This window comes from Gorilla gorilla, chromosome 3 (genome assembly GCF_029281585.2).
Source record: "Gorilla gorilla gorilla isolate KB3781 chromosome 3, NHGRI_mGorGor1-v2.1_pri, whole genome shotgun sequence".
Lineage (NCBI taxonomy): Eukaryota > Metazoa > Chordata > Mammalia > Primates > Hominidae > Gorilla > Gorilla gorilla.
In genome coordinates, this window is record NC_073227.2 from 48,439,135 (window position 1) to 49,365,452 (window position 926,318).

Genomic DNA, 926,318 nt, shown 5'->3' on the forward strand with positions numbered 1-926,318 from the left:
CATCCCCCCTGGGGCCAGGAAGGCAGCAGGAAGGGAGTTTTTCACTAGGGGCAGCTCTAGCTTCAGCAGTGTAGATAAATGCAGGGCTCCACCATTTCCTGAAAGTCCTAAGAAGGAATGAATGATTGAGGGTTCTTTCCCCGTGATTACTGGCTCCCCTAGCTTCCTTGTCATAGGGACCAAATCTCTTCCTCCCACAGTTAACACAGGGCCATGAACCCTATTTAATGTTGAACAGTGCAAAGGTTGGATTTCTTCACACTTTCTCCTCCTTTAAGGCAGCCACCCTGAACTGCTTTCATGGACTTGATGATACCGTGTTCTTTCCTCCGGGCCCAGGCATTTCCCGCTCCCTTTTCCCCCTACTCATCTGCCTAACTCCTATTCATCTTGTAGATCTCTGGCTCGAGCCTGGGTGTATGCCCCTCCCATAAAACAGTCTTATCATGCCTGGGAGTTTCCAGAAGGCAGAGGGTCAATTTTGTTGACTTATTTCTCCGGTGAATCCTGCATAGTTGGCACTCCAGCAATGAATGTTTATGGAATAAACAGGTGAATAAAAGAATAAAAAACTTCAGTGAATGAAACAGTTAAAAAAATCATAAAACGATTTAAAATGGAAAGGCTTGATAGAATTAACAAAGATGAATGCAGTCACACTAGAGTTTAAAAAGGAGATGGGAAAGGAAATAACTGTCTATAACTCATCTCATTTTTTTTTTTTTTTTTTTTTGAGATGGAGTCTCCTTCTGTCACCCAGGCTGGAGTGCGGTGGCACGATCTCAGCTCACAGCAACCTCTGCCTCCTGGGTTCAAGTGATTCTCCTGCCCCAGCCTCCTGAGTAGCTGGGATTACAGGCGCACACCACCATGCCCAGCTAATTTTTTGTATTTTTAGTAGAGACGGGGTTTCACCATGATGGCCAAGCTGGTTTTGAATTCCTGACCTCAAATGATCCACCAGCCTCAGCCTCCCAAAGTGCTAGGATTACAGGCGTGAGCCACCACGCCTGGCCAACTCATTTCATTTTTATAATAAGCTTATGAGGTCAGGATTATTATCCCTATTTTACCAGTTAAGAAACTGGTGCTCAGAGAGGTAAGGCATCTTCTTCAAAGTCTCATGACTTGCAAGTAGCAAAGCTGGGGTTTCACCCCTAGGCATTCTGACCACAAACCCAGCCTATTTTAGTAGGCCATGGCACTTGCTCATACAGGTAAGCATTTGGGTAATCACATTTGTCCCCTAAATTTATTGGCATGAAGAGTTAGAAACAGGAATGCTGGGTACTAATAAGTGAAAAGAGGAGACAGGAGAAAAGGCTGTATCCAGTCCAACAGCTTAGACCTTGGAATTGAAGTAAAACATTTTGTGGATGTCCCCTGAGTCTCTTTCTATATTTAAACCTAATCCTCCCTTTGACCTTGGGGGTTCAGAAATGGTGAATGTGTCAAGGAAAAGGTAGGATAAGGTGAGAACATCTGTATCATCCTACCCAGTAGTTTTGTAAAAAGCTGAAGATGGATTTTGTTTTTAGGGTCATGGTGTCAAAACGTTACTTCATCTAAACAGCCATGCCAAAATGTCACACTTCCTATGACTTAAAAAATCAAATCCAAGGCCGGGCGCAGTGGCTCACGCCTGTAATCCCAGAACTTTGGGAGGCTGAGGTGGGCAGATCACGAGGTCAGGAGATCGAGACCATCTTGGCTAACATGGTGAAACCCCGTCCCTACTAAAAATAGAAAAAGTTAGCCGGACGTGGTGGCGGGCGCTTGTAGTCCCAGCTACTCCGGAGGCTGAGGCAGGAGAATGGTGTGAACCCAGGAGGCGGAGCTTGCAGTGAGCTGAGATCGCGCCACTGCACTCCAGCCTGGGCGACAGAGCCAGACTCCGTCTCAAAAAAAAAAAAAAAAAAAAAAAAAAAAAAAATCAAATCCAAACGAAACAAAACAAAACAAAACACTCAAATACAAAGCCTCAGTGCCCAGAAGGCTTTATAATAAACAAATCACATAAAAATTGAATATACAAGAAAAATCAGGTTATGTTTTCTAACTCTTCTTTCAATTAAGTTCTTTGCATGTTGTCATGACAGACATTTTTGGAATCAAAAAAATGGGGCATTTAGAACCTGGGACAAGGAGTCTTGAGTGTAGACTTTTTTTTTTTTTTTTTTTTTAAGACAAGGTCTCACTCTGTCACCCAGGCTGGAGTGCAGTGGCGTGATATCGGCTCACTGCAACCACTGCCCTCCTGGGTTCAACTGATTCTCCTGCCTCAGCCTCCTGAGTAGCTGGGACTACAGGTGCCACCACCACGCCCAGCTAATTTTTATATTTTTGGTAGAGATGGGGTTTCACCATGTTGGTCTTGAACTCCTGACCTCAAGTGATCCACCTGCCTTGGCCTCCTAAAATGCTGGGATTACAGGCGGCAGCCACTGCGCTTGGCCTTGAGTATAGATTTGAGTCCTATTACCAGCTGTGTGATCTTGACCAGTCACATATCTTTATCTGTCCTGCCTGTTTCACTGAGTTCTTGAGAGGTCCATCTGAGGTTATGGAAGCCTAACAGCCCAGTGAATCACATGATCGTAGTCATTATCCTCATGTGACACGCTATTGGCCTCCTCATTTTGATTGTTAATTCTTTTTCTAAAGAGATCAATCTAACCTGAATGTGATCCTGCAACTTGAAGACCTTTTGTACTTATTTCCTAGAACAAGAAGATCAGCAGCTCTTGTTGCCCCTAAAAACACTGCCTAATAAGCTGTCATCTTGGGAAGTTTCCCGGTCTGTTCTACCTCTAAAAAGGCCTTTATCCATTTAAGAGGAAGCAGGAAGTCAGAATTCCAAGAAATGCAGGTTGGGAGGCCATACATAGTCCAGGTTCAAATCTAAGAAGGTAAAATTCTTAATCACTGGCAAATCCAAGTGGAACTTTATTCTATTGACAATCCACCATCTTCCCTCCTGTCATCTGATTGGCTTTGATGATAGATACTGTCTGAAGTTAGTGATGATCTCTAGAGAAAAGGAAAGTGTCCTGTTAACCTTGCTATGCACTGTGAAAAGGAGAAACGAGAAGGTTTTGGTTTCAAATGCAATGATCAACATCAAGGTCATCCCAGCACTTTCATGAGACCATCAGAAAACTCAATGTACATCAACTCTCTCCATTTAAAATTCTGCGTGTAAAGCCTTTGGGATTATAAATAAACTTTGGTACGAGGGTGGTGACAGGCTTTGTCACATCCTATTCCAATCCAGATTTGAGTATTATTTGAGTGTTCAATCTCCTACCACTTGAGCCAAAGTTTGAGGATACTCATAATTCACAATTCAGCTATGTAACCCATCTTTTTTTTTTTTTAGATGGAGTTTTGCTGTTGTTGCCCAGGCTGGAGTGCAAAGGCATGATCTCGACTCACTGTAACCTCCGCCTCCTGGGTTCAAGGAATTCTCCTACCTCAGCCTCCCACGTAGCTGGGACTACAGGCACCCACCACTATGCCTGGCTAATTTTGTTTGTATTTTTAGTAGAGATGAGGTTTCACCATGTTGGCCAGATGGTCTCGAACTCCTGACCTCAGGTGATCTGTCCGCCTTGGCCTCCCAAAGCGCTGGGATTACAGGAGTGAGCCACCGCACCTGGCCGATGTAACCCATCTTCAATGGTAGTCCCAAGACAAACACATGACCGTTAACTTGCTGATTTCTCCAACGGAAAATATCGAATTAGCCAATCCTTTCTATGCTGTAAGGGTTTTCCTAATTTTTTTAGAAAAAATAAATCAGTATAAAGAAAACACAATTTAAAATAAGGTCTTGCGATTGCTTTAAAGAAAGCTTTATTTACTACATACATCCTAAGAATGTACTGTAAATGGAGCAAGATCTAAATAAAAGCTTTTCAAATATAAAGCAGCTAAAGTTAACTAAACCACTAGCAATGTTTGAAAACAGAACTCTAAAACTTTTTTTTACATTTATATAGTTTGTTCTTAACACTAAAAAAAAAAAAGTTCACATTTCAAGTTATAAACTTACCTCAGTAGTGTACATGAAATGGTTTTGAAACAATAGGAACAGACAAGTCCCAGATAGGAGGCTCACTGATACTTAATTGGCCATGTCACCAATGTTTGTTTTTAAGGGAGTTTGGTGGTTGCCATGTTAAGGTATCATTTTTTTAAATTCTTTCTTTCTCTCTTTCTTTCTTTTCTTTCTTTTTCTTTCTTTCTTTTCTTTCTTCCTCTTCTTCTTCTTTTTTGCAAATAATTTACAGGCATATGTAAAATACAGTAAGAATACTGGGTCACAGTTTCATCCAGTGAAACTCTGTGACAATCCTTCACTAGAAGGAGAGTACTTTTTTCACACAGTCAGGGGATGAGGATCTGATCCGAATTACATTTTGTCGAGTCACTCATTCCCACAGATTTGAGTTTGAATGCAGCTTGTGGGGTACATCATCAGGAACATTGCACAATTACTTTATGTCATTTAAAAGAATGATGGAAAGGAATGTTAGCGGTGCTTAAAGGCCTCAGTAGGCACTCAATAATTTTATAGAATAGTTAAATAAATATTGCTTACACATAAAAACTCATCTCAAGATGAGGGGGAAAAAGGCATTTGGGAATCTCTTAATTTAAAACAAAACAAAAGTACTTGCTAAGGGCATGATCCTCTTATGAATCCACAAGAATTCAGCCATCAACAAAAATCCCGTGAGTGGAAAGATTGTATGGATCTCTAACATGACATAAAAACGCAACTGCGTTTTACTTGCTACCTTATTGCACACCTCACTTCCTTGATTGAGCCTTTAAAAAACAATTCCAAGTTGATATTTTTTTTTAAAAAGTAGATGACAATCTTAACATTTTACTGTATTTTACATTCACTCTGCTAAACAAAAGCCTTTAAACAGGCACAAAACACTGCAACAATACATTAACTTCCTAATAAAACAAACCTTTTTAATAACATTGAAATAAAATGGTTTCATTTTGCATTAAACTACATACCATGAACTTCTCCAACATAAAAGGACTAAAAACAAGCATTAGAAGATATTTACAAACTATCTTTAAACTTCTACAGGTCTCTCCTCCTCCTCCTGGATGTGCACACCCCAATCCAGTTCACCCATCAAGTGCACAGCAAAGGAAGAGAGGCCCATTTAATAAACATAATGTTTCCAACACCCTTGAGGACCATGGACAGTTTTGCAAGAAACATGGTAAGGCAACTAGAAGCATAACTTTCTGCTGAAAAGAGTCTCTGGGGGTCTTGTCTACGATAACATACATTCTTTGTCCCTACAAACTCATACTTCAAAAATGAATAAAAGCATTAGAAATGGCATTAAAGTTTTACATTGGGCAATTAAATAGCTATGCAAAGGTGTCTTATGCAACTCGATTAAAACCTTGTGCTTACTCTGCTACTGAAAATAGCACACGTAGAAGATAATACTTCCCCAACCAAACCAAAACAAAACAAAAAACAACGAAACAACAAACCCCAACAAAAACCCAGGAAGAAGTATAAAAGCCACCAGCTCCTCTATCAGAGCTATTTATCAGTCCTAGGCTTGCCAAACATTGCGGTGGGATTGGGAATCTGGGGAGGAGGGGACAGGGTGAGAGATGGGGGAGTGGGGGCATGTTTAAGGCTAAGGCACATGGAGAATGAGCCCCGGCTAACGGTGGCAAAGGAGAGCTTTCCAGTGTTTGGACTCAGAAGTGCGGCAAGTCTTTTCAATGTTGGCTTAAGGAGAGATCCAGTGTTTAATTTCTTTTAAAAAATAGTACCGCCATGATGATACATGGTAACACCATCAACCCTTAATGCCAGCAGAAATACAGAGGTTTTACTCATTTTAAAATTGCACTTTCCAGTATAACCTTTAAAATAATGCTTTATGTAGTATTTTTAAGCACTACTGTTTGTATCTTTAAATATTGTATATATTTTTCAAAATAGTTCCCTAGCTGCTCAAGTGTGCTTTTTTAATATATAGTTGATATATTATTGAAGGTACTACAAAATAGAAATCTCTGGAGTGCAGAAGTTAAGAAAATAACCTTCATACTGAAAATATATCCTTAAAAAAACAACAACAACAAAAACCTCTATACAAATGTAGTACAGCATACAAATTTTTAAAAGATGGTATGAAGGCACGAACCATTGCAAGTCTTTTGGAAATGTATGAACGTAGGCATGCTAAGTTGAAAATAGTCTTAAAAAACTAGTGAAAACTTCATGTATATAAAATATTTCAGAAATAAATCTGCTAACATTCTTCACTTTCAGGTTGCATGTGTGAATCCAACATGTTCCTTCTTCATAAATAGTCAAGCGTTCCTTCAGTGGTGTTTGTGTGGTCTGTCTTCGTGCTGGTCACCAGCCTCAGTATGTCTGGTAGACGTCGGGGATGGGGACCTGAATGGCAGCAGCAGGGAAGGCCTGAGGTATGTAGCCTGCGTATCCTCCATACACGGCGGCCGCGGCTGCCGCGTTCTTCTGTAGTGTGGCGATCGTGGCTGTAGCTGGAGCAGCAAACGGCACGTAACTGGCCCCGTAGATCCCGGCAGTAGGAATTCTCTGAACGTTTGGAGCCACCGTGTATACTGGAGTTATTGGGCGGCCCTGAGGAGAAGAGACAAAAGAGAGCCTTCCTGAACACGTGTATGTACCTATCATCCATTCATTCAACAAGCCTCTCCCAGAAGACGGGAATACAAAGACACAAAAGCAAGGGAGAGAAAGGCAGAGGGGTGGGCAAATAGCAATTATTGTAAGCAAGTGGGAGAAGAGCCACTGAAGAGGTAAGGTGGAGCTGCATCCTCAAACTCAGTGATGCCACCTTGTGAAAGTGAGAGGCCTGGAAGGCTGAGGGAAAGGTGAAATACAGTTGCCCCTCAGTATCTTCACAGGTGATTGGCTCTAGGACCTCCGTGGATACCAAAATCCTCAGATGCTCGAGTCCCTGAGAGAAAACGGCGTATTTGCATTTAACCTATGCACATCCTCCTGTATACTGTAAAAACATTTTTTTTCACAGAGACAAGGTCTCACTATGTTGCCCAGGGCTGGTCTTGAACTCCTGGCCTCAAGCAATCCTCCTGTCTCAGCCTCCCAAAGTCTTGGGACCCATACACTTTAAAAATAATCTCTAGATCACTTATAATACCTAATATGATGCAAATGTTATGTAAATAGTTGTTATATCATATTTTGACATTTGTTTTTTTTTATTGTTGTATTGTTATTTTTTATTGTCTTTATTCAAGCCACGGTTGGTTGAATCCAGATGCAGAAACTGCGGATAAGGAGGACCTTCTCTGTACTGTATTCCGGAATCTTCTACTTACCATTCCACTCAATCAGTCTATGCCCCAGAGTGAGCTAGAGAAGGCAGCGGAGAATCTACCATCCACACAATTGATTTCACAGTAATTAAAAATCAGTATTTTTCCTTAAACATGGCCTCTAGATACATGCCAGCTGCCTCAACTCATACTTAACTGATGGAATATGATCTGTCTCAGAGACAGAGAGAGGAACAGACTGTGTCAACTTAGAGAAACAAAATATACTCATCTCCAAAGGGACAGCTTCTTAAGCTGTGACCTTAAAAAATTGTGACCATACACAATTTTCAGCCAATGTGATGGTTTCCATCACCTCCCACCTAAGAGATGACACCATTAATGTACATAAATTGTTGTAGAAGCCTAGAAAAAGAACCAACTAATGGGGAAGTTGGAGAAAATGTCTCAGCAGCGGGGATATTCGAGCTGAGTTTTGAAGGATAAAGAGCAGTTTCCAAATGAGGAAGAAGTGGGCAAGGACAAGCTAAGTAAAGCTGCCTGAACTGTTGACGGCCACCACTGGCTCTAGAAAAGCCCCTGCTACTTCCTTCTGTCTACTTGAAAGTGCAACATAAGATGTTTTCAGAACAAACAGGAGTATGAATGGGAAGACTGTGGTTCAGTATCTCCCAAAGTGTTTGCCATGGAACTAGTTCTGTGAGATGCTTCATTGAAAAGAGATTCTGAATAAAATAAAACATTCATTTAACAAAATATTTGGTGCACCTCATGAGCCATAGAATGCCTTGTAGTAAATGCTGGTATGGTCTCCCTATATGTTAATACATCTTCAAAATAATTCAGCATATGTGAAATGGTGAATTAAAATAATTATTTCTTCCTGGATTTTTATAAAGGAATTAGCTCTAATTTCTGTTACAAAATTTGCAAATCAGAGTTCCAAAATTGTGCTCAAAGGAACTTAGGAACTTCTAGCCTAAGATTACTTTTTAAAACTATAATCAAATAGTAATTATAATTTATAATAATTTTAATTTATAATTATAATGATAATTATAACAATTAATAACTCAGAGGCTGGGTGAGGTGGCTCATGCCTGTAATCCTAGCACTTTGGGAGGCTGAGGTAGGAGGATGGCTTGAGGCCAGGAGTTCGAGACCAGCCTGGGCAACATGGCGAAACCTTGTCTCTGCAAAAGATACAAAACTTAGCCAGCCATGGCGGTGCGTACTCCTGTAGTTCCAGCTACTCAAGAGGCTGAGGTGCAAGGATCACCTGAGCCTGGGAATTCAAGGCTGCAGTGAGCTGGGATCACACCACTGCACTCCAGCCTGGGCAATGGAAGTGAGACCTTGTCTCAAACAAAACAAAACAAAACAAACCCCCAAACTCAGGCACTATTCTAAGTGCCTTATTTGTATGACAGTATTGAATCATCACAGCCACCAGTAGAGTTGGTACTATGATTATATGGAGTTGTGTGGAAGTGTTAAATGACCTGCACAAAGTGACACAGCTTTTAAGCAATGCAATGTGTGACTCTGGAGTCTGCACTTTCAGCCCGACGTTAACTTGCTTCTTACAACCCTAAACAATGAGTGTCTCATCAGTGACATTTTACAACCAGGGAGAGGAGCTCCAGAACTGGAAAGACTGTGGTTCACAGCAAGACACAAGTCACCTGTTCCGCATGTGTGGACGTAGGTTTAATAACCAGTGCAAAAAGGGAGAGGAAATGGCAGGGAAGGCAACATGTGAGAGAGACCTTTCCATGTGCTACAGGACGGCTCAACACCTGGGTTCAGGCTGCCCACTCCAACACCAAGTTTTGCACATAGACATGCACTGGCTTACGGCCTGGAATCAAGAGTAGGTCACCAAACCCATGGCTTCTCTTTTCATTCGTGTGATGTCCCTTTTATGATAGCATTCACCACACTATAAGGACAAAGCATGCAGAGATCAGGCATCTGATCTCCCATTCCCAATTCTACTCCCGGCCAGCAATTCTGTCTCCTTGCTGGGCCTTAATTTTCTTATCTGTAAAATGAGAATATATGGGGAAGCACTTGGTTTTGCTTTCCATGGTTTCAGTTACCCGCGGTCAACTGAAGTCTGAAAATATTAAACTGAAAATTTCAGAAATAAATAACTCATAAGTTTTAAATTGTGCACCCTTCTGAGTAGCTCCATGAAATCTCAGGTCATCCCTCTCCGTCCTGCCCGGGACACCAATCATCCCTTTGTCCAGGAAAACGACACTGTCTGTGCTCCATGCCCATGTCACTTAATAGCCATCTGGGTTATTAGATTGACCGTCAAGGAACCCTTATTTTACTTAATATCAGCCCCAAAGCGCAAGAGTAGTAATGCTGGCAATTTGGATATGCCAACGAGGAGCACTAAAGGCCTTCCTGTAAATGAAAAGGGGAAAGTTCTCTACTTAATAAGGAAAGAAAAAAAATCCTATGCTGAGGTTGCTAAGAACTACAGTAAGAAAGAAATTTTCTATCTGTGAAATTGTGAAGAAGGAAAAAAAAATTCGTGCATAGTATATTATTAGTTTGGTAATATCTGTGTTTCAGGCATCCACTGGGGGTCTTGGAATGTATCCCCCAAGGATAAGGGGGGACCAGTATACAATTGCATTAATACAGCATCATCAAAGAGCAGGAATAAAGAAAAATGCAATGATGGTAGTGGGAGAAACATTTACCCATCTCTAAAAAGTGCCTCTAGCAGGAGAATCGCTTGAACCCTGGAGGTGGAAGTTGCAGTGAGCTGAGATCCCGCCACTGCACTCCAGCTTGGGTGACAAAGTGAGACTCCATCTCAAAAAAAAAAAAAAAAAGTGCCTCTAATTCAGGTGAAGAGTCCCTGCAGTCTTCCCTCCTGTCAAGGAGGAGCAGTTATCCTTGCTCGGTGTTGTTAAATTGGCTAAATAGGAACACCCCTGAGTGCCTACAAGGTAGGGGAGGATGATCGAAGGTAGGGGAGGATAAGCAAAGACTGCAAATAAGAACCCTGATGGTGGCTGGGTGCGGTCGCTCACGCCTGTAATCCCAGCACTTTGGGAGGCTGAGGAGGGCGGATCATGAAGTCAGGAGATCAAGACCATCCTGGCTAACAGGTGAAACCCCGTCTCCACTAAAAAAATACAAAAAATTAGCCAGGCATGGTGGCACGTGCCTGTAGTCCTAGCTACTCAGGAGGCTGAGGCCGGAGAATCGCCTGAACCTGGGAGGCGGAGGTTGCAGTAAGCCGAGATCGCGCCACTACACTCCAGCCTGGTCGACAGAGCGAGACACCGTCACAAAAAAACAAACAAACAAACAAACAAACAAAAAGAGACAAAAACAAACAAAAAAAACCCCTGATGGCAACAGCCAGTGCGGACTGATAGGAGACAGAAATAGTCAGGACATGATTATGGTGCCTGGAATTTGGACCTGACCAGAACTCACAGTGCACATGAAAGACAAGTGTTCATGAATTTCTTAGTAAAGGAGAATTAGAAATTATTATCAGAATTCCACTAAGTACTGCTGCTACGTTATTGTAAATATTTACCGTCAGTCCACAAGTATTATAACTATACTTAGTTGTTATTCTACAGTGTCATTTACAACCAATTCCTCTTTTTGTCTTTCAGAGATCCCAAGTTAAAGAATACTTAATGACATACTGAAAGATAAATAAGCTTCAATTAGTCTGCCCTTTCTGAATAATGCAGTCAAGACTAGCGCTCAGAGTGGGCAAAAGCAAGTAAACAGCATCCTACTGTGGAGGGTCACGGGCCTGGCTCTGTTTCAGAATCATTGAGGAGCTGTGCAAAATATCAATTCTAGGACCCCAGGCTAGTTTGACTGAATTGGAATCTTCAGGGATTAGAGTCTAAGAATCTCTGTTTTTTAAAAAATGTAGGCAATGGCTCATGCCTGTAATCCCAGCACTTTGGGAGCTTGAGGTGGGAGGATCGCTTGAGCCCAGGAGTTCAATACCAGCTTGGGCAACATAGCAAGACTTTGTCCCTACAAATAAAAAAGTTAGCCGGGCATGGTGGTGCGTGTCTGTGGTCCCAACTACTTGGAGGGCTGAGGCGGGAGGATTGCTTGAACCAGGGAGGTTGAGGTTGCAGTGAGCCATGCACTCCAGCCTGGGTGACAGAGTGACACTGTCTCAAAAAAATCAAAAATCAAAAATCAAAAAAAGTGGCCTGGATAATTCTTTTTCAATTGGATAAGGGATCTTGGGCCTGAGTACTTGTGATTGGTATTCACGATTCACTGCCTCACAGAGAACAGCTTTAACAAGATTTTCTTCTTTTAAATGGATGTCCTCCCTATGTCCTATAAGGTGAAGATACAAAGAAACAAGACACAGTCTTTGGTCTGTAGGAGCTTCATTTTGCTTGGGAGATAGAACACACTGGCAGCCATAGGCCAAGTAATGATGTAGTAATGAGGAGTACAAGAGAGAAAATTTCATGGCCGGGCGCAGTGGCTCACACCTGTAATCCCAGCACTTTGGGAGGCCGAGGCGGGCGGATCACGAGGTCAGGAGATTGAGACCATCCTGGCTAACACGGTGAAACCCTGTCTCTACTAAAAATACAAAAAATTAGCCAGGCGTGGTGGCGTGCGCCTGTAGTCCCAGCTACTCGGGAGGCTGAGGCAGGAGAATGGCGTGAACCTGGGAGGCAGAGCTTGCAGTGAGCCGAGATCGCGCCACTGCACTCCAGCCTGGGCGACAGAGCGAGACTCCGTCTAAAAAAAAAAAAGAGAGAGAGAAAATTTCTCTAGGAGGTGGATGGGAAAGATTCTATGGAAGAGATGAGAATAAAGAAACCAGGATACACTATGAACAAAGGTGGGGAAGGAGGCCAACATGGTAAGATGAGTTTGGGAAGAGATAGGGGAACAGTGGGAGATATGGTTGGAAGAGAGGATTATGGGCATATTTTGTAAATTTATTTTTGAGACAGGGTCTCACTCTGTTGCCCAGGCTGGAGTGCAGTAGTGCAATCACAGATCACTGCAGCCTTGACCTCAAGGCTGGTCAAGTGGTCCTCTTGCTTCAGCCTCCCCAGTAGCTGGGACTACAGGCATATGCCACCATGCCAGGCTAATTAAAAAAAAAAAAAAAATTGTAGAGACAGTGTCTCACCATGTTGCCCAGGCTGGTCCTGAACTCCTGGCCTCAAGTGCTCCTCCCATCTTGGCCTCCCTATGTGCTGGGATTACAGGCATGAGCCACTGTACCCAGCACAAAATTTTAAATATCTATACAGATGTTCTTTCTCTCTCTCTCTCTCTTTACACACACACACACACACACACACACACACACACACACACACAGGGGGTTAACATTTTTTTTAAAAAATCTTCATTGAGCTGCAGTTTGAAATGTGAAAATGTGAAATCACTCCCTGGACTTTGTGTGTCAGCTCTTTAACAATAAGAGCTAAAAATTATCCAGTGCTATTTTAAAAAAATATATGCACAATATTATGACACTGTGAAAAATTACACATAATTTTTGCATATTGATTCCCACCCTTAATACAATGATATTATTAGGGTAGTACGATTAATTAAAAATTTTTTTTCTGTCATGCTTCAAATTCAAAATGCTTTGTGTCACCCAACTGCATAGCTGTAACAGAGAGCCAGGCACACAGTAAATTCTCCGTGCTGAATACTAAATGAATCCATGCTAAAGAGAGGCTTCACATACAAATGACAATGACTGCAATAAGAACTCTACCTGGAAAGGTGGTGGCGTCGACACAGTGGGAATGACAGCGGCTGCGGCAGCTGCGGCCGCGGCTGCGGCGGCAGCAGCACTGGCTGGGTCTGGCTGCACAGCAATGGGGCTGATCATGTGCTCCACTGTGTGGATTTTGCCATCTTCAATCATTTTAGGGGCTGGAGCTGCTGGAAACATGGAATACTGAGCCCCAATGGCAGGGATGGCTACTGCAAGAGAAGCAAGAAGGAAAAACAGGTCAATCACTTTCAGTCACTGAGTGGGGTCCAGCACTTGCTCTAAGATATTTTTTATTTTTATTTTTTTAAAAACTTTTCTTTTTTTTGAGACAGGGTCTCACTCTGTGGCCCAGGCTGGAACGCAGTGGTGCGATCAAGGCTCACTGCAGCCTCAATCTCTTGGCCTCAAGAGATCCTCCCACCTCAGCCTCCTGAGTAGCTGGGACTACAGGTACAGGCCACCTTGCCCAGCTTTTTGTTTTTGCTGTTGTAGAGACAGGGTTTTGCCACGTTGCCCAGGCTGGTCTTGAACTCCTGAGCTCAAGCGATCCAACTGCCTTGGCCTCCCAAAGTGCTGGGATTACAGGTGTGAGCCACCGCGTCCAGCCTAAGATATTTTTTAAAACCACGTTTAGAGGTCCTGGGCCTCTCCATGCTCACTATTGTTCTCTCAGTACAAGCCATGTACCCAGATGCCTGCTCCCCAAGAGGAAGGGATGGGCGGTGGCAGGTAACTCCCCCTGCCTGTTGTGGAAGAGACCCCTAGAGTAAGGCTTTTGCACCAATATTTTCTACTATTTCTACAGAAAAATCACAGTTTGAATCTTATTCTTGATGTCCTACTGAGCAAGAAAGGGCCTCTGACTATGGGAAAACAGGCTTAGACGAAGAAGTGAGATCAGAGGCTTGAAGCCTACTGCCTGTGAGAGTTGGGCCTGCCTGTTCCTTCCTATTCACCTCACTCATTACCAGCCGCACTGCCTTTTTTCACTTTCACCACTATTTAAGAAACAGGTGCTGTTGAGGGTTTCATTCTGAGAACTCAGACCTGTGTACATCCTCCCCACCCTGTATTTCAGATTTCAACATTACCGATTCAAGGAAAAACACATGGTAAAAAAAATAGCACATTCCCCAGTTTCCTCATGCCCACTCAAAGTAGTGAAGCTGTGGAGTGATTGGCTTTTAGTGGGACCTCCCAATTCAAAGAATTTCTGCAAGTAAAGTCCAAAATTATGATTTCAACCAGAGACTCAAACAGCAGCTATTGAATGTCAAGGTACAGTAAGAAGAGATCAAAAGGAAAAGATATCAGCCCTTTTGTGTGAGTGTGTGTGGGGGGGGCGGGGGGGTGTATGTGTGTGTGTGTGTGTGTTGAAAGGACAAGCAAAAATATGAAATGTGTACACAAAGAATCTTTCTATTTCTGGTTTTCTCCAACTGTAGGTACATTTATTCTAAATAGGACAGACTCAATCAAAGGTAAAGAGACAAATGATTGTAAGCTAAACAATGGTACAGCCATTCGATAAAATATACCTAAAACCTTAATCAAATCTTTTACCTGCCTTTCCAACCATATCTTCCACTGGTCTTGTGCCCAGATACTTCACCACCACCCTGGTGCCTCTCCTAAAATACAATGTTCTCATTTTCTGGATGATCAGAAATAGACGCCAACGGATGGGGCCCAGAGAGGGTTGTGAGTTTAAGCTACAAGGGGTTGTATGAAGTAAATGAATTGTTCTGGCTATCAGCCCACAGGAATTTCTACCTCAGCTCCAGGACACAACTTTACATAGTTAAAGATTATTTAACAGTTCTTTTCTCTTGTTAAACCTTAAGCTACTGTAACTTGCCAAAAGGAGTTCCCTTCTCAACAAGTAGAAGCGACGACTCCCATATCCAGGCTCTATTTTATTAAGTTACAGAGCTGTGGGATCAGTTTTACTTTGCCCACAGTGCCAATGACATTTAAAAGGCAATCTAGTCTAAGGCGTCACTTAACTGCAGAAATTGCAGAATTTTTACACAGGTTAAAAAAAAAAAAAAAAAATCATTACTAGAATCATCAAAAGAAAGTTCAATTGGGGAAATGCTTTTTAACTCTATGAGGCCAATGTGTACCTATGTCCCAAATGCACAGATTCCTTGACTCTATTTTAGCTAGGGAAAGAAGTGTACAATCTCAACCAGAAGAAAATCAGAGTAGCTGGGCTCCAAACAGTTCTTCAACTTCCTCCTGCTGAAGCCAGGAGGGGGTCTGGAGGAGGGTCGTGCCAATTACCCACGGACTGAGCTTTCCATGTGTTTGGATGCTTCTGCAGGGTGCTACGTGAGTTTGTGATAGACTCACACAATGGAGTTAATGTTTTTTGCAGGTTCGGATCAGAAGACCGGCCTCACATTAGATGGTCATGGCCACTAACGACATTAATAAACAGGTTTGTAGGGCCTGGAGGTGAAAGCTAAGTTCAGGGTCCCTGGCTTGAAATACTTGAGCATCCCTACTCCCAATCTACTGATCCAACTAGAGGAGGAAATGAGTGCTGGAAATGAGAAACCAGGGAATTAGCTGCAAAAATTTTCACCAAAGGCCAGGTGCAGTGGCTCATGCCTGTAATCCCAGCACTTTGGGAGGCTCAGGCGGGTGGCTCACTTGAGGTCAGGAGTTCGAGAACAGCCTGGGCAATGTGGTGAAACCCCATCTCTACTAAATATACAAAAATTAGCCAGGCATGGTGGTGCGCGCCTGTAGTTCCAGCTACTCGGGAGGCTGAGGCAGTAGAATTGCTTAACCCGGGAGGTGGAGGTTGCAGTGTGCCAAGATCATGCCACTGCACTCTAGCCCGGGTGACACAGCAAGACTCCATCTCAAACAACAACAACAAAACTTTCACCACTGCCTTGTCCCCAAGCATTCTTATTTGCTCAGACCATGACAAGGGACAAAAGGTGCTGCTTACTCCTGAAGGGGAATTTTCTGCCCTTCCAAACAACTCTCAGAATGGGGCAATAAGCTCTACCCTCCGACTTCAGATGGTTGGGGCAGAAATAGGCCTGAGTAAGGAAAAGACAGGTTTTACCTAATAGAAGATACAGAGAGCCTCATGTTCTTCCTTTCTTCCCCCTACAACTCTCCTTAGGTAGCCACAGACTGAAACAAAACCTAACAATGGGTGACAACCCTTTGAAAACCTTACTGCATGGCCAGGCGCAGTGGCTCACTCCTCTAATCCCAGCACTTTGGGAGGCCGAGACGGGTGGATCATAAGGTCAGGAAATTGAGACCATCCTGGCTAACATGGTGAAACCCCATCTCTACTAAAAATACAAAAAAAAAAAAAAAAAAAGAAAGAAAATTAGCTGGGCATGGTGGTGGGCACCTGTAGTCCCAGCTATTCTGGAGGCTGAGACAGGAGAATGGTGTGCACCCAGGAGGCAGAGCTTGCAGTGAGCCAAGATCACGCCACTGCACTCCAGCCTGGGCGACAGAGCGAGACTCTGTCTCAAAAAAAAAAAAAAAAGAAAAAAAAAAGAAAACCTTACTGCAGGCAAGTTTGATTTGAACATAGTCAAAGCTACACCATCCCCTGAAGTTCTAGATAAGGAGGTCCAGGGGGTCACTTTATTTTTGCCTTGTCTCTAGCTGCCTAGGAGAAGAGGAATCCCTGTGCAGATGTGAGAGCCTGAAAAACGCTTGGATTCACTTCAAACAGAAGGGCTGGGGTTTATGCTGAATGGGAGCATTCTCAATCTGCTTCATACTGACCTGTACCAGGTTTAATGGCAACTGGGTTGACGGTAGGGATTTCCAAATTCGGCACCAGTTCATATCCTTTTTCTTGCTGCTTTCCTTTCCCTTCATGATATCGGCTATATATACCACGGCCAGCAGAATATCCCCCGAGGTAGGAACCCCTGGGCCCTGGGGCTCTGTTGCCAGCTGCACCTCGCCCTCGGCCTCTTATGCTGCCTGCTTGTAATAACAACACAAAAGATGATCAGCAACCAACAGTGACGGTGCTGGAGGCAGACCTCAGCCCTCGGTTCTCGGCATTTAACTGCCCCAGTCTTAATTGCAGGTGGCTACACCTTTGCTCTTTAATAGGCTGGTAAAGATGCTTCCAACATTCTATTTCAGCCTAGATTTGCATCCTAAGCATGTCTTCTTAGTACAAGAGGCAAACTTGCAGGGTGAGTTTCTAGGATTGTATCTGCAATTTCAGTAAAGAAAAACATTCATAGACTACCCACCACCGCCCCCCCTAAAAAAAAAAAACTGTGGCCAGGTGTGGTGTCTTATGCCTGTAATCCCAGCACTTTGGGAGGCTGAGGCGAGAGGATGCCTTGAGCCCAGGGGTCAAGGCCAGCCTGGGGAACATGGTGAGACCCTGTCTAAAAAAAAAAAATATATATATATATATATATATATATATATATAAAATACATATATATATATAATACATATATATATACTATTAAATAATTTTTTTAAAAGTTAGATTTGGAAGGGGATTTGCTAGTCCACCTTCCTCATTTCATGCTTGAGAAAATAGGCCAGGGGAGATTAAAGTGACTAACTAAAGTCACAGACCCAGTTAATCAGAGAACAGGACCCAGAACCTATGTATCTTATTTTCCAGGTAATGCTGGGTGTCATTATATCCTAATCAATGATAACAAAAAGCAAAATTAAAAATCACTGACTCCACCAACATCTTAAGATTTAATATCACAAGCAGGTTTTAACGTAAGCACCAAGAGAATGGTGGACTAGCCCCTAACCTGGTGGACCTCGGCAAGGCAGAATTCCAGCACTTGCATATTCCTGTGATTTTACCGCTCACCCCAGAACGATCTGTATTTCTATCAGTGCTGCATAAGTGACGGCCTTCGGTGCCAGGAAAGAATTAGACCCAGGATGCAAACCCAAAAGGGGGGTGGGAGGGCCTTCAGCACCTACCAGCTCAGCAAATGCCAGCCACGGTATCCCTGGTGCCCCCTGCCTAGGAGGCAACGTTCTTGGGGGCCCCACCCAGGAGAAGAGCCCCCACTAACCTTTCACAAAGTAGTCCCTGTTGGGCCCGATGAGCGCGTTGTAAGGGTAGCCGTAGTAGGCCAGTGTGTAGGGGTCGCAGGAGTACACGTAGCTGGGCTGCTGCGCTGCCTCAGCCGCGCCGCCGCCCCTGGCTGCCTTCTGGTAGCGCGAGTACTGCTCCTTGTCCACGGGCTTGGCCAGCGTGACCTCCAGGCACGAGCCCTCCAGCTCAGTGCCGTTGAGGTTGTTCATGGCATGCACGGCATCCTCGCGGCTGGTGAAGTGCACGAAGGCGTAGTCGCGGATCTTCTTGACGCGCTCCACGCAGCCGGGGTTGAACTGGCCGAAGCTCTTCTTGATGGTGTCCTCGGTGGTCTCGATCATGAGGTTGCGCACGTAGAGGATCTTCACGGTCTCCATCACGTCCTCGTCCACGTCGATCTCAGGCTCGGCCCAGTCCACGGCGATCTGGTGGCCCCACAGCTGGATGCGGCCAGGCATGAGCTTGCGGCGAGCCATGGCAGCCGCGCGGTGGCTCTCGTACTCCACGAAGGCGAAGCCGCGGTTCTTCATCTTGTCGGCCGCGCTGGCGTAGACGATCACGTCCAGCACGCCCTCGGTGACCTTGGCGATCTCCTCCAGGATTTCCTCGCGCTTCTTCATCTTGGGGATCCCGCCGATGAAGAGGCGGCAGTTGTCCACGCTGCAGCACACGCCGAGCAGGCGGCCCGGGCGGATCTCGTAGTTGTTGAGCTCACGCACTGCGCGTTTGGCCTCGTGCTTGTGGCAGTACATGACGAAGGCGTAGCCGCGGTTCTTGCCGTCAAAGTCCATCATGAGGCGCAGCTCGTAGATGCGGCCCACGGCCTCGAACACGGGCACCAGCTCGTCCTCGTACACGTCGCGCGGGATCTTGCCCACGAAGACCTCGCAGCCACGCTGCGGGTGCGGGCCCTCCCAGCCGGGCGGTGGGCCGCCGTACTTGCGCTGCCCGTTCTCTTGCACCATGCTGTAGCCCGTGCGCTCCATCAGCGCCAGCAGTGCTGCCTCGTTGGGCGCGCCCGCCACGCCCTCGGGCACCTTGGCCGAGGACCCGGCGGCCGAGTCACTGCTCATGGCTGCGGTGGAATCCTCTGCGGTCATAATGTCAAAGGCATCCACAGCTGGCGGAAACCTGGGGAAGCAGAAAGAAGCGTGAGTGGGGAACCGCTGGATCTTGCCTCCTTTGGGTTGTGTTTCGCAGCCTTGCAAGTATGCATTCATAGGCCACGGGGGAGGGGAGGTGGTTTAAATGAGAAATAGGATGGAGGCGTTCTGGAAATGCAGCAGCCCTACATTTGTCTAAAATAGTCAAGTTGTCTTGCAGCAAAAACCAGAAGTGAGTTAGGAGAGAAAAAAAAAAAAATCAGAATGAGCAAGTACTTCCATTTCATCAGTACCCCGACAGCTTTGAAGTTTTGCGGAACTGCTCTCATTTTTGGTAAAAACCTCACGTTCTTTTGCTTCATTCCTGCACCGTTAACTCCGCCTGTTTTCCTTGTTATATGGAATTTGACAAACTCCATGTATTTCTTTGGTGAACACAGCTTTCTTCTTTTCTTTTTTAAGGGAGTCTTTTTAATTGTAGGAATGGAAATACAGTGAAGATTTTAAATTATTAAAGAAAACTTTTAGGAGCTGTCATTGTATAGAGAGAGCTGTGTATTAAAGCTTTTTACAAGGAAGAAATGAAATGTGCACATTGCCACGGGCTTGGTCCAGGAACTGTAATAAGAGCTAATCTGATTTTGATGGTGGCATTCAGGTAAAATTCTTGGTGTGAAGCATTCAAAGATTTGGAATCAGTCCTTGAAGAGCTAGACTGACTTCAAGCTGGGGGACTGGGAAGCAGCATCTACCTGGTAAACCACACTATTGTTTTCAGAGAACTGTCACCTGCATTCTCTTAATTTTCTTAACCTCTGTATATGGTACATGGTATTATCTTCAGTCCCAATTTGGTCATGGGGAAATAGGCTTAGGTTGAGTAAACTGCCCCATTTCACATAGCAAGTGTCAGCTTGTAGGCAGACTTGATTCCAAGTTTTCTGGCTCCAGAGTCCCTGTTTTTTCTTCCAAACCAATGCTGGGCAATAGAATTTTCTATGATGCTAGAAAAGCTGTCACTTGCCACATGTGGCTACTGAGCACTTGGAATGGGGCTAGTGTGACTGAGGAGCTGGATTTTAAATTTTAATTAAACAGCCACGTATCACAGTGCAGGTCTGAACTGTGCCGCCTTCACTTATATGGCCGAGGGCTCTGTGGAAGTGATTCTAAATTATGCAATAAGATTATTACAATGAGCTGCAGACTATACTTCTGTAATGAAAGGCTCCAATTCGCCTTTTAAAAAATGAAATCTATTTCATTTTTTGGACTATAAAAGTATTCAGTTAAATTTATAGAAAGTTAAGAAAAGTACATAAGAAATTATTCCTAATTTTCCTACCCAATGATAGCACAATGAAACTTTCTCATCTGTTTTCTAGATGTTTTCTTGATGAGGTGGGAGGGGGAAGCCTGGCTTCCTCCTAATTTACATGGTGCTACTTTATGTTATAAGCATTCCTCTGTATTCTTAAAAATCTTTGTAAAAACATCATTTTTAATGGCCATATAAGGTTTCATCAATTAATTAGAACCCGGAGTATCATTCATTTTTTAAAATTTAGGACTAGGAGATGTATACAAGAATATTAAGGGAAATTTCAAGGATAATAAAAATGAATTTGATCATTGAAGGAAAAAATAAAACTATAATGAAACAAAATAAATCTGAGCTATTTATTTGCCAGATGGCCAAAATAGTCCTTTCATGGTTAATTTGCTCTAATATCAAGCGGCAGTACAGTTTAGCAGGTAAGTATGTGGCTTCTGGAGCCAGACTGCATATGTTTGTTTGTGAATCTCAGCTCAAATACTTGCTAGTGTTAGCTGCTCCATGCCTCACCTCAGTTTCCCTACCTATAAAATCAGAATGATAATAATAGTATTAACCTCATTAAGTTTAGAGGAGTGAGTTAATACATACACAGCATTTTGAATGGTGCCTAGAATATTATAAATGCTCAAGAAATGTCAGTTATTAATTTCATCCAAACTTGTGAGTAAAATCTTAGACCAATTCTTTCAATTTTAGAGTAATTCTTAAGATAAACATTTCCAGTTCTTTAAAAATATCTGTTACACGTGGCTTCTATTCTTATTATTTTTTTCCTCTTCAAGTGCTTGGAAGCTGGTTTGACGTCTCCAGTTATCATGAAATTTTTTTGTAGTATACTTGGAAAATTAGTTTCTGTAGTTTCAAGTTGAAAAACATTTTTTTTTCTTTTTTTAAAAATAGAGATGGAGGGCCAGGCAGAGTGGCTTGTGCCTGTAATCCCAGCTCTTAGGGAGGCAGAGGTGGGAGGATTACTTGAGCCCAGGAGTTTGAAACCTGCCTGGGCAATATAGAAAGACCTCGTTCTCCACAAAAAAAGGAACCAAAAAAAAAAAAAAAAAGATCCCAATTAAAATAGAGATAGAGTCTCACTATGTTACCCCAGCTAGTCTCGAACTCCTGGGCTCAAGTAATCCTCCTGCCTCAGCCTCCCAAAGTGCTAGGATTACAGGCATGAGCCACCACACCCAACCAAGAAATTTCAACATTAAATCTGAACATGAAGACCTTTCCCTTCTTCCAAATGGAAGATAAGGATATATTTTAAGAGGACTATTTGCATAAACACCCATGTAGTTACAATCTGTGACCTGGGCAGGAAATGCCAGGTACATATATAAATACATAGGAGACAATTCAAGATCTTACCTGTTGTACTGTATACAACATTAACTGACTAAAGTCCAAGGGAATCGAACTTATCTCTCTGCTGAGATAGGTGGAGTTGCCTTCCTGTCACCCTAACTGTACTTTGAAACTACTATTCTACCTACAAAAACAGTCTTACAGTAGTCAGGCGACGGAGTCATTGCCAATTCCAACCCCAATAATATAAGAAAAAATCCTGTTTGCTTTCAGTCTGAAATCTGCTGGTGTCAGTAACACAATTATCTCTACATATTTTAAAATAGCGATAGCTTATTTCTTACATCAATGAGCCAAGAAAAGCCTTTCTTCACCTGTGCTTTCATCTTCTGTAATAAACAAACCATGTTAGCGACCCTGTTTTTATTTTTACTTTGGCCTCTAGGAAGTTCACGATTGATTTTTTTCACTCCAATTTTAGTAACTGTAGGGGACATTACAACACACTTTCATGTTCATCTAATTTGGGTTATAGTTTCATTTTTTAGTGTTCTTCTATTTTTTCAGTTTTCCCAGTGACATGAATTGAGCTGTTTGTATTATTTATCTTATTGTTCACATGTTCTTATAAACCATGTTGTAATTTTGGAGGAGAAGAATCAATGCATACATACATGCATATATATCTAATTACAGCCAGACATTGATTAATGCAATATCCAAATTTGCTGTGTCTCTTACACCAACTACAAGTATTGCATACCAACAAGTGAGAACCACAATGAGATACTACTTCACACTCATTAGGATAGTTATTATAAAAACAACAAAAAACAGGAAATAAGCATTGGCAAGGACGTGGAGAAATTGAAACCCTCATGCAGTGCTGGTAGGAATATAAAATGGTACAGCCGCTGTAAAAAACAGTATGGTGGTTCCTCAAAAAATTAAACACAGAATTACCATTTGATCCAGCAATTCCACTTCTAGGTATATACCCAAAAGACTCAAATAGATACTTGTATAATGATGTTCACAGCAACAGTATTTACATTTGCCAAAAGATGGAAGCAACCCAAATGTTGATCAATGGATTATGATAAACAGAACGTGGTATACATATACAATGCAGTATTATTCAGCCTTTTCTCTTTTGCTTTTTTTTTAGACAGAGTCTCACTCTGTCACCCAGGCTGGCGTGCAGTGGTGCAATCTCTGCTCACTGCAACCTCCACCTCTCAGGTTCAAACAATTCACCTCAGCCTCCCAAGTAACTGGGACTACAGGCGCACACCACCACGCCCAGCTAATTTTTGTATTTTTAGTACAGGTGGGGTTTCACCATGTTGGCCAGGCTGGTCTTGAACTCCTGACCTCAGGTGCTCTGCCCGCCTCGGTCTCCCAAAATGCTGGGATTACACATGTGAGCCACCGTGCCCGGCTTATTCAGCCTTGAATAAAATTCTGATATGTGCTACAATATGGAAGAACCTTGAAGACATTATGCTAATAGTGAAATAAGCCAGACACAAAAGGATAAATATTATATGATTCCACTTATATAAGGTACCTAGAGTAGTCAAATTCATAGACAGAAAGTAGACTAGTGGTTACCATGGGCTGGAGAAAGGGACGAGTGGGGAATTAGTGCTTCATGGGTGTGCGTGTTTTAATTAGGGATAATAAAGGTCTGGAGATGGATGGTGGTGATGGCAGCACAACAGTGTGAATATACTTCCTGCCAATGAACCATACACTTAAAAATGGTAAAATGTTATGTATAATATACCACAGTAAAAACAAAATCCTTTAAAAAAAGAGAAGGTTCAGAGATGCAAAAAAGACAAAAATTAGAGTTGATAAAACTAGGATTTCATTAGAGGCCATTAAAAAATGGTACCCTGGGCTGGGCACAGTGGCTTACACCTGTAATCCCAGCACTTTGGGAGGCTAAGGTGGGCAGATCACCTGAGGTTGGGAGTTCCAGACCAGCCTGACCAACATGGAGAAACCCCATCTCTAATAAAAATACAAAATTAGCTGGGCGTGGTGGCACATGCCTGTAATCTCAGCTACTCAGGATGCTAAGGCAGGAGAATCCCTTGAACCTGGGAGGCGGAGGTTGTGGTGAGCCGAGATGGTGCCATTGCACTCTAGCCTGGAAAACAAGAGTGAAACTCCTTCTCAAAAAAAAAAAAAAAAAAAAAAGGTACACTGACTCAGGTTAACACATTCAAGAAAATCTTATGGCCTACAAGTTTTATTCTCCTTATCATCATGTTTAATATACCATATTAAATAAATTATATGGTGTGCTACTCTATTCAATGAATTCAGATGCCAAACACTTAGATATATTAAAAGATAAATGAGGCTGGGCTCAGTGGCTCACGCCTGTAATTCTGGCACTTTGGGCGGCTGAGGCAGGCAGATTGCTTAAGCTCAGGAGCACGAGACCAGCCTGGGCAACGTGGCAAAACCCCACCTCTACAAAAAGTACAAAAATTAGCCGGGCACGGTGGTGTGTGCCTGTAGTCCCAGCTATTTGGGAGGCTGAGGTGGGAGGATCACCTGAGCTCGGGAAGTTGAGGCTGCAGTGAGCCGTGACTGCGCCACTGCACTCCAGCCTAGGCAACAGAGTGAGAACCTGTCTCAAAAACAACAACAACAACAATAACGAAAAGGAAAAGATTTTCAAGTTACTTTGAAAAAGACAACTGTACAGCTAACATGACCCTTCTCTCAAAGATGTAATGAAATGCTTAACTTATTGTAATTATATGTGCCTTAGATTAGCATTGGCAAGCTATGGCTGTGGGCCAAATATGGCCTGCTGTTTGTTTCTATAAATAAAATTGTATTGGAACACAACCCTATCCTTAAAAAAAAAAAAAAGAAAAGATAATGTATGGCTGCTTTTATACTACAATGGCAAAGCGAAATAGTTGAGACCCAGACAGTGTGGCTCATAAAGCCTAAGATATTTACTCTCCGGCTCTGTTGACCCCTGGTCTAGGAGATGTGGAAGAGCGCATCCTTGAAGCTCTTAGATTCTGCTTGCTACGTATAATAGTTTTCCTATGCTGAATGATAACTTAATTTCAGGACTAATTTTTAAATTCTAACTTTTTTTTTCTTTTTTTTTTTTTTTAGATGGAGTCTCACTCTGTCATCCAGGCTGGAGTGCAGTGGTACGATCATGGCTCACTGCAATCTCCACCTCCAGGATTCAAGCGATTTATCTGCCTCAGCCTCCTGAGTAGCTGGTATTACAGGTGCGTACCATCATGTCCGGTTAATTTTTGTATTTTTAGTAGAGATGGGATTTCACCATGTTTGCCAGGCTGGTCTCGAACTCCTGACCTCAAGTGATCTGTCTGCCTCCTAAAGTGCTGGGATTACAGGTGTGAGCCACTGTGCCCGGCCTTAAATTCTAACATATTTTAAAGACAGTGTTGTTTGGCCGGGCGCGGTGGCTCATGCCTGTAATCCCAGCACTTTGGGAGGCCGAGGAGGGCGGATCACAAGGTCAGGAGATTGAGACCATCCTGGCTAACACGGTGAAACTCCGTCTCTACTAAAAATACAAAAAATTAGCCGGGTGTGCTGGTGGACGCCTGTAGTCCCAGCTACAGGGGAGGCTGAGGCAGGAGAATGGCGTGAGCCCGAGAGTCGGAGCTTGCAGTGAGCCGAGATCACACCACTGCACTCCAGCCTGGGCGACAGAGCGAGACTCCGTCTCAAAAAAAAAAAAAAAAAAGACAGTGTTGTTTAGCTGCCTTTCCCCCTCTTCCAAGCTGTTTTCCGTTTAACTCCAATGGCCAAATTTATGAGACATGGATGAAGAAAATGTCTGATGAAGGTTGTTGGCTCAGCTCCTGACACTTATATATTAATAATTTCTTAAAATTCCAAAAGAGATACAAGAGGGTTTGTTTTCATTCATTCATTCATTCAGCAAATAGTTATTGACCACCTGCTATGTGCCAGATACTGTGCTAGCTATGGTGGACCTCGTCCTTGTGGAGTTGACTTCTGAGTTAACTGAACTCAATTAACTGAATTACGCTTCAAATGCCAAATAGGTGAGAATTGAGGTATTTGTACTCATGGTTACTGACCAGAGCCTGCTTCAAAAGGGTCGTACACCTCAACATTGTTAACATTCGTTTCTGATAAGGCCATAGTTCCCCAAGTTAAAAGCCCATATACCATCAGAATTTTGCTTTTAAATATATCAGGGGTGTCTGGGGACTTAGTGTGAAATACCATATCCTGAATGTTGAGATTCTTGCTTGGGGCAGAAGTGTGGACAGAATGAATAATAAGTATACTTCAGAAGTAGAAACTTATCTGTGAGCAAATCAAAATATCTAGATAAATAACACAGAGTTCCCCAGTTTCATCCATTCACCATGTGACAGTTTTAAAAGGGGCTGGGCACTCTGGTTTAGGCTTCGTAGCATGTTGAATAAATGCAAGTCTCTAGAGTCAGACAGTCTGAAGTCCAAATCTTAGTTCCTCTACTTCTAGCTGTGAACCTTGAGAAAAGCCATTTAACATCATTAAGAATCTATATTCTCATCTCTAAAATGATGACTGTATTAACCAATGTTTACTGAATGCCTATTATGTCACAGGCAGAGTGCTATGCTTGTGCATATTAACTCATTCTAATCCTCACAGTGTCTATATGGGATATTACTAGGGTCTCCACCCTACAGATAGGGAAACTGAGGCACAGAGTGGCTAAGTAGATTCTCAGTTAATGAGCATCAGAGCTGGTGTGTGAACCCTGGGAGTCTGATTTTCATCATAGGGCTGTGATGAGGATTAAGTAAAATGATTTGTGTAAAGTTCTTAGTGCAGAACCTAGCACTAAGTGATCAAGGAATGTTAGCACAAGAAAATTGAACTTAAGGCTGGGCGTGGTGACTCATACCTTTAATCCTAACACTTTGGTATGCTGAGGCAGGAGAACTGCTTGAGCTCAGGAGCTTGAGACTAGCCTGGGCAACATAGTGAGACCCCATCTCTACAAAAATTTAAAAAATTAGCTGGGTGTGGTGGCGTAACACCTGTGGTCCCAGCTATTTGGGAGGCTGAGGTGGGAGGATCACTTGAGCCTGGGAGGTCAAGGCTGCAGTGAGCTATGATTGTGCCACTGTACTCCAGCCTAGGTGACAGAGTAAGACCCAGTCTCAAAAAAAAAAAAAAAAAAAAAAGGAAAAAAGACAATCAAACTTAAAAAAAAAAAATTGAACTGGAGGGAAGAATCTTGCCCCATGTAGGATTCTGTGTTTATGGGAAAACAGGCAAGAGGTTATCCCAGCCAACTTTAAACCAGTCAGTAGAGAAGCCTAGCCTGTGAGTTCTGGTGGAGACTAGTGTATCAGAGTCTCCCAGATTCCTTTCATAGCAGGTAAGCTGTCTGGCAGTGTGATTCTCCACTGGTGATGTGGCTTATGCATCCATGTGTAAGCCTGTTTCTCACCTAATTCTTGGCTAAAGCACTTTGCAGAAGCTCTCCCAGAAAGAACATGAAGAGACTTGCCACATTGGATGCAAAATGTCCAACCATCTATGTAGATGCCAAATCCCCAGAGGTAGGACCCTCCCAGCACACAGCTATTCTTCCCAACACTAAAAATGCATGAGTCTTCACTGAAGGCTGCTAGCATTAAATAAACATGGCAATATATTTGAAATAAATCATTTACTCACAGTTTTGTATATAAAACAAGCAGAAAAAATATACTTTCAAATCAAGCTATTATTATTCTGAACTAGGGATTTTTGTTATGTTTTAGGGAGAGTTTGAACTTGTTGGGTTAAAATAAAATTTCAAGGCAAACCGGTAAAGCAGACATCATCAAGGATTTGAATTCTCTTTTTAGCGTTGGTTCAGAGTAGCTTTCATTAGGATTTTAACTTTGAACTGGGACATTTTAGAGGGCAAAGGATACCAGTGTACTACTGGGAAATATTTTCAATGTTTACATACCAGTCTTTACCTAGGATCAAAATCATGCATGAGTTTACTCTAGAATTAATAAGACTACCGGTCCGTTGCAGTGGCTCAGGCCTGTAATCCCAGCACTTTGGAAGGCTGAGGCGGGTGGATCACAAGGTCAGGAGTTCAAGACCAACCTGGCCAAGATGGTAAAACCCCACCTCTACTAAAAATTCAAAACAGGCCAGGCGCAGTGGCTCACGCCTATAATCCCAGCACTTTGGGAGGCTGAGGCGGGTGGATCACAAGGTCGGGAGAGCGAGACCATCCTGGCTAACACAGTGAAACCCCATCTCTACTAAAAATACAAAAAAATTAGCCGGGCATGGTGGCAGGCACCTGTAGTCCCAGTTACTCTGGAGGCCGAGGCAGGAGAATGGCGTGAACCCGGGAGGTGGAGCTTGCAGTGAGCTGAGATCGTGCCACTGCACTCCAGCCCGGGTGACAAAGCGAGACTCCGTCTCAAAAAAATAAAAATAAAAAAATAAAAAAACAAACAATTAGCCAGGCATGGTGGTGGGTGCCTGTAATCTCAGCTACTCGGGAGGCTGAGGTAGAGAATTGCTTGAACCTGGGAGGCAGAGGTTGCAGTGAGCTGAGATTGCGCCACTGCACTCCAGCCTGGGTGACAGAGTGAGACTCCATCTCAAAATAAATAAATAAATAAGACTACAAGTTAACTTTGGTTCACAGCTCTTGGAGTGTGACTGTGAGAGTGTGTGTGTGTGAGTGTGAGTGTGTGTGTTTGAGTGTGTGTGTGTGTTTGAGATGAGTATGCAATTTGGAATTCTTGGGAGAGCTTTATTTGCTGACCAACTGACAAATTGCAATTTGAAGCTATATACAGTGGGGTACTGTGTCTTCCAATCACTACCTGGAATTTAATTCAGTGGAGGGTTTTAAAATGTGTTGATCCAAGAGATAATTCTATCTCTGTGGTTAGATTTCTATTTTGATGTTCATTATTCATACCATAAAATTTTGTCCTAATAATCACGTCTTAAGCATGACCTAACACACACAATGCACATAAGAGCAAAGGCTTTGGAGTCAGAGATCTAAGTTCAAGTCATGACTGTGCCACTTACTAGCTGTGTCTCCTCAGGCAAGTCACCTTAGTTCCATTTCCACATCTCTAAGATGGTTCTAGTAACAGCACCAGGACTAAGTGACATTTGGCAATGTGTGGCACACAATTTGTTTAAAAAGCTTGGCAATTATTATTATTACTTTAAAGAATGTCACTTAAAAGCCATAGTTTGTGTTTTAGAGAGGAGTCTCTCACAAAAGTTCAGAATAACCTCATGGTTTACAGAAAAATTATTTGATTATTTGGTAAAGGAAGATGTTGCCCCAAACTTGGGGTGAAGGAGGGGGTGGGGTAGGAAATCAGAGAGAAAAACAGTTTCTGCAAAAGGTTTCCAAGATTTGGCCTTACCCTGAGCATTTATCTTACTGCCTTGGTCCAAGTCTACCACCACCCAGTAGAATAAACATTGGAGAGGACACGCCCACTCTCGGGCAGGCCCCTGGCACCAGGATGTTTCTATTACCTCAGAGTTTGAAAGTGGAAAAGGAGTTCCACTCAAAATGGAGGCAGAACATGGAATTTACTCGGGAGGCCAAACAATAAGCCGAAGACTTTGAAACACGGGCTCTTTTTTTCTATCACAGGCAGGGACCTCTTGCTATTGAAAAGCATGGCCCTTGGGGCACATAAACATCTCTCCTTGACTCTCCTTTCTTTAGGTAAAATCCTGGGAGGTTGAAGATACAACGGAATAATGACATTCCGGGCCGTGCCTTCTGCCCACCCCTCGCTCATCTGAGAAAGCGTTCATTCATAATGGGTCTTAATTGTGTTGATGATTGTACAGATTTTGTTATGTCAAAGCACATCATTCAATGAATGCTTGTGTATGATAAACAGATGCAAAGCCAAGAGGCTCAATTTTCCCAGGCGTTTCTATCAACACACACCTGAGAATGCGGCCTTTTGCTGTGGGTTCTCAGGGAGGCCTGCTGTGTACTACAAGACAGCTGAAGCCACCCTCCCAAAAGGGGTGGAGTGGGGAGATTTTCTGCAGGGGTTTGGCAGCACACAAATACCAGTTAGGAAACTATCATCTTGTTCCCTTTATTTATTTATTTATTTAGATGGAATCTCATTCTGTCACCCAGGCTGGAGTGCAGTGGCGCGATCTCGGCTCACTGCAGCCTCCACCTCCCAGGTTCAAGTGATTCTCCTGCCTCAGCCTCCTGAGTAGTTAGGACTACAGGCATGCACCACCACGCCCAGCTAAGTTTTGTACTTTTTTTAGTAGAGATGAGGTTTCACCATGTTGGCCAGCCTGGTCTCGAACTCCTGGCCTCAAATGATCTGCCTGCCTTGGCCTCCTAAAGTGCTGGGATTATAGGTGTGAGCCACCGCACCTGGCCTTGTTCCCTTTAAATAAGCATTACTTATACTTTGTCTCAAAAGGTTGATGGGGTAATGCTGAAACCAACAAAAATGAAACCCACAAATTCAGCACACATATGCCTCCCGGGCCAACGTTTTTCCAATCCATGAACAAACAGTAGGAGGGACTTCTAGTTTCACTCCTTACCTTGGCTCCTTTGACCTAAGCCTTTGAGGGATCTGGCAAGGAACAGAAAGGCCGACTGGCAGACACCAGAAAGGAAAAGGAAGGAGAAGCCACAGTGGCTTCTATCATTTAACACTAGTTTGAATTCACACAGTGTTTTGCAATTTATAAAATTCTTTCAGGCTGGGCAAGGTGGCTAACGCCTGTAATTCCAGCACTTCGGGAGGCTGAGGTGGCCAGATCACCTGAGTTGAGGAGTTTGAGACCAGCCTGGCTAAATAGTGAAACTCTGTCTCTACTGAAAAAAAAAAAAAAAAAATACAAAACTTAGCCAGGCGTGGTGGCATGCGCCTGTAGTCCCAGCTACTTGGGAGGCTGAGGCAGAAGAATTGCTTGAACCTGGGAGGCGGAGGGTGCAGTGAGCCGAGATCGCACTAATGCACTCCAGCCTGGGTGACACATGAGACTCTGTCTCAAAAAAGAAAAAAAAAAATTATTTCACATATATATCTAATTACATAAAATCCCAGATTTTGAGCTGCTCAGGGAATATAGGTGTTCTCCAGACATTGCAAATTTGGGGGCAGGGGGTGCGCATAAAATTGCTTTCTGTCGAGAATTACTGGTGGAGTCTATCTTGGAGCTGTGTAATATGATTATATACTGGCACACATGGTAGGTACTTTTTAAATAGAGAAGAAGTTGTTATTTTCTACAGCCCTCCCTCAACATGGGCCTGGTGTCTTGATCTGGCTCTTACGAATAGTCAAGGCTGGCCGGGCACAGTGGTTCACGCCTGTAATCCCAGCACTTTGTGAGGTTGAGGTGGGAGGATCACTTGAGCCCAGGAGTTCGAGACCAGCCTGGGCAACATGGCAAGACGCAGTTGCTACTAAAAAAAGAAAAAGAAAAAAAAAAAAAGTCAAGGCTATCAAGACTGAGAAATGTGCAACATTTTTCAAGGGTTTGAGGTAAGTGTCTCTATGATACAATAATACTCATTTAATTTGGTTGAAACACTATCAATTTAATTTTCAAACAAAACAGCAACTACCATAAAGGCTTGTTAAGACTGGTTCTGCTGTCTAATTGACTTGTCATCACAGCAAACTTGACAGGCCTGGGTCATACAAACATCACTGCCGAAATCAGTCTAAAGCATCCAACTGTCTCATTTAAATTCAGACCCCGCTGCTACATGGACACATGAGAACTGCTGACAATCTGGTTTTTAAGACTTGGGCTGTTTTCAAATGTCATTACTGGTTTCTTCAATAATGCAATAGCCCTTACTTAAAATTTACAGTTTTTTTTTAAAGACATACTGTGAACAATCACTGAAAATGGGCTTCTGGGATACAGTCAATTCACTGGTACTAAAGTCAGCATCTGTACAGGTCTGTAGGCAAAAGGCAATGATGTGGTAGAATAAATGATTAAACAATATTTGCATATGAATTGATTCATTCACTCGCTCATTCAAACACTAATTGAGCACTGGCTGCGTACCAGGCTGTGCTAAATGCTTAGGGATACAGTGGTGGCTACTGCATGTTCCTTGGAGTTCACAGTCTGGCAAGGGTAGATGAAGAAGGAAGGGGAGGCCAGGAACAGCGGCTCATGCCTGTAATCCCAGCACTTTGGGAGGCCAAGGCGAGCAGATTGCCTGAGGTCAGGAGTTTGAGACCAGCCTGGCCAACATGGCAAAACCCTGTCTCTACTAAAAATACAAAAATTAGCCGGGCGTGGTGGCATGTGCCTGTAGTCTCAGCTACTTGGGAGGCTGAGGCAGGAGAATTGCTTGAACCCAGGAGGTAGAGGCTGCAATGAGCCGAGATCATGCCACTGCACTCCAGCCTGGGCGACAGAGCGAGACTCCATCTCAAAAAATAAATAAATAAATAAATAAGGAAAGGGAGGAGACAGAGCAGAGGGAACATTATGAGCAAAGGTGGGCATTTGCAAAAATGCTGAGATAGCCTCGAATAGCTGAAATGAAGGAGGTGGATATGGGGCAGAAGATGAGGCTCAAAAAGAAAATGAAAGCAGATTGTGAAGGGTCTAAGTCTGTCACTTTCTGTGGTAGACAGCGGAGAGCCGCCAAGCTTTAGCCATGACTAGGAAGTCCAGGCTGAGTCCTCAGTGAAAGAATGAGTAGCTCTTGCACCAGGAGTTTTATTTATTCAGAGGAATAGAAACAATTTTATAAATTTGTTTATGAAGTATTCTGCTAAGCAAGCAGGAGGCCTGAGTAGTGTTTATAAGGGGACAAGAGACCGAAAACTCAGGAATTAAAAGCACGGGATAAACCTGAAGTTCTGTATCTTGTCAGCCTTAGTCTAGCGTCCGCCAGGTCAAATCTACCATCTATTATAAACATCCGCCTTTTCATAATACATAACACTACTGCAGTTTTTTTTTAAGCCTTTTTTCTACAATTAGAATGTAAACTCTGAGAGAGCAGAATTTATGTCTCTTCTTGGTTATCATAAACTCCTCAAAGCTTGACACTTAAAAGACAATAAATATTTGTCAAATAATTAAATGGACTGTGATTTCCTTCTTTTTTTTTTTTTTTTTTTTAGACAGAGTCTGACTCTGTCGCCCAGACTGGAGTGCAGTGGCTTGATCTTGGCTCACTGCAAACTCCACTTCCCGGGTTCAAGCAGTTCTCCTGCCTCAGCCTCCCGAGTAGCTGGAACTACAGGCACCCACCACTGCACCCGGCTAATTTTTGTATTTTTAGAGACGGGGTTTCACCATGTTGGCCAGGATGGTCTCGAGCTCCTGACCGTGTGATCTGCCCGCCTCAGCCTCCCAAAGTTCTGGGATTACAGGCTTGAGCCACTGTACCCGGCCCTTTTCCTTCTTAATAACATAATTAATAGCGATAAATACTTAAAGATTACTTATTTTCGTACAAGGCACTGTGCTAGAAATGGGTGGGAGGGAACATAAAAAAACCATATAAGATTGTTCAGCCCTAGGAGGTCACAAAACTTCCTTCAACAAACATTGATTGAGTGCCAAAATGAAGACAGTGGCTTAGTAAAGTGCACAAGCAAGGATGGACTGTGGGCCAAGACAGACTTCAGGGAATAAGCCAGCTATCACATGTAGCCAAGGATTGAAAATCTGCACATTTCTTGTTTAATTATATTTAGAGACAGATGGAAATTATGCAGCAGTAGAAGTTCTACTTATCCTCTTACACTTAGAACTAATTATGTTATCATATGCCATGTTATTGCCAATGTAATACACAATGATGTTAAATAATTGATTAAGATGATGAAGATGAACTCCATTTTATTGAACATCTTTATGAGTGAGACCTTCTGCTGACTGTCAGCAGTTAGCACCATGAGAGAATTTCAGAGGAGGATACTGTCCCACCCCATGTCTAGTATTTCTGGAGAAGTGGCTGGAGAGTGTATTTCACTTACATGCTAAGAACAGAGCAGCGCTAAAAGAGAATAGCCAGCTTAAATGCAATCCTCCCTACAGGGAAGGAGATGAATTAGAAATAATCTCTCTTGTTCTGTGCTCTCAGAGGTCAAAATTTTTTTTAAAAAAAGAAAGAAATAATCTCTCCAAGAGTTTCCTTAATGTATGGTTTTAAAACTCCCAAGTTAATGATAGTTAACTATTTTTTTGAACACGTATGTGTAATTTGATTTCTCATGACATTTCTATGAGTGGAAATTTTAAATGTGGGCTCTAGAGTACGGGGTAGACGCCTGCTGGAGACCTGCACATTTGACTCCCTGGCTGTTTTCATAAAGTTTTGTTGGCACATAACCACAGCCATTCGTTTACATATAGTCTGTGGCTGCATTTATGGGGACAATGGCAGAGTTAAGTAGCAGCAGAGATGATACGGCCTATGAAATCTAAAGTGTTTACTGTCTGGACCTTTACTGCAAACATTTGCCAACCTCTGCTCTAAAGTCAGATTTCCTGGGTTTGAGCCCCAGCTCTTCAGCTGTGTAGCTGTGTGACACATTGGTAAACTAACTATTTAAAATCCTGATTCCTCATTATCCTCACCTGCAAAATGAGACTAGTAATAATTATTGCTATCTCAAAGCATCACTGTGAGGAATAAATGAGATAGCCAAGGGCTTAGAATGAAGCTAAGTAAGGGTGTGATCAGTGTTAGCTATTACTGCCCCCTTTTAATTTTTTTATTATTTATTTATTTACTTATTTTTATTCATTTATTTATTTTTTGAGACGGAGTCTCACTCTGTCACCCAGGTTGGAGTGCAGTGGCACCATCTCAGCTCACGGCAATCTCCGCCTCCTGGGTTCAAGCGAATCCTGCCTCAGCCTCTCGAGTAGCTGGGACTATAGACAAATGCCACCATGCCCGGGTAATTTTTTTGTATCTTTAGTACAGACAGGGTTTTGCCATGTTGGCCAGGCTGGTCTCGACCTCCTGACCTCATGTGATCCGCCCACCTCAGCTTCCCAAAGTGCTGAAATTACGTGGTGGCTCACGCCTGGCCATACTGCCCCTTTTTAAAGATCAGGAGATTGAGGGTGTCAAATAACTTGACCCAACTTACAGAATTGAAATGTAGGTCAATCTGATGACAAAGCCAAAGCTCTTTCTACCATGATACTCAGTCTTTGCTACTTACTTACTTACAGCAGGTTTAGCAATAGCCAGTGTTAACAGGATAAGACCACGATTGGCGAGAAATGGACATTGGCTGATAGAGTGGAAGGAATTTCCAGTACAGACACATGGTAAAGTTGTTGGGAAATCATTACTTTCTACCATCCCCATCGCTTCCCCTCTGCACCCTCCCCACCACTCTTCTAAGCTTTCAAAGAATTCTGCAAACTGTCCCATAGCCTATTTCTGGCTCTTTGTAAAGGAGTTAACATGTTCAAACTATGTTTTTAGACTTAAAAACCTATGGAATTAAATTCTTAAATGGAAATGTTGAAGGACTAGAATTCACGTAATCGCAATGTTTAAGTGAGAACATGGGACTGTGATGAGGCAGTGATTCCACGCCCAGGCTCTGGAGCCAGACTGCCTCGCTTCTTATCTCTTGACTGTACTACTTGAAAAACAAATGCCATCACACAAGTCACTTTCTCTCCTTGAGCCCCAGCTTCACCATCTATAAAATGGTGATAATATTATCATTAACAATGTTGGGAGGATTAAAAAGTACCTGGCTGGTTGGGCGTGGTGGCTCAAGCCTATAATTCCAGCACTTTGGGAGGCTGAGGTGAGAAGCTCGCTTGAGCTCAGGCTGGGCAACATAGTGAGACCCTGTCTCTACAAAAAATACAAAAATTAGCCAGGTGTGGTGGTTCCAGCTACTCAGGAGGCGGAGGTGGGAGGATTGCTTCAGCCTAGGATGTTGAGGCTGCAATGGGCCGTGATTGCATCACTGCACTCCAGTCTGAGCAACAGAGGGTAACCCTGCCTCATAGCAAACAAACAAAAAGAAACAAAAAAGAAAAAAGTACCTGGCTACAGTAAATGCTCAAGGCCCTTTGTTATTATTTCAGATGGTCAAGAATAAATGTTTTTCAAGGATCTTCTTTTTGTAGACAACTGTGTAGTCACAGTTTAGAGTCGCAAATTATCTGCCTGGCAAGATACTTTTTAAAATTAAAATGTAAAGAACCTGAGGGGATTCACTCCCAAATGTTTATGGACAAACTGAAAGGGCATTTACACAGATATTACCTTCTACATTTACGTGAGAAAGTGCTTTAAGACACTGTACATGTGAAATGTGTAGTTATAATGGCTACTACTATGTTCTCTTTTATATTTTCTAATTATGTAAGTATTATGTTCTTTTTATCACTACTTTGTATTCCTGCACGGGAGCTTTGTGCCTACCCATTGAATGTAGTAGGCCCTAAATATTGCCTGTTAACTAATTATGGTGTCATATACCATGTTAAAATTAAAATATTACAATTACTGAAGCAGGTTTAAGAGAGAAACCTGGGCATAATATACTTAGAAAAACTTTATGTGCCAGAAGTTGAATATATGAACTGGTAGTTTGACGCATGATTACTTTTTAATTATAAAAGTCATCTTTAATTGCAAAAAATTCATAATAGTGTTCTTTTAGATAGGAAATTTCCTGTGTTAAGAATATGATTCAAGTTACTGAGAATTTATAGATATATATTTCCTGTACATACTATTCCTATATATCTATATATACCAACAATACTATACAAAAGTATTAGTCCCATTTTCTTTTTTTTCTTTTCTTTTCTTTTTTCCTTTTTTTTTTTTTTTTGAGACAAGGGCTCTGTCACCCAGGCTGGGGTGCAGTGGCATGATCACGGCTCACTGCAGCCTCAACTTCTCAGGCTCAAGCAATCCTCCTACCTCGACCTCTCAGGCTCAAGGGATCCTCCCACCTCAGCCTCTCAAGTTGCTGGGACTACAGGTCCTCACCACCATGCCTGGCTAATTTTTTACTTTTTTGTAGAGATGAGGTCTCACCACGTTGCCTAAAGTTGTTCTCAAACTCCTGGGCTCAAGCAATCCTCCTGCCTTGGCCTCCCAAAGTGCTGGGATTAAAGGCGTGAGCCAACACGCCCGGCCAGCCTCATTTTCTTGATGGAGAAACTGAGAAGGAGGGTGATCATGTGCTTACTTCAAAATCACAGTTAGATAATGGCAAGTTTGTGATTGTAATTTTATAAAGATGCCTTATCTTTGGGGTGATACTTTATAATTTAACTTCTTTTTGGCAGTAGAGTTGTTTTATATCCAAAACCAAACCAAACCCAGAGAGTCCAAATATAAAAGATAGAATTTAAAAAAATTTTAAAATTTGTGGGGGCCGGGCGTGGTGGCTCACGCCTGTAATCCCAACACTTTTGGAGGCCAAGTGGAGCGGATCACCTGAGATTAGGAGTTCAAGACCAGCCTGGCCAACATGGTGAAATCCCGTCTCTACTAAAAAATACAAAAATTAGCCGGGCGTGGTGGCCTGGCGCCTGTAATCCCAACTACTTGGGAGGCTGAGACAGGGAGAATCACTTGAACCCAGGAGGCAGAGGTTGCAGTGAGCCGAGATAGTGCCACTGCACTCCAGCCTGGGTGACAGAGTGAGACTCCGTCTCAAAAAAAAAAAAAAAAAAAAAGGCATTTTAAAATTTGTGTGTAAAAGGCTGTTTACTCAGGGTGGAATGTAGTGACACGATCTCAGCTCACTGCAACCTCCACCTCCCAGGTTCAAGTGATTTTCGTGCCTCAGCCTGGGATTACAGGTGCATACCACCACGCCCAGCTAATTTTTTTTGTATTTTTAGTACAGACAGGGTTTCACCATGCTGGCCAGGCTGGTCTTGAACTCCTAACGTCAAGTGATCCACTGGCCTTAGCCTCCCAAAGTGCTGGGATTACAGGCATGAGTCACTGTGCCCAGCCAAGGGTATTTTTCATTCGTTAAATTTCTTAAATTTTACTATCACATTGGGGATTAAGTTTAAAAAAATTTTCTTAAATTTATGCTCAAACAGATTTAGAAAGTAAACTTTTTGCTGGGTGTGGTGTCCTAGCACTTTGGGAGGCTGAGGTAGGTGGATCACCGGAGCCTGGGAGTTTGAGACCAACCTGGGCAACATAATGAGACCCCACCTCGAATAAAGTCAAATAAAATTAAATAAAACAAAATAAAATAAAATGAAAGTGAACGTTCCCAAACATAAACTTACAGTCATTATAATGGTGTGTGAATGCTAGTCTTTTCCTCCTAATTTGAAACTATATTAGTAGTTTGCAAGTACTAGTTATATAGTAACAGTATGGTCTATTATTACCGTGTTATATCACACATGAATACCTGTACAATATGCACCTTCTGGTGGTATGTCAAATAGTAGTATACAAAAATAACATAGGTCTTTTTGTAAAGCAAATGACAAATTGCCTGTCCTGAAACAAAGGCTCTGAAACAGACTGACATAGTCAAACATTAGCTTCAGTTGTAGGTGTGACCTTCTGCTTTTATTTGGTGAACATTAGTCATTTCAGTTGCAACTAGGAAACAATATCTGCTATTATAGAAGAAAACAGATCCTGATTATGTTGATGTCATGTTCATTGACCAGTTATCTCAAGGCAATAATTATAGCAGAATAGCATTCGCCCAGGAATACTCTTAACATTGAAAAAGTCATGAGTTAAAATACTTTCTTCTATAAATGTTTAAGTTTAATGTGGGGTATTTTGGAAGCTAAAAATATTTTCAAAATCAACTATATTTATGACAATATGACCATAGTAGGCTGTTTATGAGAAAATATAAAAAAGGAAGTGAACTTTCTGGTGGGGGATCACTTAAAGACAAAATGCATTAAATACAACTTTAATCCAGAAAATACGTGTTCTTTTTATTCATTGCATTGTTTCAATGTTGTTCCACCTTTCCAGCTCTGGTGATAATTGTTTTTTTTTCCCCCTTTTATTTTCTTCCTTTTTTGGGTACACAGTGAAAAACAAAAAAACATAGCTTAAAAAACAGGTCCTTCTGCAAACATACGGCTAAGGTTAAACTCTAATACCCCATGGCTTGTTTACTTTAAAAATTTGGAAAAGTAAGCACCATGAATTCATTGATATGAGTAGGAACCTGCGTCATCCTGTGGTATTTCTGAATATTGTGGGCTCTTTTATCAATTTCATTTGTTTCTAAGTCTTTCCAAAGAACTCTATTAGAAATGAGGCCATCTGAGACAGGTCCTTTAACACAGAAAAAGTAAAATTCACCTTCTATTATGAAGTGATTTTAGATATTAAAGGCTCTTTCCACTTCTTTATGCATTGTTTGAAATGTCTTAGAAAAGTTAAAACAATAGTGTTTATACTTTATTTTATTAGCTACACTTGAAGCATTTCAAAGGCAGTGATGCTTATTTTATCCCCAGTGCCTGGCACTGAATGAATGTTTGAATAAAAGAATGAATGGATAGAAGAATGAATGAATGTGCACTGTCTTTTGTAAGAAACATGGTAGGACAAAGCTACAAAAAGAGTTTTCCTTTTATATCTAACATCCACCAAATTGCTTTGGACATTTTTTTCACATATCTATTTACTAAGTTTTGTGGGAGAGCCGTGCATACTAAGTTTTGTGGGAGAGCCGTGCATGGGGGTGCATGCCTGAAATCCCAGCTACTGGGGAGGTTGAGGTGGGAGGATTGCTTGAGCCTAGGAGTTCAAGGCTGCATTGAGCTATGATTGTGCCACTGCACTCCAGCCTGGGCAACAGAGCAAGACCCTGTCTCTAAAAAAAATTAATAATAAAAATAATTTAAAAAAACTTTTGTGGTTTACCTGCATATAGAACTGGGTACAAATAGTCATACCCAGGTACTATCTGGTGGTATTTCTGCATGGCCAAAAGGAGCCCATCAAAGAATGAATAGGCCAGCTTTAGTACAGGAGCTGGCATTTCTTTCTTCTTTCTTTTTTTGAGACAGAGTTTCACTCTTGTTGCTAAGGCTGGTGTGCAATAGTGTAATGGTGCTATCTGGGCTCACCACAGCCTCTGCCTCCACCTCCCAGGTTCAAGCAATTCTCCTGCCTCAGCCTCCCGGGTAGCTGGGATTATAGGCATGTGCCACCATGCCTATAGCTAATTTTGTATTTTTAGTAGAGACGGGGTTTCACCACGTTGGTCAGGCTGGTCTCAAATTCCCAACCTTAGGTGATCCACCCGCCTCGGCCTCTCAAAGTGCTGGGATTACAGGCCTGAGCCACCGCGCCTGGCCAGGAGCTGGCATTTCTAACACATGCCCAGGCATCAGGAATGTCACATGGAAAAGTCACACCAACCCCTAATGGATTATATTGAATGCCAATGTTAATATCCCTTGAGCCGTCTTGGTAAAGTAGGTACTGGCCAGGGAGCTATAAAATTTCCATCACTGTTTTTTTTTTTTTTTCTTTTTTCTTTTGGCCTTAACTGATATGCTTAGCTTCTGCTATACTGTCTCAGGAATTTGGTAGAGATTTTATGCCACAAGAAAATAGGCACATAAATGAGGCCTGCCCATGAAGGCAGTTTTTAATCACTCTTTTATTTGAAGGTATTTTAAGAGGCTGCTTATTACAGTGCTTGAGCTCGAGCTCGTGCATGCCAGAGCTCAACTGCTTGAGTTCAATACCATTTATTAACTGTGTGACTTCAGGCGAGTGACTTACTCTCCCAAGCTTCAGTTCACTCAACTGGAAAATGGGAATAGACCGGGTGTGGTGGCTCACGCCTGTAATCCCAGCTACTTGGGAGGCTGAGGCAGGACAATTGCTTGAACCAGGAAGGTGAAGGTTGCAGTGAGCTGAGATTGTGCCACTGCACTCCAGAGAGGCTGAGGCAGGTGGATCACCTGAGGTCAGGAGTCCAGGACCAGCCTGGCCCACATAGCAAAACCCCATCTCTACTAAAAATACAAAAGTTAGTCAGGCATGGTGGCAGGCGCCTGTAGTCCCAGCTACTCGGGACACTGAGGCAGGAGAATCTCTTGAACCCCAGAGGCAGGTGTTGCAGTGAGCCAAGATCGCACCACTGCACTCCAGCCTGGGTGAGAGAGTTAAGACTCTGTCTCAAAAAAAAAAAAAAAAAAAGATACTTATTAAAAGAAGAAGGAAGAGAAGGAAAACCAGTTTTCCCAGTCTCTATAATTAAACTAGGCAGTTAGAAACAATTGGAAATTCTTACAAATTTAAATAAAAAGCACAACTACATTAATTAAAGAAACTCAAGAAATATGCACTTAAATTAAGAATGGAAATGAACAGAAAATACATATCTAGAGTTTCACTGAACCTAGAGTATTTAAAATGAAAAATTCAGGTGTCAGGCAATTTATGATTTCCCAGGTCTACTAAACTCCTGGAACAATTGTTGGCATTTAATTGCTATTCATGTCTCGCGTACTCTGTACTTTCACTGAGTGCACTTGGAGTTAATATTTCAATTAAAAAACTAATATATCAGTAAAAATGCCCAGATTTGAGCTAATCATTTATTCCCAGGCTCACAGGGAAATACTGGATATTCTTCGAGTTAATAAAGTGTGAAATGACTTTAATTATTCAAGGGAAATATAGTATACCAGTCTTGCAAATGGTTTTTTTAGACAGCATGGTCTGTCTTATCCCATCCTACATCAAAAAATTTAATTGGCTTAGTTATTTCCTCTTTCCCAAATCCCTTTTTATGGCAAAGAGAAAATGAGGACCTACAGCAGCCCATGTTGCTGAGGACCTAAACCAGTCCCCGTGAAAACCAAAACAGGGATGGGCTGGATTTCAGTTTGTTTCTCATAGGTTCCGAAGTCAGAGTTTTAAAAGATTTAACAGGCTGGGCACAGTGGCTCATGCCTGTAATCCCAGCACTTTGGAAGGCTGAGATGGGCGGATCACCTGAGGTCAGGAGTTCAAGACCAGCATGGCCAACATGGAGAAACCCTGTCTGTACTAAAAAAGAAATACAAAAATTAGTCTGGCATGGTGGCAGGTGCCTGTAATCCCAACTACTCGAGAGGTTGAGGTAGGAGAATCGCTTGAACCTGGGAGGCAGAGGTTGCAGTGAGCCAAGATCGCACCATTGCACTCCAGCCTGGGTGACAAGAGTGAAAACTCCGTCTCAAAAAAAAAAAAAAAGATTTAACATTAATTTATTTGGAATTTGGACAGCCAACTGCCAATGTCAAGCATTCCAATGTTGAGAGCCTAATACAGAATCTTGTTCATGTGGGGAGACCCCTGAGACCCTGAGTTGCATTAGCATGGCACTACTGTCATCTCCAAGCCAGTCAGAGAACAGCGCCCATCCAGTGCAGACATTTGAAGCTAGGCGAGGCGGCTTACACAGCCTGGGGAGTCTTTGTACTTTTCAATATTCTCCAAGGGAAGTCTAGACAGACTTCACATTTTGTTAAGTACAGCTAGGTTCTGTCCACAATAAAACAGAACTAGGACAACTGTTTTGGAAACATAGTTAGCACATAATTGTAGCTAATTTAGTTTTTTTCTCTGAAGCAGCATGAAAAGAAATTTGTTTTTGTACAAAAGATGTTTTTATCTTCTATAGCCCACAATTCCCAGCAACAGAGTGTCCTCTCTCCTTCCCTCTGCTGCAAATATATGCACCTACATAACACCCACATGCACGTTTTTTTCTAGCCTAAGCCACTATCTACCCCTGCTGTTCTCTTTTTGGGGATTTCTTCAAGCATATTTACAAAACACTTGCTGAGCCCAACTGCCGCCTCACTGCTGTATCCTAGTTACATGAGCCATCAGTTCCCCAAACGCTTGCTTTCACCTGTCTGTTGGGAAACCACCGAAGCCTATACGAGGAAGAAAAATCATTCAGAACAAATGCTGGCTTGAATACTCATGTCGTTTTCTTAACTGCTTACACAGGCTTTCACCGAGATTTGGTGGGAATCAAAAGTACATCTTTAAAAGAATCCTGGCCTTTACCTTAACACTATATATAAAAATAAACTCAAATAGATCAAAGACCTAAATGTAAGAGCTAAAACTATAAAACTTAGAAGAAAATACAGGGGCAAACTTTCATGATATTGGATTTGGCAATGATTTTTTGGACAACCCCAAAAGCACAGCAACAAAAGAAAAAATAGATAAAGTAAACTTAATCAAAATTAATAACTTTTGTGCACCAAAGGACACTGTCAAGAGAGTGAAAAGGCAACCCACAGTGTAGGAGAAAATATGTGCAAATCATGTCTGATAGGGAATTGATATTCAGAACATATAAAGAACTACAACTCAATAACAAAAAGCAAACAAGCTAATTTAAAAATGGTCAAAAAAGTTGAATAGATATTTTTCCAAAGAAGATATACATTATACATCCGCAAAGATATACATTATACATCTGCATTACACATCTGCAAAGACCCTTGAAAAAATAAAGAAGACACACAGATGCCCCTTAAGGACAAGAGAAGATGCTCAACATCATTCATCATTAGGGAAATGCAAATCAAAGCCACCATGATATACAGCTTCACACTCACTGTGATGGCAATTATCAAAAAAACAAAACCACAAGTGTTGGTGAGAATGTGGAGAAACTGGAACCCTTGTGCACTGCTGGTGGGAATGTATAATGGTGCAGCTTCTGTGGGAAAAAGTATGGTGGTGCTTCAAAAATATAATCATAATAAACAGAAGTACCACATGAGCCAGCAGGTTCTCCTGATGCACAGTGCAAGAAATGAACATAAGTGGTAATAATAAATATTCAGTGAATGAATGTAGGCCTCACATATCTTTTTCCCATAGAGAGATTGAGGTTGGTAAGTAATAACAGATCTGGTGACACTGTCTTCTACTTTAGAGACCTGATATTGGCTAGAGGCGGGGTAGGTAAAGGGGAGGGAATAGGCTTTTATTAGGTTGGTGCAAAAGTGATTGCAGTTTTTGTCGTTACATTTAATGGCAAAAACTGCAATCACTTTTGCACCAACCTAAATATTTTTTGAGTATCTGTAAAAATATTTCTGGTTTTAAATCTTCCTAAATTGGTAATACACAGTTTTTACATGTGCCCTGTGAAACACACATTGTCATATATGATGCGTGGGGATAGGTGGGAAGGTGGGTAAAATTTGCTGTTTCTGAAAGAGTTGGACAATATCAAGAGCTTTACAGTGTTCATTAGTCAATTCTCATTAGCCCAGTGATTCCATTTATAGACATGTATAATCAAATACCCAAGCAAAGATTTACATTCAAATCTGTTTACTGCAGTTCTATTTATAATACAATGCAATGAACATAATAGTATATATTTACACGTAATGTAATAAACACAAATATTCAATGGTATAAAAATGGCCAATAAATTGTGGCATAGCCACAGCTTAGAGTACCTGTTTAATGTTCTCAGCTATTTTAACTTTGCTAAATAATATTTAAAGATATGCGGTAGTCCCCCTTCATCTGAGGAGGACCTGTTCCAAGATCCCCAGTGGATGCCTGAAACCTCTGATAGTAATGAACCCTATATATACTGTTTTTTCCTATACATATTTACATATATAATACATACCTATGATTAAGTTTAATTTATAAATTAGGCACAGTAAGAGATTAACAACAACAATAATAAAATGTAACAATTATAGCAATACTCTAATAATAAAGTTATGTGAGTGTGGTCTCTCTCTCTGTCTCAAAATATCATACTGTATGCCTCTATTTTTGGAATACAGTTGACAACAGGTAACTGAAACCGAGAAAAGTGAAACTGCAGATGGGGGCTGACTACTGTATATGAAAATTAAACAACCAGCCAGGCGCGGTGGCTCACGCCTGTAATCCCAGCACTTTGGGAGGCCGAGGCGGGAGGATCATGAGGTCAGGAGATCGAGACCACGGTGAAACCCCGTCTCTATTAAACATACAAAAAAAAAAATTAGCCGGGTACAGTGGCAGGCGCCTGTAGTCCCAGCTACTTGGGAGGCTGAGGCAGGAGAATGGCGTGAATCCGGGAGGCAGAGCTTGCGGTGAGCCGAGATCGCGCCACTGCACTCCAGCCTGGGCAACAGAGCAAGACTCTGTCTCAAAAAAAAAAAAAAAAAAAGAAAAGAAAATTAAACAACCAAACAAAATCAGAGTAAATACACCATGTTAATTCTGGTTATATTTGGATTGGGGGCTTATGGGTAGATTTTGTTACTTTTTTCTATAATTTCCAGATTTCCTTCTATTAGTATACTTTTATAAGAAGAAAAAAATTACAATTAAAAAAATTTTGCTCTCTGAGTCCCTGAATTCAATGGACTAAATCCAAAACCCAGCCTAGGGAACATGAAGACAAAGTACCTATTTTCTCTCGCAGGGATTATTGGGCACATCAGTGTCGCCGGCAGCCCCTCCCTGACACACCAATATCTACTGCCTCCACCTTCTGGAGCTATGTGAGGGCTAGGGTCCAAGGTCAGGGTGAAGCTAGTCTTTCTCTTATCTTCCCTTCCTAGCACACACAAGATTATCGTCCATAGAATAATCTCACTCACTAGATCCATAGAAAGATCTCAGCTCAGCAGGGCACTGTGGCTCATGCCTGTAATCCTAGCACATGGGAGGCCGAGGAGGGCAGATTGCCTGAGCTCAGGAGTTCAAGACCAGCCTGGGCAACACAGTGAAACCCTGTCTCTACTAAAAATACAAAAAAATTAGCTGGGCATGAAAATTAGCCGGGTGTGGTAGCGTGCACCTATAATCCCACCTACTCGGGAGGCTGAAGCAGGAGAATTGCTTGAACCCGGGAGGCGGCCGTTGCAGTGAGCCGAGATCGTGCCACTGCACTCTAGCCTGGGCGACAGAGCGAGACTCCACCTCCAAAAAAAAAAAAAGAGATCTTGGCTCACTGCAACCTCTGCCTCCTGGGCTCAGTCCTACTTGGAGGAGATTAAATGGTTGTCAAAGTGCTTTTACATATGTTGTGGTTCTTTGGACCGTCATGAATTGGGATGACAGTTATTTTTACCTCATATGACAGGCAAGGAAACAGAAACTTAGAGAAGGTATGAGGATTGATCAAAAATACAAGATACTATCACACTGAATCCTAGTCTAGTTTGTACCAAGAACCCATCCTCGTGTCACACAATCAAAATACAGTCTGACTGAAACATAGTTGACTGGCTGGGTGCTGTGGCTCATGTCCGTAATCCCAGGACTTTGGGAGGCTGAGGTGGGTGAATCTCTTGAGGCCAGCAGTTTGAGAACCAGCCTGGCCAAAATGGTAAAACCCCGTCTCTAATAAAAATATAAAAATCAGCCAGATGTGGTGGTACACACCTGTAATCCCAGCTACTCGGGAGGCTGAGTCACGAGAATTGCTTGAACCTGGGAGGTGAAGGCTGCAGTGAGCCGAGATCGCGCCACTGCACTCCACCCTGGGTAACAGAGTGAGACTCTGTCTCAAAAATAAAAAAAAGAAAGAAAGAAATACAGTTGACCTCTTTTTTGGGAGGTTAAGAGTCAGATTTATAAGCAACACATAGTTATATCTTGTCTCTTAAGTCACAAAGATGTAAAGTGTACAAAGACATAAAGGTTTATATTGAGGGTTCCAAATGACTTATCATGTTCTATATTCCACTAACGTTGCCACATGAACACACAACAGGTACACATTGTCTAAGCAGCAGGTATCTTGGTTGATAGGAATGAAAACTTATGTTCTTGCTTAAGTGGAAAGGAAAAGGACCAGAGGAAGTATACTCACCAAAACCACTAATTTGATTTGTCTGGTCCTTTATAAGACGCAGAACGAGAGTATACAGGCAAATTCAGGCAGCTTCCTTGGGATTCCTCTGTTCAATTTTTGCAGTGCCCTTTGAGGCAAATCCTAAGGGTTAAAAAAGAAATGGTTAGAAATATTTTCTATTTCAACATGATTTTCATATGTGCATTAGAAATTGAGGGGGGGAGCAGATCCTCTTGCGTAGTTCCTAAGCATAATAATTAGAAACTGGGGGGCCATTTTCTTCAAAAAATGAAATACCATTACTCTAATTATCATGTTCTCTATAAACCAAGTGCAACTGCTTATCTGATTCTTAAAGAAACAAGGAACAGTAATAATAAGAAAATGACCAATTTCTTCCATTTGTGTTTTTCTCTATGCCTTCTTCAGAGTGTGCATGACTTCAAGATGCACATAATGTTTAAGAAGGAATACAGATGTAGCCTATATTTTACACTTATAGACTCACAAAAAGAGGTAGTATCCTTTACAGAAATAATCATATCTAGCTCATGGACTTCCCAGCCAATTTGGGAGCTTATGCTACACATCACTAATAGATCTTCAAACTCTTCCTGCAGGGTCCAGAGAGGGTTCCCAAAACCATTGAAGCAAGTACTCCAGCTATCCACTACCAACCAGAGTTGGTATGAAAGAGACTTACTCTTCTGCCCCTAAAATGTAGAGGTAAGACTTTTTTTTTTTGAGATGGAGTTTTGCTCTGTCGCCCAGGCTGGAGTGCAGTTGCGTAGTCTCGGCTCACTGCAAACGCCACCTCCCAGGTTCAAGCGATTCTCCTGCCTCAGCCTCCCAAGTAGCTGAGATTACAGGTGCCCACCACCACGCCTGGCTAATTTTTGTATTTTTTAGTAGAGCTGGGGTTTCATCATGTTGGCCAGGCTGGTCTCAAACTCCTGACCTCAAGTGATCCACCCGACTCAGCCTCCCAAAGTGCCAGGATTACAGGTTTGAGCCACTGTACTCGGCAGAGTCAAGACTCTTTTGAGGATGTTCATTGCATGGAGGGGCCCATGAAAAATATGATTTGGGGGCTTAGAATAATCTTTAATAAGTAATGATATAGGAAATATTCACATGAAAAGAATTTAAAGTTCAAGATAAAGATATTTCAGATGAGGAATTAAAATATATCTTAAGCACAAAACTTTTATTTTTATTTCAATGTGTGGAAATATAATCTGCCTGATTTTCCAAACTACAGAGAGCCCCCATCAAGCCAACTGAAGCTCCAAATAACTTATACAAGATTCAATATGGCACAGTGGTTTCAACACCAGACTGGGAACAAGAAGGCTAGTTTTAAGGCTATCTCTGTCATGCCCAGTTCATTTCACCTGTCTGAGCCAAAGTTTACTCCCATGGAAAAAAAATAATAAAGGAGGCCAGGTGTGGTGGCTCCTGCCTGTAATCTCAGCACTTTGGGAGGTCAAGGTGAGTGGATCACTTGAGATCAAGAGTTCAAGACCAGCCTGGCCAACATGGTGAAACCCTGTTACCACTAAAAATACAAAAAATTAGCTGGGTGCAGTGGTAGGCACCTGTAATCCCAGCTACTCAGGAGGCTGAGGCAGGAGAATCACTTGAACCCGGGATGCAGAGGCTGCAGTGAGCTGAGATTGTGCCACTGCACTCCAGCCTGGGCGACAGAGCAAGACTGTCTCAAAAAAGTTAAATAAATAAAAATAAGAATAAAGGAGTTGGATTACCAATAGTTCTCAACATTTAAAAAAAAATTGTGTTTGTTTTTTCTTTGTGTTTTAGTTGTAGCACACTTTTTTCCACCAAAAATCTAACTAGTTGCAGAAACAACACCAATAAAACAGGAGCTGGTTGAAGTATAGGTAGGGGATGTTGTCGGGAGGTGCCCCCACTTCCATCATTCATTGTGTCCCTGTGGAGACACCGTAAGACCTTTAGGACTCCATAGAGCACAGTTGGAAACCTTCTGGATTAAATGGCCTTTAATATCACTTATAGCTCAAAATTATTCTGCCATAACTATCTTTATATTGGAATGACTGGGTGCTCAGTGAGATCCATAACGTTATGGGAACACAGCAATAACACTTTACCATGATCTAGTTTTAATCTTGTTAACAATGATCTCCTGAAAGAAAAAAAGCCACACCCTCAAATAAATTACAGAGCAATAGCTGTTAAAATGATTTACGTTTTAATACACATAATCTTTACCCAACTCTGTGAAAAGATAATTCCTGAAATGCTGCATCCTGGATAATACCTAGTAATCAAGATCATAGTGGTTGATAAAAACTATGAAAACGAATGTACAAAGTACAAGAAGGTGTGTCTTGAAATTAATTGTACACTGTCTGGACAATAGACTCCTGCATCTCTCATCTACTAGCTAAGTAAATCCAGACAAGTATATTCAACTTTCCTGAGCCTCAGTTTCCACCTCCATAAAGCAGAAATCATTCCTGACAGGACTGTTGTGGAGAACAGAGAAAATATTTATAAAGCACCATTCTCGACATATATTATTTGTGCAGAATTTTAAGTTTTCACTCTTTCTGTAATGGTAAAATGTCTCCCTTTAAAATGTAATATCAAGGTAATGAACATGTAAACTCTAAGAATTGAAAGCAAATTATTAATATATAAATGAAACACAGGATTCACGTAGTTTTGTGCTACATCATAAAAAGGGAAAGAAGGATCACAGATGTGCCTTTCATGGCTATTCAAGTAACACAGGACATTTCCCCAAAATGAAACACTTAGGGTCAATGTTTGTTTCCAGAAAAATCTGACTTTCCAGAATAACTCCAAACACAATCCATTCCATAATTTTTTTTTTTTTTGAGATGGCGTCTCACTCCATCGCCCAGGCTGGAGTGCAGTAGCCTGATCTCGGCTCACTGCAACCTCTGCCTCCTGGGTTCAAGCGATTCTCTTGCCTCAGCCTCCTGAGTAGCTGGGACTACAGGTGTGCGTCACCATGCCTGGCTAATTTTGGGAGGCCGAGGCCAGCAGATCAAATGAAACAGATTGTGTTTGGAGTTATTCTGGAAAGTCAGATTTTTCTGGAAACAAACATTGACCCTAAGTGTTTCATTTTGGGGAAATGTCCTGTGTTACTTGAATAGCCATGAAAGGCACATCTGTGATCCTTCTTTCCCTTTTTATGATGTAGCATAAAACTACGTGAGACAGTCTGTATTTTTAGTAGAGATGGGGTTTTGCCATGTTGGCCAGGCTGGTCTCTAACTCTTAACCTCAGGCGATCTGCTGGCCTCGGCCTCCCAAAGTGCTGGGGTTACAGGCATGAGCCACCATGTGCGGCCAGAATATTTAATATTGTTATGTTTGCCATAAAAATCTTCAAGCAAAACCTATATGTTATGTTTGTCCTGTGGCTTCACATTCCTCCTGACACAATATTGGATACTCCAGAGAACCCAGTTTGAGAAGGTTAGTTCCAGTCCAAACCTTTGATTTTACTATGGAGGAAACTGTCTTACCAAAGGTCACACAGTAGGTAGGAAACATAGTAATAAGATTTGTGGGGCAGTTTCTCGAGAAATGGGGTGGTTTCCAGACATTAATGGCGTTAATTCATTCCAGCTCCCCCCGCCCCCCAGCCTGGTACCCTGAAATTGCATAGACATCACTCACTCCATCATGGAGTCTTTATAAAGACCAAATGGGGAAAAGTTTATAGATTCCAGTAGGAGGAAAGCTATACTGACAGAACAACTGGTTTGTTTTAATGTTTTGCGGCATGTGAATCTTACAGCCGCTCATGACTCCGTCTCCAACACATGGGGGGACTTGAGGGCAAACATTTATTGGATGCTTCTGGCATCATCTTAGTTTGCCTATCTTGATTTTTTTGCCCCCTCTTCTATTTGTGTCTTGACGTGTCATATGTAGTTTTGAAAGCTGTTTCAAGTCCATTTTTGGAATGAAGCATAGCATACATAAAACACTTGAAATTAATACATGTATTTTTTGGAAAAAGATGCTCCAGTCTAATATCAAGTCATGTCCTGTTCTACTTCTCTCAGTCATAAAGCTAAGCTAAAAATAACTTTCTCACCACAACCCTCCACCAAGGAATGATAATTCCATTTCTTAAAAACAGATCCTTTCTTTTCTTTATTTTTTTAAGAGGCAGAGTTTCGCTCTGTTGCCTAGGCTGGAGTGCAGTGGCGTGATCTTGAATCACTGCAGCCTCTGCTTCCCGGATTCAAGTGATTCTCCTGCCTTAGCCTCCCACGTAGCTGGGATTACAGGTGCACACCACCACACCCAGCTAATTTTTGTATTTTTAGTAGAGGCAGGGTTTCAGCATGTTGGCCAGGCTGGTCCTGAACGCCTGACCTCAAGTGATCTGCCCACCTTGGCCTCCCAAAGTGCTGGGATTACAGGCGTGAACCACCGCATCTCGCCAGAACCTTTCTTAAGATAAACCAATTGCCCTCACCCAAGGATGCTAGTACATGGGGTCCTAAAGCTGCCAGGAGACCACCAGGTTGAGAGTCAAATAACTAAGTTCTAGTTCTCGCTTTGCCACCTGAACAGTTTGACCATGGCATGCTACATAACTTTCTGAGCCTCAGGTTGTTACCCGTACACTGAAAGATCACCATTATAAGGATTACACAAGACACAACATTTGAAAGCATCTCCTAAACTAACCATTAGCTCCTGCCTGGACTTCTACAGTAGACTCCCAGCTGGCTTCTCCCTATCCACTCAGGCCTGCTGCAATCAATCTAGGTCTCCTTACAGGCAAAGGGACCGTTTAAAAAATATACAATTTGGTCAGGCACGGTGGCTCACGCCTGTAATCCCAGCACTTTGGGAGGCCAAGGTAGACAGATCACCTGAGGTCAGGAGTTCGAGACCAGCCTGGCCAACCTGGTGAAACCCCATCTCTACTAAAAATACAAAATTAGCCGGGTGTGGTGGCACACACCTGTAATCCTAGCTACTCAGGAAGCTGAGACAGAATTGCTTCAATCCGGGAGGTGGAGGCTGCAGTAAGCCGAGATCGTGCCAGGCACTCCAGCCTGGGTGACAAGAGCAAAACTCCACCTCAAAAAAAAAAAAAAAAAAAAAAAAGGAAGCGTTTTATCACCCTTCTGCTTAAACCCCTACACTCTCCTCCCATTGCCCTTAGACTAAGTTTGTATCCTTTGTAAGGCTTGTAAGGCCTATAAAGAGGCTCCACATCCTCCTCCAGCCTCATCTTGTGTTACTTCCCCCTTACACATGCTGTTCCAATATTTCAGCCCTCACCAATTCCCATCTAGCCAGCTTGCACTCATCCCGAACTTCATTCCCTCTAGAAAGCTATTCCTGCAGCCCCCTGTGATATGTTCCCCCAACATCATATAATCCTTCATATAGCACTAGGTTGAACCATATGAAATTGCTATTTTGTAGGACAAAAACAGTAGACTGTTGGCAATTTTCTTTGGTTTAGCCTTATAGTAATTGCTGTAATGCTAGTCATCTTGAGTCAGTTTTAAACTCTACCAGGGAAGAATCTAGATCTGACTCATAACTAGAATCCTAGAGTTCCACACCCAATCCAAGCCAATAGTAGGCACTTAATTGTTTAATTAGTCTGAGATGTTGTTACTACCTTTTTAATGCCAAGCATATAAATTTTATATTGTCATTAATAGTTAAAAATAGTTTTTTGTCGGGTGCGGTGGCTCATGCCTGTAATTTCAGCACTTTGGGAGGCCAAGGTGGGTGGATCACCTGAGGTCAGGAGTTTGAGACCAGCCTGACCAACATGGTGAAACCCCGTCTCTGCTAAATACAAAAAATTAGCCAGGCATGGTGGTGCATACCTGTAATCCCAGCTAAGGCAGGAGAATCACTTAAACCTGGGAGGCGGAGGTTGCAGTAAGCTGAGATCATGCCATTGCACCCCAGCCTGGGCAACAAGAGTGATGCTCCATCTCAAAAAAAAAAAAAAAAAAATCATGTTTTTCTTCAAATGCTATTGATACATTCCATAGGACTAAAATGAAAAAAATGGAATGAAAAAGAATCACTTTCATATTTTCATTTCTGGCATTTCTGGAAAGCATGAATTCTAGTAAGTGTAATATATATATAAACAAGTATAGAATTTAGCCCACTGGTAAGGTATCATTTATGGATTTTTTTTTTAAACTCAAATGTTTTTCACTGCTTGGCAGAATAAAGGAGCTCTCAAAGGAAACCAGATAATTTGGATTTATCCCCTTTTATAGTTTTTGCCATGTGACAGCAAATCAGCTAAAGAAAAAAGATAGCATCTAAAAGAGTGCTAGACTTGAAATGGAGGAATTTTATAAGCTTCCCTATGACATTCAAAAGAAATACATCCTGAAACAATCCCAAATCACCTTATCCTATGCCACATCCGACAATGTCCCTCATGAAATGAACACAGCCAAGACCAAGTCTAAACCAAATTGAGATGGTATATGTTGTAGGCTAGGTGAACTCACAACCTAAGTAACATAGTAATATTAATAATAGTAATGACCATCAACATTCATTGAATGTTTATCATGCACCAGGTATGGCACTAAGCATTCCACATACACCGTCTTATTTAATCATTGCTACAACCTCATGAAGCAAGATCTATGATTCTACTCATTCTGGAGATGCCAGAACTGAGGTATAACAAGGCTGCCCATTTGTTAAGGTCCCTTAGCTGGAAGTGAAGAAGCTGGGGTTCAAACCCTAGGCCTTCTACAGAAGAATCCAATTGCTGCTGCATTCCAATTTGGAAGAGTAGAAAACTGAAATCTGTGCTATAACAAAAATGACAAATGATTCTATATGCATTATATATTACAGCTTCAGAGTCAACATGAGGAGTTAAACCTGAATGGCAAATTCATGAATTGTTAAGGCCTACCAGGTAGGAATTTTTTCAAGAACCCCAATATTCAGCTTTAAACAGTAAATGATATTCTCAACCTAGGTTAGAAATATAGATAGGAGTTCAACTTTTTGGGTGACGAATAGAGAATATCAGATAGGCATAAATATCATGGGATCAGAAATATCTGGTGTTCTGACTTGTTTCCTAGCTTCTTAAAAAACTATCACACTTTAGAAAGTTTTTGAGGACTCAGAGACCCCACAAAATGAGTAAACAAAACTGCAATTTCACTTTCTACTGCTTAGTTAATAATCTCTAATCAGACAGTTGTTTCCTGCTAACACCTAACAAAATTATCTACCTCTTTCAAATAGCAAAGAAAATGAACATACTAACATTCTTACAGTGGAAATATAATTTTACAAATAAACACAAATTACTGAATCTTTACATATGATTCACAGATGGTGGTGATGAGATTATCATGCCCCTCCCCACTCCGTCTTTGTGCACTGACATTTGACCCTTTTTATAATATGCACCTTGTACCAGTGAAACCTAAGGCACCAGTTAGTTACTCATTAAACTTGGGTGCTGAGGGCTGACTTGTACAAATTACGCTGTTAACTGCCCAGCCTGGCCTCTGTGCAGAAGTGGAAAAAAGCAATCATCATAGCTGTGAAATTCTGTCATATCGGCAGAATTGAACTACAAATTGCAGCAATTCGTACCTGACCTCTGATCTGTGAAGTTAGTCTAAACCTTTGAACCTTAGCTTGGAACTGAGAAGCAGCATTGACTTATACAGGACAAGGTGGCTAGCAAGTGTTCTCCATCGTGAATAGTTAACACTGTGACTGTTGGTCGCCCCCAACACCCACCTCCCCCAGAGAGTCATCTAGAGTAAAAGACACAAATAACGATGATCTTGAGAATGGCAGACATCTTACAAAAAGGCATTTGGAACAAATCTAATACAAGTATACAATTTCAGGATGCAAGTCTTTTTAAATGAATATGTCAAAATAAGAAAACAGAATCTGCAATAACTGAAATTCTTGGATATTTAATACTTTGTGATATGTACATTAAAAAATTTTCTTTACAAATTAGACCAAAGTAGAGTTTAAAACAAAATATTTAAATACATTTTTAATCAAATGGTGCCATCTCTCATTTGTCACATTTTAAAATAAACGTATTACCTAATCTCTGTTATAAAATACAAACCCATATTAAGCCACCTTTGGAAAAAAAGCAATCAGGGAAAACCAGTTACACTTTTCTTTGAACCTAAACTTATCTTTTGACACTAAATATCAGATGTAGGCTAATAAATAAGTATAAGAATATGCATTTCTCACATATACATTTTGTTGCAACATTGATTCATCATAATGAGAAGGGAGAAGGGTTCATTAAGAGAGAAGAGTATTTTTCTTTAAAAGATTAGCTTCTACTTCAAATGCTATTCAAATTGCTCCATTGCCAGACAGAAATGACTAAAGATTCCACTTCTCTGGTCATTTGAGTTAATATTAAAACAAATTTTGAATACCATATAAAATATAACTAAACAATTATTTATAATGAAAGTGAAACTAATGTTAATACTTTAAAGCATATAACCTACACCTAAATAATTCCATTTCATAAATTTAACTATTGGTTTGAAAACAATCATAAAAGTCTTCTTATACAAGAACTTTACTCTGAGAGGAAATGTCATCATTGTCAACCTTTATATGCTAATTATCATAAAGCTAATTCCATTAATTTTTCCTTATTTTAATTATCACATCTTAAAATTATAATTTCCTTCTCTAAACACTGACTCTGAAATGGCTTTAAAAATCAAATATGGGCAACACTGCTGATAAATTCCTGCTTCTTACCCCATAGTTTAAATAACAGGAAACTATAAAACAACAACAATACTGTGAAGATCTAGATTTTTCAAGCATATAAAGTGAAAAGCTGTTAGAAAAACTGATTTTTTAGAAAATGTTTTTAACTTAAGAATTTTGGTTTTACTGCTGGTAAGGCAGACTGTGCAGCAGTTGAAATTCTTACCAACTTCCAATTTTTGGGGGGGGGGTCTTCAATTAAAAAACAAACAATATGGATCATTTGTTTATCTGGTCTGATCTAAATTGCTTTAACCAAACACAATTACCTCTTCTTCTCTTCAATTAAAACAAATAAGGTGTCCCCTACCTTTCCAATCTTGATCTGGATGCGACAGGCTAACTGTAATGAAAGCTTTGCTTAAGCAACCTTCGCTCCCAATACCAGGAGCTGTGTAACTCTGTTATACATGGCACAGGGCTCCTCATTGGTCAACGAAATGAGCTTTGGCCACTTAATGCCTTGGGAGTCATTTGCTAAGGGCACCTGGAATGAGCTTGAGTGGGTGGTACAGAAAGAAGGGAGGTGTTAAAACTGCCACAAAGATAATGCTCAACAGCAACCTGAAACGGAATGGAAACCCTACTGTAACTGATGGATTTGGGGAAGGCTCAAGAAGACAAAAGCTTTGCCACTTCATAGAGGAGGACATTTAACAGAAATATTTTATTCAAACCCAAATAATGACCGTAAGGAAACAAATGATTTTTCGAAATCCACCATCCTAGAACCAGATAGATGCCCATTACGTTTGTACAGCTACATGCAGAGATAAAAAACAATAATGCCCACCTTGTCTAGGCTGTTGGGATTAAATAAATAAATAAATGTAAAGTGTTTAGAAAAGCTCCTGGCATATAGAAAGTACTCAAAAAGTGTTACTAGGATTTCTTAGAAATGTTACATTTTTAGCAAGTGTTGCTTTTTCCCCTTCTCATTATATCTGGGGTAGGTAACTTTGGTTAAGTACCCTGTGTCTAAAAGACTGTCAACAATCATGTTTATGATGATCAGTCTGGGAGAAAAAAAATAGGAAAAAATTACACATGAACCAAACCCTCACCTTATTTTACTTTATCAGTTTGGAGCTAGAAATTGATTTACTCATAAGAAGTGGAGACAAGTAGAAGAGGCATAGAATGAAAGAGAAGCAGGCAGTACAGCAGGATTTATGGTAATAAAACCATCTGTACACAACAACAGATCAGGAGAACCTGAGGCACTTAAGCTGAGTAAATACACTCCTTTTCAGGCAGTTATGGGATGGAACCTCATCGAAAGTCTCTCTGGAGGCTGAGTTTGTCAGTTCAGGCAATTGGGAGGTTAGAGGAAAAGGGAGCTGAAGTTGCCTGGAGGAGGCCCTGAAAGCAATGTGACTTCTGTGTCCTCTACATCAGGATTAAAGTGAGCTCTGCAGCACATCAAGAGAGGAAGGAGAAACTAACTCCTCCTAAAACAAAAATTTCAAAAAAATGTGGTCCCCAGTTTTCCCTGAGTCATCACTGTATCATCGTTAACCTTATTCAGTTAAACCTTAGTAACTGGAAGGAGCCAGAGTTGGAAGTAAAAAGACCAGAATGGGCCGGCTGTGGTGGCTCATGCCTGTCATCCCAGCACTTTGGGAGGCGGAGGCGGGTGGATCACTTGAGGTCAGAAGTTCGAGACTCGGGCGTGGTGGTGGGCTCCTGTAATCCCAACTACTCGGAAGGCTGAGGCATGAGAATCGCTAGAACCTGGGAGGCGGAGGTTGCAGTGAGCCAAGATGGTGCCACTGCACTCCAGCCTGGGCAATACAGTGAGACTCCGTCTCAAAAAACAAACAAACAAAAACGGCCAGAAGGACGACAAGAACATTTTCAATCTATTCATCTACGCATATATTTTTTAAAAAGACAGTTTTATTACTCCTAGATAAAATAATAGCTATCGACAGTGACTATAAATTATCAACAAGTTAACATAGGGTCAAAATCCAAAACAAGTCTAAGATTATAACTATGTTAAATATTATATAAAACTAAATCGCTATGTTCTGGCTGAAGGAACTCTGAAGCAGTCAGTTACTAAGGCAGTGTTTTCAAAAACTACTGATTTTAGACAAATTTAAATTCCTCTCGACTACAAATGGGACTCAGAAAGTCTGTTTTTCTATAAGAGTAATTTAGTATATTATATAAGAAAAAGTTCTGGCATGTTTTAAGCATTAGAGAGTATTCTGAGATTGAGGTTTGGTGTGAGTGTGTGCACGTGTGCTCCTATACCAAATGCTACCAAAAAATAACTTAGGCAAAAACATAGGAAATAAACCATCTCAGGATGATGAATTTTAAGACTAAGGGGGTAAGGAGAAAGCAATTTTTCACTGAATACCTGAAAACAACAATTACAATTATGGGCTGCCCTAAACAAAAAATGAGCAAATTTTTCCTGCCTTGGCTTTGAACAAAGTTAATTTAAAAAATACATGCACATAAACACACTAGTTTTAACAAAGTCAAAAAATATAGAAAAGTACACAGAAAAAGCAAGTCACCCCTTCTACTGATAGTAAAAGTGGCTCCTACTACACAGCCCTCTGTATAGGCACATGTGCATCACAGTAGAAAAGTCACGCCACATGAGCCATGTGGCATGTTCTTTTTTTTTTTTTTTTTTTTTTTTGAGACAGAGTTTTGCTCTTATTACCCAGGCTGGAGTGCAGTGGCGCGATCTTGGCTCACCGCAACCTCCGCCTCCTGGGTTCAAGCGATTCTCCTGCCTCAGCCTCCCGAGTAGCTGGGATTACAGCCATGCGCCACCATGCCCGGATAATTTTGTATTTTTAGTAGAGACGGGGTTTCACCATGTTGGTCAGGCTGGTCTTGAACTCCCGACCTCAGGTGATCCACCTGCCTCAGCCTCCCAAAGTGCTGGGATTATAGGCCTGAGCCACCACACCCGGCCACATTAACTTCTGTATAGTTCTGGCTTGCAACAAGCTTAAATCATCCCTGGAGGAGTGATCCTTTGTCTTTTACAAAGCATCTTTGATTTAGAGTAGAGTGACAGCAGGCAGTTCTGAGGTCTGAGGCTGTGGAGAAAAGGAAAAAAAAGTACAGACGCAAAATAGAAGCCTGGGATGAGATAAGCTCTGAGGTAGATTTGGAAAAAGGAGTAAGAAACAGGACTCAGGTCCAGGAGAGGAAGAAATGGAGCATAGTAAGACATGATTATGTGGCCTATTTTAGATAGGCTCTATTAAGGCCACTGCAGCATCCTGGTAAGAGAGTTATTATTATTAGTTATTACTTTATTATTTTTAGAGACAGGTCTTGCTATGTTACCCAGGCTGGTCTCGAACTGCTAGGCTCAAGTGATCTGCCTGCCTTGGCCTCTCAAAATGCTGAGATTAGACATGAACCACCATGCCCAGCCTACTTTTTAGTTTAATTATCTAAAAGCTAAGATATAGCCAATGCAAAGATTATGTGTGTATTTGCTTTTGTATATAGTAGTAGCACATCATTTTCCACAAGTATATTTGACACTATTTAGAATTTCAAGCCTTTGCTGAAACTGTTTATTGTATTAACACATGACTAAAGCATAAAAGAAATTGCACGTATGTGTGCGCATAGACATTCAGATGGTAGCCTTCACCTGAAAAGGTGTCAAACACTGATAATGAAATCACATAACTGTATTGGTGGTATCAGCAATAATAGCTGGCTAAGAAGCTAATTAACCGGTATTGAAAAACAGATGAAATATAAAGCAATATCCACAAGCCTATATGATTAAAGCACCATAGTATTTTCTTTCGGTTAATTTGTCTATTATGCTATTATAGCATCAACAGTCACAGAGAAGGAAGAATTAAACAATGGACATTGTCATATCTGAAATGAGTGTTCCTTATCTGGACATTAGGAAGGATCTGTGGGCTGTCCTTTTAAAATTTAAAATGGTAGGCTGGATACAGTGGCTCATGCCTACAATCCCAGCACTTTGGGAGGCCAGGATAGGAGGATTGCTTGAGCCCAGGAGTTCAGGACCAGCCTGGGGAACACAGTGAGACCCCATGTCTACAAATAATAAAAAAATTAGCACGGCATGGTGACATATGCCTGTGGTCCCAGCTACTCGCGAAAATTGCTTGTTTGAGCCTGGGAGGTTGAGGCTGCAGTGAGCCATGACTGCATCACTGCATTCCAGACTGGATGACAGAGTGAAATCCTGTCTCAAAAATAAATAAATAAATAAATAAATAAATAAATAAATAAATAAATAAATAAATATAAATAAAATGGTACCTTCTCAATTGGCACCCTTGGTTTATTTACTCATTTTTGTTTTGTGATAGAGTCTAGCTATGTTGCTCAGGCTGGTCTAGAACTCCTGGGCTCAAGTGATCCTCCTCCCTCAGCCTCCCAAGTAGCTGGGACTATAGCTGCACCATTGTGTCCCAGAGGTACAACTGTTTTAAAGATTAAAATTATTCATCACCTCCACCTGTAATAAAATAACTATAGCTAACTCCTACATACAGCCCTTGTCCTTCACCAGGCACTGTTCTAAGTGTTTCACATATATTAACACATGCAACCCCCATACATAGGTTGAGGCAGGTACTAGTATCATCTCCATTTTTTTTTTTTTTTTTTTGAGATGGAGTCTCATTCTTGTTGCCCAGGCTGGAATGCAGTTCTGTGATCTCAGCTCACTGCTACCTCCACCTCTCATGTTCAAGTGATTCTCCTGCCTCAGCCTCCTGAGTAGCTGGGATTACAGGTGTCCGCCACCATGCCTGGCTAATTTTTGTATTTTCAGTAGAAACAGGGTTTCACTACGTTGGTCAGGCTGGTCTCGAACTCCTGACCTCAGGTGATCCATCTGCCTCGGCCTCCCAAAGTGTTAGGATTACAGCCGTGAGCCACGCGCTCAGCCTCATCTCCGTTTTATAGATGAGAAAACAAGAAATAAAGTAATTGGTCCAAGACCAACAGCCAGCAAATAAGTAGTGGAGTGAGGATTCAAACCCAGGCATTCTGGCTCTTAGAGATCACACTTTACCGCCTCAAGCTAAGTAGATAATCTTCTTTCTTTCCTCCTAATTAGCTACCTCTCTATCTACCTACCCATGTTTCACCTTGCTGCTCTGTCAGCCTGCCAGGGACAGGAACTTCTGTACTAACCCAGAAAAACTTTGGAACTTTGAGATGGCATCTTTGGAGCTAAGTAGGAAACCCTTTAATGTTCAATGAATGAAACCATAAGTTAAGAAAGCCACAAAATCTAATTTGAATCTAAAGAGAATTCTCTTTGCATTTTCTCTCTAAGCCCTTCCTCTACCCGAGGCAGCACTCTTCATTAATTCTTAGAAACCTGCTAGATTTTATGGCGATCCCTTTCTGTCTGTCCCTCTAACACAGTAAAATGTAGCATCTGATAAGCTAAGTAATTATTAGTATTTACCTAATAGATTCTGTGGTAGTTTTAACAGACTTCTTAATCTTAAAAAGAGGAAGTTCAGAATACATACTGAATGCTGGTGGAGAGAAGACACCTATTACCAAGTCACATATCATGTGTAACATTATAGCCTTTTCTTCCACTTGTGCTAAGGAAAAGCCAGCTACATTGTCATAATGTGAAAAGTAGATATATTTCCTCCTGAGCCAGGAGGAACAAGGCAGTCAGGTTAACAAGGGCTCAGGAAGTGTGTGGTTTTGCCAAGTATTTTGTGAGTTTTACTCTTTAATAATCAAATGATATTTTAATAATTTCCTCAAAATTGCCACAAAAATCCCCTAACATTCTGGATTTATCAAGTACTATGCTCTTCCATTCCAACTGGTGTTTAAGGAGCACTTTCTATAATATCCCGAGATGTACTCAAGCCCTGGGGAAGTGCAGTCAAAGACCTGGATCATATGTTGTTTCTTTCTTTCTTTTTTTTTTTTTTTTGAGATGGAGTCTCACTCTGTCACCCAGGCTGGAGTGCAGTGGCGTGACCTTGGCTCACTGTAACCTCTGCCTCCCAGGTTCAAGCAATTCTCCTGCCTCAGCCTCCAGAGTAGCTGGGACTACAGGTGAATGTCACCATTCCCTGCTAATTTTTGCATTATTATTATTATTATTATTATTATTATTATTATTATTATTTTTGAGATGTACTCAAGCCCTGGGGAAGTGCAGTCAAAGACCTGGATCATGATGTGGCTTTTTTTTTTTTTTTTTGACGGAGTCTCGCTCTGTTGCCCAGGCTAGAGTGCAGTGGCATGATCTCGGCTCACTGCAACCTCTGCCTCCCAGGTTCAAGCAATTCTCCTGCTTCAGCCTCTAGAGTAACCGGGATTACAGGTGTGCGCCACCATGCCCAGCTAATTTTTATATTTTTGGTAGAGACAGGGTTTTGCCATGTTGGCCAGGTTGGTCTTAAACTCCTGACCTCAAGCGATCCGCCCGCCTTGGTCTTCCAAAGTGTTGGGATTACAGGCGTGAGCCTCCGCGTCCAGCCTTTTTGTATTTTTAATAGAGATGGAGTTTTGCCATGTTGGCCACGCTGGTCTCAAACTCCTGACCTCAGCTGATCCACCAGCCTCGACCTCCCAAAGTACTTGTGATTACAGGCATGTGCCACTGCGCCCGGCCATGATGTGGTTTCTATTAAATTACAGGTGTGAGCCACCGTACCTGGCCATGATGTGATTTCTATTAACTGGGAGCTAATAATCCTCTTGGAGAGATCATTAAATGTCTGATAATTACAACATATAGAATACACAGAAATGGAACAGCATGTGCTATCCAGACAATGGGAGCCACCACAATCAGGTGAAGAGTATTGCTAAGATAGATCAGAGTCCATGGGGAAAGCTTCCTGGAGGAGGTATAACTAGCCTGCATTCCCTTTTTTATCTTAGTTTTTTAATTTTTTGAGACAGGGTCTCACTGTGTTGCCCAAGCTGGAGCACAGTGGCGCGATCTCAGCTCACTATAACCTCCGCCTCCCCGGTTCAAGCCATTTTCCCACCTCAGCCTCCCAAGTAGCTGGGACTACACGTTCATGCCACCACACCCGGCTAATTTTTGTATTTTTAGTAGAGGTGGGGTTTCACCATGTTGGCCAGGCTGGTCTTGAACTCCTGACCTCAGGTAATCCACCTGCCTCTGCTTTCCAAAGTGCCGGGATTACAGGTGTAAGCACCTGGCCTAGCCTGCATTCTTATTTACAATTGCATTAGGTTACAAACAGAGGCAATCACAAAATCCTACACTTCAAAATCTGTATTCTCTGTATTTGTTTACTTTGTGATTTAAAAAGTAAAACACCTCTTTCCTGAAGAATGTTCCTTATTTCAAGAATTGAGTATTCCTAAAATTGGAATAAACCTTAGACATATTTTATAATCAGCCAGGAAACGGAAATTTTTCAGGAGCTTGATAAGCTGGCAAGTAACTAAATGAGTTATGTGGAGTCTAAAAATCTTTGAAAACTTTTCTTCTTAAGACCTTGTGGTTCAGTTCTTATTTAAGCCTAGTTACCTGTTCAACATATTATTTTACCACTTTGAAAAGGGAGCTCTTATTTTTTGAAAAATAAAAGTAGACATTCTAAAGAAATTTGAAAGCAATATGGAAATAATTGAAATCATTCGAAAAAAATCAAACACTAAAACTTTAGCTGCGATGGATCTATAAATACTGGTTACGCTATTAATGATTACAGGTGAAATTAGAAACACGAGAACATCTTTAAAAGGTCAACTCCAAGGCTGATCAGTTTAGATGGGATGCTAAAATTAGCGAGGAGTATAAGCTCAGGAAAAAGAACAACATAAAATGCTAGTGAAGCAAATCGTTTCGACACAATGAGCCTGATTTTCCATGAGCAAATGGTAACTTGGCAAGGCATTCAATTTTGAATTGGTTGCAAGAGTCACTCAATCGTTCAACAATGGCTATTGATCCTACTACGCGTGGCTTTGTTCTAGACCCCGAAGATTGGATGGTGACAGGCAGAGGAGTCCCTGAAGAACAGAACAAGAAGAAAGGGGCGGGGCAGCGGAAGCAGAGGGAGCGAGACAGGCAGGGGTCAGATGGGAGCGTTATAACACCCAGGAGAGGACTTCAAGTTCTCCTTGGTTGATTGGAGGATTCTGAGCAGAGAAGCGCTGTGATCTGCTTTTCTGTTTTTTAAGATCACTGGTGTGCAGCCAGGTGCATTGGCTCACGCCGGTAATCCCAGCTACTCGGGAAGCTGAGACAGGAGAATTGCTTGAACCCGGGAGTCAGAGGTTGCAGTGAGCTGAGATTGTGCCACTGGACTCCAGCCTGGCTGACAGAGCAAGACTCCATCTCAAAAGAACAAAAATACAATACAATACAATACAGTACAATACAATACACTATCACTTTTTAATCAACCAATAAATTTAGCTAAAATACTTAATAGTGATTAAGTGTCACACTTCAGTAAAACAAGTATGAAAGCATCAAAACCCTTCTAAAAAAGAAATTGCACAGTGTATTTGAAGAGCCTGGAAATGTTTATTCTTTTTACTTAGCAATGATGTTATTATAAATCTATCCTTAAGAAATAAGAAAAAAATCATGTTTACATCCAAAGATATTTATCTCAGAATTCTTTATAATACATTGAGAAACAATCCTTATAGGAATGGTTAAATAAATGGTGACACACTAGCCACTAAAAATTACATTTATGAAGAATTTAATGTCATGAGTAAAGGTTCACAATATGTGAGCTTAAGAAAAAAGAGAATAGAGAAAACTTTATGTAGGGTACAATTTCTACTGATATTATAGTAATCGAATGTAGAAAAATATAACAAAATATTGACAGTGGTTGTCTCTGGAGAGTAAGAATATGAATATGGGTGATTAAAATACATATGTAATACATGTATGTTAAATATCTGTAACATATATGACTTTGATCAGCAAAATTTTAATGATTTGATAAAACGAACCTATTTGTTCTGTCCCTCATTCTCTCCATTTCGACCCATCATTACATTCTGCCAATTCTTTTCTTTTCCTTTCTTCCTGATTTAGTTCAGCACTAACCATGCACAACCTCCCACCCCCACCCGTTGGGTTTCCTAGCTGACACCTTTCCCTGCTAACCATCCTGAAAGCAGTAGGATGAACCATTTTCCTTAGGTATGGTTGGGATCATGTTACTCCCATGAAGGGAATTTGAGGTGATCCTTGGTCATCCACAACATTGCATGCTTTTGATCATGAGCTGCAAATCTCTGGTTAACTTATGATTACAAATCACTGCATAATTTCCCTTTGTTCCCTTCAACCTCAACAGATACACAGCTACACACAAAATCTCCAAGACTACCTTCCTTCCTTCTCTATCTACCAGATTCTTATTTTCCTTTGTAACTCTCTTCTAGAATCACCTTCCTCCAGAAGGATTTTTTTAATCCAGGTATCTATCTTGCTCAACACAACTTTACTCACTGCCACACCACTTCAGCATTTCTTCTTTTCTAGATATTTGGCAATTGTGTATTTGTCATTTGGGATCAAATTTGATTCCTGTTTCATCACAACATTGCCTAAACAGCAATGCTTCTGATTCTACATTTGAAAATTAAAGCTTATACACAAAGTTTAAGATTGTCTCTTTTTTTTGTTTGTTTTCTTTTTATTTTTTGTTTTTGTTAAGACTGTCTCTTGTAAAAAATGTTTGCACAGTTGTCATATGTTTGCATGACAAGCTGATTATGGTTCCTTACAAAGTATACCCAAGGTATTTGCTCTCAACCTTTTCTCACCACCCAGTGCACACACACAGAAATTCACTAACATGGGTGCTCAATAATTGTTATTGACAAGAATTCCAAACAGTTGGTCAAATGACTTTTTACTTACAACATGGAGCCGTAAGTCATAAGATAATTTAATTTATGAAGAATCATTATGAAATAAAGACTTAAAGCTCAATCTTGTTACCTGTTTGGTGAACAACTCTGGAAAGTCAGGATAAAGGAAAGCCAAGCCGACAGCTGCTGTATCTAAGCAGTAAGAATATGCAGATGGGACCCTCTTCTGTTCTCCTACCATGTTTGTTCCAGGATTCCAATTTGAAATCTGTATGTGCCCCTTGACACCTCAGTGCTTTGTCAAGCACCTCATTTCTCTGGCTTTAGTTTTATAGACAAAGAAACCAAATACATGGTGATGGAGCAGCTTATCACAGTATGTTTTTAGAAACACCAATGCTAAAATTACCAGTCCCCGAGTGTCAGGTGAAATTACTATAAGAATTAAGTGAGAATTACTTTGATCTCAAGTATTAATGAAAATGGTAGTGTCAGTCATGATTCTGGATAATTACTCAAATAGACAATTTTAAAAATTGGGACAACACATTAATATGAGAATATACTGTTATAAAGAGAAAATAGGCCGGGTAGGGTGGCTCACTCATGTAATCCTAGCATTTTGGGAGGCTGAGGTGGGCAGATTGCTTGAGTCCAGGAGTTTGAGACCAGCCTGGGCAACATGGCAAAAGCCCATCTGTGTAAAAAAAAAAAAAACCAAACATTAGCTAGGCATGGTTGCGTGCGCCTGTAGTCCCAACTACTTGGGGGTGTGAGGTGGGAGAACTGCTTGAGCCCGGAAGCTCCAACTGTAGTGAGCCATATTTGGACCACTGCATTCTAGCTTGGACAACAGAGCAAAACCCTGTTTCAAAAAAAAAAAAGAGCTTAGTGTGAAGAGTTTAGAAACTAAATACAGTAGCTAAGGAAGAAACTGATTATTTATCTGAATTTCAAATTGAACTAAACATTGGTCCCAATCACTCTTCCTTTTTCCAAGAACTGAGCATTAAATGGAATTTTAAAACATTTATTAAAACAAAATCAAAGACAAACTACAATTAGGAGTGTGTCATTAAAGAGTCAATTTCCTTAATATGCCAGAGTGCTTCCGTATCAACAAAAAAATACAACACAATACATATGAGCAAAGATATGAGCAGGCAGTTTGCAGAAAAACAAGATTCTACGATGAATAAACATGAAAATAGTTCAACTTTATTCAAATCAAACTTTGTCTGATTAAAATAGATAGAAATCGAAACAGTGAGTCCTACTATATCAGCAAAAATTTTTAAATTTGGGCTGGGTGTGGTGGCTCATGCCTGTAATCCCAGTACTTTGGGAGGCCAAAGTGGGTGGATGACTTGAGGTCAGGAGTTCGAGACCAGACTGGTCAATATGGTGAAACCCCATCACAGATTTAAATGGAAGTTGTAAAATCTTACCCCCAGTAGAGGATCTTTAGAGGAAATGGGGTGAGGGTTGGGTAGAGGGCACATGGATTGAGCAACCTTGACTGTGATTCCCATAAATTTAGAAGTTCAGGCAGAAGGACTTCCCCCATGTAACTATGATTCAACAGAGCACACGTACTGTTTAATAACAAAGGCATTTATGCAACATTCATTCTATGTCTCTGGGTAATTTATATGTTACTTGATCTTGGTAATGTGCAAACATTTTTAGCCAGTTCTTAACTGTCAGGTGATCTCTGATTGTTGCTGTTTTCTATAGTTGTTGTCTAGACACTCACAAGGATTCAGGTTTATTTTGGATCCTAAAGTCAAGGCCAGTATTTCTTTAAGACTTACTTAAACTGGAAGAGTCCTAAGATTTCAGTAGCCACAAAAAATTATTCTCTGTGCTCCCCCAAGAGGGACAGACACAATGAGCAACCTTAGGATGGTCAAGGGTCATCTGTTAGCTCTTTTAGACTCAGTGGAGCCTTCATGGGGATTGGCAGATGGAACCGAAAGCAACAAAAAAGACCCCAAAGGAATTGGCGTCTTGGGAATTCAGATTTCCTCAAGGATTCCTCCATCTGATGATGTTGGTAATTTCAGCTCTACATCATCATTTCTTTTCTTTTCTTTCCTTTTCTTTTTTTAAAGATGGAGTCTCACTCAGTCGCCCAGGCTGGAGTGCAGTGGCGCGATCTCGGCTCACTGCAAACTCCACCTCCCGGGTTCAAGTGATTTTCCTGCCTCCTGAGTAGCTGGGTCTACAGGTGCGCACCACCATGCCCAGCTAATTTTTGTATTTTTTAGTAGAGACAGGGTTTCACCTGGTTAGTCAGGCTGGTCTTGAACTCCTGACCTCAAGTGAGCCACCCGCCTTGGCCTCCCAAATTGTTGGGATAACAGGCATCAGCCCCCATGCCTGGCCTCATCATTTCTTTTTTTATCAAAAACCAGACAGTCAACTAAGCACCCCTCTGTGCTCACCTTTCACATCCTGGCATAACACTTCGTAAGCATAGCTACACAAAGAATAAGAATGGCAAGCCCCAAGTATGAAGAGATAAATCAAATTTAATTGTTATTAACATATTATTGATTATTCACACTAAATTTAGTCTTCCAAAAAAATAAATCTACTTGGATAAAATTCATGTTGATGGATATACCAAAGAAAGCTGGTTATCAATTTATATGCTAATGAATTTTTCTCACTTTTCCCCTATGTATAGCCTAGTATTTTGTAATTTCTCTGCACCTACAGGGCCAAAGGAGGGAAAAAACGGAACGCACATCCTTTCTGTTCTTTAGTGAAGCTTTTGATGAAAGGGATTAATAAGAGTTAGGGGTGAGAGAAAGAAAGAAAGAGAGAGAGAAGCTGGGCACAGTGGCTCACACCTGTAATCCCAGCACTCTGGGAGGCCAAGGCAGGTGGATCACCTGAGATCAGGAGTTCAAGACCAGCCTGGCCAACATGGTAAAACCCAGTCTCTACTACAAAATTTGCCAGTGTAGTGCTGCGCACCTGTAATTGCCACTACTCAGGAGGCTGAGGCACAAGAATCACTTGAACCCGGGAGGCAGAGGCTGCAGTGAGCAGAGGTTGCAGTGAGCCGAGATTGTACAACTGCACTCCAGCCTAGGTGACAGAGCGAGACTCTGTCTCAAAAGAAAAAAAAAGGGTGGGGGGGAAGGGGGAGAACTTGAGATGCTATAAAATGAAAATTAGAACTTTTCAGTGAGTATCATTTTCATAATTTATGGTACTTCCACCCCAAGCATGTCTCAAATTTGTTTAGGAAAATATTTTCTTCTCATACCTTCATTTGTTCTCATATCATCATTGTAATATCGGTGGATGATCAAATAAGCAAGGCCAGCAATTGGTCTGAGAAAAGAGCTCATTTGGAAATAACATCCTGAGCTTTGCAACCGCAGTGAGAAGTGTATCTCAGCACCTGGTAGCAAATGCAGGTGAGGTCCACCCTGGTAGTACATACAGGAGAGTTCATAGATGATTGGCAAAGAGGTACAAACTAATGGAAACACAACAACAAGCTCTGTAGCTACTTTACATGGAGTTGACTCAGCAAAGGCCCATCTGACCTAACAACAACAACCAGATTAGAATAGTTAATCTTTATTGAACAGTTGTTACCACCAGTTCTGGGTGCTTCACATATGCTATTTCATTTAATCCTCACAACAATCCTATGAGGTACTAATTATCTTTCTGCTATGTTGCAGATGTGGAGACTGAGGCTTACAAAGACTAAATAAGTGTTCAAAGTCTCACAACTATTAGGTGGCAGATGTAGAATTCATATCCAGGTTCCCAAACCCCAGAGTCCAAGTTTTTGCCCCAGAATCACAATGCTATATGGACTGCACCATAATGAAAGAGCTGTGTCAACTGTACTCTGTATGCCCCCGTCATGTATTCAGTTGCCCTGTAACTCTGTCCCCAAAGGAGAAAGTTTGCATGCCCTGACTGTTTCAGCATTGGTCACTCATACTCACAAACTGTCCTGTAAAATGGAGCTTGGGGGAATGGAGATAACAGTTAAAATACAGTAAACAATCTAAGCTTTCAGTTTAAGAAGCCAGAAAAAAGAAGAGCAAAATAAATCTGAAACAGATTAAGGAAGGAAATAATAATGATTTAGGTGGGAATAAAGCAAATACGGACTATAAAAACAAAATAAAAGTTAATAAAACCAAAAGTTGGTTCTTTGAAAAGAGCAACAACATTGACAAACCACTAGCTAGAATGACAAAGAAATGAAAAGACTCAACTTAATAAACTCAGGGATAAGAGAAGTGACATCACTACTGACCTTCTAGAAATAAAAAGGATAGCAAAGAAATACTATGAACAATTATATGCCAGCAAATTAGATAACCTACATGTAGAGGAGAAATTCCTAGAAAGATGCAAAGGGCCAAAATAGACTCAAGAAGAAATAGAATATCCGAATAGACTTATAAGTAAATACGCTGAATTTGTAACATAAAAATTTTTCACAAAGAAAAGCCCAAGAACAGACGACTTCTCTGGAGGATTCTATCAAATGTTTTAAAGTCTAATTACCACCAATCCTTCACAAATTCTTCCAAAAAATAGAAGGGACTAGAACACTTCCCATTGAGGCCAGTATTACATGCATAGAAAATACAGACAAAGATATCAGAAAATGACAAATCAATATGTCTTATGCATACGGACTTTTTAAAAATACACAACTAAATACTAATAAACTGAATTCAGCAACATGACCAAGTCTGATTTAACCCAGAAATGCAAGATAGCTTAACAGATGAAAATCAATCAATGCAATACATCATATCAACAAAAGACAAAAACTATACACAGTAATCTGAATAGCTGCCAGAAAAGCATTTGATACACTGCACCAACCTTTCATAACTAAAACACAACATATTAAAGCAGAAGGGAACTTCTTCAATCTGATAAATAACATCTACAAAAAACCCATGACTAATACACTTAATGTGAAAAAGACTGAATGCTCTCCCCATGAAGAACAGCAACAAGGATTTGCACTCTCACAACTTCTATATGCAACATTGTACTTGTTTCTAGCCAGGATAATTAGGAAAAAAGAAAAAAGAAAAAAAAAGAAAGAAAGGGGATCCATATGGGAAAGGAAGAAATAAAACTCTGTTCATAGATGACATAGTCAATTACATGTAAAAAACCTAAGGAATCCATTAAAAAATTATTAGAACTAATAATCAAGTTCAACAAGGTTGCAGGACATAAAAGCAATATAGAAAAATCAATTATAATTTCTATCTACTAGCAACGAACAAACTAAAATATAAAATTAACAAAGCAATTTCATCTACAATAGCATCAAAAATAATACAAGTGTTAAAACTACAAAACATTGTTCAAAGAAATCAAAGATCTAGGCCATCTATTAAAAATACAAAAATTAGCCGGGTGTGGTGGCGCCTGGCCGAGACATAAGAATCACTTGAACCCGGGAGGTGGAGGTTGCAGTGAGGAGAGATCGCGCCACTGCACTCCAGCCTGACAAGTGAGACTCTGTCTCAAAAAAAAAAAAAAAAGAGAGAAAAAAAATCTAAATAAATGGAAAGACACTGCTTGTTCATGAATAGAAGACTTAATACTGCTAAAATGACAATACTCCTCGATCTGATCTACAGAGTCAACACAATATTCCCATCAAAATTTCAGCTAGTTTCTGGGAAAAAAAATTGATAAATGGATCCTAAAATTCCTACAGAAATTCAAGGGGCCCAGAATAGCCAAAACAAACTTGAAAAAGAAGAACAAAGCTCAAGGACTCACCCTTCCAGGTTTCAAAATTTACTACAAAGCTACAGTAAACGAGACAGTGTATAGGGTGCAGAAATCTTAGGGGAAAACCATAAGGTGCGGGGAGGGTGGGCAGCGTGGTACTGGCATAAGGATGGCCATAGGACAATAGATTCGAAATGAGAGTTCAGGGAAAAAACCCAAAACATGTATGTGTGGTCAATCGATTCCGGACAAGGGTGCCAAGACTATCTGATGGGAATAGTCTTTTGAAGAAATTATGCTTTAATAACTGGATATCCACAATGCAAAAGAATAGAGTTGGACCCCTAATTCATATCATATACAAAAATTAAATCATTATAGATCAACCACCTCATAAGAGCTAAAACTGTAAAACTCTTAGAAGAAAACATGGGTATAAATCTTCATGACCTTAGCTCAGGTAGGCAGCAGCCTTTTAGATATGATACCTTTCAAATATGATAAACACAGCAATAAAAGAAAAAATAATGAAATTGTCCTTTGTCAAAATGGGAAGCTTTGTTTCTCAAAGGACACCATTAAGAAAGGAAAGACAACTTACAAAATGAGAGAAAATATTTGCAGATGTATATTTGATAACAGCCTTGTATCTAGAATATATAAAGAACTCCTACAACTCAATAATGAATAAGACAAATAACCCAACTTAAAGATAGGTAAAGAGTCTGAACAGACATTTCTCTAAAGCTACACACACTCTTTGGTCTCAGCTGCAGGAGCCAAATGACAAAGGGAACGTCATCGTCTGGAAAGCATCGCAATAAGATGCACACGATGTGCCACCGCTGTGGCTCTGAAGCCTACCACCTTCAGAAGTCAACCTGTGGCAAATGTGGCTACATTGCCAAGTGCAAGAGAAAGTGTAACTGAAGTATCAAGGCTAAAAGTTGAAACACCACCAGGACTGATCATATGGGGCGCCTAAAAATTGCATACTGCAGATTCAGGCATGGATTCTGTGAAAGAACAACACATAAACCCAAGAAGGCAGCTACTGCAACATCCAGCTTATCTTAAGAATTTCAGTGATATAGTCATGCCATAAAGGTTCTGGTTTAAAACCTGAACCTGAAGAAAAAAAAAAAAAAAGGCTAGGCACGGTGGCTCAGGCCTGTAATCCCAGCACTTTGGGAGGCAGAGATAGGCAGATCACTTGAGCTCAGGAGTTCGAGACCAGCCTGGGCAACATGGCGAAACCTCATCTCTATGAAAAATACAAAAACATAGCCAGGCCTGGGGGCATGCGCCTGTAGTCCCAGCTACTTCGGAGGCTGAGGTGGGAGAATCACTTGAGCCCCGGAGGTTGAGGCTGCAGTGAATGTGCCACTGCACTCCAGCCTGGGTGACAGAGCGAGACCCTGTGTCCAAAAAAAAAGTAAAGAAAAGAAAAAAATAATGAAGTCACACTTTGGGAGAGTGGGAGAAGTATGGCAGACGCTGCCACTTATTACCCTCCACTTCAGAAGGGCACATTTCAAAGGCTCCCGTGACACCTCTCCTGTTCCAATCATTGTTTCCAAGGAACAAAGCTCAGGCATGCAGCTGTGGATGCCATGATGCCCATGTTCCATGTTCTCCACTAATTTCACTTCAGACTAGAACCTTATCACTAAAAACCTCACCATGCAGAATTATCTTACAGAGAAGTTTCCTTATGACACAATTTTTTTTTTTTTTTTTTTTTTTTTTTGAGACGGAGTCTTGCTCTGTCGCCCAGGCTGGAGTGCGGTGGCGCGATCTCGGCTCACTGCAAGCTCCGCCTCCCGGGTTCACGCCATCCTCCTGCCTCAGCTTCCCGAGTAGCTGGGACTACAGGCGCCCGCCACCACGCCCGGCTAATTTTTTGTATTTTTAGTAGAGATGGGGTTTCACCGTGTTAGCCAGGATGGTCTCGATCTCCTGACCTTGTGATCTGCCCACCTCAGCCTCCCAAAGTGCTGGGATTACAGGCGTGAGCCACCGCGCCCGGCTTATGACACAGTTTTTATGCCCCAATGGCTGCCTGGCTTTGTGTCCCAGCTCTTTGTTCTCACAGTGAATAGCTTTCCAAGAAAATGCTTCCCTGGTCCCTGTTCACTCAGCACTCCCACCGTGACCTGTCCCTGATGGTGTGTGTGTGTGTGTACGCGCACACACGAGTGTGCAGTGTGATGAGGATGGGAATCAGGGGGCTGGAGCATTGCTTAACTGAGCAATGCATAATTAGCCTCCCTTCCCAGCCTCAGCAGGCAGCAACTCCCCTGCATCTTCCCCTTCCGCTTCCCCTCCTCCATCACCCTCATTATCTCAGTGTTGCTTTCCAATATTCCCAAGCAACCAAGCTAAACAAAGCAAACATTAAGCAAAGGAGACAGAAAGAAAACAGGCTTTGGAGTGTGGCACAGAGAAGCTCAAAAACTAGCCCTGTCACTTTCCACTTAGGAACCCCAGGCAAGCCTACGATGTCAACTTTGTCAAATGAAGATCACATAATACCCAGTTTTAAGAAATATTTATAGGATTCCCCCTATGAGCTGGGTGCCGAGGTTACAACCTGAATGACACACGTAGACTGTCATTGAAAAACTCATAGTGTAGTAGGAGATATAGAAATGCAAACAAATTCCAATGCAGTGTGATAAAGGCCATGACAGGTGGCATTAAGGAGGCAGGAGGGATTAATTCTCTTCATGGTTGAGAAGGAGGAAGAAGGCATTCTGGGGTGGATGTAAGACTTCAGTAAGACAATGTGTCCATAGAACACTTGGCACATGGCAAGTGCTCAAAGAATGTGAAATTCTTTCTTCACAAAGAGCCCCAGGAATGCAAAAAATAAAATTTATATGTTTTGGCCTGGCATGGTGGCTCACACCTGTAATCACAGCACTTTGGGAGGCCAAGGCAGACAGATCACCTGAGGTCAGGAGTTCAAGACCAGCCTGGCCAACATGGTGAAACCCTGTCTCTACCAAACGTACAAAAATTAGCCAGGCATGGTGGTGGGCACATGTAATCCCAGCTACTTGGGAGGCTGAGGCAGGAGAACTGCTTGAACCTGGGAGGCGGAGGTTGCAGTGGCTGGCACTGCACTCCAGCCTGGGTGACAGAGTGAGACCCTGTCTCAAAAAAAAAAAAAAAAAAAAATTAGATGGGCATGGTGACGCATGCCTGTAACCCCAGCTACTCCGGAGGTTGAGGCACAAGAGTTGCTTGAACCCGGGAGGCAGAGGTTGCAGTGAGCCAAGATCGCACCACTGCACTCCAGCCTGGGCAACAGAGTGAGACCCTGTCTCAAAAATAAAGGATATTAATTATAATAAATTTATTGTATAACAAACTAATGTTGATGTCTTGGGGTTAATACTGTGAATTTCAACTGATAATTCTAACTTTGCCAAAGAACAATGGTCAGAAATCCTTGATTCTTCCTTCAATAGACACATATTTATTGACCCCCTTTTATGTGATACCAGGTAACAGAGACACAAAATTGAACTTACAACAAGTTTACAGATGACTCGAAAAGACAAAACAAGTTCTCAATAATTATAATACACGGCAGAATGGCATGTTGCATTTATCCCCCACCTCCCCAGTCATTGCTTCAGAGGTTTTCTTACTCTTGAAATAAAGCAGTGAGATAATGTTAACATGAGTCCCTTCTGATCAGAACTTTCCTGCACTTCTATGCTAATTTCTAGGACTAGATATTTAGAAATGGCTTCCCCTTGGTGAAAACAAGAAATGATAAAATTTGTCAGTAGAGACAAGTCAAATACTTAGTGTCCTCAGAGCAATATCTTGCTAAATCTACCACGTAACGAGTGGCTCAGCTGTACAGAGATAATCCGGAGAGTCAGTAATCTGTGGGAGGGCAAGGAACAAGGTGTCATTCAGCTTTGGGGGCAACTGAGTCTGTGGGGTAGGATGTGGAGATTCCTAAATCAGAGATCAACAAAGCACCGCATCGAGGAGAGGGCTCTCAGGCGTAGCCCATATGTGCTTTCTCCTGTGCACTCACCTTCCCAAGTCTACCAATAACAGACCCCTCCAAGCCCCAGAAGCCAGGGACAGGTCCAGGTGTGGTACCATGAGGGTGAATCAGAGTCCTTTGGGGGAATTTCTCATCCTGCAGATAAGACTGCTATAGGTTTTCCTCAGGAATGGTAGAAAATAAAACCAACACAGAAAACATATAGAGGAAAACAGTCCTGATGACCAAAGCATGTCATGCTGCATGCTTTGGAATTTCCAGTTAGGTAAATATATATGTATAAATATAATCTGATGCATTCGTTTGTCGATTGATTCCTTAAGCTATTTTTAAAATTTTCTTTATTTTTAGAGATGGGAGTCTCACTATGTTGCCTAGGCTAGTCTCGAATTCCCCAGCTCAAGCGATCCTCCTGCCTCAGCCTCCTGAGCAGCTGGGACTACAGGCACGCCCCACCATGCCCAGCCCTTAAACTATTTTGGATTAGGTTTCTATTACTTGCAGCCAAAAGGTCTGAATTAACAAAGGGCCTCACCCTGGCTCTTCCTTGGTATATATTACTATGGGGATGGGATGACCGAGGTCCCATAGAAATCTCAACTGATCCACTCTTCCCATCTATTTTTCCAGGTCTCATGAAAAGTTGCCATTTTCCCTCCTCAATTTGTTCCCTAAAATTTTACTCAGCCAGGCATGGTGGCTCACATCTGTAATCCCCTTGGGAGCCTGAGGCAGGTGGATCACTTGAGGCCAGGAGTTGGAGAACAGCTTGGCCAACATGGTGAAACCCCATCTCTGTTAAAAATACAAAAATTAGCCAGGTGTGGTGGCAAGTGCCTGTGGTCCCAGCTACTTGGGAGGCAGATGCAGGAGAATCTCTTGAACCCATGAGGCGGAGGTTGCAGCGAGCCAAGATCACACCACTGCACTCCAGCCTGGGTGACAAGAGTGAAATTTCATCTCAAAAAAGAAAAAAAAAAAAAAGTTTAGTTTATGACTCGTTCCCTGTACTGAAAAGGACATTTAATAATTTCTACAGAGTTTTTGGGATAACAGAAGAGTGGTGCTAATCTAACATTTCTTTGAAGAGGCATGCTAGCATTCAGACTGAAAATTGACAAAGCACATTGTAATCAAAGAAGGCTCCTCCTGGAGGTTCCTTACTTATAACTTCTGAAAAGTGGTCACATTGCGCACGCTCTCTCTCTCTTTCCTCTGTAGCAAAAGCTAACAGAATACCCTCACGTCCGTGGAGAGAACCTTTTTCACTGATTATAGCTGATTGCCGCTTACATGCTGCCCTGAAAAGCTCTCTTGCCTGTCGATCTCTTGTCTGTGCCTAATGTCCTGACAGTGTTAACTGAGATGGCTCAAAGGACTAAGAAACAATTGATCATCCCCATCTTTCTATTCCCTTTTATTTCATCTGCCTTCTCCTGCTTTCCTCTGAGAAAAAAGGCAGAGAGAGCAGACAAGAGTAAAGAACAAAACCCACAAGGAGGCAACTTGTACAGGAAACTGTGGAAAATCCATAAGACTTTTTGACTAGGGTTGAATCAGATCAGCACCTGTGTTGTGTGGGTTATGCAGTGGCTCACTCACAAATCAAGGCAAGGCTACCAGCAGGAGTGATAGCTTCCAAACTGTCACTTGGTCTAAACTATTCTGTATCTTGGCTGGAGAACTTAAACACACACACACACACACATAAAGAGAGAAAAACCTAGAATCTTTGTAGGGTCCTGGGCCGCAATAGTTTTTAAAAGCACCCTCTAACACCACCCCAGCCAGGTGAGTCTAATGTGTAGCCAAGGCTGGAAAAAAAAAAAAATCACTTGTCTATGCAGACATTCATATAAACTCTTCATCCAACCATTGCAATTGTTCAGCCAATTTTGGCTATAACCAAAATAGCTACCAACCAAAATGGCTACCTAGGCTACTCTGTTTCCTGTCTACCAGCAGATAACCACAGCGATCACTGTTGGAAGTTTACAGTGTGTCAGGCTGTACTAAGCACATTACATACATAATCTCTAATCTTTACAGCCACCCTGGATTGGAAAGTAGTACCATTCCTGCTTTTAGCATAAGAAACAGAAAAATGTCCAGGCACAGTGGCTCACGTCTGTAATCCCAGCACTTTGGGAGGCGAAGGTGGGTGGATCACCTGAGGTCAGGAGTTCGAGACCAGCCTGACCAACATGGTGAAACCCCATCTCTACTAAAAATACAAAAATTAGCCGGGTGTGGTGGCACATGCCCTATAATCCCAGCTACTCAGGAGGCTGAGGCAGGAGAATCACTTGAACCTGGGAGGCGGAGGTTGCGGTGAGCCAAGATCACGCCACTGCACTCCAGCCCAGGCAACAGGAGCAAAACTCCATCTCAAAAAAAAGAAAGAAAGAAAGAAATGGAAAAATGGAGCTGTTAAAGAATTTGCCCAAGACAAGGTACAGCAATTAAATGGCACAGCAAGATCTGAATCCCAGCTGGCCTTAACTCCCAAGTTCGACCCCTCTCCACTACAAAGATGGTCCCTCACTTCGATGTGTCTTTACTTCTGGCTTTACTTTTTTCCTGCTTTTGACAAAATCCAAAGTACTTTCAGTTCATATCCTTCTAATATCCTGCCATGTGTACAAATATATGACTATTTAAAAACAAGCAAAGGGCCGGGCATGGTGGCTCAAGCCTGTAATCCCAGCACTTTGAGAGGCCAAGGTGGAGGATCGCTTGAGCCCAGAAGTTCGAGACCAGCCTGGGCAACATAGTGGGACCACCTTCTCTTCAAAAAATTAAAAATTAGTTGAGTGTGGTAGTGTGTGGTCTGTAGTTCCAGCTACTCGGGAGGCTGAGGATGGAGGATGGCTTGAGTCCAGGAAGTCAAGGCTGCACTGCAGCCTGGGCAACAGGGTGAAATCCTATCTCAAATAAAATAATTTTTTAAAAAATTTTAAATAAATAAATAAAAATAAAAACTAGCAAAACCCAGAGAAATACTTATAAATTCAAAGTAAGCCTCCCTGGCCAGGCACACTGGCTCTTGCTTGCAGTCCCAGTACTTTAGGAGGCTGAGGCAGAAGGATAGCTTGAACCCAGGAGTTCAAGACCAGCCTGGGCAACATAGGGAGACCCTGTCTCTACAGAAAATTAAAAAAAAAAAAATTAGTCAGATGTGGTGGCACATGTCTATGGTTCCAGCTACTTGGAAGGCTGAGGCAGGAGGATCACTTGAGCCTGGGAGCCTGGCAGGTCAAGGTTTCAGGGGGCCATGATCACACCACTGCCCTCCAGCCTGGACGACAGAGCAAGACTCTATCTCAAAAACAAAACCAAAACCAAAGTAAGCCTCCTTTATTTTGCAAATAAAATGTAAGTGCTTGTTTTATATATATGTGTATATATATATATATATACACACATATATATATGTATATACATATATATACATATATATATGTGTATATATATATATGTGTGTATATATATGTTTATCTAATTCCAGAAAGCAGAGACAAATGTTGAGCACTGTTAGCAGACCAACTTCAAAATTCTAATGCCCATTTTTAAAATGATCGTACTTCACTGAACAAGCTGGTTCTGCTTAGTTTGATGAATATACAATTGGTTTGGGCCATATAACCAGAGGTGAGCCTTCCAGTAATGCACACCCCAGAATACTGGTTACCTAAAATTGATGCTTCTTTAAATTCCCTTTCCTGAAGATACTTCTATTACTAGTAAATTTAGGAATTCCTCTTGGGAATTCTTGAAAAGCAAATTATACTACAGCATTCTATTAAAAATTGTTAAGTATTGGCCTTGGCCAGGCATGGTGGCTCACGCCTGTAATCCCTGCGGGGGGATCACCTGAGGTCAGGAGGTTGAGACCACCCTGGCCAACATGGGGAAACCCGTCTCTACTAAAAAGACAAAAATTAGCCTGGCATGGTGGTGCTTGCCTGAAGTCCCAACTACTTGGGAGGCTAAGGCACAAGAATCCACCCAGAAGGTGGAGGTTGCAGTGAGCCAATATTGTGCCATTGCACTCCAGCCTGGGCAACAGAGAGAGACTCCATCTCAAAAAAAAAAAAAAAAAAATTGTTAAGTATGACAATTGATGTACGATGTACTAGCTTTTGATTGCAAGAAGGTATAAGGCATGTATACGTAGTGTCTGAAAATACATGTTTTCACTTCTAACACAATGTATAAATGTGACTGTGATTTGGTGCCTTTATAAACTGGAGGTGTTACAGCCTGACCAACACGGAGCAACCCCATCTCTACTAAAAATACAAAATTAGCCGGGCATGGTGGCACATGCCTGTAATCCCAGCTACTTGGGAGGCTGAGGCAAGAGAATGGCTTGAACCTGGGAGGCAGAGGTTGCGGTGAGCCAAGATCACACCATTGCACTCCAGCCTGGGGAACAAGAGTGAAACTCCGTCTCAAAAATAAATAAATAAATAAATAAAAGAAGACTTAGCTGAATGGAAAGGGGAGTGATAGATGGCACAATGTAGCAAAACCTTAATAACTAAGAAATCTGTGTGATGGGTATATTGGAATTTGTATTTTATTCCCTCTAAACTTCAATATGTTTGTAATTTTTAAAAAACTAAACCAATTAGTACATACTTACATGAAGACTGCAAAACTCAAGAGGGCTAGTCAAAGTTCTCTTAAGGTTTTGAAATAACATTCTGTGATTGATGTAATAGCACCCCCATTTCATTAAAAGTAGGTTAGGATGTAGATTTTCTTTTGTAAAATTAAGGTAAATCTAATTTCAATTTGTTATTAGAATTTTGTTTTATTTTATTTATTTGTTTATTTTGAGATGGAGTCTTGCTCTGTCGCCCAGGCTGGAGTGCAATGGCACGATCTCAGCTCACTGCAACCTCCGCTTTCCGGGTTCGAGTGATTCTCCTGCCTCAGCCTCCCGAGTAGCTGGGATTACAGACACACACTACCACGTCCAGCTAATCTTTTTATTTTTAGTAGAGACGGGGTTTCTCCGTGTTGGCCAGGCTTGTCTTGAACTCCTGACCTCATGATCCTGCTGCCTCAGCCTCCCAAAGTGCTGGGATAACAGGCGTGAGGCACCGCGCTCAGCCTGTTATTAGAATTTTAAAAATTAAGTTCTATGACTCCTTGGAATAAATTAGATAAACACAGGTCACAATTGCAGGTCTTAGAACCATTGGGTTAATCATATTATAGAGTATTCACTCACTCATTTACTCAGTCATTCATTCAATAAATGTGTGCTTAATGCCTCTCTTTTGCAAGATCCATAATAATATAATTATAACCCTCTATAAACTTTTTTTAGCATAAAGATAACATAAATCCCTAAAACACCTTTGTATTTGGGGTATCCCAAAGCTACTAGCTGTGCTTAAACAATTCTAACATATCTGGTTGTGACATTAAAAAATAGGCCGGGCGCAGTGGCTCATGCCTGTAATCCCAACACTGTGGGAGGCCGAGGCGGGTGGATCACCTGAGGCCAGGAGTTCGAGACCAGCCTCGCCAACAGAGTGAAATCCCGTTCTACTAAAAATACAAAATTAGCCGGGTGTGGTGGTGCATGCCTGTAATCCCAGCTACTTAGGAGGCTGAGTCAGGAGAATCACTTGAACCCTGGAGGTGGAGGTTGCAGTGAGCCGAGATTGTGCCACTGCACTCCAGCCTGGGCGACAAGGGCCAGACTTCGTCCCAAAAAAAAAAAAAAGGGCTGGACTCAGTGGCTCATGCCTGTAATCCCAGCACTTCGGGAGGCCGAGATGGGCAAAATGCTTGAATCCAGGAGTCGAGACCAGCCTGGGCAACAAGGTGAAACCCCATCTCTACAAAAAATACAAACATTAGCTGGGTGTGGTGGTATGTGCCTATAGTCCCAGCTATTCAGGAGGCTGAGGCAGGAGAATCACCTGAGCCCAGGAGGTCGAGGCTGCAGTGAGCCATGACTGTGCCTGGGTGATAAAGCAAGACCCTATCTCCAAATATATATATATATATATATATATATATATATATATATATATATATATATATATATATATATATATAAAACCAACAAAAGTTTCATCTACTTGACCCTAAACAACTTGCCTTAATCAGGGATAACAACATAGTACATAAACTTCTGAATTTTACCAAATGAATTAGAAGGTAGTTTAAGTCATTTTAAAAAATGATTTAGCAACTTTTCTTATGCTTTCTCAATACATTTAAAACCTGATTGACTTACCAGATGTTCCTTTAACCACAATTTTTTCAGTAACAAATCTATCACAGAAAACACTGACCATGGTCGTGACATTCTTTGGTTTTCTATCATGTCTCTTACTCAGGTTTCACTTGTTTCTGAATTTCAAATTCTAAGTTTTGAAAAAATATCTGCAAGTCAATATTTAAACTGGCCACTGGCAATGATTATGTTCTTCATTAAGTTCCTCAATGTTAAAAAAAAAAAACAGCAATATAAAACAAGCGATCCCAGGTGACTGAAGTTTTAACTCAGAGTCCAAATGCTGCATAGAAGAGCAGCTGCTGGCTTCATTTATCGTGACGAGTAAAATAAAACATAGGAAAACAGTCGCAGTTTTAATTTAAGCATAATCTAAACTTCAACTTGATCCTTGCAATGTAGCATTATACCTTATGGAGAAACATGAAGACAAAGGTTGTAATAAAATTTGGATGATAAAAAAAGTTGGATGACGAAGATGTGGAAAGCAGAAAGTGGATTGGTATGCAAAACCCATTTAGGTTCTGCTGCTCACAGTTCTAACCTCAGAGGGTGGAGAGATACACAGCCCATACTTCACATAGTCAGATGCTGAAAACAAGCATCTAGGCCAGTGCCATCCAACAGAGCTTTCTGTAACGATGGAAACACTCTGCGTCTGCACCGTCTAATACAAAAGCCACTGATACGCATGTGCCACGAAGTCCTTGGCATGTGTGTAGTGCAAACAAGGAATTATTTCATTTAATTTTAAACAAATTTAAATAACTGCACTGCATGCAGCTATGGGCTACCATATTGGACAACACAGGTCTGCGTTCACAGGGTAGCTCCTGGACAGAAGAATGAGAGATGTGGGGCAGAGTTAGATCTGTAAGTCTTAGAAATGCTGCACCCACTCTGGTAGAGAAGCTAATCTAACTAATGCCTTTTCCATTGCAATGGTGAGCAGAAGCTTCCAATACGCTTTAATACACTATTAGAAATGTGTGATCAACTTTTCTCAAGAGTCAACAGATGCTCAGATGAGAGTGAAATAAAGCTCAGAAACTCAGAAAATAGTGACCCTATTTTCAGTCTTTTAGTTCTTCTTCTCCAGAGACAGAATTCCCTTTCTGATGCTGACATTAATTACCCACTCAACACCACCACAAGCCCCACAGCGAGGCCCTCAAATGCACACATCTTCTTCCACCCGTCTCCTGCTTGGCCTGCTCGAAGGTTTCCATCCATGTAGACTTGAACACTAACATGGTCTAGAACCTCCATACAGGCCAGTCAGCTCAATAGAATGAATTTACAGAGGCCAAGCTTGAGCATTTTGTAACTGTTTCTGACATATGTCTAAAGCAGGTTGGACTGCCTCACTTCTTGGATGAGAAGGGCGGGTACGTCACATTGGACAAATCACCTGTTATATTGTTTTCATGTTGACACATTTCCCACAGCAAATTTGTTTGATGTGTCCTTGTTATTCTGTTCAAAAAATGGAGTCCGGAACGTCATTTGATGAATACAGCCTGGTCTGAATTGAAGGGAAGTCAAGCATGAAGGAGGAAGTGGACTGAACTCCCTGAATGCTGCTGAGAAATGTTTCCCCAGCTAAGACAGTGTTTTTCCCATCTCTCTGGTAGGGAGGGGTGAGAAGAGGTGAGGAAGAGAGGCCAATGAGTGCTCGTGAATCAGTAAGACTTCAACGACACAGAACTTGAGAACAGTTGAATTTGCTGGGTGCAGTGGCTCAGGCCTGTAATCCCAGCATTTTGGGAGGCTGAGGCAGGAAGATTGCTTGAGCCCAGGAGTTCAAGACCAGCCTGGGCAACATGGGGAAACGCCATCTTTACAAAAAAAGTTAAAAGTCAGCCGGGTGTGGCGACATGCACCTGTAGCTCCAGCTATTCAGGAGGTTGAGGCAGGAAGATCACTTGAGCCCAGGAGGTTGAGGCTGCAGTGAGCAGTAATCATATTGCTGTACTCCAGCCTGAGTTGAGAGAGCAAAACCCTGTCCGAAAAAAAGAGGGCTGGGCGTGGTGGCTCATGCCTACGATCCCAGCACTTTGGGAGGCCAAGGCAGGATGATTGCTTGAGGCTAGGAGTTCAAGACCATCCTCGTCAACATAGTGTAACATTGTACAACGCTGTCTGTACAAAAAAAAAAAAAAAAAAGAATGGAAAAAGAAAATAGTTGAATTTGTTAAGCCTGGACAGACAGAGGACAGTGTTACATCACAGACTCAGAAACAGTGACTAAAGTCTGACATTTCTATCTTCCCTCCTCCTTCACTTCCTGTCTTTGAAACAAGCACTACAAAGACATGAAATCAGAACCTAAAACTGAGAAGAAAGAAAAACTGTCACAGGAGTATGATGAGTCTGCATTAGGCAAAGGACTCTCCTGACAAGGTGGCCTCAAGGTGGAAGGAGGCTGGGTAGATGCTTTTGGAGGTGCTGATGGCCATTAGTAGGTGGTGGGCATTGGGAAGAGAAGGTGTACTTCACATCATGGATGAGGGGATTATTCATGAGAGGTGATTTGCAGGTTTGCCTCTAAGGGAGGACAAGAGTGAAAGAGGAGGAGTGGGTACCAGCAATGCCAGTCCTGGACGTTCTGAAAAGATTCAGAGGATTCCAGTTTGAGAAGTGCTACTAGCGGTGTCCACTGGAAGGTCAAAAAGGTGAAGGTGAAGGGCAGCAGAGACAGTGACTGTGGTTACCCCTCACTGCTGTCCCTCACCTTGGACAGTGTTTACTGTCATTGTCTTGTAGATTTGCCAGCAGAAGGTTTTTAATTATTTCAGTTATTTTTAGAAATAATATGTATTATATGCTGCTTCTCATTATATAAGAAACTCATGGAAAGCATGGAAGAGCCTAAAGAGGGGGGAGAGAAGAATATATGTAAATATATTACACACACACACACAGACACATATATATACATACCTACACACACACAGAGGTATGGCCAGAGATTTCATATTAAAGACAATAGGGACGCAAAAGAGGACACGGAAATAAGCAAAATTAACAATGAAATTAGGCTGGGCATGGAGGCTCACACCTGTAATCCCAGCACTTTGGGAGGCTGCGGTGGGAGGATCTCTTGAATTCAGGAGTTCAAGGCCAGCCTGGGCAACATAGTGAGACCCCCATCTTGGAAAAAAAAGTGAAAAAAAAATTTTTTTAAGGAAATGGTATACCCTCTCATTATGGGTGGGAATTAGAGTGCTCAGATTCTTCAGGGATGGTTTTCTATTTTGCATTCTTTCTTTGGAACAGTATTAGTAGGGATACTGAGTTAAGCATCTTTAAGGTTCTTGACATACATTGACATGCTGTTTTCTGAATAAGGCATACCTGTTTGTGTGGCCACCAGGCATGTATGAGTAAGCTGGGGTCTTTCATGGAAGGGAAATGGTATCTCTCTATTGTTTCCTTCTTTTTTTTTTTTTTGAGATGGAGTCTTGCTGTGTCACTCAGTCTAGAGTGCAGTAGTGCAATCTCAGCTCACTGAAACTTCCACCTCCCAGGTTCAAGAAATTCTCCTGCCTCAGCCTTCCCAGTAGCTGGGATTACAGGCGCCCGCCACCACACCTGACTAATCTTTTTGTATTTTTAGTAGAAACGGGGTTTCACCATGCTGGCCAGGCTGATCTCGAACTCCTGACCTCAAGTGATCCACCCGCCTCGGCCCTCCAAAGTGCTGGGATTACAGGCTTGAGCCACTGCACCCGACCCTCATTGTTGTTTTAATTTGCAGGTTATCTGTGAGGTTGTAAACCAGTATTTTTCTTTTGTGAATTAGACTGTTTATTTCTATTTCCCTCCCCACCTCAGCTTCTATGATAAGGCCTTGTTAATAGAAATTAAATTAAAAGAATATTGGATTACTTATTTGTGCTGAAAGTCCCACCCACCAAAAATTATCACCATTTAATTTGTCCACCTTCTATTCACATTCCTTATTTTGGTCATGGTTTTTGTAGGGCCTAGATATAAGTCATTTGTGAGTTATCTGCCAATGGCAGATTCTTTACCAAAGAAGTACTTGGGGAGGACCAAGGACTGCCAACCTCTGAAGACAAAAAATTGTTGTTTGTATTTTGTTTTTCAGAATAAGCACAAGATTCCTCAATTTTCCTTTAGGCAAAGATAAAGATTTTTATCTTTAAAAGATGCTGGGCTATCAGTTAGGCACGGTGGCACATGCCTGTAGTCCCAGCTGCTCAGGAGGCTGAGGTAAGAGAATTGCTTGAGGCCAGGAGTTTGAGGCCACAGTGGCTGTAATTGCACCACTGCACTCCAGACTGGGTGACAAAGCAAGATCTTGTGTCTAAAAAGAAAAAAAACAGGCTGGGCACGGTGGCTCACGCCTGTAATCCCAGCACTTTGGGAGGCTGAGATGGGTGGCCAGGAGTTCAAGACCAGCCTGGCCAACATGGTGAAACCCCATCTCTACTAAAAACACACAAATTAGCCAGGCATGGTGCTATGTGCCTGTGTTCCCAGCTACTTGGGAAGCTGAGGCTGGAGAATCACTTGAACCCAGTGAGGCGAGATTGTGCCATCGCACTCCAGCCTGGGCGACACAGTAAGACTTCATCTAAAAAAAAAAAAAAAAAAAAAAAAAAGTCTAAAAAAAAAAAAGATGCTGGACTAAAATTTATAAGCCAGCATTCCCTGGTATTTAATTTTTCTATATCCAAATCAACGTTATTTCCTAGAATTTAAAAACATATATATTTTTGGCTGGACGCAGTGGTTCACACCTGTAATCCTAGCACTTTGGGAGGCCAAGGCGGGTAGATCACGAGGTCAGGAGTTCAAGACTAGCCTAGCCAACATAGTGAAACCCCATCTCTACTAAAAATACAAAAAAAAATAGCTGGTTATGGTGGTGTGCGCCTGTAGTCCCCAGCTACTCAGGAGGCTGAGACAGGAGAATCACTTGAACCCAGGAAGCGGACGTTGCAGTGAGCCGAGACCACACCACTGCAGCCTGGGCAACAGAGCGAGAGTCTGTCTCAAACAAAACAAAACAAAACAAAACAAAAAACAAAAAAACTTACTTGTCATTTTATGCAGCAAATAAAGCCCTTATCATATGACAAGTCAATCTTCATTGGGGGTTGGGTGGGCAGTGAGCTGTAACCTTCATTATACGATCTTTCTCTGACCTATCTACTATTAAACAGCAGCAGTGATGGTACAGACAAATTGCTCTAATACTCTTACTAAAAAATGAAACAGTAGGTATTTATTATGGCTTTATAGTAAGAAGCCATTTTATTGGAAAAGCAGAATAAAAGTCTTTGTTCTGTTTCTACTCCAAGTCCAGGTTTGCATTTGTGATTGACAGCAACGGTGCTTACTTAAACAATGGCTAATTTAAATGTTTCACAATCCTCAAGGGAAAAAAATGCCACCTGGGACAATGTTCAATGTCTTGAATTCACTATTAAGTAAGAGTCCGGTTCCGTTGATGTATGCAAATTTCCCTCCAAGGAATCCTGTTCAAAGGGAAGGCAAACTGAGATCTCCTAGACACCCATGATGTGCCAGATACTTTAATATACTGCATATTATCTCAATTAATCCCAACAATAAACACCCATGGTTGGAATCTTTGTGGAAAAGGTAAAAGTTCTATACAGAGAAAGCCACTGCACTGGGAAGGGCAGAGGAGCTCCGCTGTTGACTGGCTCTTTCATTCTGTTACACAGGACAAGACCAGCATGAGGTCAACCTTGTGGCAATGGCTTTTGAACTCAACTGGCTTCCAAGTTACCTTCTGGCTGACTCAGTGTCTCTGAGACCATCCTGAGTGCCAGGGACTTTTGTACCTACCTTGGGTGCTAGAAACCAGTTGATTCTACTTCTTATGTGACCTAAATACTTTGCTCTTTATTGGAGGAAAAGAATGATTCAGATGGAGCCAAACAAGCAGTGGCTTGAATGCCTCTCTCCAATTTTCCTTCAAAAAAATCTTGGTCAGGCGTGGTGGCTCATGCCTATAATCCCAGCACTTTGGGAGGCTGTGGCAGGCGAATCACTTGAGGTCAAAAGTTCGAGACCAGCCTGGCCAACATGGCAAAACCCCATCTCTACCAAAAACACAGATTCTTCTCTGTCACCCAGGCTGGAGTGCAGCGGTGTGATCTTGGCTCGCTGCAACCTCCAGCTCCCGGGTTCAAGCGATTCTCCTGACTCAGCCTCCCGAGTAGCTGGGATCAAAGGCATGCGCCACCACGTCCGACAAATTTTTGTATTTTTAGTAGAGACACGGTTTCACCATGTTGGCCAGGCTGGTCTCGAACTCCTAACCTCAGGTGATCTGCCAGTCTCCACCTTCCAAAGTGCTGGGATTACAGGCATAAGCCACTACACCTGGCCTTAAGCACGTCCATAAACTCCACTTTAAAATACATGATTATTGACTCCCAGGAAACTTCTCAGTAATTCTCACTTGAAATTCACCTAACTTTCTTATGATGATTAAATATTTCCTTATGTATACACACTAAAACCTGATCTTAAAAAAAAAATTCAAAAATTGCTAAATGAAAGTTTTTGAATATATTAATACCATGTGTGTCTGAAAATAACAAGTATTCGTAAGCAAAAATTTAAAATTCCAGAGCTACGGCTGGGCGCGGTGGCTGACGCCTGTAATCCCAACACTTTGGGAGGCCGAGGCGGATGGATCATGAAGTCAGGTATTCAAGACCAGCCTGGCCAAGATGGTGAAACCCCGTCCCTACTAAAAATACAAAAATTAGCCGGGCGTGGTGGGGTGCACCTGTAATCCCAGCTACTTGGGAGGCTGAGGCAAGGAATTACTTGAACCTGGGAGGCGGAGGTTGCAGTGACCCGAGATCGCGCCACTTCACTCCAGCCTGGGCGACCCAGTGAGACTCCATCTCAAAAAAAAAGTCCAGAGCAAGTCTTATTTTTAAAACAAAACAAATTTGAAGGGAAAAAGAGACAAAATGACCTAAGTAAAAAAAGTCAGATGGCTGGCCAGCTCTCCAACAGAAGATAGAAAAGTCTGCAAATTAGCCAGGCGTGGTGGCGCATGCCTGTAATCCCAGCTACTTGGGAGGCTGAGGCAGGAGAATAGCTTCAACCCGGAAGGCGGAGGTTGCGGTGAGCCGAGATCACCCCACTGCACCCCAGCCTGCGCAACAAGAGCGAAACCCCATCTCAAAAAGAAAAGAAAAGTCTGCAGTACGTAAAAGCTGAGCCTCAGGAATCGGAGGTGGAGGAGCCTCAACAGTGTTCTGGCATTGTCTTTGCCAGGACGGGACTGCCCTCTGGTATAACTAACAATTTTCACGTTTTGTTCAGCCTCACTGTAAAGTCATAAAACTTTTCTGATGCTTAGTTTCCTCATGTACAAAACAGCAGCAGTCACCTTCTAGGGTAATTACTGCAGTTAAACAGCCAACACAGAGCACTTAGCAAATACACTCCCAGAAACAGACTTCTTTCCTTCCACCCTTTCAGGTCATAATATTTCAATCCCACCTTAAGATATCACTTAACTTTAAAGAGCTGGCACAGATAGGGAATGATTTTCAGCTCATATAGTCATGTTTTTAATTCCTGAAAATGCTCTGCGTTGTGGTCTGTTCTTACAAAGGAATACTACGCAGCAACAACAGGATAAATTATAACTACATGAAACTATGTGGATGAGCGTCGCCGATAAAGGGTTGAGTGAGAGGCCAGATATAAAAGAGTACATACTGTTGGATTCCATCTTAATGAAGTAAGAATAGCCAAAGGTAATCTATGGTGATACAAGTCAGAATGGTGGTTACCTTGGGTTGAGGGGATAATGGGAGGAGAGGCACGACGATACTGAGATGCTGAAAATATTTTGTGCCTTAATCTGGGTGGTGGTTCCACAGGTACATATACATGTAAAAATTCATCAAGCTGTGTACTTAACAGTCGTGCAGTTTACTGCCTTTATGTTATACACTTCAATGAATATTTAAAATAATATGTTTTCGGCCAGGCACAGTGGCTCATGCCTGTAATGCCAGCACTTTGGTAGGCCAAGGTGGGTGGATCACCTGAGGTCAGGAGTTCGAGACCAGCCTGGCCAACATGGTGAAACCCTGTCTCTACTAAAAATACAAAAATTAGCCAGGTGTGGTGGCGCGTGCCTGTAGCCCAGCTACTTGGGAGGCTGAAGCAGGAGAATTGCTTGAACCTGGGAAGCTGAGGTTGTAGTGAGCTGAGATTGTGCCACTGCACTCCAGCCTGGGCAACAGAGTGAGCCTCCATCTCAAAAAAAAAAATAAATAAATAATAATAATATATTTTTTTCAAAGTAGTTATTTGATTTAATATTTTCTCTGAATGATAAATTCATTCACTGGTGCTTCATAATTGTAGACATCACTTGTATAGGATATTTTCCAAATAACTGAATTTACCCATGTAAGCAAACACACTATTACTTTCTTGGGTAAAAATATTTCTAAAATGATTTGTACCCTGACTATCATTTTAAACAGAGGCTCCAAAGCACATTCTTCTTGGTGAACCAAGGTTATCCATAGAAATTTACATGGTTGGTGACCTGTATTGGCTCATGCCTTTAATCCCAACAGTTTGGGTGGTCTAGGTTGGAGAATTACTTGAGCCCAGGAATTTGAGACCAGTCTGGGCAACATAGTGAGACCCTGTCTCTATAAAATTTTTAAAAAGTAAAGAAACTGGGCCGGGCGCGGTGGCTTACGCCTGTAATCCCAGCACTTTGGGAGGCCAAGGCGGGTGGATCACGAGGTCAGGAGATCGAGACCATCCTGGCTAACACAGTGAAACCCCGTTTCCACGAAAAATACAAAAAAAAAAAATTCTCCAGGCGTGGTGGCGGGCGCCTGTAGTCCCAGCTACTCCGGAGGCTGAGGCAGAATGGTGTGAGCCCGGGAGGCGGAGCTTGCAGTGAGCGGAGATTGCGCCACTGCACTCCAGCCTGGGCGACAGAGTGAGACTCCGTCTCAAAAAAAAAAAAAAAAGTAAAGAAACTGGCCAGGTGCAGTGGCTCACGCCTGTAATCCCAGCACTTTGGGAGGCTGAGGCGGGGGGTGGATCACTTGAGGTCAGGAGTTCAAGACCAGCTTGACCAACATGGTAAAATCCTGTCTCTACTAAAAATACAAAATTAGCCAGGCATGATGGCACACGCCTGTAATCCCAGCTACTTAGGAGGCTGAGGAAGGAGAACTGCTTGAACCTGGGAGGCGGAGGCTGCAATTAGCCAAGATAGTGCCATTGCACTCCAGCCTGGGCAACAAGAGTGAAACTCCATCTCAAAAAAAAAAAAAAAAAAAAAAAGTAAAGAAACTTACATGGTAGAGCTCAGCTGAGATGGGGCAATAGCTTCGGGGACCATTACTTCTGGATTGGATGGCAGCAGTTTTACCCCTTTGTTATATGCCCTATTTCTCACTGTTGTGTGCCTGCCTGTAATCATCCCTGTCCTTCTCATTTGTTTCCTTTCATTCATTTATTCATATATCTGGTACATATTTTTGAACGCGTGGGATATGCTAAGCGCTAGAGATACAGTAGCAAGTTAGACACTCGTGATCCATGACCTAAGGGAACTTAATATTTTAGCAAAAGAGGCAAGCATAAAACAAATACAATGTGTATTTTCAGAGCAAAATTAGAGGACCTCCTTTAGGGGACCTGGGAAGGTCACCTTGAAGAGGTGACATTCAAGAACTATGAGATGAGACCCTATCCCAGAGTGAGCCATTAGTAAGTACTGACTGAATGAATTAGTCCATGTGTGAATGCCTGCTTGAAAGGTCATCAGCCAAGTAGAAAGGAGAAAAGAAAGAGTCGTGATTTATTATGCACTGAGAAACCAGAAATGTTATTGAAAGATGTCTAAACTAAGAGTCAATAGGAGGACGGGCACAATGGCTCACACCTGTAATCCCAACACTTTGGGAGGCTGAGACGGGTGGATCATTTGAGGTCAGGGATTTGAGACCAGACTGGCCAACATGATGAAACCCTGTCTCTACTGAAAAATACAAAGAGTCAACAGGCACTAAGTGAGGTACTAATAGAATTTATGGCATTAATTTTGGCTGCTGTGGGGGCTGTTTTATTGCCTTACTTAAGATCTTGAGTTGCTAGACAACTGAAGGATTTTTCACTATCACTGGGCTAACCTATACGCATTCAGTTTTTACTTCATCCTGCAAAAAGCAAAACCAGCCACATATGGCCCAAGTGTCTGAAGCTTCCTCCAAGTTGCCCGTGTAGTTCTGACTCCGAGCTCCTATGCATGTGACTTTTCTGGCACAGCCACCAGAATCACCTTGAAAGGTTGTCACCTACCTGTTCCTTAACAAAGCCATACAGCTCTGTTCAGAAAAGACAGCAGGCCTGCCTCTTAGGCATTATGGCATGTTGTGAAATGCCTTTTCATTTGGGTCCTATTATTGTCCCCAGAAATTTCAGCCTCATGACATTTTACAAATCAAGAAGAACTTGTAGTCTAAAGGATGGAAGGAGCAGATAACAAACAAGAACCCTTGTAGAGACGTTACTCAATTATATGCCTAATACAGCCAACCTGACATAGAAGCATTATTATCATATCACATTTAATAGCAGCAGAGTTTAAAATGCCAGAAACGTGGGCCAAGTTATTCAGGACTTAACGTGATGCATGACTAGATCTGTCAATAAACTATCATGAAACCATAAGAACCCCTAACAGGAGGATCCAACGTAGCCTTTGTTGATCTTAGTTTCTTACAATTCCTCATGGAAATACTAAATCGGGCTGGGCACAGGGGCTCAAGCCTGTAATCTCAGCACTTTGGGAGGCCGAGGTGGGCAGATCAGTTGAGGTCAGGAGATGGTGAAACCCCATCTCTACTAAAAATACAAAAATTAGCCGGGCGTGGTGGCAGGCGCCTATAGCCCCAGCTACTGGGGAGGCTGAGACAGGAGAATCGCCTGAACCTGGGAGGCACAGGTTACAGTGAGCCAAGATTGTGCCACTGCACTCCAGCCTGGGGGACAGAGTAAGACTCTGTCTCAAAAAAAAAAAAAAAAAAAAAGAAAAAGAAAAAAGAAAAACTAAACAAAAAGATTGTACCGAATATGGATTTTCCTCGTGAAATAAAGGGAAACAAGGAAGGACAAGTGTCTAGAAATGGTTTGTTTTTAGATTTTTGCCCAGAGTCTTTCTGTTCCTTTGATAAAATTTCAGACTCAACACAGGCTCAATCTACTTTAGAAAGTGTGGTATTGCCAGGCGCAGTGGCTCACACCTCTAATCCCAACACTTTGGGAGGCCAAGGCAGGTGGATCACCTGAGGTCAGGAGTTCAAGACCAGTCTGGCCAACATAATGAAACCCCTTCTCTACTAAAAATACAAAAAATTAGCCAGGCATGATGGTAGGCACCTGTAATCCCAGCTACTTGGGAGGCTGAGGCAGGAGAATCTCTTGAACCTGGGAGGTGGAGGTTGCAGAGAGCCGAGATTGCGCCACTGCACTCCAGCCTGGGTGACAGAGTGAGACTTCATCTCAAAAAAAAAAAAAAGAAAAAAAAGGAAAGAAAAGAAAACAAAAAGTGTGCTTTTAATGCATGAATTATTTCACTGGTCAGGGTTTCTATTTTGGATTCACATGGTATGGCTCTCTTTCCCTACTTGATAGACTCAAGCAATCTAAGTGCACCTGTGTAACAGGCAATTGATACAGTAAGTATCAAAATCTTAAAAGAGACATAAGAAAACATTAATCCACTTGTCAAAAGTTACATAAACTTGCAGTGGTCAGAGTAGTGAAATGACTTTCTGCTAAACTCAATTTTCCGATATGCATATAAAAAGATATTAAACCTGCCATGCCTTCAGGGAACTCAAGGTCTTTAACCTCTACAATTGTTAGATTTCTTCCTATTTGCCTGAATATACAAAGCCACAGCGAAGTTTGTCCTGTGGAGGAAATGTCTTCCAATTTTGAAACAATCATTTCTTCCAGCCGTTTTCAAATGACTGGCCACTTCTCAGAAGAAAAAACCCTTGGCTTCTTACTGCAAGCGTCATTGGGCAAAAACATACCCAAATCATGTTCTTTCATAATTGGTGAGCTCTTCAACTTAGTACTGTCCTTGTACAGGCCAAAGATCCCACACCCTTGTTATATTGCCCATTTTATACTGCAACACTTTTCCCCAAGAACTGGCAATTGTAGAAATCTGTTGGAACTATTTTTTTTCCTAGATTTTCCTATAACTGTTTGAGTTTTAACTATTAATAACACAGTTACTGCTATCTGTGTGTGGCATATCATTATTACAATTGATCATACATAAACATTTGATTAAGGCTGTAGCTTTATTATATTTTCTACCCACCGAAAAAAGCTAGATTATAAAGACAGTATTCCCAAGAAGTATTAATTCATTAGTTTCTCCTAAACCATGACCAGTATAGAAAAAGTCGGTCTCAAGCTGGTCTGTTTCAAAAACACAGATTTGAGGATAAGAGGCCGTTTTAAACTGACTTTTTTTTTTTTTTTCTTTTTTGGAGACGGAGTTTCGCTCTTGTCACCCAGGCTGGAGTGCAGTGGCACAATATTGGCTCACTGCAACCTCCGCCTCCGGGGTTCAAGCGATTCTCCTGCCTCAGCCTCCTGAGTAGCTGGGACTACAGGTGCACACCACCATGCTCGGCTAATTTTTGTATTTTTGGTAGAGACGGGGTTTCACCTTGCTGGCCAGGCTCGTCTCGAACTCCTGACCTCAAGTGATCCACCCACCTTGGCCTTCCAAAGTGCTGAGGTTACAGGTGTGAGCCACCGCACCCAGCCTAACCTGACCTTTAATTTGCTGTTATCTTGTCTAAATTTAACAGAATTGGGGGTGGGGTGGGGGGAGAAAGTTTAAAAGTATTTTCATGAAACCAGAACCACCATTTAGCAAAACCTTTAAATGGAATGAATTCCCGAGCTCACAGAAGTGCAAATCGCAAGGTTACACATTGCCTCCTAGAAACACAGCACCTGGTTCTGAACTCTTTGCTAAAGGATTCTGATTCAGCCCACTGGAAAATCTCAAGCACAAGTAGGTTTTCCACTTACTCTCCATTACACACACGTCCCTCTAGCAAAACCAAAAACAGCATTTGATGGAAGCTAAAGATTACAACTATCCGGGGACTCCGAGCCACTGAAAAATAGAGTTTGCAAAGAAATCCCTTTTGCCCCCGTCTTCCCCTAACCATCCCTGCCCCTTCCGCAGAAGGGAACCCAAATCGTATGCAATTTGAAATTTTTAATATGAATATACTAAAGTAGGAAGCACGTACCTGCTAAGCACCTGGCGCTCTCTTTCCCTGCTTGCTCTCTCCTCCCACACTCTGGCAACGGAATGCCCTTCAAAACCATGGCTCAGTGCTTTTGGTAAATGTTTTACGAGACACTAAACAGGCTTGTGTCCCACCCTCAGAGCAAACACCACTGAGGGAACACAATATAATGGTCGAAAAGATATCATGTAATGTACAATAATGAAAATGAACAAGCAGGCTCTATTTCCACACTTCCCCTTAAGGGGGAAAGCAATGTCAAACTTTCAGGTGGTGGGGGCGGAGTTGCAGGAAAGGCTCATAGAAATAAACCTTGACGCTGGAAGCGTTAGAGCAATTTTTTTAAAGGTGGCATTACGATAAGCTCATTGTTCTAATTCTCAAACAAGTCTTGGCTTGCTGAGCTGAAAAACTGTCAAAGGCAAGAGTTAATAAAGGGTGGCATTCACCGGCGAATATGTAGATGCAGTAGCATCTCCACATTGACCACATATTCCTATTTATCAGAGAAAATGCAACTGAAAAAGTGCTCATAAACCATCCTCCACAATAACCAAGGTACTTCCCATTTTCCATATCCTTCAAGTTATTCACAGTTAAGACCCAACTCTGCTCCAAACCAGAAGTTTTGCATTCCATTCAAGTTAACAATTACAACTGGAGGATAACAGAAACTTGCTGGCACCAAACTATTAGAATGTCAGGTGCCTCCTGGTACCACCAGGGTTAATGAGATAAAGAGAGGGTGCCCAGGGATGATCTGTCTGCCTGGTTTTACAGAAACTACCTATGGAGATTGCTAGAGTCTTGGGCCCATGCAAGCAGCACGCACTCATCGGCTACTGGAGGATTGAGTGGGACAGTCTAAGACATGAAAAAGCAGAGTTACTTAGCTACAGTCAAGCCCACTCGCTAAAAAGAGACCAAGACCATCTAGAGAAGAAGCCAGAATTGGCTTTGGTTGCAGAATCACACCCACAGGCAGGATAGGCAAATAAGATAACCCATTCTCTGTCCCCACCCACTCCTCCAATCCCCAAGAGAGCGCTCAGAATTTTGCATTTCCTACCTTTAAAATGTCTGCTGGGTGGAAACAAAACAAAGCAAAACAAAACTGAACCTAGAATTGAGATCATGTGTTTTCTACACTCCAGCTGTGTGACCTTGAGGGAGTAACTTAACCTCCCTGAGCCCGTCTCCTCATCTATAAAGTACAAATGTCTAGAAACACAGAAGTTATTTCCAAGAACTGACAGCTCTCCAGCTCCAGGAGCCTGGAAAATGGCACAGAGCAGTTCTTGACAGTTTTAAAATGTCAGAAGGGTTGTTGTCATTTTTTGGTCTCCTACCTTATGTGGATGGGTTCCATCTTATTTTCAATGTCCTCCTGTTGCAGAAGCTTCCGGTTAGTCCTGGGACTAAAGGGCAATTGACCTCACTCCTCCTGGGTCTGACTGACTAATCTGTTAGGGTGGGTACCATAAATGACCATTTTATCTGCCTGCCCGGGGCGTGGCGACAGGGCCTCCCCGCCCCCCAGCCCTGCCTGTCAGCTCCTTTTGCTTTCACAACATTTCTCGTCTTGCCCTCTATCACAGTGAGCTGACCCGCCTCCTAACGCCTCATCCGGGCCTCCCTTTTTCTCTTTTTTCCCTCTCTTCCTCTCTCCTTTCTTGCCTTGCTTCCCTGAGAGGAACATAATGGGTGTTGGGGGAGGGCGATGATTCTCTTTTTCTTTTTTTTTTTTTTTTTGAGACGGATTCTCGCTCTGTCACCCAGGCTGGAGTGCACTGGCACAATCTCGGCTCACTGCAACCTCCGCTCCCAAGTTCAAGCGATTCTCCTGCCCCAGCCTCCCAAGTAGCTGGGATTACAGGCACCTGACACCATGCCTGGCTAATTTTTTTATTTTTAGTAGAGACAGGGTTTCACCATGTTGGCCAGGCTGGTCTCGAACTCCTGACTTCAGGTGATCCGCCTGCCTTGGCCTCCCAAAGTGCTGGGATTACAGGCATGAGCCACCGTGCCTGGCCCTCATCATTCTATTTCTCCTTCTACTATTTTATGTGACATATCACACAACCCAGTGCATGGTATAGACAGGTATTATTATTCTCGAGATTCAGAGATGCAGAAAGATCCAACAACAGCCCAAGGTCACTGAGCCATTGCTGACAGGCCAGGGGCTGAGGTGGCCTTTCCTGACAGCCCAGGATTTCCCTTAAGCCACTGACCTCCAAAAGCACCTCCTCTCAGAGCCGTAAGGCCCCACCTGGTCTAACCTGCTCTCCCCGCCACCTGTGGCATAGTTTCCTCTCAGATCCCTCTCCTCATCTTCCTTCCTTCCTCAGCACGGGCCAGCCCCTTATTCTAATGTTAGGGTTTATCTCACTTGACCTCTTGTCCCTTGTGTGCCCTTCTTTATGCAAACCCAAGAGGAGTAAATCCCCTGCATGCTGGGGAGTAATTACTCCCATCACAAAAGTCTTTCCCATGAGCACCCCTCTTGGGTCACCTGTCTCATTCCACTCTGCATTAGGGTATTCGTGTGTCCTCAAATGCCATCCCTCCCTCCCTCCCCACCTTCCTTCCTTCCTTCCTTCTTTCTTTTTTCACTGAGTCTCGCCCTGTTGCCCAGGCTGGAGTGCAGTGGCACAATCTCAGCTCACTGCAACCTCTACCTCCCAGATTCAAGAGATTCTCCTGCCCCAGCCTCCTGCATAGCTGGGATTATAGTCATGCACCACCACACCTGGCTAATTTCTTTGTAGTTTTAGTAGAGACGGGGTTTCACCATGTTGGTCAGGCTGGTCTTGAATTCCTGATTTCAAATGATCCACCCGCTTCGGCCTCCCAAAGTGCTGGGATTACAGGCATAAGCCACCGTGCCCAACCCTCAACTCCTTTCTAGATCACCAGAACACTCACCTCTGCACCCCCTGGCATGGAGTCCAATGCCTTACTGTTCAGAAATATACTTAAATTTTGATAAAAAAAGTTTGAAGACACAAAATCTGAATCCGAAACAGTGTTTCAAAGGCATATATTCTACGTACAGTCAGCCCTCAGTGTCTGTGGGTTCTGCATCCCTGAAGTCAACCAACCACAGATCAAGAATATTCAAAAATCTCATGTACCCCATAAATATATATACTACTATGTGCCCACAAAAAATTAAAAATGTAAAAATGTGAAAAGGATGGCTGTGTCTGTACTAAACACATACAGACTTCTTTTTCTTGTCATTATTCCCTAAACAATACAGCATAACAACTACTTACTAGCGTTTCCATTGGATCAGGTATTCTAAGTCATCTAGAGATGACTCAAAGTACATGGGAAGATATGTGTAGGTCATATGCAAATATTGCACCATTTTATATAGAGGACTCGAGCATCCAGAATCTGGGGGGCCTGCAACCAATTCCCCATGGATACAGAAGGATCACTATATAAACAAATGCCAGAATTTGGGGTTTTAAGGTAGTTGCTTTGCTTTTATTTATTTATTTATTTATTTTGTATTTCAATGAGGATGAGAAAATGGGATTATGAAGTCCAGATAGCCAATAAGATAGCCATCAAATCACACCACAAAACAAGCATTGTTTCTTTTCTTTTCTTTTCTTTTCTTTTTTTTTTTTTTTTGAGACGAAGTCTCACTCTGTCACCCATGTTGGAGTGCAGTGGTGCCATCATGGCATCATGGCTCACTGTAATCTCCACCTCCCGGGTTCAAGCGATTCTCCTGCCTCAGCCTCCTGAGTAGCTGGGACTACAGGCACACACCACCACGCCCGGCTAATTTTGCTATTTTTTTAGAGATGGGGTTTCACCTTGTTGGTCAGGCTGGTCTCGAACTCCTGAGCTCAAGTGATCCACCTGCCTCGGCCTCCCAAAGTGCTGGGATTACAGGCGTGAGCAACCACACCCAGCTGCAAACATTGCATCTCAAGTGCCTACAATAATCAAGTATTTGATATATGACACCTCATTTAATTAAACAGACAGATGAGAGGACAGACTCAGAGAGGCTGCCCAAGGATACACAGCTAATAACGACAGATCTGAGAATCTAAGCGGGTCCCAGTTGGAGCCCTTCTCTTTGCCTGAGTCACACTCATGCACATGCACACTGTAGCCTGCACACCCTACTGCCCAATCAGGGGTGTCCAATCTTTTGGCTTCCCTGGGTCACACTGGAAGAAGAATTGTCTTGGGCCACACATAAAATACACTGATACTAATGATAGCTTATGAGCTTTTAAAAAAAAAAAATCCCAAAGGAAGCTTATGAATTCGTGTTGGGCCACATTCAAAGCCATCCTGGACATGCCACAGGTTGGACAAGCCTGGTCTAAATCAAGATCCAGCCCAGGAGTGGTGGCTCACACCGGTAGTCCCAGCACTCTGGGAGTCCCAGGCAGGAGGATCACTTGAGCCCAGAGTTTAAGACCAGCCTAGGCAACATAGTGAGACCCTTGTTTCTATAAAGAAAAATATATAAAAAATGATCCAGGCATGGTGGCATGCGCCTGTGGTCCAAGCTACTTGGGAGGCTGAGGTGGGAGGACTGCTTGGGCCGGGAGTTGTAGTTGAGGCTACAGTGAGCCAAGATCACATCACTGTACTCTGCCCTGGGTAACAGAGTAAGATCTTGTCCTTAAAAAAAATAAAAAATAAAAATCACTTGCATGTATTTTCTGCCAACCTCTGACCAGAACCAGTTCAACTCTGTTTTTCTCCTTCAATCCTTTCTTTTTTTTGAGATGGAGTTTCACTCTTGTTGCCCAGGCTGGAGTGCAATGGAACGATCTTGGCTCACTGCAATCTCTGCCTCCCGGGTTCAAGCGAATCTCCTGCCTCAGCCTCCAGAGTAGCTGGGATTACAGGTGTGCACCACCACACCCGGCTAATTTTGTATTTTTAGTAGAGACGGGGTTTCTGCATGTTGGTCAGGCTGGTCTCGAACTCCCAACCTCAGGTGATCTGCCCACCTCGGCCTCCCAAAGTGCTGGGATTACAGGTGTGAGCCACCACACCCAGCATCCTTCAATCCTTTACCTTGGTCTCCTCACCCTCCTCTCCCACTTCTCTCCACCCTACCCTCCTTTTTTTTTTTTTTCTTTTTTTTGAGACGGAGTCTCGCTATTGTTGCCCAGGCTGGAGTACAGTGGCTCAATCTTGGCTCACTGCAACCTCCATCTCCCAGGTTCAAGCAATTCTCCTGCCTAAGCCACCCGAGTAGATGGGACAACAGGCGCCCACCACCATGCCCAGCTAATTTTTGTATTTTTAGTAGAGACGGGGTTTCACCATGTTGGCCAGGATGGTCTCGATCTCTTGACTTCATGATCCACCTGCCTTGGCCTCCCAAAGTGCTGGGATTACAGACATAAGCCACCGTGCCCAGCCCACCCTACCCTCTTATCCCTAATTAAGATAATCTCTACTGCTCACTTTGAAATCTACTGATGAACTCTATTTCATATTGAAGCCATAAAATCCAACCAAAAAATATGGCTTCTCCCACTTTGGGTAAGCCTTTTATGTTCTTTTTTTTCTGTGATCACAAATTTGTTATTTGACTTTAAACCCTGTAGGTTGTATTAGAATTCCCCGTGTTCTATACGGCACTTGGCACATAAAAGTCTCATGCTGCTCAGAGACTAAATTATGTGTCCCTGAGAAAGGACTGTGCCTTCTGTGCAATAGAAATGTTTTATAATAGCATTTTCCACCTCCAGCCATGTGATTCTAAGTGGAGTTTTTTCTCTATTGGTTTTGGTATGCCAGCATGCAGGTATACCCCTAGAATTTTCAACTGCAGAGCTGCAATAGGGCAGAATAATGTGTCTCTGGGGAGTGCTGCTGTATCGCCCCAGGCCTATTCCAAAGCATCTTTCAGCTGTAGGGGCCCATGTCTAGCCTGAATATCTTTGAGGCTAGTATATATTTGGCCTGCAGAATAGTTTCAGCTTCGGAAAGGGGTTTTGAGCTCCCTTGGACACTAGGAAATAGTAGAGGAGAAAGGAGAGGTAGAGATTTAATTTGGAGCTTCTAAATCTTCCGGAATCTTCCAAGGGTTTAGGAATGCCCATGAATCATACTCAAACCCCTTTAGAGGACTTCAAAGAGTACCATGAATGTGACCTCAGAAACTGCTCATCACCTAGCCAACTTCAACAGATGTGTAAGAAAGGGCCCAGGGGCTCTTGGTGCTTTCCCAAACTGCCCAAGGAAGGAGGGGCTGCAATAGGAGAGGGGAGATCAATCTACACTGTCCGGTGCTGCCTATCATGGGGACATCAACCACTAGACCAGCAGTTCTCAAAGTGAGGTCCCTGGAATGCTGAAAGGCTCCACGGTTCTTAATAATACTAACATATTTCCCTTTTACACGGCATTGACACTGACTAGTGATAAAAAGGCAATGGTGGCTAAAACTTCTAGCCGTGTAAGAGGCAGTGCCACCAAAGTATACTAGTAATCGTGGCATTTTTTTACCACCAGGCATTTGAAGTTGTTCTACCTTTTTTTAAAGCCAATTTTCCTTAAGAATGTATTTGGTAACACAGTATTAATTTTATTTTTATTTTTTTCTTTTTAAAATTTTTTAAATTTTTTAATTTTAATTTTTTTGTTGCTGTTGTTTGAGACAGAGTCTCCTTGTTGCCCAGGCTGGAGTGCAGTGGCACAATCTAGGCTCACTGCAACCTCCACCTCCTGGGTTCAAGTGATTCTCCTGCCTCAGCCTCCCAAGTAGCTGGGATTACAGGCACCTGCCACCACATCCAGCTAATTTTTGTATTTTTAGTAGAGATGGGGTTTCACCATGTTGGCCAGACTGGTCTTGAACTCCTGACCTCAGGTGATCCACCTGCCTCAGACTCCCAAAGTGCTAGGATTACAGGCATGAGCCACCACATCCAGCCTATTTATTTTATTAAGTCTCAATTCAAGTAGATGTTTTAAAAATATTCTGTGCAATGAAATAGAAAGTATGATAAACCACTTCTACTGTATACCAAATTACGATTGCTGTCTCAAGGAAAAATCACTTGAGAGTCACAGGCTACACTACTTGATAAAACAAACTATGATTATTTAGATTTGAATATTTGGCAGACCTTTTCTAAAAAATGAATGAAGTGACCCTGGCACTTCAAAGAACACAACAGACAGTATTGATTTCCAATGATCAAATTCAAGCTTTCAAGCAAAAGTTAAATATGGGGGAACCTGGCTAACTCTGGGTGTACTGCCTATGAGTTAGCCCTGCTGTGCAAGGAGAAGAAAAATAATTTTAAAAAATACAAAAAAAGGAAGAAAAAAATTTGGGGGCAACCCGCATTTATCACCACAAGCTTGACTGCTTGCCAGTGATTAAAGGCTTTTCTCATGAGATCAGCTATGACAATAACAAATGTGGATTTTTAAAAATACATACTGAAATGTTTCAATATTTGGAAGATCTTCACAATTCAGTGAACCAATATTTTCCAAATAACCAACCATGATGTTACAGAATCATGCATGGGTAAGCAGTCCATTCAAAGTTCAAGATGGGCCAACCAATTTTAATGTAACAGAGCATGAAAATTTCCTTTTTACGGTTTCAGATTCTGCATGCAACTAACCTTTAAGAAACTACCTCTTGGCTGGGCGCAGGGGCTCACGCCTGTAATCCTAGAGCTTTGGGAGGCCAAGGCTGGCAGATCACCTGAGGTCAGGAGTTCGAGGCCAGCCTTTCCAACATGGTGAAGCCCTGTTTCTACTAAAAATACAAAAATTAGCCCGGCGTGGTGGCAGGTGCCTGTAATCCCAGATACTCGGGAGGCTGAGGCAGGAGAATCTCTTGAACCTGGGAGGCAGAGGGTGCAGTGAACTGAGATTGTGCCACTGCATTCCAGCCTGGGCGACAGAGCAAGACTCCATCTCAAACAAAACAAAACAAAACAAAACAAAAACTACCTCTTGTAGAGTTTGGGTTTAGTATCAAAGAAGAATGTTCACAATAATCCAAAAATTATACTATAATATTCCTCCCTTTTCCAATTGCATATCTTTGTGAGGTTGAATTTTCTTTCCCTATAGAACTTCAGTGAAAATGACATACCTCAATAGATTGAAGCAGAAGCAAATATGAGCATACAGCTGACCTCTATCAAGCCAATCATCAAAGAGATTTGAAAAAATATAAACGACATGATCTTCTCTTTATCTACTTTTTTTGGAAATATAATTATTTTTCATGAAAACATTTTCATAAAAAATGAGCTATTATTCTTGTTAAAGGAAATTAATATTTTTCCTAATTTTTGGAAATATAATTATTTTTCATGAAAACATTTTCATAAAAAATGAGCTATTATTCTTGTTAAAGGAAATTAATATTTTTCCTAATTTTAATTTCTAATGCAGTAAATATCAATATATAGAACCCAAATAAAAGCACTTTAAAAGCACTTTGCATTTCTCAAAATTTTTTTTTTTTTTACGCAGAGTCTCACTCACCCAGGCTGGGGTGCAGTGGTATGATCTCAGCTCACTGCAACCTCTGCCTCCCGGGTTCAAGCGATTCTTATGCCTCAGTCTCCCAAGTAGCTGGGATTATAGGCATGCGCCACTATGCCTGGCTAATTTTTGATATTTTTAGTAGAGACAGGGTTTCACCATGTTGGCAAGGCTGGTCTTGAACTCCTGACCTCAAGTGACCCACCCGCCTCAGCCTCCCAAAGTGCTGGGATTACAGGAGTGAGCCACCACACCTGGCTAATAATTTTTAAGAATATAAAAACAGGGCTAGGCACAGTGGCTCATGCCTGTAATCCCAGCCCTCCTGGCTTGGGCTCAGGAGTTCAAGATCAGCCATGGTAGGCCGGGCATGGTGGCTCATGCCTATAATCCCAGCACTTTGGGAGGCCAAGACAGGCAGATAGCCTGAGGTTAGGAGTTGGAGACCAGCCCGGCCAACATGGTGAAACCCTGTCTCTACCAAAAATACAAAAATTAGCTGGGTGTGGTGGTAGGCACCTGTAATCCTAGCTACTCGGGAGGCTGAGGCAGGAGAATTGCTTGAACCCAGGAGGCAGAGGTTGCAGTGAGCTGAGATCACGCCATTGCACTCCAGCCTGGGCGCCAAGAGCAAAACTCCATCTAGGAAAAAAAAAAAAAATCAGCCAGGTTGACGTGGTGAAACCTTGTCTCTACAAAAAATACCAAAAATTAGCCAGGCATAGTGGCATGCACCTGTGGTCCCAGCTACTTTGGAAGCTGAGGTGGGAGGATTACCTGAGCCTGGGAGATTGAAGTGGCAGTGAGCAGTAATCGTGCCACTGCACTCCAGCTTGGGTGACAGAGTGAGCCCTGTCTCAAAAAAAAAAAAAAAAGGAAAAGAAAAGGAAAGGAAAACAGGGTTGTCAGATTTCGCAAATAAAACTTCAGGGTGCCCAGTTAAACTTGAATTTCAGATAAGAAATGAATATTTTCATATATGTTCCATACAATGTTTGGGAAATACTTGTACTAAAAAAATTATTTACTGTTTATCTGAAGTTACAGCCAATTGAGTGCCCTGTATCTTATCTGTCTGTGAAGATGTCCAGAGTCCCCAAAATTTGAGAAACACTGCACTGGGCTATGTCCCTCCCACATGTGCTAAAACACTAATACAAACATTTATTAAGCACCTGCTGTGTACTAGACACAGTGCTAAATTCTCAACTTAAACAACCTCCTGCCAAATCTCATGTGGCAAGTATTCTCATGATCCCTATTTTCTCATACAAATGAGGAAACAGAAACCCAAAGAAGTCAAGTGAAGCTAATTATTGGTGGAAAGCAAGACTGGAACCCACCAGACTCCAAAATCTCAGCTTGTACCTATTAGGCTTACACTGAACTCTGAATAAATGAGATTTCTAAAGATGGCTGGCTTTTCTGCATACTTTCATCTCACATTTTAGCACATCCATTTCTATTGCTCATCTTCTCTCTGTTTCACAGCTGTGTGTTCTGCTATCACAGCAACCGTGAAAACCAAGGCTGGAAGTGCCGTGTGTGTCAAGGAATTCTAACCAGAACTGGAATTGGCATTCAGACTCAGAAAAGGATATTCTCATGGATGCTTTCCTAGGCATGACAACAGCATAGTTCCGGGCTGGGAATTCTAGAATGCAGCAACGGTGCACGGACACCGCTCAGCTCACTGCAGCCTTGACCTCCTGGGCTCAAGCAATCCTCCTGCTTCAGCCTCCTGAGTAGCTAGGACTACAGGCGCACGTCACCACGCTCGGCTAATGCTCATTACTATGAATGAAAAGCCACTGGGAGCCTGGTACTGCGCTAGAATATTCTTTGAGAATAAGTTGGGAATTTATCCAAATGAATCTGTACCAACCAAAACAAATGCAAACGTTGTAAGCAAGCCAAGGTCCTGTTTTTCACATGATCCTGATCCAGGCCACTGGATATATTTAATGAGCTCAGGCTTGATAGTAAACAAAATAGGGAAAGTAAAATATTTTTATGATCCAGTATGGGGGTAAGGCTATGAATTTCACTGTGTTACATGATCTGCAAATACAAAAATGAATCTGCTTGCACCCAACTAGGGGACCTCCCCTAGTTACCGCTTGCTATAATGAAATGTAGAAAGTGATAAACATGGCCAGGCATGATGGCTCAGGTCTGTAATCCCAGCACTTTGGGAGGCCAAGGTGCGCAGATTGCTTGAGGCCAGGAGTTTGAAACCAGCCTGGCCAACATGGCGAAACCCTGTCTCTACTAAAAATACAAAAATTAGCCAGCTATTTTATTAGTACAAAATACGACTATTAGCACACCTGTAGTCCCAGCTACTTGGGAAGCTGAGGCACGAGAATCGCTTGAACCCAGGAGGCAGGGTTGCAGATCACAGAGTGAGACTGTCACAAACAAAGTGATAAACATAAAAAAAGAGATGCTAGTCTTTCATATTGGCCAGATTTCTTTAACAAAAAGATTCACCTTTCAAACAATTTTTGTTTTGTAAACCTGGATTTTTATTAAGGTGAGGCACACTGGATTATTCTAAAGGCAGTTATGTATACAGAAGCCAGGGGCGAAAGAACTTTGAAAATAGCCTAGAGGAAAGAATGGGACCAAGAGAGGAGGGGGAAAAAAAGGATAAATAGGGGAAAAAATGCAAAAACTGGAGTTTTTTGGTAACTAAGAAGAGGTGCATTTTAAAAGCCAAGGCTTGGTAAAAACCTAGGTAATAGGCTTAAGTAGAAAGGAGATTTGGGAAGCTCCAGGGCCCTTGGACACCTGGCAGTGAGCATCAGAAAGAAAAGTAAGAGTTCTTAAGAAAAACCAATCAACTTTGCATTTGCCCTGGGGCTGCCTGGCAGTGCTGCTATCAGAATTCAGATACTGGCCCAGCCCTGCTCTAGGGCCTGAAGTTTGGCTCTTGCCTCTTCATTTCAGTCCCTTTAGCTGCCCATCCAATCTAGATCCCCGGAGTGCTCAAAAGAGAGGCAGCAAGAAGAAAAAGAAAAAGAAGGACAAACTGAAATGCAAGCATGGACCTTAGATGACGATTCTCACAGCTCTCCCCCTTCATGGGACCTTCAGAATTCATTCTTGTGAAAGCTGTAAGTCAAGGAGGACACAGCCAGAAACCGTGACTCATCAAATTCCCAAAGCCAAGACCAGAACACACAGACTCTGGATCCAAGGACTCGCTTTCTGCCTTCAGAACACGGGATCCTGCCTACTTTGTAGTATTTCAATACAAAGCTGATGAAGCCGAGGGTCCCCATCTACTCCCTGCCAGCCTTGCTGCCCTTCCCTGTCTTCAGAGTTTTCTAAACCATAGAGAAGATAGAGTTTAATTCCATGGTGTTTGAGTCACAGGACCTTAGAACACTTCAGAAAACGACTGGCCTTAAAAAATGGTTGGGTCTGTACAGGAAAGTCACTGAGTACAGGGGATGGCAAACATTTCTGTCATGGGCTAGGTAAATACTATATAGGCTTTGCAAGCCATGTGGTTTCTGTTACATATTCTTTTATTTGTTTCTTTTTGTTTTTTGTTTTTGGGGTTTTTGTTTTTTGTTTTTGAGACAGGATCTCCCTCTGTCACCCAGGCTGGAGTACAGTGGTGCCATAACAGCTCACTGCAGCCTCAACCTCCCTGGCTCCAGGGATCCTCCTGCTTTGGCCTCCTGAGTAGACTGCAGGTGTGCTTCACTACACTTGGCTAATTTTTTTATTTTATGTAGAGACAGGGTCTCTCACTGTGCTGCCCAGTTTGGTTTTTTTTTTTTTTCTTTTTTGCAACCTTTTAAAAATGTAAAAACCATTAGCTAGAGGGCCATACATAAACAGACAACAGCCACAGTTTACTGATGCCTGACTTAGAGCAATGGAAAAGGGTTGGCAGCATTGACTGGTGACTGCTGCATGTAGTGAGACTAAAGATAGTACAAAACCTCACCAGGTTTGACGAAGGCAACTACCTCTCCATCTGACTTGCCCAAGTCAGCTATAGCTGTGGCAGAGAATTTAATCCTGAAATGCTAGGCTTATATCTTTGAAAAATTAGATAAATGAAGTTGTTGGTTTTTTGTTTGTTTTATTTTATTTTATTTTTTTGAGACAGTCTCACTCTCTCTTGTCCAGGCAGCCACCCTGCAGTGTCATGGTGTGATCTTGGCTCACTGCAACCTCCACCTCCTGGGTTCAAGCAATCCTCCCACCTCGGCCTCCCAAGTAGCTGGGACTACAGGCGTATGCCACCACACCTGGCTAATTTTTTTTTTTTTTTAAGACGGAATCTAGCTCTGTTACTCAGGCTGGAGTGCAGTGGTGTGATCTCGGCTCACTGCAACCTCTGCCTCCCAGATTCAAGAGATCCTCCTGCCTCAGCCTGCCAAGTAGCTGAGATCACACCTGGCAATTTTTTTTTTTTTTTTTTTTTTTTTTTTGTATTTTTTAGTAGAGACAGGGTTTCACCATGTTGGCCAGGCTGGTCTTGAACTCCTGACCTCAAGTCATCCACCCGCCTTGGACTCCCAAAATGCTGGGGTTACAGGCATGAGACACTGCGCCCGGACTAACTTTTGTATTTTTAGTAAAGACGGGGTTTCACCATGTTGGCCAGGCTGGTCTCGAACTCCTGGCCTCAACTGGTAATGCCCGCCTCAGCCTCCCAGGACAAATGAAGTTTAAAATAAGCTAGAATATTTTTTAACCTGCTAGTTTTCATTGTGTGTGTGTGTGTGTGTGTCTGTTTGGGGGGTGGGGGGGTGTACGTTTTTATTTAAAAGTGAATACTCCATATGTACCACAAAATTCCAAACCTGGAAGAATCTTCCAATATAGTCCAGTCTACAACTGTTTACCCTTGAGGAAACTGACCTGCTTCAGTTAAATGAGATATTCTAAGTCACATGTTAGTTTGCAGAAGAGAAGGGGCCAGAAACTTGTTCTCATATTTCAAAATTCATACACTTTACTTTAATGGTGCACTGCCCATTAAGTACTAAAAAATCAATTCAACAAATACTTATGAAGTATTTCTTATATATCTAGCACTGGTTAGGTGCACTAAGGTTACAAAATAAATGTAAGCGAAGATTACTGCCCATAGAAATGTTTTGGGCCAGGTGTAGTGGCTCACGCCTGTAATCCCAGCACTTTGGGAGGCCAAGGCAGGCAGATCACAAGGTCAAGAGATCAAGACCATCCTGGCCAAAATGGTGAAACCCCATCTCTACTAAAAATACAAAAATTAGTTGGGCGTGGTGGCACGCCTGTAGTCCCAGCTACTTGGGAGGCTGAGGCAGGAGAATCCCTTGAAACCAGGAGGCTGAGGTTGCAGTGAGCTGAGATCGTGCCACTGTACTGCAGCCTGGCGACAGAGTGAGGCTTTTTAAAAACAACAACAACAACAACAACAAAAAACCCTTTTGGTCTCTCACTGAGAAAACAAGGCACACACACTAAGCAAATACATTCTTCCTTGCATTGTCATATAACTACATATCTAAAATGGGAGCCACCGTAATCCTAGCACTTGGGAGACCTGAGGTCAGGAGTTCAAGACCAGCCTGGCCAATATGGTGAAAACCCATCTCTACTAAAAATACAAACCCTAGCCAGGCATGGTGGCACGCACCTGTAATCCCAGCTACTCGGGAGGCAAAGGCAGGAGAATTGCTTGAACCTGGGAGGTGGAGGTTGCAGTGAGCTGAGATCGTGCCACTGCACTCCAGCCTGGGTGACAGAGTAAGTAAGACCCTGTTTCAAAAAGAAAAAAACAAAAACAAAAATTAGCTGGGCATGGTGGCATGCGCCTGTGGCCACAGCTACTTAGGAGGCTAAGGCAGGAGAATTGCTTGAACCCAGGAGGCGGAGATTGCAATGAGCCAAGATCACACTGCTGCACTCTAGCCTGGGTGACAGAGGGAGACTCTGTCTCAAAAATAAATAATAAAGAAAGAAATAATAAAACAGGGCCATCTCGTATAACTCTGTAATGGTGGAAAGTTTCTGTATCTTTGCTGCTATCAGGATAGTAGCCAGTAGCCACATATGTCTATTAAGCACTTGAAATGTGCCGCTGGCTACCATATTAAAAATTTTTAATTTTACAGATGTTCCTTGACTTACAATGGGCTACTTTCCATTAACCCCATCATAAGTAAAAAATATCATAAGTCAAAAATGTGGCTGGGCGAGGTGGCTCACGCCTGTAATCCCAACACTTTGGGGAGGCCAAGGTGGGCAGATCACTTGAGGTCAGGAGTTCGAGACCAGATGGGCCAACCATGGCCAACATGGTGAAACCCTGTCTCTACTAAAAATAAAAATTAGCTGGGCATGGTAGTGCATGCCTGTAATCCCAGCTACTCAGGAGGCTGAGGCAGGAGAATTACTTGAACCTGGGAGGCAGAAGCTGCAGTGAGCCAAGATCGTGCCACTGCACTCCAGCCTGGGTGACAGAAGGAGACTTTGTCACAAAAAAAAAAAAAAAAAAAAAAAAAAAAAAGCATCTAAGGCAGGGCATGGTGGCTCACACCTGTAATCCCAGCATTTTGGGAGGCTGAGGTGCGCAGATCACTTGAAGAGCTCGAGACAAGTCTGGCCAACATGGCAAAACCCTCTCTCTACTAAAAATACAAAAATTAGCCAGGTGTGGTGGCACACACCTGTAATCCCAGCTACTTGGGAGGCTGAAACAGGAGAATTGCCTGAACCCGGAAGGCGGAGGTTGCAGTGAGCCGAGATTGCGCCACTGCACTCCAGCCTGGGCAACAAAGTGAGACTCCATCTAAAAAATAAGAAATAAATAAATAAATAAATGAAAATTAAAATAAAAGTAAATAAACTTCACGATGGATTTTAAGGATATTAGAGCCTTTTTTTTTTTTTTTTTTTTGAGATGGAGTCTCACTCTATCACCCAGGCTGGATTACAGTGGTGTGATCTCGGCTCACTGCAACCTCCGCTTCCCGGGTTCAAGCGATTCTCCTGGCTCAGCCTCCCAATGAGCTGGGATTACAGGCGTGTGCCACCACACCTGGTTAATTTTTGCATTTTTAGTAGAGATGGGGTTTCACCATGTTGGCCAGGCTAGTCTGGAACTCCCGACTTCAGGTGATCCGCCCACCTCAGCCTCTCAAAGTGCTGGGATTACAGGTGTGAGCCATCATGCCTGGACGATCATGAAGTTTAAACATTCTAGGTGGAGAATCTTCTGTACTTACTTTTAATTAAATTATTATTATTTTTCTTCTTCTTTTTTTCGAGATGGAGTCTCGTTCTGTTGCCCAGGCTGTAGTGCAGTGGTACAATCTTAGCTCACTGCAACCTCCACCTCCTGGTTTCAAGCAATTCTCCTGTCTCACCTCTTAAGTAGCTGGGACTACAGGCACACGCCATCGCACCCAGCTAATTTTTGTATTTTTAGTAGAGATAGGGTTTCACTATATTGGCCAGGCTGGTCTTGAACTCCTGACCTTGTGATCCACCCATCTCGGCCTCCCAAAGTGCTGGGATTACAGGCGTGAGCCACCGCGTCCAGCCCTATTTTTCTTTTTTTTAATCTGAATTTAAATAGCCATGTGTGGCTAGGGACTTCTGTACTGGACATCACAGGTCTAAAATAATTATTATAATCTGGATGAAAAATATGTCACATTCATTCTGTCACTTTTCCTTCTTTTGCCTATGGCAAAAACCACTATAATCACAGGACTCTTTTTCCTTTGAACATGGGCAGGCTTTCAGAATTCTCCATGCAAGGCGAGGCACGGTGGCTCACACCTGCCACCCTAGCACCTTGGAAGGCTGAAGTGGGAGGATCCTTGGAGCCCAGTAGTTGGGGACCAGCTTGGGCAACATAGTGAGACCTGTCTCTACAAAAAGCAAACAAAATTAGCCGGGCATGGGGGTGCATGCGTGTAGTCCCAGCTACTCAGAAATTGAGGCAGGAGGACTGTTTGAGCCCTGGAGGTAGAGGCTACAGTGAGCCATGATCGCAGCAGTGCGCTCCAGCCTGGGTGACAGAGTAAGACTTTGGAATAAATAAATAAAATAGAATTCTCTGTGCAACCATTGTCAATGGCATGGACTTGGTTTACATAAAACGAAACCTGTTTGCCATTCCCGATGCAGATTAAAAAAGGTGACAAAGGTGACCTGGAGAAGGAAGGAGTTGAGGTGAGCTTCAGATGAGATCGGGAGTGATCAGGGTGGTCTGGCCATAGACTAGCTGAGCTTCAAAAGATAACACCTGGAGAGATAAAGAGGAAAGGACAAAGAGTATGGGGTTCTCTGTATAGAGGAGAGTAGCTGCGAAGGAGCTGAATGGAGCTCCCCTGGTCCTAGGACAAGGAGGATGCTGGCCTGCCAAGCAGAGAGGGTTGGGTTGGGTGTGGTTGGAGATAAGGGGATAGGCAGAAGGGTGGGTCTGGGTTATGACTTTGAAATTCCAGGACACCCTGAGGGTTTCAGCAGGAGCCTGGAGAACACATTTTAGAAAGGCAACTCTGATAGCTAGGCACAGTTAGGTTGTATAATGGACATGCGCTCAGATACCAGGGTGAAGGCTATGCCAGTAATGATGTGTGTTTTTCCTTTAGGAAAATAAAACTTGTTTATTATGTAAAATGTATAAATCTCAGAAAAGCAGATATAAAAAAATTAAAATCAGATGTCTACCAACCACAGATGACATTTTGATGTGGTTTCTTACAGTTTTTTTTCTCCTTCTCTGGCTAGTGCAGTAATTTAGGAATTAACATTATGACTTGAACTAGGAAGATGGTAGTGCGAATGAAGAGGAAAGGCTGTGAAAGACATCGTTAAGTGAGGCAGGGGGGTGAGGACAAAAGAGAATTAGCTTCCAAAGACAGGAGTTCTAGACCTGGGTATTCTGTGGGGCCTGAACTCCCAGCCTTGGTTTTGCCATACATCAATCTCTCTTTTTTTTTTATCTTTTTTTTTTTTTTTGAGATGGAGTCTTGCCCTGTCGCCCAGGCTGGAGTGCAGTGGCGCAGTCTCAGTTCACTGCAACCTCTACCTCCTGGGTTCAAGAGATTCTCCTGCCTCAGCCTCTCAAGTAGCTGGGACTACAAGTGGGAGCCACCATGCCCGGCTAATTTTTTGTATTTTTAGTAGAGACGGGATTTCACTGTGTTAGCCAGGATGGTCTCGATCTCCTGACCTCATGATCCACCTTCCTCAGCCTCCCAAAATGCTGGGATTACAGGCGTGAGTCACCACGCCCGGCATTTTTTTTTTTTTTTTTTTTTTTGAGATGGAGTCTTGCTCTGTCACCAGGTTGGAGTGCAGTGGCACGATCTTGGCTCATTACAACCTCCACCTCCTGGGTTCAAGTGATTCCCCTGCCTCAGCCTCCCGAGTAGCTGCCACCACACCCAGCTAATTTTTTGTATTTTAGTAGAGACGGGGTTTCACCATGTTGGCCAGGATGGTCTTGATCTCCTGACCTCATGATCCACCCGCCTCGGCCTCCCAAAGTGCTGGGATTACAGGCGTGAGCCACCATGCCTGGCCTTTTTAAAAAATATATTACTCTTTTTCCTTTTCTTTTTCTTTTTAAATATTTTTTTTCCTTTTTTTTTTTTTTTTTTTTTTTGAGACGCCCGGCCCATACGTCAATGTCTTAACCACTTCTCATTGGAGTCTAATTAAAGGTCAGATGAGATTTTTGAGACCCCCTTCAACTAACGTACAGATATGTCTGTGTATATTTAAAGTGAACATCACATATAAATAGACGTAGTGGTCATAACACCACACAAGATCCCTTGATCTCTAGGCTATACCAGTAGCTTATAGCCTCTTGCAATCTGCAAAATTTTAGGGGTAGAGTAATTAAACTTTCTATTCTGAGCAGTGTTACAAAGAGGATCTGTAGCTGTAGTTCACAGGACAGGGAATGAATGGGGCAATGTAAACAGAGAATTCACTTTCAGACAGGACTCCACCAAGCAGTAAAAGCTTCTTCCTAGGAGCCAAAAGGTTTTCAAAGCCCAATACATCTTTGAAGACTATAAGAAAAACAATAGTAAAAACAGCTGCTAGGGAATACAGATTATGCTCTCTGAGGCCAGATGCAGTGGCTTACACCTGCAATCCCAGCACTCTGGGAGACCAAGGTGGGCAGTTCACCTGAAGTCAGGAGTTCAAGACCAGCCTGGCCAACATGGTGAAACCCCATCTCTACTAAAAATACAAAAATTAGCTGGGTGTGGTGGTGCATGCCTGTAGTCTCAGCTACTTGGGAGGCTGAGGCAGGAGAGTTGCTTGAACCCGGGAGGCAGAAGTTGCAGTGAGCTGAGACCGCGCCACTGCACTCCAGCCTGGGAAACAGAGCAAGACTCTGTCTCAAAAGAAAAAAAAAAAAAAGAAGAAGAAGGGAAAAAAAAGCTCTCAGGTAGGAAAGAGCAATACAAAGACATTCACCAGGCCAATAAGCAAAAGTTTACACCAGAGGTTATCTATACGTTTTTAAAAAATACTGATTCCTGGGCTCCCCTTCAGACCAATTAAATCAGAGTCTCAATAAGTGTTGCCTGTGAATTGATTTGTCTTATTTTGTTTTATTTTCTGAGACTGGATCTCAGTCTGTCACCCAGGCTAGAGTGCAGTGGCAAAAACATGGCTCACTATAGCCTCGACCTCCCGGGCTCAAATGATCCTTGCATCCTAGACCCTTGCCACTCCCTCTCCCCAGTAGCTGGGACTACAGGTGCGTGCCACCATGCCTGGTTAATTCTTTTTTTTTTTTTTGAGATGGAGTTTTACTATTATTGCCCAGGCTGGAGTGCAATGGTGTGATCTCGGCTCACCACAAACTCTACCTTCCAGGTTAAAGCGATTCTCCTGCCTCAGCCTCCCGAGTGGCTGGGATCACAGGCATGCACCACCACGCCCAGCTAATTCTGTATTTTTAGTAGAGATGTGGTTTCCCCGTGTTGGTCAGGCTGGTCTCAAACTCCCAACCTCAGGTGATCCACCTGCCTTGGCCTCCCCAAAGTGCTGGGATTACAGGCATGAGCCACCATGCCTGGCGCCTGGCTAATTTTTTTTAATTTTTTTTTTTTTTTAGAGATGGGGTCTCACTATGTTGCCCAGGCTGGTCTTGAACTCGTGGGCTGAAGTGATTCTTCCACCTCAGCCATCCACAGTGCTGGGATTACAGGCCTGAGCCACCATGCCTAGCCTGGTAATTTTTTAAAATTCACAACATGATTGAAACTTGAAACACAAGAAGATGCCCTGGAGAAAAAACAGTTCAAGGGACAGCAGAGCAGCTGGGATCCACACTGTGCCCTTAGCCACCTGGGTTAAGGGTTACAGCAAGTTCCTTAGTGATGTGGGAACTAGAGGCCAAAATAGAACCCACCAATACATTTTATAATTGCATATTACACTCCGTATAGTTAAAATTTCAGGGTGTAGATTCCATGATTTTCAATACATCCTTTGGTCATTTTCACTGAACTGTGAGTTAGCGAACTCCTGGGGACCTGGTCAGAATGTCGATGGACATACCTTTTTCTGAGAATCCCTTGGCCCTCTAAGGAGCTGGTAGTTAAAAAATGCAAACTCGGCCAGGCGCGGTGGCTCACGCCTGTAATCCCAGCACTTTGGGAGGCCGAGGCGGGCAGATCACGAGGTCAGCAGATAAAGACCATCCTGGCTAACACGGTGAAACCCCATTTCTACTAAAAATACAAAAAATTAGCCAGGCATGGTGGCGGGCACCTGTAGTCTCAGCTACTCTGGAGGCTGAGGCAGGAGAATGGCGTGAACCCGGGAGGCGGAGCTTGCAGTGAGCCGAGATCGCGCCACTGCACTCCAGCCTGGGCGATGGAGCAAGACTCCGTCTCAAAAAAAAAAAAAAAAAAAAATGCAAACTCGCCTCAGACTGACGTAGGTATGTGAGCCAGCTCTGCCATGCATGAACTGTATGACCTTGTGTGAGTTCCCTGTTGTCTTTTAAGTCTGTTTTCTTATTGACAAAATAGGAATCCTAGCCCCTTCTTTAGAGATTATGGAAGAGATCAAATGAGGCTATACAAGTAAAACTGATAATACAAGTAAAAGAGTTCCTTATGCCTGGCATATAGTGAATGCTCAGTAAATGTAAATCATCATTATTTTCTTAAGACCTCTAGGGTTCCTTATAACTCCAATATTTTAAGATTCCAAGAATCACTGATTACACAGGTATAGATGAACAAAAATCAGTGGGTACTGTTATGCCTAGATTGAAAGGCCTGGTTTGTGTTCAGCACCTTTTCATACCAGCCTGGTATGGTATTTCTTTTTTTTTTTTTCTTTTTCTTTTTTTTTTTTTTTTGAGACAGAGTCTTGCTCTGTCACCCAGGCTGGAGTGCACTGGCACATACCAGCTCACTGCAACCTCCGCCTCCCGGGTTCAAGCGATTCTCCTGCCTCAGCCTCCTGAGTAGCCGGGATTACAGGTGCCCACCACCACGTCTGGCTAATTTTTGTATTTTTTTTTTTCCGTTTTTGTTTTTGTATTTTTCAGACAGAGTCTAGCCCTGTCGCCCAGGCTGGAGTGCAGTGGCGAGATCTCGGCTCACTGCAACCTCCACCTCCCGGGGCAAGCGATTCTCCTGCCTCAGTCTACCGAGTAGCTGGGATTACCGGCACCTGCCACCACCCCCAGCTACTTTTTGTATTTTGAGTAGAGACTGGGTTTCACCATATTGGCCGGGTTGGTCTTGAACTCCTGACCTTATGATCCGCCCACCTTGACCTCTCAAAGTGCTGGGATTACAGGCATGAGCCACCACGCCTGGCCTCGTTTTTTTTTTTTTTTTTTTTTTTTTTTTTTCCCCTCATAGAGACGGGGTTTCACCATGTTGGCCAGGCTGGTCTCAAACTCCTGACCTCAGGTGATCCACCCACCTTGGCCTCCCAGAGTGCTGAGATTACAGGCGTGAGCCACTGCGCCCAGCCTCTGGTATGGTATTTCAATGCCCACTTCATTCTTTGCTTGAGGTGTCACTTGTATTTTGCTGACCTTGTTCTTAGTTTCAAATAACTCATTTATTTTGCAGACATAGAAATTTTGTCATTCTTTATGAAAGCAATGTGGCTGTTCTACTGCTACTTCTTGGCAGGCAATACCTGCATAGAAACCAATGAGCATGGCTGAAGTGAATGTCAGACATTCTATTTCTGTCTGCCCACGGTGCAGCAACCGCTGACACACTTGGGGCAACCTGCTTTACCCAAAGTGCAGCCCGGGATGAGGCCCCACCTCAGCAGAACTTTGATGCATGTCTAATGACTGGCTTGGAGACCTTGTTCTTGGAAACTACAGGGCTGACATTTAAGTATCACCCATGAAATTTGCCTCAAGGTTCAACGCTGACATTAGCTACCAATTTCGGCTTCATAACCTTGGAGTATTCTCTTTGCTTTCTAGAGCATTAAATACCATCCTACAAAGCATAAAGCCATTATTGACCTGTTATTCTGCCAAAAGACACATACACTTTGTTGATGCCCACAATTTTCTTTCTCTTCCTCTATGGTAGGTCCAGACCTCTTCCGTTTAGGTAGACAGGCCTCCTTTTGTAGGCAATTGTCTGCTTCCCTGCCATGTTATTGGTTGAGTCATGGCTCATATCCACCTCTCTGCCTTTGCAGTTTTTGGTGTGTGTGTGTGTGTGTGTGTGTGTGTGTGTGTGTGTGTGTGTGTGTGTGTGTGTGTGTGTGTGTGTGTGTTTATTGTTGTTGTTGACAGAGTCTCACTCTGTCATCCAGGCTAGAAAGCAGTGGCACGATCTCAGCACGATCTCAGCACGATCTCAGCTCACTATAACTTCTGCCTCCCAGGTTCAAGCAATTCTCCTGCCTCAGCCTCCTTAGTAGCTGGGATTACAGACACCTGCCACCACGCCAGGCTAAGTTTTTGTATTTTTAGTAGAGATGAGGGGTTTCACCATGTTGGCCAGGCTGGTCTCAAACTCCTGATCTCAAGTGATCTGCACCCAGCCTGCCTTTTCAGTTCTGAAAATAGGTTATCTTGTTTGGCAAATAGCAAGACATCAAAGAGCACACAGACAAAGTAACTAACCACTAGATCTATGAAACTTTTGCCCACATGAATGAACTAATTTTATTTCGTGTTATTTATTTATTTTTGAGACAGGGTCTCACTCTGTTGCCCAGGCTGGAGTGCAGTGGCATGATCATGGCTCACTGCAGCCTTGACCTCATAGGCTCAAGCAATCGTCCCACCTCAGCCTCACAAGTAGCTGGGGCTACAGGGATGCACCACCATGCCCAGCTATTTTTTTTTTCTTAAGACAGCATCTCTCTCTGCCTCCAAGACTGGAGTGTGGTGCCTCCATCTCAGCTCACTGCAGCCTTGACAGAGCCTCAGGGTCAGGAGATCCTCCTGAGTAGCTGGGACTACAGGTGCAAGCCACCACACCTGGCTAATTTTTGTAGAGATAGGGTTTCACCATTGCCCAGGCTGGTCTTGAACCCCTGGGTTCAAGCAATCTGCCTGCCTCAGCCTCCCAAAGTGCTGGGATTCCAGGTGTGAGCCACCATACCTGGCCTAATTTTTAAATTTTTTGTAGAGACACGATCTCACTGTGTTGCCCAGGCTGATGAACTGATTTTAAAAGGGCAAATCATTAAGTTTGGAATTAGCCTTAAACTCACTGCTCTTACACTCTACCAAAAACCATTTTTCCAAATATCTGTTTGGGTCCAGAAAGCAGATCTCAGCAACATCTTAGCTTTTACAGGAAGGCATTGTGATGAAGTCACTGGTTGTCTGTATTCACAATGGGCTAAACGTAAATTCGGCCCAATTACTCTGACACGTCTTTTTTTTCCTTCTTCTTTTTTTTTTTTTAGATGCGGTGTCACTGTTTTGCCCAGACTATAGTGCAGTGGCACAATCATAAATCACAGCTCACTGCAGCCTTGAACTCCTGGACTCAAGTGGTCCTCATGCCTCAGCCTCCCAAGTAGCTAGGACTACAGGCGTGTGCCACCATGCCCAGCTACATCAAGTCTTGGAAAGTTCTTCAGTCTGCATCATAGTGGTAATTATACATTTATGTTTATAAACAGCAAAGGACTTCAGGGTTACTTTTGCATAAGTTTTCAATACCAGCAGGCTCCATACCTAAATTAACACTGATGTCAAATTTGATCAGAGATCAGGCAGAAGGAAAGAAAAGGGAGAGGTCCAGACAAGAGGGTAGTGAATATACTCCCTGGCAAATCTGGATACAGATGAGAAAAGGGATCCAGTAACAACTTCTGCATTTTCAAACATACCATTACATATGTGAGGTAGGATGCTCTTTCATTGGTATTGTTTTTTTTTTTTTTTTTTTGAGACAGTCTTGCTCTGTCGCCAGGCTGGAGTACAGTGGCACGATCTCAGCTCACTGCAACCTCCGCCTCCCGGGTTCAAGCGATTCTCCTGTCCCAGCCTCCCAAGTAGCTGGGACTAGAGGCGCACGTCACCACGGCCAGTTAATTTTTGTATTTTTAGTAGAAACAGGGTTTCACTACGTTGGCCAGGATGGTCTCGATCTTTTGACCTTGTGATCTGCCCACCTTGGCCTCCCAAAGTGCTGGGATTAGAGGTGTAAGCCATGGCGCCCAGCCTTTTTTGTTTTTTGTTTGTTTGTTTGTTTGTTTGAGACGGAGTCTTGCCCTGTTGTCCAGGCTGGAGTGCAGTGGCACAATCTTGGTTCACTGCAGCCTCTGCCTCCTGAGTTCAAGTGATTCTCCTGCCTCAGCCCAAGTAGCTGAAATTACAGATGTGCACCACAACACCCAGCTAATTTTTTTGTATTTTTAATAGACACAGGGTTTCACCATGTTGGCCAGTCAGTTTCGAACTCCTGACCTCAAAAGATCTGCCTGCCTTGGCCTCCCAAAGTGCTGAGATTACAGATGTGAGCCACTGTGCCCAGCCATGTTTCTTATTAACTAAATGTTTAAATGCTCATTCTTAAACTCTGCTGGGGCCAGGATAGTGTCTGATTTATCTTTGTATCCCTCACACACTTGTTCCAGTATCTTTTATATGATGGTCCTATGTAGATTTAATTTAAATCAAATTAAATTATAGGCCACTTTCCCCTTCTTTGTAGTAAAAAGCTACATTGTACAAAATAAACAGTACCAAGTAATGTGTAATGGAAAAAAAAATCTCTTCCATTTTCAAGTGAAGAAGCAGAAAACTCGTTTTTAGAAGCTGCCTTTTGGGATTGCCTTGAGCAGCCTGGGGTCATTTTGTGACAGTTCCCTACCAGTGGTTGGCCAAGGAAAAGTCAATGTGTTTTAGCTCAGTTGTTTGACCTTTGGGTGTATTTGCTCTTTAGTAAGCATCCCTCATATGGATCACATGAGTTTTACCTGAAGTCTTAATTGGGTTAGAGTCTGCCTTTTTGAAACAACATGATGAGGAGGCCATTTTCCAAAAGGTGTATCTTCTAAGCCAGGCACGGTGACTCGTGCCTGTAATCCCAGCACTTTGGGAGGCCGAGGCAGGTGGATCACCTGAGGTCAGGAGATCGAGACCAGCCTGGCCAACATGGTGAAACACGTCTCTACTAAAAATACAAAAATTAGCCAGGCATGGTGGCGGGTGCCTATAATCCCAGCTACTCAGGAGGCTGAGGCAGGAGAATCACTTGAACCTGAGAGGCAGAGGTTGCAGTCAACCGAGATTGTGCCACTGCACTCCAGCCTGGGCGACAGAGCAAGACTCTGTCTCAAAAAAAAAAAAAAAAAAAAAAGATATATCTTCTAGTAATTATTAGGTTATTAGGATAGGGATTTTAGGAAAATCTATTTCTAAGAGATCTGTGATTTCACTAAATGAGCTACAATTCCAAAATATGAAGAGCCATTTACCAAAGAAACAATGTCTTCACCAGGCCACGTTTTCCTCCTTTTCAAATGCAACTTGAATTTTCAACTTGTGAGTTAAATAATATCTACCTCTTAATTTATTAACTTACTTGGAATGAAAATCTAGGCTATGATTAGTAGGAAAGGGTAAGGACTCCAAATGTTTTACTATTTTTATTTTACTTAAAGTTCCCATCAGGAGCCCTGTGGTATTTCCTCCTCTAATCTTTCCTACAGATCACCACCATCTAACTTCAGGTGCCATGTTGATCAAGGAAAATATGCTTGCTGTGGCTTGAGAAAAATCAAGGCCCCAATCTAAACACTTTACATGGTATGTCTCAAAACATCACTATGTACCTCATGAGTATGTACAATTATTATTTGTCAATGAAATAAAATAAAATTTAAAAAAGAAATTAACCAAAAGAGAATATAAGAAGGATGTTAAAATTCTTTGTTAAAAATAAACAGGCTGGGCACGGTGGCTCACCCCTGTAATCCCAGCACTTTAGGAGGCCGAGGTGGGAGGATCACCTGAGGTCAGGAGTTCAAGACCAGCCTGACCAACATGGAGAAACCCCGTCTCTACTAAAAATACAAAATTAGCCAGGCATGGTGGCGCATGCCTGTAATCCCAGCTACTCAAGAGGCTGAGGCAGGAGAATTGCTTGAAGCCAGGAGGTGGAGGTTGCAGTGAGTCAAGATCACGCCATTGACTCCAGCCTAGGTAACAGGAGTGAAACTCTGTCTCAAAAAAAAAAAAAATAATAATAATAATAATAAATGGGGAATAATGGGGAAAAACCCTACTATTTTTTTTTCCTTATAGAACTATATAGGTTTTTTTCTCCTTCAGTTGGGTTTTTTAATTTATATATTTTATTTATTTATTTATTTATTTGGTTTTTTAAATCAGCTAACTTTAAGATTCATTATTTACATTTTGCCAGGAATTTTTCCATATAACCTAAATGTCAAACTTATTGATATAAATCATATATAATATCCTCATTCTATTCTTTGTATTGTGAAATAAGCTCTATATAAGGTCATAAAACAAATAAACATCTCAAAGAAAGTCAGGAAATGACCTGGACTTTTTTTGAATCAAGCCAGGCACAGTGGGTCACACTTGCAATCCCAGCACTACGGGAGGCTAAGACAAGCAGATCGCTTGAGCCCAGGAGTTCAAGACCAGCCTGGGAAACATAGCGAGACCTCATCTCTATAAAAAATTAAAAATTAGCTGGGCCCAGCTACTCACGAGGCTGAGGAGAGAGAATTGCTTGAGCCCAGGAGTTCGAGGCTGCAGTGAGCCCTGATTGCACCACTGCATTCCAGCCTAGGTGACAGAGCAAGACTCTCTCAAAAAAAAAAAAAAAAAAAAAAAAAAATCGCATCAAATTTACTCATAACTAAGAAATCAGCAAGGAAGGCCAGTTCCATGGAATTAGGGTTCCTTGTGTGTATACATGAACATGTGTAAACTTCTGCATCCATCAGTTCAGTAACTGGCCAAAGGGCCCCAGCTCAGCAGTACTCTTGATAGAAAATGTCAACACAGCTGGGTGCGGTGGCTCACGCCTGTAATCCCAGCACTTTGGGCGGCAGAGGTGGGTGGATTCCCTGAGGTCAGGAGTTCGAGACCAGCCTGGCCAACATGGCGAAAACCCCATCTCTACTAAAAATACAACAAATTAGCCGGTGTGGTGGCGCATGCCTATAATCCCAGCAAGTCGGGAGGCTGAGGCACGAGAATTGTTTGAACCTGGGAGGTGGAGGTTGCAATGAGCCGAGATGGCACCACTGCACTCCAACTTGGGCAACAAGAGCAAAACTGTCTCAAAAAAAAAAAAAGAAAAAGAAAAAGAAAATGTCAACACAGAGCACTAAGGTTTGAAACCTGAGAATCTCACACGTTCAAAGCACAAGTAGAGTCAAGTAGCTGGTTCAAGTAGTTGCCTCTGTTCATTCTATTTAAAGCATTATTTTTTAAATCCTGCCTTTGGTGGGAGAATCGTACACACACATTGACTATGTTGATGATCACCTTTCCCGGATGCCATCAAGGATGCAGAGACAAAGAAATGTGGACACATTGTCTGTGAAAACCACCTCTTACTAGAAGCTGACTACCTTCCTTGGGGAGGTAGGTGAGGTAAATTAAGAACATAGATTTGGGGAGAATTCAAAGGATTAGCAGGGGAGCAATACTTGGGCTCTAACTCTAGGGAATAATGCTGATACACAAGGTAAGATTTCTGTCTGAACCACAAAAACAAAAAAATCTGATCATCAGTCTGAAATCAATCTCTTTAAGAGGTTTTAAAGATTCTTCCAGAAATTTGACTAAGTTTTCATTTTACAAGAGACACCTGTTCTCTGAAGCCTCTCCCTCTCCCTTTCCCTTTCCCCCCATAGCTCATGCTATTCCTTGACCCCAACACTCTCTCCGTACTGGGCCCCTGCAAAGGCTGTTTAATGTAGCCACTGCCGCCTGTCTCCAATCCCCCTCTGCCTATCCTCCAGGTCTCAGTTAGAACGCCATTCAAACTCCAAGCAACCTTCCCAATAGTCACCTCCTGACTCAGATTATGTTAGGTCCTCTTGTTTTTATTTATTTTTTCGAGATAGGATCTTGCTCTGTTGCCCTGGCTAGACTGCAGTGACGCAATCTTGGCTCACTGTAGCCTCAACCTCCCAGGCCTAAGCAATTCTCTCACTGCAGCCTCCCAAGTAGCTGGGACTATGGGTGTGTGCCAGCATACCCAGCTAATTTTTTATTTTCCAGTAGAGAATGGGATGACAATTTTTAAATTTTTTGTAGAGACAGGTCTCATTATGTTGCCCAGGTTGGTCTTGAACTCCTGAGCTCAAGTGATCCTCTCACCCTGGCCTCCCTATGTGCTGGGATTGCAGGCGTGAGCCACTCTGGCTAGCTTAGGTTTTCTTGTTTTAGACTCTTAACTCCTTACAGTTCTTCATCAGCCCACTCATTACTCTGTTAATGTATTATTTAATATCTTCTGTGACTACTAAAGTAGCCCTGTGGGGACAGCAATCCTTTCTGTCCTAATTACTTCTTAATTATGCTACATCTAGCACAGAGCCTAGCACAGAGCCTGGCACATAGCAGGTGCTCAAAAAATGTTTGTTAATGGATTTACTTGTATCCCTACAGATCATGTACTGTCACCTATAGGGTCTTATAACATGGAGGTTTTGCAAATGTTAAAGTCTGTCTCAATCAGGCAAATGTGGCTTAGGGAATCATGCCCATTCTGTGGCATTAACTCTCAAGATGCTATTTTTCTGCACATTTAACATGAATATGGATTTGGACTCTGCTTTCACGGATGAATGAACGAGTCATTCTGGGACATAGCATGGGGCGTTTTCATTGCAAACTCCTACCCGCTGATTGCAGGAGCGGAACCTTGGATAAGTGTCTGATTCTGGGATCTTATGTCTGGAAGGCTGCTTCATTATCTCACATGGGCTGTTCTGAGTGCTAGCGCCCACTATTTACAAGGTCCTCGGGGTGCTCATCTCAAGACTATCATATGAAGTCACCAAAAATAAAGTTTTTCTTTCAGTATTAGAAAACTAAATTCTGGCTGGGTGCGGTGGCTCATGCCTATAATCCCAGCACTTTGGGAGGCTGAGGTGGGCAGATCACTTGAGGTCAGGAGTTTGAGACCAGCCTGGCCAACATGGTGAAACCCCGTCTCGACTAAAAATACAATAATTAGCCAGGTGTGATGGTGCGTGCCTGTAGTCAGTCCCAGCTACTCGGGAGGCTGAGGCAGGAGAATCACATAAACCCAGGAGCAGAGGTTGCAGTGAGCCGAGATCGTGCCACTGCACTCCAGCCTGGGTGATAATGTGACTTCGTTTCAAAAACAAAAACAAAAAAGGAAACCTAAATTCTTTCTTTGGTAAGCACAGACTTCTTACTAATCAGCTACTCATCAGACTATGCATTTCTTACCCTTAAAAATTCAACCCTCTAAAAAGAAAAAAAAAATTTGTATTGTGTGAAAAATAGAAGGTAGGGAATACTTAATGCTGGTCATTTGGGGATTATCAGAGAAATGCTGTATTTCACCAGACCTGTTTGCATAAGGTGCACCGAATTTCAGACATGTTAAATTGTATGTGTGAAGGGCGGGGGATGCATTCTAGTTGATGATATGTAGTAACGCTACAGGAAAAACCCACCACCAGACATTTTCATGAAATCAGTATTAAAAGAGTTTCACTGAAATCATTCAAATACACCTCTGTCATTCTTTTTGGCTGTGGGAGTCCTCTGAGGACATTTGTGCTTACAAACATACAGGGCACTCTGGCCTAGTAAATTAAACAAACACAACAATATGTTTGTAAAAAGAAAAACAAAGGGGGGTGGCAAGGATTAGCATTTTGATGTCGCTATGTGATGTTCACCCACTTTTCTCCCCCCACCCCGGGTTATGTGCATTTGAGTCATGGTGAAGATGTTGCCAACTTACCAAACCTCCTCAGTGAGCCAAGGATTGCTGATCTCTGCTGGGTGACCTGACGCAGAGTCTCCTTCCAAGGCCTCCGTTACCTGAGCTGTGAAATGAAAAAAATAACACTACTGACCCAAAGGCCGGTATTGAGAAGTCCAAAGTTAGTGATCACTAAATGGAACTGGGAGAGGGGGTGAGAAGAAGGAACATGGTGTTTTGCTATTATCACAGGCCGTTGTGTGTGCCTGGAACTACAAGGGAAGCTACATAACCAGGCAATATAGAAAATCTCCACTGGTCACATCATTTTGCCAGCTCTGCAAGACTATTCCGTTTCATATTAATTAAAAGAAACTCAAGGAAAGAAAATCTTACTATGACAAAGAGAGAAAGGAGAGACTCATGCCTGTAATCACAGCACTTTGGGAGGCCGAGGCAGGAGCATCACTTTAAGCCCAGGAGTTTGAGACCAACCTGAGCAATATAGTGAGAGCCTATCTCTACAAAAAAATCTAAAATTAGCTGGGCGCCCATGGTCCCAGCTTGTTGGAGGAGCTGAGGCGAGAGGATCACTTGAGCCTAGGAGTTCTGAGGCTGCAGTGAGCTATGATTGTGCACTCCAGCCTAGAAAACAGAGTGAGATCCTGTTTTTTTTTTTTTTTTTTCAGACGGAGTCTCACTCTGTCACCCAGGCTGGAGTGCAGTGGCGAGACCTCAGCTCACTGCAACCTCCATCTCCCAGGTTCAAGCAATTCTCCTGCCTCAGCCTCCCAAGTAGCTGGGATTACAGGCATGCCCCACCATGCCCAGCTAATGTTTTGTATTTTTAGTAGAGACGGGGTTTCACCATGTTGGTCAGGCTGGTCTCGAACTCCTGACCTCATGATCTGCCCGCCTCAGCCTCCCAAAGTGCTGGGATTACAGGCGTGAGCCATGGCGCCCGGCCTGAGATCCTGTCTTTAAAAGAGAGAGAGAGAGGCCAGGCGCAGTGGCTCACACCTGTAATCCCAGCACTTTGGGAGGCCGAGGCAGGTGGATCACCTGAGGTCAGGAGTTCAAGACCAGCCTGACCAATATGGTGAAACCCCATCTCTACTAAAAATACAAAAATTAACCAGGCATGGTGGTGGGAACCTGTAGTCCAGCTACTCAGGAGGCTGACACATGAGAACTGCTTGAACTCAGGAGGCGGAGGTTGCAGTGAGCCAAGATCATGCGATTGTTCTCCAGTCTGGGCAACAAGAGCAAGGCTCCTTCTCAAAAATAAATAAATAAATAAATAAAAGAGAAAGAGAGGGAGAGAAGAGGAAATGTATAAAAAGTGGACTAACAGGGAGGGGAAGCTCACAGGTTTGACCAGGTGCTCGAAACTCCACTCTACTGCTTGCTAGCTGGTTGATCTTGGGCATTTTACTCAACCTCTCTGAACCTCTGAGTTTTTCTCATCTAATATGGGCCTAATAGTACCCATTTGTTGGAGACATTGTGACAAGAGATATGAAGCCTTTGGGGCCTAGCACACAGAGAAAATGTTCAATGAAGGGCGGCTATGATTATTATGTTCATTTAAAATTCTTTCTGCAGAGGCACATTAAATTCAAAATCATTTAAATCACTATGAGTTGTGTCAGTTTTAAATGTTCCTTCACCTTGGAAGCCCTCTACAGCTGGCTTTTCTGCCTATACACAAATAATATTCTCTAACAATTCAGTTTCATATTTTTAAGTAAATACTTTTTTTTTTCCAGATGGAGTTTCCCTCTTGTCACCCAGGCTGGAGTGCAGTAGCATGATCTCAGCTCACTGCAACCTCCGCCTCCTGGGTTCAAGTGATTCTCCCACCTTAGCCTCCCAAGTAGCTGGGATTACAGGCATGCACCACCACTCCGGGCTAATTTTGTATTTGTAGTAGAGATGGGGTTTCACCATGTTGGTCAGGCTGGTCTTGAACTCCTGACCTCATGTGATCCACCCGCCTCAGCCTCCCAAAGTGCTGGGATTACAGCAAGTAAATACTTTTGATTAGCTAGGTTCAGTGTAGAAGATTTTATTATACTACTGTTCCACCAAGAATAAATAAAGCTGTGACAAATGTCTCATTCCTGCGATCCCCTCCAAGAAAGACTACAACGTACCTCTTGGATAAGAAAATACTGGGCTATGCTAACTCCTGCAGTCCAGCTCAGTAATCATTTGTTCCAAAGTTCTTCCCAACGCAATGGCCAAATTAACTAAGGTTAAGCTTCTGATTAACATACAGTGCTGGAAGGAACTTTGACCCACAGAAACCTGGCATTTGACTTGCTTCTGTGAGTCCAACCTGTGTCACGAGTGCCTGTTTCAAGGGTAATAAAGGACCTGGCTGTTTGCTTACAGCAAATGGAGGTGGTGCCATGTCATTATACAGCTTTTACCTCTCCTGTCCACCTAACCCTTGGCAAAGAAAGTTTGCAGCCCACACATCAGTTTTTGGAGTGATAGAATGAAAAAGGGTATGGATTTCCAAACTGAAAAGCACCTAAGTTCTACCTGGCATTCTGACTAAATGTTAGCTGCTTAAGAAACATGAATATGGTACCAAGATCAAAGTGACCAGAGTAGAGATCAGGTGTTTGAGCAGGTGTGTATTATAACCATCCAAATTGTGCCTCAGTGAACGAACTGCTCTCTCTGCTAGCTCCTGGGTTCCCTTTTAGTGACATGTTATAAAACAGGAATCAGATGCAAGGAACAGACCACAGCACTAGAGAGTTCATGTCTCTTCCTGTTCTAGGATATACAGTGTCCCTCCCTGCCCTGCCAAATTCATAAATTCAAAGTCTAACCCCTAGTATCTCACAATGTGACTATATTTGGAGACAGGGTCTTTAAATGGGTAATTAAGATTAAATGAGGTCACGGGGATGGGCCCTAATGCAATATAACCAGTGTCTTCATAAGAATAGGAAATTCAGACACAGACAACACAGACCGAGGGATGACTGTGTGAGGGCACAGTGAGTGGGCAGCCATCTGCAAGCCAGGCAGAAAAGCCTCCAGGTAAACAAACCCTGCTGTCACCTTGATCTTGGACTTCCAGCCTCCACAACCATGAGAAAATAAATGTCTGCTGTTAAAGCCACTTGGTCCATGGTATTTTGTTATGGCAGCCTAAACAAAGAAATACACTGCCCCTCCCCACATCCCCCAACCTCATCTCCCAGGACCAGATGAGTCGCAGACGAGTAAGGAGGTCAAGGGCATGATAATCAGAGTGGATTAACTGTGCAATTAAACAGTGGTAAACAGGAGAGCACGTGCTCTATCCAAAGGTTTCAAATTCAAAAAACTTAAAATACTATGAGGCCATACAAAAGACGACTATGGCTTGATGATGCCCTTCAGGTTGCAATTCCTGAGCTAAATCATTACAGTATGATATTTAAAAACACCCATTATTAATGCTTTCAACAAATATGAAATGAATACCTCCTACAGGCCAGGCCCTATGCCAGGCAATGGCAATAGCAGTGGTGAATATGTTCTCTGCCTTTGTGGTATTACAGTGTGGATAGTGAGTCCAGGTGCTGAGCTGGGCTAGAAATGTCAAGTTGAGAAGACAAAGTCATTGCCCTCCAGGAGGGTACAGATTAGTGGAGCACAGAGTTGGGACGAGACCATTATAAAACAACGTGACACCAGCTCTAATCCACAAGGGGCCCTGGAAGCTGGGAAGAAGATGATCCCATGTCTGTGTCAATCAGGGAACATGTGAGCCAAGTCCTGAAGGATGAATAACAGTTTACCCGGCAGACACGTCTGAAAGACAAGAGGGCATTTTCCAGACAGAACAGTCAGTTCCTGGTGCAGGGACATAAGAGCGTACAGGATCTCTGGAGAACGACAATGAGCTGAGCACAGCCAGGGTGAAGACGGGCAGGGGAGAGCAACAGGACGTGCCGCTGCCAAGGCAAGGAACCAGGAGCCCACATCTGATTGCCGAGGAAGCCATCGGAGAATTTTAATCAGGAAGGTGACATCACCAGAACTGCATGTTAGAAGGATCACTCTGACCACAATGCAGAGGAGGGCTAAAGGCAGGGCGACCTGTCTGGAGACAATGAAGGCAGGAAACAGGGAAACAGACATAGGGATGCTTGCCGGTCAAGGTCAGTCATCATGGCGTTCAGCTGCAGCCACGGGTGACACTGCCCAAGGGCATTATGTAGGGAAAGAGAAGCCCTGGCTTTTAAATCTGAGTACATATTACTTTTTTTTTTTTTGAGACAGAGTTTTGCTCTTGTCATCCAGGCTGTAGTGCAATGGCGCCATCTCGGCTCACTGCAACCTCTGCCTCCTGGATTCAAGGGATTCTCCTGCCTCAGCCTCCCAAGTAGCTGGGATTACAGGCACATGCCACCATGCCAGTTAATTATTGTATTTTTAGCTGAGACAGGGTTTTCACCATGTGGGCCATACTGGTCTTAAACTCCTGAGCTCAAGTGATCCGCCCAACTTGGCCTCCCAAAGTGCTGGGATTACAGGCATGAGCCACTGTGCCCGGCCTGGGTACATATTATTATGATCAATGAGAAAATGAGTTTCTTAAGAAACTTTTAATTTCACTTATCCTCATCAGGAAACTAACCTTACTCATTGTTTTTATCAATCAAAAGCCACACATGACTGTACCTCAGTTTCTTTTTTTTTTTTTTGGGCGGGGGGACAGAGCCTTGCTCTGTTGCCCAGACTAGAGTGCAGTGGCATAATCTGCAACCTCCGCCCCCTGGGTTCAAGCGATTCTCCTGCCTCAGCCTCCCGAATAGCTGGAACTACAGGCACGCACCACCATGCCCAGCTAATTTTTGTATTTTTAGTAGAGACAGGGTTTCACCATGTTAGCCAGGCTGGTCTCAAACTTCTGACCTCAAGTGATCCACCTGCCTCTGCCTCCCAAAGTGCTGGGATTACAGGCGTGAGCCACCACGCCCAGCCAGTACCTCAGTCTCCCTCTTATTTTCCTCAGTCTGTAAGTAAGGATAATAATAGCACTTCCCTTAGAGGGAGGATTCCTTAAGTTAAATAATACAAGTACGTAGGTGCAATAAATGTTTTTGGTTTTTTTGTTTTTTGGTTTTTTTTTTTGAGATGAAGTCTCGCTCTGTGACCCAGGCTGGAGTACAGTGGCATGATCTCGGCTCACTGCAACCTACGCCTCCTGGGTTCAAGCAATTCTCCTGCCTCAGCCTCCCAAGTAGCTGGGATTACAGGTGTGTGGCACCATGCCCAGCTAATTTTTTGAGACGGAGTCTCACTCTGTCGCCCAGGCTAGAGTGCAGTGGCGCAATCTCAGCTCACTGCAACTTCCGCCTCCCGGGTTCAAGCAATTCTCCTGCCTCAACCTCCCAAGCAGCTGGTATTACAGGCGTGTGCCACCACGCCTGGCTAATTTTTGTATTTTTAGTAGAGACAGGGTTTCACCATGTTGGTCTCGAACTCCTGACCTTGTGATCCACCCACCTCGGCCTCCCAAAGTGCTGGGATTACAGGTGTGAGCCACCGCGCCCAGTAATAAATGTTAAATACAGCAGAAATAAATATTAAAGAACAAATGGGAAATTAATGATTGTTCAGTTAATGACAATTCTCCCTCTCCATGAATATTAGCCAGAGGATAACCACCACCACAGCCACAAAGGGTCAAATCCAACAGAGTTGTCTTGGAACGAAGCTGGGTTTGATTTCCTTGCATCTCTCCCGAATTCTCACATGGTCTCCTACACAAGACCATAAATTTTGTGCATGATCATTACTTTAAAGTTATAAAATGCTTTGTGTCAGGTAAAATGTTCTCAAGGATTAAAGATTAAAGGGGATGTGGGGCCTTTGAGGGGAGACTGACTGCAGAGGGGCATGAGAAAACTTTCCAGAGATGTTAGTTCCTACATCTTGATTGGGGTAGTGGTTTCACAGCTGGATACATGTGTTAAAAGTCACCACTGAAAATGTGGGAAGTTTATCATATGTAATTTTTTTTTGAGACAGAGTCTCACTCTGTCGCCCACGCTGGAATGTAGTGCTATGATCTCAGCTCACTGCAACCTCATCCTCCTGGGTTCAAGTGATTCTCCTGCCTCAGCCTCCAGAGTAGCTGGGACTACAGGTGCCCAGCACCATGCCCGGCTAATTTTTGTATTTTTAGTAGAGATGGAGTTTCACCATGTTGGCCAGGCTGGTCTCAAACTCCTGACCTCAAGTGATCCGCCCACCTCAGCTTCCCAAAGTGCTGGGATTACAGGTGTGAGCCACCGCGCCTGGCCCTATCATATGTAAATTATACCTTAACAAAGATTGAAGGGACAGAAGATAGAGGAATAAGGGATTCAAGGGGAAATGGGTATTTATATTCCAGAGAAGGAAAAAATAGATATGCATGAAGAAACTCGTCTTAAAACTTTTAATTTCCAAAATCATTCTCTCTTTGAATAGATGAAACTGTCAAGGAATGCAAAAAAAAAAAAAAAACTTCCTTACGCAAGAAACATTTTGAAAAATTTAGACATCTTCCCCCTCTCATTATCCTGTAGCTAACAAACAGCACTTTTTTACCCCTAGGTTCACTGAACAAGCCGCCCTCTTGTGGTTCTGATATATTTCCTGAGCACAAAAGTGGGCTCTTACGAAGCTGTGTAGGTAGCAAGCCCAGCCTGCCCACAAATATTTGTCAAGGTAACTGAGAGTGAATGTTCTGACCTGCTTCTACACGAGAGGTATACACACATCACTATGGGCTTGGGTCACAGTTATAAAAGAATGAAGAAAATACGGTGGCCACAAAATACATATGGTTCGAGGCTGACAAATTCAAAAGACAATTTAATCTCTGTTTACATTGCTGCTTAATTTTAAGGCCCTTTAGTACATACTTTCACTTTTGCAACGTGGAATCAGCATATCAGAAGCAAGCACGTCTCAAACAAGGTCAGGGCAAAGAAAGCAGAACTGCAAACTCCGATTCTACCATCTGTGAATATATTCAATATTCCCAAGATATCTTTGTACAAAGAAAGAAAACAACAAAACAAAGCAAACAAATAGTACCTAATAAAAACAATCCTGCATTTTATTAACATTGGCAAGCAGAATCCAGGTCTCTAATAAAATAACAAGCACTTTTAAAAAAGAAAGGAAAGGAGGGAAGAAGGAAGTACACAAGGAAGAGGGAGGGAGGGAGAATCAAATAGCGTACTTTTCTTTTTTTTTTTTTTTTGAGACAGAGTCTCGCTCTGTTGCCCAGGTTGGAGTGCAGTGGTGGGATATCGGCTCACTGCAGCTTCCGCCTCCCGGGTTCAAGTGATTCTCCTGCCTCAGCCTCCCGAGTACCTGGGATTACAGGAGTGTGCCACCACATCCAGCTAACTTTTGTATTTTTAGTAGAGACAGGGTTTCACGATGTTGGCCAGGCTAGTCTCGAACTCTTGACCTCAAGTGATTCACCTGCCTTGGCCTCCCAAAGTGCTGGGAATTACAGGTACGAGTCACTGCATAGCCACAGCATAATTTTCAAAAGTTACACTAAAAGAAGACAAAAGGTAACACAGGCATTGACTCAAAAACTGGAAACATTTTCTCTTCTAGAGAGCAATCCATCTTTATACAAGATCTTGTTTAAAAGAAAAATATAGAGGCCCTAAGACTTTTTTAAAGATAAGGATTTAGGGGCTAGGTGTGGTGGCTCACACCTGTAATCCCAGCACTTTGGGAGGCTGAGGCAGGTGGATCACGAGGTCAGGAGATGGAGACCACCCTGGCTAACATGGTGAAACCCTGTCTCTACTAAAAATACAAAAAATTAACAGGGCATGGTGGCGGGCACCTGTAGTCCCAGCTACTCAAGAGGCTGAGGCAGAAGAATTGCTTGAACCTGGGAGGTGGAGGTTGCAGTGAGCTGAGATCCCGCCACTGCACTCCAGCCTGGGCGACAGAGTGAGACTCTGTCTCAAAAAAAATTTAAAAAAATAAATAAATAAAAAATAAAAAGATAAAGGATATAAATAAAAATGGGCTCTGTATTTCAACTATTGACATGTTAAAAATTCATCTAGTCCAGATCCTGCAGTAGCAGGTGGGCTAAATTAATTTGAACCAGGGGTAGACTCATTTCTGTATATGGCTGCCGAATCCACATTCTGATAGATCAATCTTTCTTTTTAAACACGGTCACGTCACTTCCCTTCTCAAAACCCTCCAATGGCATGTCCTCACACTTGGAATAAAATCCAGAGTCCTTCCCCAGGTTCCCTCTAGGAGCCTGCATAACGTGGCTTGGCTGTGCTCCATTCCCTGCTGTTCATTCTCCATCAACCTCACAGTGCTGGCTATACCACTGGCCTTCTGGCCGTTTCTTCAACAAACCAGCTCATCTCTCCTCCTGCCTTGGCACTCACTGTCGCCCCCACCTGGAATTTCCTTTCACCACCCCGCATCCTAGCTCTCTCCCTGACTGAATTCAGGTCTTTGCTCAAATGCCACCTCCTCCAAGAAGTCTTCTCTGACAACTTTCTTTTCTTTTCTTTTCTTTTTTGAGACGGAGTCTCACGCTGTCACCCAGGCTGGAGTGCAGTGGCACGATCTTGGCTCACTACAACCTCCGCCTCCCGGGTTCAAGTGATTCTCCTGCCTCAGCCTCCTGAGTAGCCGGGACTACAGCCACGCGCCACCACGCCCCACCTCTGATCGCTTTTTTTTTTTAATATGGAATACTTCGTGAATTAATTATTCTTTTAAAAGAGTTCTCCAATCACCAACCATATACTCTTTCTTCCTCTTCCCTATCTTTATTTCTCTTCTTTGCTCATACTATTATCTGAAATTGCATTATGTATTTTTTATTTTATTTTTGAGACAGAGTCTCACTCTGTCACCCAGGCTGGAGTGCATTGGCGTGGTCTCGGCTCACTACAACCTCAGCCTCCCAGGTTAAAGCAATTCTCCTGCCTCAGCCTCCCAAGTAGCTGGGATTACAGGCACATGCCACTATCCGCGGCTATTTTTTGTGTTTTTAGTAGAGAGATGGCATTTCACCATGTTGGCCAGGCAGGTCTTGAACTCCTGACCTCAGGTGATCTGCCCACCTTGGCCTCCCAAAGTGCTGGGATTACAGGTGTGAGCCACTGCGCCCAGCCAATTATGTATTCATTTTTATCACTTTTCACTGTCTATCTGCCCCACTAAAATGTGAGCTCCATGATAAGGGACTTTTTCTTCTTCACCAAGGCACTCCCAGCTCCTAATGCAGGCTCTAGCACTAGTCAATAGTCAATATTTGAGAAATAAAATATCCCCTGGTTGGAGAGATAATAAGCCCTTAATCAAACCTGTTCCAACACTATTACTATCAACAAGCTAAAAAGCCCATGTCCTTTACTTGAATTCAGAGTGCTGAACAGTGGTTGGCCAGAAACCTCTGCTAAGAAGTTCTTTGCGATCAGAGACATTTGAAGGTAAAATAGGGCCTTTGTCGTAAGATAAGCCAGCTAGCCCTTTTGTCCTGAAACCGAGTACGCAAGTGCAGAGAGGTTACCTGGTTTCTCCAAGCTCACATAGAGATGGTGAACATCAGGAGACGTGGGACCACTTAAAGGATGCACAGTCCCGTATTCATCTCCGCAACCCCAGGACCCAGCACGGTGCCTGGTGCAAAGAATGCAATCAGTGGAATTGCGCCCAGGGAATGAATGCTCTCTAAGGCCTCATTCAACTGAACTGTACTTCCTCTCATTACTGTCCCAATGATAACTTCCTATCCGAGAACCATTTCCAGTCACTTGAGTCATGCGTCATTTACTTCCTGTCCTCTGTCCTTTTAAAGTGCAGTTTGACAACATACCAGGCACAATAGTAACATCTGGGGGCTGCTTTGCTTCTAACGTAAGTCAAATAGCCCAGCATGGAAAATACCTAGGAAAAAAGTGGGATATGCAAAGCAAACCTCAAAAAAAAAAAGACAAAAGCTGGTGGGCTGGCCACGGTGTCACGAATGAAGTCTCCAGTGGCTTCATCATAACAAGTAAGTTTACTTTATGAAAGCTCACACTTGCATGGTGCCTTCTGTTCTCAGCACTTTATATATATGATCTCATTGAATTCTTTCCAAGATGTACATCTGACCTGTAAAAGGCACTACAACTCTGAAAAACCAAGTAATTTTTAGAAATAATTCAGCATTCTTTCTGATTGCTCTAGAGGAAGAAAAAAAATTTTAAAGAAATAATTTAGCAGCAAAATCCGACGCTCTAGTTCCTTCCTCCCTTCCCCCCATCTCTCTCTCCTTTCTCTCCCTCCCTCCCTTTCTTCCTTTTTTTTTAAAGAATCTCCCAGGCTTAAGGGCAGTGGCGTGATCTCGGCTTGCTGCAACCTCCACCTCCAGGGTTCAAGTGATTCTCCTGCCTCAGCTTCCTGAGTAGCTGGGACTGCAGGCACGCACCACAACACTCAGCTAATTTTTGGTTTTTTGTTTTGTTTTTGAGACGTAGTTTCCCTCTTGTTGCCCAGGCTGCAGTGCAATGGCGCGATCCCGGCTCACTGCAACCTCCGCCTCCCAGGTTCAAGCGGTTCTCCTGCCTCAGCCTTCCCAGTAGCTGGGATTACAAGCGCCCGCCACCATGCCCAGTTAATTTTTTGTATCTTTACTAGAGATGGGGTTTCACTATGTTGGCCAGGCTGGCCTCGAACTCCTGACCTCAGGCAATCCACCCGCCTCAGACTCCCAAAGGGATTACAGGCGTGAGCCACCACACCCGGCTTAATTTTTGTATTTTTAATAGAGATGGGATTTTGCCATGTTGCCCAGCTGGTCTCAAACTCCTGGCCTCAAGTAATCCGTCCGTCTCAGCCTCCAAAAGTGCTGGGATTACAGGTGTGAGTCACCACACCCAGCCCCTGACTTTCTAGTTTCTAATGAGACTCTCTGCAGCCTTCATTTCTTCCAGCATGTGTGAGTGTCCATTCGCTCTGCTGAAGAAATAGTGATGGGTGTGATCAAGGAATACTGCCCGAGATGAGTGGTATTAAGCAACACAGGGTAAGTGCAACATATTATCTTTCTAAAATCTGAAATGTTCTGGATTCTAAAACACATCTGACCCAATGGGTTTTGACAAGGATTTCTCATTTACATTAATGCAGAGAAATAACTTGCCCACATCACACACCTAGTAACTGGCAACGCTAGGACTGTAATCAGGCAGCCTAATTCTGCAGGCCATGCCTGCGGCCGCCACATCACCCTGCCTCTCTCATGAATGATGAGAATGTGATCTGAAAGTCAGTGATTCCTCAACTGTTTTTCTGATGTGGGTCCCAGAAATAGAATTTGGAAAGATGAACAGCCAAGGTAGCCTTGTGCTGTCACCTGTGAAGGCAATTTGGACCAGCGATGACACCAGCTGAGTTAGGGCACAGAACAGCTGACTTCCCAGAAGTCATGGCCACTTTCGGGAAAATGGCATCCAGAGGCTTGGAGATCAAAACTTTTGCCTCCTTGAACATCTTCCCCAGGAGCCTCTGGGAAACACTGAGGCCAACCTGCTAAAGACCTGAAAAGATCTTCTTTTTTTTTTTTGAGACAGAGTCTGGCTCTGTCGCGCAGGCTGGAGTGCAGTGGCGTGATCTCGGCTCACTGCAACCTCTGCCTCCTGGGTTCAAGCAGTTCTCACGCCTCAGCCTCCTGAGTAGCTGGGATTACAGGCATGCACCACCGCATCTGGCTTATTTTTGTATTTTTAGTAGAGACGGGGTTTCACCATGTTGGCCAGACTGTTCTCCATCTCCTGACCTCGGGTGATCTGCCCGCCTCAGCCTCCCTCCCAAAGTGCTGGGATTACAGGCTGAGCCACTGCACCCAGCCTAATACATTCTTTTTAAGATTACACTATGAGGTTAAGTAATCTTCATTACTTAATGAAGATTAAGGTGCAGTAGGTCACGCCTGTAATCCCAGCACTTTGGGAGGCCAAGGTAGGAGGATCACGATCACACCACTGCACTCCAGATTGGCTGACAAAGTGAGACTCTGTCTCAAAAATAAAGTAATTGCGGTTTTTGCTATTACTTTTAATGGCAAAAACCGCAATTACTTTTGCACCAAACTAATACATTCTTTTTAAGATTATACTATGAGGGCCAGACACAGTGGCTCATGCCTGTAATACTAGCACTTTGGGAGACTGAGGCAGGAGGATCACTTGAGCTCAGGAGTTCCAGACCAGCCTGGGCAATATGGCGAAATCTTGTCTCTATAAAAAATAAAAAAATTCACCGGGTATGGTGGTGCACGCCTGTAATCCCAGCTACTTGGGAGACTGAGGTGGGAGAATCACCTGAGCCCAGGATGCAAAGGTTGCAGTGAGCTGAGTTTGCACCACTGCACTCCAGCCTGGGCAACAGAGAGAAACCTTGTCTCAAAAAATATATATATATATACATTTACATGATGAGGTGGGATGAAGAGCTGAAGGTGGGTTGTGAGCATGAGAATGTGTGTTAGGGGCACGTTGGGGGGAGTTGTGCACATATGAAAGTGTATGCTCATTAAAAATTGATATTTCCCTAATGTCCAGAATGCAGAGCAATTATAATTTATGCTTCAACTTTTCTGTCCCCTAAATTCATTATTGGTGGAAGTAAAAGATGCTGATCATTTGGGCCCACAGTGTGCTTACTTGGCTAAGTCCTTGGGGTTACCTCCATTCTTCAGATCTCAGTTCAAATGTCAATTCCTCAGGGAAGCCTTCCCCAATGCCCAAAGTAGACTGTCCCACCCTTTAATTCTCACCCACATCTTGGTGTACACTTTCCCTTTGAGCACTCATCGTGGGTTCTAATTAAATACTCCTGGCTTTCTTTGTTCACTGACTGGCTGTTCCTACTAGACTGTAATTTCCTTGAGGACAGTACTATATCTATATGCTCATCTGTGTCCCCAGCATGAAGCATAGCACCTGCCACATCCTACTAGCTCCATAAATATTTGTTGAGTTGGCTGGGCGCAGTGGCTCATGCCTGTAATCCCAGCACTTTGGGAGTCTGAGGTGGGCGGATCAACTGAGGTCAGGAGTTCAAGACCAGCCTGGCCAACATGGTGAAACTCCGTCTCTACCAAAAATCCAAAAATTAGCTGGGCATGGTGGTGGGTGCCAGAAATCCCAGCTACTCGGGATGCTGAAGCAGGAGAATTGCTTGAACCCAGGAGGCGGAGGTTGCAGTGAGCCAAGGTCGCACCATTGCACTCCAGCCTGGGCAACAACAGCGAAACCCCATCTTAAAAAAAAAAAAAATTGTTGAATGAATGAATGCATGAGTGAGTCTAGAATTTTACAATTAAAAATCAGAGGTTCCTCAGCAGACAAACACAAGGCCTTCTCCCACCTCTGAGTTGTGAAATTGTTATTGCCTAGGCAATCCTATTTGGCAGTTTATCATATGTTGCTCAGTGACCTGTTATCTTTATAGTTTTGGATTGTTGCTTAATTTTCTTATTCTTTTTTAATGTGTACTCTGGTTAGATCTTGTCTTCCCAAGCAGATTATAAGCACATCTCAGTGTAAATTACATCGTCCTGAATTCCTCAAAGCTCCCATAGTGGAGTTTTGCACCTAACCTTTTTACACTGTTGCTTCATTTTGTGCTCAAAACAGATATTATTATTCTCATTTTTTGCAGATGGAGAAAACTGAAGCTCGGAGAAATAAGTGACTCACAGTTTGTATAAGTTGATATTTGAAATTTGGGATTTCTCCTCTTAAATTACAGATATCTCATTAACACAGGCTCAGAAATCATTTTTTCTCCCTGTGAACTTTTGGTCTGTCATTTGCTTTAACTTAAACTATATCGAATTCTATGACTTTTAACATTTAGACATTCATTTAACTCAATCATTTATTGAATGAGTAAATGTCTAAAAAATATGTACCGAGGCTGGGCATGGTGGCTCACGCCTGTAATCCCAGCACTTCGGGAGGCCGAGGCAGGTGGATCACTTAAGGTCAGGAGTTCAAGACCAGCCTGGCCAACATGGTGAAACCCTGTCTCTATTAAAACTACAAAAAAAAAAAAAAAAAAGGGCCAGACATGGTGGCTAATGCTTGTAATCCCAGCACTTTGGGAGGCCGAGGTGGGCAAATAACCTGAGGTCAGGAGTTCAAGACTAGCCTGGCCAACATGGTGAAACCCCATCTCTACTGAAAATACAAAAATTAGCCAGGTGTGGTCGTGGGCACCTGTAGTCCCAGCTAATTGGGAGGCTGAGGCAGGAGAATTGCTTGAACTCGGGAGGCAGAGGTTGTAGTGGGCCGAGATCGTGCCACAGCACTCCAGCCTGGTCGACAGAGTCAAACTCCGTCTAAAAAAAAAAAAAAAAAAATTAGCCGGGCGTGGTGGCAGGCGCCTGTAATCCCAGTTACTTGGGAGACTGAGGTAGAAGAATCACTTGAACCCGGGAGGCAGAGGTAGAAGTGAGCCAAGATTTCGCCACTGCACTCCAGCCTGGGTGACAGAGTGAGACTCCTTCTCAAAAAAGAAATGTGTACTAAGCCCCTCCTATGTTCCAAGCACTGTGCTAGTGATTGTGGTGAATAGGGCAGATCCAGCCTTTATTTTATCCCTATTACAAGGTATTTATCCCTATTACAAGGTATATTACCATGACATAGATAGCATTTGCCCCTCAGTAATGGTTTTTTCTTTAGAGGCTACTTCACCAAGACAGAATATAAGCTAGTTTGGATTATATGGAAAAGCAGCCTTTGCCTCTATTTCTGGCAAATAGAAGGAGAGAGCCTAATAAATATTTTTCAAGTGAGTCTAACATGAAATCAGGCTGTGTTTCTCAAACAATTACAGGTGACAAACACAGAATACGATATGGCTAGCCCATAATGTGGGTGTTATTTCTACAATAACGAATCAAGTGACATGGGTATGCAAGCATCATTTCAGAAACTATACAGAGAAGCTGCATTTTCTCCCTCAAGCCCCAAAGTCCAAGATAATGTCAAATGAGAAAGCCTGAAGCAAACATTGGAGATCTTATCTAAATTTTTTAAAAATAAGACTGTTAAGGAAGAAAAACTGAGGTGTTGTTTAAATATAAAAGATTCTATCTTTGTTCCTGTGGGTGACCAACACCAGGGTAGAGAAAATCTTGATTCAGCAAATATTTTTTGAGTTTCATGAAATATCCCCTCCACCATCCTCTAAGGTCCCACCCAAATCGGGAAGACTCTTGGTGGTGCAAAAATAGGATTATTGTTGTTTTTGCGAAGTCAGGCCCTTTATTAGAGGGTAGAAAGAACACTTGTTCCTGATTTCTCAACTTCTGATTCCTGTTGGCAGCACATAATATGCCCCAGCCTTGACTCTCAAGCACAACAAACTGCAAATGAAATAGATAAGTCACTGTTCCTTCAAATCTATACATTACAAGCAGTTTCTAGTGTTTACCTTTTTTAAAATTTTGGCCAAATTACTTGCACTAGCCAGATAGCTGTTAGAGACATCAGCAAGTAGGTCTGAGAATCACTCACCCATAACCACGCACTCACTTTCTTGACATTACTCTCTTATTTTTCCATCCTGACCCTGGCACAATAGTTAAACACCAGCCTGGTCAGCAAAACAGTGTTGTCAAAACACAGCCAAGCTGAGTTTTGACCCACAGAGGTCTGACAGTTGTCAGGAATTTCCTAACATGGCCAGGGTCACTGACAGTTAAAGGTTTCACCGGTATCACCTGCAAAATCTAACTCCACTCCATGAAAAGTGCAGAAAACTCTTAAAATGCTTTCTGTGCTGCCTAAGGTTCTGATTTTAAAACACAAGAGTATGGAAGTTCAGACTTTTGGTTATCTCCACTTTGCCAAGGCACAGGTGTTTGAGGAATGAGCATGTGCATGGCCCAGCATTTTCTTACCACTCTTGGATGATCAAGAGTTCAAAGCAACCTTGCCAGGTGCATTTTAAAAAAAATCTAACCAGAGCTCACAATACAACCAATTCCTTGGATTGAATGAGGATACCTCGGCTCTCCCTGCTCCCGGCAGTGCCAGCCTTTGGTCACTTGCCAGTCCAGGGGAAGCCAGGAGGTGACCTCCCTGACCCTCTCCTGCCTAGTCATACATTCGAAGTTTTCACCTATTTTGTATGTTGCAGCCATCTATGCCCTCTTTGACTGCTGACCACCATAACTAAAAAGTTGCTGCTAGGCTGGGCGTGGTGGCTCATGCCTGTAATCCCAGCACTTTGGGAGGCCAAGGCAGGTGGATTATGAGGTCAGGAGTTCAAGACCAGCCTGGCCAAAATGGTGAAACCCGTTTCTACTAAAAATACAAAAAATTACCCAGGCATGGTGGCAGGCGCCTGTAATCCCAGCTACTCAGGAGGCTGAGGCAGGAGAATCACTTGCACACAGAAGTGGAGGTTGCAGTGAGCCGAGATCGCGCCACTGCACTTCAGCCTGGGCAAAAAAGTAAGACTCCTTCTCGGAAAAAAAAAAAAAAAGTTGCTGCTATTCCCTTTTCTCTCATTATTTCCCACATTCTTAGCACTGCCTACGTGTCAGGAACTGCATTAAAGGAGACTATGTGTCTGGTTTTTTACCTCCCAACAATCAAGCCTGGTAAGGAACTGTTAAACCCACTTTCAGTAAAGAAGACTGAGGTCCAGAGAGATTATCTTATTAAAAAGTGCCCAAGAGGCAGGATGGGACTTAAATCTTAGCCTCTCTGGGACCATTTTTCCATTGTCTTTTTTTTTTTTTTTTTTTTTTTTTTGAGACGGAGTTTCACTTTTGTTGCCCAGGCTGGAGTGCAATGGTGCAATCTCGGCTCACTGCGACCACCGCTTCCTGGGTTCAAGCGATTCTCCGGCCTCAGCCTCACAAGTAGCTCGGATTACAGGCATGCACCATTACGCCTAGCTAATTTTTGTATTTTCAGTAGAGATGGGATGTTGACCAGGCTGGTCTCGAACTCCTGACCTCAGGTGATCCACCTGCCTTCCCCTACCAAAGTGCTGGGATTACAGGCATAAGCCATTGTGCCCAACTTCTTTTTTGCTTCTTCTTCTTTCTTTCTTTTTTTTTTTTTTTTTGAGACACGGTCTTGCTCTGTCACCCAGGCTTGAGTACGGTGGTGCAATCTCAGCTCACTGCAACCTCCACCTCCTGGGCTCAGGTGATCCTCCCACCTCAGCCTCCTGAGTAGCTGGAATTACAGGCTTGCACCACCATGCCCAGCTAATTTTTGTATTTTTTTGCAGAGATGGGGTTTCGTTATGTTGCGCAAGCTGGTCTCGAACTCCTGCGCTCAAGCAATCCACCCATCTGGGCCTCCCTAAGTGCTGGGATTACAGGTGTGAGCCACCTCGCCTGGCCTCCATTGTCTTAATGTAAGATATCCTTTTACTAGATCAGAAATCTCTGTCCTTCTCTCATTCATTTATTCATTCAGCCAGTCAGTTAACATTCATTAGAGGTCCACAATGCAAGGTCCCCTCAATGACTCAATGACTTGAAACCTGTTTCTCAAATAGCCCATGTGACTACTTACTCATTTTAAAAAGCTATTATTAAATCAATTGCATGTTTTACAATCAGTACCCCATGGTTACAATCCAGGAAACATACCCCCAAGTGATAATCTGCAAAATCCACTAGATTTAAAGATATGCAAAGTTAACAGAAAGAGACCACCTGGTCTGCTGGACTCTAAGACCAGCAGGAGGGGTGGGTAATCAGGCTGTAGGATTAACACGATCAAAGAAAAATGTGTCTCTCAGAAGGAGTGGTCCTCTTTTGGAAGCCTGGAAAAAAGAGGACAGCTGAAAGTTGATCATGCCCACTGAAGCACAGACCAGGAGAGGGACTTCAGAAGGCTTCCGGTCCCAAAGACAAGATCATTCTACCGTGAAATACACTGAGGTTGCATCAGACTAAGGAGGCGGGTGTCATTACATTTTAGACCCCTTCTCCTCCCACTTCCCCCTATTTTTTTTTTTTTTTTTTTGAGACAGTCTCACTCTTGTGTCACCCAGGCTAGAGTGCAGTGGTGCGACCTCGGCTCACTGCAACCTCTGCCTCCGGGGTTCAAGCAATTATTCTGACTCAGTCTCCCAAATAATTGGGATTACAGGTGCGTGCCACCACGCCCGGCTAATTTTTGTATTTTTAGTAGAGACGGGGTTTCACAGTGTTAGCCAGGCTGTTCTCTAACTCCTGACCTCAAGTGACCTGCCCGCCTCGGCCTCCCAAAGCATTAGGATTACAGGCGTGAGTCACCGTGCCCAGCCAAAATATTTCCTTTCTGTTTCTGACTACTATTCCCTAGAAGCGAAAACTTGTGTCATTGATAATATATAGCTGCTCAGGAGAGCTGCTCAGGAGCTGCATCATTTTTTAGAAGCGACAGCAACAATAAAGAATTCCCTCGAGGGGATGAGAGTCATTAGGTGAGCATCATGCTCCAAAAGCTGTACCCCCAAAAAGGGTCAAGTACAATGACAAAGCAGGGTAAACAGGCTACTAAAAATATCCAAAATGACGGGACCCATGTGTTGTATTAAACTGGCATTTGTTAGCCCTTGCTAAAAATCAAAAGTATATTTTAGCAATCCCAGCTACTCAGGAGGCTGAGGCAGGAGAATCACTTGAATCTGGGAGGCAGAGGTTGCAGTGAGCCGAGATGGCGCCACTGCACTCCAGTCTGGGCGACAGAGCAAGACTCCATCTCAAAATAAATAAATAAATAAATAAAATACATTTTTTAAAAAGAGTATATTTTAGCATGGTTGATTACTTCAGGGTTGTTGACCATTCAATTAGGCTAGCTCCACAGAAATCTGTTTTGCTTCCTAAATAGCACTGAAACAATGAACACTTTAATGCCATCATGCTTTCTTTTCTTTCCTTTTCCCCATCTTTAAAAAAATGATTAAATGGCTGTAGAAGTGGTAAAGTCAAACTCTGTGCTTGTAATTATCCTGCAGGATGACCCATGGCCCACATTCTTAGAATGTGCCCTCTTAAAACTGCAAAATACCTTAGATATCAGCTAGTTGATCTAGATAAGAAACCTGAGATCCAGAGAGAAAGGTGACTTTCCCAAGGTCACACAGTGGGCCAGTGGTCAGCTGGGGGCCCCAAAGGAAGGCCTTTCCCACTGCACACATGGTTAATACTCACAGAGGGTGGTGTCCACTAAGCAGAGCCTGGGTTTACTTCCCCATGTGCTAAGCTTGCTTACCTCACCCAGAGGGGTAATCAACACCCCTTTCCGTGTGGCTGTGTTACCAAAGCTACTTCTTGAAATTAAGACAAAAGAGCACAAAACTGCAGTGGTAGGGCCCCAGGTACACCCTTCAGGAAGGCACATTTACAATGGCAATTGCCCAATGTATTTGAAAGTTATGAAAAATATATTTTATGATAGTCTCTAAAAAGCTAAGCAAAAATGTAAAAAAGAAAGCTATGAAAAATAGCCCAGGTGTGGTGGCTCACACCTTATAATCCCAGCACTTTGGGAGGCCAAGGCAGAATTGCTTGAGCCCAGGAGTTCAAGACCAGCCTGGGCAACATAGCAAGACACTATCTCTATTCATATAATGTAAAAAACAATTTTTTTAATTATGAAAAATACAAGGTGTAGAGGTTACCACCTTCCATGGACCACAACTAACTTCCCATATTGCAGTGAGGTGTGACCACTGACTATGCTCTGGCCAGTGGATGCAGAGTAAGTGGTGTGTGTCATCATGATGTGACGTGGTCCTGCCCATAAAAATCTACCACACATTCTCCTCTGGGCTCTTTCCTCTTCTGGCTGACTGGGATGGCAATGCCCAGGCGACCTTGGCCATCATATGACAAAAATGGCAAAGCAGCTGCCAGTCTGAATCTCCAAATGAGTTTATGAAGGTGAGCTACCCCCGAACCTGCACACACACATACCCAGGAAAGCTGCACACCCAGGAAAGCTACTTAAGTAAGAAATAAATTTCTACTGGGTAAGCCACTGACATTTGGAGGTCTTTATGTTACAGCCACCTAGCCTATCCTAATGAATACACGGGGAATCTCCAAAGATTAGGAGAAGCATGGCTATAAAGCAGGAGAAATAAACAGCACAGGCAACACATCTGTTGGTTTATCATCAAACATGAAGCAATAGGAAGGAATCAATAGAATTTGGGGAAGAGTAAAACATACTCATTTAGTCCTTTTAGAATACAAAAAAATCACTGTCTAGCTTTAAGAAAAGTTCATTTAGGAGTTACTTTTTGAGACACAGAAAGCCTTTTTCAAAGAGAGGATATTAGAAATGATGTTCAAGACCTCAGGCCCTACCGAAAATTTATTTTTTTGCTCAAGTTAATAGAAACCATTCTAAAAGTAAACACCAGTCTTGTGGTCCTCTGAGGCCCAAGGATCCTCAGTGGGAGGAAGGGGCACAAGCAGGAGTGGCGGAGCTTCTGAGCAAGGGCCCCAGAGGCTGAAGGCCTAGAAGGAGGGCTCTCTTATGGGTGTCTTGAATAGGTCCGGAAGTGAACGTGGGGACTGAGCAGGGCCTAAGGAAACACTCTATCCAGTCACCTCAGCCTTGGTGAGAACAGAAAGAGAATTTCTCCTTGTCTGCAGATGCAACCTTCTTCATTCTGTACTTTATCAAGGGAGGCAATGAATTCAACTAAGCTTCCACAGTGTTTCTGATTTGATCCCAAATGGCATTTTCATTAATGAACTGTGAAGTTATTTTCTCATTCATTCTGAACTCCCCCAGTGATGTTAAGCAGTACTCAGCATGACACTTGATACTACACAGCAGTGTGGTTAAGAGCAGGGGAGTCTCAAGGGCACCAACACGCATCTGCTAGCCAACCTTGGTGCTGGAGCTGGGTCCTTGATGCCTCTGCTGGGCTGGATATTAACCCTTTAGTTGCTGGCTTATGAGCAGGTCCTTGGGTTCCTGGGGAAGGGGCAAGGGAGGCCTGGCTGGTGGTGGTGGACACATAGGAGGCTTCAAGCAGCAGCTCTCCACTAAGAGGCACAGAAGGACTTCCACATTTTAACAACTAGTTTGGCTGTATGTGTACAATTAGCCCTGGTGAAAAGTGCAAGCTTTGGAATTAAGATTTGGGCTCAAATCTTATTCCGTTACAATCCAACTGTGTGAACACGGATAACTACTACTTATATTCTCTGAGCCTTAGTTTCTCAGTCAATGCTAGTCTCCCTAAGTCCCTTCCCCAGCTCATACCATCTTCAGAGCAAGCCCAGGGCACAGGAACAAAGATAGAGAAAAAAGAGAGGATAAATGATAAAGAAACAAAATGGACTGGACCCAGCAGCTCATGCCTGTAATTTCAGCACTTTGGGAGAACGAGGTGGGAGGATTGCTTGACCCCACGAAAGACCAGCCTGGGCAACATAAGGAGACCCTGTCTCTACAAAAAATAAAAAACTAGCCCGGCGTGGTGGCACACGCCTGAAGTCTCAACTACTTGGGAGGCTGAGGCAGGAGGATCACTTGAGCCCAGGAGGTTAAGGCTGCAGTGAACTGTGACTGTGCCACTGCACTCCAGCCTGGGTAACAGAGGGAGACCCTGTCTCAACAAAAAAAAAAAAAAAAAAAAAAGGAAAAAGATGGACAGAATAAACAGAATAGGAGGAATGAGGGAGAGCCAAGAGAAAAGAACAAAGCAAAAGAGCAACTTGGTGGAAGTGGCTACACATTATTGAGGAGAACTGCTTCAGGAATAAGTAGGTCAGTGGTAGGGATCACCGCCCAGACTTGACCTTCAGGTTAGCTGGGTGCTCATTCTCACAATAAGTCACCGACCAAAAGCCCTGTATCATGCTGGAGATGAACTGTGGAGTCACCTCTGAGGCCAACATCATTAAGAGTTAGATGTCTGCTGGGCACAGTGGCTCATGCCTGTAATCCCAGCACTTTGGGAGGCTGAGGTGGGTGGATCACCAGGTCAGGAGTTTGAGACCAGCCTGACCAACATGGTGAAACTCCATCTCTACTAAAAATACAAAAATTAGCCGGGTATGGTGGCGCATGCCTGTAATCCCAGCTACTCAGGAGGCTGAGACAGAGGAATCGCTTGAATCTGGGAGGCAGAGGTTGCAGTGAGCTGAGATAGCGCCACTGCACTCCATGCTGGTCGACAGAGCGAGACTCCATCTCAAAAACAAAACAAAAAGAGTTAGATATCTTAGTTTGAATCCTAGCTCTGTCACTTACTAGTGTATGCAAACCATTTCACCTCTCTGTAGCTCAGTTTCTTCATTTGTACAAAGGGGATAATCATAACACATTACCTATGTTCTGGTGGATAATGATAAATGAAATTAACACAGGTAAAGCGCTAAGAGCAGTAGCTACCTCATAAGGAGTGTATGCCTTAGCCACTCTTTATTCTCCCATGAGTCCTCCCACCTCGTCCTCCCAAAGTGCTGAGATTACAAGCAGGAGCCACTGGGCCCGGCCCATTCTGTGTCTTCATCATTTATCCTCTCTTTTTTTCTCTATCCTTGTTCCTGTGCCCTGGGCTTGCTCTGAAGATGGTGTGAGCTGGGGAAGGGACTTAGGGAGACTAGCATTGACTGAGAAACTAAGGCTCAGAGAATATAAGTAATAGTGATCCATGTTCACACAGTTAGATTGTAACATAATTAAGATTTGAGCCCAAATCTAATTATTATGAATCGGTGGCACCAAGAAAAGAGCAGTGGAGTCAGAGACATTGAACTCGGGCACTGTCACTTTCTAACAACTTCGGAATTTTAGGAAAGTTACGTAAGTGGCTGAAGCTCAGAGAGGTTACCTGTAAAATGCGATTTTGTTACATTACAACTAACATTTATCGAGCATTTATTATGTGCCTATTACTGCACATACTATATATAAGTTCTCTCATTTAATGTTCACAATACTGTGGAAAAGATTCTATAATTATGACCATTTTCCAGAGGACAAAACTGTATCTTTGAAAAGTTAAGTATCTAGCCCAGCATCATAAAGCCCAGCCATGACTTCAAGCCAGTTCAGTAAGACACCAATTCAGTAACACGCAGTGTGCACAGAAAATAGTCATGCAGTAACTATTGTCTCTGATCCCAAGATCTTGTAAAGGCATTGAAAGCATGGTTTTTAGGTGGCCCATATAATGGTTTATAGCACAACATATACATTTGAAGAAAGATTTATAATCCAGTGTCCACAAAAACCAAAGAAATGTAGGGCTAGCCTGACAGAATCAAGACCAAGGTTAAGGTATTTTGTTCCCAACATGATTCAGGATGAGGCAAAACAAGAGAGGCACAAAAATGAAACCCAATGCTTCTATTTTCCAGAGGCCACAAATCTAATATCACAATATCATTGATAAAGTCATGCTTTATATTCCTGTAGAGACATCTAAAATGAGTATTCACATGTTAAACTACAGCTTCACACTGACCTCTGTTATGATCTCAGAGAATGTTCTAAAGTCCCAAACTGAATAAAATGTACACCTAAGAATCCCAACAATATACTTTTTTTAAAGAAATGTTGTCTTGAGAGTCGACTGAACTCGGGAGGCGGAGGTTGCCATGAGCTAACATCAGGCCACTGCACTCCAGCCTGGGTGACCGAGCGAGACTCTGTCTCAAAAAAAAAAAAAAAAGTGTTGTCCCAGGCCAGGCATGGTGGCTCACATGCCACCTGTAATCCCAGCACTTTGGGAGGCGAAGGCAGGAGGAGCAATTGAGCTCAGAAGTTCGAGACCAGCCTGGGCAACATGGCGAAACCCATCCTCTACAAAAAACACAAAAATTAGCTGGGCATAGCGGCGCAGTGCCTCTGGTCCCAGCTATTCAGAAGGCTGAGGTAAAGGGATTGCTTGAGCCCGAGAGATGGAGGCTGCAGTGAGCCATGATCACGTCACAGCACTGCAGCCTGGGTAACATGGTAAAACCCTGTCTCAAAAAAAAAAAAAAAAAAAAAAAGGGTGGTCTCTATCATATTCTTGAATAGGAAGACTCAGCATCTTAAGATGTCAATTTTTTTCCGAATTGACATGAATTTAACATGTTGCCCTCCAAAAACAAAAGCAAACGAACAAAAAAATAGGAAGGCATATTTTAAGTGGGAGAGGAACTAAGCAAGGCATTTGAACTAGACAAGTTGATCCTAAAGAATTTTCCTAACCAGGAATATTCTGACTGACAGGCCACTAGCACTACCAGATATTGAAACACAGTAGAAGGCCTTAATAAATAGTATAGTGTTGGGAGGCCGAGGCGGGTGGATCACCTGAGGTCAGGAGTTCGAGACCAGCCTAACTAACATGGTGAAACCCCGTCTCTACTAAAAATACAAAAATTAACTGGGCATGGTGATGGGTGCCTATAGTCCCAGCTACTCGGGAGGCTGAGGCAGGAGAATTGCTTGAAACCGGGAGGCAGAGGTTGCAGTGAGCCGAGATTGCACCATTGCACTCCAGCCTGGGCGACAATAGTGAGACTCTGTCTCAAAAGATAGATAGATAGATAGACAGACAGACAGACAGACAGACAGACAGACAGACAGACAGACAGACAGACAGACAGTATAGTGTGGTCTGGGAGGGACATTAATCATAGAACTCAAATTATTTCTACAAAAACAGTTTCAAATACATGATCCAGCATACAGTCAAAGATAACCAGGTGCATGAATACAACATGAGTGAGAGCCAGAAGAAATACAGGAAACAAAATTAAACTCACAGAGAATACCATAGAGTGAAATTATTAGACAGCCTATAAACAACTACGCTTATTATACAAAATGGAGTTCTCTTCAAAGGGCTAGCAGGCCGACAACTGCCTTCTTAAGCACCAACAACGGAAGCCAAAAGAGTAGAATGACAGCATCAGTGTGCCGGGAAACAAACCATGAACTTAGAATTCTATTCTCTTTTTTTTTTTTTTTTTTTTTGAGACGGAGTCTGGCTCTGTCGCCCAGGCTGGAGTACAGTGGCGCGATCTCAGTTCACTGCAAGCTCCGCCTCCCGGGTTCACGCCATTCTCCTGCCTCAGCCTCCTGAGTAGCTGGGACTACAGGCGCCCACCACCACACGGGGCTAATTTTTTGTATTTTTAGTAGAGATGGGGTTTTACCATGTTAGCCAGGATGGTCTCTATCTCCTGACCTCGTGATCCGCCCGCCTTGGCCTCCCAAGGTGCTGGGATTACAGGCGTGAGTCACCACGCCTGGCTCTATTCTCATTTTTTTTTTTGAGATGGAGTCTGGCTCTGTCGCCCAGGTTGGAGTGCAGTGGCGCAATCTCGGCTCACTGCAACCTCTGCCTCCCGTTTCAAGCAATTCTCCTGCCTCAGCCTCCCAAGTAGCTGGGATTACAGATTGGCTGCGACCACGCCTGGCTAATTTTTGTATTTTTAGTAGAGATAGGGTTTCACCATGTTGGCCAGGCTGGTCTCGAACTCCTGACCTCAAGTGATCCACCCGCCTTGGCCTCCCAGAGTGCTGGGATTACAGGCATGAGCCACTATGTCCGGCCAAAAATATTTTTTGAAAATAAACATAAACTAATGAGTGAGAGAGTCTGTCACAAATAGACTGCCACTAAAGGATATTCTAAAGCAGCGGTCCCCAACCTTTTTGGCACCAGGGACCGGTTTCATGGAAGACAATTTTTCCATGTTGGATAGGGATGAGAATGGTGCAGGGAGAAGTGATGGTTTGGGGATGATTCAAGCACATTACATTTATTGTGCACTTTATTTCTATTATTACATTGCAGTATATAATGAAATAATTATACAACTCACCACAATGTAGAATCAGTGGGAGCCCTGAGCTTGTTTTCCTGCAACTAGATGGTCCCATCTGGGGGTGATGGGAGACAATGACAGATCATCAGGCATTAGATTCTCATATGAAGCCTGCAACCTAGACCCCTTTATGTGCAGTTCATAATAGGCTTTACGCGCCTATGAGAATCTAATGCTGCCACTGATCTGCGAGGAATCAGAACTCAGGCAGTAATGTAAGCGATGGGGAACGACTGTAAATACAGATGAAGCTGTGCTGGCTCACCCGCTGCTCACCTCCTGCTGTGCTGTTCAACTCCTGCCTGGAACCCCTGATCTAAAGGGCGTTCCTGAAGCAGAAGGAAAATGGACCAAGATGGAAAGTTGGAGAACACAGCATAGAGTGAAGAGCAATAAAAATGATAAATTTAAATAAACACTGACTGCATAAAATAATCATGATAATGTTTTAAGGGGTTTTAATAAGAACAAAGAAATATCTAATAAATTGCAAATATGTATATAAAGAGAATTAAAATACATGACTAGCATATGAGTCAGAAAGTGGGTAAATGCTAAAGCTATATTTTTTAAAAGACAGACTTCCAAACTAACAGAGGAAACAGCGGAATGATACAACACAGACACCTACATACGAAAATAAAATACTGACGGCTGGGTGCGGTGGCTCACGCCTGTATTCCCAGCACTTTGGGAGGCAAAGGCAGGTGGATCACCTGAGGTCAGGAGTTCCAGACCAGCCTGGCCAACAAGGTGAAATCCCATCTCTACTAAAAATACAACAATTAACAGGGCGTGGTGGTACATGCCTGTAATCCCAACTACTTGGGAGGTTGAGGCAGGAGAATCATTTGAACCTGGGAGGCAGACAGAAGTGGCAGTGAGCCGAGATTGCATCACTGCACTCCAGCCTGAGTGAGAGAGTGAGACTCCATCTCAAAAGAAAAAGAAAAGAAAAGAAAATACTGACACGTAAGTAGTTAAAACAATGGAATGGGATAGAAAATCCAGATATATGTTCAAGTATATATGGGAATTTAGTAAATGATAAAAGAGGTGTATCATACCAGTAGAGACAGGAACTACTGAATAAGTGGTGTTGGGACAACTAGATATTCATCTAGAAAAAAATAAGTTGTATCTATACCTTGTAACTCATACTAGGATAAGTCCTGAGTAAATCAAATATTGAAATGTGAAAAATTAAACCACAAAGGTTCTACAAGAAAACATAGGAGAATCTTTTATAATCTGAAATGAGACCTTTCTATTCTGACTCATGATCCAAAAATCACAATAAAAGATTGACAATTCAACTACATAAAATTTTTTTTAAAAAATACAAACCAGGTGGGAGGAGCGTGCGGGATAAAAGACTACACTTTGGGTACAGTGGGCACTGCTCGGGTGATGGGTGTACCCAAATCTGAGAAATCACCACTAAAGAACTTATCTGGCCGGACATGGTGGCTCACGCCTGTAATCCTAGTACTTTGGGAGGCTGAGGCGGGCGGTCACTTGAGGTCAGGAGTTAGAGAACAGCCTGGCCAATATGGTGAAACCCCATCTCTACTAAAAATACAAAAAAAAATTAGCCAGGCGTGGTGGTCCATGCCTGTAATCCCAGCTACTTAGGAAGCTGAGGCAGGAGAATTGCTTGAACTCGGGAGGCGGAGGTTGCACTGAGCCGAGATTGTACCACTGTACTCCAGCCTGGGCAACAGAGCGAGACTCCATCTCAAAAAGAAAAAAAAAAGAATTTATCCATGCAACTAAACACCACCTGTTCCTCAAAAACTACTGGAAAAAAAAAAAAAACCACCAGGTGTGGCTCACCCTGTAATCCCAGCACTTTGGGAGGCCGAGGCGGGTGGATAACCTGAGGTCAGGGGTTCGAAACCAGCCTTGACCAACCTGGTGAAACCCCATCTCTACTAAAATACAAAAATTAGCTGGACCTCGTGGCATCCGCCTGTAATCCTTGCCACTAGGGAGACTGAGGTAGGAGAATTGCTTGAAGCCAGGAGGCGGAGGTTGCGCCACTGCACTCCAGCCTGGGTGACAGAGCGAGACTCCATCTCAAAAAAAAAAAGGCAATGTGGAAGCTCTCAATGTACTGTTATTGAGAAATCTTCAAGATATATTGTTAAGTGAAGAAAAACAAGCTGCACCTAACATTCTACTTTTTGTGGAAAAGGAGAGGAATAGAAGCTCTAAGTGTATTTACTTGCATAGCATTAAAAAATTCCCTAAAGACAGATTAGAAACTAAGAACAGTTGGTACCCACATGTAGTTTATTTGAACAAAACAACAACTTAATAATGAAAGTGGGCCAGCTGTGGTGGCTTATGCCTGTAATCCCAGCACTTTGGGAGACCGAGATGGGAGGATCACTTAAGACCAGCCTGGTCGACATAGTGAGACCTTATCTCTATTTTTTAAATTTAAATAATAAAAATTTTAAAAAATAATAATAATGAAAAAGTCTTCAACATTATGCATTCTTCAATTTTCCTATAAGCCTCCTTGTTTATTCATTTGAAAGTACAATATATTAAAATTCACCACAAAATTGCAGAAGTGGGCCGGATGCGGTAACTCACACCTGTAATCACAACACTTTGGGAGGCCGAGGCGGGCGGATTACTTGAGGCCAGGAGTTCAAGACTAGCCTGGCCAAAATGGTGAAACCCTGTCTGCTAAAAATACAAAAATTAGCTGCTGGGTGTGGTGGTGGGTGCCTGTAATCCCAGCTAATCGGGAGGCTGAGACAGAAGAATTGCTTGAACCCAGGAGGCAGAGGTTGCAATGAGCCGAGATTGCGCCATTATACTCCAGACTAGGTGACAGAGCAAGACTTCATCTCAAAAAAAAAAAATTGTAGAAGTGTTTTCTATCCCTAGTTGAGAACTGAAGAAGAGAAATCTAACCAGAGAATTTGGTAAGCACATCTTATATGCATTTTTTAAAGACATTAATTACAGTTATCCCTGGTACTGGGACTGCAGGTGATTTTAATTATCTCCTTTGTGTTCTGTGTTTCTCCAGGGCCACTGTTAATTTTATAATTAGCTTAAAATTTGTTCAAATAAAGTAAATATTATAAAGAGAAATTGTCTTCAGTAGTTAAGAAAAGGATGAAATTTTGAGTTTGAGGGTAACTAGGCTGGGCATAGTGGATTATGCCTGTAATCCCAGCACTTTGAGAGGCTGAGGCTGGTGGATCACTTGAGGTCAAGAGTTCGAGACCAGCCTAGCCAACATGGTGAAACCCCATCTCTACAAAAAATACAAAAATTAGCTGGGCATGGTAGCATGTGCCTGTAGTCCCAGCTACTCAGGATAATTGCCTGAACCCGGGAGGCAGAGGTTGGTGTAAGCCTAGATCATGCCACTAAACTCCAGCCTGGGGAAGAGACAGAGCAAGGCTCTGTCTAAAAAAAGAAAAGCAAGAAAGAAAGAGAGAGAGAGAGAAAGAAAGAAAAGAAAGAAAGAGAGAGAGAGAGAAAGAAAGAAAAGAAAGAAAGAGAGAAAGAAAGAAAGAAAGCAAAAGAAAGAAAGAAAGAAAAATAAATTTTGACTCTGAGGGTAATGAAAAATTGGAACAGTTTCCTAAGAAAGATAATCATAATTTCCATTTCTGTAAAACTTTATAAAATTGTATTAGACATCTTTGGTTTAAATTTTCATTTGTTAAAGGCTATGGTGGATCAGACGACCTTTTGCCACAAAGCTTTCATAGCAACCGAAGAGCAGTGTTTAGAATATTTTTCACTTAAATAATGAGGAAGAACAGGGCTGACTGCACGAGGTGGAAGAATCCAGATTGTGCAAATGGTCTTCCGTTCTGCAGCCTCACTGCAGTTGTTGTGGGTTATTAGACTTCCGAGATCTAAATATTCTCCCGGAGTGTAGGAAACTCCTCCTAAAGTTTTACATAAAATATAATCTCATTATTTCAGAAATAGACTGGGTAAAACTAGTACCATGAGAAGAAACAAGCTTTTCAGTTAAGACCAAGTTTAATTCTGGTTTTTCTAAGAAATAAAGACTTTTATTTGTTTGATTCCAGAGAACCTCAGGGGACACCCGACTGAGACAAACTGAAAAGTTAGAAGAAAGAATTTTCCAGATTCTAAAAATAATTCAACAGAATGACTCTTTTCAGAACGTTAGACAAACCTGTATTCTGTAGGTATGTTTTAGAATTTCATAGGTAATCACAAGATTATAGATGACAGGGAAGATGAAAAAGTCAAGGAAGCTATCAAAGTATTGGAAATGGGCTGGGTGTGGTGGCTCACGCCTGTAATCCCAGCACTTTGGGAAGCTGAGGTGGGCAGATCACCTGAGATCAGGAGTTCAAAACCAGCCTGGCCAACGTGGTGAAATCCCATCTCTACTAAAAATACAGAAATTAGCTGGGTGTGGTGGCATATGCCTGTAATCTCAGCCACTCGGGAGGCTGAGGCAGAAGAATCACTTGAACCCCAGAGGCAGAGGTTGCATTGAGCCAAGATCACACAACTGCACTCTAGCCTGGGCAACAGAGTGAGACTCTGTATCAAAGAAGAAAGAAAAAGCATCAGAATTGGCAAAACTGGAGGAAAAGAACAAAAAATGAAGAGAATATCAGATAGGTTACGAAGATAATCAGTTTGGGTCAATTCCCATAACACATGGGAGCTGCCATAGACCCCTCAAGGCAATCGTTTTCAATTGGGAACCATTTGGGTCCCCAAGAAGTTATCTGGCAACGCATGAAGACATTTTTGGTGGTGGATGCTACTGGCTTCTAATAAGCACAGGCATACTGCTAAACATCCTATAATGCACAGGAAAACCCCTTAAAACAATCCAAAATATCAACTGTGCCAAGATTGAGAAACCCTACATTGAAGAATACTGGCCCTACAGAAACACTGAACAGACACTGTAATTCACAAAGGGAATGTTATTAATACAGCTACCTATAAAGAAATACCAAGGAAGCCAGGCGTGGTGGCTCACACCTATAATCCCAGCTTTTTGGCCGATTCAGGCGGATCACCTGAGGTCAGGAGTTCGAGACCAGCCTGATCAACATGGAGAAACCCCGTCTCTACTTAAAAATACAAAATTAGCCGGGAGTGGTGGCGGGCCCCTTTAATCCCAGCTACTCAGGAGGCTGAGGCAGGAAAATCGCTTTAACCTGGGAGGCAGAGGTTGCGGTGAGTCGAGATCGTGCCACTGCACTCCAGCCTGGGCAACAAGAGTGAAACTCCATCTCAAAAAAAAAAAAAAAAAAACTACCAAGGAATAGCTACCTATAAAGAAGTCTCCCCAAGTTAACTGAATACTTAAAATTTGAATACTTAATGGTTTTGTCCTTAATCCCCGTTGGACCACTTTGATAAGGGCTACTGTGTGTCTGAGTGACCAACCCATGCCAGTTTGCCCAGGACTGTCCTGGTTTTAGCACTGAAAGGACAAATGAAGCCATTCTGTCCGCCAAGAGTACAGTGATATTTGGTCATTTGGAATTTTCTCTCTTTTGAAGAGAAACCTCAGATTCCTTCATGGTTTCCTCTGTGCTTGTTCTCACACATTACCAAGCTCCTGAGGCCTGGCTCCAGCAGGGAGAGAAAGGGTCTGATCTCAGAGGTGCTCTCTGATCCAGAGGAAGCCCAGAAGAAACGGGGGCCTGCCAGTGCTGGTGGCCAGGAGGGCATTGTTGATAGCTCATCTGGTTCTGTCGCCACCCAAGGCAGGGTTCTCCTTTGGATCGGACACTGGGGAAGTGTTCCTTCCCTGCAGGCTCACATAGCTTGCTAAGAGGCATCTTTCCTCACCTCCTCCTGGGGCAGTGCCCCAGGCAATGGAATGCATTCCTTGAGAAAGGATCCCTTACATGCTTTCCCTTATCTTTCCCAGATTATGCCCTTTCTTCAGCCTATTTCTTTTTTTCTCTTTTCTGTTTTTTTTTTGGGGGGGGGGCGGTGGAGACAGGGTCTCCCCCTGTCACCCACAATCATATTTATGCCTGATCAATTTTTTTAAAAAATTTTTTTGTAGAGATGGGGTCTTGCTATGTTGCCCAGGCTGGTCTTGAACTCCTAGCCTGGGCAACATAGCAACAGCCACCATGCCTGGCCTCCAAGCCTATTTCTTACAAAGGTGAAACTTTCTAACTACTACCTAGCCCCTGTGATCAACTTACATAACATACATGAAAGCATTTTGGAAACTGTAAAATATCAGACAAATGTAACATACTAACATCACAATGAGAAATCATTTGTCATTTTTCTTTTTTAAAAACAGACAGGGTCTCACTCTATCGCCCAGGCTGGAGTGCAGTGGCATGATCATGGATGGCTCACTGCAGCCTCAAACTTCTGGCCTCAAGTGATCCTCTTGCCTGAGCCGCTCAGGGTGCTGGGATTACAGGTGCAAGCTCAGCTCATTTCTGTTTTTGAAGTTAGCAACTGAGGGTTGTTTCACTTTCTAGATACTTTAAATTCCCGTGTGGCAGGCACTGTTGTAAACACTTTGCATGTGTTATCTCATATAATATTCACAGAAATCCTGATGATGATGATGATGATGATACCCATTTTATAGATGAAGAAACTGAGATAGGATGACATTAAATAACTTTCCCAGGGTCACAGAGCTGGTGGAGCTGAGTGATTAGATTCAGACAGGCTGGCTCCAAAGTCCATGCTGAATGCTACCTGTGACTCAAGCCAGGAGAAAAAAAGGAGTTGCTCAAATAAAGCGTCCCTGGCAGTAATGAATCATTAACTTTCAGCCCACTCCAAGGAATGGGTGGCCTGAGGGTCACGTGCTAAAGAGGAAACCCTGAGTGAGTCAATCATGAACACATGACTGCTCTTAGTTCCTTATAGGTTTGCTTCCTCAAATAGCCTTCCTGGAGTGCTGAGCCAAGAGATGGATTGGGACCAGTTTCAGTTCTGGGAAAGGGGCTGAACCCCATCTAGCCAATGCCTGCGCCCACGCTTCAGCTCTGTGCATGCTGGTGGCCGAATCTAACACAGGCCACAGGGACTTCCTCAAACTGGGAAATGCCTGCTCATGTTGTCAAGAGTCCTCAGCAACAGCTTGTTTGCCGACTAAACAAGGCTGCCACCTCACACAAGCAGCCTCAGAAAGATCAGGGAGTTAATAGTTACATGAAGACAGCTCAGAGAACAGCTCAAGTGACAGTCCAGACAAATGCAGATCGTATAATGGGTACCTGGTTAGATTCTGTTTAAAAAAAAAAAAAAGGATGTTCCTCTCTGCTATTTATTCCCTGTTCCAATTTTTTTAAAAATCCTGTTTTCCCTTTCCTGATCCTCCCTTATGGTATCTCATACTTAAAAAAAAAAAAAAAGTCTGGGATAAGCTTATAGTCACAAAGAAACAGGAATGCAACAAACCAGAAACCCAAAGCCCCAAATCTCTGCCTTATCACAGACCGTTTAAAACTCTGGAGTTTTTTCCTACTTCAGCACATATCTCAAGATTAGATAAATGTGGTACCATTGTGTTACTCCCTGGTGAAGAAACCAACAAACTGTCCAATAAAAATTACAGGAAGCTAGGAGCGGTGGTGCGTGCGTGTAGTCCCAGCTACTCAGGGGGCTGAGATGGGAAGATGGCTTGAGCCTAGGAGTTCAAGGCCAGCCTAGACAACACAGCAAGACCTCTTCTCTTAAAAAAAGAAAAAAAGAATTATAGGAGGTCACTGTTTTGGACTAAACTTCTGCAACTAGGGCCCAATAGACCAGACTGAAAATCAAAATGGAGTCACCCAGGCTAAAGTTCCACATCACAAAACAGAAACTAAGTTGTTGTCTGACCTTCTCAGTAATCAGGACGAAGAAATAACACCAAATTTCTTAAATGGGCCAGTTTCAAATCTTTAATTGGCATAATGAAACTCCCTGCTTTAATCCTTAAAGTACTCTGATGTTATTTTTCTGTTGTTCTGTCTCCTGTTGTCCCATTCCTTACAAAAAAAGTATCTTTGAAACAATTAATATACTTTAAGTTCTTTCCTTCTACTTTATAAAGCCAAGCTCTTCTGCTCGGCTGACTGGAACCCTTTTCCCATAATATGGAAGGAAGTGTTGCCCGATTCTAGAAACTCAAATAAAAGCAATTGAGAACTTTAAACTAAATTTGTTGCAATTTTGTCTTTTGATACATAGGATTTTCCTCCTGACACTTATAGACAATTGTAGAATAAATGGCCTCCCTCTGCCTCCATTTTCTACTTCCATTCATTTTCAGTGTTCTTAGCTTTTTCTTTCTACATGCCCACCACTTAGATTTCATTGTTCTTCCATCTGAAAGCTTTGCTTATGGCCTTTTCTATCATTTTCTCTTCTACCTTAACTTCTAGAGTTATTATGTTACCTAGGACAAGAGATATGACTTCTCACTGCCTCAGTTCCTCATCTGTAAATGGTGCTGTGTAGCAGGGCCTGCTGTAAGGGCTAAGGGGTAACGCACACAAAGTGCTTGGCACAATGCTACACACAGTAGGTGCTCAAAACGTGATAGCAAGCTGGGCACGATGGCTCACGCCTGTAATTCCAGCACTTTGGGAGGCCAGGGAGGGCAGATCACTTGAGGTCAGGAGTTCAAGACCAGCCTGGGCAATATGGTGAAACCCCATCTCCACTAAAATAACAAAAAATTAGCCAGACATGGTGGCGTGCACCTGTAGTCCCAGCTACTCAGGAGGCTGAGGCAGAAGAATCACTTGAACCTGGGAGGCGGAGGCTACAGTGAGCCAAGATCACGCCACTGCACTCCAGCCTGGGCAACAGAGCGAGACTCTATCTTAAATTTAAAAAAAAAAAAATGCAGCCACGCACGGTGGCTCACGCTTGTAATCCCAGCACTTTGGGAGGCCAAGACTGGCGGATCACGAGGTCAGGAGACTGAGACCATCCTGGCTAACACACTGAAACCCCATCTCTACTAAAAATACAAAAAATTAGCTGGGCATGGTGGCACGCGCCTGTAGTCCCAGCTACTCAGGAGGCTGAGGCAGGAGAACCACTTGAACCCGGGAGGTGGAGGTTGTAGTGAGTTGAGATCATGCCACTATACTCCAGCCTGGGTGACAGAGCAAGACCCTGTCTCAGAAAAAAAAAAAAAAAAAAAAAAAAATGCAATAGCAAAGAAACAAATTGGATGGGAATGACTAGTTCAGATTCTCTAGGTAAAACTCTATAACTTTAAGGGTAATTATTTAAAAGTTATTAAAATTATAAAAAATAAGATCTGACTTAAGTGGGAACTAGATTACCTATTTTAGGGAGATGATATGAAGAAAATTTACCCATCTTATGGAGGTGGTTCAAATCAGAGCACTTCTCCATACACGAGTCAATCTACATTCCCAAGAAGCTCTGAAGCATTTTTCTCTGTGGGTCTTTGCTGGAGTTATTACATTGAGAAAGTAAACTTTAGGGTAATTTTTTTTTTTTTTTTTGAGACTAGGCCTCACTCTGTCACCCAGGCTGGACTGCAGTGGCACAATCACAGCTCACTGCAACCTCTGCCTCCCTGGCTCAAGGGATCCTCCTACCTCAGTCTCCCATGTAGAGGGGACCACAGGTGCACACTACCATGCCTGTCTACTTTTTTAAATTATTTTTTATTTTTGTAGAGACAGGGTCTCGCCTTGTTGCCCAGGCTGGTCTTGAACTCCTGGGCTCAAGGGATCTTCCTGCCTTGACCTCCCGAAGTGCTGGGATTACAGGAGTGAGCCACCGCTCCCGGCCTACTTTTAGAGGATTTATACATTCGAATTGGTCTAAGTTCCAACATGCCAAATATCCTGGACCTCTCACCAGTAAAAAACTTTCCTTCAGTTGAACTTGGTTTAGTTAGCAAAGTCAAATGAGTCCACTTCATGGATATTTTCTAAATGTGTTTCCTTATACTTTTTTTTTTTTTTTAACTCTTAGAATCCAAGTGACTCATCTGTGTGCTTGAATCCTTTCCATTGTCTCATCTCCCTCCTCCAAGTTTCTAGTACCTTCTCTTTGTTGTGAAGGATAATCAAACTGAACAACAAAAAGTTTACTTTCCTCATTTGGAACCTAAAAACTCTCTTCTTCCTGGGTCTGAGGGCTCCAAGAATCCTCGAATCAGTTCTCAGATCATTGTGGACACCAGATCAGGAACCTCAGGCACGTGGGAAGGCCAGATAATTAGGAGGGATGCTGAAGAGAAAGCACGATGACCACAGCACGGTGATGGTTTAAAGGCCTTGAAATTTGGTTACCATCATCCCCAACCCACCAACCGCCCGTGAGCTGCATTCACCAGCACGCACTGGCAGCCGCAGCCACCCGTTCTCTTTCCTTTCATTGCTGAGCAAGTTTCCCATATCATTCAGTTAGGCTCAACTCTCACACATATTGAGGAATGATCCCTACCACTGCTCGCACATGAATGGGAAAGGACGTACAATACATAAAGGCAGAGACAGGAGAATTTCAGACAGTGGTAAAAGTTGTGAGGTAAATAAAGCAGAGGAATGGGACAGAGATTAACAGAGATTGGTGAGAGAGAGAAGGCTGCTCTGATATTTGTGCTGAGAGTTGAACAAAGAGACAGGGAGCCTAGCAAGGATCTAGGGAAAGAGCAATCTAGGCACAAACAAGGGCAAACGCCCCGTGGCGGGAACAGGTTTGTTCATTTTGTTTTCGCTTTAATTCCAGGAACAAGAATCTGTGGCTGGAATCTGGTAATGGAGGCAGAGGTGGGAGCACAGAGGTTGGGAGGTGGCCAGAGGTCATGAGCTGAAAAACTCATGAGCCATAGGAGGGAGCTTGGGTTTTATTCTAAAGAAAAGGAGAAAGCTGGGCACGGTGGCTCAGGCCTATAATCCCAGTACTTTGGGAGGCCGAGATGGGAAGGTTGCTTGAGTCCAGGAGTTCGAGACCAGCCTGGACAATATAGTGAGACCTCATCTCTACAAAACATTTAAAAATTAGCTGAGCATGGTGACATGCGCCTGTAGTCCCAGCTACTAGAGAGGCTGAGGTGGGAGGATCCCTTGAGTCCGGGAAGCAGCGGTTGCAGTGAGCCGAGCTCACACCACTGCTTCCAGCCTGGGTGACAGAGCGAGAACTTGTCTCAAAAAAAAAGTAATAATAAATAAATAAATAAATAAAAGGAGAGGTCATTGGAGAGTGTTAAGCTTGCAGGGGGACACTTGGGAAGATGAAGAATGAGAAAGTATCTCATAGAGATGGTTTGGTTTCTTGGAGGAAGACTTCTTCCAGGTTGATAGAATCTACTTGTGAGTGGATGAGAAGGTGGGGGTGGTGGGGGAAGAGGTGAGATTAAATTATCTCTTCTTCAGAAGACAGCTCAGAAACCACAGACAGAAAATGCCTTAAAAGATAACCAGAGAGCCTTCAGGGTGTGTGTGAGTGCGTGTGTGAAGAGAGGCTGCAGCCCACATGTATGGCATCAGTCCTGCAAGAGGGAAAAGAAGTGAAAGGGAGCCTCAGCAGCTCCCACAGCCACGGAGCTCGGGAGCCCAGCTGTCTCCTGAACGCCAGCCCCAGGAGCAACCAGACCTCCCTCCTCCACTCTGTGAGCAGCGCCTCAAGCTCACCATATCCAATGCTGACCTCATTATCTCCCCCGAACCTGCTTCCCCTCCTCTGCACCCATCTTAGCAAGTGGATCGCCATCCCCCAGGTCCCTACACCAGAATCCCGGTTGGCGCCTCTCACTCCTGCTCCTACACTCCCTTCACCCAGTCAGTCACTGAGGCTTACTGAGTCCACTCCCAGAACCCATCTCGAATCTTCATGTCTCATCTCCCTCTTACTATCCCTGCAGCCTATGTCTTAGTCCAAGTTCTTCACTCAGACCCTCACTATAGCTTACTAACAGGTGCCATTCCTAACTCTAGCCCTTGTTGCCAAACTAATCTTTCCAAAACTAAGATCTGGGCCAGGCATAGTGGCTCACGCCTGTAATCCCAGCACTTTGGGAGGCCAAGGCAGGAGGATCACCTGAGGTCAGGAGTTCAAGACCAGCTTGGTCAACATGGTAAAACCCCGACTCTACCAAAAATACAAAAATTAGCCAGGTGTGGTGGCTCGCGCCTGTAATCCCAGCTACTTGGGAGGCTGAGGCAGGAGAATCGCTTCAACCCAGGAGGTGGAGGGTGCAGTGAGCTGAGATAATGCCACTGTACTCCAGCCTGGGCAACAGAGCAAGACTCCATCTCAAAACAAACAAACAAACAAACAACAAAAACAAAAACTAGGATCTGATGACATCACTCACTACCAATAGTCAGCAAAGCATTCCAGGATCTGTTCCCTGCCTCACTCCAACTCCATCCTTCCGTACTATGACCCCATATGCCATACAAACTTGTCACGTTTCCTGAACACATTCTTCTGGCTCCGGGCTGTTTCATGTGTTGCACTGAGCCCTCTACTGTTTCTTCTTCAACCTTATACCCTACTCTCAACACCTAGTCAGTCATCAAAACCATTTAATTGTCACCTCCTCTACAAAGTCTAGTCACCACCCTGGTAGAATCCATGTCTCATTACCACCCTTGCCCATGCTGTACTCTCTTCCAACTCTATCAGAGCAACTGTAACATTGCATTGCCCTTATTTATAAACTCTTTCTGCTAGTGAATAAGCACCTTGAAGGCAGCTTAGCACATAGCAAGTGCTCAATACACACTCAAAAATCAAACTAGTAGAGTAAGTGGAGTGTGCGAAGTACAGAAAAGACAGGGAAAAGGAGCTTCAAGGTTATGGGTTAATTGCAGAATGGGAATAAAGAACAAGAAAGAGCAAAGGGAGACAAAACCAAGGTCAGGCCGGCCAAGCACGGTGGCTCACGCCTGTAATTCCAGCACTTACTGGGAGGCTGAGGTGGGCAGATCACTTGAGTCCGAGAGTTCAAAACCAGCCTCTGTCTCTACTAACACCCTGTCTCTACTAAAAATACCAAAAAAATTAGCTGGGCATGGTGGTGCACACCTGTAATCTCAGCTACTTGGGAGGCTGAGGCACAAGAATCACTTGAACCTGAGAGGTGGAGGTTGCAGTGGGCCGAGATCACGCCACTGCACTCCAGCCTGGGCAACCAAGTGAGAATGTGTCTCAAAAGAAAAAAAAGAAAAGAAAAAAACAGAAGATCAAATCAGATCATTGGGAATAGCAAGCAAGGAGAACAAGCTCAAATAATTTTGACAATAAATATAACTTGCAAGTGAATGACAGCTCTGACAGAACCCTTCAGAGACAACAGATGGTGAGATGGCAGAGAGGGCTTTTGAGGTCAGTGCTGGATACTTTATAATGCCAATAATAATAATAACAATAAAAAGTACATAATCAATAACAATTACCAACAACTGAGTGCTTTCCACATGCCAGGCATTTTACATGAGCTACATCTTTTCTATAAGGTAGGGACTATCACTGTCCCATTTCATAGATGAGGTTACCAAGGCTCAGCAAATTTAAAATATCAGTCTAAGAACAAACAACTAGGAAATGGCAGATACGGAATCAAGCCCAGGTGTGTCAGACTCTAAAACATGAGCTTTTAACCACAATTGCCATAGTGCTTATAGCGTAAAATATTATTTAAATGCTACATAAAGCTATTTATAATTTGATTCATTAAACCATACTGTGAATGATCCTTTTAATCAGTGGAATTGTTTAAAATTCAAAGTTTAGTTTGTGAGACTTTCCGCTGATAAGGATAATTAAATATGTGATGTGATTTGCTTTCAATAAAGTATTAAAGACCCTCTGGGTTTGACAAGCTTTAAAAAGAAACAGGGCCAGGTGTGGTGGCTCACGCCTGTAATCCCAGCACTTCGGGAGGCTGAGGCAGGTGGATCGCGAGGTCAAGAGATCGAGACCATCCTGGCCAACACGCTGAAACCCCATCTCTACCAAAAATATAAAAAATTAGCCGGGTGTGGTGGCATGCCCCTGTAGTCGCAGCTACTTGGGAGGCTGAGGCAGGAGAATCGCTTGAACCCAGGAGGCAGAGGTTGCAGTGAGCTGAGATCGCACCACTGCACTCCAGCCTGGGTGACAGAGCAAGACTCCATCTCAGAAAAAAAAAAAAAAAAAAAGGGAAACAGAAGCTGGACAAGGTGATGCACACCTGTAGTCCCAGTTACTTGGGAGGCTGAGGAAACTCCTGGCCTCAGGAGTTCAACACCAGCCTGGACAATGTAGTGAGACCCTGCCTCTAAAAAATATTAATTAACTAATTAATTCTTAAAAGCAGAATGGGCCAGGCGCGGTGGCTCATGGCTGTAATCCCAGCACTTTGGGAGGCTGAGACAGGTGGATCATGAGGTCAAGAGATCGAGACCATCCTGGCTAACGCGGTGAAACCCCGTCTCTACTAAAAATACAAAAAATTAGCCGGGCGCGGTGGCGGGCGCCTGTAGTCCCAGCTACTCGAGAGGCTGAGGCAGGAGAATGGCGTGAACCCGGGAGGCAGAGCTTGCAGTGAGCCAAGATCACGCCACTGCACTCCAGCCTGGGCAAAAGAGCAAGACTCTGTCTCAAAAAAAAAAAAAACCAAAAAGTAGAATGATTAAATATATTTTGTGATTTATTATAACATAGAATTTGTTTAAAATGCAAATCTACCATCAAACTCTGCATTTTTTTTTTTGAGACAGGGTCTTGCTCTGTCACCCTGGCTGGAGTGAAGTGACGCAGTCTTGGCTCACTGCAGCCTCCGGGCTCAAGCGATCCTCCTACCTCAGCCTCAGAGCAGCTGAGACTACAGGCACGCACCAACATGCCCCGCTAATTTTTGTGTTTTTTATAGAGATGGAGTTTCACCATGTTGCCCAGCCTGGTTTTGATCTACTAGGCTCAAGCAGTTCTCCTGCTCTGGCCTCCCAATGTGCTAGGATTACCAGCATGAGCCACCGTGCTGGGCTGGTTGTTCACGTTTTAAACTGAACACGTCACACATCATGACACTCCCCTAAGGTAGGCTGGTAAAAACCCTGTGAGCCATGACATGGAAACTTCCATTCCAATCCATCAGACCAGTGTTGTCCATTATAAATGCAATGGGAGACACATATTTGATTAATTTTCTAGAAGCCACATTTTAAAAGCATAAAAAACAGGTGACAATTTTAATAATATATTTCATTTAACCCAACATATCCAAAACATTGTCCTTTCAACATGTAATCAGTATAAAAAACTATTAAACTGAGATATTTCACATTCCTTTTTACATTTATGGCACATCTCATTTTGGATGCTAGATTTCAACAGAAATACTTGGTATGTATTGCATAAAATTTACAGTAAAAAAAAGTAGATCTGACAAACACACATCTACATGTTGCCTCAAATGTACTTACAAGCTTCCCAATAAAGTTGCGTTTAACAAAAAAAAATTTACATGGCTTCAGTTTTTAAATTCAAATTAATTAAAATAAAAGATTCAACTCAGTTGCGCCAGCCACATTTCAAGAGCCACAGGTGACTGGTGGCTCTTATATCAGATGGCACAGCTATAGATCGTGTGTGTTTGTTTGTTTTCTAATGCTCAAAATGGAAAGATCAGAAAGCTGATGGAGTCTCAGCTAGTGATACAAAGAGTCTGTTCCAACTAATGGAGGCGCAGTGACCATATCTACAGGTTCCACTAAAGTTGCACAACCTGTGGCTGAAAATTAAGGCAGAGAAAATGACTAGGGGACGTTATTAATTCACTACTTTGCTTTTCTAACAGGTTTCATTCGGGGTCATTAAGTGAATACCTAGTCCATGTGACTGGACTACTTAAAGTTTTATCCTCACAAATCCTTGTTTGCAAAATCAAGAAAACTAAGAGGATTAAGTGTTTCCATGTTAGTTAAACTAGGAAAACAGAGTTGCTGCTATTTATTTTAAAACTTTGCTGTCCATAGGGGAAAAAAAAATGGGTATGGAATGGAATTTGTGAGCCAAATGAAAAAGAAAAGAGGAAAATGAGATCAAGTTCCTTTGAGCCTAATTCATATGGATCTTCCATTTCAGAGCCCCAGAACAAGCTTTCAATCGTCAAGAACTATGACTTTTATTGTAGAGGTAAGAAAGCAACGAAATCACCCCATAAATATTCCTAATTGTTTCAATAGGCTCTAATAAACTGACTTTTAAAGGTCTTGTGTAAAGAAAAAGCACATACATTATAACTGCCTATTGTTACCTTGCCTCATACTAGCAGCCTTGATTAGCCAGAGTAACCACAATAGGTGGGGTGTGGTGGGGAGTTTTCAGGGCAAAGCCTGTCTTAGCACCCATACTTCACAACAAAACCAAAGCGAACCCAAGCAGTCCCACATGACAAAGGTGTTCCGGCACACGATCAAGCACGGTTTATTAACCATGCCCCTGCTATCAGTAGTGTGACTGTGATGGGTCATCTATCAAGCACAGCACATAGGACACAGCATCTGTCATTCACTGCTGATGCCCAGCAGCAAATATCATATCTGGCAAACAGCAAGCACTCTAGACATATGTGTTGAATGAGTGGATGAATTAACACATTCTAGGGAACAGAGCAGAGTGGGCATTCTATGGAAGTCTGGAAGCAGGTAAGCAGGATGGTACTCTTTACCTCTGGCCTCCTCCCCCCACACCAAGCTCCTTCTCTATAAAGTACATTTGATGGTTTCAAAGCTACTCAGCCCGAGTGTTACTAAATGCCCAGCACTATGCAAAATGCCATGGAGCAGAAATCCATAAAAGGGGATACACTTCTTACAGAATTAACATGTTAGGGAGATAGCATAAATCCCCCCACCCTCACCACACCCCCACTTCACTCTCCTCTGCACTGTGCTGAATGTGAGCATAACTGCATTGGATTCTGATCGGTTCATCCTGTGAGGTTTGAGGTAAAGAACTCTGTTGAGTCATGGAGGTGGTGTAAGTGTCTTTCCAAAAGATTGTGATAATTCTTACTGTCAAACACCTTGAAAAGAAGAGGTTCCTCAAACCAGAGAAAGACAGTCTGGAAGGTAAGCTTTTGACCACCAGGAAACAGAAACAGAGTTAGGGGCTTTTCTCCTGGGTGTGGAGTCAGACTTTTTGAAAGCAGGCATGTTGGAGGGTGCTCCTGGGTAAGAAGGGGTTAATGGCAAGGGCTGTTGCAGGGAAATGGGAGGGAGAGAGTAGAGGCAGAGATGAAAATGCCTTACCCTGTTAACCAGAACAGCCATTGCATATTCCGTTCTGGGTTAATTCCACCCCAAGCATCCTAGATCCAGCTTGGCGCTCCGTCCACTTTTCAAGTGAGAATGGGACTCCTGAGAACAGGCAGGCAGGGGCAATGGTAATTGATGAGCGCTGGCCAACGAGAAGGTGGCCCTTGGAAACAAGAGTCACAGTGAAGAAGGCAAAGACCCCACCGGTGACCTCTCACCACTGTGAACTTTCATGAAGGGTGTTTTCTGGGGTTTCCTTATAGAAGACAGTGCACACAGTCACAGTGGGTCAATCCAAGACAGTGGCACGATATGAAGCGGCGGGAGGGGATTCAGAACAGCTGTGTGCAGGCAGCTGCCAAGCATTTCAGACAACGGCATGACCTTGGACACATCACGTGATTTCCTTGGGCCTTAGTGTTCTCATTTATAAAATGAGGGGTTTAGTAATATCCACATTACTAAAGGGAACTTCCTGCTCCGGCATCAGCTACCACCCTAAATACTCAAATGTGTGATACAGGCAAAGGGCTGGAAGAGCCGTGAGGAGGGGTCCACCTGGGGTGCATGGAAAGGGCTTTGTGAAGAGGCAGGACTCTGAACTGGGGCTGAGGAGGAGGAAGATTCAGGTATCTAGAGACAAGTGGGGGAAAACGGGAAGAACAGTTTGAACAGACTCAGAGGCTAGGATTTGGGAATATATGGGGTGCATCTGGGGAAATCCTCACTGCTGGCTCAGGAGAGCATATTAAGGGGCCACAGGTAGTGCTCAGGGAGGAACTGTGGGGCAGGAATGGGGGTTAACACTAAGAAGAGACCAGAAGGCCCTGACCACCCTCACTTTCCCTCAGTCTCCAAACATCTATCCGTTCAATAAACATTTATGAAGCGCTAGGAGCCAGGGGCAGGGAACACACAGAAAGAGAAAAAGAAGACACTGTAAATATGAAGACATAAGTGGAACTGCCCCTTCCTTCTGCTTCTAAGAACCCTTTTCCCCTTGGGGCATGTTTTGGAGTTTAGCTTGATTTCACCAAATAACACATTGGAGGAATGGGGTGGGGAATTCTCAGAACCTTTACTTAAAAGGGAAAGACCTTCCAGCACTTTCCTTAACCCTCCTGAGCCTTGGTTTCTCTATCTATATAATGGGCAACATAACACCCCTCAAAGGTAAGAATTACCTGAGTTGGAGAGGTGATGCCATGGTAAATAGGATTGCTAATAAAATGAGACAAGTAAATAGTAATGCTGACATGCTGGTTACTGGTATTTTGACTGTTTTCATTTCAGAGGAGGAAAAAGGACAAAATTGCAGTTCCAAGGAATTATAGTGAGTTGCTCAAGGCAAGGGTGACTAAGCCAGCCCTGAAATGGGGCCTCAGGCTGCCCTCGGCTAGACAACACCATGGGTAATATTGCAGCCTACGTTTCTTCTTTTTGTCAGCAACATGATAGAATCTCTCTTTTGCCTGGCCAGTTCATGGGGCCCTGCAATTCAGAGGACCAGTGGCACACAGCAAACACAAAGCCACAAGGTGTACTGGGGTGCAGCCAAAGACAGTTGCCACATAAAATAAAGGATACGCAGTAAATCTGAATATCAGATAAGCAACCAATAATTTTCATTTGCTAAATATAGTAATCTTAGACCAACAAGAAAGTCAGAGCTGCCTACAGGGTGAGTCCAGCAGGCTTTGGGGGGAACATTCCAGCTTCCCAGGGCTCTATCATTTAAAATGCAACGCTCCTCAACCAAGGTAATCACTCCTGGGCCAGTTTCCCTTTCAGGATTCAAAGTCCCAAAATTGAACACTCAAAGAAAATAATGACAAGGACCTAGAAGGTCCTCACACATGTCTAATTCAAACTGAACCTTTCCTCAAAGGAGGACCATCATAGGAAGAAGTGTTAGGGTCGGGGAGCAAGCTATGTTACTCTCTTGAAAACACGAAATTATGGAGAGCATAAAAGATTTGATTTCTGAAATTCACACAGCAGGTCACTGACAGGGATGAGAGCCTAGAAGGTATGGTGGTAGCTAGACTTCGATCCAGCACACACATTTATTTTAGCTACATCCATCTCCATCTTCTCAGATGCCCGTTGGAGATAGCTGCCTGGTTAGTCTTGGGGTGTAGTAATGAGCCATTACAAGTATAAATTACTTTCTTAGAATGAAGACTCCAAAAAGAGATCCTGAATTTACTGGCCCAAGGGAGGAGACTGCATCATTAGTTAATAAGCAGGAGCAACAAGGAGAGACATTGGCATAGTTCAGCAACAGGGGCACTGGAATCGTGGCCGACGTGTTTGCTGTTATGTTCTCTTTCAGTCCCTTTTTGTGTGCCATCAAAAACTCTGGGATTTGATTAGAAATTGCTTAAGTTTCAGTTTTAGGGGAAAGAGGTTAGAGGAATAATAGCTAAAGGGTTTCTTTTTTTTTTTTTTTTTTTTTTTTTTGAGACAGTGCAGTGGTGTGATCTCAGCTCACTGCAACCTCCACCTCCCAGGTTCAAGCGATTCTCCCACCTCAGGCTCCCAAGTAGCTGGGATTACAGGCACACACCACCATGCTCGGCTGATTTTTTTAGTAGAGATGGGGTTTCACCATGTTGGCCAGGCTGGTCTCGAACTCCTGACCTCAAGTGATCCACCTGCCTTAGCCTCCCAAAGTCCTGGGATTATAGGCGTAAGCCACTGCACCCAGCCCAAAGGTTTCTTTTTGAAGTGATTAAGATGTTCTAAACTTACTGTTTAAATGATTGTTGAAATGTTCCCAAACTGTGTGAGGGTTGCACATGCCTGTGAATATACTAGCATCCATTGAACTGTACAATGTAGTTTTTATTTAATTTATTTACTTATTTTTTATTTTTTTGAGATGGAGTCTCGCTCTGTCTCCCAGAGCCTGCTTTCCATGCTAGAGTGCAGTGGCACAATCTCAGCTCACTGCAACCTCCACCTCCTGGGTTCAAGCCATTCTCCTGCCTCAGCCTCCCAAGTAGCTGGGATTACGAGCACGCACCACCATGCCTGGATAATTTTTTTGTATTTCTAGTAGAGACGGGGTTTCACCATGTTGGCTAGGCTGGTCTCGAACTCCTGGCCTCAAGTGATCCACCCGCCTCGGCCTCCCGAAGTGCTGGGATTGCAGGCGTAAGCCACCGCGCCCAGTCTGAACGGTACAATTTAAAAGCGTGAATTGTACAACATATGAATAATATCTTAATAAAGCTGTTTTTATTTTTAATTCTGGCATTTAGGAACATGAGGAGCACATAAGACACTGATCAAGAACACTAATCATAAGTACCTGGAGGGGCAACAAAGGCAATGAGAGAGGCGGCGGCTTTCATTTCTTCTTTTCTACTCTTGATAGAATCCTGAGCCCAACAATCTTTCACTTTCCCCTTAACGCCTATTAGAAAAAAAAAACAGCAGCTCAAATGTTTCCTGACCTTCAGGCTCATCAAGGTTTGGGGGCTATGATGAATTGAGAAGCCTTTCCCCAAACATTAGGGACAGAAGCCCACACTCCATTCTAGCTGAGTTGCCAGATCGGGGAATAGGCCAGGTACTGAGAAAGTTTTTTTGTAACAAGATGGAAATCTAGACGTGTGCACGCCTGTGTGCCTGTGTAACATCTTAAATTTTAAACATTGTCAACTGATTCACTTTTTAAAGATCGGAGCTGGGCATGGTGGCTCACACCTATAATCCCAGCAACTCCAGAGGATGACACAGGAGGATTGCTTGAGCCCAGAAATTTGAGGTGATGGCAGGCCATGATCATGCCACTGTACTCCAGCCTGGGCAACAGACTCTGTCTCTTTCTAAAAAAAACAAAAAAAACCCACAAAGACTGGGCAAGACAACAGTGCACAGAAGAGCAAGCAAACATCTTGGGGGCCTCCTATTACCTGTAAACTCTCTATTTGCAACCTCTCATCTTGGACCCCAGTCTCCAAGCCTTAGACACATTGCCTCACCTGCTGAATGACATTGTGAATAAGAGATCAGCTTTTAGCTTTGTTGTGGTTATCTTAAAAAGCAACAGCCCAAAGGGCGGAACAACCCAATATCCATCAACAGGTGAATGAATATACAAAATGTGATATTGTCCATTACAACAGAATATTATTCAGTCTTAAAGAAATGAAGTGCTGGACATGCCATAACATGGATGGACTGTGAGCATATCATGTTAAGTGAAAGAAGCCAGACACAAAAGTCCATATATTACATGATGCCTTTTCTTTTGAGATGGAGTCTCGCTCTGTCACCCACGCTGGAGTGCAGTGGTGCGATCTTGGCTCGCTGCAATCTCCGCCTCCCAGGTTCAAGTGATTCTCCTCCCTCAGCCTCCTGAGCAGCTGGGACCACAGGCACCCACCACCATGCCTGGCTAATTTTTGTATTTTTAGTAGAGTCGGGGTTTCCCCGTGTTGGCCAGGCTGGTCTCAAACTCCTGACCTCAGGTGATCCACCTGCCTCAGCCTCCCAAAGTGCTAGGATTACAGGTATGAGCCACCACACCCTGCTGCATGGTTCCATTTATATGAAAAATCTAGCATAGGTAAATCCACAGAGACAGAAAGCACATCAGTGGTTGCCAGGGGCTGGGGGAAGGTGGGATGAGGAGTAACTTCTTAAATGGGGACAAGGGTCTCCTTGGGGGGTGATGAAAATGTGTTGGAAGTAGGTAGAGGTGATGGTTATACCATATTGTCAATCTACTAAATGCCACAGAATTGTATACTTTAAAATAGTTAACTTTACATTATGTAAATTTTGGTCTAAAAAAAGGCAACAACATCTGGGATAAGAAAATCAGATATGTGACCAAGCGTGGTGGCTCACACCTGTAATCCCAGCACTTTGAGAGGCCGAAGTGGGAGGGTTACTTGAGGTCAGGAGTTCAAGACCAGCCTGGCCAACATGGTGAAACCCCATCTCAACTAAAAATACAAAATTAGCTGGGCGTGGTGGCACGACCCTGCAATCCCAGCTACTCGGGAGGCTGGGGCAGGAGAATTGCTTGAACCCAGGAGGCGGAGGTTGCAGTGAGCTGAGATCACACCATTGCACTCCAGCCTGGCCAACAGAGCAAGACTTCATCTCAAAAGGAAAAAGAAAAGAAGAAAAGAAGATAATGTGGGGAGAATTTCACAGTTACCCTAATGAGTAATAGGTTCTACCTGAGACAAGGGCTCTCCAGAGCGTCAACACTGGAGTGGAGTTCTCTAGCCTTTTAGAGAGGGCACAGGACACGTACAAGTGAAGACATATGGCAGAAAGAGCACGTAATGCTCAGGAACTGGCAAGAATTTGGTGGGAGGTAAATTTATGTGAAAATGGAACCTCTCAAAGTTAATATACATTTTGGATGCCTAGGAGAGCTTCACCATGGTAATCTGAGAGAGCATCACTTCCCAAAACAATGCTTTACACCTCAGGAAAAATGCTTGTTCATAAATAAAACAATGCTATGCTCATTTATAGTAGGAGTCTCTCCATTTCCAGAAGTCCACCATTTCCCATTCAGATTTCAAATGCAGAATCTTTGACCTGTGACTCTGCAAAAACTAGCATCGAAGTAGAGTACAGGGGAATCATCCGTTTGCAATCATTAACTTATTTTCCTCTTATTTACACCACCTGGTATCACATTTACTTTTTCTTTTACTTTTTTTTTTTTTTTTGAGGCAGGTCTTACTGGGTCGCTCAGGCTAGAGTGCAGTGGTGCAATCATAGCTCACTGCAGCCTCAAATTCCTGGACTCAGCAGTCGTCCCACCTCAGCCTCCCTAATAGCTAGGACCACAGGCATCCACCTGGCTTAATCTTTTTTTTTTTTTTTTTTTTTTTTTTAAGACAGAGTTTCGCTCTTGTTGCCCAGGCTGGAGTGCAATGGCATGATCTCAGCTCACCGCAACCTCCACCTCCTGGGTTCAAGCAATTCTTCTGCCCCAGCCTCCCATGTAGCTAGGATTACAGGCATGCGACACCACGCACGCCGAATTTTGTATTTTTAGTAGAGACAGGGTTTCTCTATGTTGGCCAGGCTGGTCTCGAACTCCCGACCTCAGGTGATCCGCCCACCTCAGCCTCCCAAAGTGCTGGGATTACAGGCAAGAGCCACTGTGCCTGGCCAATTTTTGTATTTTTTGTAGAGACAGGGCCTCGCTATGTTATTCAGGCTGGTCTCAAACTCCTGAGCTCAGGCAATCTGCCTGCCTTGGCCTCCCAGTGAGCCACAGCACTTGACCCCTTATTTCTTCTTGTGAAACTGAAATGGCATCTGAACCTTAGTTAGGTTTACTAATGTCCTCATCCAATTTAGAATCAATGCAAACAATTTGGGACATATATATATATATATATATTTTTTTTTTTTTTTTTTTTTTTTTTTTTTTTGAGACAGAGTCTGGCTCTGTCGCCCAGGCTGGAGTCTGGTGGCGCAATTTTGGCTCACTGCAAGTCCGCCTCCCAGGTTCACGCCATTCTCCTGCCTCAGCCTCCCGAGTAGCTGGGACTACAGGCGCCCGCGACCACGCCAGGCTAATTTTTTTTTTGTATTTTTAGTAGAGACGGGGTTTCACCGTGTTAGCCAGGAAGGTCTCGATCTCCTGACCTCGTGATCCACCCACCTTGGCCTCCCAAAGTGCTGGGATTACAGGCGTGAGCCGGGACATACATTTTTATAAAAACATTAAATAATTTTTTAATGTTTTTATAAAATGAAAGCACTGAATAATACCTTCAGTATTTAACAATGAAAGTACTGAATAATACCTTCAGTAGGGAGGCCCCTGGAAGACCGCTTTAGAAATACCTGAAACACTGATACACCTGTACATCCCTGCCAAGGGAATCGCTTAGAAAATCATTTTTCTCGGGAGGCCGAGGCAGGTGGATCACCTGAGGTCAGAAGTTAAAGACCAGCCTGACCAACATGGTGAAAGCCCATCTCTACTAAAAATACAAAAATTAGCTGGACACAGCTGGGCACGGTGGCTCACACCTGTAATCCCAGCACTTTGGGAGGCTGAGGCGGGTGGATCACGAGGTCAGGAAATCGAGACCATCCTGGCTAACACGGTGAAACCCCGTCTCTACTAAAAATACAAAAACAAAATTAGCTGGGCGTGGTGGCGGGTGCCTGTAGTCCCAGCTACTTGGGAGGCTGAGGCAGGAGAATGGCGCGAACCTGGGAGGCAGAGCTTGCAGTGAGCCGAGATCGCGCCACTACACTCCAGCCTGGGTGACCAAGCGAGACTCTGTCTCAAAAAAAAAAAAAAAAAAAAAAAAAAAAAATTAGCCGGACGTGGTGGTGGGTGCCTGTAATCCCAGCTACTCAGGAGGCTGAGAGGCAGGAGAACCGCTTGAACCCAGGAGGCAGAGGTTGCAGTGAGCTGAGATTGCGCCATTGCACTCCAGCCTGGGAAACAGAGCAAGACCCCATCTCAAAAAACAAACAAAAAAAAGAAAGAAAGAAAAGAAAATCATTTTTCTCTTCTCTACCCCCACCCCCGCTTCCACCCACTTCAAATATGAAAATCTCCACGCTGCCCTGTTTCCTCCACCAGCACTGTATAGGAATAAGAAAGACAACAGAAAGCATATTCTGCTATGGTCAGGAATATTTCTCTTAATTTGAGGGTACACACCTGAGGCCATTGCACACTGCTTCTCAGACTGGCTCTTTCTGAGATGTTTTGTAAAACAGCATGTTCCAGTGTCTTTCACATCTTTTGTACTGAGATAGCAAATCTGCAAGGAGTGACATTGGACCAAGATAGGAAAAGTCAAGGCCTTCTGGTACGACAGTCTTCCAGAATTGACGACACAGCTTGGTCTCGAAAGCTCTCATTATACAGCTACACGTCTTACTGGGGAGGAGCATATAAACTGTCAAAGCTACCGGACTCCTCTGCATGACATTCAAGGCCTCGCCTAACCGGACCTCAACCATATATTCTCTTCTCTCCCTCTATTTCACTTCATTCGTGGTCAAACCGAGCCACTCTCTTGTCTCTGTTCCCTATATGCAACCTGATATATCAGTCTCAATGCCTTTGCTCATGCTATCCTCATAGCCCAGAATATTCTTGCTCTGAATTCCATGGACCCAAATCCTTGTTTCTCCCAGCCACCTCCTTCAAGAAGCCCTCCCGACTGTCTCCCTCCTTTCCACTCCAATTTCTTTCTGTATCTCTTTTGTAAATACTATCACTCTCTACCTTGATTTTTTACCTAGTAGTACTTATCATTTTCTATGGTTTATTATTTTATTTCATGGGCTCCTTTAAGAGCCCCTCGAGGTTGAAGACTGAGTATTACTGTATGATTAATCTTTGTATTCTATCTTTTTTGGCAGGCACCACAGATTGCCATGCAATAGACATTCCTCTCTTCTTTGCTAAGAGAGCTCCAAGGTCTCGTAGCTAACAGATGGACTGCTTGGCTTCAAAGCTCTTGAATCTTACCACTATGCTATCAAGCACCCCGTGTGCTTAACACTATGCATTCTTCAGCTTTTCTTGGAGGAGGAAATAATCAGTTGAGACAATTATCTCCATAATTCTGGCCTGGGAAGGGGGAATAGCCATCATTAAAGAAACAAGGAAGGGCTGGGCATGGTGGCTCATGCCTGTATTCCCAGCACTTTGGGAGGCTGAGGCAGCAGATCACTTGAGGTCGTGAGTTCGAGACCAGCCTGACCAACAAGGTGAAACCCATCTCTACCAAAAATACAAAAATTAGCCAGGCGTGGTGGCAGGTGCCTGTAATTCCAGCTACTCGGGAGGCTGAGGCAAGAGAACTGCTTGAACCCGGGAGGTGGAGGTTGCAGTGAGCCGAGATTGCACCACTGCATTCCAGCCTGGGCGACAGAGCAAGACTATCTCAAAAAAAGAGAAAAGGATAGAAAAGAAAAGAAACAGGTAAAAGTTATGATTTGTTTTTGCAAAAGAAATGGAAATCACCCTATCAATTCTTTATCATTTATGTTTAAAAGATCAGGCCGGGTGCTGTGGCTCATGCCTGTAATCCTAGCACTTTGGGAGGCTGAGGCAGGAGGATCACTTGAGGTCAGAAGTTCAAGACCAGCCTGGCCAACATGACGAAACCCTAAACCTTTGTATATTTAGTCTCTTCTAAAAATACAAAAATTAGCCAGGCATGGTGGCGTATGCCTATAATCCCAGCTACTTGGGAGGCTGAGGCAGGAGAATTGCTTGAACCCGGGAGGCAGAGCTTGCAGTGAGCTGAGATCTCATCACTGCTCTCCAGGCTGGGCAACAGAGTGAAACTTCGTCCCCCCTGCCAAAAAAAAAAAAAGAGAGATTATTTGCTCCATTACTTTTTGCTGGTCTTCATGTATCTATCTGCAGCCAGTGTGCACGCAGCCTCTCTGCACGCAGTCAGTGTTCGATAAGCTAGCATTCTAAGCCACAGAAGACAAGGAAAGCTGCAAGGGAATGCAATGTGCCTAATCAGAGACATGGGCAAAGCATGCTGCTAAGCTGAGAACTTTCAGGAGCAGGGAGGTGACTATCCTTGGAGCTGTTCTTTCTGTCACAGGACAAATGGAATTTGCTGGTTTTGTCGACATGAGGTGGGAAAAGGAAGAGCAAGAGGAAAGAAGCTTAAAGCGGAGGAATAAGATAACATCATTCCGTGGATAGAGGTTGGGAGGAGAAAGGTGGATCATTCCTGATCTCCTGAGACAAGAGAAAAGGACAGGAGAATTCTTAGGTTTAAGCGGGGGAAGAGGTCTTTTATTCACTTCCTGGTGCAGGCACATGTACCTATATATTGCTCTTTCTGTAGCCAGATTATTTACTCAGTGTAGTGTGTGTGCCTATGCTACACAAGAGGTTAGCAAACATTTTGTAAAGGGTCAGACGGGAAAAATTTTAGGCTTTTTGAGCCATACAGTTTGAGTGGCTACTACTCAAATCTGCCATGTTGAGCAAAACAGTCATAAATAGGTCTTTACACTGTGTTCCAATAAAATTGTATTTATGGACGATGAAATTTGACTTTCATCTAATGTCCCAAGTGGCCCAAAAGATTATTCTTCTTTTAATCTTCCTCCCTAACCATCAAGAATGCAAAGCCCCACGCCTTGCGTATGAGTACACACCATATGTAGCACAGGAAAAAGGACGTCCTTGGGAAGGATAATCACTGCATTCAGGGGAGTGGCCACCCCTGAGAAGAGAGAGAGAGAATCAAGCTGAGGGGCACGAGGGGCTTCAGTTATCTCTCCAGTGGTTTATTCCTCATGTTGGTCCCAGATACAGAGGTGTTTGTTGTACCTTTCAGTATGTCAGAAATAAAACAAATTTTTAAATATTAAGTATTTAAGTATTTAAAGTTTTAGTTTATCGGCCGGGCACGATGGCTCACGCCTGTAATCCCAGCACTTTAGGAGGCCGAGGCAGGCAGATCATGAGGTCAGGAGATTGACACCATCCTGGCTAACATGGTGAAACCCTATCTCTACTAAAAACACAAAAAATTAGCCGGCCGTGGTGGCACGCGCCTGTAGTCCCGGCTACTTGGGAGACTGAGGCAGGAGAATCACTTGAACCCAGGAGGCAGAGGTTGCAGTGAGCTGAGATCGCGCCACTGTACTCCAGCCTGGGTGACAGAGTGAGATTCCATCTCAAAAAAAAAAATAGTTTTAGTTTATCAAAATACTTCAATAAATAAATATTTATAGGCTGAGGGCAGTGGCTCACACCTGTAATCCCAACACTCTGGGAGGCCGAGGGGAGCGGATCACTTGAGATCAGGAGTGTGAGACCAGCCTGGCCAACATGGCAAAACCCCGTCTCTACTAAAAATACAAAAATTAGCCAGGCCTGTAATCCCAGCTACTCCGGAGGCTGAGGCAGGAGAATGGCTTGAACCCAGGAGGCGGAGGTTGCAGTGAGGCGAGATCACGCCACTGCACTCCAGCCTGGGTGACAGAGAAAGACTCCATCTCAAATAAATAAATGAATAAATATTTATATATTCATATAGGTGTTAAATATGTATTCATTTAAATTAATACTTTTTGAAATAATTTGATAAACTGGAAATTTTAAATAAAACAAAACAATGCACATAAATGTGCCCAAGTTCATTACCATTTTTTTGCAGAAATGATTATGTTAGTAAAAGGCATTAAATAAATAAGCAAACAAACAATAGCACCTGCCCATGAAAAGGCTCTTATTTCAGTTTTTGAATCACCATGAAAAATTTTCCTGAGCATGTAGCCAGAAGGAGCAAAGACACCGGCAAAAATGTATTCACCTCTCTAATCTTAAGTCTCTTGATTTCATTTCTGCATTAAAGCATTTTCTGTTTTCTAAAATAAGATCTTTTGGTCAATTTAGCATACCAACTGCTAGCCTAACTCCACAAAATGGAATCTTTTTAAGGCAGGGAGCTATATTAAGTCTCCAACATCTACTTTCTGAAAATTCTTTAGTGTATTATTGCATAGCAGAGTAGTGTGACAAGGATCAAAAGATTAGAAACAATTTCAATTAACTCCTTCTACTAATATACAGAGGACTGACCACTGAATTTTGCCGCAATGTCTAATGGGAAATAAAGTGCGCACACAGGAGATTTACCATTGACCCCAATCACAGAACTTTATTTATTTATTTATTTATTTTGAGATGGGGTCTCAGTCTGTCACCCAGGCTGAAGTGCAGTTGTGTGATCTCAGCTCACTGCAACCTCCACCTACCAGGCTCAAGCCATCCTCCCACCACAGCCTCCTGAGTAGCTGGGACCACAGGTGCACACCACCATGCCCAGCTAGTCTTTGTATTGTTTTGTAGAGAGAGGATTTTGCCATGTTGCCCAGGCTGGTCTCAAACTTTCCTGAGCTTAAGCAATCTGCCCACCTCAGGCTCCCAAAGTGCTGGGATTACAGGCATGAGCCACTGCGCCCGGCCCCAATCATAGAACTTTAAAATGATGCTTTGTTTCAAAAAAAAAGAAGAGACAAATAAATAAATAGGTGAATTTTTAAAAATAAAATGCTGCTTTAAAGAATAAAAACATCGCAAATGCTTTGCAGGAATGAAAGTCTAAAAATGATGTAATATAGTAAGAGTATAAATTAAGCTATTTTTTAAAAATCCTTTGATTTAGGGTTTCTACATTCTATATTCTATAGTGTCCATCTGTCCTCTGCTCATATGTGTTTAAGCCATAAATGAATTATCAGAAAGTCTTTTATTCTTGTAAAACCAAAAAAAAAAAAAAAAAGAGTTGGGAAGGAGGAATCTGTCGTAATTTATTCATCATCCTTGACTTCAATAAATAATTAGTACTGGTAAACATTATTCTATAATTATTAGAAAGAGAAGTCCCTGGCCAGGCATAGTGGTTCATACCTGTAATCCCAGCACTTGAGGAGGCCAAGGTGGGCAGATCACTTGAGGTCAGGAGTTCAAGACCAGCCTGGCCAACATGATGAAACCCCAACTCTACTAAAAGCAAATACAAAATTAGCTAGGTGTGGTGGTGCACCCCTGTAATCCCAGCTACATAGGAGGTTGAGGCAGGAGAATGGCTTGAACCCAGGAGGCGGAGGTTGCAGTGGGCCAAGATCACACCACTGGACTCCAGCCTGGGCGATACAACAAGACTCCGTCTCAAAAAAAAAAAAAAAAAAAAAGAAAGAGAAGTCCCTAAAGTTCAAATGCCACAAAATAGAGAAAATAAGTTCAGCAGGATTTTCAAATCCAAATAGGTACTTACACTTACCACCCCCAACCCAGGAAAATGGAAACCCATTTAGGTTGATCCTTAGTGTGGCAGATTTAAAATGTCTGTACACTCCTCTCATTGAGAAGTGGGATCCACTCTTTCTCCACCTGAACCTGAGTGGGCTCTGTGCCTGCTTCAACCCAGAAGTGACACTCTTCCAGCTTCCAAACCCAGGCCTGGTAGCTTTGCTGTCCTATCTCTTGGGACACTCACGCTTGGGACACTTTGAAATGTAAGAAGTCCAACTACCCTGCAGGAGAGGCCTTATGGAGAGGCCCTGAAACGTTCCTGCCAAGGTGTCAGGCATGTGAGCAAAGCCATCTTAAATCCTTCAAGCCTTCAGATGAGAATGCAGAAATGAATTAGAAAAAAAAAAAAATCCTCAAGCCAGACTAGCCACAAGTTGAATACTACCAACTAACCCCAGGTAATGCACATGTAGCAGAATCTCCCAGCTAAGCTCTGCCCAAATCTAGTCCAAATCATGAGATAGTAGGCACTCAGTGAATATAGGGTGGTTTGTTGTACATCAAGAGATAATTGAGCCCTTGGCATCATTCTAGAAACTACAGACTAATATACCCCTACACTTTAAATTTTTGGATGAGTGCCTTTCCCACGCCAAAGGAGGAATTTTTTTTTTCCTTTTCCTGAGACAAGGCCTCACTCTGTTGCCCAGGCTGGAGTCCACTGGCGCCATCATAGCTCACTGCGGCCTTGACCTCCTGGGCTCAAAGTGATCCTCCCACCTCAGCCTCCTGAGCAGCTGGGACTACAGCCATAATACCTGGCTAATTTTTTTATGAAAATTTTTTTTTTTTTTGTAGAGACAGGGTGTTGCTATGGTGACCAGGCTGGTCTGGAATGTGTGGTCTCAAGCAATCCTCCTGTCTCTGCCTCCAAAAGTGTTGGCGTTACAGGTATAAGCCACCACAACTGGCCTAAAGAAGGGATCTTAATTGATATTATTCTTGAAAGCAGAGGCCGGGCGCAGTGGCTCACGCCTGTAATCCCAGCACTTTAGGAGGCCAAGGCGGGCAGATCATGAGGTCAGGAGATTGAGACCATCCTGGCTAACGTGGTGAAACCCCGTCTCTACTGAAAATACTAAAAATTAGCCGGGTGTGGTGGCGGGCGCCTGTAGTCCCAGCTACTCGGGAGGCTGAGGCAGGAGAATGGCGTGAACCCGGGAGGCGGAGCTTGCAGTGAGCGGAGATCGCTCCACTGCACTCCAGCCTGGGCGACAGAGCGAGACTCTGTCTCAAAAAAAAAGAAAAGCAAGCAGAAGTAGGCTTTATAGATGAAAGTTACAAGAAAGAAGATTTCAAGGCCGGGCGCAGTGGCTCATGCTCACGCCTGTAATCCCAGCACTTTGGGAGGCCAAGGCGGGCTGATCACCTGAGGTCGGGAGTTCAAGACCAGCCTGACCAACATGGAGAAACCCGTCTCTACTGAAAATACAAAATTAGCCAGGCGTGGTGACAGGCGCCTGTAATCTCAGCTACTCAGGAGGCTGAGGGAGGAGAATCGCTTGAACCCGGGAGGCGGAGTTTGCGGTAAGCCAAGATCGCGCCACTGCACTCTAGCCTGGGTAACAAGAGTGAAACTCCGTCTCAAAAAAAAAAAAAAAAAAAAAAAAGAAAGAAGAACATAAAAAAGATCTTCCTAGTAAGCTTTTCCAGTCACAGCCTCAAGTGCCTCACGGAAATGATGATGTAACCATCACCGTAAGAATTCAAGGCCAGGACGGAAGCAATGAAGAAGCATAGCAACTGAACCCTCCAAATACCAAGTCAGGAAGACCTGAATCTGGATCTGCTTTGCTATAATTAGCTGTGTGTTTTAGGGCAAGTTGCTTAGCCTTTCTGAGTCTACTTGCTCAACTGTAAAATAGAGACACTGGTAACAGCAATCTCAGAGAATTATAAATGAGTGCCTGGCCCAAGGGAAGTTCTTGGTGCACATGCTTGTCAGATCATGACTATCGCTAATGTTGGAGAGGCATTTCTACATTGGATGGTGTGTCAAACCAGAAAGCCCCGCTGGCCCTGTCCAGATAAAAACATGCTGGATCATTCCATGAACACTCATGGAAAGTTCATGTGTGCAGAAAACTACCTGAACGCAACGGAAAAGATTTCAATGACATCTCAATAAAGTCAATGGCATTCTCTTTTTGTTAGCTTGAAGTTAATTTGTACTTAAGAGCCTTAATTATTTAAGTAGAAAAGCAGCAAAAGAACAATGGATTTAAACTGGCATGCCAAAAAAGCTTCGCTTGCTTGTTTGTCGGCTTGATGTAATTAGTTACAAGGCTTCCATTGTGGATTTATCATTTATACTGTTTGCCACTCTTCCCGCACTGGCCTCCTTCCTCTGCTCTCTGTTCCTGGAAACTACGAGTCCAACTGCCAACCCCAGGTGGCCCCAAGTTGTGGTGAAAAGAACAGGCCTTAAAGGAAATTGTTTCAGTTCAGCCACTTACTAGCCCTTCAATTTAGGGGAAATTAAGAAATCTCTCTGGGTCGGGCGTGGTGGCTCACGCCTGTAACCCCAGCACTTTGGGAGGCCGATGTGGGTGGATAGCTTGAGGTTAGGAGTTTGAAACCAGCCTGGCCAACATGGTGAAACTCTGTCTCTACTAAAAATAGAAAAATTAGCCAACTGTGGTGGTCGGCACCTGTAATCCCAGCTACTCGGGCTGAGGCAGGAGAATCGCTTGAGCCCGGGAGGTGGAGGTTGCAGTGAGTGGAGATTGTACCACTGCACCACTGCACTCCAGCCTGGGTGACAGAGCAAGACTCCATCGAGAAAAAGAAAAAGAAAAAAAAAGATACTTCACTGTACCTTCCATTTTTCTCCTATGGAGACTGGGAATAATTAATGAACCTCATAGAGATGTTCTAAAGAGGAAACAGAATGACTCCATATGGTTTGAATGTTATAAAACAAAATGCAATTGTTAGTAGTTATTACTTTTAAAGCCAAAACATAGAATATCGGCCGGGCGCGGTCGCTCACGCCTGTAATCCCAGCACTTTGGGAGGCCGAGGCGGGCGGATCATGAGGTCAAGATATCGAGACCATCCTGGCCAACATGGTGAAACCCCGTCTCTACTAAAAATACAAAAATTAGCTGGGCATGGTGGCGCACGCCTGTAGTCCCAGCTACTTGGGAGGCTGAGGCAGGAAAATGACTTGAACTCAGGAGGCGGAGGTTGCAGTGAGCCGAGATCGCACCACTGCACTCCAGCCTGGCGACAGAGTGAGAATCCGTTTTAAAAAAAAAAAAAAAGGAATATCATAAATCTCAAGACAACTAGCCAAATGGGCAACTGAGAGAAGCAGCTCAGAATCTTAGATTCATTGTTTATTTCTGTTTTTTTTTAATTAAGTCAGCTCTTTATTTATTCCTGAAACAGGAAGAGTTTTTAGTTTTTTTGCAAATCACTTTTATTTTCTTCCCATTTTTTAAAATATAAACTTTTCATTGAAGTATCATATATAAATAGAAAATTCACAAGTTAAGAGAGTACCCCAGGCCAGGTGTGATGGTCCACCACGCCTGTAATCCCAGCACTTTGGGAGGCCGAAGCAGGTGATTGCTTGAGCCCAGGAGTTCAAGGCTGGCCTGAGCAATACAGTCAGATCCCATCTTTAAAAAAAATTTTTTTTTAAAGAGTACTCCTCAGTGAACTTTAACAAACTGAACATAGTACTTATATAGTCAGCACCCCAGAAGTCCTACATATAGTCATCGCCCACCAAAGGTTGACTGCTCTCCTGATTTCTAACACTAGATTCATTTTGTCTGTTTTTGAACTTTATATAAAAGAGATTTTGCAGGATACACCCTATTAGCTTCTTTCACTGAACATGAGTTTGTGGCTTTAAGCACATTTTTGCATGCCGTAATAGTTGTTTGTTCTCATTTTATGTAGTATCCCATTCAATGAATAAGCCACAATTTTTTAATTCATCTACTATTAATGGATATCTGAGTTGCTTCCAGTATGGGGATATTTTTAATGGTGCTGTTAAGGGCATTGTTAAACTTTTCCTTTGGTGAACATATGTATAAATTTCTGTTGAGTATATAACCTAGGAGTGGAATCACTGGGTTATAATGTACATATATTTTTAGATTTAGTGACTCCTCTTTGGCACTAGGCTTCTTCTCCTCTCCTCCCTCCTCTCCTTTCCCCTCCCCTCCTCTCCTCTTCTCTCCTCTCTCTCCCTCTCTCTCTCTTTTTTTTGAGATAGGGTCTCATCCTGTCACCCAGGCTTGAGTGCAATGGCATGACCTTGGCTCACTGCAGCCTCGACCTCCAGGCTCAAGTGCTACTCCCACCTCAGCCTCACAAGTAGCTGGGATGACAGGAGCACACCACCACACCCAGCTAATTTTTGTATTTTTTGTAGAGACGGGGTTTCACCATGTTGCCCAGGCTGGTCTCGAGCTCCTGAGCTCAAGCAATCTGCCTGCCTCGGCCTCCCAAAATTCTGGGATTACAGGCGTGAGCCAAACTCCCAGCAGGCACCAGGCATTTCAATCAGTGCTGATTTTATGTTCCTGTCCCTGACTCCAGGATCTCATTCCTTCATTCAGTCTCCACACAACCAACTACACCCAGCATAGTGAAAAACAGCACTGATCATGTTCATTTCAAAACATGTTTTGGGAATGCTGCGATCCATAACACTTACCATCACATTCAAGGTCTTCACCCTTTGGCCCTAACCAACCATTTATCCATTCAACAAATAATGTCCCCAACCTTGAGACACCTCACAGTCTGGTAGGGACAAACTAAACAAGTGTCTGTAATATTACACAGGACCTGGCAGAGCCAAGTTCTGGAGGGATCCAGAAGATCTGAGATGCTTTAGGAGAAGTTATTTGAGCTGGTCCTAGCAAAGGATGGATGGAAAGGAGGAAAGACAGAGTAACAATGTGCTGCAATGAAAAAGCATGATGGGCTGGGTGCGGAGGCTCACACCTGTAATCCCAACACTTTGGGAGGCTAAGGCAGGAGGATCTCTTGAAGCCAGGAGTTTAAAACCAGCCTGGGCAACATAGCAAAACTCCATGTCTAAAAAATTGTTTTAAAAATTAGCCAGGCATGGTGGTACCTGCCTGTAGTCTCAGCTACTTGGGAGGCTGAGGAGGGAGGATCGCTTGAGCCTGGGAGTTAAAGGCTGCAGTGAGTCGTGACTGTGCCACTGTACTCCAGCCTGGACAACAAAGCAAGACCTTGTCTCTCTAAAAAATAAAAAATAAAAAAAAATAAGCATGACGAGTCCAGTCCAGGAATGAGAAAGACACATTTCACATGATTGCCACATGGCTCTTTGTTGTTGTTGTTGTTGTTGTTGTTGTTGTTGTTGTTGTTGTTGTTGTTGTTGAGACGGAGTCTCGCTCTGTCGCCCAGGCTGGAGTACAGTGGTGCAATCTCAGCTCACTGCAACCTCTGCGTCCGGGGTTCAAGCAATTCTCCTGCCTCAACCTCCTGAGTTGCTGGGACTACAGGTGCACACCACCACGCCTGACTAATTTTTGTATTTTTAGTAGAGACGGAGTTTCACCATATTGTCCAGGCTGGCCTCGAACTCCTGACCTCGTGATCCACCCACCTCAGCCTCCCAAAGTGCTGGGATTACAGACCTGAGCCACCGCACCTGGTCTTTTGTTGTTGTTGTTGTCGTTGTTAAGGAGTTTCGCTCTTGTTGCCCCGACGGGAGTGCAATGGCACAATCTTGGCTCACTGCAACCTCCGCCTCCCAGGTTTAAGCGATTCTCCTGCCTCAGGCCCCCAAGTAGCTGGGATTACAGGCACCCGCCACTGCGCCCAGCTAATTTTTTTGTATTTTTAGTAGAGACGGGGTTTCACCATATTGGCCAGGCTGGTCTTCAACTCCTGACCTCAGGTGATCTGCCCACCTTGGCCTCCCAAAGTGCTGGGATTACAGGCGTGAACCACTGTGCCCGGTGCGCCACATGGCTCTTACAAAAGTGCATGAGCCAGCTCTGGGGCTGCAGCACAGACTGAACCCCAGTTTTGAAGGGCCTAGAACAGTGTTCAAACCTCACTCTGTAAGCCCTGATTTCTCCATATGTATACCACACACTGCTGCTTTTAGGTGGCAAATGAGTGGAGGCATTTCATTTTCAAGGTTTGGATAATTTATATGCATATTAGAAAAATACTGGTCTTCGGCCAGGCGCGGTGGCTCACGCCTGTAATCTTAGCACTTTGAGAGGCCAAGGCGGGCAGATCACCTGAGGTTAGGAGTTTGAGACCAGCCTGGCCAACATGGCGAAACCCCGTCTCTACTAAAAATACAAAAATTAGCCAGGCGAGGTGGCACACACTTGTAATCCCAGCTACTTGGGAGGCTGAGGAAGGAGAATCACTTGAACCCGAGAGGTGGAGGTTGCAGTGAGCCAAGATCGCACCACTGCACTCCAGCCTGAGCAAGGGGAGCGAGACTCCATCTTAAAAAAAAAAGAAAGAAAAATACTGGTTTTCCATTTAAGAAATGAGATAGTGTTCCACTTTAAGTAAATGGATTTTAGTAAAACAAAAGTGAGTTGATTTAAAGAAAAATATTACCCAGCACTTTGGGAGGCTGAGGCAGGCGGATCACTTGAGGTCAGGAATTCGAGATCAGCCTGGCCACCACGGTGAAAGCCTTTCTCTACTTAAAAAAAAAAAAAACAGCCGGGTGTGGTGGTGCACGCCTGCAATCCCAGCTACTCAGGAGGCTGAGGCAGGAGAGTCTCTTAAACCCAGGAGGTAGAGGTTGCAGTGAGCCAAGATCACGTTACTGCACTCCAGCCTGGGTGACAGAGTGAGACGTCATCTCAAAAAAAACAAAAAAGAAAGAAAGAAAGAAAAAGAAAAATATTAAATGATGATGTAGGTGACATATAGATATGGGGAAATTGAAAAGGTAGTAGGGAAATGATTGTTACCCAGAAAGTACTGTAGAGAATCAGGGGACTTCTGGGAAATGTGGTCTCGGTAAGAAAAAAAAGAAAAGAAAAACGGTGGACTAGTGGCAGTTTTTAACAAGTGAATGACATGGTCAGATCTGTCTTCCAGATGGACAGCTACTGACAGCAGAGGACACACAATCTCTGGCCTCATCCATCACTCTCTCCTGCACCCTCTTTGCCCTTTAGCCCCACCTAGACAGTTTCACCGACGGCCCGCCTGGCCCCAAGCCCCTGCTCTGCAGCACAGCTTGGTGGTTGAGAGATGAACTCTGAAGCCACACTGCCTGGATTTGGTCTCTGGCTCTCCACTTGCTGGCTGGCAACCTGGGCAAATTGCTTTACCTCTTTGTGCCTCATTTGTCATCTAGTAGGGTTGTGATGAGGACTGAGGAAGTTACTATTTGTAAAGGACTTGAAATGTGCATGGCATTCAGTAAGTACTGAGATGTAAGTACTAACATGAACATGTGTTACAAGCCTGAGCAACACAGTGACACCTCCTCTCTACTAAAAACAAAAACAAAAATAAGTTAGCCAGGCGTGGAGAGGCTGAGGTGGGAGGATCACTTGAGACCAGGAGATCGAGGCTGCAGTGAACTATTATTGTGTCACTCTACTCCAGCCTGGGCAACTGAGCAAGACCCTGTCAGAAAAAAAGCCCGCAAACATATGTGTTACTTTAAAATGATGTGTTTTATCTTCCGTAAATCACAACATCTCTTCTACGCTGTGCAAAAATTTATTTATTCAAAGTCCAGCTGAACCCAAACATCCATCAACTGATGAATGGATGAACAAAATCTGGTATGTCCGTACAATGGACTACTATATTACTCAGCCATAAAAAGGAATGAAGTATTGATAGATGCCACAACATGGATGGATCCTGAAAACACATATGCTAAGAGAAATAAGCCAGACATGAGAGGCCACATATCGTATGGTTCTATTTATGCGAGATGTCCAGACAGGCAAATCCATAGTCAAAAAGTTGATTACTGGTTGCCAGGGGATGGGAGAGAGAGAAATGAGAAGTGATTGCTTAATAGGTTTGGACTTTCTTTCCGGGGTAATGAAAATATTCTGGAATAGGGCGGAGCATGGTGATTCATGCCTGTAATCCCAGCACTTTAAGAGGCTGTGGCAGGAGGATCACTTGAGCCCAGGAGTTTGAGACCAGCCTGTACAACACAGTGGGACTCCATCTCTACAAAAAATTTTAAAATTATCCAGGTATGGTGGCACACGCCTCTAATTCTAGCTATTCAGGAGGCTGCATTGGGAGGATTGCTTGAGCCTGGGAGATCGGGGCTGCAGAGAGCTGCGGTCACATCACTGCACTCTAGCCTGGGCCACAGAGTGAGACCATGTCTCAAAGTAAAATAAGAAAAAGAAAAGAAAATATTCTGGAATAGATCATGGTGGTGGTTGCACAACTTTGTGAATTACTAAAAGCCACTGCATTTTCTACTTTAAAATGGCGAATTTTCAGCCAGGCGCGGTGTCTCGTGCCTGTAATCCTAGCGCTTTGGGAGGTTGAGGCGGGAAGATTGCCTGTGTTCAAGAGTTGAAGACCAGCCTGGGCAACACGGTGAAACTCCATCTCTACTAAAATACAAAAAATTGGCCAGGCATGGCAGCGTACACCTGTAGACCCAGCTACTCAGCAGGCTGAGGCAGAATTGCTTAAACCAGGGAGGTGGAGGTTGCAGTGAGCTGAGATCACACCACTGCACTCCAGCCTGGGCAACAGAGCGAAACTCCATCTCCAAAAAAAAAAGGTGAATTTTCTAATTTAAAATGGTGAATTTCGCAGTACGCTAATTATATCTCAGAAAAAAAAAAAATCTAGCTAAAAGATCACCCTTCTTCCCCAACTGTCCCGTCTGTGGGCTCCCTGTTCAATATCACATGCCATGTTATAGTACAGTGAGTTGGACACAAGTGAGTTGTCCCCACATGAGTGTGAGCATCTGAGGGCAGGAAGAGTGTCCTGTTCACCTACAACTCCCCAGAACTCAGCAGAGCGACCAATAGGTACCAAGTAGTTGCTCTAGTAAATGCTCACTGATATAATAAGCAGAGCATTACCATTTGAGGGGAAGGCAGACTTGGAGATTAATTTATTTTCCAAAATGGACAGGCTCTAAATTACCAACCTGGTAGCAAAGAAACAACTGCCTCTGCTCAGGGGCCCAATCCATATCGAGTATTAAGACCAAGTACGAAATAGCAATAAAAAGCCCTTTCTTTTGTCAATGAGAGTGAAACAAGCTTAGACTTGGATCTCTTTTTCTATCCTGTCAACTAGGCTTGATGATGCTGGACAAACTGCAAATCCTGAACTTAGAGACTGTTGCAGCAATAACCATTTTGACTGTGATATCATTCTGCTCAAGTTGGTGTTAGTAAGGCAAGTACAATCCTAAAATTCTGGCATGAAAGGCACACTCTGGGTGAGCACATGTTGTGAAGTAAATGTAAACAGCAGAAATCCCACCAACATGGAACCAATGAATGAAGTTAAATCTTATATGTACATTCCTTAGAGTTGGCCCACTCATCCTGCTGTCATTGCTGATTTGGAAAAACGAGATGACACGAAACATGTGAGCTCTCTGCAGTGTTTGGCTATGTCTCCATACCTCTTCTTTTATTTATTTATTTATTTATTTATTTGATAGAGTTTCACTCTTGTCGCCCAGGCTGGAGTGCGGTGGCATGATCTCAGCTCACTGCAGCTCCACCTTCCGGGTTCAAGTGATTCTTCTGCCTCAGCCTCCTGAGTAGCTGGGATTATAGGTGCCCACCACCACGTCCAGCTATTTTTTTGTATTTTTAGTAGAAATGGGGTTTAGCTATGTTGACCAGGCTGGTCTTAAACTCCTGACCGTGATTCACCCACCTCAGCCTCCCAAAGTGCTGGGACTACAGGTATAAGCCACCATGCCTGGCCTGCTAATTTTTTATTTTTATTTTTATTGGTTTTTTTTTTTGAGACTGAGACTCACTCTATGGCCCACATTGGAGTGCAGTGCCACAATCTTGGCTCACGGCAACCTCCGCCTCCCAGGTTCAAGTGATTCTTGTGCCTCAGCCTCTAGAGTAACTGGGATTACAGGCACCCGCCACCACGCCCGGCTAATTTTTGTATTTTTAGTAGAGACAGGGTTTCACCATGTTGGCCAGGCTGGTCTCGAACTCCTGACCTCAAGTGATCTGCCCAACTCAGCCTCCCAAAGTGCTGGGATTACAGGTGTGAGTCACTGCGCCCAGCCATGACCTTTTTCTTCTTTTTTAGCTTCCATTTTTCTCTGCTTTCTATAAATTATATGCTTTGCCCATGAGACAAAGTCCTTGCCATCTGGTTTCTTCTTGCCTCTTCAGCCTCATCTCTCTCTAGGTTCCGGAATCCCTCTCCAAATGGTAACTAACTACCTGCTTTTCATATCTCTGGATCTCATTTAAGACTCATTCAAGCCAGGCGCTGTGGCTCACACCTGTAATCCCAGCATTTTGGGAGGCTGAGGAGGGCAGATCACCTGAGGTCGGGAGTTCAAGACCAGCCTGACCAACATGGAGAAACTGTCTCTACTAAAAATACAAAATTAGCCGGGTGTGGTGCCGCATGCCTGTAATCCCAGCTACTCAGGAGGCTGAGGCAGGAGAATTGCTTGAACCGGGAGGCGGAGGTTGCAGTGACCCGAGATCACGCCACTGCACTCCAGCCTGGGTGCCAAAAGTGAAACTCTGTCTCAAAATAAAAACAAACAAACAAACAAAAAACCTCATTTAAGAATCATCTCTAATTCTAGAGCCAAATCACCTGGGTTCAACTCCCAGTTCTGCCCTTACTAGCTACATAACCCTAGGCAAGTTATTTAACCGTTCTGTGCCTAGGTCTTCTGTGTATGGGGATCATAATTGTAAGTACTTCATAGTTTTCTTATGCAGATTCAATGAGTTCATCTTCGTAAAGTGTTTAGAACGGGACCAAGCACGGCCGGGCGCGGTGGCTCATGCCTGTAATCCCAGCACTTTGGGAGGCCGAGGCAGGCAGATCACAAGGTCAGGAGATCGAGACCACGGTGAAACCCCGTCTCTACTAAAAATACAAAAAATTAGCCAGGCTCGGTGGCGGGTGCCTGTAGTCCCAGCTACTCAGGAGGCTGAGGCCAGCAAATGGCGTGAACCCGGGCGGCGGAGCTTGCAGTGAGCCGAGATCGCGCCACTGCACTCCAGCCTGGGGCGACAGAGTGAGACTCCAACTCAAAAAAAAAAAAGAACAGGACCAAGCACATAACACATGCTATGTGACATGGTTTGGCTGTGTTCCCATTCAAATCTCAACTTGAATTGTATCTCCCAGAATTCACATGTGGTGTGGGAGGAACCCAGGGGGGAGGTAATTGAATCACGGGGGCCGGTCTTTTCCAGACTATTCTCGTGATAGTGAATAAGTGTCACCAGATCTGAGGGGTTTATGAGGGGTTTCTGCTTTCACTTCTTCCTCATTCTCTCTTGCTGCCACCATGTAAGAAGTGCCTTTCACCCTCCCCCATGATTATGAGAGAACTCCCCAGCCATGGGGAACTGTTAAGTCCAATTAAACCTCCTTTTCTTCCCAGTCTCGGGTATGTTTTTATCAGCAGCATGAAAACAGACTAATACACTATGTAAATATTAAGTATGTTAAAAGTCTTATCTTTATGAGGAGTCCCCTAAACGTTTCCCTCATCCCCTGCTGTGCCTCCTCAGGTTAAATTGATGCTACTGATTCCTATCATAGCATCTAGAAAATTTCATGGGACTCATTTTTAATGCTTCAGTCTCTCTAGGTAAATGTAGGCACAAAATAAATGGTTTTCAATGAATCAATGGATGGATAAATGAATATCTCTATTCTAGAAAGCACAAAAGAGTATTTTATTTTATTTTTGCTAACGTGTCTGATTTAGTCTGTGAGCTTCTCAACAACCCAGAATACTTCTGATGCATTTTGTATCTCCAATGCCTGACACAGAACCTGTATCCACTCAATGAATAAATGGCTGGAGTTGTTGCTACTCAAAAGACAACAACAACAACAAAAAACCCACATAGGCCGGGTGCGGTGGCTCACACCTGTAATCCCAGCACTTTGGAAGGCCACAAGGCAGACAGATCACCTGAGGTCAGCAGTTCGAGGCTAACATGGAGAAACCCTGCCTCTACTAAAAATACAAAAAAAAAAAAAATTAGCCGGGTGTCGTGGCACATGCCTGTAATCCCAGCTACCAGGAGGCTGAGGCAGGAGAATCGCTTGAACCCGGGAGGCAGAGGTTGCGGTGAGCCGAGATCGCACCATTGCACTCCAGCCTGGGCAACAAGAGCAAAACTCTGTCTCAAAAAATACAACAAAACAAAACAAAAAAAACCACCCACATAGAATCATCAAAATGAGTTTTGGAAGCAAACTTGAGATCACTATTCAAGACTTGGGCAAAACCAAAGAGCATCTGAGATTAAACTGGGACATCTTATCCAAGATATCATTGATTATATATATATATATAATGTATCTCCAATAAGATACATGAGAGGTGTAATAAAATAATCAAGCATTGAGTCTTGGCCTTCCACGCAAGACTCAGGCCTCTTCGGAACAGAAGGATTAAGATGGAGATGGAATAGAATTCAAGTGTTAAAAGAATGAAGGGTCAAGAGAGTTGGAATGAAGGTAAATGAGCTACCTGTAGAAGTCTGAAAGTGAGCTTTGGAGGGAAGAAAAGTAAATACTGCTTTAACAAGAAGTCCTGGGGAATCTGAATGAATTAGATCCTGATCATGGATCCATAACATGTGGATGTGGAGAATTAATGGTATCTAGGGTCCGTATCTAACTGATATTCAAGAAGTATAGCTAGACGGCCGGGTGCAGTGGCTCACGCCTGTAATCCCAGCACTTTGGAAGGCCAATGTGGGCAGATCACTTGAGGTCAGGAGTTCAAGAACAGCCTCTACTAAAAACACACAAAAAAAATAGCGACGTGTGGTGGCACATGCTTGCAATCCCAGCTACTTGGGAGGCTGAGGCAAGAGAATAGCTTGAACCCAGGAGGCGGAGGTTGCAGTGAACCAAGATCGCACCACTGCACTTGCACTCCAGCTTGGGCAAGAGAGCCAGACTCTGTCTCTCAAAAAAGAAGAAGTATAGCTAGAAATTCTATGAATGACTTTGTCTAAAATATATTCTCTGAAGTCTGCAGAAACTAGGATGAGCTTTAATCTGATCCAACAGGGCATTTGTAGGACTTTTGTGACCTTAAATGAACTGAAATAACACAAAAGGTCATCAGAGAATTTCCAAGCTTCTCAGTACACATCATTTTCCCATTTATTGAATTTGAAGGTATCTTGTATTCAGCAAAAATGAGAGCTCATTCAGCTGCATTTTATTTCCACTACAAAGAAGTCAAACCTAGAACCCACGTCAATTTGCAGAGGGATCTTCATTCACCTATGATCTCCATCCCCTAGGCTTCTGTTTCATTTCCTTTGGTTGTAATTAATTTCTTATGGAAACTTACGTAAACTCAGCTTCTCTCAGCCAGGAACAACTGCAAACACATTTATTTATCTTTCTTCCCCAAATCTACAAGACATCAAATATTGACTAAAAGGTTTCTTCAAAGGAAAGTCAGCCTGGTACACGGAGCTCATTTCTAGCCATCCTTGAATATTTGCTGTTTTCCCAAAGCTGCTGACAGTCCAGCTATACACCAGCATGTGTTCATTTAATATAAGTGTCTCGCCATGAAGCTGAAAGCACTGTACAATGATTTTTTTTTTTTTTGCTTTAAAGGAAGTCAAGATACAGTCTTAATAAAACATAGGACAACTTCATTTTAACCAAACCTAAACCTTTAAACTTCAGGCATCTTTAGGTCTGAAAAGATTCTACTAACAACTTTCTCAAAGTTCAGCTTTGTCCAAAATATATAAATATCAAGAAGTCCCTCAATAAAAAAAAAGTATACCAAAACTCTGGGGATATTCTAATGACATTAGTAGCCTCGAAAGAAAAATTCTTAGAATCTGAGAAGGAAACAGTGAAGTGACTGAATCCACAAGAAAGGGAAAAATAAACTATGAAATGACTTTTCTAGCAGGCTGCTGTTAAAACACTTAACATTCCTAAGAACAGAGTTCAGTTCAACTTTTTACTGACCTTCTCCCCTCATACCTTCTTAGACCCTGCATCATCAGAAGAGAGATGAGTTTAACTCATTGGTGATAAAAAACTAAAGAAAGGAATGCTGTTCATGGTGTGTAAGACAGTAGTAACAGGCCAGGTATGGTGACTTATGCTTGTAATCCCAGCACTTTGGGAGGCCAAGGCAGGAGGACTGCTTGAACCAGGAGTTCAAGACCAGCCTGGACAACATAGTGAGATCCCATGTCTTAAAAAATAAAACTTAAAAAAAAAAAAAAAGGACAGTAGTGACTGTGGAGAACAGTCTAGAATTGGGTTTCTCAGCCTCAGCCCTATGGACATTTTGGGCTGGATAATTCTTTGTTGTGAGTGGTTCTCCTGGGCATTGTAGGATGTCCAGCAGTACACCTGGCCTTTACCTACTAGATGCCAGAAGCTCCCAATCCCCATCCCCACTACTGCCTCCCACATTGTGACAACCAAAAACATCTCCAGACATTACCAAATGTTCCTTGGAAGACAAAATCTAGAACCACCAGTCTGGAACCATCCTATATACTAGCAATATTCACTATCTCAGAAGGGATCTGAGAGTTAAGAATCAAATCTGTAAGAACTTTGTAAGATTTGGAACGAGCCATCTAACCCAGCATTATTTCCTTCCTGCGACTTAAAGCCAAGTAACCATCCCCCATCCACCCCACCCCCATCTTCCCTTCAACATCAAATGAACCAGCAGCCTTTTAGTGACATGAACCATGAAAGTAAAAAGAATTAGAGAAAATTGCAGCTGTGTAAAACATAAGTCAAAGCCTAGTGCAAAATCTCCCCTCCCTTCTATCTAATTTTAAAAGAAAGGAAAGTGAAAGGCAGTGAGGAGAAGGGCCATGGCCAGGGTCAATTGTCTGAGGTGATATAAGCCAAGAACAGATCTTGTAGAAGACTGGGTCCTGGTCCAAAGACCTGGTTTTTCCAAACCTGACCTCCTTTGGGAAGCTTTACAAGAGTCTTGGCCAGGTGCAGTGGCTCACACCTGTAATTACAACACTCTGAGAGGCCAAAGGGGTAGGAACGCTTGAGCCCAGAAGTTTGAGACAAACCTGGGCAAAAGAATGAGACCCCCATCTCTACAAAAAAAAAAAAAATTAGCTAAGCTGGCATACACTTGCAGTCCCAGCTACTGAGGAGGCTAAGATGGAAATATCACTTGAGCCTAGAAGGCCAAGGCTGCAGTGAGCCTTGATCATACCACTGCACTCCAGCCTGAGCACATGGTGAAAAGGACCCTGTCACACACACATACACAAAAGAGTCTCAATTCTGACCACCACTTACCTTGGGCAAGTTACTAGATAGCGCCTCATTTCTACACATGTCAAATGAGGATAACTGTAAAACCTACTTCTCATGGGTGGTTTTGTTGGTTAAATAAAATCATGGCCAGGTACAGTGACTCACACTTGTAATCCCAGCACTTTGGGAGGCTGAGGCAGGAGGATCGTTTGAACACAGGAGGTTGAGGCTGCAGTGAGCTATGATCACACCACTGAACTCCAGTCTGAGCAACAGAGCAAAACCCTGTCTCAAAAAAATAATAATAAAAATAAGAAACCATGCATGGCATACAGTGGGTGCTCAATAAATGTTAGTCATGGCTGGGTGGGCGTGGTGGCTCACTTGAGCTCAAGAGTTCAAGACCTGCCTGGGCAACATGGTGAAACGCTGTCTCTACAAAATATACAAAAAAAAATTGGCCAGGCATGGTGGTGTGCACCTGTGGTCCCAGCTACTTGGGAAGCCGAGGTGAGAGACTCTCTTGAACCCAGGAGGTCAAGGCTGCAGTGAGCTTAGATCACTCCACTGCACTCCAGCCTGGATGACAAAAGTAAATACTGTTCCAGGTACACCTTATACAGCTCTTCACCAAAGTTGCTTTCTTATTAAAAACAGAATTTAGCCAGATATGGTGGCTCACACCTGTAATTCCAGCACTTTTGGAGGCCAAAGCAGGTGGATCACCTGAGGTCAGGAGTTCAAGACCAGCCTGGCTAACATGGTGAAACCCCATCTCTAATAAAAATACAAAAATTAGCTGGGCATAATGGTGCATGCCTGTAATCCCAGCTACTCGGGAGGCTGAGGCAGGAGAATCGCTTGAACCTGGAAGGTGGAAGTTGCAGTGAGCCAAGATCACGCCACTGCACTCCAGCCTGGGCAACAGAGTGAGACTCTGTCTCAAAATTAATTAATTAACTAATTAATTGTGAAAACTTCAGGCGCTTCATAAACTTTTGGAAACTGAACCATCTTATGCAAAACGAATAACCACACCATCTGTGGCTCAATTAAGCAATAATAAATACAATTACACCTCATGGGCTCCACTGGTGTTGACATGATATTGGAGAATAAAATGCTACAGTCACTGACAGTTTCTATAGCCATGGTTGCAAAACATTATCCGTCATAGCTTCTTCTACCTCCATCCAATTCTAAAGCTTCATGACTTTTTAAAACATCACTTCTTGGCTGGGCGCGGTGGCTTACGCTTGTAATCCCAGCACTTTGGGAGGCCGAGGCGGGCGGATCACGAGGTCAGGAGATCGAGACCATCCTGGCTAACATGGGTGAAACCCCGTCTCTACTAAAAACACAAAAAAATTAGCCGGGCGTGGTGGCGGGTGCCTGTAGTCCCAGCTACTCTGGAGGCTGAGGCAGGAGAATGGCGTGAACCTGGGAGGCGGAGCTTGCAGTAAGCCGAGACCGCGCCACTGCACTCCAGCTTGGGCGACACAGCGAGACTCTGTCTCAAAAAAAAAAAAAAACAAAAAAAAAAAACACTTCTTTGGTCATTGCTTGAGACCAAAATCATTTTATTCCTATGAGTTTGCAAGTATATGCGCAATCATTTTTTTTAGAATAATCTCTGCTTGGGAGGTTGCAGTGTGGTGCTAAAAACAAACGGATAAAGCTTCCACCACTATAAGCTCCAAAAGCCCTGTGTGTTGCTCACCCTCATATCCCCAGTTTGCTTTAGGTACTAGAAACTCAAAAACTCAGTTTGCTAGAGATACAAATCAGCCTTTCATTATGTGGTTTAAAATGTGCCTGTATCAGCTTTCTAATTTCCACCCACATAATATGCAGAAGAAACACTGCAGACCCTTTTTACAAAGCTTACAAAAGTTAGGTAAGAAACACACAAGAAATACATTTACATGTTCTAATGGATCCATTTTTATAGTGTCAATATTTACAGCATGAATTTGCATGTCTCTCAGTAGTTATAACTCACAAGGAAATCCACTGTTTCACCTTATATTTTCTTTTTTTTTTTTTTTTTTTTTGAGACAGAGTCTTGCTCTGTCGCCCAGGCTGGAGTGCAGTGGCGCGATCTTGGCTCACTGTAACCTCCACCTCCCAGGTTCAAGCAATTCTCCTGCCTCAGCCTCCCGAGTAGCTAGGATTACAGGCGCCCGCCACTGCGGCCAGCTAATTTTTGTATTTTTAGTAGAGACAGGGTTTCACCATGTTGGCCAGGCTGGTCTCAAACTCCTGACCTCAGGTGATCCACCCACCTCGGCCTCCCAAAGTGCTGGGATTACAGGCGTGAGCCACTGCGCCTGGCCTCATCTTACATTTTCTTTTATCTTTCTCTTACTTGTTATGTGGGATGAATCTCTGTTCACACAAATTTTTGTTTTCACTATTAAACATATATGGCATTTAAGGCCAGGTGTGATGGCTCACACTTGTAATCCCAACACTTTAGGAGGCTGAGGCAGGCGGATCAAAAGGTCAGGAGATGGAGACCATCCTGTCCAACATGGTGAAACCCCATCTCTACTAAAAATACAAAAAAATTAGCTGGGCATGGTGGTGCGTGCCTGTAGTCCCAGCTACTCGGGAGGCTGAGGCAGGAGAATCGCTTGAATCTGGGAGGCAGAGGTTGCAGTGAGCCAAGATCGTGCCACTGCACTCCAACCTGGTGACAGAGTGAGACTCCATCTCAAAATAAATAAATAACTAAATATCGCATTTAATATAGTAAATTAAGTACATATACATGCTAAATATATTAAATATATTCAGTGTTAAGTATATATAAATATATACATGTACTTTAAATATATTTATATTAATGTGATTGAATATTAAATATATAATATAAATATTAAAATTTTGGTAAATATATATGATTAATTTGAGTTATAAGTTTGATGACTGAAACTATACTTAGGTCTTTTTTTTAATGTTTGCCCCCAACCCCCTTTCCCCATTACAGTTTCCTACACACCCTAGATACTCAATTAGCATTATTTTGTCATTTGTGGTATATAAGTAAAGATCACATACTTTATATTTGCCAATGTGGACATAAAGAGAAACACTGAAATACAAAATAGTTGTCTAAAAGAATGTGAAGGGCCAGGCATGGTGGTTCACACCGTAATCCCAGTACTTTGGGAGGCTGAGGCAAGCTGATTGCTTGAGCCCAGGAGTTTGAGACCAGACTGGGCTACATTGCGAAACCCTGTCTCTACAAAAAATACAAAAAATTAGCCAAGCATGGTGATGCACACCCGTAATCCCAGCTACTTGTGAAACTGAGGTGGGAGGATCACCTGAGCCCAGGGAGGTCGAGGCTGCAGGGAAACATGACTGTACCGCATTCCAGCCTAGGCAACAGAGCAAGACCCTCAAAAAAAAAAAAAAGAAAAAGAAAAAAGAAAATAAAAGAAAAGAAAAAATGCTAGGCAGCCAGGCATGGTGATGTGCCTGTAGTCCCAGTTACCCAGGAGGCTGAGGCAGCAGGATTGATTGCTTGAGCCCAAGATGTTACAGTGAGCAATGTCACGCCACTGCACTGCAGTCTGGTGACAGAGTGGCACCTTGTCTCTAAAAATAATAAAATAAAAAATACTTTTCCTTAAAATAAATGCTAGGCACTAGAGGTGTCTCCTGCTTTTGCTAGAGGCACTGGATATAAAAGGGGAAACTTCTAGCTGGGAGTAGTGGCTCACACCTGTAATCCCAGCACTTTGGAAGGCCGAGGTGGGCAGATCACGAGGTCAGGAGGTCGAGACCAGCCTGACCAACATGGTGAAACCCCGTCTCTACTAAAAATACAAAAATTAGCCAGGCGTGGTGGCACACGCCTGTAATCCCAGCTACTCGGGAGGCTGAGACAGGAAAGTTGCTTGAACCTGGGAGGTAGAGGTTGCAGTGAGCCATGATCGAGCCACCGCACTCCAGCCTAGGCAACAAAGTGAGACTCCATCTCAAAAAAAAGGGAAACTTCCAGCATCTCCTTGGGATGTTTGAACAGGAATCTCAGTAAACACACCCAAAATTGAACTCCTGATCTCCTCTACCTGCCTCAAACTTGTTCTCCCCCAGTCTCTGCCATCACAGCCAGCAACACAGATCAGAACCCCCCATCCTCAGTCCTCCCTCCAGGCCATCACCACATCTTGCTATTTCTGCTGGCCACTGCCGGCCTCAGACTCAGGCCATAAAAGAGGCAGGTGGATACACAGAAGACATCCCATGCAGGCCACTGGCTCTCTCCACCATCACCACCACCCCCAAAAATCAACCCCTGGGCAGGCACAGTGGCTCACACCTGTAATGTCAACATTTTGGGAGGCCAAGATGGATGGATTGTTTGAGCCCAGAAATTCAAGACCAGCCTGGGCAAAATAGTGAGACCCTGTCTCTACAAAAAAATCAAAGAATTAGCTGAGTGTGATTGCGTGCCTGTAGTCCCAGCTTCTTGGGAGGCTGAGGCAGGAGGATCACTTGAGCCCAAGACTTTAAGACTGCAGTGAGCCATGATCGCACCACTGCGCTCCAGCCTGGGTCAGGGTTGTCTTTTAAGCAGTCATCTTTAATGGCTTTCTCTTAGGCCTGGAGTAACAAACTGCAAACTCTTTTCCATGGTCTTTAGTGACCCACATGCTCTGAGTCTCAGTAATCCCCATAACCCTACCTTGTGCCCATCTCTTCCTTGCTGGGCACTTTGCACTGTTGCAAGGTCGGCCTTCTTCAAGTCCCTCAACATGCCAAGCGTTCCCAGCCTTAGGACCTTCACGAACGCTACTCCATCTAGCAAAGGTGGACATCTCCCTGCCCATCAAACACCTTCAGCCCCACCTCCCTGGAGGAGCCTTCTCTGATGACCTCACCTATGGGATTCCCACCTACTATTGTGTAGTACCTGTGGGTTCCTGGTTCCTTCAGAGCACTAAATCTCATCTCCACCCAACAAAGAAAGTCCCAGAGGGCGGAGAATCTTTATTCACCACTGGGTACTTCGTATCCAGTGTCCAGCACATAGCAGCTGCTCAAACAGCAGTTAAGTCTGTATCTAGGCCAAACACGGTGGCTCACGCCTGTAATCCCAACACTTTGGGAGGCCGAGGCCGCAGATCACTTGAGATCAGGAGTTTGAGTCCAGCCTGGCCAACACGGTGAAACCCTGTCTCTACCAAAAATACAAAAATTTGCCAGGCCTCATAGCTCATGCCTGTAATCCAGCTACTTGGGAGGCTGAGGCAGGAGAATCGCTTAAACCCGGGAGGCGGAGTTTGCAGTGAGCCAAGATCACACCATTGCACTCCAGCCTGGGCGATAGAGTGAGACTCGGTATGAAAAAAAAAAAACAAACCTCTGGGCCCGGCACAGTGGCTCACACCTGTAATCCCAGCACTTTGGGAGGTCAAGGTGGGCAGATCACGAGGTCAGGAGTTCGAGACCAGCCTGGCCAACATGGTGAAACCCGTTTCTACTAAAAATACAAAAATTAGCCAGGCGTGGTGGCAGGCGCCTGTAATCCCAGCTAGCCAGGAGGCTGAGGCAGGAGAATGGCTTGAGCCTGGGAGGTGGAGGTTGCAGTGAGCCGAGATCATGCCATGGCACTCCAGCCTGGGCGATAAGAGCAAGACTCCATCTCAAAAAAAAAAAACAAAAAGTCTGTATCTGGGCAAGAAAAATAAGTCCTTTCAATGTGTCTAGTTTATAACCCATTTAATTCATATTTACTGGTTCTATATTTTGGTAAATAATTACCACCAGCTCCCTCTATATAGTATATTACCAAAGACAAGTCTAATTTAACATTTATATGCTATTCATTTTTTCTTTTCTTTTAAAATTTTTTTTTAATAGAGAAGGGTTTTCGCCATGTTGCCCAGGCTGCTTTTTAACTCCTGGGCTCAAGCAATCCACCCACCTCAGTCTCCCAAAGTGCTGGGATTACAGGCGTGAGCCACAGCACCTGGCCCCCCTATTCATTTCTAATGTCCCATTCAGTACATATAAGAAATAAGATGATTTGCAGAAAGAACTATGAACATTAGCTCTTTGTTTATTAGGCATAATTTGTCTGTGTATTTTTTGAACTCCTCAACAAATTGTGATGATGTCTTCCAAATCAATTTAGAAGGAAACAAACAAACAAAAAAAACCCAAAATCCAAATAATTCTAAATCAGCCACAAACCATGACTGACAATAGTCGGAAATAACTAAATCCAGGCTCTTCATCTATCCTCAGCAGACTTTATGTACTATTGCCTTTTTTTACTGCAAAGAACCTTCCTGGAGTCTGTACTACCTTCAAGATGGTTTTAGGGTCCCCAAGCCTAGTAGCCACAGGATTCTACCAGCAACTGAGGAAGCCCTTTTCAGTGAATTATGGATCTAAACAAGGCAAATGAACGCAGAGAGGGAAGTGTGCCTCCAAAGGCCACGAAAAGCAATTTTGCCAAACCTAGGTAATTGTCCAAAGGAGAGAACGAAGCCAGGGCTAGCAAACAAACATGACAGATCAGAGAATTGTTTTGCCACTTGGTAAAGGCAAGATCAAGTATTTGTACAAAGGTTCTGGGGAAAAATTAAAGACTCAAACAATGACTCTAGCACTTCCGTTTCATGCCAGGTCAAGACAAAAATACCTAATTGAGCTCTGCAACTGAGAACAATCTAAATGGAATCCTGTAGCAGCAATTGGCACTTGTGGAAACCTCAAAGGTGAAAAGAGATAGTTAAGAAAATTTGTCTTGACAGTTACTTTCAGAACAATCATTAATTATAATTAAATGACAGTAGAAAAGGTGATAAACAATATAGTAACATAAGTCAGTCAAGTGTAATTATCTGTAGGGCATGCAATTCACAAAATGGTTCAAAACAGAGGGCTATACATTTAGATGTAAATCACAAAAAGATTGCCAAAGAGGAGGCTTTGATTTGGAAACAGGGAAGCTCTGAAATGGGGAAGTGCTGAAATGATTGCGACATCCCCACATTTGGCCCTGCCTTGCACGTTACTTAGTCATCAGCCTCCATCAAGGACTTGTGGTGGCAGAGAAAACAAACCACAGAAAACATGGCAGCCTCCTGGGAGAGGTCTGGGAGAAAACCCATGCTCATTCAGAAAGGTATGTTCGTGGTTGTATTTCGAGTAAAACGCATTCAGTCACGCTTGAAATGTGTAAAAGCCTGTGTGTCTTATTCATTTATTCAACAAGTATTTATGGAGCACCTACTCTGTGGCAGACGCTCCTCTAATGTGCTTGGGATACACCAATGAATGAAGTAGACATTCTAGTCAGGGAGAGACAGATAATAGGTCACATAATTACATAGTATGCTACAAAGCGATAAATACCAGAGAGAGAGCAGGGTAGCGAGACAGAGGATGCGGGCAGGAAGGAGGAATTGCTGTTTTAACCAGGAGGAGGCAGAGCAAAGACTTGAAGGAGGTGAAGGAGTGAAGCATGGAGATGTCTGGGGATGATGGTTCAGGCATCAGGGGCAGCCAGTGCAAAGGCCCTGTGGTATGAATGTGCTGGGCACACCCCATCAAGAAAAGGAGTGTGGTTAAAGCAGAGGAAGTAAGGATGTGCGTGGTAGCAGGCGAGGTTAAAGAGGTGATGGGACTAGAAATAAAGTCATTCACTGGCTTTTGAGTGAAATAGAGAAGCTCTAGAAAGTTTTCGGCAGGGGACTGACACGAGCTGACTTCTGTTTTAAAAAAGTCACTCTGGCCAGGTGAGGTAGCTCACACCTGCAATCCCAGCACTTTAGGAGGCCAAGGTAGGCAGATCGCTTGAGGCCAGGAGTTCGAGACCAGCCTGGCCAACATGGTGAAACTCCATCTCTACTAAAAACACAAAAATTAGCCAGGCATGGTGGTGCATGTCTGCAATCCTAGCTACTCAGGAGGCTGAGGCAGGAGAATCACTGGAGCCTGGAAGGCAGAGGTTGCAGTGAGCTGAGATCGTGCCACTGCACTCCAGCCTGGGTGACAGAGTGAGACTCCATCTCAAAAAATAAAAGAGTCACTCTGGATACTGGGTTAAGAAAGGAGTGTGCGGGGAGAGCGGTGAGGACAAAGGTGGAAGCAGGGGAGCAGATAAGCAGATTCTGCAGACGTATCCACCCTTCCGTGACTAGCTCTAGCCAATGGAGAAAGGGCAAGACCTTTCATACATGACCAGGGTGTATGAGAACATGGGTGTTACCATTTAATTTCAGGGTCTGTGTGCCTCCTGCAGTTCCCACCAGAGAAGTGACTCCTAGGTTTCAGGCTGGGCTTGTCCGTATCATATGAGCTGGCAGTTTCTGTTTACTCATTGGCAAACTGACATATAACTTGAGGTAGATCCTGGAGCCCACAATGTGGAGCAAAAAGCATAGGAGGTCCCTGGGCCAAACTACTGTTTGCACCAAATGGGAAGGGCTAACTTGTTATTGGATTTCTCTTTGCTCTGCAAATAGGATTTCACTAGAGGCAATTCTTCTAATACTTCTTCAGCCACCTGTCCTTCCTCATCTCTTTTCCTAGTAACTAAGAGTACACCGTCAGCCCACCAGAAAAGCCACACTGCTGTGATTCATTGATATTCACCTGATACTGCCCTTTCACTCTTGGATTTCTTGGTTGACCCTCCGTATTTTTTAGAGGTGAGATCTCACTATGTTATCCAGGCTGGAGTGCAGCGGCTAGTCACAGGCGCAATCATAACGTACTAAAGCCTTGAGCGCCTGTCATCCAGCGACGCTCCTGCCTCAGCCTCCCAAGTAGCTGGGACCACAGGCATGAACCACCACGCTCAGCTCTTCACTCTCCCTAATTTTGAGAAAACATACTTTTTTCCTTTTAGTAATGACCTAATAAGTTTTTTCTAATTACGAAAAAATGCACTTTTTTCCTCCTCATCATTGCTTATTGGCAACTCTCAGCCTTTTAAAGGATATTAAATAGCAGACAAAGAGGTATAAACTTGTTTGTTTGTTTTTTTGTTTGTTTGTTTTTAGATGGAGTCTTGCTCTGTCAAGGCTGGAGTGCAGTGACGCAATCTCGGCTCACTGCTACCTCCGCCTCCCGATCTCAAGGGATCCTCCCACCTCAGCCTCCCTGGTAGCTGGGATTACAGGCATGTACCACCACGCCTGGCTAATTTTTGTATTTTTTGTAGAGATGGGGTTTTGCCATGTTGCCTAGATTGTTCTCAAACTCCTGGGCTCAAGTGATCTACATGCCTTGGTCTCCAAAATTGCTGGGATTACGGTGTGAGTGACCAAGCCTGGCCCAGATTAATTTATTTAATCCTTACAATAACCCTGTGAGGTAGGCATTTTACAGTTGGGGAAACTGAGTCACAGAGTTTTCTTTTTTAGTTAGCCTGCCTAAAGTCACATGTAAGTGGCAGAACTAAGATTGGAACCAAGGCAGCCCATGCTCCTAGCCACTCTGCTATGGAGTGTGAATTTAGTATGAATAGCCATCCTTTCTCTAAAATCTGCATCTTTACTCTAGATAAACCCCTTTTTTTCTCACCACATGACCAAACTTTGCTGATTACCCTGATAACAAAACTAGCCCACAGTGCTGAGCTCTCCTCCATGCCAGCATGCTGCAGCCTTTTATAATCTAACTAAATTCTAAGGTAAAGCCATAACCACCTCATTCTTCCCTGGACATGTCTAAAATTGTAAGATCATCCTCATGGAGAAATAGATCATAGGTATTAACTGGTAGTACATAAAACAAAAACAACAAAAACATTAGGCCATTGCATTTTCTGTTAATAAGAAGTTGCAGTGCCCCATTGAGTTTTCTGTGTCACCAAACCCTCCCACTTGTAGTTACACAAAGGCAACTTTGTCTTGAGAAGGCTACTGGGAAGATGGGCCTAATCTTGGCAAGGGCTTGGTGTACCGAGAACCATGTTATTATTTTTTAATCAAATGACAACACACAAAAAGAAATATTATTTAAGCCATCTTTTCTTTTTCTTTTTTCTTTTTTTTTTGTTGTTGTTGCCCAGGCTGGAGTGCAGTGGCGCGATCTCAGCTCACTGCAACCTCCGCCTCCTGGGTTCAAGCGATTCTCCTGCCTCAGCCTCCCGAGTAGCTGGGACTACAGGCACCCACCACTATGCCCGGCTAATTTTTGTACTTTTAGTAGAGACAGGGTTTCACCCTATTGGCCAGGCTGATCTCGAACTCCTGACCTTGTAATCTACCCGCCTTGGCCTCCCAAAGTGCCGGGATTACAGACATGAGCCACCGCGCCCAGCCTAAGCCATCTTTTTAAAAGTCACAGTGCTATTATCATCACCAACTTGGAACCCTAGTTTTTGAAACACAAATGGTTTACCTGAGCTTACAAGGCTCAAATACACATTTTCAGAATAGGAATTAAATTGATCTAAGAGAAACAACACCTGAAAAAACCCTGTCCATTTTGTACTTCTGTACTTTTTGTTTTTCTTGGGGCACGTGAAATGCTTTACAAACATGATTGAGCCAGGTCTCAGTGCTCTGAAAGGTAGATACTTTTTATTATAATTTTAATATGCTGACATTTCCTTGGTCAGGTACAGGCGTCCTGTTCCTGTTTCAGCTGCACAATGCCCTGCATTCATTGTACACTCACCCACTGCCCATTGGTACATATACTTAACTCTTGCTCACCCACATGTGGATTATCCATAGCGTCTGGGAACAGGTTGTCTTCCACCCCAGCTGGTGGATACTCACGGAATATGAGCAAAACTGACAATTCATTGAAGCAAGGCACAATCAGGAGGCCAAAGCTGTCAGCAACTCCCCTTTCATTCAACGTACACCCACCAGGAACCCACTATGGTCTTCGTGCAGGGCCACCATTGTCATGAGCATATAGCATCCCCAAAGACAAATACCGTGATTTGGGGAGACTGGATGTTGTTTTCTTGATTAATGTGGCTGAGTGTAATCTATAAATAAAGCATACATTTTGCAGAACCAGAAATCTCCTGAGACCAAAAGATTGATATTTTCCTAAAACACAAAGGGTTTTCAGGGTTACACTAGCACTCTGTCTTCTCCTGATGTCATCTCCCTGAAATGGCCTTCAGAAAAGCAGAGATTGTGCTTTTGATTTCTAAAATGACTCCACTCTAAAAGCTTTGATAGGGTGCACCAAAAGAGCTACTATAGTCACAATCACTGCTATGTGATCAGCGTATTTATGTATTTTACTTTACAAACACATAAACCATATGCATCTAGACACACCCACAAATCGTTGTTTACATAAACTAAGTTCCTATGATGACAAAAATGGAAGATTCATAACAACCAAAAAAGACTGCTCCTATTAAATATGCAAGTTACATAAACCGAGCTGTAATTGTTTTGGTTTTTTTTTCAGGTGTCCTTAAACCACACAGAAAGTAGAGGAAAGGCAGAGAGTGGGAGTATGGTTGAAGGGTTTGTGCCTTTTGTAATCAGTTTACTTTTGGTTTTACCAAGAGATGATATCTTGAATTCATTCAAACTAGTGTCTACTGCAGTACACTAGGAACATTTGAATTACAAAAGGAGAGGAGGAGCCTCCACTTCCCACAGTTGCTAGTTTACCTGCAATCCTTTGAGGGCATTGGTAATCTCCATGTGAGCTTTCTGGTAAATTCCACACTAGGACCACATTCAGAACTTACCTGTTTCTTGGCCATTTATTCCTCTAGACACTCTCTCCCTTTCTACTTTCGCTGGAAAATGAAAGTTTTCCTCCCCCACACCTTTTTCAGAGCAAAAGATACGAGAACCTTAAAAGCAGGTGGTCATTGACTTCAAGGGGACGAGATCGCCCTCCCCACTGCCTCCCCCCATACAGACGCTGACAGAATAGATGGGGAAGCAACTATGAGAGAAACAGAAGCAATCAGAACTCCAGCTTAGACGATCTCAGGAGTTTTACCAACAGGATGATTCAGGACCACACACAAAAAATGGCAGGGTGCCATTTCCCCCGAATCTCTCCCGCATAAGATGGAAACAACAACTTGAGGTGGCAACTGAGCAATTAGTTACTGATCATTTCTATGACAATTCTCTGAAGGCTCCAAAGGCCTCCTATCCTGAAACCCAGGTCATCTCTGCATTGCTATTATTGAAAATCTTTATCCAGTTGCTCTTTGAAGCCATTACTTGGAGCAGTAATGTTGGGACCAACACACACCTTTTATGATATTAAACCAGAAAATCAGCATCATCATTAAGACACAGAGACTGTTCCCAAGAGGGAAATAAAATATATCTCCTAATCAGGCCAGTAGCTGAAACACTGCAATATAACCTGTAGCTTGGAATCACGGTGACAAGCACTTAAAGCTGCATTTAATGTCTTCATTGTAACTTCATCAAAGTTTGGCACACAAATTCTACCATTATTCTAAACATACCCTTTTTTCTAAGTCTCATGAATCTCAAACTTAAACCCTCTTCAGAGTTTTTTTCCCCCAGAATTACGTATCTTCTGGGATAACCTAATCACAGTTTCACTTGAGCCTGGGTCCAATTTTAAGAAAATCTCCCTCCCTTCACGCTTATATCCACTCCCCTGACCTTTTCTGAAAAATCAAGAGACTTAAGATGTGGAGGCGGAAACTTACTGAAATAGCCAAATGCTTTTCTATAGCAATGAAAGCTCAGTCATTTGGGACATGATTTAATCTTGAGCTTCAGAGCAGAATTTGAAAAGCAAATTAAATCCTTTTGTAAGAAAATAATTTCATCTTAACCCAATCTTTTAAAAAATCATTACCTAGAACAGTAAACCAAATAGTCTAATATGAATGTTCTTATCATGTGAGGAAAAAAATGAGTAGTCTTTAACACTAGTTAGAGCAAGTCTATAGAACACGTGTCCAGAAGCATGTAGTTCCCTTGCTTTCTGTCTTTATTTCATCCTCAGTATCACTACTGCTTTGGGCAGAATTCTTTCAAAATTTAATTTAAAGCAGCACAGTGGGGGAATCAAAAATAAATATGTTGACTATTAAAAATATAGAGATTGGTAAAAAAAAATGATGATGATGAATTCTCAATCCTACAAACTTCTGTAAACGCAAAAACCAAGAGGAAGATAATAAATCTTTAATAATTGATTGATATTCAGAATATCTTGATCTAATTAATTTAAAGCATGGCCTACCTAGCCAGGTAAAGGACGGCAGAGCTAGGCTTATTTCTTCATTTGACACATACTGAAAGTTAATAATGAAGCTAGGTGCTTGGGAAATTTCTGAGACCCCATCCTTCCAGCATGCAATAATTAAGTCAAAGAGGCCAACAGTGTGTATATCAGAACAAGGTGAAGGGTAAAGCAGACCAGAAAAAAATATTAAAAACCAAACCATCTCCTCCTTTCTTTTTTTCCTTCTGTTTTCCTTTCAGACTGGGTTGATTTTAGTTCCCTCCAAGACTTCAAGTCAGCGATCTAACAAAGATCATTGTTTAAATTAATAGCAACACAAACTCCCACAAAGTGATCTCTTCTTATGCTCCAGGTTGAGTACTTTATCTAGAGGTTGTGTGTTACGCCGCTGACCACCTTTCACCTTTTAGAATCGGCACCTGCAATTCTCAAATGCTCTGGATCTAATTGCCTACCTTTTGAGCTCAAAACTTCGGCAACCCCTTCATGTTGGGTTGTCAACCCTTTGCTTTCCCTCCCCTGAGAAATTCGTATGACCTTGCCTTAAAACTTTTAAAGAATACATTTTAAAATCTATATTCCTGCTAAAGAAAACAGTGAGTCATTAAAATACCACCAGATAAAAAAAAAAAGGTTTGATTTTTAGTTCAGGTCGGTAATGGCCTGTAAGTACCTTGAAGATGGTATCTTCCTATCACTTATGCCTTGGGACAGTACCCAAGAGTGGCTGAACTTTTACCTAATTAAAAAATGAGTCATTTATTTGAAAAATTCCACTTCCATTTATTTTATCTGATTTCTTAAATATCCGGTCAACTGCTAATTTGTCAGATGTCATAATTCGTCAGTCCTACCCTTTTCTACAGGCTGAATTTTTAATTTAAAACAACTACACCTCTACCGAGTGTTACTTTCAGACGTAAATTACTGCAGGAAGACCCCCCTCTGCCTTGGTTAACACTTAAATGAGATGCCTCCTGTCCAGGACGCTTCCTCAGTCTCACTGTAATAATCTGAGTCTAAAGTCACCTGTGCTTCTGGGCGGTCCAATCATGTATTTTCAAGAGTGAAAAAAAAAATCAGTTTCTTTTATGGGAAAAGATTCATCACTACAGGAAACACGATGGGACTGACTGTATATGATTATCTGCCTTCCCAGAGGTTGACCCTTTTAAAACCGTTTTATAAACCCTTTATTTCCCACTAAATATACCAAGAGACAGAAGATGAGTGATAGCATGAGGGATAAGGGCTAAAGAGAGAAGAATAAGAAAAAAATATACACTTCAAAAATTGGGACCCAAATGTAAGATTAAGGGACAATAGTTAGAAGGACTACCAAAAACCACCTTACCTTTCCTTGTTAAGTTTTTGGAGCCGCCCACTTCAGAAATTAACACCATTCACAGCCCAGGAGCAACTTAACACAGCTAGGAAGTCACCTACAACATCTTCTCGTTCGCCTTCTTTTTAATGTAAAACCAAAATAAGGAGTGTCCAGCGACTCCCCACCGCGCCGCTTAAAGCAACAGAGCGTTTTAGGCTTAACTCCCAGGCTCTGGGAATTCCAGTGGGTCAGAATTGCTTAACCTTGGAGACTTGCAGAGAGAAAGTCTCCAGGAGGACCGCTCCCCAAACCCTGGTTTCTCTCTATCCCAAGCTGCACATTCCACAGTGGAAAGCGGGAGCGGCGACCCGAAGGCAGCGAAGTTCTCTCGGGCTCAGCTCCCGAGGCCGGGAGCGCGCGGCGGTTCCACCCGCAGAGCGGCGCCGGGTCCCGGCTGCGTGGGGCGCTGCGCACGGGAGCGCTCAGCGTCTAGTCTGCGGGCCCTTCCCGGTTCCCTCCCTCTCTCCTCCCGCCGCCCGCCCCCTGCCGAGGCCATCCGCCTCACAGTAGCAAGGTTGTCTCTCGTCTACTCCCTTCCCTTAAACTCACCAAACCAGATTTTTACTCCCAACACCGGCAACTTCCCGTAAATCTGCCCTGAAATTTTATCCTGCTGGCTGAGCCTCCCCTGGCTAAAGGCCAGTGCCACATTCCTGTTGTTTTTTAGGAGCGCAGATACCTTTGCTGAAGGTTCAAAGAAAATCGGCCTTGATGGCAGAGATTGGGGGACTTGACCAGACGGACTTCTCTCCCCGCCCCAAAAGTCACATGCCTTTCAGACACCCAGAAGTGGCACCTGCTCCACCTGGGGGCATCTGTCCGAGTCAGACGCTCGGCCCCCTTCGGGCTGTTCCGAGAAACCCAGCCAGAACCACGTTGGAGAAATTAGGAACCTGCTGTTGAATTTCAAGCCGATCGGAACCGCCCCGCTCCCCTTCTTCCCCCCATAAACAAGTCGCTGGACGAGGTGGGATCTCTGCGACCCCCGCGTGCCCGGGGAGAGCTCCCGGGGCGAGCTCCCGGGGCGTCCTTACCTGGGGCCGAGCATGGCTTGGCCGCGCGCAGGCAGGAGCGTCACGCGGACGGGGCCCTGACCTTTGCCGGGGCCTTCGCAGCAGGGCCTGGGGCCTGGGCGCTGCTCGTTCAGAAGTGGCTCATTTTAATGCGCTCTGACCTAGAGTTACGGAGGGTTTCTAGAAAGGGAACAAAAAAACACTGCATTTAGAAACAGCAGCCAAGCCCTCGCTTCACCTTGCCTGCTCTCTGGGGAGTTGGCTCGAACCCCCACCCCATCCCAATTCCCAAGAAACCCAGATGTCCGCAATCCGCGCCCCACCCCCTTCGCCTTACCTGTTTATACAAGAGTTAAGGAGCCTCCCGCATTTCAGTGGAGCGCTAAGCCTGTTTGTAGGCGCGGAATGGGCCAACAGGAATCGAATTCTGTGACTAAACAAACTAGAAGAGGAAGCAGGCACCACCAGGAACCTAAAACAGAGTTGTGATTTCGGGTTGCAGTGTCATTCAGCTGAGGGGAAAGAAAAAAATACCGGGCTACTTTAGTGAAAGAATGTTCCAAAAATGGTTCTTTGCTGGTTGAGTTAACACATGCAAAGAGCTTAGAACGGTGCCTAGCACACAGTGTTAGCTGCCGTTATTGTTGTTATTCTTCTTATTATTATTTACATTATGGCTTTTTTCTGAAGAAGGGGTGTGTGGTCAGAGTTAGACATGGGCTGTAGCCCCAGCATTGCCACTCACAAGCTGTGAGGCCATGAGCAAGATATTTAATCTCTCCCAGCCTCAGTTTCTGGAAGATTCTAACGATGGGATTTTTACAAACAGTTTACATTCATTGCTGACAGTCTTGAATACAATGGGAAATAAAGTCCCTGTAAAGGGTAGCCAACTGAATTTCATCTCACTTAAAAGTTACAAGATTGACAAGAGAAATGGAGATAAATTCGCCTGCATTCCATGAAGCTCACTAACGGGAAGGAAATTCAGGGCCCAGCAATCACCCATCTGCTGTGCTTAATTCTCATTTGTATTTTGGCACTTGACCTGGTGTCTAACCCTGGGAGAGTTACTTATCCCAGACTGGGCCGGACAAATAATGACCCTTGCCGTTTGAAAAGCAGTATGAAAGAGAGGGAAATGATTTTGAAACTCCTCATAAATATTAAAAAGTGATTATTGAAGGCTAAAATGTTATCAGTGCCTCCACCCTTTATCCTCCATTTAACTTCACATTTAAAGAAAGAAATCATAATCCCTTTCCATTAGTGAGGCCCTTTCTACTTTATGGAGCACTTTCACCCTTCTTACTTTATGTGATCCTTACAAAATGATCCTATGAGCTATTTTGTCCCCATTTTGCAGATGAAGACACTGAGATCACACAGGTTAAGTCCAAGGTGGTGAGGCCAGGACTGGTTCTCAGTTCTAGTTAATTTTTTTTTTTAAGTTGAAAAATCAAACTGGATTTATTAAAATATATATAAATAACCCTCATTTTTCTTTATTTCATCAGTATTGGAAAGTTAAGTGAAAATTAATTAAAAAGTAGTAGTCCTAATACAGAGAAATAAAGGCTGAAGGGGTATCAAGAAAACCATAAATTTAAAAAGCAGCATTTGCCACCTTTGGGAAAAATGATTCCTTAAAACCAGCAAAGAATTCTGGAACAGTTTAAATCCTTCTGATCTTTTATCTTCTCATGAGGCAAAATTTAACCCTGACAAATTCAACATTTCCTGTGTTTTAGGTTCATTCTTTGTCAATACCAACCAGCATGTACTGTGAACAGCAGGCAGTGGGAACTCTCTTAGCTAAGTTCCCTCACCAGACCTAAGGGTTGACGCTGCCAGGCACAAACGACGGCTCCACCCCCTTAAGACAACTAAAAAACCCAGCTCCATATTAGCCTGAAATTTTCTTTTCTTTTCCAGAAGTATCTGGATTATGGCCTCAAAAAAGGCTCGCTGTCACAGACTGTCTGAGCTGAAGGATTCTAGAGGGGACATTCTCGCTGGGCACGGTGGCTCACGCCTGTAATCCCCACACTTTGGGAGGTCGAGGCAGGCAGATAACCTGAGGTCAGGAGTTCCAGATGAGCCTGGCCAATGTGGCGAAACCCCGTCTCTACTAAAAATACAAAAATTGGCTGGGCATGGTGGCAGGCACCTGTAATTCCAGCCACTCAGGAGGCTGAGGCAGGAGAATGGCTTGAACCCGGGAGGTGAAGTTTGCAGGGAGCCGAGATCGCGCCACTGCACTCCGGCCTGGGCGAAAGAGCAAGACTCCGTCTCAAAAAAAAAATACATAAATAAATTTTAAAAAATGATAAAAATAAAAGAAATTTGAAAGTGTGGAGGTCAGTGACTCCAGGTGAACTGGAACTGGAGTCAGGGAAAACTCCTGCTTGAGGAGGTTCAGGTTCCACTTCAGGAAGTGAGTCCTCATCTCAAAGAGGGTCAGTTACCCTTTTTCAGATGTTGCCCGCTCCTTCTTCAGTTTTGCCCACTGACACCTATGAAATGGGTATATCCTTTCTTTCTTTTTTTGCACTCCATATCCGCTGGAGAAATGGGTATAATTCTTGTTCCTATTTCTCACTGCCCTCCCCAGGAACATGACAAAAATAAATAGATTTTTCTAAGTGGCAGGCTATAGCAAAACAAATGTGAACTTTTATTATTTCTTTTATGTGGCTAACCTTGGCGCCTGTTTTATTATTATTATAATTATTTTAATTCTTAGGCCCACTCCATTTTCCTGGGGCATTTTAGTTTTCTAGACCCTTGTCTTTTACTTTCTGTTTTCTTCTTTTCCTTCTGCCTATGAGGCGATGTTCCGGAGTGAGCGCAAACAGCATGAAAATTAGTTTCCAATAGATTTGAGTTTGAATCTCAATTTTTTCTCTGAGCTATGTGATGTTGGACAAATTGCTTAATTGCTTTGAGTTTTAGTGTCTTCATTTATAAATTAATAACAGCTATCTTTCTGGATTTCTTTTTGTTTGTTTGTTTTTTCCAAGATGGAGTCTCACTCTATTGCCCAGGCAGGAGTGCAATGGCACGATCTCGGTTCACTGCAACCTCTGCCTCCCAGGTTCAAGTGATTCTCCTGCCTCAGTCTCCCAAGTAGCTGGGATTACAGGCGCGCAGCACCACGCCCAGCTAATTTTTGTATTTTTTTTGTTAGTAGAGAGGGGATTTCACCATGTTGGTCAGGCTGGTCTTGAACTCCTGACCTCGTGATCCGCCTGCCTCAGCCTCCCAAAGTGCTGGGATTACAGGCGTGAGCCACTACGCCTGGCCTTTTTTTTTTTTTTTTTTGTGACAGAGTCTCGCCCTTGTTGCCCAGGCTGGAGTGCAATGGTGCGATTTTGGCTAGCTCGAACCTCCACCTTCCAGGTTCAAGCGATTATCCCAAGTAGTGGGGATTACAGGCATGCACCACCATGCCCAGCTAGTTTTGTATTTTTAGTAGAGACAGGGTCTCACCATGTTGGCCAGACTGGTTTCAAACCCCTGACCTCAGGTGATCCACCTGCCTCAGCCTCCCAAAGTGCTGGAATTACAGGCGTGAGCCACTGCACCTGGCCATCTCTTTGGATTTCTACAAGAGTTAAATGAAAGCTAAAATCTCAGCATGGTCCTTGGCACATAGAAGTTACTGAAGAAATGGTATTTCCTTTTGAATCTGGAAAGAAACCTGCTCCACAGCTCACAAAGAATTGTCTTTCCCATGCTTAAGTCTTAGATCAAATAACACTATCTAAGACACCCTCATCAAGAGAGGTAAGCCACAATAGAAAAATAAGCAGTCATGTGCATACCATTTGCACTCATGGGCATAGCATGTACGTAGCATTTCCAGTGATAGATTTATTATCACCTTTGATCATCACAACTGTGAGAGTTAAATATGGATAAGGCGGGGCTGGGCACAGTGGCTCACACCTGTAATCCCAGCACTTTAGGAGGCCGAGGCAGGTGGATCACCTGAGGTCAGAAGTTCAAGACCAGGCTGGTCAACATGGTGAAACCCTGTCTCTACTAAATATACAAAAATTAGCCGTGTGTGGTGGCGGCTGCCTGTAATCCCAGCCACTCTGGAGGCTGAGACAGGAGAATCACTTGAACCCTGGAAGCAGAGGTTGCAGTGAGCCGAGATCACACTGTTGCACTCCGGCCTGGGCAACAAGAGCAAAACTTCATCTCAGAAAAATAAATAAATAAATAAATAAATAAATAAATGGATAAGGTACAAAACAGTTGTATCACCTCATTGTTCAGCTTAGGAAAGTAAGGTTCTCAGTAGTTGCTATAAATTGCAGAGCCAAGTTTTATTTTGTTTTTGTTTGTTTGTTTGTTTTTACTGCTTTTCACTATTCCACACTACTGAAACTATAGAGATGGGGTCTCATCATGTTATCCAGGCTGGTCTCAAACTCCTGGGCTCAAGTGGTCTGGCTGCCTTGGCTTCCCAAAGTGCTAGAATTACAGGTGTGAGCCATCGCACCCAGCCTGAACCTAAGCTTTCTATTGTGACTGGTGATTATTTCTCTCAACAGGTATTATTCAGAAAAGAAATCCTTTTTTTTTTGAGACGCAGTCTTGCTCTGTCGCCCAGGCTGGAGCACAGTGGTGCAATCTCGGCTCACTGCAATCTCTGCCTCCCGGATTCAAGAGATTCTCCTGCCTCAGCCTCCCAAGTAGCTGGGATTACAGATGTGCACCACCATGTCCAGCTAATTTTTGTATTTTTTAGTACAGACAGGGGTTTCACCATGTTGGCCAGGCTGGTCTTGAACTCTTGACCTTGTGATCCGCCCGCTTCGGCCTCCGAAAGTGCTGGGATTACAGGCATGAGCCACCACGCCCGGCCAAGAAATCCTATTTTAATCCAGAACATGCAGCTTGACCAGAGAGACCGCTCATCCCCACAGTTTCTAAAGCCTCCGCTTTCCCCATAGGGTGGCCACACCCATAGAAGCTTGTTCTAAAAAATATTTTTGTTTTTAATTTTAATATTAAACTCCCACTAAATCTAATATGTGCAAATTTAAGACGTTTTATTCCAGGGCACTCTTTAATCCAAAGGATTTAGCCCAGGGCCTACCCCTAGAATGTAGTAGCCAGCCCATAGGATGAGGGAGAGCCATTCAGAACTCATTTAGAAGGGAGTCTGGGCTGTTGGTTTCCATGCCACACCATAGGAGGGCCCCTGACTGAATTTTAAAAATGTACTGAGTTCACAGAAAAGGGAATTAAGTATAGCAGGGGTTCACTTCAAACATTAATCTCAGAAGCCAAATCCTTCATTTTGAGAAAGGCCTTCAATGCAAGGAGTCCCTTGACCTTCGTTCTTGCACAAATAGCTCTGCCAAAGCCTGTCCCGCTGAGATGGAGGGAGCACTAATGTAAATTATAGGCTCTTAAAGGCCCACTCAAGACCACGGAATGATTTTGTTATGGCAACAAATTCTGTTAATTCCCCTGTATCCCTTTAAGACTTATTCCCTACCAGAGACGATCTGCAGATTTCTTTCTATTTTATAATGGAAAACAGCCCCACCTAAGAAGCCCAATCATTCAGCAATAACTTATCAGAAAAGATTGCCAACATAAAATTGCTAACATTTATTAAGTGCTTACGGAGTATTTGCCAGACATTGTGCCACACGCTTTACATGTATTAACTGTGTAATCCTCACAACAAGCCCATGAGCTAGAGATTGTTGTTAGACCCGTTTTATACAGAAAGAGACAAAATAAGTGACATTACTGAGTTCCCACAACTAGAAAGTGGCAGAGTTGGGGTTTAACCCAGGCTTTCTGGGTCATGAACCTGTAACCCTAACCATGGCCTCCACGGCCTCACAAAAAATGCCATATGTGTCCATGATTGTGTTACAAATGTTGTGTGTATTCGAATAGTGGTATCACTAGTGTCAAGAACACTGCCTGGAACATAATGGGCACTCAACAAGTGTCCATTGAATGAATGAGCGAATGTGGATGTACATTTAAATGTTATGATCTCAATATTGACAGGTGTGTGTCAAGAAAGGGTCTAGCTCATCTAGGATTTGAGGGTTAGGAACACATTTGAGAATGATTAAAAGTGTGTTTTCAAAAATATGGTTAAGCCAGTCACCGTGGCATGCAGCTGTAGTCTCAGCTACTCAGGAGGCTAAGGTGGGAGGCTTGCTTGAACCGAGGAGTTCAAGTCTAGCCTGGGCAACATAGTGAGAAACCATCTCTAAAAATGTGTGTGTGTTGGGACAGGGAGGGTTAAGGTTTTAATTTGAAATATACTGCAGGGGATGATGATTTTATAGGACAGAATTAATTGCAGATGTGGCCAAATTTACTGATTATAAAATCTACATCAAAATAATGTGAACATTCTTGCCTCTGCTTCTATTATTTTTCTGTTTGGAATACCTTTGTGCCACCATCTGTCTGTCGCCTATATACACTTAATCCTCAAGAACACAGGGCTGTTCTGGGCTGGGTGCGGTGGCCCACACCTGTAATCCCACCACTTTGAGAGGCTGAGGCGGGCAGATCACTTGAGGTCAGGAGTTTGAGACCAGCCTGGCCAACATGGTGAAACCCTGTCTCTATTAAAAAATACAAAAATTAACTGGGCATGGTGGCATGCACCTGTAATCCCAGCTACTTGGGAAGCTGAGGCAGGAGAATCGCTTGAACCTGGGAGGTGGAAGTTGCAGTGAACCAAGATCACGCCATTGCACTCCAGCCCGGGGGACAAAGTGAGACTCTGTCTCAAAAAAAAAAAAAAAAGACACAGTCTGGGCTGGGCACAGTGGCTCACGCCTGTGATCCCAGCCCTTTGTGAGGCTGAGGCAGGCAGATCACTTGAGCTCAGGAGTTTGAGACCAGCCTGGGCAACAGGTCAAAACCCTGTCTCTACAAAAAATATGAAAATTAGCCAGGCAGGGCCGGGCGCGGTGGCTCATGCCTGTAATTCCAGCACTTTGGGAGGCCGAGGCAGGCGGATCACCTGAGGTCAGGAGTTCGAGACCAGCCTGGCCAACATGGTGAAACCCCTTCTCTACTAAAAGTACAAAAATTAGCCAGGTGTGGTGGCAGGCGCCTATAATACCAGCTATTCAGGAGGCTGAGGCAGGAGAATGACTTGAACCCGGGAGGCAGATGTTGCAGTGAGCCGAGATGGCACCATTGCACTCCAGCCTAGGCGACAGAGGGAGACTCAGTCTCAAAAAAAAAAAAAAAAAAAAAATTAGCCAGGCGGGGTGGCACCCACTCAGGAGGCTAAGGTGGGAGGATCGCTGGAGCCTGGGAAATCAAAGCTACAGTGAGCTATGATTCTGCTACTGCACTTCAGCCTGGGTGACAGAGCTAGACTCTGTCCCCCAAAAATAAATTAACTTTAATTTAAAATAAATAAAAATTTAAAAAATCACCATCTGTTCCCACACAAAGAAATAGTAAATGTTTGAGATGATGGATTTGATTTAGTAATTACACTGATTTGATCATTACACATTGTATACATGTATTGAAATATCACAATGTATCCCATAAATATGTACAGTTATTACGTGTCAATCAAAAACAGTAAAGAAAAAAAACACGCACACACACAGTCTGGAGCCAGATGCCTGAGTCTGAATCCCATCTCTGCCACTTACTGGCTGAGTATGGGCAATTCACTTAGCCATCCGGGGCCTTTAGACTCTTCAGCAGTACCCACTTCCCTGAGAGTATTAGGAGGATTCCACGTGTAACTGTAGGTGCAGTCTTGAGAACAACACCAGACCATTATAAGCCTCATCTAAGTATTTTCTGTTATGATTATTCATCTAAACATCCAGCCAATGTTTCAACCAACATTTTTCAAGCATCTACTATGTGTCAGGTTCTGTGCATCATGCTGAAGGTAGAAAAGTAAATGAGCTGGCCAGATGCTGTGGCTCATGCCTGTAATCCTAGCACTTTGGGAGGCTGAGGTGGGCAAATCACCTGAGGTCAGGAGTTTGAGATCAGCCTGGCCAACATGGTGAAACCCCATCTCTACTACAAATACAAAAAAATTAGCCGGGCGTGGTGGGGGTGCCTGTAATCCCAGCTACTCGGGAGGCTGAGGCAGGAGAATCACATGAACCCAGGAGGCAAAGGTTGCAGTGAGCCATTGCACTCCAGCCTGGGCAGCAAGAGTAAAACTCCATCTTAAAGAGGAAAAAGAAAGAAAGAAAGAAAAGAAAGGAAGGAAGGAAGGAAGGAAAGAAAGAGAGAAAAGAAAGAAAGGAAGGTAAGTAAATGAGCTATGGTTCAAGGAAGGTAGGTAAGTAAATGAGCTATGGTTCCTGTCCTCAAGGAACTCATATCTTATGAAGGCAGGTAAGCAACCAGCCAATGGTCATATGGTGTGTAAGCCCAGGATGCTGTGTGAGTAGGTATATATTCTTTGTTTGTTTGTTCTGCTTTTGTTTTTTGTTTTGGGGAGTACTTATATATTCTAACCTAGGCTTAAAGGGCCATACTTGGGGAGAGCTGAGAGTCTTGAAGGTTGCCTACAAGCTAGCGAGGCAAAGAAGAGGAGAAGTGCATTTCAGGTGAGCAAAAATCACCAAGGAACAAAATAAATTGTAGATTAAGGTGTGTAAAGGCAAGGAGTTTTCTATGGCTGGAGGGTTGCATGGCAGTGATGTGAGATGAAATTGAGAGACAGACAGGGGCCAGTTCATGAGGAAAAGTGTCTGCCATGCCAGGGAGTTCAGAAAGGTTTCAAATAAGGAGTTCTGAGATCAGATAGGCATATCCATCAGAGTCCAGGGTAGTGGCAAAGTAGATGGAGAAGAGAGGATTCACGATATATTTAAAAGATGAGAGTCATGGTATCATGGTAAGAGTCAGATAATTGGGGGTAAGATAGAAGACAGCAGAAAATTTGGAGTAGAGATGAGATAATCATTCATTCTGTAAAATTCATTGAATTCCTACTATATCCCAATCACTTTTCTAGACCTGGGGAAAACAGCAGTGAACAAAATAGGCATAAATTCTGTCCTCGTGGAGCTTGCTTCTGTTGGGAGCAGACAAAGAAAAAACAAATAAGTAAAATATAAAGCATGCTTGATGATAGTAAGTACTATGAAGAAAAACAGAACAGAGAAGGGAATAGAAAAAAAAACAGAGACAAAATAAAGCTGAAAGCTGGTTGCAATATTTCAAAGGTGATAAGGAAGGACTTCCCTGAGAAGGTGACGTTGAGAGGAACTAAAGACAGTAAGGGACAGATTAATGCAGATGCTCAGAGGAAGTATACTCCAGGCAGAGCAAGAGTATGCTTGGTGCCTTCAAGAATGGCTAGAATGCGAGGCCGGGCGCGGTGACTCACGCCTGTAATCCCAGCACTTTGGGAGGCCGAGGTGGGCAGATCACGAGGTCAGGAGATTGAGACCATCCTGGCTAACACGGTGAAACCCCGTCTCTATTAAAAATACAAAAAATTAGCAGGGCGTGGTGGTGGGTGCCTGTAGTCCCAGCTACTCAGGAGGCTGAGGCAGGAGAATGGCGTGAACCCCAGAGGTGGAGCTCGCAGTGAGCTGAGATTGTGCCACTGCACTCCAGCCCTGGCAACAAAGCAAGACTTCATCTCAAAAAAAAAAAAAAAAAAAAAAAAAGAATGGCTAGAATGCATGTACACCATGGAATACTATGCAGCCATAAAAAAGAGTGATTGGCCAGGCATGGTGGTTCGTGTCTGTAATCCCAGCACTTTGAGAGGCTGAGGTGGGAGGATCACTTGAGCCCAGGAGTTCGAGGCCAGCCTGGGCAATGAATTAGTCTCTACAAATTAGTCAGGCATGGTGGTGCACACCTGTAGTCCCAGCCACTCAGGAGGCTAAGGTGGAAGGATTGCTTGAACCTATGAGGTCGAGCCTGCAGTGAGCTGTGATCATGCCACTGCACTTCAACCTGGTAACAGAGCAAGACCCTGAAAAAAACAAAAAAAGAACAAGATCATGTCCTTTGCAGGAACATGGATGGAGCTGGAGGCCAGCATTCCTAGCAAACTTAACGCTTTGCCACTGTGCCTGGTATTCTCAACAAATTATCCAGAAAACCACTAGTCATTTATCAGGTTTAGCACCAAAAGAGAAACGTATCTGCCATCTCTTTTCTGGTTCAATCATTTTATTTTATAGGTAAGGAAACAGACCTGGAAAGATAAAGTGACTTCTCCCAAGATTAACCAGCCTCTTTCTAAAAGGCAGTGTCAGGACTCAGACATCTGACTCTAAATCAGTGTTTCATTTAGTCTTCACATCCTGCAGGAACAGAACACCAAATACTACATGTTCTCACTTATAAATGGGAGCTAAATAACGAGAACCAGTGGGCATAAAGAGAGGAACAACAGACACTGGGGCCTGCTGGAGGGACATGGGAGAGGATCAGAAAAAATAACTATTGGGTACTATGCTTAGTACCTGGGTGACAAAATGGTCTATACACCAAACCACTGTGACACGAGTTTGCCTGCATTAACAAACCTGCACCCGTATTCCTGAACCTAAAATAAAAGTTAAAAAAGAAAAGGCTTTGGGTGACTCACTCCTGTAATCCCAGCACTTTGGGAGGCCGAGGCAGGCAGATCACGAGGTCGGGAGATGGAGACCATCCTGGCTAACACGGTGAGATCCAGTCTCTACTAAAAATACAAAAAATTAGCCGGGCGTGGTGGTGGGCGCCTGTAGTTCCAGCTGCTGGGGAGGCTGAGGCAGGAGAATGGCGTGAACTCGGGAGGTGGAGCTTGCAGTCAGCCAAGATCGTGCCACTGCAGTCCATCCTGGGCGACAAAGCGAGACTCCATCTCAAAAAAAAAAAAGAAAAGAAAAGGCTTTGGGAGGCCGAGGCGGGCAGATCACGAGGTCAGGAGATCGAGACCATCCTGGCTAACATGGTGAAATCCTGTCTCTACTAAAACTACAAAAAAAAAAATTAGCCGGGCATGGTGGTGGGCGCCTGTAGTCCCAGCTACTCGGGAGGCAGAGGCAGGAGAATGGAGTGAACCCAGGAGGTGGAGCTTGCAGTGAGCAGAGATTGTGCCACTGCACTCCAGCCTGGAAGACAGAGCAAGACTCCGTCTCAAAAAAAAAAAAAAAAAAAAAAAAAGGAAAGGTTGGGCACAGTGGCTCACGCCTGTAATCCCAGCACTTTGGGAGGCCAAGGCAGGCAGATCACCTGATTTCAGGAGTTTGAGACCAGTCTGGCCAACATGGCAAAAGTCCGTCTCCACTAAAAATACAAAAATTAGCTGGGCATAGTGGTGGGCACCTGTAGTCCCAGCTACTCCGGGAGGCTAAGGCAGGAAAATCACTTGAACCCAGGAAGCAGAGGTTGCAGTGAGCTGAGTTGGTGCCATTGGACTCCAGTCTGGGCAATAGAACGAGACTCCCTCTCAAAAAAATAAAAAAAGAAAGAAAAAAAAGGCAGCTAGAAGAGCAGGGCATGGTGGCATATGCATGCAATCCCAGCTACTCAGTTCAGGAGCCTGGGCAACATAGTGAGATCCTGCCACAGTTTAAAAAAATTGGCAGCCAACACAGTGGCTGTGCTTGGTAGGCTAAGGGAGGGAAAGTGCTGGAGTCCAGGAATTCAAGCCTGCAGTGATCCATTACTGTATCACTGCACTCCAGCCTGGGTGACAGAGCAAGACACTGTCTCTTAAAAATAATTAAAAATTTTAAAAATTAAAAAATTTTTGCAAAAATGCATATTAAAAAAAGAGAAAGTGGCCAGGTGTGGTGGCTCACGCCTGTAATCCCAGCACTTTGGGAGGCCAAGGTGGGCGGATAACGAGGTCAGGAGATCGAGACCTGGCTAACACGTTGAAACCCCGTCTCTACTAAAAATACAAAAAATTAGCCGGGCGTGGTGGCGGGCACCTGTAGTCCCAGCTATTTGGGAGGCTGAGGCAGGAGAATGGCGTGAACCCGGGAGGCGGAGCTTGCAGTGAGCCGAGATCGCGCCACTGCACTCCAGCCTGGGCGACAGAGCGAGACTCCGTCTCAAAAAAAAAAAAAAAAAGAAAGAAAGAAAAAAGAAAGAACAGCTGGAAGGTTTGGGCTGCAGTAGCCAGAGTGGATAGAAATAAGAAATGAGGCCTTGGCATGGTGGCTCACTCCTGTAATCCCAGCAGTTTGGGAGGCTGAGGCAGGCAGATCACCCTGAGGTTGGGAGTTTAAGACCAGCCTGGCCATTATGGTGAAACCCCGCCTCTACTGAAAATACAAAAATTAGCCGGGCGTGGTGGCAGGCACCTGTAATCCCAGCTACTCAGGAGGCTGAGGCACAAGAATTGCTTGAACCTGGGAGGTGGAGGTTGCAATGAGCTGAGATCCTGCCACTGCACTCCAGCCTGGGTAACAGAGTGAAACTCTGTGACACACACACACACACACACACACACACACGAAGAGAAAAAGAAATAAGAAATGAGGTAGGAAGATAATGGGGCCAAACTGTGTACAGCCTGCTAAGGTTTCTGGTCCATTGTAAGGACTTTGGCATTTGCTCTGATGGCGTGCAGAGCCATTGAGTAAAATAGTGACTGGTCAGATAGATGCTAGTGGTTTTTTTTTTTTTTTTTAGAAGGAGTCTCACTATGTTGCCCAGCCTGGAGTGCAGTGGCACAATCTCAGCTCACTGCAACCTCTGCCTCCAGGGTTCAAGCGATTCTTCTGCCTCAGCCTCCCGAGTAGCTGGGACTACAGGCGCCTGTCACCACACCCGGCTACTTTTTGTATTTTTAGTAGAGACAGGGTTTCACCATATTGGCCAGGCTTGTCTCGAACTCTTGACTTCGTGATCCGCCCGCCTTGGCCTCCCAAAGTGCTGGGATTACAGGCGTGAGCCACCATACCCGGCCGTTTTTGGGTTTTTTTTTGAGAAAGAGTCCCTTGCTCTGTCGCCCAGACTGGAGCGCAGTGGCGCAATCTCAGCTCCCTGCAACCACCGCCTCCCAGGTTCAAGCGATTCTCATGCCTCAGCCTCCCCAGTAGCTGGGATTACAGATGTGCACCACCATGCCCAGCTAATTTTTGTATTTTTATTAGAAATAGGGTTTCACCATGTTGGCCAGGCTGGTCTCAAACTCCTGACCTCAAGCTATCAGCCTGCGTTGGTCTCCCAAAGTGTTGGGATTAAAAACATGAGCCACCGTGCCCAGACAGATGCTAGTTTTAACAAGGTCACTAGTTCTGAGTGCAGTGTTAGTGCACATAGCAAGGGATCAGAGCAGCAGCAGAGGCACCAGTTTGGACGTCATTGCAGTAGTGCCTGAATTCATCTTCAAACTCCCGAACTTCAAAACTCCCACACATACAGGCCTAGTGAGCCTCATCAGGTGCACCTAGCAGGCAGAAGAATGTCCCGTATGTAGGCACAAGTTTGATGTCTTGGCAGCGAATTGATAGGGCTTGAAGCCAAGAGATCACCCAGAGTGTTGGGTGAACAAGAGGAGGATAGGACTAGGGACAGAAACTGTGTCCTGGCAAAGGGACAAGAGCATATGGAGAAGCTAAGAAGAAAGCGTTAGTCCAGGAAATAATTAGGTTCAAGAAGGAAGGTGTGTTTACAAAGTCAACTGAGGCAAACCGTTAATAAGACAAGGATTGAAAACGATCATTTTGTTTTGCAACTGGGAGATAACGGGTGCCCTTGACAAGGGTGGTTTCCGTGGAGTGGTAAGGCTGAGCAGTGACTGGGCAGTGAAGGCAGGAAGACAGCAAGCAAGACAAACTGCTCAACTAATGGGGCCATGAAATGAAGAACAGTGATAGGGTAATCACCATCGGATCAAAGGAGAGCTGGCCTTTTGAGATGAGCATGTCTATAAACTGAAGATAAAAGCCAGTCAGGTGGGATTGGGTGTCTTAGACATGCAGGACAATCATTCATCCATTCATTCACTTGTTCAACAAGTATTCATAATCTATCAAGAGCCAAACACTGGGCATACACAGATAAATAGAAACATGATCCATTCCATCACCTTGGAACTACAGACACATGTATAACTATACAAGAGTACAAAGTGAGAGGAGCAGTAGAGATGGTTGTAAATGCCAGAAGAATCTATTAATTGTGCCTGTGGGGAAAAAGGGAAAAAGTAAGGGAAAATTCCTAGAGATGGTAATATTTGGACAGGGGATTATTATTATTATTATTATTATTATTATTATTATTATTATTATTTTGAGATGGAGTTTCTCTCTTTTTGCCCAGGCTGGAGGGCAATAGCGCAATCTTGGCTCACCACAACCTGTGCCTCCTGGGTTCAAGCAATTCTCCTATATCAGCCTCCCAAGTAGCTGGGATTACAGGTGCCTGCCACCATACCCAGCTAATTTTTGTATTTTTTTAGTAGAGACAGGGTTTCACCATGTTGGCCAGGCTGGTCCTGAACTCCTGAGCTTAGGTAATCCACCCGCCTCAGCCTCCCAAAGTGTTGGGATTACAGGCATGAGCCACTGTGCCTGGCCTTGGGCAGGGAGTTATTATTATGTTTTTATTGAAAGAAAAAATTTTAGGCCAGGTGCGGTGGCTCATGTCTGTAATCTCAACACTTTGGGAGGCCAAGGCGGGTGGATCACTTGAGGTCAGGAGGTTGAGACCAGCCTGGCCAACATGGAGCAATCCAGTCTCTACTAAAAATATATTTAAAAATTAGGGTGGGTGTGGCAGTGCGTGCCTGTAGTCTCAGCTACTTGGGAGGTTGAGGCAGGAGAATCGCTTGAACCCAGGAGGCAGAGGTTGCAGTGAGCCAAGATGGCACCACTGCACTCCAGCCTGGGTGACAGAGTGAAACTGTGTCTCAACAACAACAACAACAAACACAAAACATTGCTGGGAGTGAGGCACGAGAATCACTTGAATCTGGAAGTGGAGGTTGCAGTGAGCAGAGATCACGCTACTGTACTCCAGCCTGGATGACAGAGCGAGACTCCGTCTCAAAAAGAAAAAAAAAAAATTTAGAGATGGTCTCACTCTGTCACCCAGGCTGGAGTGCAGTAGTGTGATCATAACTCACTGCAGTCTCAAACTCCCGGACTGGACTCAAGCAATCTGCCTGTCTCAACCTCCCAAGTAGCTGGAACGACAAGCATGTACCACCATGCCCAACTAACTTTTCTTTAAATGTTTTGTAGACATGGGGTCTTGCTATGTTGCCTAGGCTGGTGTCAAACTCCTGGGCTCAAGCCATCTGCCTTCCTTGGCCTCCCAAAGTACTGGGATTGCAGACATGCGCCCCCATTCCCAACCTGGACAAGGGAATTAAAAATGAGAAAATGAAGGGTGGCAGGGCATTCTAGCCAGAGGAACCACATGAACAACAATGACAAGATTCGGGTGTGGGGGTAGGGGTTGGGATTAGAAAGTATTTAGTATCTGGTGTGACTGGGAGTGTGGTAAAGTGGCAGGATTTGCAGCTAGTAAGATGGGTTGGAGCCAGGTCATTAAGAGCTTTGAAAGGAGAATGGGTTTGTTTGTTTGTTTGAGACAGTCTCACTCTGTCTCCCAGGCTGGAGTGCAGTGGTTCGATCTCGGCTCACTGCAGCCTCCACCTCCTGAGTTCAAGCGATTCTCCTGCCTCAGCCTCCCAAGTATCTGGGATTACAGGCATGTATCACCACGCCTGGCTAATTTTTGTATATTTTGTAGAGATGGGGTTTTACATCCAGGCTAGTCTCAAACTCCTGGAGCTCAAGCAATCCTCCGACCTTGGCTTCCCAAAGTGCTGGGATTACAGGTATGAGCTACCACACCCAGCTGGTTCTTATTTTTATGGGTGACAAGACTTTGAGCAGAAAAGTGACATAATCAAGGACGTATCTTAGAGAAAAAACCTCAAGCACACCACAGAGGATAGACTGAAGAAGGAACTTGGGAGCAGAGAGATTGGTTATGAGGAGATTGCAATCATCCAGGTAAGAGATGACAAGGTCCACAGGGCCAGGTAAGAGATGACAAGGTCCACAGAGATGTTGAATATGGTAACTATTATAGATGATCTCATTCCACTCTTTTTCCAGCGTGCCTTCCTGTACTAAAAGGCTGGAAAGCTGAAAGCTACCTTTCCTAGACTTCCTTGCAGTCAAAGTTCCAAATGTAATGTATGTTCTGACAAACAGATCCATCTGAGCCAGGTTTAGAAGGTAAAAGCAAGGGAGAGGACAGGTTTCTGGCTGTTTCTCCAGCAAGTACAGGCGCACACACATAGAATGTTCCTGCAGCTCCATCCCAGTGTGCTGCTCTAGCTTTGTGGGTATTGAGAGAACACAGGGCACCCATCTTTTGCTGGTATGGACCTGGCAGACATAGCACGGCTCTGTTCCAGACGCGGCAGTGGCAGCTTTTCTGATCCCTGAAAAATGAAAGTGGCATGTCCATGAACGCAATAGTTACAGGCGTAGTTTTCTGATTCCTCACCTTCCTGGATGGGGCTGATGCAGCAGCTCCCCTGGCAGGCCAGTTCTGTAGTGTTACTATGGACGTCATGCCCAAAGTTCCAGCCAGGTACCTGCTCATCCAACAACTGTTTAGGGCCGGGCACAGTGGCTCACGCCTGTAATCCTACTCCTTTGGGACGCCGAGGCGGGAAGATTGCCTTGAGTTCAGGAGTTGGAGATGAGCCTGGCCAACATGGTGAAACCCTGTCTCTACTAAAAATACAAAAGTTAGCCGGGCATGGTGGCAGGTGCCTGTAATCCCAGCTACTTGGGAGGCTGAGGCAGGAGAATTGCTTGAACCCAGGAGGCAGAGGTTGCAGTGAGCCGAGATTGTGCCACTGCATTCCAGCCTGGGCAACAGAGCAAGACTATCTCAAAAACAAAACAAAACAAAACAAATGTGTAAGCACCTACTTGCATAAATAAATCCCCTTCTGCTTAAAATAGTTACAGAGTTGCTGGGCATGGTGGCTCACGCCTGTAATCCCAGCACTTTGGGAGGCTGAGGCAGGCAGATCACGAGGTCAGGAGTTCAAGACCAGCCTAGCCAACATAGTGAAACCCCGTCTCTACTAAAAATACAAAAATCAGCTGGGTGTGGTGACACGCACCTGTAATCCCAGCTACTTGGGAGGCTGAGGCAGGCAGATCACGAGGTCAGGAGTTCAAGACCAGCCTAGCCAACATAGCGAAACCCCGTCTCTACTAAAAATACAAAAATCAGCTGGGTGTGGTGACACGCACCTGTAATCCCAGCTACTCAGGAGGCTGAGGCAGGAGAATTGCTTGAACCCGGGAGGTGGAGGTTGCAGTGAGGCCAAGACCGCACCATTGCACTCCAGCCTGGGCAACAAGAGCAAAACTCTGTCTCAAATATATATGTATATGTATGTATATATATATATATAGAGAGAGAGAGAGAGAGAGAGAGAGAGAGACAGTGTATATCATTGTGGTTTTCATTTGTTTTGTTTGTTTGTTTGTTTGAGACAGAGTCTCGCTCTGTCGCCCAGGCTGGAGTGCAGTGGCATGATCTCAGCTCACTGAAACCTCTACCTACTGGGTTTAAGCAATTCTCCTGCCTCAGCCTCCCAGGTAGCTTGGATTATGGGCGCCCACCACCATGTCCAGCTAATTTTTGTATTTTTAGTAGAGACGGGGTTTCACCATGTTGGCCAGGCTGGTCTTGAACTCCTAACCTCAAGTGATCTGCCCGCCTCAGCCTCCCAAAGTGCTGGGATTCAGGTGTGAGCCACCATGCCCAGCTTCATTGTGGTTTTCTACAATAAATCTGGACAAGTAGAAGGATTTTCCTTTTCTTCTTTTATTTTGGAGAACCAGCCCTGACAACATAGTAAGACCACATTTCCAAGGTTGCAGCAGTAGGAAGGTCTAGCTCCTTTGAATTATTTCAACAAATAACAGCCTGGCACTACAAACTTGAGATGGGGACATGTGTTTTCTGTTTTTACAGCAGAATTTAGGGATTTACACAATTGTCATTAAGTGTGTGCCCAAGTGAATTCATTTCTCTGTTTTTAAATTTATTTTTAGTTTTTGAGATAAGATCTCACTCTGTCTCCCAGGCAGAAGTGCAGTGGCACAATCATGGCTCATTGCAGCCTTGACCTCCTAGGCTCAGGTGATCGTCCCACCTCAGCCTCCCAAGTAGCTGGAACTACAGGTATGTGTCATCATGCCTACCTAATTTTAAAAAATTTTTTGTAGAAATGAGGTCTCACTATGTTGCCTGGGCTGGTTTCAAACTCCTGAAATCAAGCAATCCTCCCACCTTGGGCCTCCCAAAGTGCTAAGATTACAGGCAAGAACCACCTCGCCTACCCTGGTGCCCATTTTTTAAAACCAAAAAGGCCTTTAGTAAGACTTAAGATGCATTTGAACGTGCCTTCATTATGGCATTGGTGACATCTGGTTATAGTTAATTCAATGCAAATATTCATGTTCATCTGGATTATAAGCTGCCTCCTGGGGGTGTAGAAACTGCCTTGCTGAGTTGCATTTCCCCAGCTCCAAGTAAAAGTCCATGGTGCAGGGACTCAAGGAATGCTTGATGAATGATTAAAGGAAGTTTCTGAACTGTGGTTCAAAGAACACATTTTAGTACTGGCTCTGCTTCAATTTCCTCAGCTATGAAATGAGTTTCCAGGAAATAAGTTCTATTATTCCTTCTTACCTGTAAACATTTTTTGATCCCTAATGGGAAAAGACAAAAGAAATCTCTTTTCCAAAGAGCCTCTTATCTAAACATTTTCTGATGTCTAATGAGAAAAGACAAAAAAAAAAAATTCTTTGCTAAAAAATGTTTAAGTATAGCTGTTTAATGAATTCAGTTTGGTTGTATCTCCAGCACGAGGATGGACTGACTAGACCTCTAGAGATTCTTTATGGACTCTATGATGAGATCTTAGTAACTTTCCTCTATCTTGAGGTCTGTGTCAGAATCATTGGGTGTGAGGCCCCATTTTGGTGACTGAGTTGTTTCTGTTTTCCTCTTGTTTACCATCACAATATTTCCCCTTTCCATGGGGATTTTCTGAAAAGGTCACATGGCCACTTCAGAAAGTCGTCCTCTTGTTGAATGACAATGATAGCCTCTTTCTCTGGTTGGCAACCAGAGGCAACCGCTGTCTGAACTAGTCAGAAAGAGGAGCTTAGGCCACTCAGTTGGCTGAGGCCAGAGGGAAAGTCCAGGATCCTCCGATGACATCAGGACTGCGGCAAAATGTCTTCCATGAAAATGATGATTCGGCAAAGTTCCACCAAGGCCTTGCTAGAGCAGCAGGGGAGGAAGGAAGTGTCTCCTGGGACCAGATCGGACTTACAGAGAAGGAGCTCCAAAATATTTCAGAGCATCCTGTCAACCACGCCTCTCCAATCTACTTCCAAAGTGCATACACAAGATAATCTCATGCCCTTTTGGATCCAAGATAATCCTGCTCTAAGCACAGTAAATAGCTCTGGGTAAAGCTGTGAGTATAAACCAAACTAGCCATCCATCACTCAAATACCTTCTGAGTCCTTGCCCTGTGCTAGACCCTGGGCTGGCTGTTAGACTCAGGATGGTGAGTGAAATCACAATCCACAACTGATGGTCTGGTTGGGTACACATAGGCATACAAAGCTAATACTAAAGTAGCACAAGGGCTCTGCTTTGCCTGGGAGTACAGAAGAAGGAATGATTCATTCACATCCCCGTAAGTGCTAGCAATTCATCCATGTGGTATACTGGCCAAGGCTGGTGTCTCTGTGTCACTCTGCCTTCCCAGATCACAACCTACTTCTTGCCACTTCAACAAATGGACCATCATTTGTGGTGCTGTTTTCTTTTTTTTTTTTTTCTTTTTTTATTGTTTTTAAAATTTATTTTATTTATTTATTTTTTTAAGACGGAGTCTCGCTGTGTCACCCAGACTGGAGTGCAGTGGCATGATCTCGGCTCACTGCAACCTCTGCCTCCCAGGTTCAAGCGATTCTCCTACCTCAGCCTCCCAAGTAGCTGGGATTACAGGCACCTGACACCATGCCTGGCTAATTTTTGTATTTTTAGTAGAGACAGGGTTTCACCATGTTGGCCAGGCTGGTCTCGAACTCCTGACCTCAGGTGATCCGCCTGCTTCAGCCTCCCAAAGTGCTGGGATTACAGGAGTGAGCCACCGCACCGAGCCTGTGGTGCTGTTTTCATGTCTCAGTGCCTTTGGTCCATGTAGCAGATGCTGTGGGGCCTCGCTAGTATCTGGCTGCATTGACCCGTACACACTGAATACTGCTGCAAATATCTACAACTCTCCTGCGGCTTTTCTTTGGCTCTAAGAACACTTAGGCAGGGCAAGCTGGAAGTATCCCTGGAAGCAACTCCCCCCACCCACCTTCTTTGCCCTTCTACTGGATGACTCTGAAACTTGCTCTACATCAACTTCCAGAGCTGCCTGGTGGGACCAGGCTCCAATCGCCCACAGTGGCAACCATCTTGTTAACATGTCATGCCCTTCTTCCACTCCCTGCTGCACTCCCCACACCCCTCTGCGGTTTCCTGGAATCATCTCCCAAATTCATTACTGCCTTCAAGTTATTGTTTCTGGGCCTGCTTCAGAAAGGACTCAAACAGAACAGTCACTTCTTTCTCCCATACTTCAGCCCTCATGCCATTTGTCTCCGGCGGCTGAGCTCTTCCTTCTGAAAGGCTCTGTGGACAGTCACCTCTTCTGTGATGCTATCTTTCCTCCACCAGGTTCCACCATCTGCAGTGTGATGGCCTCCCTCTTCCGAGATCCTTGACCTTATCACAGACCTCTCTTCTTCTTTTGAGACAGAGTCTTACTCTGTTGCACAGGCTGGAGTGCAGTGGCACAATCTTGGCTCACCGCAACCTCCGCCTCCCGGGTTCAAGCGATTCTTCTGTCTCAGCCTCCCGAGTAGCTGGGATTACAGGTGTGTGCCACCACACCCAGCTAATTTTTGTATTTTTAGTAGAGGCGAGGTTTCACCATGTTGGCCAGGTTGGTCTGGAACTCCTGACCTCAGGTGATCTGCCCGCCTCAGCCTCCCAAAGTGCTGGGATTACAGGCGTGAGCCACCACACCCGGCCAACACAGACCTCTCTTAAGATGTGAATCACATAGCACTGTGAGCATCTGTAGGTTTATTTGACTTTGCCTGGTAGGAACTATGACATGCATCTTTGTAAACCGAGGCCCTAGTAGAGTGCCTCATACAGAGTAGATGCCTAATAAATATTTGATGAATGAATACATGACCCCTCTGCTGTGATTTCCTGGCTTTAATTCTTGGGTACACAGTAAGAAGTTGGAAGCCGCGTTCCTGACCCCAGCTCTGGGCCAAGGGGAATTCTTGGTGTGCTTTCAGGAAAGGTTAGGAAATCTCTCCTTCTCCCTCCCATAGGGCTGACTCTAATTGTGATCTTATTGCAGAGAAGAACCTCCCTTTCTAGGCCCACTTGCCCAGGCCATTAGGAATCAATGAAGTAAATTCCAAGGGTGTGAAAATAAGTGAGGCCGGAGGACGGGTGCAAAGGCAGCTAAACTGTGGTGAAAATCTCTGCAGATCAGCCTGAGGCATCTCAAAGATGCCATCAGTACTTAAGAAAGCTTTTATCTTTGTAGTTTTTATCACAGGGTGACAGCAAATACCAGCTCTGGTAGTAAACCAAGGGCTGAATAAATACCCCCCCACAAAAGATAGAATCCTGTAGAGGAATTCCAAACTGTTTGTTGGGTGAGCAGGCAGCTGGTCTTTGGGGAAAGCTGGTTTCAGCTGCTTTTTGTGCTTTGCCTGAGGTGTTATTTTAAAATTTCCCTGCCAAGGAAGACCTGATCCCCTCTGAAGAACCAAGATGAGCAGGAATGGAAGATGCAGGAGGATCCCCTGCCATGTTAGACTTCAAACAAACAAACAGAAACACAAATTCCAGAGCTGGGAGAAGGAAAGTTAGTCTTCCCTGCTGGGTGGAAATGGAAATGAACCAAACAGCCTGGAGTGTAAGAAATGGGGAGTTGGCCTAGGAAAATGAACTCGTGTTTAGCCATGCTGTTAGTAGAAATGAGGAAAGAACCACCGGGCACAGTGGCTCATGCCTGTAATCCCAGCACTTTGGGAGGCTGAGGCGGGCCGATCATGAGGTCGGGAATTTGAGACCAGCCTGGCCAACATAGTGAAACCTCGTCTCTACTAAAAATACAAAAATCTGCCGGGCATGGTGGTGCACATCTGTAGTCCCAGCTACTCAGGAGGCTGAGGCAGGAAAATCGCTTGAACCCGGGAGGCAGAGGTTGCAGTGAGCCGAGATTGCGCCACTGCACTCCAGCTTGGGCAACAGAGTGAGACTTCGTCTCAAAAAAAGAAAAAAAGAGGCTGGGCGCGGTGGCTCACGCCTGTCATCCCAGCACTTTGGGAGGCTGAGGCGGGCGGATCACGAGGTCAGGAGACCAAGACCATCCTGGCTAACATGGTGAAACCCTGTCTCTACTAAACATACAAAAAAATTAGCTGGGCGTAGTGGCGGGTGCCTGTAGTCCCAGCTACTCGGGAGGCTGAGGCAGGAGAATGGCGTGAACCCGGGAGGGGGAGCTCGCAGTGAGCTGAGATCGCGCCACTGCACTCCAGCCTGGGCGACAGAGCGAGACTCCGTCTCAAAAAAAAAAAAAAAAAAAAGAAATGAGGAAAGAACCAGGAGGGTTGAGGAGGGACAGAAAAAGCAGAGCAATGGTGGAAAGGGGGTAGGAGAGGCACTACTTGAGCAAGGATGAGAGAGGCATTAGCATTTGTTAGGAGCTGCCATATGCCAAGCAGGTAGCACTTATTTATTTCTCCTAGCAGCCCTTTGAGCTAGTATAAATGGGAAATGGGAAAAATAAAAGCTCAGGGAGTTAAATGACTGACTCAAGGTCTCCCAGCTAGCAAGGAATGGAGTCTAGGTGTAAACGACAAGAAGAGTTTGATAATAATTCATACACTGTTCGAAACATAAGATGACTATCAAGCCGGGAGCGGTGGCTCACGCCTGTAATCCCAGCACTTCAGAAGGCTAAGATCATCTGAGCTCAGGAGTTGGAGACCAGCCTGGCCAACATGGTGAAACCCCATCTCTACTAAAACCATAAAAATTGGCCAGGTGTGGTGGTGTGTGCCTGTAATTCCAGCTACTCGGGAGGCTGAGGCACGAGAATCACTTAAACCCCAGATCCAGAGGTTGCAGTGAGCCAAAATCGCACCATTGCACTCCAGCCTGGGTAACAGAGCAAGATTCCATCTCAAAAAAAAAAAAAAAAAAAAAGATAACTATCATGGTTTGATTGAGGTCATGTGTTCAAAATAAAAATCATAATAATTTAAAACTCTGTATGGTACGGGGCACAGTGGTGCACACCTGTAAGCTAGCTACACACAGGGCGGAGGTGGGAGGATCCCTTGAGCCCTGGAGTTTGGGCCCAGCCTGGGTGACAGAGCAAGACCTGTCTCAAAAAAAAAAAAAAAAAAAAAAAAAAAAGTCTGTCTCCAGGCTGGAGTGCAATGGCATGATCTCAGCTCACTGCAACCTCCATCTCCCAGGTTCAAGCGATTCTCCTGCCTCAGCCTCCCGAGTAGCTGGGATTACAGGCATGCGCCACCATGCCCGGCTAATTTTGTATTTTTAGTAGAGACGGGGTTTCTTCATGTTGGTCAGGCTGGTCTCTAACTCCCAACCTCAGGTGATCTGCCTGCCTCAGCCTCCCAAAGTGCTGGGATTACAGGTGTGAGCCACCGCGCCCGGCTAAAAAAACAAGTTTTATTTTATTTTTGTAGAACAGGGTCTCTTACTCTGTTGCTCAGGCTAGAGTGCAGTGGTGCAATCATAGCTCACTGCAGCCTCAGGTGATTCTCCCACATCAGCCTCCTGAGTAGCTAGGACTACAGGCATACACCATGCCCAACTTTTCTCTCTCTTTTTTTTTTTTTTTGGTAGATTTCTCTGTGTTGCCCAGGCTGATCTTGAACTCCTGACCTCAAGTGATCCTCCTGCCTCAGCCTCCCAAAGTGCTGGGATTACAGGCATAAGCCACTTCGCCTGGCCAAAAAAATAAATAAATAGTAAAAGAGGAATTAAAAATGAAATAAATAAATACAGCTCAGTACACGATTCCTATTTTCCTCCTCTGTGCGTTTGTAGACTTACTGCCTTTGGGTGCATTGTGAGGCAGGCATCATGACTGTGGGAGAAAGAAGGGGGAAAGGATCGAGTTTAAAGAGGCCTCACTTTTGGAAAATCTCCCAATTTGGGTTTAGCAGTGTGCTTGGCTTAAAAGGAAGAAAGAAAGAAAAAGGAAAAAAGAAAAAAAGAAGGGAGGGAGAAAGGGAGCCTGCAGGCATGGGATTTAAATGTTCCCACTTCCTAATCTTGGTGAGGACCAGAGAGAGACACCAAAATATCACGGGATTGGCAAGTACTGCCCTACTTTCAATTCAGTCCAAAGCAGGAAGGCTTAGGTATGTCACGAGAAAGCCTCTTGTTACCGCCCTAAGACTAGAACAAAAAAATTGGGAGGAGACTCCCATCTTGAAAGCTGTGATTTCCAAAGAGGCCTTGCTAGTCTTATGACTGCTGTGTCTCAAGTGTCACAGTTGTGTAACCCACTGATATTTAAAATGATCCTTGAAGGTGGGGCATAGTGGGTCACGCCTGTAATCCCAGCACTTTGGGAGGCCGAGGCAGGCGGATCACCTGAGGTCAGGAGTTCGAGACCAGCCTGGCCAACATAGTGAAACCCTGTCTCTACTAAAAATACAAAAATTAGCTGGGCCTGGTGGCCTGTGCCTGTAGTTCCAGCTACTCGGGAGGCTGAGGCAGGAGAACCGTTTGAACCCAGGAGTTGGAGGTTGCAGTGAGCTGAGATGGCGTCACTGCACTCCACCCTGGGCAACGGAGCAAGATTCTGTCTCAAAAAATAAAAACTAAAATAAAATCACCCTTGAATCCATCACATGGGATTAAGGAGATAATATACATTCGTTTAAGTAAAAGGATAGAGGAGAGATAGCACTCATGGAAGAGCAAAGGGAAGAAGAAAAAAACCTGGGCTGGAATATTGCACGTGCGGGTTCTAGTTCTGACTCCTCTAGTTTTCCCTTTACTCGTTTGAACTTATTGCGGTAACTTTACCCCCTTTACTCTCCTCTGTTTCATGAAGAATCTGTGCTAGATAACACCAAAAAGAACTCCCAGCTCCAGAAATCTAAGGGAGTCTTCAGAGGCTGCCAAAGAGATAGGCAATTGATTGTAATTTCAAGCTGTTTGGCTAAAAGATGATGAGTCAGAAATCAATCCAAGAACTATTTGTATTGCTACCCATTTCAAACTCTCTAATTTGAGTTCTAGTAAATGAAAGAGAAAGAAGAAGAAGAAAGATTATGAAGTAAACAGAAATACGGGAAACAGCATGTAAAATTTTTTAAAAACAAGTATCTTTTTAATAAGTTAAATAACAAAACTAGGTACTTTTACTTTTTTTTTTTTTTTTTGAGATGGACTCTTGCTCTGTTGCCCAGGCTGGAGTGCAGTGGCGCGATCCTGGCTCACCGCAAGCTCCGCCTCCCCTGGAGATTTTACTTCATGCCATTCTCCTGCCTCAGCCTCCCGAGTAGCTGGGACTACTACAGGCACCTGCCACCACGCCCAGCTAATTTTTTCATATTTTTAGTAGAGACGGGGTTTCACCGTGTTAGCCAGGGTGGTCTCGATCTCCTGACCTCGTGATCCACCTGCCTCAGCCTCTCAAAGTACTGGGATTACAGGCATGAGCCACTGTGCCTGGCCGAAAACTAGGTACTTGTATTGCACTAAAAGAGTTATTTTGGGTGGCAAGGGCACCCAAAAGAACAGTGGAGGCTGGGCACTGTAGCTCACCCCTGTAATCCTAGCACTTTGGGAGGCTGAGGCAGGCGGATCACTTGAGGTCAGGAGTTCAAGACCAGCCTGACCAACACGAAGAAGCCCCATCTCTACTAAAAATATAAAATTAGCCAGACATGGTGGCACATGTCTGTAATCCCAGCTACTCAGGAGGCTGAGGCAGGAGAATTGCTTGAACCCGGGAGGCAAAGGTTGCAGTGAGCCAAGATCACGCCATTGCACTCCAACCTGGGCAACAAGAGCAAAACTCCATCTCAAAAAAACAAAACAAAACAAAACAAAACAAAACAAAAAAAACAGTGGAAAGGCTTGGGCAGAATTTTTTTTTTTTTTTTTTTTTTTTGAGACAAGGTCTCCCCATCTGTCTGTCGCCCATGCTGGAGTGCAGTGGTGCGATCTCAGCTCACTGCAACCTCTGCTCCCTGGGTTCAAGGGATTCTCCTATCTTACCCTCCCAAGTAACTGGGACCACAGGTGTGTGCCACCACACCCAGCTAATTTTTTGTATTTTTGGTAGAGACAGGGTTTTGCCATATCATCCAGGCTGGTCTTGAACTCCTGACCTCGATCTGCCCACCTCAGCCTCCAATGTGCTGGGATTACAGGCCTGAGCCACTGCATGATAACCATTATTGTTGCATTAATAATGAATATTGTATAGAACACTTGTATATTGTCATTAGCAGAGTATCTTTTTAAATTTGCTTTATTTGGGCCTGGCCGGTAATTTTTTTTATAGATAAAGATGGGTTCTCACTGTTGCCCAGGCTGGCCTCTAACTCCTGGCCTCAAGAGATCCTCACACTTTGGCATCACAAAGTGCAGGGATTACAGACATGAGTCAGTGTGCTCGGCCCAAAAAAGGCAAATATAAAAGGATACTCTGCAAATGACAATATGCAAGTGTTCTATATGATACTCATTATTAATGCAACAATAATGGTTATCATGCAGTAATAACAACTGTAATGGAAAAAGTTTTAAATGCTCATCATCAAAGTGAATAGCTAAACAGGAACTATAAATCATTGTATCGAATGTCTAATCAAACAGGGTTTGGAGGATGATCCCTGGCTAACCAGACATTGGGAGCTTCCGGCATCAGTTTTCATCATTGAATGTCTAAGTTTCTGGGCTCAGAAAAAAGTTTGCATCATCAAAAATGTGGATATGTGAGAAACAGTGCAGAGAAGGTATAGAACATTGTGAAACCTCTTTCTCTGAACAGTTTTAACATCGAAAGTGCCATCTGGCCCCGAGGATCAGAAAATAACCAGATTACTAGCTGCCAGATTTTACTTCTGCAAAAAAAATAAATCAAAAGACTCAGTAATCTATCAGTGCAGGAATTCTGGGTTGTGATCAGAATAAAACAGGTGGCAAAATGTTCCTGTGAGTATCAAGGCCAGCAAAGAATCTCTTTGGCCTTTAGAACTGGACCACGTTAACTTGAAACTGAGTCTCCGTGCAAAGGGATGGGGCATAGCTCCTTCAAAAGAGGATGTGGGTAATTAGACCACTCAAACAGGTGGCATAGTCAGTGTGGGAGTCTTGGTCCCACTGAGGTATCAATACTCATCTGGGGAGCCCTCCTCCTGCCCTGCTAATTACATTAATCTCTTAGATTCCCTTAAAAAGTCATGGCACTTTTCAGGCTGGGCATGGTGGCTCACGCCTGTAATGCCAGCATTTTGGGAGGCCGAGGCTGGTAGGTTGCTTGAGCTCAGGAGTTCAGTCAAGAATGGCTCCGGCAACATGGTGAAACCCCATCTCTACGAAAACATTGAAAATTAGCCGGGCATGATAGCGTGTGCCTGTTTTCCCAGCTACTCCGGAGGCTCAGGTGGGAGAATCATCTGAGCACAGGAAGTTCGAGGCTTCAGTGAGCTGTGATTGTGCCACTGCACTCCAGCCTGGGTGACAGAGTGAGACCCTGTCTTAAAAAAAAAAAAAAAAAAAAAGTCCTAGCACTTTTCAAACATGTTAGGGACTTTAGAACTTATCTGGCCAAATGCTTCCATTTCACAGGTGAGGAAAACAAAGTCTCAGAGAGCTAGTCTGAAGGCCAGAGAACTCGTCAGTGGCTCAAGCAAAACATGAATCTCCCGCTTTCCATAACAGTTTTCTCTTCACAGTGCTGCTGCCTTCCCCATCCTTCCACCTTTAGTGCTCCCACAATCTTTTTTTTTTTTTTAGGCAGAGTCTTACTCTGTCACCCAGACTGGAGTACACTAGTGCAATCTCGGCTTACTGCAGCCTCCACCTCCCAGGGTTCAAGCGATTCTCCTGTTTCAGCCTCCCGAGTAACTGGGATTACAGGCGCCTGCCACCATGTCTGGCTAATTTTTGTATTTTTAGTAGAGACGGGGTTTCACAATATTGGTCAGGCTGGTAATTTTTGTATTTTTAGTAGAGATGGGGTTTCACCATGTTGGCCAGGGTGATAATTTTTGCATTTTTAGTAGAGATGGGGTTTCGCCATGTTGGCCAGGCTGGTAATTTTTGTATTTTTAGTAGAGACTAGGTTTCACCATGCTGGCCAGGCTGGTCTCGAACTCCAGACCTCGAGTAATCCACCCACCTTGGCCTCCCAAAGTGTTGGGATTAGAGGCATGAGCCACCGTGCTCAGGCTTCCCACAATAATTTTTACTTTGACACATATAGACTTCAATATCACATTCGTATGCACCGAGCTATATGGGAGAATATATGTAAAGATTCATGAGTTGTTATGTATAGAGTGCTTAAATTGTGGACATAGAAAATAATATTTCTATCCAGATGCAGTGGCTCACGCCTGTAATCCCAGCACTTTGGGAGGCTGAGGCGGCGGATCACCTGAGGTCAGGAGTTCGAGACCAACCTGGCCAACATGGTGAAACCCCATCTCTACTAAAAATATAAAAAATTAGCCAGGCATGGTAGCGGGCACCTATAATCCCAGCTACTCAGGAGGGCGAGGCAAAAGAATCGCTTGAACCCAGGAAGCGGAGGTTGCAGTGAGCCGAGATCGCACCTTTGCACTCCAGCGTGGGCAATAGAGAGAGACTCCATTTCAAAAAAAAAAAAAAAAAAAAATCACTAGGCCAGGTGCGGTGGTTCATGCCCTGTAACCCCAGCAATTTGGGAGGCTGAGGCAGGAGGATTGTTTGTGGCCAGGAGTTTGATACCAGCCTGGGCAATATAGTGACACCTCATTTCTACAAAAGATAAAATAAAAAAATAAAAAAAATAGCAATCATTAAAATGATACATTTTATTATATTTTATTATCAAAAAGTAGTTCTAAAAGCCATATTGCCAATGACAGAGAATGCTGGGGCAGAGTTTTCCAAGACTTTAAGCAGCATATTTGGGTCTGGAGTCTAAACGTCTCAATTTATCAAACATTTGTTGTGCACCTACTGTATACAAGGCTCTGTGCAGGATACAGTGAAAAATGATGAAGCCATAGTCTTCACTCTCAAAGAATAAATGGGAGGCCTCTTCAGTAATAGAAACACAAAGCCAAGAAAAGAAGCAGCTTTTTGGTGAATGATGATCCTAAGGTACCAAAAGGGCATTGGTATATTTTTATTGATTTAACAAACACTTCTGTAACGTGTTCTGTGCCAGGCACTATGTAAGTGCTCTTTATTAGTATGAACATATTTGATTCTCACAAAAATACCTGAATAACCTGAACTGTAGTATTACTATGCCCATTTTACATTTACTGGGCTTTGCCACTTACTGCTGTGTGACATTGGGCAAGTTATTTAACCTCTCTGTGGTTAAATAACTTGCCCAGTGTCACACAGCAGTAAGTGGCAAAGCCCAGATTCATGCCTAGGCCACCTGGTTCCAGAGTTTATGTTTGTAACTACTCTGGAATTGATTTTTTTTTTTTTTTTGAGATGGAGTTTCGCTCTTGTTGCCCAGGCTGGAGTGCAATGGCCCGATCTCGGCTCACTGCAACCTCCGCCTCCCAGGTTCAAGCAATTGTCCTGCTTCAGCCTCCCAAGTAGCTGGGATTACAAGCATGCACCATCACACCCGGCTAATTTTGTATTTTTAGTAGAGACGGGGTTTCTCCATGTTGGTCAGGCTGGTCTTGAACTCCCGGCCTCAGGTGATCCACCTGTCTTGGCCTCCCAAAGTGCTGGGATTACAAGAGTGAGCCACAGTGCCTGTCCTGGATTTTCTTTTCTTTTTTTCCCTTCTCTTCTTTCTTTTCTTTTCTTTTTTAACATTCCCACATCACATTTATCTCCTTTTCTTTTTAAAAAAGTCCCTTGTTTATTAATAAATGATGAATCCTCAGAGGGAAAAAACACAAACAAGGGCTAAAAATGAGACAATTTGGATGCAGTCCCACCTACTTTTAGAGCCATAGGCTGTCTCCACCTGACCTCAGCCACTTACATTGTTGGGTAACACTGAGTCAGTCACTTTTCTTTGGACTTCCATTTTCTCATCCCTAACTGGGAAGAATACAATCTGCCCTACTATAGTATAAGGTTATAATGAAGATGGAAAAGATAACGTATGTGGAAGTGGCTTTTAAAATTTACATTTGGGAGGCTGAGAGAGTAGTCTGGGAGGTCAAGGCTGCAGTGAGCTATGATTGTGCCACTGTACTGCAGCCTAGGCGACAGAGTGAGATCCTGTCTCTAAGAAAAAAAAAAAGTTATTTATTTGAACAGGTAATGCATGCATACGGATAAAGGACAAATAAAATAAAATGCTACGCTGTAAAAAGTCCCATCTCCCTTCCACTCCAATCCCCTAGGCTCCTAGAGGTAACCGTTGGGGATGTACGCGCGCGCGCGCGTGTGTGTGTGTGTGTGTGTGTATCCTTTTAGAGATATGAAGCAGGTAGACAAGCATATATGCATATGTACCTTTCCTTTGTCTCTTTTTGCACAAATGATGACATACTATCACACTTTTCTGCCCTTGCTTTTTTTTAGTTACAATGTAACTCAAAAGTGTAACTGATTTCTGTATGTGCTTTTGAATCCACCTAATTCTTTTAAAAAGGCTGTTAATATTCCACTTGTGGATTTGCCAAAATTTATTTAAATTTAAAAAGCCAGGCATGGTGGCACGTGCCTGTAGTCCCAGCTACTCGGGAGGCTGAGGCAGGAGGATCACCTTGAGCCCAGGAGTTTGAGGTTGCAGTGAGCTATGACTGTGCCCCTGCACTCAAGCCTGGATGACAGAGTAAAACTCTGTCTCTTAAAAAAGAAAAAAAAAGAAGGTATGATGATATGTATAACTAGGCTGGGCTCGGTGGCTCACGCCTGTAATCCCAACACTTTGGGAGGCCGAGGCGGGCGGATCACGAGGTCAGGAGATCGAGACCATCCTGGCTAACACAGTGAAACCCTGTCTCTACCAAAAATACAAAAAATTAACTGGGCGTGGTGGTGGACGCCTGTAGTCCCGGTTACTCGGGAGGCTGAGGCAGGAGAATGGTGTGAACCCGGGAGGCAGAGCTCGCAGTGAGCAGAGATTGTGCCACTGCACTCCAGCCTGGGCGAAAGAGTGAGACTCCGTCTCAAAAAAAAAAAAAAAAAGATATCTATAACTGTCCTATCTCTAACACACACAGCATGTTATTTCCATTTAAGAAAGGAAATGGAAGATGTGAGTTTTTGTCACAATCACTTTTTCTCAAATCTGGAGAGTTACCTGTTTTCAAAGGCACCTTAGGAAGCCTAGGAGAAGCCCATGATCATTCCTTTTTTTTTTTTTTTGAGACAGAGTCTCTGTCACGCAGGCTGGAGTGTAGTGGCGCCATCTCAGCTCGCTGCAACCTCTGCCTTCTGCATTCAAGCGATTCTCCTGCCTTAGCCTCCAAGTAGCCAGGATTACAGATGCACTACCACACCCAGATAATTTTTTGCATTTTTAGTAGAGACAGGGTTTCACCATGTTAGGCAGGCTGGTCTTGAACACCTGACTTCAGGTCATTCACTCCCCTCGGCCTCCCAAAGTGCTGGGATTACAGGCATGAGCTACCGCATCTGGCCTCTTTTTTTTTTTTTTTTTTAAGACAGGGTCTCACTCTGTGGCCCAGGCTGGAGTGCAGTGGTGTGATCATAGCTCACTGCTGGGACCACAGGTATGTACCACTACATCTGGCTAATTCTTTTTTATTTTTTTGTAGAGACAATCTTTTTTATTTTTTTGTGCATTCATTCTTGATCACTCAACTCATTTAACCAAGTGGTTCAATTCTTCAGAACATTCCTTTTTCCACAGATAAACTAGGAATAAAAACAATGAACCAACCACAGAAGTTCACCTTTTTCAATCTTGATGCCACCACAGGAACTGGAGGACCTGTTTGACCACCACCCCCACTCCCCAACCCTTGACTCCTGCCAACCCCCGCCTCACTTACAAACTATATGATTATAGCAGCTGTGAGCAGGAGGAATTTGCCCAGACAGACTGAATTTCCATCTTGACTTAACTTCATAGAAGTGGAATCAGAAAATACTGTGTAGTCATCTGTGTCTCAGTTTCCTCATCTGCAACATGAGAATACAAATAATAGCACCTACCCATATGATTTTTATGAGGTTCAAATGAGATGTTATGTAAGGCATCTAGCACAGTAACTGGCGTATATAGTACAAGTTTAACCAGTGTCAACTATCATCATCATCATCATCACCACCACTATCATTATATGATTCTTCTGAGACTTACTTTCCTCCCTTGTAAAATCACAGGTAGCCTACAGACTCCATAACCAGGAACGGGAGTGGTCTTCTCTCTGTTTTGCTAATGAGTAAAATGAGGCAAGGCATGCTAAAATGACAATTCTCACAGAATGAGAAAAGAGAACCCCTGAAGAGAATGGTGAGCTCCATTTTGAAGCAATGGGTCTGCTGTGTTCTTCCTGGCCCCAGACCACACAGGACTCCTGCCTCAGGGTTCACATCAGCAGGGCACCTTGAACCTGCTCTGACAGGCTCCGAGAGCCAACTGTTAAATTTTCAGAAAGTCTGTAAGCCAGTTGTTAAACACAGCCATTACTAAAATTAAATTATATGAACTTACGATGAAATACATTACACTTACAATGAAGCAATACATACTCAAAACTTATCACTTCCTAATGATTTTATTACAGTTCACTGTGGTTTATGTTTTTAAGGTTATTTACATCAATTGTGTTTGTTTGTTTTTGAGACGGAGTCTCGCTCTGTTGCCCAGGCTGGAGTGCAGTGGCATGATCTCAGCTCACTACAACCTCCACCTCCCAGGTTCAAGTAATCCTCCTGCCTCAGTCCCCACTAGTAGCTGGGATTACAGGCATGTGCCACCATGCCCGGCTAATTTTTGTATTTTTAGTAGAGACGGGGTTTCACCATGTTGGCCAGTCTGGTCTTGAGCTCCTGACCTCAGGTAATCCACCTGCCTCGGCCTCCCAAAGTGCTGGGATTACAGGTGTGAGCCACCACACCCAGCCTGTTTATTTATTTATTTATTTTGAGATGGAGTCTCACTCTGTCTCCCAGGCTGGAGTGCAGTGGCATGATCTTGGCTCACTGCAACCTCTGCCTCCTGAGTTCCAGTGATTCTCCCACCTCAGCCTCCCGAGTAGCTGAGATTACAGGTGCCTGCCACGACGCCCAGCTAATTTTTGTATTTTTAGTAGAGATGGGGTTTCACTGTGTTGGCCAGGCTGGTCTCTAACTCTTAGCGTCAAATGATCCACCTGTCTTGGCCTCCCAAAGTGCTAGGATAACAGGCATGAGCCACTGCACCCGGCCATATTTGAACAGTGGAAATTGTATATAACAGTATGCTACTTCACATTTTCTTCCCAACTCTTCATTCAGTGATGTCAGATTAGTAGCTTGAAATCAGCCAGAGTGAGAATATTTACACTGCAGAAATCAGCAAACACTACAAACAAGCCCTTCTGCCTCCCCCAAGCTGGTGGTTAAACATCCACCAGCACACCACTGGCTCAAACCAGCACATGCAGCCAGGGTCTCTTGGAAAAAAACTCCTATTGCTCTCAGAGAGAAGAGTGTGTGGTTATTATCCCGTTGCGCCTAAATCAGGGGCCCATGAAGAAATAGGCTATTAGACATGGCCCTCTTATACTGTTTTCTTAACCAAAGTAAAATAAATAATTCTGAGCCCTTGGCCCACAGCCAAGGTCCTCTTGGGTTCAATTCTTCATCCCCTATTTGCAAGAGCTAATCACAGTGAAGGGTGCACGAAGCAACCGTTCTTTGTGTTCAGAGTGAAATAATGGCTTGTCATCCCTGAGAGTACGAAGGCTCTGTACTCCTCAGTGCAGTGAACACAAATCCCAGCCGCATGGCATCTGGCTTTTTCTTTTTCTAAGTGAATCAGAGTCTTTATGAGTAAACGTTTAGCTTTTTCCTCCACCCACTCTGGCCCAGCCATGACCACGAGAGTGTTTTTTGTTTTTCTAGTTGAATTGACTCACCGATAGTTTTAGGAGCCTGTTGGTTTGCATGTTTAGTTCTTTTTTTTTCCCTCATACCAGATTTGAAACCTAGCATGTTTAGTTTTGATCTATCAGAAGGAGCTGGAATCCTCGTTTGCAAACTGACTGATTATATAGCATATATTTGACTCTGTTTTTGTCTAGAGAAAAAGATACCCATTTCTAAAATAAAGAACTAAGGCCAGGCACGGTGGGTCACACCTGTAATCTCAGCACTTTGGGTGGATGAGGCAGATGGATCACCTGAAGTCAGGAGTTCCAGACCAGCCTGACCAACATAGTGAAATCCCATCTCTACTAAAAATACAAAATTAGCCAGGTATAATAGTGCATGCCTGTAATCCCAGCTACTTGGGAGGCTGAGGCAGGAGAATCACTTGAACCCAGGAGGTGGAGATTGCAGTGAGCTGAGATCGTGCCATTGCACTCCAGCCTTGGCAACTGAACAAGACTCCATCTCAGAAAAAACAAATAAAATAAAAAACTCAGCCCTGGGCTTGCTTTGTTCTCATAGCCACATAACTTATCCACAAAATAATAATGAGAATCACCAAGGAATATAAAGACTGTCTTTTTGTAAATTAATAAAATGAAGTACGTAACTGGTATACTGTTTCAAGAACAGCCCAAATATATATTATATATATATAATTTTATTTTTAAAAATTATTTATTTTTTTTTTTTTTGAGAGTGAGTCTTGCTCTGTCGCCCAGGCTGGAGTGCAGTAGTGCAATCTCAACTACTGCAACCTCCGCCTCCCAGGTTCAAGCAATTCTTGTGCCTCAGCCTCCCAAGTAGCTGGGATTACAGGCACCTGCCACCACAACTGGCTAATTTTTGTATTTTTAATAGAGACATAGTTTAGCCATGTTGGCCAGGCTGGTCTTGAACTCTTGGCCTCAAATCATCCACCCAACTTGGCCTCCCAAAGTGCTGAGATTACAGGTGTGAGCCACTGCATCTGGCCAGGAATAGACTATTTTTAAAATTTTATTTATTACTTTTTTTTTATATAAAGACAGGGTATCTCTATGTTGCTCAGGCTGGTCTCAAACTCCTGACCTCAAGTGATCCTCCTGCCTTGGCCTCCCAAAATGCTGAGATTACAGGTGTGAGCATTAAATGCTCAGCCTAAAGAGTTATTTTTGGGCAGGCGTGGTGGCTCACGCCTGTAACCCAGCACTTTGGGAGGCCAAGGCGGGTGGATCATGAGGTCAGGAGATCAAGACCATCCTGGCTAACAGGCGGAGCTTGCAGTGAGCCGAGATTGCACCACTGCACTCCAGCCTGGGCAACAGAACGAGACTCTGTCTCAAAAAAAAAAAAGTTATTTTTAATAAAGATATATAAAAAAAATATTGCTTTAAAAGTTTCTTAGGCAAGGAATGTATAAAATTGAGTACGTCTCCAAATTCCTGTTCTGATATAGCAACTGCTAACAATTACTGAGTTTCTATCATGAGCAGATATTGTGCTAAGTATTTTATGTGCATAATTTCATTTAATTTATTGAACAAATATTATTGAGCACTCATATATTGTTCCAGGCAATGTTCTAGACATGGGTGATACTAGCAGGGAATAAAACAGACAAAATCTATGATCTTATAAAAATGGATATATAATAGGTCAGACAGTAATAAGTGCTATAAAGAGAAATCAAACTTGGCTAAAGTGGGGTGAAAAGTACCTTTAGGTGAAAGGTGGCTGCTGTTAATTTGTTATAGGGTGATCAAAGAAGATTTCTGTAATAGGTTAACAGTTTTCTGGGCAAAATTGTTTCTAGACAGAGGACACCACAAAAAGTAAGAAAATGTTGAACATTTGACTTTCTAAGATAAAATAAGATAAAAATTACTATTTTATGGACGAGTAAACTAAGACTAAGGATTATTCTTTTTTTTTTTTTTTTTTTTTTGAGACAGAGTCTTGCTCTCTTGCCCAGGCTGGAGTGCAGTGGCGCGATCTCAGCTCACTGCAACCTCCGCCTCTAAGGTTCAAGCTGTTCTCCTGCCTCAGCCTCCCAAGTAGTTGGGACTACAGCTGTGCGTCACCATGTCCAGCTAATTTTTGTATTTTTAGTAGAGACGGGGTTTCACTGTGTTGGTCAGGCTGGTCTCAAACTCCTGACCTCGTGATCCACCCACCTCAGCCTCCCAAAGTGCTGGGATTACAGGCGTGAGCCACCGCTCCCAGCCTGACTAAGGATTATTCTTATTATATATGTGCCCATGTCACCTACGTAATAAGAGGGAAAGTCAAAGCACAACCCTCAGACTATTAAGTCTATGCCTTACTCTCCCAAACATCATTCAATTTACTCATCCCAACTAAGAGCTCCTCTTTTAAAAGATTGGCAGAACATAAGACTACCAGGAATTAATTGGTGCTGCTGTCAGTTCTACAATTTACTCTAGCCTTAGGCAAATTACTGACACTTGCTCTTCTCCAGAAACTGTAAAATGGGATTTAGGTAATTAACAACTCAGAACAACTATTTTGAGAACTAATTAGCTAATGGTTACAAAATACCCTGAACATTAACAATAAGAGTGTTTTCATTCTGAGTATCACATTTTCTTCCGAATGGAACTCCAGGTACCTCCATCCTTGCCTGCTCTGAACTTCCACACCCAGGTTCTCCTCAGATTTCTCTCTATTGGCAAAACCAATTAAGTAGATAGTAAAACCAGAGTGCATGTATCATCTTTAAAAAAATTTTTCTTTCAATAGTTTTGGGGGTACAGGTGGTTTTTGGTTACATGGATAAATTCTTTAGTGGTGATTTCTGAGATTTCAGTGCACCTGTCACCTGAGCAGTGTACACTGTACCCCAAAATGTAGTCTTTTATCCCTCTTCCCCCTCCTGACTTCCCCCCCACCCCAAGTCCCAAAGTTCATTATATCATTCTTTTTTTTTTTTTTTTCCAAACAAATTCTCACTCTGTTGCCCAGGCTGGAGTGCAGTGGTACGATCTCAGCTCACTGCAACCTCTGCCTCCCAGGTTCAAGCTATTCTCCTGCCTCAGCCTCCTAAGTAGCTGGGACTACAGGTGTGCGCCACCATGCCCAGCTACTTTTTGTATTTTTTAAGTAGAGATGGGGTTTCACCATTTTGGCCAGGCTGGTGTCGAACTCAACCTCATGATCTGCCCACCTCAGCCTCCCAAAATCCTGGGATTACAGGTGTGAGCCACCACGCCTGGCCCATTATATCATTCTTATGTCTTTGCATCATCATAGCTTAGCATCTACTCATAAGTGAGAACATATGATATTTGGTATCCATTCCTGAATTACTTTACTTAGGATAATGGCCTCCAGCTCCATCCAAGTTGCTGCAAAAGGTATTATTTCGTTCCTTTTTTGTGGCTGAGTAGTATTCCATGGTGTATATATACCACATTTTCTTTATCCACTCATTGCTTGATGGGCAGTTAGGTTGGTTCCACATCTTTGCAATTGTGAGTTGTGCTGCTCCAGATATCATCTTTAACTCCTTTGCCTTCTCCACATACATTTCCAAGTCCTGTTCATTCTACCTCCAAAATGTATCTTGTATCCATTCATCTCACTCCATCTTCAATCTATTTCAATGCCCCATCATCTCTTGCATGGAGGAGTGTAATAATTGGCTAACTGGCCACCTCTTTTTCCAACTCGCTCCTTTCTTAAGCATTCGCCACACAAAAGCCAGAGTGACCTTTAAAATCAGAAATCACTAGGCATCATTTCCTACTTAAAACGTTTCAGTGATTGCCGGCTGGGCGCGGTGGCTCACGCCTGTAATCCCAGCACTTTGGGAGGCCAAGACGGGCGGATCACAAGGTCAGGAGTTCGAGACCAGCCTGGCCAACATGGTGAAACCCTGTCTCTACTAAAAATACAAACAAAAATTAGCCAGGAGTGGTGGCAGGTGCCTGTAATCCCAGCTACTCTGGAGGCTGAGGCAGGAGAATCGCTTGAAACCAGAAGGTTGGCTGGGCTCGATGGCTCATGCCTGTAATCCCAGCACTTTGGGAGGCTGAGGCAGGTGGATCACGAGGTCAGGAGATCGAGACCATCCTGGCTAACACGGTGAAACCCCGTCTCTACCAAAAATACAAAAAAAATTAGCCGGGCATGGTGGCGGGTGCCTGTAGTCCCAGCTACTCGGGAGGCTGAGGCAGGAAAATGGTGTGAACCCAGGAGACAGAGCTTGCAGTGAGGCCAGATCGCGCCACTGCACTCCAGCCTGGGCGACAGAGTGAGACTCCATTTCAAAAAAAAAAATAGAAAGAAAGAAACTGGAAGGTGGAGGTTGCAGTGAGCCGAGATCGCGCCATAGCACTCCAGCCTGGGCAACAAGAGCGAAACTGTCTCAAAAAAAAAACAACCCTCAGTGATTGCCTATTGCAGACTGAGTACAGCACAATATCAGCTTGGCACAATTCCTTACCATGGCTAGGGTGACCTCATCCTGTTTTGCCCAGGACTTTCTTGATTTCAGCACTGAAAGTCCTGCATTTCAGGAAACCCTCAGTTCTGGGCAAACTGGGGCAATGGTTCCCCCTAACCATGGCCTTTAAGGCTTCACTCACATGAAGAGCTCCTGCCTGCCTCACAGCCTCACCTCATCCACTGTGCCTTCAATTACTACACCCTCTGCACACTGGCCTTGGTCTGGTTCTAAGGCAGCCCGGCCCTTTCCATCCTCAAGGCCTCGAGGGTTGTGCTTGCCTTTTCCCTTGCCTGGAAGGCTCTTCCCATGGCTGGATTCTTCTCATCCCTTAAAGCTCAGTTTAAATGCTCCAGAAAGGCCTTTCCTGATCTGAGTTAACTCAACAGATCCTATCTGCTATTCTTTATGATATCATTCTTCTATTTCCTGCCTAGCACTTATCACTAGTGAAAAGGAAAAAAAGAACCCTTTTTTTCTATACTCCTACAGAACACTTCTGACAACACAACACATGTCAGGAAAACCAGGTAGGTTTTTCACACGAAGCGATTCACCAATTCTCTGCAGACAACAGCTGGGTGTCCTACAATTTATCTCAATTCTGACACTAACTGTAACTGTCTGGAGTTAGCACAGACCCCACTGGGGAAGGGCTCAGTCCCATAAGACTACCCTTTGATGCCAAAATGCAAGCCTGGGATTCCTACAGTTTTTTTTTTTAGACAGAGTCTCAAAAAAGCCTCCGCCTCCCAGGTTCAAGTGATTCTCCTGCCTCAGCCTCCTGAGTAGCTGGGATTATAGGTGCATGCCACCATGCCCAGTTAATTTTTGTACTTTTAGTAGAGACAGGGTTTCACCTTGTTGGCCAGGCTGGTCTTGAACTCCTGACCTCAAGTGATCCTCCCACCTTGGCCTCCCAAAGTGCTGGGATGACAAGTGTCAGCCACTGCATCTGGCCTAGCCACCCAGTTCTAATTAGTAGTTATCTGCTGTTGTCAAGGCCTAAGGTCAAGGTCTAAATTCATAACCTGTCTCCCTGAGCCTAGAGGACCTTGATTCTGTTGCTCCTGAAACAGCTGGAGTAGGAAGGAGAACAGCTGCTATGCCCAGAAAACTGTGCAGGAATCAGTGGGCTTCCTATACTTCTGACCAACTAACTATAAATAAAGGGTTCTCACAATCCCCTCTTTGGGTTCCATAATTTGCTAGAATGGCTCACGGAACTCAGGAGCACGCTTTGCGTACCATCACCCAGTTCATTGTAAAGGATGCAACTCAGGAGCAGCCAGGTGGAAAAGATGCACAGGGCAAGGTATGAGGACAGGTGGAGCTTCCATGCTCTCCAAACGTGCCACCCTCCCAGCATCTTTTTTTTTTTTCTCTCCAGCCACATCCTTTTGACCTCCCAGCATCTTGATGTGTTTGTTCACTCACTTGGAAGGTCTCTGTACCCTGTTGTGTAGGGGTTTTATGGAGGTTCCGTTATGTGGGCATGATTGATTAACTCACTGGCCATTACTGATTGAACTCAAATTTTAACCCTCCGACTCTCCCCAGAGGTTGAACGGTGGGGCCGAAAGTTTCAACTGTCTAATCACAAAGATAGCTCCCCTGACAGCCAGCGTCCCCTCCTTAGGGGTTTTCCCAAAGTCACTTCACGAACTTGTGAAGGTGTAGGCCGGGTGCAGTGGCTCATGCCTGTAATCCCAGCACTGTGGGAGGCCAAGGCAGGAGGACCCCAAGATCAGCATGGGCAACGCAGTGAGACCCTGCCCCTACAAAAATTTTTTTAAATTAGCCAGATGTATTTTAAAATACAGCCAGACATGTGCCTGTAGTCCCAGCTATTTGGGAGGCTGAGGCAGGAGGATTGCTGGAGCCCAGGAAATCGAGACTGCAGCGAGCTGTGATCATGCCACTGCACTCCAGTCTGGGTGACAGAGTGAGACCCTGTCACCAAACAAAAACAAAACAAAGAACTCAGGTATAGTTGAAAGGGTCTTTTTATGAGTAACAAAAGACACTCTTTTCAACTTATCACTTGGGAAATTACAAAGGTTTTAGGAGCTCTGGGCGGGAAATGAAGACAAAGACTAAATATATATTTTTTATTATACTGCAATATCACACTAGTCTTGATTTATTTTCTTTTTCACTTTCTTTTTTTTTTTGAGACTGTCTCACTCTATCACCCAGGCTGGAGTGCAGTGGTGCGATCTTGGCTCACTGCAACCTCTGCCTCCCGGGTTCAAGCAATTCTCCTGCCTCAGCCTCCCGGGTTCAAGCAATTCTCCTGCCTCAGCCTCCCGAGTAGCTGGGATTACACATGTGCGCCACCATGCACGGCTAATTTTTGTATTTTTAGTAGAGATGGGGGGTTTCACCACGTAGACCAGGTTAGTCTCGAACTCCTGACCTCAGGTGATCCGCACACCTCGGACTCCCAAAGGGCTGGGATTTCAGGCGTGAGCCACTGTGCCCGGTCTTGATTTATTTTCCATTTACCTGTTTATTGTGTTTCTTATCCCTAGAATGTGAGAGGACAGGGGCCTTGTCTGCATTGTTCACTGTGGTATCCCCAGCACATGACACAAAACATGTGCTCAGAAAATACTTACTGAAAATACTTACAGAAAATACCTACTTTACAAGCCTCACCTCTACCAAACAACAGGTGGACCCAAGCCCTGGAGGGACAGAGATTAAGGTCTCACAAACACCAGGACATCTGGTCAACCTGGTTCCTCCCAATGCCTGCGGGTGATTGAGAGCTGACCTCAAAGGGACCTCAAAGAAATTCTGGTTTATCTGGAGCTCTAGAGAGGTTAAAGGACTAGCCCTATGTTATACACTCAGTTTACATTTAACATAGGGCTAAAACCAACATTTCCTAATTCCCTACCAACTGAGCTCTAATTTCAAAGTATCTTAGTGTAAGAAGAAATCGCCAGATCCCATCTGCTCTAGTCCCTCCAAACAGCACCCTATCATTACCCGCATTTAAAAGATAAGACATCTGGTGCTAAAAGAAGTAAATGACTTTTCCTAGGTCACACGCCTATTGAAAGGCAAGGAAGGACTTCATTCGTTTTTTGTTTTTTTGTTTTTTTTTTTTTTTTGAGGCGGAATCTCACTCTGTCACCAGGCTGGAGTGCAGTGTTGCCATTTCAGCTCACTGCAACCTCCGCCTCCTGGGTTCAAGTGATTCTCCTGCCTCCTGAGTAGCTGAGACTACAGGTGTGTGCCACCACACCCGGCTAATTTTTGTATTTTTAGTAGAGACGGGGTTTCACCGTGCTAGCCAGGCTGGTCTTGAACTCCTGACCTCAGGCAATCCACCGACCTCGGCTCCCAAAGTGGTGGGATTACAGGTGTGAGCTACTGCGCCTGGCCTGAAGGACTTCATTCTTACACCACACCGTCTCCAGGTTTTTGTTTTTTTGGTTTTTTTTGAGACGGAGTTTCGCTCTTGTGGCCCAGGCTGGAGTTCAATGGTGCAATCTTGGCTCACTCCAACCTCCGCCTCTCAGGTTCAAGCGATTTTCCTGCCTCAGCCTCACAATTAGCTGAGATTACAGGCGTGTGCCACAACGCCTGGCTAATTTTGTATTTTTAGTAGAGATGGAGTTTCTCCACGTTGGTCAGGCTGATCTTGAACTCCTGACCTCAGATCATCTGCCCACCTCAGTCTCCCAAAGTGCTGGGATTACAGGCATGAGCCACTGCATCCGGCCTTGTCTCCAGGTTTTAATCTTCTGTATTCTAGATTTTGTACAACCATGGAATTAAGTATCTTTCCCATATTAGACCCATTAGCAAATACCCCTGAGAGAGAGAGAGAGATTAGGTGCAGAAATAGCTCAGGAATGCCAAATCATTTAACAGATGCAATGCTTTTGTTCTTGATTCATTAATTCATTCAACAAATATTTGATTCCCTACTATGTGCTGTAAATTATTGTGGATACTGGGAATACAGCAATGAATAAAACAGACAAAGCCTCATGCGGGAGAAAGGCAATGACAAACAAATAAACCTATTTGTACATCTGAGGCATATCAGGTAGCCAAAGTGCTATGAAGAAGAATAAAGCAAGGGCCGGCGCGGTGGCTCACGCCTGTAATCCCAGCACTTTGGGAGGCCAAGGTGGGTGAATCACCTGAGGTCACGAGTTCAAGACCAGCCTGGCCAACATGGTGAAACCCTATCTCTACTAAAAGTACAAAAATTAGCCGGGCACGGTGGCACGTACCTGTAGTCCCAGCAACTTGGGAGGCTGAGACGTGAGAATCGCTCGAACCTGGGAGGTGAAGGTTGCAGTGAGCCGAGATCGTGCCACTGCACCCCAGCCTGGGAGACAGGGCAAGACCCCCTCTTCAAAAAAAAAAAAAAAGAATAAAGCAGGATAAGGAGACAGTGACAGGCAGGGAACAGCGCTGCTTTAAATAAGTTGGTCAGGGAAAGACACTCCAGTCAGATGCCACTTGAGCAGAGATCTGAGTGAATTAACGACATGAACTAGAGAAAGAATATTCCACGCCAAAGAGAACAGAGGCGCAATGGCCCAAGGCAGGCAGGAGTTTAGCATACTCAAGGGAGGGTCCAGAAGTCCTGCGGCTGGAGTGGAGTAAGCCGGAAAGAGGAAGGAAAGGTCACATGAAGAGCTGGGGCCAGGTCCTGATGGTAACTGCTCTTTGGAACTCCTCCTTTTAAAACTGGCATGTCTTCAGGAAGCTGAATATCTGCAAAGCTAGGCCTTGGGGAGAAGGCTTTTCCTGCGTATGTTTGTGTGAGTGATTCCCTATGTTAACAAAGCGCCCCAGGATTTGCCTTTTCTTCCCCTATTTCTTGCTGTTAGAATGTTAATCTGGCTAAATCCATTCAGCTTCACTCGTTTGGAAATCAGTCACCTAATGCTTGTAGCGAAAAAAGGAGACAAGCTAATACATCTCAACAGAGCAGATACGTGGGAGCCACTCCCACAGATCAAGATCCTTGCAGAAACCCAAGCCATTGTTCAGCCAATAGTAAATAAGAATCTGAGTCATTCTAAAACTGAGTAGAAAGCTGAGTCATCCTTCCCTCTATCAAGAGCTTTATTCCTTTTGCATCCTGTGGATCTTGGTTGGTTAACACATTACTGAACGGTGACGTGGGTAGGTCTGTCTGCCTGCATCAAATCCTGCCCTAACCACATTCTCAAGATAGTTTTCACCACATTTACTAAACTTCCTTGAACCTCAGTTTCCTCCTTTGCAGGAGGAGGGTATGAATGCTTTATTAGTTTTCTACTGCTGTGTAATAAATTAGCACAGATCTAGAGGGTAAGAGCTACTCCCACTCATCATTTCACAGTGCTGTAGGCCAGAGGCCCCAGATGGCGTAACCAGGTTTTCTGCTAAGAGCCTTGAAACGCTGAAATCAAGATGTTGGTTGTCTGTGTCCTCACCTAGAGCTCAGGGTCTTCCTCCAAGCTCATCCCTGTTGTCAGCAGAATGTAGGTTCCTGCAGTTGTGGGACCGAGGCCTTGTTTCCTCACTGGCTGTCAGCAGAGGCCATTTCTCAGCTCCTTAAGCCTGCCCCCTTCCTCCACAGTGACCCTCTATTCCAAAGTAGCAACTACACACCTAACCCTTCTGACACTTGGAAAACATCTGACTTCTGCTCTCAGCCAGAGAAAGCTCTCTGCTTTTATTCTTTTTTTTTTTCTACTTATTTATTTTGTAGAGTGGGGATCTCGCTATGTTGCCCAGGCTGATTTTAAACTCCTGGGCTCAAGTGATCCTCTTGCCTTGACCTCCCAAAGTGCTGGGATTACAGGCATGGGCCACCATGCCTGCCGCTTTCTGCTTTAGCAGCTCATGTTCACCCAGATAATCGCTCTTTCTTAAGGTCAACTGTGCCATACAACATAATATAATCATCAGAGTGAAATCTCATCATATTCACAGGTTCCAGAGATAAAGGACATCTTTAGGGTCCATTTTAGACATTCTGCCTACAACAAATGCCTTCCTTGCAGAACTCTTTTGAAAATTAGAGATGATGTATGTGCGTAAAATAGTTGCCAGCTGCTAATAGCTGCTATTACTATAAGAGCCTCTTTGATGCAGGGAGCAACTAAGTAACTGATCTACTCAGTGAATCAAGTATAAGATTCCGGGGCCAGGGCTGTGGCTCATGCCTATAATCCCAGCACTTTGGGAGGCCGAGGCAGGCGGATCACCTGAGGTCGGGAGTTCAAGACCAGCCTGACCAACATGGAGAAACCCTGTCTCTACTAAAAATACAAAATTAGCCAGGCGTGGTGGCGCGTGCCTGTAATCCCAGTTACTCAGGAGGTTGAGGCAAGAGAATAGCTTGAACTGGGAAGGCGGAGGTTGCAGTGAGTGGAGATCACGCCACTGCACTCCAGGCTGGGTGACAGAGCGAGACTCCGTCTCAAAAAAAAAAAAAAAAAAGATCAGACTCCAAACAGTCTATGGTAAACACCTATCATTATCTTTCTTATATTTATGAATGTTAAAACAGCATTTCACGCATAACAAGTACACTGTTTTTATTGGAGCATTTATTAATGAGTTGATTCGGAAGTTCACTTTAGACAAAGATTGAGTTCCTCCCCTTTTCTCTGAATACATTATTTCTCTCTTTTATCAAATCATTTTGGCAAAGCTGCTGCTTCTTCTTCCTTCTCATGTACTTTGGTGGAGTTCCTTAACACAGGACTCTGCATTTGGCTTTTATAGCACAAGTACTGCTATGATCTGAATTTGGTGACCCTCCAAAATCCATACTGAAATCTCTTTTTCTTTTTTTTTTTTTTTTTTTGTTTGAGATGGAGTCTCACTCTGTTACCCAGGCTGGAGGGCAGTGGCACAATCTCAGCTCACTGAAACCTCCACCACCCGGGTTCAAGGGATTCTTGTGCCTCAGCCTCCCAAGTAGCTGGAACTACAGGCACGAGCCAGCATGCCCAGCTAATTTTTTTTTTTCCAGAGACGAGTCTCACTCTGTCACCCAGGCTGGAGTGGAGTGCAGTGGCACAATCTCGGCTCACTGCAACACCTCCACCTACGGGGTTCAAGTGATTCTCCCGCCTCAGCCTCCCCAGTAGCTGAGACTACAGGCGCCCGCCACCACGCCTAGCTAATTTTTGTATTTTTAGTAGAGACGAGGTTTTGTCGTGTTGATCAGGCTGGCCTCAAACTCCTGATCTCAGGTGATCCGCAAACCTCGGCCTCCCAAAGGGCTGGGATTACAGGTGTGAGCCACCACACCCAGCCAAAACTTTAAGGACTAAGAGCTAGACCATAATGTGTCAGAAGACTCTTTTCCCCTCTGCCATGGCAACTGGCAATATTCCAAATAGCTTCTGTTCTTTTAGCCTGGGGGATACCTGTGATTATAGCATAACACAGTCCACCTGGGACTCTCACAGTGGAGACACTGAATATTTCTATGCAACCTTAAAAATCTCCACAGATTGGCCAGGGATGGTGGTTCACTCTCCTAATCCCAGCACTTTGGGAGGCTGAGGCGGGAAGATCACCTGAGGTCAGGAGTTCGAGACCAGCCTGGCCAACATGGTGAAACCCCGTCTCTACTAAAAATACAAAAATTAGCCAGGCATGGTGGTGGGTTCCTATAATCCCAGCTACTCAGGAGGCTGAGGCAGGAGAATCCCTTGAACCCGGGAGGCAGAGGTTGCAGTGAGCTGAGATCACGCCACTGCACTCCAGCTTGGGCAACAGAGTGGGACTCTATCTAAAAAAAAAAAAATCTCCACAGATAGGTTTATTATTATTCCTGTTTTACAGACTGTGTAACTAAGGCTCAGAGAAGTCAAAGAACATGCCCATAGTCACATCTAGTAAGTGGTTAAAGCCAAAATTCAAACCCAGACCACTGGATTCCTAAATCTGAGCTTCTAACTATAGCCAGTAAAAGCCTGACCTAATGTAATGGAAATGGAGATGAACAAATGTGCCTAGAAAAGTGAAGTTATTTTTTTTTGTTTTGAGATGGCGTTTCGCTCTATAGCCCAGGCTATAGTGCAGTGGCGCAATCTTGGCTCACTGCAGCCTCCACCTCCTGGGTTCAAGGGATCCTCTTGCCTCAGCCTTTTGAGTAGCTGGGATTACAGGCACCCGCCACCACACCCAGCTAATTTTTCTATTTTTAGTAGAGACAGGGTTTCACGGTGTTTGTCAGGCTGGTCTCAAACTCCTGACCTCAGGTGATCCACCCACCTCTGCCTCCAAAGTACTGGGATTACAGGCGTGAGCCATCTTGCACGGCCCCATTTTTTCTTTATTTCTAAAAATAAAATTTGTTGGACAATCTGGGGAGGATGAGCTAAGGTATGGATTTTCTTTGTATTTATATTGCTTGGGATTCACTGAGCTTCTTGGATTTATTGATATTTTCATCAGCTTTGGGAAATGTTGGGCCATTCGTTCTTCCGTTATTTTTCTGTCCCATTCTCACTGTCTTTTTTTGGGACATCAGTTACATGTAGGTCAAATATTGTCCTCCAGGTCTCTGAGGCTGTATTAATTTTTTTTCCAATCTTTTTTCTCTGTTTTTCGAATAGGATAATTCTTATTGGTTGGTCTTTGGGTTTACTGACTGTTTTGCCATCTTCCGTCTGCTGTTAAGTCTTTCCAGTGAGTTTTGTTATTTTATTTTGCCTTTCAGTTCTAGAGTTTGCATTTGCTTCTTTTTTAGAGTTTCCATTTCTCTGCTGAGGTTCCCTATTTACTCATTAAGATAATATTTTCCTTTATTTTAAACATATTTACATGTGTTCCTTTAATTCTTTAAATATCTTTATTTTTAATTTTTTTTTTTTGAAATAGAGATGAGATTTCGCTATGTTGCCCAGGCTGGTCTCAAACTCCTGGACTCAAGCAATCTGCCAGCCTCGGCCTCTTAAACTGCTGGGATTACAGGCATGAGCCACTATGCCTGGTCTTTTTTTTCTTTAGAGACAAGATCTCCTCTGTCACTCAGGCTGGAGTGCAGTGGCACGATCATAGCTCGCTGCAGCTTTAAACTTCTGGGCTCAAGCGATCCTCCCTCCTCAGCTTCCTGAGTAGCTAGGACTATAGGCACAAGCCACCATACCCAGCTAATTTTTACTTTTTTTTTTTTGAGACGGGAGCTCACTCTTGTCACCCAGGCTGGAGTGCAGTGGCGCGATCTCGGCTCACTACAACCTCCATCTCCCTGATTCAAGTGATTCTCCTGCCTCAGCCTCCTGAGTAGCTAGGATCACAGGTGCGCACCACCATGCCCAGCTAATTTTTGTATTTTTGGTAGAGATAGGGTTTCACCATATCGGCCAGGATGGTCTCGATTGCTTGATCTTGTGATCCGCCCGCCTCAGTCTTTCAAAGTGCTGGGATTACAGGCGTGAGCCACTGCACCTAGCCTTTACTTTTGTTTTTTTAGTAGAGACAGGGTATTATTATTATTATTATTTTTTTTTTTTTTTTACTTTTTTTTTTTTTTTTTTTTTTTGAGACAATCTTGCTCTGTCACCAGGCTGGAGTGTAGTGGCGTGATCTCAGCTCATGCAACTTCCACCTCCCAGGTTCAATCAATTCTCCTGCCTCAGGCTCCCGAGTAGCTGGGACTATAGGCGCCTGCCACCATGCCCAGCTAATTTTTGTGTTTTTAGTAGAGACGGGGTTTCACCATGCTGGCCAGGCTGGTCTCGAACTCCTGACCTCAAGTGATCTGCCCACCTCGGCCTCCCAACGTGCTGGGATTACAGGCGTGAGCTACTGCGCCCGGCCACGAGACAGGGTAGTATTATATTTCCCAGGCTTGAATGTCTTTATTTTTACTTTAAAAGATTAATTTTTTTTTTTTTTGAGACAGAGTCTCACTCTGTTGCCTAGGCTAGAATGCATGGTGCAATCTTGGTTCACTGCAGCCTTGACCTCCTGGGCTCAATCAAACCTCCTGCCTCAGCCACAGGCTGGAATCACAGGCCTGCGCCACCATACTCGGCTATTTTTTTTCAGTTTTTCATAGAGACAGGGTCTCACTTTGTTGTCCAGGCTGGTCTCGAACTCCTGGGCTCAAGTGTTTCTCCTGCCTTGGCCTCCCAAAGTGCTGGGATTATAGGGATGAGCCACCTCACCTGGACAAATATCTTTATAAATACTGCTTAAATGTCTTCGTCTACTACATCTAATATCTGCATAGTCTCAGGGTCAGGTCAATTTCTTTGACTACTTTTGTTTTTCTTTATTTTCTTTCTTCCTTCTTCTTTTTTTCCTTTTTTTTTTTTTTTTTTGCATGTCTAGTAATGTTTTGTGGTAATACTGGACACTACAGCTAATACGTTGCAGAAATTTTGGATTCTGTTATCTTTATTTTTGTTCCAATAGGCAGGTTAGTTATTTTCTGGTCACTTTGAGCTTGCATACGAGTTTTTTGTTTGTTTTGCTTTTAACTTCCTTAGGGTAGATCTTTGGAAATTTCAAGATATTTTTCCAACCTTCGAGCTCTGTTTCCCCTGTGGATTTTGTCAAGGCGTAGTTTTAGGCTTTGTTAGGGCATGTCTAGTGTGGGCCTTCCTCTAGGACAGTCGCCTCAAATTTAGTTTGTATCTGAATCATCTGAAGAGCTATTGTTAGAACATAAATTTCTGGGCTTCTTCTCCTGAGTTTCTGATTCAGTAGGTCTGAAGTGGGGCCCTTGAATTTGCATTTCCAACAGTAACGTCTAAGAAATTTCCAGGTTATGTTGACGCTGCTGGTCAGGGGACAACAATTTAAGAAATATTGCTGTAGACCATGATCCTTACTTTCATTTATTTATTTTTTTAAGACAGGGCCTCACTGTCATCACCCAGGCTGGAGTGCCATGGTGTGATCAGGGATCACTGCAGCCTCAATTTCCCAGGCTCAAGCAATCCTCCTGCCTCAGCCTCCTGAGTAGCTGGGACTACAGGCACATGCCACCACACCTGGCTACTTGTAGTTTTTGTAGAGATGGGGTTTCACCATGTTGCCCAGGCTGGTCTCAAACTCCTGAGCTGAAGCTCAAGAGCTCAAGTTCAAGCTTGAGCCCGCCTCGGCCTCTCGAAGTGCTGGAGTTACAGGCGCGAGCCACCCGCCCGGCCATGGTCCTTACTTTTAAGATGTGAACTCTTCGATGTCCCAGCTGGATGCCTGGAGTGTCATTAACAAAGTGTTAGAGTGCTTTCCCACTCAGGCTGAGCCGTAACTAATGCCCGCCCCCTCCATTGCTGCTTGAACTCAATCTCTGCTCAGCTTCTTCCACCGCACAGAAGCTGGTACCTGGTCATCCTTGGGTAGTCTCACCTTTCAAATGTGCAACACAGCTCTTAACCAAGTGCTCAGAGGACGCCCCCACGAGGATTTTTTGGAGTCCTTCCTCTGCAAAGCTCCTGTCTCCAGTGTTCTACCCAGCAGATTCCAGCTGCTCAGCTGCCCGAAACTCTGAACTCTGCCTCCTCAGCTTAGTAAGTTCTCCTTTTCCTGCTTGGATGCCAGGAAATTGCCCCCCAGGTAAAGAGCCAGAATGATTCTGGGGCTTACAAAGGATGAGTTTCTCGGCCGGACGCGGTGGCTCATGCCTGTAATCCCAGCACTTTGGGAGGCTGAGGTGGGCGGATCATGAGGTCAGGAGATTGAGACCATCCTGGCTAACACGGTGAAACCCTGTCTGTACTAAAAATACAAAAAATTAGCCAGGCATGGTGGCAGGCGCCTGTAATCCCAGCTACTCAGGAGGCTGAGGCAGGAAAATCGCTTGAATCCAGGAGGTGGATGTTGCATGAGCTGAGATTGCGCCACTGCACTCCAGTCTGGGCGACAGAGCGAGACTCTGTCTCAAAAAACAAACAAACAAACAAACAAACAAACAAAATGATGAGTTTCTTTTCCCTCAGGGACCAGAGACTTGTACTCTCTCCTGGCCAATTCCTGAAACAGTTGACTAATATTTGGGGTTTTTTGTTTGTTTTGTTTTGTTTTGTTTTGTTTTTGAGACGGGGTCTCGCTCTGTCACTCAGGCTGAAGTGCAATGGCACAATCACAGCTCACTGCAGCCTTGAACTCCTGGGGTCAAGCAATCCTCCCACCTCAGCTCCCAAGTAGCTGGGACCACAGGATGTGCAACAGGGTCTCGCTATGTTGACCATGCTAGTCTTAAACTCCTGGGCTTGCCGGGTGTGGTGGCTCATGCCTGTAATCCCAGCACTTTGGGAGGCTGAGGTGGGTGGATCAACTGAGGTCGGGAGTTCAAGACCAGCCTCAACATGGAGAAACCCCGTCTCTACTAAAAATACAAAATTAGCCCGGCGTGGTGGTGCATGCCTGTAATCTCAGCTACTCGGGAGGCTGAGGCAGAATTGCTTGAACCTGGGAGGCAGAGGTTGCGGTGAGCCAAGATGATTGCACCATTGCACTCCAGCCTGGGCAACAAGAGCGAGACTCGGTCTCAAAAAAAAACACACACACACAAAAACAAAAACAACTGCTGGATTCAAGCAATCTGCCCACCTAGGCTCCCAAAGTGTTGGGATTACAGGGGTGTGTGTGTGTGTGTGTGTGTGTGTGTGTGTTTTAATGGTGGGATGGCTGGTCTTATACCAATTACTACCCCATTATAGCCAAGAGTGGAAGTTCTGGCTTTAGACCTTTGAATTTAAGGAAACTTGGACCATCCAGATAAAGGAGTCTACAAAGAAAAAAGCCTAGAGATAAAGGTTTGGAAGGCATCAGGGCACAACGGTTTGGAAGACCAAGGGCAGAAATCACATAGGAAAGTTATACAGAATGAGAAGAGGGGAGGATCAAAGACAGAATCTTGGGGGAACCACCAGTTTTTCATGGATGAGTGGAAGAAGGTTGGCAAAAGAAACAGAAGGACTGCTCCAACAGTCAAGAGAAGAACCAAATGTTCCAGAAGTCAATGGAGAAGAGGTTTTTAAATTTTTTTTGAATTTTTACTGTTTTCCTCCCCTGTGCTAAAAAAATAGCTTTAAAAATTTTCAAGCAACCTTATGACAATGTGCTATTATCAGTCCCATTTTATAGATGGAGATAAAGATGATGAAACTCAAAGGTTAAGTAACTTGCTCAAGGTCAATGGAGCTGGAAAGGGCAGAGCTAGGACTTGGATCCAGGCATTCTGGCTCCAATACATCACAATGTACTGCTTCACTCCAAAATAAGACAGGATGGCAAATGCAGCAAGGCTGTCCATGAAGCTGAGGATAGAAAAGTGCTTACTGGGGCCAGACGCAGTGGCTCACACCTGTAATCTTAGCACTTTGGGAGGCTAAGGTGGGTGGATCACCTGAGGTCAGGAGTTCGAGACCAGCCTGGCCAACATGGCAAAACCCTGACTTTACTAAAAATACAAAAATTAGCCGGGCTTGGTGGCTCATGCCTGTAGTCCCAGCTACCTGGGAGGCTGAGGCAGGAGAATAGCTTGAACCCGAGAGGCAGAGGTTGCAGTGAGCTGAGATGGCACCACTGCACTCCACCCTGGGTGACAGTGAGACTCCATCTCAAAAAAAAAAGAAAGAAAAGAAAAAAGAAAAGTGTCCATTGGATTAGGCAAAAGGGCCACTGGTAAGCTCAGAAAGAACTCACAGTAATAAACAATAGGTGCTAATTAACTGTTCAACAGGATTGGTTCCTGGCCTAACTGGTCTTTGGGGCCAGCAGGGTGCCATACACATGGCACCTCTCAGCCCTGGTTTGCATTGTCCTCGTTGGAAACCTATTCCAGGTTTACGCTCTGAAAAAGAGCAGGCACATTCCCTAATGCCTTCAGGGAAAACAAGACCCAGCGCTCCAGCTTCCTGAAGTGTATAAGAGAAGTGTGATGTGCCTGTTTATAACCCAGCAACTATACTCAGGCATAGACTTAGATGCATTTGAACAAATCATCAACGCAATTACCTGTACCCAGATTAGCCTCAGCAAATCTTAAAGCTCTCCCAGCTGTTTTCAGGTGTTCAGAGGATTATTATGGAGAGATGTTGATCAGCTGTTCTCCATGTCTCCTGTGTACAGAACAAAAGGAAAGAAGCTTAAATGTCAGCAAAGGATTTAGATGTAAGTGAGAACTCTGTGAGGCAGGGAGGTCCTGTGTATCCAAGCGTTTCCAACCTTTCTGTCTTATTTAGCTCTAAATATTCCCTTCTCCACCATGCTGCTTCTTATGTTTATTATAACAACGACAATGACAATAACAATAATGGCAAACGCTTATATAGTTCTTACTTTGTGCCTGGCACTGTTACTACGCTTTTTATTCCTATTCATTCAATACTCACAGCAACACGATGACATAAAGACTATTGTCATCCCCATTTTATAGGTAAGAAAACTGAAACAGAGAGAGTAAAGAACTGGCCAAAGGTCTCACAGTCAACAAATAGCAGAGCCAAGATTTGAAGCCTTAGGCCAAAGTCCATCGTCTTAACCATGACCCTATGTGCTAATCTGGAGATATTGTACTAGAACAGAATTCAAGATAAGGCAGAGCATGGAGAAATGCTAATAAATTGGCATGGAGGCTGTAGCAGAGTGTTACAAAATGGCCCTAAAGGAACCATGCCCCTCTGAATTCACCCGTGTGTCCTCCCCTCCCACGCAGGATCCGTACCAGCAAAATGACTTGCCTGAACCATTGAGAGGTAATGGGACTTCAAGCCCAGATCTTAAGAGATCTAGAGCTTTTGCTTTCTCTCTGAGAACCCAACTGCCTTGTAAAGAAGTTCAGGCTGTCCAGCTGTAGACAGCAGCAACGTGGAGAAAGAAGCCTTGGAGGTTGAGAGTCCACATGGAGGAAAAGAGAGGCATCCCAGCTAAGAGCCAGCACCAGCATGGCGAAGGAGGCCATCTTGGATGCTTCGGTCCCAGTTGAACTGTCCCAGCAGACACCATATAGGGCAGAGATGAGCTGGCCAAAATTCCAACTCTAAAAGCGTTGTGGTTTTAGGTCACCAAGTGTTTTCTTCCTTTTTTTTTTTTTTTTAGGCAGAGTCTGGTTCTGTCGCCCAGGCTAGAGTGTGGTGACACAATCTTGGCTTACTGCAACCTTTGCCTCTTGGGTTCAAGTGATTCTCCTGCCTCAGCCTCCCTAGTAGCTGGAATTACAGGCACCTGCCAGCATGCCCGGCTAATTTTTGTATTTCAAAATGTTGAAATTAGCCACCAGCCTGGATAATTTCAGACCAGCTGTTGCCCAGGCTGGTCTCAAAATCCTGAGCTCAGGTGATCTGCCCACCTCAGCCTCCCAAAGTGTTGAGATGGCAGGCATGAGCCACCGTGCCTGGCCCGTGTTTCTTTTTTATTGTGGCAAAATGTACACAACATAAAATTAACCATTTTAACCATTTTTAAGTGTGTGGTTCAATGGCATGAAGTACATTCACATTGTTGTGCAACCATCACCACCATCCATCTCCAGAACTTTTTCTTTTCTTTTTTCTTTTTTTTTTGAGACGGAGTTTCACTCTTGTTGACCGGGCTGGAGTGCAATGGCGCGATCTCGGCTCACCGCAACGTCTGCCTCTGGGGTTCAAGTGATTCTCCTGCCTCAGCCTCCCTAGTAGCTGGAATTACAGGTGCCTACCACCACGCCCGGCTAATTTTTGTATTTCAAAATGTTGAAATTAGCCACCATCCTGGCTAATTTCAGACCAGCTGTTGCCCAGGCTGGTCTTGAATTCCTGAGCTCAGGTGATTCACCCACCTCGGCCTCCCAAAGTGTTGAGATTACAGGCATGAGCCACCATGCCTGGCCCATGATTCTTTTTTATTGTGGCAAAATGTACACAACGTACAATTAACCATTTTAACCATTTTTAAGTGTGTGGTTCAATGGCATGAAGTACATTCACATTGTTGTGCAACCATCACCACCGTCCATCTCCAGAACTTTTTCATCATCTCACACTGACACTCTGTACCCACTCACCAATAGTTCCCCTTTCCCTCCTCCTCCCAGCCCCTGGTAACCACTGTTCTACTTTCTGTCTCTATAAATTTAAGTCAATAAGTTTTAAGGTAGCTTGTTAGGTAGCAACATATAACTTTACATAGATGTTAATAGGTTTATTTAATGATCAGCTTTTAGAATGTATTAATGTTTTTGTTAGTTTATTAAACACCAGGGAGTTGAAGTATCAGAAACTAATGAGGTGTTCAGAGCAGGTCCCTTTGTTATTTGTACATTTAATTCTCCTGTGTCATGGCCTATAGTGATATAGGTAAGATTATAATTATACTTAACATTGACTTTAATGTAGAGAAGGCAGTTTCACATGTAATATATCACTTATCTTTCACAACAGCCGTGTGAGGTAGAATTATTTTTTTCATTTTATAGATCAAGGGACTGAGGGTCAAAGAGTTTAAGCAACTAGCCCAAGGTCATAGAGTGGAACAGGTTGGTCTGCAACTATTTTTTGATTTCTCCTACTTGGGAAGGGCAATGGAAAGGGAACCCAAAAGACAAGCCAGCAGCTTAAAAGAGGCAATGCAAGCTCTGTCCTTAAAGGGCATCTGCTCCCCTGGGGAACATGTGTCTGCCCAGGGGAAAGTCCTCTAATAATGTACAACACCAACCAAGAGGGCGCCCAGTGTCATGTTTTATAGGCTATAACTGGGTCCCATATTAAGAAACAATTTGCTTGGCTATGTTTGGGGCAGGAAGCCAGGTACAGTCCATGAAGTAAAGCCACAGAATCGTGTCTTATTGATAAAAGACACATAAAATCAATTCAATGGGTCACAAGCAACAGGTTTTCCAAACATGAAACAGAGCAGAATTTACTGCAATAGTAAGAGCCAGTGTTTGTCTGTAGGCTTTGTTTCAGTTATATATGTACACACATACATGCACCTCCATAGCCATGTCATTTGGGAACTGGGTCACAAAATGTATTTCTTTCTGTGGATGTTTGGGAAAGCACTTGAAAATCACTGCTTTTGAGCCGAGATCATGCCACTGCACTCCAGCCTGGGCGACAGAGCGAGACTCCGTCTCAAAAAAAAAAAAAAAAAAAATCACTGCTTTATCCTACTTTGCTCCTGGCCACAGCCTCCTTCAAAGTACAGACATCTCCTGCAGTCTCTAGGGAAGTTTGTGCAAACAGGGTGGAAAGAAGACAAATATTACATTAGCACAAGGACCACACCCTAAAGGCAAGTATAGAATGGCTTCTGATGTTACATGTAAAATTCTGCACATGTGCCCAAGGTAATATGGCAGAGAGGCATGGTAATACCACGCTGAAAACGATGGGTTAGACACAGAGAGACAAGGCATCAGTTTCCGTTCATCATCAAATACCTATACTTCCTTGCAACTTTCTGGGCCTCCATTTTCCCCATCTTTAGAATACAGAGATTGGACTAAATCAAAGATTTCCACCAAGAAAAGAAATTCTGGGCCAGGCGCGGTGGCTCACGCCTGTAATCCCAGCACTTTGGGAGGCCGAGGCAGGCGGATCACGAGGTCAGGAGATCGAGACCATCCTGGCTAACATGGTGAAACCCTGTCTCTACTAAAAATACAAAAACAAAATTAGCCGGGCGTGGTGGCGGGCGCCTGTAGTCCCAGCTACTCAGGAGGCTGAAGCGGGAGAATGGCGTGAACCTGGGAGGCTGAGCTTGCAGTGAGCCGAGATCGTGCCGCTGCACTCCAGCCTGGGTGACAGAGTGAGACTCCGTCTCAAAAAAAAAAAAAAAAAAAAAGAAAGAAATTCTGAGAAGATTTAGGTCCCTGCTTCCACTTTTTCCCAAGGAAGGCCACAGGGATGGGAGATGCAGAAGGAAAGACTCTCTCCTTTTGTAAAAGATCCAGTTTTTTTTGCTTATATATTTTCGAGGTCACTAGGAATAGACAAGCACTATCTTTGAAAGGTAGCTAATGTACATTTCAAATTTGAGACTTACCTTTAGATCCCCATCTAGGTCCATATGTCTATAGTCATGAACCTCCCATGGCTTTACGCTCATGAAGTAAATAATAAACTGAAATGGTCTATGTGTGACAGTGAAGTCACAGCACCTCAACCACATACACAGTTCCATCCATATAATTATGCTTGTATAGAAAGATACTTGGGATTCCTCAGGAGTTAAAACCACACAGTTGGCTGGGTATGGTGACTCATGCCTGTAATCCTAGCATTTTGGGAGGCTAAGGCAAGCAGGTCATGTGAGCCCAGGACTTTGAGACCAGCCTGGGCAACATAGCAAGATCCCGTCTCTTATGAAAAGAAAAATTAAGAATTTTTTTTTTTGAGATGGAGTTTTGCTCTTGTTGCCCAGGCTGGAGTATAATGGCATGATCTCGGCTCACCACAACCTCTGCCTCCTGGGTTCAATCGATTCTCCTGCCTCAGCCTCCTGAGCAGCTGGGATTACAGGCAAGCGTCACCATGCCTGGCTAATTTTTTGTATTTTTAGTAGAGACGGGGTTTCTCCGTGTTGGTCAGGTTGGTCTCAAACTCCTGACCTCAGGTGATCCGCCCGCCTCGGCCTCCCAAAGTGCTGGGATTACAGGCGTGAGCCACCACACCCGGCCAAAGAAATTTTTTTTAAAAGCACACAAGCATGGTGATTCTTTACCCTGACCTGAAGACATGAACTTCTTCTTGTCAGCAGGATTTCAATCCAGGATCCTATGCAGAGGGAGAGAAGCTGGGCCAGTGACCACTGGCAGCTCCTGGACACTAAGAAAATCTCCGTGGCAGAAGACAAGGGAGCCCAGATATTGCCAACAGCCATTGTTTAAAAAGAAAAAAAGAAAGAGTCATAGAACTTCAGTAACATGGCTCTGCTTTGCCAATATCAGCAGGAAGACAGGTGCAGAGAGATCTGAGACCTTTCCCCATAGACGGTGCCCAAGAAATGTCCCCAAAGCTTGTGCTGGTTGCCAGGCTGGGCTGAATCTGGAGCATTTCCAGGCATACTCAAAGAGGCCCAAAAGTGACATGTGAACTTAGCATATCTGTTTTCAACCTTTTTCTTCTTCTTTTTTTTTTTTTTTGACACGGTGTCTTTATATTGCCCAGGCTGGCCTGGCCTCAAGCGATCCTCCCACCTTGGCCTCCCAAAGTGTTGGGATTACAGGCATGAGCCGGCACTCCCAGCCTGTTTGCAATTTAAGAGTAGAAATTGTTTTCATCAAACAGAAAACATCTGTGTCTGTTTGAATTTCAAACAAAGTAATACTCTTCAGGTCTGATTTGAGCAAATTCATTTTCAGTGGGGAACTCTACATCTTTGTTTAATTTAGGGAGAGTATGAAGGGATTGCTTGAGTTGCTCCATTTTTATTTTCTCATGGGATAGAGAAATGTATGTGATTCAATGGCTAATTTCGTTTCATGGTAGTTTGTGGGTTTTGTTTTTATTTTCATTTTTATTTTTGTTTTTGTTTTGACAGAGTCTTGCTCTGTCGCCCAGGCTGGAATGCAGTGGTGCAATCTCTGCTCACTGCAACCTCTGCTTCCTGGGTTCAAGTGATTCTCCTGCCCCAGCCTCCTGAGTAGCTGGGATTACAGGTGCCTGCCACCACACCTGGCTAAGTTTTGTTTGTTTGTTTGTTTTAGTTTGTTTGTGTTGAGACTGAATCTCACTCTCTGTTGCCTAGGCTGGAGTGCAGTGGTATGATCTCGGCTCACTGCAACCTCTGCCTCCCAGGTTCAAGCAATTCTCGTGCCTTAGCCTCACGAGTAGCTGGGACCCCAGGCATGAGCCACCACACCCGGCTAATTTTTGCATTTTTAGTAGAGATGGGGTTTCACCATGCTGGCCAAGATGGTCTCAATCTCCTGACCTAAGGTGATCCACCCTCCTTGGCCTTCCAAAGTGCTGGGATTACAGGCGTGAGCCACTGTGCCCAGCCTTTTTTTTTTTTTTTTAATTTAAATAACTTCTTCAAAGAAGATGCCATTTATAGATTTGAATATTACCCAACTCTGGCCGGGCACAGTGGCTCACGCCTGTAATCCCAGCACTTTGGGAGGCCAAGGAGGGTGGATCACCTGAGGTCGGGAGTTCGAGACCAGCCTGACCAACATGGAGAAACCCCATCTCTACTAAAAAAAAAAAAAATTAGCCGGGCATGGTGGCACATGCCTGTAATCCCAGCTACTAGGGAGGGTGAGGCAGCAGAATCGCTTGAACCTGGGAGGCGGAAGTTGCGGTGAGCCGAGATCGCGCCATTGCACTCCAGCCTGGGCAACAAGAGGAAAACTCCGTCTCAAAAAAAGAATATTACCCAACTCTTTGGTTATGATAAAAAGCACAGAAAGGAACAGATTAAAGGGGAAAGTAAGACCAGATTTATTAAAGGGTAGTGAATTATATTATTAAAACCAGTGACTCCTCCCTCCTTCCTTCCAAACTAACCCCAAACTCAGCTTATCTAAGTAAACCAAGGGAAATTTAATCTTAGCCTCTACTATAGATTCAGTACATTCTGGCTGACATTTTAAACCCTGTTAGAAATCTGGTTGGCGTCCAAGCACATGCAATAGTAGAATGGAGCAATCATGTAGATAACTGTCTCATTTTTCTTTCACTCTGAAACATTGACAATGATTCTTTGTAAAATGTCTCAGGACATTGAAGGAAGCTATCGACAAACATTTTGCAGAAATCTGTCAAGAGTTGATTACTGCAATTTATATAATGTGGAAATTTTATTTCCCAGGCTTCATGTATTGCATGATTAAAACATGCATGAAAGGAAATGGGTCTCTAGGCTGCCAAACATATGAGCAACCAGGAGTCAAGGTGGTTTCAGCTTGGTTTAAAGGGTGGTGTTTTCAGCTCCTGAGAGGACAAAATGATGACCTCAAATGACACAGGCAGAACTACCAGATACACACTGGTCCCCTCCCAATGTGAGCAAACATTAACTGGCAAAACAGGAGAAATCCATACCTCCCTTCATTTCTCAGAAATCCTTGCAGCCATGCCAGTTTAGGTGGGGAGTACCATGTTGGAGTTCCATGCTATGTAGGTAGGGATAACACAAACATCTGAAATTCACAGACAAACTCAAGCTCTTATTTTAGCAATTTACTTTCAACTGAATTAGTTTCATCAACTCTGCTAACCAAAAGGGATACTGTAACCAAGGCCTATGTTGTAGGCAGGATTCCACCCTCTTTTCCATTCACATCCTGCAGAAGGAACTACTGAGTCACAAAGTACATGAATAAAGTTGCCAAGGCCATGGCTCAGTTCCAAGCTGGATGGAAACGCTTTGGAAACTGAACATTGGAGTGCAGTCAGAGGACTTCATTACAGTGTCACACAGCACACCAGGTTTACCTGACTCATTCTCAGAATCAACCACCCAAGGCAATTTTAGATTTTTTTCTTTGATAAGTCTCAAGTCTTTTTAATGTGGGGAAGAGACATATAGATAATTTAATTCTACTCACTGTAGGGTTTTTATTTGAGATTTTACCTATGCCCACCTACTCTTCCCCATATAAACAGTAAACGATTCTCACCACTTCTCTGGATATACACAGTAAAGTCATGCTTGCAAATGACAAATGAACACTAGGGTACTGTCTTGCTCATACTCTTCAACAAGCAGAATGACATTTTCTTTCATAACATTGTACTCTAACATGACAATCTTTTTTTTTAATTTCTGAATTTTTTTTTTTTTTTTTTGAGGCAGGGTCTCGCTCTGTCACCCAGGCCGTTCAAGTGGCACAATCTCTGCTCACTGCAATCTCTGCCTCCCAGGCTCAAGCCATACTCCCACCTCAGCCTCCCAAATAGCTGGAACCACAGGTGTATGCCACCATGCATGGCTAATTTTTGTATTTTTTGTAGAGATGGGGTTTTGCCATGTTGCTCAGGCTAGTATCAAACTCCTGAGCTCAAGCGATCTGCCTGCCTCGGCCTCCCAAAGTGCTGGGACTACAGGCGTGAGCTACTGCGCTCAGCCTAAAATGTCAATCTTAATTAAACTATTTGCTTAGGTTAAGATTATCTGGAATATATATATATATATATATATATATATATATATATTTTTTTTTTTTTTTTTTGAGACAGAGTTTTGCTCTTGTTGCCCAGGCTGGAGTGCAGTGGCGCTATCTCGGCTCACCACAACCTCTGACTCCTGAGTTCAAGTGATTCTCCTGCCTCAGCCTCCCAAGTAGTTGGGATTACAGGCATGCACCACCATGCTCGACTAATTTTGTATTTTTAGTGGAGATGGGGTTTCTCCATGTTGGTCAGGCTGGTCTCGAACTCCCGACCTCATGTGATCCGCCTGCCTCAGCCTCCCAAAGTGCTGAGATTACAGGTGTGAGCCACCGTGCTCAGCTATGTGCAATATATTTTTAAAGCATTTCTGGATGAACACTTATTTCAAATGAGCGCGCACACACACATACACATACACACAATCAAAGCAATCTTTTTTCTTTTTAAAGAAAATTCTTTAAAAAGGTGGCCCACAACTGTAATCCCAACACTTTGGGAGGGTGAGGCAGTGGATCACTTGAGGTCAGGCATTTGAGACCATCCTGGGCAACATGGTAAAACCCACTCTTTGCAAAAACAAACAAACAAAAAAAAAGTCAATTCTTTTCAGAGCCGTAATTTCAAATAGTCACCATGTCTGCATGAATCCATTTTTTTGTTATTAACTTAATATAAATGACTAAAGGTCATTTTCCATAGAAATGCAAAGTCCAGCTGGCCTGGTGGCTCACACCTGCAGTCTCCACTAGTAGGGAGGCTGAGGTGGCAGGATTGCTTGAGCCCAGGAGGTCAAGGCTGCAGTGATCATGCCACTGCACTCTAACCTGGATGACAGAGTGAGACCTCAACTCTGAAAAAAGAAAAAAAAGAAATACGAAGTTTAAAAATGTGTAGTGATTCCTTTCCTCACCTCTGTTGAACTTTCATTACTGGGTGAAGAGAGATCATGCTTTCATTTCATCAGGCATTTGAGAGATGCCACCACTATGGTTCTATTCATAAAAATCTCCATGTAGGAATAGTATTGTATAGTTCACAAAGTATGCAGCTATTATCGTCTTATGATCCCTACAACATCCGTGAAAGGCCAGCAGATCAGGAATTCTAATCTCTACTTACAGATGGGAAACTGAAGACAGAAGAGGTTTGCCCAAGGCTGTGGCACACACCAACTCACAAACTGGGATTCAAATCCAGACCTTCTGGTTCCTAATCCACTCTCTTTTCTGTATATTTTGCTTCCCCCTCCCCAGCACTTTCTCCCTGCAAAAAGAAGATATTGATGTTTTGAGACAGACTAAAAATCTCATTTGCCTGTTTCCCCCTCTAAAAAAAAAACACAGTAAGTAACTTACCAGGTGTGTTCAATGTAGTTTGCACCTCTGTGCTACAACCAATATAGGGGCATTTATCAACAGGACTGGCATTGTATTTATCAACAGGACTGGCATTGTATGGTGGGGATGAAGTCTATGCAGCCTTTGGGGGGACCTGGCAGCAGCTTCTCTGTTGTGTCCTTGGAGGAGTTCCAGTGCACTGCAATTGGACAACAGCAACCAAATGTTGCTCCCAATCCAGCCCCAGTGGCTCCCAGCTGCCCTGGCCTGCTTTCTCATCTGGTAAAACACAGGAGTTGGGGAGAAGGTAGCTGGCACTGGAAAAGTTGCTACTGGATGAAGGGTTGGCATAGTTCCTTATAGACACTTAAGATAGGGAAAGAAGTAGAAGATGGGAGAGATTGGCCACAATTTTTGGAACTTGCCCCAAAGGAAGGGGCCAGAAAGCTTTTGCACAAGGTAGCAGAACATGAAATGCTGGTTCTGGTTCTCCAAACTATAGCTGGTGAGCCGGGGAAGGAGTTTAAGAGGTCATCAAGTCCACCTTTCATTCATCCATTCATTCATTCATCTGCTCATTCCTTCAAATGATTATTGAACACCTAGAGGTGCTTAGGATACGGTAGGGAACAAATCAAAGTCCCTGCCCCCGAGGAGTTTACATTCTAGTGGGGAGAGACAAACTTTAAGCAAGCAAAAAAATACAGGCATTCTTGGAGATTTTGTGGGTTTGGTTCCAGACCACCACAATAAAGTTGATATTGCAATAAAGCGAGCCACATCAATTTTTTGGCTTCCCAGTGCGTGTAGAAGTTACTTTGTCCAGATCTATCAGAGGAATCACTATTGATGCAAGCTTCAGCCCCTTATGAGATCATTTCTTTTTTTTTTTTTTTTTTTTGTAGTCAGGGCCTTGCTCTGTCATGCAGGCTGGAGTGCAGTGGCAATCACAGCTCTCTGCAGCCTCAAACTCCTGGGCTCAAGTGATCCTCCCACCTCAGCCTCCCGAGTAGCTGGGACTACAGGCACTTGCCACCATGCCTAACTAATTTTTTTTTTAATTGTAGAGACAAGGTTTCACCATGTTGCTCAAGGCTGGTCTGGAATTCATGGGCACAAGTGATCCACCTGCCTCGTCCTGCCGAAGTGCTGGGATTACAGGCATGAGGCATTGCGTCCTGCTGAGATCTATCTCTTAAATAGTGGGACTTGAAAGTCGAAATTACTCTTGATCCATAGGCTGCAGAATGAAGGTTGTGTTAGCAGGCATGAAAACATTAATCTCCTTGTACATCTCCATGAGAGATCTCGGGTGAATAAGCACATTGTCATTGAGCACTAATATTTCTAAAGGAATCTTTTGTTCTGAGCAGCAGGTCTCAATGGTGGGCTTAAAATATTCAGTAAACTATGCTGTAAACAGGTGTTCTGTCATCCAGGCTTTGTTATTCCATTTATAAAGCATAGGATGAGGAGATTTAGCATAATTCTTAGGGGCCCTACGATTTTCAGAATGGTAAATAAGCATTGGCTTCAACTTCAAGTCGCCAGCTGCATTAGCCCCTAGCAAGTCAGCTTGTCCTTTTAAGCTTTGAAGCCAGATATTGACTTCTCCTTTCTAGCTATGAAAGTCCTAGATGGAATCTTCTTCCAATACAATGTTGTTTTGTCTATACTGAAAATCTGTTGTTGAGTGTAACCACCTTCATTGATGATCTTTGCTAGATCTTTTGGATAACTTGCTACAGCTTCTACATCAGCACTTGCTGCTTCATCTTGCACTCTTATGATACAGAAATGGCTTCTTCAATCTCATGAACCAAACTAGCAGTTTGACATCTGCTAGTGTCAAACTTTTCCTCTGCAGCTTCCTCTTCTCTCTTACCCTTCATAGAATTGAAGAGAGTTAGGGCCTTGCTCTGGATTAGGCTTTGACTTCAGGAATATTGTGGCTGGTTTGAGCATCTATCCAGATTGCTCAAACTTTCTCCATATCAGCAATAAAGTTGTTTTGCTTTTGTATCATTTGTGTGTTCACTGGAGTAGCACTTTTAATTTCCTCCAATAACTTTTTCTTTGCATTCACAATTTGGCTGCAAGAAGCCTAACTTTCAACCTAACTTGGCTTTAGACATGCCTTCCTCACTAAGCTTAATGATTTATAGGTTTGTTTGGTTTTTGTTTGTTTGTTTTTTTAAGATGGAGTCTCCTGTGGCTTAAGCTGGAGTGCAGTGGTGCGATTTTGGCTCACTGCAACCTCTGCCTCCTTGGTTCAAGCTGTTCTCCTGCCTCAGCCTCCCGAGTAGCTGGGATTACAAGCATGCACCACCATGCCAGGCTAATGTTTGTATTCTTAGTAGAGACGGGGTTTCACCATGTTGGTCAGGCTGGTCTTGAACTCCTGACCTCAAGAGATCTGCCCACCTCGGCCTCCCAAAGTGCTGAGATTACAGGCATGAGCCACCATGCCCAGCCCACTTCTAGCTCTTGATTTAAAGTAAGAGACATGCAACTCTTCCTTTCACTTGAACACTTAGAAGCTGTTGTAGAGTTATTAATTGGCCTTATTTCAGTATTGTTGTTTCTTAGGGAATCGGGAGGCCTGAGGAGAGAGATGGACAGCTGTTCAGTGGAGCAGTCAGACACATACAATATTTACTGATTGAGTTCTCAATTTAATATGGGTAGTTCATGGTGTCCAAAACAATTACAATAGTAACATCCAAGATCACTGATCACAGATCACCATAACGGATATAATAATAACAACAATTAAAATATTGCAAGAATTACCAAAATGTGACACAGAGACCACGAAGTAAGCACATGCTGTTGGAAAAATGGCACCAATAGACTTGCTTGACACAGAGTTGCCACAAAACTTCACTTTGTGAAAAGTGCAATATCTGCAAAGCACACTACGGCGAGGTATGCCCGTAGCATGTCAGCTGGTGATAAGTGCTGTGGAGAACAGGAAAGCTGGGTGAGAGGAAAAGGGGCTGTTCGGGGCTAGAGGTGACCTTATATATGCCAGTTAGGCTGATAATGTGCTGACTACTGACACTGACATCTGAATGGAGACTTGAAGGAAGTGAGGGAAGGAGCCATGAAAATATCTGATGGGAGGAGAATTCTAAGGAGAGGGAACATCAAGTGAAAAGACTCCGCTGCAGGGAGTATTTGGCATGTTAAAGGAATAGCTAGGAGGCCAGTAGGGTTGGAGCAGCAGGAGGTGGGAAATTGTAGATGAGGTCAGAGAGATTGTGGGTCCTGGACCTGCAGGACAGCGTTAGGCTCAGGGGAGACAGAGGCCCACTGGAGGGCATGGAGCAAGGCAATGATAGAATCTGACTTTTAAAGAATCTTCCCAGCTGCTGTGGTGGAAAACATCTTGGGGCTATGCCATGGAACATGATGGAAATCTACTTCATTCTTGGAAGGTCTTGTATATGGCTCAGTTGCCCTCATTTTTTAGGTGGGTTTTTATGCTTCTCCCCAGACAGATTTCCATCTATTTGTTTCCTTTCCAATCATCAGATTCTTTAAAATGCAAAATCTAATTTTGTCATCGTCCCTTTGCAACCCCTAACTTCTTTTAAAAACAAAAAACAAAAAACAAAAAACAGGATCTCACTCTGTTGCCCATGGTGGAGTACAATGGCACCATCTCGGCTCACTGCAACCGCCACCTCCTGGGTTCAAGCAATTCTCCTGCCTCAGCCTCTCGAGTAGATGGGACTACAGGCAAATGCCACCACACTTGGCCAATGTTTGCGTTTTTGTAGAGACGGGGTTTCGCCATGTCAGCCAGTCTGGTCCTGAACCCCTGGCCTCAAGTGATTCGCCCGCCTCAGCCTCCCAAACTGTTGGGATTACAGGTAAGAGCCACCCAGCCATTGATCCATTTTCTATATTTAAAATCAGAGAGTCTTCCTCCCCCTTTTAAAATTAGGCATATAGGGAATCTATCTTTAGTAGATTAATGATCCATTATCTTAACAGCTGGTATGAGTGTTTACTATATGGTATCCCCTGTTTAAGGTATTTTGAATGTTTATAATATTACATTTATATATTATTTGATACTAGAGCAACTATATATAATATGTCTTTTTATTGTGGTGGTGATTGTTTGTTTGTTTTTGAAACAGGGTCTCAGCTGGGTGCAGTGGCTCATACCTGTAATTCCAGCACTTTGGGAGGCCGAGGCAGGTGGATCACCTGATGTCAGGAGTTTGAGACTAGCCTGGCCAACATAATGAAACCCTGTCTCCACTAAAAATACAAAAATTAGCTGAGTGTGATGGCGGGCACCTGTAATCTCAGCCACTCAGGAGGCTGAGGCAGGAGAATTGCTTGAACCCAGGAACCAGAGGTTGCAGTGAGCCAAGTTCACGCCACTGCACTGCACCCTGGGTGATAGAGAGAGGCTCTGTCTCAAAAAACAAACAAACAAACAAACAAATGAAACAGGATCTCACTTTGTCACCTAGGCGGGAGTGCAGTGACACCATCTCGGCTCACTACAACCTCCACCTCCCAGGTTCAAGCGATTCTTGTGCCTCAGCCTCCCAAATAGCTGGCACTACAGGCGTGTCACTACGACTGACTAATTTTTGTATTTTAATTTTAATTTTTTTTTTTTTTTGAGAGTGTTGCTCTGTCGCCTAGGCTGGACTGCAGTGTCGTGATCTCAGCTCACTGCAACATCCACCTCCTGGGTTCAAGCAATTCTTCTTCCTCAGCTTCCCAAGTAGCTGAGATTACAGGTGCCTATCACCCCACCTGGCTAATTTTTGTATTTTTAGTAGAGACAGGGTTTCGCCATGTTGGCCAGGCTGGTCTCAAACTCCTGACCTCAGGTGATTCACCTGCCTCGGCCTCCCAAAGTGCTGGGATTATAGGTGTGAGCCACTGCACCCGGCCCCAGCCATCAACTTTTCAAAGTCAGTTGCTCTAAGGAAAAAGTCCAGATTCTTTTTTGTGGCCTAAAAGGTCCTGCAAGATTAAGCCCTTGCTCACTTCCTTTCCTTTGAGCTCTACTCTGTCTCCCTTTTTCTACCCCAGCCACAGTGGTCCTCTTTTGGTGCTTCCCGGTACAATGCCTTCCCCCAGATCCTTTCTTCTTCCTGTTATATTCTTCCCTATGTCTGCATGGTTCATCCCAGTATCCTGTACCTGAGAGCTCCAGAAACTGTTGAATTAGTTAATTCATCAATTACATGTGGTACATAAGTGAAATCACTACTGAATCCATGGTGTGGAGTTATTTCTATTTTGGAAGAAGGCTCCGATTTCCCTAATACTGAAATTTCATTTAGTATTATTTTAAATTATTTGAATATATTTTGGAGTGAATATATGTGATATTAACAAACTATGTGATTATATTTTTGAACACCTTTCCTAGATGTTATCATTTTAATTCACCTTGCCACAACATTACAGCATAATACATTACATATCCTCTTCAATATAGGCTTGTTCCGTGAAAAGGCACAGAGGAAACTTAAATGCATATTGCTAAATGAAAGAAGTCAATCCTAGCTGGGCGTGCTGGCTCATGCCTGTAATCCCAGCACTTTGGGAGGCCAAGGCAGGAGGATCACCAGAGGTTAGGAGTTCAAGACCAGCTTGGCCAACATGGTGAAACCTCGTCTCTACTAAAAATACAAAAATTAGCTGGACGTGGTGGGACATGTCTGCAATCCCAGCTACTCAGGAGGCTGAGGCAGGATAATCGCTTGAACCAAGGAGGCAGATGGTTGTAGTGAGCCGAGATCACGCCACTGCACTCCAGCCTGGGCAACAGAGTGAGACTTGTCTAAAAAAAAAAAAAAAAAAAAAAAAAAAAAGGGAGAAAGAGGACAATCAGAAGGCTTCTACTATATGTACAATGCTACATACTGAATGATTCCAACTACATGGCATGCTGGAAAAGGCAAAACTATGGAGACAGTAGGAAGATCAGTGGTTGCTAGAGATTGGGCAGAGGGAGGGAAGAATGAATAGCCAGAGCACTGGGGGGTGGTAGGGCTGTAAAACTATTCTGTATGATACTACAATGGTGCATACATGTCATTATGTATTCGTCCAAACTAATAGAATGACCCACACCATTAGTGAACCCTAATGTAAACTGTGGACTGTGGGTGATAATGAGGTGTCAATGTAGGTCCATCCATTGTAGCAAATGGACCACTCTGGTGGAAGATGTTGATAATAGGGGAGGCTGTGCGTGTGGGGGAGCAGGGGTATATGGGAAATCTCTGTACCCTTCCCTCAAGTTTGCTGGGAACCTAAAATTACTCTAAAAATTGTCTTTAATTTAAAAAGGCATATATATACACATACATACATACATACGTAGGTATACGTACATATATGCATGTATGTATACATATACATGCATATATGTATGTGTATATATATGCTTTTTAAAATCAAAGACAATAATTATATATATATATATATATATACATACACACACACATACATATATATGCTTATCATAAATTTTAGTGGGAATTCTTCACCTGTAATGGATTTCCCCATTTCAGTATCTTATTAACAGTCTGGGCATAGTGGCTCACTCCTATAATCCCAGCACTTTGGCAGGCCGAGGCGAGCAGATCACTTGAGGTCAGCAGTTCGAGACCAGCCTGGCCAACGTGGTGAAACTCCATCTCCACTAAAAATACAAAAAATGAGTCAGGCATGGTGGCGGGTGCCTGTAATCCCAGCTACTCGGAGACTGAGGCAGGAGAATTGCTTGAACCCAGGAGGCCGAGGTTGTAGTGAACTGAGATTGCGCCACTGCACTCCAGTCTGGGTGACACAGCAAGACTCCATCTCAAAAAAAAAAAAAAAAAAAACAAAAAAAACCAGAAAGATTAGTTCTCTCTGTGTTACCAGAGGTATATTAATTTGTCTAATACTCTGTTGATATGTTTTAAAATTCAGGAGTTGTGCTGTTCAATATGGTATGGTGGCCCAGCCACATATGTGGTTTAAATTTTAAATTAATTAAAATCAGATTTTAAAAAAATGCATCCCTCAGTTCTGATGTGAATAGTGGATACCACAAATATAGAACATTTTTATCACTGCAGAGAGTTCTGTTGGACAGCCTACCTCTCACATCTCCCTCGTGCTTTGATGTATCTTCTGTTTCTGAGGAGATATCTACAACAGGGTGACAATGACTCTGTCAATCACCTTTCTTTCAGTGCCTAGTTTGTGTCAAGCAGTAAGGTAGTAAGAGAGTATCTTATATATGTACTTTTTTTTTCCGAGACAGGGTCTCACTCTGTCGCCCAGGCAGGAGTGCAGTGGTGCGATCTCAGCTCACTGCAACCTCCACCTCCCAGGTTCAAGAGGTTCTCCCACCTCAGCCTCTCGAGAAGCTGAGATTACAGGTGCATGCCACCACACACAGCTAATTTTTGTATTTTTAGTAGAGACAGGATTTCACCATGTTGGCCAGGCTGGTCTTGAATTCCTGACCTCAAGTGATCTGCTCGCCTTGGCCTCCCAAAGTGCTGGGATTACAGGGGTGAGCCACTGCGCCTGGCCTTATGTACATATTATCTTATTTAGTCCTCATAGGATTCAACCATGAGTCAGCTCAAGGAGACCATTCTATAAGATCATTGTAATAAATCAGAAATCTGATGACCATTAACTCAGATTTCCACCCCCATTCCCTACTCAACAGGCAAAATGTAAATTGGGCTACTCTGCCTGTGGGATGGCCCTGCTCTGTCCATGGAGCAGCCAAAAAAAAAAAAAAAATATGTCTATATACGTCTAAACATTTTTAAAAATGTAAATTGGTCTCAATCCCATCAGATCATACAGAGCCCTTGAATGCAAATAAAAGATAATTCTTGTTAGTGTGGCATCTGTGTCTTTTCAGAATCTGGAGGGCTTACAAGTTCAATGACCACAGGGCACTAACCCTGAGGCCTAAGGCAGCCAGGGGAGATTCAAATCTGGAGCAAAACAATGCATGGGCCTAGTGTTCTTTACTGAGGAGGACTTTACTCTTTATCATTTAAATTATAACAGCTTTAATCTATCCCTTAACAAAAGGTCTGCTTCAGGAAAGTATACACACAAACATGTATATGTGAGCATACAGACACACACACAGAGACAAGAACAAGATGGGAGGGGTTTGTTTTTGTTTTTGTTTTGTTTTTGAGATAGAGTCTCACTCTGTCACCTAGGGTGGAATGCAGTGGTGCCATCTCAGCTCACTACAACATCCGCCCCCTGGGTTCAAGCGATTCTCCTGCCTCAGCCTCCCAAGTAGCTGGGACTACAGGCCCGCACCACCATGCCCAGTTAATTTTTGTATTTTTAGTAGAGACAGGGTTTCACCATGTTGACCAGGCTGGTCTTGAACTCCTGACCTCAGGTGATCCGCCCGCCTCAGCCTCCCAAAGTGCTGGGATTACAGGGGTGAACCACCGCACCCAGCCTCTCAAATGTATTTTGAATTAGACTTAATAAATATATCTATATATGTTGGCCTAATCTTTGGTGGCTAAGAGTAACTGACAGTTCCAAGAGATGCAAAAAACTGCAAAATAAAAGGTAATTCAAAATAACTGCATGTAAGAAATATTTTGAACATTAAAAAATGATGAGCAATTTATTTTTGTCAATAGGAAAACAGTTTCTCTTCACTCCCACTAACAGTAAATAAATATTTAAGGAATATTGGTTTGAAATAAAGACACTAAATTAATAATACCTGGGATGCTCTCATGTACTAGCTTGGCCCTAGAGATAACTATGTTTACTGCCATTTTACAGATGAGAAAACTGAGGCTCGAAGAAGTTAAGTGCTATATTTCTTGGGTAATCAGTGGTAGAAATTGAAACTTAGGACGAATCTACTCAAGAATTCGATTCTGACTCCCTGTTGGGTAGACTTGACTCTGACTCATCTTTCTCTGATTTTTGTGGTTGAAATTCTGATTAAAAAGAGAATGTTAGAACATCCATTTAAAAACCTGAACTTGTACTTGAAGGAAATAGCTAGGACTTTTTTTTTTTTTTTTTTTTTTTTAGATGGAATCTCACTCTGTCGCCCAGGCTAGAGTGCAGTGGTGCGATCTCAGCCCACTGCAACCTCCTCCTCCCGGGTTCAAGCGATTCTCATGCTTCAGCTTCCCGAGTAGCTGGGATTACAGGCACTGGCCACCACACCTGGCTAATTTTTTGTATTTTTATTAGAGACAGGGTTTCACCATGTTGGCCAGGCTGGTCTCGAACTCCCGACCTCAAGTGAGGAGGTTTTACCAAATTCATTTTAAAGATTATACTTCAATTGATGAAAAACAGTTAAATTGCTTTCATTTATTTAAAAACTTACATAGTACTCAGTTCTGCCATTGTAGTGTGAAAGCAGCTACAGAAAATACATAAACAAATTAGCCTGGCTGTGTTCCAATAGAACCTTATTTATGGATTCTGAAATTTGAATTTTATATAGCTTTGCATGCCACAGAATATTAGTCTTCTCTTGATTTTTTTTTCAATTTGTAGATATAAAAACTATCTTTAGCCCACTGGCCATATAAAAACAGGTGGTAGGCTGGATTTGATGTTCAGTTCTTAGTTTGCCACCACTAATTGTAGAGCATGAAATCAAAACCTGGAGAAATGTAGGAGCTTGACTAAGAATATGGAAGAATAGGACTATGCTCCATTTTTTTTCTGCTTGCTCAGCTTAATGGGTTGTATTCTATTATAAAGAAATAAGTCTGGGAGCGGTGGCTCACGTCTGTGACTTTGGGAGGCCAAGGTGGGTGGATCACTTGAGGTCAGGAGTTTGAGACCAGCCTGGCCAACATGGTGAAACCCCATCTCTACTAACAATACAAAAATTTTCCAGGCGTGGTGGCACACGCCTGTAATCTCAGCTACTCCAGAGGCTGAGGCAGGAGAATTGCTTGAACCCGGGAGGCAGAGGTTGCAGTGAGCCACTGCACTCCAGCCTGGGTGACAGAGCAAGACTCCATCTCAAAAAAAAACAACAACAACAACAAAAAAACCAGAAATGAAAATTGGCCAGGTGCAGTGGCTCATACCTGTAATCCCAGCACTTTGGGAAGTTGAGGCAGGAGGACTGCTTAAGTCCAGGAGTTCGAGACCAACCTGGGCAACATAGTGAGACCCTGTCTCTACTAAAACAAGAAAAAAGGAAATGGAAATCATGAAAGCCACCAGAAGATAATTTAATTACCTGTGGGGAAGGGACATCTTAAGGTCATGAGCCCAGGCTATGAATCCTTAATGAAAGCAAAGTCAAAAGGCCTGCCATCATTCCCCCATATGCCTTATCTGTAACATAATGGCAAAAATACAATACACTGTTTCTTTTAGGAATGTTTCCTTTCCTCTGCCACGAAATGTTATACTATTCTTAACTACAAACTCTGCAAATATTAAACTAAAGTGGAAGAGGAGAGGAGAGCAATAGGTTAAATTATTATTATTATTATTATTATTTGAGATGGAGTCTCACTCTGTTGCCCAGCTGAAGTGCAGTGGCGTGATCTTGGCTCACTGCAATCTCTGCCTCCTGGGTTCAAGCAATTCTCCTGCCTCAGCCTCCTGAGTAGCTGGGATTACAGGCATGCACCACCACGCCCGGCTAATTTTTGTATTTTTAGTAGAGACAGGGTTTCACCCTGTTGGTCAGGCTGGTCTCAAACTCCTGACCTCATGATCCACCTGTCTCGGCCTCCCAAAGTGCTGGGATTACAGGCGTGAGCCACTGCACCCAGCCGGTTAAATTTAAATTACAATATTTGTTGTCCCAATCTGGAGTTAGAGGACTCAGAAAGATTTGCTTAAACCTTCTCCATGAATGTACAATTTATGTACCATTTATATATAATCAATATGCTATTCCTTTGAAGATTTGCTAATTGGCTCCTGTCTTACATCATTCAATATTTATTGAGGCTTCACCATGTACCAGCCACTATTCCAAGCCCTGAGTATATTGTAGTAAACAAATTCTCTTACACGTCTTTTCAGAGGGATGAACAATATAAAGTTCTCCACATTCGCAAACTTCAGCTACATTCTACTACCATCATATTCTTTATATGACAATCAACAAAATGAACATTCAGAAAACTAGTAACAGTTAATTGATTATTAAAAAGTGCTTTAACATAAAGAACAACGCTGTCAGGCAAATGCAAATCGATAAACATTCACTTACTATTTGCAAGGCAAACTATCACTGGCATAAACTGTAAAAAAGTTCACAATAATATGTATGATGAACTTTCCAGTAAACTTGAAGCACGTCACACATGTTTTTTTCTCTCATTCACCTCTTTCACTTCTTCCCACAATTTCTATGTCAAACAGGTAAAAAAAAAAAAAAAACAGATCAGGGCAAGATACAGAAACTCGAATAAGAACATAACTGGTATAAGCAGAGGAAGTATCACAGCTAGAACCCAGGGCTTCCATTTTTAAGAATCTACCTTTACCCATTATCTCCTATACTAACAATTTAAATAAACCATTAATCAAAAGGCAGCTCCAACTTGTAAGCAAACTCTGTGTTTGTCACACAATATTTCTGTTCAACAGAAATATTGAGCAAAAACAAGGACACTTTTTTTTTCTTTTCACTTTTATTCTACAAACATACAAAACTAGAAATACCAGATGGACCTGGAGGTAATTAATGCATGGCAAGCTGAACTTTTTACCTGCAAGATCGCTTTATATGTGCCACAAACAGCTAAAATTGAAATGTGATGATTTCATTGAGCCCCTGGGTTAGATGGCTGACTTTTCCTTGAATAAATTATCAGTTTGTCTTTCCATTGCCCCAATCCCCACCTCCTGGCCCAACCACTGAAATGACATTGCTGGTAAACTCATGCCTTCACCTGTATATTTTTTTTCCACTTCTCACTTATGGTTTGGAGTGGCCCCTATTTTGACCCTTTCCTCAGAGCATCTAGTGGCAAATTAAGGGATGAATGTGGTAGGTGGCAGTGGTGATGGGGGGAGACCCCATTCAGCGCATTCTGGCTGGTCTCATAACCCCAACTTTTGGTTCAAGGGTGAAAACGGAAATCCACCTGACTCAGGGCTGGCTAAGGGCCAAGCTTATCATTCTAATCTAGTTTGGGCAGATTCTGAGAAGCTGCATTTTCATGTAAGTTTGCAAGTTAACTTTACATCGACAGGAGAAATTCTTCTGTTAAGATCGGCTTCTGGGCTGGGTGCGGTGGCTCAGGCCTATAATCCCAGCACTTTGGTAGGCCGAGGCCGGCAGATCACTTGAGGTCAGGAGTTCAAGACCAGCCTTGCCAACATGGCAAAACTCTGTCTCTACAAAAAATACAAAAAATCAGCCAGGCGTGGTGGTACACGCCTGTAGTCCCAGCTACTTGGGAGGCTGAGGCACGAGAATCGCTTGAACCTGGGAAGCCAAGGTTGTAGTGAACCAAGATTGCGCCACTGCACTCCAGCCTGGGCAACACAGACCCTGTTCCCCCGCTGAGAAAAAGAAAAAAAATAGACTTTTGGACTGGAGCTAACCAGGACCTGCTGTTCTGGTGGATACTGAAACTGGCATAGTTCCCTTCAAGCACAGGGAATAAAGGGAGGGGGGCAAAGTCAGTGACCACACATAGGCAGCCCCCTGCCCAGAGCACATGTCAAGTCCTACTACACCTAGGCCTATTATACCTAGGCTCTTTATTATTTATTTGTTTATTTATTTTTTAGATGGAGTTTCGCTCTTGTTGCCCAGGCTGTAGTGCAGTGGCACAATCTCAGCTCACTGCAACCTCCGCCTCCCAGGTTCAAGCGATTCTTCTGCCTCAGCCTCCTGAATAGCTGGGATTACAGGCACACGCCACCATATCCAGCTAAAATTTTTTGTATTTTTAGTAGAGACGGGGTTTCACCATGTTGGCCAGGCTGGTCTCGAACTCCTGGCCTCAGGTGATCCACCTGCCTCAGCCTCCCAGAGTGCTGGGATTACAGGCATGGGCCACCTTGCCTTGCCACATTTAAACCTAATCTTAACCCTATATTTAAGTCATATATATGACTTAAAAACAAATTATTATTTTTGACTGTATTGAAATACAGTTATCCATTTTAAAACTATAAAGTATGTGCTTCCTTGTTAAAACATTAATTAACAAAATCTGGGTTCTAATAACTCCCATATATTTAAAGTAGTTTAAATGATATTTCCAAAAATATCTGCAACAACTGTAATGTGATAAGAAAATACCTGCAATTTTTTTTCTTTTTTTAAGACAGAATCTCGTTCTGTTGCCCAGGCTGGAATGCAGTGATGCAATCACAGCTTACTGCGGCCTCATCCTCCACGGCTCAAGCAATCCTCCCACCTCAGTCTCCCAAGTTGCTGGTACTATAGGCACATGCTACCATGCCTGGCTAATTTTTGTTGTTGTTGTTGTTGTTGTTTGTAGAGACAGAGTTTCACCATGTTGTCCGGACTGGTCTCGAACTCCTGGACTCAAACAATCCACCTGCCTTAGCCTCCTAAAGTGTACGAATTACAGGCATGAGCCACCACGCCCAGCAATTTCTTTTAGTAAAAAGTTGCAAGTATTGCTAATCCTATTGTGGTTTTTTGCCTACATTCATTATTGAAGAACATGCTAAATTTTATTTAGATATTGGTGAAACCCAAAATTTAAGTTTTTCATCCAAGGTCAGCCTGAATTCTATCCATGGACTCTGGACTAACAATCCCTGAGAGGTTTAAAAACAAACAAAAAACCCAATTGATTGATAAATAGAGTAAAAGACCCTGCCACCACTTGAATGAAGAAATTTCCAGGCTGGGGATGCCACTTCCTCTCCATCCATTTCATTTGCAAATCCCAGTCTTTTTTTTTTTTTTTTTTTTTTTTGAGACAGAGTCTCTCTCTGTTGCCCAGGCTGGAGTGCAGTGGTGCAGCCTCGGCTCACTGCAAGCTCCGCCTCCCAGGTTCACGCCATTCTCCTGCCTCAGCCTCCTGAGTAGCTGGGACTACAGCTGCCTGCAACCACGCCCGGTTAATTTTTTGTATTTTTAGTAGAGATGGGGTTTCACCATGTTAGCCAGGACAGTCTTGATCTCCTGACCTCGTGATCCGCCCGCCTCAGCCTCCCAAAGTGCTGGGATTACAGGTGTGAGCCACCGTGCCCGGCCACAAATCCCAGTCTTATTACCCAGTGAAGGATTAGCCCTGCCCAGTCTGTCCCCCAGCTGCTTGTTGCTGCAGGTTTGCAGGATATGCTGGTGGTTCTGAGCACAGGAAGCAGCCTCAGAGTAGATGCCTTTCCAAAAGCGACATGACACAAAAAGACAAGTATTTAGATAATTTACTGCAAAATCTTCTAGAAAATTTAGGGGACATAAATCATTTATTTTACTGATTTACGCCAATGATTTTACTGATTACACCAATGATTCTGCTTTTGCCTCCTTAAATGTGGAAAAATTGCCTCAGTAAAGAGCCCTTTGTGCCCCAGCTAAATACTATTTTATAAACTGCAATTAGAGGTCAATAAATGGTGTTCTAGAAAAGCCTAGTCTGGGGATGATTAAGATTGGGCCAAACTAAAAGTCCTGAGGATGACAACATTGGGGTCATCTTCAACTCGTTTCTAAAAATGTACCCTATTAGCAGAAATGAAACGAGTGGTAAAGACAATTGTTGTTATTGACAGAAACAATGGCAGCATTATCAACAATAATAATACCAGTTAAGTTATAGTTAACTATCCTCAAACCATGAAAATATTACCACAAAGGTTAGCAAAGAGAGAGTTTGTTTTTGAGATGGAGTCTCGCTCTGTCGCCCAGGCTGGAATGCAGTGGCGCAGTCTTGGCTCACTGTAACCTCCGCCTCCCGGGTTCAAGCAATTCTCCTGCCTCAGCCTCCCGAGTAGCTAGGATTACAGGCACCCGCGACCACGCCCGGCTAATTTTCTGTATTTTTAGTAGAGACGGGGTTTCACCATATTGGTCAGGCTGGTCTCAAACTCCTGGCCTCAGGTGATCTGCCCGCCTTGGCCTCCCAAAGTGCTGGGATTACAAGCCACCGCACCCGGCCAGCAAAGAGAGACTTTCAAGCCTGAACTTAGGCAGTGATTCTTTTGTCAAAATAAGTTCAAGAACTTCAATTAATGGATGAGGAAAAATAATTTCATTTGCATTCCTATTTAAAAAGAGACACTAAAACATATGGTCAAAAGAAATGAGAAATTCCTGTACATGGTAAGATGAAAGTATAATGTGTAACTACTTTTACAAATGATTGGTATATTTAGTGCTGCCAGCAGAGTAACCTTTATACGTGAGTGTGTGTACATAATGCTGCAAAGAATGTGTAAATAATTCTAATCGTCTATGTCTAAGGATATAACTGCTTAGGTAGATAAAGAGAGTACTATGCTTTATTCTAAAGCAAAATGCAAATTCAAAGTTAGCTCATATCAAAAAATACTTTTATAATAATTACCACCATGTGAACAAAGCTTTATTTTTTTAAAGATACTGATCTAAACTCAGGTCTTGTTCTTTGAAAATTATATCTTTGTTAGGCCAGGCGCAGTGGCTCACGCCTGTAATCCCAGCACTTTGGGAGGCCGAGGCAGGAAAACCATGAGGCCAAAAGATCAAGACCAGTCTGGCCAACATGGTGAAACCCCTTCTCTATTAAAAATACAAAAATTAGCTGGGCATGGTGGCGCATGCCTGTAGTCCCAGCTACTCGCGAGTCTGAGGCAGGAGAATCACTTGAACTCGGGAGGTGGAGGTTGCAGTGAGCGGAGATCACTGCACTCCAGTCTGGCGAGAGAGCGAAACTCTGTCTCAAAAAAAAAAAAAAAAAAAAAGAAAGAAAAGGAAAGAAAAAAGAGAAAATAATAAATTGTTTAATTTGAAAAGTTAAAAAAACTGTAAAAAGTTGTGCTTGATATAAATCTTGACATTTAAACTGGAGCAATCTGAATTCTAGCTACAGCTGTCTAAAATCATAAGCAAGTAACTTATCAGATATATACAAGAATACTGATAAACCAAACCATTGATAAATTGCTTATTTCATAAGTAAATTTGGCAGGTAAGTGCAAAACTGTTCATTTTGTTTAAAATAGTGAAAAAATAAATTTACAAGTTGTATTTACTTTTTTGGCATGACTGTCTAACCTCTGTTGCTTTCAATCACTTGAGAAACCAATGACTTTCTCTGAAAAAAAGATAGCAGATATAAAATTTGGTTTGAAAAGCACACTCATAAATAATATGACATATAAATTGAAAATTTATTTTTCTGTGCCCTTTACTTCCAAAATGGTAACATTTCACAATTGTGAACTCTTTGAGGAATGCAGTATTTTCTGGTTCAAACATAAGTAAATAAAACACAATGTAGTAAATGAGTTCAAGGTTGCAGAATACAAGATCAATATGAAAAAATCTATTGTATTTCTGTATACTAGCAATGTATAATCTAAAATGAAATTAAGAAATTATTTCATTTATGGCTGGGTGCAGTGGCTCACACCTGTAATCCCAGCACTTTGGGAGGCCGAGGTGGGGAGATCACTTGGGCCCAGAAGTTCAAGACCAGCCTGGGCAATATGGCAAAAACCTGTCTCTAATAAAAAGACAAAAAATTAGCCAAGTGTGGTGATACTCGCCTGTAGTCCCAGCTACTCAGGAGGCTGATGTGGGAGGCTCATCTGAGCTTTGGAAGTTGAGGCTGCAATGAGCCATGATCACACCACTGCACTCCACCCTTGGTGACTGGAGTGAGACCCTGTCTCAAAAAAAAAAAGAAAAAAGAAATTATTCCATTTATAACAGCATCAAAAATAATAAAACAGGAATACATTCAACAAAAGAAGGGCAAAACTTATACTCTGAAAACCACAAAACAATGTTGAAAAAAGTTAAAGATCTAAATAATGGTAAAGAAACCCCATGTTCATGACTGGAAGACTTAATATTGTTAAGATGGTAATACCCCTCAAACTGATTTACAGATTCAACACCAACCTATAAAAATATCATCTGTTTCTTTGTAGAAATTGGCAAGTTGATCTTAAAATTCATGTGTAAACTTGAGGGACCTAGAATAGCTAAAACAATCCTGAAAAAGAAGAAAAAAGGTGAAGGACTCACATTTCCCAATTTTGAAACTTACTACAAAAGCAGCAATATTCAAGATAGTGTGGGTACTGGTCCAAGACAGACATAGTGATCAGTTGAATAGAATTTAGATTCCAGAAACAAACCCATATATCTGGTCAACTGATGTTTGACAACAGTGTCAAGATCATCCAAAGGGAAAGGATAGACTTTTTAAACAAATAGTGCTGGGTCGCCTGGGTATCCACTTGCAAAAGAATGAAGTTGAATCTCTGCCCTGAACTTCATATGATGATTAAAGCAAAATGTGTCAAAGACCTAAATGTAAATGCCAAAGCTATAAAACTCTTAGAAGAAAATACAACAGTAAATATTTAAGACTTTGAATTAGATAGGTGATGATTTCATAGATATACCCAAAGCACTCTGGGAGGCTGAGATAGGAGAAATGCCTGAGTCCAGGAGTTTGAGACCAGCCTGGGCAACATGGTGAGATCCTATCTCTACCAAAAAAAAAAAAAAAAAAGATACTCCAAAAGCACAAGAAACAAAAGAAAAAAATAGATAAACGGGACTTCATCAAAATAAAACCTTTTGTGATGCAAAGGACACTCACTATCAAGAGTGAAAAGGCACACAGACTGAGAGAAAACATTTGCAAATCACATACCCAATAAGGAACCTGCATCTAGAATTTGTGAAAACAAAGAAACAAAAACTCCACAACTCTTACAACCCAACAATAAAAAGAAGACAAATAATTCAATTAAAAAATAGGCAAAAGAGGGCGGACGTGATGGCTCACACCTGCACTTTGGGAGACTAATGTCGGAGGATAGCTTGAACTCAGGAGTTCAAGACCAGCTTAAGCAATATAGTGAGATCTTGTCTCTTAAAAAAAAAAAAGAGAAAAAGGCAAACGAGGTAAATAGATGCATCTGCAAAGATGATATACAAATGGTCAATAAGCACATGAAAAGATGCTCAACATCATTAGTCATGAGAAATGCAAATCAAAACCATGAGATACCATTTCACACCCACTGGGCTGGCTAGAATACGTTTTTTAAAAAGGAAAATAACAAGTGTTGAGGAGGATGTAGAAAAATCGGAACCCCCATACTTTACTGGTGGGAATGTAAGATGGGGCAGCCAATGTGGAAAACTGGCACAATGTGGAAAATCTGGCAGTTCCTCAAAAAGCTAAAAGTGAGAATTCACATTTGACCCAGCAATTCATTCACTTTTAGGTATATGCCCCCAGAGAAATGAAAACATATGTCCATACACAAACTTACATGTGAAAGTTCACAGCAGCATTATTCGTAATAGCTAGAAAGGAGAAACAACCCAAATGTTCCATCAACTAATGAATGGACAAACAAAACGTGGTGTATCCATACAATGCAATATTATTCAGCCAGAAAAAGTAAAGATATGGATCACCTGTAGCATCCATGTGCTACAACATGGATGAATATCAGGAACATTACGCTCAGTGAAAACAGTCGGCTGTGCGCGGTGGCTCACGCCTGTAATCCCAGTACTTTGGGAAGCCGAGGTGGGCGAATCACCTGAGGTCAGGAGTTTGAGACCAGCGTGGCCAACATGGCAAAACCCTGTCTCTACCAAAAATACAAAAATTAGCCAGTCATGGTGGTGCGTGCCCGTAATCCCAGCTACGCAGGAGGCTGAGGCAAGAGAACCGCTTGAACCCGGGAGGTGGAGGTTGTAGTGAACTAAGATCGCGTCACTGCACTCCAGCCTGGGCGACAGAGTGAGACTCCATTTCAAAAAGAAAGAAAAGAAAAGAAAACAGTCACAAGAGACCACATATTATATGATCCTTTGATATGAAATGTCCAGAATAGGCAAATCTACAGAAACAGAAAGTAGATTAGAGGTTGCTTAGGGCTAGGGGAGATGGTGAAATTGAGGGAGTGATGGCTAAAAAGTACAGGGTTTTAGTGGGGGGTGGTGATGAAAATATTCTAAAATGGATTGTGGTAAAAGTTGTGCAACTGTGAATATACTAAGAGCCACGAATTGTACACTTTAAATGGATGAATTATATGGTGGGTGAATTATACCTCAAGAAAACTGTTGGAAAAATATAACATGATTCAAATGACTCATTATCTTGAAATCTGACAGATTATTAGGTCCCTGTGAAAAAGATCCAAGGTACATTTTATCCATTCATCCATCCATTCATTCATTCATTCATTCATGAAAAGGCACAGGATAGGAAACAGGAGGAGGAGCAGGTTTGTGGGGAAATCAGTTCGGAAGATGCTAAGTTTGACAAACCAGAGGAACGTGATCCAGTAAGAGTAGCCCAGCAGGCAGCAGAGACGTCAATCATCACATCAGGATGGAGAAGCCTGTACTAAAATTATAGATCTGGGGGTCATTTGCATAAACTGATAGTAGTCAAAATTAGAAGTAAGTAGAAAATGTGTAAGGCAGGATTTTTTTTCTGGAATTGTGGTAAAATACACATAACAAAATTTACCATCTTAACGATTTTAAGTGTACTGTTCAGTAGTGTTAAGTTTATTCACATTGTTGTGCAACCCATCTCCAGAACCTTTTCATCTTGCAACACCGAAACTCTATACCTATTAAGCAACTACTCTCCATTTTCCCCTATCCCCAGACCCCAGCACTCACCATTCTACATTCTTTTTCTGTAAGTTTAACTACTGTAGATACCTCATATGAGTGGAATTATAAAGTATTTGTATTTTTCTGACACGTTTATTTCAGTTAGCATAAAGTCTTTTCTTCCACGTAGTATGTGTCAGAATTTCATTCTTTTTAAAGGCTATGTGCTAGTGTATGTATATTATCACATTTTGTTTATCCATTCATCCCTTGAGAAACACTTGGGGTGCTTCCACGTCTTTCTACTATGAATGATGCTGTGTGAACACAGGTGCACGAAAATCTCTTTAGGATTTAGTTTAATTCTTTTGGTACATGTCCAAAAGTGAAACTGCTGCATCATTTGGTAATTCTATTTTTAATTTTTTGAGGAACCAGCATGCTTCTCTCCATAGCAGCAATACCATTTTACATTACCACCAACAGTATACAAGAGGTCCAATTTCTCCACATCCTTGTCAATACTTGTTACATATTTTCTGTGTTTTTTTAAAAATAGTAACCATCCTAATGGGTATGAGATGATATCTCATTGTTATTCCGATTTGTATTTCCTTAATGATTAGCAATGTTGAGCATCTTTTCATATGCATGTTGGCCATTCTCTCTTCTCTTCTTTGGAGCATTTTCGATTCAAGTTCTTTGCCCAATTTTAATCAGGCCATTTTTGTTTTGTTTTGTTTTGTTTTTAGTAGAGACGGAGTTTCCCCATGTTGGCCAGGCTGGGCTCGAACTCCTGACCTCAGGTGATCTGCCCACTTCGGCCTCCAATGTGCTGGGAATTATAGACATGAGCTACTGCGCCCAGCCACGTAATTTTTTTTTCTTTTTTTTTCTTTTTTTTTGAGATGGAGTCTCACTCTGTCACCCAGGCTGGAGTGCAGTGGCGTGATCTCAGCTCACTGCAACCTCTGCCTCTTGGGTTCAAGCGATTCTCTTGTCTCTGTCTCTGGAGTAGCTGGGCATACAGGTGTGTGCCACCACACCCAGCTAATTTTTGTATTTTTAGTAGAGACAGGGTTTCACCATATTGGCCAGGCTGATCTTGAACTCCTGACCTAGTGATCCTCCTGCCTCGGCCTCCCAAAATGCTGGGATTACAGACGTGAGCCACGGCACTCAGCACCCCTCCCCCCTTTTTTGTTTTTGAGACAGAGTCTCACTTTGTCACCCAGGCTGGAGTGCAGTGGCAGGATCTCGGCTTACTGCAACCTCTGCCTCCCAGGTTCAAGTGATTCTCCTGTCTCAGCCTCCCGAGTAGCTGGGATTACAGGCACACACCACCACACCTGGCTAATTTTTGTAGTTTTAGTACAGACAGGGTTTCCGCCATGTTGCTCACGCTAGTCTCAAACTCCTGAACTCAGTTGATCTGCCCACCTCGGCCTCCCAAAGTGCTGGGATTACAGGCATGAGCCACTGCCCCCAGCCTTGTTGTTGTTGTTGTTGTTGAGGCATTCTTAATTTAGGATGCACGAACTCCCCTAGTACGAATGGATGGGATTCAAGCAGTCACGAAGACACTGATACTGTGTACTAAATTATATGTGTACACACTTATTTTCTCAGAGAGTCTCTAGATCTAATCAGATTCATTTTCCACAGTGAAAAATTATCTTTTTTTCTGATTGTGTAAATGATGTTCATAGAAAAAGCTAAAGTCCATGTTTCCAAGTCCATTGTTTGTCTATTATTTTGTTCATATTTTCTGCATACAAAGGCTGTCATTTGTATATAGTCAAGTATGTCTGCATTTTTTATTAGAGTTTCAGAGTTTTTTAGCCAATCTAAAATCTAAAGGATAAGATGAGGAATATCGTCTCAGCTTTTAGATTGAACATATAATAACCTGGATTTCTTTGTGTGATAACTTCACTGTGTTGTTTTTACATTTAAGTTTTTAATCTTTCTGGAATTTATTTTGTATTGGTATAAAGTGAAGCTCCTGTTTCATTTTCTCCTACATAGATGACAGTTATTTAATTTCTTTGTTTGAAAAAAACTATAAGGCAATGTAAATAATATTTAGTGATGGTAGGTATCTCATTTTTTAATGAAAATGGTATTTGTGTTTTGCCATTGCATATTTGTTTGCTGAGTTTTGCCATTCTGAAGCGTATTTAAGTACAGATGCTTCTCAACTTATGATGGGGTTGTGTTCTGATAAACAACCCCAAGTCAAAGTAAGTCAAAAATGGATTTAATACAGCTAACCTACCAAACATTATAGCTTAGCCTAGCTCACTTTATTTATTTTTTTTTTATTTTTTGAGATGGAGTTTTGCTCTTGTCACCCAGGCTGGAGTGCAATGGTGTGATCTCTGCTCATGTAACCTCTGCTTCCTGGGTTCAAGCGATTCTCCTGCCTCAGGCTGCCGAGTAGCTGGGACTACAGGCACGTGCCACCATGACCAGCCAATTTTTGTATTTCACCACGTTGGCTAGGCTTGTCTCAAACTCCTGACCTCAAGTTGTCCACCCACCTCGGTCTCCCAAAGTGCTAAGATTACAGGCGTGAGCCACTACACCCAGCCACCTAGCTCACTTTAAACATGCGGAGTTGGAGGGAGGCAGGGAATGCAAAAAATAAAAATAAAACATGCTCAGAACACTTATATTAGCCTAAACTTGGACAAAATCATCTAACACAATGCCTGTTTTATAATAAAGTGCTAAATATCTCATGTAATTTATTGAATACTGTATTGAAAGGGAAAAACAGAATAACTGTGTATTATCATAAAGTCAAAAATTATAAGTCGAGCCATCATAAGTCAGGGGCCATCTATAGTTTTCCTTCTATTCTTATTCCTGATCAGGAATGACCACTGAATTCTATCAAATAACTTTTTAGCATTTATTTATATGCTTATATTTTTCTTTTTGATTATTGATGCAATAGATTAAGTAATAGGTTATTTGATAATAAACCATTATTGTATTTCTGAAATAAATCCTGTTTGTTCATAGCATATTATGCTTTTGCTACATAGTTAGACCTTGCTAATATTTTATTTTGAATTTTTACATCTATACTCATAAATGAGATCTTTATAGTTTTATGTTGTTGTCTTAGTTTGGTGCTGCTATAACAATATATTGGAGATTGGGTAATTTACAAAGAACAGAAATTTATTTCTCACAGTTCTGGAAGTTAGGAAGTCTAAAATTAAGGCACTGGTAGGCTCACGTGTCTGATGAAGCTGCATCCTGGGAGGGAGCTGTGTCCTCACATGGCAGAGGAGTTCAGGAGCAATCTAGCTAAATGCTGAGTGAAGTCCCTTACGTAAGGACCTTAGTCCTATTAATGAGGGAGGAGCCCACATAACCTAGTCATTAATACTATCATGTTGGCAACACCTTAATTTTGGAGGGGACACATCAAACCGTGGCAGGTCTTATATTTTTCCGGTTTTGGTATTCAAGTTTACTGTTTTATAAAATGAATTAGAAGAGTTTCTTCTGGAATGGTAAATATTGTAATTATCTCTTCTTTTAAAGTCAGATAGACTCAGCTGGAAAGCCATATGGTTTTGGTGGCCTTTTTTGATAGACTTCCAATCACCTTCTCAGTCTCTTCTATAGTAATTGGCCTATTCACATTTTTTTCTTCTTTTGGGGTCAGTTTTACTCACTTTTTTTTTTTTAATCCAGGAACTCATTCATTTCCTCTGTTTTCAAACTGCTGCCATAGAACTGCATGAAGTGACCGCTAACAACTCCTTTCATCTTTCCTGTGTCTGTGAATATGACTTCTTTCTCTTTCCTCATTTTGCCTCTTGCTACTCCTGTCAGTGAGCATAAGGTGGCAGGAGGGGAGGGGTACCTATTTCATTGATGTTTTCAAAAAACAGATTTTAGATTTATTTGTCCTATCATTTTGGTTTTTAAAATTTAATTGGTTTCCACTTTCACCATTATTAATTACCTCTTCCTTGTTTGTTTGGTTATTTTTTCTTTTTCTCACTTCTAATCTCTTAAAATGGATTGCTCATTCTTTTAATTTTTTTTATTCTCTAATGATGGTTAAGTCTATGATAAACTTTTTTATTTTTTATTTGTTTATTTATTTTTGAGACAGGGTCTCACTCTGTCTCCCAGGCTGGAGTACAGTGGCATGATCACAGCTCACTGCAGCCTGGACCTCCCACGGTCCAAGTGATCCTTCTGCCTCAGCCTCCTGAGTCGCTGTGATTACAGGTGCCTGCCACCATGCCCGTCTAATTTTTGTATTTTTAGTAGAGAAGGAGTTTCGCCATGTTGGCCAGGCTGGTCTCGAACTCTTGACCTCAGATAATCTGCCTGCCTTGTCCTCCCAAAGTGCTGGGATTAGCGACGTGAGCCACTACACCTGGCCCATGATAAATTTTTCTTCTTATTATTTTTGTAAATAAAATTTAAGTGGCCGGGCATGGTGGCTCATGCCTGTAATCCCAGCACTTTGGGAGGCCCAGGTGGGCAGATCACTCAGTGGATCACTTTATCAGGAGTTCGAGACCTGCCTGGCCAACATGGCAAAAACCTGCCTCTACTAAAAATACAAAAATTAGCCCGATCTGGTGGTGCACGCCTGTACTCCCAGCTACTCAGGAGGCTGAGGCAGAAGAATCACTCGAACCCAGGAGGCAGAGGTTGTGGGGAGCCAAGATCACACCACTGCACTCCAGCCTGGGCGACAGAGCTAGATTCTTGCCTCAAAAAAAATAAAAATATATAATTTAAACGTTGTAAATTTATTTAAATAATTTTGCATCCTTACATAATATTCCTTATCTTGTTTTGTGTTTTCAGTCTTAATTTAATTTTGTTTTGTTTGTTTGTTTGTTTGTTTGTTTTTTGAGACAGAGCCTCACTCTGTCTCCCAGGCTGGAGTGCAGTGGTGCAATCTCGGCTCGCTGCAACTTCCACCTCCTGGTTTCAAGTGATTCTCCTGCCTCAGCCTTCCAAGTAGCTGGGATTACAGGTGCCTGCCACCATGCCCGCCTAATTTTTGTATTTTTAATAGAGATGGGGTTTCACCATGTTGGCCAGGCTGGTCTTGAACTCCTGACCTCCAGTGATCCACCTGTCTCGGCCTCCCAAAGTGCAGGGATTACAGGCGTGCAGGTGCCTGGTCACCTGCAATTTTTCATTCCATTCATGGTTACTCCCCTTTCCCCAGTCCCAAATTGAAGATGGTTTGATTTACAATTTTTTGACTTTACCGTGGGATTAAGGCCATACAAATTCAGTAGAAATTGTAATTCAAGAACCCATACGGGCTGGGCGCGGTGGCTTACGCCTATAATCCCAGCACTTTGGGAGGCCAAGGTGGGCAGATCACGAGGTCAGGAGATTGAGACCATCGTGGCTAACACGGTGAAACCCTGTCTCTACTAAAAATACAAAAAATTAGCTGGGAGTGGTGGTGGTTGCCTGTAATCCCAACTACTCGGGAGGCTGAGGCAGGAGAATGGCTTGAACCCGGGATGCGGAGCTTGCAGTGAGCTGAGATCCACCACTGCACTCCAGCCTGGGTGACAGAGTGAGATTCTGTCTCAAAAAAAAAAAAAAAAAAAGAACCCATATGACCATTCTGTTTTCACTTTCAGTATAGTATTCAATAAATTCCATGAGATACTCAACACTTTATTATAAAATAGGCTTTGTGTTACATGATTTTGCCCCACTGCAGGCTAATGTAAGTGTTCTGAGCATGTTTAAGGTAGGCTAGGCTAAGCTATGATGTTTGGTAGTCAGGTGTATTAAATACATTTCAACTTAGGATATTTTCAACTTACAATGAGTTTATTGGGATGTAACCCCATTATAAGTTGAGGAGATTTGTATACATCTCTAGCTTTATTTGTAAATCAGTCAATCCCTGAGATGCAGTGTTTTCCCCACCACAATGTTCTAATCCAGCTCTACCGCACCCCAACTCTCCTCTACCTCACAGTTAAGATTTTTATATAACATTTGTCCTCATTCTCCTTTTCTACTGTTTTCCTCTTGTTCATGAAACATCTGAAACACCTCCTCTTCCCTCCTCTAAAGACTTCAATAACCAGAGGACCTATTGCCTCTTGGTTTCATTTTAAAAATCTCCTATATAAAGCAACCAACAAGTCCAAACTTACCTATTTCATGGTTTGGTTGGAGCCTAAAGTGAGGAAATGTCTGTGCAAGCACCTTGTGATCTGTAAAAAGGTATACACACATTAGGGCTGGGCGCGGTGGCTCACACCTGTAATCCCAGCACTTTGGGAGGCTGAAGCAGGTGGATCACCTGAGGTCGGGAGTCCGAGACCAGCCTGACCAACATGGAGAAACCCCATCTCTACTAAAAATACAAAGTTAGCTGGGCATGGTGGTGTGTGCCTGTAATCCCAGCTACTTGGGAGGCTGAAACAGGAGAATCGCTTGAACCTGGGGGGCGGAGTTTGCGGTGAGTCAAATTCTCCTAGAAGAGAGAGATATATACATGCTAGAGATATATACAAATCACGCCATTACACTCCACCCTGGGCAACAAAGTGAAACTCCATCTCATAAAAAAAAAAAAAAAAGGTATACACACATTAGGAAGAGAGGGTTTGTAGAGAGGACATGGTGTGCTGAATATGAAGTTTAACCTTTAAAGAATTTCTAGTAGGCATTACGCTATGAAAAAACAAAGGAAATTGGCCCATGACTGTGTTTATTACAATGCTGATAATCACATTGTTTGCTGAATGTTACTATAGTACTATATAACAAAATCTAAGCACTTTGCAAAGTCCTCTATAATTTCAGCCTATTTCTTACCAAATTCTCTTAAGAAGCCCAGGATCAAGTGAACAGCCTTATTTACAGCAATCAACCACAACATTTCAGACTTAAATCATTGCATTTTAGAGCTTAAAAAAGGGTTCTAAAGAACTTTAATAACATGGACATTGTCATGATTATTATAATAACTATTACTTGTTGAGTGCTGATTGTGTCCTAAGAATGATGCTAAGGGTTTCACATACATTATCTCACTAAAGCCTTAAAATAACACTAATTGTCACTTGCTTAAAGTCATCCAGCTAATACCTGAAATAGGATTAAAACCCTGGTCTGCTTGACTCTCAAGTCTGGAATCTTGTCCTCCCTCCCCATTTTTGCCGATGAGAAAATAGACAAGCCTAGAAAGATTATATGAGTTGTCCAACATCATACAGCTATTAAGTAGCAGAACCAGAACTAAAATCTAGGCCAGGCACAGTGGCTCATACCTGTAATCCTAGCACTATGGGAGGCTACAGTGGGAGGATTGCTTGAGTCTAGCAGTTTGAGACCACCATGGGCAACACAGTGAGACCCCATCTCTACAAAAAATTAAAAAAATTAGCTAGGCATGGTGGCATGTGCCTGTAGTACCATAAAGTAAAAAAAAAAAAAAGAAAAGAAAAGAAAAAAAAAAAGAAAGACTACATCTCCTACTCTTAAGCCCAGATTCTCTCCTTTATATAACACAGCCTGTTGGTGAACAAAGCACAGGGCACAAAATTTATTCAGTACTTAACAAAAGAAACATAGAAATAAAAACCTGAACTTCACATTCAGAAAACTAGTGATTACTGATTTTTAGTCTATTTTGCAGTCAACAGCAAAATATATTCAGTAGCCAGGATGGGAATTGGGAAAGCAGCATTAAGGCATTAAATAGGGTACATATTCATGGATCCTGGTCCCAAACTCAGTGAAGTGAACCATGATCTGTGAAAGTGGTTAGTAATCAAATGTTTCTATGGCATAGATACAGTAGAGGAATCCATGGAAGAACATAGAAAGCCTTGGAGCTAAGAAGCATGAAAGATGATTTAAAGGGGAGAGAGCTGTCCTGGATTGTTCATGGAGCAGAAACAGTCTCCCCAGATCTCTCCAAAGGGCTCTTCCCATGCCTTTGCTTTGTACCTTTGAATCTCCTGCACCTGGATGGCAGGGGGCCAAGAGGCCAGGGGAGTGTCTCAGGCCTGGGTGTTTTCAGGGCTGACCTAAACGTTCATCTCTGGAAAGCAGCAGGTGCCTTGTCAATCTCCCTAAGCCCTAGGAGAATGTAGAACAATGGCCTCCTCAGTCCCAGCAGTCAAGGCCAGCTCTCCTCAAGGCCACCTCCCTTCCATTTAAGTCCCTTTTTATTGAAGTCAGTTGAATGCTCTCTTATCCGCATTAAAGGGGCTTGGGCTGCTTGAAGCTACAATTAGATTTTTATGCCACCTGGGCATAGAAGGCTCACTTCATTTCCAATGTCTCACCATTTCAGTAGGTTTTTATTTTGAAGTTCACAATTAATTTTTGGTCAGCAAACTACGAGATGAAAGGAAAACTAGACTGGCACACAAAATACTACCTGTGTTACACAGGGAGTCCAGGGCAAAAGACATTGTGACTCCTAACCAATCGTGAGAGGTATGCTCACAAGTGTATCAGCTCAAACCACTGTAATTGTTCCTACAACTCCCCTTGCTGGCCAATGTGAAGAGTGACACAAGAAAAATGAAAACTTCTCAGTCTGTTACCTCTTCATCTTCCCTCATATCCAAATACCCCAAGAATGGAAAAAACAAAGGGGAAATGGTAAGGAAAAAAACCCAGCATGAGGGGACTAAAATGGATAGCTTTTGTTTTCTGTGTTTTGAGGGGCAGGGGGGTGTCAGCTATTCAAGTGGGAAATGCAATGAGATAATTATTTTGCTGAAGAAAAATGCCCTCCCCGGTGTAAAAACTGCATGCTATTCACCTTCATATACCTCATAAGAAATAACAGAAGTTACGTGGGCAAGAGTTATACCCAAAGCACCAGGGAGTCTAGATTTGTCAAAGCCATGACCTCTAGCTAATCACAGGGTAGTAGGAGAAAGTGAATTATATTTGTTAAATCTGGCAGTAATCGTGATGAATTGCAAATTCCGAGTATCATCAATTTGGTTATCTCACTGAAATGACATTTTTAATTCAGTAGGAAAATTTCTGTTACATATATTATATTTATTGAGAAATTAAAACATGACACTATACCCGATTCATTTAAATCTGATGGAAAGGTGACATCGGGAATATAGTCTATTAAATACACAAATTTCTGACAGGAACGTGCATTAGAGTGTTTTGGGAGACATAAGTAGCTATCAGCTATAAAAACTCATTGTCACTTGAAATTAGAGTAATAGTTCCTGTGCCCTGGAGCCTCGTAACAGCAGATTTGTTCTTTCGTGTAGTTCTCCCCTTATTAGTAGCCTCATCACTAGGTCACCTTCTGATCAAACCTTATGAACAAATTCTGTATAATCCTGAAGTGATTTTCCTCCCATTGGTTAAACTACTCTGAGAAAATAAGCTTCTTTGAAAGCCATTTTGAGGTTTTGCATTAACTCTGAAATTCCCTATTTAGTTAGTACTTTATGCTTTTCTAATAATTCATAAAATAATGTCCTCATGGCAATTATGTTTGGTGTTGATGAGCCAGAGTGATTGTATTACAGAATATCCATGATTTTTCATTGGATATTCTGTTAGCTATGATAATCCATGATTATTCATTGGATATTCAGTTAGCTAATGCAGAGGAAAAGATTTTCAAGTATCCGATCATTCCAATAAATTTTAAAAGTCTGCCTATCCTTGTTTCTGCTCATTGATCTTGCGTGGCTAACAATTATTCTGAGTTCTCTCAGTGATGCTGGACATCGACATCTTTTAGGCATGACATCTGAAATAAGGACAATGATGTGGTGTTTGATGGTCAGGCCAAGCTGGAACATTGTGCAAGACTGAGGGGCTTGCAGCTGGATGCCACATTCTAAATGGGACATTGCCAAACGGGAGGGCCAAGTTGCAAAAATGAGGCCAGGACAGTAAGGGGACTCAAAGCATGTGATACAGGAAAACGTGACTCCTCTGCCTTCTTGCATATCACCTTCTCCCACCTTCACCTCCTTCCCTTTACAGTTTAAGTTCTATGGTCCATTACTGCAGCTACTCTTTTGCAAAAACTCTGTCATCCTTGCTGCGTTTCATTCTTCCATTACAGGTGCCAGGCAAAAAGACTGACTCCAGATCAAACCACCTACCCATTTCTCTGCTAAGATCCCCAGGCTGCTGACTTTGCAAGAAGAAATCTTACAAATGTACACATCAATTGCACTGTAAACTAATAGTCTCCATCCTTAACTGGTTCCTCAAAACAACATGCTAGTCATTTAGTATTTTCCTAGGTGGCTCTCTCTCCTTTGCACAGTGCTTCACAGAATTCAACGTTTTCACTTTCCTCAAAATCTGACACCTGCCTTCCTCCCCAACAGAGAAGATAATGCTATTAAGGAACTCCTTCACTTTCTCACCCTAACCAGTGGTATGAGTAAATGCCTGATAACTGGCTCTCCAGATGTCAGGGTATGGGGAAGTCCTGATGTATAGTATTTACTAATTTCCATGATGTAAATATCCCCACTGTGGCTGAATTCCAGCTGTTAATGTGAGGTTAACCAATTAGCAAAATTGCTGAAAATTTAACAATTGGCTCCTGTGAGCTTGTAGGAGCTGGTTCCAGCACCCACTGCATGCAACTCAGAAACTTAAATGGATCTAAGGCATCCTATCCTCCTTCCCACATCTGTTACAATAGGAGAGAGGTCTCTCCTATTCTCCTGCTATCTAAAGCAAATGATCTGCCTTCTATGGTATCTTATTCTATCAATTAAAATCCTTCTCTCTTGTATCTTCTACTTCCCCCTAACCTCTTTTTTTTTTTTTTTTTTTTTTTACAGAGTCTGGCTCTGTCGCCCAGGCTGGAGTGCAGTGGCACAATCTCAGCTCACTGCAAAGTTCGCCTTCCAGGTTCAAGTGATTCTCGTGTCTCAGCCTCCCAAGTAGCTGGGATTACAGGTGCCTGCCACCATGCCCGGCTAATTTTTGTATTTTTAGTAGAGATGGGTTTTCACCATGTTGGCCAAGCTGGTCTCGAACTCCTGACCTCAAGTGATCCACTCGCCTCGGCCTCCCAAAGTGCTGGGATTACAGGTGTGACTCACCATGCCTGGCCCTGAACCTCCCCCTTTTTTACTGACTGACTTCTTTTTCTCATTTAAACTTAGTTAACCCTGTCCCACCTTTTCTGTTTGTTTGTTTTAAGAACCAACTCTATTTGACTCCACATTTCCCTCTGGTTATGTCACAGATCTACTTCATAAAAGAATGGTTTCCACTGCCTTACTTACTCATCTGCTTACTGAAATCTGGGTTTCCACTGAAATCTCCTAAGTTACTAACAACTTCCTTGTTACTAAATTCAACAGCAAATTTCAGTCCTTGCTCTACTGACCTCTCTTTAGCAGCTGACACATTTGACCACTTCTTTCCTTGGCCTCTGTGACTCAATGATCCTACGATTCTCCTCATTCCTCTTGGCCTCACCTCTGTTTCCTTTTCTGGCTCCTCCCTTCTGTCTTTCTCTGACTTGTTAGTGTTTCCCCATGGTTCTACCAAAAGAGAAGAGATCCCTTCTCTTTTCATTCTACTTTCCCTGGATCTGATCTCCTCCCATGGCTACAATTACCATCCCCAGGTGGATGACTAGTGATGGTTCCAGGCCAAGTCTTTGCATCTAGTAGGCATATTTGTTTGAATATCTTTGGAAGTACCACGATGGTAACATTTCTAAACTGAAAGCTCCCCAAATCACCTCCCTTTCGGTGCTCCTGGAACAGCGAAGGGCCCCAAGTTGCCCATGCCAGAACCTTGATTCCTTTTCTCTGATATCTCATTCCAATTAATCACTAAATCCTGCCAATTCAACTTCACATCTCTTACTCCTGTCTACCTCTCATCATCCTCAGGGTTACCGCCCTGGTTCAGGCACACTACCTCTCACCAAGGTTATCCTTCCTGGTCTCCTAACCGGTCTTTCCACTTCCAGCCTTGCCTCACCCCAATCCATCCTACATTCTGCAGTGATGTCTCAAAAACACAAATGTGATCATGTCATTTGCCTCTTCAACAGCTTCTGATGGTTCCCCTTTGTTTTGTCACATGAGTGGTCTGACCCTCATCTGCCTCTTCCTGCTCGCCACCGCATTTCCACTGATCTAAACTTTTTTCAGTTCCCTAAGCATACCATGTGCTGTTTCATCTGTGGGCCTTTAACTATACTGTTTACTTTGCCAAGAACACCATAATTTACTTCCTGGTGAATAGAGACAGGAAGTAAATTATATTCATAATCTCTCTTACCGTAACTTACTGCTTCTTAGAAATTACTTACTGCTTCTTAGAAATTACTTCCTGCATAAGTGCCGCTGACCCAGCCCCCTCCACCTCCTGCAATGTTTGTTTAACTTGTCTGTCTTCCTGATAAACACTAACCTCCATAAGGACTGGGACCTTGTCTATTCTCTTCACCCCTGTATCCCCATTGATTTAAATCAATAACTCCATCCTCATTCTACCCCTGCAGCCCCTGGCAATCAATCACCAATTTACTTTCTGTCTCTATGGAATTCAACCTCCCTCAGCAAGTTGCCAGTGGGAAATACTGAGCCTAGACCTACTAATAACTTTTAAAATAAGAATATTGAGTTAGTAATTAAGTGCCAATTATTAAACTTTTTTGTGCCTTATTTCCTTAACTTTGAAAGGATGCCTACTCATTCAAGGGCCCAAGCCAGATGACCTGCAGGGGTTTTTTTTGGTTTTGTTTTTTTTTTTTTTGAGATGGTGTTTCGCTCTTGTTGCCCAGAGTGCAAAGTTGTGATCTCGGCTCACTGCAACCTCTGCCTCCTGGGTTCAAGTGATTCTCCTGCCTCAGCCTCCAGAGTAGCTGGAATTACAGGCGCACGCCACCACGCTTGGCTGATTTTGTATTTTTAGTAGAGACAGGGTTTTTCCATGTTGGTCAGGCTGGTCTCGAACTCCTAACCTCAGATGATCCACCTGCCTCAGCCTCCCAAAGTGCTGGGATTACAGGCATGAGCCGCCAAACCCAGCCTGACCTGTAGTTTTAATTGCTTGACTGTCATATAAAACTTTGCCTTATTCAGCTTCTCATTTATGGTTCTGGTCAATTCATAGAATTTCCACTTACAGGAATGTCAGTTTCTGTGGCAGGAAGCAAAACCTCTCAGTATGCTCTGAGGAACCTTCCATGACTGCCGTGACCAGTTCCTCAAGTCCCTACCTTCCAGCCTACACTCTTCCCTATTCTCTAAATATGAGTTTCTTCCACTCTGATTTCAAGGAACTTGGATTCTGGCAAGTCAACTTTTGAGACAGGGTCTCACTCTGTCACTCAGTCTGGAGTGCAGTGGCACAATCTTGGCTCACTGCGATCTCCAGTTCCAGGACTCAAGCCAGCCTTCCACTTCAGCCTCCTGAATAGCTGGGACCACAGGCACGCACCACCGGACCCAGCTAATTTTTCTGTATTTGTAGAAACGGGGTTTCACCATATCGCCCAGGCTGGTCTTGAACTCCTGAGCTCAAGTGATCCTCCCGCCTTGGCCTCTCAAAGTGCTGGGATTACAGATGTCAGCCACTGTGCCAGGGCAAGTCAACATTTTAAAACCTGTCTTACTTAAAAAAAAATTTTTTTTTAAATAAATGAATAAATAGGCCAGGTGTGGTGGCTCACGCTTCTAATTCCAGCACTTTGGGAGGCTGAAGTGGGTGGATCACCTGAGGTCAGGAGTTTGAGACCAGCCTGGCCCACATGGTGAAACCTCATCTCTACTAAAAATACAAAAATTAGGTGGGCGTGGTGGCGGGCACCTCTAATCCCTGCTACTCGGGAGGCTGAGGCAGGAGAATCACTTGAACCCAGGAGGCGGAGGCTGCAGTGGGCCGAGATCACACCATTGCCCTCCAGCCTGGGTGACAAGGGTGAAACTCCTTCTCAAAAAAAAAAAAAAAAAAAAAAGAATAAATAAATAAAACTTGTCTTACATAAAATATTTTAATTGCCTATATTCAAAATCTATCTTTTAGTTAAGACTTTTTTACATTTTTAGTTTTTGTTTTCAGAAATATGTAATGAAAAGTAATAGTAAAAAAAAAATTGACATTATTTTAAGGTAAAGATACATCCTCCATCTCCAAGGCTGCTTTATGAATTGTAATTGGAGAAAATAGCTGATCAAATAATCTTTTCCCCAAATATCATATTTAACATTAATTGAAGTCTATGAGGTACTAGGCACAATGCTAAAACTTTTATCTACATTGCCTTAATTAAAACCCAGGGCAACCCAGCAAGATAGGAAATATTATTATCTCCATTTTGCCGATGAGGAAACTGAGACTGAGAGATTAAATGACTTGTCCAAGGTTACATGGCTAGTAACTAAAGATCAGAACCTAGGTTGGTCTCTGACTACAGAATCCAGAATCCATTATGTTCTTTCCGGGAAAAAAAAATTAATGGTCAAGTTAAATGGTAGCTTGATCACATATTGTCTACTCTGAAAAGTAGCATTAAATTCTGTTTTTGTTTTTGCTTTTGGTTTTTTTGAGACGGAGTCTCACTCTATCACCCAGGCTGGAGTGCAGTGGCACGATCTCGGTCACTGCAACCTCCGCCTCCCAAGTAGCTGGGACTACAGGCGTGTGCCACCACTAGCATGACTAATTTTTTTATTTTTAGTAGAGATGGGGTTTTGCCATGTTGGCCAGGCTAGTCTCAAACTCCTGACCTCAAGTGATCCACCCACCTCAGCCTCCCAAAGTGCAGTGATTACAAGCACTGTGCCTGGCCACATTAAATTCTGTTTTAAATGTTTACAGCAGCCGGGCGCAGTGGCTCACGCCTGTAATTCCAACACTTTGAGAGGCCAAAGCGGCAGATCCCTTGAGGTCAGGAGTTCCAGACCAGCCTGGCCAACAAGACAAAACCCCCATCTCTACTAAAAATACAAAAATTAGCCAGGCATAGTGGTGGGTGCCTGTAATCCCAGCTACTCGGGAGGCTGAGGCAGGAGAATCACTTGAACCCAGGAAGCAGAGGTTGCAGTCAGCCAAGATCACGCCATTGCATTCCAGTCTGGGGACAGAGTGAGACTCTGTATCAAAAAAAAAAAAAAAAAAAGTTTACAGCCTTCAATTTGATTATCTCTTTGATAATAGAAAAATATATAGATAGATGTGTTTAAACATGGGCCTCTTGAGAAAACACCTTTCCTAACCACAAATTTTATTGCTGAATTTAACAAATTTCATGACTAAATTGGCCCGATTTTCATTTTCATAATAAATTATTGAGATTCAGATGCCTGGCACTTAGTAGGTACTCAATATATCTATTGGATGGGTTGATACGTTTGCCTCTTTGTGGAGTTTTGTCACATTTTCTTCCTGAAGGCAGGACTTGCAAAAAGAGAAATTTGGGGTAGAAGAGTACCAAGGAACACTCGGCATTGTAATTCGACGAGTCTGTAATACCATTCAGCCCTAAAACACATAACACATTTGCTCCCTAACTGCTTCAGCTATGTTAGTCTATTTCCTTAACCAGATTTCGAGCAAGGATTCTCATTCATTTCTTATGTAAGCTTCACGGAGCCTTGCATCATGCTGGCCTTATGGTAGATAACCTATCAAAATGCTCATCATATTGTCTTACAAATGGTAAAGGCTTAATAAATATGTGCTCATCAGTTATGAAAATTATTTTCTTTCTTTCTTTTTTTTTTTTTTGAGATGGAGTTTCGCTCTTGTTGCCCAGGCTGGAGTGCAATGGTGCGATCTTAGCTCACCGCAACCTCTGCCTCCCGGGTTCAAGCAATTCTCCTGCCTCAGCCTCCCGAGTAGCTGGGATTACAGACATGCGCCACCATGCCCAGCTAATTTTGTATTTTTAGTAGAGATGGGGTTTCTCTATGTTGGTCAGGCTGGTCTCGAACTCCCGACCTCAGGTGATGTGCCCGCCTCAGCCTCCCAAAGTGCTGGGATTACAGGCGTGAGCCACTGTGCCCGGCCGAAAATTATTTTCAATTGGATCAGTTTTGTTGGAACCACCAGCAGTTTCTTTCATTCCATTATTCATAAATTGCAACTTTATTTTTTTCCCCAGGCTCACATGAGGACGGTAAACAATTTCTAATTTTATACTTAAATTTTAAGCCAGGTAAATATATGCTATATAATAGCATTACAAAGGATTGCTCTGATGTCACCTGCATGTTTATAAATTAGATGAAATTAATTTTATTGGGTAGTCTATAAGGATTTGATTTCAACCATACATTCTCACTTTTTACTCATACAATTTTTTATTGAGTTATAACTCCATATGCCATAAAATTCAACATTTTAAAGTATACAACTCAGTGGTTTTTAGTATATTCACAAATTCATGCAACCATCACCACTATATAATTCCAGAACATTTTTTCATCACCCCCAAAAGAAATCCTGTATCCACTAGGAGTCACTTTTCATTCCTCCTTCCTACCATCCCCTTGCAACACTATTTACTTTCTGTCTCCATGGATTTGCCTATTTGGGACATTTCATATAAATGAAATCATACAGCAGATGGCATTTTGTGTCTGATTTCTTTAACTCAGCATGATGTTTTCAAGGTTCATCCATGTTGTATCATGTATCAATACTTCATTCTTTCTTATGACCAAATAATATTCCATTGTATGAACAAACTATATTTTGTTTATCTAATCATCAGTTGATGGACATGTGAGTTGTTTCTACCTTTTGACCACTGTGAATTGTGCTGCTATGAACATTTGTGTACAAGTTTTTGTTTGAACATCGTTTCCCATTTCTCCTAGGAATATAATTACTGAATAAAATGGTAAGTCTATGTTTAAATTTTTGAGGAACTGCCAAACTGTTTTCCAAAGGAAATTTATCATTTTTACATTCCCACCAGCAATGTATGGGTTCCAATTTCTCCATGTCCTCACCAACACTTAGTTTCCTTCTTTTAAAAATATGATTATCCCAGTGGGTGTGAAGTGGTATCTCATTGCGATTTTGACTTGAATTTTCCTGAAGACTAATGATACTGAGCATCTTTTTTATGTGCTTACGGGCACATGAATTTCTTCTTTGGAAAAATGTCTACTCAGATCTTTTGCTTATATGTTAATTGGGTAATTTGTCTTTTTAGTTTGAGTTGTAAGAGAGTTTTAAAAAATAAATTCTGGATACAAGCCCTTTATCAAACAAATGATTTGAAAAGAGTTTCTCCCATTCTGTGGGCTACCTTTTCATTTTTTTGACAGTGTTTTTTGTACCACTAAAGTTTTTACTCTTGATGATGTATATTTAAATTTTTTATGACATTCAATTTATCTTTTTTCTTTTGTTGTTGATGATATATATTTAATTTGCTCTTGATGATGTATATTTAAATTTTTATGATGTTCACTTTATCTTTTTTCTTTTGTTGTTTTTGCTTTTGGTGTCATAGCTAAGAAACTATTGCCTAATACAAGGTCACAAAGATTTCTGTTGTATTCTAAGAGTTCAGTAGTTTTAGGTCTTACATTTCAGTCTGTGATTCATTTTGAGTTAATTTTTGTATATGTGTTTAAAACACACACACTAGCATTTTAAATTTTGTATTTGTAATCATATACGTTATCTACCATTGTTTATACAGAAGTGGTTTAAGTAGTAGAAAATTACAGCTTTCAAGTCATCAATCTTATTAAATAAGAAATCACAGCAAATACAGTTACCATAGCAAAAAATTCATCATAATATAAATATAACAAACTTCCTTTGTATATTACATTAAACTCAGTAACTTTTTCATAGCATTTGCTTAATCTTAACCTGCATGTATTCCTTCTGTAACATTTTGAGCAGATAAGAGGAATTTTGATAAAGCTATGATACAATATTATATTTTTTCCAAAACATAGCCAGTTTTAAGTTGTTCTGTTTAAATGAATCAGAAAGAAGCAATGAGGAATATTAGAGAGATATCCTTTTCAGTAGTAGATATTTGAAAGTTTATTTGAAGCAAAGTAATGTCAAGGTACCTATTCGTCAGATCTACTGAATACCTTTCATGAACACACATTTCAGTTTGAAAGCATTTAAACAAAGGTATAAACTGCATACCCAGAGAAACAGACAGCAGGATTCAAGAAGAGAACAAAGAAACAAGATTAAACTGGTTTGCCAAACAGTGGCTCCCTGTGTCTGAAACAATTGGAGAACTTTGCAGCAATTTTGTTTTAGAAGTTTTCTGTAAATGAGAGTTTAAAGTCCAAAGAACGAAGCTCATTTTAGAGGTGAAGACACTGTTAAATTGTTGGGTAAAATGCTTCATAAGTATACACTCCTCTATAATTAGCATTGCTTATTTCCCAGTATTATAATTTATATTAGTCCCATATTAAAACCAAGATTCTGAGAAAAAAGAAATGGACCGTGATAAAAATGTAAATTCTTCTGAAGATTTTTTGTTAAAAAATTAATTTAGGCACCGAGCGCAGTGGTTCATGCCTACAATCCCAGCACTTTGGGAGGCAGAGGTGGGCAGATCATGAGGTCAGGAGTTCAAGACCAGCCTGGTCAACATGGTGAAACCCCGTCTCTACTAAAATACAAAAATTAGCCAGGCATGGTGGCGTGTGCCTGTAATCCCAGCTACTCAGGAGGCTGAGGCAGGAGAATCACTTGAACCCAGGAGGCGGAGGCTGCAGTGAGCCGAGATCATGCCATTGCACTCCAGCCTGGGCGCCTGGGTGACAGAGCAAGACTCCATCTCAAAAAAAAATTAATTTAGGGTCGGGTGTAGTGGCTCACTCCTGTAATCTCTGCACTTTGGGAAGCCAAGGTGGGAGGATCACTTGAGGCCAGGAGTTTGAGACCTGGGCAACATGGCAAAACCCCATCTCTACTAAAAATACAAAAATTAGCCAGCATGGTGGTGCACACCTCTAGTCCCAGCTACTCGGGAGGCTGAAGCACAAGAATCACTTGAACTCGGGTGTCAGAGTTTGCCGTGAGCCAAGATGGTGCCACTGCACTCCAGCCTGGGCGACAGAGCAAGACTCCATCTCAAAAAAAAAAAAAAAATTTTAATTAATTAACAGAAACTAAAGTGGAAAGATTTTGCATGGAGACTGAAGCAGAAGCTATTTTTACATTTTCAATAAAATTAGGAAGATTAACTCTGGGGCATTGGTGACTTTCTGATATATAAGTTACTTCATGTTGTGATATGCTCTTTCAGTGATCGTACCTTTCATCCTCAAAACAAGATCTCTTTCAGCAACTTAGAGGCAAAAACATTTTGATATAGCACATATACAAAACCATATGTGGCACTGTGATTGTTCTTTGAGGACAGTGGCTCCCAATCTTTTCTCACTGTCATCCTAGGTGACTATTATTAAGTGTTTTTTCAATCAGGAGATTTTTCCACTTATGTTTGACAGCAAGTTGACAAGGCTGTGAAAGCATGTCAGCTCTGCTCAGGATGATCACTGTGGGTTTTCTTGAATCATGAAGGTTGTTGAGTGTGCCTTGCTTTGGAGTCTCTGAAACCCCTTTCAGTGATGCTAACTTGTTTGTGGCCTGGGAACATGTGATGGCTATGCTTTCCAAATTGGGGTTCCAACGTAAGCTTTGGGACAGCAGATTGTCTTGTTGCCCGCTATATCCCCAGTATCTAGAATACAGTCTGGCATAGTGCTCAATAAATAATTATTGAATAAAAAAGAAGAAGAGGGGCTAGGCACGGTGGCTCACGCCTGTAATCTCAGCACTTTGGGAAGCAGAGACAGACAGATCACTTGGGGTCAGGAGTTTGAGACCAGTCTGGTCAACATGGTGAGACCCTGTCTCTACTAAAAATACAAACAATTAGCTGGGTGTGGTGGCACACGCCTGTGGTTCCAGCTACTCGGGAGGCTGAGGTGTAAATATTGCTTGAGCCCGAGGGGCAGAGTTTACAGTGAGCTGAGACTGCATCACTGCACTCCAGCCTGGGTGACAGAGCGGACTTTGTCTCAAAAAAAAAAAAAAAAAAAAAAAAGAAGAGGAGGCAAAAGAAGAAGGAAGGGAAAGAGAAGGGAGAGAAAGAAGAAGTTAAGAAAGAGAAAAGGAGAAACAAGAGGAAGAGAGAAGATGAAAAGCAAGGAAAAAAGTGGTAGTAGAAGAAAAAGGGGAAGAATAAACTGCTACCACCGCACAAAGTGTTTGTGGTGGTATTATAGAAGGAATGCAATTAAAGAATAAGAACAGTAATATTTGGCAAGAATTGACTTTACCCAAAGAATTGCAGTGGGGAGGAAAATATAATGGTAAAATCAACATAGATATGTGATAAAGGAAGATGCATAATTCGCATTAGACAATAAACTTTTTTTTTTTTTTTTTTTTTTAAAAACAGAGTTTCGCTCTTGTTGCCCAGGCTGGAGTGCAGTGGTGTGACCTCGGCTCACTGCAACCTCTGCCTCCTGTGTTCAAGCGATTCTCCTGCCTCAGCCTCCTAAGTAGCTGGGATCACAGGCGTGTGCTACCATGCCTGACTAGTTTTTGTATTTTTAGTAGAGATGGGGTTTCACCATGTTGGCCAGGCTGGTCTCGAACTCCTGACCTCAAGTGATCTGCCCACCTTGGCCTCCCAAAGTGTTGGGATTACAGGAGTGAGCCACCGCACCCAGCCAGACAAAAAACTCATTCCCTGCTTCCCCAGGTCCACAGACTTTCAGGTTTAGAAGGGGTCAAATTAATCATTTTCTCACATCAGCCATATCAGATGCTTGAATCCAGGGTTTGGCAAACTTTTTCTGAAAAGGGTCACATAGTAAATATCTTAGGCTTTGAGTGGCACAGTCTCTGCTCCATTATGCCACTGTAACACAATATGCTAAAAAAAAAAATTGTATGATTGTGTGGTAATAAAACTTAATTTACAAAAACAGGTGGTGGGCCAGGTGTGGCCCGTGGGCTGTAGTTTGCAGACTCCTACTTGTATATGCCCTGTAATATTCCAACAATGCTGATAACCTCTGTTAGCATTTGCTGCAATAGAGAAACTCACCACTTTTCAAGGAAAACTATTCCATCTTTGCAAAACTTTGATTATAGAAAGCCATTCTGTACACATTGAGTCAAAATCTGTTTCTCATGTTATTGTAATACTAGGTATTTGCTGTTTGTCTCTGTGTTTAAGTCACTATAATCTAGTGGTTTTGTTTTTTGTTTTCTTCTATTTTTTAAAACATTTTTGAGGAAGTTTTTTTTTCTTTTTTTTTTTAAAGACAACTTCTGCTTCCAGTCAAGATGGAGCAACAGGGACCTGATTTACCCTCCCACCTGAAATAACCAAAAAACTGGACAAAATATTAAGAAACAACAGCATTCAAGATATTGACACTAGGCAACTGAGGACAGTGATCCCTGAAAGATGGAAACAAATGAGGTGTAACTATAATTATCTCCAGCTAAATGTGTAGAGAATATTTTCAGGCCCCAGCACACTGGGAGCCCAAGTGGAGACCGGCAGTATCTCTGGCTCGAGGACATTCAGTTGCAAGTCCAGGACAGCCAAGTACAGGATCAGAAAGCCATGCAGAGAGACAATTCTGGAGGTGTGCCAAGGGTCCGCTTTAGTATCCGGTTGAGTATTAATTAACGTGTATGTGTGAGGAAGTTACCCAAGGTCAGGGAAAGAACCACGTGAAAGGATTAAACAGAAGAGGAAACAGTTGTTGGAGCTCACAAAAGGCCAGAGAGTCCCTATTCCTACCAGCCACAGTAGAAAGCCTCACAATTCACAGAAATGGGTTAGAACACTGAAGAATCTTGCCTCATTTGTGGCAGGAAATTATTCAAACAATCTACTTCTGTTAATGCACCTCTTTCTATATGTCCCTGTTCATAACATCATAGCCAAGCCTCAGCTCTAAAGCTTATTCACACATGCTGTCATTTAACCAGGTCCTATTTGTTTTTTATTTTAATGGTTAAGCTTTTCCATTGATGTCTTTCTTTATAGTGTTGATTATCATGTTCATTATTGTGCCGAGCAGCCCACTGTACCTGATTTTTTTTTTGAGATGGAGTCTCCCTCTGTCGCCCAGGCTGGAGTGCAGTGGCGCAATCTCGGTTCACTGCAACCTCTGCCTCCCGGGTTCAAGTGATTCTCCTGTCTCAGCCTTCTGAATAACTGGGATTACAGGCACGCACCACCACCCCTGGCTAATTATTTTTTTTTTTGTATTTTATTTTTAGTAGAGCTGGGGTTTCGCCATGTTGGCCAGGCTGCTCTCCAACTCCTGACCTCAGGTGATTCACTCGCCTCAGCCTCCCAAAGTGCTGGGTTTACAGGCATGAGCCACCGTGCCCAGCCTGTATCTGAAGTATTATTTGTAGGAATAATCTGAGGCCTAGATGAAAAACATCTTCCTCCAAAGAAGATCTGCATTTGTTTCTACCATGCTCCTTGGGGGCACAACCAACATAAGACCAACTGGTCCAAGATTTGAGATTCCCAAACCCACAAAGAAAATCTACATGAGGTCTCATTTACTTAGGGTTCACCCCAACCCTAAGGATGCAGCCCTGTGGGCCCCCAGCTTAAGATTGTGAAGGTCTGATTAGACTTTGCATCTTCTATAGACCTGGTGCTTTCATTTCTCACCTCCTTACCTCCTTTCTCACCTCATGACAAGTTCATCTCAATGAAGGTTCCCATTTGCTGGGACTCACAAATCCCCTCAGGGCAAAAGCAGATTCTGCGCCCTTATCACCTTTCTGGTTTTCCTGGTTTAGCTTCAGTTTTGCCTTTCAATTCCTCACCATGTTGTCAGCTTTACAAAGTTTCTTTTCTTTTCTTTTCTTTTCTTTTCTCCTTCCTTCCTTCCTTCCTTCCTTCCTTTTCTTTTTTTTTGGAATCTCACTCTATTGCCCAGGCTGGAGTGCCTGATCTCGGCTCACTGCAACCTCTACCTCCAGGGTTCAAGAGATTCTCTTGGCTCCGCCTCCTGAGTAGCTGGGATTACAGGTGCGTGCCACCACACCTGGCTAATTTTTATATTTTTTATTAGAGATGGAGTTTCACCATGTTGACCAGGCTGGTCTCAAACTCCTGACCTCAAGTGATCCACTTGCCTCAGCCTCCCAAAGTGCTGGGATTACAGGTGTGAGCCACCATACCTGGCCCAAAGTTTCTGTTGTTTTTTCATAGTTTTCTATAATTTTAAAAATTGTTTTCTATGGGATCATTGATCTGAAAAACCTAGCCCACCATTACAGAAAGATACAAATCCACCTACATCCCAAGTCTTTGAGAATAAAATATAACCAGAAAGTCTGGGTGCAGTGGCGGCCTTTCTACTCAGGAGACTGAAGCAGGAGAACCACTTGAACCCAGGAGGTGGAGACTGCAGTGAGCTGAGATCATGCCACTGCCCTCCAGCCTGGGCAACAGAACCAGACTCCATCTCAAAAAACAAAACCAATGAATGAATGAACGAATGAGAAGGAAGGAAGGTGGGAAGGAGGGAAGGAAGGAAGGAGGGAGGGAGGGAAGGAAGGAAGGAAGGAAGGAAGGAAGGAAGGAAGGAAGGAAGGAAGGAGGGAAGGAAGGAAGGAAAGAAAGAAACAGAACCAGAAAAAGTCCACCAGAGCCTAAGAAGAGCATTTGAGGTGGGGAAAAAACCTTCCCTCTCCTGGGGGCCCCAGGGCGGGTCCTAGGGAGTGCAGTGTTGTGTGCTGCTGTGCAGAGCAGAGCGGAGCAAACTGAGGGGCCACGAGGTGTGTGCAGGAGGCTGCGTGAAGTTGTGGTGAGGAAGATGAGAGGCTCCTAGGAATTTCTGGGTGCAAGAGAATTTTAAACAATGAAGGTTTTAAAGAAGAGCTATTATGTCCTTGTGCTTAGGCCCTCTTAACTCTGAGAGAATAAAGAGTAAAATTTCTGTCCTGGCTGACTGCTTTAAAGGAATATGATTCTGATTGTGCCATAGAAATCACTGCTTTATAAACCTTATATGTATCTGTTTACTACAGATGATCAAGGGAGAGAAAAAGATAGTAGGGACATAGAAGGAGAGAAAAGAAAAGCATTCACGGACAGGCCATGGAAGGCATTTCTTGTTTCAGTAGTATTAAGTACCTATTTCATGTTGGACAGAGAAAAAGTTGAGTGAACTAAGTCCTCTGCCCTAAGGAGCTCATTATCCAATAACAGGGGAGAACAATATGTCATTAAATAATTTAAATAAAATCCAGATGTAATTAAGTTTTATTGAGCATTTAGTAAGAGCCAGATGCTTTCTGAGAAAAAAAAAAAAAAAGCAGCCCTGACATCTAAGGACTGGCCTAAAACTTATAGGTAGGCCTGAGTGGGAGCAGAAGCTGGCCGGGAGCTCACAGCTAGGCCAAGTTATTCTCCTGCTGCGTGTAAACAATCTCACAGAACACTGACACCAGTCAAGTCACTCTGAGATCATGAGGAAGTGCGACAAAACAAGACCACTTCATAATTTTGTCTAAGCACAGACAAAAATGAGGTCACTGTGCAACCCCTAAAACACGAATAGCTCTTCTTTCAGCTAATATGAGCCTCTAGTGATTCTTTACCTTTAGAATTTTAGCCTTGCTCTAGTCTACTGTCCCTATAAACATTGAGATGCCCAGTCATAGACTTTCCCTGCATTCTGACAGCATTCAATCCAGAGTGAACCCCTACTTCCTTGGATCCTTCCACAGACCACCCAACCGCAGCCCGAATCCAATAATAGGTCTGATACCCTCTTACTGAGAAGCCCCACAGCTCCCCATGGTGTGTGCTCTCCCTTGCTGCAATGAGTAATAAACCCAATTCATTCCACTACTGCTGTGCTCCTGGTGGGCTCTGGCTGGAGGGCACTGTCATCTCAAGTACATCATTTAATTTCATCCTCATAACGTGAGCATAAGCCTGAATTTATAGATGATGATAAGGCTCCTAAAGGTTAATTTAATTCAGAATTACAGGCAGAAAGAGACAAAGCTGGGATTTGAACACTGAGCTTTGAATGTTTCTCACTACCTTGAATGACTGAAGACAGAGAGCAAGATAGAGAAGAAAAAAGATGTCCAAAAAGAGACAAAAAGATGTTTTTCCTCACCCACTTTAACTGCCACTTTCAAGGAGCAACATCTCCATCTTGTGATATTTTATGATACGGGTTTTAAATAATTGAATTTTATAACTGTAGGAGATCGTTCAGACACAACTGAAATTTAAGAGAATACTTAAAAAAATTTGCTCCATAGGCAAAATAAAATTAAGCCATTACATTAAAAACCACAGCTATGAGGAAAGAAAGGTCTCTTATTGTCATCTGTCTTACTTTTTCTTTTCTGAGAGACAACCCTCTTGCATCCTTCCACTTTACAATAATGTCCTTCCCCAAGATGGCTGAGTACATACATCTCAAGTACGATGCGTGCCTCTGCATCAAGGAACTTTTGGGTATCTGAAGGTTAGGAATGGGAGACTTTTCACTGAATATCCTTTTGTATTAAAAAAACTTAGGAGTATGTGAATATATTACTAATTCAAACACAAAACTAATTTTTTTTATTTTAAAATTTATTTATTTATTTATTTTGAGACAGAGTCTCACTCTGTCGCCCAAGCTGGAGAGCAGTGGCGCCATCTGGGCTCACTGCAACCCTTGCCTCCCAGGTTCAAGTGATTCTTGTGCCTCAGCCTCCTAAGTAGCTAGGATTACAGGTGCCCCCCACCACATCCGGCTAATTTTTGTATTTTTAGTGGAGATGGGGGTTTCACTGTGTTGGTCAGGCTGGTCTCGAACTCCTGACCTCAAGTGATCCACCCGCCTCAGCCTCCCAAAGTGCTGGGATTACAGGTGTGAGCCACCATGCCTGGTCAATTTTTATTTATTATTTATTAATTTTTTCAGTCAGAGCAAGATAGCTTGATAATAAATTGACATTTTTAAGGTCAAATATAAAATATGCATGTGTCTGCCTTTTATTTTATTTTTTTAAAGAAGTAGCTCTATAACTAAGGTACTACCAGAACACAATTATCTTCTGGTTTTTCATTTATCTGTTGTAATTGACCCAGATTGCTTAAACATGAGACTGTAGCAGCAAAAAAGAAATACACAGGCTAGGTAGCAGAGCTCAATTAAGAATAGACAAAGCAGAAGAAAAAGAGAATAGACAAGGAGTCAGATGTAGGGTTCAATGGGAAAGGCAAGCAGTTCAAGCTGGAGCAGTGTGAATAGAACCATATGAGTTGAGCAATCCTAAATAATCATGCTATCCAGATTTCAAGAACACCTTTTTCTGAGTCACTTGGAAACATATAATTCTAAATTTAAAACCAGGTAGGAGCCAGGTTCTACGGCTCACGCCTGCAATCCCAGCACTTTGGGAGGCTGAAGTGGGCAGATCACTTGAGCTCAGGAGGAGTTCAAGACCAACCTGGACAACATAGCGAAACCCCATCTCTACCAAAAAAATACAAAAATTAGCCGGGCATGGTGGCGTATGCCTGTAGTCCCAGTGACTTGGGAGGCTGAGTTGGAAGGATCACTTGAGCCTGGGAGGCAGAGGTTGCAGTGAGCTGAGATCATGCCACTGCACTCCAGCCTGGGTGACAGAACCAGACCCTGTCTCAAAAAAAATAAAAAATGAAACAGGGTAGCATTGGCATATGGAGTAAATACTGAACTGTATTGGCATGCTTATGCTAAAAAATTATTTGTTGTTTATCTAAAATTCAGATTTAACTGGGCATCCTATAAATTATCTGGCAACCCTAACTGTACATGCAATAAAAAAAATCATAAACAACTTACCAATTTGCCAGCAGATGGCTCCCCAAATCTAGTTTAGAATGAAACAGTGCATCCAAACATAGTGAGAAGTCATTATTGTTTCAGGGCTTTTGTTTTGAGTGTTTGTTTGATTGGCCTGGTCTGGTTGGATTCATTTTTTGCCAGGGGTGGGGGGAAGGGGCAGTGATAATTTTTATTTAGTTATATAAAAATATTAAATATCTCCTACCATCATTTCATACGATTCTTCATGATCCTTAACTTTAATGTTAAAATGAAAAAGACATCACAATTTAATTTTCTATATTTTTTCTTTTATATTTGCTCAAGCATTTAAATACCAAGGCAACATGTATAATTTCAGTATAAGGTGACTCTGACATTTCGCAAAGGAATTCCATGCCCATTAGATTATGTATGCTGAGCATCAGGTTAGGGATCTTTATAAAAACTATACTTTTGCCTCTTTCATGCAGTCCGATTTGCTACAATATTTTAGCATTGAGGCATGAGCTTTGTTTTGACTCCAAAGCACACACCCAACACTCCCAATGAAATAATTGATTCAGTGGAATTTTTAGATCTGCCACAATTTTACCAACCCTTTGCTAATGCCAGAATACCTCCGAAAACAATCAAGCTTAGGCTCCGGTGAAAAACTCAGGAACCACCGTCAAGAAACATATAATAATTAAGTTGCATTTCCCACATTTCTATCAATACATAAAGTACAACTCAATTTTGGATTTTTAAAAACTGTTGTCGTATACTATTCATTCTTAGTTCCACACTGGTTTAATAGAATCCTTCAAAGAATGTGCTGAGAAACCATGACTATTCTATAATAATGGCTTTCCTGCATTGCAAACGAATTAGGCTAGAATGTTCTCATACAATGTGAAGGGCACTATTTTAATGTGGCATTCACAAAAAGAGTGTATATGTCATATTAGAAGTGGTCTCCATCCTCCAATGATCTGTGCCCCAGGAGGGTGCCCTGAATGGAATGCATCAAAGGGCTCCCTTGCTCTCAGACTGTGGGTTGGAATCAGCCAATCGTAGATATTGCAGCAGATGGGGAGAGCAGGAAAAGTGAGATCAGAAATATGTTTCTCCAGCTCAGTCTACTGGTGAGTTGCCACGGGTTGGATGCAAACTTCTACTGAAGGCTATAGGTTCTATCAGGTGATCTTTTCTTTTCTTTTTCTTTCTTTTTTTTTTTTTTTTTGGAGACAAGAGTCTCGCTCTATCGCCCGGGCTGGAGTGGTGCAGGGGCACCATCTTGGCTCACTGCAACCTCTGCCTCCCAGGTTCAAGCGATTCCCCTGCCTCAGCCTCTTGAGTAGCTGGGATTACAGGCACGTGCCACCACACCCAGCTAATTTCTGTATTTTTAGTAAAGATGGCGTTTTGTCTTGTTGGCCAGGCTGGTCTCAAACTCCTGGCCTCAGGTGATCCACCTGCCTCGACCTCCCAAAGTACTGGGATTACAGGCGTGAGCCACCACACCTGGCCTATCAGGTGACTTTTTCTAAATAGACCTTTCCTGCTCCCTTCTCCCAAATCTGGGGTAGAGGTTCTGTTTGCTCCATTGGGCCCTTTAGGCACCAGTATCACTATACTGCACTGTAATTTTCTGCCCACCCCGTTGCATCTGTAAGTCTCCACAAGACTAGGAACTGTGTCTTATTTTTGTCTTACTGATAGTAGATGTTCAGTAAATCTTCACTTAATCTGATAAAAGGTTTCATAATACAAATTTAAATAATCTTTTTAAATCTCTAAAAAAACTTTTAATAATAAAAAGAATATTTCTCTAACTCTTTTTCACATAAACAAGGGCAAAATCCTGCTGGGTCTTAAAAAATTAAGAAATCTTAAATGAGTCACTGAAAAGCCTGGTTTAATATTCTTCTCTTAATAAATATTTATTGATTTATTTATATAGAGAGATGGGATCTCACTATATTGCCCAGGCTAGCCTTGAACTCCTCAGCTCAAGCAATCCTCCCAGCTCAGCCTCCCAAGTAGCTGGGACTATAGGTGTGCCACTGCACCCAGCATTATAATCATTTTTTAAAAGGATTCAAAATTTTAAAGTGATTTTAAAACATAGATGAAAAGGGCTTATATTTTATATTTAACATATACTTTATAATCTTTTAGAATATTATAATATCTTATGAACTTTCTTCTTGCATATGAGATCAATGTTATATTTTTAAAGAGCTAATCATGATATCATCTGAATTTATGGGAACGATATTTAATAGGCAGTATGTTATATAGAGAAAAGTATGTTTACTTAAGAGAGATCTGATCCATTCTTACAAAGCTTTGGAACACTTACAATAAATAATTTGTAATAGAGTTCATAATAGTGGAGACATTATGAACAGGTGGTATCTATTAACAGAATGTGAATTACAGATTTGGCATTTATCTAGTTTATCTAGGTAATCTAGTTATCAGCAATGCAAAATGGTTGATCTAGATAATCCAATGACAATGAAAAAATTCATTTTAAGCCTTAGATTATTCGAACCAACAATAGATACTGATCAAATTAACTAGAAAAATGACCAAAGTTAATTTTATTATGAATATATAAATATAGCCCTAAGGTAAGAACAGAACCACTTAGCATTTTATAGTGTTTAACCCTTCAGTTTCCTTGAAACTTTCACAGGAATTTTACTTCAGCATGAAGTTCAAACATATACTCTTAATTTTTTTCAAAACTCCTTTTAACAATCTCTTCTCCTACTTTAGAAAATTAAATATATTTATCCTTTTTTGGTAAGTAAATATTGCAATTTATATTTGGGTTTCACCACATTAGAATTCCTTCCTCTGAAAACATTCATTTCAAGATAGTTGGGCTAATAAATTTGCGAAAAAATTATTGGCAAAACGAAGTAGAAAAAAGGGGATTAAGCGAAATCATGCATTATAGTGCTTCATTTACATATGAATAGAAATGTTGTCAGTGATTAATAATAAATTTTATCTTAGTCTTTGAAAATAAGATTTCTTTTTTTTTTCTTTCTTTTTTTTGAGACAGGATCTGGCTCTGTTACCCAGGCTGCAGTGCAATGGTGCAATCTCTGCTCACTGCAATCTCCACCTCCCAGGCTCAAACCATCCTCCCACCTCAGCCTCCCGAGTAGCTGGGACTACAGGCATGCGCCACCACACCTGGCTAATTTTTTTGTATTTTTAGTAGAGTTGGGGTTTTGCCATGTTGCTCATGTTGGTCTCAAACTCATGAGTTCAAAGCAATCCACCCATCTTGGTCTCCAAAAGTGCTGGGATTACAGGTGTGAGCCAACATGCCTGGCCTGAAAATAAGATATTTCTGATAGAACTAAGACTTCCTTTAGTGAAAATTTGATACATACAAATAGTTGGTTTAATACTTATTTAAACAATATGTCTAACATACATATCTACGTATAGATGTTGATATATGAATGCGTATATATACACACACACACACAGATCAGTTTATCAGTCTGTGTGCTTGTACATATATATATGTATATACAGACATTATTAATAGATAGAAAGATAGATCCATTATCCATCTATCTGTGTGTGTATATGTGTATGTATATGTATATATATATACACACACACATATATCTATAGATCGATAGATCAATCGATCAATAGATAGGTAGATAGATTGATTCTAGGCATATAGGAAAATTTCTGATCAATCATATGCTGACTACTAGGCTAAGTGAGAAGAGACTTCAATGACCACACACTCCAAGGAATACAGAATTTACAGAATTAATTCACAAAAGTCACTAAACAATAACACAGCAACAACAGCAATTACAAGCAAGAGGCACAATAACAAAACCTGATCAGGCAGGGAACATCTGATTTCTAGAGTTGCCACAGTATATTATCTAAAATGCCATTTAAAAAAAAAACATATGAAACATGCAATCAAACAGGAAAGTATAGCCCCATTTCCCAAAGTGCTGGGATTATAGGCATGAGCCCGGCCTTTTCTTTCTTTCTTTTTTTTGAGATGGAGTTTCACTCTTGTTGCCCAGGCTGGAGTGCAATGGCATGATCTTAGTTCACTGCAACCTCCACTTCCCTGGTTCAAGTGATTCTCCTGCCTCAGCCCCCTAAGTAGCTGGGATTACAGGCACACACCACCACGCACAGCTAATTTTGTAATTTTAGTAGAGACGGGGTTTCTCCATGTTGATCAGGCTGGTCTCGAACTCCTGACCTCAGGTGATGCGCCTGCCTCGGCCTCCCAAAGTGTTGGGGTTACAGGTGTGAGCCATCGTGCCCGGCTGCCCGGCCCTTTCTTATCGTTTAAACAGAGCCCTAATGATGATCTAACTGCATGCTCTTACTGTCTTAGAATATTTTTAGTTAATATTAATATCTGGTCAGGCTCCGTGGCTCACGCCTGTAATCCCAGCACTTAGGGAGGCTGAGGCAGGCAGGTCACCTGAGGTCAGGAGTTCGAGACCAGCCTGGCCAACATGGTGAAACCCTGTCTCTACTAAAAATACAAAAATTAACTGGGCGTAGTGGTGGGCTCCTGTAATTCCAGCTACTTGGGAGGCTGAGGCAGGAGAATCACTTGAACCAGGGAAGTGGAGGTTGCAGTGAGCTGAGACCATACCATTGCACTCCAGCCTGGGCAACAAGAACGAAATTCCATCTAAAAAAAAAAATTTTTTTTTTTTGTAATGATAAAAGGGTTGATCTGTCAGGAAGACATAGCAATTATAAACATAATACACCTGACAAAGAGTTCCAAATATATAAAACAAAGACTGACAGAACTGAAGAGAGAAATACACAATTCAACATAATAGTTGGAGATTTCAATGCCTCACTTTCAATAATAAATAGAACAACTTGACAGAGATTAGCAAGGCTTGATTAACACTATAAACTAACTAGACCTAACAGACATCTATAGAACACTTCACCCACAACAGCAGAATATGCATTCTTCTGTTGCATATTCCATACACAGAATGTTTTCCAGGATAGACCACGTGTTGGGACATAAAACAAGCTTCAGTAAATGTAAAAGGATGAAAGTCATGCAAAGTTATGTTCACCATTCATACACAACAGAACAAAATTAGAAATCAATGATACAATGAAATTTGAGAAATTAAGAGATATGTGGAAATTAAGTAATATTCCCCTAAACAGCCAATGGGTCAAAAAAGAAATCACAAGTGAAACAAGAAAATACTTTGAGATGAATAAAAATTAAAACAGAACATACTAAACTTATGGGATACAATAGAAACAGTACTCAGAAGGAATTTATAGTTGTAAATGCCTATTAATAAAGAAGGTATCAAATCAATAACCTAACTTTTCACTTTAAGAAACTAGAAAAAGATGAGCAAATGAAATTAGAAAAAAGCAGAAGGAAGAAAATAAAGATTAGAGTGAAAATACATTAAATAGATATCCAAAGAAGTTTAACTATATGGACCTTTGTCAAAAACTTACAAATACAGCTTTAGTATAAAATTGACAATATAGGTATTAAAACTTCACAAATTTTAATTTCTTGAGGCTGCTTGCCTCATTTATGTCATCTCTTACTATAATGTAATGAATGAAAGGTATGAATTAATGAATGAAGGGTATGAATGAAATAAAACAGGGAGAAAAAATTAATCTTGCTGAGCTTTTCAGTGACTAGAAATATTTTTGTCCTTAGATTTTAATGTCCTTAACCTTGATAGAAATGAAATTCATCAATGCTGACCACTGAGTCTAGAGAACAAACATGTCATGAGGCCTTTAGGGGTAGTTTTAGAAAAACTAAAGGAAAAAATTACCTTTTATATTGAGTAATACATTTACAAAATCACTCCCCAGAAGCAAAACATCAATATGGCCCCAGGAATGGCTTAGGAAGATAGCTGATGACAACATTAATATCCCCTTTTCCAGAAAACACTCTGAATCTTCAAGCCATTGAATTTCATCACTAGTCTTCCTTCTTTACCAATTACCTTCAGCCTCTTTTGTTCAGATTTGGTCACAAGGAAGAACAGCATAAGCAATGGTAAGGTATTGGAAGGTGAAGGATGGCAGTAAGGGAGTAAAAAATTGCATGAAAATCCAAGACCAGGAACCATAATTCAGGAACCTTCTTCTCATTGACCTTCTGCTATTCCTTCTGCCATTAAAAAATGCCTGTTTAAATCCTCACCAGCCACTTTCTTCTCCTCTCCCCTCCCCTCTTTTTTTTTTTGGAGGTGGGGTCTCACCCTGTGGCCCAGGCTGGAGTACAGTGGCGTGATCTTGGCTCATTGTAACTTCCGCCTCCTGGGTTCAAGCAATTCTCGTGCCTCAGCCTCCAGAGTAGCTGGGACTACAGGCGTGCGTGACCACACCTGGCTAATTTTTTTGTCTTTTTGGTAGAGACGGGGTTTCGTCATGTTGGCCAGGCTGGTCTCAAACTCCTGGCCTCAAGTGATCCGCTGGCCTTGGCCTTCCAAAGTGCTGGGATTACTGGCGTGAGCCACCGCATCTGGCCTATTTATCTCCATTTTCTTTTTCTTTTTTTTTTGTCACTCAGATTGGAGTACAGTGGGACAAGCTCAGCTCACTGCAACCTCCGCTTCCTGGGTTCAAGGGATTCTCCTGCCTCAGTCTCCTGAGTAACTGGGATTACAGGCACACACCACCACGCCAGGCTAATTTTTTGTATTTTTAGTAGAGATAGGATTTCACCATGTTGGCCAGGCTGGTCTTGAACTCTTGACCTCAGGTGATCCACCCGTCTCAGCCTCCCAAAGTGCTGGGATTACAGGAGTGAGCCACCGCGCCTGGCCTATTTATCTCCATTTTCTGAAAAGGACATAATAATAAACCATGCTGGTTAAGTTGTAAGGAAGGAGTATGCACAAGGTGCACAAGCTACCCCATAACATTTCAGGAGAAAACGATTTTTTTAAACTCCTCGAAGTATACAAAATCAGCTACAAACAATATGAAATACAAGTTACAGTTCTGTTTGTTCTATAGCAGTGTAAAAATCACAAAACTCTCATCAAAATAGAAAATAAGAGCAATCACATACCATAAGCACCTTGTATACTTTAACCGACAATGACATTTTAATTGGCACCATCTCTGCCAGACTAGTATTAAGCCTGGCATCAGGCACGAGTTTATTAATTAATGTGCTCACATACTTTTAATGATGTTTGGTAAACTGATTTCTTACTTTTATTCTTTCTTGCTTCCTTAATTAAGTCCTAAATGTGGAGAGATCTTTTTGTACCACATCAAGCCATGCATGCCTCCAAAGTATTTTAGTGACACTGTGCCTATGCCAGCGAGGGCCTCATTGTTGCTTAGCAACCTAAAACATTTATTTTTGTTTTTGACTTCCTATCACTTTTTCCTGTTGACGGCCAATCCTTCTCAGTCTCTTCAAATCCTTCTCCACCCACTATTTTCTTAGTAAATAAATTATAGACTTGAACATATGAGGAAATAGCTATAAAGAGTGAAGAGACTTGCCTGGTGTTATACAACTAATTGATAATATTAAAACTAGAAACCAGGTCCTCTGAGTCTCTCTAGTTTCAAAATTCCCACTATTACAGGATCATATAAATGGGCTGAATTCATGTGTGACATGAGATTTTCCTAATTTCTTTTTTGCCAGTTCTGATTTTCTTGTATTTCCTCTCTTTTGCTGCAGGGGAAGCACCGTTCCTCTAACTTTTTAAAAACTATATATATATTTTTATAAGAGATAGGGTGTCCCTCTGTTGCCCAGGCTGGAGTGCAGTGGCACAATCATAACTCACTGTGGCCTCGGGACTCCTGGGTTCAAGCCATCCTCCCACCTCAGCCTTCCGAGGAGCTAGGACTACAGGCACGTGCCAAAAGCCCAGGTAATTTCTTTATTTTTTGTAGAGATGGGGACTTGCTAAGTTGCCCAGGCCGATCTAGAACTCCTGGCCCATAAGTGACCCTCTAGACTTGGCCTTTCAAAGCACTGGGATTACAGGAGTGAGCCACTGTCCCTAGCCTGTTCCTCTAACTCTTTAATTCAAGTTTCTTTTTATTTTTTGAGACAGAGTCTTGCTCTGTTGCCCAGGCTGGAGTGCAGTGGCGCAATCTCAGCTCACTGCAACCTCTGCCTCTTGGATTCAAGTAATTGTCCTTCCTCAGCCTCCCTAGTAGCTGGAATTACAGGCACACGCCACCACGCCCAGCTAATTTTTGGACTTTTTGTAGAGACAGGGGTTTCAACATGTTGGCCAGGCTGGTCTTGAACTCCTGACCTCAAGTGATCCGCCTGCCTCAGCCTCCCAAAGTGCTGGGATTACAGATGTGAGCCACCACGCCTGGTGGAATTCAAGTTTCTCAATGCAGTGTTTGGCCCAAAGTGTGAGGTCAGCACCACTGACAGTATGGGAGATGATTTGAGTAGTATGCAGATTTGGTATCGAATAACATTTAATCACACAGTGAGAAAGCTGCTTTATATAATGCTTTTTCAATCCTTCTGACAAGGATAAAGTCTCATTTTTGTATGAGTGTTTAACACCTCTCTGACACTGTCCATTCCGTTTTTAATAAAGAACCATCAACCTCAAGCCTGGGGACATGGCACAACCTTTTCTAGCTAGCATTTAACAGTATTGTTCTGCTTTTGTGGTGGTTGCTTTCATTTATGGCAAATAATGCTGACCTTCCATTTTTAGTTTTCAATTTAAGAAAGTGAATCTGATTTAAAGTAAAATATTGAGTAAATACTATAAATGGTTGTATATGTATATACGGCAAAAAAAAAAAAAAAAAAATCATGAAGGCAGTGCTTGAGTGACTAACTCCAGGAAACACTGTGTTGCTGGAATCTGTTACAAATGGTTGTCTACTGTAATCAAGACCTGGAATGACAACTCTCCTGAATCTTTTTTTTTTTTTTTTGAGATGGAGTTTCACTCTTGTTGCCCAGGCTGGAGTACAATGGCACGATCTCGGCTCACTGCAACCTCCGCCTCCCAGGTTCAAGCAATTCTCCTGCTTCAGCCTCCCGAGTAGCTGGGATTACAGGCATGCACCACCATGCCCAGATAATTTTGTATTTTTAGTAGAGACGGGGTTTCTCCATGTTGGTCAGCATGGTCTCAAACTTCCAACCTCAGGTGATCCGCCCGCTTCAGCCTCCCAAAGTGCTGGGATTACAGGCATGAGCCACCGCGCCCGGCCCTAATCTTCTTTCCCCTTGTATCCTAGGTCACTCAAACTCCTCCTTATTTGCTCTTGTCATTTTTGGCTTCTAAATATCAAGAGTGTTCTTTCTAACGGTGCTGTCTCTGAACTGCTATGGTGTGGAGTTCCATTCTTCTCCACTTGCACCACCCTTCAGGAATCAGCTTTGTTAGAATCTTCTGCTTCCAAATTAAGGGAGAATTTTTTTTCTCCTCTGCAAGTGGTTATGACTCTTGGGCTAATCTTTTGGCTAAGTATCAAGAGGACACTTGAGTAGGCTACTCTCTAGCATATGTAAAGTGTTCCTGCATACCAACTTTCACCCAGTATCACAGAACGAAGTTCATCTACCTCAGGTGATGCTTTCTTGAGCATCTATTCCCTTTCATCCTCTGGGGATGTAATAATTCAGCATCTGACCGTCAGCCCCCAAATGTACCTTACCCACAAGGCCCAAATGATCCTCAAATGGCAATCCTGATGGCCTGCCCTAGTCCCCAGAGTTTCAGTTGGATATAGCTTAGGTCTACAATAAAACACTTTATAAAACAAAAATAACTAAAGGCTGAGCATGGTGGCTCATGCCTATAATCCCAACACTTTGGGAGGCCAAGCTGGGAGGATTCCTTAAGCTCGGGGGACACCAGCCTGGGTAACATGGTGAGACTCCACCTCTACAAAAGTAAAAAACAATTAGCTGGGTGTGGTGGCATGCCTGTTGTCCCAGGTACTCAGGAGGCTGAGGCAGGAGGATTGCTTGAGCTACCAGGAGTTCGAGGCTGCAATGAGTTATGATCACACCACTGCACTCCAGCCTAGGTGACAGAGGAATCTGCAAAAGGTGTTGCAATGAAAATTTACCATACTGTTTCTAAGAAGCAATAACTGGAAGTTGAGTCCTGGTGTTTAAGAACACAAGTTAAGATTCTTTATGTTTCTTATGCTTTTTATATTTCCGTAACAGGCTTCATTGGAACTGGGCACCGTTTTATATTGTCTAGATCAAGCTGATGCAAGTGAGCAGATGTATTTTGAATATTCACATGCCTAACATATACTAGTACTCTGAGTCAAATGCAACAATGTTAATTTACAAATATCTTAAATATTCTACCCCCCTGGGGAAACAAAAATCATTAATTTCCTTTGGCAGAAAGCCTCAGGTACATTTTGATTTTCTCCTCATGTCTGATTTAATGCTCTGGTCATATTACAGAGTGTAACTTAAACAAAAACTACATTTTTTTTTTTTTTTTACTATCCTGCTTTCACAACAATTGAATTCATATGCCTGTCTCTATGGTTACTTTTTTACAGAGTTCACTGAAATTTAATATGCTCTCCTCTGACCCTCCCCTCAAATACACTAAGTCCACAATGAAGCTATAAACCAGGAGTGAGAAGTAAGGAGGCAGGATTATATACATGATTAAAGTAAATAGTAACCATGAATTTGCTAACCCCACAATTCTTTGCCTAAGCTCTACCTTGGGGATAGAGACTTGTTAAACCTTGTTTTCAATATAGTAAACTGTTACTTACATTGAACTATTATTAAAGAAAACAAACTCTTCAAATTATATTTTGAATGACAATATTTCAAAGTTTATAGCTAGCTATTGCCTCACATCACTGTGTACTGGATGATGCGTGATAAAATATATCATGACCTCTAAGACACCTTCCATATTTGTAATCTTCCGTGAATGTCTGTATGTGAAAGAGAGTGATATTTTGCTAGCATCTGGGAATAAAAAAGATATATAATAAAAATGAAAAGATAAAGATATAACAAGACTATTTTAGAGTGTGTGTGTTGTGTGGATAGAAAGATGGCAGAAGGGGGGAATGCAGGTATGTACACGAATCTTTATAATAAAAATGAAAAGGTGACAAAATACAAATATATCCAACTTTAATTTCTTGAGGGCAAGGTCTTTGATCATTTCTTTTTTTTTTTTTTTTTTTTTTTGAGACGGAGTCTGGCTCTGTCGCCCAGGCTGCAGTGCAGTGGCCCAATTTCGGCTCACTGCAACCTCCGCCTCTCAGGTTCATGCCATTCTCCGGCCTCAGCCTCCTGAGTAGCTGGGACTACAGGCGCCCGCCACCACGCCCGGCTAATTTTTTTGTATTTTTAGTAGAGACGGGGTTTCACCGTGTTAGCCAGGATGGTCTCGATCTCCTGACCTCGTGATCCGCCCGCCTCGACCTCCCAAAGTGCTGGGGTTACAGGCGTGAGCCACCGCGCCCGGTCAGGTGTCTGATCATTTCTATACGTTCATTATTTTACTTGTAGGGCTGAACACAATGCCAGGGACACAGCAAGAATTTAATATATACTTGTTAAACGAACGAATGAATGCATGTATACATAAAATGTTACGGAATGTTTAACGTATTCCGGGGATAATGAAAGTGGGTCAGGGTTAGAGTTCTGTACTGCTAATTTTTTCCCCATTATCCATTCTCTCCTTCTTCTACAGTAATAGTTCCCTTATTTTTAGCTGGACACATTTACCAGCCTCTTGGTTGCTGGGCATATGACTGAGTTCTGACCAATAAAATGTGAGCCAAAGTGATATGTGCACCTTTCAGGTCACTGAAAAATATGGGCTGCCCTCTCTTTCCCCTTCATCCTACTAACCACTGGCTGGAAATGGACATGACCTTAGCCTAAAGAAGGAAGGGCAAATCCCTAAGGAGGAAAGGCAGAGGTGGAATTAGGACCAGTTGTCTTTCAACTATACCAGAGTTTTTCAAACTGTGGTCTTTGGGCTGATTGCATCAGAATCGCCAGTTACCTGATAAAAATGCAAATTACTGGGTCTTAGCAACTCAAATCTCTGGGATGGGTTCCAAGGATTTTTTTTTAGCTGGAGCAGTGGTTCACGCCTGAAATCCCAGCACTTTAGGAGGCCGAGGCGGGAGGACTGCTTGAGCCCAGGAATTCGAGACCACCCTGGGCAACATAATGGGAACCCCGTCTCTGTTATTAAAAAAAATTATTACAGACGGCGCAGTGGCTCACGCATGTAATCCCAGCACGTTGGGAGGCCAAGGCCAGCAGATCACTTGACGTCAGGAGTTCGAGACCAACTTGACCAACATGGTGAAATCCTGTCTCTACTAAAAATACAAAAATTAGCAGGGCGTGGTGGTGGGCGCCTGTAGTCCCAGCTACTCGGGAGGCTGAGGCATGAGAATCACTTGAACCCGGGAGGAGGAGGCTGCAGTGAACCGAGATTGCGCCACTGCACTCCAGCCTGGGCGACAGAGCAAGACCATGTCTCAAAAAAAAAAATTATTACTATATTTTAAAAATATTTTAAAGAATGTGTAGTTTTAACAGGGACTTCAGGGACTTGTGAGTTAAAACCACGGAACTACGTCAGACTACCTCAAAAATATCCCCAAATGTTTATAAACAAAGCCAAGGGCACGCACTCAGGCCCGGTGAGGTCCAGGAACTGTGCAAGAGGCCTCTGGCTCGGAGGGGCTGAAACAGGTGTCCCCGCGCGCTGGGGGAAGTGCGACTCTCCCGGCAACAGGTAGCACCCGCCAAATCCCGCGGGAACGGCCCTCGCGCCGCGCCCCCTGCCCCACCTCCGCTCGCGGTTGCCATGGAGACCCGGTCCGGGAGCAGTCGACTGCCAGAGACTCGGGAGGCTGAGCTTTCCTCGGCCTGAGCCAGCCAGCCAGACCCCGGGCCCCGCGCTCACCCCTCTCCGCTGCCACGTCCGCGAAGGCCTCACGCGCGAGGCCAGGCGAGGCTCCGAGGCGCCCACCACTTCACGACACCGGAGCGAACCGGGCGCCAGAGGCTGCGACCCCCCTGCCCCGAATCCGGCCGGTGGGAGTGGCTGCATTTGAACCAAACGGCCTTCGCGGGCAGCAGCCGTCGCCCCGCAGTCCCGGGGCTCCCAAGGGCCTGTGACCGACGCCGCCCTCCGCGTCTTCGTCCCCGAAGCCCCGGGAACCATCCGCCCTCGGGGTAAGGGAGGAGTCGGGGGAGCCGGTGACTGGGCTGTGGGGACGCGGACGGGGCTCCGGGAGCAGCTCTGCCCCCAGACTGGCTTGAGGGAAGCCGCCGGTCTCCTTGGGGCGCTTCTCCCGCCGCCGCTGCACCCCTCCTCGCTTTTTTTTTTTTTTTTGAGCGTGTGGAAGTTCCGTGTGCGGCTTGTCCGGCTCGAAGTCTGGGACACTCAGATGGGCTCCCTCTTAGTCTTTAAGGCCACAACGAAGGGGGCCACCCACAGGGGTGCTGCAGAAAGAGTGATTTACTGCGATCACCTTCTCTCTTCACAGAGACCATGCTGCAGATGCGAGGAAAGCCGTTTCCTGGAACATCGGAATTCTAACCCCAGGGTGAAGGACTCACGACAGGCGAGGGGCAGACATGCTGAACTCCACGGGCGAACTGGAGTTTTCGAACGAAGAAGATCCCGAGATCATCTCCCAACTCACTTCCCTGCCTCTGTCCGATGGGAAAAGCTCAGCTGGTGTACCCGAAAAAACGGGCTATCCGGACTCTGTTTATGTCATGGCAGCCAACATTTTTCAGGGTATTCGAATCGAAAAGTCGGCACAGAAAGTCTTAATCAAGTATGGGAATGAACCCCTGCGGTCCTTGTCCGAGTCTGAGGATCAGTCCTTTCAGCGTTTGTCTTATGAGCTGGCTTTCAGTGCCCTGAAATGTGAGTTGTGCCAGTCTGGAAGATCAACACTAAAAGAAAATAATAGCTAGAGAATTTGGGGAATGCAGCCCTCCTCCTCCCTGCCCCTCATTCACACCAGGTTTTGGTTTTAGGCATGTGCATATCTTTGGTTAATTGCCAAGTGTCAAGGAATCAGGGTTCCCATGAAACTAGCTCTTCCAGCCCAGGATTGCAGATTTCCCCGTGCACTGTGTTTGTCCTTAGATCGGTGTAGTGCGCGGTCATTACATTGAACAAGGAAACAATTTATTCCAATGATCATTTCCCTCTCCCTGTATTTTTTTTTCCCTCCGTAGAGTTAGGGGTCTCGCTTTATTGTCCGGGCTGGTCTCAAACTCTGGACCTCAAGGAATCCTCCCGCTTCAGCTTCCCAAAGTGCTGGGATTACAGGCAGTGAGCCACCACGCCTGGCCTCCCTGTGTATTTCTTTACATTCCCTGTGTTTACCTTTTTTGGTATTTTAGTTTATGAGCTTTCACAAATATAAAACCAGTAAGGGAGGATGGGGAGAGGAACAGAGACGGAATAAAAAGAAAAGGTGCAAAATTTAAAAAATGAATATAAAAATTACACCAACCCCAATTAAGACTATCCCATTCATAGCCACTAGCTTTAATGGGAGGAGCCAAACTTTAGTAGAACTTCCCTTTCTAATTTGCCTTCAGGGTTTGAGACTCAAGGATGGTTAGTTATCAATCTGAGGCCAGGGGTGGTTGCTCAGGCCTGTAATCCCAGCACTTTTCGAAGCCAAGGTGGGAGGATTGATTGAGCTCAGGCGTTAAAGACCAGCCTGGGCATATAGTGAGATCTCCTCTCTACAAAAAAATTTAAAAATTAGCCCAGTATGGTGGCACATGTCTTTAGTCCCAGATACTTGGGAGGTTGAGGTGGGAGGATCGCTTGAGGCTGGGAGGCAAGAGGTTGCAGTGAGCCAGGATGGTGTCATTGCACTCTAACCTGGTGACAGAGCAAGACCATGTGGAATTGACACTAGGAAATGACCAAATATTGCTACTATGAGGAGAGCAGTCAAAAGGCTTGAAGTTGTTTGTTTTTGTACTAGCTGTGACTAAAAACTTTATGTTGGTTTGTAAACTGATTGAATGTAGTTCCAAAAAGAAGTTCCAGAAATGTTTAGAATATTAGCAGCATGGCCAAAATGATGAGCAGAAGCCTTCCTAAAGAGACACCTCAAAAAGGGCAACACTCTTTTGCATGATTTTCTTAGTACTTAATGAGTCTTGTACATCCTTGCTCGTAGGAGGCAGTTTATTACTCAGTTCAGCCAGATGCGGTGGCTTAGATTTGTAATCCCAGTACTTTTGGAGGTGGAGGTGGGAGGATTGCTTGACTTCAGGAGTTCAAGACAAACCTGGACAATATAGCGAGACCCCATCTCTATTTTTAGTTATATTTTCTATTTTTTTGAGATGGAGTCTCACTCTGTCGCCCAGGCTGAAGTGCAGTGGCACAATCTTGGCTCACTGCAAGCTCCGCCTCCTGGGTTCACGCCATTCTCCTGCCTCAGCCTCCTGAGTAGCTGGGACTACAGGCGCCCGCCACCATGCCTGGCTAATTTTTTGTGTTTTTAGTAGAGACGGGGTTTCACGGTGTTAGCCAGGATGGTCTCCATCTCCTGACTTTGTGATCCACCCACCTCAGCCTCCCAAAGTGCTGGGATTACAGGCGTGAGCCACTGCACCTGGCCCCCCATCTCTATTTTTTAAAATTAAAAAAAAAATGCTCAGTTGAATTAAAATGTCTCACTGATTATTTAGACAGGAATATATATTTTTGGTTGTCTGCAGAGATAATGTAGCTTAACTCTGAAGCCAGCAATTTGTCATGGAGAAAAATTTGTATGATGTGAAACAACTTATCTTTATTTTTTGTTTCTTTGTTTTCTCCTCAGTAATTTTTCTTTTCCTTTTAAGTCCATCTTAACCATTCTTCCTCCAGTTTAATCTCTGAGATTTTATTTCATCCCTCTTCTTCCCCTCTCCACTAACCAAAGTGTTGTATTTCATGCAATGAATCAAATGAACATTTTAATACTTTTTTTCTTGCAACAATGAAATGCAGACTGGGCAGCTGTGTTGATTAATTGGCATTTAATGTTAATGCTAGAATTTTATTCTAGGCAATTTGTTCTCCTAATAGAATATTGAGTATTACCTTTAGTACTCAATAAGAAAAGCCTGAATTATAATTCTATATAAAATTAATGCATTAACTAAATGATTGTATTACAGTGATATGTGTGATAGATTATTGTTTTTGTCCTCTCCCTCCTATTTTCTATTTTATGAAAGATCTTGTAATTATTTTATCTTTCTTTTTTTTTTTTAGACAGAGTCTCACTCTGTCACCCAGGCTGGAGTGCAATGGCACGATCTAGGCTCACTGCAACCTCCGCCACCCAGGTTCAAGCACTTCTCTGCCCCAGTCTCCCAAGTAGCTCCCAAGTGGCACCTGCCACCATGCCTGGCTAATTTTTTATTTTTAGTAGAGATGGGGCTTCACCATCTTGCCCAGGCTGGTCTTGAACTCCTGACCTCGTGATCCACCTGCCTTGGCCTCCCAAAGTGCTGTAATCTTTCTTAATGACACAGAAAATCCCATTCAAATAAATTGTCATAAACCTTTATGAAACTTCTTTTCTTGAAACGTTCATTTTTATAAGTTCAAATTATAAGGTAAGATGGTATTGTTTACTTGTTAAATATATTTTTTCTTATAATAATACATTGATATGGTTTGGCTGTGTCCCCACCCAAATCTCATCTTGAATTCCCATGTATTGTGAGAGGGACCTGGCGGGAGGTAATGGAATCATGGGGACAGGTCTTTCTTGTACTTGTTCTCATGATAGTTAATAAGTGTCATGAGATCTGATGGTTCTATAAGGGGGAGTTTCCCTGCACAAGCTCTCTTCCCTTGTCTGCCGCCATGTGAGATGTGCCTTTCACCTTCCGCCATGATTGTGAGGCCTCCCCAGCCATATGGAACTGTAAGTCCATTAAACCTCTGTCTTTTGTAAATTCCCCAGTCTCGGGTATATCTTTATCAGCAGTATAAAAACGGACTAATACAACAGTCTTGCTTTAAATTATCAGTAATTCTTGAATGTGCAAATAGAATAAAATCAGAATTTTATGTGGTGGGTTTTCCAAGATAATTAGGAGCCTGCTATTTTCCTTTTTTTTTTTTTTTTTTTTTTTTTTTGAGACAGAGTCTTGCTCTGTCGCCCATGCTGGAGTGCAGTCAATCGCGCAATCTTGGTTCACTGCAACCTCCGCCTCCCAGGTTCAAGCAATTCTCTGCCTTGGCCTCCCAAGTAGCTGGGATTACAGGCGTCTGCCACCATGCCCAGCTAATTTTTGTATTTTTAGTAGAGATGGGGGTTTCACCATGTTGGCCAGGCTGGTCTTGAACTCCTAACCTCAGATAATCTGCCCACGTTGGCCTCCCAAATTGCTGGGATTACAGGTGTGAGCCACTGCAACAAGCCATCTGCTATTTTACTTTTAAAATATTGGAGGCTCTTACGCATTTCACTTTTATCTTCTGTATTATCAGTGTTCTGTCAATACTTTCACATGTGATATTTTGTAAACTTACATCTGGCTTATACAGTATAAGTTCAAGGAATAATGATTCAAAAAAGAAAACTCAGAATTTCTTCCCTAAGATTTTATAGGAGCTGTAAAACTGCAAAGGTTATTGTGAAAATTAAAGAGAGCTTGAGTAATGGTCCCTTTTGTTTGTGAATTTGTGAACAGGTAATTAAATCACATTACCATAATATTTAAGGAAGTAGGAGAAGAAAAACAGTAACAGAAAATCTCTTAATTATACTAACATTAACTGTATTCCTTTGGTTGTGTCTTATGCTTTTCAGTTTTATTGTTTGTTTCTTTGTTGATATCCTTCATTGTATATAAGGTCTTTCAAGACAGGAAGTGTATTTATCTGATTAACCTTTTAAAGATTTAAAGGGCTCCGTAAAATGTTTTTTGAAATGAAGAGTGCCATTATTTCTGCTTTACCAAATAACCCCAAGGTCAATTTTCTGCTAACGAAGGTAGAATTACTAATGAAAAGTTGCCTATTCCTATTGAGAGTTTTGTCAAAGCAGTAGAGTACCAGTAGCCAATTAATTAATTAATTTATTGACAGAGCCTTGCTCTGTCGCCCAGACTGGAGTGCAGTGGTGCGATCTCGGCTCACTGCAACCTCTTTCTCCCAGGTTCAAGTGATTCTCCTGCCTCAGCCTCCCTAGTAGCTGGGACTACAGGCACATGCCATCACGCCCGGCTAATTTTTTGTATTTTTAGTAGAGACGGGGTTTCACCATGTTACCAGGATGGTGTCGATCTCCTGACCTTGTGGTCCGCCTGCCTTGGCCTCCCAAAATGCTGGGATTACAGGCGTGAGCCACCGTGCCTGGCCTAAAATTTTTTTTTTAAATAAAAACCTGGCAATTTTTTTTTAAAGAAATGAACAAACAACAAATTTAAAAAAAAAAATTGGAGAAAGAGATATCCCTGAAATTGCCGATCTTTTTCCTGGCTTCTTTCTCCACCTTCTCTAGGTTTATATTTTTGTTGCTGAACTTCGAATCCCAGGAACTGATTGTAGCATTAACCTGGTGATTTCAGAATCATATAATCTGTCAGTGAGAAACAGTAAATGCTTAACATATGGTTTGGTTATAGCTTTTGTGAATTAGTAACTGTAGTCAGGGGTTCCTAAGACCACCTCCAGATTCAATAATTTGCTACAAGGACTGGCAGAATTCAGCAAAGCTGTTACACTCATGGTTATAGTTTATTACAGTGAAAGGACAGATTAAAATCAGCAACAAGTAAAGGTACATAGGGCAGAGTCCAGGAGAGACTAGACGCAAGCTTCCTATTTTCCTTTCCCAGGGTGGTCTATGGAGAGCGCTTAATTCTCCCACCAATGATAAATAACAACATGAATGAAGCATTGTCAACTAGGGAAGTTCATCTGAGCCTTGCTGTTTGTTTAGCATTTTTATTGGGGGGTCAGTTTTGTAGACAAGGTGCAGTCGTGTGGCTGGCTGACCTTAGTTATTCAGTCTCTAGCTTCTTCAGAGACCAAGCTGATACTGCGTGGTCGAGGACCCCAGGAAAAAAAAAAAGTACCTTTATCAGACAAGATATTCCAAGAACTTAGAGGTTATCTCCTAGGAACCAGTCTAAGGCCAACCGTTTCTTTAGAATATCCAGAGTTTGGCCACCCAGGCCTGCTGAGCAGGAAGAGGGAGAGAGATGCCCCAGTTCCTTCTTCCAATTTCACCTGTCTGATAAACCCAATTTTTCTTTCATGGGGAGTAGTAAGAAAGGGTAGAGAGAGAGTTAAGGTGTTTCTCTAGGGTAAGGCCCTCCACATGGAAACATGTAAAATGGTGGTTAAGAGATCCCTGAAGCAGACTGAAGAGAAGCTTTAATTAGTGGGGAGAGGGAGAGATAACTGGAGTTATTGGGCTGAATTCTATAATAGGCACGCTTTGCAACTTTCAAGTAAGTCCTGATAACCTAAATTAGGCATTATCGGTGTGGTGTATTTGGTTACTCTGGTTTGTCATGAGAATAATAAGAGGAAGGCAGCATAATGTTGTGAAGTGCATGTACTTTGGTGCCAGACTGCCTGGGTTTGACTCCTTGATCTGCTACTTGCTCTGTGACTATGAACACATTACTTAACTGTGCTGTGCCCCATTTCATATGAAATAAAACAACCTAATTCATATGGTTGTTGTGGAGATTAAATGAATTAATATATGAAATGCACTTAGAACATTGTCAAGCACATAGAAAACATTATATACACAGTCCCCAATTTATGATGGGGGTCCTTATACTTTTTCCCCTTTACCATGATGTAAAAGCTATACACATTCAGTAGAAACCGTATTTTGAGTACCCATACAACCATTCTGTGTTTTACTTTCAGTATTTAATAAGTTACATACAAACAAACAAAAAAGGGCCAGGCGTGGTGCCTCACGCATGTAATCCCAGCACTTTGGGAGGCCAAGGTGGGTGGATCACAAGGTCAGGAGTTTGAGACCAGCCTGGCTAATATGGTGAAACCCTGTCTCTACTAAAAATACAAAAATTAGCCGGGCATGGTGGTGGGTGCCTGTAGTTCCAGCTACTCGGGAGGCTGAGGCAGGAGAATCGCTTGAACCTGGGAGGCAGAGGTTGCAGTGAGCCGAGATTGCACCACTGCACTCCAGCCTGGGCGACAGAGCGAGATTCCATCTCAATAAATAAATAAACAAATAAATAAACAAGTTACAGGAGATGGTCAGCACTTTTTTATAAAATAGGCTTTGTGTTGGATAATTTTGCCCAACTACAGGCCTATGTAAGTGTTCCGAATGTGTTTAAGATAGCCTAAGCTAAGCTATGATGTTTAGTAGGATAGATATATTACATGCATTTTTGATACACAATATTTTTAACTTATGATGGGTTTATCAGGATATAACCCCATGGTAAGGCAAGGAGCATCTGTATAAAGTATACAGTTATTCATGTTGATATTACTATGTGAAAAGGTAAAATTGTATATATATATATATATATATAAATTGTATATATATATAAATTGCATATATATACACATTGTGTATATATATACATTGTGTATATATAAACATTGTGTGTATATATATACATTGTGTATATATACACACATTGCGTGTGTGTATATATACATTGTGTGTGTGTATATATATACATTATGTGTGTGTGTGTATACACACACACACACACACACACATACATACACAAAAGTAATGCATTCTGCACAATATCAAAGGCATCCTAAAGGTGATATTGGTTTTGACAAGAGCCCTAGGGGGAGAAAATGCAATTATTGGGAAAAGGATGTTCTGTTCTCTTTTCATTCATCCTGCCTCTCCTATTCCTGTTTTTGTTTGTTTATTTGTTAGTTTGTTTGTTTGTTTTTGGGCAACGGAGTTTCACTCTTGTTGCCCAAGCCGGAGTGCAATGTCACGATCTCGGCTCACTGCAACCTCTGCCTCCCGGGTTCAAGAGATTCTCTTGCCTCAGCTTCCCGAGTAGGTGGGATTAGAGGTGCGCCACCACGCCTGGAAAATTTTTTGTATTTTTAGTAGAAACTGGGTTTCACCATGTTAGCCAGGCTGGCCTTGAACTCCTGACCTCAGGTGATCCACCTGTCTTGGCCTCCCAAAGTGCTAGGATTACAGGCATGAGTCACCACACCCGGCCAGCTTCTTCTATTTCTTAGGAGTCCAGTATCTCCACTGCTCAAAGAGGTCTGCCAAGTTAGAAGTCCTTCTTTCTAATACTGTACTTGTTGTGAAAAAAAAGTACAAAAAGTATGAAGTAGATGGGAATTGGTTTGAAAGTACTAAGGATGTGAAACTGTAAACTTCGTTTTCTTATAAGGATAATTACCTTGTGAAGTACAAGTACGTAATTGTGGCTAGAATGTGGATAATGAGTCCCAGAGGATTTCTATGGGAAAACTGGAGTCTGTGCTCCCAAATTAGTCACTTCTTTTTAGTTTTCCTATCTCCCAAATGAAATTTAGCCCAGGCATGGTGTCTCACGCCTGTAACCCCAACACTTGGGAAGCCAAAGTGGGCAGATCACTTGAGGCCAGGAGTTTGAGACCAACTTAGCCAACATGGCAAAAACCCATCTCTACAAAAAATACAAAGATAATATTTTAAAAAACAAAAAATAAAAATAAAAACAATAAAAAAGTAAAAAATACAAAAATTAGCCAGGTGTGGTGCCACACACCTGTAGTCCCAGCAACTTGGGAGACTGAGGCAGGAGGGTTGCTTGAGCCCAGGAGGTGGAGGTTGCAGTAAGCTGTGACAGCACCATTGCCCTCCAGCCTGGGTGACAGAGGAAGACTCTGTCTCAAAAAAAAAGAAAATTCATGAATTCAAATTCAAGGTATAAATTCAATTTATATCTTGGTTATAGTAGGCTTTCCATAAATATTGAATAAATTGAAGCTAGGCATGCCTACCTTTCTGTTCAACTGATTAAAGCATTTGTTATACGCCGGGCACGGTGGCTCACGCCTCTAATCCCAGCGCTTTGGGAGGTCAAGGTGGGCAGATCACCTGAGGTCAGGAGTTCCAGACCAGCCTGGTCAACATGGTGAAACCCTGTCTCTACTAAAAATACAAAAATTAGTTGTGATGCTGTGATGCACACCTGTAATCCCAGCTGCTTGGTAGGCTGAGACAGGAGAATCGTTTGAACCCGGGAGGTGGAGGTTGCAGTGAACCGAGATTGTGCCACTGCACTCCAGCCAGTGTGATAGAGTGAGACTCTGTCTCATAAATAAATAAATAAATAAAATAAAGCATTTGTTATATGATGTATATATAGTTTAAGTAGTCGTACCAAAAAGAACACTCGTGTTCCCTGTGGAAGTTTTTAAATATGTCCACTTGTTTCTACGTAACTGCCTTTGCAGTTATCATAACCTCTGCCTGGAATGCTGTCCCTTCCTAGATATGCACATGGCTAACTCCTTGTCATTTGGGTCTTAGATTAAATGTCATCACATCAATGTCTTCACTATTGAGTTTTACTAAATAGTTAAGAAACAATACCAATCTAACGCAAACTCTGAGAGAATAGAGGAAGAGAGAACAGTTTCCAAACATCAGCTGCAAAACTCCGATACCAACACTGACAAGGATATTACAAGAAAAGAAAATTATAGACCAACATCCCTCATGAACATGAACATAAAACAAAAATTCTAAATAAAACATTAGCAGCCGGGTATGGTGGTTCATGCTTGTAATCCCAGCACTTTGGGAGGCCTAGGCGGGCAGATCACCTAAGGTCAGGAATTCGAGACCAGCCTGGCCAACAGGGTGAAACCCCATTTCTACAAAAAATACAAAAATTAGCCAGGTGTGGTGGTGCATACCTGTAGTCCTAGCTACGCTGGAGGCTGAGGCAGAATTGCTTGAACCTGGGAGGCAGACGTTGCGGTGAGCTGAGATCGCACCATTGTACTCCAGCCTAGATGACAGAGCAAGACTCTGTCTCAAAAACAAACAAAACCAAAAAAATTAGCAAATCAAATACAGCAATACATAAAAAGAATAAGAAAACTATTGCTCAACATTATTAATTAGATCCTCTTTAATGTTTTTCAAAGGCCATACATTAAAGATTGGAATCCTTTTATTACTGCTTTGACTATTCAGATAATGCTTCTTTAACTGTGATTCCATGCGGACCCTAGGTCATAAGGGTCCAGCATTCATAAAGATTATAAATATTTCATCATGTCATTGTAATTTAAGTCATTATCCAGAATTGAGGTGTATTTTAGATATGAAAGTAAATGTATTTTATGGCATTATTACAGTGTATTTTGATTCCAGAGTTTTCATTTTCCACTTTGTATTTTCAGTAACAGGCCTTTCCCTTGTTTTGCAGATCAAGATATTTTGGAAACTATATTGATAGACAGCCGTATCTTCCCAAGTACCACAATAGTAAGTAGATAAGTTTTAGAATTACATCGTTTCATGATCTTTTTAAAAAAAGAAAGTGTTTAAAAGCCTTTAGATTTAAATAGTTTGAGGCCAGGCGTGGTGGCTCACACCTGTAATCCCAGCACTTTGGGAGGCCAAGGCGGGCAGATCATCTGAGGTCGGGAGTTCAAGACCAGCCTGACCAACATGGAGAAACCCTGTCTCTACTAAAAATACAAAATCAGCTGGGTGTGGTGGCACATGCCTGTAATCCCAGCTACTTGGGAGGCTGAAGCAGGAGAATTGCTTGAAAACCCAGGAGGCAGAGGTTGCAGTGAGCTGAGATTGCGCCATTGCACTCCAGCCTAGACAACAAGAGTGAAACTTCGTCTCAAAAAAAAAAAAAAAAGATTTAAATAGTTTGCTGAATATTGAAACCTCTTAAATATATATTCCTTTCAACTTCTAATATCATTCATTTTGGTGAACATACCAAAAACTGTCTCTTTTGAAAGGGTTTTTTTTTTTTTCTGGATTTTTTCTATTTTGAAGACCTTCCCAATCCAATCAGACTATGTAAAAATAGTCATATTCCTGCTCTGTTATGAAAAATAATGGAATGGAAAGGAATGGAAAATATTGCTGGTTAGATATTGTTTATATACTTTTCTTTATATATGTTTTCCCTTGATAGCCAGATCATTTGAGCAGTCTTATTATTGTGATGCTATATGATTTCCAAGATCGAAAATTTCAAACTCGTGTCCTTTCTGATAATGAAGAGCCCATATCAGAAGTTCAAGAAGTAGAGAACCTTCTTAACAGGTAATCGTAAAAGTGAAAAGAATGTTTTACATGAAACCTACATTGGTATTGTTATTGGTAAAATTACATACAGTATAATGTGTAGATAAGAGTTAAATTTTATAGAGAAAAATATAAAAATTCATAAAATTCTTGAATTTCTTTACAAACAGTCTTGAACAGGTTAAGAATTTTGTTTGAAATCAATTTGTTTTTCAAAGCTTGAATTACAAGATCCAGTGTGTAAGCATGTGAGAAATCATTAAAAATTCTCAATATTTTTTAGCACATAAATTAAACTGTATTTGAAACAGCTAATTGCTTAGTTCACTTTATTTATAGCTTTGTAAAACAAAGAAAACCTCTAACATGAATCAAATGAGAAAATTCCAACAGTAGACAAGAATCAACTATTTTCCCAAAGTAAAGAAAAAAAATTCTACTTAAGAACAAACTAACATCTTAAATTTGTTTTCTTTTTATCCTAAATATCAGTAGAAGTCTACCATGAGAATAAGAAGTTTCTACCTCAAAGGGTAGATGGGACAGTGGATTAAATTAATGCATGTAAAATGCTCAGTTAGAACCAGACATAAAGTAAATTGGTCAGTAAATGTTAAGTGTTACTGTTTGCTGTGGTTTGAATGTGTCCCCCAGAATTCATGTATTGGAAACTTAATCCTCAGTATGACAATTTTGGGAGTTGGGGCCTAATGAGAAGTGTTTAGGTCATGAAGATTTCACCCTCATGAATAGATTAATGCTATTATAAAAAGGGCTTGTGAGATGGGTTTGCTCTCTTGTGCTTTTGCCCTTCTGTGTTCCACCATTTGATGATGCAGGAAGAAGGCCCTCACCAAATGCCAGCACCTTGATTTTGGACTTCTCAGCCTCCAGAACTGTGAGAAAATAAACTTCTGTTCTTTATAAATTAGCTGGTCTCAGGTATTTTGTTATAGCAGTGCAAAATGAACTAAGATACTGTTGATTCCAGCTTTTAGTTCTATGTTGTTGAACTTTAATAGAAAGTACAATGTAGCAACAACAACAATCTTGTAGGAAGATTTTGGCTTAGTGAATAATCTGATTGTTACTGTCAACAATTGTCAGTATGATGTCTGATTTTTATAGGAAATTTAAGCAGTTTTATTTAAATTATTGAAGGCTGAGACCAGAAGATTCAGGTAATAGTAATGATAATAATAGCTTACATTTATTGAGCACTTAATATGTGTTAGCCACTGTTCTGAGAAGCTCTTTACGTAACAATTCCTTGCATTGGTTACTGTTACCAACCTGTAATTTTACACATGGAAAAAATGAGGAACAGACAAGTTAAAGCAGGCGTCCCCAACCCCAGGGCTGCAGACCAGTACCTGTCTGTGGCTTGTTAGGAACTGGGCAGCACAGCACGAGGTGAGCAGCAGGTGAATGACAATGACCACCTGAGCTCTACCTTCTGTCAGATTAGCAGCAGCATTAGATTCTCATAGGAGTGTGAACCTGATTGTGAACTGCACATGTGAGGGATCTAGGTTGCATGCTCCTTGTGAGAATCTAAGGATTCATCTAATTAGATGATCCTTATGAGATCATCTAATGCTTGATGATCTGAGGTGGAACAGTTTCATCCTGAAACCATTCCCTCCACCTTCCCCCAGTTCATGGAAAAATTGTCTTCCACGAAACTGGTCCCTGGTATCAAAAAGGTTCGAGACTGCTGAGTTAAAGGGACTGTTTAATGCCACAGAACTGGAAAGGGGAGTAGCCAGAATTCACACTCAGGAGTGACTCCAGAGTCCAAACTTCAACCATTTATATGCTAGCATTCCTTCCACTTAGCATAGTGAGGCTTGGCTGAGGTACTCTGGAAGTTTAGAACATAGTCATATCTCATGTCAGTGTCATAGCCATGAGAAATCACAGGATGGAGAAGAGCAAAAGCAATCAGATGTATGTACTCTCTGTGTTAAATAAGTAAGGATCTTGCGCCTGTTTACTTTGCGTCTGGGGGAAACCTTACCTTATTGCTAGTACCAGTATTAGGCAGCCTGACTCCCAGGATGGGCATTCAGAGGAAACTTGGTGGAGCAATATGCTATGGGACAGGCTCTGAGTTTCAGTTTCCTTGTGCTTCTCCTAGTTTCTGTTTGACATAGTCAGGATTTAGGGGACTTTCATGTCTGAACTTAGTCTCAGAGGGGCTGATGAGAGCTGGGGTTATGCTGAGTCAACCAAGAAACCCACAGGGCTCTAACCAAGTAAGAAAGATCACACTGTGGTTTCATCAGAAGTAGACTTTAGCTGAGGATGCTGGTAAGGAAAGTAGGAGTAGGACAAGCAAAGGGCCTGGTTTAAGAGGTCAGAGGAACCAGAAGATATTAATGTCTAAGGATTCCTGATTCCCCAGATTTTCCCCATTCCCATAATTCACATCATGCTACTACCTGCCTTAACACATATTCTGGTTACATTGTTGTCAGTGCAGTTGTTTTTTCCCATACCCAAACCAATAGAATTTTATGCATTGCAAATCTTATTGCTAGGAATTAATTTAGGAGTCTTATTCCTAATCAGTCACATTGTACTCAATTCACATTATACTCAATTCATAATATACTATAGGAGAAATGCCTATGTTTAGTGATTGAATTGTGGAGAAGAATAGTAGCACATTGCTGAGAAAATACATGTACAAAGATGCCACAGTATTTTACTCAAGAGTCTTCTTTGTTTTTTTTAATTTTTTTTAATTATTTTATTTTATTATTATACTTTAAGTTTTAGGGTACATGTGCACAATGTGCAGGTTAGTTACATATGTATACACGTGCCATGCTGGTGTGCTGCACCCATTAACTCGTCATTTAGCATTAGGTATATCTCCTAATGCTATCCCTCCCCCCTCCCCCCACCCCACAACAGTCCCCAGAGTGTGATGTTCCCCTTCCTGTGTCCATGTGCGTTCTCATTGTTCAATTCCCACCTATGAGTGAGAACATGTGGTGTTTGGTTTTTTGTCCTTGCAATAGTTTACTGAGAATGATGATTTCCAATTTCATCCATGTCCCTACAAAGGACACGAACTCATCATTTTTGATGGCTGCATAGTATTCCATGGTGTATATGTGCCACATTTTCTTAATCCAGCCTATCATTGTTGGACATTTGGGTTGGTTCCAAGTCTTTGCTATTGTGAATAGTGCTGCAATAAACATATGTGTGCATGTGTCTTTATAACAGCATGATTTATAGTCCTTTGGGTATATACCCAGTAATGGGATGGCTGGGTCAAATGGTATTTCTAGTTCTAGATCCCTGAGGAATCGCCACACTGACTTCCACAATGGTTGAACTAGTTTACAGTCCCACCAACAGTGTAAAAGTGTTCCTATTTCTCCACATCCTCTCCAGCACCTGTTGTTTCCTGACTTTTTAATGATTGCCATTCTAACTGGTGTGAGATGGTATCTCATTATGGTTTTGATTTGCATTTCTCTGATGGCCAGTGATGATGAGCATTTTCTCATGTGTCTTTTGGCTGCATAAATGTCTTCTTTTGAGAAGTGTCTGTTCATATCCTTCACCCACTTTTTGATGGGGTTGTTTGTTTTTTTCTTGTAAATTTGTTTGAGTTCATTGTAGATTCTGGATATTAGCCCTTTGTCAGATGAGTAGGTTGTGAAAATTTTCTGCCATTTTGTAGGTTGCCTGTTCACTCTGATGATGTTTTCTTTTGCTGTGCAGAAGCTCTTTAGTTTAATTAGATCCCATTTGTCAATTTTGGCTTTTGTTGCCATTGCTTTTGGTGTTTTAGACATGAAGTCCTTGCCCATGCCTATGTCCTGAATGGTAATCCCTAGGTTTTCTTCTAGGGTTTTTATGGTTTTAGGTCTAACGTTTAAGTCTTTAATCCATCTTGAATTGATTTTTGTATAAGGTGTAAGGAAGGGATCCAGCTTCAGCTTTCTACATATGGCTAGCCAATTTTCCCAGCACCATTTATTAAATAGGGAATCCTTTCCCCATTGCTTGTTTTTCTCAGGTTTGTCAAAGATCAGATAGTTGTAGATATGTGGCGTTATTTCTGAGGGCTCTGTTCTGTTCCATTGATCTATATCTCTGTTTTGGTACCAGTACCATGCTGTTTTGGTTACTGTAGCCTTGTAATATAGTTTGAAGTCAGGTAGCATGATGCCTCCAGCTTTGTTCTTTTGGCTTAGGATTGACTTGGCGATGCAGGCTCTTTTTTGGTTCCATATGAACTTTAAAGTAGTTTTTTCCAATTCTGTGAAGAAAGTCATTGGTAGCTTGATGGGGAGGGCATTGAATCTATAAATTACCTTGGGTAGTATGGCCATTTTCACGATATTGATTCTTTCTACCCATGAGCATGGAATGTTCTTCCATTTCTTTGTATCCTCTTTTATTTCATTGAGCAGTGGTTTGTAGTTCTCCTTGAAGAGGTCCTTCACGTCCCTTGTAAGTTGGATTCCTAGGTATTTTATTCTCTTTGAAGCAATTGTGAATGGGAGTTCACTCATGATTTGGCTTTCTGTTTGTCTGTTATCGGTGTATAAGAATGCTTGTGATTTTTGTACATTGATTTTGTATCCTGAGACTCTGCTGAAGTTGCTTATCAGCTTAAGGAGATTTTGGGCTGAGACAATGGGGTTTCCTAGATATAAAATCATGCCATCTGCAAACAGGGACAATTTGACTTCCTCTTTTCCTAATTGAATACACTTTATTTCCTTCTCCTGTCTAATTGCCCTGGCCAGAACTTCCAATACTATGTTGAATAGGAGTGGTAAGAGAGGGCACCCCTGTCTTGTGCCAGTTTTCAAAGGGAATGCTTCCAGTTTTTGCCCATTCAGTATGATATTGGCTGTGGGTTTGTCATAGATAGCTCTTATTATTTTGAGATACGTCCCATCAATACCTAATTTATTGAGAGTTTTTAGCATGAAGGGTTGTTGAATTTTGTCAAAGGCCTTTTCTGCATCTATTGAGATAATCATGTGGTTTTTGTCTTTGGTTCTGTTTATATGCTGGATTACATTTATTGATTTGCGTATATTGAACGAGCCTTGCATCCCAGGGATGAAGCCCACTTGATCATAGTGGATAAGCTTTTTGATGTGCTGCTGGATTCGGTTTGCCAGTATTTTATTGAGGATTTTTGCATCAATGTTCATCAAGGATATTGGTCTAAAATTCTCTTTTTTGGCTGTGTCTCTGCCTGGCTTTGGTATCAGGATGATGCTGGCCTCATAAAATGAGTTAGGGAGGATTCCCTCTTTTTCTATTGTTTGGAATAGTTTCAGAAGGAATGGTACCAGTTCCTCCTTGTACCTCTGGTAGAATTCGGCTGTGAATCCATCTGGTCCTGGACTCTTTTTGGTTGGTAAGCTATTGATTATTGCCACAATTTCAGATCCTGTTATTGGTCTATTCAGAGATTCAACTTCCTGGTTTAGTCTTGGGAGAGTGTATGTGTCGAGGAATTTATCCATTTCTTCTAGATTTTCTAGTTTATTTGCGTAGAGATGTTTGTAGTATTCTCTGATGGTAGTTTGTATTTCTGTGGGATCGGTGGTGATATCCCCTTTATCATTTTTTATTGCGTCTATTTGATTCTTCTCTCTTTTTTTCTTTATTAGTCTTGCTAGCAGTCTATCAATTTTGTTGATCCTTTCAAAAAACCAGCTCCTGGATTCACTAATTTTTTGAAGGGTTTTTTGTGTCTCTATTTCCTTCAGTTCTGCTCTGATTTTAGTTATTTCTTGCCTTCTGCTAGCTTTTGAATGTGTTTGCTCTTGTTTTTCTAGTTCTTTTAATTGTGATGTTAGGGTGTCAATTTTGGATCTTTCCTTCTTTCTCTTGTGGGCATTTAGTGCTATAAATTTCCCTCTACACACTGCTTTGAATGTGTCCCAGAGATTCTGGTATGTTGTGTCTTTGTTCTCGTTGGTTTCAAAGAACGTCTTTATTTCTGCCTTAATTTCGTTATGTACCCAGTAGTCATTCAGGAGTAGGTTGTTCAGTTTCCATGTAGTTGAGTGGTTTTGAGTGAGTTTCTTAATCCTGAGTTCTAGTTTGATTGCACTGTGGACTGAGAGACAGTTTGTTATAATTTCTGTTCTTTTACATTTGCTGAGGAGAGCTTTACTTCCAACTATGTGGTCAATTTTGGAATAGGTGTGGTGTGGTGCTGAAAAAAGTGTATATTCTGTTGACTTGGGGTGGAGAGTTCTGTAGATGTCTGTTAGGTCCGCTTGGTGCAGAGCTGTTACTCAAGAGTCTTCTTAGCTTTCAAGTAATTGAAGCCATCTTCACTTAGCTTGAGCAAAAATGGAAAAGAAAGATACTGGGATATCTCATACAACTCAAGGACTCAGGAAGAGAATGAAATCAGGAACTGGAAAGATGTTAGGACTTTAATTTGTTTTATCTCTTTATCTTTTTATCTCTGCTTCTCTCGTAGTATCTGCTTCATTTTTTTCCTCTGCACATCTGCCTACTGGGCTTTTCTAGTCTGCATGGAGAAGGCCCTACTGTTGTACCCCAGTACCCAAGCTTATGTTACAGTTGTATGCTAGTTTCTTCACTGAGACTAACTTATTATCTTACCTCCCATTTCTAAATTCCTGTGAGAGGAAATTCGATTGCCTCAGTGCAGGTCAGGTGCAGTCTCTCGAGCCAATTCCCTGTAGCCAATGAAGTGGTATTCTAAACCACAGAAAGACAGCTGGAAGCCAACTCTATCTGTCTTCTAGGGCTTGAGACTGTAGTTCCCAAGGAAGTTCAGTCACTGTAAGCTCAAAGTATACCTTAGCATATATCTACTTAGAGGATAAAGACTAATTCTTTTTTTTTTTTTTTTTTTGAGACGGACTCTTGCTCTGTCACCCATGCTGGAGTGCAATGCCACAATCTCGGCTCACTGCAACCTCCACCTCCTGGGCTCAAGCAGTTCTCCTGCCTCAGCCTCCCGAGTAGCTGGGATTACAGGCGTGCGCCATTATGCCTGTGTTTTTGTAGAGATGGGGTTTCAGCATGTTGGCCAGGCTGGTCTCAAACTCCTGACCGCAGGTGATCCTCCCGCCTCGGCCTCCTAGAGTGCTGGGATTACAAGTGTGAGCTGCCGTGCTCGGCCAGATAAAGACTAACTCTAAGAGGTTATAGAAGAAGAAGTAATTAGCAAGAAGCTGAATGAGAATGATTTTCTCCTTGTAAAAGTGGTTTGACCTTTGTTGTTGTTCCTCCTGGGAATCCTTGTGTTTTTTCACTCTTATACCCCTATGCACCAACATGTATCTTTTTCTTCACTTATTCATGGGTTTAGACATGTAATCCAAGATGTTACCTATTATCATTTTTTTTTTTTACATATGAAAGATCTTTAAGAACCCATTCTTTGTATAAAATGTAACTGTCTTTTTAATACTGTGTGACCAGGTTAAAAAAAGAGAGACCACAACCCCTTGTTTCTCACTCCCCATGCCTTTCCACCAGCCCAATAATCTATTTGTGTTAAATTATTTGTTGGACTGTTGTGAGGCAGCAATTGGAAAATAAGCAGTGAAAAAGTAGAGAAAGGAGGGGAAAGACTTAGTCAGTTCTTCTTCCAAACCACCCCAAAACCGTTTATTCTGATGTTTTCCACCTCACAGCTAAGGCATCACCATCTACCTAGACATCATCCTTGATTCTTCTTTCCTCCCCTCCCCTGCACTCAATCTGTGTCTAATGCATCAAGTCCTGTAACTCCAATTCAAAAACATACACTGAGCCTGTGCGCTTCTTTCCATTTCCACTACTACCATCCAAATCTATGCCACCATAATCTATCACTTGGACTACCATGATAGCTTCCTTAGATACATTTCCCTGGCCTATAACTCTCACTTTCCTGCAATCAATTCCACATGGCAGGTAGAGTGATATTTTCAAAATGTAATTGTATGGTCATGATAGAATATCTTGGATCAGACTTCCCCTTCTACTGTAAACAACTAGAAAACTGGCCAAAATATATCATAGGACGTAAAGGTTTTGGACATTAGACAAGAAGCAGCACAGAAACTTGATCCCTGAAAGAACAAAACAAATGAGGTGAGCCCTAGAATAGTCCTGGCTTTATGCCTGGAAGAATTCTCAAACTGCAATGCAGGAAGTAGAAAATAGCAGTCTTGCTGAGTTAAGAAAACAGAGAACAGTTTTAGAAGACTGAAGTGATTGTTTTTCTTCTTTATTGTATTAAGTGGCCAGGTGATTTACATTGACTGGTTTATGAATGTTAAACCAGCCATGCATTTTTGGGATAAGGCACATTTGCTCAGATATATTCTTTTTCTTATCTTCCCCAGTTTCTCTTATTCCCCATAATACTCCAGAATTTCTAATTGCCAAAATGCCCTTTAAATACTTGTTCATGGGTTTTATCTCTCACATTCTCTCCGCTCCTTCTTCAGAAACTCTTCACCTGTTTCACTTACCTAGTAAAGAGTCTGAAGCAGATGTCTGATTTTACATTTTTCTGGAAAATTCAAGCAGTTCATTGAAGATTATCTTTTGGCATTAAGAAAATGCAATCAAGGTCAGGCGTGGTGGCTCACGCCTGTAATCCCAGCACTTTGGGAGGCCGAGGCGGGTGGATCACCTGAGGTCGGGAGTTCGAGACCAGCCTGGACCAACATGGAGAAGCCCCATCTCTACTAAAAATACAAAATTAGTCAGGCGTGGTGGTGCATGCCTGTAACCCCACCTACTTGGGAGGATGAGGCAGGAGAATCACTTGAACCCGGGAGGCAGAGGTTGCAGTGAGCCAAGATCATGCCACTGCACTGCAGCCTAGATAACAAGAGGGAAACTCCATCTCAAAAAAAAAAAAAAAAAAGAAAAAGAAATTGCAATCAAGTGTCACTTAATGATGGGGATACATTCTGAGAAATGTGTCGTTAGGTGATTTCTTCTGATGGGAACATCGTAGAACATACTTACACAAATCTAGATGGTATAGCCTACTGCACACCTATCCTATATGGTATAATCTAGTGCTCCTAGGCTACAAACCTGCACAGCATGTTATGTACTGAATACTGTAGGCAATTATAACACTATGGCAAGTATTTGTGTATCTAAACCTATTTAAATATAGCAAAGGTACTACCATAGTAAACTTTTATGGGACCACCATCATAAACAGAGTTCATCACTGACCTAAATGTCATTATGCAGCAGATGACTTTATTCAATTTATATTTAAAGAGAACCACAGTTCTGATATGTTAGACATTAGTAATGCCATTCAAAAACTTGAGTCAAAAACTACATAAATATTTCTGAAAATTTAAAAAATGTAAATGTATATTACAAAAAGCCAAAAGAAGTAGTAAAAAGCCAAAAAAGAGTAATATCAATTTCATTAAAAAATAAACTGAGGTGGCTGGGCGCGGTGGCTCACACCTGTAATCCCGGCACTTTGGGAGGCCAAGGCGGGCGGATCATGAGGTCAAGAGATCGAGACCATCTTGGCCAACATAGTGAAACCCCATCTCTACTAAAAATACAAAAATTAGCCAGGCGTGGTGGTGTGTGCCTGTAGTCCCAGCTACTTGGGAGGCTGAGGCAGGAGAATCTCTTGAACCCAGGAGGCGGAGTTTGCAGTAAGCCGAGATTGCACCACTGCACTCCAGCCTGGTGACAGAGCAAGACTCTGTCTCAAAAAATAAAAAATAATAAACTGCGGAAAAATGGCATATTAGTTAAGATGCTTTTTTGCAACTGACAGATTCTGCAAAAGAGGGACTTTAAGATCATTTATGGAAGAATTGAACATGAGGCTACAGGAAGGGCGGTGATGTAGTGATGCTTCTGCTAACTAGAGCCTGTGACTCCAAAATCATCAGGACTCTAGTCTCTGCTTCTCTGTGCCTCCATTCTCTTATCATTCTATATTTCCAGGATAAGAAGCTTGGCTGCCAACAACTCCCTAACATGGGAGCTACATTTTATAGTACCAAACACTGGAAAACTGGCTTGACTCTCTCTTCCTACCTCCAAAAAATCTCTTTCTCTCTTTCTCTTCTCTCTCATGCACGCCAGTTGGGCTTGAACTCTGCAATCAAACTACCTGAATTCAGATAATTGAGAGAGAGAATATGGAAGAGAGAGAAAGAGGAGATGTGACATGGCATACCATAGGAGTGGCAAATAGTTCAGCACATGACTGATGATAGATTTATGGATGAGAGTGACGGGAATTGAGACAGGAAGAGTTGGTTCAGGTTGAACTATTAAGATCCTAGAATATCCTCATGAGGAGTTTAGATTCTGTCCTGTGGCTGGTGGATTTCATCTAAAATTTAAGCTTATATAAATATATATTTATAAGTATATATAATTATATATATAAATTATATATATATAAATATATATTATATAATTATATTATTAATATTTAATATCATAAAGCAAGCTCTGACTGTGTGTGTAACTGGGATGATGGTAAAAAAGATAATCAGGCAGCTCTCTGTGATAACATACAAACTGTAGCAGAAAAAGGACTTCTGGATCAAGAATATTGGGAAAGGCTACTTTGCTACCATTTTCATCATTGCAGTCCTCCTTATTTAAAGCTATGGAAGAAGCTTTTTTTAGTAACCACAAGATAGCATACTTCATCTACAGAAGTATAGGTCTGGTTATTTTAAGAACATATGGATTTGATCTTTGCCCTAAGTCTAATATAGTATATTTACATAAAAATCTGTATAACTACATGTACACTTTATTTTTTGTGGGATTACATTTTGTTAAAAATCATGGTCCAAAATGTTTACTATCTGGAAAATTGGAGATTTATTTCTCCTTACACTCCTCCCATATACACAGCACATGTATATTTCTCAGCTTCATATTTTTAGTCTTTAATGATTGAATAATTCAGTAATATCATTTATCATGATAAATTTGAACTAAGTAGGTATTTGCAAGTATTGTTAATAAAAAATAGTCTATACTCAGAATATCTCACAATGTATAATATAGAACAGTAACTCACCCCTTTTACATTAATTTATTTTTTGAGGTGCATTAATGTACTATGTCATTTTTTTAGTATCCACTGCTGTAGTCCTGTGACATTTAGACACAGAATTAGACAAATCTAATTTTGTTGTAGTCCCAAAAGGCTTAATGTTTGATCACCCTTCCCTTTCCTTCCCAAGTTCCCCTATCTTCTCTCTCTCATATACATACACATAATATTCCCACATAAACAATTTTTTTGGGTGAGATGTTCTCATTCTATTGAGTAGATAAGAAATGTAGAATAAGGACACTGCAGGCATGAAGAAAAGAAGTAGGGATTTAACAGTTGGTGCTAAAAAAATAACAGAGATGCTCATTTACTACCCCTGTTGTCCTGGCTCCCAGCATTCTTTGAAACAATTTAGGTGGGCCTGACAGTAATTCCCTGAAAGTGTGCTCCCTTTCTGTACCACCCACCAACCACAACTCAGATCGTATTTGACTGTTTTGTGACATCTCTTCTTATTTCTCACTCAAGGTTATACTTGAGGTTGATTTCAGTTAGATTCCTACTGTGAAAATGCTATGAATATGGGTCAGGAATAAGTCCTGTGTTCTCATTCATTAAAAATTTGGGCTATGAGATCAAGAAAAATCATTGAGCCATCATGGTGATGCTAACCAGTTCTTGTTTTTCTTTTGTGATTTGGAATTTTGAAGCATGGGACATTCAGAACTGGGAAGGACTTAATACAGACTCATGAAAGTTCTTTAATCTTATCAAGACTATACTGTTGCCATCTGTGATACTGATAACTAGCCTATAATGAGTGCCTGCTATGTGCCAGGCACTGCGCTAAGAATTTTGCACACATGATTGATAATCACTACATTAATAACAAGGTAAGTTGACCACCTTTAACAGATGAGACAACTAGGCTGAAAAAGGAGATTAAGTAACATTCCTGAGGTTACACAGCTAGTAAGTGATAAAACCTGGATTTAACTTCAAGTTTGTCTGACTCTAAATCCTAGACCCTTCTCAATAAATAAAGTTTGTCTTTCGGCTGGGTGCGGTGGCTTATGCCTGTAATCCCAGCACTTTGGGAGGCTGAGACGGGCGGATCACTTGAGGTCAGGAGTTTGAGAACAGCTTGGCCAACATGGCGAAACCCCATCTGTACTAAAAATACAAAAATTAGCTGGGTATGGTGGTGCACACCTGTAGTCCCAGCAACTCGGGAGGCTGAGGTAGGAGAATTGCTTGAACCCACAGGGCAGAGGTTGCAGTAAGCCAAGATCATGCCACTGCACTCCAGCCTGGGCGACAGACGGAGACTCTATCTCAAAAAAAAAAAAGTTTGTCTTTCAACCAGTAATTAATATAATAGTTAAGAAATTGCTGCACAACTATACAGGGGCAGCAAAAACAGAAAGAAAGAAATCAGGATTATTGGATTTCTATTTTCTTTTCTTTTTCTTTCTTTCTTTTTTTTTTTTTTTGAGACAGAGTTTTGCTCTTGTTGCCCAGGCTGGAGTGGAGTGGAATCTCGGCTCACTGCAACCTCCGCCTCCTGGGTTCAAGTGATTCTCCTGCCTCAACCTCCCGAGTAGCTGGGATTACAGTCACCCGCCACCACGCCCGGCTAATTTTGTATTTTTAGTAGAGATGGGGTTTCCCCAGGTTGGTCAGGGTGGTCTCGAACACCTGACCTCAGGTGATCCACCTGCCTCGGCCTCCCAAAGTGTTGGGATTACAGGCATGAGCCGCTGCGCCCGGCCTTGGATTTCTATTTACAAATATGACACATTTTTATTTTAGACTTCAAAAATTTGAAATAGAATTGTTATTTGTTAAAATTCTAAATGTAATTTTTCAGAGTTTCCAGTGGAAAATTGATAGTCTTGTCTCAAATGCAATAGATTAAGGATGGATTTTCTGTCTCTAGTTTTAAGATAAAATTGGCTGCAGCATTGGCAAGATGTCGAATCAAGCATGATGCCCTTTCAATTTACCACATCCTTCCAGAAACAGTTAGGAAACAGGAACTAAGGGCCTCCACTTTACCACTTTATGCTTGGATAAATACTTGTAAAATCAGGTAAGTGTTTAAATCAAATTCTTTATATTTCAAGTCCCCATCCTTTTAAAATAATGTTATGAGAAGCATTACCTTTTTAAAAGGTGGGGGTGGCACATCTAGGGGAGTGATTAGGGAATCAGAGTTAAGTTCCAGAGCTTATGACCAAATTACCAAAGGTAATTACATAAATATGTTAACTTCTCTGCCTATAATTATCTTTTAGTTTATTGTTGGTTAAAATTGTTAGTTCCATTAGATGTAATGTATGAAATGATATTTTTCTTTGTTACAGGAAAAAGGTGTTAGTGTTAAGTACATTTTTAATGTATTATATTTGTAATTACAAGCTAATGTTGTATATTTACAGCCCTGAAGAAGTTTATAATAATTTGAAGAGAAGAGGCTATAATAAAGTCAAATCTGTATTGCATATTGATGATAAAGTCTTTGCTGTGGATCAACATTGCTATGATGTCTTAATTTTTCCATCTCATCTTAAAAATGATCTTATAAATATAGATCTTTTCAAAGATTACAAACTTATATTTCAGGTAAACTAATATTTAATTTCATTGTGATTCTCAACAATCCAACCTAGCCAAAGAACTTCTCCACTTAAAAATAAAACCTAACACTGTTTATATTTTTATAGATTATCAGGGAGGTTTATAAGGCCTAATTGTCACCTTGAATAAAATTAATACCTCTACAATCAGTGCATCTGGTTGGCATCTTTGTCTCATGTGAATTTATAAAGAACATATTCTTCTCCCAGATTCCATGAATGGGAAGATTTGCATTGCTGGCAGCTGTAAGGTTCTACTTTTCTCCCCTAAAGGAGAATTCAAGAGAAAGTACAATGAGACCTTTTCTTCCTTCCCTTTCTGGGGAAGATGCTAGTGCCATCTTGCATATGAAAAAACAATTGTAATAGTTTTTCATAATTTCTTTAATATAGTCTTATAGCTTTGATTTGTAAGAGGTATATAAAGGCTATCAATATAGGAAGAGAATGTGAGGTATAATGTAGTTTCAACAGAACGAAAATAAAAGGTATAAAAAAGTAGTTTAAATTCATTTTTACATCCTTAGATTCCAATTATTGCCTCAGATATACCTTGATCTTGTAAGGTTTATCCCTTTTCCACATTCATATTCTTGGGCAGAATCTCTTACCATATCAAGCACTGAGATCAACTGCAGAAGCCCAACCTGTCAAGCCCCCTTTGATGAGCTTCTCAAATATATTAATTTTAATCTCTGTGAGCTAGTGGCAATGTAGGTGACAAGGTAATGGGGAAGAGAAAATGGAAGTAGTAGATGAGTGGGTTTTTGTGAAGGGGTAAGAATGGGAGTTAAGATAGGACATCATTAATCTGTTGACCATATTTTAGAGATTCTGGCATTGCTTTATACAAAACTTAGACAGTAACAGTCATAATTTAGGCTAAACAAAGTTAAGCTCTTTGTTTTAAACATCAGTTGTCTTTGTTAACTCTTTACTTAGACATATATTAAGATGTTAAAACTAAAATGGGTTAGGTATCTAATATTACTATGAGGTACTTTCTTTTATGTAAAGCAAATAGAAGTCAGCTTATATTTCTAGCCATACCCTTTGAAATTCTAATCATACCATTATCTTACAGGACAAATCTCGAAGTCTTGCTGTCCATTCTGTAAAGGCTTTATTAAATATGGATGATGATATCTTAATGGTCAATACAGGTTCATGGTACACAGTTGCCCACATGTCAATTTTAACAAATAATAATACCTCAAAAGTATTTGTGTGTGGAGTACAATCACAAGCTAAGGATCCTGACTTGAAGACCCTTTTCACAAAAATAGGATGTAAAAGTATGTAAAAATATTTCTTCATTTGGTGATTATTGTTCTACAAGATTTTAGAAATGTTAAAAAGTTTTAATTTATTAGTTTTTTTGTAATGTAAAAGCTCTATATGTGAACTAATATCTTAAAATCCTTACTAATCTATGTCTTATCAGGCTGTCCTTGTTGCTTAATTTGGTTAAACAACTGGGTTAAATTAATTTCTTGGTACTTTGTAATACTGTTTGACATTTAGCTCACATAATTTGAGGCTCAAACATTTAAAGTAGAAATGTATCATTTAATAAATAAGAATGATTATCATTTAATAAATACTTAAATAAGTGCTTAAGTGACAAAGATAATATCTAGGACTAGAAGCTAAGTCGTTTTTTTTTTTGTTTTTTTTTTTTGAGATAAAGTCTCACTTTGTTGCCCAGGCTGGAGTGTACTGGTATGATCACAGTTCACTGCAGCCTCTACCTCCTGGGCTCAAGAGGTCCTCCAACCTCAGCCTTCCAAGTAGCTGTGACTACAGGCTCATGCCACTATGCCTGGCTAATTTTTCTAATTTTTGTAGAGCCAAGGTTTTCAGTGTTGCTCAAGCTAATCTCAAACTCCTGGGCTCAAGTGATCCACCTGCCTGGGCGTCCCAAAGTCCTGAGATTACAGAGGCGTGAGCTACCAGGCCTGGCCTAGGAGCTGTCTTTTAGGCTTCTTGTTTTTTAAAAATGTTTCCATTGGATCATTCTAACTAAAGATTACATTTTATTATAGGTTCAGCAAGGCTGAAAAACTAAGCAAAACTTTTAACAGATTCACAGGGATAGGGAGACAAAAAGTGGAATTCAGTATTTGACCAGGAGAGGTAGCCTGGTAAATACTCAGGATTTCACTTGGAGCCTCGAAGTACATCTTGGATAGTGATCAGTCCTCCAAAGAATTAGAACCCCCATTCCAGTCATCTTAATTCCCAATTAGATTAAGGTGATCTGGGATTGCTAGTGACCAGTCTTAGCTGCCTGCCAGAAGCAAAAGTAAATTCCCTCTGGAGGAAAACAACATCATCCTACACTTCTAATTATCTTCTAATTTTTTTCATTTTTTTATATTTTTTTTTATTTTTCTGAGATGGAGTCTCCCTCTTGTTGCCCAGGCTGGAGTGCAGTTGGCACCATCTTGGCTCACTGCAACCTCTGCCCCCTGGGTTCAAGTGATTCTCCTGCCTCAACCTCCTGAGTAGCTGGGATTACAGGTACTCGCCAACATGCCCTGCTAATTTTTGTATTTTTAGTAGAGGTGGCATTTCACCATGTTGGCCAGGCTGGTCTCGAACTCCTGACCTCAGGTGATCCACCCATCTTGGCCTCCCAAAGTGCTAGGATTACAGGCGTGAGCCACCGCACCCGGCCTGTATCTTCTAAACTTTTTCTAATGCAATATCTACCACTCAATTTTATAAAAAACTGACAGAACAAGAAAAGATATGACTAAAACAGAAAGCACTGCAGTAGAAGCAGACCCACAGTGTATCTGGAGATACTGGATTTATCAGACGTGGACTTTAGTTTTACTTTTTTGAGACAGGGTCTTCTTATGTTGCCTAGGCTGATCTCATACTCCTGGGATCAAGCAATCCTCCTGCCTCAGCCTCTCAAGTAGCTGAAATTACAGGCAGGTGCCACTGCACCTGACTAAAAATGTATACTTTAAAATAACTATGATTAATAAGCTGGAGGGACTAAATGTCAAGTTTTAGAATTTTAGCAAAGACCTGGAAACTATAATCAAAAAAGCTAAAAGAAAGTTCTAGAACTGAAAAATACAATATGTGAAATTAGGAAATAAATGAGATATGGATTTTACAGTAAATTACACAGAAATGAAGATACAATGAGTGAACTGATAGGCCTGAAGAAAATATCCAGACTAAGCATGGGGAGACAAAGGATATGAAAGAGGTCATAAGACACACATGAGACTCAGTGATTCAGTTATCTCGTGTGTGTTTGGAATTGCAGATGGAGAGGAGAAAAGGAATTGGAAAGAAACAATATTTGAATTTCAGGTTGAGAATTCTTGAAAGTGGATGAAAGACATTAAGCCACAGATTCAAGAAGCCCTGTAAAAGTCTAATCAGAATACATGGAAAACATATCCTATGGCCTGAATATTTGTATCCCCACAAAATTTGTATGTTAAAATCCTAACCCCCGAAGTGATGGTATCAGGAGGTGGGGCCTTTGGGAAATTGTGAGGGCAGAGCCCTCATGAATGGGATTAGTGCCATTATGAAGTGGACCCCAGGGACCTAGGTAGCCCCCTTTCACCATCTGAGGATACAGCAGGAAGGCACTATCTGTAAGAAAGCAGGCCCACACCAGACACTGAATCTGCTGGTGCCTTGATCTTCAACTTCCTAGTCTCCAGACTTGTGAGAAATAAAATTCTTTTGTTTATAAGCTACTCATTCTATGGCATTTGTTGTAGCAGCCCAAACAGACTAAGGTAACATATTAGGCATACCATAGCATACCTGCTGAAAACCAAAGAGAAAGGCATTGGTGAGTAGCCAGGGAGAAAATACGTATACCATCAATGGAATAGAAATAAAATTAAAAACTAACTTTTCAATCGAAACAATTAAAACCAGAACCATTAAACAATGTCTTCATAATGCTGAAAGAAACTGCCAGGCTAGATTTTTATATCCACCAAAAATACTCTTTGAAATAAAATAAAATAAAGATATTCTCAGACAAACAAAATCTGAGAGTTTGTCACTAGTAGACACAGTAAAGGGAATACTAAAGATACATGGTTTGGGTAGAAGAAATTGGAGGCTGGGCACAGTGGCTCATGCTGGTAATCCCAGTGCTTTGGGAGGCCAAGTTAGGAAGAGGCCAGGAGTTTGAGATCAGCCTGGGTAACACAGTGAGACACTGTCTCTACTAAAAATAAAAAAAAAAAATAGCTGGATGTAGTGATGTGCAGCTGTAGTCCTAGCTACTCAGGATGCTGAAGTGGGAGGACCACTTGAGCCCAGGAGTTTAAGGTTACAGTAAGCTATGATTGTGCCACTGCATTCCAACCTGGGTAACAGAGCAAGACCCTGTCTCTGCCAGGCACGGTGGCTCACGCTTGTAATCCCAGCACTTTGGGAGGCCGAGGCGGGCGGATCACAAGGTCAAGAGATCGAGACCATCCTGGCTAACACGGTGAAACAGCGTCTTTACTAAAAAATACAAAAAATTAGCCGGGTGTGGTGGCAGGCGCCTGTAGTCCCAGCTACTCATGAGGCTGAGGCAGGAGAATGGCATGAACCTGGGAGGCGGAGCTTGCAGTGAGCCGAGATCGCGCCACTGCACTCCAGCCTGGGCCACAGAGCGAGACCGTTTCCAAAAAAACACTCTGTCTCTAAAAAAAGTGGAGATACTGAAAGAAATGAAGAAAAATACAAAAGTTAAGTACATAGGTAAATCTAAATGATTATAATCTAATGTTTAATGGGGTTGCAAATTAATGTCTGTGGGACTAAAGATATTTAATGTTATATGCAATTAAAATAAATTACAACCATGACATATAATTTTAGAGGAAAAAAATAGAATTACTGTGTCCTATGGTTTTTGCTTTTCTAGGAAGTGGTAAAGTAGTATATTAAGTCAATGATGTTTGCTATAATTTCTGGGACAATGAGTAACACATAAAATAATGTATAATGAATAGTTAAGGGGGAGAGGAACGAAATATAGAATTGGAATATGAGTCAAAAAAAGATAAAAAAGGAGAGGACAGGTGTGGTAGCTCATGCCTGTAATCCTAGCACTTTAGGAGGCAAGGCAGGAGGATCACCTGCGGCCAGGAGTTCGAGACCAGCCTGACCAGCATGGTGAAACCCCATCTCTACTAAAAATACAAAACTTAGCCGGATGAGTGGTACAGGCTTGTAGTCCCAGCTGCTTGGTAGGCTGAGGCATGAGAATCACTTGAACCCCAGACGCAGAGGTTGCAGCGAGCTGAGATCGCGCCACTGCCCTCCAGCCTAGGCAACAGAGTGAGACTCCGTCTCATCAATCAATCAATCAATCAATCAATCAATCAATAAAGGAGAGAAGACCAGGCACAATGGCTCATTCCTGTAATTCCATTCCAGCACTTTGTGAGGCTGAGGCAGGTGGATTGCTTGAGCCCAGGAGTTTGAGACCAGCCTGGGCAACATGGTGAAACCCTATTTCTATCAAAAATACAAAAAATTACCCAGGTGGTAGCACACACCTGTGGTCCCAGCTACTCAGGAGGCTGAGGTTAGAGGATTGCTTGAGCCCAGGAGATCAAAGCTGCAGTGAGCCATGATTATGCCACTGCACTCTAACCTGAGTGACAGAGCAAGACCCTGTCTCAAAAAAAGAAAAAAGAAAGGAGAGAAAGGGGACATAAAAAAAGCAAGACAAATAGCAAATAGGATGGTAGATTAAACCAAATAACATATATTTAAGCTTACATACATTATATATATATGACATTAAAATATTATGTAAACATAGAAATACACACACACACACACATACATATATATATATATATATTTTTTTTTTTTTTTTTTTTTTTTTTGAGACGGTGTCTTGCTCTGTCGCCCAGGCTGGAGTGCAGTGGCGTGATCTCGGCTCACTGCAAGCTCTGCCTCCCAGGTTCGCACCATTCTTCTGCCTCAGCCTCCCAAGTAGCTGGGACTCATGCCTGCCACCACACCCGGCTAATTTTTTGTATTTTTTTAGTAGAGACGGGGTTTCACTGTGTTAGCCAGGATGGTCTTGATCTCCTGACCTCGTGATCCACCCACCTCGGCATATATATATATATATATATATATATATTTAAGACACAGTCTCCCTCTGTTGCCCAGGCTAGACTGCAGTGGCGCTATCTCAGCTCACTGCAACCTCTGCTTCCCGGGTTCAAGCAATTCTCGTGCCTCAATCTGCTGAGTAGCATGCACCACCTCACCCAGATAATTTTTTTGTATTTTTAGTAAAGACATGCTATGTTGGCCAGACTGGTCTCGAACTCCTGAGCTCAAAGTGATCCACCTGCCTTGGTCTCCCAAATTGCTGGGATTACAGGTGTGAGCTACCATGCCTGGCCTAAAATATTATACATTAAACACATTTAAAATACATGGGCTGAATACTTGAAAGTAAATATTGGATTTTTGTTTATTTCCTATTTGTTTGTTCTTTTTTTCTTTTTGTTTTATAGAGACGGGGTCTCGCTCTGTCACCCAGGCTGGAGTGCAGTGGGGCAATCTCAGCTCAATATAAATTCAACCTCCTGGGCCCCATTGATACTCCTGCTCAGCCTCCCAAGTAGCTGGGACTACTTGGCATGTGCCACCACACCTGGCTAATTTTTTTATTTTTTGTGGAGATGACATCTCACTATGTTGCCCAGACTGGTTGTGAACTCCTCGGCTCAAGCAAGCCTTCTGTCTTGGCCTCCCAAAGTGTTGGGATTACAGGCATAAGCCACTGTGCCCGGTCAGTCTTGGATTTTAAAAGATCAACTAAATGCTGTTTACCAGAAATGCTCTTAAATAAAAGGATACAAAAAAACTTCAAAGAACAGAAAAAGATATGCTGTGCGTATGCTAATAAAAAGAGCTGCAGACGAATAGATTCAAGTCAAGAAACACTGCTAAAAATGAAGAGAGGTATTTATAATTATGAAAGGTTTAATTCATCAGGAAAATATGACAGTACTAAAGATATATGTACCTAATAACATAGTCCTAAAATATATAGAGAATAAAATTGTCCAGAACAAGCAAACCTTCTCTGTATACAAAAAATCCAAAGGAATCAATGAATAAACTATTAGAACTAACAAATTAGTATATAGTAAGGTTGCAGGATACAAAATGAATATATAAAAATCTATTGTATTTCTGTCTACCAACAATGAATAATCTAAAAAATGAAAGAAAACAATCCTTTTTATAACATCAAAAATAATAAAATTCTTAGCAATAAATTTAATACAAGAAGCTCAAGACTTGTACAATGAAAAACTACAAAATATCACTTAAAGAAATTAGGAAGCTGGATGCTGTGGCTTATGTGGGAGGCCGAGGTGGGTAGATCACTTTGAGCTCAGGAGTTCAAGACCAGCCTGGGCAATATGGCAAAACCCCGTCTCTATAAAAAATACAAAAACAAATTAGCCAGGCGTGGTGGCTCATGCCTGTAGTCCCAGCTACAAGGGAGGCTGAGGCTGGAGAATCTCTTGAACTTGGGAAGTAGAGGTTACAGTGAGCTGAGATTGCACCATTGCACTCCACCCTGTCTCAAAAAAAAAAAAAAAAAAAAAGAAAAAAAAGAGAAATTAGGGCCGGGTGCAGTGGCTCACATCCGTAATCTCAGCACTTTGGGAGGGGCTAAGGTGGGAGGCTCACTTGAGGCCAGGAGTTCGAGACCAATCTGGCAATGTAGCAAGATCCCATCTCTACCAAAAATTTAAAAATTAACCAGCCATGGTGGCACATGCCTGTAGTCCTAGCTACTTGGGAGGCTGAGGTAGAAGGATCACTTTAGCCCAGGAGTTCAAGGCTGCAGTGAGCTGGTTCATGCCACTGCAGTCCAGCCTGGGCAACAAAGTGAGACCCTGTCTCTAAAAAAATAAAAAATAATCAAGGAAGACATAAACAAATGGAAAATATTCCACGTTTAAGGATCAGAACACTTAATATTAAATTGATCTACAGATTCATTGCAGTTCTTATAAAAAGCTCAGCTGAGCTTTTTGCAGACATTGACACACTGTTCCTAAAATTCACATGGAAATTTAAGGAACCCAGAATAGCTAAATGAGTCATGAAAAAGAACAAAGTTTATAGGACTCACATTTCCTGATTTAAAAGCTTACTACACAGCTACAGTAATCAAGAAGTGTGATGCTAGCGTAAGGGTAAATGTATAGATCAGTGGAACAAAATCGAAAGTTCAGAAATAAACCCTTACATTTATGGTCAGTTGACTTTCAACAAGGTTGCCAAGACCATGCAGTGGGAAATGAATAGTCTTTTCAACAAATGGTGCTGGGACAACGGGATAGGCACTTGGAAAAGAATAAAATTGGATGCATATCTCAAATCATATACAAAAATTAACTCAAAATGGATAAAAAATAAATATAAGTGTTAAAGCTAAAACTCTTATAAGAAAACACAGGTAAGTTTTCATGAGCTTGGATTTAGCAGTGGTTGTTTAGATATAACATCAAAAGCACAAGCAACAAGAAAAAAATCGATAAATTGGACTTCATTAAAATTAAAAACTTTTGTGCTTCAAAGTCACTATCAAAAAACTGAAAAGACTGGCCAGGCACGGTGGCTCATGCCTGTAATCTCAGCACTTTGGGAGGCCGAGGTGAGTTGATCACCTGAGGTCAGGAGTTCAAGACCAGCCTGGCCAACATGACGAAACCCTGTCTCTACTAAAATTACAAAAATTAGCCGGGGATGGTGGTGCACACTTGTAATCCCAGCTACTCAGGAGGCTGAGGCAGGAGAATCACTTGGACCCAGAAGGTGGAGGTTGCAGTGAGCCAAGATTGTGCCACTGCACTCTAGCCTAGGCAACAGAGCGAGAATCCATTAAAAAAAAAAAAAGATAACTCACAGAATGGGAGAAATTATTTTCAAATCATCTATCTGAAAAGGGACTTGTATTCAGAATATATAAACAACTCAACAATAAAAAGACAAGTAGCCCAACTTAGGGCAGAAGATCTGAATATTTCTCCAGTGAAGATCTACAAATGACCAGTAAGCTCATGTGAAAAGATGTTCAAAATCATTCATCATTAGGGAACTGCAAATCAAAACCATAATGAAATACCACTTCAAACCCACTAGTATGGCTATAGTAAAAGACAGGAAAATAACGTGTAAGCAATAATGTGGAAGAATTGCTGATGGGGACATAAAATGGTGCAGCTACTTTGGAAAACAGTTTGGCAGTTTCCCAATAAGTTAAACATAGAGTTACTATATAACTTAAGAATTCCACCTTTAGGTCCATACTCGAGAGAATTGAAAACATATATTCACACAAAAGCTTGTACATGAAAGTTCATAGCAGTGTTATTCATAATAGCGAAAAAGTGGAAATAGCCCAAATGTCCATCAAATGATGAGTGGATTAAAAATGTGGTATATCCATACAATGGAAGAGTATTTGGCCATAAAAAATAATGAAATCCTAATGGTGCAAGATGGATGACTCTTAAAACATGATGCTAAGTAAGAAAGCCAAACAAAAAGTCCTCATTTATGATTACATTTTGGGGGAAGAGGACAATATCCCAAATAGGCAAATCTATGGAGACATAGAATAGATTAGCAAATGTGATGGGCTGGTTGCCCTTTCCTGAGATGGGCTGGGAGAATGACTACTAATGAGTATGGGGTTTCTCTTGGGAGTGAAGAAAGTGTTGCAGAATTGGTAATAGTGATGGTTACACAGCTTGGTGAATGTACTCAAAAGAACCCCTGAGTTGTATACTTAAACCTTAAGAAAATCAGTCAGAACCAAAAACTAGACAATTTGTCAATTTATCTTAGTGGGAGATTTTAACAGACTAATTTGAAAACAAATTAGTAAGATAAGTAAGGATATAGAAGATGGAAACAACATGATCAGCAAGTTAACCAAGCTAACATATGTAGAACACCGTACCTAGTGACTGCACAGAACACATAAATAGCAAAAATTACTACATGCTGGGCCAGGAAGCAAGTTTCAGTGACTTTCAAAGGACTGAAATCATACAAAGTTGTTGTTGTTGTTTTAGAGACTGGGTCTCACCGTCACCCAGGCTGTAGTGCAGTGGTGTGATCCTGGCTCACTGCAGCTTGATCTCCTGGGTGCAAACAGTCCTCCCACTTCAGCATCCCAAGTAGCTGCTATTATAGGCACATGCCACCACTCTCAGCTATTTTTTTTTTTTTTTTTTTTTTTTGGTAGAGACAAGGTCTCACTATGTTGCCCAGGCTGGTCTCAAGCAATCCTCCTGCCTCAGCTTCCCAAAGTGCTGGGATTACAGGGATGAGTCACCACACCTAGCCCCTAATATGTTTTTCAGCCACAGTGGAATCAAGCCAGAAATCAGGGAAAAAAAAAAAAAAAAGTAGGAAATCCCATGACATTTTGGATTTTTTTTTTTTTTTGAGATGGAGTTTCACTCTTGTTGCCCAGGCTGGAGTGCAATGGCGTGATCTTGGCTCACTGCAACCTCTGCCTCCCAGGTTCAAGTGATTCTTCTGCCTCAGCCTCCCGAGTAGTTGGGATTACAGGCACGTGCCATGATGCCCAGCTAATTTTTTGTATTTTTAGTAGAGATAGGGTTTCACCATGTTGGCCAGGCTGGTTGTGAACTCCTGACCTCAGGTGATCCACTCGCCTCGGCCTCCCAAAGTGCTGGGATTACAGGCGTGAGCCACCACGCCCAGCCACACTTTGGAATTAAAATGACATACTTCAAAATAATTTATCAGTTATAAAAGAAATCACAGTGGGAATTAGAGAATATTTTGAACTTAATGATTGTAAAAATACATGTTAACATGTAGAATGCAACTAAGAGGGAATGTTGTAGCCTAAAATACTACCATTAGAGAAGAAGAAATAGTAAAGATTGATGATGCTTACATGCATGATAAGAAGTTAGAAAAATAGCATCAAAGCTGGCGCGCGGTGCCTGCCAGGCGCCCAGTCCTCCGCCATCGCCCACGCCTCCCTGGTGCCAGGGAATAGGTATCAGCGCGCCTCCCCAGCGGCTGGGAGAGATGCTGAGTGAAGAAGAGGAAGGACAGTTAGTCAGTCTTATAGCTGGATCAGCTACCAAGAGAAGTTCTAAAGCAAGAAGAGAAAAGCATTTCAATTTGGGACATTTATTTGCACCCGGAAATGGGGAATGGGCTATCAGACCAGACTTCTATCCTGTCCAACCTGCCTTCATTTCAGTCCTTCCACATTGTTATTCTGGGTTTGGACTGTGCTGGAAAGACAACTATCTTATACAGGCTGCAGTTCAATGAATTTGTAAATACCGTACCTACCAAAGGATTTAACACTGAGAAAATTAAGGTAACCTTGGGAAATTCTAAAACAGTCACTTTTCACTTCTGGGATGTAGGTGGTCAGGAGAAATTAAGGCCACTGTGGAAGTCATATACCAGATGCACAGACGGCATTGTGTTTGTTGTGGACTCTGTTGATGTCGAAAGGATGGAAGAAGCCAAAACTGAACTTCACAAAATAACTAGGATATCAGAAAATCAAGGAGTCCCTGTACTTATAGTTGCTAACAAACAAGATTTGAGGAACTCATTGTCTCTTTCAGAAATTGAGAAATTGTTAGCAATGGGTGAACTGAGCTCATCAACTCCTTGGCATTTGCAGCCTACCTGTGCAATCATAGGAGATGGCCTAAAGGAAGGACTTGAGAAACTACATGATATGATCATTAAAAGAAGAAAAATGTTGCGGCAACAGAAAAAGAAAGATGAATATCAATACCTATTATATCTGTGTGGAGTAGGTTTTCTCTGGTCTGATTTTGACAAATAGAAGAGTGTCTACAGCGTGGTTTGCCTGTCTGCTCTCCTGGATGCTATTAAAGCTTTGTTTTGTTGAACAATCAGATGCCCAACTCTGTTGCCTTGTGGAAGATGAGTAAATGCAGTGCTTCTTAAAGTGGTCTCTTCTCCCTACCCCACAAATCTTTTGGTACTACCATTTGGGGAAGCCAAGCAAGGATAGTAAATTGACCACAGTTGTGGGAATTTGGCCTGAAGTTAGTGAAATAAAACTTTAAAGAGTGAAAAAAAAAAAAAAGAAAAATAGCATCAAATAAACCTGATGGAAGAATATAATAAAGATGGCAGGAATTAATGTTACAGAAAACAAACAGAATATCTCTTAACAAAACCAAAAAGTGACTTTTTAAAAAGAAACTATAATTTTACACTGTGGAAGGCCTCAGGGACCTCTGCCTAGGAAAACCAGAGACCTTTGTTCACGTGTTTATCTGCTGATCTTCTCTCCACTATTATCCTATGACCCTGCCACATCCCCCTCTCCGAGAAACACCCAAGAATGATCAACAAATACTAAAAAAATAAAATAAAATAATTTTAAAAAGTGATTTTAAAACGTAAAAAAAAGAAAATATAATTTTAAAAGAAAATATAATTGATTCATCAAGAAAAAGAACATAAAACAATTCAGTTATCAATAATATCACTGCAGATCCTAGATACATTTAAAACACATTAAAAAGATACTATGAGCAATTTTATGCCAATAAACTTGAACATTTAACTGCTATGGATTCCTGGATAGACAACTTGCCAAAACTGAGAAATAGTTTTGGAAAATCTGGATACTCTTGAATCTGGCTATTAAGATCTTAAGATTAATGGCTATTAATATCTGTTGAATTCATAATAGAAAATCTTCCCACCCACAAGACAAAAAGTTTTTAAAAATTTTATTCCTATATGGTGTTGTCACAGAATTCTGCAGATAATTTAAGGAAGAAATAATACTCTTTCAGAGAATGGAAGGAGGAACTACTTCCCAGTTCATTTTATAATCTCGATGAGGTTGCTCTTTCCTTTTATTTATTTATTTTTTTGAGACGGAGTCTTGCTCTGTCGCCCAGACAACTAGAGTGCAGTAGCACGATCTTGGCTCACTGCAACCTCCACCTCCCAGGTTCAAGCAATTCTCCTGCCTCACCCTCCTGAGTAGCTGGGATTACAGAGGCACGCCATGACGCCTGGCTAATTTTTGTATTTTTAGTAGAGATGGGGTTTCACCATGTTGGTCAGGCTGGTCTCAAACTCCCGACCTCGTGATCCGCCCACCTCGGCCTCCCAAAGTGCTGGGATTACAGGCAAGAGCCACCGTGCCCGGCCGAGGTTGCCTCTTCCTGAGATGGGAAAGACTGTGGTACAGTTAGGTTTTAGTTATGTTAGGTTTAAGATGCCTGTTAGACATTAAGTGGAAATGTCAAGCAGGTATTTGGGTACACTCTTTTGGAGTTCAGGGGAGAAGTCTATGTTAAAGATACACATTTGGGATTTGTTAGCATTTACATAATATTGAATGTCATGATCACTAAAGAAGTGAGTTTAGGTAGTAAAGAAATCTAAAAGTCGATTCCTGGACACTCCAATACCTAGAGGTCAGGAAGCTGAATAAGAGGGAACCAGCAAAGGAGCCACAGAGAAGTAGGAGAAGAATCAAGAGAAAGCAAGTTCAGGAACTGGGCCAGTTCTTATTATTGCCTCTCAGCTCTAAACCCACACTTTGTCCTGCCTTATGATGCTGGAACTGTACTCTGATTCTCCGTTTCTCCATTGCCAACTGCCTCTGTCATTAGAGGGTGCCGAGAGACTTTGTAAGACTGGAAGAGGAAGAAGAAAGGACTTTTCTTCTTCCAATGCTTGTTTATCCCTATGGTGGCTGTGTAGAATCCTGGCAGTGTTCACCACAGCATATTCCTTTGGTAACCGTGCCCTCTTCTCAGAGACCTGAATCTCAGCCTGGTGTGTGTTGTGTGTAGGTTTGGGGGCAGGGAGATGCTCTGCTGAGTTTCCAAGTTCTTTGTTCATTTTTCTCTCAGTCTTGGGGCTGAGGGTGGGAATAGTGGCTGCTCTCTGCAGTTCTTACATCTGTACACATTAGAGTTTTCAAATAGTTGAGCAGTTTTTACCTACTTAACACGAGAGAAGAGGAACTACTGGGGAGCCAGGCAGTAGAAGAGAGGAAATTTCTCCTTTTAGAAGTATTCCAGCTAATAAAGGAAAAAGCGTTTTAGAATTAGAATATGAGTGTTTTGTAACCCCTTTGGTGGTACCACAAAGGCAACTGAGTGGAAGAATATGATGCCATCTGTTAAGTAGTTTTGCCTCTTTCTCTGTGTCCCCCAAAGGAAAAAGTATTGGTCTTCTAAAGATTCACTTACTAATTTACAGGAAGTACAGAAAAGAGGAACATGTTAAACTGCATTCTAGGAAAACAGCAAAATCCAGATTGTGGGAAACTCTGGCAGGGCAAATAATGAAGTTTCATTAAGAAATAAATGTTAAGAAAAAATGAAGGGAGAACCTGTAGGTGAAAAGAAATGTAAAGTAAGACTGATCAGTTGCCATGTATGTACCTTATTTAGATCCTGATTCAAACAAAAAACTTTTGACACGTGTGAGACTGTTGGGAAATGCGAGCCAGATTAGATATTTGATAATAATAAGGAAACATTTTTAACTTTTTTGGTGTCGTTACATTTTAAAAGAAGATTTTATCCTTTTAGAGATATATGTGGTACTATTTATAGATTCAGAATAATAGGGGGCTGGGTGGGAGGGGCTGCATTGTACAGATGAAACAAGATTGACCATGAATGGTTCACTGTTGAAGCTCTGTGATGGGTACTTGAGAATTTATTATATTATTATGCCTATATTGCAGATGTTTGAAGTTTCCCAATAAAATGTTTAAAATAGTGGCAGGGGGCAAGAAGAAAGGACCACTCGATTTAAAGAAAAAAATAATTTTAAAAGACACAGAGAATAGGAAGAGGGAAAAATTGGTGAGGCAAGAGAAAGGCAGCAGGTGGGGCCATATCAAGAGTGATTCTTCAGCAGGTGAGGCGTGACAGCCACCGCAAAAGTAGAGGGTTGGCTGTAAGATAGGGGGCACAGGTGGCTATAATGCAAGGGAAGGCAGACTCTCTTAAGCTAAGTCACAAGATCCTTAAAGGTATGATTGATATTTTACACCAGTTTGTATGGATTCTGTACCTTGGACTGGAAACTTATAAGTGCTTCTGATAACCCTCCCCCACCTTTTTTTTTTTTTTTTTTTTTTTCTGGAGAGAAGATAGAACATAAAAGGGGATAAAGAATAGGAGAGGGAAATAACCAATATTGAGCCCTTGCTATATAATGGACACCACGCTAAGCTTAACTACTTTATCTCAGTCTTCACCACAGTTATATCAGGTAGCCATCCCATTTTATGAAGAAGGAAATGGAGGCTCAGGGAGATTAAAATGCACAGCTAGTAAACAGTGAAGCTGGGAGTCAACTTGAATTTTTCTGCCTCTGAAGTCCATTTCTCCCCTACTATATGTCCTGCAGTTCAGAATGAGAATTTAATTTTAAATTTCAACATCATTTCAGGTGAAGGAGAAAGCATTCTATTAATAGGATTCCTGTATTAACTTTGGGTAGACATCAGAGAAGAATAGCCTTCTTTTCTAACTACATCAAAATGAATTTTTGTGAGGTTGAGGATTTTAAAATGTACAATAAATAGATACAATCACATACTACATTAAGATTTTTCATTAATATTTTACATTAAATTTTCTGTGTTTTTTTCCCCAGATATTGAAATACTTCATGAGACATTTATTAACATTGAATCAAAGGATCACAGGTTACAGAAAGTTAAAGTGATTTTGCTGCTACCTCGTTGTTCAGGACTGGGTGTTAGTAATCCAGTAGAATTTATTTTAAATGAACATGAAGGTACTTGTTTTAATTTCTAAATTATTGAAATTAGTTGACAGTTTAAAATATAAAATTATTTAAAATCATTAAAATAGCACATCAAATACATCTGATTAATAAATAATAGCAACCATATATAAAGTACTTACTATGTGTAAAGTCCTTTACCTCTGTTACCTCATTTAATCCTTACACCAATCCAATAGACCAGGGTGATATTCAAAATATTTAATAATTGGAATAATGTAGGCAATCAGAAAAGATGCTGGCCAGTATGCTATTCTGAATATACCAGAGCTCTTGATGTAAGTGTTAAAATTTACCGGCATTCTATAGATGAAAATACTGAGACTCAAAGATTGATTCATTTTTCTCAGGTCAAGCAACTAGAGGCAGAGCTAAGATTCAAATTTAGATCTGTTTGACTCTAGAGCCTATGTTCTAAACATGATCCTAATTAAATCATAATCAGATTATTTCAAACTCAAAGGTGTCTTAATCGCTAGGATGTATGCTTTATGAAATGAATGTCTCAGACTAAATATACAAGCATTTACATTTAATTTTATTGGCTTTTAAATACATTTAAAATAATAATTATTTAACATTAACATTTATTGAGCACTTAGATGTAAGGCTCTGGGTGTGGCACTTTTCTTGGATTATTTCAGTAAGTCTTCACAAGAATTCTGTGAAGTAGTAACTTGTTAACTTCTATTTTACAAATGAGGAATCTGAGGCTCAGAGAAGTTAATGAAGTCTCCTAGGATCATTGGGCTAGTAAGAGGCAGAGCTTGGATTCAAATACAACCAGTCTGACTCTGAGACTGGCACTTTTAATGACTCTCTTAATCACATTATATTGCTCCAAATTAAATGAAACTTATTCTTATCCCTTGCTTATATTGAAAGGCATATTAAATTGAAAGGTTAATTAGAATATTAGAAAAAGAAGACACCCCACAAATGTACAGAATATAGTAACTGTTTTCTGTTTCTAGCAAGGACAGACAGAGGAGGAAAAGAAATGGAGGGAAAGGAGCTAATATTTATTAAACACAATAATGTCCCAGGCAATATTCTAGGTAGTGTTCACATACTGTCACTTAGTATTCACAATAACTTTTTGAGGATAGTGTTCTTCTAATTGTAGAGGAAAAAAACCAAGACTCAGAAAAATTAAACCAGTTGCTTATGTAGCTAGTAAGTAGGGAAGCTGGGATTCAAATTCAGGTGGGTTAGCACATTTTCCTTCCACTAAACGACACTATCTTTAACTGGGTTTACACTGTACCACATGGAATTTTGACTTGCTATAGAAAATTTCTTTCCAGAGAGACTTCAACCAAAGAATAACCAATTCAGATGGTAGAATGGTAGGTAGGCTGAGAAAATTTCTAGATGAACTTTAAGAAATAATCAAAGAACAATTAGTAGACACCGAAAGAAAAGGGGGAAGGAAAAAAGGGGGAAGAAATAGCAGCTATAATAAGCATAGCAGTCAGGAGAACTAGAGCTCAGAACTGTGAGACTCTGGCCTTATCCTGGGCCATTTTGAGGTGGAAATCCAGAAAAAAAATAAACCACAGAATAAAAATAAACTAAAGGCTAGGGGAGAAAGGCCCGGAGGAAAATACAAATAAGGAAAGGGGGGAAAGGAAAACATTTCCTAGGTACTGGTGAGGTTTTGAAAGCCTTGATGAGGAGATGATAGGATAAGCTAAGAAGTTGTCGTATCCTGGCCGGGAGCGGTGGCTCATGCCTGTAATCCCAGCACTTTGGGAGGCCGAGGCAGACGGATCACGAGGTCAGGAGCTCGAGACCATCCTGGCTAACACGGTGAAACCCCATCTCTACTAAAAATACAAAAAATTAGCCGGGCGAGGTGGCGGGCGCCTGTAGTCCCAGCTACTCGGGAGGCTGAGGCAGGAGGATGGCTTGAACCCTGGGGGGCGGAGCCAGCAGTGAGCCGAGATCGCGCCACTGCACTCCAGCCTGGGCAACAGCAAGACTCCGTCTCATTTGAAAAAAAAAAAAGAAGTTGTCGTATCCTGAAGTAAGCGGGCTTTTGAAGGAACCTGTACTCTGAGGAGCTAAAAGCCTGAGCAAATAAGGAGCTGCTGACCTAGTGACTCTGGTGGGAACGTGGAATGTTAGCCAGAAACTTAGTGGGGGTGAATCCAAAAGATTATTTTATTAAACTTAGATACAAGGTAGAATGGAACAATAAGGAATTAGTTTTAAAAACATTTTAACATCGAAAAATATTAGAACCATTGAGAAATATATGAAGTTGGTCCTTGCTAACGACTTGGAATTATTTTAAGATAGAATTAAAGAAATAGATAATACGACTTTAGAGTATAATAATTTGTAATAGTCCTTTAACAAGTAATGGATAGTTTTAGAACAGAGAAAAAAAATGTGAAATGTAGGCCAGGCACAGTGGCTCACACCTGTAATCCCACCACTTTGGGAGGCTGAGGTGGGTAGATCGGTTGAGGCCAGGAGTTCGAGTTCAGCCTGACCAACACAGTGAAACCCAGTCTCTACTAAAAATACAAAAATTAGCCGGGCATCATGGTGAACACCTGTAGTCCCAGCTATTCAGGAGGCTGAGGCATGAGAATTGCTTGAAGCCAGGAGGCAGAGGTTGCAGTGAGCCGAGATGGTGCCACTGCACTCCAGCCTGGATGACAGAGTGAGATCCTGTCTCAAAAAAAAACAGCAACAACAACAACAACAATAACAAAAAACAAAAAACAAAACCTCATGAAATGTAAAACTAAATTGGGAAGAAATGGAGTTTAATTAACCTTTAGTGATAGTACTGGAATGGGCAACAGCCACATACATGGTATAAATAATTGGCTGTCATACTCTAGTGAGTTCTAGAGAGGCAGTATAATACAGAGTTTAAAAATTTGGGTCCTCTGGTTAGATTTCTGAGTCAGAATCCTGGCTATCCACTTAGTAGCTATATAACCTTAGACAAGTTGTTTAATGTATGTTTAAACAATTATCTCAATGTTAGAAGGGCTAGTAATTCTTCAAGAGGTTGTTAAAATAATCTACATAAAGTAGCATTCAGTATATCTTCATTAATATTGTCAATACATATATTTAAATTATTTTTCAAAAATTAAAAAATGTAAGACATTATTTCTTAATCTGTTATGAAGACATAACATTTGCTTTTCTGAATTTTTTCTTCCAAAGTTTCTTTTGGAAAGTTAGTATTTTAAACCATATCCTTGTGTGTTCTCAGATCTGACTATAGCCCATTCGTTTTTATTTTGGAAAATAAATCTTATTTTCTCTATCCAGTATTAGTCTCGAGACTGACGGCATTTTCTCTTCTGTGTCTAAATGACTTATATGACTACTTGGATGACTATCTCATAGCAACTTGGAGAAAAACAATATTAAATATTTTCAATATTCAAAAAGCAATATTAAAATGAAACAGAATTAACTTTATTGTTCTAATTTTTAAGTCAACATTTTAATATCTACTTAGTTTTAATAGATATTTTCCATGAAACACTTTTATTGGAAGGCAAAATGGTTGAAAAATTATATGATGATAACAATATGTGAAAAGTTTTTAATGGTGCTATATTTAAAAGCATTTCTTTTTAAAATTCAGATACAGAATTCCTTAAAGATCACTCTCAAGGAGGCATCTCAGTGGACAAACTTCACGTTCTTGCTCAACAGCAGTATGAACAGCTAACACATGCAATGAAATGTAAGGTTGTCATAGGCACCATCTTGTTAAAATAAGGTGTACATTTTAGAAATATTAGTCTTTGACGATCTATTATAATCAAGCAATGAAGTGTGAGCCATGAGCACATTTTCCAGAACATTCAGTCTTACTGCCTTCAAATAACAAAATATTTATCTTTACCAATTTAATCTCAGTTTTTAGAATATATGCTTTACTATAATTTTAAACAGGTTAGCAAGCATAATTTACCAATTTTATAATGCCGAAGTGAAATAATTATGTATATTTATAATTGTAGTTTCAGCTTTCCTGTTTCTTCTCTTAGATTTCTTACTCGATATAATTTTTCTGTTGTCATTGTGCCTACCCTTAACAACTCTTCTACAGTCCAAATTTTAGTCAAACTCTTATTTCTCTTAGTGCTAAGTAGTGAACAGAGAGGTGCAATCTCAGAGAAAGCCTAGATCTCTTGATTTGAAGTTTGAGTAACAAGGCGGCACTTTGAGTGATTTATATCATTGCTTTAATCACTTCATTTAGATTTTGAGTACCACTGCCTTTCCACATATGCACACAGGAATCTAGATGTCTCTGAGAAATTAATAAGCTTTTATTAATTCCATATATATTTATAAAGTGCTCACTTTGGGTCAGGTATTAAGCTGTATGTAAGGTGTATCAGTGTTAGCAAATCCTGACCTGCAAAGCTTAAATATAAATGGATATGGGCATAGACCCCATCTATATTATAGGTATAGATCTGAGTATAGATCATTCAGTAAATAAATGTATAAACACACATGAGGTAGAAATAAGGCCTATACAAATCACAGAGGTCACAGCTTGCCAGGAGTAAAAGCAAAAAATAAGTAAATAGAAAGCACAGAGGAGGCTTTTTCTTTTAGTTCATATTGCTAATAAATGTTCATTTGAACATGATATGGATATGATCTAGGAAATAAGTTGATTGGAAGATCAGGAATTTGGTAAATAATAAGCCTTTTACTTGAAGCATTTTAATTAAATTTTAATTGGATATTTAAAGCTTAAAAAAGCTTCAGAAAGAATCTGAAAAGCAAAGGGATTTTAATGACATAAACTCTTTTATGATGCCAAATAAACATAAAATTTGGCAACTCTTGAGATTATGACAGTTTATGTTACTGGAAGACATACTGTAAGTCAAAACAAGTTGTATTTAATTTTCCCATAAGAAAATGCTATCTTAGGTAGTTAAGTGTGTAATCAGGGGTTTGACTCCAAATTTTGATAGAACTGACTAAAAGCCCGATTTGAAGTCAACCACATAAAAGATAATTATGTAATCTGTCATGGGATTAGAGTAAAAACAAATAAAAATTAAAAATACCAAAAGGTAACTGTGCTGAGTCCTTGTTAGTTGTGAAAATAATTTTTAAATATTTGAGCACTTATTGTTTACTTATTATGTGCCAGGCACCTGCTGCTTACTTTATATGTATCATTTTATTTAATAATCACCAAATTTTCTTCCTTAGCTTCCATGCTATCTTTGACCAGAGCAACAAGGGGGCTCGGGCACCCCTAATTCCCTTACCCTCTAAGACTCACAGCCTTGCCACTATTCTCTACTTTAAAATCGTAAGTGGGAGCCAGGCGCGGTGGCTCATGCCTGTAATCCCAGCACTTTGGGAGGCCAAACCTGGCGGATCACTTGAGGCCAGCCTGGACAACATGGTGAAACCCCATCTCTACTAAAAATACAAAAATTAGCCGGGCGCGTTGGCGCATGCCTGTAGTCCCAGCTACTTGGGAGGCTGAGATATGAGAATCACTTGTTATAGTGAGCTGAGATTGCACCACTGCACTCCAGCCTGGGTGACAGAGTGAGACTCTTGTCTCTAAATAAATAAATAAATAAGTGGGCTGGGCATGGTGGCTCATGTCTGAAATCCCAGTGCTTTGGGAGGTCAACATGGTAGGATCACTTCAGGCCAGGAGTTTGAGACCAACCTGGACAACATAGTGAGACCCTGCCTCTACAAAAAATAAAAAAAGTTATCTAGGCATGGGGGCATGCAGGCTACTCGGGAGGCTGAAGTGGGAGGATTGCTTGAGCCCAGGAGTTGGAGGCTGCAGTGAGCCATGATCACCTCACTGCACTCCAGCCTAGGCAACAGAGCAAGACCCCATCTATTAAAAAAATCCAAATAAATCAAATTATAAGAAACATGTCTCCTTATATCCTTTACACCTATTAATGACAATTAACTCAAGAGGCCCCGACTCCAGGTCATTCCTCATCTCCTATACTCTGGTCTCCATAACTCTCTTCATGTCCGTTTGTCCACATCTCTCACTCTGTGCTCTCTAGAATTTATAGTTCCTCATCAACAAAAATTCCCTATATTTTAACTTCTTTGAATGTCCTCCCCCTTTCTAAAAAATTCCTGTAGCTTGCCTTTCCCCTGGGAACAGTGTTTCCTCAGTCTTTCCTCTCCTTCTTTTTTGAGCTATTGCCATCACACATTCACTCCTGCCACTAAACTGGAATGGTCCTGTGAAGATCGCCATGCTGTTGTGTCAGTTGCCAGCCCTGGTCTACCTAGGTCTGTCTGTGGCAGTTGACAGAAGTGGTCGCTTCCTCTCCCTTCACACACTTCCATCACTTGTCTTCTAGGGCACCACCTTCCAGGCCTTCTCTCTGGGCTCCCCTTCTCTGTCTCCCTTACTGGGTCCTCTCTGTCTCAACACCCTGTTTAACATGGGAGTGTGCCACAGTCCATGCCTTGGATCTTTTTTCTCTGCCTATATTTATCCCTTGGTGATTGTATCTAGTCTTATGGTTTTAAACACCTCTATGTGACTCCCAAATCTGTATTTCCAGTCTAAACTTCCTCTTGAAACTCTAAGCTTGTATTTCCAGCTGTCTTCTTGACATGTCCACTTAGGGACTCATAGTCATCTCAAAGCTAACATGTCTAAGGTGGAAGCTCTGATCTTCCTCCCGCCATACTTGTTCCTCCCGCCATACTTGTTCCTCCCACAGTACTGCCATTTCAGTTAATGATAGTTGTAGCCTTCCACCCGCTTAGGCTAAAAATGTTAGCATTATCCATGATTTCTCTTTCATACCCACAGCCAGTCTGTCAGTGTATGAGGTAGGTTCTACATTCAACTTATATCCAGAATATATCCAGCTACCTCCACCACTACCACGGTGTCCAAACCACCATCACCTCACACTTGAATTACTGTAATGACCTCCTAATTTCTCTGCCAACCTCTGCCCCTGCCCTCTGCACTGTATTCTTAACACAGCAATTGGAGTGATCTTGTTAAAACCCATCATAACCCAAGTAAAAACCTCAGCCCTTCCGGTGGCCCACAAGTCCCTGTACCATCTGGGGCTCAGACCATGCTTTCTGACTTCGACTTACTACTCTCTCTTCATTCCCTCTGCTCTGATCAAACTGGCCCCTTCACTTTCCTGAACATACCAGCACCATGTTGACTTCAGGCATTTACACTGGCTGTTCCTCTACCTTAGAATGCTTTTCTCTAAATAGCTCTGTGGCTGGTTCCTTATCTCCATCTAGTCTACCCACAGTTTGCCATCTCAACAATGCTTTCTCTCACTGCTCTATTTCACACTATTTCTCCTGGAACTCTCTGTCCCTCACCCGGCTCTGCTTTTCTCCATAGCATTGATCACTTAACAGTACTATATAGTTTTCCTATTTATCTCTGTCTTACTGTCTTTCTCCTCTACTAGAAAGTTAGCTCCGCAGGGGCAAGGATTTTTGTTTGTGTTATTGTATCCCAAAGCCTAGAACAGTGCCTGTCTGGCAGGTGGTAGGTGCTCAATAAGTATGAATCAATGAGTGAATTGCAGGTGATAGTATTACCTCATTTTACGGATGAAAAATTTAAGACTTTAAGTAATTTGCCCAGGTTCATACAGCAGTAAGTGACAGAACTGGGATTCACCTCTAAGTCTGTCTGTTTCTAGAGTCCTTTAAACTATTTAGGCAATATCGCTTGTAGAAGAATGGGCAGAAGTATCAAGTTCATGGTAACCTGCAGTATTTATTTCTTTGTGTTTATAACTAAGTTGGCCTCATTTTTTGTTGAATTTTCAATTTCCATGCAATCCAGTTAGAGTGACTTTACTTACTGGCCACAGACTAAATTACTAAGACAAGCTTTTACTTTAAAGGGGAGCCATTCAAGCATCTGGGGAAATTATTCTCATCAAAACCATGTGGTATTAGTATCAAATAGATGTTTGGAAACATAGCACATTTGTATATGATTGTTAATACAGTTGTTACAGTCATTGCATCTTCTTCTAATATAGTTACTAAAGCTCAAGCAGTTGTTTACTGCACATGTTCAGTTTTTCCAGAAGAAAATGAAGCTGTTGTTAAGAAAGCACTGGAATTTCAAGACCTTGGGAATAAAGGACAACCTTACAGGTAAGAAAAGAAAGGATTCTTCTAAACAACTCAAACAAATATTTTTTTAAATGAAAAATATTATTTTCTAAGTTGTATAAAGACATTCTACTTTTTAAAATTATACTTTAGTATGATAAAATTGCCTGACTTCTTACAAATTTAACAAAGATTCCATAGGGCCTTTTTCTTTTTGTTTTTTTCTTTTTGTTTTTTTAAAGATGGAATCTTGCTCTGTCATCCAGGCTGGAGTGCAGTGGCACCATTTCGATTCACTACAAACTCCGCCTCCCAGGTTCAAGCAATTCTCCTGCCTCAGCCTCCCAAGTAGCTGGGATTACAGGCACGTGCCACCATGCCAGGCTCATTTTTGTATTTTTAGTAGAGATGGGGGTTTTACCATATTGGCCAGGCTGCTCTCAAACTCCTGACCTCAGGTAATCCACCTGCCTTGGCCTCCCAAAGTGCCGGGATTTAAGAAATGATATGGCTGGCCTGGTGTGGTGGCTCACACCTGTAATCCCAGCACTTTGGGAGGCTGAGGTGGGCACATACCTTTACCTCAGGTGTTCAAGACCAGCCTGGGCAACATGGTGAAACCCTGTGTGTTTAAAAAAAGAAAAAAAGAATATGATATGGCAAACGTGGAGGAATATTGATTTTATTTCAGGCAAGCCATGATTAATGATTAATCTATAGCATAAAAGACACAAGTAATATAAAGACAGAATCCATAATTCTATATTGGTTTGAGATTTGAGCCCAAATTGGAGAGTACATATATTGAAGATGTTTATAACTACTTGTTGGGGATGCTGCCAAAAGAAATTATGCATTACCTAGGGAATTATACCAAGAATCACTTCTTAGTACCCCAAAGTGGTAGAATTTAGAGTTGAAAGCAATATTACATGTCATTTAATCTCATCACCTACCTGTTGCTTATATTTCTTTTTAATATCCCAGAAATATTCAGCTCACTTTGGACTTCAGCTGTCATGATAAAATTTGCAAATTTGTAATTTTTTTGTTCCCCATTGTAAAAATTTCACATTACAGAAGTACTAACTTAAAACGAAAGCCTTTTTCCAAATGGCATCCTCTTATATATAATTGTTCTTAACAATTTGATTTATAGTCTTCTAGATTTTTCCACCACCATAGAATGTGCATATTTTAAGATTTAATCGATATTGTCAAATTACTACCAAGACATTCACTCTTATAAACCTGTTTTCCCACAGCTTCAGAAATGCTGAGCTTCATCAGACTTAAAATCTTTACTCACTTGTGGGGTGAAAACATGAGATGTCGTTACTGATTGTATTTTCATTTCTCTATTACTGAGGTTGAGTATGCTTCCTGTTTACTGACTGGTCAGTGTACTGTGGAGTGGTTAAAAGTAGGGATTCTAGAGCAGTGGTTGTCAAACATTTTTGCTCAAATAATCCTTAAACTTTTTTTTTTTTTTGAGTCAGAGTCTTGCTCTGTTGCCCAGGCTAGAGTGCAGTAGCACGATCTCAGCTCACTGCAACCTCCACCTCCTGGGTTCAAGCAATTCTCTTGCCTCAGCCTCCCAAGTAGCTGGGATTACAGACACGTGGTACTTCACCTGGCTAATTTTTGTATTTTTAGTAGAGACGGAGTTTCACCATCTTGGCCAGGCTGATCTTGAATTCCTGACCTTAAGTGATCCACCTGCCTTGGCATCCCAAAGTGCTGGGATTACAGGCGTGAGCCACCATGCCCGGCCCCTAAACATTTTTGAATAACTATATATCTTGTTCTTTATTTTAGACTTAATGTCTAACATTTTCATCGTAAGTTTAAATAGCTGCAAAATATATTATTTCTGGAATGTTATATTACATATGTGTTTTAAATATATTTCTGTTAAATGTTTGGACCTGCAGATTTATTTATCTTATTTGATTTATGGAAAAATGCTAAATTTGTTACCTATTTTATATAACCAGTTCTCATTGTCAAAACCAAATTTACCTTGTCAGAAAAGGTCTGACTTTATTCTTTAATTCAAATAATCATTAATATTCTTTTGTGATTTTCTTCTAAATTTGAATTCTAAGATAGATATATAGAAATAAGGAAGGGAAAGGGAGGGAGGGAAGAAGTGAGTGTAGGAGGAGAGGAAGGGAGAAAGGGAGGGAGGAAAGAAGGGAGGGAGGGAGGAAGGGAGGAAGGGAGGAAGGAAGGAAGGTTTGCTGAGTTTGATACCCTCTTTAAGATTTCTTACCTAAACTCTTGCCTTGCCATGGGAGAAGAGGGCCACATTCCTGAGTTGTCCCTTTGTTGGCATCCTGGAGATGTTAACATCCCAGGACAATGGACTACAACAAGGTAGTGACAGTTATACCTTTTTTGTTAAGTGGGAGAAGGGTATTGTGAATGGTGAAGTGGCTGTAAAAGGTGGCCGTGAAATACAGTTAATGATATTACCTACATCATTAGATCCTTGTGGAGATTGAATATATTAACACACGAGCAGTATCTGGCATATAATAAATGTTCAATAATTTTAAGTTGTTATAGTTGTTATTATTTATTTATAAATTTCATATTCATGTACTTTCCCACTGTTTTCAACTGGATTATTCTTTTTCTTCTTTTCACGTGTCTTATTATATATTAGGAAGAGTTGCTGTTTTCATATGAATTACAGATATTTTTCAGATTGTTTATCTTTTTATTTTTAAATAAATACTTGAATTAAAAATTTGCTTTATAGGTTGAGCATGGTGGCTTACGCCTGTAATCCCAGCACTTTGGGAGGCTGAGGTGGGTGGGCCATTTGAGCTCAGGTTTTCAAGACCAGCCTGGGCAATGTGGTGAAACCCCATCTCTACAAAAAAATACAAAAATTAGCCACGTGTGGTGGTGTACTCCTGTAGTCCCAGCTATTCGGGAGGCTGAGGTGGGAAGATTGCTTGAGCCCAAGAGATCAAGGCTGTAGTGAGCTGAGATCGCATCATTGCACTCCAGCCCGGGTGACAGAGCGAGACTCTGTCTCAAAAGAAAAAAAAAAAAAAAAGAAAAGAAAAGAAAAAGTAATTGCTTTACAGCAATTTCTGTGTAGACATTTGTATCAATGTTTTCCTTATGGATTCTACATTTTGTGTTATGTGAATTCCTAGCTTATGAATGCTTTGATCAGTTTTCTTATAGTACTTTTATAATTTCATCTTTTTTATATTTAAATAATTGAGTTTTCTGCTGTTTATTTTGGTAAAAGAGTCAAGTATGGATCAAGGTTTATTTTTTCCCCAAATAATCTTTCCTTGGCCCCTGTTCCCCTTTGGTTTAAAATGCCATCTTTTAAAATTACGTTTTAAGCCCATATATACTTCTGTGTGGATCTGTAATTCTATTCCATTGACGTTTGGCTCTTTCTATACTAATATGACAATGCTATAACCACTATAGTTTTAAGTGGGTTTCTTCTCAAATTTTATATTATTTTTTTGTTACATAAACCCCACCCACAATCCAAAGATGCATAATGAAATGGTTAACAATTTCCTTCCTCTATCTTGCCACTTCTAGTCCTAAAATATCCCGTTAAAGGGATGAAGTAGGGTTCTGGAGGTCCCTTGATGAGCTAGGTCCCTTTTTATTATGTGATGGTCTGGAGGGACACTTGGAGAGCTGGGGCAGCAAATAGGAATAAGCCCAGAAATTTTGATATTTTTACTGCTGATACAGCCACACCAGCATGTACCAGCTGAATAGCAACTACGTGGATGTGTATGTTTGTTTGTTTGTTTGTTTTTTTGTATCACACCATAAGCTTTTTTATTGAAACCTACAGTAGGAAATACATTTTATATCACAACTCAGAACACAATTACGTATATTTCATGAAAAAGTAAGTACCTTTTACCCTGACACTTTGTACTGCATTCTATTCTTTTTTTTTTTTTTAATTATACTTCAAGTTTCAGGGTACATGTGCACAATGTGCAGGTTAGTTACATATGTATACATGTGCCATGCTGGTGTGCTGCACCCATTAACTCATCATTTAGCATTAGGTATATCTCGTGCTAACCCTCCCCCCTCCCCCCACCCCACAACAGTCCCTAGAGTGTGATGTTCCCCTTCCTGTGTCCATGTGTTCTCATTGTTCAATTCACATCTATGAGTGAGAACATGCGGTGTTTGGTTTTTTTGTCCTTGCAATAGTTTACTGAGAATGATGATTTCCAATTTCATCCATGTCCCTACAAAGGACATGAACTCATCATTTTTGATGGCTGCATAGTATTCCATGGTGTATATGTGCCACATTTTCTTAATCCAGTCTATCATTGTTGGACATTTGGGTTGGTTCCAAGTCTTTGCTATTGTGAATAGTGCTGCAATAAACATACGTGTGCATGTGTCTTTATAGCAGCATGATTTATAGTCCTTTGGGTATATACCCAGTAATGGGATGGCTGGGTCAAATGGTATTTCTAGTTCTAGATCCCTGAGGAATCGCCACACTGACTTCCACAATGGTTGAACTAGTTTACAGTCCCACCAACAGTGTAAAAGTGTTCCTATTTCTCCACATCCTCTCCAGCACCTGTTGTTTCCTGACTTTTTAATGATTGCCATTCTAACTGGTGTCATATGGTATCTCATTGTGGTTTTGATTTGCATTTCTCTGATGGCCAGTGATGATGAGCATTTTTTCATGTGTATGTTTATATTATGTTATAGATATACATCAAGTATAGGTAACTATTTCTATTTTAATAAGCTTTTTGAGATGTAATTCACATACTATGCAATTCACCATTTTAAAGTGTACAATTCAGTGCCTTAAAATATTAATACATTCATGAAGTTGTACAACAATCACCATTAACTTTTGTATATGATAAGAGTTAGGAGTCCAAATTCCTTCTTTGCGTGTGGCCATCCAGTTCTCCCAGCAACACTTGTGGAAAAGATTATTCTCCCCTATTGAATGGTCTTGGCACCCTTGTTGAAAATCAGTTAGTTAATCCCAGCCTGGGCAACATAGAGAGACCCCATCTCCACAAAAAATCAGCCAGGTGTGGTGGTGCCTACCTGTAGTCCTAGCTACTCAGGAGGTCAAGGCTGTAGTGAGCTGTGATTGGGAGACAGAGCAAAAGCCTGTCTAAAACAAAAAGAAAGAAAATAGAAAACCCACTAATCATAGATGCGTGGGCTTATTTCTGGACTCTCATTCTATTCTCATTCTATCCGTTGATTTATATGTCTATACTTAAGCCAATAGCACAATAAGAGGTTTTCAAAATCACTAATGGGGCCAGGCACGGTGGCTCACGCCTGTAATCCCAGCAGTTTGGGAGGCCGAGGTGGGCGGATCACCTAAGGTCAGGAGTTCAAGACCAGCCTGGCCAATGTGGCGAAACCCCGTCCCTACTAAAAATAAAAAAATTAGCCAGGCGTGGTGTCAGGCGCCTGTAATCCCAGCTACTTGGTAGGCTGAGGCAGGAGAATCGCTTGAACTAGGAGGCGGAGGTTGCAGTGAGCCGAGATCACGCCATTGCACTCCAGCCTGGGTGACAGAGCAAGACTCCATCTCAAAAAAAAAAAAAAAAATCACTAATGGATGCCTAGTTTTATGAAAAGCCTTTGCAGCATTTAATGATATGATCAGATATTATTTCTCATCTGACATTTTAACATGGTAGTGAATTACATTTAGTAATTACATTTTCTAATTTTCTATTAGAAAATTACATTTTCTAATAGTGAACAGTCTTTGAGCTTGAGGTCTAGGTTGTGTTCTGTGTTTTGATTTTCTGTTACCTAGTAAGAGTGGAGGGCACGAAGGTGAGCAGTGCATGAGAGGTCTTAGTGTGCACGCACCAGAGTACATGCTTCTCTGGTCTTAGTACTCATTATGGTCATCAGTATCTGCACATGCCTGGCTTCTGGTGGTTAATTTGCTCACCTGGTCTCTATTGTTTCAGGATCCTATTATTTTCATTGCTGTCAATGAGCCCAGTTGTGTCACTGCATCCCCTACTGTCAGCCCCGGCCTGCAGAGGAAAACCACTACCAAACCTCTCAGTGCTGTGGTGCCCCTCTCACCAGGCCATTCCTTGCTGCTTGATAGTGGGTGTACTTTTGGGACCCTCCTCTCAACATAGCCTTCTGGTGGGTTTTCCAGCCTTAATAGTGTTATCCATGGCAGCGAGCTCACTTCTCTGTCCTCTTGTTCCTTCTTCCACTGCTTGCCATCTGCAGCCTGGCATTGCTTCCTCACCAAGTGTGAGCCATTGTGTGTTTGTTTTCTTTTTAAGAAATTACCTCAAACTTCGTGGCTAAAAACATATATTACTTAGTTCACATAAGTCAGATATGTCTGGCATGGCACAGCCAGGTTCTCTGCTCAGGATATGAGCTAGGCTGAAGTCTCTGAAGGCTCTGGGAACAGTCTACTTCCAAATCCACGCTTGTGTTTGCGGGACTGAGGTCCTCGTCTCCTTGCTGCTGTCACTTGACTGCTTTCCACTCCTAGAGGCCACTTTATTTCCTTGTCCCGAGTTCCCCAATCTGTGCACCTGCAGTAGCTGTCATAGCATCTTGTGTTTTGAATCTCTGACTTCTTCCATGTCTGACCTCTAGACCCTGATTTCAAAGGTCATGTGATTAGGTCAGATCCACCCAGATAATATCCCTATCTTTGGGGTAACTAACGTGGGACCTATCCTACATCTGCAAAATCCTGTTTGTCATGTGTGTTAGTTTCCTGGGCTGCTGAAAGAAATTCCTCCAAACTTGGTGGCTTATAATAACAAACATTTATTCTCTCATAGTTCCGGAGGCTGGGAGTCCTAAACCAAGGCATTGGCAAGGTGCTGGCCGGTTGGATTCCTCCTGGGGCCTATGCTGGAGAGGCCTGTCCCCTGCGCTCTCCCAGCTTGTGGTGGTTGCTGGCTGTCCTTGCTGTTCTTTGGCTTGTAGCTGTGTCACATGGACACTATTATTATTATTTTGAGATGGAGTCTTGCTCTGTCACCCAGGCTGGAGTACAGTGGTGTGATCTCAGCTAATTGCAACCACCACCTCCCGGGTTCAAGTGATCCTCCTGCCTCAGACTCCCAAGTAGCTGAGATTAAAGGCACCTGCCACCACGCCTGGCTAATTTTTGTTTTTTTGAGCCAGAATTTCACTCTTGTCGCCCAGGCCAGAGTGCAATGGTGCAATCTTGGCTTGAACCTCTCAGGTTCAAGCAATTCTCTTGCCTCAGCCTCCCGAGTAGCTGGGATTACAGGAGTCTGCCACCACACCCGGCTAATTTTTGCATTTTTAGCAGAGACGGGGTTTCACCATGTTGGCCAGGCTGGTCTCGAACCCCTGGCCTCAAGTGATTCGCCTGCCTCGGCCTCCCAAAGTGCTGGGATTACAGGCGTGAGCCACGGCACCTGGCCAGGACACAATGATTAATAAAAGATTTCCTGATACTTTAACTCATGTGGAATAGTGTTTAATTGCTTTAACTTATTATTAAATATATTTTAATAATATAAGCCTGGAAATAGAATCATTTATTATTCATGATGAACCACTTACTAAGAAATGATAAATTCATATTAAACATAAAAACTTAAATTTTCATTTTAAATCTATTTATGATTTGAGATTTTTCTGACACAAAGTCTTTGTTATGTACTTTCTTGAACACTGTGTAACTCATCTATTAATCCTCAAAAAGTGACTGGGAAGAATAATGTAATTAAAGTGATAGGCTATATTTTTATATTGTAATTGTGCAAAAAGTAACCAAAAGAAAATGTTTTCTCCTTTGTATTTTGAAAATGGTAGAAATATAGGACATTTTGGATAACTGTGATTAATGTACATATTTACCTGCTTTGATAATGGAAAGCTTTTACTAACATATTAGTGACTTTGGGAAGGTCAGTTTTTAGTTTGTTGAACATTTGTTATTCTTGGCATAGTTGGTTAAAGATGGAGAATCTGGGATTTATAATAAATTATGAATATAAAATATTAGAGCTTTTAACTTATAATAGTATTTAGGGAAAGGCTGCTTCAGAATTGTGCTCTTGATTGGAATTTCTGTTTAAACGTTTGGTAAAGTATACTAGAAAAAAATGTAGTGTAATTTACTTTCTTCCTCTCTTGGCAAAGAAGCCATTCTAACTGCTGAATGCTTGTTCCTGTCTGCTGCAGGCTTAGTCCTCCTGTTCTTCCACTGTGCTCCTTAAAGGAAATTCGATTGTCTACTGATAAATTTTTCAGAATGGAACCATCTGAAATTACCAATGGTTGTTTTCTTTCTATTTTAACAAGGGAGGTAAGGAAAAAAAATCCTAATCCATGTCATACTTTGGAATTAATAAACTACAAAGCCTCATAAGAGGAAGCCAGGAACTGTGCACATTCTGTAAAGATGTGTTTGCATTTCACAAACACATTTCAGCTGAAGGGCAGGAACAAGAATTGGCAAATAAGCCCTGTTCTTTTTTTTTTTTTTTTGAGACGGAGTCTTGCTCTGTAGCCCAGGCTGGAGTGCAGTGGCGTGATCTCGGCTCACTGCAACCTCCGCCTCCCAGGTTCAAGCAATTCTCTGACTCAGCCTCAACCTAGTAGCTGGGATTACAGGCGCCCACCACCATGCCCGGCTAATTTTTTTTATTTTTAGTAGAGACGGGGTTTCACCATCTTGGCCAGGCTGGTCTTGAACTCGACTTCATGATCCACCTGCCTCGGCCTCCCAAAGTGCTGGGATTACAGGTGTGAACCACCGCACCCGGCCAGCCCTGTTCTTTATACTTCCCCCGAGTGTTCCTCTTCTGCCTGGCTGCCACCCCCACCTCCCCAAGCATTTTGTAACATCTAGTGCATCTTCCCTCATATGTAAGAAATAAGCAGCCAGGCGTGGGGGCTCACGCCTGTAAGCCCAGCACTTTGGGAGGCTGACGTGGGTGGATCACCTGAGGTCAGGAGTTCGAGACCAGCCTGGCCAACATGGTTCACTCCATCTCTACTAAAATACAAAAATCAGCTGGGTGTGGTGGCACATGCCTATACTCCCATCTACTCAGAAGGCTGAGGCAGGAGAACTGCTTGAACTTGGGAGGTGGAGGTTGCAGTGAGCTGAGATCGCACCAGCCTGGGCGACAAAGCGAGACTCCATCTCAAAAAAAAAAAAAAAAAAAAAAAAAAAAATCTGTGTGATTCTTTTTTTCTATCAGGTATCAGGTTCATAAATGGGGAAGTTTAAGTTTTTTGTTTTTTGTTTTTTTAAAAAAGGCATTTGCTGAGGCTTATGAGATTTGGGGACTAAGGCCTAAAAACTATTTCTTATTTCTTTTAGTATAATAAAGAGAGTCTTTTTATTTTTACTGATACATTGATAAATATTTGCAGGAGACACAATAATAGCTAACTCCCACATTTAGTAAATGCTTCTTTAATTGCAGCGGGACCCTTCTGAGACAGTGTCTGTGAATGATGTTTTGGCCCGAGCTGCAGCCAAGGGTCTGCTGGATGGGATTGAGTTGGGTAAATCATCAAAACGGGAGAAGAAGAAGAAAAAATCAAAAACATCATTGACAAAAGGTGCCACTACTGATAATGGCATCCAAATGAAAATTGCTGAGTTCCTGAATCGAGAAACTAAAGCCAGTGCTAATCTATCAGAGACTGTAACAAAACCACCTCTTCCCCAGAAAAATACTGCTCAAGTGGGGGCTTCCTCACAGACCAGAAAACCCAACAAGCTGGCCCCCCATCCTGCAGTGCCTACATTTGTGAAGAACACTTGTCCCTCCAGACCGCGTGAACGGCAGACACACTTCTTAAGACCTCGGCCAGAAGACAGAATGGTTGCTCTGAAACCCATCGAGATTGTTCTGCCTCCAGTCTTTATGCCATTTTCAAGTCCCCAAGGGATCAGATCTCGGATGCCAACTCAACATTTGTACTGTCGTTGGGTTGCACCCAAGGCACTTGTGCCCACCTGCCTTCCCACACACTCACTATCCAGAAAAGAGGAAAAGCCTAAAGATGACACACCTTCCTCCCTACTCAGGCCTCCTCGGCAATGGCTTTGATTGTCTTGTGTTTTTTATAGGGGCCAAAGAGCAGTTGATTTTTTTTCAAAGTCTAGTATTTCTCTGAAGATTCTACATCTCTACACAAGATATTCATTCTTTTCGTCACCTAGGGATCTTCTAAGTGTGATATTACTTTCAGAGAATTCAGACAAGTGAGAAACAATAATGTAGGAGTCAGCAAAGCAGAATTCAGAGACTTCAGCCAATCACTGCTGCTCTGAGAGGATCCAGTTGGAGACTCAGTATCAGCGGTCAGAACTTATCTCACTCCTGTGAACTTTCAGGCTGGACTTAAAGCTGCCAAGTTTCCCCTGCAGGGAAGGAAACACTGCCTCCCTTCAGCAGGTAGCTCATTAGAAAGCCAAACAGGCAAACGATCCTGGCCTCTCCCGCCAGCTGACTGCTCTTCAGCATCCATGCGGTTGTAGTCGTGACTTTCTCAGTCACCATCAAGGGTGATTTTTTCTTAAATATCAAGTTGTTCTTTGAACAGGGAATGAACATGAGTTTTTGTAACGTGACTGAGGTTGAGTTTAAGTAGGAAGCGCAGGAAGTTCCCAAGTGCCAGCCAGGTGTGTGTAGCTCAGAGTTCCTTTTACAGTGAGGTGTCTCTCACTGGGGGAGCTTCCGGGATCCTGAGCAGACTGGACACAATCATCTCTCCCTTCCTCTATGTCAAGCACTGTTACAAAAGACTGTGAGCAAATTTCCATCTAAATATTAATAATTCTGAAGAAGAGGCAAAACTGTTGAATGCAAGCGATACCTATTGTTGAAGAAACCCACAAATTTCTGATTCTAAGATCAGGGGATACAACAAAATCTACAAGTCAGTCATTTCAAATAGCACATAGGAATCAAACTTTGGTAAATCATTTCTGAGGCACAATTAAATATATTGTAGCACTATGTTAATTATATTAAATGTTGATTCATCTTGAATGTATTCTCAATTGCCTACCAAGAATTGGTATGATTATCATTTCTGGGTCTACTGATTTTTCATCATGGCAACAGAAATTGTCATTAAATAGAATAAGATACAACTATATATCTTATTATTTAAAAACATTCATAGACATATTCATAAAGTTTGAATTTAAAGTTTTATTTTTGCAATTCAGTTGTATGGAAATGTTATGTAAATTTCTAAATGCTCAATTCAGGTGGCATGATTTTTAGAATATTATCTTCTTCAAGATGAATACTTAGGTCTACTTCAGCTCTGATATTCTATTTTTACTTTCTTACTTGAAGTGAGAAAAGAGAATGGTGAATTGTATTATAGCGGTAATACATTATTTTTATTTTAGCTTAGATTTACATTTATCAGTAAAACGTGTCAGTGGGCTGGGTGCAGTGGCTCACATCTGTAATCTCAGCAGTTTGGGAGGCTGAGGTGGGCACACCACTTGAGCACCAGAGTTCCAGACAAGCCTGGACAACATGGAGAAACCCCAAAACCCCATCTGTACAAAAAATACAAAAATTAGCTGGGTGTGGTGGGACACGCCTGTAGTCCCAGCTACTTAGGAGGCTGAGGTACGAGGATCTCTTGAGTCCAGAAGGTGCAGGTTGCAGTGAGCCAAGATTGCCCCACTGCACTCCAGCCTGGGAAGCAGAGTGAGACCTTGCCTCAAAAAAAAAAAAAAAAAAGTGTCAATGAAGAAAGGAAACAAGACTTTTTATATTTAAACCAGGCTTATTGTATTTTAAATCCCTAAAGAATTCTTCATGTTATCACTCTTGTACAGAAAGATATAAAGTGCTCAGCTTATTTTGCTGATTTTGAAAATCAAACACTATCTCCTTGCCCTTAAATTATAGCGTGTGGCTCATCCTGTTATCCCACCCAGATTTCTATCTGGTTAGGGTAGTCCATGCCTCAAGGAAGGCGCTGCAGCTTAATTTAACACTGTTCAGTAAAGAATCCCATTGTATATCATAAGAATCCCTTATCCTTTTCGGGCCCTCCCCCATACCAGACTGAAAAGTATTCCATTGTCTGGAAGTAGCTGGTCTGAGATTTTTATTTTCAAGTGTATTTTCTGTGATGTTGTCTCATTGTTATGGAATAGTTTAGGATAATTTTCTGATCTCTACAGTAGCATGTGAAGTCACAATTTGTTGCCACTTACATTGATTATCTCCTAACATACATTTGGCACTAAATTATTTTTCTCTTTAGAAGTATATGAAGATTCTGAATTAAACCATTCATTAATTACACTGCAGTTTTCTTCTCTGAGAATCTTCTATGAAGGACAGGATCAATTATTTAAATACTTTGGTAGAGTGAAAAGGGAAAAGAATTTTGGATAAAAGCAATATGAGGCCGGACATGGTGGCTCACATACTTTGGGAGGTTGGGGCGGGCGGATCACCTGAGGTCAGGAGTTCGAGACCAGCCTGGCCAACGTGGCAAAACCCTGTCTCTACTAAAAATATACAAATTGGCCGGGCGTGGCGGTGCATGCCTGTAATCCCAGCTACTCAGGAGGCTGAGGCACGAGAATTGCTTGAACTCGGGAGGTGGAGGTTGTGGTGAGCTGAAATTACACCACTGCACTCCAGCCTAGGCCAGAGTAAGACTCTGTCTGAAAAAGAAAAAAAAAAAAAGCAATATGAGGGAATTCTAACGAAGGAGAATATTGATTACACTGACATGTTTCATCTGGCATTTTACATTCTTGGACTTTAGATAAAAGTGCTGCAAAATTCTAAATAATGAAATTGCTAGTATTCAGATACTCCAATAGCAAACTTATATTTTTAATCTGAAATTATTTACCACCATATAATGCCTGAAACCATAATGAAATTTTCTTCGTTACTGCCTAGAGAGAAACCGCTGTGGAAGTGCAAGATGAACAAAAAGCGGGGACATACTTTAAATTGTTTATCTGCCTTCCTGCGCCTAACAGTTAAGCTAAACCAGATTCAACTGATTTGTCTAGTTACCTTTCATTTTGGATTTAGTGTGTGTACACCTCTATTCTTTATTCTTTGATGTCAGGTTCTTAAAGGAAGTGATAAACTTCTTCGTGCTAAAATATCACAATCCTAGCAAGACCGCTTACAAAAGACTCGAGGTGGTGACTAAACAGGCTTCTATGTCCGGAAGGCCAGCTGGCCTTCCTGATCACCAAATAAGTACAGGGGGATTACTCAAAATTTGAAGTTACTTCCTAGTTCTTCTTACCAGGCAGAAATATGTAGTAACTAATCAAAGCAAAATGCTCCATTACTAAAGTGATTTCTAAGAAGTCTGAGGTAAGAATAATTTAAAAATAACTAGAGACACTGAGCTTCTATTTCTATTCCTTGTATATGTGACTAAGATGTCAGATAAATGAGCCAAACGTTTTATGCAGCTAAATTTATTCTCACAACAAATTACATTTAAATGTGTAAAAGTGGTCAACAGGAAAAGGGCATAAAGGAAAACCAAGCGTTCTTTCAGGGGAAGTAAGCTGCTCTGGAGGCCAGGAACTACTGCTTGCGTTGACACGGTGTGAGTGGGTATCTTTGCCCTGAAGCTGAAGTTAAACTTTCTACTGGCCGTGTGGCACACGTTGGATGTGTATTAGGTTAAGCCTGGCCAACTAGAGAGCGAAGGGGCTTATTAGTTAAATTGTGCTAATATCAGTTAGGAAAATGCTGTCATGTTGTGGTGAAATCTTGAGTTTGTGTTGCAATGCCTGGGACATGAACGGGCCATACAAACGGAGGAAAGCTCTGGGGCTTCCAGGCAATGGCCTTGTGTCGAGTCATCTTACAAGTGTCCATCTTGAAATCATAAAGTGGATTTAAAAAGAAGTAGCAGTGCCACAGTTTATCACCAAGAACTTATTTTAATGGAAATGGGTCTAATGTCCCTTCATGCAACAAGACAGGTGAACAAAAAACAATGGTCCTAATTAGCTATGAGTGATCTTGTATCCAGATGGAAACAAAGGGCATGTGTACATGTATATATCTCTTAGATGAAATCACACATGTTGTGAAGGGTAGAAAAACGAAGCACCAAGCAGTGCTTTAGTCTGCAAAGGAAAGTTTTTAGCCATAGGCATGTTGGCTAGTCGTTCCCCTTGATGTTGCCAAGGAGCAGATGTATGAGTTGGCAAGTCTGTGTCTATCTAGCTGCTTTTAAAAAATAAAAGGAACTTTAAGCATTTTGCCTTTTCTTCTACATATCCCAATAGAAATGTGACTACAAATCATTACAAAACCACTTTTTAGGCAATGTGTAGTTCACTGAGATTACTTAGATCTGGATACACTGGGAGATAATATCCAGGAAAGATAATACATTAACACAATAATGCAGTATATTTCAGTAAAAATAGAATAAATAAAATAAAAATATTTTAAGCTGTATTTAACAGGTTAATTAAAAATATGGTAAGACATACAAGGCATCGTGAACATGGCTGCCTGTTTACCGAATCACAGATCTAAAGAATGCATAGATAACTGAAGTGTCACAAAGATATCAGGTAAAACATTGGCATCCTTTCACAAACAAATACACACATACTTTCATACATACTTTTTGGCCATGGCAGAAAGTGTCTGAACATACTCTTTAACATAATTTTACAAAATTAACTTGCATTTACTATACAATGCCATTTTCAAAACAAAACGTCTGCAAAGTTTTCAATATGTAAAGGCTATCATTCATCTTAATGCATCCTATAATTGCATATATAAATCAGTTTGCTACTTAAAGCTAGCTCAGAATTCTTGATCTTGAAAACAAGCAAATGTATGCCTTAAAAAATGAAGAGGGAGTTCTGGTAGAGATTTCCAATATAAAAGTGGGTAATTTGTTTAGAATTTTGAAATTTATCACACTAAAATGTTTCACTACAGAGACCGAGATGAAAGATCACTGTAAATGATTTCTGAACAGCTTTTCAAAGGGCACAGCAAGGATTTTCTTAATGCAGTAATTTCTTATGATGGCACTGGTTACTTCAGATCAGTAGTATATAAATTGGTGAAAAACAGATTGCGTTTCTAAAGTAGCATAGTTTTGTCATAACATTGGGGTGCTAAGACAATTCTGGTCCCCCTGTCCCCCACCCCTCATGAATTCTGAGGGAATGGCAGGCAGAAAAGCCACCCACTCATTCCATCATGATCTCTGGTGGCTAAGTACCATGAGTTAGGAATGTCTCTACCACAAGTAGCATCTGGAAAATCTCGTAGATGGAACAGGCTGTGAATGTAGAATCCTGCCCTCTACAACACTTTTGAGGCACGCTGTAGGAAAACAGTCCTGGACTTAGATAGGGCAATGGCACCATCATGAATACCACTGCGTAAGGAATTTGGACATCTTTCTCCCACTCGTGTAGGGAATTCTAAGATTGCCTGACAATAGATCTTTCCATACCTGCTCTTCTTAGTATATGCCCAGAGTCATTCTGGAAAGGCTCTTCCTGACGGATATGGAGGCAGCATAACACAGCAAGAATGGGCTTTGGGAGCCGTGGGTCCTAGTCCTGGTTCTTTCATGAACTTTGGTGAGATCTTAGGCCAGTGGGTTTAGCCTCTTGGTACTTCATATTTTTACTTCTAAAGTGTATTTTTAGTACCTTCTCTACCTGGTAAGGCTCAGATGTGATAAGAATGTGGAAACCATTTTGACAAGTACATAGCAGTGTATAAACATAAAGCATTACTTTTATAATTGGATGTTGTAAATGTTAGTTTTGACATTAAAAAGAAGTAAACAAGACTAATACTGAGATTGACCGCCTTAGCAACTTCCTTTTAAAACGACAATGTCAACAAGAGTCTAAATTTGTATGTCTTTACAGCTAAGTTTCTCATCTACATAAAAAGGAGCAGGAAAATGCTATTTTTGGGAAACTTGTTAAATAGTCCATTACTCCTATGTAGACTTTGCTCGGATATGAAAATTTCAAATCTTCAAAGTAAAATGGAAAAAATATAAATTTAAAAATATATCTAGTTGAGTCCAACAAATTCTAATATTAAATACATAAAATCAAGGAAAGGTTCAATCTAATGTAATTTGTTGCCATGGACAATACATGATGGACAGACAGCTTTCTGGGCAAAAAGCATCAGAGGGGGATAGAGCTGGATGCAGAATTCCAGCAGAACGTTTACTTCTAGCACATGGACTAGCAAAAATAACACGGTGGTAGAAATCTAAAATAATCGTGCATGATAGAAATATCAATGATATTTCCTCAACTTCAAATTGCATATCAGCTAATTCTCAAACTAAGGATGAAAGGCTGATGAGGAGTATTTCATCTTAATGTTTATGTAGAGAATGGCCATAGTGAACTATAATTCTCTAGCTGCACCGTACAATATAAGGCAGAAGTTTGAAATATGTCCCACCCCAAATGCATTATGATTTTATTAATCTCTTTTAAAAATAATCAGTTTGAAAACCATCGGAAAAGAAAGGCTATGTTTTGTTCGATTTTAATTCCTCGAATTTAGTTTTTCATCAATTTTGAAGTTTCATTTTTTTCCAACATCGCACAAACAGCTGTAGACATGAAATGGTGTCCATGTGTCAAAGAGCTTGTCAGGGAAAGCTGCCAGTTGGTTTCTATACTGATGCCAACAGCCAATTTTGTCAACCAACAGGTTCAATTTTATGAAAAATTAAAACACAAACTCGCCATCCTATTTTTATAGCAACTCAATGGTATCTGCTATGCAGTGCCTACTCCAATGTTGAAAACAGGGCAAAGTGCTGTAGGACTTAAAGGTTGCTTGTGACAGGTCCAGCCAAGAAGACAGTGAAACTAACTCACGCATCATTCATTCCAAGGATGCAGCGTTAGTTCACTAGGAGGGGTGTGGCCACATTCTTCTCTGTGTGTGTGTGAAGTTAAGTAATGTTCACAATATTTACAATAAGAAAAAGACCTTCCACTGCGCATGATGTAACTTACAGCAAAAAAAATTATTCATGCTTCTTTTCATATCACATGATGGTGGCAAGACGAGAGAACATGCTTGTCTAACACTGCTTGGTTAAGGGTAAATTCTCTGAAGACAAAGCATCAGCAACTGGATGGAAGGTCAGATGGCGGAGTTCATTTTCTTTAGTGTAGCTAGTCAATCTTCAGGTAAATAGTCGAGTCCTTTTGCATGTGCAGCTATGGCGTTTCAGTGACAGGGCGTTTCTGTTTCAAAGTGTCAATGAGGGATAAGACCCCTCGTTTTACATTGGTTGTGACTCTTCTGGTTACTGAGTCTGCTGGCGGTGGAGGTGGTCGAACTTTCTGAGAAGGCGGCCTGGCTACCAAGCACTTCTGATATCGTAACTGAAATAAAACAAAACGTGTTTTAAGGTAATTAACAACATATTATTTCATCTTTAATATGACTTTAAGTCATGACCCATAATACACTGACTCCCAAAGGTTAACGACCTAGTTCCTAAACATAAATCCAAGAGTTCTTTTTCTCTGAATGTGAGTGCTTTAAATTCTCCTAAAAGATTAGGCTCAACAAAGGGGTTTTGGCTTTTGCCACCCTTTCCTTCCATCCATTTCCACCCTCCACGTGTCCTCTATATTGATAGTCCGCAGCGAATCCACCTCACAGTCAATGAGCTAATGAAACCAGAAGGGATTGGGAGAGAGTGTGTTAATTACATTTTTCATCAGAGACGTGCAAATCTAGGCAGGTGCTCATGGTACGCTGACAGCGCAGTAGAAAGGGCATAGTTTGAATCTAAGGTCTATCACTTGTGAACCCCAGACGAATTATTAAATCTCTCTGAGCCTCAGTTTCTTCAACTGTAAAATGGCTGAAGAAAGGACTATTTACAGAGGGTGTTATGATTAAATAAGTAATACTTGTAATGCTTGTGGAATGCCTGAAATAGGCCTACCAACACAGAAGGCATTCAAAAATGTTTGTTTCCTTCCCTTTTCCTGTTTTAATTAAAAAGATGAGGTATTAAGATTTCAGGATACATGGTACATACAAGTCTAAATCTTTATGGATTAATTTTTAAAAATCCATTAGCACTGGCACCAGGGATAATTCCTGTTCTTCAGAAATATAACAATGTAGTCCACCTGGTTTTGCATAATGGGAAGATAACTAATTCTTTAAGATTAGATAAAAAGTTAAAATTTATCAAATTTTTTTTTTTCTAATCCAAACGTTTTAAAATACAGTTGACCTGGCCAGTCATGGTGTTTCACTCCTGTAATCCTAGCACTTTGGGAGGCTGAGGGAGGCGGATCACTTGAGCCCAGGAGTTTGAAACCGGCCTGGGCAACATGGTGAAACCGTGTCTCTACAAAAAATACAAAAATTAGCCAGGTGTTGTGGCACATGCCTGTGGTTCCAGCTACTTGGGAGGCTGAGGCGGGAGGATTGCTTCAGCCTGGGAGGTCAAGGCTGCAGTGAGCTGTGAGCGTGGCCACTGCACTCCAGCCTGGGCGACGGAGTGAACCCTGTCTCAAAATAAATAATGAAAAAAAAAATACAGCTGATCTTTGAACAGAGGTTGAACTGTGCAGGTCCACTTATATGAGGATTTTTTTTTCAACCAAACACAGATTGAAAATAGTATTCCTGGTATGCAAAACCCAATTATTCAGAGGGCAGACTTCTCCTATGCGTAGGTTCTGCAGGACCTGAATATGTAGGATTTTGGTATACTCAGAGGTCCTAGATCACCCCCACCCCGCCCCACGTATACCAAGGAAGGACTGTCATTCCATGGCTTTTTTTAAAAAAAATCAACTTAAATATTAACAGGCTCTTTAGTAATGGAATAGGCTGATGTCCCTGTAAAAAGCAAGACTCTGGGGGAAGGATATGGTACAGTGTTCTATCATACCCCTTAGGCCACAAAACAACCCCTTTCAAATCAATCACATGAAATATGATGATTGATTACACGTCTCCTCTGTGTAAGGTATTTTACTAGGCCCACATCACAACCCAAACCACACACATCGAAAGCACGGATTTATACATGGCAACATGGGACTCTGGACTTGGAATTTCAAACAGTAGTCACGTACATCCAGTGTGAATCAAAACCACACCTAAGTGTTGGAATTCATAAAGGATCCCTCTCTGTTCTATTCTAAATTTCGCCAAAATGTCTTCTGTTGGGCCTATACCACACAGCTGTAAAATATGCCTAAAAATTAAGCAGATTCAAAAGAACGTTAGTGTCAATAGATATTCACATGGTATAAATTCACATATGGATCATTCAGGGGAGAATCATGCGGATTTGAACCAAGAAGAAAGCCCCTGAGCTAGAAACACTGGATTCAGAGTGGGCAGGAGGGAAGAATGGTTTGATTTTACTAGTATGCCTTATACTAGATTGGCTGAGCTGTGTCCACTCGTTGCAGTGATACAATTAAAATAGGAAGCAAATGAGTAAAAGTTGTTTCCAAGAGGGAAAATGAATTGAGAATCAGAAAACCAACTGTAGCCAAAGAGATAAAACTCATTGTCGTTATCACTTAAACATATAATTAAGTCTGAAAGCCATTCATTTTATGACTAAAACCATCTGCTATGATCTGTTTCAATTTCATGAAATACCGAAATAGTTGTCATCCATTTTCGCTTGGCTGAAATCTCCCATTTTCTATTTTCTTCACACATCTCCTTTATCTCATCAACTCCCTGTACCTGGTCAGTGGGTTCACCTGACTCCTCTACTGTCCCTGCTCCCTTGAACCCCAGTCCTGCTCCTGCATATTCAGGGTGTCTGAGTTAGAATCCTGGCCCCACAGTTCTTGCAGGGAGTTAGCCACTCTCACAGAGGATGGTGTAAGTGTGACACCAGATAACAAGCGTTCAACGCCAGGCCTCCCCTTCTCCCTCCTTCCTGCTCTATTTCAAATGATAAAGGTCAAATGCCTCTTTTCTATGCCCCACCTTTGCAATCTGCTCTCCCACCTCATCCTTTTAACATTTTTATTAGACATAGGGCCTTTCTATGTTGCCCAGGCTGGACTTGAACTCCTGGGCTCAAGGGGTACTCTCATCTCAGCCTCCTGAGTAGCTGCAAACTTTCCCTTCATTCATAACCTCACAATGTGCTGTATGGGGTGGGGAGGGGGGCGGTCCGAGAACTCCCTTCCCTTCCCCAAGCTCCACCCATTCTTGGTTCTTAGCATCTTCTGGACTATGTCAAAGTAAAAGGTCTTTCTAACTAATTCATAGGCTAAGTCCCTCCCCTTGGCTCTCTTTTTTTTTTTTTTTTTTTGAGACAGGGTCTCACTCTTTCACCCAGGCTGAAGTGCAGTGGTGCAATCTCAGCTCACTGCAACCTCCACCCCCAAGTTCAAGCCATCCTCCCACCTCAGCCTCCCTGAGTAGCTGGGACTACAGGTACATGCCACCACACTCGGCTAATTTTTGTATTTTTTGGTAGAGATGGGTTTCACCATGTTGGCCAGGCTGGTCTCAACCTCCTGACCTCAAGTGATCTGCCCGCCTCAGCCTCCCAAAGTATTGGGATTACAGGCGTGAGCTACTGCGCCCAGCCTCCTCGACTCTTTATCTACCTCCATTTTCCACAAAAGAAAACCTAGCTGGGCATGGTGGTGCTCCCCTGCCGTTCCAGGGAGGAGTTCAAGACCAACCTGGGGAATATAGCAAGATCCCATCTCTTAAAAAAAATAAAATAAAAAAAAATAAAGAATAAAAAATGGGCAGGCCTCTCCTGTCCTGAAATAAACACATGAACAAACCCTCCAATGCTGCCCTTCAAGCTCCCCCTCACTGGCAAACTTTGTAAGTTATCTGCTTTTAGGGCCTCCACTTCTTTTTCTTCCCAGTTACTTCTCAATCCAGCACAGTCTCATACTTATTTTTCTTATTTATTTTTTTGAGACAGGGTCTCGCTCTGTCACCCAGGCTGGACTACAGTGGTGTCATCATAGCTCACTGCACCTCGACCTCCTGGGTTTGAGCCATCCTCCCACCTTAGCCTCCTCAGAAGCTGGGACTACAGGCATGTGCCACCATGCCCGGCTGAAAGTGAAGATCCTCATACTTTTATTTACAGCACTTTCTACACTGTAACAGAGTTTAGGTTTCTGTGTCTCCCCCACTATACCTGAGCTCTACAATGCAAGGACTGTATCTCAGTCATGCTGAATGCCCCAGATTCCAGCCCGTAAGTGCGAGGCCGAATTAAATGAAGCCCAGGGGCTTCACATGCAGCAGTCCTCCCCCAGCCAGGCAGCTCGGTGCTTCTCAAAGCCTCTGCTCCTGTTTGTTCCCAACGCTGCTCTCCTAGCGTGGACGCTCCTCTTCTCTCCCATCTGCAGAAAGTAACTGGGCTCCTGGCTGATCGCCACCTCAGCCTTGTTCCTCCAACCTATCCTCTACTTGGTTGTCTTTTTGCTGGATACTCTTCTAAAATCTAAATACAGGCTGGGTGCGGTGGCTCATGCCAGTAATCCCAGCACTTGGGAGGCTGAGGCGGGTGGATCACCTGAGGTCAGGAGTTTGAGACCAGCCTGGCCAACATGATGAAGCCCCATCTCTACTAAAAATATAAAAAATTAGCCAGGCGTGGTGGCAGGCGCCTGTAATCCCAGCTATTTGGGAGGCTGAGGCAGGAGAATCACTTAAACCCAGGAGGCAAAGGTTGCAGTGAGCTGAGATCGCGCCATTGCACTCCAGCCTGGGCAACAAAAGCAAAACTTCATCTCAATAAATAAATAAATAAATAATCTAAATACAATCAATTCAATCCCCAGTTTAGCAATCCTTGCTGAAGAAAATCAGGCCCCCACACACCATCATCATAAGCCCGCCATGATCTGGACCGCACCTCCTTCCACTCAGGCCCAGCACCCAACCTGCTGCTGCTAGAACACACCTGCCCACAGGCTTTGGTGCCCACACTCATATAGCTCCCTCATTTTTTTTTGAGATGGGTTTCCCTCTTGTTGCCCAGGCTGGAGTGCAATGACGCGATCTCGGTTCACTGCAACCTCTGCCTCCCAGGTTCAAGTGATTCTCCTGCCTCAGCCTCCCAAGTAGCTGGGATTACAGGGATGCGCCACCACGCTGGCTAATTTTGTGTTTTTAGTAGAGACAGGGCTTCTCCATTTGGTCAGGCTGGTCTTGAACTTCTGACCTCAAGTGATCCGCCTGCCTCAGCCTCCCAGAGTGTTGGGATTACAGGCGTAAGCCACCACCCCCGGCCCAGTTCCCTCATTTTTATTAGAACTTTTGCAGTGTCTGGCATAAGAGGGGCACAAAGGACACGTGCTGAAGGAATAATGAGGGATTCTTGTTTGTTTCCAAGTATCCATGTGGTATAAAGAGCCCTGACTTTGTCACCTGGCAGCTTGGGGCTGAATCCAGGCTCGGCTCTGTCACTTACCGACAAGCCCTGAGGCCCATTCTCTAACTTCGCTAAAGTCTCTATTTTCTCATAAATAAAACAGAACTAACAACTACCTAACAAGAGCTGTCGTAAGGACTGAGTTAACAGATATAAATAAAATATATAAGAACGGTGTACAGAAACCAATCACTGGAAACAAAAGTCATTCAATGTATTGATTTTTAAAGTACTGAATTGAACCCAAACAGTACCAACTCACACATGACCAACATTTCACACATGAAATTGATTTGGGATCAAGGATTGACTGTCGTCAAGTTGGTGGTTATGAAACTCATTGGAGCCTCTGTCTGGCCCCACTTCTTTCAGGAGTTCTGGCCTTTGGAGATGTAATCTGTTTATCATAACTGATTCTGGCCCTAGGAATGACGGCATTATAAAGTAAAGCATTACTTTAGGGATTCGACTTTTTTCATTTCCGTGAGTGATTCTGCTATAATGTATGGCATATTAGAGATGAGCAGAGGCGGGAGGGCTCAACAGCCTGTACCGGGATAACTCACCATGCAGGCGGCCTGCACCGCCTCAGACACGTTACCAGCATTAGGCTCGCACCAGAAAACGTGGCACTCAAAGCGCTGGTTCCCTGTGTCCATGATGAAGGCAAATGTGTGGACATCCTTCCCAACACCCATGAAGGACAGGAATCGCACACGACATTCCACTAAGACTTCCTCTTCATTCTGCAAGAGACATTATGCGGCATCCAGTCAGGAGATCCCAGGATCAAGCTTAAGAGTGGCAGCACATAGGAACTGGCATTCAGAAAGTATAGCCAGGCCGAATTCCACAAGGACCTGTGTTTTTCTCGAAAGGCGGAACCTTACCCAAATGTCTGAAGGGGCCATCACTGCATGGCTACCCTGTTCTGGAGGTCATTCTTGCTCTGAACTATACTGCTGTCATGGGGTGTGATGTGGGTCCCATTCTCCATTATGCCACGTGGCTGTGAGTTCACTGTGGGGAGGGACAGTGCTGTCCATACTTCTTACATCTAGCCCAAATACAGGACACCTGGTGGCCCAAAACCCATTTGGCCAAGTAAACCCCCAGAGCACCAGAAAAAAGGGATTCACGGTATCTTTCTTCGTCCAGTGATTCTTACCCAAACTAAACAGCACATTGAATCACATTTCCATCTAAAACCATATAAAACAAAAAGCTGCGAAATCAACAAAAAGTTGTCAAATTGTTTTTTTCTTTTCTTTCTTGCAAACTGGTGTCCATCTGGAATCCATATGAGGCAGCGTAAAGAAATGTTCAGAATTCTTTCTCATAGGGATGAACACCACATCCTTTGCAAGAACCATATGCAAGTTTTGAATTAATAAACATATCCAAAATGTTGACTTTTGGATCATTAACATCTTGACTAATTAAATATTCACTCTAGTGCCTTGGGAGTGTTTAATGAGCAAAGTACACTAGTGTGAGAGGTCGGGAAGTTTTCTCAGGAGGAAGAAGGCTGTGGTGGTGATCTGGGTAAGGGTCGGGTAGGCAGAGGGTGGAGCATGGAGGGTGCGGTGCTTGCGATGATGCTGGTGTGGGGAACGGCGGGACCTACTTGTAGAGGTGAGGAGAGCTCAGTGTGGCCAGCTGGAGGCAGGCAGTGAGCACCCTGCTCCTCTCTCCAGGGTGAACCGGGCAGCTGTGGAGCAGGCTGATGACTGGTGGTCTTTCCCTGGCAGGTGCTTCACAGAGGCAGAATAGAAAAGTGGGCACAAGTCTGGGCCAGGTTGCCTGGATTTAAATCCTGATTCCATTGCTTCCAACTGTGTGATGTTGGGCAAATGACTTAGCCTCTTTGTGCTTCAATTTCTTCAACCACGAAACTGAGATAATTTGGGCTGAGGCTAATGTGGCCTCTTCTCAAGACAACCAATAGCTCCTTCTGCTACTGATAGTCACAGGACTCTCCCAAATGGAAGCATCTTCTGCTTTTCATCCCCAGATCACACAGCCCAGGCAACACTGGCGCCCTGAGAGTGAGCGACTACTAGCGTCACACAGTCACCTCTAGCAAACAACTTCTCTCTGGGGCACATGAGGAAGACAGAATCAGAAGCACCAGAAGAGAAGTTTCTCAGGCCACAGGAAAACAGAGGTATGCACAGATTTAGACCCAGACAAAGGGCCAAATCTTTCAAATGTAGGTAGGCCATCTTAATCACAAGGATGCACAACTCCAGCCTTGACTATGTTCCTAAGTTCCACAGAAAACCACTGTATCTTATACTCACTGTATAAGACACGCCAATGTCATTGGAGATTCCTTCTCACCTTTTCACTGATGACAGTCACAGTGGCATCGGCCACGTTCATGTTCACTGACAGCCAGTCCTCCTTGTTGGATGAGGTCATAAGATTTTCTATGGCACTGTTCAAAATGTCCATTCCTGGGGACAGAAAAGGATAATTTAAAGTGTCCTAAAGCCACTTACCACACTCAAATGTGGGCCCAAATCACCAATAACAGCTACGCCCAGACTGATCTTTTTTTAATAGACAGGACACTTCATTCTCATGTTTGCTCAATAGGAATGAAATACCAGCTTCTGGCCGGGCGTAGTGGCTCATGCCTGTCATCTCAGCACTTTGGGAGGCTGAGCCAGGATCATTTGAGGTCAGGAGTTCGAGACCAGCCTGGCCAACACGGTGAAAACCTGTCTCTACTAAAAATACAAAAATTAGCTGGACATGCTTGCTTGAACCCAGGAGGCGGAGGCTGCAGTGAGCTGAGATCGCACCACTGCACTCCAGCCTGGGCAAATATCAGTGAGACTCTGTCTCAAAAAACAAAAAAAGAAAAAGAAAAAAAAGAAATAACAGCCTTTTCAGTAGGAGAGGAGAGTCAGGAGAAGCTCCGGGGACCTGGTGCCTTAGACGCTGTCTACCTAAGCAGACCATGGCCCTTCAGCCTCTCCCCACCCTCACTGTCTCTTGATGGCACCTTTACAGTGGATCCCCCCATTCAGTAGGGCCCTTTTGCCAGCTGTCTCCACAGTTTTTCTGGGGGATAGGGGTGGGAGTGACAGCTTTATTTAGGTATCATTCACATGCAATTTACTCATGTAAAGTGTGCAATCCAGTGGATTTTAGTACATTCACAGAGTGCACCCATCACCATCATCATTTTTTTTTTGAGACAGGGTGTTGCTCTGTCACCCAGGCTGAAGTGCAGTGGTACAATCACGGCTCGCTGTAGCCTCAGCCTCCCAGGCTCAGATGATCCTCCCACCTCGGCCTCTGGAGTAGCTGGGACTACATGCCACCATGCCCAGCTAATTTTTTGAATTTTTTTTGTAGAGATGAGGTTTTGCCATGTTGCCTGGGCTGGTCTTGAATTTCTGGGCTCAAGCAATCCACCTGCCTTGGCTTCCCAAAGTGCTGAGATTACAGGTGTGAGCCACCATGCTAGACCTACCATAATCAATTTTAGAACAGTTTCATCACCCCAAAGAGAAACCCCGTGCCTGGTAGGGGTCATATCTCCATTTTCTCCCCACTCCCCAGACCCCTAGACCAAGGCAACCCTTGCCTACTTTCTGACGCTAGAGCTCTGCCTATTTTGGGCGTTTCATATGAACGTAATCACACAGTATGCAGTCTTTTGGGACTGACTTCCCTCATAGCATGTTTTCAGGCTTCATCCACGCTACAGCGCACTTCAGTCCTTCATTCCTTTTTATTGCCAAATAAAATTCCACTATATGGAAGTATCACATCTTATTTATCTAATTGTCAGTTGATTTGTCAGGACATTCGGGTTGTTTCACTTTTTGACTCTCATCAATAATTCTGCTGTGAACATTTGCATACACGTTTTTGTATGCACAAACGTTTTCACTTCTCTTGGGTCTACGCCTAGGAACTGAGTTGCTGGGTCTAAGGTAACTATGTTTCACCTTCTGAAGAATGCCAGACTGTTTTCCAAAGCAGCTGCACCATCTTACAGCCCCCTTGGCAGTGTATGTGGCTTGCGATTTCTCCACAGCCTTTTTTAGCCCTGGTGAAGGCTCCATCTCCCAGTCTCTTTTTGGCTTGGTATAGCCCAGCAACTACACTCTGCCCCTGGCATGTGAGCTGAATGCTGTGTGTGCCACTACTGTGTCACTCCTTGACAGCATGAAGCCTCCACAGTCCTTTCTCCTGGCCCGCCAGCTGACAAGACACAAAGCAGGTGCCCTGGCCTCAGAGATGGAGGCCTCGTTTCAGAGCAGGGGAGCTCTTCCACGGCCCTGGGTCACACAGCTCTGGACTACTGGGTAAACAAGAAATCCACGTCTGTATTGCTAAAGTCCTGCATGCTGGGGATGACAGGTCAAAGCAGCAGGGCCTGTCCCTCTACTGATCTTTTGATCAGGACCGTTTATGTTCTCTGGCAGGTGACAGTGTGACAGTTTAAGACAAGGCGTGAGAGTAAACAGCAGACCTCACCCTCCTCGGAGGGCGAACGCCTCCTGTGAGCTCCCGCACACTTGCAAAGTGGAAAGACAATAAACATTTCACATACCGACTGGTTTGTCTACAGGTAACATGCCCAAGTACTGCACGTGGAACTTCTGGACCAGCTCAGTCTTTGGTGTTGGAAAATCTACTACAGGGAACAAAAACAACACATCTTTCTCAGTGGTTCCAACACACATGTACACAACAGCCGTGGCTCTGCGTCATCTGAATGCTCAGGACACGCCCTGTGCCATAATGCCCTATGTTTCTGGATGTAAATGTAACAACGATTCTACAAGAGCAGCATTACTCCAGATATTGGGGCTCTGTCAAAATCCTGTTCAACTTTCAAGATAGGAATGCATTTGAAAGCAGGAAGTGGCATCTATGTGTTAAAGCTGCTACTGTCTCTTTGATGTATATTAAGTAAAGTAGCAGCTTTTGGTGTCCTATTTAATTAGGTGTGGTTGATGCCCAGAGAAAATGTAACCTCAAAGGGCACAATCAGAGACATAGGAAGATAACTGAGTTCCCCCAGTAATCAACCCACGTTTTTTTTTTTTTTTAGAGACAAGAGTCTCGCTCTGTTGCCCAGGCTGGAGTGCAGTGGTGCGATCTTGGCTCGCTGCAACTTCCATCTCCTGGGTTCTAGCAATTCTACAGGTGCATGCTGCCATACCTGGCTAATTTTTTGTATTTTAGTAGAGACAGGGTTTCACCATGTTGCACAGGCTGGTCTTGAACTCCTAAGCTCAGGCAATCCACCTGCCTCAGCCTCCCAAAGTGCTGGGATTACAGATGTGAACCACCGCGCCTGGCCCGTGTTTTCTTTTTTTAAGATTAGTCAAGTATATTAGTGGGAAGGGGAGAATGAGGAGCACAAGGAGGTCGATCTGTAACTGGCTGAACCATCAACTGCGGTAACTCACTATCTTCAGACCAGCCCAACCCACGTGTTTTTAAACCAGCCAGGGTCCTTATCCCAGGTTGTACATGAATTATCATACGAAGACAGTATTCTTAAAGAACATAAAATACAAAACAAAATGAAAACGAACGCAAAAACTCAAGACAATATTCCTTAATCTTGTCCAATAACAACAAAACTCATCCTGGCTTTGTGCCTAACCCTAGTGATGCAAAATCAACTCTGTGCCTCTGTGAGACCCAGCGTGCGGGCTCAACTTGTGCTTACTGAGTTGAGTGTGCTCTTTAAGGAGACTTGAAATACCAGAGAACCATCTGAGAGCCTTCAGTCCTGGACCAGGAGGGACAGGGCCATAATGAAGACATGAGGTGCCACTGACTTACCTTGCAAAGGGACATCGAGGTTCACATTGGCCCTTTCCTGTAAGGAGCTGCAGGCCAGCGCTTTGGCATTCTTCCGTTCAGCCATAATCTAAGAGGGAAAAAGTGCAGCTTTGGAGCGTGGGTTCAAGCCCCCATGTCTTCAGCTATTCCAGCCTGTAAGGTGTCTAGGTTGACTTCACTTCCAAGTTAGATCAGCTTTAGTCTATTGCCTGAAGTCCCACCCCTGTATCTCTGGGGCTACATATTTTGTTGAGGAATTCCGCTCATTTTCTCTGGGGATGATAGGTGAAAAACTATTCCTCAGAGTAGCAGTCTCCTGATTGCTTGGAATGGACTTCCTCCATTCACCAGGCTCCCACCTCTACTAGAAACAACTCAAACAAGTCTCCCTAGTCTTGCATGGACCCTGCCGGCCCACAGTGGCCAGCACCAGCCACAGCAATGGCTTCTTCCAGTGCTTCCAAATGCCACCCTTTGAAGACAGAGTACATGGGTTCGAACTGCACCTCTGCCACTTACTAGCTGTGTGACCTTGACCTTGGGCAAGTGACCTGATCTCCTGTGTCTCGACTGCACACGGAGGTGGTAACAGTATTTGTCTCAGATGGTAGTTCTGAGGATCACATGAGTGAGTGTGTCAAGCACAGGGAAGGCCTAGACAGCATTAAGTGCTCAGAAATGTCCCCTGCTGACATGCTTTGGTTGTGTCCTCACCCAAATCTCATCGTGAATTGTAACTCCCTTAATTCCGATGTGTTATGGGAGGGACCTGGTGGAGATAACTGAATCATAGGGGCAGTTTTCCCCCATACTGTTCTCGTGGTGGTGAGTAAGTCCTACAAGAGCTGATGGTTTGATAAGGGGTTTCCCCTTTTGCTTGGTTCTGATACTCTCTTGCCTGCTGCCATGTAAGACGTGCCTTTCACCTTCCACCATGATTGTGAGGCCTCACAAGCCACATGGAACTGTGAGTTCATTAAACTTCTTTTTCTTTATAAATTACCCAGTCTTGGGTATGTCTTTATTAGCAGCGTGAAAACCAACTAATACACCTGCCATTTTTGCTGTTATCCTCAAACTGCTCTAAATTGCTTCTCTTCTGTAAGGGACATTGATGTCTGCTTTACTCAAGAGTAAAGCACTTTATACTCCTGTTCTCCACCAGTTACATACAGTGCTGTGGGTTTAGGGACTGAAAGAAGCCCACCCTTTAGTGACCCCAAAAGTAACTCCGATCTTCATTCCCAGACTAAGTTTTCCATTCCAAGTGGAGTGAAAGTCATTTCCATCGCAGACCTCCACTCTGCCTATCTCCAGATCCGTGCCCAGGGCAGCGAGCAAGAGGGCTGCCGACAAGAATAAAATCAAGCGTTTCCTGCATACTTATTCTGTGCCAGGCCATGTTCTGAGGGCTTTATGCCAGAATATAAGCTCCATAAGGGCAAGGACTTTTTTTTTTCTGTTTTGGTCATTGCCCTCTCCCCAGTGCCTTTGAGAGTGCCTGGCACATAAATGGCATTCCATTCTATGTGTTGCATGAATGAATGAGAAATGAAATCCAGGGAGCAGGCCGCAATGCTGCAAACGGCAGCAACACCCCCGTCTCATCAATGCAAGAATGTGAACATGGGCGGGAATAAACGTGGTGATCTCAAGATCAGTGCCCATCCTGCACGTCCCCATCGTGGGATTCAGAGCAGCAGACGGGGGCACTCTTTCATTCTGAGGCTGGGGACAGCTCCCTGCCCCTGTCCCTCCCTCAGGCACCATGGCTTGGACCTCCTGCTCGGTTAACAGGCTGGGCCAACCCCTGGCCTGGGTTGGGTCTTGACGGCTCAGGAGGAATTGTGGGAGTGAGGCTGGGTTATGATGTCAGCCTGAATCAGAAAGGTGACATTCAACAGAGGGGATGGCAAAATTCTGCATCTAAATTCAAGAAATTAACCAAGTCTGGGGCATGGAAAGGGCTGGCTGAAAGAAGCTTGTGCCAGTGTCTTGGGGGTTCAGCTGCCACCATGTGAAGAGAAATCAGGGGGTGATGTGGTTGCCAAGAACATCGAGCTCCACAATAGTGTATCCTTGGCGGTCAAAGGACAGAGCAGCCCCTTGCCCTGGTCTGATCTCTGCTCACTTTTGGAATACTGTGTTCATCTGGGGGATCCAACCAGAGTGTGCCCAGAAGACAATGGTTAGGGACCTGGAATAGCCATGTGACCCAAAAGTGGCTGCAGAGACGGGGGTGGTGGATCTGGAGAGGGAGGAAGTCAGGGGCAAGAAGACTCAATGACAGATGCTTGTCCAGCGCCTCTAAAACACATAACACATGGTGAAACACAGCAAGGCTTCAAGTGTCTGAGGAGCTGGCCACCAAAGAGAATGGGGGGACCTTTCTCTGCTGCTACAGATGGCAGATCTCCAGTCAGTACCTGGAAGTTCCAAGAGGAAGATTTCGGGTCAACATAAAGAAGAAATCTGTAACAGCCAGAGCTGCTTGGTAATAGAACCTCCTCCTGAAAAGTAAGAGACTCCATCTGTGGGAGTCCATGGGTGTGTAGGGCAGAGGGTGGGGGGATGTCTGCAAGGGGGCTGTTATGCTGGTGGGAGGCGGAGGCTAGGCTGGTGACGCCAGACTGTTCTCATTCTGAGGCTGTGACTGGTTAAGGAAGCAGGACCCTCACTAGCATGAGACCACAGTCTTGCCTCCCAGCTGGACAGGGAGCTTCTACGAGCCACTGTGTGTGCTCAGGAAGTCGGTGTGTGTTAACGACAATCCCCAGCTCCCTGCATTTGCAGAAACCCTGGATGGTTTCTTGCCACCTCCTTTCCTGTAGCCTTTTTCTCTACCCACATTCACTCTCAGGTCAGATGGCCCTGCCCCTGGAAAATCCGCTTTGACTCCTTTTCCCAGTTTTCTGGGGTGTACGTATCTCTGCCACTGTTTTGCCTACTTGAGATATATACATTTCCAGGCTGTGGGAGGGACTATGATTCTATCCATTTTGTGTAGATGGAGTGCTACTTAGAGCGATGCCTGCCCCGCAGCAAAAATACTTTAATGACTTGGCTGAACACACACATATATATATGTTTCCAGGCGGTGGGAGGGACTATGGTTCTATTCATTTTGTGTAGATGGAGTGTTACTTAGAGCGATGCCTGCCCCGCAGCAAGAATACTTTAATGACTCTGGCTGAACAATCTGCCTACTCCTCCCTGAGCTCAACTGCAGGTTGATGTGCCCACTCCCCCGCCCTTCCACATCCCTTTATGCAGCAAGAAAAAAAGAGAGAGGCGGCCCATACTGCCCTGACCCGCCTTACCTTGGAGCAGATCTCGTGGAGACTTGTGGCGATGGCTTTTGCTGGTGTGTCACATCGAAATACATGACATTTCAAAATTCTTGTATCTTTATCTCTTGCTACATAAGCAAAATCCCTGTGCAAGCAAAATGTATCAGTCCATTAGTAAGAGAAGCTGATTACCAACACATACTTTAGTTATGAAGTTAACTGAGCTAGCAGCCAGCGTGTCAATGGTAAACAATGTATGCAATGATTAAAAGAAAAATTAAATTTCAATAGCTTCCTAACATATAGTTTTATGACAATTAGAAATTCATTTCTGAGTAAAATACCTATGATGTGGGCTGGGCGCAGTGGCTCATGTCTGTAATCCCAACATTTTGAGAGACCAAGGTAAGATGATTGTTTGAGGCCAGAAGTTTGAGACCAGCTCTCGAACCAGGCAACACAGTGAAACCACTGTCAAAAAAAACCAAAAACCAAAAAAAAACAAAAAACAAACAAAAAATGCCAGGTGCAGTGGCATGTATCTGCAGTCCCAGCTATTCTGGAGGGTGAGGTGGGAGAACTGCTTGAGCCCAGGAGTTTGAGGTTGCAGTGAGCTATAATCGTACCACTGCACTCCAGACTGGTCAACAGAACAAGACTTAGCCTCTAAAATTTTTTTTTAAAAAAGATGGGTGTGGTGGCTCACGCCTGTAATCCCAGCACTGGGAGGCCAAGGTGGGTGGATCACCTGAGTTCAGGAGTTGGAGACCAGCCTGGCCAACACAGTGAAACTCCGTCTCTACTAAAAATACAAAAAATTAGCTGGGCGTGGTGGCCGGCATCTGTAATCCCAGCAACTCGGGAGGCTGAGGCAGGAGAATCGCCTGAACAGCCCGGGAGGCAGAGGTTACAGTGAGCCAAGACTGTGCCACTGCACTCCAGCCTGGGGGACAAGGGCGAAACTCCCTCTGAAAAAAACAAAAAAAAACCCGTAACTTCAAAACCCAGTCTGTTGAACTCTTGGAATCTCTAACAACCCTTAGTGAAAACTGAATTTCACAGAACCCTTCTATCTAGTGTAATAACCGGTGTTATGATTAGAAAACAGAAAGGCTTGAGGAGCGCATGAATCGCATGATGATATAATGACACAGACAGTGGCGCAGCGGAAGCAAACAATAGGCTCTGATGTATAAACATGTGCACAAACAATGGACCAGCCCACAGCTGACTGAGACAGTTGAAGGGCAATCACAGGGAATGTCAGAACACAAAGAGACACCATGGACTGCAGTCCTATCAAAGGCCTTTGATTGTTTTAAACACGTCTCAGACTCCAGATCTCAGAGCGATGGCAGCGGCGGCGCATTATTTATTGCTTGCTGAGACACCTTGGTGAGCATGTAGCCGACGTTGGGTGTTCGCATTTTTTCTACTGATAAAAAGGATACTGACTGTGACATTACTTGGCTTCAAAAGAACCATGCGATACGACTGTATTTCTCAATGTTAACATTGGAAGACAGCAGTTCAAAGATGAAAGTGTTTTTACATATATATATATATATATATATATATATATATATATATATATATATATATATATATATATACACACACACCAAGCTTTACCCATCTAGGAATGGATCACAGTGATTTATTTGCATCTGATGCTAAGCCAGGATACTGTCTGGAGATATAACTACAGAGGAATTTTTAAATTATTTCTCTTAAGGTAAGACCTGGCAGCCTTTTCATAGACTATGATGGATACTTTCCCCAAGAAAGCCTTGGCAGCCTTGGGAAGGGACAGGGATTTACTATGGCAGGCAACTGGCCATCGTGAAGGTCTGGCCGGAAAACCCTGCCTCGCAACCTCACCTCGCCATGCCCCAGGCAGCCCTGCAGTGGGGCTCCCTAAGCCCAGGCTCCAGCTCAGCAGCACCTCACCTGGCTGCCCCATGACGCTTTAATCACCGGCAATCCACACATGACCCCAACATTTCTCCTCCCAACCTACTCCTGCTTCCTCACGTTCTAGCTCAGTGTCCTCCATGCTAGAACCGGACTCCCCCTGCCTCACGTGCCACACCCAATCCCCACATTCGTCCTGTTTCACCTCCTGGAAATTTCTGGCATCCATCCCTCCATTTCCAGCCCCCTCACCACGCAGCCATTCTAAGCTGCTCTTCGCCTCCCTGCCTGTGCTCAGGCCATCTCCAACCCCTTGCCAGGACTCAGCTGAAGATGGGTGAGAGCCTGGAAGGTTCCTCGCACACACAGTACATACATGGGGGCACAGCAAGTGTCTGAGTGTGTCTTCCCCTCAACACTCTGCAGCTCCATGAAGACGACTGTGCCTAACTCATCCCAGCGTCTAGTTCAGGCCTGGCGTATCACCGGTACTAATACATGTTTGCGGGCTGAGTACAAGTGTGGGCCTGTGGCACACATCCCTCCTTCCTGTTGGGAAAGTTGGCCCTTGCTCAGTACTGAATGGGTTCCACGACTGGGCTCGGGGGTGGGTTGGGGCAAGTCACTGGGCCGAGACTTTGAGGGGTGAGCACAGTCTTCTCCACACTGTGGCCTTCCCATCCAGCCTCAACCACCACCAAGGCAACACGTAAGAAATGGACAGAAGACATCCCTTTTGGAGATCACACTCAAGGGATGCCTTGCTTCTGGTTCTCCTCCCTAAAGGGTCCTTCAGAAATACACCACGTCTCCCGGCACACAACTCCAATCCTTCCAATTTCCATGTGCAGCCACCATCTTCGTGAGGCCAAATCTCCCCAAAGCTCCCTGTGGTCAACCACACAAAGTCCAAAAACCTCTGGGTGGATTTTAAGAGTTCCAAAATTTGTCCCACCAACTTTCCAGCATGTTCCTCCCACTGCACGGCACTCCCCGCTGCTCCAGAAGAGGTGGGTCTTGGTGTCCGCTCGTAGTGGTGTCTTCCCTCACGTGGTGGCCAGTGGCCCTCCCCACACTGTCCAGCTCACGCCCATCTACTCAGCCTAGCCCAGCTCAACGGTCCGCCTGGTCCTCTGGCCCCAGGACCCTGCTTGTATCAAAATGCCCACGGTATTTACATTCTGTGCTACAAAGAAGAGGTCGTTATATCATATCTTTTGTAGTTACTGTTACAGGTGTCACCTGTGTCTGTCCTCTAAGAGACAGCTGCAGCCAGAAGGGCCAGGCATTGAGATTCTGGCCACCCACATTCGAGTCTCAGCCCTGCTTCCACTTAGCTATACAACCCTGGGCATGGAATTTCACCTCATCTTTAAGTGAAGGGGTTGAAAAACATGATTTCCAAGTCCCTACCCGGCTCTGACATTCTCTGATAGAAGCCTCCAAGATCCATCAGCCTCTCCATGGTGGCTGGCAGGCCCCAGAGTGCAACATCCCAAAGTTACCCACACGGCGGATGAACAGGCCCTGGTCAATAAGCAATGGATTATTCCTATCGAACTTCGGCTTTGTGCCCTCTGTGCCTTGGTTCTTTCATAGGCAGCCTTTTAGGCTTAACTTTAAAAAATTATGATTATTAATCTTCATTTTCCTCTGGCGCAGAGCAAGGTGACTGATGCCTTAAGGGCAACCATCTGGAACCCACAGCTTCCCCAGGGAGAAACTCAGCAGCCTCAGGCTTTTTTGGGAGGAATTCTCACTTTTTTTTTTTACAGCCTTATCTTTTGTTGTTTCCTCCAAGGTAGAGGCTAATAGATTAGGGAGGCAGCAATCTGTCAGTCCACGACAGTGGGTGAGTCCGGTAACTAACCCTCCAGAGGCTTCATCAATTCCCAGGATAAAACAGGTGTCTTCTCCTCACTGTAGAGGTCAAGAGATTTGTGCATTTCCCATTTCACTCTCATGTAACATATCCCGAGTCCCTAAATATGGAGATCTGTAAGAGGCAGTGAGGCCTTTCTTTCAGGCCTAGAGCACAGACCAGTCGAGCGACTTCATCTATGGACAATGAAATATACAAGCGATCGAATTTCATTGATTTAAGACGAAATCCAAGCATCACTTGCCTGTGTGAAAAGCCTGCCTTTTCGGCACCTGACTTCTGAAAAGGGCTGCTGCGGGAGAGTCATGATCCCTCCCCACATCCCAGGAACCTGTGGCTATGTTCCCTTACATGCCAACAGGGGCTTGGCGGATGTGATCAATGAAGGTGAGATAGGGATGTTACTCTGGACTATCTGGGTGGGCCCAGCAAATTCACAAGGGAAGGAGGGAGGCATTTTCTTCCTAGGGGAAAGAACAGGAGGCAGGGGCCAAGGAATGCAGGCAGCCTCGAGAAGCTGGAAAAGGCAAGAAAACGGATTCTCCCCGAGAGCCCCTGGAAGAAACACAGCCCAGCCAACACTGGGATTTGACACTTCTGACCTCCAGAAACGGAAAAGAATCAAGTGGTGTGGCGTTAAGCCACTCGGTTTGTGGCCATTTGTTACAGCAACAATAGGAAATGAATGCAACTGCCATTTGGATTTTATGGTGTGGTATTAAAGACTGATATTTTTAAAAATATTCAATTCATTAAAGGCCGGGCGTGGTGGCTCATGCCTGTAATCCCAGCACTTTGGGAGGCCAAGGTGGCAGATCATGAGGTCAGGAGATCGAGACCAACCTGGCTAACACAGTGAAACCCTGTCTCTACTAAAAATACAAAAACTTAGCCGGGTGTGGTGGCGGGCGCCTGTAGTCCTAGCTACTCAGGAGGCTGAGGCAGGAGAATCGCTTGAACCCGGGAGGTGGAGGTTGCAGTGAGCTGAGATCGCACCACTGCACTCCAGCCTGGGTGAGAGAGCAAGATTCCGTCTAAAAAAAAAAAAAAAAAATTCAATTCACTTCTACAAGCACCTTCTAGCTGATATTATGTATCAGGAACCAGTGAGGCAAATTCAAACAGATAAGGTTCCAGCCTTGCAAGCCCGTCTAATGTTACAGACGGGCAATGAGGTTTGAGCTGCTTCTTTAAGTGTAAGAAGGACCTCATCACAGTAAGAAGGCAGCAGACGGTTCAAAGAACATTGAAACAGGTATGAGCAAAGGCAGGGAGGTCAGAAGGCCCCCCAGTTGTTTGCGAGAACTCCCAGCTGCCCCATGCATATGCCCCAGGCACTGTGGTGAGGCTCAGGTGCGGCTGCAGGGGTGCTGTGCAGGAGTCTGTACTCAGTTTGCACAGTGCCTTGTGTCTTGCCTGGACTGGCCCTTACTCCGAGCCATCCCAGTCTTGCAATATTACAGGTGACCCCATGTGATTTGTTTGGTGGGACAAAGCCGGCCAAGGCAAGGGGACTGCTGGGGGCCACTGCGGTGGTCCAGCGCAGAGGGATGAGCAAAGTGCAGGCTAAATCAGCATCTGTGAGAACAGGGCAGAGGAGACAGATGGAAGAGGTGTTGGAAGGATAGCTGGCAGGAGTGGCAGATGTGTGAGAGACGTGGATGAGGGAGGGGATTAAGAATAACTCTGGGGTCCCTGCTAGGACAGCTAAGCACCCCATCACTGGAGTGGGGGAGGGAAGGAGGGCTGGTTTGGTGCAGGAAGCTGATGAGCTCCAGGGTGGACAAGACGTGTGGGGTGCTTGTGCTTGAGGAGCACCAGGTGACGAGGCCCACCAAGCAGGTGGGTGCTGGGACCCTGCGCTGAGGCCTGCGGTCTGGGCAGGAGACATGGATCTGGGAGGTGGGTGAAGTCGGGGGAGCAGGTGAGAGTGTGGAGCATGAAAAGACAAAGCTGGCCGGGCGCGGTGGCTCATGCCTGTAATCCCAGCATTTTGGGAGGCCAAGGCGGGTGGATCTCATCAGGTCAGTTCAAGACCAGCCTAGCCAACATGGCAAAACACCATCTCTACTAAAAATACAAAAATTAGGCAGGTGCGGTGGTGCGCACCTGTAATCCCAGCTACTTGGGAGGCTGAGGTGTGAGAATCACTTGAACTCAGGAGATGGAGGTTGCAGTAGGCTGAGATTGCACCACTGCACTCCTGCCTAGGCAAACACAGCAAGACTCCATCTCAAAAACAAACTAACAAACAAACAAAAAACATGTCAAACCAAGGCCTGGCGACTGGGGAAGAAAGACATTAGAGGCTTTGTTTGAGGCAGGAGGTCCAATGAGAAGGTGGAAAAAAAATTACTGGGGAAGAGGGCAGGAAAAGCCCAGTAGAGGCTGGTCCCAAAGATATCAAAGAAACGGGGTTGAGGGAAAGGGGTAGAGAGCTTTCCAGAACAGTGGGAGACAGGCCAGGTGGTCTCAGCCACAGGGAGGTCTGCAGTGACCGTGGCCTCCTGGACCCTTACCTGGGAGAAGGAGTTTGGGGCCCAGCCTGAGGAGTACAGGAGTTAAAAGAACAGAGTTCATCCATCTCTCTCCTTTCTGTTTTTTACACTTCTCCTTCTGGAACTTTCCAAACACACATAAAAATTGAGAAGATAGTAAACAAACTCTATATCCCATCAGCTGGCTTCCACAGTGATCAAAATGTCACCCATTAGTTTTTTACACAGCTGGGTTTTTCCCCAATCCCAGAGTTATGATGCTAAAGCCACTATGGTCATACGTAAGAGCAACAGGGTAGTTCCTTCATTTTCTTGTATTCTGAGGGGGAGAAGAAATTGCTTTGTAGTAAACACACCTCCACACTCAGGGTGTTCCTGACAGACTGTGCAAACCTAAACTGGTGCGATCAGCTCAGGCCGAGCATGTGGGCTGGGGAGGAAAGAGTGTGTCGGGTGCCACACGGCCATCAGGCGTCAGGCAGCCAAGCAGGCAGGGCCCGTAGCCAGCTCTGTTGCTGCATGGGACACGGGGGCTGGCTGGTCCACTGCAGGCACCTTTGAGGAGCCTTCAGGTTGGGAGCCCTTGAGGGCTATCCTTTCGTTAGCACTTCTGGCTTCCAGAGCACCAGGAGGGTCCCATCTCAGACAGGCTAGGAGCCATACTCATTAACCGGGTGCCTCACACAGCCACGCAGGCTCCAGGCTTCAGCATCTCGTCTGTAAAACCACACAGCTGGCCCAAAAGATCTCCAAGGGCCAGAAAGAACATCGCTCCCAGTTTTTCCAACAGCTTCTAGATTCCCAGGAACCTGTGGTTATCTGAAATTCTACCACCTGCGATCATCAGACACTATCTGTCTGACACTTGGCAGCAAGACCCATTTCTGCTCTCTGCTCCAGCTCATGCCATTCCCTAGCCATTTACAAGGCTAGGCCAGGAGCCATCTGCTGCCCATACATGGAGTCTCACTCCATTTAACGCCTGCAGTCATGAGAATCATTGCGTTTTCTTTTATAAGCCAGGAAGTGGAAGGGTTATAGCTATAGTTTCTAGTGTCTCTTCTTTAAATGGTGACAGAAGCTAGTACCAGGAATCAAGTACCTGTTGCCACCTGCTTACTGAGCCCTGGTGTTTCCAACTCTTTTCATTCCTGTCTTTTTGGCTGTCTTCCTCAGTAATTACTCTCCCAGAGGACCAAGATAGAGTTTTGCTGGAGAAAAATGACAGTGTTAATACACCTTATCTGACAGCCTCAAATTTCTTAATTAAAAAAATAAAGAGGACCAAAGATTGCTTTTATATATTCTCAGTTATATAGCATTCTAATCACTCAGTAGGGGCTTAATCCATCTTTATGGAATGAATAAATGATTCTTTATTCAAGTAGGCTTTGTTATTATTATTATTATTGTTATTATTTTGAGACATATTCTGACTGTCACCCAGGCTGGAGTGCAGTGGCATGATCTCGGCTCACTGCAACCTCCACCTCCTGGGTTCAAGTGATTTTCATGCCTTGGCTTCTTGAGTAGCTGGGATTACAGGTGTGCACCACCACACACGGCTAATTTTTTTTTTTTTTAAGATGGAGTCTCACTCTGTCGCCCAGGCTGGAGTACAGTGGCGTGATCTCAGCTCACTGCAACCTCCGCCTCCCGGGTTCAAGCAATTCTCCTGCCTCAGCCTCCTGAGTAGTTGGGATTACAGGTGCGTGCCACCACACTTGGCTAATTTTTAGTATTTTTAGTAGAGACGGGGTTTCACCATGTTAGCCAGTATGGTCTCGATCTCCTGACCTCGTGATCCGCCTGCCTCGGCCTCTCAAAGTGCTGGGATTACAGGCGTGAGCCACGCGCCTTGCCAATTTTTGTATTTTTAGTGGAGATGGAGTTTCACCACATTGGGCAGGCTGGTCTCGAACTCCTGGCCTCAAGTGATCCACCCACTTCAGCCTCCCAAAGTGCTGGGATTACAGGTGTGGGCCACCATGTCTGGCAAAAGCAGGCTCTATTTTAAAAAATAGCCAGAACTACTTATTCTCTCCCTAAATCTCTCCTTTGCAACTCTCTTAGTGTAAGTGGAATTTGCTTATGTGTTTACCTCTCTTCCAAAAGGCATCTACAGACCTCTTAGCTGTGACTCAGGCTAACTTTTCAAAGTCCCTTTTACAGCAGCACCAGCAGGTGGTACCTAGAGTATTTCCATGATAGGACATCTCGTTTCTTTAATAAATCAGCCTGTTCTGTTGGTGGAAAGCTCCAGTGAATAATATATATATGTCTTCTTAAAACATTTTTATATACTATTTTTCACTTTATTATTTTGAGACAGGGTCTCACTCTGTTGGCCAGGCTGGAGTGCAGTGGTGCAATCACAGCTCATTGTAGCCTCGACCTCCTAGACTCAAGCGATCCTCCCGTCTCAGCCTCCCAAGTAGCTGGGACTAGAGGCATGTGCCACCACACCTGGCTCAAAATATATTTTTTCTAAATGATGAACGCAACCTTGCCTCCCTGTAACTTCTGCTTGTAGGATCTAGTTTTGCTTTCTGGAGCGGCACAGAACAAGTTGACCTTGTCAGCTGCACCAGAGCCCATGTAACTGGCAGGAACTCACCTGTCCTTTTCTGTTAAGAGTCACATTACACTCAATCTCTCACCAATTCTCTGTTGTTGGGATTCCTTACCAAGTATCCACAATTTGATAACATCTTTCACATCAATCACAGTTGCTCAGGTCAAATACATGGCATGTTTTATTGAGGGAATTTGTGAAGGCTGGCACATGATAGGCATTCAATAAATGGTAGGTACCACATTATAAATGAGGAAAAAGAAGTCAAACAAAAAGCCTACTTTGAAATACTGTCTCTTTATCCATGAGGGATTTTTCTTTTTTCTTTTTGAGATGGAGTCTTGCTCTGTTGCCCAGGCTGGAGTGCAGTGGTGCCATCTCAGCTCACTGCAACCTCTGCCTCCCAGGTTCAAGAAATTCTCCTGCCTCAGCCTCCCGAGTAGCTGGGATTACAAGCGTCTGACACCATGCCTGGCTAATTTTTATATTTTTAGTAGAGACGCGGCTTCGCCATGTTGGCCAGGGTGGTCTCGAATTCCTGACCTCAGGTGATCCGCCCACCTCGGACTCCCAAAGTGCTGGGATTACAGGCATGAGCCACTGCACCTGGCCCCACGAGGGGTGTTTTTTAATAAATATTTGCACTCATATGAATTATACTAAGACTTGCTAAAATGTACCCAATGACCCTTCCCTCCCAGCTTATCTTTCTATTGATGCTATTGCAAAGGGCAGGTCCCATCTGCAAATAAGGATAAGACAGCAGCAAAGGGATTGGATCCAAACATCGCACTTCTGGCACTTTAGGACAAAGGGCTTTCTCTCCTCTTTGTTTCACCTGTGCAGGGCCTAGCATGAGATCCAAAATAGAATTCAAAAGGTAAGCCCACATGAGAACACGGTGTAATTATAGGGTTCCTGGCCTATACAAAAATGTGGGTTGTTGACAGTCTGTACAAGGTCTGGAGGAAGAATGAGTCCTGTTTTCAAGACTGGATGCTTTTATATTCTGACTGCACTTTGAAAAAATCTTGTTTTGAGAGTGGGAGGAATCAGGAAGCGAAAGTACATAAGAAACTTCATCTTTCCAGATGGCCAATCCAGAATGACCCCCCGCAACACACACACATGTTTTCTGTTCTTTTCAACCCAATGTCACATGTATCACATGCAGGCATCACTAATTTCACAAAGTTCAGGCTCTCGCGTGGTAAGCTTAACTTACTTTCTCCTTCTTTGCAAGCTTAAAAAGATGCTAAGTTTTTTAGCCTCTGAAAGGAGCATCCCAGGTACTCATCACCTGGGTAAACACACAGGCTTAGCAGGGAATTCTTCATCAGGCACGCTCATGAGACACAGAGTGTGTAAATAGCAGATCTGATATTCTACCACCTGCAATTATCGAGGTGGCTTGGGCAAACTAGAATCTGTAGCCCTCTCTAGAACAGGGTCCTGCTGTTAATATTCAGAGCAACTGCCTCCCAGCGAGGACACTCACATAAACAAGGAGGATAGGAACTAGCGAACACCCGAAAATGTCCTCACCATTGACTCTGATGGGACTGGCTGTTATTTTACATGAAGGAGCTCACATCCACATGCACAGCCCTCATCCTCCAGAACCTTCCACCACCTGCCCCCGCCAGGGTCTCCTCAAAGTGATTTAAAAAGTCAGTGAAACCTGCAAATTCTCCTAATCACACTTTCTGGAAGACTAGCCCTGCAGGTGTCACCGCCCACTCTATGCTGTCTCTCCCTCTTAACCACTGGACTATGACAGCAGCACATCACAGGGGAAAACAGCCACCAGCAGAGGGCAGTCACAACACCAGTGTGGCAGGAAATACCGGCTGAGGACTATCACTTCCAGCTCCCAACCAGGCAGAGAGGTTACATGACACCAGCTCCGACACAAAGAGGAGATCTGCCTTCGTGTCTCTCCACTTTGCCCAGCAGGAACCACCATCATTCATTCAAGGAGGATTATCTCCAAATTCCCTTCTTCCATCAAAAGTGGAGTTTTTATTAAGTGGTAGAGCTATGGAATCGTGGAGCTTAAAGTCCCCAGTCAATCAAACGGGCAGGCGGACATGCAGAGCACTGGAAAAACACAACTGAGGTCAAAATCTCTTGTTTCATAGGGATGTCTTTTCTGTGGTTCTATCCTTCTTGTGGTGGAGAGGGGGGACCATATATTTTGGCTAATAATTGACACTGAAACTGAATCAGTGCTTCTGGCTAGGCTAGTAGCCTAGTGCCAACCCTTACCAATCAAATTCTAGAGAATATGTAATATAAGCACTAATATTAATTTTTCTTTTTTATTTATTTATTTATTTAGAGACAGAGTATCCCTCTGTCACCCAGGCTGGAATGCAGTGGTGCCATCTTGGCTCACTGCAACCACTGCCTCCAAGGTTCAAGTGGTTCTCCTGCCTAGGCCTCCCAAGTAGCTGTGATTACAGGTGCCCACCACCACGCCTAGCTAATTTTTTGTATTCTTAGTAGAAATGAGATTTTGCCATGTTGGCCAGGCTGGTCTTGAACTCCTGACCTCGAGTGATCCACCTACCTCGGCCTCCCAAAGTGTTAGGATTACAGGCGTGAGCCACCACGCCCGGCCATGATATTAATTTTTCCAGAAGCATGAAAAGCCTCCTTCTACAACATGGCACATAACCTATTTCCATCACATTCACTCCCTGGCACACTGATGAGATTTTTCTCAGTTGTTAGTGAGTGACCACATTGGTGTTAGACTTAATCACTCAGCCCATCACCTTCCACAACCAGGGTCAAACACAGTAGAGAATGAGGAACGCAGACGCAATTCCAGACTCTGTTTTAAATGCTGGTGATAAAAGGCGAAACAAAACAAAACAAAACAAAACAAAAGTTCTGCCTTTCAAAGACAAGGATGGTTGTGAGGATGGCAATGCGACATGAAGAAAGCAAGTGAGCTTTGCCAGACACGTTAAGACACCACGAAGGGGGGAGAAGTGAAAATCGGCCGGTTACCTCTCTCTGAATCCGGGAAGGCGTGAGGGAACAGAGCAGAAACAACACGTTATCATTCACACGGCATCCCGCAAATAACACAGCCCCGTTAACAGCGAGTCTGAGCACTGACAGCTCATCTCATTTCCCAACTCTGCAGCAATTAATAGGCTTTCCGTGCTTATTTTAGGTCAACTGTATCGCCCAGAAGTGTGTATTTTGAGCCACATTACGATGAAGCCAAGAGATGCCAGCTGAATTTACAGAGGCAACATATCAACTGGGGGAGGTAATCAAGCTTAAAATATCACAGTCAAATACAGGAAACTGTTTGCAGTAAACACTGGCAGAGGACGTGTCTTCATTTTCCAGTTCCACCTGCTCCCAATAAAAAACATACAGAAACAACGGCATGGACATAGCCTTACCTGTTTTACCGACATTCCTGACACTCTATTAACAGAGCCACATCACTGGAATCCAGGCACCTTTCCTGAGATGCATCCTTACAGGGCAACAGGGAGGGAGGGAGGCAGCACAGGTCAAGGGCGGGTGGGAAGCGGGAGAGACAGGAGATGACAGCTCAAAGGGGGAGAGATCAGAGACGTCCCAGGAAAGAGAGGAATGGAATGGAGAGAGGAACACAGTGCAAGTCTGGTTGGGGCCACACTCTTGGAGTTCCCTCCATGAGCTACCCAGAGCTGTCCTGAGCTGCCTGGGACCCTAATGAAGTCACTTAACCCCCTGACCCATGGTGCTCACACCATTCCCTTCTGGCATTGTCACAGCCGATTTGCATGCACCATACACAGAGCAACTAGACCGAAGAGGCATGGAGCACTGGACAGACAACGAGGAGGAAAGGAAGAAACCCAATGTTTACAGAAACCCGTTCTCTCAGGCACTCTATGGCCAGGGTCATGGAGCGGCCAGCAGGGCCCTGCAGGGATGGAGCTAAAATCATGGCATGAAATGCCAAGTGCACCAGACAGTGAACCACAAAGTCATTAAGTGGAAAGGAAGAGCTGCTCACCCTGAGGCGGAACAATGACTATGGCACACTAGTAAGTGGAGCAAAAACAAAGCCAAGCTGTAAATGCATGGTCTTATAAAAACAACAAAATGTTTGCATGTGTATTTTAATATATACACAGTAAAAAACTTGGAATATAATACCCGAACTGTCAACTGTAATATGGAAAGAGGATTATGGAGGATTTTACTTTATCTCTTTGAAAATTATACAATAAGCACATTTGACTTTTGTGATAAAATATGCAAATATCTACCTCAGTACTGAAGGAAAGCCATTGTGATCAGCATGCCCCAGGGCAGTTAACAGGACTAATATTAATGATTACAGTAACACCAGCCACCAATTACCCTTTATTGAGCTCTGTTTGGCCCCTAACAGTAACTGGACAAGGTCAGTATTACTGTTCTGACAGATGAGGAAACAAGTTCAGAGAGGCTGAGACGCTTGGCCAAGGTCACACAGCTACTACATGGGGAAGAGAGTTTGACAGTAGGCTGCAGGACTCGAATTCTAGTCTTAGATGCACCCATGATGGGTACTCCACCCTTCTACACAGTCCTGCAGAGCCCCCTAATGGTTTGTCTCCTAAATGGCAAACACAGTCCCTACGCACAGGTATTCAAGGTAGGGCCAAAGGGTTTGGCCAAGAACCTAGGGTTTTAGAGGAACAGGGAACATTCCTCTCTTTTGGTGAACTTTTGTAGGGAAAGAGGTGGCTAAAAATTCCTAAGAGGGTCTTTGGGCTGAAGAGGCAGACACAGCTGTGCTCAAATCCAGATGGGTAGCCACATTCCTTCAAGTACACTGCTTACCTTCTCTTTATTTACTCAACATAGATTTCCAGGGCCCCTCTGTGTGCCAGGCACACTGTGTTACATGGTATGCCCCACAAAACCTGTTTCCTCATCATTGAAGAGGGGATAAGGACACCTGCTCATGCTCATAATGCTCAGGGGCATTATAAGCATGAAGTTAAATGGGACGACATGTGTATGGGAGTGCTGGGCATGTAACAAAGCTGCAATAACCTGCAACGTTAACAGCTATTATCACTGTGTCATCCAATAGCTTCATCTCTTCGGCTGGGTTGTGCTGGGCAGCATTTGAGATGGACTGTCTCCCACAGAAGGACAGTCACCTGGGGGAGTGGCAGGGGCCCTCTGCTCAGGTTTGCTGGACCCCAGCTGATACAGGATGCTGGAGAGTCACCCCTTGGCTCAGGTCCCTCTGTGCTACTCGGTTCCACCTATCAAAGCCAGGCTTGGGTAGCAATTTACAAGATCAGCAAAGGACCCAGAGACCTGGATGCTGGTCCCAGTCTGAATCCACAGCTGGGTAACATTATGCAAGTCACACAACCTCCCTAATTCTTGGGTTCCTAATCTCAGAATGGATGTGCTAGGAACTTCTTAGTGCTCAGATTTTTATCAGAAAAGGGTATGTTAGTGCTTTGACTTGCTTTTAATTAAACCAAATGTTTTCAATTTCTTATTTTTAATAAAAAGCCTATCTGTAGTGTGTGACAAAAACTTTAAAAATCTAACAATCTGAGAATACAACCTGTTTCTTTTGTGTATAATTATTTTTGTAGTCTTGGATATTTTAAATCAGATCCACTGCTAGTGATTCACTTAAAAACATACCATCAAGATGTAGCTACTGTGTTTTTCCCTGAAAGCAGACTTGGAAAAAATGCTACTGCAAACTTTTAACACAGTTAATTCATTTGGGGTTAATAAACACTGCTTGATTTAAGTATCAAAGTGAAAACCAGCCATAAATAAGAGACCGCAGAGTGATATTTGAAATGTCATTCAGAAACCCAGAAGAGTCACAGACAGTGCCAGCAGCTCCACCAATTCAGCACCTTGTAAATTTGCTGGGAAGAAAACATCAGTCCAAAGCTGGGCTTCTGCACAAGACAAACCAGTCTGAGAGTGGAGAAGGCTAAATTTAGTGCCAGGCGTAAGTCTACTCCCTTCTCACTGCACAAGATGCCAGGGGGAAGAATTAAATCCCAAGATTAATTCCACATGAGCCGCACACCCCAAGGCTGCCTGATCAGCATGCTCTCCGTGGCTGTTCCTTGGGAAAATAAATGCCGGAGTAATTGGCAATGTTTTCATTAATATAAGCCTGAAATAACAGAAGTACTTGGCATGTGTAACTGGAATCCAAATGAAAAGGAAATTCCTCAAAAAAAAAAAAAAAAAACCAGCACACCAGAATGACAATGTCTATTCCAGCTTTTTGGAAGAGGACGCCATCTCCTGTTCCCTGGCACAGCCACCTACTTCTCATGCTGCGCACAACTGTCCACTTTTCACAAACTGAGCACGCGAGGCAAGGGCTTGCCAGTAGACTTCTCACTCCATTTTTGCAGAAGTCTCTGTTGCATGCTTCTTTTTGATGTTTGTCTTTCATCACTGGCCATCTCTCTAGCCTTTTGAGCACACATCACACCATTATCCACAGGACAAGGAAGTAAACACTGCAAAACTTTACATCATGAAAATTCTTGCACCAGCTCCTGAGTCTGACAGTTTATTTTTTCCCTCCAGCTTCAGGGGTGGGTAGGTGGGTGTGGGTGGGTGGGTGGGTGTGAGTGTGTGTGTGTGTGTGTGTGTCATTTATCAGCTGTCTGCCCTTGGTCAGGGCCCTTAGCCTCTTTGTTTTTCAGTTTCTTCATCTGTGAAATTGGAATCATAGAGGCCTTCAGGTCCTGAGAGTGCTATAAGATTCCATTATTTAATCCATATAAAGCTCCTACAGGATGGCGGCTTGAGTATGGCCTTACAATGCAGGCCAGGCCAATCACTATGTGAGAGAGGGAAGGGGAGCTCCAAGAGGAGAAAGGAAAGGTTCCTGACCTGTTTTGGATCAAGGCCCTCGGATGAAAACACTCCAAAAAAAAAAAAAAAAAAAAAAAAGTGCACAGACTCACAATTTTATACACAATTTTGGAAGCGGGCAGAGCTGGAACAGTTCAGTGATTCTTGAAACTCAATCCCAGGTCCCTTTAGAATCTACATGCCGCAGGTGAAAGGCCTCTGAACTGAAATGAATACTAAATTTATGCAAATTTACCATCTGATTTCTGGTTGATATTTAGAGAATTCATCTCAGGGAAAGGTTCTATCCTTCCCAGGATCAACCGGTGACATGAACAACCGTCTCTGACCAAGTGTGCCTTCCTTTCCAAAGCAAGCTCCCCTCCCACCTCACTGTCCTGCCCAGCAGCGCCATGATGGGAAAGTTAGACTTCCAGCACTTAGAAGTGTAAAGCCAGGAGTTAAAGTGGTTGAGGTTATTGAAATTCAAGGCACATTATTCTAAACAAAGGACTTTCTCATGCCATTGGAGGGAAGACACAATAGTTACCAGCCCGCTTACTAATGAAGAGGAGGGAAAAAGGATATTTAAAAGCAACCAGGAAACGAGTATTTTTAAAAGTCCATCTTTGAAGACTTTAAGAATTAATGAGCTTCAGCTTTCATCTGTGCTATATCACAGATTAAAAAAAAAAAAACAAAAAACCAAATGCAAAAATCTTGCATCTCTGAATATCTGAGAGAAGAATACACACACAAATTATAGTTAGTTATTAAGTGAGAGATAATTCACGCCATGTTCCAGTTTCAACTTTAAAGTTTAGGGTATAATGAAAGGATAACGTTATATAAATTCTACCTGAACTGTGAAACCATGGGTTAGCTTCCTTTCTGAAAGCCAAGATGGTAAAACAAAAATAAAAAATACCAGGTCAGGCATGGTGGCTCACACTTGTAATCCCAGCACTTTGGGAGGCTGAGGCAGGTGGATTACTTGAGGCCAGGAGTTCAAGACCAGCCTGCCAACATGATGAAACCCCGTCTCTACTAAAAATACAAAAATTAGCCAGGCATGGTGGCGCACACCCGTAGTCCCAGCTACTCAGGAGGCTGAGACGTGAGAATCACTGGAACCCGGGAGGCGGAGGTTGCAGTGAGCTGAGATCGTGCCTCTGCACTCCTGCCTGGGTGACAGAGCAAGACGGTCTCAAAAAAATAAAACAACACAAAACACCTTGACACCAGAAGGCTCCTACCTGACAAAGCACAGGAACGCATAAGGATTCAGAACTGATTCTGAGCAAGGAAAATGATAGCACAGTGGTTTCCATGCCAGAATGCCATCAGGGTACAAACTCCTGGCAAGGTGCAGACAAGACTCCTACTTAAAACCACGGTGAGTAACCAGCCACATGGAGGACCTCTTGTGGATATGGTGAATCACTTTCTGAATTTTCAAGGGGCTTTCTTTGTGCCAGTTCAAAGGAGTACTAGGGTAGATAACATGGAAAGCCAATATATATGGCCTTCATTTGAATTGTTTGTTGTTTTTGCTTGTTTTTTTTTTTTTAAAGAGATGGGATCTTGCTCTGTTGCCCAGGCAGGAGTGCAGTAGCACAATCATAGCTTACTGCATCCTCAAACTACTTGGCTCAAGCAATCCTCCGGCCTCAACCTCCCAAGTAGCGGGGGCTATAGGTGTTTGCCATCATACCCGGCTCATTTTTTATTTGTTGTAGAAATGAGGTCTCACTATGTTGCAAAGGTTGGTCTCAAACTTTTGGGGTCAAGCAATCCACCCACCTCAGCTTCTCAAAAAAGTATTGGGATTACAGGCATGAGCCACCATGCCCAGTCCTGAATTTTGTTAACTTCCATCTAGATACAAGTATTTCTGGTATAATGTAAACTCAATAATACCTAAAGAAAAGCAGACACCAATCCTAGGAAGGCTGATTACCACTAACCAAGTAACAGTAGCGGCTCCTGGCTATGATTGCTTGTGTCTAGCCAGGCTCTGTTCTTGCTGCGCACTGTCGCCAAGCCACACAATAACCTTGCAGGGGGAAGCATCACGACTCATTTTACAAATGAGGAATTGAAGGGTCAGAGAGTTTAAGTTGACTTGCTCCAAAGCCCACAGCTAGCAGGTGGTAGATCTGCAAACAGAACACAGGCCTGCTGGCTGGGCTCTTTCCTGCCGTGTAGCTCTGGGGCACCTAGCACCTGAGCCTGGCTCCCTCCCAGTTAATTGGCTCTGCTCAGGACCCCATCCCTCACTGGAGGTAGCCTCTGCTCTGCCTTTCTCTCTCTGTCCCCATTGGACTTTTGGTTCCACCACTGCTGGAGCTCGTGATGGTAATTAAGTGCTGTGTTTGGTTTAAATTACCTTCCTTTCATCCTCTGCTCAGCAGCCACTTATTCCATGACTCCTCTGTTTACAATTCCCAACCCCCACCCGCCCTCCGCCGCAAACTCCCTGCCTCCAGCCACACTAGGACCGTTTTGCTCCGAAACATACAAGCCCGCCCCTGCCTGGGCTTGCTGTTCGGCTGCTTGGTCTGCTTTTCCCCCAGGTCCTCCCCTCATCATCCTGATCATCACTGCCTCCAAAAGAACCCTGAGGATCCCCCAGTCATTGTCAACATTCACAGCCATCTGAAACTACCCTATTTCCCTCTCTCCACCAAGAAAGTAAAGCTCATGCGAGCAAGAACCTTTCTGCCTGTTCACTTACCACTGTCTGGCACATAGTAGGCAATCAATCAATATTCTTGAATATGTGAATAAATAACTAAGTAGGGGAAACAGTGAACTCCCTTCTTCCTGATCAGGTTGGTAAGAAGCTAAGGGAATGATGCCACAAACAGTAGGGAGTTGGCTGGATTCCTTTTTCTCCTGCTATTGCTCATCACAGACAGCACTTTTAAAATGACTTTGGTTCATATCCTGTTTTCATGTCAGCCGAAACAATGTTAATAAAACATATATTTCATCTGAACAGGCAGGAGGCAAGTTCTGAGAAGATTATTAATCTCTTATGACTCTATTTAAAAGCAAAGCCAATCTATACTCTGATCATCTCCAGCAGAAACAACAACAATGTTGCCAGAGCTCCTAACTAGATTCCTTCTTTGGAACATTTGTCTAAATGAGAAATAGCTCCTCTGCTCCTGAAGAAATCAATATATAAATTTCCCTCGTATATTGATTTCTATCAAGATTTATCCCCAGATAATTTTCTTTATATTTGTACTCTAAGAGAAATAAACCTCTGCTTATCATTTAGGGAAAAGACCCAAGACAACACATTCCCATACCTGCTGAGGCAGTTATGGACTGAAAAGCTGCCCTTTGGGGAGCCCACAAAGCATTCCTCCCACCCCCTCAGAGGTACTAGGGTATAATGGCAGGAGTTAACTTCTTGATACAGTTTGAAAGAATATGTACTCTTCCTGTTTACTAAAGTTACTTTTTTTTTTTTTTTTTTTAGACAGAGTCTCGCTCTGTCACCCAGGCTGGAGTGCAGTGGCACCATCTCAGCTCACTGCAACCTCTGCCTCCCAGGATCAAGCAATTCTCCTGCCTCAGCCTCTCGAGTAGCTGAGATTACTCGGCGCCACCACACCCAGCTAATTTTTGTATTTTTAGTAGAGACGGGGTTTCACCATGTTGCCCAGTCTGGTCTCAAGCTCCTCACCTCAGGTGATTCGCCCGCCTCGGCCTCCCAAAGTGCTGGGATTACAGGCGTGAGCCACTGTGCCCTGCTACTCAGGTTACTTTTTATAGGCAGTTTGTCTCTTTGTTTCAGCATCATTTTTCCTTTTTCATTGAATATGATGAAGAATCTTTAAAAAACGAAAACCGCAACGCCACTGCTGTAACATCCTGCTTTGTTTTTGTTAAGACACGGAGTCTTAGATGTTGTCCTGGCTGGACACAAACTCCTTGACTCAAGTGATTTGCCCACCTCAGGCTCCAGAACAGCTGGGACTACAGGTGGGGACCACTGTGCCCGGCTTTGTAACACCCTATTATTATTATTTGACTTTGGCTTCCTGTTATTGTCCATATTTGACAACTATAACAAGTATGTCATCTTAAAAAAGAAAGAGGCTCAAGTGTAGAAATACCCCAAAGACCCTGACCTTCTGCAGGAATTCTCTTTGGGGGCTAATTTTCAACACAACACAAAGCTGGCCAAAGATGACTGAACCTTCTTACTTCCAAGTGACGAAATCCCTATTTGAATTGTCATTAAAGGTTCTATGCAGGTCCTTCAAATCAGAGATCAGCAAATTATGATCCCCCCAAATCTCAGACTGTTTTGTGAATGAAGAGTATTGGACCACGGCCGCACTCACTCACTTAGGCAGAGGCTACAGCTCCTTTTGTGCCACAACTGCAGAGCTGAGTAGTTGCAACAGAGGCCATATGGCTCCAAAAGCCTCAAATATTTAATATGTGGCCAGTGCCCGGGAGTTCGAGGTCAGCACGGACAACATAGTGAGACCTCAGCTCTACAAAAAATTTTTTTAAAAATAGCCAGGTGTGGTGGTGTGTAAAGTGTGAGTCTCAGCTATTCAGGAGGCTGAGGCAGGAGAACTGCTTGAGCCCAGGAGGTCAAGGCTGCAGTGAGCCGTGATCACACCACTTGCACTTCAGCCTGGGTAACCGAGTGAGACCACGTCTCAAAAAAAAAAATTTTTTTTTAAAACTGGCCTTTTACAGAAAAAATTTGCCAACCCCTGCTCTAGAGGACAATCTGTTTCAAGGGTGCAACATACGATGTGGACAGCACTGGCTAAACACTTTGTGGAGCCCAGTGCAAAATGAAAATGCAAGGCTCTCTGTCAAAAAAACAATGAACATTTTCAAGATGTTAACAGCAGAGTGTAAACCAATTGAGGGACTCTGCGACTGGCTGAGATGGTAGAATAATTCTCGTTACAGGTGACAAACTCCCAGGGCTGGCTAGAAACTGTTCCACCAAGATGCAAGAATAAGAGCATTTACAACCTGCAAATGCTTTAGAACCAAACAACCTTTTGCTCAATTGAAATCTTACACGGATGCCCAACATGTGAAGCGGCAGCCATGCGGACGTCTGCCCCAGCCATTTTATTTCTAAAAGGTCACTAGCAGGTGATGGCTCTTACAGTGTTTTAAAAGGGAGGGCGATGAAAAACAAAACACACCAGAATCCTCGAAAACAGCATTTTCAGGTAACCTGGCAAACAGATGCATGCTCTGATACGACAGAATCAGGCCAACTTGGCCCCACTGTCAACTGTGATCTCGGCTGCTGCTTGTCCTCTATCATAATTATTCCAACTGCTATAATTTATTCATCCCCAGACAAGCTTCCATGTTATAAGGTACCCAGATTGAAATGGCTGGAAGCTCAAGTCACTCCTGCCCTTTCCCATCTGCTCAAAATACTGACTGCAGAAGGAATATTTTCTATGCATATATATATATATATATACACACACATATATATATATATTTTTTTTTTCCAAAACCAAACCAAAGTTATCTCAAAACTCAAGTTCTCTGACAAACATGTTGTTAAGCTTTCAAGTTCACAATTCTGCAGCTGGAAGAAGGGGGCAGAGAATCCTATCAGAAACTCAGTATTTAGTTCTACTTTACAGCTATAAGGAAATGGCTTCTCTAGCTCTCAAAATGCTCAGTGAATTTCCTGCAAAGTTACTAAGAAAGTTACCCTCTTTGAATTGAAATACATATGGAACAAATTTTATATTTATGAGACAGTATCAATTGTTGGAACTACAGAGGATGCCGCATGTGAAGTAACTTCAAATGTAATTACGGGGCCGGGCGCAGTGGCTCACGCCTGTAATCCCAGCACTAAGGCCGGTGGATCACTTGAGGTCGGGAGCTCAAAACCAGCCTGGCGAACATAGTGAAACCCCGTCTCTACTAAAAATACAAAAAATTAGTGGGGCATAGTGGTGCATGCCTGTAATCCCATCTATCTGGGAGGCTGAGGCAGGAGAATCGCTTGAACCCGGGAGGCGAAGGTTGCAGGGAGCCGAGATCGTGACACTGCACTCCAGCCTGGGTGACAGAGCAAAACTCTATCTTCAAAAAAAAAAAAAAAAAAAAGTAATTATGAATGGATTCTTATAAACTGGGAACAAAGGTAGAATAATTCCATATAAATTAAGGCTTAAACCCATCTTCTCTTCTTAGTCTGATTCTTTATTTTCATGCCAGAACAAAGAAAAATGCTCAAAGGTCTCATAACCAGTTGAGAATGACAGAAAGGGTACTGAAGGGTGAAAACATCTTGGAAAAATGGCCAAATACACAAGATTGCACTGGATGGATACGTCTGCTCATCTACACTGGAGAACCAAAGAAAAGAAAGTCAAAGTCTTTTTTTTTTTCTGAGACAGTGTGTTTCTCTGTCACCCAGGCTGGAGGGCAGTGGCGCGATCTCAGCTCACTGCAACCTCCATCTCCCAGGTTCAAGAGATTCTCGTGCCTCAGCCTCCCTAGTAGCTGGAATTACAGGCATGTGCCACCATGCCCAGGTAATTTTTGTATTTTCAGTAGAGACAAGGTTTTGCCACGTTGCCCAGGCTGGTCTTAAACTCCTAGCCTCAAGTGATCCTTTGGGGGCACTCGGCCTCCCAAAGTGCTGGGATTACAGCATGAGCCACCGTGTCTGGCTTAAATCAAGGTCTTGATACAACATAAATGTAAAGGGAGTTGTTCCATGGCTTAATAACTTTGTCCTCGAACAGTTATTACTTCTATTAGCATGTATTTTCTACAGACATAAACAACGCATCAAAGAAATCAGGTATGGTCCTAGATCACACCCCTTCCCGCATCTTCTACAGTCAACTTGGCGAGTTCAACCTCCACATTTCCCCCACCCGCCTGCTTCTCTTCATGCCCTCTGCCACGTCACTAATCTCTCCTGGACTAGGGCTAGCCAACTGGTCCCTCGGTTTCCACTCCTGTTCCCAATATCTATTTCCTGAGATCTTTCTGTATGAAATAAACTAGATCATGGCATTCCCCTGGTTAACCCTCTTCACGGGCACCTCATGGCAAACCTTTAACCACTGCCCACAAGCCCTAAAGGATCCTGTCCCCACCCACCTCTTCCAGCACAAACCACTGGCCTCCTCTTCATCCTCAGGCACACTGAGTGCTCCACTTCCTCAGTGCTTTCCTTCTTTTTTTTTGCGATGGAGTTTCGCTCGTTGTCCAGGCTGGAGTGCAATGGCATGATCTCGGCTCACTGCAACCTCCGCCTCCTGGGTTCAAGTGATTCTCCTGCCTCAGCCTCACGAGTAGCTGGGATTACAGGCACGCACCACCATGTCTGGCTAATTTTTGTTTTTTGTATTTTTAGTAGAGACGGGGTTTCACCATGTTGGTCAGGCTGGTTTTGAACTCCTAACCTCAGGTGATCCACCTGCCTCGACCTCCCAAAGTGCTGGGATTACAGATATGAGCCACCACACCCAGCTGTTCCTCAGTGCTTTCTATTCACTCCCTACATGGCTGGCTTCTTCTCAGCCTTCAAGCCCAGCTCAAATGTCACCTCCTAGGACAGCTGCCTCCTGATGGCCCCTTTCCCCTCTGAGCTACTCTGTTGCATCACGCTGTTGATGGTCTTCAAGACACTCGGCATAACCTGTATCATCTTGCTTCCTGAATTGTTTTTCCGGCTTATCTCCTGCCTCTTCAAACAGGGACCTCATCTGTCTCAGTCCTTCATGCTGCCTCACAAGGTGCCTGACACGCGGATGCTCCTTATCTGCCGAACAGCATATTAACCATTAGACTATAAATACTAAGCACATGGATGGTCAAAAGTAAACCCTAAAAGTAGACAATGAAGTATTTTCATCTACATTCATTCATCTGCCCATTCAACAACTGGGTTACTTATGGAGGGCATCCTATACTAGGTACTATGTTAGGGCCCGAGGAATCCAAAAGTCTAAGAACTCCTCAAATATGTCATATTCTGTGTTCAACACAGGCTCTTTAAAAAGGCAAGTTACACTACTACTTAGTATGTTTTTCTGTGATCCTAGAGATTTGTGAAAACCTAGATAAGAGGTTATATGCCATCAGTTTACTCCCCAAAACCCATGAAACATATATGGAGAGTAAATAGGGACACAGTTAAGTCATCTCTTAACACTCGGGAGCCTGGACAGATGTAAAGCTTTGCTCAGCCAGTGGTACAGAATGAAATTCATTTCCTAGGCCTGGCACGGTGGCTCACGCCTGTAATCCCAGCACTTTGGGAGGCCGAGACGGACAGATAAGCTAATGCCAGGAGTTTAAGACCAGCCTGGCCGACATGGCGAAACCCTGTCTCTACTAAAAATACAAAAAAATTAGCCATGTGTGGTGGCGGGCGCCTGTAATCCCAGCTACTCGGGAGGCTGAGGCAGGAGAATCGCTTGAACCTGGGAGACACAGGTTGCACTAAGCCAAGATTACGCCACTGCACTCCAGCCTGGGCGATAAGAGTGAAAGTCCATCTCCAAAAAAAAAAAAAAAAAGAAAGAAAGAAAAAGAAATTCATTTCCTAGGGGGGCTGTCCAAGAGGAAAGCTGTATAGGTGAGACAAGGAGGCTGCATGACTGATAGTTTTGTAACAAACTGGAATTACCCCATTGAAATCAACAATGCCAATGTTCAAACTCTTTAGAACTCAGCTCTGCCCCTCCTTGCAGCTGCAGGCTCCTTTGAGATCAAAGTAAGCAAGTTCAAGATGACCGACTTTAGTGCCCAGTGGCCCACTGGTGTGATTAATACTTCCACCCTTGGAGTGCAGATGACCTGAGGCCCCTCGTTGTTTGCGCCTACTGCCACACGCTCCGCTGACCTCCAAGGCGGCCATCAGCAGCAGTATCTTCTTGTCTCACCTCGGTGTCATCCACACTGCTTCCCGGGATGCTCCAGTGCAGAGGACCTGCAATGGGCCCCATGCCAGCATAGTGTGAGCTCCAAGAAAGGAAGAAGACACCTGTTGTATTTATTATGCCACTTAATCACCAACACCAATGCCCAGCACATGGCAAGTGTCCAATAAATACTTATTAAATAAATTATCTCCATTGCAGAAAAGCTAGAACTAAACAACGTGGTGGCTGTTAGAAAAGTGTGTTTCTCACATCTGCAAAGTGAGAATGATAAAATGAGGCCGGGCATGGTGGCTCATGCCTGTAATCCCAGCACTTTGGGAGAACCGAGGCAGGTGGATCACCCAAGGTCAGCAGTTCGAGACCAGCCTGGCCAACATGGTGAAATCCCGTCTCTACTCAAAAAAACAGAAATTAGCCAGGTGTGGTGGTGTGCACTTATAGTCCCAGCTACTCAGGAGGCTGAGGCAGGAGAATCACTTGAACCTGGGAGGCAGAGGTTGCAGTGAGCCGAGATTGTGCCACTGCACTACAGGCTGGGTGACAGAGAGGGACTCTGTCTCAAAAAAACAAAAAAAAGGAAGCAAAACGGAAAGTAGGGTTCTTACTGAGCTGCAAACCATGACACCTTCTTTGATAATACTGGCTGATGCTTTATGGAAAGTCTTTCCCCTCTTAAGCATTTCATTCACACTCACTTTTACTTATAACTTTTACAAAATTACAGACCACATTTACAAACACATTCTGCTTCTAACTTCTTAGGAAAGGCCTCAGGACATTTAATAATTCCTTTCTGAACGCAACTAACTAAAAGGCAGCAGCAAGGACCTGAACTTTAGAGAATCTTACAAACTACTCTTGTGTAAGAGCTCGGCTGGAGGAAGGGCCAACTGCTCAATGGCCTAAGAAAACCTAAAAGAGAACAGCATGAGGAAAGCAGGCAGAACTCCCATTCATGATACAAGTCAAAGCCAGGCTGCAGCTGCAGTTATAAAAAGAAAGAAAAAGACTAATGGGATTGCCTCCTCCTCCCGCCTTCTCCCACCCAAGGCAGTAATGAAGATTCACAGCTACACATTAATTAGGAATCCATAGACGTGCCTGGTTACAATATTGGTATAGGGAAACAGATAATAGAAAAGGCACAGATTCCCCCACAAGCTAATAGAGTGTTGTAAGCAATATCTAAATCTTCACGCCTTTCTTTTCAAAAACACTACTTCTTTCTCAATGCCAAGAGCTGGCTGTGTTTCTACATTTGGGGAATTTGAGATATTTTCTCGCATGGAAGTCACACCAATATCCTAAATCGTGTAACTAAAATCACTTGGAAATGCAGTTTTTCTACACGAAAGGATATTGCTTTTAATCCAAATATTGGATTACCAAAACCCTGAAATATCTTTCAGTCCTAATGTAGACAGGAAGACAGAAATGTGGCCTCACCAGGGGGCATGTGAGGCGAAGGCAGTCACTGCCTCAATCATAGAACGCTGTCCACAGCAGAAATGCCCCGTGCAGACCCCATCAATGAATAGCCCACCCCAAACAGTCCTGCTGCACTGGCGAATTGGGGGTCCAAGGACGCCTCCCCCCCATTTCATACAAGCCTCACTCCTTCTTCCCACCGGCGGGGCAGAAAGCCCCCTCTTCAGCCCTTCCAGCCGCCCAGGACCAGGCAACTCGCTAAGCGCTGACTCGGGGAAGGGAGGGCGCAGCCTTTGTCCCGCAGGTCTCCCGCGCCCGCCTCGCTGTCCCCGCGAGCGAGCTTGGGCTCGACCCCCGTTCCCCCTGAACGCACCTGCAAACAAAGGAGTGCCGTTCCTTCGCCAACTTCCTCACCTTTGCCTCCCGGTCCTTCCGAAGTCGGGCGGGGATGCCGCCCCAGGTGCTACGACAAGCCCCAGGGTGCCGGCACCACCCCGGCTGTGCCGTCTCTCAAGCAGCCGCGCGCACTGCCCCGGGCTCAAGTTGAAGAGCGGCGCCCGCGCCTCCCTGCGCCCTCCCTGCCCCGCCCGCCGCGGCCGCCCATTGGCTGCTGGGGAGGCGCGTGGCCCCGCCCCACCCGGCCGCACTCCCGTCAAATGCTCCCGCTAGGTGCTCCCGCCAGGTGCTCCAGCTGCTAGGGTCCTGGCTCAGGGCCGGCAAAGAGGATCCCCCACCCCCACATACTCCCTTCCTGTAACGAACGTTTCCTTTTTGGACTCTCAAGACTTAGAAACTTCATTCAAACCCACTGAACCTCTTTAGAAAAAGTTGATGCTCTAGGCCTGCTGGGTTTCTGGTTTCTTTTCTTTTCTTCTTGAGACAGAGTCTCGCTCTGTCGCCCAGGCTGGAATGCAGTGACGCGATCTCGGCTCACTGCAACCTCCGCTTCCCAGGTTCAAGCGATTCTCCTGCCTCAGCCTCCCTAGCAGCTGGGATTACAGGCGCCCGCCACCATGCCTGGCTAATTTTTCCTATTTTTATTTAGTAGAGATGAGGTTTCACCATGTTGGCCAGGCTGGTCTCAAACTCCTGGCCTCAAGTGAGCCGCCCGCCTCGGCCTCCCAAAGTGCTGGGATTACAGGGGTGAGCCACCGCACCAGGCTGGGTTTCTACGATCCTGATTGTGGGGCGAGTGGGGGAAATGGGGGGCGGGGAGGGGTGGTTGGAGAAGGGAGATATTGCAGCCCACAGCCAGAAAGCCTTTGGGCAGAAAGACAGAAACCAAGTTTTATAAATCTGAATAATCAGATTTCAAGAGGCAGCAAATTCTGAGTCAAGCTGGAAAGTGTTTACAGATTATCTGCCAATTTACACAAAGCACTTAGCAGTACACCCCTACACCCTTTTGTAATCCCTACCTCTTTTAAGACACCTTTTGTTTATAGCTGACTTGAAGCCAAGATCCCACAGGCACCCCAACATTGTCATCTCTAGCTGAGCGCCCCTCCCCCCATATACATGGAAGCAGAAAATGTCCAATTGGCTAAGTGACAGCACTTTCAGCACTTTAAGTAAGAGTCCTGGCTAGCCACTAGTCATATAAATATATGAGTTGGAAAGGAAAATCCAAGGTCTCTTACTGACTGTATTCTGTGAGCACTGAAAGTACTTCCTCTTTCTAATTGTTTCTGGGCAAGCATAAGTTATTTGATTAGCCAATTAACAAAGTGAAATAGGGAGGCTGAGGCAGGAGAATTGCTTGAACCTGGGAGGCGGAGGTTGCAGTGAGCCAAGATCGTGCCACTGCACTCCAGCCTGAGTGACAGAGTGAGACTCCGTCTCAAAAAAAAAAAAAAAAAAAAGAGCAAAATAGGCAAAGCATATTAGCCATGTTTTTGGCTATATTCAAAGTCTCATACACTCCTTTTACAAAGAAAGGAACAGAAAATAGGAAATACACATGGAAAATCAAGGGAGTATTTAACTAGTAGGTCTTGTTTGGGTTTGGTAAAACACACCACAGGTGTACAGACAACTTTAATGTTCATGTTTAAATGAGGATCAGGTGTTTTCTCATTTGTTCAACATTTACTAAGCTCCTCCTAAGTACCAGGTTCTGTGCACAAAATTTTATATTAGGCTTTTCTAGTTAACAGTCGTCTTTCTAGGGAGGGCAAGATTTAACTCATGCTGTTTCTGAATCTATGATCAGTAACACTTCAATTATTTGGGAGAGTTATTGACAGTAAACTGCTTTGGCAACCACAACTGTTTGGAACACAACACAAACTGCAAGTGAGGCTAGAAGAGGGTTTAAGACTTGGGGTTCAGCAGCCAGAACAGACAGCAGCAAGCTCAGAGATATGAAACAAGTTAACAGGATTGTACCTGTCACCCCTTCAAAGGCTGCCTCTCCTTCCTTACACATCATTCCAGTGAGTTTGGTTGTCTGATTCTCTGTCTATAGCAGGGCAGAAGCAACAAATAGATGGGTCTGCCAGATGTCCACAGGGTGCGTCAAGTGTGACAGCTGAGGGTCTGCTGGCAGGAAGTCATGTGTGACAAGTCCTGCCAACTCTGCCTCCTCCTGCTCTCTCCAACTTGCCCCCTTCTCTCAACTCCATGCTGCCACCCTAGTTCCAGCCAACATCTCATCAGGAGGGCTGCTGTCATTTTTTTTTTTTTTTTTTTGAGACAGTGTCTCGCTAGTGCAGTGGCTGCTATCTTGGCTCACTGCAACCTCCTCCTCTTGAGTTCAAGTGATTCTCATGCTTCAGAGATGGGGTTTTGCCATGTTGGCCAGGCTGGTCTTGAATTCCTGGCCTCAAGTAATCTGCCCACCTCAGCCTCCCAAAGTGCTGGGATTAGAGGCATGAGCCACCGCACCCGGCCTGCAGTAGTGTTTTAACAGTCTCCTTGCCTCCACTCATCTCTAACAAGCTGTTCTCACAGGAGCCACACATGTCCCTTCAAAACAAAAACAAAAATCACAAATGCGAGTCCCTTCAAAAACAAAAATCACAAATATAAGTATCCATGCTCGAACCTTAAAACCACACAGTGGCTTCCCATTGCAATGCAGATAAAGTCTATAATCGCTTTCAGGGTCTCACAGGCCGCCTGGGATCAGGTCCCTGCTTCTATCTCCAATGCTGCAACCACATTCCCTCCTCTTTGTCTCTGCTCCAGTCCCTTTTTCTTCTTCCAGTTCCTGGAACACGCCCAGCTACTTCCCACCTCAGAGCCTTTGCACTGACTGTGACCCTCCTAGAATGCTCTTCCCTGCACGGCTCACCTGATGAATCCCTTTCATCTTCTAGGAATCTCAGCCCAAAAGTTGATTCCTTTGGAAGATGTTCCTGACAGGCAGTGTCCTCCCTGACAGCATCCCAGGCTTTTCCTTCGTACTCCTGCTGCAGCTTGGTGTTAAATATTTGGAAAATCATCCATTTATTATTCATCTCCTTCACTTTACAGTGAGCTTTATAAACTTACAGAGTCTGGTTTTGTTTCTGTACAGTGAAGAATTTAACCTTGGCTGAAGAGAGCCTCTGCCTTCAGCTTCTGGGAGGTAAACTCTAACACCTTGGAATGTTGTGCCTGACCGGGGTGTTTCTGTTTGCCTAGGGGCCTTGGGATACACTAGAGGGTCTAACAGGGTGATCTCGGAGGGGGAGGCGCTTGGCCCATGCAGTATCAGCTCCACCTCTGGAGGGACTCGAGACTGAGATTAGCCCTGGACCAGTTGTCTATGCCTTTGGGGTGGAGCCTCAATAAAAATCCTGGACACCAAGGCTTGGATGAACTTCCCTGGTTGACAATACTCTGTGCTATTGTCACACGGCAATACCAGGGAAGTTATGCTGCCCAGGACACCGTGGGGAGAGGACAACTGAAGGCTCAGAACTTCCCTGGACTCTGTCCTATGTGTGTCTTCCTTGGGCTGATTTTAATCAGAATCCTTTCCCTGTGACAAACCACAACCATGAGCATAATCACAGCACTCAGTGAGCTCTATGAGTCCTTCTAGCAAATTATCAAACCTGAGGGTGGTCTCATTGACTATTCTCTAACTTGGCAGTTTCCCATTGAATTTTCGGCAGTAAGCACATTTCCTGACATACAGTAAGTGCTTAATACATCCACTATTGATTAAATTTAATGAGTTACTATTTTTTAACAGATTTTTTTAAATGACCAGGTAATCAGCATATAATGCTTTTATGATTTAAATAACAAATTTCCATTTTGCAAATGACTACTTATGAGTTAAGGTCCAGATCAAACAAATGCCATCTCTCCCATGAGGCCTTTCCCTACTTCCCGAGGGCTCGTCACCCTTGCCTTTGTGTTCTCTGGCCCATCACTTTGCTTTCGAAGCATTAAGTAGTAATAAAACATATTTCTGACCAGCTGGGCAATATAGCGAGACCCCCATCTCTACAAAAAATTTTAAACATTAGGCCAGGTGTGGTGGCTCACACCCGTAATCACAGCATTTTGGGAGGCCGAGGTGGGCAGATCACTTGAGGCCAGGAGTTCGAGACCAGCCTGGCAAACATGGTGGAACCCTGTCTCTACTAAAAATACAAAATTAGCCGGGCGTGGTGGCACGTGCTTGTAATCCCAGTTGCTCAGGAGGCTGAGGCAGGAGAATCACTTGAACCTGGGAGGCAGAGGTTGCAGTGAGCCGAGATCACACCGCTGCACTCCAGCCTGGGTAACAGAATGAGACTCTGTCTCAAAAGAAAAAAAAAAATTTTTTTTTTAAACATTAGCCAGGTGTGGTGGCTTGCACCTGTTGTCCTACCTGCCTGGGAGGCTGAGGCAGAAGGATTGCTTGAGCCCAGGAGTTTGAGGCTGCAGAGAGCTATGATCTTGCCACTGCACTCCAGCCTGGATTATAGAGCCAGATGCTATCTCTAAAATAAATGAATAAATGAATGAATGAATAAAAATAAAACATCTGCTTTTGTGAAGGATATCTATGTTAGATAAACTCTTGAGTCCCTACTACTTGGCATGGGGCTTGTACAGAAAAGGCACACAAACAGTGTTTATGGAATGAAGGCAGTTTTTAAAAACAGGTCTGGTTCATAGAAAGACAGGTTCAATTATGTGTGAAATTCTGGTACATATTACAGCTAATTCTCTGATAAATATGGTAGCTGTTACTGTAGTAACTGAGTATTATGAAGGTGTTCTATTGTTTTCTTTTTTCTTTCTAAAAATAAAAATGTTACTCAGAATTATGATACACTTTAAAAAGCCAGACATGCTTTAAATAAAAATATGGAAACTGATCACCCAACTTCTAAAAGGCATCTGACTTCCTAATTAGAATGAAATATCCCAGTTTATTTACAAAATACTGTGAAAGAAAAAAAATTCAACAAACCTAACCACTCATCTTTCTTTCATAGAAACCTAATTGAAAATTCAACCAGCATACCAATAACCTATGATGTCCCCAAGTAGCATAGAAAAATCAATTTTACTTCCTTCAGACCTGCATTTAAACTGGATAACAACTGATATAACGTGCAACAGCCATAATCCAATTTCAATTTGTTTGATTAGATGAGTATAAACATTAAACATGAAAGTCACAGGACTGTTAGGACAATGTTCACGCTATTAACTCATTATAGAACAAAGCATTATAATTTGCTCCTAGAGAACATGCTACTAAAATACATAGATATGAATTTGAACTATCCTTAAATACCATCCACAAAGATCCTTATATTGCCTCAGCCAAAGATAAAAGCAGCTCTGAACGTGGAAGCCACTTCAAAATCTCCTGAATTGAGGATAAGGGAATCCCTGAAGGATTCCTTAAATATTTGAGACTATTTTAACATCCATTTGTATGACACTTGCATAATCAGAGGATTTCAAAGCAGCACCCAGGTTCGTGGTCTCAAACTACAACGTGCATCATAACAGTTAAAATGATGGTGCCGGGCGGGTCTTAGCCGGGCGCCGCGGCTCACACCTGTAATCCCAGAACTTTGGGAGGCTGAGCCGGGTGGATTACGAGGTCAGCAGTTCAAGACCAGCCTGGTCAAGATGGTGAAACCCTGTGTCTACTAAAACTACAAAAATTAGCCAGGCGTGGTGGCAGGCACCTACAATCCCAGCTACTTGGGAGGCTGAGGCAGGAGAATCGCTTGAACCTGTGCGGCAGAAGTTTCAGTGAGCCGAGATCGTGACACTGCACTCCAGCCTGGGCAAGAGTGAGACTCCGTCTCAAAAAAAAAAAAAAAAAAAAAAGCGCCACAATCTCACCTAGAGGGTGTAACTCAGTAGGCCTCAAACAGACTCCTCACTTTTTTTTACATAAGTACCGTCCCTTCTGACCCAAATGATTTGGAGGCAGGTGTTCAGTGGGCTGTACGTTGAGGATTCAAAACTGTTTCCAGAGAAGGGGACTGGTACTTTGTGTCAGAGGAGAAAGTCAGATGACAGATAAAGACACTGGAGGATGGGATGCTGCAGCTCTTTCTGTGTCCCACACTGCATTCTGAGCTCCTTGAAGGCAGCAACCATGCTTTACTTGTTTTTGTATCTTTTGTGCCCAGCTCAGCACTGAGCACTTAATAATGAAGTACATTCGGGACAAAGTGGCATGCATCTATACTCACAGCTATGTGGATGTCAGAAGCATTCACCATGGGTACATTTCTGAGGGTCATATCACAACAAGGTTATCAACAGAGCAGGCGGGATGTTTTGGCAGGACCTTAAGGTAGATCAATGCCTTTCAAACCTCAATGTGCAAATGCATTGTCTGAGGACTTGTTCTGATTCAGTGGGTCTGCAGGTTCTGATTCAGTGGGTGTGGGTAGGGCCCTGTCGTTCTAAAAACTACATCCCAGGTGATGCCCAAGTTCTTATTCAGAGGCTCCACTTTGAATAGCAAGAATCCATACGTGAATCATCTAAACCATGATCACACGGACAAATGAGCAGCAAAAAAGATCTTCAACGAGCTTGGACAATGAAAGCCAGGGAGGCCAGGTGCGGTGGCTCACACCTGTAACCCCAGCACTTTGGGAGGCTGATGTGGACAGATCATTTGAGGTCAGGAGTTCGAGGCCAGCCTGGCCAACATGGTGAAACCCTGTTTCTACGAAAAATGCAAAAATTAGCCGGTTGTGATGGTGCACGCCAGTAATCCCAGCTACTCAGGAGGCTGAGGCATGAGAATTCACTTGAACCCAAAAGGCAGAGGTTATAGTGAGCTGAGATCACACCACTGCACTCCAGCCTGGGTGACAGAGGGAGACTGTCTCAAAAAAAAAAAAAAAAAAAAAAAAAGCAAGCCAGGGAGTTGTGGACTAACAGTAACATTCCCAACTTCTTTTAAAGCACCATGTAGGCTGGGTGCGGTGGCTCACGCCTGTAATCCCAGCACTTTAGGAAGCCAAGGCAGGTGGATCAGGAGGTCAAGAGATAGAGACCATCCTAGCCAACATAGTGAAACCCCATCACTATGACAAATACAAAAATTAGCTGGGCGTGGTGGCGCCGAGTAATCTCAGCTACTTGGGAGGCTGAGGCAGGAGAATTGCTTGAACCGGGAAGGTAGAGGTTGGAGTGAGCCGAGATTGTGCCACTGCATTCCAGCCTGGCGACAGAGTGAGACTCCGTCTCAATAATAAAAAAAACACACACACACACACACAAAACCACTGTGTACCTGATTATTGCTCCTGGAGGACTCTATAATGTATATTTGTAAAAGAAAGACCCCACTGCCCCACAAGACATCAGTCACAGCAGACGCTTAGCTTGCACTCACATAAGGATGTGCCCTTTATCTAAAAGGGATTGCCACAGTATCTCTTTAACTCAACTCTAACAAAAATTTTGGAAAAAAAAACAAAAGAAATTCTCCTGCCCAATGGCCTGGAGTCTTCCTGTTCTGCCCTGTAAAATGCAAAGGCTATTTATAATAAATGTGTATAACAAGAATCTTTGTTAAGTGGAAGAAATTCCGAAGCCCTAGGCAGGCAGCACAGCTCATTTTCTTTATGCAATATTCAGCAGAAAAAACCTCCCACTACTCCAAAGACTGCGGGCCACTCCCTGGCCTTCGCTGTACTATAAAGAGATTTGACTTATCTTCCCACCACCCACCACCCACCAGATCTCTTCTTCCTAACTGCTGCAGGGGTTAGCGAGGGTGAGCATAAATTGTGATCCTCCATGGTTCAGAATCCTAAGGGAGTCAGCACAACGTTCGATTCTTTTTTTTTTTTTTTTTTTTTTTTTTTTAGAGACAGGGTCTCACTCTGTCACCCAGGCTGGAGGGTAGTAGTGCAATCTTGGTTCACTGCAACCTCTGCCTCCTGGGTTCAAGCAATTCTCCCACCTCAGCCTCCCGAGTAGCTGGGATTACAGGCATGTGCCACCATGTCTAGCTAATTTTTGTATTTTTAATAGGGACGGGTTTTACCATGTTGGTCAGGCTCGTCTCGAACTCCTAACCTCAAGTGATCCATCCACTTTGGTCTCCCAAAGTGCTGGAATTACAGGTGTGAGCCACCACGCCTGGTCCTTTCAATTCTTAAAATTTTCAACCATCTCCCCACTCAACGCCCTGGCTTGCTCTCCCTGGAAAGCAGAATTGCAAGGAAGGACAGGGGTACTGCACGCACAGGGACACATAGTCACGGAGGGCCAAGGAAAAAGCTGGCTGTCTGGCAAGTTCCGTGGTTGTAATTTGAGAAAATCATGTTTGTGTTTCTGCATTAGAAACTCAAGCTGAAACAGATACTAAACCCATGGCTGGGAAGGTAGGGTTAGGAGAGTAAGACAGTAAGGGCTAAGGAGTGAAGACAAGAGAAGTTCTTTAAAAATAAGTAAGAATTTTCCCTCACTGCCAGTCCACCAATGATCTGATTTCTGTCCCTGCAGTTTTGCCTTTTCCAAAATGTCATAAAAAGGGGGTCCTGTAATACCTAGCTTTCTGAACCTTGCTTCCTTCACTTAGCATAATTGTTGAGTGTATCAACAGTGCCTTCCTTTTTATTGCTGAGAATTCCTTTGCATGGATGTACAAGAGTTTGTGTATCCATCTACCAGTTGATAGGTATTTTACTCTTTCCAGTTTTGGCAACTATGAATAAAGTCAATAATAAGAAAACAAACAACACAATTTTTTAAATGGGCAATAACATCTGAACAGATATGTCACCAAAGAAGATAAATGTTTTTCAAAAGCACATGAAACATGCTCAACATCATTTGTTTGGAAAATGCGGATTAAAACCACAATGAATCACCACTTCACACATTTTAGAATGCTAAAATAACAACCACCACCCTCAAACAAACAAACCAAAAAATCCTGGCAATGCCAACTGCTGGCGAGGATGCGGAGCAACTGAACTTTCTTACTTTGCTGTTGGGAATGCAAAACGGCGCACCTCCTCAGAAAGTGGGCTGGCAGTTTCTCATAAACTTAAGCGTGCTGTCACCCTACAACCCAGTGATCCCACTCTTACGTATTTACCCAAGATAAGTGAACACTTCTGTTCACACAAAAACCTGTATGTGAATGATTATAGCGGCTTTATTCATGGTTCATGATTAACTTCCCTTTTAAGATGGATGGGCAACTGTCTCTTGATGGGTTTACCTCAGTGTTCCATGTTCACAGACCTGGACACCATCAGTCATCTTTAAAAATTCACTAGGAGATTACAAAATAGAAGCACTTTACTTTCTTGGTGGTCATGAAACTCCATGCTCAGGAGCTTACTGTTGAGGCTGAATCCCAGAAGAGGGTTTAAGCAGGAGCTTACCCGATGATCGTTACTTCCAGTGGCAAGAGGCATAAAAAGAAACAAGCTGCTATTTTCACCCTCAACTGTTCTTAATCTTGCCTCCCTCCTCCTCCTCACTTTGCTTTTCCTATTCCACCTATGTGCCCTCATGCCCTAAAGAGATATCAGCGACATTAGAAGGCCACAGAAACTAAGGCCGATATAATTTTGATCCTTCAGTGTTGAGTTTAAATAAAAACATCATATATGGTTGCTGTTATTTGTTTTATCTTCGGATTCAATTGGAAGTTCCTAATTTGAAGGGACTTTTATTATTTTATAGTGTCCTTTTATTATTTTATTTTTGAGACAGAGTCTCGCTCTGTCACCCAGGCTGGAGTGCAGTGGTGCAATCTCTACTCACTGAAACCTCCATCTCCCGGGTTCAAGCAATTCTCCTGCCTCAGCCTCCTGAGTAGCTGGGATTACAGGTGTGCGCCACCATGTCTGGCTAATTTTTTGTATTTTTAGTGGAATACAAAAGCACTGAACTGTGCAGTTTCCCCTGCAGAGATGGGGTTTCACTATGTTGGTCAGGCTGGTCTCGAACTCCTGACCTCAACTGATTTGCCTGCCTCGGCCTCCCAAAATGTTGAGATTACAGGCATGAGCCACCATGCACGGCCGACAGTGTCCTTTTAGATCAATTTTAGTGTATCACCATTTTTGTACCTGTTTTTACAAATAAAAGCTTAATTGGAACACAGCCATGCACATTCATTTATATCGTGTCTGTAGGTGCTTTTGCCTACCATGGCAGAGACAGCATGACCTACAAAGCCTATTTACTGTCTGGTCTTTTGCAGAAAAAGTCGACTGACTCCTTCTCCAGCAGAATGACCTTTTAGTCATTCTATTAATATAAATGATGAGTATACTATTTGTTAGCTTTGTATAGCTACTAACATCTGTGCAGCATTTTCTATCTTCAGAGCATTTTTCATATCTATCATTTCACTGTAGCACCCCATTAGCCCTACTAAATTAGCTATTATTATTATCAACCCCCTTTTTGTAAACAAAATAGGCTCAGAGGGAATGAGTGAACTCGATTATAAGAGGTGAAGCCAAAATTTGAACCTGTCTCATTCTCCAAATTGTCTGATCTTGTCACAAATAAATTGATACACCACACACAGCAAGCTGATCATTTAGTAGGTGCATGAAGATCAACTTGAATTTTCATCCGCCTAAATTCTCCATTGAGCTCATTCAATTAAAGTTCCACACAAAGTTCACATATGGGGCTCCTGTTCTCTGAGATGACTCTCATTCCCATGTACTCTCATTCCTGGGACTTAGAGACTGCTTAGCCTACAAAAAACTTCTCTTGCTTACAGTCTGTATTCCTTTCATATATATTAGTTAATTATATTGATCAATTATCAGGGAGCTGATCTAGGTTTTGTGGGACCTAAAGCTTAAGACAATTTCTGGGGCTTTTTTTTTTTAAGAATACAAAATTTATCTTCCTTTTGCAAAATCATTTTATATAAACCACGTGATCTAATTGCTAGCCCTCCTCCTAGGGTCTTGAAAGGGGCTCTAAATTTTCAGCCTCCTGAGTAGTTAGGTCTACAGGTACACCGTGCCTGGCTATTTTTTGTTTTAGAGATGGGGTCTTGCTATGCTGCCCAGGCTGGTCTTGAAATTCTGGCCTCAAGCAATCCTCCCACGTCAGCCTCCCCAAGTGTTGGCATTACAGGGTGAGCCACCACACCCAGCTGGTTTTTAAAGTGTGGTCCACAGATAGAATTAGTGTCACTTGGGAACTTAGTAGAAATGCAAATTCTCAGGCTCCACCCCAGACCTACTGAATTAATCAGAACCACTGAGGCTGGCGCAAAGCCAGCTTTGTTTGAAAAAGACCCACAGTGGATTCTGACATGCACTTGGATTTGAGCATCACTGCTTTACTGAACCACAGATTCTGCTTTCTTCTCTCATATAGAAAATTTTTTGAGGAAAAGAGGGGAAACTGCATCATTGAAGTGAGCTGTATAATTTTTCTTTAGGAACACGATGATCCAGTAACCAATCTGAACCATAAGCAATCTCAGCTTCAGAATTTCAGGAATCCATGACATGTGAAATGTGTCAGGATTAGCCAGAAGTAAAGGCTGGCAACTCAGAGTCTACTTTGATGGTTTCTGACTGCACTGATGATAAATTAACCGAACTCATGACTTATTAATTGAATCGAAAATGTATATTTAAAGACTCCTGATACAGTCAGAAGACTAAATCAGTAATTCCAAACTCTGAATCATCTTAGAAGTCAAAGAACTTTCCACAAAGGAGCTAAATTACTTACCTCAAGCAAAATCCCTTTTTATTTAAAGAGTTGAGATTGGACTAAATTGGTCCTTTTAACCACCAAAGAGCCATTTTATTATTTTTGCCATCAAGGACCTCTTATTTTAATATCTTTTTTCTTTCACATCAATGGTAGCGTGCCAACTTTGTAACAAGGTCTGTGGAAGGCACATTTCACACATGCACATGAAAAGCCAATCACCATGCTTATGAACTACTAAAAGATCAATAATATTTATTTCTTATACATGTGTTACCTTGATTTGTCCCCACACCACCTTTCTATTTTTTTTTTCTTCTTTGAGACAGAGTCTTGCTCTGTCGCCCAGGCTGGAGTGCAGTGGTGCGATCTTGGCTCACTGCAATCTCCACCTCCCGGGTTCAAGTGATTTTCCTGCCTCAGACTCCTGAGTAGCTGGGATTACAGGCACCTGCCTGTAAACAGAAGAATAAAGTAGAATGAATCAGTGTATCCAATTTTAAAGCTGCATATATAGCTATAATAATCAACAGTGTGTGGTAATGGCAAATAATCCTAGCCCTAGGATTAAAATGGGCTGGACACAGTGGCCCACACCTGTAATCCCAGCACTTTGGGAGGCTGAGTGAGGTAGGAGGATCAGTTGAGGCCAGGAGTTTGAGACTAGTCTGGGCAATATAGCAAGACCCCATCAATATGATTTTTTTTTTTTTTTAATTAACTGGGCGAAGTGGCATGTGCCTGTAATCCTAGCTACTCTGGAGGCTGAGGTGGGAGGATCACTTAAGCCCAGGAGATCCAGGCTGCAGTGAACTATGATCTTGCCACTGTACTCCAGCCTGGGTGAAGGGGTGAGACCCTGTCTCCAAAGAAAAAAAATAAAAGAGGCCTAAAAATAAGGCAAATGTCTAAAGGGACCACTCTATAAACAAAGTGGGCCAGAATTTTAGATTCTGAAGGCAGACAAGGAATATACGTGAAATGAAAAAAATTCCAAGAATAAAAGGCTTTGATATTTCTTGGTTTAGATCTTTGTATTAATTTCTTTGCCAATTATATAATTGCTTACTTTTCTTAACAGGCTTATTACCTAGGAAGGCTTGTGGTATTTATTACTAAATACCTACTATTTAGTAAATATTCTATATATTCCTGTAGAAATAGGAAAATATGAGGTCAAAGCAGGCCCCAGTCACCCCATTCTGCTTGTGGGTATCTCCTGAAATGAACAGAGTATGAATGAATATGCACTACATTTCACCACCTTCAAGTTTAAATGGAAGAGAGAAAAAACATTCAAGTGTCTAAAAACTTAGGTACCAAATCACGTTATACATCATTTTGGGGGAAGACATCATTCTCTGGCAATAAACCGCTCACCCATGAAATGAAATAATCCTTCTAGGAAAGAATGATTCATTATTTAATAAACATTTGTCTGTTTTTAACTTCACTGAGAAAAATAAATGGGAGGAAGTGCTCCAGGAATCTCAACAAGCAGCCTCCTCTGCCTCCAGCCCACTGTGCCCACCACTGCCAGTGCAGATGAGGGAGGGCGGAGTGAGGGGCAGCGCAGAGGGAGGGACAACATTCTCTTCTGAGTGCTCACCAGGGGACAGGGACCCGTGCCAAGCCCTCTCCCATTTAATATCTTACAACCAAGCTGCATCGAGGTTCCAAAGCTTCCATCTCTACACAAGAGGGCCCTGGGGCACGGTGTGTAACTGGCTCAGGGTCAGCCAGCTAACAGAGGCAGATCAGGAAGCCAACCGGTGTGCCTGACTCCAAAAGCCCTTTCATTTAAGATGTCATATAATCTGTACCACCTAGAGGAGAGACAGCTGGGTGAGGAAGATGGAGGAGCAAAGCTGGGTAGCAGAAGGGGCTTCCACTGCCCTAACTGTAGAAGGCTGAAAAATATCCCAAAGAAATCAGGTCCTAATCCCTGGAACCTGCAAATGTTACCTTATAGGTATTATATACATATATGTGTGTGTGTGTGTGTATATGTGCGTGTGTGTATACACACACACACTCTTTTTTTTTTTGGAGACCAAATCTCACTCTCACCCATGCTGGAGTGCAGTGGCACGATCCCGGCTCACTGCAAACTCCACCTCCCAGGTTCAAGCGATTCTCCTGCCTCAGCCTCCCGAGTAGCTGGGATAACAGGTGCATGCCACCACACCCAGCTAATTTTGTATATTTAGCAGAGATGAATTCCCCACCTCTGGGGATCTACCCGCCTTGGCCTCCCAAAGTGCCGGGATTACAGGCGTGAGCCACCACCGTGCCCAGCCATACATATATATATATATGTAAGTGTCTCTCAGAAGGACACTTATGACTGGATTTAGGTCCCACTCAGGTAATCCAGGATAATATCCTCAGGTCAAAATCCTTAACTTAATCACATCTGTGAAGACCCTCCTACCCCGCACCCGTTTATTTTTTTTGAGACAGAGTCTCACTCTGTTGCCCAGGCTAGAGGGCAATGTTGCAGTCTTGGCTCACTGCAACCTCCACCTCCTGGGCTCAAGTGGCGATCCTCCCACCTCAGACGCCTGAGTAGCTGGGACTACAGGCAAGAGCCATCATACCCAGTTAATTTTTGTATTCTTAGTAGAGACGGGGTTTTGCCACGTTGGCCAGGCTGGTCTCGAACTCCTGGCCTCAAGTGATCCGCCCGCCTTGGCCTCCCAAAGTGCTGGGATTACAGGCATGAGCCACCGCACCCGGCCTCAACTCCTTTTCTGAAGTTTTCTCTTCCTTCCCTCATGTGGGCCTCTGCGCAAGGTAATTGGAGTGTCCATATTAACATTTAAAAGGAGTAGGAACACTGACCCATTAATTTAGAATTCATGGTTTCAGACACAGTTCAGCCACATTTTTGTATAAAACTGAGCAAGTCGTGTAAAAGTTCTAGGTCTCAGTTTCCTCATCTGTAAAAGGGACATAATGCTACACCCTGTAGTCCTGAAAGGACTAATGGAGATAGAGACCCTCAGTAAACCATAAAGCATTGTGTCAAAACGTGCACAGAGTTCTGATTATTCTCCCCTCATTCTCCCCTTCAGATAATCAAAAGTACTTTTAAGCATCTAATATAAGGATAACATCATGTTGAATCACACACAAGGAAATCTAAGATATGGTGATGGCTGTCAAGGAATTCACAGTCTAACCAGGGAGACACACATCTGTGACATTAGTGACAACCCGAGGTTGAAGAGATCTAGTACCATGAATATATGCATGATTACAGAGGTGAAAGACAGCACAGGGCACGGTATGCTGTGAAGATTCACTCCCATTTGTAGGGGTGGTGTATATTTCCCCAACCCTTGAAGTGAGGCGCAGTTACGCATCTTGCTTTGCCAATGAAATGTGAGCAAAAGCGCTAAGCATCATTTCCAGCAGAAATGTTCAGTCAGCGCATCTTTTCCTTCTGCCACCATTGTTGCCAATACTGTAGTCTAGATTGTGACTGTATCATCAGCTTTAGAAGCTTTAGACAGAAAATGAGGACAATGACAAAGGAAGCCGTGTCTTCAGCCAACCCACCATGGACATTTAGGAGAAACAGTTGTTATAAGCCACTGAGATTTTTGGTTGTTATTGCAGTCTAACCTAGCCTGTGCTGAAGGACACGAACGGTGACAGAAAGGCTAACAGAACAGGTGGGACCTGCACTAAGTCCTAAGGATAGGGATGTCACATAACACTGGCATAGGGCTTGACGGTCATGTTAGAAAGTGCTTCATAGGACTCATGAGCCCATGTCATTATCTGTCTGCTCCTCTTAGTACATCCCATGAGGGCAAGAACCATTGCGTTCTCATTCATGGCTACATCCTTGGTGCCAAGCATGGTGGCAGACACATGCTAGGGACTTAACACATGGGTATCCAATAAATCCCCAGAAAGCTAGATGGGATCAATAGAGGAAGGAGGGAGAAAAGGAATTCTACGGCTTGACATCTCAAGTTAGGAATGAGGATGATGTGGCCTTGGACATGAAGAAAGCCAACTTTACAGATCACTGTAAGATACACAGGAAGAAATCTGGTTAAATTATAATGATAAAGGTTAAAAAAAAAAAAAGATGGCGCCGGGTGCAGTGGTTCACACTTGTAATCCCAGCACTTTGGGAGGCTGAGGCGGGTGGATCACCTCAGGTCAGGAGTTCGAGACCAGCCTGGACAACATGGTGAATGCCCATCTCTACTACAAATGCAAAAAAATTAGCTGGGCGTGGTGTTGCGTGCCTGTAATCCCGGCTACTTGGGAGGCTGAGGCAGGAGAACTGCTTGAACACAGGAGGCGGAGGCTGCAGTGAGCTGAGATTGTGCCACTGTACTCCAGCCTGGGTGACAGAGTGAGACTCCATCTCAAAAAAAAAAAAAAAAAAAAAGATGGTACCGTATATGGATGATGACAGCCATTTCTATCCTCCTGCCCTGGTTAGCATACTTATGTGGTATAATCTGCTCTACCAGTTCTGGGGCCTAAGAGAATGACTGACAATGTTATGATTAGAAGTGACCCAAGATTTGACAACTTAAGATCTATATCTCTTCTCTTTTTTAAGAAGCACTCTAATTTGTACAGTGTAGACATATTTAAACCTTATCTTTTATTTAAAAAAAAATTTTCCCTCTTAATTTTCAACCCTTGACTTAGTGAATTTAATTAATAGTATCAGGTTTTATCTTTCTTAATAAATAACTTCTACAGCTTCTCTTACGTCAATGAAGAAGACAAAGCAACTCTTAAGCTCAACGCTGTACAGAGATGAATCAGAACATTTCCTTTAGGCAAGAAGGAGCTGAGACAATTATGCTAGACCACTGAATTTGTGGGGGAAATATATTAAGAAATTTCACACTGTCCACTAGCTAAAATGCTTTTAGGAATTGCTGCTACTCTTCGCAATGAGATCGCTGGTGGTGGAGGAAACTGGTTTGGCAAGCAGGTATCTTTAGGGCTGAGGTGGTTCTGTGCACTATTATTCTCTGATTAATGGGGAAGGCCACAGGTGTCATTTGGATAGGTCAATAAATATTAATTGGCTGTAGGGATAGATTTTTAACTTTGTGTTCTTTTAGTTGCTTAGGGATTTTACAGGGGGAAAAAACCCGCAAAATACTCCTGTTTTAGAATGCACAGCATTTCCCAATTATTGAATAATAGAGAAGTCAGAGAAAAAAATCTGTATTTTATACACTCATTGGTTAATGGGGCATTACAATTGAACTCTGTTTATTTATCAAAATTTATATCCCATTTCCTTCCCAAAAGAATTAAGTGGCTTACAATAAAAGGCACACACAGTCTATTATGTTCTAAATTTAGAAAAGTAAAATTTAAAGCCAAATATAAGGAAGAGAAAGTAATTCTATAAATTAACAAGACGAAATATTAGTTGGAACCACATTCAACCATTTCTGATCCACAAAAACAGCAATGTTATATGATTCTATCTGATTTAATTACTGCAATTGCAGGTTTAATTTAACTTGAAACTTCCTACCAAAAAGGGAAACATGATAAACTATACTATTTTCCCTGTTAACTAAATTCTTACATGCAAATCCTTTGAGAGACAATATTTTCTAGATACTGAAATCTAAAAGAACTCTGCATTTCAGTTTTTTATCCAAGGGCAATTTAACAATATAAAGGACGTCTTCAGGGATGATATTACCAAAGAAGTAGAGATTTCCTTCCTGGGATCATCACTTACAACTGTATTGACTGAATGCAATGAAGTGCTGTTCGTAAGAACACAACACTTTTCAGAGAAGGCACAGGAGACGGGGGCAGGGCGGGGGGTGGGGATAAGTAAATGAAAGTCTGAAACTCTAGCTTTGTTATCCTGTCCCCTGATACAATGTTATCATTCAGAATCCCTAGAACAGTGTTTTCTGACCTGATGGGTCCCAGAACTGCTGGCCCTCTGAAGGTTTGCCGTTAATGAAGCCAATAATATGTCTTCTGCTCATCTAGTGTTGACTGCTCTTCTGCTCATCTAGTGTTGACTGCAGGACAGGTCAGACCCTTCAACAGCTGAGGTGTGTTTTAGGGGCTTTCTCTGAGAACAGGACATTGCATACAGTGTTTCCCAAAATTATGTGAGTGTGGAATCTCTTTTTCTTTAAACACCAGTTACTAAGCTGGTATAGTGCTCAGCTCAAAAACTTCTTAGAAAATTTGACTGAGATCAGTATTATTCAAACTATGACCAATCACTGGTCACAAACAGCGTTTTAAAAGTTAAAAGAGTAGTAAAGAAAAAAAATCAAAAAGCAGGGCACACAGTGCAAGTCAGAGCTGTTGTGTGACATTTTTGTTAGTTAAGTGTGTGAAGGCACAGTCCGGTGCAGCTGGGTAAGTGCCTGGCTCAGCTGTGCTGCCTGGGATGGGGGCAGGCGGGGGTGAGACCTGACATGTCACATCGTGGGGTTTGACTCCATCCTGAGCAGCAGGGAACATGTCATGTCTTTTTACCCATCAGAAAAATCACTTGGGTTGCTGATTGTCAAGGACACAGAGACAGATGGGAGTTAAAGATCAGGGGTGGAGAAACAGGTATAAGAAGTAGTTAAGAAAAATTAACCAACACTTGGAAATAAGACAAAAGGAGGACAGTGTGTCTTTCAATGTCACAGTAGAGCAACACTTAATGGACCCTCCTAAGGATTACTTACTTCACTAGGGGAGTGCCGTTCAACAGAAATACAATGCAAGCCACATTAAGTAATTTACAATTTTCTAGTAGCCACATTAAACAACTGGAAAATGAAGTGAAATTAATTTCAATATTTTATTTAAGCTAATATGTCCAAAATACTATCATTTCAATGTGTAATCAATATGAAATTGTTATGAGACATTTTACATCTTTTTAATACAATGTTTGTGAATTCTGGCATGTATTTTACACTTTACAGCACATTTCAATTCAGACCAGCTACATTTCAAGTGCTCAAGGCCATCACCGAAATGAACAGCCCAGCTCCAGGGAAATGTATTTTTATCTGACTTTGCTAGTGATGAGGGCTCAGACTCTGGGAGAGTAGTTGTTAATTTGTAGAACATTAATATGTTACAAGTAATTTTTGCAACTTTCTGCTAAGAAAAAAAAAAGATAACCCCAAAGGTGAAGATTTCATTGCCAGTAGAACATTAACCAGTTTTGTATCCACCTTAGTCATCTATTCTAGTATTTTCTCTTTTCCTCTAGCTGCTGTTATGATTTGTGTTATGCCTTTGGTTTCAACTGTTTTATTAGGCTGTGTCTAGGCAGCAGTACATGTGTGTTTGGGTATGTGTGTGATTCTTCCTGGCTTGAGGTTTTTTGAAACCTTTTCAAATTCTTGAAAGCACAAGTGCTTCCTGGTGGCTTGGTCATCAGGTTTAGAAGATTCTCAGCCTTTCTTAGGTTCCTTTGAACTGGTGTTGGTAGCCAGCTCATGAGTTAAATAAATCTTTGGCATGCACTCACTGCATATTTTAAAACTTTTATTTTAAGCAACCTTATTAAGTATAATTGATACACAATAAACTGCATATATTTAAAATATCCAATTTGATAAGTTTTGACAATATGTACCTGTGAAACTATTACCACCATCAACATAATGAGTATATCTGTAACTCTCAAAGATTCTTCCTGCCTCGTTATAATCCCTGCCTTCTGTCCTTTCCCAGGTAATCACTGAACTGCCTTCTGTCACTACAAATTAGTTTACCTTGCATTTATAGAATTTTACATAAATGCAATCACACACTACCTTTTTTTCTGGTCTGGCTTCTTTCACTCAGCACAATTATTGTGAGATTCAGCATGTTGCTGTATATACCGTTGTCACTTGGTGTCTGCAGGGAATTAGTTCCAGAACCTCCAAGGATGCTCAAGCCTCTTATATAAAATGGGACAGTATTTGCATATAACCTATGCACATCTTCCTGTATACTTTAATCTCTAGATTACTTATAATACCTAATACAATGCAAAACTATGTAAATAATTGTTATACTATATTATTTTTAAAAACTTGTATTATTTTTCATTGTTGTATTTTTTTCCAAATATTTCCCATCTGCAGTTGGTTGAATGTGTCGATGCAAAAAATCTGCAGATATAGAGGGCCGACTGTGTCAACAGCTGGTTCCTTTTCACTGCTGTGTGGATATCTGTTATACAATATACCATGGTCTGTTTATCTATTTACCTGCTGATGGATATTTGAATCATTACACACTGTCAATATGACAGCCTGTTTTTAACTCTGACCTAGGTATTAAGGAGGTAGACTTCTTAGGGCTGACCACCCCTATGGGTGGGGAGGACCCACAGGAGCAGGGTCGGGGGCTCCCACACTGCTGACCTGTGTACTACATGGCAGAGCCATTAACCACAGTGGCTCAGCATAAGTCCAGTGGATGAACACATGCCGAAATGAGTGAATGTATGAATGCAGAACACGGGAGAATGAATAGAAAGAACAGCTTTGAAAATGGGGTCAGGAGTCTGTCTTGGCCAACGTGGAGTATAACAGATTTGCCTTGGCATCCCAGCAGAAAGCTGTTACCCATTTGAGAGCAAAGGTGGCCTAGCCTAGGTTAGCCAAGGTTGGGCCATACCCACTATTTATACCCTTGTGGCATGTGGTTAGGAAAGAGACTTCTCTCAAAAGACAACTCAATTCTTTGGAGCTCAGATGCTGTTTATGGACTTAGGGGATGACGTGTGCCCTCTCATCCTTGTTCCCATCCTCATTCCAGGTCTGTATAAAGGCAGGTCATGTAGGGGTGGGGTGCTGAGGGCCAGGGTCAGAGGGGATCAGATACTTTCAATCTGAACTAAATCTCTATTTCACAGATTTGGTAATCAAAGAAGGGTCAACTCTTTGAAAAATGGCATTAATGCCTTAATCGGTGCTATATATAAAATTCCTGCAAACTCATCCTGCTGTGCCCTGTTTAGTTCACCTGCTGGGACAGACCTGGTTTTAGGACCTCACAGGAACATTTGATTCTGCTGAGTTGAAGATTGAGACTTGCAGTTTTCTAGTGTTGCTTCCAACAAATTCACTCAGGAGCTCTCCTTTAGGGAGGAGGCAAGAAGGATTTAGGGATCAGGGAGGTAGGAGCCACGTGTCATGAACTATTGTCCAGTGGCAAAGTGACTCTTAACTCTATCATGACCTGCCACACGGTCTAACTCTATCATGACCGGGCAGAGCAGCTCAGGGTACAGGGCATGGGGCTCGTGAGCCCTGCCTGAAGATGGCTCTCCAGTGGGCAGGGTGCTTGGTGCAGAGAAAAAGCAGTCCTTGAAAATGCAGCTGGAACATTTTCCTAAAGGGGCAGACTTGGCAAGACAGGGTGGGTGGCTGAGCATTAGAGAAGCAATCAGGCCGGACTCGGTGGCTCACGCCTGTAATCCCAGCACTTTGGGAGGCTGAGGAAGGCGGATCACTTGAGGCTAGGAGTTCGACACCAGCTTGGCCAACATGGCAAAACCCCATCTCTACTAAAAATACAAAAATTAGCCGGGTGTGGTGGCACACGTCTATAATTCCAGCTACTCAGGAGGCTGAGGCATGAGAATCACTTGAACCCGGGAGGCTGAGGTGAGCTGAGATCTTGCCACTGCACTCCACCCTGGACGACAGAGTGAGACTCCATTCCAAAAAAACCAAACCAAAACAAACCAAAACAAAAAAAAACAAAATAAAAGAGAAGCAATCAGAAGCTTATCTAATGCACTGCCCGCAGAGAGAAAGGCACCTGTGTCTGCTTGGCTTTGTCCTCCCCATCACGTTACCTGCCTGTTTGCCATGTCAGCATCCATCTTCATCCACTGTGTCCCTGCCATCCCCCCTGTCCGGATCTCCCTCAGAGACTGTAACTGTGCCCCCTAACTCATCCTCTCCCACCTCAGGACTTTCAAATGTTTCTTCCTCTTTGGAGTATTTCTGGTATAAAATTTCTGACTGAATGAGAACATTTTCTGGGTTTTATTTTTCTTAGTCTCCCCTCCCCCATCACACTCTTCTAGATGAGTGAATGGTGTCAGAGCCCGTCTGTCACCCACTCTGTGTTCCTTTATTTATAGCCTTGATGATTCTTCCAGGGTTTGGAGAGGTTTATTCTTTCCATTTTAAGTCAACTCTCTGGCTCCCTCCTTTTTCTTTGGCCCCACGTCTGATCTGGCATTTCCGTCCTCTGGCTGCCATGACCGCGCCTGCATGATTCTGTTCCCAAGAGCTTTTTACTCTTGGAAATTGGGTTCTTGCTTGAGGACTCTGGGTTCAGTTTCCTAATTCTTGTCTTTGATTTCCTTTCCTGTCTTCCCTTTTCAAACAAGCACATCCCTAGGCCACTTTTTGGGGAATAGCCTAGAAGAACAGAATTCCCAGTTGAAGTTATAACAAAGAAACATGAGACCCAGTGCCTGAGCCCAAAGTGTGGGTGCTGCTCCGAGGGACTGCAGGGAACATAACTCTACTGTCTTCTTATCTTAAGAGAGAGGCCAGTGTGCAGGAGGAGACTAGAACGTGGGACCCGGAAGGAAACTGGTGCAGCCTCACATGGACTCACAGAAGCAGGAACTCTTGGCTCCCAAGTGAACAAGACTTTTTCAGTCCACCCAAAGGCTCAAGGCTAGCTGAAAATTCATGACACGATAATTCTCCTACATTCTCATTTTTCTCTGTTAAAATATAACTCCTCCGAACACAAGCCATTCCAAAGCTTGAGTTCACAGCTCTGATACTTAAACACCAATTCTGACTTCATAAGAGGGTTAGAAAAATACAAAGCCATTTTGGGGGGCTCTGAACAACAATTTTAGCCTTTGAAGGGCAGCATCAAATAGCTCTAGGGAACTCTATGAAGAGTCACCAACTCGTTAGTTGAGACTCACTATGAACTAGAGATAATTTCTAGATATTAAAAGACAGAATAATACTAAGCTCTCATGTTAAATTTCTCCTTATTTTTAATAATATGTTACGGTTGACCCAGGACAATTTTTTTTTCTGTTTTTTTTTTTTGAGATGGAGTCTCACTCTGTAGCCCAGGCTGGAGTGCAATGGCACAATCTCGGCTCACTGCAACCTCTGCCTCCTGGGTTCAAGTGATTCTCCTGCCTAAGCCTCCTGAGTAGGTGGGATTACAGGCATGTGCTAACACACCCAGCCGATTTTTGTATTTTTAGTAGAGACAGGGTTTTGCCATGTTGCACAGGCTGGTCTCGAACTCCTAACCTCAGGTGATCTGCCCGCCTCAGCCTCTCAAAGTGCTGGGATTACAGGCATAAGCCACTGCACCCAGCAGACACAGGACAATATTTCAAGGAAATATTACTATGTTAATAAAAAGAGTGTCACTGGGAGCGATGGCACTTATGACCCTTGCATGAAAGGACCTCCATATTTCAGCTACGTCAGTGATGATCTCCAGTGCGGATGGAGACAGTGGCACACAGAGCGCCCCTAACATCAGTGCAAAGGAAGAGGCACGATTACATTGCAAATGGTGAGATTCCTACTCCAGTGTTCCTTCTCTTGACCTACTCTAGCTCTCAAAAACTCGACACAATGAGACTCCTTGAGTTCCACCTGATGTTCTCAAATTCTTCTTTCCCAGTGACGAACTGTGCTGCACTAAATTCATAGTCACTGGACTCCCCAGGAAACCAAAAATCTCAGGATGATGACATTTGAGTAAAAAGGTTCCAGGTGACAACTCGTGTATGAAAAGTGGTGACTGCACCTTCCTTTGCAACAAGAGGCTTTTAGCAATTCTTCAAGCACCAAACCATGCACTGAACATCTGCATAAGTTCTGGGTTATCATGGTTACGACTTCCTCTGTTCTCAAAGACACTCATCCATGTTTACATGGGTTGTTAGGCTATTTCTTTACTCAAATGACTCTTCTTTTCCTGGGATGCTCCAAGTATTCAAAGAAGATCACGGCACTTTGAGGATGGACACAGAGAATCAAACATGATAGATCTCCCTCGCTCTGCATCCAGAAAGGCCCATCCTTTGTCTGGCTCAGGACTCAGGGGAAGTGCGAGATGGAAGCTGTTCGAAGATCATCATCAGACTTTTCTGCTCTCTCTTGACACAACAGCCTCAAGCCCCCACACTTCACTGGCTGCTACTGAAACATGCTCACAAGAAATCCTGAACCATGCTTTGAGCCAGAGTTACCAAAATGGATGAGGTATTTCTCAGGAGAAACTGTCGTCTGCATAGATTCATGAACAGGGACAGGACCGCCATGAACGATCTGTCTGAAAATGCCCTCCCACTTTCCTCTAAGGGAAACTGTTCTTGGACAATCACTTACGATGTCTTTCCTTAAAGGTTATTCTGTGCTGAAAGTATTGCAAGCATCCCATCATGATTAATGGAAGGCAGAGAAGCCACTTTTAAAGAGATAAAATAGAACCACAGTGTAAGTCAGCAAAACGGTCAAGTAAATCGTGATGCCTCTGCTTATCATGGAGCTGCATTAAAGAGAAATTAACTCCAGAGGTCAAGACAATACTATAGTGTAGGGAGAGAATTATTGTTCCTTCCTGAAGACTTTTCTCCCTGAGGCAAGACAGCACATACCATAGATTAAACTTTCATCAGCAGATCTTGGAATTCCATCAGTCTTTCATTACTGACTGGCTCAGAGAATCCCCTACTAGATGTCATCAGGAAACTCTACTTCTTCCAAACTGAGACCCCACCTAATCACTCCTAGGGAAAGAAAACAATGACCAAGAAGAAACAGAGATAACTTTCAGATTAGCTCAAAAACAAAAGAGACCCATTATTCCTTTTTCGCTTTCTTTCCTTTTTTCTTTTTTTCTTTTTTTTTTGATACAGACTCTCGCTGTGTCACCGAGGCTGGAATGCAGCAGTGCAATCTTGGCTCACTGCAACCTCTGCCTCCCAGGTTCAGGCGATTCTCCTGCCTCAGCCTCCAAAGTAGCTGAGACTCCAGGTGTGCACTATCACACCTGGCTAATTTTTGTATTTTTAGTAGAGATGGGGTTTCACCATGTTGGCCAGTCTGGTCTCAAACTCCTGGCCTCAAGTGATCCGCCTGCCTCGGCCTCCCAAAGTGCTGGGATTACAGGTGTGAACCACTGCGCCCGGCCGAGACCCATTATTTCTAAATCACTGTCACCTAAAACACTGCCCTTTATCACAATTTCTAATAATTTAGAAAGGAAGTCTCCTTGGCACAACGGCTGCAGTGTCACCTGCAGTGTGGTGTAAACACAAAGAAGAGCCACACTGGCTTGCTCAGAAAAGCTTTCCTGACTGCCCTCCATATGGTGGACAGACTCTGCGCTGTGTGAGTGGCTGTCTCCTTTAGTCAGCGCTAATTCAATCTTAAAGGTCAACCAGGGAGGGGACAGGCAGGACCAGGCAGGAGACAGAAACCACACCAGTCATTTGAACGGAGAATAGCACATAGAATTTTAACTAATAACTACAATGGCAAAAGGGGATCCTGAGAAAGCTCCCATGGAGGCTGCAACTGTTAAGAGGGGGGCTATGACCTGCAGGGTTGAGGGAACAGAGGAGAGAGGTTGCAATAATTAAAACATAGAAGCTTCACGGAGGAGCCTCCTGGAGCAAAACCTCGGACTGCAGAGGAAGAGGCATTGTTGGCTGCTGGTGGTGTCCCTAGGCTTGAAGGAGGGACCCCAGGGCCAGGACCTAGACTTAAAAAGAGGGCTTGCCTGCTAGCTGTGCTGGAATCTCTGAAGAAGCCATGTGATGAAGCCAGTTCTGCATTTCTGTGAAGTTGGAAAAACTGCAAACTGGATTCAGAACTGATGCAACTGGGATAAAGATGTGTTTCTAGGATGGTGCTTAGAGAAACAGGAAGCAAAGGAGGGAGCAAGTTCCTCCTTCCTCCTCCACCTGGCAGTTCTCTTTCGAGTGCTGCACAGTCACCAGAGTCTAACAGGTAGCAGATGAGAGAAGCAGGAGCGTAGTTTGCAGAGTCCCAGCCCCAGCAACACAAAGCTGAGCGGGGAAGTGTGGGTTTGGAGCTGAGGGGACAGCTGCTTAATGACACTAGTACGGGAAGCAACAGGCCGTGGGGGTGAGAAACTTGAGGTGACTGGTTTTCACACTGCGTCGGAACGTTAGCTGTTAAACTTCTTTGGTGGTTGAGTTTTAACTTGGCAAATGTCTGTGCAACTAGAGACTCTAGTTCCCAGAGTCCTTTGCAGCTGAGTGTGGCCAGTGGGGTGTGAACGGAATGTGAGTGTACCTGAGGTACGCAAGTTCCAGGTGTGTTTAACTTGGAGACAAGTCACTTGGTCTGGTGAGGCCAGGACGGCAACTGAGGGATGGCAGAGCAACAATCTGGAAGGAGCCTGAACCCAAGTGGCACAGAGCTGTTCTTCCAGGCGGCAGTGCCTACTGCAGCTGCAGCATGAGAACTAACCTCTGGCACTGAAGCCAGTGGACTGCAGAGTACTTGTGGCAGCAGCCTGCCCTATACCCTTTTATAATACACAGAAGGCCGAGGCAAGAAGATCACTTGAGCCCAAGGTGTTCAAGGCTGCAGTGAGCTATGATCACATCACTGCACTCTAGCCTGGGTAACAGAGCAAGAAGGTGGCTCACACCAGTAATCCCAGCACTTTGGGAGGCCGAAGAGGGCAGATCACCTGATGTCAGCAGTTCGAGACCAGCCTGATCAACACGGCGAAACCCCGCCTCTACTAAAAATACAAAAATTAGCTGGGCATGGTGGCACATGCCTGTAATCCCAGCTACTTGGGAGGCTGAGGCAGGAGAATTGCTTGAACCCAGGAGGTGGAGGTTGCAGTGAGCCGAGATCATGCTACTGCACTCCAGCCTGGGCAACAAGAGTGAAACTCAATCTGAAAAAAAAGAAAAACTTACTGAAGCTTAACTCTAAGGAACAGTAGCAAGGCTAAGCTGTGCTTTCAGGTACCCCCAAATGCTGCTAGTAGAGGACACGGCTAGGAAAGGAGATAGAGACTGCCAAAAAAAAAAAAAAAAATGGGCCCTTTCCACAACGACTTTCTATATACAGCAGCTACAAAGATCGCCTCGTTCCATTCTGAGTATGTTATTACTCAAATGTTCCTTCTATGAAGAGCTGGGCCGTGCTGAGTTCCCATATCTGGGTCCCCCGTTCTTTTTCTTAATGCTTTGAAAATGTGGAAACTATTCTCAGCTCATGGACCCACAAAAACGAGGCTCAGGAACATGGTGTGTCCACCTTTGCTTTCCATTCACTCATGTGGTCTTATCTCTTCAATGAAGAAGCCAGACTGTAAGGACAGGGACCATGCCATAGCCTTCTGTGTCCTGCTGCTGCCTAACATAGTATTTAGGACGTATCTGACCCAGCCTCTCCTCCCCTGCCAACCCCGGGACATTTAGACCATTTACCATCTCTTGTCAAGATTAACAGAGTAGCTTCCCATTTGGGCTGGCAAAAATACCTGGGGTGTGTTTTTTGCTCTGCCACAAACTACATGGGTCATCTAAGGTAATCACACTCTTCTGTCTTCAGTTTCCTAACCTCTAAAATAAACAGACTGAAAGACACTAATACTAAAGCACCTTTTAAATCTAAAAACCTATGAGTCAAAGTTTTGCATATTCTAAATAATTAATCCCAATATTCCTCAGGATCCCTGAACTCCTCCACAAAATTAAGCAGTGGTTTCAAAAGAAGTCAAAACAAAGCAGCAGAACAGCACTGGCATGAAAACGAGAACATAAAGTACATGTGACAAAGGCCTTTTTTAAAACAACCTAACCAGGCACAGGGGCTCGCACCTGCTATCCCAGCACTTTGGGAGGCCGAAGTGGGAGGACTGCTTGAAGCCTGGAGTTCAAGACCAGCCTGGGCAACAAAGTGAGACCCCGTATCTACAAAAATAAAAATAAAAAAAACACCTGTAGTCCCAGCTACTCAGGATGCTGAGGCAGGAGGATCGCTTGAGCCCAGGAATTTGGAGGCTGCAGTGAGTGATGATCACGCCACTGTACTCCAGCCTGGGCAACAGAGCAAGACCCTGTCTCTAAAAATAAAAAGAAATAAAACAACTTGGGCCAGGGTCTTGGTGGATAAATACAGCTGGGAATACCTTAGAAGAGAATATGAAAAAAAATTCGGTACAGTGGAGACTATATTCTTTAGACAAAAGTTCCTGAGATCATAATCAGATAGAACAATCAAGTCAGAGATAACCTCATTTGGAAATTTATGAATAATCTATGACACAGAAAGATTTTATTAAAAGTTGTTCATCAAAACCAGAAAAGAAAGGTATTAAACACCTTCGAGGAAGAGAAGTTTGGCTACACAATCTGTAAGCATAAGCAACATCACAGGGTAAACACTGAACCTGAATAAGAGAGCACTGTTTAAAAAGCACTGCACACATCATGACTGTTGATGGTTGTGTGAGAAAACATTTTAAATGGTCCATTTTCAAGGCATGATAAATCTAAGTCCTGGCAGCCAGCCTGCAAATGTAACAAACCACATGGCTCATGCACCTAGAAAGTCACAATAAGCTAACAGAATGTAGAGGAGGGGTCAGCCCATTAAAGGGAAGAAAGTTTTCTTATTGGGAAATGAAAATTAAGCGGGAAAGGGAATGAGGTATAACCTTGTAAGGGGGATAATGAAACTTAGGTAATGTCCAGGAAGATTGTAGCCCCATAGTACTCGGCCAGTGAGGAACTGGGGGAGGGACTGGCGCGCTAGGAGATAAATTACCTGTTGTGACTGTCCCAGGTGTGCCTGCCCACCAGATACCCGATCTTGCAAGACTGTTATTAAAAAGTCTCACTTTCACTGTTCTTCCTGCCTCTAAGTCCATTCCTGGGGTTTGGATGGGTGAGTGTGTTTCTCATAGTTGCCATTCATTATGAAGAAATTTTATCTTCATTAGAGCAGGCCCAGTGGGGTCTCCACTTATAATATTCATTAAAAGTAATTCCAATTTTTCTTAATAATCAAAAATAGCAGTTTAGTGTTGCCACGAATTTAAATGAATGAGTTTACTAACGACAGCAATATTTCCTGAAGTGTGTTCCATGTGATTGTGTTTCCACCGAGGAAAGGGTCCAGCCAAGCCTGGGAAACGCTTTCTTGCAGAGTCCTAGTGCATCTCAGCGTAGGAAAACCTCTGAGAGGGCCCAGTGTACTTGGTTTAACTCAGTTTCCCAAGTGACTATAGAATCTTTTTTTTTTTCTCAAGGGAAAACCATGGATTAATCACTGATAGGGAAGCCTCTTGGAAACATCCCATTTATGGGGTCTGAAACCCTCTGACAATATCCATTTTCCTTTCTTGTGGGAAATGGCTGAGATGAGCAGACTCTAGGGCTTATTGGCGAAGTACACAAGGATCTCTGTGCCCCTACCCAGAAGATAAGCCTCCATCAACCAAAAGGCAAGAGGGGAGTCCCTGTTCCAAGTTCCCTGTGTTCAGAAATTATGTTTTGGCTGGGCGCAGTGGCCCACGCCTGTAATCCCGGCACTTTGGGAGGCCGAGGCATGTAGATCACCTGAGGTCAGGAGTTCAAGACCAGCCTGGCCAACATGGTGAAACCCTGTCTCTACTAAAAATACAAAAAATTTGCCGGGCCTGGTGGCGGGCGCCTGTAGTCCCAGCTACTTGGGAGGCTGAGGCAGAAGAACCACTTGAAACCGGGGGGCAAAGGTTGCAGTGAATTGAGATTGCACCATTGCACTCCAGCCTGGGGAACAACAGTGAAACTCCGTCTCAAAAAGAAAAAAAAAAAAAAAAAAAAAAAGAAATTATGTTTGCTTGGCTTTGGTACTTCTGTAAAAGAATAAGGAGGAAGGTGCTCACCAGGGTCTGAGTGAATAAGAAGAACGCTGAGGCCGGAAGTTAGCACAGGTCCCTGAAACTGGGTAGGGACATCCCTCCAAACTCACCTTTGGGGCAGTAGCCTGGCAGGCCACAGAGACAAGATGAAAGGGAGCATTCGGTCATTGGCCTCAGTCGCCAAGGGCAGAAATGCCAGCTCTAAGGCCCAGTGCACACACCTGCGTACGTCCTCCTTTGCACAGCAGGCAGGAGCAAAGCAGGCCAACCTGGGTGCTCCTGGGGCTGAACTGGATTGGAAAGACAAAGCTCATGAAACCCCTTGCCCCAACCTCCGTCTCTAGGGGCCGTGACATTTACCTCACTGATCAAAGGGAACAAAACTCAACTATGGCCAAGAAAGAGGAGGCAGCCCTCACTTTGCCAGGCAATAAAGCAAATGGGCCCCAAGAAACACCGTAATAAAGACAGACATGGCTCTCAACAAGACAAAGCCTTCAGCATAGTTGTGCGACAACCAAAACCCTACAGAAGACTGGTATCAGATGTGACTCAACTCCTCGTGCTGTTCATAGTAAGAGGTCTCTCCAACTCAACCCTGGGGGGCTCAGTGGGGGTGTCATAGCCAATCACCTCCTCATGCAAAGTAAACTCATTCCCGAAGGAATTTCTTCCAAGCAAATCAAAACCACTTGAAAGCCTTAAGAAAATGTCACATCCAAAATACTTTGATAATTTCTGAAATTACGTGGCTCAGGGAAGCACTCTGGATTTGCAGAAAGATTTTGCGCCCTTCATGTCTGGTATAATACACACTTCTCTTATTCATTTTAACCACATCAAGAAATCCCTGAAGAGATTCCACTTTCTCAGCAAGGAAAGTTACAAAAGAGAATGTGAAATAGGCTTCTTTTTCGCAAGCAAAATGAAACACTTTTATGTTTTATTCATGCAAAGTGAAAACCCCTTTCCTTTGCAACATTACAAATTGAATTTGCTCTTGTAAATTGCTGTTAAGGAAAAAAAAAAGGAATCAAAAGCAAAGGAAAGTAAAAAAAGCAGGAATACAAAGACCCCTTCTTCTGGGGAATGGAAACTCAGGGGACCAATGGGGAGAAACAGAACCTTTCACTGGCAAACACACTTTTAAAATTTACCGTTTCCATGCCAATCCAGCTGAAGGCAGCCACAACCCCATGATCTTGCTGAGGTCCTGCTAGCTATGTGGAACCCTCCCATGATCTCGCTGACGTCCTGCTAGCTATGTGGAACCCTGAGTGTATTTCGAAATTACACTCATCTGCTGACACTGAGTGAGAATAAGAAGTGATTTAAAAACATGAGTAATACAGCCCACGTTTCAAAAACATAACCAAGGCAATGTAACCTAATTCACACTGATTTCATCAGGGAGTGGGAAGCTCTTCCTGCTTTGTAGGACAACTGAACTCATTAGGGTCTGGAACAGCTGCTCATCCTCTAGATTACATGATCAAGCATACTTCAAGTCTCCCTGCGGTCTGACTCCTCTCCGACCTCCACTGTCTTTAAAAGGAAGCCATGTCATTAGCTGCATCTGCTAGCGTGTGTTTAAAAATCAAGGGCTAACATTCATTAAGCATCTGTCATGTCCCTATCACTGAACCGATTACTGTATACACATGCACATGCACATATACGTACGTGTTGTGGTCCTTATTATGATCCTCACTTCACAGATGAGAGAACTGAGGCTCAGAGAACTTGAATAATTTTGTCAACTGGAGTTTGAATCATTTGTTTCCTTCCAGACATGTAGCACGTGGCCTCACTTTAAAGAGTTAGGGTGAGCTGAAAACCTCATCAACACAATCCACTGACAATCTGACCTTAGGAAAACCCAAGCTCATCCACTCGTACACGCATGGAATGTAACAAGCTCCACACTTTGGCTCCTGCCTCGCACACGTATGTAATGTCACAAGCTCCACACTTTGGCCCCTGCCTCGCACACGTATGTAGTGTCACAAGCTCCACACTTTGGCCCCTGCCTCGCACACGTATGTAGTGTCACAAGCTCCACACTTTGGCCCCTGCCTCGCACACGTATGTAGTGTCACAAGCTCCACACTTTGGCCCCTGCCTCGCACACGTATGTAGTGTCACAAGCTCCACACTTTGGCCCCTGCCTCGCACACGTATGTAGTGTCACAAGCTCCACACTTTGGCCCCTGCCTCGCACACGTATGTAGTGTCACAAGCTCCACACTTTGGCCCCTGCCTCGCACACGCATGTAGTGTCACAAGCTCCACACTTTGGCCCCTGCCTCGCACACGCATGTAGTGTCACAAGCTCCACACTTTGGCCCCTGCCTCGCACACGCATGTAGTGTCACAAGCTCCACACTTTGGCCCCTGCCTCGCACACGTATGTAGTGTCACAAGCTCCACACTTTGGCTCCTGCGTTGCACACGTATGTAGTGTCACAAGCTCTGCACTTTGGCTCCTGCCTTAAAAACAAACTTGAAGGACAGAAACCAGGAAAAGCTCAAGCATCTTACACCCAGGACCTTCCACCAAAGTTAAATGTTTTTAATGACGACCAAATATCACCAGAGAGCTTCCTTGTAAAATTAGCCAATTCATGCATCTCTCCAGGGCTACAGCTCTGGCAAGCAAGGGAATGACACGTGTGTGCACATAATCCATCCACCCATTCCCCCAAAGCATCTGGCCCAGCTGTCATCATTCATCACTCTGGTACGAAAGCTCAAAGATGCAACTGTGCTCCCAGGAAGGCTTATCCAATCGGCAGTGAGAAGAAAGACACTTCAGCTCTCTCCTTTGCAGACCATTTCTCATGTCTGGTTCTAGCATAAATGCTTACTCTTTCACTGATGAATACTTGGCCATAATCCTTCCTTTCTGGCTTAGGTCTTGGAACTGAATCAAATGCGCTAATGCCCAGCGTTGGTTGACAAAGGCTGTGATAAGCCAAGGTAGACCACAACCCCCTTAGAGAGGACCACACGACTCAATAAAAAAGCAGAATGTTCAGAAATGGAACCATAAGCTCAGGAGAGCCGCCTCTCTGTTGTCAGGGATTTTTATCCTCTTTTGCAATGCTCTTGTCCATTTTCAACAAAGCAATAACAAGCTATCATCCTATAGCTCGTCCCTAAATGCTAGGAGATGCTCTAGTACCTTAGGAATTGCCAAAGATTGACTATAATTTAAGAATTAACTGCATTTAATGTAGACCAATTACTTAACAATGGTCTCTGAGCACAAAGTCTGTGATAACTGCTACTTTATTCGTTAAAATACACACTTGAAAATCGGAACTCGTTTCCAATCATCCTGGAGAACATAAAATTCATAACACATATAAGATGCATTTCTTATAAATAACACATTTTCAGTAGAATTTCAGAAAAATACACATCAAATGGAATTTTGGTATGACCAGACCTTTCAAGTGTTAAAAAAGTTTAGCCAATCCCAAAACCCAGAAATTCCTGATAATCATGATTTAATGACCTGAGGCTTGTGATGAAAGGCTGTACAACGTCCCCCTCAAGTAAGCCCTTGATGAAGAGAACAGCAGCAGGAGGGCCTCTGAAATGGCTGAGACTTCACTGAATGAAATGGAATTAATTTTAAAAAGACTGCAGAGAGGAGGGGAAAAAGGGGTTCAGATGGCCTGGGTTGGAAACTTGGTTGCATGAGGAGGGTCAGGAGAAGACACATGCAGAACTAGAAGGCAGGATCAGGATCAGAGTTGACAAAAGATTTGAGATACAGAAACCAGGAAGGGAAGCAGTTTGAAGGCTTTAAGAGGCAGGGAACTAGAGACAAGCTTTCATTTTTCACATTTCTATACAGAGGCTACATGAGTTTCGTATTCCGTGAAATGCTGCGAGCCCATGCTTTGGTGTTCAGCTAGACCAGGGACACGGGTGAGGTGACCCAGACTGCCCCACCCAGGGACTCACCGGCCATTGTCGCGGCCCACGCCCCACACGCGGATGCTGACGATGGGCTGCGAGTGCAGCACGCTGCGGTCCATGGGGTCCACCAGGCTGAGCATGTCATTCTCCAGGATCAGGTACATGTCTTTCCCCTGGGACACAACGAGAAAACACGCTGTCTCCCTCATGCAGGCTGGAAAGCCTAATCGTGTGTGTGGCCATCTAGGAATGCCGTGTCAACCATCAGAAGAAGCCACCCTGGGGTCTGTAATTTGTCTGCCTAAGAAACTTCCTTTCTGGACAAGAATATTGATATCTTTCAGTTTCCCCTCATACACCCAATTTCTCTCTCCCTCTCCCAGTCCTCTGAAATATGTCCCCATCCTGCTTTCCAGGCTGCTCTTAAATTTAATTATTTACACTTCTGAATCTTTACGACAAAAGGCTACTTGTGGTTTCCCTGGAGAATAAGTCTTTTACTAATTCCATGCCCATCAAACTCTTGGAACCTCTCTCTCCCCATTCTTCTGGCCAGATCCTACCAAGCATCCCCTCGATGGCCTTTCCAAACCCACAACGATATCTGCTTCCTCTCGGCTTTTACACCACTTCCTAGCTGTGTGGTCTGCCTGGCAGACAGCAGGCACAGCTTCGTGACATTTCTCAGCACTAACAATGGCAAACATTTAAATGACAACATTAGGCTACGTGCTTAAGGTGCACTGGCTCATGAACTCTCTAAATTGCCCTCTGAGAGCTTGGATTGTTACTATCCCAGTTAGCAGCTGGGGAAACTGAGGCTGAAAGGTTAAGTAACTTGCTCAAGGTCTGACATAGAACCTGTGGATGCTGCTGGGATCCCAGCACAGGGGAACACCCAGGTTTCTCAACTCCTGCACTATCCTTCAGAGTCTTACACTCTGGTGTCCCATCTCCCCACCTGTGTTGGCTCTTTTTTGGGCAGAAGCACTAGACTATTCAACTTGATTCCCCCTGCAATCTCCCAGGCATAATTTTAGGAAATCATTAAACATCTGTTGCACAGCTGAAAGACTCTCTCTCCTAAAGGTCATCTAGATGCTGGAGCACTGATGATGGAAGTTCTGGCTCAGCAGAACAGTGAGGCTTCTCGGTAGGTCTTCAAATCTCAAAGTAAAACAGATAAATTGCTTTCTGGTATAGTTTTGGGGAATGATGTTTTAGTTTCCTACCAAACATTCTCAGAGTGAAATACAGCTCTGATGCTCAGGGAGGCAGAAATAGGTATCTCAGTGCCTCTAACAGCCAGCGTTGAAGCTGTGGCCTGTCTACAGCTGAGATCCAGCCTGGTCTCAAATCTTCCCCAAAGAGCAGCTAAGCCATTTACAGATGAAAGCACTGGCAGAAAACAGAACTTGTGCACTGTTGTGGTGAAACAGATTCACCAGCTACTCAGAAGGCTGAGCATGCTGCCTTAGACCTATGGCTCCTCCAAAGGTCAGTCATTCACATATTAGTATAAGTCACAACCACCTACCTTCTAAATCCTAGCCAAGAAGGAACAGCATTTTTGACTGAAGGAGAGAGAAGACAGGTGGAGAATTTGGTGGGAAACATAGGCCTGGGTTTTGTTCTTTTTTTTTTTTTTTTTTTTTGAGATAGAGTCTCACTTTGTCACCCAGGCTGTAGTGCAATGGCATGATAGCTCACTGCAACCTCTCCGCCTCCCAGGTTCAAGTGATTCTCCTACCTCAGCCTCTCGAGTAGCTGGGACTACAGGTGCATGCCATCACACCCGGCTAATTTTTGTATTTTTAGTAGAGGCAGGGTTTCACCATGTTGGCCAGGCTGGTCTCAAACTCCTGAGCTCAGGTGATCCACCTGCCTCGGCCTCCCAAAGTGCTGGGATTACAGGCATGAGCCACTATGCTCAGCCAGGCTTGGGTATTTGGATGGGAGATAATGCAGTGAGAGAGGACAGTAAAGTCAAACAACAGAAGAGTGTAAATGGCTTTTCTTGGATGGAAGAAAATTCTTCCAGCTCTCCCTTATGCCTAGAATCTAAAAGTCAGCTTGGCAATGCAGTGATTCAGCTCCACTTTAAGGAGACAAACTCCACCATGGAAAGGCTTGGAAACCTACCTCCCACTGGGACGTGCTGCTAGGAGAAAATGTGAGTGGAGTCCCAATCAGCCCAACCAAAAAGCAAACTTTTCTACCACTGCTGTGTTCACTAGAAGCAGAGAGAACAACATCTATTCATGTAGCAAACACTATTCCAAGATGCTCCCAAAATGCTTTTTCCACAGGTCTCAGAGCACACCAGGAATACAGCTTTTCCGGTTTGATGTGAGTTTCATACACATTTGGTATCTGTACTTATTTTTTCCTTTCTGAAATTATCTCAACTAACATTTCAAAATGGAATCACTCTGTTAAAAGGGAGAAGTATATAAATATCAATTCCACAATTCATGTATAATGTTGATTCTTCAGACTCTAAGTAAAGAAGAGTGTTATAAAAGAATAATTTGTCAACTTTTAAAGCAGAGGCATCAACATTTTTGTGTGGACGTGTGGAAGTCACCTTCCCCTTTGAGAATACAGGTCCTTCTTCCAGTCTGCAAAACTGCTCTTATACACTGGCACATCCCATTTTGCAGGCATGTTTAGGGGAGTTCTGGGCCCCTAAAGCTCACCCATGAATCTGTGTCACTTAGCTACTGAGAAACACTCTCTCTCCAGGCCCCAGTCCTCACTGGCATCTGGCAGTGCTAAGGGATCAGTCACACGGGGGCACCATGCCTACACTTCCTGCATTAATGGGAAAAGGCACCTGATGAACACCTCGGAGCCCCTCAGTACCATGTGTCACTGAGCTGTGGGGCTTCCTGAAATGCAGGAGAACATAAACAGCCTGCTGTGCATCATTCTACATGCCACTTACCTCTCCCCAAATCCCGACCGTGTCTCGGATGTCATTTTTGCAGTAGGAAAGTTGCCTGATGCAGTTGTTGACTGCAACACTACTTTTACCGGGGGCGAGGTCCTCTTCTGCCATCTCTACCCATCCCAGAGAACGCACAGCAAAACACTGGAAGACAGTGAAAGAGTACAAGAAGTCACTCCATGGTTTGGTCAATCATATCAGTTTACACTACTCCCCTCCCGCAACTAAAAGGTACTACACTTAATGCACCTTTATTCGCTTCATTATGTTCAATCATCTAATTGAGTTAACAAATCCTCTATTGCTGGGAATTAAATTGTAACTATTTTTTGCTATTTAAAAAAATGTAGTGACAAATATCTTTTTGCCTGACGTGTTCAGATTTCTTCCTTAGAATAGGTTACTAGAAGGCCAGGTGCGGTGGCTCACACCTGTAATCCTAGCACCTGTAATCCCAGCACTTTGGGAGGCTGAGGTGGGTGGATCACCTGAGGTCAGGGGCTTGAGACCAGCCTGGCCAACATGGCGAAACCCCGTCTCTACTAAAAATACAAAAATTAGCCAGGCATGGTGGTGAGTGCCTGCAACTCCAGCTACTCAGAAGGCTGAGCCAGGACAATCACTTGAACCCAGGAAGCAGAGGTTGCAGTAAACCAAGTTGGCACCATTGCACTCCAGCCTGGGAGACAGGGCGAGACTCCATCTCAAAAAAAAAAAAAAAAAAAAGAATAGATTATAAGGGCCGGGCGCGAGGGCTCATGCCTGTAATCCCAGCACTTTGGGAGGCCGAGGTAGGCAGATCACAAGGTCAAGAGATCGAGACCATCCCGGCTAACACGGTGAAACCCCGTCTCTACTAAATATACAAAAAATTAGCCAGGCGTGGTGGTGGGCGCCTCTAGTCCCAGCTACTCAGGAGGCTGAGGCAGAAGAATGGCGTGAACCCAGAAGGCGGAGCTTGCAGTGAGCCGAGATCGCGCCACTGCACTCCAGCCTGGGCGACACAGAACGAGACTCCGTCTCAAAAAAAAAAAAAAAAGAATAGATTACCAGAAATATAAGTATACGGCTAATGGATACAAAAATTTCTAAGCTCCTGATACTTCTTATAAGGCAGTTTTTTAAATAGTGAGAAATGCAACCCTGTGAAATCTGTTATTTGGTAAGCACCTAGAAACGGTAGAGACAGAATGAATTAACTACATGTTAGGAAATTGTTTCTAATAAAATAGAAGCAAGGTGTTTTCTTTAATACCCAGAAAGGCAGCAAAACAAGGAAAAAAAGTATCCACTCATGATAACAAATAAGTGTGCCAGGTCCTATAGCGTTTGTGACGAGGGAATCTTTAAATGCTGAAGTGCTTGCAGAATTGACAGATTTGTGCTTTTAAAACCATTTATTCTTGTATCACTTAGAGATATTTTGTTTGAGATCATACTTCTTTTTTTAAAGTTCTGTAATTCAATTTTTCCCTTTAATTAAAAAAGTTCTATATGCTGCTTATTATAACAAGTAAAAAATCCAAAGACGTATGGAGAAAAAACTTCCCACTGCAGATAAGGGTGACTTGGCTACAGCATTTGCCTTGCTGGTGATCACCAGGGTTGCCGCATGCCTGAGCTGGGTCCCTCATCTCTCTCTGCATCCCTGGTCCCATGCAAGCTGTCCAGCAGTTGCAGAGGCCACCTTCCCCAGATAGGAAAGGCAGACATGGAGCCACCCTTCCTTGGGAGCCAACAGACTGGATCTCAAAGAACAGCTTGTAAAGTTTCCAAATGTGAGCTTCATAACCAAATGAATGAATACAGCAAAGTGTCCTGAAGTGATCATATTCGGTCTAGGGCCACCTTCCCTCTTCCAGTCACCGTGCGCAGACTGGGCACCTCGTTCCTGAGCGGATGATCACACTTTGTCAAAGGGGGAAAAAAAAACTCACCAAAATATCAAAGACAAAACAGCCCGTTTAAGCAAACAGTGCGCTGATCCTCACATCCCAGAGGAGAAGGCTGTGTGACCACCTCAGCAGCCACTCTGCTGATGGTGCACAAGGTGCCTTTCACAAAGAAACCAAAAAGAGAAGGCAGTCCCCGTGACAATCACAGAAGCTACTCAGGAGTCTGAGTCTTGGGGAAAGGTTCTGCACATGTGTACACACTGCAGGGAACAAGCCCGATGGTGAAGAGGAGGTCCCGGGTGCCAGAGCTGGCTGTGGCCAATTGAGAGCTTGCCAGGTCTCGCCTGGCCTGCCTGCCCCTCCGCAGCTCTGCTCCCTCAGTCTCAGACCAAGTGTGTTTCTCCAGGTGGATGTGTTGGATATTCCACAGAAGCACTCCACCAAATGTGCTGCTTTATGAAAACGCACAATTGTGCCAGTCTGATCCCTAAGTGCCCAGGCCCTGCTCTCCAGAAACTGCTGTGCAGCCCACTAACCTCTCTTCCATGTCAGTTCCCAACCCAGGCCCTAGTCAGTAAAATCACAGTGTCCCAGCTGACTCCCCTGGCCTGCCATTCTAACCTTGTCTCCTACCACCTCTATTCAAATGTCAAAAGTATTATCTCAGTCAGTCCTCACCCCAACCCTTTGAGGTTGATACTAAGTTACTGTACCCATGTTATACATGAGGAAACTGGGTTCAGCACAAAGCTGGTGAGTGTTAGATCTAGGATTCAAACCTGGGCAGTTTGGCTTCTGGGCTCCTACACTTAACCACTTTGCTATATGCCTCTGAGATTTTTGTTGGGGGACAATGTCAGATGGGGTTAGGATGATAAAGAAGGCTGGATAAACAGCCGGTGACCTCAATACAGTTCTTTTTTTTCTTTTTTTGAGACAGGGTCTTGCTCTGTCACCCCGGCTGGAGTGCAATGGCATGATCTCAGCTCACTGCAACCTCCATCTTCTGGGTTCAAGTGATCCTTCTGCCTCAGCCTCCCAAGTAGCTGGGATTACAGGTGTACACCACCGTGCCCGGCTAATGTTTGTATTTTGGTAGAGATGGGGTTTCACCATGTTGGCCGGGCTGGCCTTGAATTTCTGACCTCAAGTGATTGGCCTGCCTTGGCCTCCAAAGTGCTGGGATTACAGGCGTAAGCCACCGTACCCAGAACTCAATACAGTTCTGAGCGTATGTGGATCAAGAGTAGGAACAGCCTGCATTCTAATCTCAGCTCTCTGATGTACTGTGGGACCTTGGACAAGTCATTTACTAAGTCCCAATTTTGTTCGTTTGTAAAAATGGGAGCAATAACAATAATTACTTCAGAGGGTTTTCATGAGGAGAAAATAATATAAGTAGTGAACTTAGAATATAAAAAACACTTGAACATTTGTTGAATGAATGAGCAAATAAATACAGTGTCATATAACTCTTAACTGAATAATCAAGAAGGAAAAATGAGAGATTTGTATTAGGGTGACCACATGTCCCAATTTTCCCCTCAATAGTTCTGGGGTATCCCTGCCATTCTGGCAAAATTATTCAAAGCAGCTCCTTTTACTCTCAAAAAGTGTCCTGGGTTAGACAATAAATCATATGATCACCTCAGTCAAAATTCTGGTGAATTCGGCTTCTGGCATGGAAACTGGGACTTGGACAGGGTACTGTGGAAATGGGGTTCAAGACCCACAGAAGCTGCCACCAGGAGAGCATCTCAGTGACCCTGGCTGGAGTGAGCCCTAAGACAGCAATGTTACTGTGAGATAATACTCTTCAAACCAGAAGTCAGAAATGTGTTTTCCCACTGTCTCCAGCTGTCTACTATAAAATCCTACAACCTAGGACTGCTCAAAAGAATTCAGTAACAACAAAGAAGGTAAAAAAGAATACTGGCTGTTTTCTCTCCTTGGAATCCAAGATGACAAATATTTTGATCTAACAGCTCACTGAACACCCAGAGTATCATTCTTAGCTAAAATATGCAAATCACCCGACCTCACCCCAGCACATTAATAATACTGTTTTTGCCGGGTGTGGTGGCTCATGCCTGTAATCCCAGCACTTTTGGAGGCTAAGGCAGGCGGATCACTTCAGGCCAGGAGTTCGAGACGAGCCTGGCCAACATGGTGAAACCCCGTTTCTACTAAAAATACAAAAATTAGCCAGGTGTGGTGGCACATGCCTGTAATCCCAGCTACTCGGGAGGCCGAGGCAAGAGAATCGTGGCAAAAGAATCGTTTGAACCCGGGAGGCGGAGGCTGCAGTGAGCCGAGATCGCGCCACTGCACTCTAGCCTAGGCGACAAGAGCAAAACTCCGTCTCAAAAAAAAAAAAAAATTGTTTTGTCATACTGATGAATATAAGCCTGACATATTACTATAGTGAGTTTATTTAAAATCATTTTTCTTGGGTAACCCTGCTCTTGTTTTAATTTAGTTTCTCATCTGAAGAGTTTCACCCCATTCCATGTAGCTTAAGCGAGAGGAAACAGGTGTAAGGGGGAATACGCAGCTCCGCCCGAGGGGCCAGCTTGGCTTCTTCCCAAATAACGGAGCAGCAACGAGCAACCTGCAATGTTTGGTGCTGCCCCCGTGTGGCCAGGAAGGTTCATAACCACCACCACTTTCCCTTAAACCCAGGAAGGGATGCTGGGCGTAATCAGTTCTGGGAATAAATGCTCATCTTGGAGCATGGGAAGAGCTCAAAGTATTTAATCAAGTCATCTGCCACTTAAAAAAAAAAAGTTAACAAAAAAAAATCAACATATACCCTTTGACTTATGCCCATTCTTCAACAGTTCTTAACCAAAAGGGCAAAAGAGTAATGGTTCAGGGTAGAACCGTGTCATCAGAGGAGTCTGGATTCAAGTCACGATTTTGCTACTTTCTGGCTGGTGACTTTGAGTTAAGTCACTTCAGGTCTCTAAGTCTCAGTCTCTTCATCTGTAAAATAATAATGCCACCTATACTTAACAGCATGTGCGAGGCCCAAAGAAGATAATGCTGGTAAAATGCTTAGCATCATGCCTGGCAGACAGTCAAAACTTGGCAAATGTTTATTATTATTTTTTGTTTGTTTATTATTTTTGAGATGGAGTCTCACTCTGTTGCCCAGGCTGGAGTGCAGTGGCGTGGCGTCAGCTCACTGCAACCTCCATCTCCCAGGTTCAAACGATTCTCCTGCCTCAGCCTCCTGAGTAGCTGGGATTACAGGCATGTGCCACCACGCCTCGCTAATTTTTTGTCTTTTTAGTAGAGACGGGGTTTCACCATGTTGGCCAGGCTGGTCTCAAACTCCTGACCTCAGGTGATCCACCCACCTTGGCGTCCCAAAGTGCTGGGATTATAGGCATTTGCCACAGCATCCGGCTTTTATTATTATTATTTATAAACTTTTACTCTTTTCTATTAGTGGATTTTAAGGATTTCTCTAGTTTAACAGATTTCAGCCAAAGCCAGCATGTGGAGATGTACTGTAGACCACGATACATACGAATATATGATCTGGAGGGCTTTCTTAAAACACGTAACAGGCCGGGCATGGTGGCTCATGCTTGTAATCCCAGCACTTTGGGAGGCCAAGGTGGGCGGACCACTTGAGGTCAACAGAGTGAGACTCCATCTCAAAAAAAAAAAAAAAAAGAAAAGAAAAACAGAAACACACACACACACACACACACAAAACACTGGGCCCCCTCCCCAGAGTTTCTGATTCAGTAGGTCTGGGTAGGACCCAAGAATCTATATCTCTAACAAGCTCTCAGATGATGCTGAAGTTGTGATCTGGGAGCCACACCTTGAGAACCACTGCTATAGACAGATGGCTCCTTTCTTTACACAAAGTTATGTGGTTCCTCAGACTGAAAGTAAAATCTAGGTTCAAATCCCAGGGCTGCCTCTTATCATTTTTGACCTTGGGTGAGTTAGTTAACCTGTCTGTGTCTCAATGTCCTCGTTATAAAATGTGGGTACTAAAAATAACCTGTCTCGCAACAAATGTTGTGAGGATTAACTGGGCTAAATTCGAGTTTGCTGCTGCTTCTGTTATTGTTGTTAGTTACTATGAGCATTTAAGGGATCTGGGTCATGGCTGACCCAGAAGGGACACAGCTGTTGACCTGGGCCCCCTTCTCTCCCATTTGTTCTCTTTTCTTCCACAGTGGAATCGAGTCATCCTATCTTAGTTGGAACACTCATCTTGTGTGCAGCCTCTATCTCTGAGTTTTATAATACAGCCATCTACCTGCAGAGGACCTCTCCCTAAAACATGTGTCGTGGAGCAGAACACAGAGCAAAGCCTGCATATCTATGACCAGATGGTCTTGGGTTCGAATTATATTCCAATCAGTGGATGCTCAGCCTCCAGGCATCTAAGATTACTCAGTTGAACAGTGATAAGGAAATGAAGAAGGGCAAGTGGCTGGGACATTGTAGGCCCTCAGCAAATATGGACTTCGTTCTCTCTGGTTCCGGAAGATACTATTATTTCAATTTTTGTTTTCCTGTCTTCCATTTCTCTTTTCTCCTGCTGAATTTCTAGGTTTCTGTCCTTTTCCTTTCTCTGGGCTTTAATGCAGGCAGCAAAATGAGAGCATGCTGTCAGAAAACTGGGGGATCTCCTTCAGGGACCAGGTGGGGCAGGGAATGCAGTGAGGGGCGAGACCAGGGGCTGGGAGCCAGTGAGCCGTGGGATACAGGCCTTGCCTGTAACCAGGAAAGTCAGCCTCGGGGTAAAGGACCAAAGAAGACAGTGGTAAAATGAGCTCATGTCCATGAAGGAGCATATCCAACACCCAGGGCACAGCCGCTGCTCTGTGACTGTTGAGGGACAGTGACCAAAAGGTAAATGGTACCAGAACATATAACAACGTTAAGTTACAGATGTTAGAAAACTAAAAAAGTTCACATCAAAAAGCTAAAATGTGGCCCGACACTACAAATGTAATCCTAATTAACAGTCATCTATGGGAAGCATTTACCACTCAAGCCTAATTATCCTGCAGCACAATAACAACTGTGTATTCGCGATGATAACATTTCCTGAGTGCCTATTAGGTCCTGGAGGACCTACAGAGATGAGTGCCTATTCTTCCCTGTAGATACATCTGAGTTACCGGAGAGTATTTGAGAGTAGATAAGTTCCTGCTCTTGAGAAGCTTGTGACAGAGCAGACACATAGCAGCAATCTATAGCACGGACCATGAATGAAGGATACACTGAGGCACAAACATGGGTTGGGAGCTCACGGAAGGAGGTTTTTTTTGTTTTGTTTTGTTTTTAAGATGGAGTCTCACTCTGCTGCCCAGGCTGGAGTGCAGTGGCACTGTCTTGGCTCACTGTAACCTCTGCCTCCCAGGTTCAAGCAATTCTCCTGCCTCAGCATCCCAAGTAGCTGGGATTACAGGCGCAGACCACCACGCTCAGCTAATTTTCTGTATTTTTAGTAAGACAGGGTTTCACCATGTTGGCCAGGCTGGTCTCCAACTCCTGACCTCAAGTGATTCGCCCATCTGGGCCTCCCAAAGTGCTAGGATTACAGGTGTGAGCCACTGAGCCCGGGCTTTTTTTTTTTTTTTTTTTTTTAATTCAGAGTTAGTGATGGACAGTTTCTTAAAAACATGAAATTGAGCTGAGCCTTACAGGACAGATTAATTCATTCATTTAACAAATATTTATGACACCTACCATGTGCTAGGCACCGGAGACTTATTATCAATGGGACGAACAGACCAAACACTCTGCCCTAGGTAGTATTTCAAAAAACTGGAAGGGCATATTCGTTTGGCTGCCACATCCAAGGTCACACAGCTCTGTGGACATGGATCAAGAAGAGTAAGGTGCAAGTATGGGAGAAGGGGCCCAGCACAGACTGGCTTGGGGCCCAGGTGTTGAAGCCACTAACTCTGGGATGAAATCTCAGGTCGGCCACTTATTAGCAGTGTGACCCAGGTTACTCAATCTTGGTGAGCCTCAGTTTCCTCATCTGTTGCCATGAGGATAACAGGATGGACCTCACAGGGTCCTGGCATGATGAAATGGGATGACTTAGATTAAGAATCTTGCAAAGGGCCTGGCCCAAAGGAAATAGGTGAGAAAAGGTGGCCACTATTTTCTCAAGGTCTCTGATCCCCCAATCCTGACACATCATAGCCAGCTATGCCAATCTAGTTTTGTTTTTACAATTAATGACTGAGCATCAATAAAGATACCCCTAGGTGGTGGGGGACAGGGAGAGATGCAGAGCCTGGTGGGGGTGGGGGGTGCTCTGTCCTCTTCAGAAGGGCAGGCTGACTCATCAGCTGACTTCAGGGTTTTTTTTGTTGTTGTTTTTTGTTTTTGAGACTGAGTCTCGCTCTGTCTGCCAGGCTGGAGTGCAGTGGCACGATCTCGGCTCACTGCAACCTCCGCCTTCCAGGTTCAAGCGATTCTTGTGCCTCAGCCTCCTGAGCAGCTGGGATTACAGGCGCCCATCACTATGCCCAGCTAATTTTTGTATTTTTAGTAGAGATGGGGTTTCACCATGTTGGCCAGGCTGGTCTCGAACTCCTGACCTCAAGTGATCCACCTACCCCACCTCAGCCTCCCAAAGTGCTGGGATTACAGGCGTGAGCCACCGCGCTCGGCCACACTTCAGAGATTTTATTAAGGGTCCACGGACCTGGGAGATCCATGGATGGGCTTCAGGAAGTTCTAAACACCCTGAAAATATATCCAAAATTATGTGTGTGTGTGTGTGTGTGTGTGCGTGTGTGATGGAAAGATGGTCCAAAGCTCTCACCAGTTTTCTAAAAGCTGTAAAAATACAAAGTACAGTATATCTTCACTTAACATCATTGATAGGTTCTTGAAAACTGTGACTTTAAGCAAAATGACCTACCTTGAATAAGGTTTTGTTCAACTTCTTTCAATGTTGTTTTGCTATAATGTTGATGAGAAAAAAATCTGGTTTCCTTACACATCATTTCTCTTAAAGCTGGAGTTTCTAAGAACTCACTAATAATGTTAAGTAAGGATTTACTGTACTTTAAAAGAGTTCCAAGGAGGTTAGATAGCAGAGTGCTCACTGTCAAGACATCAACATGTATTGTATGTGTTGCATGAATCAGGGCTAGCAAAAGCTTTCCAGTTAGCATCACAATCCTCTTTTGGTTAGTGGATGAGGAAACCGGTTAAATGGCTCTACATAGGAAATGATCAGGAATTTAAGAGTGAACAGAAGAAATGGGTATAGGAAAGTAGGGAGGGGCAAGAAAGGGCTGCACAACTTCAGTGTGGCTGGAGCTGACAGGCAGGACTGAATGACTTGTGAAGGTGAGAAAGTCTGACCCAGGTTTTTTGTTTTTGTTTTTGTATTTTTTTGAGATGGGGTCTCACGCTGTCACCCAGGTTGGAGTACAGTGATACAATCATGGCTCACTGCAGCCTTGAACTCCCAGGCTCAAGCAATCCTTCCACCTCAGCCTCCCAAGTGGCTGGGACTACAGATGCCTACCACACCCTGCTAATTTTTGATTTTTTGTAGAATAAAGATCTCGCCATGTTGCCCAGGCTGGTTTCAAGCTCCTGAGCTCAAGTGATCCTCCCACCTTGGCATCCGAAAGTGCTGGGATTACAGGCATGGGCCACCCCACCTGGACCCAACACCAAGTTTTTAATACAAGAAACTGGCCAGGCACAGTGGCTGATGCCTGTAATCCCAACTACTTGGGAGGCTGACGCAGGAGGATCACTTGAGGCCAGGAGTTCAAGACAAGCCTGGGTAACAAAGTGAGACATGGTCTGTAAAAAAATTTTTTTTTAATTAGCCAGACACGGTGGTGCACACCTGTAGTCCCAGCTACTAGAAAGGCTGAGGTGGGAGGATCACTTGAGCTCAGGAGTTTGAGGCTGCAGTGAGCTAGGATCAAGCCACTGCATTCCAGCAGTGGCTTAGGTGACAGAGCGATACTCCATCTCTAAAAAAAACAATAATAAAATTTAAAAATGGGCCAGGTGTGGTGGCTCACGCCTGTAATCCCAGCACTTTGGGAGGCCAAGGTGGGTGGATCACCTGAGGTCAGAAGTTCAAGACCAGCCTGGCCAACATGGCAAAACTCCAACTCTACTAAAAAAAAATACAAAACTCAGCTGGGTGTGGTGGCAGGTGCCTGTAATCCCAGCTATTCGGGAGGCTAAGGCAGGAGACTTGCTTGAACTCAGGAGGCAGAGGTTGCAGTGAGCCAAGATCGTGCCACTGCACTCCAGCCTGGGCAACAGAGTGAGACTCCGTCTCAAAAAAATAAATAGATAAAAAATGATGCAAGAAACTGATTTTGACGTCAGCCCCCTTGATATTACCCTTGATGCACCGGCAAAGGGCCTCTTACAGCGATGGCTGATGTTGTCAGGGAGAATTAAAGGAGAAGGGTGTTACCCTTCTGCTGAGGAGAACGTTGGCAGAGAAAAAGGAACATGCAAAAGTTTCAGCATAGAGAATAGGGATTTAACGTAAGAGAAATAGAAGCCACAGGGAACGGGCAGGGTTTTGGGGAGGATACACAGACCACTGCAGGATATGGGATTCCAGCCTGTTTTGCTAGATCCTAGGAACATGGTGATCCCGGCTGCTGCCTATGCTGCATAGCTGCTCTATGGAGACCTTTTCTATCTATATTCTGGTGGTCAGGTGGAAAAAAGCCATGTATTCCTGCTATATGTGACTATGAAGAAGAACCTTTTTAATAATCATATAGCCCACATACTATTTATTTCACATTGGTGGCCAGAATAATGTACACTTAGGGTACATTTGTTACATTTGATAGCGCATGTTTTGCGATATTTCCCTAAGAGTTAAGTACAGCCCTCTGTCATCTCCCAGTTAACTGTAGCCAGTAGACAGCAACGGGTCTGATTTCTGCCCGCAGCCCAGGGTCTTTTCACCACCCAGGTTTCACTGAGAAATACGGCAATTGGGCCAGGTGCAGTAGTTCACTCCTGTAATCCCAGCACTTTGGGAGGCTGAGGCGGGCAGATCACTTGAGGTCAGGAGTTCGAGACCAGCCTGGCCAACATGGCGAAACCCCGTTTCTACTAAAAATACAAAAATTAGCCGGGCGTGGTGGCACAAGCTTGTAGTGCAAGCTACTTGGGAGGCTGAGGCAGGAGAATTGCTTGAACCCGGGAGGCGGAGGTTGCAGTAAGCCGAGATGGCGCCACTGCACTCCAGCCTGGGTGACAGAGTGAGACTCCATCTAATAAATAAATAAATAAATAAATAAATAAATAAATAAATAAATAAATAATAAGGCAGCCAGTGAGCAAAGGGCTATGACCTAAAACAACTTTCACAGAGTCCATACAAAAAACAGGCAAGCTTTTCAAGATTCAAAATACCTCTTGGATGTTGCCTCCATAATACAGAAGTTTTCAGTAAACTGGCATTTGTGGTCATTACAGGCAGAAACAGAGATCACTGTCATTATGTATATGGTTTTAAATATAACTAGGCTTTGTTATTGCTTTTTTTTTTTTTTTTAAATACTGAAATGCTTTTCAAATCTAAGATGTCAGTGGGTTCTGCCAGAGAGGCGTCTGGGGATTCTCTGGAGTGAAGCTTGACCCAGTTCTCCATCCGGCTGAAGCAAGGAATCAGCCTGATTCATTATTCAGCATGGCAGAGACCACGGTGGCCAGGGAGGACCCAGAGAGCATTTCTACACTGGTCCCCATGAGCGCTCCAGCTGTTCCTGCCATTTCCCCCAGACTGTCTACAATACACTGAGCACTCAGGTAGAAAACACGATGCATGGCCCTTTGAAGCCCTGGGCCCACTACTGCCATTAACTTAACTTTCCCCCTTCCTATTTTTCAGAGCAAGACACATAACTGGAAAAGCTCCCCTGATGTTAACCTCTGACAGGCCCTTCTACAAAGAGGACGGTCATGATCATGGCTAACCCCCATGTAGCGCTTACCATGTGCCAGGCACTAAGGGTTGATCCATAATTGAAATATCGCCCACAATATCCATCTCCTTGCCTGCCCGCCACCCACTAATGGCTGGTCCCTTCATGAAGGGTGGTTCCCAGTCTGGGTCACCTCTGTCTCTGCTCACAGGGCCAGGAATACTAACCCCATCCCCTGCAGTTGGGAAACACCCAGCGCACACGCAATCATACAAAATAAAAGCTACATTATTTGACACAAGGAAGGAGAAAGAGGCAACGCAGTTGAGCAGCGGCCTCACAATCCTTCTTCACACACAACACGGAGCCAGGCGAGTTCCCAGGATATAAAACTTCCCTGATGTCAAGTCCTTAAATGAAAACGAAAGGATTCTTTCAAAGCAGATGCATTTTGTTCTCCCCTGGGCCATTCCCAAGTCAGCTCCTGCCTGCGAAGTCTATTTCTAACCTCCTCCCTCTGTTGGAGAAAGCGCACTTGCAGACTTGCCACGAAGCAACCTTGAGAAAAGCAATCATTGTGAGATTTATAGGAACCACTGATGTGCTGGAGAGAATGCACAAAGGCAGTCTCACTCCAGTGGGGGCTGAGATGACATTCGTCATCTACTTTATTGCTGGGGATTCGGCATCTACTTTATTGCTGGGGAATCTGCTTCCTCACGCTTATTCAGGGGAGGCCAAAGCTCCTCACTCCTCCGCACTGAGAGATCTCTTTGGTAAGGGTACGATGGTCCAAAACAGCAGCCTAGACACCTTCCTGACCCCTTGTGTGGCTCGAGTGGGGAAGGGAGAATGAGTTTGATGAAGGTCAGTGGTCTGAGGCCATGCTGGAGAGGCGGAGGGTGCCACTGTCCTGGAGGGGCCTGGATTTGGCTTCTAATTTAAGACATACGTTTGTGTAGCATTAAAGTCATGACATCAACATGCTTTCCTTTTAAGACACGAGATACACATTTTTGCATGGCAATGAAATAATGTCTTCAATGTATTCTAAGCATAGTGTCTAAGTATTCATTGTTAACTTAAAAGCATTCTCAGCTGGGCACAGTGGCTCACACCTATAATCCCAGCACTTTGGGAGGATGAGGTGGCTTCTGCTTGAGCCCAGGAGTTCGAGACCAGCTTGGGCAAAATGGCAAGACCCTGTTTCTACAAAAAAATTTAAAAATTAGCTGGGCATGGTGGCACACGCCTGTAGTCCCAGCTACTCAGGAGGCTGAGGTGAGAGGATGAGGCAGGAGAATGGCTTGACTGGGAGGCAGAGGCTACAGTGAGCTGAGGTGCGCCACTGCACTCCAGCCTGGGTGACAGAGTGAAACCTGTCTCAAAAAAAAAAAAAAAAAAAAAAAAAGAAAGAAAGAAAAGAAAAGAAAAAGAAAAAGAAAACAAAAATTCCCACCAGTACTTAGTTAAGGGGATTTCAGAGTCCCAATGAGGAGGGAGAAAACTTCCATTTCCAGCGCTCTGATGTAACCACAGGTGCTTTATTATTAGTTACCTAACTTAATTTAGTTCAATTTTCACAAACCAGCGAACCCAGTGAAAGAGGGACTCTGCATCTTTTTTAAGTGTCCATACAAAGCATTGGAAACATTTTGACCATGAAAGGACTTGAACCCTCAATCTTCTGACCCAAAGTGAGATGTCTTTTCCCTTAGGCCACATGGTCTCCTCTCTCCCATTTTTGAGATAAGCAAACAGACTCCTGGCAAATTTAAGGTTTCCTAAAACAGAGGTGGCAGAAAGGAGTGTCCCACACATGCACTTATTAAGAGTGTGTGTATATACATGTACATATGCATGTATATATGTGCACACAGGTATATATGCATGTATATGTAAATATGCATATATACACATATATGCATGTCTATATGTGTATATGTAGATGGATCTAGGTACAGATAGACATACATGCAAAGGACTCAGCTAGAGACTTCCTTTTACATATCTTGTTTAATCAACTTAATCCACATATCAACACATGAGGCAGATATTATCATTGCCATTTCACAGATGAGGAAACTGAGGTACAGGGTAGTTGTTAAGACTGAATCGTGTCCCCTCCCCAATTCCTATGCTTAAGTCTTAACCCCCAATGTGACTGTATTTGGAGAAAGGGTCTTTAATGCAGTAATTAAGTTAAATGAACTCTAACAATGGGGCTCTACTCCAATAGGACTGATATGCTTTATTTAATTTAATTATATATATATGTTTGTTTTTTTTTTTAGACAGAGTCTCACTCTGTCACCCAGGCTGGAGTGCAGTGGCTCACTACAACCTCCGCCTCCTGAGTTCAAGCAATGATCCTGTCTCAGCTTCCCAAGTAGCTGGGATTACAGGTGTGTGCTACCAAGCCTGGCTGATTTTTCTATTTTTAGTAGAGATGGGGTTTCGCCCTGTTGGTTAGGCTGGTCTTGAATTCCTGACCTCAGGTGATCTGCCCACCTTGGCCTCCCAAAATGATGGGATTACAGGTGTGAGCCACTGTGCCTGACCCTTTTTTTTTTTTTTTTTTTGAGACAGGGTCTTGCTCTGTTGTCCAGGCTAGGGTGAAATGGCGTGATCTTAGCTCACTGCAGCCTTCACCTTTTGGGCTCAGCCTCCCCTGAGTAGACGGGACTACAAGTGTGCACCACCATGCCTGCTAATTAAAAAAAGGTGGTTTTTTTTTTTTTTTTTTGTAGAAATGGGGTTTCACCATGTTGCCCAGGCTGGTCTGGAACTCCTGGGCTCAAGCCATCTGCTCACCTTGGCCTCCCAAAGTGCTGGGATTACAGGCGTGAGCCACTGTGCCCAGGTGTGTGTCTGTGTGGTGTGTGTGTGTGGTGTGTGTGTGGTATATGTGTGTGTGTATGTGTGTGTATGTGTCTGTGTGTGTGTGTGTGGTATCCTTATAAGAGGAGGAAGAGACAGCAGGGAGGCGCCCACACAGAGAACAGGCCATGTAAGGACAGAACAAAAAGGCGGCCAGCACAAACCCGGGGGAGCGGACCCAGGGGAAGCCAAACCTGCTTTCACAGTGACCTTGGGCTCCCAGCCTCCATAACTGTGAGAAAAGAATGTTTCTGTAGTTGAAGCCACCTCGTCTGTGGTATTTTGTTATGGCAGCCCCAGGCAACAAACACACGGTGGTGTATACACTTCAGGTAACCATGAGCATATGGGGAAGCTGGCAGTGAAGCCTGAGTTTGTGTCCTGACACATTCCTGTCACCGCGCCTTGCTGCCTCCTAGGTGCGGCAACAATGCTGGCTTTCCTGACGGAGAGAGGGAGGCCGGCATCCCCAGGCCACACCTATAATGCCTCTCACCCCATACACGTGTGCACAACACGCCTCCTCCCCTCCTCACAATCTCGGGTGCACCCAGTAGCTACACCCGGCTGGCACCGGAGCCCAGGGAGGCCAGCCCCACTCTAAAGAGGCCCCGAAGAATTCAAGGCCTCCTAGGAGTACCCTGAGGAGAAGAAAATAATCCCTCAATGGGGAGTGAGTACTTCAAAGCCCACCAGCTCTACGTTTATAGCTTTGGGCTGGTCCCGAGGCTTCTCAGAAGTACCTCAGAGCCGACAATGGGGGAGCCCGCCACTGCAGGCACCGAAAGCCCTGAGGTAGTGTGGGTGCCCTTGTGCAAACTGTCCACTAGGGGGCACCATCACCCAACACCTGCTAACAGATCACTGGAGGCAAGGAGGCCTATGGAGGCAAAGGAAATGCCCAGGGAACCGACTAACTGCCTGCTAGCTGCGTCCTCCTCCGTCCAGGCCACAGCACTGCTCTCCACACTGTTCTCCAGAGGTGTAGCACTCTTAGGTCCAGGGGCAACCTGCAGAGGAGCCCAGTGTGGGGCTGAGGCCTCTGAGCCTCCCCTGTCACGGTGGCCCTGCTCTTGCCCTTACACAGAAGGGCTTCTGCTACTAAAGAAAGGCCGGTGCACCATGCAATCACCATTATTTGCAATGCCTGCCCCACAGCGACTCTCATTAACCTGCTGAGCAGGTTCAATCATCAGCACGTTATGAACAAGTCATACAAATTTAAAAATATCAACCAGAAATGCCAACTTATTAATTTACAGAGAGAAATGCAAGTGTCAGTCGACTGCATGTTCAGGTTGGCTAATGAAAGGGTTTGCTCTCTGCAGGAAACCCACTCCAGTTTTCAATCCCCAGGCCACTGCAGGCTGACAAACAACGATGCAGGCAGAGGAACCTGACAATCAGCATCCTAACAGCCAGGATCCTTGACGATTCTTCACTCATGCCAGAGACACGCCTCCGGGTTGTGATTTAGTACAGAAACAGTTAATTGCATTAGTCATTTCCTGCCCAGGAACCAGGCTGGCATTATGAGTCCTATTTTTATCAATGGAAAATTTGAGCAGAGGTGGGTTCAACCGAGAGACGTAGCCCAATGTTTCCAGAATGTCATGGAACAAATTAAGTGTATGTTTACTTAAAGATGAACTTGCAGGCATATCTCATTAGACATATGTAATCTGATAATCACTTGTAATTATCATGATACTAGCAGTGACTATTTATCGAGGGCTCACTCTGTGCTGAGTGTTTTATATACAAGTCTGGTCTTGGCAGGGAAAGCATGAAGGTGGGCGCTGACATTTACACATCACTTGCCACAAGCTGCATGCTTTACAACATGTAGCACAACATGTTTTCACAACACTACAAAGTAGGTGCTGTATTTCTTATTTTCTAAATGAGAAACTGAGGTTCAGGGAACTTAGCTGAATTGTCTAATGTCACAATGTAAATAAACAGCAGAGCTAGATTTGATCTGAGGTTCACCGCAACCTCTGTCTCCCAGTTTCAAGTGATGGTCTCCTGCCGCATCCTCCCTAGTAGCGGGGATTACAGGCACCCACCACCATGCCCGGCTAATTTTTTTTTTTTTTTTGTAATTTTAGTAGAGACAGGGTTTTACCATGTTGGCCAGGCTGGCCTCGAACTCCTGACTTCAGGTGATCCGCCGCCTCGGCCTCCTAAAGTGCACTAGTCTTTTTTTTAATTTTTAGAGAGGGGTCTTGCTCTGTTGCCCAGGTTGGAGAGCAGTGGTAAGATCATGGCTCATTGCAGCCTCAATCTTCTGGGCTCAAGTGATCCTCCAACCTCAGCCTCCCGAGTAGCTGGGACTATAGGCTACGCACTACCATACCCGGCTAATTTTTTCTTTTTCTGTAGAGACGGGGTCTCACTGTGCTACCCAGGCTGGTCTTCAACTCCTGGGCTCAACAGATCCACCTGCTCCAGTCTCCCAAAGTGCTAGGATTACAGGCATGAGCCACTGGGCCCAGCTCCCAGCCCTAGTCTTGATTCCCCATTCTCTGCTCTACATTAGCTGTTCTATTAGCAGAAATGCTCAATCTAAAGGGGGATCCTTGAGATCAGGCCTGTTCTGTGGACCTCTGTATACCCACCACCCAAAAGTGGCCCCGGATGTGCCACATGCTCAAGAAATACTTGTCAGATGAAGACACTCGAGCTTGAGACAGACTGAAATATCATGGCAAGGCTAGGCCAGACCTGACTGGCAGTCCTGGACTACCACTCCCTATTTGTGCTTTCAGCACATTCATCGTCCTTAGTTTCCTCATCTGCATCACCGGAGGGATAATCTTGCCTTTGCAGGCACTGCTGTGGATTCAAGGGGCCGTGAACCCTGGCAACCAGCCCAGCACAGCCTATGGGAAGCAGTTGTTTTTATTGGAATAATAGTAAAATTGTACACAGCCTGGACTCTGAAGCCAGAGATTGCAGTTTGAATCTCAGCTCCCTACTTAATTCCTGTGTGACACACGGCAAGTTGCTGACCTTCCCCTGTGTCTTGGCTTTTCTAACATGGAAACGACAGACATAGGGTTGACCCTTGAACAACATGGATTATTTGGACTGTGTAGGTCCACACAGATTTTTGTCAAGCAAATGCAGACTGAAAATAGAGTATTTGCAGGATGCAGAATTCATAGAGGGTTGACTTCTCGAATCCGCGGGCTCCTCAGGGACAACTGTGAGACTTCAGTATGCGTGGATCTGGTATACTCGGGGGTCCTGGCATCAATCCTCCGTATCTACTGGGGGATGACTGTGCTTATGTTCTAAGGAATGTTGGGAGCACTAAATGGTATCATGTGTATAAAGTGCTCACAATGGTACCTGGTAAGCATACAATGTGTCAACCTTTATTATGATTAGCTCTAAATTATCAATAAATCCTGATCTAAGCCATGCCTAGTGATATAAAAGTCATATAAAATATCGATTCAGTCGGGGGACCTAGAGTCAGGTAACATGTCCAACTCCAGGTGTCTTACACTGTAGGCCACAGGGCCAGTCCTTCCTGTGGGCTTACTCTGCCCAACCCAATCCATGTCTGGCTTATCAGGAGCGCCATCATAAGCTGCTGGGGCCTGGAACCTGCAGACTGGAGCCCATATCCAAGGGTCCTGGGACACCTCAACAGAGGTGCATCCTGAGCTCTTAATGTGTCTGCTGTCCTCATAAGTGGGCCTCCAGCTGGTCCCGGACCAACACCTAGGGGGACACGGATTCCTGTGCTGGAGCCGAGCCTCCATGCAGAGCTTTGTGCTAATTTCTTCTCTAGGTACCAGTGGGATCTAGATAACTCATTGTCATGACATCACCTCCCTCCTCCCTCTGCCCCTACACAGACTTTGAGCTTCAGAGCATTGGGATGCTGCAAAGGCCTGCTCATTAAATCGGACCCGCTAGACATGGAACAGGCCTGCAGAAGCTTTGGAGAGTATGGTTTGGACTATTCATGCACTCAGCGATACGGGACAAGCACAGAACGCAGTAATATTTAGTTTGTTCAAAAAGCCAAATGCTTTTGCAAAATATTCTTTTTCATTTAATAGGAAATAGAGATTGTCTTATGGAAGAGTGGGATGGGAACCTGTGGAAAAGACATCTTAAATCCAACCCCTGGCAGTCTGACATAGGGCTGCTGTCAAATCCCCATAGCCACACTCCCAATCACAATGCTTCTTAGACACCCCTAACCCACCGCAGCCTAAGGCCTACAAAGACAGCTCAATGGCTGGGCACGGAGGCTCACGCCTGTAATCCCAGCACTTTGGGAGGCCAAGGCGGGCGGATCACCAGGTCAGGAGTTCAAGACCAGCCTGGCCAACATGGTGTAACTCCGTCTCTACTAAAAATACAAAAATTAGCTGGGTGTGGTGGCAGGCGCCTGAAATCCCAGATACTCAGGAGGCTGCAGCAGGAGAACTGCTTGAACCCGGGAGGCAGAGGTTGCAGTGAGCTGAGATCGTGCCACTGCACTCCAGCCTGGGTGACAGAGCAAGATTCCTTCTCATAAAAAAAAAAAAAAAGGACAGCTCAGTTATTGCAAAGGTATCTCTAAGAATGATGTGAGAGTGACTGTGGAAATCCCCCTGGTGGAACAGTGAACACGTTAAACAAAAGGGAACTTCATCAAATCTGCTGCTGGAGATGCTCAAATGCCAAGCAAATCTGAGTGTGTGGCAGTAAACATGAGATTCACATCCCACCTTCTCGGAGTCTGAGTAAGGGCCCATGGAAGTCGAGGCCAAGAAGCTCGGCTGGCAGAATCCCACTTCTATTCCTGCTGATACGCAGCAGATGTCTGCGCTACTGGGAAACCATTCTTACTCCCTGAAAGTGTGAGTGGTATTTTAGTTTTCCCCTGCAGGAGTCTTGGAAAAGATTGGAAAGCAAGTCCTGAGGTCCGCATGGCTGATTTACACTACAGATTACGTTTCTGCTACTGCAAAGCTGAGAAACGTTATTTGCAGAGTAAGCACAGAGGAAAATCGGAATGCACACCAAACTGTGCACATGAAGTGGAACATTGCATTTCGCTGGGAAATGAGCTCTAGGCCACGTGAGCTCTAGGGGAGACGCTGATCCTAAGAAAGGAGCAGAGACAGCCTGCAGTCAGGAGGCAGGCTGTACCCGCCAGTCTGGGAGGTCAGAGCTGGAAAGCTGTGGGCCGATGGTGAAGTTACATAGTTCAGTCTCAAATAGTAACAGGTATATTTGCAATATGGAAAATGCAATTCTCAAATAAATAAACAAGTGTATGGTTTTTAACAACTGTTTGCCATAAGCATGCTCCCTAGGCGGTATCTGAGGCAATTCAGAACTAGTTTGGTACTCTCTACCCTAAAATGTGCCTTTGTACATGAGTCCACTCAGAATAATGCCACTGAGCCTTGAATAAAGTCCTTCCTCCAAATAGTTCAAGTGCAAATACACTCCATCCCCATCATGTGCAGATTCCATATCTGCAAGTTCACCTACTTGCTAAAGTTTATTTGTAACCCCAAAGTCCATACTCCTGGTGCTTTTGTGGTCATTTGTGGACATGTACAGGGTGGCAAAACACTTGAGTTGCCCAATGCACACGTTCCTAGCTGAGGTTGAGCTAAGTGACATTCCCCTATCTTGTTTCAGCTCTCATACTGTAAAGAGGTGTCCTTTTTGCGTCCATTTAGTACCACTTTTTTCACATTTTCGTGCCCTTTAGCAGTGATTTTGCTGTTTAACATTGCTCCCGAGAACAGTGCTAAAGTGCTTTTAAGTGCGAGAAGGCTATGAGGTGCCTTATGGAGAAATACATATGTTAGGTAAGTCATTCAGGGGTGAGTTATGGTGCTGGTGGCCAGGAGTTGAAGGTCAACGAATCAATAACACACACTAAATAAGGGGGCTGGGTGTGGTGGCTCATGCCTGTAATCTCAGCACCTTGGGACGCTGAGATAGGCGGACCACCTGAGGTCAGGAGTTTGAGACCAGCCTGGCCAACATGGTGAAACCCCATCTCTACTAAAAAATACAAAAATTGGCCAGGGAAGGTGGCTCACACCTGTAATCCCAGCACTTTGGGAGGCTGAGGTGGGCGTATCACGAGGTCAGGAGATCGAGACCATCCTGGCTAACACGGTGAAACCCTGTCTCTACTAAAAATAAAAAAAAAAATTAGCTGGGCATGGTAGCAGGCGCCTATAGTCCCAGCTACTTGGGAGGCCGAGGCAGGAGAATGGCGTGAACCCGGGAGGCGGAGTTTGCAGGGAGCCGAGATCACACCACTGCACTCTGGCCTGGGTGACAGAGTGAGACTCCATCTCAAAAAAAACAAAAAAACAAAAAAATAAAAATTATCCAGGCATAGTGGCTCACACCTGTAGTCCCAGCTACTCCGGAGGCTGAGGCAGGAGAATTGCTTGAACCCAGGAGGCGGGGGTTGCAGTGAGCCGACATCGCGCCATTGCACTCCAGCCTGGGCAACAAGAGTGAAACTCCATCTCAACAAATAAATACATAGGTAGATAGATAGACAGACAGATAGATAAACAAATAAATGGAAACACATAAAACAAGGCTAGATACTGATCAGGTGATGAAAATGTTGTTGACCAGAGGCTTGCAGGAACCTAACTCTGTACTGCTCCAGTATTCACTAATTCAGTGTTGCTGGTGACTTTATAGAACTCAATTGCTGCAAATGATGAGAATCAGCAGTATCTGTCCTTCTTCACAGAGCAAGAATGGAGGGGCACAGGATAGCAGGGTGGGGGGCGGTACTTAATTACTCTTAAGCTTTCTAGATTTTGGTGTAGTGAGTTGCAGGCACTAGAAACCATGAGTCCCTGGGTTTTTGTCCTAGTTCTGCTACTGACTAGAACCTTCAGGATGTCATCTGATTTACTCAGACCTCATTTTAGTCATCTGACAAGAGAGGGGAAGGGGGCAGTTGAGGAGGGAGAAGGGTTTGGGCTAAAAGATAACTCAGGACATTGCCTGCTGTGAAATACCTCTCAAACACTTTATCCGACTCTTGTCCCCACTGGTTATTCCTTTGGCTTAAAGGCACAGTGGCCTCCAGGCCAATCCTTCATCCACTAAGGACTCATCACCATGGGCTCCCCCCACCCTCCCAATCTACCTGCTTCCCTCTCTCATCTCCTACTCAGTGTCACCTTCTGGGAAGCCTCCCTGATTACTTAAAGCTGCTACTCCTCCCGGCACTCACTCACACTCTTCCCTGCTGTTTTTCTCCATAGTAAGTCTTTTCACCCGATGTACTTTTATTCCACTTGTGTGTTTCTCTCTCCCCACCCTGGAATGTACGTTACACAAAGGCAGGGACTTGGTCTGCAGTATCCTCAGCCCCGGAGCGCAGAGCCTGATCCTAGTGAGTGTTAAATGAATTTATACCTGCGAAGTTGGCCTTAAAACAATACCTGGTACTCAGTAAAAGTTACTGATAACTATCTTCAGGGCTAATTTCACTTTTCACTGTTGTTTTCTAAGAAAGGTTTTACTGTACCAGTCACCAAGAAATGAAAAGTCTGCAACTTTTTGCAAAGTGTCTGAAATGAACTCAATGAGTTCATAACGTGCAAAGACCTACAAAGACTTCAATTAAAAGCACGGCTGTTCCCAACCCCAGAGAGAGCGTTTATGAAGTCTGAGCTCTCCAGGCTGACTCCTGGGATTCTGCACTGTGCTCTCGGGGGAGGAGCATTTAACCACAGCATGGAGACCCAGAACACGAGGGCTCTAGGACCCCGGAACCTGGCCACCTCATTTCACGAATGAGTAAATCCAAGTCCTGAGAGCATTAGCCAGAGTTGTGACTAATAAGAAGGAAGCTCTGCCTTGAGGGAGTGGAGCTGGCACTGCAGGGTCCTGGGCCCTGTGTGAGTGAAGTCTGTCTTTAAAGAGTTTCTTTGGTAACTGCCCAACACTCAGGGAAATGGTCCCTGACCGACTGGAACTCAGTGCGTAATGCAAAGGCGAAGTAAATACGAAGAAACTCTCTGCCAAGATAGGCATGGTAATTGCAGAAGAGAAAACATTTTAGGTAGTTGTTCTAAAGAATTTGCTGTAAATTAGATATGATGAATTCCTACGGGGAGGAATGTATGTGCACAGAGCTGAGATATGAAAAAGGAGACCACAGTCAGCCACAGACTGGAATTAAGGCTAGAAACCTAACCCCAGAGCTGAGAAGGTATCTGAGGAGGAGACATCTCTCAGGCTAGACCTGAAGACAGACAGACAGACAGACAGAATGAAGTGCTCCCTTGTGGCTTCTGCTCACAAGAAGGCACAAAGTGGATGCTGTCATTGGCAAGCCTGTTCCAGAAACATGTGTCATGTTCCTAAGATAGTCACTTCCCACCCGTTCTGCACATGGAGATTGGCAACTGTTCCTCAGTATTGGCTGAGCTGCGATTTTCAAAATGCAAGAAGATATGTTTCCCTTTGAAAGAAACAATTTGGCCCATGTAGACTTATGTGGTTGGATTTTGTTCCAAGTAGGTAACATAACCGTGTCTCTGTGCAATCATGTCTTACCCTGTGTGTATGTGGCCACCAGGAAAGACAGACAGGGAGAAACTGAAGGAAGCCCAGGAGCTCCAGAGACTAGAAACTATTCTGAGAGCGAGCATGACTGACCGACCCTGGTGATCACACAAAAACAAGGAGGGACCCAGAGGATCTTGCGAGGCAATGGATTCCCAAAATTCCAAGAGAAGCAACCGCAGGTGAGATCCTGTTGTGAAGCCTTGAGATGGTGACGGGGCAGAAGTATGCAGTGAACGGGAGACCTGAGTGAGGAGTCTGTGGTGGGGAAGGTCAGAGGGAAGAGGGGAGGACTTCGTATCATGCAGCCTACACAGCCTGCAGGCCATGATACCACGTCCCTGGGCTCTGCTGCACCGCAGACTTCTGCAGGCTTCCTCAAGTGGCCAGGGCTCTCACTCAGGGTCAAGTCAGGGCGGCAACTCCTGTGCTGTGTTGACTGCGGCTCATTACTGCCACCTGTGGGCAACTGGGACTGTCTTCTGAATGGACCTGGGGTGGGTCTAGTGATTTGAGGCCCTGCAGAAGTTTATTGATCCCAAATCTGAACTCTTACTGCAGATGGTAGCTCATCTCTTCACCTTCATATTCTGCTATTCTCTAAGTGAACTCCAGCTCCCCAGCTAGCCCCAGAACCTGGCTTTTAGAGCTGAACTCCAAGATTTCTTGTCTTCAGCTTGATGGATGAGGTCCATCAAAGAAAGGGAAGTGACTTGCCCAAGGTCTCCCGGGCTGGAAGCAGCAGAGACAGGTGAACAGTGGGGTCCTCTGTCCACAGTACTCATCCCACCACCTGCTACGGTCCCCTGACAAGCCACTGAGGTCAGGGTCCCCATGTGTATTTTTTTCATATCCCACAATACCTAGGTAAGTGCTAAGCAGATAACTAGTACTTAAGATCTCTCAATGATTTTTTTTCATCCAATGAGAAAATTTAGACTATCCAGAGAAAAAAACACCAAAAATAATTAAAGCAACATGAGTTCTGTGAATTATAAAGGTAGAGGGAGTCGAGATCAATTTTATCAGAGAGGGAATGGGTTATCTTAAAGTATTTGAATGAGTTGGGAAAATATCAACCAAGAGTTGCCCTTCTACATAGGATATCAAAGAAGTAGAAGCTTTGGAATGATGAGGAGTATTTGCAGAACAGTAATGGTGAACTTCTTAAGAAAAAGAGATGTTAAAACAAGGAATCCTCTACCAAGGGTGCTGTGTGCTTTTTATCCACACGGCAAAGGTTTAAAAACAGAGTGATCAGTTAACTCTCCCTATGAACCTTCTTGTTTTAACAGAGATGAATGGACCAGAGACTCAGGTTTATTCTGTATCTAGGTTATAATTCCACATGCAAAACGCAATCTCTGTGAAACTTATTCCATGACAATGCAATACAGCTTCCCATTTCTCACATTGCTTTTGAAGGAGAGGATGGCAGTTCACACTTGAGCACATAAAACAGAACACAATATTATGAATATTTTCACTTATTTACAATGTGACGTATCCCAGTGCTGGTCAAACCACTCTATCATAATTCTGTGCAGCTTAATCTAGTGGGAAAGGGACTAGCTTGAACTAGCACATCCCCACACTGGCTAGTACACAGTTACTGAGCACTGGCCAAGCTCATCTCTACAGACATCTTTCAAAGAGAGAGGCCCACAAAGAACTCCATAGGAATGTGAAGGTGTTTTGCAGGCAATGCCACACCAACACATGCTTGAGTGCCACTGGGGAACCTCTGAGCTATCTGTGTCAATTCTGTCCCCAGTATTAACTTTTTAAGTTAAAAGATTTGGGGGAAAATGTTTTATAGGCACTACACTATTTACCCACAGCCTATCTCTTGGACAGTAAGAGTGCTTTAATGCCGTTAATGGCAGCAGGCCAGATTCTGTGGCAATCCCCATTTTTGGCAGTCCTTGTCACTCTCTCAATAACAACACGAACACTGGGGGGAGAAGCAGCAGAGGAACTCAAGGAGCATGCAAAGGAGCTATGTTTTCCCGTAAAGTGGGGGCAGCTTTCTTTTTCCTTCCTTCCTTCCTTCCTTCTTTCGGATGACTTCCTTCCTTCCTCCCTCTCTCCCTCCCTCCTTCCTTCTTTCTTTTATTTTTTCTCTCTCTCTTTTTTTTTTTTTTAACAGAGACAGGGTCTCACTATGTTCAGGCAGGTCTCAAACTCCTGGGCTCAAGCAATGCTCCCACCTCGGCCTCCCAGAGTGCTGGGATTACAGGCATAAGCCACTGTGCCTGGCTGCAATTTCCATTTTTACATTTATATAGAGCCTTGAGGTGAGTTTCTTTTTCTGGTTTTTTTTTTTTAGCTAGTATAAAACCCCTGTGACTAAAGCTGAAGTCTTTTCAAGCAGGCCTCTGGAGGTCCAGAACAGACTGGGCTTTAACCTGGGGTACAAGGAAAGGAAGGCTGGTAAGAAAAACTCAAGAGGCATCCTTTCCATTGTGGCTGAACCACTAAATAAGTCTCAACTGGCAAGTGCTTTACGTAAATGTGCTCCAGAGTAAAGAAAAAGGGAGAGTAATTCATTCTACGTTAAGTAAAAAATCTACACAGGCACGCACATGCACTTACTAAATACAACCAGTGAAAAATTGTTTCAAGGCTTGTTTTGTCTATAAGAGGAGGCGACAAACACCCCCATTAACATATAGGAACTTCTTTACACATGTCCTCACGGTCACCTATCTGGAAGTTACATGAAAACTTTCTCACATCATCAGGTGCATTTCTCACATCATCAGGTGCTATCTACATTTAAATGCATCCTCATTAATAACCAGTTTATTGCCAGACATTTCCCACTTTAAATTTCTCTGGAAAAAAAGAAATCCATGCTGCTTTATTTAAGCTATGACATACTGTAAAACACTGCTAACATCATGATTCCCAGGCTCAGAGAATGAGGTGGCCTTAGAAATGGTACACACTTGGGACTGGGCTAAGCCCCACATTGCCTCTAGGTGACTCTGTCCACACAGCCGCCCAAACGGCTAACTCACCCCGACTGGCAGGACTGCTGGGACCCATTACATGAAAATATTTTGAGGACAGTTTTGGAAGACAAAAATTATACTTGATGTTTAGAGTAGGCTGTAGATTATCAAAGCACCTCTACAACACGTCTTGTTTCATCTTCGCAGCAATACTGTGAGGTTCCCAGACTAGGCAATAGTGTCATCCCATTTTACAGATAAGAGAAGTGAAGTCCAGAGAGGTTTAGCCACACAGCTCATTGCTGACAGTAGGGGGCTAGAACCCAGGTATTGCTGCTCCTGCTTCATCATCTTTCCACTTGGACCACGGCCCTGCATTGGGGACAAAGATTCTCTGGCTGTTTTTTCCTCTTTTGTTATTCACTGGGAGTCAACTGCTCGGGTATGTCATTAATATGGTTTGGCTGTGTCCCCACCCAAATCTCATCTTGAATTGTAGCTCCCATAATTCCCACGTATCATGGGAGGGACATGGTGGGAGGTAACTGAATCATGGGGGCAGATCTTTCCCATGCTGTTCTCATGATAGTGAGTTTCATGAGATCTGATGGTTTTATAAAGGAAGTTCCCCTGCACACCCTCTCTCTTTCCTGCTGCCATGTAAGATGTGCCTTTTGCCTTCTGCCATCATTGTGAGGTCTCTCCAGCCATGTGAAACAGTGAGTCCATTAAACCTCTTTTTCTTTATAAATTACCCAGTCTCATGTATGTCTTTATTAGCAGCATCAGAACAGACTAATAACAAACACACAAACACAAACCACACACATACACAAAACTGCATTTTCTCTTACCTCTCCATCTTTAAAACAGTTACATGTCTTTAGGTGAACCTGAGCTTAAGGAACAGAACTCCCACCACAACAACCCCACAGGGAATCAGGGGACCAAACCAAATGCAGGCTTTAAAGGGCAGGGCAGGGCCGGGCTGGGCGCAGTGGCTCATGCCTGTAATCCCAGCACTTTGGGAGGCCGAGGCGGGTGGATCACCTGAGGTCAGTGGTTCGAGACCAGCCTGGCCAACATGGTGAAACTTCATCTCTACTAAAAATATAAAATTAGCTGGGCATGGTGGGATGCACCTGTAATCCCAGCTAGTCAGGAGGCTGAGGCAGGAGAATCACTTGAATCTGGGAGGCGGAGGTTGCTGTGAGCTGAGATCACACCATTGCACTCCAGTCTGGGCAAAAACAGCAAAACTCCATCTCATAAACACAAAACAAAAAACAAGGCCAGGGACGGGCTGACCTACACTGAGAGGAAGGGTAGCCCAGCAATGAAAAGCTTGGGCTCTGGAACCAGACTGCCTGGGTTCAAATCTCAGCTCTGCCATTTAGCAGCGGAACTGTGATCAAGCCACCGAACCCTCTGTGCCTCGGCTCCCTCAACTCAAAATAAGAGACCCTCATAAGGCTTGTGGGAGAACAGAGCACTGTGAGGCTCGTGGCAGCATTTCCAGAAGTGGTGATAAAACTGAAAGACAGAAAACTGAACTTGTCCATAATGGCCTCACACCACCTTTTTGTATTTGTGCCCATACATGCTAAATGCTCTATGAATGTCGGCTAACATAATCATTATTGTACTACGGGGAAGAACACAGGCTTTAGAGCCTGCCTCCTTGGGTTCAAATTTCAGTTCACCCACATAATATATGTGTGATTTTAAGGAAGTTGTTTAGGTTCTCGGAATCCCAGTTTCTTTGTTTGTACAATGGGAATAATAACTTCATCTCCCCTGCATGGTGGTTCTGAGAATCAGACAGATGCATGGAGAGCGACCAGCACACGGCTGGACCTGAAGAAATGTTCATTTCCTTCTCCATCCATCCTCTACTCTTGCCAAACGATGAAGGTCGACACTGGATGCCCATTCATTCCATTGTTTCTAGCTCTCAACCAAAACACGGTGAGATGCATAACAATATCTGAAGAGAAGAGATGAGCCTGATGTAGCATTTTGCTTTATTTATTTAGTGACACTGGCCCATTGCATTGGTGAAGAGGAGAAAAAAACTAAGTACTTTCTACAAATACGCTCTAGGTTGCAATCTCATCTGAGCTCGTAACTGAAAAAAGAATGGCTCTCAGGAGAAGCACTTTTTGAGAAATCACATGCTTTCGGCTCTGGGTTCCATGTGTCATTTACACGGGTCCATTCTCCAGCTTTGCTAGAGACAAGGGTCGCTTGCAGTTCAACCTGACCATTGGTAACGTGGCTGGGGCAGAAAAGTGGGACCCCGGTGGAGACCTTTCTGCCCCTTCCTGAGCAGCGTGTCTGCCGAGAGAATGAGACCATCATGGATCGAAAGGGACACATATCCTATTGGTGCCAACAACAGAGGGGGAACTAAGCATGTCTGGCTAGAGATCTGGGGTAGGAATGTGTGGATTCAACAACTAAATACACCTTTCATGAAGCGATCATTAGTCTGAGGATCTCCTAAAGCTAACTGAAATTATTTACGTGTTAGGGCTTAGCGAACTCATCTAACCGAACCGCTTCAACACGAAGCAACAGAAATCCAACTTGCAGCGCAGTTGCAAGCTACTTCTTCAATTCCAGCAGCACTATGATTGTCATTCTTAAATGATATTAGCATTGTCTCTGCTGCATTATTTTGTTTCCTTCCCCAGTCTGACTGATCTATCACCCTGCTATGTATGTACTAGCTATTGAATACATACATGCTGAGTGAACAGATGAATCTACTGCAGACTGCTGTTGAGAGCTGCCATTCTTGGTGTCAGTTTAGAGTCTGAAAATGTGGAAGGCTGACTACTGAAATGATTTTCTTATAAGCATGAGTCAGAAGCAGAGGGAGAACTCAGACCTTGATCTTTGACTTAGCTACAGGGCCTCACAATTGGATGAGATTTTAAATAGGAATCCTATAAATGACAAAGTATTGTGGCTTACCTAGAAATGGCTTGGCATCTGAATTATTTATTTACTTATTTTTTGAGATAGGATCTGGTTCTGTTGGCCAGGCTGGAGTGCAGTGGCGCAATCTCAGCTCTCTGCAACCTCTGCCACCCAGGCTCAAGTCGTCTTCCCACTTCAGCCTCCTGAGTAGCTGGGACTACAGGTGTATTCTACCACATCCAGCTAAATTTTGAATCTTTTTTTTTTTTTTAATAGAAGGGGGCTCACTATGTTGGCCAGGCTGGTCTTGAACTCCTGAGCTCAAAGGATCCGCCCCGCTCGGCCTCCCAAAGTGCTGGGATTACAGGCATGAGCCACTGCACCCAGCCAGCATCTGAATTAATCTAATTGTTCTGTAGGAAAAACCATCAGTTCTCCATCAATTTTTAAACTGCAAATAAAGCAGAAATGTTTTCATCACTATCTAAATACCAGTATCTGGCATTAAGCTCTCAGGCAGCAAGCCTGAGAGAACAAGTTCTGAGACGTGCTGGCTCTTTTCCAGATGGCCTTGGAATGCCAGCTTCAGGACCCCCAGGTCTCGACCAGCTGGCCTTCCTGGAGCACCCAGACCTGCTGAATGGATGTCCCGTGGCTACTCCTGCCCGAGGCTGTTCAGTTCTGTGATTATTCATGGCCCAAAATTCTGTGCCAAGAACCCACCAGGCCAGGTTCACACACCTGCCGCTCTGGTGCCATCAGGATGGCGGCTGCTGCCACCGCGGCTGGCTGGTGCCCATTTCCTCACCTGTTTCCTACCTCTTTCCTTCAGGGGAAGAGGGAAGTCTGCCTTTCCTTCATTAGCTTTTCCAGGCATCTGCCCATCAAAGGGCGCAGCTGCCAAGAGTTAGACAACAATGCATCTTGTTTCAACAGCACCCTTCAAAACTCGGGGACTCACACACGGCTGCCAATTCCTCGACCGCTCATTCAGGCAAGTGTAGTGACCAGAAGTTAATAAGGGAAATGACGCCGTGCTTCTGCCAGGAACACGGCATTATGCTTGGCCGTGTTGGCAAATAAAGGGAGGAAAACAGTTTTAGAAACACAAAAGCTGTCCTCCGGGATAGGAGGCAAAATGAGCAGCCAAGGCCAATGGCAGTGAGTGTCTGCACCACTCAATGGAAAAGCAGGATGGACAAGGGTCAGGGAGCCTGGCTTCGGGTCCTGCTCTGCCATGACCAGCTATGCAAGCTTGGGCAGGTTACTTTCTCTGCGCCTTCTGCTTTTCCTAAAGCTGGAATGAGATGATCCTTATTTTCCCCTTGTGAATGCCAACCTAAAAGCCATGCATGAGAGGCTGAATCTCATTCAGTCAGGACTTGATATATCCATCACTGGCTCTGGACCTTGGTTTCGTGATTCAACCATGTTGCTATTTTCTGCCCTGTACTGAAGGCACTAATTTTGAAATGACTGAAATGTGGGAATGACATGTTTGGCAGATTGTACCTCCCAAAGATGGCTGCATTAAAACCTCCCGTCCTATGCGCTCCTTGTAACGTGAACTTGCCACGTCTCATCAAGAGGTGGAGTCTGTTTGACGACTCCGAACAACAGAATACGGTGGAAGTGACATGCTGCCATTGCCAAGAGCCTTTCCTCTCCTGGTGGCTTCACCTTCCTGCTTCTTAGAAGCTGGACACCAGGTAAAAAGTACAACTGCCTACCCAGAGACCACCCCATGAGAAGACCAAGCCACATGGAGAGGCCCTGGAGGACGTGAGGAGGAGCACTGAGCCAGGAAGCAGGTTGGAGAAGAAGCCATCTTTGAAGAGGATCCTCCAGCTCCAGCCGCCCCCATGTGGATCAGGCAGGAACTGCACCGCCAAACCCTCCCCAGACTCTGGAACCCACTAAATCCTGAGCAAAATAAATAATTGTTTTAAGCTACGAAGTTTTGGTGCAGTTTGCTACATAGCACGCAGGAACAGATAAGAGAAACAATGTTATCCACAGTATTGGGCAAATACAGATGGACCTCATCTTAACAGATCTGTTCCTAAAAGCATTTGCTGAAAATGAACACAAATTTACATATCAAATCATTTTCAAAGCTTCCACACTTACACTTTTTGAAAAGTATGGTGGCGGGGGGAGAGAGAATCACTAACTCCAGTGACAATTCAAATATACTTATTAACTAAGGTATCGTCTCCTTCTGGGAAACCACCCGAGCCACCCCTTTCAACCAGCCATGGAATATGCCCCCGGAACAACCCCCATTCGTGACTCAGTAGCTCAGCTCCTGGTACAGTGCATTGAATTTGCTTGTTTCTTCTCCATTACTTGAAGGCAGGGGCCATATCCATTCCTTCTTGTAGTAGGAACAGTATAATGGCGAATGCATAAAGAATGCTTATTATGTGCTAAGGACTGTTCCAAGACCTTTACATGTATATTTATAGTGTTTATAGTATGTCAATTCAATGTTTGTAACAGCCATGTGAGGTTGGCTCCATCATTACCCTCATTTTGCAGATGAAGAAACTGAGGCACAGAGGGGGTAGGTAACTTGCCCAAGGTCATCCAGCTGCTAAGCAGCAGAGCCTGGCTTTAAACCCGGGCAGTCTGCGTCCAGAGTCCATGCTCTTAACCACACCATACACTAAGTATGTATGCTCCTTTCGCACTTAGCATTCAATAAACGTCTCTGACTCAATGAATGAATCAACAGTGCAAATCAAACCCAAACTTCCACACAGATCAGGATTTCTGAAAGAAACCTGTACCACATGAATAAAAATCAATTATAAGAACTACATGCAGCTGTAAAATCCCATATAAATGCTAATTAATGACAATGAATTTGCTACACAGACCAGAAATAAATCTGAATGAGAAAAGGTACTTCCCTACTACTTCCTGCTTATCTATTAGTGCTAATCTAATCAGTAGCTGCTAATATAATTACTTCATGAAAATCTATGCTAATAGGAACCAAGGGAGGGCACAGATAAATAAAGCTCACAGATGAATATTGGAATCTCATGTCCATTCGCCATTCAGTTCAGAAAGCTCCGTCAAACCTACTACCCGATGGTTTGTTTCATCTCCTTCCTCTTCCTCTCCATCTGAGGTAAGTTATAACAAAAGAGTAAGGAGGCACACAAAGCTTTCACAAAATCCAGTGCCAATAAAAAAAAGTTCCTGAGCAGCTGCAAACTGGTTGCAAATGGCCATAAAAGAACTAGAAGATACTGCATAGAAAGACTATGTCTACTTCCCTGCAGAAGCTGCACAAAATTGGTGCCTTATTTTTATCATGTTTCCAACTGTATAATGTTATTACTCCGTGTTGTTTGTAGACTGGCAGTATTGGTATCACCTGCAAACTTAACAGAAATGCAATTTCATGTCCCATCCCAGAGCAAATGAATCAGAATTTGCCCACAGGTACAGTAACGTGTGAAAAGCACCGCAAAGGATTGGACCACAAGTCTGGATGAGGGTGAGAAGGAGTCTGTCCTCAAGCACTGACCTTCCAATTCCTTCACCCATTCCCACCTCCAACAACTCTGCTACTCCAATCCCAAATTGCCAAAATGATTTTTTTTTTTTTTTGAGATGGAGTCTTGCTCTGTTGCCCAGGCTGGCATGCGGTGGCGCGATCTTGGTTCACTGCAACCTCTGCCTCCGCCTGCCAGGGTCAAGCAATTCTCCTGCCTCAGCCTCCCAAGCAGCTGGGATGACAGGCATGTGCCACCACGCCCAGCTAATGTTTGTGTCTTTAGTAGGTACAACAGTTCCATCATGTTGGCAAGGCTGGTCTCGAAATCCTGACCTCAGGTGATCTGCCACGCCTGGCCCCAAAATGATCTTAAAGCTGAGAGAAGCGATAACTAGGAACAGGTGGGCGTGACACTTTCCTGGCCTTTGGAATCAAATGCATCTGTGTTTGAGTCCCTGTTCCATTAGTTACTAGCTGTGTGATAAATAACTGACGTCTTCTAAGCATCGGTTTCTTATCTACAATATGGAAACATAACTATAATGCCTTGTTTTTGCAGGAAAATTGCACGTAAGTGCCTGGCAGAGGGTTGGGCACACACACAGTGTGTGTTCAGGAAAGAAGAGACAGCCCTGGTTCATGGTGCTCTCTCTTTCCTTCTCCAGACTTAAATACAGATCAGACTATTTCATCTCCAGATGCCACAGATCAGGGCTACTACATTTCATTTGAAATCTGAAATTTTCTCAGAACCTGAAATGACTTCTAATTTGATGACACATTCATTTGAAAGATGAGGACGCTGAAACCCAGAAAATTTAATCTCTGGGGCAGCACGATCTTCCTTACCCGTTTCCTTAATTATGTGTTTCAAAGAACAAGGTTCTAAAAACAGCACCAAAAACCTCTCCTGACAAATATATTGAAAATGACTTGTTATACACTGAGACAGAGACAGCAGGATGGAGCGGTCAGAGGCCCAGAAGACCCATCTTCAAATGCCATCTCCACCAAGAACTAGTTGTTATCACAAATAACTCTATGACTCATTTTTTTCACCTCTAAAATAAAGGCCTATTAGATGGGCTCTAATGTTACTTCCAAGCAAAAGAAATTCTGATTCCAGATGAAATGTTGCCCCTCTTTTTTTTAGAGACAGGGTCTCACTCTGTCACCCAGGCTGAAGTGTAGTGGCTGATCATGGCTCACTGTAGCCTCGACCTCCTTGGGCTCGGGTGATCTTCCCACCTCAGCCTCCCGAGTAGCTGGGACTACAGACGCATGCCACCACGTTAGGCTAATATTTGCATTTTTTGTAGAGACAGGGTTTCACCATGTTGCCCAGGCTGGTCTCGAACTCCCGGGCTCAAGAGATCTGCCAGCCTGAGCCTCCCTAGGTGCTGGGATTACTTAAAGCATGAGCCACCGCGCCCAGCCCCTCTTCTTTAAAGATGTAATTTTCAATATTGTCCACCAGGTGGCAGAACATCTCCTTTACAGAAGTCTGAGCGGAGTTACACAAAGGACAGAAAAGAACTCCGACAAAACGGTACATATATTTCAAAGCATTAAGTTTTCTACAATTTGATTGTAACCGGTTTTTATTTGAATGTTAATCAAGAATTTGGTCAGCCATGTGCCACGGGAAAAGGGCTAAATTCCAAATCTAAGAAATTAAAGTAAGATGAGCACAGCGGGTGATGGGGATTGAGAAGTGCAAGCTACCTGGCCGCCTAAAACGTGCCAAAGAGTTGTCTTCTTAACAAATGCGGCCTGAAGAGCAATCATCTACACAAGCCTTGGATATAGAAAGTTTTAAAACATTTTCCATGGAAAAGTGGCGTAAAATAGAAAAAGAACTGACTGAAGAAAATGTGTAAGATTACAGAAGCAGATAGTTCTGAAGTTAAGGGGACTGGGCGCAGTGGCTCATGCCTGTAATCCCAGCACTTTGGGAGGCCGAGGCAGTGGGATCGCCTGAGGTCAGGAGTTCAAGACCAGCGTGACCAACATGATGAAACAACATCTCTACTAAAGAAAACACACACACACACACACACACACACACACACACATCAGCCAGGTGTGGTGACACATGCCTGTAATCCCAGCTACTTGGGAGGCTGAGGCAGGAGAATCGATTGAACCAGGAGGCGGAGGTTGCAGTGAGCTGAGATTGCACCACTGCACTCCAGCCTGGGCAAGAAGAGCGACACTCCGTCTCAAATAAATAATTAAAAAAAAAATGGGGCCAGGTGCAGTGGCTCATGCCTGTAATCCCAGCACTTTGAGAGGCCAAGGCAGATAGATCACTTGAGATCAGAATTCGAGGTCAGCCTGGCCAACATGGTGAAACCCTGTCTCTACTAAAAATAAAAAAATTAGCTGGGTGTGGTGGTGTACACCTCTAATCCCAGCTACTCGGCAGGCAGGGGCAGGAGAGTCACTTGAACCCAGAAGGCGGAGGTTGCAGTCACCACTGCACTCCAGCCTGGATGACAGAGTGAGCTTCCGTCTCAAAATGAACGAATGAATGAATGAATGAACGAACGAATGAATCCATGCATAGAGACTAAAATGCAATATGGCATCCTAGATTAGATCCTGGAACAGAGAAGGGCATTAGAAGAAAAACTGGTAAAATCAGAATACAGTGTTTATTAATAATTTTCTATTGATGTTAATTTCTTTGTACTATGATTCTGTAGGATACAACATGATGGCGATCTGGAGAAGGGGCTATGAGAACTCTGTACTATCTTTGTAACTTTGCTATAAATCTAAAATTATTTCTGAATAAAAATCTTACTTTTAAAATGCATAGAAAAATAAGAGGAAAAAACAGCCAGGAATGGAAAGAAAGAGAGTTTCATAGGAAACGTCCTGTGTCTATGATAATTTAATAAGGGGAAATTATTTATTTATTTATTTTTGAGACAGAGTCCTTGCTCTGTCACCCAGGCTGATGCGATCTCAGCCCACTGCAAGCTCTGTCTCCTGGGTTCATGCCATTCTCCTGCCTCAACCTCCCAAGTAGCTGGCACTACAGGCGCCCACCCACCAAGCCCGGCAAATTTTTTGTATTTTTAGTAGAGATGAGGTTTCACCGTGTTAGCCAGGATGGTCTCGATCTCCTGACCTCGTGATCCACCCGCCTTGGCCTCCCAGAGTGCTGGGATTACAGGCGTGAGCCACCGCACTGGGCCAATAAGGGGAAATTTTAAAACTAGGGGGTAGTAGCTCACACACAATAAACTAAGATGAATAAATACAAATGACAAAGCCTAGAGTGAACTGATATGTGGACAAAGAGGAGTACTCTAGGATATTACTGATGGGATTATATGCTGCTGCAGGCTTTCTGGAAAGTAATTTTGCAATAAGTGACAGAAGCAATAAAACCGATAGCCTTTGCCCCAGTAATACCAGTTTTAGCAACCTATACCAAAGCAATAATTTAAAAGAAAAAGAAGTCACCTATTTTTATGAAGTTGTGGCTCTGCTCTGTAGTGGGGGAAAAACTGCTCCTATGGATACTGGTGCCTAGACAGATTACGGTGCTATTAATTAAATGAAATATTACCATGGAATTAGGAGTGACCAAGCCGAGGACTACAGAGAGGAGCATGTGAAATAATTTTTCAAGAGCTCACTACATGCAACACAGTCTCCTAGGCTGGGTCCTGGAACAGATTAAGGTTATTAGTGGAAAAAATGAGAAAATGTGAATAAAGTTTATAGCAAATAATATGATATCAATATTAATGTCTTAGTTTTGACCGATGTATCATGATTATGAAGAAGTTAATATTAGGGAAAGTTAGGTGAAGGGGTCTAGGAGAACTCAATATTTGCAACTTTTCTACAAATCTGTAATTATTTCAAAATAAAAAGTTAAACAGGGAACTCAGAATTATATACAAACACATATATGGCTATCAAGTACAAAAACTTTACTGCATAAAAATTTTGGTAGGTTCAAAAAACATTTTCAGAGTTAGAAAAAGACTTTGCTCTTTGGGGAAGTGTGTGTGTGTGCGCGCGCATGTGCGTATGCGTATGTTTGTGGTGATTTTGTGTTGCCATTGCTATTTAGAGGTTTCACTGAACAACTGATTAAGGTGCCCAGATTCAGAGTAGTAGCTGAAGAGGATTTGGAAGTATCCCCATCCTGACAGTCTAAAAATAATTTTTATTTTTTTCAGCATGTAAGTTTTAAGTAGGGAGTAAGGAAGATATTTTCTATAATAACTTTTTAAGTAATCATTCCTCACAGACTATATTTAGAATTCCATAGTATATCAAATATAATTTTTATTTATTTATTTATTTATTTATTTATTTATTTCTTGAGACGGAGTCTCGCTCTGTCGCCCAGGCTGGAGTGCAGTGGCACAATCTCGGCTCACTGCAAGCTCCGCCTCCAGGGTTGACGCCATTCTCCTGCCTCAGCCTCCTGAGTACCTGGGAATACAGGCGCCCACCACCACGCCCAGCTAATTTTTTGTATTTTTAGTAGAGACGGGGTTTCACTGTGTTAGCCAAGATGGTCTCGATCTCTTGACCTCTTGATCTGCCTGCCTTACCCTCCCAAAGTGCTGGGATTACAGGCATGAGCCACTGTGCCCAGCCCAAATATTATTTTTAAAGTCAGGATTTTTCGGGGGAGGGGACCACTTGGTTCCCTGGTTCTTGGTGGACTGAAAGAATGTAAAGGGTCATGTAAGGTGAGTAACTTATTCTACAAAGGCACTGGAACATCCAGAAAGCCTAGGTCTTGCCACTCCTCCCTCTGAGGTGCTTGCTGGCTCTGGCCCCCAGGCAACACAAAACAGGCAGGAATGACTCCGATAGGGGACGGAAGCTCCTCCAATGTGTCTTCACTGAAGTCAGCTCTGAACTCATGGACTTCTCATGGACAGCAGTGCCACGATTATGGCTCACTGCGGCCTTTACCTCCCAGGCTCCTCCCACCTCGGTCTCCCAGGTAGCTGGGACCACAGGCATGGGACACCACACCCAGGTATTTTATTTTTTTTGTAGCGACAAGATCTCGCTATGTTGCTAGGCTGGTCTCAAACTCCTGGGCTCTCAAAGTGCTGAGATTACAGGCGTAAGCCACTGTACCAGCTTGCAAAAGTCCTTTCAAGATTCTGATGAGCCCTTCTAGGCATTCATTCCATTCATGCTAAGAATCCTCAGGTTAAATAATCACCAGGAGGCACACACAGAAAACCCCACCTGCAGGTCCATGTTAGCAGCTGTGCAAATCTTGAGATCTGAAAAGCTGTAGGTTTTTCATTCTCCCCAGGCTGATCTTTCCTTACTGTCTATATTATTCCAGCCCAGACTGATGCACTGATTATTCTCTCATATTTTCTGTGCCCTTTTTTTTTTTTAAATTGTTTGTTCTTAGAAGTCTCCTCACATCTTCTATGGAACAAAGTAAGACACAGATAAATAATACAATGCATGTATTTTTTTTTGTTGTTTAAAACTAAGCACAGCTTTAGGAACGTAAGACAAAGCTGAGCTTCCTTATTAACATGAACAGACTCATAAGAGGCATTGAAATAGACATGCTGGCAATAAAAAGGTGGCAGATAAAGAATTCAGTAAGCAACACAGCCAGAAGGGAAAAAGAGAAAGCCCAACCCACTGACTTGGATTTAATGGGACCAGTCCTCCTATTCCTATTACAATTCCATCTCCATTCCATGCTTTCCCTCTTGTCAATTTCACACCCTGGCTCCACATACATCACTGCCCCAGCCCTTAGTGGTGGACAGAGATATTCACTGCTCCTCTTCCAGCCTATGCTGAAACATCAAGTAGCAAAGCAAATTGTTCACAACCTGCGTTCCTTACCATAAAATTTATCTTTAAAGACCAGCAATGTTAGAAGCAGCCCAAGGACTTGTTCAGAATGCCACTGGCTCTAGAGTAGCCATGATATTACTGGCTGTGCTCAGAACAAAGCTGACTTGACCAGAAGCAGCACAGATTTCACTGCAAGCCCTAAGATACTTACAGAACCAACTGGCAATATGGCAGTTTCTGGCAAAGGAGTCAAGGTTTTGAACCTGTATGGTGTTCCCCTCTTAAGTGCTACTAAGAAAACCTATTTGCAATGTTATTTGTAGACACAGATCTGCTTTGGGATTCAGAACAAATAAAAAAGAATCTGGGAAGATTCTTTCTCCCTCCATGGCACAGGAAGGTGAAGGGGAGGGGAGGGGAAGGTGCTGAAGTAGACAAGGTGGAATTCCATGGTTGTTAGCACCAGAAGATCAGGTGCATAACTTGTAAATGAAAAATGCAAAACGAAAATGCAAGCCCCCACCCCTGTTCAAAAAGCAGGGGGAAGACGCTATAAACAATACTAAAACATAAAGGTTTTTCCTTTCTTCCGTATGCTTTCTCTTGGCTTGTTAAGATGTTTTGTTTTGTTTTGTTTTGTTTTGAGATGGAGTCTCGCTCTGTCACCCAGGCTGGAGTGCAGTGGCGCGATCTCAGCTCACTGCAATCTCTGCCTCCTGGGTTCAAGTGATTCTCCTGCCTCAGCCTGCTGAGTAGCTGGGATTACAGGGATGTGCCAACAAGCCTGGCTAATTTTTGTATTTTTAGTAGAGACGGGGTTTCACCATGTTGGCCAGTCTGCGCTTGAACTCCTGACCTCAGGTGATCTGCCGCCCTCGGCCTCCAAAAGTGCTGGGATTACAGGCGTGAGGCACCACACCTGGCCGTTAATGTGTTTTTTAATTGCTATTTAATGTTACAATCCCTCAGGCATGGGGATACTTGTAAGTGCAAACCCTTACAAACACACAGGGCCCTGTCCATATCTTGGTACATGCACACAGACCATTGGCTTCTGGGTCCCCTCTCCCATCAGCTGCTGGACAGATGCACCATGCACTGACCAGGGGTGGGGAAATCAAGCCAGGAATCCTCTCTTCCCATGGGCCCACAATCTCAACCCACAGCAGATGGGTGGCCCATAAATGTATTGCAACATCAGTGTTGGGACATGCTAGGTGCCTGGACTGCGGGTAGGCAAGAGGCTCACCCCCACTAAGTCGCCTGTGGAACACACAGCAGTGTTGCCAGCCCAGACTGGGCTGGTCACCACCACGCTCCAATCCCAAGATACACCCAGGGAGTGTGCACTTGACCCCAACCCTCCCGTGCTCACACCCATGTCTCTTCCGCGATAGAGGGCAGTAGAAGTCTCTACGTAGGGAGGGAGACAGGGAGGTCTGGCAGGGCCTGAGATGCCGGGGGGCAGAAGGTGAGAATGGCACAGGGACGCTGGGAGGCGGCAGGACTGTGTGCAATCCAAAGCCCTCACGGACATTCCATTGGACTTGACTTATAAGATACAAATTCAAAGATTAAGAATTTCCTGACAGCAACCTTGAAGCATTCATCCCCACACACAGGGGCCTTCTCATTGTGGGGCCTGTGCAGCTGCACTGGCCACATGCCCAGAAAGCTGGCTCTGTTAGCAACCTACCAGAAGTCCACAAAAAATGGACACAAGTTTGCCCCAACTGCCCCCAGTTTTCCATCATAAAACCTAATTATCCAATCTGTGTTTATGACAGGAATGGCAAAGAAATTTCACCTTGCACAGATACGAGGCTGCTCTGGTGGCGGTAGATGGGAGGGGTCTCATACCCTACCTGTTTAGCTTCCTCCCCCATTGCTTTGCAAGGCAGAGCCTGGTGTATCTTTAAAGACTTCTAAAGCCCACCCATTTGAACAATAATGGTAATTTATTACATTGTGCAAAGAGCTGACGTAGTAAGATACAGGCAGAGTCTTGATGGTTCTAGAAATCCCCCCAAACCTAACTTAGCCTAGGGATTTTCTTCAAGTGTCAGGGAGATTAGGAAAGAGAAAATTGAGGATAATTACTTATTAAATGGCTCTGGGTTGATGGTTTGTAAAAACTGGACAATGATCCAAAGTCATTATTTGGATCTAAGAATATAACCTGGTGGCTGAAAGCAAGTCTTCACAAACCTTGGCTTCTGGGTCACTGTTGATACTACAAGAATCATCATCATCAGGGTGTGGGGCATTTCTAGGCAGAAAAACAGAAAAGTGGACTTAGAATTCTATTGCAAACTATCTGCACAAAGCCATACATTGACAGCAGGTCGATCCTACTAACGTCCTACCTGAGTTTCAAAGATGCATAGCGTAGGGTTGCTCCTTCAAACTCTTTTAAACTGGGGTCCGGGTTAACAGTGGCTGCATGCAAATCCTAGAGGAAAATAGAACCTTGTTAACGTACAATGGGGGAGGAGTCCATTCATTGCCTCAAATATCAAAGGGGAGAAACGTCTTCCCAGCAAGAGGCAGAGAGTGTACGTGAGCTTAGGCAGAGAAAGGCATGCAAGGACTGTTGAATGCTGACTGGTGCAAACTCCTGTTCTTACAAAACAACGGGGAACCTAGGGCATTCACAATGGGAGACACCAAAAAAAGGCAACAGGAGTGTGAGCTGAATGCCCCTAGCAAGAAGCCCGATCACTGTGTCCCTGCAGAATGCATGATATTCACAAAGAAGAAAAATATACAGCCACAGCCATGCAGAAAGGATAAAATATTAAATGATCTAAGATCTGACAATATACTTGCCTTCCAAATGTCACTATTAATCTTTCCCCCATTCAGAACAGCAAAATCACTCCATGGCTGTTTCTAGACATATAATTATTCACATAGGAAAAAAGCACATTGATTTAAAGAAAAAGAAAAGAAAAGAAAAAAAAAAACACAAGACACTGTTGTTAGCATTGATATTCACAAGATGGGTTAGGGAACAAGTTAACTCTAACAGCAACTTGTTGGCTCACTCCCTCTATGTCTAGATTATCACCTGAAGACGAGGGCAGGAGAGTGATGGTGCTTTAATTACTTACCAAATAAATGACTAAACATTATTAGAAGCAGACAGTGAAGTTATTTCCTTAAGGTAATTTTAAAAGCAAACAATATAATTCCAAGTATTCAATAACTAGCATACCTAATTCCATAATAACCATTTTCCTCCCTATAAACCAAACAGAACTGTTTTCTGGTGGTGGGGGTGGAATGAGGGACGGGTACCGTGTTTGTTTGGAAACCAGGGAATGCCCATGGCTGAGGGCCCCAAAAGTTGGGGGTCAAGATATTTTCACTTAAAAGAAAAAAAGGAGAATGATGTGGAGAGAGGGTTAGTGAAGAACACAGACTGACATCAACATTTGGCGGAAATTTAACCTAACAAAAAACAACTCTAAACAGTCTAACATAAATTCCTCTAATTCATAAAAGCTCTACTTTTTTTTTTTTTGCTTTAAAAGCTTCTTCACAAATTAATACTTGATCATGAAATGATTTTCTAAACATAATTATAGTGCAAGGCATGAAGCCTGGCTTTGTTGCGAGAGCTCTTGCAATAACTGATTTCCAAATCTAAACAACTGCTCCATCCACCTCAGACAATGAGAAAATGTCTTTTCTTTCTACTAGGCCTAGTGAATATTCAAGTATTTTTCATCTAAGATTTGGGGAAATAAGCAAGCAAGGCTAATAAAACTCAGGGACAGTCTTGTGAATTGCTTTACTGACTGGTTAGGCAAATCTGTTTGTATAAGAAATCAACCATCAAAACTTTTCAGCTAAATCACTTTTCAACTGAAGTTCTTTGAAAATGAGAAGTGAATAATGACCCATAACTTTTACTCACAACATTGATACAGTTTTAAAAACCACTAAAAGCAGAAAAAAACTAAGCTTAAATGTCTTGTGCGTCGAAAGATGCATTTATTTTGTTTAAAAATTTTTTTGAGACAGGGTCTCACTCTGTCACCCAGGCTGGAGTGCAGTGGCCCAATCACAGCTCACTGTAGCCTTGACCTCCTGGCTCAAGCAATCCTCCTGCCTTGGCCTCCTGAGTAGCTGGGACTATTCAGGTGCATGCTACTACACCTGGCTAATTTTTTAAAAATTTTTTGTTGAGATGGGGGTTCCATTATGCTACCCAGGCTGGTCTTGAACTCCTGGGTTCAAGTGATCCTCCCACTTAGGCCTTCCAAAGTGCTGGGATTACAGGCGTAAGCCATGGCGCCTGGTGCAACATGCACTTACCAAACTCTGCAAGCCTCTCTGAGAGCAAAGACACTGCAAATTTAGACCCATTATTACTATTGCACACGTGGTGTCATTTTCATTTTTGGTCTAGGCACCTAAACTGCAGCTGTTCAAAATAAAATAGGAACTTAGACCACTGTATTTACTTTTAAAAAATAATTTCTCTTAATGAATAAAGGGCAGGAATGTTGCCCAATCCCTTACCTTTCCCCTCACTCCACCCCCAGAAGCAGTGTTCAGTCTTTATGAAGAGAAAATTAATAACCTAGGGCAATCTTAACCTGTTAGCTTGGAGGAGCTATGAACCCCTGAAATGAATGCGGGGTTTTGTACATGTACGTTTTCCTGAGAGAAAGATGCCCAATTTTTCTCATATTTCCAGATGGGCCAGTGACCAATTTCGGTTTGGACCACTGTAGGGCTACTAATATGGACGTGAGATGAGGACCTGAAATATCAAGTACAAAATAAAATTTTAAGCTAGAATTTCTTTTTCAAAAAGAAAACAAGCTTATATGGCCTCAAATTGTCATCACTGTTTACATGTGAGCAATATTTGTTGTTAAGTTGAACTTTAAAAAAGGATAATCAGATGATGAATTAGGAAGACCCAAGATAATTGTGTCTTTGTGGAGAAATTTATAAAGAAACAAGAAAAACAAAGTTACCTCACAAAAAGAATTTCAGAAATTATCCCCAAGGGACCCTATATGTTGAGACTACAGAAAGTAAAAGAAGAGTATTTTCTAAAACAAGTACTCAGAAAAGTCTTCAGTACCTAATTAAAACAGTTCTCTGCACGTGTGTGTGGTTTTTAAAATTTTTAATGCATTTACTCTTTGGACATAAGGGTATCTATAAAGCAAAAGCTAAAAACAGTATTAAGACTGTCAGAATCCAGCTCTCGTGTTATAGAAACATGAGTTAGTTGGCAAATGTCCAACAATCACCTTTTACAGATTTAAATAAACAAAGGCTCTGTATAGTGATTTTACAAAAACTTAACATGGGCACTCTTAAGGAAATCCTTTAGCACAAAACTCAGTAAGGAAATGGAAACTGGCATTATATGTGTTATGACTGGGCCAAAGATCTTTTTTCCCCTCCTATATTTACAACTATTCATTTACATCAAATATGACAAACTTTCTCCAATGTATAAGTGACCATAATTTTTCTTTTTTAAAAAATTAAAGTCAATGAAAGACAAAGTCACTTTGTCTTAAGTTTTAAGAATTACATGGTCTGTTCATCTAACTTTTTTAATTAAGAAGAGAGAATATTTTCTATATTTGGCTAATAAGTTTTGCTAATAATTTTTAGTTAATAAATTTTTAAAAGAGCACAACCCAATAGAGATTCTTTGGTTCTACAGAAAGTCTGTATACACCCCCATAGGGGTGGGAGAGATGAAGGAGGAAGAGGAGAGACAAAGAGAAAAACATTAAAAGGGGAAAAGGCAAGTTGGACAATATGCCTCAGGTAAGACAAACACAAAGATGGGGGAAGAGGTGGTAACGGACCAACAGGGACCATCTTCTACGAGCAACAAGCTTCCATAAGCCTGGTAACCCTCCAGGCAATGCAGCTAAAGCCTTGCACAGCCGAGTGACATTCTGGTACCAGAGTCATAGCTGGGACACCCTCCTGGTGCTTGTCCTGACCTTGTCCAGGCTGCAACCTCCCTTTCTCTGATTACTTGATCCTGCTCAGTTCTGGGAGAGCCTTGGAGCCTTAGCTCCTCAGAGACAGTGTGTCTAGGGGGACTGACCCAATGCCCGGGGTATGGCACTCCTCAAAACCCTTGAGCACCACACAGAAGCTGTGTGAGGCTGGACCCAGTAAGGAGGGAATCCGATCATATAACCTTGACTACTGAGAGTTTTCTTCTTCCATGTTTCTCTTCTGGGGTCTTGGAAAGCAATTCCACATAGCAAACAAAAATGATGCATTATCTTTCAGCTGGAAAAAGGCCAACAATGGAGTTGATTCTTTGACAATATCAACAGAGTGCTCTTAAAGACTAAGTCTCAGGGGCTGGGTATGTCCCTACCAGGGGACTTTCTCTAGGATGCTAAGAAAATCTCTATGAAGTGGTAGCAAAATGCAAACCAGGGGGCAAGAGTGGAGGGTTGAACCTGCTGAGAACTGGGTAGAGAGGAAAAGCACTAAAACATTCCACAGTGGCAGTGACAGAAGCTATAATCATATCATCTCTGTGTGCACTTGAGAAGTTCTGAAGCTAATACAATGCAATCATTTGAATGTCTGTCCACTACAAAACTCGCATCGAAATTTAAACACCAATGTTGCAGTATTCAGAGGTGGGGCCTTTAAGAGGCGCTGCCCTCATGAGTGGAGTAATTCACCCATGGATTCAGGGGTTATCATGAGAGTGGGACTGGTGGCTTTATCAGAAGAGGAAGAGAGACCTAAGCTGGCATGCTCAGCTGTCTCACCATGTCATGCCCTGCACCCACTCAGGGCTCTGCAGAGAGTCCCCACCAGCAAGAAGGCCCTCATCAGATGCAGTCTCTCGGCCTTGGACTTTTCAGCCTCTATAACCATAAGAAATACATTCCTTATCTTTATAAATTACCCAGTTTCAGGTATTCTGTTATAAGCATCAGAAAATGAATAAAGACACATTGCCTGCTGGAATGCTGGGGTTCAAATTCTGCCTCTGTTCTTACTCGCTCTTTGACCTCAACTCCCTCCCATATCAAACAGGACTAAGAAGGCCTCCCATCAATGTGCAGACAAAGTGAGATCCAGAATGTTAGCTCTTAGCACAGGGACTGGCTGCCCGAGGGTGCCCTGCAAATGAGAGTTTCCTTACGATCTACTCTTTCCACGAAAGAAAAAGCAGTTTGGGGAATACAAAGGGTTACAAATCATGCCTCTCAATGCCATTTTGTCAAGGCTTGACCCTTGATTAAGTGTGGCCTTGATAGTAAATGGCAGAAAACCTGGAATTCCAAGGACTACGGCAGGCAGTGTCAGTGAGTGTTTTATCAATTTATATGTGTACAGTTTTTCTTTCTAAGACAGGGCCTTGCTCTGTCACCAAGGCTGGAGTGCAGCGGCATGATCTCACTGCAACCTCCACCTCCTGAGCTCAACTGATCCTCTCACCTCAGCCTCTCAAGTTGCTGGGACTACAGGGCATGCATCACCATGCCAGCTAAATTTTGTATTTTTAGTAGAGAAAGTCCTGGGCTCAAGCCATCTGCCCACCCTATCAGAAGATTACAGCATTATGGTTTAATCACACAAACATAATTCAGAGAAGTTAAAAAAAAATCAAACTAGTAAACTGGTTTGCGCAATTAAATCAGTCTCTGTGAGCAGCAGTGCAATGCAGAAACTACAGTGTAGAGGGGGCCAGGAGAACGAGGGCTCTAGGGCTGGCTTTGTCATTGCAACAGATCAACTAACAGCTTCCTTGGCTATGCAGCTCATTTATTTTTTCATTCAGCAAATAGTTAATGAATGTCATCATGTACTGGGCCCTGTGCACAGGATGAGGAGAACAGGCCCCGACCACCGAGGAGCTTCCTAGTGGGAAAGTGACATACCACAGGTAACAACACTACAATGGGACATGATGGAATACAGGGCTTTCAAAGCAATGGGGTAAGAGCAGTAGCTCTGGGGAGACAATGGGGTGAGGCCAAATAATTTTTGAGGAAGTGACATGCAAATAAAAATAGGGAGGCTATAGTCATTAGAGGACCTGCTGTCCTACTTACTCAGCGTAAATCACTTGGAGAGCTTATGCAAAGGTTCCCAGGCCCCATCCCATTCTGTGATCCCCAGAGGTTCTCCTGGCACCATTCCTTGGCTCACTGGCTGAGAAATACGGCGTGCACATTCAACAGGCCCTGCTCCAAGATTCTTTCCAGCACTCAATGTCATGATTACTTGACTGAGTGAAGAAGTTCAGAAAAATGATGAGAGAACGGCCCTTTTATGTTGTCATCTTATTTCTACATGTATATGAGAGTACACAGGCTTAAGGTATTCCACTGGGCACCCTCCTGGGGGGTTAGACTCTCATGACACCCATGAGGCTGCGAGCACTTCATAAGAACAGGCTGATTTAGGACAAAGAGGAAACCACAGTTTGAGCAACAATTCATTTTCTCGAGCTTCAGACCCGCCTTCTCCATACTTTCTTCTGTAGGAAGACCAAAACACCTTCATTTGAAAAGATGGGAAGACTTGGCCACAAGCCAATGGATATTCATAAAAATATTTTGTGTGGCTCTCTGTTCTCTCTAAAATTCAACATCCAAGCAGTTTGCAAGGTAATTTGGAACAAATAAATGCTTTGGGCGGGGAGGAGCACCATGTGCTAAATTTCAGCAGCAAATGCTTCCTGGCCAGTTTATAAACTTTCAAAAATACTGCTGGCATATGCAGCGGAAACATTATCCACTGCGCTTAACACCTCCCAAGTGAACTTTGGAATGTGAAATGTAAAATTTTCAAACTGTAAGGAAGCCTTCAGTTCTAAACTTTTGTGAAGCCTAGTCAACAGATTTAGCACTTAGTTATTTGATTCTTTTTTTTTTTTTTTGAAGCCAGCTCAGAAAAAAGCTGAATAAAATATGCATTTCTAACACAACATATTACAAGCTTCTTCTGTCCCTTAAGATTTTGCTCTCTTCTCATGCTTTGAAATTGGTTGAAATAGATTCTATTTAGGAACCAAAGAAATGGTGTTAGAAAAATAATCATTTCTCTTCAACTGTCATTAGCACCTGAGACAATGATATTAAGAAACGTCATTTTCTAGAAGGCTCCACATGTGACACAGCCTCCCTTAGGGTGAGTTAAAGGGATTCAAGAGTCTCCAAGCCTCCCAGACATATGATATTGTGAAGTTCGGGGTGGAAATAGGGGCCAGGAGACCTGAACTCAAGCTTGACTCTACCATGTATTAGCTGTGTGTCCTGCCCAAACTCCTCAACCTCTCTGTGTCTCAGTGTCAAATGTAAAACGAGAAAGACAACTATAGTACCACATACGTAAGGATTTTGGTGTGTTTTTTGTTTGTTTGTTTGTTTTAAGAGACAGGGTTTTACCCTGTTATCCAGGCTGGAGTGCTATGGTGTGATCATAGCTCACCTGCAGCCTCAAATTTCTGGGTTCAAGTGATCTTCCTGCCTCAGCCTCCTAAGTAGCTTGGGCTGCAGGCACATACCACCACACCTGGCTAATTTAAAATCTTTTTTTTTTTTTGTAGAGATGGGGTCTTGCTATGTTGTCCAGGCTGCTCCTCAACTCCTGGTCTCAAGTGATTCTCCTGCCTAGGCCTCCCAAAGCGCTGGGATTACAGGCGTGAGCTGCAGCACCTGACCACATAAGGGTTTTATGGGGATTAAAGAGTTAAGGCATTAGCCTGGACTGTAAATATTTGACTTCTCTTAGTGCCTCTGGTTTAATATTGGTGTCAGGGTCTGCACATCAGCGTATGTGGCAGGCTAAGTCTTTTCCCCAATTCTCCTATTCCTCTTCTATCTGCTCAACTCTTTGCCTCTATGACTTATTTATTTCCTTTTAAATATGCTTGGTTCTTTGACTTAACGGAGGACCTTATGTAGGGGGAGAAACACGTGTATTATGGGAACAACTGAAAGGTCAGCCTGAAGACTTTTGCCCTGTTGCTTTCTGAGAGTGCTGGATATGAGTCCCTGTCTCTGAAACTTCTAAAAATATGCACCTTTAACCAGCTTCCATGGAGGGATAAGCCTTTGTCAATACAAATGGTACAGTGAGCAGCAGAAGAGAGGAATGGAACTGATAGAAGGTGGAGATTCTCAGAGTCCTCGGGCTCTAGAGTCCTGGGGTCTGGAGTCAGGGAACTGGATACATCCCACCCTAACCCCAGCTGAGGGACACTTAACTCATTGAGTCTCAGTTACCTCTTTCCTTAAATGGAGAACATACCAGCTGATTTCTCTGCCTCAGGAGACTCCTGAGAAGATCAGATGAAATGATGTCTAGGAAAATACCCTGAAAACCACAACAGATTTTTAACAGCAGTGAGGAGGCCGAGCAGCGGGGCTGTTGGCGGGGAGCACTGAACTCCAGGGCAGGAGGTGCCAAGGGTGTGCCCTTCTGAGCCTGGGAGGGGCCCTGGGCAGTAGTTAGCATAGGGGTACGATGCAGGCACAGAGAGGGGAAAGAGTAGGCAAAAATGGGCTCCAGGAAGGGGAGAGATGCACTCTGCTACCTGGCAGTTTTCCCCAGAGCCAGCACCCACCTGTGCTGCATTCTTCCCAAGACTTCTGCCCAAATCACGGAAACTAAAGGCTAACGTGTTAATCAAAGAAATACAACTCTGAGCTCCATAAGCCTCAGGATGCCCTCCTTGGAGTCCACACACCCCCGCCTGGGCCTCTGCAGGCAGCCTTTACAAAGGACTTCACCACTGCCAGATGCAGAGGACTGGAGATTCATGGCACAAAAACTGTCTCTCAAAGTCAGTCCAATCTCCCCAATCTGGGACAGTGAGGAAGCAGAGCAGGTTGAAATCCCAAAGCCAGGGGAGCTAAGTGAGAAGACCTCTGACCTAGGATCTGGGAGGATTCAGGAACTCTGAGCTCTAGGCCCAGAGCTGCCACCGGTCACTGGCCTCTCTACCCCTCAGTGTCCCTGTCTGTAACATATGAATGCTGGCACCAAATGGTGCCTTCACACCCTGGTGTTCTCTGGCTATAGGGCACTCTCTGGCTGGGAAGATGGCTAAAGGTTTGGAATAGGGAAATGAAAATGGTTATAGGCTTGGAATAGAGGAATGGAGAAAGATTTTTGCCAACTGAGATGCCAAGAGAAAAGGTGTACAAATAAGAAAGGGAGAGCACGTCTGTGCCTTAGTGAGAACAGAGACTGATCCTGGCCGGCTCGGCTTCTAGGAGGCCCCCACTGTGGTACAGGGGGAATCCCAGGATCTAACTGGGTGGGGACAGGAAGAGGACTCCTCTCCATACCAAACTCCTTGAGGGCTGAGACGGTGTTGGTTCATCTTTATCCCCCAGCACACCTAATGCAAGATGAACAAAAGGCTGAACAAAAATTGCCCAGGGAGTAGGAATTATTATGCTTCAATAAAAAGTTGTTAAAATTGCCCAGTGATACGCAACAAAGCCCTATATGGGGTTCAGCAGTCCTGAAGCATGTGCCTGATGACCACGGCATGGCACAGGTAAACCAAAGTCCTTGCCTACCAATGAGGGTATGGCTGCCCCAGCCCATCACTTTCAAGTTGGAGAATCTGAGGTCCAGGCTGGGTAAATGAGAGGCCAAAGCCCTCTAACAGCAGGAATGTGATGAGAATATAAGGCTTACCACCTCCCAGAGAAGAACAAGTACATAATCAAAGATTTAGGAAATAAGACATTGTCTACTTTTAAAAACAGGAAGGGTGATATCTATTGCAAACAGATAAAGAAGCTTCCACAGTAGTTCTAATGCCCTCATGCCTCAAGGCAAAAGAAGATGGGCTTGTTCAAAGAACCAAGGACTGTGGTCAGAAAGGGGCAGAAATGCCTGGGTGTCAGGGGTCAAAAGAAGTCATTACTTAATTGTGACCTTCTCCAACTCTAATTCTCTTGAATAGTTCGCTTTCGGGATTCACAAAAGTTCACTGTGGGGATCCTTGTACTAATAAACACCACAATGACATTTTTTTAATGCCTCAATTCTTTGTTTAAACATCCAGATTTCTTCCTCAGGGACAGCAGAAATTTATGCTGTTAATTGTTTCTAAAATACTGTCACTTCTACTAAATAAACAGATTTTTAAAAATAGAAATTAAGCATCTGAGGGCTCTCCAGGGTTATTCTTGCAGACATTCCCTCCACGCTATCAAACGAGTCCAAGGCTAATAAGATACGCAGTAATTATAATACGTCTGGCCAAGAGATGTTCTTCTGTGTGTAAATATTTTATGGAGCCAGCACCATGCAATGGTACCTGCAGAGTAAAGTACTGCCTCAGTGAGCCCTAGGGAATCTTAACCACTTCTCATTAATCAGCCCCTCTTGCTTTCTGTACCTGGAATGCTGTTTCAAGAGACCAAAAGCCATTAAAAAATAAAAACATCCCTGAAAGATGGATATTAACACTATTTACTAAGAGGAAGCATTACTGAGATTTCAAACGCAACATGAACAATAATCAAAAAGCTTACCTTGATGACCTGTTGGGGCAGAAGCAACCAGTGTAAAGAGAAACCACAAGTTACATCTATTCTACTAAGCTGGTAAAAAGACACTCCATTTTACCTCGTTCTCTGGGGTGGGAGATGGCGTTACAGAACTAAGTGACCCTTTCCTAGAACCCTGGAGATCTGCTGGGATGGAGACGGGCCGTTCCCACTGAGTCGTTCCTGTTGGGATGTGCCAATAATAGGTCCCGGCAATGTCACTGACTCTTTTCCAGCCAGGCGGCAAATCTGGATCAGTCTGAAATGAGTGATCACTCCATATATCTGCTGAAAAATTGGGGGGCAGGGCGGGGGGAGAAAGAGAGAATTTTATTAAAAGAATGTCAGCACTATTCGTCAGGTGAACCCCAAAGGCAGACGTGTCCATAGTCCAAATGATTAGTTCTTCCTGGTATGTTTGTGAAATCCATCCATACTGATGTCTGTGGCTGTACTTGGTAAAACAGGTAATATGGAAACAAGTATAAGAATTGGAAAGGAAGGCTGACACCTGAGAACAGGGACACAAAAGCCTCACTATCAAGTCATCCTATAGCTCTAAGAACCCTATGAACAAGCTAAAGCTCCAAACCAGAATCAATTTCCCAAACAAAATTCACATAGTTATACACAGTGTACTGAATGCTTTTCTCAATTATTAAGATTTATTGGTTGGCATCATGTCATTCCCAGCTATAACTCTAATTTTCCTAAAATGCTTTCTGTAAACGAGTGCTGTATTTATATCTTTCATGTGCTTTAAGAATCTCTCTCATTTGATTGGAACACCTACAAAATAGCAATAGTAGTAGTCTTTTATAATACTCTAGAACTCTTTTTTTTTCAAGATGGAGTCTTGCTCTGTCACCCAGGCTGGAGTGCAGTGGTGCGATCCCGGCTCACTGCAAGCTCCGCCTCCCAGGTTCACACCATTCTCCTGCCTCAGCCTCCCAAGTAGCTGGGACTACAGGCGCTTGCCACCACGCCTGGCTTTTTGTATTTTTAATAGAGACGAGGTTTCACCATGTTAGCCAGGATGGTCTCCATCTCCTGACCTCGTGATCCGCCAACCTTGGCCTCCCAAAGTGCTGGGATTACAGGCGTGAGCCACTGTGCCTGGCCAATACTCTAGAATTCTAATTGCACGCAAAAGATTCCCAAGGAAGGCCAGGCGTGGTGGTTCACACCTATAATCCCAGCAATTCGGGAGGCCGAGGTGGGTGGATCACCTGAGGTCAGGAGTTTGAGACCAGCCTGACCAATGTGGTGAAAGCCTGTCTCTACTAAAAATGCAAAAATTAGCTGGGCATGGTGGCACACACCTGCAGTCCCAGTTACTCGGGAGGTGGAGGCAGGAGAAACGCTTCAACCCAGGAGGCGGAGGTTGCAGTGACCTGAGATCACACCATTGCGCTCCAGATTGGAAAAGCCTCGGAAGTCAACAATGGACCAGACTGACTCTACAGACAGGCCAGTGATGTAAACATGTGAAGCAGAGTGTGAGAGACAACAAAGGTGGGTGACTGGAAAATGGGCAAGCACCTGCAAAGTCCAGTCATCCCAATTCCAGAAAATAATCCTTTAAACTCTGCAATGGCCAAATAAAATACGTCTGCTAGACAATTCCCATCATATCGGGCCTTTCTACATATCTTATCATCTACATATCTTATCAGTTTACCGAATATCTGCTGGCTTTTAAAAATCTCATTTTTGGCCTTGAGTTGACTAGGAAATGGGTAACAGTGCTAGAGAAGAGAGAAGAGAGGGGAGAGGAAGTAGAATGAGACATCCACCGAGATGGAGGGGTAATAAGGGAATCACAGGCAGCTGAATCAATGTATGTAGGAAGAAAAACTTTAAAAACTTGAGCTCTAAACCCAGGGATCAATTTTATTCTAAGGATTAGGCTGTTTCCTATGTGGACATACAAAAGCAACCGGAGTGCTTTCCGGCAATTCAAAGGAGAACACAAGTGGGCCTGGCTCTGTGCAAGTGTCTCTGCATCACGTGCGCAGGCATCACGGGAGCAGAGCCACCATGAGAAATAGAGAAATCAAACAAAGGTGCTGATGAAGACTGTGGCCACGGATGTGCATGCATGCAGTCACTTTCCTCATTTAAATCTGCCAGAAGCAAAAGTGCCACTAGTCTCAAATTATGCTGGGAATTTCCCCCTGTCCCCACAGGGAGTGAAGCATAATTAAATAATTTCAAGTTAACCAAATTTTGCAGAAACAACTCTAATCAAACATGTGTTTACATTTCTTTGTCCTGTCTCCTTTTCAGGGGACGAAGGGGTCACTTCTGCTATTATTTTGTTTTCGGCATCTCAACTGGGACACATAAGGTAAGATACATAGGTTTTGGGATTAAGTTGGAGAAAACCCTAGCAAGTGGGTTCCCTCGTCCCATTCTAGTGGCTCACAGACAGCAAGCTCTGGAACTAGACACTGAAAAGATACAAAGAAGCTGCCAGTTACCATTTCTGTGGTTTATGAGGACTGGAGGCCTGAATTTACACATTTAGCCTAGTTGTCTTTACCACTGAGACATTAGTGTGTATGAAGAATAGCTACATACATTATCAAAATATGACACCATGTCAGACCAACGGCAGAGGCCAAGGTTGGTGGCTTTCAAGTTGGGCTGATAAGGAGGTACCTAGACGTATCATGAGAAGAACTTTATGCTGAATGGCACGAATCGGACTGTTTATCTTCAATTAAACCCACCCTAGTTTTACTAAGCTTACACTGAGATTTTGTTGAAATAAAAAGAGGAGGTTTATTCTGTTGCTAGAAATAGGTGGTAACAATGGTGCTGGTGACAGATGCGAACTGGGCACACCTACGGCATTATTAATAGGTCTACAATCATTTATAGCATCCCTTCCATATTATCTCACATTGGTTTAAGGGATTTAAGCCTTGTGAGGGTAGGCAGATACCATAACTGTCTTATTCACCATCATATTCGACATCCAGCATGGCAGGTATTCAATCGAAATTGGATGGATGGAGAGATGGGAGGGAGGGAGAGAGGGAAGGAAAGAAAGAATAAATAAAGAAGAAGGAAGAAATGAGCAAATCAATTAGGTCTTTCAATGATGGGAACTGGAACTTCGCACTTAGCAAAAGAGAAATTCTAAAGAAATCAGTTCTGTGTGATTTCACAGAACAGAGCAACTTCATGACTCCCAAGACTTACCAACATTTATCTATCCCTTGATGGCATATGTGAACGTCCTCATGGATAAAAAGAAATATAATACAATAAATTAGGAGGAGTCCTGGGCTGGAGACCAAGAAATCTTGAGCGAGATTTTGTTTATCTGTCATACTGAGAAGTTCCACAAGGAAAGGCAGGAAGTATGCTGAGTGAAGACTCTCAGCACCATCATAATTCATTTTGTTTAACCTTCATAGCCCAATCTGCTTTGTTCTTCTACATAGAACTACACATTTAGGCTGGACGCAGTGGTTCATGCCTGTAATCCCAGCACTCTAGGAAGCTGAGGCAGACAGACTGCTTGAGTCCAGGAGTTCGAGACACAGCGAGGCCCCATGTCTACCGAAAAGAAAAAATTAGCTGGGCTTGTTGGCACGTGCCTGTAATGACAGCTACTCAAGAGGCTGAGGTTGGCTAGGGGCGGTGGCTCATGCCTGTAATCTCAGCACTTTGGGAGGCCGAGGCGGGCAGATCACTTGAGGTCAGGAGTTCAAGACCACACTGGCCAGCATGGTGAAATCCTGTCTCTACTGAAATACAAAAATTAGCCAGGTGTTGTGGTGGACGCCTGTAATCCCAGCTACTCGGAAGGCTGAGGAAGGAGAATCACTTGAACCCAGGAGGCGGAGGTTGCAGTGAGCTGAGATTGTGCCACTGTACTCCAGTCTGGGTGACAGAGTGAGACTCCCATCTTAAAAAAAAAAAAAAAAAAAAAGAGCCTAATGTGGGAGAATCTCCTGAATCCAAGAAGTGGAGGCTGCATTGAGCCATAATCAATGCCACTGCATTTCAGCCTGGGTGACAGAAGTGAGATCCTGTCTCCAAAAAAAAAAAAAAATTACACATTTAAATAAGTACTTTGGACTTTATTAAATCAGTCAGTGGTTTTCAACTGTTATCAAACTGGGGAAGAAGGCCAGGCACAGTGGCTCATGCCTATAATCCCATCACTTTGGAAGGCCGAGGCAGGTGGATCACTCAAGGTCAGGAGTTTGAGACCAGCATGGCCAATATGGTGAAATCCCATCTTTACAAAAATTAGTCGGGCATGGTGGCAAACACCTGTGGTCCCAGCTACTCAGGAGGCTGAGGCACAGAATTGCTTGAACCCGGGAGGTGGAGGTTGCAGTAAGCTGAGATCGCGCCATTGCACTCCAGTCTGGGCAACAGAGTGAGACTCTGTCTCAAAAAAAGGGGTGGGAGGGGAAGAAGATGGTGGTGCAGGTAGGTGGAAGTCCAGAGCTTTCCTGATCTTTTCAACCACAGCAGCACCCATTTTGTCCATCATTACACATTGGTCTTTATGTATGATTTTCCTTGAAAACAAGCGTCAGTTTTTCTTTAAAATGTTTACTTACAATAAAGTTTAAAACCATAGCTAAGCCAAGAGAACAGTGGGGTAAAGTTATCGAAATACCAAGCAGCTGCTTCTGTAAAAGATTTTCAGAATACTGCAAAGCCGCTTAATGGCTGCCCTCCGATGGTTATCACGGTATCACAGTGGACCAACGAGACGAGAGGGAGCACACGCAGAACAAAACAAAACAGGAGTATTCGACAACGCCAGGTGATTTGAGGAGAAAGTTTCAATCCCTTTTGTTCTCAGAAAATTACTTAGTGAAGCTTTGCTGGAGACAAGGCAAGCGGCTGAAAACTGTGGAAAGGAAACAGTGGCTGCCAGCGTCACTGCCCTTCTGACTCTCAGCAATTTGCTTAAACTGAGCGTCTGCCATGCACCCCCTTTTGACGGATCTGCTTAGAGCTTTGAAATCACAATGTGGTATTCTTAGTTTGCTGTGGGAATACCTAAAAAACCTCCGCCCTGGAGAATGGTTTTCTATTTGGGTATGTCATGTGCAACAGTCCTCTTAGGGGGTGAGATTCGGCACCGGACAGCCTAAAACGCACCATGGGAACCCAACTCAGAGCGACTCGACTGGAGGACTGGAACTCGGACCAACTGCAGGTGCTACTGAAGGCAAGGTTTACAGAAACTGCAGAAATCTAATAAAAAGCCTGCAGAGCATCTTAAAATGCCTCAAGTCACAACACAATAGATTTCCTTCCATACCAGTCAGCTCGGCAAAAATTAAAAAGTATTACAATACCAATTGTTGGCAGGCATGTAGAACAACAGGATCTTGTAGATACTACTGCTCGTAGAAGGGTAATTTGGTACAATCATTTTAGAAAAGAAAATAGTATTAACTAGTAAAGTGGAAGATATCTCTACTCTATGACCCAACAATTCCACATTCGGTATGTGCACCAGGTAACATATTCATATCAGCATCACTGAAATAACCAAAACCTTGAAACAACCTAGACAACCATTTAAAACAGAATGAATTGGCCAGGCACAGTGGCTCATGCCTATAATCCCAGCACATTGGGAGGTCAAGGCGGGAGAACTGCTTGAGTCTAGGAGTTTAAGACCAGCCTGGGTAACAGGGAGACGCATGTCTACTAAAAATTTTTCAAAATTGGCCGGGTGTGGGGGCTCACAGCTGTTATCCTAGCACATTGGGTGGCTGAGGTGGATGGATCACGAGGTCAGGGATTTGAGACCAGCCTGGCCAACATGGTGAAACCCCGTCTCTATAAATACACAAATTAGCCGAGTGTGGTTGCATGCCCCTGTAGTCCCAGCTACTCAGGAGGCTGAGGCAGGAGAATCACTTGAACCCAGGAGGCGGAGGTTGCAGTGAGCCTAGACTGTGCCATTGCACTCCAACTTGGGTGACAGAGCAAGACTCCGTCTCAAAAAAAAAATTTAAAAAATTAAAATTAAATAAAAAAAGACAATGAATAAATTACAGCAGAATAAATGAACAAAAATGAGCTATACACAACAATATGGATGTATTTTACAAACATATCATTGATCAAAAGGAAGACAAAACAGAATATATTAAGTGTCCATGCCAAGTCCAAGAACTCAACTGCATTGTTTAGGCATATAGATGTAGATGGTAAAACTATAAAGAAATGCAAGGATACAGTCATCACCAAAAACTGGAGGATGAATACCTGGAGTTGGGGAGAGACAGTGAAGCTCACAGAGAGGTTTCTCAAGGACTTCTGGAGTATTAGAAATGCTTTATTTCTTCACTGGGCTGGCAGGACCATCGATGCTCCCTTATGTGTTAAGCTGTATGTTTACATGTATGGGTGTTTCTCTATGTACGTTTTTTTGCACAATTAAAAAAAATACCTCAGTGGAGTTTTGAGATCAAAAGTTTCAGTTGTTTCTTAAACAGAGATATGCTGGAATAGAAAGCCGGCCTAGTCGAGGTATTTTTCAGCACCTAAAAGATAATCCAAGCAAAAAGAATGGATTCATTCAAGACGCCTGCTGGCTCCAATGAGACCAGGAAACCAGAGGAGAGTCTGCGAAGACGCGATACGGCTCGGTGCAGCCATGGCTTGGTGCAACTGCGTGGCAACTGAAGTGTCAATGCGGTAGGGACCTTCGTATCGTGGCTCAGCCACTCCCTATCTGAGTGTCCTTGGACAAGTTCCTCAACCTCTTTGGGCTTCAGATGCACATCTGTAAAACAGGGATCATAATAGTACCTGCCTCACTGGGTAGTGTATAAAACACTTAGAATAAAGGTTGGCATGCAGCAGCCGTGTTCACTGCATGGATGGTCACTGTTAGCGTTATCATCACCATCACTAGAAATTGTAGGTCTCAAGAAGCCAATACTACAGCAGCACATTCGAGTCACTAAAGTCACAATATAAGAACATGTTTTCATAGGTCCCAAGGAAAATGCTCACTACAGAATCTCTAGGGTCAAATTGTTCAAAGCAAAAAGATCTCTGTAATCCTAGCACTTTGAGAGGCCGGGTTGGGGGGAGCGGGTGGATCACCTGAGGTCAGGAGTTTGAGACCAGCCTGGCCAACACAGTGAAACCTGTCTCTACTAAAAATGCAAAAGTTAGCCGGGTGTGGTAACAGGCACCTGTAATCCCAGCTACTAAGGAGGCTGAGGCAGGAGAATCACTTGAACCCAGGAGGTGGAGGTTGCAGTGAGCCGAGATTGTACCACTGCATTCCAGCCTGGGTGACAGAGCGAGACTCTGTCTCAGGGAAAAAAAAAAAAAAAAAGGACAAAAGATCATTTTATGGTGACTTTCACTGGAGAAGAAGGTCAGTTAGGCTCCCTCAGCAGGGCCGGACTTCCAGGATCTGAGGAGGTCAGGCAAGTCCAGATTCTACCCCACCTGCCTTGCTGACTGTCTTCCTTATCATACACCGTGTATGCCCCTGGCTGGTGACGCCTCTACTGTGACAAGACATCTTCTCTTTCTCCAAATATCTCTCTTCTCTCTCAATTAATGTGGAAGCAAAAATATTTCATAATTTTTAATTTAAATATTTCATAATTTTAAAAATAAAGATTGATGCCCTCATTCTCCATTTTTAAGTAGACTTGTGAAACTTCTAGGTTTCTCTCAAACATAAACCAACCCCAAATGAATAAACTTGCTTTGCATTTGTACATGATTCTGAGCTTCCCCCTCACTGGGTCTGAGGCCTTTATTTGGAAAAAAGTTCCCCATCCATAGAGCAAAGCATGTTTTCATACATATCGCTGCATTTAATGCTCACATCAATCCCAGCTAGAAGTCAAGGGTGGAATCCAGGTCCTTCAGGTCTTGAATGCAAGTGCTATCTTCCCGCTGGGATGTTATAAAAGCTAGTAACAGTAACAGCAACAACTGCAAGGACACTGACGCCACTAGGTGCTGTATCATGCACCCTGTGTCCTTCGTTGCAGGAGCTTGTGGTTTGTCATAGCTGCCCTATGAAGGAGGCACTATCTTTATCCCCATTTCTAGGGCTCAGAGAGGACAGCAGATGGGTTTACAGCCAAAAAGGTAAACTATGTCCTGATATAAAAATGGATTTTAGGCCAGGTGCAGTGGTTCACGCCTGTAATTCCAGCACTTTGGGAGGTCAAGGAGGGTGGATCACCCGAGGTCAGGAGTTCAAGATCAGCCTGGCCAACATGGTGAAACCCCATCTCTACTAAAAATACAAAAAAAATTAGCCAGGCGTTGTGGTGGGCGCCTGTAATCCCAGCTACTTAGAAGGCTGAGGTAGGGGAATCACCTGAACCTGGGAGGTAGAGGTTGCAGTCAGCCAAGATCACGCCACTGCACTCCAGCCTGGGCAACAAGAGCAAAACTCCATCTCAAAAAAAAAAAAAAAAAAAAAAAAAAAGCATTCTACTTTTTTAGAGACCTGAGAAAAACCCAGATGGACAGCATTGGGAAATTAGAAGATGAATAAATAAGGATGACAACATAACCAAACAATGGCTACAAGGCTGAGGCTATGAGATCCACAGCTGGCTTGACCATGGTCAACTGGTGTGGCATAGCACCGAGATTCGCCCTGCAGACTGGCCCTGAGCCCCAATCCACCCCAACATTCTGGGGATATTAAAAATGAGAACACTTCCAACTCAGGCTTCTATCCAGGGGCCTCCTTTAAATGCCTTTCCCCCGAATTCTGCTCCAGTAAATCCAGGCCAGCCACTCCAGCTGGCCCATATATTTCTAAAACCCTCGTGCTAGAAGCCTTAAAGATCAAATTCCTCTCTCCACATGCTGCAGAGGCTGAGATCCACATGCTTCTCCACCTTCCCTCCTTTCTAGTCTCCTGTCATCACTGCCTCTGACCGAAGGCACTGTCACCTGCTGACAGGGGACAGGTCAAGAGTGGGAGCTGAAAGCCATTGGTGTCCTTTCAAAGGGGCTCTGCGGCTCTTCGTAATTTGTGCTTTTTGTTCTTTTGTGAGGGAACAGGAAGCAGGGCCTGGAAGTCAAAGAATAAAAATAGCAAGGCGAAGAGCCCCACAAAGTCTCTCTTGTGCTGGGAGCCTCTTGGGCCAAAAGCAATACTTGGCCTGAGAACAAGCCCGTCTGTGAGCAGCAAGGACCGGCTCCTTCCAGCCACCTCAGGCGCCAGGGCTAGGGGCCTGGCTTCTGAACAAGGACCACTCCCGGGTGGGGCCGGTGTGTGAAGCAAGCCCACTTCTAATAACCCTCTTCCCCCTAGGCTCACCTGCAGAAATCCAAGGGTCAAATGAAAATAGATTTGCTTCTAGCAGCAGCTGGAAATTTCCTCTTCTGCTGTGGAGGGCACAGGAAGGAGGAAGGGGTGAGCTGAAAGTCTAAATTTAGCAAGTTCTGTACTACAGAGCACAAGATTTCCCTCGGGTCCTCAGGAAGGCAATCGCTCCCTTCCTTAACGTTTGTGCACCCAGGGCTTTGGGTGTGAAAGGCACGGGGTGGAGAGGAAAGAGGGAAGGTGGCTTAATTCATTCAACAAATGCTTCCTGTCTACTCTGTGCCAGACACTGGTTTAAAGCTAGGGGTGCAGAGGTGATGACAATAGATGGGAAACTGCACACCCGGCCTAAGACACTAGTTCTCAAGCATGAGAGTCACCTAGAGGGCTTGTGAGAATGTACACTGCTGGGGAGCCTCGGTCACTCGAGTGGGGCCCAGGAATCTGCATTTCTAACAGTCTCCACTTTTGAGAACCACTGGCCTAAGAAAAGAAAAGGTACTCATTCTTTTCTCTTTTTTGAGATTGAGTCTTGCTCTGTCACCCAGGCTGCAGTGCAGTGGCACGATCTTGGCTCAGTGTAACCTCTGCCTCCCAGGTTCAAGCAATTCTCCTGCCTCAGCCTCCCAAGTAGCTGGTACTACAGGCACGCGCCATCACACCCGGGTAATTTTTCGTATTTTTAATAGAGTCGGGGTTCCACCATGTTGGCCAGGCTGGCCTCGGGTGGAGGCCACCTCGGCCTCCCTAAGTACTGAGATTACAGGCAGGCACCACTGTACAGCCAGGTAGTCATTCTTTTCCATCAAACTCTATCTAACTACTGGCTCCACAGAAGAAGAAATGTGACGTGTGTATTCAGTCATTCATTCATCCACTTACTCATTCTTCTGTACTGATGACCTCCTATAAATGCCAAATATTATCTAGAAGCTGGGAATATAGCAATAAATAAGAGAGGCAAACCATCATGTCTGGGGATAGGGTGGGCTATTTAAGAGGATGTCTGGGAAGGCCTCTGAGGGAGTGAGGTCTCCCTAAAGTAGGAGAAGGAGCCAGCCTTGGGAAGGGACAAGAGAACAGCATTTCTGAAAGAGGGAACAGCAAGGGCAAGGTCACGTGGCTGGAAAAAGACTGTATGTCATTACAACAGAAAAGTCACTTGATTAGGGGTGAGAGGTCTGTGATAAGGCGTAAAGCCCCATTGGCTAAAGATTCATCCTTTATGCAAAGGATTATCTGAAGCTATTATGTGATGTGATTTGTATTTTGAAAAGATCAGAGGAATAATCTGCACAATGTTCCCATTCTTGAAGGGATCTTTCTGATCTCTTACAAAGTCTTAGTGGCAGCTGCTACTACTGACTCTTTTGAGCAATGTTATTCTCGACGGAGCTTAACGCTTCAATCCAAACTATTTAAATTTAGCCTTAAAACTCTTTTTCAGGCTGGGCACAGTGGCTTGTGCCTGTAATCTCAGCTACTCAGGAGGCTGAAGTGGGAGGACTGCTGGAGGCCAACAGCTTGAGGCCAGCCTGAGCAACATAACAAGATTCCATCTCCCTCCCCCAACCAAAACATATTTTTCTTTTTCTTTTTTTTTTTCTTTGAGATGAAGTTTTGCTCTCGTTGCCCAGGCTGAATGCAATGGCATGATCTCGGCTCAATGCAACCTCCACCTCCTGGGTTCAAGTGATTCTCCTGCCTCAGCCTCCCGAGTAGCTGGGATTACAGGCGTGTGCCACCACGCCCGGCTAATTTTTGTATTTTTAGTAGACGGGGTTTCACCGTGTTGGCCAGGCTGGTCTCGAACTCCCGACGTCATGTGATCCACCTACCTTGGCCTCCCTAAGTGCTGGGATTACAGGTGTGAGCCACCGCACCTAGCCCAAAAAATACTTTTCTGATCACACGGTGGCCCTCCTCTTTTGCCTCTCTCTTTTTTTCTCTCTCACTACTTAGTCCCTTTATTTTTTCTGGCCCAAGGTTTGTGTTGTCAGAATATAGCAAGCAGGGCTCTTCACTTCCTCCAGCTTCACCACCAACTTTGGAAGATAATCAACAGCCCAGAGCCAGGACTCTGGGTTTAGATCATGAATAGGTTTGTTGAGGGTTCCAGGGAGCAAACAGAGGCTGCTTAGAATCTGAGGTGAAATCGTCTTCAACCAAAGGAATGGGCAGAAACACTGACTATGGTAAGAAAGGGACAGGCCCCAAAGTGTCCAAAATTTGGGAGCGCCCAGAATCCTGACCCACTGGCCTGCTAGAGGGGAGGAAAGCCTGCCTGAAGAGTTTCAAGGCCCTTATACTTCTTAATATGTCTTTCCAAGACATAATTTAGGTCTTGAAATGTCTACCACAGCCTCAGAAAAATTATACTTTGTATTCAATTGAACTTCCCTGTGGTAGCATTATTTTAACAGTTGTTAAAAAAAAAGAAAAAAAAAACCTTAACAGTTCTGGGAGTGTTAATTCCCTAACACCTTTCCCCATATTTTTCATTAAAAAATTAATGTTAAGATTTCTGAGTATCTTTGAAATAGGAAGCTATTTGTAGCTGAGGATTTTTCTGTTGAAGATTCTTGAGTAAATATTCCAAGAACTCAATACTTAAATGGTCCTTAAATTTGGGCTTTTTAACATTACATACTTTGTCTATTTTTATCAAGCATGTTGGCATAAAATCAACACAAAAGTTTCTTAATTTAAACACATGGAGGCATAGTCTTTGCTGGGCTTACTCAACTACATTTTCTCGGGGCTGTATTACTATCAGGAACAGGAGCTCTGTAGCCACACCAACAGCCTGGAATTGAATCTAGCCCCGATGCCTGCTAGTTGTGTGACCTCAGAGAAAATGGCTTAAATTCTAATGACCCATCTGCTCTTTGTAAGACAGGACTGATTTCAGCTCCTACCTCACAGGGTGGATGTGGAACACAGAAGGTGGCGCAAAGCCGGGCACATAGTAATCACTCAGTAAATGTTTATTATCATTAGCTATCAATTGCTACATTCATATATGGCTTTGGAAAAAAATATCCTGTAATTCAAAACATTTTTTTAAATGCCATCAACCACAGTGTATTTCTTCATTAAAAAAATATGATTTCTGAGAGTCTGCAACAATCACTTTTTTTTTATTAAAAAGGTAATTTGTACTTAGATCAAGAAAACTAGATAATAACACTGGCCACCCACATGTCAATTTAGAAATGATGTATCACGTGAGAACACACTTGTTTGAGTACATCATGCCTCTTTCATTAGCACGTGGCTGTTTTCTGTCATGTAGTTGAGCCCTTAAAGAAACAGAAAGGAAGTTAGAACAAAATAGTTTAAATCTATTTTCTATTTAAGACATTCTTGATGGGGGACTGCTTCTGCTCCACCTCATATACCTTTTTTTTTTTTTTTTTCTGAGGCGGAGTTTCGCTCTTGTTGCCCCGGCTGGAGTGCAATGGTGCGATCTCGGCTCACTACAACCTCTGCCTCCTGGGTTCAAGCAATTCTCCTGCCTCAGCCTCTCAAGTAGCTGGGATTGCAGGCACCCACCACCACGCCCGGCTAATTTTTGTAGTTTTAGTAGAGATGGGGTTTCACCACGTTGGCCAGGCTGGTCTCGAACTCCTGACTTCAGGTGATCTGCCAGCTTTGGCCTCCCAAAGTGCTGGGATTACAGGCATGAGCCACCACACCCGGCCTCCACCTCAGATTCTCATGAAAGTATGCAGATAGGATATGATCAGAGGTTGGTAGAAGATAAAATTATACATCTCCGTTCATAGACTATTAACCAAAACCAAACACAACATAGTCAGGAGGACTCTGCATACAAACTTAAAACTAAAAGGCATGAAATGTAAGCAGCTAAAAATTACCTAGAAGGAAAATGTGTATTTGTAAATATTCACCCATCCATCGGTCCATCCATCCATATACTTATATATAATTAAGGTTAATCATATGACCTGGTTATAGAATATTTTAGATGTAATAAAATAATATTTTAGATGTAGTAAAATATTTTAATATTTTATCACTGGAACGTCTAATTCTAAATACCTCCACACAGAATAAAACACGTATTTTCTAACTAGTGATATTAAAGTCTTGAGATGAAGTATAACCTAAGAACACTATTTCCTTTTAGAGTGTGCACATAGTATACAACATAGCACTACTGAGAACCTCAGGCTTAAGGGTGCTCCTTCCAAAAAAGCTTAATAAAAACTTAAAATCTGAGTGAAGATTTGTATTTTACTTTAAGAAAACTAGAGACAATTATGGTAATTCAATTTTGTTTTCTTGAGAAGTATTGGGAAAACAACTGCATTGAGATCACAACCCTTAAAAATCCAAAAGCCTAAGCATAATAATGAAAGGAGAATGGGTGTAGGTGAGAATGGTCTTGAAATCAGCAATTTTTGATAATCTTCTATCTCTCTCCCTTTCTTCCTTTTTTGAGACAGGGCCTTGCTTTGTCACCCAGGCTGGAGTGCAGTGGCATGATCACAACTCACTGCAGCCTTGACCTCCTGGGCTCAAGCGATTCTCCTGTCTCAACCCCCTGAGTAGCTGGGACTACAGGTGCCCGCCACCATGCCCAGCTGATTTTTAAATTTTTTGTAGAGATGGGGTCTCATTATGTTGGCCAGGCTGGTCTTGAACTCCTGACCTCAAGTGATCCTCCCGCCTCGGCCTTCCAAAGTGTTGGGATTACAGGCGTGAGCCGCTGCACTCAGCCTTACTTTTTGATAATTTTAAAAAGTAGAGATCACATCATATTTAGATAAAATAGCTAGGCAGGCTTTATTACTTTTTCCTCCAGCTGTCTGCCTATCCCACCCACCTAATGAGTGACAGCAATACATCCTGTTCAATACCAGGCAGGATTTATTTAGGTTTGGCAGGAAGACTACCTAGTCACTCGTCCTAACCACAGTATTCCAGAAAGATCTATGATTATATGGAAATTAAGCTAAGTGTAACAGCACAACATCATTCAGAGAATGTGCCCCGCTGCCACATCCTCTGTCAACCTAACCTTTCAACTTAATTTTATTATTATTTCAGAGTGAGCAGCAGGAGAAGAGAAGACAAAATACAACCACGGGCATGAATCTTTCTTTGGCTTCCATACAATTAAACAGAATAGAATTACTAGTGGCATCACACTCTTTCAAGGTAGGCAGGTTTGAAAATATATTAAATGGAGACAATTTTCTTTTCTGTTATTTTGGCAGGATCTTCAATATGCTTTTCTCTCAGAGCTGCAGTCCTCTGGCTAGTATACAACAGCAACGATCACAAAATGGAAGCTATTTAGAAATGGCCTTGATCAACTCCAACGTCATTATTCTTCTAAACGGTGGCATGCCAGGACTTGATTTCCCACTTAAGTTAAATACTTCAACAAAAGATCATTATGGAGAATTTGGGCAATTGACACAGTATTCAATGACAATTTGGCCTTTTATCAGCATATTACAATTACAAGCTGAAGTGGGCGTCATGTTTTGTAAAATCCAAATCTGTGTGTGGGAACATTATTATACTACACTCTCATAGATTAGAATGCATATTATATTAAACATATGCATAAACCATATACATTTTATTTCTGATATAAGAACTATAGCATGCACTTCCAGAGCACTACAGGACTTCCAAAGAGCTATAATTAATCCAATCTCATTTGATCCCACAAAATCTTGCCACAGATGCAGAGCAGATATTATTCCCATTTTACTAAAGAAACAGGTTTCAGCAATGTTAAATAACTTGATCGAGGTTAGGAAAATGCTTATCATTTGGCTGCGGAAAAATCTTAGTGTATTTTTGTTTGGGAGCCATCCTATTCGTTAACTGTATTTTAAAGGTTAAGTGCCCTAAAAAAATCAGTAGAACGGAGGTAAATTGTTCAGCCTGTCAGAGTGGTTAATGGACAAGCTTTAATATTTGATGTAAAAAAGGATTTTAGACTATGGATGGGGAGGAGGAGTACAGAGAAAAACGTTTTTCTGAGATTATGTTGTGAAAACATACTTAAAGGGATCAGAGTAAAAGCTTCTTTCTTATTACTCCTCTCAGTAATAAGAGGAGTACCTCTACCTACATTAAAAAAATAATTTGAGGCAGGCTATATAAAACATATAAATATATTTCAGTCAATAAATAACACAAGAGAATAGACCCATGGGGTTAAGATATTTAAATTACTGGTCAAAAAATTTACAAAGTTATCCAATAAAAGAAGTTCATCAAAAACAGAAATTTTTTTTCTGGTTTTTTTTTTTTTTTGAGACGCGGTCTCGCTCTGTCACTGAGGCTGGAGTGCAGTGGTGTGATCTCGGCTCACTGCCAGCTCTGCCTCCCGAGTTCACGCCATTCTCCTGCCTCAGCCTCCCGAGCAGCTGGGACTACAGGCGCCTGCCACCATTCCTGGCTAATTTTTTATATTTTTAGTAGAGACGGGGTTTCACTGTGTTAGCTAGGATGATCTTGATCTCCTGACCTTGTGATCCGCCTGCCTTGGCCTCCCAGAGTGCTGGGATTACAGGCATGAGCCACCGCGCCCCACCACTTTTTTCTGTTTTTGATGTTCATCAAAGCCAGTGTTCATCAACAGCCAGTCTTTCCTACAGCCATATAAACTTTTAGTTGGAAACATGGCCACCCGATATAAAGGCTACATTTCCCAGCCTCCCTTGCAGCTAGGTGTGGCCATGCAAGTAAATTCTAACCATTGAGGTGTGAGCTCAAGGACTGTATGGCAATTTCCAAGAGCCCTACTTTAAAAAAAAAAAAAAAGCAGTCAGGCATACTTTTTCCTTCCGCCTGCAACAGAGATGCTGCCTTGGACTATGAGGACATAGCCTAAGGATAGCAGAGCAGGAAAGCAGAAGAAATTTGGTTCCTGAGGTCTTTGAAGGGCAGAGCCATCATATTAGTGGACTGCTACTGCCAGGCTTCTATGTGAAAGGGAAGTACATTTTTATTGTAATAAGTCACAGTTATGTTGGGGTCTTGTATTACTAATAGTTGAAATTCATCCTATTTCATTCATCTCACAGCAGAAAACTAAATTCCAGGCCTAGTCTAGGAAAGAAACAGCTTCTAATGGATTAGTTTTGCAATCTCCTATTCAAACACAAACATATAGGCATCTAAATTATAGAGTTGGGTTAAGAAACCAGTTTCCTGATTCTCATCTGGCCCAGGACTCTTTCTGAAACATCATATTGTTGGAATATAACTTCATCGGTTATGATTCATTCATTTTCCACCACCCACCAATCCAAGCATCTTAACCTCGTTTCCAAGTATTGTCAAAAATTGCAGACAAATGCAGACCAAATGCAGACACTGCATTGGGCTTATTTTTTCACAAACTTCAAGAAATACCTGCAGGATTCAGCCAACCACAAGCAACATCCAGTCATTAATCTGACTCAAGGCTTTCAATTCTTTGATCTATGCCATTCTCCTCCTCAAGCCCCTCCAATTCTAGGTCAAGAGAGGAAAGCAAACGTTCTCTAGGGGGTTAACAAAATGGCAAAACCAATTAGCTGCCACACACCTGTGGAATAGCTTGGTTTTTCTTTCCCAGCAATGAAAAAGTGATATGCAGAGCTCTGAGTTTTTCAAAGATGCAGGGGCTATTGACAGAAAGGAGGCAGGGGTATTTGTGGATCCCATCTGCCAGGGATGCATGTATAGAAACTGCCATTTTTTTTACACTTCTCAAAAATAGAATCTAGCATAAGACAATATTAGGTAATTGAGCCAAAATTCCAGGAAAGGACCAGCGAATGAAATAATTATTCTCAAAATTTTCAAACGATAACTCATGCTCAAAGTTTAGAAGGACATCCTCCTTTCTGTAAAGATGAGAATATGGAACTATTTCGTGTCTAAATTGTGAATTCTCGGTTGCAAAATGTTCAAAAAGGTCTCTTGTCGATGCTATTAATCACAAATTGAACAGATCTAAGTTCCTTAAAGCAAAGACCAGACTTGTTGTTCTTTTTACTGTAATCAACCAAGGTACCGCAAACATGTCCCATACATCATAGGTGGGCAATGTAAGTTTTCTGAATATAAGAGAATGTATTTAGGAGTGGTTCCCTTTTTTTCCTATCTCATTCTGAGAAACTACAAAGGTTGCCTAGATAATATCTATATGAATGGGAAAGAGGAGGACAAAGAAGTGCGGGAAGGAAGGAAGGAAGGGAGGGAGGGAAGGAGGGAGGGAGGGATTTGGGTGGGGGTTGGGGAGTACATACCACCATACAGCCTGCTTGGGGAATCTGAGTCCTCCTTTGCTATGACATCCAAAAAAGATTCAGAAATGCTGTTTGCTATTTTTTATTCACCCACAAATGTACCAGTTAACCCACTAGGCCTCGAATTCCAGCCAGTAGCTAAAATTATTTTCCTATGAGAAAAACGCTCTTGAAGCGTTAGAGGTTTCTTATCTGCAGGGTCTCTGGGAAGGTTTCCAAATTTGTTACACTACAGAAATACTTTGGTTCTTTTTTTCCCCTTCCTCATTGCAAAATCTAAGCCTCTCACTTGTGAAAATCTTGATTTATACCATGTTTTTGTCCTGGGCTAGCTCTAGTTCCTTCTTTCTGGATCTACTGGTAGTTAGTGTCCATTTGTTAATGATGGTCTTTCTGCTCTTGAATTCTGGCATGTTCTAAGCATCTTCCTCCTCAAACTCATTCCATCACTTTTTCTTTTTTTCTTCCTTTCTTTTTTTTTGAGACAGGGTATTGCTCTCTGTTGCCCAGGCCGGTGGGCAGTGGCACAAACATGGCTCACTGCAGCTTCAAACTCCTGGGCTCAAGCAATCTTCCCGCCTCAGCTTCCTGAGTGGCTAGGACCACAAGTGTGGACCACCACACCCAACTATGTTTTTTGATTTTCTAGCGAGACAGGGTCTCGCCATGTTGCCTAGGCTGGCCTCAGATTCCTGGGCCCAAGCGGTCCTCCTGCTTTGGCCTCCCAAAGTGCTGGGATTACAGGCATGGGCCACCGCACCCAGCCTCTATTATTTTTTCTATGAAAGGAATTACTGTAAATGAAAGGCCTTTGAGAGAAGACTCTGCTCATCATACATAAATGATCCTTAGATCTCAGAAGTGGGAATACAGAAACATTCTTTGGAAGCAAATGAATCAGATGCTATATCAAAGTCTTCCTCACTGCTGACAAAAATACTGACAATAATCGCCTATTCTGGCAAACATCAGTGGGACCAAGTGCATGGCTGTGTCAAGAAGTTTGTCCTAGACAGCTGTTTGTGCTTTCTTCCTCGTAGAAGCAAACACTGCGTGTCTTCCTGTGTTGCAGACGTGCTTTGATGAATGAACTGAGTGTATTTACCCTTCTCTTTAGAAAATATTACAGTGGGAAGTACCCAACCATAGAGCCCAAAACAGAAAGGAATTGAAAGAAAACACAGAGTTTAAAAAATTTCCTTTGAAGAATGCAACAGTACAAGTTACTTTTAAAAGCAAGAATGCAGTTTCATCATAAATTTTCCATGGGCTTTCTTTTTGTTAAGGGTAATACCTTTTTTTATCCCCCCAACCCCCCACCAACTTTCTGCTTCCATGACTAACTCATTTAAAAAAAAAATAAATTCTGCTCTGCTGATAGAGCAAGAACTGAAGATTTTCTTACTGTGACTAAAGGCTACATACATACACTTGTACTTGGCCCAGATTTCAACTGGTCACCCTGGAAAAGCTTGACCCTCTTTTGTGGCCACTGGGTCTGTTTGAGAAACACACCTACAAGCATTGAACTAGTAAGCTATCCCTAAAAAAACAAGCCATAACTGATTCACCTACCTGTCATCTGATTCAACCAACAATTGCAATGCTCTGAGCAAAACCACATAAAATTATATCCATACATTCATCAATAAAAATAAGATAAATCATTTTTTCCCCAAAAGAAGTAAACAATATACACCCTATGGCCCAGCAATATCGAGAGTGTATGCCACATGCCTTCTCATGCAGTTCAATTAGAGGAATGTGCTGGGTGCTCCCTGTGGTACTGGGAAAATGGGGGCAACCTGCGAATCTACCACTCTACCAGGGGAAAGGTAAAATGTGTTGGATTCACAGAATGGAGCACCATCCAGCCACTGGAAACAATGCAGCCCATGTACACATAGCCTATGGATACATCTCCAAAACACAGTACACGGGGGAAAACACCCATTGAATAAACACACACACACACACACACACACACACACACACACAAAACAATGCACATTGCAAGTATAGTTTTGAACAAAAAGTTACCCATTAAACACATTAGAATAGTAGCCGGTACCAGTGGCTCACACCTGTAATCTCAGCACTTTGGGAGGCCAAGGCGGGCAGATCACGAGGTCAGGAGATCGAGACCATCCTGGCTAACACGGTGAAACCCCGTCTCTACTAAAAATATAAAAAATTAGCTGGGCGTGGTGGCACGTGCCTGTAGTCCCAGCTACTTGGGAGGCTGAGGCAAGAAAATTGCTTGAACTCGGGAGGTGGAGGTTGCAGTGAGATGATATCGCTCCACTGCACTCCAGCCAGGGTGACAGAGCAAGACTCCATCTCAAAAAATAAAAAATAAAAAAAATGGTTGACTATGGGTGGAAAAACGTGGCAGCTAGGTAAGGAAATAACAGCAAGTAAACAAGTAAGTACATTAAATAAGAGGGATGCTTTGCATGCGTGGAGCAGGGATGAAAATATATCACGAATTATGACATATAATTAACTGCTTACAATTTAAGTCCAAAACAAACTTGCATTTTTAGATTTATATATTTCCTTAACTGTAAAAATACTAATGAAAAGTCACCAAAGATACAGACATTGTTTAAATAATTATTGAAGGGGCCCAAGGTTCTGAAAAGCCCCAAGTTCTAGAGCTGTGCTGTCCAATAGGGGAGTCAGTGGCCACATGGGGCTACTGAGCATATTAAACGTGTCTAGTCCAAATTGAGATGTGCTGTCAGTATAAAACGCACATGAATTTGGAAAACAATAAAAAGGATATAAAATAATAATATTTATATGGATTCTATGTCAAAATGATTTTTTATATATTGAGTTAAATAAAATAGATGATTAAAATTAACCTCATCTATTGCTTTTTACTTATTTGAATGTGGCTATTAAATATTTAACATTAGGGATGTGGCTCACATTGTATTTCTAATGAATGGCAGTATTTTAGAGGCTTCCAGTGAGCCAGAGGTTCAAGAGAGATTCTTTTTATAAAATTTATTTGGAGCCTCAAATTGGAAGGTCCTGGAAAACATCATGTGGTTCCATGACTGGAAGGATACAAAACTTGTCCTGAATTAAATATTAAAATTCTAGGTAAGGAATGGCCAACAATTTTGAAGCATTCAGAACGTTCCACTGCTCTCACTTTCAACACTTTTACCCTTCTCTAGAATTAATGCTGCTCTTTAGAAATTCAAGTCCAATCCTTGAAACTAAACGCAAAGAATATCCTAATACAACTCATACTGAAACTATGACTTAAATTGGAAAAAACTGATAATTTACCAATATAGATGCACAAATATGTGATTTAAGCATCTACTACTGGGAGGTGTTTTTAAAATCAAAATGACCTTTGTATTAATTTAGAGATTATATATTCAATAATTCCTACCCCCTCGTTCTGTCTCTCTGTCACATGTGGACTATTTTCCTCACACTCCTTTGTATGCACGAACTGCTATGTAGTAAAAGCTGCCACACTCTTTTATGACAAGATCCTTGCATTTTCGTCTTTGTGATGGCAGCGGTAGCCCATCTGGAGTGCTGCTATGATGCTGGCTGCAGTGGAGGAGGCATGGCCAGGGCTGTGGACTCCACCAGCCAGAGGGAGTTGAGAACAGGTGGGCACTGCCCCACCTTCCAAATTGGAGGGAGGTGGGCACTACCCTCCTGGGCGCAGCTACAGCCACCCAGCTGCTAATGTGGACCCAGGCATCTCTGTACTCTTGGGGGCCTAGAAAGCCCCCTGCCCCTGCAGGCTCAGAAGTGCCTGTTCCTGCTGCCTGGCCTCTCCCCACACCGATTTTGGAGCAGTTGTGGCTGAGCCTGGGCACTGTCACAACCTGGATGGGCATGTGTGTGCTTGAGGCAGTGCTGGCATACCAGCCCCCTGCTGCCTCAGCCCCCTCCAAACTTTGGGCACCAACAAGCACAGTAGAGAGGCTGAGGGGAGGTTAAGGGTGGCTCGGCACAGGTCTGCAGGCACCCCTTAGCATGAACAGCCTGGGCACCATGGGCACTGTGAATGGCAGGTTAATGGCGGCAGGAGGCAGATAGGCTCCTGGGCAGAAAGGGTCAGGTCCCCAGTGAAACTGCACCTTCAGGCCAGGGACAACCAGAGGCCTAGGGGCTGGGCTGCCAGTTCCATGGACCGGGTGAGAATTTATGGTGCTTTTTTAGGCCTGCCCATGGTCACTCATGGACCAGTCAGCATGCACTTCCTCCCCTCTGAAGCCCATAAAAACCCCAGGTTCAGCCAGACTCCGGCAGATGATGGGATCACCTGCCTGTGGAGAGGCGCTAACCCAGTGGGTTTCCTCTCTGCTGAGAGCTGGGCAGACAACAGGATGACCTGGCTGTGGAGAGGAGCTACCTACTGTGGGTCTCCTCTGAGCTGTTCTGTCACTCAATAAAGCACCTCTTCGCCTTGCTCACCCTCTACTTGTCTGCATACCTCATTCTTCCTGGACGTACGACAAGAACTCGGGACCTGCAGAATGGCAGGGCTGAAAGAGCTGAAACACAAACAGGGTTGAAACACGCCCCTTGCTTGCCACGTTGCAGGCAATGGGAAAAAGAGCTGCAGCCTTTTGGGGAGCCCAGGCCTAGGAGCTCCCTGAGCCAGGGCTATGACTCCCTCTTTGGGGCTCTGTTGTTCCTGGCATCTCCAAGCTTCTGGGCACTGCTGCGTTTACTGGTGCCAGCTGTGGAAGTTACTTGCAGTATGCCTGGTCCAGCCACAGCCTCACAGGGAGCCAGTACCCATGCCAGCACCTGGAGCTGCCTGCCCCGCCACAGCTAGGTATGCCTGGCTGTGTGCAGTGGCCGGACCCCATGCTCACTCACACAGCCCTTGCCACTCGCGTCTGGCTCACTTTTGGCAGGTGTGGGATCCAGGCTAGAAGCGTGAGCTGAGTGCAGTCTCCCAGGTCAAGTGGGTGGAATGAGCCCAGCAGGCCCGAGCAAAACTCGGGCAAAGGTGCAACCAGCCAGAGGTTTCATGCCAGAAGAGCTACACCTCCAAGGATCCTGTGACATTTGTACCCCTCGCACTAAGCACAGTGCCTGGGACATAATGGTTAGACAACAGCTATCCATCAAGTGGAAGGGAGGGCTTTTAGAGGGGTAGGCTGAGATGCTGGGTAGAAATAGAGTCCGATAATTTACATTCTTGAGATAGCTTTTAAAAAGCATAAAAAGTGCTGAACACTGAGCAGTGTTTTCACATTTCATCAACAGCAGCAGCCACACTAACATTTACTGAAGTTCTGACAGTGTGCCAGGCACTGTTGTTCTAAGCACTTTCTGTGTATCAGCAGCCCTTTAAGGTTGGTGTCATCTTCTCCCCATTTTACAGCAGAAACATAGAGGAGGGAAGTAACTGACTACGGTCCCAGAGCTAGTAACATTAGGCTGGGATTTGAGCCAGGCAGTCGTATACCAGAACCTATGTTCCTGAGTACCTATTAGTCAATATATAAAATTATATTTCAGAAATTGACTCCAGAAAAGCACAGTGCTCGTAGATGCATGCTCTGCTTGCTAACCTCCTTAACAGTGCCTCAGTCTACACTTTCCAGGGCCTCGCTTGGATTCAAAACTGGCTTTATGACTGCTTGTTGTGACTACAGTGCTCCCTCTCATCATACTACAGCTATTAATTTCTCATGAACATCCATTTCAACCAATTCTTGTTCCTCTTCCTGTGCAAAATAAGATTTCCTTTAGAATGGCACCGCATGCAATGCCCTCTTCAATATGGCTTCTCCTCTCTTTGCCATCTCATTTCCTTATGCCCCATTCCAATCCAGTATCCAAATGGACACTCACTGGTCTCACAACATGCCTTACATTTCTGTATCCCTGTGCCTTTGCTGGTCCTCTGGGCTGGAATCTCCTGTTTTTCTATCTGACACGAAAACTTGTTCATTCTTCAAGGGTCACTTCCTCCACAAAACTTTTCCTAATCACCCACTGTTGAAATAAACCTGTTCCTCTCTTGATATGGTTTAAATGTGTCCCCACCCAAACCTCATCTTGAATTGTAGCTCTCATAATTCCCACATGTTCTGGGAGGGACCTGGTGGGAGGTAATTGAATCATGGGGGAGGTTTCCCCCATACTGTTCTCATGGTGGTCAGTAAGTCTCACAAGGTCTGGTGGTTTTATAAGGGATTTCTCCTTTCGCTTGGCTCTCACTCTCTCTTGCCTGCTGTCATGTAAGACGTGTCTTTCGCCTTCCACCATGATTGTGAGGCCTCCCCAGCCACATGGAACTGTGAGTCCACTAAACCTCTTTTTCTTTATCAACTACCCAGTCTCAGATATGTCTTTTTCGGCAGTGTGAAAACAGACTAATACATCTCTGTACTACCATCTCCATTTAGAGACAAATTATTCAGGGCAAATTTCAACTTAGCATTATAGGTTCTAGTGTGACACACCCACCTCCTTTAGCTCCTACACCCTGAAGTTAAGGACCCTGAAGTTATATGTGTGAGATCCATAATAAATGCTTTTAAGAAGAAAATCTAATGAAAAGTGGAAACTGTTTTTTGCAGGACTGTATGTACCACATTCATGAGTTTAGAATTTATTATACAGGCAACACAATGCTATCAAGAGTTTGGAGCAGGGAAATCCATATGTTTTCAGATTATTATTACTGACAACATAGACAACAGATGAGATGAAATTGTATTAGTGTAAAAAGCTATTTATCCTAACGTGTTCAAAAATTACATGTCAATAAGTGAAAATATGGAGCCAAAGTAACATATAATTATGAATTCTACATCCCCATTTAATTTTGCTATCAATATAAATCAGTGATTAAAAACCCAGTCCCTGGATGTTTTAAAGAGTCCTTCCTCCCAGCGTGTAACTGTTGTCATGACAACATGACTTCCAGCTGTATCTCTGTGAACAAGCTTATGTTTAAAGGGAGAGGACAAGAATCAATCAGGTTAAATAAAGAATACATTGACCAGTTTTGGATTGTAAAGGGAACATGTTTCAACCCAAGGTTACCCAATATAATCTCTTTAAAATCCCTTTAAGTAATAGAATCAGGCTGGGCTTTTTCAATCAATAAAATTGTGCTTAGCATCTATATTCTTCACATATAATGATAACACATACTTAAGTGCTGTATAACAGCCCTGTAATTAGTCAGGGATTTTTCAAAACATATCCTGCCCTTACATGTATTGATATTACCCTAAACCTGCCTACGTCAGAGGGGATCCATCTTTTTTCTGCCCTCATCCTCATCCCTTCTAAAGGATTGTTTTCTCATTAGGAAGCAACCCTTTATTCAAAGGAGATGGGGAAGAGGGGTGAGGGCCCATTATCCTGGAAGTCCCTTAACCCTCCTACCCTCCCAAATCTTCTAAAAGTTGGACATCTTGGCATGACTATATAAATTAATTTGAAGATTATATGGGAGCCACTAATTACTCATTAATAAGGATCATGAATAAGTGAGAGCTTGACTTAAACGTTTATGAACAAAATGAAAGACTTCCCTTATATGGCACTGCACTCGATGCCCTGTTTAGTATGGTTTCAATCTCATTTTTTTTCTCATTCTCCTCAGAATCAATTTCCTCATTTTTTCCAAGCATTGATTTTAGATTAACATTGCAACCTCTCCCCACTCCTCCTTTTTTTTTTGAACCAAAGGCATTTAAACTAACTGCATTTGGGTTTTGTTTGTTTTAAGACTGAAGACAGCCTCATGCATCCATTCTACTTCAGCAATGGTCTTGCCAGTGGGACTAGAATGCTCTGACACCACGGGCTAGACTCAGAGTAGTTCTCCCGAGGGGTACTTCCTATCTTGGGACACATGAAAATGTATGGGAGTGATGGGTTCCCACAGTGAGGCACCACTGGTAGGTAGAGGCCAGGCACGCTAAGTGACCTGCAATGAGCAGGTCACGTTAGTTAAGGGTAACCCACTGCCCTCGTTTCCTGGAACCTGGCCAGTTTTAGTACTGGAAGACCCACAAGCCAGGAAACCCCTCAGTCCCAGGCAAACCATCACCTTAAGTCCAGCAAAACCAAAGACTGTCCCTTCCCAAACACTGGAGGGCTTCCTCTCTCTCGGACAGTACATATACATTTGCCCCTATGTCTTCTAAGAATTCTCCATGGTCCAATAACTAAACAGTCCCCTTCTGACTGTGCCATTTATTTACAGTTTATGTCTCAAGAGAAGAAGCATTTTCCTTCATACATACTTGTAACCTTAGAAGTCCCTAGTATGGGTGAACCTTCAAGCTCGCAATGATTCCTATACCAAGGCTATGAAACATCTTCTTACTGCTCAGTAGATTTCTACCGACTGTTAAACTCCAGCAAAACATAACGGGGGCTACTAACACGATTCTTTCTTATGAGACTCGAACTCTAAGAGGAAGAAAAAAAATTAATCCTAAAATTTAAACATACTGAGAAACAAACCAGTGACTTTTTAAACCTGAATTCTCTTATCTTTCATCTCTTTCATTAATTTTTTTACAAGTAATTTCCTCCATTACTTTTAAGCTGAGAAGGCATGTTATAGTACCGACAAGTGCAAAAACTAAATTCTCTACTTATTCATTCGAATAAAGGACACAATAATTGAAGTGAGATCTCTAAGGATTACACTATACATCTTTATGCAGAAGCAGGAGAAGCTTTCTCTGGGAAAATGGTTAAGTCAGCTGCTTTCCATTCTCTTTAAATTTTCCCATTCTGAGGCTATTAGATAACATAAGCGCTCACGGATTCTGCAATATTTTTCCCAGAAACGTTTTCCTTATATGGTCATCAAAGGAGCACTGATCTCTACTTAGCAATAGAACTTAAGAGGCCTGAAGGAGTTAATATCTCTAATTTAGTACTAGAAAATGTTTCAAAAGTAGAGAAAGAAAACCTATCATATATCCCCTTCTTTTGACACCTTTTGAGTCTTAATCTGACACCAGGTGGCAGATATTTTGCTTTAACATTAAAATTAGTGAAAGTAATCCCTTAAATTCTTGATCTACATTCAAACCATTGACTTATTAATAGGTATGAAAAGCCTATAGTGCATAATGAATCCTTTCATGTTCAGATTTGAACTTTAACTTTAGTGCGCATCCTTACGGGACAATTAATTTATGAGAAGAGTGACCAGAGAAAACTAAAATATAATATTTGGTTTCAATCTCTAAAATCGAATGAAAGTGCTCTCAACAAAAAATAAAATTCCCACAAATAAAAATCCACATTTAGATAAATTATAGACTATTTTTACTGCTCAATTTTATAGAGGATTAATCCAACAATCCTTTAAAATAGCAAAATCCTGGCCGGGTGTGGTGGCTCATGCTTGTAATCCCAGCACTTTGGGAGGCCGAGGTGGGTGGATCACAGGGTCAGGAGATGGAGACCATCCTGGCTAACACAGTGAAACCCCGTCTCTACTAAAAATACAAAAAATTAGCCAGGCGTGGTGGCGGGCACCTGTAATCCCAGCTATTCGGGAGGCTGAGGCAGGAGAATGGCATGAACCAGGGAGGCGGAGCTTGCAGTGAGCCGAGATGGCACCACTGCACTCCAGCCTGGGCGACAGAGCAAGACTCCATCTCAAAAAATAAATAATAATAATAATAATAAATAAATAAAATAGCAAAATCCCTAATATATTTAATTTGTCCACTTTTATATACTTTAAGTCATCCACTAATTTTCAGAAACTCCTAAATAGTAAATACAAGGCACTCATTCATTCATTCATGTATTCATTCATCAGTTCATTCAATGCACATGTGCCAGGAACCAGGCATTGAACTAGGTGTTAGAAGTAAACAGAGGCAACCACACTGCTGACTTCACAAAGCTTGCAGTCCACAGGTGAAGAGTGGAATCCAGTTAGTAATTTCCAGTTACATTGTGTGTCATGAGAGAAGTAACGAATCCCATGAAGTTTTAACCCTAGTGAATACAGTTGGTGACATTAGACTATTAGCTGAATGAAGGCAAAGGATAGAGTCAATTTTGCTCAGTACTTATCCCCAGGGCCTGTCTAAGATTTGGCACTACAGTGAGTGCTTAATAAGAATTTGCTAAATGAATTCCACAGCCTTGAATCTTAGACTGCAACATAAACATTTCTAGATATTTTATATCCTTAATCAGAAGTATTTGTTGAGAACCAGTGGTATGTACAATAAACACTGTCTTACACATTAGATTCTTTCCTTCCCATAAACATATATTTGAATGACATATACATACCCCTTTTATCCCAAATGTGCAGAATATTCTCCAATTTCCCTTCCAGATCGACCCTCCCTCTTTTCCACCCTGCTGTGTATCCTGAGGTAAACTCTATGGACTACATCAATGAGCTCTCTTGGCAGGTTCGACCAATAAGAGACTCAGCAAGTGATCAGAGAGCCTGGGAAAAGAAGGTCAGGATATTAACACCCCAGCTTCCTCTCTACCATGGCACAAGTTAGCCTGGGCTACAGTCAGGCCATCTTCTCAAATTCACAGGTGTCAATCTAGCTCTACCTGGGTTCCAAGAACTTTCTCTTGACTTAGCCCTTCAGGCCTGGACGTGCTAATGAAAACCTGCTGCTGCCAACCCTAGAAGCCTTCCCCATACCTTGGAAGTTTTTCTTAAGTGTGCTCTCACCCCTGTGTCTCACTGGAGTCATCACCTATTTCCCTCCAGGTCTCTGATTCACACAGAAATGTATTACAGTTGTATTTATCTCCTAGGGCTGCTGTACCAAAGTATCACAAACTGAGTGGTTTAAAACAACAGAAATCTATCGTTCCATAGTTTTGAAGGCAAAAAGTCTAAAATCAAGGTGTTGGCAGGGCCATGCTCCCCTGCAAAACCATTAAGGAGGGATTCTTCCTTGCTGCTTTGAGCTTCTGGTAGTCCCAGACATTCCTTGGTTTGTGGCAGCACAACTGCAATCTCTGCCTGTCTTCACATATCCATATTCCTCTGGATTCACCTGGCATTCTCTTCTGTGTGTGTGTCTGTCTCCAAATTTCCTTTTTTTTTTTTTTTTTTTCAGACAGAGTCTCACTCTGTCGCCCAGGTTGGAGTGCAGTGGCGCGATCTCGGCTCACTGCAACCTCTGCCCCCCAAGTTCAAGCAGTTATCCTGCCTCAGCCTTCCGAGTAGCTGGGATTACAGGCACGCACCACCACACCTGGCTATTTTTTTTTGTATTTTTAGTAGAGACGGGGTTTCATTACGGTGGTCAGGCTGGTCTCGAACTCCTGACCTTGTGATCCACCCACCTTGGCCTCCAAAAGTGCTGGGATTACAGGTATGAGCCACTGCACCCAGCCAAATTTCCTCTTCTAAGAACACCACTAATATTGGATTAGGACCACTCTAATGACCTTACCTTAACTTGATTACAGGTGCAATGACTCTCTTCCTACATAATGTCAGACTTATAGCTACCAGAGGTTAGGTCTTCAATGTATCTTTCTGGGAGGACACAATTCAACTTATTAATATAGTGAATGTACTCAGAGATACCAGAACTGTTTGAGGGTAGGGAGAAATCTTCACCACACTATACTCTCAGGTTTTAGCCCAGGGCCAAGGACACAGAAGGAGCAATACATGTGTGCTCAAACAGACCAACAAATCAGTAAACCAGTTAATAAATGGCATATACAGCTACTTTTTTAAAAGGAGAAAGATTTATAGTTTTATTATAGTAAACAGAGACTAAAAGAACAGAAGTTGCCTAACCACTTCTCTGTTATAGAATTATAAGAAGGGATGCTGAACTTACAGCTTGTCTATACATCCAATTTCAGGCATATCTAATTCCAATATCTCCATGAAGATCTGTCTGGAGAAGTAAACCTCTTTAATCTAACATGATCAGAGAATATCTACTGAACAACTCACTACTTTGGGCTGGATTCTAACATAAATTCTGAGAATACATGGTAAGAATGACATACAGTCGCTGCCTTTAAGGAATTCACAATTCTAGTGGAGCCAAAACAACCTTACATTACAAATGCCGAGGGGCATGTGCATTGATGCTCATTGATCATTTCTCTGCTTTACTTAAAAAAGTGCTCAAAACATGATTTTACTTACATACCCCTTTTATCCCAAATGTGCAGAATATTCTCCAATTTCTGCTACAACTGCTAACTGCTACAAGAGACACTTCAACCCTTTATCTCTACCACTGCTAACTGACATGTCCTTTCAGCATTTAGGGTTTGGTCCGGGTCCCTCTCCTTCCTCCCCACCCCAATGCTAGGCTATCACTCCCTAATACCAGAGGGCTTGGTTCTATCAGCTTATTTTTTCTGCTGATCCGTCCTCCCACCATCCACTCTCTTCTAACCCACTGCAAATAATGTCTTGTCAACTATGAAACCATGTTAGAAATGTACATAAATCCGAGTAAACAGGCCTTGAGTAAGGGCCCAGAGAGTCTTCAATAAGTGAATTGAACGTGTTCCAGTATATGGACAACAGGGAATCTATCTTTGGTTTCTCAAAAGGCTTTCACCCTTTTTTGGCTTCAAATTACTAATCCAGTTCTCCCCTCACTCCCCTGCACCACAGTGCTTTTCTATGTTGAGTACTAATCACAACCAATTTTGTCTAATTTTATGTTTAATTATTGTCTCACTTCTGCAATAGAATTTCAGCTCCTTGAGGCTATAAACCTCCTGGACGTATCATTAGCACAATCCCCGGTACATGCTGCACGTTATTAATAAATATCTTCCTCTTCTAACATTTATGAGTCCTTACTGCCCCAGGCACTGTATGAAATACTCCACATGCTTTATCTCATATAATCTTAGAGTTGACCTAGCAAGAGAAACATCACGTCATGATGCCTTCCCTACAGTGCACACAAACAGCTTTCAGGTAAATAAAGAATTTAAATGTAGTAAGAAAACACACACACACACACACACACACAACAACCACCCTACTTTCCCCTATATAAACCTCATTCTCTGCAAAAACAGAGAACAAATTCTCTACTGATTTCTTATTTCTTAACCCAGGACTTGGATTAACTGATTCTAGGGACTCTCATGAATACTTTCATTCTCATTTACTCCAAACCAGTAAATTTACATTACTCAAATACTTTTTTTCCCCACACGATATAGAAATATGGAAATATTCAAAGACTTTTATTAAATGAATTTTTATCCTTCTTTCTGGCCAAAATTATTACGAAAACTATCTGCAGTATGAAGATTTATACAAACTCATAAAATATTAATAATGTTTAAGGCTATTTTTGTTTCACATAAAACCTTCATTATTTCTCTCCTCTATAAAATTCAGTGCTACAGAGTTAATAGCATATAGAAAATTTACTAAAATTAGACTTTAATTTCAAATTATTATTTAGACATGAAAAAAACCAACAATGTTGAATATAAGACAAAAATCCCAGTTTCATAGCAGCGAGTGGCAAGTTTAAAATGGTGCTTATTTTTAATTTTATGTGCAATGTATAATTTACTGTAAAAACTAAATCATATAATTAATGGAACTCACTCACTATGAGAATTAGCTAAGATGCTAGTTGTTGATCTGACACCAGGGGGCAGACATTTTGCTTTAACTCTAAGGTTAGCTAAGGTATTCTAAATCCTTTAGTTAAGGGACTGGAGACCTTTCTTTGGGAATCATATTACCATAGGAATTTCCAACTTTTAAAAATTAGTAAAGTGCCTAGAGATTAAACAGCAGTTAAAAACACTTAACAGCTGTGATCATGGAGCCTCTGACCACTAATGTGTACTGAACTTCCTATGTGAGGGTCATCAATCTGTTAAGCAATAGGTCCTAAACAGACACAGCACTGGGGCTCAGGAGCTTCCAGTCTACGGCTGGCAGTGAACATTAATTTGCTATTTATTCAGATGGGGCAAGGTGGCTCATGCCTGTAATTCCAGCACTTTGGGAGGCCAAGGCAGGAGGATTAGCTTGAGCCTAGGAGTTTGAGATCAGCCTGAGCAACATGGGCAACATAGTGAGACCCCATCCTACAAAAAATAAAAAAAATTAGCTGAGCATGGTGGCTCATGGCAGTGGTCTCAGATACTTGGGAGGCTGAGGTGGGAGGATCACTTGAGCCCAGGAGGTCGAGGCTACAGTGAGCTATGATTGAGCCACTGCACTCCAGCCTGGTGACAGAGACTTTGTCTCAAAAAAAAAAAAAATAGATTTTCATTCAAATAATTAAAGAACTGAAATGGTTATTAGTGATACAAAGGAAATGCACTGTCCATCTTCTTCACATACCTCACAGAAGAAACACAGAGCCAAAGAAGGCTTGAGATGAGGAAATATCTCAAAATGCAAAGCACCTTGCTAGATGCTGAAGGGCAGTGGCTCTCAACATGGAAGCATGTAGGTGTCTTTTATTTTATTCTTAGTAAATACTAATTAAGAAAAGAACCATACTGTAATGAATTCAGTAAAAAAATGAATTTTTTTTTTTTTTAAGACGGAGTTTTGCTCTTGTCTCCCCAGCTGTGCACTGGCATAATCTCAGCTCACTGCAACCTCCAACTCCCAGGTTCAAGCGATTCTCATGCTACAGCCTCCCGAGTAGCGGGGATTACCGGCACCCACTACCACGCCCAACTAATTTTTGTATTTTTAGTAAACGCGGGGTTTCGCCATGTTGGCCAAGCTGGTCTCGAATTTCTGACCTCAGGTGATCCTCCCACTTCGGCCTCCCAAACTGCTGGGTTTACAGGTGTGAGCCACTGCACTTGGTCTCAATAAACTTTTAAAGAAACTTGTGTTTTAATAGTCTCAAGAGCATCTATATATATTAATATTTGAAAAAGAGTCACACACATATAAAACACATGGTGTATATACAGACTGAAATACCACCTGATTCCCAAGAGGTCCGAGGCTAGGAATGACTACAGTGTGTGACAGATATAAAAATGATCACCAGAAAGACACTGGAGACATTGCTGTCACCTCAAAGAGCCTTAGTTCTAATGGAGATAAAACAAATGTGCACAGGAGTTTCATATAAGATAGAATGTAAAACACAAACTCCAGCTCCAAGGCTCAGGAGGGTGTGACATAGTGATGTGGCAGGCAATCAGAGGCTTCATGGTAGAAGCAGTGGAAAAATGGTTCAGCAACTCTCGTGTAAATATAATAGAAATGTTCTCTTTTGTACCTACAACAAGGCGCTCATATAGAAGATGGAAGAAAGGGTGGCCAGAAATAGCCTATGCCTGGATTGTTTTCTTAACCTTGGGTATTTAGCCCACAGCATACTTGACAACTGTCAAAGATGTGGTGCCCAGACCCAAGTCAGCAAGCTTGCCCCAAATCAGGCAGCTATGAAACTGGACTAAGTCACATATTCTTCTAGTCACATATTCAGGCTAAGGACATTTGGCTCCTACCTGACCAGAGCCGTGGTCTCCATGCTGAGATATAACTTAAATTTTTATTTGGTAACAGTCACTTTTCAAGATAAATGTGCATCTACTAGATTTGTATTTGGTAACAGTCACCTTTCAAGATAAATGCATCTACCCACCTGTGAGGCCATTTAGTGAGACTGAAGAGGAAGCCTGAATACAAACCACTAGAGAAAAACACTGTCTTATCAACAAGATTTTACTCTAGAAAAAAAGAGAAAAATATTCAATCATATTTATAATTAAATTAGTATTTTTTTAAATCAAGCATTCCTGAATATTTTCCTTGGGGAAAAAAAGCGTGGAAAATTACTTAACAAATGTCAATCCAACCGTCAATCACAAAAAGGGTTTTTTGCAAGGTAGCTGGATCATATAAGCTTTCTGTGGTTCCTTCCTATCCCTATCCTCAGTTCCACAGTTCCTTGACCATATGAGTCATCATGAAAATTATGAAGATTTTATACTTACAAATAAACAAGCAAAAGCTCATTTTCTCCAAGATTCCATTTCGGTTAGTAACTAATTCGTATACACATTAGATGAAAAATGTTCTAATTCAATACAATTACGGGAAACAAAAAAAATTGCTCATTAAAGTCAATGAACTGCAGATTAATAAGAGTACTTGGAACTCATGATTTTTTTTTTTTAAAGAAAACTATGAGATACACAGGAAAAGTAATGATAGAAAAGGCCCTAATACTGGAGCCAAAGGATTCTCAGCCTTTCCTGGCTCCATGACCGTGGGAAGTTTCTTCCACTGAGATGGTTTCTCATCTGCACAATGAGTTCGGGTAACTTGATGAGCTCTGAGTTTTTCTAACACTCTCTAGTTTAAGAATCTGGAAGGAAGGCTATATACTTTTTTCTGCTTAACAACATGTCTCAAAAAAGCTGTATAATAGAATCTGTACAATTAATTTGAGATCTCTAGAAATTAATATTTTTATGGAGTTGCTAGCAACTAAAAGACTTGATGTCCAACATACAACAGACAATCTTTGGACACATAAAAGAATTCTAAGATGGCCCTAAGATTCCTGCATCCTGATGCACATGCTCTGAACAGTTCCCTCCCCCAACTATAGGCAAGACCTAGAAACATCCTATTGTGATTAGTTGCATTGTAAGGTGAAGGGATTTTACGTATTTATTTACTTATTTTTATCTCTGAATTCTGAGCTTCAAACGATTTTACATATTTAATTAAGATCCATAGTCAACTGTTTTTGTTCTAATTTAAAAAGAGACTATTCTGTATTCTGGATGGGCCTGACCTAATCAGGCAAGCTCTTAAGAAAGAAGCAGCAGCAGATATTCCCATGCTGGCCCTGAAGAAGTAAACTGCCATGTACAAAAGGAGGCCACACAGCAAGGACCAAAGGGCAGCCTCTGGGGATGGAGAGTGGGCCTGGCTTATAGCTAGCAAGAAAACAGGGACCTCATCACACAACCCCAAGGAAATGAATTCTGCCGACAAGTGTGCTTGGAAGAGGACCCCATGTCTCAGAAGAGATCACAGTCAAGGCTGAGCTCTTGATTTCAACCTGGTGAGACTCCCAGCAGAGCATGCAGCTCATCCATATTCAGAGTTCTCACACACAGAAGCTGTGGACGTTGTTTTAAGCTGCTACATGTGTCATTATTTGTTATGCAGCAATAGAAAACTAATATAAGACACCTAGGTTTTTTGGAACAAAACCAGGAACTACTTGCCTATTTCACCACTAGCTGGAATTTTCTTTTCTTTTGGAGACAGAGTCTCACTCTGTCACCCAGGCTGGAGTGCACTGGCATGATCTCGGCTCACCGCAACCTCCGCCTCCTGGGTTCAAGCAATTCTCCTGCCTCAGCCTCCTGAGTAGTTGGGACTACAGGCACACGCTGCCACACCTGGCTGACTTTTTGGATTTTTAGTACATAAGGTGTTTCACTATGTTGCCCAGACTGGTCTCGAACTCCTGAGCTCAGGCAATCCACTCACCTTGGCCTCCCAAAGTGCTGGGATTACAGTCATGAGCCACTGCGCCTGGCCCTAGCTGGAACTTTCTTAGTCTTTTCTAGTTCATGCATTTCTGGAAAGGATTCCCTATCTCCTCATTATTTCTTTTGCATCCACTTTGGATTCATTTACTTTTCTACAACTCTGGCTGGAGAGAGCAGCAGTAGCCAACCCACTATGGGCATGAGAGAAAAGGAAGAATGCCCACACAGGACCCACAAGGGGGCACTGCAGAGCCAATGAGTGTCCAACTTGGGTACAACTATTTGTTTCAAGGATGCATAATACCAAGGAGGGGAAAGTTTGGGACAGTGTCAAAAACAGTAGAAATTATAGCCCTAAAGTTAGATAGGTCTCTTCTTTATTTTGCGCAATCTAATGGATTGTGCTTGTGGTCTCAAGGCTTAACTGCTGCACATGGGCATAAAATGAAATTTGAATTGTATAGCTTTGGGTATAAGGACCAAAGAAGGCAATAAGAAATGTCCAAAGGTATATTTCCCCAACTCAGGCTTTTTCCCAAATCTATTCCAGCTTCCAATCTCTTTTCTTTACTAGGAGAGATTTCAAGTAAGTTTCTTCAAGTGGGATGAGAGAACCACCTGCATTAGATTCATTTAGAAATTCTTGTTAACAATGAAGATTCTTGGGCCCAATTAAAGACCCTGCTGAATCAGAATCTCTCTGGGATGAGACTCAGGGAATGCACATTTATAACACACTGAATCTTTTGCACGCTAAATTTGCAAGCCAACAATCTACCTTGGCCAAGCCCATCCTTTTATAAATGAAGAACATGAGGGCAAGTAACTTGTTTATAGTGCTAGGGTTAGCAAGAAAGAGAATCAGAATTAGCTTTGGGAGGCTGAGGCGGGCGGATCACGAGGTCAAGAGATTGAGACCATCCTGGCCAACATGGTAAAACCCCGTCTCTACTAAAAATACGAAAATTAGCTGGGTGTGGTAGCACACAACTGTAGTTCCAGCTACTTGGGAGGCTGAGGCAAGTGGAGGTTTACAGTGAGCTGAGATCGCGCCACTGTACTCTGGCCTGGCGACAGAGTGAGACCCTGTCTCAAAAAAAAAAAGAGACAGAGCAAGCCAGAATTAGAATCCAGAATGATGTAAAATCTACTGATGTTGATTGGGAAGCTGAAAATGAATCAGTGTTGTTACATTTTCCCCACTAATATTCTCCTCCATTAGTACAGATAATTAAGCATTAAAGATAAAATGACTTCGTAGTGACAGCAATATGCAAACACATTAAGGAAAAAAATTCCACTTCACAAAGGTCTGTGATTAGTTCATTTGGATTGTATGCATGATCTCTGCTACCAACAATGAGGCCACCATGATGATGTACCTCATGTGGTCTGCCCATACTCACTCCAGTTGGAGCCCCTGTAATTCTTCCACTGCAGCAGTTACATTCTTGTTTGGGGGCTATGCTTCTCCCATACGCAGAACAAGCAGTAAAGTGGAATATGCCTTAAAATGCCATTCAACTTGCCAGGCACAGTGGCTAATGCATCCCAGCACTTTGAGAGGCCAAGGCAGTAGGGTTTCTCGAGCGTAAGAATTTGAGACCAGGCCAGGCGCAGTGGCTCCTGCCTGTAATCCCAGCACTTTGGGAGGCCGAGAAGGGCGGATCATTTGAGTCAGGAGTTCGAGACCAGCCTGGCCAACATGGTGAAACCCCATGTCTACTAAAAATACAAAAATTAGTTGGGCGTGGTAGCACATGCCTGTAATCCCAGCTACTCGGGAGGCTGAGGCGTAAGAATCGCTTGAACCCAGGAGGTGGAGGTTGCAGTGAGCCGAGGTCACACCATTGCACTCCAGCCTGGGCAACAAGAGTGAAACTCTGTCTCAAAAAAAAAGAAAGAAAGAATTTGAGACCAGAGACCAGCCTGGGCAATGTAGCAAAACCAGCTCCCAATGTAGCAAAACCCTTGGGAGGTCAAGGCAGGTGGATTGCTTGAGCTCAGGAGTTCAAGACCAGCCTGGGGACCACAGTGAAACCCCGTCTCTACCAAAAATACAAAAATTAGCTGGTCTCTACCAAAAACACAAAAATTAGAGGTGATACACACCTCTAGTCCCAGCTACTTGTAAGGCTGAGGCGGGAGGATCACTTGAGCCTGGGAAGTTGAGGTTGCAGTGAGCTGTGATCACGCCACTGCACACCAGCCTGGGCAACAGAGACCCTGTCTCAAAAAAAAAAAAAAAAAAAGAATATCAGAGTTCCAAAAGTCCTTTCACTTATCCAAATGCAGCAAGTACAAAAGTAGCAAACCATTCCCCCTCAACATGTGACAGGCTCCTGCCATGTACCTGGACTTTAAGGAGTCACTCTGTCCTCTCTAGGGAACTGGGATGGCCCTTTGTCATGCCCTTCTAGCCTGACCTGCAGGGTGAAGGTGGATAAGTATGAAGGCAGACATGGGGGACCCATTACCTGGATTTGGGGCTATGAAAATACTAAGCAGCTGACATTTTATTGAGCACTTACCATGAATTAACTAGATGCTGTTCTAAGTACTTCATGTCTATTACTCATTTAATTCTCAAAATTCGCCATTTCATGGTCCAGGGAAATGAGGAACAGGGAGGCAAAGTGACTTGCCTCGGTTCATAGAAATAAATGGTGGTGCTGGGATTCAAGCCCAGGCAGTCTTGCTCCACGGCCTGTGCTCTTAACCATCACACTATTCATTCTCCCTTCAGAACAAACACCAGAGCAAAGATGATTTAAAAGTGTTCTTGCAGTAATCTACCCTCACATCCATATTCTGTAGAGTACTGTTTCTCGAAAAAAGAATGAAATGCACATTTTTATAATTTAAATGTAAAATACTGGGAAATAGCAGATATTTCACAGAAATTCTCTTCCCTATCATTCTAGGAGGTAGGTAAATATTATTTCTCTCAGTAGCGGACAAAACAGCTAAAGCTAAAGCTGACTTAGTAAGCTCACAGGGAGTCCAAGTTTCTTAACGAAGAGTCCTGTTAATTATGACTTTTTTTTTTTTTTTAAAGACGGAGTCTCACTCTGTTGCCCAGGCTGGAGTGCAATGGTGCCACCTCTACTCACTGCAACCTCAACATCCTGCATTCAAGCAATTCTCCTGCCTCAGCCTCCTGGCTAGCTGTGACTACAGGCGCATGCCACCATACCCAGCTAATTTTTGTATTTTTGGTAAAGACGGGGTTCCCACATGTCGGCCAAGCTGGTCTCGAACTCCTGAACTCAACTGTTCCTCCCGCCTCGGCCTCCCAAAGTGCTGGGGTTACAGGCGTGAGCCATTGTGCCTAACTTCTTTTAAACTATGGTGTTTTTGATCCCTGAATCATGAGGTTTCTTGTAAGGGAAAAAAATTTGTAATTGCAAAACTGCTAGTGAGTTCAGTGGTTAACTAAATGATCCAAAGAAAATCCATCGTCAGCAACCATCTGGTTAAAGTGCTGGGGGTGGACTAATCCTCAGACTATGCAAAACTTGGTTTTGATCTTTAGAAGCAAAAGAAAGCAGCAGTGCACAACCACCTGTGCAAGGGATGGCCGGATGAGGTTTAGAAGCTGAGGGCTCATCAGTATACATACTGTACAACACAGACACAGAAACCCTTTCTCAGTAGAAGCAGGGCAATGGTTGTCATGGATGAAATCCCAGGAGCTGCACTCCTGGGAAGCTGGCCAGTGTCTGGATCGTTAACATTTGTGTCTTACAAAAGTTCATGTGACTGAGCCCAGAGTCGGTTACCTTTTGAGTGAGTTCAGAGTCTTCTTTCTACCTTTCAGGGAACTTAAAGGACTTAATTTCTGAGAAAAATTGAAGTTGATCATGGAAAATAAGCATCAAGTTTGGGATTTTGAAAGAAGTTAAGTGGTCCCTGGCCAAATTCCCTGACACTCCCACTCAAGAACATTTTATTCTGTGAAAAGAATACAGGCCAGAAATGGTTTTCTCGTTCACCACGGAGTGATAAGCGTTCTTCTAGAGCTATCTAGGCCCCTGGAACCCTCAAGGAGTTAACAGCTAACAAGTAGCAAAGGGGCAAAGAAAAACTGCCCAGACAAAGCTGGGAATTCAGTGCATTGCTTATTCTTATTTATTTATTTATTTTTTTGGTAAACAATAGTTTGCATAAAGAGGCTGACATACCCCAGTTCTCATGTTGTGGGGAGTATATGAAATTAATTTTAAAAATACATGGTACTAGATATTTTTTTAAATCACACCCTCTTGGTGAATACCGTATTTAGCATTTACATAACAGTTTTGATCTCTGTCGTAGTTACAGATGATTTTTTTTTTTTTTTGGGACAGGGTCTCACTCTCTTGCCCAGGCTGTAGTGCAGTGGTGTGATCATGGCTCACTGCAGCCTCAACCTCGTGGCTCAAGTGATTCTCTCATCTCAACCTCTCAAGTAGTTAGAACTACAAGGCACCACCACACCCAGCTAATTTTTTTTTTGTAGAGATGGGGTTTCACCATATTGCCCAGGCTGGTCTCAGACTCCTGGGCTCACACGATCCTCTTGCCTCAGCCTCCAATGTGTTGGGATTACAGGCGTGAGCCACTGTGTCCAGCCCCAGATGACTTTAAATTTTACGTTTATCTATGTTTCCTAACTTTGTCTTCAATGAGTATGTCTTTTTTAAAAGAAAATGCAGTTAATAAATTAATAAAATTTCACTGTATCTATTTAATTATTTAAAAATAATTAAACAACCCAGTGGTAGGAAGCTATGTTTAACTGAGTTACCTATGGTCCATTTCAGCAGGATTATTTATTCTTAGTAGAAAAGTAGAGCTTTTCAGGCGGTTACATGAAGAACTGTAGGACCTAAGTATGCAGCAAAAGAGAGCACAGGGCCAATTGTGGGGTGGCTCTGATGAAGACAAGTCTTTTCAGCTTAGTATTGATTTCATTATCTTTTAAAACCCACTTTAGTTATATTGAATTTCATGTTCAATACACTGACTAATCCACAAACTGTAATAAAGGGGAAAACAAAAACCAGGGCCATTTCAGTCATTAGTAAAGGCAGATTTCCTACCAGAAACACTGAAATTAAAATAGTATTTTTTTATTCTGTTGCAATTTCACCACACCAACTCTCTAAGTATTAAAACAACAGAAAGATAATGACACAAAATTATCCAAATTTGAGTTAGAACAAAGCTGGGGAAAAAGATGAGTATCAGTAATTTCTAGAAAGTTGAGCAAAGCATTTCTAGATATAGGTCAAATTGGGCAAGAAAAACATCACTGATAATAAGCCTGCTGATCCAAATTATCTTAAGTACAGACTTTTTCAACTCCGGTAATAGGTTGTCCCAGAGAAGAAATAAGTGACACATAAATAACAAAAGAGAAGTTTTTGTAAGGGCTCCTAGTTCTATTTGAAAAACCTTGAAGCTCCACAGATCACAATTTTCAAACTTCAATACCTGACCACACAAGAAAGCCAAAAACTTGAATTTGAGACAATCTTCTCAAGCTACTCCACCAACTCAAAATTATTTATTTCCTCCATTTATGATTCCCCTGCCAGTCTAATAAAATAGTAAGGCTAAAAAAATTCCAAAACAATCCAGAAGCAAGATATAACCAATGAAATACTGTACATAATAAGAGACTACTTACGCTCTCTGGTTGTCACCATGCAATCCACTCCCAACTCATCTGCTACCAGCATCCTCCAGGTTTTTGAGCTACATTTCTCAGTAGTTTTCTATCCTTCTTCACATGCCTCCAAAACAGGTTCCCATTCAAAGCAAAATAAACAGCTTCATGTGTAAACAAGAATTTAGTGAATTAGCCCAAGTAGAATCAGATTTTGTGTGGGAGAGTACACATAATGCACACATACTCATTTGCCTGGACATTACATTGCTGAAGTTCCACGTGCAAATGGTATCAATGCTTCCTTGTCTGGATGAGCTGGGAACAAGGCCACTAGGAAAAATGTGTTCACACTGAACTGCCTCCAGTTTGAAAGACACTGATGCAGGATCTGACTTACTCCATTCAAGAGCTGAGATCTAGAAACAGGGACATCTGGTCCTGGAATCTACTGCATTAATCCGTCACTCATGAGTGCCACCTAAATAGCAAAGTCCCTTACACAGCCCTCGTGAAAGCACTGAAGAAATCATTCAAAAAGATCTTTATTTCAAATTGAATAAACATGCAGGTGTAAAATAATGAAAAATTATTACGATAAATTTAGGAAACAAAGATTCTTTCCAAGGTTCTTAACTGTCAATACGGCAAAGGAGTACGACAGGAATGGGGGAAATTGATTTTGTGAAAGGCTATTAAAGAGAGTGCTATTCTCATCAGAAAGTCCCTCCCCTTTTAAAATGTAATCAATAATTTAAAGCAAAGCCAAAAATCATATCAGTTAAAAGGACCAGGACATTTCTTTTTGCACAGTATAGGAGGAAAATTAAATTAGTGTCTCTTAAGAAATTACTATTATCCTTAAGAGAAGTAGTAGGTAAAAATTTTAACTCTTTTCCACAGCTTGCCATTTTACTCACTTTAAAAGAAAGGGTTCAAAGTTAAACAATATGATACTAAGCATATCATCAAAATAATAATAAATTTATTACTCAGATATCTGATTTCCTGCCAAAGTTTAAAAGATTTATTTAAAACTTAACAGGCACAAAACATACTTCAGCATTTGGCAGAAGTTGTTTTCTTTCTCAGTTTAGCAATTTTTAAAATGTAAAGTTACACAATCATCAGCGGGAAGCTTTGACGGTTTGATTACAAATTATACTGAACCTATTCTTCATTTTAATGTGCCTCGTTCTCTTTAAGTATTGATTTGTGCCTAAAGGATAAGATGGTCTATTTCATATTTCATTTTTTTTTTTAGATTTGACCTTTCAATCCAATGGCTCTTTGAAATGTATTTAAAATTAGATAGTCATCTTTTCTGCAAAATGAAGGACTGCACACAGTCTCTGTGTGTCTAACTCCCCGAACTAGGACGTGAGAATTCTCATGAGGGTTCTGGTTGATGGCCACAAAATGGAAAAGGCAGAAGAGCTTCGGTAAGTAGATATGTACCATCATGTTTGTGAGTGCCCTGTTTCTAGAACTCTTTTAAACTATAAATGATTCTGTGAGCCATTAAGCCTCTCTCTAAGAATCTAGCAGATTCATCCTAAGCATGTGTTGAATGGTCACCTCTCTAGAATGGAGCAGAAGGGAATTAGAAAGGAGAGAAGGGTAAATAAAAGTTAAGGTCCCTCAAATGCTAAGATTCCATGGTCTTCCACCATATTAAAGTGAGATTTTTATATTCAAACATTAGTGTTCACCAGATAAAATTGATCTCTCCAAACCTCACTGTCCTTGTCTGAAAAACACGAATAATTACAAGCAGGATTATTTTGTGAACTAAATGAGATAATGGAAATGATCAGACTGTTCATATGGTGAGAAATAAATGGTCACCATGACTAAGTGACTATGCCCCAAGGACAACTCAAAGCCAATTCTGTCACAAGAATTCCAAAGTCATATCAAAGCCACACACAATCCCAACAGCACCAGAACCAGACTTAACCCAAATGTGTTATTCCCATTGCACTTGTGCTGGAAGTCTTTATTTTGATGCATACATACTTGAATTCAAATTAATTAAAGTTTACTACTTCCCAACAACCCACTCTTTTGTTTTAAAATGCCAGGGGCTAGGCCAGGAATGGGGGCTCACGCCCTGTAATCCCAGCACTTTGGCAGGTGGAGGCAGGCAGATCACCTAAGGTCAGGAGTTCGAGACCAGCCTGGCCAACACGGTGAAACCTTGTCTTTACTAAAAATACAAAAAAATTAGCCAGGCATGATGGTGGGTGCCTGTAATCCCAGCTACTCGGGAGGCTGAGGCAGGAGAATCACTTGAACCCAGGAGGCAGAGATTGCAGTGAGCCAAGATCGTGCCACTGCACTCCAGCCTGGGCGACAGAGTAAGACTGTCTCAAAAAAAAAAAAAAAATGCCAGGGGCTACTATGCGGTATAAATACAATTAATATTACTGTGATGAATGATAAATAAATAATGAGTTTTCATTTGCAATCCAAAGTCTTTTTTTTTTTAGACAGAGTCTCACTCACTCTGTCACCCAGGCTGGAGTGCAGTGGCATGATCTTGGCTCACTGCAGCCTCCGCTTCCTGTCTCAGCCTCCCAAGTAGCTGGGATTACTGGCATGCACCACCGCGCTCAGATAATTTTTTAGTAGAGATGGGGGTTTCACCATGTTAGCCAGGCTGGTCTTGAACTCCTGACTTCACATGATCCACCCGCCTTGGTCTCCCAAGAGCGAGGATTAGAGGTGTGAGCCACTGCGCCTGGCCCCAGAGATATTTTTTTTCTAGAATTTGCAATGTTCATAAAGTGGGTGAGAAAGAAACTGATAACCTAACTCCCTCTTCCACCTCACTTACTGATACACAGTATTAACAGTCTCGTATAGGAGGCCGCTATCCCATGTTGCGATGCCTTGCCTCTTCCTATACTTTTCAGTGGCTTGGTGGCAGAAGGAAAAGCCAAGCAAAGCTCAGAGAGAATGGTTTTCCCCCTCAACTGGTCGCTGATCACACTAGATTGAACATGAGAAATGGCTTCCAGAGGTAGATGCCTCCTCTGCAGAAAACGTTCATTTCCTGGGAGCAAAACCAAAATCTCTGCATCTAAAAATCTATGCCTCCCAAAATTATGGGCTTTATGTCACCACTTAGCTTTTGTAAAAACAATGTGCAGATGAGCTTAGAGGAAATCAATAAAATGCAAGAGTTTTTAATTTCCCTTGAGTAGAAGGAGAAACTACATTTTTTTTTTTTCCCAAATCCATCCCAGATGTGGCCAGTTTTCCAAACTAGCTACCTATTTGCTTTGTTAATTTGCTTGTTTGGTTATTTATTCTCTACTGTACTCCAATAAACAATTTATCATGATGTGCAGAGGTGCATGCACTGCACAGACTATGATACAGCCCCCTACTGAGTCCAGGTCTCTGCTGTCCCAAGCTTTAAGCTGATCTCTGTGTCATCCGAGCCTCGTCAGAAGGGGAATGTGTTTGTTTAGGGGCAGTGTCGCAGACAACATATTCATAGATTAAATATTGCAAACCAGACTTCCTAATTCAATGGCAACAAAGATAACAATCACTGGGTATTCAGGAAAAGCAACTCTGGGCCTCAAAGAGATCTTCAATAAACTGTCTGCTCAATTGGGAAAGAAGAGAAGAAAACCAAAGAGTACATATAAAACGCTAAAACTTATAGAGAGGAGCCTTTTATTAAATGATACCTGGGTTGCTGCTTCACAAGGGTTCTCAAAAGTGGGAGTGATACAATGTGGAAACCACCCAAGTGTCCATCCATAGATGACTGAATAAGCAAAACGTGATATATACAGACAATGGAATATTAATTACTCAGCTTTAAAGTGGAAGGGGTCTATGGCCATAAAACCCTGAACTTGCCAGATCTCATCTGATGTGGGAAGCTAAGCAGGGTCGGGTCTAGTTAGAACTTGGATGGGAGACCACCATGAGAATACCAAGTGCTATAGGCTTTCTCTCTTTCTTCTCTCTCTCTCTCTCTTTCTCCCCTCCCCTCCCCTCTTGTCTCTCTCTCTCTCTATCTCTCTCCAGCTGTTGTTGGACATCAGAAGAATATTCCAGTTGTATCCGGTGTCTACCGTGAAAAAAACTGTTCTTTTTTGTAAAAGTGCCAGAAAGGAGTGGTGAGATTCATCCCAAGCCAATCATTTCTCATGAAAGACATTGTGCCATAACCGCTTTTCACACACACAAGAAAGGAGAAAGGGAGGAAGGCAGGGAGAAACTCAGCAAACAGCTCAGGATTTCCACAGCCTACCATTCCAAACCTTTCGCACTTCCAGAAGGCTTCTTGATGGAGTTGTGGCAAGCTCATGGGGGAAATGCTTCACCCCAACGTAACCCAGACCAAATATGCCATTGCACAGGAAATGGGTGCTGAGTCCAAGTGTGTCCATATGAGCAAAGTAACACAGATTAAACAGTGATTCATTTCATACCAAACTGCATCCATCATTTTAAAAACTGTGTCATCATCCTACTCCAAACTGTATGTGGCATCTTCTCTTCCTCTTCTGCCAAGCAGAGCAAAGACTCTAGGTTACAGCTCATGAAGGTGTAAATTGGGTTGATATGCTCTATGGAGGCAAATGGAGGAAAAAGGAAGGAAGGAAATCCTGAATGGGGGTTGGGGGCAGGGAGGGGTAAGATTTACTCTGCTGACTACACAGACTTCTGGTCATTTTGGACTGAATTTCAATTTTTTTTTTTTTTTTTTTTTTTTTTTGAGGCAAGGTTTCACTCTGTTGCCCAGGTTGCAGGGCAGTGGTGCAATCTTGGCTCACTGCAACTTTCGTCTCAGCCTCCTGAGTAGCTGGAACTACAGATGTGTGCCACTACGCATGGCTAATTTTGTTGTGTGTGTGTGTGTGTGTTTTGCTTTTTTTTTTTTTTGTAGAAATGAGATCTCACCATTTTGCCCAGGCTGGTCTCGAACTCCTGGGCTCAAGAAATCTGCCTGCCTCGGCCTCCCAAAGTGCTAGCATTACAGGTGTGAGCCACTGTGCCTTACTGGGTTTTGATTTTTAAATTTTTTATTTCGCTTCCTGGTGTTGATTTTTAAAAGTCCCCTGGAAAATGCCTTGCATTTAAAAACCCTCACACCCCTTACGACAACCTATTCTGTCCCTAAAATTAAGACTATAACTTTCAAAACACTTTAGGTGAAATTGTGCTAGGCCAGAGTAAGTGATCCTATTTATTTTTTTAAAAATATATATCCAAAAAGTACAAGGGAAAAAAAAACCTATAGTGTTCTAACTATAGCAATTTCCTCCTGCTTTTATCCCTGTGTCTGAAGTGAGGTCATTTTTGTTTGTTTTTGGCAAGTGAACGGAGAAAAGAAGAAAGAAAAACCCACACACACACACACACACACACACACACACACGACTTTTCACCCCCTCCTCCTAAAACAGACACACTTGTTAATTTACAGCTTTGAAAATCATCTGGATAGTTCTTCCATAATTCACCATCTTCCTTGGTTTTCTAGGATTTTTTTTTAGAACCTTCAGACCCCAGAGGGCATTTCACTTGAAGATGCTACTCGTCTCATCCCTTCAGAAGGTGGGCTGAGGTTTCCTTAAGAATCTTCTATGAGAGTGGTCTGCAATTAGGAAGTTATAACAATTCTACCTGTGAGGGTGTTCTACAATCAGAACATTTCTCTCACTCTCCCTCCTCCTCCCCATCTCTCATCTCTCTCTCTCTCACACACTCACGCACAGACACCACACACACCACACTCACACTGAAATTAAGAGTGAAAACTGTTAAGGCTAAAAATACTACAGAGAGAAAAGCATCTTTGCTAACACTTAATACTCAGAACAACTTTTTGAGAGTGAAAACGAGGATGCTTTACCTGACTGATTATCAATGCAGCTGCTTTTTTTGTTTGCTTGTTTTTAAGAGACAGGGTCTCACTCTGTTGCACAAGCTGGAAGGCAGTGGCATAATTATAGCCTTGACCACCTGGGCCCAAGTGACATCCTCCTGCCTCAGCCTCCCGAGTAGCTGGTACTAAAGGTGCACGGCACTACACTTAGCTAATTTTATTTATTTATTTATTTTTGGTAGAGATGGGGGGTCTTTCTATGTTGCCCATGCTGGTCTCAAACTCCTAGCCTCAAACTATCCTCCCACCTCAGCCTCCCAAAGCACCGGGATTACAGGTGTGAGCCACTGCACCAGATTGACACAGCTTTTTAGTTCGCTTCGGCAGCTATAGATTTACCTTCTGATGTAGTTAAACAACATTTTAGATATGTGCTGAACAGCAGTCTTGGACACCTCATTAATATGTAGTAAGGAAGAGAGCAAACCAACACTTGGAAAATTGTTCAATGAGGTGTGTGAAATGACTGGATGGAAACGCTGGTAACCCCTGGAAGTAATGCTGGAAGTATGAAGCCAGCGAGCAGGAGTATCACGAGCAGAAGACCGACCCCTGATGTCCAGGCCAGGGAGCTGCACCACCCTCAGGACCCATCACCTTCCTCACCCCTTCAAGTAAGACTGAGGCTCATGGGCAATGACGAACAAGCCAAACCACAGGGCCGGATGGAGATCAGGCCGGCCTGCCATGTGCAGGATCTCTACGTTATGAAACACTGTCTTCCTGCCTACTTGTTCTAGTCTACTCTGCTGCTTATTTGAAGTTATTTTCTGTTTGTGTACACAATCGTAGTCCCTCTTTTACTCTCTCTCTGTGCTTTTCCTTCAGTGGGAGAGTTAATTTTCCATACCAGAATATTTATAAAATCCAATTTTTGCTGAGCCCTTACTACATGGCAATCACTACGTTCTGTGCCCCGCATGTCTTGTTTCAGCTAATCATCACAACCACCCCACAAGGCAGAGACTGTTATTAACCCTATTTAACAGAGGAGGAAACGTATGGTGTTAAGTGACTCAGCCACAATCATCCATTTAGTAATAACACAGCTGGGATTTAAATATTCAGTGTTCATAGTGCAGTAAAGCTTATGGCACAAATTCCATTTTAGGGGCAAGAACAAGAGAAGAGACTTCCAATAGTTTAATTTCTGGAGCACAGGGGCAATTAAGAACTCTTCTCCTTTTTTTTTTTTTTTTTTTTTTTTAACAAAAATGTTTTTTGAGACAGGGTTACCCTTTGTCTCCCAGGCTGAAGTGCAGTGGTGTGATCTTGGCTCACTGCAGCCTTGACCTCCGGGGCTCAAGGAGATCCTCCCACCTCAGCTTTCTGAGTAGCTGGGACTACGGGCACGTGCCATCATACCCAGCTAATTTTTTGTAGAGATGAAGTCTCATTATGTTGCCCAGGCTGGTCTCAAACTCCTGGCCTCAAGCAATCCTCCTGCCTCAACCTCCCAAAGTGCTGGGATTACAGCATAAACCATCATGCCTGGCCACTTCTACTTGATTCTACCAAAAACAAAAGAAAATATTATTTTTTAAAAGAAAATAAATGTTTTCCACGTTTTTCATTAAGGCTGTGATTCTTGTTAAATGTTACCCAGATCAGTATCCATTATAATAGGAACACAGCACTTTAAACACAACAGAAGGCCCTGATTAAAGCAGTTCCTGTGTCAGAATCTGAGCCATGCTTCTCAAACTTGATGCATAGAGGAGGAAGTTAAAATGCAGGATCCTGAGACCCACTACCTGCGTCTGAGTCTGTAAGGCACAGGTAGGGCCCAGGTATCTACATTTAAAAAAACACCTAGGAGAGGCTGGGCGCGGTAGCTCACGCCTGTAATCCCAGCATTTTGGGAGGCCGAGGCAGGCGGATCACAAGGTCAGAAGATCAAGACCATCCTGTGAATGGTGAAACCTCACCTCTACTAAAAATTACAAAACATTAGCCGGGCGCGGTAGCGGGCGCCTGTAGTCCCAGCTACTGGGGAGGCTGAGGCAGGAGAATGGCGTGAACCCGGGAGGTGGAGCTTGCAGTGAGCCGAGATCGCGCCACTGCACTCCAGCTTGGGCAACAGAGCAAGACTCATCTCAAAAAAAAAAAAAAAAAAGAAAAAAAAAGAAACACCTAGGACTTCTGATGCAGGCAGACTACAGGCCAAACTTACTAGTTGCAACGAGATTTTCTCCAAGACTTGCAAATGAGGAAAATAAGATTGCTCTTGAAGTTAAAGTATGATAGTTGAATCAGCCAATGGATCAAAACCAAGAAATGGAGTAAGAGTGAGATAAGATGTCTCCCAAACATAGTATGACTTATCTTTAACTCAGTAGAAAATATTACTGTATCTTGGACCGGGTGCAGTGACTCATGCCTGTAATCCCAGCACTTTGGGAGGGTGAGGTGGGCAGGATCATGAGGTCAAGAGATTGACACCATCCTGGCTAACATGGTGAAACCCCATCTCTACTAAAAATACAAAATATTAGCCGGGCGTGGTGGCACACGCCTATAGTCCCAGCTACTCGGGAAGCTGAGGGAGGAGAATCGTTTGAACCTGGGAGGCGGAGGATGCAGTGAGTCAAGATTGTGCCACTACATTCCAGCCTGGGGCGACAGAGTGAGACTCGGGGGGAAAAAAAAAAGAAAAGAAAGGAAGAAAGGAAAAAGGAAGGAAGGAAGGAGAGAGAGGAGGAGGGAGGGAGGGAAGGAAAGAAATAAAGAAGGAAAATATTACTGTATCTTAAGAAAGATTGTATTGATCAAAAATTTAAGTACCTTTAAAAAAAGCAATCATTCCCTTTTCTCGGAAGAGGGACTCTTAGGCAATGCACTTCAAGGATTCTAGGTCCCAAGTAGCATCATCTCAAGGGAAAGGACAGCGCGCCTCAGACTATCCCAGCCTGAGACCATTTAAATATTTGATTCATCCAACACCCCTTTGGCTGAAACCGTGTTCCCCAAGCAAACAAGCTTATGCTTGTGTTTCCTATGCAGTTGAGTAATTATTTCTATTTGGAAAATAATACACTGGCATTGAGAATGTGCACTGAACATGCAGTACCAAGAAATCTAACACCTAGGAGAGTGGTAATTCTCATAACAAATTAATAGATTCTTATTTTGGCTTCAGTGTTTCTTATTTTGGCTTTAGTATTTCTCGTGAAGTTGATTAATAAGTCCATCTGTCAGAAATGGATCTTTTTTTTTTGAGACAGAGTCTTGCTCTGTTGCTCAGGCTGGAGTGTAGTGGCACCATCATAGTTTCAAATGTCAGGGTCAAGTGATCTTCCGGCCTTAGCATCCTGAGTAGCTGGGACCACAGGCATGTGCCACTATATCTGGCTAATGTTTTTTAAAAAAAATTTTTTTTTTTTTTTTGAAACAGAGTCTCACTTTGTTGCCCAGGCTGCAGTGCAGTGGCACAAACACAGCTCACTACAGCCTCGACTGCCTGAGTTAAATCCTCCTACCTCAGCCTCCTACGTAGCTGACGCCAGCATGTGCCACTATGTCTGGCTAATTTTTTAATTTTACAGAGACAGGGTCTTGCCATGTTGCCCAGGCTGGTCTTGAAATCCTAGACTTAAGTAATCCTCCTGCCTCACCCTCCCAAAGTACTGGGGATTACAGGTGTGAGCCACCGTGCCAGCCCTTAAACATTTTTTTAACAGAAACAGAGACTCACTATGTTGCCCAGGCTGGTGTTGAACTCCTGGCCTCAAGAGATCCTCCTGCCTAAGCCTCTCAACATACTGGGATTACAGATGTGAGCCACCGTGCCCCGCCATGCATCTGCTTTTAATGCCTGGTTTTAGAGCCTCTTAGCTAGATTGTTGGCCACAGTTATTTCACTGAGGTTACATCTGTTGAGTGTCTCACTTGGCAGAGATTCTGAACATCAATTTGTGAGTGCTCAAGCATGCTTGTCTTTCTACAAGTGGCCCCTTCACTTTACTGTAGAGAACTAAAAATGAGAGAAATGGGATGTGTCATCACTGTATTTGAGAGTTCATCGGTGAATGAGGTATCTAGCCATTTTTCTAGAACTATGGCTAAGTTGAATTTAATATTTAAGATGAGGAAAAATGAAGACGGGTTAAACCGTTATAAGTATTTCACTGTTTTTGTTTGTTTGTTTGTTTTGTTTTTTAAGGCAGCTCTCTAATAACACCCAATCTGTTTAAGCCACCCATGTTTCCACCCCATCCTCATCTGATCACCCCTCTGAATCTTGGTTAAAATAACAACACACACCAAAGGACATACACGAGTCCCAGACAGGGTGCAGAAATCTGATATCCAGGTGACAAAGTCTGAATCTCTCTGACTTCTCCCTAAAAACGACAACTCTATCTTGAGGATGTCAGTCCTTGGCTATTATTCCCACATCATCTCAACCAACATGTCTAAAATCAAACACATCATCTTTCTCCAACAATTAGTTCCTCCTCCCATCTCTACTATTTCTGAAAACCAGCATTTTCTTAGTCTTCAACCTGAAAATCTGACATTTTTGATTCTACTCACTCCCTCTCCATCCACATCCAATCAATCACTAAATTCTAGAGATTCATCCTTTCCTCTACTTCCACTCTATTTTTAGAACTATTAATCTTGTCCAGTCCTCATAATCTAAACAGATTACTGTAAAACTCTCATAATCACTTGCCTCCTTTTGAAACTGACCCAACTGTCCCAGGGTGCTGATATTTATGGTTTCTTTGAATAAACATAGAAATTGATCCTCCCAGTCTTGAAACTTGAAAAAGTTACTTTTGTCTTAGCTGAGTTCCTTTTTCAGGAACTCAACTATCAAGCCTCCCAGATAGCATGAAGGAGCTGAAACTTACATGACTACTGCATTTGGACAATGAGATGCCAGACCCCTCACCCTCACCTATCATGATTGCCTATCCAACCACCTGCTTCCTGTTGACCAGCTCCTCTTCCTTACACCCCCCTAATTCCTGTTTTCCCACATGTGGTTACATTTCTTCCCTACTATATAAACCCCTAATTTTAGTGTGTCGGGGAGATGCGTTTGAGACTGATTTCCCATCTCCTCAGCTGCAGCACCCAATTAAAGCCTTCTTCCTTGGCAATACTCATCTCATTAAATGGCTTTCTGTGCGTCAAGCAGCAGGTCCTAGACCAAACCTCTGGTGTTTCAGTAACATTAACACTTTACCCCACAAACATATTCTAGCCACCAATATCAGATATACTTTCTTCAAACTCCACCTTACAAAGGGCATTCCTTTTCTCATAAGCATCACTCATGTTTCATTAAGAAAAGCAAGGTCAGTTAAGTACATTAGCACATTCTCTGGCCTCTACCTACCTATTTGACTTTCTCTCTCACGGTTATCATTCTTCAAAGACTCTTCTTTCCAACCAAATTGCTGAGAGCACTGATCCTCATACCTAGAGCAGAAGTTCCCAAAGGGAACTTCGAGGAGTCTCAGAGATTGAAGCTATTTTCATAACACTCAGATGTTATTTACAACCCTTTTCACTGTGTTGACATTTAAGTGATAGGGCACAAAAAATAAATAACATTGCTGGCATCTCAGCATGAAGCAAGACAGTAGCATAAGCTATATTAGTGGTTATTGTGTTCCCCAATGTAATAACGTCCTTGAAGCGGTAAAAATTTTAATTTTATTAAATCTCAACCCCAAAGTATATGTTTTTAATGAAGGTACACATAAAGTGCTTCCATGGCATACTGAAGTAGGACTGTCATTTCAAGGAAAAGTACACGTGATTGAGTTGCAAGTTGAACTAGCTGCTTCTCCACACAATACCTCATTTATGTGAAAGAACAACTGACAGACAAACTATGGTTATTCAAATTTGGGTACTGGGTAGACATTTTCACAAAAATAAATGAGGTGGACCTGTCACTTCAAGGAAAACAACCGACACTATTTGTTGGCAATGATCAAATGCAAGCTTTTAAGCAAAAATCAGAATTTTGGAAAACTTGTATCTATCACAGTGAGCTTGACAGCTTCCCAATAATGGAAGACTTTTCTAATGAGATGGTTAAGATTCACAGATGTAATATTTTCATATTGCATAATGAAATGTTTCAACATTTGGAAGATCTTCATAACTCACTGAACCAATATGTTCCAAATAACCAATGCATGATGTTATAAAATTATGTATGGATAAATATCCACTCAAAATGTATGACAGACCAATAGATTTTAATATAAGAGTGCAAACAAGCTTATTATTATCATTTCAGATTCCACATTAAAACTAATATTTAAGAAATCAGAAATTATGGAATTTTGGTGTAACATCAGAAAAGAATATCCACAATTGCCTGAACAACTATTAAAATAGTCGTCCCTTTTTTACCTATGTATCTGTATTAGTCCAGCAGGGTTTTCTTTACCTACTTCAACCAAAACAATTTACTGAGATACACTAAGGATAAAGGCAGATAAGCAAATCCAGCTGCCTTTGATGAAGCCGTACATTAAAGAGATTTTCAAATACATAAAACAACATCACTTTACAGCTTTTCTTTGGCATATCTGAATTGCCAGCGTCACTCCTCTTGTGCTTTGGGCCATTATTAAGTAAAATAAGGGTGACTTGAGCACAAGCACTGCAATGCTTCAACAGCTGATCTGGAGACAGAGACAGACGGCTGCTAAGCAACTCACAGGTCGGTTTCATAGGCAGGATGGGTGTGCAGGACAAAGCAATGACTCACATCCTGGGCGGGATGAAGCAGGATGGCACAAGATTTTATTGCGCTACTGAGAACGGTGTGCAGCTTAAAACTTATACAGTTTATTTCTAGAATTTTCCATGGAATTTTTTCCAACCTCGGTGTATTGCAGGTAACTGAAGCCACAGAAAGTGAAACTGTGAACAAGGACTACTATATTTTGAGGTAATTATATTTATTCCACAATATTTATTGAACACCGGAATGTCTCAGGAGCCAGGTATCCTGAGATACAGTATCCTACTACTCTGCATCACACCTGTATCCCAGTACTCTGGGAGGCTCAGACAGGAGGATTGCTTGAGCTCAGGAGTTCAAAACCAGCCTGGGCAATATAGGGAGACCCTGTCTCTACAAATTAAAAATTAAAAAACAGCCAGGTGTGGTGGTATGTACCTGTGGTCCCAGCTACTCAGGAAATCAAGTGGGAGGACCATTTGAGCCCAGTAGGTTGAGGCTGCAGTGAGCTGTGACTGCACCACTGGACTCTAGCCTGGGCAAAGAGTGACAGACACCCTGTCTCAAAAGTAAATCAGTAAAAATAAAAAGAATGTCCTGGGCACTGTTTATTCTAGGCACTAAGGATATGGCAGGGAACAAAGATTGGATTCCTTCTTTCTGCAGCTTACAGTTCAGTTTCACCACTCAAATGTCTAAGCAACAGGGGTATCAATATCACCTGAGAGTTTATTTAAAATGCAAATTTCTACAACTGAAAATTAGATTTTTTAAAATGCAGAATCTCAGGTCCCAACCCAGACCTACTGAATCAGTGTCTGCATTTCAGTAAGATCCCAAGGGCATACTCCTGCATAGTTTGAGAAGCAAAGGATTTATGCATCTCCCTAACTATTGTGAACTTCTTGGAGGTAAGCTATTACCTTGAATTTGTTCTACCACTAGTATAAATAATAGTTTAATTGTTGTGCTAATCATTCAAACATAAATACCTATTGTATGAACTTATTTCTGGGGCTTAACAAAAAAAAGGCAGGGAACAGTGGTTCACATCTATAATCCTAGCACTTTGAGAGGCCGTTGAGCCCAGGAGTTTGAGAACAGCCTGGACAACATGGTAAAACCCCGTATTTACAAAAGAAAAAATACGTGTGTGTGTGTGTATGTATATGTATATATATATGTGTGTATATGTGTGTGTGTGTGTGTGTGTGTATAAATTAGCCAGGTGTGGTGGTGTGCACCCGTAGTCACAGTTACTCAGAAGGCTGAGGTAGGGGGATCACCTGAGTCCAGGGAGGCTGAGGCTGCAGTGAACCGTGATTACGCCACTGCACACCAGCCTGGGCAACAGAGTGAGACCCTGTCTCTAAATAAATAAATAAATAAATAAATAAATATTTAAAAAGGGCAAAGTCAAACTGGCCTAGATCCTGGGAAACTTTCCATCTCCTAGCAGAAATAAGGCAGTAATTCTAGTGACAGCTAACATTTCAAAAAATGCTTTCTGTGGTCCAGCTGTTGTACCAAGGGCTATATGTGACAATCTTATAAAGCAGATTACTACTATTACTATTCTCATTTTAGAGATTAAGGAACCTGGAGCTCAGAGGTTAAGCAAGTGATGGAGCTAGAACAAGCAGGATGTCTGACCCTAAACCACAGAAAGTGGTAAATGTCATAAGAGTTGAATCTTGAAGAAGGAACCCATGAGTTCCCTGATGGAAATATTGTCCCTCAATTTTGAAATCGTCTAGAGCACTAAACTCAGTTCCTAGCACATAAGAGACATTCATGGACTGCAAGGAACTCTGTGAGTGGTTTAAGGTTAACCTATCACATTCCAGATTATTACCAATCCAATAATCCTCCATTAAAGATATAATGAGCCTGAGATGAAACGGCTTCTCTCTGATGTGTTCTGCATAGAGTCCATTCTCTAACTTGGGGCCCTTGTTCCAAGCACACAAAGTTAAAAAAAAAAAAAGGAGACAGAGAGAGATAGGACATCAATTAAAAGACGAAAGCTACTTTGAAATCCTGGAAGAGGCTGAGGCTTGTTCTGGAGAAAGGGAAGAGCACAGGTCGTGGAATAGCTTCTTTGTCCACAGAGAGCAAGGGATGAATGGAAACATTGGTCAAAGGTCCTCCACTGTAAAGCAAAGCAGGAACTGCAGAGCTAGTCCATTACTGAGAAGTATCCCTAGAGGCCTCCATCAGTTCTTGAACTTCCTTTGGTACACTTCCCATCAGCCCCTTCCCAATGGCATGGAGTTGGAGTCATCTCCATTCTCACTTTCTGACAATTCCACATGGAACTGGGACATTTTGCCCTACAAAATTTTGGGGAAAGGTTCTATTAATAACACTCTTCGTGTCTGTTAGAGATTAAATAGACTTTCATGGGCCAACCACCTTGTATACCTTAACCATCACATACACCATCATGTATATGAGAAAACACGTTCTTGTAATAAACAACACAACAAAACCAGCTTCTCCAACAAGCCATTTATAGGATAAAGATCTACCTTTATGATATCCCAGATATACCAATTCAGTGTAGTTCTATATGAAGAATTCTTCAAGTAACGCGCATGGAGAAAAATATCAACTAACAACATCTAATTATACTAAGGATGAATTTTTGTGAGGATGAAATCCAATCATATTCAAGAGTAAACCTATGAAAAGCTCAAGAAAAAGACAGGCTGGGCGCGGTGGCTCACGCCTGTAATCCCAGCACTTTGGGACGCCAAGGCAGGCAGATCACCTACAGTCGGGAGTTCAAGACCAGCCTGGCCAACCTGGTGAAACTCTGCCTCTACTAAAAATACAGAAATTAGCCGGGCATGGTGGTGTGTGCCTGTAATTCCAGCTACTGGGGAGGCTGAGGCAGAAGAATCGCTTGAACCCGGGAGGCAGAGCTTGCAGTGAGCCGAGATCGCGCCACTGCACTCCAGCCTGGGTCACAGAGCAAGACTCCGCCTCAAAAAAAAAAAGAAAAAGAAAAAGACAAAAGCTTACACAAAATAAGCATCAGCTCACCTCTTAGGTATCAACATCAATGGCTGGGGTCATCTCATTCTCTCACTTTCTGACCATTCCACATGGAATGCTAACCATATATGGTTTTCTAATAGTCAAATTATTTGATTTTTCCAGTCAAATCTGTTTGAATATGAAGCTTTTATCTCACTGTTTTGCACCCAAGGGTTCTAATAAGGAAATACAATAAATAAATTACAAGGGTAACTGGTAACTACCCCCACATTTATGAAAGCAAACTGGGCATATTAACTGAGTCAGACTTGAGCACAAAATTTATGAACCACCCACATCCTAGGTTTTGAAAAGCTAATGTTTTCCCTCTTCTTAACCAGATTAACAGATGGAAGACTCTGAGAAGTCATCTAGAGATGTCTTTAGAAATTTCAAGCATGTTTTGCTTAACAGTTCATGTCACACTTTATGATTCTACCAGAAGGCAAGGGACTGAGACTAGGATGACTATGATTAAAAGAAGACTGTAGATCCAAGGATGCTGCTACTATGGCATCACACTTGTATGCAGCTGTAACAGGCAAGATCAACATTAGCCTGGTTCTTCTACCATAACAGTTCCATGTGTATACAATGGCTAAGTCCACTGATAGTGGGAGCAGGGGGCCGCAAGCTCAGTGCCTTGAGCTGGAGGGGACAGGACCCATCTAAAGGGGCTACTGCTGACTGTTGTCTCTTTGGCATTTGAGCTCAGCATTGTGAGATTTCTGAATTTACAAGAGGAATGAGAGGTCCTCTATTTTTATGTAAAATATCTCAATTTCTAAGCACTGGCATCTAATTAAGCATTTTCTGTAACACTGTCCATGGAACAAAATCTGCCTGTGAGTTTGTGCGTTCTTCAGTATTGCTGTTTGTGATCTCTGATGCTTTATGGCATCATATTGACTTTGTAGTGCCCTAAAGTCAGAGTCATATCCTTTTATTTTATATTCTGCATAGCTCCTTAATAAAATCCTATATGTTTCCTAAGAAAATAAATGTCTCTTGAACTAACATAAGAAAAACATGGCTATTACTGATAGTCTTGTCTGTCTGTTTCTAAGCTTTGATCAAAGGAATAAAGCCATTTCCATATGCCAGCACCCCTCAACTATGCCACCCTCCAGAACTGAGCCATACTACTAAATATTAAGCTTTGCCATGTCTTTATCATGTTTTTATTTTTTATTTTTATCATGTTTTTCTACCATTTCCACACTTATTCCCAATCTCAGTTGAGGTTGTAGTTTCGGATTCATCAGTCCACACCAAAATTTCCTCATCTTTACAATGAAGACTTTGAACAAAGGTAACCCCAATCTATCTAGAAGTCCCTTACAGTATATTCCACTCAAAGTCTCACAAGACGTGCAACTATGAGCTTTCCTTCCTGAAAATTTTGAATATACTTCTCGCAAATATTCTTTCACATCTTCTCCATGTTGCATCTATTAAGGAATTATCTGTAAGATGTCTGTACTGGGTTGAACCATATACCCACGAAAATTCATGTCCACCCAGAACCTCAGCATGTATCATCTTATTGGGAACAGTCTTTGTAGATATAATTAATTAAATTGAGGTGAAGTCATACTAGGTTAGAGTAGGTCCCAAATCAAATGACTTGTGTCCCTATAAGAAGGCCATGTGAAAACAGAGGTACAGCTACAAACCAAGGAATGTCACACATTTCTGGGAACCACCAGAAGCTTGGAAGAGGCAAGGAAGGATTCTACCCTAAAGCCTTCAAAGGGAGCGAGACCCTGATGACATTTTGATTTTGGATTTTTCTTTTGAGACAGAGTCTCGCTCTGTTGCTCAGGCTGGAGTGCAGTGGCATGATCCCGGCTCACTGCAGCCTCTGCCTCCTGGGGTCAAGCAATTCTCCTGCCTCAGCCTCCTGAGTAGCTGGAATTACAGGCACCTGCCACCATGTCCAGCTAATTTTTGTATTTTTAGTAGAGACAGGGTTTCACCATGTTGGCCAGGCTGGTCTCGAACTCCTGACCTCAGGTGATCCGCCCACCTTGGCCTCCCAAAATGTTGGGATTACAGGCGTGAGCCACCACGCCCAGCCTGATTTTGGATTTCTAGCCTCCAGAATGATGGGTGAACAAATTTCTATTGTTTATTACTATTTTTTTTTTAATTTTTATTTTCAGTAGACACAGGGTTTCACCATGCTGGCCAGACTGGTCTTGAACTCCTGACCTCAAATGGTCTACCCACCTCGGCCTCCCAAACTGCTGGGATTACAGGTGTGAGCCACTGCGCCCGGCCACAAATTTCTATTGTTTTAAGCCACCAAGTGTGTGATAATCTGTTACACCAGCCGTAAGAAACCAACAAAACATCTTAACATCTCCTCCTCTTCTTTGCTTAGGCTATCCAAGGTTTGGAGTGGGCTTTATCTTTTCTTACTTACTGAGGTATGATGTGCAAAATGGAGCAAAGAACACAAAGACACATTTTGTCAGGCACTCTGCATATGGTGAGGTCTTCACAGAGACAGGAAACTTTATGTGAGCTATGTGACATCACAGACTGGTTTTAATCTATTTCTATGTCTCAAGCACCTAGCACAGCACACAGAGTTGACTTTTAAAAATGACTGGCATGTGGCCGGGCACGATGGTTCACGCCTGTAATCCCAGCACTTTGGGAGGCCAAGGCGGGTGGATCATGAGGTCAGGAGATCAAGACCATCCTGCCTAACATGGTGAAACCCCATCTCCACTAAAAATACAAAAAAATTAGCTGGGCGTGGTGGCAGGTGTCTGTAGTCCTAGCTACTCGGGAGGCTGAGGCAGGAGAATGGCGTGAACCTGGGAGGCGGAGCCTGCAGTGAGCTGAGATCGTGCCACTGCACTCCAGCCTGGGCAACACAGCGAGACTCCATCTCAAAAAAAAAAAAAAAAAAAAAAAGACTGGCATGTGTACATGTAACAAATGAAAGAATGAATGAACTAATGAACATCAACAAAGTCATGATGAACAAATTCACAAATTCTTGAACTATTGTTAACTTATATGACCAATACTGCTCAGTGAAAAATCATGGTAAAGTTACAGATGCATTTCAATTCCCCATGGATGTAGAGCTGTTCAAGTTTGCTATCTGAATATTTCTGTAGCCTCTTTTATTATTTATTAAGGGTTTTGTTTGTTTGTTTGTTTTGACATGGAGTCTCACTCTATTGCCCAGACTGGAATGCAGTGGGGCAACCTCAGCTCACTGCAACCTCAGCCTCCCGGTTCAAGTGATTCTTCTGCCTCAGCCTCCCGAGTAGCTGGGACTACAGGCACGTGCCACCACGCCCAACTAATTTTAATTTTTAGTAGAGACAGGGTTTCACCATGTTGGCGAGGATCGTCTCAATCTCTTGATCTCGTGATCTGCCTGCCTTGGTCTCCCAAAGTGCTGGCATTACAGGTGTGGGCCACCGCGCCTGGCCAACCTAAGGGTTTTTTTTTGTTTGTTTGCTTGTTTTTGTTTTTGGTGAAGAAAACTAATCTGGGCAAATAGCTCATGATGAAATTTGACCAGAAAATTTCTGAAAGTGTCCAGTAGTGTTTTTGTCTCTCTGATCCCACTGAGCCACTCCTTCACAATCTTGGGGGCTGCATGCCCGCCTCCAAGGTATGAGAGCATCACCTGGCACTTCTGAGAAGCCTCACACAGGACTCCTAGAGGCCTACCTCCAGTTGCTTCCTAAGCTGCCACTGTCCACAGGACCCTCTCCCCAGAAGCTAAACAACTTGCCAAACTAAGAACTAAAATCTGTATTTTCAAAATATCCGTGAGGTAAAGAGAGAGAAAACAATCATCAACTTCTTTAGTGGTTAATTTTTGAAAAAGAAAAAGATTCTTTACTTTTCAACAGCTCTGAGGGACAATACTCTCCCCAGATCTCCATCACTGAAAATCTATTCAATCTCCAGCACAGATAACTTCAAGTGCCCTAACATCCACATCCCAACTGACTGACGTTTCTTCCTTTTCATAGCACTCGAGCCTCTCACAGGCCTCCCTTGATTCCACCTTGAATATATCTGCTGTCTTGTGCTCACTAACCATTGTTAGACTCTGGCTGCCACTCATCTCATTGTACTCACCTTTCCGTCCCCTGAAGCACCTCGTATGACACCTTATGATGGAAGGCAACCCAAAACTACTTTATTCACTGGAACATATATTTTTGCATAGAACTTTCCAAAAACACACACTGAACAAACTCTTTTCTTTCTTAAGTTCAGGGGGGTAAAATAAAAAATATTTTTATGCATTCTACCCTTGAAGTGCTAAAATCTTACTTGGAAAACACACTATCTACCCTAGAACACAGTATGCCTAAACTATTTTGGAAACATCTCACATCTGCCTTCTTGAATTCTTCCCGTCGCATCATGGAACTCTCAACTGAGAAGACATAACAGGAAGGCTAGTGAGTCACTCAAGGTCCTTAAAAGATTAAAATTAATTCAGCAGGGCAAACCAGCTGAAGACTGGGCCTAGGGATTTATTTATTTTTTTTTAATTTTTTTATTTTTTTTGAGATGGAGTCTCGCTCTGTTGTCCAGGCTCACTGCAACCTCCACCTCCTGGGTTCAAGCGATTCTTTTGCCTCAGCCTCCCAAGTAAATGGGATTACAGGCAGGTGTCACCACAGCCTGCTAATTGTTTTGTATTTTTAGTAGAAACAGGGGTTTGCCATGTTGGCCAGGGTGGTCTCAAACTCCTGACCTCAGGTGATCCAACCTCCTCAGCCTCCGAAAGTGCTGGGATTACAGGTGTGAGCCACCGCGCCCAGCCATGGGCCTAGTATTTGTAAGAAAAAAGGGGGAAAAATATTTACAGTTAAAATTAACCAAAAGCCATCTGAGCTAAAATGAACAGTTAGAAGAGGTTTCTAAAAGTGTGAAAAATACAGACTTATCCAAAGCTCTAACACTTAAACTAGCTAAAGCCAGAAATAAGAGGTGCTGCCAGTTGTGTTGACATAATTAGGTTTGTGACTCTCGCTCTCATCAACTATGCAAAAGAGTTCCACTTTGCCTCAAGACTGGAAACCAATCAATTTAAGACATCAAAGGATTCAAACTCTAAAGCAACACTGCTATAGTCTAAATGTGTCCCCCATATTTCATGTGTTGTTGGAAACTTAATCCCCAAATTTATGTGTTGATTGGAAGTGGGGCCTATGGGAGGTAACTGCGATTAGATAAGGTCATCAGGGCAGGGCTCCCACAGTAAGACTGGTGTCTTTATGAGAAGAGGAAGAGAGACCTAAGGTGACATGCATTCTCTTTCCCTCTGGCCATGTGATATCCTCGCCATGTTATTCTGCAGCAAACGGCACTCACTAGATGCTGGTGTTATGCTCTTGGACTTCCCAGCCTCCAGAACTGTGACCTAAATATATTTCTGTCCAATATAAATTATCCAGTCTCAGGTATTTCGTTATAGCAACAGAAAACAATCTATGACAACCATGGATCAATCTCAATCCAAGGCAAAGCGTGAAGTCAACTGAAACCAAAATGGCCCTTTTCCTTGGCACTGGCCCTCCCAACATATAGACCTATAGACTCGAATAGAATAAAAGAATGTTTGTGGAAGACTGAATTAGTGGCCCCAATTCTTCATTCTTTCCAGGAGCCTAGAACATAAATAAGAATCACCCTATCTGAGTGTTCTAAACAACTATTTTATACAAATTGTTATTACTTTTTCTATTTCTACAAGCATATTGATGTAGCAAACATCAGAGAGCATGCATTAATGATCGTGAATCTATCCATCCAACCAGCAAATGAGTAACTTTATGGAGCCTTTTACTATGTGCCACATACTGTGTGAAGAAGTTCACATACACACATAATGAAGACCTGGCTGCTGCTTTCTTGGAGCTCTAAGTCTAAATGGAAACTTTTGAGTAATGCCAAAAGCCACTAAGATAAACATGATAGCAGAAACTTAGAAACATTTCTTTGGGAATACAGAGAAAGGACTTTATAAGGACTTTATACAGCTTGGAGGGTCTAGAAAGGTTTCACAGTGGAAGTGGCATTTGATCTAAACCTCAGTTGCTTAGAGGAATGGAAAGATCCCCGAAAATATAATTTTCCACTTTCTGGATTCTCAAGATACTACTATATGCCTCCAGTTGAACCAGATGAAATCTGATATATTTAGCCTCTGTGGTAAAACACTGGAGCTGTGTCGGAAAACCTAGGTTCAAGTCTCAGCATGGCCACCTGAGAGTGAGAAAGTACCACCAACAGGGTTTGGCACATTGTAAACCCACAGAATCTCAGTGTGCCTTCCCCAGTAACTCGGGTTATTCAGCTTCACCTACTGTGAGGCAACAGGATCAATGAAGTTATAAAATATGTAGCCAATGCCAAAACCAGGCATTGATTAAGATATAACATCGAGTGTCTTATTCAACACATAAAGTTCATTTTGGGATATGCAGATGGCTCCCATTTTCATTCAGTGTGTCATTATTTATTTATTAAGCTCACTTGCCATATTCCAGGCACTGAAAATACAAACATGAAGATGAACCAACCCTTGCTCTTAAGGTCCAGAAAGTCTTAACTCAGAGTCCAAAATATAGGTAATTCATAATTAAGAGAAAAGCAAACTTTTATAACACACCACTGTACTGATACTGATGATCTCTAATATAATAATCATGAATATTCACTGAGCTCTTGCTATGCCAGATACTGCTCCTAAAAGCTCTTTGAAGATGCTCTCGCTTAATCTTCACAGCAGGTCTATGCCAAAACACTCTTATCCCCATTTTATAGATGAGAGGCTATGAGAACTGCCTAGATGTAGCAGAGCTGGGATTTGAACTCAGGAAGCTCACTCTAGAGCCTATGCTCTTAATGATAAGTTAATGGATCATGAGGCCCATTGCCACACCATCTAGACTTGGGACTTGGTTTTCTCTGTGTATAATTCTGCTTTTGTACACTTTAGCAATGAATCTGATTTTGAAACAGTTACTACACAAGATCCATCTAGTTTCATACTCTGTGTCTTCAATTTTGTTAAATCCCAAACTAAACATAAAATTACATGTGGGTACCACTGAAACCTGTACCCAGGAAGGTTCAAAATGATGCATCTTTTCAACGTTTTCATAAAGCAAACATGAAACACTAAGTGATTAACAGAGAGACTATATACAGTGTGACCAACAGGTATTTATTTATCTGAGCCATCATGCTTACCTGGGGCCACTGAGGGAACTGTATCTTTGAAAAAAACCCTAACTAGATTCAAAGTTCTCACTTTGCAGTAGCAAGATACAACCTTTCTTTTAGAATCAGGGCCAAGGCACTCTTTAACTTTTCTAAACTCCTATGAAAATAGTCATTTCACAGATGCTTTTCCTTTTTCAAATAGCCTCTTGTTTTCTTAAAGGACAGACTACAGAGGAGGAAAAGGGCAGCCACATATTGTATACATGATTGATTGTACAAAAAGAAGTTACTAAACAGCTGGAGGGGGCGATTCAGTAGTAAAGGAAAATAGAAAGTAGTCAGTCTCTGGGTTAGCCATTGCATTTTATTGTGTAAATAGCATTCTAACTTGGAAAGGATGCCCCTGAGGTAGAAATGAGTCTATTTTTCTAGGCTCCCCAAAGTGCAGTCTACGATCCAAAGATAATTGCATCATGATTTAGTCATAAAACACACACCACTGTGATGACTATGTATTTAACACACAGCAAGTCAACAGACAACTATACACTTTTTATACATGTACTATGGCATGGCATACTAAGATGTCACAAAATATTTGCTCTCGTTTTCTCTTTTCTTTCAACTGTTAGTATTTGTGTTTATTTTATATATATACACATACACATGTATATACTATATAAAACATACATAATAAACACTAACTATCATTACAAGTGAAACATACAATGTTTAATTTAGACTGATCATGATTATTTTAAACACTAACAGTATGTTTCACAGGAAGGATGAAATCCAAAGAAATACAATGCTAAAAAACTGTTTATTTTATTTCATTCACCAATCTACGTATTACCTGAAACCTGAAGTGTGATTAAAGCAAAGTGATTTCATTTCATGGGGGTCCACAGCAGACTCTGAGGCAATTCCAAAAGAGGACTCCCAAAATTATGACTATTAATATTGAGACACTGCAACATGCTGAAGCAGGTGCAGAGATCCCAAGTGAACATTTTGAAGGCTGGCATAGGTTTGGCTTCTAGTATATTTTTTAAAAACACAATCTCATTGCTTTGCAGTCACAGCTAATACATTCTTTCGAGCATATTTGATTTGAAATACCTATCCTCAGCAACTTATCAAGGGCCACCATCATCCTGTCTAAACCAACTTTCAGAGAGAAAACTAAGCATATCTTCTTAACATGTAAAAAAACTCTAATCCAGTTCTCATCACAGGCCAAGCACTGTAAGATGTTCTGTGGAAACCCAACAGCAAGTAATGTCAGGACACTGAGCAAATGAGTGGTAAGTGTCACAGCAGAGGGGCCCCTGAAAGTCTTCCTGGAAAGAGGGAGTTAACATGTACATTTCAAGAGTCCCAGTAGGTAGACTGGAGTGCACAAACTTTGCCCTCTCCACAGGCCCCTACTGACACCAGCACTCAATAAGCCAAGGGGCTATGGACAGAAATACCTAAATACTCATCAGCAGGGAACTTGCTAAATAAATCGTGGAACTTGTATATAGTGGAATAGTATACATAATACTTAAAAAGACTGAGGTAGAAAAATGGACTGATCTACAAAATACGTTCTTACGTGAAAAAAAGCAAAGCATTCATAAAACAATCTAATTGGAGTAACTTTTTCCTGGTTTTAACTATTTATTGTGGCAAATTTTAAACATACAAAATTAGAGACTAGAATAATGAACCCGCACGTACCCATAATGCAGCTTTAACAATCAGCAGCGTATGGGCAATTTTGTTTCTTTTTTTATCCTTCTAATCCCAATTATTTTGGAGAAAATACCATACACAATATTGTTTCCATCAGTATGTGTTATACTGTATTATATATGTTATACTATGACATAGATTAGTATTTTATATTAGTATATATCTCTAAAACATAGGGATTCTAAAAACATCATCACAACATTTGGGTAAATTTTAAAATTGATTATTATTGTTATTTTTTTAATTTTAATTTAATTTAATTTAATTTTTAAATTTTTTTTGAGATGGAGTCTCGCTCTGTTGCCCAGGCTGGAGTGCAGTGGCGCAATCTCGGTTCACTGCAACCTCTGTCTCCCAGGTTCAAGCAATTCTTCTGCCTCAGCCTCCTGAGTAGCTGGGACTACAGGCACACACCACCACACCAAGCTAATTTTTGTACTTTTAGTAGAGACAGGGTTTCACGATATTGGTCAGGCTGGCCTTGAACTCCTGACCTGGTGATCCACTGCGCCTGGCCTAATTTTTATTTTTTGAGATAGAGTCTCGCCTGTCACCCAGGCTAGAGTGCAGTGGCGGGATCTTGGCTCACTGCAATTTCCGCCTCATAGGTTCAAGCAATTCTTGTGCCTCAGCCTCCCAGGTAGCTGGGACTACAGCCACCCGCCACCATGCCTGGCTAATTTTTAATGTTTTAGTAGAGAAGGGGTTTCACCATGTTGCCCAGGCTGGTCTGAAATTCCTGAGCTCAGGCCATCTCTCCACCTTGGCCTTCCAAAGTGCTGGGATTACAAGCGTGAGCCACCATGCCAGTCTTAAAATTTATTATTAATATGCGGATCTATGACTCAAACATTTTCTGAGAGGAAATAAAAACATAAGGTAATGGTCATCACTGGGAAAGGGGGCTGGGGTGAAGGGAAGAGGCAGCTTAATTATTCATTTAAAAATACATTTATGTTTTTTGAAACAGAGTCTCGCTCTATCACCCAGGCTACAGTGCAATGGCATAATCATGGTTAACTGCAGCCTCGAACTCCTGGTGTCAAGTGATCCTCCTGCCTCAGCCTCCTGAGTAGCTGGAACTACAGGCACATGCCACCGTCCACCATGCCCAACTAATTTTTTTGGAGGAGGAGAGATGGGGTCTTACTGGTCTTGAACTTGTGGGCTCAAGTGATCCTCTTGCCTCAGCCTCCCAAAGTGCTGGGATTACAGGCATGAGCCACCGTGCCTGAACAAAACTTTAGGTTAGTTTAAAACTTAACTACAACAGAACCGGCTATACCAGGAAGAGCAGCAGAAAGGGTGCCGTGGCCAGAGGGAGACAGCAAGGTGTCAGTAAACGCCAAACACAGGAGGTAGAGCTTGGCTGAACGATGTGCAAGGAGTCTTTCATGTATTAATAGATTCAAACTCCAGCAGGTGACAATGTCTATCAGCTTCAGGATATGAATTCTCTAAATGGGTAAAAAGGATAGAGAGCTGTGAACTCAGGGACATTACTGAACATAATTATGATTCCAATAACGTGCAGGGCCAGACAGTTATGAGATGAAATGGCCTCATCTCAACCTCCCTACTGCCACATTCCACAGTAGTATGCATCATTGAAAGTACTGGGATTTTTAAAGGGCACTTCAAAAACGCTACTTTTTTTTCTTCTTAAACAAGTTAATGTCTTTAACTCCTCTTTTCCTTATCTTTAGTCCTTGTAATTTATCTACCTTATCGATTGTAAAAATGTGATTTCCTTCCCTGGTGGTTCTATCTATTTTCTTTGTCATATCTACATTAACACAGCCCTGGGACCCACTAGGGGAACTGCTGGACTACTTTTAAAAAATTAGCCTTTCTGAGTGCTTGTTTACGCTGAATTCAGATACAATAAGGTTCTCCACATTTTTCAATCTTACAATCAGTATAGTGGGAGCTATAAGAAAATGATATTTAAAGTAGCTGACTTTTAGGATCTTGTTCATTTCTGTCACCATTTTAACACCTCCGACAAATCCAAAATATTACAAATATAGACAAAAGTCCAGAAAGACTGGTCTCAATTAGACTAGTTAAAAGTCTAAACTTCTGAATATATTTTTCAAGAAATACGATTTTCCCACTTTTAAATATTACTTAAGGCTAATAAAACACTCCTCAGTAAATGTCAAAAAGAGAAATGCCTTTAATGAACAGATGGCTAATGTTTTAATTTTTTATGAGCTTCACCATAAGTAAGTTATTTTGAGGACTTTAAAATAGTTCTCTTAATTGGGTTATATCCTTCCCCCCACAACTTTGTTTCTTTTATTATTTTGCTTACCAAAACCCAGTATTTCTAGATAGCATATAGAAATGGTCTACCTATGCACTGGAAGTGTAATTTCTAAATATATGATATTTTACTGTACTTAACACCAAGGATCTGTTTATTTTACAAAAATGCTTCCCAGAACAAACAACTTTATGCACGATCCAAAATGAAACTAACCTAAAATATGGTTGAGGAATGCAGTAATATTTTGCAAATAAATTGCCCAATTTTACCGCAAGAGGCTCACGTTCCTCTCTGCATAATGGACATTTTTGGTCAGTCTAGAGATTTACTCCACCAATAGTTGACAAGATCAAAAAAAAGTGCCAGCTGAGGCTACGCCTTCCCCAGGGGTACCTGTTTCATCCGGGGAGCTGGGTGAGGCACTGTCTTGGGACAACGTTGTCCAGCTGGACTCCTCATCGCTCGGTGCCAGGTTCTGGATCCGGTGCAGTGCACAGTCGGTTTTGGCCCCTGTTTTCGGATGATCCTTCTTGGTCTCTGGGCTGGATGACACTGTGGCTACTTGGCCGTCTTCAGGGCTGGACTGGGGTCTGTTTGGTTTCTGCAGCAGCAAATCGCCATTCCCAATGATGGTGGAGGCCTGGCCCTGGACTGGCTGGGATTTATCTTCCGCAGTCCCATGGTGATTGCCTCGGTTCTGCTCTAGTTCTCTGGCTGAGGTTTCCAGATCTGCATAGTAATTTAGGAAGCTCTTAGTTCTCCTGGGCTGGGAGGGTAAAATCTCACAGCTCGAGGAATCCTGTGGGTGGGGCTCTTTACCCTCTAACTTCTCAGAAGTTATGTTGATGACTGCAGTGGGGCTCAGGTTTTTGTTGGGGTCCTGCTGCCCTTGCTCTGCAGCCTTACGGAGCTGGTTCTCCCCATTTTTCACCAGCTTGATGTTGGCAGAGCCATTTCCCAGCAGGGGCTGTGCAGCTGGATCCGAGAGGCCCATGGCCGCCTGGATGTTAGTTAGTGCATATTTTTTCCTGCATTTGGGAGGTGTGCTGTTCTTGGTTTCTGTGTGTTTTATTTCAGCGTTCAACAGTTCATTGTGGGAGGATCGGAGGTTAAGGGTGTTTGGTGGTGTGGCTGGGCTGTTCCGATTTGTGACGTCTGTAGTTCCGCTGCTGGCCATAAACACTGCCAAGGTGTCAACACCTGAGTCAGCTGGAAAAAAAAAAAGTCATTAGACACCTGCCATGATTAAACTACTTAGTATACAGTGTGAGTAAATATTTTTATATAGAAAACTAAAAGAAGAAATGCTTCTACTGCACATACATTCTCATAGAATGGACCCATTTTCCTCTTTATTTCACCATTTGTTCCTATATTAAACAAGAGCAAATAAAGGGCTTAACGTGGATAACCAAAAGCCAATTTATAGAAAAGCTAAGAAGTCTGAGGACCTAAATTTTACTTAAAATAAAAAAGCATTTCTCTTTGAATTCACATAAAAGCATTTTCTTCTGGTGGCTGGTCTTCATTTTTTACAAGCTTGAAAAATCATCCCCTTTCCAAATATTCCCACTACATTTTTATTCTTTGGTTCCTTCAGGCAACAACAAAAAATTGCTCAAGATTCCTCTGGGGCTTCAGCTTTCTTAATTAACCTGAAAGGTCATTGTTCAATGATGCTCCATACATCCAAGGTAATTTTTCTCAACCACGTTTAGAAACTGTGTTCTGAATGCCTGGAAAACTAACCCTCCATTAGAGTTTGCTAATGTCTTGGTGAACATTTTTGACCTGGGCTTACTGTTTGTACTAAACTGAAATTTTGAAGAAATGGCTTAATTTCTGAAGAACACGTACACACGCACACAAACCTATTACTGTAGCATTGAGCCCTTGGCTACAGACAACATGTTAGAGCTCCCAGAGGAGTCTGAATATATTCCACTGAATTAAAATACAGACTCAGCTGTTTGCAGTCATCACGTGCCTCTGCAGAACTCCTAGGAAACTATCTGGCAACTGCATTTATCTCAAATATTGTTTGCACCGTTAGTGATTTATTCTATATGTCTCTCGCTGGGAAGAAAGAAAGGTTTCTTAGACTAGAAGGGAATAAAATTCATCAGCAAGAATTCCTAAGGTTTCAGATTTCTCAGTCTATGAGGAGTGACTTCTTTCTTATCTGATCCTTTTGCCCTCCACAGAGACTTTGGTGATCTCTACCTCAGCAGCAGATGAACCAAAGCACAGCTCCTGAAATTCCTGAAATTATATTCTGACAATTCCCTCTTCCTCCCCCAGGCAAAACAGGGATCTTTGCAGGAGAGAAGGGCAAGAATTTCCTTGTTTGGGAGCTTAGAGGTATCTCTCCATCACCAAATACTTAGGTTGGGCAATTTTAGAAAAAAGTTACTCATTCTAGAGTCCCTATGCTTCCAGGAAGCAAGGCAACATCAATCCTCCACTCTAGGCCATGGCCATTTTTATAACAGAATGACCATGTGGCCCATAAGAGAGTCAAGGGCTGTAACCCCAAGGGTTAGGATCTTGGGCCCCATTCTTTAAAGTTATTATTTATCGGGATTCCTTCTCACCTAGCACCTCACCTTAGCTCTTAGGCCTCATTTTACAGAAACAGAGAATGTAGTGTGGTTTTTCCTTTTTCAAAATTTCCTTTTCCTCCACCCAGTCCAATGGAAGGTTTCTGCCTTTTAAACAATACTCTTGACAATTAAATTAAAAAAAATTTTTTTTATTACCATTTGGCTACAACTATTATACCATTTTATGGGAAACATGTTTCAATTTATAATTTAATTTCACTCAAGAGTGGCATTTCATATGAGAAGGGCCTACCTGAAACCTACATGAAGTTTTCCCTGAGACACATATCCAGAGCATAGATACATGAGAGAAAGTTATTTTTAGACTCTTGGGTATTTAGAGTGAGATTATGAGAAAGTGCAAATCTGCTGTTCCTAAAAGGCATGGCAAAACATTTATATTAGGCTGCTTTATGATGCTAGGTACTATTATACATTCTAGCAATGTTATTAGGGAGATATTTTTATTTACTTTGTTTATAATCATACATATTTTCAGAAAGAATACCATCAGAATTTCTAGGTGATTTTTAATATATAAATAACTTTTATATCCTCAATATGACAGATTAAGACTTCTAGCCACAGCCGGGTGCGGTGGCTCACGCCTGTAATCCCAGCACTTTGGGAGGCTGAGGCGGGCAGATCACCTGAGGTCGGGAGTTTGAGACCAGCCTGACCAACATGGAGAAACCCTGTCTCTACTAAAAATACAAAATTAGTCAGGCATGGTGGCGCATGCCGGTACTCAGGAGGCTGAGGCAGGAGAATCACTTGAACTCGGGAGGTAGAGGTTGCAGTGAGACGAGATCGCACCATTGCACTCCAGCCTGGGCAACAAGAGCAAAACTCTGTCTCAAAAAACAAAAAAGAAAAAAAAAGACTTCTAGCCACATTTTCAGTCTTTGGGATCCCATTACCCTCTCGGGGGCCATGTAACTCTTCTGCTTGCTAGAAGTAATGGAGGGCAGGCAGGAGGGGGAAGAGGCTGAATAGAAAAGGACCATCCAATACAAACTGGATGAAAAAATGCAGCTCTGTATATGCCATATTTATTGGTTTATTTACGTACTTATTACTTTTGAGACAGGGTTGGTTATTTATTTATCATTACTTTTGAGACAGGGTCTTGCTCTGTCACCCAGGCTGGAGTACAAGTGGCAGGAACATGCCTCACTGCAGCCTCAACCTCCTAGGCTCAAGCGATCTTCCTACCTCAGCCTCCTAAGTAGCTGAGACCACAGGAGTATACACCACACCTGGCTAATTTTTTGACTTTTTGTAGAGGCAGGGGTCTCACTTTGTTGCCCAGGTTGGTCTCAAATTCCTGGGTTCAAGTAATCCTCCTACCTCAGCCTCCCAAAGTACTGGGATTACAGGCGTGAACCACCAGGCCCAGCCTGTATACGTTGTTTTTATATATCGAAGCCTGAACACAGTTTGAGTAATATCTTAGACATTAAATAATGGTATCATGTGGAGGCAAAAGAAGAAGTTCAATTCTAGAGCTAAGGCAGCCAAGCTAATCCCATGAACTATAGAGCTCCTCTAGGAGTTACATATCAGCTAGGAAGTCCTTGGGCTCAAAAGGGTCACGAAGTAGCTAGAGGTTAGCAAAATCCTAGAAAGATCAAGGCTACAAGAAAGCAGCCCCAAGGGAGAGGAAATGCTGTAAGGGTTAAAAGCACAGATCTCAGGGTCAAAGAGAGAAAGGCTCAAGACCTATCCGACCTACTTCCCGGTTAAAAATGGGGATAATAATAGTACCTGGTTTACATGACTACTAAGTAAACTTGCCTACAGGGAGTTTATAACAATAAATGTGAGCTCCACTCACCACTTTGTACGAGTTTATAACAATAAATGTGAGCTCCACTCACTACTTTGTACGCAAGTAACATAGCGCGGGGCTGCCTACCAGGGCCCCCAGATTACCCCCCACTCTAATTGGTCTGAGTGATTGAAATGGTCTTGTTGCAGAGACACACAGAGAGGAAAGAGACTAAGAAGGAACAAAGAAGTTGGGTCTATATGAGGATTTAATTAGGAAAAAACTATACATTCCTCGGGTTTAAGAGGATAGAGGTTTGTGTTTGTCTTTAAATAAAAGAAAATCTTACAATGTTTCTTTAAACCTTCTAATATTTAACTGTTTTCTTTGGAATCAAAAGGCCTAAGAAATAAGACCAAAGTCTAACACAACCAACAAGTTACTTAAACTCCCATTTCTTTGCTGTAAAATGAAATTATAATAGTATCTACACCTCATTGAGTTTTGCTGGGGACTAAAACATGACTGTCAAACCTTTGACATAATGGCTGGCATACTGTAAGAGCTCAATACATGTTAGGGATTATTATAATCTCATAGCTCCCTCCTTCCTTGCACACTTTTATTTCTGACCACCATACCTCAAGCCACCACTGACTGAGCACTTTCTTCTTGCTGGGTACTGTGCTAGTAACTGGAAAACCAAGGAACATCAAGTTCCTACCTGCTATGTGCTTTCAGACTTGCAGAAGAAAAACACACAATAAAGTCACAGAAATCACAGAGGGTGACGGGTGGGCAGATGCAGAGGAATAAGTGGACTACTCACCTAGGGTTGGAGAGGATCTTCAGGGAAGGGAGGATTATCATCAAGGGAGCCTGAACAAATCAAGACATGAAAGGAGAGGCGGTATGATGGAGAAGAGCAAAGGCAGGGGTTCTTCTGAAGCATGCTCTAACACTTTGGACTTGACCCTGAGGCAACAGCAGGAGGAATGAATGGAAGGTTGATGTGTACATTCTGAGTGTGTGTGTGTTATATCTGTGTATATGTTGAGCCTTTTTCCTCTAGTATATTCTCCGAGAAGGCGATGACTATGATGAAAAGACATTAAAGAAGTAATGTAAACCAGGCAATTAAAACATCAGTGGTGATCAGAGAAACAGTGGAAAGAGGTACACAGACAGTGTCTTCTGAACCAACAAAGAGGTAAGCTGGCCCCATTTTTAGGCTCATTCTCTGGCCTTAGAGTGGACTCTGCCATTTACCAAAGGGAAGCAGGACCAGTTGGGAGGTTCTTTGCAACAGTCCAGTCAAGAAAGTGGGAGAGGACAAGGTAGTCACAAGAGACTTAGGTATGGGGGTGAAAGTCTTACTCTCCCACTACTGCAGTTCCAGCTCTGGTCAATCATCCCTTGACCAGGGCAGAAAGATAAGGTTCCCATTAGCCACTTGGATTCAGAAGTGAGGATTGAAGAGTCTGGTGAATTGAGTAATTAGAAAGACACTGGTGACTTCTATCATATCAGCTTCAGGAGAATGGCAGAGGTGGGCAGAGAGTGAACTTTATTCAAGTTGGGGGAGACAGGACAGTAGCTGGAGGATGACCCAGGTTTACGGGAGGGCCTTTTTACTTTTTAAAGATGAGATTCTTAGTTATTTATTGTTTAAAGGCTGTAAAAGCAGAAGCCAATAAAGAGAGGAAAAGTGGAAACACGAAAGAGTAACAGAACAGTAAGGTAGAATCCACGTGATGAGAGAAGAGAAGGGACAAGACCGGACTGGAAACAACACTGCCCAAGATAAGGGCACCTTCACACTAGGAGGGAAGAGAGGCGGTTAAGGACAAGGACAGACACGTGTGTCACTACAGTGACACAAAACCGAGCAAAAGCGAAACTGACAGCCTTAATTTTCTCTATGAAGAGCAAGTTTTCCCAGAGAGGAAACAGTCTAGAGGTATGGTGTAGAAGGAAACTTAAAAAGGGAGACAACGTTCAGAAATAGTCACAGAGGGGAAGGTGATGAAGGCGTCGGGCGTGTTGAGATGAACAGATGAGGGTGCACCCTGGGATCTGGCCTGGAGAAAGCAGGAAATGAGGGGACTGCACAGTAGAAACGGTAAAGAAGTGGGAGAAAAGGAAAAGGCCAGGGGTCAGAGGTCCCAGGAAGGTAGAGGTATTGCATGCAGTGCAAAAACCCAAGGAGGTGGCAGTCTTCCACTGCCGAAGCCATCAAAAAGGGGAAGGAGAGGGAACAGCAGCATAAGCAGCTGGCAGAGGCAGCAGAAAGGAAAGAGACAAGGAGACAGAAAGTCAGAGAGAGAGGAAGAGACAGAGAGACAAAGAGAAGGAGAGAGAGAGGAAGAGACAGACAAGGAGTCGAAGAGAGAGGGGGGAAAGACAGAGAGAGACAGAGAGAGGAAGAGACAGAGAGGCAGAAAGTCAAAGAGAGAAGGAAAGAGAGGAAGAGACAAAGGAGTCAGAGAGAAAGAGACAGAAGCAGTAAAGAAAAAACAGTCTACCCTATTCCATTAAAAGCCAGGGTAAATTTAAAACCTATAATTGATAATTGAAGGTCTTCTCTGTAACCCTGTAACACTCCAATACCACCTTGTTGCCAGTGTAAACAAGGGCGTAGCCGGAAAGCACTGAGGCCACTGACAACCCGTAGCCTTCCTATCAAAAATCCTTAACCCCCGCAGGTTTCCTAACAGGGGATCTAAATCTTAACTAATTACCATACAAAGGTCCAACTAGATCTAGGAGGAACTCCTTCAGGACAGGACAATAGATGGTTCCTCCCAGGTGATTAAGGAAAAAAGACACAATGGGTATTCAGTAAGTGATAAGGGAACTCCTGTAGAAGCAGTTAGGAAAATTGCCTAATAATTGGTCTGCTCAAACGTGCCAGCTGTTTGCACTCAGCCAAACCTTAAAGTACTTACAGAATCAGGAAGGAACCATCTATACCAATTCTAAGTTAATATGGACTGAAGGAGATCTTATTAACAGCAAAGAACCCAGGGCGTTCAGTCCATATTAACTTATAAGGTAATCCCAAACTTATTAGGTTATAAGGTAATCCCAAACTTATAAGGTTTTCAACAAAAGTAAAGTTTGCTAAAAGTTAACAGTGTAACATGTATTATCCTACTACCACACACTCTCAAAGGATTTCTCAGACAGTGTGCAAGAAATAATGAAACCTATCCTTACTCTACAATCCCAAATAGACTCTTTGGCAGCAGTGACACTCCAAAACCTCTGAGGCATAGACCTCCTCACTGCTGAGAAAGGAGGACTGCTGCACCTTCTTAGGGGAAGAGTGTTGTTTTTACACTAACAGGTCAGGGATAGTAAGAGATGCTGCCCAGCGTTTACAGGAAAAGGCTTCTGAAATCAGACAACGCCTTTCAAACTCTTATACCAACCTCTGGAGTTAAGCAACATGGCTTCTCCCCTTTCTAAGTCCCATGACAGCCATCTTGCTATTACTTGCCTTCGGGCCCTGTATTTTTAATCTCCTTGTCAAATTTGTTTCCTCTGGGATTGAGGCCGTCAAGCTACAGATGGTCTTACAAATGGAACCCCAAATGAGCTCAACTAACAACTTCTACCGAGGACCCCTGAACCGACCCGCTGGCCCTTTCACTGGCCTAAAGAGTTCCCCTCTGGAGGACACTACAACTGCAGGGCCCGTTCTTCGCCCCTATCCAGCAGGAAGTGGCTAGAGCAGTCATCATCCAATTCCCAACAGCAGGTGGGGTGTCCTGTTTAGAGGGGGGATTGAGAGGTGAAGCCAGCTGGACTTCCTGGGTCGAGTGGGGACTTGGAGAACTTTTCTGTCTAGCTAGAGGAGTGTAAATGCACCAATCAGCACTCTGTAAAAATGCACCAATCAGCGCTCTGTGTCTAGCTAAAGGATTGTAAATGCACCAATCAGCACTCTGTAAAAACGCACCAATCAGCCCTCTGTGTCTAGCTAAAGGTTTGTAAACGCACCAATCAGCACTCTGTAAAATGGTCCATTCAGTGCTCTGTAAAATGGACCAATCAGCAGGACGTGGGTGGGGCCAAATAAGGGAATAAAAGCTGGCCACCTGAGCTAGCAGTGGCAACTCGCTTGGGTCCCCTTCCACACTGTGGAAGCTTTGTTCTTTCACTCTTCACAATAAATCTTCCTGCTGCTCATTCTTTAGGTCCACACCACCTTTATGAGCTATAACACTCACTGTGAGGGTCTGTGGCTTCATTCCTGAAGTCAGCAAAACCACGAACCCACTGGCAGGAACAAACAACTCCAGATGCGCCACCTTAACACTCACTGCAAAGGTCTGTGGCTTCACTCCTGAAGTCAGCGAGACCATGAACCCACTGGAAGAGAGAAACTCTGGACACATCTGAACATCTAAAGGAACAAACTCCAGACACACCATCTTTAAGAGCTGTGAGACTCACGGCAAGGGTCCATGGCTTCATTCTTGAAGTCAGCAAGACCAAGAACCCACCAGAAGGAATAAATTCCAGACACAGAGGAACAGATGTGAAGGGAATGAGGAACTGTTCTCAACCCTGGCCGCATGTAAAAACCACCTGGGGGGCTTTTAAAACAGTATAGATGCCTAGGCCCCACCCACAAAAATACTTCTAAGATTCTGATTCAGTTCCTCTGGGACTGGGCCCAGTCAGGGCATTAAAATGTTCTTGCGGTGATTCTAATCTGTGGCCAATTTGGAGAACCACTGGAAGAGGAAGTGTGAGATCTGGGAAGAATAAAATGATGTACATGGAGTTAATTATTTCAGAGGCACATGGAATGCTCTGATCGCATACATCATCTTCCTTGTCCTTCCACACACTCTCAGTGTGTGAAAGGACCCTTCCCTCCCTCCAGCAAATTCCTACTCCACTTTGAAGATTCAGAAAAGATGTCACCTCTTTATGAAGCCTTCTCTTGTCCCTCTGGAGTCTACTTCTCACAATTCTCACACCTTCATAAATGCATTTCTATTACAGCATCACTCATGCTGTTTTACTTTTACTATTAACCTGTTTGAGTTTCCCACTAGACTGTGACCTCCACCAACCAGCACAGAGGCCTAGCACAGACTAGGCAGTCATAAATGTTTGGAGAATAAATCCTCAAGTAAAACGGGAAAGGCAAGTGTTTCATTAACATCTCAAAAAATGTTGACATAAAATGTCTAGGCAGAATTTCTGAGAGTTTCTTATTAAACACTGAAAGGAAACCACTGTTATTAATAGTTAAGTCAACAGGAAATTCATCTTTCCTTTCCTTGAAAAAAAGGAAAGGATATCCTTGGTATCAGAGAAAGGGCGATCAATGATCAGTTAGTTATCTCAGCTGTTACCACATGTAGCATCTGAGCAAGAGTTAAAATAAAATCCTTTAATATAATGTATAGACCAATTTATCTTGCTCCTCAGTCTCAGCTCAAATAAATTCTTACTCAACTCTACCGTGACTCCCGAAAGAACAAGGAATATTTAGAGTCAAAAGCATATGTTTTGTAACTTAGAGCAGAATGGGGTACTTCCCTGTCAAACATGACTGTTCATCAGTTGCAATCCTATCAGCTCAAAGCTCATTTTTTGATCTGAAAAGCATCAGGCATATTGTTAAATATGGGGGCATGAGTTAGCAGTTCTTGCATACTTCCTCAGTAGATAAGAAGTTGCAGACTTCTATGATTAGATCCTATGTCTATGTCTTCTTCTAAATTGCCAACGCCTTGAGGAAAGTGACTATCCCATTCATTTTTTTTAAATAACAGCTTCATTGAGATATAATTTATATACTATAATCTAGAAAATCCCACAGACTCAGCCCAAAAGCTCTTTCAGCTGATAAACAACTTAAGCAAAGTTTCAGGATACAAAATCAGTGTACAAAAATCACTAGCATTCCTATCCACCAACAACAGCCAAGCAGGGAGCCAAATCAGAAACGCAATCTCATTCACAATTGCCACAAAAAGAATAAAACACCTAGGAATACAGCTAACCAGGGAGGTGAAAGATCTCTACAATAAGAATTACAAAACACTGTTCAAAGAAATCAGAGAAGACACAAACAAATGGAAAAACATCCCATGCTCATGGGTAGGAAGAATTAATATAATTAAAATGGCTACACTGCGCAAAGCAATTTACAGATTCAATACTATTCGTATCAAACTATCGACATTCTTCACAGAACTAAAGAAAATTATTTCAAAATTCATATAAAAAGAGTCCAATTAGCCAAGGCAATCCCAAGCAAAAAGAACAAAGCTGGAAGCCTCATGTTACCCAACTTCAAATTATACTACAGGGCTTCAGTACTCAAAACAGCATGGTACTGGTATAAAAACAGGAACACACAGACCAATGGGACAGAATAGAGAGCCCAGAAATAAAGCCATACATCTATGACCATCTTATCTTCAACAAAGCTGACAAAAAACAGCAATGGGGAAAAGACTCTTTATTCAATAAATGGTGCTGAAATAACCAGCTAGCCAAATGCAAAAGATTGAAGCTGGACCCTTTCCTTACACCGTATACAAAAATCAACTCAAGATGAATTAAACACTTAAATGTACAACCCCAAACTATAAAAAGCCTGGAAGACAGCCTAAGCAATACCTTCCTGGACAAAGGAATGGATAAAGATTTCAATGACAAAGACACCAAAAGCGATCAAAACAAATTGACAAGTGGGATCTAATTAAACTTATGAGCTTCTGCACAGCAAAAGAAACTATCAACAGAGTAAACAGACAACCTACAGAATGGGAGAAACTATCTTCAAACTGTCAATCTGACAAAGGTCTAATATCCAGCACCTATTGAGGGAGGAAATTGAAGAAAGAAAGAAAAATAAAATTAAAAAGAGAAAAACAAGCTGCCTATATTAGGGTGACTCATTCCAAAGGCAGTAGCAGGCAAAGCCTGGACCCAGGTGAAGTCTCAATAATATTATCTAAGAAGGCAGAGCTCAAAGGAATGTGCCCTGGAGACTCTCCCAGCCCTCCTTCAACATAGGGAGAAGAAAACAAATTTTCCTTTCCCCTATGAGTAAAACTTATGAGTTTACAGATTCCTGTTTTCTGGTAACTTGAGTATTCTGTTTTTATCTAAGCAGCACAGTGAAGATTATAAGACATGCCTGAGCAGGCCTGGGCTGCAGCCATCTAGGCGCCATAGTGAAGGTTAAGAGATAAGCCTGTGCAAGGCACTAGAGGAAGCCTCCATAACAGCCATCTGGACTGCACAGGAAGAGTCACCTGTAATCCTAAGTTATGAACCTGTCACAATTTAATTAACTCCCTTTGTTCTGCCTCTGTATCCTTGCTTTCACACCACTATGATTTGCGCCACTGTAAACTTGTTTCAGGCTAGCCCACCCTCTTTTAGAAATGTGTCTAAAATTCAAGGGCTGTCTTTGTTCCAGGCCCAGTTTTTGGATGTTAATCCACTGGGTCTGAGTGCACTCAATAAAAATCCTCCTGTTTCGCCATGATCTCTCTGGTCCTCCTTCACTCCCACAACGCTATAAGGAACTTAATTAAACAAATTTACAGGAGAAAAACAAACCCATTAAAAAGTGAGCAAAGGACATGAACAGACACTTCTGAAAAGAAGACATACATTTGGCCAAGAAGCATATGAAAAAAAGCTCAATACCGCTGATCATTAAAGAATATGCAAATCAAATCAGAATGGCTATTACTAAAGAGTCAAAAAATAATAGATGCTGGTGAGATTGTGGAGAAAACAGAACACTTATACACTGTCGGTGGGAGTGTGAATTAGTTCAACTGTTGTGGAAAGCAGTGTGGCGATTTCTCAAAAAGTTAAAAGCAGAACTACCATTCGACCCAGTAATCCTGTTACTGGGTATATACTCAGAGGAATATAAATCATAAACACACATGGACATGAATGTTCACTGCAGCGCTATTCACAACAGCAAAGACATGGAATCAACCTAAATGTCCATTAATGACAGACTGGATAAAGAAAATGTGGGCCAGTCATGGTGGCTCATGCCTGTAATCCTAGCACTTTGGGAGGCTGAGGTGGGTGGATCACCTCAGGTCAGGAGTTTGAGACCAGCCTGGCCAACATGGTGAAACCGTGTCTCCACTAAAAATACAAAAACTAGCTGGGTGTGGTGGCGGACGCCTATAATCCCAGCTAGTTGGCAGGCTGAGGCCGGAGAATCTCTTGAAGCTGGGATGGTGGGGGGTAGGGGTTGGGGGGCAGAGGTGGCATTGAGCCAAGATCATGCCACTTCACTCCAGCCTGGGCGAAAGAGTGAGACTCCATCTCCACAAAAAAAAAAAAAAGGAAAATGTGGTACATATATACCATGGAATACTATGCAGCCATAAAAAAGCACAAGATAATGTCTTTTGTAGGAACATGAATGGAGCTGGAGATTATTATCCTTAGAAAACTAATGCAGGAACAGAAAACCAAGTAGCACATTTTCTCTTATAAGTGGGAGCTAAATGATAAGAACTTACAAACACAAAGAAGGAGACAACAAACACTGGAGTGTGGAGGATGGGAGGAGGGAGAGGAGCAGAAAAGATAACTATTGGGTACTGAGCTTAATACCTAGGTGATGAAATAATCTGAACAACAAAGCCCCATGACATGTGTTTACCTATGTAACAAACCTTCACATGTACCCCCGAACCTAAAAGTTAAAAAATTTTTATATCATAAATTTATATACCATATTTTAAAGTACACAATTCAGTGCTATTTAGTATACTCACAGAGTTGTGCATCCATTAATACTATCTAATTCAAGAACATTTTTATCACCCAAAATGAAATCCTGTACCCATTAACAGTCACGACCCATTCGTCCCTCCTTCCAACCCCTGCAAACACTAATCTTTGTTTTTGTGAACTTGGTGATGATAGACATTTCATATAAACAGAATCATATAATGAGATCTTTTGTGACTGGCTTCTCTCATTTACTGTATCTTCAAGGTTCATCCATGTTGTAGCATGTATCAGTACTTCATTCCTTTTTATGGCTGGAGAATATTTCATTGTATGGCTATACTACATTTTATTTGTTCACTGGTTAATGGACATTTGGGTTGTTTTCAGTTTTTAGCTATTATGAGTTAACACTCATAAACAAGTTTTTCTTCTATGGATATGTAAAACTGACCCAATAGTCCTACAGATAGCTTTTTTTGATAAACATAGAAATTGACCCTTCTGGTCTTAAAAGAAATTTATATTTGTTTATCTGAGACCCTTCCTCAGGAAATGACCTTCAGGTCTCTCAAAAAAAAGTATCAAAGAACTGAAACTCACCAGATCATTGCATCCAGACAATGAGATGGGGGAACCCTCATTCATCCTAATTGCTTCCTTGCTCCTACCTAGATCCTGTTTTGTTACAGTTTGTTTTATTTCTTCCCTACTATATAAAACCTTAGTTTTAGTTGGTCAGGGAGATGGATTTCAGACTGAGCTCCTATCTTCTCAGCTGCAGCACCCGATTAAAGCCTTCTTCTTTAGCAATACCTGCCCTCTCAGTGATCTGGCTTTCTGCGCAGTGAGCAGCAGGACCTAGACTGAACCCCTGGTGTTTCAGTAACACGTTTTCAATTGTCTTGGGTGTGTACTCAGGAGTGGAACTGCTGAGTACAGTAACTTTTTTGTACGTACACACACACATTTTTATATTTTTATAAACATATCACATTACATATATATATTTAACATTTTCAAGAACTCCCAGACTGTAGTACAAAGCCACTGTACCATTTTCCATTCCCTCCAACAGTGTACAAGAGTTCTGAATTCTCCACATCCTTTCCAACACTTGTTATTGTCTTTTTTATTATAGCCATCCTAGTTGGTGTGAAATGGTATTTCACTGGGGCTATGCTTTTCATTTCCCTTTCATTTTCCAGAATTTCCAGTTCTTTTTATTATAAAGTCTAGCATGTAAGAAGACTCAATAAATGTTTTTTGACTCCTTAATTCATTTCTTCATTAATTCATTAAATATTTACCAAGAGCCTACTATGTATACCAAGGCCAAGAACACAGCAGTGAAAAAAATAAGCAAAACTAAATGAGGAATGAATAACCAAAATGCCAATAACAATGAGGGTTAGTCTTTAGCATAAAGGTGGTTCTCTTGGATTCCTGGCAGGTGGATGGGGCCCCCAGTGATTCTGCCATCCCCTCCACGTCTATTCATCATGCTATGTTGAGTGTGATTTATGAAGCTCCAACATCAATTCAAGAGGATCGATTCCTATTCCAGAGGTGGGTATAAGTTCAGATTTAAGAGTGTGACAAGAGCTAATATTACTGCTGTCATTGCTCTCCTGCATGCATGATGGAGAAACATCTATTATAGCCTGGCATGTGTTTCCTCCTTTTCTGTTAAAAGCCTCGCAAATTTTCTAGGGGAATCAGCCTTCCCCTACACCCATTCAATCATTCAACAGATATTTTTTGTGCACTACTCCATGCCAGATATGCTTCTAAGTGCTGAGGATATAGCAGTGAACAAAACCAACAAAGTAAAGATACCTATGGAGCGCAGAGCGCACACTCTAGGGATTAGGCCCATATGTTTCAGGCAGAGATGATTGTACTCCTTATTTCAGGGGGCACACGGCCAAGGCACAGCCAATCACAGTAGCAAATCCCCAGGGCTCTAGTGGCTGGTTCAAGGAAAAGCTTATGACCCACATGAAGCCAACCATGAGACTTGCCAGAAGGTAAGAGTGGTGCTCTGTTTTCTCTTTTTCTTGAACTAGAAGATGTAAGCCTAGAGCTTCAAGGGGTCACCATGAGGAGATAACCTGCCCAGCATGACTGTACCAAAGAAAGCGAAGCCAAGAGACAGAGAGAAAATGTGCAAGCCCTAATGACTGAATCCCTAAAATAAGACATGCCTGAAATATGATACTGCTGGACTTCTCAGGTGGATAGATTTATGTATTTTGCCTAAGCCACTTGGAGCTAGGTTTTCTCTGTTTTGCAACTAAAAAGAGCCCTCGTTAATACACAAAGTATTTTTTATGAAACCTAAACAAAACTGGATAAGCCAGGATCGCTCTAATTTCATGACTTGCACAGCTTCTCTCGATCCCAGCCACAAAGGCCCCAGCACAGATACAACCAGGCCTACTGGCCCTGTAACTCAGACCACATCCTAATACAAACCTGTGCTGCATCCTGTGGTTAAACCTGGCTTTCGCCCTCCTCCTTTTCCCTTTTCTAAGACCTTTAGCCTTTTGTCAAAGAAAGAGTTTGTGAGTAATGACAAGAACTTCTCTCTTCAATAACCTGCTGCTCTCCCTTTACTCCCGCGACATGCTTATAAAATTGGAAACTGACAAATGGGCCCAGGGTTGATAAATGGGCCAAAGGAAGTCCAATGTTTGCCCCATGCTTGAAGGAAACTTCACATTTGCTTCATTTTTATTTTTCTGCTATACAATTTCATTTCCACTGAGGAGTTAATAGTGAAACTTCTACCCTGAGGAACGTCACTGTTTGAACTAGACCACAAAGTATTAAGGAAATGAAATAAACTCTGATTTTTCTTTTCCTTTTAGGAGGGAGAGGCTAAATAAAGCTGGCTTCCCGAAACTACTCATGAAAGGAAACCTTCAATGTGACAAAAATGATAAGAACTCTGTGAACAAAAGAGGCAAAAGTTATCAATAAGGCAGCTTGGGTCACCGGGCCAGGGAGATGGCAGGATTTGAACCTCAGAATACTCTAACTAGGCGAGCAATGTCACACTGCTGATGCAGAGTGTCAGATACAGCCAGATCTTACCCACTTGAGGGTTTCTTGTGTCCCATTAAACTTAACTGCCTGAGGACTCACTCTGTTCAATGTTTGAAGTGGAACTGAGATTTAAGACAGATGTATCACATACTTTTTAACAAACTCAATCTTAACGAGCTTGATTTAGCCATTCCACAATGTATACACATTTCAAAACAACATGTTGTACACAATAAACATATACATGTTTTATTTGTCGATTATAAAAAATAAGTAAGAAATGTTATTTTCTAAAAAAGAAAATCAGATTTGGCAGAAAATCAGATTACACAAACTCACAATGGCTGAAGTTGGCAGAGGGTCTTATGAGAACACCATGTTAGGGATGAGGAGAGAGGTTCAGGGAAGGCTTCCCACAAAAAGAAGAGCTGGCTGGGCGCGGTGGCTCATGCCTGTAATCCTAGCACTTTGGGAGGCCTGAGGCAGGCGGATCACGAGGTCAGAAGATCAAGGCCATCCTGGTTAACACAGTGAAATCCTGTCTCTACTAAAAATACAAAAAATTACCCGGGCATGGTGGCACATGCCTGTAGTCCCAGCTACTCGGGAGACTGAGGCAGGAGAATCACTTGAACCCGGGGGGCGAAGGTTGCAGTGAGCTGAGATCGCACCACTGCACTCCAGCCTGGGCGACAGAGCTAGACTCCATCTCAAAACAAAAAGAAGAGCTGAGCTGGATCTTGAAGGGTGGAAAGGAGCCCAGCAGTGGACAAGAAAGAAAAAGGCATTCCAGATGGGGGAAAGCTTGCCATTCCCAACATAACACCTGGCAGATGTGATGGTCAGTTATTTAGGAAGCACAAGCAGAATGTGTATATTCAAGTAAGAATTAAGACCTTTGGAGTAGTCAACTTTGGAAATTATATTCCAAGGTCATTTTCTCTGTTCAATTTCTTTTTTACTTTAAGGGACAGGGTCTCACTATGTTGCCCAGGCTGGAGTGCATTCACAGGCACAGTCATCATGCACTACAGCCTCAAATTCCTGGGCTCAAGCGATCCTCCTGCCGCCTCAGACTCCCAAGTAGCTGGAGCTACAGGTATGCACCACCACACCTAGCTCTCTTCCCTGCTCAATTTCTAAGCTGTTTCCATTCTTTAATAAAGCCTCAGTGACTTTCAAAGATAATTTTTTTTTAATAGAGCTCTAAACTTACGGGCAAGCCTGATGATGATCCAGCTTGAGAATATTGGTTTAGGTGAAAAAAAAGCAGGTGAGCTATAAAGAAATGTCACATATTTTCTTGAGTTACTACTGATAAGCTGGGCCCCAAATCCATTCTGAAAGGGAAAAAATGTTAAACAATAACAGGATCCTTAAAATAGGGTAATTACTTGATATCATGGGCTAAGGCCTGCTCAGAAGGGACTCCTGAGCTGAATCCTGAAGGGTCAATAGGAGTTTCAGAGGCAGACAATGGTATAAATTCTGGTATGTTTGGCAGGGCGTGGTGACTCACACCTGTAATCCTAGCACTTTGAGAGGCCGAGGCGGGCAGATCACTTGAGGCCAGGAGTTCAAGACCAGCCTGGCCAACATGGTGAAACCCTGTCTTTACTAAAATTACAAAAATTAGCTGGGCATCATGGCACATGCCTGTAATCCCAGTTACTCGGGAGCCTGAGGCAGGAGAATCGCTTGAACCTGGGAGGCAAAGGTTGCAGTGAACCAAGATTGTGCCACTGCACTCCAGCCTGGGTGTCAGAGCAAGACTCTGTCTCAAAAAAAAATTTAAATAAATAAATAAATAAATAAATTCTGACATGTTTGTTTTTAAAAGATGTCCCTGTAGTCACAGCTCCCTAGAGTTAGAAAAAGGAGCTGAAGGCAAACCTTACCCCACTTATTAGTCAAGACCCTCTTTCACCAGTCGCCATTTGAATTTTCAAGTGAAAAAAATGGCTGGAATAGGATTTTCCACTGAACTAGGAATACCTCTTTCCCTGTAAAATGTGTTATATGTCATACCGATGCATGAGAGTAGTAGCTGTTATTTAAAAACCAGGCTAGATAACTGTTTCAGTATCTCTTACATAACCACCAAAGAATAAAGCTGTTTGAGCACCAGCATGAAGAATGAAAACATCAGCATAACAAAATATAGCAAGAACAGGAAATTTCTAGAAGTTATTTGATTATGATTAGTCCACCTTCACTTAGAGGAACACACATCATTTTATACACTTGCCAGCTTTATTTTAATGTTTTCATACTAGAGTACCTTGAAGATAAGACTATAATAATAATCTATTAATAACCTATCTCATAAAAATATGATTTTAAGTTAAAGGATCCCTAAAAGAATTATTCTCAACATTTAAAATCTATTTTGTAATGAACATACGTATTTATTTTGATTTTTCCAAAATTCATATATCTATTCAATACGTATTGACAAAATATGTATTGACAAAATCCATACCCTCCCCAAATCATCACACTATGATTAGATGGCTTCTAAAAATCAGCTCTAAGACGCTGATTTTCCTGTGTAAACTCAGGTTTGTCATAGTTTTTGGCTGTTTTTTATAAAAGAATATTTGTTGCCTCTCATATACCTCTACTGAGCTTAGTGTTTATGTTTTATTTTAGTTCTTTGTTGAAATATAACATGAAAAATGTCATATAAAGGAGAAAACAGCTTGGTTATATTTAATAATAAGTTTAGAATTTAGGGACATTAGTATCTATTTGCCAATGGTTTAAATCTACTTATTTAAAAACTCAGAACTTGCTGAGCAATATGTGCCCTAATAAATATGAAATCTATCCAGATCTGTCACTTGAAGTCCTATATGATGTTTAATATGAAATGTTACTGCAATTGCTTTTTCCTTATTATGTAACTGTGAGGCTAGGGATTAAATCCCACACCACGTTGTGTGTAGACTAGCATCTATCATGAGACCAAAAAAGGGATGTACAATAAAATTAAGGTTGTTTTCCTAAGGCCTGAAATTAATCTGCTGATTAGACCCAAGGAGAATACATTCAGTATTGGGGGGGGGGGGCGCGGGGGTTCTGTCTAAGCAAACTCTACAAGCTATTAATAAGATGCAGATTGAGAAATGCAACACCAACACCTACTCCTTTGTTCACATTTCAGCAGTACCCAGGCTGTAATGTACAATGCTAGATGGTAAAATTTGACAGTTTTAAGCTCCTGTCACAGTCAACTAAAATATTTTTACATTATGATATAAGTATTCATGCAATTATTACACAAATATGGTTAAGTCCAATTAATTCTTATACTTGATTTTAAAGATTCATTTTTCTATTACATTAGTGAAGAACAATGAAATTAAAAAACATGTTATTTTAGCAAACCATAAGTTTAACATTAAACATTATCTTTTTTTAAGTTTTAATATTCAACTGCTTCTCTGCATTGAAATATGAGAAAATGTATCTGACCTGGAAGTACTTCTGACATGGATCACCGGGCGTCAGCAATGGTGCAGGAAATAGGTTATAATTTGAAATCTAAAAAGAAGGGATCATTTGAGAAATTAAAACTCCAAATAACAAAGCATAAAAGAAAGAAAAGCATAGCAGTGAAAATCTCTCCAAAGCTGTTATATATACCAAACAAATTTTGGCAGATAATGTCCAAATTTTTGTTTGTTTATAGTTGGTCATACCACTTTTGATTGAAACTTGAATTCCTACTTTGCCACATTTCCCACAAACATTTATTGAGGATTTTTTTCATGGTAGGCCTAACCTACCTTTCTGTCTCAAGTTTCCAATGCTTTTTCTCATCTCACACACACACACACACACACACAGAGACACACACAGACACACACAATTCAGCACCACTACAGAAAAAAAAAAAAATTGGTACATTTTGCCACGTAAAAATTAAAACCATCTGTTTAGAAAAAAAGTGACTATAAACACGATAAAAGCAAAAAACAGACTAACGAAAAAATTACCACCACAGATGACATAAAAGGGCTAATTTCCTTTATATAGAAAGAGTTCCTTAAAACCATTAAGAAAAATATGAATAAGTCTGTAGGAGAATAAGAAAAGAAACAAGTCCCAAGAGAAACACAAATGTTGAATAAACATAAATCACTAGCTTCACTCAAAACTTAAGAAAATACCAATTTAAATAATATCTAACTGGATTTCCTATATCAGACTGGAAAGATTAATAAGCCAGATAATACCACAATCTAAGGACAGGACACTGGAAACAGGAAGTTTCAAACCTTGCTGGTGAGAGTAAAAGCTGGCAAAATTCTTTGGAGAGCCATTTACAAATATCTGAGCAAGTTTTGAATGCATGGATCCCACTGCTTGGCAATTCCACTTCTGATAATTTGTTTCACAGACAAGCTAACGTGGATTCTATTCTTCTGAAGTCAAAAGACCAGTAACCACCTAGATGTTCTTCAGTGCACAGCTGGTTCATTAGATGATAATACACTCATACAATGAAGTACCATGCTGCCCTTAGGGAAAATGAAGTGGATCTACAAGAGCCTATATAAAAGGGGTTGTTGGTTTTTTGGTTTTTTGCAACGGAGTCTGGCTCTGTCACCCAGGCTGGAGGGCAACTGCGCAATCTCGGTTCACTGCAACCTCCACCTCCCGGGTTGAAGCTATTCTCCTGCCTCAGCCTCCCGAGTAGTTGGGATTACAGGCGCGCATCACCATGCCCAGCTAATTTTTGTATTTTTAGTAGAAACAGCGTTTCACCATGTTGACCAGGTTGGTCTTGAACTCCTGACCTCAAGTGATCCGCCCACCTTGGCCTCCCAAAGTGCTGGGATTACAGGCGTGAGTCACCACGCCTGGCCAAAAAGGGTTTTAAGATGCATCACCAAGAGGTGAAGAATATGCACAGCAAAGCATGATCTAATTTGAGTAACATTTTTAAAAAGCGTACACATATAAATACATGTGCACACACACCTAGGTGTATACTCACATGCACATGCATTTACATGGAAAATTTCTTAAAGGAATAGAAAGATCTAGAAATACTGGTAAGCTGCCAGTTTACCAAGATAATACATAATAAGGAAAACTGAAAATAGACCTTGTTTTCAATGAGTTGCTATCAGGAATGTCACTCAGAATGATAATATGTTATATTAAGTCAAATACAGATACTGTATGATTCTATTTATATGAATTACAAAAACAGGAAAAACATTGATATCAGGATGATTGGGGGTGGGGTAGGGAAGAAGCAAAAGGGTGGCTTCTGGGACACTGGGAATGTCATGTTTTTTTCATTGAGATGTGGAAATTCATCAGGCTGTGCTCTTACGTGCACATTTCTGTATGCGTAATGCACTTCCATGAAAAGTTAAAAGAAAAAAATCAAATGCCAGAGGTTTTCTAAAGCACAACTTAAATTGAAAAACCTTTATATTTGCAAAAGCTCTAAATTCTAGTCTAACCTTTCCAAACTAGCAACCTTTAATGGGCATCACTTCCAAATTTATGATTCTGATAATGACCTGACAGCCTGGTCTACTGAGCCAAGATACAGTGTCAATTATATTTTCACAAACTGTGGGTAAGGCTCATTACTCTGGTATAATTAAAAGGGTGGGTTTATTCTAAACTGTCCTGAAACAGCAAGTGATGCCTCCTCTGTGCTCCTCTGTCTTTGCCCTATAACTTTCTGCTCAGTTCCTTAAACATATTTCACAATTCCATTTTCCTTTTCTTACATTTTAGTTTTTGTCTTCAGTGCACCTTAAATGCTATGCAGAGAAAGAGATGAAGTAATAGATACTCAAGAAAATGAATACCAGTAGAGAGAAAGTCAAAAAAAGGCATACTAGTGTGAGCATTCTGAAAAGGCTTGAACAAAAACTAAGAATCTACATACAGTTGGCCCTCCGTATCCTCGGGTTCTACATCCATGGATTCAACCAAGTGAGGATCAGAAAGTTAGGCCTGTGATGGTTGCATCTGTACTGAATATGTACAGACTTTTTTTTCCTTGTCATTATTCCTTCAACAATACAGTACAGCAAAACTATTTACATAGCATGTATATTGTATTAAGTATTATCAGTAATCCAGAGTTGATTTAAGGTATACAGAAGGGGCAGGTACAGCGGCTCATGCACACTGGGAGACGGAGATGGGAGGACCACCTGAGCCCAGGAGTTTGAGACGAGCCTGGGCAACACAGCGAGACCCTGTCTCTACAAAACATACTAAAATTAGCTGGGTGAGGTGGCACACACTTGTATCCCAGCTACTCAGGAGGCTGAGGTGGAAGGACCACTTGAGCCCAGGAGGTTAAGGCTGCAGTAGCTATGATTGCACCATTGCATTCCAGCCTGGACAACACAGTGACACCCTATCTCTAAAAAAAAAATTAAAAAATAAAAAGTATACAGGAGGATGTTGCATAGATTCTATGCAAATACTACACCACTTTATTTAAGGGGCTTGAGCATCCCCAGATTTTGGTATCTGAAGGGAGTCTTGGAACCAATCCCCCTCAAATACCGAGGGATGACTGTCCTTAGTGTATATAATCCTTAAAATAAAATATTTCTGTTTCCCTGACCAAACAAACTCCAACTTCTGTAAAGTTAAGAATTAGACACTCTGCTAATGACTTTATATTATAAATAGCCCTGAGTTATTATCTGACCCATATTTACTCCATACCTGCCATGTGTCATGCATTATGCTAGGAGCAGGGGATACTTTAGTGAGTAAAAACACATTTACCATCTTGTGGAACTTACAGCCTAGTTGTTGGGGAGATGGATATTAATCACAAAGTTACTCACATAAGTAAGTTCTGGAGGAAAATAACTTAGGTGTAAGAGAAAATGCAACAAAAAACCACAGGCCAGACTGGAGAGTCAGGAAATGCTTTCCTGAGAAAGTCAAATTTAAGGTGCAATTTGAGGACCAACTAGGATTTAGGTAGATAAACATTTATTAAACACCTAGAATGTGCAAGGCATTTCCTGGCCCTGGGGATGAGGTACAGCTATGCAGAACTTTTTCCCCTAGGCACTTATATCCTTGATGAATGAATCTCATCTAATTAAAACAGTTTCTGAGAGGAACTTAGGGGCATGGACTAATACTACATAAACAATAACCTGAGAAGATATCAAAGCAGCACTTGGAAAATAGGCAAACACTACACAAATGATGGCTTTTAAGAACAATATACAGCTGTGCTGTCCAATACAGTCCCTATCTACTAGTACCTAGAAGCTATTGAATACTTAAAAGGTAGCGCAACCGACAACTGAATTTATTTAACTACAATTAATTTAAATGCAGATTTATAAGTTGATATTTGACTCTTATTGGAAAACATTTAAGTAGGTTTGGAACTTCTTAGGTAGGTGAGTCTACTTCCTCAACTCTAAATTTTATGAAATTTAAATACAGATCAAGTATTTCCAATTAATATTGCATCCAAGTTGATTGCTGTGAGTGTAAAATGCACGCCGATTGTGAATACTTGGCGTGGAAAAAATGTAAAGTGTCGAATAATTTTTAAATATTGATTGCATGTTGAAATGATAATATTTTGGTTATATTAGGTTAAATAAAACATGTTAAAAATAATTTCACCTTTTTAAAAGTTTTCACTTCTGGAATACATAGTGTATATTAAAACCATGTTTAGAATTTCCAGGGTCAGATAATTATATAAAAATGTTATTTAACTACATGAATATTTGCTAGGGTATTTAAAAGCTTTGCAGAATAAGACAATCTTTGTTGTACAGGGTAGTCCTAAGGACTGCAAGACATTTATCATCCCTGGTCTCCACCCGAAAAATTCAAGTAGTGGACCCCTTCCACACTCACCTGGTGGGAGTTCTAGCCACCCCCAAACCCCAACTTTGAAAATTATGACCTTGGCCCAGAGTTATCTCTTCCTTTTAACTTATTTGACACTTAAATCCTGTATGATCCTGAACCAATACTTAATGTCTGGAAGCCTATTCAACTGTCTTGTTGGACTGTAAATTGTGGTTACCATCAATCTGACAGTTACTATGACAACAGAATGGGGTATCATAGGCTGCTTGTTTTGCTTAGTGTCTAGCACATCTTAAGCATTCAATAAGTGCTAATTAAGGCCAGATGCAGTGGTCCACACTTGTAAATCCCAGCACTTTCAGAAGCCTATGCAGGCGGATTGCTTGAGGCCAAGAATTCAAGACCAGCCAGCCTGCGCAACATAGTGAGACCCTCATCTCCACAAAAAATTTAAAAATTAACTGGGCATGGTGGCACATGCCTGTAGTCCTAGTTACTTGGGAGGCTGAAGCAAGAGGACTGGTTGAGCCCAGGAGTTCAATGCTGCAGTGAGTTGTGAAACAAGTTGTGAGACCTTGTCTCAAAAAAAAAAAAAAATACTCACTGCTATTATTGCTGTTGTTATTTTTTTCTCACCCATACTTGTTTTCTCAACTAGGCTGTAAGCTTTCTGGACCAAAAAGCAATGTCCTGGAGATCTTTGTATACCTGGCATAAGTAAGTACCCAATAAATTTTTGTAGTTCACATCTTCTGTATTCTTTCTCTGCCCTATCCTGATTTCTTGTGAAAACGTTCACAAATAGTAGGCTGAGTCCAAGAATGGAGCTAAAAACTATAATCATATAGAAAATTGTCTTTCTGACATTAGTGAAATCATCATTGTAACCTGCCAAGCAGAGGAAGGGCTGTCAAAAAAACTGTCGGCAGATGCTTGCTCTCGAAAATCTACAGGATTATTTTAGTGATGAATACTTTTAAAGTAGACACTGCATTCCAGGATTAGATCTATCTTCAAAAACATACCGATTCCCTCTTACTTTAAGGTTTTAAACATTTTCCCCCGGAGAACTAAGCCTTATTTCCAGATCTATAAAGCGAAGTACTTCTATCAGATGACTCGGGTCCTTCCAGCACTAACGCTATATAACATTCATTGAATGCTTATTATGTGCCAGGCATTGTGCTAAGTAGGTACTTTGTAAGGATTATCTAACTGATCACCTCCAGCAACCCTATGAAAAAGATATGGTTATTATGTCAGTTTTACAGATTAAGAAACTGAAGCACAGAGGGTTAGGTAACATGCCAAAGATCCCACCAGAGGCAAGTGATGGAGCTGGTACCAGCTGTTCACCTCTAAAAAAGAGGCTCAAAATCGTTACACCATGTTTTTTGGAACTTTTCTCTCAAAGTTGACTCAAATAGCCTAAATTAATTAATGCCACAAGACAATTCTCACATTATTAGGGTTCTTTTGAAGTTTGTGTCCAACATCCTCATATACATGGCAACTAAAAACAAAGGGGCCTCTCAACTGCTGGTAGGCAAAACCTGAGTCCTCTTGTTGCTTGCAGCTGAGAAAAGCAAAATAAAACATACTTGAGAACATCTGCAAATTTTTTATTTTTTATTTTTTTTTGAGACAGAGTCTCGCTCTGTCGCCCAGGCTGGAGTGCAGTGTCGCAATCTCGGCTCACTGCAAGCTCCGCCTCCCGAGTTCACGCCATTCTCCTGCCTCAGCCTCTCGAGTAGCTGGGACTACAGGCGCCCACCACCACACCCGGCTGATTTTTTGTATTTTTAGTAGAGACAGCGTTTCATCGTGTTAGCCAGGATGGTCTCGATCTCCTGACCTTGTGATTCCCCCACCTTGGCCTCCCAAAGTGCTGGGATTACAGGTGTGATCCACCATGCCTGGCTACATGTGTGAAATTTTAACTCACTCTGGGGGTGGGTTTTAAAGTCAGAAAATAAAGCAAAATTCAGTAACAGTCGACTATTTTAAAAAAAAATCCTTTAAATTACCTGCTTAGTACAATACATCCAGTTTCAGTTAAACAAGTAAAATGTGTATAGTCTTGTAATGCATGCATAATGAAGAGTATTTAATAAGTATATGTAATGCAAAACTTTATTCCAATATTTTTATTTCTGCACAGAAGTGTACACACTGAATTGGCATATAACATTGTACTCTATGGGAATAAACTTGAATTTCTTACATTTTTGGAACATTAACCGTTACTGGTAATAATTTTTTTGCCATTCACATAGCTGGTCACTGCATACCTGCTGTTAAAAATCACAGCTTTGAGAGATCCTTAATTTACCACTTATATAACAGAGAGAAAACAGAGAGAAAAAAGTTGTGGCAATAAAGGTCCAAGAACTAATCCTATCACCAATTTCTTTATCTTTCGCAAAAATACTTAAGGACATTGATTTATGATCCTAGCTCTTTATCTTACTCCATTCTGTGTTCTCCAAGTGAGATTTCAAAACCAGTTCCAAGAACACTATCAAACAAAGAAAAATATGCACAGACAGAAAAAAAAGCCTATTTTCTGAAATGTATCCCAGGGGAAAACACCAACAACTGGAAAAGAAATATTTTCAAGATATAACATTAAATGTAGATTTTTCCATTTAAGAGTTATCTTTATAACACTTAATCAGAAATTTTTTCAATGAAGCAAAAGCTTTATGCTTCCCCCACAAATATACCTGATCTCCAACTTTCTTTTTCTTTATTTTTTTGAGACAGTCTCACTCTGTCACCCAGGCTGGAGTGTGCAGTGGCGTAATCTCAGCTCACTGCAGCCTCCGCCTCCTGCATTCAACCAATTCTCCTGCCTCAGCCTCCTGAGTAGCTGGGATTACAGGTGCGCGCCACCACGCCTGGCTAAATTTTGTATTTTTAGTAGAGATGGGGTTTCACCATGTTGGCCAGGATGGTCTTGATCTCCTGATCTCATGATCTGCCTGCCTCAGCCTCCCAAAGTGCTAGGATTACAGGCGTGAGCCACCGTGCCCGGCCTGATCCCCAACTTTCATATTCCAAAGGCATTAACATCTGCAATTTAGAAATAACTGCAATGTTTAATGCTTCTAAGATGTGCCAATTTAAAATATGCTATTGGACAACTATAGAGGACTAAGTTAATGACCCCAATCAACAGCGTCTCTGCATCCTTGCCCACTACTCCGTAACCTTGCAATCCCTTTCCCCTGGCTCTGGTCTCAACTGTGTTGTTTTGGCCAACTGGATGTTAGCAAATGGGATGACACAGAAGCTCAGAATGCATGGACCCATTTCTGCTCCCCTGAAAAAGACAGGATCTATGCTACTGCCATAAGAATATGCCTAGGCCTGTTGGAAGGGTGTTGGGAGACTTGGGTAGGATGGCTGAATCTTCTTGGTCCAAGGCCATTTTTGACCACCCTAAGCCAGCCAACCATCAAACACATGAAAGAACACTGCAAAGATCAGCAGATCTGTCTACTACCCCTGCAGCTGACTGTAGCCACATGAGTGAGCTCAGCAGAGACTATGAGAAGTACCACTCAGCCATCCCCAAAATACTAATAGCTATTGTTTAAGCCACTGAATTTTGGGGTGCTTCATTATGCAGCATTAATTGTGGCAATACATAAATGATACACTAGTTATACCCACAACAACCAAATGAGATTGTAGAAGAGCTGTGGGATGAAACCTAAATTGATCCAAGAAAGGTATAATGCTATGTGAGGATCCTGCGGGGAGAATCTATTTTTTATTTTTTTCTTTGAGGTTTATGTTCTCCCTAGGTTACACAGGGCTGTCTTGATTAATACAGGCTGCATCTTTAGTCTCTACTGCTAACTGTTCATTCACAGCACATCAGCATTTATACTTTGCATATTAGAATATGCTGTGACAAAGCAAATTTTAGGTATTTATCATAAGGACAAATAAGCAGCATTATTTCTATTAGAAAAAAATCAAAAACAAGTTAAATGTCCATCATTAGGAAACTGATTAAATAAAGGATCACATCCTACAATGGAATACTATGCATCACTTCAAAGTGAGGCTGCTTCTATATTTAATTGCACAGAAAGATATTTACTAAATAACACTAAATGAAGAAAACTAACTGTAAAACAGTATGATGAGTATATAGGTATTGCCTACACAATGCTTTCAATTTTTCTGTTTGAAACTTCTCATAATAAAAGTTGGGAGAAAGGCAGTATGTATAGTGTCATTCTTTCATAAAAATATTTTAAAATCTTTTTATGGTAAAATAAAACACAGATGAAGAAAACCACACAAAACAAATAGCTTACTACAAAGAAAACACCCATAACTATCATCTTAATCAAAACACAGCTTTTGCTTGTTACCCTAGAAGGCCCTCCATGCCCTTCCCTTCCTCCAAAGTAAACAAACTCTTGAATTTATGGTAACCAGTTCCTGGCATTTCTTTATGATTCTGTTACCCGAGTGTATAATCCTAGTCACCATTAGTGTTGTCTATTTTTAAAATTTTGATGTCTTTTAAGTTACATTTAATCTATATCGCCTCTATCCTTTTCTTTTCCTTACAATTTATTTGTTAAAAGAGTCTGGGCTGTCTGAGTTATGGAGTTTCCACAGTATGAATTTTGGTGGTGCATGTTTAACTCGTTTCTCCAACCTCTGAATTTCCTGCAAATTGGAGCTAGATTCAGAGGCTTGAACAGATTGAAATTCAGTCTGTGGTGGTATGATCTTTCATTAGGAAGCACATGGTATCTGGTTTTCATTCATTTCTAATGTTAGCAGCCATTGTTATTCAATGCCTAAATCCACTAAATCCACAGGGGTTGGAAAACAGTGACATTCCAATTATTTAATTTCATTTTCATCTACTGGGTGGAAAAATTTTAGGAGATGCTTTCCTTCATCTACCACTTGGTTTTCCAGTGGTACAGTTCATATAAGAAAGAAGCTGATTCTTTCCTAACTACTTTCAAGATGATGAAATGGTGCTCCATTAACCTTTTTTTTCATACTGCAGAACCAATAATTTTTTTTTTAATATCATAACCTCATGGATTTAAACATATTTGCAATTTTATTTTTGGCCAGTAGGAGCCTTTTCAAGTTGGCTCCTAAGTCATTTTGACATGCCCTAATAATCTTTGATAGCTTCCTTGTTACCTATTTATTATCTTGAGATGTCCCAAGCTCATCTTACATCTTTCCAGTTATTTTTGTTGTTTGAAGCTCACTCTGTAGAAGGTTCCTTAGGAGGAGCTCATGAGGAGCAATATTTCCTCCACTGATTTTTTTGCATGTTCATAAGTTTGTGTTCTTTATGTCTGAAGGTCAATTCTGCTAGATATAAAAATATTGGCTCACATTTTCTTTCCTTTGAATACCTTAGATATGACTTTTCTTTCAGCGTAAGAGTTTCTGTCAAAAAGTCTAAGAACAATCTAATTCTCTATTACTGTTTTTCCCTTTTTTGTCTAGATGCCCAAAGGACTTTTTCTTTTTCTTTCTTCTTTTTAACCCAATAGTTTTATTAGGATATCTTGGTATGGGTTGTTCTAAGGTGATATTCTAAAATACATGATTTTTTCTTTCAAAAAGTAGTTTCAATTTTTTTCCAGAAAACTTGTCTTAAAATGTATCATTTGCACCACCCCTTTGCTTTATTTTTCTCCTCTCCTATTACCTGTATGTTGGATCTGCTTTGTCTATCTTCATTATTTGTCAACTTTTCCCAAATTTTACTTCTTTCTTCATTTCCTTTGGATTTTTAACTTTTTCCTCCTTTTCACCTTCTATTTCTCTTAGGTCAATATTTGTAGTATTTAGTTGATTTTGTGCTCCTTCCAATTTTGAATTTATTTCTAAGATGATTTTTTTAAACTTCTAATTCTTTCTTGAGTTCTGTCTCCTTGTCTCTGAGTTTTGCTAATTCAGACTTACGCTGCTCTTTCATCTCCTGTATAATTTTGTAATAATCTCTTTTTATTTTGAAATAGAATATTATGATTTTAATCATTTTTTTGTTTGCTTTGTTTTGTTTTTTTGAGATGGAGTCTCGCTCTGTTGCCCAGGCTGGAGTGCAGTGGCGTGATCTCGGCTCACTGCAAGCTCCGCCTCCCGTGTTCACGCCATTCTCCTGCCTCAGCCTACCAAGTAGCTGGGACTACAGGCACCCACCATCAAGCCCAGCTAATTTTTTGTATTTTTAGTAGAGACGGGGTTTCACCACATTAGCCAGGATGGCCTCAATCTGCTGACCTCGTGATCCACCCGCCTCAGCCTCCCAAAGTGCTGGGATTACAGGCATGAGCCACTGTGCCCGGCGGTCTTAATCATTTTTAATTGAGCGTGTCTTCTGGTATGTTTTCATTGTCAGTAGGGATTTTACTCTATTTCTTTCTTAAAAAAGTTTGTATGGGATTTAACTTTGTTAATGTTCTGTACTTTTATAAAATTTATTTATATAATTTCTATAATTTATTTAATGTCTTTCTCTCGCTCCCTGTATGAGGACAGAGACTATGTCTGTTTCATTCATTAGCATATTCCTTGTGCCTGGCACATAGCAGATGTTCAAGAAATCACTGCTAAAGGAATGAATAGAAGAGTTCATCAAAATGTTCATAGTGGTAATCTCCGGGTGACAGGATTTAGAAAATGGCCTTCTGATGTTTTATAAGTTGCTATTTTTCTAAGTTTTTTTTTATAATGAGCATGAAACATTTTTATATTCAGAGACAAAGATTTTTAATTTAAAAAAAAAGGTTTGTACATGAAGCTGGGTATATAGATACCATGTATCTTTAAAAAAACAATAAAGAAGTGCCCTCTCCCTCACATATGTCTTCTATTCGTAAATGAAAACTCTGGGGTAAAAGAAGGTGACAAAGCTGAGTTTTACTAAGAAAGACTAGGTTTAGAGTTTGTGAAAAGGACGACAGCAACCACCCATCTGCTTTCCATGCTATATTTGACAGATTTTACTCTATAGCTCAGAAAACATGTTAATAGGACTTCTTGTAGTGAGAGGAAGGAATTTAAAAAGCAAAGAATCCTGTTGTGATAGTTTGGCACTATATGGAAAATGGCTCACAGAGCCTGCAATTCATGGAACAAAGATAACATCTCTTCGTAAAATCTACACTGCAAGGTATCTCAAATATACAACCAAGAGATGCCAGTGGCAGTGACTTAAAATCACCAAACAAAATGATCCCAAACAAGAATGAGATGAAGCCTTAATATGCTTAACTGGGCCTTCAAAGACCTATTAGAGAAAACATAAGAGATGAACTGCCTCATAAAGCAGATGGTCTTCTCCAGTTTAAAAAAAAAATCAAGATAATTAAGGGAAACTAAGGAGCAAGGATCTTGCTAAATGGGCCAAGGAAGATTTTTTTCCTCTGAAGAAGAATGCATGATTTTTTTTAAAAGATCTCACAGTTCCCCATGAGGCTGACACAGGTCATTTGGTAAGGTCTACATCAGCAAGGGAAGCCGTCCCAAGGGCAGCTGCCTCCCAGGCAGCATGCAACGCCCTGGCAGGCTCTATTCACAGGGGTGGGAAGGAAGGCTGAGGGGCAACATGTCCTTTCTGAAAGAGCACTGGAGTGGGGAGTCAGGACACATGGGATCTGTGTTCTTGATCTGTGATTCTGAGGAACCTGGTTCAATTTTGTCACCTGTTAATTTTTCTTAGAAAAACTCATCATTCATTCCCCTAGCCTGCCTTGGTAGTGAGAACAGTTGAGATAAAGAGGAAAATCTCTGTATAGCACAGAACAGAATTGCAAAATTGTTGGTTTATAATGTAATTTTGTTTAAATAGCTCCATTGCTAGATATAAAGGTCCTACTTGCAGCAAATTAAAAACTGGAGTAAGGGGAATGAGGTATTTTGAACTCAGTAGAAGATGCAAAAATTTCTGTTCTCCTCCAACTGTAAGATACTCGATACTCCATTTCTGTTCTCCTATAAGGTCTAAGGTGCTTTTTGAGAGAAAAGAGAGGCAGATAAAAGTATCTCAAAGGAAACTCAAAGATTCTATGCCAGAGATTGTTAACTGAAACAGGGACAGGAGGTACAAGTCTTTTATTGTTATAGTCAGGATTTATACAGAAAGGGTACTGCCCCCAAATATTGCCACTTGTGGCCTGCCTATGGGGCCTAACCAAAGCCCACAGGGATAGGGCTCCAGGTAATATTAAGTATCTAACATTTGTTGAGGGCTTCCTTCGGGCTAAATACAAAGAGTGTTCATGATCCCTTTCATTTCTCACATAAATCCTAGAATGCTGGCACCATGATGCTCCTCATTTCACACAGAAGGACACCAAGCTGTAGCAAGGTTAACAAACTTGCACAACATTGGGACGTTGAAAAGCAGCAGAGCCCAGGCTCCAATCCTGGTCTAATGATCCCAGAATCCTTAGTTTAACATTCTACTCCACTGCCTCTTCCAGGAAGTAGAAAGTGGGATGAAGCTGGTAACATGGAGACTCCAAAGACCTCATTTGCTGAGTTTATCTATCTCTGATCTGATGGTTCCAAGAGAAGGTTAAGTATCACAACCAAGGAACCAAGTCATGGTTTCTCTTCAACCACATCTCAGCAGCAACACAGAGCTTACCTTTGGACCTGCCTCCTAATTATCCCTGGATCTCTCCTCTTTTCCCCACATTCTCTAAATCCTTTTAAGTTTTCGTGATATGTCTAACATCACTTCCTCAATCCTTCTACACAAAAATCAAATACACTCTTAGTTTAGAAAATTATAGTGAAATCCGATTTCAACATATTATACATATGAGCCAATCCAGATTTCACCAAACAGTGGCCTAGAAGACATTTGGCAGTTTTCTTAATGATAACACCAGTTGAGCATCCCAAATCCAAAAATCTGAAATCCAAAAGGCTCCAATGAGCATTTCCTTTGAGCATCATGTCAGTGCTCCAGAAGTTTAGACTTTGGAGCATTTCAGATTTTGGAGTTTTGGGTTTGGGATGTTCAACTGGTAAGTATAATGCAAACACTGCAAAATCCAAAAACAAAAATATGAAATCCAAAATACTTCTGGTCCCAAACATCTTGTATAAGAGACACTCACCCTGTAACTGCTAATATATCAATCACACTATTTACCAGGCATTATATGTTAAGACTTCTTATATATTAACCACTTCAATCCTTATAACCACTCCATGGAGAGAAAACTATTATTATCCTCATTTTATAGATGTCATAACAGGCAGCAAGATAGTAAATAACTGCCACATATGTAGCAGGTGGTGAAGCTATTTTGTTTTAAACCTCTCTGAACCTCAGTTCTCTCCTCTCAAAAAATAAAAATATTATCCCTCTCTCCCTCCCCCTCCCCTCCCCCTCCCTCTCCCTCCCCTCCCCCTCCCCCTCCCGTTTCCCCCACTGTCTCCCTCTCCCTCTCCTTCCACAGTCTCCCTCTGATGCCGAGCCAAAGCTGGACTGTACTGCTGCCATCTCGGCTCACTGCAACCTCCCTGCCTATTCTCCTGCCTCAGCCTGCCCAGTGCCTGCGACTGCAGGCGTGCGCCGCCACACCTGACTAGTTTTCGTATTTTTTTGGTGGAGACGGGGTTTCGCTGTGTTGGCCGGGCTGGTCTCCAGCTCCTAACCGCGAGTGATCTGCCAGCCTCGGCCTCCCGAGGTGCTGGGATTGCAGACGGAGTCTCGTTCACTCAGTGCTCAATGTTGCCCAGGCTGGAGTGCAGTGGCATGATCTTGGCTAGCTACAACCTCCACCTCCCAGCCGCCTGCCTTGGCCTCCCAAAGTGCCGAGATTGCAGCCTCTGCCCGGCCACCACCCCGTCTGGGAAGTGAGGAGCGTCTCTGCCTGGCCGCCCATCGTCTGGGATGTGAGGAACCCCTTGCCCGGCTGCCCAGTCTGGGAAGTGAGGAGCGCCTCTTCCCGGCCGCCATCCCATCTAGGAAGTGAGGAGCGTCTCTGCCCGGCCACCCATCGTCTGAGATGTGGGGAGCGCCTCTGCCCCGCCGCCCCGTCTGGGAAGTGAGGAGCGCCTCTGCCCGGCCGCGACCCCGTCTGGGAGGTGAGGAGCGTCTCTGCCCGGCCGCCCCGTCTGAGAAGTGAGGAGCCCCTCCACCAGGCAGCCGCCCCGTCGGAGAAGTGAGGAGCCCCTCTGCACGGCAGCCGCCCCGTCTGGGAAGTGAGGAGCCCCTCTGCCCAGCCGCCACCCCGTCTGGGAGGTGTACCCAACAGCTCATTGAGAACAGGCCATGATGACAATGGCGGTTTTGTCGAATAGAAAAGGGGGAAATGTGGGGAAAAGATACAGAAATCAGATTGTTGCTGTGTCTGTGTAGAGAGAAGTAGACATGGGAGACTCCATTTTGTTCTGTACTAAGAAAAATTCTTCTGCCTTGGGATGCTGTTGATCTATGACCTTACCCCCAACCCGGTGCTCTCTGAAACATGTGCTGTGTCCACTCAGGGTTAAATGGATTAACCGCGGTGCAAGATGTGCTTTGTTAAACAGAAGCTTGAAGGCAGCAGGCTCGTTAAGAGTCATCACCACTCCCTAATCTCAAGTACCCAGGGACACAAACACTGCGGAAGGCCGCAGGGTCCTCTGCCTAGGAAAACCAGAGACCTATGTTCACTTGTTTATCTGCTGACCTTCCCTCCACTATTGTCCTATGACCCTGCCAAATCCCCCTCTGCGAGAAACACCCAAGAATGATCAATTTAAAAAAATAAAAATAAAAATAAAAATATTTACCTCACATGGTTACTATGTAGAAATGGAATAAACATACAAAAAGCAATTTAATATAGCACTTAGATTCTCCCTCCCTCCTAGTATTTCTGGGATCATTCCAAGGTACAATACAGAAACTTTTAATTAGACGGGAACAAGGAGATAAGAGAGATGCTTAGAATTCCTTCACATATGCTGCCTCATTTGTGTGTCACAACACCCTTTGGAAAGAAGTAAATATCACCATCCCCATTTTACAGATGAGAGATTAGGGAACTGGCACACGCATGGACATTCTGCTGGTGACTGAAGTAGGATTCAAATTCACACATGCATATTGTTTTTCCAGAGGGTTTTAAGGGGTTGGAGGACAGGGGTAGCCAAGACTTCTAGTTCCCTTCATCTTTCCTATGTAGCCATTCCTACAAATTCCACACGTCACCTGCAACTTGCCAATGTTACCTTTCCCTGGAAAATCAAGCCTGAAAACCATAGTCGAAGATAAAAATAGGTACAGTCACAGTTACTAACCATGTACAATTAGCAACTCTTCTAATAAGAAATAAGGAAGAGGGAGGGAGAAGGAATGGAAGGAGAAGAGGAAGGGAAGAGAAAGGGAGAAATGGTCACGAAACAGAAGTCCAAATTGCCAAGCTCTACGTTCTCTCATCCACGTCAGTATTTTTTTCCACAAAGGTATCAGCTACTTATCCTGGAACAACCTGCTGTTCCTTCTCAGCCCTTCAGCTGGGACCTGCATTTAGAAGCCTCCAAGAAGACATACCTGGCCAGGGTCACATTTCTCAGAAAGGCGGCAGTAGGAAGAGTTGAGCCCGGAGGCCACCACAGGAACAGGGTGTTTCCCTCGACACAGGATGCAAGTTCACAAAGAAACACCAAGGACCTCCTCTATCTCCAGCTACAGTCTCCTGCTTTCCTCAACAGAACTTAAGGGCAGGAAGGAAAGCGGAAGTCAGGAATCAGCGCCAGGGAAGCTAAAACAAAGGCGGGTCTCTAAAATGCAGACACACACCCATCCCCTCCTCCTGAGCTCACACCCACAGATTCTTAAGCTGGGAAGGGGACAAGCCACCATAGAATTCTAAGTGCCTCAGCCACAAACTGCCTCAAAACACTGGAGACCTTCTGTGGTCCCAAGGCCATGCTAAAACAACATGTGAGCTTGGCAGACTCCAAAAACTCACAGAAATCTGTTAGGACACACTTACATGCATCTCTTTTCTAGACAGTTTTCCCCAGAGTCCCAGGTTAAGAACCACTGCACTAGTTGGTCACAAAGTAGGAAAACAGGGCTCTGTAAAAATAAATCATCACTCTCCCACCAAATCTTCTCTCAACTTCCCTAACTGGGTTAGGTGGACATTCAAGCAATATCCCAGACATTTCTGACTCCATCCCTTCCTCGCCCCATGACCAGTCAGAAACCTGGCACTAATCCATCCTCTGAAGCTAGTAACATGTGAATTCCCACCCTTTCATTTCCACGGTCGCCTCTAGGCCAGGCTCTTATTAACTGTCCCGAAGGCCTACAGTCGATATTCTCATTACCTGTCTGCCCTCATGCCAATCCAACTGTACTCTCCCACAGAGCTGCCTTCCTAAGAGCATCTACCACCTTTATCACCACCACATATACATGCTCCAAGCTATCAACAGCCAGGACCCTGGGGCTGGGCCACCCCGGTTTGAATTCCATCTCCACTGCTTCCTCTGAGTGTCTCTTTAGGTAAGTCAGCTAACCTCCGTTTCCTCCACTGTAAAATGGAGATAATGAGAATATCTATACCAAATGTCTGTTGTGGGAATTAAATAGGAGAGTGTGTGTAAAGCACTCAGAATGGTGATGACACACAGTAATTGCTGTGTGTTAACTGTCACCAACATGAATATTCTTAAAGCTTTTCACTGGTTACCAAATAAAATCTCACTTGGGCCAGGCATGGTAGGTCATGCCTGTAATCCCAGCACGTTTAGAGGCTGAGGAAGGAGGATCACTTGAGCACAGGAGTTGGAGATCAGCCTGGGCAACATAGCAAGACCTTGTCTGTACAAAAATACATACATACATACCAAAACAAAATCTCACTTCACTGATGGGCTCTTATGACCCTCTATATTCTGTCCCAAATAGGTCAAACTAACCCCAACTTGTCCCTAATCTGCATGGACATAAGCCATTCTTCTCCTACCTGATCCCAAACAGGGCACCACACCAGTGCCTCATTCTATACTGAAGCTACTGAACATCTCCCACTCACAAGCCTCTTCCATTTGTTCTGCCTGGGATGCCCTGTGTCATATCAGTGTCTGTCAAACCCTCACGGCTCTCGTAGACAAGATCAAGCACTGATCCCACATAAGATACTGCCATCGTGAATTCCAGCAACAGCACTGAGGATGTTAACACACCTAACAGTTTCTGTGGTCCTGTTCCTACCTGCCCAAGGGCTAATTGGCTGGTCTACCTTAAAGCAGTAACCTTTCCTCTCGGTAAAATGAGGTAGTCGAAACAAGTGACTTAAAAAGCCTTCTTGTCAAGGTTCTTGGGGTTATACAGTGTTTCTCGTTCCTTTGGGACAATTTTTCTTTCTTTCTTTCTTTTTTTTTTTTTTGAGACAGTCTCACTCTGTCACCCAGCTGGAGTGCAGTGGCGTGATCTCGGCTTGCAACCTCTGCCTCCTGGGTTCAAGCGATTCTTCTGCCTCAGCCTCCTGAGTAGCTGGGATTACAGGCACCAGCCACTGCACTGGGCCAATTTTTTTATATTTTTGGTAGAGACGGGGTTTCACCATGTTGGCCAGGCTGGTCTCAAACTCCTGACCTCAAGTGATCCACCCGCCTTGGCCTTCCAAAGTGCTGGGATTACAGGCGTAGGCCACCGTGCCCAGCTGGAACAATTTTTCATTAAAGAAGAGGATACATAGGGTAACTGCACATATTTTTATTTTTTAAATGAATAACTGAAAGCATTCCAGGTCTCAAGTTTCCAAGGCTAGGGAAAAAAGTGAAATTTTACTATATGATGTGCAAAATTCTTTTCTGTTTACAATTTGATGACCCTATGACTTCTAGTTTTTTTCCCAATAAACTAGAGAAGACAATTTTCATTTCATACCTTATATTATCTCCATGATACATATTGCAAAGCCATTTCTACCTTCCATGTGGAAAGTAATCCTGAGTGTTATACCCAAATCCAAGGCAGTTAAAAAAAAAAAAAAAGTTAAATTATTTCTCCCTACCCCTCAATTTAGCAATAGAAAATTCCAGGATAACTTTTTTCTATAAATGAACAGAACCAGCCCCCAAATTTCTTAAAAGCAGCAGCTTGGAACTCAGCCACAAGAAGTTTGAAAAGTGGCAAAAAATTTAATAATACCATTACCCTGAAATCCAATAAAGCCTGTTGGAGCTTAACATTTTCAAGAAATCAGACTATTTATGCTATTACCCCAGTACTGCTATAGTTTCCTATAAAGCCATAAATACACACAATATAGTTCACCAGAAAACTAAGAGTATCATAAAAAAGGCCATAAGGAAGATACTGCCCATGAAGTATATCTCCACGGTACTTGCTACAGCAAGTTCACACAGAGGAGTTCATTTATTTTGAAAATTACATTTCCAAGTCCACAACTCCACAACTCATCACTTTGAACTGTGAACAACTTTTAATATAAGTTAGAGCTTTCTTTTCAAAGACTGTTTTCACACAAGATAAAGGTCATACTGAATATCAAGGACATGTATAAGGCTGTCACAAAAATGAGGAAAAGGCTCATAACTTCTGCGTCTTCATATCTGCTTAATTTAACAGTCCATTCAGCTTTAAGTAACAGAAAACCTACCTAACAGTGGATTCAACAAAAAGAAAGGAGTTGGAAGGCCCAGGGCTGCAGGTGTTGGCTTGACAACAACTTCAGGGCAGGTATCTCTGAGGCTCTTGGACTTTCCTTCATGCTTGTCACCTCATGGTGACATGAAGGCTGCTGTACATCCAGGCATCTTATCATCATTCAAGGCAGAAAGAATGGGAAAGCAAGGGAGGGTACTGACAAGCTCACTTGTCAGGCTTTATAGAGACAATAAATGCTTTCCCAGCAACCTCACTCCCATCCCAGTGGACTTATTCTAAGGTCTCACTGGCCAGAAGTAGGTCACAGGGCCACACTTGCTACAAGGAATGCTGGAAAATCAGGGTTCAGGACTGGTATATTGGCTTAATCATCACAATTTACTGTCGAGGCTGATCTCCACACCACCCTGAATTAAACTATAGCCCTATGAGCAACAATGGAACAGGATATGGGCACTGAGTGGGCAATTAATTGTGTCTCCATTTTGAGTCTCCATCTTGGGAAGGAAAAAATCATCCAATGAAGGGTTTTCTGCTGCCAATATCAAAAGCATCCACTACCTATAAAGTAACTGTTTTAAAAATTCCCATACCTCTAATAACAAACAAAAATTCCTTAATCTTTTAAGTTCATATACCTTGGTTTTTCTCTCTATATAAAGTATAAATGGGCAGTCAATGGCTAAAAGGTGGGTGTGAAGTCTTGTTGCTGTGAACTCTGATCACAACTTGACCACTGAGAAGCTTTGAGGTGCAGCTCGCTGTTCCCCAGGCAGAAAAGCCATGGAAATCTTTAAGCTACCATACGGGGGAGAAGCCTCCTAAATGTGCTGTCTGCGTGCTGCTCTCGCCACCTCCCTGCCCCTCCCGATCAAACAGGCACATCCATTTAGCACCCTAGATGCCCCGCACCTACTGAACCTTCAGTGGCTCCCCACTACTCTTAGGAAACAGCTGAAACTCCTTACCAAGGCCCTCCACTCTGATTTGACCAGGCCGCCTTCTCCAACCTCGTCTCCCACCAGGTCCCACCACACTTGCTATGCTCTGGCCACCCTGGCTCCTTGCCATTCCTTAAACAGTCCATACTCCTTGGTCTGTAATGGGCTTTTCCCAGCTCTTCATAGACTGGGCTTTCCCCATGCTTCAGATTGCAGCTCAAGCACTGCTGCTTCAGGGACACCTTCCCTGGTCACCCAACATCATGTGGGCCGTGACCAGTATCCCTCCATCACACTCTTCATTCCTCCATAGCAGGTACCATGATCCACAATTATCTCCTCTACTGGAAGGCTTTCCTATCACCTGTCTCCATCACTAGAACAAATAGAAGTGCTATGGGAGCGGAGACCTCATCTACCTTTTCACTGCTCTATTCCCAGTGCCCAGCATGGAGTAAGGGCTCTGGACTGTTATTTTCGCCATCCTGGTTCCAGGACTTGCCTGATAAGGTTGACTTGTCACTGCCCTCTATACCACCCACTCTTTTGTGTGGCCACCAAATGAACACTACATCTCTAGGACCCGCTCCACTGCAATCCTGACCTTGGAACTTCCTCTCTCCCCAACTACTTTTCTTGGTTGTCACACCCCTCTGACTCCTCTCTCATCTACTGAAGCAGGCACACAGCGTGGTTAAAAGCACAGACTCTGGAGCTGAAAGGCCTGGGTTCAAATCTCAGCTCCACCATTGTCTGTGTAGGCTTAAGTAAGTTGCTTCTATAGCTCCTGTGTGCCTCAGTTTCCAGTCATTGAGTGATAATAGTTGCATCTATGTAACAGAGTTGTAGTGAAGAATAAAAGGATACACATTAAGTACTCAGAACAGTGTCTATGTAAGTGCTAATAACTTAATGGTAATAAATGTAACTTCTGGCTGGGCGCAGTGGCTCACCCCTGCAATCCCAGCACTTTGGGAGGCCAAGGTGGGTGGATCACCTGAGGTCAGGAGTTCAAGACCAGCCTGGCCAACGTGGTGAAACCCTGTCTCAACTAAAAATACAAAAAATTAGCCAGGCATGGTGGCAGGTGCCTGTGGGAGGCTGAGGCAGGAGAAGCACTTGAATCTGGGAAGCGGAAGTTGCAGTGAGCCGAGATCGTGGCACTGCACTCGAGCCTGGGCGACAAGAGCGAAACTCCATCTCAAAAAAATAAATAAATAAATAAATATAAAAAATAAAATAAGTAAAATAAATGTAACTTCTTATTAAGAATATACTCTTTGTTCTTATTGGCATATGCACTCCCCTAGGCCCTTCTCATTTGATCCCAGTTCATCAGATCCCTCCGTAATGTACCATTTAATGTGGCCTTCAAATCCCACCCAGGAGACCTGCATTCCCATGCCTGATCTGCCAGCAACTTGATCTGAATTGCATTCCTCCCCAGACCATTGTGTCCTGTTGGAGGAAGATGATCTGGAAATTGTGTTCTCCTGGGCTTTACTGACTGCACACATCTTTACCAGCCTTCCCCTCCTCTAAACTGCTTCATCACATAAACTGATTCTAAATGACACAGTTACCACCTTTGGTCACATCCACAGATGAGATATAAGAATTGAGGGCAATATGTAACTCTTCTCAATACCCCAGAGAAGTCAACACAGTATTAGGAGTACAGCAAACACAGTCTCTACCTATTAATTGGCACTGGTCACCCTATCTCCTCTTAACTGTACCTTTTCCCTCAAAAAAGGGAAGTGTCTTTATAAACTGCACCCCGCTTACTTGCTTAAACTGGATCCTGCGGTGTGAGGATCAGTGATTTCAAAACAAAAAGCTACTATCTCTTGTTCAAAAACAACAGGAATCCTCTTTACCCCTAACTAAGCCCAAGACACAAGGATAGGATGGCAGCAGGTATGCCTGATTTCCAGAGTTAGCCAAGTCATGTTGGATTTATTGGTATTGAGTTCCAAATAACTAATACGTAACATAAGCTCTTTGTGGAATTTTCTTGTACTCTGGGAGAGGGGGATCAACTTTCCTAAAAATTGGACACTCCTAGGGAAGAATTCAGGGGAGAAAACAAATGGAATCCCATGGACTTAAGTATTTTCCATAAAATCAAAAAAGACAGACTAAAAAGTCTAGATATTCCTTTAACAAAGCATCATCTATAAAATATTCAGGCAGGGCACAGTGTCTCAAGCCTGTAATCCCAGCACTTTGGGAGGCTGAGGCGGGCAGATCACCTCAGGTCAGGAGTTCAAGACCAGCCTGGCCAAAATGGTGAAACCCCCTCGCTACTAAAAATACAAAAATTAGCTGGGTGTGGTGGTGGGCGCCTGTAATCCCAGCTACTCAGGAGGCTGAGGCAGGAGAATCACTTGAATTCGGGAGACAGAGGTTACAGTGAGCCGAGATAGCACTATTGCACTCCAGCCTGGGCAACAAGAGTAAGACTCCGTCTCAAAAACAAAAATAAAAATAAATACAATGTTCAATAGTATATGTTGCTGTTTTCTTTTCCTTAGTATATATTCATAACAGAAAGGTCTAGAAGCTACAGAGGCAAACAACAAACTGACCTAATCTTATGACTCTGAACTAAATATGCCAAGTCATTCGTTTAGAATTCTATTGGTTTCATCTTGCACGGATTTTTGTGGCCTTTTGTGCAAAGGAAGGTCAGCAGAGTTCACTTCTCCTGAGGACAATTTCAGGTTTGCATACATGAGCAAGTGTCCAAGAACCTGGAAAAATAAGTCCTTTTGCTTTGGTTTCAAAATGAGACCCTATAAAAAGTTGCATGCGTTTCTCCTTTCCCTTCTGGAGGCTGCTCGCAGAAGATAGGTCTTAAGCTTCCCAAGTCTGGCTGGGGCATTTCCTCCCCGCTCTTCCTTTAGCAGAGGTGCTGTGCCTCCTGCCCTGAGGACAACACATTCTTCTCATCTTTCTCAGGGGCAAAGCCTGTCCTCTCACACATATGGGACCCTTTCTGACCTACCCCCAGCATCCTAATCCTCTTCATGTGGAGTACAGGGAAGGGAAAAAGGACTAAAGTCCCTCCAAAGACTATTCTGGCATGTTTCCAGAGTCTCATTCTGCAACAAAAGCAGACACCAGGTAGGCTTCTTTCCAGGGCATCCGATTCCTCCTGGTGAAGACTTGTCACAGGGCTTCTTAGTCCCACTCTATTTGCTGGCAAAAGGGAAAGTGATAGATCCAGAGCATCCAAACAAAAAGGACACACTTTTATTACAACAAAATAAGGCTGCAAATCTCTACCCTGGAAGTAGCGAATTACAAGAGAGGTTTAAAAAAAAAAAAAAAGCAAGAGCAAGTTACAAAGAAGGGACTTAATTTGGACTATTGAAATTTCATTTCTTTCTTCAATGAAAGAAAAATACATAGAAGTAAACTTTCTTTACTAGTCTCAACATCAAGATGTAACATTATTTACTAAGTATGTGAAAACAAGGTCTGTATTTATGAGTATCTTAAAATAATGGCAGTCAACAGGCCTCAGATCACCAATTTTACAGGTTGGGTTCACATGCCATGTAAAAATCTAGAATCTAACTGACTGACTCTGAGACATGCACAAAAAGTTATCTACAAGTAAGGAGGTAGCCACGGATGACTATGCTACGCTACAAAAATGTGGTTACTCAGGTTCATGGCATCTCAGTAGAGGGATCTGCAGAGCACCCATTCACTGAATTAATACTTAACATCTAAAGTTCTGCAGAAATCAGGGATTGCAATTTGGTGACAAAAATATCTTAAAATTCTTTAATAGGATGGTGGTAATAAAGTTTCCAATCAACATGGTGAGCTGAGATGACAGGGAAGGGCTCTGCCTGTTTCAAACACGTGGAAAAACTGAGTGAGAGATCATTAACAACTAAGAAAATACTAAGAAAAAAATCAAAATCACAAGAAATAAATCCCTGGGCCAGAACAAAAGATAGAACTTAAAGTCAGATGAGAGAAAGTTAAAGCTCTGAAGATGTAAAAGGCTATCAGAAGATGAGACAGGCTTAGTGTGTAGGGGCTGAGATCCTTATGAACCCTGGAGAACAAAGGGTCATATCTCACCAAAAAGAAATCAAAATTTCAAAACGGCTCCCACCCAGAGGTATGGCATCCAAATACAGAACACCCATGAAGCATCAGGTCCCCAAGCCAAGAAAACAATAACATTAGGCTGGGGGAGGTGGCTCACGCCTATAATCCCAGCACTTTGGGCGGCCGAGGCAGGCGGATCACCTGAGGTCAGGAGTTCGAGACCAGCCTGGCCAACATGGTGAAAACCCATCTCTACTAAAAACACAAAAATTAGCCAGGCATGGTGGCAGGCGCCTGTAATCCCAACTACTCAGGTGGCTGAGACAGGAGAATTGCTTGAACCCAGGATGTTGGGAGCAAGCCCCCCAAAATCTGGCCATAAACTGGCCCCAAGACTGGCCATAAACAAATATCTGCAGCACTGTGACATGTTCACAATGGCCCTAACGCCCAAGCTGGAAGGTTGTGGGTTTACGCAAATGAGGGCAAGGAACACCTGGCCTGCCCAGGGCGGAAAACCGCTTAAAGGCGTTCTTAAGCCACAAACAATAGCATGAGCGATTTATGCCTTAAGGGCATGTTCCTGCTACAGTTAACTAGCCCAACCTATTTCTTTAATTTGGCCCATCCCTTCATTTCCCTTAAGTGATACTTTTAGTTAATTTACTATCTATAGAAACAATGCTAATGACTGGTTTGCTGTTAATAAGTATGTGGGTAAATCTCTGTTCGGGGCTCTCAGCTCTGAAGGCTGTGAGACCCCTGATTTCCCACTTCACACCTCTATATTTCTGTGTGTGTGTCTTTAATTCCTCTAGCGCTGCTGGGTTAGAGTCTCCCCGACCAAGCTGGTCTCGGCACCGGGAGGCAGAGGTTGCAGTGAGTCAAGATCGCGCCACTCCACTCCAGCCTATGTAACAAAGAGCAAAACTCCGTCTCAAAAAAAATAAAATAATAACAATAACACTGGTCCAGAAGCCAGGACACCCATGGGGCACTAACTGAGGCAAATGAGAAAGTGGGGGATTTGCACAATCCTAGTTGTACAGGACTCCCACACAGAACAACCTCTACTGAAGAGACTTACAGTGAAAGCTTAACACCAAACAAGAAACAATTTACCAAAAGAGACAGTCCACACAACTGGCAAAACCTGTGCCCAAGAGCTAGAAATAGAAAAGTAAATAGCGGTTGTTCAGGAAAAAGTTACCATGAATACAACTAAAGCTAAAGAGGACCATGTGTGTTGGAAAACAGGATTTGCAAAAACTTGTAATGTGCAAAGAATTTCTCCCCTTATCAATGCTGTGTTAAGTTTCTAAGCAAGTACTTCATTCATTCATCCATTCGATATATATTATTAAGCATTTATTCAGCGTCAGGCTCCAATTACTCCCTCCCCCTCGGTCTTGGCTGGCACAGGCTCTGAGGATGGTTATTATCCAGTTCCACCCCTTAGCCCAAGATGACTCCACAAATACTGGAGCAACTACCGTAGATATAATACTGTCCTCACTCACAGAGGAGAGGAGGGAAATAGTACTGGAGTTCAGACAAATTATATTCATGTGCCAAAATATAAAAGGAATTTAGCACACAAGCAAGCATCAAGAGGGAGATTTAAGAGCTGCAGGAACACGTGCTTCCAGCGGGGAAACCAGGAAACTCCCTGGGAGAGAGAGCGACTCTGCTGCACCCCATGGCAAAAGCAGGATTTTAGCGGGTTACCAAAAGATGGATCCACATACCAGAGGGGAAACAGCAGGAGCAAAGGCACGTGACCCAAAGGCACAGGGTGTACCCTGGCAGGAGCAGCCCACACAGACTACTATAAATGTCTACTGAATAGTAATAATACTAACAACAATAACGATCATTCATCATGAGTAATGGGTAATAAAAATAAGGAGCAGTGAAAGGAAACCTAAAGGACTCAAATACCAGGGTGACCTTTTAAACTAGTGGGGACACACTAAACATTTTCAGCAGGGAAGCAGCATGGTCAGAGCCATGCCTCAGTTAGATTCATTTGGCCACTATGCATGAGTTAAGTTTCCAGGCAAAGAGACTGCAGGCCAAGGTCTGGAAGCTATTGTAACAGTCCAGATCCTCACAGCTGCGGTTGCAGTGGTGGCTGCAGTCATCCAAAGGAATGGATAGGCACAGACAAAAATGAACAAATATGCAATTTTTATTAGCAATTCCTGGAATATAGTCACGTGTTGCTGAACAACAGAAATACATTCTGAGAAATGCATCGCTGGGCGATTTCATTGCTGTGCAAACATCACCATGGAGTGTTCTTACACAAACCTAGATGGTACGGCCTACTACACACCGAGGCTAGATGGCACAGCCTACTACACACCTAGGCTAGATGGCAGAGCCTAGTATTCCCAGGCTACAAACCTGTACAGCGTGTTACTGTACTGAATACCGCAGGCAAATGTAATACAATGATAAGTATTTGTGCACCTAAACATATCTAAACATAGAAAAGGTACAGGAGAAACAGGGTCTTATAATCTTATGGGACTACTGTTGTATATGCAGTCCATCATAGATTGAAACATTGTTACGTGGCACATGACTCATTTTAAAACTGGAGTTTTAACATAAACACAAATATCTGTATGAAAAGCCTGGCAAGAACAGCTCCAGCTATTTACTTTTTATTTTCGTGCTCAATGGATGCCATTCTGCATTCCATCCAAGAGCAGCACCCTGTCCTGAAAGGAGATAGCCTGGAAAGGCAGAATAATCTCAAAACAGAAAGAAAGAAAATTAAAACTCCAGTCTGACATACGAGCCTCAAAAACAATGTAGAGCACAGCAGTATGCACTGCTGACCCTTGACTGATGATTCCGACCACACCTGATGATAAAATTATTAACTATGGCATGTTGCTGTTGTTTTTTACTGAAATCGTTTCCCTTCTCCAGGGAACAGTTGTGGCCCTGTTCAGACCCAGGCCTGGTGAGCAGGCCCCAAGTCAAATTGGCTTTCCTGCCTTATGTGAGGGCAGCAAGGGCTGCTAAGGTTAACATTTCTTTCTGCTATGAGTAGCCTCTACAGAACGTCAGCTTGAGGTTTCAACAAGCAAATCTTATTTATTTATTTATGTATTTATTATTTTGAGTTTTGCTCTTGTCGCCCAGGCTGGAGTGCAATGCCACAATCCTGGCTCACTGCAACCTCCGCCTCCCAGGTTCAAGCAATTCTCCTGCCTCAGCCTCTCTTGTAGCTGGGATTACAGGCGCCCTCAACCACACCCAGCTAATTTTTGTATTTTTTTTTTTTTAGTAGAAATGGGGCTTTACCATGTTGGCCAGGCTGGTCTCAAATTCCTGACCTCCGGTGATCCGCCCACCTTGGCCTCCCGAAGTGCTGGGGTTACAGCACCCAGCCAAATCTTATTTAATGATCAGGAGAAGCAAGCTACAAAGGAGTATGTAGAAGGGAGGAATGGAGAACAAATCAAATAAAATAAGTAACAGTGTTCATGCCTTGGACTGAGGGATCAACACCGGGAAAAGAAATCAGAGATGGAAACCATGAGAGGGTACGAACCACACTCTAGTTCCAGGGAAGGGCGTTTCAGGCAACATGTTATGCAGATGTGTGCCCCCGGAAAAGCAGTCACTCACTCTCCCTCCACCAGAAAAAAGGCACAAAGTGACAAGCTCAGCAGAGGCCTCAGGGCAGCAATCTCTATGCTCAGCACAGGTAGCACGTTTCTGGCACCCAGTAAGGAGAAGATAGTTTTCTCCTAAAGAGCTTTTAGTAAGAAATAAGTCAAATGAAAATAAAGAGCTTCCTTGCAATTACTGGACAGCACACACCTCTGCAGCTCAGGGCCCTTCGGTAATCTCTGGAAAGGCACTCAGTTGATGGCCAATGTGTCATTCTCTAAGATGAAAAAAGGAGCAAGTCCACATATGTGAATTTTTCAGATAAATTTACTTCTTCCACTCCAAGAGCCCAAATGTTAGCATTTTAACCACTGTGAAAGAACGATGTCCTCAAAATATATTAGCTTGAACCATATGAAATTAACCTTTTTGTATGTCAAAAATGCTCAAGTACTAACAATTTCACTTGGATCAATGGCAGTACATGCCCTTCAACTTTCTTCTACATAGGAGTGGGCAAATTTTTTCTTAACAGGATCACAGATATTTTAGGCTTTGAGGGCCAAGAGACAAAAAAGAGATTATGTAGGTGCTTATATAACCATTTAAAATGTAACCATTTGAAAATATAAAAACCACCCTCAGCTCCTATAAAAATAAGCATGGGCTGGATCTGACCTATTGGCTACAGTATGCAGATCCCTGTTATACAGGGTACAGGTGTAAACTTTTTTCTGATGATGCTCACTATGAAAACTGATAATTTCAGAGTAAATCTGTAACGCCCTTGGAGATGCTAACAATATCTGAAAATATGTGAAGAGCTGTTTACCCCAACACTGCTGGCTTTAATGCTGGTTGTTGGTCCGAATCCCTATTCTATTACCAGCAATCCCTCCCTACTGCTATAAAATGCCACTGCTTTTAACTGTCTGACTTACTTTACAAGCAACTGTCTGGTTGAGGGCTTGAGGGTGGTTCTAACTTTGCTTTCTTTTTTCTTTTTTTGAAACAGAGTCTCGCTCTGTCACCCACGCCGGAATGCAGTGGTGCAATCTCAGCTCACTGCAACCTGTACCTCCTGGGCTCAAGCAATCCTCCCACCTCAGCCTCCCGAGTAGCTGGGACTACAGGCGCATGCCACCATACCTGGCTAATTTTTGTATTTTTTGTAGAGACAGGGTTTCATCATGTTGCCCAAGCTGGTCTTAAACTCCTGGGCTCAAGTGATCTGCCCACCTCAGCCTCCCAAAATGCTGGGATTTTTTTTTTTTTTTTTTTTGAGACAGAATCTCACTGTGTCGCCCAGGCTGGAGTGCAGTGGCGCGATCTCGGTTCACTGCAAGCTCCGCCTCCCAGGTTCACGCCATCCTCCTGCCTCAGCCTCCCAAGTAGCTGGGACTACAGGCGCCCGCCCCCACACCTGGCTAATTTTTTGTATTTTTAGTAGAGACGGGGTTTCACTGTGTTAGCCAGGATGGTCTCCATCTCCTGATCTTGTGATCCGCCCGCCTCATCCTCCCAAAGTGCTGGGATTACAGGCGTGAGCCACCACGCCTGGCCCCAAAATGCTGGAATTATAGACTTGAGCCACTGCTGGGATTACAGGCATGAGCCCAACCATAACTTTCCTACGAAGAAAAAAAACTGAGCTGCACAAGGTAATAGGACTTAAAGATGAATATGAATAAGCATAATTACAGAAAGGATATGGGGGCAAAAGCACTTATGGGGAATTACCCCAAATTTCCCCTGACTTGGAGCCAAAATTCCACAGGTTCCAAAGGAAAGCAACAAAAACAAATAAATATCTATACAGCTGCTCCAAGGCCAAAAGACTGCAGGGAGCAAGAATTAAGTCTGAGACACACTGCCCTTCATAGAAATAAACATAGATCATTAAAGGGAAGAATCATTTTTCTCCCAGGTTAATCAGGGGTAACAACAAATAGGAAAAGGCTACAACTATAGCAGTTCCCAAAAGACTGCTGGAAAAACTTTAGTGTTGTGAGACATCGAAGGTCATCCCTGAGGGAACTGAAAGAGTTTCCTCCTTTGGAGAAGGCTAAGAAGTAAGAGCCAGGAACTCCCTCCCTAATACATACTAAACAGAGACATACCCAGGGGACCTCTCTTCTGGGTCCATGAATTTTGTGATTATAAAGGAATTCAAACAATCACTGTGAAACGTTTTTATTTATGGCATTATTATCATTTCAAATGTTATATATTGTGATGAAAAAGGAAAGCTTAAAAAAAAAAAAGCCTGTAGAAGAATAGATACATTAGACCAGGCATGGTGGCTCATGCCTGTAATCCAGAAACTTTGAGAGGCTGAGGTGGGTGGGATCTCTTGAGCCTAGGAGGTCAAGACCAGCCTGGGCAACACAGCAAGACCCCATCTCTACAAAAAATAAACAAAATTAGCCAGGCACGGTGGCACATCTGTAGTCCCAATTACACTGTAGGCTAAGGTGGAAGGATCACTTGAACCAGAAGTTCGAAGCTACAGTGAGCTGTGTTCATGCCACTGGACCCCAGCCTGGGCAACAGAGCAAGACCCTGTCTCAAAAAAGAAAAGAAAAATTTGGAAAAAAAGAATGGATGCACAGAAACAGAAAAAGGAGATTGTTGACATACATTTCTGGTCTTACAGGGCCACTTAATTACAAAAATCCTAATTTAGATAACATTTCTTACCATGCAATATTCAAAACTTACCCTAGAGCAATCCATTCTCTTGTATTTCTAAACATCCTTATTTAAACCTTTAAACCTTTTACCAATTCAGTACTCTTGTGATATTCTACAATGAAAATTAAAGAGAAAAAAGCAAGAGAGAGACTGATCCCATACATACATGAGCTGCCTGGACAACAGTGAGCCTCCGGGTACCGTCTGCCCATAGTGACAGTCAACACATTGGCAGAGGCCTCGGCAGTTCCCAAGTCCTCAGGAAAGACTGAGATGGTTAGCTGTGGTGGGGGGAGACAAAAAAAAAAGGTAGAAACAAAACAGAGACTTAGGATAATGACAGCTTTTTTTTTTCCATTAAAATGCTAATGATGACCACATATTTCCAGATAACCATGTTTATGAATTATTCATAGTCACATGCAAGATGAAGTCTCCCTGTCACCGCAGGCAGGCCCAGGGCTTGCTGATGATTAGCATGCAGGCCCTGCAATAAGTGTGACAGAGGTGCAGGTCACTGGAAGGCTTGACCAGGGCTGGCCCTCTCTGACCCCCATCAAAAGTCCAGGCAATCTCACCTGCATTTCCCTGATGCTTTTCCATTCTTCCTTAACATCAAGGAATAGCACTGCCTGCTGTTTGCTCTGACATCTGAACTAATATCCTGTAAAACTTTAAAAGCTTGAAATGAGGAAATTTTTTTTTCTGTATTGGAGAGGTCAGATGTCATGTTGATTGGAAAAAAAAAAAAACTTTTCAGTGACGTATAACATACAGAAAATGCACACACAACAATGGACGCTCAATGTATTTTCCGAAACTGAAAATACACCAGATGAAAAACCAGAACATTATCAGCACTGCAGAAGTCCCCTTCATGCTCCCTTCTAAGGGTGACTCCTACGCAGAAATTATTTTTGCCCATTTTTGTGGCCATCAAGTCGATTTACTGTCAGTTGATTTTTTATTTAAAAAACATATGCAGAACACCTACTATACACCCAGCACCATGCTAAGCACTGTAGCTACAAAGATGAAATAAGATACCATCTCTATCTCTAAGGAAAGTGAAGTCTAGGGGAGCCAAAGGATGCACACAAACTGGCCACCATAGGGCCATGGGATGAGCATAATCATTGAGATTTATACCAAGCATGGGCGTCTAGTCCAGAAATGGACGGGTCAGGGAGGCGTTCCAAGAAAAGGGGATGCCTAGCATGTCCTAAGGCTGGGTAGGAGTTAGCCGCGCTAGGGATGCGAGACAAGGCGATGGAAAAGGGAAAGGTAAGAAACCGCATGGTATAGTCCAGAGTTGCTGGCCACTCTCTAGAGTGAGGCCTGCAGAGTGAGGCCAGAAAAGAAGCCTGGAGCCAGATGGCAACCATGTACATGTCTCAAAGAACTCTGACTTTATCCTGGGTGTAAACAGCCACTGACGGGTCAGATCTGGGTTTTGGATGCATGATTCCCTGGGTGGATTTGAAGGGGGCAGGGTAGAGGCAGGAGACCTGTTTGGTTGTTACAATCATTCAGGGAGAAGGAAAGGGTGGAGATTAGGGCAGTAGAAGTAGGTAGAGAAGGGGAGAGAAGAATTACTACTTGGAACCATCCGGAAGTTCAAAGCAGAACACTAGGTTTATTACACATGGGTGGATGGTAGTGACAACCAAGGTAGAGAACATAGAAGAAATAAGGAAGACAAGGAATTTAGTTTGGGGCACTAGAAACTGAGGCATCAGTGGCTCACGCCTGTAATCCCAGCACTTTGGGAGGCCAAGGCAGGCGGATCACCTGAGGTCGGGAGTTCGGGACCAGCCTGACCAACAGGGAGAAACCCTGTCTCTACTAAAAATACAAAATTAGCTGGGCATGGTGGTACATGCCTGTAATCCCAGCTACTCAGGAGGCTGAGGCAGGAAAATCGCTTGAACCTGGGAGGCGGAGGTTGTAATAAGCTGAGATCGTGCCATTGCATACTCCAGCCTGGGCAGCAAGAGTGAAACTCCGTCTCAAAAAAAAAAAAGAGAGAGAGAAATTGAAGCGTGGAAGATTCAGGTGGAGATACTGAGATATTCTTGAGCGTAAAGCCTGGAGAAGCAGCTTGAGAAAAACATAAAGGCATAAAAGCGATTACAACATAGAGGGGAGCAGAGATTGTGTCAGTGAGTGACGTCACTGCAGGAACATGGACAGAAGGAGAACATTACAGGATCAGTGCAGAATCCTGGAGAACACACATAACAGAATGTGCAGAGGAAAACCATCTTTTGAAGAAGACCCAGGAAGAATGGTAGAGAGGTACCACGGGATAGAAAGAGATGAATAAAGATAAAAAATGAAAAGTATACCTTTGGATTTGACATTTAAGAAGTCACTGTCCACCTTGATGGAGAGCTGTTTTAGTGAAGTGATGGAGGCAGAGATAACAGAATAAACAGAGCAAGTGGAAGAGCCCAGGAAAGGGAATGCGTGGCTGCTGGAAGAGACTAAGTGCTCACAGCACATGGCTACAGGCTGAAGGACTCAGTTCAGAGGGAGAGGCTGAAAGTCCAAGGGGGAAGAGGTAAAGATGGCCTGAGATCTCAAAAGAGGTGGGCCAAAGGGTCAGGAGTACAGATGAAGGGGCTGACCTTGAAGAAGAGGGGAGTCCACAATCCTCGGATATTAGAAGGAAAGCACAGTAGCTCCCCTTTGTCCATGGCAGATGCATTCCAGGATCCCCAGTGGATGCCTGAAACCATGGATAGAACCAAGCCCTATCTACCTATACTATGTTTTTTCCTATACATATGTACCGATGATAAAGTTTAATTTATAAATTAGGCACAGTAAGAGATTAACAATGATACCCAATAATAAAATAGAGCAAGTGAATGTGGTCTCTATTTCTCATAACTATCTTAGTGTACTGTACTATGGGAAACTGCAATCACAGAAATGAAACTGGGTAAGTGGGGGCTACTGGAAAGATAAATCTGGCTATAGTAAGTTCATGATGAATAGTATTGGGATTTGGAGGCAATAGACCAAATTGCATCAATGTTTTTAGAAAACAGTTGGCAAAGTCTCTTTGTTGAGAATGAGGTAACAAGTAAATGGTCTGAGGACATGGATCTTGAAATTCTTGGTTTCTGGCAAGCAATCCCCCCAAATTAAAGTAGTCTAAGTCTGTTTTAAGGTAAACAAACAAACAAGGCAGTTTGTACCAAGATAGAAAAGAGCAATTTATAAGTTCTACCCCTAAGAGTAGAACTTCAGAGTATCAAAAAATACTATTATAAGCAAAAGATCTGGAAGATGTCTTTTCTTAAAATGATCTCAGGCTTTGGGTGTCAACATTTCCAAAGGTGTACATGTAGTTTAATTAAGCAAAACTATTACCAACCATCTTCTTTTTTTTTTTTTTTTTTTTTTTTTTGAGATGGAGTCTCGCTCTGTTGCTAGGCTGGAGTACAGTGGCGTGATCTCAGCTTACTGTAACCTCCGACTTCCTGGTTCAAGTAATTCTGCTGCCTCAGTCTCCTGAGTAGCTGGGATTACAGGCACATGCCACCATGCCCAGCTAATTTTTGTATTTTCAGTAGAGATGGGGTTTCACCATGTTGGCCAGGATGGTCTCGATCTCTTGACCTTGTGATCTGCCCACCTCGGCCTCCCAAAGTGCTGGGATTACAGGCGTGAGCCACCACGCCTGGCCCTACCCACCATCTTAGAAAGCTTCTTGAATTGCTCCAATTCAAAGGTCCTTCCTACCATGGATAAACTACTGAAAATGAAAAAGAGGCAGACATTTGAGAGTAAAGGCAAGAAGGAAGGGAGAATGGGTTGGCAGTGGCACCTGCCACTGAGACTTCCTAGCTGCCTCTTAAAACAGTAGTTATGCCATCCCACTGTGATCTCCTGAACGCTTTTCCATCTAGGGTTTTAGCCAATTCAGAAATGGAGTGGAGTGACTTTATACTTGGAAAGTATCCCAGTAATGCCAAAGGAGCAAGATTCATTAGAAACCCGATGCGATGGAAAACACCTGGAAAAGCAGCTTTTATGTTCCCCAGACAGCCTTTGTGATCTCAAAAACTCTAAGACTGCTCTGCGGTTTGTCTATTCTGTTAACAGGAACAAGATCCAGGCCATTTCTGGAACTTGAAAGGATTTTAGAACCAATGCTATCTGCACTGAAGTCAGTCAGGACAGAGATGGTTTCAAAGGCATCAGATGCCTACTAACTGGAACACTCATCTCTGTATCCTCGGGGCACAGGATGTAGTAAGCAGTCAATAAATGTGAAATAAATCAATAAACCAATACATTAGTGAAAAGCTTTCACAACTAGGAGGTAAGGAGGCCAATTAAATGGTGAGAACAGAAATAGTCTATTTCTTCTTTTCCTACCCTAACTGACTCAAAGCAAAGCTGCAAATCACATTCAGCTGCATTTATACTTTTCACAGAAGAAAATCTTTATGAACTCATAAATATGAACTTGTAAGTAAATACTGCATGTTAAGTGGGAGGATTCAGAAATTATGAAACACAAGATGCCTCTTAAATGGGAAAATAGATGGGTATGAACATTTTGAGGACACAAAGCAATAGAAATTGCAGACTTTACATCTGTCTGCCTTCTTTGTCATCCTTCCCTGTGAAAGACAGGACATCATTACTCTCACAGCAGGGTGCCTCTCCTCCCAGATGCTCATTCACACAGCCCGCTTCAGTTTAACCTGCTGGGGCAGTAAGATAAATAGTCATGAGATAACCAAGTCTCGCTTCCTTGAAAATTTCAAAAATTCACCTTGGTTGCAGGTCTGTTTTAGTCCTAATATATATTTCTATTACTCACGATTTTACTTCTTTTATAATAAAAGAAGCCCTGAGGTATCATGATCTTACTGGACACATTTTATTTTATTTTACTTATTTATTTATTTTTTGAGACAGAGTTTCACTCCTGTCGCCCAGACTGGAGTGCAGTGGTGCGATCTCGGCTCACTCCAATCTCCGCCTCCCGGGTTCAAGTGATTCTTGTATCTCAGACACGCAAGTAGCTGGGATTACAGGCGTGCACCACCACACTCGACTAATTTTTAGTAGAGACAGGGTTTTACCACATTGGCCAGGTTGGTCTTGAGCTCCTGACCTCAAGCGATCCACCCGCCTCGGCCTCCCAAAGTGCTGGGACTACAGGCATGAGCCACCATGCCTGGCCTGAACACATTTTATATTACGCAGCAGCACAAGGTAATATTTGTCTAAAAATAACTTTAATAATAAAGCTTCCAAAGGTGAGGAACAGTTTTTTTTATTAGTATGTACCATGTGACATTTTTCTGAACTGTTAAAAAATAACTTGATCCTGAAAACATCAAATCTGATTGTGTCCATCTGACTAGCAATATCTCGGGAAGGAAATCAACCTTTGAGACTTCTTTCTACTCTTAAGAACACTAAAAGCAAGATAAATATACGCTATTCACTTGAATGCAAGCCATCAAGGAAAGGAAGGGAATATATTTGCCAGTCTACAAAGCGTTTAGTGTGCAGCTTTTTAATTACTGCATTTACGGTACTAGCCATAATATATTCACTACCACAAATGCTCTACAAAGTCATTAATCCTCAACAAATACATTAATGCTTCCCTCCTCTCCTACAAGTTCTTACTATGCTGATGTGGGGCAAAAATGCCAAGAATTCTCTCCAAAGTAAACATTTCATGCCAACAGCCACTAGTTCTACAATGCTCATTTCACTATTTTAAGATATGTAATAGCTCTGCTTAAGCATTTCCTGCTGTTGACCTAAAAGTTTGTACACAAAAAATTTTTAAATGGCTTTACTTAAAGCAACAATTTTTAATAGAAAGGTGATGCAAGCTATCTAAAAGGTTGCTTATGCTCTTCCAAAATAATATATTCTATAATTCAATAATTATAATTCTCTGCATCATTCTGCAGTTATAGTACAATATAATTTCTGCTTTTTAAAATCTCCAGGAATAGGCCGGGCATGCTGGCTCACACCTATAATCCTAGCACTTTGGGAGGCCAAGGCAGGCAGATTACCTGAGGTCAGGAGCTCGAGACCAGCCTGGCCAACATGGCGAAACCCCATCTCTACTAAAAATACAAAAATTAGCCAGGCGTGGTGGCAGGCGCCTGTAATCTCTCCCACTTGTGAGGCTGAGGCAGAAGAATCGCTTGAACCCGGGAGGCGAAGGTGGCAGTGAGCAGAGATCATGCCACTGCACTCCAGCCTGGGTGACAGAGTGAGACTCTGTCTCAAAAAAAAAATTTTAAATTAAAAAAAAAAATCTCAAAGAATTAAGACATTGAGAATGATCACGATTTTCAAAACAGCTGAAGGATTACCCATCTAAGTATCAAAATGGGTTTAATTTCAACCATAGTGGATTAATTTTTTTTTCTAAAAGGTAATGCCTTCTTCAGAGAATCCAGAATATGATTAATCTTTGTTTGGTGACACAGGATCATCAACATGACTATACATTACTTGCTCTGCTGGAACATGAGAATACTAATTCCAAGGAAAAGGAGTGGCAGCAGTTACTGGGTAGGAGCTGGGTTTCTACCACCACAAAGAGAGCTGGATGGGGAGTTACTACTAAAGCACAGGGTGCAATGAGAATCAAAAGGAAGAGACTGCTGAAGTTCTCACAACAGGGAAAGCACAGATATAAATACACTCTGGAGAGCCCAAGGGGAAATCCAAGTTACAGAGCCAGGTCTGAAGTCAAGAGCTGTGGCCGATTAGAGTCAAGATCTGAGTTGGAGATAAATTGATGGCGAATAGAGGGAGAGGGTGTAAGGTTGGCTTTGTGTGTATCCTGCTGGTAACTGGGTTTAACCTGCCCATTAAAGGCCAGTGGCAAGATAGCTGTTCTCAGAAGCTTCTGAGGCAACAGAGGGCTGTTTATTCCTCTACTCAAAGGCAGATGGCTGCTAGGCTTTGGGGATATGTGTCTGCCTTTCACAGTCTGGCTATCTCCTCTCCTTTGTCCTAAAGAGTTGCATCTCATTTCTGTTATAGTACCAACCTTTCCCTTCTTCAAGTCAGCTATGATTTTGGAATTCAAATAAAATAATGAAGTGTAAGAGAACGAAACTTAAAATACCAAGCTCCAGATAAGATCTGAAGGGCACAGGGCACGGCCTCTGAACACATACTTGGGCTGTTGTGATGCCTTTTTTGTTTATTTCTTGGTTCTTAGGGAATTCAAATAGTGTTCCTTAAGCAGAACTCATTTGAAGTCATTTAGCCAAGCCTAAAACCTGCCCGGAGAGTGTTATTTCTAAGTGACCACTGTTATTTAACAAGGACCTCCTTTGGAGAAATTCAATAAGCAGAATCTCCAGAAACACAAGAAAACCAATTGCCCTGATGTGAACAATCTAGAAATGTAGGAACAAACTCAGAACCTGAAGAAAGGGAGGACTTTACCATTGCATACATTAAGTGACTGTTGGCAAATCAATTAGCCTTCTAAGCCTCATCTGTAAAATGGGCTAAGGATATCTGCCTTGCAAAGGTATGATTGAGAACAAAAGGAAAGGCTCAGAAGAGATCTACAAATATGAATTACACCTTAATTAAGTGGTAACAAATGTGAATTACACCTTAATTAAGTACATAACCCCCTACAACACAGAGATCTTTATTTAGACCTTTTTTTAGACTAGGTCTTGTGCCTAGTAGTTTCTATCCAACTTTCACCACCCCAGATAAGATTCTTTTTCCCAATTATTTCCACAGAACATTCTTCTTGGCTAAAAAATATTTTTAACTTCACTGCTCATATAGGAAGAACAACTAATCCTGAATTTTCAGAGTAAAAAAAACCTAGAATGTAAAAATTCCCCATTATGATTTTCCCATTTTGTTTCTTCTTAACAACTTCCTATCTAAGTTCTTTTCTCTTTTTCCCATTTTTCTTTATAGCATCTTTGTGGATCTTATTTTCTCACTTTAAGTTCAACCCTTGCTGTAATGTGATTTAGCAGTTTACAAGGCACCTTCACATATATTACCTTATTTCCCTTAAATTTCTTCTATTCTCTTTGTTTCTCGCCTTACTTTCAGAAATACAAACAGAACTTTCTAAAATCAGCAAAGAAGCAATTTTTCACCTTCCAACTGCCAACATACTAATACACAATACTTGGCAGAGTTGTCCAAAGCAAGTCAGACTACATACAGTATACCTAAATCCTGACACCTCCAACTCTCTTTACAAATAATTTTTTTTCTCCGTGGTAATGGTCTCTTGAAGTTAAAATATAGTGAGAAATGTGTAAACATACCAATATATTAAAATAAGACAAGTGAATCCCTTTAAGAATCATGAAAAATAATTAACAACAACAACAAAGGAAAAAAACAGCAGGAGGCCCGGTGAGGTGGTTCACACCTGTAATCTCAGCATTACAGTGTGTAATGAATACAATGATACAACGAAGCTAAAGTAGTAGGATCACTTGAGGCCAGTAGTTCAAGACCAGCCTGGGCAATGTAGCAAGACCTCATCTCATCAATTAAGCAGTCAATCAATATGCTAGCAAGTTGGGTGTGATGACACATGCCTGTAGTCTCAACTACTTGGGAGGCTGAGGCAGGAGGACTGCTTGAGCCCAGGAGTTCAAGGCTACAGTGAGCTATGACGGTGCCACTGCACTTCAGCCTGGGTGACAGAACAAGACCATCTCTAAACAAACAAACGAATAAGAGGTTGAAAACATTAGCAGAAAGAAAAAAGAAGGAATAAAGTTGTTATTTTTGCTTCCAGTAAAATTTCCATCATCTTTCTTACCAGAGCTGTTCTTCCCCAAGCTCTGCATTAAATAATCTGATCATTAAATCTGTGAAAACCACAAGGGATGTGCCCATCTCATTAAAAAAGATGATCATTTGAGCTATGATAATGAGAAAGAGCATCTATTTTTGGTTTTAAGGACAGAAGTACTTCCTGCCTGTTGCTCAGAGCAGCGACACTTCTAGTTAGCTTTAGCACAAAACAGATGCCCCAGCACTCTTTATCATAGTGACAACAGGAACCTGCAAATAGAAAGATTTCATCTCAGAACTTCTACACCCTCAATCTATTGATTTATCAACAAAGAACATGAGGCATCTGAAACAGAAAAATATTAATTCTACCATATGAAGGCAAATATTATTATTATTATTATTTTTTTTTTTGAGATGGAGTCTTGCTCTGTCGCCCAGGCTGGAGTGCAGTGGCACCATATCAGCTCACTGCCAGCTCCGCCTCCCGGCTTCACGCCATTCTCCTGCCTCAGCCTCCCGAGTAGCTGGTACTACAGGCACCCGCCACCAGGCCCGGCTAATTTTTTGTATTTTTAGTAGAGATGAGGTTTCACCGTATTATTGTTTTTTTAAAAAGGATTTTCGTAAACTCTAGATTAGAAATTAGATCAGGCCCAGCATGGTGGCTCATGCCTGTAATCCCAGCACTTTGGGAGGCCAAGGTAAGTGGACCACCTGAGCCCAGGAATTCCAAGACAAGCCTGAGAAACATGGCAAAACTCGACTCCACAAAAAATTATCTGGCCACGTGCCTGTAGTCCCAGCTACTTGGGGAGCTGAGGCAGGAGGACTGCTTGAGCCCAGGAGGGCGATGCTGCAATGAGTCGTGTTCGTGACAATGCACTCCAGCCTGGGCAACAAGAGTGACACTCTGTCTCCAAAAAAAACAAAAGAAATCAGATCAGATTCCCCTATATTCATTCAAACTCTGGAGATACAAAACCTTTAAAGTTTGAATTGATTGCCCTTTGACTTTACAATGGTTGAACAAGACCCAAAAATAATTTTACAGTAATCTTTGATACACATTAATAATATATTAAACATAATTATAATAAATCAGTTGTTATTCCTAAAATTGAAGTACTAATGAAATTTAAGGAGAAAAGTTGAAAGATAATACTCGGCCTTGATTCTGCTGTGGTGTTTACATGTTCAATGATGGAAGCTTCTGGCACATAAAACTTTCTGCATTTTGTAAGAGATACTCTGGGTGATTTGAGCATGGGAATGGAGAAGAACATCAAGGTCCAACATTATTCATGGAATCTACAGAGATGCCTCACGGAAGCTCAGTTCCCTATAGAACACAACTGGGACCACTGGATAAAGTGGCTCTTAGAAAAGAATGTTTTCTTCCAGCTTGGACCCAACTCAAGTCAAGCTAATAGGAAATCTAAGAAAAACTGACCCAACTGTGATTATGGCTCCAGGCAATGAAGGTCATTATTTTTTGTAATGGTGGAAATATTATGTTACGCTTGTAACTGGGTCTGAGGTCAGACTTGGAATGTATACTTTAGAGATAACTGACCTTTTTTCTATTACATTCTCAAACCAACAAACAGTATCACTTAGTTCATTTTGACAGTGAGAGTAATAATCTCTGAATAAAACTGAAAAGTATAGAGTAATCAAATGAACTCTTCCTTAATGGACCAGACAACCACGTACCTAAATTGAACTGAATCTCACAAGTTGATCAGCAGGGATTATCAGTTACATGTGATAGATTACAACCCTGTGCTTATCTCCATTCCCTCCCAAAACCACCCCTAAACGACAGTAAGCAAGAGGCAGAGAAAAGTTCATGAGAAGAGAGAATGGAAGAGGACAAAATTCATGGAAAACATTTTTGGAAAATGGCCCAATGAGAGTGAATTTTCAAAGCAGGGGCAGACAAAACATAAACGTCTATAGACAGAATTGTCAGGAAGTAACAAGCCAGTATGCGGCAAAGAACTTGAGGAAAGTGCAAGTTAAGACACGGTTAAGCGGGGTTTGGATGAGAAGACAGGATGGAGGCAGCACTGAAAACTGGGGGATGGCTTGCAAGTCATTTTAAGGAGTAAAACTCCATATCTTTGCTAAACCATGAAGCTTGCTATGCCCCTCCTCCCACCTCAGCAAAGGTTAAGCTTGAGAGGATCTGCACTTGGGGACACTAGGAACAGGGACCGGGTGGAGGGACCGACTGAAAAAGAGAAGGACTAAGTGGAACTACGCACTCCACAGCCCCTTCCTCTGCTGGGTTCCCAGAGCACTGGCCAGTAGGAGATTGGTACTGGAGACTTTTCTGGAGAAACTAACCTGCCCAAGAAAACAGATCTACAGATACCAAAACTGGAAGGCAAGGTGACTTCTGAAAAGAGGTGGTCATCTTATGCGAGGCCACCAATTGACAAAGCCTTGCTTTGTGCCTCCTCATGAATAAAGATGACAAGATGAACACCACGCATGTGAAATAGGGTCCAGCTTGACAGACAGGAACTTCAGGAGGGAACAGGGTCAATGCAGGGAGAAGACTTCAAATATACATAATTAAGAACCCCAAGAGGGTAAAACATATTGCATCCACAAAGCAATAAAGAATGGATGCTATAAAATACAGATACTGTGAGAACAAGAAAAAGCTCCTAGAAATTAATATTATAATCACAGAAATAAAAATATCAACAGAGAGGTTAATAGATAATAGAGGTAAATGTTCCCCTAAAGTAGAACAAAAAGATAAAAGGATAAAAATCAGGATTTTTTTTTTTTGAGACACAGTCTTGCTCTGTGGCCCAGGCTGTAGTGCAGTGGTATAATCGTAGCTCACTGCAGCTTCGAATCCTTGGGCTCAAGTGATCCTCCCACCTCAACTTCCCGAGTAACTAGGACTACAGGAGCATACCACCACACCCAGCTAATTTTTTTTTTTTTTTTTTTGGAAGAGATAAGGACTCACTATGTTGCCCAGACTTGTCTGGAACTTCTGGGCTCAGGCAATCCTCCCACCTTGACCTCTGAGAATGCTGGGATTACAGGTGTAAGCCCACACACAGCCAGGGATTTTTTTTTTTAAACAATAATTACCTTGGAGGAAAAATCCAAGAGTTCCAGCATCTGACAAATAGGAACTCCAAAAAAGAGAACAGTCTTCACAATGAATGAAAAAGTGACATACCAAGGTGGACTACAAGGAAAGCTCAGAACACTGGGGGATTTTTAAATACCCTAAAAGCATCCAAAAAGAAAAGAAACAAGTCACATACAAAGTACATAGAGTCAGAAGAGCATGCAACAATTCTGTAACAAAATTGGAAGCAGAAGAAAATGGAAGAAACCCTCTAAACTCCCAGGGAAAGTAATCTCCAACTTTAAATTAGATATCAATCATATGTAAGGGAAGACCAAATGATATTTTGACACATGCCAGATCTCAAAAAAATTCCATCTACACATGCTTTCTCACAAAGCAGCCAGGCGATGTGCCTCCCCAAAAGAGGGTCAAAACCAAAAGAGATGGCATCCAATAAACAGGTCAATCAAGAATTCCCAACGTGATTGCTAAGGACAAATTCCAGGTCAACAGCTGTGCATAGGCCTCAAGAGTAAACAGTCCAGAACACAGTGAGCAAGCAGAGAGCCCAAGAAAAATGTCACATGCACACACGCAAGAATCAAGAGATGTGCCATTGCATTTGACCTTATTTGAGAATTTGGGGACACATAAATAGTAAATAAATAGAATACCAAGCAACAAAATTTTAATGTGCTATACAAGAAAGAAAAGAAAATAACAGTATCCTGCATAGCTCAGCTGTGAAAAATATTTACAGTGAAAACAAACTGAGATATAACTATCTTAGAGAGTACAAGCGCAGGTATTTAAGGGAGGAAGAATGAAAGAAAGATAAACCCCTCTCTTCCTCAATGGAATTCATGTTTAATGACTAAAATGGAAAAAAAATTCAAGAGTTACCAATATAAACATATTAATTTGCTACAAGGAAGTAAATACCAGAAGAAGAGCTAAATGAACTAAAGAGTAGTTGCTTCTGAGAAGTGGAAAATGGCAATGCAAATCCGTGGGCAAGAATTTGTAAGCTATATACATGTATAATTGCAATTAAAAAATCAACTTTTAAAAGGGTAGAAGTTCATCAATGAAACATATAAACCACCCAACTGTATAAGACAAATTGATAATGTGAAATTTCATTTTCTACTATAAACAAGGAAACAGATAAGTCTTAATCTGCTCCTCCTAGCTAATCCAATAGTTAAAATTCAATTTAGTGCATCTTGTTATTTAAGGACCACGGTGTGAGAGGTCAAATATGCCTAAATCTTCACACCTATAGCTTTAGTTAACACATGGTGAAGGGGACCCTGGACACCAGTGCACAAGGAACAACTGGCCATCTTAGTTAAATAGAGTTCATTAACCACAGCTTCATATGGATAAACACCTTGGCCACTGTAACACCTCCCCTTCTACCACAGTGCTTACTGAAGCTTCTTATGGTGACTTTTATCCTTATGTGGGGAGAAGGATTGGGAAATGGCCGGCATCTAAACTCTGTTCCCCTGTGTTTGGGGAATTCCTCATCATGTGAGTTCTGATGAGAGGCACATCTCTCAACACAGAAGCAAAAATGGCTAGACACTAACATTCCCAGAGTGTCTTGTAGCCAAGGCTTGCACATGACTTAGCCGTGGTCAACCCTGAATCTAGAACCAGAGACATAAAGAGGCAGGAGCAGGAGGGAAATTACCATGGGTGAGGGCAATGGCAACAACACCCACTGCTCAGAGGCAGCAAAGGCTCAAGTGACAGAGTTGGTACCAAGTGTCTGATCCTGAAGAGATGGTCAGCACGAACACTAATGTCCAGTGTTCAGTGACAGGGTCTACCCAACATAGAACTAATCTTATTGTATGACCTTGGCTATGAATCTGGCTGTGTAGTCTCTTTTTAGTGCTTGTTCTTTCCCCCAACTTGGGTAAATTCAGAATGTACCCAATATCTTCTCAATAAATTATTTCTTTGCTTAAACCATTAAGCTAGTCTCTGTTGCTTCTATCCAAGAACCCTGACTGATACATTGCTCCAGGATACACAGGTAGAGATAGGTAGCCATCCACTGAAGTTAAGAATGAAATGTTTGTTTCATAAGATTTCAAAGCAGAACTAAGAAGATTTTTCCATAGAGAAACATGGGGAAGGTTATGTTTTAAGATACAGTTAAAACTGTTTGTGGAACGTTAAGGGTTACCAAAGTTTTGGTAGGCTCATCATTTTTTTTTTTTTTTTTTTTTGAAATGGAGTCTCGTTCTATCACCAGGCTGGAGTGCAGTGGCACAATCTCGGCTCACTGCAACCTCCACCTCCCAGGTTCAAGAGATTCTCCCGCCCCACCCTCCCAAGTAGCTGGGACTACAGGCGCAGGCCATCACACCCAGCTAATTTTTGTATTCTTAGTAGAGACGGGGTTTCACCGTGTTGTCCAGGATGGTCTCGATCTCTTGACCTCGTGATCCACCTGCCTTGGCCTCCCAAAGTGCTGGGATTACAGGCGTAAGCCATCGCGCCCGGCCAGCTCACCTATTCTTTATATTAGTTTCTACCATTAGCCAACCCATTCAGAGTTCTAAACCACTAATTGACCTCACAACAACCTCACTTTGGAAATGTAAGCAGCTTGTGAATTGGGAGCTGCCACTGTTTGCATGTGGCCAGAGACATGCTCAGATTCTTACTGTTGTGAATGGGCAGAAGAGTAGTGGGTGAGGAAGAACAATTTTCTTTGTCTTTCCACTGAAACACAGCTTTCAGAGAGACGAGGCAGTTTGAAAACCAGTGGTCAGGAACTACACGACTATGAAAATGCAAACCAAGGCATCCAAAGATTTACATTCAACTGTAGAAACATCAATATTGCTGAAAAGCTACACCCATCAATTCAGCATTCTGCAGCACATTTAGTTCCAAGTCCGAGAACATTGAACCTGGGCAATTTATCTGCATATGCCTCAGGCTAACCACACAAATTTTGCAGACAAAGCTAGAAGTTAAGATAAAGAGCTTAGAATGCACTGCTGATGTGACCAAAAGGGCTTCATAAAGGAATCAAATGCAGTAATGACATTAATAGAAATGTGGATGCAGAGAAAGAAAGTCTCTGTGGTGCCCCACTGTCTCTGAAAACTGAGGACGGCTTTCTTGACAAAGAAGTAACCTTTTGTTAGCTGTACACAACAAGATCATACAAACCCGATAAAGAGGGCTTGCAAAGTAAATGCAAAGCTTGACGCCTGCATATAATCTTCCCTCCTGTGGTGTTATTTCATAAAGACTTGTCAAGAGATCAATCCCTCAGTCACAAAAGTCAGGCTACACATCACCTTGGGGGACAATTATTTAATTTCAGTTGGTGATGTAAATGCTCCTTTTTTTTTTTTTTTTTTAAAGATGTTGTTTCACTCTTGTTGCCCAGGCTGGAGTGCAGTGGCATGATCTCTCCTCACTGCAACCTCCACCTCCCAGATTCAAGCAATTCTCCTGCCTCAGCCTCCCGAGTAGCTGGGACTACAGGTGCCTGCCACTACAACGGGCTAATTTTTGTATTTTTAGGAGAGTTTTTTTGTTTTAGGAGATATTTTGTATTTAGGAGATATTTTTGTATTTTAGGAGTTTCACCATGTAGGCCAGGCTGGCCTGGAACTCCTGACCTCAGGTGATCCACCTGCCTCGGCCTGTAAATGCTACTTCAAATTTGACCAATTACCAAACTACCTTTACCATACATTCTTCTACGTAGTCAGTTCTCTTGACGTATCTAATGGCCACTAAAACAAGAGTTTCATTCCACAGCTGTCCAAGTGAGTTACACTACGCTCACATGGTATTTTGAAGAGCTGAGATAAATTTATCTCAGTCAATCCCAGATTATTCCTCTCTTGCTTCATTTGAAGATCACACAACAGGACAGTGATTCTGCACAGCAGTGTGTGTGTGTCTGTGTGTGTGTACATGTGTACATGTGTATGAAACTGTACAATCTAATCACCACAGCTCTGCAAAGAACATGGCACAATTCTATTCAGGTTTCAGAAATGGAAAGACAAAAAGCGAAAAAAAAATCCCAAGAAATCATTCTCAGAAGCTGTTTCCAGAATACCTTCTTGAGAAATTTAAAAATAGGGTCCACTTTGTAATGCATGCGTATAATGGAGGTAAATTCATAGCTAGCTAATCACCTTTTAATGCTAGAACCATAAATGGCTATTTCCAAAACATATTCATTATATCAAATGCCTGAATTGATACTTAGTTATATAAAATTTTTTTTCCATCTCAACAAAGCTTTAAGACAGCCTCCAAACATTTATACACAGGGGTTTTACCTTGTCCAGTGAAGGTTCTACTTCCAACCAACACAAGTACCAGAATTTTAAACTTTTACTATAAAAATCTCTATGGGATTATATAATCTTTCAACCATCTTCTTAACTTGAAATTTTTTTAACTAAACAAATATGATAAGACAGAATTAAAATTGCATTCATCATAGAATATGAACTGATAGTCAATGAAGTGCTAAGAAAGTATAAATTGGTGAAATATTGTCATTCGTTTAAAAAACTACAATTAAAAGCAAGTCAAATGAACTACCGATACTTTGACACCTACTACAAATACAGCAGATTGTAGTAGGTATAGAAAGGAAAAAGACTTGTGACACAGTTACTGGCAACAGGGAACTTAGTATGTTGGAGGAACATGACACGGAACTCTAGACAAACACTGGATCACAGGACACAGGTTTAGACTTAAAAGGAAGTTATGGATAGGTCAGGTGGGGCCATTTTCTGTCAGATAAACCTATTAGACACATTTTAAAAATGTAACATGGTATGTCCACACCTCATAACTTAAAAGAACACCAATCAACAATGCTCTCAAAGTAAATTACATGCTAAGAAACTTTAACCCTTATCTTTCCAACATCCCTCATCACACAGTACTTATTTTTGATAAGTTTGAGTCTCCCACTATGCAACAAAATATCAAACATCGGGGGGTGTCCTATTTAACTTTGATTCCTTAGCTCTTGGAACCTATGGAATGCATAATGATCCAATGTATTTTCTTGGAGGATATATAGCTGAGTGAAAGAATGAATGAACAGTGTTATAATAGCAGCTGTTAATTTGGATTTATTTGAATATAAAGATTGATTCTTCACAGTAAAACACAGTTCAGGAGGCTTCTACAAAGTTATGTTTCTTTCTTTCTTTCTTTCTTTTTTTTTTTTTTTTAAGAGTTAGTGGTCCTGCTCTGTCACCCAGGCTGAAGTACAATGACACAATCATAGCTCCCTGCAGCTTCAAATCCCAGGGCTAAAGAGATCCTCTCCAAAGTTATATTTCATAAAACAAATGGCCAAAATTAATGATAAAATTAATAAAAATATGCAAAAGAGTTGTTCACTGAAGCATTATTCACAAAAGGAAAAATGGCAACAATCTAAATTTTCAGCAGCTGGGCGGCATGCAGTTTTATTATGGTCATACACTGATAGATTATGGAACTATTAAAAATGACAAATAGAGGCTGTGCACGGTGGCTCACTCCTGTAATCCTAGCACCTTGGGAGGCCGAGGCGGGAAGATCATTTGAGGTCAGGAGATCGAGACCATCCTGGCTAACACGGTGAAACCCCATCTCTACTAAAAATACAAAAAAATTAGCCAGGCGTGGTGGCGCATGCCTGTAGTCCCAGCTACTCAGGAAGCTGAGGCAGGAAAACGGCGTGAACCCGGGAGGCAGAGGTTGCAGTGAGGAGAGATCATCCCACTGCACTCCAGCCTGGGCAACAGAACAAGACTTTGTCTCAATACATAAATAAATAAGACAAATATGAAGGCCTGAAACAGAGAGAAATTAAGATATAACAGGAATAAAAAATAAGTAGACCAAAGTAGTATGTATGCTATAGCTACAAACAGATAAAAATATGTACACATGTAAAAAGACGGGAATGAAATACAAACAAAATATACTTGTTAAAGTATATAGCTTTAGGGCTTACAGGTCATTTTTTTCCACTCTAAACTTTTTGTAAAACTGTTACATTGTGGCCGGGTGCAGTGGCTCACGCCTGTAATCTCAGCACTTTGGGAGGCCAAGGCAGGTGGATGACTAGGTCAAGAGATCAAGACCATCCTGGCCAACATGTGAAACCCCGTCTCTACTAAAAACACAAAAATTAGCCGGGCACGGTGGCCCGCACCTATAGTCGCAGCTACTCAGGAGGCTGAGGCAGGAGAATCGCTTGAACCCAGAATGTGGAGGCTGCAGTGAGCTGAGATCATGCCACTGCACTCCAGCCTGGAGACAGATTGAGACTCCATCTCAAAAAAAAAAAAAAAAAAAAAGTTACATTGCCATTTATAGGTCCTGTTGTAAATGTAGAAGTTTCACAGTAAGTTTCTAACAGTAATTATTACAGTGATCATTAACAGTAACTTATTTCATCACATCTAACTGCTATTGACTAGAAGATACACCAGTATTTTCTGTACTAAGAATAAAAATAAAAGTTATGTTACATTCATAGGCCTTAAAAAATAATAAAAATTAAAATGCTGCGAATATAGCTGCAAAATGTCAGTGATTGCAAGATATATCAAATTTTAAAGATATTAAAATGTGAAAAGATCTGTATCTTAGAATCAATAAAATATGTATTATAAAGCTGCAATATAAAAATATTTTATTGGTAAAAAAAGTGATCATTAATAGTGACTAGATAACAAACTAATAAATCTATGAAAACTTTGATAGAAATCTCTTAAAGAAATAGGCTGGGCACGGTGGCTCACGCCTGTAATCCCAGCACTTCAGAAGGCCAAGACGGGCGGATCACCTGAGGTCGGGAGTTTGAGACCAGCCTGGCCAACATGAAGAAACCCTGTTTCTACTGAAAATACAAAATTAACCAGGCGTGGTGGCACATGCCTGTAATCCCAGCTAATTAGGAGGCTGAGGCAGGAGACTTGCTTGAACCCAGGTGGCAGAGGTTGCAGTGAGCAGAGATCGCACCATTGCATTCCAGCCTGGGCAACAAGAGTGAAACTCAGTCTCAAAAAAAGAAAAAAAAGAAAAAAAAAGAAATGGCTTGATTCGCAAATGTAAGTTTTAAGTAAGAATTTCGATAATAAAATACACAAGACATTGCACTACAAAGGACAAGTGTTCATCATGCCCCTGAGATAAAATGTTTCTGGTCCAAAAGAATTGAGTAAATGAATTATCAAAAAGAAATTAAATTGCTTGCTTTGACAGCACATATACTAAAATCAGAATAATACAGAGAAGATTAGCATGGTCCCTGCACAAGGATGACATGCAAATTTGTGAAGCAGTCCATATTTTTAATCAGTACACATACATATATCAAAGAATTATGTTGTACTCCTTGAATACATACAACCTTTGTTAATTTTTTTTAAAAAAATAAAACATAACTAGAAAATTCTTGATTTCTGAGGAGCAGGGAAGAAATGAAGGAAGGGAGGGAGAAATTAAAGTAAGCCAAGAAGCCTGAACAAGATTCTCAGCTTCAGTATAAGTAAGTCATTAAATGACTTGTTTGAGTGGCATTTCCTTGAAAATAAGACTGAGACTGCCGGCCAGGCACGGTGGCTCATGCCTGTAATCCCAGCACTTTGGGAGGCCAAGACAGGTGGATCACAAGGTCAGCAGATCGAGACCATTCTGGCTAACACAGTGAAACTCCGTCTCTACTAAAAATACAAAAAAATTAGCTGGGCGTGGTGATGCACACCTGTAGTCCCAGCTACTTGGGAGGCTGAGGCAGGAGAATGGTGTGAACCCGGGAGGTGGAGCTTGCAGTGAGCCAAAATTGCACCACTGCACTCCAGCCTGGGTGACAGAGTGAGACTCTGTTTCAAAAAAAAAAAAAAGACTGAAACTGCCTATGGCACATAATCTCAGAGAAGGTCACTCACTGAATTACAATAACATCAAAACTTTTACATGGGGGTATAGGGTATAGAGAGGTAATGAATCTACATGTTGAATGGAACATCATTGATTCAGAAAATCAGAATTAAAATTTGAAATTTTCAGACCACTGGTCCTCTAAGCTTTCCTCCCTAAGTTCACTCTTTGGCTTTTCATTTAATATAATAATAACAATTAATTAATCTCACCTAAATTTTTAGCAGTTCAGCATGAAGAAAACATAAGGAAACTTTCCAGTTGGTTATCAAATCATGGACACTACCTTAACTATCCACAAGAGAGTAACCACAATAATGCAACAAATAATAAGAACAAACTACAATGAGTAGTGAGACAAAGGCACTACCCAAGGAACAAAAAATGGCAGAGACAATTCAAGTTCATTATTTTAAAGTGCTGATTATTTAAACCATTCATGCATCTACATATGTAAGGCAAAGGTGCCTTTTTCATTGCCAAACTACAAAAACAAAAAAAAAAAGAAGTCTAATACTGAAATAATCTATAATGATTTGTATAATAATAAGTTATAAATGAAAGTCATAAAAGCCAACCTCCAAGAAAAATCAACAAAACCAAGAGGTGGTTCTTTGAAAAGACTGACAAAATTGACATTCCTTTAGGTAGACTGACTAAGAAAAAGAAGACTAACTAAAATCAGAAGTGAAAAAGGGGACATTACCACTGCTTCTACAGCAATCAAAAGGATTATAGGAGTATAATTACCAAAAAATTAGATAACCTATATGAAAAGAACAAATTCCTAAACACAAAACTTACCAAAACTGAATCATGAAGAAATGAAAAACTTGAACACAGACCTATAACTAGCAGAGACATTGATTAGTAATCAAAAACCTCCCAACAAAGAAAACCCAAAGAGTAGACAGCTTCACAGCTGAATTCTATAAAATGTTTAAAGAAGAATTAACATCAATCCTCAACTCCTCCAAAGAAATGAAGAAGGAACACTTTTAAACTCTTATCAGACCAGCACTACCCTGATACCAAAGAAAAACAATTACGCTTTAAAAATAAGAAAACTACAAGCCATTATTTCTTATGAAAATTGATGCAAAAATCGTTAGCAGAAGACTACTAAACCAAATTCAACAGCTTATTGAAAGGATTATACACCATGATCAAGTGGGACTTATCCCTGGAATGCAAGGATAGTTCAACATATGAAAATTGATCAATGAAATGCACCACATTAACAGAACAAAGAGGAAAAAACACATCATCATCTCATTTGATACAGAAAGAGCATTTGACAAAATTCAGCAAACTTTCATGATAAAAAACACTCAACAAATTAGGAATAGAAGGAAACTATCTCAGCATAATAAAGGTCATATATGAAAAGCCCACAGCTAATAGCATACTCAATGGTAAATGACTGAAAGCTTTTCCTGTAAGATCAAGAGGAAGAAAAGAATGTCCACTTTCACCACTTCTTATCAACATAGTAGTAGAAGTCCTAGCCAGAGCAATTTGGCTAGAAAAAAAATTCACCTAAATTGGAAAGGAAACAGTAAAATTATCTTTGTTTGCAGATGACATAATCTCACGGGTAGAAAACCTTAAAAATTCCACACACACACACACACACACACAAAAACCTGTTAGAATAAGATAAAAGTCAAACAAATGGAAAAGGCTGGGCATGGTGGCATGTATCTATAGTCTTAGCTACTCAGGACACTGAGGTGGGAGGATCACTTGAGCCCAGGAGTTCAAAGCTATAGAGAACTGCGATCACACCACTGCACTCCAGTCTGGGAGACAGACTGAGGCCCTTTCTCTAAAAAATAAATAAATAAATATTGATTACACAAAAATGAATGGAAAGACATCCTGTGTTCACAGATTAGAACACAGTATCATTAAGTCATCTATACTACTTAAAGCAATGCAATTCCTATTAAAACCCCAATGATGTTTTCTGTAGAAACGGAAAAATCAGCATTTATTCTCTTTTAAAATATACCTTAAAAGTTACCAACAATCACCTGTATTTAATCTATAAAGTATATTCAACATCACAAATCAGAAGCGATTAAATCTATTCAGATACAGAGGAACCAATATATATTTTTTTCTTTTCTTTTGAGATGGAGTCTTGCTCTCTCACCCAGACTGGAGTACAGTGGCACGATCTTAGCTCACTGCAACCTCCACCTCCCAGGTTGAAGTGATCCTTCCAACTCAGCCTCCCACATTGCTGGGATTACAAGCATGCACCACCATGACTGACTAATTTTTTTTTTTTTTTAGTAGAGATGGGGTTTCACCATGATGGCCAGGTTGGTCTTAAACTCCTGACCTCAAGTGATCTTCCCGCCTCAGCCTCCCAAAGTGCTGGGATTACAGGTGTGAGCCACTGTGGCCAGCCAGAATCCAGTATTTTAAACAAAGCGGTATCATCACTAATATTCAGGCCTACGGTGGGACATTTTACATAAGACAATCACAGGGGAGACTTGTTGATCTTATCATAATCATCAGAAAACAAGTCTGCCATTGTATTTCAAAAGCATACCAAGACAGCGGTATAATACCAAATAATGGGGGGATAGCTTTTTCCAGCAATAGATGCGTGGGCCTCCACAAAACAGCCGCAGTCACAAACCAAGTCGGTGTTAAGAATGGTAACCGTCATCGTCAGATACAGACAAGCTGAATCTATTCAAAACTTGTATGAGGTACTTTTAGGAGTTATTAGAGATTTATAGAATTCGTGATTGACAAGGACCTTAAAAATCATGTTACATGTGTAACCATTTAATGGATAAGAAAATGAGAACTGCAGAAGAAGTACTTGATGTCTCCAAGGTCACATAAGGAGGTGGCACAACCATGACTGTAAACTCAGGCTTCCTGTGTTCCTCTATCTTCTCTAATCAAACTCCTGAGCTAAAGGTCAGGAGTATTACCTTAGTCTGTTGGTGAAAAGGTCACCACAAAGTGGTTTCTCAAAGTCTCTTGACCACATCAATATACAACCACTATGGTTTATCAACTCACCCCTGCCCTAGCAAAGGAACTTCCTAGGATTATATGGGGAGCTTTTCTACTGATACTAGACTTTTTGACAGCTGTGGCTATTGCCATCCCAGCCCTGTGGAAAGGGGTTAGGATCTGCGCTGTGAGAGGTGGACTTCCCATTTTCAATTATCCTGGGAAGAAGCAGATCCTGAGGTAAGAAATGGAAACTAGCAAGGAAAGACTTGGGAGAAGGAAGGAGGAAACCCTCCCTCTTCCAGGGCCTCATCCTCTTTGATGCCTAGATTCTATATCTAGCTGTGCTGACAGTCACTTCTGAAGGTAGGGACTGGATGGTCTAAACCAGAGAGGCAGCCTGGTAGAGGGCCCAGTGAGGAATGGGTCTAGGCCTGCCATAACTAGCAGGTTTTGTTTTATTTTTAAGTCATAAACTCAACTTCTTTCTTCTCTAGGGAATTAAGGATATGTTTCCAGATGAGGGATGGAATGGAAAATGGGAAAGCAGAGTCCCCACAGAGCTGGTCCCCACAGTGCTGGCAGCAATGCTTAGCAGGGTGTGCAATGAAAATGGGAATCTTTGAGACAGCTATCAAGGCATGATGTCCAGACTCACCTCACCATATGAAAATGGTTTCTCTTCCAGATCATCTCAGAGAAAGGGGCATTAATTTTTTTTTCTAGGTAACAAAGCTGAGAGAAGGGGCATTAATTTAACTAAGAGATCCAGAGGGTTTCCTTGCAAACCATCGCAGGTTAAACACAGATTTCTGGACATTGACAACCGAGGCTGATATCCAGTGGGTGGGTGTCAGGATGACCATCCAGAACATCTACAGTCAGCATCCTTCTGATTGGCCAGAAACTGCTCACTAACTATAGGCTAAATATTCCTTACCCAAAATGCTTGGGAAGAGAAGGGTTTTGAACTTCAGATTTTTGGGATTTTGGAATATTTGCATTATATACTTACCAGTTAAGCATCCCTAATCTGAAAATCTGAAATCCAAAATGCTCCAATGAACATTTCCTTTGAGCATCATGTTAGCACTCAAAAAGTGTTGGATATTTTCGTATTTTGGACTTTGGTTTTTTTAGGGAAGCTCAACCTATGTTTTGAGTCTCACCCTTCAACAATCACACATTTTTTCCATCCTCAGTATCTGGTATTAACTCCTGAGCCTGGGAGAACACCAACCTTTGTGTTATACACTTCATGTTTATCCCAGACTCAGGAGTTAACAAAAATTCTATTAATAAGCTAAGCAGCAGATATTAGTATTCCCATTTTATAGGCTAGAAAGTTGTGGCTCAAAGAAAAAACTCATTCACAGATAGCCAGTGGAAGAGTCAAAATTTAATTCAAAGATAAACAGAATTTCCAGATTATATAGTATCAGTCCCTCTACTCTGTAAATCTACCCTACTTTAAAAGATAATACTGCAGGGTACAAGTCACTATGGGATCTGAAGGTAACTGCATCACTATTTGATAAAATATTGATATGGAAAAGAGTGATCATAAGCATGTTTTGATCCTACGCCCATGTCTCCTACTGCAATTATTGTCAAGCATTACCTGAACACCGAAAGCTTTTATTTTACATATATTTATATAACGAAACACTAGCTTGTTTCTTCAAATCCATGTATATGAACTATAATGGCAATTTAACCCTACTTATTAAGTAAAAAAACTCAAACATAAATTATATGGTGTCCCATTGAGTCCCTATATGAATATCTCCTTTGATTAAAACACCACCATTTTCATCAGAAGACATAATTTAAAAGATTTAAGGGGAAAATTTGAATTTAACATTTCCCCTCCAGTCGTTTCTATAAACCTCTGACAGAATCTTTCTTCTAAGAAGTTATATTCTTTTACTTTCTACTTAAGAAATAAATGAAAATGCATCTGAATTAAATTACCACTGCAATGGAAACACTGAAACTCTAAATCAAAACAAGCTATGGTAAGATTTTCTCAAAGGATGCTAGATTCCCTAAACACTACCCATCATCATGGCAACTTTTAAGTGCCCTCTCTCCTATGGGTATGCCAACAACTGGTTGTAATAAAAGTTCGTTTTGTTGAAATCAATTAATTTCTCTCTACAGTACATTTGAGCCTTTTCAGCTACTGCTCATTTTTTCTTTTTTCTACTTATAAGACATCAGACACTAGTCTGCTATGTAATATTACTGATACTACATCCACATTTAGTTCATCAAAGCAGTCTGAATGCTGTAAAGATTTTTTAAAAAGATATAGAATGTTACAACATTCCTTTATTAGTAGGGTGGTTATTTAATTTATGATCGAAAGCAGGACATTTTTTGATATTGAAAGGAGTATCAAAAATTTTGCCAGAACAGCAGGCATAGCTAGGATTGTCCCAGCAAGTTAGTATGTATGGTCACCTAACTTATTAAGGAAACAATTACTGCATATAACAGCTGAAAGTCTCAAAAAATGAAATAAAGACCATGGTGGGGAAGAAGGCACAGAGGGCTCATATGTGAGCAGAAAGTCAGAAGAGTCAGAAGTCAAAGGAAGACTGCAGTCTCTCTCAAGCACCAAAACCTAATATCGTTTCCAGACTACCTAGACACTGCTCTTCCTCTCCTGGTTACTGCAACAGTCTCTAAGTGTGAATTAGGTCCATGATATGCCATGTGATCTGATCCCCTGGTGTATTCGTCGGCTTATTTTATTGTCACCCTCACACTCTCCCTAGATACCATCTGAACTCATCCCCCATCTATGAGGTTCCTCTCCCCTTGCTTTGGTATTTTATTTCCCATCACTGAGGCAACCAATCAGAGTTGTACTAGGCACTATGCTATCTTCTCCGTAAAAAGGGGGATCCAAAGCTGAGTTAGATATAGTCCTTGCGAGGTAATTGTCCACAATTTTTGTTTGCAAGACTTTGTTTAAAATGCAATACAGTTTTTGCTCCAACCTCCACTTCTGCACGTCCAAAGCAGCCCAAACAAGGAGTACAGCTACAAAGTATGCTAGCGAAGTCACCCCCCATTTATTTGCAGATAATTTTGTATACATAATGAAGCAAAAGAATAAAAAAGTAAGTAATTTTTGTGAAGATGTCAACATTTTTACATCTTGAAAAACTTCATAAAAGCTCTCCCAAACAAGACACTGTGGCCTTTTAGGGGAGCAACATATCATATACTCTTTCTTGCATCCCTACTTCCTTCTTGAAGTTGGTGAGGGATTGATTGTGTCTTTCCCATCACTGACTCACCAACACCTTGCAGAGTTATCTAGCACAACACAGGCACTCCATAAATATCTGAGGAGTAAATGAATGAATGAGGGGCTCATGATTATTTCTTTCTTCCACAACACTGAGATTATATATTAAATACTTTTTTCTTAATCCCAGCTCCTCAAGATCTTTGCTCCATTGATTATGTCCTCTTAAAAGGCAGCCCCTATATAGTAACAGGTTTGAGGTCAGCAAAAAAATCCAACCAAATACCCAGCAACTTAACAGCAAGGTAATCTTGAGCAAGTTTTCTAACTACTCTCTATGCTCTATTTTTTCTTATCTATAAAATAGACATGTTTTGCAAGGTTTTCTGGTATTTGTGAGATCTGAACACAATTTATGTAAAGGGCCAGGCAGGAATCCAATAAATGTTGAATAAAAGAATAAATTGCCGTTCTCTTCTATGGTCCAGATCAAAATGCAGCCATCAAAATCTAATTTGCCAAAGCTGATCTTCATTCAAACAGACATGCATCAAGGGCTGTAAGGCACAACTAGAGTCTGTCTGCTGTTGAACATCAAAGGAGGAGTTTAACATCTGCTTTTAAATGCAGAAAAACAATAATTAGTTCACAAGTAAAAGGAAAAGGTATATAATCCGATCTCATTTGCTTTACCAAAGTATCAAAGTATTAAGGGATTACCAGCTTACAGCAGACTGAAGCTTTCTTGCAGGGATCACATAATGGGTGGAGGCAAACCTGGAAGTGGGTTTTTAAAGTCGGCATTCCTAGCTCCTGCTTTTCACTGTCAAGAATGCACGAGCCAAGTTTGCCCTTAGTTTAAAGCGCAGAACTAAGCAGCTACAGACAACAAGAGTAAGATTTGGTCTGAGTTCGAGACCAGCCTGGCCAACATAGTGAAACCTCGTCTCCACTAAAAACACAAAAATTAGCCAGGCATGGTGGCGCGTGTGTGTAGTCGCAGCTACTCAGGAGGCTGAGGCAGGAGAATCGCTTGAACCCGAGAGGCGGAGGTTGTGGTGAGCCGAGATTGCACCACTGCACTCCAGCCTGGGCAACAGAGTGAGACTCCGTCTCAAAAAAAAAAAAAGTATTTGGTCTGAATAGAGTTTTCATTCAACTGTGCTTGCTCTTCCAGCAATCTAAAATGTAAAACTTCAAAAGAGAAAAATATCACGGGCCTCTGTTCAACTTTAAATTCATGAAAGAAAACATGAAACTCTGCTGTGGGAATACATTTGTTTTTGCTGTACAACAATGTTTTAAGAGATCCATTCTGCTGCTGTTTCACCCTCTCCTTCAGGCCAAGCAGAGGCCAATGGGAATAAAGAGCTCCCCTGTGTTCTATTTCCAGAACACCTGAACTTACTGTCGACTGAGGCTACTAGAGCTATTTAGAGGCCCTTACCTTCCTCTTTTCCAGTAACATCAGCAGAAACGAGCTATAAAACTTTCCCTAGGGTTTGGTTTCCTTTCTCACAGCTCAGTTGTGCTGTTCTCCTGGAAGATGAAAGAAACCCCAGAGTTTTTCAAAGCCCAGATGAAATGTAGATCTCAAGTAATAATTTCCATTTTCTTAAAAGCCATCATTTCCTATTTTACTCAGGCACACAGAGCATGAAGCAAAGCCTAAACTACCTCCTTAGGGCTCATGAGAGTAGATGCAGTCAGTAGTTACAAGAGCACGTGAACTCTGCTTTAAAAACAGCAAAGGGTCATCCTGAGATAAACACAGGCTATAATACTGAAGTGCTAAATTCTGTCCTACAAGTTCACAATTTTGGCTTCCTTTTAAGGGTATCTCAGCAAAAAGTGGCTTCCAAGTGGATAAGGATTTTTTTTTTCCTCAGTTCCTAATGAACCAGGTACATGAACCTATGATCACAACTTATTTTCTTACCCATCCTCATTTCCCAGATTTTTTTCTTGCCAAGGGTTAAAAAGTTCATAAGAAGGGCCGGGCGCGGTGGCTCATGCCTGTAATCCCAGCACTTTGGGAGGCCAAGGAGTGCAGATCACCTGAGTTCAGGAGTCCAAGACCACCCTGACCAACATGGAGAAACCCCCACTTCTACTAAAAATACAAAATTAGCCAGGCGTGGTGGCGCATGCCTGTAATCCCAGCTACTTGGGAGCCTGAGGCAGAAGAATCGCTTGAATCTGGGAGGTGGAGGTTGTGGTGAGCCAAGATTGTGCCATTGCACTCCAGCCTGGGCAACAAGAGCGAAACCCCATCTCAAAAAAAAAAAAAAAAAAAAGTTCATAAGCAGAAGAGATGGAATCCAAACCTATACAGTCAGTCTGACTCCAGGGCATCTGACAGTCACTTGCCCTTAACTGTCACTTTGTTGTCTAAATCTGACTCCAGCAGGAACCAAACAAGAGTGACTGTCAGCTATGTGAGGTAATGCATATGTTAATTCGCTTAATTTAGGATTGACACAATGTATACATATTTCAAAACATCATGTTGTATACTATAAATGTATACAATTTTTATTTGTCAATAAAAAGAAGAAGAAAAAAACAAGTGACCATTAGCCCAAGGGGCTCCACATGAATTTAGAAACTGAGGTCCTTACTAATATGAGTGACAATGTAATATTTTTTATGAACTCAAAAATATCATTTATGACATTGGAGTTTTATACCTGCTGCAGCAATGAAGCAGCGAGCATAGCTTTATAGCCTCCAAAAAGGGCTTGCAAGAAGTACACTTTAGTCTTCGCTTCAGTCTTTGACAGCAAGTCACAAATTATTTTTCAGATAAAATGGCAATTAGGAATTTCTTGAAACTTTAACCATCAGTCCAAACACCAAACTAACATCCAAGAAGCCCTTTTTAAGTTCTACTGGACTTTAACTGTATAACTGCAACTGAAGCTTTACCTATAGAATGAAAAATTATTTAACTTTAGAAGACAGAAGGAATCTTAGAGATTATTAATTCTATCAACCATTTTTTTTTTAAGAGGGAGTCTCCCTTTGTCACCCAGGCTGGAGAGCAGTGGCGCGATCTTGGCTCACCACAACCTCTGTCTCCTGGGTTCAAGCGATTCTCCTGCCTCAGCATCCCAAGTAGCTGGGATTACAGGCACATGCCACCTCGCCCAGCTAATTTTTGTATTTTTAGTAGAGATGGGGTTTCGCTGTGTTGGCTAGGCTGGACTCGAACTCCTAACCTCAAGTGACCTGCCTGCTTTGGCCTCCCAAAGTGCTGGGATTATCGGGATGAGCCACCGCACCCAGCCTCTGTCAACCACATTTTATTGAGTCTTATCTGCCATATTTTATTAAGCAAGGTGCTACGAAAGACAAAAAAATTAATGAGACCTGACCCCAGCCCTCAGGATCTTATAGCAAATTAAATAAAATGTTACATAAATATGATCAATTCAAGTTAAAAACAACACAGGATGCAAGGAGGATATTAAAGGAGTGAAACAGAAAAGATCACTTATAAATGTGGCAAAATGGTTAAGAGCATAAACATGACAGTTACAGTGGTGTGTTCAAGTAGTGACAATGCCACTCCTTGGCTGTGTGACATTGGAGAAGTTATTTTACCTGCCAGGGGCTCAGTTTCAAAATCTTGAAAATGGGGTAATAACATCCACTGCTGAAAGCAGATATAAGATTAAATAAAATAAAACAGGCAAAGTTCTTAGTACAGTTCCCAGCACACTCTCAGGGCTAAACAACAGCTAGCAGCAGCCTGCAGTCCCAGATCTATCATTTCTCCATCTCTCATATTTCACACCTTCTCTTAACTGGTCTGTCCAGGGCCCTGTCAGAACCTATTATTAACTCTCCTTTAAAGATGAGGAAATAGGCTTTCAGAGGATAGGGAACGTGCCCATTGACATACAGCCAATAGCTTAGTATGCCCACCTCCAGACTCTTAGGCCCTAGGGGACACTGTTTTATCTTATCTAATCCTACCTATTACTTTTAAAACAATTAAAAGCAAGTAGATCATCCCATTGTGCAAATTATAAAAGGTGCTCTCTCTAGGCAGGCCAAGCCCCATGAGTGCACAGCTTGATGACAAGTGTGCTGGGTGGTTCTAAGTCCTCCCATCTGCTGCTCACACGTACACTTCTGCAGTGAACAATCTACACAACCTCACATGGTGGCCCTGGGTCTCCAGCCTCCAGTTTTCTCTTTTCCAGACGATATTCCACACTACTGCCCAAGTGATCTTTATAAAATTCCCATCTAATTATTTCTCCTTTTAAAACTCTGGATGGCTATTTATTGTTTAGAAACTCCAAGTCTCTAGCATGGCACATGTGTGACCTTTCTCACTCTGGCATCTTTTCGATCTCAGGGTCCACTCTGTTCTCCACGCTCCATACCCCAGCCACGGTGGAGTTCTTGCCACTCTCTGGATATGCCATGAGTTCCCATTCCTCCATGCCTTGGCATATGCTTTTTCTACGGCCTCAATTATCTCCCTACTTTCTGTCTTCTCACTCAGCCCTCAAGTCATACTTCAGTTCCAGCTCTTCAATGCAGTGAACACACTTCCTGATTTCTCAGCTGAAATGACTGCTCGTCATTTGCATACCTACAGCATTCTTGAATCAGCTTTCACCACCAGCTCATGGGAGTCAGGAAGATACTGCAGGGCTTTGTAGTGAGATGCATCATAATTGGAAGGCTGACTCAAACATGTTCTAACTGTATGAAGGCAGCAAGTTACTTTTCCCCCAAGTTTCAATAATGCCCACCCCTAGAATTCCTGTGGACATCAAGTGCTTAATGGTATGGCTTCCAAACTTACTTAGGCGACAGAGTCACTCTAAGGGCAAAATACCAAGAAACCTTGATAGATATATTTAATTGTATCATGTGAACTAAGAAATATTCTACTAGAAAAAAAATTATGACACTATATGCATATAGGCTTCCAAATATAAAACGTGTGTGTACACACACACATCCATGTTTTCAAAACCACTCTCTACATTTACCAATTAAACATTTGTAATTTGTTTAACTTTCCTTTTTCCATTTCCTAATTTAACTTAAAAAGTAGCAGCAGATACCAAAATCATAATGGGAGAAAAAAACCTTTAAAAATTAGAAAACTACATTCCTAACTTATTTTGAAAGGTATAGGTCAATAAATATCATTATTGAATTGTAGTCATTGAACATCTTGTCTAAGAATATAATGTCCATTCCACAGCTTTTCACATGGTACACGCTACATAAAGGTTATTTAAATCTAATTTTGAAACTCAAATTAAGTTCCCTAAAAGGAAGGACATATCTCATTCATCTTTGAATAATGAGCTCCTGGCACACAATAGTTGCTCAACAAATGTTAGCTCAATAAATGAACTAAAAATTAAGAATGCACACAAAGGTTTATAAAACATTCTGGATCTCCAATTAACCTGGACTGTAGTTTGCTCCATAAATAAATTATATTCCAAAATCTATCAGTGTTCCTTCTGTAACCATCATTTCATCTGAGCTATTTGGAGTTTCTTTGGAGAAAGAAATGCATAGGTAAAATCCTCCCTTAGACACAGAAATATTGATTAAGACAGCTCGGCAGGAGGAATATGTCACCTGCACTCTTTTATAATATAACAAAGGGACCAAAGAAAACACAAAGCTTTATATACAGCACCTGTCAGCCAGTGACACTTACCATTTTGAGCACATATTCAGACCCATGAGCCTCCTATTCAGAATATGTCTGGCTACAGTAAACACCATAAAGATTCTAAATGGGGAATCCTTTTCTGTTCTGTTCTCACATGAAAAACCTATGCCATATATTCCACATATTTACACTCCTTTCTAACTGAAAGCCAGGATAGCCCAAAATTAAACAAAAGGCTAAGATCCAGTTGTTTCCCTTTCACTAAAAATGATGCTGTAGGTAAATACTTATTAGCATGGATATGCATTATTTATTATTAAGTGGAAAAAGTTACCAAAAAACTTGCTGCATACTCATTTAGGGTTGACATAAAACCAAACATGGACATGCATTAAGTAGGATAATAAAATACAAATTTCACTTCTTTTAAAACAACCCATGGCTAATTTTTTTGAAGGTACGGTTATATTTTATCACCATTATAGACTCAAGTTTCTAAAAATCTACCTCAAACAATCAATTTTCTGAATTGCTTGAAATGCTTGAAACAAGGAAGACTTTGAAGACACATGCAATTAAGAAAAAAGTGAAAGTAAAGGACAGAGGTTAAAAAGAAGTGTGGAGGTTGTCTAGGGTTCTGAATTTTCTCTAAAATTGTGTGTTTGCTTTTCCAAAAAGAAACCACCAAGACATTTAAGTATCCCTTACAGTTTTCAAAGAGCAGTCAGAAACATTTTCTTATGACTTTAATAAATATCAGAAAAGACACCTACCCCCTCCCCTCCCGTTCCCTCCCATTAACTTCCATGTAACTTAACTAGTTCTTCAAAATCAGATTTATGTGCAGTACACTTCTGCATTATAACCTTCTCTTTTTTTAACCTTAAGGGTACATTGTAAACATCCTTCTGCGTATATAAATATTCACATGTAACATCAACTTTATTTTTACTAATTTTTTTTTTTAGAGTCAGGATCTCACTCAAGTGTCAGGCTGTAGGGCTATGGTGTGATCATAGCTCACTGCAACCTCAAACTCCTGGGCTCAAGTGACCCTCCCATCTCAGCCTCTGGATTAGCTGGGACTACATGCACTTACCACTAAGCCCAGCTACTTTTTTATTTTTTGTAGAGACAAGGTCTCTTTCGTTGTCCAGGCTGGTCTTGAGCTCTTGGGCTCAAGCAATCATCCCACCTCTGCCCCCCAAAAGTGTTGGGATTACAGGCGTGAGCCACGGCGTCTGGCCTTAACATCAAGTTTAGTACACAGAGATCTTTTTGTCACAGTCCCTGTAGTAACACAGGGCTGTCTTTAGCTTACTGTAAACACACAAGTCCCACAGATGCCTTCCCTCTACAAAATCAAAACACAACTTTTGCAACAATGCTACAATGTATCCCAAAAGGGAATATTTTGGTATAATGTAAAGAAAATACTGCACTAGAGACTATGTGAAATTTTAAAGAAATGCTTATTTCTTTGAAATAAGGATTTGAAAAGGCAGCTTATTTGAAAGGCAGCTTAAGTAGCTTACTTTCTGAAGCTAAGTTATATTTCCAATCTAAACACCACTGCAAATATCTAGACCCTGAAAGCCCAGAGAATCAATCATTTGACCTTTTTGTTCTATTTCTGTAGACAGATTGGGTGGCCTCCAACATAATCCTTTTTCAAATATCCTTCCAAAATGGAATAACAACTACAACACACAATTACAACATAAAATATTTCTTTTAAGATTAACATGTGATTACAAGACAATAAAATTCAACCTACAAATTTCTATTTTTTTTTAAATTCCACTGACAATAATATTTCACTATTACAAATATTTCACTGTAACAAAAAAATATATTTTGGGTGAGATTTTCCTTACTTTCAACTAATTCATATTTTAGCAGAGACTTGACATCCCTCAGAAATTACATGTGTATGTGCAGTGTCTGTGTCTGTGTGTATGTGTGTTTGTGTGTTGCACACACACGTATATGGTTTTTGTTTTTTTTTGGGGGGGATGGAGTTTCGCTCTTGTTGCCCAGGCTGGAGTGCAGTGGCACAATCTTGGCTCACTGCAACCTCCGCCTCCCAGGTTCAAGAGATTCTCCTGCCTCAGGCTTCCGAGTAGCTGGGATTACAGGCATGCACCACCATACCCAGCTATTTTTTTGTATTTTTAGCAGAGATGGGGTTTCTCCACGTTGGTCAGGCTGGTCTCGAACTCCCAACCTCAGGTGATCCACCCACCTCGGCCTCCCAAAATATGTATTTTTTCAGTACAAATATTTAACTTCAAATAAGCTTCAAAACTCAAGACCCCTACCTTATTATAATTATTACAAAATAATACCCAATTTAATAATAATTAAATTTATAGTAAATACAATAACAATAGAGCTATAAAATCCAATCTTACTATTTAATACTTTCATAGAACTAAAGCAAAGTTCTGTTCTGTCTTGTTTTATTTTAAACATGCTTCAACTAGCTCATTTGTACTGCCAGAAATAGAGAGGAGCTATAAGACACAAAGCATAGGAAGTTTAGAAAGCTATCTAGTAATTTAATGGAAAAACAATTCCTATTGTCGATAATGTTTCTGGAACATGCTAGAGAGGATATTTGTGTATGTTTCTGTGCGTGCACGTGCATATTTTATTTTGCATATATTGTTACGGGCATTTGGTCGCTCATAATTCCAAGCAGTATCCATTAAAAAAACAGATCGACTTTATATATCTGTAAGGTCCATTTTTCAAAAAGATAAGAGAATAAAACTGAATTTTCTGGTTCCAAGCAATTTTTTCTAAAAGACAGCAAAAACATTCAACAAGTGTCTCAATTAGAATGTCTTATAGTGCCCTCAAAAAAATTCTAAAATAAAACTGGGAGGTGCATCAATTCTTCCAAGACAACGCTACATGAAAAATTTATTGGACAAGCAATTCCACATTTTGCTTTCCTTCCCAGACAAGAAAAGAACCAAGTCGATTTCATACTTACTCTAAAAATTCAGAACCAAAAAGCCTATCCAAAATATCTAAAAGTCTAAAACACCTGAAAGCTCAGACAACTGGACTCACTTTTCTGTCACATCATATTACATTGCCTTGTATTTGATGTTTAATCACTTGCAAATCTGATAAAAGTTTTGTCACAACCTTGAGGACTCAGTTTATGAAACCCAAAAGAAATGGCACAATGTAGAACATCATCTTAATCTCTTGCAAGTTTTTTTTTTACACAAAGAGGTTTCCTGAGTCCCCTTCCATGTTACAAATCCATAAAAACATATAAAATTTATTAAGCCAGGAATGAAAGAAAGTAAAAAGCCATGGAACTATTGTTAACTTTCTGAGAGAGGTATAACAGAATTTTTTAAAAGCAAGTTTAAAATTACTTACTTTTCCCAGGTCTTTGGTACAAAGCTCAGAAGGCAAGCTCCTTTTTTTCCCCACAAAGTCTGTTAATTAATAGCAAGCACCCAAGGAGGTCAGGCAGCCCAAAGAGATCGATCTAGAAAGTGTGTAGAGACAAAAACTTTAAATTCAAAATCATATCAGAAATGAAAAATCAAAATACCCGACTGCCATTCAGAGTATCTCTGCATCAACAAAATAACGATGTCATTGGGATCCTTAAATGATGAGAAATGTAAACTATTTTTCTTTCATAATATACTAACAAGGCTTTCTAAATCTAGATGGCAGTTCGATCTGTCGCCTTATTAAAGTTTCAAAAGCAGGAACTAGTGAGGCTTCTTGGCAACCACTCCTGTTAAAGATGTCTTTCTCAGGGAGTCACAAAAAGGAACCGAGGGAGAATCTGGACTTCTAATTATATTGGGACTTGGGAAGGAAGGTCTTCCGAAATCACACTTGCCAGTTCCCACTTCCAAACATGAGCTCATCTTATAAACACAGAAGTAGTTGTAAATAGAAGTGAATCACAACAACTTAAGGAAAGGTATCAACAACTTTTAAATACTCTTCAAATGTATTAAGCACACCTTAATTTCTGCAGATAAGAATGGGAAGAGAAAGCCGTGTTCATTTTTTCCTAATGAAACAGAAAATCTGACAATTCTAACCTCACTTATAACATGCTACTTCTAGGCCAGGCACGGTGGCTCACACCTATAATCCCAGCACTTTGGGAGGCCCAGGTGGGCAGATCACGACGTCAGGAGTTCAAGACTAGCCTCGTCAACATAGTGAAACCCCATCTCTATTAAAAATACAAAAAATTAGCCAGGCGTGGTGGCATGCGCCTGTAATCCCAGCTACTCAGGAGCCTGAGGCAGGAGAATCGCTTGAACCCGGGAGGCGGAAGTTGCAGTGAGCCAAGATCATGCCACTGCACTCCAGCCTGGGTGACAGTGCGAGACTCCATCTCAAAAAAAAGAAAAGAAAAAAAGAAAAGAAAAAGAAAAACACGTTACTTCCCCAACAATCGTGCAAATGGATTCTAAGGCAATAAAATCATTAATAAAATAAAATAGTTTAAGTAGGCAAAACAGATGCCATATGTAACCTATAACCTAAAGTCGGCATACCCCTCGGGCTCTCTATACTAGACGTAATTCTAAGAAGCGTGATACACTCATTTACAAGCCACAGGAGATTGCAAAATCAATTAGAAAGAGGGCACAGCTACAGCAAGTAGTTGTAACTAAAAATCAGACAGAACCCTGCAAACACCATAAGCATCATTTATTACTATTGCCATTGTTACTGCCAACATTTATATACTGTTGACTCTTATGCCAGGTTCTTCTCTGTGTCTTACATGCATTAACTCTACTTCAGATAGGGACAAGCAGAATTTCACATTTCACTTATCCTCTGGGCATCACTGTATTACCATACAGCACACTCAGTTCTGCTATAACGCTTGTGTTTTTTCAAGAGAATAATTTGAGTGTAACTCGAATTTCATGTTTCTTTATGCATGATTTCACTGCAAGAATACTAGGTTATCGCAGAAGGCTGCACTTGGGCCAAAACCAGCTGCATATGAACACAGAATGAACACAGTCCATGCCTCAAACATCTACCAGTGACTTCAGTTTCCACCAGTGTGCTATGAGCCACACCAAACCATATCTGGTATCCCGACTCCATCTGATTTCAGGTAATCCGTCTGCCACCACTTCACAATAACTCCTAAGTGGCAACCCTTCTAAAGCACGAGTTCACAAGCAAATGTCAGGACTTTTTCGAGTTGAAGTACCATATTTATTGCACTATTTATGTATTTAACCATTTAGTATGTGAAAAATTTGTGCAACAGTATTTACTCAGTTCCCATCCCTTTTTAAGTGTCACTGATAATTTTTTGAGTATTGTGTCCCCAACTGCATTCCTCTCCTAAGCACTGTGAGTTTTACTGCAGGATTCTGCATAATGTGGTTTTTAAGAACACATAGATCATTTTATCAGAATTGACCACATAATAACTAGTGTTTATAAAAGATGCTTGTTATTTATTCAGAAGGGGTGAAATTGTGATTTTCATATTTTGTCATTATGTTTAAGAGGACAGCAACATACTGTAATGCAATTTAAAAAACATTGTCTTTCACAATGTTTACAATTACCAACCATAGACACTTAAGGGTCAGCTTCAGTTACATGATAAATTTATTTATGTAAGATTCCCTAAAGTTGTTAAAGGAGGTATTACAGGACCATTTTGGACAGACCAAGATGACGGTGTTATAAAGATACATTCTTGCAGACAAGACAGCTTAACCATAATTGCTGGAAAGGACAAACTGAATGGAATTACTTTTCATTCTTAAAAACCAATAAATTAAAAAGACTAAATTTTCTTTTAAAGAGTTCAAGATAGGCATAAAGATATATACAAGGAATTTTTCTATTATAAGTAATACTCTTGTAAATAATTTTTAAAACACAATACTCAACAATGGATGGTTTTTTAAAATCTGTAGAATATTTAATAAAAGGAGAAAATGCTCTTAAGCAGTATTGAGAAAGTAGACTATAATGTAATATACTCATCTTCCCAGTTTTGTTTATAAGAAAAAAGACTAGAAAGAAAAAAAAGCCAATATTTGAAAAACTGCTAGTTACAAATGGTAGAATTACAACAGAGTAATTTTTACTTTCTTTATATTTTGCATTAGTGGGAACATCCTTTTTACCCCCACTTTAACGTCACATGTGAATCCAGCCAATAGAATGAAGGCTAGCCAAAAAACAAGAACATCAGGAGCTTCCTTGTCAATCACAAGTATTAATAGGTCCAGTCATGTGGCTGGACCTCTGAAAGTGTTTTCTATCTCATAATTCAAGGACAAATACAGTCCGTCCCAATAGGGATGTTTAAAGCTTATAAACCCATTACAGAGGCCAAAATATAATTTGCTTTTACAGGCTAATACAGTCATGGATTTAGTAAAATCCAGTTGAAAGATTTTTAATTATATAACTGTATCTAAGCTGTCCTAATATCTGAAAGAAATTTCATTCTGAATAAAGAAATTGTATTCTGGATAAAGCTCCTTTCAAACAAGATCAAGATTAAACAAATACAAAGAGGGATGCATTTGGGCATGGGGATAAACTTCCAGTTTGAGGAGTTCTAAATAGCAAGTAAGAAAAGAGAGATTGATCTTTGTAACCTCCAAAAGAACGTGGCTATATTAAAATTTTCCCAATAACAAAACTGACTTTAAAAACTTGCCAAAAACAGTGACTCTTTTAGTCATGAGTGTGCTTAGTTTAATCCCACACACTGATATCGCATAAGAACTGAAGGTTGAGGATATACAGGAATCAACGGCCAATTTGGGACAACTTGGCCACCACACATCTGAGTTCACTCACCCATGCTTGGCTAGGAGTACATTTATTTTATTTTTAATCTATTCATTTTTTTTTCTTTCTAACTATTATTTTAGGTTCAGAGGCACATATGCAGGTATGTTATCTGGATAAATTGTGTGTCACGGGGGTTTGGTATGCAGATTATTTTGTACACAGGTAATGAGCATAATACCCAATAGGTAGTTTTGCAATCCTCACCCTCCTCCCACCCTTGGCCCTCCCACTCTCCTCCCTCAAGTGGGTCCCAGTATCTACTGTTTCCATCTTTGTGTCCATACATACTCAATGTTTAGCTCCCACTTACAAGCGAGAATGTGTGGTATTTGGTTTTCTGCTCCTGTACTAATTCTCTTAGGATAATGGCCTCCAGCTCCATCAATGTTGCTGCAAAGGACGTGATTTAGTTCTTTTTTATGGCTGCATAGTATTCTAGTGTGTATATGTACCACATTTTCTTTCTCCAGGCCACTGTCAAGGGGCACCTGAGTTGATTCCATGTCTTTGCTATTGTGAGTAGTGCACTAGCAGCATATTTAAGTGATGTGTCCCTTTTCACTTTCAATTTAGCTTTGCTGGCATACCTGCATACCCAGTAACTACTTCGTATAGGGCAGTTACTTTAATAGGACTCCCACTCTCAAGAATGTGCTGAGGATTGAAAGTCAGTGGTTGTATGTGTAGGAGAGGGTGGTAGTTTTGTTTTATAAAATTATAAAGTAGTTAACATTCAGCATACATAGCTGAATAATAACCATATCCTTGATATACAATGCATAGATGTATAGTCTGTTTTTGTTTTGTTTTTTACTTCCAAAAATGCTGACACGATGAAAAACAAAAACAAACCCTTATGTTTCAAATGTGCTTTTGTATTTTTTAGCATTTTCATATAGGTTCTCTACCAAATTACTACACGTTTTGTTTCATTTTAGCAAATAGAAAAGGCAAAATAAACATTTTAATTATGCTATTATATATAAAAATATCATGGAAGAAATATGGAGCTCCAGACAAATCAGTCAATTTAAGGTTTAGAGCCTCCTCAGAGACTCTATCATTATATCAAATGCACAATGATTGTTTTGGAAATTTTGAAATTCCTGGCTTTTGTGTCCCACAAGTTGCTGCCTAAAATGCTGCGCATATGCACCTTTAATAATTAACCAAATATTGGCCAGGCGCAGTGGCTCACGCCTGTAATCCCAGCACTCTAGGAGGCCAAGGCGGGCAGATCACGAGGTCAGGAGATTGAGACCATCCTGGCTAACACAGTGAAACCCCGTCTCTACTAAAAATACAAAAAAAATTAGCCAGGTGTGGTGGCGGGCGCCTGTAGTCCCAGCTACTCATGAGGGTGAGGCAGGAGAATGGCGTGAACCCGGGAGGCGGAGCTTGCAGTGAGCCCAGATAGCGCCACTGCACTCCAGCCTGGGCGACAGAGCGAGACCCCGTCTCAAAAAAAAAAAAAAAAAAGAATTAACTAACTATTATAATCAACCAGAAAATCCAGAGACTGTGTCCAATTATGAGTATTCAAAATAAAAACTATGAATCTTAATTTTTCAAAGATATGCTGAGATATACATTCACATATACATACCTTACACTGACTCTGAAAATACAGAGCAGTTAGGAACTCGGCATGGAAACTACACATCTTAAATTGCTTTAAGAATTAGCATATGTATAGCTCAGGGGAATAAATTATCTTACCATTAATGGATATAAAAAAGGGTAACCAATTTTCAGAGTCTACCTAGAAAACACACAGAAACTATTTTTTCTCAGGCTCTAGATCTAAGTCACTTCTGGGGCAGAATTCCAATGTTATCTAAGTTAATCTTTGGCACTATCTCATTTCCCTTTGTGCATTCCTCTTCAACCTCTAGCCCAAAGACCTTCACTTTGGATGGCCTTCTCCCTTCATTGGTGAACATCTAAAACTCTTGATGCCACCATGGGAATAATCTTGGGAAATGGGTGGATGAACTTAAATGATTAATGACTTTTAACTTTTTCTAGGTTAGGCACTTTTGTTTGTTTGTTTGTTTGTTTGTTTGAGATGGAGTCTTGCTCTGTTGCCCAGGCTGGAGTACAGTGGTGCTATCTCGGCTCACTGCAAGCTCCACCTCCCAGGTTCACTGCATTCTCCTGCCTCAGCCTCCCAAGTAGCTGGGACTACAGGCGCCTGCCACCACGCCAGGCTAATTTTTTGTATTTTTAATGGAGATGGGGTTTCACCGTGTTAGCCAGGATGGTCTCGATCTCCTGACCTCGTGATCCACCCACCTCGGCCTTCCAAAGTGCTGGGATTACAGGCGTGAGCCACCGTGCCTGGCCTAGATTAGGTACATTTTAAAAGAAAATCCCAAGTACCTAGATCTTGGTTTCTAAATACTTTTGCTTACTGGAGAAATAGTTGGGTCTGGGCAGAGAAAGTACAAGATAAGTCCAGAACATCTTACTGTGCCAAAAAGCAAGGGAGTGCTCAAATGCTAATGCAGACATGACAAAAGGACATAGGAGGAGATGCTTTAAAAGGGCTCCTCATAGCCAAAAGTGGGGCAGTTTGAACAAAAAAAAAGATGTTGACCAGGCACAGTAGCTCATGCCTATCATCTTAGCACTTTGGGAGGCCAAGGCAGGCAGATCACTTGAAGTCAGGTGTTTGAGATCAGCCTGGCCAACATAGTGAAACCCCATCTTTACAAAAAAATATGAAAATTAGCCAGGCATGGTGGCAGGTGCCTGTAGTTCCAGCTACTTGAGAGATTGAGGTGGGAGAATCTCTTGAACCTGGGAGACGGAGGTTACAGTGAGCTGAGATCACACCGCTGCACTCCAGTCTGGGCAACACAGTGAGACCCTTTCTCAAAAAAAAAAAATGATGTTGTTGAACTATAATACATTGGATTAAAAAAGAAACCATAAACCCACAAATATTCATTGAAAAAATAATGGGTGAAACTCTTCTTTATAAAGGATGCCAGCTAATAAATATCAAAGGGAGAGCAGAAGAAAATCCCACTTTGCAACTACCAGTGCAATCACTGATTCAGTCAACAATCATTAATAGATGCTAAAACCATTCTAGAAAGGGTTGTTGTAGGACAGAACACTCACACACAGTCTCAGAATATCACCCCACAGATTACCTAAGAGAAAAGGCATCTTTACAAACGGAGAGTTCTGGCAGACCAGCTCATCCAAGTGGTGCTCGGCATAATCAATTGCTCATCCAAGTGGTGCTCGGCATAATCAATTCCAGGACAATGCAACAGTAGGTATAGCCACAGTCACTATGTAGCATTTTTGCCAAACATGCTTAATCTGTATCTAATCATAAGGTAACAATCAGACAAAACCAGATTGTGATACATTCTGCAAAACAAAGGTATCTTCCAATGCCATGAACCACAAAAACAAAACAAAAACAGGGTGACTGTTTTAGATTAAAGGAAACTAAAAAGACAAAATTCAATGAATGACTGGACTCATCCTGGATTGGGAGGGGGGTATAAAAGACAGTATTAGGGTAACAGGTGAAATCTGAACATGTATTCAAGTATTATTTATATATCAGACAATATTTATTGGTGATCATCTTATTATAGGCTATGTGGGAAAATATCCTTGTGCTTGAGAAATACATGTTGAAGTATTTAGGGCTAAAAGGTCATAATCTCTACAACTAACTCAGATGGTTCAGCAAACATGTTTTAAGTGTGTGCGTGTAAAGAGACACAGACACAAAAAAACAGAAGAGATGGAGATAAGGCAGATTGGGCAAAATGTTAACACCTTATACAGCAGACTAGTCACAACCTATAAAAACTAGTAACCATAGTTACTTGTGGGCTATACCCACCCTGTATAAAGAGATCATAAAGGAGCTAATGGTTGAAAAGAAACTGACGCACATAGGAATATAGTTCTTCAGTGTTAGAGCATTTAGTCCATTTCTTTAAAAAAAAAAAAAAAATCCAATTCCATTTCTTTTCTGAAGCAATTAATGGTTCTCAGTTGGGAGGAAGAACGTTGAGAAGAAAAAAAGAGACCCGTGGAAGAGGAGGACAGTAGGTAAAAATTACACAGAAAAGTTCAGTTCTCCTCTACCCAGTCTGAAGAAGAGGTAGGTCTTCAAGGTTTAAAACATTCAGCCTGTGTTTCCCATCCTGGTGAGAAACGCTGTGCAGGTGCGGACATTTCCAACAAGCCAGAAAGATTCCCTTTTCCAGATTTACACTGACCAAACACCCTGCCCAGGGAGGGCCAAGGACCTCATTCCTCACCCACCCCTGGCTGAGCCTGCATCAAGGGCAGTGTCTGACACACGCACCCAGGCCTACAGCCTTCAGCAGTCCCTGAAACCTGACATGTCTAAGACAGACATCACCCCAACAAACCCAACCCCTTGTTTCTCCTATCTCTTTTCTTGGTCTATCCAGTCTCAAAACTGCAGCTTCATCTTTTGCTTCTCTTCCCACTGGCCCATTCTTCATACCTTCTCTGCCTCATCAGCATCCTCAAGGCCACACAGGCCACATGGCCTCGCACACTCCAAGTCAAAATACCCTCTCTTTTTCTCTGTTATTCCTCAATTTTCCATCTATGGTGCTCACTTGGCACTTTTTAAATATCTTTGCCACACAGCATTGATTCCACATCCACTGCAAGCCAGTGCTTTGCTATGTTATTTCACTTTAAAAAGCACTACAGGTCCCGCACCATGGTTCTCGCTGTAATCCCGACACTCTAGGAGGCTGAGGAGGGGGATCCTTTGAGGCCAGGAGTTCTAGGCTGCAATGGGCTACAATTGTGCCACTGCACTCCAACCTAGGCGACAGGGCAAGACCCTATCTCTCTACACTAAAAAAAGAAAACAATCACTATAATTTTTTTTTTTTTTTAGACAGAGTCTTGCTCTGTCGCCAGGCTGGAGTGCAGTGACGCCATCTTGGCTCACTGCAACTTCCACCTCCCAGGTTCAAGCAATTCTCCTGCCTCAGCCTCCCAAGTAGCTGGTACTACAGGGGCGTGCCACCACGCCCAGCTAATTTTTGGTTGTTTTGTTTTTTGTTTTTGTTTTTGTTTTTGAGATGGAGTCTCGCTCTGTCACCCAGGCTGGAGTGCAGTGGCGCGATCTTGGCTCACTGCAACCTCCGCCTCCTAGGTTCACGCCATTCTCCTGCCTCAGCCTCCCGAGTAGCCGGGATTACAGGCACCCACCACTACACTGGGCTAATTTTTTATATTTTTGGTAGAGATGGAGTTTCACCATGTTAGCCAGGATGGTCTTGATCTCCTGACCTCATGATCTGCCCGCCTCGGCCTCCCAAAATGCTGGGATTACAGCCGTGAGCCACTGCGCCTGGCCAAGAAAGCAATATGATTTTATAAAGGTGTTTATATCATTTTATCCCTATTTTACAGAAGAATCGGATGTTCCAACATGTGGAATAATTTGTCAAATGTTACGGAGCTAAAAAATTAATATTCAGACCCTTGTCTTCTGGTTCTACCCTAATACCAAGGTGCTTTGTATTATTTAGTTTTAAACACTGTCTCCTGTCCTTTAACCAAGCATAAGGTCCTTGAAGGATGGGACAAATTTTATCATCTTTGTGTTCTCTCCAGAACCTGGTAATACTCATAACTTATGATAACTGATTTATCCATCAAGACTCCACCCAGAGACCACCTTTCTTTCTAATTTACAGCCCCCATCCCTGCAGAAGCAACCACTCCCTCCTGCTTGGCCTCTGTATGTTTCCACTGCAGCACATGCAAGCCGGAATGCAAGGCCCGTGGCTGCCACACATGTGCCTGGCACGCAGGAGGCACTTAGTGTTTACTGAGTGAAATGATTACACATGGCACAGTCGGGTTTCTCAACAAGGTTGTCGTACCGTTAAAAAATTTGACCTCAGCCGGGCACGGTGGCTCACGCTTATAATCCCAGCACTTTGGGAGGCTGAGGCAGGTAGATCACGAGGTCAGGAGTTCGAGACCAGCCTGGCCAACACAGTGAAACCCCATCTCTACTAAAAATATAAAAGTCAGCTGTGTGTGGTGGCGGGCGCCTGGAATCCCAGCTACTCAGGAGGCTGAGGCAGGAGAATCGCTTGAGCCCAGGAGGCAGTGAGCCGAGATCGCACCACTGCACTCCAGCCTGGGCATCAGAGTAAGACTCTGTCTCAAAAAAAAAAAAAAATGGACCTCATTTTTATCCTTATCATGTACTGACGAAAATTATTTTAGGCAAGACTGACAGAAAATGGAGAAGAGAATACAGGTCTGAGCCCCTTTGCATCCCCTCTACTTTGTGTTCTCTCTACATGCTGCCCTGGGTATAGTATGTTCTAGAGCAGCGGTCCCCAACCTTTTTGGCACCAGGAACTGGTTTCGTGAAAGACAATTTTTCCCCAGTAGGGTGAGGGGAGGTTGGAGGGGTTTAGGATGATTCAAACGCATGATGTTTATAGTGCACTTTATTTCTATTATTACACTGTAATATATAATGAAGTAACTATACAATTCACTGTAATGTAGAATCAGTGGGAACCCTGAGCTTGTTTTCCTGAAACTAGACATCCCATCTGGGGGTGATGGGAGACAGTACCAGATCATCAGGCATTAGATTCTCATAAGGAGTGGGCAACCTAGATCCCTCGCATGCACAGGTCACAAAAGGGCTTGTGCTCCTATGAGAATCTAATGCTGCTGCTGATCTGACAGGAGGCGGAGCTCAGGCAGTAATGCAAGAGATAAGGAGCAGCTGGAAATATAGATTAAGCTTTCCTCACTCACCTGCCACTCACCTCCTGCTGTGCAGCCCTGTTCCTAACAGACCACAGAATGGTACCACTCCAAAACTTAGGGGCTGGGGACCCCATTTGCAGAAGAGTGCTTCCAAATTTTAATGTATATGTAATAGCAATCAATAAAAATTATGATTCAGTATGTCTGTGGTGGAGCCCAAGATTCTGCATTTCTAACAAGTTCCCAAGAGATAGCAATGCTGCTGATCCACAGAACATTCTTTGGAGTAGCAAAAAGTTCTAGACAGTTATAGTGAAACTATGCCCATTTAAAGAGAATATAACATGTAGATTGAAATGACTAGACATAATTTCACAGAATGTTAATGCTAGTTGTCTCTGGGTTTCTTCTTTCTGCTTTTCTGTAATTTCCATGTATTGTATAATGACTCTTGCTGATGGAAATAAAAATTTTAAATGCTCTCTATATATATACATGCACAAAAAAACTGCATATTTGGACATTTCCATTCTGCATAGCTCCATCTTTATTTAAGCAACAAATATACTTAAAAGGACTAGCCTTGGGATAGAACAGGTTGGTGAATTTAGCAATTCCCTATATTCTCATTTTAACATGCAAATTAACATGAAACAGCAATTACCCTTAACAAGCAGTCGCCATTACAAGTATTGTTTTTCTCAGGTCCTTTCCCTTAAAAGAAAGAGAAAGAATCCGTTCAGTTGGAATACAATAAAAGGCAAACCAAATTAAGGGCAGATAGAAAAAAACCAGCAGGCAGTACACTGGAGCTCTTCCAAGTGGGTCAACAGAACCACAGGAAAGTTGAAACAGAGATGGAAATGCTTTTCTCACAGCAGAGGTGGGATGGGCTGAGTTCCGCAGCAAGGTGAAATGAAATAAATTAAAGCATCATTCACTGTGCACCTGCAGGTGAGGTGGAAAAGAAACGATCCTTGGAGGAGCGCCACCTCCAAAGCAGAATGAGGAGAGATCATTAGGAAAAGGCAATTAGAGGGCACATATTTGCAATAAAACACTCCCAAAGCACCCGACCTCTCTTCAGTGGAGTTCCAATGAATACCAAGTTATATTCCCTCAGTCATGGAAGATGTAGCCCCAGCTGGTGGGCATTTCACTCCCACTGCAATGCCTGCAACAATTCCAGGGACTTGCTTGGCCACAAGTATCTGGGATACAGGCAGGGCCAAAAAGAAGGCACCCAACCATCCCATGGCCTATGCAGGGCACTCCTGGTTATAGCAGGCCTGGCAGCGCCCTGCACACTCTGCGTTCTACTCCCTTCCCACTTCCAGGTAAGAGTTTCTCACTGCAGGATATGGGTTTTCATACCATAGTTCTGCCCACAGTCCTACCTGATGTTTTTCCTTAAAGAAAAACTGTGAAATTCTGTACGAAATTCCACTAAGGTTGGAACCTAGGGTTCAAAAAACCTGTAAATACAATGAAGCCAAAAATCACTTCTGTGGGTCTACACAGCATTATTAAGAATGTGGTTTCAGGCCGGGCGTGGTGGCTCACGCCTGTAATCCCAGCACTTTGGGAGGCCAAGGCAGGTGGATCATGAGGTCAGGAGTTCGAGACCAGCCTGACCAACATGGTGAAACCCCACCTCTACTAAAAATGCAAAATTAGCCAGGTGTGGTGGCACGCACCTGTAATCCCAGCTACTCAGGAGGCTGAGGCAGAAGAACTGCTTGAATCCAGGAGGCGGCGGTTGCAGTGAGCAGAGATTGCACAATGGCACTCCAACCTGGGCGACAGAGTGAGACTCTGTCTCAAAAAAAAAAAAAAAAACCAATGTGGTTTCATATCTGTGAAGGTTAGACATACCAGACATTCAGCTCAGCAGAAAACAACGAGCCACTGTATGTCTACTGAATTCTGTGAGTCCAGGGCTGGGTTATTTAACTCAAGGAAAGCAAGCATATGCTGAGTTTAAAAATGTGATTACCTGAAATTGCAAAACTAGTATCAAAGGCACCAACCTGATGAGAGAAAAAATATCTGAATTTATATGGACTTCCTTCCATTTACCTTGAAATTCAGTATTGTTTCTTTTTTGAATTATTTTGGTGTTAGATAGGGATATCTGAGTTGGGGGAAAGCTCCATAATCTTTTCAATGTTCCAAATCATAAAAACCTCAATATCATAGCTGGAATTTTAGATTTAAAGAGAGGTAAGAGGCATAACAATGCAATACAAAATCATGTCATCTGCAAACAGAGACAATTTGACTAAATTGTCACTCATCTAGTCAACATAGTATTGAAAGTTCTGGCCAGGGCAATCAGGCAAGAGAAAGAAATAAAGAGTATTCAAATAAAAAGAGAGGAAGTCAAATTGTCTCTGTTTGCAGATGACATGATTGTGTATTTAAAACAATACACAGCCTTTTGCCTGGATTCTGGTTTAAAATTTTGTTAAAACACTAAAGGTCTGGGAAATGAATTTAGAAAGTTTGATTATGGACTAATATTAGTAATATTTGGGGACTACTGTTAATTTTGTTTGGTATGATAATGGTGGTGTACTTTTATTATGAAGCTTCCTTATTTTTTGGAGATGGATGCTAAAGTATTGAGGGTTAAAATGTCATGACAGGCCGGGTGCGGTGGCTCACACCTGTAATCCCAGTACTTTGGGAGGCAGAGGTGGATGCATCTCCTGAGATCAGGAGTTTGAGACCAGCCTGGCCAACATGGTGAACCCTGTCTGTACTAAAAATACAAAAATTAGTGCTCGCTTCAGTAACACATATACTACAACTGGAACGACACAGACATTAGCCTGGCCCCTGCGCAAGGATGACACACAAATTCATGGAGCGTTCCATATTTTTCTTATGAACATCAACGCAAAAATCCTCAATAAAATACTGGCAAACCCAATCTGGCAGCACATCAAAAAGCTTATCCACCACGATCAAGTTGGCTTCATCCCTGAGAAGCAAGGCTGGTTCAACATACACAAATCAATAAACGTAATCCACCACATAAACAGAACCAATGACAAAAACCACATGATTATCTCAATAGATGCAGAAAAGGCCTTCGATAAAATTCAACACCCCTTCATGCTAAAAACTTAATAAACTAGGTACTGATGGAACGTATTTCAAAATAATAAGAGTTATTTATGACAAACCCACAGCCAATATCATACTGAATGGGTAAAAGCTGGAAGCATTCCCTTTGAAAACTGGCACAAGACAAGGATGCCCTCTCTCATCACTCGTATTCAACATAGTATTGAAAGTTCTGGCCAGGGCAATCAGGCAAGAGGAAGAAATAAACAGTATTCAAATAAAAAGAGAAGAAGTCAAATTGTCTCTGTTTGCAGATGACATGATTGTGTATTTAGAAAGCCCAATTGTCTCAGCCCAAAATCTCAAGCTGATAAGCAACTTCCGCAAAGTCTCAGGATACAAAATCAATGTGCAAAATCACAAGTATTCCTATACACCAATAACAGACGAACAGAGAGCCAAATCATAAGTGAACTCCCATTCACAACTGCTACAAAAAGAATAAAATACCTAGGAATCCAACTTACAAGGGATGTGAAGGACCCCTTCAAGGAGAACTACAAACCACTGCTCAAGGAAATAAGAGAGGACACAAACAAATGGAAAAACATTCCATTCTCATGGATAGGAAGAATCAATATTGTTAAAATGGCCATACTGCCCAAAGTAATTTATAGATTCAATGCTATCCCCATCAAGCTACCATTGACTTTCTTCACAGAATTAGAAAATACTACTTTAAATTTCACATGGAACCAAAAAAGAGCCCGTATACCCAAGACAATCCTAAGCAAAAAGAACAAAGCTGGAGGCATCATGCTACCTGACTTCAAACTATACTACAAGGCTACAGTAACCAAAAGAGCATGGTACTGGTACCAAAACATATATACAGACCAATGGAACAGAACAAAGGCATCAGAAATAACGCCACACAGCTACAACCATCTGATCTTTGACAAACCTGACAAAAACAAGCAACAGGGAAAGGATTCCCTATTTCATAAATGGTGCTGGGAAAACTGGCTAGCCATATGCAGCATACTGAAACTGGACCCTCTCCTTACAACTTATACAAAAATTAACTCATGATGGATTAAAGACTTAAACATAGATCTAAAATCATAAAAACCCTAGAAGGAAACCTAGACAATACCATTCAGGACATAGGCATGGGTAAAGACTTCATGACTAAAACACCAAAAGCAATGGCAACAAAAACCAAAATTGACAAATGGGATCTAATCAAAACTAAAGAGCTTCTGCACAGCAAGGGAAACTATCATCAGAGTGAACAGGCAACCGACAGAATGGGAGAAAATTTTTGCAATCTATCCATCTGACAAAGGGCTAATATTCAAAATCTACAAGGAGCTTAAAAAAATTTCCAAAAAAAGACCCATCAAAAAGTGGGCAAAGGATATGAGCAGACACTTCTCAAAAGAAAACATTTATGCAGCCAACAAACATATGAAAAAATGTTCATCATCACTGGTCATTAGAGAAATGCAAATCAAAACCACAATGAGATACCATCTCATGCCAATTAGAATGGCGATCATTAAAAAGTCAGGAAACAACAGATACTAGAGAGGATGTGGAGAAATAGGAACACTATTACACTGTTGGTGGGAGTGTAAATTAGTTCAACCATTGTGGAAGACAGTGTGGCGATTCCTCGAGGATCTAGAACCAGAAATACCATTTGACCCAGCAACCCCATTACTGGGTATATACCAAAAAGATTATAAATCATTCTACTATAAAGACACATACACACGTATGTTTATTGCAGCACAGTTCACAATAGCAGAGACTTGGAAACAACCTAAATGCCCATCAGTGATAGACTGGATAAAGCAAATGTGGCACATATACACCATGGAATACTATGCAGACATAAAAAAGGATGAGTTCACGTCTTTTGCAGGAACATGGATGAAGCTGGAAACCATCATTCTTAGCAAACTAACACAGGAACAGAAAACCAAACACTGCATGTTATCACTCATGGGTGGGAGTTGAACAATGGGAACACATGGACACAGGGAGGGGAAGATCACACACCGGGGCCTGTCGGTGGGTAGGGGGCCAGGAGAGGGACAGCATTAGGAGAAATACCTAATGTAGATGGCTGGTTGATGGGTGCAGCAAGCCAACATGGCAAGTGTATACCTATGTGGCAAACCTGCACGTTCTGCACATGTACCCCAGAACTTAAACTATAACTTAAAAAAATACAAAAATGAGCTGGGCATGGTGGCGGGTGCCTGTAATCCCAGCTACTCGGGAGGCTGAGGCAGGAGAATTGCTTGAACCTGGGAGGCAGAGGTTGCAGTGACCCAAGATCGTGTCACTGCTTTCCAACATGGGCAACAAGAGCGAAACTCTGTCTCAAAAAAATAAAGTCATGCTAGCTATAATTAATTTTTAATGATTTGGCAAAAAATAATATATATTGATTTCTATACAGAAAGCAAATAAAGAATGTTAATAATTGTATAAATGAGGGGTGTTATATGGGTGTTCATTGTACTGTTCTTTTTTCTATACTTGAAAACTTTTAGAAAAGCTGAAATACATATCTGTCAAAAGCATTTATGGCCTTACACCTTTCTCTCTCTCGTCCTGTTGTCTTGCCAAATTAAATTATAGTCCGCTTACATTGGGTGATTTTCCTTCCTCCAAAAGACATTCTCACACGTTCCCACCTCTGTAGCTTTGTGAGATATAGTCTCTCAACCTGGTGTTTTATTCTCCCATCACTGTCCCTCAGTTAAGAACAGACCCATTCTTTTGGGTCCATCACAAATGTTGCCTTCTCTAGGAAAGCTTTCCTAACCCCTCCATTCCAACTTTAGGCGATCCCCTCTTTTCTGACTCTCAGTGACACTCTGCAGCTCACATCACAGGTATCACATTCTGTCCTGCATGGTCTTTAAGAAGATATTTACTAAGAGTTTCTCATGGGTGAGGCCAGAGTCTGGAAACTCTCATATGTGTTCTTTCATTTAATCCCTACCTCAATGAGGTAGGAATTATTATTATTTTTGAGATGGAGTCTCACTCTGTCACCCAGGCTGGAGTGCAGTGGCGCAATCTCAGCTCACTGCAACCTCCACCTCCCAGGTTCAAGCAATTCTCCTGCCTCAGCCTCTCGAATAGCTGGGATTACAGGTGCCCACCACCACGCCCAGCTAATTTTTGTATTTTTGATAAAGATGGGGTTTCACCATCTTGGCCAGGCTGGTCTTCAACTCCTGACCTTGTGATCCACCCGCCTTGGCCTCCCAAAGTGCTGGGATTACAGGCGTGAGGCACCACGCCTGGCCTAGGAATTATTATCATCTTCTTTTCACAGGTGAGAAAACAGGTTGAGAGGCTGGGTGACTTGCCCAAGTCATAGGATTGGTGGATGGTAGGGCCAGGGTTCATTCCCACTCAGCCCCATCTGCTTCCAAATTCCTAAGCGCTAGTGTGGTGTCATTTGCACCATGGCTTGATCCTTCCCTACTCTATTATACCAACTCAAGGGCAGGCAGAGCATCTTTATTTCAACAACATCTGTGCAAAGTCACTATGTGTCAGGCAACTGTTCTACATGATGGGATAAGGTGGCAAATGAAAAAGGACAGTATTTGACTCAGGTCAAAACTAAGGAAATCTAGTTGAGGGCAGTGGCTTATATCTGTAATCCCAGCACTTTGAGAAGCTAAGCGGGGAGAGACTCACATGAGCCCTGGAGTTCAAGACCAGCCTGGGCAACACGGAGAAACTGTATCTACAAAAAAAAAAAAAAAAAATTAGCCAGGAGCAGTGGGGCATACCTGTGGTCCCAGCTATTCAGGAGGCTGAGGAAGGAAGATCAGTTGAGCCTGGGAGATCAAGGCTGCAGTGAGCCATGACTGTACCACGGCACTCCAGCCTGGGTGATGGAGCAAGATCCTATCAAAACAAAAAACAAAAAACAAAAAACCAAAAAACTCTAAGGAAATCTGATCTAATTAGCCACTAGTCGTGGATCTGAATGAGCTGACGTGGAGCCAGGCCTTGAAGGATCTTGAGGAACAGAGTCACTAGTCGTGGATTCGAATGAGTTCTGTGTCTTGACTTCAATTTCTAAGCCTCCGTTTTCCTCATCTATAAAATGATGATGACACCTTTACCACCCATATCATGGTATTTTTATGAGGCTAAATTACAGCATGCAACACAAACCGTCAAATACCCGAATGCTGTTAATTATTGTCATTAATATTATCAAATGGCATCTATTAAATATTTATGTGTCTGTGACGCTTGTTATCACATCTGTAGTTTTCCAGGAGTTTGATCTAAAAAAAGAGTTACTATCACTGATGGTGATTTATTAGGCCAGCTTCATATAGGAAGGTTTTTATATGTGGTACTTTTTATATGTGCTGAATAAATCTGATAGCCTTTAGTTAATAAAAACGTATCAATATAGCTTAATTATAACAAGCATACCATATTAAGATACAAAAAAAGAGAAAGGGAGGTGAGGGAGTATTGAGATACTCTGTACTATCTGCTCAGTTTTTCTGTAAATCTAAAAATGCTTTAAAAAAAAAATTAAGACTGGCCGGGCGTGGTGGCTCACGCCTGTAATTCTAGCACTTTGGCAGGCTGAAGCAGGCAAAATGATTAAGCTCAGGAGTTCAAGACCGGCCTTGGCAATACAGCGAAACCCCATCTCTACAAAAATACAAAAATTAGCCAGGCGTTGTAGTGCGCACCTGTGGCCCCAGCTACTCAGGAGGAGGGGGCAGGAAGATGGTTTGAGCCCTGGAGGTTGAGGCTGCGGCAAACCGAGATCATGCCACTGTACTCCAGCCTGGGTGACAGAGTGAGGCCTGTCTCAAGAATAATTGATTTTTTTTTTAAGAGCATCATGAACATGAGGTCAATTTTCTTGACTGGCTTATAAACTACCTCTTAAACTAATTCCAAAGAAGTGTAGTCCTGTTGTCTTTAACAAAGAAGGTGGCACTGAAACGTGTGAATGGGGCCGACTGGGGGAGTGAGTTTGAACTAGGATCTCTAGCTAAATGTGTGTGGCACGTGTTTTTTAAACTTAATCTCATGCATTTATATTCCTCCTTTTATACAACACTAACATGTTTCGGGCTCCAAGTTCTCCAGCTTAATTCACTACATTTTAATTAACATACCCAGGAAGGAATTTACACACCTCCTACTCCTCTAACAAGTAAAGTAAGTCCCAGAAAGGCTCTAGGAAGTTCCATTAAAAAAAAAAAAAGTTGGCAATTTTTTTTCCCTTAAAAATCGCCGTCCCAATTCCCAAGTTCTATAGACAATCTTAAACCCAGAACTTCAAGCGTCTGTCTGTACATTAACATACTCCACCATACTATATCCGATTCCTGCCTAAAGAAGGGAGCTCAGCCTTTCACATGCCCTGTCCAGAGACTCCTCTCAACTGTAACAAGAGACTCCACACTGCATTTGTGAGATCTGCACATATAAAAAGTCTACCACATATAAAAACCTTCCTATGTGGAGCTGGCCTAAGAAATCACCATCAGTGGCAGCAACTGAGTTTTTTAGATCAAACTCCTGGAAAACTACAAATGTGATAACAAGCATTACAAATAAATATTTAACAGACGCCATTTGATAATATTCATGACAATAATAAGTAACAGCATTCGGGTATTTTATGGTTTGTGTTCCATGCTGTAATTTAGCCTCATAAAAATACCGTGATATGGGTGGTAAAGATGTCATCACCATTATATAGATGAGGAAAACGGAGGCTTACGAATTGAAGTCAAGACACAGAACTCATTCAAATCCATGACTAGTGACTCTGTTCCTCAGGATCCTTCAAGGCCTGGCTCCATGCCAGCTGTGTTTTCACTCTCCGCCAGAAAGACAGGATCACTCTCATTTTTTAATAATTTTCCACAGTCCTCTTGTCATCCATGGAGGTTCTCTCTTTCTCTGCAGACCACCTATCTGTTCATGCCTCCAATCTCCTGAGCAGAATTATATAAACCGACTCAGGCCTAGGACCTGGCTCACTCACCCAGGTCCCGCTGTGTTAACAAAGTGCCTTTGCATGCAGTGGAAGCTCCTCAACCCCAAAGGCCCCACAACCACGTGACTGATCCTGTGCTGCAAAACCGACACGTGAGCAAAAGCCAAGGAACAAAAACAGACCTCGTTCCAGTGCTTCAAAACTTATGGGAAATCCAAGGTGACTTATTTTCCTTGACCTTAAAATAATGTTTAAGTTTTATAACATGGCTGATAATCATAAATGGAAAAGGGAGTTTTCTTTTCCCCTGGGGCCCTGAGCCAGCCCTCCAATTTGGGGCCAAGATTGTTGAGAAAATGTGCCACGATACTTAATTTTTGGCCAGATTCCAGAAAAAGTAGGGGAGAAAAATGAGTTTCACCATCCGTACAGCTTGGGCTGCTTTCACAGGCACCGCGCTCTTGCAAAATACGGCCTAAAATTGACTTCTGCATATTTCTCTTTGCCAAGTTGACCATTTTGTTACTAGAACCTTTGATTCTCAGAACCTAAATCAAATGAAAAGTCAAATATTTTTAAAAGATCAAATTATCTGAAAACTTCAGCTCTGCCTCAGTACAAAATATAAAGCTCCTGGCTTTATATACACAGATAGTGACTAATTCACGGTGTTAACTTCTTGTACCTGAAAGAAAATGGAAGGCTTCCAAAGTACTGGGATATCACAGAAGCTGCTGAAAGAAGCAGTTTACTGAATGGTACTTCTGTGTCTTCACAGTTTTAACATGCTCAACGGTGGAAAACGAAAACTGTTTGAAGTGGCTAAAATTCAATGCTTGCTTTGTTTGTAACCAGAATAACCAAAACTGAATATAGTTCCCCAAGATTTTTAATGTCCTGCTTACTGTATTTTTCCTTCTGCAGCCAATTAGAAATGATACTTTTAAAAAATAAAATGTTTAACTCTAGCATCAGTAACATACGTGCTTTGAATTTTTATCAGGAATGGAAAATGGAATGCGTAGAGCTACCCACATCTTCCTTGTCTTGCAAATATTATAGCATCAAACACCACAAAAATAATGAGAAATGTCCTCAAATTTCACAGTTAATAAATAGTTCCTCTATCCTGGTCAGAAAAGCAACGGAAGAATACCAGAGGGTACTTGGGAGCGTGTGTGTGTACACGCTCACGCGTGCACATCTGTGGTGTGGCTGGGGTTGGGAGTGAGGGAAAGCGACAGAGTTGGGATGCAGCTAAGACTCCTGAGGTGTCCCCTAGGATGGAAATCCTCCACCTGCCCTCTACTCTGCCACCGTGTTGTGTGTTCTGGGAAGCTGACCCATTTAACAACAGGCTGTCTTGCCCACTGGCTCCCATTTTGGTTCAGCCAAATCCTTTCCCACCAGATTCCCTGAGTCCTGTCAGGTGGCTCTCTATATAGGGTCCCCTGGAAACTGCTTCCTCCCTCACCCCTCAGGCCTAGGAGTGGGAGGAGCTTGGCTATTACTAGCCCCCGGATGCTGCCACTTCTTTGTGGCTCCTATATACCCTGTCCCCAATATTTTTTATGGCAACATTTTTAATATATGGCTTCCTTTTTTGGTTGTGTGTGTGTGTGTATGTGTGTGTGTGTGTATGTGTGTGTGTCTGAAACAGGGTCTCACACTGTCACCAAAGCTGGAGTGCAGTGGCCCCATCTCGGCTCACTGTAGCCTCGACTTCCCGAGCTCAAGCAATCCCTGACCTCAGCCTCCTAAGTAGTGCAACTACAGGGCACACCACCAGGCTTGACTAATTTTGTTTATTTTTTGTACAGACAGGAGTCTTACTAAGTTGCCCATGCTGGTCTCAAACTCCTGGGCTCAAGCAATCCTCCTGCCTTGGCCACCCAAAGTGCAAGGATTACAAGTGTGAGCCACCACACCTGCTTGTTTTTAATATATGTTAATCAACAAGTACAATGACACTTGAGGACAGTACAAGTATCTTCATTGTTCTGACTGGGGTCTGTACAATAGTTTTCCTCCACAATAGAAGCTGACTTTTTTTTGAAAATTTTTTATATAATTTAATGAAACAATTTGGTCTCCCTACCTTCTTCCCCTCTGTTCTTCAATCCATTCGAAACAACACTAGCAGATTAATTGTCCTGAAGCACCAAGGTAGGAGTGGCATTCCCTCCACACTAGAGTCCATTGTCTTCCCATTACCTACCATATGCCACCTGTTTTCTTATGGGACCTGGACTGATATGGATACCTGAAGCTTTGAACACTCCCCTAAGAAGATCCTGGCCTGTAATTCCTATTGTCTTGATCCTACTTTTATAACACTCTTAAAGCTAACTGTTGTGGCTGGTGAACTGAAAGGGTTTTTCTTTCTTTTAATCCACAAAATGCCATTATCTGCAATAAACCATAAGGCAGAGGATATATCTTGTAATTTCAGTGATTTTTTTAAAAAACGTTACCAGATCAAGTTAGTTCTTTGCTCAAAGCCTTTTCGTCTCTCCCAGAATTAAAAATGTTTTAAGTCCTTATTCTGCCCTGCCGTGCCACGCCCTCCGAATCCTGTCCCTCACCCCACCAATATTTTTCTGTCCTCACCTCTGCCCTGGCCTCCAGGACAGCATTCCCATTCTTCAAACACGCCGCACTGGCTCCACCTGGGGGCCTATGCCCCTGCAGTTCCCTCCACCTGGAATGCCACCTCCTGAGTCTTCATGTCACAAATTCCTACTCACCTGATTCTTGTGGCCAAAAGCCTTGGCCCAGCACCACATCTCCAGCAGCCCTCTCTTGCCCCAGCTCTCTCTCTCTCTCTCCCTTTGTCTTTTCTTCCTGGTGCTTCTTCCCCCAGTGCTTACCATCCATCTCCTCCCATGAGAATGTAGGGTCCCCAAGGAGGGACTTTATTAGGCTCACCATTCATCGTCACTGCCTGGAACAGTGGCAAGCAGACAGCTGGCACTCACTAAATATTTGTTGAATAAATGAATGATTCGGTCGGTCAGAGAGGGAAAAGAAAGAACAGCTGGTCCACTTTCTTAATGGTTGTGGCTCAATTTCCAGTGACCAAGGAGATGCTCAGTGGTTATCTTTTGCAGATTACATTGAAGGGATTCTGTTTCTATTAAAAGATGAGCTTATGGAATAACCTGCCATCCAACATGAGGATATTCCACCCTGCATGTCAAAACCAGCACACTGCACAGTAAACAATCAAAAATATGATCAAATGTAAATTCAGAGGCTGAGTGTGGTGGCTCACGCCTGTAATCCCAGCACTTTGGGAGGCCAAGGCAGGTGGATCACTTGAGGTCAGGAGTTTGTGACCAGCCTGGTCAACATGGTGAAACTCCATCTCTACTAAAAATACAAAAATTAGCTGGGTATGGTGGCATGCGCCTGCAGTACCAGCTACTCAGGAGGCTGAGGCAGGAGAATTGCTTGAAGTTGGAAGGCGGAGGTTGCAGTGAGCCCAGATGGCACCACTGCACTCCAGCCTGGGCGACAGCAAGACTCTGTCTCACAAAAAAAAAAAAAAAAAAAAAAAAAAACACAAGTAAATTTAAACGATTGCTTAAACTAGCAGGGAAGGGCAGAGATATCTGTAAAGGACCAGACAGTAAATAACTGAACACTGTGTGGACTAGAGTCTCTGTGACAATACTCAACTCTGCTGCTGTACCATGAAAGTTGCTTTTCATGGCCATCCAGAAAGCTGTGCTGCCTCAGCAGGAAGAAGCTTGCCCACAGAGCTTTGATATACAGTGCGGAATATCCTCATACATGGATGAACACAGCTGTGTTCCAATAAAACTTTATTATAAACAATGAAATACAAATTTCTATAATTTTCAGCTGTCACAAAATTCTTCTCCTACTTTTGACTTTTCTTCAAGCATTTATTTTATTTTATTTTATTTATTTTATTTTTTGAGACAAAGTCTCACTCTGTCGCCCAGGCTGGAGTGCAGTGGCGTGATCTCGGCTCACTGCAAGCTCCACCTCCCGCATTCACGCCATTCTCCTGCCTCAGCCTCCTGAGTAGCTGGGACTATAGGCGCCCACCACCATGCCTGGCTAATTTTTTGTATTTTTAGTAGAGACCGTGTTAGCCAGGATGGTCTCGATCTCTTGACCTCATGATCCGCCCGCCTCCCCAAATCCCAAAGTGCTGGGATTACAGGCGTGAGCCACCGCGCCTGGCCTCTTCAAGCATTTAAAAATGTAAAAACCATTCTAGGCTCATGGGCCATATAAAAAAAACAGGTGGCAAGCTGGATTTGGCCTCCAAGCTGTAGTTTGCTGATCTCTGGTTTATATCATTTCTCAAGCTGGCTATTTTTGTCTTGATAAAATACATTCTACCCCATGAATCTGTTGGATATTCTACAACTGATTAAACATGGAATAAATGCATTTGTTATAATTGGCAGGAAAAATAGTTTATTTGGGTAAATAAACATCACTTAATCACTCTTCTAAGACTATCCTTCCACCCAGATTTTGGTCATCTTCTCACACAAGCTCTGTTAGCGTCTCTTTCCTCACCTAAGTACCTTCAATCTGCCATCCTACTGAAGAAATTCCATCGTACTCTTTCTTTCTTTTCAGAAATGGGAATTACAATGAAACTTTGGGATAGGGAGAAAAGGGTGGCTTCCCAAGCTTTGGGGCAAGGCAAATTCCAGGATAATGTTTTATGACTAAGGGTACAATGCATTGCCTACACTTTCCTTTTAAGTACTTTCGAACACACCCTGTTGTGTGGGCCCTGGAATGAGAACTATTTTGATTGCAGGTGCTGCTAGAATTCAGGGTCATCTGTCCCCACAAGCTACAAAATTTCCTGAAAAAGCCAGGTTGCATGATGGCATAGCCAAAAGCATGTTATTTCATAACTTAAAGCACAAGATTTTAAATTTCACTCAATTATAATAGTCTCATTCCTCTTACATAACAGCAATATGTGAAGATATGGAATTTGAAGAAGCACTTTTCATGGTATTACTCAGAAGAGTCGACCACACATAATGAAGAGGTGTGATTAACATCAAACACATCTATGTGGCCCTAGATACAAAATAGAGAATGAGAGTACTTCACTTTAGGTCTCCAGGTATTTTAAATATCCTGAGGTTGGGTGTCCCAGCAACCCAATCAAGAAGGAATTCAAGAAGATAGTTCGCAACATTTATGCCTCTCATTTTCTTCAAACCTACGATACATCGAAAAAAAACCAAAATTTACTATAACCTAATTAATCACAGACTCCACTCGCCCTACCCATTTTGAAAACAGATCTATTGGAATGTGAAATGAAAACTTTTTAAGTTCTTTGGAAGACCTCTAAGTGCTCTGCTGCTTGGAAAATTTCCAAGTAAATCAAATTCAAATAAATAGGCCAAAGGAAGCCAATGGCTTTCCAACTCCTACTGTAAGTAACATACACCCTACACATTTACTGTGAAAACCAGGGATTAAATTAAGCTTCACTTAAATTCCAAGCTGCCGGAGACAGTCTCTTGAGAAAGCAGCCTTGGCTTGAAACCCTGGCATCCCATGCACATGGTCCAATTCACACCAAAGACAGCCGTCCACAAAGCTGTCCTGCCTCAGCAAGAATCTCATCTAGTCAGCTGAGCTTGGGACTATCCATATAAATGAAACCCGAGGACTCCAATCACAGAAAGTTGTAAGATAAGCACCTCAGCTTCGTCTCACACCTTTAATTGGAGTTTTGGAAGGAAATAAAAATGCTGACAAGGTATGCAGCTTCCAACAAAAATGATCAGAAAGGCCAGGCACAGTGGTTCACACCTGTAATCCCAGCACTGTGGGAGGCAGAGACCGGGGGAATGCTTGAATCCAGGAGTTCAAGACCAGCCTGGGCAATATAGTGAGATCCTGTCTCTACAGAAAAAAAAAAAATTAGCTGGGCATGGTGGTGCATGCCTGTGGTCCCAGCTACTTGGGAGGCTGAAGCAGGAGGATCACTTGAGACCAGGAAGTCAAGGCTACAGTAAGCTGTTTCACACCTCTGCACTCCAGTCTGGGCGACAGAGCAAGACCCTGTCAATAAATAAGTAAATGAATAAACAACAGAAGAAAATGATCAGAAATGAATGACTAATGAACAACAGACAACAGCAGTTACCTGGCGACCCTGTGAGCATTCAAACAGAAACATCCATCTTGGGATACCCAGGGCACTACTGAGTCTCCCTCTTCCTGACTTGCAGGGAGACTGTGATGCTAAAATAGCCTGGGCTGCCTGCTTGTAGTAGTTTGATAGGGCTGCCATAACAAAGTACCACGACTGGGTGGCTTAAACAACAGAAAGTTATTTTCTCACATTTCTGGAGGCTAGAAATGTGAAATCAAGGTGTCAGCAGCACTGGTTTATTCTGAGGCCTCTCTCCTTGGCTTGTAGAGAGCCGTCTTATCCCTATGTCTTCACAGTGTCCTCCCACTGAACGTGTCTGTGCCTAATTTCTTCTTCTTATAAGGCACCAATCAGACTGCACTAGGACCCTCCTTAATAACGCTTCAATTTATCTTAACTACCTCTTTAAAGACTTTGTCTCCAAATACACTCACATTTTAATATATGAATTTTGGGGAGACACAATTCAGTCCATAACACTGTTGGAATCACTAACATGGCAAGGTTCTATTTCCATTTATTCTTACCAGTGCCATGAGGCTAGACTCAATAATTAACTCACAGTTCAATTCTCACTTACTTAAAAATTAGCTACCTTTCTAATATAATGAAAGGATACTACATTCTACAATGTCCCAATGACACCCTGATTTTGATTACAAAAAAAAAAAAGCAACATATCTTTTTCACTGTCTTTATGAAATACTTCATAAAGACACACACCAAACAACCATAATGAAAAGTCTTTTGGGGAAACCCACAGATTTCTAAGCACCAGTTGCCAGTCCACATTTTATAAGCATTTGTACTGCGACAATACAACACAAGGAAAAAAAAAATCAAAGCATTCACTTGATATTCCACATCAATAGAAGGCAATTGCAAAAAAATTTCATTCTCACTCACTTCACTTGTGCCTTTTCATGTAGCCGTTCACTTCTTGGCATGAAAGGTTGCCTACTGCTGTGTTAATCTAGACTACCTGCTTCCAACATCAAACTGGGTTCAGCAAATGATAACACTATCGGAGATTAAGATTTCTATTCAAAGCAGGTATGTACTACAGAATGGGAGAAAATATTCACAAACCATGCATCTGACAAAGATCTAATATCCAGAATCTATGAGGAACTTAAACAATTCAATAAGCAAAAAAACAAATCACTCCATTAAAAAGTGCACAAAAGGCTAGGCACGATGGGTCATGCCTGTAATCCCAGCACTTTGGGAGGCCGAGGTGGGTGGATTACCTGAGGTCAGAAGTTCAAGACCAGCCTGGCCAAAAGGCCAGGGGCGATGGCTCATGCTTGTAATCCCAGCACTTTGGGAGGCGGAGGCGGGTGGATTACCTGAGGTCAGGAGTTCGAGACCAGCCTGGCCAACTTGATGCAACCCCATCTCTACCAAAAATGTAATAATTAGCCAGGTGTGGTGGCAAGCACCTGTAATCCCAGCTACTTGGGAGACTGAAGCATGAGAATCGCCTGAACCCAGGAGGCGGAGATTGCAGTATGCCAAGATTGCACCACTGCACTCCGGCCTGGGTAACAGAGCGAGACTCCATCTCAGAAAAAAAAAAGAAAAAAAGAGCAAAAGACATGAGGAGACACTTCTCAAAACAAGACATATAAGCAGCCAACAAACATATGAAAAAATGTTCAACATCACTAATCATCAGAGAAATGCAATTCAAAACCACAATGATATACTGTCTTATACCAGCCAGAATGGTTATTATTAAAAAGTCAAAAAACAACAGATGCTGGTGAGGCTTTGGAGCAAAGGAACACTTCTATGCCGTTGATGGGAATGTAAATTAGTTCAGCCACTGAGGAAAGCAGTTTGGAGACTTCTCAAAGAATTTAGGACTGCCATTCAACCCAGCAATCCCATTATTGGGTATATATCCAAAGCAAGTATGTGACCAGGAATATCATCAGTAAAAGGTAACATTTTAAAATTTCTAAAAAATCTAACTGATCACCAAAGCCCTGTAAAAGAATATCTAAAATAATATAATTGTAATCACTTTAATCTCATTTTAAGCCTTCTAATAACTTATGACTCCAGTTTTGTCCTCCAAATTCAACTACGTTATTCATTAATTCCACAAACATTGGCTGAGATTATACTCTGTACCAGGCAGTGTTCTAGGGGCTGGATATACAGCAGTGAACAAACCAAACTTGTGCCCTCATGGAAGTGACATTCTGGTAAGGTACACACATCACTTCCCCTACTGTCCTACAAACACATTTCCCCTTCCAACTTTCCTGGTTGAGGCACCTGTATCTCCAGCCTCCTGGCTTCCCAAAGACAAAACTAACAGGCTATTATATATTTTTAATTTTCCTTCACATCCCTCCTGAGATCTCTGATTGGCATTTCCAGCCCCTTGCATCCTTTACCTGCCTTTCCTACTACAGACAACACTGTCACCATTTATCTACCCCTAAGCCCCAGTGACGAGCCAGAAGACTCTACTTCCTACTCCCTCCATCACACACCGTGTCTTTGACCAAATCCTATTAATCCTGCCCCAGTGTCCCTCCTCTGTCTCTCCTGGCCTCTCCATTCCCACCACAATCCTGGCCATTTTTCTTCTCACTTAACACCACAGCCTCTCTCTAGAAGATGAAACCCATAAAGCAGGAAGAGCCATCTATTCACTTTTGAATCCCAAGCACCTAGCACTGTTCTTGGCACACAACAGGAGCTCAATAAATGTGGGGAGTCAAGACTCCTGTGCAGGGTATTCAAGTCCCCTCTCAACTGGCCCCACTTTCCATTTTCTTGCCTCGTCTTCAGTCACTCTCCACCACCAACACCCTCCTGACTACACAGATGGCACATTCCTGCCTCCATGTCCCCTCTCACACTGCTCCCTCTCCCTGAAATGTCATCACCTCTCCCCTACCTGTGTGCCTTGGGAAGTCCAAATCAACAGTCTAGACTTGGCTGAAAAGGGAAGAATTACTTGCTTTTTTACTTTTGTTTGCACAGAAGTTTGGACACATTGTATTAGATCAATAGGCTTTGTTCTCCTGCTGTTGTGCCTCACTGAACCATGTGCTCTGGGGCAGGGCTTGTGTCTTTGCTTTGTTTGTTTTTAATTTTCAGTGTCTGACATGTGGTATATCTTAAGTGCCTCTTGAAAGCCACTTATTCATTCCTTCAACAAATATTTATCAAGTACCCAGTCCCCACCAGACACTAGTCTAGGTGACAGGGATGTATCAGTGAACAAAAACAAAAATCCCTGCCTTTTGGAATTTATATATATAAATATATTTATATTTATATATATTATATTTATATTTATATATATAAATATATATATTTAAATATATAAATATAAATATATTTAAATATATAAATATAAATATATTTATATTTATATTTATATTTATATTTATATTTATATTTATATAAATTCCTCTTGGCATTTATATTCCAGTGAGAAGAGAGAGACAATAACTTAAAATGTAAGTAAAGTATGCAGGTATGTTAGAAGGGGCTAAGATCTACAGGGAAAAAAATTAAAAGGTTAAGAGGGATTTGGGGAGGAGTGACAGGAAGGTTTGCGATTTTTAAAACATCGATCAGGGTAGGTTTCACCGACAGACTAACATTTGAGTAAGAATTAAATGAGAAAGGACATTACCCAGGAGGATATCTGGGGAAGAGAATACAAGAAGAACCAGCCAATGCAATGGCCCTGAGGCAGAAATCCGCCCACTGTGTTCAAAAGCCAGGGAGGCTGTGATGGGGCCAGCATTCCAACATCAATCCTGCTGTAGCTATATGATGAAAAGAGAAAATTGAGAATGAGAAGGAAAATTTCTAGAATTTCACAGTTATCTAGAAATGAGGAGAAGGGTCTAAGCTGCGGCTTGGTCATTATCAATGAAAAGAATGGAATGTGGACATGTTTCCAAGGTCCATTCCACCAGAAAACAGTCCTGACTCGACCTTCAGCGTAGATCCATTGCTGCCCCTTACCCAAGCCCTCATTCATCTGGCCTGGATTATTCCAGTGACCTCCTTGCTGCTTGCCCTAATTCTATCCTTGCCCTCTACACTCTATTCTCAACAGAGGAATCCTGTTAAAACTCAAGTCACACCACAGCACTTCTGCTATCAGAACTTGCAATCAGTCTTCTCTGTCCCCACAGTAAAACATGAAGTCCTTATGATTGCCTAGAGGGCCCCAGAGGGTGGCCCCCTCCTTTCCTTTCTAACTACATCTCATATTCTCCCCATAGCTAACTCTCCTCCAGCTCTGCGAGGAGCTCTTCAGAGCACAGACCCACCGTGAGGCCTTCTACAGAGGCCAGTCTCCTCGAGTGCCTACCGATGCCCCAAGACCACGCCCTCCCCACTTCTGCTCCCCATCCGCCCTCCCTTCTCTCCACGGCCCTAAATGTTAAGGCCTTGTAGGACAGATCCCCTTCCTCTATGAAGCTTCCTAGGATGGTCTGACTCACACCAATTTCTACCTCCTTAGGATCCTGTGGCCTTCAGCACCCACACCATTTATCTCAGCCCTTCAACTGCTCCACATCATAAGGGCCCAACTAGACCATACGTCACCAAAGAACAAGCGCCACCCCTTATGCTTCTCTGGCCCTGAAGTACTGACAAGAAACATCACAGCAAAACATGCGAGAGTACAATGTTTTAATTTTCTAATGTGTTTCCAACACATTAAAAGTATGGGGGCACTCACAAAGCTCTACATTTCTGCCTTCTCTTGATGTATCAGCAGATCATGCTACACTGGAGCCTCATTCCTGAACAGCAGAAGCGAGAAGCTGAGCAGTAGCTGTGCCCTTTTTCTCCACTCTATGCCCAAGTTCACTGGTTTACTTTCTGTTGGGTCCCTGTCTTGTCGGCATTTGAGTTTGCTATCCTTGTATTAGGTATTGATTACCCTGAATTTTTAAACTATCAGATTCTTTTGGGAAGTGAGTATGTACTGAAGATAATATCAGTTTTTCCTCATTTATGATATCAACTGACAATGGTGGTGTTTTAGACTTTTCTATATTATAAATATCAATTACATACAAACACATACATATACATACATAGATATGTATTTTAGAAACTGTCCCCTTAATCTCCCTAATAGATTAAAATTCCTATACTATGGTTCACATACCTTGAAATATAGGGGTTATGATTCCTGGCATGACTAAGTTTAAGGTCAGATATCAGTACAGAAGTTATAAAGAGAAGGAGATACGGCAAAAATAAACATTACTGAGTCGGATGAGGTATTTAACAAACCATTTTAGGAAAATACATTTCTAAAATTCTTATGAAATTCGAAAAATAACACTGTTTACTGATTTTTAAAAATAAAACTTCGGCCGGGCACAGTGGATCACATCTGTAATCCCAGCACTTTGGGAGGCCAAGGCGGGTGGATCACCTGAGGCCAGGAGTTCAAGACCAGCCTGGGCAACATGGCAAAACCCTGTCTCTACTAAAAATACAAAAATTAGCCAGGCATGGTGGCACACACCTGTAGTCCAGCTACTCAGGAGGCTGAGGCAGGAGAATCACTTGAACCCAGGAGGCGGAGGTTGCAGTGAGTCAAGACTGCGCCACTGCACTCCAGCCTGGGCGACAGAGCAAGACTCTGTCTCAAAAATAAATAAATAAATAAAAAGTAAAAATAAAACTTCAAGTATTCCATATGAAATATGGATAAAGGTTAGCACAATGCCTTTCTTCTCCAGACTACCATTATTTACACTGTAAAAAAAAATTTCCATCTTCATATCTATTATTACATTTCAGCACTCAAACTAAGCCAAAGGAGGTAAATCACATCATAGAAAAATGAACACAACAGTTTCCAGACAAGCCTATCAAGAGTTGAAGAGTTAAGCAGCTATTGCTACCAGAAGAGTTTAGAGGAATCATCTCCTTTGACCTGTGACCTTTGTCTAAGGGTTTTAATTAAGAGAAAAGCAAAATCTGGACACAGAAGTCAAAAGATATTTAAAAAGTCACCCTGGCTTTATCTGTGCATCAGTCATTACTTCAAGTCCAAACAGGCAGGCCTTTCTTAGCCAACAGCTTTCCTGATTAGCAATCAGATTCTGGAGGCTTCCATGGCCACCTCCAGTCCTGCAGTCTGAAAAGCAAATACAATTCAGTCCAAAGCTCCTTTGAAAGCAAACAAACTAAGCATAAAGGTACACCTTCAAACACACTTCAGCAAGATTGAATTCATTGTCCTTCAAATTACATTTAGGAAATATCTTTTTCCTTTCTATTTTTCAACTCAATGTTTTAATTAATAAGCTTTCCTGAGAACATTTGCTATCTATATGCTTTACCACTCTCCCCACAAAAATTGCTTACTTCCTCTGAACTCCCAGAGGACAAGAAAAACTGACAAATGAACATTAGAAAAAAATTGCAATATTTTTAAAAAACACTTAGTAAGGTTTTATAAAATACATTAAAACTAAAGCAAAATGATAACATAATCATACTGCTCAGCTATCCCGATTTTTTTTTAAAGGAAAGAAAAATAAGTGAACATAGTTAGAAAATTCAAATACAGAAAAGGAAGAAAAAGTTTTCCAGTTTATTAACAGTTGTACTGTACATCTTTTTCAGGGAAAAAATGCATACACCAGCATATATACCTTTTTTTAAAAAATTATACAAAAGGGAATGGTAATCACATTGATTCCACAAGGCATTTTTTTCATTTTTTATATATATGTACACGTAAGTGTGTATATATATCTTATAAATCTTTCCAAAGGAGCACATATACAGAACTACTTCATTCTTTACAAATATGCTACAATATATCACATAAATATCTTGGCATAGTTTTAAGTGAACATATTTATGAAATTGCTGGTGATTTTAAGTTCTGAAATACATCACCAAATTGCTTTTGAATTGTGTCTATTTCAGAAGATAATTTAATCTCAAACAGAAGTCCCTTTTTTGCATGTGCTGTAAGTATCACAACTGACCTGCTGTGCCTCAAACTGCATCTCAGAACTGCTAGACAATCAACCCCTAGCAGACCAAGTCAAGCTCTTCTAGACAACACAGACTCCATGAATCAAACCAGAAATGTCTCTAAAAAGCTGGAGGTTGGCAATCACAGCTTTGGAAAGGGTTCTGTATAGCTTAACCTTTCCGTTTGTTAGTTTCTGTACTTTGTGTCTAAGAGGCAGACACAGCGACAGGAAAAGGAAGAAAGGGATTAACATCTACTAGGTACTTAACTAAGAATGCTACCAGGTGAGAATACTAGAAAAGCACAGATTGACCAGAGTCTCAAACCATCATAGAGGTAAACACCTTGGTCCCTCTCTCCCCACTGAAAAATTCTAGGCAGCTCCCAAACAAGGAGTGCAGAGTAAGGGGGAGGGGAAGCCAGGAATGTCCAAGGCTTATCTTCTTCCTTCCTTCTCTAAGCAGCTGCTTAGGAGTATCTGATTCCCCCAGCCACCAAAATACCTCTCAGTAATTCACAGCAAGTTCATGGAGTAGATGGCTGGGCCACATACCTAGCTATAAAACCTAGGACACACTTTCCTTTTTTCTTTTTTTTTAGACAGTGTTGCTCTGTCACCCAGGCTGGAATACAGTGGCTCCATCATTGCTCACTAAAACCTTGACCTCCTGGGCTCAAGTGGTCCACCCACTTCTGCCTCTTGAGTAGCTAGGTTTATAGGTATGTGCCACCATACCTGGCTAATTTTTTTTTTAAGTTAATTAATTTTTTGTAGAGATAGGTTGTCCTATGTTATCCAGGCTGGTCTGGAACTCCTGGTCTCAAGTGATCCTCCTGCCTTAGCCCCTCAAAGGGCTGGGATTACAGGTGTGAGCCATCGTGCCCAGCCAGGACAAACTTTTTAGGGCCGGGCGCGGTGGCTCATGCCTGTAATCCCAGCACTTTGGGAGGCCAAGGCAGGCTGATCACAAGGTCAGGAGATGGAGACCATCCTGGCTAACATGGTGAAACCCCATCTCTACTAAAAATACAAAAAAAACAATTAGCCAGGCGTGGTGGCGGGTGCCTGTAGTCCCAGCCCCCACCCCCCCACAAATAAAGAAAGAAAATATATAAAGAGAGTTTGCTCTGGGTAAACCACTTCATAGGCAGTGCTTTGATTTATACAAGTATATCATGGAGTTTCAGAACATCTGGATTCAAATTTAAATTAGTGGGTGTAAGACTTGAACAAAAATCATTTGATCTCTCCAATCCTGAGCTTCTCTAAAACTGGGTAACACTGTCTCTGTCAAAGAACTGTTGTGAGGATCAAATGAAGTCTGCCCCCGCCTTGAGCCACTCCCATAAGATACTGAGAAAGTGCTTAGTACTTGGCAAACTGCACATGCAACCTCTCCCCAGAAGGGCTTGCATTTTGGCTGTTTCCCTCAATAATACTTCATTTCGTTCCCTCCAGCAAACTACCACAGCTGCCCTCCTTACAGGACACTGCTAACTAGTTCACTTGGAATTTAACTGATTTGCACTGAAGTAACACAAATTCAACATTCCTTATCACTCATATGTTAATGACTGCTCAAGACCAGTGGTCATTTTCAATCCTATTTTAGAATAATCAAGGATCTAAAGGCCTGATTGGAACTCCAGACTTCTTATTTCTAAGAGAATTCATTCCTCAAGTCACTAATTACTGTCTTACTTTTCATATGCTCTGTGACATTTTAACCAGATACCAGAAAAAAAGCCACAGCAGTAACAAACTATATCCTTGAGCCCTCAAAAAAAAAAAAAAAAAAAAAAATCACCCTTACAAACCCAAGCATAGCATGGTTACTATGATTCTAAAACCTGTCCTCAAAGGGCCTCAGATGCATGATTACATTCAAAACTATATTCTTGCATCCTTAAAGACAGTACACTAACAAACTGCACAGAAAGATTTTTTAATGCAAGCCAGACCAATGTTGATACTTGTTTTTTATAAATTATTATATGTTTTTTCATAGACACTATCCAAACCAGTAGACTATTTTTGTTTATGAATGAAGCCAAGGATCAATGATCAATGCTTATCTGAATAGATAATAATCAATTTGGAAATTTCAGAAACTTTGAATAGCTATCGTGTCGTGTATAGATCTTATTTGGACAATATAATCAAGTTAAACATTTTATGCATCACAGATCAGTATGAAACTGAGAAAGTACTGTTTGTTCTTGTATCAGTAATTATATTAAAATAAATGACTGTATGTCACTCACATACAGTATCTTTGAAAGCTGTTAAAACCTATACTTCACAGATTATTCAACATAAAAAAAGACAAGAAAAATATCAAAAGATATATTATTCCAAACTGTTAATGTATTTATCATAAACATCCTCATTACAGATGTATACAAAATTGTGGCTGTACTAAAGAAGCAAGTTCCAGGCACTCTTTTCTTTTCTAGACAGGATCTGGGTCTTGCTATGTTGCCCATGCTGGTCTCAAGCTCCTGGGCTCAAGCGATTCTCTTGCCTCAGCCTCCTGAATAGCTGGGACTACAGATACGTGCCACCACACCCAGTTCCCTGACACTCTCTTCATTCTGGTGTTGACTCAGTGAATGTGACTAGGTTGATCTGATTTTGCTTCATCTGCAAGCAAATGATCATAAATAGGCCAGAGTCTTCATGAATGTAATTGTACTACAACTCAAACTTCAGTGATTCTAATCATTTTGAATCCCAACTTCAGCTGGCAAAAAGGCTCTATTCAAAGTAAACGATGGTTAAGAGGTTACTCTAACCCAGCCATACTTTGATTCAGCTCCCAAAAGAAAACAAGAATAAGAAGACCTTATCTTTCCAGAACATTATACTACACTCCTCATGGAGTCATTCTGTGAATAGGTCACAAAGATGTTTAAAGGGGCAACAGAGAGAAAGAAAAGATTTAAAGAAGTGACTGGGTTAAAAGTTTCATAACACCTATTTCCAGGGACTTAGAGTTATAAATGAAAGCTTACTTATGGCTTTGACTTTAAATGAACGATAAAAAAGATAATTCCATGTTGCTCTATGGATATGTTTTTAGGAGGTGATATTATCAGTTAAAAGACTTCCCAGGAAAGTAAAAGGGCCAGGTAACACACATGTCAGTTGCCATCAAGCTGGTCTACTCAGGTTGAAATGAGAAGATTACGAAGAAAGCAGGAAGCAGATAAGCCATCCTGAGAACTGAGCCCTCCAGGAACCAGGACGCATGGCTTGACCTACTAATGGCACTGCAGAAAACAGGTTCCAAATCTAATAGCATGACTGTAATCTCCAGTTAAAGCCCAGCAGCAACAGTCAGCTCAGCTATGTGCCAGAGAAGGGAAATGTCTCTGCATTTCACCAAGACTTACATTTAGATTTTTTCACATTAAAAATAAGTCATGTCCCAAACAAAATTAGGAGTTTATTAGAAAACAAGAGAAAATGATCAACTAGATTCCAAACGTCACAATAAAGCACTGACTTTTAAAAAATTTCCTTTTCAATGTTTATGCATCCATAACGCAGTTGTAACTAAAGATATATATATTTTGCAGTCTTCACATTTCTAATATAATTATTTTAATGTCTTCACACTTAGCTATTCAGAATCATACTAATACAAAGATAAAAACAGAATAGGTAAATATAAAAATACAGCTAGCACTTTATACTATGAAAAATGTCCAATTTTCATAAAACATATAGAACTACACTATGTTACCAAACACACGCAAGACATTTTAATTCATAGGTTTTCTATTTAGTAAAATAATAGTTTTGTGATATGAGACCCAATTCATGTTACCATTAATGAAAATACTTGAAATAATATGCCAGCCTTGTAAATCCTTCATTCAGTAGTTATTGGGAATGATTAAGACAGAGGTAATGAAAAACTTAATCTTTTTTTTTTTCAAATGCAGAACAGGTATAAAAATGATTACCACCTTTATGAAAAACAAAGCACTGCTTAAAGTCATATATATAGTAATCTGGAAAATGCACTTTGATTGATTCCACATTGTCATCTACCACATTAGATTTCCATAATTACCCCAAAGAGAAAACACCAAATACTAGTACTCTAACACAGTGACTCATAAAGAACAGAGAGGAAAAGTAGCAAAGGTACAACAGTGTTTTTTAGTGAAGACACTGCATCTTAAGTCCAATTCTTGAACTAACTTTTTTCATAGAAAAATTGCATTGCAAAAACCAGTGTGGTACTAGCATAAGGACAGATGGTAAACCAAAGGCACAGAATTGAGAGTACAGAAAGAAAGCCCTTACATTTGTGGTCAATTGATTTTCTACAAAAAAAGTCAAGTCACTGGTTAGCCTTTTCTGCAAATGGTGCTAAGACCTACATGCAAAAAATAAAAATAAAAAATCAACAAAATAAAATAAACATAGACCCAAACCTCACACCATACATAAAAATTGACCCCAAATGAATTAAAGACCAAAATGTAAAGGGTAAAGCAACAAAAGTTTTAGAAAGAGCCTGGGCGCACTGAGGCAGGTGGATCATGAGGTCAGGAGATCAAGACCATCCTAGCTAAAACAGTAAAACCCCGTCTCTATCAAAAATACAAAAAATTAGCCAGGTGGGTGGCTGGCACCTGTAGTCCCAGTTACTTGAGAGGCTGAGGCAGGAGAATCACTTGAACCTGGCAGACAGCGGTTGCTGTGAGCCGAGATCACGTCACTGCACTCCAGCCTGGTGACAGAGTGAGACTGCATAAAAAAAAAAACACAAAAACTAAGTTTTAGAAAGAAACACAGAAACTTTTCATGAGCTTTGATTAGCCAGCCAAAGAGTTTTTAGAAACATCAAAATCATGAGCTTTGAAAGAAAAAACGAATAAACTGAATTTTGTTACAATTAAAAACTTCTGAGCACCAAACAACACCGTTAAGAAAATAAGTTTATACATACACACAGTTTCCCATATTGATGCAATTTATCAATGATTAAAATTTACAGTATTTCATTGTTGCGGGTAAAGACACCATTAAACAAGCCAGAGACTAGAAGAAAATATGTGCAAATCATATATCCAATAAAGAGCTTATATCAGACTATATACAAAAAGAAACAACCCAATATAAAAATGGGCAAAGGATTTGAACAGGTATTTCTCCAAAGAAGATATAGGAGTGACTAAGAAGCTCAATGACTGAATAAGTCAACTGTGAGAAGATAAATTTCATAATTATCATCTTTTATCCTTATCAAAAAGCTACATAACAGAATGATTTCACTAGAAACTCCAAAGCACATAACTTTGTATTTCTCACATCACACTCAAGTTTTCAAATCACTGCAAAAATAAATAATAACAACATCCAGATTGGACAAGAAATAAAACTACATCTGCAGATGACATAATCTGGTATATAGAAAATACTAGCAAAGTCATACACATAAAAAACTATCAGTACTGATAAACAGGTTCAACGTGGTTGCAGGAAACAAGATCATTATACAGAAACCAACTGCATTTCTATACACTAGCTACAAATACTTTGAAAATAATTACTTTCTTAATTTATAAAGGCATCAAAAAGAGAAAAATACTTAGGAATAAATTTGATATGGAAGTATTAGACTTGTACCCTGAAAGCAATACAACACTGTTGAAAGATATTAAAGAAAACTGAAAGAAATGGAAACATGTCCCATGTTCATGTATCAGAGCTCTTAATATTGATCTGCAAGTCAACATAAGAGCTCTTAATATTGAACTAGAAAGTCAACATAATCTCTATCAAAAGGCTGGCTCAACATTCAAGGATCAGTATCATCCATCCTATGACTAAGTTAAAGAAGAAAATCATGACCATATCAATAGTTGCAAAAAAGCACCCAACAAAAATCCAACACTATTTCATAATAAAAACTCTCAGCAACTAGAAATAGAGGGGAAATTTGTCAACTTGATAAAGAACATTCACAAAAAACCTAAAACTGACATCATATTTAATGGTGAGAAACTCAAATGAGTAAAAAACTTATCCATATATCTATATAAAAACCTGCAAATTAATGTTTCCAGCAGTATTGTTCATAACTGCCAAAACTTGGAAGCAACCAAGATGTCCTTCAATAGGTGAATGGATAAAGTGTGGAACAACGATATAATGGAATATTATTCAGTGCTTTAAAAAAATGAACTATCAATTCATGAAAAGACATGGAGGAAACTTAAATGCACATTGGTAAGTGAAAAAGCCAATCTGAAAAGTCTATCTATTGTATAATTCTAACTATATGACACTGTGGAAAAAGTAGAACTATGGGGCAAAAGATAAGTAGTGGCCAGGGGTTCAGGAAGAAGAAATGAACAGGTAGAACATGCAATTCTTTTAGGGCAGTGAAACTATTTTGTATGATACTGTAATGGAAATACAACTTATATATTTATGAAAGCTCATAGAACATACAACACAAAGAGTGAACCTAATATAAACTATAGATTTTAGTAATGATAATGTATCAATATTGGCTCATCAATTACAATATACCACACTAATGCAAGATATTAATGATATAGAAAACTGGCAGTAGAAGTCACATGGAAACTCTCTGTACTTGCTGCAAAATTTCCCCCAAAAAACAGTGTAATTACAAAATATAATATTAATGAAAACTCTATCATTAAAAAGAGGAAATAAGTCTTTAAATTCATTTAATTCTCCTTAAAACAGAAAGCTGACTGAGGTTCTGGTGAGAACAGCAGCTGTTACCTTGCCGTGTTAAAACTAACTCCAGACAGCTTTCTGATAACCTCTCATTTGGCTAGGCCTTAAACAATTGTATTCAGAGTAAATAAGATTCTACCATTACTAACCTCTGAAATTATCTTCATTATCTGCAATTTACTTTAACTATAGGCTCTGGAAAGCCTTCCCTTCTTTTAGACTCAAAAAGCAAGTAATTGAATTAAATCTATTTTTTAAATCTTTTTAATGTTTTTTAATGTTCCTAAGACTTAATCCTCTTCTACCTTGTTAAATAATAGCCCTCCCTGCTAGTCTACCACCCAACAGAATTCCTAATTCCATCTCTGTTCCCACAAAACTTTGTTCTTACCTCTAGAGATACATTGTCACACTGCATGTCAGTCATGTGAATACTTATCTGGCCTATCCCCTACACCAGGGGTCCCTGGTACCAGTCTGTGGCCTGTTAGGAACCAGGCTGCATAGCAGGAGGTGAGCAGTGGGCTAATGAGCACAGCTTCATTTGTATTTACAGCCGGTCTCCATCGCTCACATCACCTCCTGGGCTCCGCCCCCTGACAGATCAGTGGCAGCATTAGATTCTCATAGGAACGCAAACGCTATTGTGAACTGCACATGCCAGGGATCTAGGTTGCATGCTTCCTATGAGAATGTAATGCCTCATGATCTGCCACTGTCTCCCATCATCCCCAGATGGGACCACCTAGTTGAAGGAAAAAAAGCTCAGGGCTCCCACTGATTCTACATTACAGTGAGTTGCAAAATCATTTCATTATAGACCACAATGTAGTAATAATAATAAAGTGTACAATAAATGTAATGTGCTTAGATCATCCTGAAACCATCCCTGCCACCCCACTCGCTGTTTGGAAAAATTGTCTTCCACAAAACTAGTCCCTCATACCAAACAGGTTGGGGACTGCTGCCCTACACCATGAGCCCCTAAAGACAGGGACTATGCCACAGTCATTTTACACTAAGACCTCACTCCTAGAAGGTACCACCAATTGGGATGTTTTGGATGTAAGAGACAGACACCTAACTCAGATGAACTAGCTAACTTGCCAGGAAAGTGAAAGAGGAGATGCTGGGTTTAGGCACTGCTGAATTGCAGGCCAAAAATTGTGTGTGTGTGTGTGTGTGTGTGTCTGTGTGTGTGTCTGTGTGTGTGTGTGTGTGTTTATCTGTGTGTCTGTGTGCATAAGAGTGTCCCTTCCCTTCCCACCAATCTCTTTTCCTCCATCTCCCTGCTTTGATTTCTCCTGTGTTGTCTTAATTTTCAGTAAGGTTTTCCCTAAGTCATAGAAAAACTGCCACTAGCAGCTCCAGCTTAACAAACTCACAGAAGGCAAAACTTCTTCAATAGTTGCAATAAGAATACTATGGCCCCTCCAAAGATGGTTGTGACCCTTTAGTCCATTTTCATGCTGTACCTGAGACTGGGCAGTTTACAAAAGAAAGAGGTTTAATGGACTTAAGTTCCACGTGGCTGGGGAAGCCTCACAATCATGGTGGAAGGCAAGGAGGAGCTAGTCATGTCTTGCATGGATGCCAGCAGGCAAAAAAAGACAGAGCTTGCGCAGAGAAACTCCCATTTTTAAAACCATCAGATCTCATAAGACTCATTACCTATCACAAGAACGGAACAGGAAAACCCCACCCCCATAATTCAATCACCTCCCACCAGGATCCTCCCATGACATGTGGGAATTATGAGAGTTACAATTCAAGATGAGATTTGGGTGGGGACACAGCCAAACCATATCACTGGCCACGCTTATGTTACATGCCCATAACTGAGTCAGCAGGGTCACCTCCTCCAACTACACAGGGTGAAAATGAAGCAAGGGCAATCATCCAGGGAAAATCTGGATGATTTATTAAAAGATGGAGGAAAAGGATGCTGGGCAGACAAAGCCAACAGACATTCACTACTTCACAGATTCTGAAAGACTGTGACTCACTACTTTCTAGGGAGTATTTATTAGCTGCTTATGTAGAAAGCTGACTTACCCACTGAATGTCCAATAGAAATGGTCTGCAATGTCTGTCCCTGTACAATATATGTTTTCAAAATGAATTATTTCACTTTACTGCCTCATATGGGATTATCCATGCTGTTTCATTCACCTGGCCCACAGTGAGAGCATTTTGCATTTATTTAAACACCTATGTTTTTCAGGACATTTCTCTTCCCCTGTCATATATAAGTATCTTAATGCCAAATGCACACACTGCAGAAAATGAAATGTGTTGGTGGCTTTTGTTTGGGGAAAGATTAGAGTATATAAAATCTGGCCAAGCAGACTGGAGGCTCACAGCCAGAATTATCCCAACAGAAATGGCAGGTCTCCATGCCCCACCCTTCAAAGTTTGAAAACACAAATGAGTGCAAGTCTTTGAAACTACAAATGCAACTCCATGAGGCTGGACGCCGCTTTCTCCCCAAAATAAAGCCAAGACCATTGAAGTTGGCATAGGTGGCTTCTAGTTGTGGCTTCTTCCAATATTTGTGCCAACGTCCTTCTCTCTTCTCTGAGAGAGGAGAGGAAGATGAGAAAGAGGATAGACAGAGGAGAGGAAAAGGAAGAGAAGGAAAGGAAGACATCATTACACTATACACAAAAGGCTATCAGCATGTATCTTCCATTTACACATGCTGGGACTCTCACAAATAACTGAAAATAATCATTTGGGGTGGTCTCCAAAATGAGCCTGGAAGGAACAAAACAACTTTTCCCTATCCGGCCCAATCCGCTTTATCCAGACTCTCTTACTTATACCAACCTGATTTTGCTTAAATTATTGTCAGCCTCAGCTTTTCACAGGAGCTTTCTTTTATGGATTTTCCATCCAGCAAATGTTTCTGTTCCACGGCTGGGCAGATCCGACCACAGCATGCTTGGCTACAGACCGCAGCAGCTCACCCACAGCAACTCCAACCTGGGGGGGCAAAGGCCAGAAGCCATTATAAGGACTCAAAGTCACCAACTTTCTCTCTCTCAAGGGCACATATTTGGCAGGATAACCTCAAACATGTTCCCAACGTTCAAAATCATTATAAACAGAGGCAACAGCTTACAAGGTATCCTAAAGACAAGTGTGGGCTATTCTGAGGGGAGGACTGAAATATTTAATCATTTATTGAAAAGGTTTGGCCTAGTGATTATGCTCTGTTTGTGGGAAACTGAAAAGCCAGATGTTTTAATTAACCATGGAAAACACAAGCTACAACTAAAATTTCATGAACATACTGATCTGCCCCGTGGAAAACCACAGGAATGTTCTGGCAGGGCTCAGTCTGAATTCTTGGGACACAGAGGGCTGGAATCATTCCCCTTAGGAACTGAAACAGAAAATTAACTTGCTCAATATGCTTTAAAAAGTAAAGCGAAACCCAGATTTAATCTCAAATATAAAACATTACAGGACTTCAAAGGGCACCACAAAAAGACACATAAGTGGGGGCTATAAAAAAAATCTAATGCGGTTCAGGATTTAGAATATATTTACATTGCAATGTGAATGGTGTAATAGAAAATTTTATAGGCTACATAATCCAAAGGGGAAACGAATAATCTTTCATTTCCTAATAGAGGAAATTATATATGAAACCAACATTCAACAAGTAAATCATAAATATTATCAAACGTATAATATAACTGGGCAAAAGGAATCCCTTAACTATCCTGCTGCCAAACATGCGGCCTAGCCCACAGGCGCTACCATGCTTTAGCTAGAGGAATCAGGGCTTAAGGAAAAACAGTGTGGAAATAACTTATGTTCACTGGTGGTGCAGCTAGCAATTCTGGCACAGAAAACTCAATGAGGGAATCTTATGAAAGCAATTAGTGAACAATAAGAGCTAATAGATTAAGAAGTCTTCATTTGTTAATTATAGTAACAGTTATGACGACATCTGTATATGCCAAATATTGAAAGTCTATTCAAGAGGGGACAGGACAAATGTTATTTTCAGATACTGGGTCCACAGTTCTATTTCTGTAAATCAAAACAGTCCTCGTCACAAGTGTGCTAAGCATAACATTACATTAATCTCTACCTTCAGTTGAAACCTCAGTCCCAAAAATCATCTTGAAAGGAACAGCAGAAAAAAAGCAAGATATCAAGTTATATATGTATGGTATGATCCCAATTTTGTTCTACAAACTGAGTGCATATAATCTAAAGACACCTAAGTGTGAACAACAGCACTTTTGGGTTATGGAATGGGAAGCTATTTGTATTTTCTTTCTAGTATTTTCCAAATTTTCTACAATTAACATGTATTTTAAGAGAATTTTTAAATAAGGGGTTTAAGACTGCAGGAATACAAATCAGAAATGGGGTATCTATGCTATATTAGCCTGATCTTTGGTCTGCCTCTTATCTGAACAGAGCTAACAAATGAAGAAGTATTTATCTGATCACAGAAGTTCTTAATTTACACGTTCAAAACCCAAGTGTCCAGTAACACTTCCAGTGAGGAACAACACTTTCCTAGAAATAAAACATTCTTTTTTACTCTGCAAACTTGCCACAGACAGAGAACCATAGTTGTTTCCCTCCCTTACCTATCGCATCCAAACTTCTCTATCACTGGCCATGCCATAAAACTGTCACTAAGTTAAAAGAACGGGCTGGGCATGGTGGCTTATGGCCTGTAATCCCAGCAATTTGGGAGGCTAAGGCCAGAGGATCACTTGAGCCCAGATGTTCAAGACCAGCCTGGGCAACAAAGAGAGGCCTTGTCTCTACAAAAATTTAAAAAATTAGCCGGGCATGTTGGCACATGCCTGTGGGCCCAGCTATTTAGGAGGCTGAGGTGGGAAGGTCACTACAGCCTGGGAAGTCGGGGCTGCAGTGAGCCATGTTCACGTCACTATACTCCAGTCTGGGAGACAGAGTGAGACCTTGTTTCAAATACATAAATAAATTAAATAAATAAAAGAATGCCTCCTGGTGTTACCTACTCACAGGAGCAGGGCCCTTAATGACTCCTGGCACACTCATTTCTGATGCTCTTGGCATCCTGAAAAACACAAGACACAATGGTGGAATCTTTACACTGGGGCCTTGGCAACCCATTGCTCTAATAAGCCCGTGCCCAGAGAGGTAAAATGTCTTTCCCTCAGCCACACAGCCAGCAAAGCAGGAATGAGAGTCCAGATCATTTGCCTCCACTTTGACCAAGTGCTCTTTCCACCACTATGACATTTCAGCATGAACTCTTGGAAATAAACTTTGTACAAATCACGTGCAGGTATTAAATTCATACCAGCAAAACCAGAAGAACAAGACAGAAATTTATTCTACCAAAAATGAAACGCATGCAGGAGAAAAAGTGAAGACTCAATCCTAGGCTAAAAAAGACACAGCTCTGCCTGGAACATGTTCAACTGAAGAAACAATGAGTGCACTGTGCTTGGGCAGCAGGTGTCCTGAACAGAAACTGCCTATCATACCGAAAGCTTTCTGGTCCTAGCACTGGCCCTGTTGATAACACTACAGTCCCACTGTTCAAAGAAGAACAAAAGGCTTTCAACAAGATAAAACTACACCTGCACCAAGCCACCTGTGAGAGACAGGAAAGATGCATGCACCAGTGTTAGAAATAATAAATGTCTGAAGGCATCAAGTCTGGCCTCTTACTTCCAAAATGACCCAAGTCTTAAGGGAAAGACATTAGTGGTTTCAAAAATTAAGAGATGCCAGGCACGGTGACTCATACTTGTAATCCTAGCACTTTGGGACGCCAAGACAAGTGGATTGCTTGAGCCCAGGAGTTTGAGACCAGCCTGGGCAACATAGTGAGACCCTATCTCTACAAAAAATTTTAAATATTAGTCCAACATGGTGACTCATGCCTGTAATCCTAGCACTCTGGGAGGCTGAAGCAGGCAGATAACTTGAGGCCAGGAGTTCAAGACCAGCCTGGCCAACATGGCAAAACCCTGTCACTTCTAAAAATACATAAATTAGCAAGGCATGGTGGCACACGCCTGTAACTCCAGCTACTCAGGTGGCTGAGGCAGGAGGATCACTTGAACCCAGGAGGAGGAGATTACAGTGAGCTAAGATAGCAGCACTGTACTCCAGCCTGGGCAACAGAGTAAGACTGTCTCAAAAAAAAAAAAAAAAAAAAAGGCTGGGCATGATGGCACATGCCTGTGGTCCAGCTATTCAGAAGGCTGAAGTGGGAGGATTGCTTGATCCTGGGCAGTTGAGGCTGCAGTGAGCTGAGGTCTCACCACTGCACTCCAGCCTGGGCAAGAGAACAAGACCCTGTCTCAGAAAAAAAAGAAATAAAGAAAACAATAGTCACTAATAATTAAAATAATCCTAATCCTTCATCACTTATGTCCACACAGCCTTGGAGTAAGAGCAGGCTTTTTTCTCTCTTCTTCAAGATTATTTCTTTGAAACACTGCTTACTTCCACTTTTTGTGTTACATCTACCTATGGTATCCACGCCACACCAATCAGAAACCCAGGAGTCTCACAAAATGGAATAGCCTGAAAAGCCAGGGGAGAGAGGAGGACAGATGGCAATGACAAACTCAGAAACAATCCCTGAAAGGTCTTTATTGAGCTCCCTTCTCGTCATCCTTTCCCGACTGTGCATCAGGGCAACAAAAGCATGAACTGTGAGGCTGCTCATAAAGCTGCGGCCTGGGCTGATGTGATCTGGCTTTGTGAGAGCCCGAACAAACACAATGGCTCTGTCCCGCCTCAACTGAGAAGTGAGGCGCTGGGTGAAAAAAGAAAATGCTTTTTCTCCACCCAAAACCACTTCTCAAATCCCTACCATATATTCCCGTGACGGATCCTGAAGGCAACACAATGTCAGCAGTTTATTTATTCCCTTTGATGCCTCAGTTCTAACAGTAAACATTAATGTCTGCAGCAGGCAAACGGAATCAGGGTCTTGTTGGTATTTCACAATGAAATCATAGCTTTGTGGTGAGTATTGTTCCAGTAACACCTTAAAGTCATTTGTAAGATAATGAGGGTAAGTTTAAATGTAGCAGTCTGATAAAATAACCTCTAACCCAAGAATCACAAAGTAGATTACAGCTTACTGAAGTCACCAAATTATTTTTCTCAACAGAAGACTAAACAGAAATGAGAACTGGATTTGATTCATAGATTGTGAAATCCTTTTTTATTCAAAACCTTGGTCATATGTCAGTTGGTCTTTGGCCTCCGTGAATGGATCTGGCAAAATGTGCACCCAGACACTGCCACCATTTGAGGATCTTCAATGTTTGGCCAGCATTTTTTTTTTTTTTTTTTTGAGACGGAGTTTCCCTCTTGTCTCCCAGGCTGGAGTGCAGTGGCACAATCTCAGCTCACTGTAACCTCCACCTCCTGGGTTCAAGCGATTCTCCTGCCTCAGCCACCCAAGTAGCTGGGATTACAGGCGCGCACCACCACACCCGGCTAATTTTGTGGTTTTAGTAGAGACAGGTTTCACCATGTTGGCCAGGCTGGCCTCAAACTCCTGACCTCAGGTGATCCACATGCCTCAGACTTTTTTGTTTTTACTAATGTCACAGGGAAGGTCTCTCCTTTTCAAGCCTGATTCCAGAAATATCCACCAAGCCAATTCAACACAGCTGAAATTTCTATGTCAAAATGACCAGGCAGACAAGGCAAGAAGGAACACACTGGAGCCCACTCCTCTAGGGCTGTGAAAATTTGTTTAATTTTGGGAACCATTGATTTACTGCATTAACTTACTTAAAAAAAAAAGTATTGGAATATTTTTATTATAAAAATTAGATTTACAGTATTGATAAATTTACAGGTTAAAAAGTCTGGGAAAGAAGAATATAAATTGTTTGAAAGAATGAGTGCTCGTTAAAAAAAATTTTTCTTTCAAAAAGAATCTATCACAGGTAACCAAAAAAGAACTATTATGAAAACCGAAACTGGCATCCAACAAAGTCTGTGACTGATAACATTAGGGCAGTTTGGAAAAGGGTTCATGTAATAACTTTCCCTGTAGGATTTCAACTAGGGGAAGGCGAATATTAATTAATTAATAGGTTCACTAATGTTTTTAAAGCTGTTCTGAAACAAGGGATGAAGAAATTAACAGATTTAGAGGTTGTGGTTCCAGGTCTGCTACTTATGACCCAAAGATAACTAACAGCCTCTTTAACCTCTGTTCCATCATCTATAAAACTAGGATGATACTATTAGCCAACCTCATGGGGCTGTCAACCATTCAAACTGAATATGAAAGCATTATTGAAACTATAAAGCACTATATTCATCCAACAAATATTTACTAAGAAACCACTACGCTGCTAGATGTGGCATTACCAATACAACCACGAACACTAAGACACAGCTCTTTCTGCACGGACTGACTCTAAAGGAAGCTGTGATCTGTGGGAAGGCTCAGGGGGCTAAAGGAACATGCAGGCAGCACCTAATCGGAATTCCAGACAAACACCAGGTATTGTGACGTTCCCAATACTTCTGGAAGGAAGTTTATCAGTGAAAAGTGATAGTGTCATTTTTAATTTTGGTTGCTTGTTAGCTCATTCATTTAGTACATTTTTTTAGTGAGCAATCACTATGTATCAGGTACCATTTTAGGTGATGGAGACTGGCACTAAAAAAAAATTTCTGCTTTAATGGGGCTGACATTTTGGTCATTCTTCATCTGTAGGAAATATAAAATACATATAGGAAATAGAAACGAGCAGCAATGCTACGTCTGCTTCAATACAATGATTTTTTTTAACCAAAGTATCCATGCAAAAGTGTTAAAAGGAATATTCTAACTGATCTGTATACAGTAAAATATTTTATTTCTTATTTTAATCTCCAGGCCACATTTTACAATATACCAAATAACTACCACCATATGAAGGGCACTCTGAGGTTTGAAGGATTACAATTTATGTGTTTTGGCATACAATGGAACACTCCCCAACACTTTTTTTTTTACCCCAGGAAAAAAGAACACATGCTGAATTCATCCAGTAATAACCCCAGTTTTAACACGGGGAATATCAATTATTTTAGAAGTATTTCCTGTAGTCATTATTTTAAAGAGTAAAAAAAAAATTAAATTATTTTAGAAACTAAACTCAAGTTCAACTTTAACATGCCAAAAGTCTGTCTTAGCAAAGTTTCTTTTTAAAAAAAAAAATTTTATTTAATTAAAAGTCCTGAGAACTAAGCTGTGCAGGACATGTCAGCCCTACTGTACAAAAAATTCAATATGGGATGGAGGGGAAAGGGCTGAGGAAAGGGGGGAGAAAGAAAGAGAAGGGAAGGCACAGACGTTAAGATCTACACATTAATCTCTAATAATCTGAAAATCCATGCACTCAACAACACTAAAAGCCAATGTTCAAAATATTGCATAAAAAGGATGAATATCCAGGTAAAAGTGACCAAGATGTTACTCAACTCCAGAGCAAGGGTTCCCAAACCTGGGGTAATATGATTTGACTGTGTCCCCACCCAAATCTCATCTTGAATTGTAGCTCTCATAATCCCCATTTGTCATGGCAGGGACCCAGTGGGACGTAACTGAATCACTGAATCATGGGGGCAAGTTTTTCCCATGCTGTTCTCATGATAGTGAGTAAGTCTCACGAGATCTGATGGTTTTATAAAGAGCAATTCCCCTGCACACACACTCTTTCCTGACACCATGTAAGACATGCCTTAGCTCCTCCTTTGCTTTCCACCATGACTGTGAAGCCTCCCCAGCCATGTGGAACTGTGAGTCCATTAAACTTCTTTCTCCTTATAAACTACCCAGTCTTGGGTATTTCTTCATACCAGTATGAAAATGGACTAATACACTGGGGTTCTTACATAAAATACAAAGCCCAAGTACTCTGCATCATTTTTCAACTGTTCCCAGATGATGCTAATACAGCCATGGTTGGGAACCACTGATTTACTGTATTTTACTTAATGAGAAAAAATATTGGAATATTTTTATTATAATAATGGGCAACTGTTTTGCTAAGGGCTTTTCATTAATCTTCACACCCATCCTGAAGTAGGAAGTGTTATTTGCCTTCTTTTAAAAGGAGAAACTTGAGCATGAAAAGGTCAAATAACTTGACTGGTGTTACACAGCTTTTAAATCAAGGGCCTGGGGTTTTAATCTACGTCTTATCCGTCCTATATTTTCTTAGCATTCTGATCTGGTGAACTTTAGCAAGCTAACAGACTTTCTTCCACTCTAGTCTAAGGAAGTTATATGACTACTCATCTTATTAATATACCATAGGCATTAACGTTTTCCGAACTTAAATCCCCAAATTTACCAATAAATTGTGTAATTCAAGAGGATGTGAAAAACATGTATTAAGTGTTGTCTATTTAGAGCATTGGGGAAGTAGCAGGTTAGGTGTCTAGTTATTTTGATTAACTTCCAACTTAAGATTAGTAAAAGGCATGCTTCCGGTCTCAGGGAATAAATGTTCCTTCATCAAAACTAGACTACCTAGAAAGAAGCTGGAAACGGTGAAGTCTAGATCATTAGGAATTATTGCCAAAGCTAACACCTTTTCACAATTCCATGCTGTCATTAGTGTCATTCCTTCTATCTATACTGCCCTGCCCTACTACTCTGTCAATTCTTCATTCCTCAAGGTCCAGCCCAAATATTACTGCCCTCATGAAGCCTTCCCCAATACAGCAACAGAAATAATTCCCGAAGGCTTTGCAATTTTCATTGCTTCTCCTATCATACATAGCAGGCTGATGTTCATTTCAGTAATATATATGCCTTATCCTGAAAGAATCTCTACAACATCTTACCTCCTCACCGTTTTTTGTTTGTTTGTTTGTTCTTGAGATGGAGTCTCATTCTGTTGTCCAGGCTGGAGTGCAATGGCCCGATCTCAGCTTACTGCAACCTCCACCTACCAGGTTCAAGCGATTCTCCTGCCTCAGCCTCCCGAGTAGCTGGGATACAGGCAACCACCATCATGTCAGGCCAATTTTTGTATTTTTGGAGGGACGCAGTTTCACTATTTGGCCAGGTTGGTCTTGAACTCCTGACCTCAGGTGATCCGCCCACCTTGGCCTCTCAAAGCGCTGGCCCAGACCTCTCCCAATCTACTGCACCACAACTCTTGGACTTCTGTGCCCCTAACATTCTAACTCCATACTGCATCCATGCTCAAGAGACACATTTCTTTACATTTTCATACAGGTAATCTTGAGGTGTGTCTTATCTTTTTTTAATGGCATTTTAAAGATGTGGGGCAATGTTTATCTTAAAATTGTTAACATATAATGATGGCTCTTACAAAGATGCCATCTTACAGTCAACGCATTGCAGAGACTATCTTAGTGCATCTTCCCTTCCGCTGCTCTACAACAGTGCTGTTCAACAGAACTTTCTTCAATTATGGAAATGTTCCATATTTGTATTGTTCAATACAATAGCCACTAGGCACACGTGCCTTGAAATGCAGCTAACTAGCATGACTGAGGAGCTAAATTTTTAATTTATTTAATTTTAATTAATGAGATTTATCTACATGTTTACCAGTTTATTTCTTCATTATTCCTTTTTGCATCTCAGCCCTTCCTCCTGGAATCTCTCCTTCCTGAAGTATATCCTTTAAGAAGTTTCTTAGAAAAGATCTTCTGTGGTAAAATCAGGTTTAGGTTTTTCGGAAAGAGTATTTTGCTTTTTCCTTGAATGACAGCTTTTTTGGCATACAATCAATATTTTCTTTTAGCGTTTTGAAGATATTTTTCCACTAATTTCCAGCTTCCATTGTTGCTGTTGGGAAGTCAGCTCTCAGTCTGATAAACAATCTGCCTTTTTTTCTGGCTGTTCTTAAAGATGGTCTTCTTATTTTTTTTAAGTGAATTAAAGTTTCTTTATGTCTAGTATGAATTTTTTTATTTATATGTTGTGCTTCCCTTATCAGCCCATAAATTACTTAGATTTAAGGAACACTGGCCATTTATGTCATTCATAAACTCTCTCTGGAAATTATATATACATTAGATCTCCAAATAGTACTCCTAACCATTTACTCTTATTATCTTTCTGGAACTCAGAAGAGATCTCGTCATGACTGTTATATCCTTCAACTACTTTCATGTTTTTCTTCTCCCTTATGCTACTTTCTGGTTAATTTCTTCAAATTTTTTTTCTAGTTCATTTTTCTAGTTCACCTATTTCTAATCTAATTTATTTAGTTTTTATTTCAACTGTTCTAATATTTCCTTAGGTCTTGGTTTTCCAAATCTGCCTGGTCAATTTTGCATTTAGTTGTGATTACATGTTTTCTTTCTTAAAATATTTCATACCTAGTAATTTTATATTCTGTATCAGATAATTCTAATATCTAAAGTCCTTAGGGTTCTAAATCTATTGTTTTTCACTTGTTTCTTTCTTTTTTTTTTTTTTTTTTTCTTGAGATGGAGTCTCACTCTGTCGCCCAGGCTGGAGTACAGGGGCGCAATCTCCGCTCACTACAAGCTCCGCCTCCTGCATTCACACCATTCTCCTGCCTCAGCCTCCCGAGTAGCTGGGACTACAGGCGCCCACCACCATGTCCGGCTAATTTTTTTTGTATTTTTAGTAGAGACGGGATTTCACTGTGTTAGCCAGGATGGTCTCGATCTCCTGACCTCGTGATCTACCCACCTCAGCCTCCCAAAGTGCTGGGATTACAGGCATGAGCCACCGCGCCCGGCCTTCACTTGTTTCTGATGACTAGCACTCCTGATGGCTTGTTTTCTTGTAGGACTGGAGATCTTTGATTCTGTATGCCGATTTGATTGATGTTAGTCAGGAAAATCCTAAGGTCTAAAGTGAAGATGCCTTCCTCCTGAAAGGATTTGCACTTGCTTCTGCCAGAAGCCAAAGGGCACTATCTTCCTAGAGCCACTTTAGGTCCTCTTACAAATAAGTACTGGTGGAATGCAGGCTCTTATACCTTGCCACTGACCCAAGACTTAGTCTCTAACCACAATGGTGATATTAGAGGTGGAGTATTCCTTATCCACAATGCTTGGGACCAGAAGTGTTTTGGATTTCAGACATTTTCAAATTTTGGAATATTCTGCAGAATATATACTTGCTATGCCTTCCTAATCCAAAAACTATGAGCATTTTCCTTTGAGTTTCATGCCCATACCCCAAAAGCTTCAAATTTTAGAGTATTTTCAATTTTAGATTTTCAGATTAGGGATGTTCAACCTGTAGCATTTGCTCTTCAGGTAACCTATCTTTTGTGTTTGCTTACACATAAAGCTTGGGTTTTACCTTACCCTTTGATGCTTGGTTGAACTACTTGAAGTGAGAGACTTTGGAGATGTCTTAGTTCTTGTGGTCTCAGAAGTACATTAAAAAATGTTTTATCCAGAATATAATGCTTTAGTGGAAAAGTGTGTTATTCAGTCTACCGTACTGCTAGGAACCTAAGCAGTATTAGTCTTAAACTAATCATCTTCTCCCAAAACCTACTTTTCCTCCTTTGTTACACATTTTGCTAAATGGCACCATTCACTCTCACCCAAATCTGCAACCCAAAATTACAGGTACCAGTGACCCTTCTCTTTCCTCTACTATCTCATCTGTAACTAGGCAACAAGTCCGGAAATCTTACCGATCAAAAGTAGGTTTCCATTTATGTTTCTGATCTTGGCACCTAGTAGTACAATCTTAATCTTCAAGGCCAAGTCAAGATAAATGAGGCAGAATTAAAACCTAAATCCTGCATTCTTACTAAATGAAGGAGCTTTATTATGAAGGAAGCATAGAATACAGGAAAGTGGAGGAATTGAGTTTCACGCAGATCTAAAAAGAACTGGCACTCCGGCTGTCAGAAACATAATCACATTTTCGAGGAGGGGTTTAATTTTAGTGAAACAAAATTATCTGTCATGATAAATTAATACTAATTTGAATTTTACTGGTTTTGTAGTTTTGTTTGAATTTGCTCTATAAATCTATCACTGCTTTACAGTTAAGTAAGAGCTAGACGTGTAAGGAGTTTATACCTAGTTTATATTGAAGCTCCATCATAATAAAAATATTTATTACTGAGGATTTGTGAGAAATGTTTCCTCTAAATAGAGGTCCATAAATTACTGAGATTTAAAAAACAATGCTCTTTATATACTTCACCACCCTTGATACATTTATCATTCTCTCCATAAATGAATGGAGAGAAATGGAACACAATCGCACATGCAAGAAATCATTTGCTAAACTCCAATTTCTCCCCAGTTCTCCAGCTGTTTGAACTATGTCATTACTGATTAACCTTTGGAGGCAGCAGGCCTTGTTTTTTTCCTCCAACAGAGATGGCTTCTAATAGGAAAAATGACTGGAAACACTTCTCTGCCCAGCTCCTACCATTATACCCGCTTCTACTAGAATTTGTAAAATAACACAAATGTACCTGGCAATAGTACAACCAATCAAATGTCTCCAACAAAGGATGGTCCTTGCCTTAAGGAAGTCCATTTCCTGGTTGCGTTTCCATAACCAGGAATTTTGGGAAATATGGCATTGTTTTTCTGAATGAGTAAAGAAACTACCAATCATTTCTTTTAAACTTCTAGATTTTTATTCTCTATGGACTGTAAACTTTCACATCTTCATTTTAAAAGTCCTGTGCCATAATTTTACCCTACAAGTCCTGTCTCCCTGAAATGTGTAAAACCAAGCTGTAGCCCAACTCTCTCATGCACACTTTATCAGGATCTCTTGAAATTGTGTAACCTAGACCACAGTCACTTATACTGGTTCAGAATAAACCTCTTTAGATATTTTGGCAGAATTTGGATTTTTCCCATATTCAGTGTTTTTTGGTCCCAAAACTGATTAAAAATTACCTTGTGTTTTAGAAGTCCTATGCCAAGATAGAACTTTCTCTCTCCAACATATGTGCTCATGTGTCAACATCTATGTTTCTCCTCCCACAAGGTCCAACTCAATCAGAACCAAAAGGGAGATCACAGCATATCCATGCAATCCCTGGCTGGAGAGAGGGGGCACCCTAGGGCCTGGAGTTACGCAGCTGACTGGCAGAGGTCAGTACCCAGTTCTACCCAGTGTGGCCACCCGATCCAACTCTGTGACTCATTTTAAATCATAAGTAGTTTGAACAAAGACTTAAAATTAATGGGTTTGGTCATCATTAAAGTTTATTTTTAAACGTCAAGTAATTTGGCATTTTACTAACAACAACTTGAGGATATCCACAGTGTATGAAACACCAACTCTTGTTTCAATAAAAGTCTAATGAAAGTTTCTCAAATTCTGAAACCTAATTCCAGGATTCTTATTTGGAACTGCTTTTTTTGTTTTTGTTTTTGTTTTTTTTAATCAGAGTACATTAACTCAGGGGGAAAATGAGATTATCTTTTGATTCAGAGAGAAACAGAACATTCCACTGATAGTTTAAAAATAACACAGTGACCACAGATAACTGTAATTCAGCAATTCTCAAATTCAGATTCTGGGTCAGGGCACAAGATTACGCGTCTTTAACAAGCACAACTGATTGTAATGCTGATGGTCTAGAGGAAACTTGATGGGAAACACTGATCTATTCAACACTTTTTAAAAGTAAACTTTAGTACTATTTCTACCTAGTCAATAAAATAAAGAAGGAAGGAGAAAGGAGGACGAATAAGAGAGAATCCAAAAGACACACTACCCAGACAGACTACTCAGACAGACGAGACAGTCAGGCAGACATGGTGCTACCCGTCAAGCATGCAGGAAAGCAGCTTTCATGGAATAACATTCCTAAACTCTTGCCTAATAAATTATGCTGAGAGCTGCTGCTAAGAATTTTTTAAACCAACTCAAAGCAAAAAACGAGCTATTCACCCAATCAACAGGTGAAATCAAGTCACAGACTAGTATGGGGTTTGGCAGATTTCAGGCCCTCCAGAAATATCTGTTTAATTGAGAAGCAACTCCAGCTCTAGCTAGAAATCTACTTAACCACAAAAGTGGAATCATAATGAATTTGATCGTATCTTATTTTTCCCCTGTGTTTGTTTCCTCGGGGCATCTATAATAGCTGAATTGGAAATGGAACCACAAGTATTATAACAACATTTGTTGGAAAGTTCATCCTGTATTTTAGTAGTACATAAGTTGACAGATATGGCTTTATGAATTGTTCTCAGAGACTTAAAAAAAAAAAACCCTGAACTTTCTAAAAATTACATCCATTATCCACCAAGTAACATTTGCAAGCAAAACCCTCTACTAGAAAAAATGGGTGCGAAAATAGGAAAAGGAGAAGAACAGGAGGAAGAAAAGGAGAACAGGATGTACAATTAATTGAGGGGAAAAAAATCATGAGTAAAGAAGTCAGAAATAAATGTAGCTAAAAATACAAACTGCTACTTTATGGTCCAGATATTGTAATATATCATTTTTAACATAAAAGAAAAACAAATCCTCAACAGACTTCCTATAAAGGAAATTATCAGAGTTCCCGAGTACACCAGGGGTCGAGGGAAGAATCTCCATGTGCTCCGAGTATCGATAGCCAGTCCAGCTTCATTCACTCATTCATTTCTTTTCTTTCATTTCAGGAGAACATTTAGCAGTGTTTTGTTTTATTTATTTTATTCAAAGGGAAATCCTCATGTGTCACTAGCGGTGAAAATAACTTGTAAGTTAATGTCTGCTGTAAATCTGAGTACACAATTGTCTTTCACAGAAGATGGAGCAAAGTATTACGGAAAGTTCACTGGCTTCTGAGTCTGAGAGAAATGGGTTCAAATCCTGAATACGTTCCTTATCTGTGTGATCTTAAGACTCATCATTTAATATTCTGAGTCAGTTTCCTCCTCTATAAAACAAGAATCAGACGGGGCACAGTGGCTCACGCCTGTAATCTCAGCACTTTGTGAGGCCGAGACGGGCGAATCATCTGAGGTTAGGAGTTCGAGACCAGCCGGACTAACATGGGAAAACCCCGTCTCTACTAAAAATACAAAATTAGCCGGGAATGGTGGTGTACGCCTGCAATCCCCGCTACTTGGGGAACTGAGGCAGGAGAATCGCTTGAACCCAGGAGGCAGAGGTTGCAGTGACCCAAGATCACGCCACTGCACTCCAGCCTAGGCAACAGAGAGACACTCCGTCTCAAAAAAAAAACAAAAAACAAAAAACAAAAAAAAAAACAAGGATCATAACATCCACCTTCCAGATGGAGAAGGGATTAGGGATAAAGTGTTTTAAAGCGCTTGGCACAGTGCCTGGCACACAGCAAGTGGCGATTTCTATCGTCTTGCACACCGGCTGCATTTCCCTGAGGGCTCCAGAATTTTCTGGTGCAGGCAGGTCAGCACAAGGCAAATCTTCCCCCGACTATTTTTCCCTGGACTACTTTGTACTCTCTTCCAGGCTGCAAAGAGCTCCTGCATGAAAGCCCTCTTCAAATGACCTTCTGACACTAGGTTGGTGAAAGCCAACAGGCCCTTGGGAGCAAAGAGAACTTTGTCTACCATTGAACTAGAGCGAAAGAAGCCCAAGAATTCACCCCTAAATTTTTCACCCCTAGAGCAAGCTAATCCCAAACGCTCTACCGATAGGTGGGAGAGTGGAATGAGCAAATATGAGAGGTGGAATTGTAAATTTGCTTCACCACCCACACCAAGCCAACAGCACACACAACTGCTGCAATGCATGGATCTTCCTGAAATCCAGACCAGACCAAGATATGCCAAGAAACAATACAGGGGCAGTGAGAAAGAAGCTGCCAGTTCTTCGCAAATTTCCATGGCTCTTAGGTGAGAGCTACGACTCCAGGCCGCGCAGTGGCTCACACCTGTAATCTCAGCACTTTGGGAGGATGAGGTGGGTGGATCACTTGAGGTCAGGAGTTCGGGACCAGCCTGGCCAACATGGTAAAACCCCGTCTCTACTAAAAATACAAAAAATTAGCTGGGTGTGGTGGCACACACCTGTAATCTCAGCTACTCAGGAGGCTAAGGCAGGAGAATCACTTGAACCTGGGAGGCAGAGGTTGCAGTGAGCCGAGACTGCGCCACTGCACTCCAGTCTGGGCGACAGAGTGAGACTCCACCTCAAAAACAAAACAATCAAACAAACAAAAGAGCCACGGACTCCAAAGTGCATTTCCCAAGGTAATCTTACTTGTAATTAAGAGAAGTGGGATATTTGTGGGGACAAAAAAAATGGACTCTGGAGCCAGACTGCCTGGGTTCAAAGCCTGGCTCCACACTCTCTAAGCTGTGTGGCCTTGGACATGTCACGCAGGATAGGCATAATGATACCAACTAACTCACAGGGCTGCTGTCAGAATTAAATAATACAGCAAACACCTGAGTTGGCTATTATTACTATGAAAATTACATCCATTTCCCATTAATGAGTCAGAGGTGAAAAGAGTATATTCTTTTCTCAGAAAAGGATACCTATTTCTCTAAGAGTTTATGTCTAAGAGGCTATGCCCAAACGGAATCATATTTTAGACACACTAAGAAGTCATTCTGGTTTGTTGAAAGCAGTAGCTCTATGCTACAGTGGCATCAAGAACATCTGGAAAACTTTTCCAAAAGGTACATGTCTGGGCAACAGGTCTGGTTTGGAGCCCAAAATGTGTATTTTGACAAAGCAATGTCATTCTAATGCACACATGGAGGTGAGAAACACTGGTTGAAACCAAGTCCCAACTCTACAAGACAGGTCTTTCCCAGGAGGACGGGAATAGTTCAAGGGTGTTGAGGGGTATCACTGCCCACAAAAATGCCTCTGCAACCTGTATGCTGCTGCCCGAAATTCTTTTAGCAGGATTTTTTTTGTAGCACAAACCAGAAATACATTTTAAACTAGAAAAGGAACTAACATCGACTGAGCACCTACTACATGCCAGGCCCTTTACCCATCTGTCCCGTTTCTCAATGTCACCCCCACAGCACGGTTACTATACAAACGAGGAAACTGAGGAGCAGAGAGGTTCCTAGCATAGCCGAGATTCCATCCCAGGTGTGTCTGCCTCCTGCACCACCCTGCCTCCTAGTCTATGACCTGGGCTCAGGAATCCCGGACACAGTTCCAAATCAAGGACATGAAACTGACTAAAAGGGTAGCTTTACACCCACCCCACCTCACCCTCAGGTCCTCTCAGGTTGTACTGAACCACAATCAGACCTGAAGTTTAAAGATGTAGGAAGGAGTTCTCCACTCCCACCTCGCCACCTCCTCCAAGAGAGGACTCTAGGGCAAGTCTCAAACTCACTAGGCCTTAATGCTGCATCTGTACAAGAGAAATGTATTAGCCTTAAATCGACCTTCCCCTTTCTCTATCTCTCTCTTTTTCTTTCTCTCTCTGATAGGAAACAGGAAGGAAGAAGGGAAGGGAACAGATGAACTAATATAAAGTCAGATAAAAATGGAGAAAATAACCCAATCTACCTCAAAAGGGCTATTTTTCTATGAAGCACAAATAAGATCACAATATACACAGTAATATTAGCCGACTTACTTAACTCCTTCAGTAAATCTGCCAAGACAACAACCCATAGAGATGAGTATTAACATTCCCATTTTTCAGATGAGAAAACTGAAATGGAAAAAGGTAAAAATAACTTGTCCAAAGAACTACAGTTTATGAATGCAAATTCAAACCCAGGATTATATCTAACCTTTTCAACTCTTAGGCCTAGTATCCTATCTTGTTGATAAAATCACTATGTAATCTGTCAATTCTTATACAGATATTACTTTTCCCTTACTAGGAAATTTTCATGAGCTATAAAGTGCCTCTAAGCTGCAGAAAAAGCAAAGGGATGTGAATAGTCTATAAACTGCAATCTCATCCCTGGAATAAGTAAGAGAAGCTTGTAATCCTATTTTCAGCTTAATGAATAGAAAATAAATAGAAGCATCCAAAGAAAATGAAAGCAAGCAAGAAATAACATTAAGGAAGGAAGCAATAGGCTTAAGGGCAAAAAAAAAAAAAAAAGAAGAAGAAGAAGAAGAAAACATCACAGGATGCTATTTTGCGGATACTGGAGAAACAATGCTTTTGGGAAAACATCAAGGATGAAAAACAAGGCCACGGAGGTGATTCAGACAACAGTAATGCAGTGATCCAGGGCCCAAGGCAAGCTGGCTGTAAGGAACGGGTGGGGGCCTCACAGGTGCTGCCGGCCTGGACAGGGAAGACAAGGGCCTGGGATCAGCAGGCCTTGGAAAGGAAATGACGGAAGCCCATAGCTTATGAAGTGATTAGCCAGAGTGCTTGAAGAACACCATGCACATTCCCATTTCACTCCCTGCAAATGATAGGACATGACCAGAGATTCCTTAACAGAGATGACTTTTTAAATATTAGATAAACCAGATGCAGGGAAATTTTCTCTCCAGAACGCACTCTAGTTAGCAATCAGAATCACAGAGGAGACTTCAGGGAGCTGAAGATTGCAGCAGAAATAACCAGCAGTTAGGAGACCCAGGTTCAAGATACGGCTCCACCACTAATGCCCTGGGCTTGGCCGCCTTGGGCAAATCCTCAGCAACTCAATCCATCAGCCTCCAAGAGAAGGGTGGGACAGGATGACCTCTAAGAGGCTGTGTTTGGTGACTAACTCCCTTCCCTGGTCTCCCTCTCACCCTCTTTCATCTCACATTGCAATGAGCTCTCCAATATACTTCTAGCTCAAAGAGAGGGAGGGAGGGAGAAAGGGTGGCCTAAGGATGACAAATGTGCTTAAACCTCAACATGTCTTACAAGAACTGAAAATCCAAAATATAAATCAAACTAATAAAGCCAATGAAAATTATATCTACCATTTATTGAACCATTACTATGTGCCAGACACTGTCCTAAGCACCTCGCATGCATTAGCTCACTTAATCCTTATGACGACCCTCTAAGGAAGGAGGTAGATAAGTAACTTGTCCAAGTGACACAGCTTGTGGTTAAGCTGAGATGTGAATGTGGCCTCCGGAGCCTGACCCCTTAATCATTATACCCACAGCATTAACTTTGGGGATAAGACTACCCCAGCTAATTATGATATGATGCCTCTTTGCTTTAGAATGAAATTACACCAACTCAAACTGACAGCATGTATTACAGAATGCTGCAGCTATGATCCTCTTCCCTGGCAAAAAAAAAAAAAAAAAAAAAAAACGTGGTAAGTTTGGAATTGTGATTTGGCAAATATACAGCTTGGGTGAAACCGTGACTTTCATAGACACTGCTCGTTTATTCTGGAATCTCTGAGTCCAAGCCCAAAGTCTCTCTCAAAAGTATAGCATTCAGCCGGGCATGGTGGCTCACACCTGTAATCCTAGCACTTTGAGAGGCCGAGGTAGAATAACTCCTTGAGCCCCGGAGTTCAAGACTAGCCTGGGCAAGATGGCGAAACTCTTCTCTACAAAAAATTTCAAAATAAGCCAGGTGTAGTGGCAGGCACCTGCAGTGCCAGCTACTCAGGAGGCTGAGGTGGGAGGATTGTTTGAGCTCAGGAATTGGAGGCAGCTGTGAGCTAAAATTGTGCCACTGCACTCCAGCCTGGGTGACAAAGCAAGACCCCATCTCTAAAAAGATAAAAATAAAAAATAAAGTACAACATTCCAGACACCAGGGACAATGAGGACCCCACACAGCCAACTTCTTATGTACTCAGGAGAGTAGGTGAAGCCCAGAAATGTTGAAAGAGTGGCTCCAAGTCACACAGGTAATTAGAGAGAAAGCTAGAGCTAGAACGTTGAGCCTCCCAAACTCCAGTGTAAAGTTCTTTCAATTCTTTAAAAACAAAACCCATGTCTCCTATCCCTTATTTTTTTTTCCGCTTATTATAGAAACTTTCAAACACACACAAACGTAGAAAGAATGAATGAACCCCCATACAGCCAGCCATCATCCAACTTCAATGATTATTAACTCATGGGGAATCTTACCTTATTTCCACATTTATCTACTCTCCCCACCTCATCACCACCAGTTGCTTTGAAGTAAATTCCAGGCATCACACATCCTTTCATCTACAAATATTTCAGCATATATCTCTTAAAAAGATAAAATTTTTAAGAGACACTCTAAAGCATAACCACAATAGTATTAACACACCTATAAAAATTAACAATAATTTCTTAACATCAATTATCTGATCAGTGTTCAAATTTCCCCAACTTTTTTTTTTTTTTTTTACAATTTGTTGAATCACAATCTATACATAGATTGTGTATTGAATCACAGTCTACACATAGCAACTGGTTAAAGTATTTCTCAAATTTCTTTTAATCTCTATGTCTCCTATTCATCTCTCTGTCTCCCTTCTTTCTAACAATTGATTCATTGATAAAATCAGATCAATTGTACCATGGGGACGATTCTGTCTCAAAGTCTGGATTTTGCTTTCTTTTTATCTCCCCACAATGCTCTTCATTGTACCTTGCGCAAAGGAAGTGAGCTTAGACTCACCCATATGCATTCTTTCTCTCTCTATCTCACCCTCTACATACACACACATACATGCTCATCATAAAATAATTTAAGAGAACAGGCAAGGCACAGTGGCTCCTGCCTGTAATCCTAGTACTTTGGGAGGCTGTGGTGGGAAGACTGCTTGAGCCCTGGAGTTTGAGACCAGCCTGGGCAACATGGCAAGACCATGTCTCTACAAAAAAAATAAACAAAATTAGCCGGGCAAGGTGGCACACACCTGCGGTCCCAGCACTCAGGAGGCTGAGGTGGGAGGACAGCTTGCTGGATCCCAGGAGTTTGAGGCTACAATGAGCTCTGATCACACCACTTCACTGTAGCCTGGGCAACAGAGTAAGACTCTGTTAAAATAAATAATAAATTTTATTTAATCGTTGATTCAATTCAGCAACTATCCACTGAGTATCAATAAGGGCAAGGTGTGTGGAATAACAAAGTGAATAAGATATGGCCCTTATCTCTGGGAAGACACAATCCAAGAAAGGTGATAAGCTCTATAATGTTAATTCAAGGAAGATAAGTGAGAACTACTTAAGAGGACTCTAGAAGAATTTCCAGGATAAGGTAAGACCTAGGCTAGACTTTGAAAATGGCAGTTTGGGCCCAGATGGAGCAACATGCAATGTGACATAGAGGACAACTTGGGTAATGCTACAAGGCAGGGATGATTCCGGCAGATTTTAAAACAGCAGCAGCACAGGTGGGTAAAAGATCTGGGGGGAAAGAGTATGGTAATGATAGACTACATATCTGCTGAGAGATTTGAGAATCATCACGCATTTTTGAATAGGGGAATAGCCCTGGATCTGTATTCTAAAGCATTAGTGAGTGTATTAGAAGTGAGGATTCCAGTTTGGATTTCAATAATCCACCTGATGGGTCCCTGCACTAGGTCAACAAGAATGACCAAAGAAAGAAGGAAGTGACATGGTTTATCAACTGAATACCTGGGGCCAGGAGGCAGTAGGAGTAAAAGATAATATAAGCTGATTTTCAGCTTTCAGAGAAAGAAGATTATTTTCTTAAGGAAAAGAAAAATTATCCCTATAGTTCCTCAAGAAAATATATACACCTTTCAGATCACAAACAAGCGTCAGTCAAAAATTCTTGTCAACAGTGATAATGGGCATCCTGGACATCTTGACTTTAAGTTAAATACAACAGAGATCCCAGGGGACACTGGACCAATCCACTTTCTTCAATATGGTCATAAATCTTATTTCGATTTCTCTGAGGCCTTCCATACTCTGGGCATGTGAGTCTGAGGCAAATGTGTATTTTCCACATTAATTCTATTTTTTAGAAAATGAGAGAGAAAAAGAAATTCAAGTCTAAAAATTTTGAGATCACCTTTATACTCCAAAACCTCAAATAACATACTTCTACAGCTTTGTATTCAACCTACATGAAATATAAATGTTCTCTAACATTTCAAAAACAAGGAACGTAGATGGAAGGAAATTAATTATAAAGAAAAGTCTATAAGATCTATAAAGGCGGGGGTACCTTAAACAAAATGCTTGGGACCAGTAGAGTTTCGGATTTTGTATTTGGAAATATCTGCATAAGGAAGTATCTTGGAGATGGAGCCCAAGTCTAAACATGAAATTCATGTTTCATATATAACTTATACGCATAGCCTAAAGGAAATTTTACGCAATATTTTTAATAATTTTGTGCATGAAACAAAGTTTTGACTTTGGTTTGACACAACCCGTCACATGAGGTCAGGTGTGAAATTTCCCTCTTGCGGCATCACAATGGCAGCTAAAAAGTTTTGGATTTTGGAGCACTTCAGATTTTCACATGAGGGGTACTCACCTTGTACACTGAGATAAAACGTAAGCAGTGTGCACATTACAATCTCTGAATCCACAACTGATTTTGAAAATATACACAAATAATTATCAGTAGTCTAGGACTACAGAGTTTCAAGACACTGACACAGGATGCAAAAGGCGGCTCCTTTGATTCAGAAGAGATCCCTAGATACATAATTTCCCTTTTATCTAAGAGACCACAATAGTTTCCCTTTGTACCAGACAGCACAAACCCAATTAAGTGTTTAATAGATACTTTCTGTGATAAGTCCCTTTGAAAAACAAAACAAAACAAAACCTTATATAGATTGCCTGAAAAAGTGAAGTAATATCACTTCTCGTTAAATGTTAACCTTTAAATAACTAAAACAGCTAGTTTATCCTCTGGACTTAAAACCCTACATCACACTAGCTTTAACATATATACAAAGGGTAAATTCCAGATGTTCTAAGAGCCAATAGAAGGTTATGACTTAAGAGGTTGATTCTTTTAATTTAGAAATAGTCCTAAGTGATCTTTTAAACATGGCTGTTTTTTAGAGGGCTAGACTAAATCCAGGTGTTTAAGTACATATTAAAATTAACATAGAGTCCATCTTCAGGGAATAATTCTGGATTTCACTTTTTTTAAGCTTTTATTTTACAAAGGACTTTAAGTGAGAATATTTTCCTTTTAGCCCCATTTGCAGAGAGATTCACCATCACAGCAATAAACCACTTCCCAAAGCTATGAACCCTCTAACACTTCCCTCACAAAAACAGCGATTATTTTATATTTTATTTGACCATTTGAGATGTCCGCAAGGCACCCATGTGGGAGAGACAGTTAGAATCCAAAGAACCCCAGGTGTGCCATTGTAGTGGTGTAGCAAGTCACTTAACTGTTTCCTCACTGCACAGGAGGGTCCTAAGAGTACCCATCTTTCAAGGATGCTACAAGGACTATCTTGGATTCTCTGATCCTCCAACACAAAGTGGGCATCTTACCATCCAATGCTACTCTCACACGAACTACCCAGAAGGAGTCAGAGGCCACAGGTAGAAGGGCTCAGTACCACAAGACTGCCCTCACCCAGGGGCCACCATGAGTACTACATCCCTAGGTTACCCATGTAACCAAGTACCCCGATAGTTCTCAGAATCAGTTTTTTCTCTCTCTCTTCTTATCTCTTTCCTCTGTTTCCTCACTTCCTACTTAGCTCTTTAGTAATGCAATTACAGCCTTTTACCTCATCTTCACCAGATACTCCCTACAGCAAGTTCATCTAACTACGTGCTTAGCAATTCCAGAGCGGAACTCTCACCCACCAGGAGGCTGCCTCAAGAGACAAGACGTCAATTTATAACCCAAGGTATGCCCACTGTGAAACTCTCTCCACCTGGGGAGTTTTCGGCCACTTTTACAACACAGTTCAGTCCATGAAGGTACCAGCAGTCACCAGCTTGATCGCCCAGTAGATAAGACACTGAAGCAAGTACACGAACCCCTCCACCTGCTCGCTTCCTCCCCTGCAAGCCATTCATGCCAGCATGTCAGGCCTCCTTTTAAAAGTACCCACTTTCTGCTCCAAAAGGGAAGCAGTACTCATAAAGCAAGAAGACTGTAGTTCTTCCGCTAAGCTAGCTTTGGAATAAAAAGTCACTTTCAGCCAGGCTTGGTAGCTCACGCCTATAATCCCAACACTTTGGGAGGCTGAGGCGGGAAGATCACTTGAGCCCAGGAGCTTGAAACCAGCCCAGAGCTGTATTCTATGGGCAAAAAAATGGATCTGGATCTACGGGCAAAATAATGAGACCTCATCTCTACAAAAAAATCAAAAAATTAGCCAGGCATAGTGGCGTGTACCTGTGGTCCCAGCTACTAGCGAGGCTGAGGTGGAAGGATCACGTGAGTCCAGGAGGTGGAGGCTGCAGTGAGCCAAGATTGCACCACTGCACTCCAGCCGGGTCAACAGAGCGAGACTGTCAAAAAAAAAAAAAAGAAAAGAAAAGAAAAGAAAAGCCGGGTGCAGTGGCTCAGTGGCTTACACCTGTAATCCCAGCACTTTGGGAGGCCGAGGCAGGCGGATCATTTAAGGTCAAGAGTTTGAGACCAGCCTGACCAACATGGTGAAACCTTGTCTCTACTAAAAACACAAAAAATTAGCCGGGTATGGTGGCACATGCTTGTAATCTCAGGTACTCAGGAGGTTGATACAGGAGAATCGCTTGAACCCAGGAGGCAGACGTTGCAGTGAGCCGTGACCTCACCACTGCACTCCAGCCTGAGCAGAAAAATAAAATAAAATAAAAAAAAACTGTTTTATACCAGACCTTGCTCTTGTTAACTGGACTCTGCAAGTGGTGGGTGACTGAACCTGCATTTTGGGGTTAAACCCACACTTCTGTCTTGGCTACAAATTTGGGGGTTTCCACATAAGCCCTCCCAGGTTCAATAATTCACTAGGTTGGCTCATAGAACCCAGGAAGACACTTATTTTATTTGCATATACATAAAGGTTTATCAAAAAGGATATAACTCATGAACAGTCAAATGGAAAGGATGCACCAGGCAAGAGGTGGGGACAGGCGCACAGTTTCCAAGCCCTCCTGGAGCATGCCATCCTCCCAGCACCTCCGTGTGCTCACCAACCCAGAAGCTCGCCAAATCTCACTGTCTACTATGGAGGTTCCATTATGTAGGCATGACTGGTTAAATCATGAATCCTTCTCATCTCCCTAGAGGTCTGGAATGGGGCAGAAAGTTCTAACCCTCTAAACATGCTTTGGTCTTTGTGGCGACCAGGCTCAACCTGAAGATAACAACCCACAACAACCCCCAAGAGTGAATGATTAGCACGTGAAAGACACTCTTACCACTCAGGGGACTCCAAGGGTTTTAGGAGCTCTGTGACAGGAACCAGGGACAAAAACCAAATGTTTATTTTTTTTTATTTTATCACAGACTAAATGTACAAGTAGTGCCTATGCATATTTTATTAATCTAAAACAGTAGTGAATAATGCAAGTGCCTCCTCAGCATTGTATGGAAGTCATATGGATTCAGAGAGCCACCAGCCCCCATCCCTAGGGCCATATTCCTTCTAATGGTGATAGGTTCAAAAATGGACAAACCCTCTGGTCTCAGTGACCAGCTGTGAGCTTATCCTAGTATGAGGCTCAAAGCTTAGGAACAATACTGAGGAAAACTCTTTCCCTAGATGAGAACAAAGACACACATCATTCTGGAAACTACTGGCAGCCATCTTGCCACAAGGAGGAGAGCTGCACTGAATCCAGCTAGCAGAGGAGGCCAGAGCCAACATGGTGCTTTTCCACAGCCTACCACAAGGTCAGGACAGAAACTGACAATGAGCATGTTTAGAAATATTGACAGCAATTTGGCCGGGCGTGGTGGCTCACGCCTATAATCCCAGTACTTTGGGAGGCCGAGGCAGGCGGATCACGAGGTCAGGAGATGGAGACCATCCTGGCTAACACGGTGAAACCTCATCTCTACTAAAAACACAAAAATTAGCCGGGCGTGGTGGCAGGTGCCTGTAGTCCCAGCTACTCGGGAGGCTGAGGCAGGAGAATGGCATGAACCCAGGAGGCGGAGCCTGCAGTGAGCCGAGATCGCGCCACTGCACTCCAGCCTGGGCGACAGAGTGAGACAACGTCTAAAAACAACAAAAAAAAAGAAAAAGAAATATTGACAGCAATTTGACAGAATAATTTTGTCTGTTGAAGCCAACAATTTTTTAATTTTTTATTTTTTTATTTTTTTCTTCAGACAAAGAGTCTCGCTCTGTCACCCAGGCTGGAGTGCAAGTGGCGATTCTCCTGCCTCAGCATCCTGAGTAGCTGGGATTACAGGCACCTGCCACCATGCCCAGCGAAGTCAACAATTTTAAATAATGGGCTTATATTTGTTTTTTATAACTTTGTTTTCCTAGTAATTCGTTTTCCTAGAAATTCATTTGTATTTTACAAAAGTATTGGTCTGCAATGGTATAGAAATTTAAAAAAGAAAAAGTCCCATTCCTCAGACAGCTTGAGAACTGACCTAAAGATCTACAGAGAAATAGAACCACGGCCCTGATCAAACCTAAGCCTAACTCTTAATCTCTACTCTTCAGTTAGGAAGATTACCTTTACTGTTTAAACTTGGTTGAGTGGAATTTTCTGTGATTTACAAAGAAAGTTTTCTACCTGATACAGGAAATGACTTGCCAGCCCACACAAAGGTAAGGAAGAGGACAGAAAGGAAGGAAAGGTAAGGAAGAGGACAGAGAAGTGGCTGGATGCAGTGGCTCATGCCTGTAATCCCAGCACTTTGGGAGGCTCAGGTGGGCGGATCACAAGGTCAAGAGATCGAGACCATCCTGGCCAAGGTAGTAAGACCCCGTCTCTTCCAAAAATACAAAAATTAGCTGGGTATGGTGGCGCACACCTATAGTCCTAGCTACTCAGGAGGCTGAGGCAGGAGAATCGTTTGAACCCTGGAGGCAGAGGTTGCAGTGAGCTGAGATTGCGCCACTGCACTCCAGCTTGGCGACAGAGCAAGACTCCGTCTCAAAAAAAAAAAAAAAAAAAAGGAAGAGGACAGAGAGGAAGGAAAGGTAAGGAAGAGGACAGAGAGGGAGGTAAAGTAAGGAAGAGGTCAGAGAGGGAGGAAAAGTACAACACAGGCAAAGGTGCAGAGAATTCCAAACATTACCTAAAACTACTCTAGGAGAGACTGAAGAGGAAAAAATCCACTCAAAGACGCAAAATCAGATAAAAGCTTTTCACATCCCTGCAATTAAATGGCCACCTGGAAGGCTTTCCTTCCTTCAAACAATGAACCCATGCAACATTTCTTTGTTCCACCCATTTCAGCAACTGCCAATTTTGAACCAAATGAATTATCCTCAAGCAAATGTCACACACAGTGGGTAGTGATTTCATTTTCCTAAATGGTTGTCAAAGCTTTGCATACTAAAGCTTCCAAAAAGGAGAACTGGAAAAATGACAATTTAGAGGTGGGAAAGAAACATGAGTTATTTCAAAGCAGCAGCCTGCGATATGGTAAAATCGTTCTTCTAAAATGCCTCCATCGAACATTTTCCAAACTATAATCATTTCAACTGCTGGCTTTCGCTGTATTTATGCTAAAATGTAGCTGATTTATTTTTATAGTATTTTACCAGAGTAAAGATCCAAAAACGAATAGGGGGGAAAAAAAGGAAAGAAAATATTACTGTAGGTTTTTTTTTTAAGAAGATAAGATCTAGAAACAGGAAGAGTTAGGAAAAAATGAAGGATGAACTTTGTGAAGAAAAATGTTGAGTAGTTTCATTTCTATTAATCTAAGAAAATCCTAAAACAGAATGAGGTTACTCTAAATTCAAAATCCGCATATAATAGTTGGAGTGCATACACCATGGCAGGGAATACCCCCTCTAAATAATCAGTTCAAGGCAGGGAACTCCCAAGTCTTACCAAGATGGCACAGTCTCTGCTAAGTGAGGTTAAAATGGGTAAAGTTATCCAAAGCTTTCCTAACTGAAGTCCAGGGACATTTTCCCAGTGGTCTGTCTGAGATTTAGAAACTATTTCTTTTTTTCTTTTTATGATGATTTTTAAAATTAATATATAATAATGTAGGCATATCCTAGGCCATCCGGAGGGCAATCTTATTATAGCCATGTAATCTCAATTCCCACATTTGCATTCATAAGCACCTACGGTGCCCCCAGACATAGTCTCAGGGTCAACATTGGCTCAAGTTTCACTCACATCCATTTGGAAGGAAGACCAAGTTATGATGGTTACAAACAAAGAAGGGTGATATGCTCTGAGAAGCACACAACATCATCACTTCCATAATATTCTTAACAAAAATGCTTATTCAGTCATGAAGAGATAACCAAAAAATTCAAACTGAGGGGCATTCTACAATACAAAATAGCTGCCCAGTACTCTTCAGAAAAGTCAAGGTTATGAAAGACCAAGAAAGAGTAAGGAAGACTAAGGAAACAACCAAATGCAACATCTAATCCTGGATTGGATCCTAGACCAGAAAAAGAACTTTAATAGGACCTTAACTGGCAAAATTTGTATAAGGTCTACAGATGATGGTATTCTGCCAATGTTAATTTCCTGGTTTTGGCAACTGTACAATGATTATATAAGATATTAACATTTAGGAAATCTGGGTGAAGAATACAGGGGAATTCTTTGTACTGTTTTTTGCTACTTTTTCAAAAGCCTGATATTATTTCAAAATGAAAAATTGAAAACTATGGAAAAGTTAAAATAAGGAAGGGTATGGATCAATAAAAAGGAGGCCTAAATAACTTGAATGTGTTAACCTGTACAATATCTGATAACATCCAGTGACTCAAGTATCAGTCCCCTTGATAGGTCTGCAGGGATGGCCCTTATGGAGATCTAACCAACTCGCTACGTCAGTTTCTCCTTTGTCTTTCCATGTAGGCTTGCCTCCAGAACTCCTGTCTAGACCCCCTCCCAGCTCTTGTCTTTACTCAGCATTAACCACCTGGCACTTTAGTTACATGAGCCTCTTGTGATTTAGGTTAACAAGAATCTGCTCCCCAGAGTTCAATCACTTTACACATGTGCTGAAAAATAACTTATTTCCAGATTACCATAGCTGAGAGCCAGGCCCTGGACTATGGTGATAGAGAGCTACTTGCCCAGTAGGCCCTGCCCAAGGACCATTCTGCAGCCTGGAACACCTATTAATTGTTTTGTTCCATAGCTTCCTGCAAAGGTAACAGGTGACTCTAACAATAATAGCAAAAAAAATGTAGTCTTCTCTAAAGCAGGGGAAGGTGTCAGAAGCCAACTTTGAATCTTGTTGAATAAATAGAATTTTGGAAGACAAAATAGGGCCAAGAGCCAAACTTATGCCCAGCTCAGCAAAGGTCTAGTGACTGTTCGAGCTGAGTAACCATTTCATAAGGCTCCATGAAGACCTACCTGTATCCACTGTGACCCAGAATGAGCCTTATAAAGCATACATCTATCCATGTCTTGTCTTAAAACCCTTTAATAGGGCCGGGCGCGGTGGCTCATGCCTGTAATCCCAGCACGTTAGGAGGCCAAGGTGGGCAGAATCGCCTGAGGTCAGGAGTTCAAGACCAGTCTGGCCAACATGGTGAAACCCCATCTCTACCAAAAGTACAAAAAAATTAGCTGGGTGTGGTGGCAGCCGCCTGTAATCCCACCACGTTGGGAGGCCAAGGTGGGTGGAATCACCTAAGGTCAGGAGTTTGAGACCAGCCTGGCCAATATGGTGAAACCCCATCTCTACCAGAAGTACAAAAAAAATTAGCTGGGCATGGTGGCAGAAGCCTGTAATCCCAGCTAATCGGGAGGCTAAGGCAGTAGAATCGCTTGAACCCAGGAGGCGAAGGTTGTAGTAAGCCAAGAGCGTACTACTGCACTCCAGCCTGGGTGACAAAGCGAGACTCCATCTCGAAACAATAAATAAATAAATAACCCCTTTAAAGTTTTCCATTGCCTCTAAAACAAAGACCAAAATCCTGGTCACTGCCTGGTGCCTGGCCCCTGCCTGCTGTTCCAACACCTCATCCAGCATCCCCCGCCCCAGGCACATTCCAGTCCCTAAGCCAGCTTCGATCATTACTTCAAGGGCTTAATGCAAACCTTACCCTCATCTAGACTGTCTTCCCACCCCCATCCACCAGCCCCCTATACATACACTTTGGCCTACGTAACTTCTACTCATCAAGATATACTCAGGTTTTGGCTTAAATATCACTTAGCTGGAAAGGCTTCTCTCACCAACCTCGGGGACTAGACGAGCACCCTTTATGTTCTCATAGCACTCTATAATTACTCTTCATAGAACCTACCACCATTTCAAATGATGATTTGTTAGGCTCTTGGTCTCCCCCCCTAGATTAGGAGCATCCAGAGGGCAGGAACTAAGTGTGGTTTACAAACTCTCATACCCGAATGCCTGGTACAGTACTTTGCACTTCACACAATGGGAGTGGGCTCTGCCCACATCCTCAGCTTGAAATGAAATCCATATGCTTGAAATAGTATGGACACAGTAAGCACTCAAGTAAGAGCTACTAAAATTATGTAAAAATGGCTTCCCTCTGACTATGCCTGAAATTTACCACTGCTTTTTCTTTCCACCTGATGGAAGGGGGAAAAGTCAGCCAGGCAAAAGATGCCAAGCTGTCATTTTTTCAAGGATACTTTTTGACTGTCAAATCAGCTCATTTTAGGATATTGAAAAACTTCAAGTTGCAAGGTAAAACATCAAGAAAGGAAATGCTTCTAAAATTAACACACTACACTTTTTTTACTCTGAAATAAATCTATACTCATCATTAGTACATTTTCACTTCCCTCTGCAGCCTCACTGTCATCTTCTCTTTCAAAATTCTGGTTATTACCACTACAAGGAAATTCAGACTCTTTCTCCAACACCAAAGACTCTACTAATAACTTCCATGGGAACAAAGTTCAACTATAGCTAAAATTTCATTTGCTTAAAAAACATGAAAAACTCGCTTTTATCTCAGGTATGAACCAATAAAAGCAAGCTAAATCGCAGTTATCCTAAGTAGTCCCTGTTCACAGAAGGATTACCATTTAAAATCATAAGTTAGTTAACATAAAAATGGGGGCCTGAAATACCCAAACTGATTTTTTCAGGGTGTGTTACACTGTAACAGCAGCTAAATTCTCCTGGACCCAGGCAATATTCTCAGGCAAAGGATGAAGGAACCAAATACTGAGATTTCTTCAGAGATAACTAGACAGATTCCTATCGGCCAGGGGAGAAACTGGAGAACTCAAGAGTGTGTTAGTTCTTAGGCCGAAAACTATACTTCAGAGAAGTACCTGGCTGTAGAAAATGTCTCCACGGAAATGGCTACATTCTAGGTGCACATAACAACATTTCAGTCAACAGCAGGCTGCATATACAAGGTGGTCCCATTAGATTACAATACCATATTTCTACCATAACTTTTCTATGTTAAGATATGTTTAGATACACAAATACTTACCATTGTGTTACAATTGCCTACAGAATTGAGTAGAGTAACATGCTGTACAGGTCCATAACCTAGGAGCAATAGGCCATACCAGATAGCCTAGGTGTGTAATAAGCTATACCATCTAGGCTTGTGTAAGTACACTCTACAATGTTCGCACAACTATGAAATCACCTAACATGTTTCTCAGAAGATATCCCCACCACTAAGTGATGCATGACTGTATAAGTATTATATGCCACAATACCTAGAAGCTACATGCAAACCCCAGTGTTAAAGGTGGAGAAGAACATGATTACTTAAAAAACATGAAAAACTGACTTCTATCTCAGCTATGAACAAAAGCAAGATAAATCACAGCTAACCTAAGTAGTCCCTGTTCATACGATTCTCATTTAAAATCATCTTAGTTAACAGGTAACTGTGGACTGAAACACCGAAGCTGATCATTTTTTCAGGGTGTGTTAAACTGTAATAGCAGATAAATTTTCCCGGGCCCAGGCAATATACTCAGGCAAAGGACAAAAGAATCAACTACTGAGATTTCTTAAGAGATAACTAAGCAGACTTCTATTGGCCTCACAATCATGGGATTAATATAGTACATACAAGCATGCACACACACATATCTGATAGTGCGGTTCCTAACCTTTTTTAAGTCAGAGAATCTCAAGAAAGCTATGAACCTGCTCCCCAGAAAAAAAATGTTTACACAAGAGAGGCTCCCTTAACTCATCTCTGCTTAACCACCCTGCCAAATTAACTGGCGCATCCTACATCAGAACATGACTGATGTTTGAGCACACTAGCAGCTCATAACTAGTAGGAGACTCTACCTGAGCACAAGACTACTCAATGTGTGGTCTAGGTGGGTGCTAGTCTGCCCACTGTTTATTACCGGTTGCCCATGAGGTAAGTACAAAAATGGTGAGAAGGCATTTAGAAACATACAGAGCCATTAGACATGGTTGCATCACCTAAGGGCCTAAGTATCTGACTCGCTTCATTGACCAACTCCAGTGTTGCTGATCTTGTGAGGTACATGCAGCACCAGCTACCTACTAGTCAAGCTCTGAAGAACTACGTGACCACATATGATAGTTTAAGGTTAGTCAACTGCAGTACGAAAGTATTAAAATCAGGAATCCATTTCTTAACACTAAAAGTTCATTTAAATTTAAACATAAATTTACAGGATATATTGTTGGAACTGGCTACTGAAGAAGGACTGAAGATGAATTTTGACATGATAGCATCACTTACATCATTTTGGAGTAAAATTAAAAATGAATATCCTGAGCTTTCCAGAATTCCTTTAAAATGTCTTTTTTCATTCATTATCATCCACATCCCTCTGTAAGATCAGTTCCTCTACCATGAGTATTATTTAAGGAAAACTAGAAATAGTTCGGATAGACATTAGCCTCAAGACAAGCTTGTCACCAACCCAGCCTAGTTAGATAGGTTAACAAGCAAGATGTGAATTCATTTGTGACATTAAAAACTCTAAATATTGATATACATAGAGTTTGGTCAAAGTATATATAGAGGAATTTAATATGAAGAATCATTATTTCACTCATAACTTTTTGCTTAGTTATAAATGGAATAAAAATTAACAAGAGTAACAGTGATTCTTTGTGAATTGCCAAGACATGTACACTTTCAAAGTACACATTTAGAAATTCTTCCCTATATTCTGTTTTTCCCAACTACATTTATTAAAATGTAACTTTATTTCTGTTGTTTTTAAAAATAAATTTAAAAAATAAGGCTTGTATTTTGTTTGTTTGTTTTTTAAGTAAAAGTACAGGTCCACAAAAGATTGGAAATAAAAAAGACTAGATTTTCACCATATACAGATTAAAAAGAAGTGATCTGCTCCCACCAATCAAGCTGTATCATTCCCTATGGTCAGATATGTTTATTCCTATTTACACCAGTTGTTCTTACAATTTAAATATATAAACACGTAGTAAATTGTATATAAACACAATATTCAGAGAAATTAATGTTTTTTAATTTTTTTATTCAGATAAATTAATGTTTCAATGAAAATGAAGTTGAATGTTTGAATGATTTGGAATAATTCAATAAAAGTTAAACACTAAAATAAATGCCATGATATTAGATGTGAGGAAGAAAACAGCAAAAGACTGGAAGGCAAATCATAAAAATCTAGGATTCTACACTCAAGATATTCACAAGTATTTTAAAGTTCTTACTTTAAAGCAACCTAAACTGAAAACTGTGTAGATCATGCGTCACAGGTGAAGTTCATGTGCAAAACCAACATGGAAGCCACTTATCAGGACTTGGCTCCATATCAGAAATTAGCAAACATGCTTGAAATAAAATGTTTAAGACATGAATGTAACATTTTTCACATTTCTCCACCTTAAATAACTAACCAGCTGCTGGTCATGATATTCCCAGATAAGAGGGTCTACACTCTAAACACAAAATTCTGTACAGAATATTTAAGAGACTCTGGTCCCCCTGGCTCTGTTACTGAAATATAACCAGTTGGTAATAAAACACGGACAAAATAAACACAGAAAGACTCACACCAATCACAGAAAGCATAAAGAGTCCAAAAAGAGATTCTAACCAAATAAAGAAAATGAGACCATCTGTAAAACTGCAAGCTTATTGTCTCTTTCCTAGTAACATTATATCTACACCCAATTCCCATAGAGAATGTATTTTTTTAGCAGTTTACAGCATTAACCAAATTAAACCAGAGCCCTCAGAGGACAAGCTGGGTTACATTAGACAGAAAGCATACTTCCAGCTTCTTCCCCCTCCCACCCTGCTTGGCCCCCACGCTACCAGCCCAAAGGTCAAAAAACAAAAGCAGAATCAAAAAGTAATATATAAAAAGTCCCTTATGAGACACTGCAAAACATTTTCTCTTACTATCACTATAAAAAAATGTCAGTAATTCTGGGCCGTAAACCAAAGTAATCCAAAACCATGGGTTTAGTTCAATTCTGAACTCAGACATTTTGTAGCTTATCTACACTGGCCCATAGTTTAGGATCAAAGTTTTAAGAAAAAGAAGCAAAACAAATGAAAAGCTAATGCAATGAGGGAAAATAACACAAGACAGCTTATTTCATAAAGCATTTTGGGTTAACAAAAACTAAAATTATAAAAAAAAATTTGAGATCTTATTAATATCTAAATTGAAATAATCTGAATATGAACTCATTTTGAAAACAGCCAGAGCATGCCTTACACCTCTACTTTAGGACTTAGCTGAATTAATGCAAAATTTCACTGTCAAATATATTACACAAATGCAATAGAATGAAAATAGTGTACCAAAAAAAAAGCATGAAAATGAGCAATGTCTAAATAGGCCATGGGGGAAACTGGGCTGATGTCCTGGGTCCTGCTCTTTGGTTCTGGCTCTGCCAATAATTAACACCATGGAAAGCGGTTGCCTTCATTTTGTGGTTCCCATCTGTGAATTCAGAGGGTCAGTTTAAGTACACACCACAGATGCTATCTGCTCTAAGACTTTTCTGCCCTAGAACTAAAATGCACAGATGATACAGAATTGAAGCTTTTCTGGGCAGTGAAAGACAGGAGGCAAACAAGATCTACCACAGTGAACAGCTTTGGACACTCACTGACTCAGCTGACAGTTATTCTGGTTATGAAACAAAGGGAAAAAATGGGGAGCTATGCAGCCCTGAAAGCAGTATCAAGAACTACCATGCTTTTCTCATTCTGCATTGTAAAATGCAAACTGTAACATAAAAAATATTTTGCTTTAAAATAGGTTTTGTTCTTAATTTTGTAATTCACAAATATTTATTTTAAAAATCAGGAGGAATGAAATATATTGAAACAAAGGGATTCACAGTGGTTATTTAAAGGTTACCTTATCTTCGTTCATACAATATTAAATTCCTTGTTTTATGAAGAGATGATAATGCAGCGATGGACACACACCTGGTCTGGGTCCAAGTCCCACCTACTAGCTGCACAGCCTGGGAAGTTTCAGTTTCCTTGTCTGTAAAATGAGGACAATATGGTTGAATAACATGGTCTCAAGAGTGGTTGTTGGGAGTTAATATGAGTTAATACAGGGTGAGTATCCCTTATCCAAAATGCTTGGGACCAGAAGTGTTTCAAGTTTTAGATTTTTCATATTTGAGAATATCTGCATTATACTTACCAGTTGAGCATCCATAATCCAAAAATCTGAAATCTGAAATGCTCCAGTGAGCATTTCCTTTGAACACCATGTCAGCGCTTAAGAAGTTTCAGATTTTGGAGCACTTTGGATTTCAGATTTTCAGATTACAGATGCTCAACCTGTATATATGAAGCACTAAGTACAGGGTCTCACACACAGAAGAACCTACGTAAGAGTTTACTAATACTTTATGCTAAACAACTTCATGTCTAACTAAAAATAGATGTTCACTAATACACCAAATGCAAACCATATAAACATCAAGACTCCAGAAAACCTTACCCACATGTATCAATATTAAACAAAACATCAAGACAATTCCAAGTAAAGAAAAATATACATATATACAGTACAGTAACTTTTTTATTCTTCCAGACTCCAATCCTTTGTCAATCTATCCTACAGGTAGCCAAATAGATTAAACTTCCTAAAGCAATGTTGGGTTTAAGTCACTCCTACTAAGGATCTTTAAAATCTCTACATACATCTACAGGATAAGCCTCAAACCCACCCAGAGTAGAATGGAGCCTCTGGTACCCTGTACTTTAAAGTACTTACAACAGTATGTAATTCTCTATTTGAGTGACTGATTAATATCTTTCTCACCCACTAGAACAAAAGCCAGGAGATAAGGTGTGTGTTTTACCCTCCACTGTACTGCCACCATCTATCACAGTGCATGGCCCGGGGCAGGTGCTCAGTAAACATTTGTTGGATGAATGAACCTCATCTTCTATCAAGGCTCACATCACCATCTAATATGGATGTCCCTTGAGGGTTTGCAAAACATTCTCTCATAAATTTTCTCATCTGACCTTCATAGTAAGCTTTTGGGGAAGGAAGCCAGAGCAGATGAGAAAACCAAGGCCCAAAAGTTCACTGAGTCACCCAAGACCACATTCTTAATAAGTGGCAAAGACCCAAGTGTGTTAACTCCTAGTCTAGGGTTCCTTTCAGAACATTCTGCTGCCTGGGTTAAATCCAATACAAATACTTGAGCCATAACCTTGTCTTGCACTTTTCTGCCTCTGCAGTTTTTACACTTCCCTTCCACCCACCCGGAACTGCCTCCTACCTCTTTTCCTACTTTTCATTCATTAAACAAATATTTATTAAGGACTGTGATTGATGCGCAAACTCTCCTTCTTCCTTGAGGGTCCACCAGTGTGTTGTATACGTGTCACGTCTATTGCACAGACATCCATTTACTCGCTCAACAAAAAGTTTTCTGTTCTACAGACATGTATTTGTTCTTTCAATACAATGATGAACACTTGCTAAGTGTCATACAGTGTGAAGTTCCAAGGAGAACTGTGTTCTAATGTTCTGAGAAACTACTGAAGTTTCTCAAAGAGAACAACAATGTAAATTAACCTGTTTTAAAACACAATACAACTGCTGCCATTCACACAGCCTGAGATGTCCCAGTACCTCAATTGGGAAATAAATCAAACACTAATACCTAACATAAATCATATCAACATATATATCAATTTAAAAATATGTATAGATTCAATTCATCTACCGTCATGTAAAAAAATAGATTCACACAACATACACAGGTAAAGTATCCGCAGATCTACTCTACTAAAATAGTTTTTATCTATCAGGTCTGTTAAATAGTTAACAGCCCTTCTCAAACTTGTCAGCTCAAAAGAACACACAATTAAAATGCAACAACAGATTTGGGAATCTCACGCTTCTAGATTACCAGCCCAGAACCACAGCTCTAAATATAACAGCAATAAACCTGCAATAATCCTCATGAAATATAGCATCAATTAAATGCTGGTACAAGAAATGTAATGCAGAATTACTGCCGTATTAATACTCCCTGAAGATAAATCACTAAAGACTTTAAGCAAGTGAAATCAATTCTGTGAATATTTAACACAGCTGGCTTTATTTAAAAATTCCCAGAACAGACACATACTGGCATAAAAAAGAACTACAAAGGGTTAATAACACTAGATTATATATAAATTCAGAAGTAAGGAAGACAGCTGCCTGGGAATCTTATCTTGGAAATAATATTTTAAAACCTCAGGGAAAGCAAACAAAATGGTACTTGATAACATGTTAACTCATTAGAGAATTTAATACAAACAACATCCAACTAATCCTTCTCTTTCTTTCATACTTAAATTTCAATGCTGAATTTAAGAGACCAACATCAGATAAGACAAAAAGGGAAAGTACAGGAACAAAACAGCTCTCAGAATGGACACAAACCTGAAAAATCATTTGTCTCTGTGGGCAAAGGTTTGGGTTAGTGAAGAGCTTCCATCAGTGTAAGGCAGCATGCCTGACCCCCTCCTCGCTATCTCTTACAAGGACACAAATGCTTTTAAACACCATGGTCCTGTGAATCCCGAATGAATCAAAGTAAACCTGCATGAAGTTGGGGTTATGTGTGCTTGATTCAGGGTCCTTAAGAGTAAACTTGGTTGGACACAGTGGCTCACGTCAGTAATCCCAGCCCCATGGGAGGGGGAGACGGGAGGACTGCTTGAGTCTAGAAGTTCAAGACCAGCCTGTAAAACTTAGCTAGACCCTGTTTCTGCAAAAAAACAAACAAACAAACAAAAATTAAATTAAACTGAATTAGCCAGTCATAGTGGTGGTACATGCGTGTAGTCCCAACTACTTGATGGGGGGGCAGAGGGAGGGTGAGGCTGGAGGATCACTTGAGCCCAGGAGGTCGAGGCTGCAGTGAGCTATGATCGCACCACTACACTCCAGCCTGGGTGACAGAGTAAGACCCTGTCTCTAAAACAAAAAAACAAAAACTACTAAACAGTAAATGTGGGCACATGTTTTCTTGTGTCTTCCAGTGGACCAGAATGACCTCCCACCTTCAAGGACTCCTGATCACTTTACCTTGATTGTCTACAAGGGAATGATTTACAAATCCTACACTATGACCATCCTCAAGAGGCCTCATTAAGAAAAGCTTCTCTTGTATTAAATCCAAAGCTGTTTTCATTGTAGAGTTTAATTCTACTTCCTTCCTTTTTTCCCTCTGTGAACTCAGTGGAGAAGAATGAACCCCTGAAAGAAGTCCCTTTCATCTCAAAAAAAAAAATCACATTTGATCAAATGAATCCTATGGGTTAACAGAATAGGTGCTCTCTTCAAAAGAGCAAGAACGTCAGTGATCAAATTTAATCCCATCAATTACATTTAAAAAATCTTTTTAAGAGCTAATATGGCCTTGTAGAAACTAAACATTTAATATCTCCTTTGATTATGAAATTGCACAGGTTTTCTGAAAGCTTAAGTTCACACCTTCACCCACATTCAATTCCAGCAGGCACAGAGTTTTTCCTAAACTGTTTCACCAAGCCATTGTGGGGTGTTGGGGAAGTTGCCAGGGGCAAGGCTACAACTCAAGGGCTCTTTTGTTTCACGCTACTCTTTCGGTTGCCTTTTTGGGTCTTCCGCTCCCTTACCTTGGATAATGGGAGACGATGAAACTCAAGTGGGTTAATTATACTTTGCTTATAATTCTTGATTTTAAGATACGTGAAAGAAGAAATTAAAACGTGCTTAAAATTGTTTTTGGATGTAAATTATCCCAAAGAGCTAATTATGTATAATTTCTTCATTTTCTTTATTCATGCAAGTGAATCGCAGATAAACATCCTTTTAGGTCAAATATTTCTTCCCTTATGACTTCATGACTAATTCTATGTAAGCCTAACACACTCTTACCCCTTAAGAACTCAGTATTAATATACTATCCTGTTAGGAAGAAAGGAGCTAGAACTTGCTCGAAAGGGACTAGCATGGCCGGGCGCAGTGGCTCACGCCTATAATTCCAGCACTTTGGGAGGCCGAGGAGAGTGGATCACCTGAGGTCAGGAGCTCGAGACCAGCCTGACCAACATGGAGCAACCCTGTCTCTACTAAAAATACAAAATTAGCCCAGCATGGTGGCACATGCCTGTAAACCCAGCTACTGAGGAGGCTGAGGCAGGAGAATCGCTTGAACTTGGGAGGCGGAGATTGCGGTGAGTCGAGATAACGCCATTGCACCAGCCTGGGCAACAAGAGTGAAACTGTCTCAAAAAAAAAAAAAAAAAAGAAAAAGAAAAAAGAAAGGGACTACCATAACATACTTTGGCATGAAGTCATCTTTACTCTGTAGAGTTAAATAACCTTGTAACAGAAAAGGAGGCCTGAGAAGTACCTAACTTCCCTTCTAAGAAGGTCACATAAAGATCTTTCCATCTCTAGCATCCTAGTGACTCCACATCTCCAGGATGAACATGGGAGAGACAGTTGTAAAGTCAAGGGCTGTCTATATTTACAGTCTCCATTTCTCTCCTCCCATTGAGCTCACTCCAATTAGGCTTTCATTCCTACCATTCTATCAAAACTGCTTGTCAAAATTACCAATGACCTCCATGTTGCCAAAGCCAATGGTCAATATGAACCTTCATTCTACTGAATGATTACTCTAACTGCAAACATTCAGTACCTGCCTTCTTGGTGATCTCACCAAGGTAACCTTGGTTAATCTCATGGCTTCAAACACCTTCTACAAATTCATGATTTATAAATCACATCTCCAGTATTGGTGGTATAGTGGTGAACATAGCTGCCTTTCAAATCACATTTCCAGCTGAAACTTCTTTGAACTCTGGATTCCAGAATCTCTCATATATCCAACTGCCTATTCAATATCATCACATGAATAGCTATATTAATCTGTTTTCACACTGCTATAAAGAACTGCCTGAGACTGGGTAATTTATAAAGGAAAGACATTTAATTGACTCACAGATCAGCATGGCTGGGAGGCCTCAGGAAACTTACAATCATGGCAGAAGGTGAAGGGGAAGCAAGGCGCCTTCCTCACAAGGCAGCAGGAAGGAGAAGTGCCAAGCCAAGGGGGAAGAGCCCCTTATAAAACCATCAGATATTGTGAGAACTCACTGACTACCATTAGAACAGCATGGGGAAACCACCCCCATGATTCAATTACCTCTACCTACTTTCTCCCTTGACATGTGGGAATTATGGGGAATACAATTCAAGATGAGATTTGGGTGGGGTCACAAAGCCTAACCATACCAATGTCTAAGAAGCATCAGAAACCTAAGTCCTAAATCAAACTCCTAATGGTACCTCCAAACTGGCTTCTTCCAAGACCTTGCCCATCTCAGTAAATGGCAATTCCATTCTTGCAGTTGCCCAGGAGAGCCATCCTTGTCTATGCTTACATTCTCTTTCTCTCTCTCTCAGTCCATATCTAATTTATAAGGAAATCCTGTCAGCTGTACCTTATATCTGGAACCTGTCCACACCATCACCCTCTCTAGCACCCTGGCCCAGCAATCACCATTGTCTCGCCTGGCTTTTTACAATGACTCTGCTTCCTCCTTTCATTCTATTCTCCACAAAACAGTGATCCTTTATAAACCTAAGTTGGATCGCATCATTCCTCTGCTCAAAACCCACTGACGGCTTTCCACCTGTTACAGGTTGAACTGTGTCCCTCAAAAATTCATATGTTACACTCTTAGCCTCCAGTACCACAGAATGTGATCGTATTCAGAAATAATGTCATTGCAGATGTAATTAGTTAAGATGAGGTCATTTAGGTGGGCCCCAATTCCAATATGAATGATGTCCTTATAAAAAGGGAAAATTTGGACACAGAGACACATACATAGGGAGAACACCATGTGAAGATGAAGGCAGAGATCTATAAGCCAAGGAATGCCACATATTGCCAGGAAACCACCAAGAGCTAGGAGAGAGGGATGGAACAGATTCTCTTTCTCTCATGATCTTCAGAAGGAACCAACTCTACCAATAACCTGAGTCAGACTTCTAGCCTCCAGAACTGTAAAACAATAATTTGTGTTGTTTAAGCCAGTTGTCCCCAACCTTTTTGGCACCAAGAAGTTGTTTCATGGAAGACAATTTTTCTATGGACTGGGGGAGTTGCAGGGGGTGGGAGGGGGCGGTTCATGATGATTAAAGCGCACTACAGTTATTGTGCACTTTATTTCTATTATTATTTCATTGTAATTTATAATGAAATAATTATACAACTCATCACAATGTAGAATCAGTGGGAGCCCTGAGCTTGTTTTCCTGCAACTAGATGGTCCCATCTGGGAGTGATGGGAGACAGTGACAGATCATCAGGTATTAGATTCCCATAAAGAGTGTACAACCTAGATCCCTCACATGTGCAGTTCACAGTAGGATTCGTGCTCCTTAGAGAATCTAAGGCCACCACTGATCTGACAGGAGGCAGAGCTCAGGCGGTAATGAGAGCCATGGGGAGCGGCTGTAAATACATACGAAGCTTCATTCGCTGGCCTGCCACTCTCCTCTTGCTGTGTGGCCCAGTTCCTAACAGGCCACAGACCAGTATCCCTGGCTGGGGGTAGAAGACCCCTGGTTTAAGCCACCCAGTTTATAGTAGTTTGTTACAGCAGCCCTAGCAAAGTAATACACCACCTCATAAAGGATAAAAGGCAATGGCCAAAAGACCCTACATGCTCATACCCTAGCTCACACACTGGCCCCCTTATTGTTCCTCCAACAGGCCAGGCTCATGTCTAGCCTTTGCTCTAGCTCTTCCCTGGGCTTAGACCACTCTGCCCCAGAGCCCTTAATTCCTTTAGACCTCTGTTTAAATAGCTCCTTAAGGCCTTCTCCTCCCTCCAACACTGTCTGTCCCCCTCATCCACTTTATTTTTCTCCATTGTGTGTCACCACCAGGTACTTTAAGTACTTATTGTGGCAGACTGGGAGATGCATTGCTAGATCCCCCAATAAAGAAAGAACTTGCTGAGCAAATGCAGGTAAACAGCGTCCATGACTCAGTTCCTCGGGGTCAGCCTTGGCTACAGAGTGCAGCCTCACCTGCCTGAGGTCACATCCTTCCCAGGGTAGTCCACACCTCTGTGTGGGACACTCTGAGAGGTGACATTCACTGCAGAGCTCTCTGGAAGGTTGGCAGAGACTCCGCCAAACCTGCATCACAGCTCAGCTTCTTCCCCTGCACAATCCTCCTTCCACCTCCTGTTCACAGGAATTGATCGCAAATAAACATCCTGCTTCCCAAACTCCATTTCAGTGTCCACCTGTGGAGAATCCAACCTGAGACACTTACCTATCTCCCTTCACTAGAGTGTAATCTTACTGAGGGCAGGAACTTTGTTTCATTGTATCCCCAAAGCCTAAAATGGCACCTCGCAGGAAAGGAGAAATGATTGAATGGAAATATATGGATGGATGAAGGAGAGCAGAAAGAAGAAAGGGCAATAAGTATTTGGACAGATGACTGGCCCCTGGATACAACAAAATCATCTTAATATGGTTATTATGTATCACAAAGCAAAAGGAATACACAGCATTACAATGAAGCTGTGTGAGGTTTCTAAAGTGCACACTGCTATTGATTTCAGAGAATCTTAAAAACAATGTGTACTAAGTTTTCCTAAGGTTCACCTCTTCTCTTGATGCCCATGACCTTTCCCCCTAAGATTTCAAATTTCACAACCACAAGATCTACCATAAAGAGGGTTTCAGGACCCTAACCTTTAAGGTAGGGAATATGCTGTATAGTAACTGTTCAATCACTCTGTGACACCTTTATGTAATTCTTAACTCCCATTTCAAAGAAAACTCTGCTCTGCACATTATCATTATAAATAGTTTATTATAGCTTTTCTTCTTTATTGACTATGTCAAATAAAATAGTATTTTTTTCATTCAAAATAGTATTTTTTTCTTTCTCAGAGAATTGGCCTTCACTTTATTGCAACATCTTAATTGCATTTGGCTCTGGAAAGTGATTTAAAATAGATTTTCCATGCCCTATAACCGGCTAGTCATTTAGACCAAATAAAGCTGATTTCTACCTGGTCACGTACTTCACACCAATTCCATCAGAATGTGTTAAGCCTGACTATAAAGTAATAAAGCTGAGGAGTGTTGTGTGTGTTTGGTTTAGAATCACTTTCATTTCTTTACATAGCATTGCATGATGAGATTTCAAGTGAAAAATGTAAAGTCATGTTTAATACCAAAAACACCCCCAACAAAAACAACAAATCACCCCCACACTAGAGCTACTATACTGGTCTGTAACTACTCTACCACACTCTAAGGCAAATTGATTCACAACAGTGTCTGTATGTTTATAGCACAAGAATGTCTTACATAGATGTACCCGAAATATTTTATAACCATAAATATGAATAACAGAGTCTTCCTAGTCAGACCTATCTAATTTCATCAGCCTTCTGAAATTATATCTTTCACTAAAGCAGCCTCAGGGTACAAATGCAATAAGATAACATTAATTAAAATACATAAAACCATCCAGGAGTAGCAAGTAGTATACTATGTTTTTTTAAAGAGCAGAAATTGAACTAAAAATAGGAATCACTATTTTGCCAGCTTAAAAAGCTAGGTCTTACATAGTGCCTGAAGCTACAATTCTATTACTACCAAGGTAGGATAATAATTAGTATGTTATTCACTTGTCTGGAATGCACCTAGCTTTGCAGGGCTGTGTATGTATGCTCACTTTGCAGCTAAGACCTTCGGTTCTCAGCTACCTGTTTGCCATTAAGCAGATTCCAAGAAGTTCCAAAATACAATGTGTCAACCCTTACGCTATGTCAACAACTGTTTCACTCAAAAAAATGCAGAGTCTATACAATCCTATGGAAACAGTATTACCACTGTTGTAGTTCAGCTCTCTACTTTATTTGGAAACAAATTACTGTTGACTAGAAATAAAACAAATTACTGCTGACTAGAAATAAAGCACCATCATTACCGATACCCTTGACTTACATTGCAATAAACCCACCATAAACTGAAAATATCATGAGTAAAAAATGCATTTAATACAGCACTATTATTACTAACTACAACTACTTTTGCACTATTGGGTGTTCACAGCAACCCTATCAGGTAGGTATTAATCGAGAAACATGCTCAATGCCATACAACTAGGACATTATGAAGCCAGAGCTGATACCTAAACTTGTCAGACTCCAAATCCATGCATTTGACTGTACTATATGTTCCTTTGAAATGCAAACAAATATTTAAGATGCATAGCAACAAAGAACTTAATTTTATCACTAAAACTCCTAGCTTCTGCACACACATAGGAATCATCAATATGAGAATGTTATTTTGTATTTTGTCTTTTCATTTAAGATTATTTCAAGTTTTAGCAAACAACCCCAGCACAGAAATAAAATCAGGTCAGAGATGAGCTTCTATAAGAACTGTTTTCCTAATGAAGTGAAGATACAATGATACAAAATAAGATCTCAGGTAGCAAAGGGCAGCAGTCCTTTACTTGCCAAATATTAAAATGTAACACCTATCAAAATGGTGGGATTTCAGGTGATTTTTTAAAAAATGGCTTTTTATACTTTGTTATTTATTGCTATGTTTCCTACTAAAAACCATGGCATTTTTATAACATGAAAAAAGATAAGAGTCTTTTAAATTTGAGAAAAACAAACAACATTAATAATATACAGTTGTACCAATAGGCTAATATTATACACACAAACTAGTTCAGAGCTTATCTGCAGAAGTCATATACAGATAGGATATAAATGAATTTAATGACCATGTGCTATGAATTCAGAAGGCTTTGTTATCTTTACCAAACCATCAAGTACAATTCATGTTACCCTGGACGAGCTGTTCAGCTCATCAGAGACCCTATTTCCTCATTTGCAAAAAAGAATACTGTAATACTATGTATTGAACATGGTCATTGTAAGAATTAAATAAGCAACACAGACATTTATGTACACACATACACATTCATAAACTGTTAAGTGCCAACCAAGAGTTATTTATTATTATCAACCAAAACTTTTAAAATCTAAACTGAAAGATCCTTAAACAGACAGTACTCTCAATTCATTTATGTGACATGAGTTATCCATTTGTACTTTAGCTTCTTTTGTAATCCAAAACTCACTGCAGAGGCAAAGGAAAAAAGTTTCTATGTATGCATGTATGTATATATGTGTATACATACATAAATATCTATAGAGATTTATATATTTATATTTTTCCCAAATGAGATCCCCAATAGCATGAAAAATCATTACTCCTTAACTCTTTCCAATACATATATATGCAAAAGAGTTTAGACTGTATAATACAGCCAGTTTTAAATCAGATTTCCATTCAATTCACATTAAAGTGCCTATAAACTGTGATAGGTGCTTTTAGTTATGTATCTTTCTATTCTAGGGGAACATGTGGAGGTTGGCTTGTAGAAAAGAAAATCTAGAGACAGAACAACCAATTAGCAGGCTTTGCCATCATGAAGGTGAGAAAAAAATGAAGACATCTGGGGACTGAAAAAGAAAACAGGTTCCAGAGACATTTCCAGCCCTATTGACAAGCTACCTCCATGAAGTAAAAGAAAAGAATCTTAAAGAGGCAGGAAGATTTCCAGCTGTGGTGCCTGTTGCAGACTGAATGTTTGTTCCCCTCCAAAATTCATGTGTTGGAATCCCAACTCCAAATGTGATGGTACTAGGAGGTGGGATCTTTAAGAGGTGATTAGATCACGAGGGTACAGCCCTCATGGACGGGATTTGTGCCCTTATAAAAGATCCTCTACAAGCTTTCTGGCCCTTTTCTGCCATGTGAGCACACAGTGAGAAGATGGCCATCTATGAGCCAGAAAGCAGGACCCTAATCTGCCAGCACCTTCATCTCGAACGTTTTCCAGCTTCCAGAACTGTGAGAAATAAGTGTCTGTTGTTTTAGGGTATTTTGTTACAGCAGCCTGAACAGACTAACACAGTGCCTGTGGGTGTGGGGATGCTTATGTGAACTAAGGTAAGGAACAAAGGCAGTTCTAACCGGGTTAAAAGTGGTGGCAACTAGCAGGGTGTGGTGGCACGTGCCTGCAGTCTGGGCTACTAGGGAGGCTGAGGCGGGAGGTTTGCTTGAGCCTGGGAGGCACAGATGCAGTGAGCCAAGATCATGCCACTGCACTCCAGCCTAGGTGACAGTGAGACCCCGTCTCAATTCAAAAAAAGAAAAAGTGGTGGCAACATAAATGGCTGGTAGGAATGTAAACTGGAACCACCAATTTGGAAGACTTTATTAAACAACCTACATACCCCTTACAATTCAGCAATCCTACTCCTAAGAATATACCTAACAGAAATGCCTGGTAAGTGTCTACCAAAGGCAAATACAAGAATATTCATAGCATCATTATTCCCAGTAGCCATAAACTGGAAAACCAAATGTCTGTCAACACTAAAGTGGATAGGCTGAAGTATATTCATATAATACATACAGTGGGAAAAACATGAGCTGTTGCTACTCACAACAACGTGGATGGTTGCACAGATGTGGTCAGAATGAAAGCACATACTGAATCACTTCATGATTCCATTTACACCAAGTTCAAAGAGGGAACACTTGCCTACAGTGATAAAGATACAATGGGAGGGGTACTGTCTGGAAGGGGCAGGAGGAAGGCCACAGGAGGGATAGGAATGTTATCTATCTTGACCTGAGTAATGGCTAAACAGGTGCATATATATGGAAAAATCAAGCAGTACCTAAGATCTGTGTGTTTTCCCTTAATGTAAAAGGTTAATGGGTAAATAAAAGTCTCCCAGCCCCAGAGCATTACAGTGACAGTAAATCCCCTCCGAAAACAGCTCTCTGGCTGCTGCTACCTAACAATAAAACAGCCTAACCTCAGAAAGTCAAGCAATAAAAGCATCTCAACAAATTAAAGTCCTCAGTACAAGTAAATAGCTGTATACTTCTCTCTCCTGAGGAAGTCATTAGCTAAGTATTCTGGACATGGCTCAGATTCTTCAGCCATAGAACTGTGGTCCTTACATAGTAAGTCATTTCCTTTCTTCTTCTTTCTCTAACACCCCAGACAAAACTAACTGATCCCTCCTCTGTGTTACATGAACAGGTTTCTCCACGATAACACTTACTGTCTGTGAACCCCTGGGAGACAGGCCTGGGGCCCATTCTCTTTTGTCTCCTAAGCACCTGCACGTTGCCTCAGCACAGGGTTGAAAATCCGTAACTGTTTCCTGAATTTAGTAAACAATTCAGCATGCCTTCAAATAGAAGTCCCTTAAAAATTCATGGCTAAAAATCAAAAGTCACATCTTCTTTCATTAATATTTAATTATCCAAATAGGTCCAATCTTACACGTGCTATTATTTTTTTCATTAGAAAGTTGATAATCCCCCAGTGTTATAATCCTTGAAGAAATAAAAATGTCCCATAGTTTAACATACTGCTTAGTATTATTTCATTGTAGTATATTTGCTTTCTAAAACTTACCATATCAAAAGAATTTCCTACATAGGCTATTTTTTTTTTTTTTTTTTTGAGATGGAGTCTTGTTCTGTCGCCCAGGCTGGAGTGCAGTGCCGCGATCTCGGCTCACTGCAACCTCCACCTCCCAGGTTCAAGCAATTCTCTGCCTCAGCCCGCGAGTAGCTGGGATTACAGGCACCCACCACCACACACGGCTAATTTTTATATTTTTAGTAGACACAGGGTTTCACCATGTTGGCCAGGCTGGTCTTCAAACTCTTGACCTTGTGATCCACCTGCTTCAGCCTCCCAAAGCTCTGGGATTACAGGTGTGAGGCACCACACCCAGCTACAAAGGCTATTTCTTAAAGTTCTGTGATTATCTCCTCAGAAGAGGTAGGAAAAGAAGAGCAAGTATCCAGCATGGAAAAGGGATATGCATCCACCTTTGTATTATTAGGTTTGGACACTAAGTGTATTTTGTTGCATAGATTATGCACAAGACGACTTCATACTAATCACACATACCTGTCCATAAAAATACAGCTTGACTCCTGGAGTCAGCTAAACTTTACCTCCAAAGTAACATAAAGTAGTTGTGCCATACAAAGTAAAACACTTTAAGAAGATCTGAAAAGAAAAAAGCCAAAGAAAGCTAATCCTCTACTTCTGATTAAGGAGCTTTGAAGAAATGGACCAACGCTGGTCTGCTGTTTCTGATGAACGAGAGCAGCAAAAAGGCCAGCAGAAGAAAAACCAGAGAGAGCTGTGGTTGGGCCATCATTTCCCATGTGGACCATGCTTTGAGACCCAACCTGATCGATTCAATTCTCCCTGAGGAGAAGCTTGGCAGGGACCCAGGGGAGTCAGGTCACACCCAAGAGGTCAAAAACATCTCACTGACAGCAGCCTTGCCTATCCAGGAAAGAGAACGCTCAGACTGATCTCAGACTGATAAAATATTTCACTCATGGGACCAGAGGACTGGAGTGGGGAGGATGAGGAGGGTGGACAACTTCTACCACATGTATTTTCCTCCTTTGTCCACTTTAACCAATAAACAGCCTTCTCTCCCCCTTATTAATGCCTATGTGCTTAACATAATCGAACCACGTGGCTAGGTTACGAACAATCTGCAACAATCTAATTCCCCTGCCCAACCTGGTGTCCACTGACAACATCAACAGCTATCAAATCTTTTTAAAGTTTATTTCTATGCATTCATTTATTTTTATTTCTCCCCCAACCCTCCTTTAAAAATCCAAGTGTGAAAGAAGATGGTTCTATAGAGTCAACTAATATTTCACAAGCACACTAAGAAGACACAATGGGGAAAGGATAGTCTCCTCAATAAACAGTACTAGGAAAACTGGATTTCCACACACAAAAGGACAAAACTGGACCCTTATCTTATATCATACATAAAAATCAACTCAAAATGGATAAAAGACCTAAACATAATACCCGAAACCATAAAGACTCCCAGAAGAGAACATAGGGGAAAAGTTCCTTAACACTGGCCTTGGCAATGAGTTTTTGGATATGACGCCAAAAGCCTGGGTCATAAAAGCAAAAATTAATAAATGGGACTACATCAAAACCTTTTCTGCACAGCAAAGAAAACAATCAACAAAATGAAATGGCAACCTATGAGACTGGGAAAAAGCATTTGCAAACCATATACCTGATATGGCAGTCACGATCCAAAATTTATAAAGAACTCATACAACTCAATAGTAGAAAAATAAATAACCTGATAAAAAAATGAATAAGTCATCTGGATAGACATTTTTCCTAAAGAAGACATAAAAATGGCCAACAGATATATGAAAAGAAACTCAACATCAATTAATCATCAAGGAAATGCAAATTGAAATTAAAAGCACTATGAGGTACCACCTCACACCCATTAGGAATGCTGTTGTCAAAAAAGTCAAGAGATAACAAATGCTGTTGAAGGTGTGGAGAAAAGGGAACGTTTGTACACTGTTGGTGGGAATATAGACTGGTGTAGTCATTATGGAAAACAGTATGGAGGTTACCAAAGAAACTCAAAAGAGAACTACTATAGGAGCCAGCAATCCCTCTTCTGGGCATATACCCAAAGGAAATGAAATCACCATCTCATTAAGATATCTGCACTGCCATGTTCATTGTAGGATTACTGACAATAGCCAAGATATGGAAACAACCTAAGTGTCCATCTACAAAGGAACAGATAAAGAAACTGTGGTATATTCATGCAACAGAATATTATTCTGCCTTAAAAAAGGGGATCTTGCCATTGGCCACAACATGGACGAACCTAGAAGATATTATGCTAAGTGGTATTATGCCAGACACGGAAAGAAAAACACCACATGATCTCACTTATATGTGGAATCTTAAAAAAAAATTTAATATCAAACATACAGAGACACAGAATAAAACAGTGGAATGGAATAGGAGAGGTGGGGAAATATAGGTTCAGAGGATACAAAGTAGCAGATATGTAGGATGAACAAGACTAGGAATCTAACGAACTGTACTATATTTGGGATTCCTGATAAATGAACAGATTTTAGCTGCTCTTGGCACAAAAACAAAACAAAAAAATGGGGAACTGTGAGATGATGGATATGTTAATTTGGTTCACTATAGTAATGATTTTACACTCTCTATGTATCATACCATAACATCATGTTGTACACCTTATAAATGATTTTTTTAAATAATTTTTTTATAAAAAGAAGAGGGTTCTCACCAATCCAAGTCACTCGCCAAGTGGGGTGGCCTGAGAGCCACAGGTTAAAGGCACCATTTGGTTTCTAATAGTGAGCTTGACAATGAACCTGTTCACAGTGAAACCTAAAGGCTTACTGGCTAAGAAACTGTATTTAAAATTTTAAAATACAAAAGCAAAAACTGGTTGAGCTCTAGTTTCAGTTCACCTATTTTATGCGCTAAAATTGTCTAACTTCAATATCCTGTTATAGATAACCAAAGCATATTTATGTAAATAATGTACCTCTCAATCTTTTTTGTCCACCAACTAACTTAACAGTAAAATAGGGAAAAGATGATAAAGACCTGGAAAAAGAACAAATGTAACTGGCACATACTCTGTGACAGGCCTCTTAGGCACTTTACATATGTTATTTCCTATAAGCCCCACAACAACCTTTCAAGGAGGCAATTACTATTTTCAGTCCTCTGGATGAAGAAAGCTGGGATGCATAAAGCTTAGGTCACTTGTCCAAGGTCACAGCTGGTGACAAAGCTAGGATATGCAGAAAGAACTGAAGGGCACCAAAACCTCAGTCCTACCCCTAGACCGTGGTACTCCCACAGGCACTCCTGAGCTCTCCGAATGGAAACCAGGGACTCCCCAAGGTAAGCTACTTTTTATCAGTGAGCTTAACATATTCCTTGCGGAGGCTGCTGTTTTCTGCATCATTACTTCTGCAGGTCTCCCAGGACCCAGTTGGATACAGAACCACCACTGCTGCTGTTACAGCAACTGTCTGAAAAACATAGGATAGCCCCAGGCAGGGTAGAAGAGTCTGGGTAGAGAGAGAGAGGGAGAGAGAGAAAACACACCCATGCACTCACACTAGCAAGTAGTTGTACGACGGTGTATGTTGAATGGCACAAATAAAAATAGTAAAAATAACTGCAATAATGGAGAAGTAAAGATAAATCTGAAAACATCTAGAACAGTGTTTGCATTTCTTTTCTGATGGGTGTGGTAGGAATATCAGTATCTAGAACATTAGTCCCCACTTTTTAGATTATTTGTATATTTGAAATATTTTGTTAAGAGTGAAATTGAGGCCAGGCAGTGGCTCAAGCTTGTAATCCAAGAACTTTGGGAGGCCAAGGCGGGAGGATCACTTGAGCCCGAACTTTGAGCCCAATCTTTGAGGAGTTTGAAACCATTCTGGGCAACACAGTGAGACTGCGTCTCTACAAAAAAAAAAAAAAAAAAAAAAAAAAAAATTGTTTTAATTAGCTGAATGTGATGGTGTGTGCCTGTCTTCCCAATTACTCGGGGGGCTGAGGCAGGAAGACTGCTTGAACCCAGGAGTTCAAGGCTGCAATGAGCCATGATTGTGCCACTGCACTCCAGCCTGGGCAACAGAGCGAAACTCTCTCTCAAAAAAGAAAAGAAGAGAGATCATTTATAGATACAGATATACAGATATCAGTATAGATAAAATAAATATACACATCTGGGGCCAGTCACAGTGGCTCATGCCTGTAATCCCAGCACTTTGGGAGGCCACGGCAGGTGGACTGCTTGAGCCCAGGAGTTTGAGACCAGCTTAGGCAAGATGGCAAAACCCTGTCTCTACCAAAAATACAAAAATTAGCCGGGCATGGTGGCATGCGCCTGTAGTCCCCGCTACATGGGAGAATCGTCTGAGGATGGATGACCACAGTGAGGTGAGATCATGTCACTGCACTCTAGCCTTGGTGACAGAGCAAGATCTTGCCTCAAAAAATAAAATAAAATAAAATAAATACACACATCTGAAAGGTTATCCAGACTATTAACTATTAACAATGAGACCTCTAGGGTATGGGAAGAGAGAACAGAGGAATTTGTACTGAATACTTAAAACAATTCTGTGTATTGAAGTAAGATAAAATCTAAGGAATACTCACTCACTCGTTTTTCTTTTTTTATTTACCTAATATTGGATAACTCATAAGTTTTCAGTGGTTAATTACTACAGTTTAAGAAGAGGTGTGATTTATTTTTAGATCTGACCCAGCAGATCATACCTCTCCCTTGAATTACAGGTCTTCTTTCGGCTTCTAAGATGTCACACTCCTGTCTTAGTGGCCACTGCTCCTCAAGCCCCCTTTGCTAGCTCTTCCTCATCTGTCCAGCCCTAACCTGACAGTGCTATGAAAGTCTCCTCCGTCTTCACCCCCTCCCTGGGTGACCGTTATACTCCCAAACCTACAGGCCCCTCTCAGACCTCTGCCCTAAGCTCCAAACTCGTAAGTCCAACTGCCCAGTCCATATCACCACTAGGATGCTGATGAAACACCTCAAATGATGGTATCCACGGCTGAAATCCCCACCAAAACCAGCTCCATTCCATCTCCATTCACAGCAGCCTCCTGCTTCCAGCTGCTCCGACTAAGATCCTCAGAATTGTCCTTGACTCCTCTCTTGCTATCACACCCCACATTCAGTCCATCAACAAACCGTGCTGGCTCCACTTTGAACAAATATTCAGAATCCAGTCATTTCTTGCCACTTCCACTGCTCCTACCTGCATCCAGTTCTCCACCATTCTCCCAAACCAGATTACCACACAATAGCCTCGCCACAGGTCTCCCTGATCCATCTCAGCACCCCTAAAGTCTGTTCTCACCACAGCTGCCACAGGACCCTCATAAAATGTAAGTTAGATTGTTACCCTTGCCTGGAGCCTTCACATCTTCGTTGGCAGCAAAGTCAAGGCCCTTTCCGTGTCCTAAACAGCCCTACAGGTTGTTTTCCCACCTTCACCACTACCCTTAGATCCTTCTGACTCCTCTGCTCCTCCTCCCCTCACTGATCCCATTCCCACCCTGCTGACATCCTCCACTCCTGGAATACCCCTTCCCGCCATATGCACAACCCAGGGGATCCTCCCTCAACTCTTTCACGTCCTCTCCTCGATTTAAAAATCGCATCCCGGCCAGGCTCAGTGGCTCACGCCTGTAATCCCAGCACTTTGGGAGGCCAAGGCGGGCAGATCACAAGGTCAGGAGATCGAGACCATCCTGGCTAACAAGGTGAAACCCCGTCTCTACCAAAACTACAAAAAATTAGCTGGGTGTGGTGGCGGTGCCTGTAGTCCCAGCTACTTGGGAGGGTGAGGCAAAAGAATGGCGTGAACCCAGGAGGCGAAGCTTGCAGTGAGCCGAGATCCCGCCACTGCACTCCAGCCTGGTCGACAGAGCAAGACTCCGTCTCAAAAAAAAAAAAAATCACATCCCCTCCCAGCCCGTCCCCTGATCACCCATCCCCCAGTCTAGTTCATTTTTCATCACAGCACTTACAGTTTGTAATGTCAATTATGTACTATGGTTAGTTACTGTCTGTAGTCCTGACACTGGGTGCAAGTGCCACCAAAGTTAAGATTTTCATCTGTTGTGTTCACTTACTATACCCCTAGCACTTAGGGGGTTCTCAATAAACACATGCTGGATGAATACATAGGTAACCTTTGCCCAGCCACTTATTATCACAAAGATTTTAAACACATTCAATGCAAAAAAATTCCATTATCACCATTTTGCTGTTTTTGTCTGGAACTTTCCAAAACAATTTTCAATTAAGCATCTCCCCCAAAACCTCACTGCCCCACATCCAGTGCTGGCCTTTGCTGTTCCTGTCGTTGAGAAAAGCCCCCTGCTTTTTTTTTTTTTTTTTTTTTTTTTTTGCAAGTGGGGAGAGGCTTAGAAGGTTTGACTACAAGTGTTAACAATTATCTCCAAATGTTGAAATTTCTAGTGATGTTTACTTTTTAGTCTCTTTTTGCCTGAGTCTTGCCATCATGAGCACATTTTCCTTTCATGATCAAAGAAAACCACAATTGGAAATAATCCTCCTCTTCAAAAATAAAAATAAAACTAAGTGAGACCACAGTTGAAATCATGCATTTGCCATCATAGCTCTGAAATGTGTGGCCAAAGAAATCCCACACACTCCTTTCCCCTTCTGAACACAGCCCAAGTGAGGCGGCACCACCACGGAGGGTGTGCTCCAGCACTAGTTTTTTTTTTAATTGTATTAGTTCTGAACATAGACTGATGTCACTGGGTAATTTGAAGACAATTAACAACAAACCAAAACTATCTTTAAATTGATCACTTAAAAATACAGGTGGTTCACCAGATTTAACAACAAAATCATGTTGGCTCAACATGCCGGTTTTTTTTTTTTATTTTGCCTAATCAGCAATCTGTACACAACTTTGTGCCAATGTCTGGCCTATTTTAATACTTTTTTCTCCTGCTCGAACAATATGCATGTTATTTTTTCCCCTCTTAATACCAGTGTTCAAATGGTGAAAGTTGTTTTCAAGAGAGTATATGGGCTCAGGGCCGCAGCATTTATCCAAGCCCACAGGAATCACTGAACTGAACTAAAAATATTTGATGAGCCTTCTTAATGCTTATCTTCCAATAGCAAATACAAGAATAATAACACTAATAAAAGCCAGTATTTTCTGAGCACTTATTTTGGCCAAACGCTGATCTAAGCACTCCAAGTTATCTACCCAAAGCCTGTGATCCCCACTTAAAAGATGAAAATACAGAGGCACAGAGAGGTCAAGAAAGTGACTCAAGGTCATACAACAGTAAGTGGCAGAATTTCAATCCTGGCTCCAGAGTCTATACTCTTGTAGCACTGTGACTGCTGGGTGTCTGCTGTACCTGCCACCATCTTTAGAGATGCTTCCTCCCACATCCTCTAAGCTCTATTCTGCTTTTGTTGCCTGGCAAACTCCTACTCAACCTTCAAAACCTGTCTTAAAACAACTTTTCCTGATACTCCTAGGAGATTTAATCACACTCTTCTTTCTACCCCCATATTCTTTGTTCATATGCTATTTCACTAACATGTAAACGAATAAATCTCCCCCATTTGACTATGAGCTCTATGTGGAAAAGAGCTCCATCTGATTTATGCATGAACTCCCTACACTTAATAAAATGCAAAAGAATGAATTTATAAATTTGAGGCCTTTCTGGTTTCATTTGATAATATAACAATATTCATTACGTGCTGACTATTCCAGGTACTTTAAGTATTTTAACTCATTTAATCCTTACAATAACCCTACTGAGAAAGGCGCTATAATTGTCTCCATTTTGCAGATGTGGAGGTAGAGAAATAATTCAAAAGTTCTATCACTCCCCAAGGCCAGAGCTGATAAGAACTAGAATTTAAACCCAAGCAGTCTGGCTCCATATTCACCACCTCCCTAATACATGTCTCTGAGGTCCACAGGAAAGGCTACACCCAGCTCTTGCCCATAATGCTACCACAAGGAACATGTCCTTCTTCTTCATGTTAATGGAGGAATAAGCGCCTGATGGATCTAGGAAAGCAGGGATCCTGTCTGCCTGGGCCAACATGTACACTTACTGGCTAGCATATGGCCTGTCATTAAAGAGGAAGTTCAGGAGATATTTGTAGAATTATCAAAAATCATTTCCTTGTAGTTTTGAAACAATTGGTTTTTGAAATATAATAGCAGCAAGCACTGTTCAAAGTGCTATACATATATTGTTTTATCCTCAAAACAACTATAGGAAGACGGTGTTCTTTTTAGTCCTATTTTACAGATGAGTCAACTGTGGCACCATGAGGTTCAGTAACTTGCCCAAGATCACAGCATTAGAAGGTAAACCCAGGATTCAAACGCAGGCCGACTGACTCCAAAGGCTTGTGGATTAAGTGTCCTGTGGCTGCTGTAAGAAACTGCTATAAACTGGGTGGCTTAAAACAACCAAAATTTATTCTCTCTCGGTTCTAGAAGCTAGAAGTCTGAAATCAAGGTGTTGGCGGAGCCATGATCCCTCCAAAGTCTTCAGGAGATGACCCTTCCTTGTTTCTTCAAGCTTCCGGTAGCCCCAAGCATCCCTTGGTTTGTGGCAGCACAAGTCCAGTCTCTGCCTCCATCTTCGCATGTCTTCCTTCTGTGTGTCTGTGTGTCTGTCTTTATATGACATTCTACCTGTGTGTCTGTGTCCAAATTTCCCTCTTCTTCTAAAGCTTAAAGCAAGCCAGGATAAGCAAAACAAAACAAAAACAAATTTCCCTCTTCTTTTAAGAAAACCAATTATGAGGAATTAAGGACCCTAACCTACTCTATCCAGTATGACCTCACCTTAACATATGCAAAAACCCTTTTCAAAATAAGGTTACATTTGCAGATATGAAGTATTAGGACTTCAAGTTATATTTTGGGGGGGGACACAATTTAACCCATAACAGATGCCCTCAATAGAACTGACTCCAGAGATGCACAGAGATAACTCGAGTCTCTTTAACCAGTTACTTTATAAATGCAAGATTTGCCAGTTCTCAAACTACCCTTCAGAGTAAGGAAATGGTTAACGGTTTGAGATTCAAGGTTTCTCTTTATACAGGTAAATGGAACACATCCAAAACATACATGAGAAACTTTCTTTATCATAAAAAAGCAAGTCTTTCCCTAGAAGAGAAGCCAGTTAATATACCAAAAAAATTCCAAGGGCAGTACTTATAATCTGCCTACCTGCCCACTGCTAATTTATTGTGCACCTCCTTTTCTTGCACTAAAGCAACACCTTTGAATTTTGACCAATGAACAATAATTAAATAATTTGATAAGAGCAACCTATAATCATTGATATTTTATTTGTTAAACTCTTAATAGAGGTGCCCATTTATTTTAAAAGCTTGTGATTCTTTGGGATCTACAGCTAACAGTTTAAGATTACATGCAACTTTCAAATTTTCATTAACCTGACAATAACTAGCCTTCAAGGAAAAACATAAATGAGGTACATAATTATTCAAGTAAAAGGGTACGTTTTGAATTTATCTTATTAATAGCTTCACTGTTCTTCCGGTGTCTAGTGGCAAAATTGTGCATTTGCTCTACATCAACTGTACTTTGTTCACTTCTAAATCATGAGAAATACATTCACCATGTACTGGCAGCCTGATTTCCTCTGTATGCTAGAAAACAAAGAAATTTCCACAATAGGCTAATTCAGAATTTGGCCCTTTAGACAGATTTGGGGAAATGATCTGGTATGAGTAATTGTTAACCAACCCACTTCAAGAATTACTCTTTGAAATCATTGTTAACCAACCCATTTCAAGAATTATTCTTTGAATGACATCAGACACAACTAAATGAATATATTACGCTAGCATCACCTACATGGTGAAAAGCACCACCTAAGTTCCTTAACTCACTTTAAATACCAAAATACAGCATTCAAGTCAAAATGCACTATAGAGCAAAGCTGGTCAAAGCAAACATTGTGGTGAAAATGACATTTCTGAAAATCAAATTCTTATCATAAAATTCAATCAGCTTTCTTGTATTCTATTACCCTGACTGAAATAGAAGAGGAAGTACTAACAGGTTATTCCAAAGGATAATTCAATTATTTTGGAAGAAATGAATGACCTATTTTTTTTAAAAAATAAAATTAGCCTTTCTCTAGAAAAATTATACCACTATTAACATGGAATAATTTAGCAAGTAAAATTCTATTTTACTAGTACACCACATTAAAATGCAATTTTCAGACTAATATATTTACAGAGAATATTTTGAGACTGCCAGTTGCTCTCCCCTGGCGGCTGGAACTTATCCTCCGTAATTATCCTGAGCACATTCTCAGGACAGAATGCTCAATGATTTGAGAAATAACTGATTTTTTTTCCTGAAGAAAACATCGCAATACCAGTTACAGCCTTTAAAAGTATGTGTCACTCTATAGAGCATGTAGAAATTTTCTTTGTTTAAAAAATGCAAAGTAGCTACAATTACAACCAAATACAGGTAGCACTTCGGACATCTTTCTCACACTGCTTGGTCCTTAGACCTCTCTATCGTCCTGGGGAATTCCCAGTGTTACAATCTAGTAGCTCTTGTGTTTTAAGAAAATATTCAGGGTGTGTGTACATGTGTGTATCTGTGCATGTGTATTCACATATACTGAGTGCCTTCTCCTTTGCAAATTCTGGCCCCATAATCTTCATCTAGTGCAACTCTAGCTGCATGCTCTCAAACAACCTTAGTGTGCCTCACCTTCCCCATCTGTATTAGGAGATTATAACAGTATCTACCTCTTAGAAGTACAGCATCAAATGAGATAATCCACGCAGTGCATTCATCACAGTGACAGTTGCCTTATACGGAGGGCTCATTAAACACTGACCTTTATAATTCCTATAGGATCCCATAAGATTCCTGCAGGGAAAGGAGGTAACTTGTTTAGGGTTACCACGCTAATCAAATCAAACCCAGAATCAAATCCCAACTGATACATTTCCCAAGCCTATCAAACTGTAATATGAAGTATCAAACACAGAGGGACTGTCATCTATATTTTCTGAAGATAACAAAAGGGAGGGGAGACAGGTGAGAATAAAAACCCAAACCATGAAGTTGAATAAAAAGCATTTTAAACCTACAAAAGGTTGAGCATCGCTAATCTGAAAATCTGAAATCCAAAATGCTCCAAAATATGAAACAAAATATGAAAAGTGGCTAAATATCTTGATTACTTGCTCTATATAGCAAGCACTTTCACATGTTATCACAGTAAACCCTTCCCACAGCATGGCCAGGTAAGTATCACTAAAGATATTTTACAGATGGGAAAAGCACATGTGGCTCAGGGAGAAAAAGCTGTTCACCTCAGGGCACCCACCTATATCCGTCTATTCCAGAGTAAGGCCTGAATTTAAACCCAGATCTATACAGATAAAGCCTATGCTCTCTTTAGAACAACATGGGCAAGAAAAAAGGTTAGGCCAGCTAGTCACTTGGCTTTGAGAATACACTCAGCAGGGTAAATGGGAAAGGTGCCACAGTTTTTGAGAATATGCCAATCAAGTTCATTTTTACCAAATTATCTCCAAAGTGCAAGTCAGTAATATACACGGCCAAAAATATGCCCCACATAGATCATACCCAATTCACAATTTGAAATCTGTCTGGATGAGTAGCTTGGTGTCAAGTTCAGGTGAGTGGCATCTATACCCTCCCAGCTCCTGGGGTCTGTGACTTCCCCGCTCCTCGGAGCTTCAGACCCAGCAGCAGATTGCACTGAGGTTAGAACATGCCCCCAGCAACTTCAGTCTAGTGCAAATTAATTTCTCCTTGGAATTTTAACTATTTTTAAGTGTATAGTTCTGCAGCATTAAGTACATTCACATTGTTGTACAATGATCACCACCATTCGTCTTCAAAACTTTTCGTCTTCCCCAACTAAAATTCTGTACACATTAAACAGTAACTCTCCATTCCTCCCTCCCCGCAACCTCTGGCAACTGCCATTCTACTGTCTGTCTCTATAAATTTACTGTAGGCAATCCATACAAGTAGAATTGTACAATATTTTTCCTTTTGTGACTGGCTAATTTCACTTATCATATGCCAGTTCTCTTTTGTTCCCAGTTAGTCTGCTTAAAGAAACACCCCTGAAATGTACATCCTTTAGAGGAAACAAAAATGAACACACAAGAATTATTTTTTCCCTTTTACTCATTGCTAACAGGATATAAAAACACTAAGGATGCTTGGGAAGGAGGAAGAACGATAACGCCAACAAAACCATCCACAATCCCACCAAGAAACCATACTATGTTTGTTTCTATTCATTCTCTTATAATCTTTGGCTTTATGCAAACAAATTTTTTACAACTGCGTCACATAGAAACATTCACATTGCATTGTTTAACTTGACCATTTATCAAAATGATGTATCTCTGAGCATTTCAAAAATTAACTTTCAAGGTCAATACTAAGGTAAAATAAATGTGCTTTAATGAAAATCTGTACCCAGCTCTCCTGTTGTAGAAATAAGTTTAAACTACCTGAAGTTTCGCTGATATAAAGAAATTGTTCTTGACAAGACAGCACTGTATTGTTAATAACTGGGGCTGCAGAATGTAGGCAAACGTTCAAACCTTCACAAATGTTCGTATAAAAATCATTTAAATGTTAAGCAAAATTGTATATATACTCCAAATGTGGCAGTCTATCTCATTATTATTTCTCTCATAGGAAAACAGCACAACAGGATCTAATGAAAATCCTGTTTTCTTTACAGGAAATAAAGATAATCATGCCACAAATCCACATTCTCCTCAGTTTTTTTTTTTTTAATTAGTTTTTCTTGCAATCCACATGTTTTCAGAACTAAGAGGAAGATAAAAATTCAATAAAACACCTCACTTTATTTTTGTTTCTTATTTCTACTTGCAGCTTGTAAAAAAAAAGATACACATACACACACACACACACATACACATAACAGCAGGATCTAGTACTAGTAAAGGAAAATGATTTAAACTGAAATAAAATTCAAGTCAGCAGGAGATGACTGTGATCATGAGACAATGATACATAAACTGATGGAATGCAGAACTTCCTTTATTTACCTTAGTAGAAATAATCTCAAATCTTAGGAAAAGAGGCATTTTTAGAAAATGACAGTGATCTGATTGCCAAGTCTCATGAATAAGAACAGTGAGTGTTAATTTTGTTTCACCCCATTCACATATTTTCTGCTCAAATAATTGGAATTTGAATGCAGGAGGTTTTCCCCCCTGAATTCTGGAACATGGAGACCCTGTCCACAGTAATAGTATCCAACATATTCAGTGTTCATACTTCCTATCTCATTTAGGGAGAGCAGAAATGCCATGAATACAGAGTCCATTAACAAGGGGGCCCCAAAGTCTAAGTTCCCAGAAACAGTAGGAACCTCCAGGAGCTGTAAGCCCCAATTCTCCCCAGTACTCCAGGCCTGGTTCCCTTCCTGTGTGAACTGTTCCCTGGGCCGTCTCCCTTTATGTCTCCAGCTCCATCAATCCTCTCCTCAGTCAAACCCCACTGCATCTTTCTGGAAACTGCTCCAAGCATAAGAAATCAGCAGCCTAGGATGGATGTCTCCTCACATCCCTGACAACTGAACCAAACACTTTTACTCTATATTGTTTTATCTTAACAAACATGCTTTTCAAAAAGACCCATCCTGGACTCTCTCAAATGAAAATTTTCAGTGAGCCTGCCCCACTTTGTCCACTTTCCCACTTGCTGTGCCAAGCAAGAACCATAAAGATATCAGAGAATAATGTTTAAGCTACTTCCTGAAGGAGTACTGAAAGGCGGTAAAGAACAGACAGGAGGGATGGTCGAAGGCAATGGGAACAGGGGATAAAAGCCGAAAGGCCAGAGAAAATCTGGCATGTTGTAAGAACGAGATGGAAAGCAGATCATGAAATATGTTCGGTGCCTCATCAAAAAGTTTAGACTTCATCCTGAGGGCAGCAAGGAGCCCCTGAAGGGTTGGGATGATATGCCCAGATCTGCAGAAGATTTCAGAAGATCACCTTGGAGGCAGTGTACAGTAGAAACAGAAAGAGACCAGGAAAAAGGCAAGTGCAGCCTCCAAGGTGAGAAGCAGCCGAGGTGGGAAGGAAGGTGGAGGCACGCATTCAGAAACAGCAGGCTCCATGCGGGAGCTAGAGTCAGGGTGCCTTAAGGAACCATAAGATAGAGGTCCAGGTGCACTGTGGAATAGACTTAGCATCCCTTCTCCTGGAAGCTTTGCCCCACACACTCCCCACACCCAACCAGGATAAGTGCTCGTCTGGGAAGCACTGAGTATTTCATATCACATAGTACCGTCATTCATTCCTTAGCTGTCAGCCTTTCTCTATAGACCCAGAGCTCCGAGCAGGTAGAGGCAGTGGCCATCCTGGTCAGTGTCCACGTGTGGCATCTGGAACAGTGCCCAGCACTTGGGAAGCCAAACTGAGTGAACAGAGCTGGATAAGCCAGGAGGCCACTGCTCTCATTCAGGGGAGAGATGACTGTGTCATGGGAAAGGAATTCGAAAGATATAACAACTGAGCTTCTTAATTTCTCTCTAGTCTGTTGATACCATTCAAAACACTGAATGAAACGCTTTCCAAGTCAATTATGTTATGAAAATTCAACAGTAAATCTGATCTGTTGAGTGACGTCCACAAAAGCTCACATCCCTGTGGAAAGTCAGAAAGGATCATGGTTTGAGCCCTTTTACAAGCAAAAATAAGGCATAATTCTAGGCCACAGAGAAACTGCCACCTCATTGGGATAACAAGTTTACCTTCTTTTGTTTTCAGAATAATTCTGCAAAGCCTCAAAGCAGAGGATGGAAACATTTCAAATCCTGCTGACATAGTCTGCATCTTTGCTTTGATTTTTAGATATGATTCCAAGCAGGCAGATAATGTTGTGACCCAATTACGGGGTATTTTGGAAGTAGTAGGCACCCAACTTGGGAGTGGAGCTGGTGGGTGTAAAGGGAAGAGTTACTAAGCAAGCACTACCACCTGCCTCTCAATCCTTCACGGGATTTTACAGAGAAGGGAGCTATGACAATCAGGAAGTAATGCAACATCTCCCCTGACCCGCTTCCCATTTTCTCACCATTCCCAAAATAGACAGAGCTAAGGAAAATCATAAATATAATTCTCAGCCCTCTAGGGAAAAGCTCATTAAGGGCATAAATTTGGGTCCCTGGGAAAAAAGGGATGAAAGGCAAAGCTATTAAAAACCTTAGAATCAAGAGATGAGACAATGGGAAATAAAGCCAATGGACAAAAAGGAACTAGAAAAACACAAAAACTATGGCCATTTCCTACACCAAAGCATACTTACAGGTAGGGCTACAAGCTCAACTGCCCTGGATACTCTAAACTTAAGCTCTTTAGAGTCAAAAGGTAAAGTTTTTGTTTAAAACTAAAAATAGAAATACTGGTTAAGGTCTTATCTCACATCAAGTATTGTTCTCTGCCCTTATACATTCACTGATGAAATCTTCACAACAATCATATTATATAAGCACAATTAGTATTCCTATTTGCAGATGAGCAAACTGAGCACTGTGTAATTCTGTTGTCAAAGTACAATTCTGTTGCCCTTTGTCATATGGCTATTAAATTGCAGAGCAGCACTGGGACTTGACCACTAAACCCCTGCTGCCTCCTTCTAGGGCTATCCTTGCACATGTTGTAGGATATTTAGTAGCATTCTTAGCCTCTTCCTACTAGATGCCAGTAGTTATCCCTCCATAGTCACCATGACCAAAATGTCACTGCCAAATGTTCCCCGGTGAGCAAAACTGTCCTGCTTAAGAACTACTGCCACAGAGATTTGAAAGGCCAAATCCCGAGTTCCCTTACAAAAGGAGTAGCAAATCCTGGGTGGTAGGTAGGAATAAAATTGAGTTAAGGAAAGATGACAAAGGAAGCAGCTGAAGGGTTTGCTGTAGTGGGAATTTTACATGAAGAGTCACTCGCCACAGCTCTTGCCACTCTCGCAGGATTAGGACAGCCTTCCTTCCCCTCCACTCCCATCACACATGTGCCTCTACTGCAGCACCCTATAACCAATGTTCTGGTACATTCCTCTCTGTCCTCCTGAGCTTAGCACAGTACCTGGCACAAAGTATGTACTCAATAAGCATTTGCTGAACAAAGGAAGGAACAAATGAAGCTGAGGTTTCTGGATGTCACCAAATGAATGTCTCTCTTCACCAGTGTCCTGGAAAAGGTATACACAGACCTTGGTTCTTGGAGAGGACAAGAGGTTCTGATCAGATAATCTGAAGAATCTGAGTCTGAATCAATGCTTCCCAAGGTGTCTCTACACCCAAATCATGCCTCTGCTGTGTTCAAAATTTGCAATGTGGTATATGATCATTTCTTGAAATGTCAAGGAAATTTTAACGGTATTAGTTCCCCCAGGAATGAACCAACTCAAGAAACCTAACTCATGCTAAGGAAATTCTGATTTATTCACTTCCACTGACAAACAATACCACCTAGCAAATTGGGATACTCAATGTGGCAGGTCGACTGACTCTCTTGCCCAGGACAGAAGTCTATCTGAGAAACAGAATGAAGATCAGAAGGTAAGAACAGAGCCAGCACCAAAGAGCAAGCAGGATGCTGCCAGGGAGAGGCCCCATACCTGTAATCCCAGCACTTTGGGAGGCTGAGGCGGGCAGATCACTTGAGGTCAGGAGTTCGAGACCTGCTTGGCCAAAGTGGTGAAACCCCAGCCTCTACTAAAAATACAAAAATTAGCCGGATACAGTGGTGGGCACCTGTAGTTCCAACTACTTGGGTAGCTGAGGCAGGAAAATTGCTTGAACCTGGAAGGTGGAGGTTGCAGTGAGCCGAGATTAAGCCACTGCATTCCAGCCTGGGCAACCAAGTGAGACTCCGTCTCAAAAAAAAAAAAAAGGAAATAATTTGTTGTTGTTGTTTTGACACTCCTTCTTCACCCCACAATAGCAACCAAAACTAAAGGTGAATAACAGCAATTCCATGAGCAAATCATTCTGAAGCTTCCTCCAGCAATTCAAGGCTCACCCTGGAGGGAATGATACTGCAGAGGAGGTCTGGGCCAAGCTGGCTATTACACAATTCTAGGTTCCATGGCTTTCACCCATCACCATTTCCTAGAATCACTAACTAAGAATTGCTAAAGAGTGTTGTTTTGCCAGAAAGAGGCCTGCATGCAAAGAATCAAATGTCAAGATACATCTTGAGGTTCACCTGCTGAAATTCACACTTCAACCACTTGCCCATTCTGCTCCCTTACACCCTCATCTTTCATCTTGGTGCTTTCCTTGTCATTCTCAAGCTATAATTCAAAAATAGTCACTGGCTCCTAGGGCACTTTCAAAATTAGCTCATTCACAGTTCCTAGGACCTTGGGTGACTCTATATTCCTGGAAAGCCCAGGGGCCCCATCAGCTGACCCACGAACTCCACATGTTGGCCTGGCCTCCATGACTCAACTCAATCCCAAGGGCAGGCCTCCCTGCATCTCAGGCCCAGATTCCCAGACTTACCAATTTCGTGGACCATTCAGCGGCTAGATAAAAATATTCCCATCAAATCATAAAAGAATCTTACCCAAAAATGAGAAAGACATAGTATCAGAGAAAAGGACATATCTTCTTATTTGAACAATTATGACATATTCACTACATCATTATCATCATTGTGATAAGAACAGTGAAAACCACTAACCAACAATAAATGACCTGTGGGGCTAACATTATGCTCTGCATATAGGAGATACTCATTTACTTTTAAATTGTGCGGAAACTGAGCTCTGACTTACACGACAGGGACACATCCCGTACCTCCAGTAATGCCAGGCCTTCCTTCTTCAACAATGGCATTTCCCTTTACCCTTTGGAATTCTGCAAAGTCTCTCCAATCTATCTCACCCTCTTAAACACACGTTTTTCCTTCTACCTCGATTCCAATATTCTGCATTCTTTTTTTTGAGACAGAGTCTCGCCCTTTCACCCAGGCTGGAGTGCAGTGGCGCGGTCTCAGCTCACAGCAACCTCCACCTCCTGGGTTCAAGCGATTCTCCTGCCTCAGCCTCCTGAGTAGCTGAAATTACAGGCGCGTGCCACCATGCCCGGCTAATTTTTGTATTTTTAGCAGAGACGGGGTTTCACCATGTTGGCCAGGCTGGTCTCAAACTCCCGACCTCAAGTGAGCCACCTGCCTTGGCCTCTGAAAGTGCTAGGATTACAGGCATGAGCCACTGCTCCCGGTTTCTGCATTCTTTTTCATCAACTTAAAAAAAACGACACTCTTCCTCCCACTCTAAGCATTCCTGAAGCATACTTGCCAATGAGTTACACTTCGGGAACTTCAGTTATTACCTAGCAAACAAAGTTTGCAAGATTTCCACAAGAGGAAAAGAGAGGGTAGAACTGGTAAACTTTGTTTATAACCACTGTCAAGTCATTAACCAACAACAAAGAAAAGCTTTAATCCATCCTTTTCTATACCATTCATTTCTTTCCATGTTCTCTTCTCGTATTTGTCCATGTGAATCTGTACATTTTATATACCAATAAATTATATATTGGGATTTTTCTCTGATTATAAAATAAATATACGTCCATTACAGAAAACAAGATAAGATTCAAACACCATGGAAATAAATTATATAGAAAGGGAATATCTCCTGTAACTCTACACACAAAGAGCTCTAATACCTTTAAACTGATCAAGCTTCTTACTTCCTGCCCAGTTGTGTGACTTGACCTTCCACCCTCTATGCCCTTCCTCTCTCCCAGCTCTCATCTAACGTCTGGAGTTAATGACCCACTCCTAACAGGGGTCCAGGAACCCTGGAGCCTGGTTATTAGAGGAACTAGAGTCACTCTCCCTTTATTAAAAATTATTTCAATGGGATAACAACTCCTCACTGACTCACTTAAAGGTTAATGAGGCTGAGTTTTGTGAGCCTCTTGAAAGCAAAATGCACTAAAAACACCAAATGGGATTGGTTTCCTTTGCTCTCTGCCCCATCACAGCTTGCCAAGAAAAAAGAAAAAAAAGCTCATGATCCTGCTAATGACACTGAGTAGACACATTTCACCAGCCACCACTCCTGCTACTGCAGCAGCCAATCACAGACATCTGTCCAACACAGTGACAGGGCTAACGTTAAATGAGAGTGAAAGTCGTATTCCAGGGACCAAGGGCTGCATTTCTCATCAAGGCGAGGAGACAAAGGCTGGGACACAGGAAAGGCTTGCCAAAATTTCACAAGGGTGGGCCTGGGAAGCAAAGCACAGGACTCCCTCCCCTGTAGCCTAGGTAGAGGTTTCTTTCTCAGACTATCTGTGTGCCCAAGAGCAGAAAGTCTCCCTGCAGAAAATGCTATGAAGTAGTTTCAAATGTCGAATACACTTTACCCAAATCTAATCATTACCTTATCTGCTAACTAGACTGGCAGGGCCATAAAGTTAATTTTACGACAACCATTTTATAACAAATGAAAACTATAAGGGAAGTAGGAATTGGGCAAAAAAAGAAGGGGATTCGACAAAGCAGTGACAAACCAGACAGGGAAACACAAAATCACCTCCAAATAATGCTCTAAACCAGTGGTCTCCAGACAGCATTCATGGAAGACAATTTTTCCACGGATGGGGTTGGGGATTGGGATGAAACTGTTCCAACTCAGATCAACAAGCAGTAGATTCTCATAGGGAGTGCACAACCAAGATCCCACACATGTGCAGTTCACAACAGGGTTCACAGTCCTGTGAGAATCAAATGCCACCACTGATCTGACAGAGGTGGAGCTCAGGTGGTAAAGGTCACTTGCCCGCCACTCACCTCCTGCTCTATGGCCCGGTTCCTAATAGGCCACTGACCAGTTCAGGTCCGAAGCAGGGGGCTGGGGACCCCTGCTCTTAAACGAAGACCTCTCTCCTCGAATGGCTGCATCACAGATCTCCAGACTGGGACACGAAGGACCCGATAGACAACCAGAGGGTGACTGTAGCTCTCTCATTTTACAGATGGGAAAACAGGCCCAGAGACATAACTGACTTTTTCCAGGTAACACAGTGAATTGAAGTAAGGGACAAGCCAGCCCCAAAGGCAAGTCTTTGGGGTCCCTGGTTAGTAGTCTTTCCTCCAAATCCCCCCAGACCCTTTATTATGGAGAGTCTGTTACTCTGCCTCTGACAAACCATTTCGGCTGAGAGAAATGCCATCAACACATATCAGCATGCAGAATATGCACTAATAACACATTAAAATCAAAATGGCTAATCTGGGTTTATCTTCTGACATCTAATTTCATTTGTTGGTAGTGCAACATTGTTGAAAATAAATGAACACAAAACAGTTTTAAAATCTGGATAGAAGCTTCTTGAAAACATTCAAATCATTCTGAAGATATGCAGTTCCAATCAAATTTAATTCTAAATAACAAATCAAAGATGCTTTAAAAGAGAATGCTTACTGAATAATAATGGAATCAATTAAAGATATTTTCATATAAGATAAAAGTTTAAAGCTCTATTGCTGTGAAATCACGAGCATCTACCTTTTCAGAGGGGTTTTCTTAGACAGCTGACATTTATGCATAGATGCTTACAGCGTAAGATGATATATACAAAACCTTAATAGGATAATAGGACACATAAAAAGCACTGAACAGGCCAGGCGTGATGACTCACACCTGTAATCCCAGCACTTTGGGAGACCGAGACTGGTGGACCTCCTGAGGTCAGGACTTGGAGACCTGCCTGGCCAACATGGTGAAACCCCATTTCTACTAAAATTACAAAAATTAGCCAGGCGTGGTGGCGGGCACCTGGAATCCCAGCTACTCAGGAGGCTGAGGCAGGAGAATTACTTGAACCTGGGAAGCAGAGGTTGCAGTGAGCCAAGATCGCGCCACTACACTCCAGCCTGGGTGACAGACTGAAACTCTGTCTCAAAAATAATAATAATAATAATAGGCACTGAACAAATGCTGGTTTCCTAACCCCATGTAGGAAAATAAGTATTCCCCCCATAATCAGTAATAACTTATTACAATATTTTCCTAAAAGTCTGTCCCACCTGCTCCCCTCCCCCGCCCCCGGAAAACTTAAGGTGTTATATCACAAGGGTATTGTCTAGTTTTGTTTTGTTATTTATTTATTTATTTTATGTATTTATTTTGAGATGGAGTCTCACCCTTTTGCCCAGGCTGGAGTGCAGTGGCGCGATCTTGGCTCACTGTAACCTCCACCTTCCAGGTTCAAGTGATTCTCCTGCCTCAGCTTTCCCAGTAGCTGGGATTACAGGCGGGAGCCACCACACCCGGCTAATTTTTGTATTTTTTTAAAGATGGGGGTTTTACCTCTTGGCCAGGCTGGTCTCAAACTCCTGACCTCAAGTGATCTGCCCGCCTCAGCCTCCCAAAGTGCTGTGATTATAGGTGTTAGCCACCGTACCCGGCCAGGTATTGTCTATTTTTAAAATGAAATTGAAAAAGGTACAGAGACATGACATATCATTTTTCTTTTTTTCTCCTTCAACTTTTAAGTTCCAGGTACGTGTGCAGGATGTGCAGATTTGTTACACAGGTAAACATGTGCTATGGTGGTTTGATGCACAGATCAACCCATCACCTCGGTATTAAGCCCAGTATCTACTAGCTATTCTTCCTGATGCTCTCCCTTCCATTTTTCTTAAAAGATAAATTTAGATATCCAGTACTCAGGATAGTCCACACATATCACTATTCTAATATTATGGCAAGGCTTTCAGTATTCATTCCTGTGGTAACAGAAAAATAAAAGAATTCAATGTTCATATGCTGTTGTTTTTCTGGTGGCAGGAAAAGAAAACAGTCATCAAAAGGTTGAAACATGACAAAAAGTACCAGTTTAAAAATATTTTATGTTTGTACATGTGGATTCTTACAATATATGCAATAGTTTTTTCCCAAGTAATTTTGGAGTCAGTATTCACATTACTCCAGCTAAGTGTAAACACCAGTATTTTGCACTTTAGCTCATCAAGCTTTCTTTTTTTCAGAAACAGGATCTCACTCTGTTGCCCAGGCTGGAGTGCAGTGGCGTGATCATAGCTCACTACAGCCTCAAACTGCTAGGCTCAAGCAATCCTCCCACCTCACCATCCAGCTTTTCAATTACCACTTTATAAAAATTTCAGAAAGCCGTTCACATTGGCTCCTTGAAGGTGAATTTATTCAGTTAAAAGTATCCATTTGAAGAGGGAATAAAAGTATAGGACCTAAAAACCTTCTGTGGAAAGGATCTCAACCTTAGAGTCCTCCCTCAAAGGCTCTCAGCAAATATCTAGAGACGTGGTTACATCCAGTTTACGAAGACTGTCGGTGACTTCGGGGTCATACAGTACATGGACAACGAAAGAACAGCAATTGAAATCTTGTACCCCACCACCTTCCGCCCTATGATCAGCCCACTGTACTCTACTGCCACCTGTGTTCTCTCGGCATTTCCCCAGCCTGGAGGTTTCCCCATTCTCGCCACAAATACCATCCTTCATGAACGATGCCATTTCTAGGATGTTGCAAGTTATGATAAACAACTGTTGAACAAATATTGCTTACAAGCTACAAGTTGAAAACGAGAAGGTTGCTACCTAAGTTCATGAAGAAATCCCCTTTCAAGGATTCCATCTGTTCCTAAAAGGCCAGCCACACAAATTCTAATACTCTGCATTATTATGGCCATTTGGGGACAAGATTTTAAATCTGAAACCATGACAAGAAAAAAAAAAAAGCAAGATTTAAGAGAGTAAACTCCAGAAACAACAGATCAAACTGCCATTGTGTTTGTTTTTTTTAAATCAGTGAAATATTAAAACAAATGATAAACCCGTGCCAACCTCACAAAGTTTCCTCATTCCTTGGAATTCAAACACCACCGATGGCATCATTTTATGATAATCCTTCGGGTATTTCACGTAAGTAATTAGACACAATGTAAAGCCAGTGACTGAGGGACTTACACAAACTGTCCCCTCCGAGAGCCCAGTTGGAGCTTCCGACACTGACCTTATTCTCCTCTCAATTTTAACCCTCCTCAACCACTCAATCCATCCAAAAACGTCTGTGACAGTCGTGGCTCTAAAACCGCGCAGAACTTGACTACAGAACGGTCGGTAACAACTCCACATATGATTTATCCAAATTAATTTATTTTTTTGAATTCTAGTCCCATGCTCCCTCGGCTGTTTGCCCCGAACCCGTAGTCTACACCACTTCACCGACGTGGAGACCACCTTTCATTGTTTCTATGGGTCTCAGCATCCTTCCCTCCGTCCAGCTCTGTTCTCGCCGCACAAATGTCATTTCTAGCGTACCACCCTCCATTCCGCCCGGCGGGCAGCGGAGGGGCTTTCGGGTCCCAGTGGCCAGTTTCCTCGAGTCGGTCCCCTCTGCACAGCCATTTTCTAGTTAAACGCTCTCCCTGCCACCGAGGGGGAAAAGGAACTTTTCCCCCCTTTCATGTCTCATGGGCTGGCCTCTGAACCCCTCGTGGAGAAGCCAACCCCGGCTCCAACTCCCCGGCAGGAGCGCGCTGCCGCCCGGGAGAGACAGCCGAGCCGCACAGCGGAGGCCGGTGCCAGGACAAGGGGGTGTGCGCTCTTCCCGCAGGCGCCCACCCTCACTTTTCCCCTCTGCAGTCCCCCACCCGGGCGCACCGCCTCCAAGCCGGTCTCCCCCGCCCCAGGCCCTGCCAAGCCGGGGCTGCTGAGGGAAAGAGGGCGCCGGGAAGCGGGAGGGATGGAAGTCAAGGAGAGTGAGCCCGCAGTCGCCGTGCCACTGGCCCTGCGGCGCGGGCGCAGGGCGCACGGGACTCCGCAGCAGGCGCCCCGCTGCAGATGCCGCGGCAGCTGCTGCAGGTGTGGCTGCGGCTGAGCGGGCGGCAGTGGCCGCGCAGCCCCGGGGCCGGGAGCAGAGGAGAAGCCGCCGGGGGAACCCGCAGCCGCTCGCCGCACGCTGCTGCCGCTACCCGGGTGTTTCCCCAGCACTCTCGTGCGGCCCCGGAATCCGGGGCAAAGGCAAGGAAGAAAGCGGGGCTCACCAGTGGTGCGGGCGGCGCTCGCCTCGGCTCCGGCGCCCAGCGGCTCTGCTCCAGTCTCGCCCTCCCCGGAGCGCCCAGATCAGCTGCGGTTACAGCGCACTAGCTTCCTACTTGAGACCAGAACGGGCTCCGGCAACTGAGCATGCTCAGTGCCGCTCCGCGAGTCCCGCGCAGGGAGCGGCGCTGACGAGATTCCACTTCTCCAGGCTTTGGCAGCGGCTGCGCGAGGAAAGGCTGGAGGGACCCGGCGGGGCGGGGGCCGAATGGGAGAAAGGCGGGGCCGGGGGGTGGGGGCCGGGCAGAAGGAGGCGGGCCGCGCTCCCAGGGCGACCCCTGCAGGTGGAGGCGGCAGGGCCTGCGGAAGGCACGCTCCCCAATCGCCTGGGAACACGCAGGGAGGCAATGGGTGCCCCAGTAAGACCCAAAGGCAGGACGTGCAGTGCAGCCCGGGTATCCCCTCCATGTGGCTGGTGTCTGTCTGCACCAAAAGGCAGTTAGGTTACCTTAGCCCTGGCTTTTCTCCCACACGCCAGCATTCCCTTGCAATAGGAAAATGTCCCCACAGGAGAGCTGCCCACACCCACCCAGGCTAACTGCAAGTTGTAGGAGACACCTTCTCCTTCCTTCTACCTCCTATCCCCACCCCCAGGCATATGCCGCACACACACTCTTCTTTGATCCGGAAATCACAAGATAATATCAGGGGAGAAATACAACTGCCGGAGAGGAAAAGCAGGTTTTCCTTTCCATTGCCAATAATATTATCTATAACTCTAATTGTAAGCGTGCAACCAAAGCCCTGATAAGAGTCGAGTCTCAGTAAGTGGTAAACCGTGCTCTGCCCCAGACGCTGTGAATGACATCCCCAAAGTATCCTTAGGATTGCTCTTCACCAGGGCAGCGGTTGTCAAACTGGAGCCTGGATCAGAATCGCCTGGAGGGTTTGCTGAAGTACAAATCCCTGAGTCCCAATCTGTGTCTCTGAATGGGTAGATATGTGGTGGGGCCCAAGCATCTGTATATCTAACAAGTTCCCACGGGATGCTGATGCTGCTGGTATGAGGACTATACACTTTAGAGAACCCTACCCATACACAAACACACACAGTCCTACCGAGGATCTCGAATTAAAAACTCACGTGATTCTTCCTATGAGGACTCTATGCAGTGGGGTGGGCATTACTTTATTCTTTCCTACATGAGTTTATTGAGGATCCACAAGGTCTTGTACTAGGCCTGAGGATAGAGGTGAATTTAAAAGCCCAGGCCCCTGCTTTCACGGAATTTATAGTCCGGCCGGGTGACAGACACCTATCAAATAATCACTCAAAACGGTTATTTCAAACAGGTAGAGTGCTGGGAGGGAAATGCACAAGGTGCGAATAGAGTGTATAGAGGGACCCTCATGCAGACTCAGTGAGGTTGTTACGAAGGGATGGGAGGGGGGCTGCCTTGTGGAAGGTGGTTTCCGACTTTTGCACTCCAATAACCTCTCCAGTTAACAATTATCTCCCTCAGACCGAGCTGGAGGCCAGCAATCATGTCCCTCCTTCCTACAACGTAAAAACAATACTGTCACAGAGAAATCCCTATAAATTCATGAAAAGTGTTTACTCTTGGGACTGAGTCTCTGCACCCCAAGATCCACCTAACACGTCCGTGGACCAAGGACAGTCGAGGGCCACAGTAGACCTCTTGGGGAAAATACAGGCTCTCTGAACTGGAAAGCCTTGTGGTTCTTAGTCTCTGATCTTCAAGGCCAAAGAGGCAAGGAAACCAGCCCAAGACCACCACTCCCGTCAGGAGCGGAGATCGACCAGCCTCCAACCTTGCAGACGGGTCCTCTTTCCAAGGCACTCTATTCCCGGACCTCACAGCTCCCCTCAGATCCCCGGAACCCAGCCTGGCCACCCCGCTCTCTCTCGGGGGTCCGGGGTAGGTGAGCGGCGCCTGCCCCTCCCAGGTCGGTCTCTTCCCGACCGAGAGGAAAACCCGCGGTGGAGTCCGCGGCGGCGGGGGCGGGGCGGGGCGGGGCGGGGCGGGGCGGAGCGCGCAGGCGCAGAGGCCGCCAGGTTGGGCCGAGGAGGCGCCCTGCTCCACACCTGATGCAATCAGCCTTCCGGAAACGGGTCCGGCTGCTGCGCTCACCCAGGAAACACTTCCGCGCCCTCCTCTGGCCGCTGAGCCCCCGGGGACGGGTTCCCAAAGTACGCCGGCCCGACTTCGCCACGGGCGGTGTTTTGCGCCCCGTCGGGGATACGCCAGAGAAGTCGGGAAGTCACCGCCTGGGCACACAAAATCCCTGAAATGCCCTGACAGTGACGTCGAAACGGCCACCAAGCGTTGCGCAGCTGCAGGAGGAAATTCCCTTAATTATGAATTTACAGAGGGGACTGATCGGGGCCGGAGGGAAGGCTTTGACCCTTCCCTTGCTTCCTTCCTTCGTCCGCCTCCCAACACATTGTCTCTCTCACTGAAAGGAACGTTTAACAGCAGTTTTAAGGCAGTATGGAGAGGAATCTCCATGCCCTCTGTCTTGCTAAATATGTAACAGCACTTTAGCTTTGCTACATAAAGCTTTCCCACCGCGCGCTCATTTTATAAATAAGTAATTGGTTTCTGCATACCTCATCATTTCAGTTTACAAATAAAATCATTTCTCGTTTCATCACTTCATGCAATTTTTGTATCTATTGTGAGTGGGTTTTTTCTTCATGCTGACTCACCCATTAATTGTTTTCCAAGGAAATGAAATATCCAAGAATATTCCAAGAGCATGTTTTTTAAAGCATGGAAGTAAAGCTGTGAACAGTAGATAAAAATGACCTCTCTTAAGTCCCTTAAGGCCAAAGGTCCTCCTAGAGAGTTGGGGGAAGGAGGCAGATCCAAGGAATTTTATTTGGAAGGATACTTCAAGACCATTCTAGAATCAAATCAAGATCAACTCTTAGACTTTACAGATGACATTTACCTCTCTGTGGCCCAGAGAAATAAATGACTTCTTTATTTAGACAAACCAAAGGCAGAACTGGCACTTGAAGCCAGATTTCTCAAAATTCCAATCTAATGGGGAAAAAAAAAATGTTTTTGCACAAACACCATAGGGAGTGCAATACTATATTACAATGCAGTTTTACAATCCAAAGATTACAAAATACAAAATAGGTGACAACAAAAGGGATCCTATTACTTGTTCCTACCTGTGACGTCATTAGTCTTTAAATAGTCCGTGATCAACAAATATCCAGCCACTTCTAAGTGGCATTGAATAGCCAGAGTCTAGGCATTAAATATTTCAATTAAACAGGTATGAGTCAGGTGCAGTGGCCCAAGCCTGTAGTACCAGCTACTGGGGAGGCTGAGGCAAGAGGGTACATGAGGCTGGACGTTCAAAGTTGCAGTAGGATCTTGCCTGTGAATAGCCACTGCACTCCAGCCTGAGCCACACAGCAAGACCTCATCTCAAAACAAAACAAAAAAACAGTATAACTACAAAACATCAAGAAATCTTCTGTGCCAACATTAAGAACTTCTAGTATTATTATTTGATTGTGTGGTATATGTGCAACGGTTTGAGCTTAAACCAAGGGAATTTTAATGATCACAACAAAATATCACGGTCATGATTTTCTTCTGTAATGATTTTAAATACTTTAACAATATAGTAATCAAAGTGAAATCAAAAACAACTCAAAACTCATGCCTGCAGTAAGATAAAATCAAATTCTTCAAAACTCTGTCTACCTTCTTATCTTGAGGAATGAATTTCTTTTTGGAATGTTCTGACAGAGATCTGGAGGAATACCTTCTATTGAAGCAAAAATAGAGTTGAGTAAATGTCAAAATGCAGAGGTACAAAATACACACTATCACACAGTACTAGTTTTAGAATAGCTCTTACTGAGTATTTAGCATGTGCCAGATACTGGCTAAGCATTTTCCATAGGTTATTTAACTCAATCCTCACAACTACCCTATGAATGAAGCACTATTATTATCCCTATTTTATGGATAGGGAAAGTGAGGCTTGCAAATGTGAAGCAGCTAACTCAAGGCACAAAATATTCATTGGCAGAACTGGGATTTGAACCCAGGCAGTTTTCCTGGAGCTTGAGCTCTTAAATAATACTATGTATGGAAAAATGTAAATACAGAGAAAATGACTATAATGATCCTCAGATAAGAAAGGAGAGGGAGTATTGTACTTACTCTCCTAAAGATAAAACATAGTAAAATAAGTTTGTGGTCCACACTAGGAAAAAACCTTTTGCTAACTAATAAATTATGGTCCCTAAATATAGGACCAATATTACCCAGAGGTATGAGGCAGATGATCAAATATCGAGTGATTTTTCAGGGGTACCAGCAAGGCCTCTTCTCTGATGAACCCTCTATGCCTGACTGGTTTCTCTAATCCTAAACCATCCAATATGGCAGTCACTAGCCACATATGCTTATTTAATCTGAAATCACTTAAAATCAATTAGAATTAACTCTTCGGTTCCTCATTCATACTAGCCACATTTCAAGTGCTCAGTAGCATATGGCCTAATAACTACTGTATTGGATAATGTAAGTAAAAAGCATTTGCATCACTGCAGAAAATTGTATTCAACAGTGCTGCTCTGGGCCTTAATGTCATTAGGGCAATCCTTTAATCTCTCTTCATACTGCACTATTCCTGGGAGGACCATGTTTCCGTGATCTACCTTCCCATTGAGCTTCAGTCCTATTTTTCCAAACTAAAATTATTATTAGAGTGTAGAGAGGTACAAAGAGGTGCAAAGCATAAAGTCCCCTACTATCATGGAAAGAATAGGGGCACTGGAGTAAGGCCTTATTTCACATTCCAGCTCTTAGTAGTTGTGTGACCTTGGGCAAGCTACTTTACCTCACTGAATCTCACTTTTCTTATCCTCAAAATGGGCATGTTGATTTTTTCATTATAGGTTTATTTAAGATTAAATAACATATGGAAAGCTTCTGGTAGGCCTCACATAGGATGATTTCCTTCCTTCCACTCCTATTTCAGTTAATGACATTCCCCAATTACTCAGGTTTCTAAACTAGAAATCTCAGTCATCTTCAATTCTTCCTTCCTCCTCAACCACCCGCGTTAAATTAATCATCAAGCCCTTTTGCTCCCCACTCAGGAATGCCTGCCTCTCTGTCCTCACTGTCCACTGTCCTCACTGTCTTTTCATGCATATTTCAGAATCCTGCTAACCAACCTTGATGACACCCATCACTCCCAATCCAAGCCCTTTCTTCACACCGCTGCCAGAGTGATCCTTCTAAAAAAAGATGCTGATGATGTCATTCTCCTCCTTTAAAACCGCTGATGACTTCCAGTTGCTTAAAGATAAAATCTTAACTACTAAACTGAAGGACTCACATAATCAAACTCCATCACTCCATCACTGCTGCTTGTTTGGTTGGTAATAAAAAGAAAATTAAAAATATAACAACCCTTATTCCATTTCAAAAATATATTTGGATTCCTCTACTACCAACCTCTTTTTTCAGCCACCCCGTCCCCAGCTCATACCTCTCCCTCTACCCAACCCCCACTACACCCACACGCCAGCAACTTATGCCCATGAGGCATTCCTGGAAGCACGTAGTGGCCTTTCCCGACTCTGCCCTTGCACAGAAATCTCAAGGTGGACTAACACTTTTACATGTTCTTTATCTGGCAGAATTTTACTTACTCTCTAAGGTCCAGTTCAGATTACTCTCTAAGGTCCAGTTCAGATATCACCTCTTCTATAAAAGCTCCTTCAACTCCTTCAGGGAAAGGTGGACACCAGCTCATCTGTGATGCCATAGATTTGAGATAGATTGTAGATGCTGTATTTGGGCTACCTGGGTTTAAATCCTGGCTGCATCACTCTCCCACTGCTAGTTTTGGGCAGACGACTTAAACTCTCCACCCCTCAGTTTCCTCATCTGAAAACAATGATAATCATAGCATGAATATCTTATTGTTGTTACCAAGCATGTGAGATATTGCACGTGAAGCTCATAACAATGTATCTGGCCCACAGGCAAGCACTCAATACAGATTATCTTCAAATTGTTCCCACTATTATTAATTATCCATCTTATCCTTTTGTCTCAATGTGAATTATTTTTTTACATTTTAAATAATTTTCAATTAAATTTTTATATTCGACATTTGCATTTGATTTTTATATTAAATACAAGTATTTTATTACAGAAGTACTTCATTATTTATTGATTAAAATTTAGGAAATTCAGATGACATGCCAAAGAGATTACATTCTTTATTGTTTGAGACATCTCTTGGTTACAAGCAAAAGGAACTCATTCTGGTTAACTTATCCAGAAAAAATAATTTCTGGGAGAGTTGTCAGGCAGCTCACTGCCTCAACCCAAAGATGGAGAATCAGGTTAAGAAAAGGGTCGGGATCCATGGAGGACTGGCGGCAAATATCAGACAAGACCACAGCACAGTGTGTCACCAATGGCACAACCCCACGGGCCACTTGCTGTGGCCACAGTTCCTGAATCTTTGCAACTTAGCTGAAGTAGGAAAAGCATCTTATCCCCTCTCCCACTCACCCACCCCACGATCTTTACCTATATTTGGTCACACACAGGCCAACAAATCTTGCAGTTACAAACTTTGGTGCCTTTGCTTATGCTGTTCCTTTTGCCTGAAATAGTCTCGCTCCGTCACCCAGGCTGGAGTGCAGTGGCACGTTCATGACTCACTGAGGCCCCGACCTCCCTGGCTCAACCTCCCTAGTAGCTGGGACCACAAGTGTGCACCACCACACCCAGATAATTTTTTTATTTTTCGTTGAGATGAGGTCTCACTATGTTGCCTAGGCTGGACTCGAACTCCTGAGCTCAAGCAATCCTCCCACCTTGGGCTCCCAAAGTCGTGGGATTACAAGCATGAGCCACCACACCTGGCCTCCTCACTTTTTGATTCCAGAGCTTGCCATATGTTTTTGTAGCACTTCACACATAGTACAGTTAGATGTTGTATCATTCTTTGTTGCCATGCTGTAAATTCCTATCTTCAGCCACATCACAGAGAAGACACTTGATAAATATCTGTTTAATGAATGAAAGGAAGAAAAAATTAAATTAGTTTTTAAGGCACTGTACTAAGCACTTCACAAACATTAACTCACTGGGCACAGTGGCTCACACCTGTAATCCCAGCACTTTGGGAGGCTGAGGCCAGTGGATCACCTGAGTTCACAGAGTTTGAGACCAGTCTGGGCAACATGGTAAAACCCCTTCTCTACTAAAAATACAAAAATTAGCCAGGCGTGGTGGTGCACACCTGTAATGCCAGCTACTAGAGAGGCTGAGGCAGCAGAATCGCTTGAACTCAGGAGGCAGGGGCTGCAGTGAGCCAAGATCACACCACTGCACTCCAGCCTGGATAACAGAGTGAGACTCTGACTCAAAAAACAAACAAACAAACAAACAAAACCATCCAAATGTTAACTCAATTTAGTCTCAATTTATAATAGTTTTTCCTCAGATAGGCTGATTACTCTTTTATAACAGAGGAAACTGAGGCCAAGGGAGTGAAATTACTTTCCAAAGGTCACACAGCTAAGGGACAGAGGCAGAATCTGAAGAAGGCAGTCTCGCTCCAGAGCACAGGCTTTTACCTAAAGAGATGTTATGACTCTGTGAAAGGTAGTACAGGGCCCTTTTTCTAGAAAATTCTACCACATCTTTTTTTGTTATTTAAAGTGCTGACAGTGTCTTGGTAAGCAGAGAAAGCTAATTAAATGTTTCTGTACATTTTTAATATTGAAAAACATATTTAGTAAATTTCATAAACACGTATTCAATCATTCCTGAACAATGGTAATGGACAGCTCTATACTCAAATTCATAGAAACTCAAATGAGCACAAAAGCACACAATAAAATTCATCACACTCTTTGTCTCTGCCCTTCCCCCAGGTTACCAGGAGTTGTTAGTGCAGACACTGGCATTTTATTGAACTGGTTCCGGCTACAAGGAATTTATGTTCTTATGCTCAGGGCAATCTCCTTCCCTGGTTATATGATATCTCTCACCACTCCTAGAATCCCTCTTTTGGTTATCATCAAACAGCAGAAACTTGACTCCAGAGCACCAATGTGCAGGGTGCCTCACAAGTAATTGTCTGCATGATAAGGGCAAGAATTTAAATCTTGTGAATAGAGGAAAACCATCACCTTCATGTTCACAGGGTACATAAATTACACCATCCAACCTGAAAAAATACTCCATTTTAAGTTCATATAAACACAATTAAATAGGAATGGGGAATCTGAAATGAAGAACACTGAGAGAGAAGACATTTAAAAAGAACTAGAAACCATTTACAAGAGAAAATGCTTTGCTCATCCCAGAGATAGATAAGATATATATTGCTAATTTGCAAAGACATTGATAGTCTTCTTGATCAAGCAAGGGATTTATAGTCTCCTTTCTCTATTTGTTCCTGCCAGTATCTTCACTTTTAAGTGCCTCATTACAAGGTCTGCAAAATAAGAAAAGAAAGGAAGATGGAAAAAAAAGATCTAAAGATTTCTTTTGCTTTTAAGAGCTTATTATAACCAGAAAACATTTGTCATTAGGTTAAATGAAAGAAAGCTAGCTCCTTACAAATATCTGAGATCATAAAAACCAAACTTGGGGGGGAAGGGACATTAGTATAGGAAGAGGTATGATTAAAAGTAATAGCACAGAATTAGCAGCTAACATGGAAGTTAGATATTAGCAAAAAAAAAAAAAAAAGATTCTTGGTAGGGTCAATTAGATAAAAGGAAAAACTTCAAAAGGATATAACAAGTGCTCCATCCTGTGAGACTTTTAGAATTAACCTGGACAAAGAGCTAGAATATATTTCGTAGAAAGCAATCTTTTCTGACAAGCTGGTAGATTAGCTCTAATTGATTTTTCCACCTCTAATTTCTTTGACTCTCTGAAATGCTATTTGTAGAAGACAAATGAGCTTTCCTTGAGGTTGAATTTTCTGTCTTTATTTTAATCAAATGAGATATGATTTCTCATGAAAATGGTTTCCAAGTCAATGGCTTTGCAAGTAATAATTTAACTCTTATTTAGACAATAAAAGTTTAAAAATCAAAGTTATAGCATTAGTAAACACGACAAATCACCATATATTGTCTTCCATCATGCACTGGCAAAATTCTTGGAATGAAGTTTCCAAGAAGTGAAGGAATAGGGTACAGGAAAAGTGGAGCAGGCTAATATTCTACCAGTTTTTACCTCTTTGTTCTAGCTTCATATCCTCTCTAGAAAGTTATCACTAATAGAAAAACACTTAGTTCTGTTGAAATTATGTTAAAGTTTGTATCAGATAACTGTTCTGAGAACATTAGGTACAATATCACATGCATGTTATTTATGTTATCTGTTGTCATAAAAAGAGCAAAATTAAAAATGTACTAGAAAAAGTTTTGCCTAGAGTCTGAATTTTCTAAGGGAACACTTAGGGAAAGAGGAGAAGAAGAGGAAATACTAGGTGAGGCAGGGGATAGATCTCTTTCTCCTCATATATGTATTTTATATATATATATTTAATATCTAAAATCTTATATATATATTTCAAAGCTGTTTCTACAAATTTTAATGTGTTATTTTTTCATGACTCAAAATATGACTAGAAAAAATATTCTAAATTTTTTAAAATTTTTTTACTTCAGGTCATAAAAATATTTTTCCCTATTACAGTCTGACAAGTTACAAGTTTTGTGTATTTTATTTTGTTTCATTCTCACATTTAAACTTTAATTTGTTTTCTAATACACTGTGAAACAGGGATATAACTTTGCAAGCAGAAAGCCAACTGTTCTAATGCAACGTATCAAACAATCTTTCCATCGCTACTTATTTATAATGTCACCTCTATTATATGTCCAATTCTCATTGGTCTGTTCCTATGCTCTGTATTCCCTTTCATAGACTACTTCTTCTATTAGGGTGGTAATATTGCACTATTTTTGTTTCTATACCTTTGTAATATATCTTGATATCTGGTAGTGTGGGTCTCTCTTCTCTGTCCTGGTTTATCAAGACTGACTTAGCTCTTCTTTCATAATATCTTTTCCACATAGAATTTATAATTCCAATATCAATTTTGATGAAAAATCTTTAGAATTTTATTGGTATTAATTTTTTTTTTGAAACAGAGTCTCACTCTGTCACACAGCCTGGAGTGCAGTGGCGCAATCTCAGCTCACCGCAACCTCCACCTCCCAGGTTCAAGCGATTCTCCTGCCTCAGCCTCCCAAGTAGCTGGGATTACAGGCACGCGCCACCACGCCAAGCTAATTTTTGTATTTTTAGTAGAGACGGTACTTCACCATGTTGGCCAGGCTGGTCTCAAACTCCTGACCTCAGTGGTCTGCCCACCTCAGCCTCCCAAAGTGCTGGGATTACAGGTGTGAGCCACTGCACCTGGCCAGTATTAAATTTAATATAGATTAATTTGAGGAGAACTGACATTTTTACTCTATTGAATTATCATATATATATGTGTGTATATATGTGGATGGATAAATGTACTATATTTCTTTTTTTTTTCTTTTTTCTGAGATGGAGTTTCTCACTGTTGCCCAAGCTGGAGTGCAGTGGTGCAATCTCGGTTCACTGCAAGCTCTGCCTCCTGGGTTCACGCCTTTCTCCTGCTTCAGCCTCCCAAGTAGTTGGGACTACAGGCACCTGCCACCACGCCCAGCTAATTTTTTGTAGAGACGGGGTTTCACTGTGTTAGCCAGGATGGTCTCAATCTCCCGACCTTATGATCCGCCTGCCTCGACCTCCCAAAGTGCTGGGATTACAGGCATGGGTCACCGCGCCTGGCCAAATGTGCTGTATTTCTATTTATTCACCTTCTTTATTTTGATAAATATTCTCTACATCTACTAAACTCTAAGCTCATGAAAATCTATGTAACTTTTCAAGTTTGAGAATGGTATTAGTAAAATGGCTTAACCTTTTATGTTGTCCTAAGTCTGTTGCTACTTCTTCAGCTGATATGAATCTCCTGGACAAAAGACTTTTGCTCTCACCTTATTTTTACTGAAGTTGACCATAGAAAATGCCAGTGAGTTGATGGAGTCAGTCAAGTAGAATGCTTTTATCAGAGTGGCTGGTGTTTATATAAATCCAATGTGGTTTGGAGTATTAGCCTCAATCCCAAAGAGGTTTAAGCTCACAGTGCCTCATAAATCTGCTCAGATTTGCAAGTAAAGTTATAAAGAAAAAAATAATAATTATTATTTTAACCAGTGTATTCAGACTACTTCGCTTTAATAATTCCTACAGCAACCACTAAAAAGAGAGAAAAACTGCCAAAAACATAACACATAAAGTGAAATAGAATACAAACAAGTATTTAAATAATCCAAAAGAATATAGGAAAGGAAGAAGAGAAGAACAAAAACATTGGAAACAAATAGACAATAATACAATTATGTACTTAAATCCAGCCATATTAATGATTACATTAAATGGAAATGGTCTAAACACTCCAATTAAAAGACAGAGATTCTCAGGTTGACAATAAAAATAAAAGGCCCAATTATATGCTATTTACAAGAAAGTCAGCTTAAATGTAATGATACACATAGACTAAAATAAAATAATGGAAAAAGACTCAGAGAATAAGAGTATTCTTTCAAAAGTAAACATGTATGAAATGAAATGCAATGCAAATAATTGATTCATGGGAATTTATTAGTTTTGGAACATATTAAATGCACACAAAATCAGTCTCAAAACGCAGTATTTCTCTTGTTCTTTCCTCCCTTTCTAACTCTTTCTGTCCAAATACATAGAAAGTTGTTTTCCTCTCAGTGTTCTTGGCCTAAAAGCTGTCCATATATATTAAGCATAAATTTACTTGAAATGATACTTTAAGGAAAAGCATTTTCCTTTTTGAAGCTTTGCTGTAACATGGAAATAATTATTGCCTCCAAAGACCCAATTTCCCAATAAGCATACTTTTTTTGTTTGTTTTTGAGACAGAGTCTCACTCTGTCGCCCAGGCTGGAGTACAGTGGCACAATCTTGGCTCACTGCAACCTCTGCCTCCTGGGTTCAAGCTATTCTCATGCCTCAGCCTCCTGAGTAGCTGGGATTACAGGTGCCCGCCACCATGCCCGGCTAATTTTTGTATTTTTAGTAGAGATGGGGTTTCACCATATTGGCCAGGCTGGTCTCAAACTCCTGACCTCAGGTGATATGCCCACCTTGGCCTCTCAAAGTGCTGGGATTACAGGCTTGAGCCACTGCACCCGATCCCCAGTGGGCACACTTATCCCAATAGTTGGAAAGGGAAGGAGTTTCCTTCTTCTCAGAATTGCCAAAGCCCAATTCCTATATGGCAAGCAACAGTGATTTGACCCATTCACCAGGCCAATGGTTGAGATTCTTCTCTTTTGTTATTCCTAAACTGTTTGGTAGCAACATTCATTTAACAAACATATTTGCATACCTAGTAAGTAGTAGGCAATGAGTTGGTTATTGTGCTATTTGGCCTGTTAGTCCAAAAAAAGTTAAACTATCAGAGTATTATAAAAGACACAAGCCATTAATCAGGCTCATCCTGGCTGACTGTTTTGGGTTGAATTGCATCCACCCAAAAAGATATGTTGGTGTCCTAAGCTACTATCTCAGAATGAGACCTTATTTCATAACAAGGCCAGACAGATGTAAATTAGTTAAGATATGATCATACTGGATGGATAGGGTGGGCCCCTAATCCAATATGGCTGGTAGTCTTATAAGAAGACAACTACGTGAAGACACAGGGAGAATGCCCCCAGGAAAATGGAGGCAAAGATTAGAGCGATCCATTTATAAGCCAAGGGACACCAAAGATTGCTGGCTGTCAAAAGAAGCTAAGAGAGAGGCATGGAATAGACATGACCTCAGAGCCCTCAGTAGGAACCAACCTGCTGACATTCATTTTTATTTCAAACTTCTAGCATCCAGAACTGCAAGGGAATAGACTTTCGTTTTGTGTGCTTTGTTATGGCAGCCCTAGGAAACTAATACACTATTCATTCCAAATAAATACCTTTATAAATAGTTAAAAATTATACACGAAATTTTTTTTTTAAGACAGTGTTTCACTCTTGTTGCCCAGGCTGGAGTGCAATGATGCAATATCAGCTCACTGCAACCTCTGCCACCTGGGTTCAGGCGATTCTCCTGCCTCAGCCTCCCGAGTAGCTGGGATTACAGGCATCCACCACCATGCCAAGCTAATTTTTGTATTTTTAGTAGAGACGGGGTTACACCATGTTGGCCAGGCTAGTCTCGAACTCCTGAGCTCAGGTGATCCACCCAACTCCACCTCCCCAAGTGCTGGGATTACAGGCATGAGCCGCCTCGCCCAGCCAGGAAAATGTTCATTAACCTAAACTAATATCTATAAACTTTAGAGACGGTCAGAGGTGTCAAAGACAAAATAATGAAGTCCAAATAATTCTTGCAAAATGTTATTTTCTTTTTCTGTGATGACATATTGACTGCACTTTAAAAACTCCCTAGGTCCAAAAAGTGAGTTTACCTCCAACTTATTTCAGTATTGATTTTGTGAAAATATGTAGAACGAACACGAAATCTGATAAATGGATCCTTCAAATGTGATTGCAATAACAAGAGGCACAATACATGTCTCAAGTTTTGGAGTACAATCTCCCCATAGGTATTGGCCTCAGACAATCTTCTATATTTCAAACATAACTAATCCTGTTGCCAGGAGCTTGGGGGAAGGGGGGAATAGGGAGTTACTGTTTTATGGATACAGAATTTCAGTTTTGCAAGGTGAAAAGAGTTCTGGAGATGGATGATGTTGATGGTTGCACAATAGGAATGTACTTAATGCTGCTGAACTGTACACTTAAAAATGATTAAGATAGTCAATTTTAGGCCGGGTGTGGTGGCTCATGCCTGTAATCCCAGCACTCTGGGAGGCCAAGGCGGATCACAACGAGGTCAGGAGATCGAGACCATCCTGGCTAACACGGTGAAACCCCGTCTCTACTAAAAATACAAAAAAATTAGCTGGGTGTGCTGGCGGGCTCCTGTACTCCCAGCTACTCAGGAGGCTAAGGCAGGAGAATGGCGTGAACCTGGGAGGCGGAGCTTGCAGTGAGCCGAGATTGCGCCACTGCACTTCAGCCTGGGTGACAGAGCGAGACTCCGCTTCAAGAAAAAAAGGAAAAAAAAGATAGTCAATTTTGTTACATGTATTTTACCACAATGTTAAAAAATAAAAAAAATGTAAAAAGTAAGCCAAGCTGGAAAAAAATGTATATATAATTAATATTCCATCACTGCATTTGAGAACATAGGTATATAGTTCATACAATAATCTATGTTTACAAAGTAATTCTCATTTTTTTTAAATTGAGGTTGGAGATGACCCACCATATTAGGGCACCTCAAGGCATAGGGCCAGAGCAGGCCAGAGCAAAAGAGAAAATGCAACTCAAGAGTCCAGGAGTATTCCCTAATCCAATACGGCTGGTATTCTTTTTTTTTTTTTTTGAGACGGAATCTTGCTCTGTTGCCCAGGCTGGAGTGCAATGGCGTGATCTCAGCTCACCGCAACCTCTGCCTCCCAGGTTCAAGCTATTCTCCTGCCTCAGCCCCCCGAGAAGCTGGGATTACAGGCACGCACCACCACGCCCACTAATGTTTTTGTATTTTTAGTAGAGACAGGGTTTCACCATGTTGGTCAGGCTGGCCTCGAACTCCTGACCTCGTGATCCGCCTGCCTTGGCCTCCCAAAGTGCTGGAATTATAGGCGTGAGCCACCGGGCCCAGCCATGGCTGGTATTATAAGAATAAGAAGAATATAAGAGGCTGGTGATGACGAGGACTAGAGGATCAAGGTGATATCATCAGAACTGGGTCTTTCTCCAGCTCCATGTCCTGCCTCTCTGTTCTGTCTGAGCTGAATCACCCTCTTGCAGGGCCCCTTTCCACAGTGGCTCTAGGTCCTCAGAGTGGTTAAATTCCTGCTTGAGACAAAAGACCTGCCTTCCTTGATTCTTCCTGACTAAACAGATCCTAAGAACTGGGAGTCAGTCTCTCTTTCTTAAACTGAGTTCTTTATACCGTGGGAACATACACCACATTCTAGGTGTTATTGGAAATCACAGGATAAACCTACATCCTCTTGGAGTGACAAATGTGTTAGGAAATTTGGAGAAAATACTTGATACTAGAACATATATATAGACCAGGCACGGTGGCTCACGCCTGTAATCCCAGCACTTTAGGAGGCCGGGGCAGGCGGATCACCTGAGGTCAGGAGTTCACTTACCCTGGCCAACATGGTGAAACCCCGTCTCTACTAAACATACAAAAATTAGCTGGGCATGGTGGCGGGCGCCTGTAATCCCAGCTACTCAGGAGGTTGAGGCAGGAGAATAGCTTGAACCTGGGAGGCAAAGGTTTCAGTGAGCCAAGATCGCGCCACTGTACTCCAGCCTGGGTAATACAGCGAGACTCCGTCTCAAAAACAAAAACAAAGACAAAAATACACACACACACATACACACACATATATAATGAAGTAGACTAAAAAGTGGGCAAAAGTTTTTTAGATGAAACACAAGATGTCAAAAGGCACATTTCTCCGGAGGCAGGCAACTGGGGACCTCTGGAGCTCAAAGTTCTGCTGTAAGGGGTAGGTTAGAGGGAAAGCACAATGGGAAAGCCGGATGAGCAGACTTTGTGATGGCTGCTTTGAACCAGAGAGGAAGACAGGCTCCATCCCGCAGGCCAAGCAAGAAAAGGAGAAAACCTGGAGCAAGCCCGGGCCGTCACAGTTCCATGAAACGAACCTACGATAGGCTTTTGTACTTTCCCGTGTAGTAACTAACATGCTTGAGGGTTCCTATTTGCTAAACGTTGTGCATCTATGAATTCACTTAATCCCAGAGGCATTCTGTGAGGTGGGTACTGTGAGTATTCATATTTTCCATATGGGAAAAATGAAATTCAGAGAGGTACAATAACTTTCCCAAGGCAACTGGAAAAATATGTGAGTATCTTCATCTCTTTCCACATTTTGTGTCTTCTCCATTTTGTGCTAATAGAATGTAGGACATACAAAAATAGAGAGATCCAGGAACTTGTTATCTCTAAAATAAAATGTCACTGAAGTCAAAAACAGCTAAAATCAATGCTTGAATTAGAACATCTCATTTCCTACCTCTTATCCTAATGTTCATTTTTATACTTTTGTTCTCTTGATTTCATGTTTTTCAACTGGATGTTTTAATAGTAAACTTTGACTTCCTTCTTTACTACATCTATCTGTCTGCCTGCCTGTCTTTCTGTCTGTCCGTCCATCTGTCCATCCGTCCATCCGTCCATCCATCCATCCAACTATCTATCTCAAAAGACACATTTTTTCTGAGGCAGGCAATTGAAGGCCTCCAGAGTTCAAGGTTCTTCTGCTGTAAGGGGTAGTTTAGTGGGAAAGTTTGGTGGAAGAGCTTGGTGAGCAGAGTTGGTGATGGCTGCTTTCAACCTATACATTTCTCTCTTATAACCTATATAAATGTTGCCCTCTGTATAACCTCTTTGGCCTGGTATGCTACATAAAAATAGAGAAACATATGATCAAATAAATAAAAGATAAGTTTGACAATATTAGAGCTCTGAACAAGCAGGTTTCATGAGTACAGAGGTCATAAAGAATCTCTTTATAAAGGTTGTATTTTTTATGTCTTTATTAATTTTCTAGGTTCCATGTACACCGTTCATTTTCCTCTAAAAAAATTTCAATGTTGTTTCAGTGTCTCATAAATACAAGCTCAAATCTATAATTTGGAAATTTTTAGGAGAAAAGATTAAGGCTGGCCTTATCAATAGCATTATTTTTTTTTAATGTTTAGTACTTTGTTCTTACTCTGCTGTGTTGCTGGGCGTACATCTGGGAATAGGAGGCTTATAGAGCCAGACTCTAAAGATGATTTCTATTCCTTTGTGACTTAAATGTTTTTTCTTTCTCTCTATTTCTCTCTTTCCCCCACCTTTCTTTCTTTCTTTTTTGAAACAGGGTCTCACTCTGTCACCCAGGCTGGGGTGCACTCGCGTGATCACAGCTCACTGCAGCCTTGAACTCCTGGGCTCCAGTGATCCTCCTGCCTCAGCCTCCAGCGTAGCTAGGACTACAGGCATGCTCCACCATGCCAGGCTAATTTTGTTTTATTTTATTTTTGTAGAAACAGGTTCTCACTATGTTACCCAGACTGGTCTCAAACTCCTGGCCTCCAGCGATTCTTCCACCTCGGCCTCCCAAAGTGCTGGGATTACAGACATGAGCCACCGCACCCAGCGCTGATTTATACTCTCGTAAATCTGGCTTATGTATCAATTAATGTTCATACTGACATATTTCCCCACAGTATTCTAGTTTGCTTTTGTGGCATGGGAGCTAATGCCATTTCATTTCCTTAAATACTCTGCCCCAATAGATATAGAGCATTATTTTTCATATGTTAGTTATCTGCAATATTCAGGAACTTTGTTGAAATATGTGGTTTCTGACACTTAACTTGACATGCATAGAGAACAGTAGTTGCACAAAATTAAAATCATTTTTTAAAGAAGATGATTGAAAACAGTGGGAAAGTCTTTCCCCTGCCTTTCTGATAAGCATTCCATAATTTCAATACTTTTTAAGGCTCTCATTTTATTGCTTATAAATTATTTTATATCCTTCTATTTTTTATTTTTTTATTTTTTTTAATTTTTATTTATTTATTTTTTTGAGACGGAGTCTCGCTCTGTTGCCCAGGCTGGAGTGCAGTGGCACAATCTCAGCTCACTGCAAGCTCCGCCTCCCGGGTTCACGCCATTCTCCTGCCTCAGCCTCCCAAGTAGCTGGGACTACAGGCGCCTGCCACCACGCCCGGCTAACTTTTTGTATTTTTAGTAGAGACACTGTTTCACCATGTTAGCCAGGATGGTCTCGATCTCCTGACCTCGTGATCCGCCCACCTCGGCCACCCAAAGTGCTGGGATTACAGGCGTGAGCCACTGTGCCCGGCCCTTTCTATTTTTTTAAACTTGTTTTTCAGTATGTAAACAACTCCCAACCCACTAATCAAACTTTGCAGATACTAAACTAGTGTTTAGGATAAAACTTATATGATCTCTTAAATATAAGCCTAATAAATACATTCATTAGAAATCAAGCTGTAACAATGTGGCAGTTTTAGAAAATCACAAACCAAATTCTTTTGCTGCAATTTCATGCATTACCTTGACAATCTAGGCCACCTAAAATGTAAAGCGGTGGTAACAAAGGTGATGATAATTCACTGCAAAAGAGAAAACTGAAGTGGAAAAAAGCCCAACCAGCCAATGGTTTCCTTTAACCTAATTTCAAGTATATTTCTAAAGAGGACAATAATTGAAGGGAAATCAAAGGCAATTTCTCAAAAAGTAGATTTCTCTATTCTGACAAGTTGAAAGAAATTGTTGAAGGAAACTTTTGCCAAAACATACCACATTGGATCTTCTGCCTGAGGTCATTGTCAAAGTTGAGTTAATGGTTGAGACTTCTGAAAATGCAGTATTAGTGAAACGTAAAATGAGTCATATGCTCTTTCCAATAGCCACATAAATAACGAAGAGGCATGTGGCATAGTGGGTTCTGTCCTACTTTGGCTACTTGCTGGCATTATAACCTTTGACAATTCATTTAACCACTCAGGGCTTCACTTTCAACACATTGAAGTGACAGGTGGAACTGGGTTGGAATTCCAGGTCCATCTCTTATTACTATATCATTTTAGGAAAGTTACGTAACTTCTATGAATCTATTTCTTCAACCATAAGATGTGAAGAAGACATCAAAAATTATTTGGGGCCAGGCGCAGTGGCTCATGCCTGTAATCCCGGCACTTTGGGAGGTGGAGGTGGCAGGCTCACCTAAGCCCAGGAGTTACGACCAACCTGGTCAACATAGCAAGACCCCCATCTCTTAAAAAAAAATTACTTGGAAGAAGGAAGGCCAAAAAATAATACATAATGTATTATTCAATTTACATAAAACTCCAGAAAATGCAAACTAATCTACAGTGACAGTAAGCAGATCAATGGTTATTTGGGGACCTGGGAAGCAGAAAGGGTGGGTGGAAAGAATTACAAAGGGGCAAGGAAACTTGAGGTGGTGGATATGTCCATGATCCTAATTTGGTGATAGTTTCACAGGTATATACATCTGTTAAAACTTATCAAATCACACATTAAACATTTAAAACATTTATTGCATGTCAATCACACCTTTTTTAAAAAGGGTCAGAGAATTCAATGAGATAGTATGTGAAGAACAATTAGTGCAGTGCATGGCACAAGTAGGCCTCCAGAAATGAGTCCCCACCCCCACAACCCCAGCTTCATTTATGTCACAGGGCTATTTAAAATGGTATTCTAATTCATAAACCTCCGTGAACTCTGAAATCTCCTTTGCGTTTTGTAGCTTGATAAATATTTTCAAAGAAAAATATGGGATAATATGAAAATACCTCTGCAGCTTATTTAGGATATTATTTCTGTGGGTTTTTTTCAAATCTTCATTAGAGGCATATTTTGCATTGTTGGAATCACACTTTACATAGGACTTGCATGCTACTTCTCAACTCCATGGTTTACATAAGATGTCTGCAAACTATTTTTTCCTTTTTTCATTATTATTATTATCATTATTTGAGACAGGGTCTCATTCTGTCATCCAGGCTGAAATGCAGTGGCCTGAACACAGCTCACCACAGCCTTGACCTCATGGGCTCAAACAATCCTCCCACTTCAGCCTCCCAAGTAGTTGGGACTACAGGCGTGCACCACCACGCCTGGCTAATTTTTGTATTTTTTTGTAGTTACGGGTTTTTGCCATGTTGCCCAGGCTGGTCTCAAACTCCTGGGCTCAAGTGATCCACCCACCTCGGCCTCCCAAAGTGCTGGGATTACAGATGTGAGCCATCATGCCTGGCCCACAAACTATTTTTAATGACTGTCTCATGATTTTCTTAGGGCTAAGAATTCCTGATATATTTGAAGGGAGAATTGCCAGGATTTACTGACAGATTGAATTTGGGATGTGAGAGAAAGAGGACTCAGGGATGACACTACAGTTTTTGGCCTGAGCAATTAGAAATTTGATGAAGCTGACATTTTCTGAGAAAGGAAGAATTTGTAAAGGGCAGCTTTGGTGGAGAACTTCCATTTTGAGGAGAAGTTAGGTATTAAACATCGCTGGAGTAGGCAGTGGACCTGAGATCCAAGGGGAGGTCCAGCTGGAGATATAAATATGGGAGTCTCCAGCATAAAGATGATATTTAAAGCCATGAGTTGGATGTGGTCTTCAAGGGCATGAGTATAAATAGACAGCAGAAGAGGCTCAACAACTGAGTCATAGAGGCTAGATCTATGGCTAGATGGCTCTAATGGCTAGATCCTGCCTGGAGTTGAGGAGGAAGCAGTAAAGGTGACAGAAAAGGAGTGCGATCAAGGAGGAAGGAGCGTAGGCTGTTTGGAAAGCCAAGTGAAGAAAGTGTTTATAGGAGAGAATGATGCTTATCATTCAAGTAAGAAGAGAATGAAAAACATGCTCTTAAAACAAAGGGTAGTTATATCAAGGGCACTATGAGTAGAGTGGATTCAAAAGGTTATATCCTAGGAAGATACACAAGTGGCCAATGAGCACAAGAAAAGATTCTCACCATCATTATCCATCAGAGAAATATACATCAAAACCACAATGATGTACCACTTCACACCCATAAGGATGGATGAAATCCGAAGAAAAATAACGTGTTGGTGAGAATGTGGAGAAATCGGAACCCTCATACACTGCTAGTGAAATGCAAAATGGTGTAGCACTTTGGAAAACAGTTTGGCAGTTCGTCAGAAAGTTAAACATAGAGTTACCATATGATCCAGCAATTCATCTGCTAGAAATATATCCAAAAGAAATGAAAACATATGTCCACACAAAAACTTGTACATGAATGTTCATAGCAACATTATTCATAACAGCCAAAAACTGGGAAAAAAACAAATGTCCAGTGTTCAGCAAAAAATTAAGAGACATAAAGAGAAACAAGAACGTATAGCTCATACATGATGGGGGAAAGTAATCAGTAGAAACTGTCCCAGAATTCCAGATGTTAGACTTAGTAGACAAAGACTTTAAGTCAGCTATCTTAAATATGGTCCAAGAATAAAAGGAGTTGATTTCTAAAGAACTAAAAAAAGTATTAGAGCAAAGTCTCACTAAATAGAGGTTATTAATGAAGAGATAGATGTTATAAAAATAAAAATAGTGTCAACAAATCCACTCAAAAGTGTTTTCTTTTGAGAAAAAGGAAAGAGACTTTATTCCAGCAAATGGTTTGCAAACCAGAGATACATAGGCTTTGATATAAAATGAAGGTGTGTTCAGACAGAACAAAGAAAGTGCTTGTGTTTTATAGAGTTCTTGCGCAGGCTACCACTCTGGTCTACTTATGCAAATGATGGATGCAAACTTGCTTAGTTCTGCTTGGTTGAGGCTTGCTGAGTTCTGATTGGTAGCTGCAGGTTACAGTCTTTGGTTGGTTCAGGCAGCATAAACAGGAACAGCAGCTACATAAGTCTCAAAGTTAAACAAGTGTGGGGGCTTGCCAGGAACTCGGAGTATGTGTTGTCAGCTGAAGAATCATAAGGTTCAAAAATTTGGAGAGGAGAGCTTTATTTCTTATAAAGGGTTGTGGCCAGGTGCAGTCGCTCACGCCTATAATCCCAGCACTTTGGGAGGCCGAGGCGGGCGGATCACCTGAGGTCAAGAGTTCAAGACCAGCCTGGCCAACATGGTGAAACCTCGTCTCTACTAAAAATACAAAAAAAATTTAGCTGGACTTGGTGGCGCGAGCCTGTAGTCCCAGCTACTCGGGGAGGCTGAGGCAGGAGAATCGCTTGAACCCAGGAGGTGGAGGTTGCAGTGAGCCAAGATCACATCACTGCACTCCAGCCTGGGCAACAGAGGGAGACTCCATCTCAAAAATAAATAAATAAAATAAAAAAATAAAGGGTTGCAATCTGCACACTGGCCATCTGCAGGCTGGGCAGCGTAGCCTTGGGCAGAAACTGGAAGCAGGCACTTTGAGGGAGGGAATAATGAGACTGGAATTTATGCCAAATGGTTTGTCTAAGTGTATATATTTAATAGGTTATAGGAGGAGTTATGAATATTTATGATGGGGTGAATGTGTGCATGCATAGTAAGCAAACATGCATGTTACTACACATGTCCCATGTTCACTTTAGGGTGGAGGCTTAACATTTAAATGCATTAAAATTAGGCTGTATAGATCAAAGGTGAAACAGAGGACACAAAGGCATCTTGTGCACAGCCTCTGCGAACTGACCAGAATCAGTCCATTGTCAATGGTCTCTTATTAGGAAGGAATGCTGATCAGCTGTTGTGTTGAAACTCCAAAAAGGGAGGGGAACGCAGCAGTGTCGGGTGGTTAGTTGATGTCAGTGGTGGCGCAAGTCTTTCAAAAGGGGCGGTTTCTGTTTAACCCTTAGGAAAGAAAGTCTAAGGGTGGTTAGTGAGGGTGGGGGTTTAACAAGGTGTGTCTGACCTCTCTTCTTGTCGTGGCTGGGAATTCAGTTATTAACCCTTCTAGGGTTCCCATGGCCAAGAGGGAGTCCATTCAGTTGGTTGGGGGACTTAGGATTTTCTTTTTATTTCTCAGTGTGTGACTTCTAGTCAGCCAATGGCCACTTGGCTATATTTTGAATTTAGGCCCAGTTAACCACTCAGGGTCCATCTTGACAGGTTAGCCCCTTGAGGGCTCACAAAAGAAATTTTTGGAGCTGAAAATTACAATAACTGAAATGTGACTACCCTGGAAATCAGGTTCTACCCACCTTCAGGGTTGATTATTGTTGTTGCTTATGCTCATGCTTGCGTTCCAGGCATGAGCCACCATGCCCGGCCTGGACAAGGATTTTCTTAATTGCCTGAAATCAATAAATCTCCCAATCTTTGGCAAGGGCTCTGAGTGTATTTTGGGGTACATCATCAGCACTCAGCCAGGCCATGTACAACTCTTTCTGGGCCTTCATTTCCTGATTGTGCAGAGCCTCAGGGTCAGCTGCAGGTGAGAGCTTAGGGCCTTCTCATGTTTTCCTGAGCATGTATGCAGCCTGAGGATATGCACGTGACCTTCTAGATTCCCAGGAATATGTCAAACCTTTCCAAAGCTCCTGTAGACATTTCACTGCTCAGCTTTTCCTTGTAAGCTCCTGTGGGAGAGGCTTTCAGCAATAGGCCATCTCTCAGTCAGTACAAATAAAGAAAAGCCTCTCTAGTGAGTCTTCAACTGTTTTTGGTTCCTTTTATAAAGGGGTGAATTTTTGGAGATCCTTCTTCTGCCATTTTCCTAATATCACCCAGCATTTCCTCTTTTATCTTCTGGGGAATCATTTATGTAAGAATAGGATGATCCTTTGAATGTTTGGTAAGATTGTCATAAAAGCATTTAAATCTCAGTATTTTTTCATGAAAGATTTTTGATTGCTGCTTTATTTTCTTTCACAGTGCATGCTTTCTATTTTTTTCTAAGTATTTGAGATTTTTCTCTAGGTTCAAATTCATTGGCAAAAAATTGTTCATAGTATTTCTTATTGTCTTTTAAATCTATAAGGTGTATGTGATTACATTCCCATTTTATGTCCTTGATATTGTCTATTTGTGTATAATTTATTTTTCCGTAAATTCTGCCAGATGATTGTCTATTTGATTAATCATTTTTAAAAAACTAACTTTTGTTTATTGATTTTCTCTATTTTACTCTCATCTATTTCTGCTCATAATTATCTACTCTTTTCTATTTGCCTTGAATTTATGTTGTTGTTCTTTCTATAACTTCTTAAGTTGGATGCTTGGCTCAGTAATTTTCTACACTTCTTTTTTTGTGTGTGTGTTTTGTAACAGGGTTCTACTCTGTGGCCCAGGCTGGAGGGCAGTGTAGCAATCATAGCTCATTGCAACCTCAAACTTCTGGGCTCAAGCCATCCTCCTGTCTCAGCCCTCCTAATAGCTAGGGTTACAGGCATGCGCTGCCACACCCAGCTAATTTTTATTTTCATTTTTGTAGAGATGAGGGCTCACTACATTGCCCAGGCTGGTCTTGAACTTTTGGCATCAACTGATGCTCCTACCGCCACCTCCCAAAGTGATGGGATTACAGCCATGAGCCACTGGGCCTGACTTCACTTCTTCTTTTTAATGGTATGAATTTCCCATAAATATGATAGCACTGCATCTCATAAATATTGATATTTAAGGTTTTATTAATGTTCAGTTCTCAAGATTTTCCAATTTTAATTATGATTTCTACTTTGACCCATGATTTACTAAAGAGTGTGAATTTTAATTTCCAAAGTTAATTTTATAAGTCTCATTTATCATTTTATTACTGGTATTAAGTTAGTTGTGTTGCAATTAGAAAACATGGTCTGCATAAACTGATTCTTTAAAATTTGCTGACTCATGCTTCATAACTAAGCACTTAATGTTTGTAAATTCTCTATGTATGTTTGAGAAGAATACACATTTTAAAATTGTGGGATGCAGGGTTTTACATATGTCCATTAGATTAAGATTGTTAATTATAGCGTTCAATTTTTAAAATTTTAAAAATTTTCTTTTTTTTTATTATACTTTAAGTTTTAGGGTACATGTGCACATTGTGCAGGTTAGTTACATATGTATACATGTGCCATGCTGGTGCACTACACCCACTAACTCGTCATCTAGCATTAGGTATATCTCCCAATGCTATCCCTCACTCCTCCCCCCATCCCACAACAGTCCTCAGAGTGTGATATTCCCCTTCCTGTGTCCATGTGATCTCATTGTTCAATTCCCACCTATGAGTGAGAATATGCAGTGTTTGGTTTTTTGTTCTTGCGATAGTTTACTGAGAATGATGTTTTCCAATTTCATCCATGTCCCTACAAAGGACATGAACTCATCATTTTTTATGGCTGCATAGTATTCCATGGTGTATATGTGCCACATTTTCTTAATCCAGTCTATCATTGTTGGACATTTGGGTTGGTTCCAAGTCTTTGCTATTGTGAATAATGCCTCAATAAACATACGTGTGCATGTGTCTTTATAGCAGCATGATTTATAGTCCTTTGGGTATATACCCAGTAATGGGATGGCTGGGTCAAATGGTATTTCCAGTTCTAGATCCCTGAGGAATCGCCACACTGACTTCCACAATGGTTGAACTAGTTTACAGTCCCACCAACAGTGTAATAGTGTTCCTATTTCTCCACATCCTCTCCAGCACCTGTTGTTTCCTGACTTTTTAATGATTTTCTATATGTCAGTCTTCTATATGTTAGTTGAGCTCGGAAAGAGAACTGAGCTGCCAAGTATCAGAGTAACCTATTAAAGCAGCAAACCAAAAATGAAAGATTTGTAAATTTCTGCAACAGTACAAGCAAGAGGCCAAACTGAAGAAAGCATCAACTCTTCTCCATTCTGTCTTCCCCATAGAACTGCACACCAGTAAAGGGTGAGGTGGGTCAATACAGCTGTAGGGATTATCTCACAGTTGAGGGAGCCCTCAACAAAAGACTCCAGTAGATTTATGAACCCTGGGGTCAAGGTCAGGGCAAGGGGGAAGGGTTAGAAGTGGAAAACTATGTAGTCAGAGTGGGTACAAGTGTCTTTAAGGCTTCCCCTTTTCTGCCCATAAGGAGGCCTAAGCCAAGGTGCCTGCAGACCTCTGCCCAAGGTCTCAGATAAGGAGACCTAGAAAAGAAGGTGCCAGGGCTCCAAATGCAAACATGTAAAAAAAAGCATGACTGGCCAGGGGGTCTGAGACCTTGACAGCAACTCCTCTCAGAGGCTGCAATGCCCTGGCTATGCCCCAAGCCTGGTGTGGGGCGGGTAGCTTTCTCCTGTGGTCCTATCAGTTTTCGCTTCATACATTTGAGGGTACTTTATTAGAAGCATACAACTGTAGAATTGTTATATCTTCCTGGTGAATTTAAAATGTAACCATAATGAGGCCCTCTATCTCTAAGAATGCTTTTTGCTTAAAAATCTATTACGCTATTAATATAACTATACTAGGTTTCTTTGGTTGATCTTTTTCTTGGAAAGCTTTTCTTTGCTTTTTACTTTCAATCTTGCCATATTGTTATGCATGAGGCATGTCTCTTTAAAATAGCACATATCACCAGCCTGGGCAACATAGCAAGACCTTATCTCTACAAGAATTAATTAGCTGGGTGGGGTAGTGCATGAGTATAGTCCCACCTATTCAGGAGGCTGAGGCCTCCTTCACTTGAGAGCCCAGGAGGTTGAGGCTGCAGTGAGCCATGATCACACAATGGCACTCGAGCCTGGGTGACAGAGCAAGACTCTGTCTAAAAAAATAATGACACATATCTAGATTTTAAAAACATAATTTGATTTTAAAATCTAAGTTTAGTCCATTTACATTTAGTATACTTTATTTGGGCTTTTCCCCAAATAATATATCTTACCTTTTTATTCCATTGATCTTGGATTTTCTATGCTGCTTTTCTCTTATCTTGTCTTTTGTGGTGTTTGCATTTTTTCCCTTATTCTATTTATCTCTAATTGTTTGAATTTATATACTTTTACTTTTCTTGATTAATTTCCCTTGAAATGTTACCATGACTATTTTACTTAACTAAGTCTAAAGGTAAATGATTTCTTAACCTTTGCCAGAACAATAAAAGGAATCTTTGAATACTTTATTCTCATTATACTTCCTTCCAACATACTATGCAGAACAGTATTCTAGCATTATTCTTGTATTAATCCAATGAGTTAGATATTATTATTATTATTAATTTTTTTTTTTTTGAGACAGAGTCTTGCTCTGTTGCCCAGGCTGGAGTGCAGTGGCGTGATCTTGGCTCACTGCAAGCTCCACCTCCTGGGTTCATGCCATTCTCCTGCCTCAGCCTCCCAAGTAGCTGGGACTACAGGCACCCGCCACCATGCCCGGCTAATTTTTTGTATTTTTAGAAGAGACAGGGTTTCACTGTGTTAGCCAGGATGGTCTCGATCTCTTGACCTCGTGATCCACCCGCCTTGGCCTCCCAAAGTGCTGGGATTACAAGCGTGAGCCACTGCGCCTGGCCAGAATTAGATATTATTATTATACATAAATAATATTTATTTGCATTTACATGTGTGCTTCCACTGAATATTGGTTTTTGTTTGTTCTAGAGATGGGGTCTCACTATGTTACCCAGGCTGGAGTGCAGTGACTATTCACAGGCATGATCTGGTGCACTGCAGCCTCAAACTTCTGGCCTCCAGTGATCCTCCCAGCTCAGCCTCCTAAGTAGCCGGGACTATAGATACATGCCATCATGCCCCACCTGAATTTGTTTTAATCCTTTATTTTTTTCTCAGTCCATCTACTAGATCAAACATCCTTTAGATGTTTCTTTTGTTTGGGTCTCTTGATAGCAAATGCAGTTCCTAGTTATATATAAATTTTCACTCTGGTTTTGAAAGACAGTTTTGCGGATAGGAAATTCAAGGATGACAGTTATTTTCTCTCAATATTTTGGAGACACTAGTCTACCATCTTCTGGCCTCCCTGGTTGCTGTGGAGGAGACCGATGTCATTTTCATTTATGTTTTCTTTAACAACGATTTTTAAATCTTCTCTTTGTTCTTGGTATTCTGCAGTTGCACTGCTTATATTTAAACATTAATTTCTTTTTATTTTTCACTTTTGAGATACAACATGGTTTTTGAACTTGTCCTTTTTGAGATACAATGTGGATTTCTTTTCATTTTTCCTTCTTGAAAAACAATGTGCTTGGCATTCTCCTTGAGTGATTGGATTACCCTTTCCGTGTAAGTGTGAGGCTCAATTCTGGCCAGTTAGACACTGGCAGTTTTCAAGCAGTAGGGGCAGCTGGTGAAAATTCAGTAGCTAATAAAAAGAAACAAGCTGGGCCAGGAGTGACACCTGTAATCCCAGCACTTTGGAAGGCCAATGTGGTCGAATTACATAAGGCCAGAAGTTCAAGACCAGCCTGGCCAACATGGTGAAACCCTGTTTCTACTGAAAATACAAAAATTAGCTGGGCATGGTGGTACATGTCTGTAATCCCAGCTACTCAGGAGGCTGAGGTACAAGAAGCACTTGAACCTGGGAGGCGGATGTTGCAGTAAGCCGAAATCGCTCCACTGCACTCTAGCCTGGACAACAAAGCAAGATTCTGTCTCAGGGAAAAAAACAAACTGGATATCTGCTTCTGGCATTATGGCTGACCTAGTAGAAGTTTTCTACACAAATGGTCAAGTACTAGAAGGAATATATGGAGACATTAAACTGTAAATTTCTAATGGTGGTAGATTTATGGAAGAGTAGTATTTTTTTGAGATGGAGTCTCACTCTGTCACCAGGCTGGAGTGCAGTGGTGCGATCTCAGCTCACTGCAACCTCTGTCTCCAGGGCTCCAGCAATTCTCCCACCTCAGCCTCCCGAGTAGCTGGGACTAAAGGCATGCACCACCACGCTCAGCTAATTTTGTTTTTGTATTTTTAGTAGAGACAGGGTTTCACCATGTTAGCCAGGATGGTCTCGATCTCCTGACCTCGTGATCCGCCCGCCTCGGCCTCCCAAAGTGCTGGGATTACAGGCGTGAGCCACCGTGCCCAGCCACGCCTAGCTAATTTTTGTATTTTTTAGTAGAGATGGGGTTTCGCCATGTTGCAGGCTGGTCTTGAACTCCTGACTGCAGGTGATCCGCCCACCTCGGCCTCCCAAAGCGCTAGGCTTATAGGCTTAAGCCACTGTGCCCAGTTTTTTTTTTTTTTTTGAGATAGGGGTCTCACTTTGTGGCCCAGGCTGGTCTTGAACTCCAGGGCTCATGCAGTCCTCCCACCTCAGCCACCCAAGTAGCTGGAATTACAGGCATGAGCCACTGTATCCGGCCAAAGCCCTCTTATTTCCAGTTTTACAACTCTACAAGAATAGTAACTGAGGGACAATAGAGGAAGATCTATATTTCACTTGTACTGAGTGTACCTCTCATAATCTACTACTAGTTTTGTCATCTCTCCTATGTCCTCAGCCCTTTCTCTGTACCTTAGGGATACGAGACATTTTTTCTTTCATTGCAAACAGTGCAAACTGCTAGCTATCCTGAATACAAATTGGTTGGGAAGAGCTTGATTAAAAAAATAACAACATATAGTGCTTCCTTATTTCTTAGATGCACTTTTTTTTATGTTTAAATGCTTTTGAAAAGAGAAACATATATTAAATGTACTGGGTCCTCCTGCCTGCCTCTTGATCCCCCCCAAAAAGCAATTTTTAAATGGATGATTTATCTTAAAATTGAAGACATTTTAAAAAATCTAGAAAACATGGTCTATGTCTTATGTCTGTCATTTGCCAATCCCACTCCCAACCCAGGTAAGCCTAGCATAGTGTGTGCCATGTAGTAGGTGCTCAAAATATATTTGTGAATGACTATATGAGTATATGTAGTAAGATGAAATTTAATGAGAACATGCACTGCCTTCTTTCACGTTTATTTTTTCCTTCTTCCACATATTCTTGTGACTACCCAGTTAATGAACTGCTTATAGGAAACAGGAGGAAAACTGACTTTACCATGGGAACTAAGTGCAGTAATTTCTTCACATTATGTATCATTTTTATTGTGCTATTTTTAACTTTAAAATGTCTGGATGTCAGACCTTGCTTCTGGGGAAACATTATTGACAAAGGAATTGCCAAGCAAGTTTTAAAACGTTGAGCAAGTACTTGTCAATAATTAATGTCATGCTAATTATAAATTCAAACTAGATTCTTGAACCTCAAGGTGAGCCATGCTTATGAGAGAGTTGGGTGACCTGCTGTGGCCCTAGACATTACAGAAATCATTTAAGTTCTTTCTTCTCTGCAGGGAAGCTTAACTTGTATTTCTGGTGGTAGTGACTAAGGCTGTAGGGCTGGGCCTTAGATGGAAGGCAAGCAGGAGAACTGAAGGTGCACAGGCTTCGAAATCCAGTGAAGCTGGGTTCAGACCCTGACTTGAACACTTAGTAGCTGTGTGACTTAGCAAGTTAAATGGTCTCTTTGAGCCCTCAGTTTTCCTATCTGTAAACCTAAGGTAGAAATACAGATGTCAGAGGTTGGTATGAGAATTCAGTGGGGATAACTTGTTCAATGCCCTTTGTGTAACTCAAAAAAGCAAGTACTCTTTCCTTCCTTATCTCTTTCCTTGAGTCGCTTAAGATGTCAGACAGGGCCACGTGCAGGGGCTCACGCCTGTAATCCCAACACTTTGGGAGGCCGAAGCAGGTAGATCAGAAGGTCAGGAGATCAAGACCATCCTGGCTAACACGGTGAAACCCCATCTCTACTAAAAAAAAATACAAAAAATTAACCAGGTGTGGTAGTGGGTGCCTGTAGTCCCAGCTACTCGGGAGGCTGAGGCAGGAGAATGCTGTGAACCTGCGAGGCGGAGCTTGCAGCGAGCCGAGATCACGCCACTGCATTCCAGCCTGGGCAACAGTGCGAGACTCTGTCTCAAAAAAAAAAAAAGGTGTCAGACAGAAATACTTACTCACACCATAAAATATTTGGGGAGTGCTGAGCTTGAGTATCCTGCCTTCATAAATACACTCTATCATCTACCCCTTCAACTTAGCAAGAGTCCTGTCACTAGAGCAGAGTTATCCTATCTTCAGGATTTGTGAATGACTTCTATCATTTTTGCCATATTAACATTATTAAGGAATATTATTTACTTAGGATATTTATTTATTTATTTTGAGATGGAGTCTCACTCTGTCACCCAGCTGGAGTACAGTGCTGTGATCTTGGCTCACTGTAACCTCCGCCTCCCAGGTTCAAGAGATTCTCCTGCCTCAGCCTCCTAAGTAGCTGGGATTACAGGTGCCTGCCACCACGGTCGGCTAATTTTTGTATTTTTAGTAGAGACAGGTTTTCACCATGTTGGCCAGGCTGGTCTTGAACTCCTGACCTCAAGTGATCCACCTGCCTCAGCCTCTCAAAGTGCTGGGATCACAGGCGTGAGCCACCACACCTGGCCTACTTAGGATATTTTAGACTTAGCCAAAGATTTAACAGCTGTGAAATCACAAACTTGATGTTCTAATTATACACATATACATATATAAATATGCAACTTTTATAATATGTGTTAAAATGAAAAAATATTATTACCTATTTGTGATTCACCTAGAATCATGTCATGTACCACACTGGTATGCGTTCAGCATATCAATACAGGAGTCCAAAACCACTCTAGGTATTTTAAGCAGAAAGGGATTTAATATAGGGAATTAGGTATTGACAAAACCACTGGAAATGCTGGAGGATGAAACTTGGGGCTGGCCCTTCAGGATTGACTCCCTGAACACTGTAGAACTGACCTGCCAAGGGAACTCTGACTTCAGGGAGCACCACTGGCCCTGTTGAATTCAGGAGCATGCTGCTGCAGCTGCAATCCAGGGATGCAGAATCTGCCACTGCTATTGTCACTCCCACAACTGCTCTCCAAATCTATAAAGTCTGTGAGTGGGCACTGTACATGGAGTCCAGCCTCTGATGATGCATGATTCCCTCTCAACATCCAGGAGGCTGAGGGAAAGACACTGGAATGAATGTTGCTTTAGAGAAACCCTGTAATTCCATGACTGTGCTTGTCAGCAGAAAACAGGCAGAAAGATAGGCTCTTTTTCATGCCCCCCTTTCAAATCTCGTACAATTATGTACGAGTGATAGAAATGAATTTATATTAGGAAGCTTTGCTGGAAGGAAGTCTGGAAAACACAATTTTTAGCTCTCTAGCCTCTGAAATATAAGAAGGCACACTGGAAGGGCACTTGGGTGAAACAGTCTGAGGTGTCCACTACAGACCACAGGGAATATACCTTGTTTCAAGGCACAGGAGCTTGTACATAAAAGCTGGAGAGCAGGGCTTTCATGTTCCCCTAACCTTACTCTTCTTCTTCTCTGCCTTCCCACACTTCTTTGTCTGGCCAATTATCACTACTTGAGGGCTTCATTTACGAAGCTGTACTGGGGATAGCTCTTTCGCTTCCTTCATTTTATTTTATTTATTTATTTATTTATTTATTTGAGACAGAGTCTTACTCTGTTGCTCAGGCTGAAGTGCAGTGGCACTGTCTTGGCTCACTGCAACCTCCGCCTCCTGGGTTCAAGCAATTCTCTTGCCTCAGCCTCCTGAGTAGCTGGGATTACAGGCGAGTGCCACCATTCCCAGCTCATTTTTGTATTTTTTTTTTTTTTTAGTAGAGACAGGGTTTTACCATGTTGGCCAGCTGGTCTTGACCTCCTGACCTCAAGTGATTCACCTGCCTAGGCCTCCCAAAGTGCTGGGATTACAGATGTGAGCCACTGGGCCTGGCCTTGTTTCCTTCTTTTTAACATCATTTATTCATTTTCTCATTGTGTTCAAGGTCAAAGTGAGAAGGAATCAGCCAGAAGTTCTCTCTTTTAAAAAAAAAAGATTTTAGAGACCGTGTCCTGTCCTGTCACCCAAGCTGGAGTGCAGTGGTGCCATCACAGTTCACTGTGACCTCGAACCCCTGGGCTCAAGTGACCCTCCCACCTCAGCCTCCCCAGTAGCTGCAATTACAGGCACACGCCACCATATCCAGCTAATTTTAATTTATTTCTTGTAGAGACGAGGGTCTTGCTATGTTGTTCAGGCTGGTCTTGAACTCCTGGCCTCAAGTGGTCCTCCTGCCTTGGCTTCCCAAAGCAATGGGATTACAGGCATGAGCCACTACACCCAGCCATCTTTTTGTTTTTTACATTGCACATGGTCAGATTTGATAAGCTTCACTGTCTCTATCTCAGTTGCTAGTGATTGGAGAGAACTCTATCATCTTCAATCCATTAGCACAGTGGACATTCTGAATAGCAATCCCATTTAAAATCCTACAGAACACTGAACCAAACAAAGGACTCAGTCTTGAGAGGTTAGATCTCACCAGTCTTAAGAGACTAGAGGCTTTGGTTATCTAACTATGGGAACCCTTGCCCCTGATTTCTGCTCTGGCTCTACTCTGGAATACGGAGATTGGTCCAGTCAACTGGACACGTGGGATTGTCTTGCTAACCATGAATATTGTATTTCAAGCTCTTTGTTAAGTGTTATAAACTGCCACTTGTTTGAGTGACAAAGAATTAGGACTGATATTTCCATTTCAGTGAAAAATCTGAAGGCTGACATTTTGTGCTAAGTGACAAAAATGGGGGCAAAGTCAACCTAAATGGTCTAATAAAAAGAACAAATGCTAGAGAAGATAATTAATCACTCAATACCAGGCCGAAGACAGGAATGCAGGGGATATGATATACTAGTCAAGTAAACTAGCTCTGCAGTCAGCCTTCTGGGGTTTGAATTCTGGTGACCTTAAGCACAGTACTTCATCTTGCTAAGCCTCATCTTGCTAAGCCTCAGTCTTCTCATCTGCAAAATGGAGAGGATAACATTACGATCCTCATAGGGTTGTTACTGGAATTACCAGTGCCTGGCATATAGAATGTGTGCAATAAATGTTGCTGGACTTCCAGCTATGGGAGAGTAAGGAAACTGATAAATCATCTCTCCCAAAAATAATTATAAAACTGGATAAAATTGTCAAAGAGTATCATTTTAGGGTTCTGGAAACCAACTAAAAGCAAAGAACAAATTGAAGAGCATATATCCACCCAAAAAATGCTGGGCTTTGGGCAAGAACGAAGGTGTCTCTGGCATTCTTGCATGTTCATTCCTAAGGATCCCTCTCACCCCCAGCTTGGTCAGCACAGTAGTTTTACCAGGGTGGAGCTGGCCTTGAAAGCCAGCAGCAGACAAAGTGATGACTTGATTTGGAGTGAAGGGCAGGAAATCTATGCCCAGCGGTGAATGAGAAAAGCCTTCAGCTCTCCTAGCCTGAGGCTGCAGTCTCAGGTGAGGAAGCTCCTGGAAATGAGATAGCCATTGAAAACTCAGATACTAAGCTCTCATCCTCAGATGTCTGGGTGCCTGTACACATGCAGTAGAGACCCAAGAGAGCCTAAGAGAAAGCAAAGGTGAAGACAGATTTGAAAACTTTTCAAACTTGGAATGCACTCCCCAAACCAAACACAAATCCACAGCAAAGCATGGAAACCTTACAGGCTCAAGGTGTTTGAGCATAATCTCTCACCAGTCACTGGCTGATAACTCAGCTACGAGACATAGGGTCATTCTTAGAAAGACAGGTAACACAGGAAAATAAGAATTTTTTTAAAACCCAAACTGAGAAGAGACATTTTTTTAAGACCCAAACTGAGAAGAAGGCAGCTACACACTGGAGTGATCCTTTATGTAGAAAATCCTAAAGAACCAACAACAAAATGACTAGAATAAAATAAGGGTTTAGCTAGGTTGCAGGAATATAAAAATCAATTGTATTTTACATACTAGCTATGAGTAATGTGATACTGAAATGAAGAAAACAATTTCATTCACAATGGCATCAAAAAGAAAAAAACCTAAAAATAAATTTAGCAAAAGAAGTATAAGGCTTTTATACTGAAAACTACAAAATATTACTGAAATAATTTTTTAAAGCTCTAAATAAATGGAGGACAGTCCATGTTCATGGCCAGGGAGACTCAATATTGTTAAGATGGCAATTCTACCCAAATTAATATATAGATTCAAGCTAATCTCTATTAAGACCCCGAAAGGCTTTTCTTGAGGTGGGGGTTGAAATTAACAAGCCTGTCTGCAGATCCAAAAACGTATATGAAAATGCAAAGGACTTAGAATAGCCAAAACAATTTTAAAAAGAAAACAAAGTTGAAGAACTTGCATTACCTGATTTCACAACTTAACTATAAAATCATATTAATCAAGGCACATAGTAATCAAGATAGACAAATCACTCTGTGGAACATAATTAAGAGACCAGAAATAAATCATTACATTTATAGTCAAAAGATATTTGACAAAGATGCCAAGGCAAATGAGTGGACAAAGTATAACCCTTTTAACAAACAATGCTAGGACAATTAGATACACATATACAAAAAAATGAATTTAAACCCTTACTTTACTCCATACACAAATATTAACTCAAAATGCATCACAGACCTAAATGTAAGAGCTAAAACATTAACACTTCTTAATGAAAAATAAATAAAAGAAAATCTTTGTAACCTTGGATTAGGCAAAGATTTCTTAGATGACCCATAAAGGAAAAACTGATAAATTGGACTTCATCAAAATTAAAAACTTTTGTTCTTCAAAAAACACTACGCACAGCTTGGGGTAGTGGCATGTGACAATAGTCAATAGCCATGCACCAATATTTTGCCCGAGGTGTCCTTGAACTCTTATCTCAAGCCATCCTACCACCTCTGCCTCCTTAGGCCAGCCTGGGCAAAATAGTGAGATCCTATCTCTAAAAAACAAAACAAAAACCTACTCAAAAACACTGAGTAGAAATTTAAAGTCACAGAACAGGAGATGGTATTTGTAAATCAAATATTTGATAAGGATCTAGTATTCAGAATATATAAAGAACCATTATAATCCACTAATAAGATGAAAAACTCATTAAAAATGGGCAAAAGATTTGAATAGACATTTCACCAAAAGAAGACACTTGCATGGCTAATAAGCACCATGAAAAGATGCTCAACATCAGTCGTCATCAGGGAAACGCAAATTAAAAGTGCAGTGATACCACCACATACCCACAGTAAAGGCTGTAGTCAAAAAGACATTGACAACAGCAGATGTGGCAAAGATGTGGAGAAACTGCGACTCTCATACATTGCAAGTGAGAATGTAAAATAGTACAATTGCTTTGGAAAACAGTTTGAAAATGTCTTAAAAGGTTAAACATAGACTTACCATTCAACCCAATATTTCCACTTCTAGGTATTTAACTAAAAGAAATGAAAACATTTGTCAACATATAGACATACACAAATCTTCACGGTAGTGTTATTCATAGTAGCTAAAACTAGAAGCAACCCAAATACCCATCAACCACTGAATGGACAACAAAATGCGATGTATCTGTACAATGGAGTATCATCCAACAATAAAGAGAAATTGACCTCTGATACATGCTAGAACATGAAGGAACCTCAAAAGTATGCTAAGTAAAAGAAGCCAGACATGAAAGACTAAGTATTGCATGATTCCATGTATGTGAATGTCCAGGAACATCCAGGATAGGCAAATCTATAAAGACAAGAAAACATAAGTAGTTGGCTGGGCTGGGAGAGGAAATTGACTGCAAAGGGCAAGAGGGAGCTTTTGTGGGTAATGGAAATGTTTTAGAACCTGATTGTGGTGATGGTTGTACAAATGCATAACTCTACTGGAAAGCGTTGAATTGTACACTTACAATGAGTGAATTTTATGGTACTTCAAATGTACCTCAATAAGCTGTTAAAAAGTGTTCCAATTACCTGAGAAGATAATATGTTTGAATAGAAACCCATCAAATGTTTGACAGAGCAGAAAATTCGTCTATTACTTCTCCGCCTCAAACTACATCCTTACGCATGGTCAGATTCAGCTACTTAACAATGAGTGTCTGTTAGTTATCAGAATCATCAGAAGGTAGTTTTTAAAGGGTCCATCCCAAATCTTCATTATTGTAAGAAAAATAATGCTTATGATAAAAAATTCTATTGCTGGTGAATCAGAATCTTTTTTTTAGAAAGAGCAACATATTCAGGCCGGGCATGGTGGCTCACACCTGTAATCCCAGCACTTTGGAAGGCTGAGGTGGGCGGATCACTTGAGGTGAGGAGTTCCAGATCAGCCTGGTCAACATGGTGAAACCCCATCTCTACTCAAAATACAAAAATTAGCCGGGCGTGGTGGCGGGTGCCTGTAATCCCAGCTACTCAAGAGGCTGAGGCAAGAGAATCACTTGAACCTGGGAGGTGGAGGTTGCAGTGAGCCGAGATCGTGCCACTCCAGCCTGGGCATCAGAGTGAGGCTCCGTCAAAAAAAAACACATATTCATCCACTGATTTTGTTTCTCTGCCTGTATACATACTCAGTGGAATCTAAAATGCTTAGGATTATAAACAAGAAAACTGGGACCCAAAGATCACACCATTCTTTAGAGGCAGAGTCAGGAAGACTGGAATCAAGGTCTTCTAAATAATCATCTATAATGTTCACCATCACACCAAATTGCATCTTTACTTCTTTTTCCTTTGAAGACACACAGAACCATATTCTCCTCAGTACTTTGTGGGTATCTCAATATCAGTGAAAAGAAATTACTTGGCTGGGCATGGTGGCTCACGCCTGTAATCCCAGCACTTTGGGAGGCTGAGGTGGGTGAATCACCTGAGGTCAGCCATGCCTGGCTAAAAATACAAAAATTAGCCAGGCATGGTGGCGCACGCATGTAGTTCCAGCTACTCAGGAAGCTGAGACAGGAGAATCACTTGAACCCAGGAGGCGCAGTGAAGTTGCAGTGAGCCCATTGCGCTGCTGCACTCCAGCCTGTGCAACAGAGCAAGATCTGTCTCAAAAAAAAAAAACTTACTTACTGAGGAAAATCACAGAATATTAAAGCAAAAAGGGATCTTGGAGTATATATTCATCCAAAAAATGCTGGACTCTGGGCAAGAACAGAGGTGTCTGTGGCGTTCTTGTATGTTCTTTTCTAGGGGTCCCCCTCACCCCCACACCAGCTTGGTCAGCACACTAATTTTAACTTCCTTCCTTCCTTCCTTCCTTCCTTCCTTCCTACCTACCTACCTACCTACCTACGTACCTACCTACAGAGTTTCACTTTGTTGCCCAGGCTGGAGTGCAGTGGTGGGATCTCAGCTCACTGCAGCCTCTGCCTCCCAGGTTTAAGCAATTCTCCTGTCTCAGCCTCCTGAGTAGCTGGGATTACAGGCGCGTGCCACCACGCCAGGCTAATTTTTATATTTTGAGTAGAGATGGGATTTCACCATGTTGGTCAGGCTGGTCTTGAACTCCTGACCTCAGGTGATCCACCTGCCTCGGCCTCCCAAAGTGCTGGGATTACAGGCATGAACCACTGCGCCCAGCATGCTTTCTTATATAAATTAATATTTTCCTCTGATTTCTATCGGTTTGTCTTGTATTCTTAAGATTTCAAACTTCCTGCCCATCCCCCTCCAGCAGTTGTTCTTTCTACCACATCATTAACAGATATTCATCAAGTCTTTAAAAAGTTCCAGGTATGATGTGGCACACACTGGTAGCTGCCTGTCAAGTAGCCTTGCCCCTACCCTATTCCTTGGTGGCAAAGCCCACCTTACTTCTTGGAGCCTAAAAATGCTACATATTTACTTTCTCAGCCTCTCTTTTGACTAGTGCATGAACATGTGATTAAATTCAGGCCAACGGTACCTAAAAGGAATTCTTCAGGAGGGTGGGGCTTCTGCAAAACTTCAGACTTGAGAAACAGCAAGAGTGAAAGAGAATATCATTTTCCTTCTTGCCTTTGGACCTTGTGTGAGGATGTGATTCTTAGAACTTCTGTAGGTACCTTACAACCATTATAGATGACACTTTCAACAATAACATAAAGACAGTGGACTGGAAAGACGGAAAAACCCTAAATTCTTGATAAGATCATTGAGCCATGTGTGAACTTTGTCAGAATCAAAATGGAGTCACTTGTGTTAAAAAACAGGCTGAGTGAGATGGCTCACGCCTGTAATCCCAGCACTTTAGGAGGCCGAGGCGGGTGGATCATCTGAGGTTGGGAGTTTGAGACCAGCCTGACCAACATGGAGAAACCCTGTCTCTACTAAAAATACAAAATTACCTGGGCGTGGTGGCACATGCCTGTAATCCCAGCTACTCAGGAGGCTGAGGCAGGAGGATCGCTTGAACCTGGGAAGGGGAGGTTGCGGTGAGCTGAGATCGCGCCACTGCACTCCAGCCTAGCAACAAAAGCGAAACTCCGTCTCAAAAAAAAAAAAAAAAAGATAAAGAGAAACTTATCCAGGTGTGGTGGTGCACACCTGCATACCCAGCTACTCAGGGCGCTGACACATGATGATAGCTTGAGCCCAGAGTTCAAGGCTGTCGTACACTATGATCCTGCCACTGCACTCTAGCCTAGGCGGCACAGCAAGACCCTGTCTCAAAACAAAAACAAGACCAGTCGCCGTGGCTCACATCTGTAATCCCAGCACTTTGGGAGGCCGAGGAGGGTGGATCACCTGAGGTCAGGAGTTCGAGACCAGCCTGACCAACATGGTGAAACCCCATCTCTACTAAAAATTAGTCGGGCGTGGTGGCACATGCCTATAATCCCAGCTACTAGGGAGGCTTGAGGCAGGAGAATCGCTTGAACCCGGGAGGCGGAGGTGGCAGTGAGCCAAGACTGCACCACTGCACTCCAGCCTGGGCAACAAGAGCGAAAGCCTTTTTCAAAAAACAAAAACAGAAACAAAAAACAAACAAACCACAAAAAGCCTCTGACCAATAGAGCTGGGAAAACCCAGGAAGAGAATGATTCTCCTGCATAAATGCCTGATAACAAAAACTATCACAAAAGACTGCAAAACCCACAACTTTGTACAAAGGCCATCACGATCTTACATAAAAAATCCTTCTGCAAGGACTTGTGCCCAGAAAGTGCTTGTCCAGCCTCAGACTGGTGTCACCCTTGTTATTGATCCTTGTAGCCAAGGACAATTATTTCAAAACAATTATGTAATATTCCTCATTTGTCCTTAAAAAACCTTTGTCTTCTTGTATCTTCATGAATACACACACAGTTTACTATGGCATGTGTATTCCCATTGCAATGCCCTATTCCTGAATAAATATCACTTTCTTTTAGAGAACATTTCTCTGTTATTTATGTTGACACATGGACACCCTAGAACCACCAACCTCCAGTCATTGAGTTAAGAGAGGGAATTAATGTCCCTAAGCTTTCAGTCAGTTTTAGTTGGGTATTCTGCCCTTGGTAGACATAGTATAATACAGCGGTCCCCAGCCTTTTTGGCCCCAGGGACCAGTTTCATGGAAGACAATTTTTCCACGGACTGGGGGTGGGAATGGTTTTGGGATGAAACTGTTCCACCTCAGATCATCAGTCATTAGATTCTCATAAGAAGCACACAACCTAGATCCCTCGCGTGTGCAGTTCATAATAGGGTTTATGCTCCTATGAGAATCTAATACTGCTGCTGATCTGACAGGAGGCGGAGCTCAGGCAGTAATGTTTGCTCACCCGCCGCTCACCTCTTGCTGTGCCACCCAGTTCCTAACAGGCCACAGACCTGTACCAGTCCTCAGCCTGGGACTTGAGGACTCCTGGTATAATATAGTACAGTGGTCAAGAGTGCAGACTGTCTGTGGTCAAATTTCAGTTCTCATGATTTAAATAACCATAGGCAAAGAACTTAACCTTTCTGATCTTCATTTCTAAATGAGAGTAATAATAGTAACTTACCTAATAGGTTGTTATGTTGATTAAAAGAGTTAATACATAGAAAACACAAAGAAGTAGTGCCTGGCATCCGTAAGCAATCAGTAAGTGTTAGCTATGATTATGCTGCCAAAAGCATGCTCACCATTACATGTGAAGAATTTACATAAATGTTGAACCACTCTAATTATTAAGTGCTTTCTTATATAAACTAATATTTTCCTCTGACTTCTACCTGTCTGTCCTGTATTCTTAAATAATCATAAAGATTATTCTCGCCCTCTTTGTATTTTTGAGCATTAGTATCATGTAACTCCCCTCCCCATCCCCCAAACACACACACAAACCCTTTCTCTTCTCAACATCGTATACTGTCTTCTCAATTTCTTCAACCACCTTTGTTCATTATTTTGGTGCTCAGTCTCTGAAAACTCTCTAATATGTCAATGTCTCTTTTGAAGTGTGGTAGTTCGAATTTTCAGTTGAAAAGTATTTATTGAGTGTTCATTATATGCCAGGCTGGGCATCATAATCCAGTTATAGTCTGGTCAATTCTGTGAGTGGATTAGATCTTGAATATTATATTAATCTAGCCAAAGGTTAGCAAATACCTGGTTATCCTTACCACTTCCCTTTCGCATACTCGTGGTAGACATCACTAATCAATCACAGCATTTTTCCCCCTACTGGACTCAGGACTCTCCTTCAGGAACCTATGATTAAAATGAAATTGAATCTCTCACTCCTGGTATAAATGAAGATTGCACTAGCTTTATAGTCAAATTATGACACCTGAAATATTTGAATCTTTTTCTCAGGTACTGTTCACAAAGCCAGATCTAATTCATTAATGCATCTTTAAATGATTTTTTTAAAAAATGTTTTTCCTTCTGATCTCTGTGTATTTATTTTTAAGAGGTTATAATCAAACTATTGTGATGTTTTCACTTGATATTTTCCAAATTATTTCATACTTTTGCAATCATAGCATCAAGAAAAAAGTTAATATAAAGATTAACTGTATGGCAATAATTGACAACTGTTACTATAATATAGAGCTTTACACATATTCCTGTTACATTTTTAATAGCTTTATTGTGATACCTAAACCCACTTTTTAGTTTTTTAGTATATTCACAGGGTTATGTAATCGTCACCTAAATCCCTGTTAAATTTCATCATTTTATTTTAAACTTATTTTTTAATCCCAAAATTCTGCCATTTATTATGTATTTATTTATTTTAAGAGATGGGGTCTCACTCTGTTGCCCAGGTTGGAATGCAGTCATGCCATCACAGCTCATTGTAGCCTCGAACTCCTGGGCTCAAGCAATCCTCCCACTTTGGCCTCCCAACTAGCTGGGACTGCAGGTACACACCACCACACCTGGCTAACAATTCTGCCATTTAGACTGCTTGTTCTTGCTTGTATGCACAACCTCTCTTTTTCTCTGCTGTAATAAAATGGTACCAGACAAGGTTAAAACCATTGTCAGGTGGCTACAGGTTGAGGTAACTCCATCCAGTACCACTTTTTTTTTTAAGGTAGAATCAATTAAATAAGCTATAAAACCACCTCAACTGTGGTATCAACCAATGCCAACCCTGGCAGCATAAGAAATACAATGACAGTGTTCTACCTGTCCATCCAGTTAATAACCCCCAGAGAAAAGAAGATAAGTTCTGGCTGGCATAACTTGTTCTAAATGCATCCATCTTATTGTTTCTAAAAGTAAAAAATTATGAGTCCTAACATTTGGCTAACGACTGATATAAACTCTTCTGGCCTGCAGTTTCAGCAGTATATTCCCAATCACCCCCTACTTCTTCTTCTTCATTTTTTTTTTTTTTTAAAAAAAAGATTAGGCTTAGGTTTGTTCATATCCAGTCTCTGGCATCTCTTTGTAAGCAGGGAGTTGTTTTATTCACTGCTCTGATGCTTCCTGGCACACAGTAGGCCATATATATATGAATGTGAATGAATTAATGCCTTCAACAAATATTTCTGACAGTGATTTCATGACTGCTTTTATTAGTTATTTTGGCAATCACTTATAACTGCTAACGTCTGTTTGCCCATCAGCCCTTAGCTTAAATGTCACTTCCTTCAGGACGCCTTCCTGATCCCCTCCACTAGGTTAGGTGCTCCTGATCTCTGCTCCCTTTCATACAACTCTTATGACCGATAAAAACAGCACGAGGGGGCCAGGCGCGGTGGCTCACGCCTGTAATCCCAGCACTTTGGGAGGCCGAGACGGGCGGATCACGAGGTCAGCAGATGAGACCATCCTGGCTAACACGGTGAAACCCCGTCTCTACTAAAAATACAAAAAAATTAGCCTGGCGTGGTGGCGGGCGCCTGTAGTCTGAGCTACTCCGGAGGCTGAGGCAGGAGAATGGCGTGAACCAGGGAGGCGGAGCTTGCAGTGAGCCGAGATCGCGCCACTGCACTCCAGCTTGGGCGACAGAGCGAGACTCCGTCTCAAAACAAAACAAACAAAACAAACAAACAAAAAAACGGCATGAGGGAAATTTCCATGTTTATTGTGTTCATCTTTGTATGCCTAATTCCAAACTTTCCAAGCTCGGCACCCAGCACACAGTAGGTTCTTAATATTTGTTGAGTGAATGAATAAATGAAGTAAATTGGAAATGTAATTTGTCTTTGTCTAAAGGCAAGAACTCATTCCATATAACCTAGTCACTTGTCTTGACCTTCACCTCTTTTTTTCTTTAACAACCTTATTGAGGGAAAATTTACATACCATAAGATTCACCCATTAAGCTCTAATTTTTTTCTCTCTCATTTTTGTGTGTGAAGGTCATTTTCTAATGGCAAAAATGGAAAGAAAATAGAAGTAGAATGTTGTGGAATCTTAGATAAAGAACGGGCTCTTGGAGCCCAGTTTAGCAGGGTTTACTTCTCAGTTTTACTTTTCAATTGTGACCGTAAGCAAATTAACTTCTCTAGGCCTGGGATTCTGATCTGTAAAATTGCACTAATATGAGTCTCTTCACGGCTCCTCTAAGGATTAAATGAGAGACACATGCAAAGGATCCCCAAAAACAATAACTCAAAAAATGTTGATTCCCTCCCTTCCCTCTGTCATCTGTTAACCTCAGCTTCCTAAATAGAAGGTCTATTCTTTTACCATCATCATTATTCTCTTCGGAGCCTATTTTTAAAAATACTCAACCTTCTTGCTTCCTTCGCTACCTAAGTATTTCTGCAAGCCCACTTTGTTCTGCAGCTTAGCTTTCCTGGCACAATTCTTACAGATTTTGGTCCCTTTTAAAATTCATTCTTCAGCATATGCTTTCTCTCTCCATCTTTTGACTAGAGATCATTAGAGATCACCTGAGATCATTAGAGAACAGTGGTTTCCTTGGTTGCCATTCCCTTTCTTCTTCATTGGGAGTATTCTGCGGTGAACTCAGACATTTTATTTTTCAAAGCTTCCCATTCTTTTAAAAATGCTTTTCCTTTTACAGCCTCTCGCTCAAAATCATACCCATCTTTTCCCTGGATCTGTTTTCTCAAGTCTCCAATCGCCTGCCTTCTTTGTGTCTTGTATTACCCTCACATCCCCCAGCTTTCTACTGCTCTCCCAGGACCAACCATTTCTTCCGCGGGAGTCACATTACATCAGCATTCCTAATGCAGTATCTGTTATCTACCAGATTCTGTTTTACTCTAGGTAATCACTTAAAAACGAACCTCGGTACTGGTCTGACTTAACATGGAGGAGGAATTGTTTAAGGTTAAACGCAAACTGCTGAGAGATTTGGGGCGGGGGGCACACATTTACATTCATTCATATTAAATATATACCTGTTGAATTTGTGCTTTTTCTCAAATGCTTCAGAGACTCGAGCTTTAGAGTAATTGGGATGGTGAAAGGATGGGTTTCCAGAAACTTCGCCCAAAATTAAAGACTCCATCAAAAGGACTGCTCCATACACTCAAGGAACACCCACCAATAAATCCCGTCTCCACAACCACCAGATTATCTCACCGGCGAGTGAGACTGCAAGGTTTGGGGGCCCGGCCGTACCACTCCGCGCTGCGCACGGGGGGTTCGTACCCATCTGGCCGCGACCGTCCGTTTCCCCCTCGCTTGGTTCTGCCCCTGCTCCCCCTGCACAGGCCTCACAGTGCGTCTGGCCGGCGCTTTATAGCTGCAGCCTGGGCGGCTCCGCTAGCTGTTTTTCGTCTTTCCTGGGATATTTCTGCCGGGCGCTCCGCGAAGATGCAGCTCAAGCCGATGGAGATCAACCCCGAGGTGAGCGCCAGGTGCACCGCTACCCGGAGAGCGCGAGGCCGAGGGAGGGGGAGCCGAGTCGCTGATCGGTTCGGTTTTGCCTTTTTCTTTGCATTTGCCTTTCAGATGCTGAACAAAGTGAGTGGCGTCTCGCGCCGTCTCTGGCCCCCTCCCCAGCGAGCGCCGAGGCGGGGGCGCCCACCGGTTCCGGCTGCTGGCAGGGACCAAGCCGCCCGCTGCGCGCACCGGAGACGGCCGGGCTGGGGCGTGGGCTGGGCGCCCTTCCTGGGCCCCTGCATTTAGCGGGTGACTCTATGAAACCGGTCACTGGGAGACGGAGGGGGCTGCGCCTCGTGGCGAGCGAGCGCCAGGCGGAGCTCCCGAGGGCGTGGCGCGGGCAGCACAGACTCGGCTGCACCGGCTTCGCGGGCGCCACGTGTGGGCCGCGCTTTGTGCTGTGTCATTGCGCCGGCCCGGGTGGGGGTGGCAGGGCGGGACTGGGGCTCCTCCCAGGCTCGGGTGCGGGCGCGGAGGGCGCGCGCCTCCTGGCCCCGCCCCCTGGCTGGTGCCCGCGACCCGCGTGTCCCCGTGCGCCTGGCCGCCTTGTCTCCTCTCTGCAGGTGCTGTCCCGGCTGGGGGTCGCCGGCCAGTGGCGCTTCGTGGACGTGCTGGGGCTGGAAGAGGAGTCTCTGGGCTCGGTGCCAGCGCCTGCCTGCGCGCTGCTGCTGCTGTTTCCCCTCACGGCCCAGGTAGGGCGTGGGGCCCAGGATGCGCCGGCCGCCGGCAGTGCACGCCGCTCCCCAGCTTGAGTCGTCGGGGGCTCCCCGCCCCGCCTCCTCCCCTGTAGGTGATGCGGGGCGCGCCTGCAAGGAAGGGAGGAGCCTGCATTTTCGTGGTACCTACTCCCTGGGCTCCTGTTCCAGCGGTGCCTATCGCCTTCTTGCCCATCCGTCCACAATTGCCTTAAATTTGGAAGAGAGGCAGTATCTCAGTTCCATCGATCCCGTTATCCAGGGAAATCATTCATCCTGCTCATGAGTTCCCTCGAACTTGGGCTTTTTCGAGCCTCCGGTTCCGGGGAATGGCTGCTGGTTTCCCTTTAAGGGCTATAACCTGTCAACTCATTGTTTGCTTCTCAGACTCCCACCTAGCTGTAGAATGGAGGGGGAAGGGCTGACCTAAATCGCAGGGAAACAATTAGGTTCGCTAATTCTCCGCCTCCATTACTTGGGTTTCTGATGGTCTTAAGGGGTTCTTCTCACTTCTCCACTCCCACCACTTGCACACTTGGTTTTTAGCCTCTTGAATGTATTTCTTAAAGCTTAATCATTTGTGTATGGTTTCTGTGTGGTAACCTCCTTCCTCTTCACTTATCCTCGTTCATCTCTGACCTTGTAGCTAACTGAAATAGGGGGTTATTAGCTCAGTTTTGAAAGCACGTTTGCATTTCCGTTGAAATGATTTTCCTCCTACAAGTGTGCATGGATAGGTGTATCTCAAAGACAGCGTCAGATTTTTTTTTTTTTTTTAAAGGATAGCTAGGATATTTGCAGTCTTGTGATGTATGGAATCCCAGTCATTAGCGCATGGCATTGTCTTATCTCCTATTGCTGTCCCTTGACCGCGGATGTGGGAGTGACTGAAATTAGCTTTAGCAAAACTTGGGGCATCACTCTAAAGAGTGAGGTTAACTGAAGCACCGTCCTAAGGCTAGGTGTTCTGGAAGCATCTGTAGCCAAAATCAAGAGTATGGGAAGTTCCAAGCCTTCCTCCTAGTAAGTAAGCTAAGTATTGTGGGTAAAAACACTTATTACAGCTAATAAGATGATCTCACTGACATGTTTTTATTGCTAAAGTCTTTTACTTGGGCTAAAAGGGAGCTGCCAAATTGTTGGAAGTCGAATTAGCTTCCTGGTTGACCAAATCAGTCTCCTGTCTCCAGTTGAGCATCACACAGAGGTTTTTTATTAGAGCAACCATGATGACTCGGAGGTTTTGAGCAGCATTCAGAGGCAAGGCCTCTGGGAGGCAGTGGTGCAGCATGTTTGCCTTTAAAAGCTGACTGTTCTCCTTTTGCTGAATCTTGTTTAGAGAACATTCTAGTTTGTGTTATGTTTGAAAGAGCTCGATACTTTGTCCTTTAGTTTCAATTCAACCTATCAGATTTATCGAGCGCCTATTCTGCTACACAGAATGCCTACTGGACAAAACACTGAAGCCGATTGAAAGAAAAGTTGAGGTTTTATAGGTTGACTCGAAAGATGCTAATGTTAATTTGGAAGGCATTTAATTTTTGACTAAGGGAATGTTATGACCCCCTACATGGACCACTTCTGAAACATTAAGTGCTAGTAGACTATTTACAGAATGATTTCCATGGAAGAGCTCAAGCAGCCCTAAAGGATGGTGCTATCCCATTTTAACATTTCATCTAATTAGCCTAGAAAATGAAAAACACTTACTGGTCAATGAATACTAAGTTGAGGATCCAGTTAGATAGAAGCGAAAAAGTTCTGCTAGTTGGAGTTTAAGTTGATCTTCTGGGGTAAGAGATCTTACTCTTCTGTTAGTACCAGAGAGCAAGCTTAAACTTCAGTTCATGTACAGAAATGCAAAGCTACTAGAATTGGAAATATGTTTCTGATGGTCTGTCTGGTTTTGCTCGTTATGGGAAATCAGTGTTTCCATAGTGTTAGTACCCTACTCTTTAACTGGGAAGTCCTAACTTATTTATTATATTTTTATTTTTTAGAGACAAGGTCTCAAACTCCTGAGCTCAAGTGATCCTCCTGCCTCAGCCTCCCTAGTAGCTGGGATTATAGGCGCAAGCCACTGACCCTGGCTCAAGAAATCATAACTTCTAAGGTCTTTAAAGCTAGTTAGTGAAAAGTCCAGATAGACTTACTAAATTACTATACAGAAAGCTAGCAGATGCTTTGAGGAAATCCGTTTCCTAGTCCGATTCATTTACCAGTCTCTATCCTCCTCCTCAAATTGCCAGTCTGTCCTCAAAGTAAACTGTTTAGCTGGCAAGGACAAGCTAGTGTCACATCTTCCTCTTGTAAAATCACAGCCCAATACCCTGGATCAGTTGTCTTTTCTTCCCTAAAAAGAGGGCGGAGGTAATGGTTAATTTCTTTCACTTGCTCTTTTCAGCAGTTAAGGCCGTTTTTGTTTTTGAAGCGAAGTGTACTTAAGCCGAGTAGAAGTAGAACTTTAAAGAATAATGAAATGTAAACCAGCTGGTGCTCTTGTTGGGCATTCAATTGACTGAAGCTTGATTTAGGATGCCTATGTGAAATAGTTGTTAAGTGTTAAAGGGAGAAAATAATGAATTGGTTTCTTTGTTTTCTGACTTCATGACACCATTTTGGGCTGAAAGGTTGCAGTGGTGTCTAGACACAGCCTTGGGCAGTATCCAAGGCAGTCACTGCACTGCAGCACCAGGGTGGAGTCTCCGAACCTCTCAGAGCCCCACTGGCTGGCGTGGGTGGTGTGGGAGGCAGACAGACGGGCCCTTCTCTGGGACTCAGCCAACATCTAGAACCAGGGGTTCTGGTCACACATCCCACTGGTGTTTCCATTTAGTTGGTAGAACTCATGTGCTGCCATCTGTTCTTTGCACTTTCATTCTGAGATGTAAAAACACTTTTTACATTCGCAGCATGAGAACTTCAGGAAAAAGCAGATTGAAGAGCTGAAGGGACAAGAAGTTAGTCCTAAAGTGTACTTCATGAAGCAGACCATTGGGAATTCCTGTGGCACAATCGGACTTATTCACGCAGTGGCCAATAATCAAGATAAACTGGGATTTGGTAGGTGTGGGTTTTGAGGCCAGCCATCCTAAGCTTGAACTTGAAACATGGAGTTCAGAAACAGCTGTGTTCCCGAGGTCAGAGATGCTGTACCTTTTGAAACCATTTTGTAACGATGGTGTCAGACACTTAATCTGACTCACGGTCCTCCTCAGAAAGGATTCCTAGCACTTCCAAATTTTGAAATGGTCCCATTTCACAAATTTTAGAGCTGAAAATTCATATTGAGGTCTTTTGAAATATACATTGTTATTGCTATAGGTTTGTAATTAGTGTCTCTTAAGCATTTTGTTAATGCTCAGTGTGGATAAGCCTATGTCAGTGGTTAGCCAGTCAGATGTCTCTATGCTGGACTATTTTGTTTCTTTACATTTCTATTCAAGATCTTTATTTTTCTATCTGAATAACCGAATTACTAAAGTTGAATTTTCTACCCCATAATCTTGGTTTGGGAAGCATTTTTATTAGAACATGATTATAGCATCATGTATATAATAGATGTTAACTGTACATACTTAGATGCTGTAGATACAGCAGGTAAACAAGGCAGCCCCGGCTTTTATGGTGCTAGAAATCTCAAATATGTTTTACAAATTAAGAATTGCTGTGAAAAAGTGACAGGAGATTTGAGAGATGAGTGAGGTGGGAGGGAAAAAGGGGTCCAGGGTAGAAGGGAACAGAGGCAAGAAAGAGCTTGGCATATTGGGAGAGCGGAGAGACCTCTCTGGCCTGAAAGCAGTGAATAGAGAGGGGTTAGAAAAAGAGGCTGGGGGAAAAGGTACAGCTCATCCACAACCCTGGAGGCAGTATTAAAGATTCAGGTTGCTCAGCATGTTCAGCAAAGGCTTAAGTCAACAATAAATATGTACCCACTTGTATTATTTTACCTATACTAACACATCCATTTTTTTTTAAGAGGATGGATCAGTTCTGAAACAGTTTCTTTCTGAAACAGAGAAAATGTCCCCTGAAGACAGAGCAAAATGCTTTGAAAAGAATGAGGTAAGAGAACTTTCAGAGCATTGCCTTTACATAACTCGAGAGATTTTTGTGCTAATTATTTTCTTTTTTCCGCAGGCCATACAGGCAGCCCATGATGCCGTGGCACAGGAAGGCCAATGTCGGGTAAATGCAAATACAAATCGGAGCCAGGCTGCCTGGGTGCCATCTATGTTTCTACTGAAATTGTGCAGGAATCTCTTAGGGACTGGAACACAGCAAATGTTATCCACCCAAGGCCAAATGACACCAGAAAGTTCTACCCAAATAATGCTTTGACTAGACCTGTTCATAAAAAAGGCTCTTCAGAAATTGTATTGGTCATTGAAGTCTTGAGTAAATTCAAATTGACAGTATTTTGTTTAGATCCAAATGAGTCTTATAGGTCAGGCATAGTGGCTCATGCCTGTAATCCCAACAATTTGGGAGGCCGAGGAGGGTGAATCACTTGAGCCCAGGAGTTTGAGACCAGCCTGGCCAACATAGTGAAACCCCGTCCCTACAAAAAATACAGAGTAGCGAGGTCTGTAGTCCCAGCCACTTGGGAGGCTGAGGTGGGAGAATTGCTTGAGCCCTAGAGGCAGAGGTTGCAGTGAGCTGAGACCATGCCGCTGCACTCCGGTCTGGGTGACCCTGACTCAATAACAGAAACAAATGAGTCTTATAGAGTGTACACCTCTCCTAGTAAGTGAGCATTTCAAATAATCTTCACAGGCTGTTGGGGAGAATGAAATGCACAACGAAGGACAAGTTCTAGAAGGCTTGAATATACCATAATCTGATGAGAACCTCTGAGTCAGCTGCTAAATTTAAGTCAGATCTCAGTGTCCTTTTTTTAAAAAAAAAAAAAAAAAAAAAGTTGACAAGGTCAGGCTCCATTTCCCAGGCTGGAATGCAGTGGTGTGATCTTGGCTCACTGCAGCAATTCTCTCATCTCAGCCTCCCGAGTAGCTGGGATTACAAGTACACACCACCACACCTACTAATTTTTATATTTTTTGTAGAGATGGGGTTTCACCATGTTGTTCAGGCTGGTCTTGAACTCTTGTGAGCTCAAGTGATCTGCCTGCCTCAGCCTCCCAAAGTGCTAGTATTGCAGGTGTGAGCCACCGTGCCTACCCAGATCTCAGTGTCTTTATAACTACAACTGGCTGCCACTTTCTAGCATTGACTTTGGTTGAGATACTTAGCCTCTCTAAGCCTCAATTTTCTCCTCAGTAAAAATCCTGTAGTAATAGCATCCTCATAGAGTTGTTCTGACAGTTAACAGTATATTTACCTTAGTGGGCTTAGAATAGGGCCTAATGTAAGACATACATTAAATATTAGCTATAATTTCTAAAAATCAAGTCAGTTCAAGCACATTTCACTTGAATTGCAAGATAATTTTTAAAATACAGCTTACACTCATTTTCAAAAATTTCTTGACTTTCTTTAGGTAGATGACAAGGTGAATTTCCATTTTATTCTGTTTAACAACGTGGATGGCCACCTCTATGAACTTGGTATGTTTTACTCCATTTTTGGAACCCAGTGTAGTTTCATGCGTTCTTTCAGACTGAATTTCTCTTGATATATTGTGTGACTTTATGGCACTTGGCATATCATTGTTTATAAAGCCACAATAACAAAGTATTCTCATGAGGGCACTTAACCCCTTATCATCCCCAGAGCAACTTCCTCAGGCAACTGACTAGCATCCCCTAGTATCATCCTTTCTGGGCAAAGAGTACGTCTGAAAAAAGATCAGTGCCTGAATATGACCTTACTTGTCTAAAAAGAATCTGGACGTGTTGGAATAATTTCTATTAACTAGTTTATGGCATCAAGAAAGACGACCCACTTTGTAAGATTCATTCCTTTTGTATTAATGGAGAAAGACTTGTAACTCTTGTCTCAAGCCAAGATACCACCTACAGGCTTACAAAGGCAAAGGAATAGTGAAGGCAATCTACAGTCGTTGGAGGGCAGATAAAATCTCAGGCGTCTCCTCCTCTTGCCTCCATCTTCCCTATACCCCAGAGACTGCATCTGACTTTTGTTCTGTGGCCCTTTCCAAGGGTTGGGGCACAGGCGCCTCTATTAAGGTAGCTGACTTGAGCTTGTGCGATCTTGTCAATTGTAGACTAGAATTGCCTGGGATGGATGCCTAGGGACACTTGAACCTCATTTGCAGCCTCTTGCTTCATAACCAGGCTTCCTTTTGTGGGTTTGGCAGTGGTTTTTGGAAGAATCTAAAACTTCCATCTAGGCTAGGTAAGCACGGTAGCCAGAAAACATGCAGAGAAAATTGACATGCCTGGCTTCTTTGTTACAGATGGACGAATGCCTTTTCCGGTGAACCATGGCGCCAGTTCAGAGGACACCCTGCTGAAGGTCATCTTTGGAATGCATCTCTTCTTAATGTGCCTCACAATTCTTTGGCCAAATTTTCTATTCTAAAGTGCTAACACTCTTCCAGTATAGCCAGCATCAGTTGCCTGGGTTAATAGCAGTCTTTAGGGCTGCAAGATCCTCTTAGTAACTCTATCTACCTTATTTTATTGCGAGTGGTTTTAAACAGGGCTTCAGAGACACCCTGAGTAATCTGTTTCATGTGCTGTCTTTAGTCCACAGTTAGAATTAGCCTGAAAGCTGTTGCTTTGCTTCCTGGTGGGATTAAGGTGACCATTGTCCTCTCGTCAGATTACATCATAGCTAAAGACTCACAAAACAGCAGCCTTTCATAATCCCTCTAAGATGACTGGATTTGGGTCAGTCTTGGAGGTAGTGTACTATAGATTCTAGTTAGGTGGTTAAATTTAGGAGTTTTTCCTTCCTACATGGTCTACTGTTACAAGAACAAAAGAAGCAGATTTAAAATCCACCTGACAAAAACTGTTACTATCCAGGATCACTTTGTAACCATCCTGGACAGAAAAGTGATTCTGGACAAAGGTTGGTAGATGACCCTAGGCCTCTTCACTAAAAAATGAGCCTCTAGAGTTGAATCAATTTGCTATTATAAAGGAAAATTGCTTAATTATGATACACAAAATACTGTTTTTAGCTTGCTGTGCTGAAGAAAAATATACAAACCGCTATTAAGATATAACTATACTTAATTTGAGTAGTAATAGTATAAAATCTTTGCAGAACTTACTGTGTGCAGACCAGGACTCAGCAAGCATTTTCTATAAAGAGCCAAACAAAATATTTTAGGCTTTGTATGGCATATGGCTCCGTTGCAAGTATTCAGTTCTGCTGTTACAACTCAGCAGCCCATAGACACTCTCTAAATGAATGTATGTAGCTGTTTTCCACCAGCACAGGCTGGGTTGGGCCCACATGCTGCAGTTTACTGACCCCTGTTCTTAGGTGCTATTCTAGGTGATCTATGTCTTTTATAGAAATCCTTTAATGACACAGTGACGTAGGTATTATCCCCATTTCAGAGCTGAGAAAACTCAAGAGTTTAAGGCCTGAGGTCAAGGACTTACATGGCAAACTGTGATTCAAACCTAGATAGTCTGGCAAGGCGCAGTGGCTCATGCCTATAATCCCAGCACTTTGGGAGGCTGCCGCGGGAGGATTGCTTGAGCTCAGGAGTTCAAGACCAGCCTGGGCAAAATGGTGAAACCCCGTCTCTACTAAAAATATAAAAATTAGCCAGACCTGGTGGTGCATTCCTGTAGTCCCAGCTGCTTGGGAGGCTGAGGCACAAGAATCACTTGTTACCTGGGAGGTGGAGGTTGCAGTGAGCCGAGATTGCACCACTGTACTCCAGTCTGGGCAACAGAGCAAGACTCTGTCTCAGAAGAAAAAAAGAGAAGTTAGTCCGCATCTAGAGTCTGTGTTCTTAGCCATTGTACAATACCAATACGACCTTTCTTTAGAAAAGACCTCTCTTTGGAACTTCACAGACCTGATAGCCCTAAGATGCTAGTGGACCACATTATGCCACTCTTAATAGGGAGGGTTGATTTCTCTCATCTGTCAGACACACCTGAGATCAGTTAAAGCTAATTCTTGGCATTCAAGGGGTATGTGGGAATAGTAATATGGAATGAAGAATAGACCTGGAGAGCCAGGATGGGATGGAGGGGTTTCATGAGAGTCAGAATTTACTTGGTGAGAATAAGAAAACAGGCAGAATTTCTGGTCTTTGATCCATTTGGAGGAAAGAGACCCTGGTCCTTCCTAGTAAGGCTTTTAAGGTACATGCTAACTCATCTAACACTGCACTAATACCATAAAAATGTGTCCCACATAGGATACAAGTGTCACATGAGTAGAATTTATAAGGTGTAGGGAAGGTAAAATTTTTGTATAGAGATGGGGCGGGGAGGGACTCACTATGCTGCCCAGGCTGGTCTTTAACTCTTGGGCTCAAGTGATCTTCCTGCCTCAGCTTCCCAGAGTGCTGGGATTATAGGCGTGAGCCACAGTACCTGGCTAAACCTTTTTTTTTTTTTTTTTAACTTTTCTAATTAGAACCTTATTTAAAAGAGTTCCTAAATTAAACCAGCATTTTAGTTAAAATTCTTACCCTAAGTAAGGCTGGTTCTATATGGTTAAGGATGTTTTAGGTTGTCTAAATGTCACACTAAATTATTAAACTGGTGAGAAGATACATGCACTTAACCCAAATATCTTAAACTTGAATGAATTAGGTCCCTGCACATTAGCTCTGTAGAAGATGGTTATTCTCTTTAAAGGTACATCTTTAATAGTGAAAACAATATTGTATGTCCTATAGTAAGGTCAATTCAGGGAAGGCAGGTCTGGAATACTGATATATTAAAAAACTTGGTAGAGGATAAAATGTTGATGTCAATCCAGATACTCTTTGGTTGCTTTTTTTGAGAAAGGGTCTCACTGTGTCACTCAAGCTGGAGTGCAGTGGTGCAATCATGGCTTACTATAGCCTTGAAGTCCTTGCTCAAGCAATCCTCCCACCTAAGTCTTCTGAGTAGTGAGGACTAGAAGCACACACCACCATGCCCAGCTAATTTTTAAATTTTTAGTAGAGATGTTGCCCGGGCTGGTCTTGAACTCCTGAGCTCAAGTCATCCACTGCCTCAGCTTCCCAAGGTGCTGAGATTGCAGGCCTGAGCCGTGTCTGGCCCAAACTCAGAGTTGGTGATTTCTAAATTTTAGGAGTGATGTTTCATTACCATTCTGTATCATAGAGCATTCCTTTTCTCCTTCAGGGTCTTATACTATGATTTACAGGGCTATCTTTCCACTGGGCTTTTTTACAGATTGAACAGAGTAATATTTTTGATCCCAAAACAATTATATCCTAGAAGTTGGTAAATAACACTGGGATCAGTTTCCTGTTACCAGTCTTTGTCATCTAGATCTTAGAAGTAGTAATGCATGTCACTTCACCATCAATCTCTAAGGTTCCATTGCTTGTCTGTACCTAGAATACCAGGTAAACGTTAAGGCTGTTTTTGTTTGTTTGTTTGTTTGTTTTCTGAGACGGAGTCTCGCTCTGTCGCCCAGGCTGGAGTGTAGTGGCGCGATCTCGCCTCACTGCAAGCTCCGCCTCCTGGGTTCACGCCATTCTCCTGCCTCAGCCTCTCAGAGTAGCTGTGACTGCAGATGCCCGCCACCATGCCCGGCTAATTTTTTTTGTATTTTTAGTAGAGACGGGGTTTCACCATGTTAGCCAGGATGCTCTCTATCTCCCAGCCTCGTGATCCGCCTGCCTCAGCCTCCCAAAGTGCTGGGATTACAGGCATGAGCCACCGCGCCCGGCCACGTTAAGGCTGTTTTTTAAAATGTTTACTTGAAAGACAATTTTCTTTATTCCAGGAATTTCTGAGTTACAACTTTTCACTTATGCCACCTATGGAAGAAAGATCAATTTCCAATCTTTAGATTTGAGGAAAATAACGTTCATAGTTGTGTTTTTGTTGTTGGGGTTTTTTTTTTTTTTTTTTTTTTTAACTTTTCCAAAACCAGGTACAAGGTGAGAGAAGCACAAAACCATTTGGTGGAAGTGATAAGTCAAATCCATGATGTAACCTTGTCTTTCCCATCACCTGATTTTTTGCTTTAAGCCCTGGTTGTCAAATTAATGATGGAATTAAAGTTGATGAGGGTGAACTTTGAGCATTAATAGACCTTGGAGCCTTTCCCTATGTGACTTTCATTTTGAGCTCTTGCTGTTTGGATTTTAATGACATTTCTCCTTTCCAGGACGCTGCCAAGGTCTGCAGAGAATTCACCGAGCGTGAGCAAGGAGAAGTCCGCTTCTCTGCCGTGGCTCTCTGCAAGGCAGCCTAATGCTCTGTGGGAGGGACTTTGCTGATTTCCCCTCTTCCCTTCAACATGAAAATATATACCCCCCCATGCAGTCTAAAATGCTTCAGTACTTGTGAAACACAGCTGTTCTTCTGTTCTGCAGACACGCCTTCCCCTCAGCCACACCCAGGCACTTAAGCACAAGCAGAGTGCACAGCTGTCCACTGGGCCATTGTGGTGTGAGCTTCAGATGGTGAAGCATTCTCCCCAGTGTATGTCTTGTATCCGATATCTAACGCTTTAAATGGCTACTTTGGTTTCTGTCTGTAAGTTAAGACCTTGGATGTGGTTTAATTGTTTGTCCTCAAAAGGAATAAAACTTTTCTGCTGATAAGATAGCCACAGCTGATTCTCATTTTCTTTTACCCTCCCCTCAATATGTCAGGTTATTTTGGTAGTAATATATGAATGTCTTCCATATAAGTAACTCATACAGTGCTGCTAAGAATTACCATAAAAACATTGGTTTGATGTGTCTTTGGATTTTTTTTGCATTTGTATTCCCTATGTATACCTGTAGAAACTAATTTTTAAAGATTTTTAAATAGGCAAATTTTGTAGCACAATTTTAGACTTATAAAAATATTGAAGACAAAAAGAAAATACTGGACATTGTAGAAGTCCCATAAACCCGCCACCCAGTTTCCTCTATTGTATTAAGCGGGGTTTTCTAGAGGATAGAACTAATAGGATATATGTATATATAAAGGGGAGTTTATTAAGGAGTGTTGACCCACACGATCACAAGGTAAAGTCCCATGGTAGGCCCTCTGCAAGCTGAGGAGCAAGGAAGCCAGTCCGAGTCTCAAAACCTCAAAAGTAGGAAAACCAATAGCGCAGCCTTCACTCTATAGTCAAAGGTCCAAGAGTCCCAAAGCTGAAAAACTTGGGAGTCTGATGTTCCAGGGGAGGACACATCCAGCACAGGAGAAAGGTGGAGGTGGGAGACTGGGCCAGTCTAGTCTTCCCACGTTCTTTTGCCTGCTTTTATTCTGGCTGCACTGGCCGCTGATTAGATTGTGCCCACGCAGATTGAGGGTGGGTCTGCCTTTCCCAGTCCACTGACTCAAGTGTTAATCTCCTTTAGCAACACCCTCACAGACACCCAGGGAAAGTACAATACCTTCAATCCAAGCTGATGCTCAATATTAACCATCACAGTTATTGACATATCGATACACTGCTATTAACTCAAGTCCATAGCTTGTTTAGATTTCCTGGCTGTTTTCCCTAATGTCCTTTGTTTCAGGATCCCACATGACTGTTAGTTGCCATGTCTCACCAGGCTCCTTTGGGCTTTGTCAGTTTCTCAGACTTCTCCTTTGATGACCTTGACAAATTTGAGGAGTACCATCAAGTATTTTGTAAGGTGCCCCTCTATTGGGATTTGTCTAATGTTAGACTAGGGTTATGGGTTTTGGGGAGAGGAGAAGAAAAGCGTTGTTTTCATCATATGCTATAAAGGGTACATAAGTATAATTTATCACTGATTCTGACCTCTTACCTGGCTGAGGTCGTGTTTGAAAGACTTCACCGTAAACTCACCCCCCCTGCCTTTTCCATGCTGTACTCCTAGGAAGTCACCATGCAAAGCACACACTTAAGGAGTGGAGGTGTATGTTCTATCTCCTTGAGGGCCAAGTATCTACATGAATTATTTGGAATTCTTTTGGAAGGGAGAGTTGTCTTTTTTCTCCTATGTAACCATTTTTATCACTATGAACTCATATCATATAATGTGGATTGATGTTATAATCCAGTACTACCTGTTGCCCACATTGTTCTGCTTTAGTTGTTGGGAGCTCTTTCAGTTGGCTCCTATGTTGCTTTGACATACCCCAATCAGTGTAGCATGTTTTGTTTTTCTTAGCAATTCCTTACTGTCTAGAAATTAGTTTGTTTTTTTTTTAAAAAGCGAAAGTCTTTGGCATTTGTTGTTAAGCTTTACTTTATAGATCAATGTGCCCTTGTTTTATAGATAAGGATACACTATTATGTAATGTATAGGTTTTCATTAAATATTAAAGGAGGACGTCTGTTCTCAACAGTGGACGTTGAATGTAACAGTTCACTTCCAGTTGCACAAAATTAGGGAAGCGGGGAAGAAACCCAATGCTTCCTGCCTATACTGTGATCCTCACAGAAGGGCTCTGTCCTGTCTGGTGCCAGGAATCCAGATAACTTGGGTCTCAACTGCCTTATTCACAGTTCTCTTAGCCCTGATTATGGTGGTAATATTCCTGATTCCAACTTTTTTTTTGGGGGGGGGGGGCATAATTTACAGAAAATTTATTCATGTATTCAAATTATCTGCAATTTCTTTTTTTAAAAAATTATAATTTAAGTTTTAGGGTACATGTGCACAACATGCAGGTTTGTTACATATGTATACATGTGCCATGTTGGTGTGCTGCGCCCATTAACTTGTCATTTAGCATTAGCTATATCTCCCAATGCTATCCCTCCCCCCTCCCCCCACCCCACAACAGTCCCCAGTGTGTGATGTTCCCCTTCCTGTGTCCATGTGTTCTCATTGTTCAGTTCCCACCTATGAGTGAGAACATGCGGTGTTTGGTTTTTTGTCCTTGTGATAGTTTGCTGAGAATGATGGTTTCCAGTTTCATCCATGTCCCTACAAAGGACATGAACTCATCATTTTTTATGGCTGCATAGTATTCCATGGTGTATATGTGCCACATTTTCTTAATCCAGTCTATCATTGTTGGACATTTGGGTTGGTTCCAAGTCTTTGCTATTGTGAATAGTGCCGCAATAAACATACGTGTGCATGTGTCTTTATAGCAGCATGATTTATAATCCTTTGGGTATATACCCAGTAATGGGATGGCTGGGTCAAATGGTATTTCTAGTTCTAGATCCCTGAGGAATTGCCACACTGACTTCCACAGTGGTTGAACTAGTTTACAGTCCCACCAACAGTGTAATAGTGTTCCTATTTCTCCACATCCTCTCCAGCACCTGTTGTTTCCTGACATTTTAATGATTGCCATTCTAACTGGTGTGAGATGGTATCTCATTGTGGTTTTGATTGGCATTTCTCTGATGGCCAGTGATGATGAGCATTTTTTCATGTGTTTTTTGGCTGCATAAATGTCTTCTTTTGAGAAGTGTCTGTTCATATCCTTCACCCACTTTTTGATGGGGTTGCTTTTTTTTCTTGTAAATTTGTTTCAGTTCATTGTAGATTCTGGATATTAGCCCTTTGTCAGATGAGTAGGTTGCGAAAATTTTCTCCCATTCTGTAGGTTGCCTGTTCACTCTGATGGTATTTTCTTTTGCTGTGCAGAAGCGCTTTAGTTTAATTAGATCCCATTTGCCAATTTTGGCTTTTGTTGCCATTGCTTTTGGTGTTTTAGACATGAAGTCCTTGCCCATGCCTATGTCCTGAATGGTATTGCCTAGGTTTTCTTCTAGGGTTTTTATGGTTTTAAGTCTAACATGTAAGTCTTTAATCCATCTTGAATTAATTTTTGTATAAAGTGTAAGGAAGGGATCCAGTTTCAGCTTTCTGCATATGGCTAGCCTGTTTTCCCAGCACCATTTATTAAATAGGGAATCCTTTCCCCATTGCTTGTTTTTGTCAGGTTTGTCAAAGATCAGATAGTTGTAGATATGCGGCATTATTTCTGAGGGCTCTGTTCTGTTCCATTGGTCTATATCTCTGTTTTGGTACCAGTACCATGCTGTTTTGGTTACTGTAGCCTTGTAGTATAGTTTGAAGTCAGGTAGCATGATGCCTCCAGCTTTGTTCTTTTGGCTTAGGATTGACTTGGTGATGCGGGCTCTTTTTTCGTTCTATGTGAACTTTAAAGTAGTTTTTTCCAATTCTGTGAAGAAAGTCATTGGTAGCTTGATGGGGATGGCATTGAATTTATAAATTACCTTGGGCAGTATGGCCATTTTCACAATATTGATTCTTCCTACCCATGAGCATGGAATGTTCTTCCATTTGTTTGTATCCTCTTTTATTTCATTGAGCAGTGGTTTGTAGTTCTCCTTGAAGAGGTCCTTCACATCCCTTGTAAGTTGGATTCCTAGGTATTTTATTCTCTTTGATACAATTGTGAATGGGAGTTCACTCATGATTTGGCTCTCTGTTTGTCTATTATTGGTGTATAAGAATGCTTGTGATTTTTGCAGATTGATTTTCTATCCTGAGACTTTGCTGAAGTTGCTTATCAGCTTAAGGAGATTTTGGGCTGAGACAATGGGGTTTTCTAGGTATACAATCATGTCATCTGCAAACAGGGACAATTTGACTTCCTCTTTTCCTAATTGAATACCCTTTATTTCTTTCTCTTGCCTGATTGCCCTGGCCAGAGCTTCCAACACTAAGTTGAATAGGAGTGGTAAGAGAGGGCATCCCTGTCTTGTGCCAGTTTTCAAAGGGAATGCTTCCAGTTTTTGTCCATTCAGTATGATATTGGCTGTGGGTTTGTCATAGATAGCTCTTATTATTTTGAGATACATCCCATCAATACCTAATTTATTGAGAGTTATTAGCATGAAGCGTTGTTGAATTTTGTCAAAGGCCTTTTCTGCATCTATTGAGATGATCATGTATTTTTTGTCTTTGGTTCTGTTTATATGCTGGATTACGTTTATTGATTTGCGTATATTGAACCAGCCTTGCATCCCAGGGATGAAGCCCACTTGATCATGGTGGGTAAGTTTTTTGATGTGCTGCTGGATTCAGTTTACCAGTATTTTATTGAGGATTTTTGCATCAATGTTCATCAAGGATATTGGTCTAAAATTCTCTTTTTTGGTTGTGTCTCTGCCAGGCTTTGGTATCAGGATGATGCTGGCCTCATAAAATGAGTTAGGGAGGGTTCCGTCTTTTTCTATTGATTGGAATAGTTTCAGAAGGAATGGTACCAGCTCCTCCTTGTACCTCTGGTAGAGTTTGGCTGTGAATCCATCTGGTCCTGGAGTTTTTTTGGTTGGTAAGCTATTAATTATTGCCTCAATTTCAGAGCCTATTATTGGTGTATTCAGAGATTCAACTTCTTCCTGGTTTAGTCTTGGGAGGGTGTATGTGTCGAGGAATTTATCCATTTCTTCTAGATTTTCCAGTTTATTTGCATAGAGGTGTTTATAGTATTCTCTGATGGTAGTGGGATCGGTGGTGATGTCCCCTTTGTCATTTTTTATTGCGTCTTTTGATTCTTCTCTCTTTTCTTCTTTATTAGTCTTGCTAGCGGTCTATCAATTTTGTGGATCTTTTCAAAAAACCAGCTCCTGGATTCATTGATTTTTTGAAGGGCTTTTTGTGTCTCTATTTCCTTCAGTTCTGCTCTGATCTTAGTTATTTCTTGCCTTCGGCTAGCTTTTGAATGTGTTTGCTCTTGCTTCTCTAGTTCTTTTAATTGTGATGTTAGGGTGTCAATTTTAGATCTTTCCTGCTTTCTCTTGTGGGCATTTAGTGCTATAAACTTCCCTCTACACATTGCTTTGAATGTGTCCCAGAGATTCTGGTGTGTTGTGTCTTTGTTCTCATTGGTTTCAAAGAACATCTTTATTTCTGCCTTCATTTCATTATGTACCCAGTAGTCATTCAGGAGCAGGTTGTTCAGTTTCCATGTAGTTGAGTGGTTTTGAGTGAGTTTTTTAATCCTGAGTTCTAGTTTGATTGCACTGTGGTCTGAGAGACAGTTTGTTATAATTTCTGTTCTTTTACATTTGCTGAGGAGTGCTTTACTTCCAACTATGTGGTCAATTTTGGAATAGGTGTGGTGTGGTGCTGAAAAGAATGTATATTCTGTTGATTTGGGGTGGAGATTTCTGTAGATGTCTATTAGGTCCGCTTGGTGCAGAGCTGAGTTCAATTCCTGGATATCCTTGTTAACCTTCTGTCTCGTTGATCTGTCTAATGTTGACAGTGGGGTGTTAAAATCTCCCATTATTATTGTGTGGGAGTCTAAGTCTCTTTGTAGGTCTTTAAGGACTTGCTTTATGAATCTGGGTGCTCCTGTATTGGGTGCATATATATTTAGGATAGTTAGCTCTTCTTGTTGAATTGATCCCTTTACCATTATGTAATGGCCTTCTTTGTCTCTTTTGATCTTTGTTGGTTTAAAGTCTGTTTTATCTGAGACTAGGATTGCAACCCCTGCTTTTTTTTGTTTTCTATTTGCTTGGTAGATCTTCCTCCATCCCTTTATTTTGAGCCTATGTGTGTCTCTGCACGCGAGATGGGTTTCCTGAATACAGCACACTGATGGGTCTTGACTCTTTATCCAACTTGCCAGTCTGTGTCTTTTAATTGGAGCATTTAGCCCATTTACATTTAAGGTTAATATTGTTATGTGTGAGTTTGATCCTGTCATTATGATGTTAGCTGGTTATTTTGCTTGTTAGTTGATGCAGTTTCTTCCTAGCCTTGATGGTCTTTACAATTTGGCAGGTTTTTGCAGTGGCTGGTACTGGTTGTTCCTTTCCATGTTTAGTGCTTCCTTCAGGAGCTCTTTTAGGGCAGGCCTGGTGGTGACAGAATCTCTCAGCATTTGCTTGTCTGTAAAGTATTTTATTTCTCCTTCACTTATGAAGCTTAGTTTGGCTGGATATGAAATTCTGGGTTGAAAATTGTTTTCTTTAAGACTGTTGAATATTGGCCCCCACTCTCTTCTGGCTTGTAGAGTTTCTGCTGAGAGATCAGCTGTTAGTCTGATGGGCTTCCCTTTGTGGGTAACCCAACCTTTCTCTCTGGCTGCCCTTAACATTTTTTCCTTCATTTTAACTTTGGTGAATCTGACAATTATGTGTCTTGGAATTGCTCTTCTCGAGGAGTATCGTTGTGGCGTTCTCTGAATTTCCTGAATTTGAATATTGGCCTGCCTTGCTAGATTGGGGAAGTTCTCCTGGATAATATCCTGCAGAGTGTTTTTCAACTTGGTTCCATTCTCCCCGTCACTTTCAGATACACCAATCAGAACTAGATTTGGTCTTTTCACATAGTCCCATGTTTCTTCGAGGCTTTGTTCATTTCTTTTTATTCTTTTTTCTCTAAACTTCTCTTCTCGTTTCATTATATTCATTTCGTCTTCCATCGCTGGTACCCTTTCTTCCAGTTGATCGCATCAGCTACTGAGGCTTGTGCATTCGTCACGTAGTTCTCGTGCTGTGGTTTTCAGCTCCATCAGGTCCTTTAAGGACCTCTGTATTGGTTATTCTAGTTAGCCATTTGTCTAATTTTTTTCAAGGTTTTTAACTTCTTTGCCATTGGTTCGAACTTCCTCCTTTAGCTTGGAGTAGTTTGATCTTCTGAAGCCTTCTTCTCTCAACTCATCAAAGTCATTCTCCGTCCAGCTTTGTTCTGTTGCTGGTGAGGAGCTGCGTTCCTTTGGAGGAGGAGAGGCGCTCTGATTTTTAGAGTTTCCAGTTTTTCTGCTCTGTTTTTTCCCCATCTTTGTGGTATTATCTACCTTTGGTCTTTGATGATGGTGACGTACAGATGGGTTTTTGGTGTGGATGTCCTTTCTGTTTGTTAGTTTTCATTCTAACAGTCAGGACCCTCAGCTGCAGGTCTGTTGGAGTTTGCTGGAGGTCCACTCCAGACCCTGTTTGCCTGCTGCTGATACAGCAGCAGTGGCTGCAGAACCGCGGATATTGGTGAACTGCAAATGCTGCTGCCTAATCGTTCCTCTGGAAGTTTTGTCTCAGAGGAGTACCCAGCCGTGTGAGGTGTCAGTCTGCCCCTGCTGGGGGGTGCCTCCCAGTTAGGCTACTCGGGGGTCAGGGACCCACTTGAGGAGGCAGTCTGCCCGTTCTCAGATCTCAAGCTGCGTGCTGGGAGAACCACTACTCTCTTCAAAGCTGTCAGACAGGGACATTTAAGTCTGCAGAGGTTACTGCTGCCTTTTGTTTGTCTGTGCCCTGCCCCCAGAGGTGGAGCCTACAGAAGCAGGCAGGCCTCCTTGAGCTGTGGTGGGCTCCACCCAGTTTGAGCTTCCCGGCCGCTTTTTTTACCTACTCAAGCCAGGGCAATGGCAGGTGCCCCTCCCCCAGCCTCGCTGCCACCTTGCAGTTTGATCTCAGACTGCTGTGCTAGCAATGAGCGAGGCTCCGTGGGCGTAGGACCCTCTGAGCCAGGTGCAGGATATAATCTCCTAGTGTGCCCTTTGTTAAGCCCATTGGAAAAGCGCAGTGTTAGGGTGGGAGTGACTCGATTTTCCAGGTGCCGTCTGTCACCCCTTTCTTTGACTAGGAAAGGGAATTCCCTGACCCCTTGCACTTCCAGGGTGAGGTGATGCCTCACCCTGCTTCGGCTCATGCACAGTGCGCTGCACCCACTGTCCTGCACCCACTGTCTGGCACTCCCCAGTGAGATGAACCTGGTACCTCAGCTGGAAATGCAGAAATCACCCGTCTTTGGCATCACTCATGCTGGGAGCTGTAGACTGGAGCTGTTCCTATTTGGCCATCCCCAACTTTTTTTTTTGAGACAGGTTCTCACTCTGTCTCTCCTGCTGGAGTGCAGTGGTGAGATCTCGGCTCACTGCGACCTCCAAATCCCGGGCTCAAGTGATTCTCCCATTTCAGCCCCTGCTAGTAGCTGGGACTACAGGCACGTGCCACCACACCCAGCTAATTTTGTATTTTTAGTAGAGACGGGTTTTGCCCTGTTGCCCAGGCCAGTCTTGAACTCGTGAGCTCAAGTGATCCACCTGCCTCAGCCTCCCAAAGTTCTAGGATTACTGGCATGAGCCACCACACCTGGCCCGATTCCAACTTTTTTTTTTTTTTTTTTTTTGAGATGGTGTCTCACTCTGTCACCCAGGCTGGAGTGCAGTGGTGCTATCTTGGCTCACTGAAAACTCCATCTCCCGGGTTCAAGCAATTCTCCTGCCTCAGCCTCCTGAGTAGCTGGGATTACAGGCCCCTGCCACCACGCCTGGCTAATTTTTTTCTTTTTTTTTGTATTTTTAGTAGACAGGGGTTTTGCCGTGTTGATTAGGCTGGTCTCAAACTACTGACCTCAAGTGATCCGCCCACCTCAGCCTCCCAAAGTGCTGGGATTACAGACATGAGCCACCGCACCTGGCCTCAACTTTTATATGAAGGACATTTTGGCTCCTTGAAAGAAAGTGATCCCTTCTGTTGACATCCTATTAATGTAAAAACTAAATACACAGTGATTCAGGTGGTTCTACTTGCCTTTAAATTTTAAATTCTAACTTGGTGCATGACTTCTATACAATCATCTCGAAGGTTGACTTAGGGGAAAGGAACAAAGGACTCCTTCCTGCATATAAGCGCTGGTACAAAGATTGTTTTTGGCCTCTGAAATGTAAATTATACCACTAAACATAGCTGGAAGACTTTATACTTCATATATGAGAAGTGTATTTATTTAAATGCTCTCAAAATCCAACGTAACTTAGTGTGCCACCCCATGGAAGGTTATGCAATAGATCATGTATGTGGGTGATTGCCACCCCAGAGGTGCAGATAAATTTTGGTTTCACTAAAGAAATGCACAGAGATTAGGTTACGTGCCCGTGTTCTTGTAGCTAGTCACTAGGGAAACCAGGACTTAGGCTATGGACCTGTATTAGTGCATTTTCACGCTGCTGATAAAGACATACCTGAGACTGGGAAGAAAAATAGGTTTAATGGACTCACAGTTCCATGTGGCTGGCGAGGTCTCGCAATCATGGTGGAAGGTGAAAGGCACTTTTTACATGGTGGCAAGCAAGAGAGACTGAGGAAGAAGCAAAAGCAGAAACCCCTTATAAAACCAGATCTTGTGAGACTTATTCATTACCACAAGAACAGTACGGGGGAAACTGCCCCTGTGATTCAATTATCTTCCACTGGGTCCCTCCCACAACACATGGGAATCATGGGAGTACAATTCAAGATGAGGTTTGGGTGGGGACACAGAGCCAAACCATATCAGGACCTAAGGGCAGCTATCCTACGTTGGTAGTCAATATCATAGGCTTTAGGGTTCATCAAACCTGTCTTTGACCTCTGCTTCTACCTCAGTAACTTCGGGCAAAGGAATTACGCTCTACCACATCTTCCTTGTTTCATGTTGAAATAGACACAGTGAAGATGTCTGGGAAGGGCCTGGCCTCTAGAAGGTGGCATCTAATACCATAGTCTCTCCTCCTTTCCCTGGGCCCTCAGCAACACACAACCTCAGGGGGTACCGTCCACTTTGTATTCCATGTTAAGGCAGAGTGCTTCCTGGGGTTGTGAGACTCAGAGGACCTTGCTTCTTCAACAAGCCCTCTTATTTGACACCTCAGATTTGCCAATAGTCTGTGTATAATTGACTTATTCCCTCAAATGTTACTAGTCTTTGGTGATGAAGGTGATTTTGTAGTGCTTTCAACAGCCAAAGCCATCTGATGTTAAGTATCTCCCTATTTATTTATTTATTTAGAGATGGAGTTTCACTCTTGACGCCCAGGTTGGAGTGCAGTGGTGCGATCTGGGCTCACCACAATCTCCGCCTCCCGGCTTCAAGCAATTCTCCTGCCTCAGGCTCCCGTGTAGCTGGGATTACAGGTGCCTGCCACAATGCCCAGCTAATTTTTGTATTTTTAGTAGAGACAGAGTTTCACCATGTTGGCCAGGCTGGTCTCGAACTCCTGAACTCAGGTGACCCGCCTGCCTCGGCTTCCCAAAGTGCTGGGATGACAGGCATGAGCCACTGTGCCCGACCGTATCTCCCTTTTTAAACTGACACCTCAAATGTCTTAGTCTAAGTTATACATCTATACAGTACAATACTCGGACTGACTTAAACACCCATGAACATGGAAAAATGTTCATATATGAAACTAGTGAGATCTGTAAAATGTGTATACATATGTGTTTAGAAGAGACAGGACTATAACAGATAAGTGCTTACTATATCTTAACTGCCTTACATGTTCTACTTAGTCATCACATGATGTTGGTATTCTTCCCATTTTGCAGATAGAAAACTAAGGCATGACGAAGCTTAAGCAACTTGCCTAAGGTCGTTAGGTTAATAACTGATGTTCCTGAGATTCTAACCCAAGCCAATTGGCTCTAAGAGCCCATAATATTTAATAATTCTTCCAGGGGCAGGGATGGACCTAACTTAAAAGGAATGAAGTTAAACCTTTATAGCTCCACACTTTAATGGCCCCTTCTAATAGTCTGGCTTGTGTGTCCTTGTAAAATTTGCAACAATAGGATATTATTGTATTTTTATTCTCAAAAACATGGGTCTACACCTGTGTCTGGGTGTTAAGATTATGGGTGATTTAACTTTATATTCTAATTTTCTAAGCTTTCTAAAATTACATTATTTTTTATAATAAAAAAGCTCAAGTTTTTCCCCTAAGACAGAATTCTGCCATAAGCTCCTGCTGGTTAATTCTAGCTTACTTCCATGTTTCTTTAATTTATAACTGAAGTCAGTGCAACTTACAGATTTAGTTGCCTGTCTTCTAAAACGTTTTTCAACAGGCTCTGTATTAGTCCGTTCTCGTGCTGCTAATAAAGATATACCTGAGACTGGGTAATTAATAAAGGAAAGAGGTTTAATTGAATCACAGTTCCACATGGCTGTGGAGGCCTCACAATCATGGCGGAAGGCAAAGGAGAAGCCAAGTCACATCTTACGTGGATGGCAGCAGGCAAGAGGACATGTGCAGGGGAACTCCCCTTTACAAAACCATCAGATCTCGGGAGAGTTATTCACTATCACAAGAACAGCACAGGAAAGATCCACCCCCATGATTCAATTACCTCCGACTGGGTCCCTCCCATGACATGTGAGAATTATGGGAGCTACAATTCAAGATGAGATTTGGGTGGGGACACAGCCAAACCTTATCAGGCTCCATTATGGGGCTACTTTATTTGTTTTTAAAAAATTTTTAATTTTCAGAGACAGGTTCTCACTGTCACCCACACTGGAGTGCAGTGGCACGGTCACAGTTTACTGTAACCTCAAATTCCTGGGCTCAACAATCCTCCCACCTCAGCCTCCTGAGTAGCTAGGACTACAGGGATGCACCACCATGCCTGGCTAATTTTTAATTTATTTTTGTAGAGACAAGGTCTTGCTGTGTTGCCCAGGCTGGTCTCAAACTCCTGGCCTCAAGTGATCCTCCCACCTTGGGCTCCTAGAGTGCTGAGATTTACTTTAGAAATTAAAATAATCATCTTCATGTGCTCCTAAATCTGAACTTATTTGGAACATGTTCAGTTTTCTGCATACCTGCTATGTTAAATAGTGACTTGCCATGCTAATTTGGCAGAGTTACTTTCTTTGTCCCCCTTGAATGATGCGATCTTTTAAATTCATTAAATTGTTCACCTGTTTGTTTTCTTGACTGGGCTTGGCATTCACTTAGGAACAAGGCGTGGTTTGGCATAGCAGGTAAGAGTGGGCTGCTGTGAATTGCCTGCGTAGTCAGACCGCCTGGTGTCAAACCTGGCTTCAACACCTTCCATATGATCCTGTAGGAGGAGAATGGTGGACCTCTTCCACAGGATTAGGAGGACTGAGCTGAGATGACGCACACAGAGCTTAGTACATAGCAAGCACACCTTGAGTAATTATCTCAATTTAACATACACTGTTAATAGAGGGTTGAGAAGTGTGTGTGTGCGTGCGTGTCTGGGTGCATGTTTGAATCTTTATGAACAAAGGAGAAAGAGCTGTAGAGAAGTCTCAGCAGAATAAATGGAATGCATAATATTCCCTCCTAGTACAAAATATCTGTATTTGGACACTTTAAGCCAGTTGATAGTTTCCTTTCTCTGGTCATGTTCACAATCAACATCCTTAAACTGATGCAAACTCAGATTAAATATGAACCTGTCTCCTAACTCTTTTAGGAGAAAAGAATTTCCTCTTTTAGGACTCAGATACTTTCCATAGTGTTCATCATTCTCCAGAAGGCAGGCTTAAAAGGTTAATATCTCACATTAGTATGGTACATTTGTCAGAATTAATGAGCTAATTACCAATACATGATTATTAACCAAAGCCCATACTTTATTCATACTTCTTTAGTTGTCACCTAATGTCCCTTTTCTGTCCCAGGATCTTATCTAGGATACCACATTACACTTGCCATCATGCTTCCTTAGGCCCCTGGCTTGTGATTTGTTTTTACTAAAACCAATTACACTGACCCAGGGTGCTTTGTCTTTGTCTCCTGACAATCCTACTGTCCTTCGTCTCCTAAGATGACACCTTCCAGGCGGCACAGCTCTGGTTGACAGCTTGGGCTGTACAACCAGCTCCACCCCTTACCAGCTGGGTGCCTTGGCCGATGAACTCCCTAAGCCTCGATGTCCTCATCTGTAGAGTGAGGTCAGTATCTGCCTCATAGGATTGTTGTGAGCAGCACATGAGAACATTGTGAAGTTCTTGGGGATGTGCCTGGAATGTATCAAGTGTTATTGTTTTTACTTTTTATCACCACTTAGCTCCTTTCTTTATCTATGCTAATAGAGGGGAGTTCAGCGGGGATACATTAAAACTCCTTTTTCTCCAGTCTTAATCCCAAGGTACAAAGTGCCCTTTTCTGCTCAATGCCATACTAGACCTCATTCCCTGAGGGTAATGCCCTATTTCTTTCTTTCTTTTCTTTTTCTTTTTTTTTTTTTTTAGAGACGGAGTCTCGCTCTGTCGCCCAGGCTGGAGTGCAGTGGCACATCTCGGCTCACTGCAAGCTCCGCCTCCTGGGTTCACGCCTTTCTCCCGTCTCGGCCTCCCGAGTAGCTGGGACTATAGGCGCCTGCCACCAAACCCGGCTAATTTTTTGTATTTTTTCACCGTGTAAGCCAGGATGGTCTCGATCTCCTGACCTCGTGATCCGCCCGTCTCGGCATCCCAAAGTGCTGGGATTACAGGTGTGAGCCACCGCGCCCCACGGTAATGCCCTATTTCTAAAAGAAGTTTTCCTAAAAGTTATCTTAAACCATAGTGCCCAAACCATCAATGCCTTGTTCATTGCAGTGAGACGAATGCATTTTGCCTTACATTAAAACATGAAGAATATAAGTGTATTTACCCTCTTGAGGGTACCAATTTTTAAAAGGGAATGATATAATTTAAAATTTAAAAGCTAATTTTCTAAGGACAAGAAGTATTTTAAAAACAGATTAATAGGGTTTTGCTTTGGTTGACATAAGGTATCTCTAGTCATCAAAATAAACAACCTTTAAATGTCCAGCATTTGGATGTTTAAATCCAAACTGAGCGGCTGGCTATTAAACCCATTTCACACCCAAGCACACCGACTAATACGGGAAGGCAGATGATGTATTCAAGGCTATGTGCACTATATCCAGTAGGTGGCAGCATAGGAAAACTTATGGCACTATTGTAGCTGGTAGGATGAGCCAGAAATCTTAATACCAGGAGCAATTGGTGACTGCCCTTCTTAGGCAAGATGGAGCAGTTTGATAGCATATCCCATATCATTCTTTATTTTAGCGCAGTGTTTCAGACTGGATGAATTTGTACAGATACAGATTGGCTAAAGCTGGCCCTGTGAATTGCTTGTTGGTCCATTCATATTTTTGGGTAGCTTCTATTTATTTTTTCATGAAAGTAAAATGAAAGAAGCAGTAATAATTTCACAAGTTCACTATAATGAATGTCTCTTCTGCTTACGTCGAGTTAGATATTATCCCAAATGTAGTTGATTTTATGTAATCAATTATATTATCAGTTCTACTTCTAGTAAAACCTTGCTTTCAAATCTATCTTAACATAAGAGTTTAATATAAACCAGTTTGACTGTTCCATCAAGAAAACTGAATCTGGTTCCAACATTGACATTAATTAGTTAGGTTACATTAATCAATTCTCTTTTCTTTTTTTGGTCTCAAATGTGTGTGTGTGTGTGTATATATATTTTGTTTGTTTGTTCGTTTTTTGTTTTGAGATGGAGTCTCACTATGTTGCCCAGGCTGAAGTGCAGTGGCGTGATCTTGGCTTACTTCAGCCTCCACCTCCTGGGTTCAAGCAATTTTCCTGCCACAGCCACACAAGTAGCTGGGATTACAGGTGTGTGCCGCCACACCCAGCTAATTTTAAGTATTTTTAGTAGAGACAGGGTTTTACTATATTGGCCAGGATGGTCTAAAACTCCTGACCTCAAGTGATCCGCCCACCTCAGCCTCCCAAAGTGCTGGGATTATAGGCGTGAGCCACTGCATCCAGCCTCAATTATATTTTAAAATAAAAGAATTAGGTAGGCTTGAAGTCTACTAAAGTCTCATATCCTATTATGTACCACAAGCTTTGAAAATGTTCTTTTTTTTTTTTGAGAAGATAGTAGCAGCAATGAAATAATAGTTATTATTTTCCAGGGTAACAATTTTAAGAGCTAAATACCCATTTGCATACGTAAATCCTAATTAATCCCATTCCCTTGTGGTCATAATTCCAACAATGGCAATTTGATGTGGCACGTTTGGGATGGGAACAGATCCTCAATTTAGGAGTTTTTCTATGATCTATATTTTTTTACTTAATGTAATTTGTTTCATTGTAATACACATTTGTTTCCCTTTTAGTGCTTTTTTGGGGTTCTTACAATACAGCTGATGATCTTTTTAATGGGTGCTTTCAAAAGAAAGAGGTGATGAGATAAGGATCAGAACTGCTGAAAGACATGTGGGAAGTAGCAGCGTTTTTCTTCTAGACTCAGAACCTGGAAAGATTTTTTAAGAGTTTAAATGTGACTCAATCCTTTGTCTTATACATGAATCCTCTCTGCTTTTCTATTCAGCCATTGGGTTATTTTTGAACCCCTAGTTCTAGTAAAGCTCAAATGTGAGTGCTTCAAAGAAGTGCATTATTTATGAACCACCAAGCTGAGGACCAAAACAGGTTTTATGAGAAACTTAATTTTAACAACATAGTGTTAATTTTCCATAAGCAACTTAATTATCTATGCTAATAGAGGGGATTATGGCATGAATACATTAAATCCGCTTTAAACTAACTTAAATATTTTAATATTATTGTTTCTGTTAGTCTAAGAGTTCTATAAGGAAGGGGCCATATGGTTGGGTGTGGTGGCTCACACCTGTAATCCCAGCACTTTGGGAGGCCAAGGCCAGAGGAACCCTTGAGCCCAGGAGTTCAAGGCCAGCCCGGGCAACATAGTGAGACCCCTATCTCTACAAAAAATGAAACACTATCTGGGTATGGTGGTGTGCGGCTGTAGTCCCAGCTACTCAGGAGGCTGAGGCAGGAGGCTCACTTGAGTTCGGGAGTTTGAGGCTGCAGTGAGCCATGATCACATCACTGAACTCCAGCCTGGGCAACAGAGTGAGACTCTGTCTCACAAAAAAAGAGTGGGGGGCATATAAGTTCAAAAGGAGTTTATAAACGATTCAGCGTCCTGATAGTGTCACTTATCACAACCAGTCTTTCTTAAAGTATGGCCTGGGGACCCATGGGGCTCCCTGAGACCTTATACAGAGTCTGATGTCAAAACTATTTCCATAATGATGCTAAGACATTATGTATCTTTTTCACTCTTGAATGTAGAAGTAGATAGGTGAATCAGATGTCACTATTAAGCCAGTGCTTCACTTTAGATGGAAAAATGTAAAACAATGCCATTCTTCTATTTTTTCAATTGTAAAAAAATGTAGTTCTTTTTTGTAAAAAATGTGTTGTTACCATATTTATAACTTTTTTGTTTTCGAGACAGGGTTTCACTCTGTTGCCCGGACTGGAGGGAGTGGCATGATCACGGCTCATTGCAATCTCAACTTCCCAGGCTCAAGTGATCCTCCCGCCTCAGCCTCCCAAATAGCTGGGACTACAGACTCAAGCCACCATGCCCAGCTAATTCGTATATTTTTTTTATAGAGATGGGGTTTTGCTATATTGCTCTTGCTGGTCTCGAACTCCTGGGCTCAAGCGATCCAACCGCTTTGGTCTCTTAAAAGTGCTGGGATTACAGGCGTGAGCCACCAGACCTGGCCCCATGTTTACAATTTTTATTTTAAAGTTAATTAATAAAGGTTTCAATTATTCTCAGCTTTGATTGCTAAGATGATATATATCAATAGACATAACATATTGAGGTCCTCAATAATCTTGAAGAGATAAAGGGTTTCCTGAGACCCAAAAAGTTTGAGAATTATTAGACTAAAGCCAAGTACTGAGCTAGAGATACTCCCCGCCTCTCCTGTATCTTTTTTTTTTTTTTTGAGACAGAGTTTCATTCTTGTTGCCCAGGCTAGAGTGCAATGACAAGATCGTGGCTCATTGCAACCTCTGCCTCTCGGATTCAAGTGATTTTCCTGCCTCAGCCTCCCAAGTAGCTGGGATTACAGGCACCCGCCACCATGCCTGGCTAATTTTGTATTTTTAGTAGAGATGGAGTTTCACTATGTTGGTCAGGCTGGTCTCGAACTCCTGACCGCAAGTGATCCACCTGTCTCAGCCTCCCAAAGTGCTGGGATTACAGGCATGAGCCACCATGCCCGGCCTCCTATCCTGTAGCTTTGAATGTTTGTTTTGCTGCCTACAGTTTTTACATAATTAATATAAGCTATATGAAGAATATTTTTCTCCTTTCATAAGTTTCCATGTGTCTCCATGACCATTACTCTCATCATTGGTAACCCCTGTTATACTCTATGATACTAATATACAATATTATAATTTAATGTAATTATTCTTTTTATAACAGTATTACATTTTTTGTTATGAAATACAGTCCAAGGTGACAGCAGGGTCAGTATCTGGTTAGGGCTCTCTCCTTACACTACAGACAGCAACCTTCTCAATATACCCTCACATGCTCTTTCTTTGGTGCCTGCAGTGGACAGAAAGAGAGAGAAAGCCCTTTGGTGTCTCTTCCCATAAAGGCGCTAATGCCACCACGATGGCCCCACCCTCATGATGTCATCTAAACTTAATCACCCCAAAGGCCCCATCTCCAAATACCATCACACTGGGGCTTAGGGCTTCAGTTGATGAATTTCAAGGGGATATAATTCAGCCCATAGCAGAGGTTCACCCTCAAAACAACCTAGTAGCACAAATTCACCTCATGTTAACTTACATATGATTGGATATATTTTATATTAAATAACACAAAACAATTTTAGGTACATGGGAGTCGTACAACAATTGCTTCAAAAAATACGTGCTTGGGGGTTGGTGATTAGGGGTGACTTTGGGATCTACGTCGGGGGCTCACCATCCTCATCAGAAATCCTTCACTCCTCCAGAGAAAGGGCAGCCACATAATCATTTGCCCAGGCCCCAAATGCTCTACCTGGGTTGTTTGATTGGCTTGAGCAAAAGGACTTTGATGTTCCTTCGGCTGAGCTCAAAGGACTGCTCAGCTGCCGTAGATTATCCCAAAGTTCTGTGTAGTCAGATTGCCTGGTGCTTTATTCCTAAGCTGCTTTTATGCCTTCCCGTCCTCACCTTGCCTGACTCCTGAGCAGCAGGGCCCACCGTTCACCTCTTGGCCGGTTCCAGCTTCAGCAAGTGCACGCTGTTAGTTGACCTTTGACTCTCAAGTCTGCCAGCCCCACAGCTGCTTCTTATAAGAAATTTGTAATGCCCCCTTTACTCTCCTAAAATAAAATTCATAGCTAATATAACCTACCTACACATATAATGTTTACAAATCAATTTAAAGGCACAAAATATGTATTTTTTTTCAACCTGTAAACGCTCAGGTATTACTCCATAAGATGCATAAAGTAAGGAGAGGCTTGTATGTAAACATGAGATCCCTGAGAGAAGAACAGACACACAGCTGATGTAATCAGGGGTGGTGTATGGACAACTCAGATACCACAGTAGCTCATTATTGGCCATGGGAAGTTTCCAAAATGGTGAACCATCTTGGCAAAATTCCAAACACAATTATATTACATTCTGCCCTTGATTTACCCCATAATTGCACTTATGAAAACTTCAGTGCAAAAACTCTGAAAAATATTTTATATATAGGATCAGAAAATTATACACAGATTTTTCATCTACAAGAGTCCCCATGGGGACATTCAAAAGCTGTGTAAGACGCAGCACAAATTCCTCATTGTATGAGACTGCCTTCTGGTGACTCGGGCCCTGAACACTAAATGCCAGTGGGACCTACCCTACTATGATTACAACAACAAAATATTTGCCCACACATTTCCAAAACAGCCCTTAGGGGTTGGCACTACCACCTCTAAGGACCACTTAGCTAGACTGGAGAATCTTTAATAACTAATCTGTGCTTCACAGAATTCTAAAATGGTCCCCAAGATTCCCAGCCCCTGGTGCACAGACACCTTCTCCCGGGTATTTAATCCGACACTAATCTAGATGCTGCACTGAAGGGATTTTGCAGGTGTAATTAAGGCTCCAAATAAATGGACATTAAGATAGAGAGATTATACTCAGTTGGCCTGACCCAGTCCTTAAAAAGGACTGGGCTCTTTCTGGCAAGGGAACGACTGGCAGCCTTGAGGGGCTAAGACTGGTCCGCAACTGACCATCAGCAAGGAAATGAGGATGTAAGTTCTACAACCGCAAGGACTTGAACTTGACCAACTGTCCCATATAAGCCTGGAAACTGATTCTTCCCCCAGAGCTTTAGAAAGGGACATAGCCCAGCCAACTCCTTAATTTCAACTTTTAAGTTTCTAAGAAGAGAACCCAGTCACTCTGTGCTAGACTTCTAACCTGCAGAATTATGCTCTAATGAAGGAGTGTTGATTTAAGCCTCTAAGTTTGTGGTAATTTGTTGTGCAGCAACAGAAAACTCACACGTAATTTAATTTTATTCATTTTTTTTAAGAGACAGGGTCTCCCTGTATTGTCCAGGCTGTTCTCGAACTTCTGGCCTCAAGCAATTTTCCCAGCTCGGCCTCCCAAAGTGCTGGGACTGCAGGTTTGAGTCACTGTACCTGGTCTCACACATAATTTAATAAGGCAATGCAATGTGTTCACTGAAACACTGGGCATCCCCCTTGTTGCCCTCTGTCAACCACCCATTCTCTGTCCCTACCACTGACCCTCATGGTTGGACTGGGAAGAAGTCATATTGATTCTTCTCAGTTCCTTGCCCTCTCTATCTCTCTGAATATGAGGGTGAAAAGCATACACTGAAATTCCAAAAACTGACCACACTCCCTGATTCTAGATCCTCCCTGAGGATGTTGAAGGTCATTTGGGTTCTCTGGTTCAGCCCACAGCCTATGTTTGCCTCATTTATAACCTCTGCTTATGCTTTTCATCATGAGGCACTGTGCTGGTGAAACCTAAACAGGAAAAGTAATGTGTAACCTTAACTATTTATTGAAATCTGATCCGCATGTTTTACTCATTGCTGCAGAAGGTCACATAAATCTAATCTGTATGAAAACAATGAAAAAATGTTCTTCAGCATGCATGGGACTGAAATACTTCACATTTTGTGTGCAGGAAAGAATCCCAGGCCCTCAGGTATGACCCATTGCCTACTTCCCTCTGGGACTATTTTTTTCTGTGTTCTCCCACCCCCCACCGCCCTTTGCAGGCATCAGCCACCAGAAATGCCACCAACAGAGCCAGTTCACTCTGGAAGGCTCTCTTTTTTGTTCCTTTTGGAAACATGAAAGCCACATTTGAGAGCTTTATGATAATTATTATTTTAAAATTTAAAGCCCATAAAATCATCTTTGAAATAAAGAATAACAGTTGGCTCAGAGATCAGGCTTAGTTTTTCTACTTCATGTGCCTATATTTGCTTCCGTGGGATGCTATGGACCCATGCACCTTTTTGTAAAGACATGTGGTGCCAGTATAGAGGCCATAAGTTTACTATTATTTGTGCAATTGACTTATTTCATGAATTTGCCCCCAGACTGTCTTCTGATATTGTTTACCCATCACAAAAGGGGCCTTCAAATATTTATAGCATTTCCTTCTTTTTTGCCTTACAATGTACTCTGGATTTCTCAAACTTTTGAAATCAGCATGCATCGTACATTAGTTTTCTTCCTAATCTTTCCCTCTGATTATATATCTCCCCCATTTTCTAAATCGCTTTGACACAGGATTCTTTTGGTGCCACTTTGCCAGACAAAAATCTCCACCATCAGCAGTTCCTCTGCTGGGGCTTCACATGGGCCTGCTGGGCTCACTTCACCCACTCTGCTCAGCAGGCTGCACTCTGCTCATGCTGCTGGCCCAGATCCCACGCCTGCTGTGGCTCTGTGCCCAGCCTGTGGCTGGTTAAGGCGTGTGGTGACCAGCTTCTGCCTTGGGTGCTGGCGTCTGAACAAGCGAGATGTGGTGGTACCCAAAAACTCGGAGATGCCAGCAACTGCAGAGCCCCCAAGGGGTGTTACAGCTTTTGGTTGGGGAGTCCCAAGGTCTGAGCCCCCAGGAAGTGTCACAGCTTGTTCGGTCCTGCTGCCCGCAGCTCAGTGAATGGGGGTGTGTGGTGTCAAGTGGTTTTTTCACTCCGGTAGCTCTGCGAGCAGGAATGTATGTTACAGCTCTTCTCGCACCCTCCATTCAGCAGGTTCCAGATTCTTGTCCCATGACCAAGAGCAATGAGGTATGCAGACATCAGAGAGTGAGCAAGGCAGATAAAATTTTATTGAGTGAAAGAAAAGCTCTTGACAATGAGAGGGACCCTGAAACGAGCAGCCCTCTGTGTGAGACGGGGCTGAAAGTGGATAGCAGTCTGTGGGGCTGAGTCCGGGGTTTTCTGTGGGCTCAGAATAGGAGAGTGTGTGCTAATTGGTCCATGATTTGGCCTGGAAAAAGCACCATTTGATTGGCTAAAAGGCATGAAGGAAGTTCTCACTGTGGTCGTGGACTCCACCCAGAACTGGCAGTTTGGTTTTTCAGCTTCATGCTGTCTTTGACTTGAAGGTCGGGTTTCACCGGGGTCCTGTCCCTGTCTGCCTAGGAATTTGTTTCCTGCTGCTATCAGCTTTATTACGGTATAATCTACATACCATAAAAATTTAACTGTTGTAAGTATATAATTTATTATTTTTATGAATAGAGTTGTTAAACCATTACTGCAAATCCGGTTTTAGAACATTTCCATCATCCCTAAAAGTTCTCTCATGTCTGTTTACAGTTAATCCCTGATCCCACTGCCAGCCCCAGACAACCACTGATCTGCTTTCTATCTCTGTAAATATGCCTTTTCTGGACATTTCATATAAATGGAATTATACAAATAGAATCTTTTGTATTTGGCTTCTTTCACTTAGCACAAGTTCATTTGTGCTGTAGCATGTGTCTTAGTTCTTTCTTTTTTGCTGCTGAATAGTATTTCATTGCATAAAAATACCATATCCTATTTACCCATTCATCAGTTCATGGACATCTGGGTTGTTTCCAGTTTTGAGCCATCGTGAATAATACTGCTCTGAACATTCATATGCATGTATTTATGTGGATCGGTTTTAATTTCACTAGGGTAAATTCCTAGGGGTGAGTTACTGACATTCTAGTTTCTGTCTCACTGACTCCTCATATAAGAACTTAGGATGCATAGAGCAAAGTCTGGTGTTCTGATGGTGTCCACCTACGCAAGTGGCCTATGTAGAGGATGGCCCTCCTCCTCCACCACTATCTGGTAGTGTCAGTGGAGAAGGGAGTGGAAAAGATGGCTGTCTATCAGTGGTTACTGGCTGAGCTGCCATATGTGGCAGTGGCCCTACTCAGGCATGAGAGTCCCTAAAGCTGAATTCCCTGATGGCCCCTATGGATTCTCAAGGAACATATTTCAAGACTTGGTTTTTAGGCCAGGTGCAATTGCTCACACCTGTAATCCCAGCACTTTGGGAGGCCAAGGTGGGTGGATCACCTGAGGTTGGGATATCGAGACCAGTCTGGCCAACATGGTGAAACCCCATCTCTAATAAAAATACAAAAATTAGCTGGGTGTGCTAATTTTTGCACACCTGTAACCCCAGCGACTTGGGAAGCTAAGGCATGAGATTCACTTGAATCCAGAGGTGGAGGTTGGAGTGAGCCGAGGTCACACCACTGCACTCCAGCCTGGGTGATAGAGTGAGACTCTGTCTCAAAAAAAAAAAAAAAAAAAAAGACAAGATTTATAAATATATATATTAAAAATTCTATATATTTTATTAAAAAATTTTTAAATATATATATTTTTTGAGGCAGGGTCTTGCTCTGTTGCCCAGGCTGAAATGCAGTGGCACAAATGCTGCTCACCATAGTTTCAATTTCCTAGGCTCAAGCAATCCTCCCACCTCAGCCTAAGTAGCTGGGACCACAGGTGTGCACCACCATGCCTGGCTGATGTTTGCATTTTTCGTAAAGACAGGGTCTTGCTATGTTGTCCTGGCTGGTCTTGAACTCCTGGCTCAAGCAATCCTCCCACCTTGGCCTCCCAAAGTGCTGGGATTACAGGCATGAACCCCGTCTGGTCTATTAATATGTTTAAATGTCTTCTATTACTATTTTACATTTACTATGGCAGGCAGTATATGTTATTAAGAACTTCTGATTTGGAAGACTTGGACTTGAATCTTGATTCTATCACTAACTATATATATTTCCTTCAGCAAAGAGCTTAACGTCTCAGGATCATCACCAAAACAGGGGGAAGGGCCATCCTGTGGCTTAAAAATGAGATAATTTTTTTTCATAGAAAGGTGAGAAAAATGAAATCTATTGGGCAAAAAGGAACAAAAGGGAAACAGGGACTCTCAGCAAGGCAAGAATCTTGCTTTCAGTTTCCTGCCTCACAGCTTGAGTCCCAGGTACCACCCAGGAAGAGGAGAGGCCAGGCACCTCCCTGCTGCAGAACCGCAGGGCAGGAACTTCCCGAGGCTCCACCCTGTTCTCCCAGGACGCAGCCTGGTCAGAGCCTCTCCAGGGACCCTTTTATATTTGGCTGTCTCAGTTTCATCACCTGTAAAGGGTGGATAAAACTATTTGTTCCTTCTAGCTCACGTTGAAATTAGATTACAGATGGAAAAGTATTCTGGAAAATTTCAAAGTGTTTTGGAAGTGGGAATCCTCCTCGTTCTGTGCTTCCGATCTTGGGAAATGCCACCACTCACCTCCCAAGACTTGAAACTTGGACTCTCTTCTCTCATCTCCATACCCCATCTTAATTATTTTCCTCCCAAATATACTTAAAATGTGTCTCTTCCTCCCATCTCCACTGATACTTCCTCAGGTCAGACTCTTGGCATTTCTTACCTAGATTATTGCAACAACCTTTTTTTCTCGTTTTTAAATATTATTAAAATTTTTAAAGTTGTAATAAAATATATATAACATAAAATTTGCCATCTTCCGCATTTTAAGTGTACAGTTTGGTGGCATTAAATAAATTCACATCATTGTACAGCCATCACCACTGTTCATCTCCAAAACTCTTATCAGCTTGCAAAACTGAAATTCTGTACCCATTAAACACTAACGCCCAATTCCCTTCCCTCCCCCAGCCCTTGGCAACCACTGTTCTACCTTCTGTCTCTATGAATTTGATCACTCTAGGTACATCATACAAGTAGGATCATACAGTATTTATCCTTTTGTGACTGGCTTGTTTAACTTAGCACAATGTTCTAAGGCTTCACCCATGTTGTAGCATGTGTCAGAATTTGCTTTCTATTTATTTATTTATTTATATATTTATGTTTATTTATTTATTTTTTTGAGATGGAGTCTCGCTCTGTTGCCCAGCCTGGAGTGCAGTGGCGTGATCTCCACTCGCTGCAACCTCCACCTCCCAGGCTCAAGTGATTCTCCTGCCTCAGCCTCTCGAGTAGCTGGGACTATAGGCGCACGCCACCATGCCCGGCTAATTTTTGTGTTTTTAGTAGAGATGGGTTTCACCATATTGTCCAGGCTGGTCTCAAACTCCTGACCTCGTGATTTGCCTGCCTTGGCCTCCCAACGTGCTGGGATTACAGGTGTGAGCTACCGTGCCCGGCCCAGAATTTCCTTTCTTTTTAAAGTTGAAACAATATTCCATTGCATGTACAGACTATACCACATTTTGTTTATCCATTCATCTGCTGATGGACATTTGGGTTATTTCCAACTTTTGATGCTTGTGAATAATACTGCTATGAATATGGGTATATAAATATTAATACCTCTTTGAGATCCTGTTTTTAAATTCTTTATGCCCATAAGTGGAATTCCTGGATATTTGGAAGTTCTATTTTTAATTAGAAAAATGGTTTTTGAGGAACTGTCATATAGTATGTTTCCCATAGCAACTGCACCATTTTACATTTCCACTGGCAATGCATAAGGATTCCAATTTCTCCACATTCTCACCAACACTTATCTTCTGTTTTTTTTTTTTTTTTGAAAAATGTTAAAGTAATCATCCTAGTGGGTATGGAGGTGCTATCTCATTGTGGTTTTGATTTGCGTTTTCCTAATGATTAGTGATATTGAGCATCTTTATATGTCATACATAAAAAGAATGAAAAGGTAACCTATACAATGAGAGAAAATATTTGCAAATCATATGTCTGATAAAGAGTTAAAATATATAGGGTTAATTCACTCATCTATAAAGGGTTAATTCACTGATATAGATGTCTTTTCTTTTTTTTTTTTTTTGAGACGGAGTCTTGCTCTGTCACCCAGGCTGGAGTGCAGTGGTGCGATCTCGGCTCACTGCAAGCTCCACCTCCTGGGTTCATGCCATTCTCCTGCCTTAGCCTCCTGAGTAGCTGGGACTACAGGCACCCGCAACAACTCCCGGCTAATTTTGTTTTTGTATTTTTAGTAGAGACAGGGTTTCACCATGTTAGCCAGGATGGTCTCGATCTCCTGACCTCATGATCCTCCCACCTCGGCCTCCCAAAGTGCTGGGATTACAGGCATGAGCCACTGTGCCTGGCCTATAGATGTCTTTTCTAAAAAAGAAAGATAAAGGGTTAATTCACTCATATAGATGTCTTTTCTAAGAAAGAAAGAGAAAGAGAAAGGAAAGAAAGAAAGAAAGAAAGAAAGAAAGAAAGAAAGAAAAGAAAAGAAAAGAGAAAAGAAAAGAAAAGAAAAGAAAAGAGGGAGAGAAGGAGGGAGGAAAGAAAACAAAAGAAACCAGAATGCCAGAATGGCATAGAGCCATGTGAGGTTGCACTTAATGGACTGCAGAGTAGCAGCACGAGAGTCCCCCATGGGATGCATTAACAAGGCTTTCTGGAGGGCAGGAATCCTGAGTGGTCCCAAACTTGACTGTACACTGTAATCAACTGGAATGCCTTAAAGAGTCCCAATGTGTGGGTTCCACCACAGGGATTCTCATTTATTCGGTTGGGGTACAGACTGGGCATCTGTATGTTTTAGAAGTTCCCAGATGAGAGATGAAAGGTTCTGTAACTAGACAGTGGTGATGGCTGTATATTCTGAACGTATTAGAACGTATTATATGTCTCTAATGGTAAATGCTATGTTTGTGTATTTTACCACACACACACAAAAGTTCCCCGATGATGCTATGGGCAAGACAAAGTTGACAATCAACAAAGCTTTGTTGCCATTTCTCAGATAATAAGAATCAAGTGGAAGTCTTTGTTAAATAAATAGATTGCCAGATCTCAAAGCCAGGAAGTCTCATTCTGTTTATCTGGATGGGGGCAAAGGAATCTGTGCTTTCAAATAGAACACCAGGTAATTCTTCTTTCTTTTTTTGAGATGGAGTCTCTGTTGCCCAGGCTGGAGTACAGTGGCATGATCTCGGTTCACTGCAACCTCTGCCTCCCAGGTTCAAGCGATTCTCCTGCCTCAGCCTCCTGAGTAGCTGAGACTACAGGCCCGTGCCACGACGCCCGGCTAATTCTTTTAGTAGAGACGGGGTTTCACGGTGTTAGCCAGGATGGTCTCAAAATTCTGACCTCATGATCCACCTGCCTCAACCTCCCAGAGTGCTGGGATTACAAGCATGAGCCACCGTGCCCTGCCAACACCAAGTAATTCTTATACAAGAGAAGTTTGGGAAACCCAGATATACCCAGTGCTTCCCAAGCCTGCTCAATTGTAAGAATCACCAGGGGATCCTGTTAAGCTTCCAAATCTATTGATAGGCCCATCTAGACTTTTTTTTTTTTTTTTTTTTTTTGAGACAGAGTCTCACTCTATCACCCAGGCTGGAGTGCAGTGGTGCAACCTTGGCTCACTGCAACCTTTACCTTCTGGGTTCAAGCGATTCTCCTGCCTCAGCCTCCCAAAGTGCTGGGATTACAGGTGTGAGCCACTGCGCCTGGCCTATCCAGACCTATTAAACTTGGATCTCCAGAGGAAGGCTGGGACTCGGTGGACTTAATATGCTACCCAGCTAATTCTCCTGACCAGGCAAACTTGAGAAACACCATCTAGTCTAGCCCTCAGTGTTGGCTATTCTACAAAACCTCCTGTGTGCTTAAAGAAAAAGTCAAATTCCTTACTCCCAGAGATGCTAATTCTGGGTGGGGCCCAAGTATCCAAAGTTTATTATTTTTTGTTTTATAAGCTACCATCCCTGAGTTTGAGGAATAACTGAAATGAATCACTGTTGCAGCCATTCTTTTGGAAAGCAAATTGTGCTCATGTTTCATGGTTACTTATTGAGTCCTTGAGCATGTGCATTTCTACACAGCAGTATATCCAGAAGCTGAGAATTAGAAAGGTAAGGGTGTCTCAGCCTGCTGTAAGGGAGATGGCTGTGCTTTAGTCAGGAGTAGGCTGAGGAAGCCTTCTGATGCAGCATAACTCAGCAGGTTTGGAGTGCAGGTGCACAACTCCACACAGTATTTAACCATGCCATGTCAGGCACATTATGTAACCATGCCACGTAAGGTACATTAGGTGATCACCCACATGAGCTCATGCTTGGCTTGGAGTCACTATTGCCTGTAAAAGGTATAATTACCCTGCTGACACTGTACATATGGCTCATGCCCAGGGAGAGAATGTACATACAGCTCATGCCCACAGCTCATGCCTAGGCTTGCTTGTGCCAGAGAGAGGGTAAAAGCCATGTTGAAACTGTCTACAATTCCTCGAATGTTTTTCCAGCTACCTGCCACCCCACTGACTCCCCTTGGACCTCAGTTAGAACCTAACACCTGCCCATGAAGTAGCTGGGAACAAGTCGTGGAAGCAGGAAGAAAAGGATTGAGATGCACAAAGAGTAAAGAAAGAGAATCCTCGGTGACAGCTTGCTGTCATGTGGGGTGAAACAGAGATCCCTGGTGAGCTTTGACATCTCCTCCAAGGGGCCTAGTTGGCAGAGTGTCCAGGGTTGGGTCTTGGGGGAAGTCTCTGGTGGGCTGTGTCCATTCTCTATCTATCTGGATCCTAAGCTAATTAAAGGAAGCTGCTGTAACCTTCCTCCAAGCCAAGGAGATCTATGATTGCTTCTGACCAGAATATGGTTCTACTTGAGGCAGAAAACCCTTAAGAAGATGAATTCTTTTCCAGTATCTTGGGCTTGATAGGAAAATACACGAGTCTGACAGTCAATTAGAATGAATCAGAATTCATTTATTTCAGTAATCTTTATATCTGTACAAGGCAATCCTCTATTTTACTCTGCCTATCCAAGCGTTTTCAGTTGTCTCTTATGGTTGTCATAAGCTTTTTCTCTTTGTCTTGCCAGCATCCATATCATCTCTTCTTATGTTGAGAGTATAGGGAGAAACAGACACAGGCACGGCTCCTTGAATAGCCCTCCCAGAGGATCAAGTGCATGACAGATCGAGGCAGAAAGAAGCGTAGTGAAAGTGGTGACCTAGAGGGTGCTGCTTATCTGCCTCTGCTGGCTCTGACCCCTGGAAACTTGGCGGCTGTGGTCAGGTAGGGTTTTTAAATAATCCAGTGTTTATCCCAGACATGAAGGAAACAAATTATAGTAATGAGCCCTATAATGACGTTTCAGTCATCGATGAACTGCATATATGACAGTGGTCCCATAAGAGTATAACGGAGCTGAAAAATTCCTATTGCCTAGTGACATTGTAACCATCATAGCACAGCTTCACTCTAGTGTGGTGATAATGCTGGTGTGAACAAACTTACTGCACTGCCAGTCGTATAAAAGTCTAGTACACACAGTTATGTACAGCACATAGTGCTTGATAATGATAATGACTATGCTACTCGGTTATATATTTACTATACTATACTTGTTTTCATTATTTTTGAGTGTACTCCTACTTATTAAAAAAAAGTTAACTGTAAAACAGCCTCAGGCAGATCCTTCAGGAGGTGTTCCAGAAGAAGGCATTGTTATCATAGAAGATGACAGCTCCAGCTGGGCGCAGTAGCTCACACCTGTAATCCCAGCACTCTGGGAGGCTGAGGTGGGCGGATCATGAGGTCAGGAGATCGAGACCATCCTGGCTAACACGGTGAAACCCCATCTCTACTAAAAATACAAAAAAATTAGCCGGGGGTGGTGGCAGGCACCTGTAGTCCCAGCTACTCGGGAGGCTGAGGCAGGAGAATGGTGTGAACCCCGGAGGCAGAGCTTGCAGTGAGCCGAGATTGCACCACTGCACTCCAGCCTGGGCAACAGAGCGAGACTCTGTCTCAAAAAAAAAAAAAAAAAAGATGACAACTCCATGCGTGTTATTGACCCTGAAGACCTTCCAGTGGGACAAGATATGAAAGTGGAAGACAGTGATATTGATGATCCTGACCCTCTGTAGGCCTAGGCTAATGTGTGTGCTAGTGTTTTCATTTTAACAAAAAAGTTTAAAAAATAAAAAAAATTTTAAAAATAGAAAAAAGCTTATAAAGATATAAAGAAAGAAGATGTCTTTGTAAAGCTGTACAATGTGTTTGCATTTTAAGCTAACTGTTATTACAAAAGAGTCCAGAAGTTAAAAAAAAAACTAAAAGTTTATAAAGTAAAAAAGTTACAGTAAGTTAAAGTTAATTTATTAAAGAAAAATACTTTCAAAATAAATAGCCTAAGTGTGCAGTGTTTATAAGGTCTATAGTAGTGCACACTAATGTCCCAGGCCTTCACATTCACTCATCACTCACTGTCACCCAGAGCAGCTTCTAGTTCTGCAAGTTCCAATCATGGTAAGTATCCTATATTGGTGTATTATTTTTTAATCTTTTATATTGTATTTTTACTGTACCTTTTCTATGTTTAGATAAATTTAGATACACAATACTTACCATTGTGTTATAATTGCCTACATTGTTCAGTACAGTAGCATGCAGTACAGGTTTGTAGCCTAGGAGCACTAGGCTATACCACATAGGCTGAGTGTGCAGTAGGCTACATCATGTAGGTTTGTGTAAGTACACTCTATAATGTTCACACAATGATGAAATCTCCTAATGACACATTTCTCAGAACATATTCCTGTCGTTAAGCAACACATGACTGTATAAGTGTTTGTAATCTCCCTCTAAATTACTTTTTTACACATCTGTCTCCTGGCTAGATGGAGAACTTCTTGAGAACAAGAACCTGGCTTTATTTAGTTATATTTCCAGCAATTATCTCAGGGTCTGGCACAGAATGGAGAGTTGTAATTGTTGGTAAAATTAATACATGAGATACAGACTCTGTCGCTTTAGAAATAACAAAATGATGACAAGCCTAAATTTATAAGAGGAATGTAAACTGCTGCGTAGATAATAATCCATGCACTTTGATGTGTCTATATCTGCATTCAGCAACTAATGTTTCAGTGGTCTAGCATTCCCCAAATAAATACTTTCTACTTCTGTTATTAGTTATCAACATCTGCTTCGTATGGCTTAAATATATTTTATTTTTTGTTCTACTCTCAATTGTACAATTCAAAGAAAATATTCACGCTTTCTTAATGTGCTTAATTTTGTCAATTGTCAATTTTTTCAAATTTGATTTATTCATAGTTTGACTTATCAAATGCAGCACATTTTGAGCTCCTTTATCTGCTGGATTTTCTACCTTTAACAATAATGGAGTATGAAGGTAGAGCACAAAAAAATCTAACATTAAATCTCAGCCTAAAAACACAATAGGAAATCCCAGAAATTTTCACTGGAATGATTGGCACACACCAAGGAAAACCAGCACAACAGTTGCCAGCTGAAAATGTTCGCGTTCATTTGAATCACCATTGGTGACCTAGTTTGGCCAGAAGCAAACCATTGTGTTATCTCATCCTCCTAACATACAGCACCTGAGTCAGCATTCTGAAAAACAAAACAAAACAAAACAAAAAAGCAACACCAATTTTCAAAATAAGTTTGAACTTGGCCAGCTTGTGTTTTATGAGCTTGTTTAACAGCAGCAAGCAATAATGTTTGTTACAGTTTAATCTGTTTTCTAAAGAATTGATGTCCCTGGGCCTTCATCTAAACTAAAAGTGACATTGTGGTACTTAAAATGCAAAACATTCAGGACCCACATAGAGTAAGAAGAATGGACTGATTTTCATGTATGTTTAAAAGGTAATGGATTGCATTGATTGCCATTTTGTATGGAATTCTGCCTCCCATACTGGGATTTTTCAATATGAAAACTCAGGTTTAAGTTAGACACAGGCAGAAGAAATATTTTGACTTTGGGTCAATGTGGAGATGCAGCAGGAAAGCTTTCTCTTCCAAATATCTGGGAAAGCCATGATCACACCCTTGAAAACATCATTTGCTAACGAGTAGATCTGTTTTGTAACTGGAGAACATCTGCCTTGCATTTCTAGAGCCCCCTCGTTTGAGGGTATGATTTAGAGAAGCACCAAGCTGTAACATCCCAATGGTGGTTTTGAACATTTTTCAAGGGCATCCCAAATTCCAGGCTGTTTTTTCCTGTTGGTTTTAGGCTTCAGTTGCTCTCCAGGGCTGACCTGTTTGTACTTTTGTTTCACTTTTGTTACATTCACTTAGTATAGAAGATCTAGAGGAATGTTTATTAAATGAGCTTTAGGGTTCACCAACCCTTGGGTTTTTATTGCCCAAAAGCATCAGTGGCTGACATGTATGTCTAATACCCACTCCTCGGGGAGCTGCGCTCTTCCTCACCCATAAGGCCACTGTGGAGGTGCCATTTTCTTATGTGACCCCCACTCCTCATCCAAGCTGGGCTGTCTCTTCCTTGAACTTTTTGATTTTTATTTTGGATTCAGGGGGTACCTGTGCAGGTTTGTTACATGGATATATTGTGTAATGCTGAGGTTTGGGCTTTTATTGAACACACCGCCCAAACAGTGAACACAGTACCCAGTAGGAAGTTTTTGAACCCTTGCTACTCTCCCTCCCTCCTTTCCTCCCTCCCTCCCTCCCTTCCCTCTTTTGGAGTTCCCAGGGTCTGTTGGTCCCCTGTTTGTGTTCATGTGTACCCATTGCTTAGCTCCCACTTATAAGTGAGAACATGTGGTGTTTGATTTTCTGTTTCTGCATTAATTCACTTAGGATAATGGCCTCCAGTTGCATCCATGTTGCTGCAGAGGATACGATTTCATTCTTTTTTTATGGCTGCAGAGTATTCCATGGGTGTACATGTGCTACATTTTCTTTATTTAAACCAATGTTGATGGACACCTAGGTTAATTCCATGTCTTTGCTATTGTGAATAGTGCTGCAATAAACATATGAGTGCCAGTGTCTTTATGATAAAATGATTTATTTTCTTTTGAGTATGGGATTGCTTGGTCCAATGGGAGTTCTATTTTTAGTTCCTTAAGAAATCTCTAAATTGCTTTCCACAGGAGTTGAACTAATTTACATTCCCACCAACAGTGTGTAAGTGTTCCCTTTTCTCTGCAACCTCGCCAACATCTGTTATTTTTTAACTTTTTAATAATAGTCATTCTGACTGATGTGAGATGCTATCTCATTGTGGGTTTGATTTGCATTTCTGTGATTATCAGTGGCATTGAACATTTTTTTCATATGCCTGCTAGCTGCTTGTATGTCTTCTTTTGTGAAATGTCTCTGTCCTTTGTCCATTTCTCAATGGGGTGATTTGTTTTTTTCTTGCTGACTTGTTTATGTTACTTACAGATTCTGGATATTATTAGTTCTTTGTCAGATGCACAGTTTGAAAATATTTTTTCTCATTCTGTGGGTTGTCTGTTTACTCTGTTGATACTTTTGCTGTGCAGAAGCTCTTTAGTTTAATTAGGTCCCAATTGCCAATTTTTTTTTGACATCTCACTCTGTCACCCAGCCTGGAGTGCAGTGGCGTGATCTTGGCTCACTGCAGCCTCTGCCTCCTGGGCTCAAGCGATCCTCCACCTCATCCTCTTGAGTAGCTGGGATTACAGGTGTGCACCACCATGCCCAGCTAATTTTTGTATTTTTTGGTAGAGACAGGGTTTTGCCAGGTTGACCGGGCTGGTCTTGAACCCCTGAGTACAAGCTATCTGGCCACTTTGGCCTCCCAAAGTGTTGGGATTATAGGCGTGAGCCACTGCACCCGGCCTGTTTTTGCTTTTGATGTCTTAGTCATAAATTCGTTGCATAGGCCAGTGTTCAGAAGAGTATTTCCTAGGTTTTCTTTTCAGATTTTTATAGTTTGAGGTCTTAACATGTAAGTCTTTAATCCAGCCTGAGTTTTTGTATATGGTGTATACATTTAATCCATCCTGAGTTTTGTATATATGGTGAGAGGTAGGGTCTCCAGTTTCATTCTTCTGGGTATGTTTAGCCAGTCTTCCTAGCATCATTTATTGAATAGGATGTCCTTTCCCCCATTGTTTATGTCAGCTTTGTCAAGATCAGCTGGTTATATGTGTGCAGCTTTATTTCTGGGTTCTCTATTCTGTTCCATTGGTCTATGTGTCTATTTTTTACCAGTAACATGCTATTTTGGTTACTGTAGCCTTATAGTATAACTCGAAGTCAGGTAATGCAATGCCTCCAGCTTTGTTCTTTTTACTTAGGATTGCTTTGGCTATTTGGGCTCTCTTTTGGTTCTGGATACATTTTAGAATAGTTTTTTCTAATTCTGTGAAAAATGACATTGGTAACTTGATAGGAATTCCATTAAATCTGTAGATTGCTTTCCAATCCATGAGAACAGAATGTTTTTCCATTTGTTTGTGTCATCTATGATTTATTTCAACAGTGTTTTGCAGTTCTCCTTGTAGAGAGCTTTAATCTCCTTGGTTGGATGTATTCCTAGGTATTTTATTTATTTATTTATTGGCTATTGTAAATGGGATTGCATTCTTGATTTGGTTCTCAGCTTGAACATTATTGGTATACAGAATTGCTACTGAATTTTGTACATCGATTTTTGTATCCTGAAACTTTACTGAAGCCATTTGTCAGGTCTAGGAGTATTTTGGCAAAATCTTTAGGGTTTTCTATATATAGAAACATTACTCGGGAGGCTGAGGATTGCTTAGCCCTGGGAAGTTAAGGCTGCAGTGAGCCGAGATAGCGCCACTCCACTCTAGCCTTAGCAATGGAGTGAGACCCTGACTCAAAAGAAAAAATTATATTTTCAGTGAAGAGAGATAATTTGACTTCCTCTTTTCCTACTGTCTTTCTTTCTCTTGCCTGATTGCTCTGGCTAGGACTTCCAGTACGATGTTGGATAGAAATGGAGAGAGTGGACATCCTTGTCTTGTTCCAGTTCTTGGAGGGAATGCTTTCAGCTTTAGCTCATACGGTATGATGTTGGCTGTGGGTTTGTCATAGAAGGCTCTGATTATTTTGGGGTATGTTCCCTCAATGCCTAGTTTGTTGAGGGTTTTTATCATGAAAGAATATTGGAATTTATCAAAACCTTTTTTCTGCATCTGTTAAGATGATCATATGGTTTTTGTTTTTAATTCTGTTTATGGCGTGAATCACATTTATTGATTTGCATATGCTGGACCATCCTTGCATCCCAAGAAGAAAGTCCACTTGATTGTGGTAAATTATCTTTTTGATGTGCTGCTGGGTTCTGTTTGCTAGTATTTTGCTGAGGAATTTTTAATCTGTATTTATCAAGAATATTGGCTTATAGTTTTCTTTTTTTCTTTTTTTTGAGATGGAGTCTCGCTCTGTCGCCCAGGCCGGAGTGCAGTGGTGTGATCTCGGCTCACCGCAAGCTCCGCCTCCCAGGTTCACACCATTCTCCTGCCTCAGCTTCCCAAGTAGCTGGGACTACAGGTGCACGCAACCACGCCCGGCTAATTTTTTGTGTTTTTAGTAGAGATCTCGGGGCTTCATCGTGTTAGCCAGGATGGTCTCGATCTTCTGACCTTGTGATCCGTCTGCCTGGGCTTCCCAGAGTGCTGGGATTACAGGTGTGAGCCACCGCATCTGGCCTAGTTTTCTTTTTTGTTGTTGTTGTGTTCCTGCCAGATTTTGGTATCAGGATGATACTGGTTTCATAGAATGAATTAGGGAGCAATTCCTACTCCTTGATTTTTTGGAAGAATTTCAGCAGGATTAGTACCATCTCTTCTCTGTATGTTTCATAGAATTCAGCTGTAAATCTGCCTGGTCCAGGGCTTTTTTTTTTGGGTTGGTAGGGTTTTTTTTTGTTTGTTTTGTTTTTAAATGATTCAATTTCTTAACTCATTTTTGGTCTGTTAAGGGTTTCAATTTCTTCCTGGTTCAATCTTGGGAGGTTGTGTGTATCCAGGAATTTATCAGTTTCCTCTAGATTATCTAGTTTGTGCACAAAGAGATGTTTATAGTAGTCTGTGAGGATCTTGTGTTTTTCTGTGGGATCAGTTGTAATGTCACCTTTGTCATTTCTGATTGTGCTTATTTGGATCTTCTCACTTTTTCTAATGTAGCTAGCAGTCTATCAATTTTGTTCATCCTTTCAAGAAACCAACTTTTTGTTTTGTTGATAAAAACAATTTTTTTGTCTCAATTTCATTTAGTTCTGCTCTGGTTTTAGTAATTTTCTTTCTTCTGCTAACTTTGGGTTTAATTTGTTTTTGTTTTTCTAGTTGTTTTATCATTTTCGAATTTATTGTAATAATAGAGTCAAAACAGAGAGCCTGAGAAGAGAGACCAAAAGGGATTGCTGGCTGGTTTTATAGCCCTGGTTCCAGTAGTTCCTTGGGTTCAATGGCATCCCTGTTTGGTTTGGTTGTTCTAGAACTCCTTGGGTTTCTATCACTTGAAACCAAACAAATACAACATCAAGAGTAGTTTATAGTCACCTCTAGGGAAAAGTTCTTTTTCTGGAACTTACTTGAATGATTTATATGTCTATACTCTATTTGGTTGCCAGAAACAGTGTTAGCTGAGTAGCTTTCTTCATTAGAGTTTACTGGAGGAGATAAAAATGGGAGAAATAAGTTCAATCAAGATTTTTTTGTCCTTAATACAAAAAGATGTTATTATTGACACTCAATAGAATGCTTATTTATTATTATTATTATTATTATTATTAGGGCTAGTCAAGTGAAGCAGTGGGAGTGGAGAAGAAACAAAGAAGTCTGTAACTGGTTGTGATCAATTAGTTGTAAACACCACTGTATGGGACCAGCCTAGAATTCTTTTTGAATTACTTTTCTAACGATTAGCATTAATGCCATTCAAATTTGTAAATGGCACGTATTGAACACCTGTTGTATGCTGGGCACTAAGCACATAGAGATAAAAGGCCTAATTCTCCACAGAAGTTCATGGTCTAGGACAATTGTGCTCAAATTGTCCTCTTCAAGTTGGCAGCCGCTGCATCACCTGGGAACCTGTGAGAAGTGCAAATGACTCAGAAACCCAGCAATCTGTGTTTTAACAAGCCCTCCAGGTGATGTTGACATAGCTAAAGTGTGAGAACTGATCTAGGGACTTATTTATGTATATCTGCTTACCCATCTCCCTTCTCACTAATGGCACAATTTGTAAACTATAATACAAACCCAAACCCCAATTTAAATGATTGAAAATGGAAATCATCTTGAGACTTCTGAACAATAAAATCAAGCTGTAGACATCCTGGGAAAATCACTCATGTTCTTGTCCCAGGGCCAACAATAAAGGTAGGTGTGTGCTTCTGGCCTGTCTAAAGTGGCTCCAGCTTATCACAGCAGATAAGACAACACATGGAAATAAATTAGAATGGTTGGCCCTTGCAGGCCTTGACTCCATCTTGGCACCACCTCACTCAAACCCAGTCTGTGAGCTGGGAGCCTGTGCTAGGGCCTCTGTGGGGAGGTATCTGGGAAAAGTCAGCCATATCAGCCCTCAAACCACATCACAGAGCTCTTGCCCTTTCCTTCCTCTATTAAAAACTACTACTTGGTGCAAGGAGAGAGATAAACTGACAACAAACTAAAATCAGCGTGTTTAGAGAAGGTAAGAATTCTTCAACCCTGAGAAGTTCTAATTGTCATTGTCTTTGTGAAGACTCTGTCTTCTAGTCATCTTCTCTCACAGAACTTTCTCATTTGCTCTATTCTATCATTTTGCTTCATTTCTTGATTTTTATATTTCCCATCACTCAATCTAATTAAGCAAATATATCAGTGAGTACCTAATAGCCAAGCCAAGCATAACATGAGGAAGAACACTTAGTGCCTGCTCCCAAGAAGCCCGGAGTTGGCGATATTTCACAATCAGTCAACCACCACTTGAGGGCTGAAGTGCATGCCAAGCATTCAACTAGGTTCTGGGGTTAAAAAATGAATACAACACCACCTGGGCACTGAAAGAGCTTGTTGCCTGCAGGAGAGACGGGTACAAACAAAACATGCTAAGGGCCGTCATGGCGGTAAGAAGGCATTAAGAAAGGGCAGAGGTGAGAATGAGTGAATCTATCTGAAGGAGCTGAGGAAGGCTAGAAGGAGAATCTGCCCTTGGAGTTGGGTTGGCCCTGTGAAGGGTGGTGGACAGAGGGATGTCTTGTGACAATGTAGTGTGTCCAGAGGAAAGGGAGAAGCTCATGCTGGCTAGAGTGCACCTCTCACGGTTGAAGATTAGGTTGGAAAAGTAGGCTAGGGCAAGCTTGTGAAGGATTTCATATGCCACACAGCAGGCTTCAGAGTTGAGACCTGATTCTCTAAAGAGTAGAAGCTGATCAGGGTTTTATCAAGCAGGGAAGATATATGGTCAGATCCAGGCCTTAGGAAGCAGTGTGGAGGATGGATTTAAGAGGATAAAAGCAAGAAGTGAGTGTTTTAGTTATCAGTCACTGTGTAACAAATGACCCCAAACTGAGTGACTAAAAATGATGATCTGTTATTGCTCACGATTTTGTGAGTTAGTTGAATGGCTCTTCCACTGCTCTCATCTGGACTCATATGATCCATTCAACTAGTGCATCTGAGGGCCAGACTCAGCTGGGACACTGCAAAGGCTGGGCCTCTTTATTCATGTGGGCTCGAGGCCATCCTTGCTCCATGGTCGCTCATCTTTCAGTATCTAGGCCATGTTTTCTCACATATTGGTGAGAGCATAAAGAAGGCTAATGCCGAACCTCCATGTCTTCTCAAGGCCTGTCCTTGGAGGTTGCATGATATCACTTCTGCTGCAGTGTATTGGTGATAGCCAGATGGGAGAAGGAGACAACATGAAGAGGTGAGTACAAGTTGGTTTATTGGGGACCACACGATTAGGAAGTTATTTTCAGAATGTAGGCAATAGACAATGAGAGGCTGAGCTACGAAGTCATGTGAGTGGAGAGGAGCAGATATTTAGAAAATGGAAGAATTCACTATGCAATAGGACATCATATTAAAGCTCAGATGAGAGTTACAGGCACACGGTGCTACTGAAGGTCAGGTTGCAGGTGTAGTGGATACTGTTGGTGCCTCCTCCTCTATTCCCATTAGCTGCTAATCCTCCATCTCCCAGCTGCTGTGAGTGCTGGCTGACAACAACTCACAGCTGTTCCTTTCTCTGGAAAATTGCCCTCAACTGAACAGGAGCTGTCTGTCAGGGAGGAGATATATTCCACCTTTTACTGATTGGCACAGGCCACAGAAGGCCGCCCCCTTTTCTGTGGGTGAGACTGACTCATTGGTACAACTCATGCTCCAGAGCTTCCCTGGGGGATCAGGCTGAAGTTGGTCTCCAGGTGAGTCCACATCCTTGCTCAGCCGCTTCTCCTGCTCTATGCTGTTTCCTTTACTTTCCTTCTCCTGAGAGCGAGCCCCAGCTCTAAGAAACTCAACCTAAGAAGCGGAGAGAAAAAATGTTCAAGTAGGTGCTGGAATTTCTTTTTATAATTTTTTTTTCCCCAAAGGTACCTCGGTGCTGGAATTTCCTTTTTCTTTTTCCTTTTTTTTTTCTTTCAGAGTCTCTCTCTGTCGCCCATGCTGGAGCGCAGTGGGGTGATCTCAGCTCACTGCAACCTCCACCTCCCAGGTTCAAGCCATTCATTCTGCCTCAACCTCGTGAGTAGCTGGAACTACAGGTGTGCACCACCATGCCTGGCTCCTTTTTTTTTTTTTGTATGTTTAGTAGAGACAAGGTTTCACCATGTTGGCCAGGCTGGTCTGTAGCTCCTGACCTCAAGTGATTCCCCCACTTCAGCTTCCCAAAGTGCTGGGATTACAGGCATGAGCTACTGCACCCCGCCCCTAGGTGCTGGAGTTTCTAATGGGTTAGCTCCTCTATGCTTTCTTAGTTATGTGATTTTCTCCATCTTTCAGTTCATGTTTCTCTCCTTACTTTTTGCCTTCTCCCCTATGAATTAGTTTTTCTTCTTCTTAAAAATTTTTCTGCACAACTGGGCAGATTTATTTAAGAATGCTTAGATGATTCTTTCTGTTAGATCTATCTGCAAAAGATAAAGCTTTACAGAAGGGAAGCCAACAAGATAGGATTAACTCCCAAACATAATGACCTCAAGCTTATAATAGTTGTCCTATGGATAAAGAACACAGACTATGAGTTTGAAAACCCCATACAGTAGACATCTGTTACATATTTCTTCAGCATCTGTGTTAGTCCAATCTGTGTCACAAAAAGAACAACCCAAGGCTGGGTAATTTATAAACAGAAAAGGTTCATTTGTCTCATGGTTCTGCAAGTTGTACAGGAAACAGTTCTGGCATCTGCTTCTGGTGAGGGACTCAGGAAGCTTACAATCATGGTGGAAGGCCAAGAGGGAACAGACATATGACATGGCAAAAAGGAGCAAGAAAGAGAGAAGGGGAAGGTCCCAGACCCCTTTAAACAACCAGATCTTGCACGAGCAAGAACTCACTCATCACAAAGGGGATGGTGCTAAACCATTCATATTAGTCAGTTCTCACACAGCTGTAAAGATACTACCTGAGGCTGGGTCATTTATAAACAAAGGAGGTTTAATTGACTCACAGTTCCACATGGCTGAGGAGACCTCAGGAAACTTACAATTATGGTGGAAGGGGAGGTAGGCACATCTTACACGGCAGCAGGTGAGAGTGTGTAGGAGGAAATTCAAACACATTTAAAACCATCAGATCTTGTGAGAACTCACTATCACGAGAATGGCATGGGGGAACTGTCCCCATGATCTAATCACCTCCCATCAGGTCTCTTCCTAGACAGGTGGGGATTATGAGGATTACAATTCAAGATGAGATTTAGGTGGGGATACAGCCAAACCATATCACCATTCGTGAGGGATCTGCCTTCATGATCCAATCACCTCCTACCAGGCCCCACCTCCAACACTGAGAATCACGTTTCAACATGAGATTTAGAGGGGACAAACTTCCAAACCATATCAGGATCCTTTTACCCGCTGGCCCATAGCCTGATTCTTCCCATAAGGACCAATCCTCTTTCCCACCCCTAGCCCATGTTCTTCAGGTGGAGCCCCATTTCTTATTCAGAGGAAGGCATGCAACCTAGATATAACCTGATCAGCACATGATACTACCCAGAGACTAATTCACAGATATAGACCACAGGTCAGGCCAATCAGAGACAATCAGACTCGGTTCATAAGTTTGCTTAAGTTCCCAGAGAAGGAGGTTCCTGCTTTTCTTCCTTTTGGTGTGAATCAGGAAGTATGTAACCCCAGGAGCTGCCGGCAGCTATTGTTTGCTGGTGAGAGAAAGCTCCAAGCAGGAGGAAGTCAGCACAGAGGAAACAGAGCTAAGAAATAGACAAACTGCATCCTGATGTCATAACATTAGCTCTTGTATAAAGCTGTGCCTATTATTCCTGGACTCTGCAGTTACATGAGCCAATAGATGTCTTTTCTTTTTTCTTTTTTTCTTTTTAGCTTAAGCTGGTTCCAGTTGGGTCCTGCCACTTGCAACCAAAAGAGAATGAACACATGGAATTTTTATTTAAATAAAGCACTTGCTTTAGTATACTTAGACATTTGCTTTCTGTTTGTCAAACACATGCAGTGGATATGAAGTGCTTACATGAACATTTAATGAGGGCTGCAGCTTCTTAATTAGAAAACTAAATAAAAAGAAAACAGTGTTAGCCAAAATGAAGACTGGCAGGTAGGTAGGGGGGAGTAGGTAGGACACATGAACTCTTACTCAGCTCCTAGTCCAGTATCCTCTTCATTTTGTCACATCACTGCTAAATTCCAAAGCTCTTCTGTACAGATGCTCTGCTTGCTATCTTGTTTCTATTGGGTCTTTGGATAGTTTTCTTTCTCTCATTCCCTTTTTATCTCTATTCAAGGGAACTACCTACCAATTTGAGGCATCCCTGTAAAAAAAAAAAAAAAAAAATTAAAGACCTTCATGAGTACAAAACCCCTGGCTTCCAGATCCCTGGCCTTGTTTTAGCTACTTAACATCGAAATGCTTCCACAGCCCATACCATGATACCACCGTGCACAGACTGCTTCACCACTAATTTTAGAATGTTTACACAAGGGATCATCAACTCACATCTATTAATATCCCCAACTCTCCCAGGAACCTTGCAAGGTAAGTATTTCTATAGCCATCTTATAGATGAGAATATTTAAGTTCAGAGTAAGTAATTTGGCTAGAGTCTAAAAGCTAGTAGGTGGGAGGCTGAGAAGGGTGGATCAGTTGAAGTCAGGAGTTCGAGATCAGCCTGGCCAACATGGTGAAACCCTGTCTCTACTAAAAATACAAAAATTATCTGGGCATGGTGGCACACACCTGTAATCCCAGCTATTTGGGAAGCTGAGGCAGGAGAATTGCTTGACTCCAGGAGGCAGAGGTTGCAGTGAGCCTAGGTCACACCACTGCACTCCAGCCGGGGCCACAGAGCGAGATTCTGTCTCAAAAATGAAATAACATAAAAGCTGGTAGGTGAGAGTCAGGATTCAAGGAGTGCTGCCTCCATATGCCATGTTCTTTCCATTGCCCATCAGGCAAATACTAGGCTTTCTACAACTGCACTGGGGAAGGCAGGTACTTTTGCACCTCTCCCCAACCCCTGCTCTTAACGTTGAAACCTCCTTGAAAGTCCTCCATGAGATTAAAGCTGCACATTCATTAATTTCAAAGAAATTACTGAGCACCTACTGGGTGCCTAGCATAGTTCTAAATGCTGAGAAGGCAACAGCAAACAAGATAATGTTCCCAGTCCTCAAAGAGAGCTTACATCCCAGGGGAGATAGATAATAAACATGCAGACAGATACTATGTCTTATCAGGTGGTAACAAGTTCTAGAAAGAAAAACAAAGCAAGGTGAGGGGGTGATATGGTTTGCATGTTTGTCCCCTCCAAATCTCATGTTGAAATGTGATCCCCAATGTTGGAGATGGGGCCTGGTGGGAGGTATTTGGATCATGGGGGTGGGTCCTTGTTCTGCTGGATCTCTATTGACTGCAGTAGGGATGGCACCAGGTTCAAGAGGCAGAAGAAGAGACCTGGAGCCAGCAGACAAGACATAGGGTTTTATTAGCATTAAACTTGCACACAGGGGTGGTCCAGTGGCAGCAGGCTGGACAGGAGAACCACAACCACTTGCAAAATCCCTGAAGTTTATATAGCATTTTCACTTAGCACCCTTCCTCTAACAGTCTCCACCTGGAAAACATCATTTAACTCAAAACAAAGGGACTTGATCCCCTGTATGACCCTTGTTCCATGGGATGGGCTGGGGGTTCAGATGTTCCTCACAAATATGAAATTAATCTCTGGGTTGGCCACTCCCAGATTTCTTATCTTGAAACTTCAAACACATATTCAGGTGCATCTGCTATACAGTGTAATTCTCAGGGTATGCTTAAGTTATTGCTGCCAGGTACATCTGCCATACAATCCCTCATGAATGGCTTGGTGCTGTCCCCATGGCAATTAGTGAATTCTTGCTCTATTAGTTACTCAGGGATCTGGTTGTTAGAGTCTGGTACCTCCCTCCCCTTCTCTTGCACCCCCTCTAAACACGTGACACATCTGCTCCCCTTTTACCTTCTGCCATGATTATAAGCTTTCTCAGGCCCTCAACAGAAATAGATGTTGGTGCCATGCTTCTTGAAGGTTCTGCAGGTTGGCACCTGCAGAATCATGAGCCAAATAAACCTATTTTTAAAATATCCAGTCTCAGGTATTCCTTTACAGCAGTGCAAAACAGACTAATACAGGGGGTCAGAGAGTGATGGGTTGCTATTTTAGGTGGAGTGGTCAAGGAAGACCTCTTTCAGGAAGAACATTTGAACAGAGACCCAAATGGAGTGAAAAAGTGAGGTCTGCAGTCTTCTGGAGGAGGAGTGTTCTATGAAGACACTGCTTCCTCACTGTATTAGCCTGTTCTCATGCTGCTAATAAAGATTTACCTCAGACTGGGTAATTTATAAAGGAAAGAGGTTTAATTGACTCACACTTCCGCAAGGCAGGGGAGACCTCAGGAAACTTACAATCATAGTGGAAGGGGAAGCAAACATGTCCTTCACATGGCGGCAGGAAGTGAAGTGAGTGCTGAGTGAAGTGGGAAGCCCCTTAAACCATCAGATCTCTTGAGAACTCACTATCATGAGAACAGCATGGTGGAAACCACCCTCATGATTCAGTTTCTTTACCTGCTCCCTCCCACGACACGTGGGGATTATGGAAACTACAATTCAAGATGAGATTTGGGTGGGGACACAGCCAAACCAAATCACTCACCATGGAGCATCATCAGCTGTGACTTACCACCCCACCATGCCTCCACTAGATAGATTCCCTGAGGATAGGGAAGCCATGCAGAAGAAGAGCAGAAACTTCTATAGTGATGGCAGGTGGGTGGTGGAGCATGGCTGGGAATGAAGGGAGAAAAGAAGATGCTGGCTACAGATAGGAATCTGCTTTCTTAAAAATGTTTACCACCTAAGAGCTATGTGGTAATACGAACTGGATCCTAGAATACAGAAAGGACATGAGTGGAATAATTGGTGAAATCTGAACAAAGTCTGTAGTGTGGAGGCTAAAACACCTCCATCTTGGAGGCTAATCCATCACTTTGACTTCTGATTAACCCGGATCCAGGAAAGCCTCTAAGATTTCCAGTTAATCCATTATTCCTGTGTAACAGTAACTACTTACCATCAGTCCTGCCCTTAGGTTAAACTGACCTTCATTCTATCATATTTCAGTTGTCTTACACATCCCTTCTGAGTGACACTTCCCTGTGGTATCCAAGCCCTTGGTCTGGTGGTTAATGGCACAGGGATCCACCATCTTGTCTTCCTGCTGCCTGAGACACAGACATGGTTTCTGTTCATAAGTCCCTATCAAATATTTCTTTCTTAGGAGCCGAATATGTTAGCCTCCTTTTTGGCCTTTCAGCTTCCTTGGACTTTGGGGGCAGGTTTGCATAGGCCTGCTCACTGAAGAACAGTAGTTAAGGGTAATATTTACCAATGTTAATTTTCTTAGTTTTGATAAACATCATGGTTATAAATGATGTTCACATTAGGTAAAGCTGAGTGATGGCACAAAAGCTGAGTAATGGGAGCTCTGTGCTATTTTTGTAACTCTTCTGTAAATCTAAAATTATTTCAAAATAAAAAGTTAAAAGACAAAGCCAGGCATAGAGGCTCATGCCTGTAATTCCAGTACTTTGGGAGGCCAAGGCAGGAGGATTGCTTGAGTCCAGGAGTTCGAGATCAGCCTGCACAAACTGAGCAACATAGTGAGACCCTGTCTCTACAAAAAAACACAAAAATTAGCTGGGTGTGGTGGTGCATTCCTATAGTCCCAGCTACTTGAGAGGCTGAGGTGGGAGGATCACTTGAGTCCAGGAGTTTGAGATTAGAGTGAGCTATGATTGCACTGACACAGAATGGCTGGGCTCCCAGCTAAACCTCACCCTTAAGCCTGGAACTGTGGCCCTAAGTGAAAACAGCTGACCCCATTTTTCCCCCACAAATGTTGCCTTTTTACCTGCCACGCCCCTATCCTGTGCCCATAAAAAGACTGCAGCTGGCAGAGCAACACAAGCGGCTGAGCAGCAAGTAGAGAAGCAACTGAGCGTCAGAGACTACAGATAGATGCGGCTAACTTCAGACTCTGGCTTCAGGGAAAGACTACCTTCTTCCTGCACCATCCTCTTTCCAACTCCTATCCCGCTGAGAGCCACTTCCATTGCCCAATAAAATTCTCCATATACACTACCCTTCAATCCGTTTGTGTGATCTGATTCTTCCATGATGCCAGACAAGAACCCAAGTGCCGAGAGGGCAGGGGCTTGGACGCTGCTGCGGGGCTCGCATAGAACCTGCTCCTGCCCCAGAGGAGTGACTGGCCGGTTCTAGCATTCATTCCCTCCGGTTCCCGCACTCGCTTGAACGCTTCCTCTCGGGAGGAGTGGCCAGTGGTGGGCTGAGTGAAACGTGTCACTCCAGTTCCCACCCACAAAGAGGGTCAAAGTCAACAGAACAAGCCTATTTTAGCACCACCGCACTGCAGCCTGTGCAACAGAGCAAGACTGTCTCAAAAAAAAAAAGATTGAAAAATGCCGTCCGCTTTATACTAGCAAAATATTGATGAAAATACAAAATATTACTGAAACAAATTAATCAAAACTCTCAATAAATGAGGTATTGATGGAATATGTCTCAAAATAATAAGAACTATTTATGACAAACCCACCGCCAATATCATACTGAATAGGCAAAAGCTAGAAGCATTACCTTTGAAAACCGGTACAAGACTAGGATGCCCTCTCTCACCACTCCTATTCAACATAGTATTGGAAGTTCTGGCCATGGCAATCAGGCAAGAGGAAGAAATAAAGGGTATTCAGTTAGGAAGAGAGGAAGTCAAATTGTCTCTCTTTGTAGACGACATGATTTTATATTTAGAAAACCCCATCATCTCAGCCCCCAAACTCCTTAAACTAATAAGCAACTTCAGCAACGTCTTAGGATACAAAATCAATGTGCAAAAATCACAAGCATTCCTTTACACCAACAATAGACAAGCAGAGAGCCAAATCATGAATGAACTCCCATTCATAATTGCTAAAAAGAGAATAAAATACCTAGGAATACAGCTAACAAGGGATGTGAAGGACCTCTTCAAGGAGAACTCTAAACCACTGCTCAAGGAAATAAGAGAGGACACAAACAAATGGAAAAATATTCCATCCTCACGAATAGGAAGAATCAATATGGTGAAAATGGCCATACTACCCAAAATAATTTATAAATTCAATGCTGTTCCCATCAAACTACCATTGACATTCTTCACAAAATTAGAAAAAACTACTTTAAATTTCATATGGAATCAAAGAAGACCCCGTATAGCCAAGACAATCCAAAGCAAGAAGAACAAAGCTGGAGGCATCATACTACCTGACTTCAAACTATACTGCAAGTCTACAGTAACCAAAAGAGCATGGTACTGGTACCAAAACAGATATATAGACCAATGTAACAGAACAGAGGCCTCAGAAATAACACCGCACATCTACAACCATCTGCTTTTCGGCAAACTTGACAAAAACAAGCAATGGGGAAAGGATCTCCTATTCAGTAAATGGTGCTGGGAAAACGGGCTAGCCACATGCAGAAAACTGAAACTGGATCCCTTCCTTACACTTTATACAAAAATTAACTCAAGATGGATTAAAAACTTAAATGTAAAACCCCAAACCATAAAAACCCTAGAAGAAAACCTAGGCAATACTATTCAGGACATAGGTGTGGACAAAGACTTCATGACAAAAATGCCAAAAGCAATTGCAACAAAAGCCAAAATTGACAAATGGGATCTGATGAAACTAAAGAGCTTCTGCACAGCAAAAGAAACTACCATCAGAGTAAACAGGCAACCTACAGCATGGGAGAAAATTTTTGCAATCTACCCATCTGACAAAGGTCCAATACCCAGAATTTACAAGGAACTTAAACAAATTTACAAGAAAAAAACAACCCCATCAAAAAGTGGGCAAAGGATATGAACAGACACTTCTCAAAAGAAGGCATTTAGGTTGGGCACGGTGGCTCACACCTGTAATCCCAGCACTTTGGGAGGCCGAGGTGGGCGGATCACCTGAGGTCAGGAGTTTGAGACCAGCCTGGCCAACATAGTGAAACCCTGTCTCTACTAAAAATACAAAAATTAGCTGGGCGTGGTGGCAGGCACCTGTAATCCCAGCTACTCAGGAGGCTGAGGCAGGAGAATCATTTGAACCCAGGAGGTGGAGTTTGCAGTGAGCCAAGAGTGTACCACTGTATTCCAGCCTGGGCAACAGAGTGAAACTCCTTTTCAAAAAAAAAAAAAAAAAATTATATGGCCAACAAACATATGAAAGAAAGCTCAACATTACTGATCATCAGAGAAATGCAAATCAAAACCACAATGAGATACCATCTCACACCAATCTGAATGGTTATTATTAAAAAGTCAGAAAACAATAGTTGCCGGTGAGGCTGCGGAGAAATGGGAATGCTTTTTACACTGCTAGTGGGAATGTAAATTAGTTAAACCATTGTGGAAGACAGTATGGTGATTCCTCAAGGATCTAGAACCAGGAATACCATTTGACCCAGCAATCCCATTACTGGATATATACCCAAAGGAATATAAATCATTCTATAAGACACATGTACATATATGTTTATTGCAGCACTATTCACAATAGCAAAGACATGGAACCAACCCAACTGCCCATCAATGATAGACTGGATAAAGAAAATGCGGTACATATACACCATGGAATACTATGCAGCCATAAAAAGGAATGAGATTATGTCCTTTGCAGGGACATGGATGAAGCTGGAAGCCATTATCCTCCGCAAACTAACACAGGAACAGAAAACCAAAAACTGCATGTTCTCACTCATAAGTGGGAGTTGAACAATGAGAACACATAGGCACAGAGAGGGGAACAACACACACCAGAGCCTGTTGGGGGGGTGGGGCTGAGGGGAGGGAACTTAGAGGATGGGTCAATAGGTGCAGCAAACCACCGTGGCACACATATACCTATGTAACAAACCTGCACATTCTGCACATGTGTCCCCCCTTTATTTTTTAGAAGAAAATTTTTTTAAAAAGACCTAAATACATAGAGAAATATGTTATATTTATGGATTGATGAACTTGGTATTTTAAAAATGAACAGACACTGTAGGCTGGGCACGGTGGCTCACGCCCGTAATCTCAGCACTTTGGGAGGCTGAGGTGGGCGGGTCACGAGGTCAGGAGATGGAGACCATCCTGGCTAACACGGTGAAACCCCGTCTCTACTAAAAATATATAAAAAAATTAGCCGGGCGCGGTGGCGGGCGCCTGTAGTCCCAGCTACTCAGGAGGCTGAGGCAGAAGAATGGCGTGAACCCGGAAGTCGGAAGTTGCAGTGAGCCGAGATTGCGCCACCGCACTCTATCCTGGGAGACAGAGCGAGACTCTGTCTCAAAATAATAAAAAAAAAATGAACAGACTAGATGTAATTGCACAACAGGTTTTCCTGCCTCCTGCAGAGACAAAACCAGTTCACTGAGACCATGGTATTCCAGCAAAAAAAAAAAAAAAAAAAAAAAAGAGTTTAATTGACACAAGGCTGGACGCAAGGGAGACAGAGTTATTACTCAAATCAGTCTTGCCAAGAACTCAGAGGCTAGGGTCTTTGTGGACAACTTGGTGGGCGAGTGGGTAGGGAATGGAGGCTGCTGATTAGCTGGGGATGAAATCATAGGGTTGTGGAAATCGGTCATTTTGTGCTAAGTGCACCTCTGGGTGGGCCTGCAGGGTCAGTTAAGTCATGAGTCACAGGTCCAGGTGGGATCAGCTGGTGGCCAGAAAGTCTGAAAAAAAAAATCTCAAAAGGTCAATCTGAGGTTCTACAATGGTGATGTTATCTATAAGAGAAATTGGGAAAGTCACATGTTCTGTGGCCTTTGGCCACATGACTCCTGAGCAGTAAGGGATTACAAAAACTACACCTATATTTTAGCAGAATTCAGGCCTCTCTCATAATCCTAATATTGTGGACTTTCATTAGTCTTACAAAGGTGGTTTTAGTCCCTCAACTAGGAGGGGTTTGGTTTAAGGGAGGGACTTTATCATCCTTGCTTCAAAGTTCAACTATCAACTATATTCCTCCCCAAGTTAGCTTGGCCTGTGCCTAGGAATGACCAAGGACAGCTTGGAGGTCAGAAGCAAGATGGAGTCGATTATGTCAGATTTCTCTTACTGTCATAATTTTGCAAAGGCAGCTTTATAAACAGTCCAGAAACAGACAATATGCAGTCACTAGGGTTATGACAAAGGGACAATAAAACACAAGAAAAAGAATGATCTCCATAAATAGCAATAAATCAATTGGATACCCACATAGGAAAAATGAATCACAACTTCTATACTACATGATACACAAAAATCAATTCCATATGTATTGTATGAAACGAAGCTTCTAAAAGAAAACAAGGATATCTTTATGATCTTGGTGAAGGCAATTATTTTTCAAACAGGACACAGAAAGTATAAACCACAAAGAAAATAAATCATAAAATGGACTAAATTAAAACTAACAACTTCCTTTTTAAAAAGATCCCATTAAGAGAATGAAAAAACTGGCCAGGTGTGGTGGCTCACACCTGTAATCCCAGCACTCTGGGAGGCTGGGGCAGGCAGATCACCTGGTAGGCAAATCTCCTGAACTCAACCAGGAGTTCGAGACCAGACTGGCCAATGTGGTGAAACCCCATCTCTACTAAAAATACAAAAATTAGCTGGGTGTATTGGCACACATCTGTAATCTCAGCTACTCGGGAGGCTGAAGTAGGAGAATTGCTTGAACCCGGGAGGCAAGCAAGCCAAGATTGTGCCACTGCACTCCAGCCTGGGTGACAGAGTGAGACTTTGTCTCAAAAAAAAAAAAAAAAAAAAAAAAAGCCATAACATGGGAGAAATTTGTATCTCACCTATCTGACAAAGAACTGGTCTCTAGAATATATAACTACTACAAATCAGTAAGACAATTCAACAGATACTTTCAAAGCACAAAGCAACATGAATGAATCTCACAGACATGATGAGGTCAAGGAGCCAGACACAAAAGAGTATATGCGGTATGATTGGTATGATTTAATTCATATAAAGTTTAAAAGCAGGCAAAACTTCTGTATGGCCATACTCGTTATATTTAAGGATGAGGTGGCTAGTAACTGAAAAGGGGCATGAGGGTGCTTCTGGGATGCTGGTGATATTTTATTTCCTGATCTGGGTGTTGTATAAAGGAATGTATTCATTTATGATTTGTACACTTTCTATATATCTACATCTATATCTCTATGCTATATTTCAGTAAAAGTTTGTTAAAATGCCATATGGCTTAGTTGGAGAGAAAAGTATAGATTGGGGTTGTAACGAATTATTCTCTGATGAACTGTTGAACTCACCATTGTATTATCTACTGCTGCAAAACAATTATTCTGAAACTTAGCAGCTTAAAACAACAAACATTTATTATCATTCAGGGTCTCTCATGAGGTTGCAGTCTAACTTGGCTGGGGCTACAATCATCTGAAAGCTTGACTGGGACTGGGGGATCCATGTTCCAGCTCATTTGCACTGTTGGCAGGCTCTAGTTCCTTGCTAGCTGTCAGCGGGTCTTCAGTCTCTCATTACATGGCCCTCTCCATACAGCACCTGAGTGTCCTCACAACATGACAGCTGGCTTTTTCCAGAGTGAGTGAGCAAAGGGGGAAAGGCAGCCCAAGATGAAAGACACTGTGTTTTTAAATGACCTAATTGTGGAAGCTACATACCATCACTTCTGCTGTATTCCACTGACCACAGAGATCGACCCTAGTGCAATGAAAGAGAACTACCCAAGAGCATGAAGACGAGCTGGTAGGGATCTTTGGGAGCCATCTTGTGATGGTTTCCACAGCTATCTTTCTCACAACCCTTACTAGAATATTAATGGAAATTCTAAGATTCTCACACTTCTCTCTGTTATAATTCATTAATATGTACAAAAATCTCTAGCTGCTTTCAAACTGGTGACCCCATTAGAAGAACTTGCCGGTGGGGGTGAGGAGAAACCTGAGAAGAGGGTCAGATTCTTCCATCACTGTCCCAAGGGGCATAGACTCTGTGAAGATGGTCGTTTCTAGCCTGTGATTTCAGAAATTCTGGCAGGTCCCCCTGCCCTTGGTACCTCAACATAATATAACCAGTGATCCCTGAAATAACTCCAAAGGAAACCTATGCCACTGGTGAAAGATGTTCCTTTCCTATCAAATGCAGGCACACTAGCAGCACAGTAAAGCAGTGGTTCCCAAACTTGGCTGCTCTTTAGAATTTCATGGGGAGCTGTGAAAAATGCGAATTCCTGAGTCTGTCCAGAAAACTGATTCAGACTCTCCAGAGGTGGGCTTCCAGACTCTGCAGTTTGAGAAGGCTTCTCTCCATCTGTCAGAGTAAGAAAAAAATTTTGAAAATCAATAAAAAAGAAAAAGAGAAGGCTTCTTAGGAGGTTCTGAGAGAAGAGTTGGCCAAGCATCTGACAGCTGGTCCTGCAGCGGTATTTGGAAACTACTGACATATACCATTAGTGTGTGTAGATTTCAGACCCCTTCTGGGGAGTGAGTTTCAATGTTGGGAGTGGGGGTGGGGTAGCCATTTGTCCACAAAGAGCCCATTTTTCTTCCCAGCTCTCTCTGCTCAATGTGCTGAGTGAGATAGTGCTTCTCAGCCTCTTTGAACGCTTTCTTGTCCCTCTGCCTGCACTTTGGTTCCCATCACGTCAGCCTTGAAGGTGGAGTGGCCTGTCAGCACCACAGGCTTGTGACTGGAGCCACAGGATCTCCTTTATCTCCTCAGCTTCAGGCTCTGTTGTGTGAATCCAGGCTAAGAGCAGTTCAATGACTCAGGGTTAAGAGGACACACCGCCATCACTTGACTCAGCCAGGAGATCCTTCCTCTTTGGCAATAAAAGGACACAATGCTTTGTAGAGTTGCCACTTAATTAGATGAGATTACAGTTTGTGGACTGGATGAATCTAGAGACTTGTTTTCTCACCTATGAGAAAATATGCAAGGCATGGGAACATTCTTCATAGTAGTAAAAATTGAAAATATTTGTTTTTTTCATCCATTCACTCAACAAATATTTGTTGAGCATCTCTGATCTTATCTTCTACTACTGTCTTGCTTATACCTCTCCAACCACACTAACCCCGCTGATCTTCTTAGAACAAACCAGGTACTCCTCTGCCTTAAGGAATCTGCTGCAGCCTGGAACTTTCTTATGCAGTTGTCTACTGAGCTAACTTCCTCACCTTCAAATCTTTGCTTACTTCTCACCTTCTCGATAGGGGTTAACCTGACCACCCTATTTGCCCCTGCAACCAGCTTCCCTTCCTTACACTGTTCTACCTTTTATTTTTACACAGCTATGTTTACCTTTTAATACACTATTTCATTGATTAGGTCATCGTTTATCGTTTGAGTTCCTCTCTTGAATGTTCAGTTTCATCAGGGCAGGAATCTTTGTCTGTTTTTTTCACCATGTGTCCCTGGTACCTGGCATGGAGTCTGGCACGTAAGAGACACTTGATAAATATTTGTTGAATGAATCAATAGGGAGCCGGAAGAGCAGCATGCAATACAGATAAGATCACTGGTGTCATAGAGCTCATGATTTATTGGAGGTGAATGTAAATAAATTATTACAGAAATGCTTATTTAGTGATAATTGTGATATCTAAGAAGGAAATATTGAGTTGTATCTGAGAGTATACGAGGGGCCCAACCTAATTAGGGGGCCAGGGATAATTTGTTGAGGCAGCAACACTTAGCCTGAGACCAGAAGGTGGAGTGGAGTAATCCAGCTGGAGGGAGCCGGGAAGACAGTGGAAAGACCCTCTTAGATTTCAAGTAGTTTTCAGTTGTCCAGCTTATAACAACCGGGCATGCTGACAACCACGTGGAGGTGCCTCTCTTTTCTCTCGAAGTAGCTATTCAAACTGAGTTTCCAAAAATCTGTAGACTACCTCTACACCACCTCTACACCAACATCTGAACATCAACTTCAGAATATTTCTCTTGTTACAGATGGATGCTCTTTGATGAATAACATTTTTGATCTTCTGAATGTCTCCTTAATCAGTTGAAAACAAATTAAGTTTTCAATTGATTAAATAAATTTACTCAATCCACTGGATAAAGTTTAAATATTTATTGTATCAGTTCACTGAATAAATAAAGTTTAAATATTCTCAGCAATCAATCAAGAGTTTAAGAGATCTTATCTCAGAAACAAAACCACATAAAGGCTGAGGTAAAAGAGCTTCATAGTGAGAGGAAAGCCTTAGTTGATGAGATGAGCAATTCTCTAGGTATTCTTCCTAGCACTTGAAATAAAGTACTTTGCACAAGGCAACTAAAGAAAATGTCTGTAGGAATTAGGTCAAAGTTGTAATAGTTAGGCAAGGCACGGAGGTTTACACCTGTAATCCCAATGCTTTCAGAAGCCAAGGCAGGAGGATCCCTTGAGGGCAGGAGTTTGAGACCAGCCTGGGCAATATAGAGAGATCTGTCTCTACTAAAAATAAAAATAAAAATAGCTAGGCGTGGTGGTGCATGCCTATAGTCCTAGCTACTTGGGGGGCTGAGATGAGAGAATCACTTAAACTCAGGAGTTTGAGGCTACAATGAGCTATGTCATGCCACTGCACTCCAGCCTAGGTGATAGAGTGTGGGACCCTGTCTCTAAAACCAAAAAAAATTATAGCAGTTAATTCCCTTCTAGAGATCACCTGGCTGTATTAGGCAGTTTTTTCCTTTTTATTACTCAGAAGAACAAACACATTTATAAGAAAATATACAGGTATGAAATAATGAGTCAGTGGTAAATACTGTGAAAAAGATTTTGAAAGCTTCTGAGTACTAACAGATCTTAAACATTCACTTGTTAATTCACCTCTGGGAACTCAATCTTTGACCCGGAAACAAGAGGAAAAACAGCATCCTTTCTTGAGCAGTATGTTCTCAGCTTCAGAGCTGTCCAGGAGACTGGGCCCCAGATGATACCTTAGAATCAGAATCAATGCTTGTGGGAGGACCATGTAGGCTCCTTCATCAGAGGCATATAGTGATACCTCCATTAATAAAGCCTCTGGGGATTCTGTGTTCTTTTTGCTTTGTTTCTGTTTTATTTTGCTTTTTTGCTAAGTTAGCCAGGTTGTGGAGGGGAATGGTATAACTTCAGCTGAAGGTTGTGCTGGTTGTGACCGTGTCAAAAGAAGCAGTAACTTTATCTCAGGATTTCCCTCTGTATCAGTCAAGAGAGGCTAGGTTATGCTGCTGTAACAAACAACCCCACAATCTCAGTGGCTTAAAATAGTAGAGGTTTATTTTTTCACTTAACAACACATGTCCATCTGGGGCCTGTGATGTGAAAGGCTGCCACAAAGGTCTCTGACATATCCTGGAGACATTTTCTCCATTGTCTTGGCTATTAACATTCAGTTCCTCTTTACTTATGGAAATTTCTGTAGCAGGCTTAAATTTCTCCCCAGAAAATTTTTTCTTTTCTACCACACAACCAGGCTGCAAATTTTCCAAACCTTTATGCTCTGCTTCTCTTTTAAACAGAAGTTTCAGTTTCAGATAATCTCTTTGTTCACACACATGAGTGTACACTTTTAGAAACAGCCAGGTCTCATCTTGAATGCTTTGCTACTTAGAAATTTCTTCTGCCAGATACCCTAAATCATCTCTCTCAAGTTCAAAGTTCCACAGATCTCTAGGGCGGGGACAAAATGCTGTGTCTCTTTCCTAAAGCATAGCAAGAGTGACCTTTACTCCAGTTTCCTATAAGTTCCTCATCTCCATTTGAGAGCACCTCAGCCTGGACTTCATTGTCCATATCACTATGAGTGTTTTGGTTACAACCATTCAACAAATCTCTAGGAAGTTCTAAATCTTCCATCATCTTCCTGTCTTCTTCTGAGCCCTCTAAACTGTTCCAGCCTCTGCCCATTACCCAGTTCCAAAGTTGCTTCCACATTTTCAGCTATCTTTATAGCAATACTCCACTCTTGGTACCAATTTTCTGTAATAGTCCATTCTCACACTGCTATAAAGAACTACCTAAGCCTGGGTAATTTATGAAGAAAAGAGGTGTAATTGACTCACAGTTCCACATGCTTCATAGGAAGCATGACTGGGAGGCCTCAGGAAACTTATAATCATGGCAGAAGGTGAAGGGGAAGCAAACATCTTCTTCACATGGTGGCGAGAGAGAGAAGGGGGAAGTGCCACACACTTTTAAACCATTGGATCTCATGAGAACTCACTCACTATCAAGAGAAGAGCAAGGAGGAAATCTGCCCCCATGATCCAATCACCTCCCACCAGGTCCCTCCCTCAACACTGGAGATTACAATTCAACATGAGATTTGGGAGGAGACATAGAGCCAAACCATATCACATAATTATTCATAACGGGTGGGAAAGGATGTTGCTAGTAAGTATATTATAGGTGGTCGTTTGGGTATTCTCAGTAGCTGTACGTGCTTGTTCATATATCACATGTCTCATTAGCATCTTCAATCTCCATCCAGGGGTGTGTTTTTTACTATTATAATGAGCAAAGGGTCAATCTGAGAACAAGTAAAATTAAAATGCGCATGCTTTCTACAGAGGAAAGTCCCTGAAGATAGTTCTGCTTGGATGGGCTTGATCACAATGTGAGTGCTGGGGTTTGTTACGTTGCTGGTGCAGTTGCTGTGTCCCACATAACAGACATGGTAACTGACATGGTTACCAGCTCATGTGTTGACGGTGCAGTTTTCACGTCCCAAGGACATGGTTATTTCCTTTACTATCTATCCTGACTCAATAATACTGTACTACACTTTGGCAGCTTGTATTTTTTTCTCTGAAATTATATTTTTAAGAGTTATCCAAGTTGACACAAGGAGCCATAGTTCATTCATTAACTGTAAGAACAGCCCTTCTTGAACCTTAATTGGCACATGAATCACTACAGGATCTTGTTCAAGTACAGATTCTGATTTGGTATGTCTGAAGTTCTCAACTGAAGCCAACACTGCTGGCTGGGCATCACATTTTTGGAGGCAAGGCTGCATAGAACTCCCTTGAATGCATGTGGGACAATTTATTCATTTATTCCCCTATTGATGAACTCTTAGCTTGTTTTAAGTTTATTTTTACCATTACGTAACATTACAAGTATTACAGTGAGCATTCTTTTGCATATCTCTTGGCATCCTTATGCAAGAGTTCTCCAGAGTATATACCTAGAAATGCAGTGGCTGGGTCATAGGATCTACCACTGTTCAATTTTACTAGGTACTGCTAACTTGCTCTCCAAAGTGGTGGTTCCCACTGTTTGCTGTATTAGCAATTTAGAAAAATTCCTTTTGTTCCATATGCTTACTGCACATGGTACTTTCAGCAGTGAGTGTGTCTTTTCATATATTTATTGAACATTTGATTTCTTTAGTCTTTTTTCTAAGTTTATGTGGTGGATACTAATCTCAGTGTGTACCTCAAAAATACGATTTTCTTCACTTGGCCAAAATTTAACTGAGGGTTAACTTGATTAAGCCCACCAAACTTAACCTGCCCTGCTTGCTTTTAATCACTTACTTCTAGTTGATCTAAAAACTCCCACTAGCAAGTCATAAAGCCAAATAATACAGAACTAAACTCCTACTAGCTTCCTTATAGATAACATCTCTGACTGTGGGTCACCATAGTAACAGTTGCTTAAGGTTGTTTTTCAGGAGCTAAGGGGCAGCTCTTGTCCAGTTCAAGCTGGTTAAGACCATCAACCATTCAACTGGGCCTGGGAGAATGCCTGAGAGGTGACATTTTGACATTAGAGGGCCAAAAATTCTACCTGCAGATCATGCTAACACTGCCATTTTCAGAACATGTGTTCTATGAAGAGCCATGAAGCTAGACTATGCGTGCACAGATTGTGGATTAACTCACTTTTCCTTATCCCTAATTACCTTTCCCCTCGACTCAGACCACCTTGCTCCTCTATCCCATAAACATCCCTCTGGGTCTCCCACCTCCTTCCCTGGCTGCCTTGTGAGTAAACTGTTTCTTTTGCAAAACCCATCATCACAGTGATTGACTTGCTGAGTGTGGGCAGAATAAACCTAGTCTGATATCAAAAGCACAACTGAGGCTGGGTGTGGTGGCTGATGCCTGTAATCCCAGCACATTGGGAGGCCGAGGTGGGTGGATCACGAGGTCAGGAGTTCGAGACCAGCCTGACCAACATGGTGAAACCCTGTCTCTACTAAAAACACAAAAATTAGCTGAGCATGGTAGCGTGCGCCTGCAGTCCCAGCTACTCGGGAGGCTGAAGCAGGAGAATCGCTTGAACCTGGGAGGCGGAAGTTGCAGTGAGTCGAGATTGTGCCACTGCACTCCAGCCTGGGCAACAGAGCGAGACTCCGTCTCAAAAAAAAAACAAACAAGAAACACAACTGAATTTTGAACCTGTATTTTTCTAGACTGGTAGAAAATTAATCTTAATCATTATAGGCTTCCCTTACCACCTCTTTCGCCGAGATTAAATCTAAATTCTGGGAGGTTTATGTAGATCCAAGGTGTTTGAGTGTAGGTCCCAGGTCCTCCATCTCTGCACATTGCCACTGATGTGTCCTTCAATCCTGCTATCAACCTAAAGCATAATCGCCTGATAAGTTCTTTCTGCCCACCGCAAAGACAAAGTTAATTCACTGAAACCAGGCATTGCAGTAGAGAAAGAGCTTAATTGACATGAGGCGGGCCTGTGTGGGAGAACTGGAGTTATCACTCAAATCTGTCTCCCTGATGACTTGGAGGTTAGGGTTTTTATGGACAATCTTGTGGGCAGGAGGCTAGGGATGATTGGTTTAGGATGAAATCATAGGATGTGGAAAACTGGCCTCATGTGCTGTGTCTACCTCTGGGTGGGGCCACAGGATTAGTTGAGTCGTGAGTTCCGAGTCCGGGTGGGGGTCAGTCTGAAAAACATCTCAAAGAAACCAATCCTTAGGTTCTATAATAGTGACGTTATTTATCTGTAAGGGCAATTGGGAAAGTCACAAGTCTTTTGACCTCTGGCCATATGACCCCTGAGCAGCAAGGGATTATAGAAACCATGCCTACATTTGAGCCAAGTTCAGGCGCCCCTATCCTAATCTTGTGGCCTTTCTTTAGTTTTAAAAAGGTGGTTTTTGGTCCCTGAGCAAGGAGGAGGTTAGTTTTAGGGAGGTACTATTATTCTTACTTTCAAGTTAAACTATAAACTATATTCCTCCTAAAGTTAGCCTGGCCTATAGCCAGCAATGATCAAAGACAGCTTGGAGGTCAGAAGCAAGATGGAGTCAAGGTCAGATTTCTCTTACTGTCATAATTTTGCAAAAGCAGTTTCAAAAGGAAGAAGCTGAGGCAAAATTAATATAAGTATAGTTAATTTGGGCCAAGCTTAAGAGTTGCAACCAAGGACCACCAATTTAAGTTGCTCTGAATAGACACTGATTGGCAGCAGTTACAAGTGGATTTTTAAAGGGAAAGAAGAAGCAGTTGTTGAGTTGTTTACCAAGAAGTTACATTAGAATTATGCAAGCTATTGGTTATCCATTGTTCTTTGTCTCACAAATTCCAGGAACATGAGGATAATGGGCAAGGCAGGTAGTTGGGGACAAAATGACTTTAAATAGTTGCCCCCAGGTATGGGATATGTGGAGGGGGCATTTTGTGGGGAATGATTGAACTTTCATACTCATGTCTATCTGGGCCTGCATACCTCCATATAGCTCAGACAGCTCTGAGCTACTTTTCTTTTCTCATTGCCAATCTGGCCCTTCTGTGTTAGCTTAGAGTGCACTCAACCATCTGCTCTTCTTGCCATGCTGGGATGAGGAAATGTCTGCAAGACTCTAAAGACCCAGGAGCCTAGATATCCTATGCAGCAATTTCCTCCCTGAGCTTTGGCAGTCTACTTAATAAGGAAAGCATGTTGCCCATCTAACAACCTCCTTGGGACCCCCAAACAGCTGCCTTCTTATCTCTTCTCTCTGATCTCTTGTTCTCTTCTCAGCCCTGGAAGGAATTTTTCTTTGTATTGAAGATTAGGGTGGAGTGGAATGAGGGAAGTCCTCTCTCTCTAATTCCTTTTTCCTTTTTTTTTTTTTTACATTTATTCTGCCAGTCTTCACTGGTTTCCTAAGGCTTTTAGAAATGAAAGTCAGAAACACTCTTTTTTTCTTCTTTCAGCCAGTCACATCCTTCTCCTGAGGCAATGGGAAAAGAAAGACCTAAGTGCTTGAATGGGGGAGAGGAGGAGGATAGGGCAGACTGTGACAATGTGAAATGGTGCAGCAAATGTGGAAAATGGTTTTGGAATTTCTCAAAACATTAAACATAGAGTTGCCATATGACCCAGCAATTCTACTCCAATAGAAATAAAAATATATGTCCACACAAAAACAAGTGTTCATAGCAGCATTATTCATTGTAGCCCAAAGTGAAAATAACCCAAATGTCCATCAACTAATGAATGGATAAAATGCTTTATATTCATATAATGAAATATTATTTGGTGATAAAAATTAATGAAGTGCTGGTACATGAGACAATATTGGATGAACCTTGAAGGCATTATGGGAAGTGAAAGAAGCCTGACGTGTAAGACCTTACATTGTATAACTTTGTATATGTGAATGTCCAGAATAGACAAATTCATAGAGACATAAAATAGTGGTTGCTAGGGCTTGGGGGAGGAATGGGAGTGACTGCTACTGGGTAGGAGGTTTCCTTTTAGGTGATGAATATTCTAAAATTGATGGTGGGGATGGTTGTGCAACTTTGTGAATATACTAAAACCAATGAGTTGTATATTTTAAATTGGTGGATTGTATCACATATGACTTATATCCTAATAAAGCTGCTAAAAAAATGAATTGAAAAAATATTGGTTGCTTCCTCCCCCCAAACTATTATTCAACTACATGCACATCTTATATATTGCAGATATTTTTATTTTATTTTTAATTATTTTAAATTTATTTATTTATTTTTTGAGATGGAGTCTTACTCTGTCACCAGGTTAAAGTACAGTGAGTAGTGCCATCTCAGCTCATTGCAACCCTCGCCTCCAGAGCTCAAGCAGTTCTCTCACTTCAGCCTCCTGAGTAGTTGTGACTACAGGCACGTGCGCTGTGCACTGTTAATTTTTTTTAATTTTTGGTAGAAATGGGGTTTTGCCATGTTGTCCAGGCTGGTTTCAAACTCCTGAGCTCAAGTGATCCATTCACCCTGGCCTCCCAAAGTGCTGGGATTACAGGTGTGAGTCACTGTGCCTGGCCCAGATATTTCAAAAAATTTGAAGCAGATATTACATATAGGTTATCTAACTTTTCCTCCTAAATATGTATTAAGTGCCTACTTTGGTCAAACTACTGAAGCAGTATTGTTTGTCTGGGGTAATACCCAAGGTTCATTGTCCCACGCCAAGGAAATCAAGGACACAGACACACAAGGAGTGAGGTTAAGAGTGGAAGTTTAATAGAGAATTGCTTGAGCTCTGGAGGCAAGTGTTGCAAAAGAAAGAGAAAAGCTCTCTCCTGTAGAGAGAGGGGTCTTGAGCAGGTCTTCCAGTCCCCGGTGAAGTGTAAGAGGTTTTATAGATGAACTTGAGGAGGTGGTGTCTGATTTACATAGGGCATGAAAGATTGGTTGAACAGGGTGTGACATTTGCATAGCACACGAAAAACTGGTTAGGGCTAGGTGTGCCATTAGCATAGTGCATGAGAATCTGGCCACCCCCAGCCTAATCTTTTATTATGCAAACGGGTTCTCTACCTGGCAGGTGCCATGTTACCTGTTCCTTTACTATACACATGGTGACAAAGAAAAGAGAAGATGGAGCCTCCGTGTTGAACATGACTGACCCTCAGATAGCCCTTTTCTATTGGCACAGCTGCCGGCATTCACCAGTGCAAGCTTCCAGCTTGCTTATCTATGTCTGCAGCTCGATTTTTCAGGCTGCTCTTTGTTAGAAGAGAAATGATTTGGAGGCTGCTTTTTGTTAAAAGGGAAATTCTGCTGAGGATTCTGTTGCCCTTACTATCTGCCTAAATAATTTCTACCTTCTGTATCAGTACCATGGTAGGAAACTGTGGAAAGACAAAGATGAATAAGGTATATCCCTTCCTTTGAGAAGCTTCAATATGATCATTTCCATTCATTTGACTTCTAGCTGCTGTGGTCTGTAAATGGTAACAATTATTTATTTCACCTGTCCACATTAACATCACAAACTTTAGTGAGTTGAAAGTAGCAGTTAAAATAATCAAGAGGATGGATGGATTCTGTAAGAAGTCATACTAAAAGGATTTAAACTTTTTGGCCTGTGAAGATGAATGTGGAGAAGGGCTAAATTGGCTTGAACTGAAATGTATGTTCCAAATTAGGAATTCTCAACCTTGTAATTTTTGAAGAATCTCTGTTCCACCCTATATTCATTAAGCCAGACTCTGGGTGTAAAATGCAGGCATAAATACGTCTTTAAAACTTCCCAGTTGATGCCAATGTGTAGCCGAGGTTGAAAGTTACTGGTGTAGGTGCCTTAACTGAGTAGTTTCCTCCAAATAAGAAAAGTGATATATTATAAAGGGCGAGCAGTTAACCCAGGTATATGCTTTACCCATCAAAGAGTATTTTTGGAAGGCTCAGCCATACTTGGTGTGACCTTCCTGGGTGAAGTGGCAATGCTAACATAGTAGGTGGCTCCCAATGACCTATTTGTGACAAAGAACTGTCAGAGGGACATAGGAGTTTACAGATCAAGAAATGGAACTTTGGGCTAGAATCCAGAAGAGGCATTTATCAGTGCATTAAAATGGAGGGGCTATACCAAAAAAATGTGGGAATTCACCTTTTAAGGGAATTGAAGAGGAGGAAGTAAGAGAAGCAGGAATTTTGGGAAGTAATTTCTTGAATGCTGAGTGATGACTAGGCAGGATCCAGTCTCTTTGATTGGGTTCAAGGTAGAAGTGTTATATGACAGAGTTAGTCTTATGAGGACATATAGGCTGTAATTAAGGCCAATTAGAGATATATTGGACCCACTGCTACTCTTTGGGCTTTACATTATGAAGCCCAATTACACCATGCCTTGAAACATTCATTAGTTTCCACTCACAAACACAAAAGGTTGACCTTTGGTCTGGCTCAGTGGTTCCAGTGTTCAAATGTCTTGCATTTATTTTTCTGTTTTTATTTATTACTTTTTTAGGGTTGATTTTCATGTCCAAAATGAGAAGAGAATTATGACTGGAAGTCTTTGTCCACCATATGATACAAGCAGGGACAAAGGTTTCTGTGTTTGCTCAAGGCTCTATGCCGAACAGGATGCACTTTTGACATCATGATTTTTGCAAAGCATTATTCCTTCAGTAGCAGTGAGATGAAACACAGCGTGTCAACCTCCATATGATTGGGGTCTTGGCACTGGAGTTATCTTGGCACCAGGAGCTATTTCCTGGTACAGGAACCTAGAGGAACTGCTTTCCTGTTATGTTTCAACTGTCCAACTCGATTATCCTCTCTCCAAGGGGATTCAGAATAGGGGGCTAATTCCATTGTGGGGAAAGTTCACCCAGGCTTTTAGGACCAGTAGGCAAGATTTCCCATGGCAGAAAGACTGTCGGCAAAGCAAGAGCAGAACATGCATTGGAAGAGTCCAAAATGGGGTCATATCACAGTGCTATGGGGGACCCTGGCATTTGGTTGGGTAGCCTCAAGGGCATTTGGTTTAGGATCAAGCCAGAGTTTATTTGACAGCTCTGAAATAACCCTAAGTTCAATATCTGAAGCGGTCTTATGGGGGAGCCATTTGATAGTTCATTTCCACCCTTGATTATCCACCCCATTTTTTTTTGAGCTGAGGTCTTGCTCTGTCACCCAGGCTGGAGTTCAGTGGCATGATGTGTAGAAGTATATTCAAGGGAATTGCAGAGAAGGAAGTAAGAGAAGCAGGAAGTATCTGGGGAAGTAATTCCTCGAATGCTGAGTGATGACTGTGCAAGACCCAGTCTCTTTGGTTGGGTTCAAGGTAAAAGTGTTATATGACAGTGTTAGTCTGATGAGGACACATAGGTGTAATTAGGGCCAATTACAGATATATTGGACCCATTGCTACTCTTTGGGCTTTACATTATGAAGTGTACCAGTGGTAGCTCACTGCAGCCTCGAACTCCTGGGCTCAAGCAATCCTCCCACCTCAGCCTCCCAAATAGCTGGGACTACAGGTGCAGGCCACCACTGCCCACTAATTTTTAATATTTTTTACGTAAAAATAAAGTGTCACTGTGTTTCCCAGGCTGGTCTTGAACCCTGGGCTCAAGCTATCCTCCTACTTTACCTCCCCAAGTGTTGGGATTACAGGTGTGAGCCACTGGCCCTGATTATATTTATTTATTTATTTATTTATTTATATATTTTTGAGACAGGGTCTCACTCTGTAGCCCAGGCTGGAGTGCAGTGGCGTGATCTCAGCTCACCGCAACCTCCACCTCCCAGGTTCAAGCGATTATCCTGCCTCAGCCTCCCGAGCAGCTGGGAGTACAGGCACCCACCACCACGCCTGGCTAATTATTTTTTGTATTTTTGGTAGAGACGGGGTTCCGCCATGTTGCCCAGGCTGGTCTCGAGCTCCTGAGTTCAGGATGATCTGCCTGCCTCAGCCTCCCAAAGTGCTAGGATTACAGGTGTGAGCCACTGCACCTGGCCTAATTATATTTTAAAGTGCATTTCCCCCCAAGTTCCAGTTGCTTATAGGATTTAGCTCTGAAGTCAAGGTATTTGAGATTTTTTAATCCATGTGCTGGGAAAGAGAAATAATTCTAGAAATTTAGTTCTGCTAACATTGTCACAAGATAAGATTGTAGTTTTTGCAAAATAAAATGGTGTTTGGTGAGTTTTATTTTGCTTTTGATGGAATGGGTTGCTTCTTGATATTAAAGTTGGAGAAATGGGTGAGATTTTGATATAAGAGATACTGGATTTGTGTTATCAGTATCTGTTCTAATATCTCTTTATTTGACTACTGGGCACATTCTTGAGTTGGAAAAACAAAGTTGCTAAGGGTTGGAATTGTCTCAATTTTGTTTTTACTTTTATATGTTGACACTATTTGATTAAAGCCATTGCACATTCAGTTTATTTTCTTAAAGTTTGTTACAGAGGCAACTAAAGTTCTGCAGATTTGTAAATAAATTATATCTAACTGTACATAACCTGGGTTACATTCTTGAGTGAATCATATCAACATTGGCAGAACGTTTAAATAAACATGCTAGGAAAGGTTAAATAGAGGTTAAACAGTTTATTCTTCCCTTCATACCAAGTTCCTTAGGCATTTGGATTCACCCTTAAAATTTTCTATTTTACTCAGCAAAAATTTTAAGAACAAAGAATTTTATGATCATTCTTAATAAAAACTGTTAATAGAACTTGCTATAAAAGCATGTTAATCTTTTGTTAATTACTCATTTAATCTAAACATGTCATTGCCTCTTGAGTGTCATAATATGAAAACTAAAAGTTTTTATAATCTAAACAGTTCATTGCCTCTAAAGTGTCACAATATGAAAAATATTTTTTTCTAAAAAAAAAGTGTTGCCCATAAAGTGTCATAAAAACTATTTGTGGCTGGACACAGGGCTCACACCTGTAATCCCAGTGCTTTGGGAGTGGGAGGATCGCTTGAGACCAGGAGTTCCAGACCAGTTTGGGCAACACAGCAAGACCCTGTCTCTACAAAAAATAAAAAATTTAGCTGGGTGTCATGGCTTGTGCCTGAATTCCTAACTACTTGGGAGGCTGAGGCAGGGGGATCACTTGAGCCCTGGAGTTCCAGGCTACAGTGAGCTATGATCATGCCACTAGACTCCAGCCTAGGCAACAGAGTGAGACTCTGCTGCAAAACAAAACCCTGTTTGCTAGAGGGTTGTTTCTCTATATAATATCCATAGCTGGGCATGGTGGCTCATGCCTGTAATCCCAACACTTTGGAAGGCTGAGGCAGGAAAGTAGCTTGAAGCCACACATTTGAGACCAGCCCGGTCAACATCTTGAAGCCCCGTCTCTACAAAAACTTAAAAAGAAATTAGCCGGGTACTGTGGCGTGCACCTGTAGTCCCAGCTACTCAGAAGGTTGAGGCAGGATCGCCTGAGCCTAGGAGCTTGAGGCTGTAGTGAGTTATGATTGCTCTACTGTACTCCAGCACCCCAGCCTGGGTGATAGAACAAGAAAGACCCTACCTCAAAAAAAAAAAAAAAAAAGTAAGAAAGAAAGAAAAGAAAATATCAGTAGATGTTTCAATTTTTAACAGAACTTATGAGTGGAGTGGGACTTGGAAGAAAAGGGTTACAGAATAAATGAGAACATTAGATTTCCTCTGTGTTCCCAGTAAAGCCAAGCACCCCTAACTTCTTTCTATAATAGACCTTATCCCTTTTTGCACAGGGGTTGGCGGGCTGACTCATGACCCAAGTTGGGCTGATCACTGTTCCTTATCCTCTTAACTTCAGTGATTGGTCCTGAATAGACATGTGACCCAAGCTGGACTAATTTTAGAACTTTCATGGAATTTTGCAGACAGGGGATAGAAATAAATAATTTTTTTTCTTCTTTGATCAGGGAGTGATTTGGGATGTGAGTCAATCACCACAGGCCACCACATTCCTCTTTGCATCATGTATTAGTCTGTTCTTGCACCACTGTAAAATACTTGAGACTGGTTAATTTATAAAGAAAAGACATTTAATTGGCTCACAGTTCCACAGGCTCTACAGGAAGCACGGTTGGGGAGGCCTCAGGAAACTTACAATCACGGGGGAAGGTAAAGGGGAAGCAGACATGTCTTACGCGGTTGGAGCAGAAGGAAGAGAGAGAAGGGGGGAGGTGCTATATACTTTTAAACAACCAGATCTTGTGAGAACTCACTCACTATCACAAGAACAGCAAGGCAGAAGTCTGCTCCCATGATCCAATCACCTCCCACCAAACCCCTCCTCCAACATTGGAGATTCCAATTCAACATAAGATTTCGGCAGTGTCACAAATTCAAACCATATCACGTGAAGATTTTCATACTCTGCTCTGAAAATCTCTACCACATGGAGTCCCCAACTGGGCTTGCTCTGAACGAAAGTAGGAGAGCCAGTGGCATAGAGAATAGCAGCAGTATATTGGATGGAGATCAGATAATAATCACCTAAAGAAATGCCACACTATTTTTGTTTCCTAGGCAACATAGGCAAAAGAAAATATATTATCTGTATTTGAGCCATTTGCATGATAATAAAAATGTTAAGATATTGGCTCTAGTATTAATTCTCAATGTGATATGGCTCTAGTATTAAATTCATGGAGATGTCCTTTTGGAGTATGACAGAGTGAGGGCAAAGGCAAATAAAAGCAAAGAGAAACAGAGATGGTTATAGTCATAGGAGAATTGTGGAAAATGGAACAGACTAGAATTACTGAAGTCCAAATCATTGCTTGGCAGTAGCGTTGAGTATGCCAATAATTTGTTGTATTGGTCATTGAAAATGTTTATCCATTACATTATTCAGTGTATCCTTTTATGGGAATACATTCCCCCCTTCTTCCTGTTTCCTTGTGGAGAGAGATCCTCACTGTCCCACTCCTGGCTTCTCTTGCTACTTCTTACTTCTCCTGTGGCAAAAGGAGTTCCTGGGTTAATCGGTTAAGTGTGAAAGAAGGAAGAGTGTGTCCTCAGCTGACCTCCTCCCTCTTTCCTCTCTTAAGGGGATCCGCCTGCCTCCAAAGAGCCTGTGTTCTGGTCTGGTTTAATGATATGCATGCTGAAGTACTTAGAGGGGGAAAAATAAGATGGATTAATGGATAGATGCATGCATAATTATAGAATAAAGCAAGAATAGCAGAATGGTAATGTAGAATTTAGGTAGTGGGAAAATGGGTATTAATTGTAGAATTTTAAAAATTCACTTCATGTTTGAAAATTTTTATACTAAAAAGGTGGGAAGAAGCAGAATGCTTTATGACAGTCTAGCTTGACACAGGCATTTGATATATGCTTGGAAGCTGACAGAGATTGTATTCCTTAAAAAGAGCCTGATGTCAGGTATTGAGTTTTGCAGATCCTATTGGTATTACATCCAGTTGGGTAAGTCTAGCTGTACAGCCTCAAAAAGTGACCAAACAGGTCAAACCAGTGATTGTCTAGGAGCAGCAATTCTTCTTCACTTGTGAAAGCTGTTGCTTTATTCACTGGCAGGAATTTTGAAATGCTATTCTGTTTACCAGAAGGCGAAGTAATGGAAACTGGATATTTGGGTGGTTGAGGGGAGATGGAGGTAGGTGGGGTGGGGAAAAACATGCTGTAACTTAATTGAAATAATGCTTATAAAATGCTTAGCATGTTGGCTAAGTTTTCAATAAATGTTAGCTATGATTATAATTGGCTTCTTACCTAAAAATTAAAGCACATGTGGGTGTAATATTGTAGTAGCTCGAATTGTATCCTCCAAGAAGATATGTTCAAGTCCTAACCCCTAGTACCTGTGAATGTGACCTTATTTAGAAATCAGTTCTTTGCAGATGTGAGTTAAAGATCTTAATATGAGAGTATCCTGAATTTTGGATGGGTCCTAAATCCAATGACTGGTTGGTGTCCTTATAAGAGAAAGAAGAGAGAGATACACAGGGTTGGTGGCCACAGCATGAAGATGGAGGCACAGGTTGGAGAGATGCTGTCATGCAAGGAAGGCCGGGAGCTGCTAGAAGCTGAAAGAGGTTAGGGCTCTCCCCTAGACTGTCAGAGGAGTGTGGCCCTCCTGACACCTTGATTTTGGACTTCTGGTCTCGGAAGTGTGAGAGAATAAGTCTTTGTTGTTTTAAGTCCCCAAATTTGTGGTAATTTGTTATAGCAGCCTAAGGAAACATACAAATGTCAAACAAAGAAAAAGGATGTTTAAAGGGAATATGTGGGTTTTTTTTTTTTTAATAATGGAATAGTATGGATCAGATCTGGCGTGTCTAGTGGGGACATATTAGAATCACTTGGAGGAGGTTTCAAGGCTCCATCCCTCTTTTCCAGGGGTGGGGAGTAGGGGCACCAGAAATGGAGCATGTTCTGCTCTGAAAATCTCTACCACACAGAGTCCCCAACTGGGCAGGCTCTGAATGAAAGTAGGAGAACCAGTGGCATAGAGAATAACTGTAGTATATTGGACGGAGATCAGATAATAATCACCTAAAGAAATGCCACTCTATTTTTGTTTCCTAGGCAACATAGGCAAAGGAAAATACATTATCTGTATTTGAATCATTTGCATGAGAATAAAAATGTTAAGATATTGGCTCAAGTATTAGTTCTCAAGGTCTCCTGATACCTTCTGAGAGAAATGGCTGAGTCTTTTTTTTTTTTTTGAAACAGAGTCTCACTCTGTTGCCCAGGCTGGAGTGCAGTGGCACGATCTCAGCTCACTGCAACCTCTGCCTCCCCATTTCAAGCGATTCTCCTGCCTCAGCCTCCCGAGTAGCTGGGATCACAGGTGCCTGCCACCTCATCCGACTAATTTTTGTTCTTTTTTTTTAGTAGAAATGGGGTTTCACTGGCCGGGTGCGGTGGCTCATGGTGGTAATCCCGGCACTTTGGAAGGCCGAGGTGGGCGGATCATGAGGTCAAGAGCTTGAGACCATCCTGGCCACCATGGTGAAACCCTGTCTCTACTAAAAAAATACAAAAATTAGCTGGGCATGGTGGTGCAGCATGTAATCCACATGGTGGTGGCATGTAATCCCAGCTACTCAGGAGGCTGAGGCAGGAGAATTGCTTGAAGCCGGGAGGTAGAAGTTGCAGTGAGCCGAGATCGCGCCACTGCACTCCAGCCTGACGACAGAGCAAGACTCTGTCTGATAAAAAAAAAAAAAAAGAAAAGAAAAGAAAAAGAAAAAGAAAATAGAAATGGGTTTCACCATGTTGGCCAGGCTGGTGTCGAACTCCTGACCTCAGGTGATCTTCCCACCTCAGCCTCCCAGAGTGCTGGGATTACAGGTGTGAGCCACCATGCCCAGTCAGTCATTTTTATAGTTATTTCCTGGAATGTTGGGGAAAATGCCTGTGTGATATGGGCAGGACAAATGCCAGTCTTGGAGCTTAGGATCTGAGTCTGAGGTGTCTGTCTGTTTCCCACCCTCATCATTCATCCGTGGTCATAGTACGGCTCAGCCATCCTCAACTATTTTATTTTTTAAATAAAAGGAAGAAAATAGTAACACAAGCAATTCCTGTCCATTGTAAGATAATTAGAAAATACAAAGCAGCCAGGTGTGGTAGCTCATGCCTGGAATCCCAGTGCTTTGCGAGGCTAAGGTGGGAGGACTGCTTGAGGCCAGGAGTTAGAGACCAGCCTGGGCAACATAGTGAGACCTCATCTCTACAAAAAATTTTAAAAAATTAGCTGGGCTCCCACTTGAGCCCAGGAGTTGAGGCTGCAGTGAGCCATGATTGCATTCACTATACTCTAGCCTCGGCAACAGAGCAAGACCCTGTCTTAAATAAAAAAAAAAAAAAAAGGAAAAGAAAGTATAAAGCAGTCAAATGGACATGGAACTTAAGTTACTCATAATCATGTCAACCAAAGATTGTCACTGTAAACACATTGGTGAAAATCCTCACAGAATTCTTCTATGCAAGTATAAGCATGTACTTACAAGAATTTGACCACACTATACACACCATTTGAAAAGTTGCTTTTCTCCCCTTAACTGTGTATTATAAGCATTGGATATATTACTAAGCATAGAATTACCTCAATCCTTTCAATGGCTATATATTGTTCTGTTTTAATAATTTATTGTAACTTAATAAATCCCCTATTGTCAGACATGTATGTTACTGTAATTATTCACTATTGTAAGCAACACTGAAATGAGCAATCTTTACATATTAATCTTGAGTGTCTATTGATTTCTTTAGAGTTGATGCCAAACTACTCTCAAAAGCATTTATATTGGTGTACTCTCCCACCAACAGCATTTTCAAATGCCCATTCCCAATAATTTCACAGAATGGTAATAACCTATTTAATGTTTGTCAATCTGCTACATAAAATAAATGGAATTTTGTTGTCATTTGTATTTCTGTGATTGTTGGTCATTTCTTTCCTTTTTATTTTTTGACACAGGGTCTCACTCTGTCATCCAGGCCAGAGTGCAGTGGTGCAATCTTGGCTCACTTGCAGCCTCGACCTTCTGGGCTCAAGTGATCCTCCCACCTCAGCCTCCCATGTAGCTGGGATCATAGGCATGTGACACCGCACCCAGCTAATTTTTGACTTTTTGTAGAGATGGGGCCTCGCTTTGTTGCTGTAGGCTCGTCTCAAACTCCTGGGTTCAAGCCGTCCTCCTGGGTCAGCCTCCCAAAGTGCTGGGACTGCAGGCATGAGTCACCAAGCCCAGCAATTATTGGTAATTTCTAAAAGATGATATGATGCTTGTTCCATAATTTAGGTGTGCAAAAGGCACTCTTTATTTTTCTGTACTCAAACTATTTTCTCAGCTTGTGAGTCCTTATTCCACTGGGAGATAGAAGCAATCTCCAGTGCCATACACTTTTCCCTGGATCACAGCCAAATTCCAAGGGACTAAGCATTAAGGCATTAGGTATGACTATTGCTGTCAGGGTCGGGGGGTTATCCAACTGACTGCCTCTGTCACCCCTTCCCCACAAGAATCTACTGAAGTGAGGAGACCATCTACCCATTGGTCCTTGGTCATCCATCCCTTCATGATAAGTGACAACAAGATGTTCCTTATTCCTGCCAATGAGGACTTTTTTTTTGGAGACAGGGTCTCACTCTGCCACCAAACTGGAGTGCAGTGGCGCTATCTGGGGTCACTGCAACCTCCACCTCCCGGGTTCAAGAGATTCTCCCACCTCAGCCTTCTGAGTAGCTGGGACTACAGGCGCGCACAAAAATGCCTGGCTAATTTTTGTATTTTTAGTAGAGACGGGGTTTCACCATGTTGGCCAGGCTGGTCTGGAACTCCTGGCCTCAAGTGATCCACTTGCCTCGGCCTCCCAAAGTGCTGGGATTATAGGTGTGAGCTACCGCGCCCGGCCAGATCTTTCAGTTCTGACAGCTCAATTCACCATTTCTGAGGCCCCAGGGACACAGACCCATTCTGCTGCCCTGTGACAGTCTGGCACGCAACTGGGAGAAATTATGAGGCTGTGAGAGATTCCATCAGCCTAGACACACCACCACTTCCCTAAGGCAGTCAGTATGTACCACTGAGCTATTCAAATGCGGGAAGGGCAAAGGGAGAAAGAAAATACCTGTTTAAAACACTTGCTAAATAAATAAAATAAAATAAAACATTTGCTAATATTTCAAAGTATATATCCTACCACATTATTGGCTAGTTATACTAATTCTTTTGTGAAATGCTCGTTCTTGTTTTTGGCTCGTGCCAACTACTTTCAATTTTCCCAAAGCATCATATTCTCTTGTACTTCCAAAGGTCTTTTTACATACTTTTTCTCCTGATTAACTCCCGCTTTAACTCTCTGTATTATCATATTTCTGTTTCCCTCCATAATAACATGCATCACGCTATACTGTAATTGCATATTTATTTGTTTGTGGCAGTGTGGGCAATAAAACCTGCTAAAACAGTTGTCCTTCTCATTGAAATTCTATACTCCTTGAGGTTAAGGACTATGTCATAGACCTTTTTTTTTCTTAATTCTGAATATATTCTAAAACAGATTTAGAATAGAAATAGTTTACACGCTTGGTAAATATGCTTAAATAAAAATGAGGATGAATAAGCAGTGTGGTTTAATGCACAGGCTGTAGAATACTCCATCGGACAGAATTGAGTAAGCTGGAGATTGTTGTTTACTAGCTATTCAGCTTTGCATAATTTATTGATCTTCCTAAGCTTCAGTTTTCTCAACTATAAGATGAAGAGCCTTATAATGACTTGATAGGTAGTTGCTGTAAAGCCTATTGCCTGCCACATAGGAAGTGTAATAGTCTATTTTCATGCTGCTGATAAAGATATACCTGAGATTGGGTAACTTATAAAGAAAAAGAGGTTTAATGGACTCACAATTCTACATAGCTGGGAGGCATCACAATCATGGCAGAAAGCAAAAGGCACATCTTACATGGTGGCAGGCAAGAAAGAATGAGAGCCAAGCAAAAGGGGAAACCCCGTATAAAACCATCAGGTCTCTTGAGTCTTATTCACTACCATGAGAACAGCATGGGGGTAACCACCCCCATGATTCAATTATCTCCCACTGGGTCTCTCCCACAACATGTCGGAACTATGGGAGCTACAATTCAAGATGAGATTTGAGTGGGGACACTGCCAAACCATACCAGGAAGCAAACAAGTCCAGGTGATCATTATTAATATTAGGTGGAGAATGGAAAGGCCAACATGCTTACAGCTTTCTACTTTACTGATCCTTAGTGGAAAGCACTGCAAATTACTTAAATCAAGCAATTTATGCTAGAGAATTGATGCTAGAGAAGCAAACAATAGTGATTAATATTTACTTTGCTAGTCTAGGTTTTAGGCTGGTAAAAGCACTGTATTCTGGGAGCTAGCATGTGTTTGAGTTTTAGAGTTTCTGTATTACTCTTTTGGAAGGGGGCATTCCATGAATTTAAGGCAGAAATTGTGAATGCGAATGATCCAAGCAGCTACCACCAATGAATGAAGTAGTCAAATGTAAATGAGTAAAGAGTGACAGGGATTGTGGCAAATGGGACAGCCCCACCCCTTCCAGGGGCAGGAGGGGGCAGCCGCTACTGAGCTCTGGCTTTGACAATGCAGGAATGCAGAGCCAGCCACATCTTCCAAGTTTTCAAGACAAAAGATGGAATTCTAGGGTTTCGGTTTGTGTGTGTGTGTTTTTTTTCCATGAAGTTTCCTAATTTCTAGACATTGGCAATTAATTCAAGCACTATTTTAAAACACTGTGCAGACCGAAACCCATGTCTGCAGCCTAGAGCTGAATCACGGGTCACCAGCTCGTGACCTTTAATTGAAGATATCGTTAACATTTTCAAGAAGCACATAGAAATTTTGCCAATTTTAGAGTCTAAAGGGATGACAAAACATTACACAAACTTTGTCCAATGTAATATGAACTGTTTGTAATATCCCGTGCAGTCAATTTGCATTAAACATCAGTTAATTTTTAAAAAGAGCTCATACAGTATATTGTAATTCCTTTCATCCTTCAACTAATTCAGTATTAAAGTTCGGCTCAATCTGTTTTCAATCTTGACCTCCTGAGGAAACAGCCCAGGGAGTTCCTAAGTAAACTCCATTCTCCTCACAGGCCTCTGCTTGGTATTTGCTGGAGAAAGCCCTGTAGCTCAACAGGCAGATGGCAGTAAGAAATTAACTTGAATTTCAGCAACGCTGGGGTTTCCATGGGAACAGAGGAAGCAGCCATACTGCCTGGCATTTGAACAGAATAGGAAACAGGCTCCCCTGCCACACAGTCTTAGAAAAATGGCTGCATTATTCCACCACTCTCGCCTTATATATTTAGTTTTTCCCTCCTAAAGTGCTTTAACTTTAGTTCATAATAGGATAATAAATAACATTTAGTTAATGCTTCAGGTGTCTGTGGGTTAGGTTAAGATGTCTGCGAGTATCAGATAAGTGTAAGAATTTCTAACTGCTGAAATCTGAAAATTGTTAATAAGCTGTAAGGTCTCCCTCAGGTAAGCTGTATCGTTTACTAGTTAAGCCATGACATGCAGAAAGTCATTGTTTAAATTTTTATAAATTTTAAATAACATTTTAAAATAAATTTTTAACAAATTTTTATAATTTTTATACGTTTTGTATAAAGAATAGACATTCAAAGAAATTTGATTTTTCTGTCAATGTGGTTTTCTTTTAGGAATAAAATATATCATTAATAAGTTCGTCTGAACTTCCAGGCACCCAATGGACATGTGAGAAATCAGACTCCCTGGAAAGCACTCTGTTCTTCTGAATTAACGATTGAAGAGAGTTGGTCTCATTTGTGCCTTTTCTCATCCAGAAGCGAATTAAAGAGGAAGCTAAGGAAGCCTGAGCTTCATGTCCCATGCCTTGAATTGTCCTCTTCCAAGGCCCTGGGGAGACCCTTGGGAATGTTCACATGGCCATATATGTTTGAAAAATTTTGTAAAATGTGTAAAATATATTTTAACTGCAATTGGTTAAGACTGCTGTCTCTTTCCACTCGGACTTCCTCTCCATCACAATTCCCCTAGTGTTGGGTGGTGATGAAATGGTGGCAGGTATTTTTGTGGTCTGGGTAAGTGTATGTTGAGTTGGCAAGATATTAAGCATGGATTTAGTGGGATTTATTTACATGGGTCATGGTTTTGTGTATGGGTAGGTCATTGCTGGCTGTCCTGGTACAGGAATATCTTGTAGAAATACTTCTATTGCCTGCTATGCCTGTCACTCAGCACCGTGACACAGAAATCCTGCACCAGACACTGGATGCCCGTGTCCTAGGGTGGCTGGCACGGTGGGGTATGGACATGGAGGAGAAACAAGGTTGAAATGGAGCTCAGAGTTAAGCTGTAGAAAACTCTTCCCATCCTCAGATACATAAAATCTTCAATGGAGAATTTGGTTTTCAATGAGTCCTGGTCAAGATGGAAGTTCTTGTGATATAGTTTGGATCTGTGTCCCCACCCAAGTCTCATGTTGAAATGTAATCCTCAGTGTTGGAGGAGGGGCCTGGTGCGAGGTGATTTGATCATGGGGTCAGATTTCTCATGAATGGTTTAGCCTTATCTCCCTTGGTGCTGTGGGTGATTCTCGTGAGATCTGGTTATTTAAAAGTATGTGGCACCTTCCCTCTCTTGCTTGCTCCTGCTTTGGTCATGTAATGTTCCTGCTTCCCATTTGCCTTCCGCCATGACTGTCAGTTTCCTGAGGTTCTCCCAGAAGCTGAGCAGAAGCTAGCGTCATGCTTCCTGTACAGCCTGCAGAACTGTGAGCCAATTAAAGCCTTTTTCTTTGTAAATTACCCAGTCTCAGGTATTTCTTTACAGCATTGTGACAGCAGACTAACACATCTTGTCTATCAAGAATAGTCTTGATAATGGAGCATACATAAACACACTGCACAGTTTTATGAACATTTTGTTATAGATAATTTATCAGAATTTCTATGATTAAATTTCTAGTTTAATTAACTTGAGGTACTGACAATGAAAAAGGTAACATAAAGCTCAATATACAACTACTACCAGAACATTGATGACAAACCAGTTAAGGACTGTTGCTTCAAAGAGCATTTAATATTGGTCACTACTAAAGGACTGAACTATACGAAACTTGAAAGGCCTGAAATATTGTTGCTCATATTAAAAAACCTGATAGAGGTTCCCCCAATTTGACAGCAATCTTAAAAATTACATCACATTATCAACAACTGCCATGGTCTGAATGCTTGTGTCCCTTCAAAATTCATACATTGAAACCTAATCCCCAATGCAGTGGCATGAGGAGGTGAGGCCTTTGGGATGTGATTAGGTCATGAAGGTGGTGCCCTTATGAATGGAATTAGTGCCCTTACGAAAGAGGCCCGAGGGAGCTTGTTGGTCCCTTCCACTGTGTCCTCAGGTAGAAGGTGCCATCTTTGAGGAACAAGTCCTCACTAGACACTGAAT

At 42.3% G+C, this 926,318-nt stretch overlaps 6 protein-coding genes, 2 long non-coding RNA genes and 3 other non-coding genes across 56 annotated transcripts; 7 read left to right on the forward strand and 4 right to left on the reverse strand.

The window, feature by feature from the left end:
- Nucleotides 1-3,832: 3,832 nt before the first annotated feature.
- Nucleotides 3,833-212,479, reverse strand: RBM47 (RNA binding motif protein 47). Of its 17 annotated transcripts, none has more exons than XM_004038595.5 (8): nucleotides 212,185-212,479; nucleotides 211,869-212,027; nucleotides 124,871-124,955; nucleotides 46,838-46,960; nucleotides 18,187-19,340; nucleotides 16,898-17,104; nucleotides 13,124-13,335; nucleotides 3,833-6,667 (listed from the first exon to the last, which is right to left on the reverse strand). In XM_004038595.5, the coding sequence occupies exons 5-8, from the start codon at nucleotides 19,307-19,309 to the stop codon at nucleotides 6,428-6,430; spliced, it is 1,782 nt and encodes a 593-aa protein (XP_004038643.1). In that variant the 5' UTR covers nucleotides 19,310-19,340; nucleotides 46,838-46,960; nucleotides 124,871-124,955; nucleotides 211,869-212,027; nucleotides 212,185-212,479; the 3' UTR covers nucleotides 3,833-6,427. The 17 variants fall into 17 exon arrangements, with proteins under 17 accessions (XP_004038643.1, XP_055240801.1, XP_055240797.1 ...); XM_055384826.2 differs by having other exon boundaries at nucleotides 16,898-17,101; nucleotides 212,185-212,400; XM_055384822.2 differs by lacking the exon at nucleotides 124,871-124,955 and having other exon boundaries at nucleotides 212,185-212,397.
- On the forward strand, nucleotides 72,032-72,325 carry LOC109026468 (large ribosomal subunit protein eL37-like). The gene is given in 1 exon segment (XM_055384836.2): nucleotides 72,032-72,325. A coding segment is annotated over 1 exon segment (294 nt).
- LOC109026645 (uncharacterized) lies at nucleotides 134,837-138,616 on the forward strand. 2 transcript variants are annotated; one of them, XR_002005684.4, is made up of 3 exons: nucleotides 134,837-134,900; nucleotides 135,807-135,914; nucleotides 138,554-138,616. It is a non-coding gene; the product is annotated as an uncharacterized lncRNA (long non-coding RNA). The 2 variants fall into 2 exon arrangements; XR_010133215.1 differs by having other exon boundaries at nucleotides 134,841-134,900; nucleotides 135,823-135,914.
- A 121,068-nt stretch (nucleotides 212,480-333,547) lies between the features above and the next one.
- NSUN7 (NOP2/Sun RNA methyltransferase family member 7) lies at nucleotides 333,548-397,205 on the forward strand. Of its 3 annotated transcripts, XM_055384851.2 has the most exons (12): nucleotides 333,555-333,944; nucleotides 334,259-334,647; nucleotides 344,172-344,230; nucleotides 344,904-345,034; nucleotides 358,000-358,152; nucleotides 358,502-358,685; nucleotides 359,784-359,994; nucleotides 374,423-374,566; nucleotides 378,198-378,299; nucleotides 382,621-382,738; nucleotides 390,917-391,040; nucleotides 392,170-397,205. In XM_055384851.2, the coding sequence occupies exons 2-12, from the start codon at nucleotides 334,350-334,352 to the stop codon at nucleotides 392,800-392,802; spliced, it is 2,157 nt and encodes a 718-aa protein (XP_055240826.1). In that variant the 5' UTR covers nucleotides 333,555-333,944; nucleotides 334,259-334,349; the 3' UTR covers nucleotides 392,803-397,205. The 3 variants fall into 3 exon arrangements, with proteins under 3 accessions (XP_018880809.1, XP_055240826.1, XP_055240827.1); XM_019025264.4 differs by lacking the exon at nucleotides 390,917-391,040 and having other exon boundaries at nucleotides 333,548-333,944; XM_055384852.2 differs by lacking the exon at nucleotides 374,423-374,566.
- On the forward strand, nucleotides 369,877-370,820 carry LOC115934320 (ADP-ribosylation factor-like protein 4A). Its single transcript, XM_031010349.3, has one exon. The coding sequence runs from the start codon at nucleotides 369,933-369,935 to the stop codon at nucleotides 370,593-370,595; it is 663 nt and encodes a 220-aa protein (XP_030866209.3). The 5' UTR covers nucleotides 369,877-369,932; the 3' UTR covers nucleotides 370,596-370,820.
- APBB2 (amyloid beta precursor protein binding family B member 2) lies at nucleotides 396,170-794,662 on the reverse strand. 26 transcript variants are annotated; one of them, XM_063705239.1, is made up of 20 exons: nucleotides 794,427-794,625; nucleotides 757,669-757,729; nucleotides 723,181-723,336; nucleotides 698,249-698,366; nucleotides 681,138-681,249; nucleotides 673,524-673,615; nucleotides 646,135-646,249; nucleotides 596,343-597,158; nucleotides 528,378-528,586; nucleotides 518,586-518,648; nucleotides 518,123-518,208; nucleotides 517,965-518,025; nucleotides 477,257-477,403; nucleotides 474,355-474,482; nucleotides 414,304-414,418; nucleotides 410,984-411,071; nucleotides 409,737-409,820; nucleotides 407,504-407,619; nucleotides 405,727-405,906; nucleotides 399,264-400,133 (listed from the first exon to the last, which is right to left on the reverse strand). In XM_063705239.1, exons 6-20 carry the CDS (start codon nucleotides 673,542-673,544, stop codon nucleotides 399,966-399,968), a joined length of 2,397 nt encoding a protein of 798 aa, XP_063561309.1. In that variant the 5' UTR covers nucleotides 673,545-673,615; nucleotides 681,138-681,249; nucleotides 698,249-698,366; nucleotides 723,181-723,336; nucleotides 757,669-757,729; nucleotides 794,427-794,625; the 3' UTR covers nucleotides 399,264-399,965. The 26 variants fall into 26 exon arrangements, with proteins under 26 accessions (XP_055240816.1, XP_063561316.1, XP_063561312.1 ...); XM_055384841.2 differs by lacking the exons at nucleotides 673,524-673,615; nucleotides 698,249-698,366 and adding an exon at nucleotides 615,603-615,671 and having other exon boundaries at nucleotides 396,170-400,133; nucleotides 757,598-757,729; XM_063705246.1 differs by lacking the exons at nucleotides 646,135-646,249; nucleotides 673,524-673,615 and adding an exon at nucleotides 615,603-615,671 and having other exon boundaries at nucleotides 396,170-400,133; nucleotides 528,378-528,583; nucleotides 757,598-757,729.
- On the reverse strand, nucleotides 452,636-452,742 carry LOC115934501 (small nucleolar RNA U13). Its single transcript, XR_004070292.1, has one exon. It is a non-coding gene; the product is annotated as a small nucleolar RNA U13 (small nucleolar RNA).
- Nucleotides 665,140-665,242, forward strand: LOC115934376 (U6 spliceosomal RNA). The gene has a single exon (XR_004070189.1). It is a non-coding gene; the product is annotated as a U6 spliceosomal RNA (small nuclear RNA).
- LOC115934407 (U6 spliceosomal RNA) lies at nucleotides 694,132-694,235 on the forward strand. The gene has a single exon (XR_004070215.2). It is a non-coding gene; the product is annotated as a U6 spliceosomal RNA (small nuclear RNA).
- Nucleotides 794,663-800,642: 5,980 nt separating the features above from the next.
- LOC134758312 (uncharacterized) lies at nucleotides 800,643-838,942 on the reverse strand. Its single transcript, XR_010133369.1, has 5 exons — nucleotides 838,817-838,942; nucleotides 835,610-835,697; nucleotides 830,439-830,473; nucleotides 805,508-805,668; nucleotides 800,643-801,512 (listed from the first exon to the last, which is right to left on the reverse strand). It is a non-coding gene; the product is annotated as an uncharacterized lncRNA (long non-coding RNA).
- An 8-nt stretch (nucleotides 838,943-838,950) lies between these two features.
- Nucleotides 838,951-850,692, forward strand: UCHL1 (ubiquitin C-terminal hydrolase L1). Of its 2 annotated transcripts, XM_004038606.5 has the most exons (9): nucleotides 839,159-839,267; nucleotides 839,373-839,384; nucleotides 839,867-839,995; nucleotides 842,911-843,061; nucleotides 843,978-844,063; nucleotides 844,139-844,186; nucleotides 845,499-845,565; nucleotides 846,378-846,436; nucleotides 850,250-850,692. In XM_004038606.5, the coding sequence occupies exons 1-9, from the start codon at nucleotides 839,235-839,237 to the stop codon at nucleotides 850,334-850,336; spliced, it is 672 nt and encodes a 223-aa protein (XP_004038654.1). In that variant the 5' UTR covers nucleotides 839,159-839,234; the 3' UTR covers nucleotides 850,337-850,692. The 2 variants fall into 2 exon arrangements, with proteins under 2 accessions (XP_063561322.1, XP_004038654.1); XM_063705252.1 differs by lacking the exon at nucleotides 839,373-839,384 and having other exon boundaries at nucleotides 838,951-839,278.
- The last annotated feature ends 75,626 nt before the right edge of the window (nucleotides 850,693-926,318 follow it).

Bases quoted from the DNA above. Each gene is read 5' to 3' on its own strand.
- UCHL1 (XM_004038606.5), top strand. From the start codon at position 839,235: ATGCAGCTCAAGCCGATGGAGATCAACCCCGAG. The intron at 844,064-844,138 runs GTAAGAGAACTT...TTTTTTCCGCAG, and splicing joins AATGCTTTGAAAAGAATGAG to GCCATACAGGCAGCCCATGA. The intron at 846,437-850,249 runs GTCATCTTTGGA...TCTCCTTTCCAG, and splicing joins CAGAGGACACCCTGCTGAAG to GACGCTGCCAAGGTCTGCAG.
- NSUN7 (XM_055384851.2), top strand. From the start codon at position 334,350: ATGCTGAACTCCACGGGCGAACTGGAGTTTTCGAACGAAGAAGATCCC. The intron at 345,035-357,999 runs GTAATCGTAAAA...TTCTGTCTCTAG, and splicing joins GTAGAGAACCTTCTTAACAG to TTTTAAGATAAAATTGGCTG. The intron at 374,567-378,197 runs GTACTTGTTTTA...TTTAAAATTCAG, and splicing joins TATTTTAAATGAACATGAAG to ATACAGAATTCCTTAAAGAT.
- LOC115934320 (XM_031010349.3), top strand. From the start codon at position 369,933: ATGGGGAATGGGCTATCAGACCAGACTTCTATCCTGTCCAACCTGCCT.
- APBB2 (XM_063705239.1), bottom strand. From the start codon at position 673,544: ATGTTACTGGAAAAGAGGAAG. The intron at 528,587-596,342 runs GTACCCCTGGGG...CCAATTTTTCAG, and splicing joins CAGCTCCCCGGATGAAACAG to CAGATATATGGAGTGATCAC. The intron at 477,404-517,964 runs GTTTGTGAAGAC...ACTGTCTTCCAG, and splicing joins ACAGTGACCCAGAAGCCAAG to TGTTTTGCTGTGCGTTCTCT.
- RBM47 (XM_004038595.5), bottom strand. From the start codon at position 19,309: ATGACCGCAGAGGATTCCACCGCAGCCATGAGCAGTGACTCGGCCGCC. The intron at 17,105-18,186 runs GTTAGTGGGGGC...TGTTATTACAAG, and splicing joins CAGGGACTACTTTGTGAAAG to CAGGCAGCATAAGAGGCCGA. The intron at 6,668-13,123 runs GTAGAGTTCTTA...TCTTCTCCTCAG, and splicing joins CGACGCCACCACCTTTCCAG to GGCCGCCCAATAACTCCAGT.